The sequence below is a fragment of the Malaya genurostris genome, chromosome 3 (genome assembly GCF_030247185.1).
Source record: "Malaya genurostris strain Urasoe2022 chromosome 3, Malgen_1.1, whole genome shotgun sequence".
Taxonomy (NCBI): domain Eukaryota; kingdom Metazoa; phylum Arthropoda; class Insecta; order Diptera; family Culicidae; genus Malaya; species Malaya genurostris.
In genome coordinates, this window is record NC_080572.1 from 78,536,956 (window position 1) to 79,690,388 (window position 1,153,433).

The 1,153,433-nt window shown below is 37.6% G+C and overlaps 10 protein-coding genes across 22 annotated transcripts; 3 read left to right on the forward strand and 7 right to left on the reverse strand.

The window, feature by feature from the left end:
• The first annotated feature begins 94,792 nt into the window (after positions 1–94,792).
• Positions 94,793–632,167, forward strand: LOC131436971 (fat-like cadherin-related tumor suppressor homolog). Of its 5 annotated transcripts, XM_058605986.1 has the most exons (21): positions 94,793–95,139; positions 269,276–270,169; positions 279,753–282,345; positions 418,786–418,892; positions 427,976–428,183; positions 438,644–438,705; positions 453,580–453,735; positions 484,345–484,500; positions 535,827–536,196; positions 536,498–537,897; positions 552,081–553,064; positions 554,107–554,290; positions 570,013–570,036; positions 600,617–600,853; positions 608,055–608,656; positions 619,116–619,569; positions 619,636–625,179; positions 625,249–625,434; positions 625,529–625,549; positions 629,716–629,964; positions 630,039–632,167. In XM_058605986.1, the coding sequence occupies exons 2-21, from the start codon at positions 269,315–269,317 to the stop codon at positions 630,305–630,307; spliced, it is 14,661 nt and encodes a 4,886-aa protein (XP_058461969.1). In that variant the 5' UTR covers positions 94,793–95,139; positions 269,276–269,314; the 3' UTR covers positions 630,308–632,167. The 5 variants fall into 5 exon arrangements, with proteins under 5 accessions (XP_058461969.1, XP_058461970.1, XP_058461971.1 ...); XM_058605987.1 differs by lacking the exons at positions 94,793–95,139; positions 625,529–625,549; XM_058605988.1 differs by lacking the exons at positions 94,793–95,139; positions 570,013–570,036.
• LOC131433846 (uncharacterized) lies at positions 122,885–125,324 on the reverse strand. Its single transcript, XM_058600452.1, has 3 exons — positions 125,201–125,324; positions 123,959–125,153; positions 122,885–123,887 (listed from the first exon to the last, which is right to left on the reverse strand). The coding sequence occupies exons 1-3, from the start codon at positions 125,322–125,324 to the stop codon at positions 122,885–122,887; spliced, it is 2,322 nt and encodes a 773-aa protein (XP_058456435.1).
• Positions 632,168–651,691: 19,524 nt separating the features above from the next.
• On the reverse strand, positions 651,692–915,326 carry LOC131438559 (receptor-type guanylate cyclase Gyc76C-like). Of its 3 annotated transcripts, XM_058608659.1 has the most exons (15): positions 914,622–915,326; positions 863,698–864,968; positions 713,322–713,977; positions 713,191–713,259; positions 683,367–683,576; positions 682,766–682,920; positions 669,601–669,817; positions 669,098–669,275; positions 668,805–669,001; positions 668,320–668,613; positions 667,809–668,141; positions 660,348–660,513; positions 659,962–660,271; positions 659,501–659,894; positions 651,692–659,429 (listed from the first exon to the last, which is right to left on the reverse strand). In XM_058608659.1, exons 3-15 carry the CDS (start codon positions 713,925–713,927, stop codon positions 658,041–658,043), a joined length of 4,518 nt encoding a protein of 1,505 aa, XP_058464642.1. In that variant the 5' UTR covers positions 713,928–713,977; positions 863,698–864,968; positions 914,622–915,326; the 3' UTR covers positions 651,692–658,040. The 3 variants fall into 3 exon arrangements, with proteins under 3 accessions (XP_058464642.1, XP_058464643.1, XP_058464644.1); XM_058608660.1 differs by lacking the exons at positions 863,698–864,968; positions 914,622–915,326 and adding an exon at positions 778,287–778,334; XM_058608661.1 differs by lacking the exons at positions 713,191–713,259; positions 713,322–713,977; positions 863,698–864,968; positions 914,622–915,326 and having other exon boundaries at positions 683,374–683,513.
• Positions 915,327–944,113: 28,787 nt separating this feature from the next.
• Positions 944,114–1,054,789, reverse strand: LOC131435498 (guanylate cyclase 32E). Of its 2 annotated transcripts, XM_058603464.1 has the most exons (16): positions 1,053,659–1,054,789; positions 988,694–989,544; positions 977,709–977,947; positions 977,456–977,578; positions 967,605–967,791; positions 966,998–967,248; positions 966,559–966,630; positions 957,217–957,362; positions 956,994–957,141; positions 956,877–956,888; positions 956,323–956,413; positions 955,719–955,906; positions 946,320–946,604; positions 946,010–946,256; positions 944,637–945,948; positions 944,114–944,575 (listed from the first exon to the last, which is right to left on the reverse strand). In XM_058603464.1, the coding sequence occupies exons 2-16, from the start codon at positions 988,983–988,985 to the stop codon at positions 944,380–944,382; spliced, it is 3,789 nt and encodes a 1,262-aa protein (XP_058459447.1). In that variant the 5' UTR covers positions 988,986–989,544; positions 1,053,659–1,054,789; the 3' UTR covers positions 944,114–944,379. The 2 variants fall into 2 exon arrangements, with proteins under 2 accessions (XP_058459447.1, XP_058459449.1); XM_058603466.1 differs by lacking the exon at positions 956,877–956,888.
• Positions 1,054,790–1,067,131: 12,342 nt separating this feature from the next.
• On the forward strand, positions 1,067,132–1,078,565 carry LOC131437527 (uncharacterized). Its single transcript, XM_058606930.1, has 10 exons — positions 1,067,132–1,067,340; positions 1,067,396–1,067,631; positions 1,067,686–1,068,093; positions 1,068,156–1,068,346; positions 1,068,405–1,068,856; positions 1,068,919–1,070,133; positions 1,070,715–1,071,840; positions 1,071,907–1,072,916; positions 1,077,046–1,078,284; positions 1,078,345–1,078,565. Exons 1-10 carry the CDS (start codon positions 1,067,245–1,067,247, stop codon positions 1,078,465–1,078,467), a joined length of 6,096 nt encoding a protein of 2,031 aa, XP_058462913.1. The 5' UTR covers positions 1,067,132–1,067,244; the 3' UTR covers positions 1,078,468–1,078,565.
• A 6,271-nt stretch (positions 1,078,566–1,084,836) lies between these two features.
• On the reverse strand, positions 1,084,837–1,094,712 carry LOC131435658 (tudor domain-containing protein 3). 2 transcript variants are annotated; one of them, XM_058603778.1, is made up of 6 exons: positions 1,094,487–1,094,712; positions 1,094,256–1,094,343; positions 1,091,885–1,093,690; positions 1,091,569–1,091,601; positions 1,085,374–1,086,090; positions 1,084,837–1,085,310 (listed from the first exon to the last, which is right to left on the reverse strand). In XM_058603778.1, exons 1-6 carry the CDS (start codon positions 1,094,519–1,094,521, stop codon positions 1,084,900–1,084,902), a joined length of 3,090 nt encoding a protein of 1,029 aa, XP_058459761.1. In that variant the 5' UTR covers positions 1,094,522–1,094,712; the 3' UTR covers positions 1,084,837–1,084,899. The 2 variants fall into 2 exon arrangements, with proteins under 2 accessions (XP_058459761.1, XP_058459762.1); XM_058603779.1 differs by lacking the exon at positions 1,091,569–1,091,601.
• Positions 1,094,713–1,101,108: 6,396 nt separating this feature from the next.
• Positions 1,101,109–1,105,730, reverse strand: LOC131437437 (CLIP domain-containing serine protease B4-like). The gene is made up of 4 exons (XM_058606787.1): positions 1,105,594–1,105,730; positions 1,101,980–1,102,205; positions 1,101,611–1,101,912; positions 1,101,109–1,101,557 (listed from the first exon to the last, which is right to left on the reverse strand). The coding sequence occupies exons 1-4, from the start codon at positions 1,105,649–1,105,651 to the stop codon at positions 1,101,268–1,101,270; spliced, it is 876 nt and encodes a 291-aa protein (XP_058462770.1). The 5' UTR covers positions 1,105,652–1,105,730; the 3' UTR covers positions 1,101,109–1,101,267.
• An 8,652-nt stretch (positions 1,105,731–1,114,382) lies between these two features.
• On the forward strand, positions 1,114,383–1,116,624 carry LOC131433742 (uncharacterized). Of its 2 annotated transcripts, none has more exons than XM_058600324.1 (4): positions 1,114,383–1,114,791; positions 1,114,849–1,115,931; positions 1,115,982–1,116,174; positions 1,116,341–1,116,624. In XM_058600324.1, the coding sequence occupies exons 1-3, from the start codon at positions 1,114,762–1,114,764 to the stop codon at positions 1,116,153–1,116,155; spliced, it is 1,287 nt and encodes a 428-aa protein (XP_058456307.1). In that variant the 5' UTR covers positions 1,114,383–1,114,761; the 3' UTR covers positions 1,116,156–1,116,174; positions 1,116,341–1,116,624. The 2 variants fall into 2 exon arrangements, with proteins under 2 accessions (XP_058456307.1, XP_058456308.1); XM_058600325.1 differs by having other exon boundaries at positions 1,114,388–1,114,518; positions 1,114,695–1,114,791; positions 1,115,982–1,116,624.
• Positions 1,116,343–1,127,171, reverse strand: LOC131433738 (phospholipid-transporting ATPase ABCA3-like). Of its 3 annotated transcripts, XM_058600319.1 has the most exons (10): positions 1,127,079–1,127,171; positions 1,126,665–1,126,981; positions 1,126,408–1,126,609; positions 1,126,072–1,126,350; positions 1,120,548–1,120,935; positions 1,119,096–1,120,488; positions 1,118,603–1,119,038; positions 1,117,698–1,118,547; positions 1,116,577–1,117,627; positions 1,116,343–1,116,523 (listed from the first exon to the last, which is right to left on the reverse strand). In XM_058600319.1, the coding sequence occupies exons 2-10, from the start codon at positions 1,126,874–1,126,876 to the stop codon at positions 1,116,343–1,116,345; spliced, it is 4,992 nt and encodes a 1,663-aa protein (XP_058456302.1). In that variant the 5' UTR covers positions 1,126,877–1,126,981; positions 1,127,079–1,127,171. The 3 variants fall into 3 exon arrangements, with proteins under 3 accessions (XP_058456302.1, XP_058456301.1, XP_058456303.1); XM_058600318.1 differs by lacking the exon at positions 1,127,079–1,127,171 and having other exon boundaries at positions 1,126,665–1,127,054; XM_058600320.1 differs by lacking the exons at positions 1,126,408–1,126,609; positions 1,126,665–1,126,981; positions 1,127,079–1,127,171 and adding an exon at positions 1,121,292–1,121,482 and having other exon boundaries at positions 1,126,072–1,126,211.
• An 11,837-nt stretch (positions 1,127,172–1,139,008) lies between these two features.
• Positions 1,139,009–1,151,215, reverse strand: LOC131433739 (phospholipid-transporting ATPase ABCA3-like). 2 transcript variants are annotated; one of them, XM_058600322.1, is made up of 10 exons: positions 1,151,081–1,151,215; positions 1,150,639–1,150,864; positions 1,150,087–1,150,576; positions 1,149,638–1,150,025; positions 1,148,200–1,149,580; positions 1,148,007–1,148,098; positions 1,141,405–1,141,766; positions 1,141,143–1,141,352; positions 1,139,428–1,141,082; positions 1,139,009–1,139,339 (listed from the first exon to the last, which is right to left on the reverse strand). In XM_058600322.1, exons 2-10 carry the CDS (start codon positions 1,150,848–1,150,850, stop codon positions 1,139,153–1,139,155), a joined length of 4,977 nt encoding a protein of 1,658 aa, XP_058456305.1. In that variant the 5' UTR covers positions 1,150,851–1,150,864; positions 1,151,081–1,151,215; the 3' UTR covers positions 1,139,009–1,139,152. The 2 variants fall into 2 exon arrangements, with proteins under 2 accessions (XP_058456305.1, XP_058456304.1); XM_058600321.1 differs by lacking the exon at positions 1,151,081–1,151,215 and having other exon boundaries at positions 1,150,639–1,151,063.
• Between the last annotated feature and the right edge of the window lie 2,218 nt (positions 1,151,216–1,153,433).

The window sequence follows — 1,153,433 nt, forward strand, 5'->3', positions numbered from 1 at the left end:
TATTACCGTTTGATAACGCGCCACACGGTATTTCTGGGCAATTTCAGCTGTTTAGCTAGCCTAGATGCAGACCACAATGGATTTTCCAAATAACTGTGCACTATTTTTTCCCTTCTTTCGGCTTCCATGTTGATTGTTTACAAAGTACAATCGATCCGAGAAATGTCAAAAATCATACGTGAAGCTGACGAAATTCCCGACACGTGGGCGCAAATAACTTCCAAATCCGTCCACCAGGAGTGCCACAATATGAGCAAAAGTTTGTTCCAATTCTAAATGAAGCAAGCTTTACATCAATGAGATTCGATATCCATCTATTACCGTGTTAAATTCTGAATATTAAATCTTATCTATTTGGACAATTCACTTTGCTTTCACGATGGTTGCAACAAGAGTTTCAAATTTCGGAATAGTCGCATACTCTGACACTGATATTCTGCTTCATGCAGCCACAGACGTTCAACATATTGTGCACAGCAATGAGCTAGTAAGCTCTAAATTCCAAGAACACAAACCACCCTACGTCAATACGTCAGTTCTGACCCGGGAGCATTAGAACGAACATAACTGCACAGATTACAGTCCGAAAACAGTAACTAAATAAAACCCTGTTGGCAACAATGTACCTTCCTGAAGGCGAATTCGATAATAATGCCTTCATAATTCATAGCGCAACTTTTGAATCTGTGCAGCAGCAACAGCAGCAACAACCGCAGCGCAGCATCAGCAAAGTATTTTCCGGGTCTCGGATGTTGCTTCTTGACGGTAATCTCTACATGGGAACAATGTTTCGCTTCAATGGAGAATTTATTTATTGCCCCCTCTAGGCCACGCGAGGGATAGAGTGTTCCTAGTTGTTCATACACACAGTGATTATTTGGTTCAGTTGCTCGTAAACGGCAGTATTACCCGTTCGCAACATCCTGAGAATCCTTCCGTTCCCGTGCTGGAACATTCCGGGTTTCTGTTTTCTCTCCCTGCAATGAACATCGATGAACTACAATAAACGTGAGTAAGCCCCTAGGAGTATGCTGGCAGCTGCAATCAATGTATGTGTGTTCTACCAATTCCATCTAATTCCGTATTTACACTAGAATTGGCGGAATTGTTTTACCTAAATCAAATCTGCAGGAAAGTTGGTTCAACCAGCGAAGAAAAACGAAGTGTAAAGTTTGGTCAACGTTTGAAATCGGCGCCACTTTCGCCAGCGGAAGAGACGTGTATCCGGACGTGGGTCGGACGGTCGAATCGCACACCACATCGCCCACGGCGTCGAGCCAAGCGAATCAAGTGGCACACCGAGAACGAATCCCGGCCCAACCAGCATAAGTAAATGAAGGAAGCAATTTACGGTAATGGAAGAACATTGTTAGTTAACAGAATTTGTGGTTTTTATTTAAGAACAAGAGTCCCGGGCCTTCGGGCTATGTTGATGGAAATTCGGTCCAGCTTGGCTTCTGGGGGCGGGACGACGCTGTTTGGTCGGAGTTTTGCGGAAATTCGTGGCAGCTACGATGGGAATAAATTTCTTCCCAAACAAACTTGAACTTCCGCATGTTTCTGGCTTGACTTGTGATTGGTATTCAAGCGGAAAATGTGATATTATATCGAAACAATCTCGCTGTTAGCTGCCTTCCAGTGGCGGAACAAGCGAATGGTGTCAAAAAATGTGCCTCGAGCAGTCATGTACAAATAAATAATGCTAAATAGTTGGCAAAGTTTAATAAGGCGTCTGCCGGCGGTAGAAGAAACATTTGCTCGACGGTACAAGTAGCAATTGAGTGTGAATTTTCCCAATCTGCTGCTGGTCAAACTGAACTTTGGAAATGTAATACTTTTTTGGCGTAAATGATTGTGCCTTTCAGCAACTTTGCGAAGTTGATTAGCAGCGAGAAATGATCCGTCCGAGTTTTCGTTTAGAACTGTGTGTCATTCAAATGCCTCTCGTTTCGAAGAGAATTTATGAATTGTTGTTGGTATTGCAGGGGATTATTCGCTGGTCCCCAATAGACTGTTGCTGGAACAATAATCACGGGAGAGAATTAGGGAAATTTTTAAGCACTTTTAAATTTGGAAGATTCCTTAGAGCTTTCGAACCTATCTTACTTTGACCTGGATCACGAGGGAAATTTAAAATGTTCGTTAAATTGTTCCCATCGTACTGTCAATTAATCAATTCCGGATCAACACTATTGTGCCAATTGTCTATTTCCTCGGCTAATGTATATTTCGGTAAAAGATTTCTACAACAATCGAAACAAGTGATATTCGAATGGCGCCAAGTGTGGTCTTATAGTCTTATAGGCTGAGGCAAAATCTTCCATCCGCTACCGAGCCGAACATTTTTTTTGTCTATAATCTCATCATGGGGCCGAGCATTGTCGTGATGAAAAAATACGAACTGGTGCGGAAACTTATACTCTGGTCATTTCATCAAACAAAAGTTTCATACAGATACCAATTGATCTGTTGGAAACAATTCGAACTTAACTTGACTTCTAAGTATCAGTAGTAATGCAATTATTCTGCACGCTAAAAATCCACAATCCAAATTCCCCAAAAGGAATGTAATGTCAAGACTTTTCAATGTATAAAAATTCGACTTTTCATAGATTTCTCCCTTTCAATAGGGTAAATTTTGCGTCTTCTCAGCGGTTCAAGGTGGCAATGGGTAATCTGTAACGCAGAGCCAGTGTGAAAGTGAACATTTCTGGCGCCCGAGGCGAACTCAAAAATCATCGCCCCCTCCTTTTTTAACAGAAACCATAAAGACGAACACACATTATTTCATTTTCCTGTAAGGTTATCTCAAGTAACATTTTCAATTTTAGTAATTACTTGAAGATCAGAGATCCCGAATGGAAAGCTGAATTCTGAAAATGAATTATGAACCTGAGCCCAAATATTGAACTCTCGACTTACTCCTGCATTCTGGACTTGGATTCTGAACCTGAATTTTAGATTCTGCACTAGAATTATAGAATTTGATTCTATATCTGAATTATGAATTTGTATGCTGGAGCTGTGTTCTGGTTCTGGGAAAGAATGCTGGGCCTTAGATCTGAGCTTTTATTCAGGACCTGGATTCTGCATCCGATTTCTGGACTTGAATTATGGATCTGAATTAGGAGTCTGGGTTCTGGACCTGAATTCTAGGACTGTATACTGTATCTGAATTCTGGACATGGATTTTAGTTCTGTATTCTGGAGTAGGATTCTGCAAATGAATTCTGGATCAGGAACTGAATTTTATACCTGAATTCTGGTTCTAGCGTTCCTAATTCATGACCTGGATTCTGCAAATGATTTCTGGACCTGTAATTGAGACCTGAGTTCTGGAAAGGTATAATAGAACTGGATACTGGACATGAGCTCAGGAGCTGAATTTTGGACACAAATCTTAGATTCTGCACCAGTATTTGGATTCTGGAAATGTATTTTGAACATGAACTCTGGAACTGGATTTAGGACATGAATTATGAAATTGGACTGTGCACTTGGATTTTGGAAATGAATTCTGGATCTCAATTCTGAACATGAAATCTGGATCTGAATTTTGGGTCTGATTTCTACACGTACTCTTTGGACCTGCTTTCTGGGCCTATGTTCTTAACTAAACTTCGGACTAGAACTCTGATCCTAGATCCTGAATCCAGGCCCGTACCCAGGACCTCGTTTCGTAGGGGCGGGAGGGCGGTTCAAAGATAAAAAATAATGTTTCTGAAGATTGCTTATGTACCTAATTCTTTTACGGGTGTTTTTAACAGACATTTTAAACTTTTCCATTGGAACTGTTATTGTATTACATTTATTTACGTTTATTGTCTTGTTATTTCAGTAACACAAGTCTGAGACCTTCTAAATAGTTAATAATTATATATCTGTTTTCGATTGCGGGAGGGCCGGGCCCCTCGGGCCCCCCTCTGGGAACGTGAATGCAGGTTTATTCTTTACACTTAAATTACTGAATCTCGGCAAAAAAGCCAAGATTTGCACAGCTGAGTGCTCGGTAATCGCCTCAGCAAAATGTATAATTACTGACAATTCGCATAAAAAAAACCGCATAACTCTGAAAATTCACATAAAAAAACCGCACAAAAAAAAACCACATAACTCCGAAAATTTGCATAAAAAACCACATAACTCTGAAAATTCGCAGAAAAAAACCGCATAACTCCAACATTCGCATAAAAAAATCGCATGACTCTGAAACTTCGGATAAAAAAACCGCATAACTTTGAAAATTCGAATAAAAAAACCGCACAAAGGAAAATTCGCATAAAAAAACCGCATAACTCCGAAATTCGCATAAAATAACCGCATAACTCTGAAACTTTGCATAAAAAATCGCATAACTTTGAAAATTCGCATAAAAACCGCACAAAAGAAACCGCATAACTCCGAAAATTTGCATAAAAAAACCACATAACTCTTAAAATTCGCATAACTCCGAAAATTCGCATAAAAAAACCGCATAACTCTGAGACTTCGCATAAAAAAACCGCATAACTTTGAAAATTCGCATAAAAAAACCGCACAAAAGAAACCGCATAACTCCGAAAAATTGCATAAAAAAACCGCATAACTCTGAAAATTCGCATAAAAAACCGCATAACTAAAAATTTGAATAAAAAAACCGCATAACTCTGAAACTTCGGATAAAAAAAAACCGCATAACTTTGAAAATTCGAATAAAAAAACCGCACAAAGGAAAATTCGCATAAAAAAACCGCATAACTCCGAAAATTCGCATAAAAAAACCGCATAACTCTGAAACTTTGCATAAAAAAAACCGCATAACTTTGAAAATTCGCATAAAAAAAACCGCACAAAAGAAACCGCATAACTCCGAAAATTTGCATTAAAAAAACCACATAACTCTAAAAATTCGCATAACTCCGAAAATTCGCATAAAAAAACCGCATAACTCTGAAACTTCGCATAAAAAACCGCATAACTTTGAAAATTCGCATAAAAAAACCGCACAAAAGAAACCGCATAACTCCGAAAATTTGCATAAAAAAACCGCATAACTCTGAAAATTCGCATAAAAAACCACATAACTCTGAAACTTTGCTTAAAAAAACCGCATAACTCTGAAACTTTGCAAAAAAACACACAAAGGAAAACTGCATAACTCTGAAAATTCACATAAAAAACCGCATAACTCTGAAATCTTGGGAAAATGCCAACAAGCAACATAAAACTTATATACTTTGTAGCATATTTTCAAAAAGCAGTCAAACCAGGAAATATTCATAAATTTGGTGAAATTTTGAAATACAAATAAGAGAAACAATTTATTCATATATGTACAGAAAATCAGCACTGTTGGGTAATTGTTTTCTATTCAATAATGAGTAAATTTATTGTTGAAATTGATTTAAAAACATAATGATTCATATTTTGATTGCACATGTGGTAATAATAAACGATGAATATGGACATCGATAAATATATATATATATATATATATATATATATATATATATATATATATATATATATATATATATATATATATATATATATATATATATATATATATATATATATATATATATATATATATATATATATATATATATATATATATATATATATATATATATATATATATATATATATATATATATATCAATAAACCAATTGTGTAATTAATCCTGTTTATTGATGGCCTATCGAAATTCCATTTATCACATTGGTCCCCTATATTCACTTCTGGAAACTCTAAATTTTCTTATTACTTCGTCTTGTGTCATCGGGCTGAATGCCGTTGGATGGAAAGAAAACATGTTTTTAAATTGTTAGAAAGAGTTTTATTTTGGGTATGAATAGAGAGAACAGCGAATCATGTCTTTCAGTGTGAGTAAACTGAATCAGAACACGTACCAAAATACATATTCAATTTAAGAAATACTTTTAATAGTTTTCAGTGTTACTTCATAAATATAGTATAACAACTTTAAACCCCTTAAAATCCTAATAAAACCATTATGAGATTATATTTCAGTCTAGTAGACAATTTTTCATAAGATTTATGAAGCAAAGTGAAGCATCAAACCTATGTCAAATCTTTTTCGGAATGATTTAAAATTCAAGAAGGTTTAAATTCAGCTTTATGATGAACATAATCCTTTTTATGAAAATTTCGTGATGGTTAAACTGTTACGTTTATAGAATTTTTCTGAAATATGTGTGTGCCATGCTGTTTCTGATGGATACATACTAAGAATATCTTAGATTTATTTACTATTTTGAGACTCAATGTTAATAGTTTATGCGCTTTTGATTTTATCGTGAATATGCGGGTGAAAAAGGAATTATGACTAAACACCTTGAAATTTATGCGGATTTGGCAAAAGTCGGCAAGATTTACAAACAAAATTAAGTGATTCATCACCTTTTTGGTAGAAATCAGGGTCGTTGAATAAAACATAGTTCTCGTGTTCCGAAAATTAGTTGTAAAAGCCCTTCATATTTCTTGCATTTTACATTTATATTTGTTTTATATTTTTATCAGTGAATGTTACGGTACAACATCAAAATTATGAACATCTAATTTTCCCTAATGCTGATTACATTTAAACAATGAAAAAAAATCCTGTATCCCAGAACAAATGTGTCAAAAATGTACCTTAAAACCATAAAATTTGATATGAGTGATACTGTCATCCAATGAACACTCACATACAAATAGTTTATTAGCTAAGAGAGACATTGATTATGTGTCATAAATTAGTTGCTAATAATACACATCAAACCGCAAATATTTTAGATTTCTATATTTTCGATCATCGGAGCTGGGAAATTAAGTTAATTTTGGGTTGTTTCGGTTCACAGTACATTCATTCTGTGCGCAAAACATGTCTGTCACCTCATCGTTGTACGCGTACAACGTTGTACAGAAATCATTGTACGGAAATCACATGAAAGAGAGAAGAAATGCGAGAGAATTAACTATTGCGCTCCGCCGATCGGGTGTTACTTGAGACAATCGGATGTTCGGCAGAAGCACACTTATGCACGAATAAAATTGAGTGACTCGCATTAGGTAGAAAAGTGTCTATGAGAGCTAACCGAGTGAAAATAGATACGATTATCCCCGTCCTTGCCTGAGGCACACACTAAACTAAACCAGTGTGCTCAAGAGTAGTTAAAAAATTCAATATTCTTCGTTTCCTAATTCAGGGAATCATCCACAACTCATTCGATAGCTTCGTCTGCTTCTAGACAAGCCATTAATATTTTCACTGAACTTAAATTACCAGTATCCGAGTTACAGAAAACCAGCACGAAAATTGTTTCCTAACCACTTGGTCGGGGAATTTGTAATTAACTTTGCATAATTTTTGTATCCGCTCTCGTGTGCTTGAACAATACGAAATTCAACGTTTATCTTACTTATTGCTAACGATATCAGTCGAACCGACACCGGTGTCCCACACCCACCCACCTACCCTTATAAGTAATGACCCAGAATTGGCGGCTCCTCTCTCCTGGCGCCCGAGTTCAACTTCAATTAAAATCCCGAACGAGGAGAAAGTTGAACATGAAAATTGTTCCAACAATTCACACGGAGTGCGCAAAACATACATAAACTTTTGGGACTTTTTTTCTATTTCGTCTCCAGCCGTGGGTGTGGGAAAAATGGGCTCAATTCAAAAAGGGAAGTTTATCATTAGTTTTTCTGCAAGTTGGCAGAAATGGATGTTGAACTTTGTGGCTAGTTCTCCACTCCGAGCAAGTTATTCGTGCGCTGTTCGTCCATGGAACCCGTAAACAACTCGGATGTGGACCAGCGAAATACATACAGCAGGAATTCCGCACTTGCAAATGGAGCTCTAAATGTGCCTTTTCCTCGCGTATGTGTGTATGTGTGTATGTGTGTGTGTCGGTTGGTGTGTCTTCTCCGGCCAACGGATAAACGGATGGCACTTTCGGAGGCGGAGGCGCTCGTATAGGGAAAAGTTTTTCGGAAATGAACACAGTTCTGGTCCGTGTTTCGTTCGGTTGTCGTCATCATATGCAACAGTTTTGCCGGCTTTAAAATAAATGGAAACGGCCGAGGATGGGAGAAAAATGGACAAAAACATGCACGTAAATATCTTGTAATAATACACAACAGGATTCGTTTGCTTGTGTTTGCGCTGTAAATATCCCTTCGGTAAATAATGAGACACTCGATGCAAGCCGTAGTGGGACGAGTTGCAGTAACTAAGTGCTCTCCGGAATGTAGACTTTACGAGACTTAGCACTTTATTGCCCCGGTAATAATGGCCAGCCTGCCGGCAATTTTCCTCGGAGACGCTCGGTGGGCCGGGATGAGGAAAATTAAGCGATGCCGAATAAACATCAACAGATTCATGAGCATTATAAACATGGGGATGCAGTCTGGAATACGCTGAAACCTTAAACTTCACCACACGGAATGTCTGTACGAGTTGTATGTGCATTCTGATTTGGACTTTGCGTTCCCCTTCCAGTCAGTCAGACGCGCAGTTCCCACACATTCTTCACGAAAGCAGAGCAACCAGGAAGAACAATTTTGTACAGTCGTACCTATCAGCTATAACTCTTCCTCTCGTGATCCCACAAAAAGCGCACATGGCACGCCCGGTCTCCGGGTGAGTACACGTATCCTAACACACACACACACACATAACGATATGGTTACATGGCAGTCAGTTTAAAATAGATCACATGCTGGTATGTAGCTCTAGGAGCGTCCGTTTGTGGAACCCTACTTTATTGAGGCCTGGTTTGGGCCATAGAGAAAGTTGTTTTTTCGGGGGAAAATAAAACCAGCATCATTCCACTACATAAATATTTTTTCACACTGGTGCGGCCAAGAAAATCGAGTAAATTCCGGGTCGTCCAGGGTCGATATATGAAATTAGGAAATATCACACTTTACAAAGCATGTTTCATCCCGAGACATTCGTTGGCTTTGGGTAGGCGCTATAAATTGATTGCTGTTTGATCTAACTTAGGATTGGTTTCCGCATGAAATAGGCGCACAGCGTCGTAGTGTCTAATAGCTGTGGAAGGATTATAGCCATTCGTTTGATCTGTTTGACACGACTTATTGAATTCCATCGACCTAAATTATTTGTATTTATGTCTCGTTTACCAGTTACCATAGGTTCGAGCCCCGAGCTAGAAGAATTTCCCCGTGTAAGTAGAACCATAACCACGTATCAAATCGGCTAGTGACGAATTTCACGCTAACTCGAACAAATGTTGACAGCAACCACTCAGATTTTACTGAAACTTGCTGTAAAAAACACCACTTTGCATACTTCTTTTTTTCAAAAATGATCTAGACTGTCTTTTGAAAAGAGCGAAATTTTTATTTACTAATTTTTGATGTGGAACACATCTTTATTTTCTATTTAGGGGTGCAAATCAAAAACTCAAGGAAAAATACACGTAGAAATATGGTCAGGTTTTAAATACTTACAGTCTATTTTGTATCAATTATTTATATTATTTCATCATTTGAATGGAAATATTTCTAAGTTTCGATTTGAATGTATCAAGTCACGTATTTTCAATAATATATGATTGAAATTTTGATTAGTATCAGAACAAATTGGCTCAAATGGCACGTTCTCCTTGATACGCTCTGATTGGTCAATCGATGCAAATGCGAAACTGTTGGAAGCACGCGAAGCTATAAATATAAGCAAAGTTATAGCTGACGTTTCAGTTCTACGGGTAGCATACTAGAGGTAGGTTGCTGCTATACAGCAAGACAAAAAGTGCCATAAAACGATTTGAAGCTTCAATTGGTATGCTCTGATCTTGTGTCATGCAAGATCGGATAAAATCCCATGTTATGTCGTTACGCCTGAGAAATTGACAACTACCCCTGGATAAATTTTGAGTGCTTAAGATTAATTTCTAATTTATATGAGACGAACTCGATTGATAATGAGAAATAGTTTATCGCTTCAACCGAAATTGCAGAATGGTAGAGAAACTGAACGCTTAAAAAACTGCTTCCATGAAAAACTTGAACACAAGCTTGGCGAAGAGAAGTTTAATTATCGAAATCGCAAGTATGTACAGGATGCAATTATAATTGCATGCATTTGGGATATTGGTGTAATTTCGTCGGCTATAAAACAAATTCAAATCAAGACATATGATGTTCGGTGTTGGTTCGGATCGATTGAACTTTTTGATTGTAGATGATTAGAAATTTTGGTTGCCTTGTTCCACATCAATGGCTCGAACAAATGCATGGGGCTGATCCTTGTAGTTTTTCTTCGCCGTGGCATTCACAATACATAGTACTTTAAACCTAATACATTTCGAATATCATATTAGTATTTTGGTATTCATTAGTTAATCTAAACACTGTTTTTATCAAGAGATTTGCTATTATAAATTACGTTAAATTAAATACATTCATTTTGTACATGATCTTATAATTATTTCAAGTTTGTTTGTATCAGTTCATCACTTTTATTTAATATAAGATAGCTGGCTATTGGTTGAACTCATGGAAGAGAAAACAGTTTAACATAAAATAAAATTTAAATTGGAACTCCAATGGACTTAATGAAATGATAAAGAAAAAAACCGTGAAAGGAAGGTCACGACAAGCTAGAATGTCGCGAACTGGGACATTGGATAGTCTACCTTGGGTACGCAAGAAATTTATTAGTTGAGATCTGACATCACGATACTCCACGCATGTCCAAACGACATGATCAATATCGCGATAACCTTCGCCACATGTACAATGATTAGTCTCGGAAAGTCCAATTCGAAGGAGATGTGCATCTAACGTGTAGTGATTTAACATCACACGAATGAAGTCCCTACTCACATTGAGCTTCCTGAACCAAGCCTTCGTCGATATTATAGGGATAATTGAGTGCATCCACCGACCCAAATCATTTTTATCCCAAGAAGCTTGCCAGTTGTTCTTTGGCGAGAAGCGCTATAGAACTCGTTAAAAGCAATCGGTCTCTCATAAATTTCACCCTCAATAGAATCACGTTTGGCTAAAATATCGGCTCTTTCATTGCCTGGAATGGAGCAATGAGCCGTGACCCAAACTATTGTGATTTGATAATTGTTATTCAATATGTCGCTCAGACACGGTTTTGTTTTGCCCAAGAAAAACGGTTCATTTTTGCCAGCAGCGTTTAGGCGAATGGCTTCAATTTCACTCAGACTATCTGTGAAGAGAAAATAATGGTTTGGAGGTAATGTGACGATTACACTCAAACTATAATGAACTGCTGCTAACTCTGCTATAAAAGGAGATGCAGGTTCTTGAAGCCTAAATGAGACCAAAACATTATTGTTGAATATACCAAACCCAATAGCATCTTCTATTCGTGATCCGTACGTGTAAAATATTTTCTCAGAATCAATATGCCTTGTAAATATTTTTGGGATTTCCATCGAGCGTAGATGTTCCGGGATTCCACGAACTTCACACTGCACAGTGGTTCAAAAGCGCAATTTCACGCTCTTAATTAATAACTCATAGGATCGTGGTTTTTTAGGTACAGTATCTTCAGAAAAGTTGCTCAGAATGATAGACGCCATCTTTTGGCAAATTTTGTTTATGTGATTAATCCCCCTAAAAGTGAGATAAAAATTTTGTTTTAGCTCAGGGCCAACATAGGGGCTAAGTTACTTCGACAAAGTTGTGCAGAAAGTTATTTCAAACAAGTTTGCTGAAGGTACTATTCCCGTAACTTGTGTTTATTTCAAGATATAATGTATTTTCTGAAAAGGGTTTCCAAAAACCAATTTTTGTAAGAAGACATATATATTTTCAATTTATATGAGTTTTTCATGTTATACAAAGTTTTTCATCTTTAAAAACTACACAACTTTTTCGAACATACTATGCTGTTATCATTTCAGTTTAATGAAATAGAGCAATTTTTCATGTTTTTTTACATAAAATTCTAACTTGTCTATTATCAAAAGGCGCAGGAAGGTGCAGATGAGACTACTTACATATTAAACTGCTTCAAAAGAGCTTTCATACCGTGGTTAAATTACTCGTCTGCGATCGTCTGCAGACGAGATATGTTCTTTTCAAATATCCTTGTCCTTGACATTTGCCATGATAAGGTTCATTGTATTTCAGATCAGATTTGAAGCAATTCGAAGCCCAATTCGTTCAATTTCAGCATGGTTTTCATCGACTTGTGACACGGTGCATTGTCTTGAAACAAAACTTTTTTCTTCTTCAAATGAGGCCGTTTTTTTGAAATTTCGTCCTTCAAACGCTCTAATAACGCTATATAATAGTCACTGTTTATGGTTTTTCCCTTTTCAAGGTAGTCGATGAAAATTATACCATGCGAATCCCAAAATACAGACGCCATAACCTTACCGGCCGATTGTGTCTTTCCACGCTTTGGGTTCGGTTCATCGCGTGCAGTCCACTCAGCTGACTGTCGATTGGACTCCGGAGTGAAGTGATGAAGCCATGATTCGTCCATTGTTATATATCGACGAAAAAAATCGGTTTTATTTCGATATAACAGCTCCAAACACTGCTCAGAATCATCAATTCGTTGTTGTTTTTGATCGATTGTGAGCTCACGCGGCACCCATTTTGCACAAAGCTTTCTCATATCCAAATATTCGTGAATAATATGTCCAACACGTTCCTTTGATAGCTTTAGGGTGTCAGCTATCTCGATCAACTTCACTTTACGGTCATTGAAAATCATTTTGCGGATTTTTTTCACCTTTTGGACGTCCACTGCGTTCATCGTCTTCGGTGCTCATATGACCAGTACGAAATTTTGCAAACCACTTACGAATTGTTGCTTCGCCCGGTGCAAAGTCTGGATAACACTCATCAAGCCATTTTTGGTATCGGCGACACTTTTTTTCATCAAAAAGTAGTGTTTCATCAACACACGAAATTCCTTTATTTCCATTTTTTTCACAATAACAAAAGTAGCTTCACTCAAAATGCAATATCTCACAAACTAATAATCAGACAGCTGTCAAATTTATACACGTATCTTTTGAAGGTTGGTACTAACTGAAAATGGTATGGATTTAATTCTAGTGGCGCCCTTTCATAGAAACGATACGAACTTTTCAGCCGATCTGTTATAATATAATCAAAATATAATATAATATAATCAAAATTTTAATTGTACATATGTTGTGAAACAATCAAATAGACATTAATAAACACTCTACAGTCATTTTCAACATCAATTATTTGGTACTGCAATGCGTGAAGCTTCAAAATAATCACTAAATTTCTGTTCAAAACAATATCTATGTTAAATTCCCAGCGAACAGGAAACCACGGTTTCTTTTTTTCTGTGCTTATTAAGTTATCTTAAGATTTGGCGCCCTGCTGTATTCGTTCTTCATTTCTATGTGCACGGAGAACCCTTCGATCATAAAATTGCGATATCGCAGTTTTTGATTTTTGCCATAGTTGATTTAACTAATTTCTTTTTGATTCAACCAATATGATTTTTGATTTGCATATATTCAAGTAGTTGAAAAATATGTTGTTTTGAATGCTGTCAAATGCCTGAGACAGTTGAAAGCAAAACAATAATCGCAATGCAAAATCAACAACTTTCAAATATCCTTGTCCTTGACAAGTTAGAATTTTATGTAAAAAAACATGAAAAATTGCTCTATTTCATTAAACTGAAATGATAACAGCATAGTATGTTCGAGAAAGTTGTGTAGTTTTTAAAGATGAAAAACTTTGTATAACATGAAAAACTCATATAAATTGAAAATATATATATGTCTTAATACAAAAACTGGTTTTTGGAAACCCTTTTCATAAAATATATTATATCTTGAATTAAACTCAAATTACGGGAATAGTACCTTCAGCAAACTTGTTTGAAATAGCTTTCTGCACAACTTTGTCGAAGTAACTTAGCCCCTATGTTGGCCCTGAGCTCAAACAAAATTTTTATCTCACTTTTAGGGGGATTAATCACATAAATAAAGTTTGCCGAAAGATGGCGTCTATCATTCTGAGCAACTTTTCTGAAGATACTGTACCTCAAAAACCACGATCCTATGAGTTATCAATTAAGAGCGTGAAATTGCGCTTTTGAATTACTGTGCACTGCATCGATGTGTCGAAAAATAAAGTTGAGTCAGGGATATTTAGGAGGTTGTCACGGATAGGAATATATCGTGAAGGGTCGTTTTCCTGTAACATATGGTTAAAATATACTGTCATGAATCTTGTTTGAGATTGAAGCTCGACTAGCCTTTCGAAGTTTTTAATAACCAGGGAATTCAGTACCATGTTCGGAAATTGACCGCTTTCGGCCAAACGAAGCAACTCCTTCGCTCTCTCAAGTCATCAAGTCAAGGCAAAAGGTGGTCATATCGAGCAAAAGTGAATTGATTCTGAATTTTGTATTATTTTTACACATTTTGTACTTTGAATTAAGTAAAAGTAATTTTCCAAACTGAATTTATGGCCTCTTTAATTGGTTACACTTCGAGTGCCGGACCCTGTACATGATTTTCTGGTATTTTTCACAAAAGGTTGTGCAAATATTTATTTAGAACCGCTGGAAGTCCTTGTTGATGGAGCTTGTCTGAAAGAACATCAATGGAAACTGAATCAAATGCTCCTTTTATGTCTAAAAATACAGATGCCATTTGTTGCTTTTGAGCGAAGGCAATTTGGATGTCAGACGAAAGTAATACATGGCAATCATTCGTCCCTTTATTTGTACGGAAGTCAAACTGAGTCTCTGAAAACAAACCGTTCGTCTTGACCCAATTTTCTGATGCAGAACAACATTTCAATGGGTCTATATGAGTTGTGATTGGAAACTGGTTTCCCCGGCTTTTGAATGGCGATAACTTTCACTTGCCTCCAGTCAAGTGGAACAATATTTTGCTCAAGAAACTTGTTGAACAATTCCAACAAACGTCTTTTTGCGAGGTCGGGCAGATTCTTTACCAAGTTGAATTTAATTCTGTCCAACCCAGGAGCGTTATTGTTTCAAGACATCAGTGCTATGGAAAATTCCATCATTGAAAAGGGGCTATCAATGAAACCATTATTTGGAGAAGACTCCCTAATAATGCTTATGCGTAGGAACAGAATCTGGACAAACTTTCCTCGCAAAATCAAATATCCATCGGTTCGAGTATTAATCACTCTCATTTCCTACGTTACAATTCCTCATTCGTCTGGCCGTATTCCATAGAGTGCTCATTGAGGTTTCTTTTGACAAACCTTCGACAAAATGTCTCCAATAGCCTACATTTCTCAGCCCGAAGTATGCTCTTGTACTTGGTTTCTAAAGTCAAGAAATTTTCAAAATTCTGAGGAGTTCCTTCTCCTCGTTTTAAAAACGTCTTGAAAGCATTTTGTTTCGCGTGTTTAGCATCTGAGCACTCTTTGTCCCACCAAGGGTTTGGAGGCCTTCTGTTAGACGATAGACCAAGGAATCGTTCGGTTTGGGCTTGTTCTGCGACCTCCAGAATCGAACAAACGAGGAAGTCATATTCTTTAAATGGGGGGAGCTGTTCCATTGAGTTCAAGGTACTTGAGATACTACTTTGGTATTTAATCCAGTCAACATTTTCTGTCAAATCATATGGAATATTAACTGAATTAACAATGCCTTTGTTACTGCTAATTGAGATGATGATTGGTAAATGATCGCTACTGTGTAAACCAGAAAATACTTTCCAGGTGCAATCTAGTCGAATTGAAGTCGAGCATAGGGATAAATCTAATGCACTTGGACGTGCAGGAGGTCTTGGGATCTGTGTCATGTTAACCATATTTAATACCGTCATGCTAAAATTGTCGCAAACATTACATATGAAAGATGATTTCTATCATTGTAAACGGAAATCTCCCAGAATCAATCGTGGAGCATTTCATTAAGCTGTCGCTGTCCAACTTGAGCTCTTGGAGGAATATATACCGAAGCAATGCAAATGTCCTTTCCTTTAATGTTTATTTGACAAACAATCACTTCTATGCTAGAAGTCGAAGGAATGTTTAATCTATAAAAGGAATAACATTTCTTAATTCCTAAAAGCACTCCACCATACGGGGAGTCTCTATCGAGACGTATAATGTTAAAGTCATTAAAATTTAAGGCTATGTTTGTTGTAAGCCATGTTTCGCACAAAGCAAATACATCACATTTTTGACTATGCAACAAAACTTTAAATGAATCAAGTTTTGGCATGATGCTTCGACAATTCCACTGCAGGACAGTGATTGAATCATTTGCGGCGGATGATAAATTATCCATCAAATGATACAAAACCTGAAAGAGCTGGCCATTGAGCTGATAACTGTTTCAAAAAAGTTCTAGCTATTGGAAGGAATGCCGTTATGATAGTCTTTAGAGGTTCAGAAATATTGAATGCTGCGAAAATCCATTCTACTATTTCCGAAAACTTCAGTAATCCTGATAGTGGCTGTGGAACGGAGCCTACTGGATTATTGTCTTTTCTTGAGCTAGTTCCTGGATTGGATTGTGAATTTGACAAACCAGGAGGCACAGTTTTTGGTTTTAAATTTGGCTTTTTAGCTTTAACACGGGGATCTTTTTTTGAAGGTGTAATTTTAGGTGTCTTTTTTGGTATTTTGTGGTTTGGTCTCCTCTTAACAGACCCTTGAGGAGTGACAAACGAGGTATCTTCACTATTTCCGTCAGAGTCAGATCCATCTGGCTCCGAAAGATTTGAAAACCCGTTTTCGGTTTCCAAAGGTTGGACATCAATGACCGTTTTAAGCATTTCTGCATATGTGCGCTTAGACCGTGCTTTTAAAGAAAGCTTCATTTTGTCTTTACGCAACTCAAATGCAGCGCATACTAAGAGATTATGAGGACTCTCACCACAATAAACACATTTTTCAATATTTTTATCGCAAAGATTATCCTTATGAGGCCCTTGACATTTTATACATTTAGATTTGTTACTACAATAAGTAGCTGTATGTCCGAATTTTTTACAGTTCGTGCAATTCATAACATGCGGTACGAATAGCCGAACAGGACGACGAATTTTGTCGATATAGACATGGCTAGGCAAAGCAGATCCGGCAAACGTCACTCGAATTGAATCTAAGGGACGATAAGCATTATTTCCATCGACAATAGATGCTGAGTACAATTGCTTACACTCGAGTATCTTAACTCCCTCAAGCATGGAGTTCTTAAAATGACCAACTCCATTTTTAAGTAAATCATCTATGGAACTATAGGACGTTTAATTTGAGTCTAAGTTTGATTAAATCGGTCCAGCCATCCGAGAAAATCCAGTGCAAATTCCTGTTACATAAATACATACATACACACACAGGCATTTGCTCAGTTCAGCCAGCTGAGTCGAATAGTATATGCCCTCGGTTAAAAAGTCGGTTTTCACAGTGGTTTCATAGTTTTTGTATATGAGAAAGTTTCATTAAAATCTGTGAGGATGCTGCCAACTCTGAATACGATTTAGCGCGTCAATTCGTCAAAAATTGAATCGATAAAGAAGAAATATCGACTTACACATAGAAAATCATTTATTAGTCGTATAATTGCCCATTTCCACCGTATAATTTCGTTATAAAAGTTTTTAAAGTTTTATGACATTTGAAGAGAATCGCACTGAACTTACATAAGGTGGATTTAATGTATGCTAATTACTTGGAAAGCTAGCTCCGGTTTCAGCCCGAACAGTGTGCTCGAAATGTCAAATTTGACTGGCGTATTTAATCTACGCACATTACGGTACGCCAGTTTTATCGCCGCATTGTTTCTGTCAGACGGACTATTGATAAGTGTATACTGTTTAAATCATAATCAGCCTCACCAGCGGATCCTGCTGCACGCAGTTGACGCGACGGCACAAAATAAATGATGACAAACTACCGGAAAGTGAATTTATTCCGCGAAACCATAAAAACTCATTTCCATTAGGGTCCTCGGGCTCGCCTTACAGCAATCATCAAAGTATAAGCCAATCCCGAACCCGAGATCTGTTGCTTCCCGTCGTCCTGTCTGCGGTCCGTCCGTCAGCGATAAAATCTAGCTGAATGTGGAAATACAGAGATTCCTCAGCTATGTTTCACTGGCGATGAAGCGCGAAACGTTAATGGCCTCATAGTCATCATGCAACACCAAAAACAACAACAACGCTGGATTTTGTCGCGTGCGTGGCGTCTCATTGGACGCCATATTTTTATTAATGTTGTAACATTCCAGCCAGACTTTACTTTACCGGTCCGCCTTTTCCAACCCTCCGTCAGCGTCGGAGTCCATTGTCTAACGTTCGTTCCTCGGACTTCGGCTGGCTGGTGGATGATGGCAGTAATTCCGGAGCAATAATACGCGCAGATTAGTTTGATGGGTCGTTAAATCTTTCGCTTCTGAACGCTCAGGTTGCTCCTTCAAGGAGCAGTAAAATATGTGCAAGGAAAAATTTAAACGGAATTGCAAGTGATAATAAATTAAGGTAAAAAAAAATCAAATATGCCATTGGGAAATCTTCACGTTAAGAATGTTCATTCTGACTACGTCCAAACGTAGTAAATCAGCTTGTAACAGTGTAGCAATTCTTCCTGCAGTCGGCTACATCGTCTTCGCCATCATCACTACTATCGTTGATGTGAACACTTAAAACGACAATAATAATCGACCGGAAAGCCGATTGCGATCGTGGTTCCGAGAAAAAAATAAACCCGTATCTCGCTACGGATCTCGGCAAACAATTCGGCAGTCGAAATGTTGCTTTTTTCATCTCAGGCCATAAGCCAAAGCGGAAGATAATGGCGGTACATCAAAAGACGGTGAATAATGGAAGTTTCGTCTCTCCGTCTGTCGTACGTGTGAGTCCGTGTGTGTGTCGCTGTTGTCCTGGTAAATTTGGCTGCCCTTGGCAGCAATCAGCCTTGGAGTAACGCCACATACGATGGATACCCAGATATGTTTCGAAACGAGCGGCTGAATGCGGCTTTTATGTTTTCCTTTTCCCGCACGGTATCGGCACAACCCATCACATCACTGGGTTGCACCCGAGCGAAGAAAATTGCACGGTTGACTTTTTCGGAATATTGTTTGAAATTTGACCGCTCAACAAAGATACAATTGCCGATGCATAAGAAACGAAGCGTTGTGCTTCGATCGTTTACTATGATAACCTAATTGATATTTTGAAACTCGACTAACTTTTCATTTTGATCCAAAAACTGAATGTTCTCAAAAGCCAAAAGCTTCAGTTCACTTCAATGCATGAGTCATCTCGATAATACACCGTGCGAATAAAATTGCCCGACAAAAGATCCCCGATAACGACCGTCACCGTGACACAGAACATGCGACATTCGCCAAGCGTGTAAACGGTTTCGCCGTATAATTGGCATACTGATGACTTCTTTGTAGTGGAAAATGACACCTCTGGGTACCTACCTAAAAACTCACGCGTATGCCATTCATCTGTCCCCAGCATTTTTCATCGCACATGTGGAGTGGAATGGTAAATTTAGCTAACACTACACCGGGCCGGATCTCTTTGAGGGGCCATTCGCAGCAGCAGCAGCAGCAACAGAAACGATTTCGACCGCCCATCGGCCGCCCACCGATGGGGGAGTTAGAAAATCCCCCGTGCATCGGCCAGCGAAACGGTACATGTTGGAAATCGTCGTTGCTCGCTGTTTTCAGGCGAAAACGGTTATCGAAGTCGGCCGTCACGGTCGTAAGTGTAGGTGTGTAAGGTCACGCAGCCTGTTATTATTTTTATTTTCACTCGAAGTGTCAACCTCTCTTATCGAAAATCCTTGCTTTTTGCTCCCGCTGAAATTCTGGCCCCGTTTCGCTTTCGGTTCCCAACAAATGTGAAATCATAATTTCCCAATCCGCTTAAAAACCAGATGTGTTTTACAATGCTTTTGACCGGGTGGTACCGTTTTTCACTCCAGCACAGATTCTTTGCCTTTCTCATACAGAAAGGCTATCTAATCGCGGTGAAAACCGATTTTACAACCGAGGTTAGGAGGCTTTTTTTAGGAGGTGAAATCACCGGATCATCAAGCTACCTGCACATAAGTGAACTTTGTATGTGGGAATCGAACCCGAACTAAAACACCTCCTAAGCTTCGTTCCCCTCATCCTGCCGGGACTACCATAAGGTATTACTTCGGCAGAGGGGCACCACCACTCTGGAATTCGCTGACGCCTCGACTACCCAGGACAGGTCGACGTCGCGAACTACTTGGCTAATCCCCGATGATGGATCTAGCCTACACCGACGGAGAAGTTCCTCGACGATGGAAGTTTCCCCGGACCGACGTTTCCAACACCCGTGAACGGTTCGTACGGCAGGGTGCCTGGGTCGGTCCAGTGATTCCGGCTTGAGGATGACTTCATCAAATCCCTGTCGAAGGATCTAGACTACGCTGACTGAGAGCTTCCCGGCGAAAGAGTTCCTCCCGACACCGAATCTCGTATTTTGACATGCGGGACACTCGAATGAGTGCCGAAGTCGGTCTTGTAATTCCGGTTGGAGCATGGCTTTCGGTGAACTGGCGCCCCGGCGACTCGATTTCGGTGCTGTGACTTCTGCTCGATTAGTCCCCGGCGAAAGATCTACCCTACCCCGACGAAAAATTCCCCGCGATAGAAGTTCTCCCGACACCGATTATTCATGATTATGTCACCGGGACACTCGAAGGAGTGCCGAGGTCGGTCCGGTGATTCCGGTTGAAGCCTGGCTTCCGGTTCACTGGCGCCCCGACGACTCGACTTCGGTGCTGTGGCTTCTACTCGGCTAGTCCCCGACGAAGGATCTACCCTACCCCGACGATGGAAGTTCTCCCGCAACCGTCGCTTCCGATACCCGTGGACGGATCGATCGGCAGGATGCCTGAGTCGCTCCAGTGATTCCGGTTGAAGGAAGGCTTTCGGTTCACTGGCGCCCAGACGATCCATACTAGTGCTACGTCGCAATCTACTTGTCTAATCCCCGGCGAAGGATTTAGACTACACCGACGACTGAAAAACTCCCGCACCGACACTTGTTTGCTGGTCCTTTAGTGGTCGGTGGTCGCGGCTGCCTGTTGCTCTGCGCTTCAGTATGTGTTATTACGGACGACTCAGTCATGTCCTCCGCGGTGAATCATTCCTACCCGGATCTCTGTTCGGCGCTCTCTGGTCTTCGCGCCACTTCCTCTGCAGCGCGCAAATCATCTCCGTTACTGCTCTGTCAACAACGTGCCACGTGTCTTCGTCGTGACACATCTCCTCGACAATGTGGTCGACTGTCATGCCGCGCATATCCCTGCGTATCTCCGCGAACCTAAGGCATTCAAAGACGACGTGCGCCGGTGTTTCCTCCACGTTCACACACACCGGACAAAGAGGGGAAGACGCGTAACCAAACCGAAATAGATACTTCTGAAAACAGCCATGCCCGGTCAGAAACTGCGTCAGCTGGAAGTTTATCTCTCCATGCTTCCTGTTCACCCACGCTGACACGTTTGGGATCAGTCGGTGGGTCCACCTTCCGTTCGCCGCATTGTCCCATTCTTGTTGCCACTTCGCCAGCGAGTCCGTTCTAACAGCTGCTCTCGCATTCCAAGCGTTACTCCGCCGGTAGCATTCGACGTCTTCTTCTAGGGTGATGCAGATGGGCATCATCCCAGCGATAACGCATACAGCCTCCGACGAGGTTGTTCTGTAGGCTCTCGCGACTCTCATAGCCATGAGCCGGAACACACGGTTCAGCTTTCCACGGTTTTTCTTAGTTATCAGCGCCGCAGCCCAGGCTGGCACGCCATACCTAAGTATTGAGGTTGCAACGTTTTCCAAGAAGGGCCTCTTACTACTTTTTGGACCGCCTACGTTTGGCATAATCCTCGCTACTGTATTAACCGCCTTTCCGCAGGCATAGTCGACGTGCGCGTTAAAGTTTAGGCGGTCGTCGACCAACACGCCCAAGTGCTTCAAAGAGCGTTGCGATGAAATTCTCTCCACCCCGATCGTGATCTCCAGCATTTGGCCTGCGATCTCCTCTCCGCTTTTGTAAAGATGCCCTTTTCGCCTTCTCGACGACGGTCCGAATTGCATCCACCGTCGATTTTCCCTTGCGGAAGCCGAACTGCATCGTGGACAGCCCTCTCACACTTTCGGTATACTCGGTCAGCCTATTAAGGATGATCCTCTCCAGAAGTTTTCCGAGCGCATCCAACAGGCAGATCGGCCTGTACGATGCTGGATCTCCCAGCTGCTTTCCTGGTTTTGGCAGCAGCATTAGTTTTTGGACCTTCCATATATCCGGAAAATTGCCTTCCTCCAGGCATTTCTGCAACACTAACCTGTACATATCTGGAAACTCCAGGATCGCTGCCTTCAACGCCACGTTGGGGATTCCATCCGGACCGGGAGCCTTCTTCACCTTCAATGCTTTCACCACGGCAACGAGCTCGTCGTTTGAGACCAGCCGGCTAAGCCGATTTTCACCAATCATGATTCCAATTGAAGCTCTCATTGTTTTCAAATATACTGTGTAATTTAATTCAGATCCGACTTCCCGTTCCGAAATAATAGGGCGATGAGTGTCGAAACATTGAAATCGTAATTTGAAATGACGATGCAAAACCGGTACACGTCGATACGTGCTGGTACTAAAGAAGAAGAAAACACCACTGGATTTGATCCATTTGCAAGCGGGCTTTGCTCAATTTCGTATAGTGTGCCGGATTTCCACATTAAAATTCATATTTTTCAGTTGAAAAAAATGTAAATTGCTAATTCTTTTATTCAATTTGTACCTACTTGTTACTGTTATTACAAGATCATGATTTTATAAAAGTACACTTATTGCCTTTCTCATATAGAAAGTCTATGCAATCACTTGAAAAATTGACTAGTGAAAATTGGCCCTGAGGGCTAAGTGTTCTATATCACTCGACACAGTTCATCGAACTGAGCAGTGTATGTGTCTGTGCGTGTATGTGTGTGAGTATGCATCAAATAATGTCACTCATAAAATAAAAAATCTCTTTGTAACATCCATTGGTTGCTATTGAATTTCACACCGGCATTTAGAGCGACGATACAAAAAAGGATAAAATTCTACTAGATTTGGCTTAAAACTGATTCAGTTTGTAGGCCATATTAGTTACTTACTCAACGAATCGACTTCGGCTATACTGGTTCCAAGTTCCCGATTCCAGAAGTACCGGAAATAGTGGTCAAAAAGTTTAAAACGAGACTCACTCAATTTTCTCAGAGATGATTTGATCGATTTCCACAAACTTGAGCTTAAATAAAAGTTCCTATAGTCTTATAGCTAGCTGTCTACAAATAAAAAAGGTTATGTTAGTTTACACCTAAAAAAAGTTTCTTATTCTATTCAAGGAAAAAAAAATTTCCTCATAGAACCTTCATGTAATGTTATTGAAAATATAAGTAATATGAGAAAGGCATAATTACACCATTAGGTGGATTAAAAAGTGTTATTTTTATCATTTGTCCGGAGATTCGTTTTTAACGCACATTCTGTTCGTCCTTGAGTAGCTTCGCCGGCGGTAGCATGTATTGCCGAAAAATATGACGGCAATATTGAGCATGGAAAATAATTGAAAATCTCTTAAGTGGTGTAATAATATATATTTTTCTCCGCATGAGGACATAAAGTGTACGATTAATTTCGATGAAAAACGAACCGCTTTCAATGTACGGAAAATGCGTCTTGTAGTTTTCATCTACACTCGGTGGGGAGAAACAATCTCCAGGATGGCTAGTGACCGGTAAAATTGAGGAAACCAGGAAAAAGCCGGGAATTTTAGTGCAAAACCGAAAAAAATCCAGCTAAAGACTGTCCCAGAATGTATGGACGCAACCAAAAACCGCTGCCATTTCGCAATGGTTCAGAATCTGTCAATTTTTATGGCTGCGTCCTGTTGTTTACACTTTTCTCTAACCACTTGTGCAGTTGTTTTTTCGTTTTCACTAGTTTGTTTCGAAATGCGTGGACTTTCAGCAGAACAACGTCGAAAAATTGTGTACAAATGGTGCACAGAACGCGGACTGTCACTGAGAAAGATAGCAAAAATGGAAGGAGTAAGTAAAAATCCGTGCGAAATGCAATCAGGAAGTTCGGTGAGGATAACACCTTTGAGGATAAACCGAAAACGGGTCGAAAAAAGGTCCTGCTAACCCTCAGTTGGATAAACGTATACTGAAGGCGTTCGAGCAAAAGAAGGAGGTTTCAGTTCGGGATGTGGCCAAAAATGTTTGAATCTTCGAACCTATAAGAAGCAGAAATAACCAAAACGTAGCCCGAAACAAGAAGCATCGATCAGGCCGAGGGTTCGAAAGCTGTACAATACGATTCTTGCTGGAAACCTACGTGAAACTCGATTACAAATCTTTGCCGGGACCACAATATTATACGCGGTGCGAGAAGGGTAAGTGTTAAACCAGTCCTAGACATCGATTGAAGTCGAAAAATTTGGTAAGAAAGCTATGGTCTGGCAAAGCAATTTGTAACGGCGGTAAGATTTAGAAACCCTTCATCACCACTGCTTCAATGAACAGCGAAATATACATCAAGGAATGTTTACAAAAACGACTTCTACCCATGATTAGAAGCCACAAGGATCCTTTTGTCTTCTGGCCGGATCTTGTTTCTTGCCACTACTCGAAATCAACGGTAGAATGGTATACTAAAAAAAATGTCACTTTCGTCCCAAAAGACATGAATCCACCAAATTGCCCACAACTTAGACCAATTAAGGAATTTTGGGCATTAACGAAGGCACATCTTAAGAAACATATCTCGGCAGCCGAAACCATTCAACAGTTCGAAAAAGATTGGAAAAAAGTGTCAAAACTTGTCGCCAAGAAGTCTGTACGGAATTTAATGAGGAACGTTCGCAAGAAGGTGCGCCAGCTAGTCTACAACGGCTAAGTAGCAAATATTGAGAATATTATTCTTTTGTTGTGGTATAATATTATCAGTATATCGAATTAAATTTGAATTTCTAACCGTTGTGAATTATTTACAGCGAAATCAAAGTGCGTCCATACTTTCTGGGACAATCTTTATGAGTAGCAATTATCAGCATCATGATTTTTTTATCCAATAAGCCAACTTGCTTTTGGGCGAAAAGTTCAGCAAAAGTGTTGAAACAACTTAATGTTCCATGTTGTTTAACAATCCATTTGAAACTAGCCCAACACCTCATGTCTCATCAAACGTTGTTTTAAGAGTTCTTAGAGCTGTTTTAATCAATCAGAAAACATCACAGCTTTTCTTTACCTTTGCTCTGATTTCATCATAATTTGTCGCAGTAATGTCATCTTGAGACAATACTTTTTTCTGTTCATATCATGTGTGAAATATTGATTTCAACAGGACTCACAGAATTGATAAAGTTGCCGAATTAGACTTCATTCCACGTTTGCAGGGAGTTTTTTAATTTTCTCTTTTGAGAGATGAAACTGGTTTCTGAGAACTTGTAAAGAATCGTAGAAATATGGTTTGATAGGAGAATTCTATTTATTTTGAGCTATTGGAACTGATAGACTCCCAACTTCAATCATGTAATGATTTAAACAATCTATTGGTGTATCGATATCAGCCAAATTTCATAAAACAATTTCAGGATTCACATTGCTTTCGGTATCAGATCTGTTTCCAAGACGATTAGTTCAAAGGTGGTAGAATATAGAACTAATTGAATTAAGGGGGGAGTAAGGGATAATTTGAATCAAAAAACATTTTTCTCTGTATTTTTTTACGAAAAAACAGCTTAATCAAATTCTATTACATTATAAATATTATTTAGTAAAATTTCCGTATATTAATATTGAAAAATTAGGCTGTCACAGAGCATTTCCTAAAACCTCTTTTGGGAATCACGTTGCGTGGTGAAAACGATAGCTCGGTGTAGAATTATCTGAAATTAAAATTGTTTTAAGTACGAGTAATTTCGCCATCCCCCTCCGACGATCTCAAGTTATTATTTGAATTTTTTAACAATTCGTGGTATATTTAAGCAAAAAAAAACGATCTTACGCTAAACTTCCCGAAAATTTTGAGGTTGAAAACTACCACAACATAAAAAAGGAAAAATTTCTAAAATTATGGGGGGGGGGAGTGATATTTTATACCATGAAAGTATTTTTCAAGTTTGAAAAGAATCGGGTCAATAGATTTTGCAGGATCGTGTTCACGGACACTTTTTTTCAGAGATTGCAAAACCGATTTTTTTCAATCTTAGAGCCAAAGGTCATATTGTCCTACCAAAAATCACTGCGTATTTTTGGAGTCAGTGAAAAATATACATAGTCGTTTAGAGTGGTTTTGAATAAAAACTAGTAAAGTTCATACGTCATGTTGTTATGCCATACGAACCGACATCAATTATACCGGTTCTCGGATGCCGGTACCGGAAGTACCAACAATAGTGGAACTCACTTCGTTTCTCGTGGATGGCCTAACCGTTCAGAGAATTGTTTCATTCTGTAGGTTATACTAATTAAATGGGTGCGTTAATAAACGATAAGTCCGAACAGTTACAGTTTGGTAAAGTGTTGGTGCGGATATGGTGACTGATCCCTATTTTCTCAAAGAAGATGATGAAACAACAAAAACTGTTAATGGCGATCGTTATCGAGCTATGATAAATGATTTTGTGATGCCCACTGTTCATGAAAATGGCTTGAATGGCTATTGGTTTCAACAGGACGGTGCAACATGCCATACAGCTCGACTAATAATCGATTTGTTAAGACCATTGTTCCCCGGACGAATCATATCGAAAAACGGTGATTTGAACAGGCCTCCGAGGTGAGAGACACAACAAAATCTATCATTGCCAGACAGACAGAAGAGACACAACAAAATCAATAGGTATGGGAGCCGGAAAATTAAAGAGAGGTATTCAATACGTAGGGGAAATTCTTGATAAGTTTCTGCATGCAGTATTGAATCACGGGGGTGAAACTAAATTTTGAACTAAACTTTAGTACCGGCCGTGCACAGTTAGATCATATACCAGAGGTGAAAATAAGCCCACTTTGCGCACGAGAATGTGAATCAAGATTTCTGATTTTGAATCAAATAACCAAACACCGTGAATTAAAAAAATGGGTAACAAAACTAAAATTGAGATTATTTTATTAAATTGTGGGAATTGTACATTACACAGAGTAGCAGCAGACCTTATGCGCTCTTTTTATTGCACTGAGACAAATTTGTTCTCATTCTCAGAAGACAATCATGCGCAGGCGAAGAGCTGCTCTCACAAAAACTCGTTCGCGCATTTGTGTACCATAGCAGAAATGGATGTACAACGCTTCGTTCGCTTTCGGTGCATTTAGCCAAGAACGAGGTACGAGTGCTCCAGTTTAATAACATTTATACAATTTGTAAGAATATTAAACCCTACATTTTTTGCAGTGTTTTCTGAGATTTGTTTAATTACTTTCCTTGGCGTATGGCACAATTGTTAATAGTTAGGTTTTCGAAAGCGGGAAAAACTATCTGTGACTATTTAATCATTCTAAAGCTACTTCTTGAAAATTCTTGTGCGATCGTGATCAACATCACCTTAAGGTTTAATTTAAATTGTTTTCGTGGTCATACATAAAAACTATTCAAATACGATCTAGAATTAAGTATAGTTATCTCGTTAGTCATTTTAATTATATTAAACTACTTTTCGAACCTGATAATATCGATAATTGGTGTAATTTTTTACACTTGAATGAATTTTGATTCCGGAATATCGAAAGACAGACATATATTATCGCACTTAATTCGTCCAGATAAATATATTCAATTTCTATACAATTAGATTACAATGAAAGGTTCGTCATCAATATCCAGTATTCAAAAATCATTTAGATCTCAAACAACTTATAGGTTAAATAGTGGGTTACAAAACATTCAAAATGTGGAATGAATCTCGCAGCCGAGGGCAACACGTAGAAAGTTTCCATGCAAAATTCAACACATTCGCTCTGAAAGTACCGGTTAAGATTTTATCCGGTTATCCCAATCAAAGTTTTTTCCCGGTTGTTGCACTGAAAATGACTTTAAACGTTTTCTGCTCTGGAAAGTTCTAGTCCGTTTTAGGCACACAAAATATAAATTCGGTTTTCGTATTCAAAACTACTTAAAGGGACCGATCCGGCGAACGACCAAAATTACGTTGAAGCCGGGTATAAATAAACGATATAAAAAAAACCTGAAGGGCTTCAATGATAAGTTGCACTTATTAGCTATTCATATAATGCTCAATCACTTTTTGAAATCTGCTATGTTTCAAACACACATGTTTTTTTTGAAAAAAGCTTCAAAAATAAATGTTTCATTCATGTCTATTCATGTTAACTTGAATATGTGTATTAGGCCACAGAACACTTTTTTGTTGTTGTCGCTCATCTGAATCACGATGTAAAGTTATAATGGTGTATACCTCCAAAATGGAACTGGTATCGATCGACTTTTACGAACTTAGATTTAAAGTATGAATTGTGCGTTCGAATTGGTGTAGCAAAATTCTGCACTCCTTTTTCTTCTGTGAATGATATTCAAGCTAAATAGGGTAATATTAATCAGCAGCATAGCACGCACAAAATTGTTATTATAATTATTATTATTTATCGCAGCATGTATTAGCATGTTTTTATTGATGATATTACTCCACTACGACGGTATTGCTGAATAAATTTAAAATATATCACGACGCATGAAATTTCGATGCGACCGACGAAATAAACTCACCAAATGAGCTAAAAATTATTGATATCGATTAATCCATATCCGATAAAATTGTGTGATAATCCGATAAAATTGAGTGATAATCAATTATACCATTATATCATCGGAGTGACAGCCGTTTGAACTTCAAACCTGTTTAATGAACACGGAGTAGCATTAAAACGAGCCTAACTTTGTTGAAATGTTGATTCCGAATCAGACAGCAATACTGATAACGATGAAGACATTTTTCAATTCTAAGTAAAACATAAATTTATCTTATCAAAAATAATTTGTTTCAAAATTCATTATAATATCTGCAATAAATATATGATATGAAAAGATAATACTGACTATCAGTTCGGGTTTACATCTCATCCAAGTCAGTCGATAAAACAAAACCGCTTACGTTGGGGACAGAAGAAACCAAGTACAGTATTGTGTAGTGAACAATAGACCTCGAAAATGAGTAAACCAAACGAACAAAAGCTACCGCCGGTACGAAAGAATACAATTATTGTTGACTTCAGACAGTGCAAAATTCGACCTTCGATACGAGAACTTGAAGGTTTGCTTAGGGAGCAAATGACATTAAACGTGTGCATTTACTTCAATGCAATAAGACCAATAATGTTGTTTATATCCAGTTCTATTAAGAGTTGGATGCAATTCAATTCGCTAAAGACAATAATAATGTGCACTATGTGGAGCATGAAAACATCAAGTACAACATTCCAGTATATATGGAAGATAGTGCTAAAGAAGCGCGTGTGCATGATCTTCCCTCAAGCGTCATCGATCCTTATATTCGCCATACCATGTCCCAATACGGAGAGATTCTCTCTATCGAAAAAGAAAAGTGGAAGAATTTTTCCCCGGTATTCTAAATGGCGTACGTTTGTTACGCATGCGCTTGAGGAGGCCTATACCTTCTTATGTGACATTCGGTCAGGATACAGGAAAACCGTGCAAATCACTTGTTACCTATGACAATCAGATGGCCACATGTCAATATTGCCAAAAAGTTGTTCACTACGGTAAGCCATGTGATAAACCGGAAAAGGAGACAATTATACTAAAGGAAAACGGTGCTTCCTTCACATCAACCCCAAGCAACCCCTACACCTGTGACAGTCACCAACAACAGGGAAGTATCTCCTTCAACGAATCTATCAGTAACCCCTATATAACAAAGTGCATCAGCTGCAGTTAACAGCTTACCATCCAACCAATCAGCAACTGCAAACAATGTACAACAAGGCGCATCTACAGCAACTAGCAACGAAATCAACAACAATACCACGGCAATGGATGACGAGACGAACCACGAACAAACTGCCCCTCAATCCTCGCAGGAGGAAAATGGAAGCTCCTCCCCCCTAGAAAAACGGTGACAACGAGATCCAATACAAAAAAAAATTATCTAAAAACTCAGCTAAATCGGCCACGTAAAGCTTGTACGCAAATAGGCCTGAATAAAATTTCTTTTAAATGAAAAATTATACTGACTATTTTTATTTACTGTGAATCGAAAAAGTTGCTTATTTCCACCCCTGTCATATACCAAGTTCTTTTCCACCAGACTTCTGAGTTGTGTTTCATCACATCCACAGTAGTTCAATTGGTAGAACGATTTCCACTTAATTGGAGAATGTTGCGAATTTATAACTGTCTCTAAGAACTTGTGTCGCCAGCTTTTGGATTTCACTATTTTGATTTTACCAGTCATAGTTTTAATTTGTCTTTCAGTTGGGTAATAGAGAAAAGTTCTACATCAGATGTGTTTTCTTGTGGCATATATGGACACATTTGTACATTTTGCTTAGATGCATTTAGAAAAAGCTGTCATATAGGACAGACAAAACAAAAATGATAAATGCGTACAAAGATAAACACTTATTCAAATTTTTATGAGGCTCAGTTGGTTACCAAAAGTTGAGACATTTATTATTTTGATTTTATTTCTTTGTGTGAGAAAAAACAAAAACATTTGAGAACAAACTTTTCGAGATCTAACAGTTTATTTGATATCTAACAGTAAAGTTCAGACGCAAGTTTTTTATGAGAAGGATGTGCAAGATTGCGATATGATGGATCGCTTATAACTCAGTAATAATTGAGCGATTTCCTAGTTTGGTAATCTAAACTACATTTAATTTTTCTTCGACAGGACATGAAGAATAAATTACAATAGCATTTATTTCAATAATGTTTTATAGGTCAGAATAAGGCTTAGGAATCCTCTGCTGAGCCCAAAAATCCAGAAAATCTCGCTTAAACATAAATATAATTTCTTAACACTCCATCTTATTAATCAACTGGTCTTGTAGTTGTAGTTGGTTTTTTGATATTTGTAACCGAATCTAAATTGAGATATCAAAATTAAAAATATCATTAGATCTCGAAATGAAGTTCTAAATTATAACCAGCTTTAGCCTGTCGTTGAGCGAGATACGAAGAATGTATAAAGTTCCGGCATCCCAAATTGTGTTCAAACTTCCAAAGTTTGCAATCGAAGCTGAAAAGTTTTTGCCTTAATTTTATTTTTTGCGTTGCAACTAAAAGCAGACTATATTGGAAACAGAGTACAAATTTGTTGAGTAAGCTAAGTGACATTCGACCTCAATAAGCATCATGTTGATTATGATATTTGCTTATCGTTTGTGAAAAAAGCCATCAAAATTTTGCTTGTGCATCGCAACAATTCATAATATTCGATCACAAAGTAATCGAAATTAATAAATTTGACCAAATTACCTGTTCCTACTGTAATAAAACTATTCGGAGATCATTTGTTGACAACCACTAAGTTCAGATCGCTAGAGAATCGAAAGTCGGAAGTCGCTAAAACATCAAAAAGAGCCCAACCATCTGTTACAAGCGGAATCCTCACAAGACGCCATAGTTACGTTATACAGAAAAATATCAATCAGAAGCAACAGGCTATTAAATGGCTTTCATGTAAATAAATGATTATGGTTACCGTGGCTTCTCGTCGGATTTACGTAACAGTACAATACTAATCTAATTTAAATAGTTTTCCCAGACAAATTCGTACGATTGTTTAATCAACTTATCGTGCAACAAATTCGCCTCACTCGTCTCACTACGGCACTGCACACTAGCATCGTGTTGCTTTAGACCGCATAAATATTTCCGATGAAATGTGACTGCATCCAAAACATCGAGATCAGTATCAATAATGCTGTTACCTACTAACACAGCTATCACAATAAATTTCCCATCTTCTCCGTTCCTAGTCTTCACTATTACAACACATCTTATCCCACCAAATCTCTTACCGCTTCACATTATTCCCAATTTACTGTCTCACGGCTGTCAAAATCCCTTTCATAACTCACTCTGCCCCGGGTGCTGTAGGTTTGTGTGCCAACATTAGCTCCGTTAGCACATGTCGGCTAGGAGCTAAAACCGTGCCGACAGGCAAGAAAAACTGTTTGTTAATCTTCGGCAAAACTCACACACTCGCACACGTGCCTGGACTCATCCACAGTATTAATAATCACAAAGCGCCAATAAAAACAACATCATTTTGATTTACCGACTCCATTTCTTCGTTGCCGTTTTTGTTGTTGTTTTACCCAGTGAGTCTTTCTCGGATTGGAAAACAGATATATGAGCAGATATTTTTTTTCGCTATCGAAACAAAAAGAGCATCAGAAACCCCATCACCGTCATTGATGAGCGCCACCGAAGAAGACCGCTCCTACCGGCTTCCAATTCGGCCTTGTTTTATTTTCAAACCGGCTTTTGAATCCTTTTCATTTGGGAGGATGATTGTCAAGTTGCGTCTAGGTAGACATCTGCAGTTAAACGAAAAGTCCCCCAACACGGTGACGGACCCCGAGCTCCGAGCTCCGAATCCGATATGATTCTTCACCAATTTACTCATCGCTTTACGGGGAGCTCTTCCACGGTTCCAGCCAGTATCAGCATCTGTGTGTCATATCCGGGGTTTTTCAGCTGCTCGGATGGATACCAGAGCTCGGAGTTTCAACAGAACCAAAAAATATACAGAAGAAACCAGGAAACAGACGAAAAGAATAACCGTAATAAATTTAATGAATGAAAAATGGATGCGATGACAAGTGCGAAATGCCTGCAAGTGTCGTGTGCCGTGGCATCGCTCCGACTTTATCCGGGGCCACACGTCCCAAATCGTGGGAGTGAAAAGTTAACTCCGCGGGTTGATAAAAATGTGAACTATCGGTCGGTCGGTACGGAAAGCATTTGGTGTTTTATTTTTGTTGAACATTTAGAGCACGACTGTTTGATGAGTTTGTTCGGGTTGCGTGTGTGTGTGTGTGTGGATCAGTATTGCACTGCATAACTGGCTGTTTATCATACGGGGCTTAGAAGTTGTTTACTAATGAGGTCGAACCGAGCACGATCCGAGTCCAGAAAGGTGCTGCTTAATAGTTCGATGAACTTCGAATCATAGTAGAATATTTTAAACTAGTAGTAATTGATTTTCTATATAAAAACATGGTGAAAAAAAAAACAAAACACACACCAATTTAAGAAAATCGTTCTAATATTTTTAATAGAGATCAGCACCGTAGTGAGGGTGAGGCGAAACGGGAAAACTATTTAAACTAGATTAAGTTTGCGAAAGGATGAACCATGAATTAGGTAAAATGATTATTATTTTGGGGTTCTTACACCACGACACGAGAAACAAGAGCGTTTACTAATAAATGAACATGATTCTGCCAAACCTTCTCCAAACCGTAAAATTCGTAAAAATTTTGGTGAACAGTCGAAGAAGCAACTAAATCGCACTCCGTACATGTTCATCGAAGGGTTTCGGCGAACTTGCGATGTTTTAGTCCTTATCAATATCGCACGACTTTCAAATCTCGGCAGCGGGAGCGATTTTTTGGGAGACGTGTAACTTTATTCTGGTTCGCCTTTCCAAAATGAACCAAAATAGCTTAACACAATCATTTTAACTCTATACCACCGGAAATATGTTTAGCAATTTACGATCAAATTTTCAGTAGTATGAGAATCGTAAATAACGAAAAAAAATGTCTTAATCGTTTGGTCCTGGTTTAGATTTCAGCTCTGGAACTCAGGTTCAGAATCCAGTTCCAGAATTCGGGTTTTAGAATCTAGGCTCCAGATTTCATTCCCAGAACCTAGGTTCAGATTCAAGGTGTAGAATTCAGGTTCATAATCCACATCCAGAATCCTAGTACTGGGAGAAAATCTAGAATTCATCTCCAAAATTTAGTTTTATTATTCAGATTCAGAAGTCCAGAAATCAGATACAGAATCCAGGTTCTGAACCAAAGTTCAGTAGCCAAGTCCAGAACTCCGGATTCTAGAACTAGAATCCAAGTTCAAAATCCAGTTCCTAATTCAGAATCCAGGTCCAAATTTTTTTTGCAAAATCCGATTCCAGAACAGATTTAGAATTCACATCCAAAGTTCAGATACATAATCCAGTTGCAGTATTCTGTTCTAGAATCCAGGTTTCGAAACCAGATCCAGATTTATTTTTAAGATCTATAATTCATGGTCAGAATCCAGAATTCTGGTACAAAACGATTTCCAGAATCCAGGTCTACACACTTAAAACCAATTTTCGAGCTCGGCATATTGAAATATCGAATTAGATCGGGAACACGACATTTTACTGATTCTTCAGTAATTCACATGCTCTTTTCCGAAATTCGATAAAATAATATGCTGATATCTTGATAAAGCGCGTTCTTTTCCCGAAGTTTGGCATAATACTATACTGAGAATGTCAGTGAACAACAAATATGCCGAAATCAGCAATTCCATTTGCCGAGACTTTGAACAGTGAGTTAGATATTACTGAAACTCGGTGAGGCACTTGTCATCTAATGTCTCTTTTCGATTTTGCAAAGCACCACACCAGTTAAGTGAAAAAAAAACTATCTACAATACATATATACTTATAAATATCTGCTAATTTACAGGTAGAGGCGTTAACGAGCACTAGAAACAATTGTGTTTAGCCGTGATGTTTTCTTTTGGAGTTTGCTTTTCTTTTATGTAACAAAGCTAGATTAAAATCAACATTAATAAAATACTCTTTTTCTTCCACCTTAGCTTGCATGATATTTATATTATACAATAAAGAAGAGCAATTCTTTCTTCGTTTAGTTACTGATGACTCGGCAATTAATTATCGTTTTTGCCGAAAATCAAAATTTCTACTGGTTCGTTCGGCAATAATTGACAGTTCACAAATTTAGGATTGCCGAGATTCTCAGTAATTATACATTTTGCCGAGACGATCACCGAGCACTTGGCTGTGCAAATTTCGGCATTTTTTGCCGAGATTCAGTAATAAAATTTAAGTGTGCAGAATCAAAATTCAGGATCCAGGATCAGAGTTTAGTTAAAAATATAGGCCCAGAAAACAGGTCCAAACTGTACGTGTAGAATTCAGACCCAAAATTCAGATTCAGAGTTAATGTTCAGAATTGAGATCCAGAATTCATTTACAAAATCTAAGTGCAGAGTCCAATTTCGTAATTCATGTCCTAAATCTAGTTCCAGAATTCATGTTCAAAATACATTTCCAGAATCCAAATATTGGTGCAGAATCTAAGATTTGTGTCCAAAATTCAGCTCCTGAGTTCATATCCAGAATCATGTTATATAATACCTTTCCGTAACCCAGGTCTCAACAACAGCTCCAAAAATCAGATGCAGAATCCAAGTCCTGAATTTATGCTCTAGAACCTAGAACCAGAATACAGCCCCAGCATTCAAATTTATAATTCAGATACAGAATCAAATCCTATAGTTCAAGTGCAGAATAAAAAATTCATTTTCAGAATCAAGATTCAGAATTTAGGTCCAGAATTCTGTTTCGATGTTCAGGTTAAAATTCAGGTCCAGAATCCAAGCCCAAAATCCAAGTCCAGAATCCAGGAGTAAGTCGAGCGTTCAATATTAGGGCTCAGGTTCATAATTCATTTCCTGAATTCATTTCCAAGATAAAAGTTTCAGCTCCTGAATTCAGTTCTAGAATTAATTTCCAGAATCCAAGTCATGAATCCAAATTCAGAATTCGTGTTCAGAATCCAGTTCCAGAATTCAGATTCAGAATTCAGTTCAATAAAACGGGTTCTGAATCCAGATCCAGAATTTATTTCTAGATCCAGAACTCATGTGTAGAATCCATAACTCAGGTCCAAAATCTATTTCCAGAATCCAGCCAAGCATGGTATAACAACTTAGGAAACACAACTCACCATAAGTAAAATAACTAGAGCGAAAATTACACAATTAAACATTGTTAATTCATTTTCTTTTCACAAAACTACTTTTGTGTCAACGTGTGGTTTAAAGTATATCTATGTTATATGTGTTGTGGGCTATAGAATTTATAACTTTTTAGGTTAGGTGTAATTAATAAAGGAAAATTTCATGTCCGCAATTTTGATGTTCTGCCGTTGCATTTATTGACATCAAATAAATTTCAGAATATTATAAAAAAAGGGAATACGATTGAATTTTATGTTTCACTTTCAGAGCTCTTGCAATAGTTTTGACGCAATGTAGGTTCTTCATTTTGCTTTTTATTTTATACCTCATGAAGAACTGTACAATTTTTTTTATTTAACAGTATAATAAAAATAAAGATACCTGATACCTGAGATACCAAGAGTATTTCTTAACTGTACTCAGGACTAGGATAATTTTATGAATTGTAACGTTGTTGTTTTTGGTTCATATTGTCGTATGCTGATAACAGCAACTCTGAGGGGTCCAGTCTCCAAATTTAGTCGGCAGTGGCTGATGGGATGCATCTTACATAGGGATTGTCCAGATGACGTGGGTACTTGTCGATGGTGGCCGTATTCTTTTGTGTCTGTGGGAACTGTCCACTTGGCTGCAATAAGATCTTAAAATGGTTTTCATAATGCTCTTGTGGCGTATACAGTTTCAAAGCGGGATTTATGATGTAACACTCAAAAGAGCTACAAGTATTTACTAAAATTGAAAATGTTACTGTGTTCATATTTATGGTGTTTGTTAAAAAATTGGAGGGGGCGATTTTTTTTTGAGTTCGCCTCGCGCGCCAGAAATGTTCACTACGGCTCTGAAAGAGACAAATATTTTTGTACCCAATACTAATTCAAGAAATGATGAGAATGAACTCCATAATTTATTATATGAAATGTCATTTGACATCAGTTTCTTAAGCTGGTAAACGTAAATCGCTTGCCCCACGTTGCTCGAAAATGTTTCGTGAAGGGAAGGCCGAAAAAAATTCTCGAAGTTGTCCTGCTTAGTGAAATACTCTGACTGTAGTGAAACATAACTTAGACGGCAAGTTCATGTTCAGATTGCGAATGATCAGTATCCCATCTCAGATCTCACAATAATCATAAATTTATATTTGAACCCTTTTGTTAGAAACATTTAAAACACCTTTCTCTATATAAATTCCTTCTAAGCAACCTCCGAGTTTCAAATGTACATGTGATTGTAACGTACTTTCTTACTTCCTCGTCACATTTGATCTACAATACCTTTTTGGCTTCCATGGCTATGAACACTTGCTACTCCCTCCTCTTTATAAAATTGCTTATTGCTCAAAATTTTCCATCTGATAATGATTATTTTATAACGAAAGGCTGTTTAACATCATAACTACATTCTAAATTTATTTTACCAAGGCTTTAACTATTTTGTTCGTTCACCGGGGAGGAAAACCTATAGAATAATGATTCAGTTAATACAAATGTTGTAATCTTATTTCCATCACCTTGAGTCGACAGTTTTCTCAATTTACATAATAATAAAATGCACATTCAGGCCCGTACCCAGGATTTCGTTTCGGGAGGGGCCGGTTGACTTTCCGAATTCCGAATGCACCGAAAAAAACGTGCTTAATCCACCTATCAGTGAGATGATACCTTTTTTTATCAATCCGCATGTGTTTTTTTCATGAATATTCTTCGGTTTTCATGACATTATTTTAATGACCGTCGTTTTAAGCTGCAATTTGACATTTTAATCACTCATTACTCTATCTAAAAAAGTTACAATCGATTAAACTTTTCATGATATGTCGAAGTGAGTTCCACTTTAGAATTTACGGTAATTTAAGGTACTTCCAGAGCCGGTATTCAGGAACCAGCATAAACCAAACCGATTCGTATGGCCATATGACGAATAAATTGCAATAGTTTTGAGTCCAACTTTCAAGCTTTTCGGGATTATCATCTTCTATATCGGTTTGAATTTTAAAAATTCATCCTCCTGTATTTCCAGAATCGGAAGTCAGCATTGAATAAAATTAATTAATTTTGTGTGGGACTATAAGTTTATTTTAATTTGAATTTTTTTCTGAAATTCGATTTGGCTTTATTTGAGAAAACGATTGAGCTTTGAGAAACGATTCGATACTGGAGCCGGAATTCGAAAATCGGTGTAGCCGAAGTCAGACATATTCACCTAATTAGTTTACATTTGTTTCAATATGTTTAAAAATCAGTATAGACATCTTTGAGAAATCGTAGTACGAGTTAAATTGTTGGGTGCCTTCCGAATCGAAAACTGAATACCACTAAAACTGAAATAAGTTTATTTGGTTGTCGACTATTCAAATCAGCAAATCTTAGAGGAAAATAAGTTACACAATTTTAATTTCGTTTCACATATCATCCTGTAGTTCCGGAACCAGAAGTCGGATCCAAACATAATTCAGGAACCTTGTTTAGGAGCATACGAATTTTCATATGTTCTGAGTTTGTAGAAAACGGTTGAGTCATCTTCGAAAAAAAGGTAAAAAATTGAGTGAAATTATTTGTCACATACGCATTTGCTGATCTCGACGAACTGATTCAAATGGTATATGGGTGTTTTGTTCTTCCAGCATTTATTGCTGTAAGCAGTTTAAATCAATATAATTATGAAATTGTTCAGAATTCGGAAGTATCTTTCCAATATGTCAAATTCGAACGATTATGTTGCCAAAAACGAACCGTGCTAAAATTGGTCCGAGGCAAAATGTCATGAAAAATAATGCTGTTCACAGTCTTTTTGGTACTTAGAAACTATCGTATGTAACAGTATAAAAAATCGTGTTTTACGTTGCTCCCAAGCCTTTCTTTGCCATACAGCGCTCAGAAATTTTGACATAAAACTTCGTATAACTCAAAAAGTGAACATCCGATCTCAAAACCATTCAATAGCGTTTTAGGTGACGGGGAGACCTTTCATTTGCGACTAGTTTGATCAAAATCGGTCCAGCCATCTCTGAAATCTCGACCTCTTAGTTGACAACACACATACAGACACACACATACATACACACACACACACACACACACACATACATACACACACACACGGACATTTGCTCAGTTCGTCGAGCTGAATCGATTGGTATATGACATTCGGCCCTCCGGGCCTCGGAAAATTTTTCGAAAGTTTGAGCGAATTCTATACCTATTTTTTATATATATAAAAAAAAGGTAAAAAGGTAAAAAGTGGCAAAAACATCGGAATGGAGCTTTCTATGATATTGCTTGGTCTATTTCACGAACTTATATTCAAATAAAAGGTGTTATTATCCCGTATGACCTTTAATTTCCTCGCTTAAATTTTCATTCGCCACTAGAAGTAACGACTCAACAAAACAGAAAAATCTTCGCCACTTGGTTCAAAACTGTTTCAATTTCAAGGTATTGTATTTTGATTTTTCTACAAACTTGGTTTTACCGATCTTCGGTTCCGGATGTAGCGACCAAAAATCTCAAAACAGAACGCACATAGATTTACCAGAGTTGACTAGGCCGATTTCCACAAATAATAGAATGGATCCAATCCGAAACTGGCTAGTTGAAAAAGTACTCGTCGTTTTCGCAGAGTCAGCGATTCGCGTAACGTGGCAATTGAAGCCGATTCAGTCAAGACTGACGTGAACATGAGCCCAAATTGTAATTCCGTATTCAAGAAAAACTGTGTACTTGTGAAATATAATGTTTCTTGAGACAACAATCCACAAGACTTGTGATGATGCAATATTTTTTGAGAGGTGGAACTCCGATTCGTGAAGAACGGAAAGAATCTTCTAAATTTGTAGGTCATATTAGTTGAAGACCATACAAGCTAACTTTGGCTGTACTGGTTTCGGTTTCTGGTTCCAAAAGTAGTGGTCTAAAATTCCAAAACGAAGCTCACATCGATTCCTCAGAGATCGAATAGAGGTTTGAGGTTTGGGAACAGATAATAGTTCGAGGGAGCAAAATCAGGTGAACAAGGTGGACGTTCCTCAATCAATACTTGCGGTCTGTTCTGAAGTAGTACTCCAAAAGTATACCATAACAATCCCAGAAAACCGACAACATGATCTATTCGACTAATTGAACCTCCTTTGAGGCATTCATGTCATTTCGAAGCGCTCGTTTTGACTTCAGTCCATTGTCGGGTAATCATTCTGTTCTCTGGCTTCTCATCATAATGGGTCCTGCCAAACATGTGTTCGAAGTGTGCTTGCGTTTGTCTTTCTAGGGCTAAATAAGTATGTGAATATCTTTTTCATCTGCAGAATATTACTCGACATGCTCGTGCACTTTCTCTTTTCGGTCATCCAATACAATTTTATATGTTATTTGTATTGTCGTTTTTTTTACCCGGTTTGAATCTTCATTATAAGTAATTTTGACACTATCTGCGGCAATGGAGTTTCGATCACGAAACTCTTAAAACCACTGTTTCACGGTGTAATCTACCCCATAATATTCTTCAAACTTTTTTTGTTTCGGTTTCTGAATTCGGGAGGGGTCCGGTTTACAAAAAATGGGAGATGAAAAATCATTTTCAAAAACCCCTCCTTCTAATCTAAATGTCGATTCTCTTCAAATTATATAAATTTCGTCATTGACCCTCTCCCCCCCCCCCCATGTTAAGGAGACTTGCTACACACTTTCCTCCCTGAAAATGTCCTAATGATCATCTCTGAAGAGCAAGAAGTATCTGTGCCAAATTTGATAGCAATCCGTTCAGTGGTTTCGGAATTGTGCCGTTACATCCCCCTTTCTAAAGGCACTTGCTACACTTCCACCCCCATATATATCATATCTAAGGCATGGAAAATGTTTGCATGATCTTCAAAAATTATCGATTCTTGTCAAATTTTATGAATTTTTTCATAGCCTGTTGATGATACTTGCTACGCTTCCTCTCCTATAAAAATACCTTTATGACTATTTTTGAAGAGCAAGAAATAACTGTGCCAAATTTTACAGTAATTCGTACAATAGTTCCAGAGTTATGCCGTTACAAAAATTACACTCCTTTTTAGAGGCACGTAGTACACCCTCTCCCCACAGAATGTTCTTATAATTATATCTAAATTGTTCAAAAAGTGTCTACGGTCATCAAAAAGTAATTTTTCTATGACCACCTTTGTTGAGGACACTTATAACTTAACCACTTCTTATAACCATCTCTGAAGAGCAAGAAGAACATGTGCCAGGTTTGATAGCAATTCTTGCAATAGTTTCGAAGTTATGCCATTACAAACATTACACCCCCCTTTTTAAAGGCACTTGCTACATCCACCTCCCATATCTTCAAATCTAATATGTGCAAAATGTTTCTACGATCTTAAAAAAGTATCGATTTTCGTCAAATTAGACAAATTTTTTCATGACCCTCCCGGTTAAGAACACTTACTACGCTCCCTCCCCTATTAAAATTCCCTTAAAATTTTTTCATAAGAGCGAGAAGTATCTGTGCCAAGTTTGGTAGCAATCCGTTCAGTAGTTTCGAGCTTATGCCATTTTTAACATTACACCCCCCTTTCTATAGGAACTTGCTACATCCACCCCCCTTATAATCATATCTGAGGTATGCAACATGTTTCTATGGTCTTTAAAACGTATCGATTCTTGTTAAGTTATATGATTTTTTGCATGACCCCCCCTTGTTTATGACACTTTCTACGCTCCCTCCCCTTTTAAAACACCCTTATGACCTTTTCAGAAGAGCAAGATGTATCTGTACCAAGTTTGGTAGCAATCCGTTTAGTAGTTTCGAGCTTATGCCGTTTTAAACATTACACTTGCAATATCCACCCCCCGTATAGTCACATCTTAGGTATGCAAAATGTTTCTATGGTCTTTAAAACGTATCGATTCTTGTCAAGTTATATGAATTTTTCCATGACCCCCCCCTCTTGTTTATGACACTTTCTACGCTCCCTACCCTATAAAAGTACTCCTTAAACCATCTCTGAAATGCAAGAAGTACTTGTGCCTAAGTTTGGTGGCAATCCGTTCAGTAGTTCCGAGATATAGATTAATAACCGAAATCAAGCATTGGCAGAGTGCGCCGCGAAAACTGTGATTTAAACTCTAATTAAATGAAAATACAAATTTCACGTATATTGGATTTGAGACCCTGCGGCAAACAAAATGTTTTGCTGATAACAACAAAAACAATAAGCTATTCATTGAGCACAGAAGCGTTAGATACAAAATGTCTGGTCATGCTGAAATTAATACAATTAAAGTGTATTGATAATCGAGTACTACTGAATCATGCTAAGGGTGTACGGAATCAAATTGCATCACTTTCAACTGTGGTTGTAACTTTGGGTGAAATTAGTGCAACGTGTAGTGTTTACATTGTGTAGGTGACAGCAGTAGTTTTGCAACAGTAGCGACGGTGGCATCGGAAAAAATAGCAATCTCATTTACAATTCTGATCTCTTTCATCATCAGTCATCGGCAGGAAGCTGGGACATGACAATCTAACATCTTTCGTGTTTTAAATTGGTACGAACGAACGTTTAATTGTTGATCGGAAGGAAAAAGTTAATCCTTTCTCTTTTTTCAAAACTGTCTCATGATTTTTTTATCGTTTTATAAAATAATTTCTGACACTAATTTTGGCTCATTTTTGACACCAATTAATTCAGATTGATTCGAGTAGTTCACAAAAGCATGCTTCAGTGTTTATGTCATATACTCGGCATAATTTCTCAAACCAAGCGCTTGACATTTGCGTTGCCCATTTGTATGAGAAGAGTGATGCTAATCTAAAAGAAAAATTGTTGATGCCAAAAGTCTTAAAATTGCATAAAACGGCAAGATTTAGTGTCGCCTCGATTTTTTTTTAATCGGCTTTCTGGGAGAAAAAATCTCAATACTTTACTTATACCGTCATATCTTCGGAACCCGATGTCGCAGTCATTTCATCTTAAAACATGATTCGGTTCAGCCATCTCCGAGAAACTTGCGCGTTAAAAAAACAACGCGGATTGTCGGTTACGTCACTTATACCATCATATATCCGGAACCAAAAGTTACAACCATTTGATCTTTGAACTTGATCAATGGCCCGGCAGTAGCTTTTAAACGAGCTTAAGTTTGTTAAAATCGGTTCAGCCATCTCTGAGAAAATTGAGCACTAAAAATATCTTCGAAAAGTGCACACACACACATTTTCCGATCTCGTCGAACTGAGTCGAATAGTATACAACACTATAGGTCTCCGAGGCTCCGTTCGAAAGTCGGGGTTTCCAGCAATTCTATTACCATCCTAAAGAAAAAGGCAAAAAATAAAAAGCATTCATAACGAAAAGGACTACAAGCATGTAAGAGAACTGGCGAATTTAAGTGGAACACAAGTACAAAGATCAAATGGCACCGAAACGCAATTAACGGTGGAAAAATCACGTGCACGAGAGCTCTCCAGACAGCTGTTGACAAAACAACCTTATTAAGGAGTATATCGAAAATAAGCTATCCACACACATTTGTGTTGTACGCATGTATTAGTGATGGTTTTTTATGCTCAGATCACAGCTGTGCGTTTGGCTGTCAGCTTTCGTTTGTTTACTTGTTTGTGCGGTTGAAATTCTGCGTTTTCAAAATGTCGCGTATTGAGAAGCAAGTGAAAATTAAGATTCTGGACACATGGCAAAATGAGAAGGGTATTACTATGCGAAAATAGGCGTAGTGGCTTGGAATTCATCATGCCAGTGTTAAAATCATCATTAATAAGTTTGGGGAACACTATTCTTTGGATGAGCTGCCAGGAAAAGGCAGAAAACCCGGTTCTTCCAATCCGAAACTGGACCAGAAAGTGGTATATCTAATCATGAAGAACAAATCAATGCCAAAACGTGATTTGGCCAAAAAAGCAGAAGCGAGTGTCGGAATGATCCAGCGTATCGAGAGGCGAAATCACTTGAAGACCTATAAGAAGCAGAAAATCTCGAAACAAAGTGTAGAACAGAAGAAGCGAGCAGCAACAAGGGCCCGGAAATTGTATTCGCGTCTTTTGCAGTGTCCGGATGCATGCGTTTTGATGGACGATGAGACTTATGTAAAGGAGGTCTTAAAAACCCTTCCAGCGATGCGGACAGGTCGATTCAAGTGGAGAAATTCGGTCGAAAGGTACTGGTACGGCAAGCAATATGTTCCTGTGGTTTGAAGTCAACCATTTTTTACACTATCGGAACTATAAATGCAGAAAGTTCGATACACTTTTTATGTCTGAATACTGTTTACGTTTCGTAAAGTTTCTGCTATTTACAGAACACTTTTTGTTTAGCACCGAAGTGCCATGTCTAAACTAACGTGCCGAATGAAAACGGATTTTCGACTTTAACTGGCCGATTCAGGTTTGGTCATTCATGTCTTATTACGGATGGCGAGACATATGTGAAAGTAAACTTCCGGCATCTTCCAAGGTTTCTGTTTTTCACTGCTCATCAGATTTTTGATGTCCCAGGAATGCAGTTAGAATGCAAAAGATGCCAAAGTATGCTAAAAACTCATGATTTGGCAAGTAATTTGCGGATGTGAACCGGGACGATCAACGGGTAGATATACATCGATGACTACCTCGACTTCAGAGGTCACTTACTTGTCCTATGCTTTTCCAGGGAAGATTTTGCCTTGAGCCATTACTCGAAACATGTTTTGGAGTGCTACTAGGTTAATGAGGTCAACTTCTTGCCAAGTGGCTTTAATCCCCCGAAAGCACCAGAACTACGACCAACTGAAAAGTACTGAGCCATCATGAATTTGGAAACATCATTAGGAAGTGAAACCGCGGAAATGGATTTCCACGAAAAAAAAGTTGGCCCAAAACGTTGTACAAGACCTTATTGGTGTAGGGGACGGGTATAGTGTGATGGGTTAGTCGATGCCTTTTACGCAGCCCACCTGGGTTCGATCCCCAACCCCGCACATAGAGTCAGAAAGCTTTTCTGGCCCGAAGGGGCGAATGACCTTAAGGTTGAAACCTCTATAATTGAAGTAACCTTATGAGTAGTGTTAAGAGCAGAGCAAATAAAATTCATTTCCATTGTCTCAAAATAGACGAAAATGACGAGAAATTACTGTCACTCTCAGCTTCGCTTGCAAACTATGAGAACGAAATCCATGTCCAGTCAATAACATAAGCGGGAGAGTAGTTTAAAAATTGTGTTTTTTCTTTAATTTGCCCTTTCAGTCATTTGCAGTTTTCAGTGACAATCCCATAGTTGATAGTATGCAGTGTCGATATTCAACCGAAGCTGTGAGAATCGAAAATGACAAAAAAGGCTTCACAGGTTGGTGCTCGAATTTGCAGTAGTTTTGGTTTCCAATAAGGTTCTGGGATGTAATTACTTCGATTTGTCATATCTTAGTCACTATGTATAGCCAAGCGTCACAGATTTTCAATACATCGATGAAAGAATGAGAATTGAAATTATGCTTATGCTCCCTGAAGACGTTAGTTTGGTTTCGCCTCGTCATAGAGGAAAGAGTGACGAAAATACTTCGTCTCTCTTCGTTTGTTCTGGTGACGGTCATTTACGAATGAGACAGTAAAATATTGAAAATGAGGTTGTTGGATTGGATTCTTTTATTGATAATACGTGACAATTTGAAGCTCTGGTTAAGAGACTGGTTCGTGCATTTGGATATGGTATTGAAAATGAATAAAAATTTACAATTGGATATGGCATTAAAATTGCCACAAAAAGCCACTTTGCATACTTTGTTTTTCCAGAATTATTCTAGACTGTCTTTTGAAAAGATCCACACTTTTTTCAAGTGAAAAAACGACAAATCCTACAAGAACGTGTTGTATTTGTAATTTTCACAAAATCAGTCATATTTTTGAGTGAAAATGCTGAAAAAATCGAGTTTTACACTGAAAACATTGACATTAAAAATTTAGAATCATTTTATAACAAAATGCTTTTTTTATTTTTAAAAACTTTTGTACCAGAATAGATCATTTGTTCTTTACCAATTCGTTGAAGTCATCAAGCTTTTGCACACCTCAAATCGCTGGAATCACGTTGCAAAAATAGTTTTAAATTGTTTTTTGATTAATTGAATTGAGAATTCAATTCTTTCGCTCTAAAAAAACTCGTTAGGCTTTTTTAATGACAAATGATTTTTTTTTCAATTTTGGAGTTGAAAAAAATCATTTTTCGTATATGAGAAAACTGGAATAGAGACTAGTTTTGGATTCGGTTTGTTTTAACACTCTCAAATCGATTATTTGATGAACTCGATTGGAGTTCGATTTGTTATCGTTCACGGTAATATTTGAATCTTACTATCCGGAGAACGAAAATCAACAACAACAAAATAACAAAAACCTTTCGCTTCCAACATACGGTACCTGAAACAAATCAAGCTAGCCACTGAACTTTTCGTCCAGCAATCCATCGATGTCGACACACATAGAGCAAGTAGTAAAACCTCGTTTCCATTTCCTTGCTCGGAAGTAGAAAAAGAGCATGACTGACGAATAAAAGATAACAGGAAAAATAAATACATGAATTACGAGTAAAATGTGCGCATATGGATGCATTGCCAGCACCGTCCACCTCCTCCACTCACCCACCAGACAAAAAAGTAAAGGTTTTAAATCGAATTTTCCTCATTCAAGTGTTCGACCTGGCACAGTTCCAGCTCGAAACGAATAAACCATGGCTGTGTCTATCATGGTGAAGCAACTGCGGGAAGGGCGTCCAGAATGGAGACGATGGATGATGGATATCACCCTCGACGCAGCACGAGAATTCGAGAATCTTGAAGCTATCAGTTATCGTATGGTCGTCGCTACAATCGGAGACCCGGTGCCTTGGAGTTGAAGTTGAAAGGCAAAAGGAGAACTCCATCCTTTAGGTTTTGCTTCTGTCGGTTCAGTTGAGTATCTGCCAACAGAAATTGAATGAAAATATTTGGTTTTTATTTCTAATCGGAAAATAACAGCTAAAGAATATATCCTTAAGTTCAATTTGGCTGCTCGTAAGTTTCCATCGAGCTGCTTTGCTTCAATGGAGTGCCTGTAATGATTGCTAGCTACAATAAAAGTATAATACTGTAAACTTGTTCGGAATGCCGGCATTAATTCAACGTTTTCTTCAAATCAGATTTCAGAACAGGAAAGAAGTTTGCAGCGAATGTTTTCCAACAGCTATCCGGAGTTGAATACCCGCTGTGCACGTGCCATAAAAGCAATGAAGATCGATTGTAGACTTGTAGACGTTATTCACCTAGAAATTCGATTAAATAATTGGTTGATTTGCACAAGAATAAATTTTCTCGACTTTTCAGCTTTTTCTCTATGAGTGTACCCAGTGCTAGTTGAAACATATTAACACCGTATCATAATTTGACAAACAGTATAGTTATTTTGAAAAGTTCAGAACATGTGAATGTGTCCAAACTAGGATAAACATATTTATTCATCAAATGACGTAAACAATTGATAACACAAATGAAGTGTAACACTCTCAACAGTCGGCTTCCCGGAGTTTTTTTAATGACAACTTTCTGATACACCACATGCCACCGAAAGTCCCTAACTTTGTCAAATCTATTTTTGGTGCACAAAAGTAACAAATCTACTGTGCTTGAGGTACCTAGAACGTGTCATTTTCTTTAGCCCAAATCTGATGTATGTTAAAGCCGGGTATAAATAAATGATATACAATACAAATCTGATGAAAATATGAAACAGCCTTCAGTAAGCGAAATTGAATTCTTGCAGCAGGAAAAAATGCTCCTCGACATACTATATCTAATCTACAATAGATCAGGGTTATGTCGCCGAAAGCCATTTCGCCGAAAAGGTCATTTCACCGAATGTTATTTTGCTAATAGGGTTATTTCGCCGAATGAATTCTTCAATAGTCACTAATAGTACTGTTGTTGTACCGTTTAATTCCACTAGGTCACGTCATTACACTCTCACAAAGTCACTATTTTCACAGTCACTATTTTCACGAAAGTGTATCAAACGTTATATTACAGATACGTATTTCGGAGTGTTATTCACATCCTTCTTCAGTGTATCGGTTTTATGAGTTTTTGTTTTTAATACCGATGCACTGAAGAAGGATGTAAATAACATTCCGAAATACGTATCGGTAATATAACGTTTGATACACTTTCGTTAAAATAGTGAGTGTGAAAATAGTGACTTTGTGAGAGTGTAATGACGTCACATAGTGGAATTAAACGGTACAACAACAGTACTATTAGTGAGAATATTCTACTAACAGCTCAAACAGAAATTAAGTATTCAATAGTCTTCAAATCGTGATTGGAATTGATTTGAAATAAAGACAAATGAAAAATGATAATTTTTACTCCCGTTTTGTTGAACTACAATCGTAATTCTGAAATAATCCAGAGAGACTTGAAAGATTTTTTTATTTTCCTTTTTATTTTATTGTTATTTCATAATCTTCAAAACAGAATTCCCAAAAAAACTTGTTGACTGTTTTAGATCTACCAGGCAATTGTTTGCAGTATTCACGATAACTGAGTGCAAGTGAAAAAAGATATCGAATACGAATGACCATTTCGGTGAAATGGCATTCGGTGAAATGGCATTCGGCGAAACGACATTCGACGAAATGACTCTCGGAGAAATTACCCGCTTCCATCTACGATAGCATCAGTTGAACAAATCGGATAACGCAATAAACAAATACAGTTCTATTTAAAACACCACAAGCAGAATTTGAGTATTCCGTATGTGTCTGGAGAGATCTGCTCCTTAATTTTTTTTTCATAAATACGTTTATTTCTTAAGGCAGTTTACATAAGTTTTCTTCACCGTAGCATCACTTTTACATAAAATTCTTATCCTAAAATAATTCTAAAATAGTCACAACGATCTAAATTTATTAAAACATATTCCTCTTTTTACTTAAATATCATCTTAGGTAATTCGCCATTAATTATGAAATCTACTCGGAAATATTATTTGAACCAAACGATTAACTTCTATAAATTATAAAATAAGCTGTTATTTTCAGACATTTTGTTGATAATTTCATTAAGTATTTCGAGTTTGTTTGTATCATTACATAATTTCTATTCTAATTTAGCTATTGGTTGAACTCATGGTCGTAGCTGGAATCAGAACTAAGTCTTAAAAGGGTTCTTTATTAAATTGAAACTCCAATTTTCTTTATGAAATGATAAAGGAGTTTCATGTATGGAAGGTCACGACAAGCAAGAATGTCTCGAACTGGGACATTGGATAGTCTACCTTGACTACGCAAAGAATTTTTTAGTTGAGATCTGACATCACGATACTCCACGCATATCCAAACGACATGATCAATATCCCGATAACCTTCGCCACAAGCACAATGATTAGTCTCGGAGAGCCCAATTCGAAGGAGATGTGCGTCTAACGTGTGGTGATTGGACATGAGTCTGGACATCATACGAATGAAATCCCTACTCACATCCAGTCCCCTGAACCATGCCTATGTCGATATTTTCGGAATAATTGAGTGCATCCACCGACTCAGATCATCTTTATCCCAAGAAGCTTGCCTGCTGGAAAGCGTTCTTTGGCGAGATGCGCTATATAATTCGTTGAAAGCAATCGGTCGCTCATAAATTTCACCCTCAATAGCACCACATTTGGCTAATATATCGGCTCTTCCATTGCCAGGAATGGAGCAATGAGCCGGAACCCAGACTATAATGATTAGATAATTATTGTTCAATATGTCGTTCAGGCACTGTTTTATTTTGCCCAAGAAAAACGGTTCATTCTTGCCAGTCATGTTTTAGGGAATGGCTTCAATTGCACTTAGACTATCTGTGAAGAGGAAATAATGGTTTGGAGATAATGTGACGATTACATTCAAGCTATAATGAACTGCTGCTAACTCTGCTATATAAACAGATGCAGTTTCTTGAAGCCTGAATGAGGTTCAAACATTATTGTTGAACATACCAAACCCTGTCGCTTCTTCAATTCGCGATCCGTCCGTGTAAAACATTTTCTCCGAGTCAATATGCCTGAACTTACTTGTAAATATTTTTGGGAATTCCATCGAGCGTAGGTGTTCCGGAATTCCAAGCACTTCGCGCTGGAAGGATGTGTCGAAAAATAAAGTTGAGTCAGGGACATTTAGGAGGCTGTCACGGATAGGAATATATCTTGAAGAGTCGATTTCCTGTGACATATGCTTAAAATATACTGTCATGAATCTTGTTTGAGATTGAAGCTCGACCAACCTTTCGAAGTTATTAATAACCAGGGGATTCAGTACTTCTCATCTTATTGGAAGTCGCGATGAAAGCTCCCAAAAGCGATCTTTCAATGGAAGAACTCCCGCCAGAACTTCAAGACTCATTGTATGTGTCGAATGCATGCAGCCTAAAGCAATTCGCAAACAACGATACTGAATTCGCTCAAGTTTGATAATATGAGAGTTTGCAGCAGAACGAAAGCAAACGCATCCATATTCCATCACTGAAAGTATCGTTGTCTGATACAAGATCTTGCGGTTGAGCACCCCACCAAGACCCTGTTATTGTTCGAAAAAAAGTTACTCTTTGTTGGCATTTTGTTATCAGATACCTAATGTGTCCTCCCCACGTGCATTTTGAATCAAACCACACCCCGAGGTATTTGAAAGTCAAAACCTGTTGGATCATTCTTCCCATCATATGAAGCTGATGCTGCGCGGGATCATGCTTTCTTGAAAAGACAACCAGCTTTGTTTTCTTCGCAGAGAATTCGATACCCAGATGAACAGCCCAAACGGACAAGTTATCTAAGGTATCTTGCAATGGTTTTTGCAAATCAACAGCTTTGGGTCCAGTAATTGAAACCACGCCATCATCTGCCAATTGTCTTAGTGTGCAGGAGGTTACTAGACAGCTGTCAATGTCATTCATGTAAAAATTATAGAGGAGCGGACTGAGACATGAGCCTTGCGGGAGACCCATGTAGCTAATTCTGAATGATGCTAAGTCGCTATATGAAAAGTGCATGTGCTTTTCTGACAAAAGGTTGTACAAATAATTATTTATAAACGCTGGAAGTCCATGGTGGTGAAGCTTGTCTGAAAGAACATCAATGGTAACTGAATCAAATGCTCCTTTTATGTCTAAAAATACAGATGCCATTTGTTGCTTTTGAGCGAAGGCAATTTGGATGTCAGACGAAAGTAATGCAAGGCAATCATTCGTTCCTTTATTTCTACCGAAACCAAACTGAGTATCTGACAACAAACCGTTCGTCTCGACCCAAGTGTCGAAGAATATTTTTTTCGAACAATTTTCTTATGCCGGACAACATTGCCATGGGTCTATATGAGTTGTGATTGGAAGCTGGTTTCCCCGGCTTTTGAATGGCGATAACTTTCACTTGCCTCCAGTCAGGTGGAACAATATTTTGCTAATGAAACTTGTTGAACAAATCCACCAAACGTCTTTTTGCAAGGTCGGGCAGATTCTTCACCAAGTTGAATCTAATTCTGTCCAACCCAGGAGCGTTATTGTTACAAGACATGAGTGCTATGGAAAATTCCATCATTGAAAAGAGGCTATCAATAGATCCATTATTTGGAGAAGACTCCCTAATAATGATATGCGTAGGAACAGAATCTGGGCAAATTTCTTCGCAAAATCAAATATCCATCGGTTCGAGTATTCCTTACTCTCATTTCCTACGTTACGATTCCTCATTCGTCTGGCCGTATTCCAAAGAGTACTCATTGAGGTTTCTCTTGACAAACCTTCGACAATATGTCTTTAATAGCTACATTCCTTGGCCCGAAGTATGCTTTTGTACTTGGTTTCTAAAGTCAAGATTTTTTCAAAATTCTGAGGAGTTCCTCCACCTCGTTTTAAAAACGTCTTGGAAGCATTTATACAGCACATTAACTGGTAAATGATCACTACCATGTGAATCAGGAAATACTTCTCAGGTGCAATCTAGTCGAATTAAAGTCGAGCAAAGGGATAAATATAAAGCACTTGGACGTGCAGGAGGCTTGGGATCCGTACCAAGCTACCCATATTTAATACCGTCATGCTAAAATTGTCTCAAATATTATATATTAAAGATGATCTGCTATCATTGTAAACGGAACCCCACATAATTCCGTGCGAATTGAAATCTCCCAGAATCAATCGTGGAGCAGGGAGGGCTTCGACCATTTAATTAAGCTTTCGTTGTCCAACTTGTGCTCTTGGAGGAATATACACCGAAGCAATGCAAATGTCCTTTCCTTTAATGATTATTTGACAAACAACCACTTCTATGCTAGAAGTCGAGGGAATGTTTAATCTATAAAAGGAATAACATTTCTTAATTCCTAAAAGCACTCCACCATACGGAGAGTCTCTATCGAGACGTATATTGTTCAAAGTCATTAAAATTTAAGGCTATGTTTGATGTAAGCCATGTTTCACACAATGCAAATACAATGTTTAGCCCTTGAAGTATTTAAGATTTTACTAGTATCCGGAATCGGATTCGGATGATCTTCCTTGAGATCATCCATTACATTAACTATTTTTTTATATTAATAATATCAAAATGAAAACTTATGTATAATAAAATTTCAGTTATAATAGAAATAAAAAATTTATATTAAATCTACCTTCTTGCTGTTGTCTCTGTTCCTCTATCGTAAAAAACGACGTGAAGCTCATCCAACGATTTCCAATTGACAGTCTTTTGGTATCGTTTTCTGCTATCTCAGTTGCTCTGCCGTCGTTGTGGTCACCACTGAACTTGGCGTGCTGCCTGTACCTGACCCCAGGTGCAGTGTTGTTGCTCTTGGTGGCGATCGAATGTGATGCTTGCAGTATAACACTTCGCGATATATGTCGTCTCTTTCGATCTTACGCAGCGTACAAATTCTGGTAGATCAGCACTGGGTTGCTTTAGCACCTCTGTGCCTTTGCCCCTCTTCGTCTTTTCACCTTTATGTGATGGAACCTCTGTGACTCGTCACTTCTATACGCTCGCACATATGTGTCTCTACACCTCTGTGCGTACGACCGGGATGGCCTTCGTTGCTAGCTTTCCAGTCGGGAAACGCCCCGAATATTGCCTTGGCTGTTAACACCAGCAGTTTTAACTACCTGCAGCTGTTAACTCACAGGCAGTATAATCGAAACACAACCTCTTCGCTTGAATGGTTTTTACTGAATGATACGATTATAATTGAATAGTTCTAGATTTCAATTTTCTGTAGTTTTCTGAAGAAATAAACCAAAATATATAAGTTCTCAGAAGTAGATCCATTGAGAAAATAGAAATTTGTAAACATGCATCATCGTTGGAAATGAATTAGTAGCTGAAGGTTCTAACTTCCTGAAATTAGCTTTAGAATCCTAGATAGTGATTTACTTTACGTTGACGTCCTTGACTCATCAGTGCGTAGCAGTTTCAGTTGAACTGCTAGCGTGACCTGACGGCTCAACATAAACCGCTAGGCTAACGTCTGACGTCTCAAAATGAGTATATGCACCTAGCCTAAACCCCTAAATTTGGGGGTGATTTTTTCCCCCTTTCAATTAACTATCCAAGATAGTGTTTCACAAATATTTACCTATTTTTTAAATCTAAATCTGTTGATGACAGAGTTTTAAAATTGCATTTTTAATGTCATTATGATCGGTCGTGTCTCGTACACAACCATGTTAAAATGTTATTTAACTAGTTTTTCGATGAATTTTCTTTACGAAAGTGTTGATAGTGAAGGTAGTTCGATAATATAAATCACATACATCGAATACATGATTTCTCTTCCAAATTAATATCTCCTAAGCACTGGAATGGTTTGTGCAACAAATATAAAAAAACGACATTTATTAAATTTTTGTTCTTCGATTTTCACTAGACATCTCTGCAGAGCAAATTTCACGAAAAAGCATCAAACGTCCCAGTTGGTCTTCTTATGGCAATTCTTAACTCAAAAACACATCTACTGCCGTAACCGTGGCGCTGCAGTCCAGGGAACGTTCACCGCGAATTGGAAGAATGACTTTTCTCTAGTACGCAAGCTTCATAAAACAACAGTTCGCTGGTCGCATAAAGAACAGAATTTCCAACTTCTTCATTGACTGTGTTTATACACAGTTCCTGCTTTATTACTCCAACTATTCGTCGTTGATAAACAAAGCACAAAATAGTTTCTCTTGCTTGGCCGAATCACGCAGACCGAACCGTCGCCGTTGAGGGATGGATGCAACTCGCATCTACCTCCGTCGTCCTGCCCACAGAGGACTGAACTCGCCAGCCAGCATCGAGGGTGCCAGTTAGTTCACCAACATCATATTTGAACACCGCGCAGCCAATGATCCTCCGCTTCCTGATGTACGGTTGCGGAATGGTAAACATGCGGTGTTGATGCTCCCGGGTGCAATTTTAAATGCATTAAATATTCTCTTTTGTAAATAATTCGATCAACTGAGTACATGTGCTATCCAGTTCACGCCTCGAGTCTATGTGTGTGTGTGTGGTTCTATTATAGTGAACGTTAGCCAACCTCCGGCGGATTACATTCTCGGTTGCCCAGCTGAAAGTAGGACTCTTTGGTACGGATTCCCGACTGGCGACTCCGGTGACTAGCGCGGCTAGCCCGTCAGGATCGCTTGCTAGCTAATATGCATTTGTCAAAGTTCATTCGCCAAGTAATGTGTCGAGCGTTGGCACCGCTTTGTTAACGTGATCAACATTAGCTCACAGTGGGTTCAGTTCGGAAACGGGATATGCGCGACCGATTGTACCGTAGACAATTGAATTTTTCCTAGAGCGTTGCGGTGAAAGTCTCTTGGGCAAACCTAAATTAGAAGAATTGAACTTTGATCTGGTCTCAAGAAATAGTTGCGACTTTTGCTTTAATGGTAAAATCCCATTCGAGTGAGTCCACCGTCCACGGCTAATTCTGACAAATGCATATTACAACCATCTGTAAACACTAGTTTCCATATGAGTCAAACATGAAGTGCATTCCCATCTAATGCATCCCAGCTCGGTTTGTAAAATCGCGTTCATGTGGATTACGATCGGTCTAACTGGGTGTAGTAGAAAAAATTAATTAAATGAAGTGAGCGTCTGTAGTTAGTGTGCTTTTGTTATGATTAAAGTTAGTGCTGTCGTTTTTCTGCCGCTTGCAGCTCGAATCTATTCGAAACGGTACCACCGAGTCTTGTGGTCCGGTTATGTGAGAAAGTAGACACAGGCAACAGACCGTTTTGTGAAACGGAACGATTCACGCAGTTTCTAGAGGACCCAATCCGCACGACACCCGCTCCCCATCCAAACCAAGACCTTGTTTCGATGGGGAACGAGCTTCTGTTCGGAATGTTCCGAATTATACGAGCACCACGCGTCTCCATGGGACCGAATTGCCACTCCGACCGAATAAAATGCGATGTCTCCGAACGACAATATTGTCGATGTAGAATTGGTTCGCTTTGTCTTTTTTCATGCTAGCAGGTCATAAAATCATGATTATGGCGTAAAAAAATATTAGCGTTGGGACCTTCTTCGCAGATATCTCCGCGTGGCAACCACTTCAGAATGATTTAAGAAGACCGTTATTACTGTTTGTTTGTTTTTTTCGGTTTGCAAAAGTCAAGTAACATGGGAGCTACATTGTCAAGGGAAGTCACAAAATCTACCGGCTAAGAAAGATGTCACTGAGTTGGTTTTAAATACCTACATTTCACGTCAAGTGACCTCTCGGAAAATAAATGAATTTTATCTCGTTGACAGATGGTTCCGCGAAAACAAGAAAAATCATGATCTGTTTGTTTTTTGTTGGATTATTCGATTTAGTGATTTATTTGACGTAGCTAGTGTTAATGGAAAAACGTTATTAATCCACCTAGCAGTGAGATGATACCTTTTTTTATCAATCCGCATCCGCAATCGGTGTTTCAGTTTTCATGACATTATTTTAATGACCGTTGTTTGAGGCGGCAATTTGTGGTTTTAATCACTCATTACTCTGCAACGTCTAAACTGCAAATAGAATCGACTTTGAATCCAAACGTGTGACAATCGATCAAAGATTCGACGAGATATCAAAGTAAGTTCCACTTTAGAGTTTACGGTAATTTAAGGTACTTCCAGAACCGGTATTCTGGAACCAGCATAACCCAAACCGACTCGTATATGACCCATATGACGAATAAATTGCAATAGTTTTGAGTCCAACTCTAAAGCTTTTCGGGATTGTTTGAATTTTAAAAATTCATCATCCTGTGATTCTAGAATCGGAAGTCAGAATTGGATCAAATCAATTAATTTTGTATGGGACTATAAGTTTATTTTAATTCGAAAATCGCTGTAGTCGAAGTCAGATGAATTTACCTAAGTAGCTGTATAGTTTACATTATTTCAAAATGTTGAAAAATAGGTGTAGACATATTTGAGAAATCGCGAATTGAATTTTTGGGTACCTTCCGAATCAGAAACTGAATATCACTAAAACTGAAATAAGTTTATTTAGTTATCGACTATCCAAATCTGATAACCAAATAAACATGATTAATTTATGTGAAATAGACATTTTCATTTTAATCACCCTGTATCCCCGAAACCGGAAATTGGATCTGACTGAAAAGAAAGATGCTTTATAGAATCTTAAAACTTTTCATTTGAATCTTAGATGATTCTAAGATTTGACTTGAATCTTAGATCGGTTCAGCCATCTACGTGAAAAATGAATTACACAATTTTAATTTCGTTTCACATATCATCCTGCAGTTCCGGAACCAGAAGTCGGATCCAAACATAATTCAGGAACCTTGTTTAGGAGCATACGAATTTTCATATGAATCTGAGTTTGTAGAAAACGGTTGAGTCATCTTCGAAAATAAGGTAAAAAATTGAGTGAAATTATTTGTCACATACGCATTTGCTGATCTCGACGAACTGATTCAAATGATATATGGGTGTTTTGTTCTTCCAGCATTTATTGCTGTAAGCAGTTTAAATCAATATAACTATGAAATTGTTCAGAATTTGGAAGTACTGCCATCTTTCCAATATGTCATATTCGAACGATTATGTTGCCAAAAACGAACCGTGCTAAAATTGGTCCGAGGCAAAATGTCATGAAAAATAATGCTGTTCACAGTCTTTTTGGTACTTAGAAACTATTGTATGTAACAGTATAAAAAATCGTGTTTTACGTTGCTCCCAAGCCTTTCTTTGCCATACAGCGCTCAGAACTTCTACTACTGGAATATGAGGGAAAAGTCGCTTACACAAAAAATCGATATCTCCGTTAAAAATGGACGGATTTTAACAATCTATGGCTTGTTGGATAGCTATTACCGTGCGGAATCTGAGTCTGAAAACATATTCTGTTTTCAAGGTCAATTGTGACAGATATTGTGTAAAAACTGAAAATTTTGTCATAAAACTTAGTATAACTCAAAATGTAAACAACCGATCTCAAAACCATTCAATAGCGTTCTGGGAGACGGGGAGACCTTTCATTTGCGACTAGTTTGATCAAAATCGGTCCAGCCATCTCTGAGATCTCGACCTCTTAGTAGACAACACACACACATTCACACACACACACACACACACACACACACACACACACACACACACACACACACACATACACACACACATACACACACACACACACACACACACACACACACACACACACACACACACACACACACACACACACACACACACACACACACACACACACACACACACACACACACACACACACACACACACACACACACACACACACACACACACACACACACACACACACACACACACACACACACACACACACACACACACACACACACACACACACACACACACACACACACACACACACAGACATTTGCTCAGTTCGTCGAGCTGAATCGATTGGTATATGACATTCGGCCCTCCGGGCCTCGGGAAATTTTTCGAAAGTTTGAGCGAATTCTATACCTATTTTTTATATATATAAAAAAAGGTAAAAATAGTTTTTTTTCCAGCATTGCATTTATATTGCTTTTACTAATTTTAAAATAAGCTTCAATTTAAATTCAACCGTATGCAAATTACAAAAAAAAAATCCATACTCAGTTTCACTCACTCAAAACCACCGGCAACAATTGGCTGAACCAAACCAGCAACGCATTCCACGCGACAAAAGACTGGCAAGTGCTCTTCATGCATATTCTTTGCTACCCCTCAAAAATCCACCATCACGAAACGGAGATTGTTCCGTCTTTTTCAAAATGAAAATCCAGAAAAATGTCACTTCACCACGCACCAGCTGGGTAATTAGGGGGGAATGAGAACCGGGCCGTAGTGATTCCTGTGCAGTCGACTGTTCGTTGTGCGGGCGTTACCGCGCCCATTATTGTCACTCTTGGGTGGAGACCGCAGAGACTGCCGACGGGAACGAAAACGACCGGGCGGTGGGCGTTGGGCGAACGGCACGCAACTGAGGGAGCGCATAGCTGCTAGATTATGTATGCTTACTCGGTGGAGGCACTTTACGCTATCCTCTGTGGCGGACGGAATCCTTCGTTCGAATGGACGAATGAGTGGTCGGGATTAAACACTAGCCTAAGGCTAGCTGATCCTTCCCGACGGTTGACGATGTCGTTATTCCGCCGTTGCCAACAACACGAGAAAGCAATGAGTCAAACTGGGCAAACTCATCTAAGAAAAGGCAACCGACTAGTCTGTTCTCTGAAACGGAAAATCATACATTTGACATCGAGGCACGTTCCGATGCTCTTCTCTACTACAGTGCTGCGGGGCAGTTGCCGACGGTAGAAGCAGAGTAGAGCAATGTTCTAATGTTGCGGGTTGCTTGAGGTTTGTCAACTCTTCAATTACTGGCAGGCGCAGTCTTGAGAATGCCAGCACTCGGACGGAGGAAAAACAACCGACAGCAACAGACCGGAACGATGAAAGTAAGTTGACATGCTAGCGTCTCGTGACGTCTCAAGCAGGGTCGTAAAGTTTTTGTTTATCGTGGTCGATTGGGTCTTTGACTGTGACTGGCTGCGTGCCGATGACTGGGTTTGCGACCATTTGCCGAAGGGAAAAGTTAATTACGTTTCCTATGGGTTGGCTTTTATTGATGTCGCCCGTGAGAATGTCGTAATACGATTGGAGATGATTTAATCTAACGGGACATGAATGTGCTCGTTCCTCGTGGCGAATGTTATGAAATGTAACAGATTTATCGAAGTGTCGACGCCGGACATGCGGATTTAGTTTCCACAGATCATGGCTTCCAAGTTATTCTGCACGATTTTTTTAAATGAAGATTTTTCTTTGAAAAAAAAAAACACTCACAACCAATTTTACGCTCATAGTTGATAACACGAGAAAAACGTGGTTTTCTCGTGTTATCAACTAAAAGTGACATAAAAATATTATTTTAGCTCAGGATCAATGTATGGGCTAATGCCGTTTTCCCGGCCCCCTGTCACGACGCAATCTTGATGAGATCGAAATCGGAGCTTCAAAATCAGCTAATTGCAACGTAAACAAACAAACAGTAATACGTTTGTTTTACGCGTTTACCTTGTTTAGTGCACGAAAATTAGTGAATTTTGGTTCGACTCTCTCACAATAACTTGTCGGTTTACCTAAAATACAGCAGACAGTGTTTTGGGACATCAAGTGGAGATAATTTTCACAATTTGAGAGTCGCGATGAGTATCAAAACATCGCAGTGTTTGGGGCTCGAAACGCGAGGGGCTCAACATAATCGGTATACTTTCAAATGGCTAGTGCTCACATACCGGTGTCAGATGGGTGCGTTTTTCCTTGATAAACACTGGTGGCGTAGATTGCTCTGGTTTTGCACTTTTGAGCAGAAGTGCAGCATTTTGGACGGTGTTTTATTGCCATTTCTACTCGAAAGTGCAACACCAGAGCAATCCACGCCATCAGTGTTTTTCTATGGAAAACGTCATGAGTAACTTCGACAGAGTTGTGCAGAAAGTCGTTTCAAACAAATTTGCAAAAGGTTTGCTATTTCCGTAACTTGAGAAAATTCATTCCTGAAAAAGGATGTCCCAAATCCAGTTTTTGGTAGGAAACTAATATACACTGGATCTTCAATTAACGCGCAAAGTCGGGAATGCGTAAATTAAATTTCGCGTTAATTGAGTGAAACATCGTGTTATTTCAAATTGTTCGCGTAAAAAAAAGGTTTTTGCCTTTCTCATATAGAAAAGCTATGCAAACGCTGTAAAAACCGACTTCATAACCCAGGCCCGGAGGGCAGAGTGTCATATACCATTCGACTAAGTTCGTCGAGATCACAAAATGGCTGTATGTGTGTATGTGTGTGTATGTATGTATGTATGTATGTATGTGTGTATATGACAAATTATGTCACTCAATTTTTTTAGAGATGGCTGAACCGATTTTCACAAACTTAGATTCAAATTAAACGTCTTATAGCCTTATACATTTTTTTTCAAGTTCATTTGGATCCGACTTCCGGTTCCGGAATCACAAAGAAATATATGCAAATTTATGGATTTTCACAAACTAAGTGGTAGTAAGAGATTTTGAATTTCTTGAAATTCTTCAAAAAGTCCCCGAAAAGTTGATCCAGATCCGACTTCCGGCTCCAGTATCACAGAGCGATTAGTGAAAATTTTTCAAATTCAACAGTATTTTTTCACAAGTGATGGCGAAACGAGGTGCATATTTTTATAAAACTTACTACTAAATTCATCTAGTTGGCAAATCTGGTTAGTTAGTGAATATATAAAACTCCCCGGGTTCAGCTTCCGAAAGCACCTGTTAATAATGAAGAAAAGCGTCAGAAACGGAACTCATGTTTCAATTCAATTAATCTGAAGTAAACTGGATGAGAGGGCTTGATCCAGAGTTTGTGCGTTTCATTTGTCCACTCGTTACAGTACCAGAATCATCTTGTTCAAATGAAATATGGGTTTTGATTTTTCTCTGTTTCAAAACGTATTTTATATCAACAATGAAATCCGAATTGACTCAAAAACGTTGCTGTTTTGTATGTTTATCGCACGACTTTATCCAGCGAGATGCAAAGCGCAGCTTGTTGGTTTTATCTACATATTTCTTTTCGATACGACCTTTCAAGTATACTAAGACTGTACTTTCAATTAAAGACTATCCCAGAGAGTATGGACGCACTTTGATTTCGCTGTAAATAATTCGCAAGTGTTAGATATTCAAATTTTATTCGATATAGTGATAATATTAGACTACAACAACTGGATATTATTCTAAACAAAGTTGTGGGCAATTTGGTGGATTCATGTGTTTTGGGACGAAAGTGACCTTTTTGATAGTATACCATTCTACCGTTGATTTCGAGTAGTGGCAAGAAGCAAGATCTGGCCAGCAGACAACAGGATCCTTGTGGCTTCGAATCATGAGTAGAAGTCGTTTTTGTAAACATTCCTTGATGTATATTTCACTGTTCATTGAAGCAGTGGTGATGGAGGGTTTCGATATCTTACCGCAGCTACAAATTGCTTGCCAGTCTAGAGCTTTCTTACCAAATTTTTCATCTTCAATTGATGCGTCGGACTGGTTTAACACTTGCCCTTCTCGCACCGTATAATATTGTGGTCCCGGCAAGGATTTGTAATCGAGTTTCACGTAGGTTTCGTCGTCCATGATTATGCAGTTCAAATTTCCAGCAAGAATCGTATTGTACAGCTTTCGAACCCTCGGCCTGGCCGATGTTTCTTGTTTCGAACTACGCTTTGGTTGTTTCTGCTTCTTATAGGTTCGAAGATTCAAACGTTCTTTAGCACGAAGAACATTTGACTTCGAAGTGCCCACTTTTTTGGCCACATCCCGAACTGAAAGCTCCTTCTTTTGCTCGAACGCCTTCAGTGTACGTTTATCCAACTGAGGGTTAGCAGGACCTTTTTTTCGACCCGTTTTCGGTTTATCCTCAAAGGTGTTATCCTCACCGAACTTCTTGATTGCATTTCGAACGGCTTTTTCACTTACTCCTTCCATTTTTGCTATCTTTCTCAGTGACAGTCCGCGTTCTGTGCACCATTTGTACACAATTTTTCGACGTTGTTCTGCTGAAAGTCCACGCATTTCGAAACAAACTAATGAAAACGAATAAACAACTCCACAAGTGGTTAGAGAAGATTGTAAACAACAGGACGCAGCCATAAAAATTGACAGATTCTGAACCATTGCAAAATGGCAGCGGTTTTTGGTTGCGTCCATACTTTCTGGAACAGTCTTTACCATTTTTCACAGTGTAGAATAGTTCCAAAGGTTACCTTAAACATGACCGAAAACATCAAATCTGTCTAACAGAACGTGTACAAAATATAGCTTTTTGGAAATTTTCAGGAATTTTTCGCTTGGATACTTTCCAAAAGTAATGCTAGTGTTAAAATGACAAACTTATGATGAAAATAGTCCTTTTTGGTCATGAAGAATGTTTATGCAAAATTTGATACAAATCGAAAATGAGCTTATTGTTAGGGTTCTCAACGAAGATTTGGTTAGTAAAAAGAGTTACGCAAAAAGACATAACGTGAAAAAAATGTTCGTAAACGGAGGTAGGGGTGTATAGTGTTACCAATATGGCAATCGCAAACTAAACTAGTTCAAGGTGGCTGTACATCAGTTCGCTTTCACATCTCATCCAAGTCAGTCGATAAAACAAAACCGCTTACGTTTGGGACGGAAGGAACCAAGTACAGTACTGTGTAGTAAATAATAGAACGATCTCGAAATGAGTGAACCAAACGAACAAAAGCTACCGCCGATACGAAAGAATACAATTATTGTTGACTTCAGGCAGTGCAAAATTCGACCATTGATACGAGAGGTTTGCTTAAAGAGCACATGAAACGTGTGCATTTACTTCAATTCAATAAGGCAAATAATGTTATTTACATCCAGTTTTATAAAGAGTTGGATGCTATTCAATTCGCAAAAGACAATAACAATGTGCACTATGTGGAGCACGATAACATTAAGTACAACATTCCAGTATATATGGAAGATAGTGCTATAGAAGTGCGTGTCCATGATCTTCCCTCAAGCGTCATCGATCCTTATATTTGCAAAACTATGTCCCAATACGGAGAGATTCTCTCTATCGAAAAAGAAAAGTGGAAGAACTTTTTCTCCGGTATTCTAAGTGGTGTACGTTTGTTACGCATGCTCTTGTGGAGGCCTATACCTTCTTATGTGAATTTCAGTCAGGATACAAGAATCCCGTGCAAATCACTTGTTAACTATGACAATCAGATGGCTACATGTCAATATTGCCAAAAAGCTGTTCTCTACGGTAAGCCATGTGATGAACTGGACAAGGAGACAACTACACCAAAGGACAACGGTGCTTCCTTCACACTAACATCAAGCAACCCCAGTACACCTGTGACAGCCACCAATAACAAACAATGAAGCATCCCCTTCAACGAATCTATCAGTATCCCCTATAGAACAATGTACACCAGCTGCAGTTACCAAAGTTACCATCCAATCAACCAGCAATTGCAACCAATGTACAACAAGGTGCATCTACAGCAACTAGCAACGAACTCAAGACTGCGAACAATAAGGAAAACGAAAAGAAGACGGAAATCAACAACAATACCACCGATGCGGCAATGGATGACGAGACGAGCCACGAACAAAGTGCCCCTCAATCCTCGCAGTAAGGAAATGGAAGCTCCTCTCCCCTTAGAAAAAAGGGTGACAACGAGATCCAATGCAAAAAAAAATATTTAAAAATCGGCTCAATCGGTCACGTAAAGCAAATAGGCATGAATAAAAACATCTTTAAAATAAAAAAAAGGTGACTTGACAAGACTGAAACGAATCGCTTAAATTCAGCCTTCTCATTTAACGAATCCTAGTGCGTACAGCAGGAGAAAAGTTGTTCCCATTCACCATGGAATTTGTTCAAATAATCGATACGGATAAGTTGGAAGTTTCGCAAAACAAAACACAAACCGGGGTACAAAACAAAACTGTGGAAAAGGATGAGTGTGAAAATTACGACAATTTGTCGCTATAACAGTACCTGATAGTGTAGCTGATATCCTATCCGGATAAAAATTTCGCTCCGCTTTTTCCGTGTGTTCCCCTTTTCGTTCTGCTGCCAGATTTGGATTTCATTCACAGACGCCTGAAAGTTTCACAAAAGCCCCCACGTGGGCAGAAAGAAGAAACACCAACAAAATACAATTTGCTGTTTAATTGAGTTTTTGCTATCACATAATTTCCAGAAGGTTCTGGGTTCAACTGGAGCTAATAATGTCTCGATTACAATTGTGTTTGCAAGAACACCCACTTTGATAAAATACAAGGAAATAAATTCATTTAATGTTTCTTCTAGTTCTGATAGGAAAAGTAGAATTCCAAGAAATGTATATATTTTGTATCACTTCGCCATAGCGAAATAATCCTGTTCATGTGCTTTTTATTCCGAGTATACAATTCGAACAAATGCAAAATAAGTGAAGCGACAAGAAAGTTGGCTCTTGCGAACTTATTCAATTTATCATTGTTGATAGGGTGGTTTCTCTTTTTTAAACCATTGTCACCTGGAAATGAGATCATATTAAAATGTTTAACTATTCCAACTGACAACATGAAACTTGAACGAAAGGTGAATAAAAACTGGTAAACGCCTAAATTAATGCCCCAAGCACCCGGGAGTGGTGTTAATGAACGCAAGTTCAAGGGGAGCCCCAAAACGACTAACTTGATAGGACGGAAAAACGAATTAATTACCGTACATTAGTGCCAACGAATCGGCAATCTTCGCTTCGAACGTAAATTCAACAGGGCCGGGAAAATCTAGAAAAAAAGTGAAATTTATCGCCCGTATTTTGAAACTGCGATCAGAGCCAATCTGAACTGAACTGTGTCTGGTCGCCAACCGGTAAAATAAATCCCGCGAACGAACAAAAAACAAGAAAAAAGAAAAATATAATGATGAAAACAACCATCAAAGTGCGGAAAGGTATCTTGCCTGGGAGAAACACGGCCCAAATAGAGTGAAAACGGGTGCGAAGTTGAATTCCCGTCATTACTTTAAGAATTATGTTCCATTCGGTTTTAATTTATGATCGACTTGTAGTGTACCTCGGCTGCTGTTTTTTTTTTTCTCCGGCTGCGACTGATTGCCACGTCGGAAGCGCTAGACGCGATGGAATGTTCGACCTTGATAATTAAATAAACCATTCTATCCTGCTGTATTCCAGCACCGGGAATGGTTTCAACCAGCGCTGCCTGTTGACGGGGTTTGGTGGAATGAATCGCGAACATTTCACCTTTGAATTTGAACCGTAACCTTTGAACTACATTCTAGTATTTCGTTGACTCTAGTTCTTAGTGAATTTTTGTGGTTGAACGCATAAAGGGCGAATACGAAACTATTGAAACGCAGTTTGTAACATGCATTGAATCAATTTACTTTCGCTTTATTTTTTATCCACCTCCTGAACATTTTATACATATTCTTAAAAAAAATTTCTCGATTTTTCGTAGTTCTCGCTTCATCACGGCCCAAGAGATTGCGATCGGACGTAATTCAGGGTACTTCGATGGATTCATGTTTTTGGGGAAACATTGGTAGCGTTTGCCATGGCATTGTAACACGATTTCGAATAGTGGCATGAAACTAAATTCTCCCAAATGGTAGTTTATCATTGTTCTGAACCAGAAACGACGAAACATGTTTTAGGTGACAGTCAATTTTGTTGATGGTCAACGGAAAAAATGGATGATGCGTGTTATTTCAAAAATTTCACTTTCTCTATGAAAAATGTTTGGTTTCAACAGGACGGCGCTACGTGCCACACAGCCAACGAAACAATCGATGTTTGTGGATTGGCCTTCGAGAAGCCGCAATTTGACGCTGCTGGATTCTTTTCTTCGGGAATGTTACGCCAACCGTTAAGAAACAATTGACCTCAAGCACGAAATTCAAGTTGCTATTGATGACATAAAACCAGATGCCATTGAAAATGTACTCACAAATTCGGTGGATCGGATCGGCTACAGCCAAGCCAGCTGTGGGGGTCATTTGAACGAAATTACTTTTCATAACAATTTCATGAATCATTGCATTTGCAGTTCGAAATTTTTCGTGGGACACCCTGTCCTTCTTTCCAGTTATAATGAATTTAGAGTAAAATAATCGTTATTAACTTTGGCTTTATTTAACAAAAATTGTTACACTTACAATGTAAGTATATTATACAGGCAAATTATGCTATTTTGTAGCATGCAATCGATCATAATTCTTTTTGACATTGTGGCAATTGGTAAGAAACCGATTTTATAGGAACATAGCAAAAATTAAGGTCTTTTGATCATCATCAGGGAAAGGCTGGAGTCCACTAGGAGATTGGTAGTACCTATTATCATATAAGTATTGACGGTTTTCTCAGTCCCAAATCACTAGGCAAACGATTTCATTCTTAAATTGCCCGACGTTTCGGCCGATTTTGATGGCCTTTTTCAAGGGAAATTTAGTCAATTCGTTTTTGTCGAGTACGTTGATTGCCAATGGTAAGAAGTTCAACAATTTTAAACAGCTTTAATTGCTTCGCGGATATTTGCATTTGGTAGTCGATAATAGTCACAGACTCTGTAGAGTTATGTAGAGACTCTGTAGAGTCTGTGACTGTTATCGACTACCAAATGCAAATATCCGCGAAGCAAATAAAGCCGTTTAAAATTCATTTTTTTACGTTTCGCTTTCAGCTCATCAGTGCGTCAGCAGTTTATGTTGAACTGCTAACGCCACCTAACGGTTCAACATAAACCGCTGAGCAGACGTAAAGTTAATGCTACTTACATATACACTTATCACACCGAAGTGCTATGTCTTTACCGACGTGCCGAAAGAAACGAAACTAAGTGACGACGTTCTGGGCGTCAACAGATAGTAGTTATTTAGGGGTTTGGTACCACGTGGGTACCGGATTTGTGCTAAGTACACTAAGTACAAACCCCTAAATAACTACTATCTGTTGACGCCCAGAACGTCGTCACTTAGTTTCGTTTCTTTCGGCACGTCGGTAAAGACATAGCACTTCGGTGTGATAAGTGTATATGTAAGTAGCATTAACTTTACGTCTGCTCAGCGGTTTATGTTGAACCGTTAGGTGGCGTTAGCAGTTCAACATAAACTGCTGACGCACTGATGAGCTGAAAGCGAAACGTAAAAAATGAAAATAGTTATGTGTACTTAGCACAAATCCGGTACCCACGTGGTACCAAACCCCTAAATAACCGTTTAAAATTGTTGATCTTCTTACCGTTGGCAATCAACGTACTCGACAAAAACGAATTGACTAAATTACCCTTAAAAAAGGCCATCATAAACGGCCGAAACGTCGGGCAATTTAGGAATAAAATCGTTTGCCTAGTGATTTGGGACTGAGAAAGCCATCAATACTTATATAAACTCATCTTCCAGTCGTTACAACCATCATACAAGTACCAATTATCTTTCTCCGGACCAGAGCTAATAAAAGTCATTTTCATTGACCCAAAATAGACGAAAATGACGAGAAATTACTGTCACTCTCAGCTTCACTTGCATGTTGGCAATTATACTCTCTCATTTTTTCAATGAGAAACGAAAATGCTACACCTCTCTTCGCTTGTTCTGGTGTCGGTCATTTACGAATGAGACAGTAAAATATTGAAAATGAGGTTCTCTCATTCGCTCATTGAGAATGCGTGACAATTTTAAGCTCTGCTCCGGACAGTACCAGTCTAGATGCCGTGTTGAATCGAGCGGAAGAAAAACTTCACAAAGAATAGATCCACTGGGTTCCTGCTTCCATGTCGTAATAGGCGACAATTGTAGGAGTTTTTTATTTCCTTTCAGTTATCAGCTTTTTTCAATGTTTCACATCTGATTACTCTATTTTATTAAATTATCATTCATTCATTCAACTTATTAATTTCCGGCTAGCTTCTGAGAGAAGTTTTATTTGGTAGTTTGTTTTTCTTCCATGTTACAGTTTGCCTTTGAAGATTATAAATTGAACGAAAGAAATCAACTATTGCAAATATCAGTTATTATTACAATACTAATAACAGAGACAACACCTATCGGTATATTGAATAAATAGGAGGAAAATACTTGTTTGTTTGATAAATAATTATATTTTTTTCTCAGCAGCCGGCTGCCCAGATCAACCAATAGAATCAATTAACAATTTTAATAAATAACTAAAATAATAAAGTAGAAATAATAAACAATCAAGAGAAGATCTTTCACTGTTGTATATTTTTCAATATACTACAAAAGCAAAACTAAGCGTTATTTTAGGCATTCAATCTTTTTCATGCCTAAAAGCTAAATACGTTAAATGATAGTGAAATGAGCAATTACTATGGTATTAATTTGCTATCACTTTTTATTCGAGTAACTTTCGTTGACATACCTCAGCGTCTAGTAGTCTGGTTTTAAAAGTTTTATAACCATTACAATAATGCATCTCTAACAAAATAATGGGTAGGAGTTATTTCCTAGTTGAAAATGACTTACAAAAGTGTCTAAAATGTCTAACAAGAAAGGGCTTTGGATAGACAACTCTATTATCCATTGCTCTTATTAGATTTTATTTTTAATAAGTTTACCTTTCTTATAAGGATAAACTTTTGAAATCGGTCAGAAATAGTCACAGAGTCGCATAGTCAGTCAAAATTAGCGTTCCAGTTTTCTACATCCCCTTGGTAGCCCACGTAACTTTTCCTTCCCATGCCTATTATTCACGGTTTCATGATCAAAATGATTCATGAGTAATAACTCACCTCACATGAAAATTTACATGATATACACGCGGTTTTTTAACACGGTTTTTTATGCGGCTGTTTTACGAGGCTATTTTGACGCGAATTTCTTAAGTAATGCGTTCTTTTTACACGGATTTCTGAAGTTACGCGTTTTTTACGCGGATTTCCGAAATTATGCGGTGTTTTCACGCGAATTTTCAAAGTCATCCAGTTTTCTTGTATTGTCTCAGACATGCATGAAACGTCGAGATCTTGAGTTGTACCGAATTTTTTTCTCAGTTGACGCTGACAGAAAAAATTTTCGACTTTTTTCAAAAAAAATATTGTTGGAATTATACCGGATCTCGACGTTTCATGCATTTGTAACATTTGGCATAAACAAAATTTTCGATTTCGGAAATCTCAAAGGTCGATTTTTTTGAAGAATTTTTTAAAGATTACACCAGATCTCGACGTTTCATACATTTCTAAGATATTTGACACAAAAAAATGCTTCAGTTTTGCGTGTTTTTTATGCGGATTTCCGCGGTTTATTTTTTTTACGCGGATTTCCGAAGTTACGCTTTTTTTGCGCGGTTTTTTACGCGATACATCCCGCGTAAAGAAGACCTCAGTGAAAATCATTTTTCTTATGACATCATGAATAATAAAAAATTTTCACGATTTTCACGATTTTTCAATCATGATATCGACAATAGATTTTTATCCGTATATGTGGCGCTTGCACAGTGGTTTGAATCGACTAAAACGTGAACTTAATTATCTAGCTGCTAAACTGTTTATCCGATATACATAGTTCCTCTGGAGAATTCATTCACAAAAATATACCTCGTGATTTGATCACAATAAAAAGTATGCAAAGCCTACAATGATAAAAGTTCATTCCAACAACTTTTTTCTCTCAAAGACTATCCCAGAAAGTATGGACGCAACCAAAAACCGCTGCCATTTCGCAATGGCTCAGAAACTGTCAATGTTTATGGCTGCGTCCTGTTGTTTACACTCTTCTCGAACCACTTGTGCAGTTGTTTATTCGTTTTCATTAGTTTGTTTCGAAATGCGTGGACTTTCAGCAGAACAACGTCGAAAAATTGTGTACAAATGGTGCACAGAACACGGACTTTCACAGAGAAAGATAGCAAAAATGGAAGAAGTATGTGAAAAAGCCGTGCGAAATGCAATCAGGAAGTTTGGTGAGAATAACACTTTTGAGGATAAAGCGAAAACGGGTCGAAAAAAAGGTCCTGCTAACCCTCAGTTGGATAAACGTATACTGAAGGTGTTCGAGCAAAAGAAGGAGGTTTCAGTTCAGGATGTGGCCAACAAAATGGGCACTTCGAAGTCAAATGTTCTTCGTGCTAAAGAACGTTTGAATCTTCGAACCTATAAGAAGCAGGAACAACCAAAACGTAGTCCGAAACAAGAAGCATCGATCAGGCCGAGGGTTCGAAAGCTGTGCAATACGATTCTTGCTGGAAATTTGAACTGCATAATCATGGACGATTACAAATCCTTGCCGGGACCACAATATTATACGGTGCGAGAAGGGCAAGTTTGCAAGGGCGAGAAGGGCAAAATTTGGTAAGAAAGCTATGGTCTGACAAGCAATTTGTAGCTGCGGTAAGATTTCGAAGCCCTTCATCACCACCGCTTCAATGAACAGCGAAATATACATCATGGAATGATTAAAAAAACGACTTCTACCCATGATTCGAAGCACCAAGGATCCTGTTGTCTTCTGGCCAGATCTTGCTTCTTGCCACTACTCGAAATCAACGGTAGAATGGTATACTACCAAAAATGTCACTTTTGTCTCAAAAGACATGAATCCACCAAATTGCCCACAACTTCGACCAGTTAAGGAATTTTGGGCATTAACGAAGGCACATCTTAGGAAATATGTCTCGGCAGCCGAAACCATTCAACAGTTCGAAAAAGATTGGAAAAAGTGTTAAAACTTGTCGCCAAGAAGTCTGTACGGAATTTAATGAGGAACGTTCGCAAGAAGGTGCGCCAGCTAATCTACAATGGCTAAGTAGCAAATGTTGAGAATAATCGTCTGTTGTTGTAGTCTCATATTATCAGTATATCGAATAAAATTTGAATATCTAACACTTGTGAATTATTTACAGCCAAATCAAAGTGCATCCATACTTTCTGGGACAGTCTTTAAGAGCTAGAAAAACAATGTCTTCTACAAAGTTTTAGAACTTCTAACGAAAAAAAACTTTGCCGAAGAAACTACAGGGTTCCTAAGAAAATGATCAAAAAAGCACTCTATATTTCGTAGTCTTATTTACACAATTTAAAGTGCCACGTTACGCACTTCGTAACTTTATATTACTTGATTTAAGCTATCCAAAAAGTAAATGTATGTGTTATTTGTTATTACCCTGCCTCCTATTAGTAGTTAAAATTGATGTATATAAAAGTTTAATTGTTAAATAACTTTTTAAGGAAAAGGCCACACCGTGTACAATCTTCAACAAAATATGTAATTTTATGTTTTTCGTAATTGTCTCGAACATATTAGACATTGAAAATAATTGCGAAAAGAGTTATTTACAAAAAAAATGATTTTAAGTGGTTTCAAACGAAAAATGCTTGATATTTCCGAAATATTTTGCGTTAGATCTATAGTTTCTTCGGCAAAGTTTTTTCTCGTTATAAGTTCTAAAACTTTGTAGAAGACCTCGTTTTTCTAGCTCTTGAGAGAAAAAATGGCGGGTGGGTTATGTCAGAGACATAACTGGATGTCGTGAATACGAAAACAACTGAATTGTATGAATTATGCAAGCATTCCCCTTTTTCACATTTTTCGCAAAAACAAAGAAGGCTTCACTTGATCTCGATTACTATGAATTTCACACAGCGAAAAGTGCACAAATCTAACTAAACTGTTCTAGATTTCCACTAAACTTAGAATATTTACCTTCGATTTGCGAAGAAGAAATCTTAATAGTTCTTTAGAAAACTCTTAGAGCCATAAGAACGGCTGATTTTGTGTGATGCTTTTCGTTGTTTTTTCACCAACCAATTTTTTAGAACTTTGCACACACTTTTTACATATAAAAAACCAGGCCCAACGTTTTTTTTTTCGTTGTTCGTTACTTTGGGGCGGTTTAACAGCTACAATATGTCGGATTTTGTCGTGAAAAATAGTATTTTTCACTTTGAACAACCACCAAAAATTAAAAAAAATTATAAAAATCAAGCAGAAACGTTGGGGTCTAGAAAAACTTCTTCTCTAAATATGCTGCGTTCATTTGTTCACTTCTGATTAGTCTGCGCTGAGGTACAGTTGACACCGCATATCATGACTTTTAAGAAGCGTCCTCAGAAATACCTCTTCACCGACTTATTTCTCAATATTTTTCCACGGAAAAATTACAAAATTTTGTTCGAGTGATGCTTTTTATCATGCAAAACATTTGAATTTATTTTGTTGACGATAATTCTGGAAAAAAATTAAGGTCGATTATTTCATATCGGATTTGCATTTTATTGAAGAAACTATCAGGATGCCGTACTGAATTTTCCAGCTGCTAAACCGTTGATCCGATAGACATAGTTCCTTCTCCGATCGGATCAACGGTTTAGCAGCTAGAGAATTAAGTTCACGTATTAGTCGATTCAAACCACTGTGGCTTGGTGGCACCGATCATTATTTACGCCTTACTGAATTTGCCACTTCCACAGATCGTGTGCCACACCAAGTATTCTTATCGAATTGTTGATTCCCACCTGTTTCGCGATTCACCTGACTAGCCTGGATATACCGCGGCCATGCTCATAATTATTCGTCGAAGCAATTCATGCTTGGAAAGCTTCCCGATAACTACTTGACAAATTATGACGAAATGTTGCACTTTTCAATATGACAGTTTAAACAAGTTCTACCAATAATTTAGTCGATTTCTACCCATGCAATAAAAAGTTATACATAAAAGAAAGTGTTGCGTTTTACTTTCGAGTACAAAGTACAAAGTGAATAATTTTATGATTCGTCTTCAGTGCATTATCAGTTTATGTTGCTTGGGGGCTTTTTTTTAACCGTTAGTTGGCGTTAGTTCAACATAAACTGCTAATGCACTGATGAGTTGAAGACGAATCGCAAAAATATTAAACGGTCATGGGCACTCTAGCACAAACCGTTGCCGATGTGGTACCAAAACCTTTTAGCAGTTTTCTCTAGGTTGCCTTATGAAATAAGGTGGTATTCGGGTCAGAACTAAAAGACGTGCATATGTTTTACATTTTTCATTCGAGTACGAATGAGGGATAGTTGAGAATTCCATTTTTAGCTCTTTCTCATTCATTAATATGCGAGAAAAAGAGCCTATTTTTTGTGGCAACAAAAAAAATCGGTATCGCAAACTGGGGTTGTTTTGAATTCCTCTTTGATATACCCTAGCCTGAATCTTATTTGACGATCCAACATGCAATCTGAACTCGAATATTTATAAGCACTACGATTCTGCTTCGAAAGCACAGAAAAAACCACTACTGATAAAAATACTATCGTAAAACACTTATACTAAAAAATGATTTTCCCCGTTTTGACCAGAGATAAAGAAGTGAACAACAAACAAGTGAAAATATTTTCGATATTCGATCGGAAAATCAGCTGCTCTTTTAAAATTAAAAAAAAAACACTACTGCTGCGGAAAGTGTAAATCGAGTGATACTTCAGTTTTCGCTGGCACAAGCTTGCTTCCGTAAATAATGAAATATTGATTTTTCTCTCTTTCTCTTCGCAGGTAAGCTTTCACACAACACTTCAACATAACGAGCAGGCCCGTACCCAGGATTTCGTTTCGGGAGGGGCCCAAAGATGAAAAAATAATGTTACTGAAGACTGCTTATGTAGCTAATTCTCGGTGTGCCATTTACGGGTGTTTTAAACAGACAATTTAAACTTTTCCACTGGAACTGTTATTGTATTACATTATATTCTGAGACCTTCTAAATAATTATATATTTGTTTTTGATTTCGGGAGGGGCCCGGGCCCCTTGGGCCCCCCCTCTGGGTACGTGACTGATAACGAGTATTGATCCCAGAATGAATCGTTTGCTTGGAAAGGCAGACACCAGAGCTGCCGGGATGTTCATTTGTGAGTTTACTATTCGTCAGTACTTTCGGATATTTTCCGTTGGCTTACTTAGCATAATTTCGTCAGTGTTCTTTCCAATTTCGACACTGGAGTTCACAATTCCTTCACAGGTCGTAAATCATCATGAATGAAACAATGATACAGTGTTTCGTAGTAAAACATAACCCCTCATCGAATAGAGTCGGCAAAGTTGATCCAAGGCTTTAGCAAACCGTTCTCCGTACGTTCACGAACAGCAACGACAACCGAACCAGACAAACCTCTCAACCAACCAAAGTGAACCGACTACCGACACGCAGCTTATCTCTGTATCCCTGTATCCTTGCCGACAGACACGGTCGCTTGACGGTGGTGGCGAAAGGGCAGAGGCGGTGCCGAATTACCTCAAGTGACAATAAATTAGATATTTTGCGATGAGCTTTATGAAGAGAGGCTTTCGTTCTTTATTCCGACAAACTGAAAGACTTGCTCCGATCATCGCCACCGCCCGATTTTATGCAGATGGAGACGCAAGCTAGCCGGCTCGGTATCGCACCGTACGATATTAACTTGCCCCACAAAATTGACGGTAATTTCGGTCTCGAAGTTGGCTCTTGAGCCTAAACATTATATCCATTCAACACACAGTCTCTGGGTTTGTTCGGCTTCTATAGAGTAGATGAAAAATTTGAGCGATCACTTGACATTCGCCGTCGATGATGCTCTCGAAGTTCTTTTCTACCAAACTTCGATAGTCGCCAAGCCGAGCTTCGTCCACGGTGAAACCTTTTGGAAGGATGACGGTTGGCAACGTCTACCGAACAACAACAACAAAAAACCCCAACTTGTATAAAAACGACAGGACGCTTTCCGAGTAATAAATTAGTGAAAATGAAATTTCCTTTACAAGTGAGCCACTCGTGCCGGGACAGTCGGATCAGAGAACCCCGAAGCTGTCGAAGCGGATGGATGAGGATGGTTGTGTTCGGTCGGTCGGTCGGTCGGTTGCGAGAGTTGAAATGATGAGTGATGGCCTAGTTAGAGTCAGTAGCAGTCGAATCTTGTTTAGAGATGAAAAATTTGATCTCCATGAACTGAAACGTTTGTTGTGCAGTTTGGTCTGGCCGTCTGTTATTGGCCCGTGTTAACATACTGGGCCACGAGGTCGACATTAGTTGAAACAATTTACGACACATTCCGGCTGGCAGGCTAGCGAATATGCGCCGGGAATATATTATAGGCACTGTCTGGCTGACTTGTCTCTTGTCGGGGGTATGGGAATGTGATAGTCAAACAAAAGGTTGTTTCTTTTTATTCAGCAAAATAAAATAAATATGTCCCTCCCAAACCGTGTTGAAATACGGGAAACATATTGTTCGTAAATTGACTCTTTGTTCATATGTGCTACGATCCGGTATCATCAGGTGTCACGATAACGGTGGTTTGGATAAGAATCCATTTTAGCGAATTATTCCACTGCGTTCGAATCGTTTTTTTTTTGTTCTATTTCATGATCAAATTTTAATCATCATACCGTTGTTAACACTTATTTCAAAAGTTTCAGGCAAATTTCCGTTCGCTATTTCTATAATAACTTGTAGTGAAAATGAAATAAAAGGAACTGTACTAAAGTATTAAAAATAAACCTGCTGAACCTGGAACCCTGGGCGGCATAAAATTATACCTAACTATAAAGGTGATTTTTGCTGGTATCAGTTTGGCAAACTTGTTCAGTGTGGTCTATAATTTAATCATGAATCGAAATACAACGTCTAACATTTGGTGAATGGGCGCTGCCAAAGTTGGAGGAAGATCCATTTTTTTAATCGAAAAACCGTGTTCAATGACGAAGTCCATTTCTGGTTAAATGGAAACCAGAATGCATTCTAAAAAAAGTCTTAGAATGCTATCAATGCATACTAAAAAAAGTTTTTGTTTGGTTTGGATTATCGGCCGGTGACATCATCTGGCCGTACTTCTTCAAAGGCGACGATAGGCGGAATGTTACTGCGAATGGCGAGCGCTACCGTGTGATGATTGTTGATTTTTTTTTGCCCAAAATGAAAGAATTGGACATACCTGACATGTGGTTTCAACAAGACGATCAATAGGCCGCTTAGATTGTGTGATTTACCGCCTTTGCATTAGTTCTTGTGGGGTCTTGTTAAGGCCTATGTCTACAAAGATAAACCAGCAACAACTCACTGGAAACCAATGTTGAAAAACCACCCTTTACTTATTTGCATCTACATGAAAAATACTTTCGAAAACAATTCTGTGAGAATGTTTAATGCACTGAAAAGGACCGTTTCATGTTTTGCCTTTCTCATATAGAAAGGTTATGCAATCACTTGAAAAACCGACTAGTGAAAATTGGCCCGGAGGGCCAAGTGTCATATACCATTCGACTCAGTTCATCGAGCTGAGCAATGTCTATGTGTGTGTATGTGTCAAATAATCTCACTAGGTTTTCTCGGAGATGGCTGAACCGATTTTGACAAACTTAGATTCAAATGAAAGGTCTTCCGGTCCCATACGGAATTCCGGAATTTCATCCGGATCCGACTTCCGGCTCCGGAGTTATAGGGTAAAGTGTGTTCAATATAGTACACCGTCACTTGAACTGGCGAAACAAAAAACGAAAAAAAAATTCTAAACAGGTCTCAAAACTACACAAATCGATAGTCATTATCAGTAGGCAACTAAACAAACCGATTCCGACTATCCTGGTTTCCGGTATCCAGTTCCGGAAGTACCGGAAATAGTGGTCATATATACCAAAATGGATCTCACTCACTTTTCTCAGCGATGGTTTGACCGATTTTCACAAACTTAGATTCAAATGAAAGGTCTTCCGGTTCCGGAATTATAGGGTAAAGTGTGTTCAATATTGTACACCGTCATTTAAACTGTCACAACAAAAACCGTACAAAAATGTTATAAACTGGACTCTAAACCGTTATTCCCAATCTTAGGGTCAATTGAAAGGTTTTATGGTACTACCAAAAATTACTGCATATTTTTGGATGCGACAAACATTTAAATCGTAATTTTGAGTGGGTATTAGTAGATTTTGTATGTCATGTTAGTTGGTGACCGTACGAAAATGACTTTGATTATACCGGTTCTCGGGTTCCGGTGCCGGAAGTGCATATAATAGTGAACCCACTTCGTTTTCTTAAACGACTTACGCAATCAAAGCACTGTTTTATTCTGTATGTTATACTAGTTAAAGTTTTTTGTACTTGGCTCGAATGCGAAAACCAGCAGAGATCCGATGAAAATGATTACCACTCGCTAGAAACACGTGACCCTCAAAATAGAACCACAAATAATTTACAAAATAAACTACAAAACTGGTCTTACAAGCCAGTTGCGCTATGTTCGAGCCCCGACCTGGAAGGATTTGTAGTGTCAGTAAGATCGTAGCACCAGCCATGCAATGGTTTCTGTACACTTTGAATCGGCTGCATAGTCTGTTGAAACAGAAGGTCAAATTCCTCTACAGGAATGTAATACCAAAGCTTTTAACGTGTTTAATTGTATCAGTTGAAATTTCAGTGCGTAAAAACAAATTCAATCAATAAATCTTCCATATGGTTGAAAAATAAACCAATCAGTTCATTCTACCTAAAATTACAATACAAGAAAAACGAAAATCTTAGTCTAAAACTCTTCCGTTTTCCTTATAACTGCTCGAGAAAAATTATTTCAGTTTCAATTTACTTACACTAAAACACATTTGAATAGCAACGAACACATTCCTACATGGATTCTCTCTTGCAGAAATTATTGCGATATAAAGATTTACGTAGCTTCTATAAGTAAACCCGAAAAAAAGGAACCTTTAATTCAACACGCGAAAGGCAATGGATATGGAATGGTGTCGTAAAACTATTTATTTTTCCGGAAAACTGCTTTTGTTACAGAAAATATTTAGTTTGGTTTATTTTGTGTAGCGCAATCTAATACAAATCGATTGAAGCAGTGTTGCTAACTTTTTTATTAGGGAATTGAAATCTACATTCATTAAATGTAAGCAATTTTCCATTTAACGTTGGTAAAAAATGTATCAAAACTGATATTTCATCCAAAAAGTCTGGTTTAACGTTCGTTTGAGAATAAATTATTGCTGAAAAAGATTTTTTGAAACTCAATCGGGCAAGCCGCTTTGATAAACTGGTTGCACTTTATATATGAATGCATAGATCTATGACATACGTACCAAATAAAATGTACGTAATATACAAATTACCAACACAAGTTAACTTGGTTCACTCTTGATCCTTAAGGTGAAATGTAGTCCCAAAAAATGCGCGCAAAATTTTAGCCGCTTACGTTGAACGAATCGTCGCACAAAGCATAACAAGCAAAACCGACACATAGAAACCAAGAAAATTTTCAATGATTGAGCGCAGTGGGCTAACCACATGTTTTGTTGGCTTGTAAAATGGATTTGGGAATATTACACATTTTAAAAACATCCTAATTCTGACTTCATTGTTTTGTTATTGATTACTACAACACTAGAACTATGAACTATAAGTATTTATAATTGACTTACCCAAGTAGCAAACATTGTTCTTGTATTGTATTTCCTAACTCTTTTCGCAACAATTGTGAAATTGGAAAAGCGCACTTTGTTTGTATGATGTGCAACAAGTTTCTTGTTTGATATGTTTAACTGCAGTAATATGTATTAAGAGAAAGCCTGTTCAAATGAGCATAGTGTACAGTCAGTTAATAAAACCGAGGTAGAACATAATGATTATAGGTTTTTGAGTTGGTTTCACAAGCAGTAATACGAATGGTTTTCACATTAGTTAGAAAAAAATTGTTTGTTGGGTAATATAGCAAGTATAGATTCTCTTTTTAAAGAACGATCGAAAACAAGAAAACACCACAGGAACTTGTTCCGATATTAATGGAAGATTCAAAAAAACGTTATATAAAATGCAATATGTGAAGTGTGAAGTACACAAGAAAATAGTTTGAAATTTTACTCACGAAGCTATGTAAAATAAAAACTACCACACTGCAAATCTCGAAATATTAAATACTGAGTTTAAGAATTTGTTGCCTTGAAACAAGATATAGGTGAATATGCAGAATGCAAAATGGAATGTAGAAATCATGGCATACAAAACCTCGAACATGAAGTACGATATAAGTGAAACGAGATTTTGAGACATTCGAAAAAAAAAAATTTTTGAAACATGACATTAAAATTGTTAAAAAAAAAACAGATGTAAGGAAACATTACAAAAATAGTATTTTATGCTACTAGCAAAAGTATTATAAGGAGTAAAAGAAAAGAAATCGATTAGAGTACACTGAAAAGGTAGGAAATATGATACAAACATTCTAAATAAAAATTACAATAAGTTAAAACTGCTAAACCAGCCTAATAAGCAAATAAAATACATAATATTACCGACTAATGAAGAAACCAAACATAAATGATTAATATATGTTTGCCAAAGCAAAAATCCTGGAATCCTGAAGCAAAAAAATTATTCTTGTTCTTGTTTCTTGTTTCTTGTTTCTTGTTTCTTGTTTCTTGTTTCTTGTTTCTTGTTTCTTGTTTCTTGTTTCTTGTTTCTTGTTTCTTGTTTCTTGTTTCTTGTTTCTTGTTTCTTGTTTCTTGTTTCTTGTTTCTTGTTTCTTGTTTCTTGTTTCTTGTTTCTTGTTTCTTGTTTCTTGTTTCTTGTTTCTTGTTTCTTGTTTCTTGTTTCTTGTTTCTTGTTTCTTGTTTCTTGTTTCTTGTTTCTTGTTTCTTGTTTCTTGTTTCTTGTTTCTTGTTTCTTGTTTCTTGTTTCTTGTTTCTTGTTTCTTGTTTCTTGTTTCTTGTTTCTTGTTTCTTGTTTCTTGTTTCTTGTTTCTTGTTTCTTGTTTCTTGTTTCTTGTTTCTTGTTTCTTGTTTCTTGTTTCTTGTTTCTTGTTTCTTGTTTCTTGTTTCTTGTTTCTTGTTTCTTGTTTCTTGTTTCTTGTTTCTTGTTTCTTGTTTCTTGTTTCTTGTTTCTTGTTTCTTGTTTCTTGTTTCTTGTTTCTTGTTTCTTGTTTCTTGTTTCTTGTTTCTTGTTTCTTGTTTCTTGTTTCTTGTTTCTTGTTTCTTGTTTCTTGTTTCTTGTTTCTTGTTTCTTGTTTCTTGTTTCTTGTTTCTTGTTTCTTGTTTCTTGTTTCTTGTTTCTTGTTTCTTGTTTCTTGTTTCTTGTTTCTTGTTTCTTGTTTCTTGTTTCTTGTTTCTTGTTTCTTGTTTCTTGTTTCTTGTTTCTTGTTTCTTGTTTCTTGTTTCTTGTTTCTTGTTTCTTGTTTCTTGTTTCTTGTTTCTTGTTTCTTGTTTCTTGTTTCTTGTTTCTTGTTTCTTGTTTCTTGTTTCTTGTTTCTTGTTTCTTGTTTCTTGTTTCTTGTTTCTTGTTTCTTGTTTCTTGTTTCTTGTTTCTTGTTTCTTGTTTCTTGTTTCTTGTTTCTTGTTTCTTGTTTCTTGTTTCTTGTTTCTTGTTTCTTGTTTCTTGTTTCTTGTTTCTTGTTTCTTGTTTCTTGTTTCTTGTTTCTTGTTTCTTGTTTCTTGTTTCTTGTTTCTTGTTTCTTGTTTCTTGTTTCTTGTTTCTTGTTTCTTGTTTCTTGTTTCTTGTTTCTTGTTTCTTGTTTCTTGTTTCTTGTTTCTTGTTTCTTGTTTCTTGTTTCTTGTTTCTTGTTTCTTGTTTCTTGTTTCTTGTTTCTTGTTTCTTGTTTCTTGTTTCTTGTTTCTTGTTTCTTGTTTCTTGTTTCTTGTTTCTTGTTTCTTGTTTCTTGTTTCTTGTTTCTTGTTTCTTGTTTCTTGTTTCTTGTTTCTTGTTTCTTGTTTCTTGTTTCTTGTTTCTTGTTTCTTGTTTCTTGTTTCTTGTTTCTTGTTTCTTGTTTCTTGTTTCTTGTTTCTTGTTTCTTGTTTCTTGTTTCTTGTTTCTTGTTTCTTGTTTCTTGTTTCTTGTTTCTTGTTTCTTGTTTCTTGTTTCTTGTTTCTTGTTTCTTGTTTCTTGTTTCTTGTTTCTTGTTTCTTGTTTCTTGTTTCTTGTTTCTTGTTTCTTGTTTCTTGTTTCTTGTTTCTTGTTTCTTGTTTCTTGTTTCTTGTTTCTTGTTTCTTGTTTCTTGTTTCTTGTTTCTTGTTTCTTGTTTCTTGTTTCTTGTTTCTTGTTTCTTGTTTCTTGTTTCTTGTTTCTTGTTTCTTGTTTCTTGTTTCTTGTTTCTTGTTTCTTGTTTCTTGTTTCTTGTTTCTTGTTTCTTGTTTCTTGTTTCTTGTTTCTTGTTTCTTGTTTCTTGTTTCTTGTTTCTTGTTTCTTGTTTCTTGGTTTTTTATGAAATGTGGGCTACTAAATAATTTGTTCGAATTTTTTTATACACCTCGAGCTCTAATTTACTATTCTAGTTCTAAGCCTAGCATCTCATTAGTTATGAATTTAACTAAGAAGTCTTGCATAAAATAGACGACTAAACTTTGCTGGGCCAGCCTATTGTTCGTTAAAAATCAATAGCGGTTTTTCCCACTATCAAGTGACGAAGATGAAAGAGTGTTGCCTCTCGAAGAGTCATTACGGCAGCAAAACAAACCCCTTTTCACGAGTGGTTTATTGAATCGAGCATGGATGGGATGATTATTAGGCACGTACCGCCGCTTGGTCACGTATGCCATATGAATTTAGACCAACAGCCTCGTGGGAGTCTCTTCGTCTAGATGGGAAATTAAACAAATCCAAATTGCCATTTTTTTCTGTCACCATCAACTAAAGGCATTGCAATTTATTCGATAGAAAATGAGTCTACCTTCTACCGACGCTCGATTCATCGATAAGCACGTGGAGTACGATTTTCTTTCAATTACTTCCGAAAGGACACTCCGATTCCCATTAGGAAGGCGGAAGGCATGTCTGCGGATGTCCTCGAAAGGCATGCCAACCTCGAATGCCTCCAATGCGGCGTGGGAAGAGGGCATGAGCGGAATCGTAATAAGCCGACGTTGGATACTGCCATCCCGGAGCATCGCGCTTCGGTACTAGGAGTAATTCGTCATAATGATTTGCGCCATTTTCTGACGCCCACCAAGTAAGATACATATTTTTTCATCCATAAAGTTAAACAGACTGTCGCAGGGATGGATGGAATATTTTGTATTTGAAAATTCCGCTGCGACAGCTTGGGAGGCTTGTTCGATCCGAAACTTTTTTCGTCGGGGTAGTAGATTTATGGTTAATGGAATGCTTTGCCGGAGATGAGTTTCGGTGAAGAATGCTGCCAACTTTGTCTAGACGATGTTTCGCAAATGGATTTACACATCTTTTCCCTTTTTGTTGTTTCCGATTATAATTTAGTAATAAATTTATTCAAAGTATACCCATTTATAGAATTATCCTCATAAATTTCATCATCATCATCCACTCTTATTAACAAGTCTGTCGTCGTAAATTTCGGCCGTTCAATTGAATATAATAATCTGCTGTTGTCCCTTCCAAATATAAATCAAACTTTAAGCCGGCATCCAAGCTTCAATGTGGTCCAGAATTGAGAATGACTTTCCGATCTACGTCGATCTTGTGCTGTGAGTGCGCCGGTACAAGTGACAGCCTTATCACGTTGCACGAGCGTGATGCCGATGTGTACAACCCAATTTATCCGGCCGGATTTGGACAATGTTAAACTTGACTACGTGTTCGGAAAGTACAAGTTCCAGTTTCGAGAGTACATCGGAAAAATAAGCAAACATTTTCAAATTGGCACGGAAAAAGGAAACGCCGGCACCGAATTGCTTCTTAAAATATTATCCTGATCGAAGGCGGCGGGAACGCCAGCGGAAGGAAATCTACCGAACTACTCTACAGTTTTTGCTAAAACCAAAAGGAAGCAGCACGAAACGAAAAATGAGAGCAATTTTTCGTGCGGCTTGAATACGGGACTTTCTTCGGAGCGGAGGTGGTCACTTGAAAATAGGCCAATGGCGGCAGACGATCCCGTCTTCAATTTCCTAGAACGACGAATGCGGTTTGCTCGATGGAATTCGAACCATTCATCGAGAGTGGGGGAAATTTTTCCACGTATGGTACATGTGTAAGGAGGCTATACGAAGTCTATACAGCCCGAACGAATTTGGGCCCGAATTACAGGAAGAAAGATATGTCCCCGAAAATCGAGCATTTATTGTAGGCCTGATACTGATGGGAACGAGTGGGTATTTCAAAGTCTGACAAGGGAGCTTTCTGGAATTTAATGCCGTAATTTCTTCTTGAGGAAGTAAAATATTACGGAAGTCATATTTTCACATAGTGTATGAATTTCATTTGTATGGCTTCTTACACTCTGTCATCAGTTGGAATCGTACTGCGCTTCGGAGTAGTTTCATTTTAACTTTCCGAGGTCGGTTTGAGTTACCTTAACGTTTCAGCGAAATTTTGTCTGGATTCGAAATGTTTTTCTTATTATCGGTTTGAATTTCTAGTAAAATGAAACGACAAGGAGACCTAAGTTATAGAAAACCCTAAAACACAAAATAGAAGCTGCACTCGAATGAATAGCAATTGATTAAATTGTATAAAAAGGACACAAAAAATTTTGATTATCAAATGAAACAGCAATATGATGATAAACACCATTTTATTTCAGCTGAACCTACTTAATCTTCAATCAGACGAATCGAGCATGTGAAGAATCGAAGAAATTGACTCAATTTTGTTGCTTTGCCCGAGCCCTTTTTTCGTTATCGTATTATGCTAACGTACTATTCTAAGCAGGAAGGAAAGCAAGTGCATCATTCCAGGTTCAGGTTCCGGAGCTCAGTTCCAGGTTCAGTATCACGAATTCAGTTCAATATTGAATCAATCCTCAGTGAAAGCAGTTCTGCTGCGGGACGTTCGCAGAGCTAACAGTTCGGCTGAAAAGTTCGTATCGTATTCGTTTTGCCAAAATTCGTTTTTATTATTCAACATAATTGCTATCAGAGGCGATACAGCGATTATAGCGATCTTCCAACTTTTCGATACCATTTTTGTAGTACGATTTGTCCTTTGCCTCAAAATAGGCCTCAGTTTCAGCGATTACCTCTTCATTGCTTCTAAATTTTTTACCAGCGAGCATTCTCTTGAGGTCTGAGAACAGGAAAAAGTCACTGGGGGCCAAATCTGGAGAATACGGTGGATGAGGGAGCAATTCGAAGCCCAATTCGTTCAATTTCAGCATGGTTTTCATCGACTTGCGACACGGTGCATTGTCTTGATGAAACAAAATTTTTTTCTTCTTCAAATGAGGCCGTTTTTTTTTAAATTTCGTCCTTTAAACGCTCTAATAACGCTATATAATAGTCACTGTTGATGGTTTTTCCCTTTTCAAGGTAGTCGATGAAAATTATACCATGCGAATCCCAAAATACAGACGCCATAACCTTACCGGCCGATTGTGTCTTTCCACGCTTTGGGTTCGGTTCATCGCGTGCAGTCCACTCAGCTGACTGTCGATTGGACTCCGGAGTGAAGTGATGAAGCCATGATTCGTCCATTGTTATATATCGACGAAAAAAATCGGTTTTATTTCGATATAACAGCTCCAAACACTGCTCAGAATCATCAATTCGTTGTTGTTTTTGATCGATTGTGAGCTCACGCGGCACCCATTTTGCACAAAGCTTTCTCATATCCAAATATTCGTGAATAATATGTCCAACACGTTCCTTTGATAGCTTTAGGGTGTCAGCTATCTCGATCAACTTCACTTTACGGTCATTGAAAATCATTTTGTGGATTTTTTTCACCTTTTGGACGTCCACTGCGTTCATCGTCTTCGGTGCTCATATGACCAGTACGAAATTTTGCAAACCACTTACGAATTGTTGCTTCGCCCGGTGCAAAGTCTAGATAACACTCATCAAGCCATTTTTGGTATCGGCGACACTTTTTTTCATCAAAAAGTAGTGTTTCATCAACACAAGAAATTCCTTTATTTTCATTTTTTTCACAATAACAAAAGTAGCTTCACTCAAAATGCAATATCTCACAAACTAATAATCAGACAGCTGTCAAATTTATACACGTATCTTTTGAAGGTTGGTACTAACTGAAAATGGTATGGATTTAATTCTAGTGGCGCCCTTTCATAGAAACGATACGAACTTTTCAGCCGATCTGTTATAATATAATCAAAATATAATATAATATAATCAAAATTTTAATTGTACGTATGTTGTGAAACAATCAAATAGACATTAATAAACACTCTACAGTCATTTTCAACATCAATTATTTGGTACTGCAATGCGTGAAGCTTCAAAATAATCACTAAATTTCTGTTCAAAACAATATCTATGTTAAATTCCCAGCGAACAGGAAACCACGGTTTCTTTTTTTCTGTGCTTATTAAGTTATCTTAAGATTTGGCGCCCTGCTGTATTCGTTCTTCATTTCTATGTGCACGGAGAACCCTTCGATCATAAAATTGCGATATCGCAGTTTTTGATTTTTGCCATAGTTGATTTAACTAATTTCTTTTTGATTCAACCAATATGATTTTTGATTTGCATATATTCAAGTAGTTGAAAAATATGTTGTTTTGAATGCTGTCAAATGCCTGAGACAGTTGAAAGCAAAACAATAATCGCAATGCAAAATCAACAACTTTTTTAGTTGAAATCTGTTCGCGTCGCTTCAAAATGTCAATGGAAACAACACCGATGATTAAAACGTTTGGTGAAATTGTGTCCATTCGATTTGAGAAATTTATGATTCCATAACAAGTGTTTATCTAACAGCGGTGTTGTGATAAAGTTAACCTGGTTTAAGATGAAAAAGATTTGGTGACAAATTAGAAAATGTTAATAAATGATCATCTCGTAATCTTTCAGGTATGCGCAAAAATTTTATGCTTCAAATTCGATCATTGATTTACTTCCAGCAGACTGTTTTACTTCCAGCTGTTTGATACCGATGATGATGTTCATGCATTAGCAATAAAACGCTTTTTGACAAGAATTTAATTTATAAAAGTAACAGGGGCGAAGGGTTTCAAACACACAGAACGCGCAGCGATTGAATGGCGCGTTTGAATTGCCGTCGCAAAATTCTAATTCCCAGCGTTTGATGCACCCAAGCTCATATAAATTGACTAAAATTATCAGTGCATAAGTTTAGTTCAACCGTTTGAAGGCATCATCTTTCAATACTCATTTTAGATAAATTTAATAATTTCGCTAATTTACTCGCCCATCCGGGCACTTTTGCTGATTAAAAACGTTTTTCTACATCAATCCTTTCCGATCGAATCAGAAGTATATTTTTAGAATTTAGATCTTTACTGATCTCGACTTGACATGATCATGATCATACAAAAATCAAAATCACTTAGAGATCAGATCAGTTCTGATTTCGTAATGATAATTTATTCCTTGGTTAAGATCACTTGAAATCAGCAGTGATCGGTGGTTTTCCCATCCCTAGTGATATTACATGTCAATATAAAATACTGTTTATATTTTAACAACGATATTTATTTCATGAATCTCAACATTCCGAACTTATTTCAAATAGATCATGACGTGTATCAGTAAGTATATTTTGATTATTTTCGCAAATCAATGACATTGTTCGAATTGATTCAACTATTTGCAATGTCGAAAAGTAATAAAACCGATTTATTTTTCAACCAACAGAATTTTGTTTCAATAACAACACCAGTTATTTCAACTAAAATATTTGTTGAAATTGAAAGGAAAGTCCTCACTAATTGACAGCATTTTTTTTCAACCCTCGTTTCTGCTAATCGAAAAACAAAAATGACAGTTTAGTTAAAACAACAATCGATTAGTTGCACCAAATTTTAACCAATCGAATTCAGAAAATCAACTAATATTCTGGTTGAAATGGGATCGCGGGTGGTTCCGTGTGAAACTTTTTGTTCCCCGGTTCCTAAATATTGGATTTTGAGTCGGTCACTTCATGGTGGCTTGGTACAAAAACTAATGCATTTCTTTTTCATGTCACAAATTGGAAGTTGTAGCTTAACATCTGGGATAATTGGGTAAAAGTTTAGTTGCGGCTTCTGAAATTATGAGTCTTAGGTTGGTAACTTCATCGTAACTTTTCACGGAAACTAGTAAATATTTTTCTATACCCTAAGTTGGGAAGTTGAAGGTTGAGTCTACACAACGGTAAAAATAACTTGGGTAAAAACACAGTTGTAATGGATGTTTTATTCAATTTCAAAGACAGGGTTCGATTTAGCCTCGGTCTCCCCTTTATTATAAATTTTTTTTTCTTCAGATATTTAAGTCAATTATAAATTGAATAATCTCCAACAAACGACTGTAAAACCATAACTTATTCATGTAATTATATACATATTTCCATACGTATGCAAATTAATAAACATGTTCTGAGCCCTCCCCGAAAAAAATGTATGCGTCTGATCTATCGTATGGAAAGGCGCCAACGTCGAATCACCAAGTCAGATACTTTAGAAACATCTACCGCTCCTTTTTTTTGCTAATGGATGATGGAGATCGCTGAAAAAAATGCAGAAGAACCGGTATACCTACAAATGCCAAACGTCAACGAGAAGCCGAAGAAAAATTATGTTAAACCTAAACGAAAGAGGAAGTTGAAATCAGGTCAGTGCCATTTCCCATAATCATTCATCATTACTTTTTTCCGGTGTACAGCCGATTAAATTTTTCCGATCCGACCGAGCTATTGCTTGTTAGGATTAAAAGAAGTCGAAAAATCTAGCTTTGGGTAAGTCGGTAAAAATGTATAAACTTAGATTGATGTGATGGGCCTGCCTTTCACGCAGCCCGCCTGGGTTCGATATATATTTTGATTTTGTATACATATTTTGATACAAATAATTTGATGTCTGTTTTTTTAAGTCGCTTTGGAATATCAGAAAAATTTATTCTCATATTGGACTATCGCTTCTCACGCAGTCCACCTGGGATCAATTCTGGGTATATCGCACAAGTATTTGATCCGAACGACGACCATCAGACTAAAACAATTGGGGAAAAATCGTTTCTCAATCCACCAAGTGGTTCGATATTGCTTTTTTCTTATCAATTAATTTGTCTCACGTATACCATTAATTTTTATTTGACACAAATTCTGGTAGATCCAAGAATATTTCGATTAGTTTGGGGAATGCTTTAACGCTTACGTTCGCTAACATTTTCGGAATATTATCTGGATTGTATTACAGTTCAACCTCGAACGATAGTGTGTAAAGGAAGGTGCTCGATGTGTTCGCCATTTTGAATATATTTAAAAAAAACCTATTTTCCTATCATCCAACGTACATCTACAGATGCTTCGGAAGGAATTTATTTATTTTATTTTTATGTATGGTCAGTATCTAACGGGTAAAACAAATTGGAAAACTATCTCTTCGTGTGTTTTCATAAACAGAGTAGTTTAATTGGTAAAACAATTTCCCCGATTAGGAGTTAACTACGGGTTCGAGCCTCGTCCCGAGCCAACATATTATTTCTGCAGGTACATCCGCAAGACTGAGGAATGTGAAAAAAACACATTAAAAACTGTGCCAACGCAAATTTTGCTAATTGTGTGATGAAACTCATCACGCAAAAGGTATATTTTAAACGATAGCATGAGGAAAAGATCGATTCTAATTTGGCATTTGCACTTGGGTATAGGAAAACTTTGTCGATGGAATAAATGAAATGTTACAGAAGTGTCAATCTAACACCGCTGGTGGAGTAGGGAGTCTGTTTGCAGAAGTCTATCGATGTTTATTCAAATCCGGTCTAGAAATAATTTAAAGTGACATTCATTTCTTTATTCGTGCCATCGAAAGTCTAAAGTCTAAAAGTTTGTCGACGTAGCAGATGAGGTTTGGCATCATGAAGTATGGGCTTTATTTATTTCCCCATGAGGTACAAAACATCCTCCTGTTAGTTTTAACCACACGCAGTCAGCAAGACAACTGATTCGAATTTTCGTTTCCCAAAAGTATCAAAACATTGGAATTCAATTTGCCAACAACAAAACACATCCAGCTTCGGTTAACTTTATTTTGCAAAATCTGTCAATTTGCAGCCCGTCACTCAAGGAACTTTTCTCGGCTCGTGTGGAGTCGATTTTTCGAGGGGCCAAATTCAAATTCATCCGTTGGTACCGTTGGAGTCGCCGGCGGAGATGTGTGTGTATGTGTGAAGTGGGAAGAGCCTGTTGAGTTTCTAACATCTACCTCACTTCGTAATATTTAATATTCATTGAGCTATGGTTGTACAGACTTGTCTCGTGAATAAAATACTAGTTACCAGAACGATTGAGATTTTCTTGTCAGACCCTTCCTTCCTTGTTCGTAACACAGTGTAGGACTGTCACTGATATTCCGACTTAGAACTGTGTTTTATGTAATCCTGTCACATTGTGAAATAAAAATGATCAAATCAAAGAAATTTTTTGTGTTAAAAGCTTGATAGAAAAAACTGATCGGATCTAGTCGTTTCAGATTCCTTAGTTTTATTTTTTTTTTCTATGCTAGCAGACATTTTTGATAATTTTTAGGATGGACTAGACCTGTAGCTTCACAAATCCTTGAACTGATGCTGGCTTCAAATACATACGCATACATAAATTTCCCGAATCGATTGCCTCCAATCCGTGATTTTATTATTTTGTAAGCTTGTTATAGTTTTGTCTATCTTTTTCCCATTTTTACTAGTTGTGAAATGTTATTATTATTATTTATGCGTTACAATTAAATCGTCGATGGATTATTTTATGAGAAGATTCATATGAAAATTAACAAAAAGAAATACATTGTATTACATAACTGTATACCATAAAAAAATGGCTAAATCGCAGAGTCAACGTACACGGAAAGAAATCCGTTACTGCTGTCATGATTAGAAAATCATGAAACCAATCATTTTAACTTATCATGAAACCATGAGCAATAACTCTTCTCCCATTAAAATTAATCATGGTTTGAAAATGCGTTACTTGAAGAATGCATTTCTTTCAAAGTTCGTAACTCTAATTTTCTACCCGGATATCACTTTGAACCCTCTGCCTGAAGTGATATGATAGATTGCTTAATAGTTTAATGATAAAGCAAAAAGCAGACATTGAAAATCAAGACCTACTAAAAATGTTTTCTTGATCCTGAAGCATGTTCATTTAATAACCGTGTTGTTTTACCCACCGGCTGAACCGAAAATTGATATCATAAGAGACTAAGCTACGCTTTTCATTTGACAAACATCAATGTTACATTTTGTTCGAATGTATTCTTACATATTTGATGAGATCGTTGTTGCTAGAATAATATTTCGAGAGCTAGCGTTTAATTCGATTGTGAATTTGGAACACCATCTAACGAAAATCAGAAAAATATTTTGTTCAGCCGTTTTGATTAATTTGTTTCGTAGATATAACAACAGCTGTATTGATTTATCTAAATATTATAAATAAGACGATTTTTTGTGCAAGAATTCGACATAGAGGTTCTTTTTAAGAGGTTTGATTCACACGTATTTTTTCATGCAGTTCGTTTAAGTGTTTAAATTCTGAAACACAAAATCAAAACGGAACTGTTTAAATTCTGAAACACAAAATCAAAACGTTATTTTAGGCGCCGTCGTTTTTCAAAAACATAATATGGCTGATTAAAAGAAGTTTGTCGTGCTTTTCACTGAATTAATGTTTCAAAAATCGTAGGAGAAACACGCCTGAAGTTATACCCACAAACGTCAAGTGCGTTACGTTTAAATTTCTGCGAAATCAGTCCAAATAGATAATGATCCGAGAAGTTTTCATCATGGTGTATTATCATAACATGAAAACATATTATTTTCCCCAAATCATGATTCGTTTTGCTCATTCCTAGAATCGGAATTTTGACCGTGTATGCTCCAAAAAAAGCCTGTAATAATGTCTTTCTCATATCTCTCATATCCTCATATATAAATGTATGGATTTTCGCAAAATAGTTTTCTTTGATTCTTAAAAAAAGGTTTGTTAATCAACTAGTAAATCCTACAGAGTGAAGCATTTCTCAGATCTGTAAGACCATCTCTTAGTAAGCGAAATGAGTTCCAGTATTGCAGGTACCAGGATACATTTTCGAGTCTATAGTCGCAGTCTTCGGTCGTAAATCGAAACCCGGGAACCAGGAAACCCGAAAATAATTTGTTTGGCCGTCTCCTGACAATGACTATCGATTGAAATAGTTTTGAGACAAGCTTAGAAATTATTTTCCGTGTTTTACTCACCGCTTTTAGTGACGGTATAGATATTTCAACAATCTTCACCCTATAATGCCGGATCCGAATGAAATTTACGAGATCAATTTGGGAGCACAAAACCTTTCATTTGAATCTAAGCTGGTAATAATTGGTTCAGCTGTCTTTGAGAAAAGTAAGTGCACTTATATTCATTTGTTTTCCACATAACACTTTGTTATTCTGGAACCGAAGGTGGGAATCGAATAAACATCAGGAACTTTGTATGGGACTACAAGACCTTCCATTTGAATCTAAGTTTATGAAAATCGGTTCAGCCATCTTCGAGAAAAGTGAGTGCAAAAAATGTTGTTCACTTAAATGTTAAGAAGTTCTACCTTTTTGCCCAGTATTTTTTAATGTACCTTTTCATAAACTTCATCAGTTGTCAAGTTAATCGTATAAAAAAATCCTTCGAGCAACCTAAAAACCATGACTAATGACACTAAATCAATTGGGATTCATCGTTAATGGAATATGTTTTTTTTTGAAAATTTGCTAGTAATTTTGGCTGAGGTGCTTCTCAAAGTTGTGTTTATGACAAAATGGCGAACTGATGGTGCAAAATTCTTTTTTTACGTTGAAAATGCAAATTCAAATTTTAAGACTGTAAATTTAAATTTCAACAGAAACATGATTAGCTTTCAGATAGATTATAGATATTTTCTTTACAGTTTAAAAACGCCTTCTCAGAAACAGTTATCCGACAGCTCTGTTTGATATATTTGTCGTAATCAATGCAGTTTAGTAGCGATCTTCTCAATTCCTTCAATTTAGATTTTTTAACCTTCCGTTTAATGATCTCGAGATGCAAGTAAATGTTTAAAGACTACATTTGTTCATCACCATTTTTTTTCTATTGTTAGTAGGGAAATGCGGGGCAAAGAGGGGAACAAGACAAAGCGGTGAGATGTCGGTAACTACCGTGTATAACTGCGCCATCTAGCATAGACACTGTGAACTCGTAGTGCGAACTAAATTTTTGGGTACCTTCCGAATCGAAAACTGAAGCAAGTTTATTTGGTTATCGACTATCCAAATCTGCGAACCCGAAAAATCTGATTAATTTATGTGAAAATGTATCTTCTAATCTGGAAATCGAACCTGACTACAAAGCAAGCTGTTTTATAGGATCTTAAAACTCTTAGATTTCATTTGAATCTTAAATCGGTTCAGCCATTTACGAGAAAAATGAGTTACACAATTTTATTTTCGTTTCAAATATCATCCTGTAGTTCCGCAGCCAGACGTCGGATCCAAACGTAATTCAGGAACCTTGTTTGGGAGCATACGACTTTTCATATGAATCTGAGTTTGTAGAAAACGGTTTAGTCATCACCGAGAAAATTGGGTGAAATTATTTGTCACACACGCATTTTCTGATCTCGAATGGTATATGGGTGTTATGTTCTTCCAGCATTTATTGCTGTAAGTAGTTCAAATCAATATAATTACGGAACTGCTTTCAACTCGAAAATGCTGCCATCATCTGGTTTTCATATGTCATATTCGAACAATTATGTTGCTAAAAACGAACCGTGCTAAAATCGGTCCGATGCAAAATGTCATGGAAAAGTATGCTGTAAACAGTCTTTTTGGTATTTAGAAACAATTGTATGTAACAATATAAAAAATCATGTTCCACGTTGCTCCCAAGCATTGCTTTGTCATACAATGCTCAAAACTCCTATTACTGGAATAGGGGAGAAAGTCACAAAAAAGTCGATATCTCCGTTAAAAATGAACGGATTTTACAATCTATGGCTTGTTGGATAGCTCTTACCGTGCGAAATCTAAGTCTGGAAACATATTGATGTGTGATCAAGTGTGAAAGATATTGTAAAAAAACAGTTTGACATAAAACTTCGCATAACTCAAAAAGTAAACATTCGATCTTAAAACCATTCAATTGCGTTCAGGGTGGCGGGGAGACCATTCATTTCGGACTAGTTTGGTCAAAATCGGTCCAGCCATCTCTGAGATCTCGACCTCTTAGTTGACAGCACACATACAGACACTTTGCATTTTGAATACTATGATAGCTTTTTGGACAATTTGGTTTATCATCAAAACATTTATTATGCGGTAATGGCCATAGTTTTCAGATTCAGGGCACCTAAATTGTGACTACCTCATGGAAATTATTTTTATTTATCCGGAAAATGAAGGAATTAGCTTCGAAATATTGAATGTTTTGAAGAGAAACCAATAGACCAATCTAGGATAGTTTAGGGGCTTTTGGTTAAAACCCATTTTTGTGCTGTAGGCGCACATTACCGATTAAAACATTCCATTACGTTTCGTTTTAGACTAGTCAGTGAAGAGCAGTTCAAATTGAACTGCTTAATGCAAAACGCGGTAGTAAATTACCAAAAACTGTGCTCGGCCAGTAAAGTTGCCAAATGCTTTTTTCCGCCAAGACGTCAGATTATACATTGCGCTTCGGTGCATTTAAGCAAAACGGATATAGCGTTAACTTTACGTTTACTCAGCGATTCAAACTGAACTGCCGAGTTTTGCATTAAGCAAAATTCAATTTGAACTGCTCTGCACTGACGAGTCTAAGACGAAACGTAAAGAAATGCTACTTTTCATTGTTTCTTTTTTAAATGATATATTTTGAAATCAAAATATTTATAAGATTATTCATTTAAAGTTTTACGATACGTAAGTTGTTACGTTTTTCGAACTGCTCTGCGTAGAATGCTGATATATCACTGATCTTTTAGCGCTTTTGATGTTTTAAAACCACGATTTTGATAAACTTCGTTCTATAGAGGTATATTTTAGTATGAAATTTCGATGAGTTCTTCAAAATCTCTACTCACAATTATTATTGAAAATTTTGAAAGTACCTTAAAGATAGATTTCATTCGTCTAGCTAATTCAAAAATAGTGAATCATTATGTGATTTGTTGCTCATCTGTAATTCACAAAAGTACTACAACGCATATACAAGAAACTGGATGATCTTCAAATCAGATAACAGATGAAAATGTTACATGCAACATAACCTATTAGCTCAAATTTATATGCTCCTCCTTTCCGGCACAACCTCTTAAACTAACACGTCCGATTGTCGGTGGCTGTATGGCAATTCAGATAACTGCACTGCACATAGACACCAGCAAAAGTGCATTCACCAACAGCATGAAGTGTCCCTACTGTACCGTTTGACTGGAAACGTTCTAAGAAACGGAGCTAGATGAGCTTGCAGTTTCCGCAGTCGAAAAATCTGGCGCAAACGAACGATGCAACGATGCACAATTTGGAACCAGGACCTTTTGATGTTAAGGATTGCTGATTGTGCTGTTTCTATTGTGCCTACAGCAAACGGCAGCGGAGTTGCACTTGTCGAACTGCTGACCTCCTAGTACATTCGAAGAGTGAAAAATAAAACCAGTTTAAAACTGAACTTAATTTCGGATTTCTTCTCAGTAAACAAATAAACATGCTTCACTCGAGCTCGATCAAAATGCAAGTGAAAATAAGGTACCAATCTGACACACGCACACATTCACACCCGCCATCAACTATGTATCTGTTCCTACCTTCCTGCAGACACATTCTTGTTTATGGTGCATAGCTTTTTTTCTAATGTGTGTGTGTTTCTTTCCGATCGCTGAGCTGAGGGCAACAGTGAACGAATGTGCATTGGGAAGAAAAGATGCGTGGTGAGGCACGAGAAGAGCCGGTTTGTGTTAGCAGCAGCTGTCCGTCCGATTTGTGATGTTTCGAGTTTCGATTTAGTTTAGCGAGCTGCTGATAAACGTTAACGTTGTGTTTTAAAAGTTCTTATTCCGGGTAAATGTTGACTGTGAATAGTGATAGTGATAAATAAATTCAGGTGTGAATCAATGCCGTGTGAGAAATGGCCTCGTGTTTTCATTTATGTTGATTAATGAAGCATAAGTTCTGTGGTAGTGTAAATCGGAAAGAGAAGAAACAAACGACAATCTTGGCAATCAGGGTAGACTTTTTCGGACTCAGGTAAGCTGTAAACATCATAACAAATCCCTCCAATCCAATTGGATGTTTACTCCTCGCCACCGACAGTTGACCGTTTTTACCTGTTTGCCACTTGGAGTTGAGATTATGTTAAACCGTTTTAATCTAAAGGCTGGCATGAATAAATGAAATCTTTCAAATCATGTGGATCATGAAACTATTTTAGAAAATTCTGCGGACATCGACACAGCAATTGATAATTTGAATCATTATATTATCGAAGCTAGAAATCTTTCAGTTCCCAAAGCTCAAACTAAATTAAATTCTCCTATCATCGATGACAATCTTCAACTGCTCATTCGGTTGAAGAATGTTCGTCGACGACAATATCAACGTTCTCGTGATCCTGCTATGAAAAACATAGTTAAGGATTTACAAAAAGAAATTAAACATAGATTTACTCTTTTGCGAAATGAAAATTTCGCTAAAGAAGTTGAACAAATTAAACCATATTCTAAACCTTTCTGGAAACTTTCTAAGGTTCTTAAGAAACCTCAGAAACCAATTCCTGCTCTCAAGGAAGGAAATCAAATACTTCTTACAAATGGCGAAAAAGCTCAAAAACTTGCTCAGCAGTTCGAGAGTGTCCACAATTTTAATTTGAACGCTGTGAGTCCTATTGAAAATGAAGTCTCACTGAAATATGATCATATTTCAACCCAAGTGTTATCACACGATGACATTATTGAGACGAATTTTGATGAAATTAAATCAATTATTAGGAAACTCAAAAACATGAAGGCTCCTGGTAATGATGGAATTTTTAATATTCTTATTAAAAATCTTCCCGATGTTGCCTTGAGACTCCTGGTTAAAATTTTCAACAAGTGTTTTTCATTAGCTTACTTCCCAAAAAGATGGAAAAACGCTAAAGTAATTCCTATCCTAAAACCTGATAAAAACCCAGCAGAAACATCAAGTTATCGCCCAATTAGCTTACTTTCTTCTATCAGTAAACTTTTTGAAAAAATTATCTTGTTAAGAATGATGACTCATATAAATGAGAATTCAATTTTTTTACCAGAGCAGTTTGGATTTCGTCATGAACATTCAACTACTCATCAACTTGTCAGAGTAACGAACATGATAAAATCAAATAAATCTTCTGGGTTATCCACTGGAGTTGCTCTTCTAGACATAGAAAAAGCATTCGACAGTGTTTGGCACAAAGGTTTAATAGCAAAAATGTCTGATTTCCAGTTTCCTATTTATTTGATCAAAATGATTCAAAATTATTTAACTGATCGTACTCTTCAGGTTAGCTATCAGAACTGTAAATCTGAATTGCTACCCGTACGAGCCGGTGTTCCGCAGGGTTCGAGTGTAGCTCCAATCTTGTATAATATTTTCACTTCTGATCTTCCAAATCTACCCGTTGGTTGTCAGAAATCGCTATTCTGTGACGACACAAGTCTGTTAGCCACAGGTAGAAATCTAAGAGTGATCTGCAGTCGCCTACAAAGAAGTTTAAATATTTTCAGTGATTATCTGTCAAAATGGAAAATTAAACCAAATGCAGCAAAAACGCAATTAATTATCTTTCCTCACAAGCCAAGAGCTTCTTTTCTTAAACCAAACAATAATCACATTCTCAAATTGAATGGCTTGGAATTGACATGGTCTGATCAAGCTAAATACTTAGGTTTAACGTATGACAAAAAACTCACTTTCAAGGATCACATTGAAGGAATCCAGGCAAAGTGTAATAAATATATTAAATGTTTATATCCTCTTATAAACAGAAATTCTAAGCTCTGTCTAAAAAACAAATTGTTAATTTATAAACAAATTTTCAGACCAGCCATGCTTTATGCGGTACCAATTTGGTCAAGCTGTTGTTCCACCAGGAAGAAAACGCTTCAAAGGATTCAGAATAAAATTCTGAAAATGATTCTGAAGCGTCCTCCCTGGTTTAGTACAAATGAGTTACACAGACTCACAAATATAGAACCATTAGATGTAATGTCACATAATATTATAAGCAAATTCCGACAAAAATCGATGCAATCTTCAATTGAATCGATTCGCTCTCTGTATTAGTTAGTAAGTTAGTATATAAGTTCCTTTTCCCCATTACACAATACAAGTAGGTTTAGAATTTTCCCTACACAAAAATCTCAGAATTGCGGAAGCAAATGATGTCTTCATGGTAATAACCAAATCATATATATATATATATATATATATATATATATATATATATATATATAACAGGGCTGAAAAGTCACCACTTGTGGCTGAACACCCAATTTAAATCTTAATAATTTAATTTTAACTCATATTCCAATAAATAGTTATTTAAAAAAAAAAAATAAAAAAAAAAAAAAATGAAATCTTTCACGTAGACATTATCTTCCTTCGTTCCATTTTAAAATTACTTATCAAACTTTGGTTACATCTACACGCTAAAAACTCGGAAAACATTTTATTAAATGATCAGTTATTTGTTTTGCTCCAATTACAATCTATGTAGTAGAATATAAATATTCAGGTAACCTAGATTTTAATAGTCTTACATGGGCACTGCAAACATTTCCAGTTCTAAATCAGCAATCTAGAGGCTAATCTGTGGAAAATCGATATCTCATACAATTTGTTAATGCACATTAGTCGCTAATAAACGAGATAATTAATTCGAAGTGAGTTGTCGCACATTTAGCTGAGTGCGATATTTAAATCGTTTCGGGAACGACTAAATTGCTTCTCAGTGCACTGAGGTCTTCCATCACGCGGGGGATACGTATCGCGTAACTTCGCTAAAGCTAAAGAATTTTTTTTCGATGTTGAATGTCTTAGAAATACATAAAACGAATCAACATTATTTTTGCCTTTCTCATATAGAAAGGCTATGCACTCGCTGTGAAAACCGATTTTACAACCGAGGCCCGGATGGCCGAGTGTCATGTACCATTCGACTCAGTTCGTCGAGATCACAAAATGTTTGTCTGTGTGTGGGTGTGTATGTGACAAATAATGTCACTCAATTTTCTCAGAGATGGCTGAACCGATTTTCACAAATTTATATTCAAATGAAAGGTCTCACGGTCCCGTAAAAAATCCTGAGTTTCATTTGGATTTGACTTCCAGTTCCGGAATTACAGAGTGATATGCACCAAAAAAGGAAAAAAAAAGTCACACACGTTTCTCAGAGATGGCTGAACCGATTTTCACAAACTTAGCTTCAAATTAAAGGTCTTATGGCCTCATACAATTTTATTGAATTTCATTTAGATCCAACTTTTGGTTCCGAAATTACAAGGAAACATACGTAAATTTGATTCTGTACACTAAGAATCGGCTGCGAAGTCTGTTGAAACTGAAAGGCCAAATTCCACAAAAAGAATGTAATGCCAAGACTTTGCATATGTCTTGAAATTCTATAAAAAGTCATAGAAAAATTGATCCAAATCCGACTTCTGGTTCCGGTATTACAGTGCGATTAGTGAAAATTTTCAATTTCATTAATTTATTTTTTACAAGTGATGGCGAAACGAGGTGCACATGTTTATAAAACTTACTGCTAAATTCATCTAATTGGCAGATCTTGTTAGTTAGTTAGTATATAAAACTACTTTGGAACTACTAGTCCCCGGTTTCCGCTTCCGAAAGCACCGATAGTAGTGAAGAAAATCTCCAAAAACGGAACTCACTTCGATTTCTCAGCATCGGCTAAGCCGATTTTCTCGAATCATGATTCGAATTAAAACTCTCATTGTCTTTAAATATACTGTGCAATTTCATACAGATCCGGTTCCGACATTATAGAGCGATGAGTGTCAAAACATACAAATCGTCATGCAAATGCAAAACTGGTACGCGACGGTACGTGCGACTTCCCAAGTAACATTTTTAATATTAATAAATACTTGTAGCTATCTTCAATGCTACATAATAAATCTTGCATTAAAACTTCAAACTCCACGAAAGCTGTACTGTAAACCTCTATAAGAGTATGTTCCTGTCAAGTGGACCATTCGTCATAAGGTTTATATAGCAAAGTGAAGAATCAGCATAAACCTGCGGTAAAACTTCAAATTCAAGAAAATTTTGAAACCAGCATTACGATCATAAATGTACTTTAGAACCCTCAAATTTGCTCTGAGTGAAACTGTCCTTCAATGAACACGCACAAACACAAAACTAGATTTATTAAAGAATTTAACTGACAATAATGGTTTAAAGGAAAATTTTTAAAGCAATATTAAGAGCGTTTGCATGGTTTTATTCTAGTACAAATTGATTTATTTTTAGTCCAGTTGTTAATCTAGGTAAAAGGTTTTATAGAAGCTTTAAAAACTATGATATTACTTGTCAAAAGCGACACTTATTATAGTTGTTATAAAACAAGTAGTGATTGAACAATCAATTACAAAACTCCTATAAATTATAATCAAAACCATAACGCATTTCAATTGCTACTTGGGTTTGCTCCGTTCGCAGCGTGCTTTGTTAAATTTTGTATAGCGTGGAGGGTTGCCACATCAAAATTTATATTTTGAGGTGAAAAAAATTGTAAATTTCTAATTCTTTTATTCAATTTGTTAGTGTTATTGAAAGATGCTTCTCTATAAAAGTACGTTTATTGCCTTTCTCATATAGCAATCACTAGAAATATACTAGTGAAAATTGAGCCAGAGGGTATGATTCGACACAGTTCATCGAGCTGAGCAATGTATGTGTCTGTGCGTGTATGTGTGTGAGTATGCATCAAATAATGTCACTCATAAAATAAAAAATCTCTTTGTCCCATTGGTTGCTATTGAATTTCACACCGGCATTTAGAGCGACGATGCAGAAAAGGGTAAAATTCTTCTAGATTTGGTTTAAAACTGATTCAGTTTGTAGGCTATATTAGTTATTTACTAAACGAACCGACTTCGACTATACTGGTTCCAAGTTTTCGGTTCCAGCAATACCGGAAATAGTGGTCAAAAAGTTTAAAACGAGACTCACTCAATTTTCTCAGATATGATTTGATCGATTTCCACAAACAGGCCCAAATGAAGGTTCCTATAGTCTCATAGGTTGCTGTTTATTGTGTGTTTAATCATTCAAAATAAAGAAAAAAGTACGGGTGTGAAATGTCAGAGACATAACTGGATGTCGTGAATACGAATTTGACACGCTTTATTTATGCTTCCGAATTCGAATTGGTAGTTCATCGATTGTTTGAATTGTGCAACTTTCCCCTCTTTCATTACTAGAAATTTAAACGATGCGCCTAGACTAAATTACAGATTAGTTACATTTAACATTCTGAAACGCACTCAAATACTATGAAATAAGCAGTATAGTTCTTTATAATAATAAAATGGTGACGATTTGAGTTAGTTCAGCACGCAGACTCTGAATTCTAAACCCATATTCCAGAACTAAGCTCTAAAACATGAAGACGATTTTTCGCCATGACTACCAGAATGGGTTTTATAGAGTACAGTAAAGTAAATTTCCGCATAATTATTATGGTTCTAAAAAGAACCGAATAGAAGAAGTCTGGAATAAAGAACTGGATCCTGAGTTCAAGAACTAAATTTAGAACCAATAACAGACTCAGAATCCAGTTTCAATTCTAGAATTGCAATTTCGAAACTCAAATTAGTTCCGGAATACAGTTCCAGAATCCAGTTTCAGCACGCAGGCTCTGAATTCTAAACCTATATTGCGGAACTAAAATCTGAAAATTGAACTTCTCGTTACGACTACCGAAAACCAAATGATGGCAGGTGCTCTCTCTGTCCCTGATGGTTTAACTCCCGCGATGGCAGTCTGCTCGCCTTGAAGGCCAGCAAGCGAATGAGAGTTGCGACCTGAGCGTTTGAGGTTTTAACCACACAGAAGGCGCTCTCTCCGTCGCTGCTGGTTGATGGCAGTCTCTGCTGGTTGATGTCAGTCTCGCGAAAGTTAACTCTCGCGATGGCAGTCTGCTCGCCTTGAAGGCCAGCAAGCGAATGAAAGTTGCTACCTGAGCGTTTGAGCTCTTAACCACGCAGAAGGCGCTTTCTCCGTCGCTGCTGGTTGATGGCAGTCTCGCGAGAGTTAACTCTCGCGATGGCAGTCTGCCCGCCTTGAAGGCCAGCTAGCGAATGAAAGTTGCTACCTGAGCGTTTGAGGTTTCAACCACACAGAAGGCGCTCTCTCCGTCGCTGCTGGTTGATGGCAGTCTCTGCTGGTTGATGGGAGTCTCGCGAGAGTTAACTCTAGCGATGGCAGTCTGCTCGCCTTGAAGCCCAGCAAGCGAATGAAAGTTACTACCTGAGCGTTTGAGCTTTTAACCACGCAGAAGGCGCTCTCTCCGTCGCTGCTGGTTGATGGTTTAACTCTCGCGATGGCAGTTTGCTCGCCTTGAAGGCCAGCAAGCGAATGAAAGTTGCTACCTGAGCGTTTGAGGTTTTAACCACGCAAAAGGCGCTCTCTTCGTCGCTGCTGGTTGATGGTTTAACTCTCGCGATGGCAGTCTGCTCGCCTTGAAGGCCAGCAAGCGAATGAAAGTTGCTACCTGAGCGTTTGTGGTTTTAACCACGCAGAAGGCGCTCTCTCCGTCGCTGCTGGTTGATGGTTTAACTCTCGCGATGGCAGTCTGCTCGCCTTGAAGCCCAGCAAGCGAATGAGAGTTGCGACCTGAGCGTTTGAGGTTTTAACCACACAGAAGGCGCTCTCTCCGTCGCTGCTGGTTGATGGCAGTCTCTGCTGGTTGATGGCAGTCTCGCGAAAGTTAACTCTCGCGATGGCAGTCTGCTCGCCTTGAAGGCCAGCAAGCGAATGAAAGTTGCTACCTGAGCGTTTGAGCTTTTAACCACGCAGAAGGCGCTCTCTCCGTCGCTGCTGGTTGATGGCAGTCTCTGCTGGTTGATGGCAGTCTCGCGAGAGTTAACTCTCGCGATGGCAGTCTGCCCGCCTTGAAGGCCAGCAAGCGAATGAAAGTTGCTACCTGAGCGTTTGAGCTTTTAACCACGCAGAAGGCGCTCTCTCCGTCGCTGCTGGTTGATGGCAGTCTCTGCTGGTTGATGGGAGTCTCGCGAGAGTTAACTCTCGCGATGGCAGTCTGCTCGCCTTGAAGCCCAGCAAGCGAATGAAAGTTACTACCTGAGCGTTTGAGCTTTTAACCACGCAGAAGGCGCTCTCTCCGTCGCTGCTGGTTGATGGTTTAACTCTCGCGATGGCAGTCTGCTCGCCTTGAAGGCCAGCAAGCGAATGAAAGTTGCTACCTGAGCGTTTAAGGTTTTAACCACGCAAAAGGCGCTCTCTTCGTCGCTGCTGGTTGATGGTTTAACTCTCGCGATGGCAGTCTGCTCGCCTTGAAGGCCAGCAAGCGAATGAAAGTTGATACCTGAGCGTTTGTGGTTTTAACCACGCAGAAGGCGCTCTCTCCGTCGCTGCTGGTTGATGGTTTAACTCTCGCGATGGCAGTCTGCTCGCCTTGAAGCCCAGCAAGCGAATGAAAGTTACTACCTGAGCGTTTGAGCTTTTAACCACGCAGAAGGCGCTCTCTCCGTCGCTGCTGGTTGATGGTTTAACTCTCGCGATGGCAGTCTGCTCGCCTTGAAGGCCAGCAAGCGAATGAAAGTTGCTACCTGAGCGTTTGAGGTTTTAACCACGCAAAAGGCGCTCTCTTCGTCGCTGCTGGTTGATGGTTTAACTCTCGCGATGGCAGTCTGCTCGCCTTGAAGGCCAGCAAACGAATGAAAGTTGCTACCTGAGCGTTTGTGGTTTTAACCACGCAGAAGGCGCTCTCTCCGTCGCTGCTGGTTGATGGTTTAACTCTCGCGATGGCAGTCTGCTCGCCTTGAAGGCCAGCAAGCGAATGAAAGTTGATACCTGAGCGTTTGAGGTTTTAACCACGCAGAAGGCGCTCTCTCCGTCGCTGCTGGTGGAAGGTTTAACTCCCACGACGTCTGCTTCCATCGAACGCACGAAAAGAAATGATCGATTTTCACCACGGTTCCCCTTTTATACGCATTCAGTTGAAGATATGTGCCTGACTACCACAAAATCGTCGTCCTTGCGCGAAAAACCCAAGCGAAAGTAAAGAGTTTTCCGCATTATTTTGAAATTTTGAGAAAACTTAATTTTTGAATTGTTTGTGGTTATCTCACACTGTTCAAAATATTATCCCAAATTCCTGATCATATTTTTGATGAAATGGTGAAAGAATTATGTTGCTACCATTAATACAAGTCGAGATATTCACGATTAAGTTCTGCCCATTCTTCCATATGGCTAATTTTGAAAAGGCACCCCATAGTAAAGTAAGTCGTATTCACGACAAAAAATTATTAGCTTGTCATAACTGTTTACAATTTGAAAAGGTTATATTAGTTCATACCCAAAGAAAGTTTCTATTTTATTAAAGATTTAAAAAAAATCTCTTCACACAATCTTCTAGTGATATTTTTGGATATATAAGTAATATGAGAAAGGCATCATTACAACACTAGGTGGATTAAAAAAGGTGAGACCTGTGTTTGAAAATTATCCCAGTGTCAGAGAATTGACTTAAGAAACAAATTCAGGGTAACACCCAGAGGCGTCTCGTGACAAAATTCACAGGTTGTGCACTGCTTATGCAGTATGATATCAGATGTGACAGTTCGTTGTAAGTGAAAACTAAAGATAAAGGAATGGATATTCGCTTGTGTTTTTCAATATAATGAAACAACGATATACTTTTGAAGTGAACCTTTTTAATAAACGTATTTCGTATCATCTATACAATAGAAGAATTAGGCGCTCTGCATGTCGAGTAAGTCTATCAATAACTTCATCTATAAAAGCTCTTTAACGTTGCAACTGAGACAGCAATTTGTTTTCAACTGCCATAAGCATACGCCACTGAAGTGTGCATACAAGTTCTCACAGAGCAAAACGTGACAGATAACAGCAAATCTCAGAACTGAGTTCTCTTCTTGAATCTGTGCAGTAGCCAAGGGGAGAGTCGCTTAACACAAACTATATTGTGCCTTTAAAAAACACGTGATATACTGTGAGTCTAAGTGTGCCACGTTGTGCCCCATGAAACAGCTACTTGTCAAAAGTGAGCCCTTTGTGTGCCGCAACTGTGCAACTGTATGAAAACGAAAGTGCCAATATTGATAAATTCACAAACGCATTGTGTTAATGTGTGATTGGCACATTGTTCTAAGCGTCCTCCCCTTGGCAGTAGCTCATGTGCACGGGAAATACATTAACACAGCGACAAGAGATACTTGAAATTTTAAGTTGGGTGTATATGAGATGGACGTAAATACACGCAATTCCGGTGCACAAAGTAAAGTGCTCTAGTTCAGAGCGCAGCGTATTGGATTCGGCAGTGCAATATAAAAAGATCTTTTGACTGTCATTGTCCAGCAAGCATTTACTGTGAATTTGTGTTTATTGTGCTGTGGACAAAACCGCTCATTATTTTATATTCAGTACCCAAATTCTAAAAATGCGGATGCGGATGGGGATGCAGTTAATTCCTTCAAATTGACTGGTTGTGCAGTGCACTAGGTGCACATGAGGACAAGACGCCACTGGTAATACCAGATCCCAACGTTTCATGCATTTCTAAGACAAAACTAGAAACCCGGATAACGTAGAAAAAGGTTCTATCATGTAAGGCATGTATTAGCTATATATGAATATAAGGTATTTTTGTCTTCTAGAGTGTTGAAACTAATTCAGCTGCATAATCGGGAAGATGAAGTTCCCACACATTGGTTATTACTCTATTTGATAATGCTATTACTGGATCTGGCGTTAAAAGGAATCGTTTGAATTCATCCTCCAGATTCACTAAATGATTGAACTTTCGCGATTTGAACTCCCTGTACTTGTGAATTGATTTATTTCGACTTTCTTGCGCTTTCTCTCTGTACATGCCTATAGCAAGCAGAGCATGTTTCATAATTGCAGAATCTTTTTATCTTGCAATAAGAAGCTCTACTAACTCCAAATGAGCAACTGCAAGCTTTAAGGAAAGAATATATTATATTTAATATAGCACTTTAAAAATAACCTGTTTTCAAACTAGTTTCGCTCATAACTCCGGTTCAGAAAACGCTACCTAAATGCACCAGTCATCAAATTCTAAAAAAAGTTCAAAGATATCAAATACGAGAAGTGATAAATGAAAAAGTTAGAGCAAAAAATCTGATTTTTTAGGAAACCTCTAAGCTGCTCTCTTAAAATAGATGTAACTCTAAAACCGTTGGAGATATCTCAATGGTGTCCTCAGGATATAAATTTTTCTACAATTTTGCCGAAGAATGCAGTCCTCTATCTCAACACATTTGGAAAAAATATTTTGCATCACCCTAACAATAAAAGTCTGACAGCAGAGCGAGCAGGAGAAAAGGGATACTGGTGAGATCGTTCCTTGGAGATATTTTATATTTTTCTTACTTGTTATATTTCTCCTGAGTATTGATAATCAGGTTTTGTTGAGATCATATTGTTTACCAAAACATATCCGGATCCCTTTCCCTCCCTACTAACAAATCTCCTATCCCGTGATTCTCGTGGAGATACAGTGGTACCCGCGGTCTCTAAAAACAACGAGTATCGGACTAATATTCCTTCCTTTCCCTCAGTAGCACAGCCTTTGGTCGTAGCCAGCGTCGTTATTGATCATTTAATAAAAAGTTAGGAGTGAGTGGGTATGTACAGTGGAAATGAGTTGCTTCTCCCAAGCTTCATTTTCTTGGTTCATTGTACATTTCACCTTATTCGGTCAATCACGAAGTGCAACTACGGGCGATCTACTTCAGCTCAGCTCAAAATTTTCAAAGAATTATTCTCGTATTTTTTTTTTCGCATGGATGCAAATGAGTTTATATGGAACTCATAAAAATGACTACCATTGCTACACGGAGAACCCGCAGATCACAAAATTACAATATTGCAATTGTTGTTTCACGCCCTGGTTGTTTCAACTAAAATGTTTTTGATTTAACTAACATATCTGTTGATTTTGACATAACCATTCAGGTAACCGAAATTGTTGTATTCAAATGCTGTCACTTGGCGGAGAACGAATACAGCAAAACGCAGAACAAAAAACCTCTTCATTTCACCAGAAGCGTTTCATATTGAAAATTTTCAATGGTAAATGAACGTCATTTATGTTAGTTACGTAGTGGTCGTTTTATGTAAGTGAAAGTATGCAGAAGAATATAACAGTTAATTGTTAGACAAGTTTTCCATGTGTTAAATAGATATTCCTACAGTAAAAATGTTTGAATTTCATCTGAGAGTAATGTATTCTAGGACAGTTCATGTCAATGTTATTAAAACCGCTTAACACTTAAAAATTTGCTGCTAAAGTGAAGTGGTACTATTTGTATTTTCTTGAAAGTGTATCTGTAACGCTAGGTTTACCAGCGAGCCATTCTGCAAGTGAAGGAAAAATTTCCTAATTCCCTGTGACTATTTTTCTGGTGAGTTCCCTTTTGAGAATTGTAATCTTTTGGTTCATTTCCATATCTTTTGTGAGTTTAATTATATAGATATAAGCAGTTAACTACGTAAAATTTCGTTGTTCAAGCAGTGAACGATTAGCTGCCCCCGAAGAGGGTAACAGTAAAAATATTTATTGCAATTGGCGTTTTAAGTTCAAATAACTGAATAATTGGTTGAAACAACTGAGACATTTTTTTGCTTTCATGCATACAAGTAACTTTGCTGGGATTGTATCTTTGCTCAATTGCACGAGTGACATCTCATCGAAACGTTTCATTGTTCGCTCAGGGTGTTTGGCATTGCTCAACTGAAACGTTTCATTACTTGTTGGGTGTCGTTGCTAAGCTGCCAGCACGATAAATCAAAAATGACAGATCAGTTAAAACAACAGTTGATTAGTTGTACCAAATTTTAACCAATCAAAATCAGAAAAACAACTAATATTTTAGTTGTTTTGCGATCGCTGGCTTTTCCGTGTAAAATACATGAAACTACTGCCTGACTATTCATAACAAATTTTAGTAGTGATTCTGGCAACAGGTTTTGTAGTTCTACGTCAACAGTTCGAAGTAGTCCCTTGTAGTTTTTCAACCAATTCATTCAGAATTTCGGGGAGGTTTTAAAATGAAATCAAGCCTTGAGTGAAATTCCCCCGTAAACATTTCATTTTGTGTAGCATATATAGAACATAATTTTCCAATAAGTTCCGAATAGCGCACGTTCGCGTCAAGTACCATTTGACACATATCCAATCGAAAAGCGGGTCGAGTGCGCTTCCCAAGACATCGATTGACAAAAATCATGCTTGTCGCATAGGAAAAGCCAAAAAGGAAAAAAAGAGTTATTTGCCTCGGCACGCTTCGTACCGTACCGTAGGGGGAATAGGGACCAAGTATGCTTCTAACTCGCTACCCCTTTCACTCACCCCGGCAGCAGCATGAGTCCCCATCAGTATCTCGCTGTCACAACACGCTTGTCAAAAGGCGCATTACGACTCTATTTATATACATATAAATCTTGTCAGTGTTGCTCCCCTTCCCGACTATTGCACCACATCGAAAGACATCGAGTTTACATGTCATTGAATCGATAGTTCATGGACTTGACGAACATATTTTTTTCCGCATCGTCGTGTGGAGTGACGTTCGGCACCACACACAATCGCCATCTACTGACAGAACGGATCCGGTGGTTTTGGGGTTTGGGACGAAAAGCGCTAAGTATGTGCGCGTAAGAGGAAACAAGTGGAAATGAAAAATAACCTGATAAGAGCCGCTCTCTGGCCGATGATTGATGAGTACATGTTTGATCCCTCTGGCAATTGAATTGGTGCTTGGTGATGGGGCAACATTTTATTTGAGTTTATCGTATGACGACTCATTTAGTCTAGCACAAGTGCTTAGAAAAACAATAATAAAATAATACCGAACAGGGGGTTGTTGTTATGGTTTCTGGTTCCGGAAGTTCATTTTCCCACCGATGGGTTAGACGAGGGAGGACCTTGCCCAGAAAAAAAGGTATTTTTTCTGTCGAAAGGAAGACAAAAAAAGGCACAAACCTACTACTTTACCAAGTTTGCAGCTCATCCGGGTATGATAGCCACCATTAACTTGCATTTGTCGCTATATTTCACTCCTAGTGTATATGCTTATTTATGCTCGACGACGCTCACCACCAAGACGAACAAGAAGCCCGGCTCTCATTGCCTCGGCAATTGTGGTGGGTATATGTTTTCCGATGTTGCGTTGTTGCCTGGTGATTCTACGGAACGGTGCAAGGGTGTGGAGACGATGGAGATGGTTGCAAAAAAGGTCGACCGTTTTGAAGCGAAATCTTCATCACCGTTACAACCGCGCTCGGGTTGGCCTCGGCCGTACCAACTCTCGAAACTGAATCGCATCCAGTCTGCTGGCTCCACTGAAGGGAAGCTACCGGTACAAGAACGAGAACGAGAAGCGGTAGCAGCACTGATTCCAGGCTTATGCTGTTGAGCGTATTTACAGAGCTGCAAATTTATTGGTGTTTACGAAGCTGCGCTTGTTAGCAGCCAGCCAGCCAGTCAGCCAGCTGATGACTAGAACTGACTTGGTCCGATCTGCTGGAAGCCATTGGAGCCCATCCGAACTCCCGTTCGGTGAACCGTCACACTTGGCAGGCTTCGACGGTGCTGACGTTGACTTCGTCGACTGTGATGATCGAACGGAGCTCGAAAAAACTGGGTCACAGAAAGATATGGTTCACGATTGTGCTGACTAAATGGATCCGTTCGTGATGGACAGTGTTTGTTTCGATTCAGAGTGGGATTTTCGATGATGGTTCGTGTGTGCGATTCTAGTTTTTTTATGTTTTGTTTCAAATCTCGCTCTTTGTCTGATGACTGTTTTCTGACCAAGTAGCTTTGTTTTTTTTCTTTTCCGATCCATTCTGTTTGGCCTTTTTTGTTAATAATAGTCTGAGGATAAATTCCCAGTGACAAAAAATGTGCTAAATCCATCCAGCAGTGAGATGATACCCTTTTAACTTTTTTTTTATATAAAAAAATAAGTAGAGAATTCGCTTAAATTTTGGAAAATTTTCCGAAACCGAGAGGGCCGAGTGTTAGGGGTGGTACTCGGAAGGTAAAGTATCGATACCTAGGGTATCGGGATATCGAAATTTTGGGTATCGATACAAGGTATCAAGAGGCAATAAAGTACGATACCTGTAAGTATCAATTGATACTTGCGCAGCAATCATTTCAAAATAAAATTATTGACTGTGGCGTTATTTTATGATGTACATAAAAATGTTTTTCCACACAGCAAAACAGAAATTCAATCTCAATGTGATTATCAATCGATGTGAAAAAAATTGGACGTACCGAACAACAAATGGAATAATCTTCTGTTTTCAAGAAATATTTCAGATAAATCACACGTTCTGACATCGAAACAACGTATTTAGTAAATTACATCCGCTTGATTGGGTCGTCAAATGGTGAGATAACTAAGTTTCTCACAAGTTCCTATCTCATGCCTCCCCGAGCGTCTATGATGACATTTGGTCAATAGAACGGCGTCGACTGGGTGCTATCGCCTTCTGCGTTAGTAGCAGAATGAGAGGGTGCGAAATGGCATGTAGTTTGAGTGCAATATTTATGGTAGTATATTGCCATATGTGGTTCTGTTGTTTGTTGCATTATTTGTTATATATTGAATTGAATTATATTACATTGTATTATACGAGGTCTGTTCAAAAAGTACCCGGAATTCTCATTTTTCTAAAAAAATATTTATTCATTCGTCTACATCTATATGGTCCCCTTCAAAGTAATCCCCCTAGATATAATACACTTATGCCAGCGTTTTTTCCAGTCTTCGAAACACCCCTGATAGTCACTTTTTGTAATGCTCTGTAGCACTCTCAGCGATTCTGCCTTTATCTCTTCAATCGATGAAAAACGCTGTCCTTTCATGGGTATCTTCAACTTTGGGAACAGGAAAAAATCACACGGAGCGATATCTGGTGAATAAGGAGGTTTGGGCATGATTTAAGTCTTGTTTTTTTTGATCAAAATTCAGCAGTTTTGGAACGAATTTTACTGTCACTCGTTTCATGCCCAAAACATTTGAAAAAATATGATGGCATGAGCCAACTGATATCCAACTTCATCAGCAACTTCTCTAATAGTGATTCGGCGATCATCCATAATCATTTTTTCCACTTTTCCCACATTTTCATCGATTATTGACGTGCTGTGTCGACCGGAGCGTTCGTCGTCTTCAACGTCTTCGCGGCCATCTTGGAAACGCTTATACCACTCGTAAACACTTTTTTTTTCATAGCAGACTCACCGTAGGCTATCTGTAACATTTCGCACACTTGGTTCCACTTTATTTCATTTTTCACGCAAAATTTAATACAAATTCTTTGACTCTTCAATTCTTCCATTGTTTAAACTAACAAAAATCGCCGAGCTCAAAAAAACACGTCTACACCAGCCGCTACAAGACAGAATGTAAACAATGAATACAGCTGAAAATTTCACCATACATTAGGGACATATGTACCAACACAATAAAAAAAAATTTGACCGCCGGACTCTCCAGACGCGCGCAATTAAAAAATTCCGGGAACTTTTTGAACAGACCTCGTATATTGTTTTTTTATTAAAACACGAAAAGTTTGGTGGAGCTGATATCACCACCACCCTAGTGTACAGCATCCTTTTTATGACATTTCGTGCAGGAGATGAAACCTGTTTGCCTTTTCGTACAAATATAGATAATGGAATCGCTGAGAAAAGATACTTCCAAATGGATCGAATGCTGGACTCAGTTCTCCTAGATTATTGGATACAACAGTATTGAAAATCTTGTTTCACTTGGCTCCCAAGCAAAAATGTAATGTGTGTAATGTCAGAGACATAACTGGACATAACTTTACACTTTCAAATTCAAATTGATAGTTAATCGATTGTGTGAATTGCGAAATTTTCCCCCTTTTCACTACTAAAATTTTAAACGATTTTTGACGTCGATTGTCTCATTTCGGATTGGCATATTTCATTGAAAGAAACTATCAAGATGCTGTACAGGATTCATTTCTGACTTTTAGAAGGACCAAATTGTGAAATTCTCTAAGATATTTAGCACAGTTCGGAACATTTATCTCGAACGATTTTCGCACAGCAAAAATGGGAACGAAGCAAATCAAATTATTTTGGATTTTCATTAAACTGATGATTTATACCTTCGATTTGCAAAGAAGTAATCTTAATAGTTCTTTTGATATCATTTAGAGCCATTAGAACGGCTGATTTTATATAATGTTGTGCACTTTTCGTTTCTTGTTTTCTTTCTCTCCAATGCAAACTACCAGAAGCTCTGTTGCATGAAGCAATCGCTCTTATTTGAGTTGGAACTAGCTTTGCGTACAAACCGCAGCACACCCGCTTGCAGTGCCAAATTATGCGAAACTGGTTTAATGCGTCTTCTCGCCTTGACGACCGAAAGGCAAATGAGAACTACGAGTTACGACCTGAGCGTTTGAGGTTTTTAACAATACAGAAGGTGCACTCTCCGATGCCGCTGGTTGAATGCGTCTTCACGCACCGACGTCTGCTTCCATCTAACGCACAAGAAGAAATGATCGATTTTCGACCACGGTTCCCCTTTAATAACGTTAAGTTGAAGATATGTGCCTAACTACCTCAAAATCGTCGTCCTTGCGCGAAAACCCCAAGCGAAAGTAAAAAGTTTTCCGCGTTGTTTTTAAAATTTTGAGAAAACTTAATTTTTGAGTTGTTTGTGGTTATCTCACACAATTCAAAATATTATCCTAAATTCCTGATTGTATTTTTGATGAAATAGTGAAAGTATTATGTTGCTGCCATTAATACAAGTCGACATATTCACGATTAAGTTTTGCCCATTCTTCCATATGGCTAATTTGGAAAAGGCGCCCCATAGTAAAGTAAGTCGTATTCACGACAAAAAACTGCTACTACTGGAATAAAAGGAAAAAGTCGCTTACACAAAAATATTGATATCTCCGTTAAAAATGAACGAGTTTTAACAATCCATGACTTGTTGGATAGCGGTTGAATTGCGGTGTGAAATCTAAGTCTCGAAACATATTTTGTTTACAAGGTAAACATTCGATCTCATAATGATGATGATCGCTTCGACTCCGAAGTGTAGTGATGGATCCAGGTTTCGTCCATTGTCACATATCGACGCGAAAAAATCATTTTATTTTGGTATTGGTATTTTGTTTCAGCTATGACTTCGTCCTTGAAGTAGAATCTCATTCCTTGAAGTTTTTTTTAGATCTGCAAACAGATAGTAGTTCGGTGAATATGGTAGATTCGGAGCAATTCGTAGCCCAATTCAGGCCATTTCGCCATAGCTGCGAGTGCCTTGTAACACGGTGCAGTGTCTTAGTGAAGAGCACTTTTTCCTTCCTAATTTGAAGTCTCACCGATTTTAGCCTTCAAATGCCTTGATTGGCCAAAGTAACGCTTGCTATTGATAGTCTTTACTTTGTCAAGGTAGTGTTTGAACAAAATTCCATTAGCATCCCAAAATAGTGAGGCTTAAGTTTGGTTCCACTGCAGTGCACTCGACTGATGACCGCTTCGACTCCGAAGTGTAGTAATGGATCCAGGTTTCGTCCATTGTCACATATCGACGCGAAAAAATCATTTTATTTTGGTATTGGTATTTTGTTTCAGCTATGACTTCGTCCTTGAAGTAGAATCTCATTCCTTGAAGTTTTTTTTAGATCTGCAAACAGATAGTAGTTCGGAGAATATGGTAGATTCGGAGCAATTCGTAGCCCAATTCAGGCCATTTCGCCATAGCTGCGAGTGCCTTGTAACACGGTGCAGTGTCTTAGTGAAGAGCACTTTTTCCTTCCTAATTTGAAGTCTCACCGATTTTAGCCTTCAAATGCCTTGATTGGCCAAAGTAACGCTTGCTATTGATAGTCTTTACTTTGTCAAGGTAGTGTTTGAACAAAATTCCATTAGCATCCCAAAATAGTGAGGCTTAAGTTTGGTTCCACTGCAGTGCACTCGACTGATGACCGCTTCGACTCCGAAGTGTAGTAATGGATCCAGGTTTCGTCCATTGTCACATATCGACGCAAAAAATTTATTTTATGTTGGTGAAGCAGCTTCGCCTGCCGGCGCGTTCAGCATCTTCAGTGTCAGTGTTTGAGCACGTTTAATCTCAGCATACCATCGAGAAATAATTGTTTTTTTTTATGGAGAAAAGTCCTCGCAGTACTATTCAAGCTATTGCTGAGATTGCACTGTTTTTGCTTTTCTCTATAAAAACAAATACAATTTTTGAAATTACATCAATATTCCAAATGTATCTAATTACATCTTTGTACATACTTTCGATATTTAAGCTTCCCTTCGCCAATCCTGTGTTCAAGTTTTGTATGCACGCAGTTATTTTTATAGCGCTAAGTTTCTCTACCACTACCACTAGCATTCTGCGATTTCGATTGAAGCGATAAACTTTTTTCCATTAATAAACGAGTTCATCTTACATAAATTAGAAATTGAAAAGCACTCAAAATTCACCATGGAGTAGTTGCAAATTTCTCAGGCGAAAATGACATAACATGTAATTTCATCCGATCCAATTAAAGCTTCAAATCGTTTTATAGCGCCTAGCAACAACCTACCCCTGGCATGTTACACCTAGAACTGAAACGTTAGCTATAATTTCGCTTACATTTATAGATTTACGTCTTTCCAACAGCTTCGCTTTTGCATCGATTGACCACTCAGAGCGATTCTTTCCCATTGATGTATCGCTTACTCCTTCAAAACCGTCGTCTACGTTAGCGAAATCCGGTATGCCGGAGATTTTTAGCAGGCAAAACAGGACACTGCTAGCTATTAATCAACATTTGAATGATATATAATTGAAAATACATGACTATGGACATTAAAATCAACACGCAGGAATGGCCTTTGTAAACCTTGGATTTTGAAATATACATACTATTGCGTTGCGAATCAAATTCGAAGATCAAGTTGCTGTCAGTTTCGATTCCGGAGATATAATAGTATAAGTGACGTAACTGACAGAATGCGGTTCAAAAGTCGGATTTTACAGTGATTGCATAGCCTTTCTATATAGAAATGGCAAAACAATTTGGAGTCATTTGCGTTCGAGAGCTTCAAGCACTCCAAAGAGAAATCAAAGGAATAGGAAAGGCACAAGGTGACTGCCTTGTGGTACACCAAAGGTAATGATAAACCAATTGGGAATAGTAATACCAATTTTCACAGATTTTGCAACCGATTTTTCGCATTCAGTTGCTTGTACTACGATCCATGAAAATCATTCCAAATCGAGGCTCGCAAATGCGGCTACTGCCTCGTAGAACCATTGTCTTAATCTTTGACTACGTTTGACACCGGCGTCCATTGAAACATTCTGTATCAACAATCAGAGATAAGTTAATGCAATAACCGTACATTGACTTTTTGAAGGACCCAATTTCTGTTATCAGGTTTAGAGTCAAGAGGCTTTATAACTTTCATGTTTATGCATTTCGAAATTTTCTGCAATTTTTCAATTAATCAAGTCCCCGCTTTGAAAAGCATTCACTTGTTGGATGACTGCTGGAGCTATTTCTCAACCTGACACGCTGTGATCGAACCCTCTCGCAAATAGTTTTTTCGTCGTTTTCAATAAATGCTTCCCCGTCCAGAGTATTGGTTTCTTATGAACATCGCTTAAGCGTGGTGAGGCTGGCACGAATTTCGAATCTGACAAGGTGAACCTTGTCTTCCAGCTGAAGCAGAGTAGGTTTATTCCGAAACATCTGCGCTTCCACTTTTTTTTTGCGTTTGCTTTTTTCCCACGTTCACCAATGTTTGTCATCCACAACAAGCTGCGATATTTAGCATGAAGACACAGAAAGATGGCCTTAAGGTGAAATGTAGCGTCATAAAATGCGCGCAAAATTTTATCCTCTTCAGTTGAACGAACCGTCGCACAAAGCATACCAAGAAAAACGGCCACATAGAAACAAGAGTTTTTTTAAATGATTGAGCGCAGTGGGTTTACCTCTCGTTATATTGGCTTGTAAAAAAGACGGGACGTAATGGATTTTAGAATTCTTCACACTTTGAATATATGCTGATTCAATCATCATTGTTAGTGATTACTCTTACACTAGAGCTATAAATCATGAGTAATTATGAATGATTAACATGAGGTTATATGTATATGTATTGACTAACTTGCTAACCATGTATATGCCTGATTTTAGTAGCAAGCATTGATTCTCTTTCAAAAGAACGGTTGAAGACAAGAGAACATTCAAGTATTTTCGATATCTTTGCCAGTCGTTCACCAGGCCCTTCCCGCCGATGAGATAGAATTTACGTAAAAGTTTTTTGTCTGTTTCAACGATAACGAACCGAAGACCAAACAGCCTCTGGCCTCCGGTGCCAGAAATCATCAATAGTTTAATAATTTCTTAGATTACATTATTGGAATACATTCCAATTATAACTAATAGTTCATCATACTATGCAGTTAAAATTATTTAGTGAATCTTTTCTCAAGCACATATTTGGGGCACGAAATTGAATATAAAGTTATTTCGTAGTTCCTTATTATTCAATCGATTTTAAAAGCAAAATCAAGCGTTGATTCATTGTATTCATAATAATTGAAAAACCAATGAATTCCAATAAGTTTTCCATGCTGACTGGCTCGAAGCTGGCCCTCAATGTTTATCACATTGTTTGTATAAATGAAAGCTACTTAGAAAATAAACGATTTCTTACAATACTCATTTTATTGTATTCAAGTCGTTTTTATTTCAACACAAAACCCAATGCTGCATAAATTCGCGTCATTATTTTATATCTATTTTTTGCTCACGATATAATGCCACCGTGCCCACCGTGCATTTCTCACACCACCTCAATACGAAACAGCAGCGCGCAAGCAATAAAAAAATGCAGAAAAGTTTATGTAAACTTTTTCTATTTTCGGTTGTTTTCGCTAAAATTTTATAATTTTGAGTTGCATTTTCAGATTCTTTGTGAAATTCTGCTACAAATACTACTTTTCAGTTCTAAAACCATCACCGTGGAACGGAACAGTGACCGTTTATACATTTCAAAAACCAATTACGGCTCGGCAAAGCAAAATTTCAAAATTCTAAGAATACTTAGTTATGATAAATTTGATTTCGAAAACTTAAGTGTTTTTGGTTTTTCGAAAATCGGTCTAATTTTTGAATAATTGATCAAAAACACGATTTTCGCATTCCGCTACATTTCACCTTAAAGCGTTTTGCATATGCGGAACTGACACCGATAGACGACTGTTCTTTTTCATGTCTCGAGTAACTCTTGGGCAAAAAAACAACTGCGTCGTAGCCGAGCGATAACAGGGAGCAAAAAAACAAAAAAAAGTAATTTGAGATATTTTGAATTTCACTCCCAAATCTTCCACCTCATTCCCTGTGAAACACAGATTTTTACAGGTTACAATTTTTTTCAAACGTTCGACTATTTATTTCAATGACTACTGCAATAATGAGGATCAAATAATTAATAATAAAACTGTGAATCAAATATTTTTGTGCCTACTTGTTAAACTTTCTGCCATCAGTATTCTTTTTAACAAAATGATTTCAAATATTCCTTTGGTGAACAGGCTTTGAAAATCGTTTTCCAAATATACTGCTCGGAAAGAAATAATACACTGTCGTGTATTTTTGTTACGCCTAAATACTTTGCACACCCAATATTCCTGTCATGACATGTTTTTTCCTCATTTTCGTTAATAAAGATAACACTGCAAACATCCAAATGATTGAACAAATATTGTAATCGATATCACTACAGTTTCCTTTGCTCCTACTATGGCGTGCAAATAAGCTATGAAACCTAAGTTACAATCAAATAAACCAGTTCTTTTTCTTAGCGTTGAAAAATAATCTTCGAGCCGACGGCGGCAGATCGCATCACAGATCTGCTTCTCCCCTCCATAGCAGCTAAGATTGAACATAGAAACGGTTACCCTGAAACTAATAAGGGAACGAAAAATTACGTTGCGTAAGCGAAGCGATGTCTCACTTCTCGAAGGGGGAATGGAGCCCCAAAATCGGAAAAGCAATCAACGACCCAACGAGACGAGATGAGTTCCAATTTACTGTTTTTCAATATTTTTATACAACACGTGATTTTATATTATTGGATCAGTTTTATTGGCTTTATATGAAGGTTGTCCACCATACCGAATTTTGAGCCCCCCCAGGACATCAGGAAAATATGTATACGATTTCTAGAATTTCTCGCAATGGCAACGAAGGCCTATCATTTTTCCAGGAAGTGTAGTAAAGCTGCTTTAGTGTTGCTACTTTAGTACGGTCGGTTTCCGAGGCCTAGCTAGTCATAAGTGCGTAGCATCGCATCGAGCGTGAAAAGTGCGAAATGCATTAGGTCCGATAGCACCTACCGGCAGCAACAGCAACAGCAGCAGCCGCCCAGTACGAGTGGGTGTTTTTCCATGTTCGTGCCTGCACTAGTGTGGGCTACGTGTGGTGTTACGTTCGTATGTGATAAGGATTATCGTAGAGTAAACATGAAGGCACTTGTGATTCCTTCATTGGAGATCGGCTCGGGCATTCCTGGAAGTGGTGATGTGGGCGCACGAAAAAAAAACATAACATCCTTATGAAGAGATAATGTGACATTTTTATGGTCCACAAGAATGTGAAGTGCTCTGAGTGGGGTAATGGGCGCTTGATTTCGAGAAGGAAAATGTTTACTTTTCCGAGGTTCGCTGATATTTTCATTTACGACAATTTGTTTACGTTCGCGACGCATGACGGTGGGCTAGACAAAACAATACCACTGCGGAAGAGGCAGTTAAACATGGGGTACGATTTTTTCCTGGCTTAGTGCTTGTTTTCATTGTTATCTATAAAAATGTAGCGCTGGTGTAGTCTGAAAGCAATAATTCAACATTTGAATGCAATTTACATGAACACGTTCAACAAAAGAGTCATGTTTCCGATTATCAAAAGCTTCAAACGAGTATTATTGTTTGTGTACACCGAATCACTTAGTTGCGCTCAATAATTCTTCGTTGGAAAAATATATTGGAAACCCTTGGAACCCCCAAGTTACCACGCCAGATGCAAACTGATTGACCTCGATTTATTATCTGTCTGTCGCGACGTCAGCAAGGCTGACTTTTGTGGCTGATCTCCTCCAATCAAGAATAGACTGCTCCGAGCTCTTACAGCTTTTACAAATAGATATCCATCGCCGTAATCTTAAAAAAACTACTCTTTTCTTAGGACTCCCTATGCTAGAACTAATTATGGGTATAACGAGCCTTTTGCCAGCATGTACCGAATATTCAACCACTGTTCATTTCATTCGACTTTGATCTATCACGAAACCTTGTTCCTAAGGTTACTATCTAATTTGTTTTATTCAGTTTAGAAATGCTATGTATAAGTGAAATGTATCATTTGGATGATTGTAATCTGTTGATGCTAAAGATGAGGAGGTTTTATGCCTGTTGGAGAGCAAGTTTGACAGAAACTAACTCCACCGGGCTTTTCCCTGCTCCAAATAAACAAATAAACTAGCATACTAAGGAGTACATGATAAAGATGTTGAACATCGCCATAAATAGCCTAGCTTCTAAAGGTTTCAAAGTAAATGTGTAGATAGCTAGAAAAGGCAACTATGACAAAAATTCCTGAATCGTTCTCCAGCAGGCATAAAACCTCCTCATTTTTCATATTAACAAAGTATCATTATGGTACACTGATGTTTTTTTACTATACCAAAGCATACTCATGCGATATATAGCTAGCTCTAGTACCACTTTTCTATACGTTTCGTTTTCGACTCTTCAATGCAAAACTGTTTAAGTAAGTTCATCAGCCTCCATTATAGCTGAACTTGAATTGCTTAGCAGACGTAAGGTACATCTGTTTTTTAGTATCTTCGCCTAAATTGTGTCAAACGAAAAAAGTTCTACAACTATCACGATAAGAAATCGAAGAACAATCGGTACCATGAATTTGCTATTAAAAAAACCAGTTTTAACCCACCTAGTGGTGTAATGATGCCTTTCTCATATCAATCATAACATATAACATATAATACTGTGATTTTCTTCAAAATAATCATCTTCAATTCTTGAAAAACAAAAAGGTTTGTTCGTTTCACTATTGCAGCTACTTTCGAATTCGGAATCCGGGAACCGGTATAACCGAAAATGGTTCGAGAAAAGTGACTGAGATCCATTTTCGAGTCTATGGCTACGATCTCCGGTTGTTCATCGAAAACCGGGAAGCAGAAAAGCCGAAATTAATTTGTTTGGCCGTCTACTAACAATGACTACCGATTGTAACAATTTTGAGGAAAGTTTAGACATTATTTAACATTTTATTTCCGGTAGCTTCCGGAATCAGTAACTGGGAACCAGGATAGCATCAGTTATCAGTTTGTTAGGCCGTTTACTGATAATGGCTATCAAATGGAGTAGTTTTGGGGTCAGTTTAGCATTTTTTTCCTTTTTCATATAGAAAGGTTAGGCAATCACTGTGAAACCTGACTTTTGAACCGAGGCCCAGAGGGCCGAGTGTCATATACCATTCGACTCAGTTCGTCGAGTACGGTGTATGTGTGTGTGTGTGTGTGTGTGTGTGTGTGTGTGTGTGTGTGTGTGTGTGTGTGTGTGTGTGTGTGTGTGTGTGTGTGTTTGTGTGTGTGTTTGTGTGTGTGTGTGTTTTTTTGTTTTTTTTTACAAGGTGAAATACCTACTTATGTACTTTCCCAGTTCACGCGCTCAGTAGTTGTCAAGCTACCGCTATTGTGAACCAGCGAGTGGGACTGGCTAACCTTACCCACTAAAACACCTTGGACATCTTGCCTTGATCCCCCCGGAACTAAGCTAAGCTCAATACTTCGGGGGAGGCTGTGCTCATGCACTTCTTCGTTTGGGAGAAAATGAGCTCCTGAGTTTCTATCTTTATCCCTCTCGATCCACCTTTGGCGCCTCGACAACCCAATGCCGCTACGTCGCACCGCACTACTCAACTGATCCCCGACGATGGATCTAGCCTACACCGACTGAGAGTTTCCCCTTTCACGCCACGCGGGACACCCGAAGGAGTGCCGAGGTCTGCTCTGCGATTCCAGTTGGAGCATGGCGTCCGGTTCGCTGATGCCCCGACGACTCGAATCGGTGTTGTGGCGTCTGCTCGACTAGTCCCCGGTGATGGATCTAGCCTACACCGACAGAGAGTTCCCCGACGATGGAAGTTCTCCCGAAACCGACGTTTTCGATACCCGTCTACGGCCCGACCGTAAGGATGCCTGGGTCGATCCAATGATGCCGGTTGGAGGATGGCTTCCGGTTCACTGGTGCCCCGACTATCTTAACGGTGCTACGCCACGATCTACTCGTCTAATCCCCGATGAAAGATCTAGACTACACCGACGGAGAGTTCCCCGGCGAAAGAGGCTCTCCCGACACCGAGTCCCCTGTTGCACCACTCGGGACACACGAGAGAGTGCCGAGGTCGGTCCGGCGATTCCAGTTGGAGCATAGCTTCTGGTTGGCTGGCGCCCCGACGACACAAGTCGGTGTTGTGGTGGCTACTCGGCTAGTCCCCGCCGAAGGATCTAGCCTACCGCGACAGAGAGTTCCCCGACGCTGGAAGTTCTCTCGAAACCGACGTTCCGAAACCGGTTTACGACGCGCCTACTCAACTAGCCCACGGTGGTGGGTCTAGCCTACCCGACGGAGAGTTTCCCGGCGAAGAAACCTGTCCCGAAAACCGAGCCACATTCCACACGCTTCGTCCGTCTTCTTAGGGTGCCGAAAACAGTCCGGCATTTTTCGTCTTTGGACCTAGGTCATTTGACGCTGCTCTTCTCGCCAACTCCTCTGCAGTGTGGACATAATCTGAACAACTGTCCGGTTCACCGCGTTCCATTTTCCTTCGTCACTGCACATCCTCTGAACGATGTTCTCCACGCTGACATCGGCGCCAACGATGGCAGTCATTTCGCTACGCGGTTGGATAAACCGTGGGCAGCTGAATATTACGTGCTCCGGCGTTTCTTCTGTTTCCTGGCACTCCACACACAACGGCGACCTTGCGTGACCAAATCTGTGCAAATATTGCTTAAAACAGCCATGTCCAGACAGGAATTGCGTCAGTTGAAAGTTTACCTCGCCGTGCACTCGAGTTGTCCAAACCGACAGGTTAGGAATTAATCGATGCGTCCACCTTCCCTTCTCCGCGTTGTCCCACTGCTGTTGCCATTTAGTGAGCGTGTTGGCTCTCTCTCTGCTCCGGGCTCGTCCTGTGCCTTGATCCCTGTAGCATAGGCTATCCTCTTCCAGTAGCAGACATATGGGGATCATTCCGGCTATCACGCGCACAGCGTCTGACGATATTGTTCGGTACGAACTTGTCACGCGCATTGCCATCAGTCTGAAAGTGCGGTTCAACTGGGCTCGGTTCCTTGCTGTTGTCAATGCCATCGACCACGCTGGAGCTGCGTATCGTACGATCGATGATGACACGCTCGCCAGTAACCTCCTCTTGCTACTGACAATCGCGGAATTATTGGGCATAATCCGAGATAACGCCAATATCACCTTCATTGCCTTCTTGCATATGTAGTCAACGTGACTATTAAAGTTCAGTCGATCGTCCAGTATAGCGCCCAGATGCTTGACCTCACGCTTCGAATTGATGATGCACTCACCGACCGAGATGCTCGCATGTTGCACCGCTTTTCGGTTGCTGATGATGACCATTTCAGTCTTTTCATGTGCCAGCACAAGCTTCTTTTCCCGCATCCAATTCTCAACGACGTCTACTGCCTCCATGGCGAGAACCTCCACCTCTTCTCGAGACTCGCCGATTACTAGGAGCGCCACATCATCCGCAAAGCCGACAATCCTAACTCCCCTGGGCAGATTTAGCTTCAGCACTTCGTCGTACATAATGTTCCACAACGTGGGACCATGGATCCCTGTGGAACGCCAGCCGTGATAGACATATTTACGTATCCGGCGTCTGTCTCGTATATCAGCGTCCGGTTCTGAAAATAACTTTTCAGAATCTGACATAGGTACTATGGTATCCTCAACCTGTGCAGAGAGTCGGCTATTTCTACCCAGCACTGTTGAAAGCGTTTTTCACGTCCAATGTGACCACCGCACAGTAGCGGTTTCCCCTTTTCTGCTGCTTCTGGGCCTTTTCCATGGTTTCCATGACCACTCGTATGGCTTCTACAGTGGACCTGCCTTTCCGGAATCCGAACTGCATGTTCGACAGACCGTTCTCGCCCTCAGTGTACTTCGTGAGCCTGTTAAGGATCACTCTCTCCAGCAGTTTTCCGACTGTGTCCAACAAGCATATAGGCCTATATGCTGACGGATCGCCGGGTGGTTTGCCTGGCTTTGGTAGCAGCACCAGCTTCTGCCGCTTCCAGATGTCAGGGAAACTACCATCCTCCATGCATTTTTGGAATGTAGTCCTGAACATGTCTGGATTCTCCAGAATCGCAGCTTTAAGGGCCACATTTGGAACCCCGTCCGGGCCTGGAGCCTTCTTCACCGGTAAGGCTTTCGCTACAGCAAGCAGCTCCTCGTTTGATACTCGGATTTCGTCGCCGCGGACATCCTGTACGTCGTACAGTACTGGCGGCCATATCGTAGGCTCATGCTTCGGGAACAGGGTCTCGATTATAGTTTTCATCCTTTCCGGGCACCTATAGTGGAACTGCTGGACCTTTCATCTTTGCCATGGCCATCTTATAGGCATTACCCCACGGATTCTCGTTGGCGTTGTTGTTCAGCTCTTCTAAACACTCTTTCTTGCTGAGCCTGATTGCCTTGTTGAGTGCGGCTCTTGCTATTCTATAGGGCAACCTTCTTTCCTCCCTTTCGCCGCTGTTTCTAGCTCTCCGCATCCTTCTCCTGGCATGTAGACAACGTGCCCGCAGGTCAGCGATCGTCGAATTCCACCAGTACGCCGGACGTCGCCCATTTCTGGGTTTTCCCATTCTAGGCATGGTTGCATCACACGCACGTGATAGTGTTGCAGTCAGCTCTTCCGCGCTGAGGTTTATTGTGTTACGCTCGAGCCTCAGTGCTTCCACAAATACGTCCTTGTTAAAGTTCGCTGTTTTCCACTTCCGCTCACCAAACTGCGTTCTGCTTGATTCCACCTGCGAGTCGCGCCCAACACAATACCGGATCGCTTGGTGATCGCTGTGGGTGTATTCTTCGCACACTCTCCAGTCCATGCTCCTTATCATTCCCGGGCTGCAGAAAGTGACATCTATGATGGACTCTCGACCATCCTTACGGTAGGTGGTAGTGGTACCGTCGTTGGCAAGATCTACGTTCAGCTTAGCTAGGGCCTCCAGAAGACTGCTTCCCCTTGAGTTCGTGAGGCGGCTGCCCCATTCGACCGCCCAGGCATTGAAGTCACCAGCTACTACTACTGGTCTTCGGTCGGTTAGCTCTTCCGTTAGTTTGTCCAACATCCGGTTGAACTGTTCGATCGTCCATCGTGGAGGTGCATAACAACTACAGATGAAGACTCCGTTGATTTTGGCTATAACAAACCCTTCATCTGCGCAGTGCACCACTTCTTGAACGGGGTATTTTCCCACTGCCCATATCGCTGCTGTTTTGGCTCCGTCTGATGTCCAGTTTCCATCTCCGGGTGGAATTTGGTATGGCTCCGAAATTATCGCAACATCGCATCTATGTTCCGCAACAGATTGCCGCAGAAAATGTTGTGCCGTATCACAGTGGTTGAGGTTGATTTGCACTACCTCCACTGGGACTTCGTTGCACTCGCTCGTTTGAAGGCCGGGCATCTGCTACCGCCTGTAGGATGTTTGTTATCCCCCCTGGCAGCGCAAATTAGGCATTTCGGAGGCTTCATGCAATCCTTTGCCTTGTGACCTTCCTCGCCACACCTTCTGCATAGTTTGCTCCTATCCGGCCCTTGACAGTTCCGTGCGAAGTGACCAAAACCCAGACACTTGAAGCACACGTCCGGTAGCTGGGAAACGCTCAGTGGGCACACAGACCAACCCACACATATTTTCTCCACTTTCAACGCTTTATTAGCTGCATCTACTGGCAGATTAATTGAGGCTACCTTGGTGCCGTCAGGTCCATTCCTGATACGGATGGTCATCTGGACCTCTCCTAGCTCGCATTGCTCCTTCAGGGCTAATTTTACATCCTCCTCCGTAGTAATCTTGTCCAGATCTTTAAACCGGAGAGTCGCTTCCGGGCACAAGGCTCTTACTTCCACCTTGTTTCCGAGGGCTTTCTCGGTAAGCTCCTTGTACGAGATGCTGCCTGCTTTGGGGTTTCTTTTCAGCTCGAGAAGCATCTCACCATTACGAGTGCGCCTGACCTTTTGCACGTCTTCCTCTAGCTCCTTAAGATCCGGGTTCATCCGCATAACGCGTAGGACTTCGGCGTACGAGTCGTCGCTCGCTTTGACGATGAGAGCCTCGCTGTTATTCCTCATCCTGACGACCTTACGTTTTTTGGGCGGTTTTTTTTTGCTCGCTTTCTCCTTTTTTTTGCCGGCGACCTGCCATTCAGTGCGGCTGTTTACCGCGTCGGATGCTTCTGGTGGTAGTTTAGCTCCAGTGACACGGGCATCCTTGTGTCTCTTGGGACCACCAGGCGATGCCCTTGGCCTCTTTGGTGTGAAGAAGGGCGTGGACTGCACCCCAGGGGGGACACTACTCGCCGTGTTGACCTCCCTCGTAGCTGTGTCGGCTTCTGCCCTTTGCATTTGCGCTGCGCGACGTGCCTCTAAAGCAGTTTTCGCCGCTAACAACTCCTTCTCCCCAGCTTCTGCTCTCTGCACTACGTTTTTCCACTCCTTTACAGCAGAACCAAGAGCGCCTTGGAGCTTAATCACCAACGCCTTGATGTCTTTGTGCACGTTACTTCTCTTATCCACATACTCGTGCAGCTCGTCCACCAACTTTTTCGCTGCCTCTACCCTCGGTGGTTGTGGTGGTTCCACGCGCTATACTGCTGCTGACCCTGCTGCTCGTTCGTGTGCTGCTTTTGCACCTGCTGGGTTTGCGGCGGCGGTGTCCTCACCAAGCCACTCTTGACAAACGGATTTGTCACTTCTTTCTCAACTTCGATTTCGATTACTTCCATTCTGCAGGGTCCCCACTCCGGGCCGCTATCTCCACTCGTTGTAGTAGTCGCTTATGATCCCTAGGTTATCTTTGCGAGCAGGGAGGCCTAGCGAGGGTTGAACACGTACCTTCATAGGGTTCGTGTCCAGAGCCGGATCAGCGTAAGCCAGGAGTGCTCTCAACTGGGCCTACTACCCACCTTAATTGGTGCGAGTATTGAACGTACCCGGAGGCCTGCCAAGGTTTTAACGGGACGGAGGCAGACGTACTGTTGGCCCGCTCGCCGTTTCAAGTCGGTATCACCCTTCCTTACTCAGGGAACAGAACAGCACGAATGTCAGCCCATCATCGTCATCCGATCCGTTATCCGCATCATGTCCGTTGTTGTTCGCCGTGGCCAGTATATAATAATCAGGGTCTTACTGGTATCGAACCTGATGTGCCGGTTGGCATTCCTGCTGGGCTTGTGTGCTTTGAGCGGTACACAGTCGCTTTGCTAGGGCCTACTTGCGGACACATGCAGCTTTTTATAGAAGTTCAACAGAGCCCACTGCCGAACCCCACCACATCCTAGGCAGGCCTCCTAACTCGCAGTGGCCATGGGGAGGGGTCGTTAAGCCCTTGGACTAGTCGCTGCTGCCCCGCGTGTTTGTGTGTGTGTGTGTGTGTGTGTGTTTGTGTGTGTGTGCTTGTGTGTGTGTGTGTGTGTGTGTGAGTGAGTGTGTGTATGTATGTATGTATGTAACATTTTTTTTGCATTCACTTTTCTCGGAGATGGCTGAATCGATTTTCATGAACATGAATAAAAGGTCTTGTACCCCCCACACAAAGTTCCTAAATTTCATTCGAATCCGACTTTCGGTTTTGGAAGTACAGGGTGATATGTGTAAAAAAAATGAAAATAAGTGCACTTACTTTTCACAGAGACGGCTGAACCGATTTGTGCAAACTTAGATTCAGATGAAAGGTACAATTGTCTTATACAAAGTTTCTGAATCTTATTGTGATCCGACTTCCGGTTCCGGAGTTACAGGATAATTAGTGAAAAAAATCTTATTTTAACTTACTCCCTCACTTTTCTCAGAGATGGTGTGACCGATTTTAACAAACTTAGATTCAAATGAAAGGTACCATGGTCTCATGCAAAACTGCTAAATTTCATCCGGATCCGACTTCCGGTTCAGGAATTAGATGGTGAAGTGTGTTAAAAATTTTATACCGTCACTTGAAGCGGCAAAAAAAAACGTTGACAAATTTCTTAACTTGCCTCGAAACTATTCCAATCGGTCAGTTCGCTTTCACATCTCATCCATGTCAGTCGATAAAACAAAACCGCTTACGTTCGGGACGGAAGAAACCACGTACAGTATGAACAACAATGGCGCATCTACAGCAACTAGCAACGAACTCGAGACGGAAATGAACAACAATACCACCGATGCGGCAATGGATGACGAGACGAGCCACGAACAAAGTGCCCCTCAATCCTCGCAGGAGGGAAATGGAAGCTCCTCTCCCTCTAGAAAAAGGGTGACAACGAGATCCAATACCAAAAAAAAATTATTTCAAAAATCGGCTCAATCGGCCACGTAAAGCTTGTACGCAAATAGGCCTGAATAAAAATATCTTTTAAATAAAAAAAAATAAATATTCCAATTGGTAGCCATTGTCAATAGACAACCAAACAACCCGATTCCGGCTATGCTGGTTCTCGGTTTATGATACCGGAAGCAGCGTAAATAAAAAGTAAAATAATTTCTAAACTTGCCTCAAAATTATTTCAACCGGTAGTAATTGTCAGTGGACGGCTAAACATGAATTTGGCTTTCTTGTTTATTCTTGGGTTTTTGATGAATGACCGAAGATAGTTGCTATAGACTCAAAACTGGATCTCAGTCACTTTTCTCGAACCAACTTCGACTATACCGGTTCCCGGATTCCGGTTTTGAAAGTACCTGCATTAGTGGAACTCTTTTTGTTTCCTCAGAGATGGCCTAACCAACCTGAGTACTGTTTCACTCTGTAGGTTATACTAGTTTATGGACAAACCTTGTTATTTTTTAGAATCAAAGAAAATTATTTAAAAGAATACCACACATTTATGTATGAGAGTATGTGAGATATGAGAAATGCATCATTCCACCACTATGTGGATTAAAACAAGTTTTTGTTGCTGTTTCGCCCCACTAAGTGATGGTATAAAGGCTTTTAAACACTACCCTATAATTCCGAAACCGGACCCAGAATAGAATTTCGAAGTATTGTAAAGAACCATAAGACCATTTATTTGATTCTAAGTTTTTTTTTAAATCGGTTACGCCATCTCTGAGAAAAGTGAGTAAGTAACTTGAAATTGGAATTTTTACACTATTCACTTTATAATTCTGGCACCGGGAGTCATATCCAAATGACAGTCAGAAATGTTGTGAAGATCCATAAGACCACTCATTTGAATCTAAGTTTGTCATAATCGGTCACGCCATCTCTGAGAAAAATTAGTACACATATTTTGATATTTTTGCATATTTTACCTCGTAACTCCGAAACCGAAATTCATATCCGAACAAAATTGAGGAATTTTGTATGGGACTACAGGAGCTCTCTTTTGAATCTCGGTTCAGCCAAGTTAATGCATGCCCTCGGGATCTTAGAGCTTAAGCAATGTGCCTTTAAATTCCATAATTCCAGAACCTGAACTCGGATCCTTATAATATTCAGAAATTTTGTATGGGACCACAAGACCTTTCATTCAGTGGCGTGCCGAGGAAATTTGGCGCCCGGGGCAAAAAAAGAGATTTGTTGATTTGCCGCCGGAAAAATGATTAGAGGTCGCAAGGATTAGTTTGCCGTCCCCCTAAAACTTTGCGCCCGGGGCCCTCTTTTAATGAAAATGAACACAAGTTGGCAGTACCTGTTTTTCATACAGCCTTCAATGTGTGTAAACTGAACATAATCAATAGGGTGCCAATACTTTAGCGTCATCTCCAATTTCGTTAAGCGGTAGTGTTTAAAAGTTTAAACACTTTATAAAAAAAAGTCTCTATGTAAAAATTTAACTAAATCGGATATGGGCAGGGGGTGTCGCCCGGTGTTCAAAGTTTGAAACTTTTCGCGTATCTGAAACCTGGAAACAGTTACCATCACAGAAATTTTTCACACATTGGTCATGGATGATCATTTTAAACGGAAAAAGCTGTCAAAATTTGATCCGAAGTGTTTGATTTGGTTGGCCATATGAACTTGAAAAAAAAAACGACAAGTGAGCCAAAGTCACCATTAACGGTTTAATTTACATAACAGAGTGTTTCCAACATTGAATTTTGCCGTTATTGAGAAAGCACCATAGGGACGTAGCATAACGTTTGGATTAATTTGGCTTCATGTCACTATTTACTCTAGAAACAAACAGAGGGCTTTAGGGTATTCTTTTTTCGAAAACCAAATAAGTGTTAAGCGGCTAGTTTGCGCGAATTTTGTATATAAGGACATAATCGCTCACCAAACACTAAACCGCATGACAAATATCTTTTGATAATTAGTAAGAAATTGCTCCCTGTCAGTTTCACGATATCAAACGATGACTTCCCCAGTTGATTCCAAGCACAAGCAGTCACTGGAAGGTGTTCATTTTGGAAACGTTTGCTGCAGCAGTTCCGATTTCAGTGATGCTTTGAATTACGAACTGCAGAATTCCAACCATTTCAAAGCAGATTTCAACAAGCGTTTTCACATTTAAGCGTCGATTACGTCCGGCACTCGAGCGTCGTCAGCCAAACTATAGTCACTTCATGAACAAACATACCAACTAGCACTAGCCCATCGCCGGTTCGCCTATTATGCAGAGGTGTTATCATACATCCTGGCAGCGTCCAATATGTTCCCTTGGTATTTAGGGCGATGAGGCGAGAGAAAAATGTACACCCTCCCAGGGCAGTCTTGGGACATTCTGCTCGACGCGGGTTAGAAAGCAACAAGCGCCGACAAAAACATTCCCCTTCCTTTCCCACCTCACCAACCACCAACCACCAAATCCGCTGAAAGCGTCACGATGGTTATGCAAATGTTCGTGGCCATCAAGGGAAGGAAACATCTCTTCATCATACGGTCGTTGTGCACGCGGTGGCGCCACCATCGCCAAGTACACTAGTGATATGACCGCCACCACAGTGAAGGTTATGCTTGCAGTTTTCTGGTGGATGGTTGACAGTGACACGTGTGGGTGTTTGGTTCGTTTCGTGTCATAGCGGATCAAAGGATCAGTACATTTTAGAGGATTCGCTACACTCGTGAAAAACGTAGTGAAATGTTCGGTTATCGATCGAGGTTGGTTGATTCAATGCTGTATCGTAATTCGAATACCTGATAAAATTATGATCGACTTGCACACTTTAAATGAAACTGTGTACATGTCTTCAGTACGACAAACTATAAATTTTGCACGAAAAGAGAGATCGTTTAAAAAATCATTAAAGAAATTCAATTGAACATTCTAAGACTAAATACACTAAGAATAAAAGTATGCATTTTAAGAAAAACTAACCGAAAACATAGAAAAAGATGCATACGTATTACTTGTGGCAATATATGAATATCAAACTCATTATAGAAATCATGAATTGCTGTTGATTTGATAAGCGTTCTTTTAAAAACTGAAAAGTTGCAGCAAAAACTCTTTCGTCTTCGACACATCAGTACAGTAGCAGTTCATGTTGAACTGCTAATGTCACCTGGCGCTTCAACCAGTTTAAAGATTTAGAAACAATTCTCATAGAAATATTAAATTAAAAAAAATAGATTCAGGTAGAATACCCCCTTAACTGTTTATTTTTCATTGAACACTTGAAGTTTTGCAAATATTATTGAATTGTTTTTTATTTGTCTCAGTTGTAGCTTCTTCATTTTTGAAATGACACTAATCGTATTATCATCGATCATTGCTTTTACTTTTATACACGTTTCGTCGTAGTTTCTATTGAACTGTTAGAGCAACTTAGTAGTTTAACATGAACAGCTAAACAGACGTAAAGTTTTACTCTATTGAAGTTACACTTTTTCGAAATAATTTTGGTATTCATTAGTTAATCTAAACACTGTTTTTATCAAGCGATTTGTTATTATAAATTACATTTAATAAAATACATTTTTTGTACATGACCTACATCACTTTTATTCAATATAGTATAGCTGGCTATTGGTTGAACTCATGGAAGAGAAAGGAGTCTAACATAAAATATAATTTAAATTGGATCTCCATTGAACTTAATGAAATGATATAGAAGTTACATGTAAGAAAGGCAAGAATGTCGCGAACTGGGATATTGGATAGTCTACCTTAAGTACGCAAGGAATTTATTAGTCGCGATCTGACATCACGATACTCCACGCATGTCCAAACGACATGATCAATATCGCGGTAACCTTCGCCACAAGCACAATGATTAGTCTCGGAAAGTCCAATTCGAAGGAGATGTGCATCTAACGTGAAATGATTGGGCATGAGTCTGCACATCACACGAATGAAGTCCCTACTCACGTCCAGTTTTCTGAACCATGTAGATATTTAAGGAATAAATGAGTGCATCCACCGACCCAGATCATCTTTATCCCAAGAAGTTTGCCAGCTGGCAAGTGTTCGTTGGCGAGACGCGCTATAGAATTCGTTGAAAGCAATCGGTCGCTCATAAATTTCACCCTCAATAGCACCACGTTTGGCTAAACTATCGGCTCTTTCATTGCCTGGCATGAAGCAATGAGCCGGGACCCAAACTATTGTGAATTGATAATTATTATTCAAAATGTCGTTCAGATAATGTTTTATTTTGCCCAAGAAAAACGGTTCATTTTTTCCAGAAGCGTTTGAGCGAATGGCTTCAATTGCACTCAGGCTATCTGTGAAAAGAAAATAATGGTTTGGAGATAGTGTGACGATTACACTCAAACTATAATGAACTGCTGCTAAATCTGCCATATAAACAGATGCAGGTAAATGAAGCCAAAACATTATTGTTGAAAATACCAAACCCAATAGCCTCTTCAATTCATGATCCGTCCGTGTAAAATATTTTCTCCGAGTCAATATGCCTGAACTTACTTGTAAATATTTTTGGGATTTTCATCGAGCGTAGGTGTTCCGGGATTCCACGCACTTCGCGCTGCATGGATGTGTCGAAAAATAAAGTTGAGTCAGGGATATTTAGAAGGTTGTCACGGATAGGAATATATCTTGAAGAGTCGATTTCCTGTGACATATGCTTAAAATATACTGTCATGAATCTTGTTTGTGATTGAAGCTCAACTAGCCTTTCGAAGTTATCAATAACTAGGGAATTCAGTACCTCACATCTTATTAGCAGTCGCGATGAAAGCTCCCAAAAACGATCTTTCAGGGGAAGAACTCCCACCAGAACTTCAAGACTCATTGTATGTGTCGAATGCATGCAGCCTAAGGCAATTCACAAACAACGATACTGAATTCGCTCTAATTTGATAATATGAGAGTTTGCAGCGGAACGAAAGCAAACGCATCCATATTCCATCATTGAAGGTATCGTTGTCTGATACAATTTTATTAGATCCTCCGGATGAGCACCCCACCAAGATTCTGCTATTGTTCGAAGAAAATTTACTCTTTGTTGGCATTTTGTTATCAGATACCTAATGTGTCCTCCTCACGTGCATTTGGAATCAAACCACACCCCGAGGTATTAGAAAGTCAAAACCTGTTGGATAATTCTTCCCATCATATAAAGCTGAAGCTGCTGAACAGCCCAAACGGACAAGTTATCTAAGGTATCTTGCAATGGTTTTTGCAGATCAATAGCTTTGGGTTCAGTAACTAAAACCACACCATCATCTGACAATTGTCAATGTCAATGTCATTCACTAGCTAATTCTGAATGTTGCCAAATCGCCATGTGAAAAATACATGCATTTCTCTGACAAAAGGTTGCCCAAATAATTATTTATAATCGCTGAAAGTCCACGTTGATGAAGCTTGTCTGAAAGAACATCAATGGAAATTGAATCAAATGCTCCTTTGATGTCTAAAAATACAGATGCCATTTGTTGTTTTTGAGCGAAGGCAATTTGGATGTCAGACGAAAGTAATGCAAGGTAACCATTCGTACCTTTATTCCTACGGAAGCCAAACTGAGTATTTGACAACAAACCGTTCGTCCAAGTGTCGAGACGTCGAAGAATATTTTTTTCGAACAATTTTCTGATGCCGGACAACATTGCAATGGGTCTATATGAGTTGTGATTGGAAGCTGGTTTCCCCGGCTTTTGAATGGAGATAACTTTCACTTGCCCCCAGTCAGGTGGAACAATATTTTGCTAATGAAACTTGTTGCACAATTCCAACAAATGTCTTTTTGCAAGGTCAGGCAGATTCTTCACCAAGTTGAATTTAATTCTGTCCAACCCAGGAGCGTTATTGTTACAAGACATGAGTACAATGGAAAATTTCATCATTGAAAAGAAGCTATCAATAGAAGCATTATTTAGAGAAGACTCCCTAAAAATGGTATGCGTAGGAACAGAATCTGGACAAACTTTCTTCGCAAAAACAAATATCGATCGGTTCGAGTATTCCTTACTCTCATTTCCTACGTTACGATTCCTCATTCGTCTCGCCGTATTCCAAAGAGTGCTCATTGAGGTTCCTTCGACAAAATGTCTCCAATGGCTACATTTCTGGGCCCGAAGTATGCTCTTATACTTGGTTTCTAAAATCAAGAATTTTTCAAAATTCTGAGGAGTTCCGCCTTCTCTTTTTAAAAACGTCTTGAAACCATTTTGTTTCGCGTGTTTAGCAATACTTGTTTTAAGCATTTCTGCATATGTGCGCTTAGACCTTGCTTTTAAAGAAAGCTTCATTTGATCTTTACGCAACTCAAATGCAGCGCATACTGAGAGATCATGAGGACTCTCCCCACAATAAACACATTTTTCAATATCTTTATCGCAAAGATTATCCTTATGAGGCCCTTGACATTTTATACATTTAGATTTGTTACTACAATAAGTAGCTTTATGGCCGATTTTTTTACAGTTCGTGCAATTCATAACATGCGGTACGAAAAGCCGAACAGGAAGACGAATTTTATCGATATAGAAATGGCTAGGCAACGCAGATCCGGCAAATGTTACTCGAAACGAATCTGAGGGACGATAAGACTTAATTCCATCGACAATAGATGCTGAGTACAATTGCTTGCACTCGAGTATCTTGACTCCCTCAAGCATGGAATATTTGAAACGACCAACTCCATTTTTAAGTAAATCATCGACTATCAGACTTGCTTCAGTGACAACACCGTCAATTTTCACCTCCTTCGATGGAATGTAAATTCTATATTCAACAGCAAATAATTTACAGGTTACATTTTCGTTCGCCTGTTTCAAATCGTTAACAACAACTCTAATTTTATCTCCATTAACTCTAGAGATTTATACAACTTCGGAAAAATTTGATGTCAAATCCGTAGTAATTCACATCAAATTTAATACCTTTTCTTTTTTAGAAAATAAATGGTAACCTCTTTATAATGTTTAGCCCTGGGAGTATTTAAGATCTTATTAGTATCTGGAATCGGATTCGGATGATGTTCCATGAGATTATCCATCACATTAACTGTTCTTTTTGTAAATTAATAATTTCAAAATGTACTTATGTATAGTAAAAATGTCAGTTGTAATAGAAATAAAAAAATTAAATTTAATTGAATCTACCTTGCTGCTGTTGTCTCTGTTCCTCTATCGTAAAGAACGACGTGAAGCTCATCCAACGATTTCCAATTGGCAGTCTTTTGGTATCGTTTTCTGCTATCTCAGTTGCTCTGTCGTTGTTGTGGTCACCACTGAACTTGGTGTGCTGCCTGTATCTGAACCCAGGTACAGCTCTATTGCTCTTGGTGGCGATCAAATGTGATTCTTGCAGTGTAGCACCTCGCGATATAACAGATCGGCTGAAAAGTTCGTATCGTTTCTATGAGAGGGCGCCACTAGAATTAAATCCATACCATTTTCAGTTGGTACCAACCTTCAAAAGATACGTGTATAAATTTGACAGCTGTCTGATTTTTAGTTTGTGAGATATTGCATTTTGAGTGAAGCTACTTTTGTTATTGTGAAAAAAATGGAAAAAAGGTATTTCGTGTGTTGATGAAACACTACTTTTTGATGAAAAAAAGTGCCGCCGATACCAAAAAATGGCTTGAAGAGTGTTATCCAGACTCTGCACCGGGCGTAGCAACAATTCGTAAGTGGTTTGCAAAATTTCGTACTGGTCGTTATGAGCACCGAAGACGATGAACGCAGTGGACGTCCAAAAGAGACTGTTACCGATGAAAACGTGAAAAAAAATCCACAAAATGATTTTCAATGACCGTAAAGTGAAGTTGATCGAGATAGCTGACACCCTGAAGATATCAAAGGAACGTGTTGGACATATTATTCACGAATATTTGGATATGAGAAAGCTTTGTGCAACATGGGTGCCGCGCGAGCTCACAATCGATCAAAAACAACAACGAATTGATGATTCTGAGCAGTGTTTGGAGCTGTTATATCGAAATAAAACCGATTTTTTTCGTCGATATATAACAATGGACGAAACATGGCTCCATCACTTCACTCCGGAGTCCAATCGACAGTCAGCTGAGTGGACTGCACGCGATGAACCGAACCCAAAGCGTGGAAAGACTCAACAATCGGTCGGTAAGGTTATGGCGTCTGTATTTTGGGGTTCGCATGGTATAATTTTCATCGACTACCTTGAAAAGGGAAAAACCATCAATAGTGACAATTATATAGCGTTATTAGAGCGTTTGAAGGACGAAATTTAAAAAAAACGGCCTCATTTGAAGAAGAAAAAAGTTTTGTTTTATCAAGACAATGCACCGTGTCACAAGTCGATGAAAACCATGCTGAAATTGAACGAATTGGGCTTCGAATTGCTCCCTCATCCACCGTATTCTCCAGATTTGGCCCCCAGTGACTTTTTCCTGTTCTCAGACCTCAAGAGAATGCTCGCTGGTAAAAAATTTAGAAGCAATGAAGAGGTAATCGCTGAAACTGAGGCCTATTTTGAGGCAAAGGACAAATCGTACTACAAAAATGGTATCGAAAAGTTGGAAGATCGCTATAATCGCTGTATCGCCTCTGATGGCAATTATGTTGAATAATAAGAACGAGTTTTGGCAAAAAAATGTGTGTTTCTATTAAACGATACGAACTTTTCAGCCGAACTGTTATATCTTCGCACCTGTATGCGATGGCACCTCTGTGCGTATGAACGGGATGGCATTCGCTGCTAGCTTTACAGTCGAGAAACGCCCCGAATATTGCCTTGGCGATTAGCTCCAGCAGTTTTAACTACCTGCAGCCGTCAACTCACGAGCCAGTATAATCGAAACACAACCTCTTCGCTTGAATGGTTTTTAATGAATGCGTTGTCTTCAATTTGAATGTTGTCCTTACTAATAACCGTTTTCTAATCTTACTACAATTCAGTCCGGTGTATGTGTCCATCGTCTTCTCAAAGTTACGTGTTACGACAACGACGTTGATTCTGAAATGACAAAAACACTGATCGGACATTCGATAAATCGTACCACTTGGGACAATCTTCGCTTATCTAATGACATCACAATTAACCTCAAATGTTGAGTTCACTTTAACTCACGCTTTGTCTACGATTCATCAATGTATCGGCAGTTTTTTTTTGGGAACTGCCAGTGCGACTAGACGTAAAGTTGACCTATACTTGATTGACAGCAATGGCGAACTGTAGACATGAGAGGTAATGACTTTGTGTCATTCATCGTTGCCATAATCAGGGAACCCATACTTGTGCTTAATCTACCGTAGCCTATCTAAATCGATGGTGTCATATGCGGCTTCAAAATTACCAAATAGAACTTGATTGTAACCTCCCTTTCGTTTGGAGCGCTCTCGAGAGAAAAACACCTACGGCAGAGTTATAAGTTATTGTACCCCATAGTGACATACGTATCAATTTCAACTCACAGCGAGTGCCACATTGTTAATCCCGAAACCATTCATCCCCGTTTCGTAACCAATAGTTACGAACACAATCTCAATTCCGCTTTGTCAGGTACGGTTCCTGATAGAAGCTCGGCTTTAATTTCCACTGTCGGAATCTTTCGTAAGTGATTACTTTTCCGACCACGCTTCAGGTGATTTAGGGTGACGAATATTTTGCATCGATTATTACTCTACATTTCCACAAAGTTGAATCCAACTCCTTCCTAGACTGGGCACAGGTTGAATTATCATTTCGCTGAAATGGTTTTTCACGTTCCGGCAGACTGCGAACGAAACCTTTTTGGGTCTTTTTGCCATTTCTTAGTTTCGGAAAATTTTATTAATGGAATTTTCACCACATCCCCCCTCGACCAGGAGACTTGATTACTTTTCCTTGGGCATGGACTCTTCTTTACTCTATTAGGAAGTGGTTCGACTATATTTGGAATGTGTTTTTTTCCTCTTTTTCCTACTTTTGGATTAGATGAGATTGACCTGGCTTTCCTCTCGTTAGCATAGCTTCCATAATCATCTAGCCAGCCTCGTCATCATTCTTCATTAGACACAAAAAAAAGTGTATGAAGATTGGATTCGGCTGACTGTCACTGGTGGTAAGTAGAACACAAAAATGATTGGAGAGAAAAGGTTGAAAGTCGATATTTTCGTATACATATTCCATAACAGGAAGCAACTTTATTTACTCGTTTTTCGCTCAATTGAAACAACCTTTTGTCTATTCTGCAAAGTCCGAAAAAGTTGCTATATTATTTGTCACACAAACACACACACACACACTCGCTGCAAAAAGCTGGTATATTGCGGCAAGTAAAAACCGTTGCCGTGGGCAGTGCGGACGCTTCTCGAAAGAAAACTTTTCCGTTGAATGTAGGTTTTTATAAACTTATTTCATGTTCCGCCAGAGCAAACAAGCCGTCTCTAAATCAACCGAATGGTCACGATATTGAGGAGACGGAGACGACGACGACGACCATTTGAATTCAGGACCGAGGGCCTTTTCGATAAGCGGATGTTAAATTGAACGAAAATGGCCGACCGGAGGAACTAGGGGGGGGTCAGGTTTTGGTGAATGTTTATGCTGCAAGTCGCCCGGAAAAAATAAAAGAAACACCATTAAACAACTCTTGCTACGTTGGTACCTATTTCGTACATACTATTTCATTCTGTTGTTTTATGATTGTTTGTTTTTTTTTTGCTCTTTCCATTCAGTATTCAAATATGCTTTCCTTTTTCTGATAATGCTTGCAGCCTGTGGCAATTCTGCATTATTTGTTTTCCATAAGAGTTGAATTGGGTTTTTTTTTCATTTTGTTAGAAAGATTAGCAAAAGCCGTTCTGCAGCCCAGTGAGCCTCACTCAATGCAACGAGCAGCGGACCGAGATCTATCGGGAACACAAAGCAACGTTTCTCGAAATTATTGCTTTCTTTGATAGTCTCCGCAGTCACGGCCGAGGTAATAAAGGCGCTAGAATTACGATCTTATTGACACCGGAGAAGAGGATAGATAAAAGATTTACCAGTATTACGAGTCTTACGAGCATCCGGTTCTGCCATGGTTGAACAACAGTCATTATTTATTCGAAAGCAATAATAGAAAAAGACTGGTGGAATTGTTGCATCTGTGGTCCGTGATATTCATTCAAATGAAATGATTAAATATTAAATTGAATTGATCGAAAAAAAACCAACGGCTGGGGTGGTGCCTTTCATTAAATAATTTCATTCGATAGTTATATCGGAACTGATTAAAAAAAAACTTTCGACGTGCTTTTTTACTATGCCTCGAAGAGTAATTGAAAACCATTTTATTTGGATTGACTAACGTGATTGGAAATTATAGTTAATAGAACTAGATGAATTGGATTCGATGGCGAACAACGGAAGCGTTCGTACGGTTAAATCCTGAAATAGAATGAATTAGCAGATTTTTTTTAGACATTCGGAGAGTCAGAATTGTTTTTTTAAAACATAGAGAGACATGAATTGGTATACCGATTTCACCGGATAGTAGCGTCAAAATGAGCAATAGCTAATACCATCAGAAGTTGTATTGACGATGTGACTATATCTCCATTTCCTAATGCCGTACTGCTTAAAAGTTGAAGCACCTGCAAAAATGTTCCTGAACAAAATTTGAGCTAAATCGGATATGGGTAAGGGATGCGAGTTTGAAAATTTTCGATCTTGAAAAATCTTGAAAAAATTAGAGAGGGTCTACATGAAATTTCCGATATCTAGAATTTATTTTTGATGCCAAAAGACTTAGAATTACATGAAACATCGAATTTCTGGTACTTGGATTTAGAGATTTCCGAAATACTGGAGAGTCGAATTTAATCAAAAGTTTCTTGAAGATGTTGAACTTCGAAGTAAAACAGTGGTTTGCAAACAGCATTAACTATACGTCTGATTAGCGGTTTGTGTTTAACGGCGAGGTGGCAATAATAATTCAACATAACTGCTAGTGCACTAATCGGTCGTAGACGAAACGTGAAAAGGAAATATAATTATATTATCAATACAATTTCTAAGGATCTAAGCTTCGACCATAGCTTTCATGCAACCAAACGTTTTGCTGTCATTTTCTTCCAGTATGCAAACATTGAAGAGGTATTCTTGACTGTTTCCATTGTTCTTCAGTTTGCTTTTAACTAATCTAATTTAACTAACCTTCCATTCGAGTAAACTATGGACAGTTTGGCCTTGCCGATTGAAATCTCTTATTACGGTACTGCTGCACGGTGTAGTTTCTCCAACTAAACAACTTGTCGAATTCGGACAAAATTTGCTACTGAATTTAACAGCTAGTTAAATAATCTGGGCCTAAATAACCAATATAAAAAAATAGCTCGTTCAGATTTGATAATCGGCAAATTGGATTTTTCAGATTTTTGGCTAATTCCAATCACCATTTATGTTCCGGCATACTACATTTTACAACGGTTTGAAGAAGCAAGTGAATGCTAAGTGAATCGGCTGCGAGGTCTGTTGAAACAAAAGGTAAAATTCCAACAAAGGAATGTGATACCAAGGCTTAGCTTTTCGATGATTTTGCCGTTGTTAGTAGTTTTTGAATTATTATTATCTTGAATTTGGCTGGGGATACTGTTTTGCTTTGGCTTTGTTTGTAGATATTTTTTCGCGTAACCAGCTGATCTCCACCTATTACCAAAGATTTAAAGTTCCGAAATGTCTTGATTTACAGCTCTTCTTTAGGGAAACTGTAGGAAAATCTTTCAAACGCTATCGTGGAACAAACAAAAGCTTCTCTACATTTTTCTAAATGAAATTGATTGTTACAGTAGAACCGAGTGATTAGGTTTTAGACAAAATAATTTATTATATAGTGATTCATTATAGTAACATATTAAAATCATCCGAGAGCTCGAATAAATCAATAAAGTACGTGTATTAGGTATTCAATAGATTATATCAAAACATTTCGAAATACTAAACAATAACAGTCAACAGAGTTCACGCGCATCTCAATTGTTTGTTATTTCCTCTATATTATTATGTACTATTAACTATCAAAAATGATTAATTAGTTATACTGATTGATCTGGGCAGCCAGCTGCCGGGAAAAAAATTAATTTATTCAAGAATTTTCCTACTATTTATTCAATGTGACGAACTATGTTATCTCTGTTATTCACAATGTAATATTTACAAATCTTCGTGATAGCTGATTTGTATTATTCAATTTATAATCTTGGAAGACAAACATTAACATGGAAGAAGCAAAAAAACATATGACACATTCCACCAGGAAGAAAACGCTTCATAGGATACAGAATAAAATTCTGCAAATGATTTTGAAGCGTCCTCCCTGGTTTAGTACAAATGAGTTACACAGACTCACAAATATAGAACCATTAGATGTAATGTCACATAATATTATAAGCAAATTCCGACAAAAATCGATGCAATCTTCAATTGAATCGATTCGCTCTCTGTATTAGTTAGTAAGTTAGTATATAAATTCCTTTTCCCCATTACACAATACAAGTAGGTTTAGAATTTTCCATACACAAAAATCTCAGAATTGCGGAAGCAAATGATGTCCTCATGGTAAGGAGTGTAACGAAAAGTAGTTAGCAGCATTAATTATTGAATAAAAAAGCGAAAAAAAACGATATATTGTACAAAAATTACATTTTTATGCATTTCACTGATTATATTGAAGAAAATCCTAGTTTCTGTGAAACGCTCGCACTTTGGACTTGACATTCTGCACAGTTACTTTTGTGACTTTCCTGGTGGCATCTGTCCAGTTTTTTTAACTCCTGCATGTTTTGGGACACTGTACCTTCCTTCCGAAGGTGCCGCTTGACAATTGCCCAATAACAGATCGGCTGAAAAGTTCGTATCGTTTCTATGAGAGGGCGCCACTAGAATTAAATCCATACCATTTTCAGTTAGTACCAACCTTCAAAAGATACGTGTATAAATTTGACAGCTGTCTGATTATTAGTTTATGAGATATTGCATATTGAGTGAAGCTACTTTTGTTATTGAGAAAAAAATGGAAAAAAAGGAATTTCGTGTGTTGATGAAACACTACTTTTTTATGAAAAAAAGTGCCGCCGATACCAAAAAATGGCTTGATGAGTGTTATTCAGACTCTGCACCGGGCGAAGCAACAATTCGTAAGTGGTTTGCAAAATTTCGTACTGGTCATATGAGCACCGAAGACGATGAACGCAGTCGACGTCCAAAAGAGGCTGTTACCGATGAAAACGTGAAAAAAATCCACAAAATGATTTTCAATGACCGTAAAGTGAAGTTGATCGAGATAGCTGACACCCTAAAGATATCAAAGGTACGTGTTGGACATATTATTCACGAATATTTGGATATGAGAAAGCTTTGTGCAAAATGGATGCCGCGTGAGCTCACAATCGATCAAAAACAACAACGAATTGATGATTCTGAAATTGAACGAATTGGGCTTCGAATTGCTCCCTCATCTACTGTATTCTCCAGATTTGGCCCCCAGTGACTTTTTCCTGTTCTCAGACCTCAAGAGAATGCTCGCTGGTAAAAAATTTAGAAGCAATGAAGAGGTAATCTCTGAAACTGAGGCCTATTTTGAGGCAAAGGACAAATCGTACTACAAAAATGGTATCGAAAAGTTGGAAGATCGCTATAATCGCTGTATCGCCTCTGATGGCAATTATGTTGAATAATAAAAACGAATTTTGGCAAAAAAATGTGTGTTTCTATTGAACGATACGAACTTTTCAGCCGAACTGTTACTTTTCAATTGGCCGAAGATCCGGGCAGTTCGGTGGGTTGATGTCCTTTTCCACGAATTGTACATTATTTTTTGGCAACCACTGTAGAACGGAGTTGGCGTAGTGGGCTGAAGCCAAATCCGGCCAGAAAAGAGGAGGAGCCTTATGCTTTCTGTACAGTGGCAGCATTTTCTTCTTCAAACATTCTTCCTCGTACACCTTGGCGTTAATTGTGCTCTTCGTGTAGAAAATCGACGACCGCAAACCATAGGTACAAGTTGCTTGCCAGACACACACCTTCTACCCAAACTTTTCTATCGCCACCGTGGTGTCAGCGTCGTCCAGGTCTTGGTACACCGATTTCGTATAATATTGCGGTCCGGGCAGCGCTCGAGAGTCTTCCTTGGCGTAGGTTTCGTCGTCGATCAGGATGCATCCGTCTTTATTCTGTAGAATCCGGTTATACAGTTTTCGCGCTCTTGTTTTGGCCTGAACTTGCTGTACCAGGGACTTTTTCGGCACCTTCGGTTTCTTGTACGTTTTCAGGGAGTTCCGAACTTTGATCCGTTAAATCATCCCGATGCTGGTGTTGAACTGCTTGGCCAAATCCCGCGTCGACGCTGATGGGTTTTTCCTGAGGTACTCAACCACTTTTAAGTCCCGGCCGGGCTGGCTGAGTTCACGCGCATCTTAATAGTTTGTTATTTCTTCTACATTATTATGTACCATTAACTATCAAAAATGATTAATTAGTTATATTGATTGATCTGGACAGCCAGCTGCCGGGAAAAAAATATTAATTTATTCACTTTAAATCAGCAGTGTGATCCGTAGCCTCTCCTATTCGGTATCAAGAGCTAGGAGATCAAATATTTATATGTGATCAGACAAACAAGAATTTGCCTACTATTTATTCAATGTGACGATCTATGTTATCTCTTTTATTAACAATGTAATATTAACGAATCTTCGCAATAGTTGATTTTTTTATTCAGTTTATAATCTTGAAAGACAAACAATAACAATGAAGAAGCAAAAAAAACATATGAAACATTTCTCAACTATATGTTAGATGACAAAATATCATTATGTCGTAATATAATGAGAAAAAATTTTTGAAAAAAAAAGTTGAATGAAGAGTTAATTATTTCAAATAAAGAAACCGGGTGTCAAACATTGAAAAAAGTGATAACTGGGGAAAAACCTCCTGCAATTATCGTCTGTTACGTCATGGATGTAAGAACCCAGTGGATCTATTCTTGGTTAATTTGTTTTGCCGCCGGATTCCACACGGTCTCTAGGTTGGTCCTGTTTTGAAAAAGATAATAGACACCTTCAATCTTCTAGTGGACCCCAGCCCCTTTTCGGTTTTATACATATATATATATATATATATATATATATATATATATATATATATATATATATATATATATATATATATATATATATATATATATATATATATATATATATATATATATATATATATATATATATATATATATATATATATATATATATATATGTTTTAAGCAGCAACACTTTTTACTCGGTGCCATTGTTTGAATTGTATGGAAGTCAGACTCTTTATTTTATTCAACTGAAATTCTGGCACTTTCGATGCATGGAAGTACGTTTCAAAACAACTCCTTCACGAGGTACCAAAAACCCCCAAGTGACTATTAACTGATGACCACAAGAAAGTCGACTTTAATTATTTATATATGAAAACTGCGGGGAAGGGTACAACGTTATGGGTAATTGGAGTTTTGTGTTGAAATGACGAGCTCAGCACATTGAGGTCTTTTTTACGTAGTTTTTTGCGAGTTTTTACACGACGTTTTCACGCAGATTTCCGAAGTTGTGCGGTTTTTTTTACGCAGATTTTCGAAATTACGCGGATTTCCGAAGTTGCGCGGATTTCTTGTTTTGTCTTAGCAATGCATGAAACGTCGAGATCTGGTGTTATCCCGAAATATTTTTTTAAGTCAACTCTCTGACACTGACACTGATTTTCGATTTTTATTTCAAAAAAATATTGTTGAGATTAAACGAGATCTCGACGCTTTATGCATTTCTAAGACATTTGGCATTAAAAAATATTTCGGAAATCTCAAAATTTTTCCAACTACCAAAGTCGATTTTTCCCAAAAAAAAATGTTTAAGATCACACCAGATCTGGACTTTTTATGTATTTCTAAGACATTTGGCATCGAAAAAAATTCTTTAGCATTGCGGTTTTTACGCGGATTTCCGAAGTTACGCGGTTTTTTATGCAGATTTCAGAAGTTAGTTTTTTATCCACACAGCAGAGAAAAAATTAAAATTGTTGGCCGTAAAAGTATTGAATTTTTACTGATATGATGGCACATATAATGCTAGTTATTTTTCAGTGAACTGCTTACAAACCAATTATCATTGCATATAGTGGCGCCTCGTGACAAAATTTACAGATTGTGCACTGTTTAAGTGGTACGATATCATATATAACAGTTCGTTGTAAGTGAAAACCAAAGATTGAGGAATGGATATTCGCTTGTGTTTTTCAATACAATGAAATAATGATATACTTTTCGAAGAGAGTTTTTTTTTAACTTATTTCGTATCCTCGTTACAATACAATTGTAATTCGGCGCTCTGCAGGTCGAGGAAATCATTCAATAACTTCATCGATAAAACCGCATCAATGTTGCAACTGAGACAGCAATTCGTTTTCAACTGCCTTAAGCATACACGGAACGACCGAAATTAGCTCTGCGCCTAATTCGTATTACTGTTTTTGAATTAGTTGATTTTAACCACAAAATTTCCAAAATAACTATAAAATTAGTTAAAATTGAGAATTTACTTTGCTGAAAAAACTCTTATTTTTAGAGAATGTGTTTAGTTGGTGAATATCCTGGACACAAACCAGCAATATTTCAATCCAACACGAGATTCTCATTGACAACTAATTTTGTTATTAAAATCAGAAAATTTGTTTCTATTTATCCATCACCATCATTACTGAAGGACAGCACAAAGAAAACAATACTGAAATGGGTATTATTAACAAGTTTATTAGCCAAAAACTCATGAGAAGTGTCAAAGCAAAACAATCCACCAAAAAGCTAAAAAGGAGAGTCTTATTGAAACTGCTTGAAAATTGTTTTGATGTTTTTCGCATGTGTTCGATATATCTTTAGTTAAATTTCTAAACCGATATGTAAAAATGTCGTAAACTATTAGTGGAAATCGTATTTATTCAGAATTTGTGCGCACTTGAAGCGATTGTGCATAATAATGTTTTTACGCGGAACAGTGAAGTGAATTTCGAATGTTTCACTCTAATTGTGAGGAAGTTTTTTTGTATCTTCAAACCTTCCGAGCTGCGCCGTCCGATGTACTACTTGTATTCGGTTTTTGTTTTCCGAGTGCTAAAAGTTTTCAGTGAGAATGAAGAAAACAGTGATTTAGAAGAAAATAATTCAAAAAGATGTTTATGTATGTTTATGTACAACATCGTATTTATACCTGCCAATATAGAAAAGACAACCGCGTCTGAAATTTTTTCGGCAGTAGTGTGCCATCTAGTGGCTAGTAGTCATTACGGGTTAACATTTTCTCCGTGACAGAGCGCCATATAGCTGCAGATTGCAGAAGCCAATTCAACCATTCATATTGGTTGAAAACAACATTTTATTTCTTTAATTCAACTAAAAAATTAGTTGAATGGAAATGAAATGTGCCTTAGCTAAGAAATGACAGCACGTTTAATTTGTGAATTCAACTAAATAAAATAGTCATTTCAACAAATATTTTATTATTATTAAGGGAATGAGAATAAAAAATCTAAATTAGCAAAAGTAAGATTTTTTAGTTGTCTCAAAAAATAACTAACTAAAATCAGCAAATCAACTAAATTTTTCGCGAAAATGCTGATTTCGGTCGTTCCGTGTAAGTATCTCCTGAAGGTGTCCATACAAGTTCTCACAGAGCCAAAAGCGACAGGGAGAGCAACAAATCTCAGAACAGAGCTGAGTGATTTATTTTATTCTTGAATCTGTGCAGTAACTCATGTGCACGGAAAAGATACTAACAGAGCGACAAGAGATACTTAAAATTTTTAGTTGGATATATTATAAGATGTGTGTAAATGTACGCAATTTCGGTGCACAAGGCAAAGTACTCGAGTTCAGAGCACCACGGAAATGCGATATGAATTGATTTTTTGGCTGTTATTGGCGCAATATGCAATTCTCTCTAAGCTGCATGCGCTTGCTGCAGCTTAAGGAAAATTTGTGCACTGTGAACAAAATCACTCATTATTTTATATTCGGAGCCATCCACCATGCTTTCATCGAAAAAATAGAGAGTATAAAAATAATTGCATGCTGATGGGGGATGCAATTAATTCCTTCAATTTGATCGGATGCGCAGTGCACGAGGTGCACATGAGGACGAGACGCCCCTGATTGTATATAAATATGTTCATAATCATAGTTAGTTAGTGACTGTTTTACCTGCGAACAAAACGCGTCGTAAACCCACTGCGCTCCATCGCTGAAAATATTCCTTATTTCTATGTGTCGATTTTGCACAGTACGCTTTGTGCGATGATTCGTTCAATTCATGCGGTTGAGTTTTGCGCTCCTTTTCTGGTACTGAATTCCACTTCAAGTAACACATGGATCAATAAGTCCCGAGACTAACAATGGTAACTTAATTTCTTTGCAAAATTTTCATCAACATAGTCACCTTTTAGGATGATACAATGGTTCCAACGTTTTTACAATTTTTCAATACCATGTTTATAAAAAAATTTATCTTTCGCTTCAAAATAAGCTTCAGTTTCAGCGATGACCTCCTCATTTGAGCGAAATCTTTTTCCCTGGAGCATTTTTTTAAGATCAGCAAAGAGCCAGTAGTCACTGGGGGCAAAATCTGGCGAGTATGGGGGGTGAGGAAGCAGATCAAAGCCCAATTCGTTCAATTTCGCCATTGTTTTCATCGACTTGTGGCAGGGTGCATTTTGTTCCATCGAAAGCAATCGCGGCACCCACTTGGAAAAAACCTTTTTCATACTCAATTTTTCATGAAGGGTAGTAAATACACTTCCATATGATATCTGTGTCATCTCAGCAATCTCACGGAGCTTAACTTTACGATCTTCCATTATAATTTTTGTCACTTCACTCACATTTTCCGGTGTAACGGCTTCCACAGGTCTACCATAGCGTTCCGCGTCATTTGTGCCGGTACGACCACGTTTAAACTCGGCGAACCACCGACAAAGCGTTGCTTTTGATGGACAAGAGTCCGCATAACATTTTTCAATCCATTGTTTCGCTTACACGGTGTTTTTACCCATTAAAAAAACAATGTTTTATCAAAACACGAAACTCGGTTTTTGCCATTTTTTAAACAAACTACAAAACGACTTTACTCCAGCCTCGATAACTCAGCTGTTTCTGGTCGGATCGACTTAAAATTTTGACCCGTTTCAAGCAAAGGTTAGTACTCTAGAAAGACGTAGTTACTGGTTTACTACGAGCGCCATCTCTGCTTTAGTCTCGGGACTTATTGATCCATGTGTTATTGCGCACATAGCATTAACTTCACGTCTGCTTATTTGTTTATGTTGAACTGCGAACTGTCATGCACTGATGAGTCGAAGACGAACCGTTTCGCATTGTTTCAATGTTTGACTAAGAGTTTTACTGTACCCAAGATTGTTCTGTGAATGATCCTTTATATCTTAATCGGTAATAGCAAGTTCAACCCACAATTTGAATAATAAAGTTCACGTTACGATTGCAGCATGGTTCATGTATGAAATAAATAATACCAATAACAAACTGTTTTTATGTGATAACTAAGAACCATTATAAAAGCGAATACAACATACACTTGCCTTTATAATTCACCGGAAGTAATACATCCATTTTTAATTGCAATGTCTTTCACTAGAACTTGCGAGAGAAAGGTCTACCAGACCCGTTTAAAATTTATTTCACATTAACAAATTTTCAAAACCTGTGTTCCTCGAACCCATCGACTAACAACGTGAATATAACCATTTTCCTTTACCAAATTGAGACCAGTAGTAGTCCAGCACGAAGCGGAAGCAAGTAGTGCGACACTAGTCTCCAGCTCGATCCTAAATTAACCCCTCCCCTGACCTTTCCGTTCGTCGTTGTTGGTAAGAGCAGGAAGGTTGAATTGATTGACTGCTCGCAGCCTCGACCTACGAGCCCCTACCATCGGTGCGGCGCGTCTGATTCAAATCCACTCCAAACGGAGCTGTTCTCATAAATTCGATGGGAAACTTATTTACGAACCGACTATAGGCAGGCTAGCTAGCTTCTCGGCAACCCGGCAAGCAAACATCGTCGCCGTCTCAAAAGTCACAGCATTTCGGAGCTGAAGTCGCAGCACAAGAATTTCAACTAAGGGAGACGATCTTCCCGCTCTTCGACTGGACTGACTTCCCTGGGTCTGAGCTTGAGAAGAGCTGCCGGTGTGGGTCCCGGACCAGGCGTTGCATAGGTCAAGCGGTACAGTAATGAAAGTAATTGAGCTCATTCAAATTGAAGCACGTCTCTGACGGGCAGGAGCCGTACGGCAAGAGTGGCGAAAGTGCCTGGGCCATAGTGTAATACTGTAGCACTGAATGGTCAAGTGCGAGAGGATGGCAGGGTATGAACGGCAAAGTAGGCCTTGGAAATTATTATTATTTTTATCAATGACAATATTTGTCTTAGTTGAAATCAGTAATAGGAACAGCAGCCTCGATACAGCTAACTTCTCCAGTCCATTGAACTGCTCTGCTATTGAGCTACCCTGGAATACTAAAAACTCTTTTTTTTTCATTTAGGTATCGATAAATGGTAGTGTCATCGGAAATGCTTGTATTTCACTTTTATAAAGTTCAAACCAAATCTTCCGATGGTCCGTTTTACTCCACCTTCCTGCGCATGTGGATGTTTGTCTACGTGCTTGCTCTGCGGTTGACGGAGGAACGTGAAACGCGCACAGTTTTCTGCAGAACGTACTCCGCAATCCAAAGTTGCACTGGTTAATTGGAGGCTTCTTGCAAATTTAAAAAATGCTTCTTCAGCATTCCGGCTGTAAATTATATAAGTGGCTTCGCATACGAATGGTAGATGCAGATTTAATTACCGGTTCAGTTCCAACGGTTGCACAATTCGAGTCCGTATGGAGGGTGCCAAGTCCAAGCGTGATTATTAACTCCAAGCTCATCCAAACAATAGTCATTCGCAAAGGAATGCTGTTGAAGTATGAAAGAAATCCGACCAGTTCATTTTCGCCTTCTCAATTTTTCCACAAATTTTTTCTCTCGAAATTGAAGCTAACTCGTTTCAAGCTTAGATGGCACTTTAGCACAATGTGATTAAGAAAATGTGTGTGCTCAGTTGGCGTCACGTACATACGATATAAAATATACAATTGATGATCAAATTACAACACAATTTAAATTGGCAATGGTATATGAACGGGTGAAAAAAAATGATAGCATTGCTGACGAATCGCTATTTGAGAATAATATCGACTAGGGACGTAGATGAAGTGAGCTCACCACCACCCCCAGGAAGTATTTTTACATAGCATATCCAAGAATATCGGCTGAGTAATTAATAAGTTATGATTTTTTTTTCAATTTGCATAGCTAATAAATGCATGATTAAAAATTTGCTGACATTCTATAACGAATACGAAAAAATGTTGGATTTTTTCTGCATCATATCATGCAGATGTAATGAATGCATGCTTTATTAAGACTTTGCACAATTTACTTAATTTCCAACTAACTCGCATGTAATTTTACACTATATTTCGTGGGACAGTATTGATACAAGACTTACGTCAAAGTTTAAAACCCGCCATATTGAACTATCTTTTTGACGGCTGTAAAATGTTCTATGGGTACGTTTCATATGGAAGAAAATTAATCGTACGATTTGTCGTATAAAACCAATGGAGTGAAACACGTCTAAACTCATCGGGAAGCGAAAGTGTTCGTTTTTTTGCTTCCTTCCGGTAGCGTGATAGAAATAATAATAATTGGAATAAACCATACCAAATTGAAAATGTTTATCCTGGCATATATTCCAATTCTTATGATCCCTTTCATTCAAATTTTTTTCGAATAAACTTAACAGAAAAATGCATGAGGATTAATACCTTTGCTATCATTCCTGTAAAATCACATCTCGTTACTGTAAAATTATAATCTCACTTGTAAATTGTAAGTCTCGTGTGTTTTACAATGTGATACGCTGAAAATGGCATTCCGTTTATATGCGTTTGGTGTAATTTTACATATATTTTTTTTCTAACTGTGCTTCTAATGCTGTGGAACAATTTTGTCCTAGTACAAAAATATATTAACTAATAACTGTTCATGTATCCATTTATTTCATTTAATTCGAAAATATGCAGTCGTCACTGTCACAACACGAAAAATTCATGTAAATTTACTTCTCGATGGATGCACAGATAACGGAATATCGCAATCGATCTGAATGTGAACGTGATATTAAGTCACCATTTCCAGAAAAAAAACACGGCATGCTTCGATTTACGTCATGTGTAATTTTCAATTTTTTCAAGAGTGTAACCCGTAAATATTTTAAAATAAATAAATATTTAAAATCTGGACCAGCGAATTCCGAATAATATTTTATTTTTCTTTCCGTTTCAGGTAATTAATGGTTGGTTGAACAAAACACGCAGTTTACTTCCAGATTACTTCAGAACACGCGTGGCAATTATCAAAAGTTGTGGTAAACGATTTTGTATTATTAAATCTAGAAATAATAGGTTACAGTCGATTTAGGACCAAACTCATGCATTTTGATTTATTTTTATGTGTCGTAACATGTAAAATTACGTTCCTGCGTGACTGGTTGGGTATTTTTGACGATGTTTATGCCATTCTTGTAAATTTTAGTCATTTGACGAATTGCTTTTTTTTTTTGTAAATTGAGTGGATTAATGACACTTGTAAATCACAAAAGTTTATTTGCTGCGTAAGGCTTGTTTGCAACAAACCCTGGACAGATCAAGTTCGAAATAAAACAAATTTGCTGTTAGTTCAATCCAAGATACATTTTTAAACTAATTACAGAGACTTAATTAGGCTGCATGAAAAAACTACGAACTTTTGAGTTTACTCCAGCCACGAGGATTTGACTTCTCTGCAACCGATTTAGTTGCTTTCAAGATGTTCAAAATTCAAAAATCTTCACGAGAGCCCAATACCACTCGATAGGTTGAAACTTGGGTCAGTTAAGTGGATTCATCTCTTTCGGTACGACATAGACTCCATTCGCTTTATACCATTCCAAAACATCTTTAGCTTTGCCCAATCAGGCCAAAATAGCTAGGGAGCGTCATGACTGCGTAACGAGGTCCTGTAGACATTCTTCACGGTATATTTCTTTGTTTACATTACCGATAGTGACGCAGCTTTGACCACAGCTGCATATTGCCTTACAAACCAAATATTTTTTCGTTGTTCTGAAAAGCCGTTCCGTTGCATGACAGTATCAACAGACATTTCCGAAAGCTGTCTAAAGTCTGCTAGCACATAATTTCTATCGTCCATTATCGTGCCAGAAATACTTCGTCAAATATTCGCGACACAACTTACGAGCCCGGGTCTCAGGCGTCACATTCTGTTAGCATTACAGTTCGGTACAGTTTATCACCTTGAACGATTTCATACCTAACAGCAAATGAGTTTTATTCGAATCCGAGTTCCGGTTCCGGAATAACAGGTTGGAACGAATTTGATATTCCGAACCATCTAAGCCAATGAAGTAGAAAAAGGGAAAATTTACGCTGATTCAAATTTGCTATAGTTTTATATGTTTGCTTACGCTTGAACAAACTCTTAATTTAATTCTAAATTCAATAAAATGTTTTTTGAAAAAATATCACAGTTATATATACGAAAATATGATAAAAGTATCATCAAACCACCAGGTGGATTAAAACAGGCTTGTTTTTTTCCTATTGATGACTTTGCGGTACGAATCTTATGACGAGACAGCGAGACACGAGAAGATTTTTAGATCTAGACGCGTTCGAATTTATGTGTTTCGGCTGTTTTCGGTTGCTGATTTTATTTTGTATACACTTAGATTTTTTCTTACGCGTTTTTATGAGTTTTTTTACGCGGCTTTGTAAAGCGGATTTTCGAAGTTACGCGGATTTCTTGTTTTGTCTTGGAAATGCATGAAACATCGCGATCTGGTGTTATCCCGAATTTTTTTAAGTTAACTCTCTGACATTTAGAAAATTGTCGATTCAAAAAAAAAACAAATTTTTTTTTAGATTACACCAGATCTTGACTGTTCATGCATTTCTAAGACATTTAACATAAAAAAATCGATTTCGGAAATCTCAAAACTTTTCTAAGTTCCAATGTCGAATTTTTTCAATCTGAATTAGTAACTAATTAGGTTCTACACAATCATGTTATAAACTCACAGAATAGGCAGAATGAATACCGTTCGACAGCTATCAGCAATATGTTTACGTGATTAATTCAACTTAAATGCGTGTAATTGAAAACTTATTTTGTGCGGTTATGTCAAGTATGTGTAATACTCAAACAGTTTGTAAACAATGCTTACGAACTGTCATAAATAACCAAGCTATTACAAAAGACAGATTAACCCAGGTTACATCAAGAAACGATCATCGACGCGATCTACGCGTTCAACTATTGCGGTCCAACACTTGATTTACATTTTAATCTTACTCCGAACAATCCCCCTCATATTATTCTGATTTGATTTCTTTTTGGTGCCGATAATAATGCTCAAGGACATTTCTTATACTGCACTAACCCGGAGATACAAAAGAATTGATTCAGGGAATGCCTTTCACGATAAAGATAGGTAAGTCGATGCCTTTCACACAGTCCGCCTGGGTTCGAATCCCAACCCCGCACATCGTGCTCAGGAAATTTTTCTGGCCGGAGAAGTGAATGATGCAAGATGGACTATTAGTTTCATACGTATTATAACAGCTTAAGCACTAGGATGCCAATCGAATTACATAAAGCGATAGTCACGGAAAGATCCAGGACCTCAGAAAATGTTGGATGTTCACCCAGTTTTTTAATGTCGAACAAAATTTCGTCAGACGACTGAAGAGAGTCCTCCAGAGAAAAAGTTGGCTTCGTTGATGTACAGTAAGAATATTGAGGGCCCGAGAAGGCTACCATGTTAAGTTCCGATCAAGGAAGGTTATTGTAAATACGGTATGTTTGTAACCCATTTGACATACCATACCAGCAGTGTTGGGAAAAAATTAAAACTTCAAAAATCGGAACTGAAATTTTTCACAAATGATTTTTTTCAGGTAAAAAAATCATCTATCAGAAAACTCACTTCAGATCCTCACTGAAACTGATTTCACATGGCAAAAAATCAGTTGTGAAAAGTTCATTAGCGAACATTCTCCTCGATAATATTTTTTAAAAAAAGTTCGCACATTGAATATATTTGATATGATTCTCGAACAGAACATTTTGTTGTGGAAATTAATTTTCATTGCCGTTATGTGTTTGCAGAATTCATGATGAATAAATTCGCCGCTGAACAAAAGCCATTATGAAAATGTTCAGTGCTCGTATGGTGGTTGAGAAATCAATAGTGTATGGATGATTGAGAAATCAATAGTGATGGAGTGATATCATCAATAGAAGCAGCAAGTAATTGTAGTTATAATGATAATAAACACATTAATAAAACACACAGATTATGTTATGCAGCTGAATAAAAATTTGTTATTCAATTTATTTTGAATATTATACGCAAAGGTGACAGGAGCGCAAGCTACCGCTACGCCAATTCAAACGCTGCGCCTGCTGTGTGTTTAAGACATGCAAAATTCTGCGCTGCTGTTATTTCTTTGAATCAATTTTATGCTCAATAGCGTTTTATTGGGTTTTATCAAAATAATGCAGTGTGATTACTGGAATGTGATAAAAAAATATTGTGGTTCATACCATGACCACTCTACGTGCATAGAATAAATTGCAGTCATTTTTTCTCAGTTTTGAATTCTACTGAGATTTTTGTCTTTCTCAGGCTATGTGTGTGTATGTATGTGACAAATAATGTCACTCAATTTTTTTCAGAGATGACTGAACCGATTCTCATAAAATCAGATTATAATGAAAGCTCTAATGGTCCCATAGAGAGCTATTAAATTTTATTCCGATTTGACTTCCGGTTTCGGAATTACAGGGTGATATGTACCAAAAATGGCAAAAAATAGTCACACACGTTTCTTGGAGATTGCTTACCCGATTTTCACAAACTTAGATTCAAATAACAGGTCTTATGACCTCATACAATTTACTTAAGTTTCATTTGGATCCGACTTCCGGTTCCGGAATTACAAGGAAATATGTTCCAATTTATGAAAAATTTCGCACACGATTTTTTCGGAAATTTCTTAACCGATTTTCACAAACTAAGAACCGAACGAAAGGTATTGAAAGCCTTTGAAAAGTCCTTAAAAACTGATCCAGATCCGACTTCCGGCTCCGGTACTACAGTGCGATTAGTTAAAATTTTCAATTTCATGCGTATTTTTTCACAAGCGCTGGCGAAACGAGGTGCACATTTTTTAAAAAATTAATGCTAAATTCATCTCGTTAGTTAGTGAAAATTTAAAACTACTTTGAACCAATTAGTCCCCGGTTTCCGCTTCCGAAAGCACCGATAATAGTGAAGAATAGCTTCAAAAACGGAATTCACTTCTATATCTTAGTAACGGTTAAACCGATTTTGACAGATCATGATTCAAATTAAAGCTCTCATTGTCTTAAAATATACTGTGCAATTTCATCCAGATCCGACTTTCGGTTCCGAAATTATAGGGCGATGAGTGTCAAAACATTCAAATCGTCATTCAAAATCATGCAAAGCTGGTACGCGTCGGAACGTGCGGCTTTGCTCCGATCGCAGCGTGCTTTGTTCAATTTTTCTAGCCTGCAGGGTTGCCACATTTAGATCTATATTTTTCAGATGAAAAACATGTAAGTTTGTAAATCTTTTATTCACTTTGTACCTACTTGTTAGTATTATCACAAAATCATGGTAACGATGCTTTTCTATAAAAGTACACTTATTGCCTTTCTCATATAAAAAGTTTATTCCATCATTTGAAAAATTGACTAGGAAAAATTGGCCACTCATAAAATATAAAATCTCATAGTCTCATAGGTTGCTATTGAGTTTCATCATGCTTTCATATAGTAAAGTATGTTTGAAATCGCACACCGTCATTTAGAGCGACGATGCAAAAATGGTAAAATTCTTCTAGATTTGGCTCAAACTTGATTCGTAGGTTATATTAGTTACTTACTAAACGAATCGACTTCGGCTATACTGGTTCCATGTTCCCGATTCCAGAAGTATCGGAAATAGTGGACAAAAACACTAACACAAAACTTACTCAATTTTCTCAGAGATGATTTGATCTATTTCCACAAACTTTGGCTCAAAGAAAAGTTCCTATAGTCTCATCGGTTGCTGTTTAATTTCATCCGAGTCTGACTCCCGGTTCCCGTAAAAGACTGTTCCAGAAAGTATGGACGAACTTTGATTTCGCTGTAAATAATTCACAAGTGTTAGATATTCAAATTTTATTCGACATACTGATAAGATAAGATTGAACTACAACAACAGAATATTATTCTCAACATTTGCTACTTAGCCATTGTAGACTAGCTGGCGCACCTTCTTGCGAACGTTCCTCATTAAATTCCGTACAGACTTCTTGGCGACAAGTTTTGACACTTTTTTCCAATCTTTTTCGAACTGTTGAATGGTTTCGACTGCCGAGACATGTTTCCTAAGATGTGCCTTCGTTAATGCCCAAAATTCCTCAATTGGTCGAAGTTGTGGGCAATTTGGTGGATTCATGTCTTTTGGGACGAAAGTGACATTTTTGGTAGTATACCATTCTACCGTTAATTTCGAGTAATGGCAAGAAGCAAGATCTTGCCAGAAGACAACAGGAATCATGGGTAGAAGTCGTTTTTGTAAACATTCCTTGATGTATATTTCGCTGTTCATTGAAGCAGTGGTGATGAAGGGTTTCGAAATCTTACCGCAGCTACAAATTGCTTGCCAGACCATAGCTTTCTTCCCATTTTTTTCTATTTCAATTGATGTCTCGGACTGGTTTAACACTTGCCCTTCTCGCACCGTATAATATTGTGGTCCCGGCAAGGATTTGTAATCGAGTTTCAAGTAGGTTTCCTCGTCCATGATTATGCAGTTCAAATTTCCAGCAAAAATCGAATTGTACAGCTTTCGAACCCTCGGCCTGATCGATGATTTTTGTTTCGGACTACGTTTTGGTTGTTTCTGCTTCTTATAGGTTCGAAGATTCAAACATGCTATAGCACGAAGAACATTTGACTTCGAAGTGCCCACTTTTGTGGCCACATCCCGAACTGAAACCTCGTTCTTTTGCTCGAACGCCTTCAGTATACGTTTATCCAACTGAGGGTTAGCAGGACTTTTTTTCGACCCGTTTTCGGTTTATCCTCAAAGTTGTTATCCTCACCGAACTTCCTGATTACATTTCGCACGGCTTTTTCACTTACTCCTTCCATTTTTGCTATCTTTCTCAGTGACAATCCGCGTTCTTTGCACCATTTGTACACAATTTTTCGACGTTGTTCTGCTGAAAGTCCATGCATTTCGAAACAAACTAATGAAAACGAGTAAACAACTGCACAAGTGGTTAGAGAAGAGTGTAAACAACAGGACGCAGCCATAATAATTGACAGATTTTGAACCATTGCGAAATAGCAACGGTTTTTGGTTGCGTCCACACTTTCTGGGACAGTCTTTATAGGGTAAAGTGTGTATAATCATGTAGTGCGATGATGCAAATTAAAAAAAAATTCTTATTAACTTGACATAACTGTTAACAAATTGAATAGGTTATGTTAGTTCATACCCAAAGAATGTTTAGGGCATATTCAGGAGTGTTCTAGTTCTAGATGCATAATTTATGTCAGTTTTAAAATTTAAATTTAGAATTTATAACAAAATAAACTGGCAGCCCCAGCAGCGTTTTATCTGTGTTTCAAATATAGAAAAAATAGAACGGCAGTGTATACCAGTTTTAAATTTGACAGTAGAACTGGTCGAATAAATAAAACTAAAACGGATTGCTGAGGATACGTTTGTTTTAGTTTCATTTACATTATAGACCACTCATATGAATCTTGCAACTGCTGAATTTGCTCTTATATTATTCAAATTTGAAAAAATCGGCTATATATAGCTGGCAGTGATGTCAATTTGACACGATGGCAGAATTTCAGTCCTTCAAAGCCTCTTTTTCGTCTAGAAACAATTCCTCGACATAAACCCAACCGAAAACGTCTGGATTACCATGATTAGTAACTATCATGGGAAATATGATAGATTTGTGACGGCAAAGTTCATCTCTTGATAGGATCAAAACACCTCCTTGCTTGTGGAACAGACTTTAAACAGGCTTGTTTAATCTGAACAAAAGAAAACTGCATCCACTCCTGAATTGAGTTAGGAACCATAAGATCGCACTAAAGTTTAACAGCTTGGACGTGGTATGTTCTTTGAATAAATTTAACTACAAAGTAGCCGTACGCGATTCACAGCCGGGTTCTGAAGTTATAAATAATTACCACAATCGAACTCTGGTTGCTGGCCCTCCTCTACCTGGCGGATCCGAGTTCGAAAAAAAAAACCGCGTCTTGTCACCAGGTCCATCGATTTGACCGTAGAAAACCGTAGGAATAAAATCAAACTTAATGTTCCAGAAGCAAGCGAAGATTTTCTCCAATGAAATTTTATTGAGTCGTAAAATGAAGTGTTTCAAACAGCGTGGGGCGTGATTTGGGCCGTTTGTTTTTTTTTTCTTGCGCTCCCTCTCTCTTTCTCTCTGATAGCCGTTCTTATGTCGCAAATGAAGAAAATAGAACAACGAAAATCGAAGCAATCAATGAAAGACAGAGAAGATATATAACTAATTGGAATTATGGAAACCTCATTAGCGTAGAAAATGATTTATTACTACCGATGGTGTGTCAGCTTGGCAAACTTTTAAAAGATATTCAACGGAAATTATCTTCTGCTTTTTAGCCAGCCCAAAACTGTGAAGCACAAGCTTTCCATTCAGTCGAAGCGAGAAATTGGAGATGGCAAACTCTCGGGAAATCCACGATTATCTGTGTGCTAGTGTTCACGCTATTTCACGCCATTTGTTTTTATTTTTCTCACGCAACGATGAGCGACTGCATTTTTCTGTCTGCGCCTTATCCAATCACTGGGCAATAGTTCATGTTTGCAGCGAAGAGAACCAGCAAATTTTCATCTGTCATCTAGAGCTGCATTGAACATACAAAAAAAAAAGTTAAAAGTTGCTATTTCTTTGGCATTCGGCTGAGTACGTACCCGTTACGTGGATCGGGTTAACGAAAGCAAGCAAACGGATTTGCAGAAAGTGCCGGCGCCATGCGAAAGTGGCAGTTATTTATTATCGATAGCTGATGATAGCATTCTGCCATCCAGAGGTGAGACGTGGCAGGCAGCAGCAGCAGCAGGAGCTTCCCATGCGATGGCCGTGCCGTAGTTCGCTAATTGGATCTTTATTAGGTGCAATGATTCAACAACGACGGCGGTGGTGGCGGCGCCGGTGGCGAGCGGAAATGTTACGATGTGAATCTCGCAAAATAAATAGCCGTGCTTTAATCAACTAATTGCTGGGGTAACTTTTTTTTGTGTGTTTATCTCGGTTCGTAATGCGGCTAGCCTTAGATGTTTATCGGGATATTTCCGTCGAGTTGCATGGTAAATCAGTGGCACTTGAATGAGGATCTATAAACGGGAAGAGATGATCCGTATCCGAAATCATGATTAAAAATCTTTCTCAGTTCACCTAGTGCTTCTAATACCTTTCTCCTAATCGTTCATTTTTCTAGCTGAACGATTGTTTCTAATTCAATTGTCAGATTAACTTTAGAAATAGTGTTAGCTTACCCGGCGAACGATCGCAAATAGGTTAAAGCCGAGTATAGTGTTAGCTTGAGCTGAGCTGAAGTAGATCGCCCGTAGTTGCACTTCGTGACTGACCGAATGAGTGGAAATGTACAACAAACCAAAAAAATTAAGATTGGGAGAAGCAAACCATTTTCACTGTTCACTGTTTAATTGGTCGATAATTTGATGTTTTTGCTGGATTTTTATCAGATTTCTGGATAGGAATTACTTGAGCGTTTTTCCATCTTTTTGGGAAGAAACTAATGAAAAAAATTTGTTGAAAATTTTAACCAGGAGTCTAAAGGAAACATCGGGAAGATTTTTAATAAGAATATTAAAAATTTCATCATAACCTGCAGCCTTCATGTTTCTGAGTTTCCTAATAATTGATTTAATTTCGTCAAAATTCGTCTCAATAATGTCATCGTGTGATAACACTTGGGTTGAAATATGCTCATATTTCAGTGAGACTTCATTTTCAATAGGACTCACAACGTTCAAATTAAAATTGTGGACACTCTCGAACTGCTGAGCAAGTTTTTGAGCTTTTCCGCCATTTGTAAGAAGTATTTGATTTCCTTCCTTGAGAGCAGGAATTGGTTTCGGAGGTTTCTTAAGAACCTTAGAAATTTTCCAGAAAGGTTTAGAATATGGTTTAATTTGTTCAACTTCTTTAGCGAAATTTTCATTTCGCAAAAGAGTAAATCTATGTTTAATTTCTTTTTGTAAATCCTTAACTATGTTCTTCATAGAAGGATCACGAGAACGTTGATATTGTCGTCGACGAACATTCTTCAACCGAATGAGCAGTTGAAGATTGTCATCGATGATAGGAGAGTTTAATCTAGTTTGAGCTTTGGGAACTAAAAGATTTCTAGCTTCGAAAATGTAATGATTCAAATTATCTATTGCTGTGTCGATGTCCGTAGAATTTTCTAAAATAATTTCATGATCCACATGATTTTCAATGTGAGATCTGTAATCCAACCAATTAGCTCTATGATAGTTGGATATTGAACTAATCGGATTAATTGTAGCAAACCGTTGGAAAGTCTGAATGTTACAGGAACATGATCTGAGTCAAGGCAGCATTTGTAATCGGTTCACTATAAATGTGACTTTGATCTGTTAAAACCAGATCAATTGTAGACGGGTTTTTCACGGAAGAGAAACAAGTCGGATTACTGGGATGAAGAACTGTGAAGTAACCAGCAGAGAGTTGATTATGAAGTATTTTACCATTACTGTTATTTTGCCTACAATTCCACTAGACATGCTTTGCATTTAAGTCCCCTATTACGAAAAATTTCGGTCGATATCTTGTGAGTTTTTGCTAATCGCCTTTAAAGAAATTTAATTGTTCGCCGGTGCATTGGAATGACAAATATGCTCCAGCGATGAAATAAATTCCATGAATGGTTTCAACCTCGATTCCCAAGCTCTCAATAACTTTAGTATTGAAAGAAGGTAAAATTCAATGTTTAATTTGCCGTTGGACAAAAATGGCAACTCCACCACCCATTCCAGTAAACCTGTCAAATCGATGAACCACATAATGTGGATTACTTTTCAATTTGACATTTGGTTTAAGAAAAGTTTCTGTCACAATGGCAACATGAATTTTGTGAACTTTGAGAAAATTATAACATTCATCTTCATTCGATTTTATAGATCGAGCATTTTAATTTAAAATATTCAAATAATTATTTAACATCACTGTTAAATTTTAAATTCATTATAATATTATTTGCAAATTGCCATCCGATTTGAAATGCTTCAAAAAGTGATGAAGTCGAATTCATTCGGATCATCATTTGAAAAAGTTGATCTTGTAGGTAGATCATATTGTTTTCAGTTATATCGCCTAAATCGACTTCATCTAAAGAAACGAATGGCATTGAAGGAATATTTGTAGGTAGACTACCATTAGAAGAAGATGATATGGCCGGTCTACTTATTAATAAATTGTTTTCGTTAGAAGATGAACTGCAAGGCGGTCCTGTGTTTTGATTATTTACATTAGAAGAATTAAGTGGTAGATTTCTACCTGTTACGCTAGCGTAACTGACATTAGAAGAAGATGGTGACGAGGTCGATCTACCTGTCAATAAATTGTTTTCGTTAGAAGTCGAATTGGAAGGCGTACCTCTTTTTTGTTTTAGATTCGAAGAAATAAGTGCCTTAGAAGAATTTGGCGTGGCATTTGTAACGGTTTTTTGATTTTCAGGTATGTTCTGTAAATTTAAGGTCGTTGATTTGACTTGTTGTCTAAGCGAACGAGCGTTTAAAATTTTTTTCCCTGACAGGATGTTCTAAATAATTGGATTTATGATTTCCATCGCAATTTGAATATGAACATTTATCAGTGGTTTATTTCATTGGACAAACGTCTTTCGGATGCGATTCACCACAATTCAAACACCGTTTATCCATATGACAATTTTTGGTTCCATGACCGAAGCCTTGGCAACGACGACATTGCGTTAAGTTTGCAATACGATTATGCCGTTTATAATGTTCCCAATGTATTTTAATGTGGGAAATGAAACGTACTTTTTCTAAAGTTTTCAAATTGTTTACATCACTTCGATTGAAGTGTATTAGGTAAAGTTCATGGGAAATTCCAGAGCGTGGTTTAGAAGTACCATTCGCTCTTTTTTTCATAAGTATTACTTGAGAAGGAGCAAAACCAAGCAATTCATTTAGTTCATTTTTAATTTCATCAATACTTTGATCATTTGATAAGCCTTTCAAGACAGCCTTGAAGGGTCTGTCTAATTTTATATCATATGAATAAAATTTATGGAGTTTCTCGGACAACTATCGAATAAGACGTTCGTAATCTTCCAATCCGTCAACCAAGACTCGACATTCTCCTCTTCGTCCGATTTGAAATGAGACTTTTACTTCCGGGAGAAAAGTAGAAAGCTCAGTACGGAATGCTTTGAAGTCGGAAATCATCACCGTCATTGGAGGCATAGATTGATGTTTCTTGCCAGAACGACAAGCGTCAATTTTGGGAATTTTTGAAGAATTTTCTTCTATGTCGCTACAATCAGATTCAGGAAGAATCTCGTAAATATTGTTAGACGGCATAGGATCATCGGAAGGGAAATCCGTCCGTGGTCTTTTATTTTTACATTTAGATTCTATAAGATCGTGAATGTTATTAGAAAAATTTAGAATAACGGATTGTGATTTATTCCGTATTGAATTATTTTTAGCCTTACACTTGTTGCCTTTCCGGTTGGACGCAGGCATTTTTTAAATGAATGAAATTTTAAATTAAATTAACTAGGCTAAATTAGTCTTCGATTAGACTCCTAGTTTGGAAAAGTCTTGATAAAGACTGATTTTGTTATAGTCTTAATAAAGACTGATTAGTTCGAAGAATAGTTCTTTGAATAGCTAGCCTTAAAAAAGGCTGATTAATTTCGTAGTCTTGAAAAAGACTGATTATATTAGAATATCACTCTTTGTATAGCCTTGAAAAAGGCTGACTAATTGTTAGTCTTTAAAAAGACTGTTAGTGATTCAGGTAGCCTTGAAAAAGACTGAGGCCTTGAATCAATGAAACTCTAGGTAGCCAGAAAAAATTTCCAGGAGTCAAGAGCTATACGCGTGCCGTGCGAACGACTGTCCAACACCGACTAAGAGATCCGGATATGTTTTGGTAAACAATTTGATCTCAACAAAACCTGATTTTCAATACTCACGAGAAATATAATAAGTAAGCAAAATAAAAAATATCTCCAAGGAACGATCTCACCAGTATCCCTTTTCTTCTGCTCGTTCCGCTGTCAGCAACGCGTCAGAGTTAAAAATATTATGACTAATTTTTATGATGTATTTCCATAACATGAAACTCTCTCACACATCGTCACTCAGGGGTAAACCAAATTTTGTGCATAGGGCACATAACCATTTTTATATACTTTAATTTCGTGTTCGACTCGACAGTGCATAACAATTGCTGTTGAACTGTTGAACTTTTGAACTGCTACTCAGTAGTTCCTTATGTCTGAACAATGGCTTATGTTGAATTGCTGAGCGGTATAACATTTCAATATAATCTGTCATTCCACTGACAAGTCAAAGACGAATCATAAAGTTTGTGCAGATCTCTCCACATTTTCCAAACGTCTTCAAATTTCACTTTTACCATTATATTCCAGAAGTACTGTTTAGCTCAGAACTATTGATTTTATTTTGACACTAAATCGCTCGTTCGCTGGCAAAACTGAAAACGCCTACATTCCTTAGTCTGACATGGCATCATATAAATTACAAGGGTTATTGTCAGATTTTCCGTGCGGTTTCAATAAACAACACAAAAGTTTCAATATAGACGCACCCTTTCAGATATTAGGTATCGATTACCAACCGTTGCCGGTCCGACCACGAAAATAAATCCGGAAACCATATGATTCCAGGAATCTAGGCACCCGCCATACCAATAAGATTACTCAGCAATCTACTTATCGAAATTCTTTTCATAGCATCAAGCACCCATCCGCCGGTTACGCGGTCCAACCAACCGCGGGGGCAACGGTAGGAAAATGGCCTGCATACATAATCGGGTGAGGATCACGTAAGGGGTGAAATATGAGCCTAAATAAATGTCAATCATATTTCTTTACACCTCATTTCGTGCCGACATCCGCCGGTTACCACCGCTTAGTTCAGTATTTTTTCTTCTTTTCGGGCTTCGTGCACCCAACTTCCTTCCCGATCCGGCCAACTAGTAGCCAACCAGGATAAAAAATAAAATGGTGAAGAACGGCTGAATATTTTCACCTGTCACTATCAGACAATCAGACCCTCCTCAGGCTTCCGAGATTCGCTACGCCTGGTGGCTGCCATTCCGGTAAGCAGACGCGACGAGGAATATTGGCAGACTATCGATCGAGTCGGTGTGTCGAAACTAACCGGGGAGTAAAATAACAATCCTCGTTAGTACAGTCGGTAACCACTAGGATACGGCTAGGAACGATCCAGACAATTTTTTCGAGCTGCGTACGTAGGGTGAATTAAAATGTTGATTCACCTACTCTTAGAAGGAGCAACACTATCGAACATGTCTACCAGTTCAATCGAACCAGGGACCTGACACAGGAAAACTTCGTATCGTTTGTTTTTCATCGGTACCCTGCGGTAGCAGAATGGTATGGGTTCAAGGACCTTCTCTGTGACATTTTTGCATTTCTCGTAGAGAAAGGACATTCTATATTATGCATGTCTTATTAGTTAATGACCAAAAGGTTTCATTTCGGTTCATATTTCCCGGTTTTGGCAAAAAATGGTCAAAAGTTTCGAAACGGATCTCACTCCATTTTCTCAGAATTTACTGAAATGATTTTCACAAACTTAAGCTCAAACGGAAGGTCTAACGCTCTTGTTGGAAGTCATTAAATTTCATTCAGATCTGAATTCCGGTTGTAGAGTGAAGTGTGTGTTTTTAACCCCACTGTCTGGCAGTGGTTTACAGAAAAATATGTTTCCAGGTATTTTGTTTATACATGCAAATAACTTACCTTTAGTCTAGGACTCAGAAAGATGTTAACTCAATCGAATTCAAATGTTTCCTGTCAGACCAAATCGTATTTCGAGGGCACCGTTCTATCGATCAGCCCCGCCTTACTACAGGGTTTGCTTCGAATGGATTCAAACATTACGTGAAGATTTTTGATCCCTTACAAATTGATTTACGCATATTTATTACCATTCGTATCCAAATATTCAGTCCTACGAGGATTGTTACTTATGTATTCAGTCTAAAAATGAAAGTAGTATTATTTGCTTTGATCGGAAATGGTTTATTGCATTTAAAAAAATTACCCTAGATGAATACACTTTTGCATACGCTTGAACCAATTTTCATAACATTTTTTCCACTCTTCTTGAGGTACCCCTAAAACATGATTTTCGAACGCTTCAACAGTTTTTTCTTCACGGAAGGGAACAAATAGAAGTCGTTAGGTGTCACGTTAGGACTATACGGCGGGTGGTTCATCAGTTCGACGTTTTGGGTGCTCAAACATTCGGTGGTTTGAGCCGATATGCAAGAGCTTGCATTATAGTGATGAAGAATGATTTTGGGTCTTGCGTTATTTCACGAAAAACTTCTGGCAAACAATCAGAATTGATGGTCTTACGATCCTCTACTGTTTGAGAGAAAATCTTGACATCCCTAAATACATATATCTCTGAAAATACTTTAAAATATTTCAAAGATTGATGGACGTATATCTGTTCATTATGTAAAATCAATTTCCGCGGTAATACTACAAGTTTTTAAGATCAAATATGGCGTCGAAAGAAGAGTAGGTGCCAAAAGCAATGAAAATCCGGATCTGTCAGTAAGAAAACTTGCAGAACAGCTTGGAGCTAGGAAGACTGGGAGCGGAACAAAAAAGCGGATCTTAGGAACCACCAAAGGTGAAGAAAATATTACAGTCAATAACTTTCGTGCAAACTTTCAAACACTAGCAAGGTATGAAGTCGTTCAAGATCAAAACTGTATCGAACCGGACTGACAAAAAGAATGTGAGCTCGGGCTCGAAAGTTGTATCACGAATATTTGACGAAATTTTGCTGCGTCATAATTGACGATGAAACTAACGTGCTGCACTTTAGGTAGCTTCCCATAATGTCTTCTTATACTGCCATGCAACGAAACGGCGTAGAGGAGCATTTTAGGACGAAGCGAAAGGCCGAGTTTTCCGAAAAATATTTGGTTTGGCAGGAAATATGCAGCTGTGGTCGAGCAAGCCAAAGCTGTATCACTACCGGTACGGTAAACAAGGAAATACTCGGTGAAGAATACCTAGAGAAGCGATTGTCACCGTTTCTACGCAGCCATGACTTTCCCCTCGCTATTCCGGTCTGTTTTGGCATCTTGTCACTACGCCAAACATTATTTGTACCGAAAGAATCAAATCCACCTAATTGTCTGGATTTGCGACCTATCGAGCGGCATTGGACTCTCCAAGGAGAGAACTCTCTCAATATAAACGACAAACTAGAACTAACTTCAAAAATTTTGTACAAAAGCAGCTAAATCAGTTGAAGAGAAGTCTGCGGAGACCCCAATGGGTGAAGTAAACTCAAAAATTCGTAGTTTCTTCATGCAGTCTATTTAATTTCGAAATATCTAATGATGCACAATTTGGTTGGTAAACAACTAGAGAATGCGCAAGTCAGGCCCTAAAGTGATTCTTAACCTCTTGCCAGTAATTCCTATCCCTACCTTCCCGCGTTACCGGTTGAGGTACGAGTAACCATAGGAAAGATCGGGTAACCAACTCCGGTGGGACCTAGGTCGTATGCTCACAGGGAGGGGGGAGGGCTTACCTTCTCTTAACAGAGAGCGAGCCTACCCGAGCGTCTGTTCCCCATGTTGGGGCGTAAATGCGTAAACTTTGCAGCCTCCAGAGGAATGGTAGTTCGAAGCGCCTTCTCCCCCCGCAAAGATATACACAAAGCCACCTGGAGATCACCTGATCAACATACGGAAAATCAAATCGACCACGTTCTCATCGACGGGCGATTCTTCTTCGCACAGGAACGCCGGGACTCAATCTCGAGCAGCTACGTAGCGTTCGTACTGCAGAGGAATACGGGCAACAACAGGAGATACTGCTACCAACGGAAGAGCAGCTTGGCGCGGCGACTCTTGAAGACGGCTGGAGGAGCATAAGGTCCACCGTGGGTAGCACTGCTGCAACCGCACTAGGTACGAGGTTATCGAATCGAGAAAATGACTGGTTTGACGGCGAATTTCAGCAGTTGGTCGAAGAGAAGAATGCAGCAAGAATGAGGATGCTGCACCACCGCACGAGAGCGAACGAGGAACGATACAGACAGGCGCAGAACACGGTTTTTCGGAAGACGAAGCGATGGAACAGCTGTACCGCGCAAATGACACACGGAAGTTCTATGAGAAGGTGAACCGCTCACGTAGAGGCTACACGCCACAAGCCGAAATGTGCAGAGATACCAGTGGTAACCTTCTCACGAACGAACGTGAGGTGATCGACAGGTGGAAGCAGTACTATGACGAGCATCTGAATGGCGAAGCCCAAGATACAGAGAACTGTACAGGAATCAATCTGGGTGCACGCTCAGCCGACGACAGATTCCCAGCCCCTGATCTGTCGGAGATAAGTGAGTAGATCGTCAAGCTGAGGAACAACAAAGCCGCGGGCAATGGCCAGTTACTAGGCGAGCTGCTCAAACATGGAGGAGAAGCACTGGCTAGAGCGCTGCACTGGATGTTTTCTAAGATTCGGGAGGAGGTGATTCTACTGCAGGATTGGATGGATGGAGTTTTATGTCTCGTTTACAAAAAGGGCGATAAGCTAGATTGTTTCAATTACCGCTCAATCACATTGCTGAACGCCGCCTACAAGGTACTCTCCCAAATCCTTTGCCGTCGTCTATCACCAAAAGCTAAGGAATTCGTAGTGCCGTACCATGCGGGATTTACTGGAGCCCGCGCCACTACGGATCACATATTCGCGATAAGACAAGTACTCCAGAAGTGTCGTGAATACAACGTACCCACGCATCACCTATTCATTGACTTCAAAGCGGCATACGACACAATCGATTGAGAACAGCTTCAATGCACGAATACGGTTTCCCGAATAAACTGACGCGATTGGTCAAAGCAACGATGGATAGAGTGATGTGCTACGTCCGATTATCTGGGACGCTCTCGAGTCCCTTCTAATGTCGTTGAGGGCAACGCAAGGTGATGGACTCTTTTGTATCTTGTTCAATATTGCCTTGGAAGGTGTGATTCGAAGAGCGAGGATCGACACGAGTGGCACGATCTTTCGAAAGCCGTACAACTTTTTGGCTTCGCTAACGATATTGATATTGTGACACGTAACCTTGAGAAGATGACGGAAACCTACATCGGACTGAAAGCTGAAGCTAGGCGTATCGGACTGGCCATAAATGCGTCGAAAACAAAATACATGAGAGGAAGAGGCTCTAGAGAAGAAACACTACACCTCCCACCACGACGGTGACGATATCGAGGTGGTTGACGACTTCGTGTATTTGGGCTCACTGGTGACCGCCAATAATGACACCAGCAGAGAAATTCAGAGACGTATTTTGGCAGGGAATCGTGCGTACTTTGGACTCAGAAAAACCCTTCGATCGAGCAAAGTACGCCACAGCACGAAATTGACCACAGCACAAAACGCTCATTGGACCGGTTGTTCTCTATGGCCACGAGACCTGGACTATGTTGGCAGAGGACCAACGCGCTCTTAGTGTCTTCGAATAAAAGGTACTGAGGACCATCTATGGCGGAGCGCAAATGGAAGACGGAACGTGGAGACGGCGTATGAATCACGAATTGCTACAGCTGCTAGGAGAACCACCCATCGTACGGACAGCTAAAATCGGACGTCTACGATGGGCTGGGCATATCATAAGGATGTCGCACGACAGCCCAGTGAAAATGGTTCTTGAATCTAATCCGACTGGTACAAGAAGAAAAGAAGCGCAGCGAGCAAGTGGAGGGTGATCTCAGAAGCATCCGTGCCTTGAGTGGCTGGCGACGAGCAGCCATGGACCGAGTTATGTGCAGACGTATGCTTGATACAGCAAAGGACACCCCAGGACTGTAGCTGTTAGGTAAGGTTAAAAAACGAATCTTGGGTCCGAAATAGCAGGAAATTTGTTTTATTCCAAATTTAACTGGTACAGATTTTGTTGCGAAATTTTGTCATTCGCCGGGTTAAGATATTTGCAATTTTTATGGATTCGGTAAAGTAAAAATTATATTAAACAAAACTGCTTTTGTGTGCACAAATAAACCCACAAGCACCGGCTGTAAGAAATGTTCAGCACCGGTTACTGCTCCGTTTACGGAACGCCTTCGGATAGGGGGTCTTATTTTGTTGTATTTTAAAACTTTCATTACGCTAGCAAGTTACCAGAAGCGAGGAACAAATCGAGTGAATTCACCTAAACACGCTGAGCTATTGTTTACTTTACTACTTTTGGCTTCCGTAGAATCCATTGAAGCAAGGAACACACACACATATACCGATCGCACGGGCCTCAAAGAAAACTGTGCAACCGGATCAGGAACCGTTTCTCTTATGTTATTATCCGGTCTTTTGCTGTGTCCACATCGTTACATTTATTTGATTTCATTCCCCGGTACGATGTAGCAATCTGTGACTGTACAATTTGGGGAAATGGAATTGAATTAGATTTTATTTTTATTGCGACGCTGCCGCCTCATGTGGGCGGCCGTCGGTCCACCGGAAACTGAAACTTTCGGCTCAAAATCGCTGGCAGTAGCAGCAGCAGCAGGAAGGAGCCAGGAAGCCGTACGAATGGGAAAACCGCAAAGTATAAAGACACACTATAAAATAAATGGTCGGAAAAATCGGATCGTTTTTTTATAATCGATGATACTCTTATTTCTCATTTGAACCGAATCGCGCATGCCTAAGACGTAACATAAACGTCTCGAAATATGTGTGGCACTCTGTGAAATGTTCTCTCGCCTTACGCCATAGCCTAAATCAGTTGCTGACAATTGCTGAATTATCATGCTATGCAAATTCGGTCTTTTTATGTTTTATTTGAAACGAAAAATTCGAACCTTCGGCAAACAACGGCAAAGTGTCATTATTATTCAAATAGCAGGAAATCTGGACCCGCTCCCAGTACCCTTCGTTGGCATCTGCACCGGTTTACGACATACTGAAATGATTTTTATTATATTTGAATACATTGTAATTCATGAAATCCCTCGTAAGGTGCTTATTTCCGCTCGGATCGAAAATGCGTGCTTGAATTGTGCTCAGCACGCGTCCGTTGTTTGCCAGAAGCCAATGCGCCGAAAGGAATCCGAGTTCGCCATTTCTGGATGACAGAAGATGGAAACATTAGTCCTGCCGAGTGGTGGAGCCTTCATGGGGATACAGATGCCGGGGATTTACTGTAAATCGGAACGGATTGCTCTGAATGCTCTGGACTCGGTTACCGGGGGAAGATAGTATGTTGTAAGACGAGCGAGCCGATCTAAATAGATAAATAGATTAGAAATTTTCTCCAGTTGTGTTCATAATTGGCTGTGAACAGAAGGTATTTGTTAACACACAGACCGATTCAACCGATCAAAGTGATTGGATTAATTATGATAGTTAATTGAATTATATTTATTTACCGACAGTGTTAAATCGCCAGCAGTGCTGTTCCTTATTGAGAATGTACAGCGGCTATTAGTTCGAGCATATAATACGAACATTGAGTAAATATAACATTTCCATAATGTATGCATGATGTACGTAGAACGCATCGATTAGCATGGAAACTTGACCAACAGTTTTCGTAGTACAAATTTGAAACTGTTCAAATGATATCATAAATTTAATTCAACTCTATGCCAACACTCCACCAGAAACAGATATTAAAAGATAGATGAGTCAAATTGAAAAAAATGAAGAGGTGCACTCAAGGGACATGCCTGAAAGCTGCTAAACTTTTCCAATCCGTGGAACTGCTGTCCCATTGAGCTATACTGGAAGTGTGGAGAAATAAGTTCTCAGCAGCAACTCGATGATGAAGAATGCCGTAAAGGTGCACTGTGTATGGTCTGGAAAGCTATGTTTGAATCTTTTATTGATACTGAAATCTTTGTTCTAAGTCTTTGGAAATAGAACGTCATGTCCCGAATCAGAATGTAGTACTCGGACATAAATCACTCAAGCGACAAATAAGCCGAAGTTAATCATACAATTTCGTCTCCCATGATTAATACTTGGATTCCTTTCAATAGGAAGTGTATCGAAAATAAGCTATCCACATACATTTCTGTTGTATGCGTGTATTTGTGATGGTTTTTTATGCTCAGAACACAGCATGCTGTGCGTTTGGCTGTAAGCTTTCGTTAGTTCACTTACTAGTGCGTTTGAAATTCTGCGTTTTCAAAATGTCGCGTATTGAAAAGGAAGTGAAAATTAAGGCTAAGTGGGAAGGGTATTACTATGCGAAAATTGCCGAAGCGGTTTGGAATTCATCATGCCAGTGGTAAAACCATCATTAATAAGTTTTGGGAACACTATTCTTTGGATGAGCTACCTAATAGAAGAGACCGAAAACCCGGTTCTTCCAACCTGAAACTGAACCAGAAAGTGGTATCTCTAATCATGAAGAATAAATCAATGTCAAAACGTGATTTGGCAAAAAAAAAACAGGAATGATCCAGCGTATGAAGAGGTGAAATCACCTGAACAGCTACAAGAAGCATAAAATCTCGAAACAAAGTGAAGAACAGAAGAAGCGAGCAACAACAAGGGCCCGAAAATTGTTTTCGCTTCTTTTACAGTGCATACGTTTTGATGGACCATGAGACTTATGTAAAGAAGGGCACAAAAACTCTTCCAGGTCCACAATACTTTACTGTTGTCGTTGGGGAGGATGTGAGCGATGCGGACAGGTGGAGGAATTCGATTAAAAGGTACTGGTATGGCAAGCAATATGTTCCTGTGGTTTGAAATCAACCATTTTTTACACTACCGGAACTATAAATGCATAAATCTATCGATCTGAGTGTGTCCACTCTTTTGACCGGATTTAGCATCGGCTCACTATGCCAAAACCACTCTCAATTGGCTCGAGGAGAAGGGTATAAATTTCGTTGAGAAAAAAACATCAATCCACCAAATTGCCCTCAGCTTCGACCCATCGAACGGTACTGGGCAATCGTGAAAAGGATCTTTAAGAAGACTGGTAAGTAAGCTAGGAACATGCAGGAGTTCAAAAAATTTGGGTTCAAGCGTCCAAAAATTGCGATGCAACACTTGTCCGGACCTCGATGAAGATCGTTCGAAAATTCGTGAGGAAATAACTTAAATTTCATCCGGTTTTCATTATGCTCAAGTTTAACCTCGTACAATAAAGGATCACTTTTTAGTTTGAATAAAATATCGTTTTGTAATGAACACGATTTATTTTACTATGGGGCGCCTTTTCAAAATTTACCCTCTGATAGATTGATAAGTTTTTGATTCAGAATATCTTTTGTTGTATCTAACGAATCGTTTGCCTTGCTCGTATCTGTGAAAGGATTTATATAATCTAATTTTTCAACTTAAACCTGTATATCAACAGCATTGAAGTATTTCAATAGTACACTATTGAAAAACCTGTCTCATTTGATCCATGTCAACACCAGGAAATCAGAACGCGTTCTGAGGAAGAGAACAAAATATCTGCTACTGTACAACAAATCGTTCGAGAAAAATGATCCGAATAGTGCTTAATATCGTAGTGAGTTCCACAATTTGGTCTTCTGTACAGCATCCTGATTTTTTCTTTCAATGAAATGCAAATCCGAAATTAAAATTCTATATAGCCGTTCGGACCGCCCATTAGTGAAAAACAAACGAAATCACGTAAAAAGAAACCTCTTAACAAAAATAGGATCAGTTTGGATTTTATCGCCACTGCGAGCAGATGTATTGTGTGTCGTTTGCAAAGCTAGTTTCGCTTCCGACAAGAGCGATTACGTCACAGCTGCCAGTCGCTTTCATTGGTGAAGAAACAACGAAAAGAGGACAACGGTGCAGTGATCTTCCAAATCTACCCGTTGGTTGTCAGAAATCGCTATTCTGTGACGACACAAGTCTGTTAGCCACAGGTAGAAATCTAAGAGTGATCTGCAGTCGCCTACAAAGAAGTTTAAATATTTTCAGTGATTATCTGTCAAAATGGAAAATTAAACCAAATGCAGCAAAAACGCAATTAATTATCTTTCCTCACAAGCCAAGAGCTTCTTTTCTTAAACCAAACAATAATCACATTCTCAAATTGAATGGCTTGGAATTGACATGGTCTGATCAAGCTAAATACTTAGGTTTAACGTATGACAAAAAACTCACTTTCAAGGATCACATTGAAGGAATCCAGGCAAAGTGTAATAAATATATTAAATGTTTATATCCTCTTATAAACAGAAATTCTAAGCTCTGTCTAAAAAACAAATGGTTAATTTATAAACAAATTTTCAGACCAGCCATGCTTTATGCGGTACCAATTTGGTCAAGCTGTTGTTCCACCAGGAAGAAAACGCTTCAAAGGATTCAGAATAAAATTCTGAAAATGATTCTGAAGCGTCCTCCCTGGTTTAATACAAATGAGTTACACAGACTCACAAATATAGAACCATTAGATGTAATGTCACATAATATTATAAGCAAATTCCGACAAAAATCGATGCAATCTTCAATTGAATCGATTCGCTCTCTGTATTAGTTAGTAAGTTAGTATATAAGTTCCTTTTCCCCATTACACAATACAAGTAGGTTTAGAATTTTCCCTACACAAAAATCTCAGAATTGCGGAAGCAAATGATATCTTCATGGTAATAACCAAATCATATATATATATATATATATATATATATATATATATATATATATATATATATATATATATATATATATATATATATATATATATATATATATATATATATATATATATATATATATATATATATATATATATATATATATATATATAACAGGGCTGAAAAGTCCCCACTTGTGGCTGAACACCCAATTTAAATCTTAATAATTAATTTTAACTCATATTCCAATAAATAGTTATTTAAAAAAAAATAAAAAAAAGGACAACGGTGCAGAGCATCATACAAAATCAGCCGTTCTAATGGCTCTAAAAGTTTTCTATAGAACTATTAGGATTTCTTCTTCGCAAATCGAGGGTATCCTCAGTTTAGTGCAAATCTATCACAATTTGATTAGATTTGTGCACTTTTCGCTGTGTGTTGGTCGTGACAATTCAAAGCACTTTTCAGTGCTACAGATCATTATAGAGAATTAATTGAATTTACTCTTTCGTACCAAAAGCATCAGATTTATCCAAATATTAGAATTAGACAAAGATTGCACCGTCACTAACATCATCAATTACGAATCACGCAATGCAGAAATGATAGTGTATATATAGAACATATTTTTATACCAGAAGGGGTGTCGTTTGGAAATATGCCGTGCGAAACTGGGTATTTTTATTATGAAAATCTATGCTGGGTATTTCGTAATATTTAATTGTGTTTTAGAATGTGTAATGTAACTAATCTGAACTTTAGTTTAGGTGCATCATTTTAAATTCTAGTAGTGAAAAAGGGGAATGCTTGCATAACTCATACAATTGATCAACTAATTGATATTCGGAAGTGTTAAGGAACATGCCAGTTGTTTTCGTATTCACGACATCCAGTTAGGTCTCTAACATTACCCACCCGCCTTTTTTATCATAATTTGAAAGAAAAATTTGTGGACAGCGTATTTTCGATACACTTCTTATGGTTTCGATATCCATGCTGAAAATAGTCAACAAATGTAAAAATTCTCGTATTTTTAATTTCTTCTTCGTTTATAGCAGATGTACAGCAAGGGAACAATTATAGTAAAAAGATGGTAGTCGGATGGGGCCAGGTCTGATGCGTAAGCCGCATGGTTAAGCACTTCCCTCTGGAATATGTCCCAGCGTTTCGCAAGCGCCTTCACTTTTAATTATCAAAAAAAATCTAAAATCATTTTTTTTTAATTTGTTTAAACTCAAAACAAAATTGTTTCGAAGACACGTTTTACCTTCTCTCTATAGAAAGTTAATAGAATTGCTGAAGAAACCGACCTTTTGGTCAGAGCTCCGGAGACTGCTAGAGTTATATACCATTCGACTCAACTCGACGAGATCGGAAAATGTCTGTGTGTGTGCACATTTTTAAATAGTTTCTCCGCACAGTTTTTTCGGACATGGCTAAACCGTTTTAGCAAACTTAGTCTCGTTTGAAAGCTACTATTGGGTTGTGAATCAAGTTTGAACATCACGTTGCTGCCGATTCAGGTTGCGAAGATATACTGGTATAAGTGACGTAACCGACAAAACGCGTTGATTTTGTCACGCTCAATTTTCTCGGAGATGACTGAACCGATTAAAAAAAACTTGGATCATTGATAAAGTTCGAAGATCAAATTGCTGTGACATCTGGTTCTGGAAATATAATGGTATAAGTGATGTAACCGACAAAACTCATTAATATTTTCGTCCAATATTTTCTCGAAGATGGCTGATCCGATTTCCACAACCTCAGGCTCTTGTGAAAGCTACTATTAGGTTGTGAATCAAGTTCCATGACCATGATCGTGGTATCAATGGGACAAGTGACATAATCGTCAAAATGCATATTTCTCTCCGCACAATTTTCTCAGAGAACTAAGATGACTTCAATAAACTCAGGCTTGTTTGAAAGCTACTATTGTGTCATTGATCAAATTCGAAGATCAACTGGCTGTGATTCTTGATTCCGAAGATATACTGGTATAAGTGACGTAACCGACAAAACGCGTTGATTTTGTCACGCTCAATTCTCTCGACGATGGCTCAACCGATTTCAATAAACTTAGGTTCGTTTAAAAATGACTATTGTACTATTGATCAAATTCGAAGATCAAATGACTGTGACTGCTGGTTCCGGAGATATAAAGGCAGAACTGACGTAAATGTCGAAACTATTTACCGCTAATTTTTTTTATAAATGGATTAACCGATATCAGTAATTTTAGGCTCGTTCAAGACTTGCATTGAACTTACAGAACATGGAACATTGAACATTTGCATTGAACTGACAAACTGACAAAATAGTTTTCTTCTATCCATATAATTATTTCATAAATTGAACCTATTACCACGTTCAAATGTATTATTGCTGATACACTTGGTCTGAGAAATGTTGCCGAATATGTTTTTGTGATCGAACCGAATGAGCCTGAATAAATTTATATAAAAAAGTGCCCAAATTAGTGTCAGAAATTATCACAATAAAAAGGCATAAAATATTTAACGAGACTGTGTCGATGAAAGAGAAAGGTATGCTGTTAAGGCCAGGTTCCTCCAAAAAACTTATTACTCTAATTATTGTTTGAACAATATCTCAAAATTATATTTTCACCTTTCTCATATAGAAAGGTTATGCAATCACTGTGAAAACCGACTTTTGAACCGAGGCTCGAAGGGCCGAGTGTCATACACAGAAAGAAATAATAAAATTTATACGAGATGTAAATCAATAGTAACATGAAATTGACATGGGTTGAATCGAAATTTTGATTTAAAACCTTCATCGATGCAAAACTAAATTGAATTGCATTGAATTTTCAATGAATGTAACTGTATCTTTCAATTAACGCTTATTTTGCGTTTAAATTGTATTGAAACGTACAGAATTGTAAAGTAATTTTATGTTTAATTACCTGCTCCAAATATGTGCATGAAAATAGATGTAAACCGAACCGATTTTCACAAACTTAGATTCAAAGGAAAAGTCTTGTGGTCCCATACAAAATTCCTGAATGTTATCTGGATCCGACCTCCGGTTCCGGAGTTATGGGGTAAAATGTGCAAAAAAATGAAAATAGGTGGATTAAAACAGGTTTTTAGAAATACAAGTACATCTATTAAACTACGACTTCGATTTTTTGTAAATTGTTTGGAGGAACCTGGCCTCAATTTATGAAATTGTTTAATGGCAAAACATTTGTTTTACACGAATGTACAAACCAATTTGACTCAAGGCGGGAGTATTTTTTCTGTATGGTTCTTTCATATCATTGTAGGTGGAAAACTGTCTAAGAAAAAGTTGTAAAAAATCGAAATAGGCACGCAAAAAACACAATACGCTAAAAAACGCTGAATACTTTTTTAAGAATTGGAGAAAACTCGAAAAAATAAAACTAAAAAAATGTCTTTAATTATTTTGTGACGCTTGAGGTCGAGATGATTTGCGCATTTAAACAGAAAAAGTTACTGCTGAACCAATTTACTGGCATTTGCTGAACTTTATGTTCCTTATGAAAAATAGTCACTTTAATACAACAGTTTGTTGCTGCAAATTAAAAGAAATAAATATGCACGTAATGGAATTTCTCTTGTATGCTATGTTTGGCTTGTTGAAACTACGCAATCAAACAAAAATCTTAGTTTGCCAGTTGTATGCCATACTGAAGATGTGTGCAAAGCTCCATTTGAATTGAAGCAAATTGGTCCTGATTTTATCACCTTTTCTATTGTTAGTTTCTGGAATTGCGCTCCAAATTGGAAAAAGAGTTTCGAACAGTGATATAATGATTTCGAATAAGATAATTGTTAAATCTTCTAATAGCGCGTGCGTTCAGGAGGCATTTCACGTGATGGTCAAAGCAATAAATGTCACTTATTGCGTTAACGTCATGTGTTGGTTATAAGGTCAGCTTAAAAATATTAAATAAAACAGTTATGCGTTGGTTTTTCTTATTTGGTTTTTCGGTAACTATTCAAATCATTAAAACTACATTGTACTTCTCAGTGTGTATGTGTTTGGAGCGCCCAATCAATTTTCTACAAATTTTTAAGAGTCAGTATTGAGTGGAATCGGTCTCCCAGTGCGTGCAAAACAAACGGACTGTTATACTGACGACGTGCGCAAAGTTTCATCGAAATCAGACCAAACCGATGCAGATTTTACCGGATCAGGGTCCTTTCGCCGAAAACAACTTCGCCGAAAGGGTTATTTCGCCGAATGCCATTTCTCCGAAAGCCATTTCGCCAAAAGAGTCATTTCGTCGAAACCTGAAATCGTCTTAATATCGTAATTGGAATTGACTTAAAATAAAGACAAATGAAAGATGATTGCGCTAACTCCCGTTTCGTTGCCCTACAATTGTACTTCTTGAATAAAGATTGATTCTTGTACTCCGTAGCTCTAGCCATGAAATTGTGCTGTACACTTACGATTTGGCTTGGGAATCTGTCGGAAAAAATGCATGTCGCTTTCCGCAAACAAGGCAAACACAGATGAGAAAGATTATTGGCATCAGTTTCAGTAAACAAATTGCAAAATTTTAAAATTGTGACAATAGTAAAAAAGAAAATTAACAGTACACAAATAGACAAGTTTGCTTCTCTAAAAACTGCTGACATCACTGCTCACCGATCCAGCATATCATCGTCTGACCTTGAAAAGAATAATCGTTCACTGCATTACGAACGAAGACAGAGAAAAAAATCCAAGCATCTTGGGAAATAAAACAAAGCGCACCCACCCGCAACCACAGTCGTCTCTACACGGCCAAATTATATAATCCCGTCTGGGGTCTACATTTCATCACATCGCAAAGGACAAAATCCGGTATAGTCGGTGGCCCCCGATCCCAGATTGACCCTTATCATCATATTCCATTACAGTGTATTCGTTTTAAAAGCGAATTTAATTTAATGACGACTGTCGTCGTTTGATGAAACCGTGAACAACGAATTCTGCTGATTCGTTTCGTCTGGAACGGATCGGAAAGAAGAGGATGTCAGACTAAAAATGTAAAGTACAATCCTGTTGAGAAGGTTCAAGATATGCATATATACTTGAATGTCAAGGTTTTCTGTCATTCGTTCTCCATTTACCATTTTGCTGGTTTTTAAATTCGGACGTTATTTTGAACAAAGCCTCTCTCCATCCGTGAGAGCTTTTTCGGACGCGGTTCGGTACCGGTGCTCTCAACTTCTTTAAGGAACGTGTCTCCGGTTGTGAGCCTTCTTAAATAAAATATCAAGAAGAGGAAACTCCAAACTCCAAAGCTGCAAACTTTTTAAGGCATATTCTCATTGCCTGAACATAAGCCCGCTTTTACATCCGACTCTAGAAAGTCGACCTATCGAACGCACGACAATTGGGCGAAAAACTATCATCAAGTAGTTTATAATACGAAATTTGAAACATTGATTGAGTAATTGCATCTCGATCTAGAGATAGTGCAGTTGTTTCAACTGAACAAAACCTAAAATATTGTATACGTTCAGTTTTGTGAAGAGTTGAAAACAATTGATTTCGCTTAAAACAACAACAGCAATATTACCTCGTCGAATGACCGTAAGGTTAAAACCGAGGGTAAATAAAGCAACATAATTATAATAATAATAATAATAATAATAATAATAATAATAATAATAATAATAATAATAATAATAATAATAATAATAATAATAATAATAATAATAATAATAATAATAATAATAATATTAATAATAATAAACAGTAATATTCGCTATGTTAGACCCTTTTAAGACTTAGTTCTGACTCCAACTGCCTCCATTAGTTAATCCAATAGCTAAATTTGAATAGAAATGGTGTACTAATACAATCAAACAGATTTAATAATAAATGACGAAATACCTAATATGATATTTAAAAAATAAGAGGATATATTAGAATTGTATTAGGATAAAAATTCTATGTAAAACTGCACGAGAATTTGTTTTATCCGGTATCCTGAATGGTGTACGATTCATAAGCTTGCGCTTGACAATGGCTTATTTTCTTATGCAAGCTTTAGTAAGGGCACAAAGCTACCATGAAAATCTCTGTTCACCTACGGCAGTATGCGGACTTTTTGTCCTGGTACCAAATAACCCAAATATTTCTGAGAGTACTAATGGAAACGCCTTTTCCCCAACGAAGAGTACAAAAACGAGATTAGTGATAAAACATATTGTTTAAAAATTTCTTTTTCAAGCGGTTAGTGATTTATTTTCTTTTAAAGCGATGATTTTGTTTTTTTTATTACTCGGAATATAAAGGGTGATTTTTTAAGAGCTTGAGAACTTTTTTAAACAATAAAACGCATAAAATTTGCAAAATCTCATCGGTTCTTTATTTTAAACGTTAGATTGGTACATGACATTTACTTTTTGAAGATAATTTCATTTAAATGTTGACCGCGGCTGCGTCTTAGGTGGTCCATTCGGAAAGTCCAATTTTGGGCAACTTTTTCGAGCATTTCGGCCGGAATAGCCCGAATTTCTTCGGAAATGTTGTCTTCCAAAGCTGGAATAGTTACTGGCTTATTTCTGTAGACTTTAGACTTGACGTAGCCCCACAAAAAATAGTCTAAAGGCGTCAAATCGCATGATCTTGGTGGCCAACTTACCGGTCCATTTCTTGAGATGAATTTTTTTTTTTTTTCATAAATACGTTTATTTCATAGGCAATATACATAAGTTTTTCTTCGCCGTGGCATCCACAATACATAGTAGTTTAAACCTAATACATTTCGAATATCATATTAGTATGTTGGTACTCATTAGTTAATCTAAACACTGTTTTTATCAAGCGAGTTGCTATTTTAAATTACATTAAATAAAATACATTTATTTTGTACATGATCTTATAACTATTTCAGGATTGTTTGTATCAGTTCACCACTTATATTCAATATCCTATAGTTGGCTATTGGTTGAACTCATGGAAGAGAAAACAGTTTAACATAAAATAAAATTTAAATTGGAACTCCAATGGATTTAATGAAATGATAAAGAAGTTTCATGTATGGAAGGTCACGACAAGCAAGAATGTCGCGAACTGGGACATTGGATAGTCTACCTTGGGTACGCAAGGAATTTATTAGTTGAGATCTGACATCACGAAACTCCACGCATGTCCAAACAACATGGTCAATATCGCGGTAACCTTCGCCGCAAGCACAATGATTAGTCTCGGAAAGTCCAATTCGAAGGAGATGTGCATCTAACGTGTAGTGATTGGACATGAGTCTGGACATCACACGAATGAAATCTCTACTCACATCCAGTCCCCTGAACCATGCCTTTGTCGATATTTTAGGAATAATTGAGTGCATCCACCGACCCAGATCATCTTTATCCCAAGAAGCTTGCCAGCTGGCAAGTGTTCTTTGGCGAGACGCGCTATAGAATTCGTTGAAAGCAATCAGTCTCTCATAAATTTCACCCTCAATAGCACCACGTTTGGCTAAAATATCGGCTCTTTCATTGCCTGGAATGGAGCAATGAGCCGGAACCCAAACTATTGTGATTAGATAATTATTATTCAATATGTCGTTCAGACACTGTTTTATTTTACCCAAGAAAAACGGTTCATTTTTGCCAGCAGCGTTTGAGCGAATGGCTTCAATTGCACTCAGACTATCTGTGAAGAGGAAATAATGGTTTGGAGATAATGTGACGATTACATTCAAGCTATAATGAACTGCTGCTAACTCTGCTATATAAACAGATGCAGGTTCTTGAAGCTTGAATGAGGCCGAAACATTATTGTTGAACATACCAAACCCTGTCGCTTCTTCCATTCGCGATCCGTCCGTGTAAAACATTTTCTCAGAGTTAATATGCCTGAACTTACTTGAAAATATTTTTGGGATTTCCATAGAGCGTAGGTGGTTCGGGATTCCACGCACTTCGCGCTGCATGGATGTGTCGAAAAATAAAGTTGAGTCAGGTACATTTAGGAGGCTGACACGGATAGGAATATATCTTGAAGGGTTGATTTCCTGTGACATATGGTTAAAATATACTGTCATGAATTTTGTTTGAGATCGAAGCTCGACTAGTCGTTCGAAATTATTAATTACCATGGGATTCAGCACATCACATCTTATTAGCAGGCGTGATGAAAGCTCCCAAAATCGATCTTTTAATGGAAGAACTCCCGCCAGAACTTCAAGACTCATTGTATGTGTCGAATGCATGCAGCCTAAAGCAATTCGCAAACAACGGTACTGAATTCGCTCAAGTTTGATAATATGAGAATTTGCAGCGGAACGAAAACAAACGCATCCATATTCCATCACTGAAAGTATCGTTGTCTGATACAATTTTATTAGATCTTGCGGATGAGCACCCCACCAAGACCCTGTTATTGTTCGAAGAAAATTTACTCTTTGTTGGCATTTCGTTATCAGATACCTAATGTGTCCTCCCCACGTGCATTTGGAATCAAACCACACCCCGAGGTATTTGAAAGTCAAAACCTGTTCGATTATTCTTCCCATCATATGAAGCTGAAGTTGCGCGGGATCATGCTTTTTTGAAAAGACGACCAGCTCTGTTTTCTCCGCAGAGAATTCGATACCAAGATGAACAGCCCAAACGGACAATTTATCTAAGGTATCTTGCAATGGTTTTTGCAGATCAATAGCTTTGGATCCAGTAACTGAAACCACGCCATCATCTGCCAATTGTCTTAGTGTACATGGGGTTACTAGACAGCTGTCAATGTCATTCACGTAAAAATTATAGAGGAGCGGACTGAGGCATGAGCCTTGCGGGAGACCCATGTAGCTAATTCTGATTGTTGCCAAATCGCCATGTGAAAAATGCATGCGTTTCTCTGACAAAAGGTTGTGCAAATAATTATTTATAACCGCTGGGAGTCCATGTTGGTGGAGCTTGTCTGAAAGAACATCAATGGAAACTGAATCAAATGCTCCTTTAATGTCTAAAAATACAGATGCCATTTGTTGCTTTTGAGCGAAGGCAATTTGGATGTCAGACGAAAGTAATGCAAGGCAATCATTCGTCCCTTTATTTCTACGGAAGCCAAACTGAGTATCTGACAACAAACCGTTCGTCTCGACCCAAGTGTCGAGACGTCGTAGAATAATTTTTTCGAACAATTTTCTGATGCAGGACAACATCGCAATGGGTCTATATGAGTTGTGATTGGAAGCTGGTTTCCCCGGCTTTTGAATGGCGATAACTTTCACTTGTCTCCAGTCAGGTGGAACAATATTTTGCTCAAGAAACTTGTTGAACAATTCCAACAAACGTCTTTTTGCGAGGTCGGGCAGATTCTTCACCAAGTTGAATTTAATTCTGTCCAATCCAGGAGCGTTATTGTTACAAGACATGAGTGCTATGGAAAATTCCATCATTGAAAAGGGGCTATCAATGGAATCATCATTTGAAGAAGACTCCCTAACAATGCTATGCGTAGGAACGGAATCTGGACAAACTTTCCTCGCAAAATCAAATATCCATCGATTCGAGTACTCCTCACTCTCATTTCCTACGTTACGATTCCTCATTCGTCTGGCCGTATTCCAAAGAGTGCTCATTGAGGTTTCTCTTGACAAACCTTCCACAAAATGTCTCCAATAGCTGCATTTCTTAACCCGAAGTATGTTCTTGTACTTGGTTTCTAAAACCAAGAATTTTTCAAAATTCTGAGGAGTTCCTCCTCCTCGTTTTAAAAACGTCTTGAAAGCATTTTGTTTCGCGTGTTTAGCATCTGAGCACTCTTTGTCCCACCAAGGATTTGGAGGTCTTCTGTTAGACGATGGACCAAGAAATCGTTTGGTTTGGGCTTGTTCTGCGGCCTCCAGAATCGAACAAACGAGGAAGTCATATTCTTCAAGTGGGGGAAGCTCTTCCATTGAAGTTAAGACACTTGAAATATTACTTTGGTATTTAATCCAGTCAATATTTTTTGTCAAATCATATGGAATATTAACTGAATTAGCAATGCCTTTGTTACTGCTAATTGAGATGATGATTGGTAAATGATCGCTACCATGTAAATCAGGAAATACTTTCCAGGTGCAATCTAGTCGAATTGAAGTCGAACAAAGAGATAAATCTAATGCACTTGGACGTGCAGGAGGTCTTGGGATCCGTGTCATGCTACCCATATTTAGTACCGTCATGCTAAAATTGTCGCAAATATTATATATTAGAGATGATCTGCTATCATTGTAAACGGAACCCCACATCATTCCGTGCGAATTGAAATCTCCTAAAATCAAACGTGGAGCAGGAAGGGCTTCGACAATTTCATTAAGCTGTCGTTGTCCAACTTGAGCTCTTGGAGGAATATATACCGAAGCAATGCAAATGTCCTTTCCTTTAATGTTTATTTGACAAGCAACAACTTCTATACTAGAAGTCGAAGGAATGTTTAATCTATAAAAGGAATAACATTTCTTAATTCCTAAAAGCACTCCACCATACGGGGAGTCTCTGTCGAGACGTATAATGTTAAAGTCATTAAAATTTAAGGCTATGTTTGATGTAAGCCATGTTTCGCACAAAGCAAATACATCACATTTTTGACTATGCAACAAAACTTTAAATGAATCAAGTTTTGGCATGATGCTTCGACAATTCCACTGCAGGACAGTGATTGAATCATTTGCGGCGGATGATAAATTATCCATCAAATGATACAAAACCTGTAAGAGCTGGCCATTGAGCTGATAACTGTTTCAAAAAAGTTCTAGCTATTGGAAGGAATGCTGTTATGATGGTCTTTAGAGGTTCAGAAATATTGAATGCAGCGAAAATCCATTCTACAATTTCCGAAAATTTCAGTAATCCTGTTGGTGAATGTGAAATGGAGCCCACTGGATTATTGTCTTTTCTTGAGCTAGTTCCTGGATTGGTTTGTGAATTTGACAAACCAGGAGGCACAGTTTTTGGTTTTAAATTTGGCTTTTTAGCTTTAACACGGGGATCTTTTTTTGAAGGTATAATTTTAGGTGTCTTTTTTGGTATTTTGTGGTTTGTTAATCTCCTCTTAACAGACCCTTGAGGAGTGACAAACGAGGTATCTTCACTATTTCCGTCAGAGTCAGATTCCTCTGGCTCCGCAAGATTTGAAAAACCGTTTTCGGTTTCCAAAGGGGAGACATGTATGACCGTTTTGAGCATTTCTGCATATGTGCGCTTAGACCGTGCTTTTAAAGAAAGCTTCATTTTGTCTTTACGCAGCTTAAATGCAGCGCACACTGAAAGATCATCATGAGGGCTTTCCCCACAATAAACACATTTTTCAACATCTTTATCGCAAAGATTATCCTTATGAGGCCCTTGACATTTGATACATTTGGACTTATTACTACAGTAAGTAGCTGTATGTCCGAATTTTTTACAGTTCGTGCAATTCATAACATGCGGTACGAAAAGCCGAACAGGAAGACGAATTTTATCGATATAGACATGGCTAGGCAATGCAGATCCGGCAAATGTTACGCGAAACGAATCTGAGGGACGATAAGACTTTTTTCCATCGACAATAGATGCTGAGTACAATTGTTTGCACTCGAGTATCTTAACTCCCTCAAGCATGGAGTTTTTAAAACGGCCAACTCCATTTTTAAGTAAATCATCTGCTGTCAGACTTGCTTCAGTCACAACACCGTCAATTTCTACCTCCTTCGATGGAATGTAAACTCGATATTCAATAGCAAATAATTTACAGGTTACAATATCGTTTGCCTGTTTCAAGTCGTTAACTACAACTCGAATTTTATCTCTATTAACCTTACAGATTTCTTTAACTTCAGAGAAATGTGATGTCAAATCCTTTGTAATTTGCATCAAGTTTAAAATCTTTTCTTTTTTTCGAAGATAGACTATCCATGGCCCAGTGGTACCCTGTGGATAATGTTTAGCCCTCGGAGTATTTAAACTTTTACTAGTATCCGGAATCGGATTCGGATGATCTTCCATGAGATCATCCATTACATTAAATTTTTTTTGTAAATTAATAATACCAAAATAAAAACTTATGTTTAGTAAAATTTCAGATATAAGAAATAAAAAATAAATTAAATTAAATCTACCTTGTAGCTGATGTCTCTGTTCCTTTATCGTGAAGAACGACGTGAAGCTCTTCCAACGATTTCCAATTGGCAGTCTTTTGCTGTTTCCAATTGGCAGTCTTCTGTCGTTTACTGCTATCTCAGTTGCTCTGCCGTCGTTGTGAACACCACTGCACTTGCTGTACCTGACCCCAGGTACAGTGCTTTTGCTCTTGGTGGCGATCAAATGCGATGCTTGCAGTGTAGCACCTCGCGATATATGCCGTCTCTTTTGATCCTACGCAGCGTACAAATTCTGGTACCTGGTAGATCAGCACTGGGTTGCTTTAGCACCTCTGTGCCTTTGCACCCCTTCGTCTTCGCACCTTTATGCGATGGCACCTCTGTGACTCGTCACTTCTATGCTCTCGCACCTCTGTGTCTCTACACCTCTGTGCGTATGAACGGGATGGCCTTCGTTGCTAGCTTTCCAGTCGGGAAACGCCCCGAATATTGCGTTTGCTATGGGCAGTTTAACTACCTGAAGCTTAGAATTGTCTCGGTAGCAGCCGTTAACTCACGAGCCAGTACAATCGAAACACAACCTCTTCGCTTGAATGGTTTTTACTGAATGTGTCTTGAGATGAATTGTTCTCCGAAGTTTTCCCTCAAAATGGCCATAGAATCGCGAGCTGTGTGGCATGTAGCGCCATCTTGTTGAAACCACATGTCTACCAAGTTCAGTTCTTCCATTTTTGGCAACAAAAAGTTTGTTAGCATCGAACGATAGCGATCGCCATTCACTGTAACGTTGCGTCCAACAGCATCTTTGAAAAAATACGGTCCAATGATTCCACCAGCGTACAAACCACACCAAACAGTGCATTTTTCGGGATGCATGGACAGTTCTTGAACGGCTTCTGGTTGCTCTTCACTCCAAATGCGGCAATTTTGCTTATTTACGTAGCCATTCAACCAGAAATGAGCCTCATCGCTGAACAAAATTTGTCGATAAAAAAGCGGATTTTCCGAATGGACCACCTAAGACGCAGCCGCGGTCAACATTTAAATGAAATTATCTTCAAAAAGTAAATGTCATGTACCAATCTAACGTTTAAAATAAAGAACCGATGAGATTTTGCAAATTTTATGCGTTTTATTGTTTAAAAAAGTTCTCAAGCTCTTAAAAAATCACCCTTTATAACGTTTAGTCGGTTACGTTTAGCTTCAGGATGAACTGTACAAACAACATAAACAAATGTAAGAAATGCAAAAACCACCGGTGAACGACTGGAAAGAATTAAGCCGGGTCAAAATAAATTATATAAAAAAACAATGGAAATACATTTCGTGTGGGTTGGATTGTGGAAGCCAGTAAACTTTCTTGATATAATATAATATCTGTTTCCATTAATTAACTATTAATCAAACACATGAAGGGAAAGTCCAATTGAATAGACGAAACCAAGCATGCTTCGCTGTGCTTGGACACTACAACATTCACTTTGCAGTCCTATATCTACGGAAACAATTGAGTAGTAAAACTAAAATTGCGATTATGTTTGAAATTGAAATGGAAATGGAAAGGAAATTGAAGACCTTTTCAAATTCTAAGTAAATTTATCTTCTCAAAAATCATTAATTTCAAAATTCATTATAATATTTACAATAAATATGTGATATGAAATTAAAATACTGACTATTTTTATTCGCTGTGAATCAAAAAATTTGCTTATTTCCACCCCTGCTTTGCCGCCTCATTTATACAATATTTTGCAAAAAAAAAAAAATGCACATGTAACAATCATACTCAAGTCTAATTTTATACGGATGATGTGCACCGCAAAACTTCAAAAATTCGCATACAAACCACCGCAACATTGAGGATTTCTATAACTATTTATTCAACCCCGGCTTTAACCTAATTGTGGTCGTTTACTGGGGAGCAAAATAATGAGTGCACAACATACTTCTGACTGTGCACAGTCAGATCAAATACCAAGTTCTTTTCTAGCCGTGTATCATAACATCCACAGTAGTTCAGTTGGCAGAGCGATTTCCCCGGATTGGAGAAGGTTGCGGACAGATTTATAACTGTCTCTGAAAGCTTATGACGCCAGTTTCTGGATTTCATTATTTTCATTTTATCAGTCATAATTTCAGCCTGTCTTTTCGTTGGGGAATGGAGAAAAGTTCAGCATTAGGCGTGTTTTCTTGCGGCTTATGTGGACAACACTATGAGCTTGCTCGAAAGTTACTTTTCGAATCATTTCTAGTTCTGGTTTCACTTCTTGTGTAAGGGACAAAATCGAAAGCGTTTTAAAACAAACAGTTTATTTGAGGTCAAACAGTTTATTTGCGATTCTCAAACGACGACGACACGGGAAATTACGACGAAAAAAAGTTTTTATGATAAAGATGTGCATGACTGTGTTTTTGACATTTGTTAGTATTTTTTCTATAAACCCAAGTCCTCTCACCCAGTAATAACTAAGCGATATCTAGATCAGGATTCTGGTCCTGAACACTGGATTAGAATATTGAACTATCGAACAAGCTTTCTGGATCAGAATGTTGAATCTGAAACTGGATTCTTGACAGAGATTCTTTATCCGAATATGGATTCTGAACTTGAAGCAGAATTCAGTACTTATATTCGGAACATGGATCTGGATTCTAGACCTGGAGTTAGATTGTGAATCTGAACTCCGGACAGAGACCTTAACCTAGATTCTGGACCTGGATTCTGCACCAGAATTCTGTTTTCTGAACTTCTAACAGAGTTTCCGAAACTAAGCTTTTAACTGTGAGCCTGAATTGAATTTTGGACCTGAGTTCTTTAGGATTCCTCAGTTCTAAACTTGAACCTTAATTATTGACAGAGATTCTGAACCTAGACCAGGATTCTGGAGTTGGATATCCGACAAGGTTTCTGGATCTGAATACTGAATCTGGATAAGGTTTTTGAACCAGAATTCTGACAGAGTTTCTGAGCCTGAGGCAGAAATCTACACTTGGATACTGAGTATGGATTTTATTCTAGACCTGAACCTGTTTTCTTGGCTTGAACTCTCGATGAAGGTTTTGGGGTCTAAATCTGGAGCAAGATTCTGAAGGCGGTTAGATTTAGATTCTTACTCAAAAAAATTGACAGAGATACTGGGAATGCACCAGAATGATTTTGGATTCTGATCCTGAAGCTGGATTCAGAAACATAACTCAGGACTTGGACCAACATTTTGAAGCATGATTAAGGACCTGGTTTCTGGATTTGTATTCTAATCTTGAAACCTGATTCTGTATTCTGAAACTGATACAGAATTCTTTATTTGGATTCTGAATCTGAACCTGGATTCTGTACACGGATTCTAAGCCAAGATCTGGACCTGAGTAACTTGACCTAACATCTGAACATGAATTGGTGATCTGAGTGCAGAATCTGAATTCTGAACCTAAGATTGGGATTCGATTCTGAACCGGAATTCTTAGTCGTGAACTGCTGTCAATAATTTAGATTCAAGTTTAGAACTGAAGAATCTGAATTCTGAACCAAAGATTGGGACTTCGATTCTTGACCGGAATTCTTAGTCTGGACCAGAATTTTGAAATTGAACTCAGACTCTAGATCAAAATTATTGACAGAGATTTTTTACCTGACCCTGAATCCTGCATCTGCATTCTGAGATTTATTTTTCAACCTGCACTTGGACTTTGGTTCCGCGCCAGAATTCTAACACCGGATCAGCTTCTGACAGAGTTTTTGAACCTGTAACTAGATCCTGAACGCTTACTCTTCCCTGAATTCTGGACTTGAATTCTGGGCATAGTTTCAGAACATGGACCTGTCTTCTTGAGCGAAAATCGGGATCCGAATTTTAGGCCTGCATTTTGGACCTGAGTTTTAGACCTAAACTCAACTAAACCAAACAGGAATACATAGGTTTTCGTGTGCTTTGGACATAAGTTCTTATCCCAGGGCTAGAATATGGTTCTGAATTCCAGACAGAAATTTTAGATCTGAACGTAAATTATGAACCGGGAAGCAGGATTCTGGGTCTGAATTCCGAACATGAATCTGAATTCTGGATCTGACTTCTGGATTCTGAACAAAATTTTGGACTAGATCTCTGAAAATCATTCTGGCCATCTGGATTCTGTACGTAGACCTGATTTTTTCCTGTATTTTGTATGAATTGAATTTGGAATGTGTGCATAATATGAATTTATAATGAAACATTGAAACTATTCACAATCATTTCTGTTTGACCAATTCTTGGTCGAAACAGCACTTAAATTTTCATCTTCTTACTTTCGTTTACTTTCTTACAAATCTCACAAGAATTGAATCGTGCACTAATCACATCAACTTTGCAACTGATAAATTGGAATGGAATTGCTTTTCGAAATGATATATAACCCACATGTCTGTATAAATTTGTCATGAATACATTTTACTCATGGCCTTTCTCAGAAAGAAAGATATAGTAGCGAAGCCCACTATTTGCGACACATTGCCCACCTGTTAACAATTTTGAGTTTACTACCCACTGAAAATGAGCTAATGCCCACTAGTGGGCTGTAGGCACCAGTTTGGGAATCACTGGTATAGATCGATGTCAAATAGTGATAGATAAAACTAATGGTTTGAAAATTCTTACATTCATCCAAATTCAATTCAATCAAATCAAATCTTTTCAAATCCGTCGTTGTATTTTTAAGAGAATGTAACCAATATTTTCACTCACAAAATCCTCAATCTCCAAGAGCTCACGAATGTTAACACCTCTTCTTTGTACTATAATCGATCGCATTTTAGCCGTACTAAGAAAAATATTACACAGAAAAAGTGAGCCCCTCCTGACTTTCTCAGACACACTGTTCATTTGTTCATTGCACCCTAAAAACACCGACGTCTCTCCCTTATTGCTCTGTTAGAACAAAACGAAATACCGCGCCTATTACCACTGCATACTGTCACTGTAAATCATAATTACACCATTCGCATCGCCCAGGACCCCGATGGTTTGGGTTGTGCTGACCGGTCTGAGAAGGAAAAACGAAAGAAGAGGCCAACAACAACGCCGAATCGGTGAGAGTCGGTGTAGGTACCGGAATGCGGGCTCAGCGATTTCTTTTAATTAAACTTGCTTAATTGAATGAACAAAACAGAAAGGAAGCTACGCAGCTCCAGCCAGACGCTGGACTGTGACTGATATCTTTTTTTTGTTTTATATTTCGTGAGAAAAAGGAACAAAAGCAACAGAATTTGATCATTCCGATACGCTTCATCGGTGAAATGAGGACGAAATACTTCGGAACGGTCCGTCCGTTCTGTCTGAAGTTAGTTGTTCTATGGTGAGCTTGGTGAGCGCCGTTTCTTGGCTGGTGTGAGGAAACGGATGTCTTCGGACAGACAAGACGATTGTTTAATTAGCTACGAACAGTGAATTGACACTAAATGCTCTTTTAAAGTGTACATTGAACTTTGGATTTGTTGAACATCTTACGAAGTGGACATTATTGTAAAGATGTATGTGTCATTCAGTAAATCTTTAGCATACGCACACTTTAGAATCAGTAGGCTTCAGTTTGATCATTAATTTTCTGTAATTTAAATTACTCTTGGAAGGTTTTCTCACTTCTTCAGTCCTTAGAGGCAGTAAACAAAAAAAATCAGTTCAACTCCGTCTCATCAGTGAAATGATTCAGTTTCTTCAAGAACTTTGCAGCAATTAAGATTCTGTGCAACAGACATTTTCGCACTTTGGAGCAGTTAGAATTTAAAAAAATAGTCGAATATCTTGGTTGAAAAGAGGGTAAAAACCAAAGTTTTTACAAAATATGTTCATTACAAGTAACTTGAAAATCACGATTGGTCAAACCAATCAAAGCCACTTTTTTGCGTGGATTCATTTTCCTCCTGCTTCCATTTTCCTCCTGCGAGGATCGAGGAGCAGTTTGTTCGTGGTTCGTTTCGTCATCCATTGCCGTGGTATTGTTGTTGATTTCGTTGCTAGTTGCTGTAGATGCGCCTTGTTGTACATTGTTTGAAGTTGCTGGTTGGTTGGATGGTAAGCTGTTAACTGCAGCTGGTGTACTTTGTTCTGTAGGGGTTACGTTGGATGGTTTCGTTGAAGAGGATACTTCCCTGTTGTTGGTGACTGTCACAGGTGTACTGGGGTTGCTTGGGGTTGATGTGAAGTGAAGTTGTCCTTTGGTACACACTAAGATTTAATTCCTTTGTTCGGTAATATTATTGACGAGAACTTTCGGTAATCTATAGAAATAACCGATATTTCGGTACATGGGTTTTATTTTACAACAATTATGCAAATTTTCACCGAACGATCAGTTTAACGTAAATTTTCATTACAGAATTCTGTATTAGATATACATTTAATACGGTAAACCTGAATAGTCGCCGAATACGGTAAAAATCATGCTGTCCGTTTGGTAAAGTTATCTTCCAATAACCGAACTTCTGTGAAAACTGATTGTCATGAAACTAACTGTCAAACAGTTATTAAAATATTAAGTGAGTGTCTTATTATTACCCAACCGAAAAAAATGTTGAAGGGTTCATCGAATGGATTGAGGTACAGGTGATAAAAGTTTTCAAGACATTAGAGCCACTAACAGCTTTTTGTTTACTTATAGGTAGAAAATAATTTTGTTTCACTTGTCCACTTGCTGCCAACACAAATCGTTCAAGGGTAATTTTTGTTGGACTCGACGGATTGTGCAGTGTTTTGGAAGGCGCTCATAATTCCGGTCAGTCGAAACATCTGACATTTTTTAAACTTCTCGTGGAATAAAACAATTTTCTTCGTTCGTTTTTGTGAATATGTGTTGTTTTTTGAATCCGAAAATCCAGAATTTTAACATAAGAAAAACAAACAAACAAAAATTACCGAGCAATCTGTTAGATCCATTTGGTTTACAGTTTACGGTAGTTGTTTGACAGTTCAGCAATTACCGAACGATCGGTAATCAATTCAATTACCGAACTGATTACCGAACGTTCAGCTGTTGAAAATTCGGTAAAAAATTACCGAATACTGCGAAATTTTCTAAGTGTGTATAGTTGTCTCCTTGTCCGGTTTATCACATGGCTTACCATAGTGAACAGCTTTTTGACAACATTGACATGTGGCCATCTGATTGTCATAGGTAACAAGTGATTTGCACAGTATTCTTGTATCCTGACCGAATGTCACATAAGAAGGTATAGGCCTACTCAAGCGCATGCGTAACAAACGTACGCCATTTAGAATACCGGGGAAAAAATTCTTCCACTTTTCTTTTTCGATAGAGAGAATCTCTCCGTATTGGGACATAGTTGCGCGAATATAAGGATCAGGGACGCATGAGGGAAGATCATGCACTCGCACTTCTATAGCACTATCTTCCATATATACCGGAATGTGGTACTTGATATGTTCATGCTCCACATAGTGCACATTATTATTGTCTTTAGCGAATTGAATTGCATCCAACTCTTCATAGAACTGGTTATAAACAACATTATTGGTCTTATTGCATTGAAGTAAATGCACACGTTTAATGTCAAGATGCATTTGCTCCTTAAGCAAACCTTCAAGTTCTCGTATCGAAGGTCGAATTTTGCACTGTCTGAAGTCAACACAAATTGTATTTTTTCGTACCGTCGGTAGCTTTTGTTCGTTTGGTTCACTCATTTTCGAGGTACTACACAATACCAATTCTGTCCCCAACGTAAGCGGTTTTGTTTTATCGACTGACTTGGATGAGATGTAAACCCGAACTGGCTGTTTACTCATTCATTATGCAGACGGTTTTCCAATGTATTTCGCTGTGAAGAATTGAAATCTTTCGAAAGGTTTGTGCTTCCTATTTTGATGAAAATTTTCGTTTTAATAAACATGGTTTTACTTATGTTTTGTGTGTCATCCATCTGCGAGCGCTTATTAACCTTTTGTAGTCGATAATTTGCAAACGAAAGTGTGTTATTTTTGTTATATAATGTTTTTGATAAGTTTCAAACCAGTCATTCGTGACCCCAAGACCTCCTCCTCCGTCCAAGTGCATTAAATTTATCTCTTTGCTCGACTTCAATTCGACTAGATTGCACCTGAAAAGTATTTCCTGATTTACACGGTAGCGATCATTTACCAATTATCATTTCAGCTTGCAGTAACAAAGGCATTGCTAATTCAGTTAATATTCCATGATTCGACAAAAAATGTTGATTGGATTAAATACCAAAGTAGTATCTCAAGTACCTTGAACTCAATGGAAGAGCTCCCTCCACTTGAAGATTATGACTTTTCCGTTTGTTCGATTCTGGAGGCCGCTAAACAAGCCCAAACCATCGATTTCTTGGTCCATCGTCTAACAAAAGGTCTCTAAACCCTTGGTGAGACAAAGAGTGCTCAGATGCTAAACGCGCGAAACAAAATGCTTTCAAGACATTTTTAAAACGAGGAGTAGGAACTCCTCAGAATTTAGAAAAATTCTTGACTTTAGAAACCAAGTACAAGAGCGTACTTCGGGCCAAGAAACTATTGGAGACATTCTTTCGAAGGTTTGTCAAGAGAAACTTAAATGAGCACTCTTTGGAATACGGTCAGACGAATGAGGAATCGTAACGTAGGAAATGAGAGTGAGGAATACTCGAACCGATAGATATTTGATTTTGCGAGGAAAGTTTGTCCAGATTCTGTTCCTACGCATAGCATTATTAGGGAAGCTTCTCCAAATAATGGTTCCATTGATAGCCCCTTTTCAATGATGGAATTTTCCATAGCACTCATGTCTTGTAACAATAACGCTCCTGGGTTAGACAGAATAAAATTCAACTTGGTGAAGAATCTGCCCGACCTTGCAAAAAGACATTCGTTGGAGTTGCCATTCAAAAGCCAGGGAAACCAGCTTCCAATCACAACTCATATAGACCCATTGAAATGTTTTTTTTTTTTATTCAATATTATAGTATAATTTTAAGGCACACTGCTTAAGCTCTAAGATGCCAAGGGTATTTACTAATCTTAATTACGACTAACTTAAAACTAGAAAAGTATCATTATGTAATGTAGCGGTAGCGGATTCTCGAGAAGCTATCGGTAGTGGCCGGTGAATTGAATATCGCATGAGGGTCTTCCATATGCCGTTGGCGAAGATCCATGTTGGCCGCATCCTTCGGTCCGTGTGGGTCCGCGGGAAACACCCCCAGGCTACGCCATTGAAATGTTGTCCTGCATCAGAAAGTTGTTCGAAAAAATTATTCTTCGACGTCTCGACACTTGGTTGTTTTTAGAGACGAACGGTTTGTTTTTAGAGACTTAGTTTGGCTTCCGTAGAAATGAAGAGACAAATGATTGTCTTGCATTACTTTCGTCTGACATCCAAATTGCCTTCGCTCAAAAACAACAAATGGCATCTGTTTTTCTAGACATAAAAGGAGCATTTGATTCAGTTTCCATTAATGTTCTTTCAGACAAACTCCATCAACATGGACTTCCAGCGATTATAAATAATTATTTGCACAACCTTTTGTCAGAGAAATGCATGTATTTTTCACATGGCGATTTGGCAACATTCAGAATTAGCTACATGGGTCTCCTGCAAGGCTCATGCCTCAGTCCGCTCCTCTATAATTTTTACGTGAATGACATTGACAGCTATCTAGTATTCCCATGTACACTAAGACAATTGGCAGATGATGGCGTGGTTTCAGTTACTGGACCCAAAACTATTGATCTGCAAAAACCATTGCAAGATACCTTAGATAACTTGTCCGTTTGGGCTGTTCATCTGGGTATCGAATTCTCTGCGGAGAAAACAAAGCTGGTCGTCTTTTCAAGAAAGCATGATCCCGCGCAGCTTCAGATTCATATGATGGGAAGAATGATCCAACAGGTTTTGACTTTATAATACCTCGGGGTGTGGTTTGATTCCAAATGCACGTAGGAAGGACACATTAGGTATCTGATAACAAAATAATAACAAAGAGTAAATTTTCTTCGAACAATAACAGGATCTCGGTGAGGTGCTCATCCGGAAGATCTAATAAAACTGTATCAGACAACGACACTTTCGGTGATGGAATATGGATGCGGTTGCTTTCGTTCCGCTGCAAACTCTCATATTATCAAACTGGAGCGAATTCAGTATCGTTGTTTGCGAATTGATTTAGGCTGCATGCATTCGACACATACAATGAGTCTTGAAGTTCTGGCGGGAGTTCTTCCATTGAAAGATCGCTTTTGAAAGTTTTCATCACAACGGCTTATAAGATGTGAGGTACTGAATCCCCTGGTTATTAATAATTTCGAAAGGCTGGTCGAGCTGCAATCTCAAACAAGATTCATGACTGTATATTTTAACCATATGTCACAGGAAATCGACCCTTCAAGATATATTCCTATCCGTGACAGCCTCTTAAATCTCCCTGACTCAACTTTATTTTTCGACACATCCTTGCAGCGCGAAGTGCTTGGAATTCCAGAACACCTACGCTCGATGGAATTCCCAAAAATATTTACAAGTAAGTTCAGGCATATTGACTCTGAGAAAATGTTTTTCACGTATGGATCATGAATTGAAGAGGCTACTGGGTTTGGTATATTCAACAATAATGTTTCGGCTTCATTTAGGCTTCAAGAACTTGCATCTTTTTATATAGCAAAGTTAGCAGCAGTTCATTATAGCTTGAGTGTAATCGTCACATTGTCTCCAAACCATTATTTTCTCTTCACAGAACCATGTTTTTTGGGCAAAATAAAACAGTGCCTGAACGACATATTGAATAATAATTATCAAATCACAATAGTTTGGGTCCTAGCTCATTGCTCCATTTCAAGCAATGAAAGAGCCAATAGTTTAGCCAAACGTGGTGCTATAGAGGGTGAAATTTATGGGAGACAGATTGCTTTCAACGAATTCTATAGCTCGTCTCGCCAAAGAACACTTGCCAGCTAAATAAAGATGATCTGGGTCGTTGGATGCACTCAATTATTCCTCAAATATCGACAAAGGCATGGTTCAGGGGACTGGATGTGAGTAGGGACTTCATTCATGTGATGTCCAGACTCATGTCCAATCACTACACGTTAGATGCACATCTCGTTTGAATTGGACTTTCCGAGACTAATCAGTGTGCCTGTGGCGAAGGTTATCACGATATGGATCATGTCGTTTGGACATGCGTGGAGTATCGTGATGTCAGATCTCAACTAATAAATTCCTTGCGTACCCAAGGTAAACTATCCAATGTCCCAGTTCGCGACATTCTTGCTTGTCGTGACCTTCCTTTCATGAAACTTCTTTATCATTTCATTAAGTCCATTGGAGTTCCAATTTAAATTTTATTTCATGTTAGTCCGATCTGATACAAACAAACTTGAAATAGTTATAAGATCATGTACAAAATTAATATATTTTATTTAATGTAATTTATAATAGCAAATCGCTAAAAACAGTGTTTAGATTAACTAATGATTACCAAAATACTAATATGATATTCGAAATGTATTAGGTTTAAAGTACTATGTACTATGGATGCCACGGCGAAGAAAAACTTATGTATATTGCCTATGAAATGAACGTATTTATGGAAAAAAGTCATTCGTGAAATAATTGCAATTCATTTTACGTTTCGTCTTCGATTCGTCAGTGCCTAGCAGTTTATGTTGAACTTCAGCTGCTGCCTGCTAACACAATCGCTAAGGAACAATTTTATCAGATTTATCGACCACAGTTACGCCAAACCGCAAAATTATAATCCTTGTTAATTGTAGTGCTGAGTTTTAGCAGTTCATAAAGTCAAGCAAGGTATGGAAGAGTGCTATGTATCCAAGGGGCAAAACACAAAATGAATTTAAAAACATCTATTCAATGTATTATCAGTTGAAATGAGTCTAGGAGTGAGTATGATTGAAAATGTTGCTTGCGATATGAAGTCACACAGCGGATTACAAAAAGCGAAGTCTTGACATTACATTCCTTTTGTGGAATTTGGCCATTCTGCTTCAACCGACTTTGCGGCCGATTTTTTACGTTCAGAATCATTGCATGGCTACTACTACGATCCTACTCACACTAAGATTTCTTCCAGGTCGGGGCTCGAACATATGACATCTAGCTGGTTAGACCAGCGCCTTTTGCATTGAACCGCCAACCCAGGACGAACACAGCGGATTCGCGAAACATAAAACATAGAGATGTCTCAGGGATGTGATTTTGAACTGCTAAGACCTCCTTGCGGTTCAACATAAAGTGCCATACAGACTAGAATACAAAACATTTGTTTTGCATTTTAGTGCAACGTCCGTGATTATCAGAAAAAAAATTGATGGTGACTTTCTGGCCGTCTACAGAATGTAGTAATTTTCGGTGTCATAAACTGCTAGTGGCGAAGGCGAAACGAAAAAAAAGGAAAATAGTCACTCAGGTGACACTAAACCCCAGAATGTTTTCAAACGATAAACATGACAGTATTGATTACAAATGGCTTTGGAATGTTTTATACTTAAGTTTGGGAGCAATTACTGATGACGAAAATTCTTTGGAAACTTCATCAACTGAAATTATTTGCTTATAACACGAAGGGGGTTCCTTGGAGGTTTTTTGTGTGGCGGAGTGTGAAGGTCATTTAAAAAATACATGACTTTATTAGTTCAATTGGTGCTTTCATGCATCTTTTATTATCTGTTATCATGCAACTTTCGTAAATCTATCGTTTCCACAACAGGTTGAAAGCAAAATCTTGGCATTACATTCCTTTTGTGGAATTTGGCCTTTCTGTTTCAACTAACTTCGCAGCCGATTCTTAGTGTACAGAATCATTGCATGGCTAGTACTATGGATCCTACTGACACTAAGAACCCTTCCAGGTCGGGGCTCGAACATACGACAACTGGCTTGTAAGACCAGCATCCTATGCAATGAACCGCCAACCCGGGACAACAGGTTGAAACGGGGCTTAAATAGACGATAATAGTAATACACTGAAGCCGCTTTTTATGCGACTATCCCCAAGGGAATTTTCAAAATTATATATTTTTTATTGAAAAATTCGTACGAACGTTTCAATTTTCTTGTTTTGTCTTAGAAATGAACGAAACGTCAAGATCTGGTGCTAACTCAAAAACAATTGGAATTTCAGAAATTCTTTGATTTTACAAGTGTAATAATGATAAATCTCTAAATTAACTCGTGAAGTTTTCCAAACAAACAGAGCTAAAATTGATCTCTTTTGCGATGATGATTGGATACTTTTTCGATTCATTTTGGATTTTTGTGTTAAAACACTAGACATTAGCTTCCCTGAAATCAGTTTTTACGTTTCATCACCGCCAACGGGAAACATCTATCGTACCTTAACGTGCAAAAGAGCAAGAGAAATAAGAAGATGGATTGTTAGTGACAGCCAGATTTTGTGGTACGAGGTCAGCAGCAGGCAGTGATTCAGTATGAACTTCAACCGGTACGTTCAAAGTATCATGTACGGAACATGCCTTCTGGAACGTTTTGTCACATGTACTAGAGTAGCTTAGTTAGTAGAACATCCTGCCCACAATGAGGAAAATGTTGCGGGTTCGATTATTTTTTTGCAAATTTTTGTTTTTTTTTCTCGTTGACAGCGATGAAAACTAGTAATTTTAAATTTCTCAAAAATGGATTCCAATGGATATCTTGATTACAGTTGGAACTTCTCCTCTCTCAATTTTCTTCTACATTGTAGAATATGATGATTGTCATACGTCGCCACCCTAAACGGCATCTAGGACTCAATGGAAGAAATGATATAAGAACTTTTAAGCACATAGAATTTTCGTCTTTTAAAATACATCAAATAGTACAAATGTCAATTTACTTTAAACTCTTTCTTGTTTTATACCACCTAATAAGGCAATTATAAAACCACAAACTTTACATTTACACACATATTTCAACATCTCTTTTCTTCTCTTTGCAGGTAATTTGAGAATTATACCAAACTTCCACTTCTATTTAAAGGTAATTGATTTGGATTGGAAGTAAATGAAATTCATCTTCCTCATTAATTAGGTACAAAAAAAAAGAAACGTGCACATAGCATTATTGCAACACAACACGAAATATGATCCCAGGTAACCAATAAGCACTAATAATGGCATTAAAATAGCCTTTTATGAGCCTGAAAAACGCTAATAGCTCTATATCTGCAATCTGAAAGCTCATCTGTTGTAAATCAATCAGAATTCAGCTTTCAGAATGCACATCAGCCACAAATAAGCATTATCTATTAATAGCCGTATATTTTGCCAAAGTCGGCCTTAATTTAGTTTCAAGTGCTATTGAACTGCAAATTAGCGATTATTTGCTGTCATAATGCGGGATTAGTATGTGCTTATTGGTTACCGGGGATATATTGATTGGATAAATACTAAATTTTCTGGGGTTATTCATACTTGCATTTAACGACGCTTACATTCGATGCACCAATTATTGTAGATGGTTTTGTAAAGGTCTCAACACCTTTACTTCGCGGTTATCCATAACAGCTTGTACAATCGTATCCGGTACATTTTTCATAATTTTTATCCACTCACCGGAAACCGGAAAATCCGGCACTGGAAACATTTAACTTGCATCCTTTCCTATCTCTTTAGTCTTTCTGAGGTCTTCAAAGTTATTTCACACGAATTTTTTTTCAGGAACATGTAAAATGGTATAATTTGAGAATTACATAGCATGTAATCGAATAAAATTAAAAAAACGTGATTAATCCACCTAGCAGTGAGATGATACCTTTTTTCATCAATACGCATGTGTTTTTGCATGGATATTCTTAGGTGTTTTAGTTCTCATGACATTATATTAATTATCGTCGTTTTAAACGGCAAATTGAGATTTTAATCACTCATTGCCCTGTAATGTCGAAATCGTATCGAATTTTAATCTGACAACGTGTGACAATCGATTGAACATTCCATGAGATGTCGAAGTAAGTTCCACTTTAGAGTTTTTCGTCATTATTTATGGTACTTCCAGAGCTGGTATTCAGGAATTAGCATAGCCCAAAATGATTCGAATGGCCATAAATTATTACGCCAAACAATTTACATGAAATTTATAAACTCATCATCTATAATTCCAGAATCGGATAAAATTCACCAATTTTGTATGGGACCTTAAGTCCTGTAATATTTGTTTTTGAAGTTCGATTTGATCTTTTTTGAGAAAATGATTGAGCTTTGAGAATCGATTCGATACTGGAACCGGAATTCTAAAATCGGTGTAGCCGAAATCAGTTAAATTCACCTGAGCAGTGTGTAGACATCTTTGAGAAATTGTAGTGCGAATTAAAATTTGGGGGTACATTCCGAATCCAAAAACGAATACCGCTCAAACTGAAATAAATTTATTTGGTAATCGACTATCCAAATCTGCAAACCCTATAAACCTGATTAATTTATGTGAAATGGACATTTTTATACTAATCACCCTGCATTTTCTAAACCAGAAGTCGGATCGGACTAAAAAGTAAGAGATTTTATAGGATTTTAAGACCTCTCATTTGAATCATAGCTGATTCTTAGATTTCATTTGAATCTTAGATCGGTTCAGCCATCTACGAGAAAAATTAATTGCATTATTTTAATTTCGTTTCACATATCATCCTGTGGTTTCGCAATCAGAAGTCGGATCCAAACGTAATTCAGGAACCTTGTTTGGGAGTATACGACTTTTCATATGAATCTGAGTTTGTAGAAAACGGTTTAACCATCTCCGAGAAAATTGAGTGAAATTATTTGTCACACACGCATTTGCTGATCTCGACGAACTGAGTCGTATGGTATATGGAAGTCATGTTCTTCCAGCATTTATTGCTGTAAATAGTTTAAATCAATATAATTATGGAATTACTTCCAACTCGATAATGCTGGTAGCATCTGGTTTACATATGCCATATTCGAAAGATTATGTTACCAAAAATGAACCGTGCTAAAATTGGTCCGAGGCGAATTGTCATAAAAAAGGATGCTGTACACAGTCTTTTTGGTACTTAGAAACAATTATATGTAACAGTATAAAAAATTGTGTTTCATGTTGCTCCCAAGCATTGCTTTTTCATACAGCGCTCAAAATTCCTTCTACTGGAATAAGGCTTACACAAAAATATCGATATCTCCGTTAAAAATGGCCGGATTTTAACAATCTTTGGCTTGTTGGATAGGTATTACCGAGCGAAATCTAAGTCTGGAAACATATTCTGTTTTCAAGGTCAAATGTGACAGATACTGTCAAAAAACTTTTGACATAAAACTTCGTATAACTCAAAAAGAAAACATCCGATCTCAAAACCATTCAATAGCGTTCTGGGTGACGGGGAGACCTTTCATTTGCGACTAGTTTGATCAAAATCGGTCCAGCCATCTCTGAGATCTCGACCTCTTAGTTGACAACACACATACAGACACACACATACACACACACAGACATTTGCTCAGTTCGTCGAGCTGAATCGATTGGTATATGACATTCGGCCCTCCGGGCCTCGGAAAATTTTTCGAAAGTTTGAGCGAATTCTACACCTATTTTTTATATATATAAAAAAAGGTAAAAACAAAAGATCGATGCCGTCAGCGCGACTTGAACCGAGAAACGTAAGACCACAAAGCACGCCATTTAATCGGCTGAGCCACAGAAGCACATATCTGCTTAATGAATAATTGATACATATAAATCAAAATCGAGTGCAAATCACACTCGGAGCCTGTAAAATTCTGTACGAATGGAATATTGCGGTTGGAATTCATACCTTTAGAATAGTGGTATGAAGCTAAATCGACACAAAATAGTGGTGTGATGGCAAAATTTGTTGTTATTTTGATCGTTGTTTGCTATTTACACCTACCCGGGTTCAATGGGAGTTTCAATTTTGGTTTTCTTTCAAAAACGATCACTCACTTTGAATGTATCATGTGTGTGTTTGAAACTACTGTTATGACTTTGCTACTTTTTACCACTTTTATACCACGATTTCTCCTTAGTCTAAAAAAATACGTTTCAGTCTCAGCGTGGTGATCTGATCATTCTATTTAATTCTCTTTTCAGAATGTTTCGTTTTTAAATCTAAAAAACAAAGTCTTGGCATTACATTCTTGTTGAGGAATTTGGCCTTTCTGTTTCAATGTACTTCGCAGCCGATTCTTAACGTACAAAATTATTGCATGGCTAGCTCTACGATTCTACTGACAGTATGAATCCTTCCAGGTCGGGGCTCGAACATATGACAACTGGCTTGTAAGACCAGCACCGTATGCATTGAACCGCCAATCCGGGTCAACAGCAAATAGTCTCTGGGGGCTAAAGCGAGCGAACAGCGGCGTCACGTGACGAAATTAGCAGGTTGTGCACTGCTTATGTGGTATAAAATCAGATGTAACAATTCGTTGTAAATGAAAATTACCCATTGAGGAGTGCATATACGCTTGTATTTTTCAATACAATGAAATAACGATATATAACGATGGAATGAACCTTCGGGATGATTTCCGGAACAAAAGGCTTACAAAATCAACACACTGAATTCTATTGTTTCCATTGTTTTTCAACTTTCCAGAAGTAGCAACAACACTGGTAGCTCAATAACCAACACACTAATGAGCCGTATGTCATAAAATGTTAACAAATTGGCATCTGAAGGAAGTTTCAATTGAACGCAAGAAAGATTTTTCATCATTGACGACAATTGTTTGTCAAATCGGAAACTTTTTGAACGATGCTCTTACCTTGCCCTTCGGGACATAGCTGTGTAACGTCGACCTTTTTGGCAACATCAAATGTTGATATCCCGTATAAGCGAATACCTAGCTAGCTAGAACCAAACCTCCGTTTACGTAAACTTTTTTCACGTTACCTCTTTTTACATAACTCTTTTTACGACAACAATCCCGCATAACGTAATCTTATTTTACGTTGAAAATTACAAATAATGTAAACTTTTTTTACGAACCTACTTCGTAAAAAGAGGTTTTTGGAAACAATGAAAATCGTTTCCGGCTCATTTATATTCCATGGAAATTACTACAATATGTGTATTTTCGGAACGGATTTGATGAGTAGATGTCGGAAAACGATGGTTGAGGTGGTTCTGAATTCCAAGATGGCGGCTTCCGGTTTATTGATATTCCTTGAAAACCCTTACAATATGGGTATTTTCGGAGCTGGTTTAGTGCATATTGCGTAGAAAATGATGTTAGAATATTAGTGGATTGCTGATCGTATCCTATATAGTAATAATATTTTCGAATTGGGAAGAGTCGTTTAAAACCAACTATGTTGTGCCTCTAAAAATCACGTGATATACTGTGAGTCCAAGTGTTCCACTCTGTACTCCAGCTGCTTGTCAAAAGTGAGCCTATGTGTGCCATAACCTTCATGAAAACGGAAGTGTCAATATTAACTTGATGAATAAAATATTTATTGTAATCCGCCCAATGTTTTATGTAATGTAAAATTATATTCGCTATATTTTGGAAATATTATTTAATTTAATTCTCAATTTATTGAATAACTAAGGTTTTCATTATTTAAGTCATAGTCCTCCCTTGATACCTTCCACTATCTATATATGTAACACATGGTGACTGGTCATATGTTAGGTGTTACACCCGAAAGGAGCTGATAGTAAACCTTTCATATAGCCAAAAATTGTACAGGAAGATAGGTCCGAAAATCATCCTCAATGAGTTTTTGCCAAAATCAATTTGATTACTGTGTTTACTCTCTAATACGGTCGTCGACGTTTCAAACATATACTGAACGCTTTTTTATGGAAAAATAAAACTAAAATGTTTTAGTTCATCATTCATTGAGCTGAGTTGAATGATATATAACCTAAGTGTCTCCGAGCTCTAAACAAATTTTTATTTTCATTCAAATCTATATTCTTTCTATAGAGAAATACAAAAATAATGGAATTTACACGACTCAACAATGATCGAAATCGAAATAGATGTTGAATTGAATTGCATTCAATGAATTAAATAAGACTATATGCATTAATAAGTGACGTGGAGATTTTGCTTCCAAACATATTTTTATCATGTGATATAGAAAAAAAGATCTCAACTATCTTGAGATAAAACTAAGTGCGTTGAAAAACAGTGCAAACCATATGATTACGTTTTTTTTAAATCGGTCAGTCTAAACTGGAACTTTATTGTTTAAGTGTAGGAAATGTACTTGTGAGATTGTTTTATGCCTCACCGCCTTTATAACAGGAATTCGAGTAAGGATTTTGAAAAAAATTACTTTTTGTGCACTATTAAATCCGTGAAGAATATTGAAACAATTGCAAAAAACCTGCCGTTTGATTAAAACATGCAGCTAAAAATTGAAAAATTTTAGAATTGAAAACAGTTTTGTTTTGCCTTTTTCGTATAAAAAGGTTATGCAATCACTGTGAAAACCGACTTTCTAACCGAGGCCCACAAAATGTCTGTGTGTATATGCACATATGTATGTAACGTTTTTTTACACTAAATTTTTCACACGCACAGATTTTCACACTCTTAGATTGAAAAGAAAGGTCTTGAGTTCTCATACAAAATGTGAAAATAAGTACACCAACTTTTTCCGGAGTTGAATAAACCGATTTTAACACACTTGGATCAGTTAAGAAAATTCTTCAGGTCTAGGTACAAATTCCTGAGTTTTGTTTGAATCTGACTACTGGTTCCGGAGCTATGGGTTATATGAGCAAAAAAAAATAAAATTTGGGTACAAACTTTTCTCAGAGATGGCGCGACCGATTTCCACAAACTGATTCAAATGGTATAATAGTCTTTTACAAATCTTCTCAATTTCATCTGGATCCGACTTCCAGTTCCAAAATAAAGTGTGCCAAAAAAAAAATGTGCACACCATTTTTGTTTCAAATGTTTCACGTATGAAAGTGCGTCGCCATATGCCATTAGCGAGTGTTATTATATTTGAATCTAAAGCATGGCCATGCTGATATGGACCGATTTGTGCATAAGAACGAAAAGTGTAGCTTTACGACATTGATAAATGTCATAGTATGTCAATTTGAAGTGTCTCTGAATTAATGTATATATGCTCAATTAATATTATTTATATTCTCTGTCAATTACGGCAATACTAACTGTCAAACATATAATTAAATATTTTTAAACAAAATTCGTGGCACTGATTGATGTATTTTTTTAAACCACATATAATATAATTGCGGCCTTCAGGTATATTTATGTAAATTCTCGGAATAATTTCAAAAAACAGTTTCAGCAAATAATAGTTCCTCTTTGTTTTCTTTATTTTCTAAAACAAAGTTGTTTGCAGGCTCATTTCTCTACTCTTTGTAAGTGTAACGATATGAAGAGGAACTGTTAGTTGCTAATTCAGGTCTGTGGAAAAGTCACCAAAATCATTTTAGAATCTAATTGTTTGACTCATTTGTTTTTTTTTTTGTGATTTACCGGAATGAAATTATGGGTCACTAATCAACAGTTCAGGGATTGAAATCAGTCAACGAAAACGGAAATAACAGTTTTAACAGCAGTTCGAAACATGAATATAAATCATATTTACTACAATACTGAAAACTGAATATTGACATTTCTTTCACCAAAGAATGAACCTTAAAATATTTATATCGAAACATTTTCATCAATTTATGTATTTGTTTGACAATTCGATTGTAAGTGTCAAGGTAATACTATGTTGAATTTGGAATAAAGTTCCTGAAGTTTATTTGAAATAACTTTCTTCCTAATATTGACTCGTAAAGTCCATTCCGAAAGTAACAATATTATAAAGTATTCGACAGTAAGTCATAATTACTCAAGAACCGTTTACTAAGAACTGTTCTTTACATCCGTTCCGAAAACATTCGTTTTGCTACGGGTTTCGAGTAACACCATCTTGGATTTTGAAATCACTTTAAACATTATTTTCCGACATCTACTCATCAAATCCGTTCCGAAAATACCCATATTATGAGGGTTTTCAAGGAATATCAAGAAACCGGAAGTCGCCTTCTTTGGATCATCGTTTCGTTACATATCTAATAATACATATACATAAGGAAAACTTTTTTTACGTTGAATATTCCAAACAACGTAAACTTTTTTTACGTTGAAAATCCCAAATAACGTAAACTTTTTTTACGTCATAATTCGATTTACGTAGTCCCGATTATTACGTAAAAGGAGGTTTGGGTGTATACTATGATAGATATCGTCAAAAGTTCAAGAATATGGTTTGGATTACTCATGGAAAAGTTTATTATTATTCTTAACCTAATAGTATTCTCTCAAATGAAGAAATGCTCCGTGTTTATATAAGTAAAAGTTATCACTTTTGACAAAAAACAGTAAATGTTTGCTGAGTACAGAGTTGGACGGTACCAACATGACGAAATGACTACCGACAACGATAAAATCATAATACAGTTTATGAGTTAGTTTCCAACATCCAAAATGCAGACTATTCGTGCTTCCTCCGTTTGCTATCTGTCATCGTTGTGTTGAAATGATCAGCAGGGCATTGATTCGAATCGACGAACCGAGCACAGCACGATCCGACGGTTCATTAGGAAGATTCTCTTTGCACATTTATTTTGTGCATTTTTTTTATGACACCCCAATTAAAAACTCGATTTTACAATCCGCGTCTGTTTGCTCGATGTTGCTTCACCTTGGCGTGTTCTCGGGCAGTATCGGTTGTGTTTGAAGTACTTTTCACCGTCGTCACGCTGTCAGCTAATAAATCACCAAAGCTGAGTAGAAATATAATTGGTAGTAAAATTTTACAGTTGGCATAGCTGAGCATAAAATTTTACTAGTTCTTCAAGGTTCGCTAGGAACGAAGCTTTTTCACGACAGCTGAATAATGGTTGACCCAATGTCCGTGCGAAATTCTTCTCGAATAGTTAAACGCTGGTCGTTTTATTCAGTAGTAAAAACTGTACCAAATTACTCTGCAGAATCGCTTTCCTATGCCTATCTGATGCTAACTGACAAAGGTAAAAAAAAGGTAGCATGAGAGTGGATCAGGAAAAGGTCAAACGGGATTATTTGCATTCATTATTCCGATTTGCCCTTCCGCAAACACATCTTCAAATACTCGGCCAGGACTAATCTGGGGTTAGATAAGTGTATTTACCAATTTGAAGAAAAAAAAATTACCAAAGTTTATAAAATGGGTTCGACAGACTGGATATGGGTTCATGTTTGCCATTTAAATTGGTTTCAGGCTCCGGCTCAAGTGTATTTATTTGAATTGAATAAACATACTGCAGAAATGATACCACCATATGCTTCACTTTAGTATATTTTGTACAATGAAGTTACTGCCGAATGTTCGTGACCTGACTAGAAAACCGAATCAACTGATTTGAATAAGTATGATGAAAAAAGTATGACAACTGCAAACACAACTCAAATTCATTCGTTGAATTTTTTTGATTTTCGGTTTTAATAAGTCTTTGTGAGAATGCTATTTTTCAGAAAGATTTTTGTCGGTTGCTTCACGAATCTAGAATAACCAAGCTCCGTCGTTAACTTTTCCAAAAATTTTTCATGTAAAAATAATGATGAACTTCGCAACTAGTAGTAATCCTATGCAGACTGTATGAGAATATTTATGCTGTCGAAAAGCCAAACGTGTTCGTTTAGATACTATTTTATTACTGTTAAATAATCTGAACGAGTTGATGATCTGAAGCTGCATTCAAATATCAGGGTGTTTCGAATTAATTTGAACCGCATAAGCTATTGGATCCACTAGCATGCGTGAAAAAGTGGGTGTTTAATGTCAGCGACGTAGCTGGTGAATTCGAATAAAACTTCACACTTCCGAGTATCTAAAATCATTAGTTGAAATTTTGTGTAAATTGTGCAAGGTTTCGTTTCTTTACACCCACACTAAAGTACGACGAATTTTCGATCTTCTGTTTGCCTGCAGAAGCCGGTACGAAATACAATAATTTCAATGATAGAAAATATCAAATAACTGTTTAATTATTAATTTACTGATAATAAAAGTTAACTGAATACTAGAATATATGAAACTAGAATATATGAAATGTTTCAAATTTCACATTTTATACCCACCCAGATGGTAACCCAAAAATGCAGTGTCGTTCACTGCATCAAAACCGTCAAGCGTCATGAGTTTTTCTCTTTAATACTCGTTGAAACCAAACATTTGAAAATTTTTTGATTGTATGTTATTTGTGATTATTTTATACTACTGAAACTACCTTCCAAGCAGCCTACCTGCGTTCGATTCCCAAGCCGAGAGCTTGAAACATTATGTCTCACTAGTTCGAGTTGAGATATGCGCCTGCTAGCGGTTCATGATTGAACCAGTAGGTTGACCTAGTGATTCGCAAAGAACTGCTTTGCAATGATAGGTCGAAAACGAAATTTACAAACGGGTTTTATATGCTTAGCTCAAAACATAACTTACGCACCAAAGTAAATCACAAATGGAAATCTTACGGTGTGCTGACATATTTCTCATTTGTTCAAACAATCGTATATTTTTTTCAATACAATTATAAAGTTTTTAGATAGTCACATGTTCATGATTTATAATCTCAAACTAGAAACTTCCGATCTTGTCTTTAATCTAGTGTACAAATTCGAAATCGCTGACTTTTTTTTTCTTCGTCTTGATTTTAGACCTTATTTTTACGTACACTCAGGTCTCTTTTTATGCAAATTTTTTCTCCAATTTTCCTTATCCAATTTTTCAAAGCTATGCGAAATTATTGCTTTCAAGTCGATTCTCTAAAACGTTTACAATTTTTCAAACAATTTGAAATCAACAAAAAATTTTGATTTCGGAAAACTGATTTTTTCTTTTCAAATCACATAGTTGATATTGAACAAGCATTTTTTGAGATACGAAAAACTGTTTTTCTTAGTTTTGTGGTTTTCGAGCGAATTTTTCAAAATTATGCGGTTCTCTTAATGCGCATTTTTAAAGGATTTATTAAGGCGTTTTTTTTCTACAGCGAATGATCCCAATTATCCGTTTTTTCATGTAAAATTCAAAGTAATGCGATTTTTTTTCTATAGAATTTCCGTATTGGCGCAGTTGTTTTGATCGAATTTTCAAGGTAAGACGATATGTTTTGTGCAAATTTTCTAATTATCCGTTTTTTTTGGGCGAACTTTCGTAGTTATGTGCCTTTTTTCAGAAATTTTTCTATGTTATGATAATTTTTATTCATTTTGTGTGAATCTTCTATGATGTGCGGTTTTGCCTTTCTCATATAGAAAGGCTATGCAATCGCTGTGAAAATCAACTTTACAACCGAGGCCCGGAGGGCCGAGTGTCATATACCATTCGACTCAGTTCATCGAGATCACAAAATGTCTGTGTGTGTGTTTGTGTGTATGTAAGTATGTATGTATTTATGTATGCATGTATGTATGTGACAAATAATGTCACTCAATTTTCACAGAAATTGCTGAACCGGTTTCCACAAACTTAGATTTAAATGAAAGGTCTTAAGGTTCCATACAAAGTTCCTAAGCTTCATTAGGATCCGACTTCCGGTTCCGGAATTACAAGTAAATATGTGCTAATTGATAAAAAAAAATGCGCGCTCAGTTATCTCGGAAATTTCTTAACCGATTTTCATATATATTTTACAAACTAAGAAGCAAATAAAAGGTCTTGAAATTCTTTAAAAAGTCCATGAAAAATTGATCCAGATTCGATTTCCGGTTTCGGTATTACAGTGCGATTAGTAAAAATTTTCAATTTCATGAGTGTTTTTTTACAAGCGATGGCGAAACGAAATGCATATTTTTCTAAAACTTACTGCTAAATTCATTTAGTTGGCAGATTTTTTTTTTTTTTTTTTTTTTTGTTTTGATTATAGAGGTTTTAACCTTAAGGTCATTCGCCTCTTCGGGCCAGAAAAACTTTCTGACCCTATGTGCGGGGTTGGGAATCGAACCCAGGCGGGCTGCGTGAAAGGCATCGACTTACCCATCACACTATACCCGTCCCCTAGTTGGCAGATTTGGTTAGTTAGTGAATATATAAAACTACTTTGGGACTACTAGTCCTCGGTTTCCGCTTCCGAAAGCACCGCTAATAGTGAAGAAATTCTCCAATATCGGAACTCACTTCGATTTGTCAGCAAGGGCTAAGCCGATTTTCACGAATCATAATTCAAATTAAAGCTCTTATGGTTTTTAAATAAACACTGTCCCAGAAAGTATGGACGCACTTTGATTTCGCTGTAAATAATTCACAAGTGTTAGATATTCAAATTTTATTCGATATACTGATAATATTAGACTACAACAACAGAATATTATTCTCAACATTTGCTACTTAGCCAGCTGGCGCACCTTCTTGCGAACGTTCCTCATTAAATTCCGTACAGACTTCTTGGCGACAAGTTTTGACACTTTTTTCCAATCTTTTTCGAACTGTTGACTGGTTTCGGCTGCCGAGACATGTTTCCTAAGATGTGCCATCGTTAATGCCCAAAATTGCTCAATTGGTCGAAGTTGTGGGCAATTTGGTGAATTCATGTCTTTTGGGACGAAAGTGACATTTTTGGTAGTATACCATTCTACCGTTGATTTCGAGTAGTGGCAAGAAGCAAGATCTGGCCAGAAGACAACAGGATCCCTGCGGCTTCCAATCATGGGTAGAAGTCGTTTTTGTAAACATTCCTTAATGTATATTTCGCTGTTTATTGAAGCAGTGCTGATGAAGGGTTTCGAAATCTTAACGCAGCTACAAATTGCTTGCCAGACCATAGCTTTCTTACCAAATTTTTCGACTTCAATCGATGTCTCGGACTGGTTTAACACTTGCCATTCTCGCACCGTATAATATTGTGGTCCCGGCAAGGATTCGTAATCGAGTTTCACTTTGGTTTCGTCGTCCATAATTATGCAGTTCTATCGATCGATGCTTCTTGTTGCGGGCTACGTTTTGGTTGTATCAGTTTCTTATAGGTTCGAAGATTCAAACGTTCTTTAGCACGAAGAACATTTGACTTCGAAGTGCCCACTTTTTTGGCCACATCCCGAACTAAAACCTCCTTCTTTTGCTCGAACGCCTTCAGTATACGTTTATCCAACTGAGGGTTAGCAGGTTCTTTTTTTCGACCCGTTTTCGGTTTATCCTCAAAGGTGTTATCCTCACCGAACTTCCTGATTGCATTTCGCACGGCTTTTTCACTTACTCCTTCCATTTTTGCTATCTTTCTCAGTGACAGTCCGCGTTCTGTGCACCATTTGTACACAATTTTTTGACGTTGTTATACTGAAAGTTGACGCATTTCGAAACAAACTAATGAAAACGAATAAACAACTGCACAACCCGGGTAGGTGTAAATAACAAACAAAGGTCAAAATAATAACAAATTTTACCATCTTGGCTTGATGTTTCTGTGTTGTCAGAGCGATACTTGATATTTTCGTGATATTTCATCAAGGGATCAAGACATTGTATAATATCTGTTCAACATCAAAATTAGTTATAATATCTTATTTCGTTATTGATGAGCTATTTCAATTTCATTAAGTAAATTGACCCCGTAGTTTTATCTTCAAATAAAATACCATTGAATAATATTGCATCAGAATCAGATAAGAGAAATACTTAAGATATTACTCTATTCTAAATGCTAGATTGCTTAATAATTAACAAATTCATCTTCTATAAATATTTTGTTCTTGGTTTGATATTACAATGACAGAATTTTTTATTTTGTTGCTATTTACTCATGCAAGCTTTGATATGATTTTTGATATTTTAACTCTTATTTCAAACTAAATAATGTTAATTTCTACCATTGAGATGTTTGATTTTAATGACAGAATTTGGTATTGGTTTGCAAATCACTTCTACCCGGGAAGTGGTTAGAGACGAGTGTAAACAACAGGACGCAGCCATAAAAATTGACAGATTCTGAACCATTACGGAATGGCAGCGGTTTTTGGTTGCGTCCATACTTTCTGGAACAGTCTTTATACTGTGCAATTTCATCCAGATCTGTACACGTCGATACATGCTGATACCAAAGAAGAAGAAAACACCACCGGTTTGGATCCGTTCGCAGCGTGCTTTGATCAATTTCTTAAAGCCACATTTAAATCTATATTTTTCAGGAGAAAAAAATGTAAATTGTGTAAATTTGTAAATCTTTTATTTAATTTGTACCTACTTGTTAGTGTTATTACAAAATCATCATAACGATGCTTTTCTATAAAAGTATTCCTATTGCCCTTCTCATATAGAAAGTTTATGCAATTTCTTGAAAAATTGACTAGTAAAAATTGTATCGGAGGGCTAAGTGTTCTATATCATTCGACACAGTTCATCAAGCTGAGAAATGTATGTGTCTGTGCGTGTATGTGTGTGAGTATGTGTCAAATAATATCACTTATATAACAAAAAATCTCATAGTCCCATAGGTTGCTATTGAATTTCAAATTTCAAATTTATTTGTCTTCGATTAGAGTAAAAACTATCGCACAGACTTATTATTATCTATCTAGTCTAAAAACATTAACTTAACAATATTTTCGATTTAAATGTGTCTTTGTTCATAGTAAAATCAAACAGATGATAAACTCTATTGAATTGATTACAGCAAACATCCATTGGATTATTTTGTCCATACTGTGTGCGATGAGCTGATCGTCGTATGAAGTCCATTCTTCGCAAAGATCTTCCCGGAACATTGATATGAATCCTTGCCAGAAGTGTGGGGCAGTCGATGTTATTATTAAGCAAATCAAAAACGAAAAGTCGTTGATGAAATATCCGCCGGTTTTGCAGCGTGGGTAAGTTGATGAGAACACAGCGATCTTCGTAACGTGGTAGCTGAAGCCGATTAAGCCAAGGAAGTCTTCGAAGCGCGAATCGGACAAAACATTTCTGCACTCGTTCGATCCGGTCGATGTGAACGTTGTGGTATGGAGCCCAGATTACAACTCCGTATTCTAGAATACTGCGCACTAGAGCAATGTAAACAGCCTTGAGACAATAAACGTCGTTAAAGTCTTTAGTGTTGCGTTTGATAAGTCCCAGGACGGCAAAAGCTTTAGCAATAACCATCGAAAGCTGTTCGGTGAAGCGTAACTTACGGTCGAGAACTACGCCTAAATCTTTTACCGAAGAAACTCTTTTGACTGGATTCGCCATCATTGAGTATTCAAATAAAATTGGAGACTGAACTCGTGAAAATGTTATGGTATTACATTTATTAACATTAACACTCATGCCATTTCTATTACACCAATCTATGACACATTCAATGTCCATTTGTAGCGCACAACAATCTACAAGGCTTGTGATGATTCGGTAAATTTTTAAATCATCGGCATACATTACTTTAAACGACGACAGTTCATTGCAAAGATCATTCACAAACAGCACAAACAGAAGTGGTCCGAGATGACTCCCTTGTGGAACACCTGATGTAATATCGAAAGGATCAGAATGTACAGTTCCGACTCGAACTGAAGCACTACGATCTGTAAGATACGAAAGAATCCAGTTTGTTATCCAGTCAGGGAATCCATTTCGTCTCAATTTTTCAACAGCGAGTACATGAGGAACACAATCGAAAGCTTTAGAAAAATCAAAATACACCGCATCAACTTGTTGTCGTTTTTCAAGCTTGTCAATCAGAGTAGAAACGTAGCTCATTAGATTCGTAGTAGTTGATCGTTTTTTGACAAAGCCGTGCTGATCGGTTGTGAGGATGTGCTTTACTGACGGGTAAATAATATCCAACAGCATACGCTCGAAAACTTTTGGAAGGCAACTAAGGATAGAAATGCCTCTGTAGTTCGTGACGTCATGTATGTTTCCGGATTTGTGAACTGGTACTATTACAGCTTATTTCCATTTCGCAGGAAAATAGCCTTTAGCGAGAGAACGATTAAAAATAAGAGATGCCGGCAAGGCCAAAGCAGATGAGCATTGCTTTACAAAAGATGGCGGAAGGCCGTCCGAGCCCGGTCCCTTTGATCCATCAACTAATCGTAGATTATTATGCACCTCGTCTTGGGTGAAAACAGCAGCGGGTAGATTCACATTACAAAGGTAGACTATTCAAGTAAGATTCTGACAAAGGTGGTGAGTTGTTACTTAACACGCTTTGAAAGAAAGACGAGAATAGATTGGCTGAGTCAATAGATGTTGTTGAAGATTGGTTTCGATAGTAGATGCTTTCTGGAAATCCTCGGGAAGACTTTTTACTTCGCAGATAAGACCAGAACTGTTTCGGGTCCTCCTTAAAACTGTTCTCCAGTCGAGAAACGTAGAGTCGAAAACACGATACGTTCAATGATTCAAACTGATGCTCTAATTCACGCACCAACAGTTTATCTCCTTCACTTTTTGTCCGAAAAAATCTTCTACGAGCCTTTCTTAACCGATTTCGAAGGTTGCGCAGCTCATCATTCCACCAAGGCCGCTTGTTGTTCGAGTTGCACACGCGTCTCCTACGCGGCACGAGATTTTGAAAAATAAAATCTAATTCACGATAAAACAAGTCTACTGCATCATCCAAAGCGCCCTGTCTGAGTATATCCATCCAATTTACACGAGAGATTTCCGCATTCAGTAGTTGATAATCGCACTGATTGAAGTCATAATAAAAGTCTGCATTGTCATTCGTCAATAAAGTGTATGAAGCTTGAATTGTGAGAACAAAAGGGTAGTGGTGCTGATCCAGTTTCATCAAAGGTAAGGGCGGTTCAAAAATTTCACAGTCAGTGGAGCAACTAACAAATGCCAAATCTAAAAGTTTTCCGTTTAAATTCGTCAAATTGTTAATTTGTTGCAATCCTGTAGCGATCATGGATTCAACTAATAACAATTCTTGTTCTGAAGATGCGTTATTAGGAAGAAAACTTCCAACTTCCTCGTCAAAACTCCAACGCAACATTGGTAAATTATAATCACCTACTACTACAATTCTATCACGGTCAGTCAGTTTATTAGAGAGCTCATTCACACAGGCTGCATGTTGCTCATATAAAGAGGGTTCGGAGTTCGGTGGTAAATAAACAGCACAAATAACAAACGAAATCCCTCCGCACGTAATACGAACCGCTATCTGCTCAAGACAATTCGCTCCTTGGACAGTCATGATACTGCTCTGATTGCCTTTCTAAATTGCAATCAGAACACCGCCACCTCGAAGATACCGGCTTGTAAAATTGTTGCGATCACATCGGTAAATGATATACTGGTCAGTGAGTTCTGCATCAAGTATATTCTCGTTTAGCCAGGTTTCTGTAAGAACAATGACATCGTAGTCGGAGGCAGAAAGAGACGAAAAAAGTTCATTTGTTTTGGTGCGCAGACCACGTACGTTTTGATAATATATTGATACAGATCCATTCGAAGGGTTACTTGAGTTGTTTAAAACAGTGCTATCATGTATCAATGGAGAATATGAAGTTAAGTTAGCGCATCTAAGCGGACTGGATCGCGAGTCTGCCGTTGAATCACTATTACTTAGCGGGTTGAAAGTGAAAAGTTGATCGTGCTTTAAACTCGAATTCCCGGAAAGTAATTCCCTTCTGCCAGGTTGATGTTAGTAACGAAAGAGATTTAAACTGCATACCAACTCCGACTTTGAATGACACAAAGGAAAGTTCGTCAAGATTTTTGCCTTTGGGAACTAACTTGTGCACTTCGATAGTCTCATTAGTGTCCAGGTTTCGTTGTACTAATTTGCGTATATCCTCCTCAGTGGCTTTAGGATCGAAACCGGACAAGTACAGCCAAAACAAGTCATCATTAGGCTTGCGTACTGCCAAAGGTATCGTTAAATTTGGATCAGCATCTTTAGTGCCTACTGATGTATCCGAAGCTGACTGATCGAAATCAATGTCTGTCCGGGGGCGTTTCCGGGGATTATCACTAGACATACCTTTTTGTCCGGTTTGCTGAAGGATGGTTGGAATTTGCTGCAGAATTTGATTTATTTTCAAACTGTTTTGTTCCATCTCGTCCTTTAACTCCAAAAGTGCTTTGTTGTGTTCTACACTCATGGCGGCTATGGCATTGTTTGTTGACGAAACTGTATGACGGAAAGTAGCATTTGCCATCATCTTAGTGCAAGCGTTGCACATCCAGAAAAGATTGGAGCATTTGACGATTGAATCACGAATCGCATTTGATTGTTTCACACACTTAAGATGGAAAGACGATCTACAAAATCCACTGCACACAATTTCTTCTGCTTTTGATACTTCGCAGGCGCAAGCACAACAAGCTGAAGCTGAATCCATTGTTAGGTTAAGGATGGATATTCAGTTCTAAAATCTCTCTGAAATTGCTGGTTCGATGGCTTGAAACAAGTGTACTCCAGATGAAATTGATGATACGTAGATCGGCGGTTTTGATGAAAACGTAAGTTGTGATGGAATGGATATAAACATGCAAAAAACACTGATTAAAAAGAGAGCTCGATATTCAAACAACCAGACTGTTTACCTCAACTGTCAAAAGAATTTCATCATACTTTCATAGGGTACAGTGTGTTTAAAATTGCACACCGGCATTTAGAGCGAAATTTTTGTTGATGCCAAATGTCATATTATTTTTTTTTTAAATCGAAAATTTTCCATGTGTCAGAGAGTAGAATTGAAAAAAAAAGTTCGGGGTATCACCAGATCTCGACCTTTCATACATTTCTAAGGAAAAAAAGAAAACCGGATAACTCTGGAAATCTGTATAAAAAACCGCTTAAAGAATCTCAGTGTAGTGATTTTTTATGATAGTTGTGTAGTCCTACGTCAACAACTCGTGCAGATTTTGGATTAAACTCTGGCAGATTTCGAAATATTCTGTTTTTAACAAATGTGGTAAATTTAGCGTATTTTCAATAATCGAAAGCGAACTGCGCTCCTGTTTTAACTAGATGAACTGTTCGTTCGCTGGGTTGCTCATATGAAACGCACTCAAAAAATTCCAGTTTAGAAGACGTCCCTCAATATCGTATGTGCCTAATTAGTTGATCGTCTCCTACTCATTGTTTCACCCACTGGTACTTCAAACAGCGCCAGTAATTGGTCATTCCACTTTACCAACTATTCCGAGCAAGTTAGCAAGTTCTCGAATACTTTTGCGAAGAACTCCAAACAAATTTCACCGAAAGTACTTTCAGAAACGCTGCCCGAATATGCGATGAGTTCAGTCAATTTTTTTTTGTTTCTTCGTCGAAACTTTCCACACCCGTCAATTGGAGACAAGTACCAAGCTGTTGAAAACTTCCATTCGCTATTCCCACACGAACCGAAGTGATGAAGTGAAAAAATGAAATTAATTTCCTCCGTGGTCGGTACAAAAAACAAAAACAAAAAAAAAAAGAAATCGAGTAGGTACTCTGGGCAAAGTTTGAAACCCTTGGCTGTTACTGGCTGCCCGCAAGCCCCGGCCTCTACCGAACGCGCGATGAAAATCTATACCAAATACGCGAAATTGTTTCATTTCGAAAACTTGCTCATTAAATGCAAAAGTTTAGCACTGTCCCAATTTCCGATGCCCAACTAGCTGAGGAATCTCTGGATGCACTGGCTTCACGGGAAGAGGGATGCAACGGGCCAAGGGTTTGCACAGCAAGTTTTGATGTGGTTTCGAGAGCACTTTTCGTTGTGGGTGGTACTTCAAATTTGCAGAGGGCTGCGAGAGGCTGCATTGATCTGGGCATTAATTTTGTTCGGTTGGCAGTAGGGAATTATTCTGCTGCCCAATGAACCCGGGGAGCTTTCCCAAAAGTTTATCCCCGTTGCTTTGCTGGGCTTACCGGTACTCGAGGTACGAAGTTAAATGAAAATTTATTCAGATTATATTGGAACTGATTCAAGTTTCAGGATTAGTATTTATAAATTTATCAATTCAATCTGTGCTGAAGGATCAATTGTTCGGTTGTTCGAGTGGCCCTCGATTGCCCTCGGACAGCTTCTAGATCTAATGCAACGGACCGTGTAAAATGCGCATATTGAATGCAATTATATGCCTTTGATCTTCCCAGAAGTGAGTGGTAATAACCGGAACATCAATTGACACCATTGTTCAACACGAACGGAATTATGCTGGACTCCACTACAACCAAAAGGATAGGAGTGGCATCAATCAGAAGCAATTTTTCTAGTCCATTCCTAGCTTCAATCGAGATTGATTCCAAACTTCATTGCACATGAAAGAGTTCTTGTCGAGCTGCTGCACAGGTATCCCCTTCAGTTATTCGCAAGTGGTTTGCTCTCGAGAAACTATCGACAACACCCACTCACCGACCACCACCTAGTTGCAGTTGCATCAGCAGTGGAAACACAAATGATTGTGCAATCGAAACCGTGGAGTGTACGTACACACAGGCACATCATTCTAATTAACAGTTGACTGTTATCTTTGATCTCCGGCGGCGGTTTTCCGATTGCGGTCCACGTCGCGTTCCGATTTCCAATTCGCTCGTTTGCTGATGGTGCCACTTTTGGTTGAACCCACTGCAGAATCATGTTTTACCATGTAGATATTTCTTACTTTTTTTCGCCACGACCAACGGGTTTGTTTTGAGCTCTGTTGATGACCCCGATGATGATTCTATAGAAGGGATGTACTTCGTATACTTGTCCCTATCGTTGGTGTCCAGAGCCGTGTTGCGGGATTTATGGTTCCGAGATGAAAGGAACCTTCATGTTCACTAGCTGAATAGTAAATAGAAACAAATGATGAGGTGATTTTTTTTTCTTTTTGTGATAAAATGCAAACGCTATTGAAATCCGACATCAGAGGCATGGATACCAATAATTATAATCCTATCAAAGATTTCATCTCTTTGAAAATTGTCCTTACCTTTATCAATTGAGGCAGTTCTGATTCATGCTTAGTCTTCTGAACTGTTGAGTTTTCTGAAAGAGCCATATTTGTTGACATACTACTCGAGAACTCTTCGAACTGTTTTGTGTTTGTCAATTCTTTTCATAGTTCATTGGAACCAGCTTAGTTCCTTCTATTCCACTGCACGTCTTCGAGATATGAGTTTCTCAGGAACATGATTTTTTTAATTATTTCTATCCGTTTTATAGAGACTGTCCCAGAAATTATGGATGCAGTCGAAAATCGCTGGCATTTTGCAATAATTGACAATTTGTCAACTTTTATGGCTACCTAAGACACTCTTCGCCCAACACTTGTGTAGCCGTTTATTTGTTTCCCGAAATTTGTCAAAAAATGCATGAAAAAAGAATTTCGGGTTGAGAACGTTCGAGTCTTTGAGCCTATAAGAAGCAGAAGCAGTCAACACGTAGTTCGAAGCTAAAAGCATCGATCAGGCCCAGAATTCCAAAGGTGTATGATACGATGCTTGCTGGGAATTTGAACTGAATAATCATGGACGGCCAGACGTACGTGGAATTCAATTATAAATCTATACCGGGACCTAAATACTATACGGCCCGAGACATCAGCTCAAGTAAAAGAATGGAAAGCTATTTTTTGCTGCGGCAAGATATCACTATCCTTTATTGCATCTGCTTCGATGGACAGCGAAACATACGACCAAGGAAACGACTTCTGCCCTTGATTCGAAGCTACAGTTTCCAAAGTTGATCAATATTATCTTTTGAAAAGGGTCCAAACATTTTTTTATTAAAAAACCTACAAAAACAGTCGGTTTTTTCAACAAGGTATTAGAATTGCTGGAAAAACCGACTTCTGAACGGAGCTTCGGAGACCCATAGTGTTATATACCATTCGATTCAGTTCGATGAGATCGGAAAATGGCTGTGCGTGTGTGTGTGGCCAATTTGTGTGTTTACCATATCCTAAGATCCCCAATAAGTGCTCGCAAGAAAGTTATTGGAAGACCAGCGAAATTATGGACGCAAAAGGACTCCGTTCTCTGTTTCGTGCCTTCAACAAAAAGGATTCACTGAGGCAACGGGATGGCTTAAAAAAGATCAACTGTTCTCACCAGTAAAACATTGAAAAGAGTCGGAATAAAGTACCGAAAGAAGATACGAGTCCCGAGATATACTGACGCACAGATTTCAACGCTGAATTCCCAATGCCGCTGGTTGATAAAAAATTTTTCCGGAAAAAGTTTTGCTTTGGACGACGAAAGTTATTTTCCTCTTTAAAAGACGTAGATTCCCGCAAATTATCGATACTATTCAACGGATAGTTCTACTGTACATCCGAACAAAAAATATTAGTTTAAACATAAGTTTGAACAGAAAGTGATGCTGTACATTGTCATTTCCGAGAAAGGCATTTCTAAGCCATGGTTCAAGCCATCTGGGTTGGTAATCAATCAAGATGTGTACCAGAACGAATGTTTGAAGAAAATTTTGATCCCGTTTCTTCGAAAACATCATGCCAACAATACGTGTTTTGGCCGGATAAAACATCATCGCATTACGCCAAAAAAAAAACACAATCGTTCCTGAATACCCATTCGATCCCATTTGTACCCAAAAACCACAACCCGATAAATCTACCTCAGTGTCGCCTAATCGAAGGTTTCTTTGGGGTTTTGAGCTCCTTGGTGTACAAAAATAACTGGAGAGCCACGAATTGCTAACAGTTGATTGGTAGAATCAAGAGATGTATTCTCAAAGTTGACGTGAAGGCCATACAACGCTCCTGTTCCGACATCTAACGGAAGCTGCGCCGAACATCCGATTACGGAACGTTTTCAAATGTTCACTTTTTTTCATCAAAAATGAACAATGTATCATTTATTTCAATAAATCAGATCTTCTCCAGGTATGTTTGTCTTTTTTGACAGCTTGAGAAAGAAATTATACAAAATGGATCTCACTCACTTTTCTCAGCGATGGTTTGACCGATTTCCACAAACTTAGATTGAAATGAAAGGTCTTCCGGTCCTATACGGAATTTCTGAATTTCATCTTGATCCGACTTCCGGTTCAGAGGTTATAGGGTAAAGTGTGTTCAACATTGTACACCGTCACTTAAACCGGCGAAACAAAAACCGTAAAAAATGTTGTAAACTGGACTCAAAACCGATATTTCCAATCATAGGCTCAAATGAAAGGTCTTATGGTCCTACCAAAAATTACTGCATATTTTCGGATACAACAAACATTTAAATCGCCATTTAGAGTGCGATGGCAAAATAGTAAAAAATCCTCAAAATTTGAATAAATACTAGTAGAGTTTGTACGTCATGTTAGTTGGTGGCCGTACGAACCGACTTCGATTATACCGGCTCTCGGATTTCGGTCCCGGAAGTGCATATAATAGTGAAACCACTTCGTTTTTCTTAAGGATGACCTACGCGAGCAAAGCACTGTTTTATTCTGTTCGTTAATCTAGTAAATGCACGAGCAACTTCTTGGTTTCTTTCAAAAATCTAAGAGAATTTTTTTTCTAATAGAATACCACAATATTATGTATGAGAAAGGCATCATTACACCACTAGATGGATTAAAACAGGTTTTTACTTTGTATTTTTACACGGCTGCTCGGCCATCCATGGAAGTTGTCCATCAATGTCAACTTCCCTTTCTGAGCAACCTAGATAGCCGTGTAGTGTCGGTAGTGGTTTCCCAACTGGCTAAGAGTAATGCTACGGTCCACCTGTACCGGTGGTATAAGTCCACCAAACAGGTAAGCCGTGTGGCATCCGGCGGAATTATTTTCTACCAAGAATTGATCCACTGGTTTCCTGTTCCAAGTCGTAAAAGGCCACAAAAATAGGAGCTCCTAAGTCAAGGTGTATTTCCGTGCCGAGGACTGAATGTCTGCAGGAGGTTAAAAAATGCAGTCGTGAACGGAATATCTTGGAACCTAGTTGCTGATGGTTTGTTAAGGAAACTTAATTACCTTGGATTTCCGACTTATGGTTTTGCCGACGATTATCATATATTGATGACCGGTATAAGCATTAACACTCTCTTTGAATTAATTCAGCAAGCCCTGCGATCTGTTCAATAATGGTGTTATCAGGTTAGATTATCTGTAAATCTGGGCAAAACATCAATGGTGCTTTTCACTTATTGTAGGATAATCACAGGAGCTCGTCCGTAACTGTTCTTCGGTTCAGAGGTCACTGTGGTCGATCAAGTTAAATACGTCGGGGTTATTCTTGACTCAAAACTGAATTGGTCTGCTCACATTGACTTCAGGATTAAGAGAGCTTGTATGGCTTTCGGCCAATGCAGACGAGCTTTTGGAAAATCATGGGGACTCAAACCCAGATATATTCATTGGACCTACACAACTATCGTTAGACCAATTTTAGCATACGGATGTCTTGTATGGTGGCAGAAAGAAGAAGTTGCGACAGTTTAGTCAAAGCTAAATCATCTCCAAAGGATGGTCCTAATGGCGATGACAGGAGCATTCACGACAACTCCTACTGCTGCTCTAGAGGCGCTACTGTTCATTAAACCACTACATGTGTTCCTAAAACAAGAAGCATTATCTTGTGCATACCGTCTTAAGGTTACAGGACTTTGGAACAATAACCCATTAGATTATGCTACCAGCCACACTCGCTTGTGGTCTCAAATGGTTACGTGGGATGAGTATTTACTCGCTCTAGCGACCTAACTTCCACATGCAGTTTTCCTTTCAAAACATTCAATGTGAGCTATCCTCTTCGTGAGAAATGGTTGTCTGGTTATCTGGAACGACAACTTGACGAACACATTGTTAGTTTGTTATACGGACGGTTCTCTGTTGAATGGTCGTGCTGGTGCTGGTGTCTACTGTCGTGAAATGAGGCTGGAGCAGTCTCATTCACTTGGTAGATACTGTACTGTGTTCCAAGGAGAAATCTACGCGATTCTGTGTGGAATACATTCGGCACTTCAGCAGAGGATCTGTGGTAAACGTATTTATTTTTGTTCCGACAGTCAGGCAGCCTTAAAAGCACTCAGTTCGAATGACTCACGGTCGAATCTAGTGGTCACATTTCGAACTCAAATTGAAGACCTCAGCATTTCAAATGCTGCTTACTTCTTATGGGTACCTGGCCATTCTGGTATTACTGGAAATGAATGGGCTGATGAGTTGTCTAGAGCTGGTGCAACGAATGATTTCGTTGGTCCGGAACCAGCTTTACCACTTTCAACTACTTGGATAAAGCACAAGATTCGTTCTTGGGCTGCATCCAAACATACCAACAAAAGGATATTCTCTCGTTTCTCACCCAATGTGATAAGGAATAAATCCTTTCTGTATTCACCTTAAATAGGGTTTAGCAGATTGTTTGGCATCTTTTATGGGGTACCGAATTTACTTCTGCTCGTACATACTGCGAATCGTTCTGCATTCTTCCGGGAGTGCAGAATGGTGTCGCTTTTGTAAATCCTCTAAATCCTCTCGGACGTTGGAGGTTTTACAGGGTCCGGCACTCGAAGTGTAACCAACTTCAGACCGCTCGCGCAGCTGACGCACGGGCATCAGCTCTCTAGAAATTTGCTAAATGACAGTTCGGAGTTGTATTGTTTACAAGCGCAAGAAAGCATTTTGCCAAAAGTGAACGCGAAAAAAAAATCTTGACTTGAGAGGGAAGGAGTTGCTTCGTTTGGCCGAAAGCGGTCAATTTCCGAACAGTGTATTTTCTGACGAGAAAATTTTTCCAATTGAGCAATTCGTAAACTCTCAATACGATAGGGTTTACTTGACCGACCGTTCATACTAGAATTTGAGTCATCGATTGGCCACCAGGAGGCAGCACCCGCAACAGATAATGGTTTGGGCCGCTGTAACCGCAGATGGGCGCTCTCCAATCGTTTTCATCGAGCCTGGCGTCAAGGTAAATGCGACATATTATCGGGAAAGTATTCTGGAGGTTGCTTTGAAACCGTGGGCAGACAAACATTTCGGTGGCAGACCATGGACGTTTCAGCAGGACTCGGCACCGTCTCACAAAGCTCGAGTGAACCAAGAATGGCTGAAAAACAACGTTCCGAACTACATCACGTCCACACAATGGCTCTCGAATTCACCAGATGCGAATCCAATGGATTATTCTCTTTGGGCCATTTTGGAGAGCAAAGTCCGAACTAAAAGATACACCAGTCTCGAGGCGCTGAAAAAAGTTATTGTCCGAGAGTGGGCCTAAATACCTGCAAGTCACATTCGGCAACTTGCGATTCGTGTTTTGACCGTCTCAATGCCATAGTCAAGGCAAAAGGTGGTTATATCGAGCAAAAGTGAATTGATTCTGAATTTTGTATTATTTTTACACATTTTGTACTTTGAATTAAGTAAAAGTAATTTTCCAAACTGAATTTATGGCCTTTTTAATTGGTTACATTTCGAGTGCCGGACTCTGTATTAACTGTGCATCGTTCATCAGAAAGAACGCACTTAGTAACAAACCTAAATAGGTTTAACAGCAGCCTGTTCGGGACCTCGTAGAGGTTCAGAATTTACTTCTGCTTCCACTGAATGTGATCCCCAGTAGATTGTTGAGCATCCCTTAGGGGTGCAGAATTTACTTCTGCTTTTTTTGTGTTTTTGTGTCGTCAATTTTCCCCATCCTAGTCCAAACCTTACCATTTCCCTTCAATCCTTCCCTCTTATATATCGGGAAAATGATGCTAAACACGAATTGATGGCAAGGCACAAATCTCCAAATATAAAGAGGAACGTGCCACTTGAGCCAATTTGTTCTGATTCCTGATACTTTGTATACATTTACTTGGTGGTGCCCAGGGGACTGAAGCCCTGATCTGGTAGGAGAATTATTAAAGTTACTAGCATCATAATACTAGCCATTCAATCCTTTATGGTTGTTTCGGACGCTAAGAATCGGTTGTAAAGACTGTTGAAGAAAAAGGATTACATTCCATAAAAGATATGTAATATCAAGACTGTCGTCCATTTTGCCGAAAGAAATACCGTGTTTTATTGTAATCGTATGGCGACAATTGGTAAAAATATCCTGCTGTAACTGCAAAATATTTAGTCGTCATTCATGGACAGTGAAAACATGCATGGATCTTAGATGGCTACTCTGCGGTATCTTAGAAAAATCAGTGAATTGTGACCTTACGAACGGCATTATTCCAAAGAATCTAATTTAGAACCAGTTTGGTAAAGTTTTTTTTTGTTTTCCTAATCGAATACGAGATTACTTTTCATGCGGTTCGGTTGGCGAAAAAATGGATAAACCTACGAAATACTGAATTCTATTCGATCTCTTCAAACTTCCATGAGAAACAATATTTTATGTAGTGAAATTTTAATTGTTCGCCTCAACGTTTTTTGTTATTTTGTACAAATGGAGACTGAAGTCGACTTCTATGAGGCCAAAATAATCTCCCAACAAACAGCAGCTGTTCGCAATTTTTCCACAATTTCTACACTTTCTCTGGGATTCTGCCCGGATTCATTCCTACAAATTCTGTTGCATCGCGGGTGCAATACTCTTTCGTTCAGCAGCTTTAATAATTGCCCGCCATTTTCTTTCCTTCCCCAGTGACTCTCACTGAAACATGAAAGCACGACATCTTTGGCTCTGGTCACAGGTTCACTACATCTGTGTCCAAAGGATTCCACCGCTATCACCACCTTCGGTTGGGAGGGGTGGGATTATTATTTTTTTTTGTAAGCAATCGTAACGCCATTATTCAAGAACAACGACAGCTAGTCTTGCTTGCTTGTCTCCTCCCGGTTCACTCGCAATCCCAGTTGGACCTAACCTTAGTACATGTCAGCTGCACGCGAGTAGCATTCATTATGCAGCAAATTTTCATTCTGTTCGGTGGCGAGGGTAGCACACACCATTCTTGCAAGCTGCACTCTGTTCGAGGTTTCTCACTCTCTGCCTGTCAACGGTAAACCACGGTCGCGGCTCATCACCTCAGATGAAGTGACGCGTGAGGTGTTTCCAGCGGGGAATGCAATCTGTGCTTAACAGAAGGATCGCACCATGCTCGGGTTTGGGCTCCAAAGAGTAGTAGCCCTTGTTAAATTGAACGTAAGTAAAGACATTCTCCGGCTATCAACGCGCAAGGAAAACTTCATTTTCACTTGCTAGTGCACATCCATTGGTGGGTCCGGTGGTGGTGGGCCTCACTCCGACTACACTTTGGCATTCCTCGCATAGTGTTTCACGGGACGGAGAACAAGACGATTTGTTCGAGATGGCTAGGACTAGGGCAAAAATGCTACGAGAAATGCAAATCCAACATAGAAAATGCTAATGTATGCATATTTTACAGGAGCTCTTTCACTCCGAAAAGCCACATCCAGATTTGAACGGCAGGTTGGCCTCCGCGCTGGAACGGCTGTCCAACCTCATTATTTCCCTTTTGCATTGCGCCAAACCTCTGTCAGGATCCGAACTATTCAGCAGTTGCTTCTAGGGGTTTTGCAAGTAACGATGCCAATGGTGAGTGATGTGCTGCCATTATTCGAGCAAAACCGCCAGCTACTTTTACTATTCGTCTACACGAACGAAATCCACCGAGCAGTTAATCCTGCCAGCGTACAAACATTTCCATCGTAGAAGTCTCGCCACGGATCCATCGTAAGCCGTCGACAGTCCCCCGTACAACGCACAACGGAATCCTAGCGCACGGGAAAAAGAAACCAAAATACTGAATAATAGATCTTTTGTATGCAACACTTCAAGTGCCATTCAGACGATCACGATGGTGCTGTGCTGCACACGTACCTGCTCTCAATCTATTCGCCCGAGCTGGACCGAAGCTGAAAACGGGAAATAGATGAATACAGTCGTGTTTCGTAATTGTCCCGACTCATCATGGCGGAACCAACCAGTAGACGAGGATGAAAACTAGCAAAAGCTTTCTCAGTTTAGCTTTATCTGATGCAGTTGGATGCAAATTATACGAGAGCATCTGGTTGCTTTTAGTTGACATGAATTATTAATTCGAAAATTGTTGCCGTGAGCTGCAGGAAGTGGTACAATCTCCTGGAGGGGTCTTTAACTTGTAAAGATGAAGTGCAGTGAGTTTATGTTGAGCTGCTATAGTAACCATTTACCACTTGCACGAGGAAAACAAATGCTCGAGAAAATTAAAAAAAAAAACAGTTTCGCTAGAGGTATGAGTAATGCAAAGGTCACTGTTCATGGAACGAAGATTTTGGGAATCAGTGCAAGCATTTTGAATCTGATTAACAGATAATTTTTCGCAAATCTGGCATCATTATGAATGCCAGAACATTCGTAACAGAAGCATTCATAATTTATAATATCAAAAATAAAAAGGTAATTAATTTGTTGGCATTGATTTCCAACACGATCAGACGACGTTTATAGGAAGCCAAGTTACAATACGGAATGATAATGATGATGGATGCAGTAGAATAAGCATCGGGATTAGTAGGAAACGGTTTCCTCGTACACACTAAGATTTGATTCCGTTGTTCGGTATTTTTTTTTGACGAAAACTTTCGGTAATTAATAGAAAAACCGATATTTCGGCACATGAATTTCATTTCACAACAATTATGCAAAATTTTACCGGGCGATCAGTTTTACGTAAGTTTTCATCACAGAATTCGGTCGCCGAGTATGGTAAAAACCATACCGTCCGTATGGTAAAATTATCTCCCAATAACCGAATACTGGATAATTGTAAGGGAAAAAAATAGTTTACCCCTAAATTTAGGCTAGGTGCCTACACCCATTTTTATTTAACATAAACTGCTACGCACTGATGAGTCAAAAACGAAATGTACAATAAACCGAATACTGTAAATACTGATTGCCTAACTATCAAACAGTTATCGAAATTTTTGTAAGTATCTTTTTTTAACGAAAAAACTACAAGCATCTGCTCCAAGGGGTTGTTCGAGCCATTGATGTGGAACAAGGCAACCAAAATTTCTAATGATCTACAATCCAAGTTCAATCAATCGTCACACTCAGAGCATACCAATAAAAGCTTCAAATCGTTTTATGGCACTTTTTGTCTTGCTGTCTAGCAACAACCAACCTCTAGCATGCTACCCGTAGGTAGGGATGTCGTAATATCGATCGATTAACCAAGTAATCGATTAATAAAACTGATAATCGAGTAATAGTTATTCGATTAGCTTAAAACTAATATTCGGTTATTGAGCTAATCGATTAATTTAAAAAATCCCATAGTAATTAATCGAGTAATCGATTAATAACCCACATAATCCAATAAATTTCAATCGATTAGTTTCAAAATTATACTCGATTGTTGAATAATCGAGTAATTCGAAATTTCCGACATCCCTACCCGTAGGAATGAAACGTTAGCTATAATTTTGCTTCTATTTATAGATTCGCATGCTTCCAACAGCTTCACTTTTGCATCGATTGACCAATCATAGCGATGCTTTCCCTTCGATATATCGCTTACTCCTTCAAAACAGTTGTCTATGGCAGGGAAATCCGGTATGCCGGAGATTTTTAGCAAACAAAATATGACACTGCTCGCTACTAATAAAAATTTCAATCATTTATAATTGAAAATATGTGGCTTGATACAAAATATACTGAACTGTAAGTGTTTAAAACCTGACCGTGTTCTACGTGTATTTATCCTTGAGTTTCTGATTTGCACCCCTATATAGAAAATAAAGATGTGTTCGACATCAAAAAACCTTGAAGGGTTCGTCAAATGGAATTAGGCAAGGATGGCTTTTATCGTATCAATGAACGCTCACTAGCAACTCTTCACACGATTGAATCAGTGCCATCAAAGAGAGATGGATATCATCGAGCAACAAAAACCCGGCATGGCTCATTTAACATAGAATAGACACCAGTGCGAGAGCGAATTTCTCTCGAATCAAAAGCTAGCACGCTGCTCTGGGGATTCTCTCTGAAGCAACAAACGGTTATTCTCGTTTCGCGATCCGATTCTATACAGGCAGTTGATAATTGCGATAGAATCATTTTACTATTGCCGCTTATTCTAACTATGTGCATATAACCTTTGTATAAGTTGTGTCTATGAAAATGTCTGTGAATACCCCACACAAGGGTTTTGAAATATTGCAACCTACTATGAGAATCATCCAGTTGAACTATCGATTCGATTTTTTGCGATAATTGTAAACTTGCGATTCTCTGGGAAATTACACACAGCAACTATCATTATCAGACAGTAATTTTTTTTAAGTGCGTGAAATACTCAGAGTATGAAGTAAAGCGAAGAAATATAGAAAATTGTCTCACTGTTCATGCATTGAGAGACACGATTTCTTGTAGCATCTTCTATCGGATTGAAAATGTTGCATACAATATAGATAGCAATATAGCAGCTTCTGTCAAATTTTCGGCAATACAGGTACAGGTGCACAAGTTTTCAAAACATTACAACCATTCAAAGCTTTCGGTTTACTTATAAGCTGAAAATAATTTCATATCACTGTATCACTATGTCGAGAGTAATTTCTGGTGGACTTGACGGGTTGTGCAATGCTCCGAAAGGCGCTCACAGTTCTGGCCAACCGGGAAATGAAGTTAGAAAAACCTAATCCTAAGTCTAAAATGTGTGTTGTTTCATGAAATCCAGTAATCCATTCAAATTCAGAATATCAACCATAAGGAAACAAACACAAAAACAAATACCGAGCCATTCGTTAGATCCATTTGGTTTACAGTTTACGGTAGTTGTTTGACAAGGAACAGGGTCATTTCGTCGAAAGCCATTTCACCGAACGCCATTTCGCCGAATTCTTCAATAGTCTTCAAATCGTGATTGGAATTGATTTGGAATAAAGACAAATGAAAATGCTTACTCCCGTTAGTTGAACTACTATCGTACTTCTGAAATAATACAGAAGGACATGAATGATTTTTTTTATTTTCTTTTCAATTTTATTTTTATTCCATAATCTTCCAAACAAAATTCCCAAGAAAACTTGTTGACTTTATTAGAGTATCCACCAGGCAATTGTTTCCGGTATTTCTCGATAACTGAGTGCAATATCGAATGCGGTATCGCCACATCGTTTTGATCGTTCGGACCTAACAGAACTAAAGAAACCTAGCTTTGAATAGAACAGCAAACGAGGCGGATACAGGTTTGTATGCAAGAGGCCGCCTCTTCCGATGGCGGCGGCCCACTCAGCTGGCGTCGCCTCGGCGGCTTTGTGCTGCCAAGCCATCTTGGTTTCGGTTATGTGGCTGCGCCGCATCAATTATCCAGGAGACATAAAAACAAATAGATAATTTTGAAAAATAACCAGAATTTGCACTATTTCTACCTAGAGCTATATTCAATATTCAATAGTTGCACTATTTATGTACCATTCAATTCCACTATTTCACTGTCACGTTATTACACTTATAAAACCGATACACTGAAGAAGGATGTAAATAACATTCCGAAATACGCGTCTCTGTATTGTAACGTTTGTTAGGCTTCATTAAAGTGTAGTGATTTTGTGAAAGTGTAATAACCGGACAGTGAAATAGTGGAATTGAATGGTACATAAATAGTGCAACTATTGGACAGAATTTACAGTTTTCTAATTATTATCCTCTCGACGAGATGGCGAAATGACTTTCAGCGAAATGACCCGCTTCCGTTTGACGATTTAGCAATAACCGAACGATCGGTAATCCATTCAATTACCGATTGTTGAAAATTTCAGATGATGAAAATTCGGTAAAAAATAACTCAATTATGTTAAATTTTCTAAGTGTGTATCAAGTAACTATTTGGATACGGCATATAATTGAGCGTGCCTGGTTGTGAAACAGTTCAAATGTTTTGGGTTGATTCCCAGTGCGAGGAAATGATTGCATTCAGCCAGAGATGTCTATCTCCTCTGTGTGACGAAGAGCAAGCAAAATTTCTCCCCTCGCACTGACAACTTCAACGAGAGCTCTTCTCTTTCACATTTATACACCACTGTTGTGTGAAGTGTGCACGCATCATGAGTGCGTTGGTTTATTTCCTTTTACCTCTTCCACTGAATCGCACCAAAGTGCTAGAGCATTAGCTAATAAATTCTCTGAGGTGGATGCAGATACTTTCACAGAGGTGTACACGCCGGTGAGCACTCTGCTGTATGGTTTTCGTAGATGAAGCGTGGACAGCAAAATAAAACAATTTATCGTAAAATTTTCGGTTTTCCTTGCAAATTTTTCATAGCAAGGCCAGATCTACTCTCTATTAATTGAAGTTCACAGAAGTGTTCGCTCACCATCACGCGCCAGTGGTCACTTGGGTGTATTTAGACGAGCGATTCATGCGAAGAGAATGTGTTTCACTCGCGCCAGCTGCTTTAACCACAAGCACACACTCAAATGCTGTCTATTCGACACTGAGAAGAAGTGCGCTTTCCTCTTTGTGCGGTGCTTCGTTTTTTTCATCCTCGGTGTGGCAAAAATCTGACTCTAGCGTTTATCACTCTGGTGAAATGCCATCTCCGCATTCAGCGTTTCAGGCGAAATTTGAAGCTACAATTTGTAAGAGCTTTTTTGTATCGTTTCACGGAAGATAGCGTTAGCCAACTATCAATAGTCGCACATACGAAAGTAAAAATTCTTCTGGAAACTACTGACATGCGCATCTTACCAGTGTGTTGTGCAGGATCAAACTTTTCGAATATTGATATCCACTCGCTAATCGTGAACAAAAAGTATCTATAATTGCATCAAAAGTCATGAGAAACGGTAAAATATTATTCACTTATGTGCGCTTCAAAACCTAGATATATTTAGTGAACATCTTTCAAACCTTGTTTGAATATTATTCTGTAAAATGATACATATACGGAGTCAGCTAGAAGAAGCTAGATACCAAAGGTTTTGATCTGTAACAATAAACAATTTCGCAACGAGCGAGCAAAAAAAATTGGTTTTGGTTTGGCATTTCGGTTATAAATTGAACATAGTTAGTGTCTATCTTACTAGCGAACAAAATATGTCGTAAACCCACTGCACTCAATCACTGAAAATATTTCGCATTTCTGTGTATCGGTTTTACACGATACGCTTGTGCGATGATTTTTTAAATGCATGCAGTTGAAATTTTGTGCGCCTTACTCTGTCACTGAATTTCGCCTTGATGCTTGATCATACAAAACATTTACAGGGCGGGTAGGTTCTAACACTATTGAAAAACTCATATATTATTTTCTTTGTATTTTCTCATAGTAAAACATTTCAAGAATATTCGGTGAATTTTCAAGCCTATCGGAAAACTCAGCAAGTTATGAGCTTTTATCTTTGCTTATCTCATACTGTGAAGATGTAAGAGCTCGGCATACAGGTCCAAGATTTCTGCTTCGACTGACTTAAAAACTTGACAAAACATTCTTGAAATCTTTCATAATAACAAATTATAAAATAATACATATGACTTTTTGAAAATGTTAGACCCTACGGGCTCCCTTGAGAAATAAATAGCTTCCATTGAAAATTATAGACAAAAAACTTTAAACGCGTTTTTCTCGAAAGCAGGTTTTGGAAGTCCGTGTCCATCGTCATTCAAAAACTGCGGAACCAATATTTTCAAATTTAACACACACTTTCTACATATAAAAAACCAGACTCCAACGCTTTTTTCGTTGTTTGTTACTTTAAGGAGGTTACTTTAAGGAGGTTGGGGTCCGGAAAAACTTCTACTCTATCTATGCTGATTCGATTTGTTCTTTTCTGATTAGTCTGCGCTGAGATATAGTAGACACCGCACATATCGATTTTAAGGAAGCGTTCTCAAAAATACCTCTTCACCGACTTATTTCTCAATATTTTTCCACGAAAATTACAAAATGTTGTTCGAATAATGCTTTTTATTATGCATAACATTGGAATTTATTTTGTTGCACGATAATTCTGGAAAAAAATGCTCAAAAATGATGATTTTTTCATCATTTAGACCAGGGGTTCCCAAACTATTTTGGGTCATGGACTAAAATTAACTTAGGTCTAAGACCCCATCAACAAACCCTTTGAAAATTCAATTTCTTGCTTTTTTAATATTGATGTAAAATACTTATCAATTTCTGCGGATGGTCAAATAAACACAACTTTTTAGCGTAAATATTTTAAATTACATCTTATATAGCAGGGGTCGATTTCTAGACCTCGTCGACCCCCATAGTCCGTTTTCGTTTACGTCGAACCCCACAAAAAGGATATCGTCTCCAAGGGGTCTAAATCGACCACATTGGGAACCCCTGATTTAGACTCTGGGAAGTTCTGTCCCACACGTCATATTAACCGTAAATAGCTCCAGCCGATTACAGTTTATTCCGATGCACGGAGCATGGCTTGTCCGAGCAGAATTTTGAATACTGTAAATTTACCAAAAAATTGATACTTTCATTCCTTAAATCTGAAAAGACGAGACGCTTTACGAGAAAGATGTCAAAAAGTTGTGAATAACGATGAACAATATTTTGTAGGATGGTATTTAAATGATACTCTCATACTAAATCTCAAAACTACAAGAAACCGCTACAAATTGATTCCAAAATGTATTTCAACTGGTACAAACAAAGTTTTATGAAGATGAGATTGACGTAGCATTATGATGTTTTGATCTGATAACAGAAAATGACTCTTTTAACGTCTTGATATCATTAGCAAAATCAAATGTGATTGACCTTGGTCCTGGAAGCATCAGTATCGTTTTATTCTGCTCATTAGGTTTTCTCATCTTGAAATCGTCCTATTATTCACAGCACTACATCGTTCTTTGTTTGGTTCGTAAATTTACCTAACTGTATCGAACGAGACACGAAAGCGAACCACTTCATGATATTTGTGCATTTCTATTGAATTCTATTTTTTGTCGTGTATTTTTCAAGAGAATCCATGGCAAATTAGGATCTAAATAATCTATATTTGCGGAATTCCTTTTTTCTACTATTTGAATTATAAATGAAAGATGTCCTGGTTTCAAGAGTTGAAATAGTTTCAAATCTAACTTTCGATTACGGAGTTATATGATGATTTCAAATCAATTCCGAGAGCAACTATCTTTTTTTTTATTTCAGAGGTTTTAACCGTAAGGTTATTCTTAGGGTCAGAAAAACTTTCTGACCATATGTGCGGGGTTAGGAATCAAACCCAGGTGGGCTGGGCTGCGTGAAAAACATTGAAACCGCTAAGAATACGTGAAGTTTTTTTTTTCTATTTTCGGTTATAGAGGTTTTAATCTTAAGGGGTTACACCACTGTAGAAAAAAAAAAAGAAAAGTGCTTTTTTGGGGAATTATTTTAGGATCCAAAAACTAGAGTAATCCGTATTTTGTATAAAGCACTTTTTAATATGTATATTTAAGTAAAAAAAATGATTAATTTTAAAAATTGAAAAACAAAATGGCGGCTTGGCAGCATTTCCGCGGAAGTGCTGCATTTTGACGGCCAGAAACATATGTCAAGTAAATCTTGACCAATCGATTCAAAATTTTTACAGAATATTCTCGATAGTTATCTCCACAGAGGTACGTAGGGGTGAAACAACGTAGGGGTAGATATTGAAAAGTGCTTAAAAAAATTCGGATTACTGGATCCCAAAATAATTCCCCAAAAAAATCCTTCTCTTTTTTTTCTACAGTGGTGTAACCTATTGAGATCTTTCACTTCTCGAGACTGTAAAAATTGCTGACCCTATGTGCGGGATTGGGAATCGAACCCAGGTGGGTAGCGTGGAAGACATCAACTTACACATCACGCTATACCCGTCCCGGTAATTGCAAAACAAGTTTTTTTTTCACCGAAGTGCTGTCAACTGATAACAGTAATTTGGAATTTATTATTGCTTATGACAACCGGTGTGTGCGAAACCGGTTTGTGTGAAGTGCACATGACTGTGATTATCTTCTTTTTATTTTCTGTCTTTGACTTTTCATTGTATTAGCAGCTTCAGCTGAACTACTAAAATATATAAATTAAAATTAGTTCATATATTTTTCCAGCTCGCAAATCTAATTAGCTGATCACTTCAGTTATCCCGGTTTCCAGAAGTACCGAAAATAGTGGTTAAACTCTCTGCGATTTTTCATGGCTGACTAAACCGATTTAAATAAATTTTCATATACTTAGATGAAATGTCTAATGGTCTCACAGGTGACAGTAAAATTTGATCCAGATTTGATTCTATTTCGCCTTCGGCTCGTCAGTGCTTAAAGCAGTTCAAACTGAGCTGCCAACTCGTGCAATTTAAACCGCTAAGCAGACGCAAAGTTTGCAATACTTATGCAACCCTCAAATAATATTGCACAAGTGCCGTCACTCGTTTACGCCTGAGACGTCAGAAATAATATAGCACTGCTTTAAGCACTGAAGAGCCGAAGGCGAAACGCGAAGAAATAGAAAAAGAGTATATGCTTTTTGCACAGTCTAGTCTTGTCTAGTCTTGTCTAGTCTTGTCTAGTCTTGTCTAGTCTTGTCTAGTCTTGTCTAGTCTTGTCTAGTCTTGTCTAGTCTTGTCTAGTCTTGTCTAGTCTTGTCTAGTCTTGTCTAGTCTTGTCTAGTCTTGTCTAGTCTTGTCTAGTCTTGTCTAGTCTTGTCTAGTCTTGTCTAGTCTTGTCTAGTCTTGTCTAGTCTTGTCTAGTCTTGTCTAGTCTTGTCTAGTCTTGTCTAGTCTTGTCTAGTCTTGTCTAGTCTTGTCTAGTCTTGTCTAGTCTTGTCTAGTCTTGTCTAGTCTTGTCTAGTCTTGTCTAGTCTTGTCTAGTCTTGTCTAGTCTTGTCTAGTCTTGTCTAGTCTTGTCTAGTCTTGTCTAGTCTTGTCTAGTCTTGTCTAGTCTTGTCTAGTCTTGTCTAGTCTTGTCTAGTCTTGTCTAGTCTTGTCTAGTCTTGTCTAGTCTTGTCTAGTCTTGTCTAGTCTTGTCTAGTCTTGACTAGTCTTGTCTAGTCTTGTCTAGTCTTGTCTAGTCTTGTCTAGTCTTGACTAGTCTTGTCTAGTCTTGTCTAGTCTTGTCTAGTCTTGTCTAGTCTTGTCTAGTCTTGTCTAGTCTTGTCTAGTCTAGTCTTGTCTAGTCTTGTCTAGTCTTGTCTAGTCTTGTCTAGTCTTGTCTAGTCTTGTCTAGTCTTGTCTAGTCTTGTCTAGTCTTGTCTAGTCTTGTCTAGTCTTGTCTAGTCTTGTCTAGTCTTGTCTAGTCTTGTCTAGTCTTGTCTAGTCTCGTCTAGTCTTGTCTAGTCTTGTCTAGTCTTGTCTAGTCTTGTCTAGTCTTGTCTAGTCTTGTCTTGTCTAGTCTTGTCTAGTCTTGTCTAGTCTTGTCATGTCTATTCGTCGATGAAAGGCTTCTGAATTATCATCTCGTATTGGTCTTCTATTTTATTTTTTGTAGAAAGAACATTTTTTGGCCCACCATTTTTTACTTACCCTCAATTCCTCGCAATTCACAATTCTTGATAGCTATCAACTGACTGACAATTTTCCACATCCAACGAATTGTGGTTTTACTTTCATCAAGCCTATTCTGAGGTACGATTGATGCTTTGAATCTTCCGATGAATTGTTCAAACTCAGCCAAATGCTTTCAAACTAATCCGACAAGGCCTTCATTTGGGTGATTGCCTCCTGTGTCGGTTCTTTCCACGGGCACCTTTTAGCATTTTTTTTTCTAAATCCAGATGGCTATAGTGATTGGGATTGGGTGGAAGACGTGGCCAGGTGAAGTCGTAGTCATTTCGAACCCTTTTTGCCGATTCTTTGATGTCATTTCGATGCTTCCTCGAAGAGACTCGGACATGGCTGTTCGGTTAATATAAAATAAATTTAGCATATTTCTATCGGTGAAAGCCGGCCGGTTCATTATATTAATATTACGACATGAAAATCACTAAGCAACAGCCGATCTGTAGATTATCCGAAAAGTGAGAAAGCAAATGTTGGAAAGTTTCGTATCTTTCTCAGATAGTATGGGGAAAAGAGTGTTGGTTGTAATTTGATATTGTATTAAAACTCTGCTCGAAACCCACTATTTAGCATGGGAGGAATGAAATTGAACTATCCGGAAAGTGGCAAGCTAACATTCTAGAACAGTGAAAATAGTATCACATTTAGTATCGGAGAACGCAATAGCGGTAGCTGTTTCCGTTATCTTACTTTTAACGTTTATCTTTTCTCGATTATTGCCGGCACCAGTCTGTATGCTGGTTTTCTAGCTGAGAAAACATCTCCTTTGTCGGAAAATTTTTCTTACACTAAGAAAGAAAGGCGGTTTCTTCATTTGTATTCGGAACTGATTCACGCGATGTCTGTCAATGTTTAGGATATTGAATTCGTTTTGGAAAATGAAGATTACCGATGGCAGTTCCAAGACCGGTAGTCCGTTCCACTGGACCAGTGAAAAGTAAATGACTACAAAATTCTCACTTTCTACTAAAAACGTCTGAATGAGAAGTGGATGTCTCAGTTCTATCATGCCATCAACAGTTCCACTTCTGTTTTCATTTACTCGAGCCTGTGCTTATCGTTCATCAGGCTTCTCACCCCCGGCAGGTAAAAGTTGATTGCTAACCCGTTGCCCTCACATCATTGATGGTTTTCACCTCTCCGGACAACTTTAACTGTTCCACAGGAGGGGGCAAAGCAAAGAAGCGATTTCTTTCAAAGATAACTGAAGCTAAAGTAGAGCAAACGAGTTCTTGCATTGGGGTGGTGGGGTGGTACCGAGTGCCTTCTGGCTACTGGAAAATCGTGCCAAGGAGAGCAGCAACATCGACCGCTAGGAGGGATATGTGGAAATGTTTTCTCCCGACAGACAGGAAGAATGTTAATGCACTTCCTAAGCACTTCTTTCTTGCTTCGGTTCTCAAGTCACAGCCGCCGGGAAGAATAGCAGGGAAATCGTGTTTTCCACTCGGCACATCGCAAATAGTACTCTGCGAAGGATGTTTCAATATTGCGCTCGATATCGCTCTAAATCAACGCCCTGACATGGCGTTACTCAACGAGAACATCTATCTTCACAATTCGGGATAATTTAGTGAGGCGAATTGTGCTTGCAAATTGCCACCATTAGCTTCGGGTACAGAAATGCTTTTCGGTATTGGATTGTATTTCCTATCAAATTTTGTGCCGAATTCTTAAACAGAAAAAAAACTGATAAAGTGTACTGAGATTTTGAATAATTTTTAAATCATGAAAAATTTCTTTTTGAAATCAGTGTACTCTAATTTCGCTTTGCTTCGCTTGTGTCTTTCTATGATAATCATTTTTGAAGTGTTCTCTGTCGGCCGAGGGTCGATTAACTCACTGTCTGCTTCTTCGTCCATACCTTCATCGCAGCCGATTTTATTGTCCATAGGGTAGGATCGGTCGTGCAGTATCAAACTTGCCGATGTTTGATATTCAACTTTGCTCTATTCATTATGAGTTGCTTTAACTACGTAAAACAATCACCGGTGGCTTATCCAGACGACAATTGATGCGTTTGTTCCGAGCATTGCAGGAAAAGCGGCCGCAATATACAGATCGTCACGACAAAGTAAGTTTTGCTTCATTGGGGGGAAGTAGTATAAAGCGTCCCTGCTGACCAAAATACTCTCCTTCCTTTTCTAAGCATTCAAGACTCTCCCACTCTCTATGGCTTCGTTTTAAGATATTATTTTGTAGATTTATAACTATCATTAATAAAAGCATTGCGTAGCATTGGGAGGATCGAAAATTTTTGTGCCCAGTACCAATTAGGTAACTACGCAAATAATTTCTGATGCAAGCAATAGTATTTCTCTGCATTTTTCTCTATTTTGGCATTTCAAAGAGCATTGTTTCGGGGTCTTTTGCTGTCGGACATCCCACTGATTTGTTATGAGGCATTTTATCCGACTGCAGCGGCATTATGTCTAAGACAAATGAAAAAAATTAGAATGTGGAAGTTTAGACAAATGTGCTTTATCAATCAATTTTCATAACTTCTACCAGAATCAATGAAAACTATGTTTGTTTTTTAAAACAAACATAATATTTAGAAATATTTTCTTAAAGAGGACATATTATAGCACTTTACCCTCACAATGCAAGACCCCATGTATCGAAAGTCATTTAAATTAATTTGGAAACGCTGAAATGGAAAGTTTTTTCCCACACGCCATATTCACCGGACATTGCTCAATCCGATTACCATTTGTTCCGATTCATGGCGCATCGCTAATCGGAGCAGCACTGACTGAAAGTCGAATCTAAAGAAAAAGAATGACGCGGAACTCGAAAACTTCACATGAAAGATGGCAAAAAGTAGGAATAACCGCTAATTTTCCGAAGGAATTCATCTAGTGGTATGATAATGCATTTCATTGAAACGGATCAGGGTAATTTCGCCGAAAGCCATTTCGCCGAAAGCCGTTTCGCCGAAAGCCGTTTCGCCGAAAGTCATTTCGCCGAAAGGGTCATTTCACCGAATGACATTTCGCCGAAAGCCATTTCTCCGAAAGGGTCATTTCGCCGATTCTTGCAATTGTCTTAATATTATAATTGGAATTGATTTAAAATAAACATAAATGATATTGATTCATGAACCTTAAAACGGAGTTCCCAAGGAAACTTGTTGACGATTAGCCACTAAGCAATTGCATAGGTGTATCTACCAAGCAAATGTATGTGGTATTTTCCGTTTACTAAGTGAAAAAATATCTAATGCGGCTTCGCCACATCGATTTGATTCGTGCGCTGTCCGACCTCGCTACTGCTCGTTCGGATCTAACTAAAGCAATCTAGCTTTGAGTAGACCGGGCAAACGAGGCGGTTACAGGTTTGTATGCAAGAGGCCGCCGCTTCCGACGGCGGGTCGGCGGCCAACTCAGCCGGCGTCAAGCTCTTGGTTTCGGTTATGTGGCTGCTTCACATCAGTTATACAGGAGGCATAATGGCACAACAAAAATTGTATGATGTATTCGAGAATACCCTTTCGGCGAAACGTCCTTTCCGGCGAAATGACCCTTTCGGCGAAACGACTTTCGGCAAAATGACCTATTCGGCGAAATGGCATTCGGCGAACCGACTTTCGGTGAAATGGCTTTCGACGAAATGACCCGCTCCCCATTGAAACATGAAAATGAAATATCATTGAAACAATAATCTACTGCTAGCTTTCCAACGAGTCTAAGTCTGTTGAAATCGATTCTTCTATCTCCGAGAAATTTTATTGCATTGTTAAAAAAATAACGCGTTGGTTACGTCACTTATACCATTATATCTCCGGAACCGGAAATGCCAGCCATTTGATCAGCGAAGTTGATTCACAATTCAATAGTAGCTTTCAAACTAGCCAAGACATGTTAAAATCGGTTTAGACATCTCCGAGAAAATTGAGTGGTAAAAAAACTACGCGTTTTGTCGGTTACGTCACTTCTACCATTATTTTTCAGGAATCAGAAAAAAATAGCTTAATCAGAAAAAATAGCTTTGAACTTAATCAATGGTGTAATAGAGGCTTTAAAACGAGCTTCAACTTGTTGAAATCGGTTCAGTCATCTCCGAGAAAATTGAGCGGTAAAAAAATCTTTAAATTGTACTCACATACAGACATATTCCGATCTCGTCGAGCTGAATTGGAATGGTATATAACACTATGGGACTCCGAGATTCCGTCGGTTTTTTCAGCAATTCTAAAATCTTCTTCTATCTATGGAACATGGTTAATCTTTTAAAAGCCTTTCTATCAAGACGGTTGTAACATTTTACCCTGAAGTTGAAGTATTATTCCTTCGAAACATTCGCCTCTAACGTAAAATAAATATTTTGACATATAACATTAACTCAGTTTATAAAATCGTAACTTTGAATTTGGATGAAACTTTGCATATGGCTTCAGTATGGCAAACCATAAGTTTTGAACCGATGGAGAGGTCAATCCGGCTCACGACTGATTTGAAAAAAAGGCGTATGTATTTTTGCATTTCACAAAAATTGCCTTTTTCAAATCGTTGTAACTCGGAAACCGTTAATTGTACAAAAAATGGCGTTCAGGAAGAAGTTGTAGGGAATCGATTAGGCACTCTAAAAAAATATACACTGATATATATTTTGTTTCTCAATAATTACAAAATAATCCGAAAAAGTTAAATTACAAAAATCAGGGTTTTAATTTTTTTTGATAATGTTTATTTCAAAGCTGTTATTTAAACGCACCGATTGGTGGCTATCTCATCCGTGCCTTTTGAAAAATGAAGATGTTACAGCTAAAACAATTTACAGATATATATTAGAAAAAAGAGCAAGGTTAATTTAAATACCACGTTAAGCATTTGTGATCGCTGTCGTAGGCGGGCTTATAAGGAAAGTCATACGTCGGAAACAGAAGGGCAGTCAACAATGGAACCACAACCATCCACATCGCAATACGATTTAAAGGAAGTACCTTCAGCAGCTTCAATCAACTCAGCATCTTCTGAAGCATCAGTCGCGGCGGGGTATTCAAGAGCACACAACATTGAAATCTTCAACAAGGGCATCGCAGGAATCATCGTGTCTCCGATATCAACGAAGAAAACCCGGTATGTTAATTATTCTCGAGAAAAAGATTTGGATATTTCAAGAGGTATAAAAAAGCAAATATTCGGGTTCCCGGCGGATGAAGAAGATCCAGAATTACTCAAAACGAAAGCAAAAAAAGCAAAGTTTAAATGATTATCTTTCAACGAGAACTTGAAATTTCGAATATATCTGTAAATTGTTTTAGCTGCACTTCGTCATTTTTTAATTCACACTAACCAAATTGCCACCAAAAAGTGGGTTTGAATTTAGGCTTTGAAACAAAATTATTAAAAAAAATATTTTATAATTTTAGTTTTATGATTGGTTTTCTAATTCTTGAGAAAGTGTCCAAATTTTTTTAAGAGTGCTTAATCGATTTCTAACATCTTCTTCTTGGACACCATTTTTGTACAACTTACAGTTTCCGAGTTATCACGAATTTTGAAAAAAATGCACGCAAAACTACATTCGCCCTTTTTGAAAATCAGTCTTGAGTTCAATCGGTCTCTCCATCCGAGCAAAACAAATGGTTTGCTATTCTTAAAAACGTGTGCCATGTTTCGATCAAATTGAGAAAATTAGATTCAGATTTTGCCACGGTTTTCAGCTGTTAATTTTTGGAATTTTCTTTTTATTGTATTCTTCCTGTACTGTTATGCTGAAAACCGTTGTGTTAATATTGTAAATTCCATTAGAAATGTTGAAAGCACTAGTTTTGGAGAACAGTGTCAAAGTGGGGATTGTCCGAATTTATACGAAAATTAAAAATTTTACATGGTGAATAATTTTGCAGTCATTCGAATTTACATTAATGTTGGGAGTACAAATTAATTCGTTTCGTTGTATTGAGTTTAAATATGCATTCATTTCAAAATAAAAAAAAACCCTTCTTAATCCACTTAGTGGTGTGGTAATGCCTTTCTCTTTTTTCAAAACAGTCTCATAAAAATATTTTTTATCTTTTTATTAAATAGTTTGTGACACTAATTTGGGCTCATTTTTGACAACAATTGATTCAGACTGAATCGAGTAGTTCACAAAAGCATTCTTCAGTGTTTATATCCCATAGTAGGCATCATTTTTCCAACCAAGCGCTTGACATTTGCGTTTCCTATTTGTTTGAGAAGAGTGATGCTTATCTAAAAAATACCTTCTTAGTCCACTTAGTGAAATTTTCATAGATCTTGAAAAATCACCATGAAATTTCCGAAATCGTAAAAAAAAATTTGATGCAAAAAGTCTTAGAATTGCATGAAACCTCGAGATTTAGTGTCATCTCGAAAAAATTTTTTTTTCAGAAATCGACTTTCTGGGACTCAAAATTTATTTTTGAAATAATACTAAATCTCGACATTTCATGCAATTTTAAGATTTTTGACATCAAAAAAAAATTTCGATTTCGGAAATTTCATGTCTCCCCCCTATGGTGCTTTTTCAAGGTCGAAAATTTTCAAACTTTAACCTCTGGGCAGCACCCCTTACCCATGTATGATTTAGCTCAAATTTCGCATAAGGACTTTTTTCGAGGTGCTTAAACTTTTGAACAATAGCGCTTTACGAAATTAGAGGTGCACCCAAAAAAAATTGGCACTCTTATATACATTAGAGCGGTAAAAAATAACGTGTTTTGTCGGTTACGTCACTTATACCATCATATCTCTGGAATCAAAAATCACAGCCAATTGGTCCTCGAATTTGAACAATGGCCTAGCAATAGCTTTCAAACTTATTACAATCTGTTTGGTCATCTCCGAGAAACTTGCACGGTAAAAATACAACGGCCGAGCGTTGTCATGCAGGAGAATAACTTTTATCATGTCTTTGCGTGTATTCCGGCCGTTCTTCTCGTAATGCACGGCTCAAACGCATCAATTGCCGCCTATACCAATCGCCCGAAGCCTCCAAAGAAACAAATTTCCGGTTTACTATTCGTTCCGATTGTGGTTATTTATGGGATTTGCAACGTACTTTCAAGCTAATGACTGTGAAAGCTTGAGTCGTATGCACGACCGTTATCCGTTTCGCAGGAGAAATTTCGCAGCTCGTGCAGCGTGGAAACAATGTAAAATGTTTCAAGCATTCGCAGAACAGGAAAGGTAATCTTCTAGTGCCATTGTGCAAGCTTGACCAGTCGTCCAACCGAAAAAAAAATCTACAAAAAGCTTGAAACAATTCCACACCGGAAACGCAAACCACCAGTTTAAGCCTGTTTACGTAAAATAACGACTTTCCAGATTTCAATGCGCACTAACTCCACTTCAGTGATTCCCCAGCGGATGCTGCATGCATGGATGAACAGAAACTCGCCGACAAAATCAGACGAGCAAGGTCTATTCAGAATTTTTCTAGCCCTCAATCTACCATGCATTCCACATTAAGCCATCCGTGCACTTCATGTCCTTGTACCATCAGTTCCAGAGCTGCTGCAGTGCGATTTGTTACCCTACCGAGGCAAAACCTAAGCCACCGTGAATGGTGCAAACCAACGGGGGGTGGGAGGTGGTTTTACTGGGCTTGGTTGGGAGAAATGCTCCCACGGACAACTGCTTCTCATTAGGCATGGTTTCTTAAGAACCTGCCGAAATTTTTTTATTTGCAGAGCTCCAGAATAGAATGATGGAACTGATTTTCTCATCTAACAAAGCAAACTCTAGTCCATTTTACCCCATTCGGTAACCGGAGCCGAGAAAGTGGAAAACGCTTGAAATTTTATTTTTCCACTCATTCGTTCCTTTTCACTTTTCCACTACAATCCTCAAAATACAAAGTAAATACATGCCGTTGGTTTCCATCAACCTGCTCTGAGCTCGTCTTATGGGTAGGATCACTGTTGTGAATGATGCTAGCTTTTCTCTCTCCCCCCGTGTCCGGGGCCGCCTACCGGAGCGAGGTGGAAACCAACCGAGTTCGAGTTTCTTCACGTCTGGCCAAACATACCCATCTATCTCCCCCTCGGTGGAATTCCAAGGAACACTCGAACCTCGTGTAGCAAAGCGGAAACGTGTGCGGCAACACCGGTGAGAAAAAGAGATGCAGATTCAATTGAATTGGAATAAAAATCCACTTCCTTCGGGGGCACTCGAGGGACCATGGCATGGGTTGCGGTTGTCCCCGGGATCGAATCGCGGAGGTGCTGGTTAACAGGCCCGGGACACGAGATCCATTACCGGGGAGGAGATTTTTTGTTGTCGTTAATAGGAAAAGATTTTTGCCTCGTCCGTATGTGCGCTCCGGAGTGAAGGTATATTTTTTTTTGCCCCAACCGGCGGTGAGTTGGCGGAGCCATGTTTTTCTATTCAACTTGAGAGCACAGGCCATTCAGCAAGCATTCATTTCTATTTATGTGTTACTGAGTGAAATCTGTCGAAAGGAAGCATGATTCAATATCATCACTCTTGCTTTGATGTACGGTTGTACACAATAACTAAGCCCTATTAGTGGGTGCTGTGATGCAGTCGGAAACCTCTAGATCGCGTTGTGAGGACAACATTTCATGGGGATTTACTGTCAGAATTCAAGGTTCATAATGGTTTTGCTTGTTGCCATTTGTAGCGAGGAGAAACTACATCAATTTATTCACCAGCCAACATGAGGACTTTTCGCATGATTGGAAACGTTTTGATGTGGAACACATCTTTATTTTCTATATAGGGGTGCAAATCAAAAACTCAAGGAAAACTACACGTAGAAATATGATCAGGTTTCAAATACTTACAGCTCAGTCTATTTTGTATCAATTATTAATATTATTTCATCATATGATTGGAAATATGCCATAGACAACGGTATTGAAGGAGTAAGCGATATATCAAAGGAAAAGCATTGCTCTGATTGGTCAATCGATGCAAAAGCGAAACTGTTGGAAACACGCGAAGCTATAAATATAAGCAAAATTATAGCTAACGTTTCAGTCCTACGCGTAGCATGCTAGAGGTAGGTTGTTGCTAGACAGCAAGACAAAAACGATTTGAAGCTTTAATTGGTATGCTCTGATCTTGTGGCATGCAAGCTCGGATGAAATTCCATGTTAGGTCGTATCACCTGAGAAATTGGCAACAACCCCAGGATATTTTTTAAATGCTTAACATTAATTTCTAATTTATATAAGATGAACTCGATTGATAATGAGAAAAAGTTTATCGCTTCAACCGAAATCGCAGAATGATAGAGAAACTTAACGTAATAAAAATAGCTGCTTGCATACAAAACTTGAACAGAAGCTTGGCGAAGAGAAGCTTAAATATCGAAATCCGTATCGCAAATATGTACAAAGACATAATTGCATACATTTGGGATATTGGTGTAATTTCGTCGGCTATAAAACAAATACAAATCAAGACAAACGATGTTCGGATAATGATTAGGAACCAACATCAAGATCAATCTAAGCAGACTCTTGTGCATTTGCGGATTCAAAAGTGTGACGATTGATTGAACTTTTTGATTGTAGATCATTAAAAATTTCGGTTGCCTTGTTCCACATCAATGGCTCGAACTACCCCATGGGGCAGATCCTTGTAGTTTATTTTTGTCGTGAATACGACTTACTTTACTATGGGGTGCCTTTTCAAAATTTACCCTCTGAGAGAGTGATAAGTTTTTGATCGTGAATATCTCTTGTTGTATCTAACGAATCAACATAATTTTTGCTACACGCCATCGGAAATATGATCACAATTTTATGATAAAATATTCAGTTGTGTGACATAATCTCAAATAATTCAAAATTAAACTTTTCTGAAATGTTTGGTATAAACGAGTATCAAAGAGGATAATTCATAAGACGCGTTTGCCTTCCTCGTATTTTTAAAGCTCAGTGATCTGTGAAAGGATTTATATAATCTAACTAAGAATAGAATCGAAATTTTTCAAATAAAACCTGTATAGCAACAGCATTTGAGTACTTCAATAGTACACTATTGAAAAACCTGTCTCATTCGACCCATGTCAACACCAGCCAATCAGAACGCGTTCTGAAGAAGAAAACAAAATATCTGCTGCTGTACAACAAATCGATCGAAGAAAATGTTCCGAACATTGCATAAAATCGTAGTGAGTTCCACAATTTGGTCCTTTTGAAAGGCAGGAATGAATTCCGTACAGCATCCGGATAGTTTCTTTCAATGAAATGCAAATCCGAAATGAAATAATCGAAATTAAAATTCTATATGCTGCTATTTTTATAGCCGTTAGGACCCTCCATTAGTGAAAAAGCTACAGACGAAATCACGTAAAAAGAAACCTCTTAACAAAAATTGGATCAGTTTGGATTCTATCGCCACTGCGAGCAGATGTATTTTGTGTCGTTTGCAAAGCTAGTTTCGCTTCCGACAAGAGCGATTACGTCACAGTTGCCAGTCATTTGCATTGGTGAAAAAGCAACGGTGGAGAACATTACACAAAATCAGCCTTTCTAATGGCTCTAAAAGTTTTCTAATGAACTATTATTATTTGTTGTTCGCAAATCGAAGCGGAATATCCTTAGTTTAGTGCAAATCTAGAACAGTTTGGTTAGATTTGTGCACTTTTCGCTGTGTGAAATTCACAGTAATCGAGATCAAGTGAAGCCTTTTTTGTTTTTGCCAAAAATGTGGAAAAGGGGATTGCTTGCATAATGCATACAATTGATCAACTAATTGATATTCGGAAGTGTTAAGGAACATGTTAGTTGTTATCGTATTCACGACATCCAGTTATGTCTCTTACATTACCCACCCGCCTTTTATCCTAAGAGCACTTATACACCCAAACCTGCATTTACGTAATAATCGGGACTTCGGAACGAAAATTATTTGTATTTGCAGGAAAAGGATGTTCTAGTCGCATCAATTTCCAAGATGCAACTTCCGGTTTATTGATATTCCTTGAAAACCTTTACGATATGGGTATTTTCGGAACGGGTTTAATGTGTAGATGTTAGAAAACGATGTTTGAGGTGGTTATGAATTCCAAGATGGTTTAATGATATTCCTTGAAAAACCTTACAATATGTGTCGATACTACTCGAACTGCTCGAATACCTTCACAATTGAGGAATACCAATATACCGGAAGTCGCCATCTTAGAATTCAGAATCACCTCAAACATCGTTTTCCAAAATGTGCTCATCAAACCCGTTCCAAAAATACTCATATTGTAAAGGTTTTTCAAGGAATATCAATAAACCGGAAGTCACCATCTTGGAAATCAGAACCACCTAAAACATCGTTTTCCGACATCTACACATCAAACCCGTTCCGAAAATGCCCATCTTGTAGTAATTTCCTTGAAATGTAAATTATATTCCCTATATGCAAAAAGTTCTTTTTACGAAGTAGGCTCGTAAAAAAAGTTATTATTTACGTTATTTGGAATAGCGTTCGAAAAAAGAGTTACGTAAGAAGAGGTAACGTAAAAAAAGTTTACGTAAACGGAGGTTTGGGTGTAACTGTAACGTTAGTGCTCTGATGTCCAATTCACTTCATATTTGGACACAAAAAATATATTTTATCTCGGGATGGTTTCTATAAAATAATAGAGTTGAGTGTAGTCGAAGTAGAGGTCTTCCAATAGTCCCTCCCGGCAATAATCATAACACTCTTATACCGGTTTCATTTCGATGAATTGACGAACTTTCCTGAAATATCTTATAGGGTAATAATTGAAATTACTCTCAAGTTTTTAAGCTTTTTACGTCAATTGTTAAAGTTATGCTATTTTCCTGTTAAGTCATAGAAATGTACGAAACGTCGGTATACTCAAAAAACTAATTGCTCAAGTCGAATCTGTGAAGCGCTGAAAATGTTATCGATTTTTTCAATTTTTTATACGAAATTTCACAAGATTTTGACGTTTCATGCATTGCAAAAACATTTGGCCTTCGAAAAAAATATTCAATTTCAGACATCTTAATATTTGTGTAAGTACACCCAAACCTCCGTTTACGAACACTTTTTATACGTTACCTCTTTTTACGTACCTTTTTTTTACAAACCAAATTCCAAATAACGTAATCTTTTCTTACGAACCAAATCCCAAATAACGTAAACTTTTTTTTACGAACCTACTTCGTAAAAAGAGGTTTTGTCATTCATCGAAAGCGATTTCCGACTCCATGGAAACTACTGCAATATGGGTATTTTTGGAACGGGTTTAAAGAGTAGATTCCGGAAAATGATGTTTGAGGTATTTTGGAAATCCAAGATGGCGACTTCCGGTTGATTGATATTCCTCGAAAACCCTTGCAATATGGGTATTTTCGGAACGGAATTGATGATTAGATGTCGGAAAATGATGTTTGAAGTGGTTCTGAAATCCAAGATGGCGACTTCCGGTTTGTTGATATTCCTTGAGAACCCATACAATAAGGGTATTTTCGGAACGGAATTGATAAGTAGATGTCAGTAAACGATGCTTGAGGTAGTTTTGAAATTCAAGATGGCGACTTCCGGCTTGTTTATATTCTTCGAAAACCCTTACAATATGGATATTTTCGGAACGGTATAGTGTTTTAAAGGAATACCAAGTTAAAGGAAAATGGCAAAAACTTTCAAAGATACTAATAAACCGGAAGTCACTGTTTTGCATTTAAAAACCACCTCAAATATAATTTTCCGACGTCTACTTTTAAATCTCTTTCCGAAAGTACCCATATTGTAAGGGGTTTATCAACAAATCGGAAGTTACTATCTTGGATTCAAGAACCACCTTAAACATCGTTTTCTGATAACTATTTATAAATCCTGTTCTGAAAATACCCATATTCTGAGGGTTTTCAAGAAATATCAACAAACCGGAAGTAGCCATCTTGAATTTCAAAACTACTTCAAACATCGTTTTCCGACATCTACTTATCCATTCCGTCCCGAAGATACCCATATTGTTAGGGATTTTAGACACTCTCAATAAACCGGAAGCCGCCATCTTGTATTTTGAAACGAGCCCAAACATAATTTTCTTGTACTTTCTCTTCACATCCGTTCCGAAAATAAACATATGATGCGCGGTTTCCACAATAATCACACAAAACTTTTTTTACGAAGTAATTTCCAAATAACGTACACTTTTTTTACGAACTACCTCTTTTTACGAACTCTCGTTTAGTTCGTAAATGGAGGTTTCGGTGTACAAAGTCGAACAGCCCGGGTTGGCAGTCCAATGCATAGGACACTGGTCTCACATGCCAGCTGTCCTATGTACGAGCCCCGACCTGGAAGGATTCTTAGTGTCAATAGGATCGTAGCACTAGCCATGCAATAATGCTGTACGCTATGAATCGGCTGCGAAGTCTGTTGAAACCGAAAGGCCAAATTCCACGAAAGGAATGTAATGCCAGAACTTTGCTTGCCTTACAAAGTCGAAACATTTCAAAATTTGTTTTCGAGGTTACTTCAGATCTTTTTTCAGGTAACTTTTTCAAACATGATTTTTCCATTTTAAAAATTTGATGATATTTTATGTTGAACTTCAGCTACAATATATCAAAAAAAAATAATTGATCGTAACCATCGTTTCTGGAACATGTATATTTATGGGAATTTTCAAGGGATTTTCAAGGGACTACACAGAAAAAAATATAAATTTTAAGTGACGCAATATTCCATTCGTACAGAATTTTACTGATTCCGAGTGTAATTTGCTGCTGTATGGATTTACCTTATGATAAAAAAAGAACCGGAATTTTCATTTTAAAATTCTTGCGCTTGTCCAATCGGTAAACTTTTATTCTCTCAACGTTGGCAACACTTTTATACACATTCTGTCAAATTTTGACGCATATCGTACGATTAGTTTTTGTTTGGCGTCTATACAAAGAAGTTGAAAAATTTTCGTGCGGCGATTTTTATAATGGATGAAAATTTAGAACAACGTGCGTGCATCAAATTTTGCGTTGCAAATGGATTTAAGTGTTCCGAAACGTTGAAAATGTTAGAAAAGGCCTTTGGTGAATCGTGTCTAGGAAAAACACAGGCATACGAGTGGTATAAACGCTTCAAAGGTGGTCGTACAAGCTTGGATCATGATGAGATCCCTGGCCGCCCAACAACATCTGTTACTGAAGAAAACATTGAACCAGAAAAGTAAATCGTGTTGCAAAATCGTTCTGTACCGATTAGAGAGATTGCTGTGTTGTTTGGCATCTCTTATGGATCAGCCGAACACAGTTTAACTGATGTTTTGGGTTTGAAACGCGTCGCTTCTCGGCTGGTGCCAAAAAAGCTGAATTTCATTAAAAAACAGCGTCGTGTTGATGTGGCCAAAGAGATGATTTCCAACGCAGATAGTGACCCAACATTCATCGAATGCATCATAACTGGTGATGAGGTGTGGATCTATGAATATGACGTCGAAACCGCACAACAATCGACCGATTCGGCGCTTCGAAGGCGAGCCGAAACCATTCTTTATAAAAATCGCCATACGAAAATTTTTCAACTTCTTTGTATAGACGCCAAACAAAAACTAATCGTACGATATGCGTCAAAATTTGACAGAATGTGTATAAAAGTGTTGCCAAAGTTTGCCGATTGGACAAGCGCGGAAATTTTAAAATGAAAATTCCGGTTCTTTTTTGATCATAAGGTATATGTATCATTTACCCATTAAGCCGATATGTGCTTCTGTGGATCAGTCGATTAACGGCGTGCCTTTGTGATCTAATGTTTCTCGGTTCAAGTGGTGCTGTTGGATCGATGTTTTGTTTTTCTTTCACTCGATTTCAAGTCATGTAATTTTCGAATCACAAAATTGTACCTGTTCTTGAATATAAGTTTATGTGAAATACGACGCTCCATTTATGTGCATCTTATGAAATGTAAAATCACAAGATTTTCTCGAACTGTGTTAAGTAAAAAAGGCAAACTCATGATGCAAAGGTCCATTTTTGGCACACTCGTTGCTGGTTTGGCGCACTCGTTGTAGACATGAGCCCTAACATGACCTCTCAAAAAATAGTCCGAAAGCGTTAAATCACTCGATCTAGACGGCCAATTGACTGGCCCAAAACGTGAGATAAATTGTTCACTGAAGGCGGCCCTCAATTTGGTTCGCGTGCCGGGTGGCATGTGGCACCGTCTTGTTGAAACCAAATGTCAGGCATGTTCAATTCTTTCATTTTGGGTAAAAATAAAATCGTCAATTATCACACAGTAGTGCTTGCCATTTACACTAACTGGTCCATAATCCACACCAAACAGTGACTTTTTGCCTTTCTCATATAGAAAGGCTATGCAATCACTGTGAAAATCGACTTTTTAACCGAGGCCCGGATGGCCGAATGTTATATACCATTCGACTCAGCTCGACGAACTGAGCAAATGTCTCTGTGTGTGTGTGTATGTGTCCGTGTGTGTGTATGTGTGTGTATGTAACAAAAATATGCACTCACTTTTCTCAGATATGGCTGAACCGATTTTCACAAACTAAGATTCAAATAAAAGGTATTATGGTCCCATAGCTTACTATTAAATTTCATTTGAATGTGACTTCCGGTTCCGGAGTTATATGGTATTATGTGAAAATTTGAGAAAAAGTTTACACTCAATTATCTCTGGAATAACTAAAGCGATTTTTGTAAACTAAGATTCAAATGAAAGGTCTTATAATATACTAAAAATTTGTGAAACATTTTATCAAGATCCGACTTCCGGTTTTTGAACTAAGGCGTGATAAGTGAAAAATTACCAATTTTATTCGGGGGACGGGTATAGCATGATGGGTAAGTCGATGTCTCTTGCGCAGCCCGCCATGGTTCGATTCCCAACCCCGCACATAGGATCAAAAAGTTTTTCTGACCCGAAGAGGCGAATGACCTTAAGGTTGAAACCTCTATAATCTAAACAAAAAAAAACAATTTTATTACTATTTTTTCACGAATGATGGTTAAAAACAGGTACAAATCCCATAAAACTGTCTGATAAATTCTTCTAGTTTGCAGAGCTTGTTAGTTTGTGGGCATGAAAACTTAATTCGGCACTACTGGTCCTCTCTTTTCCTGTTCCGAGAGCACCGAAAGTGGAGAAGAAAAACTCCTTAAACTAAATTCACTTTGATTTCTCTGCGATGCTTGAACCGATTTTGACAAATCTTGATTTGAATTAAAGTTCATACTGTTTTAAACCTACTGTGAAATTTCATCTGGATCCGACTTCCGGTTTCGCAGTTGCAGGGCGATGAGTGTCAAAGTTTTCAAATCGCCATATAGAGTGACAATATGTACAATACCGAAAGAAGAAGAAAACACAAAACGAACAAGGCGTACTTTGTTCTATTTCGTACACGTTGTGTAGTGATGTCAAAAATAATAATAATAATAATAATAATAATAATAATAATAATAATAATAATAATAATAATAATAATAATAATAATAATAATAATAATAATAATAATAATAATAATAATAATTATAATAATAAAAACAATAATAATCCTATTACATGTTTTATGCTGTTTAGCTTGACTTACATATGCAGAAGTAACAAAAACGCAGGTTCGTTTCGTTTGTTAGATTTCGTTTAATTGGTTTAATCGAAATAGAGCATGAGATTGTAAGTATAGGTTTAACTACGTTTATAACCGTTCCAATTCGCAGGTCATATTTGTTGGTAGCAAACGAACCAACTTCGGCTATTCCGTTTATCTGAATCCGGTTTTGGAAGAATTGGAAATAGTGATCAAAAACTGCAAAAAGGATCTCACTTACTTTTCTTGGAGATGGCCAAATCGATTTTCACAAACTTATAGGTTCAAAAGAAAAGTCTTACAGTTTCATACAGAATTCCTTAATTTGTTGTGGATACTACTTTCGGTTCCGGAACTATAGGGTACACAGGTTTTATAGAGTTTGTTAGATTAGGTTCGAACAAACTTTCCTATTTCTATTCAATAAACAGTTGTTTTTGCGAATTTCACGGTTATATTTATGATGTACTGCGTAATATGAGAAAGGTATCATTACACCACTAGGTGGATTAAAATAGTTTTTTAGGATGCTTTGACAGCTCTTGCAATGCTTCTAGCTGTTCATCATTCCAAATGTGGAAACTTTGCTTATTACCGTATCCATTCAACCAGAAATGAACTTCGTCGCTGAACACAATTTTTCGATAAAAAAGTGGGTCTTCCTCAAATTTTGCCAGCATCCATGCATGATTAAATTATAAACCAAACTGAACAAGTTTGACAATAACAACCAGTCTTGCCACCAGCAAAAAAAATCACCCTTTATGTCGTTGGTTATTTTTTTTTTTATTCAATAATATAATATAATATTAAGGCAGACTGCTTAAGCTCTAAGATGCCAAGGGTATTTACTAATCTTAATTATCGTCTAACTTAAAACTAGAGTAGTATCATTATGTAATATAGTATCTGGCGATCGGTAGTGACCGGTGAATTGAATTTAGGATGAGATGATTCCAGATGGCGATGGTAATTTTCTATGTTGGCCGCATTCTTCGGTCCGTGAGGGTCCGCGGGAAACACCCCCAGGCTACGAAGGCCCGGGGGGTGGCCCGCATGCTGGTCATTGACTGGAGCGGTCTTCCGGTGATGGTGATGTTACGGAAGAGAATGAAAAAAAGAATAAATATTGTGGGAAACGGGGTAAAAAAGGGGTGTGGGAACAAAATGTTTGAAAACGACAGAGATCTAATTAGTTGCCATCGAGATGGTGAAAAAACAGGGAAAGGGGAACGAAAAAGTTAGTGACAAAAAAAATGATCTTGTTAATTCCAATGAAGATGGTGAACAGGGACGGGGATCGAGAGAATCGGGCGGATGTTAGTGTCGAACCTGTAGGTGGAGTTTATACTTTCTGAGCGAGGGATAACACATTACACTTGTATATCAATGTGTTTAAGGTACTGGTATATGAGAAGCATATATGAACTATCCCGACTCGCCAACACATCCCGAACCGGCACCTCAGGCGGTCTACCTCGGGCCCTGAGGGATTCCAGTAGCTTCGACCTGGCGTCACGATACTCTACGCACGACCACACGACATGCTCGATGTCCTGATAACCGTCGCCACAGGTGCAGAGACCGCTCTCCGCAAGCCCAACACGCCGGAGATGTGCGTTGAAGGTGTAGTGATTTGACATGAGCCGCGACATAACACGAATGAAATCGCGACTCACGTTCATCCCCCTGAACCAAGGTTTCGTCGATACCCTAGGGATAATGGAATGCAGCCATCGTCCCAGTTCGTCATTCGTCCATGAAGTTTGCCAACCTTCGAGAGTTTTCTGACGAGAAATACTGAAAAATTCATTGAAGCAGATTGGTCTTTCATAAATATCACCTTCCAATGCGCCCACTTTAGCCAATGAGTCTGCCTTTACATTGCCCGGAATGGAACAATGCGAAGGGACCCAGACTAACGATATTAAATAAGACCGTTCAGATAAAGTTCTCAAATGTTCCCGTATTTTCCCCAGGAAATATGGGGGATACTTTCCTGGCTTCATTGCCCGGAGAGCTTCTTTTGAACTTAGACTGTCCGTGACAATGAAGTAATGGTCTTTGGGCATGGTTTCAATGATCTCGAGGGTGTACTGAATAGCAGCTAATTCTGCGACGTAAACTGAAGCCGGATCACTGAGTTTGTAAGAAGCGGTGATGTTTTGATTGAAGATGCCGAAGCCTGTGGACTCGTTGATGTTTGATCCGTCAGTGTAAAACACCTTTTCACAGTTGACTGTTCTAAATTTATTATAAAAAATATTTGGGGCCACTTGAGGGCGCACGTGATCCGGAATTCCACGAATTTCTTCTCTCATGGATGTGTCGAAAAACACAGTAGAATCAGAAGTATCCAAGAAATGAGCACGGTTGGAAACAAACGAAGAAGGATTAATATTCTGAGCCATGTAATCAAAATACAAGGACATAAAACGGGTTTGAGAGTTAAGCTCGACTAACCTTTCAAAGTTTTCAATCACCAGAGGATTCAAAATGTCGCATCGGATGAGCAAACGATATGAGAGATCCCAGAACCGGTTTTTCAGTGGAAGAACGCCCGCCAGCACTTCGAGGCTCATCGTATGAGTCGATTGCATGCAACCCAAGGCAATACGCAAACAACGATACTGAATTCTTTCCAGCTTGATGAAATGAGTGTTCGCCACTGATCGGAAGCAGAAGCATCCGTATTCCATCACGGACAATATCGTTGTTTGATACAACCTGATCAGGTCTCCTGGGTGGGCACCCCACCATGATCCGGTTATTGTACGAAGAAAGTTGATTCTCTGCTGGCATTTTTGTTTCAGATACCTAATGTGACATCCCCAGGTGCCTTTGGAGTCGAACCAGACCCCGAGATATTTAAATGTGAAGGCCTGAGCTATGGTTTCACCCCCTAGTTGAAGCTGTCATTGTGCTGGTTCTCGCTTCCTCGAAAATACAACCAGCTCAGTTTTCTCCGTAGAGAACTCGATACCCATTTGAAGAGCCCATGATGATAAGTTGTCGAGAGTATCTTGTAATGGTCCTTGGAGATCGGCAGCTTTGGGTCCTATAATAGACACAACGCTGTCGTCGGCAAGTTGTCTTAGCGTGCAAGATGTGTTGATACATTCATCGATATTACTTACGTAAAAATTGTATAAAAGGGGGCTTAAGCATGAGCCCTGAGGAAGACCCATGTAGCTGAATCGTATTGTCGACAAATCACCATGCGCAAAGTACATGTGTTTCTCAGACAATAGATTTTGTAAAAAGTTGTTCAAAACTGGCGAAAGACCATGCTGATGCAACTTCTCAGATAGGATATTTATAGAAACTGAGTCAAAAGCCCCCTTAATGTCTAGGAAAACTGACGCCATTTGTTCTTTACGAGCAAATGCCATTTGAATTTCTGTTGAGAGCAACGCAAGACAATCGTTCGTTCCTTTGCCCCTGCGGAAACCAAATTGTGTATCTGAAAGTAAACCATTAGTTTTGACCCAATTGTCTAGACGAAACAGAATCATTTTTTCGAACAATTTCCGGATACAGGAAAGCATAGCAATCGGCCGATACGAATTGTGATCGGAGGCTGGTTTCCCTGGTTTTTGAATGGCGATAACTCTGACTTGTCTCCAGTCGTGTGGGACAATATTACCCGTGAGGAACTTGTTGAATAAATTCAGCAAGCGCCTTTTGGCGGGGTCAGGCAGATTTTTCAACAAGTTGAATTTTATTCTGTCTAATCCCGGGGCTTTATTGTTACATGACAAAAGTGCAAGTGAAAGCTCTACCATCGAAAACGGTGATTCGTTTGTATTTGGTGTCGCGGCGCGGGTGATCTTCTGTTCCGGAACAGAGTCTGGGCATACTTTTTTAGCGAAATCGAATATCCAGCGGTTGGAGTATTCCTCGCTTTCATTCGTGGTGTTATGATTGCGCATTCGTCGGGCTGTGTTCCAAAGAGTGCTCATAGATGTTTCTTTCGTTAAGCCGTCTATAAACCGACGCCAGTAACCGCGTTTCTTGGCTCTAATCAAGTTCTTAGTTTTAACGTCTAACGCCGCGTAATTCCGGTAATTATCAGGTGTTCCATTTTTTCTGAATTTTTTATACGCGGAGGCTCTCTCCGCGTTTAAATTTGTGCACTCTTTGTCCCACCACGGGTTGGGAGGACGGATGTTAGTTTTTGCGCCGGGTACACGTTTCGTCTGAGCTTGAATCGCAGTATCGAGAATCAAGCCAGCCAAAAACGTGTACTCTTCCTCCGGAGGAAGTTGTTGAGTTCTTTCAAGTTTCTCAGATATCGAGGTCGCATAGCTATTCCAATCAATATTTCGTGTGAGGTCATACGAAAAATTGATTGTCTTCGATGGTTTTAAGCCGCTGGTGATTGATATTACGATCGGTAGATGATCACTACCGTGGGGATCAGGAATTACCTCCCACGTGCAATCCAACCGTAGCGATGTCGAGCAAAGGGATAAATCCAGCGCACTTGGTCTTGCTGGTGGTGCAGGAATCCGTGTCATTTCTCCCGTATTCAAGATTGTCATATTGAAGTTGTCGCAAATATCATGGATCATAGCTGATCTGTTATCGTCGTGAAGACAGCCCCATCCCGTACCGTGTGAGTTAAAGTCTCCTAAAACCAACGTCGGTGCGGGAAGGAGCTCTATGATATTACTGAGCCGCCGATGCCCAACCAAGGCTCTAGGGGGAATGTAGATGGAAGCAATACAAAGGTCCTTACCTTTGATTGTAACATGACATGCGACAACTTCAATACCTGGTATCGAGGGAAGGTTAATTCGATAAAAAGAATAGCACTTTTTGATCCCTAAAAGTACTCCTCCATAGGGATCATCTCGATCCAGGCGAATAATGTTAAAATCGTGGAAGTTTAAGGATATTTCAGAAGTTAGCCAAGTTTCGCACAATGCAAATGCGTCACATTTCAGATTATTTACTAGAAATTTAAAAGAATCTATTTTTGGGATGATACTTCTGCAATTCCACTGTAAAACAGTGATTAGATCCGTGACCCCGGTGGATGATTTAGCCATCGAAGGATACAATCGCTGAGAGAAGGGGCCAATTTGCAGTCAACTGCTTCAAATATGTTTTTACTGTTGGCATGAAAGCAATTAAAATGCTTCTAAGAGGGTCTGAAATATTGAAAGTTGTAAAAATCCAGTCCACAACATCAGAGAACTTGATAAGTCCAGCACCTAGTTGGTTCTCTGGTAGATTTTCTGGGACACTTGGGGATTTTGTAGTCCCGGGAAGTCGTGGGAATTCCATCTCGGAATTGAGTTTTCCGAGACCAGGAGCTTTTTGCTTCGGTGTTGTGTCCCGATTCCCGTTAGCTGTAACTTTTCGAAGCCCTTCGGAAGACACCTTCGAACCCTTACTAGGTAGCTTATGAGAGGATTTATTTATTCTTTTCCTACAGCTATGAGGGACCGCCGAAGATGGACCTTCCAAAGGGTCGTCAGAATCGCTCTCGTCAGTTGACAAGCAGGCATATGGGTTCGTTGTCTGTTTAGGAGGGGTGGCACTTTTAAGCATCTCTGCGAAAGAACGCTTGGAGTGCTCCTTTAGGGAACGCTTCATTCGATCACCTCGCAGTTTGTAAGCGGGACAATCAGAGAGGTCATGCGGACCCTCCTTACAGTAGAGACACTTTTCAGCATCCTTACCGCAAGAGCCGTCCGCATGAGCTTCCCCACAGTTAGCACAACGTGGCTTATTGCTGCAATGGGTAGCTGTATGCCCCAGTTGTTTGCAATTAGTACAGTTCATTACTCGGGGTACGAATAGGCGAACAGGCAAACGAACCCGGTCCAAGAGGATGTAGTTGGGCAAAGCAGAACCGGCGAAGGTCACACGATAAGAGTCTGATTGGGGATAGGACTTTGTTCCATCCCCGGCGATCGATACTGAATGCAATCGCTTGCAATCCAGTATCTTGACATTCTTAAGTGAGGGGTCTTTAAAACAACCCGCCCCGTACTTAAGAATATCCTCGCAAGTCAAACTCGAATCGGTGACCACACCGTCGATTTCTACTTCGCGAGCTGGCACGTAGACGCGGTACTCTCGCGTAAAATGATCATTTTGAACAAGCTCATTAGCCTGTTTTGAAATGGTAAACAGGACCCTGAGCTTGTCTGGACGTATCTTATCAAAACTTTTTATAGTATTGTATCGCGAGGACAGGTCCCGCGATATTTTTAAAATATTTAATTTTTTTTCTTTCGATTTGGTCCGGAAATAGACCGCATAAGGACCGGCCGGTAGTGCGAGCCCATCCGGATAGCTCTTTATGCGAGACTTTTTATAGTCAAGGGAAGTCTCCATTTGATCATCGGGAACGGGGGGGTCAGAATTTAGACTAGACATGTTGCGGAGCTACCTCCGCACAGAAATAAGTGAATCGGGGAGAAATAGAACAGTCGAATGCAGGAAGGAAAAAAAAAACTAAATGATACTTAACTTAAATCCAACGGGGGCCACCAAGGCCTAGCCCTCGTCGATCGGCGTATCGCCGCTGCGATGGTGTGCAAAAAACCTCCGAGAGGAAAAAGCACACTCTTTTTTAATCCGCACAGTGATATCACGTACACCGCTGGGCCTGTTTTGATCGATCGAACAATCACCGGCTAACGGTACTGTTTCGATCGTCCGCTCACAACAATACACTGCTTCAGTATATAATGTGCATAAAACCTCTCCCAGGAAAAAGCACTATTGTCTATTACACAATAGCGATCTAGTTTTGATCGTCCGGTCACTTTATCACACACGGCACTGGTTTTCAACGCTTTCGCAGTAAACACAAAGCACGTCCGTTCACTCGGAAGGTTGAAACGGCAATGATGTCGTTGGTTATGTTATTACTTTTATTCCATATTGAACGAAAAGTGTTTTAAAGAATCGCACAGAAATATGAGAAAGGTATCGCTACACCACAAGGTAGATTAAAGCAGGGTTTTTAAGGCTCATTTAAGCTTAAATACTTGTTAATTCTTCTCTAACACAAAGTCAGGTTTCGAAGATATGTAGTTGCAAATTGAAATATATTGTCTTTGAAGCGTTATAAATCACGCGGACCATTTCATCGATAATTTGCACACCTAGTAGTTTGAACGCATGCTATATTACTTTAGTAGAGTGTATGGTAGTTCATAGAAAAACCATCTCAAATTGAATTTAGAATCCAACAGGTTTATCACAGACGAACTGCGCTCGAAATATTATAGTCAAACTTGGTGGAAGACATGTGGTTGATAGAAATGACGGAAGGAATTCAAAACCATTAAGTTAATATCTTACTGTTTCCTTCATTTGGTCCCTCCTCTATTCCTACGTATTTTGAAAGTAGAACAAGAATGGATTTGGTACAGCTATTTGTATTCTTAACGTCCGTTGTGAGTAAATCAATCCTTCAGGATGTTAGAATTAACATGAATATAGCACCTCTCTAGCATACCACAAGTGATGGTTCCCCTTTCACAACGAAATGAAATATCGTCCTATTGTTTATCGACTTGCACAGAACCCACATCTTACTAGTTGCCTCAGCACGAACTCCCAAGTGCGGGAGAAACTTCCTCCGTCCTTCGTCCGCAACAGTGTCTATCATCACGTCGATGACCGTCGTTTCTGGGATAACAGCCGGTTCGGGCTATGTTTCAAAACATAAACCATAAACCGAACATTGATGATCCTTTTCAATCAAAATCCCAATCATTCTCCTCGATGAAATCAGGGCCGCACCGGTGAATATACATAAATCTCGGGAGAAAAATTGAGCAGCAAAATTGATCCCATCAGTTTGCAACCCCTTGATGGGCCAAATTGGACAATCTGCACGTCAGTAATATCGGCTTCCGGATCCGCATCATGGCAAAAATCCTTTTTTCTTTTTTTTTTACTCCGTCTCCGCTCAGACGTTGTTTCATTTCCCAACACCTTCGCCACACACACACGTCGCCAAGGATATGTGGGAACGCATTCGATCACTTCGCTGGAAGGATGGAAAGTTCCGAAGAGTTGTGTCGTGTCATGGACTGTGAAGAAAAACATGCTAGCACGGAACTGACCGCCATAGATTGAATTTATTGTTGCCAAGAAGAGATTGGTTTCCACCCGTCCATTTCGCCTATTCTCGCCCCCTTCGGTTTTGAATGATTGTATGAAACAGACAGTTGAATATAGTTTTTGATGAGATAATAGAAGCGAGGAGGAAACTTTATCCGCATCACCGGTAAAATGTTGTGCTGCATCCAAATCTGATCGGATAAAAATGCGATTCCAACAGATTGTGGATTGTGAGGTGACACATCACTGAAAAATAAAAATCCAACTCCTCACTCCACCACCCCCCTTCTCCCATTGTTGACCGCTGAATCCGGCCGGAAGGGGATAAATCGAAATAAAATTCATATATTTTCGTCATTTTGGCAACAACACGCCATACAATGCAATGGCGATGAATCGACCCAATGAGCAAAATGGGAAATCAATGCTCGATTTCTCACGGGAAAAGAACCATTTGTTAGTGGAAACCCGGAACACGAACTTCTCCCATTTAGACGGTACAATGGCATTGCGATAGGGTGTGGTGTAATGTGCCTACCGATATTCATAGAATACTGCTGGGGAGCAGCAGGAAGAACCATCCATCATACGAGTACCCGAAAATGGTTCCAACGAGTAGTCGTGTGCGGTTGAGTTATTATTTTGTGTTTCGGTTGCTTGAACCGGGGAGCTTGTCCCCAGCAGACAACCAGCAGTGCACCAGTGGCGGTCGGGAACATTTCCGTACCCGGTATTATCCTGCGATATATGCGTTCTATCTACTACCGCTAGTCGGAAATGGAAGCTCTTTCTCTCTCGCTCCCTCTCGACATCTCCCGGAATGCGTATTTCGAGAGCTTTGCAAATCGAATTGTGATGACCTAGATAAGGCATTATCTCGATGCAGTTGGAACATTTATTTTTTTATTTATATGATCAACCCATGATGCGTATGGGAACCGGTGTTTTTTTTGTATCTTCATTTAAACTAATCCGCAAAGCACCCAGGCACTTACGAACGCGAATGATTGATGTTGGAAGGGTTTTAAATTTAACGAATGAATAATTAACGCTCGTTTCAGATCAAGAAATGTTGAACCATTAAGTTTCACACGGTAACAGCGGTACATCAATTACTAATGAAGGCTTTTCCCTTTCTACCATTCGAGTTTAACGAGTGCTCTTGCGATTTTTCGAACTGATGGCGTGAAAAAGAGAGTCGTGTTTGGTGTTGTAGAATGTTCTTTACTTATATTAAAATCAGACAAACGACGAACGAATGACGCTTCTATAAATTTAATTGGTTTATTGTCGAAGTTAAAATTAAATTCAGCGGCCCTTCACCGGCTGAATTTCAATTCCAAAACTAAGCAAATAAGTCATGATTTCAGGGGAAGAACGTAATTTTTAAGTAACGATAATATACACCAAAAACTCCGTTTACGAACACTTTTTATACGTTACCTCTTTTTACGAACTAAATCCCAAATAACATAAATTTTTTGTCGTCAATACGACTTACTTTACTATGGGGTGCCTTTTCAAAATTTACCCTCTGAGAGAGTGATAAGTTTTTGATCGTGAATATCTCTTGTTGTATCTAACGAATCAACATAATTTTTGCTACACGTCATCGGAAATATGATCACAATTTTATGATAAAATTATCAATTGTGTGACATAATCTCAAATAATTCAAAATAAAACTTTTCTGAAATGTTTGGTATAAACGAGTATCAAAGAGGATAACCCATAAGGCGCGTTTGCCTTGCTCGTATTTTTAAAGCTAATAGCTCAGTGATCTGTGAAAGGATTTATATAATCTAACTACCAATAGAATCGAAATTTTTCAACTTAAACGTGTATAGCAAAAGCATTGAAGTATTTCAATAGAACACTATTGAAAAACCTGTCTCATTTGACCCATGTCAACACCAGCCAATCAGAATGCGTTCTGAGGAAGAGTACAAAATATCTGCTGCTGTACAACAAATCGCCCGAGAGAAATGTTCCGAAAAGTGTTGAATATCGTAGTGAGTTCCACAATTTGGTCCTTCTGAAAGGCAGGAATGTCCCGTACAGTATCCTGATAGTTTCTTTCAATGAAATGCAAATCCGAAATGAAATAATCGACAGTAAAATTCTGCATGCCGCTATTTTTATAGCCGTTAGGACCGCCCATTAGTGAAAAAGCTACAAACGAAATCACGCAAAAAGAAATCTTTTAACAAAAATTGGATCAGTTTGGATTCTATCGCCACTGCGAGCAGATGTCTTTTGTGTCGTTTGCAAAGTTAATTTCGCTTCCGACAAGAGCGATTACGTCACAGCTGCCAGTCGTTTGCATTGGTGAAAAAACAACGGTGGAGAGCATTACAGAAAATCAGCCGTTCTAATGGTTCAAAAGTTTTCTAAAGAACTGTTAGGATTTGTTGTTCGCAAATCGAAGTCAAATATCCTCAGTTTAGGGCAAATCTAGAACAGCTTGGTTAGATTTGTGCACTTTTCGCTGTGTGAAATTCACAGTAATCGAGATCAAGTGAAGCTTTCTTTGTTTTTGCGAAAAATGCTCCAGAGTTCAATGTCGTAGAGAATTGCGCAATTTGACCCTTCTGAATGGTAACATAGAAACGAATCCCTATAGCATATTGATAGTTTCGTTCAATAAATTAGGCCTATTGTATCATTGATCAACCCAGCGAATTAATGTTTTCTTTATTGGAAGATTATAATCGGTTGTAAACGCTAAACCTACACCAACCATATCAGTATCGCACCCACGTACAACAGTTCAGCCTGCAATTAGATGGCGGAAGTCAGCGCATCCATCGGAATTCGAATTCAACTCATCACTCTCCATCACAAACGCTTTCATAAAAGGTTCTTTTCAGAGCCACCATTATTTTATTATAAAGAACTATACTGGTTGTTTCATAATATTTGTGTTTCAGAATGTTAAATGTAACAAATCTGTACTTTAGTTTAGGTGCATCGTCTCAAATTCTACATACAATTTCATACAATTGATCAACTAATTGATATTCAGAAGTGTTGAGGAACATTTCAGGTGTTTTCGTATACACTACATCCAGTCATGTCACTGACATTACCCACCCGCCTTTTTTACGAACCTACTTCGTAAAAAGAGGTTTTGGCATACATCGAAAACGATTTCCGACTCATTTATATTCCATGAAAACTACTACAATATGGATACTTTTTGGAACGGGTTTCAAGAGTAGATTCCGGAAAATGGTGGTTTAGGTATTTTGGAAATCCAAGATGGCGACTTCCGGTTTCTTGATATTCCTTGAAAACCCTTACAATATGGGTAATTTCGGAACGGAATCGATGAGTAGATGTCGGAAAATGATGTTTGAGGAGGTTCTGAAATTCAAGATGGCGACTTCCAGTTTATCGATATTTCTTGAAAACCTTAACAATAGAGATATTTCTGAAACGGGGTGTTTGACTAGATGTCGGTTCCGGCTTATCGATATTCCTTGAAAGCTTTTGCAATATGGGTATTTTTTAAAGGATTAAATAAACATATGCCACAAAACTTTGTTTGATGTCATCACGAATTCCAATATAACATCCTCTTTTTTATCGATATGCCTTAAAAACCTTTAAAACAAAGAAAATTCCGGAACATGTTGGATACCAATGAACGATGTTTGAGCTCGTTTCAAAATTCAATGAAGTGACTTCCGGTATAGTGTTTCCAAGGAATACCAAATTCAAGGAATACGGCAAAATCTTTAACAAATACTAATAAACCGGAAGTCACTGTTTTGCATTTCAGAACCACCTCAAATATCGTTTTCCGACATCTACTTTTCAATCTCGTTCCGAAAGTACACCCAAAAATCCGTTTACGAACACTTTTTTTCCGTTACCTCTTTTTATGTAACTCTTTTCACGAACCAAATCCCAAATAACGTAATCTTTTTTTACGAATGAAATCCCAAATAACGTAAACTTTTTTTACGAACCAACTTCGTAAAAAGAGTTTTTTGTATCCAATGAATACAATTTCCGGCTCCATGGAAATTACTATAATATGGGTATTTTCGGAACGGGATTGATGAGTAGATGGCGGAAAACGATGTTTGAAGTGGTTCGGAATTCCAAGCTGGCGTCATCCGGTTTGACGATATTCCTTAAAAACCCTTACAATGTGGGTATTTTCGGAACAAAATTGATGAGTAGATGACGGAAACCACATTGTAAGGGTTTTTAAGGAATATCGACATACCGGAAGTCGCCATCTTGGATTTCCGAACTACTTCAAACATCGTCTTCCGTCATCTACTCATCAATCCTGTTCCGAAAATTACCACATTGTAAGGGTTTTTAAGGAATATCGACAAACCGGAAGTCGTCATCTTTGATTTCCGAACCATTTCAAACATCGTTTTCCGTCAATTACTCATCAATTCCGTTCCGAAAATACCCGCATTGTAAGGGTTTTTAAGGAATATCGACAAACCGGAAGTCGCCATCTTGGATTTTCGAACTACTTCAAACATCGTTTTCCGTCAACTACTCATCAATCCTGTTCCGAAAATACCCACATTGTAAGGGTTTTCAGGAATATCGACAAATCGGAAGTCGCCATCTTGGATTTCCAAACCACTTCAAACATCGTTTTCCGTCATCTACTCATCGATCCTGTTCCGAAAATAACCACATTGTAAGGGTTTTTAAGGAATATCGACAAACCGGAAGTCGCCATCTTTGATTTCCGAACCATTTCAAACATCGTTTTCCGTCAACTACTCATCAATTCCGTTCCGAAAATACCCGCATTGTAAGGGTTTTTAAGGAATATCGACAAACCGGAAGTCGCCATCTTGGATTTCCGAACTACTTCAAACATCGTTTTCCGTCAACTACTCATCAATCCTGTTCCGAAAATACCCACATTGTAAGGGTTTTCAGAAATATCGACAAATCGGAAGTCGCCATCTTGGATTTCCAAACCACTTCAAACATCGTTTTCCGTCATCTACTCATCAATCCCGTTCCGAAAATATCCACATTGTAAAGGTTTTTAACGAATATCGACAAACCGGAAATCGCCATCTTGGATTTCCGAACTACTTCAAACATCGTTTTCCGTCAACTACTCATCAATTCCGTTCCGAAAATACCCGCATTGTAAGGGTTTTTAAGGAATATCGACAAATCGGAAGTCGCCATCTTGGATTTCCAAATCACTTCAAACATCGTTTTCCGTCAACCACTCATCAGTTCCGTTCCGAAAATACCCACATCGTAAGGATGTTTTAGGAATTAGCATTAGCATTAGCATTAGAGACCGCCCGTGTGTTGCTACTCCGTTATTGATTGGACCAATTGAGATTGCAAAATGATTTTTTGAAGTAACATGTTTGGGAATAACACATTGTTTCACACTGTGCAAACTGTATTGAACCATGCATGCTGATCAATACCGACGCCGGCCACGTCCGAATGCAGATCTACTTGGGAGGGAAAGGATTGTTAGTTCGATGCATGTTGCTACTAAGAACCGAGGAATCCTCTGCATTCCCACATGCATCACAGGAAAGGATACTTTGTTAGTAAATGTTTTAATAATGTTATCATGTGTTTATTGCTCTGGGTAGCCGGCTACCAAGAATGTTTTTAAGTATTATCGTTTTATGTGTTACTTTGTGCTGGCAATATAATGCACGAAACAGTCAATCTCCGAAATTGACAAAACTCCGGACAGCCGGCTGTCGAGTATGCAGTCACTCGTTTATGCATCTACCTTTCGCATTTTTTTTAGTCATGCAAAAAAACACATGCGGATTGATAAAAAAAGGTATCATCTCACTGCTAGGTGGATTAAGCACGTTTTTATAAATGAAACTACGTGATACAAAATAAACGAGCGAATAGAATTTAGACAAAAAAGTTGATTCATTGCATTGAAATATTCTAAACAGTTATTATAAAATCATCTTAAATCACCAAACAAAGGTCAACAGTTTTCACGCGCGTCTTGATTCTTTATTATTTCCGCTTTATTATTTTAATCATTTATTGAAATTATTATTTGGTTATATTAGTTGATCTGGGCAGCCGGCTACCGAGAAAAATATTAATTTACTGTTTGAAATATTAATATCAAGTGTTTTTGCTATGTATTCAATATACCGATATATGTTATCTCTGTTATTAACTTTGTAATATAAATGGATTTGCGCAATGGTTTATTTTTATCATTCATTTTATAATCCTGAAAGACAATCAATAACATGGAAGAAGAAACCATTCCTAATGAAACTTTTCTCCGAAGCTAGACGGAAATTGATAGATTGAATAAAGAGATGATTTAGTAAAATAGAGTAATCAGAAGTAAAACATTGAAAATATCTTATAACTGAAAGGAAAAAGAAACTCCTGCAATTGTCGCCTTTTACGACATGGAAGCAGGAACCCAGTAGATCTATTCTTGGTTCGTTTTTTAATGTGGAACACATTTTTGTTTTCTATATAGCGGTGCAAACTAGAAACTCAAGAAAAATACACGTAGAAATGTGGTCAGGTTTTGAACAATTACAGCTCAGTCAATTTTGTATCAATTATTAATATTATTTCACCATTTGATTGGAAATATTTCTACGTATTGATTTGAATGTACAAAGCCATGTATTTTTAATTGTAAGCGATATATCAATCGAATCAAAAGCGAAGCACGCGAAACTATAAATAGAAGCAAAATTATAGTTAATGTTTCAGTCCTAAGCGTAGTATGCTAGAGGTAGGTTGTTGCTAGACAGCAAGACAAAAAGTGCCATAAACGATTTGAGGCTTTTATTGGTATGCTCTGATCTTGTGTCATGCAAGATTGGATGAAATTCTCTATTATGTCGTTTCGCCTGAGAAATTGACAACTACCCCAGGGTAAATTTTGAGTGCATAAGACCAATTTCTAATCTATATAAGATGAACTCGATTGATAATGAGAAATATTTTATCGCTTCAACCGAAATCGCAAAATGGTAGTAATGGTAGAGAAACGCTATAAAAATAACTGCTTGCATACAAAACTTGAACACAAGCTTGGTGAAGAGAAGCTTAAATATCGATATCCGTTTCGTAATCATGTACAAACATTTAATTGTGTACATTTGGGCTATTGATGTAATATCGTCGGCTACGAAACAAATGCAAATCACGATAAATAGAGTCTATATTCTGGGTTCGCGTGTTCGGTGTTGATTCCTAATAAGGATCAATCTAAGCAGACTCTTGTGCATTTGCGGATTCAAAAGTGTGACGTTTAATTGAAAATGTCAATCATTGGAAATTTTGGTTGCCTTGTTCCACATCAACGGCTCGAATAACCCCATGGGGCTGATCCTTGTAGTTTTTCTGCCAGATTCCACACGCTGGCCACAGCACTATCACTCAAAATAACTGATTCGATCAATTACTTCACTATAAGTTGTTCAAAACGCATCGTTTTCCGCAGTGAAACGCAGCACTTCTATCAAATTCGTCATTCAGTAGTTACCATGTTTTGAATTTATAAAAAAGTCAGTTTTCCGAAAAAAAAAAAAGATTTTTAAAACCACTCTAGCATTAAAATGTGGGCGATCATTTTGACAAAATAACAAATTGTTACAATACGAGTCCAATATTTATCGATGAAGAGGAGCAATTGTTTAACAAATTACGAATTTCTGAGATATCGGATCTTTTTCTCATGGAATTGCTAAAATAGTGTATTGTTATATCATCGTTGACAAATTTAATTTTAATTTGACGCAAAGTTGATCATTTTGACTGTTTCAAATGAGCACATCTTTTAAAAACAGTCGAAATGATGGGCCAGTAATTTTCACTCAATATTTCTTTCGGTTTCATGGTACACAATAACGTGCAGGAAAGTGTAAAGTGTATAAAATAATCAACGCCACCGATTCTTTACTATCACCATCCATAGCGCGAAAATATCAGAATAATGCTTCGCAGAACACAGAACATGATTTATGAGGACAGTTTCGCACAGTAAAACGGTACCAGGTCTAGTAACAAGAAAAGTACATGCTAAAGTACCCTATTTGTAGCAGCACACTAAACGCAATCGCAGCGAAACAACAAACTGTTTCCCGTCTGCAAGCAATAAACTACGAAATAACCGCTATTTTATGGTTGGAAAATTATGCATAAAACGCCATTCTAACACACATTTGATTCATTTCCCTTTCTGACTCTCTCTCTCTCGTTTTCTCTCTGTCCCTTTCTCTTGCAGATGCTCCGGTGGTTTAACATGAGCTAACGCTAGCCGAAGATGGTCCCAGACGTGGGCGGAGTGTCACGAGCGCGGTTATTCACCTGTTTAGTGCTGATCTTCGCAGAAGTGGTAGCGCGCGCTCTCGGCGACCCCGCTCAAGTTTCTGAAAATGTTGACCCCAATCAACAGCAGCAGCAGCAGAATGATGCATCCGCGGAGGAGGACAACAAGTACACGTTCCGGTTCGGTCACCCGGTGTACAACGTATCGATTCCGGAGAATAGTGTTGGCAAAACGTACGCCCTCCAGCCGCCCAACGAGGATCGGATGGGCATCTACGTGACGCCGGATCTGGACGTCAAGTACAAAATAGTCAGTGGGGATAAGGACAAATTTTTCAAAGCCGAAGAACGATTGGTGGGTGATTTCGCCTTTCTCGCGATTCGACTGCGCACCAGTAACGTGGTTTTAAATCGCGAAAAAGGTGACAGCTACCGGCTGGAAGTGAAAGCAACGGCCGCCACCCGACGGGAAGGCAAAGGGCGTGTTGCACTGGAGGCGGACACTGTGATTGACGTGAAAGTGCTGGACACCAACGATCTCAGTCCGTTGTTCTATCCCACGGAGTACTCCGTTACAATACCGGAGGATACGCCCCTTCACAGAAGTATCCTTCGGGTGATTGCCGATGATGCCGATCTGGGCTTAAACGGCGAGATCTACTACAGTATCGTCGAGGAAACCGACCAATTCGCTGTCCATCCGAGCACCGGTGTTATCACACTGACGAGGCCACTTCGGTTCACAGATCGATCCCTTCACGAACTGACGGTGACGGCAAATGACCGAGGCATCGGGTCGACCAGCCGGAGTCAGGCCAGCAAGGCAAGGGTGAAAATAAAAATTCGGCAGGTAGGTCAATTTCCGGGTTGTCGTGACCCAAACGAAACGAATTTATTTCCATAGAAATTCCCAACAACAATATTATTGTGCTGCAGTCCCCCAGCCCCAGCAGCAACGACAGCCACCCAGCCACAAGCGTTTATTAACGACCGTACATCATGGCAATAAACTAGGGATTTTTCCGCGCCCAACTCAATTGCGTTTTATTTATGGCAGTGCTGGGACGGAGACCCGCGATTGTTGTAATAATTTCCCTACCTTATGCATATGAATGAGATGAAAAAGTGGGGATGCTCTAGGGTTGTTCTCGAGAGATACTTGTAACATTTGCGTAACTGTTGAGGAAACTGCCGGCAAACAGAAGGATACTTCTTCTAACCAACGTTTCCTATTTGTTCGGGTTCAGTAACTGCAGCTTCTGCTGACACAGGACCCGCCAGGCCAGTACGATGCCAGCACGATACACGTACTGAATTGTGTATATTTCGAGCATCTCAGTACGCATGAAGAATTTCGGTGCACTATCGTTGCACACGCTGCAGTATTCATTTTCGGAAAGTACAATTCAATATTTATGACTGCGAGACAATTATTGTTACGGCTTCTCTTTATTATATTCTTTAAATTGTATATGTTTTATGTTCGGGAAAAGGAAGCACGGAAAGATGTAGTGCTTTGCTATGCATATAAAGTGAAATTTTCTTTTTCTGAAATGAGCGTAGCTTGATGGGTAACACGAGTCTATCCGAGCTCAATTTCCAATTCGTACATAGGATCAGAAAGTTTTTCCACACGGAAATGCGTTTGTCCACATTGAAATTTTCAGGTTTCAAGGAAGCTTTCTAGACATGTGGAATTTGCTACAAAAAGCAGCTTTGCATGCTTTTTTTTTTAAATCTCCTCAAAAGGACTAAACTTTTCTTCGAATAGTTATAGTCGAAAAAATGATAAATGAAAATCATATGAAAACCTATTTTACTCCCTATAATTCCGGAACCGGAAGTCGGGTCCGGATGAAATTCAAGAATTACGTATAGAACCACAGGACCTTTCATTTGGACATAAGTTTAACAAAATCGGTTCAGCCATCTACGAGAAAACCTAGTGAGTTTATTTGACCCATACATACACACACAGCCATTGCTCAGATTGATGTACTGAGTCGAATGGTATATGACCAGTTTTACTTGTACAGGGTCCGCCATGTAACTTTTTTATTAAACATGCAATAAAACACAAACGGCTCATCCGATTTAAAAATTTATTTTTTCATACTAAAGTACAATCCTTCCGGTTAATGGCAACAATACAAGGAAGAAAATATGTGACACAGTCCGCCGCCCATATTTTGTTACTTTAATTGATTTTCACTTTTGCATATTAAGGAACCAATGCATACGCAACCAAATTCCTTAATTTTGTTCATATTGCAACTTGATTTTTTTAATACTTGAACGAACATTATCATTGTTACAACGCATGTAGTGATAAGACACTTGTTGTTTTGACGTAAATGATAATTTAACTGAAACTAGCGGTAACAGTTCGGCTGAAAAGTTCGTATCGTACAATAGAAACACACATTTTTTTGCCAAAATTCGTTTTTATTATTCAACATAATTGCCATCAGAGGCGATACAGCGATTATAGCGATCTTCCAACTTTTCGATACCATTTTTGTAGTACGATTTGTGCTTTGCCTCAAAATAGGCCTCAGTTTCAGCGATTACCTCTTCATTGCTTCTAAATTTTTTACCAGCGAGCATTCTTTTGAGGTCTGAGAACAGGAAAAAGTCACTGGGGGCCAAATCTGGAGAATACGGTGGATGAGGGAGCAATTCGAAGCCCAATTCGTTCAATTTCAGTATGGTTTTCATCGACTTGTGACACGGTGCATTGTCTTGATGAAACAAAACTTTTTTCTTCTTCAAATGAGGCCGTTTTTTTTAAATTTCGTCCTTCAAACGCTCTAATAACGCTATATAATAGTCACTGTTGATGGTTTTTCCCTTTTCAAGGTAGTCGATGAAAATTATACCATGCGAATCCCAAAATACAGACGCCATAACCTTACCGACCGATTGTTGAGTCTTTCCACGCTTTGGGTTCGGTTCATCGCGTGCAGTCCACTCAGCTGAATGTCGATTGGACTCCGGAGTGAAGTGATGGAGCCATGTTTCGTCCATTGTTATATATCGACGAAAAAAATCGGTTTTATTTCGATATAACAGCTCCAAACACTGCTCAGAATAATCAATTCGTTGTTGTTTTTGATAGATTGTGAGCTCACGCGGCACCCATTTTGCACAAAGCTTTCTCATATCCAAATATTCGTGAATAATATGTACAACACGTTCCTTTGATATCTTTAGGGTGTCAGCTATCTCGATCAACTTCACTTTACGGTCATTGAAAATCATTTTGTGGATTTTTTCACGTTTTCGTCGGTAACAGCCTCTTTTGGACGTCCACTGCGTTCATCGTCTTCGGTGCTCATATGACCAGTACGAAATTTTGCAAACCACTTACGAATTGTTGCTTCGCCCGGTGCAGAGTCTGGATAACACTCTTCAAGCCATTTTTTGGTATCGACGGCACTTTTTTTCGTCAAAAAGTAGTGTTTCATCAACACACGAAATTCCTTTTTTCCATTTTTTTCACAATAACAAAAGTAGCTTCACTCAAAATGCAATATCTCACAAACTAATAATCAGACAGCTGTCAAATTTATACACGTATCTTTTGAAGGTTGGTACTAACTGAAAATGGTATGGATTTAATTCTAGTGGCGCCCTCTCATAGAAACGATACGAACTTTTCAGCCGATCTGTTAACTTGAGTTTAGTAAGGATTTAAATGATACATGTAAAATCGCAGATCAGCTTGTCTTGAGTTTATCTCTAATACTGTATTTTATTGCATCTGATAATTCTATATATGTGAGTCTGTGCAACTTATTTGTACTAAGTTCCGAAGCGTTTTATTCCTGGTGGGACAACAGCTTGTTCAAATCGATACTGCATAACGATTTGCATTGCATTATTTTTGCTACACTTAGTCTGGATCCCTGCTATAATATTCTTAGAAGCAAGATTAGACCAAATATTATGCTTTATACGACTAAATCAATTTCTAACTATTCAATTAGCAAAGCCTTGGTATTACATTCCTGTAGTGGAATTTGACCTTCTGTTTCAACAGACTTCGCAGCCGATTCAGAGTGTACAGAACCAGTGCATGGCTGGTGCTACGATTCCACTAACACTACGAATCCTTCCAGGTCGGGGCTCCAACATACGACAACTGGTTTGTAAGACCAGCACCCTGTGCATTGAGCCGCCAACCCGGGTAAACTATTCAATTAGGTTACACGATTATTGTTTGGTTTAATAATAGGGTCTAAGGGATTATGCTGAGAGATAGATCTTTGTATTTAGCCACATTTAATGAAAAATAATTATCTATGATTATCATCATAACACAACTTTATACTGAATTTATTTGCGCGACCCGTGTTGTTCGTGTGTAAATTGAGATTTGAGTATGCAAACTACCCGTTGACAAATTAAAACATTTTTAAACTTTTTCGAATCAAGTTAAATGAGGAAAATTTATCAATAAATCACAGAGATACAATCGCTTCAAATTAGGTTCGAGAAATCTATCGCAGATTATTCTAAATTGGCCTGCTAGTTACCGGAGAATCAAGATAAGCCATGGGTAAAGTAAAGCAGAAATGTATTCGGGCATATATTTATAGATTCGCTTTTGTGCTATAGTTCATACTGCGCAAATCGGACTAGAGTTTGACATCATTCACTGAGGCATGCATGACGCAAAGCCTCCTATGCCGTACAAGAAAATGACGTCAATTTGGTCAGCTGGGATTGGTGGATGAGAACATAGGTCAATTCTAACCATTTTTTCAATAGTATGCTATTGAAATACTGAAACAAAGTTGCCATAGATGTTTAAGTTAGAAGTTTGCAAATCGATTGGTTGTTAAATTATATAAATCCATCAACAAATGACTGAGTTATTACCGTTCAAAATTATGATGAAAAAAGGTTACGCGGCTATTGTTGAAACTTTTAATTGGCCCCCGGCCCCGTTTAGTGAAGGGTAAGGAATTTTAAATGCCAAAAAAAGTTAGATGGCGGACATGTAGTTACAATAAAAATGTTTTTTCGAGCATTTTATCGGAAAGTTTTCGAAGTAGTATATTGACGAGCAGTTTTTTAGTAGTATTTCTTGAATGGTTTTTCTAGCAGTTCATTTCGAACGGCTTTTCACTCGAGCAGATTCATACCTGAAAATAAAAACAAATGATACAAATGCCACGCCTCTGTCTGTTAAGACACTTATTTCTTCGAATGTAAAACAAAAAACCTGTCCACCTAGTGGTGCAATGATGCTTTTCGCATATCAATCATACTATCATATATAATACTATGGTACTCTTCAAAATAATTTTCTTCGATTCTTAAAAGAATAATCGAAATCAGTTTGTTTGACCGTCTACTGATAAAACTATCAATTGATGAAGATTTGAGGTAGATTTAGAAAACTTTCTACGGTTTTTCACCCCTTTCGGCGATGGTAAAAAAATTTTAATGCAGTTTACCCTATAATTCCGGATCCAGAAGTCGGATCCGGATGAAATTCAGGAATTAGGTATGGGACCACAAGACCTTTCATTTGAATCTTAGTTTGTGAAAATCGGTCGCGCCATCTATGAGAAAAGTTAGTGCCAAAAAATGTTACATACACACACACACAGACATTTTGCGTACTCGACGAACTGAGTCGAATGGTATATGAAACTCGGCCCTCCGGGCCTCGGTTCAAAAGTCGGTTTTCACAGTGATTGCATAACCTTTCTATATGATAAAGGCAAAAACAGGTACGCCTTTCAATTCGTCTACTAACGAAAACAATTTATTGACAGGTAGATCGACCACTTCATCATCTTCTTCTAGTGGTAGTTACACTATTTGCTTCTTTAAACGAATTTGATTTAGGCGATATAACGGAAAATAAAATTATCTACACAGAAAGAAAAGATGAAACTTACACGACATGTAAACCAATAGTACTATTAAACAGACGTCAGTTGAAACGAAAATCTGATTTAAAACCATGATTGATGTAAAATTACATTGAAATGCATTTACTTTTTCATTGAACAAGGCTGTATATTTACAAATCGCTTAGTTTTGTAATGTAACTTTCCATTCAATTACCTGCTCCAAATATGTGCATGAAAATAAATGTAAATTCACAAAATATTTTTATCTGTGTACCTACAAGATCAAATTTTTCAAATGATCATGCGAATGAATTCGACTTCATCACCTTTTGAAGCATTTCAAATCGGATGGCAATTTGCAAATAATATTATAATGAATTTAAAATTGAACAGTGATGTTGAAATTTTTTTTGAATATTTTAAATTGGAATGCTCGATCTTTAAAATCGAATGAAAATGTATTTTATAATTTTCTCAAAGTTCACAAAATTCATATTGCCATTGTGTCAGAAACTTTTCTTAAACCAAATGTCAAATTGAAAAGCATTTGACAGGTTTATTGGAATGGGTGGTGGAGTTACCATTTTTGTCCAACGGAAAATTAAACATCGAATTTTACCTTCTTTCAATACTAAAAATATTGAATGCTTGGAAATCGAAGTTGAAACCGTTCATGGAACTTATTTCATCGCTGAAGCATATTTGCCATTCCAATGCACCGGCGAACAACTAAATTTCTTTAAAGGCGATTTGCAAAAACTCACAAGATATCGACCGAAATTTTTCGTAATAAGGGATTTAAATGCTAAGCATGTCCAGTGGAATTGTAGGCAAAATAACAGTAATGGTAAAATATTTCATAATCAACTCTCAGCTGGTTACTTCACAGTTCTTCATCCCAGTAAACCGAACTTGTTTCTCTTCCGTGAAAAACCCGTCTACAATTGATCTGGTTTTAACAGATCAAAGTCACCCCGCGGACCCATTGAAACGTATAATCGTCATCTGGAAGAAACTAATGCCATATTTAATCCACCGACCATTGCCGATCGCCAGCTGCAGACTGAATCTGCAGAATCGACCATTGCGACCGGAATTCGCCACTACCCTAATGATAATACCCTAGTTTTAAGTTAGTTTCATTTTAAAATAAGAAAATGGCATCTAAGAGCTTAAGCAGTGTGCCTTCAAATATGTTACTATTGAATAAAAAAAAAAGATCAAAGTCACATTTGTAGTGAACCGATTACACATGCTGACTTTGACTCAGATCATCTTCCTGTCACATTCAGACTTTCCAACTAAGCTATAATTGATTCAATTAGTTCTATATTCAACTATCATAGAGCTAATTGGTTAGATTACAGATCTCACATTGAAAATCATGTGGATCATGAAATAATTTAACAAAATTCTGCGAACATCGACACAGCAATAGATAATGCGAATCATTATATTATCGAAGCTAGAAATCTTTCAGTTCCCAAAGCTCAAACTAAATTAAATTCTCCTATTATCGATGACAATCTCCAACTACTCATTCGGTTGAAGAATGTTCGTCGACGACAATATCAACGTTCTTGTGATCCGGCTATGAAAAACATAGTTAAGGATTTACAAAAAGAAATTAAACATAGATTTACTTTTTTTGCGAAATGAAAATTTCGCTAAAGAAGTTGAACAAATTAAACCATAGTCTAAACCTTTCTGGAAACTTTCTAAGGTTCTTAAGAAACCTCAGAAACCAATTCCTGCTTTCAAAGGAGGAAATCAAATACTTCTTACAAATGGCGAAAAAGATCAAAAACTTGCTCAGCAGTTCGAGAGTGTACACAATTTTAATTTGAACGTTGTGAGTCCTATTGAAAATTAAGTCTCACTGAAATATGAGCATATTTCAACACAATTGTTATCACAAGATGACATTATTGAGACTAGTTTTGATGAAATTAAATCAATTATTAGGAAACTTAAAAACATGAAGGCTCCTGGTAATGATGGAATTTTTAATATTCTTATTAAAAATCTTCCCGATGTTGCCTTGAAACTCCTGGTTAAAACTTTCAATAAACGTTTTTCCAAAAAGATGGAAAAACGCTAAAGTAATTGCCATCCTCAAACCTGATAAAAACCCAGCAGAAACTTCAAGTTATCGACCAATTAGCTTACTTTCTTCTATCAGTAAACTTTTTGAAAAAAATATCTTATTGAGAATGATGGTTCATATAAATGAGTATTCAATTTTCTACCAGAGCAGTTTGGGTTTCGTCATGAACAATGGTCTAAATGATGAAAAAAATCATCATTTTTGCGAATTTTTTAAGAACTATCATTCAACAATATAAATTCAAATATTTTGTATAATAGAAAGCATCATTCGAACAAATTTTTTTAATTTTTTCGTGGAAAAATATTGATAAATAAGTCGGAGAAGGTGCATTTTTGAGGACGCTTCTTAAGAATCATGATTTGCGGTGTCCACTGTATCTCAGCGCAGACTAATCAGAAGTGAACAAATCAAAGTAGCATAGTTACAGCAGAAGTTTTTCTAGACCCCAACGTTTCTGTTTGATTTTTTTTTATTTTGTTTTATTTTTTGGTAATTGTTTAAATACAAAAGTACGATTTTTACGAAAAAATCAGCCATTTTTAGCTGTTAAACCTCCCCATAGTAACAAACAACGAAAAGGCAAACGTTGGGGTCTGATTTTTTATATGTAGAAAGTGTTTGCAAAATTTGAAAAAATGGTGCAGTAGGTTATAAATGACGATGGACACGGACTTTCAAAACCTGCTTTCGAGAAAAACGCGTTTTAAGTTTATTGTCTATAAAATCGAAGGAAACAATTTATTACTCAAGGGAGCATGTAGGCTCTAACATTCTCGAATAACCATATTTTTTTCTTTTGTATCATGTTATAATGAAACATTTCGAGAATGTTCTGTCAAGTTTTCAAGTCAATCGAAGCAGAAATCTTGGGCCTGTGTTCGCAGCTCTTATTTCTTCGTAGTATGAGATCAGCACAGATAAAGGCCCATAACTTGCTGAGTTTTGTTCCGATAGGCTTCAAAATTTCACAGAATATTCTTGAATTGTTTATTTTAAATGATTTTTTTAAAGTGTTAGACCTTACCTGTCCCTTAAACCGAACAATAACAACATTTTCAAATTAAATGGCTTGGAATTAACATGGTCTGATCAAGCAAAATACTTAGGTTTAACGTATGACAAAAAACTCACTTTCAAGGATCACATTGAAGGAATCCAGGCAAAGTGTAATAAATATATGAAATGTTTATATCCTCTGATAAACAGAAATTCTAAGCTCTGTCTGAAAAACAAATTATTAATTTATAAACAAATTTTCAGAACAGCCATGCTTTATGAGGTACTAATTTCATCAAGTTGTTGTTTCACCAGGAAGAAAACGCTTCAAAGGATTCAGAATAAAATTCTGAAAATGAATTTGGAGCGTCCTCCCTGGTTTAGTACAAATGAGTTACACAAACTCACAAATATAGAACCATTAGATGTAATGTCACATAATATTATATGCAAATTCCGACAAAAATCGATGTAATTTTCAATTGAATCGATTCGCTCTCTGTATTAGTTTGTAAGTTAGTATATAAGTTCCTTTTCCCCATTACATAATACAACCAGGTTTCCATTTTTCCCTACACAAAAATCACAGAATTGCGGAAGCAAATGATGTCTTCATGGTAATAACCAAATCATGTATATAATAGGGCTGAAAAGTCACCACTTGTGGCTGAACACCCAATTTGAATCTTAATAATTTAATTTTAACTCATATTCCAATAAATAATATAAAAAAACTTATCATAATCATTATAAGCGATCCAAATTTTGATTTTATGAATTATTGACCCGCATAGTAAATAGTAATCTTCATTCTCCCTGTGGATAAACGTTGTAGAATTAAAGCAGCAGTTACCCCCAGGGCCCTTCGACCCTTTCCTTCCCTTCCAAAGTTCCGCAAGAATACACAAACATTTGCTAAGTGAACAGCATCGCAAGACCACCTCGACTTTGCCGGCAAGTATTTCAATCCTCAAAACCTCAACATGGACTGCTCTGCATGCAGCAGCAGTAACAGTACAAAGCAAATGCTATTACAACGGTGAACAATATTCTGCACCAAGTTACATATTTAGCCCGAAACCGAGTGTATGTATGATACATTTTGCGGTGCATTCCGGTAGCCCTTCGACGACCCCGGAACCGGCAACGAAAAATAGCCCATTCAGCAGATCTGCCTGGAAATATAATTTTCGGCTGGTCTGGAACCAGTGCAGCAGCTGCCAGGCAACTGCAACAGCATTTCAAAAGGAGGAAAACGTTGAGTTGAGGTGCACAATAAATTTGACTGGCGAGTGCTGCTGGGTTGCGAAATTGTGCACGGTTTGAATTTTTTACGTTTCATTCCGCATGCATAGGTTCGGGGCACATCGCCTTCTATTTATAATCTGAAAGAATGGAGAATGACTCACAAAACTAATGGATGTTTCGATTTGTTTTTTTTTTCTCTCTCTTTACAGGTCAATTTGTTTGCACCAGATATTTACGTACAGGCTCTTCCGGATATTTTAGAAGATTCGAATACCAACATTTTCGGTATTGTTCGCGTGGAGGACAAGGACAGGGGACTGCACGGGCAAATCAAAAGTCTGGACATAGTGGACGGAGATCCGGATGGTCATTTCCGTATTAAACCTACAACGCGGCAGGGCGAGTACGTGATTGAGGTCCACCGGTTGCTGGATCGGGAAACGGCTCCTCAGGGTTACAATTTGACACTGAGAGCCGTCGATCGAGGCATCCCTTCGCGGCAAAGCTACAAAGTGATTCCGGTGCATTTGGCAGACAGCAACGATAACGCACCGGTGTTTAACAGAGAACTCTACGAAGTTTCCGTGCTGGAAACTTCTCCACCCAACACTCCGGTGATAAGACTGAAAGTGACCGATCGAGATGAGGGCAAGAATGCGCAGGTTTTCCTGGAGATTGTTGGCGGCAACGAAGGTGGTGAGTTTAGGGTCAATCCGGAAACGGGAATGCTTTACACGGCCGTATCACTCGACGCCGAGTTGAAAGCTTTCTACACGCTGACCGTGTCAGCAATCGATCAGGGAAACACGGGAACGAGGAAACAGTCTTCGGCCAAGGTGAAAATTAACGTCCAGGACACGAACGACAATGATCCGATATTCGAAACAAACAACATGACAATATGGGTCGACGAGAATGAACCCGCCGGAACGACCGTCACGAAAGTGACAGCTCGTGATAAGGATCTAGGCGAGAATGCATACATATCCTATAGCATAGCGAATTTAAACGATGTCCCGTTCGACATAGACCACTTTTCCGGTGTCGTGCGCACATCCAAACTGCTGGACTACGAAAGCATGCGACGCGAGTATATTCTCAGGGTGCGAGCATCCGACTGGGGACTGCCGTACCGGCGACAAACGGAAATGCAATTGATCATTAGGTTACGCGACGTCAACGACAATCGGCCCCAGTTCGAACGGATCGACTGTGTAGGACGAATTCCGAGGTACACCCCGATCGGAACGGAAATATTCACCCTGTCCGCGATGGATTTCGACTATGGCAGTGTGATCACGTACCGAATGGTGTCCGGCAACGAAGATGGGTGCTTTAATTTGGATCCTGGAACGGGAATCATTTCGATCGGTTGTGACCTGAATGACGTTGGCGTTGAGTTCCGGGAGATCAACGTGACAGCTACAGACGGTACCCATTTTGCCGATACGGCACGCATACAGATCAATCTGATACGAAACATAAGAAATCTGGGTGGTAATCTGAAAGCGGACGATGGTGCTAATTTCGAGTGTCGTGAAACTGGAGTCAGACAGAGGCTTGTGGACATCCAAGCATCGGCCGAGCGAAACAACATGCCAGGCAGAGACATTAGTAATGGAGATGATTTTGCCATGATGCCCAGTAGGTATGGCGAAAATGTTCATGCACCGGAATTCGTCGATTTGCCGTTGGAAATCAAAGTCAACGAATCCATTCCGCTGGGAACAACTATTACTTGGATAAAGGCGAGAGATCGTGATCTGGGCTACAACGGGAAGCTCGTGTTCGGGATTTCCGGTGGGGATGATGACTCCGTGTTTCGGCTCGATCCCGATAACGGTGAGCTGAAAATCATTGGATATTTAGACCGCGAACGACGCGATGAATATCTTCTGAACATCACCGTGTACGATTTAGGAAAACCGCAAAAATCCATCTCCAAGGTCCTACCGATTACGGTTCTAGATGAAAACGACAATGTACCACGGTTCGAAAAATCTCTGGCCAGCTTCCGGGTAACCGAAAACGCGATAAACGGAACCATCATCTTCAGAGTGAATGCCACCGATGCCGATCTGGGGAACAATGCGAAAATTACGTACGGTCTTATCACCGATACCAAAGACTTCCGGATTGATGCTGAGACCGGAGTGCTGTCGGTGACTGCTCCTTTGGATCGAGAACGGCAGGAAATTTACGAACTACGAATTCGTGCAACCGACGGCGGTGGCGATCAGAACACTCCGGCCCTGTATTCGGAAGCATTGGTGCGAGTTACGGTTGATGACATCAATGATAATGCACCGGAGTTTAGCATTCAAAACCTAAACGTACGCATCCGCGAAGACGTCCCCAAGGGTACGGTAGTGTCGGTGGTGTCCGCAATCGATTTGGACAGTGGTCCCAGTAGTGAAATTCAGTACAGTTTCGGTGAGAACGGTGACGGTGAAGGTTCATTCAAAATTGACAAACTGTCCGGAACGATTCGAACAGCAAAGATGTTGGATTTTGAAGAACGTCAGATTCATAGTCTGGTGGTGAAGGCGATCGACCGGGGATCGCCTTCGCTGTCCTCGGAAACATCGGTGATAGTGGAAGTGATTGATGTGAACGAAAATCGATATGCTCCTCAGTTTGAAGATTTCGTACTGACCGGTTCGATAACGGAAAACAAACCTCCCGGAGCGCACGTAATGCAGGTGGTTGCCAAGGATCTTGATCCCCCCGGGCCGGATTCCCGTGTGAGCTACTCGATCAAGGGAGGCGATGGATTGGGCATTTTCGCTATCGATAATGAAGGTAAGTTTTCCTGATATTTGTTCTGGTTTCTTCCAATCAATTCGGTGTGATTATTTTGAAAGTTGCTATGTACCAGGAATGGGAGATTTCGTATGTAAAACCGTTGTAAATCGAATGCTTCATTAGACATTTGCGATATTCCAATTGCACTCGATGTGCACCTCAAAATATCATTTCCTGTTTCGATTCAGTCAAACCAATTGCCGGGTAAATCAATTTCGCTGAGCGAAATTTTCCGATTGCTCCGAATTAGTGCGGTTAACATTCACATCAATTTAGTTGATTACGGTGCAGAATCCAGCGAGCTATTTCTCCCCTCTCTCTCTCTCTCTCTCTCCTCGCTCTGCACTGTGATATGGATTGTGAGTGGGATGCGAGTAAATGACGCTGGATAATTAAACCTTCCGCAACAGGTTTTCAGTTTGATTCGAATGCGAAACGAAACTGCACTGTTACGGTCTTTTCTAGTGCACTAAATGCACTGAACCTCTATGAAACCACACTTCCAAATGAGGCAGCATGTCCAATCGACGTTGTCGTTTGTCATTTTGATCTGCTAGTTTTTCTGTCATTTTTAGCGCTAGTTTCAAGACAAAAACATAATTCCTCGTCATGCAAATTTATAAAATTACTGTAAATCGTTCCGACTGAAATGTGCCTCATGCAGAGTGAAACTGAATGTAATGTAGCATTTATTAATCCCGAAACATTTCACACATACTGGTTTTCATAGTTTTGACAGGAAAGCTCTGGTTTTGTCACCAATTGGCATGGCTTCGTGAGTATAAATTGTTTACATATGAAAACAACGCTTTCAAATTACTCAAATAATCTTAATTCACTTGTTATTAAAAACACAGCATTTAAGAGTCATGAAACCGAACATTTCATATTCTCATAAAATCATGTCAATTATTCATAATTTTATGACCAAAATGATCCCAACCATAAGCAATAGCTCTTCTCCCACGATAATGTATCATGATCTTAATATTGTTACTTGTGGAAGTGGAATCAAAAAACACTACTAAAATTGCGTACTGGATTCTGACAAATATTTATGTATTTTTCGATGTTCATCGACTCACTTACTGATATACCAATGACATCATATAAAATCATTTTTGGTGTTGTTCGAATAATATTTCGATAGCTACCATCTAATGAACGCCTAAAAATGACCTCACCTAATCACTTGGTTTATTGTTAATAGTAGGGGAGAGTGTTCGGTTACCGGCACCCTTTTCTTTTGAGCTTATAACTGCTGACCAAATGCACACTATGCCGACATATATACATCAATGGAAAGCTAAAGTCCCTAGCTAACAACTGAATAAATTGAACTAAGTTGATTCAATCGATTCGAAAAACTTTATTATCAATTTAGTAAAGTGATAAATTTTGACATTTCAAAAAAGGTGTTCGTTTACCGGCACCCCAAAAAATTTCGCTAAAAATGGAACAATATAAGTAAAAACTGTCATTATTGAAAGAAAAAATTGAATTTATTCTTTTCGAAGGTGTTTTGGACAAAAGTCTTCATTGTCTGATGGTGACTTCGCCTTAGCTCTTTCGGCCAATAATTTGGATGGTGGCGCCTTTGCTGTTGATTTGACCGGTCTTTCACTAACTTTGCGGCATTGGATACGTTACTACAGTCGAATTTATTGGCTTGTTATCCACTAAGCAACGATTAATGGCATAAATCAGTCTATTAAATTAAATTTTCCTTGACTTTGACGATTTGTTTGGAGTCGCCATGGCTAACAGAACCAAAGAACCAAAGTTTTTACTTATATGACGGGTGTATTGAAGCCGTCAAGATGTCTACTAGAGATCCAGATAATATAATAAGTTTAGCTAGCAAAAACAAAAGATCACGCCAATTTAAAAAAGTCTGTAATTTCTAATGAATGTCTGCAAACAATCGAAGTTTCAAAATTCTGTAAAAGTCTTTAGACGAAAAATGGTTTACATGTTAACTAAGAAATTTGATAATTTACAGACAAATTTGCAGACTTGGCATCTCTGCATATCACTGACAATTTTTCGCAACTTGTCGAAAAAAAATGGGATGCCGGTAACCGAAATCGGTAAACATTTTGAAAATGACGAATAAAAAACTTTGGCTGCGAAAATTTTGATAGCATCTGGTATTAAATCACGTAATAGATCGATTTCACCTCATAAATATTCAATTTATGATACTATAAAAAAAGTCATAAAAACTTTTGTGTTGATTTTCACGCAATTAAAATTTGTTTTGAGCGCAGCAAAAAGTACAAGCGTCTGTTTGCTTTGGTTTTTTTTTTCTTCCATAAATACGTTTATTTCATAGGCAATATACATAAGTTTTTCTTCGCCGTGGCATCTACAATACATAGTACTTTAAACCTAATACATTTCGAATATCCTATTAGTATGTTGGTATTCATTAGTTAATCTAAACACTGTTTTTATCAAGCGAGTTGCTATTATAAATTACATTAAATGAAATACATTTATTTTGTACATGATCTTATAACTATTTCAGGTTTGTTTGTATCAGTTCATCACTTTTATTTAATATAAGATAGCTGGCTATAGGTTGAGCTCATGGAAGAGAAAACAATCTAACATAAAATAAAATTTAAATTGGAACTCCAATGGACTTAATGAAATAATAAAGAAGTTTCATGTAAGGAACGTCACGACAAGCAAGAATGTCGCGAACTGGGACATTGGATAGTCTACCTTGGGTACGCAAGGAATTTATTAGTTGAGATCTGACATCACGATACTCCACGCATGTCCAAACAACATGGTCAATATCGCGGTAACCTTCGCCACAAGCACAATGATTAGTCTCGGAAAGTCCAATTCGAAGGAGATGTGCATCTAACGTGTAGTGATTGGACATGAGTCTGGACATCACACGAATGAAATCTCTACTCACATCCAGTCCCCTGAACCATGCCTTTGTCGATATTTTAGGAATAATTGAGTGCATCCACCGACCCAGATCATCTTTATCCCAAGAAGCTTGCCAGCTGGCAAGTGTTCTTTGGCGAGACGCGCTATAGAATTCATTGAAAGCAATTGGTCTCTCATAAATTTCACCCTCAATAGCACCACGTTTGGCTAAAATATCGGCTCTTTCATTGCCTGGAATGGAGCAATGAGCCGGAACCCAAACTATTGTGATTTGATAATTATTATTCAATATGACGTTCAGGCACTGTTTTATTTTGCCCAAGAAAAAAGGTTCATTTTTGCCAGCAGCCTTTGAGCGAATGGCTTCAATTGCACTCAGACTATCTGTGAAAAGAAAATAATGGTTTGGAGATAATGTGACGATTATACTCAAACTATAATGAACTGCTGCTAACTCTGCTATATAAACAGATGCAGGTTCTTGAAGCCTAAAGGAGACCGAAACATTATTGTTGAACATACCAAACCCTGTCGCTTCTTCAATTCGCGATCCGTCCGTGTAAAACATTTTCTCAGAGTCGATATGCCTGAACTTACTTGTAAATATTTTTGGGATTTCCAACGAGCGTAGGTGTTCCGGAATTCCACGCACTTCGCGCTGCATGGATGTGTCGAAAAATAAAGTTGAGTCAGGGACATTTAGGAGGCTGACACGGATAGGAATATATCTTGAAGGGTTGATTTCCTGTGACATATGGTTAAAATATACAGTCATGAATCTTGTTTGAGATTGAAGCTCAACTAGCCTTTCGAAGTTATTAATAACTAGGGGATTCAGTACCTCGCATCTTATTAGCAGTCGCGACGAAAGCTCCCAAAAACGATCCTTCAATGGAAGAACTCCCGCCAGAACTTCAAGACTCATTGTATGTGTCGAATGCATGCAGCCTAAAGCAATTCGCAAACAACGATATTGAATTCGCTCTAATTTGATAATATGAGAGTTTGCAGCGGAACGAAAGCAAACGCATCCATATTCCATCACTGAAAGTATCGTTGTCTGATACAATTTTATTAGATCTTCCGGATGAGCACCCCACCAAGATCCGGTTATTGTTCGAAGAAAATTTACTCTTTGTTGGCATTTTGTTATCAGAAACCTAATGTGTCCTCCCCACGTGCATTTGGAATCAAACCACACCCCGAGGTATTTGAAAGTCAAAACCTGTTGGATCATTCTTCCCATCATATGGAGCTGAAGCTGCGCGGGATCATGCTTTCTTGAAAAGACGACTAACTCTGTTTTCTCCGCAGAGAATTCGATACCAAGATGAACAGCCCAATCGGACAAGTTATCTAAGGTATCTTGCAATGGTTTATGCAGATCAATAGCTTTGGGTCCAGTAACTGAAACTACGCCATCATCTGCCAATTGTCTTAGTGTACATGGGGATACTAGACAGCTGTCAATGTCATTTACGTAAAAATTATAGAGGAGCGGACTGAGGCAAGAGCCTTGCGGTAGACCCATGTAGCTAATTCTGAATGTTACCAAATCGCCATGTGAAAAATGCATGCGTTTCTCTGACAAAAGGTTGTGCAAATAATTATTTATAACCGCTGGGAGTCCATGTTGGTGAAGCTTGTCTGAAAGAACATCAATGGAAACTGAATCAAATGCTCCTTTAATGTCTAAAAATACAGATGCCATTTGTTGCTTTTGAGCGAAGGCAATTTGGATGTCAGACGAAAGTAATGCAAGGCAATCATTCGTCCCTTTATTTCTACGGAAGCCAAACTGAGTATCTGACAACAAACCGTTCGTCTCGACCCAAGTGTCGAGACGTCGTAGAATAATTTTTTCGAACAATTTTCTGATGCAGGACAACATCGCGATGGGTCTATATGAGTTGTGATTGGAAGCTGGTTTCCCCGGCTTTTGAATGGCGATAACTTTCACTTGCCTCCAGTCAGGTGGAACAATATTTTGCTCAAGAAGCTTGTTGAACAATTCCAACAAACGTCTTTTTGCGAGGTCGGGCAGATTCTTCACCAAGTTGAATTTAATTCTGTCCAACCCAGGAGCGTTATTGTTACAAGACATGAGTGCTATGGAAAATTCCATCATAGAAAAGGGGCTATCAATGGAACCATTATTTGAAAAAGATTCCCTAATAATGCTATGCGTAGGAACAGAATCTGGACAAACTTTCCTCGCAAAATCAAATATCCATCGGTTCGAGTATTCCTCACTCTCATTTCCTACGTTACGATTCCTCATTCGTCTGGCCGTATTCCAAAGAGTGCTCATTGAGGTTTCTCTTGACAAACCTTCGACAAAATGTCTCCAATAGCTACATTTCTTGGCCCGAAGTATGCTCTTGTACTTGGTTTCTAAAGTCAAGAATTTTTCAAAATTCTGAGGAGTTCCTCCTCCTCGTTTTAAAAACGTCTTGAAGGCATTTTGTTTCGCGTGCTTAGCATCTGAGCACTCTTTGTCCCACCAAGGGTTTGGAGGCCTTCTGTTAGACGATGGACCAAGAAATCGTTTGGTTTGGGCTTGTTCTGCGGCCTCCAGAATCGAACAAACGAGGAAGTCATATTCTTCAAGTGGGGGGAGCTCTTCCATTGAAGTTAAGGCACTTGAAATATTACTTTGGTATTTAATCCAGTCAATATTTTTTGTCAAATCATATGGAATATTAACTGAATTAGCAATGCCTTTGTTACTGCTAATTGAGATGATGATTGGTAAATGATCGCTACCGTGTAAATCAGGAAATACTTTCCAGGTGCAATCTAGTCGAATTGAAGTCGAGCAAAGAGATAAATCTAATGCACTTGGACGTGCAGGAGGTCTTGGGATCCGTGTCATGCTACCCATATTTAGTACCGTCATGCTAAAATTGTCGCAAATATTATATATTAAGGATGATCTGCTATCATTGTAAACGGAACCCCACATCATTCCGTGCGAATTGAAATCTCCTAAAATCAAACGTGGAGCAGGAAGGGCTTCGACAATTTCATTAAGCTGTCGTTGTCCAACTTGAGCTCTTGGAGGAATATATACTGAAGCAATGCAAATGTCCTTTCCTTTAATGTTTATTTGACAAGCAACAACTTCTATACTAGAAGTCGAAGGAATATTTAATCTATAAAAGGAATAACATTTCTTAATTCCTAAAAGCACTCCACCATACGGAGAGTCTCTATCGAGACGTATAATGTTAAAGTCATTAAAACTTAAGGCTATGTTTGATGTAAGCCATGTTTCGCACAAAGTAAATACATCACATTTTTGACTATGTAACAAAACTTTAAATGAATCAAGTTTTGGCATGATGCTTCGACAATTCCACTGCAGGACAGTGATTGAATCATTTGCGGCGGATGATAAATTATCCATCAAATGATACAAAACCTGAAAGAACTGGCCATTGAGCTGATAACTGTTTCAAAAAAGTTCTAGCTATTGGAAGGAATGCCGTTATGATAGTCTTTAGAGGTTCAGAAATATTGAATGCTGCGAAAATCCATTCTACAATTTCCGAAAACTTAAGTAATCCTGTTGGTGAATGTGAAACGGAGCCCACTGGATTATTGTCTTTCCTTGAGCTAGTTTCTGGATTGGTTTGTGAATTTGACAAACCAGGAGGCACAGTTTTTGGTTTTAAATTTGGCTTTTTAGCTTTAACACGGGGATCTTTTTTTGAAGATGTAATTTTAGGTGTCTTTTTAGGTATTTTGTGGTTTGTTAATCTCCTCTTAACAGACCCTTGAGGAGTGACAAACGAGGTATCTTCACTATTTCCGTCGGAGTCAGATTCCTCTGGCTCCATAAGATTTGAAAAACCGTTTTCGGTTTCCAAGGGGGAGACATGTATGACCGTTTTAAGCATTTCTGCATATGTGCGCTTAGACCGTGCTTTTAAAGAAAGCTTCATTTTGTCTTTACGCAACTTAAATGCAGCGCATACTGAAAGATCATCATGAGGGCTTTCCCCACAATAAACACATTTTTCAACATCTTTATCGCAAAGATTATCCTTATGAGGCCCTTGACATTTGATACATTTGGACTTATTACTACAGTAAGTAGCTGTATGTCCGAATTTTTTACAGTTCGTGCAATTCATAACATGCGGTACGAAAAGCCGAACAGGAAGACGAATTTTATCGATATAGACATGGCTAGGCAACGCAGATCCGGCAAATGTTACACGAAACGAATCTGAGGGACGATACGACTTTTTTCCATCGGCAATAGATGCTGAGTACAATTGCTTGCACTCGAGTATCTTAACTCCCTCAAGCATGGAGTTTTTAAAACGACCAACTCCATTTTTAAGTAAATCATCGGCCGTCAGACTTGCTTCAGTCACGACACCGTCAATTTCCACCTCCTTCGATGGAATGTAAACTCGATATTCAACAGAAAATAATTTACAGGTTACAATTTCGTTCGCCTGTTTCAAGTCATTGACAACAACTCGAATTTTATCTCTATTAACTTTACATATTTCTTTAACTTCAGAGAAATGTGATGTCAAATCCTTGGTAATTTGCATCAAATTTAAAATCTTTTCTTTTTTTCGAAGATAGACTATCCATGGCCCAGTGGTACCCTGTGGATAATGTTTAGCCCTCGGAGTATTTAAACTCTTACTAGTATCCGGAATCGGATTCGGATGATCTTCCATAAGATCATCCATTACATTAAATTTTTTTGTAAATTAATAATACCAAAATAAAAACTTATGTTTAGTAAAATTTCAGATATAAGAAATAAAAAATAAATTAAATTAAATCTACCTTGTAGCTGATGTCTCTGTTCCTTTATCGTGAAGAACGACGTGAAGCTCTTCCAACGATTTCCAATTGGCAGTCTTCTGCTGTTTCCAATTGGCAGTCTTCTGTCGTTTACTGCTATCTCAGTTGCTCTGCCGTCGTTGTGAACACCACTGCACTTGCTGTGCTGCCTGTACCTGACCCCAGGTACAGTGCTTTTGCTCTTGGTGGTGATCAAATGCGATGCTTGCAGTGTAGCACCTCGCGATATATGCCGTCTCTTTTGATCCTACGCAGCGTACAAATTCTGGTACCTGGTAGATCAGCACTGGGTTGCTTTAGCACCTTTGTGCCTTTGCACCCCTTCGTCTTCGCACCTTTATGCGATGGCACCTCTGTGACTCGTCACTTCTATGCTCTCGCACCTCTGTGTTTCTACACCTCTGTGCGTATGAACGGGATGGCCTTCGTTGCTAGCTTTCCAGTCGGGAAACGCCCCGAATATTACGTTTGCTATGGGCAGTTTAACTACCTGAAGCTTAGAATTGTCTCGGTATCAGCCGTTAACTCACGAGCCAGTACAATCGAAACACAACCTCTTCGCTTGAATGGTTTTTACTGAATGGGGTTTGCTTTGGTATTCGGCACAAAAAGAACGTGCTGCTATTACATACACACACATGACATTTGTCGGAATGACGCTATCTGCTTTCTGTCAAAAGTTACGGTTGGGTGCCGGTAACCGAATACTGCCGGCAACCGAACACCTTCCCACACAGACTTCATTGATTCAAATGAATATTTTCCTGCACACTATTATATGATTGAATTGCACTTTGAAACATAAATTCAAGCGTTATGTTTTAAAAAACGATGACTTCAAATATGAATTGTATTGAATGATGTAACGAACATATTTTTTACGCTATTTTAACTAATGTTTGAAATGATTCCATTCCATTCGAACAGCAAAACAGTGAAAAGCACTTTTAATCGGAATCATTTTAGTTTATAGTTTAAATACTCTGTTTTCAAACTTGAACGAACTGTGTGAAAGATACACGTTTTAATTAATCGAACCTCTTAAAAACAAACTTTGTGTCAAAATCTTGCAAATACCGCGTAAAAAGTATATTTTGACGTAGGACTACGTCTTTCATTACTATGCTCAACTGGGTGCATGTTCAAAATTTCACGACACGAAAGTGTAACGAAATTGAAGACTGTCCCAGAAAGTATGGACGCACTTTGATTTCGCTGTAAATAATTCACAAGTGTTAGATATTCAAATTTTATTCGATATACTGATAATATTAGACTACAACAACTGAATATTATTCTCAACATTTGCTACTTAGTCATTGTAGACTTTCTGGCGCATCTTCTTGCGAACGTTCCTCATAAAATTCCATACAGACTTCTTGGCGACAAGTTTTGACACTTTTTTCCAATCTTTTTCGAACTGTTGAATGGTTTTGGCAGCCAAGACATGTTTCCTAAGATGTACCTTCGTTAATGCCCAAAATTCCTCAATTGGTTGAAGTTGTGGGAAATTTGATGGATTCATGTCTTTTGGGACGAAAGCGACATTTTTGGTAGTATACCATTCTACCGTTTATTTCGAGTAGTGGCAAGCAGCAAGATCTGGCCAGAAGACATCAGGATCCTTGTGGCTTCGAAGCATGGGTAGAAGTCGTTTTAGTAAACATTCCTTGATGTATATTTCGCTGTTCAATGAAGCAGTGGTGATGAAGGGTTTTGAAATCTTACCGCAGCTACAAATTGCTTGCCAGACCATAGCTTTCTTACCAAATTTTTCGACTTCAATCGATGTCTCGGACTGGTTTAACACTTGCCCTTCTCGCACCGTATAATATTGTGGTCCCACCGGACGACTGAAGTCCAAATGAGAGTTGCGATCGAATTTCGACCACGGTTCCCCTTTTATACGCAGTCAGTTGACGATATGTGCCTGATTACCTCCAAATCGTCGTTCTTGCGCGAAAAAGCCAAGCAAAAGTAAAAAGTTTTCAGCGTTGTTTTCAAAGTTTGAGAAAACTTAACATTTGAGTTGTTTGTGGTTATCTCACACTGTTCAAAATATTATCCTAAATTCCTGATCATATTTTTGATGAAATGGTGAAAGAATTATGTTGCTGCCTTTAATACAAGTCGAGATATTCACGATTAAGTTCTGCCCATTCTTCCATATGGCTAATTTTGAAAAGGCACCCCATAGTAAAGTAAGTCGTATTCACGACAAAAGATGTAAGATTGTTGTTAATACCACGTTCGTTACGAAAACATTGTTTAAATAGTGAAAAAATAGGTCCAAACAAGAAACATAAAAATCAACCGAATCTATGAATAGAACCCTGTTGCATGTTTGCTAGCTTCAGCCTATGAAAATCCATGAACGGAGACACATCGAGTGCGCAGGCTGCCATCTACGCCAAGACAGTGGAACTATTCAACTGGTGCTTCAGTCAACGGCGAATATGAAGTTTCGTTCATCAAGCCTAAATGCAGGAAAACAACAACTAGTTCTTCTGTGAGCAAGTCTGCTAATGGACGTTCGCAGTATGAGTTTCGCTTCAAACAAAAGTGATTGCATCATTCAACTTCTGGTCGTTTGCAAAGGAGAAAAAAAACGAAAAGAGAACAACGATGGAGAAAATTATACAAAATCAGCCGTTCTAATGGCTCTAAATGTTATCTAAAGAATTATTAAAATTACTTCTTTGCAAATCGAAGATGAAAATCATCAGTTTAGTGGCGTTCGAGAAAAATATTCCGAACAGTTTTTAATATCGTAGAGAATTCTACTAATACCGGAAATGATTCCCCTACAGCATTTTGATAGTTTGTTTTACTGAAATGTTGAGATAAATGAAATATTGAATTATATGAGCGATTGCGTCATCATACAGCTGCTGGTCGTTCGCATTCGAGCAAAATACGCCGAAATGTGAGCGACACTGAAAAATCAATTAATAGGCCATTAAAAAGGTTTACCAAAGGACTATTCGAATTATTCTTCTTTGAACGCAAAAAAAAACAACAACATTCAGTTGCTTTGAGTTCAAGAAAAATGCACCAAGCAGTGTTAAATATGGAAGTAAATTCCACAATATAGCACCTTTAGGGAGTAGAAATGAGTACCAAATAACATTATGACAGTTTCATATCGGAAATCTTCTATGAAGCAACTTTCCAAATACACTAAGGTCTTTTTTATGCGGTTTTTTATGCGACTTTTTTATGCCAATTTTCAAAGTTATGCGGTTTTTTTAATGCGAATTTTCAGAGCTATGCGGTTTTTTTATGCGAAGTTTCAGAGTTTTGCGGTTTTTTTATGCGGTACGTAAACTCGCATTAAAAAAAGACTTCAGTGTACTTTAGCTTTGAAAACCTAATATGATCGGAACTTAAAGCAGTTATTTCAAAGATATTAGAGAAATGTAGCCAATCGTTTAGTTTTATCTTTGTGCTCGGTTATGTCAATTGTTTATCAGCTGGTGGTTGGAAAACACAATTTCTTATTATGAAATGAATATGCCTCAGAATCAAGTAAACATTTGAAGAAGTTCTTGTTTTTCAATATCTTTTTTTTGCCAATCTATCGAATCCCTTGAGGAAGAAGATTCAAAGTGACATCCAAGTAGGAAATTTGAGTCATTAATTCTCATGAAAGAAAATTTATTGCTCATGGTTTGATTTTTTTTAACACAAAATGATGATCAATTAGTATGACTTCATGAGAAATTGAAATGCTTGGTTTCATGATTTTTCAATCATGACGGCAGTAACGGAATTTTTCTGTGTAGGAAGAAAAATAATAGCTAGTCCACGGTTTCCAACAGAAATAATTTCAAGGTTTTAATATGAAATATTTTTTCAAGATGTTCAGTTCACAAAAAGTTCAAAAAAAACTTCAAGTATCAGCCCCATGGGGTTGTTCGAGCCATTGATGTGTAACAAGGCAACCAAAATTTCTAATGATCTACAATCAAAAAGTTCAATCAATCGTCACACTTTTCAAACCGCAATTGCACGAGAGTCAGCTTAGATTGATCTTAATTAGGAACCAACACCGAACATTGTTCGTCTTGATTTGTATTTGTTTTGTAGCCGACGAAATTACATCAATAGCCCAAATGTATGCAATTATATGTTTGTACATGCTTGCGATACAGATATCGATATTTAGGCTTCTCTTCTCCAACATAGTGTTCAAGATTTTTATGCAAGCAGTTATTTTTATAGCTTTACTTTTCTTTACCATTCTGCGATTTCGGTTGAAGCCAAAAACTTTTTCTAATTATCAATCATTCAATTATCATTATCATCTTATATAAATTAGAAATTAATCTTAAGCACTCAAAATTTATCCTGGGGCAGTTGTCAATTTCTCAGGCGAAACGACATAACATGGAATTTCATCCAAACTTGCATGACACAAGATCAGAGCATACCAATTAAACTTATGGCGTTAAACGTTTTATGGCACTTGTTGTCTTGATGTCTTGCAACAACCTACCTCTAGCATGCTACGAGTAACACTGAAAGGTTAGCTATTATTTCGCTTATATTTATAGATTCGCGTGCTTCCAACAGCTTCGCTTTTGCATCGATTGACCAATCAGAGCGATGGTTTCCCTTTGATTTATCGCTTACTCCTTCAAAACCGTCGTCTGTGGAGATTTTTGGCAGACTAAATAGAACACAGCTCGCTACTAATCAAAATTTCAATCATATAATTGAAAATACGTGGCTTGATACATTCAAATCGAAACTTGGAAATATTTCGAAACAAATAATGAAATAATAATTAAAATTGATACAAAATAGACTGAGCTGTAAGTGTTCAAAATCTGACCTTATTTCTACGTGTAGTTTTCCTTGAGTTTCTAATTTGCACCCCTATATTGAAAATAAAGATGTGTTCCACATCAAAAGGAAGCAACCCCGAATTCAGTCATTCAGTCGTTTATTTGAAATGGTTTCGTACTTTAAGACATAACGCCTGGATTTATACTGCAAGGAAGACCATTATAAAATCAATACCTCTATAGTTATGCAATGTACTTTACGCTTCAATTGAAGCCGAATATCAAATAGTTCATGATTCGAGAACTTTTAATCATGGTGTATAATCATAGCATGAAAATACACCGATTTTAGCACGGTTCGTTTTGGCAACATAATCGTTGAAGTATGACATGTAAACTATATGACGGCAGCATTTTCAAGTTGAAAGTAATATCATAATTATTTTGATTTAAGCTACTTACAGTAATAAATGCTGGAAGAACATAACTCCCATATACCATTCGAATCAGTTCGTCGAGATCAGCAAATGCGTGTGTGACAAAAAATTTCACTCAATTAAGGTTCCTGAATTACCATTGGATCCGACTACTGATTGCGGAACCACAGGATGATATGTGAAACGAAATTAAAAGAATGCAACTAATTCTTCTCGTAGATGACTGTAAGATTTAAATGAAATCTAAGAACCATCTAAGATTCAAATGAGAGGTCTTAAAATCCTATAAAACATCTTACTTTTTATTCTGATCCGTCTTCCGGTGTAGAAGATACAGGGTAATTGACATCAAAATGTCAATTTCACAGAAATTAATCAGGTTTATCGGGATTTGAATGGTCGATTACCAAATAAATTTATTTCAGTTTAAGCGGTATTCAGTTTTTGATTCGGAATTTCTCAAAAATGTCTACACACTTCTCAGGTGATTTTAATTGATTTCGGCTATACCGATTTTAGAATCGGTTACAGTATCGAATCGTTTCTCAAAGCTTAATCATTTTCTCAAAAATGCCAAATCGAACTTCAATACCAAAAATTCAAATTAAAGGACTTGTGGTCCTGTACAAAATTGGTTTATTTTATCGAATTCTGGAATTACAGGATGATGAGTTTTCAAAATTCATACAGATATAGAAGATGAAATGAATTTATGGCCATACGAATAATTTTGGGTTATGCTAGTTCCTGAATACTGGCTCTGGAAGTACCATAAATAATGACGAAAAACTTTAAAGTGGAACTTACTTCGACATCTCATGGAATGTTCAATCGATTGTCACACGTTAGGATTGAAATTCGATGCGATTTGCAGTTTCGACATTACAGGGTAATGAGTGATTAAAATCTCAATTTGCCGCTTAAAACGACGACAATTAAAATAATGTCATGAGAACTAAGACACCGAAGAATACCCATGCAAAAAACGCATGTGGATTGATAAAAACAGCATCATCTCACTGCTCAGTGGATTAATCACGTTTTTAATCTTACCTATTGTTGTAACGTGAGGTTGATTCTTCAAAAACGAGCTATAAATAAAAACGTAGTAAGCGACACTCCATTTCTCCATGATGGAAAACTACTAGACGAAAATAAACCTTCATTCTTGTACTTTCCGATGCCGTGCCGTGGTTTCTTCCTTTCCTGGTTTGGTTCCAATGCAACCAGAGAACAAAATGTGTCCGGTTCCTTTGCGCAACCCTGTACAATAGCGCCGTAATGGAAACTCGGTTGGCCTACCCGAGGGGCCACTTTGTTCCACTCCATTTCTTCATCACTGACGCAGGCCAAGTCATATTTCATAACTGCGCAATATTTTTTTCAATTTGACGGAATTGAGAACAGTTGGGTCTGCATTTTTCCGCCATAGTGAAAGTTTACCAAAATCAGGCCAAATCTTTACAGGTTCGTTGTGATCTTTATTGTACGGAAGAATACTCTTTTCCCGGATCTTTCGCTTGTGCATTTGGTAATCCATGACCTTGTTTGTCACGAAAATCTAGGTTTTCTTGTCAACACTGCTGCAAATACCTGGCCAGATTGGCTGACATTGGTCAATTCTTAGCGATATAATTATTCTAAAACCCTGGGTTTGCCCGAATCCTTCTCGAAACTCTCAAATGCAGCTTCCAATTTCTAGTTCCACTGGAACAAGGTTCCCTTGCTGAACAGAATTATGAAACTTGGATTTGCTTGGAACTGATTCATATTCAAATATTCTCGTCATACGCTTACTGTTGTTCCAACATCTTTCAAAATTTCCCAGATCACCCGGACTCTTCGAACGATGAATATAAATTATTTATTTCCGTTTCCCGTATTGAACTTCCTCAGAAACCAATTCCAGTGAACCATTCGCCGGAGCTTCCGTGAACCATTCTACGGCGAAAACGGGCTTCTGATGGAGAAAGCATTTGCAGCTTGCTGATGTTATCGAAATTTTGGCTTGCGGTTATTTGCCCGCGTGCCGCAGTTAGCTGGTATCTGGCGTCGAAAATTTTTCAATTAATTTGAATTAATCACGTTATCGCTCCGGCGAGGTTAAATACTCGGGAATACGACAACGGAATACCTTTACAACCGCCATTTCTACCCGCGAGGCCGGAGGACGTTCCGCTCAAGTCAAAGTTTAAATATTATTTAATCATAAGGTGCCTGTTTGCGTTAGCAAAACCAGTGCCGAATTGCGGAATATGAACTCCCGGGGAGCGCTTCGTCAGAACTTAGTCGGCATGGTTGGCGTAGGTGGCAGATAAATCTTCCGGTCTTCGCAACATCAAAAGTACACTCACACACACACACACGCATAAACTCACGTGGCTGAAAGAAGAAGAAGAAGTCTAGAGTTTGTTGCCAACTACAGCTGCTCTGCTCTGCTCTGCTCATTACGCATAATAACTTATCTGCAGTGAGTGGGCGCGATTGGCTTGCTGTTTTCCTTAAATTTATGGTGCCAGATCGTTGACTGTTGTCGTACGGATGAAATGGCACAAATAAATATGGTTCCACTGATGGGTAATTGATTTTGGCACGAGGAAAATATTGATTAATTAGTCTGTGAGTGTTGGTGTGGCCGGGCGACAAGCAATGCCAAGTGGAGCCTTGATGTTGTCAACATCTTCTGAATCGGCACCGTACATTTAATTTCTATGAATAAATGCGCATACCAAATCAGTGCAATCAAAAATTAATTTGCACACCTTCCGCCCCCCGGGGGGTCTGTGTTTTAAACAACAGTCCTCTCTCAGGAGGGTGGGGGAATTTTTCGATCAGACAGACATTCACAAATATTATTGCCCATGTACCGAGCTTGGTGAGAAACATATGAATTCAATTCCAATTGCACAAGTCACAAGGCAAATCCTCTGGTGTATTGAATTAAACAGTCTGATCTGGGGCAAAACCAAGCATGAGCGCAGCAGTCGTACCTGGCCCCGGGCTCAAGGGCGTTTGTGGCCGAACACAAAAGCAGTGGATTCGATCAAAATTACAAAATAATTCGTTAGATCCTGCCTTTGGGAGCTACTTTCCGGAATGGGTTCCACATCCCCAGAAGGTACCCAGGGACAGTTAGTACACGCTTCGCTAATAAAAAGTACTACCCTGAACCCGTAGGGTGACTAAAGACTGTCCCAGAAAGTATGGACGCACTTTGAATTCGCTGCAAATAATTCACAAGTATTAGATATTCAAATTTTATTCGATATACTGATAATATTAGACTACAACAACTGAATATTATTCTCAACATTTGCTACTTAGCCGTGCGAACATTCCTCATAAAATTCCGTACAGACTTCTTGGCGATAAGTTTTGACACTTTTTTCCAATCTTTTTCGAACTGTTGAATGGTTTCGGCTGCCGAGACATGTTTCCTAAGATGTGCCTTCGTTAATGCCCAAAATTCCTCAATTGGTCGAAGTTGTGGACAATTTGGTGGATTCATGTCTTTTGGGACGAAAGTGACATATTTGGTAGTATACCATTATACCGTTGATTTCGAGTAGTGGCAAGAAGCAAGATCTGGCCAGAAGACAACAGGATCCCTGTGGCTTCGAATCATGGATAGAAGTCGTTTTTGTAAACATTCCTTGATGTATATTTCGCTGTTCATTGAAGCAGTGGTGATGAAGGGTTTCGAAATCTTACCGCAGCTACAAATTGCTTGCCAGACCATAGCTTTCTTACCAAATTTTTCGACTTCAATCGATGTCTCGGACTGGATTAACACTTGCCCTTCTCGCACCGTATAATATTGTGGTCCCGACAAGGATTTGTAATCGAGTTTCACGTAGGTTTTGTTGTCCATGATTATGCAGTTCAAATTTCCAGCAAGAATCGTATTGTACAGCTTTCGAACCCTCAGCCTGATCGATGCTTCTTGTTTCAGACTACGTTTTGGTTGTTTCTGCTTCTTATTGGTTCGAAGATTCAAACGTTCTTTAGCACGAAGAACATTTGACTTCGAAGTGCCCACTTTTTTGGCCACATCTCGAACTGAAACCTCCTTCGTTTGCTCGAACGCCTTCAGTATACGTGTATCCAGCTGAGGGTTAGCAGGAGCTTTTTTTCGACCCGTTTTCGGTTTATCCTCAAAGGTGTTATCCTCACCGAACTTCCTGATTGCAAGCAAGATTTGTACACAATTTGTCGACGTTGTTCTGCTGAAAGTCACGCATTTCAAAACAAACTAATGAAAACGAATATACAACTGCACAAGTGGTTAGAGAAGAGTGTAAACAACAGGACGCAGCCATAAAAATTGACAGATTCTGAACCATTGCGAAATGGCAGCGATTTTTGGTTGTGTCCATACTTTCTGGAACAGTCTTTAGTCTCGGCAGGCTGTTAGGATTTTGGAATAATACCAATCGAATCAACAGGTTCACGAACCGAAAGGCAACTTTCGATCCCTACCCTCTTCACCCGGCCTGTCCATGTTGAACCTACCCCCTATTCAACATCCGAAATATGCATACTATGCAAATCAGTTTCATATTAAAACTATAATATGCGTATGCATAATTCATTTTCCAATTTCACCGATTTCCAGCACAGTGCGATCGAGACACATCCTAAGCTGTCCGAAGTGTGACAGTATTCGGTGCAATTGGGTGAAACTGCAACAAGCTGCTGCTTTCACAGCATTCTGACTCCCGAGCGGTGGATCCTACACACACACACCCACACATATATAACGAGTTGTGTGACCTAGGGTGGGGTAGAAATTTTAATCAAATTTGTTCACTCTTATCGATATTAGTCATTAAAAAACTTGGTAAGCTTTGATAATTACTTTCTCGATTGGACACGTGTTTAAGGATCAACATAATACTGGCTACTTGCTGAAATTTTTTTGTGTTATAATTTTAGCAAAATTCTGTAAGCTCTGTTCTTCTAAGTCTAACATAAAAGGAATCATCAATGTTTCACACTATTCAAGCTATATTTTTTCTTTTACTGAATTACATTACTGGTGTGATGTTTCCTAGCTACAAAATTGTTAGCATCAGTAGTAATTTTGAGTACAGAATTTAATTGCTAGTGCACAACCCTGTGCCTCGTTTGCAAATGTTCGTCCGTTCGTCCCGGGTAGATTTGATATTTGAATTTTCCTTCTTTTGTCGTCCGGTCACTGACCACTGAAGCTGTACTGAACTCTGAAGTGAACCAGGGGATAATGCAGCATCATCTAGGTCACCGGATATCACACAGAATGTAAATATTTCGGAAGCTATTGATTTAAATCATCACGATTTTAGGCAATGTCTCACTTTGTAGTAATATAAGTCATACGACCGAAGTGGAGAGCTGGCATCAGCGGGTGCCGAAGTGTTGCTCTCAAAAAAGTCTAATTTCAATGTGTATCAAACAACTAATAGTGAAATAATTGATCGAAACAGTAATAGTGAGTGATAGTGCAACTGTGTGTTGATTAGTGAAAAGTGTTATTTATTGAATAATGCTGAACTAAAAAATGTTCAAGTGACGAAAACTGCGTATTTTCCACTCAAAATTAAACGATGTCAACCGATCAAAGCGCCATCTGCATATCATTGGCGGTAATATCAGTTTGAAATGGAATGTGTAAGAATTTACAAATCAATCGTAATAAAAAATAATCCAAAATCGGTACACATCGGTCACATACTGGTACGGAAGATTAAAACGCCATTGCCTAGCACACAGCGTGCTTTGTTCAATTTTGTATACAGTGCAGGGTTTCCACATTTAAATCTATATTATTTAACATAACTGTTTACAAATTAAGTACAGATTGGGATAGTTTGTACCCAAAGGAAGTTTTTGATTTTATTCAAGTTCGAAAAAAAATATCTTGTTAGAATCTTCTAGTGATGTTTATGAAAATAAAAGTAATATGAGAAAGGCACCATTACATAACTAGGTGGATTAAAACTTTTTTTTTTGTTTTACCTTTTTTTATTAATATAAAAAATAGGTATAGAATTCGCTCAAACTTTGGAAAAATTGTTATATACCAATCGATTCAGCTCGACGAACTGAGCAAATGTCCGTGTGTGTGTGTGTGTGTGTGTGTGTCTGCATGTGTGTTGTCAACTAAGTGGACGAGATCTCAAAGATGGCTGGACCGATTTTGATCAAACTAGTCGGAAATGAAAAGTCTCCCCATCATCCTGAACGCTATTGACTGGTTTTGAGATCAGATGTTTACTTTTTGAGTTGCACGAAGTTTTATATTAACATTTTCAGTTTTTTGACAGTACCTGTCACACTTGACCTTGAAAACAGAATATGTTTCCAGACTTACATTCCGCCCGTTAATACCTATCCAACAACCCATAGATTGTTCAAATCCGTCCATTTTCAACGGAGATATCGACATGTTTGTTTAAGCGACTTTTCCCCCTATTCGAACAGTAGAAGTTTTGAGCGCTGTATGACAAAGCAATGCTTGGGAGCAACGTGAAACACGAATTTTTATACTGTTACATACAATTGTTTCTAAGTACCAAAAAGACTGTGTACAACATCCTTTTTCATGACATTTTGCCTGGGACCGATTTTAGCACGGTTCGTTTTTGGTAACATAATCGTTCGAATATGACATGTAAATCAGATGATGGGAAAGATGGCGGTATTTTCGAGTTGAAAACAATTGCATAATTATATTGATTTAAACTACTGGCAGTAATGAATGCTGGAAGAACATAACACCCATATACCATTCGAATCAGTTCGTCAAGATCAGTAAATGCGTGTGTGGAAAATAATTTCACTCAATTTTCTACAAACTCAGATTTATACGACAAGTGCTTCCAAACAAAGTTCCTCAATTACGTCTGGATCCGACTTCTGGTTCCTGTGCTACAGGATGACATGTGAAACGAAATTAAAATTGTGTAACTCATTTTTCTCATAGATGTTTGAACCGATCTAAGATTTAAAAGAAAGGTCTTAAGCTACACCGATTTTCGAATTACGACTTATCCGACTCTGATTTCCGATTCTGGAATTACAGGGTGATGAGTTTTTAAAATTCAAGCCGATTTATAGCTTCAAAGTTGGACTGAGAGCTATTGCAATTTTGTCATATTTATTTTTTGGCCATACGAATCGTTTTGGGTTATGCTGGTTCCTGAATACCGGCTCTGGAAGTACCGTAAATAACCGTAAACTCTAAACTGAAACTTTCTTCGATATCTCATGGAATTTGCGATTGGCAGCTTCGACATTACAGAGTATTGAGTGATTAAAATCACAAATTGCCGCTCAAAACAACGGTCATTAAAATAGTACCATGAGAACTAAAACACCGAAGAATATTCATGCAAATAATTCATGCGGATTGATAAAAAAAAGGTATCATCTCACTGCTAGGTGGATTAAGTACGTTTTTCTTCGTCGTTTTGCTTCTCAAGAAATGCTTTTTATGTATGAAAATGTAAAGTAAATATTATGTAAAAAAATAATTGATGAAATGTCGGATTTCGGCACTTCAATATTCTTAATCGTATTTCTGAACTCACGTAGTCCTACGTCAAAATAAATAAAAGAAACCCGTTAGTTTTTTGTTTGCCTTTCTCATATAGAAAGGCTTTACAATCACTGCAAAAACCGACTTTTGAACGTCATATACCATTCGGCTCAGCTCAACGAACTGAGCAAATGCCTGTGTGTGTGTGTGTGTGTGTGTTTGTGTGACAAACATTGTCACTCACTTTTCTCGGAGATGGCAGAACTGACTTTCACAAACTTAGATTCAAATTAAAGGTCTCATTGCCCCATACAAAGTTCCTGAATTTCATTTGGATCCGACTTCCGGTTCCGGAACTACAGGGTGATATGCACCAAAATTGTGAAATAATGTCACTCACTTTTCTCGGAGATGGCTGAACCGATTTCCACAAACTTGCAATTTTCATTCGGCTTAAAGCCCTGCTTCCGGAGGTAGGGCGCTTAGTGTAAAAATGGCAGTTTCAAGATTATTTTTCATAAGCTACCTCTTTATAGTTGTTTCAACAGTCACTCACGTCTCCTGTTGTCCGGAAATATTCTTATATGTTCCCAGTGCACAAAAAAGGAGACTGGAAGAATATCGACAACTATCGCGGCATTATCTTACATAGTGCAATTCCTAAGTTATTCGAACTGGTTCTTCTGGAACCAATTTTTAATCACTGTAAGCAGTACATCGAAGAAACTCAGCACGGATTTATGCCGAAACGCACAACCGCTACTAATCTATTAAGCTTTACGACGTTTATAACAGATGCTATGTCAAATGGTCTTCAAACAGACGTTTTATATATGGAACTCTCCGCTGCTTTTGACAAAATAAATCACGCTATTACTATCGCCAAACTGGACCGACTGGGCTTCGGTTCCTGTATTCTCCAATGGACTGAATCGTATATCTGCAATCGACGGTTGGCGGTTAAGATCGGTGATAATGTATCTAATGATTTTTTTGCTTACCCTGGCATTCCACAAGGCAGTCATCTTGGACCACTAATTTTCCTCCTGTATTTCAACGACGTAAACTTTTTACTGAGTGTCTCACGATTATCATTTGCGATGACCTTAAGTTATTTAAAATTATTAAGACAACAGTGGATGCCATTTCCCTCCAAAGTCAACTCCAAATTTTTTTGGAGTTTTGTGAGATCAACCGAATGACATTAAATATTAGTAAATGCTCGATTATCACGTTCACATGGGAAAGAACACCTATACGTTTCGACTATTGGCTCCTATAAATATCTCCTATAAATATAAATCCTAGCTATAAATATCTACGATAGATCGAGTCACATGTGCCAAGGACCTTGGGGATTTTCTTGACGAACAACTGAACTACAAACAACATATTTCGTACATTGTTGCAAGGCTGCACGTTGCTTGGGATTAATTATGAGAACTGCTAAGCACTTCACAGATATCTACTGTTTGAAGTCTCTCTACTGCTCGCTTGTACGTTCAACGCTCGAATATTGTTCGGGCGGTATGGAAGCCGTTTGACCATAATGAAAATCTTAGAATCGAATCAATACAGCGCAGATTTGTTCGTTTCGCTCTTCGCCAGTTACCATGGAATAACCGTCATCAGTTGCCGAGTTATATCCCGTGCAATGCTAATCGCCAACGTTTTTGTTTGTCTTAGTCAAATAAACATGAATGTTCGCGCACAAGCTCTTCGCAACAACAACCTCCTCAGAACGCCTCTACGCCGCACTAATTACGGAATCAACGGCGCCATTATTGGATTGCAACGTTCTTTCAATGCTGGGATTCGATTTCCATGTCCCGCGCAGTCGAATTAAAACTAGTTTTTAATGTGGAACACATTTTTGTTTTCTATATAGGGGTGCAAACTAGGAACTCAAGAAAAAGACACGTAAAAATGTGGTCAGATTTTGAACAATTACAGCTCAGTCAATTTTGTATCAATTATTAATTTCATGTCACCATTTGATTGGAAATATACGTAGATACGTAGATTTGAATGTTCATAGCAATGTATTTTTAATTGTATATCATTGAAATGTTGATTAATAGCTAGCAGTGTCCTATTTTGTCTGCAAAAAATCGCCGGCATACCGGATTTCCCTGCCATAGTCGACGGTTTTGAAAGAGTAAGCGATATATCAAAGGGAAAGCATCGCTCTGATTGGTCAATCGAATCAAAATCGAAGCTGTTGGAAGCACGCGAAGCTATAAATATAAGCAAAATTATAGCTAACGTTTCAGTCCTACGTGTAACATGCTAGAGGTAGGTTGTTGCTAGACAGAAAGACAAAAAGTGCCATAAAACGATTTGAAGCTTTAATTGGTATGATCTGATCTTGTGTCATGAAAGATTGGATGAAATCCCATGTTATGTCGTTTCGCCTGAGAGATTGACAACTACCCCAGGGTAAATTTTGAGTATTTAAAATTAATTTCTAATTTATATAAGATGAAGTCGATTGATAATGAGAAATATTTTCTCGCTTCAACCGAAATCGCAGAATGGTAGTAATGGTAGAGAAACGCAATAAAAATAACTGCTTGCATACAAAACTTGAACACAAGCTTGGCGAAGAGAAGCTTAAGGGCTGAGGGCAGTACCGTAAAGTGGTAGGTTTTTTGCTATTTTCCCGTTTCAAATTAAATTTTGTTGGAAACGGTGCAGAATATAGAAAAACCCACCTGACAATGTCTTCGAAATTTAGTTTAGAATATTCTGTGAAATTTTCAGAATGATTCATTGAGTTTAGCGGTCGTGTTGTATTTTTTTCTGACTGAAGAACTGCTGAAAATTGGAACGCTCGGAAATGCATACCTCTACTTGTTCATCGAATATCTCGGCTTTGAAGGCTTGTATCATAAATCTACCGTGACAAAGTCTAGATAATTTAGTTTAGATGCGATTAGTACACAAAAAACATATATGTTATCGCGATAAAAATAAAGTCTTGTATTTTTCTGTGAAACAAAGTCAGTTTTAATGCATCCGCCATTTTTTTCGCTTTCGTTTCCTGATAGCATTCTGAAAAAAAAAGAGAGAAATAAAATTGACTCGACAAGGCTGCCAAACACACAGACATTCAATCTTTGTGAAAGTTGAATATTTTTTCATTGTTCATGGGAATCCATGTAATGTCCAACCCATACGATAGATTAATGTGATAAAACTTCTCATCAAAATAATAAAATGTATGCTGGCAACCCGGTACAATTTGATCATATACGAGAGAGTACAAGAGAAATACGATGCGCAAAGGGAATTGAGCGAGCCACGTGGTCGATTTAAAACTCAACACGTGGCTCTCTGTCCTCAGACCTTAAATATCGATATCTGTATCGCAAGCATGTACGAACATATAATTGCATACATTTGGGCCATTAGTGTAAGTTCGTCGGCTACAAAACAAATACAAATAACGACAAATATAGTCTATATTCTCGGTTCGCGTGTTCGGTGTTGGTTCCTAATACTAAGCAGAGTCTCGTGCATTTTAAATATACTTAGAAATAATCATTAGGGCCATATGTTGTCTGTTGATTATGTATATTAGTTAAATAAATGGTTGAATGAATCGAATGTCACTATGCCGATAACCAGCTTTTGGTTGCGGAAGTACCAACAATAGTAATTGAATGTAATAAAACTTTTTAAAATTGTAGTGTTTCGGAAAATTTCTGCTGTAATATACAGGAGAAACTGAAAACGAGAAAGACATCTTTACTAGGTGGATTAAAACGGGTTTTTCTCTTTTGTGTTGAAAATTGTACACTGAAGTAACATATCAAACAAAACAGGAATCTATTCCGCGCCATTTATTATCGAGCCCTGAAACTACACGAAAAGTTTCTGATTGCAACGGGGAGCGACGAATCGGACTAGACAGCATTTCTGTGGAAATGAAAAATCCGAGAAGTCGCACTCCGGTAACGATTTTTCTTTTGCGCTGACGTTGGCAGTCATCATTTATCAAACATCACGAACAAAAGACGATCGAGCTTCGATACAGAATATTCTCCTGGTGGCAACGGAAAAGAGCTCATCTCCAGGATGTATGGACTTCGTAACAGCGAACAGTTTTTCATTTGTATCGAACCACTCCCGGACCGGAGAAGAGTGGAATGGAAAGGACGCCATTTTCACGGCTGTGCAATATGACATCCCATCCGCTTCGCCAGTTGATTGAGTCTCGGTACCAGGAATTCAGAACGTACCTAACTCGACAATGGCAAGAACGGGTGGAAACTAATGGACTAGACAAACAGAACTGCGGAGACGACCAAAAAACCAAGGAGTAAACAATTCGAGCTGCCAATAACCTACGAACGATGCGCTTCACTTCTGGCATGCCACCGTGGACCAATTTCCCGCTAATAATCAGTTGTTTGTGTTGATCATCTAGCATCGCCTTTTTCGGTTTGGTTCTATTGTGCACCGTGCAAAGGATGAAAAGTCGCCCAAAAAGGCTGCCGTCGTTTGTTTTGTACATGTTCAACAATCAACGACAAGCTCCGGAATGCGGAAGCATGTCTTACTGCGTAAACAAACCGGACTCGGCAACTACTCGGACACCACGTAAATCCATGAGCGAAACAAGCCAATGACAGGCGTGTCACTCCAAGAACAGTTCGAACTCGGTGTTCCAATTTACATAGAAAATTTGCTGTGCATCTCGGGGAGCATCAAGCATCGTAGCGGATTGATTGGATTGCCCAATAATGCAACCGATGCAGTCGATTTCATCCGTGAACTGGCATTTAAATCGATCGCAAAATTTTGCATAATGAATCTCGTTTCATATTATGAATTCACCAAAACAAAACAAAAAAAAGGCTGCTTCATCCGGGAACAGCTCACGACGAACCGAAGACAGTTTACATACGCGATAATTACGATGCAATCATTTGCTATGTGCCACTGCTCCGGCATTCATTCTGCTCCGCTGGGTGCAACTCGAGTCGTACTGGTAATCGAACGGAAAACAGAATTCGGGGCTTCTTTCTGGCAACCGCCCAGTGCATTTCGCTAACATAAAAACACACCCTAAGTGGTCGAATAAAAGTAACCCCGGCAGTGCGCTTGGACATACCACATACCGAATCACCCCCTCCAGCAGCTAGACTTGCCAATTTTGTGGAGCATCTGCATTGCATCGCACTGTTCCGTGAGGCACAGTTTGCACTGCACGATGCACACAGGCGCTGTTTGAAATAAAATATTTCAGGTTGGGTTTTTTGTTCGTATATTGTTTGCCTTCTCGCTAGCTTCGATATTACACTAGCTTGTTCCAGTGCACAGTGGTTTGAAACGGGAAATTAGCGTGACAAAAATATTTCCACTATTAAATATTAGTTTTTTGTAGTTGGTATCTTCACAAAAGATGTTTGTTATCAAATGGCGCTCCTTTTGATATAAAATATTACTAGGGTGGTCCTTATTTAGATTGAAATCTGAAATCTAACTTTCTTAATTGAGCTCAAAAATGATTTTATTGTACGATAAAGTTGTAGGAAATTTTATTTTGAGCAACTTTGCTGAAAAAAGCACCTCTCTAACTTTTCATTTGACCGAGTTACATCAATTGTCCCGGGTAAGAGTAGGGTGGCTCCCGAAAAATCGATTTTTTGTTCTAACTTTTTTGTGAAACGTTCTATGGAAAAGTTGTCTTCAAAGGAGTTGTTGAAATATATATTGCGCATATTTTTGCTGAGTAAAGCTTTTTCATATGAGCTATCAGTAACATAAGACAACAGTTGATTACGGTTTGGTATGTATTGAATAAATTAAGCAATGAATTATTCAAATTATTATCTAAAACTAAACATTTTGGGGCAAGTCTTCTGAACTTCTCCTATTTTGTTTGTTCGACAATGCCAAGATAGGGTCTGAAGATAACAGCAGCCTTTTAAAAACATCTTCAATGTTCGCGATTCTGCTGAATTTTTTAGCATGGTGCTCTCTGAAGTTCCGGATTTCGAGTCTCCTGAGCTTCTTCACTAAGCATACCAAAAGGTAAAATTGCGTGTCTAATTATCGTGGCTCCATGTATGAACAATTTATGAGCAGTTGGTGATAGTGGATACCAGCCATACAACGCTCGTATTTTCTCAGTGTAACTTTGGAATTCGTCGACGTTTATCTTATCGGCTATTGATTACACTGAGAATAACGTGAAATCCTTCCAACAGTGTTTCATCAAGGCCTGTTATATCTGCTGTTTCTTTCCACTTCTTGAAAAATTTCCGGGCCGTGTTTCCGTTGTTGGAATTACCTCCTGATGGCAATGGCTCACCGATACGTAGGCCCAAATGTTCTCTAAACGCAGTTTTTATATTTGTATCCCTTCCCTTCACGGTCTTGTTCAGCTTGCTAACACGCCAGGTGGGGGTTTTCATACGCAATTCTTGAATGATATACTGTAAAATGTCCTTATTACTTCTACCAGCAATCATTAAATCCGTTAGCTTTTTGTAAGACAAAGCACTTCCTGAAACCCAAGTAAATCATTAGTTTGTTAAAATGAGTAGATTGTATTTATTCTAACTAAAACTCATTGTGCGTCGTTTTCCGGTTGTCACAGGCTATTCGGTATACAAGTGGATGAGAAAAAAGGCGTCTCGGTACGATTTGGATAAAAATATTTGCGGTTCACTAACTTGCATCAGCTTGTTTGAGCTTTGGTTGTCAAGATAATGAAAATTTCTGTTGATATATTTATCATGGCCTCTACTTCGGAATAACCATATTGCACAGTGTCTCTGTTGGTTAAGCTCAACTGAATCAGTTATTTTGGCAATAAATTAATTAATATTGTTCAGCAAAAAATCTATTTTCGGCTGTAGTTTTCGTGTGTCTCATTTCTCGAATGGACAATGTATGGAACACTTGTAGGGCTAGCTTGATACTATTATTTTGCTGAAGGAAGTATGTTGATACGTTAAGGCGTTTAAGAGTTATGCAATGTTTTTGAGTTTTTTCAAGGTATTTTTAAGACTAATTTAAATGAGTTAAAAGAAAAACACCCTCCCAATTTTCTCTTAAATGTTTACTTATATTATGAACTTTCAGTAGCCGCATAGGATACATTTTTATCGATCTGGCATCGACTGAATTTTGATATTTGAAGGTTGACTAGTTTTTGATGGAAAAACAATCATAACTTTTTACTGGTAGCTCATATGAAAAAGCTTTACTCAGCAAAAATATGCACAATATATATTTCAACAACTCCTATATATTTCAATATATATTTCAACTTTCCATAGAACGTTTCACAAAAAAGTTAGAACAAAAAATCGATTTTTCGGGAGCCACCCTACTCTTACCCGGGACAATTGATGTAACTCGGTCAAATGAAAAGTTAGAGAGGTGCTTTTTTCAGCAAAGTTGCTCAAAATAAAATTTCCTGCAACTTTATCGTACAATAAATTCATTTTTGAGCTCAATTAAGAAAGTTAGATTTCAGATTTCAATCTAAATAAGGACCACCCTAGTAATATTTTATATCAAAAGGAGCGCCATTTAATAACAAACATCTTTTGTGAAGACACCAACTACAAAAAACTAATATTTAATAGTGAAAATATTTTTGTCACGCTAATTTCCCGTTTCAAACCATAGTGCAGTGTGGTTGGATTGTGGATGCGTTGAATTTGGAATTTAGATGAGATAACTAACCAGCAATGGTTCTCGGTTGTCACTGGCATCGTTCTAATGTATTCTCTGCGTCTGCCAGAATGAGCAGAAGACCGAGTCTGGATGCAATTTTGGCTCACAAATTTTTAATTTGTTACTTGGCATAACGTTACTGGTGAACGTGTTCTAAATATTATTGCATAGCCAATTGTAAAGGGTGTGCTCGATAAAAATGGTACACACACAAATATTTACTTACCAACATTAAACCGATTGTTGGAATTTCTTGAAATTCTCAGAAAATGACAAACAAATTATTAGCTCATGATTTTCAAAATTTATTTTATTCAACTCGGTATCCCGTCCAGGCACGCACCCAAAAAAAAAAAATTCGGGAGATGTTTTCATATCAGGTGTACAACTTTGCTTTTTTTTCAAAATTAAAAGCTTTTTTGCGAAAAAGTCTTTCTTCCATCTTTCCGGCAATTTTCAGATCCTGGCTCGAAAAAAGGAGTCCTCTTTTGACGCTATCCATGAAGCAATCCATTCTTCCAACTCTTCGAATGATTGAAAATGTTGATCTGCCACACCGTGTGCCATCGAACGGAATAGGTGGAAGCCAGAAGGGGCGACATCTGGGGAACACGGCGGGTGGGGCAAGACTTCCCATTTCAGCGTTTCCAGGTACTTTTTGACTACTTTTACGACGTGAGGCCAAGCATTGTCGCTCTTGATATTGTGGCCGCTTTTCTTTTAGTGCGCGACTAAGGCGCATCAGCTGCATTTTTTTCGAATTGTAACAGAAAAGTAAAACTTGCCGCAAATGGCGAGAATTGGGCAAACAGACATTTTCGAGCGTGAATGATACGAAAACAAGAACAACAGTCACTAAAACGGCGATGACAATTCGTTAGGCACTGTACACACTCACTTTAAAGGCATTTTCATCTATGTATTTTGACCAGTCTCAGCCGGTACAGCCACCTACCGCAGGGTAGCAAGTGACCGGGAAAATCGAGAAAACCGGAAAAAAGTCGGGAATTTGATTTGAGCGGGAAAAACCGGGATAAAGTTGGGAATTTTAGTAAAAAACCGGGAAAAATATTACTAGCTCACCTATGAGTAACAGTTGTTAGCATTATGATTTTTTTTTCAACGATTGAAAAGTAGGAGACAATACCCAATTTTGCGTTTGAGCGAAATGTTCAGTACAAGTGTTGAAACAACTTATTGTCCATTGGAAATTGGGCACCAGCCCATGTCTCATCAAACGTTTTTTAAAGGCTTGCAGGCAGTTTTAAATCAAACAGGAAGCATCAGAGTTTTTTAGTTGTTATCAATAACAGCATAATGAAAGCTCATTTTGAAAAATAAGGATAATTTGGATGCTTCTGTTGGATTTTATTAAATTTTTGAATAAGTATTAACCACACCTGCAAAATCTCAAGGTAACATAAAGAAAATTTTAATGAAATTATTAAAACTGGTTTCTGAGGACCAGTTTAGAATCTTAGAAAAATTTAGGAAATGGATTCATTTGTTCAGTAAATTTATGTTTAATTTTCTTTTAAAGGTCCTCAACTATTCCATAGTAGGATCACAAGAACGTTGATATTGATGTAGATGTAGGTGAATTGAATTTAGTTTGAGTTTCTGGAACTTCAATAAAGTAATGATTTAAATTATATATGGCTATATCTATATTTCCCAAATAATTTCAGTGTTTACATTCGATAGTATTCTAGAAGAATATATAACTAATTGAACTAATCATTGCTTAATTTGAAACTCTGAATGTTATTGATTGATCTGCTAAAATCAGATCAATTGTAGAAAGATTTATCATAGAAGATAAATTAGTTAAGCTATTGGAAATAAAACCGGTATGAAACCAGCGGAGAGTTCATCATGAAGAACTCGTACTTTCTGATTACTTAACGAGCATTTAGAATCCTATCATTTGATTTATTGAAATCATAAACATTGTTTATTGACTAACAGATACATTAGAAAAAAAATGGTGTTTTAAAAGAGCAACTCGTGGCAGCCGAACGGTTTTGCGAAATCTTAGGTATACGTACATCTAATGATTTCAAATTAACCTAATTTGAACAGTATATGTCCATATAACAATTTATTCTACCATAGCCGGAGCCCTGGAAATGACGATATTATGTTAGATTCGCTGTGTTATCATCAGTGTTGGTGATTGCCGATAATTTGGCAGAAAGCGCCTCGATATTTCTCTACATTGCATACAACATTTTCAATCTGGTAGAAGATGCTACAAGAACTCGCTGTCTCTCAATGCATGAACCGTGAGAGAATTGTTCTACATTTCTTCGCTCCACTTCATACTCTGAGTATTTCACAGCCCTCAACAAAATATATACAGTCCGGCAATGATCGGCGCTGTGAGGAATTTTCCAAGAGAGAATCGCAAGTTGATAATTATAGCACAGATAATTCGACTTGATGATTCTCAACCTAGGTTACAATATACAATATTTCAAAACCCTTGTGAGGAGCATTCACAGACATATTCATAGACAAAACTTATACAAAGGTTATATGCACATAGTTAGAATAAGCGGCAATAGTAAAATGATCCTATCGCAATTATCCACTGCACATATAGAATCGGATCGCAAAACGAGAATAAGCGACCGTTTGTTGTTTAGAAGAGAATCCCCACAGCAGTGTGGTAACCCGTGATGCTCAGACAGGTCATCGAGAGAAATTCGCTTTCGCACGGGTGTCCATTCTATGTTAAATGAACCATGCCGGTTTTTTGTTGCTGCGATGATATCCGTCTCTCTTTGATGGCACTGATTGAATCGTGTGAAGAGTTGGTAGAGAGCGTTCTTTGATACGATAAAAGCCATCCTTGGTCATCATTCCGTTTATAATTTTCTCGCCGAACTGAGATTTCCACTTTCACTTCCGGAAGGAGCGAAATGATTGAAGTTGCAAGCATAGATTGTTGTTGTTTTTTTCCGAGTGGCAAGCGTCCGTTTTTGGGATTGTTGTTCCTTTTTGATTTATTTTCAATCATATTGGTTAGCAAAAAAAATAATAAAAACAGTCATGTGCACTCGGAAGAAATCGGTTACGTGTAACCAAAACCCCTGAATGACTAGGAAAAGGCTTTATGCTTTTCTTATATGCACATGTTATAATGAATATTTTCTGTTTATACTTCAAAATGCCTGGAAAGTGTTTGAATCCTCAATTAGCGGGCCTATTACAATGATCCTTTTTGGACATGGGATATCTTTTTTAAGTTTGAATTAAAGAATGTTAAAAAGAACTAAACAGGGGCGATTTGAGCCTATTTCAAAAACCGGGAATTTTTATCTCAAAAAACCGGGAAAACCGGGAAATCGAAATCGGCAATTCATTTGCCACCCTGCTACCGGAAAACGGCGGAAGCAATGTTGTACACCTGATAATATAGGGGAGATAGAAATTCAAAAAAAAATCATTATTAAAACTGGGGTTTTACCCAAGTCATCTCTACCGTATCATTTTCCAACGCGCTTTGATAAAGTCAATCTATGAATCGAAATCAAGCTGTCCGGTTAAACCACGTGTCCGGTCTAGCCCCTGTCTCCTCTAACAACAGCTTGAGTTTCATGAGGGCTTTGAACACCAAAACGCGAAGCAACCAACCCCCGTCCCCCCCGTACGCGCCTGATAGAAATATGTTTGAAACTTCATGAAAATTTGTTGAATAAAGTCGTTTGTTGAAAATTATTCATTTTACGATTTAAATATCAATCATTTTTAAATTTGAAGAATTTCGCATATTATATTATATATTTCGCATCACATTCGCAGTTGGCAGAATTTTCTCAGATTTGTATGAAACTTTCAACTTTGTCCTAACGTGTCCCATTGGTATACTTTGTTTTTCAAAAATTGATCAAGACTGTCTCTTAAAAAGGGCTAAACTTTTTTAACCATGCAAATAGTTGACGCAAAATGACAGAGCCTACAAAAAAGTAGTATACTAGTGATTTCCACAAAATCATTCAAATTTTCCCACAAAAATACTGAAAAACTTCCATATCGAATTGACTTTAAAAATTTCAAATGAATTTAAAAAAAAAGCGTTTTTTATTTGATTAAAAAAAGGTGGGGGTATAATATCACAGATATAACTAATTTCGCATAGTTCTTTGGGAACATGTTAATGGTTCTAAAAAGATCCGACTCGAAGAACTCAGGAATCAGGGACTTGACGATTCTTTATTAATAATAGGTTGTTTTAGTTACTCTTGTTTTACATACTAATGTTTAATCATAATATTTATTTTAATTATTAATAAAATATCAACCTACTTATAACTATCCCTAACCTAAAGGTACAAATTTTGCCTTATTTGTATTACAGAGATTGAGCACCTCTCTTCAAATTTCGTGCAGTATTGTTCGAATTTTCGTTCTAGTATATCCAGGGAGGCCATCTCATGTACTTCACTAGTCCTTGTCCAACGGGGTAGATTTAGAATCATCTTTAAGATCTTACTTTGAATGCGCTGAAGCCTAAGTTTGTGTGTTCGTGCACAGTCCCGCCAAACAAGGATTGCGTATTCAATTGCGGGGTAGATGATTTGTTTATAGACAGCCATCAGGCACCGTTTAGATGTTCTACAAATAAGCGGATACAGAGACCTAATGAGTATGCTGCATTTTTGAACGATTTTGTCAACATGTGACCTGAATGAATGATTTTCAATCAAAGTTTACCTTTTATACTCGTCCAGTAGATAATCGGATAACCATCGTCCGTTTGCGAAAAAGGCAACCAAGTGTGATGATTTTTCCTCATTATTTCCAAAAGTTTTCGAAAACTTTGTTTTTCAATTATTCATACACACAAAAAAAATTGAATAATACAGGTTACCTAATACCTCATACGATGTAATTCATAAAGACCTAATTTATCAAATGACGGAAAATATCATTTGTAATAACTTAATGTTAGATTAGCTTGAATTTTACTGGTTTCGACTGTATGAATTTAAATGCACCTTTTACCAACCGAGCAGATGTATGCTTCTGTGGCTCAGTCGAGTAACAGACGTACTTGCGATCCATTGATTCTCGGTTCAAGTCGTGGCGGTTGCTATCAGTGTTTTTTTTTATTTTAATGATTTTCATGTCCTGGAGTTTTAGACACAATATTAAATGTTCTTCCACGTGAATTTGCGTGAACTGCGACGCTCCATTTATGTGCATTTAAGATGTAAAATCACAGGGATTATTTTAAGTGTGTGGTTTTCTCACACTGCTGAAAATTTAATCACGAATTTATGGAAAAATGCGCAATCAATTTTCTCGTAAATTTCTTAACTGATTTTCACAAACTAAGAAGCAAATAAATAAAAGGTCTTAAAATTCTTCAAAAAGTCCCCGAAAAATTAATCCAGATTTGACTTCCGGTTCCGGTATTACAGTGCGATTAGTGAAAATTTTCAATTTCATGAGTATTTTTTCAAAAGTGATGGCGAAACGAGGTGCACATTTTTATAAAACTTACTACTAAATTCAACTAATTTTCTGATCTTGTTAGTTAGTGAATATATAAAACTACTTTGGGACTACTAATCCCCGGTTTCCGCTTCCGAAAGCTCCGATAATAGAGAAGAAAATCTCATAAAACGGAACTCCTGTCGATTTCTCAGCAACAGGTCAGCCGATTTTCTCGAATCATGATTCAAATCAAAGCTCTCCTTGTCGTTAAATATACTGTAGAAAGCTTCTTTCGAAAGGTCTTTCTTCGTAATATCAATCGATTTTCATCAACCGCAATCAGCCTGCTTTCGGTATGCGAAAGAAAGTTTAACCAGAAATACGACTTATGAAATAAATTGGGGTAAAACGGTATAGCAAGATTCGTGCGGTCATTTAATTAATTTGTAATCCTATTTTTAGGGCTTTTTTCGTAATATCAATTGATTTTCATCAACCGCAATCAGCCTGCTTTCGGTATGCGAAAGAAAGTTTAACCAGAAATACGACTTATGAAATAAATTGGGGTGAAACGGTATAGCAAGATTCGTGCGGTCATTTAATTAATTTGTAATCCTATTTTTAGGGCTTTTTTCGTAATATCAATTGATTTTCATCAACCGCAATCAGCCTGCTTTCGGTATGCGAAAGAAAGTTTAACCAGAAATACGACTTATTAAATAAATTGGGGTAAAACGGTATAGCAAGATTCGTGCGGTCATTGAATTCATTTGTAATCCTATTTTCAGGTCTTTCTTCGTAATATCAATCGATTTTCATCAACCGCAATCAGCCTGCTTTCGGTATGCGAAAGAAAGTTTAACCAGAAATACGACTTAGGAAATAAATTGGGGTAAAACGGGTTAAACGGACTAGTACTGTCATTCCCATTGTGTTTTATTGGATCACAGATGTTTTGCACGTATTATGAACCAATATTGATAGATCGCATTGGATCTGCTTTTGGATTGTAGATCATAATTCAACTGAATATTATAACTAGAAAAGAAATGGGGTAAAACGGTGCAACGAGTTTTCTGCTGTCAATAAAACTATATGCAATCGATTTGTTAGACTTTTTTACATCGGAAACTCTCTATTCGCTCTTCTGCAAGTTCTTTGGTTTCATGTTATATAGTTAAGCTTGAATACAATGCAGTATCAAAAGGGAACTTGGGGTAAAATGAACATGATAGCGTTTCGTGCGGTCCTTCTAAATACATGGAATCGATTTTACTGACCATTTTACACCAAAAAAGTGCTTTGTGGTCAGCTGTATCATGACTCCAAAAAAATCGTCGCGTTTTTGGTCCATTTTTCTCCACTGTGCGTTGGTTGTCAGAAATCGCTATTCTGTGACGACACAAGTCTGTTAGCCACAGGTAGAGTGATCTGCAGTCGCCTACAAAGAAGTTTAAATATTTTCAGTGATTATCTGTCAAAATGGAAAATTAAACCAAATGCAGCAAAAACGCAATTATTTATCTTTCCTCATAAGCCAAAAGCTTCTTTTCTTAAACCAAACAATAATCACATTCTCGAATTGAATGGCTTGGAATTGACATGGTCTGATTAAGCTAAATACTTAGGTTCAACGTATGACAAAAAACTCACTTTCAAGGATCACATCGAAGGAATCCAGGCAAAGTGTAATAAATATATGAAATGTTTATATCCTATCATAAACAGAAATTCTAAGCTCTGTCTAAAACACAAATTGTTAATTTATAAACAAATTCGAAACAGCCATACTTTATGCAGTACTAATTTGGTCAAGTTGTTGTTCCACCAGGAAGAAAATGCTTCAAAGAATTCAGAATAAAATTCTGAAAATGATTTTGAAGCGTTCTCCCTGGTTTAGTACAAATGAGTTACACAAACTCACAAATATAGAACCATTAGATGTAATGTCACATAATATTATAAGCAAATTCCGACAAAAATCGATGCAATCTTCAATTGAATCGATTCGCTCTCTGTATTAGTTAGTAAGTTAGTATATAAGTTCCTTTTCCCCATTACACAATACAAGTAGGTTTAGAATTTTCCCTACAAAAAAATCTCAGAATTGCAGAAGCAAATGATGTCCTCATTGTAATAACCAAATCATGTATATAATAGGGCTGAAAAGTCACTACTTAAGGCTGAACAACCAATTTAAATCTTAATAATTTAATTTTGGCTCATATTTTAATAAATAGATATTAAAAAAATGTGAACGTCGTTTAATTGTTAATGAGTAAATTGGCGAAATACTACAACGATTATTATATGACACAGTGAATGTTTCTCATAGGTTTTATTATTTAGAAAATGTATCAAGATTTGATTGAAGAAATGTATTCTTCCGATTTACTTATTTTTGATAATTATCATTCTAAATAAAGAAAGTGCAAAAGAAAAACATGCAAACACAAGAGTCTTCAATCAGGGATCTTTTCTCAGCTCAGGCTCATCCTTCTGTAACACTTGGAGAAAACATCTTTCAAAATGTTAAGAGTACCAGTAGTCAGTTTCCAGCTTGAGTGCCATGGAAATCATACAAAATCAATGTAAAGTTTTGCGTGGTTAGATACACGTAGCCAGCTGCAGGAATTTCCATTCCGTGTTCGCTTTTATGTGGGATGCTTCTCGGAGCATTCGCCAAAACCAGCAAATCTTCTGGCGGTCAGGTCGAGTGGTAAAGCTTCCCGTCTATCAGTGATTCGTAGCGAAACCTTGTCTAACCACTTGCGAGCTTGCAGGAGGTACTTGCGAATAAAATAGTGAAGCACAGCACTGGTGGTCTTCCCCGTAGTTCCGGTGTCGAATTTTTCCACTCTGGCTTCACTTACAGTATCTACAGCCACTGGCGTCAGCGGAGCACTCGACTGAGCAGCTGAAGAATGTCGGAAATTAATTTTCTCACGACTTGGGTAACACTTTCTTGTCAGATTAGTTGTATATAAGTAAGTAGACTTTCTTCGTCAATATTATCAACAATCTTCCGGCTCGTAGCGGAACTCATGCTCAGGCAACAGCAGCAAGAGGCCGCAGCAGTTTCGCTGACTTGCCGTCGGAGCTGATGAACTCCCGAGGAAAGCAGTGTAATCAAATGAGTTCCAGCACCACAGAAAAAAAATCTTACTCCCTGCGGCAAGGTGCTAACGGAACCGGAAACTGCTGACACACCGTCGGCTTTGGGGGAATATATTTCATCTCAATCCAAGTGATCCACCTGCACTCACCTGGTGGGGGGAGTGGTTGGTATGTACGGAAAAAACCCTACCGGAGTACCGAAAGAAGAGCAGAAAAGGATTGAAATTAAATTGTCTTTCTAATTGAGCTTTTTTTACTCTACATCTCTCTCTTTCTCTCCCATGCATTTCACCCCAGAACTCGCTTGCACTTTTGGTGCACTCGCTGCCCATCGCAGCTGATTCGCAAGGGTGCGGTGATCTCTCTGGGAAAGTTTTTAAATTCAATTTGTACTTGATTTATCGAATAACTCTCAGTGCCTACCGGTGTGGCTCGGTGCCGGTCACTGTGGCCCAGCTGCCTGGGTCGAAAAAGGTTCACTCGCAACCAACCTAGGGCTAGGCGAATCTTTCCCGGGGAGATATTCGGGCTCCTTGCCTTTTTCCCGAACCGGAAGCGCAACAGCGTGAAAAGTTGTAACCTGATTGCAGCACCTCGTCGGCTCGCATCTCGTCCGTCTCTCACCGGCGGATGTAATGACACTCTCAACTGTGGCAAACGGTCGTGTCGCATTCCTGATTCCGACACGGCAACCCCCGGCAGGCAATAAATCCTTCTTGAGTTTCACTTGCAGAGATAGCAGCAACTGGGAAGGTAAGTGAGATGATTGCAGTCGCACTAAAAGTGAGCAATTAATTCTATGAATACGTGAAGTGAAATAATTGAATGAGAAGTACTTTGGCGAAACTTGCAGCGTTAAACGTTAGAATATGCTGTCGTGTGCATGTGTGAGTGTGTGTGTGTATTTTGCTAAAGATCTTAAAAACGAGTGACGTTGAGTCGGAATAATTGACTGGAATTAACTGCAAATAACTGACTAATTGAATAAGAGCTTGCGGCTGAGTTCAAATGTCATTACCTACTTTTATACTTGAGTGTGGATGTGTGTGTGAATTAAGTCAAAAGAGTATGGTCAAAGTTAATCGCTAAGCTTTAAAGTGAATTGCGAAAACAAGAAACTTTGAACTGTGTCGTTGCTCGAGGAATGCTTGAAAACCGGCCAACTTGAACAGTTTCCGAAATGAGCACCGGGCAATAGGAAACCCATGCCAATTAGAAAGGAATCTTTCATGTAGCTCAGAGCTAAGCACTCCATTGCGACCAACAGTTAGGGACTTACTTGGTATTTAATGGAAGATAACATTCCATATTCCGACTATCCTAATTTGGAAAAAGATCAAATCGGACTTCGATTTATCCAGTGCAGTAGTTTAACATAAAACGCAAATCAATCGTAAATTATGTAGAATTTTTATGTAACGTTTCAAATGTAAATAATATGTTTTATGTAGTTTGCAGCACCCTCTCAGATTTTAATAAAACTTGCTGAACATGAGAACTTTGCCACTTTTTTTTTGTTGTTTACCAATTTTCCTTCAAATGGCTTTAGTCTAAAAATGACAACTCGTCGAAATTTTAGTACAAGATAGATGATTATGTTCCCTATCCACAGTGCTTAAAAGAGCCCAACTTGAATTTAGGTAGGGAACATCTTGGAATCAAATTTAATCCAAATTAAAAATGTTTTTTTTTCTACAAATCAATTTAAAATTTTGAAAACAGATTTTTTTTCAGTGTAGGAGTCGATTAGGAAGTTTTGCATGCTTGTATTCGACAAATCTAAATAATTTTGTAAAAATCACACACTTTTGCCTTCTCATAATGAAAAGTTATGCAATCACTGTGAAAACCCACTTTTGAACCGAGGCCCGGATTGCCGAGTGTCATATACCATTCGACTCAGTTCGTCGAGATCACAAAATGTCTGTGTGTGTGTGTGACAAATAATGTCACTCAATTTTCTCAGAGATGGCTGAACCGATTTTCACAAACTTGGATTCAAATGAAAGCTCTTGAGGTCCCATACAAAGTTCCTGAGTTTCATATGGATCCGACTTCCGGTTCCGGAATTACAGGGTGATATGCATCAAAACTGAGGAAAAAAATAGTCACACACGTTTCTCAAAGATGGCTGAACCGATTGCACAAACTTAGATTCAAATGAAAGGTCTTTTAGCCTCATACAATTTTCCTGAATTTTATTTGGATCCCACTTCCGGTTCTGAAATTACAAGGAAATATGTGAAAATTTATGAAAAAATATGCAATCAATTTTCTCGGAAATTTCTTGACCAATTTTCACAAACCAAGTAGCAAATAAAAGGTCTTGAAATTCTTTAAAAAGTCCCCAAAAAGTTGATCTGGATCGGACTTCCGGTTCCGGTATTACAGTGCGATTGGTGAAAATTTTCAATTTCATGAGTATTTTCTCACAAGCGATGGCGAAATGAGGTGCACATTATTATAAAACTTACTGCTAAATTGATCTAGTTGACGGATCTTATTAGTTAGTGATTAAATAAAACTACTTTGGGACTACAAGTCCCCGGTTTCCGCTTTCGAAAGTACCGGTAAAATCTCCAAAAACGGAACTCCCGTCGATTTCTCAGCAACGGTGAAGCCGTTTTTCACGATTTATGATTCAAATTAAAGTTCTCATTGTCTTTAAATATACTGTGCAATTTCATCCTGATCCGACTTCCGATATGCACCAAAAATGTAAAAATAATGCCTTAAAATTGTCATTCACTATTCTCGGAGATGGCAGAACCGATTTTCATAAACTTAAATTTAAATTAAAGGTCTTATGATTCCATACAGAGTTTCACAATTTCATTTGAATTCAACTTCCGGTTCCGGAATTACAGGGCGATATGCACCAAAAATGAGGAAAAATGCCTTAAAAATGTAAAAAAAAACCTGTTTCAATCCACCTTGTGGTGTAATGATGCCTTTCTCATATCAATCATACTATCATATATAATACTGCGATTCTTGAAAGAATAACCGAAATCGGTTTGTTTGACCGTCTACTGATAAAAACTATCAATTGGAAAAGATTTGAGGTCGATTTAGAAATTTTTTTAAGGTTTTTACCCATTTTCAGTGATGGTATACAATTTTAACCCACTTTACTCTATATTTACGGATCCGGAAGTCGGATCCGCATGAAATTCAGGAATTACGTATGAAACCACAGGACCTTTCATTTGAATCTAAGATTGTGAAAATCGGTCGCGCCATCTATGAGAAAAGTTAGAACACATATTTTCTTTTTTGGCACATTTTACCCCATAACTCCCGAACCGGAAGCCGAATCCAAATAATATTCAGGAATTTTTTTATGGGACCTCAAGATCTTTCATTTGCACCTAAATTTGTGAAAATCGGTTCAGCCATCTCTGAGAAAAGTTAGTGCACTTATTTTCACAATTTTTTGCGCATTTTACCCCATAATTCCGAAACCGGAAGTCTGATCCTAATAATATTCAGGAATTTCGTATGGGACCACAGGAACTTTCATTTGAATTTAATTTTGTGAAAATCGGTCGCGTCATCTATGAGAAAAGTTAGAACACATATTTTCTTTTTTTTGCACATTTTACCCCATAACCGGTAGTCGGATCCAAATAATATTCAGGAATTTTTTATGGGACTTCAAGACCTTTCATTTGAACCTAAGTTTGTGAAAATCGGTTCAGCCATCTCTGAGAAAAGTTAGTGAACTTATTTTCACAATTTTTTGCACATTTTACCCCATAATTCCGGAACCGGAAGTCGGATATAAATAATATTCAGGAATTTTGTATGAGCCACAAGACCTTTCATTTGAATTTAAGTTTGTGAAAATCGGTTCAGCCATCTCCGAGAAAAGTTAGTGCAAAAACACGTTACATACACACATACGCACATACACACACAGACATTTTGCGTACTCGACGAACTGAGTCGAATGGTATATGACACTCGGCCCTCCGGGCCTCGGTTCAAAAGTCGGTTTTTACAGTGATTGCATAACCTTTCTATATGAGAAAGGCAAAAAGTCACTCACTTTTCTCGGAGATGGCAGAATCGATTATCACAAACTTAAATTGCAATTAAAGGTCTCATGATTCCATACAAAGTTCCACAATTTCATTTGGATCCAGCTACAGGTTTCGGAATTACAGGGCGATATGCAGCATAAATGTGGAAAAAATGCCTTAAAAATGTAAAAAAAGTCACTCACTTTTCTCGGAGATGGCAGAATCGATTTTCATAAACTTAAATTCAAATTAAAGTTCTTATGGTTACATACAGAGTTTCACAATTTTATTTGGATTCAACTTTCGGTTCCGGAATTACAGGGCGATATGCACAAAAAAGTGGAAATAATGCCTTCAAAAAGTGAAAAAAATCGCTGGATACTTCTATGAAAGGTTTTCATTTTATCTTTATTTTTTACTAGTCAACACAACGTTCTCGGTCTCTGAGAAAAAAGTTGTGCAAATTTTCATTGCTTCTATTTAATTTGTCAGTTTTCCTGTTTGATTCTCGTTAGATATGGATAAAAAGTTTGCAATCAAATTCCTAATCTGATTTGTACGAATTGTTCAATTATTGAAACAAATGAGTCGTAAGTCAATAGTCTAGTTCATTGGAGCTCTGTAGCACTTCCGGTGTTCCATTGGTATGTAAATTTATTGTCTGTCACGAAAACAAAACTGATCTGGATAGCTTCAATCCTTAGCGCCCATTTACGAACATATCTCGATACCAAAATTGCCAAAGACCCGAGGCTGCATTGACACTGTCACACTCGGAGTGAAGTGGAGTATCTCAACCAAGATCTGTTCAGTGTTTTGGAAAGGGGGTCCTTTCAAGCTATCATCTTCTTACGTCACGCTTCATCAGTTCCGGAAATGAGTATGTTACGAACAGACAGGCAGTCAAATGCTTCGATATCCTTCCCCAAAGCTCCATCATGTTTGGTGTTTCCGTCCATGGTGTGGCATGACAGGCACACATTTTCTTCACCACCAATCGGTAATATTAGCAGTCAGCGAATAGTGATTTTGATTGGGAGCCATTGAATGAATTCGTTGCTCGTTTCTGTTGTTCTGCCACTGCCGTCACCGCCGTCATCCCCGGCGGGGGGGTGCGATAAATTGCTCAATTGGACAAGCCATTATCTTGTTACAGAATTTATTTTCGGGGCTAGGCTAGAATCGTACACCGATAACGGTTTGCTATTGTTGCTGTTGCTGTTGCTGCTGCTGTCCCTGTGCAATTATGCACAATTCGTCTTGAACGTACATATCGGGGAAAATGTTTGGATAGCACGAACATCAGCAATTTGGGGCAATCGTTGTTCGGTGTCTGGCTGCAAGCTTACCCTACCCAGACGGGTTATCTTGTGGAACATGGAATGAATTTGGTGACTAGAGGGAAGCACTGATGTTACCGGTTTGAAGGAGAAGGCCATTAAAACGTATTTAGTACACATTCATTGGTTCACTTCTAAAAGAATTGTGCTTGTCGTACCAACCGTGATTTATTTCAAGCGATGATATTGAGCGAAAACATTCCTAATCCATAGCAAGTTCATGGATCTTCGGGAATAAATTCCAATGTTTACTCGCTTACATGGTAAGCGATCCTGAACAAAATGGAATTTGGTATCTCAATTTATAAGCAGTTTCAATGAAATATTGTCCAATTTGAAAAATAATACCTTACATTTCTAACAAAAATCTAGGGGAGGGATCGCAAAAAAAAAAAGATTTTTCAAGTTTTTAGTAATCATTTTCATTTATTCTATTTTCAGGTATTTATTTGTTATTTCTTACAACAAGCTGTAAGTATGTTTATTACATATTCAATACGACTGTCTATGAATGCTCTGTTCCTCCGTAGCCTCAATAATTTTCGAAAGCAGAATCGTATTGCTACGATTCAGATGAAACTTTGCGCACGTTTTCAGTATGTATGGTTTGAATGGATGTGGAGTCCAATTCTGTTAAAGATTGTTTTGTGTAACGGACGATTCCATGCATTTTCTTTAAATCAGAGGTTCCCAAACTATTTTGGATCATGGACCCCTTTACTAAAATCAACTTAGGCCTCAGACTCCTGTCAACAAATTCCTTTAAAAAATCAATTTCTTGTTTTTTTAATATTGATGAAAAATTCTTACCAATTTCTGCGGATGTTCAAATAAACACAACTTTTTTAGTGTAAATATTTCAAATAACAACTAATATCATACAATAGGAGGTCGATTTCCAGACCTCGTCGACCCCCATAGTCAGTTTTCGTTTACGTCGACCCCCACAAAAAGGATATCGACCCCAAGGGGTCTATATCGACCACTTTGGGAACCCCTGCTTTAAATTGTTCTTGCTCGGAAACATGTCAATTGAATAAAGTAAGCACTTTACGTAATTTATACACCGGAAAAAGTTGATTGCTGTTTCATGGAACTGACGCTTACTTCACTTATGGTGTTAAACCATCGGAACCGCAAGTGACAGCCATATAAACTTCTAACCTGTTTAAGTTGACCGTGGACAGACGCCAAGGAAAATAAATGTAAAAGTATTGGTGAAACAATACTTTTTCATATAGTAATAGTATTTGTGAGTAGAGAGGAATGAAATAATAATATTTGTGTGCTGAAAGGAATACAGTTGCAAGAACAAAATGTAAACATTGAAACTATTCAAATCACCTAGGAGAACAGAGTGGACTTATCTCATCTTCATGCTCATTCTGGAGTTAACAAATTGCAATCATGCGACCAAACGAATTGTGCCAAAGAAGATAGTTTACTGTTTGCCCTCGCTTGATTCTTGGCATTTTTCTTACATTACAAAGTAAAAAGGAAGCTGTTACATTGATGGATTAAGTATAGTAACACGAAATCAGAACAAACTCTATTGCAATGGCTTTTTATATTAATTTTAATTTTTTAATACGAAGCTGCCATACTTAAAAAATGCATACCAACAAATTCTACATTTTCCGTTTTGTCGTCAACATCATCGTTTTTGGATAGGAAAGCAACCTCACCCAGAGAACAGTCTCGTCGGCACTTGACGAGAGGGCTTAATGACAAATCGGCTATTTGCTTTGAAAAGATTTATCATGCAAATTTGAATATATAATTTCATATATTGACGAAAATATTTTAGAACTTTACCTATTGATACCAAATTATTGGATCCAGTACAGGTTCTAAATTCCGTGGTATTGTTTTGAACCGGTACATCTGGCAGTTCTTCCCCTGTTTGAACTGATGAGTCCCGCACATACTCACTACCCAAAACACACTCTATCAACGTATTCCATATATTTTTCTATTGATTTTCGCGAATGAGCGCTGTTTTCCTCTTCTTAGATGGACGAGGCATTTTGAAAAGATTGCAACACTTGAACTGTTTGTTTATTTTTTGCATCACATAGCGACGGTAAATAAGACAACAGGGTTGCGGATAACTTGGAGGGGAAGCAATGTTTGAAATGGAAATAAGGGAAATGTTATAGTTTTTCTTATATTGAAATTTTAGATGGTGACATACGAAAGTAGTTTTAATCCGTAATTTTTACTATATTAATGTGCGACTAATTGAAAATAATCCCATTTTTACTGCATTGCAAGGTTTTTTTTCTCTAATTATGAATGACATCACTACCAATATAAAAGGGTTGTATTACCAATACTAAAGCAGGCCGGCAAACTAATTATCGTGAATTTTTCGAAAATTTTCAAAACCAGAACTGTGAGTTATTCAAAGGTTTTATAATAAAATGTTTAGATCAGAGGATAAGTGTACCGGCGAAGAACAACTCAAAAGTGTTTCATAAAGCTTACATATGTCACAGAGCTATAAACAGCAGTTGAAATCTTAAGGTGAGTGAAAAATAATAACATTCTAAGAAGAAACTTTCTAATGAAGGTCCGTAAAAGTTTTGCACAAATCATTTTTCAGAGTTGATAGTTTATCGTAAACATATATCAATACGATGAGTGATTATGTCACCAAATTGCAGTAGCAATTCTACGCAACGCTTAGAACAGCCGAACTACCGAACATTGCCATTCTACTGATATATCACAAATAAACGGATCAGGGTCATTTCGCCAAAAGTCATTTCGCCGAAAGGGTCGTTTCGCCGAATGACATTGGGCCGAATGAGCCACTTCGCCGAATGACATTTCGCCGGAAGGGTCATTTCGCCGATTCCTGCAATTATCTTAATATTATAATTGGAATTGATTTAAAATAAACACAAATAAATTATAATACGTTGACGCCCGTTTTTTTAACCTACAATTGTACTTCTTGAATAAAGATTGATTCTTGTACTCTGGAATGAAGATTGATTCATGAACCTCAGGACGAAGTTCCCAAGGAAATTTGTTGACTATTAGTCACTAAGCATCGAAGTAATTGCATAGGTATATCTACCAAGCAAATGTATGTGGTATTTTCCGTGTATTACGTGAAAAAATATCTAATGCGGCTTCGCCACATCGATTTGATTCGTGTGCTATCCGACCTCGCTCCCGCTCGTTTGGACCAAACTAAAGTAAAGAAGCTAAGTAGACCGCGCAAACGAGGTGGTTACAGGTTTGTATGCAAAAGGCCGCCACTTCCGACCCTTTCGGCGAAATGACTCTTTCGGCGAAATGACCCTTTCGGCGAAACGACTTCCGGCGAAATTGCATTCGGCGAAACGATTTTCGGCGAAATGGCTTTCGGGGAAATGACCCGCTCCCCAAATAAACATTTGCTGATAGTAGTACCTTGAGGTACCGCTACGATGAAACGTTATTTTTACTGAAAAAATCAGCAATCGAGGCTCGAACAACTGAGATCGGTAATCCAATTTAAGTGTGTAGTTTCCAAACGAGCCTTACTTTGTAATTTAAGTTTGAAATCGGTCCCGCCATCACAAGGAAATTGAACGGAGATAAAATGCGCGTTTAGTTGGTTACGTCACTTATACCATTATATCTCCGGAACCGGCAGTGACAGCCATTTGATCTTCGATCTTGATCAATGGCTCAATAGTAGCTTTCAAACGAACCTAACTTGGTGAAATCGATACAGCCATTTCCGAGAAAATCAAAGCGCGAAAAAAATTTGTAAGAAGGGGTTACCTTTCTATAGAGAAACTGAAAAAATTGAAACCGCATCTAAACTTTTGTAATTATATTATGTCAAGTGTTTACACCAATTTACAGTTCTTTTTGTTTTTTTTTGGTACCTCAAGGGTTGCCACAAATGCACATGACTGTTTTCACTTATTTATTTTTATATATCGTCCTCGGCTCATCAGTGCATTAGCAGTTTATATTGAGCTGCTAATTCCACCTCACAGTTCAACTAGGAAACGTAAAAATAGGTCAAAATATTCATATGCTGCTCGTTTTATGCTACTTCGATGAAAATATGAGAGCCACAAAAAATATATTTTGTAGTAGACAAATTCCACTATAGTGAATACTGTTTTGCATGTATTTGTACCAATATAATCAACCATTTTTGTGCCATTTTAAAGCTTGTGAATGTACGCAACTTTGATCAACTTACGTTTCTTTTGGAAAGAGTAGAGAGCTATCATTATTCAATAACGAATAATCATTTAGAAGAACTCGTTCTGTTAAACCACTCGCGATCGGATGGCCTATTTCTATTTTTATTTAAAATATATTTTTTATTCAGGCGTACAAGCTTTACGTGGCCGATTGAGCCAATTTTTTAAATGAATTTTGTCGTGAATACGACTTACTTTACTATGGGCCGCCTTTTCAAAATTGTCCATATGGAAGAATGGGCAGAACTTAATCGTGAATATCTATATAAAATCAACCATTCTAATGGCTCTATAAAAAATTATGTATTATATAAAATCAACCATTCTAATGGCTCTAAATGTTATCTAAAGAACTATTAAGATTACTTCTTTGCTAATCGAAGGTAAAAATCATCAGTTTAGTGAAAATCCAAAATAATTTGATTTGCTTCGCGCACTTTTCGCTGTGCGAAAATCGTTCGAGAAAAATGTTGCGAACTGTGCTAAATATCGTAGAGAATTCCACAATCTGGTCCTTCTAAAAGTCAGAAATGAATCCTGTACAGCATCTTGATAGTATCTTTCAATGAAATATGCAAATCCGAAATGAGATAATCGACGTCAAAAATCGTTTAAAATTTTAGTAGTGAAAAGGGGGAAAGTTTCGCAATTCACACAATCAGTGTAAAGAAATCATGTCAGTTTTATTCGTATTCACGACATCCAGTTATGTCTCTAACATTACACACCCGTACTTTATTTGTCCTTTGGTGTAGTTGTCTCCTTGTCCAGTTTATCACATGGCTTACCGTAGTGAACAGTTTTTTAGCAATATTGATATGTGGCCATCTGATTGTCATAGGTAACAAGTGATTTGCCTAGAATAAGAAGGTATAGACTTCTTCAAGTGTATGCGTAATAAACGTACGCCATTTAGAATACCGGGGAAAAAATTCTTCCACTTTTCTTTTTCGATAGATAGAATCTCTCCGTATTGGGACATAGTTTTGCGAATATAAGAATCGGTGACGCTTGAGTGAAGATCATGCACACTCACTTCTATAGCACTATCATCCATATATACTGGAATGTTGTACTTAATGTTCTCGTGCTCCACATAATGCAGATTGTCTTTTGCGAATTGAATTGCATCCAACTCTTTATAAAACTGAATATAAACAACATTATTGGTCTTATTGCATTGAAGTAAATGCACACGTTTAATGTCAAGATGCATTTGCTCCTTAAGCAAACCTTCAAGTACTCCTATCGAAGGCCGAATTCTGCACTGCTTGAAGTCAACAATAATTGTATTCTTTCGTGTCGGCGGTAGCTTTTGTTCGTTTTATTCACTCATTTCGAGGTCTATTGTTCACTACACAATACTGTACATGGTTTCTGCTGTCCCGAACGTAGGCGGGTTTGTTTTATCGACTGACTTGGATGAGATGTAAAACCGAACTGGTCTATTACTATTTCAAAACTACTGAATGATTGATATCTATTGTGATGGCAAACAAAGCAGTACAAAGAATTGTGATTCGAAATGCGCATGTTACAGGAAATTGTACATTAAAGTCTTTTATTTTTGAATTTCTGATGCTACACGGAGAACCCGCAGATCACAAACTTACAATATTGCAATTGTTGTTTCACGCCCTGGTTGTTTCAACTAAAATGTTACATATCAGTTGATTTTGTCATAACCATTCAGGTAAACGAAATTGCTATATTCAAATGCTGTCACTTAGCGGAGAACGAAGACAGCGAAACGCAGAACAAAGATCCTTTTCATTTCACCAGACAAGTTTTTATTGAAAATTTTCAATGCAAGTGAAAGTCATTTATGTCAGTTGCATAATGGCCGTTTCATGTAAGTAAAAGTATGTAGAAAAACACAAGATTTAATTGTAAAAAAGTTTTACATGTATTAAATAGATATTTCTTCAGTATAAACGTTTTAATTTCATCTGCGAGTGGTACTATTTGTATTTTCTCGAAAGTGCATCTGTAGCATTAGGCCTTTCAGCAACATTCTTGAAAGCTCTTCCAGCAAACCATTATGCAAGTGGAGGAAAAATTTCCTAGTGTCCTGTGAACTTTTTGCTGGTGAATTCTCTCTTGGGAATTTTAATCTTCTGTTGCATATCAATTCCTATCTGTGAGTTTAGTGATAAAGCTGAAAGCTACTTAGGTGAAATTTTTATTGCAATAGGTGTCTTAAATTACTGAATAATTGGTTAAAACAACTAAGATATTATTTGCTTTCATGCATACAGGTAACTTTGCTGGGGTTGTGTCATTGCTCAGTTGCACGAGTGACACCTCATTGAAACGTTTGATTTTCCGATTAGAGTGTGGTGCGTGTCTTTGCTGGGTGTCATTGCTAAACTGCACGATAAATCAAAAATAACAGTTTAGTGAAAAGAATAATCGATTAGTTATATCAAATTTTAACTCATCAAATTCAGAACAACAGCTAATATTTTAGTTGTTTTGCGATCGCTGTCTTCTACCGCGTAATTAGTTATTTCTTCATGCAGATATTTCTATGATATTGCGTATACTTTTTTTTTAATGTGGTGCAAATCTCCTGCATGAAAACAAAATCATTTGGGAATTTAGGCATAACCAGTGAATGTGAATCGACTTACAGTAGATTCGATTTGGTTAGTTTATGATTATATACAATATGCAGTATCATAATTCAACTTGTGAAAAATTTTGTGACATTTATGTTTATGAATGTATAATTGCTTTGAAGATGAACTTTGAGCGTTGGTCTCTAAGGCGGAAAAATATGTTTTTAATACAAAAAATAACCAGAAAGGCCATCTTCTTACATAAATTTAGGGAAGGCCCTAATTAATTAAATATCTGAGTTCTTTAAATTTCATATTCAATTATTATAAGTATGTGCATATGTAACGTTTTTTTGCACCAATTTTTCTCGGAAATGGCTAAACCGATATACACAAACTAAAATACAAATGATAGGTCTTGCAGTCCCATACAAAATTTTGTTTGGATCTAATTTCCGGTTTCGGAGTTATGGGGTAAAATGTGCGAAAAAATTAAAATATGTGTGCTAGTTTTTCTCAGAGATGACGTGACCGATTTTTACAACTTCTAAAACCGATACACTGAGGAAAGATGAGCATTCGATATTTTTTTTCATTTGCACTCAGTTATTGTCAAAACATCGCAAACATTTGGCTTGTGAATACTCTAACAATGTCAACAAGTTCTCTTGGAAATTTCGTTCTGAATATTATGAATTAAAAATAAAATAAAGAAAATAAAAAAAAACCATTCAAGTCCTTCTGAATTATTTCAGAAGTACGGTTGTAGTTCAACAAAAATGGAATAAACAATATCATTTTGTTTTTGGCTTTATTTCAATTCAATTCCAATCACGATATGAAGACTATTGAAGAATTTGACGAAACGACCCCTACGGCGAAATGGCGTTCGTTGAAATGACATTCAGCGAAATGACATTCGGCGAAACAACCCTTTCGACGAAATAACTATCGGCGAAACGACTTTCGGTGAAATGGCTTTCGTCGAAATGACCCTGATCCTTTTCTACAGCCTAGATTCAAATAAAAGGCCTTATAGTCTCATCGAGTTTCATCAGGATCCAACTTCCGGTTCCGAAGTTACGGGGTAAAATGAGCAAAACGGACGAAAAAATTTTCTCATAGACCACTCATCCGATTTTCACAAGCTCAGGTTCAAATGAAAGGTCTTACAATTCCATATAACCCTACTGAAACTCATCCGAATACGACTTCCGGTTCCGAAATTACAGGCTGATAAGTAATACATTCAAATGGTATGCTTAGTTGATTTACAGGATAATCGGTAATTGGTATACAGGATAATCGTCTTTTGTTCCGGAAATACCGGGAAAGTGCACGTGTGTTTCAAATGGGAACTCACTCCATTTTCTCAGAAACGACCAGGCCAATCTTCGCAAACTCAGATTTAAATAAAAAGCATTATATTTTCATAAGTTGATAGTAGATATTTATCCAGATCTGGCTTCCGGTTCCGGAAATACAGGTTAGTGTGTATGAAATTGCAACCAGTCGAACCGATAATGCGAAAAACGGTTTTTTTTCTAAATTTGGTTCAAAACTGTTTCAATTTATAGGTTATAAAGAGTGTATCGAAAATAAGCTTCCCCAAATTTTTCTTTCAAATTATGATAAAAAACGATATTTTATTCAAACTAAAAATTAATCCTTTATTGTACGAGGTTAAACTTGAGCATAAAGAAAACTGGATGAAATTTAAGTTATTCCACGAGTTTTCGAACTTTTGATCGAACGCTCTTCATCAAGTTCCGGACAAGTGTTGCATCGCATTTTTTGGACGCTTGAGCCCAAATTTTTTTGAACTCCTGCATGTTCCCAGCTGCCTAACCAGTCTTCTTGAAGACCCCTCTTCACGATTGCCCAGTGACGTTCGATGGGTCGAAGCTGAGGCCAATTTGGTGGATTGATATTTTTCTCAACGAAATGTATACCCTTTTCCGCAGGCCAATTGAGAGTGGTTTTGGCATAGTGAGCCGACGCTTATTCCTGACAAAACAGTGGAAGCGTACTATGCCTCTTATATAAGGGCAGCAATCTCTTCTGGAAACACTCAGATCGATAGATTTCTGCATTTATAGTACCGGTAATGTGAAAAATGGTTGACTTCAAACCACAGGAACATATTGCTTGCCATACCAGCACCTTTCGACCGAGTTTCTCCACTTGAATCGACCTGTCCGCATCGCTCACATCCTCCCCAACGACGACAGTAAAGTATTGTGGACCTGGAAGGGTTTTTGAGTCCTCTTTTACATAAGTCTCATCGTCCATCAAAACGCATGCATCCGGACCCTGAAAAAGACGCGAACACAATTTCCGGGCTTTTGTTGCTGCTTGCGTCTTCTGTTCTACACTTTGTTTCGAGATTTTCTGCTTCTTGTAGGTCTTCAGGTGATTTCGCCTCTTGATACGCTGGACCATTCCGACACTCGTTCCTGCTGTTTTGGCAAAATCACGTATTGACATTGATCCAGTTTCGGGTTAGAAGAACCGGGTTTGCTGCCTCTTCATGGTAGCTCATCCTAAGAATAATGTTTCCCAAACTTATTAATTATGTTTTTAACACTGGCATGATGAATTCCAAACCGCTTCGCCAATTTTCGCATAGTAATACCCTTCTCACTTAGCCATGTGTCCAGAACCATAATTTTCATTTCCTTTTCAATACGCGACATTTTGAAAATGCAGAATTTCAACCGCACAAACAAGTAAACAAACGAAAGCTGACAGCCAAACGCACAGCATGCTGCGATCTGAGCATAGAAAACCATCACAAATACATGCGTACAACACGAATGTGTGTGGATAGCTTATTTTCGATACACTCCTTACTAATTGCTCACCAAATGAACCGATTTCAGCTATACCAGTTCGCGGCTTCCGTTTCCGGAAGTACCGGTAATAGTAGTCGAAAACTAAAAAACGTTTTCTTTTCATTTTCTCAGAAGTATCAGGGTCGATTTGCTCAAACTTAGACTTAAATGAAAGGGACGACATCTGTAAAAATACACTGCTTTTTACTTTTGTTCGTATGTCACTTCCGGATCCGGAACAACAGGGTGAGATGTGTCAAACCGTCATTTAGGGGCGAAAATGTAAAATAAAACGATAAATATCTATTAACTTGTGTCAAAACATACGTTTTTGTTCTTATTCAATATTCAATAAAAAGTTTTGTTAAAGAATCCCCTAGTAATATAAGTGAAAACATCAGCTATATAAGAATGCAACATTACACCACTAGGTGGATTAAAACAGGTTTTTTTTTCCATATATTCCCTCGATATTACTTCCTTAGAATGTTACCGAAGCACCTGCTCCATCATGGCGCAGTACAGTTCAATCGATCACAGTTCCGGTGCGGTCGGGGGATTGCAGCCCTTCGGCACGAAATTGACTTAGTTAACCTTGTAATTCGGCAAAAAAAAAAACGTAGGACCATAGTGCGATCTCAAAAGTGAATAGACGCTTTTGACGACACTTTTTTATATATATAACGGCCGATTGATCGTCCCGGTTGTTACAAATCGAGTGCTCCGCTTTCCATACGAACAAATTGCTTGCTAAATCATATATTTTCTGACCTACTATGGCATCGCGTCTACTTTCCAAAGTCTTGAACTTGAGCTTGAGCGACGGTCAACAGATTTCACGCGACTTTTTTTTTGTTTTATAAATTATTAATTGATTATATTGGTTGATCTGGGCAGCCGGCTACCGAGAAAAATATTAATTTGTTGTTTGAAATATTAATTTCAAGTGTTTTTTTACTATGTATTCAATATACCGATATATGTTATCTCTGTTATTAACTTTGTAATATCAACGGATTTGCGCAATATTTGATTTTTATCATTCAATTTATAATCCTGAAAGACAATCAATAACATGAAAGAAACACATTCCAAATAAAACTTTTCTCCGAAGCTAAACGGAAATTGATAGGTTGAATGAAGAGATAATTTAGTAAAATAGAGTAATCAGAAGTGAAACATTGAAAATATCTGCTAACTGAAAGGAAAAAGAAACTCCTGCAATTGTCACCTTTTACGACATGGAAGCAGGAACCCAGTGGATCTATTCTTGGTTCATTTTTTTCCGCCGGATTCCACACGGCATCTAGGCTGGTACTGTCCGGAGAGAGCTAATAGGTACTATCAATCTCCTAGTGGACCCCAGCCCCTACGTCTGCTTTCCAAAGTCTTCGGGGACATCAAACTTATGTTGGCCAGTGAAGAAAGCTACCTAATTTGCTGAACACATTTCGCCTAGGGATAAGAGGCCAAATCAACCCAAAACAGAACAGGAGAACCGTGGCTTTTCATAAATCCAGGTAGCAACTACTTTCGCAGACATATTTTATCGTACAAGTCCTTATCGATAGTGTCGATACAAACGAAACTTCTAGGTTTTCGACCACATCTACGTATGGTTTGCCAAATCAAATTACTCGCCGGGAACCTGTACACCTTTAACGGAAAATAATTCAAAATTTACACTGAAAATAAAGTATCCGAAATTTAACGTGAACAGCTATAAATTTGTGTCATGAAACCAATAAATTATCAACCTGAATGTGCCATAGAACATCTGCTGTTTGAGGTTAAAATACTACTTTTCTAGTTTCTAGCTGTTCGGGAATAAAAAACGGCAAATGTGTTTGCTGTTCTCTAACCAAGCTCATTTGAAAACGTTGAATTTGAAAACATAAATTCGATCGTCCTCATAATGTCGACGATTGTATTCCCGCTCTCACTCCAGATAAGAAGAAACAGTTCGTTTGAGCAACTTTCAAATATGAGCTTTTCATTTTTAATATCATTTCCCACCAGTTGGGTGTTTACGCGACTTCCTCCCGGATTGCAGATTATAAACTGGGCCGGCGCACCGAACAAAGCTTGTATTAAGTTTTAATTAAAACTTTATCCGCAAGCTCTCTGTCCCCCCTCCCCCCACCCCTCCCGACCACGGTTACTACCGCTTTTGCACCGGGCCGGGAAAGCCTAGTTAGAGGTTGTGAATTAAGCCCGATGTACAGTCAAAGTGATGTTCGTTCTGAACGTTTGATTCCTCCCTGAAAGAGTTCGTTTGTTTTGTCTAGATTAATTATGAAACTGGTTTCTCCGGGTCGACTGCAAAACTAGCATTGATTTTCTCATTGCAGCCACAGACAGGACTTCGTATCATTCGGGTTGTTCTGGTTTTTTTTTTCGTTCTGGAAATATTCCCGCCACCATCGTAGCCAGTCTGCCACTTACTCGATGTTTACGAAATTAATGACCCACTGGGAGGGTGAACACATCCGCTGGACCTGTCCCGCCGCTGACAACGGCTATGATCGTACATGGACCGACACGTAATTGAAATGAAAGCACTCCGTCCGGCCAGCGACAATCTCTTTGAGCCTCCAACAAATATTTATAGCGACAAAATGAGAGAATATTCATCATTAGAATGGCTTTATCTTCTTAATTAATATTCTCGGTCGGAAGCCCCGCACTTCACGGCTTGAGTGGTTCAGGAAAAATACACGGCAACAGAAAACCAGCGAAGGTCATGTTCCGGCTCGTTGCTCGCTTTCCGGTCGTTTTGTGCTCCGATGACTTGTTCTGGTTACGCCAGTTGCTGGCACGAAGCTGCTGGACGAACCGACTCCGGATTTCGAAGCGTCGGGCAGAGTCGAATGAATGTTGATTTATTCGTGCGGTGGAATTCCCGGGTCGGTTAATCGGTCATGCGTGCCTGTCAGATTAGCGATGTTCGGTACGACGGTACCGGGAGGCAGCAGCGGGTGAAAAGGTTGTTTGTGACGTCATCCATGTTAAAGTGTGACAATTTCCAAAATTGTCCCGTTGTCCGTGATAGGTTCTGTGTTCAGTTTTGCTGAATTTTCCCGAGCCTCAAAAGCCCAATATGATGGCAGAGCCTTGGGAAAACTTTTCGATGGAAACGCTTGGTGGCCGGTAACTGAAAACTGCTTTCCAAGTCATCGCAAACAATTCCGAAAGGAGAAGCGACTTCTCGGACACTTTCCGTAATTCGTAATGCAATGCCTGTCAGGTTGAGATAGTGCCACTAATTGAACTGGCCAAAGTTTCACTTCGACAAGACCATTCCAGCCGACGAACATAGCCCATAATTTCGTTCTGCTGAAACATCCCACACCGGTCGTCTATCTGACCGACCGACCGGCCGACCGACGGAGCCCACGCAAACCGATATTCATGAGCGGACCGAAGAATATGACTAGTCCTAGAATACCGGAGCAGCCAGCCCCGGGTCCGGGCTCCAAAGCAAACGGAAGCAATACGTTAGCTGGGGAGTTTGCACTTTCGACCCAACACGCCGACGGACCGGGGAATGACCGAAGGACCGACCGGTAGCTTCACTGATGGGTTGCCCGAGATAAGTCGAGTTTCACCTTTTCCCAAGAAATTCCACAATGTGGTGTTCAGTCACAAGAAGGACAGGCATTCGTATGGTAAAAGTTTCTCCAATCTTGTGTCAGTTTCAAGCTAGAATCAAAGGAAAGGAAAATAATGTCATCCGGGCGGCGGGTGGACGTTGCTAGGTAGCAACCGGGGAGCGGGGTATCTTTTCCTCTTCGTCTGCATGCATTTTAATAATTTATGGTCATATGAAGAGAGCGACGTGTTACGAAAAACCTAAAGTCTTTAATTCCACCAACATGCAACCATTGCTCGGCTGGGTGGGATTGACTCGGGTTAGCAATTTTACTAAAAGCGAACCTGTCTCAGACTCATTCTCCGCACTTCACATACCTCGACTGCGGGCCGGCAAACACCCGGCTGAAACGTGATAATGTTAATTGGATCGGGAAATTAAATTTATTATTTGAATGGTACAACCCCAAGGCTGCGAGTGAAACGTGATCCCTCTCCGTGATTCCAAGTCCTTCGAGGGCACGGAGCAAATGGTGTAGTCTGTGAATAATCATCGCCCAGCAATGTGATACCGTATATCACGAACTAGCATATGAAATTGTAACACGAAGGATTTTTTGATAAATTGAATTTTAACGCCAACTTGTCGTGTAACATGTACTCCCGAACGACATCAATGATAAACTAATTTTCAGTGACTTGTAACCGGATTGTAATCCTTACTGGGCAAACTGGCAAACGCTGCGTAAAACATCACGCGTTGCTAAAAGTAACATGATTTTAGAAAGAATCTGACATGAATAGTAACACGACATTTCGAGGGCTGCTGCATCTATCGGACGGAAAAGAAAACCTTAAACGATGTCTGCAACATGGGTCATGTTTAAGTTTGAAGAAAACTCCGTCCCACACTGATGTCTGTTGGGCAGAAAACGGACAGAATTGTAACGATCGGTAGATCTTGCAGAGCTTCGTTTTTATAGAATATCTTTCAACCACAAAAAAAATGATATTGTTCTCTGCAGCTTCAAATTGCTTGTCGAATCAGAAATTTTCTAGCAAATTTATTTATGGGACATTCCACGCAAAATCAGCCACCCAAATTTTTTTTCCATCTAACTATATTTTTTTCGGCAAAAAACTCGAAAATAATCGACACGTATTTTGCCTTTCTCTATAGAAAGGTATTAGAATTGCTGGAAAAACCGACTTTCGAACGGAGCCTCGGAGACCCATAGTGTTATATACCATTCGACTCAGCTCGACGAGATCGGAAAATGTCTGTGTGTGTGTGTGCACTTTTCGAAGATATTTGAACGCGCTCAATTTTCTCAGAGATGGCTGAACCGATTTTAACAAACTTGTGCTCGTTTGAAAGCTACTGTCGGGCCATTGATCAAGATCGAAGATCAAATGGTTGTGACTTTTGGTTCCAGATATATGATGGTATAAGTGACGTAACCGACAAAACACATTGATTTTTACCGCTCTTATATATATATGGGTGCCAAAATTTTAGGATCACCTTTATTTTCGTTAAGTTCTAGTGCTCAAAAGTTTAAGCACCTCGAAAAAAGCCTTCATGCAAAATTTGACCCAAATCGGACATGCGTAAGGGGTGCTGCCCGGTGGTAAAGGTTTGACAATTTTCGACCTTGAAAAAGCACCATAGGGGGGAGTACATGAAATTTCCAAAATCGAATTTTTTTTTTATGCCGAAACTCTTAAAACTGCATGAAACATCGAAATTTAGTGTCATCTCAAAAAAAAATTTTTTTTGAAAAAATCAACTTTCTGGGACTTTTTTCTAAGTCCCAAAAAGTCGACTTTTTCAAAACTTTTTTTTTCGAGATGACACAAAATCTCGACGTTTCATGCAATTCTAAGCATTTGGCATCAAAAATTTTTTTTCGATTTCGAAAATTTCATGTACTCCCCCCTATGGTGATTTTTCAAGATATATGAAAATTCCACTTAGTGGACTAAGAAGGGTTTTTGCCTTTCTCTATAGAAAGGTATTAGAATTGCTGGAAAAACCGACTTTCGAACGGAGCCTCGGAGACCCATAGTGTTATATACCATTCGACTCAGTTCGACGAGATCGGAAAATGTCTGTGTGTATGTTTTTAGATTAGCATCACTGTTCTTATACAAATAGGCAACGCAAATGTCAAGCACTAGTTTGGAAAAATGATGCTGACTGAATGACATAAACACTGAAGCATGCTTTTGTGAACTACTCGAATCAATCTGAATCAATTGGTGTCAAAATTAGTATCCGAAATTATTTAATAAAGTATGAAATATATTTTCATGAGACTGTTATGAAAGAAGAGAAAGGCATTATCACACCACTAGGTGGATTAAGAAGGGTTTTTTTATTTCAATATGGTACGTGGAATATTCGAGAAATGATTTTTTGAAATTTCGCGTTTACAAAAGAGTGCCTTTTTTCAACAGCCTATTTTGTAAAATCTAATAAAGATACAAAAATTCTCCCAAGACATGAAATGTGCGTCTTTTCCTTAGCTTTCAAATAAGCGATTCCATAAAACAACTTTTAAAGTTAATATAATGAAAAAAGTTTAAAATTAATAAACAAATAAAAAATTTTAAACTTGGGCCTAATTTTTTTCTATTTTGCTTTGTTGAAAGAAGAAGCCTTAATAGTTTAACTCAATTTTGGCAAAGTTTCATAGTGGAAAGATCAATACTTTCGGAGCAGTGAATTTTTCAAATACGACCCGCACGCGCGGAGCGTACACTGAATGAAATTACCGGCCACAAACGGAACGATTTTCAGATGGTTTTAATAAGTCGGCCATTCAATTTTCCCTCTGTCAAAAAAGAATTGATTTATATGAATATCATTGAAAATTGGTTTGAAACACATACACTTGTAAATTGAAATATTTCAAAATGTAGATGATTCTCATTTCAAAATTAATCATCACAGCAGCCATATAGGAAATACTATTCATTCTGTATTGTGTATGATGTTCGTATATATAATCGCATGCCATAAACCGAATGAGTTTAATCTACAATAATCGTCGAATAATATTAGGAAGATTTTCATTGAGTTTTTGTATTACGGAGTCCTTATAATGCGGATGATATTAAGATGAATTAATATTCAAATTATACAGCTGGAAATGCAAATAAATTAAAAAGCAAATGACCTACAATTAAGAAAGTTTTATTTATGCTCCAGTTCCATTTTAAACATTTCAATGACAGTTTTTTTTAAATTTCATTGGAATTCGATGAGTATGAATAGGAACTGTTCAAAATGTCAAAAAGGTATCACAGTATATGAGTATTTTTCAAAATCGATGAATTGATATGTAAGTGCTCCTTTATAAAAGCATCGCCATTAATTTAAATTTAGTTCTTTGGCTCGATTTTCTATTAAATATAGTAGTCGGAGGTCGGAGAATGTCTCCTCTTACCAGGTTGATTGTTTATGTTAGTAGATACAAATAAAATATCATTGATCCGATATACGGATCTAGAAATACTTTGAATTCATTAAATCAAGGGGCAATATTCAATCCTAGAAAAATAGAATTGGCCACAATAATTGTTTGTCTAAAGCAGAAATTGTCCTTACATTACGTGAATTCTAAATCTACTACAGACTCTCACTTCACTGAATACTCACCAAAGTACTCTGACATCAGGTTTTCCAATATTTCCATCGAGCACCATTCTTAATCACTGATTTCGTATCACCACCACAATACGTATCAAATAAAACCCTTGAACGTAGAACTTCGGTTAAAAACGCGCTTTGTTTACATTCTGTCATTGGCTTTTCTGACAAGTTATCTAAAAATAGTTTAACAATTGGAGGAAACGCACTGATAATCAATAATAAAAGCATGCTTTGTTACATTTCCTTCAACATTGCGAATCATCAAAGTTTCGTTCAAATTTCGGAAGAAGAAATTCTTCTGTGTTCGATTGTATGAAAAATTGCAAAATGAAGAGAATTCATGCATGAAAAGATTTTTGTTACGGGAATATCATATAATAAATTCATTTCGATTCTAGCAAACCTGCAGACAATTGTAATAAAATTCCATATACATATTTATGCCAATCATATAAATGATAGAAAAGAATCGCAAGAAATATGTATTACACTCATTTTTCGCTCATCATAAAATTATTCGAACTGTTCTATAATTCATGATTAGGAAGAAACTCTTCTCAGGGATTAAAATGACAATGGGTAACATACATTCAGTCTGATTCATGATGATTAACACACAGTTCACTAACATTTCAAACGTCACTGACAGTCATATAATATATGAATGGTAATCACACATATAAAAAGTAAAACTCACGGGATATTGATCATATGATCATACAAATTGTTCTATCATTCAATAGTCGGAATTCTCAGTTGTTTATCGCATTGAATGAAGTTTCATTCAAAATGCGGCTGGCGTTTTCTTTCAGTGTACCGCAGCGCAATTCGCACGGATACGGGCTTAATTTGACGACACATGTCGCGCCACAGATCGAATCCTAACTTTGTCAGTTTATTGTTAGCAACGTTTCAGGCAGAATTGGGACAAAGGGTTCACGTAGGTAATAAAATAAGTTTTTCTGGTTTACAAAAACTCAATACTTCAAACGTGTCCTGGGAAGAGAAAACTTTCATTTTTAATTCCTTGTCTCCGTGCGGCTCAACACAGTGAAACGATTGTGTTCCAGAAATAGTTTTACATTTTTCGAAACTATTTTCAAGAAATTTCTCTGCTTTTACATAATCTTCCGAACATTTGTATATGACTGAAATATTGGGTAGCGAAGATGCTTTTGGAATATTTAACGGTTCCATCGGGAACCAACCCGATGTTTAAAACTGTTCAGTACTTTATACCTGTATTTATCTTCTCCTGAACCCGAATTCTGGACATACGCAAATTTTCGGTGATAAAATCGGAGCATGGGACTGGCTTCGAATTCAGTTGCAAAATTCAGGTTCGGAATCTAGATCAAAAATTCTGATCTTGAACACTTCTTCACGTTCCGCCTTCGGCTCATCGATGCTTAAGCAGTTCGAATTGAAATGACAGCTCCGTCGAGCAGTTCAATTTAAACTGCTTAGCAAACGCAAAGTTTACACTATTTATGTAATACTTGATGGATATTGCACCAAAATGCAGTATCATTTCTGATGTTTCTGGCCGCAGAATTAAAACACTTAGGTTCAATTTGAACTGCAAGAAATCGAAATGCAATCAATATGTGCGTTTTGCACAAACCAAAATCCACTAAATGTTCAGTTCTTGAAGTTAGCTCTAGAATTCTGAAACTGAACTCTATTTCAGGATCCAGGTTCTATTTTTTTTTGTTTCGATTATAGAGGTTTTAACCTTAAAGTAATTCGTCTCTTCGGGCCAGAAAAAATTTCTGACCCTATGTGCGGGGTTGGGAATCGAACCCAGGTGGGCTGCGTGACAGGGCATCGACTTACCCTTCACCTAGGTTCTAAATTTGATTCTAGAGCTTAATGCTGAACTTCAATTCCGAACCTAAATTAAGGTACTGAATTCAGTTCCAAACCCCAAGCTCCGAATCCGATTCCAGCATGCAGGTTCTGAATTATGAACCTGAGCTCTTGAAATGAATTCTGAAAATGAATTTAAAAAAAAGTTCTGAAACAGTGTTCAAAACTTTCGGAAACTGAACCCGTAGAGTAAATTATGGTTCACAAATTCGAATACCGAACATAAATTATTGAACTAAATTCATCTAGACAAGAACCTAGTTTCACTAACGTAGTTCCAGAATCCATAAGTTTCCAAATTCTAAACCTGCATTGTGGAATTAAATTCTGAAATTGAATTCCGAATCAAACTCGAAACCTGAAAATAAGTTCAGAATTCAGTTCAAGAATACAATTTAAAATTCAATTTCTAAATTCAGATCCAGTATTCAGAAACTGAATGCATTTAAGGATAATCTGTTATCGCTTCCGCTGGTTTAGGAAAACTCGAACCAGAAGTCGGATTTGGGTAAAATTCACTAGCAAACTAGAAGATTATAAAAGCTTTTATTTCAATCTATGTTTATGAAAATCGGTCAGCACGAGTAAACGTAGCGCACTGGAAGCCGAATCTGAATAAAAATTCAATATCAGCATATGGGATTGACATGCAAACTTGTGAAAGTCAGTTTAGCAGTTACTGAGAAAATCGAATACATTTTGTCGTGAATACGACTTACTTTACTATGGGACGCCTTTTCAAAATTTACCCTCTGAGAGAGTGATAAGTTTTTGATCGTGAATATCTTTTGTTGTATCTAACGTATCAACATAATTTTTGCTACATTCCATCGGAAATATGATCACAATTTTATGATAAAATTTTCAGTTGTGTAACACAATCTCAAATAATTAAAAATTAAACTTTTCTGAAATTTTTGGTATAAACGAGTATCAAAGAGAATAAATCATAAGGCACGTTTTCGTTTCTCGTATTTTTAAAGCTCATAGCTCAGTGATCTGTGAAAGGTTTATATAATCTAACTACCAATAGAATCGAAATTTTTCAACTTAAACGTGTACAGCAACAGCATTGAAGTATTTCAATAGTACACTATTGAAAAACCTGTTTCAATTAACCCATGTCAACACCAGCCAATCAGAACGCGTTCTGAGGAAAAGAACAAAATATCTGCTGCTGTACAACAAATCGTTCGAGAAAAATGTTCCGGACGGTGCTTAATATCGTAGTGACTTCCATAATTTAGTCCTTCTGAAAGGCAAGAATGAATCCCGTACAGCATCCTGATAATTTCTTTCAATGAAATGCAAATCCAAACTGAAATAATCGACATTAAAATTCTATATGCTGCTATTTTTATAGCCGTTAGGACCGCCCATTAGTGAAAAAGCTACAAACGAAATCACGTAAAAAGAAACCTCTTAACAAAAATTGGATCAGTTTGCATTCTGTCGCCACTACGAGCAGATGTATTGTGTGTCGTTTGCAAAGCTAGTTTCGCTTCCGACAAAAGCGATTACGTCACAGCTGCTAGTCGTTTGCATTCGTGAAAAAACAACGACAAGAGGACAACGGTGGGGAGCATCACACAAAATCAGCCGTTCTAATGGCTCTAAAAGTTTTCTAAAGAACTATTAGGATTTCTTCTTCACGAATCGAAGGTAAATATCCTGAGTTTAGTGCAAATCTATAACAGTTTGATTAGATTGGTGCACTTTTCGCACTTTTTGTGAAATTTACAGTAATCGAGATCAAGTGAAGTCTTCTTTGTTTTTGCGAAAAATGTGAAAAAGGAGAATGCTTGCATAATTCATACAATTGATCAACTAATCGATTTATTCGGAAGTTTTAAGGAACATGTCAGTTGTTTTCGTATTCACGACATCCAGTTATGTCTCTGACATTATCCACCCGCCTTTTTTGTGCAGTTTACCTCGTTACTCTGGAATAGGAAAATGGATCTAGATTAAATTGAATATAAAGCTATGGGACTATAAGACTTTTCAAGCCAAAATATCTCTGTCGCTCTGAATGACGGAGCTGTTTTACTACTATTTCCGGTACTTCCGGAACCGGGAATTATAGTAACCAATATCTTCTAAAACAATTTTGACCAAAAACTAATAAGACGTACACAACATGAGTGTCAAATGGCTAGTTCAAAGGATTTTTTTTCGTTTTTATTATATTTAGAAATATGCTCTTGAAATGAATAATTTTCTAATCATCACCATGTAATACCGAAACGGGGTGTAGTATACAAATCAGACTCAGCATTGTTTTACAAGTATGTGAGACCTTTTATTTATATCTAAGTTTGTAAAAATGTAACTCTGGAACCGGAAGTTGGATCCGGATAAAGTTTAAAAGTGTTCTATGAGAAAATATGGCCTTTCATATGGAACCCAGACTATAAAAATCGGTTTTCAAATTCAAATAGAAAGTCGTAGGTTCCCATAGCCTACTATTAAATTCAATCCGGATTCAATTTCCGGTTCCGGGATTACTGGGTACTGTAAATCGAAAATGAAAAAAAAATGTTGCATTCTATTTTGTCAAAGAGGGCTCAGTTCATTATTCTAAACTTGTATTCAAACCAAGGTGTTTGAGTCCCTTTGTTTGCTATTGAATTTTATCTCTATCCGACTCACGGATCCGGTATTACAGGTTTATTTTTGCCATTAAAAATGCCTTACTCTTCGCTACAGGAGGCTGGGTGTCAATTTAAAAAATGCAAAACTAAGCGCGTAACCTTTTTCTGTTCCAATTTTGAACTCTTTTAACTCAGTCGATTCGGAAACGTTTATCTTGAACTTATGAGGTAACGTCGTTCAACTATTTCAATTGCAGACCTTTGAAAAATTGGTTTGAATCGAGCTATGTTTTCACGAGCCAATGACAGTCGCAGTAAATGATGTCATACTCTCGTCCGATTTGCGCAGTTTGAACTATAGCACAAAAGGAATTCTATGAATATATGCCCGAATACATTTCTGCTTTAGTTTACCCATGGCTGCCAGCGAGGAAGGGTGAGTGGACGACAAAGTTGAATGTTACATTCGCTGGATAGTTGTATTGTATGTGTGCGGTGTGTTAATACCGTATTCACTGGTATTGAATACAAGTTAGCTGAATCAAAATATTCAATTCAGAATGATTCGTTAAATCCTAATCTATTTAACTTAGAGATTCGGTGTAGATCAAATCTACTTATAATCGTGATTGTAACGAACGTATGATAAAGGAAATATAGGATAGTATAGGGTTCCGGAATGACAGGATAAAAAGTGTTGCAAAACATGAATTAAATAATCAAACTGGTCTCTAAATAAATCAATTTTTTAAATCTTCCAGGTAGATTACCACACAAACTTTTATTGATTTTATCGGTTTCCGGTTCCGCAAACTTCCGAAGTTAGGTGAAAGCAATTACCAGTTACACCCAAACCTCCGTTTACGAAAACTTTTTATACGTTACCTCTTTTTACGTAATTCTTTTTACGAACCAAATCCCAAATAATGAAAACTTTTTTTATTAACCTTCTTCGTAAAAAGAGGTTTTGGCATACATCGAAAACGATTTCCGACTCAATTATATTCCATGGAAACTACTACAATATGGGTATTTTTGGAACGGGTTTAAAGAGTAAATTCCGGAAAATGATGTTTGAGGTATTTTGGAAATCCTAGATGGCGACTTCCGGTTGATTGATATACCTCGAAAACCCTTACAATATGGGTATTTTCGGAACAGGGTTGATGTCGGAAAAAAGATATTTGATGTGTTTATGAAATTCAAGATGGCGACTTCCGGTTTATTGATATTGCCCAAACCCCTAACAAAATGAGTATCTTTGGAGTAGATGTCGGAAAACGATATTTGAGGTGGTTCTCAAATCAAATATGGCGACTTCCGGTGGATTGATATTCCTTGAAAACCCTCGCAATATGGGTATTTTCGGAACGGAGTTGCTGAGTAGATGTCGGAAAACAATGTCTGAGGTGGTTCTAAAATTCAAGATGGCGACTTCCGGTTTATTGATATTGCTTAAAACCCCTAACAAAATTGGTATCTTCGGAACCGAATTGATGAGTAGATGTCGGAAAATGTTGTTTGGTGTGGTTCTGAAATTAAAGATGGCGACTTCCGGTTGATTGATATTCCTTGAAACCCCTCACAATACGGGTATTTTCGGAACGGAATTGATGAGTAGACGTCGGAAAATGATGTTTGGGGTGGATCTGAAATCCAATTTAAAATCGAATTCAATGGAATTTTAAAAATATTTAAACTCGTTTTTGAGCTTGAAACACGAGAAATAGTCTGGGTCAGGAAAAAATACTACGTTCATTGTTAGAAATGTACTTTGCCCCTCCGCCTGGTCAGTATCGGTCGGTATGCGATTGAAAAGTTTGAAATTCATCCAGTGTAAGAAATGTAAATTCACTCTCACTTCTATTCACCCCGAGAGCGTTTGTGTCCTTAGGCTGTTCTAATGTTGAAGCGAATTTACTATTTCGGTTTAATTTGTTTTGCTCCCCAATCTATCTGAATTTTTAATATAATCCTACTAAGGTACTAAGGACGCATATTGAAACATTCAGATTCCAAACATTATTTCTATTCTAAGGGAAATTGTAGCAACTTCAAGTCTCATAGCAATTTCTCACGATCGTCCACAGTGCAGGCACCGGAAAACTGGAAACGAACCGGACCGGCAGGTTCATCCGTGTGCCGTCCCGGGAATGTTAGAATACCGGAGGATAATGAAGCTGAAATTAGATGAGCAAACGTGATTTGGAAAGAAGCAGACAGAGAACTAGTTCTGCTTGCACGGCGCGTCCCGGTAAAGAACATCACGGCAACAGGATCCTGGTCAGGCTTCCCACTTTCTGGATGCCTGCCGCTTCCAATGCCATTAATTTCGCTCCGACGCAAAAGTTGAACCACTCGGATAGACACTCACTCGAGTCACTGTTTTGGCTGCCGGTGTTTGTTTTTTTTTTTTGGAAAACTGGTGCTGCCATTCATGCGATGCTGTACCGTGCTATTACTATGGTCCATTTCCGTGCGTGCCACACCCCTTCCTACAGGAAGGATAATTTCTGCTGGGCGTACGAAGCGGTACAGCAGATTGTTGCGAGCGAGACAGAGAAAGAGAGAAGGAGAGCGGAGCGAGCGAGAATGATTACAGCTTTTACAGTAAATGACGATAAAAACGAACATTAGAACCAAAGTTCAGCTTCCCAAATTAAGAGCTAATTTTGTTAATTTTCTTTTTATTGGAAAGCAACGATTCTGCTTATGTGGTTCTGCTCCATTCGCGCTACAATTGCTGCTCTGGGAAACGGTTGGCTTGTCGTGAAGTACGAAGGTAAAATATAATGTGCGCAGAGTTCCATGCATGAGTGCACTCGAAGTATACAAAACTTTTAGGATCATTCGGGTTCAAAATTATCCAAACATTGCCACGATGACTCGTTGGAACAGTCGTAAGAATATGAACCTCAAACTCACGAATTTTCCGGTGATTTTTTTATCCCAAAATTTTTTTTGTTCTCAAAAGTAGACTTAAAATGAGTTCGAAGTTCCTGGAATTAATCAACAAAACTGGTATTATTTGATGAGATATAAAATTTCATTTTATTATTTATCAAAGTCTTTCGAAGCTATCATTCGTTCAAAAAAGCGAATACACTTCAAGCACTCTAAAAGCGGAATGATGCTCATTTGATCGAAGCACACACATCAACTGTAATCTACATATCCAGCAAAGCCTCAAATATAACTGAGTTGACAAACAAGATTACCGCTCTCGCGTTCCGCGAAGAAACCAGATCAAATTTTCAAGGTCGACGATGGCAAAGCTTTCAAGAAGCCAGCAGAAGGAACTATTTACATTACAAATTGACTTTCAGGAAAAACGGAGCGTGGGTAGAGTCGACCGAGTCAGGGATCAGGGAGTCGGAAAAGTTGTTCGAGTCTATAAACTTTTGCGCTGGTTCGGAGTTTGTGTTTTTTCGGTACGGGGAAACCAAGGTGGGCCTACCAGAATCAAACTTCGCAACCGCAGCATAGGAAGCAACTGCACGTTACAGGGACATGGCTGATACCGAGAGAAGGTTGTTTTAATGGAATACTTGAACATGTACGCATGTATGGGAGTGGAAATATAATCCTGATACCCCTTGAAAATATTCTGATACGACTCGTTTTGAAACCCAATACGATTTGAACAGTTTACGTTCATCGACTGAAAAGTTAGTAAGTGGGAATCGATTTAAATGCTCAACATAATTCATTTCGGTGAAGTTGGCGTGATACGTTTCCAGTCCAACATGCCGAAACGAATCGAACAACAGTTTCTCTTTTTGTTTTCGCATGTTTACTTTCGGAACGATCATCGTTTTGCACCGAATGACACGTTTATCCATTCTCTACACGTTGAATATGTTCACAGAATCAACAACAACAAAAAGCAAACTTAAACATGTCGTTACGAACCGTTTGGGCAGGACATAACAGGTGATGCCAGTGGATATAAGCAATGGAATGAGTTAACATATCCATAGAATAATTTAACGCCCAAACGGACTACGGAAATATTTAATCATTTTTGTTTCAAAACAAACATATTAGGCAATGTTCATGAATTAGGGTAGCAGGGTGTCGATTCCGGGAGAAAACCTAGAAAATCGAGGAATTTTCAGGAATTTTATTATACCTTAAAAGGCCAGAACTTTTAAGGAATTCACACTCAAATCAGACAAACATTGGCGTTACTACGCAGTTCGAATAAATCTTGTGATTTAACATTTTATAAGATGTACATAAATGGAGCATCGTATTTCATACAAATTTGAATTCAAGATTCATGTAAAATTGTTACATGGTTGTTACGATTATTGAAACTTACATGGCTTAAAATCGAATGAAATAAAAAACAAAAGATCGATAGCAACAGCGCGACTTGAACCAAGGAACTATCAGATCACAAAGCACGACAGTTAATCGACTAAACCACCGAAGCCCATATCTGCTTGATGAATAATAGATACATATAAGTCCATACTGCAACATTTGGTAGCCGAGTGCAACCGACTTCAACATATCAAGTTCAAAAATTTAATGGCTGTGACTCTTGGTTCCGGAGATATGACTATGTGTATGTATAAAAAAAGAGGCTGGGTCCACCAGGTGATTGATAGTACCTATTATCTTTCTCCGGACAGTATACCAGTCTAGATGCCGTGTGGAATCCGACGGAACAAATGAGCCAAGAATAGATCCACTGGGTTCCTGCTTCCATGCCTAAAAGGCGACAATTGCGGGATTTCCTTTTTTGTCGTGAATACGACTTAATTTACTATGGGGCGCCTTTTCAAAATTTACCCTCTGGGAGAGTGATAAGTTTTTGATCGTGAATATCTCTTGTTATACTTAACGCAACAACATAATTTTTTCTCCATGCTACCAGCAATATAATCAGGAATTTGTGATTAAATTTACAACAGTGTAAAAAATCCATAAATATCTCAAAATCTATTTTTTCTCAAACTTTTGGAAACAACGAGGAAAACTCATCTCGTTTGCTTGTCTTTTTCGCACCAGGACGACGGCTTTGAGGTAGTCAGGCACATATCAGTTACGGTGTTCTACTGGCCGAGTGTAGTAGTTAAATCTTGACCGAGAATTATTCATTTTTTTTTTTCTAGTACGTTAGACGGAACTGGATATCGTGCTGATGTTTTTCACCACCATCATTAATAATGAGGTGGTAAAAACTTGCTCAGGTGGTGCTCTTTTTCGCATTCAGACGTCGTGGCTAGCAATAAAGCAGCAGTAGTAGAATTTTTAGATTCTGGTCCACCTGAATTCTGAAGTTAATTTTTATGTGGAACACATTTTTGTTTTCTATATATTAGAAACTAAAGAAAAATGTGGTCAGGTTTTAAATTATTACAGCTTAGTCAATTTGGTATCAATTATTAATATGTCACCATTTGATTGGAAATATTTCTACGTATTGATTTGAATGTTCATACCCATGTATTTTTAATTGTATATCATTGAAATAATGATTAATAGCTAGCAGTGTCCTCTATGTCTGCAAAAAATCTCCGGCATACCGGGTTTCCCTGCCATAGGCGACGGTTTTGAAGAAGTAAGCGATATATCAAAGGGATAGCATCGCTTTTGAGTGCATAAGATTAATTTCTAATTTATATAAAATGAACTCGATTGATAATGAGAAAAAGTTTATCACTTCAATCGAAATCTCAGAAAGGTAGTGAACCGCTATAAAAATAATTGCTTGCATACAAAACTTGAATACAAGCTTGGCGAAGAGAAGCTTAAATATCGATATTCGTGACGCAATCATGTACAAACATATAATTGCATACATTTGGGCTATTTATGTAATTTCGTCGGCTACAAAACGAATTCAAATCGCGACAAATAGAGTTTACATTCTGGGTTCGCAGGCTCTCGTGCATTTGCGGATTCAAAAGTGTGACGATTAATTGAAAATGTCGATCATTAGAAATGTTGGTTTCCTTGTTCCTCATCAATGGCTCGAACCACCCCATCGGGCTGATCCTTCTAGTTTTAAGTTCCGAATTTAGTTTCATACTTCTATTTCAAAATTTCGTTCCAGATCAAAGATTCAGAATTTAAAACTGTGACTCTATAACTGAATCCTATTTCTGGATTTTGAAAATGGTTTCAAATTCAGTTGCTTATTCAGGAATTCGAATCCAGAGATATGATTTAGGATTTTTCATAATTCATTAACAAAATTCAGGATATGAATTTTAGATCTGGATTCTGAAACTAAATACTGGGTCTGAACACCGAACCTTCATTCAAAAACTGAATTCAAAACTTTAATTCCTGAATTGAATTTCAGAATTTAATTCATCAATTCAGTCTCAGCATTCATTTTCAGAATTCAGAACCTATATGTTGGAACTAAGTTGTGGACATGATTTCTGGAATTAGATGCTGGAACTGAATTCAGTTTCTATATTAAGACTTGGAATTCAAGTTCAGAATTTAGTTCTATAACGCAATTTGGAAAATTCTAAAAATAACTTCAGTTCCTTACTTCTAGAACTAAATTTATATCCTGGGTTTTTGATATAGATTCCGAAAATTTGCAGCTGAATTCGGAGCGTGCCCCAGATTTATATATTAGTTCTTAAATTTTAACAATTATAAACATTGGACAAATTACGCAAAGTGGTTTTTTAGAACCACTCAAATATTTCCAAAGGATTTTGAGTATTTCTACTAGTATCCAAATCTACAAACAGTATTTGTTCCGTGTTATTTATTTGTATGGTAGAATATGTTTGCCGTCAATTAGTCGAATTGTAATATAGATGCATCGTAAAAATTCTGGGAGCGAAGCAATGAAAGTTGCAAAATGTACACAATCTAATACGAATGATTATCTCTATCCGGAAGTGAGAAAGAAATATGTCAGTTTTATTCGTATTCACGTCCTCCAATTATGTCTGTGACATTACCCACCCGCCTTTCTTTTTAGCAGTGTTTACTTTCGCCGCCATATGGCCCCAATAATATCCTAGAACATTGTCGAAGACATCAAATCAATCGGTCGTACCAGAATTGAAAATTTCCAAGAAATTTTTGTCTTGGTACTTCTCAAAAGTAAGCATTTGAGTTAAAAGCATTTAAGCAAAAATTAGATTCATGATTAAAAGCGTGATTTTTGGTGCAACCGCTCTTAAGAGTGATCTCGAAAGATTCAACTTAATTAAACTAACGGTACTGTATGCATTCCATTCCATCATCCCTACTTATTTTACTTGAATGATACATGTTCATGCGAAAGAACAGTGAAGTCTGCCCCAGAGTTTACTACTGCTTTCAAGGACTCAGGATGCTCAATATCACGAAGGCCGTTCTTTTTGTCGGCGGCAATCTTGCTACATGTCCTACTGGCTGTAACCGGCGTGTTTCATCAGCCTTCCGTTGTCAGCAAGTTTATGTGCTTTCTTCATAATCTTCTTTCAAGTTTCAACTTATTGTCTATTTAGTCGATTATGTGGAACTGCTAAGTGGCACAACAGTTCAATATAATCAGTGATGCGTTGATGAGTCAAAGACGAAACGTAAACGATACATCTTACATTAGGGTCTATTCAGAATGTTTTTCTCACGTTTAGTTTTTGACTCGGCAGTTACGATGAACTACTAGATAGAACGTCATTCCAGGGCTGTAATTCCAAACCCGATCAGATGGTAATAACAGAATTAAAACAACTCGAGTAATTTATTTCAGAAATATTTTGTAACAAATTTTGAAATATTTTTGTCTGGTAATCTGTTAAAATAACAAAAATCATAACAAAAAAAAAACTCTAGCGGGAACAAAATCGTTGCAGATTTTGAAACGTTTGTATCACAATTATTATTGAATTTGAAATAACTACAGAAGTCCGAAAGCAGAAATTTATAACAATAGTTGTAATAAATTAGATAGCAAATTCAACATAGAAAAACTATATCACAGCCGACTTTTGGCATGGTTTCAATCCAAAATTGTTGAATGATTTTTTTATTAAATGAATAATTTATTTAGTGATCTGATTTCTTCTTTTAGTTTTTGGAAATTCTGATCATTATATCTCGATATAAAGTAATGGAAGAACTCATTTTTCCAATTAATGAAATTCATCATGACTCTCACATAACATCATAACTGATTTTGTTATTATATTGTTATCATAAGTTTTAGCTTTCAACTGTTTTCATTTGTTAAATAACTCCAAATAACACAAATTGTTATACATATCAGCTGTTGATATATTTGTGTTATGATTTTGTGATGTGCATCTGGTCGGGAACAGCTCGTTTATCATTTCATCAAGTTTGCTGACTCTGAACTGTGATTGATTGTCAGGAACATATGTGTTTACGATGCTATTATTATCTTTGATAAGAAATCTAAAACAAACATTCAAATTACGCGCATCTCACGGTTTTCTGTTTTTTTTTTGGGGACTCCATATTTGATTGAAAAACTTTGCATTCCTCTAATCGTAAATAAATAAATAATCGTAAGGAATCCCCGCACACAGTTTTTCCTGTCTCATCGGACGGAACAATCGGAGTAGAATAAACGCTTGTTGGGTTTTGAATGCTCATTTGCATTCACTTGAGCCATAATTTATGCTACTCTGGAGCTTTTATTTTATTTTGTTTTATTTAGTAGCTTTATTTCATTCCGGAATATCACCCGTGGCTCCTCAAATCACGCCGTTGACGGTGCCGCACACCGTCGTTGGAGAAATCTTTTGTTCCAGCAGATAGCCGCAACGAAGGAAACTTACATTTTTCTTTTCGCGTCCTTCACCCAACGGTAGCCTTTTTTTTGGTTTTCGTTCTTTCCCTGTCCGGGGCAGCACCGACAACCACTGCAGCAGACAACTTCGGTCGTCTTCGGTAAACCAGCAAAAAAGAAAAAAACTTGAAGCTAGAAGATACTTTTTTCGCCAAGCCGGTCGGTATGAAAAATGTATCTAATTCTTGCAGCAAGAAACCGCAGAAAAGTTAGGGGAAACCCCTGAAAGACATAAATTCAAACTTTCGCTGGGACTGTGCTGGTGCCAGGAAGGTGATGCTGACCTTTCCCCGTCCTTTCACCTGCCCAGCTGTTCCGCGCCGGCTGCCGTAATTCACCTGCGTTTGTGTCAACAGAGAAAGAAAAACAGCAAAAGTTGGTACAAAAGTGAAAAGATTTCCGTTTCTTTTCTGCATTTCATTATCAGGCTTTTATTTCTATTAGTCCTTCGGATTGCGCCGGGAGTGAATTACAGCGGCCCAAACAAAGGCTCGAAGAAGGCGAAACTTTTGATTATAACTGGAGCCCCGAAGGAACCTGCTCACTGCCCCCGCCAGTCGTCGGTAGGAAACCACCCGTTCTTTATGACGCGGTGATTCGGTCAGTGGTAAGGTCTGTATTGTTTCCTAACCAATGCCGCCCTCGGAGACCCACCACCCCAGTTCACAGGATATTTGGCGTTCTCTTATCAGCACAAAACGCTGTCCACTGTCGACCAGGGGGAAAGGAGGGAGAGTGTCGTTCATTACTGCTACCTCTCGAACGGATGTCGCGTGGCAACGTGTGGCGGGGCACCGGCAACTGCGACGATGACCATTTATTACTACGGTTTGGTTTGCCAAAAAAACTAATTCACGAAATGTGTTGAACGAACGAAGTTTTTGTCACGCTAGACAACAGGTTCTTTTTTGCCAGAGTTGACTCGAACATGCGGTAAATCCAGGACTAACATCAGGAAAAAGGATCGGAGGCAAGGGGCATCAATTATTTTAATTAGTTGGGTTATAATGGAATTACACGTCATTGCTGCAGAGACAGAGAGTGAGAGAGACTGACAGAGAAAGAGAAACGGAGATTTTTTTCTCGGAGCTTAGCAAGTGAATGATGGTTTGCGCAAATGGATTCCCATCAAGCGTTTTTATTTTTTTTGAGAATGTCGCTCGACAATTAAATTTATGCTACCAGAATGTATGGAGACCAATTCATTTCTGTAACTATGATAAGTGCTTCGTGATTTCGTAAATGTGGTCTTTTTTTTTCAAGTGTGCTGAAATAATATTCATATCTCGTATCATTTCGTGAAAATGCTTTTATTGTGTTACTTTTCAAGCTAGTGAAGTGTTTTAAAAGGATTGCAATTTGATTTTTATCAATATTTCAACGTCCAGAATGAAATGAAATGTAAGTTTTTTCACATTTCTTCTTCGATTCATCCGTGTAATGCTTTTCGAATTAAGTAACTTTTTCCGTTTTCCAACTAAAACTACTAATTAAATGTTATTTTACTCAACTTATAGCAACATTTTTAGTCAATGACAGTCAAAGCTCATTGTTATTTTTACTGATGTACGGGATAGAAAGGAAAAGTCTGTACACGACTGAAACAGCGAAAATGAAAATTTGCAAAAAAAGAGGTAGAACTCGAATCTATATGCTATAACCATCAAGAATGCATCTCCCGCTTGGGTAACTGAATTGATTCTACCGAAAACGGATTCTGCCAATGAAAAGAGTTGCGTTTTCAACTTTGCCTAATATGACGGAGTCAGGTCCCGGGTTGACGATTCATAGGGCAGTTTAACAGGGCTCACCAAATTGAAATCGTTGTCGACTTTGACTTTATCCACCGTTTGCAGGGAATATTTAATTTCCTTCTTTGAGAGCTGAAAGGTCCGTAGATTTCTACCTTTCTCATATAGAAAGGTTATGCAATCACTTGAAAAACCGACTAGAAAAACCGACCGGAGGGCCAAGTGTTACATACCATTCGACTCAGTTCATCGAGCCGAGCAATGTCTCAAAACTATACAAATCGATAGTCATTAACAGTGGGGCAACTAAATAACCCGATTCCGGCTATCCTGGTTCCCGGTTTCCGGTTCCGGAAGCACCGGAAATAGTAGTCACATATACCAAAATGGATCTCACTCACTTTTCTCAGTGATGGTTTGACCGATTTCCACAAACTTATCCGGATCCGGCTTCCGGTTCCGGAGTTATAGGGTAAAGTGTGTTGAATATTGTACACCGTCACTTAAACTGGCGGAACAAAAACCGTAAAAATGTTGTAAACTGGACTCAAAACCGCTATTCCCAATCTTAGGGTCAAACCATAACAGTTCGGCTGAAAAGTTCGTATCGTTTAATAGAAACACACATTTTTCAGCTTTTCGATACCATTTTTGTAGTACGATTTGTCCTTTGCATCAAAATAGGCCTCAGTTTCAGCGATTGCCTCTTCATTGCTTCTAAATTTTTTACCAGCGAGCATTCTCTTGAGGTCTGAGAACAGGAAAAAGTCACTGGGGGCCAAATCTGGAGAATACGGTGGATGAGGGAGCAATTCGAAGCCCAATTCGTTCAATTTCAGCATGGTTTTCATCGACTTGTGACATTGTGATTGTGAGCTCACGCGGCACCAATTTTGCACAAAGCTTTCTCATATCCAAATATTCGTGAATAATATGTCCAACACGTTCCTTTGATATCTTTAGGGTGTCAGCTATCTCGATCAACTTCACTTTACGGTCATTGAAAATCATTTTGTGGATTTTTTTCATGTTTTCATCGGTAACAGCATCTTTTGGACGTCCACTGCGTTCATCGTCTTCGGTGCTCATATGACCAGTACGAAATTTTGCAAACCACTTACGAATTGTTGCTTCGCCTGGTGCAGAGTCTGGATAACACTCATCAAGCCATTTTTTGGTATCGGCGGCACTTATTTTCATCAAAAAGTAGTGTTTCATCAACACACGAAATTTCTTTTTTTTCCATTTTTTTCACAATAACAAAAGTATCTTCACTCAAAATACAATATCTCACAAACTAATAATCAGACAGCTGTCAAATTTATACACGTATCTTTTGAAGGTTGGTACTAACTGAAAATGGTATGGATTTAATTTTAGTGGCGCCCTCTCATAGAAACGATACGAACTTTTCAGCCGATCTGTTAGGTGAAATTATTTCATTATGCCCATTTTGCGCACGAAAATGTGAATCAAGATTTCCGACCTTATGTATACGCGCTCTTTTTATTACGCTGAGACAAATTTTTTCTCATTCTCGGAAGAAAACCATGCGCAGGCGAAGAGCTTTAGCTGCTTTCACAAAAAAAAACTCGTTCGCGCATCTATGTACCGTGGCAGAAATGAATGTACAACGCTTCGTACGTTTTTCAGCGAATTTAGCCAAGAACGGGGTTGGAGTGTTCCAAACGCATGTGAACAAGCATCGCAACCTGTGCTAATTAACTCTCCGAAAAGTCCTCGATCACAATATAACATTTATACAATTTGGTAAGAATATTTCTGAGATTTGTTTAATTACTTTCCTTGACGTGCGGCACAATTGTTAAAAATTAGGTTTTCAAAAGAGGGGAAAAGTATATTCAACTATTTAATCATTCTAAAGCTTTTTTATCTACTTCTTAAAAATCTTTGTGCGATCTTGCTCAACACCACCTAAAAATTTATTTAAACTTGTTTGCGTGGTCATTCATAAAAACCATTCAAATACGATCTTGACTTAAATATAGTAATCACGTTAGTAATTTTATTATATTAAACTACTTTTCAAACCAGACAATATCAATAATTGGAGTAATTTTGAACACTTCAATGAGTTTTGATTCCGAAAAATACAAAATTTATTCGTCAAGATAAATCTATCTATTTTCTATTAGATTAGATTAATATGAAAGGTTCGTTATATTCAGAATTCAAAAACCTTTCAGATATCAAACAACTCGTTGATTAAATAGTGGGTTGCAAGCGCATACGTTTAATTAATACAGCAAACGACTTTGAATCTGTTAAATAAAATACATAACATTTTCTCTGAAAGCTCGAAATCAATATTGATCTGCCGTCACACAAAAGCGGTAATGATTTTGAGCTACTATTAGCACTGATTCCTATAAGATCAAATCACTGGACGATTCGACCAGTTTTGAGAATCGTGGAAGAAAATAACATATGAGCAAGATCAGACATGAGTGCCGATTGATTTACGTTTACAATTGCTGACCCCGATGAGAGGTGTGAAAATTAGTGACAACAGTAATCCTACAGGAATTTTTAACTAAGGATAACGCGTGTCAATGAGACTTTCGAAATCGCAGAAAATTTCCAATTTTGTATCTTTGAGAAGTTTAGTGATGTTCGAAGTTTCAACACATGTTCTCGTTTGATGCAAACCATGTTCGATTTCGCAACCTGTTGTTTACTTTGCAATAAAATGAATACTATGTTAGATGAAGGGAAATGAATGCTAGATGAAGGGTTTATGAAAATATCGTAATCACATTGCAATGCAAAATTAGTACAAAAAATATACCACACCAAATAGTGACTATAGTGACAAAAGACTTTGTTTTACTTCCAGCTAGTTGATGCTGATGATGATGCAAACCCAATAAAATGCTATTTGACATGATTTTTTCAGAAGCGCAGCATTTGATGCAGCGTTAGAATGGTGCGTTTGAATCGGCGTAGCAAAATCCTGCACTCCTGTTACTTTTGTGTATATTCAATATTAATCAGCTGCGTAGCACGCATTGTGATTGGACATGTGTTCCTTAGCATTATAATTATTATTCATCGCAGCATGTTTGTTAATATTATTAGCTGTTTTTATTGATGAACCTAACTTTGTTGAAATATTGATTCCGAATCAGACAGTGATACTGATAACGATGAAGACATTTTAAAATTCTAAGTCAAACCAAAATTTATCGGATCAAAAATCATTCTTTTCAAAATTCATTATAATATCTACAATAAATATGTGATATGAAAAGATAATACTGACTATTTTTATTTACTGTGAATCAAAAAAACTGCTTATTTCCACCCCTGGGCCAAACGAAAGGTCTTATGGTCCTACCAAAAATTACTGCATATTTTCTGATACAACAAACATTTAAATCGTCATTTAGAGTGCGATGGGAAAATTGTATAAAATAATCAAAATTTGAATACAAACTAGTAGAGTTTGTACGTCATGTTAGTTGGTGGCCGTACGAACCGACTTCGATTATACTGGTTCTCGGGTTCCGGTGCCAGAAGTGCAAATAATAGTGAAACCACTTCGTTTTCTTAAGGATGACCTACGCGAGCAAAGCACTGTTTCATTCTCTATGTTATACTAGTTAATTCACAAACAATCCCTTGGTTTCTTTCAAAAATCGAAGAAAAATTTTTTTGACTAGAATACCACACTATTATACATGAGAAAGGCATCATTACACCACTAGGTGGATTAAAACAGGTTTTTTAGAATATGATTTAAACAATCTATTGCTGTATCGATATCAGCCAAACTTTTCAAAACAATTTCAGGATTCACATTGCTTCCGGTATGAGACCTGGATTAGTTCTAAGGCGGTAAAATACAAAACTAATTGAATTAGCCATTGCTCTATTTGAAATCCTGAATATTATTGGTAGATGATCTGAATCAAAGACCGTTTGAGTGATCCATTCACTACAAATGTTACATTAATCTGCTAGCTCCAAATCAATTGTAGAAGGATTTCTCATAAAAGTAAACTAGTTGGGCTATTTGGAAATAAACCTGGTTCGAAATCAGTGAAGAGTTCATTATGATGAACTCGTACTTTCGGATCATTTTTTCTGGTTATTCCACGAGAGATGCTAAGCATTTAGAATCCCAATTAGCGTTTTAAACATTTCATTTAATTCATTGGCTTATCAACGCGAACAAATGACTACCAATCTCTTACCCTTTTCGACGTTTGTGACGGATGCTATGTCCTGCTTTTTACGAACTGGTGTTATCTACACAGACCTTTACACTGCCTTTGAAAAAGTTAACCACGCTATCACAGTCGCTAGATTGGGTTCGGGTTCTAACATAATGGGCGGAACGTTACTGTGAATGCTAGAATTGGACATGCCTGAAACGTGGTGTCAACAAGACGGTGCCACAGCCCACACGGCACGTGAAATAATGATAAAATTTAGAGCCACTTTCGGTGCACAGTTCACGTTTTGGGCCCGTCAATTGAACACCTAGATCGTGTGATTCAACGCCTTTGGAATATTTCTTGTAGAGCCATGTTAAGGCTCGTGTCGACAAGGATTTACGCACTGGAAGCCAATATTGAAGCACTTATTCGTGAAATATCGGCCGATATGTTGGAAAGTGCCAAAATTGAACCTTGTGCCGAGCCGCGGCTAAAATTTGCATAAAATCATCTTCAAACATTGTAAAATATTGATCATTCTATCAATTCTAATTAAGAGTGTATCAAGTTACTCAACATTTACGTTTTTTTAATCAAATCAAACCTCTTGAAAAATCACTCTTTACATCATCATCAATTGTGAGCCGAATCCATTACCTGGTTGAAAAACTGTAAGGAGAGCTTCGGCGTAACAACATTTCTAAAACAGCACTCTCAGGTTTGTTGCTTTTAATAAAATTTCTGGATAGTTGTTTCCAATTTTACTCAAATGTCTTTAAAATTATCTATAAATCATGATTTACGCTTCATATGTTATATTGTATTCCAAGCTCCAGTCTCATCTCAATTGAAAAATTGGACGTCCCAGAGAGTCGATAATAAATCAAAAACTTTTTCCTTTCTCTACGAAAAAGTAATAGAATTGTTGGGGAAATCGAGCCTCGTAGACTCCTAGTATTATACACCATTCGACGAGATCGAAAAACTTTTGGATTGTGGATCAAGTTCGAAGATAAATTGGCTGTCACTTCCGGTTCCGGAAATATAAAGTTATAAGTGACGTAACCCATAAAAAGTGTTTTTTACCCGTATTTTTTTATGAATAATCCAATTCAAATGAATTAATTCTGATACTTTTGGTATAGTGAATGTTCGCTAATATGCGACGTAAGCGTAGAGTCACATTTTTTTAACTAACCGAAACAAAATTACAACAAAAATTGCATTTATGTTAAAAATCAGCCAAAATTCGTGCCAGAAATCATCATATCAGAAAACCAAATGTTTTAAATAGATTGCTTGAATGGCTAGAGAAAGGTATTATCACTCCACTAGGTAGATACAAAAGAGATTCTCGTTTAGATTGAGGATCAAGTTCAAATAATTGATACTTCCGGTTCCGGATATATAGTGGTTTAAATTACGCAACCGAAGTTTCATATAATTCTAATACCATTTTCGTTCTAGAACCTACACGCGGGCGACTCTGACTCCGGGTAGAACGAACACGTAGTACGCGCCCTAAACAACTCATAAAAAAGAGAAAAAATAAACAAATTCGCATGGATGCGACCCCAGGTTGCTAAAACAAACATATCAAAAGTTGTTTGGGCGACTCTGAGTCAGCTCTCGGGCTGCTCTGATCAATGAACGAAAACGGTATAAGACATTTGGCGTCAAAAATGTTGCCCGTCAGATTACATACCAAACCAAATGTTCCGTTCTAGAGCATGTTTGAACGGAGAATGTCACAAAAAATTGATTTTTGCTTTCCTTATAGTTAATAAAAGCTATACTAAAATCCTCGACTTTTGAACCGAGGCCCGGAAGGCCCGGTGTCATATTCCATTCGAGTCAGTTCGAGTTTTATCCTGATCGAACTTCCGGTTCAGGAGAAACGGAGTAAAATGTACAAAAAAAAATATTAAAAATTAGCACACAATGTCCTCGAAGACTACTTAATCGATTTTCGAAAGCTCAAATTCAAACGACAAGCCCTACTAAATCCCTATTTTTGGTCCCGCAGTAACGGAGTACAATGTGCAAAAGAAATGAAAATATTGTACTAGATTTTCTCAGAAACCGTTAAATCGATTTCCTTAATCTTAGGCGCGACAAAATTTGGACAACCCCTCTAAATGCGTATGTCTCGTTGTGATGAACGTTAACAACTGTTCTATCCAACGTGTAAAATCATTTTTTAGTGATAATACAAGCTTTTGGATTGAAGATGGCGTAGAAAGAAGAGCAAGTGCGAAAAGCAATTGTGTGCAGTCACAATTAAAATTCGGATTTTTCTATAGGAAAATTCGAAAAAAGCTAGGTTTTACGATAAGCACATTCCATAAGGTTCTTAAATCTTACGCATACGCATTTGAAAAAAAAACACACTGTGAGCGGATCTAAGGAACCACCAGAATGACGCAAAGGTGAACCAAATATTGTAGAAGAAGATACTGTAGCTCAAAAAATGAATATGTCTCCCAATTTTCGTGCATACTTCCAATCACCGACAAGTTATAAAGTCGTTCAAGGTAAAAACTGTACCGAATCGTAATAATAAATAACAGTATCGCGAATGTTAGATGAAGTTTTCTGGAAGTTTTTAAGCAGCTTCCCGGAATGTTTGTTTTCCTACTACCATGCAACGGAATGGCGTAGAGGAGCATTTCAGGACCAGGAAAAAAGCCACGTTTCGTACAAAATATTTGATTTGGCAGGAAATATGCAGCAGTGGTCGTGCAAACCAAAATTTCCTGACTACCGGAACGGTAATCAAGGAAATATACCACGAAGATAAGCGATTTTTACCATTCGTACGCAGCTCCCTCGCTAATCTGGTTCGATTTGGCATTTAGTCACTTGCTCGGAATTGCAACTTATCCAGCGGTATTGGGCTCTCGTGAAGGAAAAACTCTCTCAATATAAACAATAAGCTACAACTATAGACTAAGATGTGGTGCTTCTAAAATCTGATGAAACTGTGAACACCAATTGTTGCGAACAAAAACGTGATTAATCCACCTAGCAGTGAGATGATACCTTTTTTTATCAATCCGCATGTGTTTTTTGCATGGATATTCTTGGGTGTTTCGGTTTTCTTGACATTATTTTAATTATCGTCGTTTTAAGCGCAAATTGAGATTTTAATCACTCATTACTCTGTAATGTCGAAACTGCAAATCGCATCGAATTTCAATCTCAACGTGTGACAATCGATTGAACATTCCATGAGATGTCGAAGTAAGTTCCACTTTAGAGTTTTTCGTCATTATTTATGGCACTTCCAGAGCCGGTATTCAGGAACTAGCATAACCCAAAATGATTCGAATGGCCATAAATTAATACGCCAAACAATTTACATCTTCTATATCGGTATGAACTTTAAAAACTCATCATCTGTAATTCCAGAATCGTATAAAATTCACCAATTTTGTATGCGACCTTAAGTCCTTTAATTTGAATTTTTGTTTTTGATGTTCGATTTGGCCTTTTTGAGAAAATGATTGAGCTTTGAGAAACGATTAGATACTGGAACCGAAATTCTAAAATCGGTGTAGCCGAAATCAGTTAAATTCACCTGATGAGTCTGTAGATATCTTTGAGAAATTGTAGTGCGAATTAAAATTTGGGGATACATTCCAAATCCAAAAACGAATACCGCTTAAACTGAAATAAATTTATTCGGTAATCGACTATCCAAATCTGAAAACCCGATAAACCTGATTAACTCATGTGAAATGGACATTTTTATACTAATCTCCCTGTATCTCCTAAACCAGGAGTCGGATCTGACTAAAAAGTAAGATGTTTTATAGGATTTTAGGACCTTTCATTTGAATCATAGATGATTCTTAGATTTCATTTGAATCTAAATCGGTTCAGCCATCTACGAAAAAAATGAATTGCATTATTTTAATTTCGTTTCACATATCATCCTGTGGTTCCGCAATCAGAAGTCGGATTCAAACGTAATTCAGGAACCTTATTTGGGAGTATACTACTTTTCATATGAATCTGAGTTTGTAGAAAACGGTTGAGACATCTCCGAAAAAATTGAGTGAAATTATTTGCTGATCTCGACGAACTGAATCGTATAGTATATGAAAGTTATGTTCTTCCAGCATTTATTGTTGTAAGTAGTTTAAATCATTATAAATATGGAATTACTTTCAACTCGAAAATGCTGCCATCATCTGGTTTACATATGCCATATTCGAACGATTATGTTGCCAAAAACGAACCGTGCTAAAATCGGTACAAGGCAAATTGTTATGAAAAAGGATGCTGTACACAGTCTTTTTGGTACTTAGAAACAATTGTATGTAACAGTATAAAAAATCGTGTTTTCCGTTGCTCCCAAGTATTTCTTTGTCATACAGCGCTCAAAACTTCTACTGCTGGAATAGGGGGAAAAGTCGTTTACACAAGAATTTCGATATCTCCGTTAAAAATGGACCGATTCTAACAATCTATGGCTTGTTGGATAGCTATTACCGTGTGGAATCTAAGTCTGAAAACATATTCTGTTTTCAAGGTCAATTGTGACAGATACTGTGAAAATTTTGACATAATACTTCGTATAACTCAAAAAGTAAACATCCGATCTCAAAACCATTCAATAGCGTTCTGGGTGACGGGGAGACCTTTCATTTGCGACTAGTTTGATCAAAATCGGTTCAGCCAACTCTGAGATCTCGACCTCTTAGTTGACAACACACATACAGACACACACACACTTACATTTGCTCAGTTCGTCGAGCTGAATCGATTGGTATATGTCATTCGGCCCTCCGGAGAAATTTTCTAAAGTTTGAGCGAATTCTATACCTATTTTTTATATATATAAAAAAGGTAAAACGACCGAAATGGGCTAGAAGACACAACAGAGTGAATTTGTTACACGACAGTGCTCCTGGACACCAAGAAAAATCGGTTCGGGATACAATCAAAGCACTTGGGTGGGCGCTGTTACCTCAACCGCCTTATTCACCAGACTTGGCCCCTATCCGACTGCCATTTTTGTTTTCATCGATAGATTATGCATTGGCTGAGAAGCACTTCGATTCCTACAAAGCAGTCGAAAATTGGATGTCTATTTTGTTTGCTTAATTAGCATTAGCATTAGAGACCGCCCGTGTGTTACCTATCCGTTTTTGATCAGAAACTTGATTAAGCTTGCAAAATGTTTATCCGAAACAACTCACTTGGGAATAGCACGTTGATTCACAATGTGTAAACTGCATTGATCCCTGTATGCTGTTGGCCACGTCCGAACAAAGATCTGCTAGGGAAGAAAAAATTGTTAGTTCAATGCATGTTGTTACCAAAAACCGAGGAATGCATCTCCCCATGCATCACAGGAAGGGGTTGTTTTCGAGTAAATTTTCGAAAAATATCACGCGTTTATTGCTCTGGGTAGCCGACTACCGAGAATATGTTGCAATTTTATCGAGTTTTGTGTTGATATGTGCTTCCTACTACAACACGAAATTACTTCCGGAACTTGTGTCCTGTCCTGGCTGTCGGGAAGCTCACTATCAAATCATACATTCAATGCATTTCGTTCTGCTTTTTTAATAGACAGCCTTAAACCTGGCAAGATATCACTCGATCACAATCAATCGAACAACAACGCTTCACGCGATACGAAGTAATGTCGATATCTACTCCCTAAACAAAATACTAAAATACTCCTCGCAGTCCGAACTATATTTAACACGTGGGCTGAAAAGTCCCGGGCCTAACAAAGAGAACACGATCGTTTTGGTTCGAAATTAACTTTATTCATCAACGTAATCTCCATCAAGAGCAACGCAATCATTCCAGGGCCGCTCTAACATTTCAATACCACTTTTGTAGAATGATTTATCTTTTGCCTCAAAATTGGTCTCAGTTTCAGCGATAACCTCTTTATTCGTGCAAAATTTCTTAGTGGTGAGCATTTTTTTCAGGTCTGCACGGCGCGTTTTCTTGATGAAACAATTTTTTTACCCCATATGCGGTCATTTCTTTGAAATTTCAGCCTTCAATCGCACCAATAACGCTATATGAAATACACTGTTAATGGTATTTCCTTTCTCAAGATAGTCGATAAATATTATACTACGGACATCCCAAAATATCGAGGCCATAACCTTTCCATTCGATTGTTGTGCTTTCGGGAGCTTTGGATGAGACGATCGTTTTGATTCCGGAGGGAAGTGATGAATCCATGTTTCATCCATTGTCACATATCGACGCAAAAGTCCCGGTTTGTTACGTTTAAACATGGCCAAAAATTGCTCAGAATCATCAACACGTTCTCGTTTTTGGTCAACAGTGAGCAAAAGCGACATCCACTTTAAACAGGGCTTTCTCATAATCAAATGCTCATGCAATATAAGGCCAACCCGTTCTTTTGAAATCTTTACAATGTCAGTTAACCCACGCAACTTTACTTTTCGATAATTCAAAACGACTTTGTGGATTTTTTTTGTGTTTTCTGGTGCTACCGCCTCATATAGACGTCCACTGCGTTCTGCATCATCGGTGTCCGTACGACCATGTTTGAAGTCAGTAAACCAACGTTTTATGGTTGTTTGATCAATTGTTCTGAAAATAACAAAACTAGCGCCTCTCACCATAATAACTCACAAACTATTGAATAGGATATTATGAATTTTCAACAATTGTCTTTTAAAGGTTAGTATTAAATGAAAAAACTGCAATAAAACAAGCGCCATCTATGAGTTAGGCCCGGAACTTTCCAGCCCTTTTGTTACATACGTCCTAGTTAAGCACGATCGCAAGAAATATCTGCAGGGTAATAAACTTCACGCGCCCGTCTCAAAAATTGCATTTAACCCAAAGAAAAATCGATCCATTGATCAAACGTTCCCCGAGTAATCGACGGAGTTTAATCTAGTCCGATTTTTAGAAAAGAGAAATATAATAAGACATTGTAAATAAAAAAGTGCTATATCTTTAAGGAACGATTTCACCAGTATCCTAACTTTAAATCTGATAACATAATTCTGATAACACCGACAATGACATGCAGATGGCGATTCGATCGATTAACATCGTTTAATTTAGAACGGTAAATTCGCAGTTTCCATCGCTTCAGTTTCGCAAATCAGCATTATTCAATAATCTATCACTTTTCACAAACAAATCACACTTGCCACAATTGCATTATCACTCAGATTTCGACCAATTACTTCACTATAAGTTGTTTGATACACAGTGAAAAAATCGGTGCCTGATTTGTTCCTTTCAAAAGAAGAACACGACGTAGAATCCAGAAATTGCCAGAAAGGTGGTCAAGATGTGTAATAAGCAATGGTCAGTACTTTGAATATTATTTTTTCATTTTCCCATTCAAATCAATGCTTCATTTTAACAAAAACAAACTCACTTCATTGATCCAGTGATCATTCAGTAAAAACCATTCAAGCGAAGAGTTTGTATTTCAATCATACTGCTCGTGAGTTAACGGCTACAGGTAGTTGAAACTGCTGGTGCTAAAAGCCAAGGCAATATTCGGGGTGTTTCCCGACTGGAAAGCTAGCAACGAAGGCCATCCCGTTCATACGCACAGAGGTGTAGAGACACAGAGGTGCCATCGCAGAAAGGTGCGAAACCGAAGGGGTGCTGGTCGTCTTTTCATGAAAGCATGATCCCGCGCAGCTCCAGCTTCATATGATGGAAAGAATGATCCAACAGGTTATGACTTTCAAATACCTCGGGGTGTGATTTGATTCCAAATGCACGTGGGGAGGACACATTAGGTATCTGATAACAAAATGCCAGAGAGTAAATTTTCTTCGAACAATACCAGGATATTGGTGGGGTGCTCATCCGGAAGATCTAATAAAATTGTATCAGACAACGATACTTTCAGTAATGGAATATGGATGCGTTTGCTTTCGTTCCGCTGCAAACTCTCATATTATCAAACTTTAGCGAATTCAATATCCTTGCTTGCGAATTGCCTTAGGCTGCATGCATTCGACACATACAATAAGTCTTGAAGTTCTGGCGGGAGTTCTTCCCTTGAAAGATCGTTTTTGGGAGCTTTCATCGCAACTGCTAATAAGATGTGAGGTCCCCTCGTTATTAACAACTTCGAAAGGCTAGTTGAGCTTCAATCTCAAACAAGATTCATGACAGCATATTTTAACCATATGTCACAGGAAATCAGCCCTTCAAGATATATTCATATCCGTGTCAGCCTCCTAAATGTCCCTGACTCAGCTTCATTTTTCGACACATCCATCCATCGCGAAGTGCGTGAAATCCCGGAACACCTACGCTCGATGGATATCCCAAAAATATGTACAAGTAAGTTCAGGGATATTGACTTTAAGAAAATATTTTACACGGACGAGTTGAAGAGGCTACTGGGTTTGGTATATTCAACAATAATGTTTCGGCTTCATTTAGGCTTCAAGAACCTGCATCTGTTTATATGGCAGAGTTAGCAGCAGTTCATTGCAGTTTGAGTGTAATCGTCACATTATCTCCAAACCATTATTTTCTTTTCACAGATAGTCTGAGTGCAATTGAAGCCATTCGCTCAAACGCTTCTTCGTTTTTCTTGGGCAAAATAAAACAGTATCTGAACGACATATTGAATAATAATTACCAAATCACAATAGTTTGAGTCCCGGCTCATTGCTCCATTCCAGGCAATGAAAGAGCCGATATTTTAGCCAAACGTGGTGCTATTGAGGGATAAATTTATGAGAGACCGATTACTTTCATCGAATTCAATAGCGCGTCCCGCCAAAGAACATTTGCTAGCTGGCAAGCTTCTTGAGATAAAGATGATCTGGGTCGGTAGATGAACTCAATTATTCCTAAAATATGGACAAAGGCATGGTTCAGGGGACTGGATGTGAGTAGGGACTTCATTCGTGTGATGTCCAGACTCATGTCCAATCACTACACGTTAGACGCACATCTCCTTCGAATTGGGCTCTCCGAGACTAATCATTGTGCTTGTGGCGAAGGATATCGCGATATTGATCCTGTCGTTTTTACATGCGTGGAGTATCGTGATGTCAGATCTCAACTAATACATTCCTTGCGTACTCAAGGTAGACTATCCAATATCCCAGTTCGCGACATTGTTGCCTTTCTTACATGAAACCTCTATATCATTTCATTAAGTCCAATGGAGTTCCAATTTAAATTATATTTTATGTTAGACTCCTTTCTCTTCCATGAGTTCAACCAATAGTCAGCTATCTTATATTAAATAAAAGTGATGAACTGATACAAACAAACTTGAAATAGTTATAAGATCATGTACAAAATGAATGTATTTTATTTTATGTAATTTATAATATCAAATGGCTTGATAAAAACTGTGTTTAGATTAACTAATGAATACCAAAATACTAATATGATATTCGAAATGTATTAGGTTTAAAGTACTATGTATTGTGGATGCCACGGCGAAGAAAAACTTATGGCAATATGCCTATGAAATAAACATATTTATGGGAAAAAAAGATCACTTCACACCGATATACCAGGTAGACATGTGCGACCGGGCGTTGTCCTGATCGAACACAAATGCTATTCTGGGTGTTTCTGATTAATCCACTTAATTTAGTATTTAGTCGTATGATAGCAACTGTTGAAAATTGATTCCTTTCTAGACCCATAAAATTTACAGCAGAATCTTTTTGCTTTGGCCATTGCTGAAATAGAATCAAACGGTGGCATGAGATAAGAAATTGTAAGCAGTTTGTAATCGTTCCTGCCGTGCAAAACTGTATCACAAAAATCAATTTTACACGTCGTCGAAAGAAACGATAGTAAACTGCTTACAAGTCCTCTCTCGTGATGGAAAAACTCAATATCTTCGTCTTCTATAAGGAAAATAAACAAATTTTCGTGCCTTGTTGTTTTATTCTACACTCGAAAGTGTCCCAGAATCTCATATCCTAAGTATATTGAAACATTGTCCGCTTCCAAAGCTATTCATTATCCTAGTCAAATAATGCCAAAATAAAGCACTTTTGCGGTTTCCATAAGCAACCAGTTCATATTTATGCCCCGAACCAACCTCACTAATGTCAAAATTCGAAACATAATAAAGATACATGGCACTCAATAAGACTGCCTGAAAATCGGTTTACGAGCAACTCAATTGAATATTTTTCTATGCAATAAAATAGCGAATAATTTATAGCCTGCATGCATGCCACCGTGCCTGGGAGAAGATATATGACTGGTAAAACACTTACCTGCAAGTTTGCAGAGAAGAACACTTCCAAGATCGGCTCATTTTCATCCAAACCGGACCGATAGCATCGAACCCAGGCTCAACCCAGCCCACCACATCGAACATACAAACACACACACGTAAAAATAACATTTGCATAGTAAAGTGGGCAATAACAATGATTTATGGCATGAATAATAGCACCTTTTCGGTTGGAATATCAAACATTTTCCATTCATCCATTCACTCCGGACAGCATCACCTGACCCTACGATCAACGGTTGGAGGCTCGCCAAGGCAAATATTCCGGCCCCGGATAGGGCTCGGTTATTCCTTTTTCCTAGCGACATTGTAGCAAACAGTGGGAAATTGTTTTTTTTTCTTTTCATCGTACTCTCTCTCTCTCTTCCATTTTCCGTGTTGTACAACCGGTGGCCAAGCTTAGTCGAAGTTCGGTTCGGCCGTAGTTGCTACTATTTTGGCCGACTGCAATAGCACCTGTTATTCGGCAAAAATCCACCTAATCTCACTGCACGCTGTGAACACGGCCAAAACGGGAAGCGACAGGTAATTTTCAGGCCTGGAAGGCAACCATCACGGTGTGTTACGTAACAGAACAATGTGATTTCCCTGTGGGCCACATGCACGTCCCGGTATCCCTTTGCCATACCGAGTCGGGTAGGCCAGGCAAAATAATGGGGCTGGTCAACTTGGGACCATGGAATGTACCGCAGAAACACGGACGAATGATTGCGAATAAGAATGTGCAGCCGGTGAGATTTAAAAATTGATCATGACCAGAGCCGAAATATGAAAATGTCAAATTTTGGAACGAACAGTTCCACTCGGGATCGCGGCCCATTTACGGGTGTGTCAGAATTTCACGCCAGCGATGGCCACGTACGGCAGAGCACAAGTTCGGGGAGTGTGTTGTCGAAAATTTGCAATCCTAATACACGGTCTAAGGCCTAACGGCTGACTCAACTGACTCGGTCGGTTTTGCCGTTCTTCATATCGACTAGTACTGCACTTACACGCATACAGAGAATGGGGTTTGTTTGCTTCGAAGCGAACACATGTACCGATCGATCCGTAGGATGGTTGGTGCCCCATTTATTCTGCTCCTACTGGAAATATTCGCATTTAATGCCGGGATGGTAACCAGGAGGAGGGATTTCAGTCAGAGAATAATGCTCAAAACACTATTATCGAGATTTTGAGCCTACACTGACACAGCAAATATTTCCGTAAATGTTTTACTTCTGATTGCTACATGGACTTAAAATGTTTTTTTTTAGTAATTTGAATATATGTTAAAAGGGAGTCTAGCTATCTATCTTAATATTTAGTTACAGCATTTGATTTAATCTATCTGAACCTTATTATTACTCGTATTTCGAGCATTTCAATATAATCTAGCGAATAAGTCGTAGTACTAAAAATCACACTTAAGACTTATGTTTGATAAAAACGTGTTGGTAAAAGCTCTCTCGACCCAACCTATTTTATTTTACGTTTCGTCTTTAACTTGGCACCTAGTCGTAACCAGTTTTCTCCTGAGACATCAGAATAGACATTAAACTTCAGTACAATAGAAAAAAAGTAATGTAAACAGCATTAACTTTACGTCTGCTTGGCTTGGATTCAAATGAAAGGTCTTATAATCCCATACGAAGTTTCTGAATCTAGTCCGACTTCCGAAATAACAGAGTGATATGTGTAAAAGAAATGAAAATAAGTGCACTAGCTTTTCTCAGAGACGATGAACCGATTCTCACAAACTAAACTTTCGATCCGACTTCCGGTTCCAAAATTACAAATGAATGAGAAAAGCCGCACTCAATTTTCTCTGAAATTACTTAACCGTTTTTCACAAACTAAGATGTAAAGTAAAATTTTTCATTTCATGAGTATTTTTTTCACAAGTGGTGCAAATTTGTATGAAACTGACTAGTAAATTCTCCTAGTTCTAGGCAGATCTTGTTAATTGATGGATATATAAATCAACTTCGGGACTACTAGTGCCCGGTTTCCGGTTCCGAATGTACCGATAATAGTGAAGAAAAACTTCTGAAACGAAGCTCTCATTGCTTTAAAAGGTACAGTGTAATTTCATCCAGATCCAACATCCGCTTCCAAAACTATAGGGCGATGTGTGTCAAAACTTTTAAACCGTCATTCAAAATGACGCTGCAAAACCGGTACGCATCGGTACGTGCTGTTACGCAAGAAGAAAACACAGCCGCCTTTGCGAGCGAAGCACACAAGCGTGCTTTGTTCAATTTAGTCTATCGTGTACGAGATAACGAAAAGAGAACGAAAACTTACAACGTTTCCAAAACACAACAGAATTCATCGGATGTAAATTATAAATAATTATATTGATAATAATAACATCCCGGGTTGGCGGTTCAATGTATAGGACGCTGGTCTTACAAGCCAGTTGTCGTATGTTCGAGCCCCGACCTTGAAGGATTCTTAGCCTCAGTAGGATCCATAGTACTAGCCATGCAATAATTCTGTACGCTAAGAATCGGCTGCGAAGTCTGTTCAAACAGAAAGTCCAAATTCCACAAAAGGAATATAATGAAAAGACTTTGCTTTGACTTTATAATAATAACAAAAATAGAAAACCAATCACAAAGCATGTTTTATTTTGCTGCTTGAAAAGTATTACTACCCATTTAACGTGAATTTCTTATGCAGTGGTAACAGGAGCACAGCTTTTCGTTTGGTTTCATTATCGTTCAATTGAATCAATCGAAAAAGTGCATGAGAGGTGAATCAAACAGGTTTGATTCAAACCACGTCTTTGTCTCTGTTATCAACATTTCAATGGAATAGTTTTTTGTCATAAAATCGTCGTAAAATTTATAAAATTTTCCAAGCAGATTCTATAATTATTTAGACTTATAGGTCTGGCTTTTTGATGGCCGCAAAAACTTTTTACGACTGTGACGGTCTCCAAGTTTTGTCGTGAATACGACTTACTTTACTATGGGGCGCCTTTTCAAAATTTACCCTGTACAAGAATGGGTAGAACCTTATAGCCAATATCTCTAGATGTACTTAACCCAACAACATGTTTTTTTCTACAAGCTATCGGAAATATGATCAGGAATTTGTGATTAAATGTTCTACAGCGTGAGATAACCATAAACAACTGTAAAGCAAAAATTTCTAAAACTTTTTGAAATAATGAGGAAAATTGATCACGTTTGCTTGCCTTTTTCGCACCCGGACGACGGTTTTGAGGTAGTCAGTCACATATCAGTTCCCCTGCTTTAAACCACCTAGTGGTGTAATGATACCTTTCTCATATCAATCATACTATCATGTATAATACTGTGATATTCTTCAAAATAATTTTCTTCGATTCCTAAAAAGAATAACCGAAATCGGTTTAGAAAACTTTTCACGGATGGTATAAAATTTTTACCACACTTTACCCAATATTTCCGGATCCGGATGAAATTCAGGAGTTACGTATGGGACTACAAGACCTTTCATTTGAATCTAAGTTTGTGAAAATCAGTCGCGCCATCTATGAGAAAAGTTAGAACAGATGTTTTCATTTTTTTTGCACCTTTTACCCTATAACTCCGGAGCCGGAAGTCGGATTCAAATAATATTCAGGAAATTTTTATTGGACCACAAGACCGTTCATTTGAATCTAAGTTTGTGAAAATCGGTTCAGCCATCTTCGAGAAAAGTTAGTGCAAAAAATCGTTACATACACACATACGCACATACACACACAAACATTTTGCATACTCGACGAACTGAGTCGAATGGTATATGACACTCGGCCCTCGGCTCAAAAGTCGATTTTCAGTTTTGTCGTGAATACGACTTACTTTACTATGGGGCGCCTTTTCAAAATTAGCCATATGGAAGAATGGGCAGAACTTAATCGCGAATATCTCGACTTGTATTAATGGTAGCAACATAATTCTTTCACCATTTCATCAAAAATATGATCAGGAATTCAGGATAATATTTTGAACAGTGTGCGATAACCACAAACAACTCAAAAATTAAGTTTTCTTAAAATTTGAAAACAACGCGGAAAACTTTTTACTTTCGCTTGGGTTTTTCGCGCAAGGACGACGATTTTGAGATATTCAGGCACATATCTTCAACTGAATGCGTATAAAAGGGGAACCGTGGTCGAAAATCGATCATTTCTTTTCGTGCGTTCGATGGAAGCAGACGTCGTGGGAGTGGAATCATCAACCAGCAGCGACAGAGAATGCACCTTCTGCGGGGTTAATAAAAACCTCAAACGCTCAGGTCGCATCTCTCATTCGCTTGCTGGCCATCGAGGCGACAGGACCAGCCAGCAGCAGCAGCGAGAGTTAACCAGCAGCGAGAGAGAATGCATCTTCTGCGTGGTTAATAAAAACCTCAAACGCTCAGGTCGCATCTCTCATTCGCTTGCTGGCCATCGAGGCGCGAGGACCAGCCAGCAGCAGCAGCGAGAGAGAATGCACCTTCTGCGTGGTTAATAAAAACCTCAAACGCTCAGGTCGCATCTCTCATTCGCTTGCTGGCCATCGAGGCGACAGGACCAGCCAGCAGCAGCAGCGAGAGTTAACCAGCAACGAGAGAGAATGCATCTTCTGCGTGGTTAATAAAAACCTCAAACGCTCAGGTCGCATCTCTCATTCGCTTGCTGGCCATCGAGGCGAGAGGACCAGCCAGCAGCAGCAGCGAGAGAGAATGCACCTTCTGCGTGGTTAATAAAAACCTCAAACGCTCAGGTCGCATCTCTCATTCGCTTGCTGGCCATCGAGGCGAGAGGACCAGCCAGCAGCAGCAGCGAGAGAGAATGCACCTTCTGCGTGGTTAATAAAAACCTCAAACGCTCAGGTCGCATCTCTCATTCGCTTGCTGGCCATCGAGGCGAGAGGACCAGCCAGCAGCAGCAGCGAGAGAGAATGCACCTTCTGCGTGGTTAATAAAAACCTCAAACGCTCAGGTCGCATCTCTCATTCGCTTGCTGGCCATCGAGGCGAGAGGACCAGCCAGCAGCAGCAGCGAGAGAGAATGCACCTTCTGCGTGGTTAATAAAACCTCAAACGCTCAGGTCGCATCTCTCATTCGCTTGCTGGCCATCGAGGCGCGAGGACCAGCCAGCAGCAGCAGCGGGAGTTAACCAGCAGCGACGGAGAATGCACCTTCTGCGTGGTTAATAAAAACCTCAAACGCTCAGGTCGCATCTCGCATTCGCTTGCTGGCCATCAAGGCGAGAACCAGCAGCGACTGAAACTGGATTCTGAGTCTGTTATTGGATCTAAATTTAGGTCTTGAACTCAGGGTCCAGTTCTCTATTCCAGACTTCTATTCGGTTCTTCTTAAAACCATAATTATACTCCTAAAGAATTATGCGGAATTTACTTTACTGTACCTCTATACAACCAATTTTTGTCGTGAATACGACTTACTTTACTAAGGGGTGCCTTTTCAAAATTTACCCTCTGAGAGAGTGATAAGTTTTTGATCGTGAATATCTATTATTGTATCTAATGAATCAACATAATTCTTGCGACATGCCGACATGGAAATATGATCACAATTTTATGATAAAATTTTCAGTTTTGTGACATAGTCTCAAATAATTCAAAATTAAACTTTTCTGAAATGTTTGGTATAAACGAGTATCAAAAAGGATAATTCATAAGGCGCGTTTGCCTTTCTCGTATTTTTAAAGCTCATAGCTCAGTGATCTGTGAAAGGATTTATATAATCTAACTACCAATAGAATCGAAATTTTGCAACTTAAACATGTATAGCAAAAGCATTGAAGTATTTCAATAGTACACTATTGAAAAACCTGTCTCATTTGCTCCATGTCAACACCATGTCAGAACGCGTTCTAAGGAAGAGAACAAAATATCTGCTGCTGTACAACAATCGACCGGGAAAAATGTTCCGAAAAGTGGTGAATATCGCAGTGAGTTCCTCAATTTGGTCCTTGTGAATGCTAGAAACGAATCCCTACAGCATATTGATAGTTTCTTTCAATAAATTATGCAAATCCGAAATGAAATAATCGACAATAAAATTCTGTATGCTGCTATTTTTATAGCCGTTAGGACCGCCCATTAGTGAAAAAGCTACAAACGAAATCACATATAAGGAAATCTCTTAACAAAAATTCAATCAGTTTGGATTCAATCGCCACTGCGAGCAGATGTGTTTTGTGTTGTCTGCACGCTTTCGACAAGAGCGATTACGTCACAGCTGCCAGTCATTAGCATTGGGAAAAAAACAACGGTGGAGAGCATTGCACAATATCAGCCGTTCTAATGGCTCTAAAATTTTTCTAAAGAACTATTAGGATTTGTTGTTCGCAAATCGTAGGGAAATATCCTCAGTTTACTGCAAATCAAGAACAGTTTGCTTAGATTCGTGCACTTTTCGCTATGTGAGATTCACAGTAATCGAGATCAAGTGAAGCTTTCTTTGTTTTTGCGAAAAATGTGAAAAATGGGAATGCGTGCATAATTCATACAATTGATATTTGGAAGTGTTAAGGAACATGTCAGTTGTTTTCGTATTCACGACATCCAGTTATGTCTCTGACATTACCCACCCGCCTTTTCAGGCCTCGGTTCAAAAGTTGGTTTTCACAGTGATTGGATAACCTTTCTATATGAGAAAGGCAAAAAGGTAAACTTTGATTGAAAATTGTGCATTTCGACAGTCCTACGACAAAAGGGTCTAACTGCAAATAAGAGCCTCTCTTTGTTTACTTTCTCTTTTGATTATTACGGAGCCATTACTGCAATTTCTTGAAAGTTTCCAATATAAATCGAAAGCTTGTAATTTTAACATAAAAGTTTTGCGAAGAGTAAGGCATCGAATATAAAATCAATCCAGTAAATCGTGAAAGAAAAAGTAAACAAAGAGAAACTGTCATTTGCAGTTATGCCGATTTGTCATGGGACTGTCGATTTCTTCTAGTGCTTCAGACGGAACTGGATACCGAGGTGAGGTTCTCCCACCAACATCAGTAAGAACAAACCAAGTATAAAGCGTGCTCTTTGGACTTCGACCGTCAGGAGAAGCAGTCGGTAATGAAAGCAGACCTTTGGCGTGGTATGAAGCCTCAAACGCTTAAGTCGTGCTTACATCACAAAAACAAGCTCCAAGTCATTCAAAACAATTTTTTTTTAAATTTAAAAAACTAAATTTAGACTAAATAGTAAATACCATAGATGTAAAGCTATAAACTGCATCACAAAAATATTGCAGTCACTGTATATAAATGTTGACAAAAAACGGATAATAAATAAAATATGTAATGTAAAAAAAGTGCTTTGATTTGGACTTCGATCGTCAGGAGCGGCAGTCGTCAGTAATGAGAGCAGACCATTTGCGTGACACAAAACCTCAAACGCACATACCGCAGAGCCAGTTTCCCTTAAAAAAAATCGATTGCAACATTTTGCTGCTGGTCGTTTGCATTGGAGCAAAATACAACAATGGGGAACATTATGCAAAGATTGCTTTTTTGCAGATCGGAATATAAACCATCAGTGCAGTGCAAATTTAGGATATTTTTTTAGTTTCTGCACTTACTTTCACTGAAATATTCAAACCCGAAATGATATAATCAACATAAAAATTTTGTATGTTGTAATTTAGAAACATGATTGTATACCCAAAGAATTATGCGAAATTCTTGTATACGGCCCGTTTTTCAACCAGTTGTAGTTTGTAATAAAACTTCCTGCTGATTTGATATAAAATGCATAGCACCGACTCAGAATATATTCGAACTTAATTCGTCACTCTCGATCACAAATGCCTTCGTAAAGGTTCTGTTCGGAACCACCATTATTTTATTATTTTGGTTATTTCGTTACATTCAATTTAATGTCAGAATGCTTAATGTTACTAATCTGCACTTTAGTTTAGGTGTATCGTTCCAAACTCTGGTAGTGAAATAGGGGAAAACTTGCACAATTCACACCATCGATCAACTAATTGATATTCGGAAGTATGAAGAAAGAGTCAGTTTTATTCGTTTTCATGACATCCAGTTATGTCTCTGACATTACACACCCGTACTTTTGACCTCCGAAATAGGTTGTCAAAAACTTTATTCAATAATAGTGATTACTGCAACTTGTTTGCTTGGATTCTCTAATAATCATGCACTTTTGTATCAAACTAGTCGCAAATGAAAGGTCTTCCCGCCACCCTGAACGCTATTGAATAGTTTTGAGATCGGATGTTTACTTTTTGATTTGAAAGCAGAATATATCTTTAGACTTAGATTCCGCACGGTAATAGCTGTCCAACAAGCCATAGACTGTCAAAATCCGTCCATTTTTAACAGAGATATCGATATTTTTGTGTAAGCGACTTTTCGCCTTATTTCAGTATTAGGAATTTCACACAGTTAACGATAAAGCGATGTTTCGAAGTACCAAAAAGACTGTGTACAGCAACCTTTTTTATGACATTTTGCCTCGGACCGAATTTAGCACGGTTCATTTTTGGCAACATAACCGTTCAAATATGACATAACATATGTAAACCAGATGATGGCAGTTGAAAGCAATTCCATGATAATATCGATTACTTACAGCACTTACAGCAATAAATGCTGGAAGAACATAACATCCATATACCATTCGAGTCAGGTCGTCGAGATCAGCAAATGCGTGTGTGACAAATAATTTCACTCAATTTTCTCAGAGATGGCTAAAACGTTTTCTACAAACTCAGAAGTCGAATGCTTCCAAACAAGGTTCCTGAGTTACGTTTGGATCCGACTTCTGGTTCCCGAACTACAGGATGATATGTGAAACGAAATTAATATAGTGCAACTCATTTTTCTCGTAGATGGCTGAACCGATCTAAGATTCAAATGAAATCTAAGAACTATCTATGATTCAAATGAGAGGTGTTAAATCCTATAAAACATCTTGCTTTTTAGTCAGATCCAACTTCTGGTTTAGAGGATACAGGGTGATTAGTATAAAAATGTCCATTTCACATAAATTAATCAGGTTTATCGGGTTTGCAGATTTGGATAGTCGATAATCAAATAAACTTATTTCAGTTTAAGCGGTATTCAGTTCGCGATTCGGAAGATACCCCAAAAATTCAATACGCAGTACAATTTCTCAAAGATGTTTACATAAATTTTCAATCAGGAACTAGAACTTATTGGCTCAAGTGACTCTTGTGCCTAGCTATTTGGAGATTTGGGCCTCAATCGTTGTCTTAAAAAAGACCAAATCGAATTTAAAAAACAAAAATTAAAATTCCGGATTCATTAAAATAGTGTCATGAGAACTAAAACACCGAAGAAATAGTGTAATAAGAACTAAAACACACATGCGTATTGATAAAAAAAAGATATCACCTCACTGCTAGGTGGATTAAGATCGTTTATATATACATAAAAAATAGGTATGGAATTCGCTCAAACTTTAGAAAAATTTTCCGAGGCCCGGAGGGCCGAGTGTCTTATACCAATCGATTCAGCACATCGAACTGAGCTAATGTCCGTGTATGTATGTGTGTGTTGTTCCTAAATTACATTTGGACCCGACTTCTGGTTCCGGAACTACAGGATGATATGCGAAACGAAATTGTAACTCATTTTTCTCGCAGATGGCTGAGCCGATCTAAGATTCAAATGAAAGGTTTTTAGATCCTAAAAAACATCTTGCGTTTCAGACTTCCGGTTCAGGAGATACAGGGTGATTAGTATAAAAATGTTTATTTCACATAAAGTAATCAGGTTTATCGGGTTTGCAGATTTGGATAGTCGATAACCAAATAAACATATTTCAGTTGTAGTGGTATTCAGTTTTCGATTCGGAAGGTACCCAAAAATTTAATTCGCTCTGCGATTTCTCAAAGATGACTATACTGATTTTCAAACAGTTTGAATCAAATGTAAACTATACAGCTCCTCAGGTGAATTTAACTGATTTCGGCTACACCGATTTTCGAATTCCGGTTCCAGTATCGAATCGTTTCTCAAAGCTCAATCGGTTTCTCAAAAAAGGCTAAATCGAATTCAAGAATTTATGGTCCCATACAAAATTAATGAATTTCATCCGACTCTGGAATTAGAGGGTGATGAGTTTTTAAAATTCATACCGATATACACGACGAGGCCAAAAACGCTTTAAAGTTGGCCTCAACACTATTGCAATTAATGCGTCATATTATTTTTTGGCCATACGAATCGTTTTCGGTTATGCTGGTTCCTGAATACCGGCTCTGGTAGTATCGTAAATAACCGTAAACTCTAAAGTGGAACCTTTGTCATTAAAATAATGTCATGAGAACTAAAACATCGAAGAACATTCAAGCAAAAAACACATGCGGATGATAAAAAAGGTATCATCTCACTGCTAGGTGGATTAGGCTAGTTTTTTTTTGTATAACGGGTGTTTTTGGGAGGTTTGTTTTTTTCTGTAGGGATTACTCTATTGTCTGAAAGTTGTTCTGACAGTGTACAGTGACGTCTCTACTCAGTATTGTTTGACAAATCATCCCGAACAACGCTTCCAAATCGTGGAAATTTGTTTTCAAAATCAGTATTCAATTAAAACTGTTTATAGCGCAAAATTCTCTTCAGTGATGAGGCGCATTTTTGGTCGAATAGATACGTCAACAAGCAAAATTGCCTAATTTTTTAGCAAAGATAATCCACACGCCGTTCAGGAATCAATTACCATTACGATGCATCCCGATAAATGTACTGTTTGGTGCGGTTTACGGGCTGGTGCAATCATCGGTCCTTATATCTTTAAAAATAAAAATAGAACCAAGATCAATGAATTTTTGTTGCCAAATCTTCAAGATATGCATGTGGACGAAATGTGGTTTCAACAGGATAGTGCCACTTGTCATACTGCGGCCGAAAAAGTCGACTTATTGAAAGAAAATTTCAACGACAACATTATCTCGAGGAATGGACTGGTTTAATGTCAAGAAATTATCCCCTAAATAAAAAAAACAAATTTGGCATGTGTTTTATTTGAATTTCAAATCAGCCAACTCTTAAAAAAACCACACTTCAGATTTAGATTTATTGATTGAAATACTTGTTCAAACACGCATTCTTCTCACTTATTCAATATGCTTTCATCAATTAAATGAAACACCTTCAATAAGCGACGTTTGTTATTATTTTTCTTCATTTCTAAAAATCTGTTTGTGTGACACTTTTTGCCAATGTTACCACTATAAAAATATGAAACAAATGAAACACTTAAACAGTCAAGTGTCGACTTAAAGTTTCATGCACCCCTCCAGTTGTGAAATCCTGCCTACAGCAAGCCGTTCCAATACAGTGTACGGCCCAATGACTATTTGCATATCTCTCTTTCTCTCTATCTATTCACCGAACCAGCGAAGCGTACTTCTCGTTTCGGGATGACAGCCGAGGCAACCCGGTTGGTCATCGTCCGATGACGTATGGGCATGTGCCGAGTAATACCGAGGTCAGCAGAAACGTTCTTGGTCCTTGTTCTTGGTCCTTGTTCCAGCAGATAGAAAGTGGCTGTCCAGCTACTTGCCACCGAGGCAGGTATGCAGATTGTGTAGAGGCACACAAAAGGAGTTATGCTTGTGAGTCTTCCTCAGGATAATGTGCGATAAGTGAATACATGATGAACCTTTGCTGAGGCCATTTCCTCTCATTCCGGTGGTCGATGTTGTGATAAGCTAGAACAATAGCAAAACAGACAAATAGGCTTGGTAGTCCCGGGAGCCTCACCGGACTGGCAAATGTCACCCAGATTCGACTGTGGCTGCACACACGCATACACACATATAATTTCCAATGCTGACTGGGCAGGAGCTGAATTAGATTCGGTGGTTTTCAATAAGTAAAAGTCAACACATTCCAGCTCATAGGGCGACAGTTTGTTTGCTTTGCAACAAAATGTTGCACGATTCAGTCGTTTCCGGATGGTGTATTTACCTTGTTGTATGGAAATAATTGTCCAGGGAAAATGTCAGTTCATTTCACAAGCACACACACACACACATATATATATACTCTCACCATTTCGGGCTGAAATTGAATGTCGATTATCGACAACATATTGGTTTGGTTTGTGGTTTTGAAACCAACTGTTTGGCATGACCACGCTAGAATCGAATTTCAGCATCAGTAGCCGGCATGTCCTACGCCTGTCCGTACCAGTTCTAACAGATAATTGGCTTTTGTGTGCTCAACCAGCAGAAATGTACGATATGTAGTTGAAGTTAACATTTTTTTTGTTTGATGACTCCGATCATACCATTGTATGGAATCAACCGGAATCGCAATACAATTAGAATGAAAGTTGTTCAAAAATACAACACTGATAGCGTTTTCGTTTTTCTGTACTTAGGCGTAAGAATCGTTAAAAATACGTCTTCAAACATTGAATGTACTTGACCTAAAAATCGTTTCAATCCTCTCGTTACTTTTTCTCCATTTTAAAAACTGATTTACTCTACTTTTTCCTTCCTTCACTCTCTTTTGCAATTCCAGTTATAATCTTATTTTTCAGTTTTTTTAGTAATTCAGATCAGTTTTGAGGTAATATCGATGTTGTTACCTAGCTGAAACGAAGACTTTTGTTGCGGTGAGAAACTCAGTTTTGTCGAATTTTCGAAAATTTTACCTTTGTAGGAAAATTTACTGGCATAACTGATGTCGAAGAACAGTCTTCGCTATCTTTCTGAACACAGAAAATAAAATGTGGGAGTACAAATTAATTCGGTCCGTGTTTTGGGGTCATACAAGAATTTATTTCAAAATAAGAATAATTTAAAGATTAATCCAAGTATCGTCAATCGCTAGTTTCTACTTTTTCCCACCTCTCAGGTAATTTTCGAATTTCATCTCGAAAAAATGTCATCTCGTTTTTCGAGGTGATCCAAGTTTGAAGCCAATTTTCGATTTCGTGAAAGAAGTAAACCGATGACCTGTCAGTTTATCCAGTAAACAAAAGGAGCAATCTCAGGAGAATACGGCGGGTGCGGCAAAATGTCCCACTGGAGTGTTTCCAAATATTTTTTTACACGACTTTTGCGACATGAGCCCGAGTGTTGTCATGCAGGAGAATAACTTTATCATGTCTTTGCCTGTATTCCGGCCGTTATAGTATCGCCGGGTTGTAGCAGCTAACACCCTTTTGGTTCCACCAGATGAACAACATGACCTTCGAACCATGAATATTCGGTTTTGGTGTTGATGTTAAGCTTAATGGCCCCAATTGACCGGGCATAGCGTAATATTTTTTCTACTGGAGGTTATCATAGAATATCTATTTTTAATACCCAGTTGTTATAAAAAAATAAAATATAAAAAAATATCCTTTCTTTGTTGCCTTTGAATCAGCTGCTCGCAAGTGAAAAAGCGCATTTCTATATCTCTCGGTTTCAGTTCAAAAGGCACCCAACTGCCTTGGTTTTGAATCATCCCCATGGATTTTAATCGGACAGAAACTGCTTTTTGAGTCACTTCCATTCTGCTAGTCCCTCTTGCGTTTAATTCGAATCTTTATCGACTAATGCCTCCAACCATTTTGTCTTCGAATTTTGATGGTTGTTCAGAGCGAGGCCAGTCTTCAACGCTGAAATTTCCATTATTGAAACATCGAAACCATTCCATTCCCATTCACTGCACTTTTCTTCCAATAAAAACAGAAAACTAAAACTTCACACAAATACTGCTTAGTTAACACAAAATTACTCATAATTAACATGGTGAAAACCATTTTTTTTTAAGAAAAACTCGAAGCAATATGAACTGCATACTAACGACAGATGTTTAATCTCTTGAACCTATCGACATCAGCTGTTACTGTTCAGTATTCATAACAACCAGAGCCATCTATTGAAAACGCACCGAACTCATTTGAACTTCCATTATTTGACTATTTATGGCTTAATTTTGAGTTGTTTTTTTTTCTGGGGACGGGTATAGCGTATTGGGTATATGTACTTTACTAATTTACTGACTAAAAACAGAGAGCGAATCGATTCAATTGAAGGTTACATCGATTTTTGTCGGAATTTGCTTATAATATTATATGACATTACATCTAATGGTTCTATATTTGTGAGTCTGTGTAACTAATTTGTACTAAACCAGGGAGGACGCTTCAAAATCATTTTCAGAATTTTATTCTGAATCCTTTGAAGCGTTTTCTTACTGGCGGAACATCAACTTGACCAAATTAGTACTGCGTAGAGCATAGCTGGTCTGAAATATTGTTTATAAATTAATAATTTTAGACAGAGCTTAGAAATTCTGTTTATAAGTTGATATAAACATTTAATATATTTAGTACACTTTACTGTTTGGTTTAAGAAAAGAAGTTCTTGGCTTATGAGGAAAGATAATTAATTGCGTTTTTAGTTGCATTTAAAGCAATTTTCCATTTTGACACATAATCACTGAAAATATTTAAACTTCTTTGTAGGAGACTGCAGATCACTCTTAGATTTCTACCTGTGGTTAACAGACTTGTGTCGTCACAGAATAGTGATTTCTGACAACCAACGGGTAGATTTGGAAGATCAGAAGTGAAAATATTATACAAGATTGGAGCTACACTCGAACCCTGCGAGAGCAATTCAGGTTTACAATTCTGGTAGCTAACCTGAAGAGTACAATCAGTTAAATAATTTTGAATCATTTTGATCAAATAAATAGGCAACTGGAAATCAAAAGTTTTTGCTATTAAACCTTTGTGCCAAACACTGTCGAATGCTTTTTCTATGTCTAGAAGAGCAACTCCAGTGGATAACCCTGAAAATTTATTTGCTTTTATCATGTTCGTTACTCTTACAAGTTGATGAGTAGTTGAATGTTCATGACGAAATCCAAACTGCTCTGGTAAAAAATTGAATTCTCATTTATATGAGCTATCATTCTAAACAAGATAATTTTTTCAAAAAGTTTACCGATAGAAGAAAGTAAACTAATTGGTTTGAGGATAGGAATTACTTAGGAGTTTGTCCATTTTTTTTGGGAAGTAAGCTAATGACAAACCCTTGTTGAAAATTTTAACCAGGAGTCTCAAGGCAACATCGGGAAGATTTTTAATAAGAATATTAAAAATTCCATCATTACCAGGAGCCTTCATGTTTTTAAGTTTTCTAATAATTGATTTAATTTCATCAAAACTCGTCTCAGTAATGTCATCTTGTAATAACAATTGAGTTGAAGCATGATCATATTTCAGTGAGACTTCATTTTCAATAGGAATCACAACGTTCAAATTAAAATTGTGGACACTCTCGAACTGCTGAGCAAGTTTTTGAGCTTTTTCGCCATTTGTAAGAAGTATTTGATTTCCTTCCTTGAGAGCAGGAATTGGTTTCTGAGGTTTCTTAAGACCCTGGAAAGTTTCCAGAAAGGTTTAGAATATGGTTTAATTTGTTCAACTTCCTTAGCGAAATTTTCATTTCGCAAAAGAGTAAATCCATGTTTAATTTCTTTTTGTAAATCCTTAACTATGTTTTTCATAGCAGGATCACGAGAACGTTGATATTGTCGTCGACGAACATTCTTCAACCGAATGAGCAGTTGAAGATTGTCATCGATGATAGGAGAATTTAATATAGTTTGAGCTTTGGGAACTGAAAGATTTCTAGCTTCGATAATGTAATGATTTAAATTATTTATTGCTGTGGTGATGTCCGCAGAACTTTCCAAACTAGTTTCATGATCCACATGATTTTCAATGTGAGCTCTGTAATCCAACCAATTAGCTCTATGATAGATGAATATAGAACTAATTGGATTAATTATAGCTTCGTTGGAAAGTCTGAATGTTACAGGAAGATGATCTGAGTCAAAGTCAGCATGTGTAATCGGTTCACTACAAATGTGTCTTTGATCTGTTAGAACCAGATCAATTGAAGACGTGTATTGTATGTATGTGTGTGCACTTTTCGAAGATATTCGACCGCGCTCAATTTACTCAGAGATTGCTGAACCGATTTTAACAAACTTATGCTCGTTTAAAAGCTACTGTCGGGCCATTGATCAAGTTCAAAGATCAAATGGCTGTGACTTTTGGTCCCAGAGATATGATGGTATAAGTGACGTAACCGACAACACACGTTGATTTTTACCGCTCTTATATACCTATTGATAAAAGAAGAACCGGAATTTTCATTTTAAAATTCCCGCGCTTGGCCAATCGGTAAACTTTTATTCTCTCAACGTTGGCAACACTTGCTGTCCAATTTTGACGTATATCGTACCATTAGTTTTTTTTTTTTGGCGTCTATACAAAGAAGTTGAAAAAATTTTCGTGTGACGATTTTTATAATGTATGAAAATTTAGAACAACGGCTCGCCTTCGAAGCGCCATTCGGTCGATTGTTGTGCGGTTTCGACGTCATATTCATAGATCCACACCTCATCACCAGTTATGATGCATTCGATGAATGTTGGGTCACTATCTGCGTTGGAAATCATCTCTTTGGCCCCATCAACACGACGCTGTTTTTGAATGAAATTCAGCTTTTTTGGCACCAGCCGAGAAGCGACGCGTTTCAAACCCATAACATCAGTTAAAATGTGTTCGGTTGATCCATAAGAGATGCCCAACAACACAGCAATCTCTCCAATCGGTACAGAACGATTTTACAACACGATTTGCTTCGCAGATTCAATGTTTTCTCCAGTAACAGATGTTGTTGGGCGGCCAGGGATCTCATCATGATCCAAGCTTGTACGACCACCTTTGAAGCGTTTGTACCACTCGTATGCCTGTGTTTTTCCTAGACACGATTCACCAAAGGCCTTTTCTAACATTTTCAACGTTTCGGAACACTTAAATCCATTTGCAACACAAAATTTGATGCACGCACGTTGTTCTAAATTTTCATCCAATATAAAAATCGCCACACGAAAATTTTTCAACTTCTTTGTATAGACGCCAAACAAAAACTAATCGTACGATATGCCTCAAAATTTGACAGAATGTGTATAAAAATGTTGCCAACGTTGAGAGAATAAAAGTTTACCGATTGGACAAGCGCGGGAATTTTAAAATGAAAATTCCGGGTTTTTTTTTATCATAAGGTATGAAGTTTATACAATCACTTGAAAAATTGACCAGTGGAAATTGACCCTAAGCGCTAAGTGTTCTATATCATTCGACACAGTTCATCAAGCTGAGCAATGTATGTGTATGAGTATGGGTCGTAGTCCCATAGGTTGCTATTGAATTACACACCGTCATTTCGAGCGACGAAGGGTAAAATTCTTCTTGATTTGGCTTGAAATTGATTCAATTTGTAGGCTATATTAGTTACTTACTAAACGAACCGACTTTGGTTAAACTGGTTCCAAGTTCCTGGTTCCAGAAGTACCAGAAGTAGTAGTCAAATAGTTTAAAACGAGACTAACTCAATATTCACAGAGATGATTTGATCGATTTCCACAAACAGGCTCAAATAAAAGTCTTTACAGTCTTATAGGTTGCTGTTTAATTTCATCCGGGTTCGATTTCCGGTTCCAGAACTATAGGGTAAAGTGTGTTTAATCATTTAGTGCGAAGATGCAGAATAAAGAAAAATTCTTATCAACTTGACAGAACTATTGACAATTTGAAAAGGTTATGTTAGTTTATACCCAAAGAAAGTTTCTTATTTTATTCAAGATTCAAAAAAAATTTCTTCACAAAATCTTCTGGTAATATTTCTGAAAATATTAGTAATTTGCGAAAGGCATCATTACACCACTAGATGGATTAAAACTGTTTTTTTTTCAGGTATGTTCTGTAAATTTAAGATCGTTGATTTGACTTGTTGTTGTTGTTGTTTTCCATCAGTTTATGATTTCCATCACAATTAGAACATGAAAATTTTTCAGTACCCAACACCGACTGTAGTAATTAGCAGTTGTTGTAGATACTGCCGGAACTAATCATTGTAATGTTGTTTTTTTTTGTGATTGACGTGTTCTCTGTATGTAATTGAGTTTTTTTTTGTATAATGTGATATACTTGGAACATTATTTATTGGTTTCAACAGGGTTCATTTCTTTTGATGAATTTATAATCCATCAAATAGATCGTTAGTAATATTTAAAATTCTTCATAAATCAAACTTCATTATACAACTCCGTCGTTGCGGCCTTTATAAAGGAAATTAATATAAACCCACATTGAAGGCGTTTGGTTTCACTGCTTTGTTCCTTTGGGATTTTCACCTAATAGCAACCATAAATTCCCACCACCGGATGTTTGTGGGACGTCGAACGAACAAGGTGCACATTTGCGTACGGTAGTAGAAAAAAATAGAGAATATCCGTCTGCGTTAGCCAGGCTACGAATAGCAAAACAACAAAGCCAAGTTGAGAAGAATAATTTGGCTTCCCCCCGCCAAAGCAATATTTCAATCTGGAAAACCCTGACTGATATTTTTTCTCACGTCTAATAAGATAGTACTTGGGCGTTGATCGTCGAGCAACTAGTCGACAAAATGATGCTATTTATTAGCATCCCTTCCCGATTTCCGGAGCTCGAACACCGTTGGCTCAAGTACATAAAATCCGATCCGGAGCGGTTCCCTGTTGATGTGCCATGATCAAGAGCGACCGCACCGGGCATAAAAATTCATTGCCAGGTGGAAATTATTATGGAAAAGCTAATAATATTACTCACGTCGGTGTGTCGAGGCCTCATGCTGTATTACACTAAACACTGTCCCATCCATGGCCCGAACCCACGTTCGCGTTAAAGTACAGCTTATTCGCGCCGTATTCTTCTCTCTCTCTCTCTCGCTTACGGTGCACAGCGTGTCAGTGGCTTTTTCCCATTCCGGGTGACTCCAAAAACGACGACCGTCAGGAAGCAATAATCTCACCCGTGGGTATAATAGCACAGAAGGAGTCCTTCGCACGCGATGCGACACAGATGAAACAGGGGGTGGGGTTGAGGTGCTGAGGCCACGGCAATCAGCACTGAACTGATGAGAACCGTTTTCCCAGAGGCTGTGTAAAAGCCACCACCATATTCCTGGCCATCTTTCAGTTTCGGTGCTACTTAACAAGCACTGGTGTGGTTCCTTCTTTCTTTCCTATTTTTCCTTTTGCCAAGCCAACAATGGCCGCAGATACTAAGCTGCTGTTGCTGTTGCTGTGTAAGACTTGCCTGTCCAGTGGCAGGAAACTTTCTTCGGAAAATGGCCTTGTCGCGCCGTGCGCCCTAATAATGGCAAACACTGAGCTGCCGGGGATAATCTGCGACTATTTTTTGTAGTTAGCAGTATTATGACGGGCACCATGGAGCTGGCTAGACTTTTGCAAGTATAACGAACGGTTGGCAGAGTCATACGGGCCGGGGGAAGGGGGAAATTAAAAAAAAATATATGAAACTGTATAAATCCAACGGGACAGACGAAAAGGAAATAATAATAATCTCGTTTACTGCGGCTTCAGTCCCGGCGAGGATGCTTTATCTGCAAGAAAAAAGTAAACCAATTTAGACCGAGGGCCGCTAATTTGTATATAAATGATGAATTTAGTTGTACTAAAGTTTCTCTTCACAAGTAGCTAGCACCCGGTATTTTAATGTGTTTTTATAACCTTCACTCGGACTATTTCGCAACACGCGATGCTTTTGGAAGTTGAAAAAACTGTTGATAAATTGTTCTGAAATTATGGAACCGTTTTTTTTCATAATTTTCTGTATCCCTGAGCGTTCCGACATCTGTGGATGTTTGTACGAGCAGGGTACCGCAGAATTGCTCACAGCGGAACTTAAGGTTTTAGGCCCATTTGACCTTTTGTATTCTTGTTTGTGACATAAACAATAACGTATGAGCTATATATAATAAGTGAATATTCAGGATTTATCGAATTCCTTCCCGCAAACAAGTAACCGTGCGAATGAAAGTGTGCATTCGATTAAAATGATACTTCGAAAGTCATCTGTAACTTTTAAACCGTATGAGTATAAGATCCGAAAATTTGATTAAAGTAAGTAAGTATATAAATTGCTTGGATATGGCCTAACTGATTTCTACAAACTTACACATTTTCATTTGGATCCGACGTCTGGTTCCGGAACTACAGGATGATATATGTTATGGCATTAAAATAATGTCACTCTTTTTGCTCGTAGATGGCTAAACCGATTTCGTCCATATAATATTCCAATGAAAGGTCATAAGGTCCCATAAAAACTGCTTGTTTTTTTTTAATAAGAACCGACTTCAGGCTCAGGACATACAGGGTGATTAGTATAAAAATTTCACATAAATTTATCGGTTTTATTGGGTTCACAGATTTTGAGAGTCGATGACCAAATAAACTTATTTCAGCTTTATCGGTATTCAGTTTTCGATCCCGGAAGCTACCCAAAAAATTTATTTGGCACTGCGATTCCTCTAAGATGGCTACACTGATTTTCAAAAGTTTCGAATTTTATGAAATGATGTGATTAGTTTTTAAAGACTGTCACAGAAAGTATGGACGCACTTTGATTTCGCTGTAAATAATTCACAAGTGTTAGATATTCAAATTTTATACGATATACTGATAATATTAGACTACAACAACCGAATATTATTCTCAACATTTGCTACTTAGCCAATGTAGACTAGCTGGCACATCTTCTTGCGAACGTTCCTCATTAAATTCCGTGCAGACTTCTTGGCGACAAGTTTTGACACTTTTTTCCAATCTTTTTCGAACTGTTGAATGGTTTCGGCTGCCGAGACATGTTTCCTAAGATATGATTTCGTTAATGCCCAAAATTCCTCAATTGGTCGAAGTTGTGGGCAATTTGGTGGATTCATGTCTTTTGGGACGAAAGTGACATGTTTGGTAGTATACCATTCAACCGTTGATTTCGAGTAGTGGCAAGAAGCAAGATCTGGCCAGAAGACAACAGGATCCTTGTGGTTTCGAATCATGGGTAGAAGTCGTTTTTGTAAACATTCCTTGATGTATATTTCGATGTTCATTAAAGCCGTGGTGATGAAGGGTTTCGAAATCTTACCGCAGCTACAAATTGCTTGCCAGACCATAGCTTTCTTACCAAATTTTTTGACTTCAATCGATGTATCGGACTGGTTTAACACTTGCTCTTCTCGCACCGTATAATATTGTGGTCCCGGATTTGTAATCGAGTTTCACGCAGGTTTCGTCGTCCATGATGCAGTTCAAATTTCCAGCAAGAATCGTATTGTACAGCTTTCGAACCCTCGGCCTGATCGATGCTTCTTGTTTCGGACTACGTTTTGGTTGTTTCTGCTTCTTATAGGCTTGAAGATTCAAACGTTCTTTAGCACGAAGAACATTTGACTTTGGAGTGCCCACTTTTTTGGCCACATCCCGAATTGAAACATCCTTCTTTTGCTCGAACGCTTTCAGTATACGTTTATCCAACTGAGGATTAACAGGACCTTTCTATCGACCCGTTTTCGGTTTATCCTCACCGAACTTCCTGATTGCATTTCGCACGGCTTTTTCACTTACTCCTTCCATTTTTGATATCTTTCTCAGTGACAGTCCGCGTTCTGTGCACCATTTGTACACAATTTTTCGACGTTGTTCTGCTGAAAGTCCACGCATTTTGAAACAAACTAATGAAAATTAATAAACAACTGCACAAGTGGTTAGAGAAGAGTGTAAACAACAGGACGCAGCCATGAAAATTGACAGATTCTGAACCATTGCGAAATGGCAGCGGTTTTTGGTTGCGTCCATACTTTATGGGACAATCTTTAAAATTCATATATATTTGTTTTTCATATCATTCTATTATATTCACACGCTGAAATTTGGAATTTGAACTAAATATGACTAATTTTGAGTGTTTTATGATTTTTTAAAGATTTTTTCGAAAAAAAGTGGCAACACTACTCATCTCTCTGGAGTCTCGTCAACAGTCGCTCGAATTCTAATGACACCCGAGAAAGAGTTGTTCATAATACAGTGTAAAGCAATTCTGTTCCATTAAACTAGGTAAAATATTTTCGTAGTAGGCTTAAATTTATAGTTTGCTTCAGGGGTGGAAAAAAGCAATTTTTTGATTCACAGTAAATAAAAATAGTTAGTATTATTTTTTCATATCATATATTTATTTAGATATTATAATGTATTTTGAAACGAATGATTTTTTTATCACATAAATTTTGGTTTGACTTAGAATTTAAAAATGTCTTCATCGTTATCAGTATCACTGTCTGATTCGGAATCAATATTTCAACAAAGTTAGGCTAATCGATAAAAACAGCTAATAATATTAACAAACATGCTGCGATGAGTAATAATTATAATGATAAGAAAAACATGTCCAATCACAATGCGTGCTACGCAGCTGATTAACATTACCCTATTTAGCTTGAATATTATACACAAAAGTAACAGGAGTGCAGGATTTTGCTACGCCGATTCAAACCCACCATTCTAACGCTGCATCAAATGCTGCGTTCCTGAGAAATCATGTCAAATAGCATTTTATTGGGTTTGCATCATCATCAGCATCAACTAACTGGAAGTAAAACAAAGTCTTTTGTCACTATAGTCACTATTTGGTGTGGTGTGTCACTATTTGCATACTGCCACTGTTGAATTAACATTATCATTGTGATTACGATCCAAGCTGGTTATTTTCAAAAACCCTTCATCTAGCATTCATTTCCTTTCATCTAGTATTCTTTTTATTGAAAAGTAAACAACAGGTTGCGAAATCGAACACGGTATGTATCAAACGAGAACATGTGTTGAAACTTCCTTAGTTTAAAGTTCCTGTTGTCACTAATTTTCACACCCCTCATCGGGGTCAACAATTTTAAACGTAAATCAATCGGCACTCATGTCTGATCTTGCTCATATGTTATTTTCTTCCACAATTCTCAAAACTGGTCGAATCGTCCAATGATTTGATCTTATAGGAATCAGTGATAATAGTAGCTCAAAATCATTACCGATTTTGTGTGACGGAAGATCAGTATTGATTTTGAGCGATCATCTTCGCTAGTGATTATGATTGTATAATTATTTGATCTTGATTTTCCAGCCCTGATTCGAAAGTATTTTCGAAGTTAACAGTTTCACTGCCTGTAAAATTCATGAATTCAACTGCAGGATTTTTTACATATGGGTATCGCTTCTAATTAGATGCAAGAATTTGAAAAAAGAGGCTTAAACTTTTCGTAGATCCTCAGCAAAACGTTCTATTAATCAGCATAAAAATCAATCTCGCCATCGTTTTTCAATATATTTCTGATTCTGTTTATATATTCGACACAGAAGCTAATTTGAAATGTATGTGTGAGATTAGTTTTGAAGATTTATAAACTTTTGTGTTCATTTACATGACAGTTTTAATTTTTTTAGTGGAGTTTTTCTGATCCGTGATGTGAACAACCGTGAATAGACATGAATGAAACATTAATTTCAAAAGCTTTTTATCAACAAATCTGCGTGATAGTGTTTGAAACATAGCAGATTTCAAAAAGTGATTGAGCGTTATATGAACGGCTGATAACTTATCGTTGAAACCCCCTTGAAGTAGTTTTGAATATGAAAACCGAATTAATATTTTGTGTGCCAAACCCGGACTTCAACTTTCCAGAGCAGAAAACGTTTAAAGTCATTCTTAGCACAGGAAACGGGCAAAAAACTTTGAATGGGATAAATGGATAAAATCTTAGCCGGTGCTTTCAGAGAGAATGCGTTAATTTGTGCCTGGAAACTTTCTACGTGTTTCGCTGCGGGATTCATTCCACATATTGAATGTTATGTATTTTATTTAACAGATTCAAAGCCGTTTGCTGTATTAATTAAACGTATGCGCTTGCAATCCACTATTTAATCTACGAGTTTGAGATCTGAAGGATTTTGAATACTGAATATAACGAACCTTTCATATTAATCTAATCTAATCAAAATTAGAGATTTATCTTGACGAATAAATTTTGTATTTTTCGGAATCAAAATTCATTTAAGTGTACAAAATTAGTCCAATTATTGATATTGTCTGGTTTGAAAAGTAGTTTAACATAATTAAAATTACTATCGTGATTACTATATTTAATTCAAGATCATATTTGAATGTTTTTTTTTATGAATGACCACGCAAACAAGTTTAAATAAATTTTAAGGTGGTGTTGAGCAAGATCGCACCAAAATTTTTAGGAAGTAGATAAAAAAAAGCTTTAGAATGATTGAATAGTAACAGATACTTTTCCCCTCTTTTGAAAACCCAATTATTAACAATTGTGCCGCACGCCAAGGAAAGTAAATAAACAAATCTCAGAAATATTCTTACCAAATTGTATAACGGTTATATTGTGATCGAGGACTAATCGGATAGTTAATTAGCACAGGTTACGATGCTTATTCACATGCGTTTGGAGCACTCCAGCCCCGTTCTTGGCTAAATTCGCTGAAAAACGTACAAAGCGTTTTACATTCATCTCTGCCACCGTACATAAATGCGCGAACGAGTTTTTTGTGAAAGCAGCTAAAGCTCTTCGCCTGCGCATGGTTTTCTTCCGAGAATGAGAACAAATTTATCTCAGCGTAATAAAAAGAGCGCGTATACATTAGGTCTGCTGCTATTCTGTGTAATATACAGTTCCCACAATTTAAACAAAATAATCACAATTTTAGTTTTGTTACCCAATTTTTTAATTCACTGTGTTTGGATTTTTGATTCACAATCGGACATCTTGATTCACATTTTCGTGCGAAAATGGGCTTATTTCCACCTCTGGTTTGCTTTAAAACAAATGTGGGTTTCTCTTGAAAATGAAGCTTCAAAACTAAGAAGCTAGGTTATGCGCCACGGTTGGGCATTAGCATATGCTTTTGAATGAGTATAGGTCAATTTAGCGCAGACTTGAGCAAGATACTAAAAATTTGGATTACAAAAAAAATAGATTTTTGCTCTGACATTGACATTATTGACAAATTCCAAATATCAACAGTTCAGGTGACTTTGCATGTTTTGACACTGGAAACCGTATATTTTTTTTATTTGATCATACTTTGGTTGAACATTTTCGATTATATTACATACAGGCATACAGGCATGGGCCATGCAATAAATATGGGTGGTTGGGAACAAGCAACAAAAATAAAGTTATGATGAATCTTGAATGATCGCTGTTGAAAGTGTTACTGTGTACTATACAGTTATTAGGGTCTAGTGTAGTGACAAGATGCCAAATCAGACCAGAATAGCTTTTCACACTTGCTCTTCTTTTGACGCCATCTTCGATCTAAGGGCTTCAGAATCACAAACATTTGATTAAATACAATTAATAGACATACGTGCATCAGTTTTCGAAATATTTCACGTATTGATAAAGTATTTCCAGCGATGTACGTGTTAGGGATGTCCAGAGCATCTGAGACATCTTAATAGCACGTAAAACCTAAAAAATCATTTTATACATGCAGAGGTCGATCGAGGTTTCAACTATGTGGTACTGGATTTCGACTGGCGCTGCTCGAATTGTCATAACAAACATAGGTGAACGAACCCATATACATTGTAATCATGAAAAAGAATTGAACTGTGAATTATTGTTTGGGATTTTGCTTATTTTCGATTACATGTCTTCGGTACTGAAAAGAAGCAAAATGTTTGTAATACTGCGGTTGTAAGTTGCCACGAAATTAATGTGAACACATTTCTGGGACCCACACTAGTACACTGAGGTCTTTTTTTATGCGGTCTTTTTTTGTGCGGTTTTTTTTACGCGACTTTTTTATGCGAATTTTCAGAGTTATGCGGTTTTTTTTATGCGAAGTTTCAGAGTTATGCGGTTTTTTTATGCGAATTTTCAGAGTTATGCGGTTTACCCTTCTGCGGTCTTTTTTTATGCGAAGTTTCAGAGTTATGCGGTTTTTTTTATGCGAAGTTTCAGAGTTATGCGGTTTTTTATGCGAATTTTCAGAGTTATGCGGTTTTTTATGCGGTTTTTTTTATGCAGTACGTAAATTCGCATAAAAAAGACTTCAGTGTATAACGATGTGTTCCACATCAATACTTTCGTTTTCGCATTGCGTGTGAGCGTTGCCCGTCGTAATTGAATGTGTTAGTGACGGCACAAACTTTGTTCAACTTCAACTGTTGAAGAATCCAATGCTTTTGGTAAGAAAATTCAAATAATTATCTATAAAAATCTGCCATGGTTTGCCATGGCCTATGAAGTCTGCATTCAGGCAGAATTGAGATGGCTCTTGGCGTGTACACGTGATGAATTCGACCGAAATTTGATTCGGAATTCATTGCGATTTCCAATTGGATTGTTTTTTTTTTTTCATCGAATACGGAATCCTGTCTGGAATAGCACTCTAGGTGCTTCCGGGTCGCCCAACTTGGACGGCCGGCAGTTGGCTGCGGATGCTAATTTTTGTCCACTAAGAGGGACGGAAACGCACTGAAAGCATCGACGTACGATGAGTGCATTCGTAAACTTCATGATGGTTTCTGAAAATTGATGAAAATGACAGTTGGAACAATATTTGCGATGGATTTTTGTATGTGCGACCGTGGTAGGAACTCGCATCTAATTAACTGTACTAATTGTCATTCTGCTGTTTCACCGTGGACAGCCCCTTTCATCATCAGCACTAACAGGCTAAGCGATAAAGCATTTCAATGTTGTTGCAATACATGTTTAAGTGGAAAATTTTCTAACTTATTAGTAGTTAGATTACATCCTTCTACAGATCCCTGAGCTATGAGTTTTCAAAATACGAGAAAGGCATGGCACGCGGCATGAGTTTGTCTCTTTGATACTAAAAATTTCAGAAAACTTCAATTTAGAATTATTTGTGATTATGTCATCCAACTGAAAATGTTATCATGAATTTCCGATGGCATGTAGCAAAAATTATGTTTATACACCAAGAGATATTGACGATCAAAAACTTATCACTCTCTCAGAAAGAAAAAGGTGTCAATCTGAAGGATCGTTTTATAGTGAGTATTATGTCATCGGAGAATGTTTTCCGATACTTTATTTTTCACAACTCTGTCGAAGAAATTTCGTTAATATGGAACTTTTGTTATGAGCCAAATATTCTATACGGCAAATTGACGATTAATTGAACCTGTTCCCGGCTTTGGAAGCTGTGCTCTTCTGTACTCTGAATGCAAACGACAACCAATCTCATTTGCGTGGGAAGTTTGATTCCCCTTACATAGCAAAGTCAAGCAAAGTCAAAGCAAAGTCCTGGCATTACATTCCTTTTGTAGAATTTGGCCTTTCTGTTTCAACAGACTTCGCAGCCGATTCTTAGTGTACAGAATCATTGCATGGCTAGGACTATGGATCCTACTGACACTAAGAACCCTTCCAGGTCGGGACTCGAACATACGACAACTGGCTTGTGAGACCAGCGCCCTAAGCATTGAACCGCCAACCCGGGATATTCCCCATACATAGGTAACCGTAATCGGGAGTAACATTTCGTTCCCAGAACCGACCGGAATGGAACGCTTAAGTAATCCGGTAATACAAATTCCAACCGAAAGAGAACAAAATCCGTCAGTGGCGAATGTCTCGACGCTGTACTCAGTATGCAGATCGAGAAGCTATTTTTGACGGATTTACGACTGATATGATTCCGAACAAGGTCACGCCGCGTGACACATCGAGCATGTGCGGGTATGCAAATCCGTGTATCGCGTCTTGCTGAATTTCGTCACGTCATCTGTCGCGGCTGTCTTGGACGATTTCTGTTGTGAATCGTGCCCCATGCAGCAAGCCGATCCTGTGTCATCCGAAGTGCGCGAAAGTCTTCTGTCAGGTTTTCTCGAGATAACGTACTTCTTTTTTTTTTCGGTACATTATTTATCAACCACAAAAACACACATGAAACCATTTTTTTCAGCTACCACCTTGTGCCATCGGGTGTCTCGTGTTTGGCCGCTTTCTGTCGGCTTTCCCGATTCGGGGGAAGAAGGAAACGAAACGAAACGAAGCGTTCGCGTGCGAATTCTGACGAGAACCGCTTTTTGAAGGGCTCTTATGTATGCCACGCGAGTCACGGGAGAAAGAGTTGTAGAAAGTGCTTCCTGGTCGAGGCGGGTTGAAGCTCGAGATCGAAATAAACCTTCCTTACAAGGGATTGGAACATGTTTTACATTTCAACCCCGTACCCCGTACACCTCACCCCATGCACGATGCATAATTTGGTATAAAATCCGAGACGAAGTACCCGGTTAGGTGGTAAACATTGTTATGGATTCCGGAACTCGTTCAAGAGCGGGCTACAGGCAGGTACAGGAGCGCCACGGGCTATGCCAGTGTAGATGATGTAGCAAGGTGCAGCCCGTAATGAGGGCACTTGTTATCGGACCAACTTACGGGAAACTGGCGAGAACTGTGGGCGGTATAATAATGTTAACAACTTGAAGCGGTTGTTATTTTGGTATATTTTTTTGATGTTTCACGTCCTGTTTGGTCGCATCGAACGTATTTGTGGTTCAATCTGGGAGCAGAGCTAGTAAGCTCCGAGATGATACATATTCATAAGCTACACATACACACACACATAGCTAGCTCGTTCGTTCGTCGGTTGCATTTGATTCACATCTTCAGGCAGTTTTGCCGACTTTATCGGGCCCACCGTTCCTTCGACCGACAGGCATCGAAGCGGGACGTGAAATGTGACGTTTTTCACAGGAATCAAACGGAGGCGTACGTCAGCCCCTCCTTGCGCAACAATCATTCTTCTCCATATCGTGCCTCCTGGTTGTTTTTGTTTCCTCCGTTTCGGTACGTATGAACCACGGGAAATGAGCGAAACGTGCTGGGCACTGGCGTTGTCCGTGATCGCTGAAAACCTTCTCTATTTATTTCGTTTTGTTCAGACAATAAATCCACGCAGCGATGATGGCGCCTGGAAAGTACGGGTTTTCGTAATCACACGAATGGAATTTGTTTTCCGATGTGGTGTTCAAGATATCCTTCCTAAGTGATTGTTTTCTCGTGTTCACCGAGAAGTTGAGTGTCATTGACTCGCATTTTGGGGATAAGATCGTCACATGCTGTGTGAGTTGCAGGTACTTACTGTAGCGACGCATCACATTATCATAGTACATGACAGTGACAACTCTCATTTTCCTGTCATATCAGTAGCGAGAGAAGCTGTCATGTATGAATGGAACATGTCATAGTTAGGACATTAATAGTACATATTACCCAGGCCCGTACCCAGGATTTCGTTTCGGGAGGGGCCCACAAATAACATATAATGCTTTTAACTGATGATTCTTGTGTCTTTAGTATTTTTTTCTGAAGAGTGAATGCAAGTAATTATCAATTTGAGTGAATATGTACTCACATATTTTGGATTGGACAATGAGGGATTGAAACAAGAAGTTATATGTGTCAAAGGGAAGGGATCGTTTTTACATTTCTTTTATCATATAGTCCCATAGTTCGGCTTCGACTTCTGGTTCTGGAAAAACTGAGTGATGAGTATTAAAACATTCAATTTTAAGGGTGTGTTCCTATGTAAAAAGGATGTTCTTATGTGTTCACGATGTAAAAAGGAGCAAATATTTTGAAACTATTCAAGCTCTTCTAGTTTGCAAAATTGGTTGATTATTTGTCGAACAGATGGTCGAGCAGATTTTAATAAATTTATACTCAAATGAGGTGCCTTACAATCTTATATGATTCTATTTAATTTCATCGAGTCATCTTCCGTGTCTGGATCAGAGATTTCAGTTGCAGACTTTCTTGTAGGCTTTTGAAAATCACGATTTTTGAAGTCGTTTGTGAAATTTTACAGACTTTTAAAATTGCCGCGGTCTTTTTTTTTTTGTTCACTATACCAATTCCTTACATCATTATTTGAAGAAAACTTGAAGTCCGCAGACTTTTTTTTCGAGTTTACAGACTTCTTCAACCCTGCATGAAAATATTTAAAACTTTTACTTTACATCTCTGGTCTGGTCTATTTAATTTGATCGAGTCATCTTCCGTGTCTGGATCAGAGATTTCAGTTGCAGACTTTCTTGTAGGCTTTTGAAAATCACGTTTTTTGAAGTCGTTTGTGAAATTTTACAGACTTTTAAAATTGCCGCGGTTTTTTTTTTGTTCACTATACCAATTCCTTACATCATTATTTGAAGAAAACTTGAAGTCCGCAGACTTTTTTTCGAGTTTACAGACTTCTTCAACCCTGCATGAAAATATTTAAAACTTTTACTTTACATCTCTGGTCTGGTTTTACAGGGTGATGAGTATACAAATTTAAATTCGTCATTGAGAGTGACGATGCAACAACAGAAAAATCTTCATTGTAGCGGTAAAAAACTCACATAATTTTCTCAGAGATGACTAGGACGATTTGCACAAATCTAAGAATGGATTCCAATGAAACGTCTTATGGATTCATAGACTTTTATGCTATTTTAACCGAATCCGGCTTCCCGTTTTGGAACAGGTCCGGAAGAAGGGGTCAGAACTCCAAAATGAAACTCACACCCTGCTCTTGTGTATCTGTGCATTTTCTTGAAAAACCGATTTTCAATCAATAATGCAGACTTACATTTGCTGTCTAAAGTGTTTTCCTTTTTTCTAGGTAGTCCACGCAAAGTATACCGAGACAAACCCACAAAACCGACTTCATAACTATTCCGCCAAATTTAGCCTACCTAGGCCGGTTTGGAGCACTCTTGCCGATTTCAGTCTATTGTCGGTTAATCATTCTGTTCTCTGGTGTATAATAATGGATCTAGACTTCATCAACATTAACTAACTGACACCATCATCATCAGCATAGGCGGGCATGCTTCCGAAGTGTGCTTGCGTTCATCGTTTTAATCCTGAGTATGCAAGTCCAGCGGCAGAACATCTTTTTCATGCGCAGAATCCTGCTAAAACTATGATTATTTTGCTCAGTACTAATCTTCATGGCATTTTCTGGCCATTTGGTACCATTTCCTTTGATTTTGACATTGACTGTAATCACTGTGAAAACCGACTTTTGAGCTTCGAAAAAAATTCGATTGCAGGAAGAGGGGTTTATCTAAAACTGGTTGGTAAAATTATCTAATTCACAGATCTTGTTAGTTGATGAAAAAAAAACTCATTTCTGTTCTTGATTCCGGAAATAGTGGTCAAAAATCCTAAAATGAAAATAACTTTACTCCGATTTCGGGAGGCCCCTCTGGGTACGTGCCTGGTATTACCCACAAGGCTTCAGCTAAACAAATGCGCCTTCCAAGACGATGCTAAGTATGTTGTCAAAACCAAGATGTAATTTAGAGCAAAAGCAGAAATATAGAGTTCCTTTTAAGGTAATTGCCCTCATTTATAAATCTGAATAACAAGAAGCAGTAGCTTCGAAGCGAAGTGATTGCTCTTAGTAAGGGGCGCCAGGCAGATATTTTATTTGGGAAAAAATCCGTGTTTGGGAAAAATAGTAGCTGAATGAACAATGTATTCGATAAAACTGACGAAAATTTTCAGTATGAATGAATAATCTAAAAGTTCGACTAGATCTTATTCATAGTGTATTATTTATATCCGTAAAGTTTCCTGATTATTCAGATATTACAGTAGTTCGAAACATCGAAACAAGAAATTTGTGCATTTACAATTGAAGTTCGGAGGCGTTGAAATTCCATAAATCGGGTGGAAATTGAAATTCCGTAAATCGGAAATTTTGATGCCAAATATCTCAGAATAGCATGAAACGTCGAGAGCTGGTGGTATCATTTTTTTTTTGTTTCGATTGTAGGGATTTTAACTTGAAGGTCATTCACCTCTTCCGGCCAGAAAAAATTTTTGACCCTATGTTCGGGGTTGAGATTCGATCCCAGGTGGGCTGCATGAAAGGCATCGACTAGTCCATCACGTTATACCCGTCCCCTGGAGGTATCTAAAAAAAATGAACTTGAGATTTTGAGATTTTCGAGATCGAAAAAAAATGTTGATACCAAATTTCTTAGAATTACATGAAAGAGGCTGCATCTCGAAAACTTTTTTTTTTTAAATATCGACCCATTCTCTAAGTCAATATTAAAAAACCTGTTTTCATCCACCTAGTGGTGTAATGACGCCTTTCTCATTTTCATTTTCTCCTGTATTTAACAGTATAAAATTCCCCGAAATACTATGATTTGAAAAAGTTCAGAAGTTCCGGACATGAACATGAACTAACATGAACTACAAATTTATTTACGGTTCTCTTTGACGATTTGAATGTGGGAAAAAATTTACCGGTAGTCGGACTTGGATAAATTTAGCAAATCATTTATGGGACTATCTATGGCGTCTGGAAATTTATTTATTTGGTTACAGAGTCTCATGGTCTGCAAACTAGAGAAAATCATTCGCCAATATAAAGAGGTAGCTTATGAATAAAGTATTCCTGAAATTGACGTTTTCATACTGAGCACTTTATCTCCGGAACCAGGGGTTTGATTCGAATGAAAATGAAGTTTCGGAGCATTGTATGAGACCATAAGAAAATCGGTTCTGCCATCTCCGAAAAAAGTCACATTTTTAATGCACTATTTCCATATTTTTGGTGCCTATCAAGTTGAGTACATATGAAATTCCGGAACTTTGTTTGGAACCACGATACCTTTAATTTGAATCTAAGTTTGTGAAACTCGGTTCTCCCATCTTCGAGGAAATTAAGTGATATTAACTTCAAATTTTTGGTGCATATCATCCCTTAATTCCGGAACCAGGATTCGGATCTAGATTTTATTCAGGAACTTTGCATGGGACCGTGAGACCTTTAATTTGAATCTAAGTTTGCGAAAATCGATTCTGCCATCTCTGAGAAAAGTGAGTGACATTATTTTCACATTTTTGGTGCATTATTTTCACATTTTTAGTGCATATCCCTCTGTATTTCCGGAAGCGGAAGTCGAATCTAAATACTATTCAGGAACGTCGTATGGGACTATGAGACCTTTCATTTGAATCTCAGTTAGTTAAAATCGGTTCAGCCATCTCCGAGAAAATTCAGTGACATTATTTTCACATTTTCGGTGCATATCACCTTGTAATTCCGGAACCAGAAGTCGGATCCAAATGAAATTTTGGAACTTTGTATGGGACTGTGAGACCTTTCATTTGAATCTAAGTTTGTTAAAATCGGTTCAGCCATCTCTGAGAAAAGTGAGTGACAATATTTGTCACACACATATAATAAAGTTATGGAACATACACACACAGACATTTGCTCAACTCGTCGAGCTGAGTTGAATGGTATAAGACATTCGGCTCTTCGGGCTTCGGTTCAAAAGTCGGTTTTTTCAGTGGCTGTATAGCCTTTCTACATGAGAAAGGCGAAAAAATATTATTTTGAGTTTTTGCCTTTCTCATGTGTGTGTGTGTGTGTGTGTGTGTGACAAATATTGTTACTCACTTTTCTCGGAGATGGCTTAACCGATTTTCACAATCTTAGATTCAAATGAAAGGTCTCACAGTTCCATACAAAGTTCCTGAATTTCATTTGGTGATCCAAATAACTTCAGGTTCCAGAATTACAGGGTGATATGCACCAAGTATGTGAAAACAATATCACCCACTTTTCTCCAAGATGGCAAAGCCGATTTTCACAAACTTATATTCAAATGAAAGGTCTAATGGTCCCATACAAAGGTCCTGAATTTCATTCGAATACGACTTCCGGTTCCGGATATACAGGATGATATGCATCAAAGGGTGTAGCCGGGTTTGCATATAAAAACTGCCCCCAAGCAGAAAAAAATTAATATAAATTGTTTTCTCAAAATTTCAACCCTTTAGCTGCCATATTTTTTGAGTTAGGGTGGTTCTTCTGATTTTCATTTTTTTTTTCAATTTTTCAAAAACTTCTCTAGGAAAAAAATTGAGAAAAATATTCGGAGCTATGGGAAACCTTTCTGATTTTTGTCACAATTTTTCAATATGTATTTCATGTGAAAAAAAAATGTTCAGAATTTTCGATTTTTTTTTATTTGCGCTAACAATTTTGTTACCACTCTAGATCGTACCTCGAAAATAATTTATTTATGAGTACATTACGCTACATTTTTTTTCAGATTTTCGAAAAATGTGGACGGGTATAATATCAGACTAAAAAAACAAAAATCATTCGGAAAACCATGCGTCTCCATCAAATTATCGTCCGATGGAGACGCATGGTATTTAGTTCTAAAATCATATATCACATACCCTTAGAACTAAACACCATGCGTTTCCATCTACAACTTGAGCTCGGGGCTTAAGAAAGATTTTCATTCCTAAAGTTATTATCACACGCTCGTACTTTTGTCTCGATTTACCAATCAATGATGTAAGGAAACGATTCGTTTGAACGCGTTAGTGAACATGTTACCAGCGGACGGTTGTATTTCACAATGAGTGAGAGAAACATGAATCAGAATTAATGAATTGTCAAATATTTAGGCTTTAATATACGGTTTAAAGTTTTTATTCATGAACTGATGTCATTTTACATTTATACATTTTTACATTTATATTCAAATAAAATTATTCAACAAACATACTGTAATTATTTTAATCTGACACACAGTTTAATCTGACATTTCTGCTGTATTTAGTAAAAATTCTAAAGAATATTAAAATTATAGTTATTTTGCAAAAAAAGGACACCAAGCGAAAAATCAAGAAAACTTCGAAATCAAGCGAAATTTATAAAACTATCAGTTTGAGGGTGAACTGGTCTAGTTTCTAGGCAAGTTAAGAAATTTTGTTGCGTGTTTTGTTTCACCGCTTCGAGTGACGGTATCAAATTTTTAACACACTTTACCATATAATTCCAGAACCGGAGGTCGGATCCGGATGAAATTTGAAAGTTTTGTATGGGACTATGATACCTTTCATTTGAATCTAAGTTTGTTGAAATCGGCCACGCCATCTCTTTCATTTGAATCTAAGTTTGCAAGAATCGGCTAAGCTGTCTTTGAGAAATGTAAGTGCACTAATTTTCCTTTTTTTTGCACATATCACCCTGTAAATCCGGAACCGGAAGTCGGATTCGAATAAAATTCAGTCGACTTGCTGTTTCACATGGTATGAATAGCCAACTTGCCTAGAATTGCACAACACGACAGCTAAAATCAAACGGCTTAAGCTCATAAAGACGTATAAATAAAACTGGGATAGGACTGACTAAAATATTTGAGAAGAAAAGGATATAAAATATAACACCTTCTTACTTGAATAATGGGGCATGGCGACGATATCATGGTGGTTGATTAGTTCGTGTGTTCATTCACTTATAACACAAGAAAAGTAATACGTCACCACAAGAAATTAACCAACGGCGTATAAACCACAATTTTCAACAGCTGCTTGAAGATCCACCTATCATACGTACAGGTGAAATTGGACAGCTGCGATCGGCATGTCATCAGGATAACGGACGGCAAACATTTCTTCAATGCGATTTGACAGGCTCAAGAAAATGAGAAGCATAGCGAGCAAGGTGGATCGGTCAAATGGAGGGTGAAGCATGCAGTATCCGCGTCTTGAATGGTTGGCAAAGAGTGGTCATAGTCTGAACTGTATGGAGATAACTTCTAGATACAGAATAGACGGGCTTGAGCTGATATGTGAGACTAGTACTCCATGAAACACCAGAAAAAAACCTAAGTGCAAGTAAATTCGATGAACTATATTTGCGGAAGCTTTTGAAGTTCGAAAGTGGACATTCGCCCCGAGTGTAATGGTTTTAGGGGGCGGCAAAGTAATCTTTGGGATCTTTTTTTCTCGCCCAAGTCATCTTTCCGGAGGTGGAGTTCAGCTTTGTTTGTTTTTTTATCACTAAAACAACGATGGGGGCGGCAAGCGTCACCGGTTGAAGAGTTTTTTTTTGGATTTCGCTTGGTTTTAGATTCTCGTTGACCTCACACAGGATAATGGTGTCTGGTGAATACCTTTGTCTGCAAACGAACGATATTTTTTATATTCCTTAAAGGGTTTCACTAAATTCATTTGAATACCTACAATATATGTTAGCAAAATTTAGTATATAAAAATCATGTATTTGTCAATTCATTAGTTCTAATTCATGTTTCCCTCACTGGTCGTTCCTTATAAATTACAACAGTTCGCTGGCTCACATGTTCATTAATGCATTTCCTACATCATTGCTTTTTAAATCGAGCCAGGTGTGCGAGCGTGTGTAAATAACATAAGGAATGAGACTCTTTTATAATAACGTTAATACTCAAGTTGTAGATGAAAACGTTCTGAAAGTGAGTGGTGTACGATTTTCGAACTAAATACCATGCGTCGATGGAGACGCATGGTTTTTCGAATGGTTTATTTTTTTCAAAGTCTAATAATATTAATTTCGAATAGTTTATTTTTTTTTTAAAGTCTGATAAATCTGAAAAAATTACAGCGTAATGTACTCATAAATAATTAATTTTTGAGGTAAGATCTAGAGTGGTACCAAAATTGTAAGTGCGAATAAAAAACCTTTCAAAATTTTGAGCATTTTTTTCACACGAAATACATTTTTAAAAATTCTGAAAGGTTTCCAATAACTCATAAAATATTCCAGATTTTTTTCAATTTTTTTGCTAAAGAGGTTTTTGAAAAATTTAAATAAAATGAAAATCAGAAGAACCACCCTAACTCCACCAATATGCAGTTAAAGGGTTAAAATTTTGGGAAAATCATCTCCAATATAAACCCTTCCAAACAGCGTATATAATTTTTTTTTTGTTTGGGGGCTGTTTTTATATGAAAACCCGGTTACACCGTTTAGGAATTCCGTATGGAATCGTAAGACTTTTCCTTTGAACCTGTAAGATTGTGGAAATCGATTTGGCCATCTTGAAGGAAAGTGAATGGGACCCTTTTGCAGTTTTTATCACCATTTCCAATTCTTCCGAAACCGGATTCCGATGTCCGGTATGGCCGAAGTTGGTTTGTTTGTCAGCAACAAATATGACCCAAAAAAAAAACTAGACTTACTATCTCATGCTCTATTTCCATTAAATCAATTAAACGAAATCTAACAAACTTCTGCATATGTAGGTCAAGCTAAACAGCATGAATCAGCAGCATAAAACATGTAGTAGGATTATTACTTTTTTTTTATTATTATTAACATCATTACACCATCGGCACGGTATTACTGCACTATCGGATATGAAAATTTCATATTTTTTTCAATTGTAAGAATAAACGAATTTCAATGATCTCAAATTCATTGACATTCGTTTATTCTTTCGGTCGTATCGATCATAAAATAGCTATAGTTTTTATCAACCGCAGCACCGTCTTTTACCAATATTACACACTAGCAGCAGACATCCGTAACCGTTTCGTTTTTTCATAGCGTGTACGAAATAGAACAAAGCACGCATCGTTTGTTTTGTGTTTTTTTCTTCTTTCGGTGTGCTTGTAAGATCACCGCCTTATACATTGTTTCATTTCTCAGTGCCGTTTTTTTTAATTCCCAGTATTATAAATAGCGGAAGAGCTTAAGGTACAATATTAAGCATTGTTAAGCGGCGTTCAGAATGTCGTAAACAATAGACGAACGACAGAAACGAACATCCATCGATGGCTACTTTCGATATAAGAACACACGGGTAATATTTAAAAAAAATGTACCACAACAATTTTGTAAAGTGTCATGTTTTTGTTCAGTGAGGTTAAATTGACAGAACAATTTCAGTTATGAGAGAAGGCTTGCAACAATAGTTGTTGAATGTACCAGATTTCCATAAAATTTGAATGAAATCAAAATTTATACCAGTAAAGGTCCATGTCAATATAAATGACTTTCCGCCTTCCGCCCTCGAAATAAATTGATTACAACAATGCCAGTTTGACACGGACCAGGTGAACAATTTTAGCTCCCCCCACTAATATTTCATCAAAAAGGTTACATCCTCTTCTTATCCTTTCTTCTGATAGTTGGCTTCCCATTCCTAATGGAAAAATGACCATCATTCTTCATTTGATCGTTTCCAAAAGCACCTCTCATATCTTCGATTAGTCTACCTATCCAGTCTATGGCAGGAAACGGTCCCCGAACTCCGTACCGAACTAGGGATAATAATAGTGCATAGCAGAAAGCGACCCGGCCAGTGGTGGTGGGGGTAGTGGCGGTGTGTGGTCTCTGTGTAGTACGTAACGGTCTCTCCGGGCCAATAATAATATATGACTATTACAATGATGTCCCATTCAGCTCCGTTCGTGTTATCTTCTACTCTTTTACATAATCTTACACATTCGACCATTCTCCTTACCGGGCGAGAGATCCTCAACTACCCACTTTGCCGACAGTTCCCGCCCAGATCCGGAACAAAAAAGACACCATTATGTGATTCTGATAATGATAATACATTATCCCACATTATCTGCAGAGATAAATGCTTCGCTCCAACCACAGAGGCAGCAGCAGCAGCATTCCCGAACACGGTGAAGTATTGAAACTGTTTTCGCTAGTAATGAAAAAAAAATCGAGTTTTATATATTCGATCAAGTATAATTTAACATTCTATTCTAACCGATTCATAAAACATCGACGAGTACTCATCGTTGTTCCATTAAGAAGTGAATCCAGAATAGTCACAATATTTTCCAAGGCTTGCCAGAAAAGAAGTTTATGACAGTATCAACACGTACAAAAGACATTTGCAAAAATCCAAATAGCAATACGCTTCTACAAGCTCAGAATCTCTGCTCTGCGCACCCCAAATGAAGAGCTGGGTGTGGAAATATCAGAAAAACTTTTGGTCGGAAACGATATTCTCGAATGAAGTAATTGTTTTCGTCGTGGACACTAGCGAAGCGTGTCTGGTTGGGAAACAGTACCGAGCACGTTCATCGCACTGTCAAACATCCGGCAACAGTGAATGTTGGGGGATGATTTCCAGAACTAGGATTTGGTTTGTTGGAGCTTATCTGATGATTTCGCCTGAGAAATTGACAACTACCCCAGGGTAAATTTTGAGTGCATAAGATTAGCTTCTAATTTATATAAGATGAACTCGATTGATAATGAGAAAGAGTTTATCACTTCAACCGAAATCGCAAAATGGTAGCAATGGTAGAGAAACGCTATAAAAGTAACTGCTTGCATACAAAACTTGAACAGAAGCTTGGCGAAGAGAAGCTTGAATATCGACATCCGTATCATAAGCATGTACAAACGTATAATTGCATACATTTGGGCTATTGATGTAATTTCGTCGGCTATAAACAAATACATATCACGACAAATAGAGTCTATATTCTGGGTTCGCGTGTTCGATGTTGGTTCCAAATAAAGATCAATCTAAGCAGACTTTCGTGCATTTGCGGATTCAAAAGTGTGACGATTAATTGAAAATGTCGATCATTACAAATTTTGGTTGCCTTGTTCCACATCAATGGCTCGAATATGAGGCTGATCCTTGTAGTTTTTGCTCTAATTTGGAAGAAATTTCACATTTTCTTAGGCATGCACGGAACGACCGAAATCAGCATTTTCGCGAAAAATTTAGTTGATTTGCTGATTTTAGTTAGTTATTTTTTGAGACAACTAAAAAATTATTACTTTTGCTAATTTAGGTTTTTTATTCTCATTCCCTTAATAATAATAAAATATTTGTTGAAATGACTATTTTTTTAGTTGAATTCACAAATTAAACGTGCTGTCATTTCTTAGCTAAGGCACATATCATTTCCATTCAACTAATTTTTTAGTTGAATCAAGGAAATAAAATGTTGTTTTCAACCAATATGAATGGTTGAATTGGCTTCTGCAATCTGCAGCTATATGGCGCCCTGTCACCGAAACGGTAACACCGTAATGACTACTAGCCACTAGATGGCACACTACTACCGAAAAAATTTCAGACGCGGTTGTCTTTTCCATATTGGCAGGTATAAATACGATGTTGTATTGGAGAAATAGACATAAACGAAACATAAACATCTTTTTGAATTTTTTTCTTCTAAATCACTGTTTTCTTCATTCTCACTGAAAACTTTGAGCACTCGGAAAACAAAAACCGAATACAAGTAGTACACCGGACGGCACAGCTCGGAAGGTTTGAAGATACAAAAAAAACTTCATCACAATTAGAGTGAAACATTCGAAATTCACTTCACTGTTCCGCGTAAAAACATTATTACGCACAATCGCTTCAAGTGCGCACAAATTCTGAATAAATACGATTTCCACTAACAGTTTACGACATTTTTACATATCGGTTTAGAAATTTAAATAAAGATATATCGAACACATGCGAAAAACATCAAAACAATTTTCAAGCAGTTTCAATAAGACTGTCCTTTATAGCTTTTTAATGGATTGGTTTGCTTTGAAACTTCTCATGAGTTTTTGGCTAATAAACTTGTTAATAATACCCATTTCAGTTTTGTTTTCTTTGTGCTGTCCTTCAGTAATGATGGTGATAGATAAATAGAAACAAATTTTCTGATTTTAATAACAAAATTAGTTGTCAATGAGAATTTCGTGTTGGATTGAAATATTACTGGTTTGTGTCCAGGATATTCACCAACTAAACACATTCTCTAAAAATAAGAGTTTTTTCAGCCAAGGAAATTCTCAATTTTAACTAATTTTATAGTTATTTTGGAAATTTTGTTGTTGAAATCAACTAATTCAAAAACAGTAATACGAATTAGGCGCAGAGCTAATTTCGGTCGTTCCGTGTGGCAAAACCATTTGTTTAACACTGATGGAAGGGCAAGATTAATGTTTAAAAGAAAGAACACTTTTATTAACACGTCGTTCCAGAGTTCCTGGTTAGAGAAAGGAAACAACACTTTCGACGTTTATGTTTTCTTTGCAGGGGTGCAAATTCAAAATACGGAAAAAACATACAAACAGAGATCAATTGTTAATCATCTAAATACTGTCCCAGAAAGTATAGATGCATTAAAAAATCGCTGCCATTTCGCAATGGTACAGAATCTGTCAATTTTTATGGCTGCGTCCTGTTGTTTACACTCTGCTCTAACCACTTGTGCAGTTGTTTATTCGTTTTCATTAGTTTGTTTCGAAATGCGTGGACTTTCAGCAGAACAACGTCGAAAAACCATGTACAAATGGTGCAATGGAAGGAGTAAGTGAAAAATCCGTGCGAAATGCAATCAGGAAGTTCGGTGAGGATAACACCTTTGAGGATAAACCGGATAAACGGGTCGAAAAAAGGTTCTGCTACCTACCTTAGCTGGATAAATGTATACTGAAGGCGTTCGAGCAAAAGAAGGAGGTTTCAGTTCGGGATGTGGCCTAAAAAGTGGGCACTTCAAAGTCAAATGTTCTTCGTGCTAAAGAACGTTTGAATCTTCGAACCTATAAGAAGCAGAAACAACCAAAACGTAGTCCGAAACAAGAAGCATCGATCAGGCCGAGGGTTCGAAAGCTGTACAATACGATTCTCGCTGGAAATTTGAACTGCATAATCATGTACGACGACACCTACGTGAAACTCGATTACAAATCCTTGCTTGGACCACAATATTATACGGTGCGAGAAGGGCAAGTGTCAAACCAGTCCGAGATATCGATTGAAGTCGAAAAATTTGGAAAGAAAGCTATGGTCTGGCACGCAATTTGTAGCTGCGGTAAGATTTCGAAACCCTTCATCACCACTGCTTCAATGAACAGCGAAATATACGTCAAGGAATGTTTACAAAACCGACTTCTACCCATGATTCGAATCCACAAGGATCCTGTTGTCTTCTGGCCAGATTTTGTTTCTTGCCACTACTCAAAATCAACGGTAGAATGGTAGAACTACCAAACATGTCACTTTCGTCCCAAAAGACATGAATCCACCAAATTGCCCACAACTTCGACCAATTGAGGAATTTTGGGCATTAACGAGGGCATATCTTAGGAAACATGCCTCGGCAGCCGAAACCATTCAACAGTTCGAAAAAGATTGGAAAAAAGTGTCAAAACTTGTCGCCAAGAAGTCTGTACGGAATTAAATTAGGAACGTTCGCACGAAGGTGCGGCAGCTAGTCTACAATGGCTAAGTAGCAAATGTTGAGAATAATATTCTGTTGTTGTAGTCCAATATCAGTATATCGAATAAAAATTGAATACCTAACAGTTGTGAATTATTTATAGCGAAATCAAAGTGCGTCCATACTTTCTGTGACAATCTTTATAGTCCGACCAATTTTGAACAGATTTTGGATAGCGTAAATCCTACTGCTTGGAAATATTTCTACGCATCAATTCAAGCAGATAAAACTTGATACTATATTTCTTGATAAAACTTGAATTTCTATCTAACAATGTTTAACTTTTCGTGGTTTCCAGGCATTCTCCTAACAAAACCGACAGTTTCGTATAGACAGGTTCTCGGTTTTCGTATAAATTCTGTTCTCCAATGTGTGAGTTCGCATTTAAACAAATCCTTTGGCTGTACATTAAAGCCGCACAGAAAGTTGCTGTGCACATCAGCAAGGGGACTGTTTGTGGATTCGTTTGCTACGCCGTTCGCCTCACACGAGAAACATTTTCATTGTAATTATTCTGATCGCAACAAAAAAAATTCCATCATTACTAACAAAAGTCCAAAGGCATCCAAAATCCTCAAATTATTATTTTGGAAACAAATATTTCGCCTAGATACAAATGAGTTTATTTAGGCAAAAAAAACTGTGCAATATAAAATAAGTGTTACATAAGTTGTGTAAGCTTTGCGTCTGCTTAGCGGTTTAAGTTGGACTGCTAGGCGGAGATGGCAGTTCTACTTGAACTGCTTTAAGCACTGACGAGCCGAAGGCGAAACGCAAAGAATGTGAAAAAAACTACTGTCTAAATATTTCAAAACAAATTTTAGCAGTACCTAACCTCATAGGACTGTTACTGGAAGTTGTTTTTTAAATTTCAATTTATTTCATAAAAGTATTCCCCTTGAGGAGCTATACCATTGTTCCAACGCCGTTCCATCATTTCTACACCACTTTTATAGCACGATTTTTTCTTAGCCTCAGAAAAAGCTTCAGTCTCAGCTAGTGTTTCATAAATAGTGTAAACAGCTTACATTGCCCTGCCAAGTGGAGATGATTTTTCGATTTGAACTGCTTTAAACACTGCATGTTCATTTATGGTAAAGACAGTATGAGAAAAATATGCATTCCTTTCGTGTATAAAAATTGATGAAATTTTGTGTAAAACTGATTTGGAGTGCGATGTGTTAAAATTTCGTCACAATCTGTCAAGTGGTTATCGCGATTGTTTCCAAGCAAAAAGTGTTTCGACAAAAATTGAAAAATTCAATCCATTTCCACAGACGTATCGCGAAACACTAGGGAAGCTGCAATACGACCATACATATTTAAGTCTATAAAAATTGGGACTACTAATTTTTCTAATAGTGCTTTGATTAGTTTGGGAGTAAAAATTAATTCGGTCCGTTTTTTTGGAGTCAAAAATGTCTGATCTGATATACAATGAACCTTATCATTGCAAATGTCAAGGACAAGGGTATTTGAAAAGAACATATCTCGCCTGCAGACGTTCACAGACGAGTAATTCAACCACGGTATGAATACTGATAGCAACCCACCGCGACTTGAACCGAGAATAATTGGATCGCAAGTACGTCTGTTAATCGACTGAGCCACAGAAGCATACATTTGCTTGGTTGGTAAAAGGTGCATTTAAATTTATACAGTCGAATCTGCTAGCAGAACGCAAGTTACAGTCGAAACCAGTAAAATTCAAGCTAACTGCTCGTTGAGGCATTTCCAATGATTCTGCTAGCACCTCTTGCGTTTGACTCAGATTTTCATCGCGTAATGCCTCCAACTATTTGAACTGTGATTTATCAGTCCGAGCATTATCACCATAAACATCCTCACACGAAAAGATCGAAAACAGCATTTTGGCGAAAAAAATAGTTGATTTTTTGATTCTAGTTAGTAATTTTTTTAAACAACTAAAAAAAATCTTACTTTTGCTAATTCAGATTTTTTAATTCTCATTTCCTTAATAATAATAAAATATTAGTTGAAAGGGCTATTTTCTTAGTTAATTTCACCAGTTAAACATGCTGTCATTTCTTAGCTAAAGCACACTCCATTTCCATTCAACTAATTTTTTAGTTGAATTAGAGAAATAAAACGTTATTTTCAACCAACATAAATGGTTGAATTGACTTCTGCAATTTGCAACTATATGGCGCACTGTCACCGAAAAAACGTTAACACCGTTATGACTACTAGCCACTAGATGGCACACTACTATCGAAAAGAATCTGTTGTCTTTTCTATATTGGCAGGTATAGATTGTTTCTTCTAAATCTTAAAGTTTCAACAAGACTATCCTTTTTAGCTTTTTAATGGATTGTTTTGCTTTGGCACTTATCATGTGTTTTTGGCTAATAAACTTGTTAATTAAACCATTTGCATTTTTGTTTTCTTTGTGCTGTCTTTCAGCAATGATGGTTCTAGAAAAATAGTCAAAATTAGTTGTCAATGAAAATTTCGTGTTGGATTGAAATAATGCTGGTTTGTGTCCAGGATATTCTCTAACTAAACACATTCTCTAAAAACAAGAGTTTTTTTCAGCAAAGTAAATTCTGAACTTCAGCTAATTCAATAGTTATTTTGGAAATTTTGTTGTTAAAATCAACTAATTCAAAAACAGTAATGCGAATTAGGGCCAGAGCTAAGTTCGGTCGTTCCGTGCAAGCATTCGATGCGTTTCACTACAATGCACTTTTCTTCCAATAAAACTAAAACTTCCCGCAAATGCAACTCAGTTAACACAAAACTTCTCATGAAAAAACTAGTGAACAACAAGTTTTTTTTAACAAAAACTCAAAAGCAATATGAACTGAATATTATTGACAGATGTCTGACCTCTTGAAACTATCGTCATCAGCTGTTACTGTTTAATATTCATAACAGCCAGAGCCGTCTTTTCCAAACGGAACTAACTAACTACTCCCAAGACGTTCAGATGTGTTAAAATTTGCTGAACATATTTTTTTAACACGGTTGCAAAATCCCGTCTGGATGCTTCGGAGATGTTTCGCAAGAAGATGGTGGAACAATTTGTCAATAAGTGCTTGGTTTGACAAGCGATCTGTGGGTGCAACAAAATCAGCAAGCCGTACACAATGATCCGTACCATGAACAATCAAATAGATTAAATGTAATGCCTCCAGAAGCCCTGGTCTCAAAGATAATATTCTGTTTTGGCCGGATCTGGCATCGGCAGAGGTAAATCTGTCAAACACGCTCAAAAACTTCGCATAGTAAAGACTGTCCCAGAAAGTATGGACGCACTTTGATTTCGCTGTAAATAATTCACAAGTGTTAGATTTTCAAATTTTATTCGATATACTGATAATATTAGACTACAACAACATAATACTATTCTCAAAATTTGCTGCTTAGCCATTGTAGTCTAGCTGGCGCACTTTCTTGTGAACGTTCCTCATTAAATTCCGCACAGAATTCTTGGCGACAAGTATGGACACTTTTTTCCAATCTTTTTCGAACTGTTGAATGGTTTCGGCTGCCGAGACATGTTTCCTAAGATGTGCCTTCTTGAATGCCCAAATTTCCTCAATTGGTCGAAGTTGTGGGCAATTTGGTGGATTCATGTCTTTTGGAACGAAAGTGACATTTTTGGTGGTATACCACTCTACCGTTGATTTCGAGCAGTGGCAAGAAGCAAGATCTAGCCAGAAGACAACAGGATCCTTGTGGCTTCGAATCATGGGTAGAAGTCGTTTTTGTAAACATTCCTTGAAGTATATTTCGCCGTTCGTTGAAGCAGTGGTGATGAAGGGTACCGCAGCTACAAATTGCTTGCCAGGCCATAGCTTTCTTTCCAAATTTTTCGACTTCAATCAATGTCTCGGACTGGTTTAACACTTGCCCTTCTCGCACCGTATAATATTGTGGTCCCGGCAAGGATTTGTAATCGAGTTTCACGTAGGTTTTGTCGTCCATGATTATGCAGTTCAAATTTCCAGCAAGAATCGTATTGTACAGCTTTCGAACCCTCGGCCTGGCCGATGTTTCTTGTTTCGGACTACGTTTTGGTTGTTTCTGCTTCTTATAAGTTCGAAGATTCAAACGTTCTTTAGCCCGAAGAACATTTGACTTCGAAGTGCCCACTTTTTTGGCCACATCCCGAACTGAAACCTCCTTCTTTTGCTCGAACGCCTTCAGTATACATTTATCCAGCTAAGGTAGGTAGCAGGACCTTTTTTTCGACCCTTTTTCGGTTTATCCTCAAAGGTGTTATCCTCACCGAACTTCCTGATTGCATTTCGCACGGCTTTTTCACTTACTCCTTCCATTTTTGCTATCTTTCTCAGTGACAGTCCGCGTTCTGTGCACCATTTGTACACAATTTTTCTACGTTGTTCTGCTGAAAGTCCACGCATTTCGAAACAAACTAATGAAAACGAATAAACAACTGCACAAGTGGTTAGAGAAGAGTATAAACAACAGAACGCAGCCATAAAAATTGATAGATTCTGAACCATAGCAAAAGAGCAGCGGTTTTTTGTTGCGTCCATACTTTCTGGGACAGTCTTTAGTAAAATAGCTTTGCGGAAGCATAGCCTTTGTGTGTTTATTTAATCTCTTACAGTTTCTTAAAATAACCGATAAATAAATTGAATTTTAGCCGAAAATTTTTGTTTGTTGCTTTATTTTTCGAGTACAGCCTTCAATCACTGTGTTATGTACTGTAATTTAGAACCTAAGAAGCTGAGAGAATCAAATTTCGTTCCCATTATACCAATTCACCAAGCTCGGGATTGTCCCGGTCCCGGTGCTTCTGCCACTATACGGGTATCCATGTTGCCAAACAAAACGATCCTGCCTAGCGACGCGACGTCTTACGAGTAAAGTTGGTCATGCAACCGAAAGAACAACATTTCTCCGATGTGGCAAGAAATTGATCACAATGCCAGTGCAGCTGAGCCGAGATAAAAAGAAAACCCATCAAGAACCGTAACTTTTGCTGGTCGAGCCAAGCCAAGCCGAGCCAAGCCAAACCAAACCAAGCTAAAGCAAGAAGAAAGCAGTGAGTTTGTGATTTCTTTTTCTCACCATCCCCGGCTGCCACCGGGGCGGACGGGCTCCGGGTTTTTCTTTGACGTGCGAATAGATAGATAGCCTGGCAGAACCGCCGGTAACGGGCGAGGCGTTTGTTCCCGCTGATCGTGGGAACCGCACCGGATGGGAGTCGATGTCATCGCATTCGAAGTGGGCCAAACAAATGAGCTCTTCTTATTTCCATCGCACCATCATACGCAAAGTATGCCCAGTATTCTCGTACGAGCCAAAAAGGACTTTGCCTGGCTTGACGGATGGCACAGACATCCTTGATTGAACTGCCAAAGTGATGGTACTTTATCAGCTTTCGATGGGGAAAGTTTGCTGCAGGAAATGGGATTGATTGTTGAGAAATCCTCGCACATCCTTCTCGTCACTTGTTTGAAATGTTCCATCTTCAAGTTTCAGATTAGAATCGTGTTGCTCGGTTGTTTTTTGCGCACATGACTTTGTTCAATTTTTTTTTATTTTATATGGAACAAAGATGTGAAATATGTTTCAATTGAATTTAAAGAACGGTAGTTTGTACGTTTTTTTTTTCGTTAATACATTTTTACCACTTTTAAGAATTTTCAATCAATTCAAGCATCGTCACAGTTTGGGGATGTTGGAGGGATGCTCATATGGCTTGGCTCATCAATCAAGGCCACCCAGTAGTTTCCCGATAACATGTCGCTTGGCATCCCGTGGCGATGTCACTGCTATCTGGGATTTAGCAGGCATGTTAGTTCTGAACTCGATTTCAGTGCATTACTGTCGAATCTCGTTGAAATGGAATATTTTGTAGCATTGTGCACAAAGCATTGGGTGGTAATGGAAAATGCAATAAATCAATTTTGACTGTATCCTTCATCGGCTGGCAATGCCGAGTTGACGCGGGATGTTTGATGTTCTATCTAACTCGTAGCAGGTGGTATGTTGATGCCTTCCCGATCTGAACACTCACCAGAAAATAAGATAGCAGCTTGATTGAAGCTTATTGAATCTGATAAAAATTTTCACTTCTCTTCTTTCTTTTCGCTCTTTCAGGTTTCATCCGGACACTGGCCTCGCTGGATCTAGAGAGCAAACCAAACTACTGGCTGACGGTGTGTGCCCAGGATCAGGCAGTGGTGCCGCTGCATTCGTGTGTTCAGGTGAGTTAAAAGGATATTAAACACCCCCAACCGGTGCAAGGCTTCATTCATTAGTTTTGACAAACACGGTTGGAATGTCATCCGAAGTGAAGCTCACATTCAGATTGTCACCATCCGGAGATGAGAGAACTGTGGGAACATGTGAGAAAATGGTGGTGATTGCAAGATGACTTAACCGATAAGTTCGTCTTCGAAAATGGGTTTCCTCTGGCAGGATCGAAACGAAAGCCGATCGAAATTATTCTGATATCTCGTGTTGAGCGGAGAAATGAAAACGATAAATCTATGGATGATGAACAATCGTATAGTGAAAATTGCATTACTGACACACCACAAGGAATTTAATATTTTCAATTAGCCTGCAGCACAAATGCTTCAAATATTATTGATAGTAAGCTCCACAGTGGATATGCTGCTATGTCAACCAGATCTAGTTTGAGACTAACATTGTGAATTGTATCGTTGCTTTTCCAACCAATGCCTTGGACGAATGTCGCGCCAAATTATATTCGGAGTTGGCAGCACCCTCCCAGATTTGAATGAAACTTTCTGGACATGCACACTACCATTTTACCATTTGTTTTTTCCGAATGGCCATTTTCAAACAATGACAAATCCTACAAAAATGTTTTGTGTCAGTGATTCTCATAAAATAAGTCAAATTTTGGAATAAAAAAAATGTTAAAAAATTCCTTATCGACTCTTGCAATGAAAAAGTCAATTTAAAAAGTTTGAAGCCGTTTTACAAAAAATCTTCATTTTTGATTAAGATGAAATTTTGTTCTAAAATGGATAATTATGTTCCCTACTCAAGGATGGCTTTTATCGTATCAAAGAACGCTCACTGGCAACTCTTAACACGATTGAATCAGTGCCATCAAAGAAAGACGGATATTATCGCAACAACGAAAACCCGGCATGGCTCATTGAACATAGAATCGACACCAGTGCGAGAGCGAATTTCTCTCGATGACCTGTCTGAGAATCAAAGGTTAGCACGCTGCTGTGGGGATCCTCTATGAAGCAACAAACGGTCGCTTATTCTCGTTTCGCGATCCCATTCTAAGAAGTGTATCGAAAAGTAGTTAGCAACATTGATTATTTAATAAAAAAGCAAAAAAAAACATGTTTTGACATCAGTTTTCGATATATTGTAGAAAAATTACATTTTTATGCATTTCACTGATTATATTGAAGAAAATCCTAATTTCTGTGAAACGCTCGCACTTTGGACTTGACATTCTTTATTAAATTCTGCTACTTCTGTTACTTTTGTGACTTTCCTGGTGGCAGCAGTCCAGTTTTTTTGAACTCCTGCATGTTTTGGGATACTGTACCTTCCTTCCGAAAGTGCCGCTTGACAATTGCCCAATACCTTTCAATTGGCCGAAGTTCCGGGCAGTTCAATGGGTTGATGTCCTTTTCCACGAATTGTACATTATTTTTTGACAACAACTGTAGAACGGAGTTGGCGTAGTGGGCTGAAGCCAAATCCAGCCAGAAGAGAGGAGGAGCCTTGTGCTTTCTGTACAGTGGCAGCATTCTCTTCTTCAAACATTGTTCCTCGTACACCTTGGCGTTATTTGTGCCCTTAGTGAAGAAAATCGACGACCACAAACCACAGGTACAAATTGCTTGCCAGACCAACACCTTCTGCCCAAACTTTTCCATCGCCACCGTGGTGTCAGCGTCGTCCAGGTCCTGGTACACCGATTTCGTATAATATTGCGGTTCGGGCAGCGCTCGAGAGTCTTCCTTTACGTAGGTTTCGTCGTCGATCAGGATGCATCCGTCTTTATTCTGTAGAATACGGTTATACAGTTTTCGCGCTCTTGTTTTGGTCTGAACTTGCTGTACCAGGGACTTTTTCGGCACCTTCTGTTTCTTGTACGTTTTCAGGTAGTTCCGAACTTCGATCCGATGAATCATCATGATGCTGGTGTTGAACTGCTTGGCCAAATCCCGCGTCGACGTCGACGCCGTGACTCGAATTCTTGTAGCATCTTCTATCGGATTGAAAATGTTGTATACAATATAGATAGCAATATAGCAGCTTCTGTCAAATATTCGGCAATCACCAACACTGTCTCTACATACCGTCCTTACATTGCAAGATGTGTACAGTAAGGGAAAAAACCACCAGGGATAAATCTGCGTAAAAAACACGAAACAAGTGTCATCTCGAAAAAAAAACTTTTTGAAAAAGATAGCCTCTCTGGGATTTAAAAAAAATTGAGATTTCCGAAATGTCTTACAAATGCATGAAACGTCGATATCTGATGTAATCTCGAAAAATATTTTTTACTGTGAATCGAAAATCTCGAAAACACCCCGATCTCAACGGTTCGACATTTAAACATTTCTAAGATGAAACAAAAAAATCCCATAACCTTGAAAATTCGCATAAGAGCAATTCCATGCGGAATCGACTGGCTGTTGGCACCACCCCTTCTTCGATTTGCATGAAACTTTTCATGTGTGATCGGAATGACAACAAAAAAGGCGGGTGGGTAATGTCAGAGACATAACTGGATGTCGTGAATATGAAAACAACTGACATGTTCCTTAACACATCCGAATATCAATTAGTTGATCAATTGTATGAATTATGCAAGCATTCCCTTTTTTCACATTTTTGGCCAAAACAAAGAAGATTTCACTTGATCTCGATTACTGTGAATTTCACACAGCGAAAAGTGCACAGATCTAATCAAACAGCTCTAGATTTGCACTAAACTGAGGTTTTTTACCTTCGATTTGCGAAAAAGAAATCCTAATAGTTCTTTAGGAAACTTTTAGAGCCATTATAAAGACTGATTTTGTATGATGCACCCCCACCGTTGTCCTCTTTTCGTAGTTTTTTCACCAATTCAAACGACTAGCAGCTGTGACGTAATCGCTCTTGTCGGAAGCGAATCTAGCTTTGCAAACGACACACAATACAATTGCTCGCAGTGCAGTGGCGATAGAATCCAAACTGATCCAATTTTTGTTAAGAGGTTTCTTTTTACGTGATTTCGTTTGTAGCTTTTTCACTAATGGGCAGTTCCTAATGGTAATAAAAATACCCGCATACAGAATTTTAATGTCGATTATTTCATTTCGGATTTGCATAATTCATTGAAAGAAACTATCAAAATGCTGTAGGGATTCGTTTCTAGCTTTCAGAAGGGTAAAATTGCGTAATTCTCTACGACATTAAACTCTGGAACATTTTTCGCAAAAACAAAGAAGGCTTCACTTGATTTCGATTACTGTGAATTTCACACAGCGAACAATGCACAAATCTAATCAAACTGTTCTAGATTTGCACTAGAAATGGGCAATTCGCTCCTGAGCTATTCCAATGAATCGAATTATAAAAGTGAGCTGACAGCTCACAGCTCTTTTTTAAAGAACCGCAGCTCACCAGCTCACTCATTTGCTACACTGTTCGCCGCATTGTGATGATGGGAAATGATACGAGCTGAACGGATCTTCGGCTCTTGAAGAATGAGAAAAAATGTTTGCACCAAGTTTCGTTATTTCTAACATGCCTGCATCTATCCTTTAACGGATTGAATGAGACATTATCAGTAAGAAATCTTACCTCTCATGGCGCAAGAAAAACGGGTAACAAAATTAATTATCAGTTAAATCTAAATGAGGTGATGAGCTGATACATCGAATCGATTCTCACCAATATGAGCTGTTTCGCACACCTCTAATTTGCACTAAACTGAGGATATTTACCTTCGATTTGCGAGCAAGAAATTCTAATAGTTCTTTAAGAAACTTTCAGAGCCATTAGAAAGACTGATTTTGTGTGATGCTCCCCACCGTTGTCCTCTTTTCGTTGTTTTTTCACCAATTCAAACGACTAGCAGCTGTGACTTAATCGCTCTTGTCGGAAGCGAATCTAGCTTTGCAAACGATACACAATACATTTGCTCGCAGTGGCGATAGAATCCAAACTAATCCAATTTTTGTTAAGAGGTTTCTTTTTACATTATTTCGTTTGTGGCTCTCACTAAAGGGCGGTCCTAACGGCCTAAAAGTAGCAGCATATAGAATTTCAATGTCGATTATTTCATTTTCGTTCGGCACGTCAGGAAAGACTTAGCACTTTGGTGCTCATTACAAGTGTGTTGCAAATAGCAATAACTTTACCTCTGCTTAGCGGTTCTAATTGAACTGTTTAAGTTCGCTCTGCACTGACGAGTCTAACACGAAACGTAAAGATAATGATTTCATTTTGGATTTGCATTTCATTAAAAGAAACTATCAGGATGCTGTACGGGATTCATTCCTGCCTTACAGAAGGACCACATTGGGGAACTCACTACGGTATTAAGCACTGTTCGGAACATTTTTCTCGAACAATTTGTTGTACAGCAGCAGATATTTTGTTCTCTTCCTCAGAACGCGTTCTGATTGGCTGGTGTTGACATGGGTCAAATGAGACAGGTTTTCCAATAGTGTACTATTGAAATACTTCAATGCTGTTGCTATACACGTTTAAGTTGAAAAATTTCGATTCTATTTGCAGTTAGATTATATAAATCCTTTCACAGATCACTGAGCTATGAGCTTTCAAAATACGAGAAAGGCAAACCCGCCTTATAAATTATCCTCTTTGATGCTCGTTTATACCAAACATATAAAAAAAAGTTCAATTTTGAATTGTTTGAGATTATGTCACACAGCTGAAAATTTTATCATAAAATTGTGATCATATTTCCGATGGCATGTAGCAAAAATTATGGTAATTTGTTAGAGATATTCACGATGAAAAACTTATCACTCTCTCAGAGGGTACATTTTGAAAAGGGTGCTCCATAGTAAAGTAAGTCGTATTCACGACAGAATGTATTTTTCACTGGTCTAGAGATTTTTTTCACTGAAGACGTACGTGTTTTTAGTCACATTATTTTTAAACACTTATAACTAGAAATCTATTGCTTCTACGCAAATTTTGTCTAAGAAAAAGTTGTAGGCAATCAGTTGAACATTTGAAAAAAAATATTGCTGAAAAAAACCTTTAAATTATTTCATTCATTTATCATTTTATCCCACGAAAAACGTCAAGTTACAAAGAAATCAATGATTGTTTCAAAGCTTGCTTCAGATAGAATTGAAACAAAGACAATTTCCTGTATTTCAGTTATTTATTATTGAATTCAAGATCTTTTTTTATACAAATGTAGCGTTTTCTTCATACTTTTAATAAAAATATAGATAAAATTATTCGTCACGGTTTCGAAGGAATTCTCGAATTTTTTCTGTAACATGGCTAATTAGGCGTCGCACACCTTCTTCGTCCATCGTTTCAGCTATCTTATTCCACCAGGTCGTCATCTGATTGATGTCTTTGACAACCTTTCCCTTTTCCTTGAGTCTCCTCTTCATGATTGCCCAGTATTTCTCAATAGGCCGGAACTGGGGGCAGTTGGGTGGGTTAATATTTTTCTGAACAAGCTGGACCCCTTTCGCTGCATACCATTCTTGAACGACTTTGTATTGACAGCTTGTCAAATCTGGCCAAAACATTACGGGATGGTCGTGGGATCGAATGAATGGCAAAATTCGTTTTAGGAGACACTCTTTTTGGTATAGTTCCGATGTCATTGTCTTGTTTGTAACGAAAAATTTCGGTTTTTTGCCTTAGATGCAAATGCCCTGTCAAATCATGATATTTCCTGCAAATTTGTCGGCAAAAACAAATTTAAATTTGGCTGGAACATCCCCCAGAGCCGTTGCCAAGTAAAAGTTTTGACCTGGGATTTGCCCGAAGACAGCATTGACATAGGTTTCATCGTCCATCAGAAGACACCCGTCGAAGTTTCCGAGCACGAATTTTGACCACACTATTCTGTTTGATGGTCCGATTTGGCTGTTTGCTCGTTCGATACGACTTGATTCTTTCCCGGAGTCTAGTTCTCCTCACGGTACTATGGGCAGCACCGAATTTTCTGACCAAATCTCGGTCCGACAGATTAGGATACCTCTTAATCGTCTTCAAAATCTTACCACGCAGTTTCCTGTCGACAGTTCCACTCCGACGATTGGCTTGAGGCTTCCGAATCGTCGTCAATGTTTCCTTATACCGTTTGATAACGCGCCATTCGGTATTTCTGGGCAATTTCGACTGTTTAGCTAGCCTAGATGCAGACCACAATGGATTTTCCAAATAACTGTGCACAATCAATTTTGTCGTGAATACGACTTACTTCACTATGGGGTGCCTTTTCAAAATATGGAAGAACGGGCAGAACTTAATCGTGAATATCTCGACTTGTATTAATGACAGCAACATAATTCGTTCACTATTTCATCAAAAATATGATCAGGAATTTAGGATCATATTTTGAACAAAGTGAGATCACCACAAACAACTCAAAAAATAAGTTTTCTCAAAATTTGAAAATAACGCGGAAAACTTTTTACTTTCGCTTGGGTTTTTCGCGCAAGGACGACGATTTTGAGGTAGTCAGGCACATATCTTCAACTGAACGTTATAAAAGGGGAACCGTAGTCGAAAATCGATCATTTCTTCTTGTGCGTTGAATGGAAGCCGACGTCGTGGGAATGATTAAATCAACCAGCAGCTTCGTAAAGTGCATCTTATGCGTGGTTAAAAATCTCTAACGCTCAGGTCGCAATTCTCATTTGGACTTCAGTCGTCCAGTGGAGCAGCTGGCAATAAAAGCAAACCTTTTGCGTGGTATAAAGCCTCAAACGCGTAGGCCGTGCTTTCATTTGGACTACAATCGTCAGGCGGAGCAGTCGTCAATGCTTTCATTTGGACTTCGGTCGTCAGGTGGAGCAGTCGTCAATAATGAGAGCAGACCTTTTACATGGTATAAAGCCTCAAACGCTTAGGTCGTGCTTTCAGAAACATCAACTACAAAGTTGAAATGTAAACTAGCAAACTGCAGAAAGTCAAAAATTTGTTAAAAACATTACTACAAAAAACTGAGATGAAAAATCAATTGTTGAATCCCTCTATATGTAGCACATTGTAAAACGTCAAACTGTCTTAATAAAAATTCAATTTATGGAAAAAGAATAATTTCATTTGGACTTCAATCGTTGGAAGCAGCAGTCGTCAATACTTTCATTCGGACTTCGGTCGTCAGGTGGAGCTGTCTTCAATAATGAGCGCAGACCTTTTGCGTGGTATCAAAACTCAAACGCTCAGGTCATGCTCTCATTTGGACAGTCGTCAGTCGTCAGGTGGATCAGTTGGCAATGAAAGCAGACCTTTTGCGTGGTATAGAGCCTCAAACGCGAAGGTCGTGCTTTCATTTGGACTTCAATCGTCGGGAGCAGCAGTCGTCAATACTTTCATTTGGACTTCGGTCGTCAGGTGGAGCAGTCGTCAGGTCGCAGAACCAGTTTCCCTTCGAAGAAGATCGATTACATCATCCTGTTGGTAGTCGTTTGCATTGGAGCAAAATACAACGGAAAATGGACAACAATGTAGAACATTCTGCAAAATCAGCCCTTCTTATGGCTCTAAATGTTACCTAAAGAACTATAAAGATTGCTGCTTTGTAAATAGAAAATTAAAATTATCAGTGTAGTGCAAATCTAAGATAATTTGATCAATTTTTTTGCAATTTTCACAGTTCTAAATTCGCAACAGTGTTTAAAATCGTTTATATCTAATCAGTGTTTAATATCTTAGAAAATTATACAATTTGACTCTTCTGGGATGCCAGAAATTAACCCCGTACAGCATTTTGATAGTATCTTTTACTAAAATATTGAAATCCGAAATGAAATAATCGACATAACAAATTCTCTAAGGTGCCATTTAGAACCATAATTTTATACCCAAAGAATTATACGAATTTTACTTCACTCTTCTGTATATGGCCCATTTTTCAACCAGTTGTAGTTTGTAGTAAACTTTCTGCTGATTTACTATATAAAATGCATAGCACCGACTCAGAAGCCATCATTTCGAATTTGGCTGTCGTTGTCATCGTGTTGATTATGGTGCGATCGAGGAATCTCCAAACGAAATACGAAGCTTGTTACCGCAAGCGGAAGAAGCAGGAGACTCCAACAGAACACATATCAGTTTCGCATTCACGGACAACAGGTCATCCTGGAAATAGAAGACGGAAGTCAGTGGTATCCATCGGAAATCAATGGTATCCATCGGAATTTGAACTAAACTCGTCACTCTCCATCACGAACGCCTTCATAAGAGGTTCTTTTCAGAACAACCATTATTTTATCAACTATACTGGTTATTTCGTAATATTTGTGTGTCAGAATGTTTAATCTAACTAATCTGTACTGTAGTTTGTAGTTTGGTGTATCTTTTCATATTCTAGTAGTGTAAAAGGACAAAACTAGCACAATTCACACTATTGATCAACTAATTTATATTCTAAAGAATAAAGTAAGAGTGTCAGTTTTATTCGTATTCACGACATCCAGTTATGTCTCTGACATTACACACCCGTACTTTTTTTTCCCTTCTTTCGGCTTCCATGTAGATTGTTTAAAAAGGACAGTCGATTAGCGGAATGTCAATAATCATACGTGAATTCTAAATGAAGCAAGCTTCAGTAACTGCTATGCGCTGGTTAATTGAGCACAAAATATTCAAAATGATGAAAGTGTATAATTTTCTTAAGAGTTTCTTGTTAGTTATTTCTGATAAATTTTACTGTACAGCAGCCTTTTATCACTTGTTCGTTTTTATTTTTCACCGCTTCGTCTACATCTTATAGGTGCATTCGCAGTTTAATTGAAATTGTAACTGCTTCATAAACTTTCATGTCGTCATCAAGTCAAGTGGTAATCCTTTAGAACCCCTCCGATACGATATATAGTAATAAGTCATTTGAAGATTTTGGGTAAACGTGAAAACGAAGATTAAAAGTGCTGTCACGGTGGTAGTGATTCTATTTTTCGGATCATCAAACTGATGCAATTTCTATCACCAGCGACGAATGCACCAGATCTACTTTTTCCTAAGATAAACGTTTGCCATTCCTTATTTATTGTCTCAGCGAACTACTCTCTTAACTCTTCTTAACAATTCGTCGGAAATAATTTGTGTACCATTTTCCTTCCTCATTCAGGTGTTTATTCAGCTGCAGAACGAAAACGACAACGTGCCACTGACGGAGGAAGCCGTCTACTATCCCTCGGTCCCGGAAAGTAGCCCGAATGGTGTGAAGGTGCTTCAACTGATTGCCGAGGACCGCGACATCGACCCGTTGCAGCAAATTTCCTATCGCATAACATCCGGCAATCCCGAAGGATACTTCGTCATCAACAGCACTAGCGGTGAGTACCGAAATTCCACTATTTTCCTTCGCTAGTACTCCGCTGTAGCGGTAGTAACTGTCAAGGAAGAAAAATAAAAGCTAGAACACTTTTGCTAGGAAACCATTTAAAATTCAATTATTTTCCAATAAAAGTCAACCAAACAATAAGCCATTAATATTGATCGAATCGGTTGCCTCCACCGCCACTTATCTAAAGGGTAAACGAGTCACCCACCGATGTACTTTTTTTTTCCTACTTTCACAGTAGCATATCTATCTGGGGGCAGTTTGCGGGATGAGCGAATCAAACAATAACAATAACAGTTGAAGTGCATCCAGTTGCTCGCCACAGAAAATTGATTGAAGTACGGTTAGACGAAGTATGAAAATAGTTTTCTCGGGCTCGATTTTCCTTCCTTAACGATTGCTCGATACAGTGCCAGGTTATCCGATGCCTATTGCACTTGTGCACGGTTACGCTAGGGTGGTCCTAGATTTCAGCAGATTCCAATAAAAACGATGTTCGTTGGTCTGAGTTGGTTCCATTCAAAGAATCTATTCTGAGAAAATTTTAAATGTTTTTACAATTCTGCAATTTTTTTTTTAGATTTTCAACCCTAGTAAAACTGTTATGTTTTGAATCGGTATTGAAATTGCGTGCAACTGGTCCTGACTGACTATAACACCTCTCCGTAGGGCTGCTTGACCTCAATTCGTAAACAGATTGATGTATTACATTCGTTCGGAAATGCAACTCGGAATCGAAGATAAAGATAAAGAACCGGTTACTCGTCGATAAGTGGGATTTCGTCCTTCTCCTATCTAACGAAATGAAGTGTGAAAAGGATTTTCTTTAATGAACAACTGCTCCTGTTGGTATATCGTCTAGTGTGTTATTGCACAATCAACCTCGATACGGATTGTAGAGGAGAATGCATAGCACAGAACTAATCCCCTGTCGAAGTTGCAAGTGCTCCGATAGATACGGGCTTTCCGAGAAGATTTGTGTTCCATTATCAATGATCAGTTCGGTTTGGTAAATGCGCAGTGTTGCGTAACAACAACATAATGAAGTAGTTGTTATTTATAAACAATCCAATCATTTATTTCTAGTCTTTAAGTAGACTTAAATTATCCTACAGATTGTTCTAACAAAATTGTTCTCTCAACTTTACCAGCCGTTTTATATTCAAGTGTGGCTTCAAGAGATTTTAATTCATGAAATATGCATCTACAGAACTCTGCATCTTTAAGTGCACAAGTGATTTTTTGTGTCAGAGAAACTTGATGACGAATTTTCACCCACAGAAATATCGCTGAAAAGATATTGAATAGTCTCGGATAATAGTTCGATGCTGAATTTCCACCACGCTTCAGTCCGACACCGAAGTGATTCGTTCAAGATTTAATTATTATATTTTCATCAATAAAAATATCTTTACTGAATAAATTTGCAACAGAGAAATATTGACTGTGATATTTTCGATGCACGTACAATTTTTTTTCCACATTCTTCATAATGATTATAGTGACGAAGACTGTTTTAATTCCAACTAATTCATTACACTGCACTATTCAAATTAAACCCAAAAAAACACTATTTAGCATGAATTTTATTTATAGAAGTTACAGAAGCGCAGCATTTTGCATGTCTCAAACACACAGCATTAATGCGTTTGAATGAGAGAACTTTTTGCTTAAACAACATCGAGGAGAATGTTCGCTAGTAAACTTTTCGCAACTATATTTTTGCCTTGTGAGGTCAGTTTCAGGGAGAATCGGCAGTAAACTTTTCCCTGTGACTTTTCTGATCGGTGATTTTTTTCTATCTGAAAATCACTTGTGAAAAATTTCAGTCGCGATTTTCGAGATTTTGATTTTTTTCCCAACACTGCACACAATAGAATAAGGTTCGGTCTTCGCAATGACCTGGATTTTTAATATGAATCTTTGCCGAAAACCGAGAGCATCCGATGATATTTACAAGCCAATCAGAAATGTTGTCGAATGACTTCAAAATTTGTGATGCAATCCAGAAGACTTGCCTTACTTCATCGGTGTTCCTCTCATCTCCGGAACATGACCGAATACTGCATGGAATGAAAAGTCCAGGGCCTTTCACAGAAAAAAAAACGTGAATAGTCTGGAACAGTGTATATTTTTGCTGAGAACAAGTCTCTAGATGGCCCAATACCAAACTTCATGACCATCTATTAACTAGTGTTTGAATAACAGCCGATCGTGTCAGACGAGTTCTAGTTTCCATCAAGCTATGGAAAAAGACCAGTTTCGTGTCCTGATAAAATTGGTTCACCATCCCTCGTATTTTCCAGACATGGCCCCCAGTGAAAACCAAACTTGAAAAGGTTTCCCCAGGGAAACAAATTTTCGTCGCAAGCTGAGGTCATTGCAAAAACGTTACCCTATTTCGAAAGCCTTCACAAACCTTTCAAAATGGCATCAAAATGTTGGAGGACCGATGGATCAAGTGTATCGCTCTATATGGTGATTATACTGCAGAATAGAAAAGTTTTCACGGTAAAAATCACCTTTTTCTTTGTTAGGTCCGGGACGTCTCATTCGATGTAGTAAATTGTAGATTTACTGTATCTTGGGCCGTCATTTTCCAGTCCCTCCGTACTTCCGTCGCACGCGCATCCTTCTCGATTACACATTGTCGACCTTTTTCAGGTTCTCAACAAAGTATCACGTGGGACATTCTTTCTTCCAGCATTCTTGCTACATGTCCAGCCTACTGTAATTTGCCGTGTTTTATCAGTCTTCTTTCTTTTCTTGGTACAGCTCATGATTCAATACATCGTACTCAACTGTCATGAATCAATACACTTTATTAAAATTTTCGATACATCAATACACTTTATTAAAGTTTTGAGATTCAAAACTGCGAAGATTGTGCTAGAAAATGATGTTTAAATTTTGTTGAATTGAAGACCGTTTTCCTAATCATGTTTCATTCTCTTGTATGAGGAAAAAGGTAAAATTTTTGACAGTGGAATATGAAAATAGCTCAACTTTCGAATTTCGAAGAGAATTTCCGTTAAAAGCTGACAAAATGTGAATTGGTACACACATAAAGGCCCGGAATTCGAGACTCAATAAGTTTCAATATTTTATTATTGGTTACTTCACAGTACTTTTCTTAAAACTTCTAATGTCGTTTTCGCTTGAGAACACTGAAACTGACCCAGGGTAGTTTCATCAAACAAACACTTTTCACGAAACTGTGTTGTTTTCGCGCTTAGCAACGGCGGTTTGAGCAAACCTGATATAACAACCAGGTTCGAAACTGACTCGATTTTCAGTTCAACAACGTTAAAACTAGGTTCGAAACTAGCTTCAAACAAACGGTTTGACAGCAGTTAGGGTGGAAACTGGGTTAGGTTTGGTATCAAGCGAAAACGACATAAGTTACTGTAGTTGATGGTTACATTTTTTTCCAGTCCAAACAAAATCTCGATTCTTCCTTTCGGTGAGCCCCATCAACTCCCGTGCAGTGACAATGGAAATCAGCGCATTGCAGTCATTTTACTAGCATTTTTTCAATATCCTCGACTGCTTGGACGAAGTCACGACTTTAAAAATTCTGAGTTTTTTTAGATTGGTCGGAATTTCAGGCAATCTGTAGGATTCATTAGCTTGCGGACAAAATCAATTTTGTTGGTTTCAGAACCAGCTTGGAGTGGAGGTAGCTGGCCAAATCGTGCCAAAACATGACTATGTTTGCGGATATACGACAATACACGCTATTTCAGACATTCTTAGATATAAACTTTGGATGTCATCGTCGAGGATGTGACAACCGTTGGTTCCGTTTTAAGATCACAATTTAAAATCGCCTTCCAAATCATAGCCTTCTTCGCAAACTTGTCGGCAAACATGAGTTTGAATCTTCTAGTCGAAGATGTAAAACTTTTGTCCGGGAAGATGCTTAAAATCGAGTTTGACATATGTTTTGTCATCGATCAATTGTTTCGTCAAAACAAGGTCGTACAAGCGCTTTGCACGTTTTTTTACCACGAAATTGTACTTCATGTACCGGTTCGGGATTTTGACTGGCTCTGAACGACTTGTATCTTTCCCTGGCAAGGATGTTCCGCATTCTAGATCGAAAGACCAGGGTTGGCTTTAACGCGCCTCAATACCTAGCTGTACAGCAGAGGATCCCTGGCTTCAGTTTTCACATAGACCCGCTGATTCCTTTCCACACTTTCCAGGTTTCGACATTGAAACCGACCCGGAAGCATTTCATTTTTCATTTCACTCCTTACTGTCGAACAACGGACTCCAAATGATTTTTCTATGTTTTTAAGGGAAGCTTCTTTTGTAAACGGCTTATTTATTTCGAGAATGGATTAAAATAAAATTAAACTGAGGTCTGTTTTTTACGCAGAGAATACGCACCACACACAAAACATCGCGTAACTTCGGAAATCAGCGTTTTTAATCTCTCTTGATTAAATTTTTAAGATTGATTCATAATCCTCAGAACGGAGTTTTTAAGAAAACTTTTTGACTTTATTAGCTGCTTAACATCAAAGCATTACCAAGCAAACACCTCCAATTTTTTCCGTTGCCTGAGTGCAAATGAAAAAATATCTAGTATGGTTACGCCACATCGTTTTTGTTCGGGTGCTGGCCGACCTCGCTTCCGCTCGTTCGGTTTTAGCTAAGTCATTTTGGTTTCAATTATATAGCTGCGCCAAATCATTTATCTAGGAGACTTGAAAATAAATAAATAAATAATCGTGATCAATAATGCCAGAATTTGTAGTTTTCAAATTATTAATCTGATGTATTCAAAATTACTCCTTCGGCGAAATGCTCTTCTCGGCGAAAGTACCCGATGGCCTATTTCCGCAGAGAAAATGGCGTGCATTGTAGAAATTCACAAGTTGTACGCAGAACAAACCATGATTCATGTTTTTATTTATTTGTTTTGAAGTGCTCCATTTTTTGATATACAACAAAATTTGCGAAATTTTCTTTATTTTCGTTTTTTTATTTAAAAAAGAGGGATAAGTATTTTTTTCAAAGAACAGATACATCATTTTCATCGAGTATTCAAAGACAAACAAAAAAAATGAAACATTATTTGTTCCAGAATCAATTTCTGAGACTCTACAATATTTTGAAATAGAATCGATATTTTGAAATAGAATTTTCATTGTTGAAGTCTCTAATGAAGAATAACAACTAACACATAACTCAATAAGTCGTGTGACTGGCACACAGATTTATGAAGTACCAACTTTCAAAAGACCACCTGTGTTATTTCATGTCATTTCGATTTGTCAAGAAAAAGCTTCATTTAAATGAATCTAATTTAGTCATTTTCAAAACCTATTTCGATTCAAACCAATTTCGTGTGTTCTTTATTCTTGCTCCTTGATGAAAAAAAAACAGTACAATCTCAGCAATGGTTTCGAACCAGGTTACCAGGACTCTGCTCCATCGAAAAAAATCACTTGTTATTAGTTTGCTGAATTTAAACGTGGTCGTCCAGACACCCATGATGGTGAACGTTCTGAATTGAGGTGGTTACTAAAAAAACATCAAAGAAGTTCACAAATGGTTATATCTCTTCGAAAATTGAAATTGCGTGAACGTATTGATGATTCAGGACAGTGTTTGGCTATGTTATGTAGTAATGAAACAGATTGATCGCGACAATGGATGAAGCATGGATCCATGATTTCACCCCGGAATCAAAACGATCACCACTTGAGTGGACTAAAGCCGGTGAACTACGTCCGAAACGTCGAAAGGTGTTACAGTCAGCTGGGAAGGTTATGGCTTCAGTTTTTTTGGTAGGGTGCACATGGTATAACCATCATTGACTATATCTTGAGAAAGGAAAAACAATCAATAGCGAATACTACATAGCGTTGCTAGAACGTTGAATGCAAAACACAAAAAAAACGACCTCATATGTCGAGGAAAACAACGCTGCTTCACCAAGCCGCCAATGCAATGCAAGCAAATTGAATTGAACGAATTACATTTCGAATTTCTTCCACATCCACCGTATAGTGCAGATCTGGCCCCCAGTCAATGTGGTAGAAACAGTTGGGGCAAACACAATTATTTTGTGTTAGTGAAATTAACTTTGCTTCAGCAAGCCAAATAAAACTAAAAACCATGTGCTTGCTTTCGTCACATCGTTCGGACTAGTTGGCATTGAATCAAAGCATGTTTATTTTTCATGTATGTCGTCATACCGAACTATTTACAAAATTTTAATTACCAACGCAAGCAAGCCATGTGCTCTGCCACACCTGTTTATATCACGTTGGCCCCCAGTGACTACTGGGTATTTACGGATCTCAAAAAATTCTCAACAATTAGAAATTCAATTCAATTGAAGAAACAAAAGACAAATCATTCTACAAGCAGTTAGAGAAGCGTTGAAAAATTTATATTACTCTTGAAAGACGGATAAAATCGATTTTTGTCGAAAAAAGTGTTTTTCTAACTTAGACTTATTGTGTGATGTGTTACATGCTGTTTCAAGACTAGAAGGAGCCCTAGTTTTTTTTTCAATCCACTTTCGAAGTTAGGAAGCGATATATCGTTTGCATTTTTAGAAATGAACTTTTTTCGGATAGTGATAAAAAAACGCTAAGTCAGATAATTGCTTTTGATTAAATTATTTAGGGGTTTTGGTACCGGCTTTGTGCCAAGTGCACATAGCTATTTTCTATTTCTACGTTCCGCCTTCGGCTTATCAGTGCGTCAGCAGTTTACGTTGAACTGATGATGCCACCTAACGGTTCAACATAAACCGCTGAGCAGACGTAAAGTTAATGCTATTCCGCCAGACGTAAAGTCAAAAAATTCCGCCCTTGCGAGTGGTATTTCGGCAGCTAACCGAAATATTCGCCATGGCGGATGAAACCATGCATGTATGCATGTTTTGAGTTTTTTCTTTGCTCTATTTATCAATTCCCTCCTCAGTTTTCGCGGCAAAATTATTGGAGTAGATTTTAAGCTTCAGGTTGGCTCAGAAACTCTCGTTAGGCGGGTTCGCCGACTTGAGTATCACATCGACATTCAGCCGCTCCATCTTCTCCAATGATCGCTTCGAGTAGTGGGCCGACGCCAAATCCGATCAGAATACCGCGTCTTCGCTCTTATAGTATTTTTTGATGAACGACGTAACTTCCGGAAGGCATTTCGTACTATAAATTTTCCTGTTCACGGCCAGTCCGAAAGCAAAAAACCCTTCTTAATCCACCTAGTGGTGTGATAATGCCTTTCTCTTCTTTCATAACAGTCTCATGAAAATATGTTTCATACATTTATTAAATAATTTTAGACGCCAATTGATTCAGATTGATTCGAGTAGTTCACAAAAGCATGCTTCAGTGTTTATGTCACACAGTCAGCATCATTTTTCCAAACTAGTGCTTGACATTTGCGTTGCCTATTTGTATGAGAACAGTGATGCTAATCTAAAAAAAAAAGCCTTCTTAGTCCACTTAATGAAATTTTCATATATCTTGAAAAATCACCATAGGGGGGAGTACATGAAATTTTCGAAATCGAAAAAAAAAATTTGATGCCAAAAGGCTTAGAATTGCATGAAACGTCGAGATTTAGTGTCATCTCGAAAAAAAATTTTTTTGAAAAAATCGACTTTTTGGGACTTAGAAAAAATATGAAAATTTTTCTAAGTCCAGAAAGTTGATTTTTTCAAAAAAATTTTTTTTTGAGATGACACTAAATTTCGATGTTTTATGCAGTTTAAAGAGTTTTGGCATCAAAAAAAATTTTCGATTTTGGAAATTTCATGTCCCCCCTATGGTGCTTTTTCAAGATCGAAAATTGTCAAACCTTTACCACCGGGCAGCACCCCTTAAGCATGTCCGATTTAGGTCAAATTTTGCATGAAGGCTTTTTTCGAGGTGCTTAAACTTTTGAGCACTAGAACTTAACGAAAATAGAGGTGATCCCAAAATTTTGGCACCCTTATATATATAAGAGCAGTAAAAATCAACGTGTTTTGTCGGTTACGTCACTTATACAATCATATCTCCGGAACTAAAAGTCACAACCATTTGGTCTTTAAACTTGATCAATGGCCCGACAGTAGCTTTCAAACGAGCCCAAGTTTGTTAAAATCGGTTCAGCCATCTCTGAGAAAATTGAGCGCGTTCAAATATCTTCTAAAAGTGTACACACATACACACACACACATACACACACACACACACACACACACACACACACACACACACAGACATTTTCCGATCTCGACGAACTGAGTCGAATGGTATATAACACTATGGGTCTCCGAGGCTCCGTTCGAAAGTCGGTTTTTCCAGCAATTCTAATACCTTTCTATAGAGAAAGGCAAAAAGAGCGGCTTTGACATACTCTTTTCGATGATTGTCAGCCAAAGCAGCACCTTCTGGGGAACTTGGTGTGTGAAATGAACTTCACCTTGGAGCTCGCTTCCTTCGTGGGGGAAGTACAATACAAAATACCCTGTCAGTCGTTGCCACCCAGTGTGAGATAGATCTCGTCGTCCATCAAAAATCGAGTTGACCATCTTAAACACTGTCCCAGAAAGTATGGACGCACTTTGATTTCGCTGTAAATAATTCACAATTGTTAGATATTCAAATTTTATTCGATATACTGATAATATTAGACTACAACAATAGAATATTATTCTAAACATTTGCTACTTAGCCATTGTAGACTAGCTGGCGCACCTTCTTGCAAACGTTCCTCATTAAATTCTTGGCGACAAGTTTTGACACTTTTTTCCAATCTTTTTCGAATGGTTTCGGCTGCCGAGACATGTTTCCTAAGATGTGCCTTCGTTAATGCCCAAAATTGGTCGAAGTTGTGGGCAATTTGGTGGTTTCATGTCTTTTTGGACAAAAGTGACATTTTTGGTAGTATACCATTCTACTGTTAATTTCGAGTAGTGGCAGTGCCAGAAGACAAAAGGATCCTTGTGGCTTCGAATCATGGGTAGAAGTCGTTTTTTTAAACATTCCTTGATGTATATTTCGCTGTTCATTGAAGTAGTGGTGATGAAGGGTGTCGAAATCTTACCGCAGCTACAAGTTGCTTGCCAGACCATAGCTTTCTTACCAAATTTTTCGACTTCAATCGATGTCTCGGACTGGTTTAACACTTGCCTTTCTCGCACCGTATAATATTGTGATCACGGCAAGGATTTGTAATCGAGTTTCACGTTGGTTTCGTCGTCCATGATTATGCAGTTCAGATTTCCAGCAAGAATCGTATTGTACAGCTTTCGAACCCTCGGCCTGATCGATGCTTCTTGTTTCGGACTACGTTTTGGTTGTTTCTGCTTCTTATAGGTTCGAAGATTCAAACGTTCTTTAGCACGAAGAACATTTGACTTCAAAGTGCCCACTTTTTTGGCCACATCCCGAACTGAAACCTCCTTCTTTTGTTCGAACGCCTTCAGTATACGTTTATCCAACTGAGGGTTAGCAGGACCTTTTTTTCTACCCGTTTTCAGTTTATCCCCAAAGGTGTTATCCTCACCGAACTTCCTGATTGCATTTCGCACGGCTTTTTCACTTACTCCTTCCATTTTTGCTATCTTTCTCAGTGACAGTCCGCGTTCAGTGCACCATTTGTACATGATTTTTCGACGTTGTTCTGCTGAAAGTCCACGTATTTCGAAACAAACTAATGAAAACGAAAAAACAACTGCACAAGTGGTTAGAGAAGAGTAAGAGCTGGCGTATCCATTTTCAACGTGGCGGGGCTCTGTTCTTCTGAACGCGCACACATCTGAACGGTGTTGTTTCACTGTTTTTGCCATCGCGGTTAGGGCTGTCAATTTTTGTCTGCTGACTCCTGGGTTTGCTATGATTGATGCTGCATGACTTCGGCTATGTGGCTGCGCCACATCAGTTATACAGGAGGCATAGTAACACAAAAAAATAATTTGATGTATTCGAAATTCCCTTTCGGCGAAATGACCCTTTCGGCGAAATGACCTATTCGGCGAAATGTCATTCGGCGAAACGATTTTCGGCGAAACGGCTTTCGGCGCAATGACCCGCTCCCCTAAATTTGGCTGTGTTAAAACTTCCCCTTTACAGCGTTACACTTCCAATTAGTTTCAGGTATCATTTCAGCAATATTTTCTCACTCGCTAAATCCTTACAAACAAATATGAGTTTCTAATTTCTCGTTCGATTACGGTTTAAATATCACAAATAAATTCAAGTGCTAGTATTTCGTTCGACTTCAAGTAAAAAGAAACATGAATTTTGATCACACTTCTCTTACCGACCTAATTTTGCACTTGTTCAATGGCAGGATATTTCTTGTTTCTTTACAACCGTACCACAGCGAAAGCAATCGCAAACAACGCGAGCACTCGGGATGCTTGCACGTTTATTTCATCGTGTTTTGATAACCACCAGGATACTAATAAGTACATTGTTTTCATTTCCTTTCCAGGTTTAATTACCACTACTGCAAGGAAGCTTGATAGAGAGAACCAGTCGGAGCACATACTGGAGGTAGGTACCAACGCGAAGCAACGTGTATTGACTGCTTCAGGTCCCCGATATCGATCGATCGGAAGGACCAGGAGCTAACGTTACTCCATAAAAATCATTTGGCTGCTTCGGGCAATTCAATTTCGTAAACCGGCGAACAGAAAGCCAGTAGCGAATTTCCCAGCTGTGCACTGGACCACCGAGTTTCCCATTAGTATTCACAGAAAACGATACCCGGGCAGGTGAAGTGCGCGCGTTGTATTTTTTTTTTATTTTGCTACGTTCGACTCGAACCTTATGATTATGGTAATGATCCTATCCGGAATTTCTACTGACAATGTTCCACATTCAGTCCGGTTGGCTGGAAATGTATATATATATATATATATATATATATATATATATATATATATATATATATATATATATATATATATATATATATATATATATATATATATATATATATATATATATATATATATATATATATATATATATATATTTGGTACGGATGGAAGCCTAGACTGAAGGTGAAAAAAAGTTCAAAGCATTCCTTCTTAATGTGATTTTGGGAGAATTCATCTTGGCAAATTTTCCGCAATGTCTCCCCTTTGACTTCCTTATTTTCTCGTCTCGTGAAATTCTGCTTGATTCCGGCGTTCCATGTCGATAGGTTAGCTTGTTCACGTGAACTTTTGAAAATAATCGAGACTTTCGTCTAGTGTTGGTTTTATTTTCACTGCACTTAAATTGTTCACGTTTTCTATAATTTAAATACATTATGTATTGAAACCTAATATAATTTGAATAAATTTTCTGCTACTTGCAGAATACACTTTATTAGTTTGCTTTGAAATGCAATATCTTTAACGAGTGTCGGCATATTTTGGCCGATTCAGACAGTGGGCTTTTTGGGGCTAACCAATCTGTTGCATTGGGCTCATAACCATTTTTATATAATTTATGTTTTATTTTTGACTCCTTAGTGCATAACAAGTACAAAAAACTTTATATTTTACTCAGTGGCTTACGTTGAATTGCTGAGTGGCATAATAGCTCAAAGTAAACTGTTATGCACTGACGAGTAGAAGACGAAACATAAAATATATAAAAATGGTTATGTGTCCTATGCATTATTATGTTTTATGAAGTTTCTGTCTTTTTTTAGAAAACCGAACGAACTCATATCTATTCCAATTAAAATTCTTCTCATGCATCAATCTAATTCAGATAACTATATTCTACCATAAATGAAAGAACACAGCTTAATGCATGTTCGGCACATGATCAGTAAAAACCGCAACGCCGGCAATCTCTACAGCCATCGTCAGAGTCCTGACGTCAATCGATACATCGATGGAAACTCGTTTGACTTTGTGCATCTGCCAACGTCGGTCACCAGCGGTTGAATCGGCCACCAGCGCAACCGATAGATTTCCACCCAGTCCCATTCTGATGCAGCGATAAATAAAAATAATTAATCTCTCACGATCAATTAGTGTCCGTCATGGTGCAGGATAAAACAGTGCACCACCGTACCAACTTAGTTCCGTTCCGTTACAGCGATAGTTGACCCGACAGGGCCGAACATCCACACGTTTCATTTTTCAATCAACAAACGTGTCATACTGCAAGCGAACAGATTCAGATACGGATACAGATGGATCTGTTCTAGTGATGTGACCTGATTTAAACGGCTCAATCAACTCGCTCGAGCAACAGCGATAATCATCAGAAATGCATACTCCGGTGGCCGATGACGAGTGCTCTTGGGGAAATTGAAACCGCCGTTCAATGGCAAAGATGTTTCTGCTTCCTCGGCAAAACATTAGACAGTGGGGGAGGAATTTGTTTTTAAACAGATTTGCTATACAAAATGATGCACCAATAATAATCATGGCCCTGGAAAGCAATTATCACAATATACTATAAATTTCGTCTTCAACTTGTCGAAGCATAGCAGTTTCTCTTGAACTACTATGCCTCCCAGCAGCTCAACAGAAAATGCTAAGCAGACTGGTCGATTCACAATTTTATCACAATAAAATAACACTGAAAAATGTGCAATAGTTCCATTATACTGTATTCGAAATGAACGCACCAATTATCAGTTGAACCGTGTGAGTAAAAGCGTACGGATGGGCAATGTCAGAGACATAACTGGATGTTGTGAATACGAATAAAACTGACACGCTTCCGAACATCAGTTAATTGATCGATTGTGTAAATTGTTAGAACAATCCTCTTCCTCACTACTAGAATTTGAAACGATCATCGACGTATTTCTACGAGAGTATAAAAATGCCAGCAAGAGCGGATTAATTTTTCAATACAAAAATAACCGGGAAAAAAATTCGAAATAATTAGAATCTATCAGACTGTAGACCTACAATAAACTGATTATATTCACTTCTGATTAGCATACTTTAAAACACGGAAAGACCAAAATCAGCATTTTGGCGAAAAAAATTGGTTGATTTTCTGATTTTAGTTAGTTATTTTTTGTGACGACTAAACAAATATTACGTATGCTAATTTAGATTTTTTAATTCTCATTCCCTTTATAATAATAAAATATTTGTTGAAATGGCTATTTTTTTAGTTGAATTCACCAATTCAACGTGATGTCATTTCTTAGCTAAGGCACACTTCATTTTCATTCAACTAATTTTTTAGTTGAATTAGAGAAATAAAACGTTATTTTCAACCAACATAAATGGTTGAATTGGCTTCTGCAATTTGCAGCTATACGGCGCACTGTCATTGGCGCACATTAGTATTGGATAAAAAGACATAAACGGAAAGGGGACGGGTATAGCGTGATGGGATAGTCGATGCCTTTCACGCAGCCCGCCTGGGTTCGATTCCCAACCCCGCACATAGGGTCAGGAAGATTTTCTGGTCCGAAGAGGCGAATGACCTAAGATGTTAAAGCCTCTATAATTGAAACAAAAAAAAAAACATAAACGAAACATAAACTTCTTTTTAAATTTTTTTTTCTTAATCGCTGTTTTCTTCACTCGACTTCGCGAAAACGACTCACCCACTGAAAACTTTGAAACAAAAACCGAATACACCCAAACCTCCGTTTACGTAATCTTTTTTTACGTTACCTCTTTTCACGTAACTCTTTTTACGAACAATATCCCAAATAACGTTAACGTTTTTTACGAACCTACTTCGTAAAAAGTGGTGCATACAATGAAAATCATTTCCCGCTCATTTATATTCCAAGGAAATTACTACAATATGGGTATTTTCGGAATGGGTTCAATGAGTAGATGTCGGAAAACGATGTTCGAGGTGGTTCTAAATTCCAAGATGGCGACATCCGGTTTGTTGATATTCCTTCAAAATCCTTACAATATGGGTATTTTTGGAACGAGTTTGATGAGTAGATGTCGGAAAATGATGTTAGAGGTAATTCTAAATTCCAAGATGGCGACTTCCGGTTTATTGATATTCCTTGAAAAGCCTCACAATATGGGTATTTTTGGAACGAGTTTGATGAGTAGATGTCGGAAAACGATGTTTGAGATGGTTCTGAATTCCAAGAGGGCGACTTCCGGTTTATTGATATTCCTTGAAAACTCTTACAATATGGGTATTTTTGGAACGGGTTTGATGAGTAGATGTCGGAAAACGATGTTAGAGATGGTTCTGAATTCCAAGAGGGCGACTTCCGGTTCACTGATGTTTCATAAAAACCCTTAGAATATGGATATTTTTGGAACGGGTTTGATGAGTACATGTACGAAAACGATGTCTGAGGTCGTTCTGAATTGCAAGATAGCATAGCCATCTATTTCAGTGTTTTATATCCAGAATTTCACTTTATTATGGTACTTGTTCAGCAGTTTCAACGCTCTTGATAATCTGAAACTGATTTGCCTGATACTTTAATCGCCATTTTGGATTTCAGAACGACCTCAAACATCGTCTTCCTACATCTACTCATCAAATCCGTTTTGAAAATACCCATATTGTAAGGGTTTTTGAGGAATATCAATAAAACGGAAGTCGCCATATTGGAATTCAGAACCACCTACCACCTCAAATATCGTTTTCTGATATGTACTCATCAAACCCGTTCCAAAAATACCCATATTCTGATGGTTTGTCACGAATATCGATGAACCGGAAGTCGCCATCTTGAAAATTTTTGCAACTTAGAACATCCTTTTCCTGCAAATACTACTAATTTTTGGATTCATGTCTTTTGGGACGAAAGTGACATTTTTGGTAGTATACCATTCTACCGTTGATTTCGAGTAGTGGTAAGAAGTAAGATCTGGCCATAAAACAACATCATCCTTGTGGCTTCGAATCATGGATAGAAGTCGTTTTTGTAAACATTCCTTGATGTATATTTCGCTGTTCATTGAAGCAGTGGTGATGAAGGGTTTCGAAATCTTACCGCAGCTACAAATTGCTTGCCAGACCATAGTTTTCTTACCAAATTTTTCGACTTCAATCGATGTCTCGGACTGGTTTAACACTTGCCCTTCTCGCACCGTATAATATTGTGGTCCCGGCAAGGATTTGTTATCGAGTTTCACGTTGGTTTCGTCGTCCATGATTATGCAGTTAAAATTTCCAGCAAGAATCGTATTGTACAGCTTTCGAACCCTCGGCCTGATCGATGCTTCTTGTTTCGGACTACGTTTTGGTTTTTTCTGCTTCTTATAGGTTCGAAGATTCAAACGTTCTTTAACACGAAGAACATTTGACTTCGAAGTGCCCACTTTTTTGGCCACATCCCGAACTGAAACCTCCTTCTTTTGCTCGAACGCCTTCAGTATACGTTTATCCAACTGAGGGTTAGCAGGACCTTTTTTTTCGACCCGTATTCGGTTTATCCTCAAAGGTGTTATCCTCACCGAACTTCCTGATTGCATTTCGCACGGCTTTTTCACTTACTCCTTCCATTTTTGCTATCTTTCTCAGTGACAGTGCGCGTTCTGTGCACCATTTGTACACAATTTTTCGACGTTGTTCTGCTGGAAGTCCACGCATTTCGAAACAAACTAATGAAAACGAATAAACAACTGCACAAGTGGTTAGAGAAGAGTGTAAACAACAGGACGCAGCCATAAAAATTGACAGATTCTGAACCATTGCGAAATGGCAGCGGTTTTTGGTTGCGTCCATACTTTCTGGGACAGTCTTTTGTATAATTAGCTCTTTATTGAGTGGAACTTTCCATTATTTCACACGAATTCAAATTTGTTTTCAAATTATTAACGCCTTCAATATATGCAAAATATTTACTCCGGATGGTATCTGTTTGTATTCTTCATGTTCGCTTTCGCGTCTCGTTCGAAACCGCCATAAAGCATGTAAATTCTTTTTACTTTTACTTGGAACTATCTGCTTGGAAATAAAACAAATTAAAAAAAACTTTGAAGTAAGAATTAGAAGAAGAAAAACGGGAAAACTGGTACAATAAAGGTAACACAAAATTCAAGACAGATAATTAATGGTAAATTTCATTCCAATCATTATTTGTGTGAGTTATAAGTTTTGAACTTACGGCTTAATCATAAATTGCAATTAATTATTTCAACTTGTTTTACTTCCTGCATATTTCTTCATCGTTCCGAGTTTGATTCCGGGGATAAAATAAACAAATATTAAAAAAAAAAGTTTATCGTTCCGATTTCAATAAATTATGTGCCATCCAGGAAGCTGAGCTATGGACTATGAGAAAAAATGAGCATTGCTCATTTCTACAGAAACAACTACGAATTATATAATTAATCTTTTTAATGTATGCTTGAATTATCACTCGTTCGCTTCCGAAAATGAACCTATTTGACACAGACGACTCTCACCGGAGCACTCAATAATGTTTTCCGTGAGATTTATAAAACTGTTACCGAATCGGTAAAATTGATTAGCATATCGAAGACCCTGTCAGTAACACGAATCGAAATGTTCTGTAATATTTGTTTGTTTTTTTTTTTTTGATACAGTAGTGCTGTGACAATTTTTCGGATCGTTCAGTGAAAATATGTTTTACTGATCGCAATTTCTGAACAAAAAAATGAGAATGTGATGAACGAGTGCCAAGGTCAAAGAAAGCCGTATAAATTGTACAAATTGGAAATTATTCAGAAGCGAAGAAACTGTAAATAGTTATACTCGCTTTCGGAGACATTCTTTCTCGTACACATCCTTATTGATAGAGCCGGTAGAAACGAAACTGTTAGACTTTCGATTACAACAACATAAGGCATGCCAAAAACTTCTTCGGGAATTTGGGCACCTTCGGGGTTCCTTCGCATTGCGGTATTAAAAGCCAGACCCGGAAGCTGTTTAAAGTTTTCAAGCACATATGTTTTGCCGTCCATTATGGTACCTGCAAGTTTTTGGCAAAATTTGTTGTAAAGCTCCTTAGCACGACATTTAGCAGTCTTGAAATTTTGCTTGTCGTAACGGTTGACATGGTTGATTTGTCAACACGAAACTGGGCACTTTTCGGTAGTTTTTGTTTCTTGACAAAATCGCGTATCGATTAATTTGGGGTTTGCTGCCATTCATGCAAAAAGCATTTGCGCTCTTCCACATGATTCGACGTCATTTTACTGAATGTATTATTTTACCATGAAATAAAGTGAAGAGTTTCAGCTGTCAGTGAAACGATTCAGTGCTCCGTGAAATATTTCAACCGTGTTTCTGGTCAATCATTTCAATTAGATCAGTGGAAGAGATCGGAATAATTAAATTTGTATAGTTCGTGTAGTGTTTCTTTTGAATAGTTATTTATCCAAAACGAATTCATGGGTCCTGTTATTAATATATTTATTTATTTTGGGGAGCAGGGAAAAGCCCGATGGAGATGAAATATAGCAATCTCTCTCTCCAGCAGGCATAAAACCTCCTCATCTTTTGTATCAACAGATTACAATGATTACAATGATCCAACAGATACATTTACGTTTAAAACTAACAGTTAAAGCTAAACCACTAACTCTATAACTAGATGATGACACAATATTACAGCATTACAGAGCAGCTTCCTTGAAAGGCGAGATAGAAGAGAAAAGCGGATATAAAGATGGAAGAAGAAGGTTAGTTGAGGGAGCAGTGAGTGAGCGTGGACGAACGACGGGTTTACAACCGGCATGTAGATCTAATTAGTGAACGAAAAGATGGTGAAAGACGTAGAAAATGAGAAGGAGAACGAACAGGTTAGTTTCGGCGAATCTGATTAGTTTCCAATGAAGATGGTGAACATTTATTTACTGGATAGTTAAGGAATCGTTGAATAAGCGTTTCATCGCATTACGCGAGAGATGAAAATCAAAGACCTGCGAGCAACTGTTGAATAAACGACACATACTGAGAAACGGTTCATTATATCCGTAGATTGCGACGATGGATGTCAAAGTTTACCAATTGTAGGAGATCAGGGCAATCAATATGTGATTGTATTAAATCAGCGATGAAAACAGCCTTGTAGACGTTTCTACGAACACACAGCGGATTCAGTTCGATCAGTCGGCAACGATCATTATAACTTGGAAGGTTTAATGGGTCTCTCCATGGTAGATTTCGGGGAGCAAACCTAATGAATTTGCGTTGAACAGCTTCAATACGATCAATATCAGTTTGATAATGATGTGACCAAACGACAGCCGCATATTCAAGCGATGATAGAACTAGTGCACAATAAAGAGTTTTCAAGCAGTGTATGTTAGCGAAATTTTTGGTAATTCGAAAGAGTTTCGATGCCTTCGAAATCACGTAGTCAATGTGATTCTTAAAATTATGTTTATCATCAAGAATAACTCCTAAATCTTTCACGAACGATTCACGCTTAAGAACATTTTGCGAAAGATTGTAGTCATATCTTATTACTGAGTGCCTGCGGGAAAATGATATGACGGAGCATTTAGAGGCGTTTAATACCATCTTGTTGGAGTGACACCATTCCACGAATGTATTCAATTGAGCTTGCAAAAAGTGTGCATCTTCTTGTTCTTTGATCAGATGGTAGAGTTTGAAATCATCCGCAAATGATAGTTTGAAACATTTCAGTAAGAAGTGCAGATCATTAAGGTAGAGTAAAAATATATACGGTCCTTGAGGTACTCCTGAACTCACAGCAAACGGTGATGTTGTACAGTTTCCTATTTTTACCGACATCTCATGACCAGTAAGATATGAATGCATCCAATTCAGTAAAGAACCACCAAAGCCAAGTCTGTCATGTTTAGCAATTGTTATTTGATGGTTTATTTTATCAAAATCATTATCAGCTATTGGCGTAGTTAGGAGATCGTTGCAAGTGCGGAGACTTTGTGTGTCGAAGACTACAAAGGGTAACGTACGGCGTGTAGACAATAGCTTACAGTGTCGATCAATTAATACGGCTTTTATTTGGTAGATTTTGCACTTGGTGAAGCTAAGCCTGCACCGCTACTAAAGCTCATCCGTTCTCCCACTACCACCTTTGATCGTCGAACTTTAGTTAGTACGCTGCCACCAAAATCGGACCCCAGAGCGTCGCCACGTCACCAGCGCATCATTCCATCATAACTTTCGTACGCTTTCTTGAATTCCAACACTTGAAGTAAAGTGAGAATTCCATCGTTTTGTTTAGCTTAAAGCAGTGATTCCCAACAGCCCACTAGTGGGCATTAGCTCCTTTTCAGTGGGTAGTAAACTCAAAATTGTTTACAGGTGAGCAATGAGTCGTAAATAGTGGGATTTCGTTACTTGAAAAATCTTTCTGAGAAAGGCCCTGAGCAAAAATGATGTGATTAGTGCATCATTCAATTCTTGTGAGATTTTTGAGAAAGAAAACGAAAGTAAGAAGATGAATATTTAAGTGCTGTTTCGACCAAGAATTGGTCAAATGAGAATGAGTGTGAATAGTTTCAACGTTTGAAGAAATTCATATCATGTCTATATTCCAAATTCAATTCATACAAAATACAGAGAAAAAAAATGTTCGGAATTCAGACCCAGAATCCTGCTTCTCGGTTCAGATCTAAAATTTCTGTCAGGAATTCAGACCCATAATCTTGGCCTGGGATCAGACCTTATGACTGAAACACACGAAAACCTATGTATTCCTGTTTGGTTTAGCTGAGTTTAGGCCTAAAACCCAGGTCCAAAACGCAGGCCTAAAATTCGGATCCCGATTTTCGCTCAAGAAGCCAGGTCCATGTTCTGAAACTAGGTCCAGAATTCAGATGAAGAGTCTAGGTTCAGGATCTATTATTATTGTAAATTTATTTCATCTCGACTTTAACCATATGGTATTTCGCTGAAGGAGTCACCCACTACCACCTTTGATCGTCGAACATCGTGGTTAGATTATTGTCCGCTGCCACCAAAATCGGACCCCAGAGCGTCGCCAATTGTCATCATCATTTCGCCGCTAGCCGGGCTCAGTTCCGTTGTTTGTTGCTGGTCAGGATCTATAAAGCCAGGATTCTGAACCAGGACCCTGGAGTTGGATATTCGACAAGGTTTCTGGATCTGAATACTGAATCTGGTCATGGGTTTTGAACCAGAATTCTGACAGAGATTTTGAGCTTGAGGCAGAAATCTACACTTGGATGCTGAGCATGGATTTGGATTCTAGACCTGAACCTAATTTCTTGGTTTGAACTAGCGATGAAGGTTTTGGATCTAAATCTGGAGCAGGATTCTAGAGCTGGATTCGGGATTCCAAATCAGATTTTTACTCAAAAAATTTGACTAAGGGATTAAGGACCTGGTTTCTGGATTTGAGTTCTGGACCTGCGTTCTGTCCTTGGATCCTGATTCTGTATTCTGAATTTGATACAGAAATTTTTATTTAGATTTTGAATCTGAACCTGGATTCGGTACATGGACTCTAAGACAAGATCTGAATTCCAGACCAGGATTCCGTATTGTAATTGGAACTCAGAACCTGGACCTGAATTGACTTGACCTATCTTCTGGACATGAATTTGTGATCTGAGTGCAGATTCTGAATTCTGAACCTAAATTCGGGACTTCGATTCTGGACCGGAGTTCTTAGTCTGGATCTGAATTCTGAAATTGGACTCAGATTCTGGGCCAAAATTTATGGATTTTTCACCTGAACCTGAATTCTGCATCTGACTTCTGGAATTTAATTTTCATCCTAGACTTGAACTTTGGTTCTGGGTCGGAATTCTGACCCCGGATCAGCTCCTGACAGAGTTTTTGAACCTGAAACTTGATGATAAGTTCTGCCCCAGCCGCCATTTTTTTCAGACATTTTTCCATACGGTTGCCATTTGCTCCAATCCATGGTGCGTAACTTGTCAGGTCAGTTTAAAAAATTACGACACCACCAAAAATTGGATCCATTCATTTGTCGAATCTGAGGAAAAGGAATTCTTCAAAAGTGGTCTTCCTTAGTGGTCTTACCAGAAAGATGACAGAAAGTGGTATATAACGATGGACTATACTTTGAAAAAAACGGCACTGCAAAGATACTCCAACTAAAAATCATGAAACTTAGCAGAAAAAACGCTGCTAATTTTTTCCAACGCCTGATATATTATAATTAGATTTATACAACGACATTTATATAGGTGTTTTATGTTATGTATGTTATTAATGCCCTGATTTTATATATCATATAGCCGTTTATTTAAATATTACTCGCACCGACTTCATTTACAAAAGTATAGCCCTAGTCTTAATGATTTTTATTGTCAACCCCGCAAACAATTGAAAATAACCTTTAAAGTGCAGAGATGTGCAGGGTTTTTGAAAAGTAAAGAAAGAATGCTATATAATCAAATACTATTTAACAGTGGCACCCCTTTCCCACCTATATAGAACTCTAATCGCAAAACATCATAATTGCGTCATATATTTTGTATGGAAGGATGAAAAGAAAGTTTACAATACCCTATCTATGAAAGTATATGGAGAGATTATTTCTTATTCAAAAACTTTTATACTTTAAACTGTAATCCTTCATTTATCTGAGAATTCAAAAAAATTAATACAGTGCAGGGAAAAAATAAATTCATTTTTTGGATTTCTGTCACCTTGGCATCACTGTGCGTCGGTTTAGACATGGCACTTTGGTGCAAAACAAAAAGTGTTATTGTTTATTGTTTATTCGAGTAGGGTTTTCTGCAAATAGCAGAAGCTTTACGTCTGCTTAGCGGTTCAAATTAAACTGCCGAGTTTTACATTAAGCAGTTCAGTTTGAACTGGTATGCACCAAAGACATCACATTAACAAGATATCCAGCTCTCGCATTTCCCGAACAAATCATTGTCAACACCCTTTTTTAAGAGCATGGCGCCCTCAGGCTAGTCTGCATCAAATCTCGTATATAGAAGTAGGGACGAGAAATGTCAAATTCGTGCGCGCAAAAATAGCAGCACTGCGCACCCATACAATTGACATAATATGTTGAATATGATGCCGTGCGATGGCGTTACTGAGCTGAGAATTGATTTCGCTCCAAGCTGACAGGGTCTGTATGCACTGATGAACAGTGATGCCACTTTTCGTTGAAGTCGAATCCGTAGATTTGGTTTCAAGTGTACTTATACTAGTAAATTTACAAAAACTTAACAGTTTTAAGCTCTAATCCACAAAGGCAGGCTTCCAATAATGACAGATAGATGGCTAATAGATGCTTGATTACAATTTTAATTGGGCAAGCAAAAAAAATATGCAGACGACAAAGATGGCTATTATCGTATCAAAGAACGCTCTCTAGCAACTCTTCATACGATTCAATCAGTGCCATCAAAGAGAGACGGATATCATCGCAGCAAAAAAAAAACGGCATGGTTCATTTTACATAGAATGGACACCAGTGCGAGAGCGAATTTCTCTCTCGATGACCTGTCTGAGAATCAAAGCAGGGGTGGAAAAAGATAATTGTTTGATTCACAGTAAGTAAAAATAGTCAGCATTATCTTTTCATATCACATATTTATTGTAGTTATTATAGTGAATTTTCAAATGTTGATCGATAAATGACGTTACCAACGGGTGTCGTCAAAGTGAATTGTCTTTCCAAGATTTTACAGATGGCAATTCAGCACCATAAAGCGAACAGCAGCGTAACGGGAACTTCGGACCAATAAAGATGGGCGTCTTAGCACGATAATTGCTCAGTAGTAACTGACTTAACTTTTTATCGTCATTTCGAGATGAGAGTGTGTGATAGTGTGAGTGTGTATTTTTTTCTGGTTCGCTTATTAAATGCATGTGTGATAGCAAAGGTGATAACATGTATGTTCTGTGAAGATCCGTAACAAATGACTTTTGATAAGATAAATGTTGGTTTTACATAGAATTTAAAACATGTCTTTATCGTTATTAGTATCACTGTCTGATTCGGAATCAACATTTCAACAAAGTTAGGATTGTTTTAATGTTACTCTGTGTTCATTAAGGAGCAAGACACTTTGCAAGCGTATGAGTAATGTCAACAATGTGTGCGTAAAAACAAATTTCTGCGCTTCTCCTCATGATTTTAATCAATAAATCTTCCATATGGTTGAAAAATAAACAAATCAGTTCATTTTGCTTAAAATTGCAATTCAAGAAAAGCGAAAATCTTAGTCTAAAACTATTCTGTTTTTCTAAAAACTGCTCGAGAAAAATTATTTCAGTTTCAGCATGTATCCGCTAACACATTTGATTAGCAACGCACACATTCCTGTGTGGATCCTCTCTTGCAGAAATTATTGCGAAACAAAGATTAACTTACCTTCTTTTAGTAATTCCTTTATTTGAATATGCGAAAGGCAATGGATATTGATATCAGTTTTCCTCAGATATGGATTATCCGATATCAATAATTTCAAGCTCGATAGGTGAGTGTTTTTCGTCGGTCGCATCGAAATTCCACGTTTCGTGATGTATTTGAATTTTATTCAGTGATACCGTCGTGGTGGAGTCATATCATCAATAAAAACAGCAATTAATATTAACATACATGCTGCGATGAATAATAATTATAATGATAAGAAAAACCCAATCACTATTGCTGTGCGTGCTATGCAGCTGATTAATATTAACCTATTTAGCTGGAATATCATACACAAAAGTAACAGGAGTGCAGGATTTTGCGCGAACGAGTTTTTGTGAGGGCAACTAAAGCTCTTCACCTGCGCATGGTTGTCTACTGAGAATGAGAACAAGTTTGTCTTAGCGCAATAAAAAGAGTGCGTATGTATAAGGTCTGCTGCTACTCTGTTATATACAGTTCCCACAATTTAAAAAAAATAATCACAGTTTTAGTTTTGTTACTCAATTTTTTAATTCACGGTGTTCGGTTTTATGATTCACAATCGGAAATCTTGATTCACATTTTCGTGCGCAAAATGGGCTTATTTCCACCTCTGAATCAAAGGTAAGCACGCTGCTGTGGGGATCCTCTCTAAAGCAACAAACGGTCGCTTATTCTCGTTTCGTAATCCGATTCTACACAGGAAGTTGATAATTGCGATAGAATGATTTTACTTTTGCCGCTTATTCTAACTATGTGCATATAACCTTTGTATAAGTTGTGTCTATGAAAATGTCTGTGAATGCTCCACACAAGGGTTTTGAAATATTGCAACCTAGTATGAGAATCATACTGCGATAATTATCAACTTGCGATTCTCTCTTGGTAAATTCCACACAGCATCGATCATTATCAGATTTTTTTAAATTTTTTTTAGGACCGTGGAATAGTCAGAGTATGAAGTGAAGCGAAGAAATATAGAAAAATTCTCTCACGGTTCGTGCATTGAGAGACGCGAATTCTTGTAGCATCTTCTACCGGATTGAAAATGTTGTATACAATATAGATAAATATCGAGCAGCGTCTGTCAAGTTATCGGCAATTGCCAAAACTGACAGACGATGTTACAATATTTAATTATTTTTCTTTCATATCAAAAGATGTAATGCTAGATCAGGAAATTTCTGGTAAAATAATGCTAAATCCGTAAATTTCATATGATTCGTCCGTAGATCCGAAGAAAAGACAGATCTACGGATAAATCCGTAGGGTTGACATCACTGCTGATGATTCTAATATGAAACGTAAACAAAATTCATGTAGACGTTATTTTGGTTTCGTCTTGTCATAGCGAAACGAGTGCCGTTGGCATTGAAACTTTCTTTTATTGAAGTGAGAGACGAAAATGTTTCCTGGGCTGTTGGATTGCAGTCTTTCATTGAAAATACGTGACAGTTTTTAGTTCTGGCTTCGACGGTGAACTAATCCCTTTTTGCAGTGGCATCTTTTGACAAAAATCGCACATCTGGTTAAAAAACAAATACATCTACCTGTATATGAATTTTTTTTTTGTTAAATTATCTAATATCCGCGGAACCCAAAAACGCTGCCATTAACTAAATTGAGGGAGGGAGAACGTCTTGAAAGGTAAGGTGGATTGTGAACGATATTGAATTTTAACATCACGAAATTGTAAATTTATTTCTCATTGAACAAGGACGATATAATTTATATCGAACTCAAATCCTGTGCGAAGCCGTTCATATCATGGTGGATGTCATCGTTTAAATCTTTTGTTCCGTGCTGCCTGCCGTATTAATGGTACTGTTTAAGTATCTGCAATGGTGGAAATAAATGAGATGAAATTAATTATACGACACGCAAAAATTAATTTTTCACCCGCCCCCGCTTCCCTACTGCTACGTACCCCGTCTACCGGGTGATGTAATAAGGATACACAGTGTGAAAACGGCCTAAGCCCGCTGTAATTATCGTGGCATCGCCCGACAGCAGATCTTTATCTAAAATGCAAATTCCATGTATTCTTTGTACTGTACGTGAGCTTGCCGGCCGGCCGGGCCGGCCTATGGAAAGCGTCCGTTAGTCCAATCTAATTCGAAGTTCTAATTATGCTGATGTCACATTTCGGTTTCCAGGTCCTGGTGATGGATAATGGCGCACCGCAGCTTTCATCTACGACCCGAGTGGTCGTGCAGGTGGAGGACGTGAACGACCACGCACCCGAGTTCGACCAGAAACTGTACAAGGTTCAGATACCAGCCAACGCGAAAATCGATCAGGCCCTCTTCCAGGTAAGCGAAAATCGTCCCCCGCTCAAAGCATAGCTTTTTTTTCTTCATTCATTCGATGTTATGTCTTTCTTAGCATTTTGTGTTGACATCAGCGTTCGTCACAGTTCATTTTCCCACCTAATCTGATTACCATTAAACGAGTTCTAATATTTAGCATATCGCAAAGTCAACAGACTTTTGTTCGAGAAAGAGAATGAATCTAAAGATATCATTTTTTTCCTTCACATAATCAGTATCACATTACATTTTTTTCCCCGGTTTTGCAACCCGTACGAATCAACCACCCACCTATTCGTTGCCATACATACATACATACACACACACACAGAGCACATACAATTCATATCTGCACGAGAAAAATTAATTTCACCGCAGGTGCTAATCCTTCGCCATTCGTGCTGTGCGAGATCCGCGCGAACGATGGAGTTTGGTCCTGAATTTTAATGTTTTTCTGCACGTCAGCTCGCATTGCTTTCGACATATCCCTGGTGTTCGTGTTTATTCCATGAATTCTTTGGCCCGTCTCACATACGCATCGTCAGCTTAGCACAACTCAGGTGACTGGTTGTGTTACAATGGATGAAGTCACATTCTACATGGAAGTCGTCCCCAGCATGCAGAACACTACCTCTCGTCCTTCGTCCCTCGGTCCCGCCTACCCATGGAATCATTTTATCCGCTGCCGTACACAAGCATTTCTCATTAAAATCTCATTTAGCTGAAAAATGATAGCATCGGTGTCTGAAACCGCAACTCTGCCTGGTTAATCCCGAAGCGTTTTCCCACATCAACCACTGATGGATGCGCCGAGAGACTATTACTAACCGAGTGAAGTGGTAGACTGGAACATCAAAAATTGAAATGTTGCTTTCTGTGCAGATTTGAAAAACAACTCAAAGTTCCTAAAGCGAACCAAAATACCAAAGCATTACCTTGGGGGGTCGCGATGTTGCTAACTGAGCAGAAGCGGAGCATTATTACGGCCGGGAAATCAAAAAGTATGACGGTTAGGCTCCAGTAGCCGCTTGCCACCGGATTTATAATCTACATAGTCGTACGGTCCCAATGCCGCCGCAGTTGAGTTGCGGTTTTTCCTATCTGGTGCTGGTAGGGCCATCGGGAATTACGCGATCTCGTGTCTCCCGGTAGCGCAGTGTTAAACCGTGGAAACTCCACCGCATGCACGTGGGTCGTCGTCATGCTCGATACACTCCGGTTGCTATCATCAGAAGGATAAGAAATACACAAGAGCTTCCTGAAACATGTTTTTTTCGAGCATTTGTAGTAGCACACTATCTTTAAAAAATAATTGAGCTCTTGTTCTTGAAGATGTTGGACCTAAAACAAGCATTCACAGAAAAAGAGTTTTTAATAATAAATAGTCAAGATTCTTCAAAATAATGGCAATGAGTTTGTTCTTGGTAAAGCATTCTCGAGATATTCAGAATTGAAGAATTGAATTTCTAGAATCTCAGGTTTTCGTAAAATGGCGTCGCTTTACTCGTTATATCTCGTTACCCGAAAATGCTAAAAAAAACGTTCAAGAAGTTTTAGATCTATTGAACAATCTAATTAGCGTGGTCACCACGAGATAGCGTTATGGTGATTGTTTTGACATATCCCATGTATATAGAAAAATTTTTGACGAATTTTTCCTTGAGTTTGAAAGAATGCAGATGGCAAAACCTTACAAATATGGGTAAGAAAAACGATTATTCACGTGTTGTCATCAAATATATGATTTCAAATTGTCCTATTCTCTTGAATATCTCGGATGAAATTTGAAATTTTCTGTTCACATACAGATTTGATTTAGATGATAAAACATGAGTAAATAGACTAGTCATAAAACTTTTGATCATAATTTATCAATCTATCTCAAAATCCCACCCAAAAAAACAAATAATATCCCAGATATGAAAACAGTACCCAACAGTACCTTTGGTATTTCATGTTACGATTTCTCCATAAATATCAATCAAACATACCACGGGAAGTTACTGGATCATTAATGATCGATTTTTTTACCAAATTTTCACACGTTTTTGTATGTTAGTATTCGATTCATAAGAAAAAATAATAAAAACTTTGAATTTTGTTCGAATCTTCAAGCAAAATCTGAAAATTATCGCCATCGCTTAGTTCAAAGCTCGCCACTCGGGCAGCGCAGCGATCACAAAGGAGTTGGTGGGATTCATTAATTGGGCACTAGAAACTACACACGGAAAATTTAATTGAATGCCATTTGACATACAATCATTTGGTGTACATCCAAATTCTGACACTTAAAAAATCTTTTTTTTTTTTTTCAAAGAAAAGATATGATTCTACGAAAGTGTTAAACTCCCAACTACGCGCTCCCCAAAAAAAAATTGTTTCCTTCGATTTTATAGACCATAAACTTTAAGCGCGCTTTTCTCGTAGGCAGTTTTTGAAAGTCCGTGTTCATCGGCATTTTACACACACTTTCTACATGTAAAATACCAGACTTTTCGTTATTTGTTACTATGAGGAGATTTTCCTACTACAAAATGGAGGATTTTTTCGTGAAAAATCGAAGTTTTGACTATAAACACCAATCATCAAAAATTCAAAAGTTTGTGAAAAATCAAGCAAAAACGTTGGGTTCTAGGAAAAACATCTACTATATAACTATACTGATTTGATTTGTGGACTTCTGTTTAGTCTACGCTGAGATACAGTGGACATGATTTCTATGAAGCGTCATACAAGATATTCCTTTACCGGCTTAATTTTGTATATTTTGCACGAAATGTTGTACGAATGATAGTGTTTTTTCATCCGTTAGACCAGAGGTGGAAATAAGCAAATTGTTTGATTCACAGTAAATAAAAATAGTCAGTATTATCTTTTCATACTACATATTTATTGTAGATAACTGTTAAATTATCATTATCAATGTGATTTCAATTTAAGCTGATTATTTTCATAAACCCTTCATCATATTAAACAACAGGTTGCGAAATCGAACACGAAATCGATTTGTATCAAACGAGAATATGTGTTGAAGCTTCGTAAACCGTGCCGTAACAAAATTTGAGCACCCTCATGCATATAAATTGACAAAAATCTTATCAGCCGTCACTAAATTTCTCTTAGATACAAAATTGGCAATTTTCCACGATTTTAAAAGTCTCATTGATACGCATTATCCTTAGTTAAAAATTACTGTTGTCACATATTTGCACACCCCTCATCGGGATCAACTATTCTTAGCGAAATGTTCTATCAAATGAGCATAAAATCTATCAAATGAGCATAAAATCAAATTCGCCAATTTGAACTGCTATGCACTGATGAGTCCAAGACGAAACGTAAAGCAAAGTCTTGGTATTACATTCCTGTGGTGGAATTTGGACTTTCTGTTTCAGCAGACTTCGCAGACGATTCTTAGTGTACAGAATCATTGCATGGCTAGTACTATGGATCCTACTGACACTAAGAATACTTCCAGGTCGGGGCTCGAACAGACGACAGCTGGCTTGTAAAGACCAGCGTCCTATGCATTGAACCGCCAACCCGGGACAGACGAAACGTAAACAAAATTCAAAACGGATATGTACCCTAAGCACAAAACTAGGATAACCCCTGAATGACCATCAAACCTGAGCAAAGTCTTGGCATTACACATTCCTTTAGTGGAATTTGGCCTTTCTTTTTCAACAGATTTCTTGGCTAGAGTACTACGACCCTACTGACACTAAGAATCTTTCCAAGGTCGGGACTCGAACGTTTAACAACCAGCGGCGTACGCATTGAACCGACAACTCGAACTCGTGTGTGTGTGTGCCTGTGTGCCTGTGTGTGTGTGTTATTTTCACAAACTCGGATTCAAATAAAAGGTCTTACGGTCCCATAGATCGCTATTGAATTTTATCCCAATCCGACTTCCGGTTCCGGAATTACACCACCATTATCCGTAAGGTTCCGGAATTACACCACCATTATCGTAGTAATCCGTTCTGTAGTTTCAGAGTTATGCCGTTTTAAACATTACACCCCCCTGTTTTAAGGCACTTGCTACATCTACCCTCCGTATAGTCATATCTAAGGTATGCGAAATGTTTCTATGGTCTTCAAAATGTATCGATTCTTGTCAAGTTATATGAGTTTTTCCATCACTCCCTCTTGTTTATGACACTTGCTACGCTCTCTCCCTATAAAAGTACTCCTTAAACCATATCTAAAATGCAAGAGGCACCTGTGCCAAGTTTGTTGGCAATCCGTTCAGTAGTTCCGAAGTTACAAACAATCAAACAAACAAACAAACAGTCGTACAATCGTCTGTTTGCTTTGGTATTCGGCACAAAAAACGTGCTGCTATTGCACACACATGACATTTGTCGGAATGACGCTATCAGCTTTCTGTCAAAAGTTACGATGGAGTGCCGGCAACCGAAAAACTGCCGCAAACGAACATCTTCCCCTATATATAAAAATGCAGAGATCATTCTTTGCAATCGCATCACGTAAGAACGGATGGACGGATTTCTTTTTTTTTTTTTTGTGTGTGATCAGTTTTTACCCGCACCAGATTCGTACATAAAAAAAATTAAGAAAATTCACCGGAAAAGTGGGAAAAATCCATAAAGTTGTTTTGTATGGACAATGGAATTTTCCACTGAAAAAGTCGCCAATGATTGCTAGGTCTACGATTGATGTTTGGCACGCAACGAGTTGCATAAGTGCTTGGCCGTCGAAGAAAAGAATACGTTTGACGCTCAACAAGTAGTTTTATGTGGAGATTTCACCTGCATGCTTGATCCATGTGATTCGTCATTTCGAGTCACACGCTTAATTGGGTATCAACATTATTGTTTGCCAAATGATTTTTTGATGGAACGCATCTGAGTGTTCTAGCTATACCGTAAACAGGATCAAAAGTTCTGATATTGTTTACCAGAAGAAGCATTGTGTGCAATGTAATCAGTTAAATGATTAATGTTGTCCATAGTAGACGTGAGTTGAACAAATCAAATTATAGAACGATTTTTTTACGAATCAATGATAGGATTCTGCTGTTTAAATAATCAGGTCAAACAAAGAAGTTTTGCTTGCATTTAGCATGTTGAAGTTCGTTCGGTGGATTAAAAACCATGATGTTAGTATAAAACTTTCTGCTATGGATTCTCAGAACCGAACACCACCATTCGAGTCCAGCGTTGGATTACTAAGCAAAATGATGTGGTGTCAACTAATGAGACGACTATTGATACAATTATTAAACGAATGCACGAAACGAAACGAACGACACAATATTTAATAGAGTAATAATTTGAAATTTCAAATTACTCATTTTATCGTTCGGTTTTTTACAATACCAAACTAACTAGATATCGTGAGAGGAGAAAGAATATGAAAATTTTAGAGCCATAGTACTCAAGGAAAAGTAAGGATTTGAACTTAGCGATGCAAATCATCCGGGTCTATTATATGTCAGAAATTTACTAAATAATTACTGACTGACCAGAGGTTATAAATAAGAAGTAAAAAAAAGTTTTATCGCTAAACTTTTTTGTTTTACCCGAAAATTGTTCCTGTGATTGTAACGCTACGAACATTCATCAAACACGACTAAATAATATCACTACACGGAAAGACCGAAAGCAGCATTTTGGCGATATTTTTTTCTGATTTTAGTTTGTTATTTTTTGTGGCAACTAAAAAAATCTTACTTTTGTTAATTTAGATTTTTTAATTCTGATTCCCTTAATAATAATAAAATATTTGTTGAAATGACTATTTTTTTGTTGAATTCACCAATTAAACGTGCTGTCATTTCTTAACTAAGTTGATTTAGAGAAATAAAACATAAACCAACATAAATGGTTGAATTGGCTTCTGCAATTTGCAGCTATATGGCGCATTGTCACCGAAAAACGTTCACACCGCAATGACTAGTAGCCACTAGATGGCACACCGAAAAAATGTTTCAGTCGCGGTTGTCTTTTCTATATTGGCAGGTATAAACGTCGGGGCGAGTAGACGCATTCAAACAGCGGCATCGGAGAGCGCACCTTCTGCGTGGTTGAAAACCTCAAACGCTCAGGTCGTAGTTCTCATTTGCCTTCCGGTCGTCAAGGCGAGAAGACGCATTAAACCAGTTTCGCATCATTTGGCACTGCGAGCGGATGTGTCGGTTTGTACGCAAAGCTAGATTCAATTCAAGCAAGAACGATTGAATCAGCTGCTGATGGTTTGCATTGGAGAGAAAGAAAACAAGAAACGAAAAGTTCACAACAATCAGCCGTTCTAATGGCTCTAAATGTTATCTAAAGAACTATTAAGATTACTTCTTTGCAAATCGAAGGTAGAAATCATCAATTTAGTGAAAATCCAAAATAATTTGATTTGCTTCGTGCACTTTTCGCTGTGCGAAAATCGTTCAAGATAAATGTTCCAAACTGTGCTAAACGACATCCAGTTATGTCTCTGACATTACATACCCGTACTTTTTTTTCTTTTTTTTTCCTAATCGCTGTTTTCTTCATTCGACTTCACGGAATCGACTAACTCACTGAAAACTTTGAGCACACGGAAAACAAAAACTGAATACAAGTAGTAAACCGAACGGCGTAGTCAGGAAGGTTGGAAGATACAAAAAATATCATTTGACATATACAATTAGAGGGCAACATTCGAAAATCACTTCATTGTTCCGCGTAAAAACATTATTACGCACAATCGCTTCAAATGCGCACAAATTCTGAATAAATACACCTTCCACTAAGAGTTTACGTCATTTTTACATATCGGTTTAGAAATTTATATATGGATATATCGTAACACATGCGAAAAACATCAAAACAATTTGCAAGCAGTTTCAACAAGACTATCCTTTTTAGCTTTTTAATGGATTGTTTTACTTTGACACTTCTCATGAGTTTTTGGCTAATAAACTTGTTGATGAAACCAATTTCATTTTTGTTTTATTTGTGCTGTCCTTCAGCAATGATGGTGATAGATAAATAGAAACAAATTTTCTGATTTTAATAACAAAATTAGTTGTCAATGAGAATTTCGTGTTGGATTGAAATATTGCTAGTTTGTGTCCAGGATATTCGCCAACTAAACACATTCTCTAAAAATAAGAGTTTTTTCCAGCAAAGTAAATTCTCAATTGTAACTAATTTCATAGTTATTTTTAAAATTTTGTTGTTAAAATCAACTAATTCAAAAACAGTAATACGAATTAGGCACAGAGCGGCCGTTCCGTGGCGAGAAGTGACGAACTACAAGTCGCGAGGGCAGCTTTTGTAAATTTGCAGAATCTTAGTTATTTTTGCTCCACTTTTCATTCCATATGTCGAAACCATTAGTTTGAGAAAGCATCGCTATTTGATGCACTGACTCGAAAAATGATATGTACGGTGCATTCGCTCAAGCTTTTAACATATTCACATAATTTTTCGATGAATTCGCCGCATCCAAGTAATCAATGAAATAATGGAAAGATACGTTAACAGCATAAGACTTTTGACAATTCCGCTGTCAGAAAACATAAATTCAAAACAATAATTTCTGGCATGACAAAATTCGACGGATCAGCTAGTTTTTAATAAAAACTAAAAATAAATAGAACGATCAAAGTTTTTTTTTATTCAAAAGATATTTTTATTCAGGCCTATTTGCGTACAAGCTTTACGTGGCCGATTGAGCCGATTTTTTAAATATATATATATTTTTTTTTGAGTTGGATCTCGTTGTCACCCTTTTTCTAGGCGGAGAGGAGCTTCCATTTTTCTCCTGCGAGGATTGAGGGACACTTCGTTTGTGGTTCGTCTCGTCATCCATTGCCGCATCGATGGTATTGTTGTTGATTTCGTTGCTAGTTGCTGTAGATGCGCCTTGTTGTACATGAATTGCAGTTGCTGGTTGGTTGGATGGTAAGTTGTTAACTGCAACTGGTGTACTTTGTTCTATAGGGGATAAGTCGGATGGTTTCGTTGAAGGGGATGCTTCACTGTTGCTGGTGTCTGTCACAGGTGTACTGGGGTTGCTTGAGGTTGGTGTGAAGGAAGCACCGTTGTCTTACCGTAGTGAACAGCTTTTTGGCAATATTGACATGTGGCCATCTGATTGTCATAGGTAACAAGTGATTTGCACGGAATTCTTGTATCCTAACCGAAAATTACATAAGAATGTATAGGCCTCTTCAAGCGCATGCGTAACAAACGTACGCCATTTAGAATACCGGGGAATGGCGTACGTTCTTCCACTTTTCTTTTCCGATAGAGAGAATCTCTCCGTATTGGGACATAGTTTTGCAAATATATGAATCGGTGACGCTTGAGGGAAGATCATGCACACGCACTTCTATAGCACTATCATCCATATATACTGGAATGTTGTACTTAAGGTTCTCGTGCTCCACATAGTGCACATTGTTATTGTCTTTTGCGAATTGAATTGCATCCAACTCTTTATAAAACTGGACGTAAACAACATTATTGGTCTTATTGCATTCAAGTAAATGCACACGTTTAATGTCAAGATGCATTTGCTCCTTAAGCAAACCTTCAAGTTCTCGTATCGAAGGTTGAATTTTGCACTGCCTGAAGTCAACAACAATTGTATTCTTTCATGTCGGCGTTAGCTTTTGTTCGTTTGGTTCACTCATTTCGAGGTCGTTCTATTGTTCACTACACAATACTGTACTTGGTTTCTTCTGTCCCGAACGTAAGCGGTTTCGTTTTATCGACTGACTTGGATGAGATGTGAAAGCGAACTGATCAAAGATGGTTGATCATAATAATTCAAGATTTTATGTATTTATTCTTGTTTCTATGTCATATTTGGCAACTGCAACTCTGTCATAAGAAAAAAAAATTCAGTTGGATTTACGCAGTCCTGTAATGAGGTCAACCAAGAGTTTGAATGACGAATTTCATTTTGCAATAAATTTGGGAAATTTTGATACCATACCATCTGTTTTCAAGTAATGATAATCTCGGTATTATAACCCGTTGTTATAAAGTCGCAGTTATTCAAGAGGTGAAGATGTACAATAAATCTCAAGCAGCTTTACTGGATGAACGATAAGAAAGAAAATATGTTTCCTTGTAGAATGATTAAAATTAACAATTTTACGGGTGGAAATAGTTAGCAGGTTCGATTTCAACCTCTAAGGTATATGTTTTGGCAAACGTTTACTCACGCAATTACAATCATTTCAACCATTTTCAACTCTGTTTTTCGTTGAGTAAAACTACAATGAAAACGGCTTCACGTCAGAATCGTGTATTTGGTTCTACTGTTTTTCAATCTTTTTTAATCAATCGAAGGAAACGCGCGGACGTTTCTACGTACGAGACTACGTAGACTTTCGTGAGAACAACACCCCCCCCCCCCCTTTTTTTCCCCTAGTGAGTCTACGGGATTTATGAACGGTCCCACAGGGGGAAGTTGTGAGTTCAAGTTCCGTCTCGGTGAAGTTTTTTTCGCAACTTTTCATTTCAGCTTTTTCATTCATCGGTCTTTTTCAAATCATTTTTCTGGACGGAGACTGATAACAAGTTATATATGACTAATGCTTTTGAACAAACAAAACAAAGCAAACCAGTTGCAAATCTTAGTAATACAGCAATAGTGAAAAAGAAAATGGCATGTTTAGCTCCGTACACTGAATCCAAATAAGTGTTGTTACATTTGAATGAATTGTAGACGATTTTCAAATACTTTCAATTCCAATTCTAAACAAGTACTCCTAAGACCGAGTGTCCGAAAAGCCATTATAACATTACATGAAAATGTTTAATTGCTGAATCCCGTTATTCGTTGTGAATCAGAGAGTATCGGGTAACCAGTAGCAGTATGGGCTTTGGAGAGGGGGGTTGACTAGTGAATGGTCAACATTAGATTAAATCACGTTCCAGCTAAAACTAAATACGTGCCCAACTGCCCACTGTATTGTGTCTGTGTTTGTGTGTTCGATCGATTCTAATTGCGTCCCTGTGACAGATAACCGGGCCACGGATTCGATCGAGTGCACAAACTCAATCAAGCTACGCAACCGGGTGTCATCGCAGAACACATCAATGCCATTTCCCGATGCAACCTCATTAAGTGCCTTCAGTGTTAAAATCGTGACAACCGACGTAAATGATGTAATCTAGACTGCGTACTGGTATTCGTGTTGACCCAGGAATCAATTAAACATGCGTTCATTGCAGTGGCTGTTCAATTATGTAGATACGCGCGTACCTTTTAACGGTCGTGCTCCAGTTGTCAGAGAAATTCATTGTTATCGGTCTAACAAAGCGTGAACATGAACCGAATGGAGAAGCCACTTAAATGATTAATTAGCACGATTTGCAGCTAGCTTTCAACCTTGCTGGAGATTCATTGAAACCATCCACTCCTGGAATAGTAATTTGTGTAAAATTCACAAAAGTAAAACCATCTCGAAAAGAGACCTTTTAACGGAACGATTTCATCATCAGATCTTCGTTCAAGCTATTTTTTCGAATGCAGAAAAAAACTCATCCTAACCGAACTGGCTTTTATATGAGTTTAATCTATGGCGAAACTGTGTGCCGGTATTCTTTCACAAAGTAAAAATGCGCTTTCATCTGGCTGGCCGACTGACGTCACCACAAAACTGCATTCGGTTCAATACATATTCCACTGTGCAAACAACAGTGCTTCGGTTCCGGCGGAGGCATTGCTTGGAGCGAGTCCATGCATCCGGAAAACCGGGAAACCGATTCAGGCAAACCAATCAACGTCACGTTCGGAAGTGTTGTTTTGATATACTGCTGAAATTTTGCACAAAGTGCGCCCGGCTCAGTCTGGTTCCTGACGTACGTGCAGTCATTATTGGCAGGCTCAGTTTGGTCTGATTCCGATGGACGTCCATTCATCGGCCTCTGCTGCTGCTGATGTTGCTGTTGGTGCTTTCTCGTTGTTACCTGGGCACAAAAAAAAGTTGAAATATATTGAAAGTGCTCGGAGGCCACTTCCCCGAATCGTAACTGAACTCAAATGTTTACTATTTGACATGAATGGCGGAAGTCCGCGTTCCATCTCGGTCACCTGCAGCCTGATTGACAGTTTATTTTTTCGAGGGGGATTTTTTTTTTTGTGCAGAAAAGATCACCTATGAATATTTGAGCTTGTTTTCGGAGTGCTGAATGAAACAAAGTTGGCACTAGACAGTCCCTTGCCGCACCAGCTATGAATCTTTGATATGTATTTTGCTTTTCATCAGAGATGTTTTGATAATTTCTTGCTCTCAAAGGACATTCTGTAATCTGCACGAGTTGAGCAAAACATTATGTCGGAAGCATTGTTCAAATTTGTTGGTCCAGCCATCTCTGAAAAAAGTAAGCGATATTATGTAACACATATCGATCTACACAGAAAAAAGACGGGTGGGTAATGTCAGAGATATAACTGGAGGACGTGAATACGAACAAAACAAACTTGCTTCTTTCAAAACTAATGAATATAAATAATCGTTCATAATCGTAGTTGATTGATTGGGTGAATTGTACAACTTTTACTGCTTCGCTTCTATTTAAGTATGAATTCGGAACGTGGGACTGGGATTTTCACAGTTCAGGATCGAAATTTAATTCTAGTACTGTATACTGAATTGGAATTCCGAAGCTGACTTGAAGTACTGTATCCAGTTCCAAAATTTTGTTCCAGAGCCCAAATTCCTGAATTCAATTCCAGCATGCTTAATCTGAACTCAGAAACTGGAAACAGGAGTTAAATTCAGGTTCTGAAGTCAATTTCAAAGTTCTGGTTTAGATCTAAGATTTTGTTACGAAATCCATTTCTAGAATTCATTTCATGAATTTTGTTTCGGTATTCTAAATATTTGTTCCAGAATGAGAATTCTGGATATGAATTCTGAACTCAAATTAAGGTACTAAATTTAATTCCAAATCTAGGCAAGGAAACAAGTTCCAAAAAACTAGCTCCAGATTCTAGAAATAGGATTCAGTTTCGGAGTCTAAATTTTATCTTTTGAATCCGTATTCTGGAACTAAATTCCAAAACTACATTCTAAAACTAAAATTAGGTTCAAAATTCAGGTGAAATTTGGTTCCAAAACTCAGTTTTAGAATTCAGTTCCAAAATCTAATCCAAATGAGGCTTTACAACGTTTGAGGCTTTATACCATACAGACGATCTGTTTTTGCTGTTGCTGATTAAATGTTCAGGCTTCGCCTGAAACTACCTTAAAACCGTCGTTCCAGTGCAAAAAGGTAAGCAACCTTGATGAGTTGTTTTCAAAAGCTTTAAAAAACTTTCTTTTTGAGTTATTTATAGTTATCTCACACTGTTGAAAATTTAATCACAAATTCCTGATAATATTTTCGATGGCTTGTAGTAGAAAAATTATGTTCTTGGGCTAAGTACAACAAGAGATATTTACGATTAAGTTCTACCCATTCCTGTACGGGGTAAATCTTGAAAAGACACCTCGAAAATAATGAACTTTTCAGGTGACATAATTCTAAAAACGATACAATTCATAACTACTTAACTTGTCAAATGTTGCAGTATGCATTCGAACAGAATTTTTCAGACCTGACTGTATGGGTTTATATGCATTAATTATTCATCAAGCAGATGTGTGCTTCTGTGGTTTAGTCGATTAACCGATGTGCTTTGTGATCTAATGTTTCTCGGTTCCAGTCGCCCTCTTGCAATCGATCTTTTGTTTTTGTTTCATTAGATTTCAAGACGTGTAATTTTCAAATCACACAGATTTACATGTACCTGAATGAAAATTTGTGAGAAATACGACACTCCATTTATGTGCATCTTATAAGATGTAAAATCACAAGATTTTTTCGAACTGTGTAGTTTTTGAATAATGAGTAAGTCAAGAATCTATATCTATCTATCTATCTATATCTATATATATATATAAAAATGCAGAGATCATTCTTTGTAATCGCATCACGTAAGAACGGATGGACGGATTGAGATGCTTTTTTTTTTGTTTGATCAGTTTTTACCCCCACCGGGTTCGTACATCAAAAAAATTAGGAAAACTTACCGGAAAAGTGGGAAAAACCAATAAAGTTATTTTGTATGGACAATGGAATTTTCCACTGAAAAAGTCGCCAATGATTGCTAGATCATTGATAGGTGTTTGGCGCATAACGAGTTGCATAAGTGTTTGGCTAGATCGTTGAAAGAATCTTTTGGCGCGCAACGAGTAGATTTGGGTGGAGATTTTACATGCATGATTGATTCGTCATTTGGAAACACGTGCTTATCGTGGGTATCAAAATCATTACTTGCCAAATGACTGTTTTAGCTATACCGTAAACAGAAGCACAAGTTCTAATGTCATTTACCAGTAGTGATTGTAGTTAGATGAATTATGTTGGCCATCGTGGGCGTGAGTTGAACAAATAAAATTATGTAACGATTTTTTACGTATCAATGATAGGATTCTGCTGTTGAAATAATGAGTTCAGATGAAAATATTTTCCTTGCATTTAGCATGCTGAAGTTTGTTCAGCCGATTCGGGTGAGTTTTCAAGAGTGGTTTACTTCAAAACGGATGGTATTCATGACATTTGTAAGCTGCTTAAGTCAAATCATTTCATTTTTCCGAACTTTGGATTATTTGACGAATTACCTTATGCGAATCATGAATATCATATCTGAAGGAGAAATCGTGGCATGTAAGAACCATTAGTTGTGAGATCTGCTGTTTTGTACACTGGCTTTAACGATAAGAAGAATACTGGTATAATCACTCCTCATGTTCACTCCGCTAGAACAGAACATATTGATTCTCAGGACTGAATACTAAGAAAAACGATGTGGTGGCTCGACGAATGAGAACGAACCTTTTGATACAATTCTTGAACGAATCCAGCGTTCATGTCAAAGTTAATGGACACAATATTTAATAAAAGGGTAATTTGAACTTCCGAATGTCCAAGTATTTTTCATTTTATCGCTAATTCGTTAATCGAAAATTGATCCTGTCATTATCCTGCTACGAACATTCATCAAACACGACTAAATAATATCACTAGCGGTGAAGCAAGTTATGGACAACCTTTCAAAATTAGTTTATTACTTTCGATAATCCCTAAGGATTTGCTATTAAATTTTTAAACGTCTTCAGTACAAATAAGTCTTAACATTCAATGACAAACAACCATCCCCGAGGGCTGCTTTTGGAAAGTATTGTGGGGTCAATTTAAAGTATTTATCTTGGTCATTTCTTTTTCATCCATCTGTTAATTTGTTTATTTGTTTATTTAGGAGCAAGGGAAAAGCCTGCTGGAGCTGAGATTTTGGTTCTCCTTCTCCAGCCGGCATAAAACCTTCTCATCTTTTGTATCAACAGATAACATTTGACCAAATGATACATAACGAAATCTTTAGTTACCCTTATTTAAACTACAAAGCTAACTAACAACTATTCATATCGTCTAATTATGTAAATAAAACTAGCGGGAAAAGATTCGGAGATAACGGGTTTTAATGGTGTTACGAGATAAATTGAAATCAAATTCATCAGAGCAAGTATTGAATACGCGGCACATACTCGAAAACGGTTCATTGAAGCCATAGTTCATAGTTCTAGCACGAGGAATTCTGAGAAAGGGATTAAACCGCAAATTACGCCGAAGAATGTCAAAACTTAGCTGTTGTAGGAGATCTGCACTATCAATTCGACATTGGATGTGGTCCGCGACGAAAACAGCTTTTTGTGTAGACACGGCGGACAGATAGCAAATCGAAGTGTATGAGCCTACAACGATTTTCATAGCTTGGAAGATTAAATGGAACTCTCCAGGGCAGGCGACGCAAAGCAAAACGAATGAACTTGCGCTGAACAGTTTCAATGCGCAGCTTATCAGTTTGGTAATATGGTGCCCAAACAACAACAGCATACTCCAGTGTAGAACGAACTAGAGCGCAATATAAGCGATTTCAGGCAGTATATGTTATTGAAATTTTTTGAGATGCGAAAGATGAATCCTAGCATCTTACATGCTTTAGAGATTCTATGTGATCTTTGAAACTAAGTTTTGAATCCAATGACACTCCTAGATCCTTATTTGATGTCTCCCGTTTTAGTACAGCTTGCGAAATAGTGTAATCATACATGATCGTGGTTCGTTTACGAGAGAAGGAGATAACGAAACATTTGAAGGCGTTTATAACCATTCTGTTGACGTTGCACACCAGTTAAAAAATACATCCAACTGTGACTGAAAGAAGTTTGAGTCTTTCAGATATTTGATGAGATGAAACAGCTTGAAATCGTAGGCAAATGATAGCTTCATGCATTGCATGCGAAATTTAGATCATTTAGATATAGCAGAAATAAGAAGAGTCCTAGATGGCTTCCCTGAGGAATGCCAGAGCTGGACGATGAATGATGGAGTAACGCAGTCGCCAATTTTCACGGTCATACTACGACCAGTCAGATATGATTCAATCAAATCCATCATCCCACAAGTCAAATCTTTAGTTTGAGAGAGATATACAATCTCTGTTCAATACACTGACTCGAAGGATGAGATGGCAATTGGTGCATTTGTTTAGTTTTTGCGTAACAAAAGCATTGAACATATCCACAATAATTCATGATGTTGGATATGAATTTGTCGTAATTCGTTTATTGTAAGCCAAGTAATCAGTAAAATAATGGAAAGAAACATTAACGTTTGACAACTCTGCTGTCCGAAAACACAAATTTAAAAAAATAATTTCAGGCGAGACGAAGTTCGACGGGCCAGCTAGTATATATATAAAAATGCAGAGATCATTCTTTGTAATCGCATCACGTAAGAACGGATGGACGGATTTACATGATTCTTTTTTTACTGGATCAGTTTTTACCCCCACCGGGTTCGTACATCAAAAAAATTAGGAAAACTTGCCGGAAAAGTGGGAAAAAATCATAAAGTTGTTTTGTATGGACAATGGAATTTTCCACTGAAAATGTCGCCAATGGTTGCTAGATCTACGATTGATGTTTGGCGCGCAACGAGTTGCATAAGTGCTTGGCCGTCGAAGAAAAGAATACTAGATCGTTGTAAAAATTGTTTGGCGCGCAACGAGTTTTTTCGTGTGAAGTTTTCACATGCATACTTGATTCATGTGATTCGTCATTCTGAGCCACGTGCTTAATTGGGTATCGAAATTATTGCTTGAAAATTTACCGAATGGCGGAATGCACAAGACTGTTTAACTGACCCAGGGTAGTTTCATCAAACAGACACTTTTCACGAAACTGTGTTGGGTCCACGCTTAGCAACGGGGGTTTGAGCAAACCTGATATAAAAACCAGGTTCGAAACTGACTCGATTTTCAGTTCAACAACGTTGAAACTGACTTTAAACAAACGGTTTGACAAAAGTTTGGGTGGAAACTGGGTTAGGTTTGGAATCAAGTGGCCGAATGCATATGGCTGTATGACCGCTGTACTGCCCATACTTGCATATCAGTCCCATATGAAAAAAGACGATCAAAATTTTATTTCCATTTTTTTTATTTATTGCGCTACCTAATGCTAAATCATGGTATTATTACATGAAATAATAATACACCTTTGTTATTCCAATATTGCAACAAAAAAAATTATTGAAATTTGCACTGAATGGGACTGATATGAGTTGATATTTTTTCACATTTTACTGAACAAACCTTCAACTTTTATTACAATTTCTGAGAGTTTATTGAGGATAGATTGCATTTCTAAAGCTAACTCAAAATTGACAAAAATCGATATGCGAGTATGGACAGTGTAGGCAAAAGAAAAAGTTCTGATATTGTTTACCAGTTAAAGGATTGTGTGTGTGATGAAGTCAGATGAATTATATTGGCCATTGTGAGCGTGAGTTTAACAAATCAGATTTATTTTTAATGAATCAATGAAAAGAATGAGCTGTTTAAGCTCTAAAGGCAAACTAAGAGATTTTTCTTTCATTCTGCCTGCGAATGAATTAGATTACACTAAGCGTACATAATAAGTGGCAATTAGATCAATATTCAATATGATTACAATAATTGATTGTTTTTCAAATTGGTAAGATCAATACCAAATTAAAATTTAAGCGTCTCTCTAAGCAACCAAAAGTTCCACAGTGCCTGGAGAATATTCACTTTGTTAGAGCTCTAAAATACGCGTATCACTTTTTGGCAACTTGAACTGAACGTACAGAAAAAGTTCTGAGGATACTTTCTCGCTGTTTAAAAACTGTATTAGGAACTGCTTCAAAGTTTGTTCTGTTGCGTCGGGTTAACATTCAACTATGAGCAATTCATTAGAAACGGATTCTTTGTATGTTTCTTAACCCAATTCTTTTTTACGAATTTTTGGTTACTTGGGCTAAATACGAATTGTAAATATATCCTACTCTCCGAATGAACAACTCTAGAAGAGAAACTCTTTAATTAGAGATGAGAATCTGTGCATTTGCTCGATTTTTGCTTAACAGAAGTATTTCACATTTTCACTTTAATTTTTTGTGATATTTCTTTTTGGGTTAAAGCGAATGTGTGTCAAAATCCGTTGATTGTAGGTTAAGTAATCAGAAAAATAATGGAGAGAAACGTTTACCACTCAGTCGTTTTACAATTCAGATGTACGAAAACATAAATTCGAACAAATTTTGGGGCGAGACGAAGTTCGACGGGTCAGCTAGTTCATTAATATATTACTAAGTATAACATATGATTCGGCAAAATTGTTTTTGACGAAAAGAAGGCATTCGGTGAAATCCGTTTGAAAAAAAATTGTTTTTGCACGACGAAATAAAATTTAAAGGGTTAAATAAATTATGAGCAATGACAATACTTTAATAATATAGTGACAATTGAGTGTAAATTTCGCGCGATAACCGATTTTTATTTTATAGTTTAGAATATTTCATTTTAGAATGTAGATTTTTCATTGTACACTGAGGTCTCTTTTTACACGGGATATACGTACCACGTCAGAATAAGGTGCGTAAAGAAAACCGCATAGCTTCGAAATGCCGCGTAAAAAAACTGCGTAACTTCGAAAATTCGCGTGAAATTTTTTTATGCCGGATGTCTTAACAAATATGGTGTAATATATATATTTTTTTAGAAACAGAACGACTCTAGGACTTGAACTTCAGACCGCGTAACTTCGAAAATCTGCGTAGTTAAAAAACCGCAAAAATGAACCGAGAGTAGACTAAACAAAATTTCGGGATAACACCAAATCTCGACGTTTCATATATTTCTAAGACAAAACAAAAAAAACCGGATAACTTTGAAAATTCGCGTGAAAAAACCGCATAGGAAATCCGTGTGAAAAAGACACCAGTGTAATGTATCTTACAAAGTCACAAAATCTAACAACAATCTAGGAAATTTTTACCCGGTAGTATTTCTTGTTTGATTCAACAAATATTTTTTGTTGAAAAAGGCGGGTGGGTAATGTCAGAGACATAACTGGATGTCGTGAATACGAAAACCACTGACATGTTCCTTAAAACTTCCGAATATCAATTAGTTGATCAATTGTATGAATTATACAAGCATTTCCCTTTTGCACATTTTACGCAAAAACAAAGAAGGCTTCACTTGATCTAGATTACTGTGAATTTCACACAGCGAAAAGTGCAAAAATCAAATCAAACAGTTCTAGATTTGCACTAAACTGAGGATATTTCCTTTCGATTTGCGAACAACAAATCCTAATAGTTCTTTAGAAATCTTTTAGAGCCATTAGAACGGCTGATTTTTTGTAATGCTCTCCACACCGTTGCTTTTTCACCAATGTAAATAACTGGCAGCTGTGACATAATCGCTCTTGTCGGAAGCGAAACTAGCTTTGCAAACGAAACAAAACACATCTGCTCGCAGCGGCGATAGAATCCAAACTAAACCAATTTTTGTTGAGAGGCTTGTGTTTACCTGATTTCGTTTGTAGCTTTTTCACTAATGGGCGGTCCTAACGGCTATAAAAATAGCCGCATACAGAATTTTAATGTCGATTATTTCATTTCGGATTTGTATAATTTATTGAAAGAAAATATCAATATGCTGTAGGGATTCGTTTCTAGCATTCAGAAGGACCAAATTGAGGAACTCACTACGATATTCACCACTTTTCGGAACATTTTTCTCGAACGATTTGTTGTACAGCAGCAGATATTTTGTTCTCTTCCTCAGAACGCGTTCTGATTGGCTGGTGTTGACATGGATCAAATGAGACAGGTTTTTCAACAGTGTACTATTGAAATACTTCAATGCTTTTTCTTTACACGTTTAAGTTGAAAAATGTCGATTCTATTGGTAGTTAGCTTATATAAATCCTTTCACAGATCACTGAGCTATGAGCTTTAAAATACGAGAAAGGCAAACGCGCCTTATGGATTATCTCCTTTGATACTCGTTTATACCAAGCATTTCAGAAAAGTTTAATTTTGAATTATTTGAGATTATGTCACACAACTGATAATTTTATTATAAAATTGTGATCATATTACCGATGGCGTGTAGCAAAAATTATGTTGATTCGTTAGATTCAACATGAGATATTCACGATCAAAAACTTATCACTCTCTCAGAGGGTAAATTTTGAAAAGGCACCCCATAGTAAAGTAAGTCGTATTCACGACAAAACAACATTTGTTTGAACCAAACAAGCTGCATACACAATAAAAATGATTATTCCACATACGATACTTTTCATAAAGACTTAGTTTGTCAAATTTCGGAAGATTTCCTCTGTAATGGCTTTGTATTTGGATTATAGTAAGTTTTACTAGTTCCGACTGTAATTTACATTCAGCAAACATAAAGTTATATGCACCATTTGCTATCCAAGCAGATGTCTGATTCTGTGGCTCAATCAATTAACGGACGTACCTTTTGATACAATGATTCTCGGTTCAAGTCGCGCAATCACAGCTGTAATTTTTTTATTATTTTTTACATTTTTTATTAGTATGGAAATAGGTATAGAATTCACTCAAACTTTAGAAAAGTGTCATATACCATATACTCTGCTTGACGAACTGAGCAAATGTCCGTGTGTGTCGAGTTCTTAACAAAGCGGTCGAGATCTCAGAGATGACTGGACCGATTTTGAACAAACTAGTGGCAAATGAATGGTCTCTTCGTCAGTCTGAACGCTATTGAAAAATTGAAAACGGATGTTTACTTTTCGAATTATACAAAGTTTTATGTCAATTTTTTTTTGAAAATATCTGTCGCAATTGTGCTTGTGAACGAAATATGTTTTGAGATTTTGATTTCACACGGTAATTGCTATCCAACAAGCGATAGCTTGTTAAAATCCGTCAATTTTTACGGATATATCTATAGCTTTGTGTAAGCGACTTTTCCCCATATTCTAGCAGTAGCGGCTTAACTGATTTTCAGAAGCTAAGGTCTTATAGTTTCCTAAAAATTTCCAGAACATTTTATTCGGATCTGACTTCCGGTTCCGGAACTAAAACGTGATAAGTGGAAAGTTACCAATTTCATTAGTATATTTTCACGAACGATGGTCGAAAACAGGTACAAATCCCATAAAACTGTCTGATATTTTTTTCTAGTTTGCAGAGTTTGTTAGTTTGTGGGCCTCAAAACTTAATTCAGCACTACTGGTCCTCCCTTTTCCAGTTCCGGAAGCACCGAAAGTGGTGATGAAAAACTCCAAAAATAAAATTCACTTAGATTTATCTGCGATGCTTGAACCAATTTCCACAAATCTTGATTTGAATTGAAGCTCATATTATCTTTAAAGCTATTGTGAAATTTGATCCGGATCCTACTTCCGGTTCTGCAGTTACAGGGCGATGAGTGTCGAAGCTTTCAAACTGGTATATAGAATGACAATACAATACCGTGTAACGTGAAAGAAGAAAACACAAAACGAACGATGCGTGCTTTGTTCTATTTCGTACACGCTATGAAGAAAACGAAACGGTTACGGATGTCTGCTACTAGTGAGTGATATTGGTAAAAGACGGTGCTGCGGTTGATACAAATTTTTGCTATTTTATAAGTGCGACCGAAAGAATAATATGCATTTTCATAGGCGGTGGTGTAGTGATGTCAATAATAATAATATTATTAATAATAATAGAAAAAGTAATAATAATAATAATAATAATCCTACTACATCTTTTATGCTGCTGATTCATGCTGTTTAGCTTGACTTACATATGCAGAAGTAACATAAACGCAGGTTCAATTCATTTGTTAATTTCCGTTTAGTTGGTTTATTCAAAATAAAACATGAGATAGTAAGTCTAGGTTTAACTAGTTTCAAAACTGTTCCAATTTGTAGGTCATACTGGTTGCTGGCAAACGAACCAACTTCGGCTATTTCGGTCATCTGTATCCGATTTCGAAAGTATGGAAAATAATAATCATAAACTGAAAAAAGGATCTCACTCACATTTCTTCAACATTTAAATCGATTTTCACAAACTTATAGGTTCAAAGGAAAAGTCCTATAGCTTTATACGAAATTCCTAAATTGTTGTGGATACTACTTCCTGTTCCGGAACAACAGGGTAAACAGAATTTGTAGATTTTGTTAGATTAAATACGAACAAACTTTCCTATTTTCTATTCCTATATGTTTTTGCGAATTACATAGTAATATTTACGATGTTATGATTTTTGGCAACAAAATCGTTCGAATATGACATATATGTACATATTGCATTTATGTGCATCTTACTAGATGTAAAATCACAATGTTTTCTTTAACTCTGGTACTTTGTCATCATGTATCGCCCTATAACTTTGGAACCGGACATCGGATTCGGGTTAAATATGAAAATTTTGTATGGGACCTTAAAAAACTACAAGGATCAGCCCCATGGGGTTGTTCGAGCCATTGATGTGGAACAAGGCAACCAAAATTTTTAATGATCGACTTTTCCAATTAATCGTCACACTTTTGAATCCGCAAATGCACGAGAGTCTGCATAATCTTTATTAGGAACCAACACCGAACACGCGAACCTAGAATATAGACTCTATTTGTCGTGATTTGTATTTGTTTTGTAGGCGACGAAATTACATCAATAGCCCAAATGTAAGCAATTATATGTTTGTACATGCTTGTGATACGAATATCGATATTTAAGGATCAAGAGTAAACCAATGTACGTACATTTTATTTGGTACGTATGTCATAGATCTATGTATTCATATATGCAGTGCAACGAGTTTAACAAAGTGGCTTGCACGATTGAGTTTCAAACAATCTGTTTTAACAATAATTTATTCTCAAATGAATGTTAAGCCAGACATTTGGGACGAAATATCAGTTTTGATTAATTTTTAACCAACGTTTGAAGGATTGCTTACATTTTTTGAATGCAGATTTTAATTCTTCAATAAAAAAAGTTAGCAACACTCCTTCAATGCATTTGTATTAGATTGCGCTACACAAAATAAACAAAACTAAATATTTTCTGTTGTCGTGACCTTTCATACATGAAACTTATTTATCATTTCATAAAGAAAACTGGAGTTTCAATTTAATAAAGGCCCCTTTCAAGACTTAGTTCTGATCCCAGCTGCGTCCATGAGTTCAACCAATAGCTAAATTAGAATAAAAATAATGTAATGATACAAACAAACTCGAAACAGTTTATGAAATTATTAACAAAATGTCTGAAAATAACAGCTTATTTTATAATTTATAGAAGTTAATCGTTTGGTTCAAATAATATTTCCGAGTAGATTTCATAATTAATGACGAGTTACCTAAGATGATATTTAAGTAATAAGAGAATATGTTTTAATAAATGCAAAACGTTGTGACTATGTTAGAATTAAATTAGGATAAGAATATTATGTAAAAGTGATGCTACGGCGAAGAAAAACTTATGTAAACTGCCTTAAGAAATAAACGTATTTATGGGAAAAAAAAAAATATTTTCTGTTACAAAAGCAGTTTTTCGGAAAAATAAATAGTTTTACGAAAACATTCCATATCCATTACCTTTCGTGTGTTAAATTGAAGGTTTATATTTTGCGGGTTTACTTATAGAAGGTACGTAAATCTTTATATCGCAATAATTTCTTCAAGAGGAAATCCATATAGGAATGTATTTGTTGCTAATCAAATGTGTCAGTGGAAGTAAGCTGAAACTGAAATAACTTTTTTTCTCGAGCAGTTTTAAGGAAAACATAAGAGTTTTAGACTAAGGTTTTCGCTTTTCTTGAATTGCAATTTTAAGCAGTATGAACCAATTGGTTTATTTTTTTATCATATTATTGAGTAAAATCAGGAAAATAAGCGCCGGAATTTGTTTTTACGCACACATTGTTGACATTGCTCATACGCTTGCAAAGAGTCTTGCTCCTTAAGCTTCTCTTCGCCAAGCTTGTGTTCAAGTTTTGTATGCAAGCAGTTATTATTATAGCGTTTCTCTACCATTACTACCATTCTGCGATTTCGATTGAAGCGATAAACTTTTTCTCATTATCAATCGAGTTCATCTTATATAAATTAGAAACTAATCATATGCACTCAAAATTTACCCTGGAGTAGTTGTCAATTTCTCAGGCGGAACAACATAACATGGAATTTCATCCGATCTTGCATGACACAAGATCAAAGATCTTGCATGACACAAGATTAAAGCTTCAAATCGTTTTATGGCACTTTTTGTCTTGCTGTCTCGCAACAACCTACCTCTAGCATGCTGCGCGTAGGACTGAATCGTTAACCATAATTTTGCTAATATTTATAGCTTCGCGTGCTTCCAACAGCTTCGCTTTTGCATCGATTGACCAATCAGAGCGATGCTTTCCCTTTGATATATCGCTTACTCCTTCGAAACCGTCGACTATGGCAAGGAAATCCGATAAACCGGAGATTTTTAGCAGACAAAATAGGACACTGCTAGCTATTAGTCAACATTTCAATGATATATAATTGAAAACACATGGCTATGAACATTCGAATTAATATGTAGAAATATTTCCAATCAAATGGTGACATTATATTAATAATTGATACAAAATTGACTGAGTTGTAATTGTTCAAAACCTGACCACATTTCTACGTGTATTTTTCTTCAGTTTCTAATTTGCACCCCTATATAGAATACAAAAATGTTTTCCACATTAAAAATTCCGTTTGAAACAAATTTGAAATAAATTATTTGATAAATACATTTCGCGATCTCGACGAATTATATGTGACACTCGGTCCTCCGGGCCTTGGTTCAATAGTTGGTTTCTGCATGTACGGAAAAATTTCATTTTCAATCGAATATTATTAGATGAAAATGAAATTTTCTGACCATTGACTGTCAGAATATCCCTTCTCATTCATTTGATGTTTGCTGTCATACTGAAATGGTGCTCCAAGAATTCATCGTCTATTGAATAATCGTTCCTATTCATTGAAGTTGTGCTTGCTCAGTTTCAAGTGCCAAGTAGTTTACCTGTTTCACTGTTGGTAGTGGGCAATTATAAATAGAGGCTGGCGGTTCTCATTTGACCTTTCAATTATCACCAGTAAGTTTAAATCGATAATTTTCGACTGTTTGAAACCTTAATGAGATGGGTTCCAAAGTATTAAACATAAAAAAAGCAAGAGGAAACAGTTAATTTATGTTTATTCTGTAGTTGATATTTTAGCTATCATTACTGAATTACCTTTCATCCATTATCTTGAACCAATTCGAATGTTTACATGAACTTCCTTTGAAAGCCGCTCTCTCAAGCAATTGAAAGAGATTTTTTTTCATTTCAAGAGATTAACTCACAGTGGGATCATCAGAAGGTGAGATAACTAAGTGCTCACAAGTTCCTATCTCATACCTCCCCGAGTGTCTATGGTGACATTTGGTCAATAGAACTACGTCGACTGGGTGCTATCGCGAAGAGGGTGGAATCGATTATTGGAAATTCTTCAAATAGTTTAAATATTTCGCCTTGACGTTCAAGTTTTTCAGAGTAAGTCATACAATATCTAGCGTTTTAACCAGGCTTTTCGAAAAAAAACTGAGATTGTGAGTGAGAGTTTTAATGGGTGAGTGTTCAGGAATCAGAACAAATTGGCTCAAATGGCACGTTCCCCTTGATATTTGGAGATTTGTGATTTGTGAATAGAGTAATATCATCATTGTTAAATTGGTTTATCGGTTTATATGTGACGTCACATGAATTTTATATATTTCAAATTGTTTTTTTATACTTGTCATTAGTTTGCAAGTAGATGTTTTCTAACAAATTTCATGTATTCATATTGTTCTCAGCTGGATTGAATGCGGCTGGTAGAACGACTATCCTGTATAAAATAAATCTGGCGAAGTCGTGACAATTACTTCTACGATCGGTTTCAATGTGGTAACAGTGGAGTATAAGAATATTTGCTTTACCGTCTGGGATGTAGGCGGTCAGGATAAAATTCGATTAATTTTTGTGGTTGATTGTAATGATCACGAACGATTTTTTTATGTGGAACACATCTTTATTTTCTATATAGGGGTGCAAATTAAAAAATACGCGCAGAAATGTGGTCAGGTTTTAAACACTTACAGCTCAGTATATTTTGTATCAATTATTAATATTATTTCATTATTTGTTTGGAAATATCTCTAAGATTCGATTTGAATGTATCAAGCCACGTATTTTCTATTATAAATTTGAATGAAATTTTGATTAGTAGCAAGCAGTGTCCTATTTTGTCTTAACTGATTTTCAACGGATCCTAATAAATTTTACACCCTCGAATTTTGTACAGTTCTCAGATTATTTTAAGTATGTCATTATTGACAATCGGTTGGGAAAAATCAATGAAAATGTGATTTTTCCCGTTCCAAGTTTTTTTTCAGGCACAAAATATGCCCTATCTGCATTTATGCGGCACCAGCATTGTGAATGGAATTTTGAGAACTTCAACTTTCTCGCGTCATGACTTTGTTGTTAGTCAACCGAAATTTGTTCACCATTGGAATGGCACTAGTTTCAGAAATAAAATGCACTAAAACATACGTAAAATAGAGTTGTCTACCTAAAGTTATAGAGAAAACTGTAAACAGAAGACCACAAAAAAGGATTTTTAACAATGGTCGTAAATATCTCTGAATTCAAAGCGATGACCTATATGTTTTTATACATTATTCGATTGCTAGTCAACCCAGTTACAATTTATGCTAAGCTGACGTTTTTGCACCATCAAAAACAACCTGAATATATACAGTGTAAATGTAATATTACAAAAAAAATATTTTTAACATATAAATCAAAAATGAAAGCGATGACTTGTACATTTTTTGCTCTAAATAGTTGGAAACATTATCATAAAGATTGTTTTGATGAATAAAATTATATATTCTCTCAAAACAACTAAATAAATTGGTAGAAATACATTTAATTTCTATCAGCGGAAATATATTGCCTAACAATTTCAAGCCAGAGCAGTTACGTTATTGACTAATATAATTTATAATTTTTTATATTTTGAAATCAGTTTATTTACAATTTACTCAAAAATTGAGGCTTCGATTTTTTTCAATTTTTGTGCTATACTAAAGAATGAACTCATAGATCCAAATAATTTTTATGTACATATAAAACAAACTCGATTGATATCTACTACAATTTTGAATTTGTCCAACATTTCCGTAGAATCTAAAAAATCGGTGCAGGATCGCAAATTTTAAAATTTCTGTTATGCCTTCAACGTTTCAGTATACACTCTAACCTCAATTTACGCGCAAAGTCGTGGGTGCGTAAATTGAGATTTTATTGTATAAAAATATGTTTTCACACTTCTATCGTTTGCAATCAATAGAAACTATAATTCTTAGAGACTCATAATTTGAATTTTACAAATCGATTTTTAGTTTTTAGATAAAACGGAAATTCCTAATTTTTGCGATGGCTTTGTACAGTAAAAAAGTAGAACTTAAACTCGTGGTGTAATGATGCCTTTCTCATCATCAACTAGTATAACCTACAGAGTAAAGCAGTTCTCAGATCGATAAGACCATTTCTGAGAAAACGAAGTGAGTTCCACTATTGCAGGTACTTCCGAAACAGGAGTCCTAGAACCGGTACAATCAAAGTCGGTTCGAGAAAAGTGACTGGGAGCCATTTCCGAATCTATAGTCACGATATCCGGTCGTTAATCGAAAACCGGGAATCAGAAAAGCCGACATCAATTTGTTTGGCCGTCTACTGACAATGACTATCGATTGGACTAGTTTTGAGGTAAGTTTAGAAATTAGTTAACGTGTTTTACTTAGCGTTTTTAGTAACGGTATGAATATTGTAATAATCTTCACCCTGTAATTCCGCAACCGGTTGTCCGGAATTGGTGTCGGCTGAAATTAAGGAATTCAACATGGGACCACGAGACTTTTCATTTGAACTTATATTCATTTGTGAAAAATTGTCAATCCATAGCTGAGGAAAGTGAGAGAGATTCATTTTGGAATAAATGAACACTTTTTCCGGTGCTTTCGGAATCGGAAACTGGGAATCAGGATAGCCAGAACCGGTTTATTTTATTTGTGCACTGATAATTACTACCGATTGGAATTGTCACGCGGTTAGTCTAGAATTTTATTTATGTTTTTTTGTTTCGCCACTTTAAGTGACTGTATTAATTTCCAACAGACTTCACCTTATAATTTCGGAACCGGAAGTCGCATTCTGATGGAACTTTGGAGTTTATATGGAGTTTGGACTATGAGACCTTTCATTTGAACCTAATTTTGGTTAAATCTGCCACGCCACCTGAGCAAAGTGATGAAATAATTTTAAATTGTAATTTTTATACTAATCACCTTGTAATTCCGGAACCGGAAGTTGAACCGAAATTAAATTCAGGAACTTTGTATAAGATATTTATACCTTTCATTTGAATCTAAGTTTTTGAAAATCGGTTCAGCCATCTCTGAGGAAAGTGAGTACAAAAAAATGTTACATACATACATACATACATACATACATACATACATACACACACATACAGGCATTTTGCGTACTCGAGGAACTGATTCGAATGGAATATGACACTCGGCCCATACAAGGTTTAAGGGTCTCGGTTCAAAAGTCGGTTTTCATAGTGATTGCATAACCTTTCCATATGAGAAAGGCAAAACGTTTTGAAAATTTCTGTATTTATGCCGTTTGTTTTTAGATTCTCCTTAAGAACATTGAGTTTAATTTGTTATAAATAATCGTGAGTATTAATAACAATAATTAAGTGTATGTCACCGCTTTAATTTCTAAGCATTTTGTAAAAATAACTGAAATTCGAATTTTTTTAGTGTTTGTCATTTATTTTTAAATGTTTTTGAATATAAAAGAAACTGATAGTTTAACCCTATTTGTAACTGGTTTTATTAGCAATCCAATGATGTATAAAAACATATAGGTCATCGCTCTGAATTCAGAGATAGTTACGACCATTGTGAAAAATCCCATCTTTTTTGTGGTCTTCTGTTTACAGTTTTCTCTATAACTTTAGGTAGACAACTCTATTTTACGTATGTTTTTTTATTTCTGAAACTAGTGCCATTCCAATGATGAACAAATTTTGAAAACCGGTTGACTATCAACAAAGTTATGACTCGATAAAGTTGGAGCTCTCAATATTCAGTCGCGACGTTGATGCCAAAGGAAACAAAATTAGATAGCAGATAGGGCAATTTTTGCGTCTGAAAAAAACCTGGAACGGGAAAAATCTCATTTTCATTGATTTTTCCTAACCGATTGTCAATAGTGATATACTTAAAATAATCTCCGAACTGTACAAAATTCGAGGGTGTAAAATTTATTGAGATTCGTTGAAAAACAGCTGAGCTATGACCAAGGATGGCTTTTATCGTATCAAAGAACGCTCTCTCGCAACTCTTCCATGATTGAATCAGTGCCATCAAAGAGAAACTGAAATCATCGCAACAACAAAAAAACCGGCAAGGTACACTTAACATAGAATAGACACCAGTGCGAGAGCGAATTTCTCTCGGTGAACCGTCTGAGAATCAACGGCTAGCACGCTGCTGTGGGGATTCTCTCTGAAGCAACAAACGGTCGCTTATTCTCGTTTCGCGATCCGATTCTGTATGGGCAGTGGATAATTGCGATAGAATCATTTTACTATCGCCGCTTATTCTAACTATGTGCATATAACCTTTGTATAATTTGTGTCTATGAAAATGTATGCGGATGCTCCACACAAGGGTTTTTAAATATTGCAACAAGTATGAGAATCATCAAATCGAATCATCGATTCGACTTTCTGCGATAATTGTCAACTTGCGATTCTCTCTTGGTAAATTCCACACAGCGGCGATCATTATCAGACTGAAATTTTTTTTAAGGGCCATGAAATACTCAGAGTATGAAGTGGAGCGAAGAAATGTAGAAAAATTCTCTCGAGGTTCATGCATTGAGAGACTCGAATTCTTGTAGCATCTTCTACCGGATTGAAAATGTTGTATACAATATAGATAAAAATCGAGCAGCTTCTGTCAAATTTTCAGCAATCACCAACACTGGCTATGACAGCTCAAAGTTACCGTTCCAACTTTTTTTCGGGCTTGGTATTTGGAGTGGTAAATAAAACTTGGACAATTACTCCTAAGATCGGTTTCAATGTGGTAACAGTGGAGTATAAGAATATTTGCTTCACCGTCTGGGATGTAGGAGGTCAGGATAAATTTCGACCTTTGTGGTATTATTATTTTCAAAACATACAAGGTTTAAGGTTGATTCTAATGATCACGAACGATTTTTTTTCAAACGGAAACCATCCCAAAGTCCTTCTATTTTCATAGGGCGAACTATTTCTCACACACTCTTTGCGTATAAACATTAACTATTAACAAATCGCATATTTGCAAGGTTTTTCGCAATCAACTGAATTCAGTATCTAAAACTATTTATTTCTTATACATTGTCTAATCGTAACGAAAATGTTAAACGAAAGAAAATATTTGTATTGAACACTTCCATTGAATAAATCATTTCCATTAACATTAAAAACATTAACATTGAATTGCGGGCAGTAGAATTCCAAAAGACACGATAACTAGTCTCATACCTGTACTATAAGTTTGACTTCTCATTCGAATGTTACCACTAAGGACGCTTGTTCATATTCATAAACCTGTCATCACCAATAGCGATTTACCCTGCTCCTTTACCATCGTATTAATGTGCTCATTTAAGCTATGCATAACAAATCTGTTTTATTGTTCTCTCTCTTTTTTCCAAAACAAAAAAATCTGCCAAATCACCCTCACTATGCTGCCAACAAACCCCAAAAACAAACAACCTTTGCACAATTCTGTCGACCACTAATTGAAACACAAAATCCAACCGCGCCCTGTATCTCAACACTCAAACATCCGGGCATTTATTTGTGTGCGCGTGTGCGTGTGTCTGTATGCGTGTACACGCACGCGGGGTTTTGTGCATTCGGTGGTGTATTTTGTTTAATCTCTGCAAATAATCTGCGCCCGTACCGATAATCCGCGTGGAAATGGAATCAACGAACGCACGGTCGCTGCTTGCGGCTCGGGCGTACAAAACGCGGTTGGCCGATTTTCCGTAATATGTAACCAACTCCGCCGCCGCCATCCCCGTTCGTCCGACACCCAACGGAGCCAGAATGATTACGCAAATGGATACGACCGGTTCGAGCCGGACCAGCAGCCGGAAGTCGATTTCGGCCCGATGCAGTCAGATCCGGATGCCGGACTCGATCAAGCCACGTGGGAAAGCTATCCGGATAAAGATTTCCGGGGCCTGCAGATGGTTCTCAGGGTAAACAATTTTCACTTCCTCACTGTTACATCTCCGGTTCGTTTTCGCTCGTTCGTTCTGCATTTGTTTTGTTTTATTTTTTGCTTCGTGGATTGTTTTGATCTGTTCTGAGTTCTGATAATGCCTTCATCATTGTTTCGTTGATGTTTTTTTTAAACCTACCGGGGAAACGGGTGAGGTGGGAATCGTCATACTCCCACAAACCCATCTCGCGGAACGTTCGGCAAATGCGGGTTACTAAAACTTGTTTCGGAATTGTGCATTTTGATCTCCTGTTTTTGTTATGTAGAACATTCTAACCGTACAAGGGCTATGAAACGCGTTTTCATTTGTACATACATTTCGTGTTAATTTGCATTTTCACCACCATCACCCAGTCCATAGTCCCATTTGACTAGCAAGTGCCATTTGAGTTCACGGTTCTCGCTCATCTCCGCCCCATAACTGAGATGAAATGTGGCCTACGGCGAATAAAGCCCTTTCGAATCGGGAACTGGCGGCCACGGAATCGTGATCGGATAGCCTCGCATTTTCAGGCCCATAGGAAGTATAACTCATGGCCGCAATGACCGGTACCGTAATCATCGTCGTTCGTTTCCATGTTGAAATAATTGGATATCCTTTCACTTGCCTGTCGCATTAGTAATTCATTTACGGTGAACTCTTCCATTCATCACGTTTATTTATCATTTCAATTAGCGAGCCTACTACATATTGCATTCAACTGCAGCGCCGTTGTGCTTTGATGTTATTATGAATAGTCATTCCGGAAGCCGAGCAAGTCTGTAACCGGACTTTTTAAGGGATCATTATGGAAACTAACTTTCTGCAAGCTCTCTCTCTCTCTCACTCTTTCTCTTTCCCTCTTTCTGTTCATGAAAGCGTTGATGTTGCATCCGATTATCGCTCGTTAGACGACGATCGTAGAGTAGATTGCTCCTTAGCGACGAGTCATGACTAATTGCTTCGCAATGCATGTTATCATTGTTACTTTGTTACCTTCGGCCATGATTTGTCTTAGTTGTGTGATGACAAACTGATGTGGGGAACTTTTTGTATCGATATTACACTAAGAAATGTGTTTAAATGAATGCGGACATAATTTAACGTTGAGTAGAAACAATTGTTTATCATATCAACTAATCAGGTAAGTTGAAAATACCCTATCAGGTACTAGTGAAATTTGTCTGAGCCAAACATGAACAATAAAGTAAACGTAAAATTATTCAATTATCTTTCTACATGATTCTAGCAGGAAATTTTATTTTGAACAACTTATCTGAAGAAACCACTTTCCTCGAGGTACATACATTTTTCGGAGTAAATATAAATCAAAAATCAAAAATCACTGTTTTTATTCTAAAATTTTTGTAATTTTTTTTTTCTAAGAGAATGTCGTCGTCGGTAGAGTTGTTAAACTAATTACTAGGGTAAGGGCTCCCTATTTCATCTCATTTGTAAGAACGTTACCTCAAAAACCTGATTTAGTCACTAAAATCACTATGATTTTTTTCATATTCCTGCTTAATTCACCTTGCTCCACACGGAGAATTGATTCACATTCCTTGGAAATTAAAATAATGTTCAAAAAATCAGCTAAAAACACTTCTGATATGTTCACTACTCTGCTCCTAATTCCATCTCAAAAGATTTTTATTCATCCTATCGTTGGTTATTTATTCATCCTATTAATTAGTAATGGCAACAGCAATCAAAACAAAACATTGCACTATTACACTCTCAGGCTCAAAATGTCCGAATTTTTCTTTAAAATGGTCTGATGCCAGCTATGAGACAACACACGATATTTTTAGAAACAGTTTAGAATCATTTCGACGTTTAAAATTTTTGGGTTCGTTTTCGTTACCTTTTGTTTTAAATTTAAAATTTTACTGTACAGCTAATTCAATAAACTTAACAACAAAACAAAAAAGGAATTGTTTTTATTTAGGCATTAGGCCTTCTAAAAACAAAACGCATAACCAGAGATGCCATTTATACAGATTTATCTGAATTGTATAGATTTTGGCGTTGAATTAAATCAGAGTGCAGATTTTATACAGATTTCCTAAATGAAATACAGATTTGTTCAGGTTCATAAAAAGTGAGAAGTAAAAAATTAGAAATCTCTGAGTATCACTATTACTATTTGATTGCAGCAATTCTTTGAAAGTTCATTAATCAACGGACTCTTCGCAGATATGAAGAATTATCTTTTAACATCATTTTATTAGTGAAAACAGATAGCAGAATATAGACTTTTTATGTAAAGTAATACATATTTTCTATGAAAATATCTGGAATCTCTATGCACAGGCGATGAAACACACAATAGAGTTATGTTGACATATAGAGGAAAGAAACCAGTGCTGCTGGATTTGCCACAATGTTTTTTTTTATAATAAAATTTTATTTGGCTGTCACAATGGTTATTTCATTAGTATTTAACACGCTCTTTCTGGTAATGTTCGAAGCCGAAATATTTTTTTTGAAATATAAATATCAATAATATTATTAAACAAATGTCACGGATACTAAAAAAAATATTTGTTGATGATAATTTGAAGAAGAAAAACAATTTTGTTGTGTAACATTATGAGATAGCTTAGTGAAAAAAATTCATCTCACATTTTTGAAGACTTTTATTGCTTTTCAGGTAATTTTTGAAGTGTTTTAATCGTTAATTAAACAAGTGGCAAGTGAACATTACTGATTATGAAGTCATCCAGCATTCAATAGTAGTGTAATTGTGCGAAATAGTGATCATGTTTTGAGATGAATCGTTTAGTAGATATTCAGAAACATGACGAACTGTAAGTCTTGAGAGGAAAATGTGTCCTAAATCGAAAAGTGAGTTTGTTTTAAATGAAAAAAAAACGATCACCGAAGAATTTAAAACCATTTCTCAGTTTGGTTTAGGTACGTTGTAAGATATTATTCATGTTCAAAGTAATGAGGTGAAGGTATGAGATGGAAATAGGAGCTCAGATGAAATAGGGAGCGCTTACCCTATGTATAGTTTTGCTACCATACTAAGCTACCATTAAAAGATTCATTTTTTTTTATCAAAAACTAGTCACTCTTCAAATATCAATATTCAAATACGGTTTCTAAAGAAAAGTTTGAGTTGAAATTTGAGAGGATATTATTTTGGTAACTCATTTAAATTAGTATTAAAAAATTTCAAAAAGCAAAAACCTCTTAAACACTATTCCATATCAATATTTATTTATTTATTTACTATCATTGTGTCTATAAGATAAAACATTTAAGTTGAACAATTCGTTTGTCATTCTCTAATGGGCGCTAAAACAACAATCTTTTCAAAAACAGCAGAGCTTTTTTTTGGCAGAGCTTAGAACCATCGACACAGAGATGGGTCAGAGGCATTCGTGTTGGCTCGAAGGGCTTACAAAAATGCTCTTCGATCGTCTGAGCGAAGTGGTTCGAAAAGCCATTGCACAAGTGTCTCTAATCTCAACGAGACTAGCAGATTAATTAAGTTACTTTCGAAATCTAAGGACTTTAATGTTGGATTTTTTAAGAACTTCAGACGGTGAGTACTTGTCTGATGAAAGTTACTTCACTATCTCTTTAACACTCACTTTCCAGGTAGGTATGGAGTCATCACCGACAGTTGTTTCTGAGACTTTTTCGGGTAGTTCCAATTCTTGGGCCCTTGCTCGATGCGATTGAATCGGTCAAATGGGCAGTTAAGAGTTTTGCTCCGTACAAGTCTCCTGGAAAAGATGGAGTTTTCCCAGTGTTACTGCAGAAAGGATATGAACATTTCAAACATGTTGTGAAGAAAATACTTACTTTTAGTCTTGCGACAAGATATATTCCAAGAGCCTGGCAGGAAATAATTGTCAAATTTATTCCCAAAGGCGGTCGCGACACTTCTAAGGAAGCGAAGAGTTTCAGGCCTATCAGTCTTAGCTCATTTCTTCTTAAAACAGTGGAACGCATAGTCGATCACTATATCAGGAATTATTAGTTTGGGCGTACATCCGCTACATGGAATGCAACATACTTACCAGCGTGGAAAGTCCACTATAACCCTGTTACTTGATGTTGTGTACAACATTGAAAAAGCTTTCTCACGTGTCTTTCAATTCAATTCTGAAAGCAGCCAGTGGTCATGGCATACCTTCAAGTATCACAAATTGGATACATGCAATGCTTAGCAATCGATTTCTTTGTTCATCGCTTCGGCAAGCAGAGATTATATCAGTCGGTGTTGAACAGTCGTTCGCACCGCACGCGTATAGTTCTTGGCTCCTGAAATTTTTTTCTGCCTACCTAGAGTTTCATTGATTCAAGGCTTCAGTCTTTTTCAAGGCTACCTGAATCACTAACAGTCTTTTTAAAGACTAACAATTAGTCAGCCTTTCTCAAGGCTATACAAAGAGATATTTTAATATAAACAGTCCTTTTCAAGACTAAGAAATTAATCAGCCTTTTCTAAGGCTTGCTTTTCAAAGAAAGATTATTCGAACTAATCAGTCTTTATTAAGACTACCACAAAATCAGTCTTTATCAAGACTTTTCCAAACTAGGAGTCTAATCGAAGACTTATTTAGCCTAGTTAATTTAATTTCAAATTTCATTCATTTCAAAAATGCCTGCGTCCAACCGGAAAGGCAACAAGCCTAAGGCTAAAAATAATTCAATACGGAATAAATCACAATCCGTTATTCAACATTTTTCTAATAACATTCACGATCTTATAGAATCTGAATGTAAAAATAAAAGACAACGGACGGAATTCCCTTCCGTTTATTCTATGCCGTCTAACAATATTTACGAGATTCTTCCTAAATCCGATTGTAGCGACATAGAAGAAAATCCTTCAAAAATTCCCAAAATGGACGCTTGTCGTTCTGGGAAGAAACAACAATCTATGCCACCAGTGACGGTGATGAGCTCCGTACTGAGCTTTTTCTTTTCTCCCGGAAGTAAAAGTCTCATTTCAAATCGGACGAAGAGGAGAATGTCGAGTCTTGGTTGATGGATTGGAAGATTACGAACGTCTTATCCGATATTTGTCGGAGAAATTTCATAAATTTTATTCATATGATATAAAATCAGACAGACCCTTCAAGGCTGTCTTGAAAGGTTTATCAAATGATCAAAGTACTGATGAAATTAAAAATGAACTAAAAGAATGGCTTGGTTTTGCCCCTTCCCAAGTAATACTTATGAAAAAAAAAAGCGAATTGTACTTCTAAACCACGCTCTGGAATTTCCCATGAAATTTACCTAATACCTAATTCATTTCCCACATTAAAATTCATTGGGAACATTATAAACGACATAATCGTGTTGCAAACTCAACGCAATGTCGTCGTTGCGAAGGCTTCGGCCATGGAACCAAAAATTGTCATATGGATATACGGTGTTTGAATTGTGGTAAATCGCATTCGAAAGACGTTTGTCCAATGAATGAAACCACTGATAAATTTCCATGTTCAAATTGCAATGGAAATCATAAATCCAATTATTTGACAACAACTCAAATCAAAGACCTTAAATTTACAGAACATACCTGAAAATCAAAAAACCGTTGCAAATGTCTTCTAAGGCACTTATTTCTTCGAATTTAAAACAAAAAACAGGTACGCATTCCAATTCGCCTTCTAACGAAAACAATTTATTGACAGGTAGATCGACCTCGTCATCATCGTCTTGGTAACAGGTAGACAAATACCTCTTAATTCTTCTAATGTAAATGCTCAAAACACAGAAACGCCTTCCAGTTCATCTTCTAACGAACACAATTTATTAATAGGTAGATCGGCCAAATCATCTTCTTCTAATGGCAGTTAAACTTGTGTAACAGGTAAAAATCTACATACCAATATTCCTTCAATTTCAAATTCGCTTCTTTAAATGAAGTCGATTTAGGCGATATAACTGAAAATAAAATGATCTACCTACAAGATCAACTTTATCAAATGATCATCCGAATGAATTTGACTTCATCACTTTTTGAAGCATTTCAAATCGGATGGCAATTTGCAAATAATATTATAATGAATTAAAAATTTAACAGTGATGTTAAATAATTATTTCAATATTTTAAATTGGTCTGCTCGATCTTTAAAATCGAGTGAAGATGAATTTTATAATTTTCTCAAAGTTCACAAAATTCATATTGCCATTGTGACAGAAACTTTTCTTAAACCAAATGTCAAATTGAAAAGCAATCCACATTATGTGGTTCATCGATTTGACAGGTTTACTGGAATGGGTGGTGGAGTTGGCCTTTTTGTCCAACGGCAAATTTAACATCGAATTCTACCTTCTTTCAATACAGGGTCCGGCACTCGAAGTGTAACCAATTAAAAAGACCATAAATTCAGTTTGGAAAATTACTTTTACTTAATTCAAAGTGCAAAATGTGTAAAAATAATACAAAATTCAGAATCAATTCACTTTTGCTCGATATGACCACCTTTTGCCTTGACTTGATGACTTGAGAGAGCGAAGGAGTTGCTTCGTTTTGCCGAAAGCGGTCAATTTCCGAACATTGTATTTTCTGACGAGAAATTTTTTCCAATTGAGCAATTCATAAACTCTCAAAACGATAGGGTTTACTTGACCGACCGTTTATACGAGAATTTGAGTCATCGATTGGCCACCAGGAGGCAGCACCCGCAACAGATAATGGTTTGGGCCGCTGTAACCGCAGATGGGCGCTCTCGAATCGTTTTCATCGAGCCTGGCGTCAAGGTAAATGCGACATATTATCGGGAAAGTATTCTGGAGGTTGCTTTGAAGCCGTGGACAGACAAACATTTCGGTGGCAGACCATGGACGTTTCAGCAGGACTCGGCACCGTCTCACAAAGCTCGAGTGAACCAAGAATGGCTGAAAAACAACGTTCCGAACTTCATCACGTCCACACAATGGCTCTCGAATTCACCAGATGCGAATCCAATGGATTATTCTCTTTGGGCCATTTTGGAGAGCAAAGTCCGAACTAAAAGATACACCAGTCTCGAGGCGCTGAAAAAAGTTATTGTCCGCGAGTGGGCCAAAATACCTGCAAGTCACATTCGGCCAAACGAAGCAACTCCTTCGCTCTCTCAAGTCATCAAGTCAAGGCAAAAGGTGGTCATATCGAGCAAAAGTGAATTGATTCTGAATTTTGTATTATTTTTACACATTTTGTACTTTGAATTAAGTAAAAGTAATTTTCCAAACTGAATTTATGGTCTTTTTAATTGGTTACACTTCGAGTGCCGGACCCTGTACTATAGTTATTAAAAGCTTGAGAATCGAAGTTGAAACCATTCATGGAATTTATTTCATCGCTGGAGCATATTTGTCATTCCAATCCACCGGCGAATAATAAAATTTCTTTAAAGGCGAATGGCGAAAATTCACGAGATATCGACTGAAAGTTTTCGTAATAGGGGACTCAAATGCTAAGCATGTCCAGTGGAATTGTAGGCAAAATAACAGTAATGGTAAAATACTTCATAATCAACTCTCAGCTGGTTACTTCACAGTTCTTCATCCCAGTAATCCGACTTGTTTCTCTTCCGTGAAAAACCCGTCTACAATTGATCTGGTTCTAACAGATCAAAGTCACATTTGTAGTGAACCGATTACTCATGCTGATTTTGACTCAGATCATCTTCCTGTAACATTCAGACTTTCCAACGAAGCTATAATTAATCCAATTAGTTCTATTTTCAACTATCATAGAGCTAATTGATTGGATTACAGATCTCACATTGAAAATCATGTGGATCATGAAACTATTTTAGAAAATTCTGCGGACATCGACACAGCAATTGACAATTTGAATCATTATATTATCGAAGCTAGAAATCTCTCAGTTCCCAAAGCTCAAACTAAATTAAATTCTCCTATCATCGATGACAATCTTCAACTGCTCATTCGGTTGAAGAATGTTCGTCGACGACAATATCAACGTTCTCGTGATCCTGCTATGAAAAACATAGTTAAGGATTTACAAAAAGAAATTAAACATGGATTTACTCTTTTGCGAAATGAAAATTTCGCTAAGGAAGTTGAACAAATTAAACCATATTCTAAACCTTTCTGGAAACTTTCTAAGGTTCTTAAGAATCCTCAGAAACCAATTCCTGCTCTCAAGGAAGGAAATCAAATACTTCTTACAAATGGTGAAAAAGCTCAAAAACTTGCTCAGTAGTTCGAGAGTGTCCACAATTTTAATTTAAACGTTGTGAGTCCTATTGAAAATGAAGTCTCACTGAAATATGATCATATTTCAACCCAAGTGTTATCACACGATGACATTATTGAGACGAACTTTGATGAAATTAAATCAATTATTAGGAAACTGAAGGCTCCTGGCAATGATGGAATTTTCAATATTCTTATTAAAAATCTTCCCGATGTTGCCTTGAGACTCCTGCTTAAAATTTTCAACAAGTGTTTTTCATTAGCTTACTTTCCAAAAAGATGGAAAAACGCTAAAGTAATTCCTATCCTAAAACCTGATAAAAACCCAGCAGAAACATCAAGTTATCGCCCAATTAGCTTACTTTCTTCTATCAGTAAACTTTTTGAAAAAATTATCTTGTTAAGAATGATGACTCATATAAATGAGAATTCAATTTTTTTACCAGAGCAGTTTGGATTTCGTCATGAACATTCAACTACTCATCAACTTGTCAGAGTAACGAACATGATAAAATCAAATAAATCTTCTGGGTTATCCACTGGAGTTGCTCTTCTAGACATAGAAAAAGCATTCGACAGTGTTTGGCACAAAGGTTTAATAGCAAAAATGTCTGATTTCCAGTTTCCTATTTATTTGATCAAAATGATACGAAATTATTTAACTGATCGTACTCTTCAGGCTAGCTATCAGAATTGTAAATCTGAATTGCTACCCGTACGAGCCGGTGTTCCGCAGGGTTCGAGCGTAGCTCCAATCTTGTATAATATTTTCACTTCTGATCTTCCAAATCTACCCGTTGGTTGTCAGAAATCGCTATTCTGTGACGACACAAGTCTGTTAGCCACAGGTAGAAATCTAAGAGTGATCTGCAGTCGCCTACAAAGAAGTTTAAATATTTTCAGTGATTATCTGTCAAAATGGAAAATTAAACCAAATGCAGCAAAAACGCAATTAATTATCTTTCCTTACAAGCCAAGAGCTTCTTTTCTTAAACCAAACAATAATCACATTCTCAAATTGAATGGCTTGGAATTGACATGGTCTGATCAAGCTAAATACTTAGGTTTAACGTATGACAAAAAACTCACTTTCAAGGATCACATTGAAGGAATTCAGGCAAAGTGTAATAAATGTATTAAATGTTTATATCCTCTTATAAACAGAAATTCTAAGCTCTGTCTAAAAAACAAATTGTTAATTTATAAACAAATTTTCAGACCAGCCATGCTTTATGCGGTACCAATTTGGTCAAGCTGTTGTTCCACCAGGAAGAAAACGCTTCAAAGGATTCAGAATAAAATTCTGAAAATGATTTTGAAGCGTCCTCCCTGGTTTAGTACAAATGAGTTACACAGACTCACAAATATAGAACCATTAGATGTAATGTCACATAATATTATAAGCAAATTCCGACAAAAATCGATGCAATCTTCAATTGAATCGATTCGCTCTCTGTATTAGTTAGTAAGTTAGTATATAAGTTCCTTTTCCCCATTACACAATACAAGTAGGTTTAGAATTTTCCCTACACAAAAATCTCAGAATTGCGGAAGCAAATGATGTCTTCATGGTAATAACCAAATCATATATATATATATATATATATATATATATATATATATATATATATATATATATATATATATATATATATATATATATATATATATATATATATATATATATATATATATATATATATATATATATATATATATATATATATATATATATATATATATACATATATATATATGTATATATATATATATATATATATATATATATATATATATATATATATATATATATATATATATATATATATATATATATATATATATATATATATATATATATATATATATATATATATATATATATATATATATATATATATATATATATATATATATATATATATATATATATATATATATATATAACAGGGCTGAAAAGTCACCACTTGTGGCTGAACACCCAATTTAAATCTTAATAATTTAATTTTAACTCATATTCCAATAAATAGTTATTGAAAAAAAAAAATCAAACATTTTGGTTGGTTGATTTACTAGAGAGAATCTGAGTCCAGCTGTCTGAATGTTTATTTCGATGGAAAGCATCCAATCAAATCCTCTTCTCGATTCAAAATCTAATCTTATTTTCCCGTTTAAAGCCTTTAACTTCGTCAAAATATTTATTTGATTCAGAATTTCTCAACCTGACTACAAACTTAAAGTACAGTTTTCATAATACACAATAATATGATGATGATGATGATGGTCCCACCTCATACCCCTACAAAGGTGTGAGCAGAACGAGTTATCTAAATGATAATTAATATTTTTGCACATATCTTAACCAGTAAACAAAAGAAAACGATCTGATTAATCTAGCAGGTATAGATTCTTCTTCAAAAGAACTACTGACCACAAAATAACATTCAAATATCTCGGATTTACTATCCAGGGTTAATCAAGAAAATTTCCAACCCGGGAAGATCCTTGATCACAGCAGGAATCGAACCCGATATCTTTACCAGTATCAGACAGTAATTCACCTGGCCCTTCCCGCCGGACCAGTTCATCGCTACACACATCAGCTACGATGGAGTAACGAGACTGCGGATGAGCAGAGCCAAGCCCAATTCCATCAACAACTGTCGATCCCAATTAGTTTCCCGAATCAATTCCTTAAATTATTAATCAAACCTTGCGATCAAGGTCAAGAGCAAACTTAACACACTGAATGCTAAGGCTCTTCGGCCAGTCCTATTCGCTTTCCAAATAGTCACTACCTGCTTCGCGCGCGAGGCTCAAACGTTTGTAGACTGCTCATTATTTTTAACTCTCAAACAAACTAAAAATCCATCATCATCATACCGAACATAGTAACTTAATTCGTCTCACAATAATATATAAAAAGAAAAAGAAAATACAATCTTCGTAATACGTAAAAAAAATAAAAAATCTAAAAAATTTGAACTAACTAACTAAATATTTGCTTACAAAGCGGACTTTATGTGTGAAATACATAACCTTTTGAACTCCACCAATGTCGCCGCGCGCTTGATCTCTCTTGGCATCGAATTGAAAAAACTTATTCCCTTGTACAATAATGAGTTTTGCGATCTGGCTAACAAAAAGCTTGGTGTTCTTGCATCAGATGCGTTTCTAGTATTGTACCTATGCAAATCAGTTCCTCTTTCAATTCGATCACACAAATATCGAGGCAGCATGTCGTTTAATATCTTGAAAATAAATACCATGGTTAAGTAGTAAATTCTTTGTTTCACTGAAAGCCATTGTAATGCGTTCAGTAGAAAATCTGAGGAAGTATATCTACTACATTTTAGAATTAATCGCATGATCTTATTTTGCAGTCGCTGTAATCTCAAGATTTGTGTGTTAATAGCAAGAAACAGAATGGATGGGCAAAAGTCAATGTGTGGTGAAATGACTGTTTTATACAAAAGAATCTTACTATGGGTCGTTAAGTCATTTTTCAAACGACATAATACACCATATTTTTTGGCAATCTTCTTGATGACGTTATTGATATGAGATTTGAATGTTAACTTTTCATCAATTATGACTCCAAGATACTTCATTTCTCTAACGCGATCAATAGTTTCACCATCAATTTCCACATTGGCGTCATGACCGGTGCTAACAGAAGAAATAACCATATATTTAGTTTTCGCGACGTTTAGTTTCAGTTGCTTAAATTTTAACCATCGAACCAGCGAACTTAGATCCTCGTTTAAATGTGCAACAGCTTCATTGAAATCTCTAGCCGTAATGAACAGAACAGTATCATCAGCAAACAAATTTATATCACAGAAACGTAAGACTCGCTTCATATCATTAATATACATAATAAATAGAATAGGACCTAACACACTTCCCTGAGGCACACCAAGTGAATTGCCGAGGGAACTAGACATTACATCGTTAAAAACAGTCTTTTGAGATCTACCACATAAATAGTTTTCAAACCATTCATGTGCCATTCCCCCGATGCCAAAACGCCGCAATGTCTGCAACAATAAAGGTCTTGAAATTGTTTCAAAGGCTCTCTTCAGATCCAAGAACACAGCAAAAATACTCTCTTTGGCTTCGATTTTCTCCTTCCATTTTGCCAATACTAGGTTCAAAGCGGTTTCACAAGAGTGACCCTTACGATATCCCGATTGTTCCGGTATTAGCAAACTGTTAGAGTTCAAATAGTTAATCAGCTGATCTTTAACAACAAGTTCCAAAATTTTTTCCAGCGTGTGCAGCATGTTAATGGGACGGTACTCCTCGGCTTTATCCGTTCCAGTAACCTTGGGGATAGGAACAACCAGAGATTCTTTCCACACCTTTGGCACGTGCCCCGTGTACAACGATTCATTTACCAAATCCAGTAGATCGTGTCCGATAACATGAAAGCAATCCTGTATCACCTTTGAGTTTACATTGTCAATACCCGTCGATTTTCCCAAATTAAAACAAATATTTTTCAATTGTTCAAAAGTGATTGGTTGAAATTCATCAAGTCTACAATAGTTATTCATCGGCTGTGTTATTTCAACAGGTTCACCTACCAATTCAATAATTTGATTGATCTGCTGAACACTATTTATGAAATATCTGTTGAACTTTTCAGATATAATTTGTTCTGTGTGTTCTTCTATACCGTCAAAAGTTATGCTTTTCGATGCACTATGTGTAGGCTTGATAAGCTGTTTGAGAATTTTCCATAACTCTCTACTGTTTTGTTGATTTTGATCGATTCTCCTCTGTATGTATTCATATCTAGTCTTCTTCAGGGCCCGTGAATAAATATTTCGTGCTTGTGTATATCTACTCCAGTGACTATCATTGTTAGTTCTACAGAATCTCTTGTATTGTTTATCCCTCTCCCGTTTTAACCGTAAGAGGTCTATTGAGTACCAACTACTCGAGCTGTTCAAACTAACATACTTTTCAATTACTAATTCATTAGTACACTTTTTCAGTATGTCAGTAAGAATAGATGCCCTGTGATCCAAATTTCCAGTCAACTGTGTACATCCCAAGCTTCTTGATACAAGTCGAGATATGGTTTGCTTTGAATAGTTTTTCCAACACTTGATTTTCACCGTTATTACTCGTTACAGAAATTGCAATTGTTTCATGATCTGAAATCTTGCAATCGGATTCCACATTTGAATTAACACCGTCGAAATTGGAATACACGTGATCTATCAATGTTTTACTGTATCTCGAAATTCTTGTAAATTCATTCACAGTTTGCCTCAAATTGAAGAATTCTGCTAACTGTTTCAATTGATTCGAACCTTGATCACAGAGCCAATCAATATTAAAATCTCCAGTAATAATATTTAGTTTACCAAAATCGTAGTAGTTGAGTATATATAATCAACTGTAACACAAAATTGAATAGATGGTTTAAAAGATGAGTGGCAATGTCAGTGATATAACCGGATGATTCGAATACTAATAAAAATGCCAAACTTTTTTTTTACACTTCCGAGTAATGACGGTTGCTCTACTTCGTTAATTGATTATGTGAATTGTGCTAGCTTTCACTCTTTCGCTTCCATAATTTGAAATAATGCTCTTAAACTAGAGTATCATTTTTCATAAAACATCTTTGGGATCGATTAAGTGGTCCTCAAAAGTACCGATCAAATAAATTCCTTCGATATTTAACAATGCCTGTGGAATATCGTTCGACTACGCTGGATCAGCAGAATTTTCTTGTGGTATTCTCATTCTCATTTGCGCGCTGCATGCAGTACAAGTCTGTTCAATACTAATACCGGTATTCATAAAAGGACTCTGTTAAATGTCAGCATCACTATGAACTGCCACAAACAAAAGGCGGAGCTAACGTGTGCAAAAACACAACAATTACAGAACAGAGCTTTCTTGATTAATTATTTTACTAGTGATTTTAGTATTCCAATAGATTCAAATGAATTTCATATGAATCCGACATCGGTTCCGGAATTATAGGGTTAGTGTAAAAATTCCAAATTCAAATTACTTACTCGCTTTTCTCAGAGATGGTGTAACCGATTTTAACAAACTTAGATTCATGGTCTTATGGTCCTTTACAATACTTCTGAGTTTCATTTGGATCTGACTTACGGTTCCGGAATTATAAGGTAAAATGTTTAAAAACTTTCATATTATAGCTTAGAAGGGAGAAACAAAAAACGAAAAATAATTCTAACCTCACCTCAAAACTACTCCATTCGATAGTCTTTATCAGTAAACGGCCATAAAATTTCATTTCCAATCGAATAATAAACGATGAAAATGAAATTTATGGCTCTCTGACTGTCAGCATATTCCTATTAATTCATTTGACATTTGAAGTTTTGCTTGCTAAGTTTCAAGTGTCAACTAGTCTAGCTGCTTCATTGTTTTCGCTGTTGGTAGTGAGCAAGTTCAAATGAATAGAATTATAAATGGAGTAAAGTATTAGAAATGAAAACTGAAGGAGCATACTATTAGTTTATGTATATTCTGTAAATGATATTTCAGATATCTTATTTGTCTTTCATCTATTATCTTGAACCAATTCGAATGTTTACATGAACTTCATTTGAAGGCCGCTTTGACACTATTGAAAGAGATATTTTGTTACTTCAAGAAATCAACTGACGGTGGTAAAACTGAGCTTCGATTGGAAGAGGAAGTTCAGTTTGCAAAGGTCGGATTTTCTTTCCAATTGCAAAGCTTTTCTCGCCTTAACGGAAACAGGATCCGAACATGTACGGAAGTAAACATCACAGAGCAGATTACCGTCGAAACCGCTTTGTGAGAGTGCTCAATTTGCATTCGTAGCTGTGATCTTGCAGTCTGCAAAAAGAAATCATCTCAAATTCCCTTTTATATTGTGAATAACTGACAGCAATCTCATCGCTGCGTGTCTGCAACGTTCATAGCCGGTATGGTGATAAACTTATGCTTTTATGCAACCGGAACAGCTGAATTATTTTTAAACAAAAAAAACAAATCTGAGTGAAAAAGTGATTTTTATTGCTCCCCCCTAGAGGAATGGGTTTTGTTATTATCTTTGGGTTCGGTACTAAATCGGTAGCTTTAGGTAGATCATGAACGCATTCGGAAAGCAGGTTCTCCCGAAATTCCTCTTTTTTGAAGTCAACAAGCAATGGAGATTTCCCTGATGGATCACAAAACTGTCAACGGAAATCAATTTGTTAGTATTAGAATATAAGAAAACCAATCAATGTAGGTCATCATGATGTGTACCAACAATGAGTTTATTCGGAATCCCTCGAAACAAACACAAATGGTTAGTGTTGTTTATTTGAAACAATATCACTCGAATTCATACCAATATCCTTTTACCTCTCTATAAGTAGGATAAAAAAAATCATACATGTTTACTCTGCAAACGCCTACCTGTCGTAAAATTGCTTTTCTTTTATCGAAATTTACGTCCCAACCCGAGGACCTTCGTGCTTTTATTCTCAACCATACCGGTGCGGGTGAACCGTAACTTAAACATTTACTGCCAGTTTTGCTGCTTTTTTTTTGTTGTTGGTTGTAACCTCCTCATTCGACTGCTGACAGAAGAAGAAGAGGGTCGAACAATTCACTCGTCATCTCCATCTCCGGGATTCTCGGTCGGTTGGTCGGTCACTGTGCAAATTGTCGCTCAGAATAAAAATCAAACAATGCCGGTTCCTCGCTCGGATGTCCTTTTTTTTTGAAGCAGCAGAATGATGACACAATTTTGCATTTTCCCTCAGAGTTCCTGGTCAGATGGTGAGCCCCGGGCTACGTAACACATTCTTCTAATGCCTTTGTAGATGAAGGTATCCGATGTTATAAAAAATTCACACTTTTAATATATGTGATATGGATCTCTTTCAAGTTCTTGTTTGTTCGGTGCTGTCCTCTTTAGAAGATGCTACCGTATTCTTCTCGATCTGGGCTGGATTATGGTCGGACCCCATTGACACTGCCAGTCTCGGTCTGGTTCTCGGATATGGCACCTTTCGTTTCTCACAATGTAAATTTGGCAGAAAGAAACCTCCACCTAGTTTATATAAGGATCCAAATCCAAATGACCAGGTCCGAACATCAAACTGTAGCATGAAACGGGCATCACTAATGGGCGAACGTAGGCTTTACAATTTAATGGTTTAATTTCCGTTCTATCTTATCTGGAGTCTCTATTTCAGAGTGCTCTACCAGTCATACTAAGAGCCCTACCATTTTGGGCTGCAACTTGCCACCAGAAACGACGAACGAACGAGAAGGATATTTCGAGTATTTCGAGTTTACTCAATTTTCGCCTAGCAGGTCGGTCAGCAGTGGCACTTAGCAGTTAGCACTGGAAATCTGCAACCAGCTGCACAGAGCTGGGAGTGACCGTATCCAAGAATCGAATCCTCCTTCGCCTGTTCGTGTTTGCTACAGCCCAGAAGGGGAGAGCAAACGGGCCGAACCGACACCAAGAACTAATAGCCAACTGTGGTATCTGGGTTAAGAGGCAGACGATATTAGCACAAAATGGGACACATCGTGCCAATGAGTGTAAATGGAAGAAGAAAATTTTCAGATTTTCTGAAGGGGCTGATTGGAATAGGCCTTTTTGTCCCATGGTCGCTCACTAGGGATGGCCATTTGCCCGTAGAAAAAGCCGTTCCAATCGGAAACCATGTAAATAAAAACCGTATTTTCATTTTGAAAAATTTTTATTTGATGTTAACACTTAGATAAATAAGACTAAGAAAAACACACTTCTGACAAAACTCTACTTTATTTATTAAAACAACTAGTCCAGTGCTTCGCTAAAACTGTCATAACTTTCTTGTAGAACGATTTATCTATTGCCTCAAAATGAGCGTTTTTTCAACGATGGCTTCCGCGTTGAAGTAGAATCTGTTTTCTCGGAGCATTTCTTATTTGAGGGCTGCCAACAGGTAGTAGTCATCGGGAGCCATATCCGATCAATGTAGTGGGTACGGAAACGATTTGTAGCCCAACTCATGCGTTGGCTATCAACGCTACGTGTTCGTTTTTGGTAGTGAACGTGGCACTCACGACTTAACGACAGTTTGCTCATAGATAGAAATTCATGCAAAATAGTGTATAATCTTCTCAATGATATCCTTAGTCAGTTATCTCACGCAGTTTTGATTTATGGTTGTCTAAAACGATTCACGGTTTCCGGTGTAATTTTCACATTTAGCATTTCAACAAAACCACCGATAAATGATTGTTCTTGATGGAGCAGAGTCTAGGTAGCACTTTTCTAAACATTTCTGAGCTTGCACTGAGTTTTGTTTTCCTAAAAAGAACATGATAAATAAACACACAAAATAGTTTCGACTCCATTGTTTGGAGAGTATCAAGACTAAAGCTTGCTTCAGATATAATTGGAACAAAGACAATTGCCTGTATTTCAGTTATTTATTATTGAATTCAAGATTTTTTTTATACAACTGTAGCGTTTTCTTCACACTTTTGAGAAAAAATACGGTTAAAATTATTCGTCACGGTTTCGAAGGAATTCTCGAATTTTTCTTGTAACACGGCTCATTAGGCGGCGCACACCTTCTTCGTCCATCGTTTTAGCTACCTTGTTCCACCAGGTCGTAATCTGATTGATGTCTTTGACAACTTTTCCCTTTGCCTTGAGTCTCCTCTTCGTGATTGCCCAGTATTTCTCAATAGGGCGAAACTGGGGGCAGTTGGGTGGGTTAAGGTTTTTCGGAACAAACTGGACCCCTTTCTCTGCATACCATTCTTGAACGACTTTGCTGAAATGACAGCTTGCCAAATCTGGCCAAAACAAAACGGGATACTCGTGCGATCGAATGAACGGCAAAATTTATTTTTGAAGAAACTCTTTTCGCTATAAGGAGTGTATCGAAAATATGCTATCCACATACATTTGTGTTGTATGCATGCATTTGTGATGGTTTTTATGCTCAGATCACAGCATACTGTGCGTTTGGCTGTCAGCTTTCGTTTGTTTACTTGTTTGTGCGGTTGAAATTCTGCGTTTTCAAAATGTCGCGTATTGAAAAGGAAGTGAAAATTATGGTTCTGGACACATGGCTAAGTGAGAAGGGTATTACTATGCGAAAATTGGCGAAGCGGTTTGGAATTCATCATGCCAGTGATAAAACCATCATTAACAAGTTTGGGGAACACTATTCTTTGGCTGAGCTACCAGGAAAAGGTAGAAAATCCAGTTCTTCCAACCCGACTGGACCAGAAAGTGGTATCTCTAATCATGAAGAACAAATCAATTTCAATACGTGATTTGATCAAAAAAGCGAGTCTCGGAATGATCCAGCGTATCAAGAGGCGAAATCCCCTGAAGACCTACAAGAAGCAGAAAATCTCGAAACAAAGTGTAGAGCAGCAACAAGGGCCCGGAAATTGCATTTCCGTCTTTTGCAGTGTCCGGCTGCATGCGTTTTGATGGACGATGAGACTTATATAAAAGAAGATTTCATCCGGTTTTCATTATACTCAAGTTTAACCTCGTACAATAAAGGATCAATTGTTATTTTGCATAAAATATCGTTTTTTATCATAATTTGAAACAAAAATTTGTGGATAGCTTATTTTTCGATACACTCCTTAGTTCCGATGTCATTGTCTTATTTGTAACGAAAACTCGTTTTTTTGCCACTGCTGCAAATGCCCTGCCAAATCATATATTTTCTTGCAAATTTGTCGGCAAAAACAAATTTAAATTTGGCTGGAACATCCCCCCGAGCCGGTGCCAAGTAAAATTTTTGACTTGGGATTTGCCCGAAATCAGCCTTGACATAGGTTTCATCGTTAATCAGAAGACACCCGTCGAACTTGGTCAGCACCTGGTCATATAGTTTCCGAGCACGAATTTCGACCACACTATTCTGTTTTATGGTCCGATTTGGCTGTTTGCTAGCTCGATACGACTTGATTTCTTCCCGGAGTCGAGTTCTCCTCACGGTACTATGGGCAGCACCGAGTTTTCTGGCCAAATCAAGGTCCGACAGATTTGGATTCCTCATAATCGTCTTCAAAATCTTACCACGCAGTTTCTGGTCAACAGTTCCACTCCGACGATTGGCTTGAGGCTTCCGAATCGTCGTCAATGTTTCCTTATACCGTTTGATAACAAGCCATATGGTATTTCTGGGCAATTTCAGCTGTTTAGCTAGCCTAGATGCAGACCACCATGGATTTTCCAAAAAAAACTGTGCATAATTTTTTCCCTTCTTTCGGCTTCCATGTTGATTGTTTAAAAAAGTACAGTCGATTTGCGGAATGTCAAAAACGGAAATTTTGTTGGCAACGTCATCTACATACCACTGTGGGCAAAAAGTAGTAAAACTTTTGAATTATATTTCGCGCGGAAACCTTAAATACTGTCCCAAAAGTATGGACGCACTTTGAGTTCACTGTAAATAATTCACAAGTGTTAGATATTCAAATTTTATTCGATATACTGATAATATTAGACTACAACAACAGAATATTCTTCTCAACATTTGCTACTTAGTCATTGTGGACTAGCTGGTGCACCCTCTACGTTCCTCATTAAATTCCGTACAGACTTCTTGGCGACAAGTTTTGACACATTTTTCCAATTCTTTTCGAACTGTTGAATGGTTTCGGCTGGCGAGACATGTTTTCTAAGATGTGCCTTCGTGAATGCCCAAAATTCCTCAATTGGTCGAAGTTGTGCGCAATTTGGTGGTTTCATGTCTTTTGGGACGAAAGTGACATTTTGGTAGTATACCATTCTACCGTTGATTTCGAGTAGTGGCAAGAAACAAGATCTGGCCAGAAGACAACAGGATCCTTGTGGCTTCGAATCATGGGTAGAAGTCGTTTTTGTAAACATTCCTTGATGTATATTTCGCTGTTCATTGAAGCAGTGGCGATGAAGGGTTTCGAAATCTTACCGCAGCTACAAATTGCTTGCCAGACCATAGCTTTCTTACCCAATTTTTCAACTTCAATCGATGTCTCGGATTAGTTTAACACTTGCCCTTCTCGCCCTGTATAATATTGTGGTCCCGGCAAGGATTTGTAATCGAGTTTCACGTAGGTTTCGTCGTCCATGATTATGCAGTTCAAATTTCCAGCAAGAATTGTATTGTTCAGCTTTCGAACCCTCGGGCTGATCGATGCTTCTTGTTTCGGACTACGTTTTGGTTGTTTCTGCTTCTTCTTCCATTATAAAAATCGCCACACGAAAATTTTTCAACTTCTTTGTTAGACGCCAAACAAAAAACTAATCCTACGATATGCGTCAAAATTTGACAGAATGTGTATAAAAGTGTTGCCAACGTTGAGAGAATAAAAGTTACCGATTGGACAAGCGCGGGAATTTTAAAATGAAAATTCCGGTTCTTTTTTGATCATAAGGTATGTGATAAAACTTCTCATCAAAATTATATAATGTATACTGGCAACCTGGTACAGTTTGCTCATATACGAGAGAGTACAAGAGAAATACGATGCGCAAAGGGAATTGAGCGAGCTACGTGGTCGATTTAAAACTCAACACGCGACCCTCTGTCCTCAGACCTTAATATATTAATGGCTTAATATATTAATTTTCAAGATTTTTCCACTGCCAGGTGCATTTTATCGAATACGCGGTAGGAAATCATCAGCGGACAACATATTTATGTTTCAGCGCTAAACATGCATTCAATTGACATTAAAATAATATTGTTGAGTCTTTCGTTGGTTTATTTCATGGAAATAATCGGTTGGATCGGAAGTTTATGACATAACAACGATGTGTAATTAATTCAATCACCCACCATCTGTTAAAAAGTCGGTAAAAAGTTGCCCAATTCAGTGAATACGTTGTGTGTACCTGTACGTGTACAGCGTGTACGTTGATAGAAGTCGGTAGTGTTTCCTAACCACACACGATTCATACGAACCAAAAAAAGAAGACGGGGAAGAGAAAATGTGCGCTTCATGAATTTTCTATTAGAATACTTTGTGTTTTTATTTTGTTTTATCTTCGAATCTTCTATTTATAGTATAAGTAGTGAAACAGACTAATTTTTACCAAAAAAAATATCTTCACCATGAGTGACATTTGATTAAAATCTTATTTAAAGTCATGTTACTATCGTGCACATCCCTAACATCCTTTTCTCTCGGTATCTACCGACACAAGAGATACTTCACAGAAGCCGTTATTGTTTCATACTGAAGAAACCAGAATGCAGAAGCGGATATCGGAAAGCATATGGATGGATATCCGGTATCGACTTAATAGTTATTAATGTTCGATTTTCCTTCGGGGCAATCTGGGCGACCGGATGGTTCAATGTTTTTCTTAGGAATGGCCCTCGAGGGAGAGACCTGTTCATTTGTGTGATAAAGATTTTATCACTTCATAATAAATAGTAAGAGTAGTTTGAAGGAACCGCTTCGTACGGAGCAATGCAAGTTTTATCCGGCAGAAAGCAACAGTGGCAAAATTGATCGCCTTGAGTTTTCCTTGCTCCACCCGGGCTGTCGGTGTTGAAGAACGAGACGGAAATTTATATAATCCTGCCAGTCTGAACAACCCAGGAAACTTTTACAAACAGTTTCAAGTAGTGCACTAATAGCCCCCGACACGAACATATGATTCATTGTGATTCGTGCTATCGCTGAAGCATCTAGTTTTTCCGTTACCGGTAGTCACACGCAGCCATTTTTTTTCTCTTCCGCTCCAAACATTCTCACAGGCAGGAGCTGGCCATGTTCAAATGACCCAACATTTTTCAAGATATTACGCCAATTTAGCAAACCGCAGTACTTTATGCGCACGTCGCGGTAGAAAATATTTCTCTGCTGCTTTCTTGAATGAAAACTTTGATCAAGAAGAAAAACCGCGGCAGTTTGTTCACGTATGCATGCGAAGGCAAATGAACCGGGAACTGGCTATGAAACTTTGAAATTGGGAAAATTGCGAAGCAGCAAATAATAACCAGAACGAAAATTCTTTCGATCCAACCTGATTCTGAGAGTACGCGGGAAAAACTTTTCTGTTTTCGCCGCTTTACTCCTGTTCAATCAGCGCTGCCATAAGGCAGAATTTACCGTATGTGTGAGAACGTCACATTCCTGCATCCGCCAAATGCGAAAACATCTTCCGACTGGGAAGAAGAGTTAACCGTAACTTTGCAACTACCTTGCGCGACATGACACGAAAGGTAGGTTTAACCAATTTTTTGTTATTGAATTTGTTTGTGTATATTTTCAACGAATCGGGAAAGTAAAGTTTTTTCTTGATGCTGTGCATTTTGAAGCGTACGAGATAGGAGCTGTAACGAGTTATTTTGACATCGTCTCATCAGTCTATGTGCCCCCGTTATATTCTACAGTGACGTTGCTGAAAATTCCAATGAGAATCATACCGATGGCAAAAGATGGGAGTCATTGAAATTTTACGGATTCAGGGAAAAAACGAATTAGCAGGTGTTTGTTAAAAAGATATAAGTGAATATCCATTCAATGAATTTCTGAATTAGTCAAAACATGAACATGAAAATAATGTTTAGAACTATTGTAGTAGCCACAGTCATCTCATTGGTAGAGTGGCCAGATTATTTTACCGATTACTCGACTTTCAATCAGGGCCGGTGAAAGAGGTGGGTACGGTGGGTAGTACTACCCACCCGAAAATTCCAAAGGTGGGTAATTACCCACCTGAAATTTCTAACGAAAAATAATAGTAATATTAGTGTCATTTATAACAATAAAAATAGTTTTATTGTAACTGAGAAAAAAAATAAAATCAGAATTATAAAATGCTAGTACTCAAGGTAGAGCAAGGATGTGGAGATATACAACAAAAAGGTGAGGCGTGACAATGGTCATTTGAGCAAGCAGAAATCTTTTAGTGACTTAACTTTTATCTTCAACCAAAAAGGGTCGAGTCTAAGCATCTCATTCATGCAAATCACTCGAGCCTCTGGTATACCGGAAAGTACCGAAAAAAGTATTTTACCGTTTACTATACGAACCGGTAAAAGAAAAGTTACCAGTGGTTGTCAGTTTCTACTTGCGACAGCATTCTTATACACATTCAATTCTTCACTGTATGGATATTTTTTTCAATCTCTATACAGCTAGATGAACATCAGAATGTTCGAACTATTACTTATGCCCCCAGAGTCACAGCGTGCTCGCTGTTTAGCCTAGGTTGTAAGCGGTATTCAGTAGCGCTGCACTCACCGCTACCTGATGGAAACCCATCATGCTATTTTTACTTTTTCCCTGTTAGAGATAGTGAAGAAATTATTGTGTACGAGAATGTAGCCGCAAGTAGAAAGTAACAACTTCTGATAACTATTCTTTTGTCGGTTCGGATACTAAGTGGTAAAAAACCTTTATCGGTACTTTCCGGCATACCAGAGACTCGAGTGATTTGCATTGATGAGATGCTTAAGTTCAGTTTGCTAAAATCAACCTTGTCACATCTCGCCTTTCCATTCTTTATCTTCATATAAATGAAATCACTCAAAATCTTTTGACGTAGGATTGCGTCTATGTTTTCTATACCGGGGTACAAATTCAAAACATAGAAGTAAAACCATATAGACAGTGGTTAGGTTTTGAACATCTACAACTCAACCACGAACAATGTCTAATTCTCCCTGTTTTTTTTTTCAAACCATTGTCATTCTTCTAATTGATATGACGGTTTCGTATACATAAGTTCCATGTTTCCATGTGATTTTTGCTTTTCAATGAGTGCGTTTGCATTTGAGAAAACTACTCACAGAAAACCACAGTATCGAATCGACTTGCACTCTGTGCGGTTCAATACTGCCGTAGCAAAATTTCTTTATTTATTATCTAAATTATTTATATCATACTTATAGAATGATTTGTTCATGGCCTTAAAATAGGCTTCAGTTGCGGCGATGACTCTCTCAGATCATCAAATCACAAGTAGTCGCTGGGGGCTAGGTTATTGAGAATATGGTGGATGAAGAAACAGACTGTCCCAATAAAGACTGTCCCAGAAAGTATGGACGTAACCAAAAACCGCTGCCATTTCGCAATGGTTCAGAATCTGTCAATTTTCATGGCTGCGTCCTGTTGTTTACACTCTTCTCTAACCACTTGTGCAGTTGTTTATTCGTTTTCTTTAGTTTGTTTCGAAATGCGTGGACTTTCAGCAGAACAACGTCGAAAAATTGTGTGCAAATGGTGCACAGAACGCGTACTGTCAATGAGAAAGATAGCAAAAATGGAAGGAGTGAGTAAAAAAGCCGTGCGAAATACAATCAGGAAGTTCGGTGAGGAGAAACTTTGAGGATAAACCGAAAACGGGTCGAAAAAAGGTCAGTTGAATAAACGTATACTGAAGGCGTTCGAGCAAAAGAAGGCGGTTTCAGTTCGGGATGTGGCCAAAAAAGTGGGCACTTCGAAGTCAAATGTTCTTCGTGCTAAAGAACGTTTGAATCTTCGAACCTATAAGAAGCAGAAACAACCAAAACGTAGTCCGAAACAAGAAGCATCGATCAGGCCGAGGGTTCGAAAGCTGTACAATACGATTCTTGCTGTAAATTTGAACTGCATAATCATGGACGACGAAACCTACGTGAAACTCGATTACAAATCCTTGCCGGGACCACAATATTATACGGTGCGAGAAGGGCAAGTGTTAAACCAGTCCGAAACATCGATTGAAGTCGAAAAATTTGGTAAGAAAGCTATGGTCTGGCAAGCAATTTGTAGCTGCAGTAAGATTTCAAAACCCTTAATCACCACTGCTCCAATGAACAACGAAGTATACATCAAGGAATGTTTACAAAAACGACTTCTACCCATGATTCGAAGCCACAAGGATCCTGTTGTCTTCTGGTCAGATCTTGCTTCTTGCCACTACTCGAAATCAACGGTAGAATGGTATACTACCAAAAATGTCACATTCGTCCCAAAAGCCATGGATCCACCAAATTGCCCACAACTTCGACCAATTGAGGAATTTTGGGCATTAACGAAGGCACATCTTAGGAAACATGTGTTATGAAGTTCTACATGTGTTATTTCTTTGTAAGTTATGGATGTTGCGTAGCATTACTTGTCTTAGTTTTTAGTATGTTTTAGGTGTTACGTAGCGTTACATGCGATACTTTTTTTGTAACTCATAAATGTTACGTAGCGTTACATGCGTTACTTTTTTGTTTGTTATAGATATTTCAAAGCGTTAAGTGTCTTACTTTTTTGTATGCTATTGGTCAGTCCTTGAATATAGTTACAAATTCAAAATTCAGTTACAAATTTCAGTTTCATATGGAGATGCAATATTCTGGTGTTCTTGCATTGTACATTCGTGGGAAATGGCGTCAATATTGTGAAGCATCGGAATGACGATAAGTTATCGGTTCTTTTCAGAGCCTCCACCATTTTATGAAAAGAATTACAACTAAAGACTGTCCCAGAAAGTATGAACGCACTTTGATTTCGCTACAACAACAGAATATTATTCTCAACATTTGCTACTTAGCCATTGTAGACTAGCTGGCGCACCTTCTTGCGAACGTTCCTTATTAAATTCCGTACAGACTTCTTGGCAACAAGTTTTGAAACTTTTTTCCAATCTTTTTCGAACTGTTGAATGGTTTCGGCTGCCGAAATATGTTTCCTAAGATGTGCCTTCGTTAATGCCCAAAATTCCTCAATTGGTCGAAGTTGTGGGCAATTTGGTGGATTCATGTCTTTTGGGACGAAAGTGACATTTTTGGTAGTATACCATTCTACCGTTGATTTCGAGTAGTGGCAAGAAGCAAGATCTATCCAGAAGACAACAGGATCATTGTGGCTTCGAATCATGGGTAGAAGTCGTTTTTGTAAACATTGTTCATTGAAGCAGTGGTGATGAAGGGTTTCGAAATCTTACCGCAGCTACAAATTGCTTGTCAGACCATAGCTTTCTTACCAAATTTTTCGACTTCAATCGATGTTTCGGACTGGTTTAACACTTGCCCTTCTCGCACCGTATAATATTGTGGTCCCGGCAAGGATTTGTAATCGAGTTTTACGTAGGTTTCGTCGTCCATGATTATGCAGTTCAAATTTCCAGCAAGAATCGTATTGTACAGCTTTCGAACCCTCGGCCAGATCGATGCTTCTGGTTTCGGACTACGTTTTGGTTGTTTCTGCTTCTTATAGGTTCGAAGATTCAAACGTTCTTTAGCACGAAGAACATTTGACTTCGAAGTGCCCACTTTTTTGGCCACATCCCGAACTGAAACTTCCTTCTTTTGCTCGAACGCCTTCAGTATACATTTATCCAGCTAAGGTAGGTAGCAGGACCTTTTTTTCGACCCGTTTACGGTTTATCCTCAAAGGTGTTATCCTCACCAAACTTCCTGATTGCATTTCGCACGGCTTGTTCACTTACTCCTTCCATTTTTGCTATCTTTCTCAGTGACGGTCCGCGTTCTGTGCACCATTTGTACACAATTTTTCGACGTTGTCCTGCTGAATGTCCACGCATTTCGAAACAAACTAATGAAAACGAATAAACAACTGCACAAGTGGTTAGAGGAGAGTGTAAACAACAGGACGCAGCCATAAAAATTGACAGATTCTGAATTATTGCGAAATGGCAGCGGTTTTTGGTTGCGTCCATACTTTCTGGGACAGTCTTTATTCTACAAAAACTATAAAACTACCAGTTATTAATCGTTATAATATAGTCTACTTTAATGTTCATAATCGTTTTCTGACATCACCTAACGTACAAGATGATGCAGGTCTGGTGTTGATTTCGTTCTGTTAGTAAATATTCGGTAATGTTAAAAATCTAAGAACTTGATATTATATATTATATACGCTGGTATGAGAATTGGTTTGTTTCAATTTTCATGTAGGGATTGATTCATTGCATTGCGAGTGCATTTTTATTTTCCTTCTATGAAGTAAGCTAAACCGAGAAAACGTTGCTTCCTTCAAATTGACCGTCACTCTGAGATTTCAATCCTGTTGATTCGTATCCAAGTGAGCATCAGACTGAACTGACGGAATATATCAGTGAAATTCATACATTTTCAGTGAGAGTGCTTGCAAGAGAAACGATTTTGGTTAGAACACTTGTGTCCGTCAGTGAATATTCTTTGTTTACGGATACTGGATGCAACACTGCATATAATGTCCAATGTTTCGATTCTTCCAAATAATTGCACCCAGCATTTGCCGGAGCACCCTGATGATTTAAATTCTCCGCTGCATAATGAATCCGGTACAGTTTTCCGAATGCTTTGAGTCAATTACAATCATTCCATTTCAATGAATATCTAACTCAAAGGCTTCTCATTAACAAACCGGCAACCGGAAGCTTTGCAGTAAATTCAATGAATGGGCTACATTAGACTCTATTAGAAAAGCCTTTCTGAGAAAAACCGGTGCTGAACATCATGTGTAACATACATGTGTTCGCCGAGTGACGATGACAACGATGCTGATGATGGCTGTGATGATGATGAAGAACACCATTCACCAACAAGTTGAAATCCTGATTCTAGATCAACATCAAAAGGGGAGAAGGGGGCAAGATGAGCATTGTCGGGAACGTTTTCACGTTTTTCTGGTGTGTACGTGTAAAAGAACATTTCACACATACACACTTCGTCTGCCCAAGTGGAGAAAAAAGTTTGTTTTTCATGGCTTCTGCAAGTCGCATGCTTATCAAAATCCTACCTGTGACCATCTTGCCGAATGTGCCCTCGTACTGAGTGGACACGTTCAGTTCCACGTTGCGATGGGAGTGGTTGGTCGGTCGGTGTTAACACACCCCACTTTAAATGTATTTACGTGAATTTTGTATTAGAACTAACACCCGGATCGCCTGAGAGGTAGCAACATAGCACCTAGTGATGATACCCTACGTATGTACGATGGGTACTAATCTTGGCAACGGCAGATCATCAGAAGCAGCTTAATTGGAGCATTCTTGCATCCGAATGAAAGTTGATGAGTAGGGGCTCGCAATTTACCTATCCTTTTGTTAACCAAAGCGCACTATTTTGCTAGCAAACTACCAATTTACGTCTATTTCGCCAATAGTTGGGGGAACTTTGTTTGCTCGGACCCGTTTCTAGATAGCTTTAATAGAAACCAGCCCGTAAATATTGAATCATGAAAGTACAAACCACGTTAGCTACACCAAACTGTCCAATCGCTCTGTCGCCACGACCTTCGCCGCATCTTGCAAGCTTCCTCCGGATTTGTGTTGTGCCACAGTGCGATACTGCCAGTATGTATTTGAACACGCGGGATGTTACAAACCAAGAAAAGTTGAATATTCGCGATAACCCAAACCCAACCCGGAGTCCCAGAAAAGTTACACCGTTGAGCTGGTGCGCGATGACACGGAATAAGTCCAATATCGCCGAGTCACGCTGGATATCAAATTGGAACGTTGGGTCGAGACAAATAAACTCCGAAACAATAAATATCACATCATAAAATTTATGATTCTATTTGAACATCGTATTGTTTCTGTCGCCGTTCCAAAATGGTGACTTTGTGATGCATGCATTCACTGGAATCAATGATATGCTATGTTTGTTTGAAGCATAGGATGCTGCTGGGATACTACACTGTCTCTGCATAGGGACTAGCGGGATCGCAATGGGTGTTTGTGTCGGTGTCTGTATGTCTCTGTGTGTTTATTTGCGTTGGTGGGTTTGTCTATTTGCAAGCAGATTCATATAAGGAACTGAGCTTCGTCTATCTGTTCAAACGATAAGAAAGATACTAATGCACTTTGCATAAATTTTCGATTTAAAAACGAATGTCGGTTTTCAGACTGTTTCACTTTTGCATGAAGACTCCATCATTCAGGATGGGATTGAACATTCTGTAAATTGAAGTTTATTGATTTTATTTCTGAGCAACATGGATCCGATATTCATCCGTTGATGTGTTTTGGGATTGCTACATGCTGGAAGTTTATTGCCATACATTTCATTGGCATTCGATTGTTTGCTCATAAATGTTCAAGCTAAGCAGGTTCATTGTTTTATGTTCTATTTGCAGTTATTTGATAAACACATGCATGTATTATGAATGAGAATATTGTTGGCACAATTTACGGTATTGATTTTTGATGAAAATGGTGTCCACGTCACACGTCTTCTGATCCGAATACCATACCTTGTTCATGAAAAAAAAATCCTCAGTCTTTCCATTTCGTTATGTTGCGACATCTAATGATATTTTGCAAACCCAAATTTGGTTCGACACGAATTTGACCTAATCGCACAAATCATTAAAACAAAGTTACGGCAGAACGGCGAACGACCGTAACTAGGTTAAAGCCGGGCATGAATAAACGATATAAATTAATTAATTGCTTCAGTGTATAACTTTTTATCAATGAAATTTTGATTAAAACTTGTTTCGAGTGTAATGTTTACATGTGCAAAATTTCGACACAATCTGTCAAGTGATTATTGAGATGACTTCCAAGCAAGATGTGCTTCGACCAACAATTATGAGCGCGGTCGTGGAGAATTCAGACCAGTCCCACAATTGGATTGGGGAAAAGTGAGGAGGAGGATTGGGACGATCATCAAAGTGGCGAGCTCAGTTCGCTTTCTCATCTCATCCAAGTCAGTCGATAAAACAAAACCGCTTACGTTCGGGACGGAAGAAACCAAGTACAGTATTGTGTAGTGAACAATAGAAAATGAGTGAACCAAACGAACAAAAGCTACCACCGACACGAAGGAATACAATTGTTGTTGACTTCAGGCAGTGCAAAATTCGACCTTCGATACGAGAACTTGAAGGTTTGCTTAAGAAGCAAATGCATCTTGACATTAAACGTGTGCATTTACTTCAATGCAATAAGACAAATAATGTTGTTTACATCCAGTTTTATAAAGAGTTGGATGCAATTCAATTCGCAAAAGACAGTATATATGAAAGATAGTGCTATAGAAGCGCGTGTGCATGATCTTCCCTCAAGCGTCATCGATCCTTATATTCGCAAAACTATGTCCCAATACGGAGAGTCGAATGCTTTCTCAAAAAACTAATCGAAAAAATCAAATTATAACACCTATTTTAATCCACCTAGTGGTGTACCGATGGTTTTCTCATAGTACTCATACCATCATAAACATTACCGCGGTTAGTTCATTAGTTCTAAAAACAACTGTTCATTGAATAGAAACGGGAAAGTTTTTTCGAACGTAGTCTAGCAGAATCTACGAACCGAAACACCCTATAGTTCCGGAACTGGAAGTATCAAGGTATGAAACCGTAAAATTTTTCCTTTGAATAAGTTTTGTGAAAATCGAATTGGCCATCTTGAAGAAAAGTAAGGTAGATGCTTTTTGCAGTTTTTAACCACAATTTCCAATACTTCCGAAACCTACTTTCGATGACCGATATAGCCGAAGTTGGTTCGTATGGACAGCAACAAACATGACCTACAAATTGGACCAGTTTCGAACTTAGTAAAAAATTTTTTAACGCTCAACCCAGTACCCGATCAGATGGTCGAAACAAGTTTATAACAAATTGGGATATTTATTTCACATAACAAAATTGATTTTATATTTGGCTGGTTAGCTGTTAAAATAACAAAAATTATATCTAAAATTGGCTTAGATGACAACTAAATAGTAACAAAACTTAATATGGAAATATCAATATTAAATTCAAATTTGTTATGAATTCTGTAGGTTTTTCAACTATTATTACCAATTTTATGGTGCGTAAGATTTCACCGTGCAATTCTAAAAATAGATTTTTATGTGCCATACAATTGCATACCTTTAGGCGATTTTGTTTGAAATAAAAAAAAAGCATCCGGCAATTAGAACCAAATTTCAACCGGGAAGATTGCGATTGCCAACTCACACTTCGAGTACACGAGACTGTGAAGGTTACTTATGAGTGGATGGAAATATCACCAATACATGATAAGCGGTGTTCAATAATAAAGCTGTATGTAGATGGTTTCCATCGTCGCACACTTCTTGAGTCGCTTCTTTTTAATCAGTGAGTGATCATGTAAGCGGGTTTTTTCGTGGGGTGTGTAAACCTGAAATGTTTGAATGGTAATACGCTACAGATTGAAAGTTGGTTTGTCTGTTTTAAACTGTGTATTCCTGTAAATAATGGCATATGTGATAAAGCATGATCGCAGATTGACTAAAATAGCTACTTTGTCTAAATTGAGTGCTGAATATTTCTCAAAAGCTCTTCCTCGAACTGAATGATTTAATTGATAAAGGAAAATATGTATTCATTCTAATTTTTGTTCTTCTTTGTACTCGTAGCAGTGAAAGTAATTTTGCAGTCCCTTACGATAATGATGAAATTTACTCTACTAAATATAAAAGTGGCAGTTCAAAACTAAAGGAGGATCTTTTAGCGACGGAAGAGATTAAAAAAAATGTAATTGCCATTTTTTCTTACAGGGTTGATAATATGCCACTGCTACTACTAATAACATGTTAGTGCATATTTTATCAATTCGATCAGTTTTCTAAATCCAATTGTTGTGCGTGTTATATAGATGTGAAACGGGATATACATAGAATTAATGTTTGCCTATGTATAAAAATATGTTTTATATGACTTAGTGAAAATTGTATATGGCTTTAAATCAGTCGAAACAAACGGAAAATATTTTGAATACAATACACATTAGATTCATATGGGATTAGTTTGATCATTTTGTTTTAGATTAGCACTACCTTTCTTATACAAAAAAGCAATGCAGTCACTACGAAAACCAACCTCACATTCGATATATGAATCGAGTGAATGAGACAAGAATGTGCACATAATTTTTAAGTAGTTGACTAAGTCGACATATACGAAATATAAACTGTCTCGTAGACCATGATTAGTAGCTACTGGATGTTATACGGCCTCGATTTCCGGTTACGGAATAACGGATTTGTGAAATCGGTGAAACTAGCCACCAACCAAAAGTCTGCAAAGTTTCTAATTAATTTTCAAATTCGAGGCTTACAGTGATGACTACAAAATGGTTCTATAGTGACGAACGTGAAATTTGCAATATTGGTCTTATTGTTTTGGATTATACCCAAACCTCCGTTTACGAAAACTTTTTTTACGTTACCTCTTTTTACGTAACTCTTTTTACGAAGTAAATCCCAAATAACGTTAACATTTTTTACGAAGCCAATTCCAAATAACGTAAACTTTATTTACGAACCTACTTCGTAAAAAGAGGTTTTTGCATACAAGGAAAAGGATTTGCGGCTCATTTATATTCCATAGAAACTACTACAATATAAGTATTTTTGGAAAGAGTTTGAAGAGTAGATGTCGGAAAATGATGTTAGGAGTGGTTCTGAAATCCAAGATAACGTCTTTCGGTTCATTGAAATTTCATAAAAACCCCTACAGTATGGGTATTTTTGGAACGCATTGGATATGTAGATATCGAATGTTTAAAATGGTTCTAAATTCCAAGATGGTGGCTTCCGGTTTATTGATATCTTTTAAAAACCGTAAAAATTTTGATATTTTCAGATCGGGTGTTATGAGTAGATGTCGGAAAATTTCGATGAAGTGGCAAAAAGTTGAAAACTTTTTCAAGAATAAGAAAAAAACGAAATTGAACGGATCTTGATTTTTCAAAGCTAATCGCAAAACTCACGTCGGTTTCATTGTTCTTGAACCTCATTTTTTATTTATCTCTCTATCTCTCTCTATTCTGCTTTCCAATCTCCTATGTATTTACTATATTCACTTCATCCCGAGAGAAAACTAGAAATTTTCTCATGGTACTTATTTTCAATGAAGAAACCGAGCTTGAAATATTGGAATTGCTCTTAATATACCATGAAAACTGTTAATCCAGTTCCGAAAATGCACATATTGTGAGGGGTTTTAAGGAATAACAATAAACCAAAAGTCGCTATCTTGTATTCCAAATCGCCATCTTGGATTTCAGAACCACCTCAAACATCATTTTCCGACATCTACTCGTCAGTCCCGTTCCGAAAATACCCATACTGTAAGGGTTTTCAAGGAATATCAATAAACCGGAAGTCGCCATCGTAGATTTCAGGACCTCTCTAAACACCGTTTGACCACATCTTCTCATCAATTTTGTTCCAAAAACACCCATATTGTAAGGGTTTTTATGACATTACAATGAACCGGAAGTCGGCATCTTGGATTTTGAAGCTATTTAGAACATCTTTTTCCTGCAAATATTGATGATTTTCGTTCCAAAATTATTCATTATATTATACATACCCAATAATACATTCACATAAGAAAAACTTTTTTTACTTTGAAAATTCCAAATAACGTAAACTTTTTTACGTCATTATTCGATTTACTAACCCCCGATTATAACGTAAATGGAGGTTTGGGTGTAATAGGTCAATTTATGTTGATGAACAAATAAATTTGCTTCGTTCTAACCGGTCCCGGATTCCGAAAATTGTAAAAACACTGCCAATTGCACTATAATAATGCAATAAAATGACAAATCGAACGATACACATAAATTCATCACTAAAATATGTTGTTTTCATATTAAAGATAGGTGAACATTTTTTAATTGAGTGCGTTTGTTGAATGTAAGAATTATTCACGATTATTCTTTAATTCGATAATTCATACTCAAATCTTAGAATCCAATGGCGGAGTGTTGCTCTTCTCGAAATTTATATAATTTTGCTCAGTTGGCATAAGTGTAGAGTAACTAATTGTAATTCAAATATCTGATCTATATTAGAACAAAACTGTAAGTAACATATACATGTTTCAGGAAAATGTTTGTGGAATCAACTATTTACTAACATAACCTCAGTATTCAGCAATTTGCGTCAATATTTTGAATAATTTTGTCGTATTTAAGAAAAAAGCGATATGTTTGTTTACCTCAAGGTGCATTTTATCCCATCTTCCCATGTAAGATGTCAAGACGATAAACTATAATAAATATTTGACTTTAATAGTATACGTTGAAAGTAATTGTTACAGACTGTGTTATAATGTTGATATTGTGCGTTATTAAAAACCAACAAATATACTGTACAGATAATTCTACATAACACATTTAAAGGGTGATTTTTTAAGAGCTTGAGAACTTTTTTAAACAATAAAACGCATAAAATTTGCAAAATCTCATCGGTTCTTTATTTTAAACGTTAGATTGGTACATGACATTTACTTTTTGAAGATAATTTCATTTAAATGTTGACCGCGGCTGCGTCTTAGGTGGTCCATTCGGAAAGTCCAATTTTGGGCAACTTTTTCGAGCATTTCGGCCGGAATAGCCCGAATTTCTTCGGAAATGTTGTCTTCCAAAGCTGGAATAGTTACTGGCTTATTTCTGTAGACTTTAGACTTGACGTAGCCCCACAAAAAATAGTCTAAAGGCGTCAAATCGCATGATCTTGGTGGCCAACTTACCGGTCCATTTCTTGAGATGAATTGTTCTCCGAAGTTTTCCCTCAAAATGGCCATAGAATCGCGAGCTGTGTGGCATGTAGCGCCATCTTGTTGAAACCACATGTCAACCAAGTTCAGTTCTTCCATTTTTGGCAACAAAAAGTTTGTTAGCATCGAACGATAGCGATCGCCATTCACTGTAACGTTGCGTCCAACAGCATCTTTGAAAAAATACGGTCCAATGATTCCACCAGCGTACAAACCACACCAAACAGTGCATTTTTCGGGATGCATGGGCAGTTCTTGAACGGCTTCTGGTTGCTCTTCACTCCAAATGCGGCAATTTTGCTTATTTACGTAGCCATTCAACCAGAAATGAGCCTCATCGCTGAACAAAATTTGTCGATAAAAAAGCGGATTTTCCGAATGGACCACCTAAGACGCAGCCGCGGTCAACATTTAAATGAAATTATCTTCAAAAAGTAAATGTCATGTACCAATCTAACGTTTAAAATAAAGAACCGATGAGATTTTGCAAATTTTATGCGTTTTATTGTTTAAAAAAGTTCTCAAGCTCTTAAAAAATCACCCTTTAGATAAAAATAACAACTGTTAAAATAATTTTGTTATAATTTTGTGCATTTGATTGGGTAGCTCCAAAACCGGAAGTCGGATTCAGATGAAATTCAGCAATTTTTTGGGTTTATAGGACCTTAAACCAAAACCTTAAGTTCATGAAAAGCGGCCAAACCATCTCTGAGAAAATAGTCTCTAGTCTTAGTCTGAGTTCAATTTTGGAGTATTTGAGCACTATTTTCGATGCTTCCGAAATCGGAAATCGGGAACCAGGATAGTCGAAATTACTTCGACAGGTCGTTTACTAGCTATGACTAACGGATGGAATAGTTTCGAACGCAGTATAGATTTTTTAGGCGTTTTTTGTTTTACCGCTTAACTGTATACTGTATAGAGTCACACAGTTTCTAACACTCTTCACCTTGTAATTCCGGAACCGAAAGTTGTATTCAGAAGAAATTTAAAAGTTTGTATGGAATCATAAGACCTTTAATTTAAACCTAAGTTTGTGAAAATCTGTCCCGCTATATCTGCGGAGAGTGAGTAAGTAATCAGCTTCGGTGTTGGTTTTCGTTTTTTTTATTTATCGATATTCATTGAACACCCCTACAATAAGGGTATTTTTGGAACGGATTAGATGATTAGACATCAGAAAGAGGTGTTTGAGCTCGTATTTAATATGGTGACTTCCGATTTATCGATATTCATTGAAAACCCTTACTCATATTTCAAGGGTTTTCAAGGAATTTCAATACACCGGAAGTCGACATATTGTATTTCGGAACGCCCCCTAAAATTGTTTTCCGGCTACTACTCATCAAATCCATTCCGAAAATATCCATATGCTTAGGTTTCTCAACATTCACTGCATAAACTTTCTTTACGAAGTAAATTTCAAAAAACGTAAAATTTGATTACGAACTAACTCGATTTACCGATCCCCGTTTAGTTCATTATTAGAGGGTTCCGATGTAGTGGAAAAAAATTAACTTGAATTACTTTAAAAGCGATTTAGTTCATTTCACTAACCGGTCAAAGAAAGGAATTTTTGATCATAAAATCAATCACATTCGAAGCCATCAATGATCGAAAGGATGTAGAAACACTTGGTCAAATTGATTTAAAATTTAAAATCATACTAACCGAAGTTTTCTGTGTTACTTTTAAACCATCGGTGCTTCGGATATTCAAGATGCCATCGACTATTAAATTAAAGATCTCTTCCTCGATATTAATTCCCATATTTTCCAGAAATTAGAATTAGGATTCAATTCCAGAGTTTTAGTTTGAACTGTATCTTGGAACTCAATTCTAAAATTAAGTTCAGAATTCGGGTTTACCAGAATCCAGATTCGCAATACATTTTTGAATTCATTTCCAAAAACGAATTCAAAAATTTGAAAATGCGGACAGAGGCTTCGGGAATCAGTTAGGAATCAACAATTTGACCGTGTCTAGTGCGAAAAAATCGTTCAAGGGGATGCAGACGATCTAATGGGAAGCTATCGGAGGAAGAAAAACGAGGAAAAAAAATACGGGTGTGTAATGTCAGAGACATAACTGGATGTCGTGGATACGAATAAAACTGACACGATTTCTTTATACTTTCGAATTCGAATTAATAGTTGATCGATTGTGTAAATTGCGAAATTTTCCCCCTTTCCACTACTAGAATTTTAAACAATTTTTGACGTCGATTATCTCATTTCGGATTTGCATACTTCATTAAAAGAAACTATCAAGATGCTGTACAGGATTCATTTCTACCTTTTAGAAGGACCAAATTGTGGAATTCTCTACGTTATTTAGCACAGTTCGGAACATTTTTCTCGAACGACGCACAGCGAAAAGTGCACGAAGCAAATCAAATTATTTTGGATTTTCACTAAACTGATGATTTTTACCTTCGATTTACAAAGAAGTAATCTTAATAGTTCTTTAGATAACATTTTGAGCCATTAGAACGGCTGATTTTGTATAATGTTGTCCACTTTCCGTTTTTCGTTTTTTTTCTCTCCAATGCAAACGACTAGCAGCTCTGTTGCATGATGCAATCGCTCGCAGTGCCAAATGATGCGAAACTGGTTTAATGCGTCTTCTCGCCTTGACGACCGGAAGGCAGATGAGAGGTTTTTAACCACGCAGAAGGTGCGCTATCCGATGCCGCTGTTTGAATACACCTTCTCGCCCCGACGTCTGCTTCCATCCAACGCACAAGAAATGATCGACTTTCTCCTTTCATAACGTTCAGTTGAAGATATGTACCTGACGACCTCAAAATCGTCGTCCTTGTGCGAAAAACCCAAGCGAAAGTAAAGAGTTTTCAGTTCGGTTTTACATCTCCTCCAAGACAGTCGATAAAACAAAACCGCTTACGTTGGAAACAGAAGAAACCACGTACAGTATTGTGTAGTGAACAATAGACCTCGGAAATGAGTGAACCAAACGAAGAAAAGCTACCGCCGACACGAAAGAATACAATTGTTGTTGACTTCAGGCAGTGCAAAATTCGACCTTCGATACGAGAACTTGAAGGTTTGCTTAAGGAGCAAATGCAGCTGGACATTAAACGTGTGCATTTACTTCAATGCAATAAGACAAATAATGTTGTTTACATCCAGTTTTATAAAGAGTTGGATGCAATTCAATTCGCAAAAGACAATAACAATGTGCACTATGTGGAGCACGAGAACATTAAGTTCAACATTCCAGTATATATGGAAGATAGTGCTATAGAAGTTCGTGTGCATGATCTTCCCTCAAGCGTAACCGATTCATATATTCGCAAAACTATGTCCCAATACGGAGAGATTCTCTCTATCGAAAAAGAAAAGTGGAACTTTTTCCCCGGTATTCTAAATGGCGTACGTTTATTACGCATACACTTGAAGAAGGCTATACCTTCTTATGTGATTTTCGGTCAAGATACAAGAATTCCGTGCAAATCACTTGTTACCTATGACAATCAGATGGCCACATGTCAGTATTGTCAAAAAGCTGTTCACTACGGTGAGCCATGTGATAAACTGGACAAGGAGACAACTACACCAAAGGACAACAGTGCTTCCGTCACACCAACCCAAAGCAATCCCAGTACACCTGTGACAGTCACCAACAACAGTGAAGCATCCACTTCAACGAAACCATCCAACGTATCCCCTATAGAACAAAGTGCATTAACTGCAGTGGACAACTTACCATCCAACCAACCAGCAACAGCAAACAATGTACAACAAGGCTCATCTCCAGCAACTAGCAATGAAAGCAACTAGCAATGGAAGCTCCTCTCCCCCTAGAAAAAGGGTGACAACGAGATCCAACTAAAAAAAAAATTATTTAAAAAATCGGCTCAATCGGCCACGTAAAGTTTGTACGCAAATAGGCCTGAATAAAAAATATCTTTTAAAAAAAAAGAGTTTTCCGCGTTGTTTCCATATTTTGAGAAAATTTATTTTTTGAGTTGTTCGTGGTGATCTCCCACTGTTCAAAATATTATCCTAAATTCCTGATCATATTTTTGATGAAATAGTGAACGAATTATGTTGCTGCCATTAATACAAGTCGAGATATTCACGATTAAGTTCTGCCCATTCTTCCATACGGCTAATTTTGAAAAGGTCGTATTCACGACAAAATCAACTCCGTGAATGCAAGGATGTCAAAATGAATCGTAATGGACACCGGTTTGTACATTAAAACGAACGCCAAGCTGATTCCCGGTTTGGAGCTTTTCGTCGGTAAGTCCTGTCTGGATATACTAGAGAAGTTCCGGAAAAATGTCAACAAATTTGCTAAGAAGTATTTGATGTAGCAGGCGATCTGTGGGTACGGCAAAATAACAACGGCACAAATATATAAAGCAGAATGCCTCTTAGAGCACCTGCTGCTCTTTCTTCAGTCCCACGGACACACTGTTTTGACGGGATTTGGCATCGTGCCGCTACACGAAACCGGTGGTGAAGTGGTACGATCCCAACAAAGCAGGTAAATCTGTCGAATTCGCCTAAACTAAACGCCCAATAGGAACCTCCGAAAAACAAGGTTGCACAGAATTTGACGGGTGTCATAGAGCCCAAGGTGCGGGTATTCAATCTTTGCAAATGCGTTTCCAAAATGTGTTTATTTATTCGCTGAGAGTATGAAAACTTTTAAAATAAATTTTCACTGATCATTTTTGTCTGTTGCATTTTTTTTCAAGCACTATAGCGTGCAATATCTGTCGAAGAATATACTGGTCTTAGGAAGACAACTGTGAAGCAGTTCTGAAACTTTTTTTAAAGAAATTTTTTGCTTACGATTAGTAATGATTAATTGGAATACTGGATTACATGAATAAATGGTAACAATAGATCAAATCTCTAAACGTTTGTCTTTTGTGAAACCCTTGCATCTTCTGTTTGTAATGTACGGATTCGAACTATTTGTCTAAACCCATTATTAGTACACTTCTCAGCATGTGAGAGTAAGTAGCATATGAAAGAACTGTACAATATAGAGCTGGTCTCTCTTACCAGTCGTTGATTAAACCTAATGTGTCTTGTGTTATTAAATACGCTTTCAATTCTACCAAACCGATTTTCAGTAGACGATTCTCTTATTTTTCCTCTGCATTATGATCCGTATGTTTAACTTTAAAATATTTCAACCAATCAGTTATTTGTGACCAGCCATCGATCACAAGAATTCCAACATACCAAAGCACCAGAAGCACGGATGCATGACTAAAAAAAAAACACAGAACGATGTGACCGACATAACCGACGACATCAGCATAAAGATTTAGAAGCTCCGATGTAAAAAAAGCTCATTTGCTGCCAACAGAATGTTTGTTTGTCCTCACCCAGTCCACGACGACCCCCTCGCCTTGGTCCCATGACGCGGTAGCAGCAGCAGCAGCAGATATGTCACATTTCTCCTTAATGTCCGAATGTCCTCCGCTCGGTAGAAAAATGTTAATGCTAGGCGGAAAAGGGTCGGAATGTCAATTCCCGACGGAGAATGTGACCAACCAGCAGAAAACTCCGATGCATAAAGTAGTGAGCGATGAATAATGATGATAATGAATTTTATGACGCTTCGACGAAAGTCACGCAAACAAAAAAAATCGCAGTGATGACACCGATGATGATGAAGATGATGATGATGATGGCTGTGATGATAACGATGATGACGACGATGATGAAAACGAAAATGAAATCGTTTGAAAACATAGTGCAGTAATTTTTCCTAAGCTGCAAAGTGGAAAGTGGAAAGTGGGTTGACTGTTGATGGCCCGGGGACGGTTGGCTACGGGTGCAGAGTTCCGATGGTTGAAGGGCATCAGGCTGCCGCAAATTAAAAGTTCCTCCATCAATCGCTTGTGGAAGGCGGGTCCCTTTTGGGATGGTGCGGTGAATCCAAATGAGTTTCGGTCTATCTGCACCGGTACAATCTAATCTGTGTCGGTACGGATTGTGGTCCAGTACAAAGATAAAGAGCCGCCTGGTTACAGGTTTGCTCCCAAGTGGAACTCTTATTGCGAGATTAGCACTTGCAAGGATGGAAATGGAATCCATGAAATGCCGTTATAAAATATTCAAATTCTGTTTTAATAAATTCATGAAATTTGCATTCTGGTACGAGGACAGGACTTTCTATTATGGAGAGTATTTCTTCTTGCTCCGTAAGAGGTTTGAGTTCTGTTTTGTGACGAATCGTATGATTAGAACACAATTCTAATAAACCTTGCGTTACTTGTGGAGACTAAATAAATAGATTTTTTTTTAAATTAAGAATTTCAGATCAACGAATTCATTACTCACAAAAACTAAAACAACGTTCTCCTGGAATCCGGGCACATAAAAGATATGTTGTTCCGGTTTTGCATTGGCATATGAAAAATATAATTATGGTGTTGAAAGTCATACAAAAATTGAACACACAAAAATCTGTACACTTTTCGAAAACTGTTACGCAGGAAAATCAACATTAATTAATTAAATAATTATATTTTTATCAGAAGCAAAAAAAGGCCTACTAAAGCTGAAATTTTCTTTCTCTTTCTCCTTCTCCGACGGACATAAAACCTCCTCTTCTTTCATACCAGCAGATTTACAATATTCAAATGGTACATCGAGTAGTAAAATTGTTATGGCCTTTCACTAATACATGAACTAGCAGAACTCATGTTCTCTGCTTTGATTCAGCCTTGGAGTACACCCAAACCTCCGTTCACGAACACTTTTTATACGTTACCACTTTTTACGTAATTCTTTTTACGAACCAAATCCCAAATAACGTAATCTTTTTTTACGTACCTACTTCGTAAAAAGAGGTTTTGGCATACATCGAAAGCGATTTCCGACTCCATGGAAACTACTACAATATGGGTATTTTTGGAACGGGTTTAAAGAGTAGAAATCCGGAAAATTATGTTTGAGGTATTTTAGAAATCCAAGATGGCGACTTCCGGTTGATTGATATTCCTCGAAAACCCTTAAAATATGGATATTTTCGAACGGGAGTAATGAGTAGATGTCGGAAAACGATATTTGAGGTGGTTCTTAAATCCAAGATGGCGACTAACCCTTGAAATATGGGTATCTTCGGAACGGAATTGATGAGTAGATGTCAGAAAACGATGCTTGAGGTGGTTCTAAAATACAAGATGGCGACTTCCGATTCATCGATATTCCTTGAAAACCTTAACATTATGGGTATTTTTGGAAAGTATTTAATAAACAGATGCCGCAAAACTATTTTTTTTTTTTATTCAATATTATAATATAATTTTAAGGCACACTGCTTAAGCTCTAAGATGCCAAGGATATTTACTAATCTTAATTACGACTATATTAAAACTAGAATAGTATCATTATGTAATGCCGGTGAATTGGATATTGCATGAGGGTCTTCCATATGGCGTTTGCAAATATCCATGTTGGCCGCATCCTTCGGTCCGTGTGGGTCCGCGGGAAACACCCCCAGGCTACGAAGGCCTGGCGGGTGGCCCGCATGCTGGTTTTCGACTGGAGCGGTCTTCCCTGGACGATGATGGTGATGTTACGGAAGAGATGAAGAAAAAAAAAAGTAAATATTGTGGAAACGGGGTAAAACAGGGGATGTGGGGACAAAATGTCTGAAAACGATAGAGATCTAATTAGTTGCCATCGAGATGGTGAAGAGACAGGGAAGGGGGAACGAAAAAGTTAGTGACAAAAAAAAGATCTTGTTAGTTCCAATGAAGATGGTGGACAGGGACGGGGATCGAGAGAATCGGGCGGATGTTAGTGTCGAACCTGTAGGTGGAGTTTATACTTTCTGAACGAGGATAAACACATTACACTTGTATATCAATGTGTTTAAGGTACTGGTATATGAGAAGCATATATGAACTATCCCGACTCGCCAACACATCCCGAACCGGAACCTCAGGCGGTCTACCTCGGGCCCTAAGGGATTCCAGTAGCTTCGACCTGGCGTCACGATACTCTACGCACGACCACACGACATGCTCGATGTCCTGATAACCGTCGCCACAGGTGCAGAGACCGCTCTCCGCAAGCCCAACACGCCGGAGATGTGCGTTGAAGGTGTAGTGATTTGACATGAGCCGCGACATAACACGAATGAAATCGCGACTCACGTTCATCCCCATGAACCAAGGTTTCGTCGATACCCTAGGGATAATGGAATGTAGCCATCGTCCCAGTTCGCCATTGCTCCATGAAGTTTGCCAACTTTCGAGAGTTTTCTGACGAGAGATACTGAAAAATTCATTGAAGCAGATTGGTCTTTCATAAATATCACCTTCCAATGCGCCCACTTTAGCCAATGAGTCTGCCTTTTCATTGCCCGGAATGGAACAATGCGAAGGGACCCAGACTAACGATATTAAATAAGACCGTTCAGATAAAGTTCTCAAATGTTCCCGTATTTTCCCCAGGAAATATGGGGGATACTTTCCTGGCTTCATTGCCCGGAGAGCTTCTATTGAGCTTAGACTGTCCGTAACAATGAAATAATGGTCTTTGGGCAAGGTTTCAATGATCTCGAGGGTGTACTGAATAGCAGCTAATTCTGCGACGTAAACTGAAGCCGGATCACTGAGTTTGTAAGAAGCGGTGATGTTTTGATTGAAGATGCCGAAGCCTGTGGACCTGTCGATGTTTGATCCGTCAGTGTAAAACACCTTTTCACAGTTGACTGTTCTAAATTTATTATAGAAAATATTTGGGGCCACTTGAGGGCGCACGTGATCCGGAATTCCATGAATTTTTTCTCTCATGGATGTGTCGAAAAACACAGTAGAATCAGAAGTATCCAAGAAATGAGCACGGTTGGAAACAAACGAAGAAGGATTAATATTCTGAGCCATGTAATCAAAATACAAGGACATAAAACGGGTCTGAGAATTGAGCTCGACAAGCCTTTCGAAGTTTTCAATCACCATCGGATTCAAGATGTCGCATCGGATTAGCAATCGATATGAGAGATCCCAGAATCGATTTTTCAACGGTAATACGCCCGCGAGCACTTCGAGACTCATCGTATGAGTCGACTGCATGCAACCTAAGGCAATACGCAAACAACGATACTGAATTCTTTCCAGTTTAATGAAATGGGTGTTCGCGGCGGATCGGAAGCAGAAGCATCCATATTCCATTACGGACAATATCGTTGTTTGGTAAAGCCTGATCAGGTCTCCTGGGTGGGCACCCCACCAAGTTCCGGTTATTGTGCGAAGAAAATTGATTCTCTGCTGGCATTTTTGTTTCAGATACCTAATGTGACATCCCCAGTTGCCTTTGGAATCGAACCAGACCCCGAGATATTTAAATGTGAAGACCTGAGCTATGGTTTCACCCCCTAGTTGAAGCTGTAGTTGTGCTGGTTCTCGCTTCCTTGAAAATACAACCAGCTCAGTTTTCTCCGTAGAGAACTCGATACCCATTTGAAGAGCCCATGTCGACAAGTTGTCGAGGGTATCTTGCAATGGTCCTTGGAGATCGGCAGCTTTGGGTCCTATAATAGACACAACGCTGTCGTCGGCAAGTTGTCTTAGCGTGCAAGATGTGTTGATACATTCATCGATATTACTTACGTAAAAATTGTATAAAAGGGGGCTTAAGCATGAGCCCTGAGGAAGACCCATGTAACTGAATCGTATTGTCAACAAATCACCATGCGCGAAATACATGTGTTTCTCGGACAACAGATTATACAAAAAGTTATTCAAAATTGGTGAAAGACCTTGCTGATGCAGCTTCTCAGATAGGATGTTTATGGAAACTGAATCAAAAGCCCCCTTGATGTCTAGGAAAACTGACGCCATTTGTTCTTTACGAGCAAATGCCATTTGAATTTCGGTTGAGAGCAACGCAAGACAATCGTTCGTTCCTTTGCCCCTGCGGAAGCCGAATTGTGTATCTGAAAGTAAGCCATTAGTCTCGACCCAATTGTCTAGACGAAACAGAATCATTTTTTCGAACAATTTCCGGATACAGGAAAGCATAGCAATCGGCCGATACGAATTGTGATCGGAGGCTGGTTTCCCTGGTTTTTGAATGGCGATAACTCTTACTTGTCTCCAGTCATGTGGGACAATATTATCCTCAAGAAGCCTATTGAATAAATTCAATAAGCGCCTTTTGGCAGAGTCAGGCAAATTTTTCAACAAGTTGAATTTGATTTTGTCTAACCCCGGAGCTTTATTGTTACACGATAAAAGCGCAAGTGAGAACTCGACCATCGAAAAAGGTGTTTCGTTTCTGTTAGATGAGGCGACGCGCATGATCGTCTGTTCCGGAGCAGAGTCAGGACATACTTTTTTAGCGAAATCGAATATCCAGCGGTTAGAATATTCCTCGCTTTCGTTCGTGGTGTTTTTGTTGCGCATTCGTCGGGCTGTGTTCCAAAGAGTACTCATTGATGTTTCTCTCGATAATCCGTCTACGAATCGACGCCAATAACCGCTTTTCTTCGCTTTAATCAAGCTTTTCATCTTAGCGTCTAATGCCGCGTAGTTTCTAAAATTATCAGGTGTTCCGTTTTTCCTAAACTCGATAAATGATGAAGTTCTCTCCGCGTTTAATTCCGAGCACTCTTTGTCCCACCACGGGTTGGGAGGACGGATGTTAGTTTTCGCGCCGGGTACACGTTTCGTCTGAGCTTGAATCGCGGTGTCGAGAATCAAGCCAGCCAAAAACGTGTACTCTTCCTCCGGAGGAAGTTCTTGTGTTGTTTCTAGTTTCTCAGATATCGAATTTGTGTAGCATTTCCAATCAATATTTCGTGTGAGGTCATACGAAACATTGATTGTCTCCGATGGTCTTAATCCGGTGGCGATTGAAATTACGATAGGCAGATGATCGCTACCGTGGGGATCAGGGATTACCTTCCACGTGCAATCCAACCGTAGCGATGTCGAGCAAAGGGATAAGTCTAGCGCACTTGGTCTTGCTGGTGGTGCAGGAATTCGTGTCATTTCTCCCGTATTCAAGATTGTCATATTGAAGTTGTCGCAGATATCATGGATCATAGTTGATCTGTTATCATCGTGAAGACAGCCCCATCCCGTACCGTGTGAGTTAAAGTCTCCTAAAACCAACGTCGGTGCAGGAAGGAGCTCTACGATATCACTGAGCCACCGATGCCCAACCGAGGCTCTTGGGGGAATGTAGATGGAAGCAATGCAAAGGTCCTTACCTTTGATTGTAACATGACATGCGACAACTTCAATACCTGGTATCGAGGGGAGCTTAATGCGATAGAAAGAATAGCACTTTTTGATCCCTAAAAGTACTCCTCCATAGGGATCATCTCGATCCAGACGAATAATGTTAAAATCGTGGAAGTTTAAGGGTATTTCAGAAGTTAGCCAAGTTTCGCACAATGCAAATGCGTCACATTTCAGATTATTTACTAGAAATTTGAAAGGATCTATTTTTGGGATGATACTTCTACAATTCCACTGTATAACAGTGATTGTATCCGTGACCTCGGTGGGTGACTTAGCCATCGAAGGATACGATCGCTGAAAGAAGGGGCCATTTTGCAGTCAACTGCTTCAAGAATGTTTTAACTGTAGGAATAAAAGCCATTATCAGGCTTTTAAGAGGTTCAGAAATATTGAAAGTAGACATGATCCAGTCCACAATATCAGAGAATTTAACAAACCCAGTATTTGGTAAATTCTCTGACTGATCTTTAGGGACTTTCGGGGGTTTTGAAGTCCCAGGAAGTGATGGAAATTCTTGCTCGGAATTTAATTTTCCAAGGCCTGGAGCTTTTTTCTCTGGTTTTTTGCCATCACTACCAGTTGTTGTAATTTTTCGAGACCCATCAGAGGACATCTTCGAACCCTTACTAGGGAGCTTTTGAGAGGATTTATTTCTTCTCTTTCTAATTGATGAGCTATGAGGGACAGCCGAAGATGTACCTTCGAGGGGGTCATCATATTCGCTCTCGTCAGTTGACAAGTAAGCGTAAGGATTTTCGGTAGGTGGCGTAGCACATTTCAACATTTCCGCAAATGAGCGTTTGGAATGTTGCTTGAGTGAACGCTTCATTTTATCCTTACGCAATTTATACACGGGACAATCAGAGAGGTCATGCGGCCCCTCCTTACAGTAGAGACACTTTTCATTGTCTCCACTGCAGGAGTTATCCGCATGACTCCCTCCACACTTTATACACCGGGATTTATTGCAACAATGGGATGCTGTATGTCCCAATTGTTTGCAATTGGTGCAGTTCATGACCCGCGGTACATAAAGACGAACAGGTAAACGAACTCGGTCCAGGAGGACGTAATTAGGCAAAGCCGAGCCAGCGAAAGTCACCCGATACGAGTCTGATGGGATATAGGACTTAGTCCCATCCTCAGCGGTCGATACTGAACGCAATTGCTTGCAGTCCAGTATCTTAACGTTCTTGAGTAGGGGGTTTTTAAATCCGCCTGCCCCATGCTTAAGAACGTCCTCGCAAGTCAGACTCGGATCGGTGATCACGCCGTCTATCTCGACTTCGCGAGCTGGTACGTATACGCGATACTCCCGCGTGAAATTCTCACTTTGAACGATCTCATTAGCCTGTTTTGCACTGGCTAACAAGACCCTAAGCTTGTCCGGGCGTACTTTTTCAATTTTTTGTACAGTATTGTATCGCGAGGACAGGTCATTAGAAAGTTTTAGAAGGTTCAATTTTTTACCATTCGCTTTGGTCCGGATGTAAACCGCATACGGTCCGGCCGAGAGTGCAAGCCCATCGGGATAGCTTCTAATGCGCGATTTATTGCCATCTGAAGCATCCATCTGATCATCAAGGGGAAGGTCAGGCAATTTGATATCGCCTGTCATGTCACGGACTTGTGTCCGTGCGGTCAGATTCGGGGTGCAATTGAAGTGGTATTAAACAACAGAGAAAATAAAGTTTTACTTAGCTTAAGCTCCAAAACGGTGAACGGCTGCCAATACCCAGTCCGAGGCAATGGGTAAATATTCCTTCCAGTAGAGTGCAAAAAACCTCTTTCAGGAAAAAGCACTTTTTTTTGTCTCTCACTACACTGTCCAATGAAACGTTTCTCTTTTTATCACTATATATATTTATCACTGTTTCTAATGTACAACGATATATACGCGGCGCCCAGCGCTGGCGCTGGCTAACGGTACCGCACGCAGTGCTGCTTCACACAAGCTCACAGTCGGCCTTGAGAACGGATTAATTCGAATTATCACTGATGCAAACAATAGAATACGGAATGACCTTGATAACGGAATAAAACAATTCACCACGCGATTGGAGAAAGCCGAATTTACGTCCGATCGATCCGATAGTCACGGCACGAATGCCGCAAAACTATGTTTGGTGTCGTCTCGAATTCCAATATAATATCCTCCGGTTTATCGATATGCCTTATAAACCCTTAAAACAAAGAAATTTCCGAAACATATCGGATACCAATAAACGATGTTTGAGCTCGTTTCAAAATTCAATGAGGTGACTTCCGGTATAGTGTTTTAAAGGAATACCAAGCTCAAGGAAAATGGCAAAAACTTTCAAAATACACTAATAAACCGGAAGTCACTGTTTTGCATTTCAAAACCACCTCAAATATCATTTTCCGATGTCTACTTTTCAATTTCTTTCCGAAAGTACCCATATTGTAAGGGTTTCCAAAGAATATCAACAAACCGGAAGTCGCCATATTGAATTTCAGAACCACCTCAAACATCGTTTTCCGGCATCTACTCATCAATTCCGTTCCGAAGATACTCATATTGTTAGGGGTTTTAAGCAATCTCAATAAACCAGAAGCCGCCATCTTGGATTTTGAAACGAGCCCAAACATCATTTTCTTGCACTTACTCTTCACATCCGTTCCGAAAATAACCATATGATGCGCGGTTTCCACATTAATTACACAAAACTTTTTTTACGAAGTAAATTCCAAATGAAGTAAACTTTTTTTACGAACTACCTCTTTTTATGAACCCCCGTTTAGTTCATAAATGGAGGTTACGGTGTATTCAAAAAGGCATATCACAAATGACATTTAAACGATCCGATCCATCGAAAAATTGCTACAATTGTCAAAAGGATCTATTGGAGTTGTGATTCCACAAGTGCTTAGAATTCACATACTCCGATTTGGATGATATTTTGCACACTTCTTCAGTATGGTAAACCATTTATTTTGCATAGATAGAGAGATCAGTCAGACTCAAGATAGATTTTAAAAGAGGAAGGATGTGTTTTTGCATCCACTTTCTTCACTTCGTTGTAAGTCAAAAACTATTACTTGTACACAAATGGTGTTCAAGAAGAAGTTACTGGACACTGAACAAAAAAGTTGAATGCTTTTTCAGAAATGATAATAAACTGTGAAAAATGAGTTCTAAAATAAATTTGATCTATAGAGTCGTATTCTCGCATTTACGTCAATTGTTCGTTTCTATACAATCTTGAAATAAAATTATAGGAAGGAATAGATTAAAGAGACGCTTTCTTTGAATTTTAACTTCAACGGTTTCTGATTCTTTAAAATACATTCTACTTTTTTTTCAGTGTATACTATTCTAGAGCAGGGCTTGCACATTGAAGCAACGAATATGAACAAAAAGGTTTCACCATCTGTGCTATTCACACACATTCGTATGTCAGGTAGAATTCACAGCGCAACCCAAGCAAGGAGAGCTGTTTCGTTCGAACATTATGTTAAAAATGCGAACATTATGTTAAAAATGATTTCTGTAAACTTACACTTTAAAAATAAACCGTAAACATTGCCTATATGACTTTGCTTCGCGTCTTGTAATACGCCGTGAAGCAAGGTCTTCTTTCTCGTGCAATACTAACGAGAGCGAACCCTTCATTTCATTACATTGTCATGGATTGCTTAGTTCATGTGTTAACTGAGACTGAGAGCACAGACAATTTATTTGGCAAGGGGAATTGGTCTGCTCAGTAGCATATAACACATGGATCAATAAGTCCCGAGACTAACAATGGAAACAACATTTTTTTGCAATTTTTTTAATTTATCAACATAATCACCTTTCAGAGTGATACAATGGTTCCAACGTTTTTCCAATTTTTCAATACCATGTTTATAAAAAATTTATCTTTCGCTTCAAAATAAGCTTCAGTTTCAGCGATGACCTCCTCATTTGAGCCAAATCTTTTTCCCTGGAGCATTTTATAAGATCAGCAAAGAGCCAGTAGTCACTGGGGCTAAATCTGGCGAGTATGGGGGGTGGGGAAGCAGATCAAAGCCCAATTCGTTAAATTTCGCCATTGTTTTCATCGACTTGTTTTTGTTCCATCGAAAGCAATCGCGGCACCCACTTGAAAAAAACCTTTTTCATGCTCAATTTTTCATGAAGGATAGTAAATACACTTCCATATGATATCTGTGTCATCTCAGCAATCTCACGGAGCTTCACTTTACGATCTTTCATTGTAATTTTCGTCACTTCACTCACATTTTCCGGTGTAACGGCTTCCACAGGTCTACCCGAGCGTTTCGCGTCATTTGTGTCGGTACGACCACGTTTAAACTCGGCGAACCACCGACAAATCGTTGCTTTTGATGGACAAGAGTCCGTCTTGATATTTCTTGAAAATCCTTACAGTATAATTATTTCCGGAAAGGGATTGATAAGCAGATGTCGGAAAACGATATTTGAGGTGGTTCAGAAATTCAAGATGGCGACTTACAGTCTCTTGATATTTCTTGAAAACCCTTACAATATAGGTATTTCCGGAACGGGATTGATGAGTAAATTTCGGAAAACGATGTTTAAGGTGGTTCTGAAATTCAAGGTGGCGACTTCCGGTTTCTTGATATTTCTTGAAAATTCTTACAGTATAATTATTTCCGGAAAGGGATTGATAAGCAGATGTCGGAAAACGATGTTTGAGGTGGTTCAGAAATTCAAGATGGCGACTTCCGGTTTCTTGATATTTCTTGAAAACTCTTACAATATAGGTATTTCCGGAATGGGATTGATAAGCAGATGTCGGAAAACGACGTAAGAGGTGGTTCTGAAATTCAATATAGCGACTTCCGGTTTCTTGATATTTCTTTAAAATCCTTACAATATAATAATTTCCGGAACGGGATTGATAAGCAGATGTCGGAATACGAACCATTTAGCCATCTTGAACTACAGAACCACCTCGAACATCGTTTTCCGACATCTACTCATCAATCCCGTTCCGAAAATACCCATATTGTAGTAGTTTCCATGAAATATAAATGAGCCGGAAATCGCTTTCGATGTATGCCAAAACCTCTTTATACGAAGTAGGTTCGTAAAAAATGTTTACGTTATTTCGGATTTGGTTCGTATAAAAAGTTTACGTTATTTGAGATTTGGTTCATAAAAAGAGTCACGTAAAAAGAGGTAACGTATAAAAAGTGTTCATAAACGGAGGTTTGGGTGTAGAAATTATCAAAATATCCAATTGAAATCGTGTTTCTGATGGAACAGTTCTTACTAAATGTATCGAGGTAATCATTTTATGGCATGTAATCCAGACCATAGGACATGCATGATATTAAAGATTCCTAAACTGGACGGTAATAAAAATTAACATTCGTGAACGCATGGAAAAATTGTTTCTACTCAGTCTAACATTTCATTTCACACGGTGGTTTTTTCTCTAATTCTCAGGTACTGGCCACCGATCAGGACATAGGCGAAAATGGGCGCGTCACTTATTCCATTAAATCAGGCCGCGGTAAGGCGAAAAAGTTCCGCATTGATCCGGACACGGGCATCATCTATGCAGCGAAATTCTTCGAGGTGGACACCGAGTACGATTTGTTGGTGCGGGCCGAGGACAATGGTGTGCCGAAAAAGAGTCAGCAAGCCCGGGTCAGCATCGCTGTGGTGGACGTACCGGCAAAATCGGAAAATCCACCGGTTTTAAAAACCATCGACCAGCACGTCGAAGTTACGGAAAGTGACACACCTGGCTTTCTGGTGGCACTGATCCAGGCCATCGACTACGACGCCGAGCAACTGTGGTACGACATAGTCGGTAAGTGTTTTCTTTCTTCATCCTGGTCGAATGGTCCGGCACTCCCCGGGGAGAATGGCACTAAGTTTGTCCAGCAGCAATGGTTCAATATTTGTTCAATTTCTTACCTCTCGTTTTTCTTTCTTTCCTTCCTTGTATATCAACATCACTTTTCAACCGGGCGTTGTTCGGAAATTGAAACGAAATCACACCCAAACACCCACTGCGGATGTGGCGTTCTCATGTGCACTTTTAATGCTTGGCCCGTTTATTTTTTCCTCTATCGACACCCGTGTGGGGGTGGTCCGGAATGCACGTTCAGGCGGAGACGAGCGTAATGAATTTTACATTGGCCGGGACAACGGGAACGTACTGCTGGCAAAACATCTGGACTGGGAAACCCAAAAGGAGTACAACCTAACGATAAGCATCTCCGATGGGGTACACGTTGTTTACACGCAGCTGTACGTTTCGGTAATTGATATAAACGATCATCGACCGGAATTCACGGAGTCCCTCTACCGCGTCGATATCTCCGAAAACATCGAGGAAGGGACCGAAGTGCTGCAGTTGCACGCGACCGATGCTGATGAAGATAAGAAATTGTTTTACAGTTTACATGCGGCACGTGATCCGGTTTCATTGAAGTTATTCCGGGTGGACTCGGTCACTGGTAGTATCATAATGGCGCACAGATTGGACAGGGAAGCTCTTGCGGAACATGTGTTGATTGTGATTGTGAAAGACCACGGAACACCGGCAAAAAGAAACTACGCCAAAGTCATAATAACCGTACACGACCATAACGATCACGCGCCGGAATTCACCAGCAAGATTGTGCAAGGAAAAGTTTTCGAAACGGCTACAGTCGGTACGGAGGTTGTGCAGGTGTACGCCATCGATCGAGATATTGGAGATAACGCCAAAATCACCTACTCTATCGTCAGTGGGAATATTGGCAATGTATTCAACATCGATCCGAATATGGGAGTGGTCAGTGTTGCCAAAGGTTTGGACATTAGTGCACTTTCCGAATACATGCTGCAGGTTAAGGCCACTGACGGAGGCAAACCTTCGCTAACGTCGCAAATACCGGTGCATGTAATGATCAGCATGGCTGATAATGCTCCGCCCAGATTTACGACTGTGGATGCAGCCGCAGAAATCTATGAAAACTTGCCAATCGGTACTTTCGTCATCCATATCGAAGCCCGAAGTACTTCTTCCCTGCAGTTCGACATCATGGATGGTAACGTGAACGACATGTTCTTCATTAACCCCTCGACGGGTGTAATAACCACCAAAGACATCCTGGACTACGAGAATCACAAATTCTACAACCTTACCGTTCGGGCTACCAACATGGCCTCTGCGAACGCTACATGCGCTGTGATAATCAACGTTCTGGATCGTAACGATAACGTTCCGTACTTCGAACAGCAAATCTACAAGGGTGAGGTCTCCGAGGCAGCACCGGTGGGTTCGCTGGTGCTAACACTGACCGAAAACTGGTCCAACGTTAGTCAACTGTTGGTTAACGCTTCGTTGCCACTGGTAATCAGGGCCAAGGATGCGGACAGCGGACTGAACGCTTTGTTGCACTACGACATTCTGGAAATGCTACCGAAGCGATTCTTCCACATCGATTCCAGCACCGGTGCCATCAAAACGATAATGCAACTGGACCACGAGAAGATTCCGTTCTTCAGTTTTCACGTGAAGGTGAGTGTTAATCCATTTAAGCCAACTCTTCATTCATGGTAGTTAAAGGTATATCATATTTGCTTTCCGAAATTTCAAACTCAACACAGCTCAATAATTTGCTTTTCAGGTTGATACATGTAAAATTCAATCATCATCGTATCTACGATTTCTCAATAATCCCTCCGCAAGGTGTTTCAGCTCTCAATTAGTCCGTTTTTTTGTATGTTTCACATGCAGGATAACTTAATTGGCAAAACGATTTAGGAGGATAGGAACTATTTTCGGGTTCGAGTACCGTCTCTGCGGTAGTTTTTTTTGCAGTTTTCATCTCACAGTTGTATTCGCATATCATGTAAAACTTACTCAATACGGCTGTACGTCTCAACAAATCGTTCAAAGCAAGTTCATAAACTCAATTATTTTTTATTTCCTTTTTAGGGCATTTTAAAATTCGTCAAAAACTAAGAAATGTGCGAAAGTAATAATAATGTTTTTGATAATGATTTTGATTTAGAGTATATTTTCTTTTCGGTTGAGACATTTTTCTCTTTTCTAATCATCAAAGTTTTGCTTGATTGTTGTGAAGCGCTCTGAACAAGAATCATTAATGAAAAAATTTGTGTGTGTTGTTGTTGTGTTATCATTCACATTCGCTACGTGTTGTTACAGTTCTTGTACTGCCACAGATTGAAATTCGATGCGTTGAAGATTTAAAATTCTGTATTAAATTTTAGTGTGAAAAATACAGTACATTTCATTGTAAAAATACAGTACAAATTAAAATACAATAGATTTGAGGGTAAAAAACAGTACACAGTATTTGAATCGAAAATACAGTACAATACTGTAAAATATAGTACGGATACGAGCGTTGACTATGTGTCATGCTGAAGCAACTCATTTCATCGGTGTAAATCATAATACTAATAGAGCTATATCATTCAAATGGGTATGGAATACTGTACTGCTCGATATGATGAAGAGTTGAAGTAAATTTGACTAGTTCTTCAACGCTCCGAAATTCTCGATGATATCAATGACGTTCCTGACATCATACACCACAACTGAGCGGAAGAGACGTTGTCGTGTAATTTACGACAGGGGTTCAAGATCTGAAGACTGATTAATCATTTTATGAAACGAGAGTCAATACTCCCGTGAATTGTTGAATGAATGATTTTAGTTAACTTTCAAACTTTAAAATAACTCTCATAATCGTTTTCTTACAGACAACCTATTCCATTTTTTTAAATTTTTCTCAAAAAAAAAACAAATGACAGTTCTTTTTAAACTCTCATCAGAAACCGTGTTAATTCCGGAATCCGTGTAAAAAAACCGTGTAAAAAGAGATTTTACTGTACTTGATTTAAAACTTCATTTTGACTAAGTGTAAACCTTAATTATGTCTTAGTTAAAACCCGTGAGAGAAGCTTGCTCTTTCTTTTGCCAAGTTTAGGTAGAAAGGCGTATTCTAATTCCGTAGTTGTTGGAAGTTTTTGAAAGCTTTATGTATTTAATTTGTAAGGATCTCACGAATGGTGATTTTGTCATGTATCATATGTTGGAAAATACATGATGGTAAAAAGTTTTTTTTTATAAACGTTTATTTATACCCGTTTTAACAGTATCGTGGTCTTTCGCCGGGTTTGTATCAAATAGGGTAGGAATATCGTAAAAAATTCAATGCATTATCACTTGCGAATAAAAAAGATTTTCTAAAAAAAATTCAGTGACTGAAAAAATCAATTTCGAGATTCTCGTTCATGGAACAAGCATCCAAAAAACTCTCAACCTCGAAGTTCACAAGTGATTTTTTGTGTCAACGTGATTTTATGACGAGGAGCTTTTCAGGAGAAGAGCCTCCGATAATATTTCGATGCTGATTTTCCACTACACTAAGGTATTTTGTACGTGTTTTTTTATAGGTTTTTTTTTGTCACGCGGATTTCCGATGCTACGGGTTTTTTCCAAAGCTACACGTTTTTTACTCGGATTTCCGTTTTTTACTCGGATTTACTCGGAGTTACGCGAATTTTCAAAGTTATCCGGTTTTCTTCTTTTGCCATAGAAATGCGTGAAACGTCGAGATTTTTTTAATGGCGTTTTTAATTGAAAAACACTGGTGACGTGGACTGCTCTGATTTGGCACTTTCGAGCAGAAATGAAAGTAATGAAACACCGGCAGAATGTTGCATTTCTGCTCGAAAGTGCAAAATCAGAGCAGTCCGACACATTTTTTTTTAGATTACACCAGATCTCGAAGTTAAGCGGTCTTAAAACCCAAATTCCCAAATCATTTTTATCCAAACTTTTCCTCTGAAATTACACCATATCTCAACGTTTCATACAATTTTTTTTTCAATTTCCCGAATCTTAAAATTTTTACAAGTCCCAAAGTCGATTTAAAAAAAAAACTACAAGGATCAGCCCCTGGGGTTGTTCGAGCCGTTGATGTGGAACAAGGCAACCAAAATTTCTAATGATGGATATTTTCAACTAATCGTCACACTTTTGAATCAGCAAATGCACGAGAGTCTGCTTAGATTGATCTTTATTAGGAACCAACACCGAACACGCGAACCCAGAATATAGACTCAAATAGTCGTGATTTGTATTTGTTTTGTAGCCGACGAAATTACATCAATAGCCCAAATGTATGCAATTATATGTTTGTACATGCTTGCGATACGGATATCGATATTTAAGCTTCTCTTCGCCAAGCTTGTGTTCAAGTTTTGTATGCAAGCAGTTATTTTTATAGCGTTTCTCTACTATTATTATCCTTCTGCGATTTTGGTTGAAGCGATAAACTTTATCTTATTATTAATCGAGATCATCTTATATAAATTAGAAATTAATCTTATGCACTCAAAATTTACCCTGGGGTAGTTGTCATTTTCTCAGGCGAAACGACATAACATGGAATTTCATCCGATCTTGCATGACACAAGATCAAAGCATACCAGTTAAAGTTTCAAATCGTTTTATGGCACTTTTTGTCTTTCTGTCTAGCAACAACCTACCTCTAGCATCCCTCTCAGCAGGCCGTTCAATTTTGTTGGTCTTTGAGCGCTTGTTGAACGACATATTGTACGAAATATTCGTTCAATTTGCTGGAACGGTTTGTTGTTGTTTTTTCTCTTGCAAAAATAGTGTAAAAATTAAGTGTTATCTTTACATAGAAAGAAAATTTGTTGTTATTCTACGTGAACTAGAAGTATTGTGCAGGTATGTATTGTTAGTTTAACCAAATAAGTGGAAAAAACTTCAGAAATTCTGCTGTAAAACTAGTCCAACGGGGCTCCAACTCCTCATGTTAAAAATGGCTCAACAATGGACCTCTGTCTGCCGGGTTTGTTGAACGAAAAAAAATGGCATTCGGTTCAACGGTCTGTTTCAAAATCGGCAAACGAAGGTCCCGTGTTGGCCTCCCGTTGAACGATTGATTGGACTTTCATTGGACCAATGATCCAACGTATTGGACCAATGAAGGACCACCGTTGAACGTTTTTCTCTAAGAGGGATACTACGCGTAGGACTGAAACGTTAGCTATAATTTTGCTTCTATTTATAGATTCGTGTGTTTCCAACAGCTTCGCTTTTAGATCGATTGACCAATCAGAGCGATGCTTTCCCTTTGATATATCGCTTACTCCTTCAAAACCGTCGAATATGGCAGGGAAATCCAGTGTGCCGGAGATTTTTTGCAAACAAAATAGGACACTGCTAGCTATTAATCAACATTTCAATGATATAAAATTAAAAATACATGGCTATGAACATTCAAATCAATACGTAGAAATATTACCTATCAAATGGTGACATAATATATCGCTTACTCCTAATTGATACAAAATTGACTGAGCTGTAATTGTTCAAAACCTGACCACATTTCTACGTGTATTTTTCTTGAGTTTCTAGTTTGCACATGTATATAGAAAACAAAAATGTGTTCCACATTAAAAATTTTTGAGACTACACAAGATCTGAATGTTTCATGTATTTCAAAAATATTTGACATCGGAAAAAATGTAATTAATTTTACGTGATTTTCCGAAGTTACGCGGTTTTTTTACGTGGATTTATGAAGTTACGTGTTTTTTCTTCCACAGATTTTTTTACGCGATACGTATCCCCCTCTACTGAATAATTTCACAACTGAGAAATAATGATTGCGATATTTTCGATGCACGTAGGATGGTCAATATGAATAACAATATTTTTTCCAAATTCCAAATAGCGGTTATAGCGAAGGAAGGCTGTTTTAATTCCAGCTGGTTGATGATACTGCACTATTTATATTAAACCTAATAAAATCGCTATTTAGCATTAATTTGATTTATAGAAGTAACAGGAGAGCAGCATTTTGCATGTCTCAAACACACAGCAGGCGCAGCGTTTGAATTGACGTAGCGAGGAGAATGTTTGGAAGTGAACTTTTCACAACTGAATGTTTTGCCATATGAGATCAGTTTCACTGAAAACCGCGTGTGCAAAAAATCAGTGGTGAACATTTCTTCAAATCACTTGTGAATATTTCTGTCGTGATTTTCATAATTTTGATTTTTTCCCAACACTGGTCATGTAAGGTATTTAAGACTACCTTTTCTCACAAATTCTTCATTCTTTAAAACATAAATGTCATCTGTTAACAAGTGAAATTGATTTTCTCGTATTTGGAGTTTTTCTCTTTGTTTCCAAAGATTTGAGAAAACAAAATTTTTGAGTTATTTTAACCACAAATTGCTGATCATATACACAGAAAAAAAAACTATGAACTTTACAGGTAATCACCCCTATTCTGTATTTCGATCGAATCGGATTTTGCCGAACGAATGTAAAAATTTGCATTCTGTGAATCGATCGAGTGATGCTTTTGTACGGAAAACTCGATCGAGCTACAGAATGCAAAATTTCGTATTCGATCGAAACAATCCGATTCGAACGAAATACAGAATCGGGGTGGATATAATTTTACAAACGATACAATTCATAACTACTTAACTTGTCAAGTGACACAATATCCCTTTGGTACAGAATTTTACTGATGTAATTTACCTTCGGCTACCAAGTGCCGCTGTATGGATCTATATGTATCAATAAATATTCACAAAGCAGATATGTGCTTTTGTGGTTTAGTTGATTAGCGGCGCGCTTTGTGATCTAATGTTTCTCGGTTCAAGCCGCGCTGTAGCCATCGATCATCTGTTGTTTTTTGCCTTTCTCCATAGAAGTGTATTAGAATAGCTGTAAAAACCGACTTTCGAACGGAGCCTCGGAGACCCATAGTGTTATATACCATTCGTTCGACGAGATCGGAAAATGTCTGTGTGTGTATGTGTGTGTTATCGTGATAACCATAAATCGGCTGTCAACACAAATCAAATGGTTGTGCTTGAATGATATTGATGGACTATGAGGCTCCATCGTTTTTTTTTGCGACGGCAAACGCATTTTGGTGGTCAAGAGGGTTATTTTTCCCCCTCCCTTGTATAATTTGCAAAACAGCTTACTTTGGTGTTAGTTTATTCGATTTCTTGATTTTGCTCAAAACTGGATATTAGCTGCGGCAAAGTTGATTCAATATTTAATTTCAGTTATGTACAATTTACAGCTCCCTACAACGGACCAGATTCTGCCCGAACTGTTCCGTGGTTTCGATTTTTATGCCTTTCATAAATTGGAACAGCAGCAGTGCGAACAGCGCTTCCGAAGGCTGAACCGATGGGTCTCGTTTATCATGGATGGAACGAAACTAAAAAAAATCATAACTTTCCCATGCTCACGGCCCAATGCCTTCCCTATTACCACGAGTTTCGATTAAAACTTCTTATCTGGGAATTTATTTCCTGGAAAGTATTGTGAATTTTCAGTGTGTGTGTGGGATTTCCCAATTGCTATTAAGATTTATGTTTTCTTATTCCTGGAAACCTGTACATCGCTAGAAAGAAAAGTTTATATTTTTTTTCCTTTTTTTGGGAATCTGTGCATCGCCAGGAAATAATGTATTTGCCATTCACAGTTTCTTCGTTAGCACCGTTGAAGTCAACGACAATGACTGTGCTTAATAAGTTGATTTCGTCTGCTTTCCCGGTTGTTCTTTAGTTTTCGAAACAATTGAATCAATATACGACGAGTTTTTAAAAAAGTAACTCGAATATTGAGGTTTCAATTTATTTTGTAGTCCTGATCGAAAAAAAAACATACCACTACTAAACTGCCGTTTACGCTTCAACGAATCCTAGAGTTACCGTCTTGGATGCATTTTTTTTTATTGAAAAAAAAGATCCTGCGATCCTGCATATTAAATCATAAAATAATTGTGATGTAAGTCCTGATGCTGGGGTTGAACGGTTCATGCCATATTATTCACACATGATTTGGAGTAAATGTAAATGATGCGCATTATTTTGTGTGATTTTTACTCGATTGACAATCTGTTGATTTATGATTTGTCCGTCTGAAAAAAAGGGAACGCTGTGAATACTAAAGTTATATATGAAACGGTTTTACATCGTAATTTTCATGATCACAATCGCTCATTCTCAGTTAGTCGTTAGACCTAAACAGTTAGTAGTTTCAACCCCCCTCAACTACAGCAACAATAAGAAATCGTTTTAGTGCCACTTGGTAACGTTTCTATCTTCAGCTCATGTTTTTTTTTTTTTTTTGGCTGAAATTGCCTAGTTCCAGAACGAATGCTAATCAAAATTCATTTATCGCGTGTGCCCTTAAATTCAGCTGTCTTAATTATAAAATAAAAAAAACGTGCTTAATTCACCTTATAAAAAAAACGTGCTTAATCCACCTCAATCCGCATGTGTTTTTGCATGAATATTCTTCGGTGTTTCAGTTTTCATGACATTATTCTAATGTCCGTCGTTTTAAGTGGCAATTTGAGATTTCAATCACTCATCACTCTGTAATGTCGAAACTGCAAATCGGATTCAATTTGAAACTAAAAGTGTAACAATCGATTAAACATTCCATGATATGTCGAAGTAATTTCCACTTTAGAGTTTAGGGTAATTTAAGGTACTTCCAGAGCAGATATTCAGGAACCAGCATAACCCAAACCGATTCGTATGGCCATATGACGAATAAATTGCAATATTTTTGAGTCCAACTTTAAAGCTTTTCGGGATTGTCATCTTCTATAACGTTTTGAATTTTAAAAATTCATCATTCTACAATTGCAGAATCGGAAGTCAGAATTGGATAAAATTGAATTTATTTTAATTTGAATTTTTGTTTTTGAAATTCGATTTGGCTTTTTTTGAGAAAACGATTGAGCTTTGAGAAACGATTCGATACTGGAACCGGAATTCGAAATTCCGTGTAGCCGAAGTCAGACAAATTCACCTGAGTAGCTGTATAGTTTACTTTGGTTTCAAAATGTTTGAAAATCAATGTAGACATCTTTGAGGAATCGTAGTGCGAATTAAATTTTTGGGTGACTTCCGAAACGAAAACTGAATACAACCAAAAATGAAATAAGTTTATTTGGTTATCGACTATCCAAATCTGTGAACCCGATAAACCTGATTAATATATGTGAAATAGACATTTTTATACTAATCACCCTGTATCTCCGAAACCGGAAGTTGGATCTGACTGAAAAACAAGATGTTTTATAGAATCTTAAAACTTTTCATTTGAATCTTAGATGATTCTTAGATTTCATTTGGATCTTAGATCGGTTCAGCCATCTACGAGAAAAATGAGTTACACAGTTTTAATTTCGTTTCACATATCATTCTGTAGTTCCGAAACCAGAGATCGGAACCAAACATAATTCAGGAACCTTGTTTGGGAGTATACGACTTTTCATATGAATCTGAGTTTGTAGTTTGTTTTGTTTTGATTGATTCAAAATCCTTTGAGATGGAATTAGATTTTAGTGGCTAAGTCAGGTAACGTTCTTACAAATGAGATGAAATAGGAAGCTCTTAACCTACGTCGAAATCGCTATTAATCTCTTGTGGAAGAAAAATGAGCTAAATGATGCCTTCCGCAAGGCAAAACATGATAAGCCGAGTTGAGAATATTGCGGTAAAAAAATATTTTTCTGCTGAGCCCGCATAGTTTTGGCTGCCTAATGAATTTTTAGGTCAGTGTGTGCAGTTTTCTTCAGTTTTAGAAAAACAATGATATAGAATACAAAACTTGCAAAAAAGTTGTGTAAGATTTATCTGTTTTGAATGAGTGCAAAACTTGCAAACATGTGAATATTATCATAAAAGATGCAGAAATACAGCACTACATACGCAATGAAAATTAACTGATTTGTATTCGGTTTTCATCTCGCGGAAAAAAAATGAGCAGACCTGATATCACTTTTTAAAGATATTGAACAAAAAGTTAAGCTCATTCTAGTTACTCTCATAGTGTTACATTACCGCTTGAGCAACTTGTTTTTGCCACTCCAGTACGTGGGTTTATCAAAATAATACCTACAGTGCTTATCACAAAAGTCGGGCCCGCTAGGATGAATGTATTGTTGCAACTAGGATACTGTATTGTTGCAACTAGAAGATTTGAACTGATGAAAAAATACAAAACGTAGAGCATTTCTTTCGAAATAATAGCATGCTTATGTTTCCTGTTATTTAGATCACATCAGTCATTACGTTGCATGAACCATTTTCTACTCAACGCACTGTTACCATCGATGCCATATTGGAAAATATTCAAGAAAAACTCCTTTCGAGATTTTTCAGATTCAATAAAACATTAGTTTGACCAAAATCGTCCGAAAATCTTAAGAATATTTGAATATATGTATTTTAAACACCATTCCGATGATTCTAGTCGAAAATAACAGACTGTCATTTACACAGGAATTCCCGATCAACAAGGGAGAACAAAATTGTAGCTGGGGTTGTTTCGTTTTTTCTATCTAAATTAGTAATTTTGCCCTCGTTAATAGTTAAAATAACAAAATTTATAACTCAATTTAACCTAGGTGATAACACCTTGATATGTACCTAAATATCAATATTATATCTAAATTTATTACAAATTTAGCACGACTTTTCAGCTTTCAGCCCCCTATTTTTTGGGGGGAAAGGCTTTACCGTGCAAATCTAAAAATAGATTTCGCGAAGTAAGATAAAATTGCATACCTTTAGGCGATTTGATTTGCCATAATAAAAAAGTCATGCACAGTTAAGCGTCTGGTTCCGAACCAAAAAATTTTGAGTTGCCAACATACGCTACGATTGCATTGAGGCATGAGAGTCAACTGAGGGTGGCAGGTCATATTGGCATCATATAATAACTAGTATAAGTCCATATTGCTCCAAAATAATCTATTCGTCGTTTCCTTCCAACCGGCATATGAATGACAAAGGGTCTATTTTAGAACTATGAGCAAGTTTTTTTTGTGCTGAAGAATAGTTGTAAATGAACGGAAATGACTAAATTCAGTGAAACAAATTTCTTACTACCTTAGAGATTCTGAGGAAAATAACTAATGAATGATAGTTTTTCAGTTCTTTCTTCTTTGTACCAAGAGGACCGACTTTCAAATAACATTCGAATCAGTTCGCTCGTTCAATTGAAGTAGTGAATTGTCTGTACGTGTCTGTGTGTCGATTGGCGGGCATATTTGATTAAAATGTGAACTTAATTTTCTCGGAGATGGCTGAATCGATTTTCGTAAATTTAAATTAGAATAAAAATTCGTTGGAAAGACAGTGCAAAATGTGAAGAAGTGTATATAACATCGATTCGATTAGCAACCAAATGACCATAAGTCACATTAGTTTGCGATATCCGCTGCCAGAAGTCCCGCAAGTAATGTTCGAAAACCATCGTTATTGAACTTTCATTCCGGTTTGATTGTTTGATATCTACCGAAATTGACTCACAGAAAAATGATTCAAATGGAAGGTCTCATAATGTGGTTCGGTTGCTTTAAACTCAATTTTAAAAATTTTAAATCCCAGCTCACGGTTCCGGATTGAAAGTAATCAAAATACTACGCAAGAGATTATCATAAATTTATCAGATATGGATAGGTTGAACTTTTCAAGTCGAAGGTATTATGGTGTGATAAATCGTTTTTGTCTGATTCATGAATGTAAAAATGTTCATGTAAAAATATAGATGATAACGGGCAAAATGCGATATCAAATCCTTGTTACCTTCTAAGTAGATATTAGGAATTTATGCATGAGAGCTATAAGCATGTAATATGCATCTCTAAAAAATCGGCATATCACAAATAGTGCATAATATTCATCTAAAGCCTAAAATCAATATCATTGGCCCACCACAACTACGTAAAGAATCATCAGATCAACATAGTATAAAGTACAGCAAGAACTAAAGATGAATCGATAGTTTAGTTTTTTTAAGAATTTTTTTCTCTATTTCCAGTACATCCAGGGTCCTTCAAAACTAAAGTCGCTATTTCCAATCTGCAACTGAAAGACCTATAAATCGAAAAAGTATTGAGCTGAGTTTAGATTTTGATTTTGATCCCAATTTAGACTAGGTTTTTCGTTTATTACAGCGTAACTTTTGAATACGTTTTGAAATTTTCAACACCTATCACTTTGTGTTTTTGGAATCAAAAATCGGTCACCGGTAAAGTTAAAGAATTCAAGCATTCATTTGAATTCAAGCTTGTGAAAATCATTTCTGAGGAAACATTGCAGAATTCAATGAACTGAATATAATGCATTATCACTTTTCCATTATTTGTTAGTCGAGTTTTAAAGCTATTACATGAACTGTTTTTGTTTGAAAGAGAAAAAGTGCGAAATCATCTTGAAAAATATTTATTTCCAATTTAAAATTTATATTTCAATAAAAACTTTTAACAATTTAAGTAGGATTTACTGAGGAAAGTTCTCAAATTTAAAATTTAGACCGTCATTTCAAAATCAAATACCAAATTATTGTTTTTCGAAAGCATCTTCAGATATGTGAAATTGGAAAACATGTTTGTTACTACTCTTTATTGAAGCATAGCATTATTCGGGTTGAAAGTCAAAAACATGATCGACAAAAGCGTTTGAACTATTTTTTTCTCAATTCGCTAGTATAGTTTTAGCTGAAATATAACGGCTCACGGAATATAATATATATACTTGCTATAATCTTAATACAATCTGAATGTTTGCTTCTGATTTAGAATCATATTTATGACATAATGAGATATAAATATTGAGATCATGTATAATTTTAATTGAATCCTGCTATGCTTTATTGATCGGGAAAGCTTTTGCCTTACCTTTCTTTGTTCGTAAGAGAAAAAGCGCAAAATCATCTTGAAAATATTTATCATATCATATTTATTTTCAATTTAAAATTAATATTTGAACAAAAATTTTGCACAATTTAAGTAGGAATTACAACGTTGTCAAATTTAGAATTTAGCCCGTCATTACAAAATCAAATATCAAATTATTCAGTTTTTGCAATGACTGAGCGGAAACATATATTGGAGAAGCCAAATGAATGAAAAACAAACAGAAAAGATGATTTGTTGGAAAAAAAAATTTTATTAAGATTATAGCAAGTTTGGATATTATATTAAGGGCCGTTATATTTCAGGTAAAACTTTACTAGAGAATTGAGAAAAAATTCCGCTCCGTCATTGCAAAAACTGAACTTAGTTATGGCGGCTTAACGTGAAAAATAATAACTCATCAAATTATTGTTTTCAAAAGCAGAAAATATTTGTTACTGCTCTTCATTGAAGCATAGCATTTTTCGGGTTGAAAGTCAAAAATATGATCAACAAAAGTGTTTGAACCCATTTTTTCTCAATTCTCTAGTATAGTTTTACCTGAAATATAACGGCCCTTAATATAATAGCTGAACTTGCTATAATCTTAATAAAATCTGAACATTTGCTTCTGATTTGGAATCATATTTATAACATAATGAGATATAAATATTACGATCATATATTATTTTGATAGAATCCTGTTATGCTCTGTTGATCGGGTTGGTATACAATCAGCAAAACACGGTAATTCGAAAATTTCAGACATACTAATCCATGTTTCACCATGAAAATGCAGTTCGTTGTCGATTTTACGTTTTCAAAAACACAAAAGATCAATTCTACAATATCTAGCATTATCATTTTTCATGTGCGGATTATTTTACAAGATCCATCCATATTTGTGTTTAGAGCAGTTTGTTATGTTTTTGTAAACGTCATTCCATTTCTTGTTTACATTACGTAGTAGTTTTTCCGAGTTTCACAATTGTTTTTTTTTTTTCGCTGATTTTATTACTGCCTTTGTGATGGGATCGACGCATGAGTTTTTGTATGAGTTGCTCATTCGTTGTAAATAAATATTCGTAATAACGGAAGAACTCAAAGATATGTTGCACAAAACAAAGAAATTGTGCTTTTTCCATAACGCAACAGTTACTAGAATAGTAATATAAACTAACTTGATAAATTGCACAATCAGTAGAAAAATACAGGACAGCAACTTAACATGCTACTTGGGAGCCGTTTTGATCTTCGAACTCGATACCTAAACTAATAGTAGCTTTCTAACGAGCCAAAGGTTGTTGAAATCGATTCGTTGAAAGATGCCTGCACATATACTCACATACATTTGGCGGAGTCTCAAGTGATCTGATCAAAAGGCGGTGTCCTGTGCAATCAGGCAGACCCTGTCAGCTTGGAGCGAAATCAATCTTTAGTTCAGCAACGCCATCGCACGGCATCACATTCAACATATCATGTCAATTGAATAGGTGCGCAGTCCTGCTATTTTCACGCGCACAAATTTGACATTTCTCTCCCCTACTTCTATCACGCAGAGAAAAAAAATGTAAATATAACCAAATTTAGGTTTCACGCAACGATTTTGTTTCAAGCGACATTTTGATAAAAACAACAAATATTTCACTTGTGCGTTCCTGTCAATTTCTTGACAAACAATTTCACAGTGAATTCAATTTGAAAATTTTATTATGAATGAATGAACTTTAGATAAAGTTAAAAATTGTTGCGCTTTAAATTCACAAACTTTTTAGTTGAAATAAATTACCTTAAATTTACCTATTTCAACTAACGCTTTTGTTTGTTGAAATCTTAAATTTTTGTTTGTTTTGAAGAATAAAATGATTTATTTCAAACTAGTTTACAAGGTAATTTTTGATACTACTTTTATTTCGATTTCTATTCGTTTTAAAATTCCTGACAAAACAATTATTTTTAATTATGAATTTTTCAAGATATTTAGGAGTTTTGTCGCTGAACGATCGAATTATTCACATACCATAATCAAGGTTTCTCAATTTTTATAACATCCAACGGTTAGGTGCTCCATCAATCCGGTCAAGATCATCAATCTTTTTTTGTGAAGAAAATGTGTTATGTAATTTTATGGAATTTTCAAAAATTTGCCTATTATCAATACATACACTTGAACTGTTAAAAACCCTCTATGAAATGGAAGAAGCAGATAAAACTTCACTTATGACACGCATACAAACTTTATCCGCGGGAGAAAAAATTGCCCTGGTTTATACGCGCGGGAATAAAATGCTCTGGTACACAAGAAATAAAACTATTACGGCTCATTTAAACGGTTAAGTTAGTTGGATCTTAATACAAATAAGGTCATAGATAAAACGAACCAGTTTTTTTCTGGATTTGAAGATATAGCTGGATTGAATCAACAAGGACATGGCTGATAACGTTTACTCAACTTTGGATGACATGTAATAAATAGTTAGTTCATTTCAACAATAAACTCAGCCGGAACAAATATATTTTTCGTTTAGTTATACAAAAAATTTGATTCAAATCAAACAGGGATTATTGTTGATGTTGACGGGAGAAATTGGTTTGTAACAATCATGATCTAGCTTGAAATGAACAGAAATCAAATTCAAAAATCTACTAACAGTTTTGTAATTTTGAACATGCTCAATTTCTCTGCGTGTATGTATGAGATTAGATGTGGACTCACCTGAGGGCGACATGCTCGCAAAAAAGGATGTTGCCAATGATTTGTTCGGAAAATGTGAGAGCTGGATATCTTGTTAATATGATGTCTTTGAATCAGGGTAGCTTCTGAGAAATGTTTAATCACATTCTAGGAGTGTTTAATTGGATTAAACTATTGCTTTTATTTTTGTCAATTATTATACATAAACAAAAAAACAAATAAATGTAGACATCCAATAATTGTAATCATTTCCCTCTGTCATCACAGGTAACTGACCTGGGCAAGCCCCGTCTCTCATCGGAAACCACGGCCGAAGTGCAAATCTACGTCAACGACGTAAACGACTGTGCCCCTGCTTTCAGCCAGAAAGAGTACAACGTCACACTGTTGCTTCCAACGTACGAAAATGTGGCGGTCATCCAAGTGAACGCAACCGATCAGGACAGTTCGGAGAATTCATCCCTCCGGTACGACATCATCGAAGGCAATCGAGATGGTGTGTTTATGATTGATGCTGCCAGCGGGGTCATAACGACCCGCGACGTCGAAAGTATTGGGTCGTTCTATAAGCTTGGGGTTCGAGTTTCCGATGGAAAGTTTTCCAAGGTAGCCTACGTAAACATCAATGTCGAGACGTCCGAAAACTCCGGGCTGATATTCCAAAAATCGATCTACGAAGGGTCCATCTTAGAAAATAGCACGAAAATTTCCACAGTCACGGTTGTCAACGTGCTGGGGTCTAATCTGAATGAACACATCGAGTTCAGTATACTGAATCCGACGGATATGTTCAAGATCGGTTTAACTTCAGGTGCTATACAGACCACGGGGAAAAAGTTTGACCGAGAAGTACGCGACAACTACGAACTGATTGTCGAGGCACGCTCACAGCTACCGGACCGAGAGAAACCACGAGTTGCACATGTGATTGTGAATGTCACGATTCTGGACATTAACGACAACTGTCCGATGTTTGTCAATTTGCCGTACTACGCAGTTGTATCTGTGGATGACCCCCGAGGTTCCGTAATCACAAAAGTTCACGCTCTCGATCTGGACAGCTACGAAAACGGGGAAGTGCGATATGAAATGAAACGAGGACATGGAGAGTTATTCAAGGTGGATCGAAAAACAGGCGAAGTGACACTGAAACAAACACTCGAGGGACACAACCGAGACTATGAGTTACTGATATCCGCTTACGACGGAGGAATTACACCCTGCTCGACGGATGTGACTGTACACGTGAAGGTGAGCTATTGGATCAATTTTCCAACTTCCTTTTTCCTGTTTGGTCGAAACTGCCTCTAGCCGATGTTGGGATTACTAGCACATCATCTCTGACAAATGCTACACCATAAGCATTGTAATTACACAGGGCAGCGAAACACCAGATGTGATGCCGAAAGCAATATCCCGGCTAAATCCCGAAATAATGTCGTTATTTTTCTCGGTAGCCTAACGAGCAGATTTAGCTAAAATCGAGCATGCCTCGATTTATCGATCACTGCCATTGTATGGTTTTCCCATCCTCTCCCACCGGGTTGGCTTCACTCAGGAACATATCCAATTCGGATCTGAGCTGATTGGAGCTTGAGTAGTATCCGTTGCAAAATGCTGTACATTCCCGGTTAATAGGCTAAACAACGACAATACATATCCTGACCGGCCCCGTTCAAATCGATACGATAGGACGGATAGGACGCTGGTGGAGGCCAAATAAATTTACATAAAAATAGTTCGTACACCAAACCCCGCCCAAACTGTGTGTTTGGCTATTTGTATGGGCATGTGGGAGAACCTGAACAAATTTTTCGGCATCCCAAACTTTCCGCCCGGCTGGTGTGAGAACTGGGATTTGATTGCAGTGCAATTATCACATTAGGCCAAGCTGATCGAAAATTTGGTCAAATTATTATTCCTTTTCGAATCTATTGTTGAATTTTATGCAATCTATAATTTAAACAATGTTCAATTTATAGGGCCTCTGATCAGTGAAAAACTGATTTGAGAACGTTTGTTGAAAAGTAAATATGCTTGTTACTCGGCCTTTTTTGACTACTTTTCATTTGTATAATGATAAACTAAATCACAGTTCGCTTTGCAGGACTTGCGAAGTCACTTTCTAAATCATCTAGTTCGTCCAAGTAACATGCTTTGGACAGACAGAAAAAAAAACTATCAACAATCTCATATGCATTTCATTTTCTCGTTTTCTCTGTTTCTTTCTCTCCCTCCCTCTCTCTCTCTCTCTCGGGACCACCATACATAACCTCCCATCCCATCCCGACAGGTGATTGACAAGTCGATGCCCGTGTTCAGCAAGCAGTTCTACTCGGACACGGTGGCGGAAAATATCGAACTACACTCGCCACTGTCGGTTGCGATTCAGGCGGAAAGTCCACTGGGCCGGAAACTGATCTACAGTATCGTGAAGGGAAACGAGATGGAGGAGTTCGCCGTCGATTTTAACACAGGTACGTGAACTAATAACGGATAGCAATGAGAGTAGTAAGTGCGGTTCACTCGTTTGCATAGCTGTTGGAGCTATCGGTCCAGTTTGGAGGGGGGGGGGGGAGACTGAGGGCCTATCCCAGTTCGGTTTTATATTGCGTAATACCTTTTTTAAAAAATTCCAGGATGTTAGATTTTACTTTTCCTTACAGCGCTATTTTTCCGAGGTTTATGGCAGGTGTAATTAAATCGACAATGCTTCGCTAGGAAGAGATTCAATGATTTGTTGCAGTCTCATCAAAAATCATTTCCATTTCTGTTTTTGCACTACACCAGCTTACAGTTAATGAAAGCGAATTCGTGGTTCATATTTTTGTACGCTACTTGGTTTGGAGGAATACAAACCCTGCTAACATCGAACATCATTCAAATTGCTTTCTAATTCACGAACAACCTTCCTCAGCTAATTTCTTTTGCTTGTAACAACATGTACCACCCACCACTCGTACAATCCGACACGGCATTCGATAGAGAAACAACAACAATATTGACTATTGCCTTTCGGATTGATTGGTTCTCGATAGCGGGCTTAGATCGTTTTCACCATTTTGCCGGTAATATTAACTTTGTTTGATTTCCGACTGACCTTCCTCTTTCTTCTGTTGATTATATTGGCTATCAACAACATCGACGGTTCTTCCCACCTACGCTGCCAGCAACGCGGAGAGTGGAATGGCGTTACTCGGTACACTTTGGACTGGCTTGTATTGCCACTATTGCTTCTGGTTTGAAGTATCTGCACAGCACGGAGACGGAGAACTGGAAGCGGGGAAAGCAGTCGGAGCTTTTCACCTATCGTATTTCTTTTTCCCATTGCTTAGCAGTGAAGCACTGTAATCAAAGCGTGGTAAGAGTTTCTAAAGTAGGTAATTCGAGGAAAGTTTGAGTTTGCAACCGTAACAATTTTTCTATGAAAACTTCCGTTTGATCGTTGCAATTGAGCCTGGGTTACTGTTGGCGTTTCGGTCATTATGGGATACTAGAAGTTTTATACACTTTAGCCAGTGATATTTAGATCGTCGATCTAATGAAAACTGTTGTTCACTCATATTCAACTGTATTATTTATAAAACCTAAAGCTTGTGATCAATTCCAGAAATAGCTCAACTAACTAATATACTCCCATTTGGATCAAACTGTGCACACGTTTTCAGTATGGCCAGTATTTTACTCGATCGAATATTAAAACAACTTCTACTCATACCCTACCCGAAACCGAGAATAATTTTTCTTCCGCACCCAATGAAAAAATAATATAATTTTTTTTTTGTTTTATATACCGGAACCTCACCCACGCCTGTCAGGTTAATTTTTTGGGTCCTATTTCTTAAATCCGATTCGTACTCGATCTGACCTGAGCCCGAGAATATTTTACCTAAATCCGTTAATTGTACAATAATGGCGTTCAGGAAAAAGTTGTAGGGAATCGATTGGGCACTGTAAAAAAAATATACACTGAAACAATTTTTTTTTCTCAATAATTACAAAATAATTCGAAAAAGTTAAATAAAAAATATCAGGGTTTTATTTTTTTTATAATTTTTATTTTAAAGCTGTTATTAAAACCTACAGATTGACGGCTATCCCATCCGTGCCTTTCGAAAAATGAAGAAGTTACAGCTAAAACAATTTACAGATATATTCGAAATTTCAAGTTCTCGTTAAAAGATAATCATTTAAACAGAAGAATTTTATTTTATTTTATTTTTTTTTATTTATTTATTTATTTGGAGCAGGAAAAAGCCCAATGGAGCTGAAATAATAATCTCTCACTCCAGCGGGCATAAAACCTCCTCATCGTTTATATCAACAGATTACAACAATCCAACAGATACATGTATGTACTTAATACTATCAATTAAAACTAATCCTAGCTAACTAACTCTGACACTAAACCCATCGAGTAAACGATGGTGATTTTGCATTAAAACTAAAGAAGAAAAGAAATATGCTTTAAAATGGGTGGTAGAAGGAGGGAGTGGTGAATGAGAGTTGGCGAACGAAACGGGGTTAGGTTCGGCATGTAGATCTAATTAGTGGTCGAAAAGATGGTGGAAGACGGATAAAAAAAGAGGGCTAGCAAACGAGGTTAGAACCGACATATAGATCTAATTAGTGTTCAAAAAGATAAGAGAAGAACGATTAAGAGCGGAGAAGAGGAGATACAACAGGATTAGTTACAACGAACGAATTTATTAGTTTTCAATGGAGATGGTGGTGAGAACGAAGGGATGATCGAGCGGAAAGAATGAACATTAATATTATAACTGCAAAAATAAAGAATCATGGAATAATCGTTGTATCCCATTACGATAGAGATGAAAATCAAATTCCTGTGAGCAACTATTGAATAAACGGCACATACTGGAAAAGGGTTCATTATATCCGTAATTGGTTCTAGCATGGGGAATTCGTATAAATGGATGAGAACGAAGACTTCGACGATGAATGTCAAAATTGATCAATTGTAGGAGATCAGGACTGTCAACACGTGATTGAATTAGATCAGCAATAAAGACAGCCTTGCAAACGTTCCTACGTACAGACAGCGAATCTAGCTCAATAAGCCGACAGCGATCTTTGTAACTAGGAAGGTTGAATGGGTCCCTCCATGGTAGATTGCGGAGTGCAAATCTAACGAATTTGCGTTGGACACTTTCGACACGATCAATGTCGATTTGATAATGAGGCGACCAAACGATAGCTGCGTATTCTAATGTTGATCGAACTAGCGCACAATAAAGAGTCTTCAGGCAGTGTATATTGGTAAAGTTCTTAGTGATCCGAAATATGAAGCCTAAGAGTTTAGAAGCCTTCGAAATTACATAATCGACATGATTCTTGAAATCCAATTTGTGATCGAGAATAACACCTAAGTCCTTAACCGAGGATTCACGTTTGAGAACATTTTGCAAGAGATGATAGTCATATGTAATTATTGAGCGTTTACGGGAAAAAGATATAATGGAGCATTTGGAAGCGTTTAGTACCATCCTGTTATTGTGGCACCATTTGGCGAATGAGTCAAACTGAGCTTGCAGAAAACGTGCATCTTCTAGTTCCTTTATAGGATGATATAGTTTGAAATCATCAGCAAATGATAGTTTGAAACATTTCACGGAGAAGTTGAGATCATTGAGGTAGAGTAAAAATATAAACGGTCCTAAGTGGCTTCCTTGAGGTACTCCTGAACTAACAGTAAAAGGAACTGTTGTGAATTTTCCTATTTTCACCGACATCTCGCGACCAGTAAGATATGAACTCATCCAATCCAGTAAAGCGCCACTAAAGCCCAGTCTGTCGAGTTTAGCAATTGTTATTTGATGATTTATTTTATCGAATGCCGCTGAAAAATCTGTGTAGATAGCATCAACCTGTAGATGCGATTGTAGAGATCGGATGATAAAAGATGTGTAAGCTACAAGGTTTGTAGATGTTGACCTCTCAGGCATGAAACCGTGTTGAGTTTCAGATATGTAGTCCTTGCATTTGTGAGTTTTAAAATCGAGAATAATTATTTCAAATAACTTGGACACAGCACATAGTGAAGCTATTCCACGGTAGTTAGTAATATCAGATTTGTTACCTTTCTTAAAAACCGGAAAAATATATGATTTCTTCCAGGGGTCTGGGATAGTCCCCGCATTAAGGGAATCTTTGAACAATATAGTCAGTGGTGTTAAGAGTGAATTCAAGCATTTTTTTAGGACTATCGAAGGAATGGCATCGGGTCCTGCGTTAGTAGAGCTTTTTAGTTTTGAGCACGCCGTAATTATCATGGTCGAGGTAATAGGAGGATGAGCTCCAACAGGAGAACGGAGAGGAACGTTCACGATTGCCTCTGATACTTCTTCGCTACTAAGAACTTCATTGGAAAAAACGCTACTGAAGTGCCTTCGAAAAAGATAGCAGGTTTCAAGTATGGTGGATGACTGAACTTCACCAAGCGACATATGAGTAGGCATACCTATTTCCTTGCGCTGTTTGTTTACGTGATGCCAAAAACTTTTTGGGTTGTTTCTTAAGTTCTGTTGAACGCGGTTTAAGTGAGTATAATATAAAATTTTGTTTAGTCGTTTATATCGATTGTTAAGAAACATGTATTGAGACCTCAAATGAAGAGTGGGTTCTACAGGTTAAAGGCAATAAATTTGTTCATGATATCCTATCTTCTAAAAGTAGCTGATCTTGAGATACTTGGATATTTAATTATAACACCATTTTTTTTTATATTTCCATGTTTGTTTTGTTTTGCTGTTGTGATTGGCTGTTCATGTAGTTTAGCCAAGCTTTCACGTAGTGCCATTCGCTTTAAAGTACCCCCGAGTGCATCACATGGTCAGTCCACTCACTACCACTCAGCATCAATGTTATACATTGATTTAAATTTACCGAGACTTGCAATTTTTTTACTATTTTCGTACTGCGAGGCAGCTCCGTCAGACATAAATATTGCTTTTTTAATTTGAATTTTGTCTTTCAAAAATGACATTAAGTGTGAAATAAATACTTGAACCGCGATGGTATCGTGTTTAAGCACTTCTGAAATCACAATGAAACTTAAATGTTTAAGCTCTTCTGATTCTCTATAATAAATTTCCAACGGATGAATGGTTGCTTGATCATTGCTCCAATTGTGGCTTTGAACTGCATCCTGAAGCACAAATGAAAAATTTTCTGGAAAATCACAAATAATTAAAATTTCTCCTGTCTTTAAATTAGATTTTGCCTTTTTAAGAAAATCAGATTGCTGATTTTTAATAAAATCATGAGTCACAAGTTTTTCTAATTTTTCGCAAACATATACTGCAAATTCTTCTACTGGTTTGACAAATTTCTCTAGATCACATCTGTCAGTAGTTGTTCAAATCTTATCTCAGTCAAATCACGTTCCTCGAAATTGTCTAAAACGCTTCTCTCCAGATCTTGTGTCGCTGGACAACTTTTGCATTCACGAAGGTAGCAGGATCTTTTTGATGAGTCACATAATAGCTTTTTTAAATAATAATTCTTATCATCTTACTTCAAATATTTTTCAACAGCATGAATCATTAATGAAACATTCTCATTGATTGTGTAAACACATATGTTATGTGAACCAGAACTTCCAAGCAACTTGCAGTGTTTTAGTCTTAGTGCTGCAAATGTACTAAATCCAATATTTCGATCTAGAAATTCCTCCTTATAACCCAAATAAATTTCATTCAATGATGAATAAAGCAATCGTTTTTGTTAGCGTTCACACTTATCATTCATTTTGACTGTGACGCAATCTCTTGATCCCGGCATTACTATGCTGACGTCATCGCTGTTGAAATATTGAAGCACCTCGTTTTCTATCGTTTCGTTCCTGCTGCGTCCCGTTTGTTTCTTGGCTTTTTTTTCGTTCGTTGATTCTCTTGCCTCCGACACAATGTATTTGTTCGACTTGAATTGGGTGGCTATTTTCTCCTTTAACCATGAGTTTGGCAAGACTGACAACAAACGTGCTTTTTTATTCCTAGTGCAATCAGGCTTAGCAAACTGCTCTATCACTTTAGTAATCACTTCATCCAACTCTGCTGCTTTCGTTTTGAGTAATTCTGGATCTTTTTCATCCGTCGGGAACCCGACGATATTTGCTTTTTTATACCTCTTTAATATTCAAATATTTTTAAAACCAGGAAAAGGTTTACAACACTTTGGAAAACCATATTGTAGTATTGTAACTGTTTCGAAAGAGATTTGTTATAAACTGATATCTGTTCTACGATGCATAGCTATTTATAAATAACAGGTAGTATTTAGGACAGCAGTTCGCCGGTACGTACGTCGGTTGTAAACAGTAGAAAGTGAACTGGCACACATCTTTGATTCTACATGTGTTTATTCGTTTTGACGTAGTTACGTTCTTTCTACTGTTTAAATGATTATTTTTCAACGAGAACTTGAAATTTCGAATATATCTGTAAATTGTTTTAACTATGACTTCTTCATTTTTCAAAAGGCACGGATTGGATAGCTATCAATCTGTAGGTTTTAATAATAGCTTTATAATAAAATTATCAAAAAAAATTAAAACCCCCCTTAACTTGTTCGGATTATTTTGTAATTATTGAGAAAAAAATCAAAAATTTGTTTCAGTGAATATTTTTTAGAGTGCCCAATCGATTCCCTACAACTTCTTCCTGAACGCCATTTTTGTACAATTAACGGTTTCCGAATTACAACGATTTGAAAAAGGCAATTTTTGTGAAATGCAAAAATTGATACGCCCTTTTTAAAAATCAGTCGTGAGTCAGATTGACCTCTCAATCGGTTCAAAACTTATGGTTTGCCATACAGAAGCCATGTGCAATGTTTCATCCAAATCGGAGAAGGTCGATTCTGATTTTGTCACTTTTTCCTCTACTCATTCCTGGAATTGCTCAGGTGCCGCATGAATGCAGATAGGGCATATTTTGAGCTTGAAAAAAAACTTGGAACGGAAACGGAACGGAGATTTTCATTAGTTTTTCCTAAACGTGATATACTTAAAATAATCTACAAACTTCAAAAAATTCGAGGGTGTAAAATTTATCGAAATTGATCAAGTATCAACTGAGACATGATAGCTCAAAGTTACCGTTCCAACTTTTTTTCAGACTTGGTGCTCTGCGTAACATTTTTAGGCTTGAAGTGTTAATTGGGGGTTTTCAGTGGTATAGAACTGACAATTTTGCTTATCAACGCATCCATTTAAAGTGAAATGTGCCTCGTCTTACATAATGATTTTTCGTCAAAAGTTGACCTTGTTCTAGGCCACCCTGTACATGTTAGTAAGCATAATACAGGGTGATTTTTTAAGAGCTTGAGAACTTTTTTAAACAATAAAACGCATAAAATTTGCAAAATCTCATCGGTTCTTTATTTTAAACGTTAGATTGGTACATGACATTTACTTTTTGAAGATAATTTCATTTAAATGTTGACCGCGGCTGCGTCTTAGGTGGTCCATTCGGAAAATCCGCTTTTTTATCGACAAATTTTGTTCAGCGATGAGGCTCATTTCTGGTTGAATGGCTACGTAAATAAGCAAAATTGCCGCATTTGGAGTGAAGAGCAACCAGAAGCCGTTCAAGAACTGCCCATGCATCCCGAAAAATGCACTGTTTGGTGTGGTTTGTACGCTGGTGGAATCATTGGACCGTATTTTTTCAAAGATGCTGTTGGACGCAACGTTACAGTGAATGGCGATCGCTATCGTTCGATGCTAACAAACTTTTTGTTGCCAAAAATGGAAGAACTGAACTTGGTTGACATGTGGTTTCAACAAGATGGCGCTACATGCCACACAGCTCGCGATTCTATGGCCATTTTGAGGGAAAACTTCGGAGAACAATTCATCTCAAGAAATGGACCGGTAAGTTGGCCACCAAGATCATGCGATTTGACGCCTTTAGACTATTTTTTGTGGGGCTACGTCAAGTCTAAAGTCTACAGAAATAAGCCAGTAACTATTCCAGCTTTGGAAGACAACATTTCCGAAGAAATTCGGGCTATTCCGGCCGAAATGCTCGAAAAAGTTGCCCAAAATTGGACTTTCCGAATGGACCACCTAAGACGCAGCCGCGGTCAACATTTAAATGAAATTATCTTCAAAAAGTAAATGTCATGTACCAATCTAACGTTTAAAATAAAGAACCGATGAGATTTTGCAAATTTTATGCGTTTTATTGTTTAAAAAAGTTCTCAAGCTCTTAAAAAATCACCCTATACAAGGCTCACAAACCCCCGGACAATCCTTAGTCGAACAATTTTACCATTCTTTCCCTGGGCATTCTACAACTACACTGTAAGGCACAGATATTTCATGCAATAGAAAAGAAGAAAGAAAAAACCGTCGCTGATTCTCTGAATTTCTCCATCGTTCCTTTGTGCACCTTGCAATGGGTAGAGACACAGGAAGAACGAGGTACCACAATGCTTCCCAGCACGATTCCCGGATCGGTGTGTCGGCAGCAGACGAAACCGACCCGACCAGTCTAGACTCCTAGCAGTGCTGTTTTGCACTTGGTCGGAGTGTGATTATGACGCCTCGAAACCGAAATCTTTTGAAACGAATAATCACCAATGTAGTGCTCTTAGGATGACAGTGCATTCACTCTTTTTTCTCAGTTGTTTTTTTTGTTAGCGGGCCGGAATGTTGTTGCACCGAGTCGGCTGGCGTTGCGCAACAAAATTCAGAAGTGGTTGAATAATGGGATAAAAGGATCACACAAAAAAAAAGAAGTGCTTCACAGATTTCACGAACAACTTATTTTCCGGTTTAGTTATAATTTTTTGCAAAACGGGTAATAATAACATTGGGAGGAAAGGAAGCGAGGTTGGTTGGAGGATGAGTGAAATGAAAATAGGAATAGCGCGGTTAATACTAGAGAATGCAATTTGCTATGCTGCACGGATCGGCAGAACAGCAATAACACCGGCATCGTAAGGGCGGAACAAAGCACAATTCCTGCTGGTGGCTTATTGTGCATTACAAGCCCTAACGCTGTCTTTGCAAGAGAGTTTGTGAAATTGTCAGATCCTGGATTTCGATCCACTCTCGCAAATGCAGCGGAAGCTTTTATAAAGCACTTGACATTTGCTTGAATGTACATTCACTGCGCCCCGATAGGTAGATTAATCCTTTTGCAGCCATCCAACTTTATTTGTTTTAAGATGTTAAATTTCTCGCATTCGAAACTAACCGGCACTATGAAGCGACGATATCAAAAGTGCAAATAATACAATTCTCAAGACCATAACCGTTAAACTGTATGATGGTTTAGTTTGCAAACGTAAAATTGATCCAACTGCAGTATCAAGTTTCCCCCAGGAAAGCGAAGGTAGGTAGTTTGAGAGAGCAACACCTGGAATTTGTCAACTGCAGCATCACATCCCCGAAACGATAGAATAAACCACGAGTGTAACTTGCTCATGGTTAGGTATGGCTTGCCGTTTGGAAACTTGAGCTGGTGGCATTTTTCCTAACGTCCAACTTTTCACCACTCCTGCTCGGGAGGCTATAAACCGTGGCGCACCATACTGCCGTTGTTGCCGGAGAATTCCGAGAGGTGTAACAGAACTAAAACAAAAAAAAAATAACTCCTGTAATGGTCATTATTTATAGCAATGCAGAGCAGCTGTACTTCGAGGCGTGAATTTTCTCGCCCTTGCATACGGCACCGGTCTGCAGTTGAAACCGCAGTCCTGCTGAAAAATGTAAATCCTGTGTGATGTGGTTTTTGCGTGAAGCTGATCCACGTGAAAGTTGATAGTTTCGATGGAAAGTTTGCACCGAAAGTGTTCCTCTATTATTTCAACAAGTTGCGAACAATAAGTAACATGTTTGCTGCGTAATGGGATTTATTACATCAGGCGTTTATAAATTTGAACTTTCGCTCATTTACTCCATCCACAAAATGGTGTTCCCATACATTCCAAGAACACTGAACGCAGTAAAGTCAACCTTAATTATTACTATTTCCTTCAACAAACGGTGTTAAATTGGAAATTTCGTCGAAATTCCTCACGAATGCCACCGAGAAACGATTCACTGGCACTGCTTCGATGGGGATGCTGCTTTAATTTTAATGAACAATCCATCCAGCAAAGCACGCACTTTGGGAGGAAAGTGAATAACAGATCGAAATGCCACTTAACTTTCCCGTAGGAGGAAAGTCGGGGTAGATTTCAAGAAGTGTTACTTTTACGTGCGGCCCGGTACCAACAGATGCATTTAGCCATAAATAAGTCGTGGCTGTCATGGTGCTGCTTTGCTAGTTCTGGAGCTAAATAAACACACCCGTTAGGAGGACCCACCACGTGCCTGATGTGAATCCATGGGTTGAGGGATAAAAAAAACAATTCCAGAGAATCGATTAGCTCAAGATGATACGTGTGCCAGCTTGTTTATGGTGGACGGTGAGTCCGGACGCTCATTGATGCACCGTGGAAAAAAGGGACGGAAATAATTTCAGAAATTTTTCGATCTCAAAATAGAAAATTGAATTCTTTAAACTAATTACACAATAAAACAGATTTTGAAGTGAAATAGTAGGGATTGTTTATAATAAACCGTGTTAGAAATGTTTGAAACACCTTAAAAATCTTTATTGTTTATTATTTCCACTACACATTTAACATTGAAAACACTTAATAGCCTGTTCGCACTATACCGGGACGTCCCGGACGGGACCATCCGGGACTATCCGGGACGTTTTTTTTCCTCATCGGCGATGACTGAGCTGCCGGCGTGTGCATGTATTGGAATCCCGGACCCGGGATAAAATCCATTTGCTTGCCACCGATATTCCCCACCGAGTTTTTCGCACCATGCCGACAGCCCACACAGAAAGAGAGTGAATTGAGAGAGCAAGAGCGAAAGGAAGACCGAAGTGTGCTTGTTCATAGATAGTTATGCTGATGGCAATTGAAATGAATCCAAATCGTTTCATTGATATTTCTTAGCTTAATTGATTGATTGATTTAGTTAATCATCAAGAGTCCTTACAATAGAGTAATGTCATTATAATTGGCCATTACATTACATTTTGGGATTGTGATTTTTTAATTGTTGCTACTCATTACATATTTAATTACACTACTGATCCTCGTCTAGTCCCCTATTGATTATGTTATCATTGAATTAAATAGAAATGTATCATCACATGTTCATGGTTCATTGTACATCTATTCGAAAAACTATCTTAAATAGAATAAATAAATGGTAAACAACGCAAGAAACAAGTACGATGTTTTACTTCAATTCGAATCCACTATGCCATACATTATTAATAAAGTGATAATGTGACGAAACTTCTTTACAAGCACAGTTACTTGTTGTATCTGAAATGTTTTAATAAAAGTACTTATAGAGACAATGGGTATTTTTAACAATGGAGACGTCTACTAAACATGAGAATATAATTTAACCATATATTATATTTTTAAATTTTTTATTTTAATAAATTATTATTGTTTGATTTATGAATAGAAGCTCTAGACTTAAGTTAAAAGAGGTGCGTGACAAACGAAGATTTTTACCCGCGAAGGACAGGATTTTCAGGCAGCCAACGGGTAGATTTAGTTCATTCCACTAACTAGCGTCTTGACTCGTACTAAGGCAGCAGTTTTGGTATTTCAGGTAGCCTTAAAAAAACTCTAGGTAGCCAGAAATATTTCTAGATTAGTGTGCGGTGCAAACGGCTGTTGAAATCAATTTTCCCAATATATCTCTGTATTCAGATGACAATGATTTTGCAGGTTTGAGTACAATTGTTTAACGGTTCGCTTTTGAGTTAACCAACCTTGAAGAAGGATAAGAAGGAAGGCTATGTCAATTTTCAACATTTAGTACTATTATTAAATTTTCTTTCACTTATTCAAATCAAATTGGATACAGTGGTTCCCAACCCAACCGCCGCTAATAAGAATTAAAACTGATACATTGATGAAAGTTGCAATAAGCAGATCAAAATACTAGTATCTGCTTCTGTTACTATTTTGTGACATTTGTAACGAAAAAGTAAATAAATATTTTGAATATAGTGGACATAAAAGGATTTTTTTTCTTTAAAAGCGATTTAGCGAATAACCAACCGCTCTTATAAGTTAAGAATTTGCAGTGAGGATTGTTTATTGTAAAATTTGTTGCTTTAAATTATTTTGTGTACAAGCAGCCGTGTCAGTCCTTTACATGCTCTACATTCGGATTTTCGACTCGATGGGCCCTTATCTATATACACATAAAATCTATTATGTTTAATGGTTACCTGATAAAATGAACACTATACCACGTTCACAATTTTGTTACCTATCAATTAGCGAATCTGTGTACCTATATATTTATATTTTCAATAACGTTTGAATACCTACCAACAAGTATTTATTGACCGAGTTAGGTGTAATAAAAGTAGTTTGAAACAAGTATCAGAAGCGTTAATATACGATATATTTCATGAGGGACGACGTAAAAACTTATACAGTGACGAGCGTTAAATGTTAACGTAAAGTGATAAATAATATTTAGTTAGTAGAAAATGGAGAACTTCACTGATGACGAAATTATGATGATGGCTATTGCATTTGAAGACGAAGAGGAAGATGAGGATCAAATTCCCCCGGCTAAAAAAAAGAAGTGGGTTCATGAAGCTTGGACGAAACGTGAAACGGAGGGAGAATTTGCTACACTTTTCAAAGAGTTAGTAGCCGATGGAAAAAAATTCCACGAATACTTCAGGATGTCACAACACTGCTTTGAATTACTTCTACGCAAACAAGAAGTTTATCTAAAAAGGAAGACACCAAATTTCGGCTGGCGATTACCCCCCGAGAAAGATTAGCAGTTGAGGCAAGTTAAAATTATAAACTAGCATTTCAATATTTACTAACATTGCATTTACTCTTAATTTAGGTACCTTGCAACAGGTGACTCAATGACAACAATATCATTCAGTTATCGCCTGGGGAAGACAACAGTTCATGAAATTGTGCATGAGACCTGTACAATAATGGTTGATAAACTTTTAAAAGAAGCTATACCACAGCCTACTGTACAAATATGGAAAGATACAGCGAAACAATTTTCCGAACGGTGGAACTTTCCAAATTGCTTGGGTGCTCTCGATGGGAAGCACATTTTTATCAAAAAGCCTCCTAATAGTGGTACAGAATTTTATAACTATGAAGGTAGATTCTCAATAGTGTTGTTAGCTTTAGTAGACGCAAAATGCAACTTCTTGGCAGTGGACGTTGGGGCCAAAGGAAGAGATAGTGATGGCGGGATTTTCGCAAATTCTAATTTAGGACATGCACTAGAAAACAACAATCTGTCAGTGCCATCAGATTCTACATTAATTGAAGTATTGTAGGGGTTTTTATCGTCGCCGTTGTTTCCGCTGTTATTAGTCTTGTCATTGATTGAACTATTGTTTGGGTTTTTATCGTCAGCGTCGTCGTAGTTATAAGGAGTGTCAATCGTGTTGTTCATGTCTGTCAAATGAAACTATTTTTGTTACAATGATAATACCAGACTTCTTCTTCCGAAAGGACCAACTTTTATTACTTAGCACTTGGCATCCCCGGTTGACATTTCGTTGTTTTCGTGCCCGTTTTCTCTTGACTATAGCGAATTATGCACGATCTCATTTTATCGTCTAAAAGACAATGCAATGAGAAAAGATAAACGAAAAGAGCGTAGGGTATAGTGTTATAATATGCTCCTTCTAAGAAAACATTGATATATTCCTAAATTTACTGATATAATTTCTTCGAAAATGTAGGTGTTTCTTTGTAATACGCCTGAGGAACATAATTTTCAATAATTTCGTTGGAAGTGATGAGAATTGATTCATATAAAAACATTTTCCAAAACGACCACATTCTTAATTTTTTCGTTGACATAGACATAATGCCCCAGCAGCCGTATAATATGTCTCACAACAAATCAGTGGTATGCCCCACTACAAGAGACATTACAACAATGATGCATTATGCCCTTGAAATACCGATAAAGAAAAAAGGAAAGATAAAGAAGATATACTTTGCATCAAAAATGAATTCAATAATCAATTATTTACAATTGGAAACCATCAGTTTTCATTCTCCCAACGCTACATTTTGTTTTAATGACCGTTATAAATCGGTAAACAATATTTTAACTCGAAGCATACTGTTGAATCAAAGATGGGGCATAATTCCGTAGAGTGACTGCTGTGAAAAAAATCGTATATAAAATAAATGGTTTTGTTTCTCTGGATTTTCATACTGTAAATAGAGACATTAACACTGCTAAAAGTTAATTACTAAGTAACATCCGACCATTAAACGTTTTACATGGTTAAAATGTTTGTTTAGTCGAAGCAAAACTGTTACAGCATATGCCGCAATTTGATGCTTTACTTTACTATAATTGTCTTTTCATCAAATCGGTCACTCTCTTTTGCCTACAACAAAGAAGCAGCGATTTTATTGGAGAACCAGCAATTCTCGCAAACAAAAACCTTATATCGAAAATGATGTCTAATGATATTTCCAGTATTTTCATATTTTGCAGCAAACGACAACTGCCAAACTTGCACAGCAGAAAGATCCTACGAGAAGATAGTGTTAGTGATAAAACTTTTGTTTAGAAAAGTCTTGAATGCTTAAAGACTGGCGCTTTATAATATTTTCCCCTAATTCAAAAACAAAAAATATTCAACTGTTTGTTTTTTCAGGAGATGATTCAAAATGATTCAACTAATCACTTTAACGCTGACAAAAAAGTTTAAATATTTTCAGTGATTACTTGACGGAACGAAAAATTTTGCCGAATGGGGCAAAAGCGCATCTATTTTTCTTTTTTCTTAAGTCCAGAGCTGTTTACTTTCTCATCGAATATATGAAATTTTCGTTAACTGTAAATATAAATAAGCCTAGTTCCCTCAGACCAAACCTTTCAATAATAATAAGACCGAGCTACCATTTATTTATTCTATTTAAAATAGTTTTTCGAATAGATGTACAATGAACCATGAACATGTGATGATACATTTCTATTTAATTCAATGATAACATAATCAATAGGGGACCTTAGACGAGGATCAGTAGTGTAATTAAATATGTAATGAGTAGCAACAATTAAAAAATCACAATCCCAAAATGTAATGTAATGGCCAATTATAATGACATTACTCGATTGTAAGGACTCTTGATGATTAACTAAATCAATGAATCAATTAAGCTAAGAAATATCAATGAAACGATTTGGATTCATTTCAATTGCCATCAGCATAACTACCTATGAACAAGCACACTTCGGTCTTCCTTTCGCTCTTGCTCTCTCAATTCACTCTCTTTCTGTGTGGGCTGTCGGCATGGTGCGAAAAACTCGGTGGGGAATATCGGTGGCAAGCAAATGGATTTTATCCCGGGTCCGGGATTCCAATACATGCACACGCCGGCAGCTCAGTCATCACCGATGAGGAAAAGAAACGTCTCGGATAGTCCCGGATGGTCCCGTCCGGGACGTCCCGGTATACTGCGAACAGGCTATAACTCTTCCAGTTTTCTGTGACCTGTTTTTTCCTTTTCAATTTTTTTGTTCCTTTTGTGTTTTACCTACTTACGTTTCTACCTACTTACGTTTGTATAAAAGGAACTTCACTGCAGCATTCTTTGAATAAACTTATATAACCGATACACTGAAGAAGGATATAAATAACATTCCGAAATACGTATCTGTATTATAACGTATGATACACTTTTTTTTGAAAATAGTGACTTTGTGAGAGTGTAATGATGTGACATAGTGGAATTAAACGGTACAACAACAATACTATTAGTGAGAATATTCTACTAACAGCTCAAACAGAAATTTAGTAAAATAAATTATAATCGAAATGAAAAGGATTTTCTCATATATTTTGTTCAGTAACAAATGCGTCCACTTTAAATGGTCATCCTGTAGCATAAGTGGAATTATCCCTGCTGCACGGTTTCAAACGGAATGGATTATTTTGGATTATTTGAAGGAGAAGAGAAACTGTTAGCAACAAAACAAAAAAAAAACACTGCGATAAAAATTCACAATTCACAGATAATACCAAATCTTGCAAAACACAATTCTCAACCAGTTTCACAAAAAATTATCTATCTTTTCTTTTTCTCCACCTTTACAACACACAAAAACAATTAACAGCGTCGGACAGTACGAACGGCCCATGTGAGTATCCTTCAATCCCAAAACCGCCCCTTACGTGTTTTAATATCGCGCGCACCTGAGTGTGTGTGTGTGTGTGTGTGTGTGTGTGTTTGTGTGGGCTTGTTCCTCGTTGCATTGTTGCTCCTGTTACTATAGCAAACCAACGTCGTCATTTCGCACGCCAACAATCGCGTTACATGTCACACTGCACGATTTTGTTTGCCATCATCATCATCATCATCATCATCATCGGCATCGCCATCACCTACACGTACTTTCATGTGATGACGGTGTTACGTTATTTTCATGTTTCTATTATTTTTAGTCGTAATTTTTATTTTTTTGTCGTACTACTTCTGTCACTAGTGTGTTTGTTTTGTTGTCTTTTTTTAAACCTGTATGATGTTAACATTCTGCTTCTGCACTCTACAAGCGTTAATAGTGGCTGGCATTTTCCGCACGCCACGTTAAACTATTGTTTGGCGTTTTTTCGTCTTCTGTCGGTGACCGCTACAGTCTTAAATTAATATGCACAGAGCATGTTTAGCTTTCCCAACGACAGAGAGAAAAAAAAACTGTGCCCATGGTGATACACGTTGCGGGAGATGAAAGCACGTATGGAAATTTTAATAAAGTTTAGTTTTTTTTTATATAATCTACCGCACACCTCTAATGGACAGCTCGCAGCGGAACATGGAAAAAAAAGTTTCAATAAAGCACACTCAAAACGTTTCCGCTACTGCCTGCATCTGTTTGTGTGTTTATGTTTTAAGCTAAATGTTTGTTGAATAACGATGGGTGAACAGTGTAAAAAGTGTTTTATTATAAATCTTGATGCATGACCACTACGTATCGCGTTTTGCGGCGAAACAAAAAAAAACAGCTGTAAAATCACTGAAATTCGATTATTGTACCGTTCGGTTTGGCAGCTTCACTAACTAGGAGATACTGCCGGATGTTTGGCTGTCAAATGATTTATTCGAAAATAATTGAGATAAATAAAAGTAGGTTCATCACAATGAAGGTAAGGTCTCAATGCAGTTGCTAACTAAATTCATTTGTAAATGACACGCGCAAACAATAGAAACTCCGTCGCAGAGCGGTTCAGATTTTAATAATAAGACGGAAGACATTCACATTCACAGATACTCCGTTTTAAAAGTCGATCCCCAACTATTGCCTTAACAAGTCCGCTAGCATATTACCAAATTCTACAACCGAATGACAGACCAGTGAAGAAACCTGAGTGGGGGCTGTTTACTCGAGTCATTCAATTCAGGGTCCAAACACTAAAACCTATAAACCACCGTAAAACAACTGAGGTCATCGAATGAATTAAAAAAAAAAACATTTTATGGTGATTTATAGTTTTTATTGACATTATTTTGAATAAATTGAATTTGAAGAAATTTAGCAATCTTGGCGTGAAATTTGCGTCATTTAAGTGGTACAAACAAATTTGGCTACGATCCTTCTCATGTTCAGATAGAGCTGAGCTACAACCCCGGTGAATGACTGAAGAAGTTCAAACTGTGATAGAATAAAGCGAAATATGAATAACTAGCTGAATTACCCGGCGTTGCTCGGAAATGTTTCATGAAGGGAAGGCCGAAAAAAATTATCGAGGTTGTCCTGCTTAGTGAAATACTCTTGTAGTGAAACATAACTTAAACGACAACTCGATTGAACAATACTCCGTTCATGTTCAGATTGCGAATGATCAGTGTCCCATCTCAGATCTCACAATAATCATAATTTTCATGGTATTCTCGACAAACTGAATCAGTTTTATATTTGAACCCTTTAGTAACGTACTTCAGTACTTCCTCGTCACAATCGATCTACAATGCCTTTGGCTTCCATGGATATAATCACTTGCTACTCCCTCCTCTTTATAAGAATTTTATGACATCGTGAATTGTTCAAAATTTTCCATCTGTTAATGATTATATTATAACGAAAAGTTGTTTAACATAATAAATACATTCGTACTATAGAATAACTTTTTATAATTTATTTTATCAAGGCGTTAACCATTTTGGCCGTTCATCAGGGAGGAAAACTTATGGAATAACGACTCGGTTAATACAAATGTTGTTGTAAACTCTGTATAAAATGTTCAAAACGACGTATGTAACAATATTGATGAATATTGATGATGATGGTCCCACCTCATACCCCTACAAAGGTGTGAGCAGAACGAGTTATCTAAATGATAATTAATATTTTGCACATATCCTAACCAGTAAACAAAACAAAACGATCTGATCAATCTAGCAGGTATTGATTCTTCTTCAAAAGAACGACTGACCACAAAATAACATTCAAATATTTCGGATTTACTATCCAGGGTTAATCAAGAAAATTTCCAACCCGGGAAGATCCTTGATCACATCAGGAATCGAACCCGATATCTTTACCAGTATCAGACAGTAATTCACCTGGCCCTTCCCGCCGGACCAGTTCATCGCTACACACATCAGCTACGATGGAGTAACGAGACTGCGGATGAGCAGAGCCAAGCCCAATTCCATCAACAACTGTCGATCCCAATTAATCTCCCGAATCAATTCCTTACATTATTAATCAAACCTTGCGATCAAGGTCAAGAGCAAACTTAACACACTGAATGCTAAGGCTCTTCGGCCAGTCCTATTCGCTTTCCAAATAGTCACTACCTGCTTCGCGCGCGAGGCTCAAACGTTTGTAGACTGCTTATTATTTTTAACTCTCAAACAAACTAAAAATCCATCATCATCATACCGAACATAGTAACTTAATTCGTCTCACAATAATATATAAAAAGAAAAAGAAAATACAATCTTCGTAATACGTAAAAAAAATAAAAAATCTAAAAAATTTGAACTAACTAACTAAATATTTGCTTACAAAGCGGACTTTATGTGTGAAATACATAACCTTTTGAACTCCACCAATGTCGCCGCGCGTTTGATTTCTCTTGGCATCGAATTGAAAAAACTTATTCCCTTGTACAACAATGAGTTTTGCGATCTGGCTAACAGAAAGCTTGGTGTTCTAGCATCAGATGCGTTTCTAGTATTGTACCTATGCAAATCAGTTCCTCTTTCAATTCGATCACACAAATATCGAGGCAGCATGTCGTTTAATATCTTGAAAATAAATACCATGGTTAAGTAGTAAATTCTCTGTTTCACTGAAAGCCATTGTAATGCGTTCTGTAGAAAACCTGACGAGGTATATCTACTACATTTTAGAATTAATCGCATGATTTTATTTTGCAGTCGCTGTAATCTCAAGATTTGTGTGTTATTAGCAAGAAACAGAATGGATGGGCAAAAGTCAATGTGTGGTGAAATGACTGTTTTATACAAAAGAATCTTACTATGGGTCGTTAAGTCATTTTTCAAACGACATAATACACCATACTTTTTGGCAATCTTCTTGATGACGTTATTGATATGAGATTTGAATGTTAACTTTTCATCAATTATGACTCCAAGATACTTCATTTCTCTAACGCGATCAATAGTTTCACCATCAATTTCCACATTGGCGTCATGACCGGTGCTAACAGAAGAAATAACCATATATTTAGTTTTCGCGACGTTTAGTTTCAGTTGCTTAAATTTTAACCATCGAACCAGCGAACTTAGATCCTCGTTTAAATGTGCAACAGCTTCATTGAAATCTTTAGCCGTAATGAACAGAACAGTATCATCAGCAAACAAATTTATATCACAGAAACGTAATACTCGCTTCATATCATTAATATACATAATAAATAGAATAGGACCTAACACACTTCCCTGACCCAAGTAACAATTTTTGTTACGCTAGCTTGTTTGTGACTAGTTTGCAACCAGATATTTGAGTGATTGTTACTAACATCTAACCACTTGCATGACTCAAAAAGCGCAGTTTCAACTAGTTGTTAAGCAGGCTGAAAATGAGTTGTCGTTACGTTGTAATGCCTTACTGAAATAACTTATTTTTTCATAACTTGAAAATAACTTGTTTGCAAGTAAACTAGTTGAAACTTAGTCACCATCGACATTATAAACATTGAATGAATCCAGAATACTTTTCTATCATCAATAAAAAGGCAGTAGAGTACTTTAAATCACAAACTTGATACAAGGTACAAATTTCACAACGATTTCAAAACTGTCGAGCGGAATTCAATTTTACTTAACTGTTTTTCATGCGCCTTCAATCAAAATCTCTTTATAAAGATATAAAAAATAAACAACAAAATAACCCTATGTTCAGAATGCTCAAAATTATTCCAAGTAGCGTGATTCCTCATCATTTTCAATTCATATATCATGAGAATTATAATATTATCACATTCGATGTTCAATCCCTATATTATTTTCTTCGTGTTTATGACAGTGCATAGAACAAAAATGACTATTTTGCCTTTCACTATTTTCGGCAAAAAGTAGTTTTGAAAAAAGTAATATCCTGGTTTTATTTACGTTTCATACACTTTTTGAGACTCCATATTGTGTTCGCCATATTCAAGCCAATAAAGGTTGTTTTGTTTGCATTTTCGTTATCATAACGTTGGTAAAACTTACCGATAACTATCTGAATCAATGAAAAAATTATATGTTATAATCTTATAATATCTAAGTTATTGCTATATCAATTCACAGTAACGATTCACATATAAGCTAAGGTATTTATAATGGTTTCACAACGGAAAATAAACCTTTTTTCAACAAGTAGCTAAAAGCATAGCTGTGATTAAAGATATGTTAGAATCAAGTAACGATAACTTACAAATGATAGTTAGTTTAATGTTTACGTTATAAAGAAACACTGCTGTTACCTTGTTTTAACCAGTATAACATAAAAACATGTTCGTGCTCTTGTTGCAACACAGTTGGGTTAAGTGGTATCAAAACTAGTTATGGGTTGCTACTATTGAAGTCAAATAAACTTACTTTCAACTAGTGGCTAGAAACATTTTTGTGACTAAAGATATGTTTGGATTAAGTAACGATAGCTTATAAATTATATTTAATTCAATATGACACAAAGATGTTATGATTGGAAACCAAAATATCTATTTCGTAACTAGTTATGTTATGATGAAACATTGCTGTCACCATGTTTTAACCAGTATAACATAAAAAACATATTCGTGCTCTTGTTGCAACATAGTTTGGACTTTGTCGTATCAGAACTAGTTGCGGATTGCTACTTGGGGAGGCACACCAAGTGAATTACCGAGGGAACTAGACACTACATCGTTAAAAACAGTCTTTTGAGATCTACCACATAAATAGTTTTCAAACCATTCATGTGCCATTCCCCCGATGCCAAAACGCCGCAATGTCTGCAACAATAAAGGTCTTGAAATTGTTTCAAAGGCTCTCTTCAGATCCAAGAACACAGCAAAAATACTCTCTTTGGCTTCGATTTTCTCCTTCCATTTTGCCAATACTAGGTTCAAAGCGGTTTCACAAGAGTGACCCTTACGATATCCCGATTGTTCCGGTATTAGCAAACTGTTAGAGTTCAAATAGTTAATCAGCTGATCTTTAACAACAAGTTCCAGAATTTTTTCCAGTGTGTGCAGCATGTTAATGGGACGGTACTCCTCGGCTTTATCCGTTCCAGTAACCTTGGGGATAGGAACCACCAGATATTCTTTCCACACTTCTGGCACGTGCCCCGTGTACAACGATTCATTTACCAAATCCAGTAGATCGTGTCCGATAACATGAAAGCAATCCTGTATCACCTTTGAGTTTACATTGTCAATACCAGTCGATTTTCCCAAATTGAAACAAATATTTTTCAATTGTTCAAAAGTGATTGGTTGAAATTCATCAAGTCTACAATAGTTATTCATCGGCTGTGTTATTTCAACAGGTTCACCAACCAATTCAATACTTTGATTGATCTGCTGAACACTATTTATGAAATAACTGTTAAACTTTTCAGATACAATTTGTTCTGTGTGCTCTTCTATACCGTTAAAAGTTATGGTTTTCGATGCACTATGTGTAGGCTTGATCAACTGTTTGAGAATTTTCCATAACTCTCTGCTGTTTTGTTGATTTTGATTGATCTTCCTCTGTATGTATTCACATCTAGTCTTCTTCAGGGCCCGTGAATAAATATTTCGTGCTTGTGTATATCTACTCCAGTGACTATCATTGTTAGTTCTACAGAATCTCTTGTACTGCTTATCCCTCTCCCGGTTTAACCGTAAGAGGTCTATTGAGTACCAACTACTCGAGCTGTTCAAACTAACATACTTTTCAGTTACTAATTCATTAGTACACTTTTTTAATATGTCAGTAAGAATAGATGCCCTGTGATCCAAATTTCCAGTCAACTGTGTACAACCCAAGCTTCTTGATACAAGTCGAGATAGGGTTTGCTTTGAATAGTTTTTCCAACACTTGATTTTCACCGTATCTTCCTCATTTCTAGAGCTACTCATTACGGAAATTGCAATTGTTTCATGATCTGAAATCTTGCAATCGGATTCCACATTTGAATAAACACCGTCGAAATTGGAATACACGTGATCTATCAATGTTTTACTGTATCTCGAAATTCTTGTAAATTCATTCACAGTTTGCTTCAAATTGAAGAATTCTGCTAACTGTTTCAATCGAGTCGAACCTTGATCACTGAGCCAATCGATATTAAAATCTCCAGTAATAATATTTAGTTTACCAAAATCTACGAAATTCTCCCACCAGTTTTCTAGAATTTCCAGAAACTGGCGATCGCTTGAACTTGGAGAGTGGTAAACAACTCCATAATTTCCCATCTGCATGCCTCTTTCAACTGATATACCCAAGAACCAATTATTTCCAACTGCTTCGTTTGATTGAATGCTGAATTTAATTGATCCTCTGGCGTAAATTGCAACTCCACCCGTGTGCCTGGAATGGGACAAACAAAAAGCAACAGTGTAACCCGGAACACTGAACTGATCGAAAGCGTCAGAATCAACAATATGTGTTTCTGAGAGCAAAACCAATGAAGGATGTCTATCCTCTATAAGATGACGCAATGCGACATAATTAGAAGACAAACCGGCCATGTTCAAATACAAAATATCTGAATGCCTCTCACTGATTAGTTGCTATTCCATTGACATAATGTTGTTCTTTTTCGTTTCAAGCAATCTCAGATATACAGGACACTGCTTACTAAATGCTGGATGGTGAATGTCTAAATTCAATTTCCTTTCTTTGTTCATTTTCAGACAATTAACGCATTTGAATTCAGTTGAAGAACACTCAGATGTTCTATGTGCGGAATTACATTTGGAACAATTTTCACTGTTCAAACATTCGGTGCTCTTGTGACCAAACTCACCACACCTGAAACAGCGCAATACGTTAAACGACTCGAAAACCGAACACCTATCCCAGCCGACGCAAACCTTGCCGGCTGCCATCAAGCTGGAATAAGTATTCTTATTAACCTCAATTATAACACTATATTTGTTATATTTGAAGCGTGGATTCTCAAAGTCAGCAACAACTTTTACATCTTCAATTGAAATTTCCTGATTTTGACTTTTCAATAGGTCAATAAATACATCAGAGGAATATCGATCACTCATCCCCACTATTTTCAGTTTTGGTTTCCCGGGCTTGGGTATAACAGCATTGTATTCAGTTCCTAAATTACTTTCAATGTTTTCTTTCACTGATTGTATGTCCTCTCCTGCTGCGCACTCAACAATAATCGAGCCATCTTTACCATTTTTAAAATTACTAATTTTATGTGTTCTTGGATCTAACTTACCCTTCAAAACCTTTCTCGTGTCATCGCTCGTTTGCGAAGACTCGACAGGTTTGATCATAATAACCGAGCGAGTCTTACGATTTCTATTGCTTTTCGTTCTTTTTCTAGAAAATTTCCCAGATAGAACGTCCGCGTATGACTTTTTGTTGTTTCTATCAAATACTTCGTCGTTACCTTCATTAACAATATTATTATCAAGCGGTTCATCATCAGTATTTGAAATAACTTTTCTCTTTCGTCTGGGATTTCCATCCGACTCCGAATGAGTCTTCCTATTTGCAACAATTTTCTTTCTATTCATTACAACCAAATCATTATTATTTTGCTGATTATTCAAAATCAACAAACTTTTCAAATCGTCCAACTTTCTGGCCACACTGTTTTCTAAGCAGGCCATTTTGCTCTCCAGAGCATCATTGGAAGATCTGATCAGTCTATCGATTCCCTTTTCTATCGCGATATTAATGTGTGCCTCGATGCTCTCCCGCACACCAGCAAACGAATCAGTGATGGATTTGAATTTTTCCATCTCCTTCTTCACATCACTAATGAGCGAAAGAACATCATCCTTTGGCATCACATCAGCCATCGCGGCACCTTCCAAGCAATCAGCACATTTAAACAAAAGCGCCGGTGTATCTGAAACCCAACCGGCCATGGCTCTCGTAAGCCCAGTACAGCGCTGGTGATAGCCATTCTCGCAAACTGAACATGCAATTCTAATATCCGATATGGTTATTTTTTCATTACACTTCACACATTCTCCCATCATTCATGCATAAACCAAACCGGCCCGACACACAGCTGGGGGAGAAATCAAAGCAAAGTGAACCATGCAAAAACAATAGACAATGCATTCAATATACCACGGTACGACGCCGCTTTGTTTGAGCGATCGCCGCACGGCGATCATTGACACAATTTACAGCACAAAATAGAAGTATTTACAAAACACTTTCTACTTATCTGTTTAAAGCACAACTAGTCACTTGCTTAGTTGAAAAAAATTTCACAAAAAGCCACCTATTTCACACAAAATTTATCACAATTTGACTCAGCACTAAAGACGCACAAGTTACCATGTTCGCCATTCAATACAATCTGAGAGATTCTCTTTGTTTACTTTCTCTTTTGATTATTACGGCACTCTTAGCAATCCTTCTCTCCAATCATTTACCGATGATAATAACTAAAGCTATCATCTTTTAATCTGCTCGGGAGAAATTACCGAAAAAAGCAGGAATATTTCGCAATAATCGAAAGAGAAAGTAAACAAAGAGAATCTCTCATTGTTACATACGTCGTTTTGAACATTTAATACAGGAATTATTTCCATTATCTTGAGTCGACAGTTTTTTCAATTTACATAATAAAATGCACATTGGTTGTATGATTTCGTCAATTCAGATCAATGTTGAGAATACTTATTCTGTACCAATTTTTCGTAAAACCCGATCAATTTTCCCTTTCACTTTCCATGTTCGGGGCACTTACTCCACTCTCTCACCCTCTAAATAACCTTATAATCTATTTTTATTTATCTTACTTTTTGTCAGTGAACTTACTACAGATCTCCTTCATGATTACCCTGAGTAGTGTAGAAAGTATCTTTGCTTTCAAAAAATATCGATTCCCACCTTTGGTACATGTGCCAAACTTGGTGGCGATTCGTTTAGTTGTTTTGTAGTTATGCTGAGGCTTGAATACACTCACGTTCATAGGCAGACAAAGATTATTTTCCCTGAGTTCTTTGAATTCCCCGGCAAAATGGAACCAGATATTTTGTAATTATTTAAAGAAAAATTCGACCTTGAAATTCTTGCCACTCTCTTGTTTTATAAAAAATGGGAGATTAAAATTTATTTTCAAAAACCCCTCCTTCTAGTCTAAATGTCGATTCTCTTCAAATTTCGTCATTGACCCTCTTTTCCCATGTTAAGGACACTTTTTACAAAATTTCCCCCCTGAAAATGTCCTAATGATCATTTCTGAAGATTTGAATATGATAGAAATCCGTTCAGTAGTTCCGGAGTTGCACCGTTACAAACTTTACATCTCCTTTTTAGAGGGATGTACTACATCCACCCAACACGAATTCCCTAAGTTGCACAAAAAGTATCTATGGTCTTCAAAAAGTATCGATTCTCGTCAAATTAAATAATTTTTTTATGACCCCTGTTAAGGATAGTTGCTGCGCTCTCTCCCCTATAAAAATACCCTTACATCTATCTCTGAAGAGCAAAAAGCAGCTATGAAAAGTGTGATAGCAATCCGTTCCGTTCATGCAAAATGTTTCTAAGATCTTTAAAAAATATTGGTTTTCATCAAGTTACATGAATTTTTTCATGACCCCTCATTGGTTATGACACTTGCTACGCTCTCTCCTCCCATAAAAATACGCTTATGACCATCTCTGAAGAGCAAGAAGTACATGTGCCAAGTTTGATAGCAATCCGTTCAGTAATTCCGGAGTTATGCCATTACAAACATTACACCCCTCTTTTTAAAGGCACTTGCTACATCCACCCCCTATATAAATATATCTAATATATGTAAAATGTTTCTATGGTCTTAAAAAAGTATTGATTCTAGTGAAATTAAACAAATTTTTTCATGAGCTTCCCCTGTTAAGAACACTTACTACGCTCCCTCCCCCGTAAAAATACGCTTATGACCACCTCAGAAGAGCAAGAAGTATCTGTGCCAAGTTTGGTGGCAATCCGTTCAGTAGTTTCGGAATTATGCCGTTTTAAACATTACACCCCCCTATTTAAAGGCACTTGCTACATCCACCCCCCATATAGTCATATCTAAGGTATGCAAAATGGTTCTACGGTCTTCAAAACGTACCGATTCTTGTCAAGTTATATGAATTTTTTCATGACCCCCTCCTGTTAATTATACTTGCTACGCTCCCTCCCCTATAAGAATGCACTCTAAACCATCTCTGAAATTCGAGTAGAACCTGTGCCAAGTTTGGTGGCAATCCGTTCAGTAGTTCCGAAGTTATCGCGTTACAAACATACAAACTTACATCCATTTTTATATATATAGATGAATTAAATTACTTGAACACATTTTTAGTCTGAATCATTTCCTTATTACATATTCAATTCCTATTTACATACAACGCATGTCGCTTCAATTCATATTTGAAATTGGTCGCACCCTCTCAGACTTTGTCAATCTACAATCAATATAGACTATCTTTTGAGAAGGTTCGACCTTTTAGCAATTTCATTTAAATTGATTTAATCAAAAATCTATAAATAAAGTGTCGATACACAAAAAAGTACCCCTCGGCGATGCGTTCGTAATTCTGTAATAAAGGGTGGTTTTTTAAAAGGTATAGAATTTGATTAACAAAAAACACAGGAAAAATTGAGAAAATTGACGAATTCCTAATTGGAATCGATAGAACGATCAATATAATTTAATGTTTCCAGATAATTCTACGCAAATGTTGACCGCGGCTCCACTTTAGATAGTACATGCGTCCAAGTTTGACACACTCTCTCCAACGTATCGGCCGGTATTTCACTAAAAATGCCACCGGCCCATAATCCACAACAAACAGTGACTTTTTTGGGATGCATTGGTAGCTCTTGCAGTGCTTCTGGCTGGGCTTCACTACAGATGCGGCAATTTTGTTTGTTGAAGTATCCATTCGTCGCTGAACACCATTTTTCGATAAAAAAAAAAGTGAATATTCCTCCAACTTTGCCATGATTAAATTAGAGACCAAACTGAACAAGTTTGACAATGATACAAGACACGATTCACGTGTGATCTGTTTAAAACATTGTTGCCAAAAAAATATCAGCAAAAAATCACCCTTTAGTTAGTTCTTTCATATATTTGTCAAGATTTTCAAATTATTGGATTACTTTATTGAAGACCTGAAGTCAATTTATATAATCGGGTTGAATACGCCTTAAGGTCATCGTCCAAGTACCATGCGCGCGGGTGGTTTTAGTAAATTTTCGATGGAAATTTTAAAAAATTTGCCAAAACCAAAAACATACAGACCTTTGAAAAGCTTTTATCTATCTGCAGGGCAAAAATGGCTGAAAAATTCGGAGGATATTCCGAAGCTTATCAAAAATAGCACTGAAAAAATGAGCTTTTTTGTGATCTTTCACAATTATTTGGAAAAATAATTCGATGGCATGAATTTTTTTTTTTTTTTTCAAAAAAACCTTATGCTGCCAACAAGGATCACATTCGGACACATTTTTGGAAAACCTTTTCACGCTTTTCATGGAAAATCAACGAATTTCATATAGCCGATTTCGTTGAAATTTTTGAAATTCGTGGATTTTCTATGAAAAGCGTGAAAAGGTTTTCCAAAAATGTGTCCGAATGTAATCTTTGTAGCCATCATAAGGTTTATTTGAAAAAAAAATGTCATCGCATAAAGGAGTGTATCGAAAATAAGCTATCCACAAATTTTTCTTTCAAATTATGATAAAAAACGATATTTTTCAAAACTAAAAATTGATCCTTTATTGCACGAGGTTAAACTTGAGCATAATGAAAACCGGATGAAATTTAAGTTATTCCTTCACGAATTATCGAACTTTTGATCGAACGCTCTTCATCAAGTTCCGGACAAGTGTTGCATCGCATTTTTTGGACGCTTGAGCTCAAATTTTTTGAACTTCTGCATGTTCCCAGCTGCCTTACCAGTCTACTTGAAGACCCTCTTCACGATTGTCCAGTACCGTTCGATGGGTCGAAGCTGAGGGCAATTTGGTGGATTAACATTTTTCCCAACACAAAAAATTTATACCTTTTTCCGCAAGCCAATTGAGAGTGGTTTTGGCATAGTGAGCCGATGCTAAATCCTACCAAAACAGAGGAGGTGTACTATGCTTCTTATATGAAGCCAGCAATTTCTTCTGGAGACACTCAGATCGATAGATTTCTGCGTTTATAGTTCCGGTAGTATAAAAAATGGTTGACTTCAAACCACAGGAACATATTGCTTGCCATACCAGTACCTTTCGACCGAATTTCTCCATTTGAATCGACCTATCCGCATCGCTCACGTCCTTCCCAACGACGACAGTAAAGTATTTTGGACCTGGAAGGGTTTTTGAGTCCTCCTTTACATGAGTCTCATTGTCCATCAAAACGCATGCATCCGGACACTGCAAAAGACACGAATACAATTTCCGGGCACTTGCTGCTGCTCGCTTCTTCTGTTCTACACATTGTTTCGAGATTTTCTGCTTCTTGTACGTCCTCAGGTGATTTCGCCTCTTGATACGCTAGATCACTCCGACACTCGTTCCTGCTTTTTTGGCCAAATCACGTATTGAGATTGATTTGTTCTTCATGATTAGAGACACCACTTTCTGGTTCAGCTTCGGGTTGGAAGAACCGGGTTTTCTGCCTCTTCCTGGTAGCTCATCCAAGGAATAGTGTTCCCCAAACTTATTATGAATGGTTTTAACACTGGTATGATGAGTTCCAAACCGTTTCGCCAATTTTCGCATAGTAATACCCTTCTCATTTAGCCATGTGTCCAGAACCTTAAATTTCACTTCCTTTTCAATACGCGCCATTTTGAAAACGCAGAATTTCAACCGCACAAACAAGTAAACAAATGAAAGCTGAAAACCAAACGCACAGCATGCTGTGATCTGAGCATAAAAAACCATCACACATACATGAGTACAACACAAATGTATGTGGATTGCTTAGTTTCGATACACTCCTTAATACATTGTTTCCTTCGATTTTATAGACAAAAAACTTTAAACGCGTTTTTCTCGAGAGCAGGTTTTGAAAGTCCGTGTTCATCGTCATTCAGAAACTACTGCACCATTTTGTTCAAATTTTGCACACACTTTCTACATATAAAAAACCAGACTCCAACACTTTTTTTTCGTTGTTTGTTACTTTAAGTAGGTTTTACAGCTACAAAATGGCAAACTTTTTTGGTGAAAAATCGTTATTTTGACCTAAAACAATCTCCAAAAATTAAAAAAAAAATGAAATATCAAACAGAAACGTTGGGTCTGGAAAAACATCTACTCTATCTTCACTTCTTTGGTTTGTTGACTTCTGATAAGTCAGCACTGAAATACAGTGGACACCGCAAATCATGATTTTTATGAAGCGTCCTCAAAAATAACTCTTCACCGACTTATTTTTCAATATTTTTCCAGGAAAAAATTACAAAATGATGTTCGAATGCTGCTTTGTATTATGCAAAACGTTTGAGTTTATTTTATTAAACGATAGTTTTGGAAAAAAATCTCCAAAATGATGATTTTTTTTCATCATTTATACCCTTAAATGTGGGGGGGGGGGGGCTGATTGCTTCAGATACATAATCAATATATCAACCAAACTAATTTACATCAACTCTAAATTATGATTCAGTTTTTCGTTGCGTGTACCACATTGTCTATGGAATCGAGATTCTAGCTTTGGCCACATTTTAGTTTTACAGTTTCCCTAAAACATTCTTCTACTTTCGAATATATAAATCAGTGCGTATGGGATTCATACTCTGCATTAAATTGTTTAAGATCTATTTAAAAATAATACGACAAAATATATCGATTTGGTCATGTTAAGCCTCTTTTTGAACCCAATTTTTGCATCACGAAATGTCCTATTGAAATTGCAAAACATCATTTCAGCAATTTATTTTGCTACTAATCAATCAGCAAATTTTTTTTGTTTCGATTATAGAGGTTTTACATTTCACCTCTTCGGCAAAAAAAACTCTCTGACCGTATGTGCGGGATTGGGAGTCGAACCCAGGTGGGAAGCGTGAATGACATCAACTTACCAATCACGCTATACCCACTCCTCTCAATTTGTGGTTCAATGGATTTCAAGATGATCAATTTTTTTGAAAAATACGTCAGACTTCACTGGATGTAAAATCATTATTGTCATTGTATTTACAACGAAGTACAAAGTAAACTGATGTTTGTTATAGGGGAGAGTGTTCGGTAACCGGCACCCTTTTCTTTTAAGCTTATAACAGCTGACTAAGTGCACATTATGCAACATCAATGGAAAGCTAAAGTCCCTAGCTAACAACTGAATAAGAAACTAAGTTGATTCAATCGATTCAAAAAACTTTATTATCGATTTAGTAAAGTGATAAATTTAGGTCATTTCGGTTACCGGTACCCTTAGAAATTTCGCTAAAAATGGAAAAAATATAAGTAAGAACTGCAATTATTTAAAGGAAAAACGGAATTTATTCTTTTCGACGGCGTTTTAGACAAAAGTCTTCATTGTCTGATGGTTACTTCGCCTTAGTTCTCTTGGCCAATGATTTGAATGGTGGCGCATTTGGTGTTGATTGGGCCGGTCTTTCATTGGATTCACGGCATTGGATACGTTACTGCAGTCGAATTTATTGGCTTGTTATCCACTAAGCAACGATTAATGGCATAAATCAGTGCAATAAATTTAATTTTCCTTGACTTTGACGATTTGTTTGGAGTTGCCATGGCTAACAGAACCAGAGAACCAAAGTTTTTACTTATATGATGGATGTATTAAAGCTGTCAATTCGGCCACGTGTTGCATAACACCACTTCTGGAGTACTAGCATAACCCAAAAATCGCAACAATTTTCAAAAGTCTGTAAATTCTGATAAATGTCTGTAAACAATCGAAATTTCAAAAGACTTCAATCGAAAAAAGATTTGCAGGTTAACTACGAAAGTTGATAATTTACAGCCGGTAACCGAAATCGGTAGTCATTTTAAAAATGACGAAAAAAAACTTTGGTTGCAAAAGTTTTGATAGCATCCAGTTTAATCCACTCACCTTTTCGATTGATGCTTTTCAATTTATGATACTATAAAAAATGTCATAAAAAACTTTTGTGTTTATTTTCACGCAATTAAAATTTGTTTTAAGCGCAGCAAAAAGTACAAGCGTCTGTTTGCTTCCCCTACTAATTTTATTCCATGACAGCCTGTTAATCTTTCAACAATCCTAGGTTCACCTATGAAAGAGTATATTGAACTTGAAAACTGTTCATGTGCATTTGGCAATCATTCGATTGTAGATTTACTAAAGTATTATGCGTGTGTAATATGCGGAAGTCAAACTTGAATTCATGCACGGTCATGTCAATGCAAATTAAGGAACTTTCTGCTTCGGAGCGGCTTTGAAATTTATTCGACTGAATAAAATTAATGAGACAGAACCCATCCTACAGTATCTGAAAATGATAGCACTAGATTAGAAAGTCGAAACGCAGGAAGAGATCTTTCTACAGCAAATGTTAATCATGCAGGAATGATTTAGCATATTGCTACACTTCAGAGAATACCATTATCTTTCAGCATTACATAGAGTGGAGTCGATAGATTACAGATAACTGCTTTCAAAATATGTATTATTTTGGCAATTTTGGAAATTTTCCATAATTTCTATCACGTGTGGGACTTAGACTTTTTCAAACACCTGTCGCCTCACATTTCTAAAGGTTATGCTCAGTTAAAAACATTTTTGTTTTCCTAGAAATTTCGAAAAATAATTATCCTTAACTTTGCTAGTTCAACCGAGCAGAGTCTAGCTCGACAATCATTTCTCCTATTTACCAAACATATAACGACTATGTTCCGTTCGTGTTGATTGGAGATAAAGGATATTTTCCAGTTTCACCAGCGAAAAAAAAACATTCAATTTGGTTTACAAAATAACCATTTGTTCGCTTTGTTTTCCGAGTTAACACTATTTGACCCAACAACAAAATCAAGTTGTTTTCTTTCCCCTGACCCGTTAACTACTGGAATGAAATCGATATCATCCTGGAACTTGCAGGTCAGAGATTTCGCCTCCTTGCTTTGGTTGTTGGGTGCAATAAGTGGTTGTAGAGTGGATCCCACCTAATCGTAGTGTCTTTATTGACAGAATTTTTTCATGATAGACGATGACATTCTCGGAATGAAAAAAAAACAGTTTAATGGATAAATTGCGAATACCTGCAATACGTGAAATGGATTCTGTTGATTACACTCAGAACAACCCTGTCCCTGTTGTCTGTACAATGTAACCGGTAATGTGAAATGTTATCGGTTCGTAGCCTCCTCGTCAACAACAACGACTAGTGCAATAATTTCCTCTACTCCTCCCACTTCGTAGCAAAAGTCGTTTCGCGGAAAACCTGAGAACCAGAGAATATTTACTTCATCTCGGCTACCAGCAAAACAATCTAATGCACTTAAGGTGCTATACAAAACGGTCCGTTCCGGTTAGAAAATCCAGGGTCCAGGAATCGGGTGGTAGCACTGTGTAACATTTTCCCACTTCGACTGGCTTTGGAGCGCTCGTCTCCTTTGTTGACGCCGTCGCCAGGGTGTTCACAGCGATGCAATTAATTTTAACATGGCTTCGAACTGACGAAGTAATTTCCTGCTGTGCTGATACGGCTCACCGATTGACTGATGTAGTCGTATCTTCGTGAGGACAGGATGCGGGTTGTTAAATCAGTTGAAGCCATCGGTTCCGTAGGACAGAGACACTACCGTTTTAGCTATGTGATTCCTCAGGCTCGAAACGGTGCCTTGTGATACACCGGATAAGAATGATGATCTCGTGCAATGCAATTTGATTTGGTAGCGATCCTGAATAATGACCGTCGGAATATGCATTGTAGTTATTGCTGTTGAATTAGATGGATTTGGATTGAACCAATTTATCTGTATGCTAGCTCCTAATTGGAGGCTCACAGATAGTCACCTTCATTCTTGTTTACGTTCGTATCTACCATGCGACGATCGGATACTTTCGAACGAATACGAGTAAAAACCATTATTGTTTTCACTCGAACGATTCCGAGCGCCACAAAATATTTAAATATCAGTAAACTTCTTCAAAGCTCACTCTGACTCACCGCTACTCAATTGTAAAAAAAATATCGTATCAAATTGATTGATACGATGTCTGATGGAAGTGCCACTGTCATCCGTCGTACATCGGTCAACGTTTTCTGCTTTTTGTAAGATAGAGTACTATTCACTGAGAACCAAGAAAATTTGCTTATCTTCAACTCTGGTAGTGTAGTGGAGTTCAAATGTAAAAAAATTAGATAAAATTCAATAGATAAGAATTATTCCACGAAATTGAGTTAAATTTTCACAATCATTGATTTAATTGGTAACTCAATCCTTTTCTCAGAATTCCTCGAACAAGAATTAACTTTGGATCCAATGAACCATTTTCCAGAACGAACCACGTATTCAATATTTGCTCTAACGAATTCAATTTTCTTCAATTTCGTAATACTCCTCGAACTCAGATTCTTGTCCTGCTAGAGATTAGTTTTTACAACTCTTAGATAGTTAGCATTGTAGTTTAAATGAACATAATTGGAAGATGTGGTTATGTTTGATGTATGTCCAAATACTTACCTTACCTTACCTAACAGCTATAGTCTTGGGTTGTTTCTTCTTTCTAGAATACGTCTCCACATAACTCGGTCCATGGCTGCTCGTCGCCAGCCACTCAAGACACAGATGATTCTGAGATCATCCTCCACTTGATCAATTCACCTTGCTCACTGCGCTCCTCCTCTACTTGTACCAGTCGGATTAGATTCAAGAACCATTTTTTACTGGGCTGTCATCCGACATCCTTATGACATGCCCAGCCCATCGTAGACGTCCGATATTTGCTGTCCGTACGATGGGTGATTTTCCTAGAAGCTGTTGTAATTCGTGATTCATGCGCCATAGATGGTCCTCAGTACCTTTCTTTAGAAAACACTGAGGGCGCTTTGCTCCTCTGCCAACATTGTCTAGTTCTCGTGGCCATAAAAAACAACCGGTCTAATGAGCGTTTTGAAGATGGTCAATTTCGTTCGTTGGCGTACTTTTCTCGATCGAAGGGTTTTTCTGAGTCCAAAGTCCAATGATTCCCTGGAAAAATACGTCTATGAATTTCTCTGCTGGTGTTATCGGCGGTCACCAGTGAGCCCAAACACACGATATCGTCACCGTCTATCAATATTCGTGGTGGGAGGCGTAGTGTTTCTTCTCCAGAGCCTCTTCCTGTCATGTTTTTTGTTTTTGACGCATTAATGGCCAGTCCGATACGCCTAGCTTCAGTTTTCAGTCCGATGTAGGTTTCCGTCATCTTATCAAGGTTACGTGTCACAATATCAATATCGTTAGCGAAGCCAAAAAGTTGTACGGACTTTCGGAAGATCGTGCCACTCGTGTCGATCCTCGCTCTTCAAATCACACCTTCCAAGGTAATATTGAACAAGATACAAGAGAGTCCATCACCTTGCCGTAGCCCTCTCCGAGATTCGAAGGGACTTGAGAGCGTCCCAGATACTCGGACGTAGCACATCACGCTATCCATCGTTGCTTTGACCAATCGCGTCAGTTTATCCGGGAAACCGTATTCGTGCATGATCTGTCATAGCTGTTCTCGATCGATTGTGTCGTATGCCGCTTTGAAGTCAATGAATAGGTGATGCGTGGGTATGTTGTATTCACGACACTTCTGGAGTACTTGTCTTATCGCGAATATGTGATCCGTAGTGGCGCGGGCTCCAGTAAATCCCGCTTGGTACGCCCCTACGAATCCCTTAGCTATTGGTGTTAGATGACGGCAAAGGATTTGGGAAAGTACCTTGTAGGTGGCGTTCAGCTCTAACCAGTGCCTCTCCTCCATGTTTGAGCAGCTCGCCTGGTAACTGGTCATTGCCGTGACTTTGTTGTTCCTCAGCTTGCCGGTTTCCTCATTTATCTCCGGCAAATGAGGTATTGGGAATCTGTCGTCGGCTGAGCGTGCACCCAGATTGATTCCAGTGTCTTTCTCTGTATCTTATGCTTCGCCATTCAGATGCTCGTCATAGTACTGCTTCGACCTGTCGATCACCTCACGTTCGTTCGTGAGTAGGTTACCACTGGTATCTCTGTACATTTCGGCCTGTGGCGTGTAGCCTCTACGTGAGCGGATCACCTTCTCATAAAACTTCTGTGTGTCATTTGCGCGGTACAGCTGTTCCATCGCTTCGCGATCTTGGTCTTCCTGGTGGCGCGCCAAACTGCTCTTTCGTTGGTAGCACTAGCTCCAGTTGTTGCCCGTATTCATCTGTAGTACGCACGCTACGTAGCTGCTCGAGATTGAGTCCCGGTGTTCCTGTGCGACGAGTGTTGTTCTCCGTCGATAGTTTTGAGCGCATACAAACCGCGACAAGGTACTGGTCAGAATCAATGTTAGCAGTGCGGTTAGTGCAGACATTGATGACGTCGGAGAAGAATTGCCCGTCGATGAGAACGTGGTCGATTTGATTTTCCGTATGTTGCTCAGGCGTTCTTTAGGTGGCTTTGTGGATATCTTCGCGGGGGAAGAAAGTGCTTCGAACTACCATTCCTCGGGAGGCTGCAGAGTTTACGCATCGTTGACCGTTCTCGTTTGTTACCGCGTGCAGGCTCTCCAGCCCGATAACGGGCCTGTACATTGCCTCCCGGCCTACCTGAGCATTCATGTCACCGATGACGCGTTTTACATCCCGCCGTGGGCAGCTTTCGTAGGTTTATTCCAGCTTCGCGTAGAATGCTTCCTTCTCGTCATCGGGTCTCGTCTCATGTGGGCAGTGCACGTTGATGATGCTGTAATTGAAGAAACGGCCCTTGATCTTCAATACGCACATCCTATCACTGATTGGCTGCCACCCCATCACACGCTGGCGCAGCTTGCCCCAACACTACAAATCCCGTTTCTAGAACGCTGGTTGTGCCACAACTCTGGTACAAGGTAGCTGCTCGATGCCCACTTTTCCAAATCTTCTGTCCTGTCCAACAAAGTTCCTGCAGTGCTACGACTTCGAAGCTCATCATGCAGCATTCGGTCGTATCATGGAAAGCCATTCCTTTGTTTGTTGCGTAGGTCTTTGTCGACTATTCCGAGTCGTATTTCTTTCTTGATCGTATGTAACATGTGTTTTCCGGGCGGCTTATTAGGCCTGCACCAACCTCCTGTCTCACCGGAGGGCCATCGTGTCAGCACTGTTTAGAGCCCCACACTGACACAAGTACGGTAATCAGCCGCTCATAACATAAAGAACAGATGCAACACTGTTTCGAGCCGCCCCAACATAGGGAACAGATGCTCGGATAGACTCGCTCTCTGTAAAGATAAGGTAAGCCCCCCTTCCCTGTCAGCATACGACCAAGGTTCCACCGGGGTTGGTTACCCGATCTTTCCTAGTAGTTACTGGACAAGAGGCTAAGAACCACTTTGGGGTCTGAATTACGCATTGTCCAGTCGTTTACCAACCATAGCTTGTCCAAATGCAATCTGTTAAAAATACTCCTAGTCTGTAATTTGTTAAAACACAAGATGAGGTTTTATGCCTGTCGGAGAAGGAGGATGGAGAATTTCAGAAGGCCATTTCCTATTAACATTATCCCTTTTATTGAACATTAAGGGTCCTCCTGAGACGGAGAAACGTTTCCCTAAGTTTCTTGATAGTCCTACAATAAATTTTTTTTGGCCGTCTTTCTTCAGTTTCGATTTACTATGCACTACTCCGAAACACGAAGTTTTGTTTTACGGACCCAACTCATTTATCGATCTTTAGACACGAAACGTGGTGATGAATAGAGTAACAACTTACACAAGCATTCATACCAATTAGTTCCAGTGTTTGCGTTTCTCGTTTAGCACTGCAAAGCACTATACGTATCTCGAACAAGTAATTTCTACACAATCAATTTGTGAAATAATTCAATTGCCGCAGTTACCGAATCAAATATTAATGCGGACTTTGAAATCAATTTCAACTACTATTGTTTTTCGACCATTTGCGCAAAAACCATCGGTACATTTGCTGGTAAACGAACCATTGTAAACCGTATCGGCCGTTAATTGCACAATGAGAGACTAGACGCGTAGACAAAACCAAAAATGTCCAACCCACCGGCGTTGCTCGAACACTACCACTACTCAGAGGCTCAGTACAGTAAGTGGCGTTCCGGCAGACTCAGCATGTAATTACGGGGCGTGATTTTGGGTTGATTTCAAACGGTACTAATGTAGTCGCATTTCGGTGTCCTTCTTGGTAGCAGATAAGGGATGAGACGCTCCGGTTCCCATCCGGCTTGCGTTTGGCTCGGTTAGGGTGGACCGAATCAGTGAAATGTTAAACCTTTTCCTAGTAACGATCATTGGAAATTCTTGATATCGTATCTAAACTGCCATGTAGCAATCTAATAATAAATTATTGTTTGGTACAGTTGGCGATTTGAAAACAAAACCTCTTTTTGTTTGTACAATTTTTTCAGTAATAGTAAAATAGATGCCAGATGTCGTCGATGTCATTGATTGTGACTAGAAGATTGTATTTCACGAGTCCGTTTGGACTAGTCGTCTTGTCTCACTGAAAATGCTTTTTCTTTTTGGGTGCTCGACCAAAGAAAACGGATTTCAACCCTTCGATCAATGTCTGCAAACAAAGACGGGATTATTCTTCCAAATAAATGATAAGGTTCACTAGGTTGTAGAGATCGCTCCACAAATCAGTTCACATAAGTTCCTGTGTGATGGGAAGATAAAATCAGACATGATTCAAGCCGAAAACGATTCTCCTTTGCACCAACACTAAAACAAATTGGTTGCTTTGATGACATTCAAACACATTGCTTGTATTATGGCTAAATCACCGGACTTTTCCAGTAGTAATTGGCAAGGTTTAGAGTCAAGGAAATGTGAGGAGATCAAAGCGAAATTTAGATAATTTGATACCCTTTATCAAATGGAACCAATTATATCCGAAGAAGAAAATGTTTCGCCGGCTGAAATACGAATGAGAGCATCATTTTTCAGAATAGATTACCCTTCGCTCCAAGCTTTGTAGTTTAGTTAGACAAGAAAAAGCTCTTCTTGACCGGTCTGATTGCAATTCCACCGAAAACCTTTTGAGTATCTGAGTAGATCGGGAGTATCTTTTCAGACGGCATTTGGGAACCAAGATTCTTAAAGCAATACAGAATAATTTATCTCGAGCATCCGGGTTGTTTTTTTTTTCAACAACTGAATGTATTACAAGTTACATAAATTCTAATTACTGACATCATAGTTAAATTCGAAATTAAAAGTGTGATATTCACAATGCAAAACCCATGTTATAGATTCGTAGCAGTACATTTCGCAAATTTCTTCAATATGTGGCATAATGACAATAGATGAGGTTTGAAGTAACCTCCGTGATCGCTAAAATGCGTTTCAATCACACACATAAAAAATTATAGTAGCTTATAGTTTACGCTTATTAAGACACACATGTTAAAGCTCAGCCCAATACTGCCTCTGGTTTTGCAGCTAATTTTCGTTTACTTGTTTACAACATGGCTGTAGTATTAAAAAAACATTTTCATTCTCTCTTGGAAGATTACTTTTCGAAAATCTGAACGGTGAAGGAAACCAAAAAGGTGTAGTATAAATCTTACGGGGCAATTTCTCCTTCAGATTACACCGTGAAATGTTGGTCTCAACAGTTTCTTGATGGCCGGAACTTTACTGCTGATTAAGACCGCCGCGATGTGACTTCAAAAGTCAATGTCGAAAAAATTCTTGAAATGGCGTTGACCGACCGGAAACTGTGAAGTGCGGGAATTATTACACGGAACACCTCGCGCTCGTGAAACAACCAAAATATTAGTTGTTTCACGATATTTGATTGGTTAAAATTTGTTACAACTAATCGATTGTTGTTTTTTCTAAACTGTCATTTTTGTTTTTCGATCGAAAACAAAATTTTTGGTTGAAAAAAAGATGCTGTCACACACCTATGAATTTCAATAAAGATTTTAGTTACAACAACCGACCTTGTTTTTGATTTAACAGTTATGTGAGTTGGAAAACAAATCGGTTTTAGTTGTTTCAGACATTACGATTAGTTATTTAAACTTAAGCAAAATTATTGATTTTGAATCACAATAAAATATTCCTTATTGATATACGTTCTGATTCTTTAAATGAAAATTCGGTATGTTAAGATATGTAAAAAATATGCAATATTTAATATAAATAATATACTGTCTTTTAGTAGTGCTGGTGTCAACGAAACTTTCTAATTGTGACCACTATATTACTTACGAACAAAAAGTCGACCCGAATACACTGATTTTTATTTTTTGAACCATTGCAACTTACAGTTTCAACAGATTATATGAATGAATATTAAACATTTTCAATTTAATCACTTTGTTCATACAATTTTTGTGAATGACTTGAAGATCATGCATTAACATGCATTTCACATGATGCTCATTCATTAACATGCATTTCACGATGGATAATCAAGTTGATTTTAAGATACAAAATTCAAACGCATACAATTCACTGGGTTCTAGTTTTGGTTAAACACGTTTTGTTAATTGCAATATCTCTAACGGCTATCAGTTCTGTGAATAGCACTACTTTATATCAATCGTTTCTACTTGTAACACCAGAGCAGTAAAGATGTAGATAATTTATCATCACATTAATATTCTGACAACTAGTGTTATGATAAACATTAATTTACTATCATTCAAAAGTTTCTATTCACGAGTTTTACAAACGTATAACGAGCGAATTTCGTTTACATGAAAATGTTTAAGAAACGCGTTTGAATTTCAACTAAAGTAATGGTTGATTTTCCATTGCGATTTTTGTTTTGCTTTGTGCTGTTTTTGACATTAGACAGCATTAAAAACAACATATTTTATAACTACTTGAATATGTGCAAATCAAATAGCAAATTGGTTGAATCAATTAATTATGAGTTAAAATAACAACTGCAGAAATCGAAAATAGCGAGATCGTAATTTTTTTATTGGAGGGCTTTCTGTGCAGATGCCTCAACGATTTGTACTGAGTACGAACACGTCACATTTTGAGTGAGATTCTGCAGATGAGAAAAAAATGCCCTAGATCCACTGCACAGTCAGAAATCCGAATTTCAAATGAGCAAAATTTGCAAAATGAGTCATGATCATTAGTAGAATTTTTTGTTTCAAAATAGATAAGAAATAATTATTGTTGAAAAGTAAAATTGTGCATCAGTACTTTTTGTAATAAACAGTTATTCATGTCGAACTAATTAGAGCAATACAATCGATAGACTTTGCGTTAACGGATTCTTCGGGCAAGGCTTTTGTAGAAATTGTATAAAGAGTGATTTTTCGAGAGGTATAGGATATGATTCTCAAAAAAAACACCAAAAATTTAAGAAAATTGATGAAATCTTTATTGGAGTCGATGGTACAATCAATATAATTTAATGTTTGAAGATGAATTCATGCAAATGCTGACCGCGGCTCCGCTTTAGATAGCCCATATGCACGGTCCAATTTCGGCACACTCTCTTCAACATATCGGCCGATATTTCACGAATAAATGCTTCAATATTGGCTTCCAGTGCGTCAATCGTTTGCTGGTTTATCTATCATCACATTCACATTACCGTTCCGTCTTCGTTTTCGCCTTCGAAGAAGTACGGCCCGATGAAGCCACCGGCCTATAATTCACACCAAACAGCGACATTTTTAGGATGCATTGATAGCTCTTGCAATGCTTCTGGCTGGACTTTACTCCTGAACACACTTTTTCGATAAAAAAAAGTGAATCTTCCTCCAAATTTGGTAGCGTCCATTCAGGATTGAATTATAGACCAAACGACGATTCATGATTCAATTATAGACCAAACTGAATATGTTGGAAAGTGAACAAGACATGGTTCACGCGTGACCTATCAAAAACAGTGTTGCCATAAAGATGCCAGCAAAAAATCACCCTTTATTATGGAAGTGCTGTCATTCGAAAGTTCGAGATGTTCTCCGTTTGTGATTCTTTCGAACAAGAGTTTTCTGGAATGGATACGCCTAAGCACACTTCGCAAGATAAGTTTAGCTAAATTTTACAAATGTTGTATCGCAGTTTTTGGACGCTTGAGCCCAAATTTTTTCGAACTCCTGCATGTTCCCAGCTGCCTTACCAGTCTTCTTGAAGACCCTCTTCACAATTGCCCAGTAATGTTCGATGGGTCGAAACTGAGGGCAATTTGGTGGATTGATATTTTTCTCAACGAAATTTATACCATTTTCCGCAAGCCAATTGAAAGTGGTTTTGGCATAGTGAGCCGACGCTGAATCCGGCCAAAACAGTGGAGGTGTACTATGCTTCTTATATAAAGACGGCAATCTCTTCTTGAGACACTCAGATCGATATATTTCTGCATTTATAGTTCCGGTAGTGTAAAAAATGGTTGACTTCAAACCACAGGAACATATTGCATCCCATACCAGTACCTTTCGATCGAATTTCTCCACTTGAATCGACCTGTCCGCATCGCTCACATCCTCGCCAACGACGACAGTAACGTATTGTGGACCTGGAAGGGTTTTTGAATCCTCCTTTACATAAGTCTAATCGTCAATCAAAACGCATGCATCCGGACACTGCAAAAGACGCGAATACAATGTCTGGGTCCTTGTTGCTGCTTGCTTCTTCTGTTCTACACTTTGTTTCGAGATTTTCTGTTTCTTGTAGGTCTCCAGGTGATATCGCCTCTTGATACGCTAGATCACTCCGACACTCGTTCCTGCTGTTTTGGCAAAATCACGTATTGACATTGATTTGTTCTTCATGATTAGAGATATCACTTTCTGGTTCAGTTCCGGGTTGGAAGAACCGGGTGTTCTGCCTCTCAGAGATGTCTATCTCCTCTGTGTGACGAAGAGCAAGCAAAATTTCTCCCCTCGCACTGACAACTTCAACGAGAGCTCTTCTCTTTCACATTTATACACCACTGTTGTGTAAGTGTGCACGCATCATGAGTGCGTTTGTTTATTTCCTTTTACCTCTTCCACTGAATCGCACCAAAGTGCTAGAGCATTAGCTAATAAATTCTCTGCGGAGGATGCAGATACTTTCACAGAGGTGTACACGCCGGTGAGCACTCTGCTGTATGGTTTTCGTAGATGAAGCGTGGACACGCAAAATCAGCAAAATAAAACAATTTATCGTAAAATTTTCGGTTTTCCTTGCAAATTTTTCATAGCAAGGCCAGATCTACTCTCTATTAATTGAAGTTCACAGAAGTGTTCGCTCACCTTCACGCGCCAGTGGTCACTTGGGTGTAGTTAGACGAGAGCGCGTGTGAGCGATTCATGCGAAGAGAATGTGTTTCACTCGCGCCAGCTGCTTTAACCACAAGCACACACTCAAATGCTGTCTATTCGACACTGAGAAGAAGTGCGCCTTCCTCTTTGTGTGGTGCTTCGTTTTTTTCATCCTCGGTGTGGCAAAAATCTGACTCTAGCGTGTATAACTCTGGTGAAATGCCATCTCTGCTGCCTCTTCCTGGTTGCTCATCCAAAGAATAGTGTTCCCCAAACTTATAAATGATGGTTCAACACTGGCATGATGATTTCCAAGCCGCTACGCCTATTTTCGCATAGTAATACCCTTCTTACTTAGCCACGTTTCCAGAAGCTTAATTTTCACTTCCTTTTCAATACGCGGCATTTTGAAAACGCAGAATTTCAACCGCACAAACAAGAAAACAAACGAAAGCTGAAAGCCAAACGCACAGCATGCTGTGATCTGAGCATAAAAAACCATCACACATACATGAGTACAACATGTATGGATAGCTTATTTTCGATACACTCCCTAATCGAACCCCGGTATATCCTGTTCCCCGAGTATCAAGCATCTGTCGTGCTGCTTGCTCTCATATATCTTCACTATTTTGTTCTAGTCATACACAATTTAAGGTTAAATCTTGTTCGAAACACAAGCTTTCTTCGGGGACGGGTGTGTGTTGGATAAGTCGATGCCTTCCACGCAGCAGGCTGCCTGGGTTCGATTCCCAACCCCGCACAAAGCGCCAAAAAGTTATTCTGGCCCGAACCGGCGAATGACTTTAAGGTTAAAACCTCTATAATCGAAACAAAAAAAAGATGCACGATGCATCCGATGTTCGAATTTAACCCGGTGAATTGTGTCAACATCGGTCCGATTATCGGAACGATTGATCATCAGACAATTCTGTACCATTTCCACGTCAACCTGAAAAAGCTTGATGCTTTCATTATGTATCGCTAGAGCAAAAGATCGAAGAGATACCAAAATAGGCATTTTAGAAACGACGTGTCTCCGATAGGGTTATAAATATATATCTTCACTCTTATGTTCTAGTGTTACACAATGTAAGCTTTAATCTTGCTCGAAACGCAATCAAAAGCTTTCGTGCACGATGCGTCCGATGTTCGGATTTACTGGGTACTGGGTAATATCTTGTAGTATTGCATGCTGGAGAGCTTCATCTTGCAGCCTAGGCTGTGTAAGGAGTGTATCGAAAAGTAGTTAGCAACATTAATTATTGAATAAAAAAGCGAAAAAAAAAACATTTTGACATCAGTTTTCGATATATTGTAGAAAAATTACATTTTTATGTATTTCACTGATTGTATTGAAGGAAATCCTGGTTTCTGTGAAACGCTCGCACTTTGGACTTGACATTCTTCAATAAATTCTGCGCAGTTACTTTTGTGACTTTCCTGGTGGCAGCTGTCCAGTTTTTTTTGAACTCCTGCATGTTTTGGGACACTGTACCTTCCTTCCGAAAGTGCCGCTTGACAATTGCCCAATACCTTTCAATTGTCCGAAGATCCGGGCAGTTCGGTGGGTTGATGTCCTTTCCACGAATTGTACATTATTTTTTGACAACCACTGTAGAACGGAGTTGGCGTAGTGGGCTGAAGCCAAATCCGGCCAGAAGAGACGAGGAGCCTTATATTTTCTGTACAGTGGCAGCATTCTCTTCTTCAAACATCTTCCTCGTACACCTTGGTGTTAATTGTGCCCTTCGTGAAGAAAATCGACGACCGCAAACCACAGGTACAAATTGCTTGCCAGACCAACACCTTCTGCCCAAACTTTTCCATCGCCATCGTGGTCCAGGTTCTGGTACACCGATTTCGTATAATATTGCGGTCCGGGCAGCGCTCGAGAGTCTTCCTTGGCGTAGGTTTCGTCGTCGATCAGGATGCATCCGTCTTTATTCTGTAGAATCCGATTATACAGTTTTCGAGCTCTTGTTTTGGCCTGAACTTGCTGTACCAGGGACTTTTTCGGCACCTTCTGTTTCTTGTACGTTTTCAGGGAGTTCCGAACCTTGATCCGTTGAATCATCCCGATGCTGGTGTTGAACTGCTTGGCCAAATCCCGCTTCGACGCCGATGGGTTTTTCCTGATGTATTCAACCACTTTTAAGTCCCGACCGGGCTGGCTGGGACCCGTTTTCCTACCGAATCGGGACAAATCCTTCATGGAAAGGGTCTTACCGAACTTCTCGATAATATATTTGACACTGGTGTGGTGCACTTTCACCCGTTTCGCAATTTCGTTGTACGTGACACCATTTTCTGAGCACCAAGTGTGCAGAATTTTCTTTCGCGTTTCCGGATCAATTCGACTCATCATTGAAATGATAAACCGTACCGAAACCAATCGATTGCGCAGCTGTTATTGACATGTAAACAAACATGTCACCGCAAAACATGCTGCAAAAAATTAAGCCATTTCAGAGTAATAACTATTTGAATGTTGCTAACTACTTATCGATACACTCCATACTATTCGTAGGCTTAATTCTTTACACTGTGAAATGGACAATACCTATTCTCAGTTGAATTATCCTTTCGATGAAATGAATTTTTCGGCGAAATAAACCTTCCATTCGAATGATCCATGCTTTGAATAGGCATCAATTTCTTGAAAACTAGTGTTTTAGAGTGTGTTTTGTTAAATGGAATTAATTTTTTTCTAAAGTGATGTAGTCCATTCTACTGATCGCTCAAAAAGTCATTTTTGTATCTCAACTAGTTTGTTCAATTTAATCAATAATATATATTACACTGCAATAAAACGCATACTATTTTAAACCTTTTTTTTAATATACCATAAATGCCCATCAACATTGGTTAGTGAAATGTATAACTTGATTTGTTAGTAAATTTTTATGCTGAGTTTGAAAATGTTACGTTATCAAGGTCTTAGGTCTTAGGATTTTTTTTCTCACTATACGATGTATGACGAAATGGTCCATCTGTCCGGTTAGGCACACCCCAGTGTATTCAGCAGAGGCGTCATTATCATTTTACAGTAAATTTTCACCGCTCACTTGATCGTGCAAGCGTAAACTCGAATCAATTCAATATGCGTGAAGCACAAAACTTCATTGAATATGTGTAAAACATTGCATAATTACTGCAATATTCATTACGGCAACTTGTCAACAAACAAGATTTTCAGGATCCACTAATTCACGCAACGGAATGCAACTTACATGCGGAACTAATTAACCCTCATCTACATACTGCCGTACGGCCCATCAAGTCACTACCTGCATGGCACTGCGAGGACGAACATCACCGAGAGCCTCTCTCGTTTGCATGATATACTGGTAGCATGTAGACGTATAACCGTTTTACTTATTCCTATTATCGATTTTAGAACTCAAAGTACGCATATTATGTATTTCTGTTGCTAACATGTTTTCGCACCTTCAACCAACCAACCAACGACTGAATGCCCATTAAATCAGCACATTATAATTTAGCGAGCTCCGCCACAGGAGCTGAAAATTGAAATAAAGCCGTTAATTGTTAATTTTAACACTGTTTTTATTCTCGGTTTCGCGTCGAACACAACTACCGGAATGTTCACCGGGGCACCTGTTAACCGCAACATAAAAAACATCATCATTATCATCACCAACCACCACCACGACGGCGAAAAAAAAACCCCAAACAACTACTGCTTCGTTTCCGGCGGCCAGGTGCAATCTATGTGGTGGACGAGCTGGACTACGAGCAGAAGCAAAGTTATGAACTTTTAATTAGAGCAACAGACAGCGTTTCCGGCGTGTCAGCGGAAGTGCCAGTATCGGTGCTAGTTCAGGACGTCAACGATTGCCCACCGGAGATCGAGCAGGACAGCTACAACATTACCGTCTCCGAGCGGGCCCAGTTCGGTACGGCGATACTGAAAGTTCAGGCCAAGGATAACGATACCGGTAAGTTGACAAACGTTTCATCATCCTTTCGCACTTCCGGGTGATGGGGCTACTTGTTAGTGGTGATTTTGATTGGCATCATCCGGGACGGTAGAGGTAACGTTCGAAGAGAAGAAAAAAAAAACGGAATGAGTTCCAATTTTAAATGAAGTCTCATCGCTCACGGGCAACAAAATAATCGGTCCATCCATTGAAATTTATTTTGATGGAGATGGAGGTATTTTGTGTACAGGTAGAATTCCATCATGCTAGCAAGTATGTTTATGACAAAAATATTCGAAGCTAAATGAGAAATCGTTACTATACCTTTCCAAAAAAAACCTTGTATATGCAATAAATTTCACATTCGTTTTAGGATTTATAATGCTTTTTTTTAATTAAGATTCAGTTAATTCGTAGAATGAGAAAAAATCTTTTGCGATGAACAACAAAAAATCCCCAAATCTATTGCTCTACATTTATTGTCCTCTTCCAATTTTGTTAACCGACAATCATTGTCAGAAACACATTCACCCCACAACCTGTTTTGGCATCAAGGATAAACTACGAAAAAAGAACTAACATCGGAGCAAACAACCAGAGAGATCAAATTGACGGCCGGTGAAAGCTCGTACCATTTACGAAAATTGTACTCAACTGGTTCCATAAAAAACTTTCCTTCGAACCTTCGGTCTCGTTAGAAGCTTTCCGTTAAAGATTTTCCTTGTCGTCCTTCTTATACCGATCGACGACAGGTCACAGGTTTTGGTTGCGAACAGTGGAGTGCTCGGCCCTGTTCGTGTGGATGTCCATTATCAGTAATTAGTGACGGTTAGAACTTTCTCATCCTTTTGTTTTGGTTTGCTTCCGCCAGAAAGTTACTTACACTCGACGTCCGTTCCCCGGGCGCCGGAAAGCTAGCGGAACTGCGCTCCGCCCATGATTCGAAGCCTATAGGAAAGTAATTGGGAAGGTGAATTACACGAATGGGAGAACCATTTTCGAAATTAGAAATGGCTTCTAATTGTTCATCTGTCATTTTTTTCGATTGGCATTTTCGCCTAATTATTGACTTTAACATATGAAATAAGTTGTCACTTATATTTTTCCGTAATAATTGAGAGTTTGTTCTTACTCAATTCGTACAAACAGGACATACACAGTTATTTTGTTAACGTGGTTGTGTTTGTACATATTTCACAATCACATCAGGAATCGAACCCGACATCTTCACCAGTATCAGACAGTAATTCACCTGGCCCTTCCCGCCAGACCAGTTCATCGCTACACACATCAGCTACGATGGAGTAACGAGACTGCGGATGAGCAGAGCCAAGCCCAATTCCATCAACAACTGTCGATCCCAATTCGTTTACCGAATCTATTCCTTAAATTATTAATCTAACATTGCGATCAAGGTCAAGAGCAAACTTAACACACCGCATGCTAAGGCTCTTCGGCCAGTCCTGTTCGCTTTCCAAATAGTCACTACCTGCTTCGAGCGCGAGGCTCAAACGTTTGTAGACTGCTCATTATTTTTAACTCTCAAACAAACTAAAAATCCATCATCATCATACCGAACATAGTAACTTAATACGTCTCACAATAATATATATAAACAAAAAAAAAATACAATCTTCGTAATATGTAAAAAAAAATAAAAAATTTTAAAAATTTGAACTAACTAACTAAATATTTGCTTACAAAGCGGACTTCATGTGTGAAATACATAACTTTTTGAACTCCACCAATGTCGTCGCGCGCTTGATTTCTCTTGGCATCGAATTGAAAAAACTTATTCCCTTGTACAATAATGACTGGCTAACAAAAAGCTTGGTGTTCTTGCATCAGATGCGTTTCTAGTATTGTACCTATGCAAATCAGTTCCTCTTTCAATTCGATCACACAAATATCGAGGCAGCATGCCATTTAATATCTTGAAAATAAATACCATGGTTAAGTAGTAAATTCTCTGTTTCACTGAAAGCCATTGTAATGCGTTCAGTAGAAAATCTGAGGAGGTATATCTACTACATTGTAGAATTAATCGCATGATTTTATTTCAGAATAGATGGGCAAAAGTCAATGTGTGGTGAAATGACTGTTTTGTACAAAAGAATCTTACTATGGATCGTTAAGTCATTTTTCAAACGACATAATATACGATACTTTTTGGCAATCTACTTGATGACGTTATTGATATGAGATTTGAATGTTAACTTTTCATCAATTATGACTCCAAGATACTTAATTTCTCTAACGCGATCAATAGTTTTAGCATCAATTTCCACATTGGCGTCATGATCGGTGTTAACAGAAGAAATAACCATATATTTAGCTTTCGCAACGTTTAGTTTCAGTTGCTTATATTTTAACCATCGAACCAGCGAACTTAGATCCTCGTTTAAATGTGCAACAGCTTCATTGAAATCTTTAGCCATAATGAACAGAACAGTATCATCAGCAAACAAATTTATATCACAGAAACGTAAGACTCGTTTGATATCATTAATATACATAATAAATAGAATAGGACCTAACACACTTCCCTGAGGTACACCAAGTGAATTGCCGAGGGAACTAGACACTACATCGTTAAAACAGTCTTTTAAGATCTACCACATAAATAGTTTTCAAAAATTCATGTGCCATTCCGCCGATGCCAAAACGCCGTAATGTCTGCAACAATAATGGTCTTGAAATTGTTTCAAATGCTCTCTTCAGATCCAAGAACACAGCAAAAATACTCTCTTTGGCTTCGATTTTCTCCTTCCATTTTGCCAATACTAGGTTCAAAGCGGTTTCACAAGAGTGACCCTTACGATATCCCGATTGTTCCGGTATTAGCAAACTGTTAGAGTTCAAATAGTTAATCAGCTGATCTTTAACAACAAGTTCCAGAATTTTTTCCAGCGTGTGCAACATGTTAATGGGACGGTCCCTCGGCCTCACCCGTTCCAGTAACCTTGGGGATAGGAACAACCAGAGATTCTTTCCACACCTTTGGCACGTGCCCCGTGTACAACGATTCATTTACCAAATCCAGTAGATCGTGTCCGATAACATGAAAGCACTTTTGAGTTTACATTGTCAATACCAGTCGATTTTCCCAAATTTAAACAAATATTTTTCAATTGTTCAAAAGTGATTGGTTGAAATTCATCAAGTCTACAATAGTTATTCATCGGCTGTGTTATTTCAACAGGTTCACCTACCAATTCAATACTTTGATTGATCTGCTGAACACTATTTATGAAGTAACTGTTGAACTTTTCAGATATAATTTGTTCTGTGTGTTCTTCTATACCGCCAAAAGTTATGCTTTTCGATGCACTAACTTATGATCAAAAAAGAATCGGAATTTTCATTTTAAAATTCCCACGCTTGTCCAACCGGTGAACTTTTATTCTCTCAACGTTGGCAACACTTATATACACATTCTGTCAAATTTTGACGCATATCGTACGATTAATTTTTGTTTGGCGTCTATACAAAGAAGTTGAAAAATTTTCGTGTGGCGTTTTTTATTCTGGATGAAAATTTAGAACAACGTGCGTGCATCAAATTTTGTGTTGCAAATGGATTTAAGTGTTCCGAAACGTTGAAAATTTTAGAAAAGGCCTTTGGTGAATCGTGTCTAGGAAAAACACGAGTAGTATAAACGCTTCAAAGGTGGTCGTACAAGCTTGAATCATGATGAGATCCCTGGCCGCACAACAACATCTGTTACTGAAGAAAACATTAAATTGGCGAAGCAAATTGTGTTGCAAAATCGTTCTGTGCCGATTAGAGAGATTGCTGTGTTGTTGGGCGTCGCTTCTCGGCTGGTGCCAAAAAAGCTGAATTTCACGATAATGCGCCGGCTCACTCAGCGTTGGTTGTGTCGCAGTTTTTGGCCAAGCACCGTACTCTCCAGATATGGCCCCGTGTGACTTTTTCCTCTTCCTCAGACTCAAATTGCCATTGCGGGGAACGCGTTTTGAGACCATAGAGACCATAAAAGAGAATTCGCTGCGTGAACTAAAGGCCATACCTTCGGCGGCCTATAAAACTTGTATGGAAAATTGGATCAAGCGTTGGCATGCATGTATTGCCGCAGGAGGAGAGTACTTTGAAGGCGATAATAAAGAAATTTATTAAAAATTGAAATTTTGCGTTTTACCTTTTTTTCATAAATAAAAAAATAGGTATAGAATTCGCTCAAACTTTAGAAAAATTTTCCGAGGCCCGGAGGGCCGAATGTCATATACCAATCGATTCAGCTCGACGAACTGAGCAAATGTCCGTGTGTGTGTCTGTATGTGTGTTGTCAACTAAGAGGTCGAGATCTCAGAGATGACTGGACCGATTTTGATCAAACTAGTCGCAAATGAAAGGTCTCCCCGTCACCCTGAACGCTATTGAATGGTTTTGAGATCGGATGCTTACTTTTTGAGTTATACGAAGTTTTATGTCAAAATTTTCAGTTTTTTGAAGGAATCTGTCACAATTGACCTTGAAAACAGAATATATTCCGCACGGTAATACCTATCCAACAAGCCATGAATTGTTAAAATCCGTCTATTTTCAACGGAGATATCGACATTTTTGTGTAGGCGACTTTTCCCCCCATTCCAGCTGTAGGAGTTTTGTGCATTGTATGACAAAGCAATGCTTGGGAGCAACGGAAAACACGATTTTTTATACTGTTACATTTTTTATACTGTTACTAACTCTCCATTTCCTCGAAGATGACTAAATGGATTTCTCAAATCAAAAGTTGGTCCATTGATCAAGTTCGAAGACCAAACTGTGGACACTTCCGGCTCCGGAGATATAACGGTACAAGAGACGTTACCAAAAAACCTTTCTTATATGCGAACGCTTTATACTTTGAAAAGCATCTTCAAAAAAGAATGGAGGCCTGGACGACCGAGTGTCCTATACGGTTCGACTCAGATCGTCGAGATAAGAAAATGTCTGCACGTATGTTTGTGTGACTTTTTGTGCATTAACTTTTTTCTAAGATGACTGGGTCGATTTCAACCTTCTTTGATTCAAATGAAAGCTATAGAATTTTAGCAGGATTTGACTCCCGAACTTACAGGTTAATATGCTCCTCAATAATGGAAAAAGTGCACTCACTTTGCTCGGAGGTGACACGGTCTATTTTCACAATTTAAGTTTCAAATTTAAGGTGTTATACAGGGTGATTTTTTAAGAGCTTGAGAACTTTTTTAAACAATAAAACGCATAAAATTTGCAAAATCTCATCGGTTCTTTATTTTAAACGTTAGATTGGTACATGACATTTACTTTTTGAAGATAATTTCATTTAAATGTTGACCGCGGCTGCGTCTTAGGTGGTCCATTCGGAAAGTCCAATTTTGGGCAACTTTTTCGAGCATTTCGGCCGGAATAGCCCGAATTTCTTCGGAAATGTTGTCTTCCAAAGCTGGAATAGTTACTGGCTTATTTCTGTAGACTTTAGACTTGACGTAGCCCCACAAAAAATAGTCTAAAGGCGTCAAATCGCATGATCTTGGTGGCCAACTTACCGGTCCATTTCTTGAGATGAATTGTTCTCCGAAGTTTTCCCTCAAAATGGCCATAGAATCGCGAGCTGTGTGGCATGTAGCGCCATCTTGTTGAAACCACATGTCAACCAAGTTCAGTTCTTCCATTTTTGGCAACAAAAAGTTTGTTAGCATCGAACGATAGCGATCGCCATTCACTGTAACGTTGCGTCCAACAGCATCTTTGAAAAAATACGGTCCAATGATTCCACCAGCGTACAAACCACACCAAACAGTGCATTTTTCGGGATGCATGGGCAGTTCTTGAACGGCTTCTGGTTGCTCTTCACTCCAAATGCGGCTATTTTGCTTATTTACGTAGCCATTCAACCAGAAATGAGCCTCATCGCTGAACAAAATTTGTCGATAAAAAAGCGGATTTTCTGCCAACTTTTCTAGGGCCCATTCACTGATTTGCAAGCGTTGCTCGTTAGTAAGTCTATTCATGATGAAATGTCAGAGCATACTGAGCAAATAATAATGCATGAAAATCATAACCTCAAAAAATCTGAGCAAATACTAATGCATGAAAATCCTAACCTCAAAAAAATCACCTTTTATTACGTCCCAAAGCTTGCTATCGAATTTCATCAAGATTGTACTTGCGGTTCCGGAATTACAGGGTGCCCAAAAAATTGAACTCAATATTTTCCGTGCTGAATAGATCGGTTTTCACAAACTCAAATTCAAATTCTTATAGTTCGATTGAAAACTCCTGAATCGAACTCAGATCCGACGGATAATAAGGAGCAAATTCTTTGAGACTGATTTTCAAGTTAGTAGCTTTTTTGTTAGTAGATGTAAACCTAAACCTACTTCGGTACTACAGTTGATGACCAAAAATACTAATTTCGGTTATACCAGCCTCAGGTTTCAAGCACCGGAAATACCAAAAATCTTAGTTGTACTTTTAAATGAAACTCATTTTGATTTGTCAAAGAAAGTAAAAAATTTGAAACCGTGTTTCGAAGTGACGATACAAACGTAGAAAACCTACAAAAGTGTTTGAATTTGTAGTTAGTTCTAGTTAATCAACACATAATATACAGAACATCAGGACCGCTTTTACAGGGAGGCAGCGGGGGCACGTGCCTCCGGGTCCATGGTCTTTGGGAGCCCTTAACGGGTCTCAGCTAGCAAAAAAAGTGTAATTCAGTTTGTTAAGGGCACTCAAATAAACATTGCCCCCGGGCCCCTTAATATGTAAAAGTGGGACAGCAAAACATACAAACTAACCTCGGCTATACTCGTCTCGGTCTCCGGTTATGGAAATATCAATCAAAAACTTTAAAATGAAACTGTCCACTTTGACGTAAAATGATAATGAGAAAGACATCATTACATCACTAGGTGGATCAAAATGGGATTTTTTTCTAATCGCCCAATATTCTCAATGGAATGGAACAACGGATTTCGACAAACTTTGGCTGTTTGGAAGGGTCAAACCGAACAATTTTTTATTCTATGAGTGACATTATTTGACATACACTCACACACATATACACACAGCCACATACATTGCTTAGCACAATGAACTGTGTCGAATGATATAGAACATGAAATTTTGCTTTTCCATAAGAGCCGAAGTTGAAAATATAACAAACCAGTTTTTATAAACATCTTAGTTTGAACTTCTACTAAAATCGATTGTACCTTTATTCCGGTAGGCATCAACCAAATCTTCACGTACGCCCTGCAAACGGACTCCAAGAACACCTCCGAGTACTTCCACATGGACCCCGCGGACGGTGTCATCTACCTGAAGAAATCGTTGGACCACGAAACGCTCAGCAATCATCACTTCACGGTGATTGCCAGCGACAAAGGTGTACCGAGCCTCAGCTCGACCGCCCACGTTTGGGTGTCGGTGATGGACATGAACGACAACCCGCCGAAATTCGAACAACCGTCGTATACCTGCGTGCTGTCGGAACATGCCACCCGTGGTCAGTTCGTCACGGTGGTGTCGGCTTCCGATCCGGATTACATCGACCATGACCGGCTAACGTACAGCATCGCGCAGGGCAACGAACTGCAAACCTACGACATCAACCCGGTCAGCGGGATCATCACGCTGGTCAATATGCAAAACTTTGCCGAGAAGCATGTCACGATTTTGAACGTGTCGGTCACCGACGGAGTGTACACCAGCTTCACACGCGTCAAAATATCGATTCTACCGGCCAATTTGCACAACCCCGTCTTCGAACACGTATTCTACGATGTTAAAGTGAACGAGAATCAACTGGCTGGACGGTTGGTAACTACGGTAAGTACGAATGAACGTTAATAGCTATTGACGTTGAGATAAATGCAGAGAAAATATCGATTCTGTTTGGTCAAAGTAAAAAGTTAAATTATTTCATCTTCTAATAAATAATATCCATATTTCATATTCTTACTCTCTCAAAATAGTCTCCAGAAAAATTTAGGGTGTCATTGTAGTTATACTTCAATATCTAAAATGACCCCCTACTTCTAGATATTCATCTACCTCCGTCATGCCGGAAACACTTTTTAGTCCTATATAAGCCGATACGAAAATCTCAGTATGATTAAAATTGCACCAGCTAGTGCATTCAAATGTCCTACTGCGGTCATACTTCGAAATTTAATTTCAATAAATGGAATTCAAAGTTTTCTGTCAACTGCAAATGCTACTACGAATAGAGTGCATTACTTTTCATTCTATTGATACGTTAAGCCGTTGGCATTTTTAGTATTCCCTTGAATGAACTGACTGATTTATTAAAATTTCGAATGCATTATTTTATATCTGAACAAAACTTATAGTTTCGTTGCGTACCACGCAAAGCTACAATTCGGCCAATCAACTCCAACATATATCGTGTGCTAACCCCTTAAAAATTATCCCGTAAAAGTAGAAGCCAAACAACGGAAATGCCTGCATCACCCGCCAAAACTATCTTCAACCTATGGGTTGTGGTTGAACCCATACAAAACCCATTCTGTCCGTGTCGTAGTTTTTAGTTAGATCGAGTCAGTGCTGTTTGTTTGCCCTGCAGCCAAACCAAACCCCGAAGGTAATGATGGTGCCAATCAACGCACCTGCGTGCTGGTAATTAAATTTTATTACCGGATTCAAATTATTCCAGGAACTGTAATTCTCGTGGAGCGAAAATTTCTCCGCTGACGAGAGAATTCGTCCAAACAAAACGTATTTCGGTTCTTTGTCGGATTCATTTTCTGTTTTAATGCGTGTTCAGTTTTTGTTGAAAAGAAAATTGGGTCGCTACCGGGTGTGAGCTCAACATTGGAAATTGTCACAATTAAATTTTGAATTAACACACCATTATTAAATTAGAACCCGGGCCAAATCGTAATTCGAAATGCTTTTAATAATTTCAATTGAATTTCATGAAAGTAGTATTCTGTTCCTGATAAATGTCGACATGTCAACTCTTCTAGCCCATCAGTAAAGTTCGATTCACTTGATATCTGGACGTAAAATGTTAACTTTACTTCGGGATTGTTTTTTGATAAGATATAACAGTTTATTAGTCGAAATATTCTTTTTTTTGCACTTTCAGGAATAAAATATCAACAATCTTATCCCGTGTAAATGTTAACATCTCGTGTGATCTTCTGGACACTTTATTCGTCCGCTTCAGTGATTGTTTTATTCCAGTATCACTTCATATCTGGGACATCTCGAGTTACTTTTTCAGTAACTTCTTAGCAAATGCCCAATATTTTTCAATTGTTCAATCAGTCGTCCTAATACCTAATTGTCGAAATTTGTATATCGATTTGTACAAGCGTCACCAAACAAATCTTTCAGTTTTTGTGTAAAAGTTCGAAAACACCGAATACTAAGAAAATACATTATTTGTTATATTTTGTATTTGTTTTGTATACGACGAAATTATATCAGCAGCCAAAATGTATGCAATTATATTTATATACCGTGCTTGCTCAAGTGCACGGGATTTGGATATTTAAAACACTTTACATTAAATTTGTACTCAAGTTTTGCTTGCATGCAATTATGTTTATAGCGTTAAGTTTTGTTTCGGAATGCGTTTCGTTTTGCAAACCAATAGCAAACGTTATTATCAAAGCCTAACAACACAATGATCAAACATAACATTAAAAGATGTAAAATATCTAGCATAATAATTAAATCTGCATGAGAGAATAACTACAGAGACGCAAATTCTGTCATTGACCCAATTAAATCAAATCAAAATCAAATTCTCGAGCAACACTGCTTTAGTTGCTAGAAATAGGTGCTAGGAAACCCAGCCTAAATAAACAAATAGTTTGAAAAAAGCAGTGAAATTGTCCTTGTTAATTCCTCAACGATACGCACCGGTACCGGTAATAAATACAAAAATAAAGATGATGATGGATGCACTAAAAGTCACAAATTACAAACTTGATCTACTTTTAGTGTATACATTTTTGGCGAATGATCAAAATGACAATTAGATTCATTCAGAACAATTAATTCTACTCTATTTTTATGCCTTCAACAAATTTTTAGTTTTGAAAATTTTTGGAAAATATGATGACTTTGACTTAAAAGATCAATTTTGGATACGAACAACCTCAGGATATAAATCTGGACAAATGAAACGATTTTATATCATAATATATTTCAAGACAGAGAACGTACAAACTTAATCATTTTATAAACAGAGATTAGAGAAGATTTTAAATATTTTGATCGAAAAATGTGAATGTGAAAAATTTGAATAACCATCAACCAATAAACTCAGTAATAGAGTAATTTTAATGATCCTTCGTTAAAAAGCGTCGATAATCTTAGGAAAGTGTCTGAAAATAGAATGCCAGCAATACAAGGAAGAAAATATGTGACACAGTCCGCAGAACATATTTTGTTACTTTAATTGATTTGCACTTTTGCATATTAAGGAACCAATGCATACGCAACCAAATTCCTTAATTTTGTTCATATTGTAACTTGATTTAATAATACATGAACGAACATTATCATTGTTACAACGCATGCAGTGATAAGACACTTGTTGTTTTGATGTAAATGATAATTTAACTGAAACTAGCGGTAACCCGAGTTTAGTAAGGATTTAAATGATACATGTAAAAGCGCATATCAGCTTGTCTTGAGTTTATCTCTAATACTGTATTTTATTGCATCTGATAATTCTATATATGTGAGTCTGTGAAACTTATTTGTACTAAGTTCCGAATCTTTTGAAGCGTTTTTTTCCTGGTGGGAAAACAGCTTGTTCAAATCGATACTTCATAACGATTTGTATTGCATTATTTTGGCTACACTTAATCTGGATCCCTTCTATAAGATTCTTGGAAGCAACATTAGACCAAAATATTATGCTTTATACGACTAAATTAATTTCTATCTATTCAATTAGGTTACACGATTATTGTTTTGTCTAATAATAGGGTCTGAGAGATTATGCTGAGAGATAGTTCTTTGTATTTAGCCACATTTAATGAAAAAGAATTATCGATGTTTTTTCCATAAATACGTTTATTTCTTAAGGCAATTTACATAAGTTTTTCTTCGCTGTAGCATCACTTTTACATTGGATTCTTATCCTAATATAATACTAATATAGTCACAACGATTTGAGTTTAATGTAACATATTCATCTTATTTTTTAAATATCATATTAGGCATTTCGTTTTTTTTTATTAAATCTAGTTAAGAACATTATTTGAACCAACTGATTAACTGCTATAAATTATAAAAAAAGCTGAAATTTTTATACCTTTTGTTGTTGATTTCGTAACCTATTTTGAGTTTGTTTTTATCAGCACATAATTTTTATAAAAATTATGCTTTTGGATGAACTAATGGACGCAGTAGAAGTCAGAACTAACCCTCAAAAGGGTCAATTATTAAATTGAAACTTCAATGATAAAGAAGTTTCATGTAAGAAAGGTCACGACAAGCAAGAATGTCTCGAACTGGGACATTGGATAGTCTACCTTGGGTACGCAAGGAATTTAATAGTTGAGATCTGACATCACAATACTCCACGCATGTCCAAACGACATGATCAATATCGCGATAACCTTCGCCACAAGCACAATGATTACTCTCGGAGAGCCCAATTCGAAGGAGATGTGCGTCTAACGTGTAGTGATTGGACATGAGTCTTTACATCACACGAATGAAATCCCTACTCACATCCAGTCCCTTGAATCATGCCTTTATCAATATTTTAGGAATAATTGAGTGCATCCACCGTCTCAGATCATCTCTATCCCAAGAAGGTTGCCAGCTGGCAAGTGTTCTTTGGCGATTCGCACTATAGAATTCGTTGAAAGCAATCGGTCGCTCATAAATTTCACCTTCAATAGCACCACGTTTGGTAAAACTATCGGCTCTTTCATTGCCTGGAATGGAGCAATGAGCCGGGACCCAAACTATTGTGATTTGATAATTATTATTCAATATGTCGTTCAGGCACTGTTTTATTTTGCCAGCAGCGTCAGAGCGAATGGCTTCAATTGCACTCAGACTATCTGTGAAGAGAAAATTATAGTTTGGAGATAATGTGACGATTACACTCAAACTATAATGAACTGCTGTTAACTCTGCTATATAAACAGATGCAGGTTTTTGAAGCCTAAATGAAGCCGAAACATTATTGTTGAATATACCAAACCCAGTAGCCTCTTCAACTCGTGATTCGTCCATGTAAAATATTTTCTCAGAGTCAACATGCCTGAACTTACTTGTAAATATTTTTGGGATTTCCATCGAGCGTAGGTGTTCCGGGATTCCACGCACTTCGCGCTGCATGGATGTGTCGAAAAATAAAGTTGAGTCAGGGACATTTAGGAGGCTGTCACGGATAGGAATATATCTGGAAGGGTTGATTTTCTGTGACATATGCTTAAAATATACTCTCATAAATCTTGTTTAAGATTGAAGCTCGACTAGTTTTTCGAAGTTACTAATAACCAGGGGATTCAGTACCTCACATCTTATTGGCAGTCGCAATGAAAGCTCCAAAAAACGATCTTTCAATGGAAGAATTCCCGCCAGATCTCCAATACTCATTGTTTGTGTCGAGTGCATGCAGCCTAAAGCAATTCGCAAAACAACGATACTGAATTCGCTCAAGTTTGATAATATGAGAGTTTGCAGCGGAACGAAAGCAAACTTATCCATATTCCATCACTGAAAGTATCGTTGTCTGATAAAATTTTATTAGATCTTCCGGATGAGCATGTTATTGTTCGAAGAAAATTTACTCTTTGTTGACATTTTGTTATCAGATATCTAATGTGTCCTCCCCACGTGCGTTTAGAATCAAACCACACCCCGAGGTATTTGAAAATAAAAACCTGTTGAATCATTCCTCCCATCATATGAAGCTGAAGCTGCGCGGGATCATGCTTTCTTGAAAAGACAACCAGCTCTATTTTATCCGCAGAGAATTCGATACCCAGATGAACACCCCAAATGGACAAGTTATCTAAGGTATCTTGCAATGGTTTTGCAGATCAATAGCTTTGGGTCCAATAACTGAAACCATGCCATCATCTGCCAATTGTCTTCTGAATGTTGCCAAATCGCCATCTGCAAAATAATGCATTTCTCTGACAAAAGGTTGTTCAAATAATTATTTATAATCGCTGGAAGTCCATGTTGATTGAGCTTGTTTGAAAGAACATCAATGGAAACTGAATCAAATGCTCCTTTCATGTCTAAAAATACAGATGCCATTTGTTGTTTTTGAGCGAAGGCAATTTGGATGTCAGACGAAAGTAATGCAAGGCAATCATTCGTCCCTTTATTTCTACGGAAGCCAAACTGAGTATCTAACAACAAACCGTTCATCTTGTCCAAGTGTCGAGACGTCGAAGAATAATTTTTTGAACAATTTTCTGATGCAGGACAACATTGCAATGGGTCTGTATGAGTTGTGATTGGAAGCTGGTTTCCCCGGCTTTTGAATGGCGATAACTTTCACTTGCCTCCAGTCAGATGGAACAATATTTTGCTCAAGAAACTTGTTAAACAATTCCAACAAACGTCTTTTTGTGAGGTCAGGCAGATTCTTCACCAAGTTGAATTTAATGCTGTCCAACCCAGGAGCGTTATTGTTACAAGACATGAGTGTGTTCCATCATTGAAAAGGGGCTATCAATGGAACCATTATTTCTAGAAGACTCAAAAAAAGCGAAGGTTGAAAAAATGCTCTGGACATACTTTCCCCGAAAAATCAAGTATCCATCGGTTCGAGTATTCCTCACTCTCATTTCCTACGTTACGATTCCTCATTCGTCTGGCCGTATTACAAAGACTGCTCATTGAGGTTTCTCTTGAAAAACCTTCGACAAAATGTCTCCCATAGCTGCATTTCTTGGCCCGAAAATTCTGTGATTAGAATATCGCAAATTCTGTCATTGGAATATCAAAACAAGAGTAAAATATTTATAGAAGAAAAGTGGAGTTGTTTTAACATTCAGGAATGAATAATATTATAAACATTTTGTTTCATCTAATTCTGAGAAAATATTGTCCTGAGAAAACGTGTTGCTGCAATGAAATTGGAAACTAATCTTGAGCATTCAAGAGCTATTCCGATTCCCAAGCTTATCAAATACCGTTTTCGTTTATTTATCAGAGCAGCCCGAGGGCTAACCTTGAGTCGCCCAAACAACTTTTGCGATCCTTAAGTCAAACCAACTAAAATTACTATATCGTTAAAAACAATTGCGGTTTGATTTTCCGTAACAATCTGCTTCTGGTAGGAAAGGGCAGACCAAAGATGCCAGATATTTTCATAGAAAATCTGTATTGCTTTCTATAAAAAATCTGTATTAATCTGTATTTCCTAATAAAATGAAATTCTCACAACAAAATTATGCCAAAAGATGTTATTCCAATAGATTGTGGTTGTAGAATGGTAGATTCAATTGGTCATTTCCGGGCACACAATAATATTCAAGAGGACGGGTATAGCATAATCGGTTAGTCGATGCCTTACACGCAGCCCACCTGGGTTCGATCCCCAACCCCGCACATAGGGGTCTTTTCTGGCCCTAAACCTAAAACCTCTTATAATTAAACCTTAAAACCTCTTATAATTGAAACAAAAAAAAAATATTCAACGACGAAATTTCATAGTTTTTTTTATTTTTTTCTCCACAACAATTGAATTGTAATTCCATATATTTATCTAGTTTGAAATTGTTGACTTCATAATTTTACATGAAATTTCAACGCCCAATATGCAACGTCAAATCGGGTCATACAACTCTCAGTTTGACAGTAAAGTTTCATGATGCCATAACTTCCTTGAATATCAGTTGAATATTGGTTTCGAATTGTAATATAAATGGGTTTCGCAACAGATTTCCATACTAATTTGTGATTTGACCGTTGATTGATAGACTTTTATCTCGTCACTGGAATCAAACACTAAAAGATAGCTCAGACAGAAAAGTTTAAATTTTTTTGTGAAATCTGTACAAATCTGTATTAAATTGAGGAAATCTGTATAAAATCTGTACTCTGTATGAAATCTGTATGAGCATGTAAAAATCTGTATAATACAGATATATCTGTATAAATGGCATCTCTGGGACAGACAGTCAATACAACCTTCATAGGGCCGACGATTTCCAGCCAGCGACTGGCACCACTAAAGAAGGTGACAAGCGATTATAAATACACTCTCCTACTCAATGCTTGATCGGAAAAATAGGTATAAAGCGAGAAGACTAGTGTTTGATGGATAGAAAAGATGTTTGGATGTAAGGTATCGGTCGGGTGACGGCCAGGATGTAGACCATGTTCGATGCAGTGTTGGTGATTGCCGAAAATTTGACAGAAGCTGCCATGTTGCTATCTATATTGTATACAACATTTTCAATCCGGTAGAAGATGCTACAAGAACTTGAGTCTCTCATTGCATGAACCGTGAGAGAATTTTGCTACATTTCTTCGCTCCACTTCATACTCAGAGTATTTCACGCCCTTAAAAAAAATTTGCAGTCTAATAATTTATTATTTAAAAGATATTTTATTCAGGCCTATTTGCGTACAAGCTTTACGTAGCCGATTTGGCTGAGTTTTTAGATAATTTTTTTTTGTATTGGATCTTGTTGTCACCCTCTTTCTAAGGGGAGAGACGCTTCCATTTTCCTCCTGCGAGGATTGAGGGGCAGTTTGTTCGTGGTTCGTCTCGTCATCCATTGCCGTGGTATTGTTGTTGATTTCGTTGTTAGTTGCTATAGATGCGCCTTGTTGTACATTGTTTGCAGTTGCTGGTTGGTTGGATGGTAAGCTGTTAACTTCAGCTGGTGTACTTTGTTCTATAGGGGTTACGTTGGATGGTTTCGTTGAAGGGGATACTTCCCTGTTGTTGGTGACTGTCACAGGTGCACTTAGGTTGCTTGGGGTTGGTGTGAAGGAAGCACTGTTGTCCTTTGGTATAGTTGTCTCCTTGTCCGGTTTATCACATGGCTTACCGTAGTGAACAGCTTTTTGGCAATATTGACATGTGGCCATCTGATTGTCATAGGTAACAAGTGATTTGCACGGTATTCTTGTATCCTGACCGAATGTCACATAAGAAGGTATAGGCCTCCTCAAGCGCATTCGTAACAAACGTACGTCATTTAGAATACCGGGGAAAAAATTCTTCCACTTTTATTTTTCGATAGAGAGAATCTCTCCGTATTGGGACATGGTATGGCGAATATAAGGATCGATGACGCTTGAGGGAAGATCATGCACACGCACTTCTATAGCACTATCTTCCATATAAACTGGAAGGTTGTACTTGATAATTCCATGCTCCACATAGTGCACATTATTATTGTCTTTAGCGAATTGAATTGCATCCAACTCTTTATAGAACTGGATATAAACAGCATTATTGGTCTTATTGCATTGAAGTAAATGCACACGTTTAATGTCAAGATGCATTTGCTCCTTAAGCAATCCTTCAAGTTCTCGTATCGAAGGTCGAATTTTGCACTGCCTGAAGTCAACAATAATTGTATTCTTTCGTACCGGCGGTAGCTTTTGTTCGTTTGGTTCACTCATTTTCGAGGTCTATTGTTCACTACACAACACTGTACTTGGTTTCTTCTGTCCCCAACGTAAGCGGTTTTGTTTTATCGACTGACTTGGATGAGATGTAAACCCGAACTGCACAGTCTGATAATGATCGTTGCTGTGTGGAATTTCCCAAGAGAGAATCGCAAGTTGACAATTATCGCAGAAAATCGAATCGATGATTCAACTTGATGATTCTCATACAAGGTTGCAATATTTCAAACCCCTTGTGTGGAGCATTCACATACATTTTCTTAGACACAACTTATACAAAGGTTATATGCACATAGTTAGAATAAGCGGCAATAGTAAAATGATTCTATCGCAATTGTCAACTGCCTGTATAGAATCGGATCGCGAAACGAGAATAAGCGAGAGGATCTCTACAGCAGCGTGCTAACCTTTGATTCTCAGAAATGTCATCGAGAGAAATTCGCTCTCGCACTGGTGTCGATTCTATGTTAAATGAGCCATGCCGGGTTTTTGTTGTTGCGATGATTTCCGTCTCTCTTTGATGGCACTGATTCAATCGTTGAAGAGTTGCCAGTGAACGTTCTTCGATGGTTCTACTATATCTGACTGGCGTTTTAGAGTGACTAAAACAAGATTCAGAGTGGCGAAATGATAGCGCGTATGCACGGAATGCATAAGAACGCAGGTTCGAGTCCTGTCTCTGAGCGTATCTTTTTCCAATAAATCACCTTCTCTGTTAGTTTTTCATTCATTTGGCTTCTCCAATATATGTTTTCGTTCAGTCATTCCGAAAGCTGAACTTTTGAGATGTTTGTTTTAGCAACCTGGGGTCGCTCTAGATCGGACTCCAATCGCGTAGTTTCGCTCTGAAAATTCTCTCGGGTCGCACCACGACATCCATGCGAGTCTCACCTTTCCGTTCTATATATTCACATCCTTGCTCTCCCTTGAGTACTATCATTCTATTTTCATTTTCTTTTTCTTCAAAAATGGTCTCTGGTTAGGTGAATATCGCAAAAAGAAAAAAGCAAATCATAATAAAATTGACTGAGCCATAAGTGTTGAAAACCTGACCACTTGTCTGTACGTTAGCGTTCTTGAGTTTCTAATTTGCACTCTTATATAGAAAACAAAGATGTGTTCCGCGTAAAAAAGTGGGTGGGTAATGTCAGACATAACTGGAGGGCGTGAATACGTATAAAACGAACACGATTCTCCACACTTCCGAATATCTATAATCCTTCTCATAAGTTGATATATTGTGTGAATTTTGCAAGGTTTCATTTCTTTACTTCCTGAATTGTAATGATTGATCGAATTCACGACACACTTATTTTGAACACCCAAACTATCATAATAAGACAGGACAAAAGAGAGTAAAAAATTGTTCGCCTGCACAAGTACACACGGTACTAAACACAATTATTTCACTGGAAGAAAATATCAAAGGTCTTTTGCAGTTAAATTACTGATATTGAAAGTTCACTGCGCAGGCTAGATGGTATGAAACGTTTCCATTTTTTCATTTCATATAAATCCATTTAGTAACGTGACCATGACCATGTGACCATAATGCCAATAAAATAGTAATCTTTATCAAAAACCATCCCGAGCAGCACCTATGGAAAAAGAATCCCTATTTCTCTGCAAATTTCGGTACTTGTATTCATTTCTAATATGATCGATTACTCCGCACTCTCAGGTCAAAGCAGAGGACAAAGATTTTGGCGAATATGGGCGAGTCACGTACAGCATCATCTCCGACGAGATTCAGGAGTACTTCTCGATCGACAAGGAGAAAGGTGAGATCGTTACCAAGAAAAAGCTAGATCGCGAGGAGAAAAAGCTGTACGAAATACCGGTCATGGCCGTGGACGCCGGCGGTCGAGCGGGATTCACGACGGTTCGAGTCAAGATTGGCGATGAGAATGACAATGCACCGGAATTTCTCTACCGGGAATACAAGGCACTCATCCAGGGCAATCTAACCGTAAATACTACATTCTTCCGAGTGAAAGCAATTGACATCGACGACAACCAGAATGCCGTGATCAAGTATTCAATATTTGACTCGCAGAACAGTGGTATCAAAGATTTGTTCGGTATCGATGAGAATACCGGTGGAATATATTTGAAGAAAAGTGCAATCCAATGGGGTAAATATGAATAGCATAGTTTGGCGTGTTTACAATAACATAAAATTTTATTTATTTTTCTTTCAGAGAACCAACTTTTCCAATTCTTCATTCGTGCCAACGATGGTGGAGCTCCGTCGCAGAACACTGACGTACCGATCGACATCTACATCATGAGCTCTGCCGATAATCCTCCAGTGTTCGAGAAGAAAGAAAAGCTCCTGTTTTTGTCCGAAAGTTCACTTCCGGGCACGGTTATTACGCGTCTGAAACTATCTGGAAATGTTACGGCCAAATATCGCATTCTTTCCGACGAACTAGAGGAACCTCAGTTTTCTATCAACAATGCAGGGGAGTTGCGGCTGGCCAAAACATTGGACCGAGAAACGAAAGATGTTCATCTGATAGCGATTCTGGCGGAAACTGATTCCAGTCCACCGTTGACCGCTGTCACCGAAGTAGTTCTTCACGTACAGGACGAGAACGATAATACGCCTATGTTCGAAAGCAATCCGTATTCGTTTGTTCTGGCAGAAAACATCGAGAAAGGAAGTTCGATTATGAAACTGACTGCTCGTGATGCGGACAGTGGCTCTAAAGGTGGTATCCATTATTCACTTTCCGGTGACGTCGGTGATATCGTGAACATTTTTGACATTGACGCGTACACCGGTTGGATCACGACTCTCGTGGCGCTGGACAAGGAGAAACGTGAGGATTACAAATTCCAAGTAATCGCAACAGATAATGGCCAACCGAAACATTCCACACGTACAACTGTGATCATTCGTCTGAAGGATTATAATGATTGTCCCCCAACGTTTAAAGAAAGCCACTACAAAGCTAGCGTCAGTGAAGATGCACTTCCGGGAACTGTTGTTCTGCAAATCGCCACGACCGATGCCGATGTGGATTTGAAAACTCCAATTGAATACTACATAATATCGGGTGATCCCCTGTCGCAGTTCCAAATAAAAAACAGTGGAGAAGTTTTTGTCGTAAAAGCCTTAGACCGTGAAAGCATTTCTCAGTACGATCTGGGAGTCATCGTCACCGATGGAAAGTTCACTTCAACGACCAACATATCAATTACGGTTCAGGACGCGAACGACAATCCTCCGTACTGCTTGAAGTATCGATATCGCGAGCAACTGAGCGAAGGTATTCATCCGGGCACTTTTGTGTTACAAATTCAGGCCAACGACATCGATGAACCCGCCAACAGTCGACTACGGTTCTATCTTACCGGCAACGGAGCTGAAGATTTCAACCTTGACAAAGACTCCGGTCAGCTGAAAACTGCACGGCAACTAGACCGCGAAACGCAATCCAAATTCCATCTGACGGCGCATGTGCAAGATCGCGATCATCCTGGTTGGGAATGTTCTTCCCAAATCGAAATCGTAATCACCGACTTGAACGATAACCCACCGGATTTCTCGATGAATCCGTACAGTGTCACCTTGCCAGAAGATGCTGAAGTGGGGACTTTGGTTACAAAGATCCATGCAACGGATGCTGATATCGGTATTAACCGGAAAATTAAGTACTCCTTTATCGATTCCGACCGCGACCACTTCCGAATCGCACCGGACAGTGGAATTGTAACGCTAGCGAAGCCGCTCGACCGTGAAGTGAAAGCCATTTACAACCTGACAGTTCGTGCCACTGATCAAGGAAAACCATCGCTCTCAAACTCTGCCTTCCTGATAGTAAACGTTCAGGATATCAACGACAATCCACCAGAATTCACTTCCAAACACTATTTTGCTTCAGTTCCGGAAATCAATTCAATCGGTTCGGAAATTTTGAAGGTACTTGCGACTTCCAAAGATACTGGAATCAATGCCGAAATCTACTACTCAATCATTGGCGGTAACGAACATCGCAAATTCGCCATGCACAATAAAACTGGTATCCTTTCGCTAGCCGACACACTGGACTACGAACGGGCGAAGGATTACTTCCTGACGATACAAGCTGTTGACGGGGGAACGCCTCCGTTGAGTAATCTGGCAACAGTTAATATATCCGTTACCGACAGCAATGATAATCCGCCGCAGTTTACACAGAACTCGTACACGGCAAGGATTCGCGAAGACGCACAAAAAGGTGACAAAATACTGCAGGTCCGAGCGAACGATATGGATTCCGAGGAAAATGGACGAGTCAGCTATAAAATTGAACGAGGAGATCGAATGGGTCAGTTTGCTATTGAAGAAGATACCGGTTACATCTCGGTGGCCGGAACATTGGACCGAGAATCGATTTCCAACTACGTGCTGGACGTTCAAGCGAGAGATAATGGTTTCCCTACCTTAACCGCATATGTGCTGGTAAACATCGAAATTTCCGATGCCAACGACAATCCTCCAATATTCACGATACAGAATTACACCGCAGTGGTGCAAGAGGATAAACAGATTGGTTTCACACTGTTGAAGTTTGAAGTCACAGATGCCGATGCAGCACCAAATGCCGCTCCTTACACATTCGACTTCCGATCCGGTAACGACGGGGGAGCGTTCCGAATCGAACAAGATGGAATTCTTCGAACGGCGTCGCGCTTCAATAGTAAGATCAAAGATTCCTACCAGCTTCAGATCCGCGTGTTCGACAACGGTACTCCGCCGCTCTACTCCGACACCTGGGTATCGGTTAAGGTGATAGAAGAATCCCAGTATCCCCCGGTTATTACCCCATTAGACATTTCCATCAACTCATTTCTGGACGAGTATCCGGGGGGTGTGATAGGAAAAGTGTTTGCCACCGATCAGGATCAATACGACACGCTAACGTTTGGGCTTGCTCCAACCGCTGGAGTGCTGTATTCACCGGCAAACCTCTTCAATATATCACGCAGTGATGGTGTCCTGCACGCATTTCCTCGTCTGGATGTGGGTGATTACCGAGTGAATGTCACCGTGTCAGATGGTAAATTTTCTTCGTACACAATTGTGAAAGTGGCCGTCGAACTAGTGACGGACGAAATGCTAGCTAATTCCATAGTTATACGGTTTACGAAAGTGAGCCCGGAATCATTCATTCTGAGTCATCGCAAAGGATTCATTCGTTCCGTACGAAACTCAATGGGATGTAAGATCAAAGACGTGGTGATAATCTCCGTACAGAAATCAAATGACGAGTTGAATTTAATTCAGCATCGATTGAAGCGTGAATCTGGTCTGCAGAACATCACAACCAATCCGGGACTGATTCGCGAGCGTCGTGGAACCATCCACGATTTGGATGTGTTATTCACAGTGCGCAAAGGACAGTCCGGTTACTATTCGGCATACGAAATTCGTAAGGCAATCGACGACAACCTGGAAGAGATCGAAGATGCCACCAAACTGCAAATCGACGAAGTCGTAAAGTCAAAGTGTCTGCCGAACTACTGCATTCACGGAGAATGCGAAGACAAATTGGTCCTGGATCCTAAGATCGTCAATCCAATCTCGACGGATGTGACGAGTTTCGTTTCGGCCCGACACATTCACCGTATGGAGTGTGGCTGCAAGGAGGGTTACGGTGGTGACAAATGTCAACACGCAGTAAACGAGTGTTCCAAGTCGCCTTGTCCGAGCTACAAAAACTGCGTGCCGGATTCATCGGACCAAGGGTACCACTGTATCTGTCCGGAAGGTTTTGCCGGTCCGAAGTGTGACCGGGACATCAGCAAATGCAACGATGAGACTTGCTACACCCCGAGAAATCCGGTATCGTTCAGTGGCAAAAGTTACGCGCATTATCGCATCGAGAAAGAAATTGCCAAGAAGAATTTAGAAGATCAGCTGATGTTAAGTTTGCGCATTCGAACGGTGCAACCGACCGGGAATATCATGTATTCGGCCGGGAAAGTTGACTACAACATTTTGGAAATAGTGAACGGAGTTATTCAATATCGCTTTGATTTGGGTTCGGGAGAAGGAATGGTTAGTGTGACCAGTATTTTTGTATCGGATGGACTGTGGCACGAAGTACGGCTGGAAAGAGAAGGTAACAGTGCCCGGGTGATTGTGGACAGCAAACATGTGGCAAGTGGAAATGCACCGGGCGTTAATGGAGTATTGAATCTACAATCGGACGATATCTTTTTCGGAGCAGAAGTTAAACAGCACCCCACGGTGCTCGGATTTGAGGACATTCAACGTGGATATATGGGATGCATGGACGACATTAAACTTTCCAAGATTCCGGTCCCATTGCATATGAACGGAGCCAGTTCGGTAGCTAGTTTGCGACGATTCGCCAATGTCGAGTTCAGTTGCGATGCATCGTCGATACTGGTTCCGCTGGGAGTGTGTGGCACTCAGCCCTGCTGGAATGGTGGTACTTGCACTGATATTGGTGCCGGAAATTTCGAATGTCTTTGTCACTCGAGATTCTCCGGACCGTTCTGCAAAGAAGACATGGATCCTTGTGCTTCATCCCCTTGTTTGTACGGTGGGAAATGTAACAAGGTGAGCTCCGGGAATTACACGTGCGATTGTCCTGCTAGGATGTCTGGGATTCGGTGTGACTATGGACGGTTTTGTACTCCGAATCCATGCCGAAACGGAGGCGTTTGCGAGGAAGGTGATGATGGCCCTCTGTGTATGTGCAGAGGTTACACCGGAACCACCTGTGAGATCGACATCGACGAATGTGAGAAGCAACCTTGTGGAAATGGTGCCACGTGCATCAACGAAGCTGGCAGCTTCCGGTGCATTTGTCCACCGGAAATGACCGGTGCTAGTTGTGGTGATCCCTTGTACACATTCCCGCTAAGAATTCCTGGATTAAATACGGTGACTCCCCAGCAATGGATCATTGGACTGGGTAGTTTGGCAGTAGTCGTAATACTGGTTATCGTCATTTATGGAGTAAGGTGTGCATGCAAGAAAAAAAGGCGACGGCATCGGCACGAAAAGATTAACAACGATCCGAAGGCAATGGTATTGAACTCAGTTTCTGATAATCCTCAGTATAAGCGTTCGTCCAAAATGAGTAATCTGGAGATTATTCAGCGTGACATGCAGCAGAGACCAGTGTCGTATACACCAAGCAGTAACAACGATCACGCGTATACATGCAACACTATGCTGCAGTACAACAATCTGGATACACTGAGGAGTTACGGTTCTGCTGGTGATGAACTGGAAAACGTACCGCCAGAATATCGGAAAGCATCCGTCAGACCCAACCAACAGCTGGTCAACATCAACAGTGGCAATTCGTCGGGAGACAGTGATTCGTTACTGAAACAGAAGTGGGCTGATCAGATGCAGATGCAAACGTTCACCGACAGTAAGATTAACAACGATCTGAAGCGAATAAGTCCGATATCGTCGTTGGACTCCCACCGATCGGCTTCATTGAAACAGCAGCAGACGGGTATTTTACCCGGTCGACTAATGAACATGGCTCACTCGCCAACGCACCTGCAGCAGTCACAGCAGCACGGTTTCGACGATTCACCCGGTCTATCACATGGCGCCTATCACTGGGACTGTTCAGACTGGGTCGGAAGGGGACATCACCCGTTGCCGAACATCACCGAGGTGCCCGGCAGCGAAGTGCCCGATTCATCGAGTTTTCATAGTAACGAAAGTAACGAGTCCCACCCGAAGAATAATCTTCTACCTCCTAGTGAGTAAACCACAGTGGTTTTCTGTTTGGGAACCGCCAAGCATTAATAAACAATATTTCCATTTGCAGTTCTGGGACCAGTTGATCCGGCGCGAGACATCGAAACACTCAACGAGGACAACGAGTCGGAGTTTGTGGATGATTCCGAGTGCGACCAGAGCGAGCAACCGCTATCGCTGGGCTTCGAGCAAAACACTTCCATTCCATGTCTGAATCCCCTCGATAGCGGTAGCGAGGATTACAGATTCAATACAGGTGAGATGAGCTTGAACAGTTTTAATGCAACGGGGAAAATTTATTGATTTAATAATCAATTTTTGTATACCGTTTTTTTTTGCTGCCCATTCAGTGCCTTTAAAAGTTAATACACGTAAGTATCCAATCAGACAAATCAGGCGAATATTGAAACGATGGAATAAAAGTGAAAATGAGCAGCATTCTAAGCTAATAAGTGTGAATGAAATTTGCAGTGAAATTACCTTCCTGCTTACGAAGTACATTTTTCGACTGCTAAAAGTAGAGTGCCTATAACCAGAGTGACGACATCTCATCCGTAATTTTGGCAACAATTCAAAACATTCCATTAGCTTTACATTGAATTGACAGGTCGTTTGCTCGTTTGGAACTGGGAGCTGTCATTCCAAACGAACAGCTGTCGCCACTCTGATTATAGTCACTCTAGCTAAAAGTATGGCTCTACTATCGACGCCTGCAGGCAGCGATGCCAACCCTACGGATTTATCCGTAGATCTACGGATTTTTATCTTTTCTACGGATCTACGGACCTAGCGACCTTTAAAAATCTACGGATTTTTCATTATTTAAAAAAATGCATTTTTTCCAAGATATGTACGGAAAATGCTTGAATATTGTCGCATCATTTATCCAGATTTTTTTGTATGTAAAATTATAAAAACTATCAAACATCTACCGGCAGCTGATGATTTTACGTAGTTTTTTTTAAATTTATTGATTTACTTGTATTTGATACGTGCTAATTTTCATTCTAAACATTTTTTTAGATACATTTAATGAGTTTTCCCCATATAAGTTCACGGCAAGCTCGTCTCAAAGAAGCATGTACGAGTCAAATCTACGGATTTGACCTCAGGAAAAAGTGGCATCACTGCCTGCAGGGTTACCAGATATACGGATTTTTCAGAATTCTACTGATTTTCAAGTACATTGATAAAATTTACTGAATTTGCTTAGATTCTTAAGGAAGTTTGTTTTTCCATAATAGAATGGTAGAGGAGCGTGATCAATCGATTGGACAATCGGGCCAAATCCGGCCGACAAATTTCACTGGGTTAAATTATTGAAAACATGCGCAAGTTGGAGTCAGTAGAGCTAATTAACTCTTGAACTTCCATAATGCACCCAACGTTTGTAGTACATGATACATAATTTTGAACGATAATAACTCAATCATTTGTTTCGAGATTAAGATAATTTAACAACCAATCGATACGAAAACATTAAACTTAAACATGAATGGCAACGTCGTTTCAGTATTTCAGTAGCGTACTATTGAAAAATTAGTTTGAATTGACCTGTTTCACGAGCCAATCACAGCATGCCATAATGATGTCATCCTTTAGTCACTTTTGTCACTGGCTGCCTGCGAACGAATCATGTAGCTTGCCTAGTGAATGGGTGACAAAATAGATTTTCGTCCATTCGTTCGCTGAATAGTCACTCACGCGATGTATGGATGCCAACAGTTCGGCTTTAGCTTTCAAACGAGAAAAATCTCTATTGAAGCTCTTTAGTTCAAGTCGAGCTATAAATCAAATCTACATCGTTGGTTCGTACTATTGTATTCAGACGTGAAGGGAGAAGAAGCAATGGACTCTGACTCTAGCGGCGGAGGGTCGCCACGACCGTTCTCGGATTTCGTTTTTGTACTTTGACGGATAATGATCCCGGAAACAATAAGAAGGTAACCTCAAAATCGAAAAAACGTGGAGCTACAAGAAATACGCTACATGAAAATACGTTTGCAAAAGAAAGCAGATTAGAAGGGACATATGAAGGTAAAACAATGGAAAAAGTGTCGTAATTTTTTATTAAGAAGGCTATAGACACCATCACTAAGAACGTTGCCACAAGTCGAATTAAGGACTGGAAGTTTCTACTGAAATCAGTAGATTTGCAACAAGCTGAGAAATTAATGAAACAAACAAATTTGGGAGGAAGCATTGGAATCAAAATTGAGGAACATTCCTATCTGAATACTACGAAAGGCGATGATCTAAAATTTATATAAGATTAAGAAATATTAGAGGAGCTGAAGAATGCACATGTAATTGAGATCAGACAAATCAACCGCCGTAATCAAAATGGAGATCTCGAACCAATTTCTACCGTAATCCTAACGTTCAACCTCGGATATCTACCAACGTCAATTGAGATCGGATTCCATCCATGTGGAATCCGGCAGTACATTCCGCTCCCATTAAGATGTATGAATTGTCTGAAATTCGGCCATTCTAAAGATCACTGCAGAGGACAACGTGTTTGTGCGAGCTGCGCAAACCTGTATCACGATAAAACGAGCTATGGAAGCAATGTCTGTGTCAACTGCAGAGGAAACCATTATGCCTTTTCTAAAACATGCCCAGTATATGAAGATGAATGTGAAATCCAGAAAATTCGCGTGACTGAGAGGATTTCTTTACGTGAAGCCATAAAGAAGCGACAATTACAAGCACCGGACTCAAAACCACCGAGGCTAACCAAAAGCTTCGCCAAAGTTGTATCGAATGAGGCCGGTACGACTGGAACACACCAAAACAATGAAACGGACAAACACTACTCCTGCGCATCTACAGATACCTGAACGATTAACTACTACTATCAGCACTGTTAATTCGCATTTGGATACAACTACCGATGGATGATCCCAGTTGTTAAAGTACCCATCAACACAAACACCGCAAAATACTAGCATAAAAGACTCGCATTGTATTAGTTCTCTCGGAAATGCACCGACGAAACGTGATAGAGAAATATCACGGTCTCCATTATCACCAACACAGCAGCCTATAATTACAGATGAAGGAGCCCAAGGTACTTTACTAACACCACTGCATACAAATAATCAGGAAGCGTCACCGAAACAGATAAAACATAACATAAACCTAGATCAGACTGAAACCGAATCAGTAAAAGAAACTAAGGAGTGTATCGATAAGTAGTTAGCAACATTCAAACAGTTATTACTCTGAAATGACTTAATTTTTTGCAGCGTGTTTTGCGGTGACATGTTTGTTTGTGCAATCGATTTGTTTCGGTACCGTTTTATCGGTTCAATGATGAGTCGAATTGATCCGGAAACGCGAAAGAAAATTCTGCACACTTGGTGCTCAGAAAGTGGTGTCACGTACAACGAAATTGCAAAACGGGTGAAAATGCACCACACCAGTGTCAAAAACATTATCGAGAAGTTCGGTAAGACCCTTTCCATGAAGGATTTGCCCCGATCCGGTAGGAAAACGGGTCCCAGCCAGCCCGGCCGGGACTTAAAAGTGGTTGAGTACATCAGGAAAAACCTATCGGCGTCGACGCGGGATTTGGCCAAGCAGTTCAACACCAGCATCGGGATGATTCAACGGATCAAAGTTCGGAACTCCCTGAAAACGTACAAGAAACAGAAGCTGCCGAAAAAATCCCTGGTATCGGTGTACCAGGACCTGGACGACGCTGACACCACGATGTGGCGATGGAAAAGTTTGGGCAGAAGGTGTTGGTCTGGCAAGCAATTTGTACCTGTGGTTTGCGGTCGTCGATTTTCTTCACGAAGGGCACAATTAACGCCAAGGTGTACGAGGAAGAATGTTTGAAGAAGAGAATGCCGTTCTACAGTGGTTGTCAAAAAATAATGTACAATTCGTGGAAAAGGACATCAACCCACCGAACTGCCCGGATCTTCGGCCAATTGAAAGGTATTGGGCAGTTGTCAAGTGGCACTTTCGGAAAAAAAAGGTACAAAACATGCAGGAGTTCAAAAAAAACTGGACAGCTGCCACCAGGAAAGTCACAAAAGTAACTGTGCAGAATTTTATGAAGAATGTCAAGTCCAGAGTGCGAGCGTTTCACAGAAACTAGGATTTTCTTCAATATAATCAGTGAAATGCATAAAAATGTAATTTTTCTACAATATATCGAAAACTGATGTCAAAATATGTTTTTTTTTTCGCGAAAACTGATGTCAAAATATGTTTTTTTTTTAGTTTCCAAAGCATCAATCGTTGCAACGGGGCAAACCATAGAAGTCACGTATTTCCACAAAAAAAAACGTGGGGCGTTTCACCGTTGTTGAAATTAAAATCGAGTCACTTTCGAACCTGGTTTTATATCAGGTTTGCTCAAACTCCCATTGCTAAATGCGGACCCAACACAGTTTCTTGAAAAATGTTTGTTTGATGAAACTAGCCTGGGTCAGTTTCAGTTTTCTCAAACGAAAACTACATAAGCTTGTCAAACTATTGCGAAGCCGTATTAGATAATAAAAAAAACTTTATTTAATTTCAGCTGATAGTTATCTACGACACCCGAATAGCTACTTACCCAAGTACAACATTCAGAGCGAAACGGAAGGTGAAAGTGCACCATTGACCGGCAGTGCCATCATCGGCAATCGCAAACCTCTCAATGGTTTAGAGGTGGGTCCTCATCAACTGGTCGAGTCTGACGACGAAGACATCCAGGCGTACGGTTTCCCGCAAAAACGCCGGAACCGACGCGCACCCAGTGATATTGATTTAGTTCTACACAGTGGAGGTAAGTGAAAATTGTCTCTTGATAGACCAGAACAAATTGAGCACTCACACGTTGATTGTATCTGTCGCCGCCAGGTGAGGGAAGTTCCCTGCTTAGCCACCCACGAAACTTGAATAGCTCCAATCATTCGAATAGCGATCTCTCTACACACCTCTGCGAAATCGATGATTCCGAGTTTGAACAAGAACCGCTGCAGCCGCATCATCAGCACCATCAACAACAACAACAACAACAGCAGCAGCAGCATCACTCAAACTCCTCGCTGTCATCCGGTGGAGGCCAAACTCGATCCCGACAGAATAAGGTCAAGTGGGCCAACATCGTACAGCAGACGGAGGTTTGACAGCAGCTCGACGGCAGCAACCGATTAGTGCTAAACGCCAAGACTAACTCTAACATTAGTTTATTTTTGATACTGTTTTCTAGGGTAACGTATTTTATTTATTTTACTGTGAGCCTTTTGTAATAGCTACTTGATTGTGTAGGAAAATTTTTACTCTATTTTCCGCTAGCAAGCGTCTACTAGTTAGTATATATATTTTTGCCATCGATAGGTTTGCCCGTGTAACTTGAAAATCAAAAAAAAAATCGGTGGAGTGATGCCGGAAAAATCACTACGAGTATCGACAGCACATCGTAACGAAATCCTCCTTCAGTGTTATTTATATTAGTTTCGTTTTTGTCCATAACTATACATCAAAGTATAATAATTTCAAAGCGAAATCGAACGAATCGACCGTGTAGGATAAGTAGAATAATAAATTTACACAAGCGACTTGTAAAACCTAGACAGGTAGGACAGAATCAAGAAGTGTAAAAACAAAAAAATGCAACCACATGAAAGACGAACAATTTTGAGATTACAAATCACAACACACTCCCATCATCCTATCAAAATGCAATTGCATATGGACGAAAATAGCAAACACTGAAAGCTAAGTGTAAGAATGGGTTAACCGAAGTGAGCGTAAACCACAGCGGAAAGAGCAAACTACTTCGCAGAACATTGTAAAACAATAAAGTTTAAAAGAGAAGAAAAAAAAATTAGATCTAGTGTATTCTTTGGCATTTGAAAAGTCTATAGTGTGTAAGATTTTTTATGGCGCCATGGCACTGTGCGAATGAGAATACAATCAATGACTGATACAAATGAAAATAAAAGAGAAAAAATCATAGGACTATTTTATACTAAATAAAGAAAAAAACAAGATATCAACACATTAAGAGACAGATTTCAGTTGTATTTACCGAAGAAACGAGAAACTAAGTTTTCCACCACTTGCACGTTTACCGTAAATCATACCAGAAAACACGAGAGTGTAAAGCGTGTTTGATCATTGGCAAAACGAAACTACATACACTTACCAGTATTTTTTAAATATACAAATGTTCTGTTCTCATTCCGACTAACTGATAATTAGCACCGTTCTCGTTTCCTTCGTTATGCTTTTAACATTCGAATTTACCGTTTGATTTTGCTGTTGTTCTAAACTATTAAACACACTGACAAAGCTCTGTTAATTCTATGGTGCTCTACTTAAACACTAAAGAAAACAACATAAAAAAACGAACATACAAACAACAATACTACTTGGTCTTTTTTTATTTTACACTTGTAAAGTAGCATAAGTTAGTGCTAAGTAAATTTCACCATACCTACATATTTATGTTGTAACTGCCATTAAGTATCCTTAGCAATTTTAAACGGCTGCTATCAAGAGACTCTGTTTCCGTACGAGGTGAAACGCAGTGGCTTTCCTCGGTTTTCCAGCAACTACAATTTTTGGTACGAAGCGTAGTTTATCATTTAGTGGGAAATGTATGTTTACTCCATAAATCAGAGAGTATAATCCAGTAACAGAGAGAAATAACTGCATTTAGGGACACAAAATATCAAAATCAAGAAATGAAAACAAAATAAAGAAATCTAATTTACGTTGTCAAACGATAGCGTAAAGTGTGGTTATACAGGATAAATAATTGATTTTTCACTCTCCTTGAACGTATATTTTCAAGAATTTTAAGATGAAGTTGTGCCGATAGGCGAATGCAGCCATCGCTGGAACAGTGAATAGTCGATGAAAATTGCATTTACTGATCATTGTAGTAATTAGAACCTTTTTGTGTATTTGTTAAAATACTTGGCATATTATTTAAAATTCGATGGAAAAAAAATGAATAAAAATAAACTTCTGCAAAAGTAATTTCTTTCATTTTCCTCACGTTCACGCCTTCGACTCATCAGTGCATTAGCAGTTCGAATTGAACTCCTATTGCCACCCCTACAGTTCATCTTGAGCAGCAACTAAGTTGAACGCAAAATTTACTTTACTAAAACTTACTTACTACTAGTGCATTCAATTTATGTTGAATTTGTTTCTTTAGATATAGGACTGTGAGTGAATGCTGTGGCGGCCAAGTACAGTGAAGCATGCTTGGTTCTTCTAGTCAATTGGACTTTCTTCTCATATGTTTTCATATGCAGGGTAACTTAATTGGGAAAACAGCTAGAAGTTAGCTACGGGTTGGAGTCCGTCTCTGCGGTAACATTGCCTCAAAACTTTTACATACGTTACGTTATGGTATAGAAGATCGAAACTGCGGGCATTAAATTTTCCTAAATGCAAATTTTTTTCTTCTTCTTCTTCTTCTTCTTCTTTCTTTCTGTCAGAATAGATGACATCTGTTCCTTATGTGTTTAGGGCGAGGGGGACGACACTAGAAAACTGCACTTCGCTTCGATTAGGCTTTTTCACGCTGCATACGATTATGCACACTTTCATTCTCTTTGCTACACATAGTAGCGGTTGAATATGGATCGATCGTCTTTTCTTGGATTTTTGCTGGTTAACAACATAATCATGGAGATATGATGTATCGTAATAGGCCATGAAACCTGAAAGTTACAAATGTCACATGAAGATGCCAGATGCAGACAGTTCGGAGAGTTGTGAACTATCGTCCTGTAAAATCAGTTTTGTTATATTCTGGTGCATAGCCAACCCACACACCGAGAGCGTGTGCTCCGGATTATCTGCCATATCCTGTCGGAATGTTGGTCATTCTCGTTTAATATCTGCGTCATTTTCCACAGTTTCTATATTCAACTCGAACCAAAAATTATTCCGAATTTCATCTACATCGTACACTGTGTGGTTTCTCTTGTAGAGACGTTCCATTGTCTGATTTTTTTTTAACGTCTGCAAACCTTCAAAATATGCAAGAAGGGAAATCGTGAAGTAAATAAGTATGTAGTTTGCTGTTAATCTGTATTAAAGTAAAAAAAAATGAATTGTTATCCTTTCTATAAGATTTTCAATAACATATTAAACACAGCTTTATTCAATTTTGGCTTCAGTATTAATGAAAAACGTTTCTAAACATAAAAATTGCAAGTCTTAGCATCTAACAAAATATAAAACCAGTTTAATATCACAGACAGAGATATCTTTGGGTAAACCTTCAAAGGGCTACAATAAATTGAAATATATTCCATCTTCATGCTCCCAGCTACTAAGAGAAAAAATTTTCAATGTTGTTTAACCCTAATTTTATTTTACCAATCTGCTGACGAATCAATGTTGACACTCAGTGAATGTCAAGACCAATAACAGAAACTTTTTAAGAGATCATATGTTCTTTGACTTTCTTTTACACGGTTAGAAACGCTTTCAAACGGATCGATCTAGATGTTTAGATAAATGTAGTTTTTTTCGCTTTCCATTGACTTTTTGTATTTTATTTGAAAAAACCAGATCTGTCGTCCCCCTCGGTTTAGGGCCAGTTACCAAGACTATATGCCCTGCAGTCATTTCCAGCCGGAGCTGTTTTAGAGGCGAGCAAACTTATTGAAATTATTGAATTTGCAGTTGAATTGGAAATTGGAGCGTAAAGTATTATACTTTTTACAGTTCAATATGAGATGTTCACCTGTTTCTGGTTCTGAGCATATGTCGCAGTCTGCGTTATATTCTATTTTCATTTTGCATTTCCAGTAGCGAGAATAATCGTGGCCAGCTTGTAGGCGATTCAATAGCCTAACCGTCAATTTCTTGTTAAAATACCACGGTTTATCTAGGAACTGTTGCTGGATTCTGAAAAATGTTTGGCCTATTTCTTCCGCGTATGTTTTGTACCAATCAGTCATCGCTATTTGTTTTTCACGTTTTAGTGTCCAAAAAGCATCATTCATTGAGAGGTCGTTATTCATTCGGTTTGTATGGCCGGCCGACGTTGCCATCTTGCCAATTTTTCTGCGATTTCATTACCGTGAACACCGAAGTGGCTTGGAATCCACTGTAGATCAACATGTTTTTCACTGGCTGTATTCAATATTTTTGCAATTTGTAACGAAATTACTGTTTCTTTCTTAGCATTGTCTAATGTTGTAGAGGCTGACATTGAATCTGTAAGTAACACCCATCTTGAGTCAGTATAGTTTAACGTTTCCAGAGCTACTTCTATCGCTATCAGTTCTGCTTGCGTAATACTGGTCTCGTTATTTAATTGGATTGATATTCTTTGATTGGTCCCTTCTACGAATATCCCAATTCCACAGACTCCGTTATTTTTCGATGCATCGGTGAATACTCGCTTTTTTCCTCTATGCTTACCATGCATAGCGAACAGAGCTAGTTGTTTCAGTCTGATGGTACTAGCAAATACAAATTATAATACAGAATACTTCGACAAATTTTCAAGGACACATTTCGCATCGTGCAGTACACTGTCAGAGTGACAATGTACTTTAACGAGTTTTCTATAAAACTAGCAACACTGAAGGGTAAGAACAAGTTCACCATAGTTACTGTTTATTATGGTGAAAAATAAACTTGAACTATGTTCTTGTGTATGAGATGGTGAGAATTTTAATTGTATGGTTCCTATTATTAACGTTCTGTTACTTCTGTTAACCACAAAAAACAGATATACAGGCTCGAACAAAAAATTTCAAATTCCTGTGTAAATTTTAAAATTGCTGTACGTTGGACTCACTACTGCCACCTATTCGACTGTTCGCCTCGGTCTCAGCATCAATATTTCAAAACGTTCCTTTTCGTTCCGGAACGATAACAAAGTTTATTTTTCTATAGCACAAATTTTTCCTTCCATTTTGTGGAGTAGATGCTTAGGAGGTTATTTTATATAATCAATTTATGATTTAATGATTTAGATTGATTTTTTTCCAGGCTGATAAAGCTGGTTGGATTTATGAGATCGATGAGAAAAGGTGAATAATTAGCATTCGGGAACCAAGTAATATTGATCGAATATGATTTGGACATTTTTCCGGTACAACATTAACAACGAAGATGCATATAAAATTCCTGATTAAAGTTTACTACCGACCTCTTCATTCTACTAGACATTTAAACATATGATCATATGTGTCCGGTTTCCTATGATGGTACAGAGCTGGACGAGCTACAAAACTATTGTTACAAAGCAAACAATATGCACTGAATCGCAAATTCACTGCAGTTGACAGAACTCGATAGCATTCCGGCTCTTTGTTCCTGGAATGGAAAATGACTACATTGCATAAAAATCAATAAACCGAAACTGTTTTTTAATCAATGGCGATCCGGCTGCATATGATGTTTATGAATGATCATGTTTCTCTTAAACGTATCATTGACTGAACCTCTACTACTACTACTGCATTCCTCGACATTGGTTAGCATCCCCTTGAGCTACTGCCGACAAATACAGTACATATGGTAAATTATAATTATAAGGTAAGACACAATAACGGGAGTCTCCAATCCATACATTTTTTAATCAATTCGCAGTGTTGTTGTTGGATTTTGTTTTTTGTCCTCCTTGTCTTTTCAGAAATTGCTCAGTATTATATGTTAGAATGTCTCAGCACTGTTCACCGTATCGTTATGGTAGCCATCCGTTCTTCTCATTGCAAATCACTCCCGTCAGAGGAGTAGGAATTTTTCCAACATCTGCTAAATGCGGGGAACCTTTACGTCATAATACTAATAGAAAATAATTCAATTAATAAGTTTATCCATCGTGAGAGAAACACTGCTGTGTCTGCCACCTTTCGGGCTATAATCAATTTGTCTGGATCACGCATAGATGAGTGATTATTGGGAAAACGCATACACAGCTTGCATCTGTTTCTCTTTTAACTTTTATTTAATCGTGTAGAGCGCTAATCGATGTTTCCGTGGTTCGTATACGAATCGTACCCATGTTCCACACCCGTTTATGAAATAAAGTCCCATCACTGCCAAAATATATCGCAATTCTTCATCCATCGATTAGCTGGAGTGTACCTTTGAATTTGATGCAATACAGCAACGGAAAACATAAACAAACAAACTTGTTTTGCGCCGTAGCAACTAGCATAAAGCGTTGCCAGAAACGATCTCCTTCCACATTTTCAAACTATCGCAATGAAAGGGAGTAATTTGCTAGGCTTACTTGTTCAGGGTGTGAATTAAGCATTGGCGGTTCGTTTGTATGGGACTTAGGGGTATTATTATTTGTATTTGGTACTAGTGTCCTTTTTGGCTACTTGTAGTTCATCCAAGCTTGCCAGGATTGTTATTTCTATTTTCCGCGTTTTACACATTGCACTATGGTCCGAAACGGGAAATTAGCGTGACAAAAATATTTTCACCAATAAATATTAGTTTTTTCTAGTTTGTGTCTTCACAAAAGTTGGCGTTCCTTTTGATGAAAAATGTTACTAGGGTTGTCCTCATTTAGATTGAAATCTAACTTTCTCAATTGAACTCAAAAATGATTTTATTGTACAATAAAGTTGTAGGAAATTTTATTTTGAGCAGCTTTGCTGAAAAGAGCACCTATCTAGCTTTTCATTTGATCGAGTTACATCAATTTTCACGAGTGAAAGTAGGGTGGCTCCTGAAAAATCCCTTTTTTGTGATCTAATTTTTTTGTGAAACGTTCTACGAAAAAGGTTTCTTTAAAAGAGTTGTTGAACTGATCATTGCGCACATTTTTGCTCAACCAAGATTTTTCATATGAGCTATCAGTAAAAAGTTATGATTGCTTTTTCATCAAAAACTAGTCAAGCTTCAAATATCAATATTCATCAGATGCCAGATCGATAAAAATGTATCCTATGCGATTCTTAAAAGGTTATAATAAAAGTAAAAATTTAAGAGAAAATTGGAAGGGTGTTATTTTTTTGACATTTGACACTTTCTTCAGCAAAATAATAATATCAAAATAGTTCTACAAGTGTTCCATACATTGTCCTTTCGAGAAATGAGACACACAAAAACTTGACCTTCAGCGTGGTATAAAGTAGAGATGGGCAAAACAGTTCATTTCAAAGAATCGTTTAGAACTTAATAGTTCTACCGAAAGAATCAGTTCTCCTGAATCATTCGTTCGTTCTTTAAAAACTTTTGATATTTCTGCAAAAAGCGTACGAGAGAAAATGATTATACTTCGTTGGTAACACTCTTCAAATGGAAATGCAGTAATGTTTTTTTTTGCATGCATTTAAATATATACACACTACACACTACACATAATATACACACTTAGAAAAATTCGCAGAATTCGGTAATATTTTACCGAATTTTCAACAGCTCGGTAATTCAATTGATTGCTGAGCGTTCGGTAATGCAAATTTTGTTGACCACTACCAAACAGTTCTGTAAATTCAGTTGTGTCAATCAATGAACGCCGACTACATATTTCGATTTACAGAAATTAACAGAGCCTTCTAACACATTGCGCAATCTATCGCGATTAATTGATCTATCGCAATCTATTGGAAAATTAAAGAATACTTTCTGAAAATTTCAATAAGGCGTCCGTCTTCCTCCTTCCTACCGGGTCCTAATTTTACGGGTTTGGTGACAGTTTGACAGTTAGTTTTCGTTGATTTTTATATTTACCGAAGTTCGATAATTGAAAATTATTTTACCATTCCGACGGTATAGTTTTTACCGTACTCGGCGGCTATTCATATTTAACGTATCAATTGTATCTACAGAATTCTATAAAACAATTTTCGTGCAACTGATCGTTGTGCTGCATAATTTGTGTAAACTAAAATTCATTTACCGGAAAATCGGTTATTTCTTATGTTTACCGAAAGTTTTCGTCGAAGAAATTACCGAACAGAGAAATAAAATCTTAGTGTGTACAACTATTAATATACTTTCTTATAGATTTCGGTCACTTTTATTTCTTTTGTAAAGTTTAGAGCACTATGGTTCTTCAACAAAGAACTGTTGTTCACTCATTCTTCCAAAAGAACTAGTTCTTTTGAACCGTTTGTGAACGGATTGCATTGCTCTAGTATAAAGCCTCAGACGCTCAGGTTGTGTTCTCGTTCGCTTTTCGGACGTCGTGGCGATCAGTCGCCTTCAGCCAGCAGCTGCAAAAGCAGTCCTTCTTCGTTGTGTAAAGCCTCATTTCGGATTGGATAAAAAACTGAAGAACCTGGAATCTCTTCCACCTGAATTCTAAACTCAAAGGTTGAGAATTTATTTTCAAAACTCAGTTTCAACTTATTTTCAAATAACAGGCATAAAAGTTAAAATAAAGTCTCTTAAACTGAATCCTGGAACTAGACTTTTGGTACTGAATTTAGTGCCTTAATTTAAGTTCGGAATCATATCCGACATTCAGATTAAGCAACTTCAAAATTCAGAAAACAGAATTCAAGATGTTAGTTCTAGATCTGGACCTGGATTTTAGATATGAGCCAGAACTTCGGAACTGACTTTTGAACCATAATTTAATTCCTGAATTCAGTTTCAGAGTTCAGAATGGGATTGTCGTTTTTCCAAACCCTCGGAGACTTAATTGCGAGAGCAAAACCAAAAAAAGTTGGTATAATGCCATTCAGTTTCACATTCAACTTTTTCATTTTTAAATTTGGCTGATAATCTAACGAATATTCTTCTGCAGTATATGTTCTCAAATTGCACCCGCTGTTTAAAATAATCAGGAAAACTCTTTTGAAATAATTTTGATTGTGAGCAGAATTCGTTACATACATGAAATGGTGCACAGTGGGAAAAAATGGACCAAAAATGGTCAGTAAAATCGATTCCATGTATTTAGAAGTACCGCAAGAAACGCTATCATGTTCATTTTAGCCCAAGTTATCTAAAACTTACCCATAAGTAACAAATGTAACACTTCGTAACACTTATAACTTACAAAAAGTTTCGCACGTAACGCTACACCTAAAACTTTCCCAAAAGTAACGTATGTAACGCTTCGTAACACCAATAACTTACCAAAAAGTAACACATGTAACGCTTTATAACACCTTTTTCTTCAAAAACATTCGTAACATTTATAGCATACAGAAAAGTTACGCATGTAACGCTTCGTAACACCTGCAACTTACAAAAAGTAACGCACGTTACGCTACGTAACACCTAAAGTTTACAAAACAGTAGCACATGTAACACTCAAAACTAACCATGAAGTGACGCATGTAACACTTCTTAACACCTATAATTTGCAAAAACGTAACGCTTCGTAACACCTATAACTTACAAAAAGTATCGCACGTAACGCTACGTAATACCTAAACTTTACCCAAAAGTAACACTTCATAACACCTATAACTTACAAAAAGTGTCGCACGTAACACCTAAAACTTACCCAAAAGTAACGTATGTAACGCTTCGTAACACCTACAATTTACAAAAAAGTAACACATGTAACGCTTTATAACACCTTTTTCTTCAAAAAAGTAACTCTTCGTAACATTTATAGCATACAGAAAAGTTACACATGTAACGCTTTGTAACACCTATAACTAACACCTTGAACTTACAAAAAGTAACGCATGTTACACTACGTAACACTTATAATTTACAGTAAGTAAAGTAACACATAACTTACCATAAAGTGACGCATGTAACACTTCGTAACGCCTACAATTTACAAAAAAGTAATGCATGTAACGCTTCGTAATACCTAAAATTTATCCAAAAGTAACGTATGAAACGCTTCGTAACATCTAATTTAAAAAAGTAATTCCTCGTAACACTTAAGTAAAGCAACACTTAAGTAAAGTCTGTTTCAACAGACTTCGCAGCCGATTCTTAGTGTACAGAATCATTGCATGGCTAGTACTATGGATCCTACTGACACTAAGAATCCTTCTTGGTCGGGGCTCGAGAACATACGACAACTGGCTTGTAAGACCAGTGTCCTATTCATTGAACCGCCAACCCGGGACATCGTAACACTTATAACATACAAAAAAAGTTACGCATGTAACGCTTCGTAACACCTATAACTTACAATAAGTATCGCACGTAACGCTACGTGATATTCAAAACTTATCAAAAAGTAACACATGTAACGCTTTGTAATACCTACGACTTTCAACAAAGTAATTCCTCGTAACACTTATAGCATACAAAAAAGTTACGCATTGATGACGGGTATAGCGAGATGGGTAAGTCGATGCCTTTCACTCAGCCCGCCTGGATTCGATTCCCAACCCCGCACATAGAACGCGAGCTTCAACATAACAAGTTTTCAATTTAAGACAAAGTTAAGAGGCGCACTTCGTTCTAGCATTGTATTCGTCGTATATGATTGTAGCATACGAACAGATAATCTCATAGAATCGACAATATGTCAATTATTGAATGTATCGACCATGGCAAATGTTACGAAGCTCTGTTCAATCGAATTGTCTTCTGAGATGTGTTTAATCGCATTCGAGGATCGTTAGAATGGTAGAAAAGCTCCAGATTGGTAAAGGTTTGCAAGTTCAAGTGCTGCCTTTGAAGAGAACTTTTTTTTGCAGTCTCATCATCTAACGAGTTTCAATATGGCTTTCATTCGGTATTGATAAATAGTTAAGCCAAGTTGATGACTACTTCACGTCATAACGAATTAAATCATATGAACGCGTAATGCGGGCCAGCAGAATTTTCCTAAGTCCGGTCGTTTTTTCTAGACCCGTCACTGCCGTTGGGAGGTCCTTGAAGGTGACTGCCTAGTTTATCTTTGGATTAACATTGACTGCTATCTTGTAAGAATAATTGTACGTGTTTCTGCTCGCATTATAAGGTACAGTCAATTTCTGTTTAAGATGCTGCTACCCATTTGTATGTAACGAAAATGTGTACTAAATTTAATAGATAACGCAAAAAAGCCTTTCCTCACACGTAGATTTCAATTGGAGATCCATACTTCGCTAAGCATTTTTTAAATGGATTTAATTTGTTGTTCTGGAAATACAGATTGGTGAGGTTAGAAACGTCGATTCCCAGTGTATGCTTCTATACGTGAAGGTGGAGAAGGCAGCGATTTTCTTTCAAGCTAGTCAGATTTCCGGTCTTAGATGCTACGGAAAAAGTAATAACAATATTTCAAAATGTTCTTTCCAATCTGGATGAAATAGATTCAAATCAGAATGTTGGATGTTCCGTACTGTTGTATGAATGTTTTAATCAAATGGTATTCAAATTGAACTAAAATTACGTAGTCACGATATCTAATAAGAACTAGTTATCGAGTTTAGTATTAGTTTTATTTCCTTGTTTTTTTGTTTGCGTGCATGAAAAGTAATTGAACGGAATATTTAACACTATACTTTCATGCTAGCTTGGAAGCAACTACTAGAAAATCGAAACAAAGTGCTTCATTGCGTGATAGATTGCTTTCAAGCTTTACCTTACCCTACGCCTGTGCGGCAGGGTCAATTCATCCATAGTCGGTATCACGAAATGGTTTTCACCTAAACTTGGGTACACCTTTTAAAAGTGAATGATATCTACTGAAAATAAGTGTTCTGGAATAAAAATTCTTTTATCGTGAATACGACTTACGGGCGCCATTTCATAATTTACCCTGTACCAGAATGGGTAGAATTGAATCGTGAATATGTCTTGTACTTAACCTACGAATATAATTTTTTCACCTTGCTATAGAAAACATCACGCGTTTTTTTATGACGGCCAATAAGCCATCCATCAACATTCACTTTCAAGAGTAATTTCGAATGACTCGGCACTCGCTGAGAGTAAGTCATAATAGTAAACGGCAGAGAAAAGTTTTCTCTTTCGTCTGGTGTTAAATTTAATACTCTATCTTGCATAGCTCGCTTGCAATTTCTGTCGAAAGTGGATTATGACAGGTGGCTTATTGACCGTTCTAAAAAAACGCGTGATATGATCAGCCATCTATGTTGAAACTGTGTGCATCTTAAGCGCTTCATTTCGATTAGTTCAGATCAAGGCTCGGTTCCAGAATTCATTTATAGGTGTTACGAAGTGTTACATGCGTAACTTTTTTTTGTTTCGATTATAGAGGTTTTAACCATAAGGTCATTAGCCTCTTCGAGCCAGAAAAGCTTCGTGACCCTATGTGCGGGGTTGGGAATCGAATCCAGGCGGGCTGAGTGACAGGCATCGACTTATCCATCTCGCTATACCCGTCCCCAATGGGTAACTTTTTGTATGCTATAAGTGTTACGAGGAAATACTTTTTTGAAAGTCGTAGGTATTACGAAGCGTTACATGTGATACTTTTTGGTAAGTTATAGGTGTTACGAACCGTTACATGCGTAACTTCCTTGTATGCTATATGTGTTACGAGAAGTTACTTTTTTGAAAGCTTTAGGTCTTACGAAATGTGTTACTGTTTGGTGAGTTGAATGTGTTATGAGTCATATGCGTTACTTTTTGGTAAGTTTTAGATGTTACGAAGCATTACATGTCTTACTTTTGGATATGTTTTGGATGTTACGTAGCGTTACGTGCGATACTTATTGAATGTTAAAGGTGTTACATGCGTAACTTTTTTGTATGCTATAAGTGTTACGAGGAATTACTTTCCTAAAAAAATAGATGTTACTAAGCGTTACATGCGTTACTTTTGGGTAAGTTTTAGGTATTACGTAGTGTTACGTGAGATTACACGTTACACACGTTACTATTTTGTTTTGTATAGGTGTTACGAAGCGTTACATGCGTTTTATTTTTAAATTTGGCGCCCCGGGCAAAATAAGAGATTTTTGTTGGCTTAGTGACCAAAAAAAAACTGGACTCCATATTCGGAAAGGTGACTTGGGTGATCAAAAAAAACAAAGGTCCCAAGGAATACTTTTATGCCCCCTTCAGATACGCCAATGCATACTTGTATGTTATAGGTGTTGTCACATGCGCTACTTTTCGGTAGGTTATAAGTGTTACGAAGCGTTACATGCGTTTCTCATTTGTAGGTTATAGTTGTTACATAGCGTTACATGTGTTACTTTTTAGTAAGTAATAGGTGCTATAAAGTGTTACATGCGTTATTTCTTTGCAAGTTTTCGGTGTTACGAAGCGTTACATGCGGTTCTTTTTTAATGATATAGGAGTGTAAGTTTTGGATTTGAACGAAGCGTTATATGCGTTACTTTTTTTGTAATTATTGTTAAGTGTTACGAAGCGTTACATACGTTATTTTTTGTAGGTTATAGAAGTTACATGTGTTACTTTTTTGTATGCTACAGGTTTTACGAAGCGTTACATGTGTTACTTTTTGTATGTTATAGGTATACAAAGCGTTACATGTGGGTAAATTATAGGTGTTACGAAGTGTTACATGCTTTACTTTTTTGTAAATTATAGGTATTACGTAGCGTACCATGCGATACTTTTTGTAAGTTATAGGTGTTACGAAACATTACATATGTTTATTTTTGTAAGTTATTGGTGTTACAATGCATCACATGCGTTACTTATTTGTAGGTTATGTGGGTTACATACCGTTAAATGCGTTACTTTTTTGAAAGTTATTCATTTATTTATTTACTTATATATTTATTTATTTATTCATTTATTTATTTGTTTATTATTTTTTTATTGATTTATTTATTCAATTATTTATTTATTTAAATAATTATTCATTTATTTCTTTATTTCTTTATTTATTTATTTACTTATTTATTTGTTTATTTATTTATTTATTTATTTATTTATGTATTTACTTATTTATTTATTTATTCAAAGCAAATCGTAGGATTCGTGATTGTACTGCTGCAATTCGATTGATCCAAATACTGGCGTAAGGATACCAAATATGCACTGAGGTTTTAAGGGTAGACCGCACTAACGCGTAGTATATCGCGCTTTGTATCCTGGAGGAATGACAAAAGAAATGTGAATGAAAACAGCAATGGTCCAAGATTGCTTCCTTGAGGAAAATTTGACTCATTAATAAAGTTGTGTTACTCGACATTCCCTAGCTTCAATGATAAAACTCGGCGTACGAGTTATGATTTAAACCACTGAGAGAAACTATACGATGCACATAGACAATCAAGTTTCGCAAGTAAGAAAGTCTGATCTACACGGTCTAACACAGCTTTCAGGTCCGTATATATTGTATGTATCTGTGATTCAGTTTCAATGTTCTTAATACAAAGGGAACAAAATTGTGTCAAGTTTGTGATTGTAGAGATGGATAAAAACCATGCTGATCATTGGAGATATATGTCTTTGTTTCACGGAATAAAACGTAAAATCTCCAGCAGCTAAAATCTCCAGCAGCTTTGATCCAGCGCAGAGAGAAGTTATACCTCGTTAATTTGCAAAACTTTGCTGTCTCCTTTTTTGAAGATGGGGAACATATATATTTTGCACAATCCACTTCAACATCTCTTCAATAGTATAGACAAAATTCCATTTGACCCAGCTGATGTTGAGGACAGTCACATGCATTAGTTTTTTGATAAGCTTTATGTGTTATGAAGTTCTACATGTGTTATTTCTTTGTAAGTTATAAATGTTACGTAGCGTTACATGCGTCTGTTTTTTCGTATGTTATAGGTGTTACGAAGCGTTACATGCGTTATTTTTTTGTTTGTTATAGATATTTCGCGTTAAGTGTTTTACTTCTTTATATGCTATTATTGGTCAGTCCTTGAATATAGTTACAGATTCAGAATTCAGTTACAGACTTCAGTTTCATATGGAGATGCAATATTCTGGTGTTATTGCATTGTACATTCGTGGGAAATGGCGTCAATATTGTAAAGCATCGGAATGACGATTCGTTATCGGTTCTTTTCAGAGCCTCCACCATTTTAAGAAAAGAATTTCAACTGAAGACTGTCCCAGAAAGTATGGACGCACTTTGATTTCGCTGTAAATAATTCACAAGTGTTAGATATTCAAATTTTATTCGATATACTGATAATATTAGACTACAAAAACAGAATATTATTCTCAACATTTGCTGCTTAGCCATAGTAGACTTCTTGCGAACGTTCCTCATTAAATTCCGTACACACTTCTTGGCGACAAGTTTTGACACTTTTTTCCAATCTTTTTCGAACTGTTGAATGGTTTCGGTTGCCGAGACATGTTTCCTAAGATGTGCCTTCGTTAATGCCCAAAATTCCTCAATTGGTCGAAGTTGTGGGCAATTTGGTGGATTCATGTCTTTTGGGACGAAAGTGACATTTTTGTTAGTATACCATTCTACCGTTGATTTCGAGTAGTGGCAATAAGCAAGATCTAGCCTGAAGACAACAGGATCCTTGTGGCTTCGAATCATGGGTAGAAGTCGTTTTTGTAAACATTCCTTGAAGTATATTTCGCCGTCCGTTGAAGCAGTGGTGATGAAGGGTTTCGAAATCCTACCGCAGCTACAAATTGCTTGCCAGACCATAGCTTTCTTACCAAATATTTCAACTTCAATCGATGTCTCGGACTGGTTTAACACTTGCCCTTCTCGCACCGTATAATATTGTGGTCCCGGCAAGGATTTGTAATTGAGTTTCACGTAGGTTTTGTCGTCCATGATTATGCAGTTCAAATTTCCAACAATAATCGTATTGTACAACTTTCGAACCCTCGGCCTGATCGATGCATCTTGTTTCGGACTACGTTTCGGTTGTTTCTGCTTCTTATAGGTACGAAGATTCAGACGTTCTTTAGCACGTAGAACATTTGACTTCGAAGTGTCCACTTATTTGGCCACATCCCGAACTGAAACCTCCTTCTGTATACGTTTATCCAACTGAGGGTTCGAACGCCTTCTGTATACGTTTATCCAACTGAAGGTTAGCAGGACCTTTTTTTCGACCCGTTTTCGGTTTATTCTCAAAGGTGTTATACTCACCGAACTTCCTGATTGCATTTCGCACGGTTTTTTCGTTTACTCTTTCCATTTTTGCTTTCTTTCTCAGTGACAGTCCGCGTTCTGTGCAACATTTGTACACAGTTTTTCGACGTTGTTCTGCTGAAAGTCCACGCATTTCGAAACAAACTAATGAAAACGAATAAACAACTGCACAAGTGGTTAGAGAAGAGTGTAAACAACAGGACGCGGTCAGTTCGCTTTCACATCTCATCCAAGTCAGTCGATTAAACACAAAACCGCTTACGTTCGAGACGAAAGAAACCAAGTATAGTATTGTGTAGTGAACAATAGAACGATCTTAAAATGAGTGAACAAAACGAACAAAAGCTACCGCCGACACGAAAGAATACAACTGTTTTTGACTTCAGGCAGTGCAAATTTCGACCTTCGATACGAGAACTTGAAGGTTTGCTTAAGGAGCAAATGCATCTTGACATTAAACGTGTACATTTATTTACTTCAATGTAATAAGACGAATAATGTTGTTTACATCCAGTTTTATAAAGAGTTGGATGAAATTCAATTCGCCAAAGACAATAACAATGTGCACTATGTGGAGCACGAGAGCATTGAGTACAACATTCCAGTATATATGAAAGATAGTGCTATAGAAGTGCGTATGCATGATCTTCTCTCAAGCGTCACCGATTCATATATTCGCAAAACTATGTCCCAATACGGAGAGATTCTCTCTCTCGAAAAAGAAAAGTGGAAAAAAATTTCCCCCGGTATTCTAAATGGCGTAAGTTTATTACGCATACACTTGAAGAGGTCTATACATTCTTATGTGATTTTCGGTCAAGATACAAGTATTCCGTGCAAATCACTTGTTACCTATGACAATCAGATGGCCACATGTCAATATTGTCAAAAAGCTGTTCACTACGGTAAGTCATGTGATAAACTGGACAAGGAGACAACCACACCAAAGGACAACGGTGTTTCCTTCACACCAACCCCAAGCAACCCCAGTACACCTGTGACAGCCACCAACAGTATCCCCTATAGAACAAAGTACACCAGCTGCAGTTAACAACTTACCATCCAACCAACCAGCAACTGCAAACAATGTACAACAAGGCTCATCTCCAGCAACTAGCAATGAAACCAATAACAATACCATCGATGCGGCGATGGATGACGAGACGAACCACGAACGAAGTGCCCCTCAATCCTCGCAGGAGGGAAATAGAAGCTCTTCTCCCCCTAGAAAAAGGGTGACAACGAGATCCAACTCAAAAAAAATTATTTAAAAAATCGGCTCAATCGGCCACGTAAGCTTGTACGCAAAAAGGCCTGAATAAAAATATCTTTTTAAATAAAAAAAAAACAGGACGCGGCCATAAAAATTGACAGATTCTGAACCATTACGAAACGGCAGCGGTTTTTGGTTGCATCCATACTTTCTGGGACAGTCTTTATATGTCGTTTTTTGCAGAAATATCACGATTAAACATGATATTTGCAGCCACGGACTCGAAACAAAATTATGGATTCCCAAAAGCACAAACATAAGTACCTAAAAATTTTATTATTCCATACATTAAAGATCACAACGGACCTGAATTGACAACCTTGTTCTACAGCAGGGAAGTGCTAAGCGAAACAACGCGGTATATTTCTTCGAAAAGGACATCAATCCACCCAAATGCCCATAATTTCGATTAGTTGAGAAACATTGGGCAATTGTCAAAAATACGTCAAAAAAGAGTGAAAAGGTCCCGAGACACAGAGAAGCGACATAGATGAAGAACGAAATAGAATCTAACGTTGGCTTTCATCAAAACCAAATCGAAATATTTTTTTTTAGAAAAGTCAAGCCTTAAGGTGCTGAAAAAGTTTTGAGATAAATAATTGAAAAGACAGACTGGTCGTCAAATGGTGAGATAACTAAGTCCGCACAAGTCCCTATCTCATGCCTCCCCGTGTGTCTATGATGACATTTGGTCAATAGAACGGCGTCGACTGGGTGCTATCGCCTTCTGCGTTAGTAGCAGAATAAAAGGGTGCGAAATGGCTTGTAGGTTGAAGCCCATCCTAAAGTGCAGTGTTTATCATTGTAGGGTAAGGGCTCCCTATTTAATCTCATTTGTAAGGACGTCGCCTTCAAACCCCGATTTAGCCACTAAAATCACTATAACTATTTCATATTACTGCTTCATTCGCCTAGCTCCACGTTGAGAATTGATTCAGATTTCTTGAAAATTCAACTAATATTCATAAAACAGCTAAAAACACTTATGATGTGTTCACTACTCTGCTTCTAATTTCATCTCAATGGATTTTTATCCATCCTATCGTTGATCTTTTATTCGTCCTATAAATTAGCAATGGCGACAGCAATCAAAACAAAATATTCCACTGTTACACTCTCAGGTTCAAAATGTCAAAATTCTTCTTAAAAACGGCCTAATGTCAGCTATGAGACAATATGCGATATTTTTAGAACCAGTTTGAAATCATTTCAACGTTTAAAATTTTTTCGGTCGTTCCCGTTACCTTTCGCTTTAAATTTAAAATTTTACTGTAAAGTTAATTTGGTGAGCTTTAAATAAAAACAAAAATGTAATTGTTACTATTTATTCATTAGCCCTTCTTAAAACAAAGTGTAGAACCAGAGATGCCATTTATACAGATTTATCTGTATTGCATAGATTTTTGCGTTTGCATACTGATTTAAATCAAAGTACAGATTTTATACAGATTTCCTAAATTTAATTCAGATTTGTACAGGTTCATAGAAAGTGAGAAGTAAAAAATGAGTATGTATTAGTATTATTAGTATCTTTAAAAGCTTATTAATCAACGGACAAATCACATGTTAAAGTGGAAATCTTTTATGTAGATAATTGATTATGAACACTGACAAACATTTATATTAAAATTTTGAACCAATTTGAACTGATATATATATATATATATATATATATATATATATATATATATATATATATATATATATATATATATATATATATATATATATATATATATATATGTATATATATATATATATATATATATATATATATATATATATATATATATATATATATATATATATTTTATTAGTGAAAACAGATAGAGCAGATATAAATTTTCTATGCAACGTAATACATATTTTCTATGAAAATATCTGGCATCTCTGTGCACAGCTGATGAAACACACACACTTCACAGCGTTATGTTGACGTATAGCGGAATGAAACCAGTGCTACGAGTTTTGCCACAATGGTTATTTCATTAGTTTTTAACACGCTCTTGCTGGTAATATTCGAAGCCAAAACAGTTTCATTGAAATATTAATATCAATAATATAATTAAACTAATGTCACGGATACCAAAAACATACTTTTGATAATAATTTGAAGAAGAAAAACAATTTATTTTTTGTAACAATATGAGATAACTTGGCAACTTTGCGAAACCAAATAAGATGAAAACAAAGCGCAATCAAGTGAACTAAGTGAAAAACTTTAATCTCATATTTTTGAAGACTTTTATTGTTTGTCGGGTAATTTTTGAAGTTTTAAATCGTTAATTAAACAAGTGGCAAGTGAACATTACTAATTATGAAGTCATCCAGCATTCAATGGTAGTGTAATTGTGCGAAATAGTGATCATGTTTTGAGACGAATCGATTAGTAGATATTCAGAAACATGACGAACTGTAAATCTTGAGACGAAAATGTGTCCTAAATTTAAAAGTGAGTTTATTTTAAATGAAAAAAACGATGACCGAAAAACTCAAAACCATTTCTTTCAATAGGAAAGTGTGACAATAGCTTTTATAATCATTCTGAAACATTTCACAGTTTGGTTCAGGTAGGTTGTAAAATATTCTTCATGTTCAAAGTAATGAGGTAAAGGGATGAGATGGAAATAGGAGCTCAGATGAAATAGGGAGCCGTTACCCTATATTACAACATATAATTCTGTTGTTTATTACATCGTGTATTATTATTATTATTATTAGAAGAACGTAACTTACACTGCGACATTAACTGTTATATTGTATCATAGCATATTATTTCATATATTATCGTCTTACACTATTTTATGTTATTATATACTATGTTGTATGGTATTATACTGCATTGCATTATATCATATTATATTGTATTATATTATATTATAGGGTTTATTATGAGTAGTATTACGTACCTCTGCGCAAAATATAAATTTGTTTTCCTTATAAGTTATCATTTTAAAGTAACTTTTAACTAAATATCAAGGTCGTCACAAGGTGAGCTTGGTCCTCACTGGTTCCGGTTTCATGCCTACACGTGTGTCTGTGGTGACAATTGGTCGATGGAATGCGTTGATGGCAGAATGAGAGGATGAGAAATGACATATAAATTGAAGTAATATAATATCATAGCATATCGCAACATATCATTTTATTCATTCTATTATTTATTATATAATTCATTGTACTATATTATATTGTTATTATTATTATTTTCATTATTATATTTATTATTATTATTATTAATTTGTCATCAATAATAATAACATATATTATTTTTATAGATGTGGATATTATTATTGTTATTAGAAGAGAAATATTCTACTTCCTGCAGTATTGCGAAGATAGAAGAGCATAACTGACACTCTACATTAACTGTTGTTTTATATATTGTTTTATAATATATTATATTATATTGTATGACATTGTATTATATTATATTAAATTAAAATAATTGTATTATATTATGTTATATTATATTATTTTGTAATCTATTATATAATTTTATGTTATATAATTTCATTACACTATGTTTCATTGTACTTAACAATATAAAACATTTTGCACGGGGGCGTAAAGGGGAGGCAGTATCAGGGCATCTGACGAATTGATGACTGGCCAAGTCACTTGAAGGAAACTTGTTTCCTTCTGAAGGTTTGACGCGCCCTTCTCAAACAAACCATCAGGCGGGTATCGCAACAATTTGCGATATGCTTCATCCATGCACTGGATTATGGTTGGAAGAGCATCTTTTATTCCCGCGGAATACGAGTAAGTGACTCTACTTACATATCCGCCCAACCCTTTTTGTTCGCTTTTCGGTAACAGCTATAGTAAGAAGGTGAATGGATGAGTCATATCACTACACTACACAAAAAATTGAAAACACAGACTTGTTTTCAAAAATGGCTCTGTACTTTTTCAAAGTTTTCTCCATGAAGATCAATTCGCTTTTGCATGCGATTGAACCAATTTATGAAGCACTTTTCCATCTCCGAAGAAGGTATCTCCAAAGCAAGCTTTTGGAACGCATCAACCGTTTATTCAGGCACCGAACAACGTTGACCCCGACATTTTTTGTTTCGACATATGAGAATAAACAGAAATCATTCAGGAAACGATCAGGGCAATGCGACAGATTCGTAGTTTGGAACGTTCGAGAAGTCCTTTATTCGACGTTATGTGTAAGAGCTCGCTGTTTCGTGATGCAGGGGGTTTACTAGGGTTTGCTCGATGTTTAGAAGCGAATTGACAAATTTTCGAATTGAGAAAGCACTGTAAAAGTCGGAAAGAATCAAGGAGGTTTTCTCGAAAAAAAATCCATTTTCCACTGTCATTTTTTAAATGAAATAGGCTCATCAGTATCTTATTTTTTTTTATTTTGTTTCAGGTAATAAATATACATTTCTTACAATGCATTTTCTACTTAGTTCAATGTACACATTTGATAATCAGCTAGCTTCAAATCGAAAATGTTTGTATAAGATTCAGATTATTAACACATCTCCGGAAATCCAATGTATTTGAGAGATAGCTCTTCTTTTGATCACAAATTCTTATCGTCAAAAAGGACAAATCATGTCAGCACTGATATGCTTGTTCGGTATAAGATCATTCATCATTGATCAGATGAACTGTTCAATTTCCTGTGCCTGCGTCATCTAAAGCCGGTAAAATTATGGATTCTATTTCTTTGTATATTTTGTTATTCGTGACCAGAATGAATGCTACTCCAAACGCAAAACATGTCTCAAACTCTGTTGGTTTCTCCCTCTGTAACGATGGTAACTATGAATTGTGCTATAATCGGAAGCTAAAATTTATACCGGCCTTTATAGCTGTTCTTTGCACTGCCACTAACTCTATGTTCATTTGTGATCACAGCATCTCAATAATTGAAGTACACGCACGTACATTTAAACAACACCCATTTTATGTAGGCTTTCTACAATTATCTTCCTAATGGCCTTTCATGGGAACGTCCACAGAGATTAAAAACACACACTTTTTTTGTTTTGCTGTACAATAACTTTTTTTTCGTAAAATAAGCAGTTTTCCTAATAGATTACTGTATTTTTTCCCCTTTACTAAAAAGCAGCACTAGCTGATTTGATAGAACTCACACCTGAGATTTGAAATCTTGTTGAATTTAAACTTCTTCTTCGCCATTCAGTTCATCGGATGGCAACGGAAATTTTGAACGTAAAAAACTTGTTTGCAAATGATGCAATTAGTTAGCTTCGGATAAAACTTTTAGAATCCTACGGCATTTAATTTAGCTGATCAACGGAGTTTTAGTGCAAGTTAGTTTATTACCACCGAAGACCGATTTATTCAAGGTGCCGCGTTCAATTCGTGAACTGGATCCGATTCTGCTGTATTAGAAAAGACGGGAACCGAAAAATAAAGTGAAATTTTTAAGCCAAATCTTGTAGTCAATGGTACAATAAGACCTAACATTAGCTTTATGTACATCCTACTTCACAGCCTATAATTGATTAAAACTACTTAAAACTTGATGTAAACGAGTAGCAAGTCCTGATAACAGTTTACTGTTTTTTTTTTGTTTGTTTGTTCGCCTTGATTACACATATCAGCCTACGGCAGGAGGAAACCCTTTGCAATCACCGAACGGGCGCATTTTGCACCGGATGCGTTGTTGACTCTTTGTTTGATTGCTGATTCAGTTATGTTTTAACATGGCACTTGTTTTCCACAAGATTCTACTGTTTGCATGTTGTGAGGTTTAGAGCTAGTAGAACTGTTTTTTTTCTGTCGCCCAGGGCGAGATTATTCGTAGTTGGCACGAATGAGAATATTACTAGAATGTTGGAACGTAAATATAGGCTGCAGTTCTGTTTTAGAACAGGTGGTAAATATTTGAGTTCGTAGAGAGTGAAAAGACGGAGGCAAATTTAAAAAGTACTTGTATGTATTTGCGTTCAGTTTCACTCTGCAAAGTAAAACCATCTGTTCCTAGACTACAACACCGAGATTTAGGTTGACACATAGTTGAATCGACGAAGCTGATGATTCGCTGGTGTGGTGGATACTACGTTCTGTTGGAGATTTTTGACGCATGGTTGCGTTTTACGTTTTTGATTTTCAACTAACTGCATAACTGCATAATTGTTGGTTTATTTGAATGATTTTTGTGGATAAATTAAAACCTATTACTCCGACTAATGTGAAACTGGAATTGAACAGTACAAGTATTCGATATTCAAATTGTTCAGTTCGAAATTTTCAGAAGTACTGATTGCGAAATTCTGTTTTATCAGAAATAGCTTACTGAATGCATTGCCTGGAGTAAGCGGATACCGTCGTGCCTTACACGGACAAAAATCTACTTCCGGTACCATAATAAAAAGTCATGAAATCATGAAACATGGCAATCATGCCTTATTATTCATGATATCATAAACTAAATGATTGGTATCATGAACAATAACTCATCTCCCATGAAAATTTTCATGATATCGATAATTCTACTCATGAAATTTCATGAGAAGACATGTTTCATGATTTCATGATTTTTAATCATGCTACCGGTAATGGACTTTTATCCGTGTAGAGGCTGAAGATCTTAACCTGAAAACCGGTTTGTTGTTGTTGTTGTGAGTTGAACTTAAATTTGTTAATTGTGAAAAAACAATGCTAATTCCAGCACGATGGTAAATGATGCTACACACTTAGAAAAATTTACACCTTAATAGATACACATAAAAGGAGCGTCTCAATTCACTTACACTGAAAATAATTTGCATGCTAGCATCATGTGCAAAGCATTTGAACTGTCACTACTTGTAGAACATATGAAATTCATGATAACATACACTTAATCCATAAAATGAGTGTAAAACCTGTTGATATTTAGTGGAAATCATGCTGCGTTTATATGAAATGCATTTAAATACGATAAGATATATCGTTACCTCTAGATTCTATATGCATTTCATGTGAATGTCACATTGTTTTCCACGTATGTTGCATTTGAAACAGAATTGACCGATTCAAGTGTTTTGCACATCCATTTGTGCTGTACTCATTCCCACTAGACAATAAAGTGTTTAACACATGTAGTTCGATTCGATAGCAAAGCACATCGCATCCAAAGGAAAAAAAAAACACATGAAACTAAGTGAAAAATAATCCAATCTCGCATCTTAGTGAATTTGCACATGAAATCTTGAAACAAATCGCTTCGGTTATGTATTGATATGAAAAAGCATATTAAATTGAAGTTGTGTTTACATATGAATCGATCGTGCAAATTTTTATCAATGTACTTTCACTGCAGTTCACTGCGCCATGTATGAATTTACGTCAAGCGTATATTTCATTTTTTGCTAAGAGTGTACGATAAAAAGGCGGGTTTTCGATTTTCATGAACGATCTTTTTCTACTGTTACCACCGGAATGTACACTCTCTTATGCAGTGGCGTACCGAGGAAATTTGGCGCCCGGGGCAAAATAAGAGATTTGTTTAGTGAGCAAAAAAACTTCATGTTTAGTGAGCAAAAAAACTTCATCTCCGGAAAGATGACTGGGTTGAGCAAAAAAAAGGTCCTAAAGGTTAGTTTGTCGCCCCCCTAAAAACGTTGCGTCCGGGGCGAGTGCTCCCCGAGTACGTTGAATGGTGCTCGAAAAACTATTCATGTTTATGCAACGAGAAATAGTGTATCGTCTTCTTCCATCGTAAAAATGAGTTTTTCCAGTATTTCGATTTTAATATGTTGTATCGTGATAATTAATTTTAGTGTACTTAGTTCACACAAATTGACAAACAAATTCTGCTGAACCAAAGCGGGGGGCGCCTTTTCCAAATTAGCCATATTGAAGAATGGGCAGAACTTAATCGTGAATATTTCGACTTGTATTAATGGCAACAACATAATTCTTTCACTATTTCATCAAAAATATGATCAGGAATTTAGGATAATATTTTGAACAGTGTGAGATAACCACAAACAACTCAAAAATTAAGTTTTCTTAAAATTTCAAAAACAACGCGGAAAACTCTTCACTTTCGCTTGGGGTTTTCGCGCAAGGACGACGATTTTGAGGTAGTCAGGCACATATTTTCAACTGAACGTTATAAAAGGGGAACAGTGGTCGAAAATCGATCATTTCTTCTTGTGCGTTAGATGGAAGCAGACGTCGGTGCGAGAAGACGCATTCAACCAGCGGCATCGGAGAGTGCACCTTGTGCGTTGTTAAAAACCTCAAACGCTCAGGTCGTAACTCGTAGTTCTCATTTGCTTTCGGTCGTCAAGGTGAGAAGACGCATTAAAACAGTTTCGCATAATTTGGCACTGCGAGCAGATGTGTTGCGGTTTGTACGCAAAGCTAGTTCCAACTCAAATGAGAGCGATTGCATCATGCAACAGAACTTCTGGTCTTTTGCATTGGAGAGAAAGAAAACGAAAAAAGAAAAGTGGACAACATTATATAAAATCAGCCGTTCTAATGGCTCTAAATGTTCTCTAAAGAACTATTAAGATTACTTCTTTTCTTCGTTCGAGATAAATGTTTCGAACTGTGCTAAATATCGTAGAGAATTCCACAATTTGGTGCTTCTAAAAGGTAGAAATGAATCTTGTATCTTGATAGATTCTTTCAATGAAATATGCAAATCCGAAATGAGATATTCGACGTCAAAAGTTTCACAATTCACAGAATAGATCAGCTATCAATTCGAATTGGAAAGTATAAAGAAATCGTGTCAGTACACACCCGTACTTTTCAATCATGACAACGATAATGGGTTTCTTTCCTTGTAGAGATGGGCAATCCGCTCGTGAATAAAAATGATTGATTTCTATAAGAAAGTGTATTAACTGTAACTGTATATTTTGAAACGGGCGTAATTTTTAAGAATGCAGTATATATTTTACACACTTAAAAATACCCTTAAAATGTGAGTTTACATATTATTAGATGTACATAAATGGAGCGTCGCAGTTCACGCAAATTTACGTGGAAGAATATTGTGTCTAAAAGTCCATGACATGAAATTCATTGATATAAAAAAAAAAAATATCGCCGCGACTTGAACAGAGAATCATTGGATCGCAAGTACGTCTGTTAATCGACTGAGCCACAGAAGCATACATCTGCTTGCCTGGTAAAATGTGCATTAAAATTCATACAGTCGCACCTGCTAGCAGAACGCAAGTTACAGTCGCAACCAGTAAAATTCAAGCTAATCTAAGATTAAGTCATTACAAATAAAAATTTTCCATCATTTGACAAATTAGATCTCTGTGAATTACATCGTATGACGGATTAAGTCACCTGTAAAATTTAATATTTTTGGAGTGTACTAACAGCCCTCTATCCAATAATTAGGTTATTGAACGGAGCAAGTTAGGTGCAATGATCTTTAAATTACACAGATAAAAATATTTTGTGAATTTACATTTATTTTCATGCACATATTTGGAGCAGGAATTGAATGGAAAGTTACATTACAAAACTAAGCGATTTGTAAATTTGCAGCCTTGTTAAATGAAAAAGTAAATGCATTTCAATGTAATTTTACATCAATCTTGGTTTTAAATCAGATTTTCGTTTCAACTCAGGTCTGTTTAATAGTACTATTGGTTTACATGTCGTGTAAGTTTCATCTTTTCTTTCTGTGTAGGCAATTTTCTGGTTCCGTGAATTGTCATATAAAAAGCTTATGCAATCACTGTGAAAAAGGAATTTTCTTTAAAAGTGCTGATGTAATTCGTGTCAACAGTTTCACTGCTTTTATTTCAATATCACTTTGGAAAATGAAAATGATATTTCTAAATAAAGCTTTTGTTTCTTGATTCTTACTGTTATCAAACGTTTGAGGGAGCGGAGCAACTTCAGAAATTATCAGCAGAAAGGTGGCAAAATCAGCATCGTCTTGTTCCGTTTTGAATGAAACTTTGAACGTATTATCAGTACGACAAACCAATTCACAAATCTCCAAATAACCAGGGAAACATGTCATTTAAGCGAATTTGTTCTGAAAAGTGGAACTGGAAAATGATTTTTCTGGACAAAAATGGCAATAGTACCTTAAACTTGAACCTACAGATTGTATAGGTTATGGATATTTAGCTTCGTGGCTGAACCTTAAATGATTAATGAAAGTCACATATTTCATTTGAGTTAATATTCAGTGCATGCTCTTGGGTGACCGATGTGATATGTAGAGGTATTGGTTGTTGAAGTTCATTGCACTCAAATTATCACCATGATGCTTATTGTAATGATGAAGAAGGGCGTTTTGATATTCTAATGTCGTTTTCGCTTTATGTCAAACTTAACCCAGTTTGCACTCTAACTGCTATCAAACTGTTTGTTTGAAGCCAGTTTCGAACCTAGTTTCAACGTTGTTGAACTGAAAATCAAGTCAGTTTCGAACCTGGTATTTATATCAGGTTTGCTCAAAACCCCGTTGCTAAGTGCGAAATCAACACAGTTTCGTGAAAAGTGTTTGTTTGATGAAACTACCCTGGATCAGTTCCAGTTTGCTCAAGCGAAAACTACATAAGTAAACAGTAAATCAAAATTTAGTTGTTATCTATTACTCTCGTAGTATCACCCTCGCCACACCAGCTGTGCAGTCTCGTCAAGTACACATTAAAATATTTTCCCTACTATGTTACAAAATATATATAGACACACACACATACAGACGCAATTATCTACATACGACCCGCCTTGCGTTGATATATCAAACCATACTTTCCTTTTCGGGCGTGGACTGAAGTTCGCCGAAACCCGTAACACCGGCCACCCCGACCGGCAGAACTCCCACCTTACGCAAACTAGAATCGCTCGTCTTGAATCCGTTCCCATGGATAAAACCTACCAGCCAGGACTTGATGGAGCTCCGTGTCAATGACTTCTTGCTACAATTGTCATCATCGGGAGCGACCACGTTCTCCAGCGAGTACCACCGTTTGTGTGTACTCAAACTGTCCTCCTGACCCGGCGTTACCAACGATGTCTGACGCATCAGCAGTGGACAGTGAGACTCTTCGTTGTTTCCGATCGAACCGTTGCAATTGTTGTTGAGATATTTGTACACATTTACCGGGACGCTATTCTCGTGCACAGTCGAGATAATCATCTTGCCCGCTTTATCGGTATCAGCATCCTCAAAGCTGATGGTGGAAACGCCAGCCTCCAGTGAATGGGATCCTTTCGGTACTATGCGAGGTTTTTTGTCCATTTTAATACTTTCCAAACGCTTGCGCACATCACTTGGGAATGGATCCAAGGATCGACTCTCCCGCAAAAAAGACCCAGAGGAGCAGATCCTACTATAATCATCTGTCGATGCAATAGAACGAAGTTTATCCCTAAATTTCTTACTGCTATTGTTGAATATGACTTTTTTCACTAAACTATCACTAGATTCGGTTTTATCTATTGCATTTCGCTGTTCTAAAGTACTTTGGGAGTCATCATTGATATACCGCGGGATGTGCTCTAACCTCCGTTGATTCATACGTGGTGAGTCCCTCGCCGATGGTCCGAACATCGAACCCTGCAGACTGTAATTGCTTTCGAGATCTTTGTGCGCACTGGACTGTCTTCGGCTTCCAGTAACGAAATTAGCAAATCCGGTTATGCTGGGATGTCTGGAGTCGTAAGTTAATTTAGGTGATCGTCTCGGCCTACAGAACAAAGGCGGAGGGAGATCTCGCACGTCAACCGGTTGTTTCTGAATGGCGTTCTCGTTGGCACCCTCCAACCAATAGGTCATCACTTCACCCTTTCCCTTCATTGAGATCATTCCTCGCTCGATGGTGACGTAGCCTCCTAATCGATCTAGCGCAGTCTTGCACTGAGGTGAGATATGAATCTTCAATGCCTCCCCATTGGATTCCATCCGAGAGGCCGTATTGACGGTATCCCCAAACAGACAGTACCGAGGCATTGTAAGTCCCACTACACCGGCCACAACTGGACCGGTATGTATACCGATTCTTAGTTTTAGCGTTTCGTTTGGGCGATGCGATATCCGATGGGTCCGGACGGCTTGCAGTAGCTCCAGTGCCATCGATGCAATTTCTCCAACATGGCGGTTGCCATTAGTGATGGGTAGACCAGATACCTGAGCAGAAAAAGAAGTTTTAATTTCATTTTTTTTTTGATGATTGTTTCTCGATAGACTGCCGCTCTTACCACCATGTATGCATCACCAATTGTCTCCACCTTGTACACGTCGTATCCCTTAATGATCCTATCAAAAACCGTATACAGATCATTGAGGAAGTTGACCACCTGCAGCGGTGTACTTTCAGCGGACATCGCTGTAAAACCAACGATATCACTGAAATAAATTGTCACCGAATCGTAGGACACTGGTTCTACGCCCAAACCCATCGTCAGCTTCTCGGCCACCGGTTGGGGTAACATTCGATGCAGTAAATCCTCCGTCTTGCGCTTTTCTTCGCACAACAGCCGCGTTCGATCCTGAACGATCTCTTCCAGATTGTTGGCGTACTTTTCCATCATCTCCATCATTTGGTCCATGATGTTCTTTGATTTGCCTCCTCGCATGCGCTTTAGCCTATTTCTGCAAATGGCAATTGAATATTTGATTTTTATTTTCGAATTATAATACAAATGTGTCCACCTCATACCTAATAGTTGGAAAATCCGGTCGCTGTTCCGGAATTTCATCCCAACAATCCCGAACACAGTTGATCACGTAGTCCGGTACGATTTCGTTCTCGATAACGCTCTCAATATCGGGACGAAACGGTTCCTGGCCCGGTTCCGGATACGCCCGGACCAGCTCCACTATCCGAATCGGTTCCAGATCGCTGTAACCGAACGGACCGTGCCGTCCAATAATCTCGAACAGAATGATGGCGAATGCGTACACGTCCCCTTTCTGATTGCCGTAGATGTGCGGTTGCCGCAGCAGTTCCGGGGATTTCCAAAACAAATCTGCGTGATCGGATGGGAAGCAGATGATGATGATGATAAGAGTTGGGAGAAAAGAAAACACATGAAAATAACTTACTTCTATAGTGTTGGTGTTCGCCAATTGACTCATTTTCCGCACAGTGCCGCAAATCGTGCAAACCAAAGTCCGTCACTTGCAGCATCCAGCGGGACGTGACAACACAGTTCGACGACTTCAAGTTGCCGTGATAGTTTAAAGCTGAACTATGTATGTATATCATTGCCTGAAGAACAGATAGAAAGCTTACAATCATACGAAATTTTGTTTTCCATTATATGTAGAAAGCATAAAAAGGTCTCGTCACTCATTTCTACAAGCAAAATAGGTCCCGCTTCTTATAAACTCTTAAACTATTCACCGTGTCATTGCTGAACCTAAGTTTGTGAAAATCGGTCACACTATATCTGAGGAAAATGAGTATTGTCGTTTTCGCTTGAGGAAACTGAAACTGACCCAAGGTAGTTTCATCAAACAAACACTTTTAACAAAACTGTGTACAATAGTAGCAGTCTGTGCTCTAGAACGGAAGGGAAAAATTTTTCTTGTCATTTTTCCGTTTTAATTACAGACTATTGAAAAATTAGTTTTCCATCATTATTATTTGAATTAGTGAACAGTTTCAATAACCGAATAGTCTTGTTATAAGTTCCTAGTGAAAACGGTGTTAGTCGGTTTGTGCTTTTTCCTCACGGAGATTTTTTGCACAATATTGAAGCGGTGATTCACCGGTCCACGAAGGTCAAACCTTGGTGGCTGCTCTATCTGAGAAACTTGGAAGAACTCAACAACTTCCTCCGGAGAAAGAGTACCCTTTTTTGGCTGCCTTGATTCTCGACACCGCGACTCAGGCTCAGACGAAACGTGTACCCGGCGCGAAAACTAACATCCGTCCTCCCAACCCGTGGTGGGACAAAGAGTGCACAGAGTATACGAAAAAATGGAACACCTGATAATTACCGGAATTACGCGGTGTTAGACGCTAAAATTAAGAACTTGATTAAAGCCTAGAAACGCGGTTACTGCCGTCGGTTTATAGACGGCTTAACGAAAGAAACATCTATAAGCACTCTTTGGAACACAGCCCGAGGAATGCGCAATCATAACACCACGAATGAATGCGAGGAATATTCTAACCGCTGGATATTCGATTTCGCTAAAAAAAAGTATGCCCAGACTCTGTTCTGGAACACCAAACACAAACGAAATACCGTTTTCGATGGTAGAGCTCTCACTTGCACTCTTGTCATGTAACAATAGAGCCCCGGGATTAGACAGAATAAAATTCAACTTGTTGAAAAATCTGCCTGACCCCGCCAAAAGGCGCTTGTTGAGTTTTTTCAATAGGTTCCTTGAGGACAGTATTGTTCCACATGACTGGAAACAACTGAAAGTGATCGCCATTCAAAAAGGCGGGTGGGTAATGTCAGAGACATAACTGGATGTCGTGAATACGAAAACAACTGACATGTTCCTTAACACTTCCGAATATCAATTAGTTGATCAATTGTATGAATTATGCAAGCATTCCCCTTTTCCACATTTTTCGCAAAAACAAAGAAGGCTTCACTTGATCTAGATTACTGTGAATTTCACACAGCGAAAAGTGCACAAATCTAACCAAACTGTTCTAGATTTGCACTAAACTGAGGATATTTCCTTTCGATTTGCGAACAACAAATCCTGATAGTTCCTTAGAAAACTTTTAGAGCCATTAGAACGGTTGATTTTGTGTAATGCTCTCCACCGTTGCTTTTTCACCAATGCAAACAAATGACTGGCAGCTGTGACGTAATCACTCTTGTCGGAGGCGAAACTAGCTTTGCAAACGACACAAAATACGTCTGCTCGCAGCTGCGATAGAATCCAAACTGATCCAATTTTTGTTGAGAGGCTTGTTTTTACCTGATTTCGTTTGTAGCTTTTTCACTAATAGGCGGTCCTAACGGCTATAAAAATAGCCGCATACAGAGTTTTAATGTCGATTATTTCATTTCGAATTTGCATAATTTATTGAAAAAAAACTATCAATATGCTGTAGGGATTCGTTTCTAGCATTCAGAAGGGTCAAATTGCGTAATTCTCTGCGACATTAAACTCTGGAACATTTTTCGCAAAAACAAAGAACTTCACTTGATCTCGATTACTGACAATTTCACACAGCGAAAAGTGCACAAATCTAACCAAACTGTTCTAGATTTGCACTAAATTAAGTTATTTCCCTTCGATTTGCGAACAACAAATCCTAATAGTTCCTTAGAAAATTTTTAGAGCCATTACAACGGCTGATTTTGTGTAATGCTCTCCACCGTTGCTTTTTCACCAATGTCAATGACTGGCAGCTATGACGTAATCGCTCTTGTCGGAAGCGAAACTAGCTTTGCAAACGACACAAAATACATCTGCTCGCAGTGGCGATAGAATCCAAACTGATCCAATGATGAATTTGTTGAGAGGTTTGTTTTTACCTGATTTCGTTTGTACCTTTTTCACTAATGGGCGGTTTAATTTCTATTATTTCATTTTGGATTTGCATTTCATTGAAAGAAACTATCCGGATGTTGTACGGGATTCATTCCTGCCTTGCAGGAGGACCAAATTGTGAAACTCACTACGATATTAAACACTGCTCGGAACATTTCCTCGAACGATTTGTTGTACGGCAGCAGATATTTTGTTCTCTTCCTCAGAACGCGTTCTGATTGGCTGGTGTTGACATGGGTCAAATGAAACAGGTTTTTCAATAGTGTACTATTGAAATACTTCAATGCTTTTTCTATACACGCTTAAGTTGAAAAATTTCGATTCTATTGGTAGTTAGATTATATAAATCCTTTCACAGATCACTGAGCTATGAGCTTTCAAAATACGAGAAGGGCAATCGCGTCTTATGAATTATCCTCTTTGATACTCGTTTATACCAAACATTTCAAAAAAGTTAAATTTTGAATTATTTGAGATTATGTCAAACAACTGAATACTTTATCATAAATTTGTGATCATATTTCCGATGGCATGTAGCAAAAATTATGTTGATTCGTTAGATACAACAAGAGATATTCACGATCAAAAACTTATCACTCTCTCAGAGGGTAAATTTTGAAAAGGCACCCCATAGTAAAGTAAGTCGTATTCACGACAAAACCAGGAACACCAGCCTCCAATCACAATTCGTATCGGCCGATTGCTATGCTTTCCTGTATCCGGAAAGTGTTCGAAAAAATGATTCTGTTTCGTCTAGACAATTGGGTCGAGACTAATGGCTTACTTTCAGATACACAATTTTGCTTCCGCAGGGGCAAAGGAACGAACGATTGTCTTGCGTTGCTCTCAGCAGAAATTCAAATGGCATTTGCTCGTAAAGAGCAAATGGCGTCAGTTTTCCTAGTCATTAAGGGGGCTTTTGACTCAGTTTCTATAAATATCCTATCTGAGAAGCTGCATCAGCATGGTCTTTCGCCAGTTTTGAACAACTTTTTACATAATCTATTGTCTGAGAAACACATGTACTTCGCGCATGGTGATTTGTCGATAATACGATTCAGTTACATGGGTCTTCCTCAGGACTCATGCTTAAGCCCCCTTTTAATACAATATACAAAGCTGTAATTGTGTTGGTTCTCGCTCCCTCGAACATACAACTAGCTCAGTTTTCTCCGTAGAGAACTCGATACCCATTTGAAGAGCCCATGTGGATAAGTTGACAAGAGTATCTTGTAACGGCCCTAGCAGATTGCCAGCTTTGGGTCCTATAATAGACACAACGCTGTTGTCTTAGTGTGCAAGATGTGTTGATACATTTATCGATGTCGTTTACGTAAATTTTTGAAGCTTTTATACAATTTGCATGAAATCGACTCATACGATGAGCCTCAAAGTACTGGCGGGCGTTCTTCCACTGAAAAACCGGTTCTGGGATCTCTCATATCGTTTGCTCATTCGATGCGACATTTTGAATCCTCCGGTGATTGAAAACTTCGAAAGGTTAGTTGAGCTTAGTTCTCAAACCCGTTTTATGTCCTTGTATTTTGGCTCAGAATATTAATCCTTCTTCGTCTGCTTCTAACCGTGCATATTTCTTGGATACTTTTGATTCTGCTGTGTTTTTCGACACATCCATGAAAGAAGAGATTCATGGAATTCCGGAACCCGTACGCCCTCAAGTGGCCTCTAATATCCTTAATAACAAATTTAGAACAGTCAACTGTGAAAAGGTGTTTTACACTGACGGATCAAACATCAACGAGTCCACAGGCTTCGGCATCTTCAATCAAAACATCACCGCTTCTTACAAACTCAGTGATCCGGCTTCAGTTTACGTCGCAGAATTAGCTGCTATTCAGTACACCCTCGAGATCATTAAAACTTTGCCCAAAGACCATTACTTCATTGTCACGGACAGTCTAAGTTCAATAGAAGCTCTCCGGGCAATGAAGCCAGGAAAGTATTCCCCATATTTCCATTGGAAAAATACGGGAACACTTGCGAACTTTATCTGAACGGTCTTATTCCATATCGTTTGTCTGGGTCCCTTCGCATTGTTCCATTCCGGGCAATGAAAAGGCTGACTCACTGGCTAAAGTGGGTGCATTCCCAAGTAACAATTTTTGTTACGCTAGCTTGTTTGTGACTAGTTTGCAACCAGATAGTTGTCAAGTCGGCTAAAAATATGTTGTCGTTACGTTGTAATGTCATACTAAAACAACTTATCTTTTCATAACTTGAAAATAACTTTTTTCCAAGTAAACTAGTTGAAACTTAGTCACCATCGACATTATAAACATTGAATAAATTCAGAATACTTTTCTATCATCAATATAAAAGCAGAAGAGTACTCTAAGTCACAAACTTGATACAAGGTACAAATTTCACAACGATCCAAAAATTGTCGAGCGGAATTCAATTTTACTTAACTGGTTTTTATGCGCCTTCAATCAAAATCTGTTTATAAAGATATAAAAAATAAACAACAAAATAACCCTATGTTCAGAATGCTCAAAATTATTCCAAGTAGAGTGATTTCTCATCATTTTAAATTCATATATCATGAGAACTATAATATTATTACAATCGATGTTCAATCCCTATATTATTTTCTTCGTGTTTATGACTGTGCATAGAACAAAAATGACTATTCTGCCTTTCACTATTTTAGGCAAAAAGTAGTTTTGAAAAAAATAACATCCTGGTTTTATTTACGTTTCATACACTTCTTGAGACTCCATATTGTGTTCGCCATATTCAAGCCAACACAGGTTGTTTTGTTCGCATTTTAGTTATCATAACGTTGGGAAAACTTACCGATAACTATCTGAATTAATGAAGAAATTATATGTTATAATCTTATAATATCTAAGTTATTGCTATATCAATTCACAATAACGATTCACATATACGTTAACGTATTTATTATGGTTTCGTAACGGAAAATAAACCTTTTTTCAACTAGTAGCTGAAAACATAGCTGTGATTAAAGGTATGTTAGAATCAAGTAACGATAACTTACATATGATAGTTAGTTTAATATTTACGTTATAAAGAAACACTGCTGTCACCTTGTTTTAACCAGTATACCATAAAAAACATGTTCGTGCTCTTGTTGCAACACAGTTGGGTTAAGTGGTATCAAAACTAGTTATGGGTTGCTACTATTGAAGTCAAATAAACTTATTTTCAACTAGTGGCTAGAAGCATTGTTGTGATTAAAAATATGCTTGGTTTAAGTAACGATAGCTTATAAATCATATATAATTCAATATGACACAAAGATGTTATTGCTGTCACCATGTTTTAACCAGTATAACATAAAACACATATTCGTGCTCTTGTTGCTACATAGTTTGGACTTTGTCGTATCAGAACTAGTTGCGGATTGCTACTTGGGTTAGAAGGTGATATTTATGAAAGACCAATCTGCTTCAATTATTTTTCAGTATTTCTCGTCAGAAAATTCTCGAAAGTTGGCAAACTTCATGGACGAATGACGAATTGGGACGATGGCCACACTCCATTATCACTAAGGTATCAACGAAACCTTGGTTCAAGGGGATGAACGTGATTCGTGATTTCATTCGCGTTATATCGCGGCTCATGTCAAATCACTATACATTCAACGCACATTTACGATAGATACATACCAACGTCATCTGGAAGACTCTCATGATATATTCAATCCACCAGCCGGTGCCGATCGCCAGCTGAAGGCTGGATCTGCCAAAGTCGACCACTGCGACCCCAATACAACATTACCCTAGTTTTAAGTTAGTCGTTAATTAAAAATTAAAAAAGCTCTTGGCATCTTAGAGCTTAAGCAGTGTGCCTTAAACATTATATTATTGAATAAAAAAAAATAATAAAATTTGATCCGAAATTTTCAAATATATTAGGCAGTTTTCAATAATGTTCTTTATTTGTTAGGTTTCATAGCTAGAAAATTTTTCCCCAAACACCTTCAAAGTATATGGAATATGTCAAAAGCATCACCATCTCGAAATCTCATGATAAGCACCTAAAATTGATTCTTCAATTGAATATATATAAATACTACAATGAATGGTTTGCTACTGACATACTACAATGAAAGCTGCATAACCTAAAAGCCTTTGATTAAAACTACATATATGAACGACGTAAATTGTATTTGACTTGTAACAATGCAACAATAATTTCAAAAGTTTATCTTTAGATTGTGTACAAGCATCGGCGTCTCAACTGATTTCAATTACAGAAATGTGGTCAAATTATTCCAAAAAAAATTTCGTATTACAGACATTTTTCTTTTTTTCAGTACTTGAACTGAATAAATGTATTCGAAAATACCCAGTTTCACTTTTTTGAATGATTGCAAAAGCTGGGCTTGTTTATTTTTATTAGACAATTTGAACCGCGGTAGTGGAAATCTAATACCACCTTGTTAGGATCTCGATCAAGTGATTGAAAGCGATACGTAATGCCACAGTTCAGTCGAATCGACTTAAAAATTAATCGTTTCGAGAAACTCGATTCGAGATGCATAATCTCAGCCCTGGTCTTACAAGCCAGTTGTCGTATGTACGAGCCCCGACCTGGAAGGATTCTTAGTGTCAGTAGGATGGTAGCACCAGCCATGCAATGGTTCTGTACATTCTGAATCGGCTGCGAATTCTGTTGAAATAGAATGTCAAATTCCACAACAGGAATGGTAATACCAAGGCTTTGCTTTTTGTATGAAGCCAAGTTAAGTCTCAGCTCCAATTCGTGTTTTTTTCCTTCATTACATGTATAAGAAAAGTACGTTCTTAACTACTTTACATTCGTTAAATTGTGGTTTCACTAATTGCAGGCGCGTAAAATATTAACGACTGGAGCAAACAAATTGGGAATCATTATTTGATTATTAAAATAAAAAAACAGAAGGGAAAACTGCTCGCTTCCAATTAAAATTCGCTTTAGCATCTGTTTTAACAAGCAAAAATCAAAACTGAAAAGGGAAACGCTAACGAGACGCATTTTCACACACTCGTCGTGCTCCCAAGTACCTACCTTAATTAAATCGTGCACTAATGATGCAATAAATAAATCATCTAGTTTGATATCCTCGTTCTCGATTATATCGTACAGACTACCCTTGGCACAGTAATCAGTGACTAGTAAAACCCGCATCGGTTCCACACAGGCCCCGATGAAGCTATTGATGTTATCATGCCGCAAATCTCGCAGCAATCGCATCTCCTTCATGATTTCTCGTGAAATATCCTTGCGGCGGGAAAACTTCAGCTCTTTGATGCGCACCACTACACCCCGAAACCGGGCGGTCGGCGTGAACACCTGGTTCGAGCAACGTGACCCAAATGATTGGGCACTGGCCAGGCTAAGCTATTACGAGAAGAGAAATGAAAAATAGAATGATTATGACACATGAATAAGAGGTTCGCCGATGAAAACTCAATCATCATGATACTTTTTTGCACAGCGTTTTTTGAAAATTGTTAGCGTTAGCGGATGTTCCATGATCACGAACCGGATCACATTCGGAACAAACATTGGAACTTACTTTACTGGGCGATGACACGATTTCCGTGTTGAAGTAACCCTTAATTTCGTTCGAGTCTATCTTCCATAGCAGTCCTTCAATTTCGAGCTCAATCTTCCACTTGCGGTAGATGCTCATCGTGATGACGCCGGCACAAAACAAAATCAGCGCCAGGACGCCTGCAATCACCATCGAGGTAATGTGGGATTCATCCTTCATGCAGTGCTCATTCAGAAAGCCACAGGATGGCTCATCCATCGGGCGCTCCGAGCCAGCCCAATCAATAGTGATGCCAGCTTTAGACAGTTTAAACTCCTATCGATGGAAAGGGAAAAACGAAAGAAGAAAAAAAACTCAATCAACGGACAAATTGGAAAAGGGCGACAGCGAAAGACAGTTCGCGGAAAGCACTTCATGTGGGAATTGATAATTGTTAATCGGACAGATTAACGGCATAGCAAAATGAATGAAATCAAAATAAATCAAAATAACGACGACTCACTCACTGGGATTTCATCGTTTCTCTTCTGATTGGAATCGTGGCTTTGCTGGAGCTGACGCATTTGGAAATGGGCCACCGGTTTCATCTGATAGTCACAGGAAAAGTTCCCCTCGGTGTACGGGTCCATTTTGAGTGCCAAAACCGAAAAGTTTCCCTCGGAATCACCGAACTCATCGATCCTGATCATCGCACCGGCGATACCTACAGCGGGGGACAGATCGTAAGAAGGATACCTTTAGGTCGTTAGGATGTCAGAACCCACCCGGAAGCACATCGTTCCTCATCATGGCTACTTACTTCTATAGGTTCGGTTCTGGATGATGGTCTCGATGATGCGCGTCCCGTTGCTGGCCACCTCCTGTATCACCTCGTCGCTCAATGGCCGATGTGTCTGCTCGGCTTTCAGTAGCTTATCCAATGCCCAGGCGTATAGTTTCACTGAGTCGTACAGATAGGCAGCGTAGATTGAAACATACTGAAGGATGTCGATTAGAAGAAAATGAAACCAAAACAAGAAACATTTAGCACAAACAATTGTGGGATAATTCAATTAGTTGTGTTTATGTTGTTGAGGATAAATGAATCTTCACATACAACTACTGCTCCGTTTCACATATTTCAAACGCGGATTTACGATCCGGATGCGGCAAACATCTATTCGCTTTTGATCTGAGCAAATCTAATCTCGTTGAAACGTGCTCTCGATGGAAATTCTAATTGCAATTGTCTAATTTGAACTAACCAAGTGTTGGCGGTCGTCGCTCATTCGTGGAACGAGCCAGTAGCAAAATCTTACCTACCTTTGTGTACGGCAGGAACAGGGTTGGCGTTTTGAACGAGAAAGGCTCTCGTTGGTTGTACGACCGGACCTTGGTGGTGAACTGTTCGAATTCGGGCTGTGGCTCGGATGCCACCACAACCAGCAGACTACGCCCCCGCAACAGAAACTGGTCCATTTCGTTGCAGTTTTTGTAATGGGAAACCCGGTCCGCTCGCCAGAGGTACTTTTTAGATTCTCTGTGGAAAAAAGTATCAACGAAACAAATAAAAAAAGGGATTTACAAGTTGTACAGGCGTCATATGGAATGCGGGATTGCGGAATAATAAAGCGCTTAAGTTATTTGGCCGGTATCGATCGATGTTTTTCGATTCAATTTGAAAAGAACACCGAAGTGGCAAACGGTTCAAGAGCTCAGTTTTTCAATTTCGGTTAGTGTACTTCAAACTTCTGACCAATTTCATTCCAAGTTGATTTCCTAATTACTTCCATCTCCATTGCGCACTGATTTATGGGGCAGACCAGTACTTTGTAGCAAGGTTGCATTCAATTTTCAATGCATAAGGAACCAACAACTGAAGCTCTTTTTCCCCAATATTGCAGATGAATTCATTCGAAGATATATTTGTAAAACTAGTGATTTAGAGATATGAAGTTGTATTGATATAAAAAATGAGCATCATTCCGAAATTCATTTATTGAAATATTAAAAAGCAAATCCTACGTCAATGTTCTGAATGAATAACTGGAAGAGAGTACATATTTTGAAGAACGGTTTTTTCTTTTACGATGAATGAACGGAATGGTTTTTGTAGAACCGTTCGTAGAATTTATGCATGCGGAAACATTTTTCGTAGATGTTCTAGAGCAAATGTGAGTACCCAGAAAACTAATCTGCAATAATATTAGCAGTACAATAGCCTCTTATGGACACAGAATATTATTCTAACTCTTTATCAGCAATCTGAAAGCTTACCTGTTGGAAATCGATCAGTATTCAGAATTTCGACTACATGCTAGTCATAAAAACGTGATTAATCCACCTAGCAGTGAGATGATAGTAGTATGTTTTATAGGATTTTAAGACCTCTCATTTGAATCATAAATGATTCTTAGAATTCATTTGAATTTTAGATCGGATCAGCCATCTACGAGCAAAATGAATTGCATTATTTTAATTTCGTTTCACATATCATCCTGTGGTTCCGCAATCAGAAGTCTGATCAAAACGTAATTCAGGAACCTTGTTTGGGAGTATACTACTTTTCATATGGATCTGAGTTTGTAGAAAACGATTTAGCCATGTCCGAGAAAATTGAGTGAAATTATTTGTCACACACGCATTTATTGATCTCGACGAACTGAGTCGTATGGTATATGGAAATTATGTTCTTCTAGCATTTATTGCTGTCAGTAGTTTAAATCAATATAATTATGGTATTACTTTCAACTCGAAAATGCTGATATCATCTGGTTTACAGGGTCCGGCACTCGAAGTGTAACCAATTAAAAAGGCCATAAATTCAGTTTGGAAAATTACTTTTACTTAATTCAAAGTACAAAATGTGTAAAAATAATACAAAATTCAGAATCAATTCACTGTTGCTCGATATGACCACCTTTTGCCATGACTTGATGACTTGAGAGAGCGAAGGAGTTGCTTCGTTTGGCCGAATGTGACTTGCAGGTATTTTGGCCCACTCGCGGACAATAACTTTTTTCAGCGCCTCGAGACTGGTGTATCTTTTAGTTCGGACTTTGCTCTCCAAAATGGCCCAAAGAGAATAATCCATTGGATTCGCATCTGGTGAATTCGAGAGCCATTGTGTGGACGTGATGAAGTTCGGAACGTTGTTTTTCAGCCATTCTTGGTTCACTCGAGCTTTGTGAGACGGTGCCGAGTCCTGCTGAAACGTCCATGGTCTGCCACCGAGATGTTTGTCTGCCCACGGCTTTAAAGCAACCTCCAGAATACTTTCCCGAAAATATGTCGCATTTACCTTGACGCCAGGCTCGATGAAAACGATTGGAGAGCGCCCATCTGCGGTTACAGCGGCCCAAACCATAATCTGTTGCGGGTGCTGCCTCCTGGTGGCCAATCGATGACTCAAATTCTCGTATGAACGGTCGGCCAAGTAAACCCTATCGTTTTGAGAGTTTATGAATTGCTCAATTGGAAAAATTTTCTCGTCAGAAAATACAATGTTCGGAAATTGACCGCTTTCGGCCAAACGAAGCAACTCCTTCGCTCTCTCAAGTCATCAAGTCAAGGCAGAAGGTGGTCATATCAAGCAAAAGTGAATTGATTCTGAATTTTGTATTATTTTTACACATTTTGTACTTTGAATTAAGTAAAAGTAATTTTCCAAACTGAATTTATGGCCTTTTTAATTGGTTACACTTCGAGTGCCGGACCCTGTACATATGCCATATTCGAACGATTATGTTGCCAAAAACGAACCGTGCTAAAATCTGTCCGAGGTAAATTGTCATGAAAAAGGATGATGTACACAGTCTTTTTGGTACTTAGAAACAATTGTATGTAACAGTATAAAATATCGTGTTTCGCGTTGCTCCCAAGCATTGCTTTGTCATACAGCGCACATAACTCTTACTACTGGAATAGAGGGAAAAGTCGCTTATACAAAAAAGTCGATATCTCCGTTGCAAATGGACGGATTTAGCAATCTATGGCTTGTTGGATAGCTATTACAGTGTGTAATCTAAGTATAGAAACATATTCTGTTTTCAAGGTCAAGTGTGAAAGATATTTTCAAAAAACTAAAAATTTTGACATAAAACTTCGTATAACTCAAAAAGTAACCATCCGATCTCAAAACCATTCAATAGCGTTCTGGGTGACGGGGAGACCTTTCATTTGCGACTAGTTTGATCAAAATCGGTCCAGCCATCTCTGAGATCTCGACCTCTTAGTTGACAACACACATACAGACACACACACATACACACACACACACACGGACATTCGTTTCACCAGCTCTAGCCAACTCATCAGCCCATTCATTTCCAGTAATACCAGAATGGCCAGGTACCCATAAGAAGTAAACAGCATTTGAAATGCTGAGGTCTTCAATTTGAGTTCGACATTCGATCACCAGATTCGACCGTGAATCATTCGAACTGAGTGCTTTTAAAACTGCCTGACTGTCGGAAAAAAATAAATTCGTTTACCACAGATCCTCTGCTGAAGTGCCGATTGTCTTCTACACAGAATCGCGTAGATTTCTGCTTCGAACACAGTACAGTGTGTACCAAGTGAATGAGACTGCTCTAGTCTCATTTCACGACAGTAGACACCAGCACCAGCACGACCATTCAACAGAGAACCGTCCGTATAACAAACTATGTGTTCATCAAGTTGTCGTTCCAGACAACCAGACAACCATTCCTCACGAAGAGGATAGCTCACATTGAATGTTTTGAAAGGAAAACTGCATGTGAGAGTTAGGTCACTAGGAGCGAGTAAATACCCGAGTAGAGTATGAGATTAAAAAGAAAATTCAATTTGATGTTCGGTTATATGACAAGCAGTGTTGTTTAACAAAGTTGTATGCAGGTAGTTTCTGTCAGTGCACACTCGTTGCGTCACTTCCATCCCGCACCCACCGTGAATAGCAGTGTGGCTATTTGAGCACAGTATAAAAATGTTCTCTTTGTCTTTCTCATATCCAAAGATGTAGCATTCAAACATTATAACATTAAATTGAGTTATCTACTTGATCTCAAACAACTCGCACATGTAATCACTTTGAAATACGAATTTAGAGGCTCTGAAGACCGAACGTTTTATATTGAAGTCTCCTACAACACAGGGAACGTGAATTAGGAATCCGGCAAAAGGTATCCCAGATCATTTGTTTTTTCGACTAATTGGGACAATGAACGATTATCTCGCTTCTGACCACAGATAGAATCAGAATCTCTTCAGTAAATGTTTAGTTCTTGTGTAGATTTATAATTTACGATCATTTGATGCAGAATTAGTCGTGTGACTCAAAATTATGAAGATTTAGTTAGAAGGTTTCTTAAGAAAAGTGTATTAAAGTTCCAAGATCTATTAGATGATTGATAAAATACTTCTCGTAGTATCTAGCGTTAGTGAGTATATGAAGTTCTAAGCATTTATAACTAGGAATGAGAATTGTTTTTCAGAGTGTCTTCGACACAGTTTGTGGACTACTTAGGAATATACAAATTAAACATATATTTTCTTGGTGGCTCCTCTAAGCCACTAAAGTATTATTAAGAATTAGCTCTAGGTTCTGAAATCTGAGACATTCAATGTTCGATGTTCGAACTTCGTGAACAATGAATTTTTCCATACTGTTGGATATAAAGTTATTGATATTTTCAGAACGGGTTTGGCGAGTAGATTATTTTCGCCATCCAGGTCCCCGATTTTTGAATGCACTATATCGAAACATTTTTTTAAACTGAACGCAAAAATTGTTACAGGATCGGATATCTAACGTATCTAGAAGGAAATCGATGACGTCAAATATATTTCTCATATCCAATTCTGAAATAAGCTCCTTTTACGGCAGACGATCAGCCAGATGAGAATGCCAAAGCCACTATTCAGATTGACTTGCTTCAGACAAACGTGGTACCGATGATCGCCAACTTATCTAATGCCTCACAGACGTGTGGTTTGACACCAATATTCTCGTGGTTAAAAAGAAAGAGCATTATTTGCGTAAAAGTTGAAAAAATGTTAAAAAATCGTTTCTTCGCGGTTATGGTTGCGGTCAACTGCAGGATCTCAGCAGAATGTCAAAGCAATTTTGTAAAAGGCAACAAAGGATTGAAGGAATAATTCTTCCATCGAAACTTAACTTTGTATTTTTGTGCTGTCATTTGAAATTTGCTCAATTTCAATGGATTCACTAAGTTGTTGATTTTAATAATTTCATTTTTTGAGTATCACAAAACTTTTGCCTTCAAACAGCAAAATTATAACACAATGTGATAATAATTGAAAATTTGATGAGTCGATATCATATTAGGATTTCAGTCTGATGTTGCTATCATAATTAAATATCAATTTGTTCTAATTTTGATGTTAGACTTTACTCGGGTACTTATCCCAGGTAACCATTTGAGACCACAAGCGAGTGTGGCTAGTAGCATAGTGTAAAGGGTTACTGTTCCAAAGCCCTGTAACCTTAAGACGGTAGAGTGGCCGAGCTGCCAGTGAAGCTGAGCGTCGAGCTGAGTCGAATGGTATATAACACCATGGATCTCCGAGGCTCCGTTCGAAAGTCTGGTTTTGTAGCAATTCTATTACCTTCCTGTAGAAAAAAGCAAAACGAAACTCACTTTGATTCCTCAGGCATAGTTAAATCGATTTTCATACACTAAAACTTAAATCAATGGACTTATTTTCAAGTTTTAGGCAATCACAACCTCCGGTTCCGATATTATAAGGTGAATAATGGTAAAACTTTCATGTCTTGATTTTGAATAACCATACAAAATACGTAATCACTTTACTTGACGTTTCCGAAACCGACAATAATTGTCAAAAATCTGAAAATGAACATATATTTCTCATATTACCGATCAAGAGAAAGGCATTTTTACACCACTGTGTTGGTTTAAAAAAGGTTTTTTAATAATTTGGCTTTCTGAACTATGCGTTGCGTTCAGTGGTTTTTGTTTATAAATTGGTTGATGTTCGTATTATAACCGAAGTATTCAAAAATGCGGACGGTCTGAAAATTAACACAAAATCCCTGTTGTTTGAAGAATGTAACATCCCACCTGGGAAATTGTCCGTTTAACTATCTATCTAACAATGCATTGCGAACTACAATCAAAGTAGTACCTTGTTTTCACCACGCATGTAATGTTAAACCTTTGATGCCGAGCTTGATATTCGCTATTGTGTTATCTATTCTTAATGAACGGATAATTTTAGCCCCAGTGCAAAAGAATCCTTTTCCACCAGGAGTTCGATTATACTATAGCTAAAGTACATGAGAACAATGCCGTACTCTCTGTACTAACGAGAACCATCGTCAGTGCATGCATCATAAATTGCTTGTAGCATGCTCATAACCTAACCGCTACATTGCGGGCTGTCTGATCTCCTCGCAAAGTAGCTCAGTAAGGTAACCATGCTCATGTTCATCGTAACTTCTCCGTCTATTTTATGCAGTTGAATCAATTGACTATTCAATTAGTGTTATCGTTTACCAATTTTGATTCTACAAAACAGACTACCACCATGACATGGATGAGTAAGGATGTAAAGAAAACCCTTTTTTAATCCACCTAGTGGTATGATGATACCTTTTTCATGTTACTTATATTTAAAAAAAACTACAAGGATCAGCCCCTGGAGTTGTTCGAGCCATTGATGTGGAACAAGGCAACCAAAATTTCTAATGATCGATATTTTCAATTAATCGTCACACTTCTGAATCCGCAAATGCACGAGAGTCTGCTTAGATTGATCTTTATTAGGAACCAATACCAAACACGCGAACCCAGAATATAGACTCTAAGGCTATTCGCAACGCGGTGATGGATATCTGTTCTAAAATGACATACTGTTGTATAATTTAAAACTATCCAAAATAAAACTCGAGCTTGACGATCTCAACGGAAAGATTTAAAATCAGTTCTATATATTTCTGTAAATGTATTGGTGTTGTGTCTATTCACTTCACTGTTTCAATTCAGAAACAAACAAACTAAATTAATGATTTCGAAAACGATATGAATATTTTTACAGATCATAGTGAGCTGGAGTGCTTCTAAATGAAACTGTATTATTCAGTACAAAACATTTAACGCTTATATTTATAATTTCTGAAATGTTATTCGACGCTTTGACATCTCGTCTCTCAGATTTCGTAACAGACGCTCACGCAAAAAAATTAAAACAGTGTTCTATTCGTGTTTCAAATATTCATTAATTTAAAACAATTTCGTCGAGCAGTTTTAAATCTGTTTTTTATTTGTACTCGAAAAATAGAACTAAATCTCAGCGTCGTGATTGACATGTTTCAGTTGTAGATCTAAAGTAGATCAGTCCATATGAAATAAAACAGCGTTGCGAACAACCTAATAGTCGTGATTTGTATTTGTTTTGTAGCCGTAGAAATTACATCAATAGCCCAAATGTATGCAATTATATCATTGTACATGCTTGCGATACGGATATCGATATTTAAGCTTCTCTTCGCCAAGCTTGTGTTCAAGTTTTGTACGCAAGCAGTTATTTTTATAGCGTTTCTCTACCATTACTATCCATTTTGCGATTTTGGTTGAAGCGATAAACTTTATCTCATCATCAATCGAGTTCATCTTATATTAATTAGAAATTAATCTTACGCACTCAAAATTTACCCTGGGGTAGTTGTCACTTTTTCAGGCGAAACGACATAACATGGAATTTCAACCGATCTTGCATGACACAGGATCAGAGCATACCAATCAAAGCTTCAAATCGTTTTATGGCACTTTTTGTTTTGCTGTCTAGCAACAACCTACCTCTAGCATACGACGCTCAGGACTGAAACGGTAACTATAATTTTGCTTCTATTTATAGATTCGCGTGCTTCCAACAGCTTCGCTTTTGATTCGATTGACCAATCAGAGCGATGCTTTCCCTTTGATATATCGCTTACTCCTTCAAAACCGTCGACTATGGCAGGGAAATCCGGTATGCCGGCGGTTTTTTGCAGACAAAATAGGACACTGCTAGCTTTTCATCAACATTTCATTGATATACAATTAAAAATACATGGCTATGTACATTCAAATCAATACGTAGAAATGTTTCCAATCAAATGGTGACATAATATTAATAATTGATACAAAATTGACTGAGCTGTAATTGTTCAAAACCTGACCATATTTCTACGTGTATTTTTCTTGAGTTTTGCACCCGTATATAGAAAACAAAAATGTGTTCCACATTAAAAAATATCACTAGAAGATGCTCGATGAACTCTGACAAGATTTTTTTTTTCAATCTTGTCGATGCACAAAATGATTAAGCACACTTTAGCCTATAGCTCTGGAGCTGTGAGTCGGACCCGAATGAAACTAAACAGAAACCTACGAGACTATAGGAACTTTTATTTGAGTGGAAGTCGATCAAATCATCTCTGAGAAAATTGAGTTTAGAGTTTCTGACCACTATTTCCTGTACTTCTGGAATCGCGAACTGGGAACCAGTTTAGCCGAAGTCGACTCGTTTAGTAAGTAACTAACATAGACTACTAATTAAATCAGTTTTGAGCAAAATCTAGAAGAATTTTACCCTCTTTTGCATCGTCGCTTTAAATGACGGTGTTCAATTCTGAACACACTTTGCCCTATGAAAGCAATGAAAAGAAATTCAAAAGCAACCTATGAAACTATGAGATTTTTTATTATATGAGTGACATTATTTGACACATACTCACACACATACATACATACATACATACACACAGAGGCATTGTAGCGAGGAGAACTGGAACGCAGTGTCAACCGCGACCTCCCAGATCGCGGGAATTTTGCAGTGGAATTGAAGCGCAGAACAACAGGCAGTCGCTACCGCCGGCCGCTAAAGAGGGATTAGCGAACAAGCGTCAGCTCAGGAGTTTTCCCGTTGTCGGGAAACTCTCCGTTGCTGAAGTCTAAATCCTTCGCCAGGGATTAGACGAGCAAATTGCGATGTAGCTCCGGTATGGATCGTCGGGGCGCCAGTGAACCGGAAGCCATCCTCCAACCAGAATCATTGGAGCGACTCAGGCATCCTGCCGTTCGAACCGTTCACGGATTTCGGGAGCGTCGGTCCCGGGGAAACTTCCATCGTCGGGGAACTTTCCCGTTGTTGTAGGTTAGATCCAACGTCGGGGATTAGCCGAGTAGCTTTCAGGAACCGCATAGGATACATTTTTATCGATCTGACATCTAATGAATATTAATATTTGAAGATTGTCTAGTTGTTGATGAAAAAAACAATCATAACTTTTTACTGGTAGCTCAGATGAAAAAGCATGGTTCAGCAAAATTGTGCGCAATAATTAGTTCAACAACTCTTCCGAAAAAAAACTTTTCCATAGAACGTTTCACAAAAAACCTATAACAAAAATTAAAGGGTTGTATGCAAGACACGACCGAGCACGATTACATTAAAAATGAAATAATTCTAAGGTATCCATAATAAATACAAAAATAAAGATGATGGTGGATGCACTAAACAGCGACAAATTACAAACTTACTCTAATTTCTCATCACAATTTTTTTGAAAAATATCCTTTAAATCAAAGTCAAATATGATGATTTCAAAGTTACTTGAAAAACAATTTTGGATACCAACTACTTCAAGATATAAATTTGGACAAAAGAAACGATTTTATATCAGAATAATTTTCAAGACAGAGAACGTACAAACTTATTCATTTTATAAACAGCGATTAGAGAAGATTTTATAGATTTTATAATAAAACACTTGTTGTTTTGATGTAAATGATAATTGACCTGAAACTGGCGGTGACCCACATTTAGTCTGGATCCCCTCTATAAGATTCTAAATCACTTTCTAACTATGCAATTAGGTGACACGATTATTGTTTAGTTGAATAATAGGGCCTAAGGTGAAATGTAGTGGAATGCGAAAATCGCGTTTTTGATCAATTATTCAAAAACTAGACCGATTTTCGAAAAACCAAAAACACTTGAGTTTTCGAAATCAAATTTAACATAACTAAGTATTCTTAGAATTTTGAAATTTTGCTTTGCCGAGCCGTAATTGGTTTTTGAAATGTATTAACGGTTACTGTTCCGTTCCACGGAGATGGTTTTAGAACTGAAAAATAGTGTTTGTAGCAGAATTTCACAAAGAATCTGGAAATGCAACTCAAACTTGTATAACTTTAGACAAAACAACCGAAATTTGAAAAAGTTTACATAAACTTTTCCGCATTTTTTTTATTGCTTGCGCGCTGCTGTTTCGTATTGACATAGTGTGAGAAAAGCACGGTGGCACGGTGGCATTTTATCGTAAGCGTAAATTATTACGATTACGATTACATAGCTAGTGACACGAAGAAGAATAACAATATAACCACTTTCTACTTATTCGAAGATGACAATGAAAGTCAATTAGAATTGAATATATTGTAAGTAATTCCAGTCCAGTAATTTATTTTAACAGTGTTTTATTCGATAAAGAAATACGACCGCGCTCTATCATGCGTGTCAAGTGAATACTTTTACACATCTTTCCTCTTAACGGCGTGAAAGATTAGGTGTACTACTGTCAAAGATACCGAAAATACTTGAATATTTTCTTGTCTTCAATCGTTCTTTTGAAGGGAAAACCAATGCTTGCTACTAAACTCAGGAATATACACGGAAAGCAAGTTAGTCAATACATGTGCATATAACCTCATGTTAGTCAATCATCATTAACCATGATTCATAGTTCTAGTGTAATAATAATCACTAACAATAACGATTGAATTAGGATATATTCAAAGTGTGAAAGATTCAAAAATCCATTACGAATCAATGAGTCATTTTTACAAGTCAACAAAACGAGTGATAAGCCCACTGCGCTCAATGACTGAAAATATTGCTGGTTCCTATGTGTAGGTTTTTCTTGTTATGCTTTGTGCGACGATTCGGTCAACTCAAGCGGTTAAAATTTTGCGCGCCTTTTTTCAGACTAATTTAATGAAAAACAAGTACCTATGATTATCATCATAACACAACTTTATACTGAATCTATTTGCGCGGCACCGCGTTGTTCGTATGTAAATGGAGATTTCTGTTTGCACACTACCCGTTGACAAATTAAAACATTTTTAAACTTTTTCAAATCAAGTTAAAAAAGAAAAATCCATCAACAAATCACCGAGATACAAGCGCTTCAAATTAGGTTCTATCGCCGATAGTTCTAAGTTGGCCTGCTAGTTACCGGAGAATCAAGATAAGCCATGGATAAACTAAAGCAGAAATGTATTCGGGCATATATTTATAGATTCCCTTTTGTGCTTATACTGCCCAAATCAGACTAGAGTTTGACATCATTCACTGCGACTGTCATTGGCTCCTGAAACTCAATCCAATTTTTCAATGGTATGCAATTGAAATACTTAAATGACGTTACCGCATAAGTTTAGGTTAAATGTTTTCGAATCGATTGGTAGTTAAATTATATAAATTCATCAACAAATGACTGAGTTATAAGCGTTCAAAATTATGACAGAAAAAGGTTACGCGGTTAGTTTTGCATTTTTTTAAATTGACACCCAGCCTCGTACAGTGAAGATTTAGCAAAAGCGACAATCCAACGAGCGAACGCATATGCAATCTAGTCATCACCTCACTGGACGAGCTACTTGTTTCATTCACAGTCAAGAATCAACTGAAATCAAGAAATGATTTGCCGCATATATTTATAGATACCTCTTCACACTACGCAGAATGATGCGGTATTTTTATGCATGACGCAAAGCCTCCTATGCCGAACAAGAAAATGACGTCAATTTGGTCAGCTGGGATTGGTGGATGAAAACATAGGTTAATTCTAACCATTTTTTCAATAGTATGCAATTGAAATACTGAAACGACAATCCATCGACAAATGACTGAGTTATTAACGTTCAAAATTATGACGCAAAAAAGTTACGCGATTATTTTTGAAACTTTTAATTGACCCCCGGTCCCGTATAGTGAAGAGTAAGGCATTTTTAATGCCAGAAAAGTGATTTTTTAGGAGCCACACTACTTTTACTCGGAAAAATTGATGTAGCTCGATCAAATAAAAAGCTAGAGAGGTGCTTTTTTCAGCAAAGTTGCTCAAAATAAAATTTCCTACAACTTTATTGTACAACGAAATCATTTTTGAGTGCAATTAAGAAAGTTAGATTCCAGATTCCAAACCAAAAAAGGACCACCCTAGTAACGTTTTCATCAAAAGGAGCGCCGTTTGATTACAAACAACTTTTGTAAAGACACCAACTACAAAAAACTAATATTTAATAGTGAAAATATTTTTGTCACGCTAATTTCCCGTTTCGGACCACTGTGCAGTGGAGAGTCCCACACTCTGTGCGTAAATGCATTTTACCTTGTAAAAAAAGCGGCATTGCTCAGATCGATGAACTGTGTCGAATGATATAGAACACTTAGTCCTCCGGGCAAATTTTCACTAGTCAATTTGTCAAGTGATTGTATAAACTTTCTATATGAGAAAGGCAATAGGTGTACTTTTATAGAAAAGAATCGTTATGATGATTTTGTAATAACACTAACAAGTAGGTACAAATGATATAAAAGATTACAAATTTATATATTGTTCACTTGAAAAATATAGATTCAAATGTGGTCACCCTGCACGAAATACGAAATTGAACAAAGCACGCTGCGAACGGAGCAAAGCGGAGCATTTTGTATGAAGTTTTAACACTCATCGCCCTATAATTTCGGAGGATCGGATCTTGATGAATTTGCACAGTATAATTTAAGACAATGAGATATTTTTGATTAGATAATCATGATTCGAGAAAATCGGTTTAACCGTTTCTGAGAAATCGTTGTGAGTTCCGTTTTTGGAACATTTCTTCACTATTATCGGTGCTTACGAAAAAAGAAACAGAGAATAGTTTTATATATTCACTAACAAACAAGATCTGCAAATAAATTCATTTAGCAATAAGTTTTATAGAAATGTGCACCTCGTTTCGCCATCGCTGGTGAAAAAATACTCATGAAATTGAAAATTTTTACTAATCGCACTGTAGTACCAGAACCGGAAGTCGGATCTGGATAAACTTTTTGGGGTTGAGAAATTCCTGGGAAAATTGAGTGCGTATTTTTTTTTTCATAAATTTGTACATATTTCCGTGATCTCGACGAGCTGATTCGAATGGTGTGTGACACTTGGCCCTCTGGGCCTCGGTTATAAAGTCGGTTTTCACAGCGAATGCATATCCTTTCTATATGAGAAAGGCAAAACATATAACCGTTTTACTGGTTCAACATTTTGGCGTCTTCCATATATGGGGATCTAATCATACAGTCGCTCCATGTAGTCCGAAAATTATTAACACTGGTCGGGCTATTTTGTAGAAGGCCAACCAATCAAATTGAAAAGTTTCAGCACTATTTTCCCGCAACACACTGTGCTCCATGAGAGGTCATTTCCCATACTTACTTCAATGAGTACGTCATCATGTCCACGAATATCACCAGATATTCGCCTTTCGCAAACAACTGCATCGCATCCATCTGGGTCATCATGTCCACTAGTGCATTAGGAGTTCCAAGGAATACGTAAATTCGCGTCCGGTTCATGGTGTTCTGTATTATCTGTTTTTGGACACAAGAGAGAGAGAGAGAGAGAGAGAGAGAAGAAAAAAAATGTTTCGTTATAAAGGTACCCCAGCGCTGGACGTGATTGGAAACCGATATTCCAGTGAAACAAAGCAAGCTACTCGACTAACCCAATGCTAGCAGGTCACCAAGAAAAAATCGCTCTACCGTACTGTTCGTTACTACTATTAACGAGTTGTTATAAATATGCAAAGCTGAATCAAAAACAAAAAATCCAATACAAATTGACGATGATGGCACTTCATTAAAGGGACAATAATTGCTCTACTGTTCTCCTGGATGTAATAATTAACAGTACGACAGACGATACCAGTAACGTGAGGTTTGACATGTCAGATAGTTTTGATTGATGCCGGTCGCGCGGCTCAGGCAGTCGTGTAAAAGCGGGTTTACATTCAATTATTTATGTAATAACATAATACCGTATACCAATATCCACTACGACAACAATCCAGACTATTTTCGCAGCACTTGTGGTTGTCGATAACCTCCTCCACGTGGTTGACGGTCAGATTGTTCAGCATGGCCTGGTTTTCCAAGGAAATTGCAACGTTTTTCCACATCTCCTCGTGAATGATGGAGAACTTTTTCCAGCCGTAGTACATCAGCAACGAGATGATGGATTTGGTAACCTGTATTTGAGAAAATGTAGAAAATATTTGAAAAATTTAATAAGGTACAGTTTGTTTGCTATATAACTCCTGACATAGAAAATATGGAGAAGTTCTTTCTCCTAATGATTGAATACAAACAAAAGAAGATATAACACGACCGGAAGGACTTTCACGTTTGATTGTGTATTTTTTTATGTGGAACACATCTTTGTTTTCTATATAGGAATGCAAATTAGAAATTCAAGGATTTACCCTTTACAAGTAGAAATGTGATCAGCTTTGGAACATTTACAGCTCAGTCAGTTTAGTTTCAATCAGTTATATTATTTGGAAATATTTCTACGTATCGATTTGAATGTCCATAGCCATGTATTTTCAATTTAATAGCTAATAGCTAGCAGTGTCCTATTTTGCCTGCTAAAAATCTCCACCTTATCGGATTTTCCTATTGTACACTTCAAAAAAATTTGAATTTTACTAGTGACTTAATCCGTCATACGATGTAATTCTTAAAGACTTAATTTGTCAAATGACGGAAAAGTTTATTTGAAATAACTTAATGTTAGATGAGCTTGAATTTTACTGATTTCGACTGTAACTTGCGTTCTGCTAGTAGGTGTGACTGTATAAATTTAAATGCACCTTTTACCAACCAAAAAATGTATGCTTCTGTGGCTCAGTCGATTAACAGACGTACTTGCGATCCAATTATTCTCGGTTCAAGTCACGGTGGGTTGCTATCAGTATTCTTTTTTTTATTTCAATGAATTTCATGTTATGGAGTTTTAGACACAATATTAAATGTTCTTCCACGTAAATTTTCGTGAACTGCGACGCTCCATTTATGTGCATCTAATAAGATATAAAATCACAGGGTTTTTGCCTTTCTCATATAGAAAGGTTATGCTATGCAATCACTGTGAAACCCGACTTTTGAACCGAGGCCCGGAGGGCCGAGTGTCATAATACCATTCGACTCAGTTCGTCGAGTACGCAAAATGTTTGTGTGTGTATGTTAGAGATGGACGGGTATAGAAATTCTTATACCCGAACCCGACCCGTACCCGCGTGATCAGCAAGAAAATTTACCCGTACCCGACCCGTACCCGATTAAAAATTTAAAAAATTACCCGTACCCGACCTGTACCCGAACAAAAATAAAAAAAATTACCCGTACCCGATAAAAAATAAAAAAAATTTACCTGTACCCGTACCCGACCCTAATGAGTAGTAAAAATTTTATCAAAATTCAGGATGGAAAAACTAAAGTGTTTTAGATAGCGAGCCGTATCAGGCTCTAGTTGGTAAGTAAAATACATTAAAACGCTTGTTTACATTTGAACATATAAATACACTGTGAAGCATGAATAGATTTCAAATGTCTTTGGTACTTTATACTTATTTACAAATGTCAACAAAAGCGAGTAATATCTATTCAAATTTTTCGAGAAGCATATTTACCCAAAATGTCATAATACCCGTTGTATTCAATTTTGGGTAGGTATGGTTTTTACGAAACAGTGCGACTTTTGATCCAAATCTTTGGAGCCACAAGTAAGCGTGCTCATTATCTTGACACACAAATAAAAATTCACATTCGAATCACTTGAAAAATCACGTAAAAAGGTTCCTAATGTCATATTGAATATTATACGTGACGAAAATGAATGTTATGCGAACATCCCCTAAAATGAATAGAGCATCATCAGTTCGTTTACGTGAATTGACCAAGCATCAAATAATGTACGTGTATTCCCGGTGTGAAAAATTCAATTTTGAACATGGTGAACAGTGAGTCCTTCAAGTGTAAGTAGTTTGAACATTCGTGAGAAATTTTTTTTGGTTACAATTTTTTACTACAAAGCAAAATGAATTATTATTTTGATTTAAATTATTCTGTCAAATATGCCCACACCCACGATGTTAACGGTAGCTGGTGATTTTCACAGCCATTGAACTTCTGTGCCGACTTCGGTGGAACCCTCAACGAGTAAACACGGTGAAAATTTGAGTATTTCACGAGAAAAGATTTTCACCCGTACTTTTGCGACTCCACATTGTCACGCAGCGAGATTTTCATGTGTATTCCAGTGAAAAGAAACGAAAATGATCTGGCAATATAGCCCAACTTGCTGTGCCATCAATCGGTGTCATTTCAAGTGAGGTGACACCACCCAGAAGTGAAGAATAAGAAGAACTTCTATGAAGATTTTCTGAAATTAATGTTCATATTTTTATGGTTAGAATCCTAATGATTTATATGAAAATTTAGAAAATCTCCAACCACTATTTAAAAGAACAGTTTTCTGGTATCTGAATGTGATATGAGTACTACACTACATTTTATATATGAATCAAATAATTTTTACTGGATTGTGCATTAAACAGCTTTAAAATGGAAGTCCATTAAAACCTACGCGAAAAGTAGGGTGTTGCGGTCAGACATCTCAGAGCTAAGGCACACTGAGCTAAATTCTCATTTCCACATTATATGATATTCTTATGATTTTTCACTATTAGCATTTCTATTGATAGCTACAAAGTGTATTCAACATCATGTCAGATATATAAGATAATCTTATGAAATATTTCATATAACGCATGAAATTATTTTCATATAACGAATGAAATTTCCAGTCTGAGTCAAATTTATTGGCGCGCCCTTCAACCATTACTAGATATCCACACAACATACATTGAAACAATTTATGAAGCGCATATTATATTCACTTCGAATTAATATACACTCTAGAAAATTTTGAATTTTACAGGTGACTTAATTCCTCATACGATGTAATTCATAAAGACCTAATTTGTCAAATAACGGAAAATTTTATTTGTAATAACTTAATGTTAGAATAGCTTGAATTTTACTGGTTTCGACTGTAGCTTGCATTCTGCTAACAGGTGCGACTGTATGAATTTAAATGCTCCTTTTACCAGCCAAGCAGATGCATGCTTCTGTGGCTGAGTCGATTAACAGACGTACTTGCGATCCAATGATTCTTGGTTCAAGTCGCGGAATTGCTATCAGTATTCTTTTTTTATTTCAACGAATTTCATGCATGTAGTTTTAGACACAATATTAAATGTTCTTCGTCGTAAAATTGCGTGAACTGCGACGCTCCATTTATGTGCATCTAATAAGACGTAAAATCACAGGGTTTTTTAAGTGTATAGATAGGTATCTATACCATATGACTAGTTTCATAACATTTATGTATAACTTTTGATGGAGGTCATCCCAGTTCTATATATCAGTTATGATTGCTATTTTATTGAATAAGTTATACATATAAGATTCAAATTAATTAAAATGCTGGGATAATGGTGCTTAAGGGAATCAAAAACAATAAAAATAATTGTCTTATCAAACACTTGTTATATTTTTCGTATGTGAAGAGTTTCATAATGAAAATTTATTTTAATATTTCAACTACACTTGCTTCATTGGAACTGGCTGATTTCATCGGATATTTACTGTTACCAAACGAATCAAACGCACAACGAATCGGAAACTACTTCTTTTCTCGAGGATTTGAGCTATACAAGTCCTTAGTTTTTTAAGGGAGCACCTAATGATATTTGCGAAGGAGATCCTGAGACTATAAATAAAAAATTTAAGTCCTCTTATTAGACAGACAGGACCCCTTTCATGGCTGCTCGGCCATCCATGGAAGTTGACCATCAATGTCAACTTCCCTCTCTGAGCAGCCTAGATAGCCGTGTAGTGTCGGTAGCGGTTTCCCAACTGGCTAAGAATAACGCTACGGTCCACCTGTACCGGTGGTATAAGTCCACCAAACAGGTAAGCCGTGTGGCATCCGGCGGAATTATTTTTTACCAAGAATTGATCCACTGGTTTCCTGTTCCATGTCGTAAAAGGCCACAAAAATAGGAACTCCTAAGCCAAGGTGTATTTCCGTGCCGATGGCTGAATGGCTGCAGGAGGTTAAACAATGCAGTCGTGAACGGAATATCTTGGGGTGTTCCCTTACTGTGTTAAGCGAAGCTCTGGCACAGTGGACGACTTCTTTCTTCGCAACTCGTGGGTTTTAAATGATAATAACATTTAAAAAAATCCTTACATGGTTCGCTATATGCGATTATAAGCCAATATATTTGGTTTCTTGTAGTTGTTGTACGGTTGGTGCTGGAGGTGGAATGTTCGTTACTCTAATTTATAATGGTTAGAGTGGCACAAATCAATCTTCAGCATAGACGTACAGCAACTATGAATCTATCAAGACTTCTTCAAGAAGGTAAAGCTTCTATAGCTTTGGTTCAAGAACCATATTTCCAAAAGGGAAACTTCTACGTTGGAAAATTGTTAAACCCAGTCTTTGTTGCCTTCAACAAGATCGGTATGACTAATCCACGTGAAATGCCTCGAGCATGCATACTTGCAAATAGTGCTCTCGATGTTTCTCTCATATCGGAGCTCACAACTCGGGATATTTGTGCTGTCACAGTTGGTATGACTATTGATGGCCTAGACAGGAAATATGTCTATTGTTCGGCATATTTACCGCATAACCAACCTTCGCCAAGCGATGACTTCAAAAAGGTTGTATCATACTGCTGCAAGAGTGATATACCGCTTGTAATCGGCAGTGACATAAATGCTCACCATATCATTTGGGGCAGCACAGATATAAATTCGAGAGGCTCTGATATGATGGAATTCGTGAGCAGTACAAACCTGCACATAGTCAATGCTGGAAACCGCCCAACTTTTGCGAGATCTGGAAGAGAGGAGGTTTTGGACGTAACTCTCTGCTCTGATAGAATTGCGCATGAGTTGGTGAATTGGCTCGTCTCCGATGAGCTCGAACCTTCGTTGTCTGATCATAAGTACATATTCTTTGATCATTCAAACGTTAAATTTGATATTATCACATATCGTAATCCCAAATCTACAAACTGGGACCTCTATGAAGAGGGCTTGGCGACTAGATTTTACGGGTACCAACCAAAAATTGAAACCCCAATTGATTTGGAAAATGTTGTCGACGAGACAAATTCACTCATAGTTGCAGCATATGAAGAGGCTTGTCCACTTCGGATTGTGCGAGCTACTAGAGGAACTCCTTGGTGGAATGCTGAACTTGCTAGACTAAGGAAACTATGCAGAAGAGCTTGGAACCACCGACGCAGAGATGGGTCGGAGGCATTCGTGTTGGCTCGAAGGGCTTACAAAAATGCTCTTCGATCGTCTGAGCGAAGTGGTTGGAAAAGCCTCTGCACAAATATCTCTAGTCTCAACGAGGCTAGCAGATTAAATAAGTTACTTTCGAAGTCTAAGGACTTTAATGTCAGTTTCTTAAGAACTTCAGATGGTGAACACTTGTCTGATGAAAGTGATGTACTTCACTGCCTTTTTAACACTCACTTTCCAGGATGTATGGATCCATCACCGACAGCTCTTCCCGAGACTTTTTCAGGTAGTTACGATTCTTGGGCCCTTGCTCGAAGCGTTGTGACGATTGAATCGGTCAAATGGGCAGTTGAGAGTTTTGCTCCGTACAAATCTCCTGGAAAGGATGGAGTTTTCCCAGTATTACTGCAGAAAGGGTATGAACATTTCAAACATGTTTTGAAGAAAATACTTACTTTAAGTCTTGCGACTGGATATATTCCAAGAGCCTGGCAGGAAATAATTGTCAAATTTATTCCCAAAGGCGGTCGCGACACTTATGAGAAAGCGAAGAGTTTCAGGCCTATTAGTCTTAGCTCATTTCTTCTTAAAACAGTGGAACGCATAGTCGATCACTATATCAGGAATGTTAGTCTGGGCGTGCATCCGCTACATGGAATGCAACATGCTTACCAGCGTGGAAAGTCCACTACAACCCTGTTACATGATGTTGTGTACAACATTGAAAAAGCTTTCTCACAAAAGCAATCTTGCTTGGGAGTTTTCCTAGATATTGAAGGTGCCTTTGATAACGTGTCTTTCAATTCAATTCTGGAAGCAGCCCGTGGTCATGGCATACCTTCAAGTATCACAAATTGGATACACGCAATGCTTAGCAATCGACTTCTTTGTTCATCGCTTCGGCAGGCCAGAGATTAGAAAGCTGAGTGTCTGTGGGTGTCCTCAAGGTGGTGTACTATCCCCACTTTTATGGAACCTAGTCGCTGATGGTTTGTTAAGGAAACTTAATAACCTTGGATTTCCGACTTATGGTTTTGCCGACGATTATCATATATTGATGACCGGTATAAGCATTAACACTCTCTTTGATTTAATGCAGCAAGCCCTGCGATCTGTTGAACAATGGTGTTGTCAGGTTGGATTGTCTGTAAATCCGGGCAAAACATCAATGGTGCTGTTCACTCATCGTAGGATAATCACAGGAGCTCGTCCGTTACAGTTCTTCGGTTCAGAGGTCACTGTGGTCGATCAAGTTAAATACGTCGGGGTTATTCTTGACTCAAAACTGAATTGGTCTGCTCACACTGACTTCAGGATTAAGAGAGCTTGTATGGCTTTCGGCCAATGCAGACGAGCTTTTGGAAAATCATGGGGACTCAAACCCAGATATATTCATTGGATCTACACAACTATTGTTAGACCAATTTTAGCATATGGTTGTCTTGTATGGTGGCAGAAAGGAGAAGTCGCGACAGTTCAGTCAAAGCTAAATCATCTCCAAAGGATGGTCCTAATGGCGATGACAGGAGCATTCACGACAACTCCTACTGCTGCTCTAGAGGCGCTACTGTGCATTAAACCACTACATGTGTTCCTAAAACAAGAAGCATTATCTTGTGCATACTGTCTTAGGGTTACAGGGCTTTGGAACAGTAACCCATTAGATTATGCTACCAGCCACACTCGCTTGTGGTCTCAAATGGTTACATGGGATGAGTATTTACTCGCTCCTAGTGACCTAAAACTCCCATGCAGTTTTCCTTTCAAAACATTCCATGTGAGCTATCCTCTTCGTGAGGAATGGTTGTCTGGTTGTCTGGAACGACAACTTGATGAACACATAGTTTGTTATACGGACGGTTCTCTGTTGAATGGTCGTGCTGGTGCTGGTGTCTACTGTCGTGAAATGAGGCTGGAGCAGTCTCATTCACTTGGTAGATACTGTACTGTGTTCCAAGCAGAAATCTACGCGATTCTGTGTGGAGTACAATCGGCACTTCAGCAGAGGATCTGTGGTAAACGAATTTATTTTTGTTCCGACAGTCAGGCAGCTTTAAAAGCACTCAGTTCGAATGACTCACGGTCGAATCTAGTGATCGCATGTCGAACTCAAATTGAAGACCTCAGCATTTCAAATGCTGTTTACTTCTTATGGGTACCCGGCCATTCTGGTATTACTGGAAATGAATGGGCTGATGAGTTGGCTAGAGCTGGTGCAACGAATGATTTCGTTGGTCCTGAACCAGCTTTACCACTTTCAACTAGTTGGATAAAGCACAAGATTCGTTCTTGGGCTGCATCCAAACATGCCAGCTACTGGCGCAGCTTGCAAACTTGCGCTCAGACAAAAGCATTTCTACCAGATTTAAATCTGAAAATGTCAAAGTGTCTACTGCATTTCTCCAAGCAACATTGCAGTATTCTGGTCAGAGCTCTGACTGGACATTGCAAACTCAATTATCACATAGCTACTATTCAACGTGCTGAGTATTATTCGTGTGATTTGTGTGAATGCGATTATGGTACTTCATATCATCTTATATGTAACTGTCCCGCATTGACGCAGCTACGTATCCGGGTTTTTGGTTCTCCATACATGGTTGAGTCTGTGTATGCGGAGCTAAAATTGAAGGATATTCTCTCGTTTCTCACCCAATGTGGTAAGGAGCTATAGTCAGAAGGGTTCATCGTTCTTCCTGGAGTGAATGAATCCCTTCTGTATTCACCTTAAATAGGGTTTAGCAGATTGTTTGGCATCCTTTAGGGGGTGCCGAATTTACTTCTGCTCGTACATACTGCGAATCGTTCTGCATTCTTCCGGGAGTTCAGAATGGTGTCGCTTTTGTAAGATCTCTAAATCCTCTCGGGGGTTGGAGGTTTTATTAACAGCAGACTGTTCGGGACCTCGTAGAGGTTCAGAATTTACTTCTGCTTCCACTAAATGTGATCCTCAGCAGATTGTTCGGCATCCCTTAGGGGTGCAGAATTTATCTCTGCTTTTATGTGTTTTTGTGTCGTCAATTTTTCCCATCCTCCTAGTCCAACCCTTACCATTTCCTTTCAATCCTTCCCTCTTATATATCGGGAAAATGATGCTAAAAACAAATTGATGGCAAGGCACAAATCTCCAAATATCAAGGGGAACGTGCCATTTGAGCCAATTTGTTCTGATTCCTGATTCCTGATAGACAGACAGAGTGATGAGACGTACCGGGTATGAAATAAATCCGTTAGGGCATATCCTTGAACGAAATTGAATGAAATATTGAATATTAAATTATATTGGCTTAAGTTTTATCGACTTTCCGCATAACTTGTATATGGTATTTTTATCAATATCATAAAGATTATGAAGATACAAAATTTATTGAACATCATTTAGATTCATAAGTTACATTAAAGGTCATAAGATGTCATATGTCTTTTGTGAAATACCATCTGCGTACGATTCATAAGACATATCCAATGAATATAAATTATGTAACGAGTTAGGTTTCATCGGATTTTTATATACATTATATAGGATATTCTTATAACTTTCATTATGGTAACGTCTATTTAGGTTTAACGTACACTTCAAATAAAGATTATAAGTTTGCATATAACTTATATAAATTATATTCTGCATATGATTTATATGACAAATTTAATGATTATAAATAAGATTTTTATTTCAATGCAGTGTGTCTTATTAAATATGTATTGAATATGATTGATCGTTTTTTTTTAAATGAAGAAAAGAAATGTTTTTTCTGGAAAAAAATTACAGTTGTCAGGTCTGGTCCTAGGCGCGAATGCCAATCAAATTGTTTATTTTTCGGAAGAACTGTTTTGCAATAAAAAATTCTCGTCAACGTGTATGTGAAGTACAAATGGTCGGGTAATCGATCAGAAAAAAAATACCCGTACCCGAGTGAGCAGTAAAATTTTTTACCCGTACCCGACCCGTACCCGACTGAAAATAAAAATGTTTACCCGTACCCGACCAAAAACCAGTCGGGTACGGGTACGGGTCGGGTTTCGGGTAAAATACCCGATACCCGACCATCTCTAGTGTATGTGTGTGTGTATGTGCGTATGTGTGTATGTAACGTTTTTTTGCACTAACTTTTCTCGGAGATGACTGAACCGATTTTCACAAACTTATATTCAAATGAAAGGTTTTGAGGTTCCATAAAAAATTCCTGAATATTATTTGGATCCGACTTCCGGTTCGGGAGTTATGGGGAAAATGTTCAAAAAAAAGAAAATATATGTTCCAACTTTTCTCAAACACGCGACCGATTTTTACAAACTTAGTTTCAAATGAAAGGTCTTTTGGTCCCATGCGTACTTCCTGAATTTCATGCGGATCCGATTTCCGGATCCGGAAATATAGGGTAAAGTGGGTTAAAAATTGTATACCATCACTGAAAATGGGGAAAAACCTTTAAAAAAATTTCTAAATCGACCTCAAATCTTTTCCAATTGATAGTTTTTTTCAGTAGACGGTCAAACAAATCGATTTCGGTTATTTTTTTAAGAATCGAAGAAAATTATTTTGAAGAATACCACAGTGTTATATATGATAGTATGATTGATATGAGAAAGGCATCATTACACCACTAGGTGGATTAAAACAGGTTTTTTTTTAAGTGTGTAGACGACGGTTTTGAAGGAGTAAGCGACATATGAATGGGAAAGCATCGCTCTGATTGGGCAATCGATGCAAAAGCGAAGCTGTTGGAAGGCACGAATCTATAAATATAAGCGAAATTATAGATAACGATTCAGTCCTACGTGTAGCATGCCAGAGGTACACACCTCGAAAAAAACCCAGTGATTTTACATCTTATTAGGTGTAAATAAATGGAGCGTCTCATTTCACCCAAATTAACGTGGAAAAACATTTAATTCACAATTCAAGCTAATCTAACATTACGTCACTAAAAATTAAATTTGCCGTCATTTGACATATTAAATCTTTATGAATTACATCGTATGATGGATAAAGTCACCTGTAAAATTCAATTTTTTTTTGTGTATAAGGTGTTACTGGACAGCAAGACACAAAGCGCTATAAAACGATTTGAAACTCTAATGGGTATACTCCGATCTTGTGTCGTGCGAGTTTGGATAAAATTCCATGTTATGTCATTTTCGCCTGAGAAATTGGCAACTACTCCAGAGTAAATTTAGAGCGCTTAAGATCAATTTCTAATTTTCATAAGATGAACTCGATTAATAATGAAAAAAGTTTATCGCTTCAATCGAAATCGCAGAATGGTGGTAATGGTAGAAAAACTTAACGCTATAAAAATAACTGCGTGCATACCAAACAATAACGATATAATATAATTGCATAAAGACTGTCCCAGAAAGTATGGACGCACTTTGATTTCGCTGTAAATAATACACAAGTGTTAGATATTCAAATTTTATTCGATATACTGATAATATTAGACTACAATAACAGAATATTATTATCAACATTTGCTACTTAGCCATTGTAGACTAGCTGCTGCACCTTCTTGCGAACATTCCTCATTAAATTGCATGCAGACTTCTTGGCGACAAGTTTTGACACTTTATTCCAATCTTTTTCGAACTGTTGAATGGTTTCGGCTGCCGAGACATGTTTCCTAAGATGTGCCTTCGTTAATGCCCAAAATTCCTCAATTGGTCGAAGTTATGGGCAATTTGGTGGATTCATGTCTTTTGGGACGAAAGTGACATTTTTGGTAGTATACCATTCTACCGTTGATTTCGAGTAGTAGCAAGAAGCAAGACCTGACCAGAAGACAAAAGGATCCTTGTGGCTTCGAATCATGAGTAGAAATCGTTTTTGTAAACATTCCTTGATGTATATTTCGCTGTACATTGAAGCAGTGGTGATGAAGGGTTTCGAAATCTTACCGCAGCTACAAATTGCTTGCCAGACCATAGCTTTCTTACCAAATTTTTCGACTTCAATCGATGTCTCGGACTGGATTAACACTTGCCCTTCTCGCACCGTATAATATTGTGGTTCCGACAAGGATTTGTAATCGAGTTTCACGTAGGTTTTGTTGTCCATGATTATGCAGTTCAAATTTCCAGCAAGAATCGTATTGTACAGCTTTCGAACCCTCAGCCTGATCGATGCTTCTTGTTTCAGACTACGTTTTGGTTGTTTCTGCTTCTTATTGGTTCGAAGATTCAAACGTTCTTTAGCACGAAGAACATTTGACTTCGAAGTGCCCACTTTTTTGGCCACATCCCGAACTGAAACCTCCTTCTTTTGCTCGAACGCCTTCAGTATACGTTTATCCAACTGAGGGTTAGCAGGACCTTTTTTACGACCCGTTTTCGGTTTATCCTCAAAGGTCTTATCCTCACCAAACTTCCTGATTGCATTTCGCACGGCTTTTTCACTTACTCCTTCCATTTTTGCTATCTTTCCATTTGTACACAATTTTTCGACGTTGTTCTGCTGAAAGTCCACGCATTTCGAAACAAACTAATGAAAACGAATAAACAACTGCACAAGTGGTTAGAGAAGAGTGTAAACAACAGGACGTAGCCATAAAAATTGACAGATTCTGAATCATTGCGAAATGGCAGCGGTTTTTGGTTGTGTCCATACTTTCTGGGACAGTCTTTACATGCGTCGTAACCATGACAATGTTTGTTTATGTTTAAAAAAAGATTAAGTTATTGAGCGATTTTGCTGCTTATTCAGTGATTCTTCAATAAGAAAGTTAAAATTACTTAGAATTATTGTTTAGAATTTATTTAGTTTGTTATTGTATCATTCCACGAATCATTGAAGTCAACTGAAGCAAGAAATTATTATGTGCTGAAGGAAGCTGTTTTCCTAACTTGTATTGATTCCATAGTATTTTGCCGAAGCTAGTCGAAGGGTCAATAAAATTACGAACGAAGAGTCACGCTTACTGACTCAACATTTTTCAATAGATCGTATGATACATTGTAATATTAAGTTTATCTTTGGATTTCTGCTGTTTAAATAATGAGATCAAACAAAGAGGTTTGCCTTGCATTTAACATGCTGAAGTTCGTTCGTGTCGGGTAAATTCTGGTGGATTGAAAACCATTAGTTGTGAGATTTTATGCATTGACTCGAACGATAAGCTGAATGCTGGTACAATCACTCCTTATGTTCACTCCGTTATAACAAAAGAATTGCACATTATTTTCATATTTAACTTTCTGATACAGATTCTCAATACCGAACTCCACCATTAATTGTAGGTGGGGTACTAAACAAAACGATGTGACGACTAATGAGACGACTATTGATACAACTATTAAACGAATGCAGTGTTCATGTAAAAGTTAATGGACACAATATTTAAAAGAATGGTAACATGAACTATCGAATGTTCAAGAATTACTCATTTTATCCTTCGTTTTTTTTTTTAACAATGTCAACTAACTAGAGATTGTGAGAGAAGAAATAATATGAAAAATGTAGAGCTATAGTACTCAAGCAAGAGTAAGGATTTGAAAATAAAGTGCGGAATAATTCGACGTAACAAGGTTCATTTAAGTAAGAAGAAGTTTTCTCGCATCTAAGCTTTTACCTTCTACCAGAGGAGTCGAACTTAGCGATGCGAATCGTCCGAGTCTCTGATATGTCAGAAATTTACTAAATAATTACTGACTGACCAGAATGATTTACTAAACATTTCGTATTGTATCTACAAGGTAGTCTTCAGTAACTGAAAACCAGAATTGTTTATAAATTAAAAGTAAAACAAAAGTTTTATCGCTGAATTGTTGATCGAAAATTGTTCCTGTGATTGTCACGCTACGAACATTCATCAAACACGACTAAATAATATCACCAGACTAGCGACGAACTACAAGTCGCGAATGCAGCTTCTGTAAATTTGCGGAATCGATTTAAAGTTGTCATCTTAGTTATTTTTGCTTCACTTTTTATCCCATATGTCGAAACCATTAGTTTGAGAGAGATTTTTTTTTGATGGCACAAACATTTTTTGGAATAGTTGTTCATCTTTGTTTGGTGTATTAACCCGATCCGAATTTTTTTATTACTTACAAGTTTATAACAGAAAGCAAATTCTGTCTGGTTTTGCAAGCAAAATGTGTCTGGTTTTCTTAGCAGATTAAATAACAACAATTTGAAACAAGTATCAACTACAGCTATAGTTTAGTCACAATTCCGTTACAAAGAGCTGATTACGAAAAAATAAAACATTAAGCTTTTGTTTCACACGGCGCATTTCTAATTAACGGCACTGACAAAAATATTGCGAAATTCAATTAAATATTGTTCCAATGTGTTTCCGGTAAGCGATTTTAGCCGCTTTCCAACGTCGTATAATTCGGTGTCAATCAACGGACACTGCGAGTAAGCGCCGTTGTGCTGATTGCTCCGGATTCGGAGGATTTAATTAATATTCTTGGAATTGCATGAATTTGAAATGGCTCCAGGAAATATACTCCATTAACACGTTAGTGAAGTGAGTTTGACTGCTTTTTTAGTTCTGGTATAATTTCTTTGTAAATTTATTCTGTTGTTTTGTACGCAATTATGTTAAAATAATTCAACGGTCTGCAATTGATTCTGAAAATAACTTTTACTGTTCTAGAGTACACTGTGCGCTCAAATTTCCAATTCCCAACAATTCCCAAACAAATTATCTAGTGTATTATTATTTTTTGGGCCCATCGCAGCTTGCTGAATATATCCATCGCGGGGCCTGACAGTACGTGCATCAAGCATAACGTGAAGTGCCTTTACAATTGGTCGTTGACAAAATTCAGCAACCGCTGGCACAATCATCGGTACGCCTCACTCATCCTGGCTTTCCACAAAACGCACAAAAGCCGAAGCATTTTGGAGAGCTGTGTTTCGCCTATGTTTATGCTGTACGACAATGCCGAGGATACAGTAGTCAATCCGTCAACTCGACTGCATGACAACGGCGAATTAGTGGACTATTTCTCGCACTATAAGCTAGTTCCGGAAGCCACGATAAAACTAGTTCCTGCTTCATTATTCTGAGTCGGAAGATGCCTGCGGGGAAACACATTGTTAGTTAAATTAATCCCGGTATGCCACTTCAAACGTGCTCGGGAGGACCTTAACGTTTTTGCTTCCTATCATCGTTTGATACCAGTGGAAAGGATAATTTTTGCTTTGATCCCATTGTCGCCGGTTCTGTTGAGCCGTGTTAATTAAAACAGCGGGTGTCATTTGCTACGCAGTGAACTTTAACGTTTCGTTGGCGGAAATGTTTTAAACTTTTCCATAAATTGCATACGAAATGTGAAATGAGCTAAGAATATATGGCCCTTATTACCGGTATCACTACACGGTGAAAACCAAGTGAAGTGATTGTGACCCTTATTATTGGTATCACTTCACGGTGAAAATCGAGTGAAGTGAATTTAGGTCCTTAGTACGGAAGTCGCTTCAAAGACAAAAGTAATTATTTGGATGAACTTGATGTCATTATGAACATCAACATTTCGTTGAAAAAATTAATTTTTTCCACTTCACTATCCAATTTTTTCACTTCACTATGCGTAATACTGGTAATAGGGAAAATCAAGTGAAGTGACATGTAAGTGAAGTGAATGTGAAAGTGGAAGTAAGAACGGTAATAAAGGCCTATCTTATACTCGTAGAACTGCTCTATCATTAAGAGCAATTCCACACGGATTCGGCGACTGTTGGCACGAACTCCTTCGATTTGCATGAAACTTTGCATCTGTGTTCGTTATAGCAAATGAAGTATTTTTCACTGGTATAAAGATTTTGTCGTGAATACGACTTACTTTACTATGGGGCGCCTTTTCAAAATTAGCCATATGGAAGAATGGGCAGAACTTAATCGACGACACGACCTGCCACTCGTATATCGAAACTGTATCGCAAATCTAACTACCCCTCAGTAACTGGAAATCGCCTGAGAAAATATATAAACTGGCAACAATTATTGATGAATTATTGATTTTTTTTTTTTTCAAATAAAATTTTTATTAGGCTCATTTGCTTTAGCTTAACGTGGCCGATTGTCTTGTTGTTAGGGGGAGAGAAAGGGATGCCGTATTACGGGGCGGCATACTCCCCAGTTAGTAAGGGGACATAGGGAGGGTGGGACCTACACAGTATTGAATTGAAATTTGAATACATCATTGGTTTGTGGCATACATCTTTTAGACACATTTTGCGTTCGATGAATCTTCATGTTTTTCAGCTTGTAGCAATGAAGAGATTATTCTGGATTGGGATGCTTCGTTGGTGTGTTCTGACGTTGATGTGACGTTTTTGGGTAGCTTCCAGCAACTCAGTCAGTTCAAGGCAGGTGCATGCTCCGAAGCATCGTTTACACAGGCCATACTTCCAGCAACGTAAAGAAGAGTGCGGTAGAGCTGTAGACGAGAAAGAGATAGGGAGAGCACTAAATTTGAGCATTGATAGTTTTCAAGAAGTTATAGATGAGAGTCATATAAGGAAGATTTCGAGTTGCCAAGACGTCGCGGACTGGTACGAAGGGTGGTATACCTCGGGCCCGAAGGGAACCTATGAGTTGGGACCTGGCATCACAATACTCGACACATGTCCAAACAACATGTTCGATGTCATGATAACCCTCACCGCAAACGCAGACACCACTCTCAGCGAGCCCCACACGACGGAGATGCGCGCTGAACATATAATGATTAGACATGAGCCTTGACATTACACGAATAAAGTCTCGGCTCACGTCTAACCCCCGGAACCAAGCTTTCGTCGATACCTGTGGGACTATTGAGTGTAACCATCGTCCCAGAGTTCCACTATTCCATGTATTCTGCCAGCTGGCTAGAGTTTTCTGACGACAGCAACTGAAAAATTCATTGAAGCAGATTGGTCTTTCATAGATATCACCTTCTAGTGCGCCCACCTTGGCTAACGAGTCCGCCCTCTCATTGCCCCGTATGGAACAATGTGAGGGGACCCAAACCAAGGTAATCTGGTATGATTTTGCAGATAAAGCACTCAATTGTTCCCGTATTTTCCCCAGGAAATACGGTGAGTGCTTTCCAGGCTTCACTGAACGGAGAGCCTCAATGGAACTGAGACTGTCCGATACAATGAAGTAGTGATCTGTGGGCAGAGTGTCAATGATCTCAAGGGTATACTGAATTGCAGCTAGTTCTGCGACGTAAACTGAAGCTGGATCACTGAGTTTATAGGAAGCGGTGAAATTTACATTGAATATACCGAAGCCAGTGGACCCGTCTAGATATGATCCGTCAGTGTAAAACATTTTATTACAGTCGACTTCTTTAAATTTATTATTAAAAATTTTTGGGATCTCTTGAGGGCGTACAGGATCCGGGAATCCACGAATTTCCTCTTTCATGGATGTGTCGAAAAACACAGTAGAATTAGAAGTATCCACAAAATGAACACGATTGGGAACAAACGAAGAAGGATTTATATTCTGAGCCATGTAGTCAAAATACAAGGACATAAAACGGGTTTGTGAATTAAGCTCGACGAGCTTTTCAAAGTTTTCTATCACCATCGGATTCAAAATGTCGCATCGGATTAGCAGTCGATATGAGAGATCCCAGAACCTGTTTTTCAACGGTAAGACGCCCGCCAGCACTTCAAGACTCATCGTATGGGTTGATTGCATGCAACCCAAGGCAATACGTAAACAACGATACTGAATTCTTTCCAGTTTAATGAAATGAATATTCGTAGCGGAGCGGAAACAGAAACATCCATATTCCATTACTGACAATATCGTCGTTTTGTACAACCTGATCAGGTCTCCTGGGTGAGAGCCCCACCAAGTTCCGGTTATTGTACGAAGGAAATTGATTCTCTGTAGGCATTTTCGTTTCAAATACCTAATGTGACATCCCCAGGTACCTTTGGAATCGAACCAGACCCCGAGATATTTAAATGTGAAAACCTGAGCTATGGTTTCACCCCCTAGTTGAAGCTGTAATTGCGCAGGTTCTCGCTTCCTTGAAAATACAACCAGCTCAGTTTTCTCCGTAGAGAACTCGATACCCATTTGAAAAGCCCATGTCGACAAGTTGTCGAGGGTATCTTGCAATGGTCCTTGGAGATCGGCAGCTTTGGGTCCTATAATAGACACAACACTGTCGTCGGCAAGTTGTCTTAGCGTGCAAGATGTGTTGATACATTCATCTATGTTATTTACGTAAAAGTTGTATAAAAGGGGGCTTAAGCATGAGCCCTGAGGAATACCCATGTAACTGAATCGCTTTGTCGTCAAATCACCATGCTCAAAATGCATGTGTTTCTCGGACAATAGATTATATAAAAAGTTGTTCAAAACTGGTGAAAGACCATGCTGATGCAACTTCTCAGATAGAACGTTAATGGAAACTGAATCGAATGCCCCCTTGATGTCGAGGAAAACTGATGCCATTTGTTCTTTACGAGCAAATGCCATTTGAATTTCTGTTGAGAGCAACGCTAGACAATCGTTCGTTCCTTTGCCCCTGCGGAACCCAAATTGTGTACCTGAAAGCAATCCATTTGTTTCGACCCAATTGTCTAGACGGAAGAGAATCATTTTCTCCAACAATTTCCGAATACAGGAAAGCATAGCAATCGGCCGATACGAATTGTGATCGGAGGCTGGTTTTCCAGGTTTTTGAATAGTAATAACTCTCACTTCTCTCCATTCGTGTGGGACAATATTACCCTCGAGGAACTTGTTGAATAAATTCAACAAGCGCCTTTTGGCAGAGTCGGGCAGATTTTTCAACAAGTGGAATTTAATTCTGTCTAACCCCGGGGCTCTATTGTTACACGACAAGAGCGCAAGTGAGAACTCTACCATCGAAAACGGTGTTTCGTTTGTATTCAATGTCGCGACGCGGGATATCTTCTGTTCCGGAACAGAATCAGGACATACTTTCTTAGCGAAATCAAATATCCAGCGGTTAGAATATTCCTCGCTTTCGTTCGCGTGATTTCGATTGCGCATGCGACGGGCCGTATTCCAAAGAGTTCTCATTGCTGTTTCTCTCGTTAATCCGTCAACAAACCTTCGCCAGTACCCGCTTTTCTTAGCTTTAATCAGACTTTTCATTTGAAATTCTAACGCCGCGTATTTCCGATAATTATCTGGAGTTCCGTTCCTTCTAAACGAGATGAAGGCTGAAGCTTTTTTCGTTTTCAGCTCTGAGCACTCTTTGTCCCACCATGGGTTGGGAGAACGTATACTAGTTTGCGCGCTAGGTAGTCGTTTCGTCTGAGCTTGAATTGCGGTGTCAAGAATCAAGCCAGCCAAAAATGTATACTCTTCCTCCGGAGGAAGCTCCTGTGATGTTTCTAGTTTCTCAGATATCGAGCTCGCGTAACGTTTCCAATCAATGTTTCGTGTGAAATCGTACGAAACATAGAATTATTGATTTTGAATAACAGTAACCATATCCTTGGTTACTGGATATTGAAGGCTTGAGCAACGTAAACAAAACTAGCTTCCTCGAATTGAAGATCCTTATTTCGTGGTAAGTTACAAGTTCTCCAGCATTATCACGTATCAAAGCAGTGGATCGGTTAGTTCAATGATATTAAGGCTGACGTGAATCTGGTTAGATTCAAATGAAAAATTATGTATTGAAAAACATATATAAATGGTTCAATTTACTGTATAGGTAATATTGACGGTACCCTACCGCGCCGAATAAATGGAAGCATGACTGAAACAAAGAATGGAAAGGTTGTACGCTGAACTGAAGCAGGTCCCCTGTCAGGTATTATCTTTATTCTTTAAGAGAATGTTGAATTTGAATTTTATTTGTGACTTTTCCTTCAAAGAACTGAAGAAGCTACTTTGCAGTCACAGAATCAATTACGACATGAACATTTTGAGCACATCGGTGTTATCGAGAATACAACTATAAACGACCAAGGACCCTGCAAAATACTTCAGGAATGTGCATGTTAACCCAAGTGCCAAAATTGTAGCATACTGTAGAATATGTGAAGTTAATTTGCAATAAAAAGACAAACTTTTATTGTAATTGAAATATAATTAAATGACGATAATGACCAAAAAGAAAAAATGGTTAGCAGGGTATATTGTACCGGAAGAAAATATATTGCAAATATTTTTTCATATGCAGAAACAATACACTTCTACACAATATTCATATTTGTTTCTTTGTAATGATTTTCTGAAGTAAAACTGTTTCAATTGTGCTCCAAATCATTGTATATTCGCCACTTCTGAAATTCATGATTTGGCCCAGTACTGTTGAACCTGGCCTTGGTGCAGGACAATACTGGACAAGGCTGGACTGTTATACTAGTAGGTTGTAGGAGTTTCGAAATCATTATCTTTAGACGACTAACATTACCAAGCGTCTTCGAAAATCATGCAGTCCGCATCATTTAAAATTAGTTATTGCTCGAACCGAATAGGCAACAAATTCTTTATCTCATTCTCGATCAGTTGCAGTCCTCAGAGAGCCATTTCTTGTCCACACATGTTTTACCGGGTACAAGGTGTTTGAGAGTATGGTTCTTGCTAAAATGTCATGTAAAACTGACTTATTGCCTTCTTGAAGCGTCCCTCGCAGAGTAATTCAGCAAGATCTAGATGGCACTCAAGATAATTTCGAAGATAACATTTATTCAATACAGTGAAGTCTAAGAAAATCATTTACCAATATATATTTGGTCCTACAGATGTTTTGAAATCACTAGGGAAAATAGTAACGGTTTTATTACGGTTTATTTATTTATTATGGGGATCCTTGGTTACTAGTTCGTAGCAACTTGAACAGTTTTGCGCAAGAAGATTATTTTTATTATTTTCAAGGGGTCACTAGATTTGTGGTAACTGGTGGTAAATCACTGACGAACACTTTTCATCCCGACTTTTCTTCAGAGTGCCTGGTCGTGTCGTCGACTTAATCGTGAATATTTCGACTTGTATTAATGGTAGCAACATAATTCTTTCACTATTTTATCAAATCAGGAGTTTAGGATAATATTTTGAACAGTGTGAGATAACCACAAACAACTCAAGAATTACGTTTTCTGAAAATTTTAAAACAACGCGGAAAACTCTTTACTTTTGCTTAGGTTTTTCTCGCAAGGACGACGATTTTGATGTAGTCAAGCACATATCTTCAACTGAACGTTATAAAAGGGGAACCGTGGTCGAAAATCGATCAATTCGTCATCTAACACTCGATGTGTATAGACAAATAACCTACTACGACTCGATTTTGTTTTATCTTTTATTTTCAGCTGTCTACCTACCCAAGCTATGGGTAAAACGCGCCATAGATCCGAGAAGGATCCAAAGGATGCTAAGCGTCTGAAGCCAAGTGATGTACAGGTGAACGACCGTTTGCTGAGTAACAACCAATACGCTGATCTGCCAGTTGATGTAGAAGAGGAACTGCAGAAGAAGGAAAAAATTTCGCTCGGATTGCAACACGCTGATCAGCAAAGGACTACAGGCAACAATCCGTTTATGTACTGAAGGCTACAAAATAACAGTTCTGGCTTTGAACCTCTACAAAGCAGTGGAATTGTACCTGAAGCAGATAAAAGCGGAATACCCCTGACTACTGATCTGAATCTGACTAGTTTGTAACTAGAAATTTAAGTTATTGTTACTAATATCTAACCACTTGCGTGTCACAAAAAGCGTAGTTTCTACTAGTTGTTAAGTCGGCTAAAAATAAGTTGTCGTTACGTTGTAATATCATACTGAAATAACTTATCATTCCATAACTTGAAAATAACTTGTGTTCAAGTAAACTAGTTGAAACTTATGTCGTTTTCGTTTTTAAATTGCACTACACTGGTGTAGCGAAAGCTGCACTGAAACCGTTCGTTTTTACCAATTGCACTACACCAGTGCTACACTTTTTCTGCACCGATACCACTGGTGTAGCACTCATCAAAAGTTCGGTGTAGATCTGTGCAATGGAATCGATTATTGTAGTCAAGGGTTACTGTTTATGTTTTCATCATTTTTGTTCGTTTATTCATGCCATGGTGTAGCACTGCACCGGTGTAGTGCAGTTTAAAAACGAAAACGACATTAGTCACCATCGACATTATAAACAATGAATGGATCCAGAGAACTTTTCTATCAGCAATAAAAAGTTAGTAGAGTAGTTGAAATCACAAACTTGATACAACTTGTCGAGCGGAAATCAATTTTAATTAACTGTTTTTTTATGCGCCTTCAATCTTAATTTGTTTATGAAGGTATGAACAATAAACAACGGAAAAACTCTTTGTTCAAAATGCTCAAAATTATTCCTAGTAGAGTGATTTCTCATTATTTTAAATTCATATATTGTAATATAACAATCGATGTTTAATCCATAAATTGTTTTCTTCGAGTTTATGATAGTGCATAGAAAAAAATGACTATTCTGCCTTTCATTATTTTCGCCCAAAAAGTAGTTTTGAAAAAAGTAATATCCTGGTTTTATTTATGTTTCATACACTTCCTGCGACTCCATAGTGTTATCGCCATGTTCAAGCCAACAAAAGTTTTTTTGGTTGTATTTCCGTTATCATTGCGTTGGGAAAACCTATCGATAGCTATCTGAATCTTACGTATTTATAATGGTTTCGCAACCTTTTTTCAACTAGTAGCTAAAACCATAGCTGTGATAAAAGATATGTTAGAATCAAGTAACGATAACTTACAAATGAAATACTACCGTCACCTTGTTTTAACCAGTATAACATAAAAAACATGTTCGTGCTCTTGTTGCAACATAATTGGGCTTATTTTCAACTAGTAGCTAGAAGCATAGTTGTTTTTGAAGATATGTTTGGATTAAATAACGATAGCTTAAAAATTATAATTAATTCAATATGACAAAAATATGTGGTGGTTTGAAACCTAAATAACTATTTCGTAACTAGAAAAAACATATTCGTGCTCTTGTTGCAACATAGTTTAGACTTAGTCGTATCAGAGCTAGTTGCGCATTGCTACTTGGGACTTCACACACGATATTGCCGCCAACAAACCTATGAAGGTTGTACTTCGAGGACTACCCAACATGATGGAAGCTGAACTAATGCAGGCACTGTCGGAGGCTGGACTAAAGCCCAGGGCTTGCAAATTGAAGCAACGAATATGAACGAAAGGGTTTCACCATCTGTGCTATTCACACACATTCGTATGTCAGGTAGAATTCACAGCGCAACCCAAGCCAGGAGAGCTGCTTCGTTCGTTCATTAGTTCATGAATATGCCCGCTTGCTGAGACCTATGCTTCATGAGGTTAGCATTTGATGAATGGTTCTCATATTGTAGATGCCTATGAGGAAACTAGTTTCATAACTTTTAGTTCCGATGAATGTTAATTTAAAGAACATTGCTTTTAGTGTTTCTAGGATATATACACAGTGTAAACTGCCAAGAAACAAATTGATCGTTTTGAAAATGGGCTCAAATGCAAAACTTCTGCTATAAAATGTTTAAAGTATGTTTGAAATGTGATCAAATTTGGTCTTGGAATGCGAACATTATGTTAAAAATGATTTCTGTAAACCTACTTTTTAAAAATAAACCGTAAACATTGCCTATATGACTTTGCTTCGCGTCTTGTAGCACACCGCGAGGCAAGGTCTTCTTTCTCGTACAATACTAACGAGAGCGAACCCTTCATTCCATTACATTGTCGTGGATTGCTTAGTTCATGTGTTAACTGAAACTGAGAGCACAGACAGTTTACTTGGCAAGGGGAATTGGTCTGCTCAGTAGCATATACTCTCACGCATCCAGTTTCTCTCTAATATAGGTCTCTCATTCAGCTATGTTAAGCAAAGTGTTCACAGCAGATATTTTTTGTTGCTTCGTTCGTTTGAGGATTCACAATACAAGCCCTGCTAAAGCCTGTGATGGCGAGATTAAAATGAAACGACATAACACGAAAAAAAAGTATCGAGATCAACTGTACCTGGTTCATCAGGAGAAGGGCTGCATCACCACGAATCAACTGAAAACGATAAAATATTTATTCCATATAATCATCGAATGGCAAAAGTCGGTACGGGAAATGTGCCGAATCACACAATACCAACGATTGTCTACTAGATGACATCGCTGTAAAATGTGTGAACTGCACGGAGAACCCTTCGATCATAAAATTGCGATATCGCAGTTTTTGATTTTTGTGATAGTTGATTTAACTAATTTCTTTTTGAATCAACCAATATGGTTTTTGATTTTCATATATTCAAGTAGTTGAAAAATATGTTTTTTTGAATGCTGTCAAATGCCGGAGACAGTTGAAAGCAAAACAATAATCGCAATGCGAAATCAACAACTTTTTTAGTTGAAATCTTTTCGCGTCGCTTCAAAATGTCAATGAAATTAGCAATAAAACGCTTTTTGACATGAATTTGATTTATAAAAGTAACAGGAGCGAAGGGTTTCAAACACACAGAACGCGCTGCGATTGAATGGCGCGTTTGAATTGCCTTCGCAAAATTCCAATTCCCAGCGGTTGATGCACCCAAGCTCATATAAATTGACTAAAATTATCAGTGCATAACTTTAGTTCAACCGTTTGAAGGTATCATCTTTCAATACTCATTTTAGGTAAATTTAATAATTTCGCTAATTTACTCGCCCCTCCGGGCACTTTTGCTGATTAAAAACGTTTTTTTACATCAATCATTTCCGATCGAATCAGATGTATTTTTTTAGAATTTAGATCTTTACTGATCTCGACTTGACATGATCATGATCATACAAAAATCAAAATCACTTAGAGATCAGATCAGTTCTGATTTCGTAATGATAATTTATTCCTTGGTTAAGATCACTTGAAATAAGCAGTGATCGGTGGTTTTCCCAGCCCTAATGATATTACATGTCGATATAAAATACTGTTTATATTTTAACAACGATATTTATTTCATGAATCTCAACATACCGAACTTATGTCAAATAGATCATGACGTGTATCAGTAAGTATATTTTGATTATTTTCGCCAATTAATAACATTGTTCGAGTTGATTCAACTAATTGCAATGTCAAAAACAACTAAAACCGATTTATTTTTCAACTAACAGAATTTTGTTTTAATAACAACGCCAGTTATTTCAACTAAAATATTTGTTGAATTTGAAAGGTATGTGTCCTCACTAATTGACAGCATTGTTTTTCAACCAATTAAATTAGTAGTTTCAACCATCGTTTCTGCTAATCGAAAAACAAAAATGACATTTTAGTTAAAACAACAATCGATTAGTTGTACCAAATTTTAACCAATCGAATTCAGAAAATCAACTAATATTCTGGTTGAAATGGGATCGCGGGTGGTTCCGTGTGTGATGGTGACTATCCATCATAAAAATTCGACAACAGGTGGGGCAATAATCAACCACAAGCAAAGGATGACTTATTCTCTGCTGAACAACTGATCGTCATTTTTGAAACAATGACAACAAAACTACGAAACTGCAGAACGCGGTTAGATCAAATCAACGCCTTAGGCAAATTCATCATCGAATATGCAATATAATGAGTTGGTTATAGTAAATTGGAATGCTTGCTCACTCAGGAGCAAAACTGCTGAATTGTCCGACTTTCTTCAAGAGAAGAATGTCGATATTGTTATTTTAACTGAAACTCATCTTAAACCTGAAATTTCTATTTTTATTTCCAATTATAGGATTCACAGGCTCGACAGAACAACTACCAGAGGATGGGGAGTTGCCATTGCCATTAAACGATCCATTCAGCACAGGCTTCTGTCAGCCTTTAAATTGCAACTTATAGAAGCCATCGGAATTGAGATTATAACGACGATGGGGCCCATCATCATCATTGCAGCGTACTGCCCCAAACAATCAAGTCTTCGAGATGGTACGTGTGCATCATTGAAGCGAGATCTGGCTATGCTCACTCGACGACAGAACAAATTCATCATTGCTGGGGACCTGAGCGCACGGCATGAGCTGTGGGGAAACAAAAGACAGAATCGAAACGGATTCGTACTTGCCGAGGATTACGAAGCTGGACAGTACAACATCTTCGCTCCGGATCAACCAACGCGACTTTCCAGATCGGGAGTTCATTCCATTTTGGATATATTCATCAGCAACATCGCCAAAGACAGCTCTCCGGTTGTCTTCAACGAGCTCTCTTCCGACCACTTTCCAGTAATATTGACGTTGGGATCTTCACCAGAAACAGTGCCTATTTAACCTCGAAGGAACTATTATCGCACCGACTGGGTCCAATTTCAACAAATCGCCGACTAACTTATTAATATCGATTTGCCACTTGATTCCCCGATGGAAATCGATGCGGACCTATCTTCTTTCCTGCATTCAATCACAGTCGCTCGTGATAGGACGGTTCCAGTACAACATATGCCGAGTTCTTCTCTTGAAATTGACAGTATCACCAAGAAACTCATCCGACTTCGAAATATCTACCGGAGGCAGTATTAACGAACTGGCATCAGGCCAGCAGTTTGTGTGTTCTCACAATTTAGGACTCAACATTGTTAGTCCACATGAAAGATCCGTTGCTGATAGCGTAGCTGAGATTGATCAATCAGACAGCTTGGTTCCTGAGGAAAGTAGAGTCACTGCGAATGAGCTGATAGCTATTGTGAAAAAATCCAAAAATATGAAGGCCCCCGTCTTCGACAACACATTCAACATTGAGCTGAAACATTTGAGTATTCGCTCATTTGTTTTCTTAGCTAAAATTTTTAACAGGTGCTGGGAGCTTGGTTACTTCCTTTCAATGCGGAAGTTAGCTAAAGTTATCCCAGTTTTGAAACCAGGGAAAGATCCTTCCTTTTCCAAGAGCTATCGGCCCATCAGCTTACTCTCTGCCCTATCCAAACTGTTTGAAAAGTCAATACAAAGGCGAATTCTTGCTTTCGCAGATGAACAGGATATATTACTGGAAGAACAGTTTGGGTTCTGGAAAGGAAGATCCACCATCCACCAACTCACAAGGGTTAACTACGTCATCCAGCAAAACAAATCAGTGTCCAAAACGACTGCCATGGCAATATTGGATATTGAAAAGGCATTCGATAATGTGTGGCACGATGGCCTGGTGTTTAACTGCATCGGTATAATTTTCCCATGTATCTTATTAAAATTATCAAAAATTATCTTGCAGATAGAGCATTCCAGCTTTCTCTGAATAATGCACTTTCAGAAAGATTTACTATTCCTGCCGGTGTACCCCAAGGAAGTATCCTAGGTCCCATTCTACACAACATTTTTACATCAGACATCGCACCTCTTCCGGGTGGTGGTGTTCTGTCACAATTTGCTGATGATACTGCCATTCTTTACAAGGTCGTATCATTAATGCTCTGAAGAATAAACTACAGACAGGTCTGGACGCTCTAACTGAATATTTTACCAGCTGGAAAATTGTAATCAATACAGCAAAAACTCAGGTCATCTTGTTTCCACATTCAAGATCTCCAAAACTTGTTCCATCAGACGAATGCCGAATACGATTCGGTGAAGGTCATCCAATGGTCCGACGAAGTTATCTATCTAGGACTCACCTTTGACAGACATCTGATATTCAGGTCACATGTTGACAAAATCGTTCAAAAATGTAGCATACTCATTAGGTCTCTGTATCCGCTGATTTTTAGAACATCTAAACTGTGCCTGAAGAATCAGATGGCGCTGTCTATAAACAAATCATTTACCCCGCAATTGAATACGCAGTCCCTGTTTGGCGGGGCTGTGCACGAACACACAAACTTAGGCTTCAGCGCATTCAAAGTAAGATCTTAAAGATGATTCTAAATCTACCCCCTTGGACAAGGACTAGTGAAGTACATGAGATGGCCTCCCTGGATATACTAGAACAAAAATTCGAACAATACTGCACGAAATTTGAAGCGAGGTGCTCAATCTCTGAAATACAAATAATTAAAAACTTGTACGTATTAGGTTAGGGATAATTAAAAGTAGGTAGATATTTTAATAATAATTAAAATAAATATTATGATTGAACATTGATATGTAAAACAAGAGTAACTAAAACACCTATTATTAATAACGAATCGTATGAACAACAAAGATGAAAGGCCAAAGGGTCAAAACACTTGTACTGTAAAATGTTGATGTAATACACAAAAATAAGATTAATAAACAGATATGTATGCAAAAAAAAATGAAAATCGATCATTTCTTCTTGTGCGTTGGATGAAAGCAGAAGTCGGGGCGAGAAGACGCATTCAAACAGCGGCATCGGAGAGCGCACCTTCTGCGTGATTAAAAACCTCAAACGCTCAGGTCGTAGTTCTCATTTGCCTTCCGGTCGTCAAGGCGAGAAGACGCATTAAACCAGTTTCGCATCATTTGGCACTGCGATCGGATGTGTCGGTTTGTACGCAAAGCTAGTTTCAATTCAAACAAAAACGGGTTGGAGTTATATGATGATCAGTGCATGAATTTGAATTTAAAGAGTGTTTTGTTATAAGACACCCTGTAAAGAGAAGCTAGTTCTTCAAAATTGGGTCATAAATCTCTGCAATGTTTGGAACTCGATGATTGATGGATGACCAAATGAACCCAATTCAATTATACCAAACCCCGATTTCCGGTACCAGAAGTGACAGCAAAAGTGATCAATTCTTCAAAAGAAACCAGTCATATTTCTAAAATCTGACTGACCAGATTTTCACAAACCTAGACTTAAATAATACGATAATTTTATCCGGGTCTGACTTCCGGTTTCAGTATTATAGAGCAATGAATGTTAAAAAATTGTAAATCGTCATTTAAAGTGTCATTGCAAAGAGCATAGAATCTCTTCGAAACTGTACTAAATACCATTCCGATTTGAAGGTTTGGAACGAACTGTCTTTGATTATATCGGTGCCCACACACTTCGAAAAAAAAAACCCTGTGATTATGCATCTTATTAGATGCATATGAATGGCGCGATTAGATGCATATCAAGTTCACGCAAACATACAATATTGTGTCTTAATTTCCATGACATGAAATAAAATAATAAATTGATATAAAAAAACTGAAGCGCAATTTGAACCGAGAATCTCTGGATCACAGAATACGTCTGTTAATCGACTGAGCCACAGAAGCACACATTTGCTTGGCTGATAAAAGGTGCATTTAAATTCATACAGCCGCACCTGCTAGCAGAATGCAAGTTACAGTCGAAATCAGTTAATTTCAAGCTAATCAAACATTAAGTCATTATAAATTAAATTTTCCGTCATTTAACAGATTAGGTTTTTATGAATTACATCGTATGAGGGATTAATTCACCTGTGAAACTCAAATGTTTCTGGTGTGCTTCGATTTCTCAGAGAATCGATTTTTATGAAATTAGGTCTTGTAAATCAATGGGTGAATACTAAACTACCTTATGATCAAAAAAGAACCGGAACTTTCATTTTAAAATTCCCGCGCTTGTCCAATCGGTAAACTTTTATTATCCCAACGTTGGTAACACTTTTATACACATTCTGTCAAATTTTGACGCATATCGTACGATTAGTTTTCGTTTGGCGTCTATACAAAGAAGTTGAAAAATTTTCGTGTGGCGATTTTTATAATGGATAAAATTTTAGAACAACGGCTCGGCTTCGAAGCGCCATTCGGTCGATTGTTGTGCGGTTTCGACGTCATATTCATAGATCTACACCTCATCACCAGTTATGATGCATTCGATGAATGTGGGGTCACTATCTGCGTTGGAAATCATCTCTTTGGACACATCAACACGACATCAGCCGAACACATTTTAACATCAGTTAAAATGTGTTCGGCTGATCCATAAGAGATGCCCAACAACACAGCAATCTCTCTAATCGGTACAGAACGATTTTACAACACGATTTGCTTCGCCGATTCAATGTTTTCTTCAGTAACAGATGTTGTTCGGCGGCCAGGGATCTCATCATGATCCAAGCTTGTACGACCACCTTTGAAGCGGTTATACCACTCGTATGCCTGTGTTTTTCCTAGACACGATTCATCAAAGGCCTTTTCTAACATTTTCAACGTTTCGGAACACTTAAATCCATTTGCAACACAAAATTTGATGCACGCACGTTGTTCTAAATTTTCACCCATTATAAAAATCGCCACACGAAAAATTTTCAACTTCTTTGTATAGACGCCAAAAAAAAACCTATCGTACGATGCGTTAAAATTTGACAGAATGTATATAAAAGTGTTGCCAACGTTGAGAGAATAAAAGTTTACCGATTGGACAAGCGCGGGAATTTTAAAATGAAAATTCCGGTTCTTTTTTGATCATAAGGTATATCCGACCTCAACATATTATATAATGATAAATGTTTTTAACAATCGTTTCACAGTCTAAGCCCTAGTTTTCAACACACAAAAAAAACCCGTACATATGTTCAGGGTCGAATATGTCAGATGAGTTGAGGTCTATAGTTTACACCGGTTCATATTTGAGTACCGAATTCAAATTTCTGTGCCATCAATATTACCTGAGTATCCGGAGGCTCCGTTCTAGCGAAGGTAGGAATTGGTGTGTTCCGATGTAGTTCCGAGCATTTCTGAAAGAAAAAATCATCAAGTTTTATCCGATTCTCCGGTGGCATTCATAAAAAAAACTCACATAAGATATCATAGGAATATCCCGGCTCTGGGACACGATCGCTTCTATTTTGCAGGTGCCCTCCGGTCCGAATATAGCCGCCACCCCGTCGCAAATCATCTCCGTGATGGCACGCGTCGCAATGACCGGATCACCTCGAGTGTCGTACCATCGCAACGCCAGCGTCACATTTGGCAGCAAATCCGGATCGGCGTTAATCTCTTCCAGAGCGATCGTCAGCGCACCGGAAATGGTAAGACCTTGTTTATCCTTCATGTTGCCTTTGAGTGCGGTCAAGTAGCCGACAACCAGCTGGGTACGATTGTTGCTAAACTTTTGGTGGTGCGATTTGGTCGTAAGTTTCGGAATGTACGTTATTCCCGAAGCGTACGAATGCTGTGCCTGAGGTAGCGGCAATGGCGGCAGTTGTGGCAATTGTTGCTGCAACAGCTGCTGAGCTGCGTTACTCGGGAAAGATGACAGTGCCGATATCGGTGAAACCGGTAGGGACGACTGCAGCACAGTCGCCGAGCCGGCACCTGACGGTTGGGACGTTCCATCGACGTTCAGGGCGCTGGCAAACGCCACCGAGAGCAGTGAGAGCAATAGAACGGGCCAACGCGTCATGGCCCCTCAGAGCGGGGCCGATCGGCGCGACTCCAAGCGATGGTGAACACCTGGTAGAAAAAAACAAAGGAAAATGTTTTTATTGGAATGTGTTTTAAGGTAGGTTTTTTTTTTTTTTTTTTTTTTTTTATTTTTTTTTTTTTTTTTTTTTTTTTTTTGTTTTAAATAACTATTTATTGGAATATGAGTTAAAATTAAATTATTAAGATTTAAATTGGGTGTTCAGCCACAAGTGGTGACTTTTCAGCCCTGTTATAAAGGGTGATTTTTTAAGAGCTTGAGAACTTTTTTAAACAATAAAACGCATAAAATTTGCAAAATCTCATCGGTTCTTTATTTTAAACGTTAGATTGGTACATGACATTTACTTTTTGAAGATAATTTCATTTAAATGTTGACCGCGGCTGCGTCTTAGGTGGTCCATTCGGAAAATCCGCTTTTTTATCGACAAATTTTGTTCAGCGATGAGGCTCATTTCTGGTTGAATGGCTACGTAAATAAGCAAAATTGCCGCATTTGGAGTGAAGAGCAACCAGAAGCCGTTCAAGAACTGCCCATGCATCCCGAAAAATGCACTGTTTGGTGTGGTTTGTACGCTGGTGGAATCATTGGACCGTATTTTTTCAAAGATGCTGTTGGACGCAACGTTACAGTGAATGGCGATCGCTATCGTTCGATGCTAACAAACTTTTTGTTGCCAAAAATGGAAGAACTGAACTTGGTAGACATGTGGTTTCAACAAGATGGCGCTACATGCCACACAGCTCGCGATTCTATGGCCATTTTGAGGGAAAACTTCGGAGAACAATTCATCTCAAGAAATGGACCGGTAAGTTGGCCACCAAGATCATGCGATTTGACGCCTTTAGACTATTTTTGTGGGGCTACGTCAAGTCTAAAGTCTACAGAAATAAGCCAGTAACTATTCCAGCTTTGGAAGACAACATTTCCGAAGAAATTCGGGCTATTCCGGCCGAAATGCTCGAAAAAGTTGCCCAAAATTGGACTTTCCGAATGGACCACCTAAGACGCAGCCGCGGTCAACATTTAAATGAAATTATCTTCAAAAAGTAAATGTCATGTACCAATCTAACGTTTAAAATAAAGAACCGATGAGATTTTGCAAATTTTATGCGTTTTATTGTTTGAAAAAGTTCTCAAGCTCTTAAAAAATCACCCTTTATATATATGATTTGGTTATTACCATGAAGACATCATTTGCTTCCGCAATTCTGAGATTTTTGTGTAGGGAAAATTCTAAACCTACTTGTATTGTGTAATGGGGAAAAGGAACTAACTTACTAACTAATACAGAGAGCGAATCGATTCAATTGAAGATTGCATCGATTTTTGTCGGAATTTGCTTATAATATTATGTGACATTACATCTAATGGTTCTATATTTGTGAGTCTGTGTAACTCATTTGTACTAAACCAGGGAGGACGCTTCAGAATCATTTTCAGAATTTTATTCTGAATCTTTTGAAGCGTTTTCTTCCTGGTGGAACAACAGCTTGACCAAATTGGTACCGCATAAAGCATGGCTGGTCTGAAAATTTGTTTATAAATTAACAATTTGTTTTTTAGACAGAGCTTAGAATTTCTGTTTATAAGAGGATATAAACATTTAATATATTTATTACACTTTGCCTGGATTCCTTCAATGTGATCCTTGAAAGTGAGCTTTTTGTCATACGTTAAACCTAAGTATTTAGCTTGATCAGACCATGTCAATTCCAAGCCATTCAATTTGAGAATGTGATTATTGTTTGGTTTAAGAAAAGAAGCTCTTGGCTTGTGAGGAAAGATAATTAATTGCGTTTTTGCTGCATTTGGTTTAATTTTCCATTTTGACAGATAATCACTGAAAATATTTAAACTTCTTTGTAGGCGACTGCAGATCACTCTTAGATTTCTACCTGTGGCTAACAGACTTGTGTCGTCACAGAATAGCGATTTCTGACAACCAACGGGTAGATTTGGAAGATCAGAAGTGAAAATATTATACAAGATTGGAGCTACACTCGAACCCTGCGGAACACCGGCTCGTACGGGTAGCAATTCAGATTTACAATTCTGATAGCTAACCTGAAGAGTACGATCAGTTAAATAATTTTGAATCATTTTGATCAAATAAATAGGAAACTGGAAATCAGACATTTTTGCTATTAAACCTTTGTGCCAAACACTGTCGAATGCTTTTTCTATGTCTAGAAGAGCAACTCCAGTGGATAACCCAGAAGATTTATTTGATTTTATCATGTTCGTTACTCTGACAAGTTGATGAGTAGTTGAATGTTCATGACGAAATCCAAACTGCTCTGGTAAAAAAATTGAATTCTCATTTATATGAGTCATCATTCTTAACAAGATAATTTTTTCAAAAAGTTTACTGATAGAAGAAAGTAAGCTAATTGGGCGATAACTTGATGTTTCTGCTGGGTTTTTATCAGGTTTTAGGATAGGAATTACTTTAGCGTTTTTCCATCTTTTTGGGAAGTAAGCTAATGAAAAACACTTGTTGAAAATTTTAACCAGGAGTCTCAAGGCAACATCGGGAAGATTTTTAATAAGAATATTAAAAATTCCATCATTACCAGGAGCCTTCATGTTTTTGAGTTTCCTAATAATTGATTTAATTTCATCAAAATTCGTCTCAATAATGTCATCGTGTGATAACACTTGGGTTGAAATATGATCATACTTCAGTGAGACTTCATTTTCAATAGGACTCACAACGTTTAAATTAAAATTGTGGACACTCTCGAACTGCTGAGCTAGCTTTTGAGCTTTTTCACCATTTGTAAGAAGTATTTGATTTCCTTCCTTGAGAGCAGGAATTGGTTTCTGAGGTTTCTTAAGAACCTTAGAAAGTTTCCAGAAAGGTTTAGAATATGGTTTAATTTGTTCAACTTCTTTAGCGAAATTTTCATTTCGCAAAAGAGTAAATCTATGTTTAATTTCTTTTTGTAAATCCTTAACTATGTTTTTCATAGCAGGATCACGAGAACGTTGATATTGTCGTCGACGAACATTCTTCAACCGAATGAGCAGTTGAAGATTGTCATCGATGATAGGAGAATTTAATTTAGTTTGAGCTTTGGGAACTGAAAGATTTCTAGCTTCGATAATATAATGATTCAAATTATCAATTGCTGTGTCGATGTCCGCAGAATTTTCTAAAATAGTTTCATGATCCACATGATTTTCAATGTGAGATCTGTAATCCAACCAATTAGCTCTATGATAGTTGAAAATAGAACTAATTGGATTAATTATAGCTTCGTTGGAAAGTCTGAATGTTACAGGAAGATGATCTGAGTCAAAATCAGCATGAGTAATCGGTTCACTACAAATGTGACTTTGATCTGTTAGAACCAGATCAATTGTAGACGGGTTTTTCACGGAAGAGAAACAAGTAGGATTACTGGGATGAAGAACTGTAAAGTAACCAGCTGAGAGTTGATTATGAAGTATTTTACCATTACTGTTATTTTGCCTACAATTCCACTGGACATGCTTAGCATTTAAGTCCCCTATTACGAAAAATTTCGATCGATATCTTGTAAGTTTTTGCAAATCGCCTTTAAAGAAATTTAATTGTTCGCCGGTGCATTGGAATGGCAAATATGCTCCAGCGATGAAATAAATTCCATGAATGGTTTCAACTTCGATTCCCAAGCTTTCAATAACTTTAGTATTGAAAGAAGGTAAAATTCGATGTTTAATTTGCCGTTGGACAAAAATGGCAACTCCACCACCAATTCCAGTAAACCTGTCAAATCGATGAACCACATAATGTGGATTACTTTTCAATTTTACATTTGGTTTAAGAAAAGTTTCTGTCACAATGGCAATATGAATTTTGTGAACTTTGAGAAAATTATAAAATTCATCTTCACTCGATTTCAAAGATCGAGCATTCCAATTTAAAATATTCAAATAATTATTTAACATCACTGTTAAATTTTAAATTCATTATAATATTATTTGCAAATTTCCATCCGATTTGAAATGCTTCAAAAAGTGATGAAGTCGAATTCATTTGGATGATCATTTGAAAAAGTTGATCTTGTAGGTAGATCATTTTATTTTCAGTTATATCGCCTAAATCGACTTCATTTAAAGAAGCGAATGGCATTGAAGGAATATTTGTAGGTAGACTGCCATTAGAAGAAGATGATTTGGCCGGTCTACCTATTAATAAATTGTTTTCGTTAGAAGAAGAACTGCAAGGCGGTCCTGTGTTTTGATTATTTACATTAGAAGAAATAGGAGATAGATTTCTACCTAATATACCAGCATAACTGACATTAGAAGAAGATGATGACGAGGTCGATCTACCTGTCAATAAATTGTTTTCGTTAGAAGACGAATTGGCAGGTGCCTTAGAAGAATTTTCAGGTATGTTCTGTAAATTTAAGGTCGTTGATTTGACTTGTTGTCTAAGCGAACGAGCGTTTAAAATTTTTTCCCTGACAGGACATTTCAAATAATTGGATTTATGATTTCCATTGCAATTTGAACATGAAAATTTATCAGTGGTTTCATTCATTGGACAAACGTCTTTCGAATGCGATTTACCACAATTCAAACACCGTATATCCATATGACAATTTTTGGTTCCATGGCCGAAGCCTTGGCAACGACGACATTGCGTTAAGTTTGCAATACGATTATGCCGTTTATAATGTTCCCAATGAATTTTAATGTGGGAAATGAAACGTACTTTTTCTAAAGTTTTCAAATTGTTTACATCACTTCGATTGAAGTGTATTAGGTAAAGTTCATGGGAAATTCCAGAGCGTGGTTTAGAAGTACCATTCGCTCTTTTTTTTCATAAGTATTACTTGGGAAGGGGCAAAACCAAGCAATTCTTTTATTTCATTTTTAATTTCATCAATACTTTGATCATTTGATAATCCTTTCAAGACAGCCTTGAAGGGTCTGTCTGATTTTATATCATATGAATAAAATTTATGAAGTTTTTCGGACAAATATCGAATAAGACGTTCGTAATCTTCCAATCCATCCACCAAGACTCGACATTCTCCTCTTCGTCCGATTTGAAATGAGACTTTTACTTCCGGGAGAAAAGTAGAAAGCTCAGTACGGAATGCTTTGAAGTCGGAAATCATCACCGTCACTGGTGGCATAGATTGATGTTTCTTTCCAGAACGACAAGCGTCCATTTTGGGAATTTTTGAAGAATTTTCTTCTATGTCGCTACAATCGGATTCAGGAAGAATCTCGTAAATATTGTTAGACGGCATAGGATCAACGGAAGGGAAATCCGTCCGTTGTCTTTTATTTTTACATTCAGATTCTATAAGATCGTGAATGTTATTAGAAAAATGTTGAATAACGGATTGTGATTTATTCCGTATTGAATTATTTTTAGCCTTAGGCTTGTTGCCTTTCCGGTTGGACGCAGGCATTTTTGAAATTAATGAAATTTTAAATTAAATTAACTAGGCTAAATTAGTCTTCGATTAGACTCCTAGTTAGCCTTAAAAAAGGCTGATTAATTTCTTAGTCACTCTAATATCACTTAGTCACTCTAATATCACTCTTTGTATCACTTAGTTAGTGATTCAGGTAGCCTTGAAAAAGACTGAAGCCTTGAATCAATGAAACTCTAGGTAGCCAGAAAAAAATTCCAGGAGCCAAGAGCTATACGCGTGCGGTGCGAACGACTGTTCAACACCGACTGATAAGGTAGGTTGTTTTGAGCCCTAACTGAATGGAATGGTCCGGTCAATGACTGAATTTTATTCAAACCGGTTTATTCAAATCTTTATTCTAGGTACGAAACGTAATGATAATTGCTGAATTTTTTGAGCTATTCAAGCTTGATTTGATGAAAAATGTCCAACGAACTCCAGTCGCTATAGATAATAAATGTTTGTTCTGGTAACAATAGAAATTACATCCAATTACACGACTGTCGAAATCCAACAGAACGTTGATTCTGGTCACAAAACTCCCCCCTCGCCTGATTCGAACAATAAAATTCACATCACAGTAAATAAAATTTAACAAGTCTCACGCGTCACCTGTCGGTTGATTTACCGAACAAATTATGCGCGTGGTCGTGCTCATCCGAACCTCTACCACTCACTAACAAGTAAACTGACTGCTTTGGAACGACGAACGAACTGCAGTTTAACTGCGGTGCTGCATTTCGATGTCGTGCTCCATCTGGACAACCGTCCAGACGAAAACAAATCTGTTTATTAATTTATTTGCGGATCACACTGCACTAGCACAGTAGGCGGCGCACCACTGGACGGCAGCTTTATATTGACAGACCGGACTAATTACGGTGTTTTATTTATTTTGATATTGACTTAAATATACAAACCATATGTGGAAAGTAGAGTGCCTATAACCAGAGTGACGACATCTTATCCGTAATGTTGGCAACAATTCACAACATTTAATCCGAAATGTTGACAGTTTCGTTAGTTTTATCATGTATTTGACAGGTCGTTTGCTCGATTGGTCACTGCAGCTGTCATTCAAAACGAACAGCTGTCGTCATCTGGTTATAGGCACTCTAGTCCAAAGTAAACCAACAAATGGATTTTGGCTTCGGATTAGATGCGATCTTCATAAGCTGTTGGATATCGTTTAAAGGTGATGGGTTTTGATATTAATACTTCCTTGTATAATCTAGATATGATTATAAGGATATTCGGTGGGGAGAAGGTGTAGTAAATGCCTGCAAAAAGGGAGTGTAATGTTTGTAACGGCATAACTCCGGAACTACTGCATGAATTGCTATAAAACTTGGTACAGGTCTTTCTTGCTCTTCAGAAATAGTCATAAAGATATTTTTATAGCGGAGGAAGCGCAGCAAGTATCATTAACAGGGTGGCATGAAAAAATTCATGAAATTTGACAAGAATCTATGATTTTTGAAGACCATGCAAACAGTTTCCATACCTTAGATATGATATATATGGGGGGTGTATGAAGCAAGTGCCTTTAAAAAGGGGGATGTAACGGCATACCTCCGAAACTACAGAACGAATTGTTATCACACTTGGCATAGATTCTTTTTGCTCTTCAGAGATAGTTGTAAGGGTATTTTCATGGGGAGGGAGAGAAGGAACTATCCTTAACCAGGGTTATGAAAAACTTTATTTAGTTTGACGAGAATCGATACTTTTTGAAGACCATACATACTTTTTGCGCAACTTAGATATGATTATAACGGTATTCGTGTGGGGTGAATGTAGTACGTGTCTCTAAAAAGGGGGTTGTAATGTTTGTAACGGCATAACTCCGGAACTACTAAACGGATTGCTATCGAATTTGGCACAGATATTTTTTGCCCTAATGATGATCATTAGGACGTTTTCAGAGGGGAAATTGTGTAACAAGTGCCCTTAACATGGGAGAGGGGGTCAATGACGAAATTTATATAATTTGAAGAGAATCGACATTTTGACTAGAAGAAGGGTTTTTGGAAATAAATGCTCATCTCCTTTTTTTTGTAAAACAAGAGAGTGGCAAGAATTTCAAGGTCGTTCTAAATAGTACTGCTGTTGTTAATTTGAATGCAACGCAATTTTCTTTAAATAATTTCAAATGATCTGGTTCCATTTTGCCGGGGAATTCAAAGAACTAAGGGAAAATAAACTTTGTCTGCCTACGAACGCGAATGTATTTAGATCTCAGCATAACTACAAAACAGCTAAACGAATCGCCACCAAGTTTGGCACATGTACACGGAACCACCAGCGATCCCATTTCAACCAGAATATTCGTTGATTTTCTGAATTCGATTGGTTAAAATTTGGTACAACTAATCGATTGTTGTTTTAACTAAACTGTCATTTTTGTTTTTCGATTAGCAGAAACGATGGTTGAAACAACTAATTTAACTGTTTGAAAAAAATGCTGTCAATTAGTGAGGACACATACCTTTCAATTTAAACAAATATTTTAGTTGAAATAACTGGTGTTGTTATTGAAACAAAATTCTGTTAGTTGGAAAATAAATCGGTTTTATTTGTTTTAGACATTGCAAATAGTTGAATCAACTCCGAACAATGTTTTTGATTTGCGAAAATAATCAAAATATACTTACTGATACACGTCATGATCTATTTGAAATAAGCTCGGTATGTTGAGATTCATGAAATAAATATCGTTGTTAAAATATAAACAGTATTTTATATTGACATGTAAAAAAATTATCATTAGGGCTGGGAAAACCACCGATAACTGCTGATTTCAAGTGATCTTAACCAAGGAATAAATTATCATTACGAATTCAGAACTGATCTGATCTCTAAGTGATTTTGACTTTTGTATGATCATGATCATGTCAAGTCGAGATCAGTAAAGATCTAAATTCTAAAAAAATACTTCTGATTCGATCGGAAATGATTGATGTAGAAAAAAGTTTTTAACCAGCATAAGTGCCCGGAGGGGCGAGTAAATTAGCGAAATTAATAAATTTACCTAAAATGAGTAATGAAAGATGATGCCTTCAAACGGTTGAACTAAAATTAAGTACTGATAATTTTAGTCAATTTATATGAGCTTGGGTGCATCAACCGCTGGGAATTGGAATTTTGCGACGGCAATTCAAAAGCGCCATTCAATCGCAGCGCGTTCTGTGTATTTGAAACCCTTCGCTCCTGTTACTTTTATAAATCAAATTCATGTCAAAAAGCGTTTTATTGCTAATCTATGAATATCATCATCGGTATCAAACAGCTGGAAGTAAAACAGTCTGCTGGAAGTAAATCAATGATCGAATTTGAAGCATAAAATTTTTGCGCATACCTGAAAGATTACGAGATGATCATTTATTAACATTTTCTAATTTGTCATCAAATCTTTTTCATCTTAAACCAGGTTAACTTTATCACAACACCGCTGTTAGATAAACACTTGTTATCATAAATTTATCAAATCGAATGAACACAATTTCACCAAACGCTTTAACCATCGATGTTGTTTTCATTGACATTTTGAAGCGACACGAACAGATTTCAACTAAAAAAGTTGTTGATTTTGCATTGCGATTATTGTTTTGCTTTCAACTGTCTCCGGCATTTGACAGCATTCAAAGCAACATATTTTTCAACTACTTGAATATATGCAAATCAAAAACCATATTGGTTGAATCAAAAAGAAATTAGTTAAATCAACTATCGCAAAAATCAAAAACTGCGATATCGCAATTTTATGATCGAAGGGTTCTCCGTGTACTTTGGGAATCGATAGTTTTTGAAAAGCACAGATACTTCCTACACTACTCAGGGTGATCATGGTGGAGATCTGTAGTGAGTTCACTGACAAAAAGGAAGTTAAATCAAAATAGATTATAAAGTTATTTTGAGGATGAGGGAGTATAGCAAATGCCCCGAACATGGAAAGTGTAAGGGAAAATTGGTACTTCATTACGAGTACAGCATATTTCTAGCAACTAAGTGAGGTTCACAAAATTATTCACAAGAGTGAGGGGGAATAAGTATTCTCAATATTGATCTGAATTGAAGAAATCAATGTGCATGTTTTTTCATGTAAATTGAGAAAACTGTCGACTCAAGATTATGAAAATAAGTTTACAACAACATTTGTATTAACTGAATCGTTATTCCATAGGTTTCCCTCCCCGGAGAACGACGAAAACGGTTAAAGCCGGGGTAAAATAAATGATATAAAAAAGTTAATCTATAGTACGAATGTAGTTATGATGTTGAACAGCCTTTCGTTATAAATAATCATTATCAGATGGAAAATTGTTAACGATTACGTAGAAATAATGATGTCATAAGAAATTTTTATAACGAGGAGGGAGCAGCAAGTGTTTATAGCCATGGAAGCAAACGGTGTTGTAGATCTAATGTGACGAGGAAGTACGGAAGTTTATTACAAACACATATACATAATAAATCAAGTACGTTACAAGAACATATACACATGAAACTCGGAGATTACTAAGAAGATATTTATAGAAAGAAAGGTGTTTTGAATGTTTCTAACAAAAGGGTTCAAATATAAAACTGACCCAATATATCGAGAATATCATGGAAATTATGATTATTGTGAGATCTGAGATGGGACATTGATCATACGCAATCTGAACATGAACGGAGTATTGTTCAATCGGGTTGTCGTCTAAGTTGTGTTTCATTGCAATCAGAGTATCGATGGGGAGGACAATTTCTAGAATTTTTTTCGGCCTTGCCTTCACGAAACATTTCCGAGCAACGCCGGGTAAATCAGCTAGAAATAATATTTTAATGACTGAGTCAGGATTTTGAGGTAACGTCCTTACAAATGAGATGAAATACGTTACCCTAATTCATTACATCTTTCGAGCACATCAAGTAGATCCTATTATTGTTCATAGAAAATAATTCGTTCGAGGCATTTCATCATTAGATACCGAATGGGTTATACTAATCGTCAAATGTCCATTACTAAATGATCGTTATTTTCATCATCTGAAGTTGTATCCTGGGCAGCAACGTGCTTTGTTTGCTTTTGTGTCGAGGGGACCTCTTTCGATGTTAATTACTACTTCAATGAAATGTTTGTTCTACTCAAATTGGGACATTTGTTCTCCAATCTGGAAAATGATCAGACTTGAATAAGCTTCTCTCAGTAAGTATTTTTCACTGTTTGCTCACCTTGGATCTGTAGAAAGTTAACAATCAGAAGCAGCAAATGATAAATTAGAGAAATACAATCGCCTAATCACCTGTAGGCAGCAGATGAAACGACGTTAGCTAGACTCTTAGGATGTTTAGTATGACTGGGCAATTTGTGCCAGTAACATGTTTGCAGGAATGGTGATATATTTGATTGTAAGTATACATTTTTTTTTTGGGTTGAGTATCGTTTTTGATGAAGTAAGTAATTAATCATTGTTATCTTAAAAAAACAGTATAACTGTAATACTTATTCATTTTCCAGTATCCCAGTACCACCGCATGCCCAGGCTAACGGAATTCGATGACTACAATCAATGTTTGGAAGATGTGCCCGCCGGCAAAATGGCCACGTACTGCGTTGTACGGTTGGCCATTAAACCGGACAACAATTCCAAACTGTAGCAGGATATGTGTAAAAAATGTTGTAAACTGAACTCAAAACCGCCTATCTTAGGGTCGAATGAAAGGTATTATCGTTCTACCAAAAATTACTGCATATTTTCGGATACAACAAACATTTAAATCGTCATGTTAGTTGGTGGCCGTACAAACCGACCTCGATTATACCGGTTCTCGGGTTCCGGTGCCGGAAGTGCATATAATAGCGAACCCAGTTCGTTTTCTTAAGGATGGCCTAACCGATCAGAGAACTGTTTCATTCTCTATGTTATACTAGTTAATGCACAAACAATCCCTTGGTTTCTTTCAAAAATCTAAAATAAACATTTTGAATTGAATACGACAGTATTATACATGAGAAAGGCATCATTACACTACTAGGTGGATTAAAACACGATCACCGCATGCTCAGGCTAGTTCTTAATCGACGTAGTGGAATGGTAATGCCTTTCTATTGGCATTCACGCAGTTTAATTAGAGCATTTTTTTTTTATAAAATTCATTCAGATCGATTCGGGTAGATAACAAAAAAATGCTTCAGCGATGACGTCACATATTCGGCAGCATTCCCTGAAAATCAACTATATAAGCAATAATATATTTGAAATTGATATGTAAAAATTGGGTCATTGGGAAAGAACGGTAATCAGATTTGTTGCTTACGTCACTTATACCATTACACCTCCGGAACCGGAAGTGACAGCCATCCGATTTTCAAACTTGATCAATGACCCAATAGTAGCTTACAAGCGAACCTAAGAGTGATAAAATTGGTTAACCCATCTCCGAGAAAAGAATACGTTTTGTTGGTTACGTAACTTCGGAACGGAAAATAACAGCAAATTGATCTTTTTGCTTGCTTCACATTCCGTTGTTGAAATCGGTTTAGCAATCTCCGAGAAAATTGTGCGGAGAGAAAAAAATGCGTTTTGTCGGTTACGTTACGTATACCATTATATCTCCGAAATCGGATGTGACAAAAAATTGAACCGTCAATTTCGAAATTGATTCTCATTCCAAGAGTAGCATTCAAACAAACCTAAGATTATTAAAATTGGTTAAGCCATCTACGAGAAAACTGTACGCAGAGAAAAACCTTTGAAGGGTGCACACTAGGGTGGGACAAAAAATTGATATCAGCTCCACCAAACTTTTCGTGTTCCTTTTGGGTCCCATAAGCATCATGCAAAATTTTAGCTCGATCGGAGAAACTATATTTTCGCGCCCAAGGTTTAAAGTTTGTATGGGATTTAGTATGGAGAAATTCACTTTTAACAAAAAAATCGGCTGGTGATCAATCTATGAACTCTAAAAATCAGCGCATATGATATTTTCGTAGGAAATTTATCGAGGAAGAAAATTTTAGAAGACAGCAAAACAATATGACATTTCTATAAAAAGTTATTAAAGGAAAACCGACTCAAGGTCCGAACAATGGTTCACTCCTTAATATATCTAGCACCACTGCTGCTAGTGGTGGTAATATGATTGTGCTTTCTTTTATTATGCTATAACGGTTGATTTTAGTTGTTTGATGTCTTCACAAAAGTTTCTCAGCTGAGTATGAGGACTATTTTTTAATGACAAGTCATGTTCCAAAACTCACTGTAAAGACACAAAAAAGTCTAACTTTTTAATTTGAAGAAATAGGTTTTTGGAATCCTCTACAATATTTTAGATAAACTCAAATCCAAAAACTTTGCGGAATATATAAACTCTCTATCTCTTATAGTTTAGAAGATATAGATGGTACTTTTTTATGCAAACAAAAACACAATTTACATGACGTTTCGTGTCTTTACTGTAAGGTTTGGAGCATGGTTTGTCACTTAAAAATAATCTTTATACTCTGCTGAGTAACTATCGTGAAAACATCAAACAAAACGAATCAACCGTTATAGCACATAAAAGGGAAGTCACATCATGTTACTTTCACTAGCAACAGTGGTGCTAGATATGTTAAGGAATGAGCCATTGTTCAGACCTTGTGTCGGGTTTTCTTTAATAACTTTTTCTACAAATGTCGGATTGTTTTGCGGTCTTCTAAAGTTTTCTTCCTCGTTAAATTTCCTACGAAAATATCACAAACGCTTATTTTTAGAGTTCATAGGTTGATCTCCAGCCGATTTTTTTGTCAAAAGTGAATTTCTTCATACTAAATCCCATACAAACTTTAAACCATGGGCGCGAAAATATAGTTTCTCCGATCGGGCTAAAATTTTGCATGGTGCTTTAGGGACCCAAAAGGAAAACGAAAAGTTTGGTGGAGCGAGAAAATAAATATTCTCATCTTTTTCCCATACAACCTTGTCCCACCCTAGTGCACACACCGATTTTTCGATTTTCCGATCTTGTCGAGCTGAGTCGAATGGTACATAACACTATGGGTCTCCGGAGCTCCGACCAAAAGTCGGTTCCTCCAGCAATTCTACTATAGAGAAAGGTAAAAACACAATTTACATCATCTTTCTCATATTTTCATAAACATTACTAAGAAATTCTTCAAAACACTGTTTATCGAATCTTGAATAAAAACAAAAATGTTTTTTTTAGCATAAACTAGCATAACCTTTTCAAATTATAAGCATTGTTAGGTTGAATTTAAATGAACTGTTCCGTTTCCTACATGGTTTACCGGGGCCCTGTAATACCGGAACTGGAAGTCAGATTTGGACCTTTGCGAGAATCGGTTGAGTTTTGGTCACTCTTTCCTGTACTTCTGGAACCGGGGACTAGGAGCCGGTATAACTCCAATCAGTTGGTTTGGCCAGCTACTAACACAATCAAAAAACTGAAACTGTTTTGAGTCAGATTAAAATGAATTTTTTCCACTTTTTTTGAATTGTCACTCTCAATGACGGTATCCAATTCTAAACACAGTTCACCCTGTATTTCCGGAACACAAACATTTTCTGATCTCGACAAACATGGCTTGATCAATGGACGCCAATGAAAGGCGAAGGTTTCTTTTGAGATGGTATTCATGGAATGCCCAAGCGACATACAAAACGTGTTTTGCTTATCTCAGAACGAAAGGCTATGCAATCATTGTGAAAGCCGACTTTTGAACGGAGGCCCGAAGGACCGATTGTCATATACCATTTGACTCAGTTCGTCGAGATCACAAAATGTCTGTGTGTATGTACCTTATGATAAAAAAAGAACCGGAATTTTATTAAAAAACCTGTTTTAATCCACCTAGTGGTGTAATGATGCCTTTCTCATATCTACCATACTATCATATATAATACTGTGGTATTCTTCAAAATAATTTTTTTGATTCCTAAAAACAATAACCGAAATCGGTTTGATTGACCGTCTGCTGATAAAAAACTATTAATTGGAGAAAATTTGAGGTCGATTTAGAAAACTTTTTACGATTTTTCGTGCTTTTCAGTGATGGTATACAATTTTTAACACACTTTACCCTATTTTTCCGGATCCGGAAGTCGGATCCAGATGAAATTCAGGAATTTAGTATGGGACCACAGGACCTTTCATTTGAACCTAAGTTTATGAAAATCGGTCGCGCCATCTATGAGAAAAGCTAGAAAATATATTTTCATTCCTATACTTTATGTTTCGTCTTCGACTCGTCAGTACATAACAGCTTATGTTGAACTGTTATGTAACCTAGCAGCTCAACATAAACCGCTAGGCAGACATAAAGTTTCTGCTACTTACAGAACACTTTTTTTTATTTGCATTTTAACAGTTCAACATAAGCTGTTATGTACTGACGAGTCGAAGACGAAACATAAAGTATAGAAATCGGTTATGTGCCCAATGGACAAAAAAGGATAACCCCTAAATGACCATCACCTGAATCGGCCAGCTTAAGTCGAAAATCGTTTACGTTCGGCACGACAGTAAAGACGTTGCACTTCGGTGCAAATAAAAAAAGTGTTCTGTAAGTAGCAGAAACTTTATGTCTGCCTAGCGGTTTATGTTGAGCTGCTAGGTTACATAACAGTTCAACATAAGCTGTTATGTACTGACGAGTCGAAGACGAAACATAAAGTATAGAAATCGGTTATGTGCCCAATGCACAAAATAGGATAACCCCTAAATGACCATATTTTCATTTTTTGCACATTTTACCCCATAACTCCGGAACCGGAAGTCGGATCCAAACAATATTCAGGAATTTTGTATGGGACCACAAGACCTTTCATTTGAATCTAAGTTTGTGAAAATGGGTTCAGCCATCTCCGAGAAAAGGTAGTGCAAAAAAACGTTACATACACACATACACACACAGACATTTTGCGTACTCGACGAACTGAGTCGAATGGTATATGACACTAGGTCGGTTTTCACAGTGATTGCATAACCTTTCTATATGAGAAAGGCAAAATGCAAAATTTCAATTTTTAATAAATTTCTTTATTAAAAAACCTTCAAAGTACTCTCCTCCTGCGGCAACACATGCATGCCAACGCTTGATCCAATTTTCCATACAAGTTTTATAGGCCGCCGAAGGTATGGCCTTTAGTTCACGCAGCGAATTCTCTTTTATGGTCTCTATGGTCTCAAAACGCGTTCCCCACAATGGCAATTTGAGTCTGGGGAAGAGGAAAAAGTCACACGGGGCCATGTCTGGAGAGTACGGTGCTTGGTTGATGATATTGGTTGATCGGTTTTTGGCCAAAACTGCGACACAACCAACGCTGTGTGAGCCGTCGCATTATCGTGAAATTCAGCTTTTTTGGCACCAGCCGAGAAGCAACGCGTTTCAAACCCAAAACATCAGTTAAAATGTGTTCGGCTGATCCATAAGAGATGCCCAACAACACAGCAATCTCTCTAATCGGTACAGAACGATTTTGAAACACGATTTGCTTCACCGATTCAATGTTTTCTTCAGTAACAGATGTTGTTAGGCAGCCAGGGATCTCATAATGATCCAAGCTTGTACGACCAACCGAAAGAAGTATTCACAACAGCGCCACTTTTATGTATTAATGGGCTCAGGGGCAAGATTTTTTTGGTGTGTCCCTAGCTGACTGAATGTGTTTTTTTTTTGCTCCGTTGGTATTGTCCGGGCCTCCTAATACCGTGGGTCCGGGGCACTTGTCCCCCACCGCCCCTATGTAAAAGCGGCCCTGATCCACAACAAATTTAGGAATTCCGTTTGAAACTGTAAGACATTACCTTTGAACCTATGAGAACCAATAACCTATAAATCGATTTGGCCATCTTGAAGAAAAGTGAGTGACATTCTTTTTGCAGTTTTTGATCACTACTTCCAACACTTCCGAAACCTCTTTTGAGATGACCGGAATAGCCGAAGTTGATTCGTTTGCCAGGAACAAATATGACCTACAAATTGGAACAGTTTTTAACCTACTTTTACTACCTATTTAAGTCAAGCTAAATAGCATGAATCAGCAGCATAAAACATGTAGTAGCATTATTATTATTATTATCATTATTATAATTATTATTATAATTTTTATTATTATTATTATTATTGTTATTATTATTATTGTTATTATTATTATTATTATTATTATTATTATTATTATTATTATTATTATTATTATTATTATTATTATTATTATTATTATTATTATTATTATTATTATTATTATTATTATTATTATTATTATTATTATTATTATTATTATTATTATTATTATTATTATTATTATTATTATTATTATTATTATTATTATTATTATTATTATTATTATTATTATTATTATTATTATTATTATTATTATTATTATTATTATTATTATTATTATTATTATTATTATTATTATTATTATTATTATTATTATTATTATTATTATTATTATTATTATTATTATTATTATTATTATTATTATTATTATTATTATTATTATTATTATTATTATTATTATTATTATTATTATTATTATTATTATTATTATTATTATTATTATTATTATTATTATTATTATTATTATTATTATTATTATTATTATTATTATTATTATTATTATTATTATTATTATTATTATTATTATTATTATTATTATTATTATTATTATTATTATTATTATTATTATTATTATTATTATTATTATTATTATTATTATTATTATTATCATTATTATTATTATTATTATTATTATTATTATTATTATTATTATTATTATTATTATTATTATTATTATTATTATTATTATTATTATTATTATTATTATTTTTATTTTTATTTTTATTATTTTTATTATTATTATTATTATTACCACTGGCATAGTATTATTGCACTAAGCATGAAGCTCCGATGTATGTTTATTTTTTCATTTGAATTCAAAATAGCTAAGGTTTTTCTTGAACCGTAGCACCATTTTTTACCAAAATCACACACCAGTAGCAGACATTCGTAACCGTTACCTTTTTTGTCATAGCATGTACGAAATTGAACATAGCATGCATCGTTCGTGTTGTGTTTTCTTCTTCCACGAATCGGTGTTGCGTATCGGTGTTGTATTGTCATTCTATACGGCGGTTTGAAAGCTTTGATACTCATCGCCCTGTAACTGCGGAACTGGAAGTCGGATTCAGATGAAATTTCATAGTTGCTTCAATTTAAGCTAAGATTTGTAAAAATCGGTTCAAGCATCATTGAAAAATCAAAGTGAGAAGCTTGCCAGCTGGCAAGTGTTTTTTAGCGAGACGCGCTATAGAATTCGTTGAAAGCAATCGGTCTCTCATAAATTTCACCCTCAATAGCTCCGCGTTTGGCTAAAATATTGGCTCTTTCATTGCCTGGAATGGAGCAATGAGCCGGGATCCAAACTATTGTGATTTGATAATTATTGTTCAATATGTCGTTCAGGCACTGCTTTATTTTGCCCAAGAAAAACGGTTTATTTTTCCCAGCAGCGTTTGAGCGAATGGCTTCAATTGCACTCAGACTATCTGTGAAGAGAAACTAATGGTTTGGAGATAATGTGACGATTACACTCAAACTGTAATGAACTGCTGCTAACTCTGCTATATAAACAGATGCAGGTTCTTGAAGCCTAAATTAAATTATTGTTGAATATACCAAACCCAGTAGCCTCTTCCATTCGTGATCCGTCCGTGTAAAATATTTTCTCAAAGTCAATATGCCTGAACTTACTTGTAAATATTTTTGGGATTTCCATCGAGCGTAGGTGTTTCGGGATTCCACGCACTTCACGCTGCATGGATGTGTCGAAAAATAGAGTTGAGTCAGGAACATTTGGGAGGCTGGCACGGATAGGAGTATATCCTAAAGGGTTGATTTTCTGTGACATATGCTTAAAATATACTGTCATGAATCTTGCTTGAGATTGAAGCTCAACTAGCCTTTCGAAGTTGTTAATAACCAGGGGATTAAGTACCTCACATCCTATTCAGCAGTCGCTCCCAAAAACGATCTTTCAATGGAAGAACTCCCGCCAGAACTTCAAGACTCATTGTATGTGTCGAATGCATGCAGCCTAAGCCAATTCGCAAACAACGACACTGAATTCGCTCCAGTTTGATAATATGAGAGTTTGCAGCGGAACGAAAGCAAACGCATCCATATTCCATTACTGAAAGTATCGTTGTCTGATACAATTTTATTAGATCTTCCGGATGAGCACCCCACCATGATCCTGTTATTGCTCGAAGAAAATTTACTCTTTGTTAACATTTTGTTATCAGATACCTAATGTGTCTTCCCCAAGTGCATTGGAAATCAAACCACACCCCGAGGTATTTGAAAGTCAAAACATGTTGGATCATTTTTTCCATCATATGAAGCTGAAGCTGCGCGGGATCATGCTTTCTTGAAAAGACGACCAGCTCAGTGTTCTCCGCAGAAAATTCGATACCCAGATGAACAACCCAATCGGACAAGTTATCTAAGGTATCTTGCAATGGTTTTTGCATAGCTTTGGATCCAGTAACTGAAACCACGCCATCATCTGCCAATTGTCTTAGTGTACGTGGGTTTACTAGACAGCTGTCAATGTCGTTTACATAGAAATTATACAGGAGCGGACTGAGGCATAAGCCTTGCGGGAGACCCATGTAGCTAATTCTGATTGTTGCCAAATCGCCATGTGAAAAATAAATGCACTTCTCTGACAAAAGGTTGTGCTAATAATTATTTATAACCGGTGGAAGTCCATGTTGGTGGAGCTTGTCTGAAAGAACATCAATGGAAACTGAATCAAATGCTCCTTTAATGTCTAAAAATACAGATGCCATTTGTTTTTTTTTTTGAGCGAAGTCAATATAGATGTCATACGAAAGTAATGCAATCATTCGTCTCTTTATTTCTACGGAAGCCAAACTAAGTATCTGACAACAAACCGTTCGTCTCGATCCAAGTGTCGAGACGTCGTAGAATAATTTTTTCGAACAATTTCAATGGGTCTATTTGAGTTGTGATTGAAAGCTGATTCCAGTTGAATTTAATTCTGTCCAACCCAGGAGCGTTATTGTTACAAGACATGAGTGCTATGGAAAATTCCATCATTGAAAAGGGGCTATCAATGGAACCATCATTTGGAGAAGACTCCCTAATAATGTTATGCGTAGGGACAGAATCTGGACAAACTTTCCTCGCAAAATCAAATATCCATCGATTCGAGTATTTCTCACTCTCATTTCTTACGTTACGATTCCTCATTCGTCTGGCCGTATTCCAAAGAGTGCTCATTGAGGTTTCTTTTGACAAACCTTCGACAAAATGTCTCCAATAACTGCATTTTTTGGCCCGAAGTATGTTCTTGTACTTGATTTCTAAAACCAAGAATTTTTCTAAATTTTGAGGAGTTCCTCCTTCTCGTTTTAAAAACGTCTTGAAAGCATTTTGTTTCGCGTGTTTAGCATCTGAGAACTCTTTGTCACACCAAGGGTTTGGGGGCCTTCTGTTAGACGATGGGCCAAGAAATCGTTTGGTTTGGGCTTGTTCTGCGGCCTCCAGAATCGAACAAACGAAGAAGTCATATTCTTCAAGTGGGGGAGGTTCATTCATTGAGTTCAAGGTACTTGAGATACTACTTTGGTATTTAATCTAGTCTACATTTTTTGTCAAATCATATGGAATATTAACTGAATTAGCAATGCCTTTGTAACTGCTAATTGAGATGATAATTGGTATATGATCGCTACCATGTAAATCAGGAAATTCTTTCTAGGTGCAATCTAGTCGAATTGAAGTCGAGCAAAGAGATAAATATAATGCACTTGAACGTGTAGGAGGTCTTGAAATCCGTGTCATGCTACCCATATTTAATACCGTCATGTTGAAATTGTTGCAAATATTATATATTGAAGATGATCTGCTATCATTGTAAACGAAACCCCACATCATTCCGTGCGAATTGAAATCTCCCAAAGTCAATCGTGGAGCAGGAATGATTGTCCACTTATCACGCTTCAACTCCGGAACCAAAAGCCGTAAACTATAAAATCTCTCATTTGAATCTTAGTTTGTGAAAATCTGTTACACCGTTTCCGAGAAAATTGAGTGCTAATTTTTCTCTAGTTTTCACTCATATACACACACGGACGGACACAGACACACATACATACATTTGCTCAGTTAGTCGAGCTGAGTCGAATGGTATATGACATTTGGCCCTCCTGGCTTCGGTTAAAAGGTCGGTTTTCACAGTGATTGCATAGCCTTTCGGTATGAGAAAGGCAAATACTTTCGAGATTGTCATTTTTATTCTAAGCACCCTATATCTGGAATCGGATGTTGAATCTGTTTTATTTGTATTCCAAGGAACTACATTCTTCGTTCATAGCGCTTTTGCGTTTATGTTTTTCGTGTTTTATATTTAATCGAAAAAAAACAATGTTCAGCATAAGGGCAGTAACGAGTGAAATCGATAATATTGAAACGACAAACATGGCGAGTATGAAGCATGACCATACGTGTACATTCGCAGGTGAATGCAAATATAAATAATAATAAAAAACGCTGCACCGGTCAATCATGCAGAAATTTGCATCAACAGCCCTGCCCTTCACTAGATCGCGCTCGGCAGTAGTTATTCACTTTTCTAATAGTACGCTTAAAACGTTGCATCATCGAATCACTGAACGTATGCTGGTGGTGCCAACAAGTCTGCTGCAACCATTCACAAAGTACGGACGGTTCCCACCAACCCTCGTAAAGTATATTTGACTGTTCGAAACCACTGATAGGGTTCCCACTTGTGCACACATGGGGTTTAGCCGTGACTTATTTTGCAACCGAAATAATCCGTGACTGGTCGTAAATCATATTCCTTTCGAAAATCCTAAACATATGAAAAAAAAAACATATATTCTGTGAACACTGAAAACTGTCTGGAAACCCTAGATATGCATAACCGGCGAACCGTGCGTTAACCAGAGATATACTGGCTGTGCTAATACCCACACGGAGGAAGTCTAACGATTGAGATGATGGATCCCGGAACGTGCCCGAAACTCCCCTCGAACCGATCCCATCCCCACGACAACAGGTAGGTGGAGGATGAGTAGTTTCGTTAATAATACCTGTTCCTGCGCTACAACCGCACCATTTGGCAGCATTTCTGGGGTGACACCAACGCGGCTCGTGCTGACTGATTTGTGTAGACAAATGGCGAGCACCAGCATACAAACATACACACATATATGTATCATCATTACATCGACCGAGTCACGCTTTATGGCACGCGATCGCATCGTCCAATTCAGACAGGTTCCCTTGCGGCGGTTTGTTTCCATTGTTAATTTTATCGAGCATCTTGTTTTATTCGATATTGTTTGGTAATTTGTCTATTCTAGTTTGTCATGATGCTCATTTCTGTGAAAATAATGCGATGTCTCATTTGCATTTTACAAGATGTTTATTAATGACAGAAACAGAATCAGCATGCACAACAAACTTGTGTAACTGGATCAGTTTCTTACCGGAAAAGTAAGCCAATAAACTTTTTCACAATAAAACTGTACTACATTTTGGAAAAAATAAAAATAAATAACTAAATAACAAACAATTTTAAAATCAGTACGCAAAATGTCTCTGTGTGTATGTATGTATGTAACATTTTTGTGCACTCACTTTTCTCGGCTGGCTGGCTGAACCGATTTTCACATGCTTAAATTCGAATACACCCAAACCTCCGTTTACGAACACTTTTTATACGTTACCTCTTTTTACGTAACTCTTTTTACGAACCAAATCCCAAATAACGTAAACTTTTTTTACGAACCAACTTCGTAAAAAGAGGTTTTTGCATCCAATGAAAACAATTTCCGGTTCCATGGAAATTACTACAATATGGGTATTTTCGGAACGGGATTGATGAGTAGATGACGGAAAACGATGTTTGAAGTGGTTCGGAAATCCAAGATGGCGACTTCCGGTTTGTCGATATTGCTTGAAAACCTTTACAATGTGGGTATTTTCGGAACGGGATTGATGAGTAGATGGCGTCTTCCGGTTCTTTGATATTGCTCAAAAACATTAACAATATGGGTATTTTCGGGACGGGTTTGATGAGTATATACTGGGAAATTATGTTTGAAAGCGCTTCAAAAATCAAAATGGTGAGTTCAGTTGTATCGGTATTCTTTGACGATCATTACGATATGATTATATATCTTTAAAAAAAAAGTTATGCTTCTGACAAAGGTGTTTCCTGCTAATTATTATTGTTTGAATATTGTACTATATTTTCGAAATGACCATAACAAGTAGACGTCTGAACAGCTATAATAATTTTATATTGTTATAGTTATATTGTATGCTTTCAATATTTTATTGAAGAACTGGAAGTCTCAATCTAATATTTGGAAGCAACCACAAACATTAAAATTTGGTTTCAAATCAATGACCGTGTTCTCCAATATAGGCTTCACACTATTTCTTTGCCTAGTTGATGTTTGACTGTGAATGAAACAAGTAGCTTGTCCAGTGAGCTGATGATGGAAGACTCTCATGAAATATTCAATTCACCGGCCACTGCCGATCACCAGCTGAAGGCTGGATCTGGCAAAGTTAAGCACTGCGACACAAATATGACATTACTCAATGATACAACCCTAGTTTTAAGTTAGTCGTTAGTTAAAATTAGTAAAAGCCCTTGGCATCTTAGAGCTTAAGCAGTGTGCCTTAAACATTATATTCTTGAATAAAAAAAAAGTGGGCTGATGACTGGATTGTATATGCGTTCACTTGCTGGATTGTCGCTTTTGCATTATGTGTTGGTGAAATTTCCTGTTATCTGTGCAACACCGTGTTCGCTTGAGTATATTATTTATCATCTGGCTATTGAAGAACCGAATCAGCGTGGTAACCGATTCTTTTGAAATATCCCATGTATTTAGCAAATTTTTGCCTTACACTTTGCTTCCCGAGGCTGGGTGTCAATTTAAAACATGGTAAACTAATCGCGTAACATTTTTCTGTCATAATTTTGAACGCATATAACTCAGTCATTTGTTGATGGATTTATTTAATTCAACAACTAATCGATTCGGAAACATTTAACTTAAACTTATGAGATAACGTCATTTGAATATTTCAATTGCATACTATTGAAAAATTGGTTTGAATTGAGTATTTTATTTTGGTTCTTAGATTAGATTTTTCGGATCTAATTGCGGATTTGCAGCGCTTGTTCCCTGATGATTTGTTAATGGATTTTCCTAATTTAAATGATTCCAAAGCTTCAATATTGTGAGCTTAAAAATGTTTTAATTTGTCAACGGATCGGTTTGCATACTTGAATCTCCATTCCCATGCGAACAAAACGTGACAATGTGACTGAACAAGTTGTTGTCCCACCAGGAATTAAACGCTTCAAAAGATTCAAAATTAAATTCTGAAACTTATCTAAAAGCGGCCTCCTCGGTTTAGTAGTATAAATGAGTTCCACAGGCTCACATATACAGTACAATTAGATGCAATATCATATAGTATCAAAAATAAACTCAAGGTAAGTTTACCTGCATTTACATGTATCGTTTTAATAGGAACCCTCGTAGAATTTGGTTAACCGCCAGTTTCAGTTTAATAATTATTTGCCTCAAAACAATAAGCGTCTGATGGCTACACGCGTTGTAACTATGACAATGTTTATTCATGTGTTAATAACATCAAGTTACAATATAAACAAAATTTCGGAATTTTGTTGCGTATCCATTCCGTATATTCCTAATATGCCAAAACGAAAATCAATGTAAGTAACTAAATATTTTATGCGGACTGTTTCACATGTTTTCTTCCTCGTATTGTTGCCATATTATTTACGACACTTTCCGAAGATTATCGACGATTTTGAAGGATTAATAAAATTACACCATTACTGAGATTACTGGTACACCATTCTTTTGGATCGATTAATTGTTTATAAAATTAATAAGTCCATCCAGTGAACGACCATTATTAGGTTAAAACTGGGGGTAAATAAACGATATAAATCAAATCAAATTAATAAGTTTGTACGTTTCTCGAAAATTATCATCATAAAATAAAATAGTTTCATTTGTTCAGGTTTAAATCTTTAGGTTGTTTGTATCTAAAATTGAGCTTTCAAGTAACTTTGAAGTGCAGTGAAGTTTAGTGTATCATCATCATTATTATCTTTATTTTTGTATTTATTATGAAGACCCTAGGAACGTTTAATTTTTAATGTTATTGTACTCGGTCGTGTCTTGAATACAACCCTCTAATTTCTTTTTTTATTTTCAGTGTTACACTTATAATTTCAGTGGTTTTAGTGTACGTGATAAAGTCAAAAAAAGTACTGTTACTCTCATCACGACACATTTGTTTTTATTTAAACTTGTCAAAATCTCATGTCAACTGGTCCGTCGGAATATGATTTAACATTTTGTAAGCCATTGAGAAAAAGGGATATTATTTGGCACAAGTGGTAAGAGTCAGTTAGACAACCACATGACACTGAATTTCTAACATTTATAAGCAATTCCATAAATCAATGGCAGATAAACTGGCAGGATCGACTTTCTCCGAATAGGATGATTCGAATCAATATTAATTTTTAGAATGTCGTAATTTTTAAACCGTAACTAACCACTGCAAACATCGTTTTCCGTCATCTACTCATCAATCCTTTTCCGAAAATACCCACATTGTAAGGGTTTTAAGGAATATCGACAAATCGAAAGTCGCCATCTTGGATTTCCGAACTATATCAAACATCGTTTTCCGTCATCTGCTCATCAATTCCGAATCGAAAATACCCACATTGTAAGAGTTTTTAGGAATATTGATAAACCGGAAGTCGCCATCTTGGATTTACAAACCACTTCAAACATCCTTTTCCGTCAACTACTCATCAATCCTGTTCCGAAAATACCCACATTGTAAAGGTTTTTAAGGAATATCGACAAACCGGAAGTCGTCATCTTGGATTTCCGAACTACTTCAAACATCGTATTCCGTCATCTGCTCATCAATTCCGGTTCATACCCTCATTGTAAGGGTTTTTAGGAATATCGAAAAACCGGAAGTCGCCATCTTGGATTTTAAACCGACCCCAAACATAATTTTCTTGCACCCACTTATCACATCCGTTCCGAAAATGGCCATGTGATTGAGGGTTTCCACATTCATTACACAAAACTTTTTTTACAAAGTAAATTCCAAATAACGTAAACTTTTTTTACGAACCAAATCCCAAATAACGAAAACGTTTCCTCGAATCAAATACCAAATAACGTAAACTTTTTTTACGAACTAAGGTTTCGGTGTAAAAGGTTTAAGACTCGATAGAAAACATTCATCTTGATCCCACTACTGAGCCGGTTTCATTTGTTCTTTTTCAGAAAGGACTATTCGATAAAATTGGTTAAAAATTTCACTAATTTGTAGATTTTACTCCCAGTCGACCCCATAATTTCGATTTAGTTGTGGAAATAGTAGTCAAAAAATTTGAAGTAAAACTTGCTTCGATTTCTTAGAGATGGCTCAGCCGACTTTTAAAAAGTAAGATTCGGATAAAAAGTATTACAGTACTACTTCCGGTTCCGGAGTTATTGAATGGTGAAAATTTCATACTGGTATTTGAAGCAGCGATGCGAAGAACCTACAAACTCTTCAAAATTGTACTAAAAACTATTTCAATTCTTGTCTTACCGGATATTATGATCCCATATCAAACACCTGAATTATATTCGAAACCAACTTCCGGATCTGGAATTTTAGGATAATGTGTGCTCAAACTTTCAAACCGTTATTTAGGGCAACGATGCTAAAATGGACACGATCTTATAAGCTGCGAATTTACCGCCCAAAATTTAACGACGTCAACCGACTGAAGCGCCATCTGTATATTATTGTCGGTGTTATCAAATTTATATGTAATGTGTAAAAATTCACTCGTTAATCGTGTGATTCAAGCTGAAAATCTAAAATTGGTTTGTACCAAACCCATATGCGGGTGTTCACTTTATTTTATATTTTCATTGGTGGTGTCTGAAGCGATAGTTCCTTAGAGATGTTTCACGTTTTGCTAATTCACAATGCCTTATTATATTTCTCCTTACTAAAAATCGGACTAGACTGAACTCCGTCGATTATTCGGGGAACGTTTGATCAATGGATGTATTTTTCTTCGGGCTGAACGCTAAGTTTAATTCTAGTAGGAAGCACATATTAATACAAAGCACATATTAAATTGCAACGTATTCTCGGTAGCCGGCTACCCAGAGCAATAAGTACATGATATTATTCGAAAATTTGCTAACAAGCAACCCCTTCCTGTGATGCATGTGGAAATTCCTCGATTTCCACATGCAGTAGCAACCTGTATAGAACTAATAATCGGATCAGGGTCATTTCGCCGAAAGCCGTTTCGCCGAAAGCCGTTTCACCGAAAGTCATTTCGCCGAATGGATCATTTCGCCGAAACCCATTTCGTCGAAAGGGTCATTTCGCCGATAGGGTCATTTCGCCGAATGCCATTTCGCCGAAAGAGTAACGTTGCCGAATCGTACTACTGCCATAATATCGTCTTGAAATTGAAGTGATACAGATAAATTATAGATAACACACCCGTTACCTAAAATCGTACATCTAAATGAGTTTAAATGAAAAAACGTCTAATGCGGCTTCGCCGCATCGTTTTTATGCCTATGCTGTCCATGACCCTATGTTTTTATGCGTATGCTGTCCATGACCCTATGTGTGACCTAACTGAGAAAAAGAAACCTAGCTTTGAGTAGATCGGGCAAACGAGGCGATTAAAGGTTTCTATACAAGAGACCGCCGCTTCCGACGGCGGGTCGGCGGCCGACTCACTCTGCGACTTGTCCTCGCTTTATACGGCTTTTCCGCATAGTGTAAAATCATAGCGTATTATCGAGAATCGTCTATGAGGAATCGTTTATAAACTCATTCGATGAAGATCCCTCCTATGACGATAGAAAATTTTGCGATCAACAGACTGGATTTCAGCGTAATGGCCCGCTAGTATTTCTTTCGCACAGTTAAGAACGTTTTGTTTTCATATATGTTTATTCAAGCTAAATTACATTTGCAATGGCACTCAGATAATCAATAAGATCGTATTTTTTAGGCTTAGCGCAATTTTTTTAAAGTTTTCATTCCTTTTTTGAACATTTTTGTTGGGAACTGTGACACGTCCAGCAAGAAAAACAGCAATGAGACCTGATGCAGCTTTTTGTTCTAATTGCATTTCCTTTACAATCCGAATAGTGCTAACATGATGGCCTCCTACTAATGCGGCCCATCGATTGTGCCAAGATTCAACATTATTAGTAGTTCGAGGCAGATCGTTTATTGTATTTTCATATACAGACCATAACTGGGGCGAGAAAATTGGTGGGCAGCGTTTTACTGATTTTCCAAACTTCTTTCGACCCAGAACGTATGTTTCCTCTGCATATTTAATCAACGGCTCCATTTCTGTTGGTGCAGTCTTGCGAATTAGATCGAGTGCTCGAGGAATCAAGTCAAATGGCACAGAAGGTAAAGCTCGCAGCCTTTTTAAAAATAGTGCAGCATTTTAAATGGAACTAAACCAAGTTTTTGACATTCTTCCAGATATTTTGACTGAAGTGGAAAAAACATCCGACTTGCAAAGTATCAAGCACAGCTTTATAAAGATCTCCGATTTTATTTGTTATTAAAACATACACCGTTGGGATTGTATGTTTATGATCTGGTGCAACACTTGTGTGGATGGTAAACATTTTTTTTTTTTTTATTCAATAATATAATATAATATTAAGGCACACTGCTTAAGCTCTAAGATGCCAAGGGTATTTACTAATCTTAATTATCGTCTAACTTAAAACTAGAGTAGTATCATTATGTAATATAGTATCTGGCGATCGGTAGTGGCCGGTGAATTGAATTTAGGATGAGATGATTCCAGATGGCGATGGTAATTTTCTATGTTGGCCGCATTCTTCGGTCCGTGAGGGTCCGCGGGAAACACCCCCAGGCTACGAAGGCCCGGCGGGTGGCCCGCATGCTGGTCATTGACTGGAGCGGTCTTCCGGTGATGGTGATGTTACGGAAGAGAATGAAAAAAAGAAGTAAATATTGTGGGAAACGGGGTAAAAAAGGGGTGTGGGAACAAAATGTTTGAAAACAACAGAGATCTAATTAGTTGCCATCGAGATGGTGAAAAAACAGGGAAAGGGGAACGAAAAAGTTAGTGACAAAAAAAAAAGATCTTGTTAATTCCAATGAAGATGGTGGACAGGGACGGGGATCGAGAGAATCGGGCGGATGTTAGTGTCGAACCTGTAGGTGGAGATTATATTTTCTGAGCGAGGAATAACACATTACACTTGTATATCAATGTGTTTAAGGTACTGGTATATGAGAAGCATATATGAACTATCCCGACTCGCCAACACATCCCGAACCGGCACCTCAGGCGGTCTACCTCGGGCCCTGAGGGATTCCAGTAGCTTCGACCTGGCGTCACGATACTCTACGCACGACCACACGACATGCTCGATGTCCTGATAACCGTCGCCACAGGTGCAGAGCCCGTTCTCCACGATCCCGATACGCCGGAGATGTGCGTTGAATGTATAGTGATTTGACATGAGCCGTGACATAACGCGAATGAAATCACGACTCATGTTCATCCCCTTGAACCAAGGTTTCGTCGATACCTTAGGGATAATGGAGTGTAGCCATCGTCCCAGTTCGTCATTCGTCCATGAAGTTTGCCAACTTTCGAGAGTTTTCTGACGAGAAATACTGAAAAATTCATTGAAGCAGATTGGTCTTTCATAAATATCACCTTCCAATGCGCCCACTTTAGCCAATAAGTCTGCCTTTTCATTGCCCGGAATGGAACAATGCGAAGGGACCCAGACTAACGATATTAAATAAGACCGTTCAGATAAAGTTCTCAAATGTTCCCGTATTTTCCCCAGGAAATATGGGGGATACTTTCCTGGCTTCATTGCCCGGAGAGCTTCTATTGAACTTAGACTGTCCGTGACAATGAAGTAATGGTCTTTGGGCGAGGTTTCAATGATCTCGAGGGTGTACTGAATAGCAGCTAATTCTGCGACGTAAACTGAAGCCGGATCACTGAGTTTGTAAGAAGCGGTGATGTTTTGATTGAAGATGCCGAAGCCTGTGGACTCGTTGATGTTTGATCCGTCAGTGTAAAACACCTTTTCACAGTTGACTGTTCTAAATTTATTATAAAAAATATTTGGGGCCACTTGAGGGCGCACGTGATCCGGAATTCCATGAATTTCTTCTCTCATGGATGTGTCGAAAAACACAGTAGAATCAGAAGTATCCAAGAAATGAGCACGGTTGGAAACAAACGAAGAAGGATTAATATTCTGAGCCATGTAATCAAAATACAAGGACATAAAACGGGTTTGAGAGTTAAGCTCAACTAACCTTTCGAAGTTTTCAATCACCAGAGGATTCAAAATGTCGCATCGAATGAGCAAACGATATGAGAGATCCCAGAACCGGTTTTTCAGTGGAAGAACGCCCGCCAGCACTTCGAGGCTCATCGTATGAGTCGATTGCATGCAACCCAAGGCAATACGCAAACAACGATACTGAATTCTTTCCAGCTTGATGAAATGAGTGTTCGCCACTGATCGGAAGCAGAAGCATCCATATTCCATCACGGACAATATCGTTGTTTGGTACAACCTGATCAGGTCTCCTGGGTGAGCACCCCACCAAGTTCCGGTTATTGTACGAAGAAAGTTGATTCTCTGCTGGCATTTTTGTTTCAGATACCTAATGTGACATCCCCAGGTGCCTTTGGAGTCGAACCAGACCCCGAGATATTTAAATGTGAAGGCCTGAGCTATGGTTTCACCCCCTAGTTGAAGCTGTAATTGTGCTGGTTCTCGCTTCCTCGAAAATACAACCAGCTCAGTTTTCTCCGTAGAGAACTCGATACCCATTTGAAGAGCCCATGATGATAAGTTGTCGAGAGTATCTTGTAATGGTCCTTGGAGATCGGCAGCTTTGGGTCCTATAATAGACACAACGCTGTCGTCGGCAAGTTGTCTTAGCGTGCAAGATGTGTTGATACATTCATCGATATTACTTACGTAAAAATTGTATAAAAGGGGGCTTAAGCATGAGCCTTGAGGAAGACCCATGTAGCTGAATCGTATTGTCGACAAATCACCATGCGCAAAGTACATGTGTTTCTCAGACAATAGATTATGTAAAAAGTTGTTCAAAACTGGCGAAAGACCATGCTGATGCAACTTCTCAGATAGGATATTTATAGAAACTGAGTCAAAAGCCCCCTTAATGTCTAGGAAAACTGATGCCATTTGTTCTTTACGAGCAAATGCCATTTGAATTTCTGTTGAGAGCAACGCAAGACAATCGTTCGTTCCTTTGCCCCTGCGGAAACCAAATTGTGTATCTGAAAGTAAACCATTAGTTTCGACCCAATTGTCTAGACGAAACAGAATCATTTTTTCGAACAATTTCCGGATACAGGAAAGCATAGCAATCGGCCGATACGAATTGTGATCGGAGGCTGGTTTCCCTGGTTTTTGAATGGCGATAACTCTGACTTGTCTCCAGTCGTGTGGGACAATATTACCCGTGAGGAACTTGTTGAATAAATTCAGCAAGCGCCTTTTGGCGGGGTCAGGCAGATTTTTCAACAAGTTGAATTTTATTCTGTCTAATCCCGGGGCTTTATTGTTACATGACAAAAGTGCAAGTGAGAGCTCTACCATCGAAAACGGTGATTCGTTTGTATTTGGTGTCGCGGCGCGGGTGATCTTCTGTTCCGGAACAGAGTCTGGGCATACTTTTTTAGCGAAATCGAATATCCAGCGGTTGGAGTATTCCTCGCTTTCATTCGTGGTGTTATGATTGCGCATTCGTCGGGCTGTGTTCCAAAGAGTGCTCATAGATGTTTCTTTCGTTAAGCCGTCTATAAACCGACGCCAGTAACCGCGTTTCTTGGCTCTAATCAAGTTCTTAGTTTTAACGTCTAACGCCGCGTAATTCCGGTAATTATCAGGTGTTCCATTTTTTCTGAATTTTTTATACGCGGAGGCTCTCTCCGCGTTTAAATTTGTGCACTCTTTGTCCCACCACGGGTTGGGAGGACGGATGTTAGTTTTTGCGCCGGGTACACGTTTCGTCTGAGCTTGAATCGCAGTATCGAGAATCAAGCCAGCCAAAAACGTGTACTCTTCCTCCGGAGGAAGTTGTTGAGTTCTTTCAAGTTTCTCAGATATCGAGGTCGCATAGCTATTCCAATCAATATTTCGTGTGAGGTCATACGAAACATTGATTGTCTTCGATGGTTTTAAGCCGCTGGTGATTGATATTACGATCGGTAGATGATCACTACCGTGGGGATCAGGAATTACCTCCCACGTGCAATCCAACCGTAGCGATGTCGAGCAAAGGGATAAATCCAGCGCACTTGGTCTTGCTGGTGGTGCAGGAATCCGTGTCATTTCTCCCGTATTCAAGATTGTCATATTGAAGTTGTCGCAAATATCATGGATCATAGCTGATCTGTTATCGTCGTGAAGACAGCCCCATCCCGTACCGTGTGAGTTAAAGTCTCCTAAAACCAACGTCGGTGCGGGAAGGAGCTCTATGATATTACTGAGCCGCCGATGCCCAACCAAGGCTCTAGGGGGAATGTAGATGGAAGCAATACAAAGGTCCTTACCTTTGATTGTAACATGACATGCGACAACTTCAATACCTGGTATCGAGGGGAGGTTAATTCGATAAAAAGAATAGCACTTTTTGATCCCTAAAAGTACTCCTCCATAGGGATCATCTCGATCCAGGCGAATAATGTTAAAATCGTGGAAGTTTAAGGATATTTCAGAAGTTAGCCAAGTTTCGCACAATGCAAATGCGTCACATTTCAGATTATTTACTAGAAATTTAAAAGAATCTATTTTTGGGATGATACTTCTGCAATTCCACTGTAAAACAGTGATTAGATCCGTGACCTCGGTGGATGATTTAGCCATCGAAGGATACAATCGCTGAGAGAAGGGGCCAATTTGCAGTCAACTGCTTCAAATATGTTTTTACTGTTGGCATGAAAGCAATTAAAATGCTTCTAAGAGGGTCTGAAATATTTAAAGTTGTAAAAATCCAGTCCACAACATCAGAGAACTTGATAAGTCCAGCACCTAGTTGGTTCTCTGGTAGATTTTCTGGGACGCTTGGGGATTTTGTAGTCCCGGGAAGTCGTGGGAATTCCATCTCGGAATTGAGTTTTCCGAGACCAGGAGCTTTTTGCTTCGGTGTTGTGTCCCGATTCCCGTTAGCTGTAACTTTTCGAAGCCCTTCGGAAGACACCTTCGAACCCTTACTAGGTAGCTTATGAGAGGATTTATTTATTCTTTTCCTACAGCTATGAGGGACCGCCGAAGATGGACCTTCCAAAGGGTCGTCAGAATCGCTCTCGTCAGTTGACAAGCAGGCATATGGGTTCGTTGTCTGTTTAGGAGGGGTGGCACTTTTAAGCATCTCTGCGAAAGAACGCTTGGAGTGCTCCTTTAGGGAACGCTTCATTCGATCACCTCGCAGTTTGTAAGCGGGACAATCAGAGAGGTCATGCGGACCCTCCTTACAGTAGAGACACTTTTCAGCATCCTTACCGCAAGAGCCGTCCGCATGAGCTTCCCCACAGTTAGCACAACGTGGCTTATTGCTGCAATGGGTAGCTGTATGCCCCAGTTTTTTGCAATTAGTACAGTTCATTACTCGGGGTACGAATAGGCGAACAGGCAAACGAACCCGGTCCAAGAGGATGTAGTTGGGCAAAGCAGAACCGGCGAAGGTCACACGATAAGAGTCTGATTGGGGATAGGACTTTGTTCCATCCCCGGCGATCGATACTGAATGCAATCGCTTGCAATCCAGTATCTTGACATTCTTAAGTGAGGGGTCTTTAAAACAACCCGCCCCGTACTTAAGAACGTCCTCGCAAGTCAAACTCGAATCGGTGACCACACCGTCGATTTCTACTTCGCGAGCTGGCACGTAGACGCGGTACTCCCGCGTAAAAGGATCATTTTGAACGAGCTCATTAGCCTGTTTTGAACTGGTAAACAGGACCCTGAGCTTGTCTGGACGTATCTTATCAAAACTTTTTATAGTATTGTATCGCGAGGACAGGTCCCGCGATATTTTTAAAATATTTAATTTTTTTTCTTTCGATTTGGTCCGGAAATAGACCGCATAAGGACCGGCCGGTAGTGCGAGCCCATCCGGATAGCTCTTTATGCGAGACTTTTTATAGTCAAGGGAAGTCTCCATTTGATCATCGGGAACGGGGGGGTCAGAATTTAGACTAGACATGTTGCGGAGCTACCTCCGCACAGAATTAAGTGAATCGGGGAGAAATAGAACAGTCGAATGCAGGAAGGAAAAAAAAACTAAATAATGATACTTAACTTAAATCCAACGGGGGCCACCAAGGCCTAGCCCTCGTCGATCGGCGTATCGCCGCTGCGATGGTGTGCAAAAAACCTCCGAGAGGAAAAAGCACACTCTTTTTTAATCCGCACAGTGATATCACGTACACCGCTGGGCCTGTTTTGATCGATCGAACAATCACCGGCTAACGGTACTGTTTCGATCGTCCGCTCACAACAATACACTGCTTCAGTATATAATGTGCATAAAACCTCTCACAGGAAAAAGCACTATTGTCTATTACACAATAGCGATCTAGTTTTGATCGTCCGGTCACTTTATCACACACGGCACTGGTTTTCAACGCTTTCGCAGTAAACACAAAGCACGTCCGTTCACTCGGAAGGTTGAAACGGCAATGATGGTAAACATTTGTCGGTAGTCTCCGGGAACAGTATCAAAAGTTGAATCCGCAATACAAAACTTTGCTTGTCCAAGCCTTCTTATGTCCTCATTGGCGACAAACAAAAGAGCATATCCATCCTTAATGATAATCTTTCCACGAAAAAACGGATCTCCGTCGATTGTACGGTGATATTCTTCGGGAAAAGCAGTTATAATCTCGTCGGTCTGTCGTCTAACTAATCGTGCTCGTTGAATTACCTTTTTTTGGGCATTTGCTGAAAATTTTAGTTGCACTTCCGATGATAACGCAACTGCCACATTTCTTACTATTCTCGCCGGTGGACCACTATCTGATCGCGTCCACCTCGGTTGGATCAGGAGCATGTGAATGGCCAGTTCCTGTTCCAATGACAACATGTATTCCTCCATTCCACCTCGTTATAATTCTTACCTTACAGCTACCTTTTTCTTTGTTGCGACGGTTTCTATTGCGCCAATCCCAGTAGAAATAGTCGTCAGTCTACAGAACAGAAAAAAAATGTAAAATTTTCGTATATTTAAAATTTGAATATACTTACGTGCTTGAAAATTCAGTACAAATAACCTTTCCACAATAGTATATCGCCACCTCGACAACTTTTTAATATTTCTGGAGCACAGTCCATAATCATAAAATTACAAACTGATTTATTTCAAACGTAAGAGCATATTCAGCAGCTAGAAGTTCTATATGGAAGATCTATAATAGAACAGAAACTGGAACAAACGTATCCCCAGCAAGTCGTTCTAGCTTTATTTATTCGACCAGTTCTTCTGTCAAATTTAAAACTGGTCTACCAAGCTGTTCTTTTTTTTTTTGTACATTTGAAACACTAGTAAAACACTGCTGGGGCTGCCAGTTTTTCTTGTTATAAAATCTAGATTTAAATTTTATAACTGACATAAATTATGCATCTAGAACTAGAACACTACTGAATATGCCCTAAGACTAGAATGATTTTCTTTTCAAAAAACTACAAGGATCAGCCCCAAGGGGTTGTTCGAGCCATTGATGTGGAACAAGGCAACCAAAATTTTTAATGATCTACAATCAAACAGTTCAATCAATCATCACACTTTTGAATTCGCAAATGCACGAGAGTGCTTAGATTGAACTTTATTACGGAATAAAACCGAACATGCGAACCCAGAATATAGACTTCATTTGTCGTGATTTATATTTGTTTTGTAGCCGACGAAATTTCACCAATAGCCAAAATGTATGCAATTATATGTTTGTACAGATATCGATATTTAAGCTTGCGATACGGATATCGATATTTAAGCTTCTCTTCGCCAAGCTTGTGTTCAAGTTTTGTATGCAAGCAGTTATTTTTATAGCGTTTCTCTACCATAACAACTATTCTGCGATTTCGGTTGAAGCGATAAATTTTTTCTTATTTTCAATCGAGTACATCTTATATAAATTGGAAATTAATCTTATGCACTCCAAATTTACCCTGGAGTAGTTGTCAATTTCTCAGGCGAAACGACATAACATGAAATTTCAACCGAACTTGCATGACACAAGATCAGAGCATACCAATTAAAGCTTCAAATCTTTTTATGGCTCTTTTTGTCTTCCTGTCTAACAACAACCTACCCCTACCATGCTACTCGTTGGACTGAAACGTTAGCTATAATTTTGCTTATATTTATAGATTCGCGTGCTTCCAGCAGTTTCCCTTTTGCATCGATTGACCAATCAGAGCAATGCTTTCCCTTTGATATATCGCTTATTCCTTCAAAACCGTCGACTATGGCAGGGAAATCCGGTATACCGGAGATTTTTTGCAGACAAAATATGACACTGCTAGCTATTAATCAACATTTCAATGATATACAATTAAAAATACATGGCTATGAACATTCAAATCAATACGTAGAAATATTTCCAATCAAATGGTGACATAATATTAATAATTGATACAAAATTGACTGAACTATAATTGTTCAAAACCTGACCACATTTCTACGTGTATTTTGCTTGAGTTTCTAACTTGCACCCCTATATAGAAAACAAAAATGTGTTCCACATTAAAATTGTCAATGTTTGCTAAGCATAAAATTGATCGTTACAATGGAAAACACAAGTTTTGTAACTTTAGCTAAACAGACATGGTAACTATGGCAATCCAAAGAAAATAATAGCATATAGTAGAACAACAACCATGTACGGATTTCAATGTGTGTAAGAAATTCAACGGTTGTTTTGCAAAGTGATTACCAAACAATTCAAATAAAATTCTTAGCGATGCGTTCTCGTTAACCGGATAGATGCGAGAAGTTGACATATATGGCTTTACCGGCGTTTGGTTTCAACAAGACGACTTATGGGAGCCGTATGAATAAAACGCAGCATGCTTGAATTTCGGTAGTAAATACTACATGTGGATCACGTTCCTGTCAAAAGCAGAGACTTTACTACACAACAACTTTCGAACATGTAGTATTTACTACAATTTTTCGGTAGGTCGCTCCAGAGGTTGCTACTCGTGTGTTTGCTAATAAAGTGAGGTAGCAAAATTAAATAGAGTGGCATTTTTGCAGCGGTAAATACGTTTCTTGCTTTGTGCATACTTGTTCCAGCTTTTCCGGCTCCAATTCGATACGGCATGCAATAAATGCTCACATTCGAAGGCAGCATTAACTACACGTTCGAACTTGTTTATTTTTATTCATATCAAACGCGTTTTACTCTGTGGACTTTGTTTTTGAGAAGATACTACAAACAACAGACTTTACTACATTTTATTCATACGGCCCATGGTTTTAATACTCTAAATCATCCATAAGGATTGTAAGCTCATGAGAGCATATGTTGACCAACCAATTGGACACTAATTATGCTGAGCACAATATTTTCAGTAAATACATGCATTCGGCGAAACGGCCTTCGGCGAAATGACTCTTTCGGCGAAACGGCTTTCGGCGAAACGACTTTCAGCGAAATGACCCGTTCGGCGAAATGATCTATTCGGCGAAATGTCTTTCGGTGAAATGGCATTCGGCGAAATGACCCGCTCCCCTAACAATCCATCCTTCCCAAGTAGATCTGCATTCGGACGTGGCCGGCGTCGGTATTGATCAGCATGCAGGGATCAATGCAGTTTACACAATGTGAAACTACGTGATTAATTGATTATATCGTTGATTTATACCCGGTTTTAACCTAGTTGCGGTCGTTCGCCGGGTTGTGAAACTACGTGCTATTCCCAAGCACGTTGTTTCAGGAAAACATTTTGCATGCCTAATTGGTTCTGATCAATAACAGAGTAGCAACACATGGGCGGTCTCTAAAGGTAATGCTAATGCTAAAATTGTTCAAGTAATTATATACATATTTCCATGCTCGTTTGAGAGCTACCTTTAGATCATTGATCATGATCATGATAAACATTAACGGTACACCCAAACCTCCGATTACGAACACTCTTTATACGTTACCTCTTTTTACGTAACTCTTTTTACGAACCAAATCCCAACCAACGTAAACTTTTTTTACGAACCTACTTCGTAAAAAGAGGTGATTTCCAACTCATTTAAATTCCAAGGAAACTACTACAATATGGGTATTTTTGGAACGGATTTAAAGAGTAGATTCCGAAAAATGATGTTTGAGGTTTGTTTTTAAAATCCCTCCGGTTTTTTGATATTCCTTAGAAAACCCCTACAATATGGGTATTTTCGGAACGGAATTGATGAGTAGATGTCGGAAAACGATGTTTGAAGTGGTTCTAAAATCCAAGATGGTCAAGACTTCCAATTTCTTGATATTCCTTGAAAACCCCTACAATATGGGTATTTTCGGAACGGGGTTGTAGAGTAGATGTCGGAAAACGATGTTTGAGGTGGTTCTGAAATTCAAAATGGCTACTTCCGGTTTATCGATATTCCTTGAAAACCTTTACAATATGGGTATTTTCGGAAAGTATTTAATAAACAGATGCCGCAAAACTATGTTTGTGGTCGTCTCGAATTCCAATATAACATCCTCCGGTTTATCGATATACCAATAAACGATGTTTAAGCTCATTTCAAAATTCAATGAGGTGACTTCCGGTATAGTGTTTTCAAGGAATACCAAGATCAAGAAATACGGTAAAAACTTTCAAGAAATACTAATATACCGGAAGTCACTGTTTTGCATTTCAGAACCCCCTCAGATATCGTTTTCCGACATCTACTTTTCAATCTCTTTCCGAAAGTACCCATATTGTAAGGGTTTTCAAGCTATATCAAGAAACCGGAAGTCGACAACTTGAATTTCCGAACCATCTCAAACATCGTTTTCCGACATCTACTCATCAATTCCGTTCCAAAGATACCCATATTGTTAAGGGTTTTAAGCAATCTCAATAAACCGGAAGCCGCCATCTTGGATTTTGAAACGAGCCCAAACATCATTTTCTTGCACTTACTCTTCACATCCGTTCCGAAAATAGCCATATGATGCGCGGTTTCCACATTCATTACACAAAACTTTGTTTTCGAAATAAATTCCAAATAACGTAAACTTTTTTTACGAACCCCCGTTTAGTTCGTAAATGGAGGTTTCGGTGTACCAGAGATATAATAGTAAAAATGGCGCAGCGACAAAATGTATTTTTGCCTTTATCTACAGAAAGGTATTAGAATTGCTGAAAAAACGACTATCGAGCGGAGCTTCGGAGACCCACAGTGTTGTATACCATTCGACTCATTGCAATGAGGTCGGAAAATGTATGTGTTTGCATGTGTATGTGAATGTGTGTATGTGTGTGTGCACCTTTCGAAGATATTCTTACCGCTCAATTTCCTCAGAGATGGCTGAACCGATTATAACAAACATAGGCTCGTTTGAAAGCTACTGTCGGGCCATTGAACAAGTTCGAAGATCAAATGGCTGTGACTTCTGGTTCCGGAGACATGATGTTATAAGTGGCGTAACCTTTAAGATTTAGATGATTCCGATTCAGCTTCAAATGTTGTTCACATGATTAGAAACGTTTCGTTCCTGTTAGACTGTTGATTTCGTCAACGGTATTGATTTTCCATATCTTTCTGCAATATGTGGTTTTTTGCGTTTCAAATCAAATGACGCCATTGAACCGTTTAGCTCGTGCGGAAGGTATTAGCGTGACTTATTTTCGTTTTGATTTACATCCACAGCCAACCCAACCGACCAGTACCTATATCTTGGCAAACTAACACCAACCAGTGGGCCAAAAAGCTTACCTAACAAGACTAACTGAATGAATGAGGGAGCAAAGCTGCATCCGATACAGACGAAAATTGACCAACATGAAAGTGGAAAAGCCGAAACGGAGCAGAACCAAACGACAAATAACGACATCAGAAACAAACGAACGGAACGCGGCACATATTAGCAATAATCCGGAAAGATCGACGAAAAACAAACGAGATGGCAATATTTTAAAACTTATTATGCATGAACGAAAGCAGACAACAAAAAAAACACGGTGAAATAAACCGGAATTATAAAAATAGAATATTTTGCACGATCCGTCCGAGTTCGAGTCAGTCGCCTGGTCTCAGCGTTGATTGCTTTTTTCATTGTTTTTGTTGCACTCCTTCCGATGTAACTTCCTATCATCACCACCACCACAACGGAAGAGACCTATCCATGTCCAATGTCGACGTTAAATTGTTTTCGAGGATCTCATTTCTCGGAAGGTAAATTTTCCAAATTTTTGGCCTATATGGTTTTGTTAGTCGGAATTATCGATGAATCTGCAGCTCTGGAAAGTTTGTATCAGAATCATTTGTACTTATCACTGATGGACATAAGTATTCGTTATTCGTGGGAAATATTTTTTGTTTGTTGTTCAACGGTATAAATATAAAAACCCGTTCACGGGCAAAATTCTAGATATAAGCAAAATGAGTCATGATTCGGGGAAAATAGTATATTTTCATGTTATGATAATACACCATGATTAAAAGTTCTGGGATCATGATCCATTAGAGCTGATTTCGCTGAAATTTAAGCGTAACGCACTTGACGTTGTTGGGTATAACTTCATGCGTGTTTCTGCTACGATGGTAGTCATTGCAACATAAATTCAGGCGTTATGTTTTAAAATATGAAGGTTTCGAATATGAATTAAATCAAATGATGTGATGAACGTATTTTTTACGCAATTTTAACTAATGTCTCAAATGATATACATTTGAATTACAAAACAGTGAAATGCACGACGAATTTCTTTTAATCTGAATCATTACAAATTAAAATATGTTTTCTGAAAAACGACGACGCCTAAAATAACGTGTTTACTTGCGTTCACTTGTGAATCAAACCTCTTAAAACAAACTCTATGTCGAATTCTTGCAAATACCGCGGAACGATTTTGCTTTATTTTTTTTTTCAAAAAATCGTTTGTCATATCGTCTTATTTAAAATATTTACTCTATTAAGCAATCTATCACATCACTTGAGGGAGAGGGTTCAAAGTGATATACGGGTAGAAAATCGGAGTTACGAGCTCTGAAAGATATACATTTCTCAAGTAACGCATTTTCGGATCATGAATAATTTTCATGAGAAAAGACTTATTGCTCATGGTTTCATGGCAAGTTAGAATGATTAATGTCATGATTATTTAATCATAACAGCAGTAACGGATTTCTTTCCGTGTTCTAATCCACCTAGTGGTGAAATGATGCCTTTCTCATAACTCGCATATTCTCATATATAGACGTGATGTCCGGAATTCAATAAGGGATAAGACCTTTCATTTTAACCATAAAGTGAGTGAGATCCATTTTGGAATATTTACCCAACTATTTCCGGTGTTTCCGGAATCGGAAAACTGGAACCAGAATAGCCGAAATTGATTTATTTGGTTGTCCACTGATAATAGCTACCAATTGGAGTAGTTTCGAGGCCAGATTAGGAATAAATTTAAGTTTTTTGATTCGCCGCTTTGAGTGACGGTATCAAATTTTTAACACATTGTACCCTATAATTCCGGAACCGGAAGTAAAATCCTGATGAAATTTAGGATCCGTCTCTAAGAAAAGTTAGAGCACTAATTTTCATTTGTTTTTGGACATATCACCCTGTAATTCCGGAATCAGACGTCGGATTCGAATAAAATGCAGGAACTTTGTATGGAGCTACAAGAGCTTTCATTTGAATCTAAGCTCTTGAAAATCGGTTCAGCCATCTCCGAGAAAAGTGAGTGCAAAAAAATGTAATGTACATACATACATACACACACATATACATACAGACATTTTGCGTTCTCTACTAACTGAATCGAATGGTATATGATACTCGACCCTCCGGGCCTCGGTTCAAAAGTCGATTTTCACAGTGATTGCATAAGCTTTCTATATAAGACAGGCAAAAAAGGGAAAGGATTCACTCCGGAGGGCCAAATCTCATCAAAATACATAGAAGATAATGCCTTTAAAATGAATGTGTACAGTGCCAAACGAATTGTCATCGCCGTTTCAGTGACAGTTGTTCTTGTTTTCGTATTATTCACGCTCGAAAACGTCTGTTTATGTGCCCAATTCTCGCCATTTGCGGGAAGTTTTACTTTTCTGTTACAATTCGAAAAAACTGCAGCTGAAGCGCATCGAATGCTCTCAGAAGCTTACGGTGATGCTGCTCTGAGTAAAAGAACGTGACGGGAGTGGTTCCAACGTTTTAAAAATGATGATTTCGATGTCGAAGACAAACATGGTGGTGGAAGAGAAAAAACCTGTTTTAATCCACCTAGTGGTGTAATTATGCCTTTCTCATGTACATATAATATTGTGGTATTCTATTCAAAAATTTTCTCTTCGATTTTTGAAAGAAACCAAGAGATTTTTTGTGCATAAAACACAGAATAAAACAGTGCTTTTATTGCGTAAGTCATCCTTAAGAAAACGAAGTGGGTTCACTATTATATGCACTTCCGGCACCGGTATAATCAAAGTCGGTTCGTACGGCCACCAACTAACATGACACACAAACTCTTCTAGTACGCACTCTAAATTATGATTCAAATGTTTGTTGCATCCAAAAATATTTAAAGTGACGGTGTACCATATTGAAAACACTTTACCCTATAGTTCCGGAACCGGAAGTCAGATCCGTATGAAATTCAGGAATTCCGTATGTGACCACGAGACCTTTCATTTGAATCTAAGTTTGTGGAAATCGGTCAAACCATCGCTGAGAAAAGTGAGTGAGATCCATTTTGGTATATATGACCACTATTTCCGGTACTTTCGGAACCGGATACCGGGGCCAGGATAGCCGGAATCGGTTTGTTTAGTTGCCTACTGATATTGACTATCGATTTGTGTAGTTTTGAGACCAGTTTAGGAAATTTTTTACGTTTTTTGTTTCGCCGGTTTAAGTGACGGTGTACAATATTGTACACACTTTGCCCTATAACTCCGGAACCGGAAGTCGGATCCGGATGAAATTCAGGAATTCCATATGGGACGGTGAGACCTTTCATTTGAATTTAAGTTTGTGGAAATCGGTCAAACCATCGCTGAGAAAAGTGAGTGAGATCCATTTTGGTATATATGACCACTATTTCCGGTACTTCCGGAACCGGATACCGGGGACCAGGATAGCCGGAATCGGTTTGTTTAGTTGCCTACTGATATTGACTATCGATTTGTGTAGTTTTGAGACCAGTTTAGGAAATTTTTACGTTTTTTGTTTCGCCGGTTTAAGTGACGGTGTACAATATTGAACACACTTTGCCCTATAACTCCGGAACCGGAAGTCGGATCCGGATGAAATTCAGGAATTTCATATGGGACGGTGAGACCTTTCATTTGAATCTAAGTTTGTGGAAATCGGTCAAACCATCGCTGAGAAAAGTGAGTGAGATCCATTTTGGTATATATGACCACTATTTCCGGTACTTCCGGAACCGGATACCGGGGACCAGGATAGCCGGAATCAGTTTGTTTAGTTGCCTACTGATATTGACTATCGATTTGTGTAGTTTTGAGACCAGTTTAGGAAATTTTTACGTTTTTTGTTTCGCCGGTTTAAGTGACGGTGTACAATATTGAACACACTTTGCCCTATAACTCCGGAACCGGAAGTCGGATCCGGATGAAATTCAGGAATTCCATATGGGACGGTGAGACCTTTCATTTGAATTTAAGTTTGTGGAAATCGGTCAAACCATCGCTGAGAAAAGTGAGTGAGATCCATTTTGGTATATATGACCACTATTTCCGGTACTTCCGGAACCGGATACCGGGGACCAGGATAGCCGGAATCGGTTTCTTTAGTTGCGTACTGATAATGACTATCGATTTGTGTAGTTTTGAGACCAGTTTAGGAATTTTTTTACGTTTTTTGTTTCGCCGGTTTATGTGACGGTGTACAATATTGTACACACTTTACCCTATAACTCCGGAACCGGAAGTCGGATCTGGATGAAATTCAGGAATTCCATATGGGACGGTGAGACCTTTCATTTGAATCTAAGTTTGTGGAAATCGGTCAAACCATCGCTAAGAAAAGTGAGTGAGATCCATTTTGGTATATATGACCACTATTTCCGGTACTTCCGGAACCGGATACCGGGAACCAGGATAGCCGGAATCGGTTTGTTTAGTTGCCTACTGATAATGACTATTGATTTGTGTAGTTTTGAGACCAGTTTAGGAAATTTTTTACGTTTTTTGTTTCGCCGGTTTATATGACGGTGTACAATATTGTACACACTATACCCTATAACTCCGGAACCGGAAGTCGGATCTGGATGAAATTCAGGAATTCCATATGGGACGGTGAGACCTTTCATTTGAATCTAAGTTTGTGGAAATCGGTCAAACCATCGCTGAGAAAAGTGAGTGAGATCCATTTTGGTATATATGACCACTATTTCCGGTACTTCCGGAACCGGATACCGGGGACCAGGATAGCCGGAATCGGTTTGTTTAGTTGCCTACTGATATTGACTATCGATTTGTGTAGTTTTGAGACCAGTTTAGGAAATTTTTACGTTTTTTGTTTCGCCGGTTTAAGTGACGGTGTACAATATTGAACACACTTTGCCCTATAACTCCGGAACCGGAAGTCGGATCCGGATGAAATTCAGGAATTCCATATGGGACGGTGAGACCTTTCATTTGAATCTAAGTTTGTGGAAATCGGTCAAACCATCGCTGAGAAAAGTGAGTGAGATCCATTTTGGTATATATGACCACTATTTCCGGTACTTCCGGAACCGGATACCGGGAACCAGGATAGCCGGAATCGGTTTGTTTAGTTGCCTACTGATAATGACTATTGATTTGTGTAGTTTTGAGACCAGTTTAGGAAATTTTTTACGTTTTTTGTTTCGCCGGTTTAAGTGACGGTGTACAATATTGTACACACTTTACCCTATAACTCCGGAACCGGAAGTCGGATCTGGATGAAATTCAGGAATTCCGTATGGGACCACAAGACCTTTCATTTGAATCTAAGTTTGTCAAAATCGGTTCAGCCATCTCCGAGAAAACCTAGTGAGATTATTAATACATACACACACACACACACACACACACACACACACACACACACACACTTTCCGGGCCAATTTTCACTAGTCGGTTTTTCAAGTGATTGCATAACCTTTCTATATGAGAAAGGCAAAACCTTCAAAGGTGAACAACTAGAAGCATCAAGCCATTTCAAAACATCTCAAGGCCCTGGGCATGATTCAGAAAGAAGAAAACTGGGTGCCGTACGAGTTGAAACCGAGGGACATCGAGCGCCGTCTATTTATATGTGAGCAACTGCTTCAAAGGCAAAATCGTAAGGGGTTGATACATCGAATCGTAACCGGTGATGAAAAGTTAGTTCGATACGATGATCCTAAACGCAGAAAATCATGGGGAAAGTCCGGGCATGCTACATCGTCGAAGGCAAAACCGAATATTCACGGCGCCAAGGTTATGATTTGTATTTGGTGGGATCAGCTACGAGCCCTTAAAACCGGATGAAACCATCACAGGAGATCGCTACCGAACGCAACTGATGCGCTTTAGTCGCGCGCTAAAAGAAAAGCGGCCACAATATCAAGAGCGACATGACAAAGTCATCCTCGAACACGACAATGCTCAGCCTCACGTCGCAAAAGTGGTCGAAAAGTACCTGGAAACGCTGAAATGAGAAACGCGCTTGCCCCACCCACCGTATTCCCCAGATGTCGCCCCTTCTGACTTCCACCTATTCCGTTGGCACACGGCCTGGCAGATCAACATTTTCAATGCTTCGAAGAGTTGGAAAAATGGATTGCTTCATGGATAGCGTCAAAAGAGGACTCTTTTTTTCGAGCCGGGATCCGAAAATTGTCGGAAAGATGGGGGAATGTTGTCGCTAGCGACGAACAATACTCTGAATAATACATCTGTAAGCACTTTTTCGCAATAAAGCTTTTAATTAAAATTTCTTCAAATCGTTGTAACTCGGAAACTATTAGCAGAATGGTGTCGAGGAAGAAGTTCTAAGAAAAAGATTGGGAAAAAAACTGAAAAAAATCGTACACTATTCGAAGAACTCAAAAATGATTCGAATAAAATCAAATAAAGGAAACGTCACCATGAGTAAATTGATTCCTTTTCTAATGTAAAATCTTATTCTTTTGCTTGAATGACTATTTTTCATCTGAAACTGAAAGCTGCTAAACATCTTGATACTGTTTGAGTAGAAGCAGGTCCTTTTTTAATTCACACTAACAAATTATTATTTTGAATTATTACACTAATAAATTATTATTTTAAAAACATTTTAACATTCCAAATACCAAGCCTGAAAAAAGTTGGAACGGTAACTTCGAGCTGTCATAGCTCAGCTGTTTTTCAATGAATTTCAACGAATTTTATACCCTCGAATTTTGCGAAGTTCGTAAATTGATTCAAAAACTTTTGTAGGAAAACTTTTGGTAAAGGAAAACGAATGAAAATTTGATTTTTCCCGTTCCAGGTTTTTTTTCACGCGCCCAATATGCCCTATCTGCTTTCCTATATTCTTTCCTTTGGCATAAACTGCCCATACTTGCATATCAGTCCCATATGGAAAATCGGCATGTCGAGAAAAAGACGATTAAAATTTTATTTCTGAATTTTTTGATTTATTGTGCTACCTAATGCTAAATCATGGTATTATTACTTGAAATATCGGTAATACACCTTTGCTATTCCTATATTGCAATAAATGAAATTATTGAAATTTGCACTGAATGGGACTGATATGCGGGTACTTTGCATATGGGATAGACATGAGTTGATATTTTTTTCACATTTTACTGAACAAACCCTCAACTTTTATTGCAATTTCTGAGAATATATTGAGGATAGATTTCATTCCGCAAGCTAACTCAATATTGGCAAAAATCGATATGGGACTGATATGCGAGTATGGGCAGTAAACGTCGCATAGAAAATATTGAACACTTCAACTTTACCGAGTCATAACTCTGTTGTCAGTCAACCGATTTTCGGAATTTGTTCACCATTGGAAAGGTACTACTTCCAGAAATAAAATCCACTGAGAAAAAACGAAAAATAGGGTTGTCTACCCAAAGTTATAATGAAAACTGTTGATAGATGACCCCAGAAAAGGTGAGACTTTTTACAATGTTCGTAAATATCTCGAAATTCAAAGCGATGACCTATATATTTTTACACATCATTCGATTGCTAGTGATACCAGCTACAATTTTCGTCCAACTACCATTCTTGCACTATCAGAAAAAAAACATGAAAAAATCGATGGATTTTTAAATATATATGAATTTTTCATTTTTTTACATGTTTGTATATAACTCAAAAATTAAAACGATGACATGTGCATTTTTCTGCTCCAGAATATAAGAATCATTACCAGAAACAATGTATTGATGAACAAAATTATATATCCATTCAAAGAATCTCAAGAAATTTGGTACAAATACAGAAAATTTCTATTATTTGGAAAATTTTGCCAAACAAAATCAAATCAAAACTTTTAAAATTTATCACATATTTTTTTATTATTTTAGTTGAAAATGTATTATGAGCAAAACTTATAAAATAATTCAAACTTGGATTTCACTGACAATCTTAAAAATTTTCGGTAAATATACCTAAACTCAGAAAATAATTATATTTTTGTATTGGACAAAAGATCTAAACAATTTTTATGCACAACTCAAACGCAATTGATAACTACTAAAATTCAGATTTTGTTTCAGGTTTTCCGTAAAATCTCAAAACAATCGGTATATATATATATATATATATATATATATATATATATATATATATATATATATATATATATATATATATATATATATATATATATATATATTACGTTCCAACGTTTCCATCAAAGTGAATGTACAATTTTAAATCATTTCAATGGCTTTGTACAATAAGAAATAGAACGTAAAATTATATGAAGGAAGAAGAATTACGCTTTTTGCACAAAAAATCTCACGAAATTAAGTAAAACCTGTTTTTATTAACCTAATGGTTTAATGATGCCTTTGTCATATCTCTCTTATTCTCAAGGAAAAATTTATTGTTCAAACAATTTTGTTTGATTTTTGAAAAAACATGAAAGCTAGTGCATGAACTAGTGCAATCTACAGAATGAATTAGTTCTCAGATCGGTTAGGTCATCTTTCTCAGTAACGTGAATTCCACTATTCCATGTACTTATGAAACTGGAATCGTCTCGAATATTGGGGCACGTTTCGTTTTAACCTCGACGGTTTATGTTGAATTGCAGGTGGCATAATAGTTCAACATAAACTGCTATGCAATGACGAGTCTAAGACGAAAGATAATGGTGAAAGTTTGATAATTTTCCATTTTAAAAAATCACCACATAATTTTTTTTCAATTCCAAATATCTTAAAATTGGCTGAAACGTTAAGATCTAGTGTGTTCTAAAAAAATTTTTTTTTTTTAAATTCACCGAAATCGGAAATTTATTTTTTATGTCAAATATCTTAGAACTGCCTGAAACTTCGAGATAACACCAGATCTCGACGTTTGATATCGGAAATCTTAAAATTCAAAGTCCCAGAGAGTTGAAATTTTTCAAAAAATAAATTCGAGATGACTCATGATCTCGACGTTCGGTGAGGAAGCGAAAGAAAGTCGAAATTAATCAATACACAAGTATAGGGAAATTCAATCGTTTAGTGAATCTGGAGGAGGTGTTCAAACGATTGCTTTTAAAGTCAGATAATCTCTGTAATATCATTATCAAATAAAGTAACAACCAACGTGAGTAAACTTCATCTTTCCGAATATGCACCAGAATTAGTTTTAACACTCTAGAAGAAAAAATACCTTACATGATAGAGTATTTTTAAATGAAAAAACCCGATGTTTGAACAAAATTTAAAAAACCTTGAAAAATATCTCCTCCGCCTTTTTTTTATAAATATTCTCGAAAGTATTTTCTGTCAACGCAAGAAACGATTTTTTCCATTTGCCTCAATGTTAGATATAGCAGTTTAAAAATAACCTGTTTTTGAACTAATTTTGTTCATAAGCTCGGTTCAGAAAACGCTACCTGAATGCGCCAGCCAATCAAAAATTGGTTTTTACAAACTCTAACAGATTTTCAAAGATACCTAATACGAAAAGTAAAAAATAAAAATTTAAATTTGAAAAAAAAATATTTTTTTAGATTTTATGGAAAACCTAAAACAAAATCAAACTTTTAGTATTTATCGATTGCGTTTGAGTTGTGCATAAAAATTGTTTTGATCTTCTGTCCAATACAAAAATGTAATTATATTTTGAGTTTAGATATATTTACCGAAAAATTTTAAGATTGTCAGTGAAATCCAAGTTTCAGTTATTTTCTAATTTTTGTTCAAAATAAATTTCCAACTAAAATAATAAAAAAATATATGTCATAAAATTTAAAAGTTCTGATTCGATTTTGTTTGCAAATTTTTCCCAATAATAGAAATTCTCTATATTTGTACCAAATTTTTTGAGATTCTTTGAATTTTGTTCATCAATACATTCTTCCTGGTAATGATTCCAATATTTTGGAGCAGAAAAATGTACATGTCATCGCTTTAATTTTTTAGTTATATACAAACATGTGAAAAAAAATTAAATTATTTAATTAAAAATTCATACATATTTATAAATTTATCGATTTTTAAGGATTTATTTTGATAGTGCAGGAATGGTTATAGCTTGGTGTCACTAGAAATCGAATGATGTGTAAAAATATATAGGCCATCGCTTTGAATTTCGAGATATTTATAAACATTGTAAAAAGTCTCACCTTTTCTGAGGTCATCTATCAACAGTTTTCATTATAACTTTGGGTAGACAACCCTATTTTTTCGTTTTTTTCAGTGCATTTTATTTCTGGAAGTAGTACCTTTCCAATGGTGAACAAATTTCGAAAATCGGTAAATTAACAACAAAGTTATGACTCGGTAAAGTTGAGGATCTCAATATCCGATTCACGATGCAGGTGCCGCATGAATGCAGATAGGGCATATTTTGAGCTTGAAAAAAAAAACTTGGAACGGGAAAAATTTACTTTCATTACTTTTTCCTAAACGACCGTCAATAATGATATACTTAAAATAATCTACAACAGTCATGACATGCGAGGGTGTAAAATTTATCAAAATTGGTCCAGTAACAACTGAGCTATGATAGCTTAAAGTTACTGTTCCAACTTTTTTACGGGCTTGGTGCTCCGCGTAACTTTTTTAGGCTTGGTATTACGAGTGTTAAGAGACGTTTTTTTTTATTTTTCAGATTATTTTTTAAATTCTTGAAAAGTATTTCAATTTTGTTTAGGTGTATTTTTTCAGATTACTGAATTAATTTCCTAGAAATGGTAATTGTAAAAATGGTGTCCAAGAAGAATTAACAATTAACAGCTTTCTACAATTAACAGTTTTCTAGCTGTAGTAATATGGGAAAAATGGTAAGTAAAGAAAAATTCACTCTTTGTAAAACTCATTCTTGGGTCGGGTCGGTCTCTTCAATAATAAAAAATAAATGGTTTCTCGTATTGAAGACATGTGCAAAGTTTCATTGAAATCGGAATATGATAAATCTGACGACCTGCTACATGTTTCTAAATCTACACATTTAACAGCAGTTAGGGTCGAAACTGGGTTGCCTTCCGGATCACTGTGTACATTAAAATACAACTAGTACCGTTGGGACGACCAGTTCAATTAAGATTTTCAATAAAATTAAATGATTCATACTGTTTGCCGGTCCAATGATGATGAAAAGAATCACGATAGACGTTGAGCTGCATAATATATGTAAATTATGTATTTATGCAACAAACGAGCCTTTTTAACTTCTTTGTGGACACAGCAAAACCGGTAATTATTCATCTAAGTCTACACAGCCTACACATACATGCCAACTGTTCTTCCTTTCCGATTATAAAAAATTTAATCTTGTGACGGCCTCTCAAATCAGAAAAAAACACTTATGGGTATCGAACCTAGCTATGCTGTTCGAAAGTTGATCGTATTACACATCATACTACTGTCATAATTTGTAGACGCGTGAATTATACATCTCAAGACCTAATTTGAATTGCAATACAATCCCATCGCGTTCGCATGGACCACACGGAGAGGCGACAGCATCATCACACGGTTATCATTTTAATTGCCGCATTAATGAACTCGAAAGCCGACGATGTCCAAAGGGTAATCGTGGCACTAATGACGGGAACGGCTGAAGATGCTATTTGCATAAATAGTTGCTCATGATAGCAGCTATTATCAATTCATTCATATCGTGCAATGTTTAATCAGGAAGCTCCCACCGGAGGTAACCCGGAGTGAGGGGGGGCCGAAAAATTAATTGATCGAATTTCCAGAGCGGTTTATATTCACGATTAGCGTCCAAGCGTAGCCGAATTTAAAATGAACTGGCTAACGATAGAATCTAATTGTTTGTTTAGATTTAATAAATTATGATATCGGGTCGGTGGTTTAGAATATTAGGCACAGGTCACTTCTGAACAGTGTTGCTCAATTATCACCTAGTCAAATATCGCCGCTGAGTATAATCTCATTCCTATCAATATCACTACAGTCATATGCTTCAAATTCACACATGATTATTAATGATCATTCTCACGATTATCAGCCATTGAGCGATTTTCACTAGCAGATGATGATATTCAAATGTCGATAGTGCAATACGCAAATGCAATATGCAATGCGAAATATTGCAACAACAAAAAACATTCTGAGTATTGTTTATAGAAACAAAAGACATAGTTTTAATTCCAGAATTGATTTATTCTCATAAGCTAATTAGACTAAACCCAATGGAACGCTATTTAGTATGAATTCGATCTAGAGAAGTAACAGGAGCGCAGGGTTTTGCGCAGCGTTTGAAACAGCTCTCTGCTGAGAAGCTATGGTGACTACGACAGAGCGGTACTTGGAATAGCGCCCTCCCACCGGGCTGGTTTGAACGCTTTTTTGTATGACATTCAAGTAAATAGTGTTAATATTTTCGAAACTGCTGCATGAAACATGCTATGCGATATCATTATAATTGTTTCTAGTAACAGTATGGCATATTCAAATTAGTTTGATATTGATTTCAAATACATTACCCGATCTGAATATGATAAGTCTGAATATCATCATTTTCAGTTAAAATTGCTGGATGGCTGTTAATCATGAGAATGATTAACCGTTTCATTATCACATGTGAGATTTTGTATTAACATATTAATTATGATATCTGGAACTTAATTCTGAAATTCTCGAACTGCATTCTGAATCGCAATTTCAACAATCAATTCTGGAACTGGATTCAGCATTTGATTTTTGGATATGAATTTTGGGACTGGATTCTGGAATTGATCTTTTGAGCCTAATTATCGACCTGAATTCTGGAACTGAATACAGGAACTAAATTCTGATTCTGGAACAGAACTCTGGAACTGGATTCTGAAATCAAATTTTGAGCCTAGATTTTGTACTTCAATTCAGTAATTGAATTTTGGACCAGGGTTCTGAGCCTGAATTGAAATTATGAATCTGAATTCGCGAACTGAAATCAGGAATTCATTTCCGGACATCGATTCTGAAACTAAATTCGTATTCTGAATTTTGAACTGAACTCCGGACCTGGATTCAATAACTGAATTCCAAATCCGAATCCTTAATCCGAACCCTGGGCCTGCGTTATGCACTTGAATTCAGGAACTAAAATTAGAATTTTGGATCTGAATTCTGAACCTGAATACTCGAACTAAATTCTGAAATTGTATTCTAGATCTAAATTCTGTTCCTGAGTTCTGGTACAAAATTTCGATTTGAATTCTGAAACCGGTATTCGCGAACAGAATTCCAGAACTGAGCTCTGGATCTAGATTCTGCATTAGAATTCAAGAACTGAATTTTAGAGCTGGATTTTGAATCTGAACTCTGAACGAGGATTCTAAAAACTGAACTCGGTACGTTGATTTTGGAAACGAGTTTTGGAACTGAATTCCATGAATGGATTCACAGACTGAGCTCCAAAACTGCATTCTAAAACTAAATTCTGAGCCTGTATTCTGGACTTGGATTCTGCACTTGAATTCTGGGACTGCATTTTGAATTCTGGATAAGAATTTTGGATCTGGATTCTGTAACTTTTGTAGTTTTTGAGCTTAATTCTGGACCTGGGTTCTGAAACTGAGTTTTGGATCTAAATTATGATTCTTAAAACAGTGCTCTGGACCTATATTTCTAAATTCTCGAACAGAAATCAATTCTGGACCTGAATTCTGAAAATAAATTCGGAACCTGAATTCTCGACCTGGACTCTGTAACTGAATTCCAAGTCCGAATTCTTGATTCTGCACTTGAATTAAGGAACTGAATTTAAAATTATGGAGCTGATCCTGAATTCACAAACATAATACTGGAACTGAGTTCTTGATCTAAATTCTAGAAATTAATTTTAATTCGGAGGTCTGGTACAAAATTTTAAATCTAAATTCTCTATTTGAATTCTGAGTGTGGCATTGTTGTCAATTTTTGTCTTTTAAGTACAGAGGTCACATTCGGCCGGTGTAGTTGAAGCTTGGTAGACCTTGGAATTAAATTTCGTCTTGTCCTGATACTTACAGGGCTTACCATGATGAACAGTTTTATGACAATATTGACAAGTGAAACAAAAAGCATCGATCAGGCCGAGGGTTCGAAAGCTGTATAATACGATTCTTGCTGGTAATTTGAACTGCATAATCATGGACGACGAAACCTACGTGAAACTCGATTACAAATCCTAAGAAAGCTATGGTCTGGCAACCAATTTGTAGCTGCGGCAAGATTTCGAAACCCTTCATCGCCACTACTTCAATGAACAGCGAAATATACATCAAGGAATGTTTACAAAAACGACTTTTACCCATGATTCGAAGCCACAATGATCCTGTTGTCTTCTGGCCAGATCTTGCTTCTTGCCACTACTCGAAATCAACGGTAGAATGGTATACTACCAAAAATGTCACTTTCGTCCCAAAAGACATGAATCCACCAAATTGCCCACAACTTCGACCAATTGAGGAATTTTGGGCATTAACGAAGGCACATCTTAGGAAACATGTCTCGGCACCTAAAAAATAACAAAACTTGTCGCCAAGAAGTCTGTACGGAATTTAATGAAGAACGTTCGCAAGAAGGTGCTACAATGGCTAAGTAGCAAATGTTGAGAATAATATTCTGTTATTGTAGTCTAATATTATCAATATATCGAATAAAATTTGAATATCTAACACCTGTGAATTATTTACAGCGAAATCAAAGTGCGTCCATACTTTCTGGGACAGTCTTTAGTTAAATCTCAACCCATTGCAGCATACCTGATGAATAAATTCGCCGATGAACAAAAAATGCACCTTCTGAAAATGTTCAGTGCGCCTAGGGTTGTTGATAAGTGGATCAATAGTGGTGATGTGTTTGAAATTTATTTAGCAATACCGTGGTAGTGGAGTAACATCATAAAAAAAAACAACAATTAATAATAGTTATAATAATAGTGACAATCGCAAAGCATGTTATGCTACTGATTAAAAATATTACCCGATTTAACCTGAATATCGCACGCAGAAGTAACAGGAGCGCAGGCCAATTCAAACGCGTCAGGCGCAGGCACAGCGTTTGAGTGTTTCATTCATGCTGACAATGCTGCACTCCTGTAATTCATGCTAATTATCGTTTTATTGAGTTTAATCGAAACAGTGCAGTGTAATCAGTCAGCTGGAATTAAAACAGTCTTCCGTCGCTATAATCACTATTTGGAATGTGAAAAAAATATTGTTGTTCATATTGACCAGCTCACGTGCATCGAAAATATTGCAATCATTATTTCTCAGTTGCAATTCAGTTGCGAATTTATTCAGTAGAAATTTTATTATTGCAGAAAATATAATAATAAAATCTTGTACGAATCACTTCGGTTTCGAACTGAAGCGTAAAGGGAATTCAGCATGGAAATATCATCGGAGACTCTTCTCTGTTTCGATTATCTCTTTAGCAATACTTTTGTAGGTAAAAATACACCGTCAAGTTTCGCTGACACAAAAAATCACTTGTGAACTTTGAAGTTCAAAATTATTTCGATGCGTATGTCATGAATTAGAATCTCGGAAGTGATGATTTCAGTCACTGATTTTTTTTTTTTGAAAATCTCTTGAACTGGGTTTGTCGTGAATACGACTTACTTTACTATGGGGTTCCTTTTCAAAATTTACCCTCTGAGAGAGTGATAAGTTTTTGATCGTGAATATCTCTTGTTGTATTTAACGAATCAACATAATTTTTGCTACATGCCATCGAAAATATGATCACAATTTTATGATAAAATATTCAGTTGTGTGACATAATCTCAAATAATTCAAAATTTATCTTTTCTGAAATGTTTGGTATAATCATAACGAGTATCAAAGAGGATAATTCATAAAGCGCGTTAGCCTTTCTTGTATTTTTAAAGCTCATAGTTCAGTGCACTGCACAACCGGTAGAATTGAAGGAATGAACTGTGTCTCCAACCCCATCCAAATTAAATTATTTTTTTCTTTTGAATCTTTATTTATTCAATGAAAGCAGGTTGGATCGCACCGAAATTGCGTGTATTTACACGCATTTCATATACATTAGACATTAAATTTCAAGTATCTGTTGTCGCTGTGTTGGTGTCTTTTCCGTGCACATGAGTTACTGCACAGATTAAAGAAGAGAGAATTACTCAGTTCAGCTCTGAGATTTGTTTGTTTAGTAAAAAATACCATCCGAAAATATATCGTTATCTCATTGTATTGAAAAACACAAGCGAATCTACATTCCTCAATCTTTAGTTTTCACTTACAACGAACTGTAACATCTGCTATCATACGACATGAGCAGTGCACAACTAGTCAATTTTGTCACGAGACGCCACTGTATAATCTAATTACCAATAGAATCGATTTTTCAACTTAAGCGTGTACAGAAAAAGCATTGAAGTACTTCAATAGTACACTATTGAAAAACATGGGTCTCATTTGACCCATGTCAACACCAGCCAATCAGAACGCGTTCTGAGGAAGAGAACATAATATCTGCTGCTGTACAACAAATCGTTCGAGAAAATGTTCCGAACAGTGTTTAATATCGTAGTGACTTCCACAATTTGGTCCTTCTGGAAGGCAGGAATGAATCCCGTACAGCAACCGGATAGTTTCTTTCAATGAAATGTAAATCCGAAATGAAATAATCGACATAAAAATTCTGGATGCGGATATTTTTATAGCCGTTAGGACCGCCCAAAAAAGCTACAAACGAAATCAGGTAAAAACAAACCTCTCAGCAAAAATTGGATCAGTTTGGATTCTATCGCCACTGCGAGCAGATGTATTTTGTGTCGTTTGCAAAGCTAGTTTCGCTTCTGACAAGAGCGATTACGTCACAGCTGCCAGTCATTTGCATTGGTGAAAAAGCAACGGTGGAGAGCATTACACAAAATCAGCCGTTCTAATGACTCTAAAAATTTTCTAAAGAACTATTAGGATTTGTTGTTCGCAAATCGAAGAGAAATATCCCCAGTTTAGTGCAAATCTAGATCAGTTTGGTTAGATTTGTGCACTTTTCGCTGTGTGAAATTCACAGTAATCGAGATCAAGTGAAGCCTTCTTTGTTTTTGCGAAAATTTGTTGAAAGGGGGAATGCTTGCATAATTCATACAGTTGATCAACTAATTGATATTCGGAAGTGTTAAGGAACATGTCAGTTGTTTTCGTATTCACGACATCCAGTTATGTCTCTGACATTGCCCACCCGCCTTTTTTTTCTACGAGTGATACTAAAATGAACTTTTTCCGATCATGATTTTCCCAACACTGCTCCTTACACAATTATTGATTACGATAATTACGATTGATTACACATAAAGACTGTCCCAGAAAGTATGGACGCAATCAAAAACCGCTGCCATTTCGCAATGGTTCAGATCTGTCAATTTTTATGGCTGCGTCCTGCTGTTTACAAACTTCTCTAACCACTTGTACAGTTGTTTATTCGTTTCCATTAGTTTGTTTCGAAATGCGTGGACTTTCAGTAGAACAACGTCGAAAAATTATGTACAAATGGTGCACAGAACGCGAACTGTCACTGAGAAAAATAGCAAAAATGGAAGGAGTAAGTGAAAAAGCCGTGCGAAATACAATCAGAAAGTTCGGTGAGGATAACACTTTTTAGGATAAACCGAAAACAGGTCGAAAAAAAAGTCCTGCTAACCCTCAGTTGGTTAAACGTATACTGAAGGCGTTCGAACAAAAGAAGGAGGTTTCAGTTCGGGATGTGGTCAAAAAAGTGGGCACTTTGAAGTCAAATTTTCTTCGTGCTAAAGAACGTTTGAATCTTCGAACCTATAAGAAGCAGAAACAACCAAAACGTAGTCCGAAACAAGAAGCATCGATCAGGCCGAGGGTTCGAAGGCTGTATGATACAATACGATTCTTGCTGGAAATTTGAACTGCATAATCATGGACGACGAAACCTACGTGAAAGTCGATTACAAATCCTTGCCGGGACCACAATATTATAAAGTGCGAGAAGGGCAAGTGTTAAAATCGTCCGAGACATCGATTGAAGTCGAAAAATTTGGTAAGAAAGCTATGATCTGACAAGCAATTTGTAGCTGCGGTAAGATTTCGAAACCCTTCATCACCACTGCTTCAATGAACAGTGGCTTCTGGCCACTACTCGAAATCAACGGTAGAATGGTATACTACCAAAAATGTCACATTCGTCCCAAAAGACATGAATCCACCAAATTGTCCACAACTTCGACCAATTGAGGAATTTTGGGTATTAACGAAGGTACATCTTAGGATACATGTCTCGGCAGCCGAAACCATTCAACAGTTTCAAAAAGATTGGAAAAAAGTGTCAAAACTTGTCGCCAAGAAGTCTGTACGGAATTTAATGAGGAACGTTCGCAAGAAGGTGCGCCAGCTAGTCACAATGGCTAAGTAGCAAATGTTGAGAATAATATTCTGTTGTTGTAGTCTAATATTATCAGTATATCGAATAAAATTTGAATATCTAACACTTGTCAATTATTTACAGCGAAATCAAAGTGCGTCCATACTTTCTGGGACAGTCTTTACACCATTTAGAAACCTTCGGAAACACTTCCGGACCCGCTGGTTTTGAACTTGTACTATAGAAACTGCTATCGTTTATCGTTTCAGCAGAACATCTCAGTACGAACTTAGTTGGTAATGCACGCTTGGAGTTTAACTTGAATCGCAAAGATTGACAATCTACAGATGTTTAAAAATTAATTTAGACCAAATTTTGTACACTGGCGACACTGGAATCATGCTGTCAAACGAGCACGAACATAAATCACACGAAAAGGTCATCAACCTCGTAGTAAAGCACTGTCCTACATTCGTCAGTTTAATTTCCAACGAAATGCCTGAATCTGAATGAAGAGCAGCATGGAGTAATTTGAAGAGCCACCACAAATAAATGATCCGGCATTCGAGCATCACAATTTGCGTCATTCAGTTGTGTGTGTAGGTAGAAGACGTTGGCGTCCATGCATATTCGCCACCACGGACCGCTGTGATCAATCCGATCGTCGTGGTTATCGCCAACCGGACGAATATCGGAAGACGTATCAGATGAGTGTAGTGCGCGGACCGGCACCAACACTAAACAACCGAGAAGGCACAACAAAATGCCCAACGAAAAGCGATATTCAAAACTATCCAAATGCGTAAACAATAAGTGAACAAATATCAATGCATTCTAAAAATAACTTCTACCGCATGAAGAGTGACCCAACCGGTTAAGGGCAGCTTATCACAACACCGTCCCGTCGTATGCGGGACCAGCTCCAACCAACGAAAACGACACAGACGCCGGGAACCCGTCCCCTGCCTGCGGGATGATGTAGTTATGTACTTTTTTTTCGGCTGGCTGACCGATCGTCGGATGTACGCCGGTCAACAATCGCACAGCAGATAGCCGGAGCAGAAACGTGCCATCGACAACCGGGAGAGAAAGAGAGACAGTGGTGCGATCGTTGGAGGAGGCTTCCCATAATGAAGGGCTGGGTGGATGTGCCTGATCAAGCATCAGCCTCAGTAACGAGACACCAAATCATGGCGTGTGATGGGGCAAAGTAGTGAAGACGTAGATAATTTATTGTAAGTGAAGCTATTTTTAGACTCACGGTATCATATAAATAACCGGCCTTGTCTCGAAGACGGAACGGATGAACTGATGAGGGTACTGTCGGGGAAGGGGACCCTGTATGCATACCATATGTATGTATATTGGTATGTGACACTTTGGAGAGTTTATATTCTTATAATATATCCGATTCTATTTGCCGTGAGTGAACACTTTCGGCCGTTAACAAGGCGTGTGATACTCGTAAAATGGGCTTAAAAAGAAGGGGTGGGGTGGTTCCAAAACATCAATCTTTCTTCTCAATAGCTCTTAACAGTACCCATTCGCGTATGGTGACCTGAACGAAAGTCGAAAGGTTTAGTGAAAAACAGAAACAAAAAACAACCACCCCAACTCCGCTTGACAAAAGGCGGCACTCAGGGCTTCGCGCGGCAGCAATATGCTTACTCGCACTGGGAAGAAAACATTCTGCCGGGCTGATTGAGTAGATTTGAAATTGATGTAATTGTGCAAATTGCCCTGATCGTTTAGAACAATCTTGATAGTGATCCGCCGGCATTAGCTCGCAAATACGGTGTACTACTGAGGAATTGTCTGTTCGACACGAACATATGTATGTCATAAAATGAGTGTGTGTGTGTGTGTATGTGCTGCGGTGGCGACTACACGGCTAAATGGATCAGAGTGATTCGCGGACTTATCTGCGAATGGCACTGTGTGCAACGGAACCATTCATTCATGACCAGAGCAATGTCTATTTTTGAAATAACTGTCTACTTTTTGTACGATTTCCGTGAATGCTGCAGTAACAAGTGGACGGTTTGTTAGAATAGGTTTGTTTCATGGAAAGCTGCTAATACGAGAAAACAAATGAAGTGAACATTCAAATCCTATGTTGGATCTGATTGAAGATCGATTATGAGGCAGGCAATTCCTGACGGATACGGTTGTAAAGAAGTCCAATAGTTCTGAGATTCACCTTAAAAAAAAGGTCCGAAAGAAAAAAGGGGAAAAGAAAGGGGGGGGGGGGGCAGTCAGATGACCGTTTTTCAATATCACTCATCCGGGGAGCAATGGTCGTAACAAATCGATTGTTAGTCGAACTGTATGACATGTTGCACCGTCCTGTTGAAAGCAGTAGTCATTTATGGAATGACGCTTCCAACGGACTTGAGGAAGACACATTTGTGCATGTTGTTTAAGACGATCAATTTAATCATTCAATTAATAACCAGAATTCTCATAGAATTGATTTTCTCGCCTATTGCGAAATTGTTCATTCTTTGTTACAGATCAATCTCTTTGGCGTGACGACAATACTTCACCTAGCTGGTTCCAACTATGTTTAATTTTATAAAAGAACTGAATAATATTCTAACAAGATATTTTTCATATGGAATTACAACTGGCTTGTAAAATGACTATTAAAATATCTAATTTGTGAAGTGCATATCATATCAGTATATAAAAGCCACTATTTTACCACTTTTCATGATTTTTTAAAGGAATTATTGATACTTTCTGGGAGGAGGCGATTCTACCGCAGGAATGGATGGATGGAGTGGTATGTCCCGTCTACAAAAAGGGCGATAAGCTAGATTGTTGCAATTACCGCGCAATCACATTGCTCAACACCGCCTCCAAGGTACTCTCCCAAATCCTTTGCCGTCGTCTATCACCAATAGCTAAGGAATTCGTAGGGCCGTACCAAGCGGGATTTACTGGAGCCCGGGCCACTACGGATCACATATTCGCGATAAGACCAGTACTTCAGAAGTGTCGTGAATACAACGTACCCACGCATCACCTATTCATTGACTTCAAAGCGGCATTAGACACAATCGATCGAGAACAGCTATGGCAGATAATACGGTTTCCCGGATAAACTGACGCGATTGGTCAAAGCAACGATGGATAGAGTGATGTGCTACGTCCGAGTATCTGGGACGCTCTCGAGTCCCTTCGAATCTCGGAGAGGGCTACGTCAAGGTGATGGACTTTCTTGTATCTTGTTCAATATTGCCCTGGAAGGTGTGATTCGAAGAGCGAGGATCGACACGAGTGGCACGATCTTCCGAAAGTCCGTACAACTTTTTGGCTTCGCTGACGATATCGATATTGTGACACGTAGCCTTGAGAAGATGACGGAAACCTACATTGGACTGAAAGCTGAAGCTAGGCATATCAGACTGGCCATAAATGCGTCGAAAACAAAATACATGAGAGGAAGAGGTTCTAGAGAAGAAACACTACGCCTCCCATCACGAATATTGATAGACGGTGACGATATCGAGGTGGTTGACGAGTTTGTGTATTTGGGCTCACTGGTGACAGCCGACAATGACACCAACAGATAAATACAGAGACACATTTTGGCAGGGAATCGTGCGTACTTTGGACTCAGAAAAACCCTTCGATCGAGAAAAGTACACCACCGCACGAAATTGACCATCTACAAAACGCTCATTAGTCCGGTTGTTCTCTATGGCCACGAGACCTGGACTATGTTGGCAGAGGACCAACGCGCCCTCATTGTTTTCGAAAGAAAGGGACTGAGGACCATCTATGGCGGAGTGCAGATGGAAGCCGGAACGTGGAGACGGCGTATGAATCACGAATTGCAACAGCTGCTAGGAATACCACCCATCGTACGGACAGCTAAAATCGGACGTCTACGATGGGCTGGGCATGTCATAAGAATGTCGGACGACAGCCTAGTGAAAATGGTTCTTGAATCTAATCCGACTGGTACAAAAAGAAGAGGAGCGCAGCAAGCAAGGTGGATCGATCAAGTGGAGGGTGATCTCAGAAGCGTCCGTGACTTGAGTGGCTGGCGACGAGCAGCAAAGCAAAGCCTTGGTATTACATTCCTGTAATGGAATTTGACCTTCTATTTCAACAGACTTCGCAGCCGATTCAGAGTGTACAGAACCATTGCATGGCTGGTGCTACGATTCTACTGACACTACGAATCCTTCCAGGTCGGGGCTCGAACATACGACAACTGACTTGTAAGACTAGTGCCCTATGCATTGAACCACCAACCCGGGACGAGCAGTCATGGACCGAGTTATGTGGAGACGTATTCTTGATACAGCAAAGGACACCCCAGGCCTATAGCTGTTAGGTAAGGTAAGGTAAGTAGATACTTTCTCTCTATGCTTGTATATTTTAGAATTCTTAAATTCGATTTGTGCACATTCTCTCAAATCGCTATACAGTTTGTATTTTTTAGATGGGTTTGACAAGTACGTCATTGGAATTAATGTCATCATAATTAATTGGTTGGCTGGTAAACGACTGGACAATGCGTAATTCAGGCCCCAGTGTGACTCTTAGCCTCTTGTCCAGTAACTCCTATCCCTACCTCCCCGCGGTGCCAGCTGGAGTACGAGCAACCATAGGAAAGATCGGGTAACCAACCCCGGTGGGACCTTGGTTGTATGCTGACAGGGAAGGGGGCCCTTTTTAGAGGATGTCGTAGGAGCGGCTTCAAACAGCGTCTGTTCTGGTATCCAGCGGCTGTGTATGAAATGCTGCATCCCGTTCAGCTAAATTCAAGGTTGCAACCCAACCAACAGGATCGTCCTAGTGCTAGTTGGGACGTTAAACAGAGCAAGCACGATGATCCTCCGGCGAAACAGGGGGTTGGGGTAGGCCTAATAAGCCGCCCATAAAACATTTATTACGAATAATACAGGAGAGAATATGACCCGGAACAATCGGCATAGACCCACGAGACGAAATAAGGACTACGATTGGAAACATGGAACTGCAAGTCGCTAGGTTTCGCAGGCTGCGACAGGATAATATACGACGAACTAAATCCCCGCAACTTCGACGTCGTAGCGCTGCAGGAGCTTTGTTGGACGGGACAGAAGGTGTGGAAAAGCGGACATCGAGCGGCTACCTTCTACCAAAGCTGTGGCACAACGAACGAGCTGGGAACTGACTTTATAGCGCTGGGCAAGATGCGTCAACGAGTGATTGGGTGGCAGCCGATCAACGCTAGGATGTGTAAGTTGAGAATTAAAGGCCGTTTTTTCAATTACAGCATCATTAACGCGCACTGCCCACACGAAGGGAGACCCGATGACGAGTAAGAAGCGTTCTACGTGCAACTGGAACAAGCTTATGACACGAATGCCCAGGTATAAGGACGGGCACGATTCCTGGACAATGCTTGCGGAGGATCAACACGCACTAGGTGTTTTTGAACGGAAGGTGTTACGAACCATTTTCGGAAGGAGTGCGGATGGAAGACGGTACGTGGAGAAGGCGAATGAACCATGAACTGCACCAGTTGCTGGGAGGACCAACCCTCGTCCAAACGGTCAAGGTCAGGCGGTTACGGTGGGCCGGGCATGTTGTTATAATGTCGGAGAACAACCCGGTTAAAATGATTCTCGATAATGATCCGACCGGTATATGAAGAAGAGGCGCGCAGCGGGCAAGATGGATGGATCAAATTGAGGACGACCTGCGGACCCTTCGCAGCTACCGTGGCTGGCGGTGAGCAGCCATGAACCGAGTTGACTGGATACGCCTCCTGTATACAGCAGATACCCGCGTGGTCTACGACTGAAAGAGTATGTTAGAGTAAGTAATAATTAACTTGAATTTGAAAATTCTAAATTGCTAGAACAATTTTGTTATACACTACCACGAAATATTTTGCACTCGTGTGTTCCGCTTTATAATTGTCCCGTAACAATTGTGCAAGTGAAGCATTGAAAGTTTGCAAAATTCACACAATCAATTAACTAGTACATGCGGTTTTCGATATTCGGATGTGTGGAAAAAGCATGTCAGTTCCGTTCGTGCGCACGTCCTCCAGTTTTGTCTCTGACATTACCCTCCCGCATTATGTTTTTGATTATGAAGAATGCTTATGCAAAATTTAAACCAAGCAGAAAAATACAAAAAATCTTCAATTTCATATGGAATTGCTTTTTAGTAATATTCTGAGTGTATTCATATAGAAAATATGATCTTGTAAGTGTATCAAAACGGGTCTTCTCCAATTTCGTAAAACGGTAATACCCCAATTGATCAAACAATATGCTCAATGCCAGATGTCTTAGAAATGCATGAACCAGATCCCGTTGTTTCATGAAATTCTAAAACAGCCCTGAACTTTTCAAAAATCACGCAACATGTTTAAATTAAAAATTAAAACAAATCATACCAACCCGAACGGGTTGTTTGTGTAAGCTTACTTTTGCAACCATAGGCGCTTGCATTCTTCGTAGCCAATCGGAACGATCGATTGTAAAATCAATTGACCTGCATAAAAAATATTACACCAAAACCTACAAGTGCTACCAATTACCTTCAGTAGAATAGATCGCACTTTCGAAATGTATTTGTATTTTTTGCTGCGATTACTAACCTGAAAATAAAGAGAGAGAAAGTAAATAACAATAATTAGGAAAATTTGTATCGAGAAAGTTGATTTTAATCAACATGTTCGACTCGATTCGTTTGTTGCCAGAAACATACGGACATAATTCGAGGGAACCAGAACTGATAGGGTTACAGATATCGTACTTCCGACTTGAAAGGATTTGAATGTTAAAAAATTAACAACCAGTTACCATATGTTCAAGCTTCGAACTGGAAGGATTCTCAGTTCCAGTTAAATACTAACACTATTAGTTATGAAATTGTTGAGTTCATGTACGAAGTGGATGCGAAGTCTGTCGAAACAAAATATCAGTTCCGCATCGGAATATAAACACTTTTTTTTGCTTTTCACTTCCATCCCTTATTTGTTTGTGATTGGATTCATGATTACCTATTCTCCACGTCGGCTGATTGCACTAGACTATATAAAATGAAAATCAAAATATGAAACTTCCAATAACAGCACTGCAAACCTGAATAACAGATAATATAATATGATTAAAATTGGTTCTACTCTTGCCAAATTGGTTCTTCTCGAAGCACTCAATTGGGTATTCAGAAAGAATGTTATATCCGATGGCCGCAGTGGTTTTCAAGCCGGGGATAGAAAAAAAAAACAGTTTCCAGTCGAAACCCGATCAACTGATAGGATGGGAAAACTTTTGTGAAAAAAAACTCCACGTCTGAATAGAATGATGGACAATGCAGATTGATTTACGATTACCCTTTTCAATATAGTATTCGTTGATCCTCCTTTCCGAGAGATTACCACACTTTATTAGTCGCTGAAGCTGATGAGCTTTTCATGTAATATAAAGAAAAATCAGATGATTCGAAAATATAAAACTGTGAAACCTCAAAACATAATTCGCAGGCAACGTGAACTTCACGCCTGCTTAACAGTTTATGTTGCACTGGCAGCAGTTCTAAAGGAACGATAGAACGATCAATATTATTTATTGTTTGAAGATAATTTCATGCAAATGTTGCATAATTTTGGAACATTCTCTTTAATATATTGGCCGGTATTTCACGAATAATGCCACCTACCCATAATCTACACCAAACAGTGACATTGTTTAAATGCAATTTTCCCTTCTTATTACCACAATCTGTACGGCCGGCAAGCCTAAACTTGTTTCTTTCGAAACGTCAGTCTTCTTGTGTAATTAAAAAGTGTCTTGCAAATAACATTAACTTTATGTCTGCTCAGCGAATTATGTTGATCCGGGGGTTTGCGTCAGCAGTTCAACATAATCCGCTGACGCACTGATGAGTCGAAGACGAAACGTAAACATATGGAATTCAGTATAGTTTTATTTTCAACCTTGGTCTTGATAAAAATTGATTTGGTGGTAGTCCTAAAAAAGACTATTCGTGTGCGGTACGATTGACTGTTTGAACGGTGCAATTGCATACGAAGTTATACTCATAAACGAATAATGATATCATGACACATATTTCTCGAAAGTATTATTTTTGTATCTGAATTGTTAAAATGTCCATAATCAGAAAAAAGCGGGTGGGTAATGTCACGGACATAGCTGGATGACGCGAATACGAATAAAACTGCTTTCAAAATTCCGAATATAGACAATCGTTCATATTAGTTGATTGATTGTGTGAATTTTGCTATTTTGACTGCTTCGCTTCCAGAATAGTAACGGTGCATCTATGCTAAAGTGTGACTTTTTGACGACAAATATATTCTACCACACAATTAAATTACGCAGAATAAAAGGAAGTGCTCAGTGGAGCAAAACTACATAGTTATTTGGATATACCTTAATGGTTCTAAAAAGAACCGATTTGTGGAATTTAGCCGATGTTTACAACTATTAAGTACTTATTGTCATCATTCATTCATGACGACAACATAAGTCATAACCTACAACAAGTTCAGAAATCAGTTTGCAACATTCAAGTTCGGTCATTTAGTCATGAATGTCGATTTATAACTCTGGAACTGAGCTCTTTTTGAGAATTCAGATTCCGAATTTAGTTCTAGAACTGAGTGCTGAGCTTGAATTCTGAACTAAATTGTAGCATGCAGGATACGGTTCCTGTGTTTAGCACCTCAAAAAAAGTTAAATGAATATGCCGCAATCGATTTTCTATGCCAGAAGAGTGCATGAAACGACGAGATTTAATCTAATATAGAAAAAAATTTTCTTTTCATTTTGATATTTTGAAATTTCCGAAATCAAAAATTATTTTTGGGTGCCATCGGATGCCATTTTATGTTATATCGAAAAAAAATTCTAAACCTCGACTCTGGGACTTAGATTTTCGAAATCAATTTTTTTTTGCTGTCGAATGGTTTTAAATTGCACACGAGATCAAACAATTCTAAGATATTTTGTATTCAAATAAATATTTAAATTTCGGAAACAGAAAATCGATCTTAATGGAATGGTAGGGTGTAAATGATGAAAAAAATCAACAGTTTTGCTATTTTTTCAGAATTATCTTTCAACTAAATAAATTCAAGTGTTTTGCATGTTAAAAAGCATCATTCGAAAAACATTTTTTGATATTTTCGTGGAAAAATATTGAGAAATAAGTCGGTGAAGAGGTATTTTTGAGGACACTTCTTAAAAATCATGATTTGCGGTGTCCACTATATCTCAGCGCAGACTAATAAGAAGTGAACAAATCAAAGCAGCATAGTTAGAGTAGAAGTTTTTCTAGACCCCAACGTTTCTGTTTGTTTTTTATTAATTTTTTGAATCTCCCCAAAGTAACGAACAACGAAAAGGAAAACGTTGGGGTTTGTTGTGAGCAACATTTGAACAAAATTGGTGCAGTAGTTTTTGAATGACGATAGACGAGGACTTTCAAAACTTGCTTTCGAGAAAACCGCGTTTAAAGTTTTTTGTCTATAAAATCAATGGAAACAATTTACAACTCAAGGGAACCAGTAGGGTCTAATATTTTCAAAAAAGCATATTTTTTCCTTTATAATTTGTTATAATGAAACATTTCAAGAATGTTTTGTCAAGTTTTTAAGTCAATCAAAGCAGAAGTTTTGGGTCTATGCGCCGAGTTCTTATTTTTTCGCGGTATGAGATAAACGAAGATAAAGACCCATAACTTGCTGGGTTTTGTTCCGATAAGCATAAAAATTTCACAGAATATTCTTGAAATGTTTTACTATAAGAAAATACAAAGAAAAACTAAATGATTTTTCATAAGTGTTAGACCCTACCCGCTCCTTAAAAAAATAATTCCGAGATGACACTAAATCTGGACGTTTCATGCAATTGGCATCAAACATAATTTGTGGCATTTCAAGACTTTTTTTCTAGATCGAATATTTCAAACTTTGACCGCCGTACGGCACCTCTTACCCATATTCGATTTAGTTCTCATTTTGTATAGGGACTTTTTTCTGAGAGGCCTAAACTTTTGAGCACTACCGCCTCAACTCAGATATTGGAACCCTAAATGCAGGTTCTGAATTCCGAGTCTGAAATCTGGAAATAAAATTTGAACCGGAATTTAGGAGTTAAATTCTTAAACTGAGCTGTTGTTGTTGCGTTTAATCAAAGACATCATATTAACAAGATATCCAGCTCTCACATTTCCCGAACAAATCTTTGGCAACATCCTTTTTTGCGACCATGGCGCCCTCAGGCGAGTCCGCATCGAATCACGTACATAGAAGTAGGGGAGAGAAATGTCAAATTCGTACGCGCCAAAATAGCAGCACTGCGGACCCATACAATTGACATGACATGTTGAATGAGACGCCGTGCGATGGCGTTGCAGAACTGAAGATTGAGATCGCTCCAAGCTGACAGGGTCTGGTTTAATACAACTCGAGATATTCAGTTCCACTGTAACTATCGGGCCGATCGGACGTAAATTCGTGTTTCTCCAAAAGTGCGGTGAATTCTTTTATTCCGTTTTCAAGGTCATCCCGTATTCTATTGTCTGCATCAGTGCGGACGAGTGATAATTCGAATTAATCCGTCCTCAAGGTTGATTGTGAGCTGTGTAAAGAAGCACTGTGTATCGTACCGTTAGCTGCTATTTTATTGTTTACAAATACATTAGACAGTGTATAGTGAAAACATGTGTAAGGTTTCATTGTACAGTGCAAGAGACTGCAAAAAAGTGCTTTTCCTCAAGGAGGTTTTTGCACTTTATTGAACAGGAATATTCACTGATTGCGTAGGACCAGGCCTTGTCGGCCGTTCACCATTTGAGAGCTAAAGCTAAGTTTTTTTTCTGTTTTCCTGTTGTTCAATACCACTACATTTTTTTGCCGTCCAATCTTTACCCGTACGGACTTTTTTCCGTGCCATGACAAAAGGCTCAAAATTACTTGACCTACCTCCAGACGACGAAATGGAATCATCTGATGGCAATAAAACTCGTGTTTAAATTATCCCGATGGGCTCGCACTTGCCGCCGGACCGCACGTGGTTTACATCCGGACCAAAGCAAACGGAAAAAAATGAACATCCTTAGGTTATCTAAAGACCTGACCTCGCGATATTCTACAATTCAGAAGATTGAAAAAGTACGCCCAGACAAGCTTAGAGTGCAAAACAGGCTAACGAGATCGTTCAATGTGAGCTCTTCAGGCGGGAGTATCGCGTATACATTCCAGCTCGCGAAGTCGAGATAGCCGGAGTGATCACCGATCCGAGTCCGACTTGCGAGGACGTTCTTAAGCATGGGTCAGGCGGTTTTAAAAACCCTCTACTCAAGAACGTTAAGATACTGAACTGCAAGCAATTGCGTTCAGTATCGACCGCTGAGGATGGGACTAAGTCCTATATCCCATCAGACTCGTATCGGGTGACTTTCTCTGGTTCGGCTTTGCCTAATTACGTCCTCCTGGACCGAGTTCGTTTACCTGATCGCCTTTTTGTACCGCGAGTCATGAACTGCACTAATTGCAAACAATTGGGACATACAGCATCCCATTGTTGCAATAAATCCCGTTGTATCAAATGAAGAGGAAGTCATGCGGATAACTCCTGCGGCGGAGACATTGAAAAGTGTCTCTACTGTAAGGAGGGACCGCATGATTTCTCGGTATGCCCCGCGTACAAATTGCGCTAGGATAATATGAGGCGTTCACTTAAGCAACATTCGAAGCGTTCTTTTGCTGAAATGTTGAAGAGTTCTACGCCTCCAGTAAACCTATACGCTTGTTTATCAACTGACGAGAGCGATGCTGATGATCCCATCGAAGGTAGATCTTTGGCTGTCCCTCTTAGCTCATCTTACAGAAAGAGAAGAAATAAATCTTCTCAAAAGCTCCCTAGTAAGGGTTCGAAGGTGTCCTCTGATGGGTCTCAAAAATTAATAGTGATGGTACTAATTTTTTGAGACCCATCAGAGTGATGACAAAAAACCGGAGAAAAAAGCTCCAGGCCTTGAAAAATTAAGTTCCGAGCAAGAATTTGCATCACTTCCTGGGACTTCAAAACCCCCGAAAGTCCCTAAAGATCAGTCAGAAAATTTACCGGATACTGGGTTTGTTAAATTCTCTGATATTGTGGACTGGAAAAAAAATTCTTGAAGCAGTTGACTGCAAAATGGCCCCTTCTTCCAGCGATCGTATCCTTCGATGGCTAAGTCACCCACCGAGGTCACGGATACAATCACTGTTATACAGTGGAATTGTAGAAGTATCATCCCAAAAATATTTCCTTTCAAATTTCTAGTAAATAATCTGAAATGTGACGCATTTGCATTGTGCGAAAATTGGTTAACTTCTGAAATACCCTTAAACTTCCACGATTTTAACATTATTCGTCTGGATCGAGATGATCCCTACGGAGGAGTACTTTTGGGGATCAAAAAGTGCTATTCTTTCTATCGAACTAACCTCCCATCGATACCAGGTATTGAAGTTGTCGCATGTCATGTTACAATCAAAGGCAAGGATCTTTGCATTGCTTCCATCTACATTCCCCCAAGAGCCTCGGTTGGGTATCAGCGGCTCAGTGATATCATTGAGCTCCTTCCTGCACCGACGTTGGTTTCAGGAGACTTTTACTCACACGGTACGGGATGGGGCTGTCTTCACGACGATAACAGATCAGCCTCTAATCCATGATATTTGCGACAATTTAAATATGACAATCTTGAATACAGGCGAAATGACACAGATTCCACATCGCGACTCAAGCTCAGACGAAACGTGTACCCGGCGCGAAAACTAACATCCGTCCCCCCAACCCGTGGTGGGACAAAGAGTACTCAGAATTAAACGCGGAGAGAACTTCATCATTTATCGAGTTTAGGAGAAACGGAACACCTGATAATTTTAGAAACTACGCGGCATTAGACGCTAAAATGAAAAAGCTTGACGAAAGCGAAGGAAAGCGGTTATTGGCGTCGATTCGAAGACGGATTATCGAGAGAAACATCAATGAGCACTCTTTGGAACACAGCCCGACGAATGCGCAACAAAAACACCACGAACGAAAGTGAGGAATATTCTAACCACTGGATATTCGATTTCGCCAAAAAAGTATGTCCTGACTCTGTTCCGGAACAGACGATCATGCGCGTCGCCTCATCAAACAGAAACGAAACACCTTTTTCGATGGAAGAATTCTCACTTGCGCTCTTGTCGTGTAACTTCATTGTTAGACAAAATCAAATTCAACTTGTTGAAAAATTTGCCTGACTCTGCCAAAAGGCGCTTATTGAATTTATTCAATAGGCTTCTTGAGGATAATATTGGAAATCAGCCTCCGATCACAATTCGTATCGGCCGATTGCTATGCTTTCCTGTATCCGGAAATTGTTCGAAAAAATGATTCTGTTTCGTCTAGACAATGGTTTACTTTCAGATACACAATTTGGTTTCCGCAGGGGCAAAGGAACGAACAGAAATTCAAATGGCATTTGCTCGTAAAGAACAAATGGCATCAGTTTTCTTAGACATCAAGGGGGCTATTGACTCAGTTTCCATAAACATCCTATCTGAGAAGTTGCATCAGCATGGTTTCACCAGTTTCGAAAAACTTTTTGTATAATCTATTGTCCGAGAAATACATGTATTTCGCGCATGATGATTTGTCGACAATACAATTCAGTTACATGGGTAATTCCTCAGGGCTCATGTTTAAGCCCCCTTTTATTCAATTTTTACGTAAACAACATTGATGAATGTATCAACACATCTTGCACGCTAAGATAACTTGCCGACGACAGCGTTGTGTCTATTATAGGACCCAAAGCTGCCGATCTCCAAGGACCATTACAAGATACCCTCGACAACTTATCCACATGGGCTCTTCATATGGGTATCGAGTTCTCTACGGAGAAAACTGAGCTGGTTGTATTTTCAAGGAAGCGACAACCAGCAAAATTACAGCTTCAACTAGGGGGTGAAACCACAGCACAAGTCTTCACATCACCGCCCACGAAAGACCGCTCCAGCCGATGACCAGCATGCGGGCCACCCGCCGGGCCTTTGTAGCCTGGGGGTGTTTCCCGCGGACCCACACGAACTGAAGGAAGCGGCCATAGATAATTAACAACGCCATCTGGAAGACTAATGCAATATTCAATTCATCGGCCACTGCCGAATGAAAGCTGCATTTTCAAGAATCCGAGTTGACATAGTCTAATGATACTATTGTAGTTTTAAGTTAGTCGTTAATTAAGATTAGAAAATACTCTTGGCATCTTAGAGCTTAAGCAGTGTGCCTAAAAATATATTATATTATTGAATAAAAAAACTCGAGATATTCATGATTAAGTTCTACCCACTCTTCCACAGAGTAAATTTTGAAAAGGCACCCCATAGTAAAGTAAGACGTATTCACGTCAAAATCATTACTCATTTTACTCATTTTTTTTTTTAAATCGGCCTGTGTGATGAAACAAATCGTGGAATTATTGCTCCTAAATTAGAACATTATGGTTTTCACTTAATTTGACTAGATAAATAAGGCACCAAAACCCTGTCGAAAGTTTTTAATATATTCTAGATAATCAGTTCGATGTCAAAAACCGGGTCATAAATTATAAATTTCAACCCTTAGTTCATTACCCTCGTAACATTCCAACATCCGAAAATTTAATGACCGTGATTTTATAGCTTGACCTCTCATATAGTCAAAACATGATCATGAAGTTTAAATTTAAATAACTCCACAAAAGCGCCACAATAATGCCGCTCTTCTAATCTAATCTTTTTGACCTTCGAAAACCGAATGCGTGCTAATCATTTCAACGCGAGCACGTTTACCTTTTTATGCTTCCATATGTCCGCTGCTCGTTCATTGACAGTTCATCTGACTTCCATATGGCCGTCGCCGTTTAGGTGACATCCGGAAGGAACAATGGAAAACGTTTCCGCGAAAAAAAAACACAGTTTGCTCATTTGATTGACCTATGCTTGCCACCTGCTGCGACCGTGACCTGGCGGTAGGTGGTTGCATCAGCTGTTCTTTGTGAAATCATTGTGCAGTTCCATCGAAAATTCCAACTGTTTTAATTATCAGCAAGTATTTCGAGTGCTGCTCAAATTTGCATGCATGCTGCTAATTCATTAAATTCAATGAAGCTCACGATGAAAGCTGATAGGCAAACAAATTTGTACTGGCCGAATGATAGAGCCAAGGGTAAAAGCTCAAGGCATAAGGGTCTAAATCGAGCAATTGAGCTTGTTGAATAAATTAAATATTTCGATCCCTTCAATTGTTTTGCTTGATTGTCCGCTTTTGCTCATTTCTCTCTGATTGAGTTGTGGAAGCGACTGCTTGAGTGCGACAGTTGTTTCATCATTCAAGCAAGTTGAAATTTGCCGCTACCGAACGACGAACTGTCCTTTCTAATGCACCGTAGTACCGTCGAAAGCAATGAGATGAGCACCTGTGTCTCGCTGCATCGAATCACACGAATATAAAAGGTTCATTATTTGTCGTTGTCCCATTTCTGCTTCGAAGCGAATGGATGCAGTATCCATGCATATCCTATTATCAATTATGAACAAACAGCTGATAGATTCCCATCCACAAGACGGAAATAGTTATCTAAATGAAAATATGTGTTTTTATTTAATTCAGTATATGTATTTGTTACAACCGACATAAGCCGGATATATTTTGGTACGAGTCTGAGTAAACAATTCGGTCTGTGGCATGAAACCAAATTGTACCAATATTTCGGATTTTGGCCGAGCTGCCTCAAACCCCGTATTTTTGAAGACTGCAGTTTATGCATTTCACCCTTTATGGCGCTTTTAATCATAAATTACTTATTCCGTTAGCCGCAAGTACACACTGTCTACCAAATCAGGTTGTAGTTCGAATCGAATTTCGAATTTTGGCGGAAGACAACGACTAGGAATAATATCAAAAACTGATTCTAGGGAGTCAAGCTATTGATCCAGGTTTTCATCGGTGCTTTAATACCACTCCGGCATTGTCGTTTTTTGGAATGTGAAGTCCAATGTTTTCAATGAGCGCATTTTTGAAATGCCTAATTATATTACTGCTTTGCTCTATTTCCTGAAAAAATCTCCACAATAAACGTTTACATTCTATAGGGAAATGTGTATTTGTTGATGTAAAAGCTTCTTCTTGTAAATTCGAAAATGAATGATGCAGGAAATCATTTCTGTTGTGATCAGCAAAAGTGCACGGAGGAGCGAGTAAATTAGCGAAATTAATAAATTTTGCCTATATATGAGTAAAAAAGAAAAAGATGCCTTCAAACGGTTTAACATAAGTTATGCACTGACAATTTTTTCAGTAATTTGATTTTCTAGTATTGATAATAGTATATCATAAGAATTTCTCTTATCTGATTCTGATGCAGTTTATTCAATTGTACTCCATTTGAAAAAGGGTGGGAGATCAAGGATTTCAGACGTTGATCATGTCATGTCTTATCTTGATCATATGTGATTTTCCTCCACCAACATCAAAGCTTATCGAATCATCCAATGATTGAACTTACATAAATCAAGAATCATTTTAGCTCAAAATCACTACCCATTGTGTGACAGAAGATCAGTACCGATATTGATCGATGTGATTTAAAATTCATTGATCAACTGATCATGAAAAGATTCTCCGGCAGTAATCTCGTTTTGATGAGGTTTTACCTAAAACAGTAATATATCTGTGTACCCCTACGAGGAATAAAACAGATGAAATAAATGTTTCATCAATTCCAACCAAATACTTTTGTTAATTTACATAATTGATATTAATAAAATAATTCCGATGATTTTGTAGTTTTAGGGATATTTTTTAATCTAATGACAGCATGTAATAAATCGATTTTTCCCTCATATTTGTATGGTTTGTCATACATATTGAGAATGTAGTGCGATGAATTTGATTTATTTTGAATTCGTGACATGTGACATAGGGGGGGTTATTTGCTTATGTGACAATTTGTGACAAAGGGGGGATGAGGAGTCAAAAATCGTCAAAAAAAGCGTGACGTCTTTTATGGACAGCCCCTAATGCCTTTCTCTTTCCATTTAAATAGTCTCATTAAAACATTTGTTAGATTTCATCCTCGACCACTAGCATTGTGAGCTTATCAAATGACCTAATAGTAACTTTCAAACGAGTCTAAGTCATTCGAAACTGATTCTTTTATCTCCGAGAAATTTTGTTGCATTGAAAACCACTTAAATTTGTCGGTTGCGTCACATATAACATCGCATCTCTTCAAATGGAAATTTTCGCCATAACCCTTCCAAGTTTGATTGACATTGTTTAGCATATGTTTATTGGAATTTTTTGAGTCAACTTCGAGAAAGTTCAGCCGATGAAAAATGTGCTGTTTTTCGTTTACATCACTTATACCATTATTTGTTCGGAACCAGAAGTGCTAGCCATTTGTTCTTTGAACTTGGTCCATAATTCAATAGTACCTTTCAAATGAGCATAGACTTGTCAAAATCGGCTAACTCTAAAAAAATGCGCGGGGCAAAAAACAACGCGTTTTGTCGCTTACGTCACTTGTTCCATTATATCTCCGAACCCGGAAGCGCCAGCCATTTGATCTTCGAACTCGATCCACAATTCAATAGTAGCTTTCAAACGAGTTTAATCTTGTTGAAATCGGTTGAGCCGTCTCTGAGAAAACAGAGCGATAAAAAACAACGCGTTTTGTGCGTTACGTCACTTATGCCATCAAATCTCCGGGACCAAAAGTCACATCCATTTGAACTTCGAACTTGATCAATGGCTCAATAGTAGCTTTCAAACGAGCCTAAGCTAGTTGCAATCGGTTCAGTCATCTCTGAGAAAATTGAGCGGCAAATAAGCAACGCGTTTTGTCGGTTACGTCACTTATACCATCATATTTCCTTATACTTCAGATTTTTTCACGTTAACTCTCTGACACTTTTCAATTTAAAAAAATGAGATTACACCATATCTCGAGGTTTTAGGCATTTAGAAGACATTTGGCATCAAAACAAAATTTCCGATTTCGAAAATCTCAATACTCCCAGTGGTTTAAAAAAAAATTCTGAGATTACACCAAATCTCAACGTTTCATGCATTTCTAAGACATTTGGCAACAAAAGGAAATTTTATTTACCTTTGCGGTTTTTTACGCGGTTTTCTTCAGTATGGTGGTTTTTACGCGGATTTTCGAAATTACGCGGCTTTTTGCGTGGTCTTTTGAACACGGTACGTATTTTTCGCATAACAAGTGACCTCAGTGTTGTTAACCTTCATTCGCTAGCGATGATTTTATTCAAAAAGATCAAGAGAAATCCTTGCCGCCGTAGAGAAAGTGTAGAAGAATTTCTTTCCCGGTACCCTGAATGGCGCAAGTTAATTACGCAATCGTTTAAGGGTTTAAACCACTGTAGAAAAAAAAGAGAAGGACTTTTTTGGTGAATTATTGTGGGATCCAAAAAATGGAGTAATCCGAATTTTGTATAAAGCACTTTTTAATATGTATATTTAAGTACAAAAAATGATCAGTTTCAAAAATTGAAAAACAAAATCGCGGCTTGGCGGCATTTCCGCGAAAGTTCTGCATTTTGACGGCCGGAAACATAAGTCAAGTAAATCTTACAAAATATTCTCGATAGTTTTCTCTACAGAGGTACGTAAGGGTTTTTTTTAATTAATTGATTCCTGTAAAATGGCAGCCCTTTGAAAATAAAACCGCATTTTTTCATCACAAAATTCTTCATAAAAAATATGTTCACAATTTTCAAAAACCTCCAAGCCGCCATTTTGTTTTTCAATTTTTAAAACTCATCATTTTTTTGTACTTAAATATATATACTGAAAAGTGCTTTATACAAAATTCGGATTACTCTATTTTTTGGATCCCAAAATGATTCCATAAAAAAGTCCTTCTCTTTTTTAGCTACAGTGGTGTTTTTATATCATTTATTTTACCCCGGCTTTAACCATTTTGGTCGTTCACCGAGTGAAGGTGTAACTCCAAAAAAAGGCCATGTCAATCTTATGTGACTATCGGTCTGGATACAAGGCGCTGGTCATCTATGAAAATCAGCTTATTATATGTTAATATTGGTAGAAAGCAATTCACTACAGCGCGGCATCGGAGATCGGGCCCACAGACAGCCACATGATCAATCCAGTTACTTCTTCACTGATCTCTAGCAACCCCAGTACTTCTGAGTTAGAACTAAGCAATTAACCAACGAAACCATCAATGTACAAGCTACACCTGCTTCGGGTAACGATGAACCTAAAGCCTAGAAAAATAACAGCAAAAACAGAACAGCGACACCGAACCTATGGACGAGGGCGGGAATAGTGAACCATCCACAATTCGCTGAATAGCAACGAGAGCGCACAAAATTAATAATGTCAAGCTAGCTCCGTTTAGTTTTCTGGCAATGAGCCGTGTCAAATTAATTATTAACAAAAATTGAAAATTATGACTTTCGGTTTATCAATATTTTTTAAATACACTGACAATGTGGATTGTCTAATCTCCGTTAATTTGTGGACGCAAATAATTTGATTAATCTCGTAATCATATCGAGTACTTACAATGAAGGTCATTAATTGCACTCTTTATCTTCATCTGTTTGACATCCGGAGTCGCTTTTCTACTCTTTTTCAATTTATATAAAGCATTTAGCCCAATGTTTCTCGATTTGACGGAATCGAGGGCAATTTGGTGAATTGATGTCCTTTTTGAAAAAAAATCGATGCCGTTGTGTGGATACCATTGGAGAATTTCACAAACTGTCACTAGACAGTTTGTGAAATCAGACCAAAACTATACTATTTTATTAAGAGCTTTATTATTCGTAAGAATACACTTTTTTAGGCACTCCTGCTTGTACATTGGAGAATCTATAATCGTGTTTGTCACGAAAACCTGAGTTTTTACCCCCAGCTGCCTATACCTTGCCAGATCATAAGTTTACTAGTGAATTTTATCGACCAAAACCAATTTTAATCCAGATTTTTTGTTCGGGCACGAGCCTACAATTTTAAACAGTTTTGTATCTGATTGGAAATTTGAAATTTTAAACACATTTCAGTACCGGAATCGGAATCAGGAAATCAAACCAGAGGTATTATTTAACTTGTTCCATGTTCTTTTATTCAATTATCGGCTGCCCAGTTTCCTTCCGATGATACGTGACTTTCTGAAGAGGTACAAAAGTTATGGACTGTGCGTTTTATTGTAGAAATTTCATAAAAAAGTAATAGAAAATGTTAGTTAACGAAGATACATTCATGCGACTTCTTTTGTATTTTGATTTTGTAATAACAAACTGGCGAAAACTATTCAAAATGCCATAATCTCTCTTCCACCGGAGATGCGACAGGCTTGTTGAGTTAGAATGACAATTGTCAACAATAGTCTCATTTGCTAATAACGATTTATCTGTATCAACTTTTCTTGTAATTATTTTTATTTTTATCAAAAATTTCTCCTGGTAAGATGGAAAGATGGTGACCTAGGTTAGAATGTAAGATAGTAAAAAGAAATGATTATTATTTTTACGTTTCGTCTTTGACTCATCAGTGCAGAGCAGTTCAAATTGCACTGCTTAGTGCTAAACACGGCAGTTTAATTTGAACCGCTAAGCAGACGTAAAGTTTCTGCTATTTACAGAACACTTTTTGTTTTGCAACGAAGTGCAAAACGTGCCGAACGAAAAGGTGTTTTCGACTATTTCTGGCCGATGCTCTGCACTGATGAGTCAAAGACGAAACGTAAGAATAATAAAAACGGTTATGTGCCCTACACAGTTCGAAAAAATCTTGTGATTTTATATCCTATAAGATGCACATAAATGGAGCGTCGTATTTCACACAAATTTTCATTCAAGAACATGTAAAATTATGTGATTTGAAAATTACATGCCTTGAATTCAAACGAAATAAAAAACAAAAGAGCAGCAGCTAGACTTGAACCGATTAGATTAGATCACAAGCACATCGGTTACTCGACTGAACCGCAGAGCCCATTTCTATTCATTGAATAATTGATAAATATAAATCCATACAGCGGCATTAGGTAGCCGAGTGCAAATTAAACTCGGAGCATATAAAATTCTGTGCAAGTGGAATATTGCGTCATTTGAAAAATCAAGTAGTTGTGAATTGTATCGTTTGTAGAATTCTGTCACCTGTAAAATTCATAATTTTTTACTGTGTAGCACAGAATGTGGGTAACCCCTAAATGAACAAATAATTGCCAATTACATCACAATAAACGCTACCTCTAAATTAAAAATATCTGTGATTTTAAGATTCGATTTAATGGCATTTTTCGTTGCGCTAAAATTTCTTATCATTTTAATATACAGATTTTCAACACCGAATGTTGATCCCCCGGTAGAGATGTATAGATTTTTCTCCTGAATAATATAGATTTAAATATGGCAACCCTGCACGTTATTCGAAATTAAACAAAGCACGCTGTGAATGGAGCAAAGGCGATGGTGTTTTCTTCTTCCGTGCCAGCAGGTACCGCTTTTGTATCGTCATTTTGTATGACGGTTTGAAAGTTTTGACACTTATCGTCATATAATTTCGGAACCGAAAGTCAAATCTGAAGGAAATGGCATAGAATCTTTCAAGACAATGCGAGTTTTAATTTAATCATGATTTGTGAAAATCGGTTTAACTGTCGCTGAGAAATCGAGGTGAGTCCAATTTCAGGAGCTTTTCATCACTATTATCGGTGCTTAAGGAACTGAAAACCGGAGAGTAGTAGTCTTAAAGTAGCTTTATATAGGGTAATGGCTCCCTATTTCATCTCATTTGTAAGGATTTAGCCACTAAAATCACAATGATTTTTTCATATTGCTGCTTAATTCGCTGTGCTCCACATTGGGAATTGATTCACATTCCTTGGAAGTTAAAATAATATTCAAAAAATCTGCTGAAAAACTTCTGATATGTTCACTACTCTGCTTCATCCTATCAATAAGCAATGGCGATAGCAATCAAAACAAAACAGTGCACTATTACACTCTCAGGATCGAAATGTCAGAATTCTTCCTAAATAGGGCCTAATGTCAACTATAAGACAACACACGATATTTTTAGAACCAGTGTTTAATTATTTCGACGTTTAAAAATTTTTAGGTCGTTTTTGTTACCTTTCGTTTTAAATTTCAAACTTGACTGTAAAGTTAAAAAACAGTAACTGCTACTATTTAGGCATTAGCCCTTCTAAAAACAAAGTGCAGAGCCAGTGATGCCATTTATACAGATTTATCTGTATTGTATAGATTTTTTCTTTCGCATACTGATTTAAATCAGAGTACAGATCTTATACAGATTTCCTAAATTCAATACAGATTTGTACAGGTTCATAAAAAGCGAGAAGTATAAAATTAGACTTTTCTCTCTGAGTATTTATTAGTATTTGGTTGCAATGATTCTTTAAAAGTTTATTAATGTCCGTTAATCACATGTTAAAATGGAAATCTTTTGTGCAGATATTTGATGATGAACACTAACAAACATTAAAAATTTAAACTAATTTGAATATATATAGCGTGCTTTGTTATGGCATAACACTTTGGGTAAACTTACATTTACCTAAATTTTGAGGTCATCACTCGTTACCTAAAATTGGGGAGGTGCACTTTAGTTGATTACGGGTAGGTTTTGACCAAAAATTCGATAGCGGCTGGTAAGAGTGTATATATATTGTCATTGATAAAAAAAATTTCCTCGTTGAATATTCCATGAGTGCGGCAAGGACTTACGGAGATATGAAGAATTATCTTTTAACATCATTTTATCATAGAAATTTCATTTTATTAGTGAAAACAGGTAGAGTAGATATAGACTTTTTATGATGAGCATGAACTTGGCGAGGCACCCCTCACCGATGATAACGCAAATAAGTTAATTATTTGTTGCTAATTAGTTACGGTAACTTTGAATTTGTTGCTCAATTTCTATTAAATTTTTTTGAGTACTTCGCTAAGTTCATATGAAGTTAGCGAAGCCTCCCTTCCAAATATGCTTCAAAACAAATCGAAGCCTAGTAAATAATTTGTTGTTAATTTGTTGCTAATTAGTTACGGTAATTTTGAATTTGTTGCTCAATTTTATTTAAATTTTTTTTTGAGTACTTCGCTAAGTTCATATGAAGTTAGCGAAGCCTCCCTACCAAATATGCTTCAAAACAAATTGAACCCTTATGAATAATTTGTTGCTAATTTGTTGCTAATTAGCTACGGTAATTTTGAATTTGTTGCTCTATTTTTCTCTACTTTTTGGAGTTCTGAGTTTGAGTTGCTCTATTTTTTGAATTTTTTTTTTGAGTACTGAGTTTGAGTTCATATGTAGTTAGTGAACCCCTCCTCCCAAATATGCTTCAAAACAAATCGGAGCCTAGTGAATAATTTGTTGCTAATTAGTTACGGTAACTTTGAATTTGATGCTCAATTTTTTTTAAATTTTTTTGAGTACTTCGCTAAGTTCATATGAAGTTAGCGAAGCCTCCCTTCTAAATATGCTTCAAAACAAATTGAACCCTAGTGAATAATTTGTTGCTAATTTGTTGCTAATTAGTTACGGTAACTTTGAATTTGTTGCTCAATTTTTTTTAAATTTTTTTGAGTACTTCGCTAAGTTCATATGAAGTTAGCGAAGCCTCCCTTCTAAATATGCTTCAAAACAAATTGAACCCTAGTGAATAATTTGTTGCTTATTTGTTTTTTTTTTTTTCAATTATATAATTTATTAAGGCACACTGCTTAAGCTCTAAGATGCCAAGGGCTTTTTCTAATTTTAATTGACAAATAACTTAAAACTAGGATAGTATATTAAGATAATGTAATGACTTTGGCAGATCCCGCCTTCAGCTGGCAATCGGCACCGGCCGGCGTACTGAATGTAACACGTTGGTAAGTATCTTGGTATTAGCCGCTTTTTTCTGTCCGTGTGGGTTCGCGGGGAACACCCCCAGGCTACGAATACCAGGCGGGTGGCCCATATTCATCTCATAGACTACAGCGGCCGTCCGTGGGCAATGATGATGATGTTACGGGGGAAAATGAAAAAAAAAAATATACAGAGAAGTAAATATTACGGAGAACAGAGTAAAAAGGGGATATGGGAACAAAAAAACTAAGAACGACAAAGATCTAATTAGTTGACATCGAGATGGTGAAAAAACGTGGGAGGGGGAAGCAGAAAATTTAGTGACAGCAGAAAGATCTTGTTAGTTCCAATGAAGATGGTGGACAGACGAGGGATGGGGAGATTCGGGCGGATGTTAGTGTCGAACCTGTGGGTGGAGTTTCTTCTTAGCATCAGTCGAGGAACAGGGGTAACTAACGCAGATTACACTTGTATATTAATGTGTTTAAGGAATTTATATATGAGTAACATATATGATATATCCCGACTCGCCAACACATCTCGAACCGGAACATCAGGTGGTCTACCTCGGGCCCTGAGGGAGTCCTTTAAAACAGACCTGGCGTCACAATACCCCACACATGACCATACGACATGCTCGATGTCCTGATAACCGTTGCCACAGGTGCAGAGACCGCTCTCCATGACCCCAATACGCCGAAGATGTGCGTTGAATGTGTAGTGATTAGACATGAGCCGAGACATAACACGAATGAAATCGCGACTCACGTTCATCCTCCTGAACCAAGGTTTCGTCGATACCCTAGGGATAATGGAATGTAGCCATCGTCCCAGTTCGTCATTACTCCATGAAGTTTGCCAACTTTCAAGTGCTCTTCGACGAAAAATACTGAAAAATTCATTGAAGCAGATTGGTCTTTCATAAATATCACCTTCTAATGCGCCCACTTTAGCCAATGAGTCTGCCTTTTCATTTCCCGGAATGGAACAATGTGAAGGGACCCAGACTAACGATATTGAATAAGACCGTTCAGATAAAGTTCGCAAGTGTTCCCGTATTTTCCCCAGGAAATATGGGGGATACTTTCCTGGCTTCATTGCCCGGAGAGCTTCTATTGAGCTTAGACTGTCCGTGACAATGAAGTAATGGTCTTTGGGCAACGTTTCAATGATCTCGAGGGTGTACTGAATAGCAGCTAATTCTGCGACGTAAACTGAAGCCGGATCACTGAGTTTGTACGAAGCGGTGATGTTCTGATTGAAGATGCCGAAGCCTGTGGACTCGTTGATGTTTGATCCGTCAGTGTAAAACATCTTTTCACAGTTGACTGTTCTAAATTTATTATAAAAAATATTTGGGGCCACTTGAGGGCGCACGTGTTCCGGAATTCCACGAATCTCTTCTCTCATGGATGTGTCGAAAAACACAGTAGAATCAGAAGTATCCAACAAATGAGCACGGTTGGAAATAAACGAAGAAGGATTAATATTCTGAGCCATGTAATCAAAATACAAGGACATAAAACGGGTCTGAGAATTGAGCTCGACAAGCCTTTCGAAGTTTTCAATCACCATCGGATTTAAGATATCGCATCGGATTAGCAATCGATATGAGAGATTCCAGAATCGATTTTTCAACGGTAAGACGCCAGCAAGCACTTCGAGACTCATCGTATGAGTCGACTGCATGCAACCTAAGGCAATACGCAAACAACGATACTGAATTCTTTCCAGTTTAATGAAATGGGTGTTCGCGGCGGATCGGAAGCAGAAGCATCCATATTCCATTACGGACAATATCGTTGTTTGGTACAGCCTGATCAGGTCTCCTGGGTGGGCACCCCACCATGATCCGGTTATTGTACGAAGAAAGTTAATTCTCTGTTGGCATTTTTGTTTCAGATACCTAATATGACATCCCCAGGTGCCTTTGGAGTCGAACCAGACCCCGAGATATTTGAATGTGAAGACCTGAGCTATGGTTTCACCCCTTAGTTGAAGCTGTGGTTGTGCTGGTTCTCGCTTCCTTGAAAATACAACCAGCTCAGTTTTCTCCGTAGAGAAGTCGATACCAAGTTGAAGAGCCCACGTGGACAAGTTGTGGAGTGTATCTTGTAATGGTCCTTGCAGATCGGCAGTTTTGGATCCTATAATGGACACAACGCTGTCGTCGGCAAGTTGTCTTAGCGTGCAAGATGTGTTGATATATTCATCGATATCTTTTACGTAAAAATTGTATAAAAGGGGGCTTAAGCATGAGCCCTGAGGAAGACCCATGTAGCTAAATCGTATTGTCGACAAATCACCATGTGCGAAATACATGTGTTTCTCGGACAATAGATTATATAAAAAGGTGTTCAAAACCGGCGAAAGACCATGCTGGTGCAGCTTCTTAGATAGGATATTTATAGAAACTGAATCAAAAGCCCCCTTGATGTCTAGAAATACTGATGCCATTTGTTCTTTACGAGCAAATGCCATTTGAATTTCTGTTGAGAGCAACGCAAGACAATCGTTCGTTCCTTTACCCCTGCGGAAACCAAATTGTATATCTGAAAGAAAGCCATTAGTTTCGACCCAATTGTCTAGACGGAAGAGAATCATTTTTTCGAACAACTTCCGGATACAGGAAAGCATAGCAATCGGCCGATACGAATTGTGATCGGAGGCTGGTTTCCCAGGTTTTTGAATGGCGATAACTCTCACTTGTCTCCAGTCGTGTGGGACAATATTACCCTCGAGGAACTTGTTGAATAAATTCAGCAAGCGTCTTTTGGCGGTGTCAGGCAGATTCTTCAACAAGTTGAATTTGATTCTGTCTAATCCCGGGGCCTTATTGTTACATGACAAGAGCGCAAGTGAGAACTCTACCATCGAAAACGGTGTTTCGTTTGTATTTGATGTCGCGGCGCGGGAGATCTTCTGTTCCGGAACAGAGTCTGGACATACTTTTTTAGCGAAATCGAATATCCAACGGTTGGAATATTCGTCGCTTTCGTTCGTGGTGTTTTGGTTTCGCATTCGTCGGGCTGTGTTCCAAAGAGTGCTCATCGATGTTTCTTTTGTTAATCCGTCAACAAACCGTCGCCAGTAACCTAGTTTCATTGCTTTAACTAAGTTCTTCATTTGCTTATCTAGCGCTGCGTAATTTCTATAATTATCAGGTGTTCCATATTTTCTGAACTTTTTGAATGCTAAAGATCTTTCCGCGTTCAGTGATGAGCACTCTTTGTCCCACCACGGATTGGGGGGAAGGATGTTAGTTTTCGCGCCGGGTACACGTTTCGTCTGAGCTTGAATCGCGGAGTCGAGAATCAAGCCAGCCAAAAGCGTGTACTCTTCCTCCGTAGGAAGTTCTTGTGTTGTTTCCAGTTTCTCAGACATCGAATTTGCGTAATATTTCCAATCAATATTTCGTGTGAGGTCATACGAAACATTGATTGTCTCCGATGGTCTTAATCCGTTGGCGATTGAAATTACGATAGGTAAATGATCGCTACCGTGGGGATCGGGGATTACCTTCCACTTGCAATCCAACCGTAGCGATGTCGAGCAAAGGGATAAATCCAGCGCACTTGGTCTTGCTGGTGGTGCAGGAATCAGTGTCATTTCTCCCGTATTCAATATTGTCATATTGAAGTTGTCACAAATATCATGGATCATAGCTGATCTGTTATCGTCATGAAGACAACCCCATCCCGTACCGTGTGAGTTAAAGTCTCCTAAAACCAACGTTGGTGCGGGAAGGAGTTCTATGATATCACTGAGCCGCTGATGCCCAACCGAGGCTCTAGGGGGAATGTAGATGGAAGCAATACAAAGGTCCTTACCTTTGATTGTAACATGACATGCGACAACTTCAATACCTGGTATCGAGAGGAGGTTAATTCGATAAAAGGAATAGCACTTTTTGATTCCCAAAAGTACTCCTCCATAGGGGGTTTCTCGATCCAAACGAATAATATTAAAATTGTGGAAGTTGAGAGATATTTCAGAAGTTAACCAAGTTTCGCACAATGCAAATGCATCGCAATTCGTGGTATATAATAAATGTTTGAAGGAATCAATTTTTGGGATGATACTTCTGCAATTCCATTGTAAAACAGTGATCAAATCCTTGACCTCATTGGATAAATTAGCCATCGAAGGATACAATCGCTGAAAGAAGGGGCTATTTTACAGTCAACTGTTTCAAAAACGTCTCAGCTACGGGTACAAAGGTCATCAAAATACCTTTCAAGGGGTCAGAGATATTGAAAGTTTTAAAAATCCAGTCCACTATATCAGAGAATTTAATAAATCCAGCATTTGGTTGATTCTTTGACTGGTCTTTAGGGGCAATTGAGTTTTTGTTTTTCTTAGGAAGTGTTGGAAACTCCTTATCAGATCTCAGTTTTTCTAGATCAGGAGCTATTCTTTGCTTCGGTGTTTTACTAACACTACCATTAGCTGTTACTTTTGGAGGTCCCTCAAGGGCCACCTTCGAACCCTTACTAGGTAGCTTATGAGAGGAAATATTTCTCCTTTTCCTGTTGCTACGAGGGATGGCCGAAGATGTGCCTTCGAGAGGGTCGTCTGAATCGCACTCGTCTGTTGACAAGCAAGCATAGGGATTTGCAGATGGGCTTGGTGGTGTAGCACTCTTTAGCATTTCTGCAAATGTGCGCTTGGAGCGTTCCCTCAAAGAGTGCTTTAGCTTATCTCCACGCAATTTGTAGGTGGGACATGCTGAGAGATCATGCGGACCCTCACTGCAGTAGAGACACTTTTCAATGTCTCTTCCGCAAGAGCCATCCGCATGACGCTCTCCACACTTCGAACAACGGGGCTGATTCGCACAATGGGAGGCTGTGTGTCCTAATTGCTGGCAATTAGTACAGTTCATAACCCGCGGCACGAAGAGACGTACGGGTAGACGAACCCTGTCCAGAAGGACATAATTTGGCAAAGCCGAACCAGCGAAGGTCACACGATACGAGTTCGATTGAGGATAAGATTTTGACCCATCCTCGGCGATCGATACTGAATGCAAGCGTTTGCAATCCAGTATCTTCAGATTCTTGAGTAAGGGGTTTTTGAAACCGCCAACCCCGTGCTCAAGAATATCTGCGCAAGTCAAACCTGCATCTGTGACCACGCCGTCTATTTCGACTTCGCGGGCTGGTACATATACGCGATAATCCCGCGTAAAGAGCTCATTTCGAACGATCTCATTAGCCTGCTTTAAGCTGGTCAACGAGACCCTGAGTTTGTCGGAGCGCATTTTTACTATTTGTGTGATAGTCGGGTAATGTGACGTCAGGTTCTTATTTAATGTCAATAAATTCAATGCTTTATCTTTAGATTTGGTCCGGAAGTACACCACATATGGACCGGTCGATAGCGAGGGTTCATCGGAATATTCCTTAATCCGGGGGGTTTTATTACTGTCAACAACAGGCGGATTAGGATCTGTCTTCATTTCTTCGTCTGGAGGGGGAGGACTCATTGTGCTTACTGTAGCACGAGGTTATATTTAGGCAAGTGGTAAATTATAAGAGGGATGCAACAATAAACTGTAATAAGGGCAGAATAAAGAAAAAAGCAATACTTAGCTTGTTGTACAGTTGCAAGGAACGGTCGCCAAAAAACCTCTACGAGGAAAAGCACAAAGCACCAGCTAACGGTTCGGTGCGAAGGTGCAAAAAACCTCACCGAGGAAAAGGCACAAATAAATTGTTTATAGTTTGTATGGACTAACGGTATCACTTCACTTCAATGGTCGATCACAATCGACACAGGGAACAATGGCCGCTTGTTTATAATCCGCACACTTGGCCTTGATCGGCGGAACAATAACCGGCTAACGGTACCGTTTCGATCGACCGCTCACAATAAGGCACTGTTCTATTATATAATGCGAAAAAAAACCTCTCAGAGGAAAAAGCACTATTGTCTATCACACAATATCGTCCGACCACTTTATCACACACACACAACTGGTTTTCAATGCTTTCGCAGTAAATCCAAATCACGTCTGTTCGCTCGGAAGGTTGAAACGGCAATGTTGCTAATTTGTTGCTAATTAGCTACGGTAATTTTGAATTTGTTGCTCAATTTTTTTAATATTTTTTGGAGTACTAAGTTTGAGTTCATATGAAGTTAGCGAAGCCCTCCTCCCAAATATGCTTCAAAACAAATCGGAGCCTAGTAAATAATTTGTTGCTAATTAGTTACGGTAGTTTTGAATTTGTTGCTCGATTTTTTTTTATTTTTCTAGTACTTAGCGAAGTACTCAAAAAAACTAAAAAAAATTGAGCAACAAATTCAAAGTTATCGTAACTAATTAGCAACAAATTATTCACCTATTTGCGTTATCATCGGCGAGAGGTGCCTCGCTAAGTTCATGCTCATCGTTCTGACTTCAGTCCATAGTCGGGTAAATGTTCTGTTCTCTGTCATATAGTAATGATCATTCAACCAAACATGTATTGGAAGTGCGCTTGCGTTCGTTTTTTAGTTCTAAATAAGTATGTGCAGGTTCCAGCCGGAGGATATCTTTCTCATCTGCAGAATCTAACCCAACTATGGCATGCTCGCGTACTTGCTCTTCTATCCAGTTGAAATACTCTGTATTTTAATTATTGTAGTTTATTTTGTCCCGGTATTAATTTCCATTTTATGTACTTTGCACACTGTCAGTGGCAGTGGAGTTTTGACCATCACGAAACTTTTAACACTACTATTTCACGGTGTAATCTACAGGATCAATAACCCCATAATATTCATCAAACTTTTTGTGTTTCCGGTTCTGATTTCGGGCCCCTCCTCTGGGGTCTACGTGCTGACTATTTCTCTCTTCTCAAATGAGTTGGAATATTCGGTTAGGGTTTAAAATCTTGAAGTGTTCTCAAATCCAAATGAAATTAAGTAAAGCCTACCAATGAGAAACCAGATCCCACAATTTTTTGCTAACCTACAGTTCACCCATAGGCCGATAAACAAAATCAGACCACTCAGACAAAACGATACAGCATCCTCGCCCTTGCTCTTCTTCAAATAAATAAATAAAAAATTGAGCAGCAAATTCAAAATTACCGTTACTAATTAGCAACAATTTATTCACTGGGCTTCTATTTGTTTTTAAGCATATTGGGAAGGGGGGCTTCGCTACCTTCATACTTTAGCGAAGTACTCAAAAAAATTTAAAAAAAATTAGCAACAAATACTAAAATTATCGTAACTAATTAGCAACAAATTATTTTCTAGGCTTCGATTTGTTTTGAAGCATATTTGGAAATATGCTTCATATGAACTTAGCGAAGTACTTAAAAAATTTTAAAAAAATTGAGCAACAAATTCAAAGTTACCGTAACTAATTAGCAACAAATTAGCAACAAACTAGCAACAAATTATTTACTAGGCTTCGATTTGTTTTCAAGCATATTTGGAAAGGAGGCTTCGCTAACTTCATAGGAACTTAGCGAAGTACTCAAAAAAATTTTAAAAAAATTGAGCAACAAATTCAAAATTACCGTAACTAATTAGCAACAAATTATTTACTAGGCTTCGATTTGTTTTGAAGCATATTTGGAAAGGAGGCTTCGCTAACTTCATATGAACTTAGCGAAGTACTCAAGAAAATTTAAAAAAAATGAGCAACAAATTCAAAATTACCGTAACTAATTAGCAACAAATTATTCACTAGGCTTCGATTTGTTTTGAAGCATATTTGGAAAGGAGGCTTCGTTAACTTCATATGAACTTAGCGAAGTACTCAAAAAATTCAAAAAAATTGAGCAACAAATTCAAAATTACCGTAACTAATTAGCACCAAATTATTTACTAGGCGTCGACTTGTTTTGAAGCATATTTGGAAGGAAGGCTTCGCTAACTTCATATGAACTTAGCGAAGTACTCGAAAAAATAAAAAAAAATTGAGCAACAAATTCAAAATTACCGTAACTAATTAGCAACAAAATATTCACCTGTTTATGTTATCATCGGCGAGAGGTGCCTCGCTAAGTTCATGCTCATCTTTTTGCAAAGCAATACCTATGCAAATATCTGGCATCTCTGTGAACAGCCAACGAAACACACACACTTAACAGCGTTATGTTGACATATAGCGGAATGAAACCAGTGCTACTAGATTTGCAACAATGGTTATTTCATTAATATTTAACACGCTCTTTCTGGGAATTTTAGAAGCCGAAACAGTTTCATTGAAATATAATTATCAATAATAAATAAAACTGATGTCACGGATACCAAAACAATATTTGTTGATGATAATTTGAAGAAAAACAATTTTTATTTTGTAACACTATAAGAAAAATTGGCAACTTTGCGAAATCAAATGAGATGAATGCAAAGCGCAATCAATCGTTACCCTACTTACTAACAAGATCTGCCAGCTAGATGAATTTACCACTCCGTTTGATAAAATTTTGCACCTTGCTTCGCCATCACTTGTAAAAAATACTCATGAAATTGTAAATTTTCACTTTTTGCGCTGTAATGCTGGAACCGGAAGTCGGATCCGATTCAAGTTTTCAGGAACTTTTTGAAGAATTTCAAGATCTTTTGTTGGCATTTTAGTTTGTGAAAATCGGTCAAGAAATTTTCGAGAAAATTGAGTGCACATTTTCTCATAGTTTTGCATATATGTTATTACCTTGTAATTACGCAACCGTAGATCGGCTATAGATGAAATTCAATACCATAAGACTTTTCGTTTTATTCTAATTTTGTGAAAATCGGTTCAGCCATCTCTGAGAAAAGTGAGTGATAATGGGATATATGGGTGATATATATATATATTTATATATATATATATATATATATATATATATATATATATATATATATATATATATATATATATATATATATATATATATATATATATATATATATATATATATATATATATATATATATATATATATATATATATATATAATTGTAAACCAACCTACACGATGTTATTTCTCCAACCCTTTCGGTCGCTATCGAAGAGTAACAACAACAACAACACACGACGAAAAAGTAGTTTGAATCGAGATAACACCTGATGGGGCCATCCTTACCACCGGCAAATGCAGCGCAACATGTACCGGTGCGCCGGAGAGCGGCCATCAGATTTGCAACAATGTAGCCCGGAGCCAGTTTAATCGCCAGGAAGCAGCAGCGACAGAAATTGAATTTATTGGTATGGGTTGTAGTTGAGCGAACTAATTTACACGTTGCAGCAAATGCACTGCCGTCGTCATTGTGGCAGGTAATCCGTTGGCGTTGAGACATCGAAAACGCATTTGGTCGAAAGATGCTTCGTTGTGCTTTGTCATCATGAAGCCACTGGAGCTTTGTAAAACGATACTCCGTAGAGCCTTCAATGTACTGTAATAAATGGACCCATTCGCTTCGCTACCTCCGAATACATTATGGAGCCTTTTAATTTAAATATACAATATCATTTGCGCCAATTATGTACATGAATTCGTTGAAAGTTGAGTACTCCAATGAATTTGTTTGGTCGTAAATATGGACTTATAGATCGTTTGCTTATACTTTTGGTCTACATTTGTATTAATCAAGGCATGGATTAACAATGTTTACACAACATTAATGCTGCATATAACTTTTTGAAACTCATTGACTTAAAACGATAAACAACCGGTACTGGAGATGGCACCGCAAGAGTTTTAGCCAACAGTTACAAACGGAATTAAATGATTAATCCGTGCATATTTTTCTAAAGCTTATTCATCAAAAAATGAACTAAAAAATTCAGTATCTAAAAATTGTTCAACAACTCAATAATCAATTCGATCATTGGGAAATGCGATGTTTTGAATGATGATAAATCCACCGATTAGCGTAACAGTCGATTTCACGTCGTATGTTGTCTTCGAGTTGAGGCTTATCAGCGTATATCTTGGATTTCAAATAGCCCCACAAAAAAAGGCGGGTGGCGTCAAATCGAGTGATCTCGGCGGTCAGTCAAAATCGCCGATTTTCGATATGACTCGTCCGGGGAACAATGGTCGTAACAAATCGAGTGTTAGTCCAGATGTATGGCATGTTGTGCCGTCCTGTTGAAACCAGTAGCCATCAAACCATTTTCACGAACAATGAGCATCACAATTTATCATTGCTCCATCATCGTCTTGAAAAAAAAATAAGGACCAATCACCACATCCGCACAAACACCACATCAAACTGTAACTTTTTGGTCGTCTAGAGGCTGTTCCTCAACTGATTGAGGATTTTCAGTGGCATAGAACCTATAGTTTCGCTTATAAACGCATCCATTTAACGTGAAACGTACCTTGTCTGACATGTTTTTCACCAAAAGTTGAACAATTTCAGCGTGTTCTTTTGGTGTGTACTGTTCCATGGTAAAATAGTCTTGAAATGATACTTTCAACGTGATATGTCATTAGTCGATTTGAAAATTCTATTAAAAGTTATTGGGTTACCCGATGCTCTCACTTTAAATGACCCACCCTGTATATATTACTGTGCGGATATTCAAAATACGTTTTGTTAACATTTGAATAGAAATAGTAAAATGTTGTTTTCAAAAAATGAACAAATTGAAATAGTTTTGAGCCAAATTTAGAAAGTTTTTTTTTACATACTCCTCAACTTCGCTCTCAATAACTATTTGAAATATTAAAAGCGCTTCATTCTGTAATTCCGGAAGTCATATTTGGATGAAATTTAATAGCAGGTCGGATCCGAATGAAATTCAGGTATTATGTATGGGACCACAGGATTTTTCATTTGAACCTAAGTTTGTGAAAATCGGTCGTGCCATCTATGAGAAAAGTTAGAACACATATTTTAATTTTTTTTGCACATTTTACCCCATAACTCCGGAACCGGAGTCGGATCGAAATAATATTCAGGAGTTTTTTATGGGACTACAAGACCTTTCATTTGAATCTAAGTTTGTGAAAATCGGTTCAGCCATCTCTGGAAAAAGTTACTTAAAAAAAACGTTACATACACACATACGCACATACACACAGATATTTTGCGTACTCGAAACTTTCGAACTGAGTCGAATGGTAAATGACATTCGGTTCTCCGGGCCTCGGTTCAAAAGTCGGTTTTCACAGTAATTGCATAGCCTTTCTATATGAGAAAGGCAAAAATACACACTTAAAAAATCTTCCCATTTTTCATGAAATCAAAAACAAAATTTAATTTTCGAAATTCTCAGTTATTTTACCGTACGATTCTTTCAGTGGCATCTCGTCCTCATGTGCACCTCGTGAACTGCACAATTGGCCAAATTGCATTACTTAATTTGTCGATGAAGTATTTTGTACATTTTTAGATTTTTGGTACCGAATATAAAATAATGAGAGACTCCACAGCATAATATGCACAAATTCACCCTAAGCTACTTGCGCTTGCTGGTCAATGACAGCAAAACGATCTCATTATATCGCTTTGCCGTAGCCAAAACGTGGCGTTCTGAACTCGAACACTTTGTCTTGTGCACCGAAATTGCGTGTATTTACACTCATCTCATATACAACCAACTTAAAATTTCAAGTATCTCTTGTCGCTGTGTTAGTGTCTTTTCCATGCACATGAGTTACTGCACAGATTCAAGGAAATAAGGAATTACTCAACTCAGCTCTGATATTTGTTGTTTTCTCTGTCACGTTTGGCTTTGTGAGAACTTGTATGCACACCTTCATGAGAGGCTTCAGTGGCTTATGCTTATGACAGTTGAAAACCAATTGCTGTCTCAGTTGCAACATCGAAGCGGTTTTATTGATGAAGTTGTTGACAAATTTACTCGCCATATGGAACGCCGAATTCTTCTATTGCAACGATGATACGAAATACGTTCAATAAAAAAATTTCCATCCAAACGTACATTATTTCATTGTATTGAAAAACACAAGCGAATATCCATTCCGGTATCTTTAGTGTTCATTTACAACGAAATGATTTCATACCACATAAGCATTGCACAAGCCGTAAATTTTGTCACGAGACGCCACTGGATTTTTTTTAAACTTTATATTGTAAAAAACGTCAAGTGAAACTAATAAATGTTTTAGATGGTTCGTTGGATGATAAATGAAAAATTTTCCGAGGAAAAACTGTTCTACAATTTTCGAAAAAACGATGTTTTATAGGAATAAATGTATCTGAGCAATGAAATATAACTCTCCAAGCTACGTTCAATGAAAAAGCTCATGGGAAGCTACTTCCTAAATGCAGACATTTTCGAGATATATGAGGAACAAAATTAGTCTGGGTTCTCCATCGCCAAATTTATTGCATTTGTAATCCTGATGAAATTTTGAATAAATTATTCTTTGACATCAAGTGGCTAAAAACACATACGCCCTTTTCAAAAATTAGTCTTGAGTGAAAAAAATCTTCAGACCATTGAAAAATACTTCATCTACTATACAGGGGGGTCGTGCCAGAATTTTGCCATTTCTGGACGATTTGGCGTGGAATTGCTCTATATTCGTCTTGCTGGACCAAGGAGGGACCAAGCATATTCAAATCATCACCCGAGATCGCACTGAAAGAAAACGCCAACCGCATTTTGAATGGAACTTCATTCAATGCGATATATAACTGAGAATTCCGACTATTGAATGATAGAACAATCTGCATGATCGTATGATCAATATTCAGTGAGTTTTACTTCTTATATGTGTGATTACCATTCATATATTATATGACTGTCAGTTACGTTTGAAATGTTAGTGAACTGTGTGTTAATCATCATGAATCAGACTGAATGTATGTAACCCATTGTCATTTTAATCCCTGAGAAGAGTTTATTCCTAATAATGAATTATAGAACAGTTCGAATAATTTTATGATGAGCGAAAAATGAGTTTCATACTTCTTTGTTCTGATTTTCTTCCATCATTTATATGATTGGCATAAATATATGGAGTTATATTACAATTGTATGTAAAATTGATAGAATCGAAATGAATATGTTATATGATATTCCCGTAACAAAAATCTTTCCATGCATGTAAGGAGTGTATCGAAAATAAGCTATCCACATACATTTGTGTTGTACGCATGTATTTGTGATGGTTTTTTATGATCAGATCACAGCATGCTGTGCGTTTGGCTGTCAGATTTCGTTTGTTTACTTGTTTGTGCGGTTTAAATTCTGCGTTTTCAAAATGTCGCGTATTGAAAAGGAAGTGAACATTAAGGTTCTGGACACATGGCTAAGTGAGAACGTTATCACTATGCGAAAATTGACGAAGCGATTTGGAATTCATCATGCCAGTATTAAAACCATCATTAATAAGTTTGGGGAACACTATTCTTTGGATGAGCTACCAGGAAGAGGCAGAAAACCCGGTTCCTCCAACCCGAAACTGGACCAGAAAGTGATATCTCTAATCATGAAGAACAAATCAATGTCAATACGTGATTTGGCCAAAAAAGCAGGAACGAGTGTCGGAATGATCCAGCGTATCAAGAGGCGAAATCACCTGAAGACCTACAAGAAGCAGAATATCTCGAAACAAAATATAGAGCAGAAGATGCGAGCAGCAACAAGAACCCAGAAGATGTATTCGCGTCTTTTGCAGTGTCCGGATGCATGCGTTTTGATGGACGATGAGACTGTAAAGGAGGACTCAAAACTCCTTCCAGGTCCACAATACTTTACTGTCGTTGTTAGGGAGGATGTGAGCGATGCGGGCAGGTCGATTCAAGTGGAGAAATTCGGTCGAAACGTACTGGTATGGCAAGCAATATGTTCCTGTGGTTTGAAGTCAACCATTTTTTACACTACCGGAACTATAAAGGCAGAAATCTATCGATCTGAATGTCTCCAGAAGAGATTGCTGCCTTTATATAAGAAGCACTATTTTCACCGGATTTAGCGTCGGCTCACTATGTCAAAACCACTCTCAATTGGCTTGCGGAAAAGGGTATAAATTTCGTTAAGCAAAATATCAATCCATCAAATTGCCATCGGCTTCGACCGATCGAACGTTACTGGGCACTCGTGAAGAGGGCCTTCAAGAAGTCTGGTAAGGCAGCTGGGAACGTGCAGGAGCTAAAAAAAATTTGGGCTCAAGCGTCCAAAAAATGCGATGCAGCACTTGTCCGGAACTTGATGAAGAGCTTTCGATCAAAAGTTCGAAAATTCGTAAAGGAATAACTAAAATTTCATCAGGTTTTCATTATGCTCAAATTTAAACTCGTACAGTGAAGGATCAATTTTTAGTTTGAATAAAATATCGTCTTTTCCATAATTTGAAAGAAAAATTTGTGGATAGCTTATTTTCGATACACTCCTTATTATTTTCATTTTGCAGTGTTTCATACATACACATACACACAGAAGAATTTCTTCTTTTGAAATTTGAATGAAACTTTGATGATTCGCAATGTTGAAGGAAAAAATAACATAGCATGATTTTATTATTAATTATCAGTGCGTTTCCTCCAATTGTTAAAATATTCTATTATTCTAGGATTGTATATTGCCCCCCTGATTTAATAAATTCAAAACCTTTTTGAATCCGTATATCGGATCCATTATATTTTATTTGTATCTATTATCTTAAACAATCAGTTTGATAAGAGGAGACTTGCTCCGACCTCCGATCCTTATGTTTAATAGAAAATCGAGCCAAAGAACTGAATTGAAATGAATGACGACGTTTTTTTAAGAAAACAAAAACTCAGACTTAATCAGTAGAACGAAACATGATCTAAATTTGACAAGAAAGTTTTCATTCTACCATGGATATCTACTGCATACTCTTGGAATGGATCGAATCTGAGTTTTTTTTTTCATTTTACAAGCGTCTTTTTCCAGGATTGCTATGGAGATAGAAACCAACAAATCTCTCTAACTATATTGTAATGCAGAACTTGATCATCTGCATACTTTGCTGCAGATTTCTAGTGTACAAGTCAATCATGTTCTTACTATCAATCAATTTTATTGTAAATAAAAATATTATTTTAAATAATCGTGGAAATTTGTTTTAAAATCATTACTTTTACAGACAATAAATAACAAAAATAAATCGAAGCGCTGGACGTCTTTACTTTATCCAAATTTAACTTTTCTGGCTGCTTAAATGAATTTATTGTGAAATTGTTTGGAAAGGTTAAAACGGTTTTCAACAGTAATATAATTTGCATTTGAATGGATATGGAAAAGTCGTGTATCTCAGCAAACGATATTTTATATGAAATTGATACTTTTAGCTTTGAAGTTTTCTTACATTTTCTTATATTAATAAACCATTGTATTTTTCATTTGACCAACCAATTCCACAGTGGAAATAAGTGATTCTCAATCGGAACTATTCGGTTAAATACAATTTATTGTATTTTGATGACAAAATATATTTTTCACTGTGCAATATGTTTTTCTTATGTTGGTTTCTGCTGCTAAATTATGAATATATTTAAACTGTACACTTGATTCTTTTTCGAAAAAGTGTTGAGGGGAAATATTAAGCTTTTAATTGTTACGATACTTAACAACCTACACACTTCATTGTAAAAAGTTTGTGTACAATTCATAAAATACACTGACGAAAATTAGTACGATAACTCAACCGAACGCATAGTTTATACAGAATATTGAAATGTCTTCTTATGTTCAATGGAAAAGTTTCAATGAATATGTAACAATAAATCTTATGGTTTCTCTGCAACTTTGTCTCAGGTGTCTAAGTGGTATATGTGCAAACCTTGCTCTCGGCATCTTAAAACTAAAGAAGAGTGCCTTATTAAATATATTATTATAACTACCATGGAGTGGGAAGGTAAGTTTCTTGAGACATTATCAACTATTCAACCAATTGTCTTTCAGTTATTTTAGTCAAGGGCAAGAAGCCAGAAGAAACTATCTATGATCCGCATACATACGACCAATGTTGCGACATGTTTTACAGTTCGGAATTTATTTCAAAGAAAAATAGCACGCTCGGTATTTTCTGGTGTAATCAGTGTAAGTGGATATACATAAATTCGGCAATAAATCATTCGATTATTATGAACCGTTTTATCAACAGCAAAAATACGACCAACTTCGAAAAGCAGATCAAAACTTGGAAAAACTGTCGTCGTAATGGTTAGAAGCAAAGACTACCAGATGAATCGGGTGATAGTGCTGATCGGTTTAAAATATATTAATTATAATTATAATAACACGTATGCGAAAAGAAACCAAATTTAAATGGGAACAAATATATTTTTATTTTTTTTAAATAAATGATTCTTATCTTCAGTGTTATTATGTTATGTTTTTTGTTAATTCAGTGGAAATATTTTGAAAAAAATCTAAATCCATTAAATGAAAACAAATTTCAGCTTCAACCAATTCTATTCATTAAATTAACTTTTTTATGATTTTGTTACTATTTCAATAAAATAAATTTAACTTAATTATTCGTACAATATTTCATAGGTTTTTTTTTGGCATCCAGCGGTTCCAGCTCAAAACACTCTTGCGAATAATCTTATTAATTTTTGTAAACTATAGTATACGCCAAAATCCGTTCTAACATCTTGGTTGACGAAAGTGTGTGGGACATTCTTCGTCATATCTGATCAAATCTGATCATTTCCACCTTTGTTAGGAGCACTTACATATCAGTTCATCGATTTTGAAAAATACTCATATACTGCGATACCTTTTTGACACTTTGACCAGTTCTTATTCTCATTGAACTCCAATGCAATTGTAAAAAAATCAACTGTCATAGAAATGTTTAAAAATGGACGCATTATAAGGACGCCGTAATACATAAAACTACATGAAAATCTTCTTAATATCATCTGACGATTGGTGTAGATTAAATTCATTCGGTTTATGATATGCGATTATATGTACGAACATCATACGCACTACAAAATGAATAGTATTTCCTATATGGCTGCTGTGTTTTTACCAAGAATTGATCCACTGGTTTCCTGTTCCATGTCGTAAAAGGCCACAAAAATAGGAACTCCTAAGTCAAGGTGTATTTCCGTGCCGATGGCTGAATGGCTGCAGGAGGTTAAACATTGCAGTCGTGAACGGAATATCTTGGGTTTTTCCCTTACTGGTTACACGCAATGCTTAGCAATCAACTTCTTTGATCATCGCTTCGGCAGGCCAGAGATTAGAAAGCTGAGTGTCTGTAGGTGTCCTCAAGGTGGTGTACTATCCCCACTTTTATGGAACCTAGGTGCTGATGGTTTGTTAAGGAAACTTAATAACCTTGGATTTCCGACTTATGGTTTTGCCGACGATTATCATATATTGATGACCGGTATAAACATTAACACTCTCTTTGATTTAATGCAGCAAGCCCTGCGATCTGTTGAACAATGGTTTTGTCAGGTTGGATTATCTGTGAATCCGGGCAAAACATCAATGGTGCTTTTCACTCATCGTAGGATAATTACAGGAGCTCGTCCGTTGCAGTTCTTTGGTTCAGAGGTCACTGTGGTCGATCAAGTTAAATACGTCGGGGTTATTCTTGACTCAAAACTGAATTGGTCTGCTCACATTGACTTCAGGATTGAAAGAGCTTGCATGGCTTTCGGCCAATGCAGACGAGCTTTTGGAAAATCATGGGGACTCAAACCCAGATATATTAATTGGGTCTACACAACTATTGTTAGACCAATTTTAGCATATGGATGTCTTGTATGGTGGCAGAAATGAGAAGTCGCGACAGTTCAGTCAAAGCTAAATCATCTCCTAAGGATGGTCCTAATGGCGATGACAGGAGCATTCACGACAACTCCTAATGCTGCTCTAGATGCGCTACTGTGTATTAAACCACTACATGTGTTCCTAAAACAAGAAGCATTATCTTGTGCATACCGTCTTAGGGTTACAGGGCTTTGGAACAGTAACCCATTAGATTATGCTACCAGCCACACTCGCTTGTGGTCTCAAATGGTTACGTGGGATGAGTATTTACTCGCTCCTAGTGACCTAACTCTCACATGCAGTTTTCCTTTTAAAACATTCAATGTGAGCTATCCTCTTCGTTAGGAATGGTTGTCTGGAACGACAACTTGATGAACACATAGTTTGTTATACGGACGGTTCTCTGTTGAATGGTCGTGCTGGTACTGGTTTCTACTGTCGTGAAATGAGGCTAAAACAGCCTCATTCACTTGGTAGTTACTGTACGGTGTTTCAAGCTGAAATCTACGCAATTCTGTGTGGAGTACAATCGGCACTTCAGCAGAGGATCTGTGGTAAACGTATTTATTTTTGTTCCGACAGTCAGGCAGCCTTAAAAGCACTCAGTTCGAATGACTCACGGTCGAATCTAGTGATCGCATGTCGAACTCAAATTGAAGACCTCAGCATTTCAAATGCTGTTTACTTCTTATGGGTACCCGGCCATTCTGGTTATACTGTAAATGAATGGGCTGATGAGTTGGCTAGAGCTGGTGCAACGAATGATTTCGTTGGTCCTGAACCAGCTTTACCACTTTCAACTAGTTGGATAAAGGACAAGATACGTTCTTGGGCTGCATCCAAACATGCCAGCTACTGGCGCAGCTTGCAAACTTGCGCTCAGACAAAAGCATTTCTATCAGATTTAAATCTGAAAATGTCAAAGTGTCTACTGCATTGCTGCATTAACAGCAGACTGTTCGGAACCTCGTAGAGGTTCAGAATTTCCTTCTGCTTCCACTAAATGTGATCCTCAGCAGATTGTTCAGCATCCCTTAGGGGTGCAGAATTTACTTCTGCTTTTATGTGTTTTTGTGTCGTCAATTTTTCCCATCCTCCTAGTCCAACCCTTACCATTTCCTTTCAATCCTTCCCTCTTATATATCGGGAAAATGATGCTAAAAACATATTGATGGCAAGGTACAAATCTCCAAATATCAAGGGGAACGTGCCATTTGAGCCAATTTGTTCTGATTCCTGATTCCTGATTCATACTCATTGAACTCCAATGCAATTGTAAAAAAAATCAACTGTCATAGAAATGTTTAAAAATGGACGCATTATAAGGACTCCGTAATACATAAAACTACATGAAAATCTTCTTAATATCATCTGACGATTGGTGTAGATTAAATTCATTCGGTTTATGATATGCGATTATATGTACGAACATCATACGCACTACAAAATGAATAGTATTTCCTATATGGCTGCTGTGTTTTTACCAAGAATTGATCCACTGGTTTCCTGTTCCATGTCGTAAAAGGCCACAAAAATAGGAACTCCTAAGTCAAGGTGTATTTCCGTGCCGATGGCTGAATGGCTGCAGGAGGTTAAACATTGCAGTCGTGAACGGAATATCTTGGGTTTTTCCCTTACTGGTTACACGCAATGCTTAGCAATCAACTTCTTTGATCATCGCTTCGGCAGGCCAGAGATTAGAAAGCTGAGTGTCTGTAGGTGTCCTCAAGGTGGTGTACTATCCCCACTTTTATGGAACCTAGTCGCTGATGGTTTGTTAAGGAAACTTAATAACCTTGGATTTCCGACTTATGGTTTTGCCGACGATTATCATATATTGATGACCGGTATAAACATTAACACTCTCTTTGATTTAATGCAGCAAGCCCTGCGATCTGTTGAACAATGGTTTTGTCAGGTTGGATTATCTGTGAATCCGGGCAAAACATCAATGGTGCTTTTCACTCATCGTAGGATAATTACAGGAGCTCGTCCGTTGCAGTTCTTTGGTTCAGAGGTCACTGTGGTCGATCAAGTTAAATACGTCGGGGTTATTCTTGACTCAAAACTGAATTGGTCTGCTCACATTGACTTCAGGATTGAAAGAGCTTGCATGGCTTTCGGCCAATGCAGACGAGCTTTTGGAAAATCATGGGGACTCAAACCCAGATATATTAATTGGGTCTACACAACTATTGTTAGACCAATTTTAGCATATGGATGTCTTGTATGGTGGCAGAAATGAGAAGTCGCGACAGTTCAGTCAAAGCTAAATCATCTCCTAAGGATGGTCCTAATGGCGATGACAGGAGCATTCACGACAACTCCTAATGCTGCTCTAGATGCGCTACTGTGTATTAAACCACTACATGTGTTCCTAAAACAAGAAGCATTATCTTGTGCATACCGTCTTAGGGTTACAGGGCTTTGGAACAGTAACCCATTAGATTATGCTACCAGCCACACTCGCTTGTGGTCTCAAATGGTTACGTGGGATGAGTATTTACTCGCTCCTAGTGACCTAACTCTCACATGCAGTTTTCCTTTTAAAACATTCAATGTGAGCTATCCTCTTCGTTAGGAATGGTTGTCTGGAACGACAACTTGATGAACACATAGTTTGTTATACGGACGGTTCTCTGTTGAATGGTCGTGCTGGTACTGGTGTCTACTGTCGTGAAATGAGGCTAAAACAGCCTCATTCACTTGGTAGTTACTGTACGGTGTTTCAAGCTGAAATCTACGCAATTCTGTGTGGAGTACAATCGGCACTTCAGCAGAGGATCTGTGGTAAACGTATTTATTTTTGTTCCGACAGTCAGGCAGCCTTAAAAGCACTCAGTTCGAATGACTCACGGTCGAATCTAGTGATCGCATGTCGAACTCAAATTGAAGACCTCAGCATTTCAAATGCTGTTTACTTCTTATGGGTACCCGGCCATTCTGGTTATACTGTAAATGAATGGGCTGATGAGTTGGCTAGAGCTGGTGCAACGAATGATTTCGTTGGTCCTGAACCAGCTTTACCACTTTCAACTAGTTGGATAAAGGACAAGATACGTTCTTGGGCTGCATCCAAACATGCCAGCTACTGGCGCAGCTTGCAAACTTGCGCTCAGACAAAAGCATTTCTATCAGATTTAAATCTGAAAATGTCAAAGTGTCTACTGCATTGCTGCATTAACAGCAGACTGTTCGGAACCTCGTAGAGGTTCAGAATTTCCTTCTGCTTCCACTAAATGTGATCCTCAGCAGATTGTTCAGCATCCCTTAGGGGTGCAGAATTTACTTCTGCTTTTATGTGTTTTTGTGTCGTCAATTTTTCCCATCCTCCTAGTCCAACCCTTACCATTTCCTTTCAATCCTTCCCTCTTATATATCGGGAAAATGATGCTAAAAACATATTGATGGCAAGGTACAAATCTCCAAATATCAAGGGGAACGTGCCATTTGAGCCAATTTGTTCTGATTCCTGATTCCTGATTCATACTCATTGAACTCCAATGCAATTGTAAAAAAAATCAACTGTCATAGAAATGTTTAAAAATGGACGCATTATAAGGACTCCGACATACAACTACATGAAAATCTTCTTAATATCATCTGACGATTGGTGTAGATTAAATTCATTCGGTTTATGATATGCGATTATATGTACGAACATCATACGCACTACAAAATGAATAGTATTTCCTATATGGCTGCTGTGATGATTAAATTTGAAACGAAAATCATCTACATTTTGGATTCATTCAATTTATAAGTGTATGTTCTTCAAACAAACTTTCAATGATATTCATACAAATCAATTTGTTTTTGACAGAGGGGAAATTGAATGGCCGGCTTATTAAAACCATCTGAAAATCGTTATGGGGATCGGATGAACCAAAAACCATTCAGCTTGTGGCCGGTAAGTTCTTTCAGTGATAGGAAGGACGTACACATGGGCAGAAATTTTCTTCATCGATGCCCGTTGATTGTAAAAGATAACTGCACTTTCAAACCATTCTTGAACATACCGTACTACTCCTAATTGAGTCATCAATTCCTGAGAATATTTCATAATATATGAAGTACAAGTTATGCTGTTACCTCCACTGAAACATAAGATATTTACGAACAAATTCTATCCATTTTACCATCAGAGCGAATTTTGGAAAGGAGGCACCCTGTATTGAAGTAAAACGAAGTCGCATCCAAATAGGAATCCAGTGATTCTAGAATTGCTTTTTAGCCTGTTTCCATTGTATATTATGCAGTAGAAGATAAAGCTGCACACAATTCAATACAGGTTTTCATGCTAGTTACAAAAGTCTATTAACATTCAAACTTATAACCTAATCTTATCATTCTGTTACGAGGGGATTATAGTTTCTAGGAAGCTATGAATGCCTGTCCGTTTCAATGCAGCATACTTCCTTTCGTCTACCTAGAGGCGAATAGAAAAATTTAAGCTTAATATCATTTTGACTGCTTGGTTGAACATTTTACCATTTGTTTTCCGAAATAAATGAAATATTCTTCTATAACTTTTCAGTATCGCGTCATTCGGCACAGCTTCAGCACAACGAATTGAGATGGATTGTTTCATCAACCAGATTCGCTCAAAACTGCAAGCATTTATCAAATCTACCTCTGCTGTTATTTTCGAAAACAAAAAAAAACACACGTTCTCTGCTCAATGTAACATTATCCTGGTGCTGTGTCAATCGGAAACATTTTTTTTTCAGAAGCTATTTTTTCCTACATAAATTCCAAAACCAATCCAACCTACCATCCTTAACAAAGGGCATCCTCACCTTTAGTATCGGTTTTCCAAGAGGGAAAAAAATACCGACAAGCGTAGCACGGGCCATTGATTGGTCTGCTAGGCTGCCAGCAGCTTGGTATAGAATAACATTTCCTTTGGCTATTCTTCGCGCGGGTTCTGCCACGGTGCCAGTGTCCCGCGCTTCTACAATATAGGCTTGGCCCGCGGTACAATAAGCACACACATAACTGTCAATTTGTGGTGGCATAAATTATAGTTAATTATCATGTTATAAAACTCGTTGCTGTTTGCACTGGATCGACTTCGGCTTTGGGTCTCCGAGCTGGTTCGATGAAGGCCCCCGCGAAGATTCTCCTCCAGAGCCGCCTGCCGCCTGCCGCCAGCTTCCGTCGCCCGATGGCGGCACGCGCTCAGGAAACGGTCAGCAAAACAAGATTTCGCGTTCGTTATCTATACCGCTCATCCACGGCGATGTGTCAAACAGGAGCACGTCAAACTGCCAAAGCTGCTTTCGGGCGGTGACGCTAGGCGCGTCACTAGGGAGGTTCCATAATTGGACTTTTATTTTTATTTTTATTGGGTGAAAAATTCAATCGATGATGCGGGAGCGAAATTCACAATCACAGTTTTGATTTTATTAGTGTTAAAACTTTTATAGATCTGATTGCTTGGTTTAAAAAAAAAACAAATTGCAATATTTGATAAAACTAAGCAACCCTATAGATAAACAGGAAGACCACGTCGATGGTTCGCAAAGTTAATGTGATAATTTGTAAACGCATGTTTCGCATTTAATGCTTCCTCAGGGTGTAATAGACCTTCGCCAAGGACATGAATGAGGCTCCTGTTGTCTTTCCTCGAGTTATCAATACCTAATACGCTAAATTAAATTTCATATGAAAAATGGTGCATCAAAAACGCAATCATGTCGCAAGGTTGCATCATTAACTTAGATGATCGTATACGGAGCTAACACGGTTTTTCGTAATCTTGCTGTAATCAGTAAACTTATAACAATTATGGTTATGGTGCTCTGGAGAGTTGTCTAAATGATGAACAATTATCGTGCAACAAAATAAATTCATATGTTTGGCATGATAAAAAGCATCATTCGCACAAAATTATGTAATTTTTTCGTGGAAAAATATTGAGAAAGAAGTCGGTGAAGAGGTATTTTTGAGAATGCTTCTTAAAAATCATGATTTGCGAAGTCCACTGTATCTCAGCGCAGACTAATTAGAAATGAACAAATCGAAACAGCATAGATAGAGTACAAGTTTTTCTAGACCCCAACGTTTCAGTTTGATTTTTTTTTTAGTTTTTTGAATTTTTGGTGGTTGTTCAAAGTGAAAACTACGATTTTTTACGAAAAAATCCGCCATTCTGTAGCTGTAAAACATCCCCAAAGTAACAAAGTGTGTGTAAAATTTGAAAAAAAAGGTTCAGTAGTTTTTGAATGACGATGGACACGGACTGTCAAAACCTGCTTTCGAGAAAAATGCGTTTAAAGTTTTTTGTCTATAAAATCAATGGAAACAATTTATTACTCAAGGGAGACCGTAGGGTCCAACATTTTCAAAAAATCAATTTATTATTCGTAATAATGAAACATTTCAAGAATGTTTTGTGAAATTTTTAAGTCGATCGTAAGTTGGAGCCTTGACCTTGAAGATGTCATTAGATTTAAAAAAAAACAACATACAGAATTTCGATGTCGATTTTTTCATTTCGGATTTGCATATTTCAAAGAAGAAAACTATCAAAATGCTGCACGGCACTTATTTCTGGCTTTCAAAAGGGCCAAATTGTGGGATTCAAATGCCGGCTTTATTCGCACTCGTTTGGTGCAAATTTCGCGTAGAAAAAAGTGCACAAAGCTAATCAAATTATCTTTTTTTTTCAATTACAGAGGTTTCAACCTTAAGGTCATTCGCCTCTTCGGACCAGTAAAGCTTTCTGATCCTATGTGCGGGATTGGGAATCGAACTTAGGTGGGCTGCGTGAAAGGCATCGACTAATCCATCACGCTATACCCGTCCCCAGAACAAATTATCTTTATAGTTATTTAGATAATATTTACTGCCATTTGAAGGGCTAATTTTGCATAATGTTCGCCATTGTACCCCAATGCAAGCGACCAGCAGCTGTATGACGCAATCCATCTTGTTTGAAGCGAAATTCACGAACGACCCACATCAAATATGCTCACCGAACAACTAGGGTAACGGCTTCCTACTTCATCTGAGCTCCTGTTTCCATCTCATCCCTTCATCTCATATCTTTGAACATGAATCATATTTTTCAACGTATCTCAACCAAACTGTGAAATGTTTTAAAATGTTTATTTAATCATTTAGGGGTTAGCCAAATTTTGTGCTAGGGCACATAACCGTTTTTATTATTTTTACATTTCGTCTTTGACTCATCAGCTATTTTCTGCCTAGAAAAAGGGTGACAACTAGATTCAATAAATAAATTATTTTATCTAACAAAAACATGTATGTATGTATGTGTATGTGTGAAGCCACCATCAGTTCAAGGCATTACCAGTGGATGCAGGTAGACTTACAGTAGATCCGAATTTGATTATCAGATAACTTTCATAATACTGCTGTTAAGAAGACCAAAATGGGCTTTGAGGACCCGGCGCCTTCCAGCAATAACATCCGGCCATATAATAAAAGAATTCGCTGTACCAGCTTAAACCTGCCTGATGGTTTGTTTATTAGAAGGGTGCGTCTTACTCATTTCAGACCTTCTGGGGAAAACACACAGCTTTCCCCTGTGAATCGGGTTGACATTTCACTCCTTCATCCAGTCATTCACTTGTAAGATACCCTGATGCACTCCCATCCCTCTTCCCTTACAATGTACTTGAGCATAGTATTATATAATGTAACATAATACACTTTAATATAATTTCCGGCAGTATAATACAATAAAACCCAATATAGTATAAAACGGTGCAAAATCGTATGGTACAGTGTACACTGAGGTCTTTTTTTATGCGATCTTTTTTTATGCGGTTTTTTTTACGCGACTTTTTTTATGCGAATTTTCAGAGTTATTTGGTTTTTTTTTTATGCGAAGTTTCAGAGTTATGCGGTTTTTTTATGCGAATTTTCAGAGTTATGCGGTTTACCCTTCTGCGGTCTTTTTTTATGCGAAGTTTCAGAGTTATGCGGTTTTTTTATGCGAAGTTTCAGAGTTATGCGGTTTTTTTTTATGCGAATTTTCAGAGTTATGCGGTTTTTTTTATGCGGTACGTAAATTCGCATAAAAAAAGACTTCAGTGTATTATAGTCTACTATAATATTTTATGATGAATATAATAGTATCATAATGTTATGTGACATAATAATAGTAAAGTATACCATAATATATTATAATATAGTTTGGTCACTATACGACACTGAATATAATAAAATATTATTATGCATAAAATATAAAAATGTAATACATCACAATGCAATATAATACACTTATAATTGTGTATTAAAAAAAAAGCATTACAATACTATATAAAACAATACCAAACATTGTACCATAATATAGTATAATATAGTACAATGTAATATAATATAATACCACAAAATATGACGTAATATAATATGATACAATTTTATAATATATGTGTAAAGTGAAATGTTTAGTATGGAAATGAAAATGTAGCTGATAATGATAAAGATTATAATAATGGTAACAATAGTAATAATAATAATAATAATAATCATAAAAATAATACTAATAGAAACACTAGAAATACTAATAATAATATTATTAATAATAATAATAGTAAAAAATAATAATAATAATAATAATAATACTTAAATACTACAAAATAATATAATATAACATAATATAGTATAATATATTTTAATTTAATATAATATATTATAAATCAATATATAAAATAACAGTTAATGTAGAGTGTCAGTTATGCTCTTCTATCTTCGCAATACTGCAGGAAGTAGAATATTTCTCTTCTAATAACAATAATAATATCCACATCAATAAAAATAATATATGTTATTATTATTGATGACAAATTAATAATACTAACAATAAATATAATAATGAAAATAATAATAAAGAACAACATAATATAGTACAATGAATTATATAACAAATAATAGAATGAATAAAATGATATGTTGCGATATGCTATGATATTATATTACTTCAATTTATATGTCATTTCACATCCTCTCATTCTGCCATCAACGCATTCCATCGACCAATTGTCACCACAGACACACGTGTAAGCATGAAACAGGAACCAGTGAGGACCAAGCTCACCTTGTGACGACCTTGATATTTAGTTAAAAGATTACTTTTAAAATGATAACTTATAAGGAAAACAAATTTATAGTTTGCGCAGAGATACGTAGTACTACTCATAATAAACCTTATAATATAATATAATATAATATAATATAATATAATATAATATAATACAACATAATGCAATACAATATAGCGTAATATAATAGAATACGATATAATATAAGAAAATATATTATAATATAATATAATACCATATAATATGATATAATGCAATGCAGTATAATACCATACAACATAGTATATAATAACATAAAATAGTGTAAGACGATAATATGTGAAATGATATGCTATGATACAATATAACAGTTAATTTCGCAGTGTAAGTTACGCTCTTCTAATAATAATAATAATAATAATAATAATAATAATAATAATACATGTTGTAATAAACAACAGAATTATATGTTGTAATATACTATGATAAACACTGCACTTTGGGATGGGCTTCAACCTACAAGCCATTTCGCACCCTCTCATTCTGCTACTAACGCAGAAGGCGATAGCACCCAGTCGACGCCGTTCTATTGACCAAATGTCATCATAGACGCTCGGGGAGGCATGAGATAGGGACTTGTGAGGACTTAGTTATCTCACCATTTGACGACCAACAACTAGATTCAATAAATAAATTATTTTATCTAACAAAAACATGGATCTAAACTGATGAGTCAAAGACGAAACATAAAAATAATAATGTTTATTTAAGTTTTTGTCACACTTTTGCATTACAAAAATTGTTTTAAATCCTTCAGTGGTCTTTTTGCCTTTCTCATATAGAAAGGTTATGCAATCACTTGAAAAATCGACTAGTAAAAATTGTCAAGTGTCATATACCATTCGACTCAGTTCATCGAGCTGAGCAATGTATGTGTATGTGTGTGTGTGTATGTGTCAAATAATCTCACTAGATTTTCTCAGAGATGGTTGAACCGATTTTGACAAACTTAGATTCAAATGAAAGGTCTTCCGGTCCCATACGGAATTCCTGAAATTCATCCGGATCCGACGTCCGGTTCTGGAGTTATATGGTAAAGTGTGTTCAATATTATACACCGTCACTTAAACCGGCGAAACAAAACACGTTAAAAATTTCCTAAACTGGTCTCAAAACTACACAAATCGATAGTCATAATCAGTAGACAACTAAACAAATCGATTCCGGCTATCCTGGTTCCCGGTATCCGGTTCAGGAAGCACAGGAAATAGTAGTCATATATACCAAAATGGATCTTACTCACTTTTCTCAGCGATGGTTTGACCGATTTCCACAAACTTAGATTCAAATGAAAGGTCTTCCGGTCTCATACGGAATTTCTGAATTTCATCTGGATCCGACTTTTGGTTCCGGAGTTATAGGGTAAAGTGAGTCGAATATTGTGCACCGTCACTTAAACCGGCGAAACAAAAACCTTAAAATATGTTGTCAACTGGACTTAAAATCGTTATTCCCAATCTTAGGCTCAAATGAAAGGTCCTATAAAAAATGACTGCATATTTTCACAAACATTTAAATCGTCATTTAGAGTGCGATGGCAAAATTGTAAAAAATCTTCAAAATTTGAATAAAAACTAGTAGAGTTTGTACGTCATGCTAGTTGGTGGCCGTACGAACCGAATTCTCAGGTGCCGGTGTCGGAAGTGCAAATAATAGTGAACACACTTCGATTTCTTAAGGATGACCTACGCGAGCAAAGTACTGTTTCATTCTGTATGTTATACTAGTAAATGAACTAGCAATTCTTTTGTTTCTTTCAAGAATCGAAGAGAAAATTTTTGAATAGAATACCACAATATTATACATGAAAAAAGCATCATTACACCACTAGGTGGATTAAAACAGGTTTTTCCTTTTAAAAATAAATTTCACTTTTGTGTTTATTAAACATTTTAGTCTTAAGTTTTACAGTTCGTCATGTTTCTGAATATTTACTAACTGATTAGTCTCAAAACATGATCGCTATTTCACACAATTACAACGCTATTCAATATTGAATGACTTCATAATTAGTAATATTAACTTTTCCCTTGTTCAATCAACAATTGAAAACTTACCCGCTTAGTAAAAAAATCAAAAATATGAGATGAAAATTTGCACTTATTTTACTTGATTACGTCTTGTTTTCATATCATTTCGTATCGTAAGATTGCTAAGTTTTCTCGTAAGGACATGAAACTTTTTTTTGTTGATATTTTTATTTAAATATAACTGTTTCGGCTTCGAATATTACTAGTAAGTGCGTGTTAAATACCTATGAAATAACCATTAAGACAATTCTAGTAGCACTGGTTTCATGCCCATATATGTCGTCATAACGACTGTGCATCTGATATTTTCATATTTTTAAAAGGGCCAATCCAGATTAACCTTAATGTAAAATTTTAAATGCAAAACGAAAGAAAACGAAAACCACCCAATAATTTTTAAATGTCGAGCTGATTCCAAACTGGTTCTAAAACTATCGTGTGTTCTCTCACAGTTGGCATTTGGGCCTTTTTAAGAAGAATTCTGAAATGTTGAACCTGAGAGTGTAATAGTGCAAAATTTTGATTGATATCCCAATCGCTAATCTAATGAATTTAGGACCACCGATAGGATGAATGAAAATGGATTCTCAATATCCTTGTTCCATATTATTTACATATTATTTGAATTCAACTGGATTCCAAGATGATAACGACTTTCACTGATTCTATTTTTTTTATAAATAAATTTTTTATAAATAACTTTTTTTCTTTAAAAGTGCTCTTGAATTTTTTTCGTTAGAAGTGCCTTTGAATTTTGGATTGTAGATAAAGAACATTCATCTTGTAACAAAATTCCATCCGAATCAAAAACTTTTGTTTTTTTTTGCAAATCAACCTTAAATTTTTATAATCGATATTTTTCAGTGTAGGAGCCTTAAAATCAGAGAGGGTGCTGTGAAGTCCTCTGAATTTTTAAAATATCTTCTGCCTGCATCGAGTTAGGGTTATGGTAATTTCGTCGAAAGCCGTTTCGCCGAATGACATTTCGTCGAAAGCCGTTTCGCCAAATGATATTTCTTCGAACGCCATTTCACAGAACGCCATCTCGTCGAATGCCATTTCGACGAAAGGCCATTTCGCCGAATCGTACACTTGTTTTAATATCGTAATTGGAATTGATTTCCAACAAAGACAAATGAAAGATGATAGCGTTTACGCCCGTTTTGTTGATTTACAATCTTACTTCTGAAATATATCATATTAAAAATAACGGAAAAATTCATTTCTCCGCAATTTATTCCGAGAGACTACATTATTGATTACTATTCAGATTGTTCCAGAATCCTCAGAATAGAATTTCCAGAACAGGCAAATGTTTGTGGTATTTTCATTAACTGAGGGCAGAATGAAAAATGTCTAAAGCGGCTTCGCTATATCGTTTTTATTCGTTTGCTGTCCGACCTCACTATCGCTCGTTCGGACCTAACTAAAGCAAAGAAACCCAGCTTTCAGTAAACCGGGCCAACAAGGCACTTTCAGGTTTGTATGCGAGAGGCCGCCGCTTCCGACGGCGGGTCGGCGGCCAATTCAACTGGGGTCGCCTCGGTAGCTTTGTGCCGCTGAGCTATCTTGGCTTCGGGTATTTGGCTGCGCCACATTAATTATCTAGGATATATAAAACTAATAATTATGAATGAATAGTCTGAATTTGTAGTTTTTCAGTAAATAATGTGATGTATTCGATGTTTCCCTTTCGGCGAAATGACCCGCTCCCATCGCGTCAAGTCACGTTTGTCTTCACGTCACTTGCGACAACGGCTAGTACAAGAAAGTGTGACGATCCATGATAGTCACGAGTATTCTGGTGACGGCCATAGAAATTTACTTTGGCCATTACTGGTTTCGGTTTCTAGTTCCGGGAGTCTAAAACTTAATAACAAATCTCACATTGATTTCCCATTTACCAGGGCAGTCGGGACGGTATTCACGCGCGTTACGTTAAGTGATAAAACTATACATGTTACCAGACAAACATTTGCACAAAAATGTGCAATACGATCAATGCACAACTGACTCCATGCGATCACGATGACATTGAAAATGCATTTTACGAACTTACTCATCGATAGATTTAAAACTGACAAATAGGCTATAAATTGTGCAACACTATCTGGGGTTCTCCAACTAAGTATGTAATATGGCGTTATTTTCAAGTCATTCTATATATGCTTAAAAAGCAGTGTAGCAGAGTAAGTTTGTTGCAGTTGATCGTTTCGGCATGAATCCGTGTTGAGTTTCTGAAATGTAGTTGTTGCTGTTGTGTTTCAAGAAATCCAAAACTATAGTTTCAAATAATTTAGATACGGTACACAGTGCAGCTATACCACGATAATTGGATACATCGGCTTTATTTCCCTTCTTGAAAACTGGGAAAATAAATGATTTTTTCCAAATATTTGGAAATGTTTCTGATCTAAGAGAAATATTAAATAAGAAGACCCTTTGAGCCCTTTTTAATACTAACGAAGAAATACCATTCGGTCCAGCTTTGGAAGATGATTTCATCTTAATACACGCTTTTTCAATCATAGCAGTTGTTATGAAAGGGTGAGAACTAGTTGGAGAGCGGCTAGAAACATTGATGATAGCTTTGGAGATCTGATCACTGGAAAGAATTTCATATTCGTATATTCAACGAATATCGATAAATCGAAAGTCGCCATCTTGGATTTCCAAAATACCTAAAACAGCATTTTTCGGAGTCTACTCTGTAAACCCGTTCCAAAAACACTCATATTGTAGTAGTTTTCATGGAATATTAATAAGCTGGAAATCGCTTTCATTGTATGCAAAAATCTCTTTTTACGAAGTAGGTTCATCAAAACATTTGATGAAATACGGCCTGTTTACATACAGACAGTAGTTTCGTACATCTTTTGGTCCGCATTCTATCATTCTAGTCTGCTGTTACCCCGGAACTTTTCTTCCGTTATTATGAATAGAAGATCAATTACGTCCACAGCAGCGCCGCTTTTACGTTTTAATGGGTCCGGGGCAAAAATAATTTGTGTGCCCCTAACAAACTGAATGACCCGTCAAGGGCATCTTAAGACCGTGGGGCCGGGAACACGTACCTCCACTGTAAAAGCGGTCCTGGTCCACAGTAAGATTTTTTTCTGGACGGAGCTTGGAAATATCGACAAAAGTGATAACTTTTTTTGCCGATAGCCCTAAAATTCGGTTAATGTAAGATAGCTTTCTTATGTGAATTTAAACTATATGTATTATAAAATTCATGGTTGAGTGATTGATCATGGTTAAGTGTCAGTTTATTATTCATCGAGAATGTATTGTCATTTCATAACTAGAATCATGTTTATACTGAGCTAACTCAGCGGAGAGATGCTAGACTGTTGAATAATTCATAAGTAAATCGGACCGAACGTGTCGGGATGTCACGTTCCGGGAAAAAGTTAGTTCTGACATGTGGCTAACTGTGGCTTATCATGATTTTCCACAACGTAACGCACGGTCTCAGTGTAGTGAAGCAGAACGGACTAGGCCCTCATTGCCGTACGAAAACTACAACTCTTCAATAAAGAAGTGCGTAACGTGTTTTCACGGCGCAAACTTGTTCGGGATCTTAAACACCAGATAAAGACAATGCAAATTAGTTTGCCGTTGATGCCATCGCTTGCTGTCAGGCGCGTGTTGCTGCTAATCGACAGCAGTAACCTGAAACGAGGCAAAAGAAGACCTTCTCGGTTTGTTTTTTTTTTTCATTTTTTATTTTCGATTGTTTTGCTGTTAGAACGGTAACAACTTTTATTGATGAAAGAACTATCAAACTGTCAAATTGATGAACCTTTTCAACAAACCTGTTCGTGGTTCGAAAATACGGTACAATTGGTTCCACACAGATGATTGAATGCGGGACGGTTGTAGTGCACGAATGTCATCGACCGCCTGGAGCTGTTCGTATTTTTATAACTATTTATGCCATTCGTCAGTATTCGAGAACAAGAATTTAGAATCAGAAATCAGACCAACTTGACTCGGGTGGCACATTTCCCCAAGTGCACTAAGCTCAAACCGGCTTTTATCTACTTTATTACGAATGTCAGAAGGCCAAAAAGTCGTTACTTGCTTTCGTTCGGTACGTCAGTACAGACGTTGCACTTCTATACAAAAGCTTTAACTTTACGCCTGCTTAGCGGTGTACGTTGAACCGCGAGGTAGCATTATCAGTTCAGCATTAACTGCTAATGCACTGATGGATCGAAGAAGAAACATATAAAAACTAAATTGAAAATCCGGTTTCAATCCACCTAGTGGTGGTGTAACGGTGCCTTTCTCATTAACATTTCACGTGAAGTCGACGCAAGTTTCAACCGGTATCCGGAGACTGTCACAGCTGCAGCAAGTTTTTACGGCCTACAAATTCAAATAGTTTGACAATCTGTACTGTTGTCAACCACATGAATATTTGATATTCATGTTTGGGTTGATATTTTCAACTTTCATCACCCTCGAAATCGGATTCTAAGTTTGTCAGAATCGGTCAAACCATTATTGCTGAGAACAGTGAGCTAGTTCCATTTTAGAGTTTGTGACCACTATTTTCGGTGCTTCCGGAACTGAAAGCCAGTGCCGTAGTGAACATTTCTGGCGCTCGAGGCAAACTCCAAAATAATCGGCCCTCCAATTTTTTAACAAACATCATGAAGGCGAACACACATTATTTCATTTTCCTGTAAGGTTATCTCGAGTAACATTTTCAATTTTAGTAAATACTTAGTAATTAGTAAATGACTGCATACGACAATGTGCACCAAAGACAACAAAGTTACAATTCATGAAATTATCCTATTCTTAAGTACCGTTAAGAAATACTGTCGGCAGCTAAGGCTAAAAATATACTGTTAAATAAAAAAAGTGGACAGTTCTTCAAAAAGGTTTACCATATAAAGCGAAAAGAAGAACCAGTATACCCTTGCGTTAAATTTACTTCGAAATGGTTGAAAATTCAAGAAAGGTTCAAAACCTGTTTCACGATCAACATTAAAATTCCATAGTAATAAAATATAAGATTATTTTACGACTGAACCTGAATTCATGAACTGGATTTTGGACACGAATTCTGAATTTAGATCCAGGGCCTGGATTCTGGGAATGAATTCTAGATCTGAAATCAGAAGCTAAACCTGGATCCTGGAAGTGAGTTCTGAAATTCAATTGTCAGTTTGAATTTTGAAAGCGGAATTTTTGGAAATGAATTATGAACCCGAGCCCTAATTTTGAACTCTCGACTTACTTCTGGATTCTGGACTTGGATTTTGGGCTCGGATTCTGGACCTGAATTCTAAACTGAGCTTCGACACAGAATTCTGGACCCGAATCGGAATCTTGATTCTGGGAATGAATTCTGGACCTTAGTTCTGAGCTTTCATTCAGGATCTGGATTCTGCATCTGATTTCTGGATTTGAATTATAGACCCGAATTGGGAGTCTGGGTTCTGGACCAGAATTCTAGGACTGTATTCTGTATCTGAATTCTGGACATGAATTTTAGTTCAGTATTCTAGAGTACGATTTAGTAAATGAATTCTGGGTTAGGAACTGAATTTTAGATTTGGATTCTGGTTCTAGCGACTGGGAATAAATTCTAGACCTGGGTTCAGAACTTTACTTCAGGACCTTGGTTCTGCATCTGATTTCTAGACCTGTACGGGAGACCTAGGTTTTGGATACTGGATATGAAATCAGGAGCTGAATTTTGGACACGAATTTTAGATTCTGCACCAGTACTTGGATTCTGGAAATGTTTTTTGAACCGGAATTCTGGAAATGGATTTCGGACATGAATTATGAAATTAGACTCTGCTCTTGAATTCTGGAAATCAATTCTGGATCTCAATTCTGAACATTACCTCTGGATCTGAACTTTGGGTATGAATTCTACACGTACACTTTAGACCTGCCATCTTGATTCTAGACCTGGCTTTTGGACCAGAATTCTGGATTCTGGACTTGAATTCTAGATCTTAAAAATAAATCTGGAGCTGATCTTGGTACCTGGATTCTACACCAGAATTCTACAACTGGATTCTGTATCTGAACTATGAACATGGAATCAGGAATCATAAATTTTGGACCTGGATTTTGAATCATGAATTGGATTTTCGATTAGTACTAGTATTCTAGATATGAATTTTGGAAGTGAATTATGAACCTGAAATCTGCATCTAGAATCTAACCTTGGGTTCTGAGAATGAAATCTGGAATCTAGATTCTAAACCCAAATTATGGAACTGGATTCTGAACCTGAGTTCCAGAGCTGAAATCAGAACGAGGACCAAAAGTTTTAGAAAACAAACATTTTTTTTCATCATTTACGATTCTCATACTACTGAAGATTTGATCGAAAATAACTAAACATATTTCCGATGGTATAAAGTTGATTATGTTAAACAATTTTGGCTAATTCTGGAAAGACGAACAAACCAGAGTAAAATAACACGTTTCCCAAAAACAATCGCTCCCGCTGTGGATATATGAAAGTCGTGCGATGTTTATAAGGACTAAAACATTTAATTGTTTCCTCAACTGTTCACCAAATTTTATGCCAAATGTCTTAGAATTTAAAATTAAAATTTGAAAAAAAAATTTTTTTTGCCTTAATCGAGATCTAAAAACACTTCTTAAAAAAACTCGACTCTGAAACTCTGAACTGAAAATATTGAGGTTGAAGATATTTTGAAGCAAATTATACAATTGCATGAAACATCGAGATCTAATGTTATCTCGAAAATAATTTTAAGAAATTGACAATGGAAATTTTGAGATCCCAGAAATCGAATTTTTTTTTTATTGCGAATGTCTTAGAATTGCATAAAATGTCAAGATCTGGTGTTACCTTGACGTTTAAGGTAATTTTAAGATATTCAGCATAAAAAATAAATTTACTATCTCGGAGATCTCAAAATTCCCAGGGCTCAGCATTTCGAATGGAAAAAATCAGCAGAACTCCTACAAAAATCCTTGCCTCTCAGAAAAGACAAACAGCGTATTAAAACCCACAGAACACTGATGAGCATAGAATCCTTTTTCACGTAACAAACGAACCGCATAAAATGCAAGTCGATTCAATACTAATTTCGATATGAGCCAATTTATTCTGATACGGCTTGGTAAAGATGGAAAATTATACATTGTTCGTTATTTATTAAAGTTTCGACAATCGATGCGACCTGACCACTGTTTGCACTTTTTTTCTCATATCTTGAATTCGTATTCCTATATAGAATTTAAAGAGTAGTCCTACGTCAAAACGTGCGGTTGTCAGTTCAATGAACAGTAGTACAGATATCTGCGCACTTGTACATTTGATTAATAGTCAATTTTCGGAAGTCGTAAGGTGCCAAGTCAGGACTATACGGCGGGTGGTCCATCAATTCGAAGTTTTGGGTGCTCAAATATTCGGTTGTTTGAGTCGATGTGTGGGAGCTTGCATTATCGTGATCATTAATGATTTTGCGTCTTGCGTTGGATTTGGTTCTTCTTGGAACACCCATACAGTCGACTGCTGTTTAGTTTCAGACTCATATGAGTAAATCCATGTTTCGTCACTTGTGCAGATGTTATACACCAAATTTAGAGCAACTCGCTTGATTTTTTCAGCATTTCTTTGCACCAATCGACACGAGTCTTTTTTTGAGCGATTGTCAAATTTTGTGGGATTCAATGCGAACAAATTTTTAACACGACTAAATGTTCATGAAAAATAACATAAAAGCTTTTCACAATAATGCCCAAGGCTGCCTCGATTTCACGGTACGTCATATGACAATCTTCCATTATCAGATTTTTCACAGCATCGATGTATTCTGGCAAAACAACTGGATTTTTGACGACCTTCTTTAAATTCATCGTCAAGCGAACTACAATCACGATTAAATTCGTTGTAACCGGTTTATTACAGTCGCAAAAGGATGGTACTACACTACCAAAAGTCGAACAAAGTTGATTGAAGCACTCTTGTCTTGATAATCCACGACGAAAATCGTAATAAATCATTGCACGAAAATGTTCACGATTCAATTCCATTTTTTTTTGCTGAGGTAAATTTTTCAACTCACTGTAAACAAAACAAATAGCGCTCAAATGATAGAATGTTCTGAAGATGGTAATGGTTAAACATTACAAACTTTATGAAGGAAACGTCAAATCCACTTAGTGTTGCCAAGGCTAAATGCATAAGTAAAAACTATGAATTGAAAAATTTTCGAACTATTTTTTTCTGCGGTTTTCGTTCGACAGAGCCGAAGCAGAGATATTGTATCACAATTCGTTGATTGAAGGTAGAGTAATCGGCAAAATAATATGGCGACTCTACTAATGAGATGACTATTGGTACAACAGCAATACGTATTCTCGTCAAAACAGAGTTTATTTCTTCAGTATAAGCTATGACAACAATATCCAGACTTCCGTAGAAATAAAGGGACGAATGATTGCCTTGCACTACTTTAGTCTAACATCCAAATTGCTTCCGCTCAAAACAACAAATGACATCTGCATTTTTCGACATTAAAGGAGCATTTGATTCAGTTTCCATCAGAGATGGCATTTCACTAGATACACTGCGGATACATTTGCTACGCTCCACACAAAGAGGAAAGCGCACTTCTTCTCAGTGTCCATAGAGACAGACTTTGAGTGCGTGCTTGTGTTGAAACAAAGACATCATATTAACAAGATATCCAGCTCTCACATTTCCCGAACAAATCATTGGCAACATCCTTTTTTGCAAGCATGTCGCCCTCAGGTGAGTCTGCATCGAATCTCATACATAGAAGTAGGGGAGAGAAATGTCAAATTCGTGCGCGCCAAAATAGCAGGGCTGCGCACCCATACAATTGACATGATATGTTGAATGTGATGCCGTGCGATGGCGTTGCTGAACTGAAGATTGATTTCGCTCCAAGCTGACAGGGTCTGGTTGAAAGAAGCTGGTGCGAGAGAATAACATTCTCTTCGCACGAATCGCTCTCACGTGCTCTCCCCTAAATACACCCAAGTGATCACTGGCGCGTGATGGTGAGCGAACACTTCTGTGAACTTCAATTAATAGAGAGTAGATCTGGCCTTGCTATGAAAAATTTGCAATGAAAATCGAAAATTTTATGATAAATTGTTTTATTTAGCTGATTTTGCGTGCCCCAGAGTGCTCACCGGCGTGTACGCCTCTGTGAAAGTATCTGCATCCACCTCAGAGAATTTATTAGCTAATGCTCTAGCACTTTGGTGCGATTCAGTGGAAGAGGTAAAAGGAAATAAACAAACGCACTCATGATGCGTGCACACTTTATACAACAGTGGTGTATATATGTGAAAGAGAAGAGCTCTCGTTGAAGTTGTCAGTGCGAGGGGAGAAATTTTGCTTGCTCTTCGTCACACAGAGGAGATGGACATCTCTGGTGTCCATTGATGTTCTTTCAGACAAGCTCCATCAATATGGACTTCCAGCGATTATAAATAATTATTTGCCTGTTATCAGAGAAATGCATGTATTTTTCACATGGCGATTTGGCAACATTCAGAATGAACATTGACAGCTGTCTAGTAACCCCATGTAGACTAAGACAATTGGCAGACTGGACCCAAAACCATTGATCTGCAAAAACCATTGCAAGATACCTTAGATAACTTGTCTGTTTGGGCTGTTCATATGGATATCGAGTTCTCTGCGGAGAAAACAGAGTTGATCGTCTTTTCAAGAAAGCATGATCCCGCGCAACTCCAGCTCCATATGATGATCCATATGAAGAATGATCGCGCAGGTTTTGACTTTCAAATACCTCGGGGTGTGGTTTGATTCCAAATGCACGTGGGGAGGACACATTAGGTATCTGATAACAAAATGCCAACAAAGAGTAAATTTTCTTCGAACAATAACAGGATCTGGGTGGGGTGCTCATCCGGAAGATCTAATAAAATTGTATCAGACAACGATACTTTCAGTGATGGAATATGGATACGTTTGCTCTCGTTCCGCTGCAAACTCTCATATTATGAAACTGAAGCGAATTCAGTATCGTTGTTTGCGAATTGCTTTAGGCTGCATGCATTCGACACATACAATGAGTCTTTAAGTTCTGGCGGGAGTTCTTCCATTGAAAGATCGCTTTTGGGAGCATTCGTCGCGACTGCTAATAAGATGTGAGGTACTGAATCCCCTGGTTATTAATAACTTCGAAAGTCTAGTTGAGCTTCAATCTCAAACAAGATTCATGACAATATATTTTAACCATATGACACAGGAAATCGACTCTTCGAGATATATTCCTATCCGTGACAGCCTCCTAAATGTCCCTGACTCAACTTTATTTTTCGACACATCCATGCAGCGCGAAGTGCGTGGAATCCCGGAACACCTACGCTCGATGGAAATCCCAAAAATATTTACAAGTAAGTTCAGGCATGTTGACTCTGAGAAAATATTTTACATGGACGAATCACGAGTTGAAGAGGCTACTGGGTTTGGTATAATCAACAATAATGTTTCGGCTTCATTTAGGCTTCAAGAACCTGCATCTGTTTATATAGCAGAGTTAGCAGCAGTTCATTATAGTTTGATTGTAATCGTCACATTATCTCCAAACCATTATTTTCTCTTCACAGATAGTGTGAGTGCAATTGAAGCCATTCGTTCAAACGCTGCTGATAAAAATGAACCGTTTTTCTTGGGCAAAATAAAACAGTGCCTGAACGTCATATTGAATAATAATTATCAAATCACAATAGTTTCGGTCCCGGCTCATTGCTCCATTCCAGGCAATGAAAGAGCCGATAGTTTAGCCAAACGCGGTGCTATTGAGGGTGAAATTTATGGGAGACCGATTGCTTTCGACGAATTCTATAGCGCGTCCCGCCAAAGAACACTTGCCAGCTGGCAAGCTTCTTGGGATAAAGATGATCTGGGTCGGTGGATGCACTCAATTATTCCTAAAATATCGACAAAGGCTTGGTTCAGGGGACTGGATGTGAGTAGGGACTTTATTCGTGTGATGTCCAGACTCATGTCCAATCATTACACGTTAAATGCACATCTCCTTCGAATTGGACTTTCCGAGACTAATCATTGTGCTTGTGGCGAAGGTTATCGCGATATTGATCATGTCGTTTGGACATGCGTGGAGTATCGCGATGTCAGATCTCAACTAATAAATTCCTTGCGTACCCAAGGTAGACTATCCAATGTCCCAGTTCGCGACATTCTTGCTTATCGTGACCTTACATACATGAAACTTCTTTATTATTTCATTAAATCCTATGAAGTTCCAATTTAAATTTTATTTCATGTTAAACTGTTTTCTATTCCATGAGTTCAACCAATAGCCAGCTATCTTATATTAAATAAAAGTGATGAACTGATACAAACAAACTTGAAATAGTTATAAGATCATGTACAAAATAAATGTATTTCATTTAATGTAATTTATATAGGAAATCGCTTGATAAAAACAGTGTTTAGATTAACGAATGAATACCAAAATACTAATATGATATTCTAAATGTATTAGGTTTAAAGTACTATGCATTGTGGATGCCACGGCGAAGAAAATCTTAAGTATAACAGATCGGCTGAAAAGTTCGTATCGTTTCTATGAGAGGGCGCCACTAGAATTAAATCCATACCATTTTCAGTTCGTACCAACCTTCAAAAGATACGTGTATAAATTTGACAGCTGTCTGATTATTAGTTTGTGAGATATTGCATTTTGAGTGAAGCTACTTTTGTTATTATGAAAAAATGGAAAAAAAGGAATTTCGTGTGTTTATGAAACACTACTTTTTGATGAAAAAAAGTCCCGCCGAAACCAAAAAATGGCTTGATGAGTGTGATCCAGACTCTGCAGCGGGCGAAGCAACAATTCGTAAGTGGTTTGCAAAATTTCGTACTGGTCATATGAGCACCGAAGACGATGAACGCAGTGGACGTCCAAAAGAGGCTGTTACCGATGAAAACGTGAAAAAATCCACAAAATGATTTTCAATTACCGTAAAGTGAAGTTGATCGAGATAGCTGACACCCGAAAGATATCAAAGGAACGTGTTGGACATATTATTCACGAATATTTGGATATGAGAAAGCTTTGTGCAAAATGGGTGCCGCGTGAGCACAATGCACCGTGTCACAAGTCGATGAAAACCATGCTGAAATTGAACGAATTGGGCTTTGAATTTCTCCCTCATCCACCGTATTCTCCAGATTTGGCTCCCAGTGACTTTTTCCTGTTTCTAGACCTCAAGAGAATGCTCGCTGGTAAAAAAATTAGAAGCAATGAAGAGGTAATCGCTGAAACTGAGGCCTATTTTGAGGCAAAGGACAAATCGTACTACAAAAATGGTATCGAAAAGTTGGAAGATCGCTATAATCGCTGTATCGCCTCTGATGGCAATTATGTTGAATAATAAAAACGAATTTTGGCAGAAAAATGTGTGTTTCTATAAAACGATACGAACTTTTCAGCCGAATTGTTATTGCCTATGAAATAAACGTATTTATGGAGAAAAAAATATCCAGACTAAAGGAAAAAGCCAAATAAAACCATCGTTTACAATGACAAGCAAGCTAAGAAACCGGCTGCGGCCGAGGACCTGATAATGGTAATAATTTAATTACAACCCGCTGATGCTCGACTGACATGCTAGTCGTGGTATTAATTGGTGTCTCTCCTGTCAGCAGAAAAATTTTCAATCCGATCGGGCCAGTAATCGAAACCGGAGTGTTATCAAACAACGAACCGCTTGGAGCCGTTTTCACACATTTTCCCTGTATACTTATGTTAATTGTGGGTAAAACCGATAAAAAACTAAAATAAATTGTAAAAGTGGATGCACTCTCCTTTCAAGAATTGCACTAACTCAGAGAGATGAAATTGATCGGCTAAGAAGAAGAAGAAGAAAAAGATAGAACCGGACACTGCGAAGCCAATCCAAGCCAAGCTTTTTCTTGTCACTGTCTCCATGCGTGCATAAATATAAAACCTTATCACCTTATTTTCTATTTTTAAACTAAACGAAGTGCCAATGCCAACAAAGCTGACAGGACGCTGCCGCCGTGGTGTCACTGGGACCTTAGCTAAGCGCAGAATGAGCCGCAGATTTGCCGCGGTCAAGGCACGGCAACGCCTGCCACTGGCCCCATAAATAATAGCAAATAAAAAGACAAAAATATTTTAGAAAAGCTGCACAACTGGGACTATAAATTTGCCCATAATTGTAATTAATATAGAAACTGTTGCGACCAGTTGCAGCCAGCACAGCTCGAAATGTGTAGCGCGGTGCGGTGTCAGTTTAAACTGAATCCACCCTTCCGCTATGACGCCAGGGTGATAAACCGGTTGGATTTCCATCCGTCCGCCGATTCTTGCTCTCGAGTCTCGTAGGAGTTACCGGACCCCTGATGTGGACAGTTGGTCACAAATCTAATAATAGCCCACCGTGAGATCATACTGGGAATGCCAAGCTCCTTGGCTGAGTTCAAGAAACCTACACATCCTGCCATTGGCAGTAACACGGCTTATTGGCATCGGAACACAGTGGTTTTGTTTTTCAATCGATTCCAGCGAATGACATGAGACATCTTCGATGTATTCGAACGAAATGACAATCGAAACGGCAGTGAAATTCGATTTCCAGTGAAAAACGGTAATCGAAGCAAAAGTTATTCAGACAGACTCAATGATTGAACATCGAAAAACCGAAGGTGCAATTTTGTATTCCAACCGCCAATTGGAACGGTCAATAAATGTCTATTAACTATCACGTCATACGGGTGGAACGTGCTAATATAATTTGCACGATCGAACCATTTTGACACTGTTTTATTTGAAATCGCAAAACCGATTGGAAATGGTTTGTTGAAGTATCGACACTTCAGTTGCAGCTTGATCATGTGCCATTCGTTCTCGATAAGCGCACGGATAACACTCACGTCATGTCCACTAGTAATCAAATCCGCTGCCCATTGTTTGATGTCGCTATTTTATTGGACTCTTTTAATAACCAACAGAAAAATTGGTTTTGCACCACATAGTGGTCAAATGAGGTATTTCTAATAAAGGTATATTCAATTCAATAACCTATCATTTGAAAGTGTGTAAAATTCGTTCATTAATCCACAATGTTTTTTTTGACGTAAATACTCTACTACTTACTTTACTATGAAGTATGAAGTATGGTCGGGTTTCAGGTATTTGAATCCGAAACTCGACCCGAATCCGAGTCCGTCGGGTTTAGAAAACAAAAGTTTCTTATATACCTAGAAAGATTATACAATCACTGTGAAAACCGACTTTTGAACCGAGGCCCGGATGGCCGAATGTCATATGAAATTCGACACAGCTCGACGAACTGAGCAAATGTCTGTGTGTATGTGTATATGTGTGACTATGTGTGTGTATGTGTGTATTTATGTATGTATATATATATATATATACACCCAGACCTCCGTTTACGAACGCTTTTTTTCGTTACCCCTTTTTACGTAACTCTTTTTACGAACGAAATCCCAAATAACGTAAACTTTTTTTACGATCCAACCGTAAAAAGAGGTTTTTGCATCCAATGAAAACAATGACGGATAGATGACGGAAAACGATGTTTGGAGTGGTTAGTTATGGTTTTAAAATTCGATATTCTAAAAATTAATATTGAGTCTAAAAGGTTCCTTTATCAAGAAGAAGAGATTGCCATAATGAAGAGGTGTAAATTGTTTCATCCGATTCTGAGAAAGTCGATCCTGCCAGTTTATATTCTATTTATTTCTGGAATTGCTCATGAATTAGATTGAGACTTCCAGTTGCTCAATAAAATATTGAAAGCATACAATATAACTATAACAATATAAAATTATTATAGCTGTTCAGACGTCTACTTGTTATGGTCATTTCGAAAATATAGTACAATATTCAAATAATAATAATTAGCAGGAAACACCTTTGTCAGAAGCATAATTTATTTTAAACGATATATTATCATATCGTAATGATCGTCAAAGAATACCGATACAACTGATGGGTATTTTCGGAACGGGATTGATGAGTAGATGACGGAAAACGATGTTTAAAGTGGTTCGGGAATACAAGATGGCGACTTCCAGTTTATCGATATTGCTTAAAAACATTTACAATATGGGTATTTTCGGGACGGGTTTATTGAGTATATACCGAGAAATTATGTTTGAAAGCGTTTCAAAAATCTTCATTACGGCAAACTCTTCTTCCTGATAAAGGAACCATAAATAACCACTTCAAACATCGTTTTCCATCATCTTCTCATTAACCCTTCTCCGAAAATACCCACTTTGTAAGGGTTTTCAAGCAATATCGACAAACCGGAAGTCGCCATCTTGGATTTCCGAACTACTTCAGACATCGTTTCCCGTCATCTACTCATCAATTCCGGTTCGAAAATACCCACATTGTAAGGATTTTTAAGGAATATCGATAAACCGGAAGTCGCCATCTTGGATTTAGAACCGACCGCAAACATAATTTTATTGCACCCACTTATCACATCCGTTCCGAAAATAGCCATGTGATTGGGGGTTTCCACATTCATTACACAAAACTTTTTTTACGAAGTAAATTCCAAATCCCAAATAACGTAAACTTTTTTTACGAACTACCTCCATTCACGAACCCCCGTTTAGTTCGTTTTTTTGGTGTATGAGTTTTATCCCGATTCGACTTCCGGTTCTCGAACTATTGGGTAATTTGGATCAAAAAAATGGAAAAAATTGTCACTTTGCTCAGATATGGCGTGACCGATTTCCACAAATTTAGATTCAAACAAAAGGTCTTATGGTCCCATAGCTCGCTATTGAATTTTATCTTCATCCGACTTCCGATTCCGGAATTACAAGACAATATGTACAAATATATGAGAAAATGCGCACTCAATTTCCTCGGAAATTTTTTAACCGATTTTAGTCAACTGATAGGTCTTGACATTTTTTATAAAACCTTCGAAAAGTTGATACAGATCCGACTTCAAGTTCCAGTATTATAGCGCGATACGTGAAAATTTTCATTCTCATGATTATTTGTTCAAAAGTGATGGTGAAACGAGGTGCACATTTTTGAAAAACTTGCTGGTAAACTCATCTAGTTGACAGACCTTGTTGGTAAGCGGATATATAAATCTACTTTGGGACTACTATTCCCCGATTTCCGCTTCCGAATGCACCGGTAATAGTGAAAAAAAGCTCCGAAAATAGAACTCACTCGATTTCTCAGCAACGGTTAAACCGATTTTCACGAATCATGATTCGAATTCAAGCTCTCATTGTCTTAAAAGATACTGTGCAATTCCTTCCAGATCCGACATCCGGTTCCGAAATTATAGGGCGATGAGTATCAAAACTTTCAAAGTGTCATAAAAAAATGATGCAAAATCGGTACGAATCGTTCCGATATGGAAGCAGAAAACACCACCGCCTAGCTTACAGCGTGCTTTGTTCGATTTTGTATAGCGTGCACGGTTGCCACATTCGAATCTATTCCAGGAATGAGTAGACGAAAAAAGGACAAAATCAGAATCGACCTTCTTCGATTTGGATGAAACTTTGCACATGGCTTCAGTATGGCAAACCATAGGTTTTGAACAGGATGGAAAGGCGTATCTATTTTTTTCAGTGTATATTTTTTAGAGTGCTTTATTGATTCCCTACAACTTCTTCCTGGACGCCATTTTTATACGATGAACTGATTCCAAGTTACAACGTGTCCGAATCAGCCGAATTTTTTTAAGTGGATCTCGTTGTCACTCTTTTTCTAGGAGGAGAAGAGCTTCCATTTCCCTCCTGCGAGAGTTGAGGGGCACTTTGTTCGTGGTTCGTCTCGTCCTCCATTGCCGCATCGGTGGTTTTGTTGTTGATTTCCGTCTTCTTTTCGTTTTCCTTGTTGTTCGCAGTCTTGAACTCGTTGCTAGTTGCTGTAGGAGCGCCTTGTTGTACATTGGTTGCAGTTGTTGGTTGGTTTGATGGTGAAACAGGAGTACTACGCTCACTAGTTATCGTTGTTGAACGGTTGACCTTGTCTTTGGTTGAAGATGTTCTTTTCGCAGTTTCAGTGCAAGGTTTACCGTAGTGTGCAGGTTGTTCACAAAACTGACATGTAACCAGCTGATTTTCATAGGTAATCAGCGTTTTACACGGATGTGTCCCACCTTGACCACAAATGATGTATGATGGAATTGCCTTACGTAGTTGCATACGTACCACTCGCACGCCATTCCGGATGCCGGGGAAAAAATTCCGCCGCACTTCTCTGCCGATGGAAAGAACTTCACCGTACTGCGACATAATTTCCCGAACGCACTGATCGCTGGTTTGCGGGGGAAGGTCATGCACGCGTACTTGTATGGCATTGTCCACCATGTGCACAGGAATTTTGTATTTAATGTTGTCACACTCAACGCAAAATACATGAGAGGAAGTGGCTCTGGAGAAGAAACACTACGCCTCCCACCACGAATATTGATAGACGGTGACTATATCGAGCTGGTTGACGAGTTCGTGTATTTGGGCTCACTGGTAACCGCCGATAATGACACCAACAGAAAAATTCAGAGACGTATTTTGGCAGGAAATCGTGCGCACTTTGGACTCAGAAAAACCCTTCGATCAAGAAAACGCATGAAATTGACCATCTACAAAACGCTCATTAGACCGGTTGTTCTCTATGGTCACGAGACCTAGACTATGCTGGCAGAAGACCAACGCGCCCTCAGTGTTTTCGAAAGAAAGGTACTGAGGACCATCTATGGCGGAGCGCAAATGGAAGACGAAACGTGGAGACGGCGTATGAATCACGAGTTGCAACAGCTTCTAGGAAAATCACTCATCGTACGGACAGCTAAAATCGGACGTCTACGATGGACTGGGCATGTGATAAGGGTGTCGGACGGCAGCCCAATGAAAATGGTTCTTGAATCTAATCCGACAGATACAAGAAGAAGAGGAGCGCAGCGAGCAAGGTGGATCGATCAAGTGGAGGGTGATCTCAGAAGCATCCGTGCCTTGAGTGGCCGGCGACGAGTAGCCATGGACCGAGTTATGTGGAGACGTATGCTTGATACAGCAAAAGACACTCCAGGACTATAGCTGTTAGGTAAGGTAAGCATCGCTCTGATTGGTCAATCGATGCAAAAGCGAAGCTGTTGGAAGCACGCGAATCTTTAAATAGAAGCGAAATTATAGCTAACGTTTCAGTCCTACGCGTAGCATGCTAGGGGTAGCTTGTTGCTAGACAGCAAGACAAAAAGTGCCATAAAACTATTTGAAGCTGTAATTGGTATGCTCTGATCCTGTATCATGCAAGTTCGGATGAAATTCCATGTTATGTCGTTTCGCCTGAGAAATTGACAACCCAGGGTTAAATTTGAGTGCTTAAGATTGATTTCTAATTTATATAAAATGAACTCGATTGATAATGAGAAAAGGTTTATCGCTTCAAACGAAATCGCAGAATGGTAGAGAAACTTAACGCTATAAAAATAACTGCTTGCATGCAAAACTTGAACACAAGCTTGGCAAAGAGAAGCTTAAATATCGAAATCCGTAACGCAAATTATGAACGAATAAATTCTGATATCATTAGGTCCTCAAATTCCGTACGAACCCTGTAAGACTGCTTCAAACTTTTACTACTTATAGTCCGGTATTCCTTGATAAAACTCACTAGTACGACTATCAAATGCGGAGAAAACAATCGACCAACCAACTCTAGGGCCGGGATATGTAGGCCGAGTTTGATCAAATATGTGAAACACATCAAATGCATCGATAGAAAAACGTTTATTAGTGAAAAAAAGTTAGCGCACACGATCCGAGAACTGGTATAATCGAAGTCGGTTCGGAAAAGCAAAGTCTTGGCATTACATTTCTTTTGTGGAATTTGACCTTTCTGCTTCAACAGACTTCGTAGCCTGACTCTATTAGTTTTAATTCAAATATCGAAGATTTTATACGATTTTGCCATCGTACTCTAAACGATGATTTAAATTTTTATTGCATCCGAAAATTTGCAGTAATTTTTGGTAGCACTATAAGACCTTTCGTTTGAGCCTAAGATTGGGAATATCGGTTTTGAGTCCAGTTTAATTTTCTACGATTTTTATTTCGCCGGTTTCAGTGACGGTGTACAATATTTAATACACTATAACTCCGGAACCGGAAGTCGGATTTAAATTTGTGGAAATCGGTTAAACCATCGCTGAGAAAAGTGAGTGAGATCCATTTTGGAATATATGACCACTATTTCCAACGCTTCCTGAACCGAAGACCGGGAACCAGGATAGCCTGAATCGGTTTGTTTAGTTGCCTACTGATAATGGCTATCGATTTGTGTAGTTTTGAGTCAGCTTTCCAAATTTTTTTGCGTATTCTGTTTCGCCGGTTTAGGTGGCGGTGTACAATATTTAACACACTATAACTCCGGAACCGGAAGTCGGATCCAGATGAAATTCAGGAATTCCATATAGGATTGTGAGACCTTTCATTTGAATCTAAGTTTGTCAAAATCGGTTAAGCCCTCTCCGAGAAAACCTAGTAGGATTATTTGACACACACACATAGATATTACTCAGCTCGATGAACTGAGTCGAATGGTATAAGACACTTGGCAATGACAATTTTTACTACTAATAGTACTGTTGTTGTACCGTTGAATTCCACTATGTCACGTCATTACACACTCACAAAGTCACTATTTTCACAGTCACTATTTTCACGAAAGTGTATCAAACGTTATAATACAGATACGTATTTCGGAATGTTATTTACATCCTTCTTCAGTGTATCGGTTTTATAAGTTTATTGAAAGAATGCTACAGTGAAGTTCCTTTTATACAAACATAAGTATATAGAAATGTAAGTAGGTAAACCACAAAAGGAACAAAAAAAATTGAAAAGTGAAAAAAAGGTAACATTAAACTGGACGAATTAAATGTTTTCTATGTTTGTTTTTATCTTGGATATGGGTAGTAACTGGAAAAGCCAAGAAGATCTATTCCCTTGATCTCGGTATAATAAAGAGATGGAGTTATTTTTGAATATTTCAAAACTTTCTGCTGAATCTAATTTCCATGGATTGGAAATTTGTCTTAAGATTTTTATGTCATTAGTAGTGAGTTCATGATCTTCAAAAAAGGCATGCTCTGCTACTTTGGACTTGAAGTAATGTGGTAGTCCCTTTTCCAATTTTTTGTATGCTTTCGCTATTTCTAATATATGTTTCTTGGAGCGAATGTCTAGTGTTCTCTTTGTTTGTCCGATGTATATTTTATCGCAATGAGGATACCCCAGACTTTTTTAAATTCTCTGTAGGATCTTTTGTAGAACCTAGTAAAGTTTTCAATTGGTAGTTCATACTGCTGAACACTAAATCTAAACCTTAATTTTTTTAGTTATGATTTTAATGGGTGTGAAATATTTCGATTGAAGTCCACCGATATTGTTTTAAAATTTTCAGAAGGAGGGGAGGGGGGTTCAAAGTTGTAAGTGATTGTTTTTTCAACAGTCTTAATTTTTAATCGAAGATGGTTTGAATTGTTTTTCTCTTTTATCGCAGCATCTTTTCACAGCATAAAGAGGGGTTAGAAACTTTGAGACTACTGAGATTGATATCGAAGTTTGGGTTGCATTCATGAAGAGTTTTATCTACTTTTTTAATAAGAATCATTTAACAAGATTGAGAAGTTTTGTTTGTTCGTTGGTAAAATTCTGAGATGAACGATTGATTAGGAAGTCTTCTGAAAACTGTATCGGAAGTTTTGGGGGTCGGCGTGTGGAAATTTTGGAAACGTAAATTTTCGAATTTCTTGTGAAGAAGAATTCGTTTGCGCTCAGATTCGCAGAGTTCTGCAAATTTAACTTTGCTTAGAAAAATTTCGAAACCTTGAGGATATTGTTTCGCTAATTTTAAATGAAGATTATAACATTCCAAAGTTTTCACGTTGCTGAACAATTTTTTAGTTTTCTCTTTCAAAATTTCGTGTTGAATTTTATTTTGAATATTTTTAGAAAAAGATCTCCCACCCTTTACCTTACAGCATGTGGGAGTTAATCCAAATCTACTGCATTTTTTCAAAAATGCAATGTCTCTCGATATTCCCACAATTTTCTTTCTTAACTTAATAAACCTAAATGATTACCTTGAAATTTTTACTAGTCGGTTTTTCAAGTGATTGCATAACCTTTCTATATGAGAAAGGGAAAAAAAACATAAGTGGGGTTACACTGGAAACAGTTGTTCCATTTTGTAGAGTTTGAAATACTCTTATCAGCGGCACCACGTTTGCAAGAAAAGGATGTAAAAAGATAACGTTACACATTCAATTAACTAAATTTACTGAATTAGAAATTTAGTCAACAGCGCCATAAAAAGAACAAATGTTCTCATGTCCAAACGAAAATGTCGGTACATGGGCGATCTAAAAATCCCCGGCTCCTTCGGCCAACCAACCATGTTATGTTCGTGAAGGCAGGCTTTTTTTTTCAATTTAATTCGTAAACAAAATGTACGTTATTTGTAGTTCAAGTAAGAATCAAACCCGTATCTACAAACCAAATAATGGAATCGAAATCTGTCAAGCAAAACTAATCAAGAAAATCTAACTGAAAGTTCTATACAGGCTCGAAGATTGCTTCAAAGCTGTACCAGTATCCTCACAAATAGTATCACAGCGAACATTAAGACACAGCCTGTGCTGCAGGATGTCGCGGATGAAATGCTTTTAAAATCAGTGATCCGGTAATACTGCATTCGAACTCCTCTTTGTTGGTATCGAATGCACTTGTACTACCTTCGCCTGAGGCAAAGACACTGTAACATGTTTGAATTTCCTGCGTTTTGCAGCTGAACAAATCGAAATTTTCAAACAACTTCAAGCACTTTTTCGTTATTTTGAAGTTTTTTCAGCAGGTCCCACCCCACATTCCACCTTGTTCAACGTCACAATGTTCTGATAGTCCAAGTGTTTTTCTTATTAAAAGTATTAGCTGTTGCCACTGCTGGAGCACGTAAATTCGATTCGGTGGCTATTTTTAGCAAACTGCGGCAACTGCATTCTACGTTTTACTAGTCGCGCACATTCGAAACTCGGTTCGGAGCCGGCTCCTCACACACGGGTTTGTGTGTTTTCTTTCTCCCGTCGTCGTGCTTGCGCAAACAATATTTGTTTAGCAAATAAATGCCTCGCGTTTTTTTTTTTGCGCCTCCCTGACAATTACCGGAATTGCTGGCAAATGCGAAAATCGTTTCCAATTGCGGTCAACAAAAATAGTTAATATCGATGGAATGAGCAAGAAAAAAACAAAAATTCTGTCGGACATCGGAAGAGTTATGATGATTCGGTGGAAAACGTGTAGCTTGGGATTTTCGCGCAGTTCCAGTTCAACTGACAACTAAAATAAATATTCTATCTCCAGATTAGTGTTTTTTTAACCATAAGAAGATTCTGTTAAGCATAAGACCTTTTGAGGTGGCATTGATGTCATTTAATTTTAGCCTCGTTATTTACATTCCAGAACCGGAACAGTGCTTCATTTGAGAATAAATTCCAATTCAAAAATTGCATCTATACGAAAATAGAAACGCTCCCATACGATAAGTATATGTCAGCAGCATCATATCGTTTCCGTTAACTTCTAAATGGAACTGAATGAACGCAAAACTGATTTGAAATCAATCAGTTCATGTTGAGTGAGTGCCATAAACGAAGTGTCACATTTGAAACACGTTCTACACTGGCCAGACAAGCGTAGAAATTGCTGTCAGTGCCATACTCTTTGCTAGCACACTTCTTTGTGGAAGGTGAAGAGAGGCGGGAACAGATGTTATGAGTTGATTGGGTATCGAGGCGTGCGGGTTAGACTCTATTTGTTTCGAGTTGACATCCCTTATGTTACGGTGAAAACACGGTAGAATACAACTGAGGTACGTTATGTTGCTTACTGTCAGGTGCGTTAAAAGCGGGGGCTTCAGAAGTTCAAACCCCTCTCGAAACTTACAAAAATAATTATTTTATTAAAACTCTTTTCTAGTTTTTTCACAAAATCAGTCAAAATTATCAATAAATATACTGAAAAATATCCTTATCGAGTCCTACATTGAAAAAATTGTCGACTTAGCTCGACGAACTTAGCAAATATCTGTGTGTGTATGTGTTTATGTATGTATGTATGTATGTATGTATGTATGTGTGTACGTGACAAATAATGTCACTCGATTTTCTCAGAGATGGCTGAACCGATTTTAACGAACATAGACTCAAATGAAAGGTCTTACGGTCCCGTAGATCACTATTGAATTTTATCCCGATCCGACTTCCGGTTCCGGAAATACAGAGTGATATGCACCAAAAAGAATGAAAAAAAATTGCCGCTCACTTTTCTCAGAGATTGCGTAACCGATTTCCACAAACTTAGATTTAACCGAAAGGATTTATGGTCCCACAGATCGCAATTGAATTTTATGTCGATCCGACTTCCGGTTCCGGAATTACAAGGCAATATGCGCAAATCTATAAGAAAATGCGCATTCAATTTTCTCGGAAATTTCCTCAACGATTTTTATAAACTAAGATGCAAATGAAAGGTCTTAAAATTGCTTGAAAAGACCCCAAGAAGATGATCCAGATCCGATTTTCGGTTCCTGAATGACAGTGCGACAAGTAAAAATTTTCTATTTCATGTGTATTTTTTCACAAACGATGGCGAAACGAAGTGCTCATTTTCATAAAATTTACTGGTAAATTGGTTCATCTAGTTGACAGACCTTGTTAGTTGGTGGATATATAAATCTACTTTGGGACTACTAGTGCCCGGTTTCTGCTTCCGAACGTACCGGTAATAGTGAAGAAAAGCTCCAAAACCTGATCTCACTTCGATTTCTCAGCAATGGTTAAACCGATTTTCATAAATCATAATTCAAAATAAAGCTCTCAGTATCTTAAGATACACTGTGCAATTTCATCCAGATCCGACTTGCGGTTCCGAAATTATAGAGCAATAAGTATCAAAACTTTGATTCTCGATAATGATCCGACCGGTATGAGAAGAGGCGCGCAGCGGGCAAGATGGATGGATCAAATTAAGGACGACCTGCGGACCTTTCGCAGCTACCGAGGCTGGCGGCGAGCAGCCATGAACCGAGTTGAATGGAGACGTATACAGCAGAGACCCGCGTGGTCTACGACTGAAAGAGTAAGAGTAAGTAAGTATCAAAACTTTCAAACTGTCATACAAAATGATGCAAAATCGGTACACATCGGTAAGTGCTGGTACGGAAGAAGAAGAAAACGCATCCGCCTAGCACACAGTGTGCTTTGTTCAAGTTTGTATAGCGGGCAGGGTTTCCACATTTAAATCTATATTAACTTGACATAGCTATTTATAAAGTTTATAAAGTTATAAAGTTTTTATTCAAATTTGTAAAATAAAATTGTCAGAAAAATTTTTGTCAGAACATAAGTAATATGAGAAAGGCATCATTACACCACTAGGTGGATTAAAAAAAGGGCTTCCCTTTCAAATTTCAATCACATAAAGAATTGCGTTTGTTTTGTCTTTTTAATTCAAATCTTCAAGGTCGTCAGTTAGCTTTCACATCTCATCCAAGTCAGTCGATAAAACAAAACCGCTTACGTTCGGAACGGAAGAAACCAAATACAGTATTGTGTAGTGAACAATAGAACGATCTCGAAATGAGTGAACCAAACGAACAAAAGCTACTGCCGATACGAAAGAATACAATTACTGTTGACTTCAGGCAGTGCAAAATTCGACCTTCGATACGAGAACTTGAAGGTTTGCTTAAGGAGCAAATGCATCTTGACATTAAATGTGTGCATTTACTTCAATGCAATAAGACAAATAATGTTGCTTACATCCAATTTTATAAAGAGTTTGATGCAATTCAATTCGCAAAAGACAATAACAATGTGCAAGACAATAACAATGTGTGGATCACGAAAACATTAAGTACAACATTCCAGTGTATATGGAAGATAGTGCTATAGAAATGCGTGTGCATGATCTTCCCTCGAGCGTCATAGATTCTTATATTCGCAAAACTATGTCCCAATACGGAGATTCTCTCTATCGAAATAGGAAAGTGGAAGATCTTTTTCCCAGGTATTCTAAATGGCGTACGTTTGTTACGCATGCGCTTGAAGAGGCCTATACCTTCTTATGTGACTTTCGGTCAGGATACAAGAATCCCGTGCAAATCACTTGTTACCTATGACAATCAGATGGCCACATGTCAATATTGCCAAAAAGCTGTTCACTGCGGTAAGCCATGTGATAAACTGGACAAGGAGACAACCACACCAAAGGACAACGGTGCTTCCTTCACACCAACCCCAGTACACCTGTGGCAGCCACCAACAACAATGAAGCATCCCCTTCAACGGAACCATCAGTATCCCCTATAAAACAAAGTACACCAACTGCAGTTAACAACTTACTCTTCAACCAACCAGCAACTGCAACCAATGTACAACATGTCATCTACAGCTACTAGCAGTGAACTCATGACGGAAATCAACAAGAATACCACCGATGCGGCAATGGATGACGAGACGAGCCACGAACCCCTCAATCCTCGCAAGAGGGAAATGGAAGCTCCTTTCCCCCTAGAAACAGGGTGACAACGAGATAATATAATACTTTTTGTAGGCTTCGTCACTATTCGAAAAAAATGATTAAAAAAGTTTAACCCTTTTCAAAAGACAGTCTCTATCAATTTTGAAAAACAAAGTATGCAATGCGACATTTTAGGACAAAGTCTACATGTTCAGAAAGTTTCATTCAAATTTGAGAGAATTCTGTCAACTGCGAATATGATTTAGCGGGAAATTCATCATATTTAAGTCTATTATAAAACGAATAATTTTCGACAAACGACTTTATCCAGGCAATTTTCAAGTAATTATTTACATATTTCCATGCGTATGGAAATCAGTCATCGTATTCTAAAATCCCCTCCGAAAAATTTTTTTTTTCTGGAAACGCGCCTGCCTACTGTTTTCAGTGTTCAAAATAAATACCGTGCATTCGATGGGTAAAATATAATTGCTGTGTTGTCAGAATTGATATTGAAGTATGTGGTAAAAGGTAAGCATAGCATTTCATAGTCATATTCTGAGATTTCTGAATTTTCGAGGAGCAGAGAGTAAAATTAATCTATACACTCTCTTTTTCATTACTAGTGGGTTGCGTTTTACGATTACGATTTACCCTGAAAGCAACAAATTAATTCAATCTCCATGAGATCAGAAATACCCTAATTTCAAGTTTAGATTTTAGTTTCAGAGCTCAGCTTCCAGAAAGCTGGCTGCCACGTAATCGAAATCAATCAAAAATCATTGGAATCAGTACGAAAAGAACATTTTGAAAAGTACTTAATCCACCTTTTTTGTCAATCCACATGTGTTTTTTTCGTAAGTATTCTAGGATGGTTTTAGTTTTCATGAAATAATTTTAATAATCCTTCTAAATGATAGTTTGAAATTTCAATCACTCATTACCCTGTAATTTTAGAACTGCAACACGAATCAAAGATAGAAATTGTGAGCGTTAAGCATTCCATTAGATATAGAGGTGGGTTTTTCTTTGAAGTTTTTGTCATTATTTATGGTACTTCAAGAAACGGTCTTCAGAGACCAGCGTAACCAAAAATAGTTCGTATGTCCATGAATTAGTATGACGAATAAATTGAAATACTTCTGAGCCCAACTTTGAAGATTTTTGGTATCGTCATCTTCTATGACGGTTTGAATTTTAAAAACTCATCACCTTGTAATTTCAAAATTGGAAGTCGTAATCGGATAAAATTCACCAATTTTGTATGGGACCATAAGTTTATTATAATTTGAATTTTTGTTTATTAAATTTGTTTTGAACTTCTTTTTGCTTCTCTATTCCCGATACTTTCAGATACGGAATTCGGAAATCGGTGAAGCCGAAGTCAGTTAAATTCGCCTAATGGATTGTAAACCTTTTTTTTAATTCAATATTATAACATAATTTTAAGGCACACTGATTGTAAACCATTTCATTAAATTCTAAATTTATGAAAATCAGTGTAGCCATCTTAGAGAAATCACAGTGCGTTCCAAATAAAATTTTTGGGAACCTTCCGAGATCAAAAACTAAATACCAGTAAAACTGAAATAAGTTTATTTGGTCATCGACTCTCAAAATCTGCGAACCCGATAAACCCGATAAATTTATGTGAAATTTTCGCACCAATCACCCTGTCTCTCCTGAACCGGAAGTCGGATCTGATTAAAAAACAAGCAGTTATTCTAGGACCTTAAGACCTTTAATTTGAATATTAGATGGACGAAATCGGTTAAGCCATCTACGGGCAAAATGAGTGACATTATTTTAATTTCATTACATATATCATCCTGTTGTTCCGGAACCAGAACTCGGAAGCAAATGAAATTCAGAAACCTTACATGCGAGCATAGAAATTATTTTTCACACGCAAATTTTCTTATCTCGACGAACTCCTTTGAATGGTATAAGGATGTAAGAAGTTGTGTTCTTCCAGCAATTATTGCTGCAAGCGGTATAAATCAATATATATATATATATATATATATATATATATATATATATATATATATATATATATATATATATATATATATATATATATATATATATATATATATATATATATATATATATATATATATATGAAATTGTTTTGAATTTGAAAATACTGCCTAATCTTTCTAATACATATGTCATGCTCTAACGATTATTTTGCCAAAAATGAACCGTGCTAAAATCGAAACGTCATGAAAAAGGGTGCTGTGCATAGTACGGGCTTAGAAACAATTGCATAAACAGTATTGAAAATCGAGTTTCACTTTGCTCCGAAACATCGCTTTATCATCAACCGCGTAAAACTCCTATTACTGGAATAAGAGGAAAAGTCGTTCACACAAAAATATCGCTTTCTCCGTTAAAAATAAATGAGTTTCAACAATCTAAAGCTTGTTGGATAGCTATAACCGTGTGAAATCTAAGTCTAAAAACCAATTCTGTTATCAATTGTGAGAGATATTGTCAAAAAACTTTGACATAAAATTCATATAACTCAAAAAGTAAACATCCGATCTCAAAAACATTCAAAAGCGTTCAGAGGGACGGGGAGACCTTTCATTTGCGACTAGTTTGATCAGAATAGGACCAATAATCTCTGAGATTGGATCCCGGCTCATTGCTTCATCATAGGTAATAAAAGAGCCGATATTTTAGCCAAACGTGGTGCTATTGAGGGTGAAATTTATGAGAGACCGATTGCTTTCAACGAATTCTATAGCGCGTCTCGCCAAAGAACACTTGCCAGCTGGCAAGTTTCTTGGGAGAAAAATGGCCTGGGTCGGAGGATGCACTCAATTATTCCTGAAATATCGACAAAGGCATGGTTCAGGGGACTGGATGTGAATAGGGACTTCATTCGTGTGATGTCCAGACTCATGTCCAATCACTACACGTTAGATGCACATCTCCTTTGAATTGAACTTTCTGAGACAAATCATTGTGCTTGTGGCGAAGGTTATCGCGATATTGATCAAGATCTCAACTAATAAATTCCTTGCGTTCTCAAGGTAGACTATCCAATGTCCCAGTTCGCGACATTCTTGCTTGTCGTGACCTTACATACATGAAACTTCTTTATCATTTCATTAAGTCCATTGGAGTTCCAATTTAAATTTTCTTTTATGTTAGACCCCTTTCTCTTCCATGAGTTCCACCAATAGCCAGCAATATGTATAATATGAATAAAAGTGATGAACTGATACAAACAAACCTAAATAGTTATAAGATTATGTACAAAATGAATGTATTTTATTAAATGTAATATATAATAGCAAATCGCTTGATAAAAACAGTGTTTAGATTAACTAATGAATACCAAAATATCAATATGATATTCGAAATGTATTAGGTTTAAAGTACTATGGTTTTTGATTTGCATATATTCAAGTAGTTGAAAAATATGCTGTTTCGAATGCTGTCAAATACCTGAGACAGTTGAAAGCAAAACAATAACCGCAATGCAAAATCAACAACTTTTTTAGTTGAAATCAGTTCGCGTCGCTTCAAAATGTCAATGAAAACAACATCGATGGTTAAAGCGTTTGGTGAAATTGTGTTCATTCGATTTGAGAAATTTATGATTCCATAACAAGTGTTTATCTAACAGCGGTGTTGTGATAAAGTTAACCTTGTTCAAGATGAAAATGATTTGGTGACAAATTAGAAAATGTTTACTGATTTGGTGTTACAAAAATCAAACAATACACACACATTTGTACCCCTAAGATATATTGAAATTAAAAAGATTGCTAATAACCAAATATCATCAATCAAATGTATATGCGTTCGTCTATACCTAATCATTTTCGTTAAATCCATGTTAATGAATGATCATCTTGTAATCTTTCAGGTATGCGCAAAAATTTTATGCTTCAAGCGATTCATTCAATGTTTAAAGAAAAATGTCCATCTTCTTTCATGATTTATAAAAAAACAGTGCTTTGGCCCAGAAAATAAAAACAAAGATTCTAATGCGTAGAAGCTCTACGCGCAGAATTATACATAAGCGCACGTTAACATATAGTTGATAACAGTTAAGAATACATTTATTAATAACCCGGGCTGGAAAAGCAAGATTAAAAAATCATCCAATCGAGATCGCTACCAAAGAAGATCACTTGTGTTTTTCCCAATAAAGATCACTTTTTAAGATCTTTTTAAGATCAATTGATCAGTGATCTTCAAATCACATCGATCAATATAGCTAGTGATCTTTCATCACACGAAATCGGTAGTGATTTTGAGCTAAAATAATTAATGATTCATGAAAGATCAATCAATGGATGATTCGATCAGCTTTGATCTTTGTCGAAGAAAATCAAGTTCAGACATGAGTGCCGATTTATCTACGTCTGAAATCGTTGTTCTCCGCTGAGGGGTGTGAAAATCAGTGATAACAGTAATCCTACAGGAATTAATAACTAAGGGTAACGCATGTCAATGAGATTTTTAAAATCATGGAAAATTGTCAATTTTGTATGTTTGGAAAATGCTCCTCTAACACTCTTTATCACCAGAGTTGGGAAAAACACCGGTTTCGTTTCGGCACGGCTTATGTAGTTTCAACACATGTTCTCGTTTGAAGCACCCCTTGTTCGTATTCACAACCGATTGTTTGATTCACAATAAAACGAATGCCAGATTAAGAGAAATGAATGTTAAATGAAAGTTTCATGAAAATACTAACTTTGGTTCGTAATCACATTGATATTGTTAATTCGGCAGCATTCACTTCGCAATAGCAATACCCAATGCGAAATTAGTAAAACAATATTTCACACCACATACCTAGTGAGTAGAGCGACGAAAGACTGTTTTACTTCCAGCTGTTTGATACCAATGATGATGTTCATGCATTAGCAATAAAACGCTTTTTGACATGAGGTGTACAACTTTGCTTCCACCGTTTTCTTCCAAAATTAGAAGCTTTATTGCGAAAAAAGTGCTTACAAAAAAAAGAAGTCCTCTTTTGATGCTATCCATGAAGCAATCCATTTTTCCAACTCTTCGAAGGATTGAAAATGTTGATCTGCCAGGCCGTGTGCCATCGAACGGAATAGGTGGAAGTCAGAAGGGGCGACATCTGGGGAATACGGCGGGTGGGGCAAGACTTCCCATTTCAGCGTTTCCAGGTACTTTTTGACCACTTTTGCAACGTGAGGCCAAGCATTGTCGTGTTGAAGGATGACTTTGTCATGTCGCTTTTGATATTGTGGCCGCTTTTCTTTTAGTGCGCGACTAAGGCACCCCAAGTAGCAAATGTAACTTATTGAACTTTCAAGATGTTTTACAATTGATTTAGAAATGTTATTTATGTTAGATATGTTTATAAATATATATTTAAATTGATTGTGCAATTTATCAATGTTAAGTTTCACAATACTACTGAAAAAATCGCTGTAGAACAACTCTAAGTACATCTAAAACAATTGTGCAGTAAATCACCATCTTGTTAATGATTCACTAGGAGCTCTACAAAAAATTTCACATCGTCATGTAAAACGGGAGTAACTATAACAATTGTGCAACTTATCAAAAACTTTCCAAACGGCTGTCATAATTGTACCGGGTACAATATACGTCAAAATTGCTATAAATCTCTTGTGGAAGAAAAATTAGTGAACTGATTGATGCTCTCCGCAAGGCAAAAAATGCTAAGCCGAATTGATAACCTTGCTTTAAAAAAATATTTCTGCAGAGTCCGCATTGCTTTTGCTGCCTCATGAATTTTTAGATCAGTGTGTGCAGTTTTCTTCAGTTTTAGAAAAACATTGATTTAAAATTCAAAATTTGCAAAAAAAAGTTGTACAAGATTTCTTAATTGAACTCAAAACTTGCAGACATGAGGTTATTATCATAAAAATACAGCATTACACACGCAATGAAAACAATAATCAATCAGATAATTTGTATTCGGTTTTCATCTCGCGAAAAAAAATAAGCAGACCTGACTTCACTTTTTAAAGATATTGAACGAAAGGTTAATTTCATCATAGTTACTCCCATAGTTATATATTACCGCTTGTGCAACTTGTTTTTGCAACTCCAGCACACGGACTTGCCAAAATAATACCTACAGTGCGTATCACAAAAGTCGGGCCCTCTAGGATAAATGACTATACTGTATTGTTGTTCAATTCAACTAGAAGATTAAAACTGATAAAAAACAAAACGTAGAGAATTTCTTTCCGAAATATTAACATGTTAATGTTTCCTGTTATTTAGATAATATATGTCATTACGTTGGATGACCCATTTTCTATTCAACTCACTGTTACAATCGATGCCATATTGGAAAATATTCAAGAAAAAATCATTTCGAGATTTTTCAGGTTTAATTACATATTAGTTTGATCAAAATCGTCTGAGAATTTTGAAGAATGTTTGAATACACGTATTTTAAACACTATTCCGATGATTCTCATTAAAAATAATAGACTGTTATTTTCACAGAAATTTGTGTACAATCATCAAAAGACGTTAATTTAAAGGCGCTTGAAAATTTCGGGCGTGCGAAAACATGTTTTACCATAAAAATGCAGTTCGTTGTCGATTTTTCATTTACAAAAACACAAAAGATTAATTCTACAATATGTGCATTATCATTTTTCATGTGCAGATTATTTTACAAGATCCATGTTTGTGTTGAGAGCAGTTGTGTTGAAAATCAAATGTGAAACTTATTTATTAGAAATTATGTTTGTTATGTTTTTGTAAACGTCATTCCATTTCTTGTTTACATTACGTAGTAGATTGCACGAGTTTAACAAATGTTTTTTCGCTGATTTTATTACTGCCTTTTTGATGGGATCGACTCATGAGTTTTTGTATCAGTTGCACAATCGTTGTGAATAAATGTTCATAATAACGGATGAACTTGAAAGTATGTTGCACAACACAGAAAAATTGCGTTTTTTCCATAACACAACAGTTACTACAATAGTGATATAAACTAACTTGATAAATTGCACAATCAGTAGAAATATACAGGACAGCAACTTAACATGCTACTTGGAGCATCAGTTGCGTTCGGTAGCGGTCTCGTGTGATGGTTTCACCCGGTTTTAAGAGCTCGTAGTAAATCACACCGAGCTTATCCCACAAAATACAAATCATAACCTTGGCGCCGTGAATATTCGGTTTTGCCTTAGACGAAGTAGCATGCCCGGGCTTTTTCCATGATTTTCTGCGTTTAGGATTATCGTATTGAACCCATCTTTCATTGCCGGTTACGATTCGATGTAAAAATCCCTTACGATTTTGTCTTTGAAGCAGTTGCTCATATACAAATAGACGGCGCTTGATGTCCCTCGGTTTCAACTCGTACGGCCTCCAGTTTCCTTCTTTCTGAATCATGCCCAGGGCCTTGAGACGTTTTGAAATGGTTTGCTGACTCACTTTCAACGATTCTCTTCTTGGGTTTGGCATCTAGAATGTGAATGTGTCTTCTACATCGAAATCACCATTTTTAAAACGTTGAAACCACTCCCGACACGTTCTTTTACTCAGAGCAGCATCACCGTAAGTTTCTGAGAGCGTCCGATGCGCTTCAGCTGCATTTTTTTTTCGAATTGTAACAGAAAAGTAAAACTTCCCGCAAATGGCGAGAACAGACATTTTCGAATGTGAATAATACGAAAACAAGAACAACTGTCACTGAAACGACGATGACAATTCATTAGGCACTGTACACACTTACTTTAAAGGTATTATCATCTATGTATTATGACCAGCCTCAGCCGGTACAGCCACCTATCGGAAAACGGCGAAAGAAAAGTTGTACACCTGATAATTTATAAAAGTAACAGGAGCGAATGATTTCAAACACACAGAACGCGCTGCGTTTGAATTGCTGTAGCAAAATTCCAATTCCCAGCGGTTGATGCTTGACATGATCATAATCACATAAAAATCAAAATCACTTAGAGATTAGATCAGTTCTGATTTCGTAATGATAATTTATTGCTTGATTAGGATCACTTAAAATCAGCAGTGATCGGTGGTTTTCCCAGCCCTGTTAATAACTAATGATATTACATGACAATATAAAATACTGTTTATATTTTAACAACGACATTTATTTCATGCATTTCTACTTACCGAACTTTTTTCAAATAAATTATGACGTATATCAGTAAGTATATTATGATTATTTTCGCATATCAATAACATTGTTCGAGTTGATGCAACTAATTACAATGTCTAAAACAAATAAAACCGATTTATTTTTCAACTAACAGAATTTTGTTTCAATAACAACACCAGTTATTTCAACTAAAATATTTGTTGAAATTGAAAGGTATGTGTCCTCACTTTTTGACAGCATTTTTTATTCAAACAGTTAAATTAGTTGTTTCAACCATCGTTTCTGCTAATCGAAAAACAAAAATGACAGTTTAGTTAAAAAAACAATCGATAGGTTGTACCAAATTTTAACCAATCGAATTCAGAAAATCAACTAATATTCTAATGGTTGAAATGGGATCACCGGTGGTTCTGTCTACTGACACTAAGAATCCTTCCAGATATATATATATATATATATATATATATATATATATATATATATATATATATATATATATATATATATATATATATATATATATATATATATATATATATATATATATATATATATATATATATATATATATAAATGCAGAGATCATGCTTTGTAATTGCATCACTTGAGAACGGATGGACGGATTTACATTTTGTTTGATTAGTTCCTACCGCCGCCGGGTTCGTACATCAAAAAAAAGTACATGCCGGAAAACTGGGGAAAATCCATAAAGTTTTTTTTTTTATTTAAAAGATATTTTATTCAGGCCTATTTGCGTACAAGCTTTACGTGGCCGATTTAGCTGAGTATTTAGATAATTTTTTTTTTGTATTGGATCTCGTTGTCACCCTTTTTCTAGGGGGAGAGGAGCTTCCATTTTCCTCCTGCGAGGATTGAGGGGCATTTTGTTCGTGGTTCGTCTCGTCATCCATTGCCGTGGTATTGTTGTTGATTTCGTTGCTAGTTGCTGTAGATGCGCCTTATTGTACATTGTTTGCAGTTGCTGGTTGGTTGGATGGTAAGCTGTTAACTGCAGCTGGTGTACTTTGTTCTATAGGGGTTACGTTGGATGGTTTCGTTGAAGGGGATACTTCCCTGTTGTTGGTGACTGTCACAGGTGTACTGGGGTTGCTTGGGGTTGATGTGAAGGAAGCACCGTTGTCCTTTGGTATAGTTGTCTCCTTGTCCGGTTTATCACATGGCTTACCGTAGTGAACAGCTTTTTGGCAATATTGACATGTGGCCATCTGATTGTCATAGGTAACAAGTGATTTGCACGGTATTCTTGTATCCTGACCGAATGTCACATAAGAAGGTATAGGCCTCCTCAAGCGCATGCGTAACAAACGTACGCCATTTAGAATACCGGGGAAAAAATTCTTCCACTTTTCTTTTTCGATAGAGAGAATCTCTCCGTATTGGGACATAGTTTTGCGAATATAGGGATCGATGACGCTTGAGGGGAATCATGTACACGCACTTCTATAGCACTATCTTCCATATATACTTGATATTTTCATGCTCCATGAAAATATCAAGTATATATGGAAGATAGTGTACTTGATATTTTCATGCTCCACATAGTGCACATTATTATTGTCTTTAGCGAATTGAATTGCATCCAACCCTTTATAGAACTGGATATAAACAACATTATTGTTCTTATTGCATTGAAGTAAATGCACACGTTTAATGTCAAGATGCATTTGCTCCTTAAGCAAACCTTCAAGTTCTCGTATCGAAGGTCGAATTTTGCACTGTCTGAAGTCAACAATAATTGTATTCTTTCGTACCGACGGTAGCTTTTGTTCGTTTGGTTCACTCATTTTCGAGGTCTATTGTTCACTACACAATACTGTACTTGGTTGCTTCTGTTCCCAACGTAAGCGGTTTTGTTTTATAGACTGACTTGGATGAGATGTAAACCCGAACTGAAATCCATAAAGTTGTTTTGTATGGAAAATGGAATTTTCCGTTGAAAAAATCGCCAATGATTGCTAGATCTACAATCGATGTTTGGCGCGCAAGGAGATGCTCAGTATTTCGCCGTTAAAGAAAAGAATACTAGATCGTTGGAAAATCGTTTGGCGCGCAACGAGTAGTTTTGGGTGGAGATTTTACCTGCATGATTGATTCGTCATTTAGAAACACGTGCCAAATACGGTATCAGAATCATTACTTGCCAAATGACCTTATGCTAGAATGCACATGACTGTTTTAGCTATACCGTAAACAGAAGCAAAAGTTCTAATATCTTTTACCAGTAGATGTAGTTAGATGAATAATGTTGGCCACCGTGGGTGTGAGTTGAACAAATCAAATAATGTAACGATTTTTTTACGTATCAATGATAGGATTCTGCTGTTGAAATAATGAGTTCAGATGAAAATATTTTCCTGGCTTTTAGCATGCTGAAGTTTGTTCAGCCGAATCGGGTAAGTTTTCAAGACTGGTTTACTTCAAAACGGTCTGCTTAGGATGCTATTCATGACATTTCTGTATGAAATGTTCAAAACGACGAATGTAACAATGAGAGGTTCTCTTTATTTCTTTTTCTCTTTATTTATTTATTTTTTTTATTCTCTTTCTTTATTATTGCGAAACATTCCTGCTTTTTGTCGGTAATTTCTTCAGTGCAGATTCAAAGATAATAGCTTTAGTTATTTTTATCGGTAAATAATTGGAGTGAAGGATTGCTAAGAGTACCGTAATGATCCAAAGAGAAAGTAAACAAAGAGAATCTCTCATTGTTACGTTCGTCGTTTTGAACATTTCATACAGATTTGTAAGCTGCTAAACCAAATCATTTCATTTTTCGAACATTTAATTACTTGACGAATTACCTTATGCGAATCATGAATATCATATCTGAAGGAGAAATCGTGGCATGTAAGAACCATTAGTTGTGAGATCTGCTGTTTTGTACACTGGCTTTAACGATAAGAAGAATACTGGTATAATCACTCCTCATGTTCACTCCGATAAAACAGAATATTGATTCTCAGGACTGAATACTAAACAAAACGATGTGGTGGCTCGACGAATGTGAGGCCTTTTGATACAATTCTTGAACGAATCCAGCGTTCATGTCAAAGTTAATGGTCACAATATTTGATAAAAGGGTAATTTGAACTTTCGAATGTCCAAGAATTTTTCATTTTATCGCTAATTCGTTAATTACAAACTGATCCTGTCGTTATCATGCTACGAACATTCATCAAACAGCAGGTTATGGACAACCGTTCAAAACCAATTTATTACTTTCGATAATCCCAAAGGATTTGCTATTAAATTTTTAAACGTCTTCAGTACAAGTAAGTCTTAACATGCAATGACAAACAACAATCCCCGAGGGCTGCTTTTGGAAATTTGTGGGATCAATTTATCTAGGTCATCTCTTTTCCATCCATCTGTTTATTTAGGAGCAAGGAAAAATCCCGCTGGAGCTGAGATTTTTATTCTCCTTCTCCAGCAGGCATAAAACCTTCTCATCTTTTGTATCAACAGATAACACGAAATCTTAGATTACCCTTATTTAAACTACAAAGCTAACTAACAACTATTGATATCGTCTAATTCTCTTAATAAAACTAGCGGGAAAAGATTCGAAGAAAACGGGTTTTAATGAAGTTACGAGATAAATTGAAATCAAATTCATCAGAGCAAGTATTGAATACGCGAAACATATTCGAAAACGGTTCATTAAAGCCATAGTTAGTTCTAGCACGAGGAATTCTGAGAAAGGGATCAAACCGCAAATTACGCTGATGAATGTCAAAACTTAGCTGTTGTAAGAGATCTGAACAATCAATTCGAGATTGGATGAGGTCCGCGACGAAAACAGCTTTCAGTGTATCACGGCGGACAGTTAGCAAATCGAGGTGTACGAGCCTACATCGATTTTCGTAGCTTGAAAGATTCAATGGATCTCTCCAGGGCAGGCGACGCAAAGCAAAACGAATGAACTTGCGCTGGACAGCTTCAATGCGTAGCTTATCAGTTTGGTAATACGGTGCCCAAACAACAACAGCATACTCCAGTGTAGAGCGAACTAGAGCGCAATATAACGATTTCAGGCAGTATATGGTATTGAAATTTTTTGAGATGCGAAAGATTAAACCTAGCATCTTTATTGCCTCTATGTGATCTTTGAAACTAAGTTTTGAATCCAATAACACTCCTAGATCCTTAATTGATGTTCCCGTTTTAGTACAGATTGCGAAATAGTGTAAGCGTACGTGATCGTGGTTCGTTTACGAGAGAAGGAGATAACATAACTATTCTGTTTACGTTGCTCCAGTTAGAAAATACATCCAACTGTGACTGCAAGAAATTTGAGTCTTTCAGATCTTTGATGAGATAAAACAGCTTGAAATTGTCGACGAATGATAGCTTCATACATTGCAATGCGAAATTCAGATCATTTAGATATAATAGAATGGTCCTAGATGGCTTCCCTGAGGAACGCCAGAGCTCACGATGAATGATGGAGTAACGCAGTCGCCAATTTTCACGGTTGTAGTACGACCAGTCAGATATGATTCAATCCAATCCATCATCCCATATGTCAAACCTTTAGTTTGAGATAGATCTACAATCTCTGTTCAATACACTGACTCGAAGGATGAGATGGCAATCGGTGCATTTGTTTAGTTTTTGCGTAACAAAAGCATTGAACATATCCACAATAATTCTTGATGATATTTCTTCTTCGGGGCGAAGTTAATGTGTTGGATATGAATTTGTCGTAATTCGTTTATTGTAAGCCAAGTAATCAGTAAAATAATGGAAAGTAACATTAACGTTTGACAACTCTGCTGTCCATAAACATAAATTTAAAAAAATCATTTCTGGCGAGACGAAGTTTGACGGGCCAGCTAGCTGACTTATAAAATCAGCGCCCTATGAATTGAACTGCCAACCCGGGACATCATAGTGTCAAAATCGTACTAAGTTGAAATAACCTTACATTTTTTTTTGGTTCGTCGCCAAACCTAGTGCAAGAGCAACTTATAATAAATACCATGAAGGTTGGTTGAAGAAATTGAAAGTCGCGTGGTCACGATTCATATTCCATGTAAATTTGATACAGTACTGTATGTGAATTGAACTTGGATCACAAAAAAATAATGGCTTCATTTGGACATTTTTTGAGTTACCCCAACTTTTCGCAGGCGCTTCCATTCCAAAATAGGTGCTCGGTATGTTGATATTTCCAAAAGTGAACAAAAGTTTTTGGTAAATTCCTGATGGGCTAGAGATTTGACTGCAAGTCAAATTTTCACTACGCTCTTCTAAATCACACTATTTTATATGTGATCCAAGGTCTGAAGTTAAAGCTGAATATTTAAATTTCCCGTAACAAGCTTTGAATTTCCTATCTAAATAAAGGCAATGTAGTGACCATTGAGCGTTAACGATGGAAACTCGAGGTTGATTATAAAATTCTCACAAAGGGGCGGCATCCTACAACTCAATTACACAAGGACAATGTTCTTATCACTGCAGATACTCACCATGTGCTTCAAGACAACACTGTGGAAAAAGTTTGCTCTTTGTTCAGCACCATTCAAGTCCGGCCGTCATATGAGAACGTAAGAAACCCGATCTAACTGCCGCCGTCGGACAAAATGGTGGAGGCGGCGCGGTGCCTCACTGGTGATAGCCGCAACCAATCAGCCCCGTAACAACGACCACAATTGAAGTTGCTCGAGTGGATAATTGAAGCTCGAAAAATAAACCCTTTTCCACTATCGAATCAGATAACGATAATTTCACACTTCCTACTGGTGGTTGTCCACAACAAACACGACATCAACAACAAACACCAATCACATGGTTTCACTACTTCAAACACCGCGATATCGGTTTTCAACACATTCGCAGAAAATCGGAAACTTGTTTACTTTGGTTGGAGACTCACTATTTATAAAGGCTGTTTATTTTCTCTCGCGTCATAAAATTAAACAAGTATTTTAAGATCAAGCGAAAAGTATCCTTCACTGCCGGCGGCCGAATCTCATCACCATCACCAGTGTGGCTTTAGTACGACTCGGACAAGTCCTCGCAGCGGGACGTTCCGTGGGTTATTTGTTTTCATTCACAACGATTTCAATGCTCCTATTCTTCTTAGATTTCTTCTTCTATTTCTCGCTGAAACCGGTGATTCTTCCTTGGCTTCTCACTGCCGCCGCAGCTTCCCGGTAACAACGATCGGTCCGGCACTGCACAACACTGTCCAGCTTCAAAACGGCTTCAAAGGCTTTTCACGAGACTCGGTCGCATCGAACAAGCCTAGTATCTAAAACCCATCTAAAACCTGAACCCACCGGTTGGGCTGCTGTGCTGGCGTTTTGCTTCTTTTGCCTGGTAACGAGAGTTAGGCAAATCAACACGATGGAACAGGTACCACTTATTCAGTTTCCAGTCAAATTAATTTTCCTGTGCGTCGCACAACGTTTTCTGCTAGAGCTAAGGCAAGCGTAAGATCGCAAGTTCAATTCGTGTATCCCGGCGCGAGTTTGAGATTCTTCCTTCCACGACGAGTACGTTCAACAGACTTAGCTTGTTTCGGTTGCCGATAGACTGCGAAGCTCGTACGCCGCTACTGCTGCTGCTGCTGCTGTTGCTGATGTTGCTGGTGAACACTCACGACGGTGGCGGCTGCGTACAAATCCTCGCTCTTACTCCACCCCTCTCTACTCGTCTCCTGCAGATCCACTCCAGAGGCGAAAAGGAAGCTTGTATGTGCCGAAGAACAGGAATGATGTGAGCTAAAAATAATTCCCTGAAATAATAAACAGAGATATGAGTAAGAAAACACATACATTGGCAGCCGAACAGACAGTGGAAAATGAATAATGCTCATTTTAAATTTATTTACTTAAGATAAACGTGCGCTGACTATGGAACTCTTGGAAGAAAATTACGTAAACTGTTTTGAGGCGGACGATATATAATTGCAGTTTGCAAATTGTTTCTAAACACTTCTAATGTAGAATCAACCACGATCAACAAACAATCGTTACTTGAGCGGTGTAAGATCGGTCATTTGTCGAATGAGACAGGTCGATTTCATCGCGTTCAAAAATAACCATGTCTTATGAGCACAAGCACTTACGATGGAGTAATCATTAACAAATCAGAGCGGCAAAAGAAAACATATTACTGAGGCATTTATTTCCGGTACTGGAGAAAACAAAGAAGAGATTTTGGTTAACCCACAGATTATCAACATATAGAACAATTTTTTACAACCGTCAGTTAATACTGCTCATGGTTTCAAAAGAGCAAATTCCAGGAAATAATAGCAGAAAAAGTGGTCAAATTAAAATCAACTTTCTCCGATTTAGATGCCACTCTGCACACGTCTCCAACATTTGTTTTGTGAGGATGCACGAAGGCTTCTATTTGGAATTCCACAAAAATGAAAAACCATGTTCCAGTTCGTGATTAATGACAGATAATCGAACTAACTTTTTACTGGAAGCCAAAAACGAGTTCTTGACTTCAACAGTAACGTTTGCATTTCAAAAAATTTACCTTCACCCTCACTGACGAAACTACCCATGCAGCACAATCATAGCAAACCCAGGAGTCAGCAGACAAAATTTGACAGCTGTATCAATCAAACTCTAACCGTGATGGAAAAAACAGTGAAGCAATTCCGTTCAGAAGTGTGGCACTTCTACAACATCTTGACACTATTAGACAAAATGAGAGCATCGAAAGTAAGCCCGGTTCCGGACGGCGCACGACCCTGAGCGACAAGAAGCTCTAAAGGAAGCTTGAGTGGAAAACCGAAGCAAAAGTGGCTACATCGCTGCGTGCGTTTGGCCGGGACACCGACTAAACAGTGAAAAAGTACCTGGCGAACATGGAAGCGGAAGTCGCGTCCACTGGTTTCGAAGGTGCAGGTAAATCGCGATGTGGCGGGGGTGATGGATAACGAGACCTACCTCATCCTGAATGGCAACATCGGGCAGGACCCTTCCTGCTTTACTTCTTTGCTTCGAAGCGAGTGAGCTTCGCGGTGAAGTTCAATTCACACACCAAGTTCCTCAAGACCGTGAACGGGGAAATTCATAGTACAAACTGCCTGTTGGAAGCTGCGTCGTTCATCAAGAAATACCATAAGGGCCTACTACCAGAAGCGATCGTTGGAGGAGATGGAGCGGCACTCGAATGAGTACCGAGGTCGGTCCGGAAATTCCGTTTGGAGCCTGGCTTCCGGTTCGCTGGCGCCCCGACGACTCGACTTCGGTGCTGTGACTTCTACTGGGTTAGTCCCCGGCGAAAGATCTAACCTACAACGGCGAAGAATTCCCCGACGATGGAAGTTCTCCCGTAAACGTCGCTTCTGATACCCGTGAACAGATCGATCGGCAGGATGCCTGAGTCACTCCAGTGATTCCGGTTGAAGGAAGGCTTCCGGTTCACTGGCGCCCAGACGATCCATACCGGGCTGCGTCGCAATCTACTCGTCTAATCTCCGGCGAAGGATTTAGACTATACCGTCGGAGAGTTCCCCGGCGAAAGAATTTCTCCCGACACCGTATTTCGCCACGCGGGACACTCGAGTGAGTGCCGAGGTCGGTCCTGTAATTCCGGTTGGAGCATGGCTCCCGTTTTACTGGCGCCCCGGCGACTCGATTTCGGTGCTGTGACTTCTACTCGGTTAGTCCCCGGCGAAAGATCTAACCTACACCGGCGAAGAATTCCCCGACGATGGAAGTTCTCCCGTAACCTTCGCTTCCGATACCCGTGAACGGTTCGATCGGCAGGATGCCTGAGTCACTACAGTGATTCCGGTTGAAGGAAGGCTTCCGGTTCACTGGCGCCCCGTCGATCCATACCGGTGCTGCGTCGCAATCTACTCGTCTAATCCCCGGCGAAGGATTTAGACTACACCGTCGGAGAGTTCCCCGACGACAAAAAAACTCCCGAATAATGTGTGTGTATGTGTGTGTGTGTGTGTGTGTGTGAGAGAGAGAGAGAGAGAGAGAGAATCTGAGTGTACAAAATCCCACAAAATCAATCCAAATCTGACTTCCGGTTCTGGTATCGCCGCGCGATCTTAATAATTTTCAATTTCATGAGTATTTTTTCACAAGCGATGGCGAAACGAGATACAAACTTACTGGTAAATTCATCTGGTTGACAGATATTCTTAGTAATAGGATATATAAATCTACTTTGGGATTACTAGTCCTTGGTTTCCGATTCCGAAAGCACTGATAATAGTGCAGAAAAGTTTCAACAATGGTACTCATTTCGATTTCTCAACAACGGATGAACCGATTTTCATAAATCATGATTCAAATTAAAACTCTAATTGTCTAATAAAATACTGTACAATTTCATCCGGATCCGACTTCCGGTGACGAAGTTATTAGTGTCAAAACTTTCAAACCGTCATACAAAATGACGATGCAAAACCGCTCGTGCTGGTACGGAAGAAGAAAACACCACCGCCTTTCGAACGAAGCACATTACGTGCTTTGTTCAATTTTGTGCAAGATTACCGCATTCAAATCTATATATATATATATATATATATATATATATATATATATATATATATATATATATATATATATATATATATATATATATATATATAGCGTTTGTTGTAATGTAATTGGTAATCATTTCTTTTTATTATTTTACGTTATCACCAAGCTACCATCTTTCCGTCTTATCAGAAGAAATTTTAGAATGTATAAAGAATCACGCTAAAATAATAACAATAAAAGTAAGTATAAGGACCTTTTTAATGTAATGGCACCTTTGCCATTAGGTGCCGCGTATTCAATCACTATTTCAGTACATTTGATTCCTCAGATTACTGTCTAATTAGTTATAGCTACTGCAGATTACGCAAAAGATGAGGAGGTTTTATGCCTGTTGAAGAAAAAATTTGGCAGAAATTAACCGCAGTGGGATTTTCCGGGTTCCTAAATAAAACAACCGAAAATGGATTACGTATTGCTCAAAAAAGAACCTGGCAGAAATCATCGGTTGCGCGGAAATCTCGCACTCGCAGGATGTATGCTATCGAGAACAGGCTCGTAAGGCGTAAGTTTAGAGTGACTGCTCAATGGCTGCCTCCTAGGGAAACTCCTCCAGAAAAATACAAGCTTGTCCAAAACAAAAAATTAGCATTAGCATTAGCATTAGCATTAGAGACCAAGAATGTTTTAAAGTATTATCGTTTTATGTGTTACTTTGTGCTGGCAATATAATGCACAAAACAGTCAATCTCCGAAATTGAAAAAACTCCAGACAGCCGGCTGTCGAGTATGCAGTCACTCGTTTATGCATCTACCTTTCGCGTTTTTTTTTTGGTCATGCAAGAAAAAAACATGCGGATTGATAAAAAAAAGGTATCATCTCACTGCTAGGTGGATTAAGCACGTTTTCATAAATGAAACTACGTGATACAAAATAAACGAGCGAATAGGATTTAGACAAAAAAGTTGATTCATTGCATTGAAATATTCTAAACAGTTATTATAAAATCATTTTAAATCACCAAATAAAGGTCAACAGATTTCACACGCGTCTTGATTCTTTATTATTTTCGCTTTATTATTTTAATTATTAAAATTATTAATTGGTTATATTAGTTGATCTGGGCAGCCGGCTACCGAGAAAAATATTAATTTACTGTTTGAAATATTAATATCAAGTGTTTTTTACCATGTATTCAATATACCCATATATGTTATCTCTGTTATTAACTTTGTAATATAAAGTTAATGCGCAATGGTTGATTTTTATCATTCATTTTATAATCCTGAAAGACAATCAATAACATGGAAGAAGAAATCATTCACAATAAAACTTTTCTCCGAAGCTAGACGGAAATTGAAAGGTTGAATAAAGAGATGATCTAGTGATTTTGAAAATATCTGATAACTGAAAGGAAAAAGAAACTCCTGCAATTGTCGCCTTTTACGACATGGAAGCAGGAACCCAGTGGATCTATTCTTGGTTCATTTTTTTCCGCCGGATTCCACACGGCATCTAGGCTGGTACTGTCCGGAGAGAGCTAATAGGTACTATCAATCTCCTAGTGGACCCCAGCCCCTCAAGCTTGTCCAAAACAAAAAATGTACAAAAACCGAGATAATTTACGAAAAAGTATTCTGCGGTACATTCTGTGGAATGCGGGTTTCCTATCATGCTATCAAAGCAAGCCGGCCGAATCGCAACTTGTTTTCAGCGAGCAGGAAAACTTCGAGGTAAACACAATTGACATTTAAGAACCCTGTCTGACTGTGAATCAACCGAACAAAACAAACCCCTCGTAAGAAATGTTTAACTGAGCAATAATAAGTAGCAGATAAAAATTGTATTTCCATACTCAGCAAAGGGTGTTTGCAGCGGTATGTCGAATTGTTTGAAGCAAAAGATAACCGTAGATAATGTCCTATTAATCAGCGTATCATAAATCACCCTACCATACCGTACAATTATCGCTGTTCTTTATAATTAAGGACAAATTACAAATTACGTTGGCCTATTCGTGGATGCTATAAAAATAAACCCTTTTAAGACCTATTTATATTCAGATAACTATATACCTACTAAATCGAATTACGTCTGATGGAACTGGTAGCCCAGATCGGAATGATCGTGAATGATCTATCATCTGTTTTTTTTGTTTTGTTTTTGTGAACTACGGTGCCGAATGATGATACGTATGCGAAGCGAAATTCCGACGATGAAAATAATCGCGTTGTAGTATATTTTGCATTACTGCTGTGTGCTCTTATCAGTCGTAAGCTGACATTGGTTGAATAAATAATGGTCTATTTTTAGCCACTAACAAGCGCTAGACATGGTTAAAACGATGAGCGAAGTTCGCATTGGTATGCTAAGTAAGCGTGAGCACACGCAACTGATCCAACGAAACCGCATACTCTCGACGAACCGACAACGGCAAGAGGACCGGACAAAAGTCGTTTTTTTTGTTGTTGTCAAATGAATTCAAACACCTAAATCTGCTGTTACTCGGTTAACGCGGATTTCAATTCAGTGTAGGTTAAAGTAAACATTTGATCTACCACCTTTGCCGCATCCTGGTTCTGAATAACAATTGCAAACACGTTTCGCATCGAAGTACCGTACCTGATCCCCGCAACGGAAAACGCAACGTCGCCCAATAATAATAAAATAAAGCAAACAAGAAAAAAAGAAGTACCCAGCGTCGACGCACATCAAAGGAAACAACGAAACTAACCATCGGCTTCGGTTTGCCATCTGCGAATACGATAGCAGAATCGGCGGAATTTTAAAATAGATCGCTATAGTATTACGTGATGTGACTAGCGATAAACTGGCCTTCAACTAGTTTGCATACACGTCAAAAACAAACAAACCCATTTTGTCCTCACGAGTGCCATGTCGGCGTCCCAGTTGATGTACGTCGTCTAACCGAGTCGAGCGATGATTGAGGACAAATTTCAACGTCTAAGGATGCTGCCGACCGGTATTGGCCAAACAAACAGTGATATACATATTTGTGCTTTGGTGGGTGAGTCGAACAAAATGAAAAATACATTTTTCTCACATCTAGAGTACCTTACACGAAAACGGCCAGTCATGAAAATTCAAATTGGGGACTGCAACTATCGTTACAAGGTTTACTTTGTGTTCTGCAGTTTTTTTTTGCAGGCATTAATCTTCCGCTTTTAAGGAACACGTCAGAAGAAAAGATATCCGAAGAAAAATAAAATAAACAAACAATCTTTCAACAAAACAACTGTTTTAATCCAACTAGTGATGTTATGATATCTTTCTTATAATTGCATGCAAGTTCTATTTCAGATTTTCTGACACCTATTTCCGCCATCAGATAACAAAACCAACATGTTGGATCAGTTGAAACTGCTTTTGGCGAAATTTGCATAGTAATGTTACATTAGGGCTTGAGCTTTTTAGTACTTTTCACCCCCGTTAACCCTAACCCGCTGCTCGACCACCAATGGAAATTGATCTTCAATGTCACCTTCCCCTTTCTGAGCAGTCCACCCGAGTAAAGTCTAACATCAAAATGAGAACAAATTGAAATCTTATTATGATAGCAACATCAGATTGAAATCCTAATATGATATCGACTCATCAAATTTTCAAATAATATCACATTATGTTATCATTTTGCTGTTTAAAGGCAAAAGTTTAGTGAAACTCAAAAAATGATAATAATAAAATCAGCAACTTAGTGAATCCACTGTAATTGAGAAAATTTCATATGGCAACACAAAAATACAAAGTTAAGTTTCAATGGAAGAATTATTCCTTCAATCCTATGCTACCTTTTACAAAAATGCTTCCAATATCCGCAGTTGACCGCAACCATAACCGCGAAGAAATGAATTTTTTCAACATTTTTTACTGTTTTACGCCTTTAATACTACGACTTCGCGAAGTTCATTCCAAAGTTTTTAGACCATTATTTTCTGTGCATCCAGAAATCGGGGACCTGAATGGCGAAAATAACCAAACCCGTTTTGAAAATAGCCATAACTTTATATCCAAAAGTATAGAAAAATTCATTGTTTACGAAGTTCGAACATCGATGTCTCAGATTTCAGAACCTAGAGCTAATTCCTTATAATACTTTAGTGGCTTATAGGAGCCACCAAGAAAATATATGTTTAATTTTTATATTCCTAAGTAGTCCACAAATTGTGCCGAAGACACTCTTCAAAACAATTCTCATTCCTAGTTATAAATGCTTAGAACTTCATATACTCACTAACGCTAGATACTATGAGAAGGATTTTATCAATCATCTAATAGACCTTGGAACTTTAATACACTTTTCCAAAGAAACCGTCTAACTAAATCTTCATAATTTTGAGTCACAGGACTAATTCTGCATCAAATAATCGTAAATTATAAGTTTACAAAAGAACAAAAAATTTACTGAAGAGATTCTGGTTCTATCTGTGGTCAGAAGCGAGATAATCGTTCATTGTCCCAATTAGTCGAAAAAACGAATGATCTGGGATACCTAATGACCGGATTCCTAATTCACGTTCCCTATGTTGTAGGAGAATTCACTGTAAAACGTTCGGTCTTCAGAGCCTCTAAATTCGTATTTCAAAGTGATTACAAGTGCGAGTTTGTAAGATCAAGTAGATAACTCAATATACTGTTATAATGTTTGAATGCTACAGCTTTGGATATGATAAGGACAAACATAACATTTTTATACTGTGCTCAAATAGCCACACTGCTATTCACGGTGGATGCGGGATGGAAGCGACACAACGAATGTGCACTGACAGAAACTACCTGCATACAACTTTGTGAACCAACACTGCTTGTCATATAACCGAACATTTTCCGTTCCCTTATAGCTAGCATTTACAGTCCATAGCAATCGCAAAAAGTTCACATTCCACATCACCTAAGTTCGATACCGGATTCTCTCCGCGGTAATGTGGAGATTGTATAAAATCTTTTTTCTTGTTTCCGAGTAATATCGCCTAAATGTATACTATCCCGGACCTGTTTTGGCTGTTTTATTTTTAGCTTATGCTCGTGACGTGTCATTTCGAGAAAATCTACATCATGTTAAGTTTTCAATGTGCTTTCACTGAGAGCAAAACTATGTTATGTTATGTTATGTAAACTATGTCAGTTTGATGTCACGCAGCATTTTTTTGCTTTCGATTTTGATCTTTTAACCGTTAAAACGACCAAAACGATAGCAAATTAAGTAATCGATATATACAAACAGCACAACATCAAATTGAGTTTTCTTTTTGATCTCACGCTCTACTCGTGTAGCGGTTCTCCAACTGGTTAAGAATAACACTACGTGTCCGTGTGGCATCCGGTGGTATCATTTCAACCAAGAATTGATCCACTGGTTTTCTGTTACATGTCGTAAAAGGCCACTAAAACGGAAGTTCGCAAGTGAAGTTGTATTACCCTGCCGATGACTGAATGAGCCTAAAAGGAGCCTAAAAAAACAGATTTTAATTTGAAAATGGTAAAAAATCTGATGATTGATTCTGGTCAGAGCTCTGACTGGACATTGCAAACTCAACCATCACATGGCTACTTATTCAGAGTACACTAAGGTCTTTTTTATGCGGTTTTTTACGCGACTTTTTTTATGCGATTTTTCAGAGTTATGCGGTTTTTTTTATGCGAAGTTTCAGAGTTATGCGGTTTTTTATGCGAATTTTCAGAGTTATGCGGTTTCCCTTCTGCGGTCTTTTTTTATGCGAAGTTTCAGAGTTATGCGGTTTTTTTTATGCGAAGTTTCAGAGTTATGCGGTTTTTTTATGCGAATTTTCAGAGTTATGCGGTTTTTTTTATGCGGTACGTAAATTCGCATAAAAAAGACTTCAGTGTACTTCATAGCATCCGATATGTAACTCTCCAGCATTGCCGTAACTACGTATCCGGGGTTTTGGTTCTCATTATTGACTCTGTGTACGGTGAGCTAAAATTGTAGGATATTCTATCTTTTCTCACCCAATATTGTATAGAGCTTATGTCAGAGGAGTTCATCGTTCTTTCTGGAGAATCCCTTCTGTTACTACCCTAAAAAGTGTTAGCAGATTGTTTGGTGTCCCTTATGGTCTGCCGAATTTACTTCTGTTCATACATATTGCGAATCGTTCTGCATTCTTCCAGAAAATCAGAATATTATCGCTTTTGTAAAATCTTTAAATCCACTCGTGAGTTGAAGGTTTCATTAAGGGGCTGGGGTCCACTAGGAGATTGATAGTACCTATTAGCTCTCTCCGGACAGTACCAGCCGTGTGGAATCCGGTGGAAAAAAATGAACCAAGAATAGATTCACTGGGTTCCTGCTTCCATGTCGTAAAAGGCGACAATTGCAGGAGTTTCTTTTTCCTTCCAGTTGTCAGATATTTTCAACGTTTCACTTCCGATTACTCTAGTTTACTAAATTATCTCTTCATTCAACCTATCAATTTCCGTCTAGCTTCGGAGCAAAGTTTTATTTAGAATGTTTTCTTCCGCCATTGATTGTCCTTAAGGATTATAAATTAAATGATAAAAATCAACTATTGCGCAAATCCGTTAATATTACAAAGCTAATAACATATTTATTGAAAGCATAGTAAAGAAATACTTGATACTTTAATATTTCAAATAATAAATTGATATTTTTCTCGGTAGCCGGGTGCCCAGATTAACCAATATAACCAATTAAAATAATAAATCGGAAATAATAAAGAGTCAAGACGCGTGTGAAATCTGTTGACCTTTATTTGGTGATTTAAAATGATTTTATAACAACTGTTTGGAATATGTCAATGCAATGAATCAACTATGTTGTCTTAATCCTATTCACTCGTTTATATTGTTGAAACGTTCACTCGGGAAGTCAGTGAGTTTAGTGGTGCATCCGAGCATCTTGCAACCGGAACATACTGAATCGCACGCGAATAATACCAATACTGAAATCTTACTAACAAATATCCTTCTCCCGTGACACTTGTGGAGTGCGCAGTAGTATATACGGCCTCTAGTAACAACAAGTGTTGGACTAACATCCCTTTCCATTCCTTAGACGATCTACGTTCGGGCCTGGCCGGCACCGGTACTGATCAATGAATTCTGGGATTACCAGAAGATGTACATTGAAGGATGATTTACCAGTCCCAGGTCGGATCATCTAAAAACTCCCTGTACCATTTCAGCTAATCCCGATCAGTAACGGAGTAGCAACCAGGGGTGGTCGCTCAAGCTCTATACGTGGTTGAATCAGTGTATGGAGAGCTAAAATTGCAGGATATTCTATCTTTTCTCATCCAATATGGTATAGAGCTTGAGTCAGAGGAGTTCATCGTTCTTTCTAGAGAATCCCTTCTGTTTCTACCCTAAAAAGAGTTAGCAGATTGTTTGATATACCTTCTGTTCATACATAAAGACTGTCCAAAAAGTATGGACGCACTTTGATTTCGCTGTAAATAATTCACAAGTGCTAGATATTCAAATTTTATTCGATATACTGATAATATTAGACTACAACAACAGAATATTATTCTCAACATTTGCTACTTAGCCATCGTAGAATAGCTGGCGCACCTTCTTGCGAACGTTTTCATTAAACTCCGTACAGACTTCTTGGCGACAAGTTTTGACACTTTTTTCCAATCTTTTCCGAACTGTTAATTGGTTTCGGCTACCGAGACATGTTTCCTAAGATGTGCCTTCGTTAATGCCCAAAATTTCTCTATTGGTCGAAGTTGTGGGCAATTTGGTGGATTCATGTCTTTTGGGACGAAAGTGACATTTTTGGTAGTATGACGGAAGAAAACATTCTACCGTTGATTTCGAGTAGTGGCAAGAAGCAAGATCTAGCCAGAAGACAACAGGATCCTTGTGGCTTCGAATCATGGGTAGAAGTCATTTTTGTAAACATTCCTTGATGTATATTTCGCTGTTCATTGAAGTAGTGGCGATGAAGGGTTTCGAAATCTTACCGCAGTTACAAATTGCTTGCCAGACCATAGCTTTCTTACCAAATTTTTCGACTTCAATCGATGTCTCGGACTGGTTTAATACTTGCCCTTCTCGCACCGTATAGTATTGTTGTCCCGGCAAGGATTTGTAATCGAGTTTCACGTAGGTTTCGTCGTCCATGATTATGCAGTTCAAATTTTCAGCAAGAAACGTATTGTACAGCTTTCGAACCCTCAGCCTGATCGATGCTTCTTGTTTCGGACTACGTTTCGGTTGTTTCTGCTTCTTATAGGTTCGAAGATTCAAACGTTCTTTAGCGCGAAGAACATTTGACTTCGAAGTGCCCACTTTTTTGACCACATCCCGAACCGAAACCTCCTTCTTTTACTCGAACGCCTTCAGTATACGTTTATCCAACTGAGGGTTAGAAGGACCATTTTTTCGACCCGTTTTCGGCTCATCCTCATAGATATTATCTTCACCGAACTTCCTGATAGCATTTCGCACCGCTTTTTCACTTACTCCTTCCATTTTTGCTATCTTTTTCAGTGACAGTTCGCGTTCTGTGCACCATTTGTACACAATTTTTCGACGTTGTTCTTCTGAAAGTCCACGCATTTCGAAACAAACTAATGGAAACGAATAAACAACTGCACAAGTGATTAGAGAAGAGTGTAAACAACAGGACGCAACCATAAAAATTGACAGATTCTGAACCATTGCGAAATGGCAGCGGTTTTTGGTTGCGTCCATACTTTCTAGGACAGTCTTTATTGCGAATCGTTCTGCGTTCTTCCAGAAAATCAGACTATTGTCGCTTTTGTAAAATCTTTAAATCCACTCGGAGGTTGAAGGTTTCATTAAATGTACATGTTGGCACCAGCAGATCGTTCAGCATCCTTTCGCGGATGCAGAACGATATTTTTACCTTTTTACCTATTTTTATATATATAAAAAATAGGTATAGAATTCGCTCAAACTTTAGAAAATTTTTCCGAGGCCCGGAGGGCCGAATGACATATACCAATCGATTCAGCTCGACGAACTGAGCAAATGTCTGTGTGTGTGTGTGTGTGTATGTGTGTGTGTCTGTATGTGTGTTGTCAGCTAAGAGGTCGAGATCTCAGAGATGGCTGGACCGATTTTGATCAAACTAGTCGCAAATGAAAGGTCTCCCCGTCACCCAAAACGCTATTGAATGGTTTTGAGATCGGATGTTTACTTTTTGAGTTATACGAAGTTTTATGTCAAAATTTTCAGTTTTTTTGACAGTATCTGTCACAATTGACCTTGAAAACAGAATATGTTTTCAGACTTAGATTCCGCACGGTAATACCTATCCAACAAGCCATAGATTGTTAAAATCCGTCCATTTTTAACGGAGATATCGAAATTTTTGTGTAAGCGACTTTTCCCCCTATTCCAGCAGTGGGAGTTTTGAGCAACGAAAAACACGATTTTTTATACTGTTACATACAATTGTTTCTAAGTACCAAAAAGACAGTGTACAGCATCCTTTTTCATTACATTTAGCCTCGGACCGATTTTAGCACGACTCGTTTTTGGCAACATAATCGTTCGAATATGACATATATAAACCAGATGATGGCAGATTTTTTTTTAATTATATTGTTTTAAACTACTTACAGCAATAAATGCTGGAAGAACATAACATCCATATACCATTCGAATCAGTTCGTCGAGATCAGCAAATGCGTGTGTGACAAATAATTTCACTCAATTTTCTAGGAAAATTTCTTTTCTACAAATTCAGATTCATACGAAAAGTCGTATGCTCCCAAACAAAGTTCCTGCATTATGTTTGGTTTCGACCTCTGGTTCCGGAACTACAGGATGATATATGAAACGAAGTCGAAATTGTGTAACTCATTCTTCTCGTAGATGGCTGAACCGATCAAAGATTCAAATGAAATCTAAGAATCATCTAAGATTCAAATGAAAAGTTTCAAGATTCTATAAAACATCTTACTCTTCAGTCAGATCCAACTTCCGGTTTCGGGGATACAGGGTGATTGTTATAAAAATATCTATTCCACATAAATTAATCAGGTTTATCGGGTTAGCAGATTTGGATAGTCGATAAAAAAATTAACTTTTTTCAGTTTTAGTGGTATTCAGTTGTCGAATCAGAAGGCATCTAAAAATTTAATTCGTGCTTTGATTTCTCAAAGATGTCTTCACTGATTTTCAAATATTTTGAAACAAATGTAAACTATACAGCTACTCAGGTGAGTTTATTTGACTGATTTTAGAATTCCGGTTCCAGTATAAAATCGTTTCTCAAAGCTCAATCGTTTTTTTCACAAAAAGCCTAATCAAATTTCAGAAACAAAAATTCAAATTAAAACAAACTTATATACAAAATTAATTAATTTTATACATACATACAAAAATTAATAAATTTTATCCAATTATGACTTCCGGTTCTCGAATTACATGATGATGAATTTTTAAAGTTTAAACCGTTATAGAAGATGACAATCCGAAAAGCTTCAAAGTTGGACTCAAAACTAATTGTAATTTATTCGTCATATGGCCATACGAATCGGTTTGGGTTATGCTGATTCCTGAATACCGGCTCTGGAAGTACTTTAAATTACCGTAAACTCTAAAATGGAACTTACTTCGACATATCATGGAATGTTTAATCGATTGTCCCACTTCTAGATTCAAATTCGATCCGATTGGCAGTTTCGACATAACAGAGTAATGAGTGATTAAAATCTCAAATTGTCGCTTAAAACGAACACCGAAGAATATTCATGCAAAAAAACAGATGCGGATTGATAAAAAAGGTATCATCTCACTGCTAGGTGGATTAAACACGTTTTTCTTTTTGTTTTGTGTTGTTTTCCTACCTCACCCACTTCACATTTCTTTCTTTCCTTCCCTTCCCATCAGGAAAATTATGAGAAGCCACGGCAAGGCACAAATCTTTTAGAAACTAGGGAATCGTACCACTTGAGCCAATTAGTACCGACTGGCATGGCCATCAGATAACAAGACCAATATGTTGGATCAGTTTGGTTTTTTTTTTGCGGATTTGGCATCGTAAAGCTACATTAGGGCACTGGAACCGGAAATCGGATCCGTCTAACATTTCATAGTATCCTATGAAACTATTAGACCTTTCTTTTGAGTGTCGGTTTGTGAAAATCTATTTAATTACGCTTGAGTAATCGAAGTGAGTTCCGTTTTCTTGAAGTTTTTAACGTCTGCCTCTGATAGCTCCAAAATCTTTATGTTGGAGGTGTTTTTCCATTCTAAAGCTATGTCCATTTAGAATCCGGAATAATAAAATCATCTGTATCTCGATAACGAATTGATATACATTATAATTACATCAAAACAGATGTAATTTAATGTACTTTAAAATAAAAATTTCGATATAAATCATTTCTCTTCGTTTCTAATGAAAAGTCGCTCTTTCTTCTTGATTTCTCCCATCAAATACATTAGAGTCACGTCCCGAGGCGTTTTTCCACTTTTCTTAAGTTTTTTGCTTTATTACTATCCAAAATCTTTCGATGGGTCGGAACTGCAGGCAGTTTGGTGGATTTATGTTTTTATCGATAAAATCTACGTTATTATCGCGGTACCACTAAATGACTTCCCGGCTGTAGTGGCAACTCGCCAAATATGGCCAAAACTTCACGGGACCTTTATGGGCTTTAATGAAAGGTAGTACGCGGTTTTTGAGGCATTCTTTCTTGTACAGCTTCGGGTCCATCGTCTTATTCAGCACGAACACTTTGGTCTTTGCTCCGCAACTGCCTTTTCCTTGCGAAATCATAAGATTTTTGGAAAATTTGTACTTAAAAGTAAATTTAAACTTCGCAGGAACATCTCCTGGTGCCGTCGCCATGTAGAATTTTTGGCCAGGACCAGAGATGCCAGGTAAAAATTTCAAATATCTTCAGACAGAGTTGCAAAAGTCTGTATATCCGACAAAAAATCTGCACTTAGTAATACTAACAGTCTGCAGCACTATGTTCGAAATCTGCAGATTTACAGACAAATCTGCAGATCTGGCATCTCTGGCCAGGACGCTCCATTTGTCGCAGGTTTCATCATCCATTTTGTCGCAGGTCTCATCGTCGATGAGAAAGTATCCTGCTCGCCGCAAATGACCACGGAATAATAATTCTTTTCAGCAAGCAATAAGCGGGAGAAGAGCAAAATATGAAATGAAAAGAAGTTTAGGTATTTTAGATTAAATCAGCTATCAGAATTTAGAACGGAAAAGCTAGCCTACACAGAAAGAAATTATGAACTTTACAGGTGACATAATTCTACAAACGATACAATTCATAACTACTAAACTTGTCCAATGACGCAATATTAAATTCGTACGGAATTTTACAAGCTCCGAGTGTACTATGCACTCGACTACCAAGTGCCGATTTTTATGGCTGCGTCCTGTTGTTTACACTCTTCTCTAACCACTTGTGCAGTTGTTTATTCGTTTTCATTAGTTTGTTTCGAAATGCCAAAAAAAGTGGGCACTTCGAAGTCAAATGTTCTTCGTGCTAAAGAACGTTTGAATCTTCGAACCTATAAGAAGCAGAAACAACCAAAACGTAGTCCGAAACAAGAAGCATCGATCAGGCCGAGGGTTCGAAAGCTGTACAATACGATTCTTGCTGGAAATTTGAACTGCATAATCATGGACGACGAAACCTACGTGAAACTCGGTTACAAATCCTTGCCGGGACTACAATATTATACAGTGCGAGAAGGGCAAGTGTGAAACCAGTCCGAGACATCGATTGAAGTCGAAAAATTTGGTAAGGTAGCTATGGTCTGGCAAGCAATTTGTAGCTGCGGTAAGATTTCGAAACCCTTCATCACCACTGCTTCAATGAACAGCGAAATATACATCAAGGAATGTTTAGAAAAACGAATTCTACCCATGATTCGAAGCCACAAGGATCCTGTTGTCTTCTGACCAGATCTTGCTTCTTGCCACTACTCGAAATCAACGGTAGAATGGTATACTACCAAAAATGTCACTTTCGTCCCAAAAGACATGAATCCACCAAATTGCCCACAACTTCGACCAATTGAGGAATTTTGGGCATCAACGAAGGCACATCTTAGGAAACATGTCTCGGTAGCCGAAACCATTCAACAGTTCGGAAAAGATTGGATAAAAGTGTCAAAACTTGTCGCCAAGAAGTCTGTACGGAATTTAATGAGGAACGTTCTCAAGAAGGTGGGCCAGCTAGTCTACAATGACTAAGTAGCTGATGTTGAGAATAATATTCTGTTTCTGTAGTCTAATATTATCAGTATATCGAATAAAATTTGAATATCTAACACTTGTGAATTATTTACAGCGAAATCAAAGTGCCTCCATACTTTTTTGGACAGTTTTTATAACTGATTCAATCTATCCGTCTTTTCATTTCAAATCTTTCGCTTCTCCCAAGTAATCCTTGCCGAAAAGAACCAATCAAAATAGATATAGTAGACTTTATGCTGCAATTAAAACCAAATAACATAAATAGTACTATATGCTATCCGCACAATTTTTGCAGATTTGACCAATGAACAAGTTCAAATTTATTTATTTATTTGGAGCAGGGAAAGCCCACTGGAGTTACTAAGTCTCTCCCTTTCTCCAGCAGGTATAAAACCTCCTCATCTTTTGTACCAACAGATAATCACATCCAAATGATACATCAATTATTTTCAATACAATTCAATTCATTACAGAAATGTTACGTAAAGTAAGTGAAGTAAGCGCTGAAGCATTCCTTTGTTATCTAACTGAATCGATCTGAACGCATTTGTAAAAAAAATGAGCTCAAATTCGTGACAGATATTAACAATTAAAAAAATGTTTTAATAGGACTGTGTGAATGACAAGAGATAGGCATTATCACACCACTAAGTGGATTAAGAATAGGTTTTTTATTTAATATATTGAACTGTTATGCCAAAACTTCGAATTTCTCCGAAGTTTAACATTATCAGCACGGTGGAAAACAACCTGATCCGACGAAAATGGACCCATGTGAGTATAGTAACGTCGTGTTCGTCAAAAAACATTTCGATTCCTTTACTCGAACTGTCATGACTGTGTCAGTGACACATCTCCTTGTTCAAGCGATCAATCTTGATAACTCAACAGCAGGAACTTTAACAGTGTTAATCGGGCTCACCAAAGCTTTTAAATTTGCACCATCACCCAGCAGCAAAATGCGACGAAAATTTATTTCGAGAATTAATTCTTTTCACACATCGAGCGTAATTTACGATAATTGGATAAGCTTACAAAAATCGTGTTCCACTCAACAACAAAACGTGAGCGCGTTATATTACATTATATATACCATCATAAAGTTAGCCGTCTGTCCTCATCCTTCGTATTCTCAGAGCCTGGAACAAAACTTTCAAATGCACATATGATTGTCAGAGGTATGAGAATGCATTTGCAAAACTACAGTCCATGATATTCCAAGTTTTTAACGGACCAACTAAAATAAATTAAAGAAAACCACAACTATCCCCATTTGAACAGTTTGTGGTCCAACCGGCAACCCGGCCATCCATGAAAGCTGATGTTCAGAAGCAGTATTATACTTTTCGAGTTCTGTTTGTTGTTTAATTAGAGCTGGAGAATGACTGTACGATGCTCTGATTGATAATGGATGCGGTAGCATTCATTACAGTCATACGTAGTGATGTTTTGTTTTATTTTTGCGATTCAACAATAAATCGAAAAATTGGTATTCGAATTAGAATACTATTTTTTATGGAAAAAAAAATTGCCTGTCACGCAACATTTTCTTTCAAAATCTTTAGTTCTAGAACGAACTATTGCATTTAGATAAATTACCAATTTTACTATCATAAATTGACTTGATAATTCTTATCGATTCTTGATGTTCAAACATCAGATTACCTTGCATTTGGAAAGAGTCAGCCTCTTAGCCTATGGTGCTAGTTTAGGTCGCGCAAAGAATTACATTTCATTTGATCAACACGGATTTATTCCCGGTGAATCAGTTACAACGGATTTGTTGACCTTAACGTCCCAATGTTCGACAAAATTGATTCTAGAACGCTATTGAGTAAATTGTCTAGGCTTGGTTCATCATCGCAGCTCGTGTCTTGGTTGAACTAGCATCTTCCCGATACATGTGATATGTGTTAAAATTGCTAACGTTGCGTCATCCGAATTGTAGAATAAATCAAGTGTTCCGCAAGGTTGTGACTTAGGACCTTTGCTACTCGTATTATTTTTTCAACGATGTTTCTTTGCACTTGGTACATGGATCCGAATTAATCTACGCATATGATTTAAAGCGTAATTTGTTTGTAGCAAAGAAGACGACTACCAGATTTGCGTATAACGTTCGTAGATTGGTGCAAGGAAAATTAGCTTACTATCAATGCACAGTGGTTCAAAAGCCCAATTTCACGCTCTTAATTGATAACTCATTAAAAACGTGGTTTGTGAGGTACAGCAAAGTTGCTAAGAATGATAGATGCCATCTTTCGAAAAATTTTATTTATGTGATTAATCCCCCCAAAAGTGAGATAACAATATCATTTTTGCTCAGGGCCAACATGGAGGCTAAGTAACTTCGACAAAGTTGTGCTAAAAGTTATTTAGAATAAATTTGCAGAAGGTACTATTCCCGTAACTTGAGTGTATATGATATAATGTATTTTCTGAAAACCAGTTTTTGTAAGAATACATATATATTTTCTATTTCCATGGGTTTTTCGTGTTTTTAAAAGTTCTTCATCATTAAAAACTACACAACTTTCTCAAAAATACTATGCTGGTATCGTTTCAGTTTAATGAAATAGCCAAGTGTCATATACCATTTGACTCAGTTCATCGAGCCGAGCAATGTTTTTTCTTTACAAGGTGAAACGCAATTTACGCACGTAGTGTGGGACTCTCCACAGGACTACCCAACTGTTAATTGGAATTTGGATCTCCAACCCTACCTCCCCGGCACCACCGCTAGGTATTACTTCGTGGTGGAAGGCTATTGGTGCTCACAGCACCCTCCCCAGATTTATGCAGAATGGGGATCAGCATCCTGCTCTCGAGGGATCAACCAGTTGGATGACGAGGTCGGTCCAGTGATGCCGGTTGGAGGGTAACATCCGGTTCACTGGCGCCTCGACGACCCAAAACTGATGCCACGTCGCGGAACTACTCGACTAGTCTCCGCCAAAAGATCTAGTCTACACCGACTGAGGGTTCCCCGACGAGGGAAGTCCTCCCGAACCGACGCTTACGGTACACGTCTACGACCCGACCGAAAGGATGCCTAAGTCGATCCAATGATTCCGGTTGGAGCGTGATTTTCGGTTCACTGGCACTCAGACGATCCTAACGGTACCACACGACGATCTACTCATCTAGTCCTTAACAAAGAATCTAGACTACTCCGACGGAGAGCACCCGGCGGAGGAGATTCTCCCGACACCAAGTCTTCTCTTACACCACATGAGACACCCGAAGGAGAGCCGAGGTCGGTCCGGCAATTCCGGTTGGAGCATGGCTTCCGGTTCGCTGGTACCTCGACGACTCGAATCGGTATTGTGGCGACTACTCGACTAGCCCCCGCCGAAGGATCTAGCCTACACCGACGGAGAGTCCCCCGACGAAGGAGGCTCTACCGAAACCGACGCTTTCGATACCCGTCAACGCTCGATCGAGAGGATGCCTGGGACGATCCAGTGATTCCGGTTGGAGGATAGCTTCCGGTTCACTGGCGCCCCGACGATCCTAACAGTTTTACGTACTACTCGTCTAGTCCCTGACGAAGGATCTAGACTACTTCGACGAAGAGCTCCCCGGCGAAGGAGGTTCTCCCGGACCGACGTTTAATCGCTGATCCCTCTTGAGCCTACTACGGTTGCACGTGACAAGCGGTCGCGGCTGCGGCTGTGTGTGTGTGTGTAGGTGTGCGTGTGTCAAATAATCTCACAGTGTGTTCAATATTGTACACCGTCACTTAAACCGGCGAAACAAAACATGTAAAAAATTTCCTAAACTGGTCTCAAAACTACCGTATATCTCCGGAACCGGAAGTCGGATCAGGATGAAATTCAGGAATTCCGTATGGGACCGTGAGACCATTCATTTGAATCAAAGTTTGTGGAAATCGGCCATACCATCGCTGAGAAAAGTGAGTGAGATCCATTTTTGAATATATGACCACTATTTCCGGTACTTCCGGAACCGGACATCGGGAACCAGGATAGCAGGAATCGGTTTGTTTAGTTGCCTACTAATAATGGCTATCGATTTGTGTAGTTTTGAGACCAGTGTACAATATTGAACACACTTTACCCTATAACTCCGGAACCGGAAGTCGGATCCGTATGGGATCATGAGACATTCTATTTGAATCTAAGTTTGTCAAAATCGATTCAGCCATCTCCGAGAAAACATAGTGAGATTGTTTGACAAATACACACATACATACATACACACATACAGCTCGATGAACTGAGTCGAATGGTATGTGACACTTGGCTCTCCGGGCCAATTCGGTTTTTCGGTTTTTAGGTGATCGGTTTTTCGAGTGGTTGCATAACCTTTCTATATGAGAAAGGCAAAAACATGAAACATGGCTCTATTTCATTAAACCGAAATGATACCAGCATAGTATGTTTGAGAAAGTTGTGTAGTTTTTAATGATGAATGTTTTATGTATGTTTTCTTACATGTATGTTTTCTTACAAAAACTGGTTTAAGGAAACCCTTTTCAGATAATACATTATATCATGAATTACACTCAAGTTAAGGGAATAGTACCTTCTGAAAATTTGTTTGAAATAACTTTCTGCACAACTTTGTCGATGTTACTTAGCCCCTGAGCTAAAATAATATTTTTATCTCACTTTTAGGGGGATTAATCACATAAATAAAATTTTCCGAAAGATGGCGTCTATCATTCTAAGCAACTTTACTGAAGATACTGTACCTCAAAAACCACGTTTTTAATGAGTTATCAATTAAGAGCGTGAAATTGGGCTTTTGAACCACTGTGCAATGTAGCGAATTGCCCAGTTATCACATTCCGTCAGATTTTGTTCCACATTATACTCGACTATAGCATTGATGAAACAATTTTGTCATGAGTGACTCAGTTTTGTAATCTTAGAGTACAACTGGATGCTAATCAGACGTCCGATGTTCAGCGGTCGTTAATTATTTCGGAAGCTTAAGGGGTAATTTACAATCTTAGATTACAATCTTACAATCTGGGTTGGTACACGACTGGACAATGCGCAATTCAGATCCCAATGTGGTTCTTAGCCTCTTGTCCAGTAACTCCTATCCCTACCTCCCCGCGGTGCTGGCTGGGGTACGAGTAACCATAGGAAAGATCGGGTAACCAACCCCGGTGGGACCTTGGTCGTAAGCTGACAGGGAAGGGGGGGCTTGCCTTCTCTTTACAGAGAGCGAGCGTACCCGAGCGTCTGTTCCCCATGTTGGGGCGTCTCGAAACAGCGTCTGTTCTCCATGTTAGAAGCGGCTGATTACCGTTATTGTGTCAGTGAAACAGTGCTGACACGATGGCCCTCCGGCGAGACAGGAGGTTGGTGCAGGCCTAACAAGCCACCCGGAAAACACTTATTACGAATAATCAGGATATAAATACGACTAGGAATAATCGGCAAAGACCTACGCGACGAAATAAAAACTACGATTGGAAGCTTGGCACATGGAACTGCAAATCGCTTGGCTTCCCAGGATACGACCGAATGCTGCATGATGAGCTTCAAATCCGCGGCTTCGATGTCGTAGCACTGCAGGAACTTTGTTAGACAGAACAGAAGATGTGGAAAAGTGGGCATCGAGCAGCTACCTTCTACCAGAGCTGTGGCACAACCAACGTTCTAGGAACGGGATTTGTAGTGTTGGGCAAGATGCGCCAGCGCGTGATTGGGTGGCAGCCAATCAGTGATAGAATGTGCGTATTGAAGATCAAGGGCCGTTTCTTCATCTACAGCATCATGAACGTGCACTGATCACATGAGACGAGACCCGAGAAGGAAGCATTCTACGCGCAGCTGAAACAAACCTACGACAGCTGCCCACGGCGGGATGTAAAACTCGTCTTCGGCGACATGAATGCTCAGGTAGGCCTGGATGCAATGTACAGACCCTTGATCGGGCTGGAGAGCCTGCACGCGGTAACAAACGACAACGGCCAACGATGCGTAAACTTTTCAGCCTCCCGAGGAATGATAATTCGAAGCACCTTCTTCCCCCGCAAAGATATCCACAATGCCACCTGGAGATCACCTGATCAACATACGGAAAATTAATTCGACCACGTTCTCATCGACGGGCGATTCTTCTCCGACGTCATCAATGTCCGCACCTACCGCAGTGCCAATATTGATTCTGACCACTACCTTGTCGCGGTTTGTATGCGCTCAAAACTATCGACGGTGCACAATACTCGTCGCACAGGAACGCCGGGACTCAATCTCGAGCAGCTACGTAGCATTCGTACTGCAAAGGAATACGCGCAACAACTGGAGCTAGTGCTACCAACGGAAGAGCAGCTTGGCGCGGCGACTCTTGAAGACGGCTGGAGGAATATAAGGTCCGCCGTGAGTAACACTGCTGCAACCGTTCTAGGTACGAGGTTATCGAATCGAAGAAATGACTGGTTTGACGGCGAATGTCAGCAGTTGGTCGAAGAGAAGAATGCAGCAAGGGCGATAATGCTGCAACACCGCACTAGAGCGAACGAGGAACGATACAGACAGGCGCGGAACAGACAGAACACGGTTTTCCGGAAGAAAAAGCGCCACCAGGAAGACCAAGATCGCGAAGCGATGGAACAGCTGTACCGCCCAAATGATACACAGAAGTTCTATGAGAAGGTGAACCGCTCACGTAGAGACTACACGCCACAGGCCGAAATGTGCAGAGATACCAGTGGTAACCTTCTCACGAACGAACGTGAGGTGATCGACAGGTGGAAGCAGTACTATGACGAGCATCTGAATGGCGAAGCACAAGATACAGAGAACGAAACAGGAATCAATCTGGGTGCACGCTCAGCCGACGACAGATTCCCAGCCCCTGATCTGTCGGAGCTAAGTGAGGAGATCGGCAAGCTGAGGAACAACAAAGCCGCGGGCAATGACCAGTTACAAGGCGAGCTGCTCAAACATGGAGGAGAGGCACTGGCTAGAGCGCTGCACTGGATGATTTCTAGGATTTGGGAGGAGGAGATTCTACCGCAGGAATGGATGGATGGAGTGGTATGTCCCGTCTATAAAAAGGACAATAAGCTAGACTGTTGCAATTACCGCGCAATCACATTGCTGAACGCCGCCTACAAGGTACTCTCCCAAATCCTTTGCCGTCGTCTAGCACCAATAGCTAAGGAATTCGTAGGGCCGTACCAAGCGGGATTTACTGGAGCCCGCGCCACTACGGATCACATATTCGCGATAAGACAAGTACTCCAGAAGTGTCGTGAATACAACGTACCCACGCATCACCTAATCATTGACTTCAAAGCGGCATACGACACAATCGATCGAGAACAGCTATGGCAGATAATGCACGAATACGGTTTCCCGGATAAACTGACGCGATTGGTCAAAGCAACGATGGATAGAGTGATGTGCTACGTCCGAGTATCGTCGAGACAAAATACATGAGAGGAAGAGGCTCTAGAGAAGAAACACTACGCCTCCCATCACGAATATTGATAGACGGTGACGATATCGAGGTGGTTGACGAGTTCGTGTATTTAGGCTCACTGGTGACCGCCGATAATGACACCAGCAGAGAAATTCATAGACGTATTTTGGCAGGGAATCGTGCGTACTTTGGACTCAGAAAAACCCTCCGATCGAGAAAAGTACGCAACCGCACGAAATTGACCATCTACAAAACGCTCATTAGACCGGTTGTTTTCTATGGCCACGAGACCTGGACTATGCTGGCAGAGAATCAACGCGACCTCAGTGTTTTCGAAAGAAAGGTACTGAGGGCCATCTATGGCGGAGTGCAGATGGAAGACGGAACGTGGAGACGGCATATGAATGACGAATTGCACCAGCTGCTAGGAGAACCACCCATCGTACGGACAGCCAAAATCGGACGTCTACGATGGGCTGGGCATGCCATAAGGATGTCGGACGACAGCTCAGTGAAAATGGTTCTTGAATCTAATCCGACTGGTACAAGAAGAAGAGGAGCGCAGCGAGCGAGGTGGATCGATCAAGTGGAGGGTGATCTCAGAAGCATCCGTGCCTTGAGTGGCTGGCGACGAGCAGCCATGGACCGAGTTATGTGGAGACGTATGCTTAATACAGCAAAGGACACCCCAGGCCTATAGCTGTTAGGTAAGGTAAGTACAATCTTAGAAAAGAAGCAAAACGCAAAACCAGCTTTCTTCGCATTCGTTGAGCGGAAATTAAAAAAAAGAATTACAGTTCATTTGGTACATTTTTCTTAATAAACTGATGTGTTTTTTTGAAGATTTATTTAGCAGTGGCGGAGAAAACTGCTGTTTTCCTAAGATTGTAAGTAGAACCTTAACCTTCACCGAATGCATCACTTTGCCGAACACGATTTCGACGAGTCCTGTAATTGTTTAAATATCATTATTGGAATTGATTTAAAATAAATACAAATGAAAGACGATAGCATAAACGCCCGTTTTGTTGACCTACAATTGTACTTCTTGAATAACCTTCTTGAAACCTCAGAACGGAGTTCCCAAGAAAACTTGTTAGCTTTATCAGCTACTAAGCATTAAAGCATTTGCATAGGTGTAAATGTATGTGGTATTTTTCCGTTTAGTTTGGTATTTTAAATGAAAAAATGTCTAATTCGGGTACGCCACATCTTTTTGGTTTTGTGTGCTGTCCGGCCTTACTACCGCTTATATCGGACCTAACTAAAGCAAAGAAACCTAGTTTTGAGTAGACCGGACAAACGAGGCGGTTACAGGTTCGTATGCGAGAGACCGCCCCCCCCCCCCCCCCCCCCCCCCCCCCACACACGGATATTTGCTCAGTTTGTCGATCTGAATCGATTGCGAAACTTGGCCCATTTTTTGCCGTTTTCATATAGAAAAGTCACTGTGAAAACCGACTTTTTAACCACGGCCCGCCGGGCCGACTGTCATATCCCATTCGACTCAGTTCGTTGAGTACGCAAAATGACTGAACCGATATTCACAAACTTAGAATAAAATGGAAGGTCTTGGTGTCCCATACAAAATTCCTGAATATTATTTGAATCCGACTTCCGGTTCTGGAGTTATGGGATAAAATGTGCAAAAAATGAAAATATGTGTTTTAATTTTTCTCATAGAAGGCGCGATCGATTTTCACAAACTTAGGTTCAAATGAAAGGTCCTGTGGTCCCGTACGTAATTCCTGCATTTCATCCGGACTTCCGGATCCGAAAATATAGGGTAAAGTGTGTTAAAAATCACTGAAAGGAACGAAAACCGAAAAAAATTCCTGAATCGACCTCAAATCTTCTCCAATTGATGGTTTTTATCAAACCGATTAGTTATTCTTTTAAGAATCGAAGAAAATTATTTTGAAGAATACCACAGTTTTATATATGATAGTATGATTGATATAAAAATGGCATCATTACACCACTAGGTAGATAAAAACAGGTTTTTAAAGTTTGATCGGATTCTATAGGTATTTTTTTAATATATATGAAAAAGGTAGAATGTAAAATACAAGTGAAGCAAAAATTGAATAATTTGCGTAATCAACTTTAATCGCTGAAAATAGCAGAACACTTTACTCAACTCATAAATACAAATAGAAACATTCAACCAACAACCATCTCCAAACTGTCGAACTGATCACAACAGCTATCCGAATCGGCTCATTCACTTTTCACCCCGTGACACAAGATCCGTTCTAAAAATAGATCCGTCGAATGGCCAAACATGAAATCATCACTCATCAGCCATTGGTTTGCTGCTCCTATCCGTAGGCGGAATAACAACGCGATGAGCTTTATTTACAGTTGGCCTTCCGACATCGACGCGGCAAGGCGAATATCTCACTCGCTGGCTCCGATTTTGACAAGTCTACGAAACGAGAAACCGATATCTAATTTTTTTTTGCGCAGAACGCGCCTTAAAATTAACACATTTAAACACGGTTCAGAGTATAAAAATCAAAACCTGCACATCAAATGTGCTAAGCAGCAAAAGTTTGAGCAGTGATAAAAGTCGAAATCCGTACGCGAAGTCTCCCACAGAGGCGAGTGTGAATTAGAAAATGTAAAAATACTTAAAGTAAACACATCTAAAACCAAACCTCTAAGTCACGACCGAATTGCAAACATTGGTTTTTTTTTCGACCGTAGAGAAAAGAGAAACGATTGATGAGATCCGCTAACATGCTGCTTTGGTCAGTTCATTCTCGAAATGCTATTGAAACTTAGAAAGAGGAATATTTCAAATTAAGTCTTTTGAGCGTTTAAAGAGAACAAAGCCATGTTGTTATGGAACGCACAAAAATTGTAACTATTGGAAATAATTTGGATATACGAAACAAAAGTTCTAATTTACGCCGTTTGACGGTAGCCATGAGCAAAACACACACGAGCGGCAGAACACGGAAAAAATAAACAAATTGTCATTTCTTTCGTCCCCCAGAATCACGCAAAAGTAGCCGTATTGAACAGTGACAACCGCACGGGTCGGAATTCCCCGAATGAACCGAAGAAAAATCTACGAACCGCACAAACGAACAAACGAAACAAAAACAAACGGGGTCCAGGGCGACCGCATTTAACATTGAACTTAAGCGGTGCCGAAACGTCGTACCGCGTCGTCTTCCGCGAGCCGTCCCCGTCAGGCCCCTGTTGGGTCGAGGTTTTATGCTTTTTGGACGCCACCCGTGCCCGGGCAAGTCGAGTTCATTGGAACATGCATCTCGTTATCCGTAGCCGAACTCGCGAGCAGCAAATCAAGCTGAAACCAAACCAACCGAGGGAACCAAACAAAATGCAAACACAGAAAATTCGCCGAAACCGGATGATCACGATCTCGCCCGATGTCTCGAGGCTGTAGTAGCGTCAGTCGGAAGAACCGGTGAGAGTTGCGAGAGCGAAGACGCTCCTAGGACGGGGCAAATTACTTCGTTCAAGGGGCGAGCGGAGAGGAACGTAGGAACCTGAGAACATGTGATACAAACGCAAAATTGATTTGTTGTTGTGAAAGAGTATGTATCTCATCGCGTTGGTTTAATGGAATAATTATTATAATCATCGCAATTGTCTCATGTTTCAGGGAAATCCCACCTGTGTTAGAAATTTATCCATGCATACCCATTATCCCAATTGAAAAATCTCGTTGAATGAACGCATAGCTCGTGAAGAGAATATCTTCAATTTGGAACTGCTCGTCACAGAGCAATTTCAGAAATGAGTAACAACGGAGACTTCACAATCTCCGATTTAGTTGAAATTGAGCACCAGCCTAACCAGGACTAATCCGCTGCTTATACAAAAATGGTACCTAAGAACTGGTTGAAGGAAATCAATTATACACAGGGAAAAAAAGTTGAATGTTTTTCAAAGAATTTGTCTTTTTTTGCATTAATTTTTAATGTGGAACACATTTTTGTTTTCTATATAGGGGTGCAAACTAGAAACTCAAGAAAAATACATGTAGAAATGTGGTCAGGTTTTGAACAATTACAGCTCAGTCAATTTTGTATCAATTATTAATATCATGTCACCATTTGATTGGAAATATTTCTACGCATTGATTTGAATGTTCATAGCCATGTATTTTTAATAGTATATCATTAGTATTGATTAATAGCTAGCAGTGTCCTATTTTGCATGCAAAAAATCTACGGCATACCGTATTTCCCTGCCATAGTCGACGGTTTTGAAGGAGTAAGCGATATATCAAAGGAAAAGCAGCGCTCTGATTGGTCAATCGATGCAAAAGCGAAGCTGTTGGAAGCACACGAAGCTATAAATATAAGCAAAATTATAGCTAACGTTTCAGTCTTACACGTAGCTTGCTAGAGGTAGGTTTTTTTTTTTTTTTTTATTCAAGAATATAATGTTTAAGGCACACTGCTTAAGCTCTAAGATGCCAAGGGCTCTAGAGGTAGGTTGTTGCTACACATCAAGACAAAAAGTGCCATAAAACGATTTGAAGCTTTAATTGCTATGCTATGATCTTGTGTCATGAAAGATTGGATGAAATCCCATGTTATGTCGTTTCGCCTGAGAAATTGACAACTATCCCAGGGTAAATTTTGAGTGCATAAGATTAATTTCTTATTTATATAAGATGAACTCGATTGATAATGAGAAAAAGTTTATCTCTTCAACCGAAATCGCAGAATGGTAGTAATGGATGGTAGAGAAACGCTATAAAAATAACTACTTGCATACAAAATTTGAACACAAACTTGGCGAAAAGAAGCTTAAATATCGATATCTGTATCACAAGCATATGCAAACATATAATTGCATACATTTGGGCTATTGATGTAATTTCGTCGGCTAAAAAACAAATACAAATCATGACAAATATACTCTATATTCAAAAGTGTGACGATTAATTGAAAATGTCTATCATTAGAAATTTTGGTTGCCTTGTTCCACATCAATGGCTCGAACAACCCCATGGGGCTGATCCTTGTAGTTTTTTTTCAAAATTAAAGAAGCTACAGCTGAGCAATTCCACCGCATATGACTATTTTATTTATTTTACAAATTTTACAAAGGAAACGATTCGCATCATCAGTTTGCCCTTTCAACTCTAGCCTAAGTTTAGAGAAGGGACTAAGAAAAAATCCCTCGAAATTTTTCAGTAATATATATATATATATCCCAGAAACGATGGGTCCGATCGATTTGGTATCTTCTGCAATGTTTTAGACTATGTAAAAACTTAAAGAACGATTGAAAGATTTTTATTTTTATTTGAAAATTACACTTAAAATTCCAATATAAAAAAAATATAGTTTTGATTTTTTTTATGTTGTAGTTGAAATTCAAAATAAAATACTTTTAAAACACAAATTTTTAGAATGGAGAAATAAAATTTGAAAAAGTTACATACTTTCAAAATAATGTAAATTTTTTTAAAAAAATCACTAGAAGATTCTGCGAAGGATTTTTTTTTCAATCTTGAATTAAATAAGAAACTTTCTTTGGGTGTTAACTAACATAACCTTTTCAATTTGTAAACAGTTATGTCAAGTTAATAAGATTTTTTCTTTATTTTGCATCGTCGCACTAAATAATTAAACACACAGTACCTTATAGTTCTGGAACTGGAAGTCGGACCCGGATGAAATTAAACAGCAGCCTATGAGACTATAGGAACTCTTATTTGAGCCTGTTTGTGGAAATCGATCAAATCATCTCTGAGAAAATTGAGTGAGTCTCGTTTTAAACTTTTTGACCACTATTTCCGATACTTCTGGAACCGGGAACTTGGAACCAGTATAGCCGAAGTCGGTTCGTTTAGTAAGTAACTAATATAGCCTATAAATTGAATTAGGTTTAAGCTAAATCTAGATGAATTTGACCATTTTTTGTATCGTCGCTCTGAATGACGATGTGAAATTCAATAGCAACCAATGGGACTATGAGATTTTTCATTTTATGAGTGATATTATTTGACACATACTCACACACATACACGCACAGACAGATACATTGCTCAGTTCGATGAACTGTGTCGAATAATATAGAACATTTAGCCCTCTGGGCCAATTTTTCAAGTGATTGCATAAACTTTCTATATGAGAAAGGTAATAAATGTATTTTTATAGAAAAGCATCGTTATCGTGATCTTGTAATAACACTAACAAGTAGGTACAAATTGAATAAAAGAATTAGAGAATAACATTTTGTTCATCTGAAAAATGAAATTTAATGTGGTAACCTTGCACGCTATGCGAAATTAAACAAAGCACGCTGCGAACGGAACAAAGCTGCACGCGTCGTCGTATAATAGTTCTGTATCGTCATTTTGAATGGCGATTTGAATGTTTTGACACTCAACGCCTCAATTATATTTCGGAGTCGGAAGTCGGATCTGGATGAAATTGCACAGTATATTTAAAGACAATAAGAGCTTTAGTTTGAATAATGATTCGTGAAAATCGGCTTAACCGTTGCTGAGAAATCGAAGTGAGTTCCGGAAGTCGAGCTTTTCTTCACTATTATCGGTGCTTTCGGAAGCGAAAACCGGGAGCTAGTAGTCCCAAATTAGTTTTATATATTCACTAAATTACAAGATCTGCCATCTAGATTAATTTAGCAGTAAGTTTTATAAAAATGTGCACCTCGTTTCGCCATCGCTTGAGTAAAAATACTCGCGGAATTGAAAATTTTCTCTAATCGCCCTGTAATACCGGAACCGGAAGTCGGATCTGGATCAACTTCTCGAGAACTTTTTAAAAAAATTCAATTTCTTTTATTTGCTTCTTAATTTGTGAAAATCGGTTGAAAAATTTCCGAGAAAATTGAGTGCGCATCTTTTAATAAATTTGCACATATTTCCTTGCAATTCCGGAACCGGAAGTCGGATCCAAATAAAGTTTAAGAAAATTGTATGAGGCCATAAGACCTTCAATATTAATCTAAGTTTGTAAAAATCAGTTCAGCCATCTTTGAGAAACGTGTGTGACTATTTTTTTCCTTTTTTGTGCATATCACCCTGTAATTCCGGAACCGGAAGTCGGATCCAAATGAAACTCAGGAACTTTGTATGGGACCCATAGACCTTTTACTTGCAACTAAGTTTGTGAAAATCGGTTCAGCTATTTCTGAGAAAATTGAGTTACATTATTTGTCACATACATATCTACATACACACAGACATTTCGTTATCTCGACGAACTGAAAGGCAAAATGCAAAGAGGCCGGTGTCAGTAGCATAGTGTGGTGAAGAACTACACTTGTTACACGACCATACTTGGGGACTCGAATTTAGTGTTCGACCCCCTCAAGTAGAAGGTAAAATAGAATTCATTTCTTTCTTCTGATCATGCCTATATGAGCCTGCCTAGGCTAACTTTTCCGTTCTAAATTTATAACTGATTCAATCTAGAATACCTATCCGTCTTTTCATTTCATATCTTTCGTCTCTCTCAGTTAATGCTTGCCGAAAAGAACCAATCAAAATCGATATAGTAAAATGCAAAAGATGTTAATCAAAATTTTGCTATAGCTACCGTTCTACAGATAAAATTTCATGTTCTAATTGTGATGGAAATCATAAATCCATTTATTTGAAATGTCCTGTCAGGGAAAAAAGTTCAAAAAAATTTACAGAACATATCTGAAAATAGAAAAAAACGATACAAATGCCACGCCTAAGTCTGCTAAGGCAACTATTTCTTCGAATGTAAAACAAAAAACAGGTACGCCTTCCAATTCGTCTTCCAACGAAAACAATTTATTGACAGGTAGATCGACCTCGTCATCATCTTCTTCTAATGTCAGTTACGCTAGTGTAACAGGTAGAAATCTACCACTTAATTCTTCTAATGTAAATGATCAAAACACAGGACCGCCTTGCAGTTCATCTTCTAACGAAAACAATTTATTAATATGTAGATCGGCCAAATCATTTTCTTCTAATGGCAGTCTACCTACCAATATTCCTCAATGCCATTCGCTTCTTTAAACGAAGTCGATTTAGGCGATATAACGAAAAATAAAATTATCTACCTACAAGATCAACTTTTTCAAATGATCATCCGAATGAATTCGACTTCATCACTTTTTGAAGCATTTCAAGTTGGATGACAATTTGCAAATAATTTCATAATAAATTTAAAATTTAACAATGATTTTAAATAATTATTTGAATATTTTAAATTGGAAAGCTCGATCTTTAAAATCGAGTGAAGATGAATTTTATAATTTTCTCAAAATTTACAAAATTCATATTACGATTGTGACAGAAACATTTCCTAAACCAAATGTCAAATTGAAAAGCAATCCACATTATGTGGTTCATCAATTTGACAGGTTTACTGGAATGGATGGTGGAGTTTCCATTTTTGTCCGACGGCAAATTAATCATCGAATTTCACCTTATTTCAATACTAAAGTTATTGAAAGCTTGGAAATCGAAGTTGAAACCATTCATGAAATTTATATGAAATATGGAGCATATTTGTCATTCCAATGCACCAGTGAACAATTAAATTTCTGTAAAAGCGATTTACAAAAACTCACAAGATATCGACTGGAATTTTTCGTAATAGAGGACTTAAATGCTAAGCATGTCCAGTGGAATTGTAGGCAAAATAACCGTAATGGAAAAATACTTCATAATCAACTCTCAGCTAGTTACTTCACAGTTCTTCATCCCAGTAATCCGACTTGCTTCTCTTCCGTGAAAAATCCCTCTACAATTCACGCGTTTTTTTAGAACGGCCAATAAGCCACCTGTCAACTTCCACTTTCGAAAGAAATTGCAAACGAGCTATGAAAGATAGAGTATTGAATTTAACACCAGACGAAAGAGAAAACTTTTCTCTGCGGTTTACTATTATGACTTACTCTCAGCTAGTGCCGAGCCATTCGAAATTACTCTTCAAAGTGAATGTTGATGGATGGCTTATTGGCCGTTCTAAAAAAAAAGGCGTTAATTGATCTGGTTCTAACAGATCAAAGTAACATTTGTAGTGAACCGATTACACATGCTGACTTTGATTCAGATCATCTTCCGGTAACATTCAGGTTTTTCAACGAAGATGTAATTAATCCAATTAGTTCTATATTTAACTATCATAGAGATAATTGGTTGGATTACAGATCTCATATTGAAAATCATATGAATCAAGAAAATTCTGCGGACATCGACACAGCAATTGATAATTTGAATCATTACATTATCGAAGCTAGAAATCTTTCAGTTCCCAAAGATCAAACTAAATTAAATTCTCCTATCATCGATGACAATCTTCAACTGCTCGTTCGGTTGAAGAATGTTCGTCGACGACAATATCAACGTTCTCGTGATCTGATCTTTTGCGAAATGAAAATTTTGCTAAAGAAGTTGAACAAATTAAACCATATTCTAAACCTTTCTGGAAACTTTCTAAGGTTTTTAAGAAACCTCCGAAACCAATTCCTGCTCTCAAGGAAGGAAATCAAATACTTCTTACAAATGGCGGAAAAGCTCAAAACTTGCTCAGTAGTTCGAGAGTGTCCACAATTTTAATTTGAACGTTGTGAGTCCTATAGAGTATTAAGTCTCACTGAAATATGATCATATTTCAACTCAATTGTTGTTACAAGATGACATTACTGAGACGAATTTTGATGAAATTAAGTCAATTATTAGGTAACTTAAAAACATGAAGGCTCCTGGTAATGATGGAATTTTTAATATTCCTATTAAAAATCTCAAGGCAACATGAGACTCTTGGTTAAAATTTTCAAGTGTTTTTCTTTAGCTTACTTCCCAAAAGATGGAAAAACGCTAAAGTAATTCCTATCCTCAAACCTGATAAAAAGCCAGCAGAAGCATCAAGCTATCGACTTTTTGAAAAAATTATTTTGTTGAGAATGATGTAATGAGAATTCAATTTTTTACCAGAGCAGTTTGGATTTCGTCATGAACATTCAACTACTCATCAACTTGTCAGAGTTACGAACATGATAAAAGCAAATAAATCTTCTGGGTTATTCACTGGAGTTGCTCTTCTAGACATAGAAAAAGCATTCGACTGTGTTTGGCACAAAGGTTTAATAGCAAAAATGTCTGATTTCCAGTTTTTTCCTATTTTCAAAATTATTTAACTGATCGCACTCTTCAGGTTAGCTATCAGAATTGTAAATCTTAATTGCTACCCGTACGAGCCGGTGTTCCGCAGGGTTCGAACGTAGCTCCAATCTTGTATAATATTTTCACTTCTGATCTTTCAAATCTACCCGTTGGTTGTCAGAAATCGCTATTCTGTGACGACACAAGTCTGTTAGCCACAGGTAGAAATCTAAGAGTGATCTGCAGTCGCCTACAAAGAAGTTTAAATATTTTCAGTGATTATCTGTCAAAATGGAAAATTAAACCAAATGCAGCTAAAACGCAATTAATTATCTTTCCTCACAAGCCAATAGCTTCTTTTCTTAAACCAAACAATAATCACATTCTCAAATTGAATGGCTTGGAATTGATATGGTCTGATCAAGCTAAATACTTAGGTACGTATGAACGTATGACAAAAAATTGAAGGAATCCAGGCAAAGTGTAATAAATATATTAAATGTTTATATCCTCTGTCCAAAAAACAAATTATTAATTTATAAACAAATTTTCAGACCAGACCATATTTTTAGGCACACTGCTTAAGCTCTAAGATGCCAAAGGTATTTTCTAATCTTAATTAACGACTAACTTAAAACTAGAATAGTACCATTAGATTATGTCGTCTCGAATTTTCGAAAAAAGCTTTTAGCTGGCGTTCGGCAGTGGTCGGTGAATTGAATATTGCATGACTTCCAGATGGTGCTATCTATGGCCGCTTCCTTTCGGTTCGTGTGGGTCCGCGGGAAACAGCCCCAGGCTACGAAGGCCCGGCGGGTGGCCCGCATGCTGGTCATCGACTGGAGCGTAGGACCGTAGGCGGTGATGGTGATGTTACGGAAGAGAATGAAAAAATAAAAAAAGAAAATATTGTGGAAACCGAGGTAAATAGGGGGTATGGAAACAAAATGTCTGAAAACTACAGAGATCTAATTAGTTGCCATCGAGATGGTGAAGAGACGGGGAAAGAGGGAACGAAAAGTTAGTGACAAAAAAGATCTTGTTAGTTCCAATGAAGATTGTGGACAGGGACGGTGATCGAGAGAATCGGGCAGATGTTAGTGTCGAACCTGTAGGTGGAGATTAAACTTTCTGAGCGACGTATAACAGATTACACTTGGATATTAATGTGTTTGAGGTACTGGTATATAAGAAGCATATAAGAGATATCCCGACTAGCCAACACATCTCGGACCGGAACTTCAGGTGGTCTACCTCGGGCCCTTAGGGAGTCCTTTAATAAAGACTTAGCGTCACGATACTCCGTACACGTCCATACGACATGCTCGATGTCCTGATAACCGTCGCCACAAGCGCAGAGACCGCTCTCCACGATTCCAATACGTCGGAGATGCGCGTTGAATGTGTAATGGTTTGACATGAGCCGAGACATCACACGAATGAAGTCACGACTCACGTTCATCCCCCTGAACCAAGGTTTCGTCGATACCCTAGGGATAATGGAATGTAGCCATCGTCCCAGTTCGCCATTGCTCCATGAAGTTTGCCAACTTTCGAGAGTTTTCTGACGAGAGATACTGAAAAATTCATTGAAGCAGATTGGTCTTTCATAAATATCACCTTCTAATGCGCCCACCTTAGCCAATGAGTCTGCCTTTTCATTGCCCGGAATGGAACAATGCGAAGGGACCCAGACTAACGATATTAAATAAGACCGTTCAGATAAAGTTCGCAAGTGTTCCCGTATTTTCCCCAGGAAATATGGGAGATACTTTCCTGGCTCCACTGCGCGGAGAGCTTCTATTGAACTTAGACTGTCCGTGACAATGAAGTAATGGTCTTTGGGCAAGGTTTCAATGATCTCAAGGGTGTACTGAATAGCAGCTAATTCTGCGACGTAGACTGAACCCGGATCACTGAGTTTGTACGAAGCGGTGATGTTCTGATTGAAGATTCCGAAGCCTGTGGACCTGTTGATGTTTGATCCGTCAGTGTAACCAGCCATGCTTTATGCAGTACCAATTTGGTCAAGCTGTTGTTACACCAGGAAGAAAACGCTTGAAGCGATTCAGAAAAAAAATCTGAAAATGAATTTGTAGCGTCCTCCCATGTTTAATACAAATAAGTTACACAGACTCTCAAATATACATAGAATCATTAGATGTAATGTCACATAATATTATAAGCAAGTTCCGCCAAAAATAGATGCAATCTTCAATTGAATCAATTCGCTCTCTGTACTAGTTAGTAAGTTATATAAGTAGGCCTACAATTTTCCCTACACAAAAATCACAGAATTGCGGAAGCAAATGATGTCTTCATGTTAATAACCAAATCATTTATATAATAGGGATGAAAAGTCACCACCTAATTTTAACTCATATGCCAATAAATAGTTAGTAAAAAAACGAGTGTTTTGCCATGTCACTCAATCATGAAAAAGGACCTCAGTGTATTAAGAGCCAACATCAAAAACGCGACCCCAGACTCTGTTTGTCTTGATTCGTGTTTGTCTTGTATCCGACGAAATTACATCAATAGCCCAAATATATGTAATTATACCTATTTGCATACTAGTGAACGAATTTCGATATTTAAGCTTCTCTTCGTCAAGCTTGTGTTCAAGTTTTGCATGCATGCAGTTATTTTTATAGCGTTAAGTTCTCTACCATTACCACCATTCGGCTTTTTTAGCTAACAAAATAGGACATTGCTCGCCATTAACACTCGAACGCTCGGGTTGGGATTTTCATCGATTTTTTTTACAAAAATTTGTAACTACTGAATAAATTGACCGATCTTGATGCATTTGGTGTCAGAAAAACCGGGTATTCTTTAATTTCATTCTGCCTTAATCGGTGTTGATATGGTCCAAAAACACCGGTGTTATTCCAGATCGCCTTGGGGTAAGTCGGTTTTGCCATTTGGGGTATTCTATCTAAAAAACGTGCTTAATCCACCTAGCAGTGAGATGATACCTTTTTACCTTTTTTTATATATATAAAAAATAGGTATAGAATTCGCTCAAACTTTCGAAAAATTTTCCGAGGCCCGAAGGGCCGAATGACATATACCAATCGATTCACCTCGACGAACTGAGCAAATGTCTGTGTGTGTGTATGTGTGTGTGTCTGTATGTGTGTTGTCAATTAAGAGGTCGAGATCTCAGAGATGGCTGGACCGATTTTGATCAAACTAGTCGCAAATGAAAGGTCTCCTCGTCACCCAAAACGCTATTGAGTGGTTTTGAGATAGGATGTTTACTTTTTGAGTTATACGGAGTTTTATGTCAAAATTTTCAGTTTTTTGACACTATCTGTCACAATTGACCTTGAAAACAGAATATGTTTTTAGACTTAGATTCCGCACGGTAATAGCTATCCAACAAGCCATAGTTTGTTAAAATCCGTCCATTTTTAACGGAGATATCAATATTTTTGTGTAAACGACTTTTCCCCTTATTCCAGCAGTAGAAGTTTTGAGCACTGTATGACAAAGAAATGCTTGGGAGCAACGGAAAACACGATTTTTATACTGTGACATACAATTGTTTCTAAGTGCCCAAAAGACTGTGTACAGCATCCTTTTTCATGACCTTTTGCCTTGGACCGATTTTAGCACGGTTCGTTTTTGGCAACATAATCGTTCGAATATGGCATTTATAAACCAGATGATATCAGCATTTTCGAGTTGAAAGTTATTCCATAATTATATTGATTTAAACCACTTACAGCAATAAAAGCTGGGAGAACATAACTTCTATATACCATACGACTCAGTTCGTCGAGATCAGTAAATGCGTGTGTGACAAATCATTTCACTAAATGTTTTCGGAGATGGCTAAACCGTTTTCTACAAACTCAGATTCATATGAAAACTAGTATACTTTCAAATTTGGACCCGACTTCTGATTTCGGAACCACAGGATGACATGTGAAACGAAATTAAAATAATGCAATTCATTTTTCTCGTAGATGGCTGAACCGATCTAAGATTCAAATGAAATCTAAGAATCATCTATGATTCAAATGAGAGGTCTTAAAATCCTATAAAAATTAGTCAGATCCGATTTCTGGTTTAGGAGATGCAGTGTGATTAGTATAAAAATGGTCATTTCACATAAATTAATCAGGTTTATCGGGTTTGCAAATTTGGATAGTCGATTACCAAATAAATTTATTTCAGTTTAAGCGATATTCTTTTTTGGATTCGGAATGTACCCCCAAATTTTAATTCGCACTACAATTTCTCAAAGATGTCTACACACTCCTCAGTTGAATTTATCTGATTTCGGCTACACCGATCTTAGAACTCCGGATCCAGTTTCGAATCGTTTCTCAAAGTTTAATCATTTTTTCAAAAAGGCCAAATCGAACTTCAAAAACAAAAATTCAAATTAAAGGACTTAAGGTCCCAAACAAAATTGGTGAATTTTATCCGATTTTGGAATTACAGATGATGAATTTTTAAAATTCATATCGATATAGAAGATGTAAATTGTTTGGCGTATTAATTTATGGCTATTCGAATCATTTTGGGTTATGTTAGTTCCTGAATACCAGCTCTGGAAGTACCATAAATAATGACGAAAAACTCTAAAGTGGAACTTACTTCGGCATCTCATGGAATGTTCAATCGAATGTCACACGTTAAGATTGAAATTCGATACGATTTGCCGATTCGAAATTACAGGGTAATGAGTGATTAAAATCTCAATTTGCCGTTTGAAACGACGATAATTAAAATAATGTCATGAGAACTAAAACACCTAAGAATATCCATGCAAAAAAACAAATGCGGATTGATAAAAAAAGGTATCATCTCACTGCTAGGTGGATTAATCACGTTTTTATCATCTGCATGTGTTTTTTTGCATGAATATTCTTCGATGTTTTAGATCTCATGACACTATTTTAATGACCGTCGTTTAAAGCGGCAATTTGAAGTTCTATTCACTCATTACCCGTAGAGCAAATTTATTTCCGGGTACCTTCCGAATCTACAACTGAATACCACTTAAACTGAAATAAGTTTATTTGGTTGTCAACTATCCAAAACTACAAACCCGATAAACCTGATAAATTTATGTGAAATGGACATTTTTATACTAATCACACTGTATCCCCTAAACTGGAAGTTGGATCTGACTAAAAAGCGAGATGTTTTATAGGATCTTAAGACCTTTCATTTTAATCGTTTATGATTCCTAGATTTAATTTGAATCTTAGATCGGTTTTGCCATCTACGAGAAAAATGAGTTACACAATTTTCATTCTGTTTCACATATCATCCTATAGTTCCGCAACCAGAAGTTGGATCCTAAGGTAACTTAGGTTTGGGAGAATACGACTGTTCATATGAATTTGAGTTTGCAGAAAACGGGAGCCATCTTCGAGAAAATTGAGTGAAATTGTTTATCACAGCTGATCCCGACGAACTGATTCGAATGGTATATGGGTGTTATGTTCTTCCAGTATTTATTGCTGTAAGTAGTTTTAATCATTATAATAATGGAATTGTTTTCAAGTCAAAAATGCTGCCATCATCTGGTTTACGTATGTCATATTCGAACAATTATGTTGCCAAAAACGAACCGTGCTAAAATCGGTTCTAGGCAAAATTCCATGATAAAGTATACTATACACAGTCTTTTTGGTACTTAGAAAAAAAAAACGTATTAAAAATCGTGTTCCACCTTTCTCCCAGACATCATTCACACATCAGCGCTCAAAACTCTTACTACTGGAATATGGCGAAAAGTCGCTTACACAATAATATCGATATCTCCGTTAAAAGTGGACGGATTTTAACAATCTTTGGTTTGTAGGACAGCTATTACCGTGCGGAATCTGAGTCTAAAATAATATTCTGTTTTCAAGGTCAATTGTGACAGATATTGTCAAAGAACTGAAAATTTTAACATAAAACTTCGTATAACTCGAAAAGTAAACATTCGATCTCAAAACTATTCAATAGCGTTCAGGGCGACTAGTTTGATCAAAATCGATCCAGCCATCTCTGAGATCTCGACCTCTTAGTTGACAACACACATACAGGCACACACACGGACATTTGCTCAGTTCGTCGAGCTGAATCGATTGGTATAAACACTCGGCCCTCCGGGCCTCGGATTTTTTTTTAAAGTTTGAGCGAATTCTATACATATTTTTTATATTTATAAAAAAAGGTAAAACTAAAAATGTATATGGGAACAGTTCTGGAACAATCTGAAATGTGCAAGATTTACTAAAACGCATCAATTTGAATAAACTAATCATTTTACCAACCATCCCAAAGGGTACTGGAACCGGTTACAAAACTACTGAAAGACTTTTTTGAAAAGACGCACAGGTTTGTGAAATCGGTTCAGCCATCTCTGAGAAAAGTTAGTGCACTTATTTTCACGTTTTTTTGCACATTTTATCCCATAATTCCGGAACCGGAGGTCGGATTCAAATAATATTCGGGAATTTTGTATGGGACCACAAGACCTTTCATTTGAATTTGAGTTTGTGAAAATCGGTTCACCCATCTCCGAGAAGAGTTAGTGCAAAAAAACGTTACACACACCGCCACAAATATTCTACAGTGAGACAACATTTAATAACTCTGGTGTATCTTCTCATGGATAGACAACACGTGCCAGCAAAAAAAAACACTGTTGATTAACAGTTATTCCAGAAGCATTCCATCATCAAAACGATCAGCTAAGCCGGTCTCAAACGGACCGCTCAGTTCATGGACACTGTTCGGTTAGGAATCATAAGCGTGAGAGGGGTTAAACAATTTTTTGTCGTGAATACGACTTACTTTACTATGGGGCGCCTTTTCAAAATTTACCCTTTGAGAGAGTGATAAGTTTTTGATCGTGAATATCTCTTGTTGTATCTAACGAATCAACATAATTTTTGCTACATACCATCGGAAATATGATCACAATTCTATGATAAAATTTTAAGTTGTGTGACATAATCTCAAATAATTCAAAATTAAACTTTTTGGAAATGTTTGGTATAAACGAGTATCAAAGATTCAGAAGGCGCGTTTGCTTTTCTCGTATTTTTAAAGCTCATAGCTCAGTGATCTGTAAAAAGATTTATATAATCGAACTACCAATAGAATCGAAATTTTTCAACTTAAACGTGTATAGCAAAAGCGTTGACGTATTTCAATAGTACACTATTGAAAAACCTGTCTCATTTGAACCATGTCAACACCAGCCAATCAGAACGCGTTCTGAGGTAGAGAACAAAATATCTGCTGCTGTATAACAAATCCCGATAGTTTCTTTCAATGAAATGCAATTCTATATGCTGCTATTTTTATAGCCGTTAGGACCATTAGTGAAAAAGCTACAAACGAAATCACGTAAAAAGAAACCTCTTTACAAAAATTGGATCAGTTTGGATTCTATCGCCACTGCGAGCAGATGTATTGTGTGTCGTTTGCAAAGGTAGTTTCACTTCCGACAAGAGCGATTACGTCACAGCTGCCAGTCGTTTGCATTGGTGACAACGGTGGAGAGCATCACACAAAATCAGCCGTTCTAATGGCTCCTCCTGGGTAAATATCCTCAGTTTAGTGCAAATCTAGAACAGTTTGATTAGATTTGTGCACTTTTCGCTGTGTGAAATTCACAGTAATCGAGATCAAGTGAAGCCTTCTTTGTTTTTGCGAGAAATGTGAAAAAGGGGAATGCTTGCATAATTCATACAATTGATCAACTAATTGATATTCGGAAGTGTTAAGGAACATGTCAGTTTTTTTTCGTACTCACGACATCCAGTTATGTCTCTGACATTACCCACCCGCCTTTTTTTCCAGATTCAGTGTTTATTTTTAAATTGGAAATTGGAAATGAAACAGCAGCATATCTATTCTGGAAATTCTGTAGACAAAATTCTTTTCATTAAAAAAGTGATCCGAAGCTTCGACGAGTGTCTCAATTTACGACATTGGTTTGATTGGTTGTTATTTCAAAGCCTCATAGGAATTGCTGTTAATCCCCTAATCAACAAGGCAGTGCACGCCTGCGCTGAGGAGTGCTACCGTGGATAAGTGCAAATCATTTCCAAAACAAAAAAGCTTCACCACATCACCGGAAATTCCCAGCTTTTTTTTGTGGAACCTATAGTCACAAAACAGGACGTTTGCTGTGAAATGAGGAAGACTGGTGTGCTGTTTGCAAGACAAACAACATTAAATTTACGGCCGGAGCTAACTGAATTTCAGTTTAATCACCACGCATAAACTTGGAGCTGAAGAATACAATAGTGGACGGGTCGAGTGTTAGTTTTAGTTAGAGTTCAGATAAAATAGAACAACGGTTTGACTCCTGTATCACGGCGTTAGTCGGCGTAAGAAATTTTTATTACTGTTCGATTCACAATAAAGGGTGTATTCGATAAAAATGGCACACATATAATAACTCAAGAAAATTGAATCGATTATTTGATTTTGTGAAATTATCTTAGAATGAAAAACTACATTTGATTTACAGAATTTGTTTTATTAATAGTGTATTTGTCTCTCATCCCAAATTTTCCTTTTCACTTCAAATTAGTACAACTGATTTTCCCAGCGTTTTGTTAATTCTATTCCAAACTATTATCAACTCCAGCTCCGTTTGAATAGTTCTGGGATGTTTACGAAGTCAGCCGTTGTTTTTGAAGTTTGAAAAAACTTAAAGTTGTTTGTGGTAATGTCACACTGTTCAAAATATTATCCTAAACTTCTGACCGCATTTTTTATGAAATAGTGAAAGAATTATGTTGCTGCCGTTAATACAAGTCGAGATATTCACGATTAAGTTCGGCCCATTCTTCCATATGGCTAATTTTGAAAAGGTGCCAGTAAAGTAAGTCGTTTTAACGACAAAACACTGTAGGCTGTTGTTGACGTCCATGTTTCGTTCGTTTGCTACATTGAAGTTGTTCTAGCGTGATTGAAAATTATATAGGAAAGCCACGAGTTCCTGAACACTGTTACTATTCTGCTGTTCTGTCGTCAACTCAAGTCAACGTTGTTCCAACCGTTTTATCTCCCGGCTATGCCGACTGACGTGACAAATGAGATGAAACATCCCGAGCTGCATTTGTCTGTTCGTTGCTATCCATGGGTGACAGATTAACCGCAAACTGAGGCAGTGTTACGTTAGATGTTTGTTTGCACCCTCGGAGCAATTCGAAACAGAAAAGAGTTTAACCTCGTTTTTTTTCTTCTTCATTCATCGCACACAGCTACCGAACGCCAACGTAAAAGCTATTTTCCATCGCCTAGAGAACAACGAACACTACTCATAACTCTCTATAGTTTTATCCGATAGAACATCTTTGACTACCACAGGGGGGCATTTCGACAGCCTTCCCGTGATAAGCCTTTTTTCATCTGCTAGCTCAGAGGCGGCTGATAGCGGCTTTGTGGTGCAGCTTCCTACTACATCTGGCAAAAAAACGTGAACAGATCTGTGCCTTTTACAAATGAAACAAGAACTTACGTATATGCTATTTCAGAGGAAAAATGTTCATTCAAATCAAATCTCGAGCTTCTAACCAAAACCTGCAGGGTTGAGTTAATGGGTAAGACAAGCAATCGGTTTTCACGCAGACTAAAACTGGTCAAATTGAGTTCATGCATTCCTAAAGATTAACCAATTCATTGAATACATTAAGTATTGCGGGGAAAAAACTGAAGTCGAAGAATGAACAAAAGCGTGGTTTAAATAACAAATCGGTCAATGAGTCCCCGGTCTGAGAGAAAGATGGCGTATGGAAAATCAAAACAGGAAATAGCTGACATCGTAAAGATATGAAAAGAAAGTGTATTCACCATTTTACATGAGCGCTTGAAAATGAAAAACCTATTCTTAATCCACCAAGAAGTGTGAGCAGTGTTGGTGATTGTCGATAATTTGACAGAAGCTGCTCGATATTTATCTATATTGTATACAACATTTTCAATCCGATAGAAGATGCTAGAAGAACTCGTGTCTCTCAATGCATGAACCGTGAGAAAATTTTTCTACATTTCTTCTCTCCACTTCATACTCTGAGTATTTTACGGCCCTTAAACAAATTTACAGTCTGGTAATGACCGGTGCTGTGTGGAATTTTCCAAGAGAGAATCGCAAGTTCATACTCATACTAGGTTGCAATATTTCAAAACCCTTGTGTGGAGCATTCACATACATTTTCATAGACACAACTTATACAAAGGTTATATGCACATAGTTAGAATAAGCGGCAATAGTAAAAGGACGAAACTAGAACAAGCGACCGTTTGTTCCTTAAAAGAGAAAATCCCCACAGCAGCCTTTGATTCTCAGACAAGTCATCGAGAGAAATTCGCTCTCGCACTGGTGTCTACTCTATGTCAAATGAACCATGCCGGTTTTTTGTAGCTGCGATAATATCCGTATCTGCGAAGAGTTGCTAGTGAGCGTTCTTTGATACGATAAAAGCCATCCTTGGGTGTCAGTAATGTCAGCCATATGATCTTCGAAATCGAACAACAGCCCAATTTTAGTCCCCGACGAGCCTAAAATTATTGATATCGGTTGATCCATATACAAGAAATTTTTTGTCTAATTAGAATTAGTTAGTTTTAGTCTAATCAGTATTAATGTAATTTTAGTGTAATTAAAATTAACAATATTGAACTAAGTATAAGAAAGATGTGTCATTTGGATGATTGTAATCTGTTGTTGCAAAAGACGAGGAGGTTTCAGGTCTGTTGGAGAGCAAGTTTGGCAGAAACTAACTGCACTGGGCTTTTCCCTGATCCTTAAATAACAAATAAACAAAACTGAGCGAAAAAGAGTAAGTGGCCGCTATTTGAACTTCAAACCTGTTTAATGAACATTTTCAGAATTTTCATTTGAATCTAAATTTGTGTTCATCCAATTCCTTCGAAAAGTAGGTGCACATATTTTCATTTCATTTTTGCTCATATTACCCAGTAATTCCGGAACCGGAAGTCATATTAAGACCAGGTTGTTCCAAAAAACGTGTTTTTTTATTCCACTTAGTTTTACAGTTACAATTGAAAAACCTTTTTAAATTCACCTAGTGGTGTAATGATTCCTTTCTTATATTACTTATAGTTTCAAAAACATCACTAGAAGATTCTGTCAAGTTTATTTTTTTGAAACTTGAATAAAATCAAAAACTTTCTTCGGTATAAACTACCAGCACATTTTCAATTTGTAAACAGTTATGTCAAGTTAATAAAGATTTAAATGTGGCAACCCTGCACGCTATACAAAATTGAACAAAGCACGCTGTGTGCTAGGCGGGTGCGTACCGATGCGTACCGATTTTGCATAATTTTATATGACAGTTTGAAAGTTTTGATACTCATTGCCCTATAATTTTCACTTTTCTCGGAGATGGATGAGCCGATTTTCATGAACTTAGATTCGAATGAAAGGTCATGTAGTCCCACACAAAGTTTCTGAATTTTATGCGAATACGACTTCCGGTTTCGGAATAACAGAGTAATATGTGCAAAAAAAAAAAAAAATAAGTGCACTTACTTTTCTCAAAGACGGCAGAACCGATTCATTGAAACTTAGATCCAAATGAAAGATACAATTGTCCTATACAAAGTTTCTGAATTTTATTTTGATTCGACTTCCGGTGCCGGAGTTACAGTATGATTAGTGAAAAAATTCTTATTTCAAATCACTTCTTCACTTTTCTCAGAGATGGCATGACCAATTTCAACAAACTTAGAAATAAAGGTCTCATGGTTTCATACAAAACTTCCGAATGTCATCTGGATCCGACTTCCGGTTCCGGAACTATAGGGACTCTTTAATCTTTAATCGTTACAAAGAAAAAATACATGTTTGCTTTTTGGAACTCTTGGATATTGTTAGGTACTTTTGGAACCGATGACGAATCGTTCAGCCATCAAGTAACATAACCTACAAATTGAAATAGTTTTGAACCAAAATCTGACGAATTTGCAAATATTTTGCATCGTGGATTTGAATGACGGTTTGAGTTCTTGAACACTCATCACCGTATAATTTCGGATCAGGAAGTTGGATACGGAATAAAATTCAACTGCAATCTAGGACGAATAAACCAAGTTGTCACCTCTATAGTAGAGTCGTAATATTATTTTGCCGATCACTCGACTTTCAATCAACGAATTATGATAATATCGGACACAAAATCTTTGCATCGGCTCCAAGAAGCAATACCACAGAACAAATAGTTTGAAAATTGTTCAGCACTGCTGTTAGAGCGATGCAAAAAATCGAAGCGAATGGATATTTTCATCTTACCCTCAAAATCAATCTATCGAAAAGAGACAGCGGACCTCACTCTAACTAATGGTTTTCATATATGAGATGACTACTGGAGCTGAGATGACTATTAAGGCCGTTACTCTTTAAGTCCATAAGAGCTTTATTTTAATGTAGGTTTGTGGAAGTTGGTTTGTCCATACACATTTTGCGATCTCGTTAAAATGAGTCGAATGATACATGGCACTCGGTTAAAATATAAAAAAATCATAACGAAGTCTGCATGAGAAAATAGCAACTAATTATAAAATTCTGTCATTGTTATATCAAACCAAGAACAAAATATTTAAAGAAGAATTTTTCAGTTATTTTATATCCTAACACCACTTTTATAAAACGATTTATCTTTTGGCCCAAAATATGCTTCAGATTCAGCGGTAACCTTTTTATTCGTGCAAAATTTCTTACCGCCTAGAATTTTTTCAGGTCTGTGAACAGCCAGTAGTCGCTGGGAGCCAAATCTGGCGAAAGTGGTGGATGTGGGAGCAAATCGAAGTTCAATTCATGCTGCTCAGAATCATCAACACGTCTAGCGCCATCTATGTGTTAGGCCCGGGACTTTTCAGTCCATGTGTTAGCATTCAGAATAGAATAATATCATAAGTATTGCTCTTATCTGATTCTAATGCAGTTTATTCAATAGTATTTAATTTGAAGATAGAACTACTGAATCAATTGTACTTAATGAAATTGGAATAACTCATTAATAACGAATTAAGATATAATAACTAATTTTGGTATTTAACAGATATTGTACAATTGCTTGATTCCTTAGATGAAATATCAAGTATCACTATGACTGCACAGAAACATAAAGACAAAATATATTTGATAAAATTTTATTTTATTTGGATCGTTGTTTGCTATTGACAGGAATCTCTTTAGAGAATTTTGTGCTTTTCTGTGTCGTCAACTATATGAAGGTTAGACATTTTTATCTTTCATTATCTTGTCTTTGCCTCAGCATCATATTCAACAAAAAACCACACACCGCTAACAAACATTCGTGCCTGAGCCTTGATTATGCTTTCTTAAAAACGGTTTAAAACTCGGACTCATGTGTGCTCGGTTCCAATTAACTCGCTCGTGTTTTCAAAATCGAGTTTCGGTGTTGGTTTTCGTTTTCTTTATCGCGTGTATGAAATCGAACACCACATACAATACTTTTGATGGTACTTTCCGGTTCCAGATAGTCGATGCTAATTATACCTCGAATATCTAAAAAACTTATGCCATGATTGTTCCAGCTATATGTTACGTTTTCAGATGGCTTTCCCAGTCTGAATACTGGTATGACTCCGGATAAAAATAGTGGATCCATGTTTCGCCCACTGTTCCATACCAACGCATTCGATTTTATTGCAGCAGACTTTTGTTGATTATGAGCAGCCGTGTTTGAGGTTCGTTTGGTGACGATTTTTTTATGCTCAGATTTTCACACAAGATCGTAAAAGAACTTCTAGTTCATGTGCTAACGATCTTAGCATATCTAATCTCACGAACTTTGATTTTGCGTTCATACATCACGAAACTTGCTTTATTTTTTCCGGTTGATTGCTTCATTTAGCCACGTTCAAAATAAGAATACCAAAAACCTTCATTTTTAATGGATCCTAGTGGGGAAAACACTTCTCAAGCTATAGCTGGGCTTACGCGTTTTTTCTCTTTAAAAGCAAAGTTTTAGGTTAAACATTTTTCACCGGCCCGTGATAAGAGAAATGTAAAAATCGATCTCTTCCCTTTAACACGTCTAATTTTTTGCTTCAAGCCCTTACAGACTCAAATTTCTATGCGAATTCGGAAATTCTTTTAACTAATTTGTACTTTTGAATCTGCACTCACGCTTCTAAGAAACGAAGGCACACCTAGAATTATTTTCATCTCCGGTTTTAGCCTCATTGAAGTCGTTCGCTGAACCTAGAACTATGTAAATACATAAATTTAATGGATGTTTTATTTGTGGGTACCTCCCGAAACGAAATCCTGGGTACAGGCCTGATCACCTTGTAACTCCGGAACCGGAAGTCAATGAACCGGATGAAATTCAGAAGTTATGTATGGAATCATAAAACCATAAGCCATCACTGAGAAAAGTGGATACGGTCGCCGGTTAACTGACAAGGCCAATCGATTGAAACTGCTCTGCATAACTGCTTCAAATGTTCAACACTCTTTATAATGTAATTCCGGGGCCGGAAGTTGGATCCAGATGAAATTCAAAAGTTTTGTGTAGGACCATAAGACTACTCATTTTCTAAAAATCGGTCACACCATCTCTAAAAAAAGTGAGTAAGTAATTTAAAATTAGAATTTTTACACTAATCACCTAATTTACACTGTAATTCCGGAACCGGAAGTCGAATCAAAATGAAATAATAGATTTTCTATGGGATCACTTTATTTCAATATAATGCCGTTTTTTCATTGAAAAAAAATGGTGGTGTGGTTTTGCATTTTCGAACAGAAGCGCAATTTTTTGACGGTGTTTTATTACTCAAAATTGCGCGAAAAATTGGCTCACTTATTTTCATATATTTTTTTTTGCACATTTTACGCCATAATTCCGGAACCGGAAGTCAAATCCAAACAATAATCAGGAGTTTTACACGAGATCACAAGACCTAAGTATGTGAAAATCAATTCAGCCATCTCCGAGAAAAAAGTCGATTTTTACAGTGATTCTATATGAAAAAGGCAAAAAGTAAGTTTGTTAAGTCATCAACCAACGAGAATGAAATTTCATAAATATTTGACAATTTAAGCTATTCAAAACTCATCCCTCCGAAATTCCGCGAACAGAAATCGGATCCGGAGTTCAAAAACAGTCGAGGGTTCTATGAAACAGTCGACTTAAATGCAAGAATCGCAAAAAATGGTTATGCCGTCTCTGAGAAATGGATATGATTTATGTTTTGAAAATATTTTACCACTACTTCCGAAGCTTCTGAAACTAAAATCGAAGTTTTTTTGGTCATCAACTGAGTTTACTAATTTCCAATGATTTGCTCTTTTTAAGATCATCTCTTTAAAACAATACACTCTTGGAATTGAAACTTACAACACTCATCGACTGACAATTCCAGGAATTAGATTCTGATAAAATTCTGTAACAGTTCATGCCACTATAAGAATCGGCTCTCAGGACAAAGAAAATCTTCACAGAAATTGTACAGCCAGAAATTGGACAATCCCAATAGGCTTATCTTTTCACAATTTGAATTGAACTTTTTGGCGATGACCCTTTTCCTCGATGAAAACCAAATCAGGGGCAGTTGAAAAGCAAAAGCATGCACAAATAACCAAACATTCATAATAAATTCATTTGAAGTCTGTGGAAATTTCTAATTCAACAGCTACGAGAAATCTGTAGACTCCATAGTTCTAGCTCATTCAGTTTTTATTTTTCTGTTTGATACGCAGCGATCATGGCAACTCTGGCCCATTATCGCTGATCGTCAAACATTTGCCGTGCCTGATGAGAATTTCAAAGCGAGAGCAGTTTTTTCACACCAGTGTACGTACTACTGAGTGTGTACTGGATGCCACCGAACGGCCGTGCCGGTATTGGTGCTAGAGCTTAAGTAGCTCGTACAAACTCAAGCAAATCCGTTGAAAGATCATGTGTTTGTATTCACGGTGGTGTGTACACCACTTTGCCGCACAAATTGTTACCAGTAATGTGCGATGATGATCTTCCCAACAATACTTGACGACAGGAATTTCGGTGTAGTATTCAACGCTTAGAAGACCTATTTTGAATACACGTGCAAGATATTTTGTTCCTGCTGACAAAATAGCATTCCACAAATCTTTCCTGCCTGATCACATCGTGCAAGCATATTGAATAAACCAACACAGCAATGAGATTCGTCAAAATACTAACCCTGTGCGAAATATATTTGCTCCGACTCGGACCAATTGGGTGGTGATTTGTTGAACCTTCAAAGAATGATTAAAGGCAAGAGCTGCAAGACCAAGTTGCGACCATCGAACGGGTATCTTTTTTTTTTTATTTCATTCACTTGCACTATTTCACATTAACATTGCATATTGATTGCACAACCGAGCTGTATTTGAAGAGATTTGCTGAGGTATTAAACGTGAAATCTCGTTGTTGCTGTTAACATTAACTTTACCCAAGATGACTTTATTGTACTTCTGAACACTTGCACTGTCAACTGAAATCGTTCGTTTCGTGAAATTCTGAAATAAGTTGTTTATTCAACTGATTAAAAATAACGATCACTTTGCGCTCTCACTGCTCTCTTTGCTCGTCTGCGCCAACACTAGACACTGATAACTGCAGCTCTTAAACCACTTCTTTATTATTTTTTTTTTGTTTTGCCAAGTTCAAACACTCATTCATATCTTGCTAATCGCCACTACACCACACTATGGCTTCTTTCTATCGGAGCTCTCCGTACTGGCTTCGCTCTCGCTTTTGCACAATTGATTCAAAAAGTAGTGTAATTGCAAGTATTGCGAGTAGAAAAAAAAATACCAACTTGATCAGTACACACCACATACACCAAACGCTGTCACTTCCGGGGATAGAAGTTCATTCCACGAAACGCGTTCAAATCGTATCGAGTTTCGATCGAGACTGTCCAGTCAACCCAGCATGCCCACTCGCGGTGGCTACAGAGGACAAGAGAGTCACCATATGATCACTCCCACTTCGCAGTGGTGGTGAGTGCCACTCGGTTCGGTTACACCAACACAGGATGCGCAACAAGTTGTGAGTGGCTACCAACAAGCTTCACAGTGTGCTGCATTTAGCACCCACCGTCAATGTTTTGGTTTCGTTGCGTTTTTGCTGTTCCACACAGACAACCATTCCGCTGATAAGAAATTCAAGCTGTGCGGCCGCCAGTCAGAGGCTGCCCGTACCATACCGTGCATTGAAGTAGCCTATTCATTTCTGTTGACTTTGACTCTCAGGCTCCCCCTTCAGCATCTTAAGAATGCATTGCTGAACAACCACTAGCCGGAAGCATGTTACATCTTTATTTTTCCTCACGTAGTTCCTCTTATCCATGCCAGCATTCAGCCCCCATTGGTAGTTTTTTTTTATTATATTATTTACCGAAAGGAACCAAATGATGAATACAGGAAGAACTGAGCACAACCACATAATTGCGCTGTGGTTCTACTTTGGGACTGTGATGACTTATCAAATTAGCAACTTATTTTGGTAAGGAAATGAAATAAAAAGAAAAACAGAACTTTTCTTCAGTAAGATTGCCGTTACAATTGCACTGCTATATTCACTTAAGTATTAATTGCTTCCTTGCATCCAGTGCTGAATCAATAATCTTCTCGGTCGAAACTTAACCCATTATTTTTAAATGTATTATTAAATTCTTCGGACTTTGTTTAGGATTGCTTCAAGTGTAATAGTACTATATGTGTAGAGATAACACTTCAACTGGAAACTGAAACATTTGAACGGCCACTTTGATTTTAATATTTAAACGATTTGTGTTTCTCTAAAAACATTTATTTTTTTCCAATGTTTTCATTCATTATGGACATTCTGCCACCAAACAAATATTAATCTAGAAGTCATACTTTACCATTCTTTCGTTCCGATTTCAGAAACCACAACCGTCACAAGACTGTATTCGAATGACGATGCACGTAGTACTCATACAATTTTCAAAAACTTAAAACCTTAAATGTAATTAAGAATTATTCATGTAAAAATTGTAGATATAGCAAGCAAATAAACAATTGATGGAAATATAAAAAATGGTGATATAATTAAATATCCAAGTATCTAAAGAACAGCTACTTTTGAAAGAAAGGATATCATGAACAAATTTATTGCCTTTAACCTGTAGAATAATATTCTACTGTTTAAATGATTATCTTTCAACGAGAACTTGAAATTTCGAATATATCTGTAAATTGTTTTAGTTGTAACTTCTTCATTTTTCAAAAGGCACGGATGGGATAGCCATCAATCTGTAGGTTTTAATAAGAGCATTAAAATAAAAATTATCAAAAAAAAATCGATTTTTTTAAATTTAATTTCCCAAGTAGCATGTTAAGTTGCTGTCCTATATATTTCTATTGATTGTGCAATTTATCAAGTTAGTTTATTCTAGTAACTGTTGTGTTATGGAAAAAGCGCAATTTATCTGTGTTGTGCAACATACTTTCAAGTTCATCCGTTATTACGAACATTTATTCACAACGATTGTGTAACTGATACAAAAACTCATGCGTCGATCCCATCAAAAAGGCTGTAATAAAATCAGCAAACTCATGCAATCATGCAATAAATGGAATGACGTTTACAAAAACATAACAAACATAATTTCTAATAAATAAGTTTTACCTTTGATTTTCAGTACAACTGCTCTCAACACAAACATGGATCTTGTGAAGTAATCTGCACATGAAAAATTATAATGCTACATATTGTAGAATTCATCTTTTGAGTTTTTGTAAATGAAAAATCGACAACGAACTGCATTTTTATGGTGAAACATGTTTTCGTACGTCCGAAATTTTCAAGCGCCTTTAAATTAACGTGTTTTGATGATTGTACACAAATTTCTGTGAAAATAACAGTCTATTATTTTTAATGAGAATCATCGGAATAGTGTTTAAAATACGTGTTTTCAAACATTCTTCAAAATTCTCAGTCGATTTTGATCAAACTAATGTGTAATTAAACCTGAAAAATCTCGAAATGAATTTTCCTTGAATATTTTCCAATAAGGCATCGATGGTGAGTTGAATAGAAAATGGTTCACCCAACGTAATGACATATATTATCTAAATAACAGGAAACATAAACATGTTGATATTTCGGAAAGAAATTCTCCACGTTTTGGTTTTTCATCAGTATAAATCTTCTAGTTGAATTAAACAACAATACAGTATAGTCATTTATCTAAGAGGGCCCGACTTTTGTGATACGCACTGTAGGTATTATTTTGGCAAGTCCGTGTGCTGGAGTTGCAAAAACAAGTTGCACAAGCGGTAATATATAACTATGGAAGTAACTATGATGAAATTAACCTTTCGTTCAATAACTTTAAAAAGTGATGTCAGGTCTGTTTATTTTTTTTCGCGAGATGAAAACCGAATACAAATTATCTGATTGATTTTTGTTTATATAACGCTGTATTCCTGCAACTTTTATGATAATAATCTCATGTCTACAAGTTTTGCGTTTAATTCAAACAGATAAATCTTACACAACTTTTTTGCAAGTTTTGAATTTTATATCAATGTTTTTCTAAAACTGAAGAAAACTGCGCACACTGATCTAAAAATTCATGAGGCAGCCAAAACAATGCGGACTCTGTAGAAATATATTTTTTACAGTAAGTTTATCAATTCGGCTTAGCATTTTGTCGTGAATACGACTTACTTTACTATGGGGTGCCTTTTCAAAATTTACCCTCTGAGAGAGTGATAAGTTTTTGATCGTGAATATCTCTTGTTGTATCTAACGAATCAACATAATTTTTGCTACATGCCATCGAAAATATCATCACAATTTTATGATAAAATATTCAGTTGTGTGACATAATCTAAAATAATTCAAAATTAAACTTGTCTGAAATGTTTGGTATAAACGAGTATCAAAGAGGATAATTCATAAGGCGCGTTTGCCTTTCTCGTATTTTTAAAGCTCATAGCTCAGTGATCTGTGAAAGGATTTATATAATCTAACTACCAATAGAATCGAAATTTTTCAACTTAAGCGTGTAAAGAAAAAGCATTGAAGTATTTCAATAGTACACTATTGAAAAACATGTCTCATTTGACCCATGTCAACACCAGCCAATCAGAACGCGTTCTGAGGAAGAGAACATAATATCTGCTGCTGTACAACAAATCGTTCGAGAAAATGTTCCGAGCAGTGTTTAATATCGTAGTGAGTTCCACAATTTGGTCCTTCTGAAAGGCAGGAATAAATCTCGTACAGCATCCGGATAGTTTCTTTTAATGAAATGCAAATCCGAAATGAAATATCGAAATTAAAATTCTATACGCTGCTATTTTTATAACCGTAAGGACCTCCCATTAGTGAAAAAGCTACAAACGAAATCAGGTAAAAACAAACCGCTCAACAAAAATAGGATCAGTTTGGATTCTATCGCCATTTGTATGTATTTTGTGTCGTTTGCAAAGCTAGTTTCGCCTCCGACAGGAGCGATTACGTCACAGCTGCTAGTCATTTGCATTGGTGAAAAAGCAACGGTGGAGAGCATTACACAAAATCAGCAGTTCTAATAACTCTAAAAGTTTTCTAAAGAACTATTAGGATTTGTTGTTCGCAAATCGAAAGGAAATATCCTCAGTTTAGTGCAAATCTAGAACAGTTTGGTTAGATTTTTGCACTTTTCGCTGTGTGAAATTCGCAGTAATCGAGATCAAGTTAAACCTTCTTTGTTTTTGTCCCTTCTGAATGCTAGAAACGAATCCCTACAGCATATTGAAAGTTTCTTTCAATAAATTATGCAAATCCGAAATGAAATAATCGACGTTAAAATTCTGTATGCGGCTATTTTTATAACCGTTAGGACCACCTCAAGGTCACCGGATTTGTGAAAAAGCTACAAACCGGATTTGTGAAAAAGCTACAAACGAAATCAGGTAAAAACAAGAATCTCAACAAAAATTGAATCAGTTTGGATTCTATCGCCACAGCGAGCAGATGTATTTTGTGTCATTAGCAAAGCTAGTTTCGCCTCCGATAAGAGCAATTACGTCACAGCTGCCAGTCATTTGCATTGGTGAAAAAGCAACGCTGGAGAGCATTAAATAAAATCAGCCGTTCTAATGGCTCTAAAAGTTTTCTAAAGAACTATTTGGAATTATTGCTCGCAAATCGAAGGGAAATATCCTCAGTTTATTGCAAATCTAGAACTGTTTGATTTGATTTTTGCACTTTTCGCTGTGTGAAATTCACAGTATTCTAGATCAAGTGAAGCCTTCTTTGTTTTTACGAAAAATGTGGAAAAGGGGAATGCTTGCATAATTCATACAATTGATTGATTCTGAAGTTTTAAGGAACATGTCAGTTGTTTTCGTATTCACGACATTCAGTTATGTCTCTGACATTACCCACCCGCCTTTTTTGCCTTGCGGAGAGCATCAATCATTTCATTAATTCTTCTTCCACAAGAGATTTATAGCAGTTTCAACGTATATTGTGTCCGGTACAATTATGACAGCCGTTTGGAAAGTTTTTGATAAGTTGCACAATTGTTATAGTTACTCTCGTTTTACATGACGATGTGAAATTTTTTCGTAGAGCTTCTAGTGAAACATTAACAAGTTGTTGATTTACTACACAATTGTTTTAGATGTACTTGAAGTTGTTCTACAGTGATTTTTTCGGTAGTATTGTGAAACTTAACATTGATAAGTTGCACAACCAATTTTAATATATATTTCTAAACACATCTAACATAAATATCATTTCTAAATCAATTGTAAAACATCTTGAAAGTTACATTTGCTACTTGAGTTTTTTGATTCATTTTGAAATTATCGAGAAAAAAAATCAAATTTTTTTTTCAGTGTATATTTTTTTAGAGTGCCCTATTGATTCCCTACAACATCTTTCTGGACGCCATTTTTGTACGATGAACGGTTTCCGAATTACAAAGAGACCCGTAAACTGTTTTAGCAACTTCTTCTTTTTTCAAAAGGCACGGATGGGATAGCCATCAATCTGTAGGTTTTAAAAACAGCTTTAAAAAAAAAATTATCAAAAAAAAATTTAAAACCATGCTTTTTTTTATTTAACTTTTTCAGATTATTTTGTAATTATTGAGAAAAAAAATCAAAAAAAATTTTCTGTGTATTTTTTTTTCAGAATTCCCTTTAACTTCTTCCTGAACGCCATTTTTGTACAGTTAACGGTTTCCGAGTTACGATTTGAAAAAGGCAGTTTTTGTGAAATGCAAAAATAAATACGCCCTTTTTAAAAATCAGTCGAGAGTCGGATTGACCTCTCAATCGGTTCAAAACTTATGGTTTGCCATACTGAAGCCATGTGCAAAGCTTCATCCAAATCGGAGAAGGTCGAGTCTGATGATCTGCTAAGCATTTCTGGAATTGCTCAGCTGTCAACCAATGTTTATTTGTGCTGTTATATCAGTAGAATGAGAACATTCGGTAATGGCTGTTCAAAACTCGTCAAATTACCGACCGAAGTTTAGTGCTAATCTAATGTTCTTGTTCAAGTCTGTTGTTGAATAAACGAAGATGGATTTAAAGTAAATATGTTTTGTGTGAAACACCAGAACTCGAATGAGTCACTGAAATAGTATTTTCATTGTGCATTCGGATTCATATCAGAAAACCTTACCGAATTTTTTCTGATAACTATCCAAAATGTTAGCCAAAGTTTATTCTAATCTATATTGAAACATCATCATTATTCCACAACTGAACAAAAGGCTACTACCTTGTGTACGATTACATTTCTTCCCATTTGCCGAACGCATGCAGAGGCATTTCACACCCACAAGCTCGAAAAGTCGCCGAGATCCACTAGAACGGTACCGCTTTATTCTTTGCCAACATGCCATGACTTATTCTTTCCTTTTCGCTCTTCTTTTTCCATTCGGAGGAACGTGTATTAGATTGGAATTGAAATCGATGATAACCCGCAGACCGGGTAGGATTCCGACATCGTAACTACATACTGCCACCGTGTTGTTTTTGTTGTTGTTGTTATACGTAAATTGTTCTTCTTCGCTGATCGTGTAAATATATTTGCGAGGAGCATCGAAGCGAAAACTTTTCCCTGACAGCCAATCCACCGAGTGCACGCTGCCGGTCCAATCGGAGAAGTTTTTTTTTAATGTGACAAACGGCGATGACGCTCCCGATAAAGCGACGACCGAAGCAAAATGGGGACTAATATAAATAATTCGAAAATCAGCATCAGCATCGCCGGACTCCGATGATAATAAACTAGTACACTAACTGTGCAGTCCATCAGAAATGCGTTGACAGGCCAGTTGGGAAACGAAATACCGGGAGGCGCTCAATGCAGCCAGCAATTGAACCTGAGGGCAAACGGCATTCTGCGCGCTATTTATGAATGATGGCAGTCGGGTTGCGATTGCAAAGTCGAGATGCGATCACTTTACTCAGCGGACTGGAACTAGCCGATGAGATATGTCAATTCGGTGCATTCATCTAAGAAATTCCAACGCACCGGAGAAATGGTGCTCGGAGAGGAGGTGTCGTGGGTGCCGGAAGAGCTTGATAATTTTTAGAAACGATTAAAAAAACAGGCCAAGACGATTTCATTACAACACTATAAATATGGAACTATAGAAAACTATAGAATCATATATCTTACACATTCTTATATGAAGGTTGATGCTTTTGGTTGGTATGTTTTTGGCAACACTGTTCTTGACAGATTACGCGTGAATCGTGTCTTGTGTCATTATCAAACTTGTTTAGTCTCTAGGTCTAGAATTTAATCATGTCAACAAGCAAAATTTCCGCATCCGGAGTCAAGACCAGCCAGTAGCATTACAACAGCTACCAATGCATTCCAAAAAAGTCACTGTTTGGTGTGGATTATGGGCCGGTGGCATCATCGGACCGTACTTCTTCAAAGGCGACGATGGCCGGAACGTTACTGTGAATGGCGACCGCTACCGTGATTGACGATTTTTGTTTACCCAAAATGGTAGAATTCGACATGTCTGACATGTGGTTTCAACAAGAAGGTGCCACATCCCACCAGGAACGCGAAACCAAATGACCAAATTGAGAGCCGCCTTCGTTGAACAGTTTATCACTCTCATTCTTGTTTTCGTCCGTTTCGGCCATACGAGACGAAAGGATATTTTCGAACGAATACGAATAAACCATTCTTTTGGCCTTTCTCATATAGAAAGGTTATGCAATCACTTGAAAAACCGACTAGTAAAAATTGGTCAGGAGGGCCAAGTGTCATATACCATTCGACTCAGTTCATCGAGCTGAGCAATGTGCGTGTGTGTGCGTGTGTGTGTGTGTGTGTGTGTGTGTGTGTGTGTGTGTGTGTGTATGTATGTATGTATGTATTATGTGTATATGTGTCAAATAATCTCACTAGGTTTTCTCGGAGATGGCTGAACCGATTTTAACAAACTAAGCTTCAAATGAAAGGTCTATCTAAACTCTTCTCAAAACTAAACAATCTGATAGTCATTATCAGTAGGCAACTAAACAAACCGATTGCGGTTATCCTAGTTCCCGGTATCCGGTTCCGGAAGCACCGGAAATAGTGATCATATATAAAGGTCTCACGGTCCCATACGAAATTCATCCGGATCCGACTTCCGGTTTCGGAGTTACAGGGTAAAGTGTGTTTAATATTGCACACCGTCACTTAAACCGGCGAAACAAAAGACGTAAAAATATTTCTAAACTGATTTCAAAACTACACAAATCGATAATCATTATCAGTAGGCAACTAAGCAAACCGATTCCGGCTATCCTGGCTCCCGGTATCCGGTTCCGGAAGCACCGGAAATAGTGGTCATATATACCAAAATGGATCTCACTCACTTTTCTCAGCGATGGTTTGACCGATTTCCACAAATTTAGATTCAAATGAACAGTCCCATAGGTAATTCCTGAATTTCATCCAGATCTGACTATCGGTTCAGAACTTAACTAACTCAGAAATTAACACTTTCGCTTCTATTTATAGATTCGCGTGCTTCTAACAGCTTCGCTTTTGCATCGATTGATCAATCAGAGCGATGCTCTCTCTTTGATACATCGCTTACTCCTTCAAAACCGTCGACTATGGCAGGGAATTCCGGTATGCTGGAGATTTTTTGCAGACAAAATAGGACACTGCTAGCTATTAATCAACATTTCAATTATATACAATTCAAAATACATGGCTATGAACATTCAAATCAATACGTAGAAATATTTCCTATCAAATGATGAAATAATATTAATAATTGATACAAAACAGACTGAGCTGTAAGTGTTTAAAGCCTGACCACATTTCTACGGGTAGTTTTTCTTGAGTTTCTGATTTGCACCCCTAATAAAGATGTGTTCCACATCAAAAAAACCTGTTTCAATCCATCTAGTGGTGTAATTATGCCTTTCTCATATCAATCATACTATCATATATAATACTGTGGTATTCTTCAAAACAATTTTCTTCGATTCTTAAAAGAATAACCGAAATCGGTTTGTTTGACCGTCTACTGATAAAAACTATCAATTGGAAAAGATTTGAGGTCGATTTAGAATATTTTTTAAAGGTTTTCCCCATTTTCAGTGATGGTATAACCCACTTTACCCTATATTTCCGGATTCGGAAATCGGATCCGCATGAAATTCAGGAATTACGCATGGAACCACAGGACCTTTCATTTGAATCTAAGTTTGTGAAAATCGGTCGCGCCATTTATGAGAAAAGTTAGAACACATATTTTCTTTTTTTTGTACATAACTCCCGAACCGGAAGTTGGATCCAAGCAATATTCAGAAATTTTTATTGGCACCTCAGGACCTTTCATTTGAATCTAAGTTTGTGAAAATCGGTTCAGCCATCTCTGAGAAAAGTTAGTGCACTTATTTTCACAATTTTTTGCACATTTTACCCCATAATTCCGGAACCGGAAGTCGAATCCAAATAATATTCAGGAATTTTTTATAAGACCACAAGACCTTTCATTTGAATCTAAATTTGTGGAAATCGGTCGCGCCATCTATGAGAAAAGTTAGAACACATATTTTCTTTATTTTTTGCACATTTTACCCCATAATTCCGGAACCGGAAGTCGAATCCAAATAATATTCAGGAATTTTGTATGGGACCACAAGACCTTTCATTTGAATTGTGAAAATCGGTTCAGCCATCTCCGAGAAAAGTTAGTGCAAAAAAACGTTACATACACACATACGCACATACACACACATACACACATAGACATTTTGCGTACTCGACGAACTGAGTCGAATGGTATATGACACTCGGCCCTCCGGGCCTAGGTTCAAAATTGCAATAACCTTTTTATATGAGAAAGGCAAATAGCCATTTCAACAAATATTTTATTATTATTAAGGGAATTTGAAGTAAAAAATTTAAATTAGCTAAAGTAAAATTTTTTTAGTTGTCTCAAAAAATAACTAACTATAATCATAAAATCAACTAATTTTTTCGCCAAAATGCTAATTTCGGTCGTTCCGTGCATATACCGACTTGAATAAAATTGGTCCTGAGTACGATATCTATTCATTATGTAGCATTCGTCACTTCTTTGATGCTTGGAATCTTCCTAAAAAAGACTACCTGTGCTACCGATCCTTCTTTTGCACAGGAATCACGGTCGTACTTATTCGAATGAAAACAAGAATGGCTTGTCGGAATGGAATAGTCGATACGGACGTAAGCAAGCATGATCAGCGAATAAACAAGTCAAATAACAAATGATATCAAACATTTTTCATTACAACTTAAGTCTGTACCAGAACTGATAGTTTAAAGCTGGATGGGCGTTGTTCTTATGCATGTACAATGTTTAAAAGTGTGATTGATTTGAACTTAAACGGGAATACGAATTTGATATACTTTTGAGCGTATCGCATACGGCCGTAAACAAGAAGTTTTGTGTGAGACCATGAGACCTTTCACTTGTTAAAATCGGACACCCGATGCTTTGAAATGCCAATCCGGGGAAATTGTGTTCATAAATTTTTTTTTTTTTTTTTGGCGTTTGCAGAAGAAATATATAACGAAATAAAGGGTGATTTTTTAAGAGCTTGAGAACTTTTTTAAACAATAAAACGCATAAAATTTGCAAAATCTCATCGGTTCTTTATTTTAAACGTTAGATTGGTACATGACATTTACTTTTTGAAGATAATTTCATTTAAATGTTGACCGCGGCTGCGTCTTAGGTGGTCCATTCGGAAAATCCGCTTTTTTATCGACAAATTTTGTTCAGCGATGAGGCTCATTTCTGGTTGAATGGCTACGTAAATAAGCAAAATTGCCGCATTTGGAGTGAAGAGCAACCAGAAGCCGTTCAAGAACTGCCCATGCATCCCGAAAAATGCACTGTTTGGTGTGGTTTGTACGCTGGTGGAATCATTGGACCGTATTTTTTCAAAGATGCTGTTGGACGCAACGTTACAGTGAATGGCGATCGCTATCGTTCGATGCTAACAAACTTTTTGTTGCCAAAAATGGAAGAACTGAACTTGGTTGACATGTGGTTTCAACAAGATGGCGCTACATGCCACACAGCTCGCGATTCTATGGCCATTTTGAGGGAAAACTTCGGAGAACAATTCATCTCAAGAAATGGACCGGTAAGTTGGCCACCAAGATCATGCGATTTGACGCCTTTAGACTATTTTTTGTGGGGCTACGTCAAGTCTAAAGTCTACAGAAATAAGCCAGTAACTATTCCAGCTTTGGAAGACAACATTTCCGAAGAAATTCGGGCTATTCCGGCCGAAATGCTCGAAAAAGTTGCCCAAAATTGGACTTTCCGAATGGACCACCTAAGACGCAGCCGCGGTCAACATTTAAATGAAATTATCTTCAAAAAGTAAATGTCATGTACCAATCTAACGTTTAAAATAAAGAACCGATGAGATTTTGCAAATTTTATGCGTTTTATTGTTTAAAAAAGTTCTCAAGCTCTTAAAAAATCACCCTTTATTAAAAGCCATTGAATATAATTCTGTTGGTGTCACAATTGGTGCTTAGTTTGAACTAAAACTTTATCGGTTCTTCCATTCAAAGTTCCATTCCGGACGAAGAATGGCTTCCTTGTTCCTTGCCGTTGGCCAGATCCATGCTGTGTTCCACCGCGAAAAAGGGCTGAAAAGTTTTGAATGCTACAACCAGATAAAAACATTTGTTTCCTCCAAAGTTAAGTTTTTGTTCGGGATTTGCATTCAACGGTTTTTGTCCGACTCTTGCAAAGAAAATGTGTGTTTTAAACGATTTTGGCACTGAAAAATCCGTGTCCGGCTTTTGCACTCAATTTTTTTATTCTGTTTTTTCATACCAAAATACTTAAACGGATTTTCCAAACTAAGTTGCACTTAACCGACTATTGCATTTAGCCGTTCATTCCATAGTCGTTGTAAATAGAGAATCACGACCCCATTGTCCAACCCTTTACTAGCTTGAGTAGCTCCACTTACACTAGACATAATTACCGATACATTTAGGCAACTAAATATCGTTTTGTACACAAAGAAGAACAACGAATTTCGCGGACATTGTTTACTGGACGCACGAATTACAAAGGTCTCATGATTTCATACAAAGTTTCACAATTTCATTTGGATCCAACTTCCGGTTCCGGAATTACAGGGTGATATGCACCAAAAATGTGGAAATAATGCATTAAAAATGAAAAAAAAATGTCACTTACTTTTCTCGTTGATGGCTCAACCGATTTTCACAAGCTTATATTCAAATGAAAGGTATCATGGCCCCATACAAAGTTCCTGAATTTCATTTGGATCCGACTTCCGGTTCAAGAACTACAGGGTAATATGCATCAGAATTGTAAAAATAATGCCACTCACTTTTCTCAGAGACGACAGAACCGATTTTCACAAATTTAGATTCAAATTGAAGGTTTCATGCCCGTCTTACATGCATTTCGAAAAGGTTTCGTACTTTAAAGATGCAAAAAAGTTAGCGAAAGTTGAAACTAACCTGTTATCTTGCTCTCTCCCTCTCTCTCTGAACATTTTTCGAACTGTTTTTTTGTGATATTTCTTCTTATATCGATTTCCCTTGAGAAAACTGAAACTAACCCAGGGTAGTTTCATCAAACAAACACTTTTCATGAATCTATGTTGATTTCGCACTTAGCAACGAAGGTTTGAGCAAACCTGATATAAAAACCAGGTTTGAAACTGACTCGATTTTCAGTTCAACAACGTTGAAACTAAGTTCAAACTGGCTTCAAAGAAACGGTTTGAAAGCAGTTAGAGTGGAAACTGGGTTAGGTTTGGCATCAAGCGAAAACGACATTAGAGTCGAAGTAACGTTATTGTATTCGATTACTCGCAATTCATTGATTGAAAGTTATCGAGTTATCGATAAAATAAAATGGCGACTCTACTAATAAGATGACTATTGGTATAGGCAGGGTCGCCGAGAGCAAAACCGGGCCCGGGGGTAATGCCATACAAACCCCGTTCACTTAGTGACTGTACTCCATCTCCAGATTGAACTAAAAATTATTTGATTATGAAGAATAAGAAACACTTTTAAATCTTCGAATTTCCGGGCCCCCTGAAAAAGTCCGGGCCCGGGAGGAATCACCCCTTTCCCACCCCCCCCTCTCGGCGGCCCTGGGAAGCTTTCTGGTTAGAATAAAGCAAATGCTCTTTTGACACTTCTTTGCTAACAATCTGCCACTTATTCTAAACATCTTTCCTGTGTCGAAATGTAATGCCTAATTCATATAAAGAACAATATCTTCGATTTCTATGATTTTTCTCTTTGATTCTGTATGAGAATGCCATTGCCTCACTCGTCGAATAGTTTCCATACCATAAGCCAACTGAACGGTCACGTCGGGGATAAACCGGGAACAACACGTCAACTGGATGACAGCAAAATTTGTTCACGTCAGTCCACACAAAATCCTCTGTGCACTGGCTTCGTGGACAAAAATTAATTCTGGCCACGACTTTACTACTAGACACCATCCGCTCTTGGCATAGTCATTATTCTCACATGCAATTAGCTACTCATCCAATCAAATCGTTATCAAATTGAAACACCGAAACAGTTCAGTCTCATGGCAGATTGAATAAATTCAATATTTCCTCCATTTCCCGACAAACAGTCGATCCGTTTCATTTGTTTTCTTCCCAATTCTTTTCGTGATCCTTGCGGGACTACGATAAAAATCCGTGGAATGTAAACTAGACATTCAATGGTGAGATCGACGCTTAGTAAACTCCCTTGATTCCCTCAGGCGGACGATGTCTGTCACATTGCTTCATACAGAGTAACGCGATTTAGTACGCCAACCAAAGCACAGTGGGAGAAAAAAAAGTGTTGAAAACTGTTTTTGGAAGTACGATATAGTTTACCGAACTTGACTTGGAAAATTTGTTTCACGATCATAAAAGTAACGTAATATTCGCTAACAAAATCAACTAATTTTAAACCCAATCTCCATTTCAATGTAGTGATTGTTTCAAATGATTTTCACAAAATCAGTCAAATGTTCGAATAAATTGGATAGCATTGATTTTTCAAATAGAACTGTTTTTGCCTTTCTCATATAGAAAGGTTATGCAATCACTGTGAAAACTGACTTTTGAACCGAGTCCTGAAGGGCCGAGTGTCATATACCATTCGACTCAGTTCGTCGAATACGCAAAATGTGTGTTTGTGTGTGTGTGTGTGTGTGTGTGTGTTGTGTGTGTGTGTATTTGTGCATATAAGTGTGTATGTATGTATGTATGTCATTTTTTTGCACTTACTTTTTTCGGAGATGGCTGAACCGATTTTCATGATCCTAAATTTAAATGAAAAGTCTTGTAACCCTACATAAAGTTCCTGAATTTTATTCGAATTCGACTTCCGGTTCCGGAATTACTGAGTGATATGTGCAAAAAAAATGAAAATAAGTGCACCTACTTTTCTCAGAGACGGCTGAACCGATTTTTTCAAACTTAGATTCAAATGAAAGATACAATTGTCTTTTCTTTATAAAATATATTTTTATTCAGGCCTATTTGCGTACAATCTTTACGTGGCCGATTGAGCTGTGTTTTTAGCTAATTTTTTTTGTATTGGATCTCGTTGTCACCCTTTTTCTAGGGGGAAAGGAGCTTCCATTTTCCTCCTGCGAGGATTGAGGGGCACTTTGTTTGTGGTTCGTCTCGTCATCCATTGCCGTGGTAATGTTGTTGATTTCGTTGCTAGTTGCTGTAGATGCGCCTTGTTGTACATTGTTTCCAGTTGCTGGTTGGTTAGGTGGTAAGCTGTTAATTGCAGCTGGTGTACTTTGTTATATAGGGGATACGTTGGATGGTTTCGTTGAAGGGGATACTTCCCTGTTGTTGGTGACTGTCACAGGTGTACTTGGGTTGCTTGGGGTTGGTGTGAAGGAAGCACCGTTGTCATTTAGTTTAGTTGTCTCCTTGTCCGGTTTATTACATGGCTTACCGTAGTGAACAGCTTTTTGGCAATATTGACATGTGGCCATCTGATTGTCATAGGCAGGGATGCAAACGGTAGCGGTAGAATACATTTATCCTTGTACATTCGACACATTCAAAATTCTACAGCCTGCTACAACTGCTTGATGGTACATTTACCGCAGAGAGAGTACCAGCGACGATCAGAACGGTACAGGTAGAAACAAATTTTGCTCTACTTCATTCTACCTTTACTTGATGGTACGGCCTTGTACTGCTGCTTGAAACTTCCGTAGATTTCAAAAATGTACTGTAGCTTCCTACCGCCAACGAAAAAAAAGTATTCTACTGCGGACAAAAATGTACTCTACTGCGGATGAAAAAGTACTTTACAGCTGCGGACGAAAATTCATTCTACCGCTGTACTTTACGGTGTTTGCCCAGAAGGTGTATAGTGAAAGGTTGATTGAATTAATCCTTCACATGCATAAGTATTATTTTTGCGTAAAGACGAACTATTTATCTATTTGAACAACTGATTATATTTTATTGAACTAGGAATTAGGCTTATTGTACTAATAATCTTTTCATTTGTGGAGCTACCACGTTATTTTGAGGACTACGCGACTACCAATCAACAAATTATGATAAAATCGGATGAAATATCTTTGTTTCGGCTTTGAAAAATCAGATTACGGCATAATTGTGCATAATACTGGTGTTGTTATCTTTACGAATGCACTCAGAATGCACCATATTTCTGCTTATTGAGATACGGAGTAAGGTACCGTTACCCTACTCAGAAAAAAAATCAAGTTTTCTGAAGCGGGCAATTTCATTTTTTCCTTGCATTTTTATTTCTAGTTATATCTTTATTTCAAACATATGCTTTTCTAAGGGATTCTTCAAAGAACTTTTTAAGTCTCTTCAACAGAAACACAGAAGCCTTCTCCTGTAATCTAGCCATGCATACAATTTATTAAGGCTGTGTTTACAACCCAATAGAAGTTAGGTTTAATCAAATAAGGACAAAAAGAAATTTGATTTCCTCTTCGAACCTTTTGTCGTTTGTTACTATCTTTAAAGATGTATTTTTATTGAACGATCAGTATTGCTTTCTTAACTAGAAAAATCAAATGTCGAGTTTAAAGAAATCGTCAAGTATTTCGCTACGTTTAGAATTTCAGTGACTCGAAGTGGAAATCATTTTTCGTCAGAAAATTTTTTGTTAGTAAATCCCAAGCAAAAGAATAATTCATCGTAAAATCTATAAAAGCTGCGTTGAATTTGAATTGATTCCGGTAAACATGAGAATAAAAAATACAAATGGTAAACTTTTGTTTTACTAATATACGTAGGATGCTTTCTAGCGATCATCATCAGCCCAAATTAAATTTCGAATAATTACATAATTTACTGAAATTGAAAAGTTAATAACGATTTCAGAAAGATATAGTCTTCGATATCTGAATATTTTCCATGTTTTGGGCAGTAAGCCTAATGTTTTTTCGAGCACACTTAAATAAATCGATTTTGTGGGACCAAAGATGATATTTTACCAGGTTTTAATCCAAACTGACCAAAATAGCAGTAATGCTTACCAATCTCGTGTATTTACAATTTTTATGTAAATGTCCTCAAACTTCAGTATAAAACTATGAAGAAATGAGTCTTAGCTCAGCTCTACCGATCGATCGGTAAATGATACTTTTTACTGATCTTATTGGTGAGCTGTTCGAAAGTCAGCAATATTTTACCGATTCTTTCTTATTAGAGGAGGGTGGCCCAAACTTCCCACTGTGGGCTAAGTCGCCATTTCAGCGTTTCTTAGATATAGCGTGGGTGTTAGCTCTACCTAACCTAACCTAACAATTATCATAAAGGTTTCCGTTTGACAGAGTCAGTGCAGTTGAAATTATTTATGTATCAGAGATTTAATTTTCTTCGAGTTTACTGAAGTGGCTCTAGACATGTAAATATACTAGATATTTTATAACACTAGGTGCATTTGTTTCTTGGGAAGCTTTCGATTGATATAACCGATTTTGACTCAATTCTGTGTTTAGTGCGTAACAGATTGAAAAGTGTAAAAACGGTAGTGGTCAACACTTTTCAGGTGGTCCTTAGGTTGCTGTCAGAGAGAACGCGATATGCGAAGCACCAACTTTTCTCTTTCTAATGCGACACCTTTGAAAAAATAATATATATGAACAATCAGCAAGACAGCGATCATACCAATGAAAATAAATTTGGATGATCTGCATGTTATAACACAGTATAAAACTTTTTTTTAATACATATGATTGACGGTAGTACAAATAGAGTATAATGAATCTAACTATGACAGTTTAAGTTACTATTCTAATTTGTTTCTTTAGTGCTGTGTTTAATTATTGATTATATTTTATTGTGAACCGCACTCATTAATCCGTTAATTTGTTCTTAAAATAACAAAACCTTCCAACAGGCAGAGTTTCGAGTATTTCCATTCTGAGTGAGTTTTTTTTATTCATTTCGATCGAAATAATAATTGATTTTATTATTTTGTTCATATCACGGTTTGAATTATTTTACACGTATAAATATGTCATTTCGGAACTAGTCTTTCAATTTAATACGAAGTTAGTGAGAATCGATCAAACCATTTCAAAATTATCTTTCGCCCACTACTTTCCGGAACCAGTCAAGTCGAATTGAGTTTACTTGTCCATCAATTAACAAGTCCAGAAAACATGAATAATTTATTGAACTAATCACACAGTCACTTTGCGAACTAAGTGAACTGATTCAAACTGTATAAGACTCTCGGCCTCTATTCAAAAGTTGATTCTCACAGCGATTACATAATTTCTTCACTTGAAAAACATAAATAATTCTGTAACTTAATAATTTTACTTCAAAACATTGTTGGTTCGAGAAAAATACTTCATTAACACCCTCTGGAAAAAAAAACCAATAATATCTTTTGACAACGATCAAAAGCTTAAAACCGGGGTTAAATAAATGATATTAGCAATACTGCTTTATAAATATTCTAAATAAGCGAAAATCATCTTTGAAATAGCGAAGCATATAGACAATGTGCTGCGCTTACTGTTCATCGATACCACTGTTAACTACCGCGGTAAAGTACATTTTTCTATCGCACTAATGTACTTTTTTCTACAGCGGCAAAGTACATTTTTCTACCGTAGCGAGCTACATTTTTTGTGCTACATTTTTTTGTAGCGCGAACAAGGAGACAGTAAAATCAGGAGAGACAGAATTTCTACCTACCTCAAGCGGCGGTGATTTCGGCGGTAGTTTTTAACGCGATACTGCTTCGCATGCCTACTGTAATAAAATTTTAGTTTGGATGCAGCAGCGTGGTACAGTACGAATAACAGAAAATGTAAATGTGGGTTAACAGACTACAGTAACAAAGAGGGGGAGGCAGTTTGCATCCCTGGTCATAGGTAACAAGTGATTTGCACGGGATTCTAGTATCCTGACCGAAAGTTACATAAGAAGGTGTAAGCCTTTTCAAGCGCATGCGTAACAAAAGTACGCCATTTAGAATACCGGGGGAAAAGTTCTTCCACTTTTCTCTTTCGATAGAGCGAATCTCTCCGTATTGGGACATAGTTTTACGAATATAAGGATCGATGACGCTTGAGGGAAGATCATGCACACGCACTTCTATAGCACTATCTTCCATATATACTGGAATGTTGTACTTAATGTTCTCGTGCTCCACATAATGCACATTATTATTGTCTTTTGCGAATTGAATTGCATCCAACTCTTTATAAAACTGAATGTAAACAACATTATTTGTCTTATTGCATTGAAGTAAATGCACACGTTTAATGTCAAGATGCATTTGCTCCTTAAACAAACCTTTATGTTCTCGTATCGGAGGTCGAATTTTGCACTGCCTGAAGTCAACAATAATTGTATTCTTTCGTACCGGCGGTAGCTTTTGTTCGTTTGGTTCACTCATTTTCGGGGTCGTTCTATTGAACAATCCAATCAGCGTGGTCACCACGAGATAGCGTTATGGTGATTGTTTTGACATATCCCATGTATTTAGAAAAATTTTTGACGAATTTTTCAATTTAATTGAGTTTGAAAGAATGCATATGGCAAAACCTTACAAATATGGGTAAGAAAAATGATTATTCGCGTGTTGCCATCAAACATATGATTTCAAATTATCCTATACTCTTGACAATTTCGGTTGAAATTTGAAATTTTCAGTTCACATACAGATTTGATTTAGATGATAAAACATGAGTAATTAAACTAGTCATAAAACTTTTGATCATAAATTATCAATTAATTTCAAAATCCAACCATAAAAACAAAGCCTTTCCCAGATATGAAAACAGTACCCAACCCCACTTCTTCGAATTTGGTATTTCATGTTACGATTTCTCCATAAATATCAATCAAACATACCACGGAAAGTTACAGAATCATTAATGATCGATTTTTTTTACCAAATTTTCACACGTTTTTGTATGTTAGTATTCGATTCATAAGAAAAAAAAAATAAAAACCCTGCATTTTGTTCGAATCTTCAAGCAAAATCAGAAAATTATTACCATCGCTTAGTTCAAAGCCCGCCACTCGGGCAGCGCAGCGATCGTAAAAGAGTTGGTAGGATTCTTCAATTGTTCACTACACAATACTGTACTCGGTTTCTTTCGTCCCGAACGTAAGCGGTTTTGTTTTATCGACTGACTTGGATGAGATGTGAAATCGAACTGATACAATTGTCTTATACAATGTTGCTGTATTTTATTTTGATTCGACTTCCGGTTCCGGGGTTACAGTGGGAGTAGTGAAAAAATCTTACTTCAAATTACTTCCTCACTTTTCTCAGAGATGGCGTGGCCGATTTCATCAAACTTAGATCTAAATGAAAGGGCTTATGATCTTATACAAAACTTCCTGAATTTCATCCGGATCCGACTTCCAGTTCCGAAATTATAGGGTGAAGTGTGTTAAAAATTGGATATCGTCATTTGAAGCGGCGAAACAAAACCCGTAAAAAAATTTCTTATCTTGCCTCGAAACTATTCCAATTTGTAGCCATTGTCAATAGACAACCAAACAACCCGATTCCGGCTTACTGGTTCTCGGTTTCTGATTTCGGAAGCAACGGTGATAAAAAGTAAAATAATTTCTAAACTTGCCTCAAAACTATTATAATCGGTAGTCATTAAATGGATCCCAGTCACTTTTCTCGAACCATCTTCTATTATACCGGCTCCCAGATTCCGGTTTCGGAAGTACCTCTTTTCGTTTCCTCAACCTAACCGACTTGAGTACTATTTCACTCTGCAGGTTATACTAGTTTATGGACAAACATTTTTGTTTTTTTCAAGAATCAAAGAAAATTATTTTGAAGAATACCACACATTTATATATGAGAATGTGTGAGATAATGAGAAAGGCATCATTACACCACTAGGTGGATTAAAACAGGTTTTTTTTTTCAATTAGGCTAGTTTTGCGATTAAATTATATTGAATGGTACACAGTTTTTAAATTAACTTTATGTTTAATTTCCTGCTCCAATTATGTTCACAAACATTTATATCTCTGTAAGATCTTTTATTTGAATCGAAGTTTGTAAAAATCGATGAAGCCGTCTCCGATAAATCGAAGTAAATACAATTTTCATCTGTATTATTTCTTTTTAATCAGCAATTATTTCGCAGAGATTCAGCAATAAAATTTAAGTGTGTAAAATGAGACGGAATGCGTCCAATTTAAATCTTAAGATGAGTCTTAAAAACATGTTTTAAAATAAGAACGAAATGAGACACAAGGAGACTGACGGCATGTTACCCTGTAATTTTAGGTATCTACAATAGGATCTCTAGACTTTTTCATATCAGATATATTTATATTGGTTCTGAGTACTTTGGGGGTCATTCTATGAAAAATCGATTTTATCATTTATCGTTTTAATCGATAGATATGTTGTCTGAGAACATAATTTCAAAGTCGTACTTTGTATAATTTCGGAGACATTGTTCATTGAATTAAAATGCGCCATGTTATTCCTTAGAAGCACATAAATTTTGAAGCGGGTTTTCTTGAAACCAATCGGCACGATTTTTACCCCGACTTTTCCGTACAGTAAAATATTGAAAATGAACAATATTTTCTACGTTTCATATTAAATTATTTAGTATAGTTTTATTTTTGTAGCCTTTTTTTTAATTTGCAACTCGAAAAATCTTGCGATTCATACAACTTTACGCGAATGTGTTTTTCGAATGCTACACACCATTTCTGAGTGTTGATAGAATGGTGAATATGGTGGGTTAACAAAAAGTTCGCTCGATGGTCGTGCTTTTCGTGAAAGCCTTTTGATCTAGATAACTTTATCGTAGACATCAACCTCAAAGCTAACAGCCCTCTTAGAAAAAAACGTTCAGCGGTGGTCCTTCATTGGTCCAATACGTTGGATCATTGGTCCAATGAATGTCCAATCAATCGTTCAACGGGAGGCCAAACACGGGACATTCGTTTGCCGATTTTGAAACAGACCGTTGAACCGAATGCCATTTTTTTCGTTCAACAAACCCGGCAGACAGAGGTCCATTGTTGAACCATTTTTAATATGAGGAGTTGGAACCCCGTTAGACTAGTTTTACTGCAGAATTTCTGAAGTTTTTTCCACTTATTTAGGGTCTTTATAATAAATACAAAAATAAAGATGATAATGATGATGATACACTAAACTAAAAACTTATTCAATTGACTAATTACAAACTTGCTCTAGTTTGAGCGCTTAGATTGTTAGCGAATGATAAAATTGAAAATTAGATTCTTTCTTGATAATTGATTCTATACAATTTTGATCCCTTTCCACAAATTTCTACATTGTTAAGTTTTTGAATAACCTCCATCAACTAGAAGTCAATTATGATGAATTCAAAGTTACTTGAAAGCTTAATTTTAGATACAAACAACCTAAAGATTTAAACCTGAACAAATGAAACTATTTTATTTTATTATAATAATTATCGAGAAACGTACAAACTTATTAATTATATAAACAGTTAATCGACCCAAGAGAAGATTTTATTTATTTTAACGAAAAATGTTGTACCAGTAAACTGTGTAAATTTATTCATCCTTCTTCAAAATCGTCGATAATCTTCGGAAAGTGTCGGTAAATAATATGGCAACAATACGAGGAAGAAAACATGTGAAACAGTCCGCATAAAATATTTAGGGTAAGGGCTCCCTATTTCATCTCAGCTCCAATTTCCATCTCATTCCTTCACCTCATAACTTTGAACATTAATCATATCTTTAAACGTACCTGAACAAAAAAAAGGGGAACGTTTTAAAACATTTATTCTAGGGTTTGCCACACTTTCCAATTTAAAAAAAATAGTTAAAAAACCTTCAACGATCGCTTTTTTCATTTAAAATAAACTCACTTTTTGATTTAGGAACCACTTTCGTCTGAAGTTTTACAATTCATCATGTTTCTGAAAATTTACTAATCGATTCGTCTCAAAACATGATCACTTTTTTACATAATAACACTACTATTCAATGTTGGAAGACTTTATAGTTAGTAATGTTCACTTTCCACTTGTTTATTCAACGATTAAAGACTTCTGAAATTACCTGATAAGCAATAAAAGCAATGAAAAATATGAGATGAAAATTTGCACTTAATTCACTTGATTGCGCTTTGTTTTCATCTCATTTCGTATCCCAAGGTTGCCAAGTTTTCTCATAATGTCAAATAAAAAAAAATTTTTTTCTTCTTTAAATTATCATCAACAAGTATTGTTTGGTATCCGTGACATTAGTTTAATTATATCATTGATATTTATATGAAAATAAAACTGTTTCGGATTCTAATATTACCAAATAGAGCGTGGTAAATACTAATCATATAACCATTGTGGCAAATCTAGTAGCACTGGTTTCTTTCCACTATACGTCACCATAACACTGTTAAATGTGTGTGTTTCGTCGGCTGTGCACAGAGATGCCAGATATTTTCATAGAAAATATGTATCTGCTCTATCTGTTTTCACCAGCTCCCTGCTATGACGTCATGAAACTGTGGCCAGCATCATTCTGCAAAAGCCAAAACAATGAAGAAGAATGGCTAACTAAAAATTGGATATTACAAACTACATGTTTATTCAGTACACTTTACCGCACTTCCCCGTAAATTATCGATCAGAATATCATCACTACGATAAGGAAATTAAGATTTTATTCGATTTGAAATGCTCGAATGTTTGTTTACCATACACTGAGCGCTCTGATTGCCCACCAAATGCCCCAGATGCTGGCTACGATAGCACTTGCTGGAGCGCCCTATACTTGCCACCGGACTGGTTTTCACTAATAAAATGAATCAAATTCAAATTCAAATCAAATTCAAATTGGTTTTAAATTTTAATATAAATGTTTATCAGTGTTCATCATCAAACATTTGCACAAAAGATTTCCATTTTAACATGTGATTTGTCCGTTGATTAATAAACTTTTAAAGAAGTACTGTAATCAAATACTAATAGATACTCAGAGAGACAGGTCTAAAGTTTTACTTCTCACTTTTTATGAACCTTTACAAATCTGTATTAAATTTAGAAAATCTGTAATCTGATTTAACGATCGCTAACGCAAAAATCTATACAATACAGATAAATCTGTATGAATGGCATCTCTGGTTCTACATTTTGTTTTTAGAAGGGCTAATGCCTAAATAGTAACAATTCTTTTTTTGTTGTTTTTTAAGTTCTCCAAATTAAATTTGAAACGAAAGGTAATAAAAACGATCCAAAAATATTTAAACGTCGAAATGATTCAAAACTGTTTTTTTTTAATATCGTGTGTTGTGTCATAGTTGGCATAAGGCCCTTTTCAAGGAAAATTCTGACATTTTGAACCTGAGAGTGTAACAGTGAAATATTTTGGTTTTGATTGCTGTCGCCATTGCTAAGTTAACATATGGGATGAATAAAGGACCAATGATAGGATGAATACAAAACCTTTGAGATGAAATTAGGAACACAGTAGTGAACATATCAGAAGTGTTTTTAGCTGATTTTTTAATTATTATTTTAATTTCCAAGGAATGTGGATCAATTCCCAATGTAGAGCAAGGCGAATTAAGCAGAAATATAAAAAAAATGTTAGTGATTTTGGTGGCTAAATCAGGTTTTTAAGGTAACGTCCTTACAAATGAGATGAAATAGGGAGCCCTTACCCTAGTTACTTACATTGATTTTCGCTTTAGCATATTAGGAATAACAGATCGGCTGAAAAGTTCGTATCGTTTCTATGAGAGGGCGCCACTAGAATTAAATCCATACCATTTTTAGTTAGTATCAACCTTCAAAAGATACGTGTATAAATTTGACAGCTGTCTGATTATTAGTTTGTGAGATATTGCATTTTGAGTGAAGCTACTTTTGTTATGGTGAAAAAAATACAAAAAAAGGAATTTCGTGTGTTGATGAAACACTACTTTTCGATGAAAAAAAGTGCCGCGAATACCAAAAAATGGCTTGATGAGTGTTATCCAGACTCTGCACCGGGCGAAGCAACAATTCGTAAGTGGTTTGCAAAATTTCGTACCGGTCATATGAGCACCGAAGACGATGAACGCAGTGGACGTCCAAAAGAAGCTGTTACCGATGAAAAAAATCCACAAAATGATTTTCAATGACCGCAAAGTGAAGTTGATCGAGATAGCTGACACCTTAAAGATATCAAAGGAACGTGTTGGACATATTATTCACGAATATTTGGATATGAGAAAGCTTTGTGCAAAATGGGTGCCGCGTGAGCTCACAATCGATCAAAAACAACAACGAAAAACCATGCTGAAATTGAACGAATTGGGATTCGAATTGCTCCCTCATCCACCGTATTCTCCAGATTTGGCCCCCAGTGACTTTTTCCTGTTCTCAGACCTCAAGAGAATGCTCGCTGGTAAAAAATTTAGAAGCAATGAAGAGGTAATCGCTGAAACTGAGGCCTATTTTCAGGCAAAGGACAAATCGTACTACAAAAATGGTATCGAAAAGTTGGAAGATCGCTATAATCGCTGTATCGCCTCTGATGGCAATTATGTTGAATAATAAAAACGAATTTTGGCAAAAAAATGTATGTTTCTATTAAACGATACGAACTTTTCAGCCGAACTGTTATACGGTATGGATACGCAACAAAATTCCGAAATTTTGTTCATATTGTAACTTGATGTTATTAATACATAAATGAACATTGTCATAGTTACAACGCGTGTAACCATCAGACGATTGTTTTGAAACAAATAATAATTAAACTGAAACTGGCGGTTAACCAAATTCTACGAGGGCTTCTATTCAAACGATACATGTAAAATCGCAGATAAACTTACCTTGAGTTTAGCTTTAATACTATATGGTATTGCATCTAATTGTATTGTATATGTGAGCCTGTGGTACTCATTTATACTACTAAGCCGAGGAGGCCGCTTTTAGATAAATTTCAGAATTTAATTTTGAATCTTTTGAAGCGTTTAATTCTTGGTGGGAAAACAACTTGTTCAGTCACATATAATGAAAAAGAAGTATCTATGATTATCATCAGGCGCGTATACAGACGGGTGTTTTAGGGGTTGAAACCCCCTCCGAAACTCAAAAAATTATTATATTATGAATACTTTTCTCTTTAAATATTTAAGTCAATTATAAAATGATTAATATTCAACAAACGACTTTTTACCCCAAAATTTTTCATATGATCATATACATATTTCTATTCGTATTGATCAACATGTTTTTAAACACCCCCCGAAAAAAATTTCTGGGTACGCGCCTGATTATCATCATAACACAATTTTATACTGAATCTATTTTCGTGCCACCGTTTTGTTCGTATGTGAATGGAGATTTAAGTATGCAAACCGATCCAAAAAACATTTTTAAGCTCACAATATTGATACTTTGGAATCATTTAAATGAGGAAAATCCATTAACAAATCATCGAGGAACTAAATTGGCCTGATAGTTACCAGAGAACCAAAATAAAATACTACTTTACTATACTGAACACACCGCACACATCCAAAAGCGACTATCCAGCGAGCGAATGGATGTGACTTTCAACCTTCACACCTTCACCGGCCTACGAGGCATGCTCCTCACAGCCTCAAAGCCTCACAGCCAGCACAACGCAGAAATGTATTCCGGTATATAGTTATAGATTCTCTTTGGTGCGATAGTTCATACTTCGCAAATTGGACGAGAGGATGACATCATTCACGCGCTGCTACTGTGATTGGCTCGTGAAAACATAGATCAATTCAAACCACATTTTCAATGTTATGAAATTAAAATACTTAAATGACGTTACCTCATAAGTTTAAGTTAAATGTTTCCGAATCGATTGGTTGTTGAATTATATAAATCCATCAACAAATGACTGAGTTATAAGCGTTCAAAATTATGACAGAAAAATGTTAGGCGATTAGTTTTGCATGTTTTAGATTGACACCCAGCCTCGTGTAACGAAGAGTAAGGCATTTTTAATGGCAAAATCGACCAAAAATTCTCCAAATACATGGGATATTCAAGAAAAAATCGTTAACCATGCTGATTCGGTTCTTCAATAGCTAGAAGATACATAAGATACTCAAGCGAACACGGTGTTACGCAGACAACAGGAAATTTCACCAACACATAATGCAAAAGCGACAATCCAGTAAGTGAACGCATATACAATCCAGTCATCAGCTGTATGATCTACTTGTTTCATTCCCAGGTAGGCATCAACTAGGCAAAGAAATATTGTGCAGCATATATTTATAGATTTCTCTTCATACTACGCATAACGATGCGGTGTTTTTTTATGCATGACGCAAAGCCTCCTATACCGAACAAGAAATTGACGTCATTTTGTACAACTGGGATTGGTGGATGAAAACATAGGTCGATTCTAACCATTTTTTTCAATAGTATGCTTATGAAATACTGAAACGACGTTGCCATACATGTTTAAGTTTAAAATTTCCGAATCGATTGGTTGTTAAATTATATCAATCCATCACAAATGACTGAGTTTTTAAGGTTCAAAATTATGACGAAAAAAGGTTACGCGGCTATTTTTGAAACTTTTAATTGACACCCGGCCCTGTATAGCGAAGAGTAATGCATTTTTAATGCCAAAATGGCAATTATTATTATGTCCAAAATGGCAATTAATTTTTTATTTGTGGTCACGTGATGAGTTGCGAATTCCTTAAAATGTCTTAACCGTCTCTAGTTTGCAGATATTTATAGTCTATGATCAAATATCAAATTGTCAGTTCGGTTTTACATCTCATAAAAGTCAGTCGATAAAACAAAACCGCTTACGTTCGGGACAGAAGAAACCAGTACAGTACAGTATTGTGTAGTGAACAATAGAACGACCTCGAAATGAGTGAACCAAACGAACAAAAGCTACAGCCGACACGAAAGAATACAATTGTTGTTGACTTCAGGCAGTGCAAAATTCGACCTTCGATACGAGAACTTGAAGGTTTGCTTAAGAAGCAAATGCATCTTGACATTAAACGTGTGCATTTACTTCAATGAAATAAAACAAATAATGTTGTTTACATCCAGTTCTATAAAGAGTTGGATGCAAATCAATTCGCATAAGACAATAACAATGTGCACTATGTGGAGCACGAGAACATTAAGTACAACATTCCAGTATATATGGATAATAGTGCTATAGAAGTGCGTGTGCATGATCTTCACTCAAGCGTCACCGATTCTTATATTCGCAAAACTATGTCCCAATACGGAGAGGTTCTCTCTATCGAAAAAGTAATGTGGAAAAATTTTTTCCCCGGTATTATAAATGGCGTACGTTTATTACGCATACATTTGAAGAGGCCTATACCTATACCTTCCTATGTGATTTTACAAGAATTCCGTGCAAATCACTTGTTACCTATGACAATCAAATGACCACATGTCAATATTGCCAAAAAGCTGTTCACTACGGTAAGCCATGCGATAAACTGGACAAGGTGACAACTACACCAAAGGACAACGGTGCTTCCTTCACACCAACCCCAAGCAACCCCCGTACACCTGTGACAGCCACCAACAACAAACAATGAAGCATCCCCTTCAACGAAACCATAAGTATCCTCTATAGAACAACGTACACCGGCTGCAGTTAACAACTTACCCTCTAACCAACCAGTAATTGCAACCAATATACAACAAGGTGCATCTACAGCAAGTAGCAACGAAAATAAGACGGAAATCGACAACAATACCATCGATGCGGCAATGGATGACGAGACGAACCACGAACGAAGTGCCCCTCAATCCTCGCAGGAGGGAAATTGAAGCTCCTCTCTCCCTAGAAAAAGGGTGACGACGAGATTCAACTCAAAAAAAAATCATTTAAAAAATCGGCTCAATGTACGCAAATAGGCCTGAATGAAAAATATCTTTTAAATAAAATTGTACGCAAATAGGCCTGAATGAATTTAATTGTACGCAAATAGGCCTGAATGAAAAATATCTTTTAAATAAAAAAAAAAATTAAATTGTCACATATCAACCTGAAAATCTGATTCATTACTCGCATGGCCAAATACTGCTCTAAATCATCGTGTTGTTGTTTTTGATCGACTGTGACACTACACCGGCGCAGCGCTAAAAACAAAAACGGCATTAGTCTTTTGAAAATTAGTTTTTCTTAAACGTCACATAGATTGGACAGAGCCATCTGTTTGTCAGTCAATTGAATTTTGAATTTTGAAGCGAATTTATGATCTTCAATACTCACTCACGTTAAATGTTAAAGCAAATTCTGGTTCTTCTAAAAAGAAGAAGAAGTTACAGCTAAAACAATCTACAAACATTTGCAATTGACATACTGACAACATATTTTACAACTTCCTATCGAGCAAAATTTGTGTACAATCAATGATTTCCAAGTTATGTGACATTTGACGATTTGACAATATACACTATACATTCCATCAGTCTTGAGTCGAATTCGTTTCTTCATCCGTGCAAAGCAAATGGTTTGCCATACCGAAACGTAAAATTTCATTCAAATCGGAACCTTTTTGTTCATTCATTACAAAAATTGCTCTGCATGAAAAATTGTACTATTTATTTTGAGTTAATGAAATGACATGAAATTCAAAAAATTCACTAGGGAACACTCAAAATAGAAACCCAATCAACGATTTATTGCAATGACTATATATATTTTCATTCTTTTATGTTTTCAACCAGCATGTCCGAAGTGAAAATTTCAACACTAGCCTTCTGCGTTTTCAATTTAGGTAACAAAATGTTCACCACTTTTCCTATGCCTTCTTATTTCTGGTTATTAAGTATTGATTATATTTTATCACATCAACTTGAACATTAATGACTGTTTAACGTATAATGACTAGAGACAGCTTATTTCACAACAAATGTATCCCTCTCTATAGTTGAGCGTACTTGCAATCAAGTAGCAATAGTGTTAGTGAGCAGAGGTGTCGTAACCGTCGGGCAGGGATGTATGAGGAACCGATCACTGTTCATACCGAGCTGGTCAATGCACGGACATGAAGAGGTGATGTCTTCGGTGTCTGCTAAGCTATTGTCGGATTTGCGGGTACTACAGTCGGAAATGACCTCCATCAGAGCGTCATCGCTGTAACTGAAAATGAAACGTTTTAACAATAAAATACAATGTTATTCGAGCAATAACACGCGCTTACCGATGATAACGATGCTGCTCCAACATAGACCCGCTGGCAAATCTCAGTCTTTTTGGAGACTCTAGACTAGATGAACGTGGCAGTGAACTACGTTGTACTATGGCACGATTTTTTAGCGAACTCCTCACTCCCCCTGAGCTGTTTTGACTTTTTAGCATACCGAGGTATTTATTGAGAGCTCGCGATCCACGTCTCTCAGATCGTTCCTGGGTCCGTTTAGCTCTTGCTTCAGGGTCCTCTCCAACGAGCCAAAAAGTACGCTGTTCGCCTTTTCCTTTCATAGGAATCAAACCTCGATCCTCGAAATGATATCCTTCGAGTGAATCAAGTATTTCTTTGGTTTGAAGGCTGCAATGGATTTTCAACGGCAGTCCCGTAGATTCCATACGGGACGCTGTGTTCACAGTATCACCGAAAAGACAATAACGAGGCATTTTCAGCCCTACCACTCCTGCACACACTGGCCCAGAATGGATACCTATTCTTAAGTACAATCTATCGTTGGGTCTATGGCGTATTTTGAACTCCGAAACAGCATCCAACAGCTGAAGGGACATCGATGCAATCTCTCCTGCATGCGTTAATCCATTGCGAATCGGAAGACCAGATACCACCATGTAGGCGTCACCGATTGTCTCCACCTTGTACACATCGTAATGGCCAATGATTGAATCAAAACATGTATATAAATCATTTAAAAAATCGACCACTTGCAGTGGTGTACTTTCGGCCGACATCGATGTGAATCCAACGATGTCGCTAAAATAGATCGTGACTAGATCGTAGCTTTCAGCCTCAACTTTGTGCCCTCGTTTCAGTTGCTCCGCGACTGGCCTTGGAAGCATTTCCAACAGGAGAGCTTCCGTCTTTTTCTTCTCTTCTTGCAATTGATCCGTTCGTTCGTCCACCAACTGTTCCAGATTATTGGCATATTTTTCCATCATGGCCATCATGTTATCGAAAATATTCGGTTTCATACCCTTTCGCAGTACCCGTAGCTTATTTCTAATCGTTTTAAAATCCGGTCTATCGTCTGCCTTTTCGGACCAACATTCCTTCAAGCACTCTCGAACGCAATCGAACGAGGTTTCCAGTGGTTGTATCGCCGGTCGAAACGGTGTATTCGGATCTAGGGGATGCAATATGCGTTTGAGGCACTCCGCAGCAGTGCATTCGATTTCCCCGAACGGACCGCGTCGAGTGAATATCTCGTACAAAACTATACCGAAAGAATAGATGTCACCTTTCGGAGTCCCAGGAACGCAGTAGGATGGTCCAGCTCTTAAAAGCTCTGGCGCTCGGTAAAGTAGCTCTAGAATGAAAAAAAAATATGCCTTATTTGCATTGTGTCGGAACCCCATCAAAATATTTACTTTCCGATTTTTCTTCGAACTTTTCTTTCTCCGCAGGAACTTGATCCGCTCCCTGTTTGAAAGCATAAAGTCCAAAATCGCTCAGTTTGACTACCCATCTTGAGTCTATTAGACAGTTCGAAGTTCTCAATGATCCATGAAAACGCAGTGGCGAGTCGTGCAGGTAAATCATGCCCCGCAGGATGTCGGCCACCAACGATGCGGTGAACATGTTGTCCAGCTTCACATCTTCGTTCTCTAGTACGTCCTGGAATGAGTGTACACGCAAAACTAGTTTTACTCAATCAAAACATGATCTCATTTGATTTACCTTCAAACTTCCCCTCGTACAATATTCAGTGATAATACAAATATTCGGGGGATCAGTGCAGGCTCCAATGAACGCATTCAGATTGTCGTGCCGCATATCACGCAGTAGTTTAAGCTCTTTCTTCATTTCCCGGGTAATGTCGATACTTTTCTTCCGTACATACTTGATGGCATACAGTTGTCCTTTGTATAGCCCGATGGGTGTGAAGATCGTTGAATAACGAAAATCTGTGTCCGGATTGGAGCTTAAACTTACTTGACTAGTACGCACTAGTGGATGGGTTGTCTGTAAGTATAAATAAAACACTTTTCTTTACGTTTCGTCTTAGACTCGATTTGTAACGGTTGTACATTAACAGGATTTTTTTTTTTTTGTTTCAATTATAGAGGTTTTAACATTAATGTCATTCGCCTCTTCGGGCCAGAAAAACTTTCTGACCCTATGTGCGGGGATGGGAATCGAACCCAGGCGGGCTGCGTGAAAGGCATCGACTTACCCATCACGCTATACCCGTCCCCTTTTAACAGGATTTAAGTTATACGCTTTTTAACTGAATTAATTTAAATTTACCATGATTCCAGTATTGATAAGTGTTCTTTGCTAATATGATCCACGTATCATTCAATCCTTAATGTAACTTCAATTTAAGTTCATCAGAAGTAAGTACAGTTTTTTTTGTAGCTGTAGATCAAATAGATCGTAAAACAAATTCATTCATTTATTTGTTTATTTATCCTAATTTTATCATCTAACTTACGTTATAATGATTTTGCTTATTTTTATTGACAGGGAAAACCCCGTTCGGGTTGTTATACAACGTACATCAAATGAGCATTAAATTTGTCATTTTTCGTGAAAATATTTTACAAAAAAATAGTTGTGTAATGATGTCTTTCTCATATCAATCACTATCATATATAATACTGTGGTATTCTTCAAAATAATTATCTTCGATTATTGAGAGAATAACCGAAATCAGTTTTTTGATCATTTACTGACGAAAACTATCAATTGGAGAAGATTTGAGGTGGATTTAGAAAAAAAATTACGTTTTTTGCCATTTTAAGTGATGGTATAAAATTTTTAACACACTTTACCCTATCTTCCCGGATCGGGAGGTCGGACAGAATGAAATACAGTAATTCCGTATGGGACCACAAAACCTTTCATTTGAACCTAAGTTTATGGAAACCGGTCGCGCCATCCATGAGAAAAGTTAGAACACATCTTTTCATTTTTGAACACATTTTACCCAATAGCTCCGGAACCACAAATCAGATCCCCAAGAAATTCAGGAATTTAGTCTGGGACCTAAACAGTTTTCATTTTAATCTGGAGGAGAGTTTGCTTCACTGAGAGTGCGATGCGGTGTCCTGGCGCTACTCTCAAAAACGTATAATTTCAATGTGTTATTTTATATGGATGGTTAAAAATTTGGTTGGAACAGTTATTTTTAGTGATAATGCAGATGTGGCAAGTAGTGAGAGTGCTATTTATTGAAAAATGTTGATCCGCGAATCTAAAGATGCTCAAGCGGTGGAAACTGAGAATTTACCGCCCCAAAATTCAACGATGTTAACCTGTTGACCGATCGAAGCGCCGTCTGCATGTCATTGTCGGTGATGTCGGATTTCTATGGAATATGTGAAAGTTTACAAGTCGATCGTGTAATTCAGAATGAAGGTCTAGAGTTTGATCTGCAAAGGACCCATTCGCGAGTATCGGACTAATATTTCTTCCTTTCCCTTAGTAGCACAGTCTTTGGTCGTAGCCAGCGTCGTTATTGATCATTTAATAAAAAGTTAGGAGTGAGTGGGTATGTACAGTGAAAATGATTTGCTTCTCCCAAACTTCATTTTCTTGGTTCATTGTACATTTCCACTCATTCGGTCAATCATGAAGTGCAACTATGGGCGATCTACTTCAGCTCAGCTCAGAGTTTTCATTTTAATCTAAGATTGTGAAAATCGGTTCAGCCATCTCCAAAAAAAGTTGATGCACTTATTTTCACAATTTTTGCACATTTTACCCCATAATTCCGGAACCGGAGGTCGGATCTAACTAATATTCAGGAATTTTGTATGGGACCTCAAGACCTTTCATTTGAATCTAAGTTTGTGAAAATCGGCTCAGCCATCTTTGAGAAAAGGCAGTGCAAAAAAAACGTTACATACGCACATACACACGCGGCTTTTTACGAGGATTTCCGAAGCTACACGGTTTTGAATGCGTATTCCCGAAATTACACGGGAAATTGATAGTTCCTTTGCAGTGACCGAAATGTTCATTTCGCGTAAAATATAGTATTTTAGTCGAAGCCTATCTCGAAATAATGACATAACTTATTTTCGTAACATTGAACTTTGTTGAGAATATTTTTTCAATCACAGTAAAGATTTTTCTTTCATCGTTATTTGGAATTGAGTGGCGTATTAGCGGCCTACAAATCGGTAGAGACGCCGCACAAAAACTATGAGAGAGATGTCGTTTTTCCTTTCATTTTGATTGCACCCAGAAATATGTACACCGGATCAAAATATGGTCTAAGTATCTCCGTTACTCTAAACCAGAGGTTCCCAAGCTATTTTGGGTCATGGACCCCTTTACTAAAATTAACTTAGGCCTCAGACCCCCATTAACAAATTCTTTTGAAAATTCAATTTCTTGCTTTTTTAATATTAATGTAAAATACTTACCAATTTCTGCGGATGGTCACAGACTGTATTGATTCTACGCAATACTGTCCTGTGCACATATAAATTAATTTAATTGAAAGTTATGAATAAAATAATTTTTCAAACAGTTTATTTCAAATTGGGCTTGACCAATTTGCACAAACTCAGGTCAAAATAAAAGGTCTTATAGTCTCGTATTGAATTCCTGAACTTTATCCGGCCTTCCTCGTTCCCGGTTTTCGATTCACAACCGGAGATTGTAGTCGTAGACTCAAAAATGGATGCCAGTCCCTGTTCTCGAACCAACTTTGATTTTACCGGTTCCCAGATTCTGGTTTCGAATGTGTCTGCAATAGTCGAACCCACTTCGCGTTTTCAGATACGGCCAAACTCTGTAGGTTATACTAGTTTATGGACAATCCTTTTCGTTTTCGAAAAATCAAAGAAAATCATTTTGTAGAATACATCATATTTATATAACTGCATGTTCAAGTGCATTACATTTATCTCTTTGCTCGACTTCAATGCGACTACATTGCACCTGGAAAGTATTTCCTGATTTATACGGTAGCGATCATTCACCAATCATCATCTCAATTAGCAGTAACAAAGGCATTGATAATTCAGTTAATATTCCATATGATTTGACAAAAAATATTAACTGGATTAAATTCCAAAGTAATATGTCAAGTATCTTAAATTCAATTCCCCACTTGAAGAATATGACTTCCTCGTTTGTTCGATTATGGAGGCCGCTGAACAAGCACAAACCAAACGATTTCTTGGTCCATCGTCTAACAGAAGACCTCCAAACCCTTGGTGGGACAAAGAGTGCTCAGATGCTAAACACGCGAAACAAAATGCTTCCAAGACGTTTTTAAAAAGTGGAGGAGGAACTCCTCAGAATTTTGAAAAATTCTTGGTTTTAGAAACCAAGTACAAGAACATACTTCGGGTCAAGAAATGCAGCTATTGGAGACATTTTGTGGAAGCTTTGTCAAGAGAAACCTCAATGAGCACTCTTTGGAATACGGCCAGACGAATGAGGAATCGTAACGTAGGAAATGAGAGTGAGAAATACTCGAATCGATGGATATTTGATTTTGCGAGGAAAGTTTGTCCAGATTCTGTTCCTACGCATAGCATTATTAGGGAGTCTTCTCCAAACAATGGTACCATTGATAGCCCTTTTTCTATGATGGAATTTTCCATAGCACTCATGTCTTGTAACAATAACGCCCCTGGGTTGGACAGAATTAAATTCAACTTGGTGAAGAATCTACCCGACCTCGCAAAAAGATGTTTGTTGGAATTGTTCAACAAGTTTCTTGAGCAAAATATCGTTCCACCTGACTGGAGGCAAGTGAAAGTTATCTCCATTCAAAAGCAGGGGAAACCAGCTTCCAATCACAATGTTGCAATATTGTCCTGCATCAGAAAACTGTTCGAAAAAAATATTCTTCGACGTCTCGACACTTGGGTCGAGACGAACGGTTTGTTGTGAGATAAAGCTTGCTTCATTTAGAACTGGAACAAACTTTTGCTCATATTGTGGCGCTCCTGGTGGACGGATTTGGAAGCTCTTGGCGCCCACGTGTCGGGAATTTTGTCAGCTTCACGTATGATTTTTGACATTTCGCAAATCGACTGTACTTTGTAAACAAAGCCAAAAGAAGGTAAAAAATTTGTGCACAGTTATTTGGAAAATCCATTGTGGTCTGCATCTAGGCTAGCTAAACAGCTGAAATTGCCCAGAAATACAGTATGGCGCGTTATCAAACGGTATAAGAAAACATTGACGACGATTCGGAAGCCTCAAGCCGATCGTCGGAGTCGAACTGACGACCGGAAATTGCGTGGTAAGATTTTGAAGACGATTAAGAGGAATCCTAATCTGTCGGACCGTGATTTGGTCAGAAAATTCGGTGCTGCCCATAGTACCGTGAGGAGAACTCGACTCCGGGAAGGAATCAAGTCGTATCGAGCTAGCAAACAGCCAAATCGGACCATGAAACAGAATAGTGTGGTCAAAATTCGTGCTCGGAAACTATATGACCAGGTGCTGACCAAGTTCAACGGGTGTCTTCTGATGGACGATGAAACCTGTGTCAAGGCTGACTTCGGTCAAATCCCAGGTCAAAAATTTTACTTGGCAACGGCTCGGGGGGATGTTCCAGCCAAATTTAAATTTGTTTTTGCCGACAAATTTGCAAGAAAATTTATGATTTGGCCGGGCATTTGCAGCTGCGGCAAAAAACGAAAGTTTTCGTTACAAATAAGACAAATGACATCGGAACTATACCAAAAAGAGTGTCTTCAAAAACGAATTTTTCCGTTCATTCGATCCCACGACCATCCTGCAATGTTTTGGCCAGATTTGGCAAGCTGTCATTACAGCAAAGCCGTTTAAGAATGGTATGCAGAGAAAGTTGTCCAGTTTGTTCCGAAAAACCTTAACCCACTCAACTGCCCCCAGTTCCGCCCTATTGAGAAATACTGGGCAATCATGAAGAGGAGACTCAAGGCAAAGGGAAACGTTGTCAAAGACATCAATCAGATGACGACCTGGTGGAATAAGATAGCTAAAACGATGGACGAAGAAGGTGTGCGCCGCCTACTGAGCCGTGTTACAGGAAAAATTCGAGAATTCCTTCAAAACCGTGACGAATAATTTTATCCGTATTTTTTCTTAAAAATATGACGAAAACGCTACATTTGTATAAAAAAAGATATTGAATACAATAATAAATAACTGAAATACAGGCAATTGTCTTTGTTCCAATTCTATTTGAAGCAAGCTTTACTCAGTTTGGCTTCCGTAGAAGTAAAGGGCCTTGCATTACTTTCGTCTGACATCCAAATTGCCTTCGATCAAAAACAACAAATGGCATCTGTGTTTTTAGACATTAAAGGAGCATTTGATTCAGTTTCCATTAATGTTCTTTCAGACAAGCTCCATCAACATGGACTTCCAACGATTATAAATAATTATTTGCACAACCTTTCGTCAGAGAAATGCATGTATTTTTCACATGGCGATTTGACAACAATCAGAATTAGCTACATGGATCTCCCGCAGTCCGCTCCTGTATAATTTCTATGTAAACGACATTGACAGTAACCCCATGTACACTAAGACAATTGACAGATGATGGCGTGGTTTCAGTTACTGGACCCAAAGCTATTGATCTGCAAAAACCATTGCAAGATACCTTAGATAACTTGTCCGTTTGGGCTGTTCATCTGGGTATCGAATTCTCTGCGGAGTAAACAGAGCTGGTCGTCTTTTCAAGAAAGCATGATCCCGCGCAGCTTCAGCTTCATATAAAGGGAAGAATGATTCAACAGGTTTTGACTTTCAACTACCTCGGGGTGTTGTTTGATTCCAAATGCACGTGGGGAGGACACATTAGGTATCTGATAACAAAATGCCAACAAAGAGTAAATTTTCTTCGAACAATAACAGGATCTTGGTGGGGTGCTCATCCGGAAGATCTAATAAAATTGTATCAGACAACGATACTTTCAGTGATGGAATATGAATGCGTTTGCGTTCCGTTCCGCTGCAAACTCTCATATTATCAAATTAGAGCGAATTCAATATCGTTGTTTGCGAATTGCTTTAGGGTGCATGCATTCGACACATACAATGAGTCTTGAAGTCCTGGCGGAAGTTCTTCTATTGAAAGATCGTTTTTAGGAGCTTTCATCGCGACTGCTAATAAGATGTGAGGTACTGAATCCCCTGGTTATTAATAACTTCGAAAGGCTAGTTGAGCTTCAATCTCAAACAAGATTCATGACAGTATATTTTAACCATATGTCACAGGAAATCAACCCTTCAAGATATATTCCTATCCGTGTCAGCCTTCTAAAAGTTCCTGACCCAACTCTATTTTTCGACACATCCATGCAGCGCGAAGTGCCTGGAATCCCGGAACACCTACGTTCGATGGAAATCCCAAAAATATTTATAAGTAAGTTCAGGCATATTGACTCTGAGAAAATCGCCCTGATTCTGAATAACGACGTATTGATTTTTCGATCGAATGTGGTTCGATCGAATCATAGCTACCTTTGATTTTGCTAGCGTTATGGGGAATACAAATGAAATATGAGGGAAAAAACGATACGACGTTATTCAGAATAAGGGTGAATATTTTACACGGACGGATCACGAATTGAAGAGGCTACTGTGTTTGGTACATTCAACAATAATGTTTCGGTTTCATTTAGGCTTCAAGAACCTGCATCTGTTTATATAGCAGAATTAGCAGCAGTTCATTATAGTTTGAGTGTAATCGTCACATTATCTCCAAACCATTATTTTCTCTTCACATATAGTCTGAGTGCAATTGAAGCCATCCGCTCAAACGCTGCTGGAAAAATAAAACACTGCCTGAACGTCATATTGAATAATAATTATCAAATCACAATAGTTTGGGTACCGGCCCATTGCTCCAGACCAGGCAATGAAAGACCCGATAGTTTAGCCAAAAATGGTGCTATTGAGGGTAAAATTTATGAGAGACCGATTGCTTTTAACGAATTCTATAGCGCGTCTTGCCAAAGAACACTTGCCAGCTGGCAAGCTTCTAGAGATAAAGATGATCTGGGTCGGTGGATGCACTCAATTATTCCTAAAATATCGACAAAGGCATGGTTCAGGGGACTGAATGTTAGTAGGAACTTCATTCGTGTGATGTACAGACTCATGTCCAATCATTAAACGTTAGATGCACATCTCCTTAAACGTTAGATGCACATCTCCTCAAATGCAGTTCGTGCTCGCATCGCAAAAGACACAGTCGAAAATTTCTTACGGTCGCGACGACAGAAACAAAGACAATACAGTGCAGTGAACAATAGAGTGTACGAAATGGGCAAATACGATTTAACAAAGCCTGAAACTTGGCCTACAAGGCCAAATTCAATTTGTATTGATTTCAAGCGCTGCAAAGTTAGACCTGCAGCAACCGAAATTGAAATCTTGCTTAAGGAACGAATGCATCTAAACGTTAATGATGTAAGTGAGATTCAATTCAACAAGGCGTCGAACTGTGTGTACATTATGTTTAAACGTGAAAAAGATGCAATTGCATTTGCTTCGGTTAATAACGGGGTGCACAGTATTGATCATGACAATGTTAAATATAAAATCCCTGTGTACATGGTGGACAATGCCATAGAAGTACGCGTGCATGACCTTCCCCCGCAGACCAGCGAGGGGTATGTTCGGGAATGTATGTCGCAGTACGGTGAAGTTCTTTCCATCGAAAAGGAAGTATGGCGGAATTTTTTCCCGGGTATCCGGAATGGCGTGCGAGTGGTACGTATGCAACTACGTAAAGCAATTCCATCTTACATCATTTGTGGTCAAGACGGGATACATCCGTGTAAAACGTTGATTACGTATGAAAATCAATTGGTTACATGTCAGTTTTGTGAACAACCTGCACACTACGGCAAACCTTGCACTGAAACTGCGAAAACAAACAAAACAAACAAAAACAAGGACAACCAACCAACAACGGAGACTAGTGAATGCCGTGCTCCTGTTTCAAAAGCACCTTCACCATCTAACCAACTATCAACTGCAATCAATGTACAAAGCGCATCTACAGCAACTGCAAATGAACCCAAGACTGCGATCAACAATGAAAACAAGGAAACGGAAACCACTCACAATTCCAACGATGTAGCAATGGATGATATGAGCAACGGACAAAATGACCTCCAATCTTCGCTAGAAGGAAATGGAAGCTCCTCTCCTCCTAGAAGAAGGGTGACAACGAGATCCAACAATAAAAAAATTATATTGTGTAACAAAAACATGGGTAAATCGGCCACGTAAAGCTATACGCAAATTGGCCTGAATAAAAATTGTTATAAAAAAAAAATCTCCTCAAATGAACTTTCCGAGACTAATCATTGTTCTTGTGGGAAGGTTATCGCGATATCGATCTTGTCGTTTGGACATATGTGGAGTATCGTGATGTCAGATCTCAACTAATAAATTCCTTGCGTACCCAAGATAGACTATCCAGTGTCCCAGTTCGCGACATTCTTGCTTGTCGTGACCTTTCTTACATGAAACTCCTTTATCACATCATTAAGTCCATTGAATTTCCAATTAAAATTTTATTTTATGTTAGACCCCTTTCTCTTCCATGAGTTCAACCAATAGCCAACTATATGATATTGAATAAAAGTGATGAACTGAAACAAACAAACCTGAAATAGTTATAAGATCATGTACAAAATAAATGTATTTTATAATAGCAACTCGTTTGATGAAATCAGCGTTTAGATTAACTAATAATACTCTCTAAAAATTTCTCTAAAACAGCGAACGGAAATAAGTTGATGGTATATAAACAGGAATTAAAAATTATACAATATTTTATTATACTAAATATACAGAATAAAAATAGCACAATAAACTCTAACTACTGTCTACTGTTTAGTATTACTTTAGGAGTTGATGATGGAAACATACATTAGACTAAAGGTTGCAGCTAGATGTATCGGATCGAACTGACCATAATCAAGAAACTGTGAAACAGGAACGCTGAGCCGACCACTACGAGTATCAATAGGACGTGAATGACAAATTCGAGTATTCAGGATTCAATCAAATGAAATTAATCAGGATAAAAAATATTCCACTTTTTCTAAACAATCTCACACCGAAACCAAAGTTAGCTAGTTAGATTTTACTTACCCGTGTCAATTTTTGGCCTGCTTTTTCGTTTTCGTTTTCGTGCATCTGAATGTCCTTAAAATCCACTTTCCATAGTAAACTGTCCAGTTCTTGTTCGTAGCGCCAGTTTCGATACAGTACAAGTGAAACGACTCCCAGCAACAGTAGGGCACCACCAGCGACTCCAGCGGAAATTTCTCCAGTGTAGCCTGTACGATAGCGGTTTTGTATGCATTAAAGATAAATTCAGTTTGATTTCTACTTTTTTCGAACAACACAAATTGATTTGATTGATTAAATTATTGAATTGGTCAACTAGGTTTTGGAAGCCTTCAGTAAACTAACACATCGATTTATTACTTCATACTGTGTAATTTGTATTGCATTTTATTATCAGATTAATAAAAAAAATTGAACATTATGCTTCGGATACATAAGTTTCCAATATTAGTTCAACCGAGCTCAAATTTAAAGTTATTTTTACAACCGGTGATTAGGAACCAAGTTTCTCCGTTGAACTGCTCAGCACAAGCTCTGCTAATGAGTTAAGTTATCGGTGACAGAATTTCCCGCTCCCCTCCCATCCCCCGTACAAAAACAGGTATCATTTTATCTTAATACTCACTTATACACTTCTCGCCCCGAAAACCGCAAAGTGGCTCGGCAACGGGCGGTTCTGACCCCACCCATTCGATGGTATCGAATAGTTTTATATCCTGAAAGTAGCCGAAGCAAGTGGTCAGATGAAGATAAGAATGGTATGTACGAGTCGTAACGGAGTACGAACCCGGTCTGTGACACACATATTCCAATGCAAAAAAATACAACAACAACAAGTCAACACCAGGCAAACAACATCAAAAACAGACGGTGATAATTTGCTTTTCTCAACTAGGACAAAACACACCAGAAGTTGACCCGAAAGATTAAGAACGTGCAGACTGGTCGTGGTGAGGTATATCAGAGTAGATTACAACTGAATTAATGAGAGCCGAATTCATGAAATTCGACTGTTAAAAGAATGCTCAATCCTTGACACACATCTATAAAAGAAAACGGGAACGAATTAGAATTAGAACAGGAAGCCATTCGATTTCAAAAGCAAACGTTTAACAATTAGGGAAAGGAAACGACTCTCACTGAATTCACAGACAAAGGACCAGTTTTGTTTGGACTCACCTGTATTCGACACTATTCGTGCGGTTCGAGAACAAAAGAAACCAAGTACATGTTAGTACAAGCTCCTAGCTAAATGATGGTGCGTTATATTACGAATTTAAACTTCACTGTACTTACCGTGGCCTGATTAGCATCCGGTGTGCTGAAGCGCCCAACCGGAAACAGTCCATACTCTCTCTCCGACGTAGCAGACGGGACGGGTTTTCTAGCTAAAATGGTATAATTCCCGGTAGCATCGCCGTTCTCATCGATATGTATCAAATATCTAGGATGGAGAAAACATATGCAATCAAAAAAAAACAAATATATCACTGACGGGGTTCACTGCGTGGGAACTTACCCCATTGCACTCATGTAAGCTCGACCCTTGATTGCTTCGATAATTGCTGTGCCATTTTTAGGGTTACCGCCGTCTAGCAGAACTTGGAGCAACGCATTAGCATACAAATGGACCGCGTCGTATAGATAGGCTGCCTCGGCGCGAATCTGTCGATTGTGGAATGAAGAAAAAAACGGAGAGCACATTGGTGAAAGTGTCACATTGTGGGAGCGCTGTGCTGTGCTGGCTGAGACTATCACGTACGCAATCAATCACAATTCTGGCGGAAAACGATAGACTGAGTGGACCGCAGTATAGTGTGGAGGTTTCCAGAGAATGGAAACCGTCTAGCCTTTTATTACCGAAGCGGATCAGGTTTTTCGGGGAAGGCAAAAATGTAGATTAGGCATCGACTTAATACTCTTCTATGTAACTTGCCAATAGGGCAATAGATTCGGCAGAAATACATGTGCATATCAATGGCATCGTTGAACGTTGCTTATCATCATTCCTAAAGCTGGAATCATTCGATATCTGGACGCAAAAATAATACTACGGAACTATGTTAATACAATTTCTACGTTAACTACTCAAAATCAAAGTCCTTTATTGCGCTTTTAAATAAAAATAGCGAAAAAATAGTTCCGATTTTATTATGATTAAATTTCGAACTTATATACCCATCAGTGTTGGGTAAATCACGATCAGAAAAAGTTCGTTTCATTATCACCCCTTGAAAAACAAAAACAGTTCAACTCAGTGCCAGAAAAAATCACTTCCGAGATTTTCATTCATGAAACATGCACACACAAAACTCTGAACCTCGAAGTTCACAAGTGATTTTTTGTGTCAGCGAAACATGATGACGAATTTTCACCCACAGAAATATCGCTAAAGAGATAATGAACACCGAAGTGATTCGCGCTAGATTTAATTATTATATTTTCATCAATAAAAAAAATCTCTATTTAATAAATTCGCAACTGAGAAAATAATTATTGCGATAGTAGACCACGTAGGGTGGTCAATATGAACAACAATATTTTTTTCCACATTCCAAATACTGATTATAGCGATGTAATGCTGTTTAATTGCTGATTAATTCTAGCTGATTGATTACACTGCACTATTTAGATTTAACCCAAAAAAGGTACTTAGCATGAATTTGATATATAGAAGTAACAGGAGCGCAGCATTTTGCATGTCTCGGAAACATGCCAGGCGTAGTCTTTGAATGGCGCGTTTGAAGTGAGAACAGACATCCAAGTAGAGATTTCAATGTGTGCAAGAAATTTAACGGTTGTTTTCGAACAGCATTCACCAAATAGCAATTTTCCTCTAGAGGCGCTTCGAGCAGCCCAGTAATTCCTTATGGGCCTTTGCATTCGAGCTTTCATATCACGGTAATTCATGCGTGAAAAATCGTGCGCAATGGTGATTTTTAACGGATTTTCAGTTGTATGCTTTACACAGCTTTTTAGAAAAAGTTTATACTAGCTTGAATGTCTGTTCTCTGTGGAATGATATTCAAACTAAATTGGGTAAGAGAGAAAAGTTGGCATCACTGGAGGTAAGATGCGGTGCTTAAGTGTTGCTCTCTAAAAAATATCTAATTTCAATGTGTATCAAACAACTTATAGTCAAGTAGTTGGTCGGAATAGTTATTTTAAGTGATACACGGGCAAAATTCCGATTCAAGAAATGAGCAAAACGAGTCATGATTTGAGAAAAACAGTATATTTTCATGTTATGATAATACATCATGATTAAAAGTTCTTGGATCATGATCCATTTGGACTGATTTCGTTGAAATTTAGCGACACATTTGACGTTTTTGGGTAGAACTTCAACATCTTTGCAACATAAATTCAGGCGTTATGGTTTAAAATATGAAGATTTCAAATATTAATAACACTCCTAATACCAAGCCTAAAAAAGTTACGCGAAGCACCAAGCCTCAAAAAAAGTTGGAACGGTAACTTTGAGCTACCATAGCTCAGTTGTTACTTGACCAATTTCGATAAATTTTTCACCCTCCAATTTTGTGAAGTTTGTAGATTATTTTAAGTATATCATTATTGGCAATCTTTTGGGAAAAACTAATGAAAATCAGATTTTTCCCGTTCCAAGTTTTTTTTCGAGCTCAAAACGTGCCCTATCTGCATTCATGCGGCATCTGCATCGCGAATCGGATATTGAGAACTTCAACTTTACCGAGTCATAACTTTGTTGTTAGTCAACCGATCTTCAAAATTTGTTCACCATTGGAAAGGTAATACTTCCAGAAATAAAATGCACTCAAAAAACCGAAAAATAGGGTTATCTACCCAAAGTTATAATGAAAACTGTAGATAGATGACCTAAGAAAAGATGAGACTTTTTACAATGATCGTAAATATCTCGAAATTCAAAGCGATGACCTATATATTTTTATACATCATTCGATTGCTAGTGATACCAGCTACAATTTTCGCTCAATTACCATTCCTACACAATCAGAAGAAAACATTGAGAAATCGATGAATTTATAAATATAAATGAATTTTTCATTTTTTTTTCACATGTTTGTATATAACTCGAAAATTAAAGCGATGACATGTACATTTTTTTGATTCAAAATATTGAAATCATTACCAGAAATAATGTATTGATGATCAAAATTATATAACCGTTCAAAGAATCTCAAGAAATTTGGTACAAATACAGAGAATTTGTGTTATTGGGAAAATTTTGCCAAACAACATGAAATCAAAACTTTTAAATTTTATGGCATATATTTATTTATTATTTTAGTTGGAAATTTAATATAAACAAAATTTACATAAAAAAACTGAAACTTGGATTTCACTGAAAATTTTAAAATTTTTGGTAAATAACTTAAAACTCTTTAAATATTTTTGTATTGGACAAACAATCTAAACAATTTTTATGCACAACACAAACGCATTTGATAACTACTAAAATTCTGGTTTTGTTGTAGGTTTGCCGTAGAATCTCAAAAAATAGATAAAAGATCGGAAATTTTAAAATTTCCGAGTTAAATTGCATTGCACAGTGGTCCGGATCCACAATTTAGGGGGACAAAAACATTTGTGGCTTAACCTTATACTTTAGAGCTATGATGTCTTCAAAACAAATGATCAGTGAAGATAAACCATATGTCGATGTACATGGTATTAGGGTGGCTCTTATTATTAAGGTGATCCGAAACTTATTTTCCGGATGTATTGAGATAGATGACTGCATTTTTCGGCAAAACTGTAGATAAACTTATATCGAGCAGATTTTCTGAGGACATCATAGTAGTATCTGCAACGGTTTTAGTGTTACAGCTATTTTTTAAGAGCAACTTAGGGTGTTCCTCAAAAAATCAGATTTTTTGCTCTAGCATTTATATTTTTCTCCTTTCGTACAGGTATCTTTGAACATCTTTTAGAGTTTGTTAAAACCAATTTTTTAATGACTGGCGTGTTCAGGTAGCGTTTTCTGAACCGAAGTTATGAGCGAAACTAGTTCAAAAACAGTTTATTTTTAAACTGCTATATCTAACATTGAGGAAAACGAAAAAAATCCGTTTCTTGTATTTGACAAAAAATATTTTCGAGCATGTTTATAAAAAAAGGCGGAGGAGATATTTTTTAAATTTTTTTTTTTAATTATGTTCATACATTGGATTTTTTCATTGAAAAATATTCGTATCAGTCATTTATTAGCTATATAAGGTATTTTTGTCTTCTAAAGTGTCAAGTTAATTCAAGTGCATATTCGGGAAGAAATCGTTCTGCATTCTTCGGGGAATGCAGAATGGTGTCGCTTTTGTAAAATCTCTAAGGCCCCTCGGTGGTTGGAGGTTTTATCAACCGTGCATTTTGGCACCTGCAGATCGTTCAGCATCCTTTCCGGGATGCAGGACGACTTATTTCTTTATGTTTTGTGCTGTTTTCCCACCTCACCCAATTCTCAATTCCCTCCCATGTTCCTTTTATCCTTCCCCTCCCATCAGGAAGTTGATGAGAAGCTACGCAAGGCACGAATCTCCAAATAACTAGGGGAACATGCCACTTGAGCCAATTAGTTCTGATAACATAGGTGCAGGGTTTCATTCAGTAAAAAGCATTCAAACGAAGAGGTTGTTTTTCGAGACGAAGACAACTGTAAGCTGCAAAAAGATTGGTTGGTTGGTGCTAATCGCAAAGGCTGCTGCGAAGCCAATATTCGGGGCGATTTCAGTTTCATAAGTACCTGAAATAGTGGAACTTTCTTCACTGAGAAAGATGGCCTAACCGATTTGAGAACTGTTTCATTTTGTAGGTTACACTAGTTCATGCACTAGCTTTCATGTTTTTCAAAAATCAAACAAAACTGTTTGAAGAATACATTTTTATATGAGAATAAGAGAGATATGAGAAAGGCATCATTACACAACTAGGTGGATAAAAACAAGTTTTACTTAATTTCGTATGATTTTTGTGCTAAATTCAGAATTCTACTTTTTCTAAATTGTTTACTAATAGAAAATTCAAATAATTTTCGAATTCTATACATTCCGAAATAATTCTAAGTTTGTGATATTTAAATTCTAATATTCTATCGATTATAATTGATGTCGTTTAGGATAGCGGAAAATTTAAGATATATTTTTTTGTTCTCAATTCCTAGTAAAACAAAAATCAAGCAATTGTTTTTTTAAATTTTAGTTGGTCTCTTTGGCCATGGGTTAGTATATGGAATTCGTATAAATTTACGTTCTATTTCTTTTTGTACAAAGCCATTGAAATAATTTAAAATTTTCGTGTTGTCACAAAATTTATTTTATTAATAGAAACAAATTTTACGTCTCTTTGAAACAGATGAAATCAAAACGGATTCCAATATTTTCACTTTGATTTGCAGAAATGTTATACGCAATATATATCAGAAATTTTGAAATTTCCGATCTTCTACCGATTTTCTGAGATTTTACGAAAAACCTAAAACAAAAAAAAAACCTAATTTTAGTAGTTAACTATTCCGTTTGGGTTGTGCATAAAAATTGTTTAGATCTTTTGTCCAATACAAAAACATTATTATTTTTAGAGTTTAGGTATACTTACCAAAATTTTTAAGATTTTCAGTGAAATCCAAGTTTCAGTTTTTTTGTAAATTTTGTTCATAATAAATTTCCAACTAAAATAATAAAAAAATATATGTCATAAAATTTCAAAGTTTAGATTTGTTTTTTTTTTGGCAAAATTTTCCCAATAATAGAAATTCTCTGTATTTGTATCAAATTTCTTGAGATTCTTTAAACGGATATATAATTTTGATCATCAATACATTGTTTCTGGTAATGATTCCAATATTCTAAATCAAAAAAATGTACATGTCATCGCTTTAATTTTTGAGTTACATACAAACATGTGAAAAAAATTGAAAAATTCATATATATTTATAAATTCATCGATTCTTTAATGTTTTCTTTTGATTGTGCAGGAAAGGTAGTTGAGCGAAAATTGTAGCTGGTATCACTAGCAATCGAATGATGTATAAAAATATATAGGTCATCGCTTTGAATTTCGAGATATTTACGATCATAGTAAAAAGTCTCATCTTTTTTTAGGTCATCTATCTACAGTTTTCATTATAACTTTGGGTAGACAACCCTAAGTTTTTTTCAGTGCATTGTATTTGTGGAAGTAGTACCTTTCCAATGGTGAACAAATTTTGAAGATCGGTTGACTAACAACAAAGTTATGACTCGGTAAAGTTAAAGTTTTCAATATTCAATTCGCGTTGCAGGTGCCGCATGAATGCAGATAGGGCACGTTTTGAGCTTGAAAAAAAACTTGGAACGGGAAAAATCTGATTTTCATTAGTTTTTCCTAAAAGATCGTCAATAATGATATACCTAAAATAATCTACAAACTTCACAACATTCGAGGGTGAAAAAATTATCGAAATTGGTCAAGTAACAACTGAGCTATGATAGCTCAAAGTTACCGTTCCAACTTTTTTTGAGGCTTGGTGCTTCGCGTAACTTTTTTAGGCTTGGTATTAGGAGTGTTAAATTGAATGGTGTGAAAGTGTGTGGCGTATTTTTTACACAATTTCAACTAATGTCTCAAATAATGTACATTTGAATAGCAAAACAGTGCAAAGCACAACGAATTTCTTTTAATCTGAAGCATCAACAATTTAAATATGTTTTTGAAAAATCACGACACCTTAAATAACGCTCATTGCTTCAGTTTTGATTTTGTGTTTCAGAATTTAAACACTTAAACGAACTGCACGAAAAAACACGTTAGAATCAAACATCTTAAAAAGAAATTCTATGTCGAACACTTGCAAACATCGCGGATTGATTTTCCCTTTTATTTTTTTTTTGTTTCAATTATAGAGGCTTTAACATCTTAGGTCATTCGCCTCTTCGGACCAGAAAATCTTTCTGACCCTATGTGCGGGGTTGGGAATCGAACCCAGGCGGGCTGCGTGAAAGGCATCGACTATCCCATCACGCTATACCCTTCCCCCTACGCCTTTTATTTTTTTTTCGGAACATCATTTGCAAAATCGTCTTATTTTAAATATTTAGGTAAATCAATACTGCTTGTGTTGTTATATCTATGAAACAAATTAATCAAACTTGTGAAAACAAAAAAATTTAATTTTCGTTAGATGGTGCTCCTAATTTACGGTCGAATTTATTTTTCGATTTACTCGTAATATTATTTTAAAACTAGTCACGTCGAATATGTAAGAATACATTCAGATATATTCATACAAAATGTAAAACTTATAATGTCAATTTTCGGTTCATTATCTTAATGTTGTCTGTCATCCGGTGGGTAAACCAACACAATTATAAAATGAATATGCCTCAGGATCAAGTAAAAATTTTCAGTAGTTCTTGCTTTTCAATGTCTGCTTTTTGTCGTACCATTAATCTATTAAGCAATCCAACACATCACTTGTGGCAGAGGGTTCAAAGTGATATCCGGATAGAAAATTGGAGTTATGAGCTTTAAAAGAAATTTTCATGGGAGAAGACTTTTTTCTCATGGTTTCATGAGAAGTTAAAACAATTGGTTTCATGATTTTCTAATCATGACAGCAGTAACGGATTTCTTTCCGTGTAGTGTTGATGTGGCAAGTGTGTGTTGATTAGTGAAAATTGTTTAAGCGACGGAAACAGTGAATTTACCGTCCAAAATTAAACGACGTCAACCGATCGAAGCACCATCTGTTTATCATTGTCGGTGTTGTCAGATTTATATGGAATGTGTGAAAATTTACAAGTCAATCGTGTGATTCAAGCTAAAAATCTAAAATTGGTTTGCAGCAAACCCTCTCGCTAGTATTTATTTTATTTTATTGTCCCTGTAGTGGTGTCTCATGTCGCGTTGTTCACAGCAATGCGAATAGGATAAGCAGGATACTGGTGAGATCGTTCCTTAGAGATATTTCACATTTTACATATTTACAATGTCTTATTATACAGGGTCCGCCATGTAACTTTTTTTTAATACAAACAATAAAACACAACCGATTCATCCGATTTCAAATTTTTTTTTTCATATTAAAATACAATCCTTTCGGTTAATTGTGGAATATAATTTCATTCAAATGGCTGCCTCGGCTGGCCTTACAGTACGCCATACTGTCGGTCCAGTTTTAATGCGGAACACATTTTTGTTTTCTATATAGGGGTGCAAACTAGAAACTCAAGAAAAAATACACGTTGAAATGTGGTCAGGTTTTGAACAATTACAGCTCAGTCAATTTTGTATCAATTATTAATATGTTATGAATGTACATAGCCATGTATTTTTAATTGTATATCATTGAAATGTTGATGAATAGCTAGAAGTGTCCTATTTTGTCTGCAAAAAATCTCCGGCATACCGGATTTCCCTGCCATAGTCGACGGTTTTGAAGGAGTAAGCGATATATCAATTGGAAAGCATCGCTCTGATTGGTCAATCGATCTAAAAGCGAAGCTGTTGGAAGCACGAATCTATAAATAGAAGCAAAATTATAGCTAACGTTTCAGTCCTACGCGTACTATGCTAGAGGTAGGTTGTTGCTAGACAGCAAGACAAAAAGTGCCATAAAACGATTTGAAGCTTTAACTGGTATGCTCTGATCTTGTGTCATGCAAGATCGGATAAAATTTCATGTTATGTCGTTTCGCCTGAGGAAATGACAACTACCCCAGGGTAAATTTTGAGTGCATAAGATTAATTTCTAATTTATATAAGATGAACTTGATTGATGATGAGATAAAGTGTATCGCTTCAACCAAAACCACACAATAGTATACTTATCGAATGGAGAGCGAATAATTATTTCTCGATTGTCTGAGACTTGCAGCAGAAGGAATTTACTGCCATCCCGAATGGTCAATAACACATGTATCCATCTGTATTTGAGATCATTTCCTAGCTTCTGATATTCCCAAACCGTACAGCACATTGGAAAATGTTGATTACGGATTGAATTCATCCTGTCCATCCCCCTGGTAAGCTGCGATATAAAATGCATCGAATTCAGAGAAATAGAAAACAGTATCCGAAAAGTAACCCTGTTGCAATGCCCTCACTGTCCGGAGGGATTTTCTCTCTGCCAGCAAAACTAAGCTAGAACTTTCAACGATCCGTAAACCATCAGCCTGTGTCCGGGCAATACACCACGACCCGGATGAAACCGACTGATATGAGATAGTGTCACGCTTTGCTCGTCTATTGCCTCATTCAATGCTATACCCATGTACCATGGAAGGAGCGGTTTGTGGCCACATGTTGCTCGTAACCAGTGCCACTCCAGGAACGGACCATATTGAATCAGACATCCGTTCAAATTAGTTCTAGGTTGTTCATTTCAGATAAGGCATTTAGCATTATGGGAAAATTGTAAGTTTACTTTTGCTCTGGTTGGTTTGGGTGCTGCCTGACTTTTATTTCGATTTAGAAGAAAGACAATTAATCATCCTATCGTATAATTTATGTACTGTTTGCGAAGCCATTCGGAACGTTATCCAATCAAATGGTCCTTCCAACTAACTCCTAATTACGCTCAAATGATCAACAACTTCAGTATTTTCATAAACAAATAAAGCAAGCTGGATATGGGTTGGTCCACCATCAGTGCTTTAATGTGTAAGCAATTTGTACAATCTTCTGGACAGCGTTTCCATTGATGGGCGGTGACTACAGGTGCTAAACATGACAGTAAATTGGTTGTACAACACTATCCGTCTAGGTTCGAGTCGTTCCGTTCGGCGCAGTAGGCCAGCGAAGCGAAAACACAGACTCACCGTATGAAACGCTGCTGCATAAGTGGAATTTGTTGCTAATTAGTGATTTATAACTGATAAATATTTACCTGTTTAACACCTCCGAAATACACTAATGGGTTGCGATAGTTGAACGGTGGCAGTTCCAGGTATTTGTTTACCTATTGTAGAAAACGAAAATGTATCATTCAATAAGCTTAATGAGGGAACAATTTAGATCGAGGACATGCAGACTAAATCGGATTTTCATCGCGTAAATTTTTCGTTGCCGAATGCAGACACATGGTATCCTGGTTTCGTTGTACTCCGAATTTCCGATTTATTTATGAAATTACTCAGAACCTTTCCCCTCTCAGCTGCATTCTCGATGCATTTAATTCGGAAACTTTATTTATTCAACTGCTGAGAGGAATGTGCATATCCCGTGATTATTTATATAGACTCTCCGCCGGGTGGTGAAATTAATGCTACTAAATTATCGTGCTCCAATTTCTATGTGCTAGAAAATATATTGCGGAAATGTCTCACCTTGGCGGCAAATTCTTCGAACTTGATGGGAGCCGATGGTACGACGCCGAGGTAGTGTTGCAACGCCTGCACAGCTTCCCGATCCGGTTCGGGTTGCAGTAGCCCGTGCAGATATTTCTTTGGCAGTGAAGCATCGTACTGCTCGAGATCGACTCCAACTACAAAGTACTCGCCGGCAGCCAGTAGCTTCTTCCGCCACAAGCTCACCAGCAAGCCTATGTGTTCGTCGTGATGACCAAGCACTAGATATACTGTAAATATATTTACATATACATAACGATCCAACAAAAAAAGAGACAAAATTAACGAGCCTGTCAATGGCTTGATTAATAGCGTGAAGTCGGCAAATGCATCATGAGACCAGCGAAAAACGTGTCCTATCGACCAGCACAGAAGGCATCCACAGCGGATAATCAATTAGGATCCATCGGAGCAGAAAAAAGTTCAGCTCAAGTGATGCTCATTCATCGCGTTGAATCAGATAAGGAGCATAGAAATTGACTGTTTAACTACTCCCACTGTACACATGTACAGAAACTAATTAAAACTTTCCGCTAGTAGCCAGCTGTGTGTTGAGTAGCCCGCCGAAACAGAACCCAAAACTTACTTCTAGTATCCACGAATGTTTCATCGACTAGCCGATCGAACGGATTTGAAGAATAGCCGTGATGGTAAATAGTACTCCATGTGCGAACCGCCCGAATCCGGACGCCATTGGATTTCAGCGTGGTTTTTAAGGTTTCGGCGACCGCATCGTATTCCGCATCCTCGGAAGCACGGTAGAAGAAGGAAACCTACGGAATGGAGTCAGCATAGAATACGGTTTTTTTATTTGATTAATTAAAATCAGCAGACACAAGTTTATACGAATAGTTATTTTTAAGTAAAGGGTGTATTCGATATAAATGGCACATACATGTGTGCTCATCAAAAATCAACCCGATTATTTTCATGGAAATTTTATTGATATTTTCAGAGAATGAGAAACTACTTGCCGGGTCGAACTGTGTTAAGCTATGCAAAATATAAAAAAAAACTTTTTCGTAGTCCAAAAAAGCGTAACTCAACGCTTACGTCGCAAATATTCTCGGAAGCAAAAGTATCAGCAATAATATATTTGAACTTGACCATTGGATACTTTCTGAAAAAAGTACGGATAAAACAACGCACCTTTTCGTTTACGCCACATAATATCTCCGGAGCCTGAAGTGACAGCCAATTGATTTTCAAACTTGATTTACAATCAATTAGTAGCTTTAAAGCGTGCCTAAGTTTGTTGAATCGGTTAAGCCATCTACGAGTAAATTTAGCGGAGATAAAAAATGCGTTTTGTCGGTTGCGTCACTTATACCATTATAACTTCATAATCCAAGGGGACAGTCAATTGTCCTTCAAACTGGATTCACAACTCAATAATAGCTTTTAAACGAGCCTAAGATTGCAGAAATCGGTTCAACCATCTCGGAGAAAATTGAGCGAAGAGAAAAAGGCGGGTGGGTAATGTCAAAGACATAACTGGATGTCGTGAATACGAAATCAACTGACATGTTCCTTAACACTTCCGAATATCAATTAGTTGATCAGTTGTATGAATTATGCAAGCATTCCCCTTTTTCACATTCTTCGCAAAAATAAAGAAGGCTTCACTTGATCTCGATTACTGTGAATTTCACACAGTTAAAAGTGCAAAAATCTAATCAAACAGTTCTAGATTTGCACTAAACTGAGGTTTTTTACCTTCGATTTGCGAAGAAGAAATCCTAATAGTTCTTTACAAAACTTTTAGAGCCATGATTTTGTGTGATGCTCTCCACCGTTGTCCTCTTTTCGTTGTTTTTTCACCAATACAAACGACTAGCAGCTGTGACGTAATCGCTCTTGTCGGAAGCGAAAATAGCTTTGCAAACGACACACAATACATCTGCTCGCAGTGGCGATATAATCCAAACTGATCCAATTTTTGTTAAGAGGTTTTTTACGTGATTTCGTTTGTAGCTTTTTCACCAATGGGCGGTCCTAACGGCTATAAAAATAGCCGCATACAGAATTTTAATGTCGATTATTTCATTTCGGATTTGCATAATTCATTTAAAGAAACTATCAAAATGCTGTAGGAATTTGTTTCTAGCATTCAGAAGGGTCAAATTGCGTAATTCTCTACGATATTAAGCACTGTTCGGAACGTTTTTCTCGAACGATTTGTTATACAGCAGCAGATATTTTGATCTCTTCCTCAGAACGCGTTCTGATTGGCTGGTGTTGATATGGGTCAAATGAGACAGGTTTTTCAATAGTGTACTATTGAAATATTTCAATGCTGTTGCTATACACGTTTAAGTTGAAAATTTTCGATTCTATTGGTAGTTTCGATCAGATGGTAATCACAGAATTATAACAACTAAAGTAATTTATTTTAGAAATATTTTATAACAAAGTTTGAAATATTTTTGGCTGGTAAGCTGTTAAAATAACAAAAATCATAACAAAAAAGACTCTAACCGGAACAAAATCGTAACAGATTTTAAAACGTTCGTATCACAATTATTATTGAATTTAATATAACTACAGAAGTCCTACAGCAGAAATTTATAACAATAGTTGTAATAAATTAGATAGAAAATTTAACACAAAAAAAACTATATTACAGCCAAGTGTTAGCATCGTTTCAATCCAAAAATGTTGAATGTTTTTTTTTTTATTAAATGAATAATTTATTTAGTGATCTGGGTTCTTCTTTTAGTTCTTTGAAATTATGATCATTATATTTCGATATGAAACAACGGAACAACTCATTTTTTCAATTATTCAATTTTATCATGATTTTGCAAATGAGTATAAAACATCATAACTGATTTTGTTATTATATAGTTACCATAAGTTTTAACTTTCAACTGTTCTCATTTGTTAAATATCTCAAAATAACACAAATTGTTATACATATCAACTGTTGATATACTTGTGTTATAGTTTTGTTATGTGCATCTGATCGGGGTTAGATTATATAAATTCTTTCACAGATCACTGAGCTATGAGCTTTCAAATTACGAGAAAGGCAAACGCGCCTTATGAATTATCCTCTTCGATACTCGTTTATACCTAACTTTTCAAAAAAGTTTAATTTTAAATTATTTGAGATTAAGTCACACAACTGAAAATTTTATCATAAAATTGTGATCATATTTCCGATGGCATGTAGCAAAAATTATGTTGATTCGTTAGATACAACAAGAGATATTCACGATCAAAAACTTATCACTCTCTCAGAGGGTGAATTTTGAAAAGGCGCCCATAGTAAACTAAATCGTATTCACGACAAAAATGCGTTTTGTTCGTTACGTCACATCCAATTTGTCTTATGGCATTGGAGTAAATTTACACGTTTAAGGCCATCGTCCAAGTACCATGCGCGCGGGTGGTTTTAAGAAATTTTCGATGGAAAATTTGAAAAATTTGCCAAAACCAGAAACATGCAACGGTGAAAATAGCAGGATTTTCCGAGTGTTATTCAAAATAGCTCGAAAAAATGAGTGTTTTTGTGATCTTTAGCTACCACTGGCATTTGAAGGCAGTAAGGATGGTACTCGAAAGGCAAAGTTCCGATACCTAGGATATCGGGATACCGAAATGTAGGGTATCGATACAAGACATCGAAAGGCAAAAAAGTATCGATACTTGCGCAGCAATCATTTCGAAATTTAAAAAAATTGTCGACTGTGGCATTATTTTATGATGTACAGAAAATTTTTTCCATAAATTTGAAGTGCCTCCAGCATACGCATTTTTCTTGCCACAGCCACTTTCTGGTGGAACCATGATGATTTCACATTTCACTTATTTTCTCAAAAATTTTCATATCATAACCTTTATGTCGACACACGGATACTACACTAAAAGCCAATTTCTATTGAATATTTAGGGATTTTGTTGGTTTGTGCAAAAGCACATATTTTTTCTATTTCTGCGCATTTCGCCCTCGGATAATAAGTGCTAAGCTAGTGGTTTAAATTGAACTGCTAGACGCGAGATAGCTGTTCAATTTGAACTGCTTTAAGCACTGCCGAAAGCAAAACGCGAAGAAATAGAAACAATTCCTATTACTATTACGATGGGACCTGGGACGGACGGAACGGAAGCACCAAGCTCGCGCATGTATTGGTATGACGTAGACTAGCCATCGTTGAAATTCGTTCTCGACAATCTCGCGTCTTCTCACAGGTGCACTGAGAGAGAGTGCAATGAGTGTGAAAAATTGAAATGATTGAATCCACTGAGAGTATGGCCTTTATGTGCGTGTTTTGTTGATGGTTTTCTCTCATTGCACTCACTTTCAGTGCACAAAGCGAGATTATCGAGAACGAATTTCAACGACGGTTAGTCCACGTCATACCAATCCATGCACACGACTGGCGCTTCGTCGAAGCCGAAGAAAAAAAAAAGTTCCATTAGGGACATGTATTGCTTGATGGGTTAGCCGATGCCTTTCACGCAGTTTTGCTGGGCCGAAGAGGCGAATGACCTTAAGGTTAAAGCCTCTATAATTGAAACAAAAAAAAATGCTCCGTCGTAATGGGATTGACTTTAATCCGTTGCGATAGTGTAAGTATCGAGACCAAAAATATCGATACTACCCATGTAACAATTTTTGTTACGCTAGCTTGTTTGTGACTAGTTTGCAACCAGACATTTGAGTGATTGTTACTAACATCTAACCACTTGCATGACTCAAAAAGCGCCGTTTCTACTAGTTGTTAAGTCGGCTAAAAATAAGTTATCGTTACGTTGTAATGCCATACTGAAATAACTTATCTTTTCATAACTTGAAAATAACTTGTTTTCAAGTAAACTAGTTGAAACTTAGTCACCATCGACATTATAAACATTGAATGAATCCAGAATACTTTTCTATCATCAATAAAAAAGCAGATAAGTACTTTAAATCACAAACTTGATACAAGGTACAAATTTTAGAACTGTCGAGCGGAATTCAATTTTACCTAACTGTTTTTCAGGCGCCTTCAATCAAAATCTGTTTATAAAGATATAAAAATTAACAACAAAATAATCCTGCTCAAAATTATTCCAAGTAGGGTGATTTCTCATTATTTTAAATTCATATATCATGAGAATTATAATATTATCACAATCGATGTTCAACCCCTATATTATTTTCTTCGTGTTTATGACAGTGCATAGAACAAAAAGAACTATTCTGCCTTTCACTATTTTCGGCAAAAAGTAGTTTTGAAAAAAATAATATCCTGGTTTTATTTATGTTTCATACACTTCTTGATACTCCATATTGTGTTCGCCATGTTCAAGCCAACAAAGGTCGTTTTGTTTGCATTTTCGTTATCATAACGTTGGGAAAACCTACCGATAACTATCTGAATCAATGAAGAAATTATGTGTTATAATCTTATAATATCTAAGTTATTGCTATATCAATTCACAGTAACGATTCACATATACGTTGACGTATTTATAAGGGTTTTGCAACGGAAAATTAATGATAGTTAGTTCAATGTTTACGTTATAAAAAAAACACTGCTGTCACCTTGTTTTAACCAGTATAACATAAAAAACATGTTCGTGCTCTTGTTGCAACACAGTTGGGTTAAGTGGTATCAAAACTAGTCACGGGTTGCTTCTATTGAAGTCAAATAAACTTATTTTCAACTAGTAGCTAGAAGCATTGTTGTGATTAAAGATATGTTTGGATTAAGTAACGATAGCTTATAAATTATATTTAATTCAATATGACACAAAGATGTTATGATTGGAAACCTAAATAACTATTTCGTAGCTGTTATGTTATGATGAAACATTGCTGTCACCATGTTTTAACCAGTGTAACATGCAAAACATATTCGTTGCAACATAGTTTGGACTTTGTCGTATCAGAACTAGTTGCGAATTGCTACTTGGGTAACAGTATCGCTCTGATGTGATATCGATGCCAAAAATACCTTATGTATCCTTATGACATGCCCAGCCCATCGTAGACGTCCGATTTTAGCTGTCCGTACGATAGGTGGTTCTCCTAGCAGCTGTTGCAATTCGTGATTCATACGCATAGCTTCAACTTTCAGTCCGATGTAGATTTCCGTCATCTTCTCAAGGTTACATGTCACAATATCAATATCGTCAGCGTGCCATTCGTGTCGATCCTCGCTCTTCGAATCACACCTTCCAAGGCAATATTGAACAAGATACAATAGAGTCCATCACCTTGCCGTAGCTCTCTCCGAGATTCGAAGGGACTCGCGAGCGTCCCAGATACTCGGACGTAGCACATCACTCTATCCATCGTTGCATTGACCAATCGCGTCAGTTTATCCGGGAAACCGTATTCGTGCATGATCTGCCATAGCTGTTCTCGATCGATTGTGTCGTATGCCGCTTTGAAGTCAATGATTAGGTGATGCGTGGGTACGTTGTATTCACGACACTTCTGGAGTACTTGTCTTATCGCGAATATGTGATCCATAGTGGCGCGGGCTCCAGTAAATCCCGCTTGGTACGGCCCTACGAATTCCTTAGCTATTGGTGATAGACGACGGCAAAGGATTTGGGAGAGTACCTTGTAGGCGGCGTTCAGCAATGTGATTGCGCGGTAATTGCAACAATCCAGCTTATCGCCCCTTTTGTAGACGGAACTACCACTCCATCCATCCATTCCTGCGGTAGAATCTCCTCCTCCCAAATATTAAAAATCATCCAGTGCAGCGCTCTAGCCAGTGCCTCTCCTCCATATTTGAGTAGTTCGCCTAGTAACTGGTCATTGCCCACGGCTTTGTTGTTCCTCAGCTTGCCGATCTCATCACTTATCTCCGACAGATCAGGGGCTGGGAATCTGTCGTCGGCTGATCGTGCACCCAGGTTGATTCCTTTGCCGTTCTCTGTATCTTGTGCATCGCCATTCAGATGCTCGTCATAGTACTGCTTCCACCTATCGATCACCTCACGCTCGTTCGTGAGAAGATTACCACTGGTAACTCTGTAGATTTCGGCCTGTGACGTGTAGCCTCTACGTGAGCGGTTCACCTTCTCTTAGAACTTCCGTGTGTCATTTGCGCTGTGTTCCATCTCTTCGCGATCTTTGTCTTCCTGGTGGCGCTTTTTCCTCCGGAAAACTGTGTTAAGTCTATTCCGCGCCTGTCTGTATCCTTCTTCGTTCGCTCTAGTGCGGTGTTGCAGCATCCTCGCCCTTCACACTTAAATTTTTTAGCTGAGTCTCGGCAAAAAAATGCCGAGATTCGCACAGCCGAGTAATCAGCAATCATCTCGGCAAAAATAAAATTACTGAGCGTCTCGGCACCCTAAAATTTGACAAACGTCAAATATTGCCGAAATCGTCAGCATAAGATTTACTGTTTGCTCAGTGAAACGTTCACTGAATATTCGGCAATCCAATAAAACGAAAAAATGAAAAAATAAATTTCCGAATCATCAGTAATTAAAAATCTAGTCAATTAAATTTGTTTGTAATTTCTCAACATTATAAAAACGCAATTCAGGATCAAAAATTTATTTTATTAACACTTAAAGGAGGCTTACAAATTTGTTGCCAGTAGTGCTTAAAGCCTCTACCTGAAAACATGTAGCATAACAAAAAGCGGCGTTTCCAGATGCGACCACCTTGAGTCGAGCTGGAAATATGAAAATAAAAATATATATTGATTTTTGGCTTACAAAAATGTTCAATATTTAATGATGCATATACGGTATTGTTTAAAAAATAAACTTACTTTGATCTATTGAATTATTCCATGCATTGGGTTATTTTTTCGCTTATCCCCCAAAGTTTTGTCTCGAGGACGCTTTGAGTCCCGTGTTGGGTGTTTTTCCCTTATAATCGCGAGTGCTCTGATAAAGTCGCTTTTTATAAAGCGAAACATGTCACAATATTTATTCAATATTTTTACTTGCAAGTGGTTCCACGCTTCTTCGAAGATTATTTATTTTTTCACTCGAGAATTTCATTAGAAAATAATCGCACAATGCGAAGCAAAAATGTAACGCGGCAATAAATGACAGCTGTCGAGCTGAATCTCGGCAACAGCTAGCGCATATTCCGAAATCTCGGCAAACGTCTCTGCTGATGTCGGCATATCTGTTGTTTACTGATAAATTCAGCAAGCAATTATGCCAAATTTCGGCAAAGTGAAGCATTTTACCGAAATATCAGTGAATGCATTTAACGATGTTCAGAAACATGCGTATTGATTACTGAGCAATCAGCAAATTTACGTGTTGCTGATCAGTTTCGGCATTTTATTATGCCGAGCTCAAGAAATGGTTTTAAGTGTGTTGCTGCGTTCTTCTCTTCGACCAACTGCTGACATTCGCCGTCAAACCAGTCATTTCCTCGATTCGATAACCTCGTACCTAGTGCGGTTGAAGCAGTGCTATTCACGGTGGACCTTATATTCCTCCAGTCGTCTTCAAGAGTCGCCGCGCCAAGCTGCTCTTCCGTTGATAGCAGTGGCGTCTCGTGACGAAATTGACTAGTTGTGCACTGCTTATGTGGTATGGTAGCAGATGTAACAGTCCGTTGTAAGTGAAAACGTATTGAGGAATGGAGATTCGCTTGTTGTTTCCAATAGAAACGATATGACGATATACTTTCGAATGGAATTTTTTATTAAACAAACTTTCTCTTCTTGAATATGTGCAGTAACTCATGTGCACGGAAAAGAAAAACAGAGTGACAACAGATACTTGTAATTTTATGTCGGCGCGGTCCAACCTGCTTTCATCGAATAAATAAAGATTCCAGAAAAAAAGTTGAGTTTGGATGGGATTGAGGACGTAGTTCATTCCTTGAACTCGACCGGTTGTGCAGTGCACGAGGTGCACATGAGGACGAGACGCCACTGGTTGGTAGTACTTGCTCCAGTTGTTGCGCGTATTCCTCTGCAGTACGAACACTATGTAGCTGCTCGAGATTGAGTCCCGGCGTTCCTGTGCGACGAGTGTTATGCACCGTCGATAGTTTTGAGCGCATACAAACCGCGACAAGGTACTGGTCAGAATCAATGTTAGCAGTGCGGTAAGTGCGGACATTGGGGACGTCGGAGAAGAATCGCCCGTCGATGAAAACGTGGTCGATTTAATTTTCCGTATGTTGATCAGGTGATCTCCAGGTGGCTTTGTGGATATCTTTGCGGGGGAAGAAGATGTTTCGAACTACCATTCCTCGGGAGGCTGCAAAGTTCACACATCGTTGGCCGTTGTTGTTTGTTACCGCGTGCAGGCTCTCCAGTCCGATCACAGGCCTGTACATTGCCTCCCGGCCTACCTGAGCATTCATGTCGCCGATGACGAGTTTTACATCTCGCCGTGAACAGCTGTCGTAGGTTCGTTCCAGCTGCGCGTAAAATACTTCCTTCTCGTCATCAGGTCTCGTCTCATGTGGGCAGTGCACATTGATGATGCTGTAATTGAAGAAACGACCCTTGATCTTCAATACTGCCAATCCTGATTATGCGTAACAAGTGTTTTCCGGGCGGCTTGTTAGGCCTGCCCCAACCTCCTGTCTCACCGGAAGGGCCATCGTGTCAGCACTGTTTAGAGTTCCACACTGACAGAAGGACGGTAATCAGCCGCTCCTAACATGAAGAACAGACGCTGTTTTGAGCCACCCCAGCATGGTAAACAGACGCTCGGGTAGGCTCGCTCTCTGTAAAGAGAAGGCAAGCGCCCCCTTTCTTGTCAGCATACGACCAAGGTCCCACCGAGGTTGGTTACTCGATCTTTCCTATGGTTGCTCGTACCCCAGCCAGCACCGCGGGGAGGTAGGGATAGGAGTTACTGGACAAGAGGCTATGAACCACATTGCGCATTGTCCAGTCGTTTACCAACCAACTTTTTTTACTTTTGGTTACATAATTGCAATTTGTTAACTCCAGAATGAGCATGAAGAAGAGATAAGTCCACTCTGTTCTGATGGGTGATTTGAATAGTTTCAATGTTTACATTTTGTTTCGTGCAAATGTATTCCTTTCAGCACACAAATATTATTACGATATGAAAAATAATTGTTTCATCAATACTTTTACTTTAATTTTCCCTGGCTTCTATCCACGGTCACCTTAAAGTGTCACATGAATTGTATGAACTTTGCGTCTGCTTAGCGGTTCAAATTGAACTGTTAGGCGGAGATGACAGTCCAATTTGAACTGGCTTAAGCACTGATAAGCCGAAGGTGATAACATTTGCTGCTTCGTAGAGATTCACCCCAATTTTCTGATAGAAAAAATCAAGGTACTAACATCCAATACGGAACTTAAATTCACAGTGGTTTGTTAATTTGCAGGAAAATTGTATGGCTAGGGGTACAATCCTACTGATGGTAATAATCCTTTCGACTGAGTATTTTCATTACTATAGGGTATAACTTGTTGTTTATCTTACTTTAAATGAATGTGGTACGATGAAAAATTGCAATATGCCTACCTGTGTCCAATTGAAAGCTAATAGCAGCGAGACAACCGACTTAGATATCTGTAGGTCAGGTGGCCTAGTTCTGGCGAACGTTGGAAAATGCTTCTTATTCGAAGTCTCGTTGTGGGTACAGAACTGCAATAGTAGAAAAGCATACATCACTGCACCGCCTCATTGGCTTCAAGACTGTCTATCACCACAAGGCTTTGCGAATCAGTAGCAAGTAAAATAAAAAACCAAATAAAATCTCATCATACTTACTTACATAGGAAATCATTGGTAAATTGAATGCAGCCGCCATCCTACCCTCGTGGACACAAGTTTCCTGTGGCCCTATGTAGCCTACCACATCGTTCGTCCAGAGATCTGCGGTCTTTCTAATGCTAGAAACCTCCTCACCGTACGTTTCCGCCACCTCAAACTGCAGCTTGTGACCGTGCTGGCTGAAGAGTAGCTCGTTTACTTCCTCCGTAGCAAGCGTGATTGCACCGGAAATCTGCAACCCTGTTGGAATGCCATTAAAGGCAAATAGAGAAGAATTAAAAAAAATTGCGTTATCAATTTGCAACTTTCTGAGTTGAGGTTATGTGAAGTATGATAGATATCGTATGGTCGATGGCACATAACCTAGTTCCATGTAAGCTTTGGTATCTAATAAAATTCAAGGGTGAGTAAACAATTGAAATTCTGACACCCCATTGGAATTTCCGATTTTTTTCTAAATAATGCATACTTGGAAACGACACAAACGACAAAATGAAAAGGAATACACTTCACCACAATATGGGTTGAATCCGCCACAATTGACGGCGAGAACCTTTCGTTCATTGGAATAAACAAAAGTTTTAATGACGAACCCCCTTTGGAGTGGATTTATCCTTCGTCTGAAGAAATAATTAAAGAGCTGCACTCGTAAATTAATCCTATTAACGTCTATCAAATATGTCTGGTAAATTGAACCAGTCATATTTTCGGTTATGATTAAATAAGCTTGTTTGTTGCTCTTTTCAACACTCATTGGGGCCCGATCACAGCCATAGTTTTATTTGGAGAAAAATCACTTCATTATGAAAACAAGGAAACAACTTTTTTAGAAAAATCAAAATACTTCGATCCTTTGCTTTGCGCAGATGTACAACTAGAACATAACAATGCAAAAGCACATTGAAAACAACTGTAAAAGTAAGGTAACCATTTCAAGCACCTCTACTAACAGATTCGAAGTGATTAGACAGCTCATAAACTACATTTCCACCCGACAACACACCATATCCATCATCAGATGCCGAGTAGCTTGGAGCAATTAGTACCACTACGCGTCAGCCAACATAAATAAGACTCAAGCGGGTAATGCGTTCACTAATGAATTAATAAACTTCATCTGTCTTCTGGGTTGTGGAATCTCACTGCGTCTTCCGGCGTCAAGCCAAATTAAAGTCAGTTTAACTACGAAAGTAAGTTTTATTATATTACCTTTCTCATAACAAAAGAGACGGCCTAAAAGCTTGTTCACACGGCAAAACATAAACCCGATGAACTCGATAGCAAAAACGGAAGCATGCGGCGGATGTCTGCCCTTTGCGTTTGTTCGTTGCGACGCAGTCGTTCAGTTGTTGACTTGCTCTACATGCGAATTGTAATATTTCTAGTTCAGTTTGAATGGTCGTTTCCAAAGTACACAAACTCTCCAACATCCCTCCAGCTTTTCAATATCCCTGATTGAAACACTATGATGCGGATGAAACCAAATAACGATTGTTGTCGTTCAGAACAATCAATATTATTTCCCGATCAGCATATCATAACAGTTATCAAAACTGTATCTCTCTTTGGTACTTTGGTACTGGTACTTTTTTTTCTATAATCTTATATCACAAAACTGTTACTAAAATTCCGTTCTGTAGTAAATTTATTATTGCTTGCAGATCGGGTTGTAACCATTCCTGACATAGATATGAAACTTTCTTAGAATGAAATGGAATGGAGATTTCAAAAACTATTTTTTTATGGATTACGTTACTATCTGCAGCTTTAATTTTTCGAGAAAAAAAACATAACAACACCCACCCATAGCGTACAGAATCTTTTCATGGCTAGTACTACGACGATACTGATACTAAGAATCTATCCAGGTCGGGGCTCGAACATACGACAACTGGCTTGTAAGACCAGCGCCCTATGCATTGAACCACCAACCCGGGACGTTTCTTGCTACTTATAAACTAAATCGCTTTTCACTGCAAATATCCCGGGTAGATGTAAATAACAAACAAAAATCAAAATAATAAAACAAATTTTACTATCATATCTTGTCTTGATGTTTCTGTGCTGTCAAAGCGATACTTGATATTTTCTTGAAATTTCATCGAAGAAATCAAGAAATTGTACAATATCTGCTTAGCATCAAAAATAGTTATTATATATTATTTCACTATTGAATAGTTATTCTAAATTCATTAATTTAATTGATTCAGTTGTTTTATCTTCAAATAATATACTATTGAATGAACTGCATAAGAATCAGATAAGAGAAATTTTTACTATATTATTCTATTCATCTTCTATAAAGATTTTGTTCTTGCTCTGATATTACAATGACAGAATATTATATTTCGTTGCTATTTTCTCAATCAGACTTTGTTATGATTTTTTATATTTTAAATCTTAATATAATGTTAATTTCTATAATCTTATATAATGTTAATTTCTACCATTGATATGTTTGGTTTTAATAATAAAAAACGTGCTTAATCCACCTAGCAGTGAGATGATTCCTTTTTTTATCAATCCGCATGTGTTTTTTACATGAATATTTATCGGTGTTTCAGTTTTCATGACATTATTTTAAAGACCGTCGTTTTAAGCTACAATTTGAGATTTTATTCACTCATTATTCTGTAATGTCAAAACTGTAAATTGGATCGAATTTGAGTCTAAAAGTGGGACAATCGATTAACCTTACCTTACCTAACAGCTATAGGCCTGGGGTGTCCTTTGCTGTATCAAGAATACGTCTCCACATAACTCGCTCCATGGCTGCTCGTCGCCAGCCAGTCTAGGCACGGACGCTTCTGAGATCACCCTCCACTTGATCGATCCATCTTGCTCGCTGCGCTCCTCTTCTTCTTGTACCAGTCGGATTAGATTCAAGAACCATTTTCACTGGGCTGTCGTCTGACATCCTTATGACATGCCCAGCCCATCGTAGACGTCCGATTTTAGCTGTCCGTACGATGAGTGATTTTCCTAGAAGCTGTTGCAATTCGTATTCATACGCCATCTCCACGTTCCGTCTTCCATCTGCACTCCGCCATAGATGATCCTCAATACCTTTCTTTCGAAAACACTGAGGGCGCGTTGGTCCTCTGCCAACATAGTCCAGGTATCGTGGCCATAGAGAACAACCGGTCTAATAAGCGTTTTGTAGATGGTCAATTTCGTGCGGTGGCGTACTTTTCTCGATCGAAGGGTTTTTCTGAGTCCAATGTACGCACGATTCCCTGCCAAAATACGTCTCTGCATTTCTCTGCTGATATCATTGTCGGCGGTCACCAGTGAGCCCAAATACACAAACTCGTTAACCACCTCGGTGGGAGGCGTAGTGTTTCTTCTCTAGAGCCTCTTCCTCTCATGTATTTTGTTTTCGACGCATTTATGGCCAGTCCGATACGCCCAGCTTCAGCTTTCAGTCCGATGTAGGATTCCGTCATCTTCTCAAGGTTACGTGTCACAATATCAATATCGTCAGCGAAGCCAAAAAGTTGTACGGACTTTCGGAAGATCGTGCCACTCGTGTCGATCCTCGCTCTTCGAATCACACCTTCCAAGGCAATATTGAACAAGATACAAGAGATCACCTTGCCGTAGCCCTCTCCGAGATTCGAAGGGACTCACGAGCGTCCCAGATACTCGGACATAGCACATCACTTTATCCATCGTTGCTTTGACCAATCGCGTCAGTTTATCCGGGAAACCGTATTCGTGCATGATCTGCCATAGCTGTTCTCGATCGATTGTGTCGTATGCCGCTTTGAAGTCAATGATTAGGTGATGCGTGGGTACGTTGTATTCACGACAATTCTGGAGTACTTGTCTTATCGCGAATATGTGATCCGTAGTGGCGTGGGCTCCAGTAAATCCCGCTTGGTACGGCCCTACGAATTCCTTAGCTATTGGTGATAGACGACGGTAAAGGATTTGGGAGTTTACCTTGTAGGCGGCGTTGAGCAATGTGATTGCGCGGTAATTGCAACAATCTAGCTTATCGCCCTTTTTGTAGACGGAACTACCACTCCATCCATCCATTCCTGCGGTAGAATCTCCTTCTCCCAAATCTTAGAAATCATCCGCTGCGCTCTCTAGCCAGTGCCTCTCCTCCATGTTTGAGCAGCTCGCCTGGTAACTGGTCATTGCCGGCGGCTTTGTTGTTCCTCAGCTTGCCGATCTCCTCACTTATCTCCGTCAGATCAGGTGCTGGAAATCTGTCGTCGGCTGAGCGTGCACCCAGATTGATTCCTGTGTCGTTATCTGTATCCTGTGCTTCGCCATTCAGATGCTCGTCATAGTACTGCTTCCACCTGTCGATCACCTCACGTTCGTTCGTGAGTACGTTACCACTATCAAATCGATCACTCTGCACTCTGCACATTTCGGCCTGTGGCGTGTAGTCTCTACGTAAGCGGTTCAACTTCTTATAGAATTGCCGTGTATCATTTGGGCGGTACAGCAGTTCCATCGCTTCGCGATTTTGGTCTTCCTGGTGACGCTTTTTCCTGCGGAAAACCGTGTTCTGTCTGTTCCGCGCCTGTCTGTATCGTTCCTCGTTCGCTCTAGTGCGATGTTGCAGCATCCTCGCCCTTGCTGCATTCTTCTTTTCGACCAACTGCTGACATTCGCCGTCAAACCAGTCATTTCCAAGATTCGATAACCTCGTACCTAGTACGGTTGAAGCAGTGCTACTCACGGCGGATCTTATATTCCTTCAGCCGTCTTCAAGAGTCGCCACGTCAAGCTGCTCTTCCGTTGGTAGCACTTGCTCCAGTTGTTGCGCGTATTCCTCTGCAGTACGAACACTACGTAGCTGCTCGAGATTGAGTCCCGGCGTTCCTGTGCGACGAGTGTTGTGCACCGTCGATAGTTTTGAGTGCATACAAACCGCGACAAGGTAGTGGTCAGAATCAATGTTGGTACCGCGGTAAGTGCGGACATTGATGACGTCGGAGAAGAATCGCCCGTCGATGAAAACGTGGTCGATTTGATTTTCCGTATGTTGATCAGGTGATCTCCAGGTGGCTTCGTGGATATCTTTGCGGGGGAAGAAGGTGCTTCGAACTACCATTCCTCGGGAGGCTGCAAAGTTCACGCATCGTTGGCCGTTGTCGTTTGATACCTTGTGCAGGCTCTCCAGCCCGATCACAGGCCTGTACATTGCCTCCCGGCCTACCTGAGCATTCATGTCGCCGATGATAAGTTTTACATCCCGCCGTGGACAACTGTCGTAGGTTCGTTCTCATGTGAGCAGTGCACGTCTCGTCTCATGTGGGCAGTGCACGTTGATGATGCTGTAATTGAAGAAGATCTTCAATACGCACACTCTATCACTGATTGGCTGCCACCCAATCACGCGCTGGCGCATCTTGCCCAACACTACAAATCCCGTTCCTAGAACGTTGGTTGTGCCACAGCTCTGGTAGAAGGTAGCCGCTCGATGCTCACTTTTCCACACCTTCTGTCCCGTCCAACAAAATTCCTGCAGTGCTACGTCATCGGAGCCGCGGATTAGAAGCTCATCATGCAGCATTCGGTCGTATCCTGGGAAGCCAAGCGATTTGCAGTTCAATGTGCCAAGCTTCCAATCGTAGTCCTTATTTCGTCGCATAGGTCTTTGCCGATTATTCCGAGTCGTATTTATATCCTGATTATTCGTAACAAGTGTTTTCCGGGCGGCTTGCTAGGCCTGTCTCGCCGGAGGGCCATCGTGTCAGCACTGTTTAGAGTCCCACACTGACACAAGGACGGTAATCAGCCGCTCCTAACATGGAGAACAGACGCTGTTTCGAGCCGCCCCAACATGGGGAACAGGCGCTCGGGTAGGCTCGCTCTCTGTAAAGAGAAGGCAAGCTCCCCCTTCCCTGTCAGTATACGACCAAGGTCCCACCGGGGTTGGTTACCCGATCTTTCTTATGGTTACTCGCACCCCAGCCGGCACCGCGAGGAGGTAGGGATAGAAGTTACTGGACAAGAGGCTATGACAAGGGGCCTGAATTGCGCATTGTCCAGTCGTTTACCAACAATCGATTAAACATTCCATGATATGTCGAAGTAAGTTCCACTTTGGAGTTTACGGTAATTTAAGGTACTTCCAGAGATGGTATTCAGAAACCAGCATAACACAAACCTATGGCCATATGATGAATAAATTGCAATAGTTTTGAGCCCAAGTTTAAAGCTTCTCGGGATTGTCATCTACTATATCGTTTTGAATTTTAAAAATTCATTATCCTGTAATTCCAGAATCGGAAGTCGGAATTGGATAAAATAATTAGTTTTGTATGGGACTACAAGTTTATTTTATTTTGAATTTTTGTTTCTGAAATCCGATTTGGCTTTTTTTTTTGAGAAAACGAATGAGCTTTGAGAAACGATTCGATACTGGAATCGGAATTCAAAAATCGTTATGGCCGAAGTCAGTTAAATTCACATGAGTAGCTGTATAGTTTACATTTGTTTCAAAATGTTTGAAAATCAGTGTAGATATCTTTGAGAAATCGTAGTACAAATTAAATTTTTGGCTGCCTTCCGAATCGAAAACTGAATGCCACTAAACCTGAAATAGGTTTATTTGGTTATCGACTATTAAAATCGTTATGTTATCGGGTTAATTTATGTGAAATAAATTTTTTATACTAATCACCCTGTATCCTTGAAACAAGAAGTTGGATCTAACTGAAAAGCAAGATGTTTTATAGAATCTTGAAACTTTTCATTTGAATCTTAGATGATTCTTAGATTTCAATTGAATCTTAGATCGTTTCAGCCATCTACGCAAAAAATGAGTTACACCATTTTTATTTCGTGTCACATATCATCCTGTAGCTCCGGAACCAGAGGTCGGAATCAATCATAATTCAGGAACCTTGTTTGGAAGCCTACGACTTTTCATATGAATCTGATTTTGTAGAAAACGGTTGAGTCATCTTCGAAAAAAAGGTAAAAATTGAGTGAAATTATTTGTCACACACGCATTTGCTGACTCGACGAACTGATTCGAATGGTATATGGGAGTTATGTTATTCCAGCATTTATTGCTGTAAGTAATTTAAAACAATATAATTATGGAATTGCTTTCAACTTCCCAACTTCCCAATTGCTTTCCCAAGCATTTCTTTGCCATACAGCGCTTAAAACTTCTTCTACTGGAAAAGGGGTAAAAGTCGCTAAAATAAGAATGTCGATATCTCCGTTAAAAATGGACACATTTTAACAATCTATGGCTTGTTGGATAGCTATTACCATGCGGAATCTATGTCTATAAACATATTCTGTTTTCAAGATCAAGTGTGCCAGATATTGTCAAATAACTAAAAAAATTGATATAAAACTTTGTATAACTCAAACGTGAACATCCTATCTCAAAACCATTTAATAGCGTTCTGGGTGACTGGAAGACCTTTCATTTGCGACTAGACACAGACATACAGTCACACACACATACACACACACCCACTCACACAAACACACACATACACGCACACGCACACACATACACACACACACAAACACACAGACATTTGCTCAGTTCGTCGAGCTGAATCCTGAATCGATTGGTGTATGACATTCGGCCCTCCGGGCCTCGAAAAATTTTTCTAAAGTTTGAGCGAATTCTATACCTATTTTTTATATTTATAAAAAAAGGTAAAAAAGAGTTAATTTTCGAATATTTTATGGGGTTGAATACACCATGGTTAAAACTTCTTGGATCATGGACTATTTGGTCTTATTTCTCAAAACTTTAAGCGTAACGCATCCTAAAGTGCTGGGTATAACTTCAGATTTGTTCCTACAACAATGGCTTTCTTTGAAGTATAAACTCTGGCATTGTGTTTTAAAATATGAAAGTACTTCTGTGCAATATCCAATAAGTGTTACATAAGTTGTGTAAGCTTTGCGTCTGCTTAGCGGTTTAAGTTGGACTGCTAGGCGGAGATGGCAGTTCTATTTGATCTGCTTTAAGCACTGACGAGCCGAAGGCGAAACGCAAAGAAAGTATGGAAGTATGCAAATACGATTGAGAAACAGTATGATGAACAGAACCGGAGAAAGAGGTAAGCAACGAGTTAATCGAAAATAAGCTATCTACAATTTTTTCTTTCAAATTATGATAAAAAACGATATTTTATTCAAACTAAAAAATGATCCTTTATTGCACGAGGATAAACTTGAACTTAATTAAAACTTGATGAAATTTAAGTTATTCCTTCACGAATTTTCGAACTTTTGATCGAACACTCTTCATCAAGTTCCGGACAAGTGTTGCATCACATTTTTTGGACGCTTGAGCCCAATTCTTTTGAACTCCTGCATGTTCCTAGCTGCCTTACCGGTCTCCTGGAAGACCCTCTTCGCGATTGCCCAGTAATGTTCGATGGGTCGAAGTTGAGGCCAATTTGATGGATTGATATGTTTCTCAACGAAATTTATACCATTTTCTGCAGACCAATTGAGAGTGGTTTTGGCATAGTGAGCCGATGCTAAATCCGGCCAAAACAGTGGAGGTGTACTATACTTCTTATATAAAGGCAGCAATCTCTTCTGGAGACACTCAGATCGATAGATTTGTGCATTTATGCACTCCAAACCACAGGAACATATTGCTTGCCATACCAGTACCTTTCGACCGAATTTCTCCACTTGAATAGACCTGTCCGCATCGCTCACATCCTCCCCAACGACTACAGAAAAGTATTGTGGACCTGGAAGTGTTTTTGAGTCCTCCTTTACATAAGTCTCATCGTCCATCAAAACGCATGCATCCGGACACTGCAAAAGACGCGAATACAATATCCGGGCCCTTGTTGTTGCTCGCTTCTTCTGTTCTACACTTTGTTTCGAGATTTTCTGCTTCTTATAGGTCTTCAGGTGATTTCGCCTCTTGATACGCTGGATCATTCCGACACTCGTTCCTGCTTTTTGGACAAATCACGTATTGACATTGACTTGTTCTTCATGATTAGAGATACCACTTTATGGTCCAGTTTCGGGTTGAAAGAACCGGGTTTTCTGCCTCTTCCTGACAGCTCATCCAAAGAATTGTGTTCCCCAAACTTATTAATGATGGTTTTAACACTGGCATGATGAATTACAAACCGCTTCGCCAATTTTCGCATAGTAATACCCTTCTCACTTAGCCATGTGTCCAGAACCTTAATTTTCACTTCCTTTTCCGCGACATATTGAAAACGCAGAATTTCAACCGCACAAACAAGTAAACAAACGAAAGCTGACAGCCAAACGCACAGCATGCTGTGATCCGAGCATAAAAAACCATCACAAATACATGCGTACAACACAAATGTATTTTCGATACAATCGTTACGGTGGGTAGTACTACCCACCCGAAATTTCCAAAGGTGGATTCCGAGCGAAAAACAATGGTAATATTAGTATAATTTATAACAACAAGAATAGTTTAATTGTACTTCGAACAGAATAATAAATAAAAACAAAATTATATAATCCTAGAACTCAAGATAGAGCAAGTATGAGCAGATATACAACAGAAAGGTGAGACGTGACGTGAAAAATCCCGCATTATTTAACATAGTTGGTAAGCAATACGATAGGTGCACTTCCGACCCCACGTGGTTATGCATTAATCGCCTTCAAGGAACAATCCAGCAATGTAAAGAACACAGAGAATTTAAGTTTCTTTGGTTTCGGTCGTTAGTTCCATGAAAATCATCCAAAACGAAACAATTACCCACCTGTTAATGCGAACGCAAGGAAGCTGGGCAGTCCGCTTTCACATCTCATCCGAGTCAGCCGATAAAACAAAACCGCTCACGTTCGGGACAGAAGAAACCAAGTACAGTATTGTGTAGTGAACAATAGAACCACCTCGAAATGAGTGAATCAAACGAACAAAAGCTACCGCCGACACGAAAGAATACAATTGTTGTTCAGGCAGTGAAAAATTCGACGTTCGATACGAGAACTTGGAGGTTTGCTTAAGGAGCAAATGCATCTTGACATTAAACGTGTGCATTTACTTCAATGCAATAAGACAAATAATGTTGTTTACATCCAGTTTTATAAACAGTTGGATGCAATTCAATTCGCCAAAGACAATAACAATGTGCACTATGTGGAGCACGAGAACATTAAGTACAACATTCCAGTATATATGGAAGATAGTGCTATAGAAGTGCTCTATCGAAAAAGAAAAGTGGAAGATTTTTTTCCGCGGTATTCGAAATGGCGTACGTTTGTTACGCATGCGCTTGAAGAGGCCTATACATTCTTATGTGACTGCAAATCACTTGTTACCTATGACAATCAGATGGCCACATGTCAATATTGCCAAAAAGCTGTTCACTACGGTAAGCCATGTGATAAACTGGACAAGGAGACAACTACACCAAAGGACAATGGTGCTTCCTTCACACCAACCCCAAGCAACCCCAGTACACCTGTGACAGCCACCAACAACAATGAAGCATCCTCCTCAACGAAACCATCAGTATCCCCTATAGAACAAAGTACACCAGCTGCAGTTAACAACTTACCCTCCAACCAACCAGCAACTGCAAACAATGTACAACAAGTTGCATCTACAGCAACTAGCAACGAAAAGAAGACAGAAATTGACAACAATACCATCGATGCGGCAATGGATGACGAGTCGAACCACAAACGAAGTGCCCCTCAATCCTCGCAGGAGGGAAATGGAAGCTCCTCTCCCCCTAGAAAAAGGGTGACAACGAAATCCAACTAAAAAAAAATTAGTTAAAAAATCGGCTCAATCGGCCACGTAAAGCTTGTACGCAAATAGGCCTGAATAAAAATATCTTTTTCTACTCAGATTAAATAATGCGTAGTACCCAATCCCTAGTTGGACATGCAATCGCTAAGCATCCATTCGTTTTACTCAATTAGATTCACCCGATGAATACATGTTCTCTTATAATGCCAGAAACGATATTTTTATAAATAATTTTAAATATGCCTACAAAGTAAAACATAGAAACAAACCTGGTCTTGCATATTCCCGATCGCCCGGACGTCGCTGTGACCCAGTAATATATCCAACAGTAAACACGTCACCGCCGATCATCACAGTGAAACTGGTTAAAATTATTACGACAACTGCAACAAACATCAATTCACATCCAGCGCGGGGACAGCAACACCGTTTGCACCTAATGCAGTGGCCTCGCCAACCGTCACTGCCATTGGTTTGCTGGTGATTATGTGCCGGTAGATTCCAGCGTACTGCACTGCTAACTTCTTCGGCGGCCTTCAGTACGATATCTTCGAACTTCATGCTACTCGACTGTTACGTTTTATCGCACAACCACCCACGGCGACGGTTAGCCTCCCGAAGCAACGATGCAAGCAATATTTCACAACGGGCCCATTCACTGCCAGATATATGCACTTGATTTAACATTTTAAAACAACGTAACATTTTTCGCGTGTTTCATTCCACTTCCTGCCACTCACAGTTCGCAAAAAGTGCACACTAATTGGAATCGCTTCCGTTTGGTTCTGAACATCAACTGGAGGCGCGACTGCAATAACATGAAAAACCCCAATTTATGGCCCCTGTTGCTGTTTGCTGCTCGCTTCTTGCTGCGATATTTTCCCGTCGCTTTCCGCCAATCATTCACACGTGAACACAATTATTAAATTTATTCGATTTGATACACTTTTAATTAACTTACGGCACATATTTTGCAGTGCACTGACAAAACGCTTCACTGCACTGTTGGCAGTATTGTATGACCGACAAACCGCTCTACTGTGACGATTCCACCTTTACGGAACCTCCACGGAATGGGTGCAAATCAGTGCCAATCCTGTAGTTGTCGGCATACTGGGTTCTGGAAATAAGAGAATAATTAATTAACATTGCGAAATGTTACTCTTAATCAATTCGAATTAGCTATCAGAAAAAAATGTAAGCGTTGAAAAGTGCCGAAATTTCGAAATGCCCTCATTAATGTAACTGTTTGTCATTGGTCGCGTCCCGATTTTCCAACAGTGCCAGTGGAAGACTTCGCACATGAGGCCCAACCGATTACTTGCACCCGTTTTGTTGTCCAGTCATCATGATATTTTTACGCGGGCGGCATGCGCTCCCAGACAATCTCATGCAGTAAATCATGTGCACGAGCTGCGGAAATGTGGGAGTTCCGATATAAAATGACCCATAAAATGGAACGTCACACAGTTCGTCCCTTCCATTATTTTGGCTTGAAACCGTCAGACGAAGGATTGATACAGTGCCGGAGTGCTAGAAGTGTGTTTACATACGGATGTGGTACTTTAGCACCATTTTCATTCAAATTCTACCGAATGATGGGAATGGTGATGGAGCAATGAACACTTCCGCTATTGAACACTCAAAAGGGATTCTAACGAGAAGAATGTTTACTGACAAATATTTTGACATTGGATTTTGATGTATGAAATGACATGGTCGACAAAATCAAAGTTAACCTAGTGCTTTCAAGCTTCTATCTTATGCCTCACCGTGTATCTATGATGACATGTGGGTGATTAAAGATGACGATTAATTATTTTTATTTATTTATTTATTTATTTATTTATGGAGCAAGGGAATAGCCCGATGGAGATGAAATTTGTTAACCTCTCTCCAGCAGGCATAAAACCTTCTCATTATTTGTATCAACAGATTACAATGATCCAACAAATACATTTGGACTTATTACTAACAATTGAAACTAAATCTATAATCCTATAACTAGTTGATGACGCCAAACCTTACATGGCAGTAATAGTACTCTTGCTTAAAAAGTGAGTGAGAAGAAAAGAGTGGGAATAGTATACAAGGGTTGGTGGAGAAGGTGGTAGACGAGCGTGGGCTAGCAACTGTGTTAGAATCGGCATGAAGATGTAATTAGTGGCCAAAATGGGAGGTGAGATGGTGTAAGGCAGAAAAAACGACGGGTTTAGAATCAGCATGTAGATCTAAATAGTGATCGAAGAATGCATGGTGGAAGACAGAGAGAAAGAAGAAGAGACGACCGGGTTAATTTCGGCGAGCGAATCTAGTTAGTTTCCAATGGAGAAAGGTGGAGAGGAGTGGGGGTTGAACGAAAATACAATAATGTATGTATGCATGTATGTGGAGCAGGGAAAAGCCCACTGGAGTTGAGCATTTGTAAACCTCTGCCTCCAGCAGGAATAAAACCTCCTCATCTTTGATTCTAAAACTAAAATGATAAGTGACTAAGAAACAATCGTTTGATTACATTTCGAGATACTTGAAAATCGAAGACATTATATAAGTTAACGAATAAACGACAAATACTAGTAAATAGTTCATTGAATCCATAGTTTGTTCTGGCGGAAGGTAATCATAAAAAGGGGTGATAACGCAGACTACGACGATGAATGTCGAAATAAATTAATTGTAAGAGTTTGGGACAATCGATTTGTGATTGCAACAAATCGGCTATGAAAACTGCTTTTGAGACATTCCTATGAACAGATGATAGATCTAAGCCTATAAGTTTACAGCGATCTTGGTAACTAGGTAGATTTGCAGGGTCGTTCCATGGTAGATTGCGTAGAGCAAACCGAACAAATTTTCGCTGGATAGCTTCGACGCGCTCATCGTCGATTTGATAGTAAGGTGACCAAATAATAGCGCCATATTCAAGCGTCTAACGGACTAGTGCACAATATAAGGCAGTGTACATTGACAAAGTTTTTGGTTACGCGAAAAATAAATCCTAGAAGCTCTGAAGCCTTGGAAATTATATAATCAATGTGGTTTTTGAAGAATAATTCCTAAGTACTTTACAAATGATTCGCGTTCCTGCGCTTTTCCCGTAATGTTGTATTCTTATCTTATAAACGAGTGTTTGCGAGAGAAGGAAATAACAGAGCATTTTGAGACGTTTAATGCCATTCTGTTTATTTGATACCAATTGGCGAATGAATCAATCTGTGATTGTAGAAATATTGTGTCTTCTTGAGATTTAACCTGGTGATATAGCTTGAAATCGTCAGCAAAGGACAGCTTACAGCATTTAAGCGAAAAATTGAGATCATTAGAGTATAGTAAAAATGTAAATGGTCCCAAATGACTGCCCTGGGGTACTCCAGAGCTTTCATTTGAACATAAATTTGTGAAAATCGGTCGCGCCATCTATGAGAAAAGTTAGAAAACATATTTTCATTTTTTTGCACATTTTACCCCATAACTCCGGAAGTCGGATTCAAATAATATTCAGGAATTTTATATGGGACCACAAGACCTTTCATTTGAATCTCAGTTTGTGAAATTCGGTTTATCCATCTCCGAGAAAAGTTGGTGCACTTATTTTCACAATTTTTTGCACATTTTACCCCATAATTCCAGAACCGGAAGTCGAATCCAAATAGTATTTTTTATTGGCGAGATTTGTACTACCATTTCCTCAGTAATCGTCTCGGTAAAATGCATAAATAACGAGAGAATCTCGGTAATCCTAGAGTTCGTAAATGTCAGTCATTGCCGTAATTATCAACGAATATTTTACTGTTAGCGCTGCAGAAGCACCCAGAAATAAATCATAAATTGTCGAGTCATCTGCGTAAAAATAAATTTCGCTTTACTATTGTGTGAATTAATGAACACAAAAGTTTGAGTTGAGGAAGGGCTATAAATTTATAACCTTCATTTCAACAAACAAACTCATATATGACACGGATGAAATTTGTTTTTTTTTTAAATTCTAGTACCCTCCTTGTAAATGAACACATATATTAGAAGTATATACAAAATGTGGATTCTTAGATTTTTATTTTATTTACTTGGTAGGTCGCTGAGTCTCATTTGATTATCTTTTTGCGAAATATAGGAGTGTTTTCTCTTACACAATTCGTATTTTTTCCCATTCCACGAGAAATGGCGACGTGGTCCGACAAGTGTCTTGCCGAATTTCGTTAGAAGTTCTCTCACTGTTCGAAAGCTTGGCAAACGCATTCGCTAATTTCGGCATATTTTGCATTTGCTAATAAACTCAACAAAATATTATGCCAAAATTCGGAAAAAATGTCCTTTACCGAGATATTAAAGTATTATTTTAACGAATATTGGAAAAGAACATTTAGATATGCACACCTAAAAAATTTAATTTCACATGTGACTTAATCTCTCATACGATACAATTCATAAAGACCTAATTTTTCAAATGACCAGAAATTTCATTTGTAATGACTTAACGTTGGATTAACATGAATTTTACTAGTATCAGCTGTATTGTGCATTCGGCTAGCGGGTACGACTGTTTGAATTAAAATGTATACCTTTTACCAGACAAGCAGGTATGTGCTTCTGTGGCTTAGTCGATTAACGGATGTACTTTATGATCTAATGATTCTCGGTTCAAGCCACAGCGGTCGCTATCGTTATATTTTTTTATTTTAATGATTTTCATGTCATGGAATTTTAGACACAATATTACATGTTCTTTCTCGTAAGTTTGCGTGAACTGTGACGCTTTATTTGTGTACATCTAATAAAATGTAAAATTACAGCGCTTTTTTGAAGTGTGTGGGAAGATGGGGTTAAATAAACTCCCTAAAGAAATGTTGCTATAACGCGAAAATTTCATATATTATTATTTCTCATTATTACGGAAAAATAATATACATTGAACAATAGATGTAACATTTCATTTCATTTTTTAAAATCCCTGAAAAAATCATTGAAATATATCTTGGGCATAACGCCCGTTGGTAAACAACTGGACAGTGCGCAATATAGGCCCCAAAGCGGTCCATAGACTCTTGTCCAGTAACACCCATCCCTACCAATCCGCCGTGCCGGTTGGGATTCGAGTAACCATAGGAAAAATCTGGTAACCAAACCCGGTGGAACCTTGGTCGTATGCTGATAGGGAATGCGGGGCTTGTCTCCTCTTTTCAAAGAGCAAGCCCATTTGAATGTCTGTTCTCCATGATAGAGGCAGCTGATTATCGTCCTTGTGTCAGTGTGGGACTCTAAACAAGGCTGACACGATGGCCCTCCCGTGAGACAGGAGGTCGGTACAGGCCTAAAATATCCCCTTGAAAAAACGAGTTACGGAAAATTAAGCTAAATATACACACTTAGAAATAATGGTGTAAACTTACATCTTCTGAGACCGACATATACGAGCGTCAATAATAACTCATTTTTACAGTAGATCTGACACATATTTAATGCATTAAGTAATACTTTCGAGTGGTGAAACATGTAAAATTACACGTCTGCTAGAAAGACGGGGTGTGTTTGACACATATTCAAATATTTCTTGTAAAACTAAGTGATTTTACGAATTACGTTTTTATGAATTGAGTCATATGTGGATTTGCGTCACCTGTAAATTTCATAATTTTTTACTGTGTACGCTTCGAAATAATCGTAACGACCTAGGCGACGAACAAAGGGTTACGATTGGAAGCAAGATGCGCCAGCACGTGAGTGGGTGGCAGCCAATCAGTGACAGGATGTGCGTATTCAAGATCAAGGGCCGCTTCTTTAACTACAGCCTCATCAACGTGCACTGCCCACAGGAGTGCAGAGGGAAGACGGAATGCGGAGACGGCGTATGAATCATGAATTGCAACAGCTGCTAGGAGAACCACCCATCGAACGCACTGCTAAAATTGGACGATTACGATGAGCGGCGCATGTCATTAGGATGTCTGTCTGCCGGGTTTGTTGAACGAAAAAAATGGCATTTACCGGTGTGTTTCAAAATCGACAAACGAACGACAAATGAACGATTGATTGAACGTTCATTAGACCAACGATCCAACGTATTGAACCAACGAAGGACCACCGTTGAGCGTTTTTTTTCTAAAAGGGTGCCTTGAGTGGCTGGTGGCGAGCAGCCATGGACCGAGTTATGTGGAGACGTATGCTTGATACATCAAAGAACACCCCAGGACTATAACTGCTAGATAAGATGAATAAGCATAACGCCCGATCGTGAAAAACATGTATAATATACATGTTAAATTACGCGAAATCATGGGTAAATGAACATCAAAGCAGGATAATCATCATCTTTATTTTATTTCGATTTCCTCACGTTTCGCCTTTGGTTCATAAGTGTTTCTTTAATTCATCTTTTATTTATATTGTTGACAAGTTGTAACAAACTTACTTGATATAAGTTATTTTCATATTGCGAAAAGATCAGTTCAGTTCTAGTATGTCATTGCAATAAAACGACAACTAGTTAGCTTGTCGCGCAAGAGGTTAGATGTGAGTATCAATAACATCATTTGGGGTTAAAACTGGGCTTATTTTGGCATGAAGCGAAATCGACACACGGTTCAAAAGTCGGTTTATATAGATATGAGAAAGGTGAAATGATCAGCTGTCAACTGTGGTAGTTGTTTTTATACGCAACACCATATTAAAAATTGGCTTTAAAATCAGTAGCGTAGTTTATTTGGAAATGGCAAATGGTAAATATTGCTTGAATCGGGGTTAATATTCAAAAGACTTTCAACTGACTAAATGAGAATTAATGCTGAAAACTACCACAAACCAATTTATTGGCTAAAAGAATTGATGCGGACAGAAACTGGATACACTGGCTTGTAAATATTAAATCGGTGTATTAAACCGGCTTGAAATAATCGACATGGATAATAATAAATATTGAATCGAAATCGAACAGGTGAAAGGGAGGATTTATCCAGATGAAAGCACTGCGAAAGATTATAAGCCATTCCAACTAAAATTATGAGTCGAATTAAATTTCAAGGTTTCAATAATGCATGCACAAGTTTCGAAAATCATAGGCTGAAAAAGGTTTCTTTTAACGTTGATAATTTCATGAAAGTACTTCTCGAAGTTCTTTTAATGGAGACTGCAGTTTAATTCGCACTCAAATTTCATTAGCAACTTTATGTACACCTTCCGCGATCGTACTCTGACTGACTTTTCGTCATCATTCAGGGGTAGAGGGGGTAAAACGCACCCCCTAACAAAATGTAGCTATATCTTAACTATAGAGAATAACACGGAAGAGTTTCATGCATGACTATCTTCCGTAATCATTATTTCTTAAAAATTACGTACAAATACTGGTATACATTCTAAATTACGCGAAGTGACGATTATCTGAACAGAGAGGCAGGATGATCTTAAACAACGGGTATACATCCATCAAAACAACGGATTAAAGCTCATGACAACCACGGGACAATATGCACCCTCATAAAGCTTCTTCTTCTTATTTAAAGAAAGCTTTCTACTTTTCGTTGACGAAATATTTGCCAGGTGAAAGATTGTTCACTATTATTCATTAAATTGATAAGTTATAGATAATTGTTGTAAGCGAATTCTTGAGTATTTTGCCTAACACAATTCGGGTCTTTTTGCCCCCAAAAATATGAGACGATATATTTAACGATTTTTCTATTAAACTTCAAATACATCGTCTGTATTAGAATTAATTTTAGAAACCCGAATGATTGTCAAAGAAGTTCACTGGTTACATATTTAAAATCGTCTCTCTCACCCTAGAAAATTACTATGGAACGAACATCAAAAATTACTTATAACAGAGACATAATAGGTTTTTTAAATTTTTTTCAGACATGATTGAACCATCGCTACCAAAATTTTATAGAAATCTGTTGTTATGGCGGACTTTCAGTTTCATTAAAATTTCAGTGAAAAAAATTGGTAACTTTTGAGAAAAGCAAAAGGTGCATTTTGCCTCGGGGGTTAATTTTAATTGAGAAAAAAAATTTTATTGAGAAAAAAAATCAAATTTTTTTTCAGTGTATATTTTTTTAGAGTACCCTATTGATTCCCTACAACTTCTTCCTGGACGCCATTTTTGTACGATGAACGGTTTCCGAATTACAACGAGAAGAACTTGATCATTTGCATGCACCCGTAAACTGTTTTAGCTATAACTTCTTCATTTTTCAAAAGGCACGGATGGGATAGCCATCAATCTGTAGATTTTAATAACAGCTTTAAAATAAAAACTATCAAAAAAAATTAAAACCCTGATTTTTTATTTTACTTTTTTGGATTACTTTGTAATTATTGAGAAAATAAATAGAACATTTTTTTCAGTGTATATTTTTTTAGAGTTCCCGATCGATTACCTACAACTTCTTCCTGAACGCCATTTTTGTACAATTAACGGTTTCCGAGTTACAGCGATTTGAAAACGGGCAATTTTTGTGAAATGCAAAAATACATACACCCTTTTTAAAAATCAGTCGTGAGTCGGATTGACCTCTCCATCGGTTCAAAACTTATGGTTTGCCATACTGAACTCATGTGCAAAGTTTCATCCAAATCGGAGAAGGTCGAGTCTGATGATCTGTTAAGCATTTCTGGAATTGCTCTGCTCTTTAAAACAAAAGATTTGTCAAGGCCTTCAAAATAGGCTTCCGTTTCTGCAATGACATTCGATGAAAATTTCTTTCCCTGAAGAAACCTTTTCAGGTTTGGAAATAGATAATAGTCGCTAGGGGTGGGGGAGAGAATACGGGGAATGGTGGACCAACCCGTATCGCAAATTATTCTGTTTTACCGTTGTTTTTATGCATGAATGCACTGGTGCGTCTTCTCCAATAGCAACAAAATACCGCCAAAAATTTAAGTGTTATAGAACATTCAGCATAAACTCTGCTCAAAAGGTAATAACTGAGAGTATTCGAAAGAATGTATAATTTCAAAACTAGATCTAAGGCTATGAGCAGTATCTAAAACATAACACCGCTACATCATGTTCGACATCTCAACTAAGCGAACTGAGAACATCCAACCACGTTCTCGTTCACTCTAATAGCCACTGTAGGTTGAATATTGTTCAATCGAGAAGCGCAAGATTTCCTCGCGTATTCTTGCGACAGCATCCAGTGTGGACTGATGAAATAACCACAAACCACACAATCAACGGTTAGGAAAATATGTTAATAGGGCCGTAAATTATGTTTAATACTATTTTTATAACCAATCTGAACCGACTGAAAGGGAAAGATGGCAGTACCGCTACAAATACATCCTGTAGAATGTGATCAATCAATCCCTAGCTATATATTTTATTGGCTAAACAACATACGTGCAATTTAGTGAAGGATAATTGCGCTATGGATAGTAACTAACAATGCAATGCGATTAAAAAATACTGAACTTCCCTATACTGTGTCTGCTCTGTTCAAGATTTTCTGCCATTAAGTAATGGTAAAGTAGTAAATAAGTAGTAGTAGTAAATAGGTCATTGATTTACTTCAGCTTCCAATGGTAGCTTATGACAGTTTGGGTTAACTCGTTCTGACAATGAGAATAATACGAGTACGTCGTTAACCCTTATGCACTCGAATGGGTACCCGGGTACCTTTTCGAATTTCAAAATAAGAAATTTCTGAGTTAGGTTTAAACTAAGATTCTGCAATTCGGTCAATTCCAAGAACTAGTTGGACCATAACTTCTCATGCTTTGACTTTTCATTTTACAGTAAGGGGGGTCGAATGGGGGGGCTCAAATTTTTTTTATTACGTAAACACCCGAATGGGTACCCGGGTACCCACAAATAAAAATGCTTGTAACTAAGGCAAATTCCATCCGATTTGAATTTTTTCAGTACGGGTAAATTCAGAAATTTATCCACTTTTCGATGGCCGTGTATATTGCTGTAGTAGGTTCTTCTGGTTCCCGTTAATCCGGATTTCCGTAGAATGTTCCGACACTTGTGTTTTCCACCATAAATGTCATTTACTAATTTGAAACTTTTCCAAACCAGCTATTTGAGAAAGGCCGTACCAAAATGAACCTTTTGTAGAAAAATGACGTCATCTAAAGGGTAGTCCCAAAGAGCTTAAGTTCCTGAATCCAACAGTGCTAAAATTACTTCAATCGGTTGAAAAATGCTCAACTTACAGCGATTTAAAAAAATGGGTACCCGGGTACCCATTCGGGTGGTTAAAGGTGTTTTTTTTTTCGAGTGCACAACGGTTAATGTTAAGCCTACCATAAATGTGTACACTTCACGTAGCAGAACATTGTTTGCGAAACGTTGATGATTGTGGTTCGAAGGATGGAAAACATTGCTGGTCGAAATCAGATATGGCTTGACATTTATTTACAAACGTCAGCATGGATGTTTTATCGTTGGGCACTGTGTGTACATAAAATAATGTGCGAATGTTGATTAAACCCAATTCCGCGGGATTTTTTTTTCTTTTTGCTTCTCTGCTTCAAAGAAGCTATTGTAACCTAGAACAATACCAATCAAAACTTCGCCGTCAATTGCAGATCTTCCAACAACTTTGCAACACACAACATTACCCAGGTTCTGTGAGTGAAATTTCATCTACATCTGACGCGCAAAAACTTTTCCTCCTCATTCGCCATGTTCAACACATTGCTCTAGATCAGAGCAAATAGCAGTAAATTCCGTATCAAATCACCGTACTAAAATTTGCATTCCATGGGTTGATACTCAAAACCCCGAAGCAGCCCGTCTAAATCCCTGCTTACAGCAAATTCTTCCAGTCAAGTCGTGCGGTGCATTGTGCGTCCTGCTCACCGAAAGCTCAGCAGCTTCGACTACGTACATACCCGGAGGATGGCACCGGCAAGCATTCAATTTCCGCATCCCTGATTACGCCGCACAGTCAGCGTAAATCCCCTGATTGATTTACGCCTAATGTGGTATCGAATGAGGGACATATTTTAAATGCGGTATAATGAGGAATTAATTTTTCGGTGCTGAATAATTTAATCTCTTTTCCCTACCCCATTCTTGAGGCGTAGCTAATGTCTGAGACTAAAAAATAATGTGTTTGATTAATTGTTAAGTGACGCATCGTTTGACCTACTTTTTGTGTTGAATCAAAATGAAATAAGTTACGATAACTGCTGTCAGTTGCGCTGATAACGATGCCATAGTTTGAAGTCGAGGTAAATACTGCAAAGTGAGGCGGCACTTAACGGGCATAGAAAAACAATTTATTGAAATTGCGAACTTTTGCAAAAAAGATACTAACAGCTATTTTTGTTTGTTCAGATGTTATTTAGATTCAAATTTAAATGAAAATGTCTCTAAGTGCTATCTTCGTTATTTACTGTCCTCATTCTGTCCCACATATAAATAAACAAGTGTCGTTCAAACGTTCGATATCTCTATCACCTGGTAATCGATGATAGAACATAAGCGATAAGAGTTTCGCAGTGCGAAGGCTTTTTCAGTGGACTAGATTTTGTAACGATTGCTATACTTTGAGTACTGATTGATTATGATTCGAGCACTAAAATTTTTATCTAACTCACCCCCAAATCATAAAATAACAGTTTAAAAAAAAATTCGATACAGCTATAATTTAATTATTTTTATGTGAACTATAAGAAACTATATAAAGCACATGCAATTTCTTTTAGAATGTCAATTAAACTGCCTACGATTAATGGACGTCAAATATGAGCGGGGACAACCCTCTCAGTTACACTTAGAAAAATTCAAACTCGAGTACTGATGTACTATTTTCAAGTATCTAGCAAAGGTCTTGTAAGCATTTGGAGTAGACATGTAATCAAACAATTTTACAACGTGTTTTATATATATTAGAGAACTCGCTCAACCTTTGGAAAAGAATCGAACTTTTTTTATATAAAAATCGATTCAATTCGACGGATTAAGAAATATTTTGTGTGCGCTCGTGATCTCAGAGATGACTGGACCGAACAACATATTGTTGAAATCAGACGAATATTTTTATAAGAACAATTCCAGAAATGGTTGACAAGTCATTACCCGATCACCGTATCGTATTGAATTATTATTTGCCGCGTTTTCTGTATGGCAAACCATTTGTTTTTTTTTTTTGCATGAAAGTAGTGATCAAGACTGAGTTTTAGATATATTTTGGCATGCACTTTATTCAAATCATTGTAGCTCAGAAACTGAAATTTATACCATTACATATGGTGTCGAAAAAGAAGTTTTTTGAAATCAATATGGCACTCTTAACAAAATACACTAACAATATACTGGCTGCTTTCTAAGGATTAGAAAACTACCAGAAATAAATAAATCAGAGAAGTCTTAGTCTTTGATTTACTAAACAAATATTTGAGTTTTAGAGTAACAACAATTTGAAGAAACTTTAGTGCAAAAATAAAGTCGCACTTTTTCGAAATCGACCATGAGTGGGATCGATTTCTACATCCGCGCAAAACGAATGGTTTGTCATACTTAAGACGAGTGCAACGTGCAAGGCGAACTTGATTTTGTCATTTTTGGCATTAAAATGCCTTAGTTACTTCACTATACGGGGCTGGGTGTAACTTAAAAAATGCAAAACTTGTCACGTAAACTTTTTCTGTAATAATTATGAACGATAATAATTCAGTCCACAAAGGCGGGGAAGGAGCAAAAATTCGAAAGAAAAGTCAAGTTATTTGCACTTTTATATACTTTTATATGTCCATGGAACTTAATGTTGAAAAATCTTCCATGGGGGAAGGGGGTTAAAACCCAGTAAATACATACAACCCAAGCGTAGAACAGAAGAAGCAAGCAGCAATAAGGGCCCGGAAATTGTATTCGCGTTTTTTGCAGTGTCCGGATGCATGCGTTTTGATGGACGATGAGACTTATGTAAATGAGGACTCAAAAACCCTTCCAGGTCCACAATACTTTATTGTAGTCGTTGGGAAGGGTGTGAGCGATGCGGACAGGTCGATTCAAGTGGAGATATTCAGTGGAAAGGTACTGGTACGGCAAGCAATATGTTCCTGTGGTTTAAAGTCAAGTTTTTACACTACCGGAACTCTAAATGCACAAATCTATCGATCTGAGTGTCTCCATAAGAGATTGCTGACTTTACAAGAAGCATAGTACACCTCCACTCTTTTGGCCGGATTTAGCGTCGGCCCACTCTCAATTGGCTTGCGGAAAAGGGTATAAATTTCTTTGAGAAAAATATCAATCCACCAAATTGCCCTCAGCTTCGACCCATCGAACGTTACCGGGCAATCGTGAAGAGGGTCTTCAAGAAGACTGGTAAGGCAGCTGGAAACATGCAGGAGCTCAAAAAAATTGGGCGCAAGCGTCCAAAAAATGCGATGCAACACTTGTCTGGAACTTGATGAAGAGCGTTCGATCAAAAATTCGAAAATTCATGAAGGAATAACTTAAATTTCATCCGGTTTTCATTATGCTCAAGTTTAACCTCGTACAATAAAGATTCAATTTTTAGTTTTAATAAAATATCATTTTTTATCATAATTTGAAAGAAAAATTTGTGGATAGCTTATTTTCAATACACTCCTTATATCTGAAGAATTTGTTTGGACAAAATAAACCAGCACCTGTACTGCCCATACTCGCATATCGATTTTCTCCAATATTGAGTTAGCTTGAGGAATGCAAACTACCCTCAATACAGTAAAATGTGAAAAAAAATATCAACTCATGTCTGTCCCATATGTAAAGTACCCGCATATCAGTCCCATTCAGTGTAAATTTCAATAATTTCATTGGTTGCAATATTGAAATAGCAAAGGTGTATTACCGATATTTCATGTAATAATACCATAATTGGGCATTAGGTAGCACAATAAATCAAAAATGTCGACAATAAAATTTTAATCGTCTTTTCCTCGACATGCCGATCTTCCATATAGGACTGATATGCAAGTATGGGCAGTGTACGACGTATTGAATAATAATTATCATGTCACTATAGTCTGGGTCCCGGCTCATTGCTCCATTCCAGGCAATGAGAGAGCCGATACTTTAGTCAAACGTGGTGAAATTTATGAGAGACCGATTGCTTTCAACGAATTCTATAGTGCGTCTCGTCAAAGAACACTTGCCAGCTGGCAAGTTTCTTGGGATAAAGATGATGTGGGTCGGTGGATGCACTTAATTGTTCCTAAAATATCGACGAAAACTTGGTTCAGGGAGCTAGAAGTGAGTAGGGATTTCATTCGTGTGATGTGTGATCATTCATTAATAACTCTGATAATAGAGTAATATTTAAACGATTAGTTTGAATCCAACATTCGATTATTAAACTAATCGAACAATTCGAAAAATTCAATAACAATAATCGAATAATTAATCGAATAATCGATTAATAACCCACATAATCGATTAAAATGTAATCGAATAGTTTACTCGATTTTACTCGATTATTGGATAATAGAATAATTCGAAAAATGCGACATCCATACCTGCACGCTCTTCCTGATTTATGCCAAAGAAGTCCGAGACCTACTATGGACTAGAGTTTCCGTTTTAGATTTTCTAGAGTAAAAATAAGTATTGGTAATTTATACCGTTGCACAGTGGGAAAAAACAGGAAACCCGCCAACGAGTGGGAAAACTCCGGAAACCAGAAAAGAAATCGAGAACCACGGAAAAAAGCAACGAACAATAGTGTTTCATATGTAAAAAAAATCCAATAAATTCAATGGAATGATTTTTAATGGCCGCACAAATCGCCATTCTGCTCCTTTTACCCCAAATGCCCAGCAGTTTTAGGGTTTTCTGTAGTATTTGTTCTGTAACTTGAAAGGAAATCGAGTTCGGTCTACTGAAATAGTTTGATTTTATGTAAAAATGTCTGGACGATCGTATGGAAGAACCTACACTGGCCGTACGAAACATTTTGGTGACTATTTTATCCCATTTCCTCCACTTCATGATATCTTATTGTAAATCGTCCCTAAATCTCGGTAAAACTTATTAGAAGTTCTAGCTTATCTTATGTAAAAAAGTCTGTAGAATCGAATGCCAGAACTTATACTGGCCGCTCGAAACGTTTTGGTGGCTATTTTACCCCAATTCCTCCAATATGTGAAATTTTCATCTAAATCACCCTTAAGTCTTAAGCGAACCACGTTGAAAGCATACGAAAACTATCTTGTAAATTATGTAAAAAAAAAATCTAGACAATCGAATGGAAGAACCTACACTGACCGCACGAAACGTTTTGGTGACTATTTTACCCCATTTCTCCATTTCATGATATCTTATTGTAAATCGTCCTTAAATCTCGGTAAAATAGTCATCGTTTCGTTTCGTTTCGTGCGGCCAGTGTAGGTTCTTCCATTCGGTTCTACAGACCTTTTTCTATAAAATGAGCTAGATTTAGTAAACTTCCAATAAGTTTTACCGAGATTTAAGGACGATTTACAATAAGATGTCATGAAATAGGGAAATTGGGGTAAAATAGTCACCAGAACGTTACGCGCGGCCAGTGTAGGTTCTTCCATCCGATTCTCCAGACTTTTTTACATAATATAATATAGTTTTCGTATGCTTTCAACGTGGTTCGCTTAAGACTTAAGGGTGATTTAGATGAAAATTTCACATATTGGAGGAATTGGGATAAAATAGCCATCGAAACGTTTCGTGCGGCCAGTATAAGTTCTGGCCTTCGATTCTACAGACTTTTTTATATAAGATACGCTAGATTTAGTAAACTTCCAAAAAGTTATACCATGATTTAAGACCGATTTACAATAAAATACCATAAAATGGAGGAAATGGGGTAAAATAGTCATCAAAACGTTTCGTGCGGCCAGTGTGTTCTTCTAGTCGATTCTCCAGACTTTTTTACATGAAAGTAGGCTATTCTAGAATACCGCACTCGACTTCTTTTCAAGTTACAGAGCGAATGTTATAGGAAACCCCAAAACTGCTGCACATTTGAGGTAAAACGAGCAGGATATCGATTCGTGTAAACCATTCCATTGAATTCCTTGGACATTTTTACATAAGAAACGCTTTAGTTTGTTGACCTATCTCAATTAATTCATGAGATACAGAATTCTTTGCGGGTTTCCATAGATTTTTTCCCTCTGTCCGTTGTGGAAATTAAGTTTCTATTTTGAACAAACGTTGTAGTAAATTTGAAGGTTTGGAGGACGGTAGTATTGCAAGTGCTGACTTTTTGAAAAGCTTAAGGGAGTCTCGGGAATATTTCGAAAGTATGAGAAACTTCTATATCTATTTTTAATATTCATAAAACAAGACAAACAAGGTTTACTAGCTGACCCGTCGAACTTCGTCTCGATTAAAGATTATTTGTTCAAATTTATGTTTATTGTCAAACGACTAAGTGATTAACATTTTTCTCCATTATTTTTCTGATCACTTAACCCACAATTAACGGAATTTGACACATATTCGTTGTAGCCCAATTAGAAATATCATCACAAATTATTGTGATGATGTGAAATACTTCTGTTAAGCAGTGAACAGAGATCCCTCTCTAATGGCTTTGACATAATAGACGTTTTCTCTTCCAGGTGTGATTATTGCTTCCGGTAATCAATAAAATACCTCTCTAAAAGAGATTTGTATTCATAAATTTAACAATATGTTGAAGGATTTCTTTTCTAGAGTTGTTCATTCGGTAGAGTAGAATATATTTACAATTTGTATTTAGCCCAATTAACCAAAATTTCACCAAAAAAAAATGTTTGGCTTAAGAAACTGGCCCGTCGAACTTCGTCTCGCCCAAAAATAATTTGTTCCCATTTATGTGTTCTGAGAGCAGAATTGTCAAACGACTAAGTAGTTAACTTAACCTACAATCAACGGAATTCGACAGCCATTCGCTTTAACCCAAAACAAAGAAACATCACCCAAAATTAATGTGAACATGTGTACAGCTGTTGAGCATCGATAATGTTTTCTAAAAACTTGTTCTGTACGTTAAGTTGCCAAAAAGTACCACACGTACTTTAGAGCTCTAATAAAGTATTTTTAGATACGAAGGAACTTCTGGTGCCTTGGAGAGACGACGCTTACATTTTAAGTTGATATTGAATTTACCAATTTGAACGAACGCTCTCTAGCAACTATTCACACGATTCAATCAGTGCCATCAAAGAGAGACGAATATCATCACAGAATGGACACCGGTGCGAAAACGATTTTCTCTCGACGACCCGTCTGAGCATCACGGGTTAACACGTTGAGGTAGGGATTCGCTCTGAAGCAATTCTCGTTTTGCGATCCGATTCTATACGGGCAGTGGATAATTGTGATAGAATAATTTTACTATTGTCGCGTATTCTAACTATGAACATATTACTTCGGCATAAGTTGTGTCTATGAAAATATCTGTGAATGTTCAACATAAAGGTTTTGAAATATTGTAACCTAGTATCAGAATCATCAAGTTGATTCATCGGTTCGATTTTCTGGGATAATTGTCAAATTGCGATTATCCCTTGGCATATTCCACACAGCGCCGATTATTGCAAAACTGCATCTATTTTGGTAAGGGCCGTGAAATACTCAAAGTATGAGATGGAGCGAAAAAATGTAGAGAAAATCTTTCACGGTTCATGCATTGAGAGCCATCGAGTTCTTGTAGCATCACCTACCAGATTGACGATGTTGTATACAATTTAGAGAAATAGCATCAATCCATCTTGAATATTGACTATCTAATTCCCACTTATTATGTGCGCTTCGTGTAATCTAAAATTCAATAATTATTTGAAAGCAAAATGCAAGGAAAATTTCTTAGTTTGACTTTAGCGTTTCTAGAGCACAAACTTTTTGTTGATACACAACGACCAATAGTATTCATCTGACTCCATTACACACATTCTGGAATTCCGCCAGTCATTTAGTAAGCGACAATGTTGATACCCAATTAGGCACGTGGCTCGGAATGACGAACCACATGACTCAAGTATGCACTTCACACAAATCAACTTGTTGCGCGCCAAAAGATTCTTTCAACGATCTAGTATTCCTTTCTTCGAAGGCCAAACACTCATGCAACTCGTTATGCGCCAAACACCTACCGATGATCTAGCAATCATTTGCGACTTTTCCTGTGGAAAATTCCATTGTCCATACAAAACAACTTAATGGATTTTTCACACTTTTCCGGCAAGTTTTCTTAATTTTTTTGATGTACGAACCCGGTGGGGCTAAAAACTGATCAAACAAAAAAAGAATCATGTAAATCCGTCCATCCGTTCTTAAGTGATGCGATTACAAAAAATGATCTCTGCATTTATATATATATATATATATATATATATATATATATATATATATATATATATATATATATATATATATATATATATATATATATATATAGATTTATAAAACAAGGTAAAACTTCTGAACCAGGCTGTAGGGTTTTTTTTCAGATTTGACGAAGAAATCTTGAACAAACAGAAACTTTAATTAACTCATTTTTAACCATAACATCTGTTCAGAAGAGTTCTAGTTTTAGGTGCATAATTTATGACAGTTTTAAAATTTAAATCTGGAAATAAAAACAAAAAATCAGTAATCCCAGTCAGGCTTTACTCGTGTTTTAACAATCAGCGTACAAATTATTCATTTGTGCTTGTCTTTGCTGAGTGTCATTATTAAACTGCCAGCACGATAAATAAAATGTGACAGTTTATCTAAAACAACAATCGATTAGTTGCACCTTTAACAAAACAAATTCAGAAAAACAACTAACATTTTAGTTGTTTTGCGATCGCTGGCTTTTACGTGTATAATGATTGTGCAACTTATCAAAAAATTCTAAATAGTTGTCATAATTGCATCGGACACAATATGTGCCGAAACGGTAAAAATCGCTTGAGGAAGGAAAAGAGGGACGAAATGATTCTCTTCGCAAGGTAAAAAAAATGATAAGTTGGATAGAGAATCTTGCTTTTAAAAAATATTTCTCTGCTGAGTCTGCATAGTTTCGGCCGCCTCATAAACTTTTTTTTAACTCATAAACACACACACCAGTGCAGTTTTTCATTTTTTTAAATCTTTTTGCTATTACACCGAAGTGTAATGTATAAACTGACGTCTTGATCGAATGAGTCAAAGACGAAACCTAGCATCAATTTGAGGGTAAAAAAAAACCTTTTTCCCCTTTTCAGACATCACACTTCGGTGTAATAGCAAAAAGTGATTTGAAGGAAAACGTAAGCTTTTTTATTAGTTTTGGTTCTGTTATACTGAGCCTTTTAAATATCATGCTACTGAATATGCATTGAACCTAGCAAGTTATGAAAATATTAAATATATAATTAGTATTATATAAGGGCCTATTTTTACTTCATACTGTAACTGCTGCACAATGTTATCATTCGAATGCTGAAATCGATTCTCAACTCTATGCGTGTATATACATCTGTATTGAAATTCTTCGCTTGTCATTCGAAATTGCTATCGATATGGAAAGTTACAAAAACAGCTGTCTGTCCGATATGCGAAATGATAGCAGTTTGAATTGTTCTTTTGTTTTCAACTCGACCGTACCCAAATCCTGCTCATTTCACACGGGTGATAAACTGGATGTTGTTTGCGTGAACGAAGCACAAAATTTCGGGCATAATTGAAGCGATTTTTTCCAGTTTTCAATTTTTCGAATATCAATGAGCAAATTTAGCAACTATATCCGTTTTAGTTTTATTTATTCGAACAGTTCTACTGTTGAATTTAAAACTGCTATACGCTGCCTATTGTTGCTGTATTTGTATTAAAATTTTGTTATAATTTTATAGATTTCAATTTAAAAACTAACATAAATTGAGCATCTAGAACTAGAACATTCATGGGCATGCCCTTAGAGTTTTAATGCTTCAAGTAAGAATATTGTAAACTTGTCACATTTTGGTATGTAGATATCTCTAATCATTTATTGTAACAATATTACTTTCGTTTTTTCGATATATCGTTATTTTACTAGAACGCGATAAGAATTCTAATATCGGTACGAATCATTTGCTCTGTTGTCACTCATTCCAGCGTCGTGTCACCGATACCAACTTTGGCCACCGCTGACGGTAGAGAATCGATCGATGCTACGACGTCGGGGGGAACGGGTAATACTCACTATGTCAAACTATTCTAGGCAGTTTGTGCGGTGACATGCAACACAAACACGCTTGAATAATTAAAACCATGTTTTATTGTCGTCCCGATTTTGTACACTACAGGTGCGATAATTATTAACCTACATTTTCGTTTCTACCCGTCTGCAGCTGATATGAGCAGTAGACGTAACAATTTGTGAGAATCTAGGTGATTATACACGAACTCTTATTGATGTATAGTAGTTTGGAAAATCGCAGATAACTGTTGTGGATTTTGACCATTGTTCAGATTAAAAAAAATAGTTTTCATTGCTCATCATAGTGCTTTCGCTGAACTGTCACATATAAGTTTTATTGTTTCAACATATCAAAATTTTCCCAAGCTACATAGGGCAAATTTCGTGCCAAATATCGAGTAATCACAGACGATGATTATTTTGTGTTTTCATTTGAAGATAACCGCTTCCGATGCTGCATCAGCGACAATCACTAGTCTAGAGGCCGTGTAAAATCCGGCGAAAAAAAAAACAAAATACATCCACTGGATGACTCCGAAGACTTTTTTTACTAAACTGTCAAATTATTCAAGAAACAATTTTTCTTTTAATATTTATGCCTATTTTTTGGAAATTTTTTTGGCATTAAAAATGCCTTACTCTTCACTATATGGGGCCGGGTGTCAATTAAAAGTTTCAAAAACAGTCGCGTAACCTTTTTATGTCATAATTTTGAACGTTAATAACTCGGTCATTTGTTGATGGATTGTTATAATTTAACAACCAATCGATTCGGAAACTTTTAACTTAAACATGTATGACGACGTCGTTTCAGTATTTCAATAGTATACTATTGAAAAAATGGTTAGAATAGACCTATGTTTTCATCCACCAATCCCTGTTGTACAAAATGACGTCAACTTCTTGTTCGGCATAGGAGGCTTTGCGTCATGCATAAAAAACACCGCATCGTTATGCGTAGTATGAGGAGAAATCTATAAATATATGCAGCAAAATATTTCTTTGCCTAGTTGATGTTTGACTGTGAATGAAACAAGTAGCTTGTCCAGTGAGCTGATGACTGGATTGTATATGCGTTCACTTGCTGGATTGCCGCTTTTGAATTATGTGTTGGTGACATTACCTACTGTCTGCGCAACACCGTGTTCGCTTGAGTATCTTATACCTATCATCTAGCTATTGAAGAACCGAATCATCGTGGTTACCGATTCTTTTGAAATATCCCATGTATTTAGCAAATTTTTGGTCGACTTTGCCATTAAAAAAACCTTACACTTCGCTTCTCAAGGCTGGGTGTCAATTTAAAACATGCAAAACTAATCGCGTAACATTTTTCTGTCATAATTTTAAACGCTTATAACTCAGTCAGTTGTTGATGGATTTATTTAATTCAACAACCAATCGATTCGGAAACATTTAACCTAAACTTATGAGACAACGTCATTTGAATGTTTCAATTGCATACCATTGAATTATCGGCGATAGATTTTTCAGATCTAATTTGCAGCGCTTGTTCCTCGATGATTTGTTAATGGATTTTCCCCATTTAAATGATGTGATGGCTACATGCGTTGTAACTATGACAATGTTCATTCATGTGTTAATAACATCAAGTTACAATATGAACAAAATTTCGGAATTTTGTTCCGTATCCATTCCGTATATTCCTACACTGAAAATAATAATCATGTTATAGTTACGTCAAAAGTTATGTGAATATTTTCCACCCTACTTTTCACGTAGGTTTTAATTTTTATATAAATCTATGAAATGAAAAATACTATGAAAGAAAATTAGCATGGAATTGCAAAGGCTAAAAATAAAAAGCAACTGATAACGTCGTGGGAGTTCGAACCGTAGTCGAAGTCAAGATCCGAGAACTCCCACAACAAAACCGATGTAGGTTGAGGTCGCATTACATAGACCCAGTGTCTCTAGCTTCATATCGATTTTTAACCCGGTTTTCGGTGCACCAACGGCCTGTTTGAAGCATTCGACAGGAGCGGGCACACTTCCGGACTCACACAGGCACTGGGTCCAGTCAAACACATGAAACTTTCATACTGGAATGATCCAATCGATGTAGTAAAAAATTGCAATTAAATAACATTTCTCGCAAATATTTACACTACTTATACTTTGAGGGCCGCAGCTCGCCATTTTCAAAATCGAGTTTTTCACACCGGAAATTCACGTAGATTGTTTGACGTTTGGTCAATACACGTAAACATGATGTGATGATTCTATTCATTTTAGGGGATGTTCGTATAGCATTCATTTTCGTCACGTAAAATATTCAATTTGACATTTGAAACCATTTTACGTGATTTTTCAAGTAAATCGAACGTGAATTTTTATTTGAGTGTAATATGACAAAGCGAAAATCAATGTAAGTTTCACATGTTTTCTTCCTCGTAATATTGCCATATTATTTACCGACACTTTCCGAAGATTATCGACGATTTTGAAGAAGGAATAATAAAATTACACTATTACTGAGTTTACTGGTACAACATTTTTCGTTAAAATAAATAAAATCTTCTCTTGGATCGATTAACTGTTTATAAAATTAATAAGTTTGTACGTTTCTCGAAAATTATTATCATAGAATAAAATAGTTTCATTTGTTCAGGTTTAAATCTTTAGGTTGTTTGTATCTAAAATTGAGCTTACAAGTAACTTTGAATTCATCATAATTGACTTCTAGTTAAAGGACGTTATTCAAAAACTTAACAATGTAAAAATTTGTGGAAAGGGATCAAAATTGAATAGAATAAATTATCAAGAAAAAATCTAATTGTCAATTTTATTATTCGCTAACAATCTAAGCGCTTAAACTAGAGCAAGTTTGTAATTAGTCAATTGAATAAGTTTTTAGTTTAGTGTATCATCATTATCATCTCTTTTTTGTGTTAATTATGATGACCCTAGAAACGTTCCATTTTTAATGTTATTGTGCTCGGTCGTGTCTTGAATACAACCCTCTAATTTTTTCTTATCTTTTATTTGATCTTGCAAAATTCTGTTTCTCACTTTATGCAGATACCCTGTTGGCACATTGCCGCGAAACAGAATTACCGATAGCGGCATCTGCCAATGATAAATGGAACCAAGAAATGAAGTGTTTTTTTCGAAAATTTTCATTTCGGCAGTAGTGGTTTGCAACAAGGTACAAATAGATATTAGCAATAAAAGTAAACTCGGAGTAGCAGAAATTCGATTTCAAAGTGATTACTACCACTTTTAAGTGAAAATTACGATTAAATATGGAAAATTTTTAGAAATACATAATTTTTTTCGGACCAACACTTTTTTAAACAGAAACCAGTGTAATGATGATTTCTCGAGTACTAGAATGTTCGGCGATCAATACCATTAATTTTGGATACTTCATTTGTTATTTCCGGGTTATCTAAATAAACGTTAGTTTTCGCACGATAAATTAAGATCAATATTCCCACTCCCCAGAGTAAAACCCTTTTCTTCCACTTCAACTATGGGATTTCAAATTAATTTGTCCACTTTTATAAATCGTCCATCGTTAATTTGTCCATTTTTATAAATCGTTAAAAAGGTTAAATAATTTTAAAAAATTCCTTCCGATCCCTCTTAGAAAAAAACGTTCAACGGTAGTCTTTCGTTGGCCCAATCAACGTTCAATTAATCGTTCAACAGGAGGCCAACATGGCATCTTGGTTTACCGATTTTGAATCAGACCATTTAACCGAGCGCCATGTTTTTCATTCAACAAATCTGGCATACAGTTAAGCCATTTTCAATATGAGGAGTTGGAGCACTGTTGGACTAGAATTTTGAAAGTTTGTATTCACCTATTTTTTAAATGAACACTACATACCTATAGAATACTTCTACTTCATGTAAAATAACAACAAATTTTCTTTCTATATGCAAATAATATCCAATTTCCACACTATTTTTGTGGGAGTAAAAACACCCTCTCAGCAAGCGGTTCTACTTTGTTGGTCGATGGGCGCTTGTTGAACGACATACTGCACGAAATATTCGTTCAGTTTGATGGGTCAGTTTGTTGTTTTCTCTCTTGCAAAAATAGTGTCAAATTTAGGTGTTACCTTCATATAGAAAGAAAATGTGTGGTTATTCTACATGAAGTAGAAGTATTGTACAGGTATGTGGTATTAGTTTAGAAAAAAATAAGCAGAAAAACTACAAGTATCAGCCCCATGGGTTGTTCGAGCCATTGATGATCTACAATCAAACAGTTCAATCAATCGTCACACTTTTGAATCCGCAATTGCACGAGAGTCTGCTTAGATTGATCTTGATTAGGAACCAACACCGAACATTGTTTGTTTTATAGCCGACGAAATTACACCAATATCCCAAATGTATGCAATTACATCTTTGTACATACTTGCGATACTATTTTGATATTTAAGCTTCTCATCGCCAATCTTGTGTTCAAGTTTTGTATGCAAGCAGTTATTTTTGTAGCGTAAAGTTTCGGTTGAAGTGATAAACTTGTCAATTTCTCAGAGCATACCAATTAAAGCTTCAAATCGTTTTATGGCACTTTTTGTCTTGCTGTCTAGTAACAACCTACCTCTAGCATGCTACGCGTAGGACTGAAACGTTAGCTATAATTTCGCTTATATTTATAGATTCGCGTGCTTCCAACAGTTTCGCTTTTGCATCCATTGGCCAATCAGAGCGATGCTTTCCCTTTGATATATTGCTTACTTCTTCAAAACCGTCGTCTATGGCAGGGAAATCCGATATGCCGGAGATTTTCAGCAGACAAAATAGGACACTGTTCGCTACTAATCAAAATTTCATTCATTTATAATTGAAAATACGTGGCTTGATACATTCAAATCGAATCTTAGAAATATTTCCAATCAAATAATGATATAATTTTAATGCAAACTGAACGATTATTTCGTGCAATATTCCGTTCAACAAACGCTCAACGACCGACAAAATACAATCGCTGGCTGAGTGGGATTTGACAGCTCTTGTTGAACTCATTTCGGAGTCATTGGGCCAATCTGCGACGCATAAAGAGAAAAGGGTGCAGCCGGGTTTGCATATAAAAACTGCACCCAAACAGAAAAAATATTGATATACGCTGTTTGAAAGGGTTCATATTGGAGATGATTTTCCCAAAATTTTAACCCTTTAATTGCCATATAGGTGGAGTTAGGGTGGTTCTTCTAATTTTCATTTTCTTTAAATTTTTCAAAAACCTCTGTAGCAAAAAGCTTGAAAAAAATAAGGAATATTTGAGCAGCTATGGGAAACCTTTCTGATTTTTTTTTCAGAATTTTTCAAAATGTATTTCAAGTGAAAAAAAAATGTTCAAAATTTTCGATTTTTTTTTATTCGCACTTAAAATTTTGGTACCACTCTAGATTTTACATCAAAAATAAATCATTTATGGGTACGTTACGCAGTATTTTTTTAGATTTTTGAGAAATGTGGACGGGTATAATACCAGACTTTAAAAAAAAATCATTCCAAAAACCATGCGTCTCCATAAAATTGTCATCATCCGATGGAGACGCATGGTATTTAGTTTTAAAATCATATATCACAGGCCCTTAGAACTAAATACCATTTGTTCCCATGTATAACTTGAGTTCGTGGCTTGAGTATTGACGTAATTAATAATGATAAAAGAATTTTATTCCTCATGTTATATTCACACGCCCGCACGCCTGGGTCGATTTACCAAGCAATGATGTAGGAAATGCATTAGTGAACATGTAACGGTTGTAATTCGTTTCTAACTTCAACATCTTGCGGGATAGTCTGCAGGTTTCGAGGTTAGCTATTGGCAGTTCTAAGAAATACTATAAACCAGATAGAAATCAAGTCGAAGCGCTTGCAGCAAGTCCCGAAGACCCAAAAAGAACGTATTAATTCGCATCGTCGATTTTCTATACAAACGACATGTTCTTTTAAACTTAATATTTTCAGTGTCTGGTATTTTCTGAAGAGGATCCCTTTATTAACCAGTTTCAGAAAATCGTATTGTTTTAGTTTACCAGTTTCAGAAAATCGTATTTTTTGCGGGTCGTGATTGAAAAATTCACTGCTCCGAAAGTATTGATCTTTTCACTCTGAAACTTTGCCAAGATTGAGTTAAACCACTAGGGCTTTTTTTTAACAAAAAAAAAGAAAAAAATTAGGCCAAGGTTCGAAAATTTTTATTTGTTTATAAATTTATAACTTTTTTCATTATATTAACTTTAAAAGTTGTTTTTTGGAATCGCTTATTTGAAAGCTAAGGAAAAGACGCACATTCATGTCTTGAACGAATTTTTGTATCTTTATTAGATTTTACAGTATAGGCTGTTGAAAAAATGCTCTTTTTTGAAAACGCAAAATTTCAAAAAATCATATCTCGAAAATTCCACGTACCACATTGAAATAAAAAAATACGTGTCGAATATTTTCGAGATCTTTACCGAAATAAAATAGATGAAAAAAAATTTTGGGTGGCTGATTTTGCGTGGAATACCCCATATACATTGAAACACTTAACGTTATAGCATTATTAATACAACATCATTTAGCAGCTCCACATAATATGCCCCAAATACATCTCAGCATTCACACGCAGGAACTGCATCACATTCAACAGACGTGATGTATAAAAGAAATACAGATGTGTAATAGAAAGCTGCATGGTCCCACCTACGGAATCACTTTCCGCACAGTACATTCTAATTGATTTTCGTTGTTCGGTTCCTTCTTGTAAAGTGACGGCCGTCGAGATTTGCTCCGGAACCATAAAGCATAAGTGCTGTCGGACAATTGTGTCATTGTACAGCTCCAGCGGAGGAAGCAAATCGGACACACTGAAACCGTAAAAAGCCAAACACTTAAATGAATACAAGACTGTTGTTGGACGTTAGCCAATCGAAATCAATGTGAACAGAGTGTTTCGAATTAACTGAAATCGAGGATGTGATAACCACATCAATGCTACAAAAATTTCCTAGTTAGAAAATTCATTCAACATAACGTAATTTACAAACGATTGATTAAACAAATGCTTTCAACTGTACAATGCGATGATCATTCATTCCTTGAGACAATTTTTCACGTGTACTTAAAAAAACAAATTGAAATTTGAATACAACTCAGAAAGGCTCGCCATGGTAGCACCAGTTCAATTGTTTCGTAATGTAAATAATGGCGACGCACCTTTTTCAGTGAATGAGTAATATCGGTTTTGTAACCGTGCCTTGCTTCTATGGAAATATTATTATTTGACAATATTAACAAAAACATTTTTAATCCCTTTTTTGAGTCAAGTTTTAAATAGATGCCACAAGGGATGCAAGGAAATGCTTCTTTTAACAGAAATTTATGTAGAAATACCGTCATAAACTTGTGAAATACAACCAAAACTGCAAATTAATTGAAATACTTCAGATTCAATTCTCGTGGAAATGCGAAGCTTCTTAAAAATTTGCGAGTGAGATTCAGTGTTTTTCTTTCGCCATGTGCATAAGGGTTCCATTGCTAAGCCCTACTTAAAGAGAAATTATTTCCGAGCAAAGAGGCGAAAGCAAAGCCTTTTTATTGAAATGAAAAAGGCAAGTGCCCCGAAGCCATTCGCGAACTATTATGTACAACTTGTTGAACATATTCGAGAATCATGAAACAATTATTTTTTATTCGTAGGTGTGATATAATTTGGTGTAAATAACAATGAATACACGAGTAAAATGTATTAACATCTTTTGCAGCTGAAAATTTTAGACTCTAGCGCTTAAAATTTTGACAGCAACTTTTTTCTCGCAATATCTTCAGATATTGAAATGCGGCTTTTGTACTATACCAGATGAAATTTTCAAGCAGATTTAAAAAAGTGTGTGGAATCAAACTACTTCAATGGCAGTAGAAAAGATTAGTTTTTAGTTAGCAAAAATGACAGTCAAGTACTCGAAATCTGAAAAAGGTCCATTAATCATTTGAGAATAAGTGAAACTGCGAGTCTATAAATATCTGCAACGTTTATTCAAAATTTGTAAATTTAGAGATAAATCTGTAAGGGTGACATCACTGGTTTCCATATACTGAGCTTATTTGTCTGATGGAAACGGACTGTTAAAATATTATTTTTACGTTTCGTCTTTGACTCATCAGTGCAGAGCAGTTCAAATTGAACTGCTTAGTGCTAAACTCGGCAGTTCAGTTTTTGTTTCGCAATGGAGTGCAATGTCTTTTCTGACGTGTCGAACGAAAACGTGTTTTCGACTATTTCTGGCCGATGCAGGTTTGGCCATTTAGGGGTCAGCCAAGTTTTGTGCTAGGGCACATAACCGTTTTTATTATTTTTACATTGACTCATCAGTGCAGAGCAGTTCAAATTTGAATTTTAAAATTATTTTCCGGCTGGAGTCTGATCTTTACACTTGATATATGCCACACTGGTGATGATGTTTGATGGTTTTGTATGTTTTGATAGCGACTTTAATCAAATCCGAGTTTTTCATTACGACTTCCGGGTTGAATTTAGTAAACATTTCGAATAAATGCGGACTCTATTGCCACAACTGATTTCGAATGAATTTCACCGCAAATTGAGTCGTTCGGAAGTCTATACGAATTGACAGAGCAAATACGAACTGAATTGTCAATTTATTTTCTTCGTCTCAGAACTTGCACGCTTCCAAACTGAACTTTATTTAGATTCGTTGAATTGTATAAAAAGTATGTAAATTTAAAACTGAGTTTTTCGGATATGCAGAACTAGTTAATAATCAATTATTCACTAAATTCCAACAAAAACGTTCTTAATCCACCTAACAGTAAAATGATACCCTTTTTTATCAATCACCATGTGTTCTTATATGAATATTCGTCGAAGTTTTTAGTTTTCAAATCAATTTTAATAATGTATAGAGGCATTCAATATGTTTATTATTTTAAAAATTTTTGGTTTCTTTCACATATTTAGGTAATTTTCAGTATCTTAAAGTTGTAGTCCTTAAAAATTGTGGTTAGGAAGAACGACGATGTAAACGTCAAAAATTTTTGACCTTATTTTTAAATGATTTTTGCATTAAGCCATCGTCTGACAGATGAGTTCAGTCAGACCCTTTCCGTATTTACCCGTAAATTAAAATATTACTAATTTATGTATCGACTTGAGGTTCCATGCAGCTTCCAAAAATTTTATTAGCATTCGATTTATATTTCAAATATACACCTGATTAATAAGAAATGAGCGTAAAAACCCCTCTAAACTACACAAAAATGTAAAGAAATACACGTAATTGTGTAGAGGTCTGACCAAACTCATCAATCAAACCGAAGATATATAAATGTCTGTCGAACAGAGGGGTAGTATTAGTATTTTCCTAAGATCTACGCCTCTATGTTCTGTACACACAAACAGACACACGCAGACGTTTGCTCAATTTGTCGAGCTGAATCGTTTGGCATACGATACTCGCCCCTTCGGGTTTCAGTTTATGTTTGAAAAGTTTGAACGTATTGAGTTCACGTTACTTTCATTAATATAAGAAAATATCAAAAGTTGAAAAAAGGAAAATGTGTTGTAAAAAATTGTTTTGCATAAAAATCTTGACTATTGTTCCTGGCAATTCCGGAACCGGAAACTGGATGCGGGCATAATGAAATTCGGTTTGTTAAACCATCGACTAATATAATTAAACATCGAAACAGTTTGGAACCCAATTTAGTGGAATATTCAAGTTTTCAAGCCGTAATTTTTAGTGATGGTTTGAAATTTCAGTCACCAATTACTTTGTAATTCCGGAACTGCAAGTCGAGTCTAAAAGTAATATTGTGCGAAACCATAAAATGTGTTCCACTTTAACGTTTCTGGTCATTATTTAAGGTACTTCCGTATCCGCTATTCAGGGACCAGCATCACCAGAATGGTTCGTATGGCAAAGGATTAACATGACGAACAAACTGGAATGGTTTCGAGCCTTACTCAGAAACTGATGGTTTGAATTTAAAAAAAAACTAATAATTCCAGAATCGGACAATTTAACTAAAGTTTGAGCGTATTCTATACATTTTGTACCTTTCTTTATTATAATATAAAAGACAACTTTGAAACGAATACGGCGGAACTGTTTCCTAGCAAATCGTGTTTAACTGTTTCCCTGGGTAAGCATCACATGACCTTAACCGAAGCTTACTTGAGATCTACACCGAATATCAAATTATTTTTAATTTGGCTTCACTGGCGGTGTTGTATTGTGACACACAAGCCGAAGACATACATTGGACTGAATATAGATTATTGTAGCGGACGATAATTAAATTAAAAATCTACCATACCTCACACCATGGATATAGTAGATAAACACAACGTCGACGAAAGATACCAACAACTAGAGTGCCTATAACCAGAGTGACGACAGCTGTTCGTTTGGAATGACAGCTTCCAGTTCCAGACGAGCAAACCGACCTGTTAATTACAATGTAAAGCTAACGACACTGCCAACATTTCGGATTAAATGTTTTGAACATTACGGATGAGTAGTTGTCACTCTGGTTATAGGCACTCTACCAACAACATCGCATCTATTTGCAGGAATCAGAGTCCTAAAGAACTGTAGTGTCATGTGAAGCGTATCGTAATTCCTAATCTGAGGTTATCTATATTCCATTGATTTCAAAAATTTTATATGACAAATTGTGGTCACGTTTCAGAATAATCTCGATACCCTGGAGGAACACACATTTTTCCAAGCATGGGAAAAAGTGAACACTGAGTATAACTTATATTATTGGATGACCTACTTCATCACATTCTCTTACGTGCTCACTCAACAGCACAGCACAAAACAAGCAAACAGAAGTATTTCAGTGCAATTCCTAATATGACAGAAGAGGAGAATCAGAAAAGTTTATCACATCCGATAGGAAATTGAAAATGCATACCACCATATCAGCTGATGTTTGTAAAGAAGATTTAAAGAATACTTAAGCCTATCAGTAAATATCCAGGCTTGTAATCCATACAGTAGTTCTCTGATTGAGAAGATGAACTGCACACAGATATTGAATTATAGTTTTGCTTTTACAAGATACTAATTTGTATTTTAGAAAATTTGAAATGCATGACAAGCATACAGTTATTTTGAGTCCTTAGCTTAGAGCATATTCAAATGAACTATTCCACTATGTACAACACTTCCCACGTAGCAAAGAAACTCAACTTCACCCGAACGTCGATGGAATGAAAACCAAAACTCTCCGTCAGTGATGGATATAGATGGATCAATAGTGGTGACTACTTCTAGATTGAAATTAAACTTCGCAGGATATGCACAAAATATTTCTTCGCAATGGTTCTGGCAGGTAGCTTCAAGGGAGCTCAATGGCGAAGCAGCTCTCTAAACTGTCCCTTAGGATATCATTTCGCAAGTATCATATTCGTGGTTTTATATCGTTGATCGTTTTCAATTTATTTCTCGTTCGATAAGTTCTGAGCTCGAGGGACTTAAAGCAGCAATAAAATATAATCGCAGCATTAAAAAATAATCAAACAATTCCCAAAAGCTTAGCGCAATCACGGTTTGTGTGTTAAAAAAAACTTTGTAGGAAATCAATTACACTTTCGAAAAAAATATGAACAAAAAAAAATAATAAATTATGGTTATTTTTCAAAATTCTCAGTTATTCCACCGTTTGATTTTTGCCTTTCTCATAGAGATAGGCTATGCAATTATTGTGAAAACCGACTTTTGAACCGAGGCCCGCAGGGTCGAATGTCATGTACCATTCGACTCAGCTCGACGCAATGAGCAAAAGTCTGTGTGTGTGTGTGTGTGTGTGTGTGTGTGTGTGTGTGTGTGTGTGTGTGTGTGTGTGTATGTATGTATGTATGTATGTGTATATATGACAAATAAAGTCACTCGATTTTCTCAAAGATAGCTCAACCAATTTTCACAAACTCAGATTCAAATGAAAGGTCTTATGGTCCCATAGATCGCTATTGAATTTTATCCCGATCCGACTTCCGGTTCCGGAATTACAGGGTGATATGCACCAAAAAATGAAAATAAAACCTAAACCGATTTTCCCAATCATGATTCAAATTTAAGCTCTTATTGTCTTAAAAGATACTATGCAATTTCATCCAGATCCGACTTCCGGATCCGAAATTATAGGGTAATGAGTATCAAAAATTCCAAACTGTCATACGGAAGAAGAAGAAAACTCACCCACCTAGCACACAGCGTGCTTTGTTCAATTTTGTATAGCGTGCAGGGTTTCCACATTTAAATCTTTATCAACTTGACATAACTGTTTACAAATTGAAAAGGTATTGTTAGTTTATATCGCAAAAAGTTTTTGATTTTATTCAAGTTTCAAAAAAGAAAGTTGACAGAATCTTCTAGTGATGTTTTTGAAAAAATAAGTAATATGCGAAAGGCATAATTACTCCAGTAATATGCGAAAGGCATAATTACTCCACTAGGATTAGAAAGGTTTTTTTATTTTATACCACAAAAAACGGCAAGTTACAAGGAAACATATAAATGTTAAAAAAAAGTTGAACAGGTAATTGATAAAAAAGTTTCCCGAAAAAAGTTTAATAATTTCCGAAAAAAAACAAATATGGAATAAATGTGTCTGAGCAATGAAATATTATTCTCCAATTAATGCTCTATGGAAAAGTTCATAAAGAGCTTCTTCCTAAATGCAGTCATTTTCGAGATATATGAGAAACCAAATTGAAAAAATGGATACTTCATGAGAATACAACATTTTTATAAATTAGTCTGGGTTCTCCATCGCCAAATTTATAATTTTTGTAATCGTCATTAAATTTTGAATAAATTATTCTTTGACATCAAGACGATGCGAGCAGTTCTTATCGAGATATTTTGAAAACAAAATCGAAAAAATATCACTGGTTTATAAAAATCACAGGTTCAACAAGGGAGTAATGGCCATATCAGGGAAAAACTGCTTTTAGGTAACCGGTTTACGAATCAAGAATTTAGTTATCGCGGTCTTCTTGTTTTCCCCTACTACTAAAGTTTAGCTGTGGTATAAAATATTACCTACACTTAATTATAAAAGCGCATTTTTGAAATACAACGCGTCAGTGTGAAAACTGTGAAGTTATAGTACCCAAGCAACTAGATCAGTCCACAATTACTTAAAACATCCACTTTCTTGCTGCTTGAAAGCACAGAACAAGTTACGGGCGAACTTTCTCGCTGCATAGAAGCTGAAGAATGTATTCTAGAAGCTGCTTAGAAGTTCGTTCGGTTACGTCGCACATGCTTTCAAGTGTGAATAATTACTTAAAATATGGGCTGCTTAGAATGCTATTGATGAACTTTGAAATTAACTAGCCAAATAAGTCCCTTTTCATCCGAACTTTTGGTTAGTTGGGTATTCAGTGAGTGTGACTTAATGGTGGGAGAATATCACAGTTGACCACTTTTTCGTGAAAACCTTGTTCATCTAAGCGTCGTAAAGTAACAGAGAGTATGATTGAACACTTTGCTTCCAAGCAGTGCGCCATTTTTGCATATTTGCGACTCATGTCGATTATGTTCATATCAACCTGTGAAGGTGAAAGTGTACAACAACTAGCTCCCAGTGACAACGAGATGGTAGCTCATATGACAGCTTCGCCAGCAACATTGGTTAATAATTTAGAATAAATACCGCTACATCGAGATATAATTTAGAAGAAATGCCATCAGCGGCTTCACTCATCTCATATTCCTCCCAATATAGTTTCGAACCGTGTATATTTATAGAACAAGCCTCTAGAATAATAACAGCTGATCGTGTCAGACGAGTTCTAGTTTTCATCAAGCTATGGAAAAAGACATAAAAGCAACGGTGAAATTGAATGAATTGCGGTACCATCCCCCGTATTCTCAAGACCTGGCTCTCAACGACTCTTATCTATTTCCAAACTTAAACAGGTTTTTCCATGGAAGAAATTTTCGTCGAATACTGAGGTCATTGTCGAAACGGAAAACAATTTTGAAGGCCTTGACAAATCTTTTTTTTTTTGCAAAGAGTATCAAAATGCTGGACCGATGGATCTAGTGTATCGCTCTAGATGGAAATTATACTGAAGAATAAAAAAAAAGTTTTCACGGTAAAAAATCCACCTTTTCTTTGTTAGGCCCGGGACTTCTCATTCCATGTGCAGGGTGTCCCACGGAAAATTCCGAATTTGAAAATGCAATAATACAAAAACGGTTTGATAGATTTCAATGATTGTACATCTTTTTGAAAGGTTGATTCCAGCAATTTTTATGAAAAATAATTTCGTTCAAATGACCCCCACGGCCGGCTTGGCAGTAACCAATCAGATCTACCTAATTTTTCAGTATATTTTCAATTGTTTTTTACCTTATGTCATTGATAGCAACTTGAATTTCATGCTTGAGGTGTTTCTGAATGCTTGGCGTGACACTTATCGTTTAACCGCTCCCCAAATAAAATAGTTCAGCGGCGTCAAATCTCAGTTGCTCGGAGGCCAATTCACATCACTATTTCGGCTGTGTAATCAATTTTCACAGATTGTTCCTGTTGAAACCAAACACTTTTCATAAATAAATTTCAAATAAATCTATAATCATTAAACTCTATCCACCCGTTTTTTATTATAGCATTAAATTCCGTACAGACTTATTGGCGACAAGTTTTGACACTTTTTTCAATCTTTTTCGAACTGTTGAATGATTTCGGCTGCCGAGACATGTTTCCTAAGATGTGCCTTCGCTAATGCCCAAAATTCCTCAATAGGTCGAAGTTGTGTGCAATTTGGTGGATTCATGTCTTTTGGGACGAAAGTGACATTTTTGGTAGTATACCATTCTACCGTTGATTTCGACTAGTGGCAAGAAGCAAGATCTGGCCAGAAGACAACAGGTTCCTTGTGGCTTCGAATCATGGGTAGAGGTCGTTTTTGTAAACATTCCTTAAAGTATATTTCGCTGTTCATTGAAGCAGTGTTGATGAAGGGTTTCGAAATCTTACCGCAGCTATAAATTGCTTGCCAGACCATAGCTTCCTTACCAAATTTTTCGACTTCAATCGATGTCTCGGACTGGTTTAACACTTGCCCTTCTCGCACCGTATAATATTGTGGTCCCGGCAAGGATTTGTAATCGAGTTTCACGTAGGTTTCGTCGTCCATGATTATGCAGTTCAAATTTCCAGCAAGAATCGTATTGTACAGCTTTCGAACCCTCAGCCTGATCGATGCTCCTTGTTTCGGACTACGTTTTGGTTGTTTCTGCTACTTATAGGTTCGAAGATTCAAACGTTCTTTAGCACGAAGAACATTTGACTTCGAAGTGCCCACTTTTTAGGCCACATCCCGAACTCAAACCTCCTTCTTTTGCTCGAACGCCTTTAGTATACGTTTATCCAACTGAGGGTTAGCAGGACCTTTTTTCGACCCGTTTTCGGTTTATCCTCAAAGGTGTTACCCTCGCCGAACTTTCTGATTGCATTTCGCACGACTTTTTCACTTACTCTTTCCATTTTTGCTATCTTTCTCAGTGACAGTCCGCGTTCTGTACACCATTTGTACACAATTTTTCGACGTTGTTCTGCTGAAAGTCCACGCATTTCGAAACAAACTAATGAAGACGAATAAACAACTGCACAAGTGGTTAGAGAAGAGTGTAAACAACAGGAGGCAGCCATAAAAATTGACAGATTCTGAACCATTGCGAAATGGCAGCGGTTTTTGGTTGCGTCCATAGTTTCTGAGACAGTCTTTATTTGACATGATATTGAATACTCCATGTAGTTATTATTGGAAATGCCAATAGTACAAATACATGATAATATCATATAATGTGAAAGTGAAAATTTAGCTCAGTGTACGATTGCACCAAATATTACGAATATCTGAGAGGTCATATACCTTTTTCTCATGAAATTGTTGTTTGATCAAATGCGGAAAAAAATTGAAAACCCTTTACCCGATCAATACGTCGTATCTAAACTGTTTCCCTTTTTGATACTTGTTAGAACATTTTGATATTTTAACTACTAACGAGACCAAACATATGTCAGCACTTGCTACGAAAACAGCCTTTTGTAATTACCTTTTTAGTGCTTGATGATCGGGTTTTTCAAACTTAGATTTGAATATCAGTCGAATCGTGAAACTACCCACAAAAACGAATACCATAAACTAACTATACTAGCTATCGTAAAACGTCCAAGAACATGAATGGATTATACATGGAACAATTTATTTGGCTGATCAAATGGTACTTTTACATGCAGGCATGTGAGATGAACATGAGAAGTTCTCATAGTATTGAGAATAGGATATCAAATCGGTTGAGACAGAAGGTCGAGTTCCGTATCGAAATATATTACCATCGCATCTTAAAATTTTTAATATTCTGTTTCACTCACTCACTTTGCTCGGTTGAAAATTAATTTGTTCAGATCAGTAGAGTTCGTTTTCGAAAATAAGCACTTGGCTGACCTTTCACTGTTCCTAAACTTTCATTTTTGATTCCCGGTTTTGAAAGACCACATCAAAACTCAAGAGCAACTGTGCACTTTCGATTTCAATTAAGTTCATATTTTATATGCATCTCTCAACGTGTTTGCATCGATCGGGTGGTCGCGCACGCCATAAAATGCATCCGCTGCTATAAGGTGTGCTTGCATGGAATTTCCTTCGACCATACGGACGAAAGAGATGTAGATTATTGCTATTGTACTCACATATATGGGTGGACGTTAATTGTATCGCGTTTCTTCGCACAAAGTATCGGTTTTGCGGGGCAGAGAATGGATTCGGTTCGCAAAATGGGAATGCTTCTTGATTGCAATGTACTCAAATTCGTTGATCTTGATTTGGGCTACCAGGAGAAAAAAATAATAGCACACGATTGCAATAACTATAACCATTATTGTACTGTCTTACCACAGAGAGTTATATTGGGATGTTATGAAAACTTAAGAGATGCTTTTTGTCAGTAATATTTGGAGGCCGGATCGAAACAAATCAGTAAGACCATCAATACAATATAAAATTCTATGAAAAGGATTCAAAACCCAATAATGTGCACTCACTTATCGTATGGTGATAAACAAGTCTATACAATTTCTCCGGAACGTTCGGTTCATAATTAATTTTGATTACCAAAAACTGTGTTTACATTTTTAGTCACCCTAAGATCCAAATGACTATCTTTATTTTCAATTGATTGCACACGACACACGAAAAGGCTGTCATTGTCATAAAAATTATCCCAACTTTCACTAGATTATACATCAGTTTGGATAGGACGCTGTGTTCAGCGGAATGAGTAGCTGCTAACGAGAGACGATCCGCTTCTAGCCAAACAATAGCAAACAACTTCATTCTACTTAACATTAACTAAATCGGGAAACCAGACACACGCGTTCTTAAATTTCATCCCCATCACACGTCGGATTTTACCAGTCCATCCAAGCGTTTCCTTACACCAACTCCCCATTATAAAGCGTAGCGTTGTAACGACTTACTGCTTCACATTATGATTCAACATAGGGTTTTGCTTGTCAAGCAGCCACCGGTCGCGGTTGACGGGGGCTATGAAGACATTGGTTGGTAGTTTGGCATTATGACGGGCAGGCAGACGAAAGATGCTCAAATTCACATCGGAGTACGGAACGAAGATATCATTTTCCCTGATGATGCCAATCGAATGGTACAAAGATGCTGATGGAACTTGGCTGGCGGAAAGATGCTGCATTTCACCAGTTAGACATAAAAGTATGGGACCAAAACTTACATAGTCCATCCCGACCCAGTGGCAAGCGATTGCACGTTTCGACTATACACGGGACAGTTTATTCCGGTTGCAATGTGCTCACATTTGTATGCCACTTTGCGGTCTACACAAAGTGAAATTCTATAACACATGGTTTCGTATGCGAGATAACGTACATTAGGAGTTCTTCCTTCTTCTAAAAACATTCGCTGGAAATTTAAATAGTGCTTAAAGTTTAGAAGAAAATGTTGCAGTGAACACAGCTGTTTTTTATCCTGATTATCACCCTCACACACAAACGCTTGCACAATTGAAAAATCTAGTTATACTTACGAAAGTTGCATAGCTTTTCTATAACAGATCGGCTGAAAAGTTCGTATCGTTTCTATGAGAGGGCGCCACTAGAATTAAAACCATACCATTTTCAGTTAGTACCAACCTTCAAAAGATACGTGTATAAATTTGACAGCTGTCTGATTATTAGTTTGTGAGATTTTGCATTTTGAGTGAAGCTACTTTTGTTATTGTAAAAAATGGAACAAAAGGAATTTCGTGTGTTGATGAAACACTACTTTTTGATGAAAAAAAGTGCCGCCGATACCAAAAAATGGCTTGATGAGTGTTATCCAGACTCTGCACCGGGCGAAGCAACAATTCGTAAGTGGTTTGCAAAATTTCGTACTGGTCATATGAGCACCGAAGACGATGAACGCAGTTGACGTCCAAAAGAGGCTGTTACCGATGAAAACGTGAAAAAAATCCACAAAATGATTTTCAATGACCGTAAAGTGAAGTTGATCGAAATAGCTGACACCCTAAAGATATCAAAGGAACGTGTTGGACATATTATTCACGAATATTTGGATATGAGAAAGCTTTGTGCAAAATGGGTGCCGCGTGAGCTCACAATCGATCAAAAACAACAACGAAAAACCATGATGAAATTGAACGAATTGGGCTTCGAATTGCTCCCTCATCCACCGTATTCTCCAGATTTGGCCCCCAGTGACTTTTTCCTGTTCTCAGACCTCAAGAGAATGCTCGCTGGTAAAAAATTTAGAAGCAATGAAGAGGTAATCGCTGAAACTGAGGCCTATTTTGAGGCAAAGGACAAATCGTACTACAAAAATGGTATCGAAAAGTTGGAAGATCGCTATAATCGCGGTATCGCCTCTGATTGCAATTATGTTGAATAATAGAAACGAATTTTGGCAAAAAAAAATGTGTGTTTCTATTAAACGATACGAACTTTTCAGCCGAACTGTTATATGAAGGGCAAAATTTGTATGTTCTAACGTCAAATATATTTCTAGTGTTTAATATATATATAACATTGTGTAATTCAATGTTCTTCGAATGGATATTTTTGTGATACGTTTTGCAAATATCGGGAAACTAGGGAAAGAGTATTCAGTAAAATTTAATCTCAAATTCAGTTCCATTGGATGCTTAGATGATTATTATTTTTTTTATGATAAAAAATAATTATAATAATAATATTTTTTTATAATAAAATTTTTATTATTGCGTAAAAGCTTTACGTGGCCGATTGGCTTACATTTTTGTAACTTAAAAAATTTTTTTTTGCTGTTGGGTCTCGTTGTCACCCTTTTTCTAGGGGGAGATGAGTTTCCATTTCCATCCAACGAGGATCATCATCCATTGCTTCATCGTCGGTGTTGTGTGTGATTTCAGTTTTATTTTCATTTTCCTTGTTGATCGTAGTCTTGGGCTCGTTGAGAGTTGCTGTAGGTGAGCCTTGTACATTGGTTGCAGTTGCTGGTTGGTTGGAGGGTAAGTTGTTAACTGCCGCTGGTGTACTTTGTTCTATAGGGGATACTGATGGTTTCGTTGCAGGGATGCTTCATTGTTGTTGGTGTGAAGGAAGCACCGTTGTCCTTTGGTGTGGCTGTCTCCTTGTCCAGTTTATCACCATTACCATAGTGAACAGCTTTTAGGCAATATTGACATGTGGCCATCTGATTGTCATAGGTAACAAGTGATTTGCACGGAATTCTTGTATCCTGACCGAAGGTCACAAAAGAATGTATAGGCCTCTTCAAGCGCACGCGTAACAAACGTACGCCATTTAGAATACCGGGAAAAAAGTTCTTCCACTTTTCTTTTTCGAAAGAGAGAATTTCTCCGTACGGGGACATAATTGGGAGAGAGTTGTACAAGCAATACTGATCGTTCAATAAAAATACATTTTTAGCGGCCCTTACACGAGAATTGTTTTTGTCATTTTTAATGATGACTAAGTAATGGTGTATTTCAAATTTGATAGAAAACTCGTCATTACTGCACCATACACGTTCATTAAAATGATATTATTTTTTAGTAATGACATTTTTAATGACTCGTGTAAGGGCCGCTTTTAAAGATAGTAACATCGACAAAAGGTTCGAAAAGGAAATCAAATTTTTTCTTGTTTTTATGTGATTAAACCTAGCTTCTATTGGATTGTAAACACAGACTAAATATATTGTATGCATGGCTATATTACAGGACAAGGTTTCTGTGTTTCCGTTGAAGAGACTCAAAAAAATTCTTTGAAGAATCCCTTAGAAATGCATACGTCTAAAATGAAGATATAACTAGATATAAAAATGCAAGGAAAAAATGAAATTGCCCGCTTCACAAAACTTCACTTTTTTCTTAGTAGGGTAACGGTACCTTCATTCATTTCAGCTCCGTATCTCAATAAGCTGAAATATGGTGCATTCTGAGTGCATTCGCGAAGGTAATAACACCAGTATTATGCACAATTATGCCGTAATCTGATTTTTCAGAGCCGAAACAAAAATATTTCATCCGATTTTATCATGATTTGTTGATTGGTAGTCGCGTAATCCTCAAAATAACGTGATAGCTCTACAAATAGATGAATGCATTTCTATAGCCATAAATTTTAATCTTTTATTAGTCTGGATTATTTTAAACATAAAATATAGTCAACACAAAAAATTTACAAGATAGGCTCATGCAAATGCAATTCTTCATGTAAAAACAGATCTTGATACCAGATAACGAAATGCATCTTCAAAAAGATTATCAATAATATTAACGAATTCCTAGTTCAATAAAATATAATCAGTTGTTCAAATAGATAAATATTTCGTCTATACGCAAAAATAATACTTATGCATGTGAAAGATCAATTTAATCAACGTTTCACTACACACCTTCTGAGCAAACGCCGTAAAGTACAGCGGTACAATGAATTTTCGTCCGCATTTGTAAAGTACAATTTCGTCCTCAGTAGAATACATTTTTTTCCGTTGGCGGTAGGAAGCTGCAGTACATTTTTGAAAACTAAGGGAGTTTCAAGCAGCAGTACAAGGCCGTACCATCAAGAAAAGGTAGAATGAAGTAGAACAAAATTTAGTTCTACCTGTATCGTTCTGATCGTCGCTGGTACTCTCTCTGCAGTAAATGTACCATTAAGCAGTTGTAGCAGGCTGTAGAATTTCGAATGTGTAGAATCTACAAGAATAAATGTATTCTACCGCTACCGTTTGCATCCCTGCTCACAAGTTCCTATCTCATGCATCCCCGTGTGTCTATGATCACATTTGGCCAATAGAATTGCGTCGACTGGGTGCTATCACCTTCTGCGTCCGTAACAGAATGAGAGGGTCCGAGTTGGGTTGTATGTAATAACTCCTATGAAATGCAAAAACGACGTCCTGTTGCTGATGTGAGTTTGAACACCTTAATGTGGCTTTAAATTGATGGTCACTCATCCAATCTGTTTTCAACTTCATTTTATAAAAACCATCTGTAAAATTCTTTGCATTATCCATTTTCATCTCATCCTAAAATTATTCGACGTATACAGCAAAATACGTTTTATGAGTAACAGTACCTGTTTGGGTATAAATAATTTGTCCATTCTCATTGTTAGTGTTTTATGTAGGAGCGCCTATAGGAAAAATATTCAGATGTGTGCAATATCATACTATGTCCCAAGAGTGTAATTGGCTGGTTCCGAAGACTGAATATTTGGATACAATTGGTAAGAAATAGGACATTGGGTGAAAACTAGAGTATTGGTGAGATCTGAAAATGGTAACTATTTATACAAAACTGAAGAACATTAAATCGAAACATCGAAAGACTTTCTGCAATGTTTGAATCTATTTTATGCAAACATTTCTTTGAGACGGGGTTGGCGATGGAACGGTGACCTCGGAACACGATTTGCTCTGTATACGAAATGGGTCATCGGAATTCGATTGCGTTAACACCTCCCTGAGTCCTGGGCTAGTGTTATTTGCATGTAAAGGGTGTTTTTTAAAAGCTTGCTTATTTTGAAATTTGAATAAAACGCATACCAAATTATGAAATGGCCAAATTTTTTTATTTGGTAACAGCGCCGGCAGCGAGATTTACTTCTGTACCCCTAACAAAGTGAATGACCTTTATTTGCTCGGTGGGTATCGTCAAGGGCCCCCTAAGACCGTGGGCTCGGGAGCACGTGCCTCCACTGCCCCTCTGTAAAAGCGGCCTTGTTTGGTAGACAATTTCTTGGCATTCAACATTTAAATATGATGGACACATGGCCGACTATTTTCACAATGGTCTGGAGGTCTAATTTTCGAACACTTTTTCAAACATTTGAAAGCATATTTCAGCAATGCACAAATCAAAGTATGGAACGGATCTTTATACTAGTATGGGTGTCGTTTCGAAAAATGCCGAAACTTAGGAAAAAATTTCCTACACAGAGAACCCGCAGATCAAAAAATTACAATATTGCAATTGTTGTTTCACGCCCTAGTTTTTTCAACTAAAATGTTGTTGATTTTGTCATAACCATTCAGGTAACCGAAATTGTTGTATTCAAATGCTGTCACTTGGCGGAGAACGAAGACTGCAAAACGCAGAACAAAAAACCTCTTCATTTCACCAGAAGCGTTTTATATTGAAAATTTTCAATGGTAAATGAACGTCATTTATCTTAGTCGTTTTATGTAAGTGAAAGTATGCAGAAGAATATAACAGTTAATTGTAAAACAAGTTTTCCATGTGTTAAATAGATAATCTTACAGTATAAATGTTTTTATTTCACCTGAGAGTAATGTATTCTAGGACAGTTCATGTCAATGTTATTAAAACCGCTTAACGCTTAAAAATTTGCTGCTAATGTGAAGTGGTACTATTTGTATTTTCTTGAAAGTGTATCTGTAGCATTAGGTTTACCAGCGACCCATTTTGCAAGTGAAGGAAAAATTTCCTAATTCCCTGTGACCATTTTTCTGGTGAGTTCCCTTTTGAGAATGGTAATCTTTTGGTTCATTTCTATATCCTTTGTGAGTTTAGTGATAAAGTTTTAAGCAGTTAATTAGGTAAAATTTCGTTGTTCAAGCAGTGAACGATTAGCTGCCCCCGAAGAGGCTAACAGTAAAAAATATTTATTGTATTTGGCGTCTTAAGTTCAAATAACTGAATAATTGGTTGATACAACTGAGACATTTTTTTTGCTTTCATGCATACAAGTAACTTTGCTGGGATTGTGTCTTTGCTCAATTGCACGAGTGACATCTCATTGAAACGTTTCATTCTTCACCCAGAGTGTTTGGCATTGCTCAACTGAAACGTTTCATTACTTGTTTGTGGTGCGTGTCTTTGTTGGGTGTCGTTGCTAAACTGCCAGCACGATAAATCAAAAATGACAGATTAGTTAAAACAACAGTCGATTAGTTGTACCAAATTTTAACCAATCAAAATCAGAAAAACAACTAATATTTTAGTTGTTCTCCATCTCGATGGCAACTAATTAGATCTTCGTCGTTTCCAAACATTTTGTTCCCACACCCCCTTTTTACCCCGTTTCTCACAATATTTACTTTTTTTCATTCTCTTCCGTAACATCACCATCACCGCCTGCGGAAGACCGCTCCAGTCGATGACCAGCTTGCGGGCCACCCGCCGGCCTTCGTAGCCTAGGGGTGTTTCCCGCGGACCCACACGGACCGAAGAATGCGGCCAACATAGAAAATTACCAACGCCATCTGGAATCTTCTCATCCTAAATTCAATTCACCAGCCACTACCGATCGCCAGCTGAAAGCTGGATTCTCGAGAATCCGCGACCCCGATACTACATTATATAATGATACTATTCTAGTTTTAAGTTAGACGATAATTAAGATTAGTAAATACCCTTGGCATCTTAGAGCTTAAGCAGTGTGCCTTGATATTATATTATATTATTGAATAAAAAAAAGCTTTCTGTAATATTTTAGTTGTTTTGCGATCGCTGGCTTTTCCGTGTAATGAATACACTCGGTACATGCACTCAGAATCAGAGAAGCTCTGATAGTTTATAATGAAATGTTGTGTTGTACAAGTAAGTAAAATTTCTGAAAAATTGCATAATCAATCAACGATCAAATCTTTGAAAATGTCCTTATATGGGCCCGGAGCAGGAATGCCAAGTATTTTTAAAATAAAGATCTGTATTTTTTTTAAATTAAGACTGACGAAACCTGGAGCCCTGTAAAACGGTGAAACATGATTTCACTTAAGGAGCAAGATACTTTGCAAGCGTACGAGTAATGTCAACAATGTGTGCGTAAAATCAAATTCATGCGCTTCTTTTTTCTGATTTTAATCAGCTTACTTCTACTAACACATTTGATTAGCAACAAACGCATCCCTAACTGATATTTCATCCAAAAAGTCAGCCTTAACATTCATTTGAGAACAAATCATTGCTAGAACAGATTGTTTGAAACTCAATCGTTCAAGCTACTTTGCAGTTTCACTGCATATATGAATACATTGATCTATGACATACGTACCCAATAAAATGTACGTAATATACAAATTACCAACACAACTTTACTTTATTTACTCTTGATCCTTAAGCAACATTATAATTGCACACTAGTGCAATTACTTCATTGACGTATTAGACGGAAATTGGAAACTGCCCTACGTTCTTCGAATTTTAATTTATTAAGTGCTGATTGATGCTTGGGTCACAAGCAGGGCTGTGTACAAAACACGACCGATTGCCATAACATTCAAATTCAAACATTAGCGAACTTATATCAATGGTAAAGGTCACGATTTTAGGTACTATAGATACAAGGAATAATATTTTCCATTGAATATTTCCACTGATTTGTAAAACAATTCTAGTTTAAATGTGTATTGCCTTTCTCATATATAAAGGCTATGCAATCACTGTTGAAATCAATTTTTTAACCGAATCCCGAAGGGCCGAGTGTCATATACCATTCGACTTAGTTTGTCGAATACCTGAAATATGTGTGTGTGTGATAAATTTTCGCGGACATGGCTGACTAACTTTCACTTAGATTCTTAGATTCAAATAAAAGGTCTCTTGGTCCCATAGCCTGCTATTAAATTTTACCCGAATCGAACTTCCGGCTGAGGAGTAACGGAGTAAAATGTGATAAAAATTTAAAAAATGCACTCGATTTTCTCCAATATTTCTTAACCGACTTCCTTCAACTCAGATTAAAATTAAAGATCTTTCAATCTTATAGCCTTCTATTGAATTTAATCTGGATCCGACTTTCGGTTCCGGAGTTACAAGATAAAATGTGCAAATGAATTAAAAAAGTGCACTCGATTTTCTCATATACCGCTCATCTACTTTTCACAAGCTTAGGTTCAAAAGAAAGGTCTAACAATCCCATATAACTCTACCGAATTTAATCCGAATATGATTTCCGGTTCCGAAATTACAAGTTGATAAGTGCAGAAATTTCATTTTCAGGAGCGTGTTTTTATACATTACAAAAAATTTATATGTTTTCATACATTGCACAAAATTTAAGAAATGCACTCGATTTCCCCCAACATTGCTTAACCAATTTTCTTCAACTCAGATTCAAATTAAAGCCCTTACAATCTCATAGCCTGCTACTGAATTTCATCTGGATCCGACTTTCGGTTCCGGAGTTACAAAGCGTGCTTTGATACATTACACGGAACAATCAAGCAAAATACATTCAAATAGCCGTATAATGCTTCAATAAGGCAGGTAAGGTTAGTTGATGACAAAATGTGCTAATTTTTGGGTCTACCGGATTATCGTTCCTGGTTCCGGAAGTACCGAAAAAGTGTTCGTGTACTCCAAACCGGAGATGATTCCAATTTCTCAAAAACGACTAGATCGAGCTTCGCAAACTCAGATTCAAATGAAAAGCTTTATGTTTCCATAAGTTGATTTAGAATCATATCCAAATCCGGTTTCCGGTTCCGGAAATATAGGGTACTGTGCAGGGGTGCAAAAATTTGACATTTTTTTATACTGTTGCCAAGCATAAGACAGTCACTGCCAACGATATGCGCAGCTGCTACGTTCAACAGTAGCCAACTCGCAATTACACGATAGCTTGGCGCAATCATGAGAGCCACGACACACGACAGCAACATTGAGAGCAGTTAATTTCGTCGCACTCTCTCACAGCAGTCAAAACCACAGCGTTTGCTTTGTGGTAGTGTAGGTACATACTGGATAAGTAGCTGCTTTGTTCATTTTTCGTCACGGGTTTCGAGAATGTCACGAGCTCAAAATGTCATGACATTTTCATAACGAGACTGTTATATCCGCTGTGATTGATCTGTGGCGATATATTTAATGCGAACGGCGGTGCTTTTATTACCGGTTCAATTTCAGTTTTAAAAAAATTCAATCACAAAGCTTGTTCATGCAGATGTTTCAAAAATATTATTATTTACATAAATTTCATACACGAAGTATCAGGAGCGCAGCCTTTCTAATATGACGCAAAGGCAAGAAATCTTACAGCAGAGATAATAAGTTTTGCGCTCCTATTACTTCTACAATTCTGGTTCATGCTAAACGGGGTTTGATCGAAAAAGTGCATCCAAATTCTGGAAGTCAGAGCATTTACTTTGCTTTTCTCACTGAACCGCTTCCTTCCAACGAAAGTGCAGAAAAACAAAACACGTAAGGATACACAAAAAATCCGTCTACATTGGGAAGCAAGACTTTCTTGTGCATGTCCCCCTACACCTCATGATAATCGACATAATACGAATTTCAAAGTTAAGCCTTGTTAACGACTGTCTCTCGAAAGTTGTTGAAATTGGAAGGAGCTACTGTTTATTGTGGCTAGCCATTCTCAGATTGAAAAGATTAGAACAGCTATCGATGAGAGCAAACGGCGACATTCACGAGAAAAAATGTCATGAGACCTATGACATTTTTCATCTTCTGCAGTCGTGGTGAAGTACAATCGGCGACTGCTGTCATTTGCGCGGTTTGAATGTCTGCTGTTTCGTGTCATTCTCCAGTACCGTTCGCAACCCTGGTACTGTGTATGAAATTGCAACCTGCCATAACGGTAATGCAAAAAAAAAACGTAAACAACAGGGTAAGCTGTGTTTTAAAACTTTTTGTTCTTATACAATATTCAAAGAAAAGTATTTTGAAGAATCTCTCAGTGATATTGATGAAAACTTGAGTTATTTGAGAAAGGCATCATAACACCACTAGGTGGATTAAAACAGGTTTTATTTTAGATATCGTATGCGTTATTATAAACTATTTCTATTATTTCCTATACTTTCGTTGTGTGTTATCATATTTGAAATTGAACTTATTGTTATTATTATACATGTTTTATTTAGCCCAATTTTAACCTGTATTTATCGTTTGCCGGTGTTGATATCATGCATTATAAGGGCACAGTTTGAGTTTCAGGGAGCCAATGTCATTCGTATTCAGGTCAATCCGATTATGTCTCTGACATTACCCACCCGCCTTTTCCCTTTCTCTATAGAAAGGTAATAGATTTGCTGGAAGAATCGACTTTTGATCAGAGTTTCGGAGATCCATAGCATCATATACCATTCGACTCCGCTCGACGAGATCAGAAAATGTATGCATGTATGTATGTATGTATGTGCGTGTGTGCACATTTCGAAAATTTATTCTATACGCTCAATTTTCTCTGAGATGGCTTTACCGATTTTAGCAATCGTAGGTTAGTTTGAAAACTACTATTATATTGTGGAGATACGATCGTAAAACTGAGGTTTTTTTGGTAACAAGGGTTTTTTATCGCGAACTTATATCTGCAGATTTCAAACGGAACTTTCTCAACGTTATTACGCTTCTTTAAAATAAAACAAAGAAAATTGATTATTTTTCTAGCGTTTCACTGAGTGCCCATCTTAAGTGAATCAATCTTTTCTGAAGTACAAGATTCATTGTTCAATATACGAGGTTTGTTCAAAAAGTGTTGCAAATTTTGAATTTTCGCGGCGTTTTGCTGGTACTTATGTTGACAGTTCCAGCCATTTTGAATGTCCAGTCAGTTTTTGACAGCTATTGTGCGGGTACGCGTATTAACTTGTTTTCGATTTTCGTCTATCTCAAAAAATTGATGATATGGGAGCTTCCATCGGGACGTTTGAGCTTTGGTTTCTGCGTCAAAACCAAAAACCCATGATTCGTCACCATTCTCTGGAGCAATTTTGGGTCGTCACGGACAGAACCCAAAAGCTCCTGAGCAATGTTAATGTGATGCTGTTTTTGGTCGAAATTAAGAAATTTTTGTACGAATTTCGCGGCGACCAGTCTCATGCCCAAACTATTGGTAATAGTTCGTCGTTTGCACGGTGATTCACCAATACTAGTTTCTTTACTACATCAATGTTTTCATCTCTAGTTGACGTGCTTGGGCGTCCGGAAAGCTGAAAACATTTTGCACCACTGATAAACGTTGTTTTTGTCCAAAAAAGTTTCGCCGTATGCAACTAGGGGCTGGGGTCCACTAGGAGATTGATAGTACCTATTAGCTCTCTCCGGACAGTACCAGCCTAAATGCCGTGTGGAAACCGGCGGAAAAAATGAACCAAGAATAGATGCAGAAGTTTTATTTGGAATGTTTCCTCTTCCATATTATTGATTGTCTTTCAGGATTATAAATTGAATGATAAAAATCGACTATTGCGCAAATCCGTTGATATTACAAAATTAATAACAGAGATAACATATATCGGTATATTGAATACATAGTAAAAAAACACTTGATATTAATATTTCAAACAATAAATTAATATTTTTCTCGATAGCCGGCTGCCCAGATCAACCAATATAACCAATTAAAAATTGTAATAAATAATTAAAATAATAAAGCGGAAATAATACAGAATCAAGACGCGCGTGAAATCTGTTGACCTTTATTTGGTGATTTAAAACGATTTTATAATAACTTTTTAGAATATGTCAATGCAATGAATCAACTATTTTGCCTAAATCCTACACGGAACGACCGAAATTAGCTCTGCGCCTAATTCGTATTACTGTTTTTGAATTAGTTGATTTTAACAACAAAATTTCCAAAATAACTATAAAATTAGTTAAAATTGAGAATTTATTTCCTGAAAAAAACTCTTATTTTTAGAGAATGTGTTTAGTTGGCGAATATTCTGGACACAAACCAGCAATATCTCAATCCAACACGAAATTCTCATTGACAACTAATTTTGTTTTTAAAATCAGAAAATTTGTTTCTATTTATCTATCACCAGTTTGTTAGCCACAAAATTCATGAGAAGTGTCAAAACAAAACAATCCAATAAAAAGCTAAAAGTGACAGTCTTGTTGAAACTGCTTGCAAATTGTTTAGATGTTTTACGCATGTGTTACGATATATCCATATATAAATTTCTAAACCGGTATGTAAAAATGACGTAAACTGTTAGTGGAAAGTGTATTTATTCAGAATTGGTGCGCATTTGAAGCGATTGTGCGTAATAATGTTTTTACGCGGAACAGTGAATTGAGTTTCGAATGTTGCACTCTAATTGTACATGTCAAATGATGTTTTTTGTATCTTCCAACCTTCCGGGCCACGCCGTTCGATGTACTACTTGTATTCGGTTTTTATTTTCCGAGTGCTCAAAGTTTTCAGTGAGAGAGTCGATTTCGCGAAGTCGAATGAAGAAAACAGCGATTTAGAAGAAAAATGTTCAAAAAGAAGTTTCGCTTATGTCTTTTTCTCCAATACAACATTGTATTTATACCTGCCAATATAGAGAAGACAACCGCGACTGAAAGTTTTTTCGGTAGTAGTGTGCCATCTAGTGGCTAGTAGTCATTACGGTGCGTTATTTCGGCGACAGAGCGCCATATAGCTGCAAATTGCAGAAACCAATTCAACCATTTATGTTGGTTGAAAACAACGTTTTATTTCTCTAATTCAACTAAAAAATTAGTTGAATGGATATGAAGTGTGCCTTAGCTAAGAAATGACAATTGGTGAATTCAACTAAAAAAATAGCCATTTCAATAAATATTTTATTATTATCAAGGAAATTAGAATTAAAAAATCTAAATTAGCAAAAGTAAGATTTTTTTAGTTGTCTCAAAAAATAACTAACTAAAATCAGAAAATCAACTAATTTTTTCGCCAAAATGCTGATATCGGTCTTTCCGTGTATACACTCGTTTATGTGATATAAAATTTCATTTATAAAAAATAGAGAAGCTTTTGTTCTTTACGCGATAGTATTGCAAATTTTTCTTTAGTTTGCTCGTATAAGAGCTGTGAATCAAGACTTCTCGGGACTTCAATATAGGATATTGTTGAAACGTTCACTCGGGAAGTCAGTGAGTTTAGTGGTACATCCGAGCATATTGAAACCGGAACATACTGAGTCGCGCGCGAATAATACCAATACTGGAATTTTTACTAACAAATATCCTTCTCCCCACGGAAAGACCGAAATCAGCATTTTGGTGAAAAATTTAGTTGATTTTCTGATTTCAGTTAGTTATTTTTTGAGACAACTAAAAAAATCTTACTTTTGCTGATTTAGATTTTCTAATTCTAGTTCCCTTAATAATAATAAAATATTTTTTGAAATGGCTATTTTTTTAGTTGAATTCACCAATTAAACGTGCTGTCATTTCTTAGCTAAGGCACACTTCATATCCATTCAACTAATTTTTTAGTTGAATTAGAGAAATAAAACGTTGTTTTCAACCAACATAAATGGTTGAATTGGTTTCTGCAATTCGCAGCTATATGGCGCTCTGTCACCGTAATGACTACTAGCCACTAGATGGCACACTACTACCGAAAAAAATTTCATTCGCGGTTATCTTTTCTATATTGGCAGGTATAAATACGATGTTGTATTGGAGAAAAAGACATAAGCGAAACATAAACTTCTTTTCGAAAATTTTACTTCTAAATCGCTGTTTTCTTCATTCGACTTCGCGAAATCGACTCTCTCACTGAAAACTTTGAGCACTCGGAAAATAAAAACCGAATTCAAGTAATACACCGGACTGCGTCGCCCGGAATATTAGAAGATACAAAAAAAACATCATTTGACGTGTACAATTAGAGTGCAACATTCGAAACTCACTTCACTGTTCCGCGTAAAAACATTATTACCCACAATCGCTTCAAATGCGCACAAACTCTGAATAAATACACTTTCCACTAACAGTTTACGTCATTTTCACATATCGGTTTAGAAATTTATATATGGATATATCCGAACACATGCGAAAAACATGTAAACAATTTGCAAGCAGTTTCAACAAGACTGTTCCTTTTAGCTTTTTAATGGATTGTTTTGCTTTGACTTTTCTCATGAGTTTTTGACTAATAAACTTGTTAATAAAACCAATTTCATTTTTTTTTGCTGTCCTTCAGTAATGACGGTGATAGATAAATAGAAACAAATTTTCTGATTTTAATAACGAAATTAGTTGTCAATGAGAATTTCGTGTTGGATTGAAATATTGCTGGTTTGTGTCCAGAATATTCGCCAACTAAACACATTCTCTAAAGATAAGAGTTTTTTCAGCAAAGTAAATTCTCAATTTTAACTAATGTTATAGTTATTTTGGAAATTTTGTTGTTAAAATCAACTAATTCAAAAACAGTAATACGAATTAGGCGCCGAGCTAATTTCGGTCGTTCCGTGCCGTGACACTTGTAGAGTGCGCAGTAGTATATACGGCCTCTAGTAACAACAAGTGTTGGACTAACATCCCTTCCCATTCCTTAGACGATCTATGTTCAGGCCTGGCCGGCGCCGATACTGATCAATGAATTCTGGGATTACCAGAAGATGTACATTGAAGGATGATTTACCAGTCCCAGGTCGGATCATCTAGAAACTTCCTGTACAATTTCAGCTGATCCCGATCAGTAACGGAGAAGATCGCTCAAGTTCAAGTTCAAGTAGTTTCGCCGTATGCAACAGTCAACATTATGTATGCATCCGCGCACTTTAAGTTGTTCTTCACACCCAATTTAATACAAATTCTTTGATCCATTCTTTGGGATAGACGAAAATCGAAGACAAGCTAAAACACATCCACACATGGACATTCAAAATGTCCGGAATTGTCAAAAAAGTGAGGGTCATGAGTACCAATATAACATCACTAAAAGATCACAAACCGATAATACCTAGCCTTGGTATTACATTCCTAAAGTGGAATTTGACTTTCCGTTTCAACAGACTTCGCAGCTGATTCAAAGTGTACAGAACCATTGCATGGCTGGTGCTACAATTCTACTGACACTACGAATCCTTCCAGGTCGGGGCTCGAACATACGACAACTGGTTTGTAAGACCAGCGCCCTATGCATTGAACCGCCAACTCAACCGATAATACGCAGCCCGCGAAAATTCTAAATTCGCGATACTTTTCGAACAAACCTCGTAAAACGTTAAAAGTTCATTTTTATCGAAAACAAGAATTTACTCAAATTAAGAGAAAAAATGGTTTTCAAATCGTCCACACCAGTTGATTCACTCATCTCGTTGGCTGAAGATTCCACTTGACGTCATGCTGAGTGCGCTCCACAATTTCCTGCCTAGTGGTTTGCATAGGTAAACAGTCAGCAAATGTAGAGACACTTGTCGGCGTGCAGCTTCCAATGGCCATAATTATGCAGTAATTTATTACTTTTTCACTCGTTTTGCACAGAATCTTGTACGAAATTTCATTTCGTTCGTTGCGGGTTTAACAACGCAACCACTTATGCACATGGCGAGTGGGTTTAAGCACAAGAACGACGGCGGTGAAGAGTCAGGGACTAGAAAACCAATTTACCAACCATCCCGCTGGTATATTCAAATCACCCGCGGATTCAAATTACAGAGTATTTCGGGAACCACATGGAAATGGAAATGCAAATGTACCAAACAAAATGAATGCGTTACTGCCTTGGCCAAGGATGAGCCAAAAGCGGGTTTTCAATAATGCAGGAAATCAAACTAGGTCAACATATTGTACCAAACGAATCCATCAAAACCTGCACTCGGTAATAACCGTGACGAGCCCATGCTGTCCCCCGACGAAGTCGGTTATCTTTAAAATATTGTAACTTTTTATATTGATAATTGTCATGGTTTCTCTTAATTGATGGACTAACACGAATGGCGATTATTATTTGGGATTACTATCAACGTATCAATTTAGACGTAATTCATCTTCCCAATTAATGATGGTCATGATCTAAACCGAGCTTACAATCATTAATCTACAGTGCACAATTTGTCATTACGAAACACAGAAAAAAAACAATTCCTCTGAATGAGGGGAAACAGCTGGCAGTAAGAGCAAGTTTAGCGGGCGTGTTGTTGCTCCTTTTCGTTGTCTGTTCGTTGATTCCGATCCGCCGCAGCCACCGCCGCAAGACGATGACTGTTTACAGCGTACTTACAACCTATGGCACCTTCACATTCATTCATTTTCAACGAACCGGCTTCGCAAGAGACCTACATTCAGCCGGTTCAATCTGCAAAAAAAATCCTGTCTCATACCTCGCGTTTTTACCACGTCTGCGTTATAGTTTCAGTTGAAGGTGACGAACAGCCCCGTCACCAATCATCGAAGGTAGTAAAAACACGCAAAGACTCTTTCCCAAATGAGGGAACCTTCGCCAGATCGACCATTTCGATGTGACATTTCATAGGGGCTATACTGTTACGGCTTTATACTGGTATTTTAGATTTTTGACAGGCCAGTTTTTAGATGAAAATTTTTCTTTAAAAAAATCAATATCCTTTCTTGTGTGTCCGTCAAATCCATGCCATGTACCAAACAGGGCCCGTCGATACACAACACCTACTTATAACTTCAGAATTGCAGCTGTTTAAAATGTCACTAAGACTTCAAGAGCCGTGCGAAACCCCCTAATATGCTTTTAGCTCTAGTCAAAACAACTGTTTATTGATTACATCACTTCTGTAGGAGACAACAAAAAAGTTGATTGATTGTGTGCAAATATTCCCCGCGCTAAGGTGATCTCGCGAGCCCACAACTGATCAAGGTCGTTTTTCAAGGCTTCGGGCAACCGTTCAACTTACTAGTCATGGGCAAAAGGCGTATTTTCCTTATATGGGAACTGATTACGCCTCTGCAAATGATTTCGCTATGGTCTCGCTTCATTCGCCGTGAAAGCTGATTACGGCGAAAATGACATTTCCAAGGTATGTTCACCATATACGAAAATATTTGATCCTGAGTTGTACCCACAAAGAGATAGGGTCGTCAAATGGTGAGATAACACATGGATCAATAATTCCCGAGACTAACAATGGAAACAACATTTTTTTGCAAAACTTTTTTTTTATTCATCAACATAATATCCTTTTAGTGTGATACAATGGTTCCAACGTTTCTCTAATTTTTCAATACTATGTTTATAAAAAAAAATTATCTTTTGCTTCAAAATAAGCTTCAGTTTCAGCGATGACCTCCTCATTTGAGCCAAATCTTTTTCCCTGGAGCATTTTTTTAAGATCAGCAAAGAGCCAGTAGTCACTGGGGGCTAAATCTGGCGAGTATGGGGCGTGGAGAAGCAGATCAAAGCCCAATTCGTTAAATTTCGCCATTGTTTTCATCGACTTGTGGCAGGGTGCATTGTCTTGATGAAAAAGGATTTTTTTTCTCTGCATGTGCGGTCGTTTTTTGCGATTTCCTCCTTCAAACGCACCAGTAAGTCAATATAATAATCACTGTTGATCGATTTACCTTTTTCGAGGTAGTCAATGAAAATCACGCCATGCGTATTCCAAAAAACTGACGCCATGACTTTGCCAGCTGACTGCTGCGTTTTCGGACGCTTCGGACGGCTTTCGCCAGCTGTGCGCCACTCAGATGACTGCCGCTTCGACTCTGGAGTGTAGTGATGTATCCATGTTTCGCAAGAAATCTTTTTTGTTGCGAGTAAATAGCGATAAACTGCTTTCTGAATCATCGACTCGTTGCTGTTTTTGTTCCATCGAAAGCAATCGCGGCACCCACTTGGAAAAAACCTTTTTCATGCTCAATTTTTCATGAAGGATAGTAAATACACTTCCATGTGATATCTGTGTCATCTCAGCAATCTCACGGAGCTTCACTTTACGATCTTTCATTATAATTTTTGTCACTTCACTCACATTTTCCGGTGTAACGGCTTCCACAGGTCTACCCGAGCGTTCCGCGTCAATTGTGTCGGTACGACCACGTTTAAACTCGGCGAACCACCGACAAATCGTTGCTTTTGATGGACAAGAGTCCGGATAACATTTTTCAATCCATTGTTTCACTTGCACGGTGTTTTTACCCATTAAAAAACAATGTTTTATCAAAACACGAAACTCGGTTTTTCCATTTTTTAAACAAACTACAAAACGACTTTACTCCAACCTCGATAACTCAGCTGTTTCTGGTCGGATCGACTTAAAATTTTGACCCGTTTCAAGCAAAGGTTAGCACTCTAGAAAGACGTGTTTACTGGTTTACTACCAGCGCCATCTCTGCTTTAGTCTCGGGACTTATTGATCCATGTGTTAACTAAGTCCACAGAAGTTCCTATCTCATGCATCCCCGAGCGTCTATGATGACATTTGGTCAATAGAACGGCGTCGACTGGGTGCAATCGCCTTCTGCGTTAGTATCAGAATGAGAGGGTGTAAAATGGCTTGTAGTGTGAAGCCCATCCTAAAGTGCAACATTTATCATAGTGTATTGCAACGTGTGGTTCTGTTGTTTGTTGCATTATTTGTTATATATTGAAATGAATTATTTTACATTGTATTATTATTATTATTACATTGTTATTATTATTAATATTATTATTATTATTATTATTATTATTATTATTATTATTATTATTATTATTATTATTATTATTATTATTATTATTATTATTATTATTATTATTATTATTATTATTATTATTATTATTATTATTATTATTATTATTATTATTATTATTATTATTATTATTATTATTATTATATTTCCTGCAGTACTGCGACGAAAGAAGAGCATAACTTACACTGCGACATCAACCGTTATACATTGTATCATAGCATATTATTTCATATATTATCTTATTATATTACATTTTGTTATGTTATATTATGTTGTATGGTATTATACTGCATTGCATTATATCATATTATATTGTATTATATTATATTATATTATAAGTATAAGTATTGTGTTAAATTGTTTCTTGTTATAGTATAAAGACTGTCCCAGAAAGTATGGACGCGACCAAAAACCGCTGCCATTTCGCAATGGTTCAGAATCTGTCAATTTTTATGGTTGCGTCCTGTTGTTTACACTCTTCTCTAACCACTTGTGCAGTTGTTTATTCATTTTCATTAGTTTGTTTCGAAATGCGTGGACTTTCAGCAGAACAACGTCGAAAAATTGTGTACAAATGGTGCACAGAACGATGAAAAAAATCATCATTTTTGCTAATTTTTTCCTGAATTAACGTTCAACAAAATAAATTCAAATATTTTGCATGATAAAAGGCATCATTCGAACAACATTTTGTAATTTTTACTTGGAAAAATATTAAGAAATAAGTCAGTGAAGAGGTATTTTCGAGAACGCTTCTTTAAAATCATGATTTGCGGCGTTCACTGTATCTCAGCGCAGACTAATCAGAAGTGAACAAATGAACGCAGCATAGTTAGAGTAGAAGTTTTTCAAGACCCCAACGTTTCTGTTTGATTTTTTTTATTTTTTTTTATTTTTGGTGGTTGTTCAAAGTGAAAACTTTTACGAAAAAATCCGCCATTTCGTAGCTTTTAAAATTCCCAAAAGTAACAAACAACGAAAAGGTAAACGTTGGGGTCTGGTTTTTTTATGTAGAAAGTGTGTGCAAAATTTGAAAAAAATTGGTGCAGTAGTTTTTAAATGACGATGGACACGGACTTTCAAAACCTGCTTTCGAGGAAAACGCGTTTAAAGATTCGGATGTTCTTGCTGGAAGGCGCCGGGTCCTCAAACCCCATTTTGGCCTTCCTAACAGCAATTATATGGAAGCTATCTGATAATCAAATTCGGAACTACTCGCATACACTGGTAATGCCTTGAATTGATGGTGGCTTCACACATACATATATACATACACGCATACATATATACATACTATTGTACACACAAAGAGCTATCATTGAAAAAATGCATTTAAAATTGTTTGTGTAAAAAGGGAAAGGAATACCGGCACTTCACCAATTGTTTCTTCACACTTGCCATTTCAGAAGGGACTGGGTTCAACTGTGGATTTGATAGTGCCTAAAATCTAAATCTAAAAATCTAAAATGTAGCGTGGAACCCGGCGACAAAAAAATAGCTAAGAAATAGACCAACTGGGTTCCTGGGCCTTCGTTTAAGGCCACAATTACAGGTATTTCAATATTTCCACCTTAGTCAACTTAATTTTCCAATGTTTCAAATCAAAAAGTTTTTTATATTTATTCTTAATTTTTCGAAAAAAATCTTATCATTTTCTTCGAGCTTCTAAGAGTAGATTCATCAGATAAAATATACTTTCTTTCTTCATGTTGTAGAGTAATGGCTCCCTATTTCATATGTGCTCCTATTTCCATCTTATCCCTTCATCTAATAACTTTGAACATGAATATTATACACTTCGAAAAAACCTTGTGATTTCACATCTTATTAGATGCACATAATTTGAGCGTCACAGTTCATTAAAATCCATGACATGAAATTCAACGGAATAAAAAAAATGATTGCGATCACCGCGCGACTTGAACCGAGAATCATTGGAACACACAGTGCGATTGTTAATACAAATACAAAATACAAATTGATAGCGCTTTCTTCTAATCTCATTTCGTATCGCAAGATTGCCAATTTTTCTTATAATGTTATGAAATCAAAAAGATTTTTTTGGTATTCGTGATTTTAGTTTATTTATATTATTGATATTTATATTTCAAAAAGATTGTTTCGGCTTCGAATATTACTAGAAATTACCACTGAGGTAAATCTAATAGCACTGGACTCATACCGATATAGGTCAACATAATGTTATTAAATGTGTGACTGTACATCTGATCCATTCATATTTTTAAAAGGGCCAGTCCAGATTAACCTTATAGTAAAATTTTGAAGGTAAGACGAAAGAAAACGAATACGACCCAATAATTTTTGAAAGTCGAATTGATTTCAAACTAATTCTGAAAATATCATGTGTTGTCCCACATTTGACATAAGTTCCTTTTAAAAATAATTCTGTCGTTTTAAACCTGAGAGTGTAATAGAGAAATATTTTTTTATTGTTAGCGCAATTACTAATTAATATGATGAATATAGAACCAACGATAAGATGAATAAGAATCCAATGAGCTGAAATTAGGAACAGAGTAGTGAACACATCAGAAGTGTTTTTATGTTAGCTGTTTTTTGAATATTATTTTAATTTCCAAGAAATGTGAATCAATTCTCAATCTGGAGCAAGGCGAATTAAGCAGAAATATAAAATAATTATAGTGATTTTAGTGGCTAAATCAGGTTTATGAGGCAAAGTTCTTACAAATGAGATGAAATAGGAGCCATTACCCTATATAGTATGTTGAATGAATAACAACAAATTATTGATATGATTGACTATTGAGAACCGACAGTAAATTTAATTAGTCGACGTGCCACACTACAAATTAATACATAATAAATCAATATTATTTTCTCGAAAGCCAGTTGCCCAAAACATACGAATACAACCAATTATTCGTGGTTTACTCGTGGTAAATTATAACAGTTTAGTGGAAATAATAGATAAAAAAAATCTGTGTTAGATATTCGTTTCGCTCGGGACGTCAGAAAAGACATTGCGCTTCGGCGCAATATAAAAAGTGTTTCTCAAATAGCGTTAACTTTAACTTTACCTCTGCTTAGCGGTTGAAATAAAACTGTTAAAATTTTTGCAGTATGTAGTTCAATTTGAACTCACGAGTCGAAGAATAGCATAATTACTCGTTTCTATTGTAGAAGTCAATTTTATTTAAAAAAATATATCGAATTCCCTGCTCGTTCCGCATTGGCATACTACGATTTACTTTTAACTCACTACACTCTCTGAGAATTCCGTTTTAATAAATAAGGGCTGCGAGTCAAGGTCTCTCATAAGTACTTCTATATTGTAGGGTTATTCTCTTCAGAAAACTCTGAGTTTTATTGGCACCGCACAAAAGATTGTTCTCGAAAAAAATTGCAACACTTTCTTCTGTGTGTGTTTTACGTAAAACTAGCGACCGATATTTTGACTAAAGCTTTTAAATTCAATTTTATCCAATTAACTGACACTTCATTAAGTTAATCGTTCAGTCCATCAGTTTTCTTTCAATCAGCACAATGAGTGTATCAAAAAAGGAACACGCTTTGTCATTTATCGAAGCATACAGATCCTTGTCGAAGTTATGGGAGCTGCACGCGGATGACATTTTAATCCAAAAACTAAAATTTGATCAGATTGGAAAATAGATTGGATAAATTACAAGCGAATGCAACTACGTAAACCGCGAAAATGTTACCGTAGAGACGGGACTCGAACCTAAAGCTAGCTCTTAACCGGGGAAATTGTTCTACCAATCAAACAACCCTGCATATGGAAACACATGAAGAGACGGAAGAATCAAAAAGCTTCGCTTTACTTGACCGCCACTGCATTTAATTACAGAAAAATAACACACACCGCATCACAAGTCTATCTTCACTTCTGCTTTTCTGTCAGACGCTGATTTGAGATTTTGATTTTTGTCTCTTTTACTGCCTATGGGTTGAGTGGAAAAACAATTTCCCCGATTAGAAGCTGGTTTCGAGTAGCTTTTTGTGAGCGCTGAATTTGAAATTTTCCGGATACGGGGAAACTTTTGTTTATGTTTGAATGTGAAGTAACTACACTGCTAGAAATCAGCGCTTTTTGCCTTTTTCTATAGAAAGGTAATAAAATTACTGAAAAATCCGGCTTTCGATTGGAGTTCCGGATACCTCTTGTGTTAATAACATTCAACTCAGTTCGACGAAATCGGAAAATGTGTGCGAGTGTGTATGTGCGTGTGTGCACTTTTCAAAAAAAATTCTCTGCACTCGATTTTCATAGAGATTGCAGAGTCAAAGATCAATTGGATGTCACTTCCGGTTCCGGGTATATAAGGATATAAGTAACGTTCTCTCTCCGCTTGATGTTCTCGATGATGGCGGAACCGATTTCTACAAGATAAGGGTCGTTTGAAAGCTACTTTTGGGTTGCGAATAAGGTTCGAAGATCGAATGGCTGTCACTGCTAAATTCAGAGATAACCAACAAAACGCCTATTTTCTCCGTTTAATTTTATTGAAAATGCTCTGACCGATTTTAACATTTCTAGGCTCGTTTGGAAGCTATCAAATTTAAACAATAAATTTCAGATATTTCCTGTTCCGGAGATATATTCGAATAAATGTTTTAACCGACAAGTTGCGTTTTCTTTTCTTTTCAGAAATTATCCTAATGAAAACTGAAAGCTCATGATTTGGCAAGATATTTACAGCTGTGAACAAAATACCGAGTTTCTGTGACTAATACGACTATATATTCTCACATATGCAAGCAGGAGTGCCTGATAGCGTTTAAAAGGACCGATTTATTCCTTGTATCAAACGAAACCAGCAATTATCGATCATCGGTTAGTACTGGGAAATTAATGAAAATCTTCATAATCCCGTCTCAACAATCGAAAGAGAAAATAAACAAAAAGAAACTGTCATTTGATGATGCACCGTTTGAAACAGTTCACCAGGAAATGTTACACTTTTAATTGATCGGCTTATAAGATATTTGTGTTTTCAGGTGATGGAGTTATGGATCGTCAAACAAAATCATACAGTTCATGAAGGATAAGGTGTTTCTGTCAGTCGACGAAAACGGAAATCTGATTTCTGCATTGAAAGTTTAAAAATAAACTAGATAACTTTCATAGCAGAAACCTTATATAACAAGTTATTGAAAATTTAACATGTACATCAATTTGTCAAATTCGTTGAAATTCACGAATAATATATTTATTTGTTTGACTAGTCGACTTTAAGCGCTCAGTCCATTGAACATGAAGTGTCATTAAAACTTATCTGCTGTTTGATTGATGAAATTCAAGTGTAATATGTTATATGTAGTTTCTTATTTCGATTAAATGAAATTTGGAATGATTTACACAATTAAAGTGTTGACTCAAATGCGATCAAACTCAGTCCAACACATCGATTTTTATCAATGTATCTACGATGATATCGAATTTACCCTTCATAATATTCATTTTTTGTGTCATCATTCGTTCGTTGCTTTTTATTAATAATGCAAGACATTGTTTTAATTGATAAAAAACGGAAGCGGGACTAGCAGCTGTGACAATTGAGCAAAAGAATGAACATGACAATACTGCTGGTACGTCGATGATTAACGGTAAAGTGCATGATATATGATCAATGGATGAAGTTTTTTTATCATTTCATCAACGATTCATCTCAATAGACTTCAAATAGTTTTCCCTAACTACACAGTTTGATTCTTGTGATTTTACATCTTATCAGATGCACATAAATGGAGCGTTATATTTCACACAAATTTATATTCAAGATCATGAAAAATTGTGTGATTTAAAAATAACATGGCTTGAAAACGAAAGGAATAAAAATGAAAAGATCGACATCAACAACGCGACTTGAGCCGGAAAACATTAGATCACAAAGCACACCAGTTAGTCGACTAAGCCACAGAAGCACATATTTGCTTGGCTGGTAAATCGTGCATATAAATTCATATAGTCTCACTTGCTAGCCGAGTGCAAATTACATTCGGAGCCAGTAAATTTCTGTACGAATGGAATATTGTGTCATTTGAGAAGTTAAGTAGTTATGAATTGTATCGTTTGAAGAATTATGTCACTTGTAAAATTAATAATTTCTTTCTGTGGAGGTTCAATAATTGGAGCATGAGTTTTAATGACACTTTTTAACTACTAATCCAAAACTAGTTATGTAAAAGTTACCAATTGGGCTGAGCTGAAGAAGACCACCCGTAGCTGCACTTCGTGAATGACTGAAAGAGTAATATTAGAGTCACATAAGCTTCGCGCAAAGAGAAAATTCGTCAAACTGGGACCTCAGCCACTGCCCGATCTTTCTGTTGTTTGCTCTTGCAACCAGGCTAATTTGGTGAACTTGTTGTTTCAAATAAACGTAAAACGAATTTTTTTATTAAAAAAAAGCGTTGAAGCATTGGGTGGTATTGAAAGTGATTTATTTCATATTTCGTGTAATTAAATTCCTTGGTTAATTTTATAAACCCTGGTAACAATACTCTTCTTGAATATTTCTGCGACAAACAATGTTTGTTTACTTTGCTTGTTTGGTTCAAGGTATGGCAGTTGAGCAATTCCAGAAATGCTTAACAGATCATCAGACTCGTCCTTCTCCGATTTGGATGAAACTTTGCACATGGCTTCAGTATGGCAAACCATAAGTTTTGAGCCGATGGAGTGGTCAATCCGACTCACGACTGATTTTTAAAAAGGGGTATGTATTTTTGCATTTCACAAAAATTGCCTTTTTCAAATCGTTGTAACTCGGAAACCGTTAATTGAACAAAAATGGCGTTCAGGAAGAAGTTGTAGGGAACGATTGGGCACTTTAAAAAATAAATACACTGAAAAAAATTTTTGATTTTTTTCTCAATAATTACAAAATAATCCAAAAAAGTTGAATAAAAAAAATCAGGGTTTAATTCCTTTTTTCTAAATTTTTATTTTAAAACCGTTATTAAAACCTACAGATTGATGGCTATCCCTTCCGTGCCTTTCGAAAAATGAAGAAGTTACAACTAAAACAGTTTACGGATGCATGCTCAAGCTCTTCTCGTTGTAATTCGGAAGCCGTTCATCGTACAAAAAAGGCGTCCAGGAAGAAGTTGTAGGGAATCAATAAGGCACTCTAGAAAAATATACACTGAAAAAAAAATTGATTTTTTTCTCAATAATTTCAAAATGAACCAAAAAAATTAAATTAAAAAAAATCAGGGTTTCGATTTTTGGTTTTTGATAATTTTTCATTTGTGCTTCAGGATGCTGTTCAAAGCCACTATTGGAGCAATGATCAAGCAACCATTCATCCGTTTGAAATTTATTATAGAGAATCAGAAGAGCTTAAACATTTAATGTCGTTTTTCATTGAGAACACCTATGGAGTGTTTTGATCGATTCGAGCACTTTTCGTGCAGTCGGGCAATCAAAACAGGTGCACTGTGTTTCATTGATTTGCACCGCACGAAAAAAATGGACTTTCGGGGCAATTCGCGGGCAACTATTTTGCACCCGTTTTCTTTTCCGGGCAGCAAGCGTGCAAACCAAACTTTGCAAACCCGTTTCATTGATCGGCTGTCAGGGCGAAACACTGGCACCGAGCGAGTGGAATCAATAGAAAACGACATAAGTTTCATTGTGATTTCAGAAGTGCTTAAACACGATACCATCGCGGTTCAAGTGTTTATTTCACTCTGAACGTCATTTTTGAAAGACAAAATTCAAATTAAAAAAGCAATATTTATATCTGACGGAACTGCCTCGCAGTACAAAAACAGAAAAAAAATTGCAAGTCTCTGTAAATTCAAATCAATGTATAACATTGATGCTGAGTGGCATTTTTTTTGCAACTTCTCATGGTAAAAGACCATGTGATGCACTCGGGGGTGATTTAAAGCGAATGGCACGACGTGAAAGTTTGGCTAAACTACATAAACACCCAATCACAACTGCAAAACAATTATACGAATGGGCAGAGCAGAGACGTCGAGATGCATTCACGACGATGTCTTTTTGTTACGTGTCACAAGAAGAATATGAACGGGATGTGACCGAGTGGAGTAGTGTTTATAAGGATACCTAAATGATTCCAGACACACAGAAATACCATTCTTTTGTTCCGATTTCAGAAACCACAATCGTCACAAGACAATTCGAATGACGATGTACACAATTTAAAAAAACTTAAAACCTTAAATATAATTAAGAATTATTCATGTACATGTAATAATTGTAGATATAGCAAGCAAATAAACAATTCATGGAAGTATAAAAAATGGTGTTATAATTAAATATCCAAGTATCTCAAGAACAGCTACTTTTAGATGAAAGGATATCATGAACAAATTTATTGCCTTTAACCTGTAGAATAATATTCTGCTGTTTAAATGATTGTCTTTCAACGAGAATTTGAATTTCGAATATGTCTGTAAATTGTTTTAGCTGTAACTTCTTCATTTTTCAAAAGGCACGAATGGGATAGCCATTAATCTGTAGGTTTTAATAAGAGCTTTAAAATAAAAACTATCAAAAAAATCGAAACCCTGATTTTTTTTAAATTTAATTTCTTTAGTTCATTTTGAAATTGTTGGGAAAAAAACAAATTTTTTTTCAGTGTATATTTTTTTTAAGTGCAATATTGATTCCCTACAACTTCTTCCTGGACGCCATTTTTTTACGATGAACGGTTTCCGAATTACAACGCGAAGAACTTGATCATTTGCATGCACCCGTAAACTCTTTTAGCTGTAACGCCTTCATTTTTCAAAAGGCACGGATGGGATAGTCATCAATCTGTAGGTTTTAATAACAGCTTCAAAATAAAAAATTATCAAAAAATATCGAAACCTTTATTTTTTTTATTTAACTTTTTCGGATTATTTTGTAATTATTGAAACATTTTTTTCTGTGTATATTTTTTTTAGAGTGCCCAATCGATTTCCTAAAACTTCTTCCCGAACGCCATTTTTGTACAATTAACGGTTTCCGAGTTACAACGATTTGAAAAAGGCATTTTTTTTTAAATGCAAAAATACATAAGCCCTTTTTAAAAATCAGTCGTGAGTCGGACTGACCTCTCCATCGGTTCAAAACTTATGGTTTGCCATACTGCAGCCATATCATATGCAAAGTTTCATCCAAATCGGAGAAGGTCGAGTCTGATGATCTGCTAAGCATTTCTGGAATTGCTCAAAACCGAAATAATAACTAACGTTTGAAAAATTCACCAGAACTCACCTCAATAGAATCTTCTCATTAATACAGATTTTATCCATCGGACAAAATTTCATCAGTATGAAGTCATACGCAAATTTCCCCGTCCAACTGGTTGTCCGACTTGGATTGGATAAAATTTCCCACTGTGATCGAATGTAAATATTTATTCGCAACACATGCTGCCGCACTGTGTCACATCATCCATCGCCACGAACCAGATCGTGACGTTTGCTAGTTGTTCAATTACTTCAAGCACTCATACCACTAGTAAAACCGGAAAATTAAACCATCACAACACGGATCAAAAACACATGTCACACTGAATTGGTACCTTGTGATAAATGGATAGGAAAAGTGTGCGAAAAAAAGTCCAAGTTTCAACTTGAAAATCTTGTTTATAGCACGAATCACTCAAGGTTATCGTTGTAGTTCAATCAAAAGAGAGGCGCAAACCCGCTCGCGATTTCCACAACACACACACATAATTCGTCGAGTGCGAGATGAAAACTAAAATTGTAAAACTAGAACGCGGCGTCGCGTAAAAACGTTCGACAAACCGGCCCACAGTAATATGACTGTTCTTGCGCTGCTCACGAAACGCCGTTCGGTTTTCTTATTTTAAAAATAAATCTTCGCATTTATTACATATATTTTCTTCCTCGTTTTGTCTATAGATTCAAGAAGACAGCGAAAACAAAACGTTGGCAAGATCATTGAACTCCATTTTCATGCGTGAATTTTAAAATCTTGCAAATCTGGCTCAATAACACAACACAAACAAACTCATATGGTGCTGCTGAATTTCACGAAAATTACGAAGCCTTCCTCTGTCTACTTATTGACCTCGCATGCTCTACAGTTAGGATCCTTGCTAATGATTACTAAGCCTTTCGAGCTGACCGGAGGAATTCACCAAGAGAGCAAAATCACTCAGGTGAAAGTGAGTTGCATTTTTTATTATTCGTTTCACTGCTATACCAAACTTAAACCATATGCATTCCCGTGAGGTTGCAAGTAAAACAAATACACTCAGATCACTTGATCAGTTAGTCAACACACTACACTGCACTTTTTGTGCAACCACACCACACAACTGTGTCACTAGCAACCTTAGCAAACACTCCAAAAAAAAAAGCGTCCGAACCCGGCGAAGTCACGCGGCCAACTGAACAGTGCAACTACTTCGTCTGCCTAGTACAGGCTCCTTACACACAATGTAACTGAAAATCGAAACACCCAACATTTTCACAATTCATCTCCCCCTTGACGGACCGTTTCGCTTCGCACCGAAAAGGCTGATCGTCGTGACTAGGAACATAATCACACGAACATAGCCGAAGCGCGTATGCAAACAAAAACACCGGTCAGCTGTGGACGAAACTCACCGGACTGAAGTGTTCCGGAGGCGGCAAACGGAAAACGGAATAGAATGCCGCCAATATGCACTGGGCTGGCACGCATACTACGTGCGGATAACGTTATCGTGTGTAAAAAAGCAACAGACACGAACGCAAAACACGTGCTCGTTCGGCTAGGATTCGGTTTTCCATTCTGGTTTCATTCATGCGACTTTTCATTGGCCGGCAAAAATGGGTAAAACTACACTCAAATAAAAATTCACGTTCGATTCACTTGAAAAATCACGTAGAATGGTTTCAAATGTCAAATTGAATATTTTACGTGACGAAAATGAATGTTATACGAACATCCCCTAAAATGAATATAGTCATCACATAAGGTTTACGTGAATTGACCAAACGTCAAACAATCTACGTGAATTTCCAATGTGAAAAACTCGATTTTAAAAATGGCGAGCAGTGGCCCTCGAAGTGTAAGTAGTGTAAATATTTGCGAGAAAAGTTATTTAATTACAATTTTTTACTCCATCGACCGGACCATTCCAGTATGAAAGTTTCCATGTGTTCAACTGGACCGAGTGCCTGCGTGAGTCCGGAAGTTTACCCCCTCCTGCCGAATGCTTCAAACAGGCCGTCGGTATGGAGCTAAAGACACTGGAACCATGTAATGCGACTTCAACCTGCATCGGTAGTGTTGTGGGAGTTCTTGGATCTCGACTTCGGTTGGATGGCAGTGACAACAAAAACGATTTCTGGAGGCTTGTCGATTTGAGATACCACGACGTTATTAGTTGCTTTTGAAGCCATTGGAATTATATGACATTTTTCTGAAATAAATGTTTTATATTTCATGGCATTTTTCATTTCATAGATTTTTATCAAAATCTGGAATCTCCCTTTCGACTTCAACCAATATATAAAATAGTAATTTTCTGGTATCTAAATTTGATATGAACTGATAGATAAATGTGATATGAACAGTACATTACATTTTACCTATGAAACACGTAACTTTTACTGGATTATGCATTAAACAGCTTTTAAATGCCAGTCCATTAAAACCTACGTGAAAAGTAGGGTGGAAAATATTCACATAACTTTTCACGTAACTATAATATGATTATTATTTTGAGTGTACCGCAGATGAGCATAGTCGGAAGCGAATAGCAAAATATTTAGTTTTGTGACATTATGGCTAAGACCATGGTTTGCTTCATCTCGCCGCAGAATAGTTTGTGCCATGTGAATAATTTAAATGTTTTGGAGCATTTCCTCGTAAATCAATTGAATCATGCTTCGGAACTCTTTGCATAGTTGTGTTGATTAATACATCTTGAATGTGAGCAATTCCAGAAATGAATTCCAGAAATGAATAATGAATGAATCATCAGATTTCACATACTTCGATTCGAAAGAAACTTTTGCACACGTTTTCAGTATGACAAAACATTTGTTTTGCACGGATGCGCAGACCATTTCGACTCAAGACGGATTTTTAAAAGGGGCGTATGTATTTTTGCATGCACTTCACTTCAAACCGTCGTATCTCGGAAACCGTAAACTGAACAAAAATGGTGTCCAAGAAGAAGCTGTAACAAAGCGATTGGCATATTGTCGCAAAACTGAAATGTAGAGGCACTTTTTGTTTAGAGATGATACTTTCAGCAAGGGCTGTCAAATCGTTAGGAAAATTTTCAATGACTTCACCTTTTCAACGATTTCTTATAAAAACGGGCAAATTCATTTGAAAAATCATAGTAGAAGTTGAAGAAAAAGTTTTTACTATTTTTTTAAATGATTCTATTTTAACCCTCCATATAACTGATGGGCCCAGCCAGACCTTTTCAGTTTTTTACCATCAATTTTATATAAAGGGTGATTTTTTAAGAGCTTGAGAACTTTTTTAAACAATAAAACGCATAAAATTTGCAAAATCTCATCGGTTCTTTATTTTAAACGTTAGATTGGTACATGACATTTACTTTTTGAAGATAATTTCATTTAAATGTTGACCGCGGCTGCGTCTTAGGTGGTCCATTCGGAAAATCCGCTTTTTTATCGACAAATTTTGTTCAGCGATGAGGCTCATTTCTGGTTGAATGGCTACGTAAATAAGCAAAATTGCCGCATTTGGAGTGAAGAGCAACCAGAAGCCGTTCAAGAACTGCCCATGCATCCCGAAAAATGCACTGTTTGGTGTGGTTTGTACGCTGGTGGAATCATTGGACCGTATTTTTTCAAAGATGCTGTTGGACGCAACGTTACAGTGAATGGCGATCGCTATCGTTCGATGCTAACAAACTTTTTGTTGCCAAAAATGGAAGAACTGAACTTGGTTGACATGTGGTTTCAACAAGATGGCGCTACATGCCACACAGCTCGCGATTCTATGGCCATTTTGAGGGAAAACTTCGCAGAACAATTCATCTCAAGAAATGGACCGGTAAGTTGGCCACAAAGATCGTGCGATTTGACGCCTTTAGACTATTTTTTGTGGGGCTACGTCAAGTCTAAAGTCTACAGAAATAAGCCAGTAACTATTCCAGCTTTGGAAGACAACATTTCCGAAGAAATTCGGGCTATTCCGGCCGAAATGCTCGAAAGAGTTGCCCAAAATTGGACTTTCCGAATGGACCACCTAAGACGCAGCCGCGGTCAACATTTAAATGAAATTATCTTCAAAAAGTAAATGTCATGTACCAATCTAACGTTTAAAATAAAGAACCGATGAGATTTTGCAAATTTTATGCGTTTTATTGTTTAAAAAAGTTCTCAAGCTCTTAAAAAATCACCCTTTATTTAAAATTTATCTATCGACCTGAGGTTTCAGGTAGCTTCCTAAAATTTTATTGGCTATCGATCTATGTCTATATCTATGGTTTGAAACATTACCCTCGGTCTGACTAATGGTATCTGGCTGGACCCCATACTTTTTTATATATAATATAATATACGTTTTTGCTTTTCTTAAATGTTTTTGTTGTAATTCTCCATTCTAACTACCATTTTAGTTCACATCGTACATATACAAGTGTTCATTCATAAACATACAAACGTACGTTTGTCTTTATTCTTGCTTCTGCGCTTCGAAGGCGAGCCGTTGTTCTAAATTTTCATCCATTATAAAAATCGCCACACGAAAATTTTTCAACTTCTTTGTATAGACGCCAAACAAAAACTAATCGTACAATATGCGTCAAAATTTGACAGAATGTGTATAAAAGTGTTGCCAACGTTGAGAGAATGAAAGTTTACCGATTGGACAAGCGCGGGAATTTTAAAATTCCGGTTCTTTTTTGATCATAAGGTATATGCTGTTTCCAGCGTTTTTTTTCTGTTTCCTGGATGTTGTATATTAAAAAGTGTGTATTTCTGTATTTTAAAAAAGCGTGAAAAAATACTTAAACCGCAATAGCTTAGCTCTTTTGATACTCTATAATAAATGATTTAGCATTTTTGATTCTCTATAAAACCTTCCAAACGGATGAATTGTTGCCTAATCGTTGCTCCAAAAGTAGCTCTGAAAACTTTTCAGTGAGATCACGTTCATCATCACGATCACGAAATTGACTAACATGATTTTCATCTGTCAGTCGGAGGGTTACGGTGGTATTCAAATTAGCCTGACGCTTCAAAGCTCTCAGTTCTCCGATTACGTGTTCTTTTAAATTAACAATAGCTCGCAACACTGTTCGTGAGTCTGACGCGCTTTTATTAGAGAATTTTTAACCGTTTTTTCGGCTGCAAAATCAAATTTTTTCGTTATTATTGTTAGCTGTTCTGAGACTCTAATTAATTAAGATCGGCTTTCGACTGGAGTTGAATTCGGTTGGTGCCCTACGAGTGCTTAATAGTGAAGGCTAATTTCTTTGTATCGCGACATCTTACACTTCACTCCTTGTTTTTTTTTTGTGCCCTATTGCTCAGCTTGCTCCCGCACTTTATCACTAATAAACCCGTGCAAAGCAAAAATGGAAAAAAAATTGTGCGGAGAGTGTCACTTGCTAATCAACGATCTGGAGCCGGTGCGTTGTGGCTTTTGTGATGATTTCTTCCACATTAGTCAACAGTGCTGCGGTTTTAACAATCGCTCGAACAGGGATCTGTTCACTCAGAATAAAGCGATTTTTGTTTGCTCAAAATGCAGAGTTGAGTTGAATGGTCGCAGCGTTTCTGTTTACATTAAAGACACTTTGGATGATCAGGAGTTCCAACCTTCCAATTCGGCCAATCTATCTGCTCAGGTTCGTCAACTATTTGATCTGGTCCAATCGCTAAGCAAACAAGTCGAACATTTAGTGTCTGAGCGTTCGACTTCTGATCCCTCTATCGGTAATAATTGGCCAAAATTAGGAGTGAAGCGGCGCCGTGGAAACAACGGTCGCCCCGTGCAAGTGACCGCAGATCGTGGAACTAAGTCTATCGACTTGAGTGATTTATCTGTTCCGTTCATCGTTACTCCACCCGCGCCACAGAAATTTTGGATTTACTTATCGGGATTCCAGCCCTTGGTTACTCCCGATGATATACAAAAAATCATCTCTCGTTGTCTGGATGTGTCCGATGCTGTTGATGTGGTACGGCTGGTTCCGAAAGAAGCAGATGTCTCTAAAATGTCATTCATCTCGTTCAAAATTGGACTTGACCCTGCGTTAAAAGAAAAATCACTGGATGCATCTACCTGGCCTAGTGGAATTTTGTTCCGCGAATTCGTCGATCAACGAAGAATGCGTGCTTCTGAACGAGTTACACCTAGCATCCCTTTAGTCACCAATTCAGAGATGTTTTAGTCAACCCATTCTCATCACACGCTCCGGGACACCCTGTAACAAGCATTGAGGAAGTCCCCCAACCACCCGGCCCAGTCGTGCTCTCCGCTGACATCCAACATCGTCATCGTCCCGGTCCTGTGGTTGGTGATGGTAGTGGGGACTTTCGACTTGCTACTCCAGGCGAGTATTTTGTTTGTTCTAATCCTGCTGTTCCTGATACTCAAATGCATTTTAGCCATCCACCCTGCTCTACTTCATCGTCTGAGTGCATCAGCATCTATTACCAAAACGTGCGTGGATTACGGACAAAAATAGATGGATTCTTTTTGTCTGTAATGGAAGCAGTACATGACGTCATCGTTCTGACAGAGACCTGGCTCGACGATCAAATTTTCTCCACTCAACTTTTCGGACATCAGTATACCGTTTTTCGTACCGATCGGTCCCCGGCTAACAGTCATAAAACTCGCGGAGGTGGTGTCTTGATAGCTGTGTCTAAAAAATTGAATTGTTACATCGATCCCTCACCGATCTCTGACACCATTGAACAGCTTTGGATTGTAGTCAAGCTGCCACAAGTTGCTGTCAGTATTGGTGTGATTTACCTGCCACCAGATCGGAAAAATGATTTTATGAGCATATGTGCACATGTAGACTCATTGTGCTCGATTTCATCACGTTTCGATCCTCACACTCCTGCACTTCTTTTTGGCGACTACAACCAATCCGGTATTCAGTGGCATTTCTCAGAGAAAGGCTTACCGTACATTGATCTATTGCATTCGCATATGTCAACCGCCAGCAGCGCTCTTTTTGACGGGTTTAATCTAAACGGGTTCAACCAAATCAACGATCTGCTGAATCGAAATGCTCGCCTGTTGGATCTTGTTCTCGCCAATGATATTGCCACACCAATCACCACCGTTTCATCGCCGATTGAACCTCTTACGGACCTCGACGCTGATCATCCCGCCATTGAAGTTTCTCTCAGAATACTGACACCAGTCGTCTTTGAAGAGTCTGCTGTACTGCATTACCCAGATTTTCGACGAGCAGATTACAACGTTTTGAACGATTTACTCTCTCACACAAATTGGCGCGCTCTTGATGCAATTTCCGATGTTAACGATGCTGTAGAGTATTTCAGCGAAGCAGTTGAGTTCGCTATTTCCTGTGCTGTTCCCCCTAAACGACCTACACAGAAGCCACCTTGGTCTAATAGTCGGTTACGTGCATTCAAGCGTGCTCGATCTGCTGCTCTTCGAAAATACTGCAACTCCCGTTCTGCTTACTTTAAACGCCAGCTAAATTTTCACAGTAATAGATACCGCCACTACAATCGCTTTCTCTATACTCGATATGTAAGACGAACCGAGGAGAACCTTCGCCGAAATCCAAAACGTTTTTGGTCGTTTGTTAACTCGAAACGAAACGAAACCGGCTTACCGCGCTCTATGTTCTTAGAACAGGAAACAGCCAGCAATGATAATGAGAAATGCATTTTGTTTGCGCAACACTTCAAACATGTTTTCCACGATCATTGCGCCACATCGAGACAGATAGAAGAATCCACAGTTGGTATGCCACGTGACGTGTTTAATTTCGACATACCTCACATCACAGATGACATGGTTACAGCTGCCTTACTTCGACTAAAGTTATCGTTTGCTGTCGGTCCGGATGGAATCCCATCTTGTGTGCTAAAACGTTGTTCTGAAGCCCTAATCCGTCCGTTAGCAATACTATTTAATCTCTCGGTTCAACGAAGTGAGTTTCCCTTGCGTTGGAAGTCATCCCATATGTTTCCGGTCCACAAAAAAGACGACAAGCGTAATGTTGCTAACTATCGAGGAATAACGTCATTGTGTGCTTGCTCCAAGCTGTTTGAAATCATCGTGAACGACATTTTGTTTTCGTGTTGCAAAAATTATATAGATTCTCAACAACATGGCTTCTTTCCAAAACGGTCGGTTTCGACAAATCTCATGCAGTTCACTTCAAACTGTTTACGGAATTTGGACTGCGGGTTGCAGATTGATGCGGCTTACATCGATCTTAAGGCGGCATTCGATCGGGTAGATCATGGAATCCTTCTAAAGAAATTGGAGTTACTTGGCGTTTCTACTCGTGCAGTTTGTTAGTTCAGATCCTATTTATCGCAACGCTGTGTGCGAGTTTTAATTGGCTCGGCTATGTCGGATGAGTTTTCGAACCTTTCTGGAGTTCCACAAGGTAGCATACTCGGCCCGCTGCTGTTCTCGATCTACATCAACGATGTGTCTCTGCTTTTGCCACTGGATTGTCGATTATTTTACGCAGACGATACAAAAAATTTTCAAATCATCAAGTGCCTTTCGGACTGCATCGAATTACAAAAAATGCTGAATGTATTCCAAAATTGGTGCTCTAGAAACCTTTTGGACTTAAGCGTCGAAAAATGCAGGATTATTTCCTTCCACCGTAAAAAAGCTCCAGTTGCTTTCGATTACAAAATCTCAGGATGCTCCCTCGCCCGAACAGAGCACATTAAAGATCTTGGCGTGATTCTGGATCGTGAAGTTACTTTCAAGTTACACTATGACAACATCATTCGTAAAGCAAACCGACAACTGGGCTTCATCTTTAAGATTTCGTCCGAGTTCCGTGATCCGTTATGTTTGAGATCCCTATATTGCTCGCTGGTTCGGTCATCGCTCGAATCTAATGCGATTGTATGGTGCCCGTTCCACTCTAATTGGATTACCAGGATTGAGGCAATTCAACGAAAATTCGTGAGATACGCATTGCGGTTTTTACCTTGGTCTGATCCAACGCAGCTACCGTCATACGAGGACCGTTGCCGTTTACTAAATCTTGAACCTTTGGAATTGAGAAGAGCATATGCTCAAGCATCATTTGCTGCGAAACTGCTTTTGGGTAGTGTAGACTGCCCTGCTTTACTCGAGCGACTAAATTTGTATACTCCTGAGAGGCCTCTTCGACAACGACCTTTTCTGCTATTGGAAACTCGTAACACACTATATGGTCAAAATGAACCATTCAGATCCGTTTGCCTACGATTCAATGAATTTGCCGAATATTTTAATTTCAACGTGTCGTCTAATGTTTTTTATCTTAGATTACTTGACCGTTTTCGTGTTGTCTACCGTAATAATGTACTTTAAGTTTTACTTTGACATTAAAATTTTTTATTCTTTCAGACATACATTGTCAGATGAACTATAAAATAAACAAATAAACAAATAAACAAATAAACAAATAAACACTAACTTGGGGTACATTGCGTATAAGAAAATGGTTTGAAAAAAACATATTTCACTCATTTGGGGGTTTTGCATGAGTTTCATTTATTTTACGGTACGCCTGTATGGAAATAGTATAGATTTTTTAATACATATTATGGAATTAAATGGAATTTATTTTCTTCAAAGCGACTCTTGACTTGTTTAAACGGCGCCAATCAACTAGAAACCGAGGTTTTTTACTTTTATGTCTAAATATCTCTAGAACGGCTGCTTCTAGGAGAAAGGTACCTAACTAATTTAATCTGTAGAATTATTTTCTAGTGTCTAAATGACTATTTTTTATCAAAATCTCAAGTTTTGCTAATATAGGAAAATTATTTTAGCTTTAACTTCGTCATTTTTCAATTCATACTAATCAACTTTGCACCAAAATGTGGGCTTTAAGTTAAGGTTTAAAATAAAATTATTTTAAATAATAGTAAAGAGACTTTTTTTTTCTTAAATTTAGATTTTTTGTTGGTTTTCTAATTTTTGAAAAAGAATTTATTTTGTTTTAAGAGTGTTTTTTAGATTGCACAAATAATTTCTTAATACTTCTTCTCGGGCACTATTTTTACCGTTTCCGAATTACCACAATTTGAAGGAAGTGCATGCAAAAATACCTAAACCCTTTTAAAAATCAGTCTTGAGTTGAATCGGTCTCTCCATCCGTGGTTTGTCATTCTAAAAACGTGTGCCAAATTTCAGTTGTTAGGTCTTGTCTTAGAAATGAATGTGTTCTCGAATATCGATACTTTTCAAAACGATGTAGAATTTAGTGTATGTGTTTAAAAATAATATTAGTTCCATTTCATGGTGACTGTAGTGACGTATAATTTGACAGTAGGTTCCGATGTGGTATATTGAAAGTATTTTTCGAAATACAGAAGTGCTGAGAAACTGAGGTTCCACCAGTTTCTTCTTTTTTTTTGTTGTGCTCGTTTCTAATTTGCGTGCTGCATGAATCATAAATAGTGAATTTGCATAAGTACAAGAAAATGAATGATACAAAAAAAAGTTTCATTCGATTGAAATAGCGGAAACAAGTAAATGATACTTATGATTCATGAAAATTTATGATACAGACATGAATAGTTTCCAGGCGTTTAGTAAAAAAATGGAAATTTTCTCGTATATAAATATCTTATGAATGGCTACAATAAATTGAATATAAAACCAACTTCATTTTCATGACAGCGAAACTCGAAGTATTGTAGATTTTTTCATTGAATTCCACTTTTGGTTTCTCCTGCATACCAAAACATTCTGTTTGGTTTGCGGCTGTAATGATATACCAATACATAGGAAGAATCAAGTAACGTAGCTTGGGGCTAAATTGGTCAACTTCGTGCATAAATCGTCTTTTGGTAAGGGGAATTTAATTCGAAAACCTTTTTTAATCCACCTTGTGGTGTAATAATGCATTTCTCATATTACTTATATTTTCAAAAATATCACTGGAAGATTCTGTGAAGAAATTTTTTTTCAATCTTGAATAAAATAAGAAACTTTCTTTGGGTATAAACTAACAACCTTTTCCATTTGTAAACTGTTATGTCAAGTTAATAAGAATTTTTCTCTATTTTGCATCCCTGCACATTTTACCCTATAGTTCTGGAACCGGAAGTCGGCCCCGAATGAAACTAAACAGCAACCTCTGACACTATAGGAACTTTTATTTGAGCCTGTTTGTGGAAATCGATCAAATCATATCTGAGAAAATTGAGTGAGTCTCGTGCAGTGAGTGACTGCATAAACTTTCTATATGAGAAAGACAATAAGTGTACATTTATAGAATAGCATCGTTATCATGATCTTTTAATAACACTACACTAACAAGTAGGTACAAATTGAAAAAAAGAATTAGAAAAAAAACACACACACGGAGACATTTTGTGATCTCGAGGAATTGAGTCGAATGGTATATGACACTCGGTTGTAAAGTAGGTTTTCACAGCGATTGCATAGCCTTTCTATATGAGAAAGGCAAAAACAATAATTAAATACTAGATATTGGTCTTACGTGACTTATATTGGTCGTGTAAACGATTTGCAACTCAGTAAGAATTCAAATCAGTGTTGAATTTTAATCCAATTTTGGAACCTTGTTGAATAATTTACTGGACGTTGGACCACAATAATAAAACGTTGGACCACTGCGGCCCAATGTCTAATAACGTCATTACAAACCTAGGACAGTACCTGACAATTGTTAATCCACTTCGCGAGCCAGTTTCGGACCAGCTCGTGATGTGTTGAAATTGACATAAGCAAGTACAAGTTGTTAGCGGCCCTTACAGGATCATTAAAACGCTCAAACGCTCGTCATTACTGCATTACTGTACATCATTACTTTTTAGCATTAAACGTTCATTATTAATCATGAGTATTTGTAACTACTCCAGCACGGGGCTTGTAACCAGAATAACTTCCCCCCTAGCAATTAAAGTTCTTTATCTTAGTTTAGCTGAAAATAAATTTTATTTGCCATTGAAACATTAATAATTTAAATCTACACTTTGTCATTTCCAGAATTTTTTTCACGTATAGTTCTGAAGAGAATGTTTACTTCATGGTTGTCAAATTTTCTCATCTAATACAACTGACGATATTCAGCACTTCCACAAAAAATAGGAAGAAGAAATAATGTTGGTAATGATGGAAAATCCGGAATTGCATCATTACTCGTGTCATTACTGAGCTCGCAGACCTTACTTTTTAGTAATGACACTTTTAATTATCGTGTAAGGGCCGCTGTTGATATTACCCACATTATCAGATCCGAATGGATTCCGAATCAATTCCGAATCGGCGAGAAATTTTCATTCGGAATTTCATGTGGAAATCATAATGGATTCCGAATCAATTCCAACTCCAGTGCAACAACCGATTCCGAATGAACCGGTTCGCCTACAACCGGTTGATTCGGAAATCATTCGGAATTGAGTGAGAAGATGCGGACTGAATTGTCAATTCGTCTTCTTCTTCTTCTTTCCTGATTTTGCACGTTTTCGTGCTGATTTTCAGTTTATTTTTAAACGAAAACCTTGTATAACTGAATATACAAGTTTAAATCTTCATGTTTTTCGGATATACAGAACTAGTAAATAACCAGTTCTTCTTAGAATCCCAACATAAACTATTGAAATTCGCTGGAAATTAACAAAACGGCCTACCTTAGTCAGCATCATCCATTCCTCTAGCTGGAGTGTAGTGAAATGGCTTAAGTCGCATAAATTTCACACTAACACATTCATAAAATGAGCGAATATTCAATGACATTTAAAATGTCACTGTCAATCAGGCTGATCGAACAGTCAACTCAGGCGAAAATTCTAGCACTGAACCGATCGAGCACTAAAAAATCATGCAGTCGAGTAAGATTTCATTGCTCATTCCGTCATTTCGATAATGTGGGTAATATTACTGCAACCCACTTATATGCGGCAGGCAGATTTCCCCCCAGACGGCTGACTATGTCTCTGCCAGAATACCGGCAAAAGTGTGACAACAATGCAACAACCGTTTCCGGCAGAGAATTTCGCCTAGCGGTTATTAACGGTTCTGTTTCTGTCAAATTCTTGCCATACAAGATTAGCAGAACCGTTTTGAATCGGTTCTACATTTTCAGCGTCTTGGTTTTATTGTTACAATAAAAAGTACATATGAAGGACAATAAGTTAGTGCCCTTCATATATACTAATTATGGAACATGTTATTGCCAAAATCAATGCTTTCTCACTACCAAGAATACCCATGTTTCAATATCATTTACCTCGTCTCAAGATTCGTTTTTTGTATGTACATGCGGGATTGACGAATATCAAATGAAGTCGAATAAAAAAGTAAAAAGAGGAGAGATAATGACGCAACTTCGCCTGGACAATTTTGACAGCAGCCGGAATGCAGCCAGCTTTCTGACGGTTGCCAGAATTCCTCTAAGCGGGGCAACTCTTAAAACATCGCACATTCATCGCACACTCTTGATCCAATTTCATGACGTTCCATGAAAATAAAATTATTCGAAATCAAATTTTGACGTCTATAGGATTCATATTCATACTATGCGCGGGCAATTAACGGTTTGATATTTGTTATTCTGGCGAATGAGGAATAATCGAATAATTTTTAGTTTTTATCCCCGAAAAGCTTCATAAATTGTTTTTAAATAAAATTCATTTGGAAGTGCTAGTATGTGGTCCAACTTTGAACTAATTTCAATCGAAGATGAAACCGTCAACAGCGAATTTTGTACTACTGGTTTATTTCGTATTTCCAGTGAAAAATTGGTAATATATAATTACGTTTCTGATTGTTGTTTGTTAATAATATTCGTAACCACAGGTTGAAAGAAATCCGTATGTGACTGGAATCCTACAGAATCGTCGATTGATTATTTCAATCGATAAAACCTTAGTGGTGTTTCAGGATGAGAACTGCTGCAACGATGGTAATTTTTTAGACGTTTCCTGTGATATAGAATGCGTCGTGACTTCGGAGAGTGGCGATTTGGTACTTTGTGCACTTTCTAACGGGATGATATCTGGGTTTCATGTTCGAGGATTGAACTTGTTTAATTTGTGAGAAACTATCATGAGTTGAGTTCACAGTATATTTGCAATAAGTATTTCTAGATCCATCCATCCAGATGACTACAACGCGAACCGAACGTTTGCCGAAATTCGACATTTGAATGGGAGCTATTTCGTACAGTGCTGTAGAGGCCCAGTGTACCAGATTGTTATTGACGAAGGCAAACTAAACGAATCACTGAAACAATTGGATATAAGTAACATGGACAATGCACTGAATTTTGATGAATGCATCGCTATTGATCGGGTGTTCGAAAAACATTTTCGCGAGATAAGCACAGCTTTTGTACCGATTGTAAGATATGACCCAGAACACGATTCACCTTACACTGCATTTTTGTCAACGAGTAATGAATCAATTTACTATCAAAGCAAAAATTGTTTCGAAAAATTTTCTCTGAAACCGGATTATTCGGGTATCAAAAAGGTGTCTAACATAGGCGGTTGCTAGTACGTTATTTGAGAATATTTTTATATTAGTTTACATTTTAATTGTTTTGTGTTTTTTACAGTATCGGTTTAACCAACAGTGGACAGTTAGTTGAAATTTGTGCCATAGTGAAACTAACGTCGGAGCTTAGTATTCCCTTCAAAATAGATGACTTCATTATTATGGAATGTACGGAAGAAGCAGTTGAATTGCTACTGTTAACGAAACCAGATGAAAGCGGTTTGAGACTGATGAAAATTGTTGATTTTCCTTGTAAGTTTTGTCCTGCCTTTATTCGAGCTCATTGAATTAATTTCAGTGATGTTTTCAGCAATGGATTGTAAATACGAACTCGATATGAATGAACATGTATGGTTGGTTCAGCAGCCCAAAAGTGCTGTCAACATTTACTACATCACTGGAAATGCCGGGGACAAAAGGCATGTACAAGAGATTGAAATGAAAATTCTATCGGAAACACAACCATCGCTTCGATTGGACAAGTTAATCCGCACAGGCCGACTAGACGAAGCGGAAGTGTTTGCCAAACAGTTTGACCTTAGCTTGCAGTTGATCCACCAGGCAAAGGTTCGTCATCTATTGGCCAAACTGGCCTCCAGCAGGCATTCGGCAGCAGAACTGCTTCAGGAAATGTTTGCAAAAATGATGGAAATTTTGCAAATGATTAGCGACCCGTCTTTTTTGCTTGCCATTCGTATGTTTGCTATTCCCGAACGTAACATAAAAAAGCAGTTTCTTCAGTTTTTATTGGATAGAATAGATGTGAGTAATTGAGTTTCGTTAAGGCTTTTTTTTGTTTGTTGTTATCATTTTATTATTTTTAGAAAAATTGTCCTGAAGTAGGTGAAATTAATGAACAGTTGCTTCGATTGGACACATTGAAGTTAATCGATCCTTACGAGGTCGATTTTGAATGGCAAAATTTTGTGTATCATCCAAATCTCACCAAGCATTGCATTGAATTGTTCAAAACCGACATGGCAGCGGCCTGTCTTATATGGTCTCGTCACATTTCTTCCATTATCTTAAACATGGACGCTCTGAAAATCGCCAGTCTACTGAAATCAATTCCGGAAGGTACACCTCCACTGCAATTAATCCAATGGTTAATGCACTTCGTGCCTCCAATTCTGCAGCATCTTCCTCAAATGATGCGCATTCTGGTAACGTTCGTGATTGGGAAAACAAAAGCCCTTCAGTTTTCGCCTTTCTGGCCGAAAATTGGACTCACTTTCATTGAAGATGTTATAGTAATTTTCAAAGACGTAAAGTTTCCAATCATGGATATGCGCCTACAGTACGAAACAAACATGGAAGAAATGGAACATCTGAGTGACGCTCTCAAGGATCTTACGTTGCTAAAAGAAAAATTCAATCTCACCACTAATTTCGAAAATTATCTCCAGGAAACCAAAGAGCACACGGCTTTTCGTCTATTGCAAACTGTGCAGCTTTCGAATCTGAGACGAATTGTAAATGAATTTTTGTATCCCATGTTTGTTGGTCAAGAACATCGACTACAAACCTCTATCACACAGTACATCCATTTTCTGATTTCCAACCAAAACATCAGTTACTGGGAAGAACGTTGCGTCATTCTCGTAGACGTTATTCACAACGAAGATAGCAAATTGAATGTAATTCTTGACATTCTGAAATCATCTCCTGCTCCTTGGTCGGCGACTATAACGCCGCTGATGAAATATGCAAACACTGACCACCCAATAGCGGCAAAAATTTTGCTCGAACAGCGAACGCAGATCGTGAAAATCATCAAAGTTAAGTACGGTTGGCCCGCTAAAAGTCAGGGATGTCTTCGAATGCTAGCCAATCGAGTGCTGAAGATGCGCGATCCCAGTATGTTGAACGACATCAAAGAACTGACCGAATCGGCTCCGGAGATTGCTCATCCAGTGGATTTGAATGTGATGCTTCGGTTGGCCGAGTACGGAGAATTCGCTGCCTCGATCCGGTACATCGACGGATTGGCCGAACAACGAAAGCAAGACTGTTGCCGTTCCACCGTGGAAATGTTGATTGTAAGTGTGTATTGTAAGAATTTCAAAAATTCGCACCATTGTATAGTCGTATCCAAATGAGCAATTTCAGAAATTAACAGCAGAAAAGGTGGCAAAGTATAAAGGATCGATTTTCCCCAATTTGAATGAAACTATGCACACGTTTTCAGTTTGATAAATCATTTCTTTTTTTACGGCTGGAGAGACCAATTCAACAGAAGACTGATTTTTAAAAATGGAGGAATGTATTTTTACATGTACTTTCTACAAATCGCTCGGAAACTGTAAATTGTATAAATATGGCGTTCAAGGCAAACCTAAATATTCAGAACAAATTTTTACAGTGATTTTCGACAATATTTGTGTTGTCCTACGTCAACATTTCGAACAATTCCATAGGACTGTCCTTTGGAGTTGTTTGTTTTTTTTTTATGTTTATGTTTTTACAGTGTTCAATCGCTTCGTGTGTAAAGTCTGAAGTCTGATGACTTGTTACTTATTTCTGAAATTGTTCATATCTGAAAACATTCTGCTAAGGAATACTTCCACTTCAATTTCAAATTTAAAAACATTCATTGATCTAAATTTTGAATTTTTCACAGCAAATACTAGACAGTACATTCGCCATTGACGCACTTACGGAAAGCTATATCGAGCTGCTGCGACTACTCCGGTCACGATGTGCACCGATGACTCAGTCCGAAATACATGACATGCTCAACATTATAAATCTACGGAAAGAGTTCAAGTTACAGGCAACTCGGGAGCAGCTAGTCGATGACAGCGATCGTCAATTGTTACTGGAAAGCGGTATCAAGTATTTGATATCGAAGATCAAAGAAGATCGCGAGTCATTTATTCCAGGATTGTTGGGTGGAATGAAACGTTTGACGGATGGTTTGTCTTCTGACTATCTAAAAGGCTTGTACGAAATATTAAAACTCATTGACAGCGTTCATGTGAGCTGTGCCATTTTGTCGAGGGTTGTCGAAATCGTCGATTTGAATCGAAACACACATGGCAACATACAGCGCCTAGTGGCCCTGGTGTTGACACAACAGATGAAGTGTTTCGTGAATTCAAATGCTAATTGGGAACTGGATCCATTGACCTACCCGTTGGCGGATAAACTACTTCGGGATTGCTATAACGAGAGCATATTTGAAGGAATGGCAAAATTAGAGCTGTTGAGATGGGTTCAATTGGGCAGTCAATACTACGAAGTCGATGTGCTAAAAGAATACGGTAAACGAGCCACGATACCCGAAAAAATTTTTGCAAAACTTGGTGCTCTGACCAATGGGGCTAATGTTTCGGTACGAAAAAGTTGTAAACGTGATTCTCTTTCTACGTTTGATATGGTGCACACAAACGACGATGCCATGGAGGTGAGCCATAACTTAGATGATCAAGAGATGATCATTAAATGCATCGGACTAGGGCTGCAAGTGGTCGTTAGTAGCTTGAACACAAGCAAATTGGAACCACCGCATGTATACTTTCGTGAGTTGCTGACATCGATTGATGTTTCCACGATAAATTCGGAGTTCCAATCGAGTTTGGAATCCTTAGTCAAGCATAAAAAATATCCAGCAGCTGTAATGTTGGTGCAACTGGTACTTTCCTATCAAAAAGAAACAGGTGTTTTAATTCCGGCTGAATTCGCTGAAAATTTGAAACGAAAATCATTAAAGTACTTTTTATCCCAAAAAGAACCCGATTACAATAGTAAGTAAATGTAATTACATATATAGTTTGTTACCTCAGTATTTTAATTTCGTTTTTCATTTTCAGTGGCAGTGTTTGTTCTATTGCATTGCGAACATCGCGATAAATGTCTCGAATATTTGCGTTGCAATATGCTGAACGAGTCGCAACGAGCAGCCTTCCACGCTCTGCTGGAATTCTACTATATCAATATTGGAGAAATGGAGAAGGCCGTTGAAGAGCGTGGCAACCGTACACGTTTCCGATTCTTCTATGAATTGTGTAAATTGGATCCATCGTTGAAAGCCAAGAAAACACTCTCATTCCACAGCATTACCGATCTAACCAAGGAGATGAAGAGCAAAAGTCTCAGCGTTGATCTTCTGCGGAAGATGAGTGAAAACTTTTCCTGGGATTATCAGCAGGTTCTTGTGTCGCAAATCATCACGACACTAAGCCTGCAGGAGTTGGAATTTGAAGTCAGTCAAGATAATTTCGGCAAAGAAGTGATTACTATTAAAACCTCACCTGACAGTATTCTCAGACAGTGTCAACCCTACATAAACGAAGTCACCAATCACGTCCTGTTGAGTTCAAAACTGATGAAATACGTGGAAGAAATGAACTTCTACTTCTACGAAATGTACATTTGTGTGTTAGAGATTTTCTCTCAAATTAATCACATCCAGGAGGAAATGATTATTTGGAAGAACATATTGAACTACCTGATGGACGGACTGACCATGAAACGAACACATCGTGCTGGACAGATCGAGTTGGATGCTTGGCTGAAGCTACAGCCGGACGGCGGCATGCTTCCGAAGATTGCCAAATATCGTCTACCTTTTCTGCTTCTAATTCGTCATCCATTGAAGGCACTTTTGAAGGAAGAAATTACAATCGAGAATTACAAAAAAATGTTGGTGCTGGTTGAGCTCAAAGCTCGACTCGAAAATATGGATCCCCACGATCTGCAGGACTACTTCTGTAAATCAGCAGTCATAAATTCCATATCCGAATATAAAATACAAGCAGAGGAGCTGGCACCGGCCACGGGATGGCATCTGCAACCGGTGAACAATTCGTTTTTGCAATCGGTAAGTACCCGATCAACATATATCTAAACTATTTTTTCCATTACTTGTTAGAAAACCGTGCTAGGTACGAGGCTATCGAATCGAGGAAATGATGTAAGGAGTGGTATGTTCCATCTACAATAAGAGTGATAAGCTTGACTGTTGCAACTACACGCATCACTTATTCATTGACTTCAAAGCGGCTTACGACACAATCGAGAGCAGCTATGGCAGATCATGCACGAATACGGTTATCTGGATAAACTGACGCGATTGGTCTAAACAACAATGGATAGAGTGATGTGTTACGTCCGAGTATCTGGGACGCTCTCGAGTCCCTTCGAATCTCGAAGAGGGGTGATGGTGATTGTTTGTTATAATTGCTTTGGAACGTTTAATTCGAATAGCGAGGATCGACACGAGTGGTACGATCTCCCGAATGTTCGTACAGCTTGTTGGCTTTGCTGACGACTTTGATATTGTAGCACGTAATCTTGGGAAGATGATGGAACCATACATCGGGCTGAAAACTGAAGCTAGGCTAGGCTGAGAGAAAGCTAGAAAGAAGAAACACTAAGCCTCCCGTCGAGAATATTGATAGACGGTGACGATATCGAGTTGGTTGACGAGTTCGTGTATTTTGGCTCACTGGTGACCGCCGATAATGATACCAGCAGAGAAATTTAGAGGCTTATTTTGAGAAAACCCCTTCAATCGAATAACCACATGAAACTGACCATCTGTAAAACGCTCTTTAGACTGGAAGAGGACCAACGCATCCTTAGTATTTTCGAAAGAAAGGTGCTACGAATCTGGTTCTGATCCGGCTGGGACAAAAAAAAGAGTAGCGCAGCGAGCAAGGTGGATCGATCAAGTGGAAGCCGATCTATAAAGTATTCTTGCCTCGTGTGACTGGCGACGAGCAGCCATGGACCGAGTTTTATGCAGACGTTTGCTTGATACAGCAAAGGACATCCTAGGACTATAGCTGCAAAGATAGAGAGTAGAAAATTTTGATATTTTAACTACCAACGAGACCAGACATATACTAGCACGGGAGTGGGTCATTTCAACATTTTACTGAAAGGGTTTTTTTTGTGAATATTTTTTTTTATTTCGACGGAAGGTTTTTTGCCTAAAGATTAATTTCAATGAAAAAGTTTTTTAATTGAAAATATCGAACAGAGCTTAGATATCGCTCAATTTTTAAATATGATGAAACGATTGTAAATGAAATGTAGCATTCGAGTTAAGCAGTCCCTGAAGAAAGAACGACTGTTTTATCGACCGACATTTCGACTGCTGATTTTGTTTGCCTTTCTCATATAGCATGTGGTTATGCAATCACTGTAAAAATCGACTCAGTTCACCGAGTTAACAGTGTCTGAATGTGTGCGTATGTGTCAAATAATTCACCAGGCTGTTTGCCTTTCTCATATAGAAAGGCTACACAATCACTGCAAAAACCGACTTTCGGTTCCGGAATTACAGGGTGATATGTACCAAAAAGGGGGAAATAATGCATCAAAAATGTGAAACGGTCCCATACAAAGTTCCAGAATTCTATTTGGATCCGACTTCCGGTTCCGGAGCTACAGGGTGATATGCACCAAAAATGTGAAAATAATGTCACTCACTTTTCTCAGAGATTACTAAACCGATTTTCACAATCTTAGATTTAAATGAAAGGTCTCATAGTCGCATACCAAATTCCTGAATATGATTTGGATCCGACTTTCGCTTCCGGAATAGCAGGGTGATATGCACCAAAAATGGGAAAATGACGTCACTCACTTTTCTCGGAGATGGCTGAACCGATTTTCACAAACTTAGATTCAAATGAAAGGTCTTGAGGTCCCATAAAAAAATCCTGAATATTATTTGGATCCGACTTCCGGTTTGGTAAAATGTGTAAAAAAAAATATGTGTTCTAACTTTTTTCATAGATGGCGCCACCGATTTTCACAAACTTAGGTTCAAATGAAAGGTCCTGTGGTCCCATACGTAATTCCTGAATTTCATGCGAAACCGACTTCCGGATCCGGAAATAGAGGGTAAAGTGGGTTAAAAATTGTATACCATCACTGAAAATGGGGAGAAACCTTAAAAAAATTTCTAAATCGACCTCAAATCTTTTCCAATTGATAGTTTTTATCAGTAGACGGTCAAACAAACCGATTTCGGTTATTCTTTTGAGAATCGAAGAAAATTATTTTGAAGAATACCACAGCGTTATATATGATAGTATGATTGATATGAGAAAGGCATCATTACACCACTAGAGGATTAAACAGGTTTTTTAGATGGATTGACCGATTTTCACAAACTTAAGATATATATGAATTTTCTGAATTTCATCAAGTATCGACTTTCGGTTCCGAAATTACATACTGAAGAGTTTTGAAAATATTATACCATTACTTAAAGCGGTAAAGCAAAACACGTCAAAAAATGCATCATCGAGTTCTGCTGGACCAGATTGCACCGGATGGCATACCAGCGGGTACCATTAGCATATCATTAGCAAAAGAAGTATTTCCCGATTTATGGAAATCTTCATTTATGTTCCTAATTTACAAGGAAGACGATAAAAGAGATGTAAACAACTACCGTGGTATCACTTCTCTAAGCGCTACTCCTAAACAGTTCGAAAAAGTGGTATTGCCAGATTGCAAGCAGTACATCGATGATACTTCGAATACGGGTTCGAAGCGCTCCACAGCTACCAATCTTGTATGATTTACATCTTACGTGGCAAACTCTATGTCTAACGGGTTGCAGACGGACGTTATCTAGACGTTATCCATCCTCGGTAAAATCAAAAAATGATATCACAATTGCAAAATTAGATCGACTCGGCTTTGTTGCAAACGTTATTCAATGGATACAATCATATCTCAGCAATCGATGTCTTACTGAAATTGACGACTGTGTTTCCGGAGAATTTGTTTAAGTATCCGGAATTTCACAGAATTTGCTTACTGTACTTCAACAATGTAAATTTTCCTCTGAACGGATCACAGGTATCCTTCGCAGATGACAAGAATATAAACCTGTAATCCACTCGCTTGCCAGGTTTATCCAAAGCTAGGTGCTATCCCTGCCCTCGCATAAGAAGGCCGCAATGATGCATCTTCTATTTAAACATGAAACTTACACGCTGGTGTATCACTCTAGTGAAATACCAACTCTGCCCACCAACAAATCGAATCAGTTTGAGCAGAACCAGTCAGAGCCGCCATATTTGAAAAATAAAGCGAGTAAAAACTTCTTACGAAGTTAAAAATACGTACTCTTATCTGTGAAAAGTATAATTTTTAAATATTGTTTAAGCAATAGGCGGATTAAAAAAAACTTTAAATTCTGACAGTAACTATGTGACTATGTCATATGAAATTTAAGCCGCAGTTTTATGCATGAATTTTACAATCATGGTTGTCATATGCATCTTATGAAACAGATTTCAGTTCTCAATCACCGGAATCAAAAACCATTTCAACTCCGAACTTCAATGACCCAATGGTAGCTTTCAAACTAGCCTAAGCTTGGGGAAATCGAATTTGGCCATCTGCGAGAAACGTAAGAAACGGTAACGGTAAGAAACGTCTTTTAAGTATACATACATAAACACACTGAGATTTTCCGATCTCGTCGGGCTGAGTCGAATGGTACATGCCACCAGGAGCCTTCGGGGCACCGATCGTTTCCCAGTAATTCTATATCATTTCCAAAATTTGTTTATTACACGAAAAACTATTCTGAGATTATCGGGTAGAAAGTATTTCGCGCCAGGTGCTTATGAATGTTTTTTTTTGTGAAAACTGGTCAAACAAGTCGTTTACAGGTTTTCTATGCCCCTATTTCCAGGGAGGGTCGACAGAAAACTCATCCACCGTCACCTTGGTGGCTTTGTGTCACTGAGCCACATCGGCTTCGGTTCTCGTTTTTAAAGTTAGCTTCATTCTCGTTATTAAAGTTATCTACGCTTTGCACGAAATTCGACTAAATGACCCATTTGGAGTAATGACCTTCGGCGAAATGACTTACTCTATTTTTTAAACATTAATTTATTGAAAATTGTGCCTGATATTTTAATTGTATCAATCTATCGTTTACTGGGTTCATTCAAACAAACCACTTTGTTTTTCAGATCCTGCGTGTGGTGGACTGTGTATCGGATCTTTCTTCGAAACTTTTCATCCTCTACTATGTGACAAACAACGCACCGGAGGGAGCCGATCAGGTGGAAGCCGCATACGAGTGTTACAAGTTCGCTTGCCAGCACGAGGATGACTTGGCCAGTAACGTCGATGCCAAAGACAAAATAGACAAAATTATACGCAAGTATCCCATTTTCAAAACGCAACATTTGCTGTTGCAGTACGGCATCAGCGATGATAAACTACTGGCACTGGTGAAGAACCCACGAGAGCTCATAAACGCACTCTACAGTGAAACGCTTCAACGCAAGGTGGACATCAACAGTTTGGTGTGTGAGATTTCCAAACTACACCAGATAGATATCGATGCTATTCAAGTAACTCTGATTCAGAAATGGCTCTCGATTTTCGGATCCGGTAACGATTCAAGCGAAAACATGGAAGAGACACTGTACGAGGACCATAACATGTCAACAGACAATTCTGATGTGGCCACTTCAGCCGATGAGTACGTGGCGAGAGCTCATTATATACTTAAAAGTTGGAACAAGGAAAAAAGTGTTCAGTTTCTAATAACACAACTTTGTACGGGCGATGCCAATATTGATGCTAAAAAGCAATTGCAAATTTATGACTGCTTTAGTAAATTAATCGATGATCAATGCATGACTTACGTAGACGTATTCAACCCGAACCACTACATAGTGCTGAAGTGCATTTACTTTCTCAAATCACTTGGTTTTAACAACCTGACTGTGAGTAAATTTGAAGAAACGGAAAAAATGGGTTTATTAAAACGCCTGTGGCAATCACATGCAACTACTTCCAAGGGACTAGAGGTTATCGCTTACATTTGCTTAGGTTATAACATCTTTGTGCCACAGATATGGAATGGAGTACTGAAGCAAATGTCGCGTACCAATATGATATCACACTTAACCATGCTACTGGATATAGTCTCGGCACGAGAACAGTTGATTACCCTTGAAGGCTATCGCATGGCTTGGGAAACGGTCATCAAAGCACCGTTCCGAAACGCTAGCCGGAATCGTTCATTCGAGGAAGATGCCGTACTGGCAAAGTCACTGATAATGCTGCAAAAGTGTCCGATTTCGGCTTCACTCAATCTCATGGACATAGCTGAGGTTTGCATCAATGCCAATCGGGTTTGCATGGCTGCGATATTAGTTCCTTATGCAAATGATACGCAGAAGCCAGCGTTGACAAAGGTAAGCCGAACAACGAAATTATAATCGCTTAAGCCAATAAAAATTTGATATCATTTACAGCTAATACTCAACAACATGGAACCTACCCTGCGACAACAAATACTTGAATTAGAAGAATTTGGCATAGCATCAGTTATCACCCGAGCAGTTTTCAGTGCACTTAATTTAAACAAACAGGTTTAGAGAAGTAGTATTACAGCATAATTCGCAAATTCCAAACAAAACAAAAAAACGTATCATGTGTCTTGTTGGAATTGAATATATACTTTTGACGATAATAAGTGGAAAATAGTGTCAATTATGAAAGAAATAAACACATGCATAATATAATTTTGAACAGAATTGAAAAAGAAATAGTTTGATATGGTTTCCATGGTAGGTTCAACTTTCAAAGTTGAATATGCAGCAATTATTTAAGCTCTTTTGATGTTTTACAGGTATATGTAATCTTGCAGGGCTTCAGGTAAGTTTATTTTTTATTTAAAATCATCAATGTAAAATAGCATGCAATAGATTACTGTGACACTTGTGTTGTGTTGCTTGTTTACTTGGTTTTATATGATTACGTTTTATTTCCAATTTGATTCATTTTGACGTTTACAACCGCCATAGATAAAAAATATTCAATGATCAACTGCCGTTTATCGCCGGCTAATGAAGGCACCATTGCTAGACAGAGTGATCAATTTAATTACAGTGAAACCAATCATTTTTATTTATTTATTTACAATCAACAGACACAATTTGGTTTGGTTAAAATCATACCCAGATGAAACACGGTTGAACGATCTCTGTAAACCAATAACAGAATCGTTTGCGCCATAGTTGGTGGCCCTTATTACCGTTGTCACTACACGGTGGAAATCAAGTGAAGTGAATGTAGGTCCTTATTACGAAAGTCGCTTGTGAGACAAAAGTAATTACTTAAATGAATTCGATGTCATTATGAACATCACGCCACCAACATTTTGTTGAAAAATTTGGTTTTTTCCACCACAGTGATCACTTCACTATGCGTGATACCGGTAATAGGTAAAATCAAGTGAAGTGATATGTAAATGAAGTGAATGTGAACGTGGAGTGAGAACGGATAAGGGCCGGTACGTCGTACAGGAAGTCGTAGAAAAGCACTGTTGCGGAGAGCTCTGGGTCGCACATTAATATTAACTTCGTTGAGCAAAACGGGACAGTCGATCCTACCGTTGAATATATCTGCTATTATCAAAGTGCGTGATAATTCTCGTCGCACTGTAATGTGTCGAGACCGATTAATAACCCACGACTTTCATAACTAGGCAGTTGATGAGGATCGGTCCACGGCAATTGGCGAAGAGCGAAGCGAACAAATCTGCGCTGTATTCCCTCAATTCTATGAGCACCGTTCAGGTAGCATGGGTTCCAAACTGCCGAGCAATATTCGAGAGTTGAACGAACAAGCGAGCAGTAAAGCGATTTTAGACAGTGTATGTTCTGTCTGTAAAGTGCTTAGTAATTCTCATTAAGAATCCTAAGTTACGGGAAGCTTTAGCTACAATGTAACTGATGTGATGCTTGAATGTAAGTTGCCCGTCGAGATGGACGCCAAGATCCTTAACGCTAGTCGATCTTCCAATCAAGGATCCATCCAGAAAGTATTCGACATGCAATGGCATTTTTCTCCTCGTGAACGTAATGGCCGAGCACTTATCTGGATTTACAATCATACGGTTAACTTAACACCAATCTGCGAAGAATAACAATTGCCGCTGGAGAAAGGCTGCGTCTTGACATCATCAGCAAACGATAAGCGAGGACCTTCCAAGGCAAAATTGACATCATTGAAGTACAGTAAAAATATTAACGGTCCGAGATGACTTCCCTGTGGTATTCCGGATGATGCGAGGAACTCTCCGGAAGTATGATCGTCAATTTTAACTGCTAAACGACGATTCCTAAGATACGACTGCAACCAACGAAGAATGTTCGAACTGAATCCAAGTCTGTCCAATTTAGCAACCGTGATGTCGTGGTTGATTATATCGAAAGCGGAGGAAAGATCGGTATAGATAACGTCCGTTTGTAAACCGTTAGACATCGCATCAAGCACATAAGACAAAAACGATAGTAAGTTTGTGGTTGTTGAGCGGTTAAGCATGAAACCGTGTTGAGTATCAACGATTGCAGTGATAGAAAATTGGTGTCAGTCTAATCTTTTCGAACAGCTTTGGTATAGCGCTGAGGGAAGTGATACCGATACAGAATTCACCAGAGGGAACGGTAAAGCACTAATCTTCTCTACTTGAAAAGCAAAGATCCAACATCCGGTTATTTTCATTAACGACAGGATTCTACTGTCGAAGAAGGTTGAGCCGTCGAGCATGGTTGTAATGTCAATGTGGAAAGTGGAGAGCGCCGGATCAGGAAAGAAGAAGCCACCGGAACTTGTCTGCAATTTTATACTGGAAAAGTTGAAGTCTCCCACAACCAAGACTTCATCTACAGGTAGTACATGAGTGGAAGAAATTTCTTGCAACGACTGTATGTGTGCATCGATTAGCGGTAGATCGCGGCATCGGTCCGGAGGGAGATATATCACACAAAGGTAGAGGGAAAAATTGACCAGTTTCAAACGCACCCAAACCTGCTCGACGCATTTACCAGATGCGGTTTCGATCAATTGCGCCTTCAAACGACGATGCACTGCAATAAGCATCCCGCCTCCAATAGTTTTTGAGTTATTTAAGGGGCTGCGATCGGTACGGAAGACTTCGTAATTGGATCCAAAACCTTGAACGGATAGTGTACAATCACTGAGCCACGTCTCCCGAAAGAGCGATGATGTCGAAGCAATCATCCGAGCAAGCCAGCAAATAGCCGTTGATGTGCATGTTCATGCCTCCAACGTTCTGGTAGTACAAGTGCAGCGGTTGACTAGATTGATCGTGCGATGGATAACTGCAAACGACGGAAAGTGAATCAACGCCTGAATCGTTTGAAGCTGAATTGTACTTGCCGTCTGGGATGGTTTGGAAGACCCCTCCCGCGCTCCAACTCACAGAGCCGGGACGACTGGTAACCGCTGGCTGCAATAGCTCGACTGTGGGGAACGTATCAGGGGCTTCCATGGTGCGAAAATCGGTGCATCCCGGTATTCGATTCAGAACGAGAGGAGGACATCTATAAGTGCGAGAGAGATCAGTACTTGGAAAGGACTGAATATGCATATACTTGTCGAGATGAGACATTTGGAAGACTCTTTCACCACACCCACGCACAGGACCTGGACGACTGGATAACGCTGGCTGCTGTTGCAAGACTGTGGCGGGGGCTTCGAGAACTTCCAAAATATCAACTTCAGTGCGTCCCGGTGTGTTTCCATTGTGCTCTCATCACGTTTGCCGGGGCGGTGTTCTCATCAAACGGAGCGGGCTGGGTGTTACTTCGTCCACATTCATAACGGTGCTGCATCCATTTTCGTCGGGAATTGGTGGAGAAATATCGATGGGAGGATACCAAATATTCTGCTTTTTGTTGTCTTCGAACTCACGAAACAAAACACCTTGTGGCCAGGTGTCGGGATTAAGAGCTGCTTCCCGAAATTTGGGCAGTATCCCAACTTTGAAGGAGACAAAGTTCCAACTATTTACGTCGACATCTTTTTTCACCAGCGGGATGACCGTGACATCTTTGCTGCACTGTAAACCATCTCTTGTTAGCTGCGAGACCATCTCCTTACTAACGCTGGGGTGAAAACGTGATAAGGAAATCCATACGAGGGAGCAGGGAGTTGGAACTGTGGCGATATTACAGTTATCCGATGGTTTCCAGCAACCTTCCAAAGTTTTACATGGCTCAGAACTATCTTCCCGACGACGCTTCGCATTGGGACCAAACCCGCCGGGCTTGGGCGGCAGCGGCGACGAAACAGGCGAGAGACGAGATATTTGCTGGCTATTCTTTTTAATTTCGGCCTTCAGCTCAGCAAAAATCGATTCTGTTCTCTCTGTGATAGATGCAAATGCGCTTCCAAACGAAGAACCGAGTCGCGGAAACGAGCAAGTTTTGTCAGTTTACAACACTCATCGCATATCCAAAACAGGTTGGGATTTTCGTCCAAAACCTTTAGAAACGGCTTGTTGAGTTTTGCGCATTTCATATGTACCAAATGATGGCAAAAATCCTATCTTAATCCTCTTCCTTTCATATACTTCGTTTTTGAAGTATTGATGTGAAGTCAGATTCGCCTAGCTTAAGTTTTTAGTCCGATGTACGTTCTCCATCTTCTCAAAGTTGCGTGCTATAATGTCAACGTTATCAGCAAAGCCAAGTCAATTTTGCCCTCGTGGCTATCTTTGATCTTCTTATTACACTCTCCCACGCAATATTTATTGGCAAACACGAAATTCAAAGAGACTGTAGTCGTGCAGTCTTCTATAGCTGATCTCGATCGATAGTGTCGTAGGCTAGTTTGAAATCTATAAACATGGGGTTGTTGAGCGCATTATACTCGCAGCACTTTTGCGGTGAATGGCAAACACCTGCTACGAAGTAGCGCGGTCGCCTATGAATTCGGCCAGATATTGTCACATGGTCATGCGAGCCATTCACCTTCTCGTGGAACTTCCTTGGGTCATCTTGTTCGCCTATCACCCAATAACATTTGGTTCCCTTGTGGGATCCCACACGTTGCAACAAATTCTTCGGAAACACAATCGTCAATTTTAATAGTAAGACGTCGATTGCTGAGATATGATTGTATCCATTGATTGCAATTATGATGTCATGATTGATTTTATCGAAAGCGGAAGAGAGATCCGTACAGGCAAGGGCAGTCTGCAACCCGTCTGACTTAGCGTTTGTTATGTAAGATGTAAAAGATATGAGGTTGGTAGCTGTGAAGCACATGCATAAATCCGTGTTGGGTATCACGATTTACTGCTTGTAATGGTTAAAAATATGATTCCTGATGCTGATTGAAATTTAGCATTTCGTACAGAATTACACCCAAGTATTTGATGGCTTCAACGCTATCAACTATCTCGCCATCTATTTATACCATTCCATTGTATTCATTCCTTGATTGTGGTGTGATCACCAGGTACTTCATTTTGCTGACATTCAGTTTTACGTGCTCACCGGCAGAGAGATTCACGGGAGAAAACGATTTCGATTAAGCAGATGTCTTGTATAGGCTGATCGACTGAACCAACCAAGCAACCACAACACGAATACGTCAACGCAGCACTTACTTTAGAGGAAGATTCATCAATCATTCCTTCCGACGCTACAAAAAATATTCCGGTTTCATTTGCAGTATTGCAGAAGGCAACTTCAACAAGTTTGGCGACAGAGTCATCTTTCCTTCGGGAAATTCACACGGGAGAAGAAACACTAGAAGAAGCATTGTACATCTTCTTAAATGTTTACCGCTGAATTGATGTTCGGCAGACTCATACGTAATTTATGTCATGTATCACGCATAGTGAAGTGATCACTGTAGTGGAGAAAACTCATTTTTTCAACGAAATGTTGGAGGCGTAATGTTCATAATGACATCAAGTTCATCCAAATAATTACTTTTGTCTTTGAAGCGACTTCCGTACTAAGGACCTAAATTCACTTCACTCGATTTTCACCGTGAAGTGATACCGATAATAAGGGTCACAATCACTTCACTTGGTTTTTACCGTGTAGTGATACCGGTAATAAGGGCCGGAATGAAGAATCCGAAATAATACAAGAAACAACACTAATCATAAGGAGAGGACAACGCATGATTCAACCTTCAGCACAGTTCAAGCCCTACCAGATGCCGATACCTTGAAAGGGGATTAATATTCCATTCATCGAATAGTTCCATTCTGGGGGTTTCCGGATACAATTTCCATAGAAATAAGACACCGGTCCGAACAGTCACTTTTTGGGCATACAATGCGAAAAATTTGCGTCCAGATAATTTCCAAAACAGCTGAAATTGAAGTCAATCGGTTGTCAAATGTCAAAGTTATAGAATATTACAATACCGACATAGGAAATGGTGCACCCTGTGCATTTATTAAATGCGACATGCCAGCGAAAGTGCTCTCAAATCTTTGACAAAATAAGAAAAACTGTTTATTCAAAAAATTATCCTCATGTATTAAATACAACATATTTCGTAAATGCATTTGAGCATTCCGATTATTAATTCTAATTATTATTCCACATTTCGTCTGATAGTACATTTTAACTTGGAGATAATAAAAATCATCGTAGTTCATTTGACGACAGAGCAGATCATGTTTCGTGTTACAGGTTCAACACAATGCACTTTTATTTCAATAAATTATGCATCTTCTGGTCAATTTTATTATCAGCACTTTCCCAAAACATTTCAACAATTGTATACAAAACAAACGAAAAGTTCAGCACGAAAACAGTCCAGTGTAAATTTTTCCCTTTTCTATCCCTTTTGCCATTTTCATGTACACAACAATAATTCGTGGTCTAAGAGACAGTTACTCGCGACACAATCTCCTAGCACTTCAAGGACAAAAATTATGTTAAACAGTTACGATGGCCTACGCGCCAGAATTGTATGCATGTTTTTATGTAGACACAATTACAATTATAATCCAAGCATGAACATGAACATTTTTACTTCCGCTGTGCTGGCGGAACATACATCGGCCGTTGTTCTCGGAATTTCGAAGGCCTATGTTGTGATGACGACTGATGATGTGGCGGGTGCAGATGGTGTTGATACTGATTTGACTGTGGTGGCTTGTAGCCATGGTTGAAGTGCTGCCCAGACTGACTGTCAGCAGCTTGACCGGGATAGACGCCACTATGTGGAGGTGGCATCAGATTAGGGCCAGGCGGGAGATGGCTCGTTGGATGGAAACCCATGGATGGTGGAGGGCCATGTGGTGACTGAACAGACGCAGCGCCACCTGGCCCGGTCAAAGGGATGCAATCCGTTTTAAGAACTTCTTCGTAGTTTCCATATTCCATGAAGCATACGACAAAGGTGTTTTCAGAGATTCCTGTGATTTCGGCATTGTAAAACTGAAAATGTTAGAGAAAATTGAGTTATTAAAAAATCTTATAGATTGTGTCACCTCAGCTTACCCCTCCATCTTCCCAGTATTTGGCAAAACATCGATCACCAACCTTCCAGTTAGGAATAACACCGGCTGGAATAGACGGGTGTATCGTCGGTCCTGCATGCCCGGCTGTCACCGCCGATAGTACTGTCGGAACTACGGCTGCAGTAGGGGGTATGGTAACTCCTGGAATAGATGGTGGACCACCCGATTGGGCGGCTGCGATTTGAGCCGATTGAAGTGCATCTATCTGCTGACTTTTGAGCACATTAAGTGCAAATTCGTTAGTTTGTTTGTTTTGGAAACCCACAATCTGGTACGGGTTGTAATTGAATCCATTCGGGAGTTGAATAAAATTCTTTGGTACCACCGGGGTCGTCGCTGATACCGGCGGGGTCGCCGGTGCATGACCGCTAATGTGCGGCTGAGATGGTTTCGTTGCATTATGCGCATGCGCACTGTTATTAATGAAAGGTTTATTATTGCTAATTTGCATATTTGCAGTGGCATCCGTTAGCTGAGATATCTTGTTGTTGTTGTTGTTGTTAGTAGCGCTCGCTGTTGTTACAGCAGTAGTTTTGTTATTGGACAAAACTGCTGGTTGACTACCGACCCCTGGCTGTGTGACCTGTTGGGATGGATTGTGTATCTTTGTTGACGATGATTTTCTCCCTTGTGCGTTTGTTGAAGGTGCAGATAAGTTTTGTATGTCATCCTTGGCGTACCTTGATCCTTTCTGGTGCTGCAATGATAAATTCATGATATGAAAGACACGGATTTACTAGTACATTTATAATTGTAATATTTAATTTAGTTTAGTTCAGAGAAAGCTATCTTTGTGGTTCGTTTTCAAATAGTTATTTTTAAAACTACAAAAACAGCCCTATTGTGTTGTTTGAACTGTTGACGTAGGACTACAAGTTGTCATCCAGCATTTTCTCAGAATTCCGATGAAAATCAATGTCTACTTTCATTTTATTTTATTTGTTACTTATGTCGTTTTCGGTTGATGTCAAGTCTAACCCAGTTTCGGAGCTAGCTTCAACGTTGTTGAACTAAAATTCGAATCAGTTTCGAACCTGATTCTTATATCCTAAATCCTAAATCATTTATGTGAAAAGTGGTTGTTTAATGAAACTACCCTGAGTCAGTTTCAGTTTTCTCAAGAGAAAACCGGCATTAAAATCAACAGACACAGTATGATAGTTTCTAATAATATTTAAAAAGTAAGATTTAATTCGATTCCGCGGTGAATAATAATCAAATCCGGACGATTGGTTTATCCTGGCAGAGTAGCCATAAAGTAGTTGATATGGTCATTAAGAAAGGTTACTAGATCTTCCGCACATGTCGTTCTACATATTGCCGTACCTCCATAATGATAATTGAATTCGAGAGGCAATTTTTCTCGCGTAAACGTTACTATTGAACGCTTTTCCAGTTCAGTATCATCCGGTTGATTTCACACTTTCATTCTCTGGTTGTCGTAGGAGGAAAGCAGCATCTTCGTTGTTGCGGATTTCAAAGGCAAAAGATACATTTACCAGACAAAAATCGACGCCATTGAAGTAAAGAAAGAGAATCAAAGGATCCAAGGTGCTTGCTTCTGGAATTCCACAGGAAACAAGAAACTCTTCGGAGACATAATCGTTTAACTTAACGACAAGGCGACGATCGTAGAGACAAGATTTAGTTCAACATATTATCATATTGGAATCGAAACATCTGTCCAATTTACTACTGTGGGCAAAAAATAGTAAGACTTTGTTCATAATTACAAAAAAAAAGATTTATTCCAAATTCATTTGGTCCCCCTCAAAGTAATCCCCCTGACCCCAATACACTTGTTCCAACGTTTTTTCCAATCCCCGAAACAGTTGTCAAAGTCAAGTGCCGGAATAACCTTCAATGCGCGTAGCGATTCACGTTCGATGTCTTCAATTTACTCGAAACAGTTTCGCCGGAGCGGTCATTTGACTTTGCTGAATAGTCAAAAGTCACACGAAGCGAAATCAGGCGAAAACTGTGGTTGCAGAACAAATCACCCTCATTCTTGTTTACGGCCATATGCGATATGTTCGAAAGTATGCCAAATTCGTATTACCGTTTACGTTCGAATCAATCACACCAATTTTGTTCAAGTCGTAAAGCATTGAAAATAGCAGTCCTATCAGTAGTATCTGCGAAAAATATGTTTTCAATTCAATTTAAAATAAAGCATGTTTACCCATGGCGTATTTTCCATAAAGTACCTAATAGATATGGTAAAATTTGATGCGTAAAAACTTGTAACCGAGCATATATTCGAAGGTCTGCAAGAAAAAAAAATTCTACTATGGCTGCTATGCTTTCTAAATATTTTATTCATAATCCCAATTTATCATTTGGTTGCAAATAACCTTTACATTCGAAAAGAAATTTGTTGGAAATCGGCTAAATTGTTTTCTATGTATTCGAACGGTTAATTCGCAACATTAAACTTACGAATCTAAACCACGGCATTTCGTCTATTCGTCCGTAAACGAGAATGGGACTTTTCATTCGTACAAATGATGTTCGAATACACGTATCGTTCGACTAAACTGGCATACATTCTAACGTTTATTCGGAAGTCTTACTGCGTTTTGTCCTCAGTAGTAGTTCTTTGGGATTACTTCAATAAATCTAAAAAGAACCGATTTGTTTAATTTATCCGATGTTTACAACTGTTTAGTACTTTCTTTATCATTTTTATATCATTTATTTATACCCTGCTTTAACCTACTAACGTTCGTTAACACTTTCATTATCATTTATTTATCTACACCAGAACCTAAATTCAGGACCAGGATTTAGGAACTGAACTGAATTCCAAAATTGTATTCGGATCAATTTTTGACATTAGTTCTAGAATTCTGGGACAGAGCTCAATTTCCGAATCCAGGTTCCGAATTTAATTCTAGAACTCCTAATTCCGATCCTGAATTGAGGATCAGACTATATTTCAAATAAACCGATATTCCAGCTTTAAGCTGCCCCTGATGTAAAAAAGGGCTGCTATAAGGATTGTTTGTCCGAAAATCCGAACAACTACAAATGTTACATTGATCTGCTAAAATCAGTTGTAGAAATTGATTGATTTGCTAGAATCAATTGTAAGATTTCTCGTAGAAGATGAATTCGATAGTCCCACGACAAAAGGGCCTAACTGCAAATGAGAGCCTCTCTTTGTTTACTTTCTCTTTTGATTATTACGGAGCCATTATTGCAAATTCTCTAAAGTTTACAATATAAATCGAAAGATTGTAGTTTTACCTTGAAAGTTTTGCGAAGAGTAGAGCGTCAAATATAAAATCAGTTCGGTAAATCGTGAAAGAAAAAGTAAACAAAGAGAAACTGTCATTTGCAGTTAGGCCCTTTTGTCGTGGGACGGTCGAATTAGTTGAGCTATTGGAAATAAAACTGGCTTAAAACCAGTGGAGAGTTCATCATGAAGAACTCGTACTTTCTGATTACTCCACGAGCATTCTGTTAGGAAAAAATAGATCGATATCTTGTGCGTTTTACAGCTATCATTTGATTTATTTGTTCATCAACGCATTGAAATCGTAAACTGCATTTCAAAAATGGGATGACATGACTGATGTACCTTAGGTATATGTTCATCTAATGATTTTAAATTGAATTTTATTACATGAAAATTTAAAATTTTTGGTCTGGTAGGACATTGTTAATAATTGGTTTCGTGGTTTCCATCAGAATCGTAGCATGATAATTCAACTGAGGGTATCGTTCATTGAACAGTAGTGCTTGCAAGCGAATTACCACAATTTAAAGATCGTATGTCCGTATGACAATTTGTTGGCAATGACGATATTGTGTTAGGTTCGCTGTGCCATCATGTCGTTTATAATTTTCCCACTGAACTGATATTTCCACTTTCTGTTGTTGTTTTTTCAGAGTAGCAAGCGTCCGTTTGTGGGATTGTTGTTCCTGTCAATACCAAAAAAAACAGTCAAGTGCACTCGGAAGAAATCGGTTACGTGTAACCAAAACCCCTTCAAGGCTAGAAAAACACGGGATATCTGTAGTTTTAATCAAAGAATATAAAAACTACTAAACAGAGGTGATGTGAGCCTTTTCCAAAAACCGGGAATTTTTATTCAAAAAAAACGGAAAAAAATCGGGAAATTGAAATCGACAACTCACTTGCCACCCTGTATAATGTTCTTTTTTGGATATTAAAAAAAACTTAACAGAGGCGATTTGAGCCTATTCCAAAAACCAGGGAATTTTTATCTCGCAAACCGGGAAAAAACGATAAAAAAACGGAAAATTGAAATCGACATTTCACTTGCCACCCCCTGTAGATTACACATAGATTTAATGACCGCACTAATTATGTTATACCATTTTACCACAATTTACCGTTCAACTGAGTCATATTTCTTCAACAAACTCTTCGAACATTTTTGAGTTTTGACAGAATAACCATTACGTATGTCCTGATCCTTCAAACAAATTTTAACGATTTTTCGATTGAAAACGGGAAATCGAATCCGATCGAATAAGAAAACTCATGGAGTTTCCGAGTGTACGTTCCAACAATATCCGATACTGAAGTCCCAGAGAGTCTTTGTTCACAGTTCTTATTCGTGGAAACTGAGGGGAAAATTTCAAACGCTATCGCGGGACAAAAAAACGTCCCTAAACTTTTCTAAATGAAATTGATTACTACAGTATAAACGAGTGAATAGGATTTAGACAAAACAGTCGATAGACATATTGAAATCATTCGAAAGATCTATTTAACAGATAAAGTTCGTGTATTAAATAGTATCGAATCGTTTTAATCTCGTTTTTTATTGAGAACACTCGTCGAGTTTTTTGCTCGATTCGTGCAGTCGGGAAATCAAAACAGGTGCAATGTGTTTCATTGATTGGCACCGCACGAAAAAAAATACACTTTCGGGACAACTCGCGGACAACTATTTTGCACCCGTTTTCTTTGCCGAGCAGCAAGCGTGCAAACCAAACTTTACAAAACCGTTTTTCATTGATCGGCTGTCCGGGGAAAACACTGGCACAGAGCAAGTGGAATCAATGCAAAACGACATAAATCACCAAACAAAGGTCAACTGACCTCACGAGCGTCTTGATTATTATTTTCACGATGTAATTTGGTTTTATTGGTTGATCTGGGTAGCCGGCTACCGAGAAATAAATATTAATTTATTTACTTAGCTGATAAATGAAGAAATAATTTAATAAAATAGCGCAAACAGATGTGAAACGTTGTAAAATGACTGATGACTGAAAGAAGAAAGAAACTCCTCCTATGTCGCCTTGTATGCTATGGAAGCTAGAACCAAGTGGGTTTTTTCTTGATTAAGTTGTCTTTCCCGTCAGATTCCACATGGCATCTAGGCTGATCCTATGCGGAGAAAGATAATAGGTACTAGCAATCTCCTAGTGTTTGTGAATTTTTTTACTGCCAAATTATTAAGTTCAGGAAACTTTATGTCAAACCAACTAAACATTGATAAATCGGAAACTATATAGTTTTATATAATCGAAACAATGCTTCGGAATATTTCGGAGCAGTAGGTGTAATGATATCGAAAGTTTGTTTCAAATTGATCGAGCTGTGGATGTTCAAAACCTGAGCACTGTGTGTGCACGGTTTTATTTTCCGAATTTTGCATTTGAACCCCTTAATAGGAAACAAAGACGTAGTTCAGAAAAAAAAACTACAACAAGGATTAGCCCCATGGGGTTTTTCGAGACATTGATGTGGAACAAGGCAACCAATGTTTCTAATGATCGACATTTTCAATTAATCGTCACACTTTTGAATCCTTTCTCTACCGTAATGGTAGAGAAACGCTATAAAAATAACTGCTTACATACAAAACTTGAACACAAGCATTAGAAATTAATCTTATGCACTCAAAATTTACCCTGGGGTAGTTGTCAATTTCTCAGGCGACACGACATAACAAGGAATTTCATCCGAGCTTGCACGACACAAGATCAGAGCATACCAATTAAAGCTTCAAATCGTTTTATGGCACTTTTTGTCTTGCTGTCCAGCAACAACCTACCTCTAGCATGCTACAAGTAGGACTGAAACGTTAGCTATACTTTTGCTTATATTTAAAGATTCGCGTGCTTCCAACAGTTTCGCTTTTGAATCGATTGACCAATCAGTGCGATGCTTTCCCTTTGATATATCACTTACCCCTTCAAAACCGTCGACCATGGAAGGAAAATCCTGAATGCCGCAGTTTTTTTGCAGACAAAATAGGACACTGCTAGCTATTAATCAACATTTCAATGATATACAATTAAAAATACATGGCTACGAACATTCAAATCAATACGTAGAAATATTTTCAATCAAATGGTGACATAATATTAATAATTGATACAAAATTGACTGAGCTGTAATTGTTCAAAATCTGACCACATTTCTACGTGTATTTTTCTTGAGTTTCTAATTTGCACCCCTATATAGAAAACAAAAATGTGTTCCACTTTAAAAGAATGATTATTACCTTGATGTTGCCAACAGCACTGCTGCTATTATAGGCGTTAGCGTTGTTGTGATTTGATTGTTCATTATGATGGCCTGCGCTGTTGTAGTGCAAGTTCAGGTGATTGCCGGTGCTATTGTTGTTAGTGCCATAGCCCTGTGTTTGCTTGTGTTCTCCGGGCTGATAAAACTGTGACGGATGCTGTGATTGTTGTGGTTGCTGATAGTGATTAGTGGTAGCTCCCACGTGTTTCCTAGAATCACTTTGATTGCTGTAGTTTTGAGAATCTTTCGAGTCTAGATGTCCATATCCATAATTGGCAGCGGACTGCTGAGGTTTCCCACTGTTGTTCAAACTTGATTGATACTTGTTACCTTGCACGCATGCAGTCGTGTTATTATTGTAGTTATCACTTCTATACTGCGATTGTTGGTTTTGGTGCGGATTGTAGGAAGACTGGTTGTATTTTGAATCTTGGCGACCCCGGGGATATGCATCGTTCGGATGGTTATATTGTGCATTTGGTTGACCTCGATATCGACCACTGTTATAGTCTGTTGGTTGCTTGTATCCTTGCTGAGAATTATTACTCGGTTGATGTGCTTGTTCATGCTGAAGATTGGGGTTGTAGTTTCGACTATTGGGACCGCTATGCGAGTTTCTGTTCGCAAAGCTACTTGAAATATTGTTTTCGAAGCGCTGCTGATTGTAGCTTTTCGCGGGATTGTTGTATTGTGAAGATGAATGTAATTGATACTGGTTCGATGGGTTGCCACTGGACGATCGATTATTAGGGTAGGTATTATAATAAGAATTACTTGAGTTGGACTTATTTGAATATGGGTCCGTTGTTTGGTTGTTTTCCTTAGCACTGAAAGGTGTCGAGTCCTTGCTACTACTTTTTTTGTTACTCGTATCACTCTCCGGGAGAATATCTTCCAAAAAATCGAAAAGTGAAACTTTCGTTGATGGTTTGGACGTTCCTTCCGCTTCTGTATCTCGTTTACCACGCATTTCTCGTCTACCCAATTTCTGTGGTGGATCTGTCCTACCAGTTTTAATGTCATTTTGCGTTTGTTTCCGATCTTCTATCCGTTGCAAATTGCTCAACGCACGATGCACGTTGTTTCTAGTAAGTTTAAGCGCGTGCACGGCTTGATCTTCGCTAAATCCTTTATCCATGATCTTTTGTACATTTGCATCAACCATCTGCTTGGCGCCACCACCAAACGTTTTCTTTGTACCCAGCTTAGTTGCTTCGGCGATAGCATCATTGCGAAGCGCCGTAAATTCAGCATTTTCCTTGGACTCATCTTTTTCTTTCGCCTGCAAGCTTTTGAAATTTTTGTCGTTTGGTAAGTTTTGTTGAATTTTTTGCCCAAACGCAATCCATGGCGGAGGTCCAGAAGCACTCAAATGATTTCTGCCGCCTTTGGCATATTTGGCCATTGCCCGACCAAGTTCCCATTTCTCCACCAATGCTGACACCCTTCCACCTAATACGGAAACATTGTTAGCGTTCAGAATCAGTAAACCTTGAGATATCTTGATCGGTCCATTTTTCAGAAAAATTTTCGTCCCTGGTGGTGTATCCAAGCTCACCGAAGGAACATGCTCTCCTTCGAGTGCTGAGTACTGCGTTTGTCCATCGGTAACGGTTAATTTAAGCAACCGCGGAGCTACCTTTGACTCCTCGTTGGCTTTTGGCGCAGAGATGTTTCTAACCTTCAGGATCTGAACTACAATGTTAGCGTCGATGGCATCTGCCTTGTTTCCCCGAGCAGTAATAGAAGCCAAAGCACCACCTCCAATTTCGCGCAAATCGATCTAAAAAGAAAAATTTATATGAAACAATGCTAATCGTTGCCAACTTTCAAATCGGAACTGAACATTACATTCAATGTTAGTTAATAAGGCGGATGGTCAAATAAAAAAAAAACAGCTGTCATGTAAAAATCAGTCTTGGTATTGCGTTCCTTTTGTGGAGTTATATTTCAACAAACTCCGAAGTCAGTTCTCAATGTTCAGAACCATTGCATGACTAGTTCTTCGATCCTATTGACACTTATTTCAGAATTTCGTTTAGCTTGTATTTTTGCATCACTCAAAGCTTTTATTTTTAAATCTAGTTGGTTAATGATGGTGCCGTTGTTCTAAGATATGTTGTAAACAAGTTTGTTTTGCATTTCAGATTTACTTGAATTTGACTGACGGTATAAGAATGATAGATTTTATGTTACAACGCTATTTGATATGACTAGGATTAGCTACCGAACAAGCATTTTTGAAAACCAATAAATTCCATTGAGAATAGATCATCACATTTTTTTGTATTTTGCTATCCTAGACAGTAAGTAGTGGCTCTAACCAGCCAAAATTTTCCATAACTTACATCAAGTGCCAACTTGATAGCCTGTTTAGCATCAATTGTTCCAGTTGATTCCTCAGATAATCGTTCCAATCCTGCCGGAAAAAGATGCCTACGAGTAAAAATGAAAATCAGTGGAACTTACTAGTATGAAAATATTTGTTGTTTCCGGGATAATCATAATGAATAAACCAAAATAATAGACATGACAACTGTGTTTAACCTTACAGGGAAAATCGATATTTTTAGTCTTACCAGCCCTGATTCCGCAGCTGCTCTAGCAGATCCATTGCCGTCTTGCAACTGCTGAAACGTTTAATTTAGGATCCAGCGGCACAATCTAGTTTAACATATAGGTATAGCAACAGCACAGGACTTTTATATTTTACTACTAAAACACTGGCAAAATTAACCGAGCCCTTCCGCCACCAAAAGCAGAAAAAAATGTATGCCTCTCTGCCAGCACTTTTCTACCGTGACGTTCAATGCATTCGGGAAAGTTGACAGTAGAGCAGTGTAGCCGAATTCATTGAAGGCTCAGAATAGTTTTCCATTGAAAGGTGTCTCGAAAACTTAGAATAATAATGTGTACGTATAGTGGTGGCAAAAATAGACTCCCAGATAGAAGTTTACAGAATCGACATAATCGTATCTCGAGTTTTTTACACCTTCTGTAAACATCCATTATAACAACGGATTGTAGATAAGAGACATAACATTAAGACTCTCAATAGCGGCCCTTACACGAGCATTAAAAATGTCATTTTAAATGATGAATAAGTAATGATGTATTTCAAATTTGTTAGAAATCTCGTCATTAGTGCACCATTACACGTTCATTAAAATGATATTATTTTTTAGTAATGACATTTTTAATGACTCGTGTAAGGGCCGCTAATAATTTCACGAATTATTCTAACTTTTTTCTAAATAGCATGGCGGTGTGATGTGCATTAGTGCAGTAATATTGCAATTAATAGTGAAGCCAAATGTGCAGCAAATTATGAGAACAATAAAACATATCCACAATAAGTTTTTACAAAAGTTGCAGATAATCATAAATTAAAGCAAATAAATTCGAACTTTCGTTTTGGTTTGGGAAATAATTGTAATGAATGAATTCTCGCATTTTTTTTATAACGGTCAATAAACCGACTGTTATCATTCATTTTGAAAAGGTATTCTGAAGGATTCAGTGCTCACTGAAAACTAGTTTACTCTTGCGTCTAGAGGTAACATTTTTAAGAATAGTCCAGCTGCAATTACTTTTCAAAGTAGATGTTGGCCGATTTCCAAATGAATGCGTTATTTGTTCTTTCATTATCTTTTTGATGCGAATTTTCAAAGTTGTTCTATAAAAAATTTCTAAAGTTTGCGTTATTATCTCAGTTTTTCGATTTCCACATTTCTCCGTAGAAACAAGACTCCAGTGTGAAACGTAATTTGCAGTTTAATAAGCAACTAAAAAAAATATAATGTTATAAGTGATATTCTCGGCCAAACAGCTATCTGAACATGAATTTTTTGTTGTTAATACGGAAGTTATTCGTCATTCGTATTCGAGTCAGAAAATTTCCTTTGTGAGTTATGTTTTATTTTATCCTTTATTTGAAGAAACAGCAATACCTACACACTTAAAACTCATTCCCAAGTAGTAAAATTTTGAGACAGATCTACAGATAAATCTACTAAACAAATCTCGGAAAACATAATACGGCATACGGCACAGTCAAACTGCGAATCGAAGTATGTTCGTAAATATGGTAGATTTATAAAGTTATTAAATATAAACACGCTTGTAGTTATGTTTATTTATTCGAGAATTTATTTTCTGGTTTTCATAATTGTTCAACATACTGATAAAATTCATTAAAAAGACCATTTCTTCATGAAAGTAATTTAGTTAAATTTGTTCCGTCAAATTCGCGTCATCCACTCCTTTCTGGTGGGGGAGTTCCCAGCTTTTAATTTTCAAAGTTAGGTGGCGCTGCGGTAGCTGTTTAGCAGGTATTCTCCTGAAAAGGTTCTTGTCTCGGACTGGTGGTTCAGCCAGCGGGTGGGCCGTTTCACGGCGGTAAATGTTCCGGCTGACCGGAATTATGAGCGCCTTCCAAAACACTGCACAATCCATCGAGTCCACCAGAAATTACCCTTGAACGATTTGTATAGGCAGCAAGTGGACATGTGATACAATTTTTGTTCTGTATATAATTAAACAAAAAGCTTTTAGTGGTTCAAATATTTCAATAATTTTAGCAACTGTATCTCAATCCATTCGATGAACTCTTCAAAAAATTTTTCGTTTGGTTTATAAAAAGACACTCACTGAAAATTTTAATAACAGTTTGACAGTTAGTTTCACGACAATCAGTTTTCACAGAAGTTCGGTTATTGGAATATAATTTTACCATACGGACAGTATGGTTTTTACCGTACTCGGCGACTATTCAGATTTACCGTATGAATTGTATATCTATTTACAAAATTCTATAATTAAAATTTACGTAAAACTGCTCGTCCGGTAAAAATTTGCATAATAATCGGTCATTTCTATAGATTACCGAAATTTCTCGTCAAAAATATTACCGAACAAAGGAATTAAATCTTAGTGTGTAATAATCAATGGAGAAAGTAAACAAAGAGAGGCTCTCATTTGCAGTTCCTTTTGTCGTGGGACTATCGAATTGACAATTTTCTCGAAATCAGTAAATGCGATTGCCGAAATTTTTTGATTTAGATTTTGCCAAAATTCAGGAAGACGACTGTCATTTACGTGTTACATTTTCGCATGGCACTGCACAGTTTTTTAAGACGGAATATTTCAGAGAATTTGGAATTGGAATTAGTCCAAAAAGAATACGTGAGAATCTACGATCTATTCCCAAGTAACCATATGCATTATATCACTGCACATTTACAACTTTATTTTTACATTGTTAATGTATAATTGCACTAATCCTACATACTTTAAAGCAATGTGCATTAAATTTGCATTTAAAATGTAACTGAGCATTATTTTACAATAACCTTCAGCCGTGCTATATATCGACATTCAATGCTATAATTTGGAGCAACGAAACTTTAATAATAACTAGAAGAGTAATAATCCTATAAGAGTCTAATAATCGCCCTTTTCAGCTTTATAATAGCATTGTAAAAACATGTGTAAATCCGGTGCATTTAATCAAATTTAACACGAATATTTAAAGCTGAATTAATGTAAAGTTATAATGCGTCGTGGTTACTTGGGTTCAGTAAGTATAATAATTACAAATTATTGTTGATTATTTATACAAAGCATATTCCAGATCCTGCTCTAATTGTCAATTGCCAATTGTCTCGATAATTGTTTTGCCGAGACTCAGCGAAAAAATTAGGATTTTTGCTTTGTGTTTAGCGCTAAATATTAAAAAAAAATAAGAATTCAAAATGTTCGCCAAATTATCGAATTTTTGAAGATGATTCAGCAAATACAAAATTTTTCTCCAATAAAGTTGTTGCTGACATCAAATGTATTGGATTTTGAAAATGCAAACGTCATCGCTATTGGCATATTGTCGCAAAACTGAAATGTAGAGGCGCTGCTTGCTTAGAGATGATACTCTCAGCAAGAGCTGTCAAATCGGTAGGAAAATTTCTAATTACTCCACCTTTTCAACAATTTCTTATGAAAACGGGCAAATTCATTTGAAAGACCATAGTAGAATTTGACGAAAAAGTTTTTACTCTGAGGTGGTAATGTTGATCTTAGTTCATTGTGCGAAATCTACCGTTTATTCAGAATAGAGCATTAAACTTGGTTTGATACCATTTTTCAAATGCCTGGAAATAACAAATAAAGTATCCAAAATAAATAGTACTCGATCGCTATACATTCTAGTACTTGAGAAATTAACATTACACTGGTTTCTGTTTAAAAAAATGTTGATCCGATAAAACCTAACCTTACCCAATTTCACACATTTCTGAAGATTTTCCATGTTTAATCGTAGTTTACACTAGAAAAAAGTAGTGGTAATAACTTTGAAATCGATTTTCTTCTACTCCGAGTGTACTTTTATTGCTGATATCTATTTGTACTATTGAATAAACGATAAAAATGTTGCAAATCACTACTGCCGATATGAAAATTTCCGAAAGAATCCTCCTTTTCTTGGTTCCATTTTTCATTGGCAGGTGTCGCTACCAGTAAATCTGCTTTGCGACAATGTGCCAATTAATTCAAAAGTATGTTTAAGCACAGATAACAGATATACAGGCTCGAATCAAAATCCTGTGTAAATTTCAAATTTGCTATACGTTGGAAACACTACTACCACCTACTCGACTGTTCGCTGCGATCTTTTAAAACGTTCCACTACGTTCCGGAGCGATAACAAAATCCTCCTGCCTGTTATAGAAATATTTCAACTACAACAATTTTAACACTTATCACACGATTTCCCTAAGTGTTAAAGACAATTTCATTTCCATGTCTCATAAATCACACTAGAATTCGATCGGAATAAAACAAAAATAAATTTGTCATTTTGTCATTTGTCTAGCGGGAAGTGAATGTTGCACCCAAAATTGTGGCTCATGTGAAAGCGGCACCCAAATCTTGGTGGCACCTCGTGTCGATCGTGGTGACATCTGCAAGTGTTCGCCACGATAATTGAGTAAATTTTACACACAATTCATATGTGAGTCTGTATATCGGTTATCTGTGGTTTAAGGTTTTCGATTATTTTTAATTCGGTCTACTATGAGCTGAGATATGGACTTTCAATATAAGTGCTTCTAAAACTGTGCTTTTTTTCTGAAAAACTTGTTTTCGTACGTGACTATCTTAAAAAGACTGGCACAAACATACCAGTATCAGATGGTTGGTAATAATATTTGAAAACTCCAGATGATACCGCTACCGTAGCCGAAGTACAACTGTATAACGCACCGTTTAGTTATACACCCCGATTCTGCAATCCGACGGATTTGTGATACGAACGAATCTACCTATTCGTTCGATTTCGAATTTTGCATTCTTTATTCCGTTCGAGTTGCATGATTCGATCGACTCTCGTTCGTTAGCACTTTTTTTTTATTCGATATTACAATATATATTTAGGCACACTGCTTAAGATTCGGGAACACTTGAAATTTCGAACACTAACCATCAAAGCTGTCAGCACTACTTACACGTTCCATATTATTTATATTATTCATTCCTTAGTAAACGAAACCGTCAACCTTGTATAAACAAATTAGAACGATTCTAAACTGAACAGAAGTAATACGTGTGCAAGTCGATCGAGTAATGTTCGAAAATTGAACAACTCGAACGAATGATATTCGAGTTCATACCAGAGCTGCAAATTGTCATTCATGTCAAATGACCTTGACAAACTGACTAAAATCATCGTCAACTGTAATCGGAACGGTCAAAGTGTCTGTCAAATGAGATACTCGATAGTTCAATGACCAAGTAGAATTATACTCAGTCAAAGACAGGTGACGCATTTTGTTCTCTCTCTCATTCTTCTATTCCCTGTTGAAGTAAAAAAAATCCATGAGAGTACTAACATAAACATAAATTGATAAAGTTAATTGTTCTTTGTAAAAAGTCATCGGATTTCGGAGTTTATTGGTGTACCTGAATTTAATTCAATGTTTATACTGCTTGATTAATATTTAGTCACATCGTAATCAAGCAGTGACAGGAAAAATGAAGATAATATCAATCGCATCGGCAAACAATGAGGTGACTATAATAACAAGAGAATTTAAGTTATGAAAGATCGGCTCTCAGACACTCAATATATGATGATTGGTAAGCCTGGTTGGCAGCATTTAGGGATGTCGGAAATTTCGAATTACTCGATTATTTAATAATCGAGTATAACTTTGAAACTAATCGATTGTAATTTATTCGATTATCTAGGTTATCAGCATTCCAGTGACATAAACTTTTTAATCTTCGTCGTGCAAAGTTGCTCGTTGATAGTGACATTTAGCAGCTCTGGTTCATACCCAACTCGAACGGAATGCAGAATGGAAATTGCACATTCGATCGGAATATTTCGAATCGATCGACGTACACAATAGGGGTGATAATATTCATTATCTTGATAATTTACATGAATGTAAAAATTAATACTTCTTTTATTTTTATGTTTTTATTGGTTGAAAATTATTAGTTTATATTTTTGGAAACATTGATGAGAATACCCGTATTCGGGACAAGTCATCCTAAAACTAAATCTGAAACTTTGATATGGGAAGCAAAACTGCAACTATGGGTTGCGTCGATTGAACAAACAAGAAATTTGCTATTTCGATTCTGTAATTTGTTACTTGTGCCAGAACTTGTAAAACTTTATCGAGCAGTAATTGCGATTAATCTGATCTCCGTGGAAGATTGAGAACTTCGTTTGACTTTGTATTCTGTTCTAAAGGCGACATATCATCATAAATTAAATAATTCTAGATTTTTACTGTGCTGAGACACTGACATCGCTAGTTATGCGTGGATTTCCCTTTTTCCAATACATACTGTGGGGACGGGTATAGCGTGATGGGTAAGTCGATGCCTTTCACGCAGCCCAGGCGGGCTTCGATTCCCAACCCCGCACATAGGGTCAGAAAGTTTTTCTGGCCCGAAGAGGCGAATGACATTAATGTTAAAGCCTCTATAATCGAAACAAAAAAAAAAAAAAAAATACATACTGTGGTTGTGTTTATTGCATTTCAGGAACATTTTCGCACCCATTTCTCATCATATGTCACTATAGGTGTCACTGATACCTCCAATACATTACTACATATTACCCTCGAGTCCCTACGTTTACTTGCTTTATGATTATGATAGTAAGGGGCAATGGTTGAATGAGAACACGTGCAGTTTATTTTGTATTTCTTGTTATAATGAGGTTTTTGTCATATTATTCAATTCACTTTCAAAAATAGACTTTGGACACAATGATCTCACGAATAGTTTTGGATTTTCCTCATATTTGCATAATGTAACGTTCAACTACCCGATAAGTTTGGGTCAGCTACATCAATCCAAATGATTTTCAATCCAATCCAGGAAACTAGTCACCCTAGTGTAAACTCCTGGTACTCCTTTGCGACCGCAGCCATAACCCCAACTGACTACACCGTACTCGTAATAGAATCCATCAACAGGTGCAACCAATCCACCGCCTGAATCGCCCTGGCATGTGTCTTTTCCTTTCTCTGCACCAGCACATAACTGAGAGGAGATTATATCTTCATCATATGCTCCATCACAGATTTCCAAACTGACACCGTTCAGTTTTACATGTAGTTTATAGCGGCTTCCGTATTCTGAAAAAAAAATGTTTGTACTTATGACGTTTTCAATTAATCGCTACGATTACCATATGATCCGTTTCGATGTTCCGTATTTCCCCACCCGACAGCAGTAAACACTGTTTCATCTGTGTCTAGATTTTTAGCATTTCCAGAAAGTGGCAGGCAAACCGGTGATATAAAATCCGTAAAATTGACACTTCTGTTCAGTTTAATCAATGCAATGTCATTTATTAGTGTCAATTTATTGAACCCTTCATGACTTATGATCTTTTCAATTCCAACATCAATCGGAGGATCTGAGCATGCGGAATTTGAATCACAATCCTTTTCAGTTTGTAAGTCCCATTCACCCAGTCGTATGCGATCTCTGAAAAGTTAAGTATTTGATTAGAAATTCGTTTCAATCTGCAAGAAACACTGAACTAAATACGTACATATAGTAATTCTCATCTGTTCCATCGGTGCAGTGTGCTGCAGTAAGCACGTAACGATCAGAAATTAAACTGCCGCCACAGTGGAACAGATCAGGATCAAATCCAGTTTGTCGGAATACCAAAATGGCTGTCCATGGGTAGCTGTCAATATTTGTGATGTTTCCACCATAGATTCTATCGGAAACTTGAACGCCACAAGTTCCGGGATCCGGCAGCTTACTGCATGCTGAAAGTAAGATTTTTTTTAAATTTTGAGAATAAGGTTAATAGTCTGGTTTTTTCAAGACTGTTTGAGCCCCGACCTGGAAGGATTCTTAGTGTCAGTAGGATCCATAGTACTAAAACAACGATTCTGTACACTATAAGAATCGGCTGCGAAGTCTGTTGAAACAGAAAGACCAAATTCCACAAAAGGAATGTAATGCCAAGACTTTGCTAGTACTCTCTTTAATAAAAATGGAGCTTACACATGACGTTAATCCAGGCATGTGCTTTCTTGAGTCATGACAAAATATTATATCAATTAACATGTCTATTTCGATGTAAAGCTCAGGTAAACCAGTCGTGAAGATGAATAAATAAATAATCCTCACATACTTTTGTTTGTAAGTATAAATAATACATCTATCGATACGCGAATTTACATGACTTATTCGAAGTGTAACATCATTTTAAAATTTGTAATTTCGTTTTTCGGCTTAGTTATGTGGAAATATTCAAGGTGCTTCAATAATGCAACTTTTGAAAACTGCACACGAACAATCATTTAAAAAATGACATGTTTACATTTTAGCATTGAGTGCAAGGATCAGGAAGTCTATTGATTGTGTTTGTTTACAGATTGATTAGTGATATTGTCGCCCAGCGATGGAGATAACACAAAACTTTATTTGTCAATAATTGCCAGTTACAAATAACAACAATTCAGACGAATATAAATAATCTTTATTGGATTCACCTTGTTAGATGAGATGAGTCTCAAACTATGCCATTATTTGAAAGGCACACTCTACGTTTCGTGTAAATCTTCTATATTGGTATCATAATAGTGGGGATCTCACGATTTTCGCGTTTTTTTTTTTGTGTTCTGCTCAGATTTTGTAAATTAAATGTTTTCTGCTTAGATTTTGTAAATAATAAAACTTGTGAAAAAAGCAGCTGTACTTCATCGAATGTTGTAAAACATGTGAATACTGGCTTAAAAATCTCCAAACCGGTTAGTCCGATTGATTTCGTATCTTCGACAATTGTTTAACTAACTAATTAGACAATATAGAAATGGTACACACAGTGAACAATTCTGTTATATTTTTATTCTAATTACAAAATGAAACTTTAAAATCGATTATCTTAAGAAAGTTATTTTGATTACTTTATGATGTGCTGTTCCGATAATAGAAGAAGTTTATTGCACTCTATGTCAAGATGAAGGAATAATACATAAATAGTAGTAGTAGTCTCTTATGTAAGTGAACTTTCGAATACTATTGAAATATTTTTTATAATAATTTTTGACCCAAATTTATGAAAGTCCGTTAAATTACAAGTGAAGAAGATGCTAATCAAGATTTTAATTATTGCTACCGTTCCTAAGATACAGTGTAACATTTACTGAGTTTGTATACTATGTTAGAGAATCCCGTTTGCTGCTGGTTCCTTATTGTTGCGTAATACCTATATTTTCTACTATCATTAGAGTTTGAAAATTATTTTACTTCTATTGTATAAACAGAAACTGCATTTTTTCCAGTTTAGATTCTCTATTGCTTGAATAATAATCGTTTAATATTTCGTATTCACTTAATGAATGTTATTCATGGAGTTCCTAATAGTTGCATAAAACATTGACGAAAGCACCAAATCAATCGGACCGACCGTTTTAGAGATGCATGTTTTTGAAAATTCCCAAGAAAATTTTGCCAAGATCCTTCTAAAAAAAAATTTAAGAATAATAATCTTGATTTCCGATTAAACCGCTCAATTTATAATTTTTACAAATGCACTTGATTGTTGTGACTGTTTTCATGATGATGATTGCATTTTTGTATTCATAGTGTTGGAGTCTATTCGGAAAATGATTTTTTATTGTGGTATGTATGCAGAACTAACACCAATACATGTGTTCCGCATACACTGTGATCTTCCTCCATGTAACATTCGACCAGCACACTGGTTCAACTGTACTTCAATATTAGATTTATCAAATCGAGCTTCATCGAAATAACCAATTGTGAAAGTATGAGAAGCATGTGAAACATGTTGCTTTTATATGTATCATGTTCAAAAGAGTTTAAATTACTAGAAAAGGGCACTTTTGAGTTAGCCCGACAGATGACGTCTATTTTAATCCTACTTTCAAAAATTTCAAAAACTATTTTGGGTTAGTTAGGTAAAATTTGAAAAAAGAAATCAAGTCGGGTCTATCCCATATAGAAAGTACTCGCATATCTGCCCCACGCATTAAAAATCACATTTTAGCAACTAAAAAAATGTACAAGTTGCATTGATTTTTTTTTGCTGACCACTGTACCAATATTTAGTACTGGCAGTGCATGCAAAAATTCAGACAATATAGCCGATAAGACAATTCTTCTTGGATATTTTGCGTTTCGATTTCAGTTCCAAAACAGCTTCCTTCGGAATGATTTTTATTGCTCTCATTAATACTCACATTTTTCTCCTCCGAAGCAACAACTTTAGGAAAAGACTCAGCTCTTTTGCCATAACTTTGACCAAAATCAGATGTCGGCCTATGCGAATATTTCAAATTGGAATTATCTCGACCGTACTGTGCTTAAAGGGAGATTTCAGGATATTTCTCTGTGGCATTGAAACCAACAAAGCCACAGTTTGAACTGTCTTCCGTGGAAGAGTCTCCACCATACAATTTAATTGCATAAATACCTGATACGATATCACAAACTTAATTATATCGAACGATTAAAAGTTTCACACGGATAGGGAATCAAACATGAGATTTTGCCACGTGCGAGAGAAGCATGCTTGCTAAGATGGGATCGGTATGCGAGTATCTTTTCGTTCGTGAACAAATGTACTCGCATTTGAGTCCCATCTTGTTGCATAACAGATTTTATATGAACGAATGACAAAAAATGCAGTATTTCATTCCAGAATTCAATAGTATCACGGATCAATCATCATAGTAACGAAAAAAGCGAATTAGTTTCGAAATATGCAATCATCTTTTTCTCAACTGGTCGATTTTCAATATGGGACAGATATGCAAGTGTGGGCAGTATAGAATTCGATCACCTTTTCAAAATAATAAATGTCAATCATTCTTCAATCAAGAACTTCCTGTGCACTCATGCTTTTGAAGAAGTAAATCGTTCGATCAATTCGCGATCGGATTCCCCAACTTATGGTTTCACCAGTTTTCGTATCAGACACTTTTCTATTTTTGCTCTCTGCAAATAATGAGTCAGTATGGCTGCTCTGAATACCAAGAAAGTTATTCAGAAACTATAAACTTGAACTATTACAAGCACGAAAGGTAAGATTTTCAATCGTTAGCATCCAAATCTTTAGGTTTTTGCTTGAAAAGGATCCATTTACTCTTCACGCGATCGATAAAATTATAGCTCCCGTTTTACCTGAATATGTAAGGTGCACTAGTAGAACGAACAGATAACTGACGATTTTTGCATTCATGTCGAACCAAATGCTAAGAACGATCCAGATGAACTAACTCTAATCTTGGCGAATCGGTAATCCTCTTGGGAATCTATCATCAAAGTTCGAAACGAATGATAATTGAGTGATGCAAAATTATCAGCTCATAAATCTCAATCGATTTGTATACAATCATGTGAGAAAAAATATATATTGTCTTACAGGGCCGCTTTTATTGAGGGTCTTAGGGGCTCTTGACGGGACTTAGCGACCAAAAAAAAAATCATTCAGTTCGTTGGGTGCACGCAAACGAATCTTGGCCCGGGTCCATTTATACCTAAAAGCGGCACTGTTGTCTTATCAAATTAATAACGCAGTGTGACCTGGATCCGTTTCATCCTTGTAAGTTCGCTACCCGAGAAAAAAACGTGTTCGAGTGAGACATCTCGTCACAGTTCAGGGTTCCGTACTTACTCTATGATCAGCATTGATGTTATACAACAAAAATAAGCTTAAACCACCTAGCAGTGAGATGATACCTTTTTTTATCAATGTGTTTTTTGCATTAATATTTTACGGTGTGTTTAGGTTTCATGAAATTATTTTGATGATCGTCGTTTCAAATGATACTTTGAAATATCGATCACTCATTACCCTGTAATGTTGGTGCTGCAAGTCGGATCGAAAAGAAAGAAAAAATGGAACCATAATATTAATTCTGTGAATCTAAACGTGTGAAAATCGATTAAGAATTCCATGAGATGTCGCAGTAAGTTCCACTGGTTTTTTGGTCATTTCGGTGAGGGTTTTTGGTCATTATTCGCGGTACTTCCTGAACCAAAATTCAGGAACCAAAAAGCAAAGCCAATTCATTACATTCCTTTTGTAGAATATAGCCTGTATGTTGCAACAGACTTCGCAGCTGATTCTTAGGGTACAAAATCATTGAATGGCGAGTTCTTTCAGCATAAGTCAAAACAGTTCGTATGGCCATGAATTAACACGTCGACTACACTGGAATAGTTTTGAGCTCAATGACGGTTTAATTTTTACAATAACTCATCACCCTGTAATTCTAGAATTGGCAGTCGGAATCGGATAATATTCATCAATTTTGTATGGGGCCATTAGTTTTTTTATTGGACTTTTTGTTTATGAATTTCGATGTGGTCTTCTTTGAGAAAACGATTGAGCTATTCCCAAAGCTAATATAAATAAAATAAAATAAATAAATAAATTTTGGTTTACATTCCGGGATCGAAAACAGAATACTGGTAAAACATAAATAAGTATGTTTGGTCATCGACTATTAAATTCAACAAACCCGATAAACCCGATTAATTTATGTGAAATTAAGATTTTTACACTAATCACCCTGTATCTCCGGAACCAGAAGTAGGATCTGATTAAAAACAACAAGTGTGGTAACAGAGGTATGTTGGCCACTTCATATATTTTGGCCCACCTAACAAACTTTATGGCCTTAATCGATGTTAGAATTGTTATAATTTACTGCAATTTTGAAAGATGTAATGCGGCTACGCATCATCGTTTTTAATGACCTGCTGCCCGACTTCGCGTTCTGCCAAACGGTATTATGCCAAATGACCTTATACCAAATGGGCCGCCCCCCAAAATGCCACCGTACAATTCGGTACGTTTAAGATTTATTTTTATCAATCTGGCATCAATTAAATATTGTAATTTGAAGGTGGACTAGTTTTTGATGAAAAATCAATCATAACTTTTTAATCATACACAGAAAAAAATTATGAATTCTACAGGTGACAGAATTCTACAAACGATGCAATTCACAACTACTTAATTTTTTAAATGACGCAATATTCAACTCGCACAGAATTGTACATGCTCCGAGTGTAATTTGCACTCGTCTACCTAGTGCCGCTGTATGGATTTATATGTACCAATTATTCAATGCACAGACATGAGCTCTGTGGTTCAGTCGAGTAACCGATGTGCTTGTGATCTAATGTTTCTCGGTTCGAGTCGCGCTGCTGTTAAACGATCTTTTTGTTTTTTATTTCGTTCGAATTCAAGCTACGTAATTTTCAAATCGCACAGTTTTACATGTTCTCGAATAAAAATTTGTGTGAAATACGACGCTCCACTTATGTGCATATTATGAAATGTAAAATCACAAGATTTTTTTCGAACTGTGCAATTTTATTTCATGGTTGCATCTCTTGCTTAGTGTGAATACAAGAGCTTATACCCGTCCAAACTACCAACTTCGCGAAGCCTATTAAAGAGAGAGATGAGTGCTCATCTGTAAAGTAGGTGAAACATCAAGATTTCCTCTCTTTATTATCCTATCATGCTGTCGAACTGTTCTGTTTGAGTTGGAATAGTATTAATTCCAAAATATTGTTCCCTAAGTAACTTTTATTAGGCAGTCGACAAAAAAACATAATGATATCAATGTGCCAACACCATCTAACGATACGCAAAAAAAACAATCTTATCTTTGTTATAGGAGCTTATATTGAAAACCTGTTTTAATCCACCTATTGGTGTAATGACGACTTTCTCATATCTAAATGCATAATATTCTTCAAATATTTTTTTTTATTCTTGAAAAACATAAAAGTATTATCGAAGCCGGAATTCGGGAACCGATATAATCGAAGGCGGTTCGAGCAAAGGGAATGAGATTCATTTTTGATTATATGACTACAATCATCGATCGTTAATTGAAAACCGAGAACCAGGAAAGCAGAAATTAGTTTGTTTGGCCGTCTACTGACAATGACTACCAATTGGAGTAGTTTTGAAACAAGTTTAGATTTTTATGTTTTTTTGCATTGTCGCTTCAAGGCACACAAATACATTACTCAACTTGATGAACTATGTCGAATCCCAAGTAACCATATGCATTATATCACTGCACATTTACAACTTTTTTTTTGCATTGTTAATGTATAACTACACTAATCCTATATACTTTAAAGCAATGTGCATTAAATTTGCATTCAAAATGTAACTGAGCATTATCTTACAACAACATTCCGCCGTGCTATATATCGACATTCAATGCTATATGTTGAAGCAACAAAACTTTAATATTATGATGATGATGATTGATGATGATGGTCCCACCTCATACCCCTACAAAGGTGTGAGCAGAACGAGTTATCTAAATGACAATTAATATTTTTGCACATATCTTAACCAGTAAACAAAAAAAAACGATCTGATTAATCTAGCAGGTATAGATTCTTCTTCAAAAGAACGACTGACCATAAAATAACATTAAAATATTTCGGATTTACTATCCATGGTTAATCAAGAAAATTTCCATCCCGGGAAGATCCTTGATCACATCAGGAATCGAACCCGATATCGTTACCAGTATCATCATCTCAGTTTGATTTCTCTTGGCATCGAATTTAAAAAGCTTATTCCCTTGTACAATTATGAGTTTTGCGATCTGGCTAACAAAAAGCTTGGTGTTCTAGCATCAGATGCGTTTCTAGTATTGTACCTATGCAAATCAGTTCCTCTTTCTATTCGATCACACAAATATCGAGGCAGCATGCCATTTAAGATCTTGAAAATAAATACCATAATTCTCTGTTTCACTGAAAGCCATTGTAATGCGTCCAGTAGAAAATCTGAGGAGGTATATCTATTACATTTTAGAATTAATCGCATGATCTTATTTTGCAGTCGCTGTAATCTCAAGATTTGTGTGTTGTTAGCAAGAAACAGAATGGATGGTCAATGTGTGGTGAAATGACTGTTTTATACAGAAGAATCTTACTACGGATCTTTAGGTCATTTCTCAAACGACACAATATACCGTACTTTTTGACAATCTTCTTGAGGACGTTATTAATATGAGATTTGAATGTTAACTTTTCATCAATTATGACTCCAAGATACTTAATTTCTCTAATGCGATCAATAGTTTCACCATCAATTTCCACATTGTCGTCATGACTGGTGCTAATAAAAGAAATAACCATATATTTAGTTTTCGCGACGTTTAGTTTCAGTTGCTTAAATTTTAACCAGCGAACTTAGATCCTCGTTTAAATGTGCAATAGCTTCATTGAAATCCTTAGCCGTAATGAACAGAACAGTATCGTCTGCAAACAAATTTATATCACAGAAACGTAAGACTCGCTTCATATCATTAATATACATAATAAATAGAACTTCCCTGAGGCACACCAAGTGAATTACCAAGGTAACTAGACACTACATCGTTAGAAACAGTCTTTTGAGATCTACCACATAAATAGTTTTCAAACCATTCATGTGCCATTCCCCCGATGCCAAAACGCCGTAATGTCTGCAAACAATAAAGGTCTTGAAATTGTTTCAAAGGCTCTCTTCAGATCCAACAGCAAAGCAAAAATACTCTCTTTGGCTTCGATTTTCTCATTCCGTTTTGCCAATACTAGGTTTAAAGCGGTTTCACAAGAGTGACCCTTACGATATCCCGATTGTTCCGGTATTAGCAAATTGTTAGAGTTCAAATAGTTAATCAGCTGATCTTTAACAACAAGTTCCAGAATTTTTTCCAGCGTGTGCAGCATGTTAATGGGACGGTACTCCTCGGCTTTATTCGTTCCAGTAACCTTGGGGATAGGAACCACCAGAGCTTCTTTCCACACTTTTGGCACGTGCCCCGTGTACAACGATTCATTTACCAAATCCAGTAGATCGTGTCCGATAACATGAAAGCAATCCTGTATCACTTTTAAGTTTACATTGTCAATACCAGTCGATTTTCCCAAATTAAAACAAATATTTTTCAGTTGTTCAAAAGTGATTGGTTGAAATTCATCAAGTCTACAATAGTTATTAATCGGCTGTGTTATTTCAACAGGTTCACCTACCAATTCAATACTTTGATTGATCTGTTGAACACTATTCATGAAATAACTGTTGAACTTTTCAGTATAATAACAGTGCAAGGAAATTGAATAGCTGCAATAAATCAATGTCTTGGCATTGATAAAAAGTGGAGTAGTTCTATGATTTAAAGCTAGTCTAAGTTTGCCTTTATTTACCAATATGTGTCGGTAGTACAGAAGTAAAATGGACTACCGAGGAAAATTTGTCTTTTACTTACATCGAAACATTCGAAAACAACACTGTTCACATTGTGCAGTGTTATGCATTGGTAACATATATAAATGTTATGTAAAATTGTGAAAAGACTATAATGCTATTAGAGATAAAGTTAGATTCTTATCTGCGAACAAAACATGTTAAGGTTCCAGGTTAAAGGTGCTAACTACGAAACCAGAGAGGTATGGTTTATGGGTTCATAAACAACATTAACGGTGATCTTCATTTATTTATGTTGAATATTAAATATATTTTTCAATATTTGAATTTCATTCGTAACTCATTATTTAAGCACTCTTATTGCTTTGTGACATTTATAATCTACAGTTGAAATTGTTACCAAAGATAAAATAGATAGATCCTATAAGAGTCTAATAATCGCCCTTTTGAACACATGTTTTTACAATGCTTTTAAAAAGCTGAAAAGGGCGATTATTAGACTCTTATAGGATTATTATTCTTATAGTTATTATTTCGTTGCTTCGTTGCTCCAAAATATAACATATATAGCACGGCGGAAGGTTGTTGTAAAATAATGCTCAGTTTCGTTTTGAATGCAAATTTAATGCACATTGCTTTAAAGTATGTAGGATTAGTGTAATTATACATTAATAATGTAGAAATAGAGTTGTAAATGTGCAGTGATATAATGCATATGGTCACTTGGGCATGTAATTAACACTAAAAACTTTTGTCAGACTTTTTCTACAGACAATGAGAGAACTGTTTGCACTAAAATTACATTTATGATAATTTGTTATACTTTCTTCAGACATTAAAATGATTAAAGTTCTTTTTTCGACCGTGATGTTCACGACTGGATGTATTTAGGCACTTCAATGATAGCAATGAAGATAGATATAATTTAATTTCGTTTACACTACACTTTTTCGTATAAAATAGCAAAAATCCGTTTAAACACCAAAAATTACCCTTACATAAATTATGCAATAATTGGTATAGAAAAAATGTAATCAAAGTAAAAAAAGTTATACGGATTTATACTGATTTTATTTCCTCTACCACCACCCCGATACTCGATGGAATATGGAAATTTGGCGCACACGATCTGGCATCGCTGATCTCATGTACAAATTAAACGAGCGAAATCCTGCGCTCATGTCACTTGTGTATACGAAATATATACTATATAGGTTAATACTTCTGAATCCACAACATATAATGTGCGTTGTGATTGGATTGTTATTATTACTATTTTCATTATAATTATATCGGGTGTAAAAATTTGCTGCATATCACAAAGGATGGAAGTCCGGTGCATGTATTTTAAAATAAACTTCAATCTATTGTGACGCATCCGAAAATCTGTTGCGCATCATCCGATGTCGGTTTTCTTTACCGCGTGTATGAAATCGAACGCAGTACGCGTGTGTACTTCGTTCGTAGAGGCGGTGTTGTGTTTTTACCTTTTTTTATAAATAAAAAAATAGGTATAGAATTCGCTCAAACTTTAGAAAAAAATTTCCGAGTACCACTAAGACTGTGTACAACATCCTTTTTCATGACATTTTGCCTCGGACCGATTTTAGCACGGTTCGTTTTTGGCAACATAATCGTTCGAATACGACATATGTAAATCAGATGATGGCCAAGATGGCAGCATTTTCGTGTTAAAAACAATTGCATAATTATATTGATTTAAACTACTGACAATTATGAGTACTGGAAGAACATAACACCCATATACCATTCGAATCAGTTCGTTGAGATCAGCAAATGCTTGTGTGGAAAATAATTTCACTCAATTTTCTCGGAGATGACTTAACCATTTTCTACAAACTCAGATTCGAACTACGAACTGAATTACGTCTGGATCCGACTTCTGGTTCTGGTGTAACTCATTTTTCCCATAGATGGCTGAACCGATCTAAGATTCAAATGAAAGGTCTTAAGATTCTATAAAACATCTTGCTTTTTAGTCAGTCTGCACTGATTTTCGAACATTTTGAATCAAATGTAAACTATACAACTCCTCAGGTGAATTTAACTGACTCCGACTGACTTCGGCTACACTGATTTTGAATTCCGGTTCCAGTATCAAATCGTTTTCTCAAAAAATTGAATTTCAAAAACAAAAATTCAAATTAAAGGATTTATGGTCCCATGCAAAATAAATGCATTTTATCCGATTCTGGAATTACAGGGTGATTAAAATGATGTCATGAGAACTAAAACACCGAAGAACATTCATGCAAAAAACTCATGCGGATTGATAAAAAAAAGGCACTGCTAGATGGATTAAACACGTTTTTTCTTCCGTACCAGCTTAACGTGACGTAACGGTGCGCTTCATATGACGGTTTGAAATTTGTGACACTTATAACACAGTAATTTCAGAACCGGAAGTAGGATCGGAGAGAAATTCAGGAATTCCATATGGAATCATAAGACCTTTCATTCGAATTCTGGTCAAAATAAAAATAGATCAAGGCATATATGAGACCACGAGACTTTTCATTTAAACCCAAGATTGGTTAAATTGGTCACACCATTTTTGAGGAAAGTGAGGAAGTAATTTGAAATTGAAATTTTTACATTTATCACCCTGTAGTTTGGAACCGGAAGTCGGATACCATAAAAATTAGGAACTTTCTATGAGACAATTACACCATTCACTTGAACCTAAATTTGTAAAAATCGGTTGAACAATCTCTGAGAAAATTTAGAGCATTTATTTTCATTTTTTTGCGCATGTCATCCTATTATTGTTGAGCCGGAAGTCAGAATCGAATAAAACAACTTTGTGTGACTACAAGAGTTCATAAAAATCGGTTCAGCCACCTCCGAGAAAAGCGAGTGCTAAAAAATGGAAAAACATACATATACACATACGCACATATACACACATTAATAACTACACACACGCAGACATTTTGCGTATTTGACGAACTGAATCAAATGGTATGTGACTCTATTAAAAACTCGGTTTTCACAGTGATTGCATAACCTTTCTATATTTGTGCGCAATAATTAGATTGATAGCTCTTCTGAAGGCAACTTTCTTCTGTTCACAAAAAAGGAATAAAAAAAGTGATTTTTAGGACCCTACTATTACTCCTAAACATTAATGTAATTCGATCACTTGAAGAGCTAGGGAAGTGGTTTCTTCAGTAAAGTTGCTCAAAATTAAATTTCCTACAACTTTGCAGGAAAGTACATAGGTTTCTAAATTCTTTCTAGGAAATTAGACTCCACATTTCAATTCAACCATGCACCACCATAATGACCTTTTACATCAAAAGAAGGGCAATTGATTACATGTATCTTTTGTGAAAACATCAACCATCAAAAAATTATACATTTAATAGAGAAAATATCTCTGTCTCGCTAATTCCCCACTGTACAATGTTTTTAAGAAATTCACAAATATTTTCTCGGCGACTGAAACCTTTTACTTCACATAATAAAATAAATAAAATTTGCATATGAAACTGTCCCTTACCGTTACCCCACATCCAAAAAGTCGCATGTAGATCGCGATCCGCAGGTTGCTGACTTCTAAGCTAAAAGAACTTTTGAAAAGCTAAGCAAATGCAGTTTTATATACACAAAATCGGGTGAAGTTTAATTTTGGTTATCCAAACTTCATCGCACAGTGTAATATGATCATGTGATATATATTTATATTGATAACATATTTCAAAAGTCAGTCACACTCTACCTACACCATATTAACTGGAAAGATGCCACAGGCTTGGACTGATTCTAGCTCTCATCTTCATCATCATCATCATCATCAGTAGTGCAACTAACGAGGACTTGACTGATAAAAGATAGTTTACTTTGTGTGTTAGATTTGATTTGTGCTATTACGTCTATTGTAAATACAACTTAAACAATTCAATCGAAACCATTTGCTAAATTGTTAGCTGCACAAAACGAATTTAAAAAGCTATAGAGAATATATAAACAAACCTAATCATGTGATTTCTACGTTTGTCTTCTTCATCATCACTTCCAGTGTGCGTGAGTGCATTTGTAAATCTTAGTCGTATCAAGTCCCAGAGGTCAGACAATCTACGCACCGGATGGCTTATTTTGATTTACTTCCAAATGAGGTTTGTATGCCCAATTGATTCTTTTGCCCTATAATCTTTGTTTTGAACATTTTACAGATCCTAGAGAATATTTTTCAGTACCTTTATTTTAAAGAACGCAAACGATTATGCTCTGTTTGTTGCCGTTGGAATAGCATATTGTTTTCGGATCAGTATTTACGCAGACATGTAGTATTCCATATCGAGGGAAGCCGATTGCTTGATACTAAAAAACCAGTCCATAGAGTTTATCAAGCTCTATCGTTGAAAATCGAAAGCCAATGGAACAACGAAATGATGAAAAATCTTCGGCTTGTCAATACAATCAGCCCAAATCTGGAATATTTACGATTGGAAAATTGGGGCTCTGACCATCAATTAGGATCGATTTTCGACAGTCTCGATCTTGCGAAAATTAGGCAGCTACATTTCACAGGAACGTGCGACACCGTAAGTGGTTTATTATGTGTCTTCATGAGCAACCTTGATATACTCAAGATAAATGTTCATCACGTCCAGTATTTCAATTTGTGCGCTCCAAATTTAGTCGAGCTGTTTCTGTATGTACGATCAGAAGATCACCTGGATTTGCTATCTCAATTTGCCGATCAGCTTATCAAGCTGACTGTGGTGTTTGACTCGAAAAATGGTTATTTTTTCTTCAATCTCCGCTTTCCCCGGTTATCGGAGCTTGCAATTGACAGGAGTATGAAAGGCATGATCAAAAGTGACCAAGATATAAGCATTGCCTTTTTCAAGCGCCACAAGCAACTTCGGAAATTGCATCTTTCGATTAAATTCATCGATAGCTATGTGATGCAGGAGGTTTATGAAAATGTTCCTAACTTAACCGATTTGAAAATACAAGTATCCGAGGGAACCATCGAATTGTCTAGTGTTAGTAAATTGCTGAAGCTCGAGAAGCTAGCAGTCACAGCGGAGAAAGTATATCTTCTGAGTCATAAATTTCCCAAACTGAAACAGCTACAGCTTGGCTCTGCTGAAACAGGTCCTGGTACATTTGTGTACGGCTTAGAGAACTTGATGCTACTGGACAGTTTGCGAACGTTGATTTTGCATAACGTTATGTTTTATCCCGAGGTACTCAAGTTAACCCCAGTCTATAATGTGCGGATATTACACATCAACAACTACAAAAGAGTAAGTAATAATATGAATTTCATGCGATCTCGAACTAATGCTTTTTTCAGTTGCTCGAAAACCATCTACAGATACTTGTTAAACGATTCCCGGCGGTTTATAAACTCAAAATAAGTAGCTGCCCAGGTTTTACACTACATGAAGTAGAGAAACTTAAAAAAATGAATCCCAGAATGAAAATTTCATTCGACGAAGTAAGATTTGGACAGTTTTTGAAACAGTAAACGGACAGCTGGATTGTTGGTATGTGATACTGTAGTTCTCTACGTGGGCCGGTGCAATGAAACATTGAAAAAAATATTTATTTTAATTTATCACACTTGTACATGAATCAGATCCATTGTAAATAATAGTACCAATTGAATTCTAGTTAGCTTAATGTAATACTTAAATATTTCAATTACCACAGATTCAATCACTAGCACGCTGAAGAGAGACTAATGCTAAAAATACTTGTTCGAGAGAGGTCTGTCCTATCGCGTAGTCTTCGATATCGAATTGAGTTTTAGCTTGTTCCATCAAACCAAACATCGTTGACCATTTCAAAGACGTTTTCGTTATGTGATAAGTTAAGTAATCCTGGTATCGTTCTCTGTAAATATTGGTAATTAAAATTTGTATAGACTAATCGGAGCAAGCACATACTTCAATCGAGCGCCTTCGAAATTTCTTTCAATATATTGTATGACTAGATTAACGTTTTCATTAGATTCGTCAGTATCACATTTCATAAGTTTGATTGTTAAGAAGTAGCCATTTGTGAATTTGTTCTTCAAATGTTGCGACGATCCAAGGCACTTAAGCTCTCCATTAACCATAATGGCGAGTCGTGTACAGAGAGCTTCACATTCCTCCATACTATGGGATGTTAGAATAATTGTTTTGCCAGTTGCTCTAATTTTGCAAATCACATTCCAGAAGTGACGTTTCGCCCCGGGATCCATTCCCGTGGTAGGTTCATCTAAATAAATTATTGTCGGATTGCCTATCAGTGCGAGTGCGGTACTCAATTTCCGCTTGTTGCCCCCGCTATAAGCTTTCACTTGTTTGTCGAGATGTTGGGAAAAATTTAAGTCATCGGACAGATTTTGTGAAATAGCATCGATAACGTCTTCGGATACACTTCGTAATAGGCCGAATATTTTCAAACTTTCACGACCAGTGAGATCTTCAAGAACTGCGTCAAACTGGGGACAGTAACCAATTTGGCGATTTACTTCGTTCATTTCTGTTCTAATGTTCAATCCTCGTACCCACGCCTCTCCGGATGACATACTTTCATCACCTGTTAACATTTTAAATGTAGAAGTTTTGCCAGCACCATTTACACCAAGTAAACCAAAACACTCGTAATTATCAACGGTCAAAGATAGACGATCCACGGCCAAAAATGATCCGTAAAGTTTCGAGACATCTTTTAATACTAGCACATGCTGTTGGAGTTCATTTTGTCGTAGCAAACAAGTCCGTTCCCGTTCCGCCAATACGTCTGAATCCTCATTAAATGCTATAGTCTCTTTTGAATCTGAGAATGACTCTATCGGTGCACTACCCCATGGTTTTTTGCATTTTACGGTACAGGAAACTATTCTCGACTCTTTTAGTAATAATACTATGAATGAGACTGTTCCTACAGCTAGCATGTATGCTAAATTACGACTAATACCATTGGATTGAAAAGAAAATATGTCTGTGCCTGAAAATTGAAAAGAAAATTCATATTGAATGTATATTGAAGCGCATTGATTCATAAAGAATTTGCTCACTACAACAACGTTTGTCGAAACTGCACAAGAGGTCGTCGGTACAAAAAGGCATCGCTTCACATTGGGCTTTACAAATCTGTTGTATTGTAAGTGCCAAGTTGATGTTGTTCAAACTGTGACTGAGTGCAAAATGAGGGAAAATCAGGTACACCCACTCCAATGTTTCGGCTACATCTTTCAAGTTGAACTCGCTATATTTCAGCAAAAATATTCCTGTAAAAATTACCGTCCCCGTAAATATGTTGAATATCAGCATTTTGATGAAACCGGTAGAAGAATCTTGAAAAAAGAACGACCATAGGTAGGTGAACGGAATAACAGCAGCCCCGAAACACATCATCACTATCACGACACGAGACAGCTCAGCAGGCGATGACCAACCTTCTTCTTGGAAAGCTGCCAAGGTTGCAATGTACAGCACCATCGCCACCATAAACACAAAGTAGTCCCACAGGAATGAGATACTCCAGAATATCACGGCATTGACTCCACTGACAAATTGCAGCAACTTGGCACCAGAAGCCCGTTCTTTGATGTTGAACATGATGTACATAGCACCAACGAACGCCATTGCGAAACCAGTGTTGAATGCTAACTGAAATCCCATATTACTTCCTGCTTGCAGTCGTAGGAACCTGATTCGAGTGCTGTAAGGCAAAGGTTTATTCACAACCCGTAGCTGGCAACCATGGCAAAATGTGCGTATTATTGCATTGTAGATGAGATTTAGAGCTAGCGGAGCCGTATGATACGCCTTATTGTTGAACCAAGCAGTAAAATTTTGCTGTGACTCATCCAGCGTGGCTCCAATCATGTAGGTATTATCTACATTTTTGTTATTTTCTACGGACTAAATATGTCTTCGTTAGTGTGTATACTTTCCTCATTTTTTAAACTATAATTACCCTATTAAGAATGTATTCAACAAAAGATTCCGATGTTGTTATTAGCTTGTGAGAACTGGAGGCGTTTTCATACAAATCCATATAGCTTTTGGTTATGGTTGCATTGATATTCGTTGTTTGTAGAATTGTCACAGTTTTAGTATATGAACTCAACGATATTTCCAAAGCAGGCAGTACAACATTGTTGGGAAACGAACGAACAATCGCTATTATTACTATAATGTACAACATTGATAGTGTTGTTTGCAACGAAGATATTTTCCAAGCTCTGATGAAACTAAGATATTTTTTTAGGAACATTGCCTTCATTTGATTAATAACAAGTTGTTTGCCCTTAACCAATGGATAGGTCTCCTCAGGCCGATTAGTTATCCCATTTGATTTGGCTGTATAATCATTGACTGTTTCCTGTTCAGAGACGCCGTCACTTCCAAGACTGAAAATAATTTTAGTATAAGATTCATTAGCATTGCTGTTGTTTATTCATGTGTACCTCATAAACACTTCCTCTAAGTTTGACAAAGTTATTCCGTAGCTGGAAATTCCGTATTGTAATGAGTGCTCCTCCAGATCCGTCAAAAGATCCGGAAACAAATGCAAATACTCATGCCTCAAAACGTAACTCAGCTCTGTACCGATATCAGATTCCACTTCGATATTCGGAATATACTTTCTTAGCATGTTTGTCAAATACGTTGGGTTGCAACTGGCTTCAGTTACGCAAACCAATCTATAACCTCGTCCGAATTTCTTCTTAAGATAGAAAGGCGATCCAACCGCCATCAAATCTCCGTTAGCCATTATTGCTACACGGTCCCCCAAAATATCGGCTTCATCCATAAAGTGGGTAGATAACAGTATGGTTCTTCCAACCTTTTCTTGTTGTAATAAATTCCATAACACTCTCCTAGCAGCCGGATCCATTCCTGATGTCGGTTCGTCACACAGAACAACCTTCGAGCCTCCACAAAGAGCAATCGCTATCGAAAGTTTTCGTTTCATTCCACCGGATAAAGTATGCGATTGTGCATTTATTTTGTCTTCCAATTCCAAACATTTCAGATATTTATTGATCTCCATATTGATCACATCTTCTGAAACTCCTTTAAGTTTCGAGAAGAACCGAATATGTTCACCCACTGTTAGCTCGTCAAATAAAATATTATGTTGGGGACATAACCCCAGGGAATTTCTTGCATTTTTCATATTATGACGAATGTCAAACCCGTTAACGAATGCTGTTCCGGATGTCGGAGGAAACATTCCTGTGAGAATTGACATTGTAGTGGTCTTGCCAGCACCATTGTGGCCCAACAGTACAGATATCTGATCTTCGTATAAATTCAATGTTAATTCTCTTACGGCCACCTTAGAACCTTTGAAGGTTTTTGTCAATCCTAATATTTTGATACCAGCAAATTGACCCGTAGGCTCAACTTCAGCATTGTTGTTGCGGTGGTTAGAAAGAGATTCCCTATCCATAGTGTCTTGTTGTCTGTTGTATGCCACGCTCGATCTCCAAAAATCAATTGTGAAGATGAAATTCCATTTCCTCGGAATTCCAAACTGGCCTGGAGCAATCTGTTCTACGTACAGGGCGACCAACAAATAGAACAATGCATCCATCAAAAGCATAAACATAATGTGCGCTACGGTAAGCTGGTCGTCGATGGTCACCGGTGTGAATAGATTGGACCATTGTAAACCGATCGAGGTTCCCTCGTGTTTCATCAGCAACATAAACCCGAAACCCATCGCCGTATTACACCACAAACTCGATGCAAGCTTACTTCCTAGGGACATACGATCGTAGTTTCCAAATGTAATGTTGTACGGTGTTAGTGAATAAAACCAGATAATGCCGGAAACACCAGATGCTATGTTGGCTGTAGAAAAAAAAGAATAATTCTTGAAATTATAATTCCAACTTAAGGAAATGTACAACCTTTCGAGAAGAAGACACTCAACATGAAGCAAAACGTAATGGTGGTAATGCTGTAAATGAATAGAAAAATCCAAACCAATAACCAGTTTGAAAACTCGAAAATCGCAATGTTAGTGTTGGTTGTGAGGCTGACGCACAACAGCAGTGTGATCAGTGATATTGAGATCGACAGTAGAATCAGAGTCCGGACAAACCACGCCATCCAGTGAAGCCATCCATCGAGACCCATTATTTTCATTGACTCCTTCAGTTGTCTTTCCTTTTCCAGTGTTATAAACTTCACCGTGTTTATACAGGAATAGAAAAATGCTATCATAATGATGGACGGGAAAAGATTTTCCAATCCTCTCAACAGCGGATCGTCGTAGAACGCTGGATACGGGAAACGCTGGAACAAATTGAATACTATGTTATTAGCCGGTTTTGAATAATAGTGTTATTATTTTTGAAGTCCAAAATGTCATAACAAATAAACTGAACTAAAATAGAAATCAAACCGTATTACAACAAACCGAACTAGAATACAATCTGGGACTGACATGCTTCTACGTCATCGGCTTGGCCGAATAATCACACTACAGAAGTTATGTTGTGTATTTGGAAGGACCAGGTTGTTGTTATGTATTATGATCTGTTGAAATTGAGCCAATTCATCACTTAAGCCAACCACTGCGCTAATACGGACCAATGAGCCTATCGCCTGACAATACTCGGACTCACATTGCCAAAGCTTCTTATACATACTTGGAAACGCATAAATGAGAAGTCCCACCGCATCCCTAATAATCTCCAGATGTTGCACTTTCCCATTATTATTTGTTCCATTCGATGGCCTGACAGCTTAACTGTTCCATTCATTTAAGAACACCCGAGAAAGGCTTGACTCGTGGATTGTCTCAAAATAGGAAACCTTCTGTATTCAAGGTTTGCAAGCTCTGCCAGAAAAATGAAAGAAAAAAATGTGACTAGCTATGAACAATACTTTAAATGATTAATTTGTAGCTTGTACAATCAATTTTCATTAGCGGGAACTATTTTGCACACTTAAAAAAAATCCTAAAGGATATAACTGGTCAGTTTTGATTAGATAAGGGAGCCTTTTGAAAATTTAATACCACTTTGGTAGCAAATATCCCAAGTAGTACTGAAGTTAAATATGGGCATTCACTTCGAGTTTTCGCGTTGCTACAACAGTAGTATTGCACAATTGTCTTGCTATCTTCTATACAATATTGTTTTTAAAGGCCAAAGGAAAGATATTGTAATCGATTCTATCACAATTTGTTGATTGCAAGTCGAGTTATCTGCAAAAAAAACAATACAAAAAATTTCGCGAATGTACCAATGAAATGACTATTGGTACACCTACTTAAGGGCGATTGTGTCTGCTTGCTTATCAATGAAGGAATATTTTGAATCGGGCTCTTCTCGGAATCAACAAATTGAATAGTTATTCCTGAAGAATTGTTTCCGATGTTTCAATAACTAATTTAACACCTCAACAGAAAAATAACGATTCGAAAAGCATTCTGTTTTGATGTTTTTATATTTTTGGTATTAGTTTAATTCGTCGGATTTGCAGTTTTGATACTTTGCTAGGTATTAGAACAAACGTGAGTTTACAAGAATTCCAACAAGAGAGGATTTGTGCACCGTTCATACCGAACCAGCGCGAACTATATTTATTAAAAATTTACAGAGCTGTCGCATTCATGAAGAATACCAGAGCTAATAAAACTCATTTTCATTGACTCAAAATAGACAAAAATGACAAGAAATTACTGTCACTCTCAGCTTCGCTTGCAAACTATGAGAACGAAATCCAAGTCCAGTTAATGATATAAGCGGGACAGTAGTTTCAAAATTGTATTTTTTCTTTCATATGTCCTTTCAGTCGTTTGCAGTTTTCAGTGAAAATCCAGTGACAGTATGCACTGTCGATATTCAACCGAAGCTGTGAGAATCGAAAATGACAGAAAAAGGTTTCACAATAACTTTTGCCTTATGGTGCTCGAATTTGGAGAGGTTCTGGGATGTTATTACTTCGATTTTTCATATTTTAGTTACTTTTTATAGCCAAGCGTCACAGATTTTTAATACATCGATGAAATAATTAGAATTGAAATTCTGCTGATGCTCCCTGAAGACGTTAGTTCGGTTTCGTCTTGTCATAGAGGGAAGAGTGAATTAGTTGGCAATTATACTCTCTCTTTGTTTCAATGAGAAATGAGAATGCTTCGTCTCTCTTCGTTTATTTTGCTGTCGGTCATTTTCGAATAAGACAGTAAAATATTGAAAATGAGGATGTTGGATTGTATTCTTTCATTAAGAATGCGTGACAATTCTAAGCTCTGAAGAATACATTCAACATCAAACAAATGTTGAAGAAACTAATCAGTTTTATTCGTATTTCGTCAATCCAGTTATGTCTCTATCATTGCCAACCCATTTTTTTTTTTCAAAACAAATGAATCCTCATTTTTCGTTACTGTCATGTTAACATTGCACATTGTAACGAGTACCACAGTTTTCAAGTTTTTTTGTCAGTGCCAAATGAAAGACAGGCAGGCATGAAACAGCGAAAATCAACATTTTCGAAAAGTTATCCCGACAAGGTAAAATGTGAACCTTTAAATCGTGGAAATGCTCTGAGACTTAACTATAAAGTCGAAATTTGAATAAACACATTCTAGAAGCAATCCGATAAAATCACGTGAACTGTACATGTACACTGTAGGCGACCGAGTGGATTTTTTATTAAAATTAAAATGATGACGAGGCTACGTCAAATCGCAAAATAACAAAAAGGCTAACATCACAACTACCTTAAAATTACTGGCGTTACAAGTCGATTTTACCCTATCAATTACTAGCTTATCAAGCTTGTAAGAGAACTGATGTGTATCAGAGTTATATGAATCTCATGTACCTCTGCCCTACCTAGATTCACAAATCGCGATTGGCATCTATATTGATGTATTTTACCCAACCCTGAATTTCGATTTACGCTGCGTGTACTTCATATAGTTCACATTTTTCACTGTATAGATCATATTTAGCTTTTTTACAAAGAAAGATAATGTGTAAAACGAAATTAATTGTGCATCTTTTAAGTGATAATCCCTTGGTTTTGCCTGATTTATAAGCAATGCTCATACTTTGTCACATGAGAGTTTCATGGGTGATTTTACTTCTCTACTCTCGAAACCCGAGCTCCTCGCATAATGAAATTCAATGGTAGCCTTAGACGAATTCCCTTTTTGTTGAAGTATAAATTTGAGTTATTCGCTCAGCAGATGGTGGTGAGCTGAATTCGATCGTGTCTCTTACCGCCTTTTCGTCAGTAATATTATCATTGAAAATGTTCCGCTATATTATTGTTTGGAGATTTTTTGTAACCATCCTTTAATAACCTTTTTGTAACCTTCCTTTAATAACACGATGAAATTTTTAAATTAGTCTGGAATGTATATTCGATGTTATCTGTAACAAAATTCGATGATGATATTGTGATGCGTGACGCCACTCGAGTCCACAAGCTTTGTACTAAATCAACTGTCTTTGTGCTTTGTTCGGTGTTTATTTGACTAACTATGATCTGGCCAAATATTTAGTCTGCGTAGATTTGATCAAAATAAATAATACAGGGCTGCGTACGAGACACGACCGATTGCGATGACATTAAAAAATCAATAGTTCAAGCATCAACGAAATAATGTCAATGCCAGAGATCAGGATTACAGGTTATTGGTACAAGGAATAATATTATTCACAGACTATTTCCACTGATTCGTAAAACAACTCAAGCGAAAAATCCCATCATTTTTTTTTCAAATCGTCGCTTTTTTGACAGTTTGAAAAAAAAATTGACACTCACGATTTTGTGATTCCGGAACCGGAAGTCGGATGCGGATGAAGTTTAATAATGGGACCAAATCGGTTCAGTCATCTCCAAGAAAACCTAGTGAGATTATGTGACACATACACACATACATAAACACGCACGCACTCACACAGCACTTACACAGATACAAAATCATTACGTTTGGAAAAAAGGCGTATTAAATCAAGGAGACTGATTTAAGATAATTTTCTGCATTTTATTCTGAATCCTCTTAGGCGCTTTATTCCTGGCAGGACGGGAACTTACTAAAATTGGTACTGAATAACGATTTATTGTTTTTGTTACACCGAGTCTGAATTCTTTCTATGTAATTCTTGGAAGCAAGATTAGAACAAAATGTTATGCTTCATAAGGCTATATCAATTTCTAACCATTCAATTAGGTTACATGATTATTGTTTGGTTCAATAAAAGTATCTAATGCTGAGACTGAGAGGGAGTTCATTGTGTTTAGCCGTATTAAATGAAAAATAAGTATCTAAAATTATCTTCATAACTTAACTTTGACCTGAATCCATGTGCAAGCCATCGTTTTGCTCGTAAAAAGAAATTCTAATATGCACACGATCCCGTCGACAATATTGAAATATTGCTTTCGAATCAAGTTAAATGTGGCAAATCCATCAACAAATCACCGAGATACAGGCGCTTCAAATTGAATCCTAAAAATCGTTCCACCTGCCTCGCTCACAGCCAGGCGTTAACTGAGAGAAAGTGTGTCGGATCATATATTTATAGATTCCGTTTGCTGCGATAGTGTGCAAAACGGTCGAATGGATGACATCATTATGACAAGCTGTGATTGGTTCGTGAAAACAGCTAAGGTCAATTCAAACAGATTTTTCAACGATATATTTTCGAAATGCTAAAACCAGTGTTGATGATTGCCGAAAATTTGACAGAAGCTGCTATAGTGCTATCTATATTGTATACAACATTTTCAAACCGGTAGAAGATGCTACAAGAACTCGAGTCTCTCAATGCATGAACCGTGAGAGAATTTTGCTACATTTCTTCGCTCCACTTCATACTCTGAGTATACACGGATTCGTTACCATTTTTCAATAAATTTTATGGATTCTCGGTAGCTGACTGCTAGCTGTAATAAATAAGCATTGCTACATTAAAATTCAAGCGAACGTTGTCGGTGTTGAACTTTTGTAGTGCAGCGCTATAAACAATAAAAGGAAAACGGCATTCGACTTCTCTTTACAATCGTGTTAACTCGGAACGTAAGAAAAAATCATTGCATTTTGATATGAATGCACAAAATTGATGCATAAGTAGAGTAAAACTCTACGTCTGCCTAGTGGTTAAAATTTAACTGCAATGTTGCACTAGCAGTATTGCATATGTATTGCTTTTCACTTGCGAGTTCTAAACTAAATGTAAACAAAATGCAATTTGGTTATGTTTCTTTAGCGCAAGTCGGTTATTGACGCCAGACTCCCAAGCACGAAGCTGAGAATATTATCCGATAAGATCAACTCGCATTAGGCCAAAGCAGGAAAAAAGTCGGAGTCGGTTCGGTCGAATCAACAAATGGCGTTTGAATTCTGACTATTGGCTATTGATGTGGTTTTCGCCGTATGCTTAACCAAAATCCTGATAAATTCTTTACCTGCAATGAAACAACCGGCAGTTTGGTGGAGTTGTTCTTACGCTCTAACAGAGCTCGTGTTATTGCATTCTGCACGGAAACGAAGCCTTCCGCATAGTAATTAGCTGGATAACCACCGTCACTGTAATTAACGGCTCGTGCTCCGTACGTTTGGAACGGAGGGAAGGTCAAAAATGTTCGCCAATTTGCCCAGAATTCCGCACCCGGAAGCTTAGTTGTTCTCATCTCGCTGGGATATCGAAGGGCGAAGCTCAAATTATCTGGTAGCTGCGTTGTATTCTGAAAATAAGTGAAATTTGCATACATGCTTTTTTTCTTCTGCAAAATACTCCCCACCTTCAAGTGATCACTAAATTCTATTCCCGCGAGGTAATTATTTGTTACCAAAGTGTTGTACAAGCTTTTGCTATCGTTGAAAGATTTAATCCGAACATCCGTTCCCAATGTTCTAGCAGCTTTTCGGACGACCTGATTGAATAAAACATTTTCCGGTGCATATGCCAGTGTCAATTCAATAGGGTGATTAGTCACTAGGGTTCTGAAAAAGTTTCAACATATTGTTAGAATTATTGCATTTATCAACAATTACTTACCTTATGCTGGCTATACTGCTGACATTGAGACTCTCGAACGTAACTGGACGGGTGTAGGTTGTTGGATTGACTAGGCCTCGCACCAGAATCAGTAAAGAGCAGGCAATCACTGGAATTGTAATCTCGAATATGGTTTGCATGTAGTGCCGTTTTTGTATTATCCAGTTTTTCCATAATAGCAGCCTGAATTTTTCCCAATCAGAGGTTGTCATTTTCTGCCGAACTGACCCGATGAACGCTTCGACTAATGCTACAATACTACGGTTAATACAGCAGCTTCAAGTAGCACAGTGAATGTTCCAAAGATGTTATTAAAACTGTAAAATGTATTTATCTCACTTTTATGAATGTTGTTGTCATCTCCTATGCTACCAATGTACTTGCATAACCTCGTAAAACTTTTCATCAACTTACCTTAGCACTGGCAAATGTTGAACATGAAATGACTCACAATTTATCCTCTGTCATTTTTGCTCTCACTTATTCTACACTAGATATATGTGAATCACAAACCAACCACCAACTGAATGCTACGATAAAGCTAAAGCACATACATTGACAAGAAAAAACATCATGTTTAGTTGTGTTCGAATATATGTTGCATGTTGCCGGTCAGCATACGCCTGTACGGAAAAGATTGGTAAACATTTGTACTGTAATTCTCGAAAGTATATTCCTTTTCGGGAATGTATTTAGACAAAATGATCCATTCAGCACTCTGATACTATTACATCTAATAAATAAGTCTTTTCATTCATAAATTTGCTCACCCGATATGTGAATGAGTTGTTTGTGTTCTACATCATATACTTTCTTATAGGGAGTTTAACCCATGAGCACGTGGTACGTCAAAGTGTTTGTGAAATGCAGTAGATTATATACTACTCTCGCTGTTTTCTGTGTCTTACTTTGTGTTGTAAGACATTACGCATTTCCAATGAATAAGGTTCATTTTCCAGAACTCGCGTGGATAATCGATGCAATGAACACAAATATTTATCGCTTATGATGAGGAAAATGATCTTAGCCTGACACTTCCTGCTACTGGAAGCTACATCAACTGTTTGTGCACTCAACAAGTGCCTCGAGAAGACTATAATGGCTAATTTAAAATTGAATAATTTCTCTGATATTCTTCAAAAATGCCTTAGTAATTTTGGGTTTGAAAGTTTCGGTGAACGTGTAAATAGTTACTATTAATAATGTTATTTTTTTTCACCCTGCTTTTAATCCCTGTGATTATTCGCCGAGCAGTCTAGTAACAATATTTGCAAACTCAGGTTGCGTAGGTACTACATGGAGATGCGGTGCTTGACTCTCTGTTTTCTACAAAATTATCACGGCATCGTACTGTACAGAACAATTGTCTTTTTTATATCGTTTTATACCCGGCTTAAAACCCTATTTGCGTCCGTTCGCTGGTTTAAAACAATGTTGAGACTAGTGCTACTAACCAAATGACAAAAAGACTTATTACAGAGATGACCACAAGAGAACGTGTATGATTAATCTATCTCAAGAACCACTGTCTGGCGGTGGTTTACAAAAAAAAATATGTTTTCATGTGTTTCGTATACATATGCAAATAACTTGAATCCTGGACTCGGGTAGACGTAAGCTTATTGACCCATTTCATGTACAGAGCAAATCGTGTTCTAACGTAATTGTTTTGTCGACCAACCCCGCCTCTATACAATGTTTGCATCAAATGGATCCAAATATGGCAACAATCGATGCGTTTGCCACCCTGTAATTTTCAGGTTCGTAATTGACGAAAAAGTACATAAAGTACATATTGGATTGAGTGCGGATCTTGAAAGTTATGATTGAAGCGTTTAATGAGCCAGAGCATTCTATTTGCTTTAGTTCAAATGCTATTGTGACGATCGACATATGTAAGCTTGGAGTCTAAAATTACGCCTAAATCTCGTACAATTTAACTTTTCTTTCAAGTTCATTTCCTAGATGTAAGATTATAGATTGGGTTTTATTTCTCCCATTGAAGGGTTACATATTTAACATCAAGTTGAAGAAGGTTTGGATGAACGAAGCAGTGAAGATGAGTATACATGTTTCACGGCGTATGATATTCATGAAAATACCTACTTTATGAACCATGTCGCTTTTGAGGAAGCGTGAGTCTTGTTGCTTTATTGGAATGGCTCTCCATGCACGAGAATAGAAGAGAGCAAACAATATTCACCCATACTACTGTTTCTACTTCTCTCGGTAAGAGACAAGGTCTAGCCCCACAATTCATTGCAAGCAAGCTCTATTCACGAAGCTAGAAAGTGATGAAGATTATATATTCAGTTTTCGCTAACAGACTGATGACTGACTCTTAACTGTCGCATGTTTCTTCGAGGTCCGAACGCGATTCACATTTGTTTATACAGAATTCATTTTGTGTGCACTGCCACCGCTAGAGCGTCTATTAGAATAAAGGTTTTGACGGGGACATGTGTTTTCCACAGCTCTCACAGCTCATAGCAATACACAATGAAAATTCAATGAAAAAATGTTCAATGCGCAATACTGATTAAAAGATTTATTTTTTATCCTACTGGTTGATTAACTATCATGCACTAATTCGATTAAACCCAATTAAACTCTATTTAGCAGAAATTTGATTTACAGAAGTAACAAGAGTGCAGGAGCTAGCTCCTTTCTAGCAACTAACAAACGAAGCGTTTGTTTGTTTGCAGTATTTACTGAAATCGCCAGATTGCTATCTCTAATCCTTTGCTCCGGCTACTTATGTTTATAATATTCAACTATAATTAAGAATTTTTACCTTCTACTAACTTGACACGAATTAAATAAGTGATATGCAACAGTTTTAGTGGCATAAAGTCATAATTAACAGCCGTTCGCGTTCGGAGAGCCAGTCATCAGTCTATTAGCGAAAACTGAATATACAGGGTGATTTTTTAAGAGCTTGAGAACTTTTTTAAACAATAAAACGCATAAAATTTGCAAAATCTCATCGGTTCTTTATTTTAAACGTTAGATTGGTACATGACATTTACTTTTTGAAGATAATTTCATTTAAATGTTGACCGCGGCTGCGTCTTAGGTGGTCCATTCGAAAAGTCCAATTTTGGGCAACTTTTTCGAGCATTTCGGCCGGAATAGCCCGAATTTCTTCGGAAATGTTGTCTTCCAAAGCTGGAATAGTTACTGGCTTATTTCTGTAGACTTTAGACTTGACGTAGCCCCACAAAAAATAGTCTAAAGGCGTCAAATCGCATGATTTTGGTGGCCAACTTACCGGTCCATTTCTTGAGATGAATTGTTCTCCGAAGTTTTCCCTCAAAATGGCCATAGAATCGCGAGCTGTGTGGCATGTAGCGCCATCTTGTTGAAACCACATGTCAACCAAGTTCAGTTCTTCCATTTTTGGCAACAAAAAGTTTGTTAGCATCGAACGATAGCGATCGCCATTCACTGTAACGTTGCGTCCAACAGCATCTTTGAAAAAATACGGTCCAATGATTCCACCAGCGTACAAACCACACCAAACAGTGCATTTTTCGGGATGCATGGGCAGTTCTTGAACGGCTTCTGGTTGCTCTTCACTCCAAATGCGGCAATTTTGCTTATTTACGTAGCCATTGAACCAGAAATGAGCCTCATCGCTGAACAAAATTTGTCGATAAAAAAGCGGACTTTCCGAATGGACCACCTAAGACGCAGCCGCGGTCAACATTTAAATGAAATTATCTTCAAAAAGTAAATGTCATGTACCAATCTAACGTTTAAAATAAAGAACCGATGAGATTTTGCAAATTTTATGCGTTTTATTGTTTAAAAAAGTTCTCAAGCTCTTAAAAAATCACCCTGTATAATCTTCATCACTTCCGTAAATAGAGCTTGCTTACAATGAATTGTTCTGTGAGAAGAACGACGACCACGAGAGAGAAAATTCTATTCACGGCTTCTGTGCTTCATGAAGACTCTAATGAGGCGTCCAAATAGTTATACTTAGAACATGAGGGATTTACATTAGAGATTTATTTATTTATTGATTGTTTATTATTTATTAATTTTATTTATTTATTTATTTATTTATTTATTTATTTGGGAGTAGAAAAAAGTCCGATAGAGATGAAATTCAACAATCTCTCTCTCCAGCAGGCATAATAGAGGGGATGTTATAGTGAATTCAAAAAACTAGCATTTAGAATATTCCACACTATCCGTGCTTCAAATGATAATCATTGATGTTTGTCTCGTTATATCGTTGAATAAGCAGTGTCTGTATCCGCTTGGTTTCTTCATTTTCGATACCTGATTTGCACATTTTCGGTAAAAAGTCGGAGAATCCTTCGATCCTTCAATACATTTTATTTAATTCTAATATTGACTAAAAGAAGCGATTGTTAGCGATAATTTGTAATACTTACAACAGAAAAGGGGTTCCAATACTACAGAAGAATTTTGCGTCAAATCGTATTCGGAGTTGGCGGCACCTTCTCAGATTTGTTACCTTGTTTTTTTTTTTCGTAAGTTATCTAGTGTGATATGAATCCACCATAAAACCAAGGCATTCTAAACCACACACATATGATAAAGCTTAAAGTCCTTACTAATCTCCAAAAACTCTTGAAAGTCATCCTTACTAGCAGAACCGAGCTCATATTTTCAATTCATTAGCATTTTCCAAAACGTTCAACGAGTTTGAACTTTAAACAATTAGTATAAATAACTGCGTTACTAGATTGCGTTACGAAAAATTCCAAATCCTACAAAAAAGGTTTTGTACTAGTGATTTTTACGAAATCAGTAAAAGTTTCGATTAAAAATACTAGAAAAATTTCCTCCTCTATTGGAAACAATCGATCTTAATTATTTAAAATCGGTTTTGATGAATACTTGTATAGGTGATCATGTTCCCTACCAAGCACTCATAACTACATTGGATGATGGGCACTTATAAGGAAAAAAATTCTGACAAGAGCACTGACTAGTTTGAAACTAAACGTAAAGAAAAGCAACTTTTTCTTGTCCAAACATAGCTTTTTCCAGTGTTGTTTAATCGAATACTAAGTTAAACTAAAAAACTAAATAAAAACATTTTGAGTAATTTTCACAAAAGAAGTCAAATTTTTAAACAAAAATATTGAAAAAAATTTTAGACTCACACAAAAACTGGTTTTCCTTAACACTCCAAATACCAATCCTAAAAAAAAGTTGGAACGGTAACTTCAAGCTGTCATAGCTCAGCTGTTTTTCAACGAATCTCAATAAATTTTACTCCTTCGAATTTTGTGAAGTCCGTAGATTGTTTCAAAACCTTTGTAGCAGACCTTCGACCAAAATTGTGGCTTGATCCTGTGTCCTATTTCTCAACAATCGTTTCCAAAACTTTAGTCTTAAAAATCAACTATAACATACTGTGACATCGCACACATCGTATTATCATTCTAAAACGATGCTAAGTATAAAAAAAATCTTAAATTCACCTAGTAGTGTAATGGTACCTTTCTCATATTATTAATTATCTCCTATGCATTGCAGCCGGGAATAGTCACAACACTACAAATTAAACAATTTTGGAACCTTTTCTGAAATGATTTTACGTTTCGTCTTTGACTCATCTGAGCGTAGCAGTTTATTTTGAACTGCTAGCGCGACATAAAGGGTTAACATAAATCGCTAGGCAAAATTAAAGTTAATGCTAGGAGAGAGCTTGGCTAGTCCGGATACGGGTTTAAACCGGACAGTTTAAATATCTTATAAACAAGAAATTATTCCGATCCATGGATTGACTTTCTTAACACGTGCTTATGTTACTGACAGGCGTCAATTAGCTGGATGACACTAAGTCAATTTAGTTTGGCGTCAATCGTGTTTGCGTAAAAATGTGTGTGTTTTTCACTGAATCTTTTTTTTTTTGAAAATTATTGATTTTTTTGATATTTTTGATTTCTGTACATTGAAATCATGGTCTGGTTAGTGCTTCCAAATGTAAATTTCTTACTCAATTCAGTGATTATTGAGTGCTTTCGATTATGTGGAAAATAAAGTTATTAATGCGTCTCGAAAATGTAAGTGCGGGGCTAAACCAGACGATAAATGTGGTGCTCAACCGGACACATGATTTTCGACTTGAAATTCTCAACGGAGTCTTGAGACATACCTGAATATTGATGTCTTTATTTCCTTTCTACTTCTTATTACATATCAAAACTAGATTTACTATAACTTTAGGTAAAACGTTTATTATATTTAGTGATACAATCAAATAGTCTTGAATAGACTCTAAAGTCAGTTTTAACATCAATTATTTGGTACTGCAGGGTGTAAAGTTTCGAGACAATATCTAGATTCACAGCGAGCAGGTTTTGGTCTCACGAAAGGTTGAAACCAGCAGACAATCCATTCAAAAACGATTTCATTTCTCATTAAGTAATTCTAAGATGTTGTGCCCTACTGTGTTCGTTCATCATTGTTATGTAAAACTTTATAGTCCGGTTTAGCCTGATAGGGAGTTTAGTTTAGCCCCGCGGTACCTAAATATTGGATTTTTTGTTGGTCACGTCATCGTGACTTGGTCCAAAAACTAATTCATGTTCATCTGAAGTCTGAAATTGGGAATGGTAGCTGAAGGTTGAAGCTACATAACGGTATAGATAAATTGGATAAAAACCTTAGCCTTTTTCCAATGTTCAAGAAGTGTCCGTTTTTACCCCATAATCCTGCAGTTTCTAAAATTTTGGATTTTGGGTTGGTCACTTCATCACGACTTTGCTAATATTTTTTCCAAACCACAAATTCGGAATTGTAGCTGAAGTAGTGTAGCCTACAGGTACAGAGGACTTGGGTAAAACCAGACCCTGTCAGCTTGGAGCGAAATCAATCTTCAGTTCATCAACGCCATCGCACGGCAACACATTCAACATATCATGTCAATTGTATGGGTGCGCAGTGCTGCTATTTTGGCGCGAATGACTTTGACATTTCTCTCCCCTTCATCAAAGACATCATATTAACAAGATATCCAGCTCTCACATTTCCCGAACAAATCATTGGCAACAACATTTTTTGCGAGCATGGCGTCCTCAAGCGAGTCCGCATCGAATCTCGTACACAGAAGTAGGGGAGAGAAATGTCAAATTCGTGCGCGCCAAAATAGCAGCACTGCGCACCCATACAATTGACGTGATATGTTGAATGTGTTGCCGTGCGATGGCGTTGATGAACTGAAGATTGATTTCGCTCCAAGCTGACAGGGTCTGCCTTCATCTATGTACACTGAGCTAAATTTTCTTTTTCACATTATATGATATTCTAATGATTTTGCACTATTAGCATTTCCAATAATAGTTACAAGATGTGTTCAACATCATGTCAAATATATGAGATAAGCTTATGAAACATAAAACTCTTTTTAACATTATTTTTACAGGATTTCCATATAACGAATGAAATTCCCAGTCTGAGTCAAATTTATTGGCGCGTCTTATAACCATTATTAGATATCCGCACAACGTACATTGGAACAATTTATGAAGCGCATATTATATTCGCTTCGAATTTATTTAGATAGGTTCATATATACCATATGACTAGTTTAGTATAATAACTAGTAACAACAAGTAACTTTTATAATATTTATTAAACTTTCAATGGAGGTCATACGAATAGTAGATAATTGCAAACTACTACTTTTCTTTGAGGATTCAAGCTTTACTAGTATTCCGTTCGGTAAGGGAGCACCTCATGATATTTGCGAAAGAGAAGTGAGATCCCGAGACTGAAAATAAAAAAATGAATCTTACTAGACAGATAGAGTAATGAAACGTACCGGATATATATTTCATGGTCCGTTAACGCATATCCTTGAACGAAGTTGGATGAGCTGTTTTTTCAGCGATATAAAATTACATTGAGATGCGGAACTTCCTGAAAAAAATGGTCTGGAGCAGTTGACGAATATCGAGGACACAACTATTCCTTCAGCTTCAAGCAGTACGATTCACGACTTTCATCGGATTTCCATATAAATTATATGGGACATTTTTATAACTTTCATTATGATAACGTCCATTTAGATTTGACGTACACATTAAATAAAGATTATAAGTTACTATATAATTTCTATGAATTATATTCGGCATATGATTCATATGACAAATCTAATGAATATAAATTAGATTTTCATTTGAGTGTACGAGATTGGATGCGGACTCGTCTGAGAGCGCCATTCTCGCAAAAAATGATGTTGCCAATGATTTGTTCGGGAAATGTGAGAGCTGGATATCTTATTAATATGATGTCTTTGGTAAAACCCTAATTGTAATGAATGCTTTTTTCCATTTCCTAAAACTGGTCTCCCCTACTTGCAAAACACTTTTTGCTATTACATCGGAGTCTAATGTCTAAACTGACATCTCGAACGAAACAAGTTTCGGCTTGCTAGCCGTACAGGTGGGAGGTAATTTATGAAAAAAAAAACATCCATTAAAACTGGGTTTTTATCCAAGTCATCTTTACCACACAGACAAAATTCCGATTCTAGATATGAGCGAAACGAATCATGATTTGAGGAAAATAGTATATTTTCATGTTATGATAATACACCATGATTAAAAGTTCTCGGATCATGATTCATTTGGACTGATTTCGCTGAAATTTACGCGTGACGCACTTGACGTTCTTGGGTATAATTTCAGGCGTGTTTCTGCTACGATGATAATCTTTGCAATATAAATTCAGGCGTTATGTTTTAAAATATGGAGATTTCAAATATAAATTAAATGGAATGGTGTGATGAACGTATTTTTTACGCTTTTTAACTAATGTCTCAAATGATATACATTTGAAAAGCAAAATAGTAAAAAGCACGACAAATTTCTTTTAATCTGAATCATTAACAATTAAAATTTTATGTTTTTGAAAAACGGTGACGCCTAAAATAACGTGTTTACATGCGTTCATTGTTCCAGTTATGATTTTCTGTTTCCGAATTTAAACACTTAAACGAACACTATGTCGAGTTCTTGCAAATGCCACGGATTGATTTTTCCTTTTATTTTTTTTTTTCAAAACGTCATTTACATCGTCTTATCGAAAATATTTAGGTAAATTAATACAGCTTGTTTTGTTATATCTCTGAAACAAATTAATCAAAGTGGTTGAACAAAAAATTTCTTATTTTCGTTAGTTGATGTTCCAAATTCACAGTCCAACTTATTTTTCGGTTTACGCTAGCTCTTAGAACAACAGTCACATCAAATATATGAGAATACATTCCTATATTTTGAATACCCGCTTTTTGCAATTTAGCAATCCATCACATCCCTTGTAACAGAGGATTCAAAGTGATATCCGGGTAGAAAATTGGAGTTTTGAAAGAAATACATTCCTCAAGTTACGCATTTCCGGACCATGATTAATTTTCATAGGAGAAAACGTATTGCTCATGGTTTCATGAGAGGTTAAGATGATTGGTTTCATGATTTTCTAGTAATGGCAGCAGTAACGTATTTCTTTCTGTGCACGTCATCTCTAAGCGCATTTACAAAGTCAATTTATGAATCGAATTAATTGCAGGTTTATAGAGAATGTATTAACCAATTTAAAGAAATTCAAAAATACTTTTGAAGCACACATTTTTACCTTAATCACCCTTCATGTTCTGAACCGAAAGTGGGATCTGACTAAAACTGAAGAATTCTCATGACATATTAAGACCTTTCAGTTGAATTTAAGATGGTGGTGAATGTGTGTAAATGATATTATTTTCATTTTGTAAAACATAAGGCCTTACACTTAAAACTAAGTTTGTGACAAACGGTTCAGTCATCTCCGCGAAAGTTGAATGACATTATTTGTAACATCCACACATACAAATTTGCTTATCTCGATGAACTGATTTAAATGATATATGACACTCGGGCCTCGGTTTAAAAGTCGATTTCCAAGAAACTGCACAAACAATCTAGTATAACCTTCTGAACACACTGTAAATCCAGAACCGGATTCAAAACACCCTGTAACTCCGGAACCGCATGTCTGATGTGGATGAAATTCAACAGCATCCTACGATTTGAACCGAATTTTGCAAAAATCGGTTCGTTATCAGAAAAGTACGTGACTTCACATACTTTCGGAGTTTGAGACCAATGTTAGCTGAAGTCGGTTCGTTTGACTATCAACTAACTAGGCCTACCGATTGGAATTGTTTTGAGTTCAGTTTTGTATTTTTATTTGCAGTTTTTTGCATCGCCACTCTAAATGACGCAATATTTTTTTATACTCTACTCTAAATTTTATAGAAACATATGAGATTATAAAACCTGTTATTTGAAACTGAGTTTATGAAAATTGGTTCAACCATCTTTGAGAAATCGTAACCGGAAACCAAGGATCGGTATTTCCGATTAAAATCAACTAACAAGATCTGTAAACTACTAGAATTTACTGATCAGTTTTATGGGTTTTGCTTCTTTTTTGCAAGCTCACTTATTATGAAAGCAGCCTTGAAATAGAATTTTTTTCAAAGATCACCCTGTAAATCCTGTAACGGAAGTTTTATTCGAAAAAACCGGTAGTCCAACGACAAAAGGGCCATTTCTCAAAAGTTTTCAATGTAAATCGTAAGCTTGTGATTTAACATTGAAATTTTTGCGAAGAGTAAGGTGTCAAATATAAAATCAATGCGGTGAATCGTGAAAGAAAAAGTAAACAAAAAGAAACTGTCATTTGCAGTTAGGCCCTTTTGTCGTGGGACTGCCGAAATACTAAGGAATGTCTTGTGGTATCCTAAGATCTTCAACTTTAAACTAGGATGGTTAAAATTTGCTGAACTATCTTCAAGGGAAGAGTTAAAATGAACAGAAAGTGACGTTACTGCGAATAATAAATTATTAGCAACAAAATATGTTGTTTTTGGGAAAGATGCCGCTTTGCAGGGTGAAATGCTTTTTGTGAACTAATACAAGTACTAGTACTAGTACTCCGTCATGATGGAAAAAACCGGGTTTTTGTTATTTGTTAACCATTTCCTCACAATGGAGGATCGAAAATTGAGAAGAAGAAAAATTGAAAGTGTCTGCTGTCCTTCTTTGCTACATTTCATGGCTGCTACCAAATTTTCAGGTGACCACAGATTTTGCATTACACTAGCCTTCTTTTTATATTGAGTAACCAATCATCATTTGTTTGAATATTAGATGCATCTTACGTCACGCGTTTCATATTAAAAAGTTGGCATCTCTCTCATAGTTTTTGTGTGGCGTCTCTACCGATTTGTAGGTACAGTTGCCGCTTAATTTCAAATGACGATGAAAAAAAACTTTGCCTGTGATCAAAAAAATATCTTAGACAACTTCTAATTTCTATTTTATTTGACAGGTATCACCTTGTAATATGACCGGTAGTCGGATTTAGGAAAAAATCATAAATTTTCTATGGCACCATAGGACCTTTCATTTGAATATAAGTTTGTGAAAATCGATTCAGCCACCTGTGAGAAATTGAGTTCATTCACATACATACACAGACATTTAGCTATCCCGACGAGCGGATTCGAATGGTATATAACAATTGGCTTTCCGGGCCTCCGTTCGACGGCCGGGTTCCACAGAGTTTGCTCATTCTTTCTATATGAAAAAGGCAAAAGCTAATAATACGAATAAAAAGAATATGTTTACCCAACCTGATATTCTTACTCGTAGAACGTGTTCTATGTTATATTTTTATATATGGAATTTTTTAGGGATGTTACTCGTATTTTCTAGGAATACTGCGAGGGATATTGTGAACAATGCTTATGAACAAAATATCAACTCAAACGTCAAAAGTTTAAGTTTAATCAATTTCAAAAGAAGTTGGGCTATAACAAACCAGTTTGCACCCTCTCGTTCTGCTACTAACACAAAAAGCGATAGTCATTACTGCCGGTTATGCCTAACATCTTTACGCCTAATGACTTTCGACAGCGATAGGCGATAGCAGCTAGAAGCGATGTAACCGAAGCAAAGTCTTGGCATTACATTCCTTTTGTGGAATTTGGTCTTTCTGTTACAACAGATTCCGCAGCCGATTCATAGCGTGCAGAATCATTGCATGGCTAGTACTACGATTCTACTGACACTAAGAATCCTTCCAGGTCGGGGCTCGAACATATGACAACTGCCTTGTAGCTGACGTTAGCTCGAAAACAAAAACTATTTTTGGCAAAACAAAAAGTTTCAAGGGAAAATTATTTTAATTGTGTTCCGGAGGCTAAATGATCTCACTAGCTATTTACTGTTTTTTTCCTAAGTTTCAGAATCTTTTTAAAAGTTGCAAATTTGTACGGAGCATACTATACTCAGAAATGTATTCAATGTTCGGAGAAAAGGGGTCAAAAATTGTATGTATAGGTGTTTCACGAAATTAAGTACTTCCAACATATATTTTCCGTCATTTGCCTTCATCCAACAAAGAAGTCTTTTTGGGGCGTTTATTTGAGCGCATGTCGAAACTTGCTCCTCAATTCATTTACCGTCGGACACTCGTTGATATTTTGTAAACAGCAAAAACACCTGTTCCAGCGATGTTTGACCCAACGCATAGTCTTCGATTTCCAGTGTTCGTTTGGCATTTTCCATCAAGCCGAACATCGTTGACCATTTCAATATTGACGGAGCGATGTGATACGCTAGGGTATCCTGGTGGTCCTCTCTAAAAATTGATATCTGAATTAATGTCTGAATTTGTGGGCGTTGTTTTTTCTATGATAGCTCGAAAACGGAAAACAACCTAGGCTTACCTCAATGTAACATCTCCAAAATTCTGCTCCACATAAGACCTTACTGCATTCTTTCTAAGGATTATTAGTTCATTAGACTCTGAAGTTTTAATTTTCACCGTAAGAAAATATCCTTTAGAAAATTTACTTTTCAAGTGCTGTGTAGATCCAATACATTTGAATTCTCCATTCACCATAATTGCCAACCTAGTGCAAAGCGCTTCACATTCCTCCATGCTGTGCGAAGTGAGGATAATGGATTTGCCTGTTTCTTTTATTCTAAGTATAACGTTCCACAGATGTCGTTTCGATCCCGGATCCATCCCAGTCGTTGGTTCATCTAGATATATCACGTCAGGATTGCCCAACAATGCAAGCGCAGTGCTGAGTTTTCGCTTATTACCACCACTGTATTCTTTGATCCTTTTATCGATGTGTTGCTGAAAGTTGAGATCTTGTGCCCATTGCTCCGAGGATAAAGTTATATCGCCATCGGGTATCCCTCTTATCAATGCAAACATTTTCAAAGTTTCCCGACCAGTTAGGTCATCCAATACTGCGTCATACTGTGGACAATAACCTATATATTGATGAGCCAGATTCATGTGTGTTCTCAGATCAATTCCTTTAACCCATGCCTCACCAAATGATATGCTTTCATCACCTGTCAACATTTTAAAAGTAGAAGTTTTGCCAGCTCCGTTAACACCCAGAAGTCCAAAGCATTCTGTATGCCTAACTGATAAACTAAGTTGATTGACTGCTAGCAATCTCTTGTAATACTTGGTCAATCCTCGCAGAACCAAATTGTGCTTCAATATTTCCCCATGCGACAATGCTGAAACTTGTTCTTTCTCATTGCGAACGTCATCATCTAAAGTATCTTGTCCGAAAGACTTAGAATGGGCACCAAACATAAAGATATTCTCAAACAATCTTAATTCAATTGCAATCAGTGTCGCAAATCCAATGATTCCCACATAAATCAAGAACATAATCTGACGATTCACACCGTGTGATTGCCAAGTGAATATTCTAGTATCGCAACAGTTGGAAAACAGCTCACACATTAGTTGCTCGGTGCAAAACGGAATGGTTTGGCATTGTTGATTACACACAGAACGCGTTGTAGCCAAAACATTCATATTACTCAAGCTTTCGCTCAGCGAAAATAGAGGAAATATCATGAACGCCCATTCTAGAGAACGTGCCACATCAATTAAATTAAATGCGTCAAATTGTAACAGGAATACGGCCGTGAAAAATATAGTTCCGGTAAAAATGTTTAGCATCATCATCTTGACAAATCCTGTCGACGGAATTTCAAACCAGAACGAGAAGATGTACGTTGTTGGCAGGAAAGCCAATCCAAAAGCACCAAGTATTAAAAAAACGCGTCCAAGTTCCTCAACAGTTGTCCAACCTTCTTCTTGAAAGATTGCCAGTGTACCCAAATAGACTAGTGACGTGATCGCAAAGGTGAAGTAATCCCATATGAAAGATACACACCAGAAAATGACGACGTTGACTCCACTGACGAACTGTAGAAGTTTCGCACGCGATGTTCGCTCCTTGATGTAGAACATTATGTACATGGCTGCGATAAATGACATTGCGAAACCGGTGTTGAATGATAATTGGAATCCCAAATTGTTGCCAGCCTGAAGTTGCGTAAACTGTAATATGAGATGTAACGGTTAAATACTGGAAGTTTAAAATTTTATATTTGTACTTACCCTAGTGTTGGGCCTATATGGAAGTGGTTTATTAATTACACGTATTTCGCAATTGTTGCACGTAGATTTCAGTAATGCATTGTACAGAAAATCGATTCCCAGAGGCGCTGTGTGGAATCCCTGAGGATTGAACCAAACGGTACTGTTCGTATCTGTCACAGATGTGGCTACCATAAACTCTCGATTGACACGTCCAATGTTAGCAACTGACTTTACAACAAAATATAATATTTATTATTCGAAAAATTTCATATATACTTACCAAAGACAAAATTTCGTCAATGACGTCGTGATCGATTAATTGTAACCGATGAGATGAACGAAAATTTTCAAAAACCTTCTGATAACCTATTAGTACTTCGTTTTCTGTCTGTGATATGCGTAAAAGAGTCGTCGTTGTTGAGTAATTTTGTATGGATATCGGAAGTGGTGGAAGCTCAGTTATTCCTGGAAACGATCGTACTACAATGACAGTGACAACCACAAAATATACAGGAATGAGAATCTGGACCAGTTGCTGTATCCAACTTCGTTTAGTGGAGATTATTTTCTTCATGAACATGGCCCGAATTTGATTGAAGACTAATTTGGATCCACTCAGTAAGGCATCTCTTTCGACGTTAACTAAAAGAACAATCTTTATTTTTTATGATACCAAATAGTATAGACAGTGCGGTATTATTTTGGCTTCTTATATATAAACGAGCAGAGTCAGTTTCATTTTATCGTACATATATTTCCGTATGCGATGTAATCGAGCGAACACGAAATTATGCATGTAACTTTTTCCCACCTGACAAGCCGAATTGAGCAGATTTCCTTTCAGAAGCGCAATAACTTGTGGATTGCATAGCAATGTAATTTGTTTGCGATAAAGATTCAGCGTTTCAAGTAAAGACGGATAAAAAATATTTGTTCTGTGCTCACATGGAAATCCGGAACTATCAATCATTTAATAATGAAATGACTAAATGCTCAAAAGCTCCTATCTCATGACTTTACGCTGTCTTTGGGGTGCTATCGCCTTCTGCATTAGTAGCAGAATGACAGAGTACGAATTGGTTCGTATCAGGCTAATTTAAAATTGTGAAATTAATTGAAAGTCCCTGAAATAGAACAAGTTGTTCGGCTTGCCGTCGTATTATTAAAGTGTATTCAATACCGTTTTGATGTGGTTTGAAATTCGATCTAATTTATCCAGGCCATTTAGCTAGAGCAGTTAGTAACATCATTTGAACACTTTTATTTTCCGTACCATTATATTCTACTATATTAATTTTATTTAACATTACTACACGGAAAGGCCGAAATCAGCATTTTAGCGAAAAAAATTAGTTGATTTTCTGATTTTAGTTAGTTATTTTTTGAGACAACTAAAAATCTTACTTTTGCTAGTTTAGATTTTTTAATTCTAATTCCCTTAATAATAATAAATTATTTGTTGAAATGGCTATTTTTTTGGGTGAATTCACCAATTAAACGTGCTGTCATTTCTTAGCTAAGGCACACTTCATTTCCATTCAACTAATTGTTTAGTTGAATTAGAGAAATAAAACGTTGTTTTAAACCAACATGAATTGTTTAATTGGCTTCTCCAAATTTCAGCTATATGGCGCTCTGTCACCGAGAAAATGTTAACACCGTAATGACTACTAGCCACTAGATGGCACATTACGACCGAAAAAAATTTAGTCGCGGTTGTCTTTTCTATATTGGCAGGTATAAATACGATTTTGTATTGGAGAAAAAGACAAACGAAACCTTTTTTTTAATTTTTCTCCTCCTCCTTTTTCCGTTGTTTTCTTCATTCGACTTCGCGAAATCTCTCACTGAAAACGTTGAGCACTCGGAAAACAAAAACCGAATACAAGAAGCACACCTGACGGCGTAGCCCGGCAGGTTGAAAGATACAAAAAACATCATTTGACACACGGAACGACCGAAATTAGCTCTGCGCCTAATTTGTATTACTGTTTTTGAATTAGTTGAATTTAACAACAAAATTTTCAAAATAGCTATAAAATTAGTTAAAATTGAGAATTTACTTTGCTGAAAAAACTCTTATATTTAGAGAATGTGTTTAGTTGGCGAATATTCTGGACACAAACCAGCAATATTTCAATCCAACACGAAATTCTCATTGACAACTAATTTCGTTATTAAAATCAGAAAATTTTTTTCTCTTTATCTATCACTGTCATTACTGAAGGACAGCACAAAGAAAACAAAAATGAAATTGGTTTTATCAACAAGTTTATTAGCCAAAAACTTATGAGAAGTGTCAAAGCAAAACAATCCATTAAAAAGCAAAAAGGGACAGTCTTGTTGAAACTGCTTGCAAATTGTTTAGATGTTTTTCGCATGTGTTACGATATAGTCATATATAAATTTCTAAACCGATATGTAAAAATGACGTAAACTGTTAGTGGAAAGTGTATTTATTCAGAATTTGTGCACATTTGAAGCGATTGTGGGTAATAATGTTTTTACGCGGAACAGTGAAGTGAGTTTCGAATGTTTCACTCTAATTTTACACGTCAAATGATGTTTTTTGTATCTTTCAACCTACCGGGCGACGCCGTCCGGTGTACTACTTGTATTCGGTTTTTGTTTTCCGAGTGCTCAAAGTTTTCAGTGAGAGAGTCGATTTCGCGAAGTCGAATGAAGAAAACAGCGATTTAGAAGTAAAATTTTCAAAAAGAAGTTTATGTTTCGCTTATGTCTTTTTCTCCAATACAACATCGTATTTAAGCCTGCCAATATAGAAAAGATAACCGCGACTGAAATTTTTTTCGGTAGTAGTGTGCCATCTAGTGGCTAGTAGTGATTACGGTGTTAACGTTTTTTCGGTGACAGAGCGCTATATAGCTGCAAATTGCAGAAACCAATTCAACCATTTATGTTGGTTGAAAACAACGTTTTATTTCTCTAATTCAACTAAGAAATTAGTTGAATGGATTTGAAGTGTGTCTTAGCTATGAAATGACAGCACGTTTAATTGGTGAATTCAACTAAAAAAATAGCCATTTCAACAAATATTTTGTTATTATTAAGGGAACTAGAACTAGAAAATCTAAAGTAGCAAAAGTAAGATTTTTTTAGTTGTCTCAAAAAATAACTAACTGAAATCAGAAAATCAACTAATTTTTTCGCCAAAATGCTGATTTTCGGTCTTTCCGTGCATATACAATTAGAGTGCAACATTCGAAACTCACTTCACTGTTCCGCGTAAAAACATTATTACGCACAATCGCTTCAAATGCGCACCAATTCTGAATAAATACACTTTCCACTAAGAGTTTACGTCATTTTTACAAATCGAGTTTGAAATTTATATATGGATATATCGTAACACATGCGAAAAACATACAAGTTTCAAAAACACCTTTTGACAAGTGCTGTGCTAGGAACCACTACTACCACGGAGATGATGACCAAAAATTATCATCGAAATTCATCGGTTTATTTGCTCTTGTGAAAACCACAGTAAATTTTCTTCACCCTCAAGGGGAAACTTGCAAGATTGAACACCATCAAAAACATATTTTCCTGTTTTGGCACAATGAAAACAAAAATTTTTGGGAGGGTTTAGCTTCAGGCCACTATCCCAAAAGTGTGTTGAAATTGTATAAGCTATGGCTATGAGCATGCTGGAGAAGAAAGTAGAGTTCATCAAATTACCCTGAACAATAGAAACCTATTGTGCAATGATTTAGTAGAAACACAGAAAAAAACAACAACTTGAATCTGGGGTAATATTGGTAATAATAATATTAGAGAACGTTTAACTCCGAATTTCGCTAAGTACAAAAATAATAACCATCCATTTTGTTTATCATGACGAAAATACTGATCAAATCCGGCTAAGGTTATCAAGAATTTCTAATACGAGAGGCAAAACACTTAGTTGTTTGGTGATGCCTATCTCTTGCCAATAGAAGTCTCATTAAAACATATTTTTTCCATATGGATTTGACTCTAGTTTGGGCTCAATATTAGTTTTCTTTGTTCAGATTGATTCGGGTAGTTCAGTAATTCGCATATTCGTTAGCATTCCTCATCCGAAAGTATCAGCAAAAATATCTCCAGAACCGAAAGTGTCAGTCATGTGATCTTCAAACTTGATTCACAGCGTAATAGTAGCTCCCAAACAAGCCTAATTTTGTTGAAATTGGTTTAGTAATCTCCGAAAAAATTGAGCGGACAGATAAAACGTGAAAAGGAACACGTCCATTCACACACTGATATTCACCGATCTCGATGAGCGTTGTAGTTCAGAAAAATTTACGCGCAAGAACATGTACACGGGCAAAATTCCGATTCTTGAAATGAGCAAAACGAGTCATGATTTGGGGAAAATAATATATTTTCATGTTATGATAATACACCATGATTAAAATTTCTCCTATCATGATCCATTCGGACTGATTTCGATGAAATTTAAACGTAACGCACTTGAAGTTGTTCGGTATAACTTCAGGCGTGTTTCTGCTACGATGGTAATTTTTGCAACATAAATTCAGGCGTTATGCTAGCTTTTTGCAACGATTGTCATTTTTGCAATATAAATTCAGTGAAGGCACGACGAACTTCTCTAAAAATAAAAATGTTCTGTTTTTGAGAAACGACGACGCAAGAGATAACGTTTTAACTAGCGTTCATTACTTCAGTTTTGATTTTGTGTTTCAGAATTTAAACACTTAAACGAACTGCACGAAAAACACGAGTGAATCAAACCTCTTAAAAAGAAACTCTATGTCGAATTCTTGCAAAAAAAGTCGTCTTGTTCATAATATTTAGGTGCATCAATACAGTTTGTGTTATTATATCTATGAAACAAATTAATCAAAGTGGTTGAACAAAATATTTTACTGATTTTCGTTAGATGGTGTTCCAAATTCACAATCGAATTGAACGCTAGCTCTCGGAATACCATTCTAGCAACAACGATCACATCAAATATGTAAGAATACATTCGAACAAAATGTAACATTGATGTTTGTCAAATGAAAAGCGTGGCCGTGCTTAGTCTCTTATGATGTCAATTTTCGGTTCATTATCTTTATTTTTATGTGATGTTTAATTCTCTATCAGCCGGTGGGTAAAACAACACGATTTTTAAATAACATGCTTCAGGATATTCAGGATTCAAGTAAACATTTTCAGTAGGTCTTGCTTTTCAATGTCTGCTTTTAGCTTTACCATTAATCTATTATTCTATCACATCACTTGAGGCAGATGGTTCAAAGTGATATCCGGGTAGAAAATTAGAGTTACGAGCTTTGAAAGAAATGCATTCTTCAAGTAACGCATTTTCGAACCATGATTAATTTTCATGGGAGAAGAGTTATTACTCATGATTTCATGATAAGTTAAAATGATTGGTTTCATGATTTTCCAATCATAACAGCAGTAACGGATTTCTTTCCGTGTAATATTGTGTGATTAAAAAATTACATGACATGAAATTCAATTAAACAAAAAAAAATACTGAGATAGCGACAGTGGTTCAAATCACGAACCAAGAAGCGTTGGATCACAAAATATATCCGGTTATCGATTGAGTCACAGAAGCACACATATCCTTGGCTGATAAATGGTGCATATGAATTCATACAGTCGCACTTGCTAGCCGTCGGAACCAGTAAAATTCATTCGAGTCCGATATTAAGTATTATTACAAATGAAATTTTTCGTCATTTGACAAATTAGGTCTTTATGAATTGCATCGTATAAAGGACTAGGTCACCTGTAAAATTTATTTTTTTTTTGTGTGCGCGAAAAGCTAGTAGAAAATGGTTATGGGTTAATGGGCTTATGATAATCACCATTTGAAATTCGCAAAGTGATAATTGAAAAAGCTTGGGCATTTTTATTAGGTATACATTAAGGGGGGGTAGGGTCTAAACGATGAAAAAATTCATCATTTTTGCGATTTTTTTTAGAATTATCGTTTAACAAAATAAATTCAAACGTTTTGCATGATAAAAAGCATCATTTTGTTATTTTTTCGTGAAAAATATTGAGAAAGACCTCGGGTGAAGAGGTATTTTTGATAACGCTTCTTAAAAATCATGATTTGCGGTGTCCACTGTATCTCAGCGCAGATTAATTAGAAGTGAACAAATCAAAGCAGCATAGTTGGAGTAGAAGTTTTTATAGACCCCAACGTTTCTGTTTATTTTTTTTTTTTCATTTTTGGTGGTTGTCTAAAGTGAAAACTATGATTTCTCATGAAAAAATTCGCCATTTTGTAGCTGTTAAACCTTCCCAATATAACAAACAACGAAAATAAAAACGTTGGGGTCTGGTTTTTTATATGTAGAAAGTGTGAGCAAAACTTGAAAAAAATTGGTGCAGTTGTTTTTGAATGACGATGGACACGGACTTTCAACACATGCTTTCGAGAAAATTGCGTCCAAAGTTTTCTGTCTATAAAATCAATGGAAACAATTTATTACTCCAGGGAGCCCGTAGGGTCTAACATTTCCAAAAGATCATATTTTTTTTCCTTTTATTTGTTATAATGAAACATTTCAAGAAAGTTTTGTCAAGTTTTCAAGTCAATCGAAACAGAAATCTTGGGCCTGTGTGCCGAGCTCTTACTTCTTTGCAGTATGGGATAAGCAAAGAAAAAGGCCCATAACTTGCTAAGTTTGGTTCCGATAGGCTTAAAAATTTCACAGAATATTCTTGAAATGTTTTACTATAAGAAAATACAAAGAAAATAATAAATGTTTTTTTAAGTGTTAGACCCTACCCGCCCCTTAAATGCATGATTGATTGGTGTTCTAATGGGATAAATCAAATATAAAAAGGTTTTGAAAGTAATACACGCACCATGCATAAACAGTATTTACTCACGTCTAACCGTCGACGAGTTGTTTAAAATTTCATTCGATTCCCCATTTTCGGTTAAAGGTTTTTGGGTTAAAGCATGAGAATCGCTTCCAACTCTGTAAAACAACGTCGATTAGTAAATTATTTTTCGATGATTGCATTAAGTAATAAGCTGAATTATTCAGTATAGTTCTGTATGATATAATTATATACGTACTTAAGAAATACTTCTTCCATCGTTGTCAAAGATATGCCATAATTTCTAATGTTCAATCCTTCCGTATTTTCTTCCAAATCTTTCAACATATGTTGAAAATGTTCCGTGTATTCTTCATTTAAAATAAAAGAAAGCTCCGTCCCAATATCTGTATCCACGTCGATGTCTGGAATATATTTTCTTAGGAACACTTTCAAGTCTTCAGCGCAACAGTTTTCTCCTTTCACACAAATCAATCTGTACCCAACGCCAAATCTTTTCTTCAGAAAGAACGATGACCCTGCAGCTTTCAGCTCACCATCTGCCATAATTGCAATTCTGTCTCCGAGGATGTCCGCTTCATCCATAAAATGTGTGGTAAGCAATATTGTACGGCCTTTCTTTTCCTTGATCAATAAGTCCCACAAAGCTCTACGAGCGGCTGGGTCCATCCCTGACGTTGGCTCGTCACAGAGTACTACTTTTGACCCCCCACAAAGAGCAATACCGACCGACAGTTTTCTTTTCATTCCTCCCGATAAAGTATGTGACTGCATATTGGTTTTGTCGGTAAGGTCCAGTACTTTTACGAAATGTTCGACTTCACACTTGATGTTCTTTTTTGGAACGCCCTTCAGTCTAGCGAAAAATTCAATATGTTCCGCGACGGTCAACTCATCGAACAAAATGTTATGCTGAGGACACAATCCCATTGAGCTTCGTACGGCGTCCATCTCCGTAGTGATATCGTACCCGTTAATTATGGCAGTACCCGAGGTAGGTGAAATCATACCCGTTAACATGGACATAGTTGTTGTTTTTCCTGCTCCGTTGTGACCCAATAAAACAGTTATCTGGCCTTCAAACATGCTCATACTAAGCCCATTCACAGCAGTCTTGGTTTTGTTAAACACTTTTCGAAGGTGACGTATTTGTATTCCTGCCCTTCTATCTGAAGGATCAGATTCCACGTTTTCGTTACTTGTGTCCTTCATGTTTGTATCTAAAGCATGTGATAATTTCGATTTTTTAGACCAGAATTTTTTGGTGAAAAGGAAATACCAACGCTGCCCTACACCGAACTCGCCCGGAAATACCCTTTCTATGTATAACGCGATTTGCAAATAGATGAATGCATCCACCAAGAGCATTACAAGCGTGTGACCTACGGTGAAGTTATCGTCTACAGTTACCGTTTCGAAAAGGTTTGACCATTGAAGCCCGTTAGAGGTACCTTCATGTCTCATCATCAGCATGAAACCGAACGACATTGCTGAGTTGGAAAATATACAAAGTGTCAGTTTTACAGCCAGTGACAATTTGCTGTAGTTTAAAAAGGCAATGTTATACGGTACGATCATGATGAACCAAATTAATCCGGAAATTCCTGCGGCAAGATTTGCTGTGAAAAAAATTTCAATATAGAAAAACTTTACAGCCCAAAATCAAACTGTCTTACCTTTTGAAAATATCGTACTCATCATGAAACAATAACATATTGTCGTTATACTGAAGACTAGCAAATACATCCAAATTACGGTCCAGTGCGCGTATTCGAAAATGGCTAACTCACTGTTGGTTGTCAGATCGACGCATAGCAAAATTATAATCAGTGAAATCGACACTGTGAGCAGCAGGATACATTTGACAAACCACGCTGACCAATGCAACCAGCTGGATAATCCCATGATCTTCATTGTTTCCTTAAGTTGTCGTTCTTTCTCCACCGTAATGTATTTTACGATGTTGATAGCGGAATAAAAGAAGGCGATAACGATTATTAGAGGTAACAGATTCTCTAAACCTGTTAATAGCGGATCACTGTAGTACGGTGGATATGGATATCTCTGCGGACAACCAGAAACGATCGCTGAAATAAGCCAATCGAACAAAAATTTGAAAACTTACCTGAAGGAAAACAGGTCGAATCTCTAAAGTTGGATCATGCTCCGATATGATCGCACGATCGACTGCGCTCTGGACTGCGATGAAGGACTCGTTGAAATAGTTGGCCGGGTACCCAGCATCGGCTCTATCATTGTTTCTGGCTCCAGCCATTTGAAATTGTGGGAACATCAGTTCAGTATACCAGTTTGCCCAAAAAGCGGTGAAGTCGTCTTGAAATGTACGCATCTCCGATGGAAATCGTAACGCGTAGGTAACTTTCTCGGGAAGTGTTATTATTGATCGATAATTGTCGGGAAATTCAATTCCCACTAACGTATTGTTACTACGTAGAAAATTTTCCATCTCAAGAGCATTTGTGAACGGTAGAATGCTCAAAGGTTCTCGTATTTGCAAGGCAGCTTTTGCAACAACTCTGTCAACTAACACTGACTGAGGAGAATATGCGAACATATAATTTATAGGTGGATTGATCTCGGGATTGGCATCGGGACTAAATTTATAGGAAAATAGATGTCACCTAAAAATCAAGTAAATTTATTTAATGAATCTTACAGCATATGCTCAATAGTATCCGTTGGCAACGAGTCCCAGATAGTTGAGTTACTGAATACCTCAGGATCAACCAGTCCTCGAACTAGAATCAGCACGGCACAACAAATCGCCGGTATAATAATTTCAAATAATGTTTGCACATAGTGTCGCTTTTGTATAATCCAATTCTTCCACAGTAGAAGAAGAAATTTATTCCAGCTTGAAGTTCCCATGGGTGCAGGCGTTCCTAAAGTACAACAGACTTTTGGTGATTGATTTGATACTTCCTTGAAACTGACTTGACCGAATCAAATCAAGTGCAAAGATTACTTCTTGATAACGATAATCAAATTGTTTTTATGACTACTACTGCTTCAAAGAAGTACTAGATATAATGAAACCTCGTTACAATTCTAATGGAATATGTGAATTTCACACAAATCGATTAGATACTAAAACTTACCACCGTCACTGAAAAATCTGTTCAACTATGGTTAGCAAGTGTCGTGAAAACGGTATATTCTTTATCATAGGAATTAAAAGATAACACCTACTTTATTCAATGAGATCGATGACCCTCTCACTTGATGCCAAACTCGCACATCTACTGACTTTGAATGGATTTGCGCTTGTCATTATAAAGGTAAAATAAGCAATTAGAGTTTTCCGTATCGGTCGAAACGATAACTAAGATTAATCAATCATTGATTAACATCAAATTATAGGTTGCTTAAAATTTCATCAAAATTCTTTTCTCAATTCACAATTGACGGGGTGACTCATTAAATTGATTACAAAAATAAAATATTCTAGATATTCACAACTATCAGCAGAGATATCGATATTCGTATGTGAGTAGTGTTTTCCCAGATCACAAAATTGCAACATCGTAATTGTTGCTTCATGCATTGGTTGTTTCAACAAATATGTTAATAATTTAACTATTAGAGGTATAAATTAGTTCGTTGTGTTTTTACACGGAAAGAAATCCGTTACTGATGTCATGATTATAAAATCATTAAGTCAATAATTTTTTTTCTCATGAAACCATGAGCAAAAAGTCTTCTCTCATGAAAATTAATCATGGTCCGAAAATGCGTTACTTGAGGAATGTATTTCTGTCAAAGCTCGTAACTCCAATTTTCTACCCGTATATCACTTTAAACCCTCTGCCTCAAATGATGTGACAGATTGCTTAATAGATTAAGGCAAAAAGCAGACATCGAAAAGCAAGAAGTACTGAAAATGTTTACATAAAGATAATGAACCGAAAATGTACATTATTAGAGACTAAACACGTTACATTTTGTATGAATATATCTGAATGTATTCTAACATATTTGATGTGACTGTTGTTAGAATAATATTCTGAGAGCTAGCGTAAACAGAAAAATAAATTCGACTATGAATTTGAAACCATCTAACGAAAAAAAGAAAAAAGCTAAATCATTTCGCGATATTTGCAAGAATTGGACATAGAGTTTGTTTTTAAGAGGGTTGATTCACTCGTGTTTTTTCATGCAGCTCATTAAGTGATTAAATTCTGAAACAAAAAATCAAAACTGAAGCAATGAACGCAAGTGAACACGTTATTTTAGGCGTCGTCGTTTTCCAAAAACATAATGTTTCAATTGTTAATAATTCTGATTAGAAGAAATTTGAGACATTATTTGAAATCGCCCAAAAAATTCGTTCATCACACCATTCCATTTAATTTATATTTAATATTTTCATATTTTAAAACATAACGCATGGATTTATGTTACAAATATTACCATCGTAGCAGAAACACGCCTGAAGTTATACCCATCAACGTCAAATGCGTTACGCTTAAATTTCAGCGAAATCAGTCCAAATGGATCATGATTCGAGAAGTTTTAATCATGGTGTATTATCATAACATGAAAATATACTCTTTTCCCCAAATCATGACTCGTTTTGCTCATTTCTAGAATCGGAATTTTGCCCGTGTAACTTTACTGACAAAAATTATCTACAAATTTAATATTTAAAGAATTGTCCATCGCAAACCATTACCTTTTCCCTTCTTTATTTTAATTCACGAATCGAAAACAGAAAAGTTCTTGACATTACATTCCTTTTGTAGAATTTGGCATTTCTGTTTCAACAGACTTCGCAACCGATTCATAGCGTGTAGGATCATTGCATGGCTAGTACTACGATCCTACTGACACTAAGAATCTTTACAGGTTGGGGTTCGAAAATACGACCAAGCCAAAGGTAAGACCTACGCCCTATGCATTGAACCGCCAACACAGGCTCACGAATCGAATTATTATTTATTCACAAATCGATCCATCTTTTATTTTTTTGACTTTATAATTGGAGAAGTGCTGGTCAACCAGGCCTAGCTGTAAATAGTAATCGAAAGGACAAATGTCTGGACTATTTGGCGGGTGGGGTAAGACATTTGAACGTTTTAAGTACGTTTTATCGGCTGTGCGACATGTGGGCGAACATTGTCATGTTGCAAAATTACTTTATCGATTCTATCGGGGTATTGTGGTCGGTTTTTCTTGAAATGGTGGCTTGTCTCAAACGCATCAATTGTCGTTGCAGTAGCTCATAACACACCACAATCAGCTGGTTTCATCATATACAGAGCAGAACCTTCAGGCCAGTAATATTCTGAACAACCATCGATTATAATGCATGGATTATCCTTACGTTGCCCGACGTTTTGTATTATTGCAATGGACCCACTATTCATCACTAGTAATAGGTTGATGCAGATATGTTTACGTTCACCACTCATCAGTGCAAAGCAGTCCAAATTTCCGGATCAGGGTCATTTC

Bases quoted from the DNA above. Each gene is read 5' to 3' on its own strand.
- LOC131433846 (XM_058600452.1), bottom strand. From the start codon at position 125,324: ATGGAAGTAATCGAAATCGAAGTTGAGAAAGAAGTGACAAATCCGTTT. The intron at 125,154-125,200 runs GTCAGCAGCAGT...CACCGAGGGTAG, and splicing joins GCACACGAACGAGCAGCAGG to AGGCAGCGAAAAAGTTGGTG. The intron at 123,888-123,958 runs GTAGTGCAAATC...TGCGGAACATAG, and splicing joins GCAACGAAGTCCCAGTGGAG to ATGCGATGTTGCGATAATTT.
- LOC131436971 (XM_058605986.1), top strand. From the start codon at position 269,315: ATGGTCCCAGACGTGGGCGGAGTGTCACGAGCGCGGTTATTCACCTGT. The intron at 270,170-279,752 runs GTAGGTCAATTT...CTCTCTTTACAG, and splicing joins TGAAAATAAAAATTCGGCAG to GTCAATTTGTTTGCACCAGA. The intron at 625,435-625,528 runs GTGAGATGAGCT...CTGCCCATTCAG, and splicing joins GGATTACAGATTCAATACAG to TGCCTTTAAAAGTTAATACA.
- LOC131438559 (XM_058608659.1), bottom strand. From the start codon at position 713,927: ATGACGCGTTGGCCCGTTCTATTGCTCTCACTGCTCTCGGTGGCGTTT. The intron at 683,577-713,190 runs GTAATATTGATG...TCTCAAATACAG, and splicing joins CGGAGCCTCCGGATACTCAG to GTTACCAAATCCATCATCTC. The intron at 669,002-669,097 runs GTAAGTAGCCAT...CCCCCGCTGTAG, and splicing joins CCAGAACCGAACCTATAGAA to GTATCGCCGGTGCGATGATC.
- LOC131435498 (XM_058603464.1), bottom strand. From the start codon at position 988,985: ATGAAGTTCGAAGATATCGTACTGAAGGCCGCCGAAGAAGTTAGCAGT. The intron at 977,948-988,693 runs GTTTGTTTCTAT...GCATTCCAACAG, and splicing joins TCGGGAATATGCAAGACCAG to GGTTGCAGATTTCCGGTGCA. The intron at 967,249-967,604 runs GTAAGTTTTGGG...ATATATTTACAG, and splicing joins AACATTCGTGGATACTAGAA to TATATCTAGTGCTTGGTCAT.
- LOC131437527 (XM_058606930.1), top strand. From the start codon at position 1,067,245: ATGTGGTCCAACTTTGAACTAATTTCAATCGAAGATGAAACCGTCAAC. The intron at 1,068,094-1,068,155 runs GTACGTTATTTG...TGTTTTTTACAG, and splicing joins TCTAACATAGGCGGTTGCTA to TATCGGTTTAACCAACAGTG. The intron at 1,070,134-1,070,714 runs GTAAGTGTGTAT...AATTTTTCACAG, and splicing joins CCACCGTGGAAATGTTGATT to CAAATACTAGACAGTACATT.
- LOC131435658 (XM_058603778.1), bottom strand. From the start codon at position 1,094,521: ATGGATCTGCTAGAGCAGCTGCGGAATCAGGGCTG. The intron at 1,094,344-1,094,486 runs GTAAGACTAAAA...TTTTACTCGTAG, and splicing joins CAGCTGCGGAATCAGGGCTG to GCATCTTTTTCCGGCAGGAT. The intron at 1,086,091-1,091,568 runs GTAAGTGATATA...TTATCATTGCAG, and splicing joins TGGTCGACGGTTTTGAAGGG to CACCAGAAAGGATCAAGGTA.
- LOC131437437 (XM_058606787.1), bottom strand. From the start codon at position 1,105,651: ATGAATGCAAAAATCGTCAGTTATCTGTTCGTTCTACTAGTGCACCTT. The intron at 1,102,206-1,105,593 runs GTAAAACGGGAG...TCTTACTTTCAG, and splicing joins AGTGCACCTTACATATTCAG to CATGCAGTAAGCTGCCGGAT. The intron at 1,101,913-1,101,979 runs GTACGTATTTAG...TTAACTTTTCAG, and splicing joins ACAGATGAGAATTACTATAT to AGATCGCATACGACTGGGTG.
- LOC131433742 (XM_058600324.1), top strand. From the start codon at position 1,114,762: ATGGCTTATTTTGATTTACTTCCAAATGAG. The intron at 1,114,792-1,114,848 runs GTTTGTATGCCC...AACATTTTACAG, and splicing joins TTGATTTACTTCCAAATGAG to ATCCTAGAGAATATTTTTCA. The intron at 1,115,932-1,115,981 runs GTAAGTAATAAT...TGCTTTTTTCAG, and splicing joins ACATCAACAACTACAAAAGA to TTGCTCGAAAACCATCTACA.
- LOC131433738 (XM_058600319.1), bottom strand. From the start codon at position 1,126,876: ATGACAACCTCTGATTGGGAAAAATTCAGGCTGCTATTATGGAAAAAC. The intron at 1,126,351-1,126,407 runs GTGGGGAGTATT...ACTTATTTTCAG, and splicing joins AATTTAGTGATCACTTGAAG to AATACAACGCAGCTACCAGA. The intron at 1,116,524-1,116,576 runs GTATGTGCTTGC...CAATATTTACAG, and splicing joins TTCGAAGGCGCTCGATTGAA to AGAACGATACCAGGATTACT.
- LOC131433739 (XM_058600322.1), bottom strand. From the start codon at position 1,150,850: ATGGGAACTTCAAGCTGGAATAAATTTCTTCTTCTACTGTGGAAGAAT. The intron at 1,149,581-1,149,637 runs GTAAGACAGTTT...TTTTTTTCACAG, and splicing joins GAGTACGATATTTTCAAAAG to CAAATCTTGCCGCAGGAATT. The intron at 1,141,353-1,141,404 runs GTAAGTATATAT...TTTGTTGTAAAG, and splicing joins TTGACGAAATTTTGTCTTTG to TCAGTTGCTAACATTGGACG.